This window comes from Diceros bicornis, chromosome 10, assembly GCF_020826845.1.
Source record: "Diceros bicornis minor isolate mBicDic1 chromosome 10, mDicBic1.mat.cur, whole genome shotgun sequence".
NCBI lineage: Eukaryota > Metazoa > Chordata > Mammalia > Perissodactyla > Rhinocerotidae > Diceros > Diceros bicornis.
Window position 1 is genome coordinate 37065184 of NC_080749.1, and position 1153433 is coordinate 38218616.

Here is a 1153433-nt window from a genome sequence, read left to right on the forward strand (position 1 = left end):
ACATTGAGTTTCTTTATGACTTTTTAAAAATATTAGGACCAGAACCACTCTAAGATTGGAATAATCAAGAAACAGAAAAGAGCTGGACTCTTACCTCCCTTTTACAAGATTCTTTGCTTCCATCAGTGCAGACTAAGTTCACACTATTTTTTTTGGCAATCTCAATATTCCATTGACTTGTCTGGAGCCTATTCTTGAACAAAAGCTGTACATCTTTGATATTTAGGGTCTGTTGATACACCACATTGTCCCCATTCTGTATTTGCACAGCTGTCAGACCCAAGTACAGGAGTCTGTATTTTTCCAAGTTAAATTTTATCTTGTTAAAATCAGACCATTACTCAAGTCTCTCAGAATCTTTTGGTATTTAGATTTAGTCAATCAATATATTCTCCCTCTGCTCCTCAGGTTCCTCATAAATGAGAATAAAAACTACCTCATAAGATGGTTGTGAAGACTGTGTGATCCAGCACAGGGAAAGTGCTTAGAACGAAAACAAATACATAAGTGCTCAATAAAGTAAATTATTACCATTTCGTAAGAAAGTCCAGTCTACAGAAATGTCTTTTAACTTCAAAGTACATTTGTTGACATCATGCAAATAAGCCCCAACATTTTAGAGTAAAATGTTTTAGTCAAAATTATATGGTTGGTAGAGTTTGAACAAAAAATTTTTAAGTAAATGATATTATAAATGAACATTAGAGGCATTTATAATTATAGAGTTCAAAGAGAAAATATTATTTTCTAAAATCTTTATACATTTCCAAGTGAGAAGACTATCTAATTGGACAAGTTGAGGCACATCTCGAAAATCCACTTTCCCACCTCCTAGAGCCATCTGCCACTAGCGAATTCTAAATCTACCAAAATGATAAATTGCTTTGCATCTCCTCTATGCGAAATCATTACTCAAAGCTGTAGGGATGGATCCAAGTTGTTAATGACAAAGCACCATGTGTGTGAGAAAGTTAAAACTTTCCTTACTGTCAATCCATCACCAGAGAATTAGCAGAATGACGCAGTGGAAACACTCTTCGTTTGTGATGCTCTCAGATCCGTCTTCACATCCCAGCACAAGAACATTTTAACTACGTGACCTTGGAAAAGTTACCAACCCCTCAGTCCCTCTATTTTCTCAATTATGGGGTAAGAGAATGGTAACTTCTAGAGTTATAGGGAATTTGAAGTAGCATGTAAAGTACCAACTATGATTAATATTAGCAGTTATTATCAATCACACATATGAATGGATGATGATGACATTAATCATCAAGAATTTATTTGATGCCCACCAAGCTTCCAAGAACAGAATTTGAAAATCAGCCATATCAATAATACAATCCAATAAAAAAAAATAGTAAAGGAGAATATAGAAAATAGAACTATATTATATTGTGATTAAGTGCTTTGGTATCAGTGTGGAAGTAAAATTCTCTTAAAATAATAACTTTTCATTTCTTCATTGAAAACATAGGATAAAAGAAAGTCAGATGAGTTTATAGAATGGCCTAATATTTTGGCATATAATTTCATTGAAACATGGGAATATTAAAAATTTGTAACTTCACTCACCCTTTCTTAAGTGACTGCCACATCCCAGGTAACTCACAGTCTTAGAAGACAGTGCCCTTGGTAGTCATAAAACCTTTCTCACAGCACTCTTCCAGTGTCTAAGCACTCTTTCTGAATCCATAGAATCATAAATTGAAAATATTTTTATCTCAAAAATCATTGAATCATGGAACACTGTTAACATTTTCTTTCTTTCTCTATATAGCACATTAAGCATGAAATGAAACTCAACATCAAATAGTGAAGGTTCATCCTTTGAATAGCTTTGTTTCATCTCAGTAGTCAGTGAAATCTTTGTTTGCTTTGTAAAATGGAAGTATGATGTTGAGGAATTAAAATACATTTAGAAAATGCAAAGAATTCAGTAAAATTGAATATCTGTATTATAATATTTGAGATATGCAATCTCATACAAAATGCAGGTAGGGATTTACTTTAATCTTGAGGTAGATGTTTACCCAAAAGTTAATGGAAATGTTCAGTAAATTCTCCTTTAAAATGAAGAATAGTCTTCAATGGTAAATTTTCAAATTTTCAATATTATTATTTGGCTCTTTATATATTGTTATTTTAAAGTGATATTCCTATATTTACCAGAATTAATTCCTTTGGCATCCCTAAAAGTTTCTACTTATAAATCTTCTAAATATTAGAGAATTTTAACAAAAAAATATTTTTTTAAAAACCTTTTATTATTCATGGAGAAAATATAAAAAATTTGACATATTTAACTTTTAAAAAGAAAATCCAAGTAGGCCTGGATACAAATCTCTCTTCAAATAAACCAGAGTAGTACATGATTTATACTATGTTACAGTAAGAGAGAGATTTTATAAATCACTGTGTAATGAATTTTGCCACAATGGTCAAATGTTAAGGTGCAAAAAGACTAGACACCAAACACCAACTCAGGAAATTAGAAATCAACAAAAAGTGGTTTAAAAAAACTATCACTGAGCAAACACTGGGTAATCAAGCTGTTGGGTACAAAGCAATCAATCAAGGATTAACCACAAAGTAAATCATACATCTAGAGCACAGTGGCTTATGTTATTAACTATTGAAAGTTGTTTTTTAATTTTAAAGTTACCATTTCCTGAAAAAGAAATATTCAAAATATAGGAAGGCCATCGTGTCAAGAAAAAGAGGATACATTGCCCAAAAAAGGGAGTGCTCTTATATTTGTACAAATGTGCCTTAAGGGCTATTATGTATGTTGCAAATGCAGAGACCTGCTACTGAGAACATTGTGCTTCCAATCCTCAGATTCAGGCTTTCACAGTTGGAAGCCAGAAAATGAGATGAGCTTACCTGTTGTGATGAGCTGTATGAGAAACAAGCTCCTAAACACCCATCTTTATGGTTGGCAGAGTTCCTCTCTCAACCACACCATCAGCTCCCCTCCCTACTTGTCTATAAGAATGAAGAGGCCCACTAGTACAAGTCTCTTGGGGGGAGAAGATACTTGCAAAGCAGCTAGTCAGTTAGCAAGATAATTTCCCTAAGTCAGAAGTGTGTAGCAGGCAAAGCAGCTGGAAACCCAAAGAAATGAACAATGATGGTTCAGTCTCTATGTGGATAAGAAAGCTAAGCCAACTCTCTGGGTTAGGATGAGTTTAGATGAGGGACAAATTAGAAACAGAATAAGGAGGGATTCAAAGAAAGGTAATAAAAATATCACATGTACTTACAGGGCAGCAGAATTTCCAAGAAAGATGAGTCATGAGAGAGGCTCCATCAAAGTGAGGTTTTTATATTTTTTTGTGAGGAAGATCAGCCCTCAGCTAACATCCATGCCAATCCTCCTCTTTTTGCTGAGGAAGACTGGCCCTGGGCTAATATCCGTGCCCATCTTCCTCCACTGTATACGGGACACCGCCACAGCATGGCTTGCCAAGCGGTGCGTCTGTGTGTGCCCGGGATCCGAACCGGTGAATCCCGGGCCCCCCAGCGGAGCACGCACACCCAACCGCTTGTGCCACTGGGCTAGCCCCCATCAAAGTGAGTTTGTCAGATCAACGTGAGAAATGCTAAATATTTTATCCATCTGATGGAGAGTCACAAAACTTAGAAGAGAAGTCCTGCAGCAAATAAATCTGCTTAATTTTGTCTAATAATTTATCATATTAAAGACTTTTTAACATAAAATTTACCATTTCGTCTTAAAGACATTTTTATGCCTAGCCAGGTCTAGGGAAGGCAGATGATTTTATTCTCATAAACAAACAGAGATGTCAAATGACTGGTCGAAATTCATATCAGGTACAAGGTGGTGGCAATGCCTGCACCAGAAATCCTTGCATTTTCCAGGGTGCTTGGAGCTATATCAGCACAGACACAGGGAATCTTAAAAGAAATTACAAAAGCCTTCAGAGCCTTGCTGAATGATAGTTGATAGAATAAATAGTTTTTAAAAGAATACTAAATTGAGAGTCAGGGATGTAGGTGTCCCACTACTGGCTCCACCACTGGCTAGCTGTGTGGGACCTTGGGGAAATGACATAACTGCTCTAGGCTTTGGTTCCTTTGAACTAGGTGACAATACTTTTAGGCCACCTAGAAGCCTTATTGCTTCTTCTGATAATAGAATCTTTTTCTCATGTGAGGACTCAGGGCCTGGTGGTTTGACTAGAACCAACTCTCCTCTCCCTGCTTCTCTCCCCCTCACCACAAGGATGGCATTGACCCAGTATATCCTTCTTCCTGTACCCACCCATCACAGAGATTTGTCCAGGGATGGACACATGACCCAAACTGGGCCAGAGTTCGTCCAGGAAAAGACAATTTCTTTTTGCTACAGTTGTTAAGCTGGTAATATGTGAGCGTTGGCCTAAGGGAATCCATTTATTTTTTCTTTTTCTCACCACGTGGAAAGAGCTTTACTGAAAGATAGATAAAATGGAAGAATCTGGATGACATCATACATCAGCTTTTCATACAACTGAAGCACCTGTATCTTTGGTTTTACAAGTCACACAAGTCAGTAAACTCAGTTCTCTTTTTTAAATTCGCTTGAATTGGGTTTATGTTGATTGCAACTCAAAGAATTTTAGTTAATACAGCCCATTCTAGCTTGAACATTTCATGAATTTAGAAGATATATATGTTTCTCAAAACAAGGATATACCATGTTCTTAGAAAGCTCATCTGTGGAATGTAGGGGAGAGAATTTTACTCTTGATCCTTTTGGTTAATTATTCATTCATTGAAAATTCACTGGGTGGGGATGAATAAAACATGTATTCCCCAGCTGAATTTGTAGAAAAATATAGGTAGCCTCAAGAAATTCACTTGGAACACTTTCTTCAGGCTTTCCATATTCATGTTTATCTTGAGCTCGAATATATAATGTACAGTGAGCCTTGTGTATGCTACCCAAAGACATAAGAAAAAGTCAAATTAAGTTGTTTGAGTATTTCAGGCCTCCACATTAATTATAAAGACGAATAGAGAGTACTTCATCTGTAAGGGGAAAAGTCACAAGTGTGTGTAGCTCATACAGCTAGATCTCCAAGGACTCATGGACACAAATCCAGCAGAAGAGAGAATGGAATTATAGAAGGTCCCTTTAAATTCCATGATCCTTTGCACTCAACTTTCAAGGTCTAAGTTAGTACCTAGTGCAGAGTCATGCCTATAATGGATACTAAATAATAAATATTTATTGATGATAAAGACAAGAAGATCTGGCAAGGCCTCTTTGACCTTTGGATATAAGAAAATTGAGCTAGCTAACAGGATGCTTGCAATTAGTCCAAGGCTCCACAAAGAAGAAGAGAGAAATGGACAAGGAATTAACAATCTTCTAAATTTTTCTCACATTGCTTAGCTCTTCCTCTCAGTAGTCTTCCATCCTTTTACTAAGTCCTCTAAATGTAAAATTTCCTAGTCACCATTTTGAGAATTCAGAATCTGCCTGTAAATTTCTAGAGACTTTAACTTGATAGGTTCTTTCTGTTTTCATTGATCTTCTTCAAATTTAGGGTCACCTCTCATTTCTCTTAACTTAGCGGTGAATGATTTTCAAGCTTGTACAATATATAATATTCGACTTTTCTGTCCCTTGGGGTTTTAGCTTCTTTTTCTTTCCAATTCTTAGATGAAGATTGAAACATATATCTCAAGATGTAGATGTGTTGTAAGACTCCAGGCACTTCATATAAATCTTATTTACTCAACATTTTGGAACTATTTACTTGCAACTTTTTCTATACATTGTTTCATTATAAATAAATAAATAGTATAAAACAAAGAATTGGGGAATATGTGATGCTTACCTTTAGTCTGCAGTAGAATGGATAGGTTTCATCGATAGGCAATATGGGACACACAGAGCATGTGAGTGTGTGCGTGTACACCTGCCTTAATCAATACTATTTAGAATGTGAACTACATGATCCTGCTCAATTTATAGGAAAATAAATAAAGCAAAAGAGACACTTTGGATCCCAGGGGAGTTCTTTTCCCAATGCAATCAGACATCTGGAGTCTTGGTCTGATAAAACTCAATGACTCTTTCAGGGCAGTATATCTTTAGATGTGGATGAGGCAAGAAGTACACAATGAGAGAGAAATTGGTGAGGGTAGAAGGCAAATAGGAAAAAAAAACATTGATGAGAAAAACTGTAACATTTTCTCCCCATAATAAACCGTAAACTGTGCCAGCATGTAGGCTATAGGATAATTATGTATGTATACTTATACCACTGTGAATTCCAGAAATAGTAAATAGAAACAATTTCTTTATTATTTGACTCTTGTGGGTAGATCATGTGCCTTCTCTTATGTGTGTTTTTCTGTGCCTGTGTTTTATGGCTCAAGTGTAAGGCATCATCTCATATTTTCAGTAATAAGTTGTAATGTACCATGTACACGTAAGTGCTTAACAAACATTATCTGTTTGAATTACGAGTTCAGAGAATTTTACTATCTAATGGAAACCAGTTTTAAAAAGGCGGGCAGGGCAGAGTCTTATTCCAGCAGAGGGCTTGACCTTTTATTTATTGATCACTCTGTGCCTGCATTTACCTGCTCAAAAATATTTCAGCAAACAAGCTCTTACATATATTTAGGAAAGGAAACTATTTACCCATCATCCCTTCCAAATATATATAACTAGTAAAACAAATGAAAATATTGTTTATTCTCATTGAGTATATATTGTTATTTAGGTTAGATGCAAGCCACTGTTGGCAAGCTTACTGAGGAGTATTTGAAAATGCATCTAGTCATCCTTACAACAGTCCTTGTAGAAGTTCCCTCTGAAATATTTTGAATTTCTCAAATATAAGTAACAAATTCAGACTATTCTATTATGATGACCATAAATGCATATGACTTGCTGATAATATTATATACTTTATGCTTTCCAAGAATTTTAAAATCTAAGCCGATGCTATGAAATTAATCCTGGACTTTCAAACATTTTAAGCATTTAAAACAATACAGAAATATCTGGAAAGGAGGATAGAGTGAGATTGGCCACGGAAGTAATTAACCATTGGGCATTTAAATTCAGATATTATGAAACAATTACTACTGCCGGAGCTGAATTTAAAACATTTCGCATTTGAGCTATTGTGCACATGTCTAAATGGGATTTGGTAGGTGGATAAAAGATTTATTGATTCCTGTTTGCGGGTTTGCTGTAGACTTGCTGCTTCAACAGGGTTTCAAACTAGGTTTGAGTCTTACAGAATAAACTGAACCCTGGAATCCTTTCCTGGCATTTCAACCCCGAAAGTGACAAGCATAATAAGCCAGGGCTAAGGAAGGCTCTAAACTACATGCAGAACAGCTGCTGTGTGCTGTTGCAGAAGCTCAAAGGGAAAAACGCTTTGAGGGAGAAAAATTGGCTGTTGATTAGTCTTCAAACACCCAAGGAGTTTCTATAAACAACAGCACATACTAGGCTGAATGTGTATGTACCTAGACGAATCATTTGCCAATTACTTGCTCCCCAGTTTACTGAGCTTTGCTTTCGTTGCTTCATCCAGTGAGAACATAGCGATCTGGGATATTTAAGGCACTGGTTACATGATGTGTGACCCAGGCTTGGCTAGGTGTCTGAAATTTTGCTTTGATTATTGTAAATAACATATCCCGAGTTAAGGAGCACTTGACTTTTGGGGGTAAACATTTCCACCCAAAGGACCAAGATTGGAATGATAAAACATATTTCTAAGATACCTAATGAAGAGATCTATGAACCATCTTAAAAGACCGGGAAATGTTAAAGAAATTAATTCAATCGAATCACAGAATTGGAATGTCCTTTTAGAATCCATCTTCCTTATTTTAGGGATGAGGCCACTCAGCTACTCAAAGAAGAGAACCAAAGTTTTCTACATCATAGTCCAGTGTTCTTTCCCTTCCTCATTCAGAATTAGTGTAGGAAGACACAGTAACAGGACCAACTCACCATCCAGTGAGAGGTCAAGTGGTTTGGAAATCAGAAATCAGGCCCAGGGACCATCTACCAAGAGCAAGTCTGATCTTAGACCTCACACACTAGTGTGACTTTTGTGCTTTGACTGCCTCAAGCAGCCCTCGAGGTGTCCAGCAGTCAAGTTCTTAACACATTTTCAGAGGGAGTGGGAAGATTCATACCAAAACTCTTAAGAAAAATAACATTTATTGGCTAAGTTACTTATGTGGAGGCCACCCACTTAGGCTCAGAGGCATCAGTGGCTGTCTGCACAGCCTGAGAGGGGTTACAACCCCGCTAATCCACTTGCTGTGTCTCATGAAATCCTCTCCCTGCTTTTGCTGTATTTCCAGAAAGGTATCAGGAAGTATCAGATACCTCCCCATGGACCATGTTAGATCCAGCAAGCTTTTACAGGAAGCCGTCTCTCTCTCTCAGGGCTTCCCACTAATTACTGACCAAATGGTGGACTAAGGGTGGATGATAAAATCTGCCTATTTGCCTCTCTCCCTCTCAATTCCCAGTCCCTTCAGGCTGACATCGTTTTCTTACGTGAAACACAGAGAGTGACTTTTAAATCTCACTTTCCTTATAGCACATCTGTGGGAAAGGATCGATGCTCCATAAACTCTGGGCAGGATAAAAAGTTTACTTCAATGCATTTGTTAGAATCAGGGAAAAAGAGAGTTAAAGGCAGAGTGAGACAGGGAGTGATGTGGGGCCCAAGAAAGTGGTTGCTGCGTGGCCATCAGGGAACAGGGAGTGTAAAAAGCTTCTTGCACACATCACCTCATTTATAAAAACCAGAATCACTTGGCATCTCTCTAAGTAACAAATGGATCTAAGGGCTGTAGAGAAGAGTTGTTGGCAGGAAATGGTCCCCAGGGCTATGATATTTTCAGACCGTGTGCATTTCCCTATAATGCATAGATCATGGATTACAGAGCTCTGTTCACAAATCTTTTCTACCAAAGGACTAAATTTTGCAGGTTCTGGTTTGTCTGATAATCACAATTTCTGGGGGTAAGAGAATAAATCTGGATAGTTGAGATAAGGAGAAACTGTAAATTTTGCTTTTGAGGTGCAGGGAAGAGGACAGAGGTGTGAAGAAATATTCAGAGGAATAAGGATGGAGGAGACCACAGTGACGGAGGAGATAGGTAATAGCAGGAGAGGAGAGAGCAGCAGGGAGCTTGGGCAGGCCCCTCCCTCAACTTTCAGGACGTTGGCTTTAAATAGAAACCTCTGTTGTGCACAAACAAGTAAAAACAGACCTGTAGGTTTGAAACCTTCTGTGTCTGAAACTTGCTATAAGCACGCACCTTGCACACAGCAGTGCGCAAAGCAAGATTCCCACAAACTCTAGCTGATTGGTTTTTGATCCCAAGTAAGTTTCCATCAGATCACTGAATTCACTAGTGGGCTAATAAATCTGTGGGAAAAGGGGACCCTCAGCAGATGCTGCAGCCACAAAACACTGAGTTTAAATGTCTGATTTGTTCCAGAGTGGACTGGTTGTTCTGCTTTGTTTCTTCCTTTGAAACATAGAGGCAGCAGATTATGTTGGTGCCACAGAAACTGGCTGTGAAATAAGAAGTCGCCATTTCCTGTGCTACCATTAGCAAATGTAAACTGCCTTCCATGACTCACCCTTGACTACAGGTTGACCCGGTTCCCCTTCTCAGATTAAAAAAAACAAGTAAACTCTACCTGCTGAAAAGACAGGAACAACAGGCAAAACTTCAAAATTCTTTTTTAAGCCTGATACTTATTAGCACTCAAAAAAACATTCTAGGTCATAATTCCTGGCAAGATTTACTTTGGGAGTGAAATAGACACTTAGTGAACAGGATGTTAAAGGACACTCAAACCTTTTGATCCCAACCCTTGAGTCACTGACATTGCTTATACCATTTGTGCTTCTTCCTAAGTAAATGGGACACTTTATGGTTGTTTAATTTCAGTCAGTCTTGTATCTGCTATGGCCAAGTCTTTGCAATTTTAATTGCTGTAGGATAGTAGTGGATCCTTTATGTTCTTGAAAATGTTTGAGATCCTACCTCAGACATAAAAATAAACTGCTCAAAACCTCTCGTCAAGTTTAAGCTTGAGGCTATTGCATCCTTTGGGTTATTTTCACATTCACGGTTTTCTAGGCTCTTCTTTCCAACACTATTCCATTTCTGAGCCCTAAATGTGCCGACGACCGTCGGTAGCTCCACTCCGGCCCAGCCTTCCAGTTGGGGCTGTAACTCTCCTCTCAGACGTTCAGGACCTCGGCTAACTCCTTTGAACCTTTTTGCCCGGCCTATGGTTAATTACTCTAAATTAAAGAGCAGGCCAGGTCTCTCTTAATCTCGCTCTTTCGCTAGAAAACGTAATATGGCAAAGACAATGCATCTCATGTTCTAGTAACAGTGGTTTACCCCAGGGAGAATTAGCGGCACTATGGACTTCGGCAGCTACTTTTCCTGCATTTAATTTTTTTTTTTTTTGAGCAGCATTCCGACGCCGTCTTGCTGACGTTGGTCCGGGGACAGACGCCCTCCCTGAAGGCTGACCAAGCTCATCTCTTCCTTTCATTGGCGGTAACCCTGTGTTCCCGCCGCAGCCCTGCACGGAAGTGTAATCCTCCCGCGGGGGCCTCCTGTCGTCTCGCTTGGCTCAGAGAGCTGAGTCTAAATGAAATATAAAACATTAACTATAAGAGAAAACAAAGGATGCTCCCTCCGGGACGGCTCCTGTGCCTGAGGCTTGGCCATGTCTCACGCGTCCCTAGGCCTCTCGGTCTCGCCCCCACCCTCGTCCTTCCAGGGGATCCACGAGTTGAATCGCAGCGCTCCCAAGCGAATTCCCCTGGCCGGTAACCTGACTCCTCACCGCGCGCCGGTTCCCTTCTGCCGGGAGCGCAGAATGACCACCAAGAGGCCACGAACAAACCACTTAAATGTTGCATTTATTAAGGAAATGTTAAATAAGAAAAAAAAAAAAAGTCAAAACGGTGTCAAGAATGGCAAGAGCACTTTTGTGGCGAAAACCGTGCAGTCACGAACTACGAGTTCTATTCCGGGTCTTCGCCCCGGGGCCAGCTGGGGCGCCAGCTCCCCCAAAAGACCCAGTTGGGAATGCAATGAAAGAAACAACTCACCCCGTTCACATTCGCAGGCTCCCCCTCCCCCCACCCCTTCTCCCACGATGACAAAACTGTAGCCCCCAGGCAGGCAAACAGGCCACTAGGGCAGAAAAGGACTTATCAAATATTTGTATTCAAGCAAACAAACACAAAATCCCTTAAAACGGCACGTTACAATCAAAGGTATTTATCGCCTCTCGCGCCAGGGCTGGGAGGAGCGGGAGGGAACGGGCGCGAATTCGGACTCGGATTTGTGTGTCTCCATTAGGTCTGTTGCGTGGCGTATACGCAGGTCACTTTTCCGGCCACCAGGCACTCGGTGCCGCTGAGTCTCTCCCCTGCCCGCCCTCTCCATCTGCCCCCAGACTTGGCCCACCTGCGGGTGGAGAAGGGCCTTAGCCCCGTCGGTCTCTCCACATCCCACGCTATCGGCAGCTTCCAAAGTTCTGCGCTGTATTCGCCCTCTTTTTTGCCACTTGCTGCTGAGTTCAGAGTCGGGGCGCTCTCCTCCTACAGCTAGGCATGGGGACTTGCAGAGGGCGAGCCAAAAACAGGTCGCTTCATCCCGAAAGGCAGAAGTCGAGAGAAATAATTCGACTCCAACAGGTTTGCTTCGCCTGTCTCGGATGGTGAGGGGGCGCGGCCGGGCTGGCGAAGTGGGCAGGCGTAGGGCGGCTGCCGCGGGGGCCGGAGGGCCGGTCAGTAGGGCCCCACGACCACCGCCTCCACCTCTTTAGACGGTCTCCGGTCCTTCACCAGGAAGTTGATCATGCCCTCGGACTTGATGAGGAGGTTGCAGCCGAGGAAGAAGATGCCGAAGACCACAGTGAGCGAGAGCACGCACATGACGGCGATCTGCACCACGCGCATGATGTACAGGCTGCGCTCGTCCGGGCCGCCCTCGGCGAAGCCGTCGTCGGTCACCACGGACGCCTGGGTGCAGCAGCGCACGGCGCGCTCCAGCGCCTCGCTGCTGTTGGCCAGGAAGAGGCCCGCCACATCGGTCTGGTTGCCCAGCGCCGGATTCATCGCGGGAGCGGGCGGGCGCCCCGGGAGGCGCGGGTCGGAGGGATGGGAAGGCGGTGGCGCGAGAGGAACAGGTGCCGAGCTCAGCGCTCGCTTGCAGACTTGCGCGCGCTGGGGCTGCTCGCTCTCTCCTTTCCAAAGTGCCCGGGCCGTGGGAGTTTCCCAAGAGCCTTTCCGACGCGCGCCGCAGCCCGGCTGGTCTGCGCCGTCTGCTTCTGCCCGGGCGGCGCTCGTTCCCGGCGCTCGCTCGACTGGGGGCTGTTGGAACTTGGCGGGGCTGGGCCGGCGGGGCCGTGGGAGGTGCGGCGGCGGCGGCCGGGAGGCTGCTCCGAGCGCACAGCGGCCCCTTCCGGCCGAGCGCCGCTCTGCGCCCGCTGCCGTTGGGCGGTGGGGAGGCAAAGGGGCGAGCTTCTTGGTCTCGCCTTTCTTGCTTCGCCTCCTTTCCAACTCCCAACGCTAGGCAGAAGTCACTGTCCTTTTCTGGCTTGACGGATGATTAAAGAGTTTTGGGTGGGGGAAGGGCTGCGATCAGCTGAAAGTTTCCGAAGAACTGGGTCACACCAGCTCTGCCTGCCCTTCGCCTCCCGCCCCTCTCACCTCCAGGCGGATGGCAAGTGGCGATGAAGCGCAGGTGCCAGATGGTGCTTACGAATGCACGGGCCCGCCGCCTGTGCCTGACTCCGTCTCTCCTGCGACGGATTTCTAGTGGGGTAGGGGTGATCTGGGAGTATTTTTAAAAAAGCAATGATTTTAGGAAGAAAGAGCAGGGAGGAAGGGAAGGAGGAAGTGAAGGAGGGAAAGAAGAAAGAGAGGGAGGAAGGAAGCGATTGGAAGACCGTGTAAGGCAGGTTTTATAGTGATTTTTGAGGCAAAGGACAGGGGGTTAGGGGAACGAGGTGTTCTTCTGTGGCCTTTGTGTGGAGGTGGTTGCCAGGAGCGGGGTCACCTCTCTGGTAAGGGAGGGGAAAGTGGACAGAGTGGCCACTCTTGTCATCTTAGTTGCAGATGAGTTTTTGGATGTGCTTCCAGTGTTTTTCTCTGTTGGCAGTAAATCAGTTGTTTAAGGGAATTGCACGTCAACATCCATCACCTAGAGCACTGGCCAACTGCTGGATGCCCCCCCCATTTCCCATAAGCTGATGTATTTCGCCTTAGTCATTTTAAACAAAACTACAGATATTTTAGGGGACTGATAGAGGCGTCAGCCCATTATGATTTTGCCGTTGGTTTCAGTGAAGTGTTATAAACCTGTTAGATAGTTTCTTAAGCTCTAGAAGAATACTTTAATTTTCTTTTCTATTTTCTACTTTCTTTCTTTCCTTCCCTTTCTTTTTCCTATCAACTGTAACAGCTGGAAACCGGTAACTTGACGCCTAGTCCAGACTTTTGATAGAATATATTTACTACATTTCTATTAAAACCTAGTAGCTGTCTTGCCATTTTCAACTCTATTCTCAATTCCATTCTATTTACTTGTTAAAGCCTCTTATTTTTGTCTCCCCAAATATCATTTATTACATGTCCAGAGGTTTCCTTAAATGTTTTTGTAGTACTTCATGACCACCATAAAATACAATAAAGTATCCTTTAGTTAAGAGTTTTCAACTTTGGGATGTTGATTGCATATCAGCTTCAATAAGTTTAGATCCTTCTAAAAAGCTATTTTTGTTTTAGGGGGATGTTTAATAGCTGAAGACCCAGGTTTCTGGGCCTCATCCACAACTCACCTGGTTTATTGCTCTAGTTTCCCACGATTATATTAGCCTTGAAGAATGCTCCAATCCCAACAATTTCTTCTTTGGACATATTATTATTAACTGATTGGAAAAAATATTTTAATCTTACTATACAGTCTATCTGAAATTAATGTGGGTGATAGTTAACAATAAAACACAATGTATATGTGAAAACATTACAGAGGAATTGAAGACAATATAAAGCAATACTAGAATGAATGGTAGAGGCAAGTAGTAGGAATTTGGAAAAGCAGAAAGTGGAGAACAGAGGTCGGCTTCCAGGGATATTAACTTGCAGAGGATTGTGTGTTTAGTAGAAGATGAGTGTGGATGAATAGAGAGAGAATAGTCCCTTCTTGATGTGACAAAAACGTAAACATTATATATATATATATATATATATGTAAACATTTATATAAACTATAAACATTATAGTACATTTGTAAGGTCCAGCAGGGTAGGACTTGAGTTATAAAAATTTCATAAAAATGTTAATTGAATCATTGTCAGAATTTGAGCATATTTATTGATATTGACAATATTATTGTTTTAGTCAGAAGTCAGTGTTAAAATGATCAAAACTTGGAATCCAGTGGAGGTTTTATATCATGAACCCTTTAGGTTTGGGAAGCACATGCTTAAAAGAAATAAGGTAACGCTCTGACTTATTCATCTTCTTTCAGCTTTAACTACTAACCAGCCACAAAACTGTGAATAAGAAAATAATGGCTGTTCCCATCAGCTAGTTCTGATCTCTGGGAGTGTGGTTGTGTTTCCTTTATCTCCCACCCCCCTCCCCACTCTGATTTTGTTGAATAAAATTACTCAGAGTATTTGGATGGAAATTAACTATAAACCTAGCAGTTCAAAAATTACATTTATCACTCACTCATTACTAGATTTAAGGGGATCTGGGCTGCTAGAGCTTTTCTACAGAAACCTTTTATTTATCTTTCCATTTTGTGTTTTGAGTAAACATTTTTCTCTCAGCTTTACTCCACTTATTCACCTGTTTCTTAGGAAAATCCTACATATTTTCTGTAAGATTCTGTGGAAAAGAATCCTTTAAGAAATGTTCATATAGAAAAACTTAATTTCTAGGTCCGGCCCCATGGCTTAGCGGTTGGGGGCGCACGCTCCGCTACTGGCGGCCCAGGTTCGGATCCCGGGTGCGCACAGACGCACCGCTTCTCTGGCCATGCTGAGGCCGCGTCCCACATACAGCAACTAGAAGGATGTGCAACTATGACATACAACTATCTACTGGGGCTTTGGGGAAAAAAAAAAAAAGGAGGAAGATTGGCAATAGATGTTGGCTTGGAGCCGGTTTTCCTCAGCAAAAAGAGGAGGATTAGCATGGATGTTAGCTCAGGGCTGATCTTCCTCACAAAAAAAAAAAAAGAAAAACTTAATTTCTAGAAAAATACGTGGTGATTTGGAATGGGGTAACATACTGATAATTCACTTTTAATATAAGGTTTTTAATACATAGAAAGACTCACTGTTATATGTATTTAACTAGTAACCTCTACTACTTCATTGGAAAGAAAGTTTGATTTTCATAAAGTTAAATGCTCAGCATTTCACATTATACATATTACACAGGGAAAGAAACACTTGTCTATTCTTTCCAGAAAATATATCTATGGAATAATAATAAATTGTAGGAGGATATTGATGGGTATCTATAATCAGCAGTCATTGGATCTATAGTTTGAATAGTGATGATACAGGACCAGACACTTTCAATATCAAAAGACTTTCCCTTGGTTCTCTCTTTGTGTGTATTATGAAAATATTAAGTAGACGTTTTAAAAAAGAGAATGTCAGACATAGAAAGGATATTTATTACTTTGGGGCAAGGTTTTTTTTTTAATAAATTACATTATATTACACAATGTAAGTAGGAGTAAGAGTTAGCACTCACATTCATTCATAAAAGCAGACTCAGCATCTGGAACACAAGAAGATAACGAGAAATAAGCAAAATGTCATTGAACCACCAAAATAGATATCATGAAAGCCAAATACCTAAATTCATATATTTTTACCCTTAGATTGGCCCCTTGGAATTCTCTCTCAAACCTATGCACTTTTACTTTTCATATAGTTTTAACTCTCTTTATCTGTTTTACTTGATGACAGGATATCGATATCAACATGTCGATTGGAGAGGAGAAAATGGCTAGAGGTAGGTTCTTTTACAACCACGAGGAGTAACACCAGAAGGAAAAATAAAATAAAACGTTAAACAACATACATGAATTTTCTAAGAATGTACAGTATTAGTTTGGAGACATTTAATATCAAGACAAACATTCTCAAATGGTTAGGAGTCTAACAAAATGTATAAAGGAATGGACTTTGAATCCCGCGCTCTTCACTTACTAGCTGTGTGATCTTAGAAAAGTTCCTTTACCTCTGTATACCTCATTTACTTATCTGTGAAATGGTTGTGATATTTCACAGGATTTTGAAAGGATTGGTCTAATCTATGGAAATAACTGAGAATAGTATCTAGCACATAGCAACATCTCAAATAAAAATTTATTGCAATAGCTCCTGAGGAGGCATCAATATGTATGTAATTAAAAGAAAAAAAGGTTAAATTTGTTCAACGTTTTCCTTTTAAGAAGGCTGGAAACTCAGTGATACATTTTAGAAAGATTTCCATGTGAAGTAATTGACCTCGTTATGTAAAATACGGTAAGGATGTGGAGAAATTAGAACCCTTGTGAATTGCTGGTGGGAATGTAGAGTGGTTCAGCCTCCGTGGAACAGTATGGCAGTTCCTCAAAAAATTAAACAGAATTGCCATATGATCCAGCAATTCCATTTCTAGGTATATACGCCCCAAAATTGAAGGCAGGCACGTGAACAAGTATTTGAACCCCAATGTTTACAGCAGCATTATTCACAATAGCCGAAAGGTGGAAGCAACCCAAATGTCCATCAATGGATGAAGGGGTAAACAAAATGTGGTATATACATACAATGGACTATTATGCAGCCTTAAAAATCAATGAAATTCTGATACATGCTACAACATGGATGAACCTTGGAGGTGTTATGCTAAGTGAAATGTCAGAAACAAAAGGACAAATATTGCATGATTTCATTTACAATAGATACCTAGAACAATCAAATTCATAAAGACAGAAAATAGAATAGTGGTTACCAGAGGCTGACGGGAGAAGATAATGGGGAGTTATTGTTTAAGGGGTACAAAGTTTCAGTTGGGGAAGATGTAAAAGTTCTGGAGATGGATGGTGGTGATGGTTGCACAACAATGTGAATGTACTTGATGCCACTGAATTGTACACTTGAAAATTGTTAAAATGGTAAATTTTATGCTCTATGCAATGAAAATTCTATATATTTTTAATTAGACCTAACATAAATGTTATATAAATTTCTGAAACTCAGAAAAGAACCCCAGAAAGTCATTCATCTCCCCATAGCTCAAAAATACCCACCCTTAGTAATTTAGAATATTTTCTTCCTGTCTTTTTGATATGTTTATTTTAACTTAGTCTTTACCATGCAGTAAATGCAATTTATACCTTACTTTTTCCCCTTAACCCTATATTTTCCTATTACATTAAAAAAAACCTATTATATGCACATTTTCAATGAGTATATAGCACTTCACTATGTGAACATACCATTGATTATTAAACAGTTGCCCTATAGCTGAGCAATTATGTTGCTCTCAAATGTTGTTATTAAATCAGTTACACACAAAGAACAGTTTTTCTCATAAATGTTTTCAATATTTATATTATCCTGATAGGATAAATTTACAAAATTACAATTTTTAGTGAAAACAATACTTCTTTTTTAAAAAAGCAACACATAGCCAAATTGTTTGTAAAAAGAGTTATACCAATCTTCACTTGTATTTGAAAAGCATACAAATACCTATTTTTATTTCTTTTTTTTTTTCTGAAGAAGATTTGCCCTGAGCTAATATCTGTTGCCAATCTTCCTCTTTTTTTTGCTGAAGCAGATTTTCCCTGAGCTAACATGTGTGCCAATCTTCCTCTATTTTGTATGTGGGTCACTGCTACAGCATGGCCGCTGATGAGTGGTATAGGTCCACGCCTGGGAACTGGACCTGGGCCACCGAAGCAGAGTGTGTCAAACTTAACCACTAGGCCACGAGGCTGGCCCCACAAATACCTATTTTATCATGCCCTCTTGAGTAGGTGTTCTCAACCTTGGCTACATTTTAGAATCACCTAAAAAGCTTTTAAAATTTTTTTTATCTGAATTGAACCCACAGGGATTAAATGAGAATTTCTGAGGGTAGGACCCAAGTGTCTGTATTTCTTAAATTTTCCAGGTGATCCAAAGACCAGCCATGGTTGAATACCATGCTTAGAGTAATGTTTTCAAGCTTGCCTTATGTTAAGATCACCTAGGTTGGGGATGGGAAGTGAATGACTCCCAGGTCCTACTTCAAGCCAATTGAATCAGAATTTCCCTAACTTGCTTCCTGGGTCCATTCGCTGGGATTCTGCTTTGGTGGATCTGGCATAGGTCTGATAAATTTAAATTTTTAGCAAGTACCCCAGGAAATGCTATTCTGGAGCACCAAGTATTATGATTTAAAAAATTATCATTGTAAGTTTGATAAGGAAAAGATGGTACCTTGTTGAAAGTTGCATATTACCATTGTGATGGACAATGTTTCCACATATATGTCATAGTATAGAACTGTGTATCCTACTTTGTAATCTTAGTGTTTAAAGGTTCAGGTTCTTTGCCTATGTCTCATCTAACATGTCATCATTAATATTGATTTGTTGATTTAGAATAAGTCTTCTTTATCAAATATATTAATCCGATGTATGACATATTTGTAAATATTTTTCCAGTTCATTTGCCTTTTAAATTGGGCTATATTCTTTTCGGGTATATGGAATTTTCTTACATATGTAAATGCATCAATATTTTCATCTGTGATTTCTTTCATTGCTTTTATTTTTTATGATTTCAAGGAAAAAGCACACATTTATTACATCGGAGAAAGTTCTTTCACATAAGACCCATCTTGGGGACACAGGTTCAGACAAGTCTCTAACACAGCTGCTTTTGGCAGGTGGCTCACTGGAGACACACGCTCTGACCTGGCTCTGCTTTAATGATCTTGCAGAATGCTCCCATAACATCTGCCAAGGCATCAAACTGGGGTGTGAAATTGTTGCAAATGTGTATATGAGTTTTCCATCTTATAAACAGTCTAGAGTTGCTATCATAAAATTAACAGTTTCCCTAATAAAATATATCTACATTTTATATCCAACATCAGCCCCGGTAGTACAGGCATTTTGAGTTTGCCTTCTCCTCCTCACTAGGGGCCAGGTACAGGAAAGCTATTCTGAGTCTCAGATTATACAGATTATACAGCCATCCACCAGAAGACATTTAGAAATAACCCAGCCTGGGAGACCTTCCACATCCATATTGTAAATTTGCCTGGCTGATCTTGGAAAAGGATGGTGAGCAGAGGATGGTGGAGGCTGATGGTCCATTCACTCTGGCAAACACATCTATGCTCTCATTCTCCTGATCAGCCATAAAACCTTAGCAAACAGAAGGAAATAAAATAAAATAAAATGAATTCCTATGAAATAAAAAGTTATGGGGCCGGCCCCACTGCGTAGCCGTTAAGTGCGTGCGCTCCGCTGCTGGCGGCCCCGGTTCGGATCCCAGGCTCGCACTGATGCACGGCTTGTCAGGCCATGCTGTGGCAGCATCCCACATAAAGTGGAAGAAGATGGGCACGAATGTTAGCTCAGGGCCAGTCTTTCTCAGCAAAAAGAGGAGGATTGGCATGGATGTTAGCTCAGGGCTGATCTTCCTCACACACACACACACAAAAAGTTAAACCAACCCTATTGATACATAAAACCTACCTCGACTAAGTGAAATAAGCCAGTCACAGAAGGACAAATACTGTATGATTCCATTGATGGGAGGTATCTAAAATAGTCAACCTCATAGAAGCGGTAAATGCAACAGTGGTTTCCAGAGGCTGGGGGATGGGGAAAATGGGGAGTTGTTCAATGGGTATAAAGTTTCAGTGATGCTAGATGAATAAATTCTAGATATTTGCTTTACAACATAGTGCCTATAGTTAGCAATATACTAACACGTACTTCAAAATTTGTTAAGGGTAGATCTCATGTTGTGTGTTTTTGCCACAAAACAAAATACAAAAACAAAGGGACATAAGGAAACTGTGGGAGGTGTTGGATCTGTCTCTTACCTTGATTGTGGTGATGGGATCATGGGCGTTTGCATATGTCAAACTCGTCAAATTGCAAATAAATATGTATATCAATTATATCTCAATAAAGCTGTTTTTTTTTTTTTAAAAAAAGAATGAATTAGTTTTCTAAGAGATGGAAAGAAGAGTGTCTCCCAGAATTCACTGCAGGATGAAAAGTAGGCTGAAGTGCTTTGCAGCTACTGGCCCCTGACCCTATGCCAAAAAATTATTACCTGGGGTATTGCTACCATCAGCAAAGCCAATGCGTGCTATGTATTTGGGAAGCTCTGGACTGAGAAGGGATTTTTTTCATTGTTCCTCAATTTAGAAAGTTTACCCTCACCTAGAATTTATTATTTATATATTTTTATTTTTAAAACATCTTTTATATTTGCATTGCTTTACATTTAACACAATGGTCTATCTGGAAGGCATTTTGGCATAACTTTGCCCGCACCCTAATTAGTCCCTTAATAGGTAAATAATAATACGGACAAAATTTTAAAGTTTAGAACTTAAATAAGGGATTTCAGGCCTTGAGTTCTTTACAATAGAAAATAAGTAAACTTTCATTTCTAATGAAATTTTTAAACTTTAAGCTTCTAAAGTTTAGAGTTTAGTGTAGAGACTGCATCTATCTAATTTATCTTTTGATTTTTGCTTCTATTTTGTTAAAGGTAGTTCAGAGGAAAAACAGTCAGCAAGTGGGGGAAACAATAAAATTTAAACCAAGCGCCTGCGTCTTCCTCTTTTATTTGAATACATTCCCTGGATCTCTGACCTGATGCCATCTGGTGACGGTCGGCTTCTTTCTGTGGGAGGAGAGTGAAGACTGTCCTGGTGTGACACGGGTGACCTTTCTGAGTCAGAGCTTTCTTCCAATGCACAGGCACATGGAATCATCCAGAGAGTAGCAGCTACAATGTTCTCATCCGTTAATACCTTTTTACTGTTGTCGAAATAAAGGGCCAGAAAAGCATGTAATAACTCACCCTCGAGTTTGATTAAAAAACTCTGACCACTGAACATGCCGAGAAGTTTTCAGAATGATACATCATGAGCCTATGGCATCCTATTTTTAGATGTGCAGCATAGGCAATTTTTGCCTCTGCGGAATTTTTGTCATTATTTCATTCTGCTTTTCTGCCTACTCTTTAAAGTCTGCATGATTTAGACTTTAAAGTGAAAAAGTCATCGAGCTGCTTAAAGCCTTTAGTGCCACTGATGGGTCCCTTCCCACATTAAAGAAATGGGACTTGCATGAAGCCTCAAAATGGGGAGAAGCAGGTGGATGCAAGAAGACATGAAAGATGCCATTTCTCCAATGTCTCAGCTTCAGCTCAATCAATCTGAGGCAGGATTACATCTGTTTCCATAGGACAAGTGTGTGCTGTTTTCCTCCAATATTTATAGAAAAATATGAAGTAGAAAACATCCTGGAAGCAAAGGAGGAAAACAAAATCTTTCCCATAGCATGTTGAATTGAGACTTGTATATTTGAACTCATAAAGATTTATGTCTTCTGCAATTTTGTAGGCACAGTGAAGGGAAACAATGAAGGTCACCTATTTTCAGATAACAAGCAGGAGTGGCAGCATTTCTGTATTTATACACTGCTAATTGTGGCAGCAATGGTCCAACATTTACTGTATGCACACCTGTGATGCTGCAGTTGAAAATCTGTCTTGAAAGATGTTTTAAAAGTCAATGTGATCGATGTTGTTGGACAAGTTGCCTACAAGCATCACTGCTCAATTTCCTTATCTGTTAACAATTTCTACTTTCCCTTCGAGATTTTAATGACAATTAATTGCTGTATTTATTCTGGAAACATTTATGGATCATTTTATGTATATAACACTTTTTAGGGGCATAGAGCTGTTATAGACTGAATGTTTGTGTCCCCTGAAAATTCATATGTTGAAATCCTAACTTCCAATGTGATGTATTAGGAGGTGGTGTCTTTGGGAGGTGATTTGTTATGAGGGGTCCACCCACATGGATGGGATTAGTGCCCTTATAAAAGAGGCCCAGAGAACTCCCTTGCCCCTCCCACCATATAAGGTTATATTGAGAACACGGCTATCTGTGAACCAGGAAGAGAGCCCTCACCAGACACGGAACCTATCGGCAACTTGATCTTGGACTTCCAGCCTCCAGAACTGTGATAAATAAATGTTTAGTGTTTAAGCCACCTAGTCTATGGTATTTTGTTATAGCAGCCTGAAAAGACGAGGACAAGAGCTAAAAGATGCAGTCTCTGCCTTCTAGTAGCTGGGAAGTCAGACCGTCAAAGAGGCAAATATTCTAGACTAAGTTCTATGGGAGATAATGAAGAGCATCTAATCCAGACTGGGGCATTGGGAAGGTGGTGATTAGGACCTGACAGTGAGCTGAGTACGAAGGATGAATAGAAGAGGAGCTAGTCAGGTGAAGCATGCTGAATGCACCAAGATGTGAGAAAAGATGTATTTTACTTTTTATATCTGCAAGTAGTTCTGCAGTTTTGGAGTACTGACTCCTACAAGATGGGGAATGATTAAAGAGTTTGAAGAGGCCATACCATCAAGAGATTTTTGTGTTATTTTATGGAATTTGGATTTCCACTCGAAAGCAAAGGGGAGACATTAAGGTTTTAAACAGCAAACATTAGCATTTTAGAAAAAATCTCTGCAGGCAGTGCTAAGAATTATTAAGGAAGGTGCCAGCCTGGTGGTATACTAGTTAAGTTCATGTGTTCCTCTTCAGCGGCCTGGGGTTCACCGGTTCAGATCCTGGGCACAGACCTACTCACTGCTCATCAAGCCATGCTGAGGCGGTGTGCCACATAGAAGAACTAGAAGGACCTACAGCTAGCATATACAACTGTGTACTGGAACTTTGGGGAGAAAAAAAGAAAAAAAGAGGAAGATTGGCAACAGATGTTAGCTCAGGGCCAAACTTCCTCAAATACATAAAGAAAAACACAGAAGTTAAAAAAAAAGAATTATTAAGGTAAATGAAAACTCCACGAAGTCCTTAGTACCTTAGGTGGTAAATAAATCACACTAGAGATTCCTGGTAGCCCAAGGATGGAGGTGGCTCCTCATTTCTAGAACTTTGTTTTGTAATTCACTGAAGACAGTGTCCAGAACATAAACATTCACTATTTGGTTTCAGTTTCTTCAGTTGTACTGGACAATTTTGTGAAAGAGGACATTTTCCCCACAGTAAACGTGACTGAAATGACCAGAGAAGGCATTTCTACCCAGTGAACGTCAGATTTTTTCCTGTGGTGACTGCTCCTCTTCTGCAGTATGTCTCTGCATTCAGCATGTCACATTCACTCATACTGAGCAGTGGCTCCGAGCCTTTCTTGCTAGGGTGTTCTTTTGGACGCTTCTTGTTTCTCAGCAACCAAGAGCTATAATACTCTGCTTCAAGTGGAGCTTTTGTGATGCTTTGCAAATAATTTTTTTTCAGGTTGCTGGGTGACCCACTTTCACTTTGATAGTCACCACCAGCTCCAGGTCTACTCAGCTAATGATGACTTTAGTGGTTCATGAATCCATCTAGTGGTCTGATTGCAATCTGCAAAACCATCACTGGAGAGCCTGCCTTGTATTTAATCTCTATGGAGCTCATGCAGTGACATTGTTGAAATGCATCCAAATTCTGGTTGATGAATCTCTGATATATCCAGAGCCACCTTCAATATTAGAAGACCTAGACAATTGAGAACCCCAAGAGAAAAACAATTTTTTAAATTATTAATTCCTAAATGTTAAACATCTCTTCACGTCCCCTCTTGTTCAAAAATTGTTTGGATAGCACTTAGACTTTTAGAGAAAGGTTGGTGGGGCATGTTTCTTTTCTTTTTTTTTTTTTTTCTGTGAGGAGATCAGCCCTGTGCTAACATCTGCCAATCCTCCTCTTTTTTTGCTGAGGAAGACTGGCCCTGGGCTAACATTGGTGCCCATCTTCCTCCACTTTATATGGGACGCCGCCACAGCATGGCCTGACAAGCGGGGCATCGGTGCGCGCCCTGGATCCAAACCTGCGATCCCCGGGCGGCAGCAGCGGAGCACGCACACTTAACCGCTTCTGCCACCGGGCCAGCCCTGGCATGTTTATTTTTTATCAGTCCAAGTATATATTTTTTTGTTGCAGAATAGACTGTCATTAGTAATTACCACATACAACTGGAATTACTAATCTCCAAACTTATTTTTTTCCAGCTTTATTGAGATATGATTGACAAATAATATATATTTAAGGTGTACAACATGACGTTTGGATATATGTATACATTGCGTAATGATTACCACAATCAAGATAATTAACATATCCATCACCTCACATAATTACCACTTTTGCGGGATAGTGAGAACACTTGAGATCTACTCTCTTAGCAACTTTCAAGTATTCAATACATTATCATTAACTGTAATCACCATGCTGCACATTAGGTCTCTAGAACTTATTAATCTTATATCTAAAAATTTGTACCTTTGGACCAAGATTTCCCCATTTTCTCCACTCCCCAGCCCCTGGTAACCACCATTCTACTCTCTGCTACTGTTTGACTTTTTAAGATTTCACATGTAAGTGAGAACATACGGTATTTATGTTTCTTTGTCTGGCTTATTTCACTTAGCATAAGGTACTCTAGGTTCATCCATTTTGTTGCAAATGGCAAGGTTTATTTCTTTTTTAGGCTGAATAGTATTCCAACATGTATATATATTTTTTCTTTATCCATTCATCCATCAATGGACACTTAGGTTGTTCCATATCTAGCCTACTGTGAATAATGATGCAATGAACATGGGGTGCAGATATCTCTTCAAGATAGTAGTTTTATTTCCTTTGGGTATATACCCAGAAGTGAGATTGCTGGATCATATGATAGTTCTATTTTAAATTTTTTAAGGAACCTCCATACTGTTTTCCATAACGGCTGTACCAACTTACATTCCCACTAACAGCACGCAAGCATACCCTTTTCTCTACAGCCTCGCCAACACTTGTTATCTTTTGACTTTTTGATAATAGCCATCCTAACTGGTGTGAAGCGATATCTCACGGTGGTTTTGATTTGCATTTCCCTGGTGATTAGTGACGTTGAGCACATTTTCACATACTTGTCAGCCATTGGTATGTCTTCTTGGAAAAATGTCTATTCAGGTCTTTTGCCCATTTTTTAAAGGTTTATTTATTTATTTATTTGCTATTGAATTGTATGAGTTCCTTGTATATTTTGGATATTAATCCCTAATTGGATATGTGGTTTGCAAATATTTTCTCCCATTCCATAAGTTGCCTTTTCATTTTGTTGATTATTTCGTCTGTTGTGCTGAAGCTTTTTAGTTTGATGTAGTTCCACTGGTTTTTGCATTATTTGCTTTTGGTTTTGTTGTCAAATGCAAAAAATTTCCCAGACCAATGTCAAGGAGCTTACCACCTATGTTTTCTTTTAGGAGTTTAACAGTTTCAGGCCACATTTGTCTTTAATCTATTTTGAGTTGATTTTTGTGTATACTGTAAGATATGGGCCCACTTTCGTTTGGAATAGAACACATGACCTAGAAAATACTTGGGTGTGCTTAAGAATTTAAGTGAGAAAATAGAAGAACTATTACAAATCAATAGAAGAAAGGATGAGTTATAGAATAAAGGGTGCTGGGAAAATTGTTTGGATCAAATTCAATTCAATTAGATTCCTATTTCATGTCATATATCAAAATAAAATTCATTCCATAAATAAGTCATAATATCTAGACTAAAATATGAATAAAGGGATTTGTCACAGTAAAAGTCACAGAAACTGAATAAATGGCTTTTGACTACATTAAAATTAGAAGGAAAAAAAAAACCTCAGCAATTTTTTTACCACAATACCATGCAATTACTATAAAAGTTAATTTAAAAGAATGATTTTATAATCACAGTAGGTAAAGCAGAATAATACCCCTCAAAATATGTCTATATCCTGATCCCCAGACCCTGTGAATATGTTACCTTCCATAACAAAGGGAAAGGTTGCAGATGGAACTAAGGTTGCTAACCAGTTGACCTTAAAATAGAGAGATTGTCCTGGATTATCTGGGTAGGCTAATGTAATCACAAGGGACCTTAAATGGGGAAGAGGGAGGCAGAAGAGGGCAGAGTGATATCATATGAGAAGAATTCTAATCACTGTTGCTGGCTTTGAAGATGGAGGAAGTGGGTCATGAGCCAAGGAATGTGGGCAAGCTCTAGAAGCTGAAAAAGGCAGGGAAACGGATTCTCCCCTAGAGCTTCTAGAAAGGAAAACAACTCTGCCAACACCTTGATTTTAGCCCAGTGAGGCCCATTTTGGACTTCAAAACCAGAAGATAATAAATTTGGGTTGTGTTAAGCCACTAAGTTTGTTGTAATTTATTACAGCAGCCATAGAAAACTATGATCTAGAGGTAGTTTTCAAAACTGTAAGAGAATATTGTATAAAATTCTATGCAAATACATTTTAAAGGGTTGTTGATTTGTTAGACAAATGTAAATTACCAAAATTGACCCAAGAATAAGAAAATCTAGCAGGTCAAAACTCAGGTACTATATTGTAAAAGTAATTAAAAATTTGCATTCAAGAAAGATATTGGTCTCAAATCATCTTACTCTTAAGTCAGACTTTTAAGATACAAATGATCTCATGATTTATAAACTGTGCTAGATCATAGATAAAGGTGAAGAGCCTCTTTATGCATTTTGCAAATGGGGCTCCACTCTGAGACCCCAACCTTAGAAGGATAATACCAAAAATAAACCACAGACTAACCTTACTTATGAATAAATTCAAAATTATAAAGAAAATACCTATTAATTCAATCTAATAGCATCTTAATTCTATACTACAATCAATTATGGTTTATTCTACGAATAAGTAGATGACTTAATACTATAAAATATATTAATATACCACATATTAATTTGTTATATATGAATACAATTTATCCAATTAGGAGGTTAAATGAAAAAAGCCAAATGGTCAACATGTGATAATAATTTTCCTTTAACCTAGCAATAACAGGTTATGATATGTTAGAAAGCAGCCACTTCATGATAGCAATGAAACATATAACATGCATAAAATAAACATAAGGAATGTGAAACTTTACAGAGGAAAACTTTAAAACTTAACTAAGAAACATAAAAGAAGATTTGAATAAACAAATAATATACCACATTCCTAGATGAGGTTGTTAACATAGTAAAGATCTTAATTCTATCTAAATTCATTTATAAAATACAGTGTTATTTTAGTCAAAATCCCAAAGAGATTTACTTTAATACTTATGAAAATATCTGATGTCATTTTGAAAGGGATATTAATGAGCATAGACTTTCCCTGCAAGAACTAAAACAATACAGTGCTAATGAAAGATACGTCAGGCCAGAAGAGCACGTTAGAAAACTCAGAAACAGATCCAAACCATATTATGTTTATTTCTGTATAAATTAAGAATTTCAAATCAAAAAATGAATTTTATAATATATGGAGCCAGGGAAACTGGTTGTTTGGGGAAAAATAAAATTGCAATTCCAACTTAAAAATTAATTATAAAAAGTGATTAAAATGGTAAACTACATATAAAGAAGTAAACATAAGTAAAATATTGAAAGAGTTCAGAGGATTCTGGGAGGACGATGCTGGTGGTGGAGTAACTTCTCAAATCCCCCCATTAAAACACACAGAACAATTAAGATATGAAAATCAAACCCAAGGGCAGCATCTACAACAAAACGAGGTGATAAAGTATTCCCATTAACCCTCAAGTATAGGACAAAACACCAACAGCTGTAAGATCAGTATAGTATTAGCATTTGTGCAGGAAGAAGCAGAGGAAAGCAACAGAGTATCTGAAGAACATGAGAACGCCAAATCAACTCACAGGTACTCATCCAAAAGCTCATTGAAGCAATTGGAAAACATCAGCTAAAACTTTATGGGTTGGTCTGCACAATCCACTATGGGGTGAGTACAAGTGGTCCACAGAAAAGACTAAAGGAGCTGGCAGGAAAGCCTGAGACCGTGAACTCTCAGAGTGAATCAGCCAAATCTCTCTCCCAGGTCAAAGCCCCACCCTGCTTGGGATAGGAAACAAATTGAGCAGAACAGGAACAACAAAGAAAAAGAAAATAATTTTCATGTAAAAGTGGAAATAGTAGCAGAGCTAGGGGAAATAAAAAAATGAGCTGCAACCCTCTTGACCCAATTGATATTTATAGAAACTACTCTTAATAACTATAGAATTACTTTTTTAGTGCGTGTGATACATTCATCAAGATAGATCATTTGTTGGGTCCTAAAACTAGTCTGACTAAATTTAAAAGTATTGAAATGTTATAGAGCATATTTTCTGAGGGTAAGATAATTAAATTAGTATACAGTTTTAATGAAACATCTAGGAAAACCCCAAATATTTGGAAATTTAACAACCTACTTTTAAATAATCCATGAGTAAAAGGAAAACACACAAAAAATAAAATTTTCAAAGTGAATGATAATGAGAAAAGAGTATACCAAAATATGTAGAATGTAGCAAAAGCAGTGTTTAGGGGACACTTACAGCTTTAAATACTGTTAGGTAAGAAGGGCCCAAAATGAATGACCTAAAGTTCTATGGAAGAAGCTAGAAAAATAAAAGGAAAACAAGCCCCAAATAAGTAGAAGGCAGGAAATAATCAAGCTAAGAACAGAAATCAATGAAATAGAAAGCAGATGAACAATAGGAAAAATTAGTAGAAAAACCTAGTTCTTTGAAGATATCAACAAAACTGATAAACTCCAAGCAAAAATGATCACTGTTTTAGTGAGAGAGAAAGAAAAATCACCAATATTAGAAATGACAGATCCTACAAATATTAAAAGGAAAATAATAGAATATTGTCAAAAACTTTTATTCCAAAAATTCTACAACTTAAGTGAAATGGACAAATTCCTTGACAAATATAACTCGTCAAACATTGACACAATGTAAAACAGAAAATCTTCCTAGGCCTATATCTATTAAAAATTAATTTTTTAAATCAAAAAACCTTCTCACCCAGAAAATTTCAGATGATTTCACTGGTAAATTCTATCACAGTTTAAAGAAGAAATAAAACCAATCCTACACAAAATCTTGCAGAAAATAGAATAGTAAAGAGGAAACATGTCCCAACTCATTTTATAAGGCCAGCATAATCCTAATACTAAAACCTGACACGACATTACAAAAATAAAAACATTAAAGACTAATATTCCTTATGAACATAGGTGCAAAAATCCTTAATAAAAATTAGCAAATCAAAGTCAACAATATATGAAAAGAAAAATATATTGAACCAAGTAGAGTTTATCTCAGGAATGCAAACTTGGTTTAACATTAAAAAATGTCAATCAATGGGGGCCGGCCCGGTGGCGCAAGCGGTTAAGTGCGCGCGCTCTGCTGCGGCGGCCCAGGGATCGCTGGTTCGGATCCCGGGCGCGCACCGACGCACTGCTTGGTAAGCCATGCTGTGGCGGCGTCCCATATAAAGTGGAGGAAGATAGGCACGGATGTTAGCCCAGGGCTGTCTTCCTCAGCAAAAAAGGAGGAGGATTGGCGGATGTTAGCTCAGGGCTGATCTCCTCACAAAAAAAAAAAAAAAGTCAATCAATGTATTAGTCACCATGGTAATAGAATAAGAGAGAACATATTGTTTTGAGAGACATATAAAAAGCATTTGATATGTGTTGAATGACCAATTTCCAACAAAAGCTCTCAGAAGCTAGGAATAAAAAGGTACTTTCTCCATCTGATATAAGGCATCTACAAAAAACTTTCAGTCAACGTTTTTTTGAACATTTTCCCATGTGATTGGGAACAATACAAGAATGTGCTCTCATGACCTCTATCCAATATGGTACTGGCAATTTTAGCTATTGCAATAAACCAAGAAAAATACTAAAACTTATAAAGTTCAGAAAGAAAGAATAAAATGTTCTATTTGTAGATGAATTGCTTAGTTATATAGAACTAGAGAATTTAAAAAAGAACCTCTAGAACAAATGAGTAAATTTTATAAGGTCAGAGAATAGAAGGCTAATATGCAAAAAAAAAATTGAATTTTTGTGTACTAGCAACAAACAATACTTAGGGATAATTTTAACGAAAGATGAACAAGATCTCTTCACTTAAAGTGACTGGACATCACTGAGAGAAATTAAAAAGGCCTAGGTAAATGAACAGATATACCATGTTCATGCATTTAAATTCTCAGTATTGTTAAAATGGTAATTTCCCCAAGTTTATATATATATATATTTTTTTTTCAGCACAATTCCAATCAAAATTTCCCACAGACATTTTTAAAATATAAATTGATCAAATGATTCTAAAAAGTTATATAAAAATTAAAACAACCTGTAATACTCAAAGCAATTTAAGAAGAACAAATTTAGTGGACATACACTACCTTATTTGTGGTATTGACAAAAGGATAGACATAAAGATCAACAGAACAGAATAGTGAGTCAAGAAATAGATCCATACATATATGGCCAATCGATGTCCAACAAATGCTCGAGAGCATTTGGGGAGAGAAAAGTTTTCAAGAAATTGTTGCTGGGCAACTGGATAAATGTGCGAGTAAAAATGAGTACTGAATCTTGCTTTATACTGTACCAGAAAAACTAACAAGAAATGGATTATTGATCTAAATGTAAAAAAAAGATAATATTTCAAGAAGGAAACATAGGAGAAAAATCTTTGTGACCTTGATATAGGCAAACAATTCTTTGATAAGACACAAAAAACATAAGCCACAAAAGAAAAGAAAGGTTAAATTGGATTTTATCCAAACTTAAAACTTTTGCTCTCTGAAAGACACCTTTAGCAAAACAAAGAGTTAAGCCACAAAGCGGGAGAAAACACGCATATCCAAAATATATATAATGCTCTTACAAGTCAATAACAAGGAGACCAGAAATCAATAAAAATGGACAGAAGATTTGAATAGACACTTCTCAAGAAAAATTTACCAATGACCAGTAAGTACAACGGAAGAAGACAATAAGGCCTATGACAATAAGTATAACGGAAGAAGGTTTTCAACATCTCAGTCAGGAAAATGCAAATGAAAACCACAATGAGATGTCACTATCCAGCCTAATCAATCATGTCAGAAACTGGATACAATTTTACTTGTTTTTCTTGATTATTTGAATTTCATTTTTTATCTCTTCCTTTATTATAATGGCTAAAATTTGAAAGATGGAAGATACTGAGTGTTGGTGAATATTTGGAACAACTGGAACTCTCATATACCACTGGTAGGATTGTACATGGTGCAACCACTTTAGAAATGTTTGGCATTTTCTTAAAATGTTGGACATTTACCTACTGGAGGACTAATCCATTCTGCTCCTTGGCATTTACCTGAGAGAATGAAAATTTGTCCAGAAAAAGACTTATCCAAGAATATTAATAGTAGCTTAATTCATAGTAGCCCAAACCTGGAAACAACCCTAATTTCCATCAAGATATGAATGGACAAACAAATTTTTTCTCTGCATACAACAGAACACTTTTCAGAAAAACAAAACAAACAGAAAACACAAAGAAACCTGCTGATGCAAACAATAAATTGGATGAATCTGAAAATGCTAAGTGAAAAAATCCATTCACAAAAGAGTACCTAATATTTGGTTTTATTTACATAAAATTCTAGAGAATGCAAACTAATCCATAGAACCAAGAAATATAACAATGATTTCCTGAGGCCAGGAGGGAGTGACGGAATGCAAAGGGGGCATCAGGAATTTTTTGTTTTTATCTTGTTTGTAATGGTGGTTTTCCATGTATATACATTTGTCAAACTCACCGAAGGCTGACTTGAAAGGAGCGATGACCTTCCATTGAGGGAAAAGTTAGCCTGAAGTAAGCTTGCATAGAAGGAGTCAGGAAAATAAATATCCTGACCTCACTCTTCCTCCCTTGGGCTTTTGCCAGGCAGAGCTCCCATTGACTAAACTGACAGGAAACCAGAGGTTATAGCAGCCCTGTTGATGTCGTCCATACAGATCAGTCTGCGTTAGCAGAAAGCAGGGTGGTGTGGGGCATGGAGTAGAAATGAATGGGGCAAATGGAAGAAACCCAGCGCTGATCGTTTGCCAATGTTCAGACAAGATTTTAGGGTTTGACTCTTCCCAAGCCCCATTAACAGACTCTATTGCAATATGTTCTTCATAGCTCTGTCCTGTTTTCTTTAGCTCAACAAGTTCACATAATCCATGGTTTCTCCTAAGACAATGCTTTTTGAACCTTTTCTTTTCAAGGACCTTCTAATGGCAGAGGCATTCATTTGTTCTTATATCAAAATTACTTACAAAAAGGAAAAATCAAAACTAAAAAATATCCTAGCTTTGTAATATAGTTTTTTCAGATCTATTAATTTCCAATAATTAAGTAAAAATAAGATCACGGATTTTTTCTTAAATTTATAAAATACTAAAAGCCAAAAATATTGAATCTTCACATTCCAAGCATCCACTGCCATTTTTTCTACTGCTCTTGAGTAGAACTCTGTTCAGTGAGAGACCAGTATTCCTTAAGATGGTATCACTTGTTAAATAAGACATGATAGGTACTGTATTACCCTTTTAGAGATTTATAATCCACATTCAAATATTAGAAACTCTGAGAAATTCTGCAATTTAAAATGTGCCTATTGGTTTTTCTAATAGCCAAATGTATCCCAAACTTCTTTGACTGTGGAACTCACTTTTGCCGAACATCTATTTACATCTCACTGAGCACTAAATATAGTTGATAAATGATGCTCTAAGCTAAGGAAGGACAAGTAACAAACCATCTCAAATATATGAGTTTTTCAATTGAAGATGAGCTGTATTTCTTTTGGGGCTGATGTCTGTTGCCTAAATCCTTTATGGCATTAGATCCTATAGGCCGCCTATAAGAGCCTCTTCCTCTATGTTTCCACAGTTTTTGTTTATATCCCCTTCATGTTTAGATCTTCTGGTGCCCACTGATGTTTGATACATAGAACTGTATGTTGAATTGGAAACACATTAAGCCCATTAGCTAATTTTTATTTTTTTCTTGAAGTCTCTCTCAGCATCTTTTAGAATAGGGATCATTATTTACTCATTAAATGCAGACATTTCCATTTGATATTAGAATTTGGGAAGAGGAGAAGAAAAGGAAAACTATAATATTGTTTTGTAGTTTAATGTATAAAATTGCTGGGGGAAGTAAAAAAGAGTTTATTTTTATGGATACAATTAGCCAAATACAAGCAATGGTGCCTGTTGTTTGGGAAATATACCTTGAGATTATTTTGTAGCTTGTACTAATTTTGCTTGTAAGAACAATAAAGAAATAGATCAAATTACAGGCAATATTTCAGGTCATGCAGTGACATCTAGTGTGTGGAGGAGACAGTATGCTGGATTCACATAGCCACCTAACTCTCAAAAGATAGAACTTTTTATCTTTTAATGATTTTGTCCTAAAGTTGTAAAATAAAGGTAGTGATGACCTTTGCTTATATTGAAGAGCTTGAAACTTTGTCATAAATAATTAGACTACGTTAATGCATAATGACAGTCAAGAAAAAGCCTGGATAAAATATTTAAAGAAATTTTACAAATAAACTGACTTTGAGTAGATGAAACTGGTTAATAGTACTGTTGTGGTCATTTAATTGCTTCCATGTAAATAGGGGGTATCAAATTTCAGCATTCAACATTTAATTCTGTATGTGTGTGTGATTTTAGTTTAGCTAAGGGAGTGGCTTAATCTAACAGTCACTAATTACAACTAGTTCATCCCCTTTCAGGGTTATAACATGCAAAGCTTTGGTCCCTAAGAGACTCGCAGAACTGGCGCTGGCAAAAGAACTTTCTCTTTTGGTTCAGCGAATTATGAAGTTTTTCAGGAAGAAGCCCAGCTTCATTTCATTAATCATGGGGAGTGCTGGGGGGTGGAGTTCTGCTTGTAATTTAAAATTTTTAGTTTAGATACAGGACCAAATTTGGGTTTTAGTGACTTATTTTTACTATCAAATATATTTTGATCTCATTTTTACCCTGCACTATGTTGTTTGATTTTACTTACTGAATGAATGTTTTGGTACCAATACCAGGACTTATCTCTCAGGAGATGTGGCCCTTTAGGGTCTCAGAAAATTTAGAAAAGAGACAGAGAGTATTTAAATGCAAGCAGAAAATGTTCCAGTCTAAGCATGACTCAGAGAATGCAAATCTCACAAAGATTTATTTTAAGCCACAGTATTGCAATCTTTTTTTAGTTTTGTCCCAATTTCATTTCCCCACCCAAATCAAAGGGATAATTCTAATGAAAGGGGCAGGGGAAAGTGTTCTGGGGTATATATTGTTTCCAAAGCCTTGTTTGGTCCTTTGATGTCCCATTACTTCCAATAGCACCGCATACGCTATGGCCAGAATCCTTAGCTTCCCAAGGGGACTCGTTTATTTAGTAAGTGACTACTGAGTATCTAAGACATCCCAAGAACCATTCCAGGCTTAAATAAAGATCCTGCCCTTAAGGAGTTTGTATTTAATTGGGGGAGACTGGAAACCAACACACATAGAAAGCAAAGATGGGTAATAGGGAGTACAGGTTGAGGAGGCACAATTTTATATAGGGTGTCTGGGGAAGACCTTGGTGATGAGATGGTATTTGAGTGAATTGGGGAGATATTTGAGAGAATAATGTTCCAGGCAGATGGAACGCCAAGTACAAAAGCAAGAGTGTACTGGCATGCTTCAGGAAGAGTACAATACCTGATGTGCTCAGAATGGAAAGAGTAAAAGAGAGAGAGTGAAAGCAGGTGAGTTCAGAATGGTAGCAGGGACTCATCTCGTAAAGGGAGTTTAGGTGATTGATGCCCCTGGACGGTTCTAGGCAGTGGTGTGGCATGATCTAAGTAATATTGTAGAAGGATCACTCTGACAGCTGTCTTTGGTGCAAGGGTAGTAGCAAGAATACTAGTAATGAACTATAGTAATAAAGAAGAGAAAGAAGATAAGAGCTCAAATCAGGGTTTAACATTGAAAGTGTGAGAGAAGTAATCAGATTCTGGAATTATATTGAAACAATTGGCTGACAGTTTGGAGATGAGATATAAGAGTAAGAGAGGCATAAATGATGACTCCAAGATAACATTTACTTCTGTGTGGGTCCATGTACCTGGAAAGATGGAATTGCTAGTTACTGAGACAGGAATAAATGCAGAAGGACGTGTTAACTTTGGGAACTATAGTATACATTCAATATAGATGGCAACAGAGAGTTACAATAGAATTCCAGAGTTCAGAAGAAATGTTTGGGCTGCAGATATAAATTTAGAAGACACCGGGTGGTACTGATGGTATTTGAAGCCAAGAGATTGGATGAGATCACCTTGGGAAGTGTAGATGGAAAAGATTCAAGGTCTGAGATGGAGCCCTGGGGCACTTCACTGTTTACAGTGGTAGTTCTCAGCCCGGCTGCACATTAGAATCACCTGGGGGATCTTTAGCAAAATTGCATAAGCCTGTCACCTTCCCCCCCCCCCCCCCCCCCCCCGAGAGATTCTGATTTAATTAGTCTGGGTTAGGCCTGGGCATTAATGTATTTTAAAAACTTACCAGCTGATTCTTCTGAGCAGCCAGAATTGAGAAGCACCGGTTTAGAAGCAGAGGGGAGTAGAGTGCATCAGCAAGGGAAATGACAGTATGGTCAGTGAGGTAAGAAGCAAACAAGAGAGCTGTATTACAGACTTCAACTGAGGAGAATGTTTCAAGAAGGAGAGGGTGAACCACCAAATACTGCCTACACTTGATCTTAGCCAAAACGCCGAGAAGCGATATCATCAAATACTGCCTAGAGGAGAGAATTGACCACGGTGTGGTATTTAGCAGTGTGGGGGACACTTTTGGATAACAGCAGACTCATTGGAGAGGTAAGGATGAGAGCTCTCTTTTGATAGGAGCTATTAAAGTATGCTTGTATGCTTGGGCGAAGGATTCAGTAGGAGTCAGGACAAAGGAGAGATTTCTAAAGGAACGTCCTTGCATGTGGAGGAGAGGCTGGGATCCTGTGCAAAAATAAAGGGAGTGGCTGTAGATTGGAGCCTGTAGGGGAGCAGAATTTGCCACCCCAAAATGTGTCTCTTTGGCTTGATTATTTTTAAGAACAACAGACTCAGGAAGAAACTTTGACCTTCCCCCTAACTGCCTAAAAGAATTTAAGATAGAAGGCCTGTTCCAGGAAGAAGATATTATCATACATAATTACAGTATAAGATGAACTAGGTGTGGTAGACAGGGAGTAACCTAGTGAGGCCCATTTGATCAAAATCCTCTTCACGTCCCATTGTCTCTGCAAGGCGTGGCAAATATTTGTTTACCAAACATTTGCTTTTCCATCTCCATATGAATTGCCTTCCTCCCCTCTGAAGTCCCAAACCACTACCCCCGACATCCTCTTCTGTCTTTAGCTGAAGATGGTATTTTAAGGTGGTGGCTTCAGCCATTTTGACAAGTTACTCAGTTTTCCTGGGTTCCTCCCATGAATACATGTTATCAAACTTTGTTTGATTTTCTTCTGTTATTCTATCTTATGTTAATTTAATTCTTAGAAGAGCCAGAAGAACCTAGAAGGGTAGAGGAAAATTTCTTCCTCCCCTACAAGCCCAAACAGGTCATCCATAGGTAATAGGAGAGAAGGCAGAGTGTACGGGTACAGATTCAGAGGGTTGCAAGAGACAGTGGAACTTCTTTTCAGATTGTTTCTTTTGTCTTAATGAAATAGAAAGCCAGGGAGGGAAATGTGTTAGATGTCTAAGGCAACAGAATAACATAATTCTATGAAAGAGGCAAAGCGAATGGATCAGGACCACATGAGACTAGTGGTCATGAAATTAAATTTATGCCAGTTAGCACTGTTGTATATGTTTCACTAGCTACTGTCAGCTGTGTGAGTACAGGTTCAGAGTAAACGAAGTAAGTGAACAAGTAAGAGAGGTGATTTTTACCAGAGTTGGGGTCTTGCCAAATGCATACAACAAAACAAGGTAGAAGCATGAATTTTCTGGGTGAATACAAGAAAGTGTTTATAATTATGAACCATGTAATCTCACATTGTTAAGAGAAAAGCTAAAACAGGAAGGAGATGGGGGCAGGAATATGTGGTCAGGTAAAATAAGTCAGGTCCCAATGAGGCTGAAGAGTCACTGGAGTCTGGGTACTAAAATTAGTGTGCTGGAAAAGTAAGAGGTTGTGGTCAGAGAGGAGACTGCTTGAATATGAGATTATGGAGAAGGTGTAGTTATTGGTAATCTATGTATGACCTACTGCAAGACCTTGGGTGAGAAGGACTGAGATATGGTGGGAACACAGTCTTTGGAGGAGTTGGGGGTAACTGAACTGAGAGGCAGGGGCATTGAAAGGATTATTTATGAGGAAACCCATGGCAGGGGGAGTATTGAAGAGAATGCCAGTGATCCAGGTGCTCTTCAAGGTAGAGGAGGACCTAGAGTTTGTAGTTGACTGTCACCGGGCCAAGTAGCTTGTGGAGGAAGCTGGTGTTTTGAGCTTCAAAACTGGGTTTTCAGGGGGGGCCGGCCTGGTGGCGCAAGCGGTTAAGTGCGCGCGCTCCGCTGCGGCGGCCCGGGGTTCGTTGGTTCGGATCCCGGGCGCGCACCGACGCACTGCTTGGTAAGCCATGCTGTGGCGGCGTCCCATATAAAGTGGAGGAAGATGGGCACAGATGTTAGCCCAGGGCCGTCTTCCTCAGCAAAAAAAGAGGAGGATTGGCGGATGTTAGCTCAGGGCTGATCTCCTCACAAAAAAAAAAAAAAAAAACTGGGTTTTCAGGGAAGAAGGAGGGTCAAATCGTTTGGAAGCAACAATGAGGGGTGTAAAGAACACCTACACCACTTTTAGGCAGAATAACGAAGTCTGTGGAAGAAAAAACAGCCACCACTTGAAAGGACTACAGACTTTTTTCACCAGATGAGAATAAAAGCAACATTTGTAAATTCATTAACAGCAGTGATGTGTAATGATGGTTAAGAGCATGAGCTCTGGAGCCTAATTGTTTATATTCCAGTCACAGCTCCTTTACTTATTAGCTTTGTGATATTAATGCCTTAGTGCCTTGACTTCTTCATCTATAAAATTAGGAGAATCACAGTATCTGTCTCAGAGGGTTACTGTGTGGAGTAAATGAGTTAATACATATTAAAAGACTTAGGATAACACCTGGTACATATTAAGAGTATGCAGTCAATAAATGTTAGCCATGAAGATGATGATGATTACTCATTTTTAATTTGCCTTTGAGGAGCAAAAAAGATTATTATTGTTATTATTACTCATTTTTAATTTGCTTTTGGGGAGAGAAAAGCAGATGCCTGACAAAGGACGAGTAAAACTGTTTTCTGCCCAGCTGAATTTACTCCAGTGTTGCTTGAACATTTGGTCTCCGAATGATATATATTAGGCTTCTGTAGCATCAGGTCTCTGCAATATTAATTAATAATTCTGAACATATGTTATTTGTTAATTTTTTTAAAAATTTTCCAAAATCTTCTGAGGAAAAAAAATCCAAAATAAGGGGACCATCTGTTGGATGTGAGTCCCAGACATAGACCTAGACATTGAATTTTATTTTATTTTATTATTATTTTTTTTATAATTTTATTTATTTTTATTTTTCCCCCAAAACCCCAGTAGATAGCTGTATGTCATAGCTGCACATCCTTCTAGTTGCTGTATGTGGGACGCGGCCTCAGCATGGCCGGAGAAGCAGTGCATCGGTGCGCGCCCGGGATCCGAACCCGGGCCGCCAGCAGCGGAGCGCACACTCTTAACCGCTAAGCCACGGGCCCGGCCCTAGACATTGAATTTTAACCCTTAAGGTAAAATAAATATCCACTGAGTACATAATGATAGAGATAAATAATTGAAAAAATACATTTCCCTTTTTCTTTTGTTTTCAGTCTTTTGGGTAGAAGATATTTCTCACAGACAACGTATTCTTAGTCCTTTTCTCCTTCTAATTTGAGAGGTTCTGAATCTTATTTACTTTTATAGATGTACATTTATTGAAATTGCTGCTCTCCTAGAACTTATTTTGCCATCCTATTCAGCGAATTTTATTTTCCGTAATATCTTTTTCTTGCCTTCCTCATTCTCTTTAACAAATTAAACTCCTCTTCTTCTTTGGAAGTTATACTTTCAAATTTTGTTCTTCTAGTGGTTACCCCTAAATTGCTCAGACCAGAACTTTTGCTTGTTTTTCCTTACTAATCTCTAAAGCTTATCAATATCTATGTCTAGTGAATAAGAAAAGAATCTGAGCAAACTTTCACTTCTCTCAGGTCACTTCTTCCTTCCCTCTTGTTTTTTTTTTAAAAACCACCTTATCGAGGTATGACTGACGTGTAAAAAGCTGTGCATATTTCATGTATACACCCATGAAGCCATCACCACCATCAAGGCTGTAAACATGTCTGTCACCTCCCCATGTTTCCTCTCATCCCCTTTATTTTTCCTTTTGTCAGTTTGGTGCCTGAGTTTCAGATGTTTGTTTATTTTTCCATTGGTCATCATTCATCTAGACAGCAAAACGCTTTATTATTTCAACTACGCCTTTACTTTTCCTATCTGTTTCTTCCTCCTGGACAATCTTTCCTTCTGGCTGGAGAGCAACATCTACATGCTGCCCCTCCCCCAGAGGATTTTACTTTGTAAATTACCCAAGGCCTTTTTTGCCAGAGAATATCTTTATTTCACTTTTAAGTGAAATTTTAACTCTACAAATCAAAGTCTAAGTTCAAAGTTTTTTTCCTTCAAAGCTATGAAGAGAGTAGGCCATTAGCCTCTTGTACCCAGTGTTGTTATTGATAAATTTGGTGTTACTTTCCTTTATAAGTGATCTTCTTTATCTCTGGAAGCTTTAGATTTTTTCTTTGTTTTGGGGGACTGTGTGTGCGTGTGTTTTAATAAACTTGAGAGCAATTTTAGGTTCACAGCAAAATTTAGTGGAAGGCACAGAAAGTTCCCATACACTCTGGCCCCCCACATGCATAGCCTCCTCCACCATCACCATCTTCCACCAGTGATACATTTGTTACAGCTGATGAACCTACGTTGTCTCATCACAATATCATGATCACCCAAAGTCCATAGTCTACATTAGGGTTCACTCTTGGTGTTGTATGTTCCATGGGTTTGGACAAATGTATAATGACATGTACCCATTATTATAGTACCACACTAAGTAGTTTCACTGCCTTAAAAATCCTTTATGCTCCACCTGTTCATCCCTCCTTCTCCCCCAGCCCCTGGCAACCACTGATCTTTTTACTATCTCCATAGTTCTGCCTTTTCCAGAATGTCATATAGTTGGAATTATACAGTATGTAGCCTTTTTGCTGTTGTTGCTGTTGAAGTATATTTGCCCTGAGATAACATCTGTGCCAATCTTCCTCTGTTCTGTATGTGGGTCACCAGCACAGCATGGCCACCAATGGGTGGTGTAGGTCCGCACCTGGGAGCCAAATCCAGGCTGCCAAAGCAGAGTGTGCTGCCGAACTTAACCACTAGGCCACAGGGCCAGCCTTCCAGTAGGTAGCCTTTTTAGATTGGCTTCTTTCACTTAGTAAGATGCATTTACTGTTTCTCCATGTCTTTTCATGGCTTGCTGGCTCATTTCTTTTTAGCACCGAATAATATTCCATTGTCTGGATGTACCATAGTTTATTTCTCCATTCACATATTAAGAACATCTTGGTTGCTCCCAAGTTTTGGTAATCATTATGAATAAAACTTCTATATATATCCGTGTGCAGGTTTTTGTGTCGACATAAGTTTTCAATTCCTTTGGTTAAATACCAAGGAGCACATGTTTAGTGGTTTTAAAAATGACTATAATATTTTATTTGGTGGTGATGGGTTGGTGGAGATGATGTCTTCTATCCGGTTTGGCATTTGCACTAGATACAATTTTTGGACCTCTCCAGATTTGCTTGGCCTTACCTGCCCCTAGTCTCTGGCTACTTGCTTAATGGAAATCCTGGACTCCATTAAGGCTGATGGATGTCTCAATTTCCCCGGATTAAGGCAGGACTTCAGCACAGCTTTGATCATGCCAACCCCTGTGGCTTCATTGATCAAGGTTGACCAGACCAAACTCAGGGAGCCTCTGAGTTTCAAGCTCAGGGGAAGCCCAGAAGTGTGGAGAGTGGTGTGTAGCCGTCCTAGAGGCAGCTTGGCTGGAGGGTTGGAGAGTGGGAGGGGCACATAACACAAACCAGAAGTTCAGGGAAGTTAACATCCTGTGAGGCTAACTTGGACCAATAAGGGACAGAAAATGGAAGAGTTGGCAGATAAATTCTATTCCCTGAGACACTTATCTGGAATACAATAAATATAACTGAACGCCCAGCTGTGATTTATTTTTGTGAAGCTATGGTGAACTTGGAAAACACTCCACCTTGTGTTTGCTTTCCCTCTTTCCTTGCTTCACTTCCCTTTCTTGCTCATTCTTCCCACCCTTGAATTGCAGTTTCCAAAAAATCTTTAGCCTGCAAGCTTTACTTCAAGCTCTCTTTTCTAGGGGATATTTATAACGTTGCATTACTTCCAACCTGACATCTTTTACTTTTCTCTAATTCTGGGTGATTCTTTTTCTCTATTTCTTCAACTAATCCTGTTTATTCTTTCTTCTCACTCTAGAATTCTTAGGCTGATATTTTTATTTAATCCTCATATGTCTTATCTCCATCATTTCTTCCCTTTATCTTTTGCTCATTTCTTTTTGAAGAGTTTCTTGCCCTAATTTTCCAGCTTATGAAATCATTTTTTAGGTCTATTAAGATTTTTTTTTAACACATCCATTGAGTTCCTTGTTTCAATGACTATATTTTTCAAACCCACTATCACTGATTGCTTGTTTTCATACTTCGTGTTCCTTCTTTATCTTGCCCATATCTTCCCCACCTCTCTGAAAACAAATGGTTATTTTATATTCTAACTTTTCTCTGTTGCATAGTTCTGCTACCTCTGTTCCACTTGTTAAAGTTCTGACTTTTGTAGTGGCTGACCAACCTATCAGCCACTTCTTGCTGATAATGGTAGCTTTGAGGGAGGGGTAAAAGCCAGGGCTCTGGCTTCTGCTCCTCCAGGAGAGTTGGGGGGTGGGAGTTGGGGATGAGGGACTTTTAATGGATGAGCATTTCTAGAGTTAGAATCTAGGTTTAAACCATCCCTTCTCTTCTCCTCCCCATCCTTCACCACTCCTCACTCCCAGGGAACTTACCAGGATTTCTGCTCCAGTCCTTGCTATTATCCAGGGACCACCACTCATGTTGCAATTGTCCATGGATTTGTAAAGAAGTCGGGATAGGGAACACACAGATGCTTGTTTTTTATGCTATTGGCTCCTTCCTCCATGCTATTGGATGCTTACTATGATCCTGTTGCCTCTAGCAGGTGCTGTGCTCGGAATACTGCTTTCCTGCCCAATAATCCTGATCAATAATCAGTCCAGGGCAATGTGAGAAAAGAAACGTACACAGACTAATGCTTTTCCCGTGCCTATTCACCCCCCACCTTCCTAGTCTGTGGCTTCTTCTCCAAGAAGTCCAGATCTTTTATCACCCTTACCCCAAGACCTAGGGTTTCTAAGTGTTATGGTTAGATGTTAGGTAACATGCTAAGATCCATCATCCTTCCCATCTTTCTGGTCCATTTCCAGGTTGAAATTTGGGGAAGGGATATTGTAGCCCAAGCTGGTTCACTCTCTTATCTCCATTAGCAAAATCAAAAGGGTTTAAACCCTTCATGACTTCCTATAAGATACACTCTAAAGTGTAAATTGCTTAGTAGATCATAAAGACCATCCTTATTCTGGTCCATCTTCTTCCCAGCCAGACGCCCCCACTCCTCTGCCCTCGCCTCCTCTGCTCCAGCAGCAGGGAGTCCTTTGCAGTTCCCTGAATGTGTGCTGCAATTTCAGCCTTCTGTGCTTTGCACTTGCCAGCTCCTTTGCTAAGAAAGTCTTCCTCCTTGACCTATAAAATTCTTGGAATATGTTTACCCATCCTTTCACCATCAGCAAGCAATGAACAATCCTGGTCATTCATTTAGTCAACAAATATTTGCTAAGCAACAACCATGTACCGAACACTGAGATATGCACCAGGACAACAATGGTGAGCAAGCTAGTCTGTGACTTCTTAGAACTTCATTTGATGAGAAAGTCAGCTCTGTAATTAATACGAAGTTGTAATAAAACGTGATAGGTCTACAATAAGATAGAGGCTTGTCAAAACAACACAGGGGACAAAACTAAAGGAACTAATGGCCAAAGCTGGAACAATTGAGCAACAAAATAACGAATGACAGTATTGAATTTTAACCCATAAAAAAAAAATAAATTTCCAAGAATCCTTACTAAAATAAATAAATAAATAAGAAAATGGAAAATAAAAGATTGCTCTTCCTCATAGTAGAATTTCAATTAATAATGTAGAAGGAAAAGAAAAATAGAAAATAACCATTAGACAAATACTATAGAAATAAATACTGCAGACAAGATCTACCAATGGATGCTAAAATTAGTGGGCAAAGGTTGAAGAGAAACGGGATTTGTATAATCTCCAAGTATCTCCCCGAAGACACTTATCAACTACTGTGGGACAATAGTAAATTTACACTGGAGTAACCTAGCACAGCAACTTAATGACATGATCAAGGTAAAAATCATCAGTAATAAGACACATTGACATCATGAAACTCTTGATATGATACACTGAGAAGGACACAACATCATTTAAAAAATTATTCTTGCCAGAAGTGAATACCGTCACTATAGCCATGAGAAAACATGATGGTGCCTCAGGGCAGTCACATGTGTTTTCTCTTTCCGGAATGCACTGCCCCCGTTTCCAGATCCCTGACCAACACACACACCAGGTACTCTTGCTGTGATTGGTTCTTTCTCATTTTTCAGTTCTCTTCCATGATTCAGGCATGTTCTCTGACTAACCAAACTAAACATTCCCTCCTTTTATTTTTTTTTATCATAGTTCTTTCCTGTAGTCCTTACCATAAAGAGAATCATACTGTCTGTCTACTTATTAGGTGTCTGCTTGATGGAAAGGACCATATTTATTTTGTTCATCAAGGTAGACTAGATGCCTGGCATGGTTCCTGAAATGTATATGAAAGACATAATTTGATGAAATGAGAGTGAATGAATGAATGAATAAACAGAAAGGGTCCTGTTTCTGAAATAGAAATCGAAAATATATTGAGAACTTTGAGTGTCACAAGACTTGAGTTTGAATCACGTCTGGAACTGTGGTACTATGTTGATTAGGAATGGGGGGAGTGAGCATCCTTGCCTTCTTCCTTAACCTGGAGGAAAAGCTTTCAACCTCTCACTGTTGAGTATGATGTTAGCTATAGGTTTGTCATACATGTCCTTTATTATGTTGGGGTACATTACTTCTGTACCCAATTTGTTGAGAATTTTATCACAAAAGGATGTTATATTCTTTTCAAATGCTTCTTCTGTATCTATTGAGATGATTGCAATTTTTATCTTACATTCTATTAATGTGGCATATCACATTTATTGATTTATGTATGTTGAACTATCCTTGCATCACAGGGATAAATCCCACTTGATCCTGGTGTATTATCCTTTTAATGTGCTGTTTAATTCAGTTATAATATTTTATTTAGAATTTTGCATCAGTATTCATCAATGATATTGATCTGTAGTTGTCTTTTATTGTGGTGTTCTTATCTGGCTTTGCTATCAGGGTAATGTAAGCCTTGGTGTGTTCTGTTCTCTTCAATTTTTTGGGAAGAGTTTGAGAAGGATTGACATTAAATCGTCTTAAATGTTGTTAGGATTCACCAGTGAAATCATTTGATCCTGGGCTTTTGTTTGTTGGGAGGTTTTTGATTACTGATTCAATCTCCTTATTAATTATTGATCTGTTCAGATTTTCTATTTCTTCATGATTCAGTATTGGTAGGTTGTGTCTTTTTAGGAATTTACCTATTGCTTCTAGTTTATCCAATTTGTTGGCATATAATTGTTCATGATAGTCTCTTATGATCCTTCGTATTTCTCTAGTATCAGTTGTAATGTCTCCCCTTAGTCTAGCTAAAGTTTTGTCCATTTTGTTTGTCTTTTCAAAGAATCACTCTTAGTTTTGTTAATTTTTTTTATTTCATTTATTTCTGCTCTAATATTTATTTCCTTCTTTCTGCTAACTTTGGGCTTATTTTGTTCTTCTTTACTAGTTCCTTGAGGTTTCTTTGAGCTTATTCTTTTTTCTTAATATAGGCATGTATCACTAATATCTTCCTTCTTAGAACTGCTTTTGCAGCATCCTATAGGTTTTTGTATGTTGTGTTTCCATTTGCATTTGCCTCAAGATGTTTTTTGATTTCCCTTTTGATTTCTTCTTTGATTCATTGGTTGTTCAAGAGTGTGTGGTTTAATTTCCACATATTTGTGAATTTTCCAACTTTCTTCCTCTTATTGATTTCTAGTTTCATACCATTTGGTTAGAAAAAGTACTTGGTATGATTTCAATTTTCCTAAATTTGCTAAGACTTACTTGGTGACCTATCATATGATCTATCCTTGAGAATGTTCCATGTGTGCTTGAGAAGAAAATATGTTATGCTGCTGTTGGATGGAATGTTCTGTATATGTCTGTGAGGTCCATGTGGTCTAAAGTAGGCTCAAGTCCAATGTTTCCTCGTTGATTTTCTGCCTGGATGATCTAATCATTGTTGAAAGTGGGTTATTGAAGTCCCCTACTATTATTGTATTGTTGTGTATTCTCCCTTCAGATCTGTTAGTATTTGCTTGATATGTTTAGGTGCTCCAATTTGGATGCATATATATTTTCGATTGTTATATCTTCTTGATGGGTTGACACCTTTATCATTATATAATGACCTTTCTTTGTCTCTTTGCAAAATTTTTGGCTTAAAGTCTATTTTGTTTGATATAAGTATAGCTACTCCCTGCCCTCTCATTTTCCACTTGGATGAATTTTTTTCATCCCTTCACTTTGAGCCTATATGTGTCCTTAAAACTGAGGTGATCTCTTTGTAGGCAGTATACAGTTGGAGCCTGTTGTTTCAATCCATCCATCCACCAAATGTCCTTGGATTGGAGAATTCAATGCATTTATATTTAGAGTAGTTATTAATAGGTGAGGACTTACTAATGCCAATCTTATTGTTTCTGGCTGTTTTGTAGTTCTCTTGTTCCTTTCGTCCTGTCTGGTGACTTCTTTTGTGAGTTGATGATTTTCCATAATGGTATGCTTTGACTCTCTTCTCTTTATCTCATGAAAATACTGTAAAGTTTTTGCTTTGTGGTTGTAATAAGGCTTACATAAAACATTTTATAGATATAATAGTGTATTTTACGCTAATAACAACTTAACTTTTATCACATACAAAATATCTACTCTTTTACTCCTCTCCTTTTGTGGTTTTATTTTTTGCTGAGGAATATTCACCCTGAGCTAACATCTGTGCCAGTCTTCCTCTATTTTGTATGTGGGTCACTGCAACAGCATGGCTGCTGATGAATGGTGTATGTCCACGCCCAGGAACGGAACACAGGCTGCCGAAGCAGAGCGCACCGAGCTTAACTAGGCCACAGGGACATCCCCACATTTTGTGTTTTTGATATCACGATTTACACCTTTTGTTATGTATCCATTAACAAATTGTTGTAGCTATTGCTATTTTTAAAACTTTTGTCCTTTAACATTTAGAGTAGATTTAAGTGGTTAACTAACACACCACCATATTACAGTATTAAAGTATTTTGAATTTGACTCTATGCTTACCTTTACCAGTGTGTTATACATTTTGGTATTACTAATTAGTGTCCTTTCATTTCAGCTTGAAGAACTCCTTTCAGCATTTCTTGTAAGGCAGGTTTAGTGGTGATGGGCTCCCTCACCTTTTGTTTGTCGGGAAAAGTCTTTATCTTGCTTTCATTTCTAAAGGACAACTTTGCTGGGTGAAGTATTCTTGGTTCTCTATTTCAGCACTTTGAATATATTATCCTACTCTCTCCTGGCTTGAAAAGTTTCTGCTGAGAAATTCACTGATAGCTTATAAGGCTTCCCTTGTATGGGAGAATTTTTTTTTGCTTGCTGCTTTTAAAATTTGTTTTCTTTGATTTTAGACAGTTTTATTATAATGTGTCTTAGAGAAGATAGTTTTGGGTTGAAATTTTGGAGTGACCTATTATCTTCACATACTTGGATGTCCAAATCTCTCCCCAGGTTTGGGAAGTTTGCAGTCATTATTTCTTCAAATAAGCTTTCTACCCCTTTCTCCCTCCCTTCTTCTTCTGAGGCTCTGATGACGTGCACATTGTTTTTCTTAATGGTGTCCTGTAAGTCCTATAGCCTTTCTTCATTTCTTTTCATTCTTTTTTCTTCTTGCTCCTCTGATTGGATAATTTCAATTGATCAGTCTTCTAGCTCACTAATTCTTTCTTTTCCTTGGTCAAGTCTGCTATTGCAGCTCTCCGTTGTACTCTTCAATTCAGTCATCTTATTCTTCGGCTCCAAAGTTTCTGTTTGGTTTTTTGTTTTCTATCTCTTTGTTAAACTCATTTTGTTCTTGTACTCTTTTCCTGATATTGCTAAATTGTTTGTCTGTGTTCTCTTGTAGCTCTCTGAGCATCTTGAGAACAATTTTTTTTCAATAATTTTATTTATTTATTTTATTATTTCCCCCAAAGCCCCAGTAGACAGTTGTATGTCATAGTTGCACATCCTTCTAGTTGCTGTATGTGGGATGCAGCCTCGGCATGGCTGGAGAAGTGGTGCATCAGTGCGCGCCTGGGATCTGAACCCAGGTCGCCAGCAGCAGAGTGCGCACACTCAACCACTAAGCCACAGGGCTGGCCCGAGAACAATTATTTTTAATTCTTTGCTGTGCAGTTCCTGGATCTCTATTTCTTTGGGGATGGTTACTGGAGGTTGACTGTACATCTTTGCTGGAATCATGTTTCCCTGATTCTTTGCAATTCCCGTAGTCTTGTGTAGATGCCTATGGATTTAAAGAAGCAGTTACCTCTTCTAGACCTTACGACTGACTTTGGTAAAGGAAGACTTTCACCTGTGGGTAGGGGCATGCTGGAGTGTACTGTGACCCTGGGTCTTGTGGTGCAGGGCACCAAGTGTGTAGATATGTGATGGTACCACGTTGGGGGTGGCGTGTGATGTCTCTTTGGTTCAGCCCCCTGAGGTCCACAGCATCAACAACTTTGTGGTTCTTGGTGAGTACTGTGGGAGATCTGCAGTGGCTTCAAGGGCTGTTGGGTTCCTTAGTGGCATCTGTGGCTGGGGGCCAGGGCAGGCAGGTCCTGCGGCTGGGGACCAGGGCAGGCAGAGGTGGTGGCCAGTGCTTGTGGTGTGCACCCACTTGGCTGCAGGGCCAGCTGAAGATGCCTGTGTGTGGCAGGAGCCAGTTGCAGACACACACATAGTGGTGGGGGCCAGGCAGACAGCAAGGAATGGGGCCAACTAAGGTCTCACTGGCAGCTGTGGAATCTGTGGTTATCAGCATGCACTACCTGGGTTCTGGGTCTCATGCTGCTGGGTCTCACCATGGAAGCATGGCAGTAGAGGCTGATGATGTGGTTCAGGCTACAGGTATGCAGGTACACAGCTGGAGGGGCTAACTTTGGGTGAGCTCGGTGGTGTAGACCAGTGACAGAAGACTGGGACTGTCCTGAAACCACAAGCAGCTGCATTGGCCCTGGCTGTCATTGTGATCTCCCATGGCTGCACAGTCTCTCCCCAGGCACGCACACTGCAGTGGATGCCAGTGATGGGTCTTGGGCCAGTGGTGTGCAAGTGTGCAGCTAGAGGGATTAGCCCCAAGAAGATGCACTGTGGTGGGGGTCAGCTGTGGAAGTATAGGCTGGTATCTTGTACTCATGCAGCTGCAGAGGCCTGGGCTGGCTGCCAGTTCCGGGGCTCCTGTGGCAGGGAGGGACTCAGGTGGCTGACATCAGCAAATGCGAATACCTGCGAGGCAAAAACTAGTGAAATCTGTAAGAGGTCCATGGAGGCTACTGGCCATTGGTTTCTTCAGTTATGGAAGTTGCTGAGTTAATCTATAGAGCAGGTCACTGTGAACCATGATCATTCCCGCTGTGTGGCTGCAACCGGTAGCCCCCGCTTTTCTTCCTTGTTCCTAATCATCTCTATATGTCTTGGATTTGCCAGTCTGGGGGGGTGAAACTGAAGCAGGCCCTTGGTGTTCTGCCCTGAAAGGCTAGGAAGCTGGTATTCACCTTGCTCTTCCTTTTTTGGCAAGAGGAACTCTTACTAGTTGAGAAGTTCTCTGTTGGTGCTGAGCAATGCCGGCTTGGGGGATTGGATGAAGCGGGCAAAATAAAGCCTGCCCTTCTTGTATGGTTATTCTCAGGTTTGTGTTCCGCTGTGTTGCTGAAGTTTCTTAAGTGGACTCCAGAGCTGTTTTTGTTCTTGGATAGCTTGGATAATTGTTGATCTTTGTGGGAGAATGGAGGCTAGGGTCTCCTATGTCACCATTTTGATAACATCAACCTGGGCCTCGTTTTTCTTATCATTCCTAGAGATTGCAGATTGGTTTCATCTAAAGCAAGAGCTGTATTGAAAAAAGAGGTTTGTATTGGCTCAGTTCAATACAGTACTGCAATTGGTTAGTGATTTTTGCCTTGGACACATAGGGTGCGTAAGATTCATACGTTAGCCAGATCAATGGAATAAATGACTTATGTTCCTTAAATTTTTGTTAATTATGTCATTCTATGCATGTTAAATTGCTTATTTCCATAAGCGTTCCTAAGACATATACTGAGGAGTTAATGGGTGAGCCTATTTTGTCCAAGTTTCGTTTGACTGTTAGAGACCCATTTAGCCGAACTTTACACCCAAGTGCTGCTATTTCATACGTTTTCACATCCAAACAGAATTCTTTTTATGAACTGTAAAATCGATATTTTCCAAAGTTTAAATGGCTTTGTTTAATAACCCAGATGGTTAATAACATGTTTATTATAAAATATTGACTGTTGATGTTAGCAGAGTTAATCGATCAGTTTTGTAGGTTTGACAATTTTCTTTGAGTTCTTTGCTGATTGAAAATAACTGGACACAGCATGACATAATGCACCAAGTTAAAAAGATAGGAAAAATTCAAATAGGAAATTAGAGGTAAGTAGGACAGCGCAAGTAGTTCTTAAATCTCCAATTGGCTAACAATGATGGATTGCAGCGCCACCTGCTGGCAAGAAGTATTGTTCTACTACTGTTTCATGAGTTTGTTGCCCTCTCCCAGGCTTTTTGCGGGTACCTTATCTATGTGTGCAGGGTTTACTCACATAAAATGCTTATTCAGTCGATTGAGAAATCAAGCCATTCTATCGCTCTATATAAAATATACAGCAATAGGCTTAAATAGGAAACTTTCATGTGGCAAAAATTCTAAAACCTATTTTTTCTCCTGTCTTTTATTACTAATAGAATGCCACTGTCAGAAGTTAAAGTTACGGGAGTTAGAAAATGGAATGACAAGACGCTGTCAGAATCTACTAATTTCATTGCTCTGGGTTTGTTTTAGCACTTTCATGGTTAATATTATTTCTTAGATGCACCTAGAATATCTAGAGAGTTCTGGATCCATCACAAATGATGGCTAGCATCCCAGCATCACATAATGTGGCCTGAAGATCTTTGCTTTTTAGAGCATGACTGCTTTTATTGACTATTTCTAACTGCAAATGTGGCCCATCTTTAGTCTCCCTCCCTGTTGGGCCAGCTGCAAAAGCAGCTGATGCTAACTTAAATGATTAAACATGTGAGGATGTGAATATGAGCTGGACACCCACCTGTATTACTAGAAAAAAAAATTCACTCATTTGAAAAATGATATATAACAACATATTCAAGCTATTATTATTATTATTATTTTGTGTGTGTGAGGAAGATCAGCCCTGAGCTAACATCCATGCTAATCCTCCTCTTTTTGCTGAGGAAGACCGGCTCTGAGCTAACATCCATTGCCAATCCTCCTCCTTTTGTTTGTCTCCCCAAAGCCCCAGTAGATAGTTGTATGTCATAGTTGCACATCCTTCTAGTGGCTGTATGTGGGACGAGGCCTCAGCATGGCTGGAGAAGCGGTGCGTAGGTGCGTGCCCTGGATCCGAACCCGGGCCGCCAGTAGCGGAGCGCGCGCACTTAACCGCTAAGCCATGGGGCCGGCCCTCAAGCTATTATTTATTTTAATTATCTTGATAAGAATAACGACTTTTATTTCAGGCAGTAAGTCACCTAAGGAATGGATAATTGTTGCATCTTTTTCTCCAGAGATCATAAAAATAAGACGGGCACTAAGCAGTTCGGGCGGGTTGAGATACTGATTTGTTGGGAAGATGAACAGCTAAATTTAGACCTCAGGAGAGTCGTTTGAAGTTTATAATTCTCTGAAATTTTTTGGTGACTAAAGAACAGAGATTTCTTTTCAAGCTTCGTTTGGACTCTCAAAACTTTATGGATTGTTAGCTTCGTTGAGAATCTAAGGATTTGTCTAAAAATGCAATCTGAAGGAATCTGAACTCAGTCTGTCCTCAGGAATGCTTCATTTCTTTTTTCTTTTTTGTGTTTTTTTTTTTTTTCTGGTGAGAGAAGCAAAACTCATTAGTGGTTCCAGGGATGGGCTGCGTCTCGATGCTGAGAAATACAGGTCAATGCTGATAGTCGGCACCGTGGAGCCTCCTATTTTCCTGCTCCTGCTGCCCTCCTGCTTTTCATTTCTCTTATTAAAGATTCATTTTAAAGACACTTTCTCTTCTATTTTGATAATTTCCAAAATAACTTAAGAACCTTTTTAGTGACACATTGTCTTGATGAGAATTATTAGAATATAATAATCAAATCTGAATAATTCCCTGGCCATACACAAATATATATGGAAAGAAGAGACCATGAGATATTATATAAATCACAAATAGGTTATTTTGTGGATAAATATGAGCTCCTTGAGATAATTGAATAGCAATTGCTTTTAAACTGCACATTTTATTAGTGGATTTTTATGACATCCGTTATAGCTTCAAAAATTTCCTTTTGGTGCACAATAGGTTTAATTATAATCCTGTTTTATACTGTTAAATGTGCTTATTTTCTTCTAAAGGAGGACAGGTGAAATTTAGGAAATATACCTAAAACCACCATATAAAGGGTACTTACAAGCAATATTTGGTATAAATATGTATCTAAGTGCATTAATGCTTCTTATGAAGGAGTTCCAAGCATTTTTTAAAGCAGTCTAATTAATTTACACAGGAACACTATGCAAAGTGGATATTAAATACTATTCAATTATTTTCCTAGTGGAAAAGTTATAGCACAAAAATTTAAGTTCCTTGCCTAAGTTTATATGTCCAAGGGCATAAATTATATCAATTTTTAAACTGAACACAACAGATATTTGCTTATTTTTGTTTTTGACTACGATATTCTGTCCACTTTAGTTTGCCATTCATTCATTCACTAACTCAATTAATATACACTGAGCATCTAATAGTTCAGAACTTTATCAAATAAGTGATGATTTCTACTCTCAGGGTACTTAACACTTTAGGAAGAAGACACACAGACATATACGTCAGAAATTTTTAAATAATTATAAAATTGTGAAAATAAGACACAATTATAAGAGCATGTAAAATAAAATTAAATTATAGAAGACATATATGATAACATGAATAAATACATACTTATGAAACCATATGATCAAGGCTTTGACAGTATTTTGCATTTAGTGTTATGTGCATTTGGTTGAAAGCTAACTACATCTGACTGGGAAATCACTACACACAATTTTTCTCCCCAGCTTTATTGATACATAATTGACATATAACATCGGAGGCGAATATTGAGCTGTTTTTCAAAGGATGGGTAGGATTTCGTAGGCAAAGTAGGGAAAGAACAATCCAATAAGAGAAACCAGCGAGTGTGAATGCCCAGAGGTGTGTGCTGTCTGCTGTATTTAAGGAACCACACGTAGTTCTCCCTGGGTGTGTGACAGTGAAGTATGAGACTACAGGGGCGGACAGGACATGAAGATGAACGCTGAACTTGGCTTTGGAAATTTGGGGGAATCATTAAAGGATTTTTAAACAGTTTGAAGTTGATTTTCCAAAGAACAGTCTGGCAGAGGTGAACCCTGTTTAATGTTGTCCCAAGTACCAGGCAGAAGCCTGAACTAAGGCTGTAGCTGTCAGAATAGGCAGGAGGGATCTGTTTATAGGACTAAAGTGTTGGCATCTGTTTGTAGGATAGATTCTTTGATAGGTGGGTGATTGTGGGGGAGGAGCACATCCTCCCTCTTGGGTGGCTGGTGAATAGTGGTGCCATTTCTAAGTTGAAGAATACATTGGGAGGAACAGATTTGGTGAGAAAGATTATGACTTTTACCCCGCTGCTTGGGAAGGCAGCAGATATATATATATTTTATGTGCATATTTTACACCTCATCAATAAAAATACATATCCAATAAAATTTTGAGCTTGCAGCCAACTCTGTATGTGTTTATAATGACTTACATACTTATATGATTTCGTGTGAAATGTACACTACAAACAGAAATTTTAAAAGGCCGAGATAGAAAAATGTCCATAGATAGAAGTTCTAATATTTTCTTTCCATGCTCCATTGATTGCCTTGCAAACTTCAATTTGGAAGCCACTGCTTTAAAACAAGACTGGAGATGAGATCACTCAGGAATAATTGTTGAGGGAAAAGAATAGAGGGGTGAAGGTTGATGCTTGGCAGTATCCACACTTAAGAATACAGTTAACAATGGAGCAGAGGAAAAGGAGACTGAGATGATGTGGCCAGAGAGGTTAAGAACAATCTCACAGAAGCTGAAGGAAGACAGTGAACCTTGTGTTTATTGTACCAACCCACACTTTATCACTGAGTGCATGTGCTGTGGCAGGCACATTCAGGGGCCTGGAGACTCGGAGTAAAATGAAACATTGACCTTGCCTGAGAGAGGCAAAAAGAAAATCAGTGATAATACGTAGGGCAATAAGCACTTTAATAAAAAATACACACATTCTGCTTTTTTTTTTTTTTGCTGAGGAAGATTCTCGCTGAGCTAACATTTGTGCCAATCTTCCTCTATTTTGTATGTGGGTTGCTGCCACAGCATAGCCACCAACAAGTGGTATAGGTCCTCACCTGGGAACCGAACCCTGGCTGCTGAAGCGGAGCACACCTAATTTAACCACTAGACCATGGGGCTGGTCCCACATTCTACACTCTTAATGGAGTATATGTTTACCTGTGTTAGGGAGGTAGGATGCTTAAGAAAGCATCGGCTGAGCCGAGTTTTTTCAGCTTAAAACACCTGTGACTCTGATCTTATAGGACAACAAAATATTCAATATGGTACAAGGAACCATCTTCCCACTGTCTGTCATCATCACGAGTACATGCAAGTACTGGCTCATTTATATTCCTGAAGGGTATTACATTCTTGCAAATTGTTGCAGATAACAGTACTCAAACAAGAACTTTTAAATACCTTTCTCTATTTATAGCAGGAAAGGAAAGAAGTTCCCCAGTTCTGCTCCCTGGAGGCGTTCATTAGGAGAAGTTTAATGAAGCAGGCAAACAGGTGCTTTTTATGTGCCTTTTATAAAGGGTTGCAACAGTGCTCTTCCCATCTCTTCAGCTTCCAACTGGGAGCACACGTCATCCGCTGAGCTAATAGCTCACAGCAGGGTCCTTTCGTGTGCTCCACATAAATATTCAGTTTTATCTTCCTCTGCTTGGTGATCGATCATAAGCATAATAGACAAGAAAGGTGGAAAAAATAAATACAGAAATGTATGATTTCTGGATCATAAATCTAAAGAAGTTAGTTTTGGCATGGTAAGATTTGAGAAATATACAGTGAATATAGAATTGGTGCATGAGTTAATAAAAACTCTGCTGATTATTATTAAAGATTTCTCTAAACCCCCAATATCCAAGGAAAAATAATTCTAGCTAGTGGCCGTCTCTCTCTTCCCCTTGCTAACAGCACCTATGTCTGTGGGCACTTATAATATTTACAACTATTCTTAACAGGTTGATCATAATATAAACATTGCATGAAATCTTTGTTGGTTTTACTTAAGTCAGGAGTTAACATTTTAATCACTTAGATACTTGAATACATGTCAGTTTGGTAGTACTGTTTCCTTCTAATATCCACAGAGTAGAGAATCACTTTATTTCACTTTAGAAATAACCTGAATGAGGGAAAATAGCAAAAATTACTGTCCAACTTAGACAACACTCCATGACTCAAGTGAAGTTTGTCATTATTTGTTTACAATTGACTTGGAAAACTTTCCTGAACAATTTCTACTAGGATACAAGAATGAGGTGTTCTGTAGCTGAGAATTCAATTTCCATATAATGGTCGAGATTGGCCCAGAGTGAAGTATGTACTTACTCTTAAATGGTCAGCAATTGCTACTTCTTTTAAGGAAAGGAATAGAATCTTAAATTAATAAGATCAATTAAATCATTCTGAGTTAAGGTAAAATAAAGCTATGGCAAAATGCAAACAGTGAGGAATATCCTTCTCAAATAGCTTAAGGGCAAACATTGGTAGGGCAGGGGCAGAAAAGGAAAGAGGTCTTGGGGTTGGATAAGTCATCCTCCCAACAAGGTTCAGTGGTGATATCAGTAGCATAAAAATCAGATCATCCTTTTTATGCTATTTTAGGATAATAGTTTGGCTGTGAGAAAGAAACTCAGAAAAGAACGGCTTCAAAGCGTTAGACGTGTCTCTTTCCCTTAAGGCTGGTGGTAGCAGTCCACAGCTGGTGAGGTGGCTCTGTGCCAGGAAATCCTGAAGAACTCAATTCCTTTGAGCTCCCTGCTCAGTCATCCCTGTAGTATGGCCTTTTTTCTTGAGGTTCAAGATGACATCTGGAGCTGCAGAGATCAGATCCATGTTCTACACAGAAGAAAAAAAGACAAAGAGGCCAAGGATGGGCACAGATGTTGATTCCATTTACACATCATTAGCCATGACTTAGTTACACTGTTTACTTAGCTGCAAGGCTGACTGGAAAATGCCTGCTTTATCCCAGGTGTCCTTGTGCCCTTCTAGAAGTTGAGGGTTCCATTACGATAGAAGAGAATGAATATCAGAGGGCAAACAGCAGGCTGCCCAGGCTGTTTCAATGGAAAGGATGTGTTAGTAAGCAGAGCCATTTCATTGGCATGGGAACAGTGCAGTGCATAATGCCCCAGGAGTGGGTTCTAGGTTGCCCACTTACCACCTCTTGGAACTCTGGGCCCCAGCTGGCCTCCCCTTCTTCACATCCACCCAGCCACTGCTGCCACTCTGCACTCCAGAGAGGGTCTGTGTGTGGGTGTTGCAAGGGTTGCGGTCATGCCCCTGCATCTGGGAAGGGAGCACGTGATGGCATCCATTCTTACCCTGGCCTTGCAGCCCCACAGCAGCCTCTCACCTACCCTTGATCTGGGACTCAGGAACTCAGCACCAAGGTTGTGATGCCTTGGCTGTGGTGGATTGGAACAGCAGCCTTTGGGGAGAGGATATGCCTGGCTCAACTTCCCCACCCTGGCCAAGGCAAGGCTCATCAGTCTCATGGCTGGCAGGAAGCAGAACCCAGCTGTTGTCAGGTCCCAGCACATGTTAGCCCTGGCGTGTGAGCTGAGCCCCTGGCAGATGTGAAGGCTCTTGCTCGCCCCATGAGTGTACAAGTCGACTTTGGGGGACACTTTCTTCTTGAATCTGGCCTGAGTTTGTCTCTTCTGGTCAGCTCCAGGCACTCTCAAGGGATAAGCCACAAAATTAGTCTTAATTTTGGTGATTCCTAATATCAGTTAAATGCCCTGCTAACTGCATTTAAAACTGGCACTTCATCATATAAAGATGAATGGTAAAATTCATGCTAATTATTTAAAATCTTTTTTTCCCCTCAAAGCCCAGTGCATAGTTATGTATCTGAGTTGCAGGTCTCTCTAGCTCTTTTATGTGGGACACTGCTTCAGCATGGCTCAATGAGCAGTACATAGGTCCGTGCCCGGGATCCAAACCTGTGAACCCCAGGCCGCCAAAGTGAAGCACGCGAACTTAACCGCTATGCCACCAGGCTGGCCCCCTAATTTAAAATCTTAATATTCTTTACTTAGAATGTAACTAAGTAGCAAATAATAACAACATCATGGCAAATTGGAAGAGACACTGCAGAGGAAAGGAAAAAGCTTTATATTTTAATGCTTTAATGGTATTTTTCTCCCCTACCCCTGCCACTGCTTTTTTGAACAGGACGCCCCACGTTTTCATTTTGCACTGGGGCCCACAAATTATGTAGCTGATCCTGTAGGTGAGTTTCCCTACTGAAATATAAGAACATCTTGCTTTTGAGGTGTTGGAGGCAAGTTTGTAAAATTTCACAAAAGAGTTAATTGGGACAGCTACCCTTTGGCTGTGCAGGTGTGCCCTTCTTGTCAGATGTCAAACAAGATTATAAGCTCACTTTCATCTCATTACTCACTTAGCCATTCACCATCCATGGCCAAATAAGATATTCTCATTAATGTCAACGCAACTTGTGTGCAGACCAAGTTTGGTATTAGCATTAGATGCAGAATAGCCTTGTCGATAAATCAGTGTGTATACTGCCTCAATAACCGCAATGTAATTTTCAGCATGTCTAATATAGATTTATATCCTTTTATTATATTAAAGAAATACTGAAGGTCTTCTGTATTTTCCTAAGTATTTTTGAAAAATTGTGCCCTTTCCTACATCTCTCTAATTCTGACAGTTCCTGTACATATAAATGGAAAAGACAATTTCTCCTCTAAAAGATGAGATTATATAAATGAATTTATTCTCTTGTTTTCCCTTGGCTATGGCCCACCTACTCGGGGTTCTATTTATAAAGCTAGCTTGGCATGTAATTTGGTTGCCTAATGGAATGGAGGTGAATAACAAGTGGTCCCACTGTAAAATAATCATGTGCAAGATGGATGAAGTAGAATGTTTGGTTTCAAGAATTTCCTGCACTATTAGTCCCTTGGGTAATATATCTTAGCTTCTCCCAGTGCATACTGTGCCACCATTTTGCTGCCCATTTTCAGTTCTTGCAAAATGCACCCATGTGCCAGGCCCAGACTGACATTTCCACATTGATATTTCCTAATAAAACAACAACTGACAAGATACGTTTTTAGCCACAAATACAGCTCCTTCAATGTTGTACTGTGTCAAAATGCTGTGCAGTAAGATGGCATTGTGAGGAGTTACTGCTAATGTATAACACCATGTTACTTCCGTTTTCATTGAAGATAAATGCAACAGTGCCACACAAACCAGCCATTAGCATTCACATTACAGGTAAAGTCTAAGGCTAAGAAATCAGTAAAGATGAAATTTCACTCATTTTAATAAGCCACATGTAGGGTTTTGATGCATAAATTAGTTTGCTCATTCAGCAAATTTAGCGAGGGCTTATTACATGCTAGGTACTAGTTTAGATACTGGAGAAATGGCATTGACAAAAATTCCTGCCCTCATGAGCTTTCGTTCTTATGAATAGGAATGAACACATGTAACTAGTTAAGGTAGTTTATAAATTATACAGAGTAGATCTTGTTTCCTCTTCTTCCTTTTTTTTACGAATTAGATTGTGGGAATACTATTTGCAGAAATTACTGGACAAGATGGAGAAGTGGTGAGGAGCTTGAGATCTAGAATCAGATAAATTGGAGTTTGACTCCTGGCTCTTTCTCTTGAAAGCTCTGACTTTTGGCAAGTAGCTTGAGTTCTCTGAGCCCTGATCTTGATATATGTAAAATAGGGCAAAAGTAGTTGATTGCCGTAAGAATGGAATGAGAAAACGCTTGGAAATTACTTGGCATAGTGCCTGAAGCATAGTTGACATCCAGTAATTGTTCTCTTTATTATTGGTAATAATATTAATTAATGTCTATATTCTCACAGGAAGGCTTGGAGACTGAGCTTCCAGCTTTAAATTCTATAGGAGCTTGATTAACTAAGACTGCTATATGGCATTGCCTCTCAAACTTTAATGTGCATGCAAATCCATGGGGATCTTGTTCAAATGCAGGTTTTTATTAAGTAGATCTGGAGTGGAGCCTGATATTCTGCGTTTCTAAACTCACGGGTGATGCCTGTGCTGTGGCTACTGCTCTGTGGATTATACTCATGTAGCGATGTTATAAAGCACTTTGATTTGACAGTGATGAGAAATAATAAGACCTGGCACTATAGGTCAATGTTAGGATGCAAAGGGTGTGCCTCCAAACAATAGGGGATTTTAATGACCTCAATTGTTGGGGTATATTAATAACACCAAAGAATAGTAAAGGAAACACGCTTATAATGTTTATTATAAAATAAATGTATGTGAGCGGTGGCGTATGCAGAGGGTTGAGAGCCATGGGGAACAGGGATCACTGTCCTCTGGCTGCTGCCTCTGGAGAATTGTCCTAACTACCTTGGATCATAGTAACGAATTTGAACTTGCTGAGATAAGGGCCCCCGAGCCTTTCAATATGGCCTGCCCTACCAGAAACATGTAGCAAAATTGACTTTTATTACCACCTCTATATCTATAACAGTGTATAAAACACATTGGTATGCCTCAATTTTTCATATAATGAAAAATACTGGGTATAACAGTACGTCAAGACCCAACAATCCCACTTCTGATGTATACCCAAGAGAATTGAAAACATGTATGTTCACACAAAAACTTGTACAAAAATGTCAATAACAGCATGTTCATAATAGCCCCAAAGTTGAAATACCCCAAACGTCCATTGATTGATGAATGGATAAACAAAATGTGGTATGTACACACAATAGAAAAGTCATGGAAAAGAATAGAATACAGATACATCCTATAATATGGATTAACTTTGAAAACATTGTGGTAAGCCAGACACAAAAGGCCACATATTATGTGATTTAATTTATATAAACTATCCAGAAAAGGCAAATCCATAAAGACAAAATAGATTAGTGGTTGCCAGGGGCTGTGGGAAGGGGAGAATATGGAGTGACTGCTGATGGGTAGGGGATTTCTTTTTGGGGTGATAAAAATCTCCTGGAATCAGATAGTGGTGATGATTGTGAAGCTCTGTGAATATACTAATAGTCATTGGATTTAACTCCTACAATTGGTGAATTTTGTGGTATATGAATTATATATCAATAAAAATGCAAAAAAAAATTATATCAAATCCCAGATGCCACGGCAGCTGGACACCTACCAAAAAAATACTTGAAGACTTCACCCTTATTCTTTAATTGTGATTTAAAGAGCCCAGGTTCACCATATAGGTCAGTGGTAAATTGAAACTAGAAATAAATTCTTCAACTCAAGACGTGGAGTCTATTTCCCCAGTCGCTGAAACTGGGATGGCCTTGTGGCTTGCTTTGTCTAGTAGAATGTGGCAGAAATGATGTGTGAGAGCTCTAAGCCTGGACCTGAAGAGCAATTGTCGCTTCCACCCTTGCTTTCTTGGAAAACTACAGGCATATGACCGAACATGAGAAAGAAAAAACGTGGGGAGAACAGTTTCAGCTTTCCTAGCTGTCGCAGCTGGAGGCTCAAATACAAGAATGGGCTCAGCAGAGACAAACTTTCCATGCAGACCCCAGTCCAAATTGCCTACCCATGGAATCTTGAGCAAATAAATGATTATTGTTTTAAGTCAAGAAATTATGGGGTTGTTAGTTCCACAGCAAGGTGTTATTTGCTGGGTTAACTACCATTTCTTAACAGGACTTCATTGATGACTACACTAAAAACAAGAAAGACTAAAATATCCGGCAGCGTCTGACCAGAGTTTTTTTTTTATATCCTCTTTACATCCTCCTTTCCCTCTCTAACCTTGTTTTTTCAAGACCTTTCTATCTCAGTCGTCTTCTGAATTAATAAAGGCCTGACCTCTAAGAGACCACAGCAATCTTTAAAAGACTTCATGGGATAGGTCCAAATGGGCACCTGGTCTTGTGCCAGAGAGAAGGATCTTGACTGAAAGACCTGGAGGTCATTCCTTTTCTGCTCCCCGTTTCCTAGAATACCATTTAAGAGCCTAGCTCTACAAGATGCCAGCTAGCTAGTGGCAAAGTGATTTCTCAGTTTATTTTCTGAGTTATCTTTGTATATATTTGCATGTTGACAATGTATAAAAGCAGTCTTGGTAACTGATTGATCTCTTAACTTTTGATTTAGCCCTTAAGGTCTGCAGAGCAGTGTTCACTGGTTGTTGGGGCATTCAGTAGGTATCACTATTAATGCCCACTACTATTGCCATCTCTAACAACAGGCACTTCTTGAGTGCTCAGCATGTGTAATGAACGTTATCTACATCCAAGCTATTCTCCAAAGACTTTTATCATTGGTGATGCTCAACTTTATACAACTTATATAATTCCTTATCTTCAATGACAATTCCTTGAATATATCAAACAACAATTGATATATAAGTGAGTAAACTATCTAGTTATTCAATCCATTTAACAAATATTTATGGAGTGACTATCAGGTCTTGGCAATTTTCTAGACACTGGGGATGCAGCAATGGGCAAGAAGTTCCTGTTTGCATGGAGAATATACTCTAATGGGGAGGGAGCAATAAAAATTAAATCTATAGATTATAAGATATGCCAGATAGTGATAAATACTATGGATAAAAATAAAGCTGAGAGGTTCTAGAGAGGCCTGTTGGGTGGTATGTTGCAATTTTAATTAGAGAAGTCAAAATGCAATGCAGGCCCAACAAAACCTTGACCAACCCAAAGGGGTCTGTGGAGCAAATATAGCCCATCAGAGTTGCTTCACATCAGGCCAAAATGACTACTCCTTTCTATACCTGCTTTGCTTAGTCATCAGGTGCAGGTGAGGTGACTTTTGCACCTGAGGCAGATCGTGGAGGAGTGACAACAGGAGGCTGCCTGCTAACCACACTCTCTACATTTGGGTAGCAATTTCCTCATTGAAAGAGGATCCAGGTGGTGCATCATGTTTACCCCAAAAGGCAATAGAACATTTGGGCAGAGGAGTGATGAGATATGGCTGACATCACAAAACAATCACACTGGCTTCAGTGTTGTGAATAGACTATAAGGAGACAAAGGAACCATTAAGGAAGACAGAGGCTGAGTGAAAGAGACAGGGTAGAAGATTATTGCAATACAGCTGAGATGTGATCATGGCTTAGACCAAGGTGTCAGCAATGAAGGTGGTAAGGAGCAAAATTCTGAATGGATTTTGAAGCTCGTGCTGACAATGCTCACTGATGACTATCAGATATGAGAAAAAGAGAGCAATCAAAGATAACTTTAAATTTTGGGGGGCTGAGAAACTGGAAAAACACAGTTTCCATTGCTGAGATAAGGAAGTTTGTGAGAGGGTTATCAGGAATTTGGTTTGGGACACCAGTTTGTGATGTCCCTTATATGTCAGAGTATAGATCTTGGCTGGTAGTTGGACATACAATTCTGTAGGTCAGGGCATAAATGTAGGCTGCAGATATAAGTTTTGGAGTCACTAGCATAGAGATTACATTTAAAGGCATGAACTGACTGAATCATCAAGATAGTGAGGGCCGGCCCCGTGGCTTAGCGGTTAAGTGCGTGCGCTCCGCTACTGGCGGCCCGGGTTCAGATTCCGGGCATGCACCGACGCACTGCTTCTCCAGCCATGCTGAGGCCGCGTCCCACATACAGCAACTAGAAGCATGCGCAGCTATGACATACAACTATCTACTGGGGCTTTGGGGGAAAAAAACAAAAAGGAGGAGGATTGGCAATAGATGTTAGCTCAGAGCCGGTCTTCCTCAGCAAAAAGAGGAGGATTAGCATGGATGTTAGCTGTGTTTGTTCCTCCCCCCCAAAAAAAAAAGATAGTGAGTGTAGACAGAAGAGAGAAGTGTAAGGATTGAGCCCTGGGGTGCTGCACTATGTATTGTTTGTTGGAGTTGAGGAAGAATCAGCAATGGAACCTCAAAAGGAGAGGCTACTGTAGTAGAAAAATATCTAGGAGAGTGGGAGATCCTGAGGGCCAAATGAACTAGTCTTTCAAGGAGCAATGGTCAACTATGTCCAATAGGTCAAATGTTTCCAATAGGTCAAATTCCAATGGAATTTTTTATGGAAACAGACAAAAGAGTCCTAAAATTCTTATGGAATCACAAAAGACCTTGAAGAGCCAAAGCAATCTTGAGCAAGAAGAACAAAGCTAGAGGCATCACATTTCCTGATTTCAAACGATATTACAAAGCTATAGTGATCAAAACAGTATGGTACTGGCATAAAAACAGACACATAGACCAGTGGAACATAGTCGAGAGCCCAGAAATAAACCCATGCATATATGGTCAACTAACATTTGACAAGGGAGCCAAGAATACTCAATGGGGAAAGAACAGTCTCTTCAATAAATGGTATTGGGAAAACTGGATATTCATGTGCAAAAGAATGAAACTGGACCCCTATCTTACAACACTCACAAAAATTAACCTGAAATGAATTAAAGACTTAAAAGTGAGCCCTGAAATATAAGACCAATAGAAAAACACATTGGAAAAAGGCTCCCTGACATTGGTCTTAGCAATGATTTTTTGGATATGGCATCAAAAGCACAATCCACAAAAACAAAAATAAACACATGGGACTACATCAAACTAAATGCTTCTGCATAGCAAAAGAAATGGTGAACAAAGTAAAAAGGCAACCTACAGAGTGGGAGAAAATATTTGAAGACCGTATAACTAATAAGGGGTTAATATTCCAAAATATGTAAAGAACTCATACAAGTCAAGAGCAACAAAGCAAATAACCCAATTAAAAATGAGCTAAGGACCTGAACAGACATTTTTCCAAAGAAGACATATAAATGCTAACAGGTACATGAAGGGGACTCAACATCACTGATTATCAGGGAAATGCAAATCAAAACCACAATGAGATATCACCTCACAGCTATTAGGATGTCTGTTATAAAAAAAAAAAAAGAGATACCAAGAGCTGGTGAGGATGTGGAGAAATGGAAACTTTTGTACACCGTTGGTGGGAGTGTAAATTGGTATAGCCAGTGTGGAAAACAGTATGGAGGTTCTTCAAAAAATTAAAAATAGAACTACCATATGGTCCTGCAATCCCACTTCTGGGTATATATCCAAAGGAAATTAAATCACTATCCTGATGACATATCTTCACCCCCGTGTTCATCACAGCATTATTTGCAATAGCCAAGACATGGAAACAGCACAAGTGTCCATGGACAGATGAAAGGATAAAGAAAATGTGGCATATGTTTACAATTAAATATTATTCAACCATAAAAAGGCAGGAAATCCTGGGGCCGGCCCGGTGGCGCAGGTGGTTAGGTGCGCGCGCTCCGCTGCGGCGGCCCGGGGTTCGCTGGTTCGGATCCCGGGCGCGCACCGACGCACTGCTTGGTAAGCCATGCTGTGGCGGCGTCCCATATAAAGTGGAGGAAGATGGGCACCGATGTTAGCCCAGGGCCGTCTTCCTCAGCAAAAAAGGAGGAGGATTGGCGGATGTTAGCTCAGGGCTGATCTCCTCACAAAAAAAAAAAAAAAAAAAAAAAAAAAAAAAAAGGCAGGAAATCCTGCCATTTGTGACAACATGGATAAAACTTGAGAGCACTCTGCTAAGTGAGATAAGTCAGAGAAAGACGAATACTATATGATTTCACTTATATGTGGAATCTAAAAAAACTTAAACTCAGAACAGAGACTAGATTGGAGGTGCCAGGGGTACAGGTGGTGGTGGTAAGGAAAATGGGTGAAGGTTGTCAAAAGGTACAAACTTCTAGTTATCAAATGAATAAGTTCTGGGGCTGTAATGTACAACATGGTGATTATAGTTAACAATACTGTATTGTAAACTTGAAAGTTACTAAGAAAGTAGATTTTCAAACACACACACGAAGGGGTAACTATGTGAGGTGATTGATGTGTTAATTAACCTTATTGTAATCATTTTGCAACTTATACATATATCAGATAATCACATTGTACACCTTAAACTTACACAATGTGATATGTCAATTATCTCAATAAAACTGGAAAAAATATTTCTGATAGGTCAAATGAAATGGTGATTAAAATTTACCACTTATTTTAAAAACATGGATGTTATTTATAGACATTTAAAAGTTTCAGTGGAGCGATGTGGCTAATACCTACTTAAATGGATTCAAAAAAGAATGAGAGTTGACTTGAAGGTAGGAAAGAAGACAACTCTTCTGGGAAGATTTGCTATCAAAGATAGAAGAAAAACAAGGCAATAGATAAGGAAAATGTCGGCCAAAAACTTTTTTAAAATGAGAGAAATTTCAACACATTTATTTGTTGATAAGAATGACCCAGTAGAGAGGAACAAATTGAAGATGCAGAAGAAGGAAAAGACAATTGCAAGAGTGATGTTCTTGAGCAGAGGAGAAGAGAGGATCAAATGCACAGGAGTAACAATGCTGATGTAAAAATAGCAAAGAGGGACAGTTCCTTCATGTCAGGAGTGTAGTCAGGGTTTACAGACCCAGATGCAGATAGGTGAGCAGTCATGGTGGCGGGAGCTGGTGCAGGTCATCTAACTGCTTCCGTTTATTTTTTCCTCAGTGAAATTGGAATCAAGGTCATCAGTGAGAACAAGGAGGTAGAAGGAGGTGTTGGAGGTTGAGGACAGAAGCAATGGTATAAAATTATTTTCTAGGAAGTGGAGAAACCATGGTTGAATAATTGTTGGATTGAGAGTATTAAAAGGAGTAAGCTAGAAAAACAATGAAACAGAGGCCAGTGAGTAGGATGCTGGAAACTAAGACATAGAGGTTATGTTTATTGGTAATAAACAAGTCTAGATTGTGATCATGTGTGTGAAATTGAGTGTAAAGTTCTTTGGAAGAGAATAGGTCAATGAATGCCTGGACCATTTGCAGGATGTTAAAATTATCAAGAAATATGATAAGAATATTCCTGGGAGGTATGAAAGTGATTGTGGAGCTTGTCAAGGAATGAGGACAGGCCACCCTAATGGTCTAGTTTGAATGTATAAGATTAAAAACTGGGTTTTAGGGAGGAGAAAGTGTAACGGTCTGGAAATGGCAAGTACCAGGATGATAACCACCCGCTTCCAGGGTTAAGGGGATGAAGGGCTGCAGGATGAAAGAGGCTGTACTTGAGAAGGTTCAGGTGAAGCAGTGCCCGCAGGCGAGAGGCAGGCTCCAGACAGAGCAGACAGGTGAAGCAGGCTTCCAAAGATTCAGAGGATACAGGAGGCTTTGCTGAGGATTGACTGCAAGTTCCCCAGGCCACTCCACGTCTCCCCAGGTTACCCAAGTTGGGGAATGGGCTAGCTGCTGTGTCTTCTAAGAACAAGCTTTGAAAAATCCGAGTTCTGGGATACCCTCAGTTTAAAAGAAAACAAAACGTGGTCAGTTGCCTCAAATATGGTATTTGGTGCTACCCAAGTGAGAAACCCAATGGTGACAGCAGCTATTTATGTATGCTTCAGTCATGCAGTTTCTTCTCTCCTTCACTCTGCGTTTTTGTGATGCATTTTTCTGAAGCATATTTGAAGGAAATGCATCTGAAGTTTAAACGAGTTCCTTACAATATAGACCAGGCACTGTGTTGAACCACATATCATTAATGTTTAAGAAAAGGGCTTTTACCAAAACTGGAAGCCTGGGCTGCTGTGTGCACGTCCATACACACACACATCACATAAACCGTGTATACGAACTGTCTTTTTGTGTGCCTTATTGGAGAATCTAAGTGACATTTTTACCCTATGTTAATTCCTAACTTTAATCAAGTCAGCCTAGTATTTTTACGTGGTGTCCTATGCTTTCCTTTTATAATCCTTTTACAAAATGTGAAATTATTGCTTGTGTGTGAGTATGAGAGAAATAGACTGTGTGTGTGTGTGAGAGAGAGACTGAGAGAGAGCGTTTATTTAACATTTGTTTCCTCATTGGAGTATAAACTCTTAGAACAAGTAGAGATTGATCTGTAACCCCAGGTATAACATATCACCTAGCCCATAGTAGATACTCAATAATATTTGGCTGAATAATGAAAAAAATGATTAAACTCTGTGGTGCCTTTCAAAAAGCAATTCATTTTATGGGTTCTATAGCTTGTATGGGTACAGCAGAGAGAAGCCTATATCGTTCTCCTGTCTGGGTCTGTTTGGGCTGCTATAACAAAATACCACAGACCAGGTAGCAAATAACAAAAATTTATTTCTCACAGTTCTGGAGCCTGGAAGTTCAGGATCAAGGTGCCAGCAGATTTGGTATCTGGTGAGGGCCTGCTTTCTGGTTCATTTTTGCTGTGTCCTCACTTGGGGGAGGGGGAAACGGCATTCTCTGCAGCCTCTTTTATGAAGGCACTAATCTTATTTCTGAGGGGTCCATCCTCATGACCTCATCACCCCCGAAAGGCCCCACCTCAAAGTACCATCACACTGGGGACTAGGTTTTCAACACATGAATTTGTGGAGGACATAGACATTCAATCTATAGCATCTCCTAAATATATTTTGCGTCATCTTGGTTATAATTTTATTAATGTGAAACAGAAACTTCAATTTTAGATAATAAAAATAATAATAACAGACACTGATTAAGTATTTATTATATACCAGGCATTATTCTAAGCACTTTACTTGTAGTCATTAATTTGATTCTCATGACACCTGCATGAGGTAGTTACCATATTATTCCATTTGCACATGGGGAAACTGAGACATAAAATATTAAGAACCTAAGTGCCCATCAAGGGACGAATGGATAAAGAAGCTGTGGTATATATACACAATGGAATACTACTCAGCCATAAGAAACGATGAAATCCAGCCATTTGTGACAACACGGATGGACATTGAGGGTATAATGCAAAGTGAAATAAGTCAGAGGGAGAAGGTCAAATACCGTATGATTTCCTTCATTAATTAGTAGATAATAACAACAATAAACAAACACATAGGGACAGAGATTGGATTGGTGGTTACCAGAGGGGAACGGGGGAGGGAGGAGGGTGAAAGGGATAATTCAGTACATGTGTGTGGTGATGAGTTGTAATTAGTATTTTGGTGGTGAACATGATGTAATCTATGCAGAAATAGAAGTACAATGATGTACACCTGAAATTTTTACAATGTCATAAACCAATGTTACTGCAATAAACAGAAAATTAAAAAAAAAAAAAAGATTCGAACCTTTGGAAAGGGGCAGTGTTGAACAGCTAGACCTTAACTGCCTATGCTCTTAGCTGCCTTGTTATAGCTCTTCTAAATGATTGTTCTTAAGGACAGATTTAATTTTCTTTAATTTATAATTCAACCAATTACAGTATTAAAATAAAGGAGAGAGATGACTATTGCATAAGATTATAAGATTATTATTGGCATATAACTTATTTGAATATTCATGAATTCAATGCATTAAACACAGCATAATGTCTTTGCCTAAAGCTGGGGAAAATAAATTTATTGTGAAAGGACAAATACCACTATAAATTTTTATTATAAAAGTTGCAAATGCATTATGATTCTTTGTCATCCTAATATCTCTTTCTGCAATTATAGTGAAATAACTTTTTCTCAGTCAAGTGCTTCCACATATTTTCAATATTTTTCATTCCTTATTCTCTTTTCATAGATGGTGATGCTTGAAATTATATAATGACTTTCTAGGTTTTCAAAATTAGGCCACGTAAGGATGAAGAATTATATATGATAGCCTAGTGAAACAATTTCTATTATATTTAAAGGTTAGACTGTTCTAATTAGAAAAAAATGACAGTAAGATGCAGTTTAAATTAAAAGAAATTTTTACATCATTTAAATGTCTGCTTCCCCATTAGACTATAAACTTTATATCCTTTACACATCAGAAAAAATCTTATGAAATTTAAAATGAATATTCTATAGTGCATATATGATCATGGTTCAGATACTGTAAAATATATCTTTAAGCAAATAATATCATTTTCATAATATAATTTTATAAATTTTTCCCTGAAGATGTAATACTTTTGAAAAGGATTTGTGTGCTAACCTTTATTTTATTTTTTTTAATTTATTTATTTTTTATTTTTTGTGTGTGAGGAAGATCAGCCCTGAACTAACGTCTGTCGCCAATCCTCCTCTTTTTGCTGAGGAAGACTGGCCCTGGGTTAACATCTGTGCCCATCTTCCTCCACTTTATATGGGACACCACCACAGCATGGCCAGACACGTGGTACATCAGTGCGTGCCCAGGATCTGAACCCTGGGCCGCCGCAGCGGAATGCACACAGTTAACTGCTATGCCACTGGGCTGGCCCCTGTGCTAACCTTTATTAATTCCGCCATTTTCTCAATCTCCTTTGCAGGCTTCATTTGTCTTTACCCAAGTACACAGTATGTAATGAAATTGCTCATGACTGTCCTACATCCTCTTCTTTCTCAAGCTATACTGTGAGAACTCAAATGTTTTCAAAGCCAGCAGGTACTGCAAACGTGTTGAGGCCTGGTAGAAGAGAGGGAAAACTGTTGAACAGGAAATTGCATACAATATCTAAATATTCCTAAATTCAGAAAACTTTGAAACATTTGGCTGGTAAAAATCAGTCAACCTTCCCTGTTGGCTTGATTCAGCTCATTGAGTGTCCTGCTCTCTACTATCTCCTTTTAGGAAATCTCATTTATGCCTCTGACCTCATTTACCAGCTGGATAATGACTCTCAGATTTCCAGACCTTTCTTGGAGCTACATTTTTTTGTGCGTGGTGAGGAAGATTGGCCCTGAGCTAACACCTATTGCCAATCTTCCTCTTTTTCCTTGAGGAAGAGTGGCCCTGAGCTAACACCTGTGCCCATCTTCCTCCGTTTTACACGTGGGTTGCCGCCACAGCATGGCTTGATGAGTGGTGTAGGTCTGCGCCCAGGATCTGAACCTGTGAACCCAGGCCACTGAAGTGGAATGTGCTGAACTTGACCATTACACCACTGGGCCTGCCCCTGAGCTACATATTTTTATATCCATTTCCCCATTTGACATTTCCAATAAAATATCCTGTATTCAACAGATCTTAGACCAAACATCTCCAAACCTAGTTTTGTTCACATGTTCCCCATTTCCACAAATTGGCCCCCACCCACTCAACTGCAAACAAGACATCTAGAGGTTCCTTGACAACTCCCACTGCCTAACCTCGCTTCATCCCTTCCACCTTCTCTCTATCTAATCCTTTACCAAGGCTGTTGATTACACCTTCTTAACATGTCTCTTGGGCCTTCTCTTCACCTTCACTGCTGCCAACTTTGTTTCATTTTCTATTATTTCATTCTGGGACACCCATTTACAATCTTTCCATCTATTCAGCTTTCTCTGCAATTCATTCTCCATACTAAAACTAGAGTCATCTTCTTAAAAAATAAATCTGATTTAATTACTCCTCTGCTTAATATCCTTCAATGGCTTCCAATTGCTCTTAAAATCCAAACTTCTTAATGTGGCTACAGAGTTCTTTCCAGTTAGGCTTCCTTCATTCTCACATTTTGTCTAGCCTCATTCTCCCCTTAGTTCTTGCACTATACCCCAGCTGGCCTCCTGTAGCAGCAACTTTACTCCTTCAGTCCCCTCTGCCGGGAAAGTTTCTGCTGTACCAACTTTGCCCAGAGCACACTTTTCTTCCTTCAAGCCTCAGGTAAGTGTCATTCCCTAGAAAAGCCTTTCCTGAACCCCCCAGCCTGGAAAAGGATTCCCTTGATATATACTCACGCAGAAACTTACGTCTTTCCTTACCACAGCTTGTGATTCTGTGTTCATCACGTTCATCAGTACGATTATCTGGTAAAAGCCTCTCTCTCTTATTTGACTATAAGCTACAGCAGAGCAGAGTTTTTCTGCCTTTGCTCAGAGATTACATGCACCATAAATATTTTTGAGTGAACAGATGTTTAAATACATAAAAGTATAACCTAATACTCAGTGCAACTAGTCCTTAGAAAGATTTTCAACGTAGAAAGACTGTAGGAACACCTAATGAGCGTCTGAGCTCCTCAGGTGTTTACTGTTTGGGGATGCTGTTATTTCCACTGCTCTGCTTGAGCCTGAGGCAACTCCATATTTCCTCAGTGGGCAGAGTTTGCAGATAGACCTAACTGGGGATTGCTGAGAACAGAGCTCGCAGCAGCTTGTGAGGAGTTGTTCTGTCATTTGTAATAGCTCCTCCAGCTGCAGCCCACATACCTTAGAGATGGCATCATAAACATCCACTGTTGACCTCCTTACTGTGGTTTCTAACACTGGTTTGTACTTTAAGTAGCAAATTGACTTCTGGTGTCTTCCCCTTCCCAAGGTCCTCTGTAGGTTGACATAATGTTGTCCTATTGTTTTCAACAATAATCCTGAGACAGGTGCAGGAGCAATCAACTATCTTCAGGTAATAACCCTCCCCAAATGGGAGAATAATTCTATAGTATTCCTGTATGTGGATACCTTCTGTTAAAATATATTGGTTGTATATTTCTCAAATCATGTGTTACAGCTACAATGACAAATAATAAACTCTTTCAGGTCAGGTGATCATCCATTTCCCAACAGACCAATGCAGTGTTTTGAACACAGTGGAAATTTCATAAATATAGGCGTCTGAAAAGTTAGGAACAATGGCCAATTACACCAATAAGATATGATAGTCTGTCTGGGAAGACTGATATCTTGGCATATAGAAATTTCATTATATTTTTCAGTGACAAAAATGAATATTAGCAACTTTGAAAACCTTACATATATTCCTTTGTTTTCAGGAATATATTAAGGCAAATCCCAAGCATTATGTTATTTCACTCATAAATACATGAGTATGCATCTCTAGTGAATAAAGACATTTATTTTTGTAATATAACTACCATTATTACAGATAACAAAATTAACAATAATTCCCTACTTCTATTTAATACCCAATTTACATTGAAATTTTCCTAATTGCCTGAAAGATATCTTTTTACAGTTGGTTTGAATACGGATCCAAGCAAGATACCACATTTCTTTTGATTTTTCTGTCTCTTAAGTGTCTTTATGCTCTAACAATCTCCCCTCCTTTTTTTCTTCATGCCACAGGTTTTTTTGTGTGTGTGTGTGAGGAGATCATCCCTGTGCTAGCATTTGCCAATCCCCTTCTTTTTTTGCTGAGGAAGACTGGCCCTGGGCTAACATCCGTGCCCATATTCCTCCACTTTATATGGGACACTGCCACAGCATGTCTTGCCAAGCAGTGCGTGCGCGCCGGGATCTGAACCGGCGAACCCCGGGCCACTGCAGGGGAGCGCGCGCACTTAACCGCTTGCGCCACCGAGCCAGCCCCTCTTCATGCCACAGTTTTGCTGAAGAAATCGAGACATTTATCCTGCAGAATGTCTAATACCCTGGCTTTGGTTGCTTGTTTCCTTGTACCATTTACCATGTCTCACTATCTTCTATATTTCTTATAAAATCATAGTAATATATATAGAGAGAATTAGATTCAGATTCAATTATTTGACAAGACATCCTCAGGCTGTGCTCTGTACTTCCTAGTGCAGCACATTAGGAGGCACAAAATGCCTGCTTGCTTCACTTTTTTGAAGGCTTATGTTTAAGTAGTAACAGCCTGATTTCTTCATTAAAAGATTCCCATCAACTTTTTACCTAGTAATTTAAAAATCCATTGATTATTACCCCTAACCTTTATTTAATTAGAGTTTGAAAAATGGTGGTTTTCTAATTTTATCATTTTATCTGCATTTATTAGCTGTAACTCTTCTCTAAAGAATTTACTTTATTTGGCTAACTCTTTCAACAAGATGAATAGAATGTTTTGATTTTTCTTTTTTCTTAAAAAGATCAATTTTTAAGCTAAGTTGTATTCTTGGAAATTTTGTTTTATCTAATCAGTTTTTAAAATATCATTTCTTACAGGTTTTACTATATCAGGTGTTTCAATCCATTGCAATCTTTATCCTCTTTCCTGCTCAATTTCATGTAACTTAGGCCAGTGGGATCCCATCAAGTAGACTCCTATAACCTTTAGACATGATGCCTTAGGACTTCCTTGTACATTTTCTACCCCAGACCTTGTATTAGCCGTTTCTCCAAAGAGCACTAGTTCCTCTTAGTGGGAAATAATGTTTGGAGACCACAATCTGGGCCCTAAAGGTATTCTTTGCTGGTGAGTTGACATTGTTTTTAGGCCTTTCCAATGGACCAAGCTAGAAGATATACATGTTTTAAGGGAAAAATTTCAAGTGTGTGTAGAGGTTTTATATTCAAATGCATAACTACAAGGTTCATGCTTCTATTGATTCACAAACTTGTAGACCACTCCAGGTTCGTAGGTGGTTAAAAAAAAATTCACCCATGTTTTCTAGTACTTTTATAATTAATTATTTTTATTTTGAGATCTCTGATTCACTTGGAATTTATGCTAGTACACAACATAAGGAATGGATAAAATTTTATAAATTTTCCTATGCTTATCCAGTTGTCCTGAAACCATTTATTAAAAATCTGTCTCCCATTGAGTTGACACTTTTATCATTACTAAATTCTACCTATGTATGATCCTATTTTGGATACTCTATTTACGTTCGTTGATCTTTCAGTTTATTAGTGAAATAATAAGATGCTGTTTAAATTAGGGAGGATTTAAAGTGTTTTAATTTTAGATATGATAATTTCCTACACTGCATACTTTTTCAGGCTTTCCTTGCTGACTTTGTTTGTTTATTCTTTTTTATGAACTTTTTAATCAACTTGTCTTGCTCCAAGGAAGAACATCATGATATTTTTATTGGGATTGACTACATTTACAAAATTAACTTGGAATTGACACCTTTATGAAGTTGAATTTTCATACTCAAGAATAAGGTATGCATTTCCATTTGATCGTATATCTTTTGGGTCTTTCATGAGTATCTATATTTTCCCTCATATCTTTTATTGTACTTTTAAACATTTATGCCTAAATACATTATTACCATTATTATTATTATTATTTTATTGTAGAGTCCTCATTTCCATTATATCTTTTAAGTGGTTATTGCTCCTTCTTATAAATGCTAAGACTATTGATGTGAGGATGTTATATCCTGTCACTTGACTAAACTCTTACTGTTTGTAGCAGGTTCTCGTTGATTCTTTGGGTTTTCTAATTCTAATATTATAGTTTCTGCATATGAGGATAATCTTTCTTCCAAATTTTTATGCCGTATGTGTGTGTGTATATATATACACACACACTCACATACACACACACACACATATATACACACACATATATATATATATATGTGTGTGTATATATATCTCCATCCACCCAATTGGGCTAGATAATACCTCCAATTTAATGGGAAATGCACCTGAAGATGCTAGGTACACTTGTCTTCTTCCAGACTGTCTTTGTAATGCTGCTAGAATATCTCCATTAATTAAGTGTTGACTTTTGAATTGGAGAAATACGAATTTTATTATATTAAGGCAATTTCTGTTAATTATTAATTTAATGAATTATGTATTTTCTTCTTAGATCTACTAATGTGTATTATATTAAAAGTTTTCAAAATTTTGAATCAAACGTACAGAATAACAATATTTTCAACAATTGTATGAAAAACTCCTGTTTTCCCATTACCAGTATTCATCAATTTTTTATAGTTTTCCCCCTTTGTTTATCATTCTCCTTTTCTCTCTCCCTGTCTCCCTCTCTGTATACATATATGTGTGTGTGCATGTGTGCAGGGCATATGTATATATATATTTTTCTGAATCAGTTTTGATTAAGTTGGAAATATGCCCATTTACTTAGTGTGTACTGAAGGTTTGTATTTTTTCCCTAATATATATATATTTTTTCCTTAATATATACACTTAGTCTATTCTTTTATTGATACTGTCTACCACTTTCATAATGTAACAATAATGAAATTAGCTAGTAACTTCTTCATTCTTCCCTCCCTTTGCCCCAGAATTCAGTTAGAAATGATAGTCTCTTATATCAATTCACATCCTATGAGGTAGTGAATTTGTGTATTCCATGCACTCTGCCTATCTTACTATTTATTAGCTGTAATATATTTCTTTTGTCAGAAAACATATTTACACTGTATTTGGTCATGTTATCTCCATTGATTGGTGTTAGCTTTACAGTTACATATATTCAATTTATTTTAGTCATAATTTTAAAGTTAAAATGCTGAAACTTCTCCTGAATTCACTCCTTAGATGGTGGGCTCCTTCTCTAATAAATTCTCAGCGATGGATCTTGGGATCAATATTCCCTGTGCTCTTGCAAATTTATAACAGTGTGATTGAAAATCAGTTTGGCTTGGTTTAAAGTCCTGAGCTCACACTTTTCCTTGAGTATTTATATCTCCATTGTTATGTATTATGAAGTATTGCTGTTGATGTTTGTTGCCAATCTGATCATTTTTCCCTTATACCTGATTTTGTCTTTTTGCCCAGATGCTCAAGAATTCTTTCTTTAACTTTAAGCCCAATGGTTTTACTAGAAGTTGTCTCACTGTTGATCATTCTCCAATAATTTTTCCAACTACACAATGTACCCTTGCAAATATGCAGGTTCAAGCCTTTTATTTTTTAGGATTATATGAGTTATAATACTATTATTTGTGATGATAATATTTTTTCCTTCTTAGGATCACCTCTTATATCTGTTATAACTTCTTTTTTTATCTATCTACTTACTTACCCACCCATGCATCCATCCATATGTATAATTTCTGTTTGTTATTTTTCCTCCTTTTTATTCTTTGTTTTCATTATTTTGTCTTCCATGGTATCTCTTCATTCAAATTTATTCTAGCTGAGCTTTCCTTATTGGAAAAAAAGCTTTTTCTTTTTTTTTTCTAATTCTGCACTTATTTCTGAAAACTCTATTTTCAAGTCCTCCTCTTGTTTTATAATCTCATTTTTGACATGTTCACTTTCTGATTTATACTTTTCATAGAGCACTTTAGAAATTTCTTAATTTACATTTGCTCTTTTCCTCTGTTTACATGCTGTGGTACTGTTGACTTTGTAGTCAGTGGCTTCACTTTTTGATAGCTCTCTTCTGCTGTAACTGCAAAGGATTAAAAATATAACTTCTTTGTGTAGCCATGTTCACAGTTCTAGGAACTGCCTTTTTGAGACTTCTTCCCATCTACTACCCAGAATATGAAACTTCTTTCTTCTTTATTCCTAGGGTTTTTGCCTCTCATTTTGCCATCTTTTCATAGAAGCTTTTTATTCCCTTGGGTCTCTGTCTTTCCATAAGAGAATTTTTGTTCAATAATTCCAAAATCCTTCATGGGTGGACTTAACTATTGCCCTCTGATATTTTCCTTATTTTGGAACTCACCCTCAAATTGGAGCCAGTGTATCCTTATTCAACTTTCATGGATTATTCTTAGATCTGCATGGCTGAGGATTCCAAAGAGAGAGTACTCTCCTTTTGCATGTGAACTTTTTGGGTTACTTATTATTTCTGAGCTCTCAGTACCACTGGAGCTTCCCTTTCTCTACCCTACGTGATCTTTGTCTTGCATAGGTCATGCTACAGGTGGTGGTTTGACACCACCAACTTGTATTCTCAGAAGCTGATAGGGATATTTTGTCACTAGATTTTTTCTAGACATCAATGGATTTTCTTTTCTTTTCACTGTCCTAGTTATTTATTTGTTTTTATGAAAAGATTGGGGAGATTTGATGAGTGCATTAATAAATCTCTTTACTACATGCTGCGGTCACTCTCAATTCTCTATCTTCTCCATTTTCACAATTCACTGTGAATAATAATACTATGTTAAAATAATATTCATTTTGTTTTTTAAAAGAAGTGGAGAAGTAGAAGTGTATTTTCATTGTCGTTAGAAAGAACAAAATTTTCAGTATAAATTTTAAACAAAACAGTGGTATTCTCATGAGACTCACACTGTTTTTTGAAAACATCAATATTTTATAAAGTGCTTGCCAATCAAATATGTGCAAATAGTAGATGTTCATATTTAACTGACCCTGTGGAGATAAAGTTCAAGTGGGGTCAATATATTAGCATTAGTTGTTTTTTGGGAGTTAAAAACATTGTTTCTGATTGAAAAAGAAAATCTCAATGGAGTCTGTACTAAGGCTGAAGGTCAGCAGTGTGGGTAAATTTGACTGGTGATCTTTGGAAAACAGTTACAAAATTGCTATCCTATGGTGTGGCAGACTAAGTTGACTTGCAATGAGTCATATCCTTGTGCCAAAGGTCCCTCTGTTGATTAGGTTACATTATATTGAACAAGTGATGGAATTTTGCTCCTATGATTATGTTAACATTGTATAAGATTCTGTGTTAGTAGAACAGAGTCAGAGACCCTTCTGCTGGCCTTGAAGAAGCAGCCAGCCAGGCTGCGATCTGCCTATGGAGAGGGCTGCAATGCAGGGAGCTGTGGGCAGCCTTGGCCGTGAGGGTGTCTTCCAACAGCCGTGAGGAAATGCATTCTCCTAATAAGCTGATGCTTGGATGCAGATTCTTACCTAGGTGAGCCCTCAGATGAGAACCCTCAAAAGCCTGAGCCTAAGCTGTTGTGCTTTGAGTCCTGACCCACGAAAGCTGTGAAATAATAGATGTGTGCTGTATTAGGGTGCTAAATTTTTGGTAATTGGTTGTGCATCAATAGAAAACACATACAGCATTACTAAGAGAAAAATTGAAGGGAAGGGAGAAGGGAAAGGAGAGAGCAGGAAGGGAAAACACATCAAGGGATGTGCTTTGGCTATGTGATGTCAGTAAGAGCTGGAACCTCTCAAATCCAGTGGCTTTTCTCCAAATAAATTAGAAAATGATAGTGAACTTCCAGAATTAACATTAATTACTAGGTGGATGTTATTTCTTAGTGGTTGGCAGATCTTGTATGTAATGTCTGTTTGCTTCCAGATTACTTTTTAGCAAAGCTTAGGACCTTAAATTGTGTGTGTGTGAAGTCAAAGAGATATAATATAATATATATTATTATGTACAATATTATGTACAATAATATATACTATTATAATTTATACATAATATATAATAATATATTTATATAATATTATACAGTATATATTTTATATATAATAAAATGTAATACTATATTATAGAAATATAAAATATCTTGTGCATACTGAAACGTGCACACACACATACACACACACACTTCTGTCCATATGCCCACAGATAATTTAATCTGAAGTTATTTGACATTCGATTCCCCTATGGCTTATAATGAAAATTTCCTTCTCTGTACGGTTTATTATTTTAGGCAAAAATAAATGAAAAGAAAATACAAAAATTCACAGCAAAGACTGGTAGCTAAAAAATGTATAGTGAAATACTTGCAACTTCATGTACTGTACTGATGGGGTTTGTTTTGTTTTGTTTTGTTTTGCTGATGAAGATTCGCCCTGAGCTAATACCTGTTGCCAAACTTCCTCTTTTTGCTTGAGGAAGATTCACCCTGAGCTAACATCTGTGCCAATCATCCTATTTTGTATGTGGGTTTGCCGCCACAGCGTGGCTGCCAACAAGTGATGTAGGTCTGTGCCTGGGAACTGAACCCAGGCTGCTGAAGCAGAGCATGCCGAATTTAAACACTAGACCACAGGGCCGGCCCCCTGATGTTTTTAATACAATTGTATTTCTGCCTTTTTTATGCCCCTTAATTATATGATATCAAAGGTAATACAATACATCTTTAATAATAAAATACCTCTTTTGCTATTTTAAACAAAATTATTGGGTCAACCTGGCCGAAAGAAAAGCATGATAAATATAAACTTCAAAATATGATAGTAAATAATATTTTAAAACAGAATCCTTTATTTGGAAAATATATTTCATTATAACATTGAATCCTGGAGTTATGATAAGTCTTGGTGCTGAACTACAGTTTGGTAAGATTCAGCCACTATTGAGCCCCACAAGTATTAAAAGACTTTTAAAATAAAAGGTAGGATAATTGTAACATCTTAGAATTGGAAGACACTTTAAAAGTTTTCTATTCTAATCACATTTTATAGATGAGGAAGTGTCAGGTTAAGTCACTCATCCAAGGAACCACAGTGGCCAAGTGACCAAAGCAGGATTTGAAACTGTGTCCTGATTTATTTGTACTTCACTGTTCTTTCCATTATTCTGTTGTGCTTGGACATTGACCAGTAGACCGCAAGATAAATATTTACAGTGATAAATATTTATTGAGTGATGTCTATGTTCTATTTATTGAGTCACAACATCCCAATGGAGTCAACCCTGTTATTATCCACAATTTATAGGTGAGGAAACTGAGGCTTCTTGAATCTATGTAATTGCCCAATGTCATGTCATGAATAAATGGGGAAGTTAGGATTCAAACTCTAGTTGTCTGGCTCTGGAGCCGGGAGTATTCACCATAGTTCTAGCAGTCAGTCTTCTGTCCTTCACTTCATTCCAACTAAGTCAGGGACACACTCGCATTCTCATGAACCTTATGACTTGAGCACATAAAAGGAATTTTACTCCCCGAAATATAGAGAATTCCTGATTAATCCAAACAAACCATTTTAAATGAGGAAACCAACTAGATTTAGTGATGTTTCCAATGTCATGTGGTTAGGGGTGAGGACAGGTCTAGAACAACCAGAGCTTGCTCTTCGTAGTTTAAAAAAAAAAAAAATCAAAGATAAATGGACACACACTGACTGATTAAATTGGGCAAGGCCAGAATAAGCAAATAGTGGAGAAAGGGGCTATGGCGGTAGTGTGTGTTCTACAAAGAAGACTTAATAGTAACAGATGAATGAGAAACAGTAGTGCTAAAACTGCTCTGACATTCTTCCTTTTATCTCACACTCTTCTTTTTTGTTTCTTGCTTCTTCTTTTGCTTTTCTCACCTTTTTCTATCTGTTAGTTCCACCTCAATGCCCTAATGCATGCCCAAGTGGGGCAGGATGTGGTAAACATTGTCAAGGATGGGGAATTCCAGGCTGTTTCTTGTCTTTTTGAATCATGAGCCTGACTGAATCAAAAAGAAATGAATTCTGGGGCCTGCCCCATGGCATAGTGGTCAAGTTCCGCGTGCTTGGCTTTGGAGGCCTTGGTTGGCGGATTCCCATCCCAGTCGCAGACCTACACCACTCATCAGCTGTGCTGTGGCGGTGACCCATATACAAAATAGAGGAAGATTGGCACAGATGTTAGCTCAGGGCGAATCTTCCTCAAAAAATAAACAAATAAACTTATTCTGTTCTTCATTTCTGCTGCCTTCTCACTGGAGTTGGCAGAAGAGCCTGGTTGAGACGGTTGGGAGTCAGAGATGAGAAAAATCCACTGAGCTTGGAATGCACCTCAGAAATCAGCTGAGTGTGGGATTCTAGAGAAGCAGATGCATAATGCATATCAGACTGTGGCTACCTTAGGATATTTTCCATGATGAGGTGACATGGTTGAGAAAAAAGTCTGGAAACTAGCATTGGTGAAAATCTATGCAGGGACTTGGAGTTCTGGTGAGGAGTGAGTGACAGGTGAATGTCCTGGCTTGCAGGCAGAGCATGGTTTCAGAAAAGCTTGGGAACAGACAATAGGTCATTGTCCAGAGACACTCAGCCTATCAGCACCAAGAAAATCCAGTGAGAATCACAGAGACTGCAGGCCATGGTAAAAATAGGAAGCAGAACAGTGAGACTTCTGTCCAGAAAGGACTGAGATGTGAGGCAGGACATTCCTGGACAGATCCTTGAAAACAGAAACCAAGTAACAGGAACTGGGTTACTAGAGAAGAATTGCTTAACAAGCAAAAGGCAAGAGCTGGTTATAGAAACAGGCTGTATATATAAAAGAGCTGGTTATAAAAAAAAAAAAATGCTAGTCTAGAGAAATATCAAGAACTACAGCATTGATATTACCAAACTACTGAATTCCTGGATAGGATTTTTAAGACATCGCCCTGTATATTTGATTCCAGAATCTGTGGCAGGGCTTAGCATGTAGGTCACAGAGCTTAACTAGCATTTGGTTTGGGCATCTGTGGAATGCAGGCCAGAGAAATGCTTTGGCTTCCTTAATGCTTCCATCGAATTGTTTCCTCTTGTTCTGGCCAGGTGATTTCTGCTATCTCCATTTCCCACTCTGCAGACAGAAATGCTCAAATGATAGATTGGGCCTGAAACTCTAGTTTTGGATTTACTTTCATAAAGGGAATGTTTGTTTAACTTTAAATTTCAAATGTTAAGCATAGATTAATTTATGTCATGAGGCCAAAGTATCATTATTTGTTTCTTTGAATCTGCTATTTTGTATATTAAAATTTAAATATTTTATCAAGGGTTTTAATAACATTAGAAAGTCTAAAACTCTTACTTAAATACATGGCCATCAAGTGGTACTGGGTTCTTAGACTGTAAAAGAAAGTATGTTTTTTAAAAATTCATATATCTCCTCCACAACAGTGAATTTTTTATGTTTTGTTGAATAAAAGTACAATTTCTTAATAATATTTCAGAGATGATATTTTTCTACTAATTGATATACATGCCTGAAAGTGCACATATCATAAACGTACAGTTCAATAAATTTCTAAAAGCTGAACATACCCATGTAACCAGGGCTCAAATACAGAAAGAAAAAAATAAATAAATAATACCAGCCCCTAGTCAGTACACAGTTCGCAAAAATTACTGCTATCCTAACTTGTAGCATCATGGATTAATTAGATTATGGGTTAGTTTCTTTTTTTTTTTTTTTTGCTTGTGATATAGATATTTTTTTATTCATTCTTTTTTATATATTATATATTAATAAAATTAATAATATTTATTAATAAATGTATTCTTTTGAGTCTAAATCTTTTCTCTCAACATTGTTTTGGAATTTACCTATAATATTAAAACAAGTTTATAGTTCATTTATTCTCATTGTTGTGTAGTATTTCATTTGGTGAATGTGTCACAATTCATTTATCCTGATGAACATTTGGGTAGTTTCTGACTTAGGGCTATTATGAATAGTGCTACTATGAACATCTTAGTGCATGTCTGTTGGAAAATATATGTATGTATTTCTGTTGAGTGTGGTGGAATTCTGGGCCATGGGTTATGCTTATGTTCAGTTTTAGTGGAAGCTGCCAAATAAGCAGTGCATGAGAATTTGAGTCTTTCTATATACTTTTCAATACATTTTCTGTTTTTATCATTTCAGCCATTCTAGAGCCCGTGTACTGATATGTTTGCGGTTTTAACTTTCATTTCTCTGATGACTGATAAGCTGAGCAAATTTTGATTACGTTTATTGAATAGTTGGATATACTCTTTTTTTAATTGTCTGCTCAAGTCTTTTGTATATTTTTCCATTTGTTTCCTTTTTTTTAATTGATTTTGAGTTCTTTACGTAATTTGATGTGAATGCTTTGTTGAATATATGTGGCATAAATGTCTTCTCCCTCTTTCTGGGATTGCCTTTTTATTCTTAATGTTCTCTTTTGATAAGCACAAGTAATTAATTTTAACATAGTTAAATTTATCAATTTTTCTGTCATTGTGTAGACAAAGACAAAATCTTTGCCTACTGCAAGGCTACAAAGATGTTCCATTTTTCTCTAAATATTTTATTGCTTTATTTTCTACATTTACATCTGAAAATCATTTAGAGTTGACTCTTTGTGTATGGTGTGAGGTAGAGGGTCAAGATACTTCTGCACCCCTCATATAGATATTAATTGCCCCAGAATTATTTATTAATGACACCATCTTTGCCCCACTATATTGCAGTGATATATTTTGACATGACATTTCTAGAGGAATTTTCGAGCGAAAGAAATCTTCAAGGCACATGCTATCACCTTTCTTACTGATACTTTCTTAAACTCTTCTTTGATTTGTCCTAAATTTTAGATCTCAATGAAAAACAATCTTGGCTAGCAATGTGTCTTAAAATTTCAAGGCTTCAGTGTCAAAGCGTTGCCCAATTGCTTACCTTTTATAAGCCAAACATCATTTCTTTGTCAGACACAGGTAGTTGATTTCCTTATCACTGTTCTTCCAGTCAATTAAAAGAATACCCTTAGTTTGCCTTTCTAACTCATAGAATAGCTGCTTCCTTTCTATGAAGCAGAAAATTTAATAAATATATAAATATCCATATTAGGCCTTGAAAACACATGAAAACATTGTGTCTATTTTTCTTAACAAAAAGAGAAAAGCTTGCTTTTTCTAGTGCCCTCTCTCTCAATTTTCTTTATGGGGTACTATAGTCTAGCTATATATATATTTGCAAAAGATATTTTTAGTTTCTTAACAGTCTTGGACAAGTTTGGACTGGTGGCTTTAGGCCACTAACTATTTCAGACGCAACATCTCTTTCATAAAAGAGTGCATCCTTGTAATGGACAAAATATTTTGAAAAAAAGTCAAAATGTTTTAAAGATAAACATAAAATATTTTGTTCCTATGTATGACTGAAAATTTTTACCTAATTATATTCAACAAAGGTATATTGACGGAAATTTACTCTATACTCTAAACATAGTGACAATTCATCTCTGTATATACATATATATTTATAATCATACACATATATATTCACACATAAGAACATATAAAAGACCCTTTTATTCAAGGAGCTTGTAATCAAAATGTATGTCTGTGCATACATATATATATATAATTTTATACACATGCATATTATTTTCTAAGTATCGATGTGCACTTAGAATCTTTTTTAATGTTGTAAACTCTAAATTCCTAAAGAAACTTGGCTTTAAAATAGTTCTCTTTGCACATTTACCACCACACCAATATATGTGATAAGTGATTTTTGACGTCAATTCTTGAGGTTAAGCCTCAAAGTTAGGTCTATAACTGAGTCAATAAAACATTTTTTCTTTCCTGCTGGGTTGTTATAGTTTAATTTTATCTCAAGGAAAATAACATATACAAAACTAATTTTAATCTTAAGTCTTATTCCAGTAGATGACCTAAGATTTAAATTCATAAGCTGTAATATCAACTCTAAGACAACACATTTGGCCCAGAGCCATTATAATAGCAGCGTAGGACAGTTGATGTCATTAGATCATGGAGAAGTCAGATTACGCAGAGTAAAAGACAATGCATCACTTGTTAAGTGAAACCTCTTCTCCGTGCTGAAAATTCACAAAGGGAAAATGAAGTGTACGAAGAAGACTGATTGGCAGCAACCTCGGCTGTAGACCTGTCAAAGAGTGGAAACAAAGATTTGAAGATTCTGAAGGCACAAAGCCAATAGCTTTGGTTGTTTAAGCCTAGAAAAAAGACACAAAATGAGAACAAAAGTTGACTGTGATTTTGTCTCAGAGAGTGAGAACCGTTTCACCTGCGAGATAGTGGATGTCCAGGAACTGCAAGTCAACAGAGCAGGATCAATGTTGTGTGGTCTACAGCAGTGGTCAGTAAGCAGTAAGCAGTATTTTATGGAGTTAATCTCTCAAATGCTAAGATTGATCAGGTGTGTGAAACACATTGGCATCACTCCTGGGGTTGTTAGCAGTCACCTGCAATTTTAAAGTGGATTACACAGGGGACCATTAAAAAGATATAAACGCTATGAGCGCTTACATAATACAGTTTTCACGGCTAACATGACAATTACATCAGATAATGAGCAAAAGTCTTCTTGGCTGGGCTAGTTATCTGGCCAATAAATTCTAGTCAATCACAAGAAACAACCTTAACCTTACAAAGTTTCTAATGTCTTCTGGGGTCTCCTAGGCATAGGGGTTTTTACTGAGTGGGGAGCAGGGAAACTGCAGCAAAATGCAGCTTTCACAGAGGTTTTAGCTCATAGCATGGGAAATTCTAAAATCATGCCTTTAGGTGATGGATTTTTGTGCCACTCTCTCCAATCTAGGCATTAAGATCTATCCTGGATGTTGTCAACTCTAGATTTCTTGGAAGATCCAACCAGGACATCAAAATGGCTTTGCCCAGGAATCTTCTGGTTTAAAAAAAAAAAAAAAGACATGGAAAGTTTTTTTCTAGTGTAGTATCCCAAGTTTTTACTTGCTAATGTAGGCTTCTAAGTCATATGGCTTTCTATCTACAATTAAGATGATTATGAAACATATTGTTAAGCCATCAAAAGAAGTGAGGTCAGTCAGGTAGAGAAAGTCACATGTTTTCCAGAGGAACATTTTGAGGAAGGAATATGTTACTTTTCTTGTAACAGCTAGATCTTAAATTAGCATGAGGGAAGCCATCTTAGGGAAAGGAAGCAATATTGTAACTATGACCCTGACTCACTAGTCTCTGAGAATGCACTCTAGCCTGCATATAGCCTAGATGATTAAGCACCTCTCCCTTTTGCAAAATATGTTATCTGCTAGTTCTATGATTCTTGCTTACATATATCTCCCAGCCATGATAAGACAATAACTTTGTTCTCTGAGTTCCAGAGGAACATGATGACCTCCAGAAAGAAAAACTCTGCGTTGGTATCCAACACAAATGACAGAAGAAAGAGATGATCTGGCACCTTGAAGTTCGTCACACTGGATGCCAGCTGTCCCTAAATCCCCTCCTTCCCTGCCCATTTACCCTATATAACTGCCTCAAGATTCTGTCTGATTTTAAGATGGTTCTTTAGGACACTAGTCCACCATCTTCTGATTACGCTAGCTAATCGTATAAACTTTCCTTTCTCAACCACTAAGTCATTTGCAAATTGATTGGCACCAGATTGTGGCAAGCAGAACGAGCCTCTTTTTGCTCGGTTACATTCTGATTGTAATGTTATTTTGAAACATTTTTTATTTTTAATTTATAAAATAACCACATGTTAAAAATGATCTGTAAGACACAATACAAAGATGATTGAGTATAATTTGAGACAAGGTGTAGAATGGCACAAATGTTTCCCTGTTTATTCCTTATAGAATTTTACATAATTCATTGGCTTGAATATGGTGAACTGTAGCCTACTTCCTTCTTTGTGATTTCATGAGATGGAGAAAGCATTCCATCTCAAGCACTCACAAAAAGCTCCCATGAGTTTTAGTTTAGCTCAGACACTCAAATTTGATTTTTGATATTTTCTCATCTCTTCAGGGAAACAAAGTGTCGTACTTACATGAAACACAGAATGGAAGGTAAAATGAAAGGTTTATGTGGATCCTAATGGTTTTCTGTAAAGTAAGGCATCTTTCATACACTTGAGTCCTCTGTAAGTTACTTTATTCTGTAGAAAATTTCATGGTTATAGAGAAATTTGTAGAATAGCCAACTTGAACAAATGCTTTCCAACAGCACAAAATTCCATTTTACCAAAAAAGTGCTGCTAGAGATAAGCCACACCATCTTGTTTCCTGCTCTCTTTGGAGAACTGAGTGAATAATCAATAGGCCCACCTGGAAACTCAATTTTAGCTGAGGGACTCCAGAATATCCACGTATATACCTGGTGACAAAACCAAGACAGTGCAGTATGAGTAAGATTTTGCAAGAAAAATCCACACTTAAGTGGACAATTGATGCAAGAGGACCGAGAGGGGACAGAAGAGACCTTGATTTTAAAAAAACAATATAGCAAAGACGGAAAAGAAAATTTATTTCTTTCCAGTTCCATTGAAATATAATTGACATATAACATTTATTAGTTTAAATTATACAACATAGTGATTTGATACATGTATATATTGCTAAATGATTACCACATAAGTTTAGTTAACATCCATCACCACGTAGTTACAAATTTTTTTCTTGTAATGAGAACTTTTAAGATCTAATCTTAGAAACTTTCAAATACACAGTACAGTATTGTTAACTATAGTCACCATGCTATACATTACATTCCCAGAACTTATTTATCTTATAACTGGATTTTGTACCTTTTGACAACCTTCACTCGTTTCCCCTACCCTTACCCCCTGCCTCTGGCAACCACCAATCTGTTCTGTTTATATGAGTTTAGTTTTTTAGATTCCACATCTAAGTGAGATTATATAGTGTTTGTTTTTCTCTGTCTGACTTATTTCACTTAGCATGATGCCCATGTTGTCGCAAATGGCAGGATTATTTTTTTTAATGGCTGAAAAATATTCTATTGTATTTATATCCCACATTTTTTTTTATCCATTCATCCATCCATGGCCACTTGGGTTGTTTCCACATCTTGGCTATTGTAAACAATGCTGCAATGAATATAGGGGAGCAGAAATCTCTTTGAGATAGTGATTTCATTTCCTTTGGATATATAGCCAGAAGTGGGATTGCTGGATCATATGGTAGCTCTATTTTTAACTTTATGAGAAACCTCCATACTGTTTTTCATACTGGCTGCATCAATTTACATTCCCACCAAGAGTGCACAAGGGCTTCCATTTCTCCACATCCTCACTAATGCTTATCTCTTGTCTTTTTGATGACAGCTATTCTTACAGGTGTGAGATAATATCCCATTTTGGTTTTGATTTCGTTTCCCTGATGATTAGTGATGTTGAACACCTTTTCATGTATCTGTTGGCCATTTGTATGTCTTCTTTGGAAAAGTGTCTATTCATTTACTCTGCTGATTTTTTAAATTGGATTTTTTTTTTTGCTATTGAGTTGTATGAGTTCCTTGTATATTTTGAATATTAACCCCTTATCAGATATAGGATTTGCAAATATTTCTCCCATTTCTTTAGATTGCCTTTTCATTTTGTTAATGTTTTCCTTTGCTGTGCAGAAGCTTTTTAGTTTGATGTCATCCCACATGTTTATTTTTGCTTTTATTATTTTTGCTTTTGGTGTCAAATCCAAAAAATCATTGCCAAGACCAATATCAAGGAGCTTACTCTCTGTTTTCTTCTATGATTTTTATGGCTTCAGCTCTCATGTTCAAGTTTTTAATCCATTTTAAGTTGATTTTTGTGTATGGTGTAAGACAGGGGTCCAGTATCATTCTTTTGCATGTGGCTGTCTAGCATTCCCAATACCATTTATTGAAGAGACTGTCTTTTCTCTATTGTATATTCTTGGCTCCTTTGTTGAAAATTAATTGACAATATATACATGAGTTTATTTCTGGGCTCTCTATTCCTTTGATCTATGTGTCTGTTTCTATGTCAACATCATACAGTTTTTACTACTATAGCTTTGTGATATAGTTTGAAATCAGGAAGTGTGATGCCTCCAGCTTTGTTCTTCTTTCTCAAGATTGCTTTGGCTATTTGGGGGTGATTTGTGGTTCCATAAAAGTTCTAAGATTGTTTTTTCTATTTCTGTGAAAAATGCCCTTGGAATTTTGATAGGGGTTACATTGAATATGTAGATTGCTTCGGGTAGTATTGACATTTTGACAACTCTTTATCTCTGTTTCAATTCTGAAGGACAGTTTTGCTGTGTAGACTCTTCTTGGTTGGCAGTTTTTCCTTCCAGCACTTTAAATATATCATGCCACTCCCTTCTAGCTTGCAAAGTTTCTGCTGAAAAATCTGCTGCTAGTCTTTTAGGGGTTCCTTTGTATATCACAAGCTGCTTTTCTCTTACTGATATTTTTATTTTTAAATATTTTTCATTGAGGTAACATTGGTTTATAACATTATATAGATTTCAGGTGTACATCATTACATGTTGACTTCTGTATAGACTACATTGTGTTCACCACCAAAAGTCTAATTGTCATCCGTCACTGTACACATGTGTCCCTTTATCCTTTTCACCTTCTCCCCACCCCCTTCCCCTCTGATAAACACCAATCTGTTCTCTGTATTTATGTGTTTGTTTGCTTGTTATCTTCCACATATGAGTAAAATCATATGATATGTTTCTTTTTTCATCTGACTTATTTTGGTTAGCATAATACCTTCAAAGTCCATCCATGTTGTTGCAAATGGCAAGATTTCGTCTTTTCTTTGTGGCTGGGTGGTATTCCATTGTATATATATACCACATCTTCTTTATCCATTCATCTGTTGATGGACACTTAGGTTGTTTCCAAGTTTTGGTTACTGCGAATAAGGCTGCAATGAACACATGGGTGCATACAGTACAGAGATTCCTCAAAAAACTAAAAATGGAACTACCATATGATCCAGTTATTTCACTTCTGGGTATTTATCCAAAGAACATGAAAACACTAATTTGAAATGATATATGCATGTCTTGCTGCTTTTAAGATTGTCTCCTTGTCTTTAACTTTTGATAGTTTAATTATAATATGCCTTGATGTGGTTCTTTTTGGATTCTTCTTCTTTAGCACTCTCTGAGTTTCCCCGATCTGGATGTCTGTTTCTTTCCCAGGTTAGAGAAGTTTCCAGCCATTATTTCTTTGATTAAGCTTTCTTCCCCTTTCTCTCTTCTCCTTCTGAGTCCTATAATGTGAATATTGGTCCACTTGATATTGTCCCATATATTCCTTAAGCTATCTTCACTTTTTTTTCATTTTTTTTTTTCCTTTTTGCTCCTCTGGATGAATTCCATTGCCTGATCTTTGCATTCACTAATCCTTTCTTTGATTTGATTTAGTCCGCTGTTGAACCCCACTATTGAATTTTCAGTTCAGTTATTGTATTCTTCAGCTCTGTTGTTTCTGTTTGGTACGTTCTTATCTTTTCTATCTCTGTGAAATTCTCACTTTGTTCATGCAATGTTTTCCTGCCTTAGTGAGCATCTTTATGATCAATTATTTTGAACTCTTTATCAGGTAGATCACTTACCTCCTTTTCATTAAAGTTTGTTTCTCGAGTTTTGTTTTTTCATTTTCCTTGACTCTCTGTGTTGATTTGCGCACATTAGATGAAACAGTCACTTCTCCCAGCCTTGACAGAGTGGTCTTGTGTAGGAGATGAACCTTATCATTCAGCCCAGTCCATGCTCTTGGTTATCTCTCAAACGTTTGTGATTGTCTAAGCTGGCTTCTTTGTTCCTAGTGGTTCCCAGTAGTAGAGGGTATGCCAAGACCTGTCAGTATCCCACTGGGGAGGATCTCAGTCTACACCTGAATGCAGGCTGATTGGACATGAGGCCCTCAGGCAGCAGCTGTTAAAGTAGGCAAATAGGCTTGTTTCAGGGAAAGACTGGGAGATGGTCTTTCTGTCTGCTCCCTCTGTGCTGAGCCCGGGGGGATAGCTTCAGTGAGTCCTTAGACAGTCCAAGAATTGTTTCTTTGTTTGCTGTGGTCTTGTGAGTCTCATGGACACAAGCCCCGTTGGCTTTCAGAGCTAGGTGTTCTGGGGGCCTGTCCTTCAGGTTGAAGTTTCAAAAGTTGGGGTACTAGATGTTGGGTTCAAACCCTTCACTTCTCAGGGAGAAGCTGAGATTTGGGAGTTCCCTCTTGATTGCATGTTGCTGTGCCAGGGGTGGGGTTTATGGCAAGAGTGTGTCTCAGCCTCTTCTACCCATTTTAGTGTGGGTATTTTCTTGTTCCCCTGATGTATATGAGTCCTCTCAGCCAGTTTCTGGATTTCTTTGAGGGAATTGCTCCATGTCTGGCTGTAGATTTGGTATGTCCGTGGGAGGAGGTAAGTTCAGAAGCCTCATATGTGGCCATCTTGGACTAGAACTCTGAAAATTTATGAAAATCAAAGACAGGGGTTTTGTTGGATCTTCTAAGGGAAATAAAAAATGTAAATATAATTCTTTCCGTAAAAATACTTTTAAAATTAAATCCATTATATAGACTTCTTGTAACAAGTGCTTAAAAAGAAAGAATTATTGGCACAGAATTACTGTTAACAGAAGGACTAACAGCAAAACATAACATTGTAGTATTAATAGCAGTTACAGCAGCAAGATATACTCCAATTATCATTGCTTAGGTCCATAGTTAGTTGTGTATAAAGGAATTATTTTGGTTATCTTTTTCTCTGAACTATTAGATATTGGTGTTCATATGTAAAATTCCTGTTCATCCTTCAAGGCCTAATTCCAAATGATGCCTCCTCTCTTGCCTTCATTAATCTAATACAGATCCTTCCCACTTAGAGATCCTTATGCATCTTCTACTACAGTGCTAAACTTTTTGTGTTGTAAGTAATTGTTTACGTCTTTGTCTTCTTCATATCTTATGTCATGTTTATAACATATTATGACATGTCTTCATGTCTTGTTTGTATCTTTAGTATTTGGACAGTGTGCGGGATATTGAGTTGCCCAAAAAATCTTCATTGGATTACAAAATATATTGAAAAAGGGCTCTTCTCTAGACTGGCACTTAATTTTTAAAGTAATTCTCTTTTTGACTCAGAGTCATTTGATCAGTGAATGAATATTGATTAAGTACCTAGAATTTTCAGGCACTCTGCTACTCTGGTGTGTTCACCATTAGTATCTTTGACTTTTTTCTCATCAATTCCATTTGTTTATTTCTTCCATGGTTATTTTATTGGAAAATACAGAGCTGTTCATTTGTACTTTGTAATTTTTCATATCCTCTTTACAAGTTTGCATAAAATAAGTATCTCCAAAAGGAAAATAAAAGCTAATACTTTTTTTCAAGAATAAGTATTGGTACCTAAAATATCCTTACTGTTATCTTCTATGTGTGTGAGTGTGTGTGTGTGAGTGTGTGTGTGTGTGTGTTTGACTATTTTATCTTGTAATATCCATAAGAACTGAATCTGCTATAATTAGAAGTAAGATTCTGGATCTTTAGATAAGAGTGAAGCTTGATGTGTAAAGAAAAAAAGTTGCATAGCCATTAATTCTTTAATTCATTCATTTAACAAAGAAGTATTGATACTTTACTATTTGTAGAGACTGTACACATGCAAAAGATCTGGTTTTTGCCCACAGATCACTTTGCTTCCCTGCGTCTCCCTCTTTTTGCAATAACGGAATATACAATAATTTTGGTTATATTTATTTCTTTTCTCTTTCCTTGGGCTTTCATACATCTCTTCATAAATGGAAAATATTTAGAATTTTGTTTCCAAAACCGAGTCCTGGAAGGAACTTTGAGTCTCCTTTTTAGCAGTCACTTATAACACAAAGCAGAGCCTCCAGTTCCTGTAAGGAGAGGAGTTTATTCTTTGTACATTTTAGTATCTACATGTTTACTTGGTGGGAACCCCTAGAATATTTGGGAAAGTGCTCAAAGTTTCCTGAATGTTTGCCAACATATTTCTGACTTCCTTTCATGTTTACCATGCAATGCAGAATCAGCCATTTTTCAATCTAGTTAAGAGAATATTTGTAGTTCTTAAACCATTAATTGCATTCAATTTTCACTTGGCTTGATTAATGTTCTACATTGATGTCCATCTCAGGAATAAATACTGACTTGCCTAGTCTGGCATACAGTGATTTCTAAGGGATTTTATTTATCCCTATAAATAATTATTCTGTTATATATGTTATTGAATTTTGAACCGTTCAAATACCTGAGCAGAGTGTTTTTAAATTAGTCCATTAGAATTGATTCTAACTTAGTATTGAGTAAAACTCTGGTTACACACAATTCAACAACGTCAGGTGCCAAAAACCATTTAAAGTTTTTGGCCAAAAGAAATATATTTATCCTATTTAAAATAAGTCAAAAACTTATGTGAAGAAATAGAATTCTATTAAAATATTCCTAGCAGTTACTTTCTACCATTTTAATTATCTTAAAAATATTTATAAGAATATGGTTGTGTTGTTAAAAATTACTTATGTCTGTAGAATTGTTATCTTTGATAATAAGATCTAGAATTTTCTCATTGTCCTTTAAGTGAGTCAGATTAGCTCTACATCTCCTTGGAATAAAAAATAACAGGCTGGAAAAATAAATATCCATTTTTCTAAGTACTAAGAGACACGAATGTATAAGGTGTTTTTAGCTTTTTAGATGCTGTATTGTAACTTTACTGGGTATAAATTTGTAAGTACAGAGTGCCTTTATTGAATATAAAAAATTTTTACTTTTAAGATCATTCATTTCACCCACCCCACAATTATTTGGCCCATGAGATATGCCAGGTATAGCGTTAGGTAATAGAGAAAAAATGATAAACAAAAATAGACATGATTTCTTCTTTCATGTTGCTTGAAGTCTGATGGGCAAGCCAGGCATTAATCAAATAATCACAAACATAATTGTAAAATTACAGCTGTGAAACGTGCTGTAAAGGAGGTGTGCATGAGAGTCCGCGGTAGGGAGATGTAACTTAGCATGGACGTTGCTATAATCTGAATGTGCTCCCCCAAATTCACATATTGAAACTTAATCCCCAACGTGATGATATTTTGAGGTGGGGCTTTTGGGAGGTGATTAGGTTATGAAGTTGGAGCCCTCATGAATAGCATTAGTGCCTGTCTAAAAGAGGCCCCAGGGACATCCCCTGTCCTTCCCTTATGTGAGGACACAGCAAGAAGAAGGACATTAATGAGGATGCAAGCTCTCAAACACCGAATCTGCCAGTGCCATGAATTTAGACTTCCCAGGTTCCAGAACTGTGAGAAATAAATGTTTTTTATTTGTAAGCCACCCAGTTTACGGTATTTTTGTTATAGCAGCCCAAATAGACTAAGACAGAGGTCAAGGAAGACTTCTAGGAGGAAGCATCGCTTATACTGAAATCCCAAGAATTAATAGGCTTTAATCCATGAAGAAAGAAGAAAGAGCTGCAGGCTGAGGGATGGACGCTGCAAAATGGGTCCTGAGAGATCATGGCAATTAAATTACAATTGGTTATTAATGAAGCACATGAAATTGCTGATATTTGACCATTTTGACACATAAAATGGCAATTTCATGTGCTTCAACCTTATTAATGTGACAAGTATGGAAGAATTAACATACAAAAGATCACAGTTAGGAAAGCTCCGTTGTTGTTATTAGGCCTCTCTATTACTTTCTACAAGATAGAAAAAAAATCAAGGTGATAAAGTAATCATGTATAACTCCACAAATGTAGTTGTAACAAGAGGAAATTTGGTCAGTTTTTCTCTTTTCTTTTGTAGTTAATGACAGAATCAACCAACCTACCTTTAAACCACTCAAGGTGGGCATCGTTTAGATATAAGCAGAAGTGCCTTCAAGGACCTCACAAAGTTGTAACTACGAAATTCACAGAAGTTTTGAACCGAAAGTGGAAAGATAAATGTCTCAATTAGATTAAATGAAGTCACTCAGGAGGCTGGGGGATGGATTGTATAATTAGATAATCCTTTCTGCCAATTGTCTCATTTCCTTTCTTAAAAACTTTAATGATCTTGTTGCTTTTTATAATTATTCTTTGCCAAGTGCTTCCTGTCTCAACAAAACGTTGTTTATTTGCCATCTTTGTAACAATGTCTACCTGGTGAAGTGAAGTGGGGGGTGGTGTGGGGGTAGACGAGATGGTGACAGGGTGGTGGTGAAGAGACTAGAGAGTTTATATCCTTTTTTCCTCACACCACAGATTCCTAGAAAAATTATGTTCCCGTGACTTAATATGCAAGGCTCCACACCAAATGTTTACACCAGAATGTGACATAAAATACAGTCACTGAACTTGATAAACCACTGACCCATTCTCCTGTGCAATAAGACGTCTCCTCGGAGCTGGTAGCCTTTTTATTTCTTGAAAATCTTGTACCAGGTAATGTTCCACAAGTTCCTGTTTCATGAAGACTGAGGCTTCATGAAAAGGGTTTAGTTTTAACTAAATAACTTTCCAAAAAAATAATCTGACCCATTTTGACAATATGTGACATAGATATTCTAGACTTGGTAATTATCCATTAATGATAGATAATTTATGCTAATGACGGTAACTAATGTGAATTCTATACAGCCAAACCAAGTGTTTAGTTTACCTTTGGTAATTCTCTGGAATCTAAAAGTGAAATGAATGTGGAAAAAATGTTCCTTGAGGTTTACATATTTCAATTCTCTTGTACTCTTGCTTGCTCTCTCACACAGTTTACTAGATATTCATTCCTATCGCAATTCCCATTACAATCTGCTTTTGCCCATAGCACTCTACTAAACTGTTTTAATGAAGGTTAACATTGATGAAAGGCAACACAATGAAGGTTTAACTTACTAAAAATTCTAGAACTTACTATTAGCCTTCCTTATCCTATATGTATAGTGTTTGCCCTGGGTCACCAGACCTTGCTTTTGGAAACATTTTCCTCTACTTGACTTCCACAACAGTGATCTCACCTGAATTTCTTCCTACCTCTGACTGTTTTCTAATCTTTCTTGCTTAAATACTCTCTTTTCCACTTCCCTGTCAAATGATCATGTTACACAGACATCTATCAATTATCTCTATGTTCTTTTTTCGTGGTCTTTGCTAATAAATTCAATTACTCTCTATATGCTAACAAATCTAATACCTTTACCTTCCAAGTCTGATCTTTCTACTGAACTACAGATCTATATTTCCTATTGAAAATATCAACTACGTGCTGTAGGTGAAAATATTTGTTCTAAGCTTATCTTCTTCCTTAAACCTGTCTCCTGACTGTTTTTCTAAGTACAAATTGTAAACCCAAAAGTTTTATAAGTTAGAAGCAATAGAGAATCCTTGATTACCCCTTTTGCTAACTGTTCTTGCCCTCATCCAGCTAAGAACAAATATATGCTCAAGCATGCAAAAACTCAGGTTTCTGGCACCCATGAGTCCTGGAAAAATAAAACTATTTGACTACAAACTCAACCAGCCAAGAGGCAAATAAAAATCAGTTTCTCAGGAATAATGAAGCTATGTGAAAGAATACTAAAATTCTATCTAAAACTGAATAATAATGAAAATAAATTTTGGATCCATAAGAAATATAAATAACATAAATCTAGACAAAGTATCAAATGCTAATATAATATATTGGAGGATGGAAAGAGGATGAGAAAGTGGGACAAAATATAAAAGTATGTTTTCCTATCTTTATAGTTTTATGTTTAAAGAATTATTTTAGAGTTGATAAAGAAATAAAGGTTTACTTATATGATTTGAAGTGTTAATAGTATCCATTAGAAAATTAAGAGCAGCCTGTAAGTCTTCTATGTAATTTGATGGGGGAAAAAAAATCATATTCAAAAGAGACAATATAGACCATGTACCAAATATTAGAAAAAAAGATTAAAAATTTAAAACACAAAATGATCAAATTCAACCAAACATTTGTTTATGACAATAATTGTAAATAAGAGAAATCATCTATTAAAGAAAAAGGCTCTCAGATTTAATAATAAAACAAATCCAATTATATGTTATATAAAAAGGTTCATCAGAAATATTACTTCAGAATGACTGAGCAAGATGCTTTAAAATTTGATAAATCTTAATATCTATACCTGAAATTTTAAAAAGCCATTTAAAAACTCTAAGGAAAATAAGAATAGAGGGAAATTTTCCTACATTGATTTTCTTTAAATCCAGATAAGACACCTAGAAGCATTTTCATTAAAGTTGGCAATAAAACGTGAGCCCAGTATTGCCACCATATTTAACCTTGTTCTAGATGTACCGACAATACAATTAGACATGCAAATAAAATAAGTAACATAAATATTTTTAAAAGAATTAAAATATCTATTTTACAGATGATAACGATTTTATATATGAAAGAGCTAAAAATTAACTTTAAGTCAATTTAAAATAATATGAGAATTTAACACAGTGGTTGCTTAAAATTTTAATGTATAAAGTAAATATTAATATATAAATAAATAATATACAAAAATAACCATCTTATATACAAACAATAAATTGGAAAGAGGGAAAAAAAGAAAATATTCTATTTACACTAGCAATAAAAAGACAAATACTTACTGTTCCAGCTAGCCATTGCTGTATAATAAAACACTTCAGAACTTTGTGGCCTAAAACAACATATTTCTTACTATTTTTGTGGTTTTATGTTTGACTGGGCTGTACTGGGTAGTTCTCTTTCCGTTCTAAATAATGGCTTCTTAAGTAGCACTTTCGGTAGCCCTTAGGAAGCTCAGTCTTCTATGGTCTTAGTGCTTAACAAACACATTGAGACATGAGTCATTACAACTGTAATAGTAATTTTAACAAATAGTGATTGACAGTGTATAATGTGCCAGGCATAGTGTTAAGCTTTTAAGGCTTAAAATCTTATTGAGTCGCTTTGACTGTATAAGGAAAGTGCTACCGTCTCCATTGTACTAATTGACCCACCAGCGCACAGTTAATGGTGGAGCTGGGATTTGAACCAAAGCCAGACCTCTTAACTACTGCTCTCTGAGGCTTCATGACTGTTTCACCGTATTCATTACCACATTTTGAGAAGAGGAAGTCAAGATCAAGATATGCAACCCCCCAGGAGATGCCCAGTTATAATTAGGGGGGGCTTTGAGGGTGGCTGGATACCTTACAATAAAGGATTGGTTCTACATTATTGTGACTCTATTCTTTTCAGTTCCTAGATTGATATGACCAAGAAAGCATAATTTATACGTGTCTCCTGATTTTACTCTCATTCCACAAATCACCTGTAAACAGGTTCTTAAATGGGACATTGTGCCCTCTTCTTGGAGCTGTAGCTGAAGCACCAAAGCTGTGTCAAGGACTTCCACGTTATACAGATGGCTCCTGGGCACATCACAAGTCTTAATGAAGTGGCAGAACTGGCCTTATGTAAAAGTTCACCCGCCCCCATCCTCATCCCAATCCCTTTAGGCAGATAGGACTAGAGAAATTCTGCCCCAGTTATTTAAAAAATACATTTGCCCTTCAGCTAACACAAGAGAATCCAGAATCAAAGGCGTAAGGGGGTAGAGTAGAGGTGTTTGATGCTTTTGCTTAGTTTATGCCTTAAACATGCAGCCTCTATGATCTCTTTCCCAATTTCTCCTTGTCTATTTCTGATAAACAGTTGAGTAGAACATTTTTTTATTTCACACTATCTGGTAATAACATTTTATAATTGAAATATAAAATGAAATTTCATTTTCTTCCAAAGTCCGAACATATAAATATATCCATTAGGACCTCTGCTGCAAGTATCAGAAAATCTTACTCAGGTGGACATAAGCTAAAAGGAAATGTTTGTTTTGAATAACTGAGTATTAAAGGTGTCTGGAGCCATATTCAGATCTGACATGATCTATATGTTCATGCGACTGTTCTTTTTCCAACTCCTGGCTCTGACCTATTGCGTGGGTGCTTCCTCCTTAAGCTCCACAGAATCCTAGTAGCTCTAGCTTTACCTTCTTCCAATCTCACACTCCCCAGTAAGGGAGACTGTCTCAACTGGAATTTAAATATGAGAGATTTCAATCCTGATGCCTTAAGACATTCATTGTCTCAAGACAATGGAAGTATTGCATATGAACAATTAACATTCTTCCACGGCATCTTGGATAGTAATAACGGGGTACTATCTTTGGAGAATTGAGAAAGTAGTCATTGAAATCATTTCTGTGCTGTGATTCAGATGAGGGACACCAGCTGAGAAAGGCTGAGGGAGTTCTAAAAATATCTGGATCTAACTCTTAATGGTTTGAGTTATACCAAATAATCTTACATGATTCAGTCATTATGGCCAGAAGAATGAAATATACCAATTGACCAGGCCTAACTCATAAATGCAAATGAAAGTCATACACTGGATGGCTTAAACTACAAAAATTTATTTCCTCACAGTCCTGGAGGCATAACGTCCAAGATCTGAATGCCAGCGTGGTGGGATTCTGGTGACAGCTCTCTACCTGACTTGTAGATGGTGACCTTCTCTCTGTGTCTTCACATGGAAGAAAAAGAGATCTCTCTCTCCCTTCCTCTTGTTATAAGGACACTAATCCCATGTGGAGGACCCCACCCTCAGGACCTCATCTAAACCTAATTACCTCCCAAAGGCACTACTTCCAAATACCATCACATTGGGGGTTAGGGCTTCAACATATGAATTTTGGGGGCACACAAGCATTCAGTCCATAACAGTCAAGAAAGGAGTCAAATCTAGCCATCACATACAGACTGTGAATGAAGAAATAATGGTCCTAGGAAAGAAATACAAGGCATTATTAATCAGAGAAGGGAAAAAGATGCTGGAGGCTAAATAAAACAATAAATCTTTACCACAACATGTTTAGACACACTCATTGTCTTTAAATTTACTTCTTTTGTAAGCTTTTCATTCTGCCAATTTATCATGCAGTGTTGGTTAGAAATTTACTTCTAAATCAAGAGCTATTTTAAGTGCCTTGCCCACTCATGAGTTTTCCTGACATGATTTTAATATTACATATTCCTGAAAGAGTTTATATTAGTAATGATGGCAAAATATTGTCTTTAGTTATTCGAGACTATACAACATAATAAACGTAAACTATACTAAGTAAACTGTAATAAGAAATAACTTGCAAACAATGCTGACACTTTTAATTGGTAAAAGACATGGTATATACGCTTTCCTTGAAGTGAAGGGAAAATAATAACAATTTTTTCTGTTGACAGAGTTTAGTGTTTTTTTCTTTTTCTTTTTTCCTTTTTTTTTTCTTTTCAACACTCCCACACGTTTCCTTTCACTTCATGTCAGATGCAATTTCTCAAGCTCAACAGGAGTAAACTCTATTCATTTCCACATTGTCACTCCTGTTCAGTTTGGTTATAAATGAAATGAAAATGTATTGTACAATAGACCCCCACATGTACTATAATGCCATAAAATGATTTCGATACACAGAAACAAATGCTACATATATTTAGGCCTTATATGACTTTTTAGTCTCACCTGGGCACACATAAGATGTTCCTTACTCTAGAGAAAAATGTGAAAGAGGACTCTACCAAAAAGTAGAAGACAGAATGTAAATTGAAAAAGAATATACACCAAATAATCTTAAAAATCTAGGCAAGGAGGAATGCTAGAATGCTGCATTCTTCCTATGTAATCAGAAGAGACTTAACCATGATGAATCACTTGATTCATTCAGCCATGTGTAATAGGTCAATTAAAATGCATACATTGGCAAATTCTCAAAAGAGCAAATATTTAGTCTGATGTGGATCCTTATCTAACTGATCTGTTACTACTGCATAAATAAAACAAAAATAGGGAAAGGGGAAGAGCAAACCACGAGGATTTATAGATCAGCAAGTCTCCATTAATTATGGATCTAGCTTAACAAACAGAGCAGTATTATGAAGAGTTCACATAGGTCATGTTTTATGCTTTTTAAGCTAAGATATAACATGTTATTAATTTCTTTGACAAATACTTATTATGCATCTTCTGTATTCCAAGTACTATTCTAGGCACTAAGGATGTAGTGAGCAAAAGCCTCCCAAACCCCCGCTTTCATGGTGCTTAATTCTAGTTTGGGAAAACAGAAAATAAGCCAAATACTTCACATCAATAGAAGTTAGTTGGTGAAAGGGACTTAGGAGAAAAATAAAGCAAGAAAATGGAGATTTAGATTGTTGGGTGGATGAGGGGGTTAATTTTAAATAAGGGGTTAGATAATACCCTACTGAAAGGTGATATTGAAGGAAAACATGCAAGCGATGAGGCAGTTGGTCATATGGACTTATGGGGCAAGAAGATTTGAGGAAGAGAGAATAGCAAGTACAAAATCCTTGAAGTAAGAACATTCTTGATGTGAACAAGGAATAGAAGTAAACAATTGTGACTGGCATGGAATGAACATGGGGAGAATATTAGGAGTTGGAGGAAGTGATAATGGGCAACCAGATTATATAAGGCTTTAGAGATCATAGTATAGACTAGTTCTCTGAGTAAAAGAAGGAGGCGTTGGAAAGTTTCCACCATAGGATTGACATGATCTGATTATGTTTCAATAAGATTGCTCTGGCTGCCATGCAGAGAAAAGACTGTAGGGACAATGACAGAGAAATAGGGAAAGGCAAAGAACAAGCCATGGTACTTAAAGATTAGCAAGTCTCCCTTAACTTTGCAATAAACCAGGCTAGAGATGATAGTGACTTGGAAGAGGGTGGTAGCAGGAGAGCCAGGGAGAAGCGGTCAGTCTCTGGATGTTTTGGGTGTAGAACCCAAATAATTTGCTGTTGGATTGGATGTGGGAGTGAAAAAAAGGAGGAGTCAAGGATGACTCCAAGTTTTCTCCTCCTGAGACACAGAAAGATGGAGCTGCCATTTATATAAACTGAAAAGACTATAGAGAAGTGGTTTAGGATGAGGAGAACTGGAAATCTTCACTTGGACACGATAAGTTTGAGCTGCCCATCTGACATCTAACAGAGATACGGAGAAGGCAGTTGGATATACAAGTCTGGAATTTAGGGGGAGATATCAGTTGCAGATATAAATTTTAGAGTCACTAGCAGATTGTTTTTAAGGTCATGAAACTGGATGATATCACCCAGGGAATGAGGACATAGAATGATAAGCAAAGATCCCTGTGGTCAGGCAGATGAGGTATAATCAGCAAAGGAAAGGAAGAATCAGAGACCAATGAGCAAAAAAGAATGACCAGGAGAGTATGGAGTCATGGAAAACAAGTGAAGAATGTTTCTAGAGGGAAAGAATAATCAACTGTATTAAATACTGCTTATATACCATGTTATGATAGAATTTGACACATATTACACTTTTGAATATAACGGACTTACTGATTCTCTGTTAGAATAACACTGATTTTGAAATGGTTGGTTTCATGATTGTGCTGAATTTGAAATTCTCACCTCGTTTCCTTTATGATTAATGGAATGCATTTATGAGATGGATTTGGGGGAATGTTTGCTTTTGTAAATAGAACCAAAGAAACTGACCCTTAAAGAGACATAATGTCTGGGCACTAGTGTTATTAGTACTCCTCTCTAATTAAGGAACTTAAGAATGTTTTCAAGTATTGATGATTAAAAAACAAGTCTGTATACAACACAACTTGATTGCAATAGCTATGAGATTATTATTTCTCTGACAGCTTTAATAACAGGATATATTCATCATTTATCTAAAGAATAAAAGTGTTTTGTTATAGTCTTCTAGTTTTCCTCCTTATTCCACATATTTACAAGGACATACAGCTGCTTACAATAAAGATCGCATTTTCCAGCTCTGCTTGCTGTTAGGTGTAATCTTATAATTAAGTTCCGGCCGATGGAACGTCAGAAGTACTGTACGCATCTTCTGGGAAGTATCTTCTAAGGAGGGGGCATATCCTTCTCTTTCTCTTCCATACAGACATAATGACTGGAACAAAAGAAGCCATTTTGGAACATCAGATAACCTTAAGAATGGAAGCTACTCGAGACACAGAAACAAGAGGAAAAAAGCTAGAATCCTGAGGAATTTATGAATCAGAGCTGCCATATGTAGACAGTCTACATCAGGACTAATTCTAATTGAATTAGATCCATTCCGGAATGGATACTCAGATGTTACCATATGTTTGTGTATATAATATGTTTAGAAAATAAACAGTGATTTGACTCAAGGTGATAATAACCCTATTCTTTTCATGTTAGTGTAAATGGGGCCACAGTATTATCTACAGACTAAAATTTTTTGAGATTTCATTCATTTTCAGCCTTTTCTGGTAAAAGCTACCATAGGCTTTATTATAAAAATAATTACTCCTCAACTTTTCCTATTAGCAAAGAGAGAAGTATGTCCTCTGTTGCATTTTATTGAATCTTCACAACCCAAATTCTCCTTTAGGCTATTTTAATATTTTAAAAACAAAAAGCTTGAAGTGAGATTATACTTGATGTAGAAACAGTAAAATTCCATATAAGAGAGCCTCAGGCTTAGGTCTCAAGAAAGTCATCATGTGATTTACAGTCTTGCTTCAACTTCTAGACCCATATCTAAAACTCTGGATATAGGAAAATTCAAAGGAAGTCCTTAAGTCTTCTGTGTATGTGTCATTATCTGTTGTATCTTTATTAGAAGAGCTTCCTCTTCCACACAAATAATTTTGTTTGTTTTTAATATTCTCTTTCATTGGTAAAGTGGTTGTACCGCCATCACCATCAAATGAGTTATTGACAATGTAAGGATGGCCAGAAGTCAGGATATTATTAACCAGAGAAAGCACTTGGAGAAGCTGTAGCATTTCCAAAGCTTTCCCTGTCTTTTGTCATTGTCTCCTCCTGTTGTGTCCTGCCTGCCTCTGGGGCCACCATCCTATGTCCATAATCCTTTGGTTGTATCGAGTGTCATAAATGACTTAGCACTATACTCCATCTCTTTGAAAGGTGCATCAATGTAACCTGAAAATTCGTGGAAAATAAATGGCATTGTTATTACAGGCACAAGGAAATGTTATGCAAGTGTGGCTGTTACCAATCCCTCTCTCTCTCTCTTTTTCTCTCTCTCTCTCATGTCCAGATGGGACCTTCAGGAAAAAAAAGGCGATTAAACTTCACTGCAACCAGTGATTTGGTCTCGTCTTTCAGTTGTTTGGCTTTTGACCATTTTTATCATTAAAGTCTCTGCTAAAAACAATCTCACCTCCAGAACAAGATGCCTATTTAAATGAATATCCTGACAAATCTGTTGGAAAATATTGGTCAAACTTATTAGTTGGATTCTATGTCAAAGTGCCATCTCAAGCTTAATATTTCAAATTATTTGTAGCTCCTTCAGTTATGTAACTTGATAGTCTAATCATTCAATGTATATTATCAGTATCTTTTATGAATTATTTTAATCTCTAAGCATATACATGAAAAAGTATGATTTTTTTCTAAGAGAAATATAACAAATAGTCTTTCTATTCACACAGGCATTTATTGGATGCCTACTGTGTGCCAGGACCTTCACTAGTTACTGAGGCTAAGAAGAAACACCTAGTTCTTGTTTTCCTGAAGCTCGTACACTAGAGCTCAGAGACTATCTAGTTCAATTATCACTTTTATGGAGTATAAGGTGAGGAATATAAGGCCCAGCTAAGTTAAATGGCTTTCTTAGGATCATGCAATTAGAATCCAAGGCAGGACCAAAAGTCAAGTGTCCTGACAACTCCGTCTGCCCCTTGCAATTTCTACTTCTACAACATTCTGACTTCGACTGTCCAACCTGGGTGCTTTAAAGCACAGAAAAAGAAAAACTATGTGCTCAGTCTATTTTCCTTCATTCTGGAAATTCCAAATAGCTTTTCGGCAGCCTTCTATTCTGCTCAGTCTAAATCCCGTTTTTTCCACTCTCGGGTAGCAAGTAATACATAGGCTTTTTACACAGCTGGTAATCACTTCTTGATTGACTCCAAACCAAAATTAAACTCTCTCTTGCTAAGCAAGCTCATCTGGCTTCATAGACAGAGGCTTTTCGATTATCCAAGACCATCATACCTGCTCCTGAAATTGTCTGATTTTCTCTATTATTACGAACTGCTTCAGCATACGGCAGTGAGCTATTAGCACTCAGAAAAAAATCTATTTTTTTAACTTCTTAAATATAAAGATGTTCTTTGAGAGACCATGGCATATTTGATGAAACTTTTTTAGTACAATTTTTTCCCTTGACTGGTCCAGATTTAAACAGTCTAAAATCAATTCCTCTGGAGCCATTAGTCATTTCTTGTCTTCATTTTAGCAATGTGGGTGAACGCGTGTCAGACTTTACTTTTACCCAGAGTAAAAAAATTCAGTTGTTAGTTCTTGGCCTTACTTCTACTGCTGTATAAAAATAAACTGGCTTCTTTCTAAACATTTAAGCAAAACTGCCCAAGAAAGATTGGTCAAGAGTTTTGAGGGTAAAGTAAGATATGTTTGAAGAATTTAGGAAATTTAAGCTGTTCTGAGTTAAAGTACTTTGAAAGAAGAAGCTCAGAGAATAAGGAGCCAAATTTGCACTCGTGTTGAGATTTCATGCAGTGCCCTTATACGTCATGGACTTGGTGAATTCTGGCAGTAGAGAGTCTGTGAGATGCTGGGAGGATCCTCATGATTAGAATAATAGTGAGGAGGAGAAGGAGGCCAGAGACCAGGTTCTAAACCAGGCAATATTCAGTTCCTCATATTTACACTCTTACATCCATCTGTAGAGAGAATAATAATGAATAAGTTTCATGCAAGAGCAGTGAACACCTATTAGATCCAAAGCAGGACAGGTTCTTTGTAAAGTGTGGAAGGCACCAATAAATATTACTCAGTGATCAAGGGATGAAGGAATGGAGCCACCCTTAAATTTATTCTAAGGAGCTTGCCTAACCTCTGGTGTCACTCAAGTTATATGGTATATATCATCAAATATATATATACTGTGTGCCATTGAAGCTTTGGGAGTCTGTTGAAGATATTGTTTCCATTGGCTCTTTCTGGCTACTAGAAACACAGACTTTAAGAGCCAGCCCTGGTGGTCTAGTGGTTAAGATTTGGTGCTCTCACTGCCGTGGCCCAGGTTCATTTCCCAGTTATGGAACCATACCACCCATCTGTCAGTTGTTATACTATGGGGGTGGCTCACCTAGAGAACTAAACTATACACAACCATGCACTGAAGCTTTAAAAAAACAAAAACAAAAAACAAAACCACAGACTTGAAGAGAACTCTGCTGCATCAGCCAATAAACCCTACGCTAAGGTGGTATTTTGGAGACCAAGAAGACATAACTTTGAACTCTCAGACCAAACCAAATGCCCATACTGGGTTTCCCATTGTGAAACTGGACTAGTGACCTTCAAAGTGGTGTGAATAGTCACATGACCCAGACCCAAGTCTTCTATCTTTTCCTAAAGTTGGAGATTTGGCTCCTGTTACCTCCACAGTCTCCCCTCTCACTTCTTTACTCCTCATACTTTGTTCTCCAGACTTATTGAGCTACTTACAATTCCCTAAAAATTCTGTATAATATCTTTCTCCAGATACTTTTCATACGCTGCTTCCTGTGCCGGATGCATTCTATCTCCATATTCCCCATCAACTTCTTCTATTCTCCATCTCCCTTTGCCTGAATAATACCTACTTATCCTTCAAACTTCAGTATATATATCCATCTTCTCTGGCCCAGCCTGTGTGAGGTGCCCCTCAGCATGCTCCCATAGCACTCAGTGCTATCTCTGTATACGCAATTATTCAAGTTGCTTGTCAAATTTTTGTCCACTAGGACCCTATGTTCCATGAAGGCACCACGACTTCTTAGCCGTTAAAGTCTCAGAATTAACACATTGTAGGTGTTCAGCACTTCCTTGATGAGTGAGACTAGAGGTTAGGCAAGCTCCTTGGAATAAATTTAAGGGTGGCTCCATTCCTTCATCACTTCATCACTGAGTAATATTTATTGGTGCCTTCCACACACAAAGAACCATTCTAGGCACCGGTAAACAGTGATAAATAGAAGACCAAGTCATACAGACAGTAAAGCAGACTGCCATTGTGGGATGTATAGTCTTGTTTTCTAAATAAGTTATCGGAGAAAAATCATATTGAATGAATTATTCTGTGGTTTAAGACAATATTAGGAAAAAATTTACAGCAAGGGTTCAAGTATACCAAAGAGAAAGTATCTAATTAAGTATCTTTTGTAGTCATAGCTCTCAGCACGACCAAAGGAAGACTACAAAATTATCTTTCATTTCAATTGAAATAATGTATGATAAATGTTATCTAAATTTTTAAAAGAACATATTTTCCTAGAAAGTACAAAATTGGTCACAGAGCCTAAGTTGAATGTAAGTATATATTTGCTTTGAAATAGACAATGCTCTGTTTTTCTGTTTGTTTCTTTTAACAAACTCAGCTATAAGGTATAGGAAAAGGTTTGGTGCTTGCAATTAACAAAACTATCAAGCAGTTATTGGTAAATTTTGTAGCTATGGTCTCTGTAGCTCTTGGACATAGCCAAGCATTTTCTTGGAAATCTTTATAGAAATTTTCATAATAATTTAGAAAATTATGTTGTAGAGTGAGGAAACACGCATATGAACAAATGCCCCGAGGAGGGTCCTCCAGAAAAAAGACCGTCATGAACACTTACAGAAAGAGGGACAAGTAGAATTTAGTGTCATTATCTAATTTTTATCAGGCTAAAACAGAATTTTTTCAACTCACACATATATGTGTTTAAATTTAAGATGCTGAGTTCTTCACTAGAGCAAATAGCTAGAAGTACTTTAAAGTATAGCTGTTATGTAAAGGAATAGTCACACATATTTAGCTAGATTCCCTAAAGCTTTCTTTTGTTTGTATCCAATATATATTTTATTCTCCTTTAAAAATGTTTTCCTTCAGTAGCCCACCATCAACTTTCTTTCTGTTCTTGAAGTGGAGAAGCGGCCACTGGGAGGATCAAGGACTTTTCTGAACAAGCGCCAGGGACTTTAATCTGAAATGTTTACAGCAGAGGTGCCAGATTCTGAAAGCCTTCTAGATTGTTCCCTGTTCAGTGACAACATGCTCCAGAGGAGGTTAAGAGATTAATAGCAGATGAATCACATTTTAAATATCTTTTAACAAACTGTATTTAAGCTTGTATCCAGTTCTATAACATATTTAAAGGTGTTTCATTTCTCTTAGAGCTTAATAAAAGTCACAAGGACAAGTGTTATTTTTTTGTCTCACAGTTTTTCTCGCCTCTATCCCACCCACAGTGGCAGAATGTGCTGAACACAGATTGAGAAAGAAATAAGATTATGTGGCAATTTCAAAACAGGTAGAAGATTAAAAGAAATATTTTGTTGATTTTCCTTTTAAAAATACATTCACACACATTTGGTTTTGTTGCTTCTGAAATTCTAAAATAGTCCCTGAGTACCTATCACAATGATAGTGTTCTATGCTTTAACAGCAGCTTTTGTTTGATAAGATTGAAAGGATTTGAAGATGATTATTTTAGTACCTTCTTATTCATATATATATATACATGTTTGTATATGTATACACATATATGTATATATACATCTGAGAATATATAGTCATATTTATATAGTATGTGTATATAGATATATGTATCTGAGAATCCTGGAGGTGATTGCAGTTGCAATAAAATTTTCATTAAGCCACACTAATTTCTGGGTCTTGGTTCACTCTCCCTCACTAAGGAAAAAGTGTTAGGGTGAAGGGGGTGATGATTTTACTCATAACCAAAACTGCTCTGTGCTACAGTTAGGAGTGTGGCAAGTTCTGCTCTGCTGTCTATTATTGTCTTCTGGGAGTGGGCTGAAAGTCCCAGAGAATGTGCTCATGTCTCATCACTCATAGTGATTTGTTAATAAATATTACCAAAGTTGGTTAATAAATAAATAAGATTTTAAGCATATTATGTAAAGTTAGCGATATAGCCAGTAGGACTGAAGTCAGAGGGGAAACTATCCAAAGTGTCATACTAAACATACGGAAACAAACACAGAGAAAAGTAAACAAAAACTTCATTTATTAAAGGAAAGAAAAATAAAAGATTAGAAACAGAAAACATGACATAAAAGAAAAGAAAACATTTTAATATTTGCAAATAAACAGATTAGGTCAAAAACTAAAACCCAGCTGTAGGCTGTAAATAAAAAGCGTAACTAAATAAAATGTTTCAAACATGTGGAAAGTGAAAAACTAGAGTGAGAACAAAGACATCCTAGGAAAATATCAACAATAAGAAAATATGAATTGTACTGTTAATATTAGAAAATGACAAGACAAACCTTTTCCATGAGAGAAAGAAGAAAAGAGATTATAGTCCACACTGAGGCTCAATAATTTTTTTTGGACCAAGAAGTATAGTATTAAAATAAAGTAAAAACTATACGAAATACAAGAAAAGGTGACAAAATAGCCCAGAAATGCATAAATCAGATAAGAAATGTAGTTATGATAAAGGTGGTATTTCAAATCAGAAAAAGAATTACTATTTGACTTAAATGGCTTATTTTCAACTGGCTAACCATTTGAAAATATAACGTTAACTCCCTCCCACAGTTGTACTGTGTACCAAATTAAATCCAAATGGTTTGAAACTTCATCTGTAAAATATATAATAAAAGTACTAGAAGAACAGCCAAGCATTGTGGATTCTAAGTGACTTGTACGTATTAAGTCAAAAAGAATTTAATTGCCTAAATAACACACCTAATACGTGGGTGACTGGGATTTGAACCTAGGCAAACTGGCTCCATGGTCAATGCTGTTCAAGTATATTATGGTTAAAAAAACATAGACAAAGAAACCATATGTAATCCTAGGACAGGGCATTCATTTTAAGAGTAACATGCAAGATTAGCTCTATAAAGGAAACTTGATGGATTTGACTACACGATAATTGAATCCTTTATATGTGAAAAAATACAAACGTCACAAAATTGAAAGTCAACTGAGAAAACAGTTACAATATATATGATAAAAAAATTGTTAATCTCGTCAGTACATTAGAGGTCTTACATAAATGAAACAAACTTGAAGAAAAATAGGCAAAGATCACACAAGAAAATATACTAACAGTAATTTTAGTAGTCACAAAATTAATTGCCAATCAATCAGTAAAAATGGTCTTGTGGGAGTCTATTCATTTTCATGGAAAGATGAGCAATCTACTGTAAAAGAAAAATGGCAGGCTATAACAATATAATATTTATCCGTTGACATTTTCCATGCCATATATACATATATGGCATAGAAAAATTAATGTATAATTATTTGTAATTTTATCTCTCCTTGTCTTTGTATAGAAGATTTTGTTTGCTTGTAGGGTCTTTTGTAGGGCTGAATGGGAATAATGAGCAGTGGGATATTGCAAGAATGAGAGAAATAGAAAGGGCAGGTAATAGCTACTACTGGTTTCTTATTCAAAAATGTCTCTTCTTTTTTTTAAACAAATAGACATTTTGTCAGGTACTCCATGGGCTCCTTTCCAACCTCAGGACATGAGTCTTGATTAGACCAGCTAATAATAGTTATTCCATTGCTCTTGCCTGTGATGGATTTATGCATGGGCATAGGACAAAATCCCAACCAGTGAGACAATAGAATATCAGTAGGTGTTTCTGAGAAAATGTTCTTCATTCTTAAAAAGGGACCCAAGTCAGGGTCTTTTTCTTCCTGCCCTTGGATGTTTTTGGGGTAAGAATGTGATATTTGTAGTTGTTGCAACAATCTTATTACCATGAAAGGAAGACAAAAAAAATTGCAGAACAACCAAACTGAAGGCCTCACATTGTTGAGCTGCTACATGACTATCCTGAACTCACCTTGCCTCTACCATTCTTACGTAGGAAAATAAATTCCCTATTACCTATGACTTTTGTTTGAATATGTATTTATTTACTTGCTGCTGAAAGTATCCTAACTGATACAGGCAGGAAGATACTTGAGGGAAAAGTTAATTTGGAAGTTGATAGAAAGGAGAAACAGAAGAAGGAAATAGAATCAGTGCAGATTGAGATTTTTCTAGAGCATTTTGAAGGCAAGAAAACAAACAGATTTTTTAGTACCTAGCAGGAGCATTTGGCAGAGTAAACCAACAGGGTATGGAGGTTTCATAGAAGCTTTGCTGTTTGTAAATTACTCCTCCACTGTCTATTTTAGAGAGCTTCATAAAGATGTGCATTACTTTCTGAATATTAAGTTTGGATTTGTCTTTCTGTTGGATGTAACTCCATGTAAAGAGTGGCACTCAGATAACTCAGCTTTATTAGGGTTTTACATGCGATAAAATGAAAAAGTGTTTTCCTTTGAATAATAAGCCTAAAATATTTCTAGGGGGACAGATTCTGTAATCAAATTAGTTCAGGAAAATATATATACTATTCTTAAAACTTTAAAATGCCCATATTTTAGGGGAAAAAAAGTCCTGATATAAGAAAAGTGTTTAACCAAGCATTTCCCAAGCCAAAAAATAGTTATCACTGAAGGAATTCCAGAAACTATAATCTGAGTGCCTTCTAGGGGGAGGTGAGGGGGTGAGGTATGAAGGGATGACTCTTCCTTGACAGTGAGCTGTAAATACTCATTGTCTTGGACCCCTCTAAGATGACCAATGCCAAATCAATAATAACGTTAGGGTGAAGTCCCATCTCATCTTTAAAGACATTTTACGTAAAATGGAATTCATACAATACTTACTTTATAGGATTGTTGTGAGAATTAAATTGGATTTTGTAAAGATTAAAGAAAATGTTCCATTTAGAAAGTACTTGGCCCATTATAAATATGCATTGTAATTATTATTAATATGGTTACTACTTTATAATAATAAATCAACATTTCATGAAGAGAATAGTAAAAGAATGTAAGTTTCTCCAGAGTACTGCAGAAAGTGGTTTAGCATCCTCTAGCAGAGTGGAGTTGATGCCGTAAGTCAGAGGAAGTTGGTCAGCTTCCCACCTTGAGCTGAATCATAGGCATACGGACTTGAATGGTGACTAGGGTACCAAGGGCTATTTGGAACTTTTTTTCTACTTCACTGTACTTTTATACTAATTATATTGCTATTTTCTCAAAATATTTTTTGAATTTCTTTTTCGTAATTGCTATCAATCCTTGAGGCACATTGATTTTGGATAGTAATACAAAGTGAAACTTGTAGGGTGATCTTAATTTTTGGAAGAAGCTTAACATCAATTAGAAGTTAGTCTGGTAAAAAGGTGGGTGATAGTTTGGATCATACTATTTTTTATTAAAAGTAAGGTATGACCATAAAGGAAGCCCAACACTGGTAAGTATCTACACTGATATTGTGGTGTTTTGAAAAAGGTGACATCATTGGAATTCACTTAAAGTGTTCAGGTGACAACTTTGAAAAACAACATTTCATGAATACATAAATTCTAGTGTGTTAATTATAAATAAATATTACTACTTCATAGTTCTCTTCACTATACACACAAACACATTGTGGATTTTATACTGATACTAGATACAAAATATATGATTTAAATTTCGTAGAGATCAAAAGGTCTTATTTACAAAGATTTTAAGTGATTTTGACAGGGAAGTGAGTCATATTAATTTATAACTAAGAGGCAAGAATAGGGTCATATTTTAAGATATTCCTGAGATCTGCTAACGTAGTTGCTCATATCATGAAGCATTAAAAGAGCCACGAAAGCACATTTTATGGCATTTCTTTAGAAATTAAATGAGCATGCCCTCTCAAGGTTGAGGTGAGGCAAAGATGATTTGTGTGTTTAATTTATGGTCTAGCCAGAGGGCCAAGGCACCATGATTACTGGTGTCACAAACACACTTAATAGATACGGAAATGGACATTCCATAAATTTTCCTGGAAAAGGAATCCAAATGTCTCAGTAAAATCCAAACACAATGTGCTTTATCACCCAGCTGGTGATCATAGTCACTATTTATTACGTGTGCCCAGAACCGTACACAAGATAAAAAAGTTCTTTCTAATAAAAGTTACATCTTTAATAGATAGTGCCCAGTGATCTCATCCTTCACAAGCTTCCACAATGAGCTCATCGGTAAACTCTATTCTGCTTTTATCTTTATCTCCAATATTAAAGTTACATTAAATGGCAGATAGATAAAAATACGAATCGTTAACCTTACATATCAAAGTAACACATATGTACTCTGGACTCAGAATGACTTCTTGGTGAATAAATGAAGGGGCCACCCCTGTTGAAAACAGAAGAGCTTAGGGAAGTCCTGTGGGTTTTGTGATAATATAAATGTTCTAGTTTTTATGTTTAATATGTGCGTTGAAATGATGTGGGTATAGTGATTGTTCTTTATTAATTCTGATGCTTGGCTACTTAAATTTGTGTTCCCCTGTTGAAATAGGCTCCCATGACAGAGGCTATCTATTCTTGCAGTAGAAACGCTGGAACATGAGTGAGTGGTTTGTAATTTCTATAGTTCTCTTTTGCACTGTAACCTATTAGGGCCGTATTCCAAGATCTACTTCTTACTCCTTTGACATTGGGCAAATTACTTTCTACTCTTCCTCAACCTTGCTTTTCCTCATTTGTAGAATGAGAATACTTAGCTCTACTTATCTCAACAGGAATATGTTTTATTAAAGGCCTACTAGCTTCTTGAGGTACAAAATTGCAGTTTTGGTTGAGTTTGCTTTACTATGGCACTTGGCATCGAATCTTCTTTTAAAATCTTTATAAATTCATCTCTGTATACATGTGCTTTCCAAGGACAAATGAAAAGTAGTTCATTCTCCTACAAAGAAGAAACTGCCTTTGTTCTAACAATAGCTGCACCTAAGCAGGGTCCTTCCAAATGACGGCAAATATTTTTTAGGCCTTTAAAATGAAATAAAAATGGCACAATTATACATAGAAAATAAGACTAAATATAATGTAATTATTATGGAAATATATAACCTACGTGATAAAGAATAATATGCTTCAGTTTATTTAAAATGTTGTTTAACTGGGAGAATTCACGTAAATGAGAGACATCTGAATTTCTAGGGTGACATAGATATAAAGGGATGATTTAAAGATCAGAGATAAAATTTTACATATTAAAAATGAATTTCCTATTTTTTTTATATCTTTACCAATATAATTCTTATTTAGGATCCAATAAGCCAGATATTTGTTTTACAAGTGAGAAATTATAGAAAGTTTTTTAGGGATGGTACACTCCATGGAACCAACAAACAAACTGGCTTAAATATAACGCCTTCTGCTAATCTTAGGTGAAAGTCATTTAGAAAAGCTCTTTCCCATCACAGGTTCCAAATCTTCTGTTTTAATGATGAAAATGCTTTTGCCTTCTCTAAGAAAGATGGCATAGAGAGGTTGGGTGAGAGAGTTGGTTAGGAGAGTGGAAGAAGAAAATAAGATTTCTAACTTATTTCAGACTCTACATTGATTATTTGAACACATTATCCCTAAGGATTCCAAAGTTAAATGAAAAATGGAAAGGCTTATTGTGATTTCTTCTACCCTATTTAAGGGCTTTTATTACAGTCCAGGGAGTAATTCATTCATGAAATGGAATGTCAGAAGGAGCCTCCTGCTGCACAGCATTTGTCTTAAACTGCATTACTGGTACAATCACTCCCTCCCTTTTCCTCTGCACCCATAGCCCTGTGACCTGGTGCCTCCCTCTCGTGGAAGATTCTTCTCTGTCCTCTTACTTTGGCCAATGGATATGAGTAAAGGTGATATATGCTTTGAAAGAGGTTTCATGATTCATCTCAGCCTCTTGCTTTTGCCCTCTCCCATAAAAACAGCAAGCCCCACACAGGACTGCACCTCCACGCTAAGTCCAGGAACGAAAAGACTCATAACAGAGCCAAGCAGAGTTGAACACTGTCACAGCAGCCATAGCCAAACCATAGTTTGCATGTAACGTGAAAGAAACAAAATGCGTTCTGAGGTAATCCACTGAGAGATGGGAGTTATTTGTTATAGCAGCGAAAATGTCCAATTGAGAAAATAACTGCTAAATTTTGTGAACTGCTGTAACAAAAATGCCTAATATAGGTGACAAAGATTTTGCTGGACGCCAGGAGAAAGAGAAACTGTTATTGGAAACTGGAAAAGTGTTATGCAGTGACAAAATATTTTGTAACGTTCTTGTTTGAGATAGTTTGGAAGGCAGTTGATGTGCAATAAAGGGCTGTGGCTTTGGGCAAAAAGGTTTTGAAATAGTATATCACTAGCATGAGTTGGGTGTTATCAGGTGTATTTGAGGAGGCACCTTTAAAAAAGCTGAGGTCAGAAAAGAATCAGTGTGTTTGAAAGCAGGAATGAAAGATAGAGGTCCCTGCAATTCTGGAACTGGCAAAATTGGAAGATGAAGTGGGTTCTCAATTCCAATCAGTAAAACATAAAATTAGGAAATCTTTTGAACTGCAGTCCTAGGGTAAATACCAAACGTGGCCATGTCATGCTCCATGTTAAGATTTCTGAATGGATAAAGATGTTTTTTTTTTTTGACAAAATGACTGTGGTAAATGGAAGGGCATAATTCCACCAAAATCTGATAGACTTAAAGTACCTGAAATTAAATCAGAATACAGAGCTAAGTTCAAAAGGATTTGTGGGGGTATCATTGCTTATGGAGCTGACTGTAATAAAACAGAATTTTTAAAAATACTCTGTTTTTGCGAAACGTGTATTGGCAAAAATAACAAAGGCCTGGAACAAAGATGGTGTGACTGTTCAAGGTATCAGTAAAGCTTTGATCCTGTGATGTTTATCTCCAACTCAGGAAGCAGGCTGAGAAAGCTTCTGCATCCCGGGAGAATTTGAAGCCCAGAGAAGTCACATAGCCACAGCAGTTCTGAAATCTGGGAAAACACTGTGAAAACCCCTTACCCTGGGGGAGGGCAATGATCTTTTATTGGGCTCCTATTTTGCTCCCCTGTTCCCTGTTCTCCATGGATTTTGGCTCCATGGTCTGGGAAGTTCTTTCTTTTCTATTATACTCCTTGGCTACATCTGAAGAAAGCAACAGAGACTCTTTTAAATACAATTGTTTGATTCATCTTGGTCTCTTACTATACCTCTGCCATAAGAACAAAATGTCCCAGGTAGGGGTTTATTCTTCAGTCTCGGTTCCAGAATGAGATGGTGTTGGAGAGCTGATCAGTTCCAATGCAGCCATAGCCTACCCGCAGCCTGCGTGTCACATGAGTGGAAATAAATGATGGTTGCTGTAAGCCACACTGAAGTTTTGGAATTGTTTGTTGTCCAAAACTGATTAAGGCATCATTTTTCTTTCTGTTTTATTCACCAACTTGTTAGTAGTTTCTATGTACTCCTTCCATTTTGCAAATTGGAAAAGTGTTCTAAAGGGAAAAAAATCTTTCAAGGCTATTAGGCATATAGCCTCATAAGAGATATATACCATAGAGATACCACCCCAACTGCCACAGTATAATTACCAGCTTCCTAATTCCCACATAAGGAATTGGTTCCCAGCTGGGGATATAGAAGTTTTTCCAACTCTCTCAAAGAAATATAAACTTACTTATGGGGCACATAGGTGAAAAGAGGAAGAACCCAACATAAAGATAAATGTTATTGTAATAGAAGAACATAATTCTTCACACAGTCTTGTACATGAAGATAATCAAGAAACACATAGTGGGTCGCCCCGTGGCTTAGCGGTTAAGTGCGCGCGCTTCACTGCTGGCGGCCCAGGTTCGGATCCTGGGCGCGCACCGATGCACCGCTTCTCCGGCCATGCTGAGGCCGCGTCCCACATACAGCAACTAGAAGGATGTGCAGCTATGATGTACAACTATCTACTGGGGCTTTGGGGGGGAAAATAAATAAATAAAAATTATAAAAAAAAAAAAGAAACAGTAATTGAAAAGGAGAGAGAAATAAAAAACATTCTTCTGAGTCTTGGCTTTAAAAAAGCAATTTCTAGATGCTATGTTCTTTTCATAAGGGAGCCTCTGGAATCTAAGGATTCCCCATATTCAATGATTTCTTCTGATTGTATAATTTTTTTCTCAGTTCAGTACTTATTGTCCAAACAGGAACCTGCCTCACGCATGGTTGCAGCCTCCATGCCTGGCACATAGGAAGTGCTCAATAAATATTTGTTGAATCAAACTGTATTCACGATAAAAATGTGAAACATTGTGTAGTTTACCATGGTTGTTAAAAGCCAGGTTTTGCACAGCCCTCAAGGTAAGAATGGTTTTCACATTTGTAAAGATTTTTAAATAAAAACAGAAACACGAGAATATGTAATAGAGACCCAATGTGGGCAGCAAAACCTAAAATATTTACTATCTGACTCTCTACAGAAAATGTTTGCCAACTCCTGGTCTAAATTCAAAGAATATTTCCTAGACTTAGGCCCAAGACGTAGGGAACTTATGCAGTGACACATGTAATGATATTTCAGATTAAGGAACATTACAAATTGAGGAAGACGCATATAGTAAGAAGTTGCTGGAAAGTTATTATCACTCTAAAGGGACAAGGAAGAAGTGCAGTCTTTTTCTCCTTTACAGTCTTTGAGCATTGTTGTGTGGGGATATAATGCTTGAAGCTGCTTGCTGCCATTTTATGACCGTGAGGGGATGAGCCTAATGATAAAAGAGCACACATTGAGGATTGTGAGTGAAAAGATGGGGGAAACCTGAGTCCTTAATGCTGTCATTAAGCCTCAGGATTTACCAAACTTAGAAGTATCATAATTATGTATCTTTCTACGAGTGATAATATTAATAATTTCTTCTTATTGTTTGTTGGTTGATTCAAATTTTATATTTCTTGCATCTGAAAGCGTTCTGAATGATACTATAATAGGACTCAGGTTGTAAAGTAGAATAAACAGTAGATATTCTTTGAAATATCTGCCTGGAGTTTAGGAACTGCTTAGCTAAGAAGACAGCTAACCAAGTGAGCATCTCAGGTGTTTTAGATTTACAACAAGACAGATTTAGCATGATTTGTTTAATTGTTCTCATATTATTATAGTGAGCAAGTAAAAAACAGTCCTAGTAATATCAAGGCAATGATAGTCCCAACTAACATAAATGATCATAAAATATAAACAATACTCAGACAAGTCTACTCTATAACCACGTTTGGGAAGACAGCCACAAAGCCTTTCCACAACCTTAAAAATAACTTAAACAGGGGCCGGCCCCATGGCTTAGCAGTTAAGTGCGCGCGCTCCGCTACTGGCAGCCTGGGTTTGGATCCCTGGCGCGCACCGATGCACAGCTTGTCCGGCCATGCTGAGGCGGCGTCCCACATACAGCAACTAGAAGGATGTGCAACTATGACATACAACTATGTACTTGGGCTTTGGGGAGAAAAAGGGAAAAAAAGGAGGAGGATTGGCAATAGATAGTTCAGGGCCGGTCTTCCTCAGCAAAAAGAGGAGGATTGGCATGGATGTTAGCTCAGGGCTGATCTTCCTCACCAAAAAAAAAAAAAAAATGACTTAAACAAACTCCTCTTCTGATTAACATAAGTGACTACTGCTTCTTCATCAATGATATGTGTACACTAGCTTTAATCCCATACTTCTTGGAATAAAAATTAAGATATCTACTGTTTCCACCTCTGGTAGCATTCAAGCCAGAACTGGACCAAGTTTCCCTCCAGAACTGGCCCAAGTTTCCCTAATCCCTCTTTAAAATTATCAAGCTCAAATCCTATAAGAAGCCCCTTCAAAGTTCCTGTAACTGATAATCTCTGTTTATGTTTTTCTTGCTGTAAAAAGCAGAGTAATTCTAACATTTTTTACTACAGGTATTTTCCTGGTGGTCTTCACATTTTTTTTTTAATTAATAGACTTTATTTTTTTAGAGCAATTTTAGGTTTACAGAAAAATTGAGCAGAAAGTACAGAGAGTTCCCATATACTCTCTCCCTTCCTCAGTTTTCCCATTACTGGCATCTTGCGTTAATGTGGTGTATTTGTTGCAATTGATGAAACAAATACGGTTATTAACTAAAGTCCAGAGTTACACTAGAGTTCACTCTTTTTGTTGCACAATTCTATGGATTTTGCCAAATGCATAATGTCATGTAGCCACCATTACAGTATCACACACAAGAATTTCACTGCCCTAAAACTCCCCTATGCTCCACCTATTCATCCCCTCCACCCTATGCCCAGGAAACCACTGATCTTTTTACTGTCTCTATAGTTTTGCATTTTCCAAAAGGTCATGCAGTTGGAATCACATAGCATGTAGCCTTTTCAGACTGGCTTCTTTCATTTAGTAATATGCATTTAGGGATCATCATGTATTTTCACAACTTGATAACTCATTCCTTTTTATCACTGAATAATAGTCCATTGTCTGGACGTATCATGGTTTATTTATCCATTCCCCTACTGAAGGACATCTTGGTTGCTTCAAGTTATGGCAATTATAAATAAAGCGGATGTAAATATTCTTGTGCAGGTTTTTGTGTGAACATAAGTTTTCAACCTATTTGGGTAAACACCAAGGAGTGTGATAGCTGAATAATATGGTTAGACTATGTTTAGCTTTGTAAAAAACTTTCAAACTGTCTTCCAAGGTGGATGGACCATTTTGCGTTCCATTTTGCGATCCCACTAGCAACGAATGAGAGTTCCTCTTGCTCCACATCCTGGCATTTGGTGTTGTTACTGTTCTGGAATTTAGCCATGATAGTAGATGTGGTGGTATATCATTGTTTTAATTCACAGTTCCCTAGTGGCGTATGATATTGAGTACCTTTCATATGCTTATTTACCATCTGTACATCATTTTGGTGAAGTGTCTGTTCAGATCTTTTGCCCACTTTTTAATTGGGTTGTTTGTTTTCTTATTGTTGCGTTTTAAGATTTCTTTGCATATTTTGGATGCAAGTCCTTTATCAGATACGTGCTTTGCAGCTGGTGGTCTTCTGTTGGGCTCTAACAACAGAGAGGAGACTTATTTTCTGAACAAAGCAGATGTCTCAGATGCAACCAAAACTGAGAAATTGTGAAAGAGGATTAGAACTGGCAGTGAAGGAGGAAAGATGTTTTCCAATGTTAAATCATCACTGTAACAAATCTAAAAATATCTCATTTCATTATTTCCATATTTCTAATGGGAGTCTGCTAAAGTTCTTCCCAGGTGTTCGTTTCGTGCTTAATGAAACCTTCCCTAGGCTTTTGATTCTATCATTAATAGCATTCTTCACATCTATCTTTTACAGAATTGCGAGAACATCAGCAGGGTATAGAACAGCTATGTAGATTTGAGAGTGGTCATGCTTTTTGCTTCTCATCAAGCCATCCAACTGAATTTCAAGGAAATTGCTAAATACACTTTTAATTTCCAACATAAATGAAATAGAAAATACAATCTACGTCTTCCCCCACGAGGTTGAAATTGTGCGCAGTTCAATTCATATTTGTAAATTGCACAGCTGAGAATATAAAATATTCTTCTTAGGAGAAATAAATGTGCTTAAGTTAGAGGAAAAGGCGATATTGTCTCACGAGGTGGCCCTTTTTTTTCATTCAATTTACTTCCTTTCATCATTGTAGATGATAATAAACTCGAATAAATATTAGGTCTTTTTCCCTTCAACGTTTTAAGAATGTTCCAATTATAGGCAGATTAGAAATATATTTGGAGATTTTCTGTTATTTTTAGACTCTCTAAAACCACAGCCTCTTCCAAGAAATGTCTTTTTTTGTTTGCCTCCTACAATATTTCCCCCACTAGGAGACATTCATCATCTGGTGGTGAATTACCTGCTACAGTTTCTTAAGAAGTTGATTCTCTGCCATGTTTTCAAGGAGTGGCTAAGTAATGGGTCCAGTGGGTAATCTATTTGTAACTATGGTGTTCACAACTTACTTTCGGAATACTTTCGTCTTTGGAATTCTGATGCTGGAGATCTATGAAAGCCTGTAATATTTCCTTGGCATCTTATGTAAAACCCCCTGAATTTTCCATAGTAAAATATTTATAGTACTTTCTCTAGTGTTGTGGTTTTACAAATATCATACTGTAATCAATAAAGTCTGTGGACAGAACTGTCAATTTCTTTTCTTTTAATAATTCCCAATGTCAGACTTTTAAATCCTACAAACCCTAAAGATTTAAAAATCTAATTAGCTACCTTTTGAGTGCTGTTGACTTAAAGATCATGATTTTCCATCATCTCATTGAAAGATGTCAGATGCAATGTAGAAGAATTTCCATAACTTTGTGTGGCATATTGACAAATTGTCAGGAAAATAAACAGAAGTTATGGGGAGACTCAGTAGCCCAGAACCACTGGGAAAATTCTTCAATACGAGTCATACATAATTTTGAGGTTTATGATTTTACCCAGAAGAAACATGTGTTGAGAATAAATAAGTAAATAAGCATAAATAATCAAACTAGAATTGTTACCTTGTATGTTACCTACAATTGTATATCCAGAAGAGCATTTATGTTGAAAGTAGTATGGATGTTGAAACTGATAGAATGTAGTAACTGTGCATTCAACTTATATTATTCTCTGATAATATGACACATTGTTATAATTGTTCTTTATGATATCCACTCCAAGAGGTGAATGCATGAAACCGCTACCCCTAGTGATGCTCCTCTTCATCCTTATGTCCTTGGGAGAAGTGACACATTATGTTACTGACTTATGAGTATGATTTAATGATTGGAAAATAAAAACAAAGATCTTTATTGGGCATAAATTATACACTAAGCACTATCATAGATTTTTCACATGTATTATCTCATCTTGGTTTTCTATCTTACCTCTGGGAGGCAGGCATCTTTAGCTCCAATTTGGAACTGTGAAAATTGAAGTTGAGAGATATTAGGTGCTAAAGCAGAGTGATTTTGAAAAGCAGATTTTCTAGGAAGTACGACACTGACAATTGCTTTGGAGGAAAGTGGATGTTGAAAGACAGGAAAAAGAATTTTCCAAGAAATGAAATGAAGGTGAGACTCTTGAAACAAAACACGTGCTTTATTATTTTCCTCTGTCTAGTCCTTTTAGTAGACCTAGTTCTGGTGTCTGCCCAGTCAAAACATTTTTTTCTGAGAACTTTTACCACTACTCAAGTGGTAGTTGTAAAAAATAGCACAATATCCTTCTACAGTACACCTCTTTTGCTTCAGATAGTTTGAAGTGAGTTCTTGGTATTTGTAATCAAAGAACCTTATACAGAGGAATTTTTTCTGTAGCTTTCTACCCACAGCATAAAGAGAAAAATTTTTTTTTGTTTTCAATTTGCCTTTTCAGTCTTCAAGATTAAAGGAAATTATATTTGCATGACTGTAAGAAATTCTATGACACTAAAAGTAAGCTAGGGCAAGAAGCTGGAAATGCAGATATATAAAAATTTATACCAAGTTATTTAGCCTAATGATGAATTTTGTAGAGTTGAAGGGGTACTTCTCATTCCCTTAGGAGTCATATCTTCCATGGAAAGATCTGGTGGTTCTGTGTCCAGGCCTGTTCTGTCCAAGACTCTGCTAATTGTATGCTTCTGACTAGAGATCTGGGAATGCTGTGCTTTTATAGTTTCCATAGAGTGTAAGTCAATAAACTTCAAAGGCTTCACAGATTATTTTGGGGCTTTATTTCTAGTATCATATTTTTGTACATGTTTTAGAAAATGAGATTTTAAAATTCAGATGCCTTGAGACAGGGAGAAAAAGGAAACAAGAGAAAATGCTTCATTTGAATAACAGACAGACACTAAATGTGTAAATTTAAGAGGGGTGTGTGTGTGTGTGTGTGTGTGTGTGTGTTGATGTGCGATGGGGAGGAGTGTGAAGAGGAAATTTCAGACTCCATGCATTTCTATATTACATTTGGTGATTACATTTTTAGCATGCTGGGAAGGAAATCAGGCACAAAACACCCATAACGTAAAAGATTTTTTTCTGTCTAATTCCCCCTGCACCCTGCCGAATACGTACCCATTTATATTTAATTTCGCACAATCAAAATGTAGTCACATTTTGAATGGGAAAAGACAAGCAGTTACCTAGTTATTTTTTATATCCCCCTCTGCTCCCTATTACTGTCTATAATGAAGACATGAACAGCACAACACACATTTAAAAAAATTAAATATGTCTCAGTAAATAGGTTCAAAGAGTCATATTTTATTTACTAGTTTTCAACTCTCTTAAAAAGAGAAATTTGGTATTCTCAGATGATATTAGTGTGTAAAAAAATCTATAGCTTTTCTTTAGTGGGCAAAATTTCCTTTTAGACTATGATTAGCAGGAAATATAACAATATATAGTTATGAAATGTTTTATAGTTCATGAAGCATTCTCATATACCAATCAAAGACCTCATTAGATAAAATGAGATATTTCTCTGGTTTTTAAAATTTGGAGAAATTAAGGCTCGGGGTGGTAAGTGCTTTGCCCAAGGCAACACTGATGAATAATTGAAATAGCCCTAGAATCCAGGCCTTTCATCCCTTAGGTCAAGGCTCTTACCGCTTCTCATTCTGCACTATTTAAACCTTCTGAAATAATGTGTCCAGTTACTTGTTCCCAAATTTCTAGGAATTTAAGAAAGAAAAATCAGCAGAGAGGATATAAGGAAATTATTATAGTAAGAAAGCAGAATCTGTGAGGGAAATATAGAGTAGTCGAGATAGTTTAGCCGGGAGCAGAAAAGACTGAAAGGTGACTTGATATGTGTCTTTAACTAAAATGTTCTTGTGAAGTGGTGTTCTATATCTCTGTCAACAAGATGGTATAAATTACAATGACGAACTACTGGGTCAGATATGAGGTAACATTTATGGCCAAGTGCATTAAATTCAAGAATAGGAACCAACAGGGGTGAAATTTCCTTTTACATTGAAAAAAAGAAAATAAACTCTTAGGATCCTTTCTATCTGCTTATATTATAACATTGTTTGTGGTTATTCAAGCTTGTAATATTATTTCTCTGTTCATATATCAAATTTCTGAATTTCTGAAATGCTCAACTCTTATGTATAAAGACATCTATACGATGTGTTAATTCCCTTTGAAGTCCACATTGCCTCATCCCCATTGAACTGAATATTCTAACGGGAAGGAAGTTCAAGATATTGCAATCTACCGCGGGATGTTTAATTAACCTACACACCTCAGGGAAAATCCCACAGCTCTGCTCATGTGGTAGGAATTCCAATTCTGGCTTCCCTTCTTCTGCCTTTTTTCTCTTTTTGCTTCAGTTACTTTTCTTCCACATTTTATCACAGATAAACTCCTCTTTGGACAGTAGGATTAGAGCACAGTAGAACTGAGAACCAAGATTTCCTAATGTGATTACTTTTTTGCTGACTTTGTTTAAAAAATAGCAGAGGGAGGAGAGGGAAATAAATATCATGGCAAATTTGTTGCATTTTCTTGGAGATTTTAGATCCATGTTATCAATGAATATTTTAATCTATACACAAGACTTTATGAGCATCTGCCAGTAATTGAGCAGTAATTACAGTACTGTGAAGAATGTAAGAGAAATCTAAAATATGGTTTCTACACATGAAGAGTTGATAGTAGTAACTATTGATAAAAATAACTTTATAATCAGATACTAACTGACGTGATATAGACTTTAAGTGTTATAGGAGCTTACAAGAGAACAGGATTGGTTGCATCATTCAATAATAATTAAGCACATACTATGTTTATTCATTTATTCATGGATTCAATAAACTTTTATAGGGTGAATAGTGAGTGTCATGCACAAAGGACAGAGCCATGAATTCCTGCCATCATGGATCTACAGTTTTAATGAGGGTTGGAATGAGAAGACATGTAATAAAAAAACATGTAAATAAATAATCAGATATTTGGTGAGAGTTATGAAGGAAACAAAAGCAAATTATGGGAGCTAGAGAGTGTTGTGAAAGACGGGGGAAGGATTCTATTACATGTAAGTAGCCAGGAAGGCCTCACTGAGTCCTTGAAGAAACTAGGGGAATAAACTTTTTAGATACCTTGGCCGGGTCATTCCAGGAAGAAGGAGGGCAAAGGCAAAGACTCAGAGATGTTTGGGGTGACTGCAATGGAGTGAATTGGGGTCAAGGTAGTAGGAGAAGACATCAAAGAAATAGCAGTGGGCAGGTCACCCAGAGCCTTGTTGATCACTGTGAAGACATTGGCTTGATCTCTGAGATGGGAAATCATTGGAGGGATTTGATCAGAGGAGTGACATGATGTGATTTGTTTGTAAAACACGTCATTCTGGGTGCTCTATGGAGAATGGGCAATAGGAGGGTGAGACGGGAAGTGAAGCAGAGTGACATGTAGGGAGTTACTGCAATAACCAGGCTGGATAAAATGGTTGCCTGGGCATCAAGTTAGCAGTAGCAATGGTGAAAGTGATTAGATTATGGAGATGTTTTAAAGTCAGAGCATGCAACAATGCTGATAGATTGGCTGTGAAGTGGGTGAGAAAGAAATAAAGAATAAACTTCAAAATTTTTCACATGATGAAATAGAAAGATGAAGTTTCTTTTGTTGTGATCGGGATAATAGTACAAGGATCAGATTTATGCTGGGTGGAAAGATCAGAAATTTGATTTTTAGACATATTTAGTTTAAGATGCCTACTAGCCATCCAAGGAGGAATGTTGAATAAGCATTTGTACATGCAAGTCTTGAGCGCAGAGTGAGATCCAGGCTGGAAACATAACTTTGAAAGCCATCAGCTTAAAAACAGCTTATTAGACATAAGACTATATGACATTATCAACGGCCAGAGTGTCAAAAGAGAAGAAAAGAGGTCCATAGACTGATTTCTGGGGGAATCTACGAGCAATGGAGACTGAGAAAGAGAACCCAATTAGGTAGGATAAAAACCAAGAGAGTGTGGCATCCAAGTAGAGAAAGTATTTTGGGGAAGGTAGAGTAATTGATTATGTTAAATATTGCTAATAGTAAATAAGATGAAAACAGACCATTGGATTTAGCACTATTAAGTTCATTGGTGACCTTAAAAATAGGTATTTCAGTGAATTGGTAGAAGCACAAATTTTCTTGTGGTGAGTTTGAGAGAGAATAAGGAGAGAGAATTTTGAGACATTAAATACAAATAATGTTTGAGGAACTTTGATGAAAAGAGAAATAGAAATGAGATGGTAGCTGGAGGAGGGTTGAGATTATGACATTTTTTGTTTGTTGAAAGGAATAATCACATAGAGAATAAACAACTGATGAAGTAGGGAAAAGAAAGAAGAATTGCTGGAATAATCTTTGCATGGTGAGAGAGGATGAAATCTAGTACCCAAGTGGAGGGTTGGTTGTGGGTAGGGAAATGAGCAGCTCTTTTATAGTAAAAGCAAAGGCAGAGTACATGATGTAACCCTAGTCCTAACCTTAAACCTAATTTACAGGGCTACAATGACAGGTAGTTGGATAAGTTGGCAACTCGTGGAGGTTCTCTTCTGATGCCTCTGTTTTCTCAATAGGGTAGGAATAAATGTCATTGGCTAAGAGTAAAGATGGGCAAGAGATCTTGGTAATTTGAAGAAAATTTAAAAGGTGTGAATTTTTTGTTAAAGAGAGTGGGAGAGTAAATGGACTGGTACAATGAGGTGAGATTGCCAAGCAACATGAAGGTCCACTTGAGGTTATTGGTCATGAAATTAACGTAAACTAGAGAAACATTTGTGGGTATTTCTCCAGTCATGTTTAATTGCACAGGTCTAGATAAAGAGTATTTGGAGAATTAGATTTAATCAGAATTGTGTTTTGTCAGGCACGATTATGAGGAGAGGATTGGTGAAGACAGCAATAAATACAAGAGGGTGATTGTAATGATGGTACATGGTTTTTAATGAGTGAAAAAGAAGGACATGAGGGGTGTTGGGACCAATGAAAAGAAGTTAGGATCAATAGGTCTATATCTTGGTCTAATTAAGCACTTATTGGAGTTGAACAACGAAATTAAATGAGCTAGAAGGCTCAATACGAGTTGGTAGGTGGAAGAATTAAGATGCAAGAAATTACAATTTTGGAGGGAATATAGTAGTTGATAATGCCAAGGTTTCTGAGAATATGATTGTGTACGTCTGATGCAGGGTGAACAACTTGATTTTTGGAAGAGAAGAATTCAAGGAACTGGATGGCTAAGAATTTGAGTGACCACGTACATGAACATTGGAATAGCCAAGAATAAAAGGAGGTGGGGGGCAAGAGTCACAGCAGTGTACAGTGAACTAAAATCATCAAAGAGTAAGGAGAAGTGACCATGACAGCTCTAGCTGGAGATTCAAAACTAGGACAGTGTATGACAGAGGAAGAATGCTTTGAAAGCAGCAATGAGGAACAATCCATTCCATCTCAAGGACTCATGATAGGAGAGGTGTGTGAGGATAAACTTTCCTCACTTGTGAGAATTATAGGCTTAAACTGATTTTGGTTAAACCAAGAAATAGAAAGGAAAGTTCAGAGAGGAGTTTGAGGATGTGGGAGATTCTGCTGATGACTGACCACCAGTTCAGAGGGTACAGTTGTGAAAGTGTATCCGGAGCTGGACAGGTTTAGAAGATGAAGTCAGAAGAGTTGATGTTTGAGGCAATCTGAGGATTAGAGTCTTGAGGATACGGGAAGACCTGGGAATTCTCAGCTTCTTGTAGTGAAGATATGTTCAGGGATAAAGGGCACAATGGGATTTTTCCTGGTGGTCTCAAGGCAGGCATTGATAGAGAGACTTGAGAGCTGACAGGAGGGTAAGCTGAGGCAGTTGCCAAATTACACTGAGTTCTGGAGGCGTGACTTCACCTAGTAATGATGACGTGGAGGTTGGGAGAAGTAAATTGGTCTTAAATGAAACATGAAGATCTCTGTGGCTTCCTCTTGTCTCTAGCTCTTGAGGATGATGAAGCTAGGAAAGGCAGTCCTTACTAAAGCTCAAAGAGCACCAGTATTCCCTCTTGGCTCCTTCCAATGGAAACATGGTGGCCAGAGTAGGATTACCCCATCCTTAGTTAATGGACCACTCCAAAGTTCAGGGATAAGAGGGAGTATGAGAAACATCCAATAAAAAGTGGTGTTCTACCCTGTTTTTGAGAAAGAGTTCATTGTGGAATTACATACAACTGAGCTTAAATGTTGACTATATTTGGATATAAAAAGTCAGTATAACTTTGGTGATGGATGGTAACTAGATTTGTGGTGGTGATCGCTTTGTAATGTATACAGATGTTGAATTATAAATCTGTACACCTGAAACTTACATAACATATATAAAAAAAGTCAGTATTACTCAATGAGGATACCAGAATCAAAGCCATTGTGGGGGGCATGAGAAATTTGTCAGATGCAAGGTGGTCTTTGCTGCAATGGAGGATACATGTTGGGAAGTAGTGAAGAATAATGTTAGCTTAAAAAGTGGCAGCTTTCATATTAATTTTGGAAGGTTATAGTACATAGAGAGAAGAAAATAGCATTATTTCTTTCTAGCTCTTCATCTTCTTGGCAGGAGACCAAAGACTGTAGGAAATCTCTTTGGTGGAATCTGAATGGTATCCCTTTATGCATTCCTAGTATAGGAAGAAAAGTGAAATGTGTGAGATGGCAATGCTTCATGCATTTTTTCCTCGAATAATCTTTTCTTGTATCTAACCTTGTATTCAAGTAACCATTCCTTACAAACTTAATAATAATAAGCACTTCAAATATTATCTACTTTAAATCTTACCTTAATATTATGAGTTATTATACAGGTTGAGAAAGTAAGGATCCACTCGAATGTAAGCATCATAAAAGCCGGAACTCTCTTGTTTATTACTATATTTTGTGTCTAATAGTGTCTCACAATTGGTAGGTTCTTTATAAACATTTGTTAAATGAATAAATAAAGTAAGTAACTTATCCAAACTGACACACAGAAAATAAAAGAGCATGCAATTTTCCCTGGATAAAATTGATATTTTCATTGACTTATGAAAAAATTTTACTGTCATGTTAACATCGATAATATCATCTGTATGAGTGTTGCTTCCTAATTCTCACTCATTATCTCCACCCCATTTGGAATTGCCCAAACCAGGAAGAGTCACAATTTCTATTGGTTAAATTCAATGTTAATGCTTGTTCTGTATTTACTTATGATTGGGGCCACTGTATATTAAAAGCTTATACTTAAGATATGGCTCTCAGAGCAGCCCTGATAATTTACATGGCTTTCCTTTCTGATTGTCTGCTTCTGTTGTCATGCTTAGAAAATGCTCACATTTTCTTCTAGTTGTATTATTTTCTTAATGATTATTTTTGAGACTCTAACAAATCAAAAATCTATTTGGGAATATAGCATGAGGAAAAGTACAAATCAAATTGTGTATTTCTTTTCCAATTCCTTCACTAGTTATTCCTGTAGTATATTCCAACTATCATTCATAATATTCTAGTTACAAAACTTATATCATAAAATTATTCTATTTAATAACATTTTTGAAGGACTTAACATTTCACTTTAGTTATATATCAAATTCTTATTTAGATTTTTTTTTAGGTAAATTTGGGTAGATTTTCTGTTTTCTTCAATTGATTAAGTTGTTTATTCTGGTAGGAATACTAAGCTATTTAAATTATTTTATCTTCACATTGTGCTTTAAACAAGAGGATTTTCAAATCTTCACTCTTTGTTATTATTTTCCAGTATTTTCTTGACTATTCTAGCTGATTTATTCCTGAGCTTATTGCTTTTTAATAATTTTAAATAAATCTTTAATGTTTTTCAAGTTTCTCATTAAATTTAGGTGGTCTTATTTTGTGTTCGTATATGTTAACTGTAATAAAACATATTTTATTGTAATTTTATATGTTGTTTACAAAAGACATTTAATATACAAGAACATGGATATATTTAAAGAAAAAAATGAAAATGTATATAGCAGGCAAATGCTATCCAAATAACATGAAGTTACTATTTTAATCAGACAAAATAAATGCCAACAACAAAACTCATTTCTAAAAAAACAAAAGTAATTCCACTACAAAATGATGAAAGGTTTAATTCTCCAGAAAGACAAAGCAATTCTAAAATTGTGTGTACCTAATAACATATCCTCAAAAACATATACAGCAGAGTTTTACAAGACTACAGGGAAGAAAAGACAAATTTACCATATTGGAAGAGATTTTCACAGCATTTTGTCAATTATTGATGCAACAAACACTTAACAATTATTGAGCAACACAATAACAAGTTTGCCTTAATTGAACCCACCGTTAAAACACATATTATTTTACTGTATAACTGAAACCTTTACAAAAATTGCCCATAAACTAGGTAATAAAGTGATTTTCAACAAAATTTAAATGTAAATGTGTTCACATCAGTTCTCCAATCAAATGCATTTATATTAGAACTTGATTAAAATATATATAATCCATGTATTTGTTAAGGAACACACATCTAAATTATTGATAGGCCGACAAATTTAATAATAGAAATTAAAAATTATTAGAAAATTACTAGTAATTTATATACTACCTATTGTAACTTGTGGGGTGAAGCTGTCCTAAATTCCGAAATGTTAAATTTTATGTTAAAAAAAGTTTGAATAAAGAAGTTAGAAAAATGTGAGGAAATAAACACAAAGAAATTAGAAGTAAACATGTGCAAAATTTGACAGCAGCAGTTAATGAAAATAAAGATATGATAAAGAAAAATTATTTCTCTGTTAAGACTAGTAAAATAGACAAATCTCTAGTAAGACTGACCTGGAAAGAGATGGAGAAGGCAAAAATAAGCAATATGTTAGTGTTTTTAAAGGGGCCATAACTACAGATATAGCAGCAATCAGTCAATAAAAGAACATTATAAATAGCTATATAGTAATAAATATTAAAACTTAGAATAACTGGAAAAATTCTGAAAAAGTATAATTTAACAAAACTGACTCTAGGTGAAAAAGAATGTCTAAATAGTTCCACAAAAATTAAATGAATTGACTTTACATTCAAAACCTTAGCCCAAAGAGACCACTAGATCCATATTCTATTAAATTTTCAAAGAACAAGTAATTCCAATCTTATACAAATTTCCACATTATATAAGAAGAGTAAAATTCTAAAAATTACCCTAAGATACTAACATCACCTAACAATGATTAGAGAAAAATAAAAGAGGGTGGAAATTTTAGTCTAATTTCACTCAGAAATGTAGAGGAAAATATTTAATAATATTAGCAAAATGTGTCCAGAGTATATCAAAGGGTAAATATATCACAATGAATTTTGGTTTATCCTAACAGTGGAATGGTAGTTCGATATTACAAAATCATTTAATGTAATTTATTGTATTAGCATATCATCTCAGTAGATGTAAAAAATTTGTTTGATAAAATTTAACAGTCACTCACTGTGAAAGATTTTGGCAAACTGGCAATAGTAGGAAATTTTTTAACTTCATAAAGAATATCTAACAAAAACCTAGAACAATTATTCTTAACTGTTTTCTTTAACATTTTCTTTAATATTAGGAAGAAGGCAAGAACGTCTATTGTCAACGTTTCTTTTCAACATTTTTCACGAGATATTAGCCAGTATCGTAAGACAAGAAAAGAAGTTAAAACTATGCGGATTTAAAATGAAGGAAAGACACTGTCATTATTTGTAGACGATATGACTGTTTAAATAGAAAACCAAAGTATCTAAAAATAAATTATTAAAATCAATGGGAAATTTTAGTAAGCTGCTGGATATAAGGACAATATATAAAATAAATCTCATTTTTATACATAAGTAATACAAATATTTTGGTAATGTTGAAAGCATCCTGCCTAATATATGCAAAATATAGGAAATAAATGTATTCTGAATGAGAATTCCTTAACATTTTTTCCTCCTGAACAATGAGACTGCTTCCTTCTTTGGCCCTTTCACTGTTCAATTTGATTTTATTAAAATTCTCTCCTCATCTCTGAGACTTATGGCTGGATAATGATAAGACCAGTTCACATCCCTCACGCTGAGGTAGGTGGGAAGGAAACCGGAGCTGTGAGCAGTACTAGTAGGAGCATCTCCAGATTTTTGGTTTTTTCCTGTGGTTGTTGATACCCAGGCTCCAGGGACATTATATGTAATGTACCATTTGTCTGGCCTCCACTCCAACTATAAGGTGTAAAACCATCTGACACCCCCTCCTCCCACCTCTACCATCATCACGAAACCTGGCCCTACTTCTTGACTAACTGGCTATACCCTCAGTCTTATTGGTCCTGTAGATTTCTCCTACATTAGAATCCAACATGGTATCTAAGTGCATTTTCAGGATCAGGCCAAGTGTATAAAAATTCTACATTCAAATTGGGACCAAGCCAATGATAGTTACAATTTGTCACTATTAAGATTCACTTAGGATTTTTATATTGTTCTTTCTGTCCACTTTGCTTCATAAGCAAATGTGTCCATGGGGCAAAATCTGTCATCATAACATCCTACATAGCCCTTTGCTGTGCTTAGATTCCCTTTTTTACTATTTCAAAACTACTATGAAACATTTGTCAATGTGCTGTTTCTTTTTAAATTCATATAAGAGAAAACTCTATCTGCATATGGCAGGTTCCCAGAGCCTCACTACTGTGAAACATTTTCCCTAATTAAAAACATTCATAAAAATTGACTGTAAAGAGTTAGAGGCAAGGTTACTTCAGACCACATCCTATAAGAATATGAAGAAAAATGTGGGCTTCATGGTATAGTGCTCTCTGCTCAGCAAGAGGCTAGATGTGGTTTTGCTCAAAGCTTGAGTTATATACTTAATTTTACACAATAAAATTTAATGACCTTTTAAGTGTAATCTGCCTTTACCAAACATAATTTTTTTTTCTTTTCCAATAGCATAATTTCATAGTATTATAGGAGTAATAGTTTGGACCATAGTTGATAGGGTTTTTTTTTTTCCAGTATACATTTAACTATTTTTCATTGATTTTTAAAAGCTTTTTCTTCAATAGCACTGCAATTTCTTTCCAGTTCTGACAAAATTCTGAGAAAAAATGGTTTGAAACAGATTATTATGCTTCTTTTGACTTAGAGAAAAATTAAAATTATTCAAGTACAATACTTTTCATTGTCTTGTTAAATCTATCATGTGACATACAGAGCTGTTTTTCATTCATTAAGATTTATGGGTTTTGTAAATTAAGATAATCTTGGATTGGAGAAAGCATATTTTGAAAAAATGTCTTCAGAGGTTTTCAGAGACAATTAGATTAGGGAAAGCATTTGTATAGGCGGGAGAAATGCTTATTTCACAACATGCTTATTTCCAAATATTCCTGGCAAGATTTTCACAGGATCTTAATTTTACATTCCTTTCTCCTGTGCACTTTTTTATTTCCCACCCAACAAATGAGGTAGTGAAAAGAGGTTATAGAGCAGTAGGGAGACCCGTTGTTACACTAGGTATCTAGGCAACTAGCGCCCATTCCGGCGTTTTGCATAAAATTTAAAATCTTAAATTTGTGGAGAGTGTTTTACACTTTACAAAATGGGTTCACATTCACATGATCTCACTTGACACCTGCTGGATGAGATATGCAGGAAATATATTATCATTATTTATGAAAAATATTATCATTATTTATATTTTGTGGGTAATAATGCCAAATATGGAGTAGATTGAGGCTATTTTGAATATCACAATAAACAGTGAAGATAAAATTTGACTCAGGAATTCTGATTCTGTGTCTCTTCTTCCTCTATGTCACTGTACTCAGTGAACTTTCAAATAGTTGTTGACTGACTGACAAATAAAAATAATATTTTCTCACAGCTTAAAAGCATATGTAAGTAATTTTAAGAAAATTTCAATGGCCTCTGAAAAATATTATTCACTAGAAGATTATAATTTTAAGATTTTGGAGGCATCTGCATTTCCAATGAAATTATTATTTTAAAATGGTCAGCAGCTTAGAGAAAAAAATCTATAAAATAAAATTTAGAACTCTGGGCAAGTATTAAGGTTGCAAAGTTTCTTAACTGAGTAGCCATGTTTAAACAGTTTTAAACAAAGTGCATATTCCACCCAGGTTTAAGAATTATAAGATTAAAACTTGGGTGTGGTGCACATTCGTATCTCCTATAATCAAACCTGTACTGTTGAGATTGGCCTGACCAACGTCCAGAGTGAGAGTATTTATCTGACTGATATGAGATAACAAAGTGTTCAACTGAAGCCAGAAAAGAGAGCAGAAGTGCCGAGGTATAGGAAGATAAAAGAGGAGTCTGGAGAACTGATAGGGACCAGAGGTGAGAATCAAATTTATAGGATGACATCTCTTTCTAGGATAAGAAAAAAGATTTAATGAATATGAGTAAGGACAAATTGGGTGACGAAAGCCAGGGATCATACCTGATTACATGGAACAACTATTGGCACTTGTAGCAGGGCCATGGAGAGTGAATGAAAAGATCCTTTAATAGCTCAGAGCAGAATCAAAAATAACTTGTCTGGCATTTCCCCAATATCCCAGCTGGCATTCTCTATCCTTGGTGGAGAATATTCTGAGTCCACTTGCACACAGCCCTTAAATAATTTTTTTCCTTCTTAAATTGACAATACTCTTCAAAATGGAAAGCACTCTATACGTGAGAAGGACAATCTTGACCATAGTAGTAAGTATTGGAGCTGACCATGGTGCTGGTGAAATGTACTGTTTCTAATAATGTATTCTTTTTCCATATAGTAACAGATTTGGGCAAGGGTTGAGAAATGGGGAGTGTGAGGAAGGTAGGATCCTGATAAGATGAGAAGAATGGATAAATGCCATTGGGTTGATAGCATCCATTGCCTAAAATGCATTAGGTGGTGATCTTACAGTTTTTATCAAGAGAGAGGATGTGGTATCTGTATATCTGTTATTTGTATATTTGTTTCCGGTTACCAACATCAACATAACTTTTGCATAACTTTTTCAGCACTAGTGTGTGTCTTCCTGAGTGAATGACATGTAAGCTACCCGGGTATTATCTAGCTGATGGGGTTCCAAATGGTGAAAAAAAAAATGACTGTCAGAACCAAAGACCAAACCAGCAAGAGTCATCCTTTCAAAATTCTTTTCTATCTCTTTTTAGTCTAGTCTAGTCTGGTCTACATATAAATAAAATTTTTTGTTGTATGTGTCACATAGGTCATGTATAAAGTTTGACTACCTAAATTTTTCATTTTGGTGTTATCTCTGAGGGTTTAAACAAATATGTTTTGTAATAAATTGATATATTGAAATATCTGAACCCATTGTCTAAGATTGTAAAAGTATTTTACAATTAACTTGAATTTGATAATAATTTTATGGAACAGACTCATAAATTTAGGCAGAAAGACCAATAACTATGATTGATATGTGTTCCTCTGCACTTTTGCCATCGGTTGGAAAATAAAATGCAAAAAAGTCACCAGTTCTTCCAAATGTAGTTAGTCCCATATGCATTTAGAAACCCCTTCTAGTTTCTTTACCATTTAAAGCAAAAATTCTGATGTCATTCTAAAATTGGAAACAGCTATATTCATATATTAATACTATGTTATCAAAGAATACATAATAAGGCAATTGAAAATTCACAAAAAGGACAAAAATGTTCATTTCTTTTTTTCCTTTTTAAAAAATCAGGTATTTTTTTTTTAAAAACTTGATAATAAAAATAAAGTAGTCTAAATTTTACATATATGTGAATTTATACTTGCAACTGGGACAGGTACTCAAGTACTTTGAGGTCCAAATTCATAGAATATTTGTGGTATAGGCTGGCTTCCCTGGAAGCACATGCTGAAATAACAATTGGGGTGAAATATGTTTATTAGGGATCAACACTTCTGAAGGGCAGGAGGGAAGAATGGACTGGGTAGAGGAAAAAATTAACTGATTCAGGTTCAATAAATTCTCCGTTAATCCACTGGGGAGATTTGAAGACAGAATTGCTGGTTAGAGAGTCCCACACTGTGACAAAATGCCTGGACCTTTATACACTTTTCTCATTTAGTCACCAGACGTGGGCTTCCGTGGGAAAAGCATGACTTTGGGTGAGAAATTATTGTGAAATTATTTGGTTGTTCTAAATATTGTGGTTATGTTTGGAAAGAGTCCTTATTTTTTAGAAATACTGAAATATTTATGAATATAATTATATGTTGCGTGAGATTAAGATAAAGTAGAAAAAACAAGAGAAGAGCCAACTTCAAGTGGTTTCCAATCAACAAATATGGGAAAATTTAGCATGCATCCCCCCAAAAAAACCACAAAGTATCAAAACACCTAAAACATACACACATGAGTTCATAACAGCATTTTTAAATAGCAACATATTAGAAGGTTGCTTGGGCACCTGCACGTTATTTTGAAAATAAAGGTATAAGGGAAACAACCTAGCACTTTTTTCTGCCTTTCTTGTACACATGTATTTCAGAGTAACCAAATATTTGAGGAAAAGTTTTTTTATAAGAGAATTTCAGATAATAAATTCAGAAGGACTGATAGAATATAAAAAATATCATTTAGTAACACTTAATAGAACCATGAATTTAGGCAATGATCATCAAGGAATGCTCAAATATTAGGCAAAGGATTGCTGGAGAAGCTAATTCATGAATCGAGTCGAAACAACTGAACCAATTGTTCAATCTCGCCCGGTTGGACAATTATATACCTCCTGAGAAGATGCACTGATGTGTATACGGCACCCTCTATAGAGTATCCCCATCAATAATTAAACCTATGTTAGATTAAGTTTCTAGCTCTGAGTTTACAGAAAATATGGAAGGCAGAGAAACAGTATTAATCACAGCTAAATCCAAATCCTAAAGCAAGAAAGTGGAAAATATTACAAGACAGTTTTTTCAACAAAAAATTGACGTAAAAAAGAAAGGGAAGAAGAACTATTAAAAATATAAAAAGATGTATCTTAACTAGATGCAATTGTGTGCGTCTTGTTTGGATCCTGATTTGAATAAATCAACTATATATAGAAATTTTACCATGGAATTAGTATTAGATGATATCAACAAAATATTGTTAACTTCATAGGTATAATAATTTCATTGTGGTTATGTTAAAAAAAAGTCTTGCTTGTTAGAAATGTAAGAGTTTTTCTTTCCCAGCTTTATTGAGATATTATACACTGAGTTATTTATGGGTGAAATGGCATATAGTGGTAATGAGTAGGGAAATAAATGAAATGAAATTGCCAAAAGTCGAAAATTGTTGAAACTGAGTTATAGGTGATAAGTACATGAGAATTTATTATACTATTCTCTTTTATATATGGTTGAGAATTTCTGTAACTGTTAAAATATTAAACTATTTGCATTAACACATAGAAAACATTTTTATCAAACTAGCATACCAAAAAAAATGTCATAAATGACAGAAAATACGTTGAATGGCAAATCTGGATTCAAAAGAATCTTGGCAATCATCATTATAGGCTAAATCCCACAAGATAAAATTTAACACAAGTATATGTCATTGCAAATTGTCAGAATGAAGATAAGCTTACTTAACTGCAATTTGTGAGAAAGAGCCCACATTGTTTATTTAAAATGGATTACGCTGTGTCTATGATTGAAGGTTTTTTTAAACAGTGGATGCAAAGAAATGATTTTGGTTTTGTTCTCATTTCATAATAATAGGCCGTGAGGTTGTTTAGTTCTGCAATTTTAGTTATATAAATAACGAAATTGATTTTTGCTTTCCTATCATCTTAGAGTATATTGGGCAGAATTTGTGCTTTGTCTTGATGTCTTATATCACTATTGCTCATCAAACATACTTGTAGTTTACTTGACAATCTTTATGGATACTGAGTTGGATAGAAGAGTTTGCTTTACAGTGGCTAGTTCTGCTATTCTTACTCCCTTTTTAACTCATTGCTAAGTTCTTACTTCTCAGTATTTCAGCTCTTCAGAGCCTGCTCCCTCCCCAAATGCTCAAAGGATGGTGCTATCCTGATCTACTTTTCCAAGCCACAGCACAGTTTGAGGATAGATCCGTTCCTTGAGGGTAATTAGACTGGGCATTCTTTGGGAGGTCTCTATTTTTTCAGAATCCCCATCACCGCCTAAAATTTTGTTCAGCCAGCTGAGATTGAGAAAAATGAACACCTCATTTGAGCCAAATAACAAAAGACTATTACTGAATATTACATTTGCATTGTAATACGTTTTTTTCCTGTTAGTTTTAAGTCTCTTAAAGTTCAATCCTTCGCTTACAAAATCTGAGGGTTTCTAAAATTTGAGACATTAGTGTAAAATCTTTCACAATTTTTCTATATAAATGTAATTATTTATATAATATATTTCATTAAATTGAATCAGTTGTTTGTTTTAAATAAATTTGTTTAAGTATAAAAATTTATATTAGCATCATGATTGTGCCTTTTTTTTTTTGCCCCATTTACAAAGTGGCTTTGAAACATTTACAATGAGCTAAGTACCAAATTTTCAACTGCATGCTACATAAAATTATCTTGCTTACTAATATGGGGAAAACTTTAGTATAGTATATCCATGCAGTATCTGAATTTTTGCCACCTCCACACTACATGTAAATTCCCAATGTCAGAGATATTTTATTATTCTGGTTCCTTATCACCTAGCATGTTGCCTAGCTCACATTAAGCACTCAATAAATGCTTATTAAACCTGCTTATTGAATGAATAAACCTATCTAACTAGAGACACCATAACTTGAAAGTCCATATTATTATCAACTTTGATAAACTTTCAATTTAAGGAGTGACGTTGAAATAACTGCCTTCCACACCAAATCCTCTGAATGCTATATTGGCCAGCACTGCTTTGATTTCTCTTGAGGATTACCACAGATTTAGATTGTAGAGTTGACTTATTCATCACATGTAATTCATCCATCCCCAAATACTTGAGATATTGAACATTTTTGTGTTTGTTAGTTTATAGAATGTAACAGTGGCAGAAGGCAGATAATTTCCTCGTTATCGAAAGTATTGACTTTTGTCTGAAATATGATTCCACAGGTGCATTTTCCCTATATAAATTATATTTTTAAATTTTAGTATTCCCTAACAGTCACTTTGATCCTTTGATTTAAGAAATTTTTAGGTTTCTTTGCTGCCAAAATGATGGTGAGAGGTTCTAAAAAAACAGAGAGAGTTTTATGACAACCAGTAAATAGATCCAAATCGTGAACATAGAATAGCTATGGATTTGAAAATTGCTACCCGAAATATCAGGAAAAATGGCCCCAGTGAAGGAAGAGTAGGGCATGCAGAGCCATTTAGAATTATTGGTGCTTTGAAGATCTGGGAATAGAGTATTTGTGTATTAATGTCCAGGAGAAAAGTGAAATCTGACGTTTTATAGAAGCTGGGACATGTAGAAGCTGACAGCTCCTACACCTTAGTTATTTCCTCTAAGAAAAATCTTGCTATCATCAATAGGATCTTTGATGCATGCTCACTTACTTGTAGTATTATATCTGTGATTGAGTGGGTGGGGAAGCGTGACTGAAAACCAAGAGGTGAGACTAAGGTAGTTCCACAAAGTGAGCAAATTTACAGCCGAGGAGTACATAATTTGAGAGATATCTAAAAGTAAGTCCTTTAATAGGTATAGTATTTTCACATATAAAAATTTTCTATTAGTATTTCATTTAATATTTATCATTAGGAAGCTTTGCCTACAATGTTGAACAAAATGTAAATAGTTAAGGCTCAGCAATTAAACATTTTAATTGGCTTAAGAATTAAATGTAAATAGTCTTAGTAATAAAGAGCTAATTTTAAAATCCTGCCAACAGGTTTATTAATTTTGCATGTATTTATTTAGCACATACTCTGTAAAAGATGCTCTGCCAGATCCTAAAGAATAAGATGAATAAGATAACTAGACATTGTGCACACATTTCAATTACAGCAATTATCACAGTGCATTGTGATTGCTTTTCTGCATGTTTGACCACCTTTGCTTTCAATATATATGGATGCATGTGTGTGTACATGTGTGTGTGAGCACAATGGGTCACAATGTGAAAAAGTATTCTAACTGGGAAATAAGCATAGTGTTTACTGTGAGTTGCCTGAGAACAGAGAACTGTGGGCTGCATGAGAACAAAGACAATTTCATCTGCTTCTCTTGCAACCCACACTATAGCTAGAATGTTGTAAGCACTCAATGTTTGTTGAATCTTAGGCAAGAGAAAAAAGGAAACGTTGTTAGAATAGTGATAAAGTTCCTCCAGCCATTAAACCTCAAGACAAACTACCATAAGCAATAAGGTTGGATTTTTTTTGTTGTAAATGACATCTAGGTAATTTTAAGGCTACTCTTTAGGGAAAAGAAATGTCAACAAAATATTCCATCATGATGGAGAATGTTTTTTGAATGTGTTATTGTAACTTGCTAGGTGAAATGGCAGTTAGAGCCGAGCTGAGGAACAGGTGTGTCAAATCTCGCGTTGACATATCTTGAAGCAGTGGGCAACAGTCAGACTTTGGGATGAAGTTTAAGAAGTGAGGTTAAAGCCCTAGGGTGTTGATGGAATAGGAAAAGCAGCCCCAGCTTTAAGACGGTGGGGACTTGGTAGCTGTAGCAATGGGAAAGAAAAATTAAGCAAGCAATGGCAGGAGCCCAGATCCTCAGCTGGCTAAGTGACCAATGATGATGAAGAAAATGGAGGGTAAATGGAAAAGGGATGAATGAATCTTGCAGTGGGGTTGCAGGTGGTAGTGAATCTTCAGACGGATCTCCATAAAGTTATTGGCTCTGCCATAGGAAACATATGAGCATACTGAGAAAACGTAAAATATGTTCAATTTGGTTCAAGCAGTGACGATGTTCTAGAAAAATATACAGCAAAGACAGGTTTCAGATAGAAAGTCTACAGTAAAAATGGACGATGTTATTTTTAGGCAATGGGGGGGTGACTAAATTTTGTGACTGGGATAGTTAGAAGATCAGAAGTACGTATTATGGCAGTGTCAAGAATAAGCAGAAGAGGGAAGAAAGTTATGATAGGAGCAGGAGGGAACTAGTGCAGTAGATATAGAAATGACCTTTGCTATGTGACAGGCATGGTACTAAGCATTTTATATGCATTACGCCCATTTAATCTCACGATAATCTTATGAAATAGATAATGATTTTATCTTCCATTTTGCAGTTGAAGAATTTGAAGCACGGAGAGACTACATGTCTCGCTTAGGTCAAAGTGCTTGAAGATGGGAAGATACAGTCAGGAGGCAAAGTCTGTTTGAATATAAAGACTGAGATCTCAATTACCAAGCCACATTACTTCCACAGATAGCATTCTACATCCAGAATCATATTTATTACACATTTTAGAACAAAATAGCTCTGTGAACCAAGTTTTTCAAGTTTAAGTTAACTTTTTTAATCTCTAATTAGTCTCTTATAGCATAAACCAATTAGGCATATGTTTGAGACCAACTTGGCAGATTTCACTGCAGTATAACAAGCATGGGCTCTTATTATCCCTTCCATATGTGTCCTTTAGAGCCTTAGATAGAGCCTCTGGCTGACTTTGGGTATTGATTCCATTTTGCTGCCAACATCCTTCAATTGATGTAGAAAATCCAGGCTGATCTATTAATATACCCAAGTCTACCTTCTGCAGCATATGCTTGAAGTGAATTTTTAAAGAACATACTTGCAGGCAGCTGTCTTTCTAGACCTTTCACATAGGATCATCAACAATAAGATCCAAAAAAATAGACACCAATCTCATTCAAGACTCCTCCAGAATTTGGTCTTATAAAACTGCTCTAGCTGCATCTTTCCTATTATTTTACATAAACTTTTCATTCTACCATCTGGCCTAACTAATCTCTATTCTTTAAAATGCTTGAACTCTGTGCTTCTCATTTAATGTATTCATTGCTTATCTGAATCCCACCCATTCTTCAAAAGCAGATCACACCCCACCTCTGCTGGTAGCCAACTACCTAGGCCTTGCAGTTACCTCCATGAACTCCTATAGCACTGATTAGAAGTAGCACTTGTTATTAATGTCATCTTTAACTCCCTTATGTGGTTAATTATATTTTTATGTGATCATATCAGTCTTAGTTCAGTAGATTATAGACACTCCCTCCCCCCAAATAGAGCAGGATCTTAGCCTTAACATTTATTTATATTTTCAAGTAACATACACCAGAGTATTTTTCCCATAAACCTCCAATAAGTATTTTTACTTGATTGGCATCTTTAAAAGTTATCAAATAGTTCTTGTATTATTATTATTAAGTATAATAGTGCATATTGTGTATGTATTTCTGGATGCCCAAACTGAGACACAAGATCAATGAGAGTTTAGCAGCCTTCTCTAAAATAGAAAACACTACTTTCTAGTGGCAAATTATTGCAATGTAGGGATGCATGTTCAGTGTTACCAGACCTAGTTTATTTTTCAAGACAATCCAGAAATCCACACTTTCTTGTGAAATTTCTTCAATATTGAATATTTGCTGAAATAAGTTTTAAACACCATGCAAGGCAAAATAGACAAATCTGTTGGTCCATGTATCAGCCCACAGTTTTGTGCCTTGTTATGTATGTTATCTGTCATTTCAATATAATATTTAGAACACTATACTCACAAGCATAATCCTCATAATCTAATGTATTTATATACACTGTTTCTACAGACCAGAATGTAACATAAAATAAAAAAGGACCTAACACTATTACAAAATTCCATTTCATACACATATTTCAACGAAATTTGATGAACAATTTCCTATTGCACAGAAATGCAGTAGTGATGGGAAATGCAGCCATCAATTCTAGCATGAATTATTATATCATTTATAGAAGTATTAATGTAGACATTTTTCAGGTCCTAATAGCAATTGCCAGATTCTATATCTGCAAAAATAAAACGTTTCTGTGAAAACCCAAGGAAGTGTAATCATTGCTCTCTGGTTTTTTTCTGGGTTTAGCTTTCAGTTCAATTCAACCAACATATATTGAATGTCTGCTTTGCGTGAGACCTCATGGTAGATGCTGTAGAGAACACAAAAATGATTAAAATACTTTACCTCTCTGCATCTCTGTTCACATCTTTGCCTCTCTAAATTCTACCTATTCCCTCAAAGCCCAAGTCTTATCCAACCTCTCTTGAGTCTAGTTGAGGGGCAAGACAAATACTCAGATAAGTACACTATAGTACAAGAGACACTATGGTAAGTTCTTTAAAGAATATAACAAAAATTTATCTGGGTGCATAAACATTTTAATATATGAAAATAAAACAGCATAATGTAATAGACAATGACTAGTAAGAACTGAAACATTATTTAGGTTGGTCATACAAACTCTCTTTGAGATGATATTTGAGCAGATATCTAGTAATAAGGGACTACCCAGAGATGTGACTATCAGGAAGCCAGGCAGAGGGCACAAACTGGGCATATTTTATGAATAGAAAGAAGGTAGGACAAGGACCAGAGTGACCAAGGAGAAGAGTAGTAGGAAATGAAGGCCAATCACACGGAGTGGATCTTGTTGACCAGCATAAGGACTCTGGAAGTCATTTGAAGTATAGTGGGCAGCAATTGAAGGATTTGAAGCAAGGAACTAACACTATATAATTTACATATTTAAAAGATACTTTGACTTAAGTGGACTGAGTAGATTGCATTCATTTATTGAGATAGAAAATGTTGGGGGCAGCAATAGGTGTGGGGTGTATTAGCTGTTCTGTGGTAACAAACTCCAAAATGTCTATGGTTTACAAAACCATTTCTCACTCATGTTATCTATCAGTTGCTGACGTTTGACTGTTGTGGATCTGCTCTTGTGCCTTTTTAACACATGGCCAGATCAAAGGAGCAGACCCTATTTGGGATATATTATTCTCAAAGCAGAGAGAAAAGAGCATGAGGTAGAGCCTAATTTTCAAATGGTTCTTAACGTTTCTGCCCAGACGTGGCATAGTCACATTCATTCCCGTTGGCCAAAGCAAGTCAACATGGCCAAGTGTGACAATGGGATGGGGCAGCATTCTTCTTCCATAGGGAGTCACTGCACGTCAAAGAGCAACACGTGAACATATGCAGTGCTGTTACAGAGGAGGGAGTAAATAGCTAGAAGCAGTGATACAATCCACCACAAGAGGTAAAAGGGATAGGTTTAAATAGGAAAATAAAAAATATGTTCATGGAAATATCTTCAGTACAGTACAAATCTTCAGCACTGGATTCATGTGGCAGGAGGAAGAGTTACCTGGGATCTAACCTTGCTTTGCCACTGACAAACTTGTGACTCTGAGCAATTCTCTTAACCTACCTGGGCTTTATTTTCTTCATCTGTAAAATAACAGTTGTACTAGGATCAGTGAAGATTAACTTGGCTTTTGAGAGGTTCATGTTCTCTAATGTTGTAATTATATGGATATTCATATGATATCTATGTACATTTTTTGGAGTAAGATGCTCAGCTTTTCAAAACCGCTGGGACCTGAAGAAGGTTACACATAACTAGGAAAAAAATTGAATTCTAAGATTCACAGTCAGCTTTAAAATGATACATACATACCTGCTGAGGCACACAGAATCCTCAAGTTTAATGAATCTCTTCTTTCCATTTTCATCTTTTTTCAATTAAAACATACTAATTGTAACAAGAAAAACAATACAAAGGAATAATTAGTGGTCTCCAAACAACCGTGTAAATAATGGGTATTAACTCCCCGATACAAATCCTTCCATGCTATTTTCCATGAACATGCAATCAGATATGACCACTTCTATAATGTGTGATTTAGATCTTTCTTTTTACAAAAAGGATAATGCAAATAAGTTTGGACCAAATATTTTTTCTGAAACATTTTCTCCTACATAATATATTGTCAAAATGCTTTCAGAGTAGTATATATAGATCTAATTTATCTTCAATAGCTTTATAATTGTTCACAATGTGGATACACTGTAATGTATTGACCATTCACCTATTTAAGCACATTAAGATTTTCTTCATAAAATTTCCATTATAAAAATGTTGATATAAATATCTTTGCCCATAATTCTTTACATATTACTGCCTTTATTTTTTTATGATAGATTCCCCCAAGTGGGATTGCTGTGCTAAGAATATGTGTACTCTTAGTTTTGTTGGAGTATTGAATGTCATGATTCACTCCACAGATCTCTGCTCTAAGACTGTGGCACTCATTTCCCAACTTCTGGGAATACTGATGGCCAACTTCCCTCAACTGAGTTCCTCACTGGATGAAGAGAGCTGAATAACCCAAAAGTGATTAGATTATTACCCAAAGGTTATTGGGTTATGAAGGGTCAGGCCCCCCATGTCTAATGATTGGTTGACACAGGGGTATAAATGTCTAGACTCCTTGCTCCAAACTGGGACAAGTCCATAGGGCCATCCCAGCTCCAGATCTCCCAATATGGTTAGCTGGGTCTTTGTCACAACTACAGCAAAGTTCAACTACTTCTTCTGCCCAATTTGGCTGCCTTCTTCCCAGTCAAGAGCTTATACTGAAGGTATTCTCCCATAGACTGCTGCACCTTAATCCCACTAATCTCCATCTCTGCTCCCCAGGGAACCCAGCCTGTGACAGTGACAGACTGATTTCTGTAATGACTATTTAAATCTTTCTGACAATCAGGAAGTCAAGCCTAACAACATTGCTCTGTAGACTTCTTAACTAAGTATTGTTTCCATAGGATGGATCATCCTATTACTCAGATATCCTCAGTGGCAGTTTATCTGATCATAATGAGCCTTCTCTAATGAAAATCCACTGCACTGAATGATTTTTTCACATTGTCCAAATAATAATCATCTTCTATAATCAAAGTTCCTTGCTATAGAATATTTATATATATCGTTTATTTGACATGAGTTTTCTTCAGAGAGCTAAGTGTTCACTAATTAAAATAAATGAAGCCAATGTTTACAAAGTATTTACAAAGCCAGAATTTATGTTTATTAGGTCTACAAAACCAAAGGACAAAGTTTTTATGATTACCCTCATTTTCTGTGCACAGCTGGATTTTTATCATTTTGTCTGAACCTCAATACTATTTCCCAGAGTCAGACTAGTAAATTGGAACTTTCAAGCTACCCATTCCAGTAGCAACCCTTTCCAGGAGCTCCCCAGATCTCCTGTCAATGAAGCATACACACAGAGAGACTTGTGAAAGGAAGAGGGAAGAAAAGGCGCAAAGGTGGGAAGAAGGAACTCTTTTAAAAGTAACAATAAAAATAAACTCCAGGATTGCTTTTTCTGTGAGAAATTGAATATCTAGAGATAATTTTGTCAAAATACTTGATCTTTCAATAGACACACCTGATTTGAGAAGTTTCTATAACCACTAAATTTTACCTTTAAAAATGTAGGGATAACACGAAATAAGTGTATCCAGAAGCATATAAAATGTGCTCAGTAAAATCGGCAGAGGAGTATGGTATAATAACTACAATGTTGTGAAACCAGACTTTTCAAGATTTCCTTTGAGTAAGAGGAGGCCAATATGGAAAGAATATACTTTAAGTTGATAAGCTTCCTTGTAATGTGCTGACCACAAATCACTATTTAATTTTGGCCATGTCAGAAAAAAAGTGAAAAGAAAATGTTTTCTGAGCTTTAAGCTATTCCGTGCGCTGTACAGAAATACAATGGATCGATTTCATTACCTGAAAGTAACTGATTGACATTTTGAGTGTCAGTTTGAAATATGGCTGCAACAAATCTCACCCAATTAAAGAATTCCCCCTAAAGAACAATTTTCTACAGCTCTATACTGAGGGACAGCATTGCGCTTATGATGCTACAGTAAATGGCAGCAGCTGACAGTAGTGTGCTCCTCGATTGTCAACATCCTGCCCTGCTAATGAGCTCAACTTCACCTTGGAGAGAGCTGTCTATTTGGGGTAGAGGAAGTTATTCTTTCTCATTGCCAGCTTGCTTCTAATTCCTTCCTGAAAACAAAGTGTCAGTCATGCTTAATTACATTAAATTAGGTGTGATAGTTTAAAACAGCACACAGTCCTCTTCAAGCTCAACTAAATCACTCAAATTCTCACTTCTTTCTTGAGCCCCAGGTTGAGGTTTTAAGTCATGTCTAAGAAGTGTCACTGTAGGCAATTAAATGGCATGTGTGTCCAAGGTCACCTAACTTCATTTTCTGACCTCATGTCATAATCATTGTCAAAAGGAATTAAATACTACCATGTGTATGGAGCTCTCCTAGGAACAAGTCAGAACAACCAAGGCCTGGCATGGCTCTTTAGTAGAATTCTGAGTCAGACAATACGGTTGATCACACACAGAAGTGTAGCAATGAATAAAAATTCTTTATTAATTTGAATTTGACTCATTTGGAATCACTGATCATGCATGCCACAGACTTTGTCTCATCTTTGAAGAAAGAATTGCTAAGGAAAGTAACACAAAGAAGATTTCACAGAGCAAACTTGCCTACATAAAGAAATATGCTTTCCAAACATGTATGCGTTTATTTCTGCGTTAATTTATGCATGAATTCATTCATTCAACCTTAGTTCTAAGTGTTCATTCAATGCCTTCCACGATCATATAGGGATGTTCTAGGGTCTGAAATGACATACACTAAAGTAAGGTGACACAATTACAGTCCTCAAAACGCTGGTCATTTAGTTAGAACTTATAGATATTTGCTGTTAGTAAAATTGGCTTGAACTAATAGGACATATGCTTTAAAAGTTTTTTGTTTTTTTGGCCTGTTTACCTTTGGGTTTCAAATTAAGTTTTGGGGAATAAAGTTTTGTTTTTCATTTTAACCTGAGCTGATTCATTCTAGCTGATATTCAAAATTAATTCCAAGAGATTTATTATTTATTATTCTGTTATCTGAATTTTACAGATGTCGTTAACGGACTCTGAGATAAACAACAATCACAAAAAAATACATATATATTCCTGTCCAGATATAGGTATGCATTAACTCTGAGAACACTTATCATAGCACCAAGCACAAAATATGCATTTGATTAGATTGGGTTGATTTAGCCAATAAGAAAATTTGAAAGAAAAAATATCTAAATATTGCAGTCAACTAGCTCAGCTTACCTATAGAATTTTTCTCAATTTATTTTCCATAGTAGACTTTCAAATTTCTCAGAATTCTCACTTCATCTTGTAGCCTAGACTCTCTGTTCCATCTGGGTATACACCTGAAAGAGATGCAAGTGTCAGACGGGGTCATTGCAGTGTGTTACCTTTATATTGTTAGTAAAGATATTCTATCTAAGTGTGGCGTTATACTACAACAGCAAAAGTGAAGCCATTTTTAAACTTTATCTCTTTCTGCACAATTAAAACGTTAAAGGAAGATCTTAATTTCTGCTAACACAATTGAAAATGAAGTCATTTATAATCCTGTGTTAGTTCATACACCTGTCAGTCTGCCCATCTATGTGTCCATCTGTCCAGTCAGCCAGCCATTCAACCATTCAGCCAACAATTTCATCCAACATCTGTTCAATAAAGTACCATAAATTTAGGGATAGAAATACAAGATTGTTCACTGTATTAAAAGCAATTATACAATTGGAGTAGAAGGAAAATAACATAAATCTGAACTATTATAATTGAGGACAGTAGATAAAGAGGGTGATTTGAGGTTAATAAATACCTTGATGGTTCAAGAAAGGGAAAAATTCACCTCTAGGAAAAAGTATTTGGATATGCTTTTTGGAATCTAAACCACCTTAATAAAGATTTGTATGAATAAATGAACGTAGAGAATGCAAAGGAAATCAAAGACCATTATCACAGTTCTTAAAAATATGATACCAGGTTCTTCAGCCTTCTTTCATCAAAAGTTAGAGTTGATATACTGTTTCCTTGAAACAGGGCAGCCTTGTGACTGCTTTGACCGATAGAGTACCTGGAATTAATGCTATGCAACTTCCAAATCCAGGTCATAAAAGACCACGTAGCTTCTTCCTGGTTCTATTAGGATGCTCACTCTGGTGGATGCCAGCCACCATGTAAAAAATATGATGCCCCTGAGACTGCAGTGCTGGGAAGGCCATGGATAAGCACTGGAACTCCAGCTGAACTCCAGCGTCAACTGCCAGCCCTGTCTGTATGCCATTTTTTACAACCAGCCCAAGCAGCTCACTGCCAAACTTGCCAACATCTGACTGCAACCAAATGAGAATTTTCCAGGTGGGTCCTTCCCAACTTCCTGACCCACATACCCTGAGCAAAATAAAATAGTTGTTATTTTACACCACTAAGTGGTGGTGCAATTTTATGGGCAGCAATAGTAACAACAGAAATTTGGTACCAAAAATGGGATTCAAAACTCACAAAAATATTAAATACCTGGCCAGTTTGGGTGTCTCATGCCAGTCAATCAACAGGCAAGGAAGAAGTTTACTCTACTGTCTATGTTGATTGATCCTGACTTTCAAGGGAAAACTGGGATGCTTTACACAATAGAAGTGAGGAGGAGAATGTCTGGAATGGAGAAGATTCCCTAACGTGTCTCCCCTTATGCCCTGTTGTAAAAGTCAACAAAAAAACTATAGCGACTCAATATGGCAGCACTACTGATGTCCCAGACCTTGAAGAAATGAAGATTTGGGTCACCTTGCCTGTCAATGAACCGTGATCAGCTAAAGTGCTTACTGAAGGCAAAGAGAATGTAGAATGGGTAACAGAAGAAGAGAATTATAAATATCAGCTCAACCAAATGATCAGCTGCCAACACCAGGATCTGCAAAAGTTATGAGTATTCCTGTCTTATTTTATATGAGTATATATGTGTAGCATTTATCAATTCTCTTTCTATACCGCATCCCCCTACCTAACATAGAATGTATTAATAGTAACTAACATTATATCTCATTATTTAAATTACAAGATATCAAAATGGAGAGTGCCTCAGCTAGAAGAATAAGAATTATTCAAAGATGGATAAAGGGACTTTATATCCTTTTCTGGGGAGACGGTCAGCATGTTTTTGGCTTTATGTGGCATAGTTGCATCATATTAAGTGGAAGCATAGTTTTGCTATTGTATTTATTTGGAAGTTTTAGGTATGATTAAAAGAATATAGTTTAAACATGGTGCTAAGTTGTCAAGGGATAGACTTTGTGACGTTGTATTGTGTCAACTTAGCTAAGTTGAAACTACATTTCCCAGAATTCCCTTCCTATGTGCTTCCCAGTAGGCCAATCCTATTGCTACCATCCATTTCACCATGATTGGAGGTTGTGAAAGACAGGCATGGGTACCAGTTTGTCTTTGAGGGTTCCTGTCTGTCCTTGTGGATTCCAACTTTTCTTTGCTTCCCTCTACATACATTTACATTTGCTTCTCAACTTCCAGCCCTCCTGACTTCAGGAAAACACCAGATGCAGAGACAACAGCATTACACTAGATTGCCTAAGCAGCTCCCACTGCATAAAGTCTAATTCCTATCATAAATGTCTTATTCCATAATACTCATACTGGGTCTTCTTCTCTGATCAAACCCTGACTGTTACAACTTCAGAAACTTAACTTACATTAGTAGTTTGATAAAGAGAGTTCTGGACTTGTGTTTTTCTCCTGTCTGTATCATTGGCCCACTAAATATATCATGGCAAATCTCTTTGCCTCAGATTCTTCATTTGGAAAATGAGAAGATAAACTCATTCCATGTCAGAAATATGCATGTGTTATGCATAGTACATGTCATTCATTTTTGTATCTTCTGTTTTGACAAATCTGTCCAATTCTAGTCCTTTTCTGAGATTGTCTTCACCTGGTTATCCTTCCCAAAACTTAAACACAGCATGTCCAAAAACAAATTCAAGATCTTTCTTCCCATAAATCTTCTCTTCTGCCTTTTCTTAAACTGCTAATAGTATCACTTTTTTACCAGTAATCCAGACCTCAACAGATCAGTTTAATTCTGCAAATTACTATGTGCATTATATTACATTATATTATCCTTTGAATTTGGGATATGATATGGCAAAGTCCCTCATGTGCATTCTTTCCCCCTTATCCCCCATCCCCATACTACATCCTTCAGTCTCAGTCCAAATTCAGTTTCTTTTGTGAATCTTGCTTAAACTTTCCTCAATACACTCCCAGACCTGCAAAACAATTCCACTCCAGTACAATCCTTCACTGTTCTAAACGCCATAACATAGTTTTTCTCTTATGTAGAATTTATCATCTACCCTAGATTTTATTGTTTTCTATATTTATCAGCTGTCCTTCTTCCTCCATCCCACAAGACTACGGATAGAGACGGTGTTTCATCTTCCATTAAGAAGGCACTAAATAAATATTTGTTGAATGAACAGATGAATGAATAAACGAATAAATATAGGAAAAGATGTGGGGAAAGGAGTTTAAAAATAGAATAAGTAGAGCACATTGTGAAGCAGGTAAATGTTATGTCATTCCATGTGATAAATGAGAAGTGGAGTTATGGAAAGATAGCAGCTGTTTTATCTCTAGTCCTATAGAGACAGAAAATAAATGTTTTTTTCTCTACTACTCCAAAGGAAATTTAAAAAAAGTTTTCACCTCTACTTGGAAAAAAATGATTAGAATTTTTAAAAATAGAAGACAATAAACAGCAGGTATCAAAGTTCTCTCTCTATATATAAATATATATATGAGAGCTAGGATCAAGTTAGAGTTTGTATAAAAGACAGTGAAAATATGCTCAATGTGTAATTGATAAGAATACAGAAATTATGGATTCTCCTCCCCACATAAACTTTGCACAAACACATATCCACCTTCAAAGAATTACAGAATGCCCATTGGCTATCTTAAATTTGATCACCTCTGATTTAAACACAAATTAACGCATTTCTGGACTTCTGCTTACAGAGTCAATAAGAGCGACACAAAAATTCTAATTGTCTGTATGAGATATTTTTTTCCCACCTCTCTGCCCACGTGACCCACATTCAGTATATTCCTAAGCCAGCCACTTTCTCTCACTCAACACTCCAATACTTGCCCATCTTATGAGAGGGTGACTGTGTATGAATAATTTACCATTTTGCTATTTTCACCATGAGTCCACATTGTTAAAACAATGATAAGAGGTACGCTGTACATAAAAGCCAGATACGATTAGTATTAATTTGCCAGGAATAGCCTTTAGTGAAACTAGGTAATTTCTTCTTTTCTACCTTCAAGGCCTCTGGCTAAGACCCTGCCTCTGATCTTGAAAAGACAAGGTTATAAAGACAAGTCCTCCAACAAAATGGTGCATGTCCACCAAATTCCCTAAGGATATACACACTGCAGGAAATTTTGACTAATCTAGAAGACGTATTCCAACCTGTGTGACATGGATAGGGAAACTTTGTGAAGGAGGAAATAAGGATAAAGCCTCAGTCTTGCAGGGATTACACTTGGCATGAATTGGTAAAATTTCCTGGATAAATAATACCATTGAGGGGTTTGAACGAACCAAGTAGATATCGGATTCTATGCTGAAAAGACCTGATTCTGACCTTGGATTATGTCATGGTAATATTAGTCTTGGAGATATCTGGAGGACTAAACTACTTCTCCTACTACTTCTCTGTAGTTTTCTTATTATCTTCTCTAGTATTCGCTGGAATATTATTCCACCTATTATTTCCTCTCTTTAATATTCTCCTCTTTAGTATGACTGCATCCCTTGAACCTACAAATATGCTCATTTCCTCACTCCTTATCATTAAAAAAGACAAAAACAAAATAAAAAAGAAAGACAAGCAAACTTTCCCACTTCTGCTGTCACACCATTCTCCATCTCCCTTCAGTGTCCCTCCCACAGTACTCTTCACTCACCATCCGTTTCCCCGTTCTGTTCCTCCATCACCCACTCTTCGACACTTTGCAATCTGTTTTCTGTTCTCAACATCTTACTAGAAATGCTCTTTTTATCAGTCAGCATAATCTTCCCCACTGTGAAATTTAGTAGCTATGTGCTGGGATCTGAACCTCATTCTAAAAGTTCTCATTCAGAAGATACACACCAAAGGTATGGCATCTGATTTTTCTTCACAAGAAAAATGGTCTGGGCTTAAAATGCCACAGAGCATAGAGTTCTTGCACACGCGTGCACAAGTAAGTTACTATCACCCAATCCTCAGTTTCGGGAGACAAGCTTTGACACAATCTTCAAGTTGTTTCTCCTATGCACCCGGCTTGGATGGTGTGAACCATTTTCTATTGAGAAAGGTTATTATGCCTTCTTGCCCTAGCAACTAAGCATCATCCTGAATGTTCAATGTCAGGACACATACACTAGTATGCGCTATATGCTATTTCTCTTTGGAGGATTATGTCAAGACCATCAGAATGTATGTTTGGTGGCTTGCCTATAGATGCCCATAAACTCTTCTTTCTCTTTATCTATTTTGCTTTTCTGCCATATTTGTGGCATTTGTCTAACAGTGGAAAGCATTAATATCCCCTTCTTTGAGTCTCCAATTTCTTTTCTTTAAACTTCTCTTGTTACTTCTGATTACCTAGACTTCTATAATATCCTAGTACCATTTACCTCTTATTTTATACTCACTCCTTTGACTATTTTATAACTCAGCCATCACTTTTATCCATATTTCTAAATCAATATCTTACAAAGATCTTCCCTCTTGAACTCCAGCGCCGATTTCCAACCGTCTACTTGACTTATCCACATGCATATACTACCACCAGTGCAAAACTATGCACACTTTACTATCCTCAAAAAGCAATCAGGGTCCGGCCCAGTGATGCAAGTGGTTAAGTGCGTGCACTCTGCTGTGGCAGCCCGGGGTTCGCCGGTTCGGATCCCAGGTGCGCACCGACGCACTGCTTGTCAAGCCATGCTGTGGCGGCATCCCATATAAAGTAGAGGAAGATGGCACGGATGCTAGCTCAGGGCCAGTCTTCCTCAGAACAAAAAAGAGGAGGATTGGCATCAGATGTTAGCTCAGGGCTGATCTTCCTCACACACACACACAAAAAAAAACAGTCAAAACACCTGCTCTCGCATAAGTAAGTATAAAACAAATTGATAATATAGTTCTTTAGAAATTCATATTCAACATTTTCATCAATGATTGGGTGAGACCTCAAGTGACTTTCTCATGAAATTTGCAGATGATTAGATAGTGTAACATATGTTACATATGGCCAGGTTGTCTTCTTGAAGTATTTAGTAGGTTGGAATTATTTGATGCATGTAATGATATGAAATGTTCCTGGGAAAAAAGTTAAGTCCTACTCTTTGTTCTTAAACACATACACATACTCAACTACAGAAAATGTTTTCATGGCTGCACAGCGTGGCTTCAATCTTCTAAAATAATGAGACTCCTGTCTAATTTAATTAAAAATGAAGGGACCGGAAAGAAGGGCATGACTTTCTCTGTGCCGAATTGCTCAGAACACATCTGGATTATTATATTCAGTTATGGTTTCTATACTTAGAGATCGTCCATCAATGGAAAGAAGGATGTTCTAAAAGCCAGGTAAAAGATTAGGAAAAAAGGAAAAACAAAACTGAGAATACTTAGCTTGAGGAAGAATCACAAAATCTCCATTAATTGCTTTCAGATAATTAAAAGGTTTTTATGTAGATCATGGGAGATATGTAGCTTACTAAGTAATGCTTAAGCTCTGTTATCAAGCACACCGGGGTTCAATCTTGGTCATGGCATTCCACAGCTGTGTGAAACTTGAGCAAGCCGTTTAGCTCTCCAAACTTCAGTTTCCACAACTTCATTAAGTGACTGGAAGAATTAAAATGAAAAATACAGGTGAAGTGCTAGGCATAGTGCCTGACACATAGTAAGTGGTCAATAAATGTAAGTTATAATTATCAGTGAGTGGAAATAAGAAAAGCAATTTTAGCTTAAAAAATTTTTATTAAAAAGTACAGTTTGCATCTACATAACTGAAAAGTTTAACTTCAAGAACTTTCTCTTGATAAAGTTCAAGACTATATTTATCTCTACAACTTTTCAGTGTTTTTAATGGGATTAATGAATTGTACTATACAATATCTAATGTCTTTTATAATTCTAATCTATTATGATTCTCCAATGTTAGGTATTAAGTAACATTTTATTGGAAGGAATGAGTAGATAAGCATAACAGAATGGCCAGTGGGAAACGTGACCCTGGCCTTTTGACATCTCTCAAATTGTATCACTGCTCCAAGGAGGCCCTCTCTGCCTCCGGGTACAATCTGCTTATGTAGGCTTTGAACTAAATGGTAAAAATATCTTTTGCTAGTTTCCATCATTTCTAATCTTTTGAGAGTAACTACTTTTTCTAGAATCTCTATATCCTCAATGGTAAATGCTTTGACATCTCCTGGGAGCTTCTTTGTTTTCATTTCAAACCAGTGACAGTAGAAAGAAGGAAAGAAATGGACAAAAGTGCTTAACAAGAAACGATTATCCTTCATATCCAACTACCATTGCCCTTCAGAAACTGAAAGCATTAAAAAATCCACTGATGGGAGTTTTGGGGGAAATCAGCAGCTCTTGCTAAAGTCCTATATCAATATTTCCTCTTCATGATAAGAAGACACATATATCTCAGGCAGTAAAATAGTCAAACCATTTATTTAAAAAGTTTTATATCGTTTTACAGATAGTCAAGCAGAAATTAAAATTTCGCATGGATAATACGTAAGAACAAGCGACATTAGTGGAAGCAACTGAATGAAATTTGTTACAATAATTATTAGTGTGAATTTATATGTTTTCTTCATGCTGTTTTCACATTGTTCATTGTTCCTAGCCTATTTCCATAACAGTTGTCCGAGTTATTATGTCTGTATTATGCCTCTTCTGACTATCATTATGCATGAACTTTTCATTGCTTCATAGGGGAAAGTGAAGTATTTTATTCCAACTAAATGCTACAAAAGGAGTGATTAAGCTAATTTTTTTTTCTGCTTGAGAATCACATAGCATTACATATTAAAATATTTAACTTGGATGTCTGAGAGCTCCATTAAGCATTCAACCATGCAGAATGGTGACAAGTGGTGTGAAACATCATTAGAACAGCCATTTATGCTGCGCCTCAATGATTCTCTCAAATTATTTGTTTATTCTTGATTGATTTCATTGTCGATGGTGTTAGAAGAAGAAATATTCACCTCTTCTTCAGAATTCATTTCATTTCTTTTCCACCTTAAAATGTTTTTCTTTTTATGTAGCCTGGCACTCACCCATATCAGTGCACTGTTTTCATCAGTACACTGAAATTTCATACACTGCTGGTGATAGTGAAAATTAGCACAGCCACTTTGGGAAAAAATGTTTGGCAATATCTAGTAAATCTGAACCTATACATGCTCTATGAGCCAGAAATTCCATTCCTAGGTATATGCTTAACAGAAATGTATACTGATATTCTCCAAAAGACATGTTTTAGAATGTTCATAGCAACTCTCTTTGAATGAGCCAAAAATTGGACACAGCCCAAATACCTATTAATAGTAGATTAAGTAACATGTAATATATTTACATAATGGAACACTATAAAACAATGGAAATTAAAGATCTACAACTCCACACAACACTGTGGATAAATCTCACAAATGCTATATTGAGAAAAAGAAGCAAGATACAAAAGAATACATAGTATATTATGCATTTTACATAAATTATATAAACGGGGAAAACTAATCCATTTTGTTAGAGGTTAGGATAGTGGTTACCTTTGGGGTTGGTAGTGACTGGAAGGGAGAACAAAGGGGGTTTCTGAGGTACTAATACTGTTCTGCTTATCTGACAGCTAGTTAAATGGTGTGTTCATTCTTAAAAATTTATCAAGATGTATACTCATGATATGAGCATTGTAGTTATATATATTACAATTTTTTAAAATGAAAAAAAAACAATGCATCCCTGGAAATATCATAGATTTATGCCATCTTCAAAGACTTGAAAGCTATCTATGATGATTCTTTTTGGCCAGTTCAGAAGAAAAATGGGTTCTTGGAGAATGACAATGTATTATTATAAACTTAATCGGGTCTTCATTTAAGTTGTTGCTACTATTTCAGATTTTGTTTCTTTAGTTGGACTAAATCAACGCAGGCTCTGGTTCCTGGTATGCAGGTATTGATCTGGCAAAAGCCATTTTCTCTGTATTGATTAGCAAAGACCACAAGAAGCAATTTGCTTTCATCCGGTGGGACAGCAGCACACCTTCATTGTCTTACCTCTGGCTGTTTGTCTTAATCTAGTACGCAGCAACCTTGACCAACTTGCCGTTCCACATGTATTGGGGACATATGTGTGGTCTACTATATTATTACTATTTTACTATTTGAAAATGATAAACATGTTTCCTGAGTGCTTTTGTAAGACATCTGTGCCAGAGGGTGGAGAAGATTAAGCCTCATGAAAACTCTTGGGCTGCTACCTTGAAAAGTTTCTAGAGATCCAACAGCAAGATTCATGTTGTGATATTACCTCCAAGTCAAAGACAGTGTTGCACACAGTACTCCCAACACTAAAATCTTAGTGGCCCTTTTTATATTAGAGGCAATATATAGCACATTTGAGTGTGCTCTACAATCTGTTTAATATTTAATCTAGCTTTGAGAGGATTCCAGAGCAAGAAAAGACTCTGAAGCTGGTCCTAGATACAGTGTAAGCTGCTCTGCGCTGGAATTTTCTGACACAGCACATCCAATGGTATTTGAAATTTTTATGATAGTTGGAAATGCTATCTATAATCTCTTGCAAGCCCCAGTAGTAGAATCACAACACAGACCCTTTGGATTTGGATAAAAATCATGCCTTCTTCTTCAAATAACTATTCTATTTTTGTGAAACAGATTCAGGTTTACTCCTGGGCCCTGGGAGGCCCAAGAAGGCCATCATCAGTGGGTATTATCCTTCTCATCATGCCATAAAATTGGGTATATATAACAGCTCCTGATATATAGAAGATCAAATGCTTCTTAAATTGGGCCAAGCAGCTCCTAAAGGAACAAAGAGGTTGCCTGTGTAGGTGACTCTAGGATCCCATGCACCTATGTCTGTTGCTTTGCCTGTTATCAAACTACATATATTACCTCAGAAGAATTTCCTAAGATCAGTTGGGAGAAATTTAAAAACTAGTGTCACATACAATAATATCAATGATTTTCACAGATATAATGAATGAAAGAAGCCAGACACAAAAAGGTACACACTATATGATTCCATTTACATGACTTTTAAGAACAGACACAACTAATCTGTGGTGTTATAAGTCAGAATAATGTTTACCTTTGGGAGAGTGTTGATAGGATGGCACATAAGAGAACCCTCTGGGGTATTAGAAATATTTATTATCTTGATATGGGTTAGTTACACATATATTGTAAATGTCTTTGTGTTAAACATTTAAAATTTGATTTGCTCAAATGAAAAAATTTAAACATAATAATGAGAGATGAGAGAATTTTCACAAATCTGCTCTTCATTTCTATGTAAGAGGACTATCTAAGATGCTATGATTGGACAATAAACTTTAAAGTATGTTTTTTAAAAATAATGAAAGATTATAGCAATGGTGTAGGGGGACCCAAGACAACCCCCAGGTGTAATGATTCACTGGGAGGACACATGACACATAGTTATACTTACAGACAGGATTTATTACAGCAAAAGCATACAAAGAAAACTCAACGAAGAGAAAAGGCACATGGAACGAAGTCCAGAGGAAACCAGGCACAAGCTTCCGAGAGTCTTGTTCCAGTTGAGTCACACAGGATATACTTAAGTTCTCCAGCAATGAGTTGTAACAACCCATGTGATATATTTTCTACCAGAGATGCTCAACAGAGACTCAATGCCCAGAGTTTTTATTGGGGGTTTGTCACTTATGCATCTTCTAGACGTGTAGCAAAATTCCAGATTCCCAGAAGGAAAGCAGGTGTTCAGCATAAACCACATTGTTTTTACAAATAGGTTAGGTACAATGAGCCATTCTTATCAGGGACTGATGGGAACACTCCCCAAAATCCAAATTTCCAGACACTAGCCAACCAACCTTGCAAGCAAGCCTTTCTAAGGATAACAGTCTAAGGCCTGAAGAGTTAACTATTTTCTGCACAGCAACCAAATATGGGCAGGTCCACTGCAGTCTCCAATACTTCAGGAATAAAGATTTGATTTAGTCTACTGAGTAAGAGTCATGACCAGCTGAGTTGATGGATGAAGAGTAAGGACACTCAAAACACGTGGTAGAAGACAGAAGATAAAATATCAATTATGACCTCCTGACCAGTTTCAAATTCAGAAAGGAGGAAAATAGTAGTTGTGGATGTTCTCGTCCTGCCATTATAATAAGGGTATTGTTGATTTAGTCTATAGATTAACTTTAAATTGTATTTTTATAAATGTGGGTTGTAACTTACTTGGAAGAAATAATCACACAGAGGATGGGACTTGGGGTCTCCTTTTTGAAAGGAAGTAAGCATATTTTTATTTTACATGAGTTAATTGTGTGATGGTAGGCAGAGGAAAGTTCTAGATATTTTTTGTTTGCAAGGATAATATGGTTAGAATATGGATGCTGAGTAGCCAAGTAGGGATCTGTGCTACTTACCCTATTCCTTTATAGATCTTCCCCTCTTTCAATGGGCTGAAAATGTGGGACCTGCATTTCTCAGAATCTCTTGTCTCTAAGGATCTGAATTCTGCCACACTTTGTCAAGGAGATGCATTCTCATAAGACCTGACAGGGAGACAGGAGTCAGAAGTCATTTTCTAAAAGCAATAACATAGATGGATGGGCTCCTCTAACCGTGAGGATTGCAGAAGACTTTGTGTGTTTCCCTGAAGATAATCTGCGTCACTGCTGCAGGGCATCTGTGATTTCAGAGGTAATTCCCCACAATTCTAACTAGCATAGTAACAGCAATTTCTTTCTTCACAGCATCACAGTGGTGGTGGTGAACCTCAAAGCTGGCAGAGGTCTCATCTGTCTCTTGCTCCTCGAGCACTTACACTGGTTTGGTAAGCACCTAATCCCCTACATTAAATTCTTTCTGCTTATAAAGCGCAGTGTGGTTGCTGCTTTACTTGACTTTCTGCCTATGTTTTCTTTGGTTATAAACTCTGCATCTTGTAGCATCAGCAAATCAGCACAACAGTTCCATATCTGCCACAGCAAGAGAAAAGAAAGACTAGAACATCCTGCAGGGCCTAGCCCAGAAATGACATCACTTCCACTCACATTTCATTGCCTATAACTAGTCACATGGCCCCAAGAAACTGCAAGCGCCCTGGGAGCACCTTCCATGTGCTCAGGAAGGAATGGAGAACTAGATGTTTGTGAGTATGACATATGAATATGTGGGGGTAAAATATACCAGACACAGACAAAATAAATTACTAGGGCCTTGAGGCAGGAAAATATCTGAAATATTCAAGAACCAGTGAGGATGCCAGTGTGGCTGGCACTGAGTGACCGAGAGGGAGAGCAGCAAGAGATAAAGTCGGGAAATGGTGGGTCAGATCACAAAGTGATTCAAAGGTCCTAATAAGGATTTAGGCTTTTAATCAGAATAACACGCAAAAGTACTGGAGAGTTTTAAACCTAGGAGTGATGTGATCTGACTTGTATTTTAAAATTGACTTGCAATTGTCACTCTGGCAAGGGGACAAGCAGTTTGGAGTTTATTACCACAATTCAGATGAAAGATAATAATGACTTAGACCAGGCTGGTAGCAGTGGGAGTAGTGAGAAGTGGTGAGCTTCTGGATACATTTTGGGTATGTAACAAACAGGACTAATTAATGGACTGGATATGATGGATGAGAGAAAGGAATGAACCAAGAATGGCTTCAAGTTTTTGGCTTGAACAACAGCAGGAATAGTATTGCTATTAATTTGGATGGCATAGTCTTCAGATGAAGAAATTTGGGAGGATTTTTGGAGGTTGGTTTTAGACATATGAATTTTGAGATGGAAATTCCAAGTATGAATATTAATATATGAGTATGATGTGCAGAACTAAGATCTATTTTAAAGAAGTACATTTTGATAGCATCAAAAATTAGATAGTAATTAAAGGCATGAGAGCAGGTGAGATCACCTGGAGAATGAGCATAAATAGGGAAAAGTAAAAGAGCAGCGACTAAGTCCTAAGGTACCTCAACGTTAAGAAGTTGGGAAGATGAGGAGGAACAAGCAAAAAGATGAGAAGGAGAGGCCAGTGAAATAAGAGAACAGTAAGGTAAGTACAGTGTGCCGGAAGCCTAGTGAGGGAGATGTTTCAATGATGGGAGTGAATAGATGAGTCAAGCAATGCTGATGATTAACAAGAGGCTTGGGAATTGACTTTTAGCTTCAACAATGAGAAGCATCTTGATACTAGCAGTCTCTATGAAATGGGAGTTAATATATGATATCTGTTTTCCATACACATTTCATGCTTTCCAAATGCTTTACCTTCTTTATCTTTTTCCTCTTCATTAAAAAAAATCATTTTAATTCTTTCTTCCAGATTACTGACTCTAGTCCTTACCGTATCTTAATTATTTATTATTTCTTAATGGTGTCAGTTTTATTTTTAATTTGCTTTATTCTTTTATTCTTGTTTTGTATTCTTTAGATTCTTTTCCTTTCCTAGAGGATATAAACTTAATTTGCATACATTTTTCTTCTATGTCTTGAGGGTATATGTTTTTTCTAGAATAGATTTTTCATCTTTCCTTTCTTTCTTCCTTTCCTTCCTTGCCATCATTCTGCCTGCCCTCCTTTCTTGGTACTCTTGAGGAGTTGCTTTTCATTTTGCTTAGCTTGTTCATGAACATCTATAGTTAGAATTTCAATTTGTCTAAGTATAGGGTGATTAGATGTTGCTTGAAACCTGTTTCCTTTCTCTCCATCTTGTCTGGTCCTTATTTATGTCTACCCTTATCAATCCAGGCTGAAGGTGGAATCAAATTAATTGTGTCCTGCACTTCCTTCAGTACCAACTTTCAGAAAAATAGCTCATAGACACCAATCTACATTTTGCTTAGTTAGAGACAGTGTCAAATAATGGAGAGGGGCCAGCCCCGTGGCTTAGCGGTTGGGTGCGCGCGCTCCGATGCTGGCCGCCCAGGTTTGGATCCCAGGCGCGCAGTGACACACTGCTTCTCCGGCCATGCTGAGGCCGCGTCCCACATACAGCAACTAGAAGGATGTGCAGCTATGACACACAACTATCTACTGGGGCTTGGGGGAAAAAAAATAAATAAATAAAATTAAAAAAAAATAATGGAGAGAACATGGATTATACTACTACAGAGTAGCAGTCAAGTCACTTGAATCACTTTGGCACAGTATCTTCAGAGCAAAATAAGGTATTAGATTTGGTTATTTCCAAAGACCATTCTAGATGGAAATTTCTATGTTTCTACTTACTTGAACATATTCCTTGGAATATTAATATAGAATGGGGTATTCCATTTTTCAAATTCCATAAATGTTTTATTACATTTTTCAATATATTAGATCTTAAAAACATCAGTGCATTTTGTTCTGGTTAAAAACTTACTTACAGAGATGTTAACATAATAAGAATCAGAGAAAATGACTGACTTCTACATATAAGACATTATATTATCCAAAACTTTCTTTTTTTCTCATCACCAAAACATTAAAACACAAATAATATCACTCAACAGTTTGACTCATGGAGAACATTTTTTAGTCCAATTATAAAAATTTATGATTAAATGCTAAACTATTTGTAGACATATTGAGATTTTTTTACTTTTTAAAAATTATAGTTAAGGAAAATAAGCCATTCACTTGACAGACACCAAGCACAAGTATATTATTTGAGCGTTATATTAACTTTTCCTTAAATACCTTCAAAAACTACCTCTAATTGTATTTGAATTTTCAGTGCACAGTGAGTGGCCTGAGTGTAATTTTCTTATTGAAAACACAATGCACTTCTGTCTCAATGTACAAATGCACCTCAGTTTTCAATGCAGGAGCAAAAAATCTCTCTTTTTAAAGCTTTGGAGCTTATTGCAATTATAATGAAACAGGCAAAGTGGCTTTTGTTTGAGTGCGCATGTGACTTTGGAGAGCTGTTTTGGAACGAATAATATTTTCATTTTTCTGCTTCTTAACAGCAGCTACCTCCTTTTTAGGATATAAATGCTATCTGAACCAATGACTTATTTCCAATCAGATAGCAAATGTAGGCTGAAGTCTTGCAGTTAGGTTAGTAGAAACCCAAATATTTCCACACAGATTAACCGCACAAGGGATTTATTGTAGCATGAGAACAGAGCATTATCTTTCCAATATATATTTTTAAATGTAATAAACAGATCCCAGAGGACTGCCACCAAATAAGTTCTTGGATGCACTCACAAGTCCTATGATAAACACTAACAGTAAAACTAGAAATGCAGGGAAAATTCAATAATCTCATTTATACCGATCGAGTTAATTTTGGAACGGTCGTGTCATCCACTGAACATTGCATACCTCAGCATTCTTTAAAGCAGCCAAGTATATTAGATGATACTAAATATTTTGCTGTATGTGTAGATTTAGCAGCAGATGTTGATTTGGTGCAGAAATTTGTTCTTGCACTGTATATCTAACACAAATACTGACAAATAGTAGGATTCGGAAGAGAGCACTGAATTGGGAGCCAAAAGTCTATTTTGAGTTACAACTCTTCCACTAACTAGTCTTGGGAGAGTCATTTGACTTTCCTCAGTCTCTGTTTTTCTCTCTGCAAAATAAAGATTGTAATACTATCTGCTCTAACTAGATCACTAGGTTTGTTGATACGAGCCGTGGCAGCATGTCCAGGAGATTTTATGAAGAAATTTCTGTTCTTTGATGGAGGTACCACTATTAAACAAGGTGATGAAGCTATTGCCACTGATAACAAACACCACCACAAAACTCAGTGCCATGCAAAAATACCCATTGATGTCTCACTCATGCCTCTACAGGTGGTTGGAGTTCAGCTGATCTAGGCTGGGTTTATCGGGCTTGGCTCCAAACTACAGGTTAGATCCAGGTCTGTTCCACACGTCTCTAATTCACCTTGGACCAGCATCTATCTGAAACCTATTCTTGTCAAGGGGAAGGGCAGATGTACAAAAAGGCAAGCCCGATTGCCCAAACACATTTGCCTGATCCTAGCATAACTGCTAACATTGCATCATCAAGACAAGTCACATGGCCCAGTCCAGCATCAACAGGGCCAGGGAAATATCATCTACTTCTTAGAGGAGGAACTGCAGAATAACACAGTAAAGGGTATGGATACAGAGGGGAGGAAAGAATTGAAAACAATGCATAGATTACAACAGGAGTAAGATTTTTCTTAGCACTATTTCTCATCAACTTTTTATCTTAAAAATATTTAAAATAGTTATCTGTCATAGTATTTTTCTCTTTAACTTTTGCAAAATACATGTGCTTCTGATAGATGACTGTCTTTTACTACAATCAATTATTTAAATGTATTTCAAAAGGCTACTGTCCCAACTCTAGAACCACTATAAAGAAGAGTCTCTAAAAATAAAAACCCACTACAAAATTGTCTTGAAATTAAAACTGTGGGAATAGTAATTCAACCAGAGATAAATTCATTAGATGATTTAAATGTTATCAAGTGGCTTCATTTTAACATTTAATGACCCAATGAGATGGACAGAGCAGGGTCCCACTCCTCAGTCATTTCCATTAAATCATATGTTTGTGTACATAAATACACATGTGTGGGAACAGATTCAGTTGATTGCATCATGAAATTGACCTTCACATTCCTGAACATATATTTCATATCTCTCTAGCTGGACCCCTTTCTTTGCTCCTGTTCCCATTATTTTTACTCTCCTTAATTTTTATTTCCCTTTCAGAATATAATTTCTGCTTCAATTTTTGTTCCTTCCTAATACAGCATAGAGGAAAAAAGGATGGATTGTAGAGTCTGGCATTTGCTATTTACTTGACACTGAATAAACTACCTAGACTTTCTGTGTGAACACAACTATTTTATTTTTTATTGAGATGCAGTTGGCATATAACATTGTGTAACTTTCAAATATACAACTTGTTGATTTGATACTTTTATGTGTTGTGATATGATTCCACTCTAGCATTAGCTAACACCTCTTTCATATACATAATCGTCATTTCTTTTTTGTGGTGAGAATATTTAAGATCTAGTCTCTTAGTGACTTTCAAGTATATAATACCGTATTGTTGACTATAATCACTATGCTGTATCTTAGACATCAGGAACTTACTCATTGTCTAACTGCACGTTTGTACCCTTTGACCCACATCTCCCCAATTTCCCCACTGCCCAGCCCCTGGTAACCACTATTCTAGTCCCTGTGGCTTTTCTAGATTCCACATATAGGTGATATCATACTGTATTTGTCTTTCTCTGACTTATCTCACTTAGCATAATGCCCTTGGGGTCCACTCATGTTGTGGCAAATGGCAGGATTTTACTTCTTCATCCATTCATCCATTGACAGGCACTTAAGTTGTTTCTATATCTTGGCTATTGTGAATAATGTTGCAATAAACATTGGAACGTGTATATCTCTTTGATATCCTGTTTTCATTTCCTTTGTGTAAATACCCAGAAGTAGAATAGCTGGATTATATGGTAGCTTTATTTTTAATTTTTTGAGGAAGCTTCATATTGTTTTCCATAGTGGCTGAATCAATTTACATTCCCACCAATGGTGCACAAGTGTTTTCTTTTCTCTACATCCTTGCCAACATTTGCTGTCTCGTGTCTTCTTGATGATAGCCATTCTAACAGTTATAAGGTTATATCTCATTGTGGTTTTAATTTACATTTCCCTGATGATTAGTGATGTTTAACATCTTTTTGTTTACCTACGGGCCTTTTGTATGTCTTTTTTGGAAAAATGTATATTCAGGTCCTCTACCCGTTTTTAAACTGGATTGTCTGGGTTTATTTATTTTTTTATTGAGTTACATGAATTCCTTATGTATTTTGGATATTAACCCCTTATCCAACATATGGTTTGCAAATATTTTCTCCCATTCAGTAGGTTGCCTTTTCATTTTGTTGATTGTTTCTTTTACTGTGCAGAAGCTTTTTAGTTTGATGTAGTCCCACTTATTGACTTTTGCTTTTGTTGTTTGTGTTTTTTGTGTCATATCCAAAAAATCATTGTCTAGACCTTCTGAATCTTAGTTTCCTTATCCTTAAAGTAACATGGGGAAAATAAGATCTACACTGTAGAGTTTAAGAACAAAGGTCTTGGGGCCGGCCCTGTGGCTTAGCAGTTAAGTGCGCGCTCTCTGCTACTGGCGGCCGGGGTTCAGATCCCTGGCGCACACTGATGCACCGCTTGTCCGGCCATGCTGAGGCAGCGTCCCACATACAGCAACTAGAAGGATGTGCAACTATGACATACAACTAGCTATGGGGGCTTACGGGAGAAAAAAGGAGGAGGATTGGCAATAGATGTTAGTTCAGGGCCGATCTTCCTCAGCAAAAAGAGGAGGATTGGTATGGATGTTAGCTCAGGGCTGATCTTCCTCCCAAAAAACAAAAAGAAAAAACAACAAAGGTCTTGACTATAACATTCCCATAAATCAAAGGCAGAAAGCCATATGCTTTATCTTTATCATCATATACATCATTCCTCACAATACTGAAAAAATCAAACCAATCTGTAAGAATCTTCATCATATTTGTTATTGTCACCCAACATCCGTATTTGGACAAATACTCACATTTTTAATTCACGCCTCCTCAAATAGAAACCAGAATTCCATTTCCCAGCTTCCTTTGAACATGGATGCAGGCATGTAACCTAAGTGCTACCTACCTGATGAAACAGCACAGGACCACAAAATATGTGCTAGTGCATCTGAGTCTCCCTTGCCTCTCTGCTGCTGTGCTGTCTTGCTTGAGGACAAGTTCACTTGACAGAGTTACTTTCAGAGGGAAGCCAATTCTCTTCATGCTCTTCCTCTACCACCTCTCATTATTACCAAGCCTATTACTAGAGTCATAGCCCATCACGTTCTGGGTGACTAATTACAAATTTAAACTTGAAAGGAGAAGGTATACATGAGAAAAACTTGGATTATATGTGTGAGCATGGATTCTGTGGGTGCTAGAAGAGGAGGAACTTAAGTTTAGATCAGGCCAAGGTTATTGATTTGAAAGTAGCACCAGAGGAGTTCTGGACTGAATGTTTGAATTGCTTCTTGGCCTTTTGCCTAAGATCAAGTGCGGATTGAATGTGTGAGCTCAAACAAGTTGGGGTTGTTATAACTCCTTTTTGGTTGAGTAGACTGAAAACTGAATTACCATAGCCTACTTTAATGATATGAAGATGCCAAAATTTCTTTGGTATAATGAGGAGAAAGGAATCCACAGATATAGGGAGAAAGATAGCAGTATTGGAGTGGATTCAGCATGTTGAAACAGGTCCTCCATCCCCCATGTGCTTCCTCACAGAGGGAGGTCTGGTTCACTATTTCCACATTTCCGATTTCTATATTCTGTATAAGGACCTCTTCGGGCAATCTTTATTTTGAAATGAAAAAAGAGGTAATTTCCATTAGAAGAGAGGTGTAGACTAGAGGACAGAGGGCCTCCTGACACACGGTGTATGTTCCTGTAGAATGAAGAAAAAGCCTGTACTATCAAGATATTAATTCCATAGTCTTCACAGGGAACTCAAAGCAGCTTTCTTCTCCCAGACAATCCTACACTTGTGGTATGTGTGTGTTTGTGTGTGTGTGTGACTGAGTGTGAAATAAAACTACCATCTATTCTTGACTACTATATGACACAATAACAATCATGCATTTGATTAGATACGTATCAGATCAGCTTTATTTTATGTACAAGCAACTCAAAACTTATCATGTCCTTCAGTCTTTAAATTTCATCAGATGAAATAGTAATCTGCTAATAATTGTAAAAAGCGAAAAAAAAAGATTTTATATAGATTTTATGTAATCTAAATATTTACATAATAGATTTTATGTAAATCAATGGTTCTCAGGGTCCCTTTACACTCCTAAAATTTTTTTGAGGACCCAAAGAGCTTTTGTTTTTATAGGTTTATCTATTCATATTTACCAATTAGAAATTAAAACTGAGAACTTTTTAGAGCACGAAAATACAAAAGTACACATTTCATTAGCTGTCATGAAATGGTATCATCACACCTCATGTAGCCTCTGGAAATTACACATACACTCAAGTGAAAAAGGAAAATAACATCTTGATATTATTATAAAAATATTTTTGACCTTGTGGATCCTTTGAAAGGTCTGAGGGACCCCTACGTGTTCCTGAACCACACTTTGAGAACAACTGATCTAAACCATTTTATCTCTTCTGAATCCTAGTACAATTATCATCTGAACTACACACATTAACCTTTAAAGGCAAAGAAATGTATACTTTGATTTCTCAATTAGATTATAGCTCTTAGACAGCCTATCTTTGTTTTACGCTTTTTCTCTATTGGACTGTAGTAGGCTTCCAACCATCCAACAATCTTGGTTCATTTACTCCATGTGTAGTTCTTTAATACTATTATCAATAAAATGATTAGCATAGACACTGGGAACTATTTAAGTGACTTTGTTACGGTAAATGAATATCAGTCACATTAACCAGTTCATACATTTCATTTCTTTTTGTGTGTGTTTGTGTGTGAGGAAGACTGGCCCTGAGCTAACATCTTCCTCTATTTTTTATATGTGGGATGCCGCCACAGCATGGCTTGATGAGCAGTGTGTAGGTCCATACCCAGGATCTGAAACCTGTGAACCCCAGGATGCTGAAGCAGAGTGTGCTAACTTAACGACTACGCCACCAGGCCGGCCTCTACGTTTCATTTCTTATTGCCATTGTGAACTTGATTATTTTTAAGAATCAAGTAGCCTTCCAGAGTACAAATTTCCAAAAGCAGTGCCATAGTATGCCAAAAACGATCTCTATTCTCCAGTCTTTTAAAATTCTTAATGTTTCCTTTAAGAATAAAAATCTTGGAAATTGGATTTGACATTACTGAAAAAATAAACAAAAAACACTTATACTGTGAGTGAAAAGACCTGCCTTTAACACAATATTTTAAGGCCATTTATTTCTGAGCTTTGTCATTGGAACTTTGTTGTACAATTACTCAGCTCTAAACATGGCTCTCTAAACCATTTTCAGTCATTACTAAAGCCAAGTTTTTGAAAGAGTCATTTATCAAAATTACTAAGCTCAGGATGCTGAAACAGATTCATAAAAATGCTATTATAATTTGGCCTAAATCTGGAGCTTTATAACATTCATAGTGTGCATGAGGTTACATTAGTGGATGCATTAACTAAAAATCTGGCCTCAAGTTTGAACTTGATGTCATCATAAGTAACCTGAAATAGCTTAAGCTATAGTCTTCTTTAGGAGGTAGTTATAATAAAAGCTACCATATATTGTGTAGCTCAATACAATATGCTAGGAACTATGTCCAATCCTTTATATCTCTCCATCATAATTCATTTAGCCACCTTGTCTAGTAGCTATCTTAATACCCATTTCATAGATGAGTAAATAGAAGTTCAGAGAAGTTGAGAATCTTAGCAATGTCACCTAGCAAAAAAGTGGCAGAAACAGTATTTGAACCCTGATTTGTTTGACATTAAAACTGTGTTCCCTAATAAATGCCCTAGTACAAAGAAGTTAAGTAATTATACCAATCAGGAGAAGTTCAGTTAGTAGTAGCAGATAAACCCAAATTCACAAAGGTGTAATGCAACCAACGTTTGTCACTCACTCATGCTAGATGCCCATCATGGTTCAGCTGTGGGCTCTGCTCCATGTTTTCCTTACTCAGAATGCAAGTGAACAGGGGTCCATCCTTTGGATTATCACTAGTTCCTGTGAAAGGGAAAGGGAATATGGAGAATTGTGCACAGTCTGTGAAAGGCTTCAATTTTATTCTTCTTTTATTTGCTGAGTCAAATGTCCATGCCTAGCTTCAAGGGGATGGGAATGTGCAATCCTCCTGCATTCCAGGGAAAAAGATAATCAAGTGGTCTTTTTGAAATTTTGAGTAAAAATTTCCTCTCCAAACATCAGCTCTTTTGATACCACTAGAAATAAAGAATAAAATTGATGGTTTGTGATTATTTTTGAAGTGATAGACAATTATACCTGAAATTGTAATTTTTTCCTTCTTTAGAAAGTTAAGGGGTAAAATAAAATATCTAGAAAATATAATAAAATATCCAGAAAAATAAGTGGCAATTCTTATACCTCTAATTCTTATTAACGAGTTTAAAAATGTGCTTCAATTAGAAGTACAATATTTATGTTATTTCAGTATGACGGTTATACTATTGCATATGACATTCTTACAAATTATGACTTGCCTTTTTAAAGAAGCTATCAATTTATTAGTCCTTCAAAGAGGAATAAGCTCACTGAGATTTAATAAATTCATCTTTTTTCATGTCTCCTTCCTCAAGTCTTAGCCAACATCACTCCAGTCTGTCTCCAATCTACCCCTTGGTTCTTATCAAAGCTCGAGAGTCACTATAACAGGATAAGCTTTTCATCTACCAAAAAAAAAGGAATCTCATTTTATCTTTGGAGTTGTAGCTATGTTCACTTACTTATTGTAATTAGAGAATAAGTTAAAGGGTTGAAGAGAATAGATAGGACATTGTGCCAGCATAGAAAAGTCTTGGGCTTTTTGCCTGGTGATTTGTGTTAAAACCCGCTCTTCTTACACCCATAGAGGTGAGGAGGGACACAATAATCACATGATTATTTCTGAATGCATCCACATGCAACTGGGAGGTGCACTCTGTGGAAATGGTCTTTTATAAGTGGCACGAAGACTGCTTTCATGCATGGCTATCTCTTATACCAGCAGTTATGAAAGCCATCACAAGTGACAGGTAGTCAGTACCTAATCGCTGGAGCTGACACTTGAGAGTCAGCCCAGGCAGAGCCCCCTGGCCCCCAGAGGTCAAAACATATGTTACTCCACCATTTTGAAAAAGCTTTCATATCCTGCCCCACAGGGGAATGCTAAAGAAATAGATCCACTTCAGCCTTCTTGTAAAATGAGTGGAGGCCAACAAAATAAGCAGTCTGTGCTGTGGGAACTTGTTTTCCAACTATATAGAAGCTACTACTAAGGCCAGCATACAGATGACTCACTCCAGGCACTCTGTTAATGGCCTGAACCAAAATTTATGGTGGAAATGGAATTTAAATTGTAGAGATATATGGGTTAAAGATTAGTTGGTAAAATAATATCATTCCTGAAACCGGAACAAGTACCACTATCAAATACTTTTATCTTTTAGATAAAAGATAAAATACGTTTTAACATTTCACTTCATATGAAATAGATGCTACCCTTATTTATTTCCCCTGGTCAAATTGGCTTGAGAGCCAATAAAGGTTGAGCAGCCCTCGCTGTGCTGTTGATTCTCTACCATCCACTCAGAAACATCTTTGGAGCTACAAGCATCCTGATTCCTGGATTCCCTCCCTCCTTGTTGATATCTCACTGTCTCTCACTGCCATTTGGCTGAGATCAGTTCTTTTCTACTAGTCACTCTCTGTCTCTTATGGCTCTCTGCTCTTGCATAGAGAAGCTATGTCCTTCAATGACCGTGGCCAAAGGAGAAAAATAAAATATTAAACAAACAAAAACCGTAGCACCCTGACAACTTTCCTGCCACCACTTAGATCTCTGATTTCCCCTCTTTCAAAAATTACATTATTTGCCGCCACTTCCATTCTCTGGTTACCAACATCTCTGAAGTTCTTAAAGAGTGCCTCCTCTTCTCTAGCAACGAATACTGTTCTAAATAACTTGTTCTCTCTCCTCCAAGAGACCCCTCCCAGTTTTTAGGGCCCCATCCTTAAGTCCTGGGGAAAGTTCCTAGGGACTAGGCAAAAGGCATTGAATGACACCAGTATTGTACTGGAACATCACTTCTCCATGCAGTTTCTACATCCTAGAACAAATTCCTTAAATCTGTCCTACGTCATGGTGAGTTCTTGCTAAACTGGGGCACTCCTGCAGGGATTTAGAGACATTTGTTGTCTTTTTCATTTAGAATTGATATATCTACTGAAGTAGAACATACTTATCATTACCAAAATGTCCATTATTTTTTCACCTAGGAGGGCCTTCACATGCAAATGAAAAATCTGGAGGCCTGTTCTGTATCACAGAGTTCTCAAGGTAGGTTTTCAAATATGTAATTAAATGAAATACTTTATAGGCATATATAAGAATATCATGTTTTTAAAGAATTAATGAAGTCCTGCCCTCACTTACCCAACAATTTTACCATATGCTTTCCCAAATTTTCCCATTATTTTGCCATATTCAAGAAGACCACATTCTAATGAACACCTCTAGGCTCTGAAAGCCATGTCTCTCGCTATTCTAAAGGTAATGAATATATCATGGCCATCAATCTATTTTTTTTTTTTTGAATGGTGAAACACTGGAACTGTTAAGCTTAAACAATTTGCAAAGTTGTAATTTAGGAAGGGGAAAATAGGCAATATTTAAGTGCTAAATAAAAAGTACTTAATGTATCTATTCAATCTTCCCAAGAGCCCCCACCAGTCTAAACTAAGCGAGGCCCAGTGAAAAGGGGCAAAAGCTAAAAGGATGGGTCTCCACACTTAGAGTTCTAAAGCTTGTCTATTTCATCCTGCTATTCAGTCTGAATACATTGTCCGGAAACAAACAAACAGGGTAACACTGCTTTATACTTAGCCCTTACCTCCTTCTTTTCATTCACTTCAAGTCTCCCTCATTACCTTTTCTCAAAAGTCAGTGGTAGGGAATATTGCCATAAGCTGTTAATTGAAAGCTAATTAAAATTACAAATGCCTATTGGACATTTCACATTCCTTATTCCGTTAGTATATCCATGAATACGAAATATATGTCTGAAGTAGTTCATTTTCTTTGCCATTGTCTAACTTTTGTCATTCCATTCCACCATGACTCTGGGGGCATACTCTCAGTGAACTATCAGCTTGCAAAGAACAGGAGGGCTCGGGATTTCACAGTTGTTTCCCCTCAAAATCCAATTGCCAGTCTCATGAAAAATTGTCATTAACTTCACTCGGATGTGTGCAATTTACTATTTTAACTGATCTGTAAAGGCTAATTGTAAGCAGGGGTATTTTTGTGTGCCTACTAAGTGTTAATTGCTACCAGTGGCTTTGGCAGTAATAGGATCTGGGAATGAAGTCTAGAACAAACTGTCTTTGGAAACACACAGAGCCTCAGAGGCGGTGGCTGATTGCTCTGTAGCCCTCCAATCTCCTTAGTTCCCGGGGGGTTTTGGCTGGCTTTGGCCCTTCTACGGTGTATCGGCAGCTCTCTCAACTGTGACTGGTGCACTGCCTTTAAACAGCTTTAAATGGTAGATGCTAATGGTTTTGCAGCCTTGCAGTTCTCCCAGCAGGTTTCCGTGCCTTGTACTACTTTATACACAATGTACTTTGAAAACATACATAAATTAAGGCTATAATTCCATCTCCAGTCTTTGGCATGTGTTACTTGTCAACTTTTCAAAAAGCAAATAGCTGATGTAAGGCATTCTAGCAGGCTGGGTCAGAGTATTTCCTCCCTCTTCTCCCCAACTATGTCCTAGACCTTCTGTCTATAATCCATCCATTGCTCTTTTCTTGCCCTACATTAACACCATCAATCCTAAATTCACAATCTTTTTTGGTTTACCTTTTAGCTCCCTCTTTTATCTCTGTTTTGCCCGATTCATGGCTTGGTTCTCAGAGCTGAAAGCGGCAACAGGTTCAAGCTGTTTTTTCTTTTTTGGTTTTTTTTTGTCATTTTACACATGTCTAGGGAAAAGGGCCAGGGCATGGTTTTCTGGGTAAAGCACTTTGGGATACTGAGTATTCTTTTTGTTCTCATTTTATCGAAAGGGAAATGATAAATGTTTCATTGGTAAGAAAGTTTTGAGAATTAAGAAGAGAAGGGGGAGATAGAAAGAAAACTCTTGCTCTGTTGAGTATCAGTTGTGCTGGTTACTTCCTCACCTGAGGCAGGACCTACCACCATTATGTAAAGTAGTGAGTGGGAGCCAGAGAGGAAGTGAGATGGAACTTAATTGCAGGGAGGGCTTTGGTCTCACTGGATATCTCAGATCCTCTAAAGCTCGCTGAGTGGGGAATGATAGTTCCGAGGCAGACAAGACAGCCAATCATGACATTGAATTCTGAAATTCAGAAATAATGCCTTTTGTTAAACCTCTACGAGGAGGAACTATTCTGTATTGCACACAGCTCAGATTAAAATGTTTGAGGTGTTGCATTATTGGACATTGCTCTCCACCGAATGCCTAGGCTACATACTGACTGCATTTGGGGGTCATGACAATGAGCCCCAGAGACTTTTTAATGGCTCACTAATGATTTACTGAGTTTTGACTACCATACCAACACCGCAAAAGAACTGCTAGGTCTAATATACAGGACTGTGACACCTAACTCCATAGAAAGGGAGCTAAAAAGTAAACAGCTTCAAGCTTCTCTGTTCCTAAACCAACCTCACAGGAAAGCCTCCTACTCAAAACATGTAATATTGTCGTGTTCCTCATAAAGAGACTGTTCTTTTCCAGATGAATCCTGAATCCTAATAAAACCACTGACTCCAAATGACATTGATTTGCCTACATCTCACCTGGCATGCTCTGAACCACACCCTTGTCACTTCATCTGTAGCAGTGAAGATAAAGGGATAAGAATTATTTTAATAACTTTGTTCAATAACGCTGGGGCACTTGGGAAGCAATGAAGCGTCCCTGCCTGGGTGGCAGTGTTTATTCCCCTGACATAAAAGGATTCCTTGATGAACCACTCAAAATAATAAACATTCTGCTGTGCCTTTGTTTTCTTCTGTTGGCTGTTTATTTTTCCTAATTGCTAGCAATGCTGCCACTTATGGGAAATAAAAGTGCATATTAGCGAGTTCCACTTCCCTCTGCAGGGCCTCCACTGCGCTTTAATATTCTTCCAGACAGTAAGTGAAGCAGATTTTCTGCTACTACTGTGGCATTTTTAGTAGAAATTTAAGCATCTAAGAAATAACTTCTCAACTATTCCAGGATACCAATTTATTCATTTTTAGGTAGGATATTTTTTCAGGTATTGTTCTTAAATTATTTAGATTTGTTTATCTGGGAAAAAAAATTGAACATGCTGCTATGCAGAGAAACAACACAACTCAAAGAATTATTTCAATATTATCACTTACAAAACACAAACTGAGTGCCTGTATTTAATATTTACAGCTAATTTTAAAATTTCTACATCCTTATTTTAAAACTTTCTGCTCTGATGGAACATTTCATAGCAAAAAAAAAAAAAGGAAGAATCAGCACAAATGTTTAATATTTCAATAACATGTTGAATTTTTAAAGACTGAGCCTTTTGTGATGACTGTTAAGCTAATCTAATGGCAGTCTGGTAACGGGCTTACATTGAGTAAGAACTGAACAGATTGTATAGCAACCAGCCAGAAGTCTTATTGAAGCATCATCAAAACTTTGCAACAGTCAGCACTTGGTCATCAATTATTTACAGCTGGATTTACTTACAAAGTTCCCAAACCTAGTAGAGACAAGAAATAAAAATACCTAAAAATTAGCAAATTTTTTACTCAAAGCCATAGGATGTCTATAAACTCTATTCTTTGGCCTTGCTCTGGAATCATTTGAAATTCTGAGAATACCGCTCACTTCTCCTTTTCTCTTAGCCATGTCAATAAGATTCATTGATATTTGCTTATTGAAGAAGTTCATGATTTTTGGAAAATGATTTTGAAAATAGATTGAAAATAAATGCAGTTTCATTATTATTGTTAGCACAATGCAAACCTAAAATAGATGCTTAAAAAATAAGCTAGGAGATCATGAGAGGTGAAGAGATGAAACTGGTCGTTAACAGTCAAGTGCAAAACAGAATAAAAACAAACGAAAAACAGAACTAAGCCTGATCACAAGCTAGTACCATGACACAAAGTAAGATGGTGAAATTTGTCTTTCATGTCCTTCAATGTCTCCTATTAACAATTCTCCTGCTGAAAGATATTCTGGTGTAAGATTAAAGGTTTTGTGTGTGTGTGTGTTTTTAATTTTACAAGTTATCCTTAAAAAGGTAGAAAGCTTTTAAACCCCATAAGAATAAATCCCTATTCTGGAGCTTGAAGCTCACAAAGGTACCGGAGGTGATATTTGCAGCAATGGGCCTTCTGGGTGTCCTTGAAAGCAAGTTCCGTAGCCATCTGCACATCTGCTACCTCCATGACATGAAGAGGCAGCAAAGTGTGGTCTGGATTGAGCATGAGAAGAAATCCTGGGTGGAGGATTTGTTTCCATTCCTCACCAGCTGTGAGGACTTGTAGTTCCTTTACCTCTATGAACCCTAGCTTTCTTGTCTATATATTATTAATAACAGTAACTCCTATTCTGCTGACCTCACTGTCTTGTGAGGGTCAGGATTAGAATGCACTTTGAACACCAAAGGCACTATACAAATGTAATGTGTTGTTATTGAACAGCACATTTAAAGTCTGTATCTAAGCCATATGTTTTTACACTAGGTGTCTCATTAAACTCTGGGATTCCATGTTTACGTAGGAAGGAATGCCATGGAGATTACCCTCAAGTTCCAGGGGAGGATTGTCTGTTGGATGTAACTAACTAGATCAGTTAATTACACTGGGACACCATCTCTGTTTTTATTCCACTGAATCTCTGATGTTGATGGCAGGGAGCCTAAAGCTTTAGTTTTCTGTCTTTACATTTGGTGCTGGTACTATCAGGATGATTGCAACAACCATCTGATCAGTAGTGGCTTAAAGAAGCTGAGAATGTGTAGCTTGGAAAAGGGAAGACCAAGACGATAAATTGAAATAGAAATTAGGGCTTGGGTATTGTATTATTCAGGGTTCTCCAGAGAAACAGAACCAATAGGATGTATATAGATATATATAAGAGGAGATTTATTCTAGGAATTGGCTCACAAGGTTATGGAGGCTGAGAAGTTCCACAATCTGCTGTCTGCAAACTGGAGAACCAGGAAAGTCAGTGGTATAATCCAGTTGAGTAAGGCCTGAGAACTAGGGGGCAGGGGTGGGAGTAGGGATGGGGGCATGAGCTGAGGTGCTGGTGTAAGTCCCAAAGTACAAAGGCCCAAGAACCTGGAGCTCTGCTATACAAGAGCAGGAGAAGATGAATGTCCCAACTAAAGAGAGAAAGAGCAAGAATTAGCCCGCCCTCTGCCTTTTTGTTCCATTAGGGGCTTCAATAGATGGAATGATGCCTGCCCACACTGGTGAAGAGGGAACTTCTTTATTCAGTCTACTGATTCAAATGCTAATCTCTAATCTTTTCCGGGAACATCCTAACAAGCACACCAGAAATAATGTTTTACCAGGTAACTGGACATCCCTTAGTCCAGTCAAGTTGACACATAAAATTAATCATCACAGATGTTATCAAATGTTTGAATTCCTGTCACATGAAAAGAGACTGGATTTATCTCTGGTCTCCTCCAAGTCACTAGATTCTATGTTCAAGTGGATAGCTTGCATATAGTTTTTTCTGGGGGTTTAATTGACATTGACTGAAAAGTACCTCTTTAATATGTAATCGATGAGGAGGAGGTATCTGCTTTCGTATTTGCCCAAAGTACCTCTGAAAAAACAAATATAACTAAGATGCAGTTGCTCTGCCTTTAAATTCCAAGATAATATGAAACCACGGGAAGTTTTCAAAAATTAGATGAATAAGGGTAGGTTGAAAAAAGTTCAAGAAGGCTTTTCAAGGGGGCAAAAAACATAAAGCTTATGATGGTCTACCCCATAGTGTCCAAAAATTTGGTCCCATGTTGCCAACTTCACAGATGTTACTTTTGAGGAAGATGGATGCCACTGGCCGTTGGTTCCAAAAGTGTAATTTGAAACTTTAATGGGCTTTCCTAATGTGCCACACAGTTTAATCATATGAAAAAAGGGGTGTTTCTTGAATTTCTACTCTACAGATTTTTCACATTCTGCTGAATGTTTAAAAGGTCTTTTTTTTCCCCTTTGTATGGAGTAAATTATAAAACATTCTTCGTACTATCTTTTGTGTATGTATGTGGTAATCTTAATTAGTAATAATTTTTTAGTGCAAAGTGTTACTAGGAAATGCATAGAGCCTATAATTTTTCTTCAACAATGACTTTTTACATTGAAAAGAAGTTATTATTCTGTTGAGGAGGATTTTAATTCCAACACAGTAAATCTTAAAATGAAGATTTCTGAGGAAAATTTTAACGTATTTCTTGTATATTTGGAATGGTTTTTGCAGTCCTTTACTGGACACACGCACACAAACACGCATACTCACATATATACATGGAAAAATTACCCAAATATGGTACTGATCTCCATGTACATGGACTCCATGTATAAGTTACTCGAAATTATAACTTGAGCCATTTGGGAAGGTTCAATTAAAGTGATTGATTGGAATGGCAAGTCAATGCTGTGTCTAGTAACTCTCATAGACATAACTTGTGTGATTTTTAAAAATTGCAAATTTATTTTTTTTATGAGGAATCAATATGTTGGGTTAATTTTTTTTTCGCCATTCCCTGATGCAGCCATAATTTGAGTGTGATGAAATGTGGCTCAGCTAGGCACACTTTAATGAAATTTCTGCAAAGTAAATTTGATAGAGGATACACCAACCTAGGCGTTGATAGGCCAAATAAAACTTATTCAGACAATGGAGGCCTAAACTTCTATCTATTCAGTTTTCCACATTAGAAATTTCTTATTTTAAAAACATATGCAAATAAAACACAGCATTTAGCTCACATACTTTTTTCCCCTATTGAAGAAACACATATTAAATAGCTTGTCTCCTGTTCAAAATGAATATTAGCAACTCATGGAGTCCCAGCTGCTGACCTGAAATCACACAATTAGAGCTTATAAATAGTAATATTGAGACCTATGTGACATTAGCTAATTATCATATGGATTGCAGTTATCTGATGTAGATTCTAAAGCTTTCTTTTCTCAAAAAGCTGTAGTTGAGAAGATCACAGTTAGGTTTATTCTGAACGCATTTGTTTTCCTTGAACTTTCTTAAATCTTGCACTTTTGCCATTATTAACCTGATATGAGTAAACATTACTCTGATTTCTAACAGAATAGACTGATTTTGTCTGTTTAGAAGCTTTGCATAAACAGAATTGTAAGGTATTGTTTCTGGCTTCTTTTGCTCAATAACATATTTGTGATATTTATCCATAGTTTTATGCATAGCTATATATCATTCATTCTCATTATCATATATTATTCCATTGTGTGAATTTTTATTCACTCTACTGTTAATGGGCATTTTTCTTTTTTCTTTTTTGGTTATTACAGATAGTGCTACTATGAACATTCAAGTGTAACATTTCTGTTAGGATTAGAGTGGAATGGAGTTGCTGGATAATAGTATACGCACACATTCAGCTTTAAATAGATACTGTCAAAGAGTCTTATAAAGTGGCTTTACCAATTTCCACTTACACCAGCAGTCTTAGAGGGTCTAGTATCTCCACAGCCTAACACTGGGTATTTTCTGTATTTTTCCTAGCCAATCTGGTTGGTATGTAATAGCACCACATTGTGTTTTTACCTTATATTTCCTAATGACTAACGAAGTTGAACACTTCGTGTGTGCAGTAAAGCATACGATAAGGTCATTTGGATATTTTCTTATGTGGAATGTCTGTAAAAACCTTTCCTTATATTTTATGCTAGTTTTTCTGACCTTTTCTTATTGATTTGTAAGGGTTATTTAGAAATTTTGAATATGAATATTTTGTCAGATATATGTATTACGAATATCTTTTTCTTTTTGTGGATTGACTTTTCACTCTCTCAATGCTATTAATAAATATATGTTAATTTTAATATAGTTTAATTTATCATTTTTAATTTTATAGCTGCTGTTCATTGTATCTTGTTTACAAAATACCTGCCTACTCCAGTACAAAATAATTCTGCTGGGTTTTTGTGTTTTTCACTAAAAGCTTTATAATGTTACAGTTCATATTCAGTTCTGTATCCCTCTGGAGTTAATTTTCATGTAAGATGAGGAGTCAAGATTTACTTTTTTCCAATGGATTACAGTTGACTAGTACCATTTATTGAGAAGACTATCCTTTCTCCAGTGCACTGTGGTGCCTTGTCATAAATCAGATGAACACATTAATACCAGGTATTATACATATATATACATACACATATGTATACATATATACGCATATGTATACATATATATACATACTATATTTATATATTTAAATTATAGACTCTATTCTCTTCTATTGGTCAGTTGTCTATGCCAATAACACGCTGTCTTAACTACTATATTTTATAAAAGCTTTGGTTCTTCAGTAGATAAATTGTCCAGTTTTATCCTTTCTCAAATTTGCCTTCACTGTTCTTAACCTCTGCTTTTCCATACACATTTTAGAATCAGACTTTTAATTTCTACAAAAAAATTCTTGATAGGATATTGATTAGTATGCATTGATTCCAAAGATCAATTAATTAATTTAATATCGGGACTTCAAATCCAGATCATGTCACACTTCTATTATTTGTTTTCTTTATCACATGTTTAGTAATTTTCAGTATAAAGATTTGGTTAACTTTTAAGTATGTTTCCAATGCACATATGATCTGATTAACCCTTTATGAATCGAACTTTGTATTGTTGTAAAAACAAACAAGCAAGCTATAATCTAGATATAAGAATTGGATCTTAGTGTCAGTTTTTCTCCCAAATTGTCAGCAAGTCATAAACAGTTGTCCTCACTGTCTTCAGTGAAAGTGTCATAAAACTAGATCAAATCTGAAATCTTGTCTAGCTCTGTGTAGGGTTTTAAATCTATAAATTTGGAAAGTTGATATGAAGCTGGGAATGTCCATAGATCTTGCTTTATGAAGTATGGAAATACTGGAAATATCTTTTTATTAAATAAAGGAGGAATACATCTGATGCACATCATTCTAGGTCATCAGGATTGCTTTATTCATGTCTAAACATGGCAGAAGCAGATTGGGGCTGAGTTTAATATTAAAATAACATGTAGTTTCAATGGTCCAATTAACTTATTCATTTACCAGGTCCACACCTGACGGACGGTGGAGCATTGACATTACTGAAGTGTATTATACGGCAGAGTGATATAACTATAGAACTCAAAATTTACCACAGAGGAGGCATTTGTTGGTTAAATCTATTTTTTAGATTTATTAATTGTTACTGTGAACATAAGGTTTCAGGCTAGAGATTGAGGTTAGGACATATTTTATATTTGTCAGTTTCATATTTTGACATCATTTTGTCTGCAACGTGGAGTTACTCTAAACTACAGTGAGAAAGATATACTGTCTAAATAAAACTGGAAAAGAGATTCCTTGGCCAGTGATGAGACTAACGTACATAACTGTTTTGTGTTGTTTTGTTTTGTTTTAAGTAATGTGCTTTACTGTGGTATATATCAGCAGCCATTGACACTCCCAGTGCTAATAAATGGTGATGTAGTAATGTGCTGTTTTTTGAAATAAATAGAATACTCTTTTTTCTCATTTTAGAAAAAAAATAGTTTTTTGAGTCCTTGAATTATCTGATACTCTACAGAGGCAACACAATGAGTAGTAGATCTCAGGACACTTTATCATTCTGAAAGTTTTTCTGGACTGAAAGATCACTGAACTGTATGTGAATTTAAATAAATTCATATATGCTACATCCATAGTAGATCATTATGTGGGGTTCAAGGATATATCTCTAAGTTTGTGAGACAGACATTATAGAGAGGGCCAATAACACCTTCTTCTTCCAACATCTTTGATTTCACATTTAGGAATTTTGAATCATTTACCTAATTTATGTGAGCATGTGAATGTGTACATTAATTATATTGAAAGAAAATGAATAGAACGTTATACATTACAATCTTGCTTAGGAGCAGTTACCACAGTCGGTTATTATAAAGGGTTAATGAGGCAGAAGGCATAGGTTTAATTTTTGGTAGACCAATTTTATACTGTAATATAACCAGGAACTCTACCCTGGCATGTTCCAGACCTAAAATGAGTGCAATGGCTGAATCAAGGCCCATGTAGTAGGGTACAAATCTACCTTCTATACTGAGAAAATCATTCAAAGTGCATATTTTCCCATTAGTAAATGAATAGAAACATATTCATGTGAGAAAAACCCATACCGTTGAAGAGTCTGCAAATAGGTACTAAAACATGAGCAAAAACTGTGGTTGCTTATCCAAGTATTTCCTCCTTCTTTGCCAAATAAACTCAGATTACTTTTTAGGTAACAAGGTGGAGGACTCTGAATTTCAAGAAAGGCGGATTTGGCATCCATGCTGGGGATGGGCACGTGATCCAATACTAGCCAATGAGATAAAAGGGAGTATTTGTCAGTCGGAACTTCTGGAATGTTTTGCTTCCTAATAAAAGCATGGAGACAGAGGAACGTTCTTTCTCAGCTGTGGCCAAACTCCTTTTAAGGTGTTGTGTTGCTTGGAGTTGTAATAGCCATATTGCAGCCCTGAAGCGAAGAGCCTGAGGGTGAAAATTCAACAGGTAGAAATGGCAAAGTGGAAGAGTGGAAAGATGTTAAGATCTTGAATCAATGAGATGAACCAATGTTAACTACTATTTACCTCCATATTTCTTGTAATGCAAGGAAAAATAAACCCTTGTTTGATTAAGCCATGTGTTATTATGGTGAAAGCATTCCTACCAAACAAAACATAAACACAATTAGGTTGTAGATAATCCATCCTCTTCATCCATCATCTGTTCATTGACGTAGATTAGACTCTGCAAGAAGTGGAGCTAGTGAAGTTAGCCTGCCCTTTAAGTCATTCTATAAACTTCAAGAGGGCAGGGTCGTGTTTGTTTATTCACATACAGCTCCTAACACTGTTCCTTAAAGGTAAAAACATTTAAATAAATGTTTGTAGAATGATTTTCTTTAGGCCACAGTGATAAAATCAGCTGGGTGCAGCTCCTCTTTGTCCTAACTATCTCTTTTCACATCCGATACCTACATGCATGCATATTTGCATGTTCATGCTTCCATGTTTCACAATGGGCTTACCATCATGTTAAGGAAACTGTTTTCTGTTCTCTTATAAAAGGATTAATTCCAGCAACCTTGTAATTCAGCCCTTTTCAGTGAAGACTTCTAGAATGAGTGTTATGAAGCCTCAAAAGTCGCTTCCTCTCTGTGTAAGGCGTTTACAGCTGCTATTGAGCAAATGGTTATTGGCAATAACGTGGTGGTCTAAAGTGGAAACCACTGCAGGCAGGCAGCGGCAAAGTGTTCATTTCACAGCAGGTGAACTTATAGAGTAAAACTTAATGTGAGTTAAATCATTTTGAGTAACACAGAGTATGAACTTGGAGCCTTGAGTGGATTTTCCTGCAGACTGTCCATTTAAAACACCTAAATCTCCTTTCCTATTCAACAGCGTTCTCTTTCAGATTACTGAATTCATCTTACAGCCATCCCTTTCCATTTCTTCAATGTCTACGCTTTCTTCCTTCTCAGGAAAACAGTCAGGTTGCTTGATTATCTTAGACACTCTTGTACAGCTGAGGACCATGTCTGGTGTCTATTCCATTGCTTAGGTAGATGTTTAAGTCACTAAGTCTTGTGAGTGCCTTAAGCTATGTATGTCAGAAACCATGTTCCAGGTAGCTCAGTTAAGTTTGCTGGCCTCTGGTGGCCCCCATGTGCACCCCAAAAATGTGCTTGTTTTTCGTTTTGTAGCTAGAGGTTTCTCTTCTACCCTGTAAAACATTTACCAGGAAGAGGTTTTGCTTCTCAGTTTCATAATGTATTATAATTAACATGCTTTCACTCAAACAATTGTTTTCACTTTTCTTTCATGTGTGAACCCCTTGTGACAGTATCCATTGGAAAAATCATAGCTGCTAGTGGGAAAACAAAAAGAGGATTGTCTTTGTCACCTGAATTGTAACTGTTTTGACTTAGTGACTTATCAGAACACAAGTCTGCTAAGTCTGGTCTCCCAAGTCTACAGCAGGCAAACAAAACTGGAATGGAATCTAAAGGGACGTAAGCAAGGGCTCAGGGAGAGATTTGCACATGCAAGCAGCCTGCTTAAACTGCAGGGCCTACAGATAGTCTGTGTCATGCAAATGTACCAATATCCTAAAGACTGGTGAGTTTTGATTGGCTGCAAAAAGGATGGATCCTGCCCAGTAACTTGGTTTGCTTTTCTTTTTAGGAACAACAGTGGGGCTTACATCTGCATAGCATTCATTCCTCTCTAGGCTGTGACTCTAGATACAATTGTATTCTGTGCTACTTTTGAGGTATTATACTTTGGAGAAATGATACTCCGATCAAGCTAATATTTTTTGGCCTAAGTCACAATTAAACGTTTTGGGGCATTAGTTGTTTTTTGTTTTTCCATACATATTAGCATTCTATTTTTAATTGAAAATACCAGCTTTTGAACTTTGGATGGTAAATTACCAGAGGGTCACAATCAAGACCTAGATCTGTCTTTTCATTTGCACCTCCCAGAGTAACTGGCGACATGACTTTGAACCATGACTCTCCATCAGTACCTGTACCTCCCTGGCTGCTTGGCAGAGCGCAGAACCTCTGCTTGATATTACCCAAAGGACGAAACGCGCGTCACAGCTGCAGGGATTCTTTACGCTGTGTTCTGTGTCATGTTTGGAACCACATTTCTGAATTTTTATTTTCAGAGAATTTAATTAATATCTATAGGCATGCCCTACCTGCTTCTATTTCTGACAGCAATTCTTGCTTAATGGAGTTTTTAAAATAAAAGGACTTTGAGTTTGGGCTCTAGAGCTTCCTGTTTTTTCTTTTTTTAATGGTTTTAGGTTGTTGTAAAAGGGAATAGACTTCTTTCCCCCAAGCTCTCATACATCGAAAACATGAAGCTTTCACATACATAGAATTTTCTGAGTGACACACAAAAAAAGCTGTCTTTTTAAGAAGTTGCAATTTAAGAATAGGTAAAATTGATGTTAGTGGAAAAAAATTCTAAATATAATTTTTTTTCATATTATGATAATGCCAGTAGGCCATCTTGATGAGGACAGGCATTGAATTTGCTTTTGCAATAAGAGATAGATATTACTACCATGCATGCCATAGACCGCACTCTAAAAGCTTTACGGTTTTAGATTTTACATTTAAGACAATGATTCAAGTGGCATATACTTCTGTATATGGCGTGAGGCAGAAGTCACAATTCACTTTTTTCCCATATGGATATTGAGTTATTTCAGCACCATTTGTTGGAAAAAACCTTCTTTCATTGGATTGCCTTGGCACCTTTGTGAAAACTCAAATGACCGTAAAGAGGTGGATCTATTTCTAAATCTTTATTCTGTTCTACTTACGTATTTGTCAGTCTTTTTTACCGTATCTTATTGTCCTGATTACTGGAGTTTTGTCTGTGGAAAGGTTTTTGATAACAAATTCAAAATTCAATTTCTTCAATACATATAGGAGTATTCAAACTTTCTGTTTCGTCCTGTGTCGGTTCTGGTAAGTTGTATTTTACAAAGAATTGTCTATTTTATCTAAGTTTAAAATTTTTTTAGCTTGGTATTCTGTAAGCTTCTTGAATCTTTAAATTTGCCTTTTCACTACACTTATAAAACTATTTTCAAATATATTTTCTGTCTGATTATTTTTCTTCTCTCCCCTTGGGTCTCCAAATTCATCTATGCTATGTATTTTAATAGTTTCCTTACAGGTTCCCAAGGGATTGTTCTTTTTTTTTTTAATTTTTGTTTTTTTTTAATTCATATTGGATCACTTCTATTAATCCATCTTCAAATTCACTGATTCTTTTCTCTTCTAGCTCCATTCTTGCAAATTTTTAATTTTAGATGCCATATTTTTATCTCTAGAATTTTTATTATATATATTTCTATTTCTATCTGAAAATTATTACCTTTGTATTCATTGTGAGCATATTATCCTTTACTTAATGGCTTCTTTTAAGTCCCTGTCTGTTAATTCCAACATCTGAATCATTTTGGCATTAGTCTTTTCTTTCTAGACTTATTAAAATTTTCCTGATCATTATGTGTTGAGTAATTTTGGATTATATCCTGGACATCGTGAATGTTTTGCTGTGGAGACTTTGGGTTTGGTAATATCCCTTCAGAGAGAGTTTTTGGGTTCAAATTATGAGAGAGATTTTGTTATTATTGTTTCAGAAGGCTATTAACTTCATTCAATTCGGAATTGCATCCACCATCTCTTGGGTGGCAGCTCAAACCTCAGCTGGGCTGCTTTGTGAATGTCCTACACATGCATGGTTCATGTTCAGCCAGAGATTTGAGCAGAGTTTATGCACAGAATTTGAGACAGCCCCTTTCTACCTCTCTCTTTTCTAAGATTCCTCTTTCACTTTCCAGTGGCTCTCCTCTTATACTTAAGACTAGAAAGACTGGATTTTCTACCAGAGTTTTAGCCTTCCTGTGCAGTGCCTGCACTTACGCTAAAAGTTTTAAAACTGGGAACCTTAGTTGCACTAGAAGCAAAAGCCAAACTCCATTGTATTTTGTTATCTAATGTTGATTAACAGAAGTCTGAAAATATCTTATTTTTTTTTCTATGCATCTAGCTTCTTCCATTTAGTTTTCTTAAGTTCTTTCTTTGGATTTGAAATTTGTTAAATTCATCAGTTTTAGTATCATATCTTATTATTATTCCGGATTATGATGAGCCATTTCAATCTTTATTCATTTAGGAAAGTTATCCTGTATTATATGTCTATATATGTTTTGCTGTTTCACCATTTCGGTTTTCTTCTCTAGTCATATCAATTATCCATATATTTGCCTTTCCATTATATCTATCAGCTTCTATCTAATATTTTCCATATCTTTTCTTTTGCTCTGCTCTTTGGGGGGCTTTTATCAACAGCTGCTATATACAATTTTACTCTGATTCCTAGATTTTTTTAAATTCATGTTTTGCACAACAGTTTGCATAAGATCTATGTTTATTTCCTTCATTCCTTAGTCTTTCTCATGGTAGGTGCTTAATACATCTTTTTCGTTAAGTAAAGAATCCAAGCTGTAATATAGCTACCTAATATTTCTTATATTTTATAGTATGAAGCTAGAATCATTGCCTGGTTTCGGGGTTGCTGCTGTGTTTTCTTTTTCTTTTTTTTTTCTTTCTCTTCATTTCAAGTAGTTTTGTAAAGGGAAATTATGAATCTGCACGTATATCATAATTTTCCCCAGAAATGGAGCTTGTCAATTTTCCCTAGAGCATCTTAATCTGGATGATTAACAATTTATGTTTGATGAATATTCAAACTCTATTTTATTTCATTATTTAACTAGACTATATTTATTGTGTTTAGTTATTTTTAAAATATCTCCTGGCAGGGTATTTATTAGTATTCTCCAAAATATAATTACAATAAGTGCCCAAATCCTAATGTCCCACTTACCCTCTTCATCAGAGCATAAAGTTACAGACACTTCCTGTAGGCTTAAGTGATTATTCCTAATTAATATTTATACCATATTGATTTTGCAAGAAGTTACTTCCTGTCGTTCAAGAATATGTCATACCATATTTGCAACAGAGAATGCCCTTTAAGCAGGTTGTTGGAGAAGTATGTTCCTACAAAAACCTTCAATCTAAGAAGTAAAAAAATAATTTATAATATTATATAGTAAAATAGGAGGAGTCTGGTAAGTATACATTTTATCTTTTGTAAGTTCTTAGAGAACTTAAGTTCTCTAAAGAAATAAATAGTACTTAAGCCTGAAGTGCAAAACATTGTCTTCAGAAGGTAATCATATAAATAAGGTCACATGCGTGACTAATTTACCAGGATCAATTTCATGTCTTTTGTGGAAAAGCTGATTATCAAAATAAATATTTTGCCTTATTTAGACCAAAAAAGGAAAAATGCTTTGGTAACAAAAAAACGTATTTATAAGCCGTGTAAATAAAGATGTTAATTTATGTGCTTATATGCTGTGCTTTGATTTGGTAAATGAATCTTTAAAGGTGACACATTTGGTGGCAATAATTGTTTTATAAAATTAAACAGATTTTAGTTTACTTTTGTCTCCTTACAGTAGAACTTAATAAGACCAATAACGCACATTTTATTGCTCAATTTATTTAAATTTGATTTCTCTTTTAAATCACACATTAAGATTTCCCTTAAAAGAAAACTACTATACAAATAAACAAAACTTGCTACAAATGCCTTCTTTTATTTCTATTCATGTTGGGGACCTGAGCCTTTATTTCCTAACTATGAAGAATATTGTCTTTGTGTTTCAACATCCTCTCCTGCTTTTCAGTTACCATTTTAGACCTCGCCAGTGACCAGGCCTTCCATTCTAGATCAGTGTTTTCAAAATTCTTGGTGAAATTTACCAGTTCTATGTCTCATCTTTTCAGGGCCCACAGCTGGGCTTCCTCAGCAAAACTGTAAAACACCTGCTCCAATGTCCTGAACTTTATTTCTATTGTCCTTTTATTTTATTCAGGTACTTTTTCTTTCTCACCCAACCCTTGTACCTTTCACCTATTAAACACTCGTGTCACAATCAAACCTGTTCTTATTACATCATTGGCTGTCAAATCAGTCATTTGCCACTTAATTTGAATAATATAGCTCAATGAGTTTTGTTTTTTTTTTTTTATATTAGGGTATTTGCTGTTAAGCTTTATGTAGTATAGAATGTGAGTTCCCCTTATTGAAATAATTTTTGGTGTCAGGGAGAAAAGATTTCTCTTCTCTTTCATATTTTTTCTTACTCTTTCCTTTCCTTTGCTTTTCAAGAGAGGAGTGGCACTCACAGTATCCCTAAGGGCATGCCCAGCAGGTGGCCACCTCTATATTTAAAATTTTCAGATAATTCAAAAACCAAAATAGGTGAATGTAATACAAGAGCTTATTTTAATTTAATCTCTCTGGAGAAGGTATAGTTAATTTCCAACTTTAGTGAGAGTATCTAATCAAGTTTGTAGAAAGAATGGCACCATCATCAGCTGCTGAAGAAAAAGTAGAATGGATGGGGAAGACCTCAAAGAACCTTACTCATTTTAACAACAATTTGTTTATAGTCTATCTCTTCCTGCTAATGTTAACCTTATCATATCCTAAAACTTAGGGTGAACTCACATTCATACACTTGTTAGAAACCATACTGGGCCATAAAACCTAAATCTAATAATAATCTAAAAGCAATTTCTAAGACCAAAGCATATATAACCCTAATTATAAACTTGACCCTAATCTTAACTCTCTCATAAACCCAACTCTAACTCTGACCGCGAATACTAATATTAACGCATACCTAAATCTAGAAGTAATTTAGGACACCCGGGGCCAGGAACACCAAATATGCATTTACTTATTTATTTATAATTTATATAATTAATTGATGATTGATTAATTTACAATTAATTATATACTGCTGGTGGGGTAGAATTTAATTTTTAACACATCTTTTTGGAAAGGTAGTTGAAATACATACTGATGACTATTATGTTATATAGACTAATGTATATTTACAGTTTTTATACATATAAAGAATTTTTAATGATGGGGAAAGTAATCATAATAAACCTAACAAATCATAAATATGTATAAATAAATCATAAAAAATGTTATCTTAAGAAAAATCAAGAAAAAATTCTGAAATATAATATGACAAAACTTGTTTAGTGAACTATCACTGGATGGTTGGTTTATAGGTAATGTGTTTTTTTTCCCCTCTTTCTCTTTTTTCCAATTTTCTCTGATATGTATAAATTAATTTCATAATCAGAAAAAATATTATTTAATAGAAAAATAGAAGATAAGATATCAATTTGATTAGGTCTTAAATAAAAGGAGCTTTAAGTGTTTTTCTGGTGAATGTAGTGTTTACTTGATTCAGCAAACCATTTATAAAGGTATAATATCCATACTTACACTCTTCTGTTATCCCTATGACAGGAAATTTCCCTTTCTTTTTTTTTTATAAACTTATCCATGTTAAAATTCACCAAAGAACAAAAATAATTTCTGGTACTGTACTTCTGATCAAATTCTTCAAAGTGTTCAAGCATATTTTCTGAAAGTAGAAAACATCTGCATCATGTGCCATTGTAACAGAAGTATAATTAATTAATCCAAAGCATTTTTACAAAGAGGAATAATGGCTTAATGGGTCAGATAAGAAGTATCGCAAATTTTTTTTAATAAGTTAATAGAGGAGGATGGGGAGAGGTAGAGGCAGCAGAGGAAGAAGTTTCTGTGATCTTTAGAACACCTAATGTAATGTTAAGATATTGTCATGCAGAGTAATAAAAACAGATCACACTGCCACTTTTTATAACTTATTTAGGAAAATAATTTGGACACAATACATTGATGGAAACAAAATCAAGTCAAATATAGACACAGAACATAATATTATTAAATAAGTATTGGCTTATTTACTATGGCAATTTTGAAATTTAGTTTTTCAATATACTGTCAGAATTGATAAGGAGGTTGGATAGTAACCCCACTCTGCCTCATTCATATGTTGATATATTCTACTCCCTTTTCAGATTTCTATTAAGGGCAAAATTCCAAGTTATTAAATGGAAAGCACTCATACTATCACACAAACTATTCACTTACTAGCAATGACTTACCTTTTTCCTGTAAACTTTCTTCATTCTTTTCCCAAACATGAACCTACCCTGAGCCAAAATATATAATTTCCAAGTAAGACTAAGGACACTAAGTCTAACATCTTTTTTCTTTGTCATGTACTCAGCTTATGTCATACTACTTATATTTAATTTTATGCTGCCTTAAAAATATTTAAAGCTGTACACTTATCTTTCAAGGACCAAGAATTATATCATCTTTCTATAGCCTTCCTAAAACACAACACAATGCACTGAATAATATTGAATGACTAAATCCATACAATTACCAGAAATTGTCCATACTAAATACACTCCTCTAAGATTTGTTTGAGCTTTTCTTTTTCCTTTTTTAATCCACTGTCTGATTGTACCTTTAGTAAAACCCTAAGATTATTCATTAGAAAATTTTTTCATAATAAATTATGAAATCACTCTTCAAATGAGGTGGTGACCTCCTAATTGAAAATATAAGGAAATGAAGAGGAAACAAGAGAAGAAAAATTTTAGTACAAATGCTATTACTAAAATAAGGAAAATCTATTCCCCCTGTTCAAGCACTCCTTTATTTAACACAGAGTTTTGACATAGGCATGAATATTTGTGTGGAAATCAAGCAAAGAACAAATAATGAAATCTACTATTTCCTTTAAAGTGCATTTTAATCTGGGAAAGTGGTTGAGAATAAAATACTTTGGAAGGTTGTATCTAGAAATTTTCAATAATCAACGTGCAAAAAGGGGGAGAGTTGTTTGTGTTTTGCTTGTATACATTTTCTGGAAACATGGTACAAGACTGGTATTCCTCCTCTAACTCAGTTTTGAGAGGCTCTAAAAATTTCCCTTGAAACGTGTTCAATAAATCAGGTCGAAGAGCACCAACGCCTTAGGTCTCCCCCTTTCATCCTCCCCATGGCACCCTGTTAACTTTCTCCAAGGACAAAACATCTTTCGGTGCTGCACTGCAGCCATTAAATGACTTTTGTAGCTCCAAAATGTCAGTTCCAGCAAAGCATTAACATCCAAAAGAAGCTTCTTTCAATTTCCCAATTGCTCATGTCTTTCATTCCTGATGCTATCTATCCCAAAGATTTCTGAACTAACTACCTCTAAAACACACATTTACTGAAAACATTTGTAAAGTGAATGTTAAAAAAAAAAAAAAAGCCTGTCACCCTGCAAAGAATCTCTGTAGCTTCTCTTCACTATGCAGCCCTGACATTTCGGTAATTGCTTCAACCTTAGTGCAGCCAGGCTTTGTGCCTTCCCTAGATGAAACATTTCTTAGACTCTTTATTTCAGAAGTTCTCCACTTTGATTACTAAGGCACTAAGTTTCTCCTCTGCCCTGGCCAAGGCTGCTTTTAGCCTGTCAACATGTCTGAATCAAGTTTGTCCTCAGTGAAAATGGAATACCCACGGTGAAAAGTGGTTTCATCATTTCTTGTCTTCTTTTAAGGCCCATTCTGGGTGAACTAAATTTACTTGTGGAAGTTTTTCTTCTTTTCTTTTCCTTTTTCTTTTCTTCCTTTTTTTTTTTTATGTGGCTGATTGCATTTTGTAATAACTGCAATGCTATTGAAAAGAGATGTTTGTAATAAGTAAATCTGAATGTTAGTGGCTTGCTTATAAGGTTTGTTGACAATCAAGATCATTTCAAATGGAAATAAAACCCTGCAAGGAATTATAGATGCTGGGGAAGGAAATACCCTCAAATGAAAGGAAAGAATAAGAGATCACCCATATTATGTTTGTTCAGTGCACAGACACTTTCCAGTGTTTCTGTGTTACTTGTTTGTATGAGAAGTGGTGGCAGGAGCAAGGGAGTGGAGAGGACTTAAATGTTGTCCGTTTCAAAGAAGTCATTGCTGGAATCATAAACTGGTACATTTTCTAGAGGGATCTAATGTAATCCTCTAATAAGTTTGAGGATAATAAAAGATGAGATCAAGATACATAATTAAGCAACTATGAAGGGTGTGGCTGAAAAACTTCTAATGGCAATAGCAATTGGTTTAGAAATTTTACAACTTGGAAAATCACTTGAGCATTTTTTTCCTACTACTACTTGGTTAGGAAATACCCCCAGAATGTTGACAGTGGTGTTGGACAGGACAATATTGTGACTAATGCTCCCTGAGTTTTCTCTCATACTTTCTTTTTACTCATGACCATTTTCACATGCAATCAGCTAAGCATTCTGTACCATGCTTCAGGGAAGGGATAGCACCATAGAAAAAAGAGGAAACAAGAGAGGAAGTCCATTCTTGGGTGTTGAGTTTCACAACCTTGGCTATAGACCAATAAAAGGCATTCAAGCTATGAGCAATAGATTTGAGATATCATGATGAATCTTGGCAAAGTTTCCCTGCCCCAAACTCTACATCTATTCCTACGCTATACCAGGTAGTTTTCTTGACTGTAAGGGGAAGTGGAATGAGGGGTAGTGAGGGTGGAGAACAGAGCTTAAATGCTAAACTTAGTGGCTCAATTTATTTACCAAGTTTATATGCTAAGGCATGAGCCCAGAAATTATTGTATGATACTTCTAGGCCAAAGGGGTTTGAAACAGCCTTTCAGAATTCTTCCATACCCTGGCAATGCTCAGGATCAGTAGATCTATTCTTGTATACTTCAGGGTAGCACCAAACTAGTACATGGCCTTAGGCAGTCCTGCCCTATTTCCCTATACTTGAGAAGGATGGAAGCATAGGACAGAAAAGGAATAGAGCCCACAATGGCTTAAGATCCAAACTAGGGACCATTCAGCATGTCCTTTGTGGACTGAGTTTCACTGGATACCAATGAGAACCGATACTGAGATAGACCAGTTATGCCCACCCAAGTTTTGTACTACCTAGCCCATTTCTAGATCTGAACTCCCAGAAATTTAGATATGCCTTGAGTAGATGGTCAAAGGTACTGATTATAAAATGGCTCGATTAATAGTCCTCAATCCAGCTCATACTAAAAATTAGGTAATATTACCGAAGAATAAAGTTACATTTTCTTCTCTGAATTAATGAACTAAGACCACAATACCTTATATCACTTGTTTATACAGTGACAAGCTAAGGTCCTTGGTGTATGTCTAACATGGAACCATTATTTTGAGTTACATCTAAAACCAGGACAAAGAAACTGCCCTAAGAACAATCTTAATATCAGAAGGATAAAACAAAAACCTTTACAGTAATTTTCAGAAGCTTCGAGGCAATATGTTAGATTCACTGTTAGTCCTAGTCTAAGCAAAGAGAAGACAATAGACATTTTTAAAATTTGGCAAACATTTTGAATTCACAATAAAGAAGTCAGAAATGTTCTCCTTTGTACTAAATCTCCTAATTTTGTTTCCAACTCTATAAGGCTGTGTGAAAATGCAGCAATACAGTATTGTTGTCATGGTTTTCTATCTCCTCCTTTATCACTACTTTCTTTTCTTCTTTAGTTGTTTTTATTTCTCTTGCATTCTTATGTATCATCTTTACCTTATCTCCTGCACATTCAATTTCTCCATTTCCCTCTTCTCCCTCCTGTGTTCTCATAAATCAACAGGATATACATAAAAATATAGTACAGCACAAAACTGATTTAGATACAAATTCACTTATGTTTTTGATAAGTTAAATAAACATTGCCACTCTCATTAATTACTTTAAATAAATTATTAAAGAATTCTGAACAAATTGTTTATAAAAAAATTGAAATGTGGGGCCAGTATAGTGGTTAAGTTCATGTGCTCCACTTTGGTGGCCCGGGGTTCGCAAATCCGGATCCCAGGCATGGACCCACACATCGCTCATCAAGCCATGCTGTGGTAGCATCCCATGCATAAAGTAGAGGAAGATAAGCATAGATGTTAGATCAGGGACAATCTTCCTCAGCAAAAAGAGGAGGGTTGGCACAGATGTTAGCTCAGGGCCAATCTTCTTCACAAGAAAAAAAAAATTTTTAATTAAAAACATATGAAAAAATACGTGATCTAATTCATAATTTAAGAAAAGCAATCCAATGAAAGATGTTAATTATGTATCAGATTTGCAAAATTTTAAAGTTGGTGAAGTTGTATACTTAAAATAACTTACGATTTTTTTTTTTGTCCGTTATACCTCAATAAAGCTGAAAAAAAAAAGTTAATGAGACCCAGTTCAGGTTTAGTAAGGGATGGGGAAACAGAAATACACATATACTGTTGATGGAAGTATAAATTAATGCAACATTTTTGGTAACATATATCCAAATTATTAAAAATGCACAAATTCCTAGATTCAGCAACTCCATGTCTAGGAATTTACCTCAAACGTGCATTTGCAAATTAATGACAAAGAATGTGAGGAAGAATATCTATTATAATATTGTTTATACAGCAAAACTGGAAACAATTTCAGTGTCCTCCAGTAGGGGACTGGTTGAATAAAATATTTTGTGACTAGTAGAGAGATGAGATATATGTTGATATGAAAAGCTTTCCATAGTTATTATCAAGAGAAAAATAATCAAGATATGATATTTGTGTGATATGATACCTTTTGGATAATACTACAAAGAATATATCTGTATGTATATCTAGGACTGAAGAAATAGAAATCTAAATGAAGTTAGAGATGGAGAAGGAAATGCTGATGAAGTTGGATGCTGTTATATGACAAGTTTTTGGAAAGATATATAAAAATTAGTAACAGCAGTTAATTTTGGTGAAAAAAAGAGGGCTGGCATGAAGGGGGTCAAGCTTTAATGTTGTGTTTTTTAAACTATTTAAACACTATTAACATATATACATATTTCTTTTTCCTATCCAAAGGAGCTGTCTGGGCTGGGGGATTAATGGACATTCATTTTCATTTTATACTTTTCTGTATTAAACAAAACCACATGAGATGTTATTTCCAAAATGAAAAATAACCAATGTCTACCTCATTTTTCTCATGCACTTTAAATTATAAGTTTTTAAACAGGAGAATCTTTAGTATAATCTCATTTGTGGGCCTGCCTTCACTTAGGATGGCACTGAAACTAACTTTTTATGGTTTTCAACCCTCTCCTTTTCAACATTCTTCTAGATTATTTTAATATAAGCCATTTGATAGATTCCCCGTGTCTTCATTCTTACCTGGAGTTGCCCAGGCACTTATACCAAATGCATGCCTAACATTTACATGAAATTACTGTTACCTGGAACTATCTGATGTACACTAAAAAGTTGGTAATTGATAAATTTTTATATATCATCCTTCCAAAAGAGTTTGCATTTTAAAAACAAAAATTCATTAACTCACTTTCATCTGTTATGGTAGAATTGCAGATGTGATTTATATGTTGAAAATATATGTGTGTATTAGAGGGAATTCCTATTTTCTTTGAAATGGGGTCATATAAGAATATCTAGTTCATTTAGGGGTAACAGGGTCTGTATCTGTCAGGATAAGGTAGGCTTTGCTATGGTAACAAAATGCAAAAATGTCAGTGGCTTAATGCAACAAAGCATATCAAATGAGCTCCCTTGATAGTTATGGCAGGGAAGAGTGGGCTGGAGAATTCAACAAGGACAATTCCTTGTGCACATACACAGAACTGACACATTTCTCTCCCATTCACTTTTCATTGGCCAATGCAGTCACGTGGCAGGCCTAACTTTAAGAGGCATAAGAAGGCAATTCTCCAACTATAAGAAGAAGAGAACAGGATACCGGAAATAGTAGAAATGTTTACTATAATGGTCTCTTATCTAAGCTACTGAACTCTGCTTCCGAGTATTTGAAAACTAATAATAGAAAAAACTTGATACAAAAATAATCCTATTAAAAGACTTTTTAGTCCTATTCTCTTTGCTGAATAATTCCAACTCTTCTCAATCTCTATTATGAACTCTATTTCTAAACTTTTAATTAATTTTTATTCATTTTTTCTGAACTCTGAAAGCCAGATGTTAATTCATATAGCAAAGTGAGAACATAGAAAAGAACAGTATCGGTCCAGCCCGGCGGCGCAAGCAGTTAAGTGTGCGCGCTCTGCTGTGGCAGCCTGGGGTTCACCAGTTCGGATCCCGGGTGCACCCTGACACACTGCTTGGCAAGCCATGCTGTGGCAGCATCCCATATAAAGTGAAGGAAGATGGGCACGGATGTTAGCCCAGGGCCAGTCTTCCTCGGCAAAAAAAGAGGAGGATTGGCAGATGTTAGCACAGGGCTGATCTCCTCACAAAAAAAAAAAAAAAGAACAGTATTACAAAAGCAAGTATTTGAGGCAGCTCTAGATTCAAATCTCAGCTCTAAAACTGACTAACTGTGTGGTCTTGGATCCACTACTTAATTTCTCTGAACTCAGCTTCCTCAGCTGAAATTTGGGATGACTTATTATGGTTTTACAAAGGCCAAATAATGTTTGTGAGTTCTTAACCCAGTGCCTAGTGCACAGTAAATACTCAATAAATGAATTGACTTCAGAGATAGGCACATAGATAGGATAATGAAATTTTTCCCCCTGTTTTCTCTGTAAAGAATTCTATGCATAGAGCTGAAGAATGCAAGTTCATCTATGTTGTTCATTGAAATCTTGATTTCTGTTCTGAGCCCATGAAGAGAGCAAATTAGTAGTTAAAGTGTTAGAAGTGTGTTGCCTGTCTATTGAAAACGGAGCTAATGGCACTAACACAATTTTTAAGTTATGGATTTGACACTGTTACTACAAAGACACCAATTCCAATTCTCAGGTGTCTCTTTTTTAAAAGGCACTGTTGTGGATTAATTCTTGAAGGGCACATACCATATTTTTAATACCTGGATTTTAAAACTTCAGTAAAATGGAATGTACAACGCAATTCAAGTAAGCTATCTTTTAACTACATTTATTATTTCAGTATATTATTACGAGCATGGATTTCAATGTTAGTCCCAAAGGCATTGCTATCTTCTGTTTTTATGTAATAAAAATAATCAGGAAGGCAAGGCTGATCCATATATTTCCAGACTCACAACAGAAAGAAAAGGTATAATTTCTCATGAGTGATAGTTTTACTAGGGACTGCAGTTTTCATAAAACATCTGGATTATGATAGCTAAACTGATTCTGATTTTTCTCCGATGTAAATGTAATATCTATACATAGCAAAACAAGAAGATTTTCAGCTTTTCTTGCCTTTTGTCAGCCCTGTAGTCTCTGAATAAATCAAGAACTGTTTACTGTTTGTTCACTGTTCAGCTTCGTTTACATCTAGTTTAACACGTGTGGTGAAAGGAATGTATTCATTTTTCAAGAAAATTCCCTATTCTTCTGACACCATGCATGATTCAGCAAGACACCGTCAGAGTCTATGATAGCTCTGGTGAACTGCCCTCCTATCGCAGTCTGACATATAGTTTTACAAAGTATCTGGCATTTTTTCTCTTCCATCCCAATGATCCGTTACATAATCGTTCCACACAGCTTATATCTCATATCACGCCATCCTTACCAACATAATCTTCTTTTGGACAGACTTTTACGCTTTATACGTCTGAAGCTATCTTTCTACACATTTGACCTTAATCTAATTCTTCTTAAACCTCACTTTCACCTGCTTCCCAAACCACCAAAGTCATTTAAACTATCGATGTGGGCTTCTGATCCCTCAATGCTGTCCACTATAATCACACTGGGCAGTCCTTGCTTATGCTTAACCTCTTATTGCTACGAATCTTACCCAACTTCAAACTTTTGGTTCTGTGTTCCCAATTTTAATCATATTTCTGGTCCTTAGGATTTAGTACAAATCTTTGCTTTTGCTAACAGACTCTCATATAAAAGAAGCTCTTGCTCACTCTATGTACAATATCTTCTTGATGCTTTCAGAGTCAAGCCCTAACACTAACGACTAGATAATACCCTATAGGTATTGACAAGAGAAATACTTTAGTGTGGGACTGAAGGACTATGGGACACACAATTAAAGTTCCTTTTGGAGACTTTTTCTTTTTTAATGATATGCCCAAAATGATAGCCTACTTTCCATTTAAACTCGAGAGCAGCGAAAATGTTGCCTACATCTTTGTGGCAGTAGTTTGAGGCTCTGTCATGTGCAAAGCACTGAACTAGGTGCCACGGATACAGGGATGGCTGAGAGATACATGATTTCTGCCTCCCCAGAGCTCACAGTTCAATGGGGAAGATGGATAACCATGAGATTATAATACAGTATGATAAAACCTATGATAATTTGTTGGTGAACATATGAAACAGCCAGATGAATGTTTCTAAAGGACAATCATATAAACTGGGACCTGAGAGACAATTAGGTGTTAGCTCAGTGAAGTGGCAGGGATTTGAGCATTCCTGTCAGAGCAAACATCATGTGCAAAGGGACTGAGGAGTTTTGTTTATTTGCTTCAAGCAAATTGCTGTCTTGTTGCATAAGATATTAGAATCATCCAATAGCCATTATATTACATTCTGCCATGATAGAGTGCAGCATATTGGATTGAAAACAATCGTAATGTCAGAAACTATCAAGTTGTCACATTAGCTTTGTCACTGAGCAGGTTCAGGAGTGTGGCATGACTTTCTATGGCCTCATTTTCCTCATCCTCACCCTGCCATCTAGTATTGTTACAAGAAAATGCACTTACAGACTTCTTGATGTCACAGAATTAGAATGAACACATCTGTAGAGAATCGATTAGTTTTCTTTCTGGTTGAAATGTACAACACACACTGGTGATGAAGCTCTGGCGTGCATGCCAGGCAGATTAGGTAGGCGGTTACTCCCCAGAGCGTGGATTCCCTCTCTGTGACTGGGAAAACTGTCTGCCATTTGAAAAGGAGGCTTCAGTTTAGCTAACATATGAAGCCAAATATTCCTCATTTTCACAAACCTCAGAAAGAATACTAAAGATGGGGCACTTTTTTCCTGGAAAAAACTGTCTTCAAATTTAAAAAAAAACTAATATCTAAGTGTAACAGGATTTCATATGCGACATTCTCTGTTGTCCCAGAAGTAGTCAATAGAAATCAAACTTAAGACAAAGACATGACAATTACTCCAAATTCTACATAGAATACAAACAGTAGCGGTTAAACACCGCTTCTTATGAACAGAATACTGCAAAAGTGATAGGTGTCACTTTGAAAATTAGGTTACAAAAAGACTCTGGCTTCTATTTTGCTTATTCTGTCTCAACTTTTATCTCGCTCTGAGGAAAGCCAGCTTCCAAGTTGTGAGCCACCCTATGGACAGGCCCGCACGACAGGAACTGATGTCTGCGGTCAACAGCCAGTGAGAACCGGAGGCCTGCTGTTATGGGCTGAATTATGTCCCCCCTCAAATTCAGATATTGAAGTCCTAACCCCCAGTACCTCAGAATGTGACCATATTTGGAGACAAGGTCTTTTCAGAGGTAATTAAATTTAAATGAGTCATCAGCATGACTCTAATCCAATATGAACCGAGTCCTTATAAGAAGAGGAAATTTGGACACAGATGGGCACAGAAGAAAGGTGATATGTAGGCTCAGGGAGAAGACAGCCATCTATAAGCCAAGGAGAGTGGCCTGGAACAGAACCTTCTTTGACAGCCCTCAGAAGGAAAGAACCCTGCCAACACCTCGATCTCCAACTTTTAGCCTCCAGATTTGTGAGAAAATAAAATCTTTTGTTTAAGCTACCCAGTCTGTGGTACCTCGTTACGGCAGCCCTAGCAAACTAATACAGCTGCCAACAACCATGTGCGTGAGCTTGTCAGTGGATCTTTTGAGGCCTGTCAACAGCCAGGTGAGAGAGTTTAGAAGAAGATCCTCCCCCAAACTGAGCCTTGAGAAATGAGTACAAAGCCCTAGAAATAGGTGTCAGGAAAGGGAATCTAGTGTGTGGTGAAAATGATGGATGTTTTGGGTTTAGCGTAAAGGTGGAAGTGATTTCATCCAAAGAGGTCATAGATATTTGAGTTTGGGGTTGAAGAGTGAGGCCACTTCACATTGATATGAAAATTGATATGATGAGAATACCTTTCTGAGGCAGAAAATATATGGCAAGAAAATCAACCTGGCAAGAATAAAACTGTGGAAAATAGGATTAGAGTGGAAGAGAGGATCCGGCAGGAAAGCCAAGGAAGGAAAATTCCTAGAAGTGCGATAGCTTCAAATGTATCTTAAAACCAAGAGGAGATGACCTAATCTTGAAGTTAACAAAATGTAAAAAGAAAATATATCATGAGACTAGATTTCTGTTTCTTTTCCTAGATGAGGATATATACCAGAAAAATCTTTCACAGTCCTTGTTTTCCTCACTTCCCTTCTTTCATCAGTCACCTTCAATGGCTCCTTATTGCTTTGAGGGTCCATTTTAACTTCAACCTGGATTCCCACCCCTCCTATCAGTTGGCCAAGGCCAAGCCTTATACCTACCAAATGTGTATCATCTTCTCAGGGTAACACTTCTGCTCTGGCTCGTCATATGTACTTATTACCTCCTCATATATACAGCTTACCATTTCTAACTCCATAACTCAGAAACTTAATATAGGTTAAATTTGAGTGGTTTGCCATTTGTATTGTTTTCTGTACATTTCTGTGTTCAAAATATTTCATAATTTATAAACTAAACCATTGAAAGAATATTTGGAAGCTGTGGGAAATTTTTTATAAAATAGAAATTGTTCCTAATTCTGCTATCTGATGGTAACCACCGTAAAGTTTTGATCCATGTCTTTTCAGTCTTTTTCTATGTATATGTCTATATGTAATTATTTTATTGAGTATTTTAATTATTTATATTGGGATTATACTTTATAATGTATATAACCTACTTTTATCACTTAAAATTCATGCTGAAAAGTTTTACAACAGCTTTAAATATTTTTCTGGGCATGATTTTTGAAGGCTACATATTAAAGTTTTGTAGACCCTTGTTTATATAATCAGTTAGCTACTATTGGTCATGAAAGTGATTTTCCTGTATCATAGAAATGCTTATTTGTATCACACTCTGTCTTTAAGAGAAATTTCTAGAAGAAAATAAACATGTTCTTAATGCATTTGATTTATATTGTCAAATAGTTCTCCAGAAAAGTTGTATAATCTTTGGGAACAATTGGCATCGTTACAATATACATGCTTCCTAGCAGAAACACAGCAGGTCTCTCCACCTATTTAATTCAACTTTGGTGTTCTGAGATAATATTTAATAGATTTTTTTAATACAGGTTCTATACATTTTTAAATTTATGCATTTTAATATTGTTCTTTGAGATAAAATCATTCTTGCACTTTCTCTCTGCAGCCCACATTCAGGACATCTTTCAGAAACTGAGCACAGTACTCCACAATCTAAACCTTAGCTTCTTAACCCTTTAATTGTATAGTAGAGTGTTTCTCAACTGATAGTCTCCCAATAACATGGCCAAATTATACTACTCTCTATTGCTCTTTCTCTCTCTGTTTTCTCACTTCTGGAATCAAAATTATAAAACTAAAACCTATTCTGGTTTAGAAAATACTCTTCCAAAGTTGGACAATGTTATTGTTACTTTTCTTTGTTCTTTTTCACACAAGAAAACAGCCTTCCCATCTTACATGTTATGTATCAAAGGAATATTCAACTCTTTGGATTTAAGGACTAATAAACTAACCTGGCAGATGAAATGAAAGACAGAGAGCATTTCCTTATATTTTATCCCAACAATATTTCATGCATCTTCATAATCCCTAAAATGCAAGCAAAATAGAAATGGATGAGAGAATACTCTAGAAATTTGGCAGTCACAGGGATATAATATCCCACAGTGTATATAGATTTTCTCTTACAAGGAAGTGGATCCTATTAATGCTGTATATATTGTGATATTTCTTAGCACATTACTTTGAATTTTCAGAAGGTGGAAGAATTGTCCTTTTTACTGTGAGGTGTCAGTTTTAGCAGTCAATATCAAAGAATTGAGTTCCATTTCAGTCTGGAAGCCAAGAAGCAAAGATGGACAGCTCCAAGCTTGAAATTAAAAATTATCCATCAGAAAGGACTTTTATTTCTCTTTCTTAAGATCTAGGTTAATAAACTTTTAAATTAAATCTCACCTAAAATTCAAAAAAATACCAAAATTTTTATTTAAAAAAATCTTAACATTAAAACATTAGGTAATAATTTAGTGTTTCTACCTTTTTTTTAAGATTAGGGAATTTTGCTAGCAGTTTCCTTAAAATGTCTCCCCCTTCTAAAGCTTTCCTCTTTTAGAATTAGTTTATCATCAGTTATTCAGAAAGATCTCTAGCACCATTAAAAGTAATTTAATATAGCAACCTGCAGCTAAACACAACTGTACTTAAAATTCTTAAAACCAATGAGGATTAGCTTAGTTTCTGAGAATATACTCTGTTAAGTACATTAGGATAATTTTATATTCAAGTGGTATTTCAGAAATTTTTTGAAGCAGAAATAAGACAGATTTCAGCAATGATAAACACGGTAAAACAATTTGTCATTCCTATTTCTGGTAAAGAAATCCTTCACTTATAGATAAAATACTGCTCCAGTACAGTTAGTTTCATTTTGTTCTTTGCCACAGTTTCAAAACAAAGGTGACACACATTAAAAAGAAAGAAAGAAAAGGCTAAAGAGGCCTAGCAAGTTCAGCTTTTACCTGATGGTGGTGGTGAGTGGCCTCAATTTGTTGGTTTGAAACTTTCCTCACCGTGTTAGTTTACATTCATTTCTCTTTGAGTTGCACTAGTAATATCTTGCTATTGATTGACAATCTGTTTATAGTATTATAATTTATAGACAAAATAATGCTGCAGCATTATTTAAACTATTTAGTTTGGTTGGAAAATTGGCTGAAAATTGAGTCAGTTTGGGGGAGATTATAGCACATTAGCTAATTTTGTGATACATTCCTTGAATAAGGTAGGAGAAAATGTGCTCTTTGTTTACTGACATCGCAGCTGAAGGGCTTATTCTCAGTGAAGGAAACAGCTGAATTACCTGATCTTGGACCTGATACACACCTGCCAGTGATCACGGGACCTAGCAGATGACCTCCTGGACCCAAAACAAGACATATATTCAGAAAAACAAATCCAGCTAGACATCATTTTGTCCCATTTCCTCTAGCTTTGGGTGGGCAAAAAAGCATCCTGTAAAAACCAACCTTTGAAAGTTTGCTTTATGACTTCTACATAAAATATGCATAATTTACTGTTGGATTTTACCCAGTTTAAGGTTACAATTGATTGCTCAAAAGGAGCCAGTCGTGGATTGGAAAAGATTATTTCACATTTTTACCACCAGGTCTGTTTGTTTTTTCCAGTTGGTAAAAGGTTACTCTCAAGTTCATAAGCTTCTTAAATTCACCTGCTATATCAAGGCTGAGAGAACTATGCCCACAGGCAATCAATTCACAATTATTTACTTAAAACAAATCACCTGTGGCACATTTATACTCATAATAAGGTATGTAGGTTGGAGTACTTTCTTACAGGCACGTGCTCTCTCCGCCACCCTTGACTGGCATGCCCTGGCGTATGAAATTGTACCAGAGTGCAAGGGAGAACAGAGCCCTTGCTTGCACCCTGCAGTGTTCTTATTCCAGCAAACATTCACTTCAACTCCTTTCCTGTGCACTTACAAGCAGTGAGAGCATTTCTGTGCAGATGGGGAGTTTGTATGGATGAAACATTTAAAGCAGGAAGGGACCTACTATAGTGCTCAGCGTTGATATTGTCCACTTAGCTCATTGCCCATGGTCAGGCTTCTGAGATGCCACAGACTGGGACAAAGTGGGGCCAATTATTGTGAAACAGAGGAGAGGAGAGAGGATAGAGTGAAGAACATTTTCTTCCTAATACAATGTGTATCTCACACACACACACACACACACACAAAGCAAAATGTTACTTGTGCTGTGATCCTGCAATATGCATTATTTAATAAAACATATTACATCTGTCCTGACTCAACAAACTCCAATGTTTATATTCCATAAGCAGTCTGGTGACACCGAATCTGCTCATATTGAAGTAACTAATTTGAAGCTCTGGCTTATCAATTGCCATGACAAATGATCTTTTACAAAAATAAAGAGTATCAGTTAAGTATCACAAAAGTTATGTCATGAATTTAGTACATTGAAATTTAGAGAAATCCTTGGCAGTGTAAAATGTCTGAAATTCAATGCATGTTTCCCAACAAGCATAGAGATATTGCTATAAGATACATTTTTTGGTCAAAATATTCTGTTTCTAATGTCATGAGATAGGTAGTCATAGAATTTTGTGTAGTATCCCTTGAAGGTGAAAGTGGCCTTGTTGTTTCTCAATATTTTTTTTGGTGCCATAAATTTAAAAAATAATAATGGTAGACCTTCCTCTCCTGCCTGTTTAGTTACTCGGCCCTTCCATTATGAGCAAAAACTACACTTTATAATTTCAGCAAATAAATGTAAATCATTAAAGAGAGAACACTTATCTTCTCCTACACGTTTGATGCAATGCATTGAAAGGTTTATTTCTACCACCAATTTCATTTTAGTCACATTTTTTTGACAAATGGAAAGAAATGTTTTAAGCTTTAATTTTGTATGATCCGTATTATCAAAGGAAGAGTTAATAATGCATTTGATGAGCATTAACATGAAAGCTAGCACGTGGGCCATAAGTAGCAGACATGGAAGAGAGGTGAATAACAGAGAGCCTAATGGCAGGTCTGTTAGATGTGCCATGGACACAAGCCTTTTTCTTTTTTCAAACAGTAAAAGCTTCTACTACGCAGCTTCAGTCTGAGAGAGAAAAATGTCCAGAAATTGCCATTAGACTATAAATCACTACTGGAAAGAGGTAAGCTATTTTTCCATAAGTGATTAGAAAAAATGACTTCGTGATGCTCTTGGTCTTTTGGAAAGAGTTAGGTTGTCATCGGACAAAAGACCCTTTTTGAACCACTCTCTAGACTGATAAAATAGCATTTGCTTTATACAGGTTACAGAGGATCAACCATCCTAAGAATTAATCGCACCAGCTCGACATGTTTAATCTCACAGGATCCCTCTGGGACGTTTTCTATGACTCTGCTTCCAATTTCACCTCCAGTCAGCATGGGGAGAGATCACAGGCTTAACGTGTTTCCCTGAAGAGCCCATCAGCTACGTTCTTTTTGGTGACTGGAAGTGCATTATAAAAGAATTAAAAACCTCCCCTTGCGATCAGAGGGTAGAACTCTTGTGGGATTCAGTTACACCTTCAGACAAGAATCCTTGAAATGAAGTAAAGATGAAATTACAATAAAGACAAGCAGTGCAGAGGCCTGCTGTGTGACCTTACTGAGACCCTTTCCCACGGTATCTTTGGCCTACGTCCATTGAAGTATTCCCATACGCAGGTTATAAATGCAATGATATTTGGCCTAAAGCTGGTTAAAGAGGGTGATATAGAGTGCCTTCCATATTCTACTGTGTCTTTCTGGAGTAATTCTGACATAGGTTCTACCATCATCTAGTACCTGGCTATTTGGGAGCCACAGCCTTAGAATTACAGGGAAGCTTTTTAGAAATGAAGAATCTCAAGCCCTTCCCAGACCTACTGAATCAATATCTGTATTTTACAAAGATCCCCAGGGTATTTGTGTGCATACTGAAATTTTAGAAGCCGTGCTCTGTGCTGTCCTTACTTGATTGAAGTCAACGCATAACTTGCTCTGTGCTAGCCAATAGCTTCTCTTGACCTAACAAGTCAAGATTTCCTGTGCTTTTTCTCCTATTGCATTTTTACATTGTGCTGGGTGAATAGAAAATACTTGATGAGGGAGCAGTTTAACAGTCACTTAAACAAATTTTTCAGTTTCCAATTAAATGTTTGAACAAATTTTACTGTCTCATGATAATATGTATCATATACTTGGAGTAGAACAATTAGAGGTAAACAGAACATATAGGTGAATTGTATATTTCCTGATTGTATATATGTCACTGTTCAATCTTGTATGTGTCATGTGAATTCATCTCCAAAGATGGATGCAGTGTTTACCGATGACGATGCAATAGTAATAAATTGGATTACAAAATCTTCAAAAATGAACTGGGACTTTAACTGATAGAACAAAAAAATGTCCTGTTAGATTTCAGAAAGATATATTTACAATCAATTAGCTCCTGTTTCCTAAGGAATAGAGAATAATTAAATGAAGGTTCCTCAGCAGAACCAGTTTTAAGGAAAAAAGTCCATCAGTGTTGTATGTGGAGGGTTCTTTTACCTAAGTTGTTGTAACAGATGTAATAATTTTCAAATTGGACTCTTAAAAAAGTTATCATACCATATTTGGGGTCCTTCCATGGCAGAGTTAATCAATAGTTATTTAGATTTTACTTCCTTTTACTTAAAAACAGTTAAACTGATTTTTCCACATTGTTATCTGCATAACATAGAGCGTATTATTGCTGCTGTTTTAAAGGGGACATTATGAAGGTTTGTGAATAAGCACGTGTGTGCATCTGAGAATACTGGTAGATTTACTTTCACATCACATAGATACCAACTCTATATTTGTTAACCAGTTATAACAGGTTTTAAAGAGCCTAGTTTTCCAGGATGCAAATGCTAGCTCACAAGTCCACCCCATTTATTGGGTGACTTAATAGTGGTGATAAGAAGTAAAAATAGGAGTTGTGAACCCCATAAGAAAAGCTAAACACAGATATAAATAAAGCCAAATGCTTTGTGGATATTTTCTGTTAAAATTCAATATTTATTTTAAGTTGAATGTGTTCTTGTTAAATTTAAAACATCAGTTTTGCTTCATTTATGTGGAAAGGCCAGAGTTTCTTAGGGCTTCTTAACCCTTCTTTAGGTGCCTCCAGACTCTGCTTACCTCCCCGGCTTCCCCAACCAGAAAGGCTTCTGGAATTGCTGGAAATTCTGTTCATTTCTCCACACCCATACCTTGAAAGTATGTTTATGCTAATAAAGCTGAGAGTGATGCAGAGGAATTGGACAGATACCCAGGAGTTTCAACAATCACCAAATCAAGCCTCAGAGATTGGAAAATCCTTCGGAACACAAGAATTGTCTAGCAGATATCCGTTGCTCCCTGTTTTAATGCACTGCCATTATGGTAACTGTGCTCCATAGCATTATTGTTCCAAATTTTTTGTTGTCTATCCCTGTGAAAGAATTACAGTTACCTGTCCCATATCCCTATATCAGACTTGATTGTATGATTTAGTCTGGCCAATGAAATGTGAGAAGTGATGAATGTTATTTTCAAACAGAAGCTCTCTCTCTTTAGAGAAAGATAAATGCTATCTCTCTTTTTTCTTGGCCATAGAAGCGGCATGCACCATATGGAGGCTGTCCCTTCAGCCTGAATCCTGGAATGTAGGAATGGAACAAAGCTACAGCTGACCTATGACCTATGTTGTACGTAATACCTTGTTAGGTATTAAAAATTTTGGTTTTTGTTTACTGTAGCATAATTTTAGATATAATCATATATGTCATAATATTATGTATATAGCATATTTTATCATGTATAATATCATAAGTATATATACAATCTTATATATATGTTTTTTTCTTATTCATTGTTTCTGCTTATGTATAGTATCAGTTGCTTCATGTCTTCTTCTATTGTGACTTCAGTTATTTTTTTGTCTCAGTTCTCTTTCTGCTTCTAACACCTACTACCAACCCTCTACGATTCTCATTAAAATTCTCAAGAGCATAAGTCATTTTGTCATTCCTCTTGAGTGTAATGCTCATGCCTGGCCAGTTGATTGGCCACTGGTTAGCCTTTATCTTGGTGTGTATGAGGACCCTACTGTGACATGTAATTTGCTATGTGGATAATATTTTTGATATCAATTTCCGTGACTGGAAAAATGTCACATGCTCTTAAGTTTTCTTAGAAATAATGGATAGTTATTAGAGTCTTTGTCTTCCAGGCCTTCTCAAAACATTAGCTTCTATTAATGGAGTAATTGTACTATTACCATGGAGGATATTCAGGAAATCCAGATGTAATCAGAAGCTATAATAAAATTGAAAACTGTTTCTACTGTGCTTTCTCTCTATTAACCAGAATACATATTTTAATGAAAATCACATTGACCTCTTATTTTAGGATACTTTATTTGGTTTGTTTTACTATTAGTCACCCTAGTATTAGTCACAGAAGATGAATGATGTCATTCTACTTAATCGCTTTGTTACAAACTTTATAATAGAGAAAAAGAGTTGTACATAATCTTCAGGCGCTGCTTGCTCTGCTATATTTATGAGGCCACCTAATCCTTACAACCACTTTTCAGGTTGACAATTCTTAAAACATCGGTGGATGTGGATGTCAATTTCATGAAATATCCCTGAGAATAATGTATCCTGAGTTATTTTTATAACTTAGAGTATTCATCCTGCAGAGGAGAAATAGCTTCAATGTTCTTTCATTTCTGTTCAATCCATTTTCACAAATTTGTATTCCTATGCAGGCCTATTTCATTTAGTCACAGCATTACAGAAACCAAAAGCTCAAAATACCTCTAAAACTACTGAATGGAATCCAGTCGAAACAGAAGCTCAAGCTCATGGCTTAGCATCCATACTCAGAAGAATTGTGAAGTTTGTAAAGGCAACAGAGAGGGAGAGAATGCATTAGTAATAGTACTCGTCTTGGCCTAACATATTTCGGGAGGAAGTCCTAATTCTGCTACTCTCTGGGTGTGTGATCTTCACTTCTCTGAATTTCAGTGCTCTCAACCATAACACAAATTAGATTCAGTATTCATTACAACCCCAATTGAAGATTCTCATTTTGATGACATCCTGTATTCCCCTAATTCACTGTCTGTAGTTTCAGGCTGCCTCTGTAAGCTTAGAGTCTTCCTCAGGACCAGTGTTAGCCTATTAGGCTAAGTAATGTCTCATACTTTTCATCTTTCCCCATGTTCCAAGTCCAGATGGATATTTCATTGTCTTATTTCAGATAATCAATTTATTTCATTATATTAATACTATAGACTGAATTGTGTCCCTGTAAAATTCATATGTTGAAGCCCTAACTTCCAATGTGACAGTATTTGCAGATAGGGCTTTTAAGAGGCAATCACAGTTAAATAGGTCATAAAGCTGGCGTCATAATCTGATAGAATTGGTGGCCTTATAAGAAGAGGAAGAGAAAGATCGACCTCTCCCTGTGCACACAAAGAAGAGGTCATGTGAGCACACAGCAATATGGTAGCCACCCACAAGCCAAGAAAAGAGGTCTCAGAATGAAACCTACTTTACTGACACATTGATCTTTGGACTTCCCAGCCTCCAGAACTGTGAGAAATCAGTTTCTGCTATTTAAGCCACTCAGTGTATGGCAATTTGTCATGGCAGCCTGAGCTGACTAATATAATTAATCACTACCCTCTCTTCCATCCTCTTAACACACAACCTGCTGGAGTGAATACATCTGCGTTTGTCAAAAGCTTCTTTAGATATCCTTAAACCAACGGAATGGCGTAAATAGCAGGAATGGAATGTCTGGCTTGGGACATGGCAACAGAATAGAAATTAGAGTTAATATGAAGATAATCAAGGAGCAGATATAAGTAAGCGTCTGCCAACAAAGGGGAATGTGTGGGAGGTGACAAAAGTTATAAGGAAAACCCTCTATCTGATGATCCTCCTGTTCTCCTTCCTTGGTTTTCAAAAAAAACCTAGTGAATAGTTAAAAGGGGAAAAGAAGAGTGCATTTATTTTTTACTTAATTGCTTAAAGAAAATGCTTTAAATTTTTCCCTTTGCTCTGAAGAAGCTCTGAGTAAATGATGAGGAAATAACTAGAAGAAAAAAATGTAATTGATTTCATGTAAAAATGAGTAACAGAAAAGTATAATGTCAAATCCCATTCATTCTGTTATAATAAAAAAGAACAAAGCAGAGTGACATCTATAGAGAATGAAAGCACACCAGAAAGACATATAAAATATAAAAAATTTTACATTTTGTTTCTAAATGAGCTGGCAGACATGAAAAATATTACAAAATAAAAAGAATAACTTTAATAAGAATTAGAAAAGCTTAGAACATAAGTGATAGAACTAAGGAAAAATTAGATATAAAAGAAAATATTATTTAGAAACTAAAACTAGACTAAATTAAATGCAAGGGCAAATGAACATAAAATATGAAATATAAATATAATATGTATGTAATTATGCAACATATGTATAAACATAGAGTATTAAATATAATATATATGAACACATAAATTATTAAATAGAAGATTAAAAGGAGAAAAATTAAAAATGAAAAAGAAATGGAAAAAGATAAAAAGAATCAAATTAGGAAATGAGAACTTTTAATAGACAAAGAAAAGCCAACATATGGATAATAGGAATCTCTGAAAAAAAAAATTAAAGCAAGTGTATAGAATAAATATTGAAATACAGCAAGTAACTTATACTGAAAAGGAAAAATTACATTGTCATCAAACGTTTCAACATCAATGATTTATATCAAAAGAAAATACAGTAATGTATTAAGATAGTCAAGAAATGAAAATGTGAGCTACAAATTTTACATCTAGCGAAACAGCTTTCTCACACAAAGGTCACAGACTAACTGTTGTTGACATGTATAAACTCGGGGAATAGTGTTCCCTTTTCTAAGAAATTTAGTAGAGGACAACCATTCAGAAAACCAAAATGGCTAGGGAAACATTGACATAACAACTAGTGATGGACTTTAAACGTAGTTATATGTGAATTAATTCTAAATGTGCCTTAAAAGGGAGAGAACATAGTATGCTCAGACCATGTAGATGCAGTACAACTATGCCAAAAATGGGGCGGGGGGAGTACGGGAATAATATATGCAAATAATTATAATATATGCAAGTATTTTATAACGTATGCAATTATTTTGCATATATGCAAAACCTCATTTTTATGAGACTTTTCAAGGGAAGTGGTTATATTATGTACTATTTTTATTCTAAAACTTTAGTATATGTAATGTGTGAAAAAGATGAATAATTATGGAATTTTCTAAAACTATAGTCCCGTGTCCTTTAAAATCAGTTCTGATTCATTGTGAGGAAGAAAGCAGATTCAGATGTAATACAAGTGGTTAATTTTTAAATTCTGTACTACTAAATTTGAAGTGGAAGTATAACTATGAAATCAAGAGTTTTTATCCTGATATATATATATATATATATATAATATGTATATATTGTGTGTATATACATATGTGTATATATGTATGTATATTGTATATATTGTGTATTGTATATGCATACATACATATATATATATATATATATATATATATATATATATATGTGTGTATGTGTATTCCTAGCTTTACCACCAAAGAGTCCAGAAACAACCACCAACTCAGGAACGATTAGATCTCTAGCCCCTAGCATTTGGGTTGTAGTCTTGAAGTACCTTTACCATCAAAATACTAGGGCTGCTCGGAAAAGTATCTGCTGGCAGGTCCAGGCAGTAAATGTCCAAGCTCAGCCTAGAACACTTCATTATACCACTTGGTGATGAAGCTATCAAAGATTATTAGGGTAATCTTAAAACTTACTAAGGTTGTGTCAAAAGGAGCCAATTTGAAGAATCTCCCACTGGATAAAGATGAGATAACTTGTCCTTCAGTAAGGATAATAATTGAAATTGATTTAAATTCATCAATGTACTATCTTGAAAACAGATAAATAAGGGAAAATAGACAATCACTTATTTTGTACCACTGAGTAACTAAATAATAGATGTGAAGAGTATCTCTTTTAGTAATAAAAAACCAAAAAAATAAGCAATAAATGATAGAATTGGAATATCACTAATTTGCAATCACTAATGAATTAATGGATCTAGGCATCGAGCATCAACAGCTGACAACATCACAAAAAAAGAGGTAACCATACGTCATGTTCCTAAGAAAGAAATCATTATAGTCTTGTCAAAGGGATTGAACATGAGTCTGGTTAAACCTCTGGATTTACCTGTCTGTTTGTGGAAAATAGGCAGAAGAACATATAGACCTTTCGAATGACTATGAAATCAGCAAAGTCCAGACTATGTGAAACGCTATAGGTCAAGTGGTTCAGATTCTTCAACTGATAAATTGTAAGGGCAAAGGAATGGAGGGGAAATCTGCAAATTAAGGAGACTGAAAATCATACCAGATTTTAAGAACAGTTGGGCAAAACTACAATGTCTAGGGATGTACACTTGAGCGATATACCTACAAAGAAACACATAGAAGTGATTACCATAAAAGTTAAGAGAGTAGTTACCTTGAGGGGAGGGAGGGGATAGTGATTGGGACAGGGAATGTATAGGGGCTTCCTAAGTGGCTGGCAAAGTTCTTGACCTGGGTGGTGGTTATAGGAGTATTCATTATCATTATGAAACATGCTCAACTCATGTAGTAATGTCATAAAGTAAAAAGTGAATTTCCTCTTTTAGCAACCCTCTTCCTCTTCTCGCACAGTGAGTTATCACTAACACACTAATGTACATCCTCTCAGATATTTTTCTAACCTTTCACAAATATACTAGATAGAGAGATGATAGATAGAAAGATAGATAGATACAAAGATAGACGATAGGTAGATAGATATTGTTATACATATATATATACAGTAATAACTATGAATGTAAACTTATTGAAGTTTTTATGTATTTGCTTTATAGAAATGCAATCGGCCTATACATATTACCCCTTGACTTCTTTTTCTCGTTGAAAAATGTCTAAGATATATTTTCTATTAGACAGCTTCCTTTCCCTCATCCTTGTAAATGGCTATACAATATTTCTTACAATGGCCTTAAAATGATTTATTTTAATTGTTTTATTAAATATTGTGTATTTACAAAACATTTATAAAAATATGAAAGATATAAAGAATACTGATACAATGAAGACTTGTGTTACCATCACCTTGCTTCAAAATTAGGTCAATAACTTTGAGGATCTCTATTTGTCAGAAATTATCCTGTTCCCTGTCATGGGTTATTTTACTGATCATCTTGGTTACTCTCCAAGTTTCTTGTTCTGTGCTCATATCTTCAAGATCTTATTACATTTTTAAAAATACATTATGAATAGTTATTTTAAAGTCTGATAATTATCTGATAATTCTAATATCCAATCTTGAGATTATAGTGTTGAGTGTTTCCATTTGTCTATGGCGTCTTATCTTACTACACATTTTGCGATTTTTTTTCACCATGAGTTCATAATGTTTGGACCTTCATTTATGGAAATTCAGTTTGAAGCTTGGATTAAAGGTGAGCCTTTTTTCCTAGTGAAAATTTGCATGTGCTTTTGACAAATGGCTGGGTAAACTACTAACCATTTTCGAATGAATTCTCAACTTGAGGTTTCTAAGGCTACCCCCATAAAGGCAAATTTTCTCGTCACTGGCTCTTCAATATCTACTTAAGAGTGCATGGAACAAAGTAAATAGTCAATACAAACAGCCAAAAGAGTTGTATTTAATACTGTGGTAGGTACATTAAAATGTGAGTTATGGGGATGTGACTGTGTTTTTTGGTCTATGATACTGACAGCTTTCTTGTGTTTTGTGTTATCTCATTTTATCCTCAAACTGCTCTAGAAAGTCAATACTAGCAACATTCTATAGTTGAGGAAAGTTCATAAAATTCAGCTAACTTTTTCCTGCAGCATTCTCAGTTTGCACCTGTTTTTTCCTGCCACATTCCACTACCGTAGGGCCTGGAGCTGCTCTAATTGTCCTCCTAGTTTCTCACTACCCCAGTTGCAGCCCATTTCTCTTTTCTGCTCCCTTTTTGTGCTCGCTTGTTTGTTTTTATTATGGGTATTTGAATGGCAAAATTTATTGGACTCGTGCTGACAATTCAAACAATATAAAGCGTCTAAATAAAAGAATATTCTTCCCTCTCCCTCCTTGCATACCGTTTCCGTTGCTTATACAAACATATACACATAGGAGTCTTATAAAAAAAAAAAGAGCATATTTTTTATTAAGCAATTTGCTTTTTTTACTTACCAATACAACGTGGATATTTTTCAATTAAATGAATGTGTTTGTATATGCATTATAAAATTCTTCCGTGAAAAGTCACGGTGGTCACCATTGGGGAGAGAGGCTTTTACTTTTATTGTGTACTTTTCTGTACTGTTGGAATTTTTTGGATATAGTAAGTGATGCTTTCTTTTTAATGTCCTGAGGGATAGTCTTGGTGGTGCAATTATAGACCTTTCTTTTTTTTTTGAGGTCACATTGGTTTGTAACATTATATAACTTTCAGGTGAGCATCATTATATTTCGATTTCTGTATAGGCTGCACCATCAAAAGTCTAGTTGCCATCCGTCACCATACACATGTGCCCCCTTACCCCCTTCATCCTCCCCCTGCCCGGTTCCCCTCTGGTAACCGCTAATCTGGTCTTTGTATCTATGTGTCATTTTTTGTTTTGTTTTGCTTTTAATTATTTTATTGAGATCATATTGGCTTATAACATTGTGTAAATTTCAGGTATACATTATTATATTTCAGTTTCTGTATGGACTGCATATGTGTTTGTTTTTTATCTTGCAGATATGAATGAAGTCGTGGTAACTATCTTTCTCAACTTATTTTGCTTAGCATAATACCCTCAAGGTCCACCTACGTTGTCGCAAATGGCAAGATTTCATCTTTTTTATGGCTGAGTAGTATTCTGTTGCATACGTGTACCATATCATCTTTATCCATTCATTTGTTGATGGGCACTTAGGTTGCTTCCTAGTCTTAGCTATTGTGGATAATTCTGCAATGAAGATAGGGGTGCTTATATCTTTTCAAATTAGTGTTTTTGTGTTCTTTGGATAAATACTCAGAAGTGGAATAGCTGGATCATGTGGTATTTCTATTTTTAATTTTTGAGGAATCTCCATACTGTTTCCATAGTGCCTGCACCGGTTTACACTCCCACTGACAGTGTATGAGGGTTCCCTTTTTTCCACATCCTCTTCAACACATTTCTTGTCTTTTTAATAATAACAATTCTGATGGGTGTGAGGTAATACCTCATTGTAGTTTTGATTTGCATTTCCCTAATAATTAGTGATGTTGAGCATCTTTTCATGTGCCTGTTGGCCATCTGTATATCTTCTTTGGAAAAATGTCTGTTCATATCCTCTGCCCATTTTTTGATGGAGTTGTTTGTTTTTTTGTTGTCAAGTTGTATGAGTTCTTTATATATTTTGGATGTTAACCCCTTATCAGATATATGATTTGCAAATATCTTCTCCCAATCAGTAGGTTGTCTTTTCATTTTGTTGGTGGTCTCCTTTGCTGCACAGAAGCTTTTTAGTTTGATGTAGTCCCATTTGTTCGTTTTTTCTTTTGTTTCCCTTGCCTGAGGAGACATGATATTCAAAAAGATACTGCCAAGATCGATGTCAAAGAGCATACTGCCTATGTTTTCCTCTAGGAGTTCTATGGTTTCAGATCTAATATTCAAATCTTTAATCCATTTTGAGTTAATTTTTGTGTATTGGTGTAAGATAATGGTCTATTTTCATTCTTTTGCATGTGACTGTCCAATTTTCCCAACACCATTTATTAAGAGACTTTCCTTTCTCCATTGTATGTTCTTGGTTCCTTTGTCAAAAATTAGCTGTCTATACCCATGTGGGTTTATTTCTGGGCTCTCAATTCTGTTGCATTGATCTGTGTGTCTGTTTTTCCGCCAGTACCATGCTGATTTGAACATGATAGCTTTGTGGCATATTTTGAAATCAGGGAACATGATACTTCCAACTTTGTTCATTTTGTGTGTGTGAGGAAGATTCGCCCTGAGCTAACATCTGTGCTAATCTTCTTCTATTTTGTATGTGGTCACCGCCTCAGCATGGCTGATGAGTGGTGTATGTCCGCACCTGGGATCCAAACCCATGAATCTGGGCCACTGAAGCCAGCATTCTGAACTTAACCGCCATGTGACGGGGCTGGCCCCAGCTTTGTTCTTTTATCTCAGGATTGCTTTAGCTATTCAGGTTCTTTTGTTGTTCCATATGAATTTTGAGATTCTTTATTCTATTTCTGTGAAAAATGTCATTGGGATTCAGACCGGTATTGCATTGAATCTGCAGATTGCTATAGCTAATATGTTAATTCTTCCAATCCATGAGCACAGAATATCTTTCCATCTCTTTATGTCTTCCTCAATTTCTTTCAACAATGTCTTATAGTTTTCAGTGTACAGGTCTTTCACTTCCTTGTGTAAATTTATTCCTAGATATTTTATTCTGTTTGTTGTGATTGTAAATGGGATTGTATTCTTGATTTCTCTTTCTGATAGTTTGTTGTTAGTGTATAGAAATGCAACTGATTTTTGTATGTTGATTTTGTACCATGCAACTATACTGTATTTGCTTATTATTTCTAATAGTTTTTTTGCAGATTATTTAGGATTTTCTATATATATAATCATGTCATCCACAAATAGTGACAGTTTTACTTCTTCCTTTCCAATGTGGATACCTTTTATTTCTTTTTCTTGCCTAATTGCTCTAGCTAAGACTTCCAATACTCTGTTGAATAAGAGTGGCAAGAGTGGGCATTCTTGTCTTGTTCTTGTTCTTAGAGGAATAACTTTCAGTTTTTCACTGTTGAATATGATGTTGGCTGTGGGTTTTCCTATATGGCTTTTATTATGTTGAGGTCATTTCCTTCTATAGCCATTTTATTGAGAGTTTTTATCATAAATGGATGCTATATCTTGTCAAATGCTTTCTCTGCATCTATTGAGATGATCAGTGTGATTTTTATTCTTCATTTTGTTAATGCGGTTTATCGCATTGACTGATTTGCGGACGTTGAACCATCCCTGCATCTCTAGAATAAATCCCTCTTAATTGTGATGTATGATCATTTTACCGTATTGTTGTATTTGATTTACTATTATTTTGTTGAGGATTTTTGCATCTGTGTTCACCAGCAATATTAGCCTGTAATTTTTCTTTTTGTGTTCCTCGTCTGGTTTTGGTATCAGGGTAACGTTGGCCTTGTAAAATGAGTTAGGAAGTGCCCCATCCTCTTCAATTTTTTGGAAGAGTTTGAGAAGGATAAGTATTAAATCTTCTTTGAATGTTTGGTAGAATTCACTAGAGAAGCCATCTGGTCCTGGAGTTTTGTTTTTTGGGAGGTTTTTGGTCACTGTTTCAATCTCTTTGCTTGTGATGGGTCTATTCAGATTTTCTATTTCTTCTTGATTCAGTTTTGGGAGGTTGTATGAGTCTAAGAATTTATCTACTTCTTCTAGATTATCCAATTTGTTGGTATACAGCTTTTCATAGTATTCTCTTATAATCCTTTGTATTTCTGTGATATCCTTTGCAATTTCTCCTCTTTCATTTCTGATTTTACTTATTTGAGGCTTCTCTCTTTTTTTCGTATTGAGTCTGGTTAAGGACTTGTCAATTTTGTTTATCTTCTCAAAGAACCAGCTCTTAGTTTCATTGATCCTTTCTATTGTTTTTTTAGTCTCTATTTTATTTACTTCTGCTTTGATTTTTATTATTTCCTTCCCTCTACTGACTTTGGGCTTTGTTTGTTCTTCTTTTTCTAGTCCTTTTAGGTATAGTGTTAGATTGTTTATTTGAGATTTTTCTTGTTTTTTGAGGTAGGCCTGCATTACTATATACTTCCCTCTAAGTACTGCTTTTGTGCATCCCGTAAGTTCTGGTATGTTGTGTTTTCATTTGTCTCTAGGTATTTTTTTATTTATCCTTTGATTTCTTCATTGATCCAATAGTTGTTCAGTAGGATGTTGTTTAGTCTCTACATATTTGTGACTTTTCCACTTTCTTCTTGTAGTTGATTTCTAGTTTCATACCATTGTGTTCAGAAAAGATGCTTGATATGATTTCAATCTTCTTAAATTTATTGAGATTTGCTTTGTTCCCAACATATGGTCTATCTTTGAGAATGTTCCATGTGCACTTGAAAAGAATGTGTATTCTGCTGTTTTTGGATGGAATGTCTATATAGATCTATTAAGTCCATCTGGTCTAGTATTTCATTTAATACCACTGTTTCCTTATTGATTTTCTGTCTGGATGATCTATCCATTGATGTAAGTGGGTGTTAAATTCCCCTACTATTATTGTGTTGTTGTCAATTTATCCCTTTAAGTCTGTTAATAGTTGTTTTATGTACTTTGGTGCCCCTATGTTAGGTGCTTATATATTAATAAATGTTATGTCTGCTTGGTGGAATGTCTCCCTTCATCATTATATTATGTCCATCTTTGTGTCTTATCTTTTTTGGCTTGAAGTCTATTTTATCTGATATAAGTGTAGCTACACCTGCTTTCTTTTGGTTGCCATTTTCTTGGAGTATCATCTTCCATCCCCTCACTTTGAGCCTATGTTTGTCTTTAGAGCTGAGGTGGGTCTCCTGGTGGCAGCATATAGTTGGGTCTTAATTGTTTTTTAATCCATCCAGCCACTCTGTGTCTTTTGACTGGTGAATTCAATTCATTTACATTTAGGGTGATTATTGATATATTAGGGCTTAATACTGCCATTTTGTCTTTTGTTTTCTGGTTGTCCTATATTTCTATTGTTTCCTTTTTGTGTGTTTGTATCTACCATTTCAGTTGGGTGGTTTTCTGTGATGTGTTTCTTTTTTTTTTTTTTTTTTGTGAGGAGGATCAGCCCTGAGCTAACATCCATGCTAATCCTCCTCTTTTTGCTGAGGAAGACTGGCTCTGAGCTAACATCTATTGCCAATCCTCCTCCATTTTTTTCCCCAAAGCCCCAGTAGATAGTTGTATGTCATAGTTGCACATCCTTCTAGTTGCTGTATGTGGGACACGGCCTCAGCATGGCTGGAGAAGTGGCGTGTCGGTGCGCGCCCGGGATCCGAACACGGGCCGCCAGTAGCGGAGAGTGTGCACTTAACCGCTAAGCTACTGCGCCGGCCCCTGTGATGTGTTTCTTAGTTTCCTCTTTTTTTATGTTTTGTGACTATGCTATGAGGTTTTTTTTTTTTTTCCTGGTTACTGTAAGATTTATATAAAAGATTTCATAGAGGAGATATTCCTTTTTCTGCTGGTAGCATCTTATCTCAATTAGCCTTTACAGATTCCATTCTTTTCCTCTTCCCCATCTACGCCTTTGTTGTCACAAATTATCCCTTTTTGTATTGTGAGTTTGTTACCAAATTGAAGTGGTTATAGTCATTTTTGATGCCTTCTTTCTATTTAGGCTTTATGTTATAATTAATTGTTTACTAACCTATTCTGATATAGAGTTGCAATTTTCTGCTTCTGTCTGTCTATCACCTTGCTCAAAGCTTTGTATACTTTTGCCTTTTTGTTTAATGTAGGAGGGCTCCTTTCAACATTTCTTGTCAGGCAGGTCTAGTGGCATTGAACTCCCTCAGCTTTTATTTGTCTGAGAAAGCCTTTATTTCTTTTTCATACCTGAAGGATAACTTTGCTGGATAGAGTATTCTTGGCTGACAATTTTTATCTTGCAATATTTTGAATATATCATTCCACTCTCTTCTAGCCTGTAGAGTTTCTGCTCAGAAATCTGCTGATAGTGTAATGTGGGTTCTTTTGTAAGTCACTTTCTTCTCTCTAGCTGCCTTTAATACTCTTTCTTTGTCATTGGTTTTTGACAGTTTTAATATAATGTGCCTTGGAAAAGGTCTTTTTGTGTTGAGATAATTAGGTGTTCAATAGCTTCATGTACTTGTATATCCAGTTCATTCTCCAGGTTTGGGAAGTTCTCAGCTGTTATTTCTTTATATAAGCTCTCTTGCTCCTTTCTCCCTCTCTTCTCCTTCTGGGATATCCATTATCCTTATATTGCTTTTCCTATTTGAATGGGATATTTCTCATAGAATTTCCTCATTTTTAAAAAATCTTAATTCTCTCTCCCCTTCCACTTGAATCATTTCTGGATTTCTGTCTTTGAGTTCACTAATTCTCTCTCCCATATGGTGTGCCCCATTTCCAATGCTTTCTACTTTATTCTTCATCTCATTTATTGTGTTCTTCAGCTCCAGAATTTCTGTTTGGTTTGGTTTTGTTGTTTTTTTTTAGAGTTTCAATCTCTTTGATAAAGTACTCCTTCTGTTCATTAATTTTATTCCTGTGCTCTTGAACTGTCTTTCTGAGTTTTTTTGGGTTTTTTTTGTTTTTTTTGGTAACTCATTGAGTTTCTTTGTGATAGCTATTTTGAATTATTTGTCAGTTAGATCACAGTATTCCATGACTTCATGTTTAGTTTCTGGAGAGTTGTCATTTTCTTTTTGTGCTACCATGCTACTGTAGTTCTTCATGGTTCTTGATGAGTTGTTCCTCTGCCAATGCATTTGTGGTAGCAAACACCTTTCTTATTTGGGTAAAGCTTTGTTTACTTTGATTCTGAGCTGCTTCTGATTGTATTTGAGAGCCTGGGCTTTCCACCCTCCACTGCCTCTGCCAGAGGCCTTTCTTGTGCTGCTTCTGCCTCCAAGGTGCTGGTGACTTTCTGCTTAGGATGTCATTGCAGTTGCAGGTATCACCACTGGGGTCACTGGGCTGTGAGCACCTCTGTTGCTTTCAGGGTCACCTGGGTCACATGTTCCCATACTGGTTCTCTGCAGGCTTTCCATGGGCTTGGGTACTGCTGCTGCATGCACTAGCTATGCTGCTGCTCCCAGATTATCTGGGAGTGCTGGCAACACTGCTGCCGGGGGTACTGGGCTCATGGGTTTTGCTGCCACTGCCAGGGTCCCAGGGTCTTGTATGCAGCCCCCACTGCTGGAAGGGCCTGTGTTGGAGGTGCCACCACTAGGAGAGGGAAAGGGGGCTGGGTTGTGGACACCACTGTATTTCCTGAAACCTCAGGTCACGGGAACCACCCTCCACTGCTGGAGGAGGGGTAGGGGCTGATCTGTGAGTGCCTCGACAACAACACACCAGCACTGCCACTGCTGCCAGGGGTATCTGCACCTCGGATGTAGTCCCCTCTGCCAGTGTTGGAGGTGCCGCCACCACAGGAAGGGGAGGGGGTTGGGTCATGAGCACTGCTACATTTCCTGAAGTCTCAGGTTGTGGGCGCCACCTGCCGCTGCTGGGGGAGAGGTAGGGACTGAGCTGTGAGTGCCGATGCTACTCCTGCAGCCTCTGGTCTCCAGCACCGATGCACATTTTGGAACCTCAGGTCACAGGCACCACCTCAGCTGCCAGGAGTATCTGCATTTTGAATGCATCCCTCACTGCTGGAAGGGCCACTGCCAGGGCAGGACAATAGGGCTGGGTCATAGCTATCATCGTGGCTCCCAGAGTCTCTGGTCACAGGCCCACAGTGATTCCTGATGCCTCCAGGAGTGTGGGCTGCCTGGATTCCTGGGGATGTTTGTGGATATTACCTCAGATCCTGGGGCCTCTGGTTGCAGGCACAGCTGCAGATCCTGGAACCTCCAGTCTCGGGAGATACTACTGCTGCTCCCCTGGTTCCACTGCCTCCAGGAGGTCCTGCCCAGCCACACTCAGATGTATAGATGTACACATTTCTCAGGGATTCTGGTGTGCTGTGCAGAAAGTCCTTTGTTGGTCAGTGGATGTCCTACTGGGTATAACTTAGAGAGGAGAGACAAAGGGAACAATTTACTCTGCCATGATGCTGACGTCACTCTTGGTCTCTTTTTTCAAAGCAGTCCTTTGGAGTCCCTGATTTCAGACTAGATGTCCTATTAGTTCTTCTTTTGCTTTCATCTAAAGATTCCAAGGTTCTACTCTTGATTGTTAAATATCTTAGTAACTAGTTTATTTGCTTTCTAACCATATGCCTATCATTATTTCATGTGACTTCACCCTTCATTTTATTGATGTGTCTAGTGCTTAGCCTCTCAAAAATCTCATATATAAGTACCCTACTCTGACCCCTTACATGCTCTCTTTTGAATTCACTTTAGCTTCTTCTCTCCAACAATTCTTTTGCCTCCGTTGAAACATCCAATCCTTTGACCCGACCTATTCTTCACTGTCATCTACCTTATCTTATTCTCAATTTTCTCTTTACTCATGCTTGCCTCCATGATTAATCACTTTAATCACTCCCTTGCAGAGGCCCTCAACTCCTTTGCCTTTCTCTAGTGCTTTCAAAACTTGCCTGGCAAAATGCCAACCCTAATTTAGCTCATCATTCTGCTTACTCCGTGTATGCACCTGAATATCTGAACATGCCTGGAGAAAAAATAGAACCATGCTGACTGTTTTACTCTTTAAATTTATAGTCACTAATCTTCAGCGGGCACTCGGGTGTGCTAAGCAGTCCTACTATATTTTCCCTGATAAACTTACTTGCCTGCTTATCAAGACAACTCTTTCATATTTCCCCTTTCTTGAACATCTTAACCCTTTCACTTTCTTCACTGACAGTTAGTAAGATCTATTCTTGCTTCATTGATAACATAGAAGCCACCAAGAGACAATATTCTTGTCTTTTTTCCATCAAATCTTTCAACCTCCATTTACATGCTCCCATTGCTCATTGAACCAGTTAGGATGCTTTTGCTAGCAATCAGCAAAAAACACTAATAAAATTGGTTTTAAAATAGAGTTTTTAATGTCACATTAAGGAAAAACAGAGATATGTGGTTTCAAGAACAGTCAATTTCATGGCTCAAAAATGTTAGAGCTCTGGGTGGCTTTTCTATGATCCTCTTGATTATAAGATACCTGCCACAACTGTGACGTCGTGTCCTAACACATCTAAACATAGATAGCAAATAGGAGTTTATCCTGAATGTCTCTCCTTTTTAATCAAGAAGGAAAAAACTTTCTCAAAGTTTTCAATAAACTTTTTCTGGTATATCTTTGAGTATATTTGGAAAATATATCCACCCTTAAACCAATTGTTATCAAAAAGGAAATTTCATGATTGGTTAGGCCCAGTCCATTGAAGTGGGCCCATCCATCCTAAGCATACCTTAACATAATTTGGACTATGTGAGAAAGGACTAAGGAGAAAAGAGAAGATTTGATGACAACCAACATCATGTATTGCTCTTTTATATTTTGCTTTCTCCACTGTTACAATGGATGGCCTATCTCTATAATATTAAAGATCAACCCCTCCATTCATGTACTGGATTCCCATCTCCTCTTGCTTGCTCAAGGATTTTGTCTCTCAAATAACCCTTATTTTCCTTTGCATCAACATTTTCTCCCTTCCTAATCAATTATTCCATTAACACACAAATATGCTAAAATATTTCTTAGCTGAAAAATTCTTCCTTTTGACCTGAAGATCCCTTCCAATTACATTAGAGAAACAAATTTTTTTGAAGGTGTTGTGTATAATTACTGTCTTCACTTTCTCTTTATTCCCTCCTGTCAGATTAAATTATTAGTAATCCACATTACATTTTAAAAACTTTTATCTAATTAAAGTTACTATTATTATTGTGGTTTACTTTCACCACAGTGCTGTGAATCTGTTCCCCAAGTTCCACTGACTTTCTTTTCTTGCTTATGTCTGTTATTTTACAACTGCCTCCATTATTTCAACTAATACCAAATAGAAAAAAAGAGGTCTGTAGAGACAGAATTGAAGAATAAGGAGAGGATGATGAGGATGTGGAAAAGATCAGCAAAACACTTGGAAAAGTGTAGGAAAGAATGGGCTGAAGGGAAGAAATCCTTATATGAGGGCCTGTCATGGCCATTGGCTTTAGAGAGTGGTGACTTTTTATTAAATCAAGACAGAATACCATTATATCTTTGTGGACTTCAATTTGTCTAGTAAAATGCGTTGCTTATAAATAGGGTACGAAATAGTTATTTGTCAATTTTTATTTTCAAATTGTAGAGTATTTTCAGAAAGACTACCCAAACATCACATGTGATTTGCACAACCACTTGGTGAGGCAGGCCAAAAAAGAGTGATTATCTTTGTTTTACTACATGGATGATGTAGTAAAGTTAAATGACAAGTTTATCGCAAGTTAAATGACTGAAGCTGGTCATTTAACGTCTCTGAGCCCTAATTTCATCATCAGTAAAATGGGTCTAAAGGCCCTTATTAATACGGCTTTAGTGAGGATTGAATTAATTCAGCACCCAGCACATAGAAAGCATATTTGTGTTATCTGTTAATATTAGTATCATCAGTATTTTAAAGATAAGAAAGCTGAGGTTCATAAAGATTAGAATTACCCAACTGGAGAGGGATGAGTTTTTGATCAAAATCCAGGTATTTTCACTTCAATTCAATAATCTTTCTACTTTACCATATTGTTGGATTCAGTGAGTATCGCTTAGCATGGATTTAAACATAAATTCGGTTCCAGACAAACTTTTATTTCCTTTGGGAGGCTATTTGTCTTCTTTCCTGACAATGAAAATTTAAAAACTGATTCGTTTTACCTCTGTTCACTGGCTGCTGAGAAGCAGAATCAAATTTAAAGCGTAATCATAGCAATTATCTGTGTTGATTATCTTTATCTTCATTGCCTTTATGTGTGTCTTATTTGTATTCCGCTTTTCCCTGGTAATTACTTTTTACATATATTTTATTATTCGTTGTCCTTTTGAATTTCTTAGAAGAATTACTCACCATTGTTGAACAAATAAATCTCTGCTACTACCATTGTTGGAAGTTGCAACATAGAGTCGTCCATGTGAGAAGTAGATAAATTGCAAGCCAAAGCCTACAATTTGGAGCTTCCACTCTTGTGGCTCTTTATTGAGGGCTCATAATTGAAACCACTATTTGTTTTCTCTGTCTCTGATGTCTTAATATATGCAGAATGGTTCTTCCAATTGTCAGTTACACAAGGCTCTTTTTGTTTCTCTGGCTCAGCTGCTCTGGGGGACAACAGTCTTTCTTTTGAAGTGCTCACACTGGGGTTCTTCAAAATTAACACATTTGCCGCAAAGCCTTTACATTTTTTCAATCTCTATCTCTCTTTAAATTTAGATATAATATACATATAGTAAAGTATATAAAGTACATTACTCTTAATTCTGCAGTTTAAGAATTATTTGCATATGTTCACATCCTTTTAACCACCACCAAGATCAAGATATAGAACATTTCCAGCACTCCATAAGATTCCTTGGTGCCCATCTTGTCTATACGACCTCCCCCAAGAGATAACCACTATTCTGACTTCTATCATCATCGATTGGTTTTGCCTGTTCTTGAACTTTCTATAAATGAAACCACATATACAGTATGAACTTTTTTGTGTGTCTGGCTTTTGTGTGTGTGTGTGTGTGTGTGTGTGTGTGTGTGTGTGTGTGTGAGGAAGATCAGCCCTGAGCTAACATCTGCCAGTCCTTCTCTTTTTTTGCTGAGGAAGACTGGCCCTGGGCTAACAACCATGCCCATCTTCCTCCACTTTATATGGGACACCGCCACAGCATGGCTTGCCAAGTCGTGCGTTGGTGCGCGCCCGGAATCCAAACTGGCGAACCCCAGTCCCCGCAGCGGAATGCCCGCATGTAATTGCTTGCACCACGGGGCTGGCCCCTGGCTTTTGTTTTTTACTCAACGTATCTAGGAGATTCACTCGTGTTTTTTCTTGTGCCTGTATTTGGCTGGTGTTGCTTGTTTGTTTGCTGTACCTGCAAATGACTATATTTTCCTAATACAATAGAGTATTGCTTTTTTATTGTCATGTCATATTCCATCATATGAATATAGCTCAATGTATATATCCATTCTCCTTTTGATGGACATTTGGGTTGTATTCAGTTTGAGACTGTTATGAATAAAGCCACTTTGAACACTCTTTATTGGGTGTATATCCATGTAGGTATTTGTGTGCTATAGAAGAGGCAAAATTATAGAAACATACATTATTTTACTTTCCTTCACTCCTGGATTTTTATTGTGACTCTCCTCAATTCTTTGTAAAAATATGACAAATCAGGAGTTTTGCAAAGGAAGGAGACAGGAAAATAAAAGACCTAAAATACCAGTTAGAAGGATAGAATAGGAGAATTTCACTTACTGTTAAAAATATTTCTCTATACTATTTCTTCAGAATCGCAAAACTAACAGACATTTTAGTTTTCTTTATTTCCTATTCTTACCTTATTTGCTTTGTACTCACAACATAACAGAGAGAAGAAAAGGTTTATTTAGCTGTGGCCATCATCCCCTACAGATTATTTTCTTCCTCACTCCTACTTTATATTCCTTTCTCTTTAATATTGTCCCCTTCCTTCTTTGCTCATCTTAAGTAGAGGTAAAGGATAACCAGTGGTTTTCTTAATCTGATATTTTCTGGAGCACGCTGGCCGTTTTTCTCTACATGTATATACTGCTTTCTCTATGCACACAAAGTGTTCCCTTTTTTATCTTATGTAAATGGTGATATCTTATAGGAATGTTGACTATAAAAGATCCTCCAGGTTTTCTTCATCCTTACAAAATTATCTGAACCATCTTACGTACAGATATACAATTTTTGTGTTATCTGATTCACAGATATTGCTGATAGATTAAAATATGTAACAAATTTTTGAGTGGTTTCCCCCTTCATCTCGTTTTTTCTCTTCTTATCTATAAGCTTCATTTCTTATCAACTTTTTACAGAGATCTGATGTCTTGTTGAGTTCATCATCATATTGCTATTCCTTATTAGATTAGAATTTGTATATGGGTTTTGAATTCTTATCTATTTTCTTTTTCAAGGATTCAGAATCTAAGAATACAACTCTCTATTACAAATGAGTGGAACACTATTACTGAAGTGGAGGTAGGGAGCAATTGTAACACAATGTTTTTCAGGATTCCTTGGGATTAAAGTGTTTACGTATTGATAAAACAAACTTATTATGATGTAATATATTTGCATTGTTATTTAAAATATATCTTAACTATTTAAACACTATCAAGAAAACTGGATATGTATCCTTAATTTTCCTAAATCTTGTACCGAAGCAACTTTAAGTAAATTCTGGAATCAGAAAGTAGCAGATCACCCAGAACAATTTCCCTGTCTTTGTCAGCTCAGGCTGTCATAATGAAATACCACAGGCTGGATGGCTTAAACAGCAGAAATTTATTTCTCACAGTTCTAGAGGTTGGGAAGCCCAAGATCAAGGAGCCAGTCAGTCAATTCAGTTCCTGGTGAGAGTTCTCTTCCTGGCTTGTAGACAGCTGGCTTCTTGCTATGTTCTCACATGGCCTTTCCTTGGTGCATGCACATAGAGAGACAGACAGACAGAAAGAGATATCTCTTCCTCTTATAAGGCCACTAATTCGATCACAAATGCCCTCCCCTCATGACCTAATCTAAGCTTAATTACCTCCCAAAGGCCATATCTCCAAATACCCTTTTTTCCCCTCCCCAATGCCCCAGTACATAGTTGTATATTCTAGTTGTATGTCCTTCTACTTCTTCGATGTGAGCCGCCGCCACAGCTTGGCTACTGACAGATGAGTGGTGTGGTCCCACACCCAGGTACCGGGCCCGGGGCTGCTGAAGTGGAGTGCGCCAAACTTTAACCACTAGACCATCAGGGCTGGCTCTCCAAATACCATCACGTTAGGGGTTAGGGCCTTAACATATGAATTGGGGGTAGGGGGTGGGGACAAATATTCAGTCCGTAATGGCCCCATTATGGATTATGGGGGAAAACACACACTTCATCTCATTTTTTTCTAAAAGCAGAGGACCTGAAAGGAAGTTCCTATAGTGTTCAGGTATTAGAAAGAAATTCAGAGGCCATCCGGTCCAACCTTACCTATCCTGTGCATAGGATGTCTTGAATATCACCAGTGGTTGGAAGTCTCAATCTGTCTAATGCATGTGCTGATCATAAGCACCTGGTGTTTCAAGTATCCATTGATGTAGAACAAATAATCCCACAACTTAAAGGTTTTTAACAACAATACTATGTTATTTCTCATAATTCTGTAGGTTGAGAACTTGAGCAAGAAGTAGCAGGGCTGTTCCTCTAATCTGCATGTTGTCAATGGGGTCACTGACTCAGCTGCATTATTTTGGCAGCTGGGCTGGGACTGAAGATTCACAAAGGCTTGCTACCCAGCACTTTGGTGTTTCCGCACATCATCTCTCTCTTTTCTTGTGGTGTCTCATCCATCAGGTTCTACGTGGCTCTCTCTCCAGCAGGCTAATCTGTAACTCCTTGTAGCATGACAGCTGCCTTCTAAGACAGAAGGCGGAAGCTGCCAGGCATCTTAAAGTCTAGGCCCAGAACAGGCCTGTCATCACTTCGTCCACATTCTATTTATTTAAACAAGTCATAAGCAGTCTAGATTAAGGGGTGGAGCGGGAGAAGTAGAACTAGACTCCACTTCTTGATTAGAGGAGTCACAAAGTCTCATTGCCAAAGGTTGTAGGATAGAAGATATCATTGCAGCCACCTTTTGCAATACTCTACCACATCCAGAATGTAGTAAAACTGAGGACTACCTCTTCTCCCTTACCCTCTGCCAATCAGTGTTCCCAATTGTTCTCATTCCAATATTCTCTCCACCCAGTTTCAAAGACCTCTGACTCAAGCCTTGTGAATTCTAATCTTGAACTCCAATTTTGGCCCAAATGAATTATTTGTAATGCCCTAATAGATTTTATTTTTTAGAGCAGTTTTAGGTTCATCACAAAATTGAGTGAAAGTGATAGCCCGTATATTCCCTGCCCCCACTCCTGCATAGTCTCCCCCATTATCAACATCTCCCAACAGAATGGTACATTTGTTACAGCTGACACATCATTATGTTTGGACAGAAAGTCCATAGTTTACATTAGAGTTCAATCTTGGTGCTGTACATTCATTGAGTTTGGACAAATTTATAACAATGTGTATCCACCATTATAGCATCAAATGGCCCAACTGAATTTGATACACATCTGTATTCTTCTGGAATACAATTTTGCTCATTCTTTTAACTCCCTAAGGTAGAAAATACCACATCATAGAAGGAGGTATGGAGGAGTTGAACAGTTCTCTTCATATCATGTTGAGACGCCTCTACTTGTCAGAAAGATTCTCCATAGAGTGAGTTACAATCCAACTCCCTGTAAATATTGTTAATAGTTCTTAGTTCTCTATGTAAGCTCTATTTCAGTAGTAAAAACAGCTGCTATGCTCCCACCCAAGCTTTTGCCTGCTCTTTGCTAAACATGCCTCTCTTCTGTCATTGTTTCCATACCCTTCACTAGCCTGACCATTATCTCACATAGGGGCTCTATTTGGCTTATATATATCTCTTAAGTGGAACACAGTTCATTTGGAGAGTCTGAACAGTACAAAATGGATAGTGACATCTATGCCCTAGTTCTGAACACTATAAATCTATTGATAATGTTGTCTTATATTGAGCTTGTGAACAAACAAAATTCTTAAATTTTGTTCACACTTTACGTCAGTAATCGCTCCTTCATCCTAGAGTTAATACACCCAACTTGTTGTGCATAAACTTAGGTGAAGTGTCTGGGGACATTTGGGGAAACCATTGAGAAGGTACATTCACCTCGCTCCATTCAGATGGAGCCCAAAAAACAAATTAAGGGACATATACATCTTCAAATAAAATTTCTAAATGAGAAAGTCATAATTTTTAATACCTCTAAGATTTACTCCTTCAGACTCATTGTTCTCCAAATATACAAATCTTGAGTACTTTTACGTAATAGCTGCAAGCTAGTTCATAATGGACGCGGTACAGATCTGGCTGTTAAGTAAGGTCATTAACTCTGCATGTCTTAAAATAAGAATGTTTCCACTCCTAATAATTTTTTGCTAAACATAATGGAGCATTTAGAAAAATGTCCTCAAATAGTTACTTGTCGTAAAATCCTGAGGCAAGATTTTGTTATAGGTCTCAACTCCTGTTATTGTGTTCCATTAAAATGTGCTGAAGGTTATTCTTTTATATGAAGAGAGGTCTTCACACCTGAGATCTTTTATTCTAAGACTCATCAAAGTTTTTAATTCTACACCCTTGGATACATCTATTTATTCAGTTAAAATGTCGGTTTCTTCTTTCTATAAAATGACTATCCATGATAACCCTCTATTTTCTTCATTCACTCGTTCAGCAAGTATGCTAGATGGAAGGCATATACCAATGATCCAGGCAGACAAGTTCCATGCTTTTAGTTTTAAATACAATGGAAACTATAGAAGACATTGCTGGTGCCGCACTTAGAAATATTCCTCTGATCCATTTATCAAGCTACTTAGAAGGCTGCCAGTTTTATGTGAGATCTACAGCGAAAGACAATTTTGTGGCAAGTCAAATTGTGGTGCAAGAAGTCTTGCTGCGTGGTTTATGTGATCTGGCAAATTCCAAAGTTCTACAAGTATCTATGGTAATGGCAACATACTGAGTCTCAGGCAAGCCCCAATAGGAGATCTGCAAGGCGAATTCTTTGAGTTTTGGAGAAAGGTCATACATTATGCAGAAGAGAAAGCTTCACTGTTCAAAAAGCATCTCCTGCTGTGGTATTGGGCTCTGGCAGAGAGAGTGCCTGACCATAGAACATCAAATGTCTATGTAATCGGAGTTTCCATCATAACCTGTTTATTTTCACCCGCCAAGTTTTAAGGTCTGGCAGGAATAGCAACAATCCACCATACAAGAGAAGTGTTATTTTCAGGATCAGCCCTAAGCAGATGGCTTAGAGCTCCATGACATCTGTTGCACCAATGACACTCCCTCAGTGTAATTACATATAAGGTTTTATGGGATATTTATTAGGACCATCCGATGGAGGAAGAAAAACCTCGCCATGTTCAAAGGTGGATTGACCCACACAAAAATTTTTATTTGAGTGTTTGTAGCAGCATTATTCATAGTAACCAAAAAGTAAAAACAGCCCAAATATCATCAACTGATGAATAGAGGAAAAAATGTGGTATATCCATATAGTTATTATTCAACATAGAAAGAAATTAAGTACTGATACCGGTGACATGCAACATGGATAAACCTTGAAAACATTATGCTAAGTGAAAGAAGCCATTTACAAAGGACCACATACTATACGATTCCATTTATATAAACTGTCCCGAGTAGGCAAATCTAGTGAGACAAAGCAGATTAGTGATTACCTCTGCCTGGGAAAGATGGAAGGTTTGGGGGACGATGGATAACAGCTTTCTTTTTGGGATAATGAAAATATTCTAAAATGGATTGTGATGATGAATGTGCAATTTTGTGAATATACTAAAAGCCATTGCATGTACACTTTAAATGAGTGAATTTTATGATATGTGCTTTATATCTCAGTAAAGCTGTTTTTTAAAAAGATGGATTGGCTTGTTATGATGCTGAAAGCTTAAGTGAATTACTGATACACTGCAATTCTAGGTAGTGGTGGTTATGAAAGGCAGTGGTGAGGGGGAAATTATCCCAATTGGCAGAACTTTGAACAGAATACCTAGTCATTAATTTAGAAGGCAGGGAGAAGTGGTTGAAATTAAGAATGTATACAGATTCCTAATAAGTGGCAAATAGTTTGGTTGATTGGTCAGAGACCTGGAAAGAGCAAGCCTTCAAGATCCAAGGAAATGAGGTCTGGGAAAGAAGCATGTGGACAGATCCATTGGAATGAGCACAAAATGTGTAGATCTTTTTGTTTTACATTAGTGAATACCAGGAACATCCAATATACTGCATAATGAGTGGATATGGTGATCATCCCATGGAGGTCAGCCAGCTTCTGCACTCAGCCACTATATTACTTGCACAATGGGCCCAAAATGGAGAGGTCATGGGAGCAAGGATGGAGAACATGCATGGTCCAAGGCTGATCTAGATACTGTTGCCGCTGAACCAGCCTCAGAAGGAAACTCTCAGACCCCATTTTTCAGGATACTAACAAGCAACATGGAACAAGTTGATTATATCAGACCTCCAGCCGTGGAGGGGCATCAATTCATCATTATTTAGATAGATACATATTATTGGTATGGGTTTACCTTTCATGCCAACAGTGCCTCAGCTAGCACCACTATTCAAGGGTTCAGAGTGTTTGATTTTTCAAGATGGAGTCCAGCACAATACAGCCCTGGACCAAAGAATCCACTTTTTTTGAAGGAGGTGTGACAATGGGCAAATGACCATGGAGCCCACTGCTCCTGCCTTATACCATATCATAGAGTAGCTGCTAGATTGCTAGAACATTGGTATGTTGTGTTAGGCAGAATTCTAAGACAAGTTCCCAAGATTCCTAACCCCTGGTGTATACATACCTTCTCCCAGTTGTTCAATCAAACACTAATCTAGGTTTTGCTGTAAAGAGATTTTGCATTTATAACTGCTATCCTAAATCAGTTGATTTTAAGATAGGGTTACTATCTGGATGATCTAATCACATGAGCCCTTAAAAACAGGCAATTTTCTCTGGCTGGTGACAGAAAGGGAAGTCAAAGATTCAAAGCACCAGAATGATTTGATGTACTGTTCCTGGCTTGAATATGGAACGGACCACTTGGCAAGGAATGCAAGCACCCTTGATGAGCTAAATGTGGCACCTAGATGACATCCAGCAAGCAAACAGGGACTTTAGTCCTAAAACCACAAGGAACTGAATTCTTCCAATAACTTGAATGAGCTTGGAAGTGGATTTTTTTTTCCCCTGAGCCTCCAGATGGGAACTCAGCTCAGCCAACACTTTGATTTCAACCCTGTGATACCCTGAACCCAGCCAAGTTGGGCTGAACTTCTAACCTACAGAACTATGAGCTAATAAATGGGAGTTTTTTTCAGCCACTAAGTTTGTGGTAATATGTTACACAGTTATAGAAAACCAATACAGAGGGCCTCTGAAAAGTATATCTAGAATACCAATCTTATGGAGTTGGGGCATTCTCTTTCAAATTACAGTATATAGTTTGAATCAGTGGCTAGTATATGGTGTTGTGTCCCAACAGGTAAAATAATTGGGTCTGGGAACAGCGAGGTGGAAGTAGGAATGGACTATCTCACTGTCACTTTGTACTTTTCATCTCTACAACTTTAGGCTCTTTTGGAATAGAGTACCTGATTCAAGCACGGCATGGTGGGGCCTTCCACTGGAAGACGTAGGTCTGATTCCACTAAACCTAAAGCTATGGTGGCCATCTGGTCATTTACAGATGCCTCATACCAATAGAACTGCAGATAAATAATGGAATTACTTTACTGGCAAGAAGAATTGACCCTGATTTTCATGAAGAGATAGGGCTGCTCCTACATAATGGAGGTAGACATGATTTTGGCTGGAACTCAGGGGATTCACTGAGGCTTGTTTTGTTTCTTTTATGCCCAGTAAGAGCCATGATTGGGAAATTCAACATCTACAGCCTGAGAAGTGCATAGTAAACAGAGGTTCAGACCCCTAAGAGTAGAAGATAATGATGACCCAATAGGCTATTCACCCAATGGTTTTCAACAGGGAGGAGGGGTGTTTCCTCCTCCCCACCCCAGGGGATATTTGGCAATATCTGGAGGCATTTTTGTGATCACAACTTGGGGGAAGGTGTGCTACTGGCATCTCTGGGTTAACGTCAGGGATGCTGCTTAACATTCCACAATGCACAGGACATTCCTCCATAACAAAAAATTATTTGTCCCCAAATGTTAGTGGTGCTGAGGTGGAAGAACTCTGACTTAGATCAACAGAAATGCTGACCAAGGTTAAAGGGAATGTAGAAGCAGTGATAGAGAAAAGAGATGATAAATATCAACTTCAGCCTTGGGATCAATTGCAGGAACGGACTCTTCCTGTTGTATGTATATAAAGACTATAACAAGCCATTTTCCTGAGATTAAATAAGATATGAATGGATCAGAGTGGTACAAAATGTGCACTGTAATTTAGTTCTCAATGTTGCATCCTTGATCTCTTGGCACTTAACATTTCTAGGCACTCAGTCCTGACTTCCAATTGCCAGTGTCTATGGCTCTTTGCCTGAGTTCTGGCTTACTCTCTCTATCCACTGGAGCCTGCTCCACCTGAATTAGCTGCAGGCCAGAAATTCTGGGGAATTAATGTCTATGATCCCCATCTACCACCCTTTGCAGGAACAGCCTCAACAGATGACTAACAAGAGCTGGCTTCTTTGCCCATCCAGTGGGATAACATCAGGCACATGTTCTACACTGGCTTCCAGAATTCCCTATGGGATTCATCCCCACTTGCTCATAGTGGCAGCTTGCTTGGTAATGCACCATTTATGACTTCCTCTCTTTTTCTGTTTTACCTCTCCAGTTTCCTACTGGTATTCCTTGGGATCACTTGTCAAATAAATTCTTTGTTTTCAATCCTTACCCAGATCTGCTTCTGGAGAAACCCAAATTAAGACAGAAACTTTTGGAGATTTTTTAAGCCGGAGAATGACATCATCTAATTGATATATTTAAATAGCACTGTAGCTATTTTGTAACAACTGAGCAATTGGGAGGGTGAGCAATAGGGTAAGGAGGGAAACCAGATAGAAGGCTATTTCAGTCCAAGAGAGATAACTGGGAGCTTGGACTGATGTAGTAGCCTTGGATTGGATTAGAACTGGATAGATTAAGGACAGAGCTGGAGAGAGAGAGAAGTGTCAAATTGTGGCAGAAATAATCAGATGTGTTCTAGAGAAAATAAGAAAGAGGAAGCTAGTGATGCAGGGGTGCTGCGGAAATAGGACAGGGGAGAGGGAATAAAAATGTGGGGTTTTTGTTACCCATGTTCGCTTGGTGAACTCTATTAGACTTCTAAGGTTAGATGCTGAACACACAGTTAAACGTAAGAATCTAAAGCCCAGCAAAAAAGTCAGAAAATTAAGTTTGGAATAACAAACATTTGAAAAGCATTTACCCTATTACTTAATCTAGAGAAATAGAATTTCATGGTTACTTGCCAAATGCTAGTTGCTAGAAAAAATGCTTGTATTCTATTGAAATTTAAAGAACTAGCAGTTGCTATTCAGAGAATACTCAATTCCTTTATTTGGTTATTGCAGAAGAAGTCTCAAGTCTCTCTAAATTTTGTTTTTGGGGAGTAAGGAGGAGATATGTTGGCTGTGAGAATGATTTTCAAATTCTGAGTATATATTTCCCTTAAACAGTCTTATATGAAAAATAAGACTATGTTTTAGTAGTTTGATTTTATGAATGGCAAGTTTTTAAAAATATTTTAAGAAGTTAAATAATCACCTATAATTTCACCATTCTGAGATAATTACTGTTAATTTTTTGTATATTACCTAAAATCATACCAAAATCATTATTTAGTATTTTTCTTTTCTTTTTTTTTTTTTTTTACTTTGCATGCCTTGAAAGGTTTCCAAGTTTATCTAATGTGTGTTTTTAGAACATGCTTTTCAATCACTATATATTTATCCCATGAGTCTATTATAATTTCCTTATTGTTAGTTAGTTTTTTCGTTTTATTTACAATTTTCAGTTGTTATAGATGATGTTGCATTTCATATACCCTTACCAAGCCTTTAACTATACCTCTGTTCATTTCCTTAGGTTACATTCCTAGAAATAGGAAAGTTATTTAAGTCTGTATGGCACATATTGCTATCTTGTCTTCGAAACAGGCTGCACCAATTTACTAATACAAGCTGAGTGTGAGAACGTCCTTATTATTGCCAATATTAACTAGAATCATCTTTGCCAATTTCATACAAAAGAGTGTAAATTTTTATTTACATTTACATTTCATTTTATCTGCATTTCTCTAATTAGTAAAGAGGTTTAATTTTTTCATATGTGTTTTGCCATTTTTATTTATTCTGTCTCATTACTTGTTCAGATACTTTGCTCATTTTTCTAAGGAGAAATGTTTGTATTTAACATTTATTTGTAAAATTTTTTGAATGACAAGGGCTATATCTCTTTTTCTGTAGAAATTGAAAAATCAGCTCTAGGTATCATTACCCCTTTATTTTTGCATGTAATGACTTTGTTTACAGAAGTTATACATTCTATGTTGTTAGTGTAACTGTTCCTTTGATGTTTTCCTGTCTTTTATGCTTATACGTCTTTCCATACCCTGAAATCAAGTAAATAGTAAGCATTATTTTCTTTTATTTTATTAGTGTCTTCATTTTATATATTACTTGAAATTTTAATTCAACTGAAAATAAATTGGTTTTCCAGTGTGATATATAGGATAAAGATATCTCAAATTTCTTCCCAGCCCCATGTATTGATTAATCATTACAAATTTCAAGGTATAAAAGTCCATTTCTCAACAATTTGTTTTGTTTAATTAAATTACACTACATCCCCGTTATGGTTTGGAGTATTGTTGTTTGTCATGAATTTCATGTTTATAATGTAAAACCACTTTTATTATATTTGTTGATTATCTTTGCCTGTTGTTTTTAAATTACAGTTGAATTTTAAAATATTTTGTTACCATCATTCTGCCACCCCAATCCATTTATAGCTATAAATGTAGGGATATTTGTTGTATCATTTACTATGCTATTATCTCTCAGACCCAACTCCACTCTTCAACACTCTGCTTTGTGATACTGGAGCTAGGGCTCTGCAAGCCCTGTTTCCTCTCTGCTAGCTGCTTTGTGTCGGGCTCTGCCAATAGGGGGTGCTAGAGGGAGGCTGCAAGAGGGTTAAGGGACTTGCTCCTTCTTATCTGCTTCCTGTGGTCTCCAGGTAGGTTCTGTTCCTGTGAGCATCTAGCAGCGCTTCTCCCCTTTGGCGGCAGCAATTCTTTCCTGTAGCAGCAACTGTATCCATTTTGCGGATTTTCCAGCCCTCACAGAATCAGCCTCACCACGCCCCCTCGGAGACCTCAGCAACAACTGCCAGGCCCCCTCCTCAGAGGACTGAGTTTCAGCTCTGTGAGACCTTCTGCTCAAACTTTAAAGTATTATTCAATCCAGTTTCTTCCCTTTGTTTCCTCAGCCCCAGGGGTGGTAACTGCTTCTGAAGTTGCTTTCTTTGTGATTCTACAGAGTTCTCTTTTTACCTTGTCAGTCATGTGGTTAAGAGCTTTATACCTCTCTGTTTTAACTGGGTTGGTTTCTTTTTTCCTGACTGGATTCTAATAACTGGGACATAGTATTTCTCACCTGTACTAGTCAGGGTTCTCCAGAGAAACAGAACCAATAGGATGTGTACTTATATATCGTTATACAGTGATGAGGGGAGCAAGTCCCAACATCTACAGGGTGATTTAGCAACCTGAGGACCCAGGAGAGCCAATGGTTTAGTTCCAGTCAAAGTCCAAAGGCCTGTCTGAAGGCTGACAGGCTCAAGACCAGGAAGAGCCAATGTTTCAGTTCAAGTCAGTCAGTCAGGAAGAATTCTCTCTTACTCAAGGGAGTATCTGCCTTTTTGTTCTATTCATCCTTTCAACTGACTGAATGAGGCCTACCCACATTAGGAAGGGCAATCTGCTTTACTCAGTCTATTTAAATGTTAATCTCATACAAAAACACCCAGAATAATGTGTGACCAGCTATCTGGGCAACCCAATGCCCAGTCAAGCTGACACATAAAATTAACCCTCACATCCACGTTTATTGACTTCTTTTAGGTCTTTTAACAGGTTTTTATACATATATTTCTATATTCATATTATATATTTCTGGTTAATTATGAAGTATTTTATACTTTGTTGTTTGTATGCAGGGGGTAGCTTTCCAACATACTTTCTGGCTGGTTATTGATGGAATAAAGGAAAACTTTTTATTTTTGTTTTTATTTTTTTTGAAGTTGATGAAAGACGAGAACTATATTTTTGGGAGGATAATTATTAGAGATGTTCCTAACAGAGTATATATGAAAGCCTATGCTAACGTAAACTGAACCTACCTGTTCCATCAATGCTTGAACAACCTGGCTATCTAGGTGAAGGTCTATGTCATAACACACATTCACTGGGAAAAAAAGGGAAGGCGTAGTGGAGATCAGTAAAGACAGGAAGTATCACAGGAGGCATTACTAAAAATGGCAATTATTTCTAAAAGAAATACTATTTATAATGAATTACAGATGTTATCGGTGATGTGATCTGTGAAGGCACAAAATAAAATTTCATTATTTCAGTATGAGAGTCTTGATAGGTCAATTTTGCATGATGAAAATAAGTTTAAAAATAAATGGAGTTATTATGGGATTTAAGTTGTTCAGAGAATTAGGTATGTAGCTGTGAAAGATCTTTATTTTGACTCAAATGCTTATCCAGAGAGTATGATTAGCATAAAATAAAAACTGGAGGTTTTAGTTACAGAATGGCAGAGTTGATTGTTTGCTAACAGATTTCAATGTGAATAAATGTTATCAATGATATTGTGTTATAGTTCTTCATTTCAATGAAGGTCAAAATTAGGGAATTAAAGCAAACTAAAGCAGAATTTAGATTAGGTAGAAGGAGAACTTGCATTAGAAGGGCCACTTTGTAATATATTTGTATATAATATGTTTGTAGTATATTTATTTAGCTATGTCTTTCTTCAGAACAGGGATAGGCAAGCTTTCTGTGAAGTGTCAGATGGTAAATATTTTAGGTTCTGTGGGACACACAGTGTCACAGTTACTCAACCCTGACTATATAGTGTGAAAGCAGCCACAGACAATAGTAAACAAATGGACAAAGCTGTGTTCCAACAACACTTTGTTTACAAAATCAGGCGGCAGGCCAGATTTGGGCCATGGGTTGTGGTTTGCCAACCACTGGTTTAGAGGATTAGAAGCAGAGACTGTAAAATCAACTTTCCAGGGAGAAACATTTTTGGGGAGTTATGTTTTGGCTGCTCTCAAAATATGGTGAGAGCTCAGGGTTCCTTACCACCCAGCTTTGCATTCCGTGTGGTCCCCTTCTGAGGGGACTATTGGATAGCTGCACCCTTCAGGCTTCTGAGTTATCACCCTGAAAAGGGTTGTGTGATTTCTAAGCCATGTTACTGACAAATGTTGTTGAATCTTCTGATGGAATTTTTTCTTTTGTTATTTAAACATATTCAAGTTTGTTTTCATTACAATAAATTAAATAGGTTAATATACCAGCCTGTCTGTCCTCACCCTCTTGCAAGGGAAATTGGATTACCTGTAGCTTCTGTTAATTAGGTAGCAATATTTTCTGTTCTAAAGTCACCCTTACTTTTAGGATGGAGGGGGTGTGCTTTACTCAAGGGAAGCCAATCACAGGTCGGTCACTGTGCTATGAGGTACTTTAGTGTGCTAAGATGACATAGACCAGAGATGCAAACTGGAAAGCTCCCAGAGGCCAGGCAGATGATATAAGACTGGAGGAGGCCAGAGTAACATAGTTCACTTTCTGCTACTTAGAAGCTCTCCTCTAAAATAAGCCAGTGCATAAATACAAAGATAAAAGGCAAGAGAATCTCAGCTTATTGTAGAACACAACTGGGAGTGGTGGCAACCTGGACAGCACAAGCTCTGTCCAGGGGGCTATAGTTATTCAGCCCCAAGTAGTTGTTACCAAGAAAAAAATGCCTAGTGTTCCCGGAACCCCTGTTTTTTCCAAGGGATGGCAGAAATTGGGATTTTTTTTTTTTTTTTTTTTTTTGGTAATAGTTTCTCAATTTTTAAATGTTAGGAGTTACTTCAGTTTCTTAAAACCCTGTGACAGGGCCAACAGTGTATGTGCTTAAAATGATACAGACCTGAAAGCTTAAAATGACCCTTGAGCCACAATGTACAACTTCCGTTGGAGAGAGTGATTTTCTTTTTGGAGAACTTACATTTGGAAACCTAGAGAGACATATCACAGGCTTGTATAAGGGGCATTAACAGGAGGAAAGAAACAGACAGAAAATGAGACAGAATTGGAGCCATGGCAAAGATGAAGTCATCTGTACCTAGAACAAAGTCCGTGCATAGTAAATATTTGCTTTTCAAATTAAATAAACAAATCTTCAAGTTAAATATTTGAGCTACAACAAAGTATGAGTAAGCAGAGTAAGTCGATTGGCAGTAAGTCAACTGAGAGAAGAGCAGAAAGACACACAAAGAAAAATAGAAGCTCACAAGGAGATCATTTAGTCTATGAGAGAGAAGGGAAGAGAATCTGGTCTCTGGAGTTGCCTCTTTTCACGATGATTTTTCATTCTATTTCTAGACCTTTTGCACATGTAAACTTACAATAAAGTCTTCTTACCCTGAGCTAACTTGAGTGGATTTCTTTCCTTTGTAGTTAAAGGAATCTGAACCAAGCACGTAACGTTATTGAGTATATCTCGTTGTTATAAAAATCAGTGAATACAAGGCCTTGTGGTTAATCTTAATGGTAGAGTTCCAAAAAACTTCATATGCAAAATATATGTAATTCCAAAACATAAGAATTGTTCATCCTCTGATGATGTACGTTGTCAGTTAATCTAAGATTACAAAAGTTAACTGTCATTCAAGAGCTCTGACGCAATCTTGGATGCAAGTGATACTTTGAGTAATTAGAAAATAATTTAAAGAAAGAATGTAGTTCTGAAAAAATTACAGTTTAGTGAAGGGGGTTTTGGTTGCATGCTAAACAAATATTTTAAATATCATACTTTCTGGTAAACTGGAATCTTGAGGTTTTTTCCATTTAAAAAGATGTTATAATTCCTTCACATTGAAATTCATGTTTGAACCTTGCTCTCAAAATTCGTAAATGCTTTGTTAAAATCCAATGTCTATGCTTTATAATATCAAAGAGAAAGTGAAGTTTATCCACCTATCATGTATGTTTCCATGGTTATTTTAGTGCTATCATTTCATGTCATATCAAAATATTTTAAATATACATTTCAAGAACAAATTTTAGATTTGTGGAAGCAAACAGATTAACTCTTAGATTTTGATGGGGAATGAGGCCACTTGTTCCACATGGCTTAAGGCAGGTTAGCCCCTCTAAGGTTGAATATCAGATGAATTTATGTTAAGGAACACACGTCCACTTTAGGCACGGCACTTTTTGGAATGGAGAACTTAGCAAGAGCATTGAGTTTGCCTTAATGTGCTGAATAAAATAAAGCCGTACGGATTGATCTTTTCCACTGATCCTGAGTTAAAGTAAAATAATTTTAAAGACTTTAATCCAAGACTTTCATTTCCAGTTGGCAAATTATCAAAAGATATCTAGAGAAGACATGCAACTTTGGCTATGGCTTCAACATCTGAATGCAATAAAGGTGAAATAACACATAGAGAATTTATTGATGTGATAAGACAAGGAAAAAGTATTAATTATAAATTTTTATTTTAATTTTGAAACCATTTAACAATATTTCTGAACTTGAAATCTATGTATCTAACAGATTACTCATAATTTGCAACTTCATTGGATGCTGAACTTTTCTTGAACTGTTTTGAAATATACATGTTTATTATTTTTTTAATCATTGATAAAATTAGAAACTGGAAAATCTGGGCCCATGTTAGATGAACTTTCTCTGCTGAACCACTAAGGAGTCATTGTGTATTCATGAACTAAAAGACTCAAACTTCAAAACAGGGAGTAAATAAAACACCGTTTTTAAGCTAGTAAATGTACTGACACAATCATGAAAATCTGACTCTATCAACAGCTGAATTTGCCACTGGAGGAGGACTTAGTAATGGGCAGAACCTGACTTAAAACATTTCTTTCAGAAAGTAGTGGAATAGGAGATGAGGAGAAGGTACTCCTGGAAGATGATTATACTTATTTTCTCTACTATCAATTAATGTGGTTAGCACATGGTAGCTATTACTTGTTCACTAACTTGCATTATTCTATGTAAATTTGCCCAATGCATTGAAGAACTTTGGTCACAAATAGAAAAATAAATATAAAAATGAACTAACAAATAATTTAATATAAATCCGTTGGCAATAGAATTTCATTGAACTCTTTGGGATACATTGTTTTTCTCAGAGTTTTGAAAATGTTTGGTACTATGTAGTTGTTATCCTAAAATATTCATTTACATACATTTATTTTTACAATTAAAACTACCTCTTAAGAAAGAAAAATAGGGATATATGACATTATGCAAGAAAATTGGCCGTGTGAACATACTTGGGAATCTGGCCATTCTATGTAAACTGTATAGTAAATCAATAACTTTCCAGGAAGCAACAACCTGACCACCATATTGAGAAGCAGAAAATGTCGACTAATGAGCCACAAAATTCTGAGCTCCTAGTTAAAGACATGGTTTCTGTGTGTATCGGTGTCCAAGCAGAAAACAAGATGAAGCATGCAATTGGGTAATTTGAGGAAAGCTTAATAAAGGGCAGAGCACAGGTAAACCACAGGAATAGTGCAATACCCTGAGGCTTGTAACAGTAGCTTTTAACAGCTATGTCTTGAGGACTGCTTGGCGGAAAACATAACGTTAAGCAAGAAATAGAATCAGCCCAGAGGGAGGCAGTAGAGAGATTGTATACCCTGACCTCAGTCTTTTGTTTCCCTATAATCTCCTGATAGTGCTGCCCATTGGGCAAAGACAACTTGAAGCCTTTCAGACCACAGTGCAGGATGCAGAAGGGTGGAAAGTGCAACTGAAGAGGTAAATCAAATGTATTCAGCGCAGATTCTAATTTGGTATTTCTCAGCCCTTTTTGTGTGTGTGTAACCTTGGAAAATTGCTTAACCTTTCTGGATCTGATAATTCTTATCTTTTAAATAAGATCTCTTATAATTCTAAACTGTCATGATTCTCTGAAAACAACTTCAGAATCAGTAGTGCCTCAATTTGCAAGGTTTTACGCTACTTAATGGAGTATACTTTAAAGTCTCATAACAATTTAACAGGTTACTTTCAATTGCTCCTGATTTTTATATGGCTTTGTGACCCTATTACTTACTCTTGGCAATTAACCTAACCTTTAAGTACAAAGGCTCTGCGGTAAGAACTTTAGCTATTTCATATTTTCCTTTCTATAAAGGAATTCTTTCAAACTTCAAATCATTTTTCCACTATAATTCATTATTTTATATACAAAGATTTTCACCACCTTTAAATATATATATAGGTATTCAACTTAAATTAATCTATTCTTTTATAATTTTAAAAACTAAAATTCCAGCATAATTCTAAGTTATTTCTAGATACTTTTACTTAGCTTGGGAAATTGTTTTCAAAGAAGATGAATAAGTGACTAATATTGATGGAGTACTTGGAGTCAAGCTGATTTTGAGTTAGACATTTTATACATATTATTTCATTTAACCTTACACAATCCTAATATTACATAAATACTAGAGACTGATTTAACAGAAAAGGAAACTGAGGAGTAATGATATTAAATCCTAGGTCATATAGGTAATAAGTGGTCAAGCCAGGATTTGAGCACATATCTATCTCATCGCAAAGCTGAGACACTGCCTGAAATACACAACATAGTGTTTATACTTTCCCCCCACTTTCTCTAATAATTTTTACTGTACAACAAGGTGTCTATGTTTTGAGAAAATCACATGAGCATCTGTGTTATGGTTAGATTTCAAGTTTAAAGCAGAACATCTGTAAGTACGAAATTATAATGAGGTCGTTTTTTAAGTTGTCTGTGTCTATAACAATGTATTTTTGAGATCTAGAAAGTTCAAGTCAACACTCAAAAAAGTACACAAAAGATGGTGTTTACATTTCTGATTTTCATTGTTGACATATTTCAGGTTTATCATTTAAGCTTGTTGATATAAGGGAAGATAATGGGGTAAGCACTGAAATCTTAGAGGATGTGCTTTCCTATACGAAAGAAAGTCCAGCGGGTGTGGAGGAAGAGAGTAGAGATTTAGAGAGATTCTATTTCCAATAATGGTAAAATAGCTTGTTGTGGAACAACTTTGCCACTGAGAACAACTGGAAAAGATGAAAACAAAACAAAATAAAAACAATACCTGACCCACATCAGAGTACTAGCAGGGTAGACAGGGTGTGAAGGAAGGGAAATAAATTGAAATAAGCTTGACATTCTTTATCCCTTCTCCTTTTAAAAATTATTTGACAATTCATGTCATGCAGAGCTGAGAGGCCAAGAAGTTGAACAAGAAGAGGCACTTAATGGATAAAAAACTGAGCAAATTTTTGATAGTCTCACAGGCTGATGAGACAAATATTGGAGATCAGGGAGTATCAAAGAGCAGAGATCTTGGATAATACTCAAGATGAACATTTAGGAAACTGAAATTGTCACAACCTAAGAGAAAGGGTCAACTGGAAATACACCAGTTCTCACAAAGGGCTGACAAATAACTTCAAACCGGCTCAATCCCAAACTGGATGAAGGTCATTTTTTCCTACTCAAACTGCCTGCCATAAAGCAAAAATGTGTACTTTTTTTTCTGGAGAGCCATTGCCTCAGTCAGAATCTCAGTTAATCTTTCATTTTTTTATACACAGTGACTGGCTTTCAGTTTTTCCCCATTGAGTATGATATTGGCTGTGGGGTTTGTCATATATGGCCTTTATCATGGTGAGGTACTTTCCTTCTATACCCATTTTGTTGAGAGTTTTTATCATAAATCGATGCTGGATCTTGTCAAATGCTTTCTCTGTATCTATTGAGATGATCATGTGGTTTTAATTCCTCATTTTGTTAATATGGTGTATCAGACTGATTGATTTGTAGATGTTGAACCATCCCTGTGTCCCTGGTATAAATCCCACTTGATCGTGGTGTATGATCTTTTTAATGTATTGCTGTATTAGGTTTGCCCAATATTTTGTTGAGGATTTTTGCATCTATGTTCATCAGTGATATTGGCCTATAATTTTCCTTCTTTGTATAGTTCTTGTCTGGCTTTGGTATCAGGGTGATGTTGGCCTCATAGAATGTGTTGGGATGTGTTCCATCTTCCTCTGTTTTTTGGAATAGTTTGAGAAGGATAGATATTAAATCTTCTTTGAATGTTTGGTAAAATTCTCCAGAGAAGCAATTTGGTCCTGGACTTTTACTTTTTGGGGAGGTTTTTATTACTGTTTCGATCTCTTTACTTGTGATTGGTCTATTCAGATTCTCTACTTCTTCTTGATTCAGTTTTGGGAGGTCGTATGTGTCTAAGAATTTATCCATTTCTTCTAGATTGTCCAATTTATTGGCATATAGTTTTTCATAGTATTCTCTTATAATACTTTGTATTTCTGTGGTATCTATTGTAATTTCTCCTCTTTCATTTCTAATTTTATTTACTTGAGACTTCTCTCTTTTTTCTTAGTGAGTCTGGATAAGGGTTTGTCAATTTTGTTTAACTTCTCAAAGAACCAGCTCTTTGTTTCATTGATCCTTTCTACTGTTTTGTGGTTTCAATTTCATTTGTTTCTGCTCTGATTTTTATTATTTCCCTCCTTCTGCTGACTTTGGGCTTTGTTTGTTCTTTTTCTAATTCTGTTAGGTGTAGTTTAAGATTGCTTATTTGGGATTTTTCTCGTTTGTTGAGGTGGGCCCGTATTGCTATGAATTTCCCTCTCAGGACTGCTTTTCCTGCATCCCATATGAGTTGGTATGGTGTGTTCTCATTTTCATTTGTCTCCAGATATTTTTTTATTACTTCTTTAATTTCTTCAATGATCCATTGGTTGTTAAATAGCATGTTGTTTAGTCTCCACATCTTTTTCATTTTCCCAGTTTTTTTCTTGTAGTTGATTTCTAGTTTCATAGCATTGTGGTAAGAAAAGATGCTTGTTATGATTTCAGTCTTCTTAAATTGCCTTGTTTCCCAACATATGGTGTATCCTTAAGAATGTTCCATGTGTGCTTGAGAAGAATGTATAATCTGCTCTGTTTGGATGGAGTGCTCTATATATATCTATTATGTCCATCTCATCCACTTTTTTGTTTAAGTCCACTATTTCCTTATTGACACTCTGTCTGGATGCTATATTCATTGATGTAATTGGGGTGTTAAGATCCCCTACTATTATTGTGTTATTGCTAATATCTCCTTTTAGAGTTTGTTAATAGTTACTTTACGTAATTTGGTGCTCCTGTCTTGGGCATATATATTTATAAGTGATATGTCTTCTTGGTGGAGTGTCCCTTTTATCATTATATATTGCACCTCTTTGTCTCTGATTACCTGTTTTATCTTGAAGTCGACTTTGTCTCATATAAGTATGGCAACACCTGTTTTCTTTTGTTTGCCATTAGCTTGGAGTATTGTCTTCCATCCTTTCACTCTGAGCATGTGTTTGTCTTTAGAGCTGAGATGTGTTTCCTGGAGGCAGCATATTGTTGGATCTAGTTTTTTAATCCATCCCACCACTCTGTGTCTTTTAATTGGAGAATTCAATCCATTTACATTTTAGAGTGATTATTGATATATGAGGGCTTAATGTTGCTATTTTATTGCTCATTTTCTGGTTCTTCTGCTTTTCCTTTGTTTCTTGTCCCATGTATTTCAGACTACCAATTCAGTTTGGTAGTTCTGTGTAATGGTTTTCTTAGTTTTCTCTTTATTTATCATTTGTGTCTCTGTTTTGATGATTTGTTTAGTGGTTACCATGAGGTTTATATGAAAAATGTCATAGATGAGATAGTCCATTTTCTGATGGCCTCTTATTTCCTTAGACTGAGTCGATTCCAACCCCTTCCTCTTCCCCTTCTAGGTTACTATTGTCACAACTTATTTCATCTTGTGTTGTGAGTTTGTGGTTAAAGTGATGAGGTTATATTTATTTTTGGTGTTTTCCTTCCCTCAATCTTTGATGTTATAATTGTTTGCTAACTTGTTCTGATAGAGAGCTGCAATTTTTCTGATTTTGTCTACCTATTTTTCTCCTTGCTCAAAGCTTTGGATCCCTTTCTCTCTCTCTTTTTTTTTTTTTTTTTCCCAAGCATGAGGGCCTTCTTGAGTATTTCTTGTAGTGGGGAGTCTTGTGGCAATGAACTCCCTTAACTTTTGTTTATCTGGGATAGTTATTATTTCTCCATCATATCTGAAGGATATTTTTGCTGGATAGAGTATTCTTGGCTCAAAGATTTTGTCTTTCAGAATTTTGAATATATCATTCCAATCTCTCCTAGCCTATAAAATTTCTGCCAAGAAATCTGCTGAAACCCTGATAGGACTTCCTTTGTACATTTTTTTTTTTTTTTTTTTTGTCTTACTGCCCTTAATATTTTTTCTTTGCCATTGACTTTTGCCAGCTTTACTACTATATGCCTGGGAGAGGGCCTTTTTATGTTGATATATTTAGGAGATCTATTGACTTCATTCACTTGTATTTCCCGTTCCTGCCCCAGATTTTGGAAGTTCTCAGCTCTTATTTCTTTGAACAAGCTCTCTGCTCCTTTCCCCCTCTCTTCTCCCTCTGAAATAACTATAATCCTTATGTTGCATTTCCTAATTGAGTTGGATATTTCTTGGTGAATTTCTTCATTTCTTTCTAGTCTTAGTTCTCTCTCCTCCTCCATCTGGAGCATTTCTGCATTTCTATCATCTATATTGCTAATTATTTCCTCCATATTGTCAGCTCTGTTCTTTAAAGATTCTAGATTTTTCTTTATCTCCTCCATGTGTTTTTAATTTCCAACATTTACAATTGGTTTTTCTTTATAGTTTCAATCTCTTTCGTGAAGAACTTCCTGATTTCATTGAATTGTCTATCTGTATTTTCTTGTAATTCATTGACCTTTTTTATGATAGCTATTTTGAATTCTCTGTTGTTTAGGTTATAAATTTCTGTGCCTTCAGGATTGATTTCTGGGTGCTTGTCATTTTCCTTCTGGTCTGGAGATTTAATATATTTTTGCATACTACTTGAGGGCATGGGTTTGGTATTCCTCATGCTGAAAATATATGGACACAACTTCCTCCTGCTGCCACTGGTGGAGTCAAGAGCTGTGTATTCTGAGCCTGCTGCAATCCACAGGTGCTTTGGCCAACCAGCTGTGCTGGAGCACCAGGTGGAGGGAGGAGCTCTTTCTCTCACCTGACTGATCCCAGGGGCTTCTTGCTCTTCACTTGCTATCTGCTCTTCTGGGGGGCTAGCTTGATGAAGACACTCCCACAATAGTTCAGTCCCCTCTGTATGGGAGTTTCCCATGGACTGTGAGAGAACTTGGAGAGTGACAGTTTACCTGCAGAGGGCTGCCCCTCCCCTCACTCTCTCTGAGAGAGGCATGGACCTGGAGTTGCTGTGGTTGGGAATGGAGAGGAGTTCTCCTTATCTCCTTCTACTTCCTCTAGGTGGTTCCACCACCTTCAGATGTAGGGCTGCATGGGTCTCTCTGAAGTCTTTTGTGTTGTGTGAATGTCCTCTGTGGTATATGAATGTCCTTTTTGTCATATCTTAGGGCAGGAGAGCCTAAGGGGAAAACTCACTCACCATGATGCTGACGTCACTCTCAAATAATTTTTATAACTATATTTTGTAGATTTAAGATGGTAGAGGAAAGATTAAGTATGATTAGTAGACAAACAGAATATCTAAAAAATATGCAAATTAAACTTCTAGAGATGGAAACTAAAATTTTTGAGATGAGATATACACAGGATGAGGTTAACTGCAGATAAGACATTGTAGGAGAAAAGATTAGTAACCTTGAAGAATAGTAACAGAAAATAAAAATAATGATACAAGAGGCAGAAGTCAAAAAAAACAATGGAAGAGCATCAGGATCTGTGAGATATCTTCAAGTAGCCTTGCTGTAACTGGAGACCCCAAATAAGGGTGAAGGGAGGTGATAGGGAAAATGTTGAAGAAATAATGACAGACTCACCAAATTTGATGGAAACTACAAACTCGTAGTTCTAAGAATCTTAACAACCCCAAGCACAAGAAAGAAGAAGAAAACTGTACAAGGACTTATCATGATTAAATTGCTTAAAATAAGTAATAAATAACATCTCGAAATTAGTCCCAGAGAAAAGGGACACATTACATATAGAGGGACAGTGATAAAAATGATGATATAATTCTTGTTGAAAACAATTCAAGCCATAAGAGAGGGAAGCAATGAGTTTAGAATACTGAAAGAAAAACACAATCAGTCTTGAATTCTATATCCTTATGATATATAAGGGAAGAGATCTTTCAAAAAAGTAAAATTGAAAAAATTGGTTGCCAGGAGACCTCTTTTACAGCAAATGGTAATGAAAGTCCTTTAGACAGAAAGAAAATGATACCAGATAAAAATATGCATCTACACAAGCAAATGGAGAGATCCAAATTTATAAATACATAGATAAATACAAAAGACTATTTTTTTTTACTTTAAAAATCTTTTTTAAGAGAATGAAGTGTTTAAAGCAAAAGTAACATATGAAGAAATAAAATGTATGCAAGAATAGCACAAAGGCTGCAAAGGCAGAAATGAAATATACTGTTGTAAGGGCTATAGTATATATGAAGTGGTAGAATATTACTTGAAGGTGGACTGTAATAAGTTAAAATACTGTTAACTTTAAATCAATTGCCAAAATAACAAAACAGAGTTATAGCTAACAATCCAAAAAAGGAGATACAATGGAGTCATAAAATTACTCAATCTAAAAAGAGACAGAAATAGAAGAAAAAGAAAACTAACAATAGATGGAATAAATAGAAAACACAGAGCAAGATGGTATATTTAAACTCAATCATATCAACAATCCCATAAATGTAAATAACCTAAACGTAACAATTCAAAGGCAGAGATTGCCAGGTTGGGTTAAAAAAACAAGACCCAGCCATATACTGCCTACAAGAAAGACACTTGTATGCTAACACTAACCAAAAGAAGGTTGCAATGCCTATGTTAATATTAGATAAAGTAGATTACCCAGTCAACAAGATTTTCAGAGGTTCAAAATATATATAACAAAAATGCATAGAACTGAAAGGAGAAATAGACACATTTACAAATTGTTGGAGATTTCGACAATGTTCTCTCAATAACTGATAGAATAAGGTCATGGAAAATCAGTAAATATATATCAACTGACTTGATTTAATTAAAATTTATCAAACACTCCATACAACAATAGCAGAATACACAAAGTAAACTGGTATAACTATTGAGGAAAATAGTGTGACAGTTTCTTAAAACTTTAAACATATAACAATCATATAACCTAGGCATTTAACACTTAGTTATTTAGTCAAAAGAAATAAAAGCATATATTCACATCAAGACTTGTACACACATGTTCATAGCACCTTTATTTGTAAGAGCCAAAACCTAAAAACAACCCAAGTATCCATCAACAGACAAATGGATAAACAAATTGTGAGATATGTATATATGGAATACTCCTCAGCAATGAAAGGGAATGAATTATTGATACATGTGACATTAGTGAATCTCAAAATAATTATGCTGAGTGAAATAAGTCAGACAAAATATAATATATACTGTGTGATTCATTTACGTAAAATTCTAGAAAACACAAACTAATCTGTAGTGACATAAAGCAGAATAATGGTTGCCTAGGAATGGGAAGGGGGTTGGTGTGAGGCTCATGAGAGATTGATTACTAAATCACATGAAGAAATTTTGTTGGCTGACAGAAATGTTCGTTATTTGTTGTAGTGATAGTTTTAAGAGTATATACATATGTCAAAGTTTATCAAATTGTACACTTTGAAGATGTAAAGTTCATTATGTATTAATCATACCTCAATAAATTCATAAATGTATAATTATTAGGAAAAAAGAAATAACAATTGTCATGATCACAAATAGCATAATTAAGAATCTAGAAAATCCAAAAGTAACCACAGATAAACTGTTAGAAATAATATGTTGCTAGATACAATGTTGCTGCATATGAAATCAATAAATAAAAGGCAATTGTGTTTCTATGTATCAGAAATAATTTAAACAATAAATATAAAAAGAAGTTTATATTATCAAATTCCTCAGAAAGCAATGAAAATGTACACAATATTTACAAAGACAACTTCAAATATAATTGAAAGAAAGTAAAGGCAACATAATAAATGGGAAGAGTAATATTTTAAAGATTCAATTATCCAAAAATTAATATATGGTTTCAATATAACTCAAAAAAAACCAAGCATATTTTTTTGGAAATTTACACAGTGATTCTAAAATGTATACAGCAATGCAAAGGGCCAAGAATAATCATGTCAATTTTGAAGAAGAGGAGAAAAAAATGGACGATTTCCATTACAGAAATCAAAACATTATTATACTACATTAATTTTGACAATGTGATATTGGTGTGAAATTAGACCTTGCAATGGTAGAGACTCCAGAAATAGTCCCAGATGTATATAAACACTAGATTTGTGACAAAGTTGAAACCTAAGAACAGTGGGAAATAGATGGTTTTTCCAGTAAATGATGTTTAATTGATTAAATATCCATGTGGAAAGAGTTAATCTTGACCCACCCCATGCATAAAAATTTATTCCAATATATTTTAGATTCAACTGTCAAACGTAAATCAATAATGCTTCTAAAAATTAACAAGGGAAAATATCTTCATGACCTAGGAGTGGGGAAAGGATTCTTAAACAGAGCATCTAATGCACTAAACATAAAAAATGGATTGAGAACTCTTAGAATTCTCAATTATAAAAAGAAAATATCCACAATAGCCAAGACTTGGACGCAACCTAAGTGCCCATCAAGGGATGAATGGATAAAGAAGATGTGGTATATGTACATGATGGAGTACTACTAGCCATAAGAAACCATGATATCCAGCCATTTGTGACAACATGGATGGACATTGAGGTCCATCCAAGCTAAGCGAAATAAGTCATAAGCAGAAGGTCAAATAACATATGATCTCACTCATAAGTAAAAGATATAAACAACAAACAAACACATGGAGACAGAGGTTGGATTGGTGGTTACCAGAGGGGAAGGGAGGAGGAAGGAGGGCAAAAGGGATGATTAGGCACATGTGTGTGGTGATGGGTTGTAATTAGTATTTGGGTGGTGAACATGATGTAATCTATGCAGAAATAGAAGTATAATGATACACACCTGAAATTTATACAATGTTATAAACAAATGTTGATGCAATAAAATAAAAATTATATATATATAAATTTACAAAAAAAAAGAAACAGCATCTCGATCCAGGGAACCTGAATAAATTTTATCTTAATTCATGAATCAATAAGCATGTATTTATTATGTGACTAATATTGCTCCATACCATGCTAGGCACTCTCAGAGATGCAAATAACAGACAATTTATAAATGTTTGTGGAATGTTATAGAATAAATGAAGAATAAAGCTCATAATTTAGCTGAGGAGGCAGGCACAAAAAAACAACACATTTTAAATAATTTAAATAATAAATTCGATACTACTAATTTGACAGATTAATTCCCTTTAATGAATTGGCTCTTATTTGGACAAAGACAGAGAGCTGGAAAAAATAAATTCTATTCTACTCCATTGTTTTTTAGCTAACTTGCATTTATGATAAAAGACTATATCCAGTTTTGCATTCAATATAAATTAATTAAATTTGGTCTTTGAGCTATCTAAAACATTCAATAAAAGAGACTGAAGCTTTAAGTATAAAAAAATAACAAAATAAATAATAAAAAATGGTCAAAGGAAAAACAAACAAACAAATAATGGGCAAAAGACCTGAATAGACATTTCTCCAAATAAGATTATAAAAGCCAATAAACAAATGAAAAAATGTTCAAACGTCATTAGCCGTCAGTGAAATGCAAATCAAAGCCACATTAAGATACCACTTCACACCCACTGGGATAACTATAATCAAAAGGACACAATAACTAGTGTTGTTAAGGATGTGGAAAAATTGTAACCTTCATACACTGCTGGTAGGACCGTAAAATGATTCAGCTCCTTTGGAAAACTGTCTGATATTTCCTCAAAATGTTAAACATGGAGTTACCACATGACCCAGCATTTCCACTTCTAGGTATATACACAAGCAATAGGAAAACATATGTCCACATAAAAACTTGTGTATGAATGTTCATAGCAGCATTATTCATAATAGCCAAAAAAGTGGAAACAAACTCAAATGTTTAATGAATGAATACATAAAATGTAATGTATCTACACAATTGAATATTATTCAGCTTTGAAAAAGAATAAAGTGCTGATTCAAGATACCACATGGATGAACCTTGAAAACATTATGCTAAATGAAAGAAACCTGTTACAAAAGACCACTTATTGTATGATTCCATTTATATGAAAAGTGCAGAATAGGCAAATATATAGAGATAGAAAGAAGATTTGTGGTTGTCTAAGGTTGGTGAGGGCAGGCAGGAAATGGGGAGTCACCGCAAATAAACATCGGGTTTATTTTGAGGATGATGAAAATGTTGTAGAATTTGTCATGGTGACAATTACACAACTCAGTGAATATACCAAAAACTATTGAGTTATACACTTTGAATGTGTGAATTTTAAGGCATGTGAATTATATCTCAAAGCCGTGATTAGGTAGGTAGGTGGAAAGATGGATAGATGACAGATAGGTAAGGCAAAAATATAGATATATTAGATTATTTTAAAATAAAAGACTTCTGTTCATTTAAGAATTCCATTAAGAGCATTACAATACAAGTCTCAGAATAGGAAAAGATTTTTTTTTTTTAAAGTAAGGGCCTAACTTTTTTTGTGAAGAAGAAGAAGTTTGGTCCTGAGCTAACATCTGTTGCCAATCTTCCTCCTTTTTTCCTTTTTTGTCCCCAAAGCCCCAGCAGATAGTTGTATGTCAGAGTTGTACATCCTTCTATTTGCTCTATGAGGGGCGCCACCTCAGCATGGCTTGATGAGCGGTGCGTAAGTCCGCACCCAGGATTCGAACTGGTGAACGCTGAGCTGCTGAAGCAGACCATGGGAACTTAACTGCTATGCCACCAGGCTGACCCCAGAAAAGATATTTTTAACACCTGTAATCAACAAAGCTCTGGTATTCAGAATATAAAACGAACTACAAATCAACCATACAACCTAAAGAAAAATGGACCTAAGACTTAAAAATTGACCACATCACAGAGGAGAATATCCAAATGGTTCACTAAACATACGAAAATGTGCTCAATGTCACCTCTGATCCAGTAATTCTTCTCCTAGGAAGAAGACGTGGTGAGCACTATACCACAGAAATGAGTACGTGTGTTCACCAAAGGACATGCGTAAGAATTTTCATAGCAATATTATTTGTAATAACCATTGACTAGAAACACACCAAATGTTTCCAACTCTAAAGAAGATATATAAATTATAGCATCATATAGAATACTATAGTGAACTGAAAATTAATGATCTACTGCTTCTTGCAACACACAGATGTATTTCATAAACCCATAATTGAGAGAAAGAAATGATATGCAAAAGAGTGTGTGATTCCTTTATATTATGTTCAAAAATAGGTGTTAGAAGTCAAGATACTGGTTACCTTTGATAAAGAGGGAAGTAGCACTGAGGAGGAACACGATAGGGTTTCTTGGGTTTTAGTGATATGTTGCAATCAATTCAAGTTGCAAGAATTGATTGGTAAATTTTTGAATTTTGCAAGCTGGTTGACATCAAATTGGTAGCTTGAAATTAGTCATGCCAAGAGTGTTCACACCACAGAAATTGTGGTTTTTCAAGGTGATTTTGTTTTGTTTTGTTTTGAGGTGGGGCAGCTGATTGTTATATATTTACCAGCATAATACTGGTATGGGATGTGTGCATTCTGTTAAATTCGCAGAGCTGTGCACATGTGATTTGTGAACTTTTCTCTATTTTTGTTATTCTTCCAAAGATAATTCATATTCAAAGGAGAAAAAATGGAAGTGACTGTAATTTCAAAGCAATATCCCTACAGTATTGATTAACCCAAATCCAGGGAAAGTGGAGCAGGAGAGCTAAGTCAGCAGCTGTGAGAGAAGCAGTAGGGCAAAAGCACTGATAAAAATATTGATTTCTTCTCCACTTTCACCACTTAGATCAAGGGTCATGATCTTTTGTTTTTACTGAAGTCAGACAGGTGACATAAAAGAGTGGAGATGGAGTTTGCATATTTATTCACGTAGGAATATTCTGCACCTCCATATAGAAATGCCCTTTCTATTTTCCTTGAAAATTACATACCTTTCCTTGATATATGTGTAACCTGATGATTAGGATATTGAGCCCTGATATCAGACTGCCAAGTTTTGAATATAGCCTTTTTTATTTTTTAGCTATGTGATCTTGGACAAATTATATAATTCTAACTTCTAGTTTCCTCATTAGCAAAGTGGGGGAAATAATTGTACCCAGTCACTTAGTCTTTCAAAGCAATTTATGTAGTAAGGGCTATGTGCCAGGTATGATTCTTAGAACAGGGAATATAGCAAAAAGTGTAAAATACAAAGATCTATGAATTAAAGTTGCTTCTATTATAAGAAGGACACCGAATAAATAAAATATATAAGTAAAATCTATGTGTGCTGATAACCATGGAGGAAAGTAAACTAGGGAAAGGAGATAGGGGTGTCAGTGGTGTAGTATTAATTTAGGTGGTTAGTTTTCACTGATAACTGACATTTAAGTCAACATTTGAATGAAGTGAGGTAGCAAGATGCAACTGTCTGAGGGAAAGGCATTATAGGCAGCAGGAACAGGAATGCAAAGGCCCTGAGGCACGATCGTGCTTGAATTATTTGAGCATTAGCAAGGAGGCCAGTATGACTGGAGCAGGGTGAGGAAGGGTCAGAGAGACAGGCCACCATAAGGACTCCAATGTTTACTCTGAGATGTGGAGGTGTGCAGAGTTTTGAGCAGAATAGTGATGTGATCTAACTCGGGTTTAGTGGGATCAGTTCAGCTGCTTCGTTGAAAATAGATGCAGCGAAGGCGAGGATAGAAAAAGAAGGCGATTGTAGTAATCCATGTGAGAAATGACAGCTGCTTGGTCTAGTGAAGTAGCTCCATTTTGCATTTAGCAAAGTAGGTTTAATTTTTCTAGATCTTCTAATTTTTAAGACAAGCCAGACATCAATATTTTTTAATAAGTATCCTGATTTTCTAACATTGGATCAAATATTTTGTTTTCTAACATGCAAAGGCATACATATACAAAATCCAAATCTACAGATTTTTTTTACTAGAAGCATTGTGTCACTGAAATGCTGCTCCTAAGCCTTGCGACTGCTCTTTGTAACTAGGTCTATTCTTCATAAACAGATGAGTCTCCAACCAGGTTCTGGCTTGATGTCTCTCTTTACTTAGTCCACACCTTTTGGTATTGGTTTTCATTTTCCTGTACTGAATCTTGAAATATGACAAACTATTTGAGAAATATATTCCTTAATGGAAGAAACAGAGGAAACTGACTAGATTTCTTTTAGCCCCAGTGAGCTATTTTTGGCAATATTTTTCTTTGATGTTAATCTCAAAATATGAGAGGTTAATAATTGACAAAAGAAATAGGTGAATAAAACACTATTCAACTATTACTTAACATTAGGAGCAAAAGAAAGCAACAACATAGATTGGCTCCGAACCACAGACAGTTACTGTAAAATGCAAATTGGGGAACACTTTCTAAATGTTATTAAAATACCCACCTAAATTTCTATTTAAAAAGTGCATATTTATTTTAAAAACTAAAAACATCACTTCTATACTTTCTAACGGAAGATTTTGCAAAGCCTTGTAGTAAATACTGCAATACTATTCAGCATTAATAGAATAATTGGCTTAGAATTGAATTCAAATAGTTCGGTAGGATGGTTTATTATTGTGAGGTTCATAATCTGTATGTATAAAACTGGCACCTCTTTCCATTGGCACCGATAAAAAAATCCTCAATAGTTAAAAGGTAGATAAAAAAGTGGGGAAAAGAAGTCCTAGATAATCCACTTAATAATAGGTAAGTCAATTGCATGCGAACACATGAATTTTTTCAGGGATTTAATACTTTCTTCTGAAACTCTGGAAATTGGACTGACAAAAGGCAAAATGTTGCTAAAATGGAATTTATCTTCCATAATGCTTTTTAAAGAAAAGTTCTGAATTTGCAAAACATTGGAGTTATCAAAGTGCTTTGAGTCCTGATGAACAGATCATGCTCCTGTTCCTGTTCCTTCTTAAGAGCTTTCTCCGTTTTTCACATCTTAGGCAGTTTAGGACATCTCTGTACTTGCTAGAGTTAGCTAAGCAAACTTCAGACCAAACTAGGAATGTAGGATAGACTTACTTGTCTCTTTATTTGGTAGTAAATTGGTTGAATTGTCTCCTCTTCTTCTCTATGCAAAGCTTATGGAGGGTTCAGCAGGTGGTTGTTGGCAAGATGATCTCCACAGAGCAGAGCTTTCATTGCCTAATTAGGAGGCCACTAAAAAGGCTGATCATGAAGAGAATGATAAAAAGCCAGTTTTCTGGGCCGGCCCCATGGCTTAGCAGTTAAGTGCGTGTGCTCTGCTACTGGCAGCCCAGGTTCGGATCCTGGGCACGCACCGACGCACTGCTTGTTGGGCCATGCTGAGGCCACATCCCACATACAGCAACTAGAAGGATGTGCAACTATGACATACAACTATCTACTGGGGCTTTGGGGAGAAAAAGGGGGGAAAAAAAAGGTGGAGGATTGGCAATAGATGTTAGCTCAGGGCCAGTCTTCCTCAGCAAAAAGAGGAGGATTAGGCATGGATACTAGCTCAGGGCTGATCTTCCTCACACACACACAAAAAAGGCCAGTTTTCTTCTGGTATATAGTGGTTATTGAGGGGGGAACATAGGACTACGTAGTGATACATGCCATTTATGGGGCCTTTATTAAGTCACAGGTACTCAGTTCTATCTACTGGGATATTTCCATGACCAATGCAGACAAAGTCCATGGAGCTTACATTTTAAAGTGGGGATTGTATATATATGTGTGCTCATGTACGACTGTGTGTATGATGTGCAATGATCTAATTACTACCCCTATCATTTGCATATGAAAAACAAACCACACACAATTTTGTATAGGCTGACATGTGAATATGAGTGTGATTTTTTTCATTTGCTAATTTCTATGGTTTGTTTTTGATGAAAACAGAAGCAGAAGCACGATTTTTGAATAGCTTATTCTAATATAGTTAATTTTTGCTGTGCTTTCCTTTCTTTAATGGGTGCCTGGAGGCCATGACACTAGGTTTTATATCAATTTTTAAAACTTAGCTACTGGCAGCTCACATAGTTTTCAGATTTGTGAGCAGGGAAGTATTATTTTCAGTTTTTAATTTTTAACCACTCTGAAAATTTTCATCACTGGGCATTGAAGAATCCTCAAAGATAAACATAACACCTATATGTCACATGGCATACTTAGTCCCATTGCATGTTTAATAAGAAGTAGCTATAAACGCTCATTTTTCACATTCGAGAATTTTATAGCGATTACACACTTATAAAGATAACTCTGGGCATTCACTTCATAAAAATGGATTGTACTATAATTAATAGATTCACACACACATAGACACACATACATACATACATATATAATGACGTCTTGTTCAGAGCAGCAGCAAAAAGACATCAGTCAAATTGATATAACTTAAAGTCTGGAAAGAATTTTGAGAATGCTTTTGTGTGTTCCTTAGGCAAGGATCCACCTAAACACTTTAAATTCTGTTTTCTTTGCAAATTTGAGTATAAATATAAGAATATAATTTGTAAAAGGTCAATTCCCACGTTTATGGAATTCTTCTTGGAGATCCTACCGTTATGCGGTTTATGGTTAAACTTTTTATTTTTTATTTTTTTAATTGATGTTTCAATAGTTTATAACATTGTGAAATTTTGGGTTGTACATTTTTGTTTGTCCATCACCATATATATGTCTCCCTTCACCCCTTGTGCTCACCCCCTACCTCCATTACCCCTGGTAACCGCAATACAGTTTTCTCTGTCCATGTGTTGGTTTATATTCCACATATGAGTGAGATCATACAGTGTTTGTCTTTCTCTTTCTGGCTTATTTTGCTTGACATAATACCCTCCAGGCCCATCCATGTTGTTGCAAGTGGGACAATTTTGTCTTTTTTGTGACTGAGTAGTATTCCATTGTATATATATACCACGTCTTCTTGATCCGGTCATCAGTAGAGGGACATTTAGGTTGCTTCCACTTCTTTGCTATAGTGAATAATGCTGCAATGAACATAGGGGTGCATAAGCCTCTTTGGATTGTTGATTTCAGGTTCGTTGGATAGATTCCCAGTAGTGGGATAGCTGGATCATAGGGCATCTCTATTTTTAATTCTTTGAGGAATCTCCATACCGTTTTGCATAGAGGCTGCACCAGTTTGCATTCCCACCAGCTGTGTATGAGGGTTTCTGTTTCTCCACATCCTCTCCAACATTTGTTGTTTTTTGTCTTGATGATTATAGCCATTCTAACGGGCAGGAGGTGATATATTCGTGTTGTTTTGATTTGCATTTTCCTGATGATTAATGATGTTGAACATCTTTTCATGTGCCTATTGGCCATCTGTGTATCTTCTTTGGAGAAGTGTCTGTTCATTTCCTTTGCCCATTTTTTTCATCGGCTTGTTTGTTTTTTGTTGTTCAGTTGTGTGAGTTCTTTATATATCATGGAGATTAACCCCTTGTCAGATATATGTTTTGCAAATATTTTCTCCCAGCTGGTGGGTTGTCTGTTCATCTTGATTCTGGTTTTGTTTGTCTTGTAGAAGCTCTTTAATCTGATAAAGTCCCACTTGCTTATTTTTTCTTTAGTTTTCCTAGTCTGAGTAGGCATGTCATCTGAAAAGATTCCTTTATGACCAATGTCAAATAGTGTGTTGGCTGTATTTTCTTCTATGAGTTTTATAATTTTAGGTCTCACCTTCAGGTCTTTGATCCATTTTGAGTTAATTTTTGTGAATGGCGATAGCAGATGGTCCACTTTCATTCTTTTGCGTGTAGCTGTCCAGTTTTCCCAACACCATTTATTGAAGAGACTTTCCTTTCTCCATTGTATGTTCTTAGCTCCTTGTCGAAAATTAGCTGTCCGTATATGTGTGGTTTTATGTCTGGGCTTTCAATTCTGTTCCATTGATCTGTGTGTCTGTTTTTGTACCAGTACCATGCTGTTTTGATTACTATTGCTTTGTAGTATGTTTTGAAGTCAGGGATTGTGATGCCTCCAGCTTTGTTCTTTTTTCTTAGGATTGCTTTAGCTATTCTGGGTCTTTTGTTGCCCCATATGAATTTTAGTATTCTTTCTTCTATTTCCGTAAAGAATGTCATTGGGATTCTGATTGGGATTGCATTGAATCTGTAGATTGCTTTAGGTAGTATAGACATTTTTACTATGTTTATTCTTTCAATCCATGTGCATGGGATATCTTTCCATTTCTTTATGTCATCATCGAATTCTTTCAATAATGTCTTGTAGTTTTCATTGTATAGGTCTTTCACCTCCTTGGTAAGATTTATTCCTAGGTATTTTATTCTTTTTGATGCAATTGTAAATGGTATTATCTTTTTGAGATCTCTTTCTGTTAGTTCATTATTAGCATACAGAAATGCAACTGATTTTTGTAGATCTTGTACCCTGAGACTTTGCTGTAGTTGTTGATTATTTCTAATAGTTTTCCAATGGATTCTTTAGGGTTTTCTATATATAAAATCATGTCATCTGCAAATAGTGAGAGTTTCACTTCTTTGTTGCCTATTTGGATTCCTTTTATTCCTTTTTCTTGCCTAATTGCTCTGGCCAAAACCTCCAGTACTCTGTTGAATGGGAGTGGTGAGAGTGGGCAGCCCTGCCTCATTCCTGTTCTCAGAGGAATGGCTTTCAGTCTTTCCTCGTTGTGTATGATGTTGGCTGTGGGTTTGTCATAAACAGCCTTTATTATATTGAGGTATTTTCCTTCTATACCCATTTTGTTGAGAGTTTTTATCATAAATGGATGTTTTATCTTGTCAAATGCCTTCTCTGTGTCTATTGAGATGACCATGAGGTGTTTATTCTTTGTTTTGTTGATGTGGTGTATCACGTTGATTGATTTGCAGATGTTGAACCATCCCTGGATCCCTGGTATAAATCCCACTTGATCATGGTGTATGATCTTTTTAATGTATTGCTGTATTCAATTTGCCAATATTTTGTTGTGGATTTTTGCATCTATGTTCATCAGCGATATTGGCCTGTAATTTTCCTTCTTTGTATTGTCTTTCTCTGGCTTTGGTATGAGGGTGATGTTGGCCTCATAGAATGAGTTAGGAAGTATTCCATCTCCCTCTATTTTTTGGAATAGTTTGAGAAGGATGGGTATTAAATCTTCTTTGAATGTTTGATAAAATTCACCAGAGAAGCCATCCAGTCCTGGACTTTTATTTTTTGGGAGGTTTTTGATTACTGTTTCAATCTCTTTACTTGTGATCGTTCTATTCAGATTCTCCATTTCTTCTTGGTTCAGTTTTGGGAGGTTGTATGAGTCTAAGAATTTATCCATTTCTTCTAGATTGTCCAATTTGTTGGCATATAATTTCTCATAGTATTCTCTTATAATCCTTTTTATTTCCATGCTATCTGTTGTAATTTCTCCTCTTTCATTTCTAATTTTATTTATTTGAGCCTTTTCTCTTTTTTTCTTAGTAAATCTGGCTAAGAGTTTGTCAATTTTGTTTATCTTCTCGAAGAACCATGTCTTTGTTTCATTAATCCTTTCTACTGTTTTTTTAATCTCAATTTCATTTATTTCTGCTCTGATTTTTATTATTTTTCTCCTTCTGCTGACTTCGGGCTTTGTTTGTTCTTCTTTTTCTAGTCCTGTTAGGTGTAATTTAAGGTTGCTTATTTGGGCTTTTTCTTGTTAAGGTGGGCTTGTATCGCTATGAGTTTCCCTCTCAGGATCACTTTTGCTGCATCCCATATGATTTGGTATGGCATATTTTCATTTTCATTTGTTTCCAGATAGTTTTTGATTTCTCCTTTAATTTCATCAATGATCCATTGGTTGTTCAGTAGCATGTTGTTTAATCTCCACATTTTTGTCACTTTCCCAGTTTTTTTGTGTGTGTGGTTGATTTCCAGTGTCATAGCATTATGGTATGAAAAGATGTTTGTTATGATTTCAGTCTTCTTAAATTTATTGAGGCTTGCTTTTTTGCCCAACTTATGGCTTGTCCGTGAGAATGTTCCATGCATGCTTGAAAAGAATGTGTAGTCAGATGTTATTGGATGGAGTGCTCTGTATATGTCTACTAGGTCCATCTTGTCCAGTTTTTTATTTAAGTCCACTATTTCTTTATTGACTTTTTGTCTGGATGATCTATCCATTGATGTAAGTGGGGTATTAAGATCGCCTACTATTGTTGTGTTGTTGTTAATGTCTCCTTTTAGGTTTGTTAATAGTTGCTTGAGGTACTTTGGTGCTCCTATGTTGGCTGCATATATATTTATAAGTGATATGTCTTCTTGGTGGAGTGTCCCTTTTATCATTATATATTTCCCTTCTTTGTCTCTCTTAACCTGTTTTATCTTGAAGTCTACTTTGTCTGATATGAGTATGGCAACACCTGCTTTCTTTTGTTTGCCATTAGCTTGGAGTATTGTCTTCCATCCTTTCACTCTGAGCCTGTGCTTGTCTTTAGAGCTGAGATGTGTTTCCCGCAGGCAGCATATTGTTGGGTCTTGCTTTTTAATCCATCTTGCCACTCTGTATCTTTTGATTGGAGAGTTCAATCCATTTATATTTAGGGTAATTATTGATATATGAGGGCTTGATGTTGCTGTTTTGTCACTTATTTTCCGGTTGTTTTGCAATTCCTTTGTTTCTTGTCCCATTTGTTTCAGACTGTGAATTCAGTTTGGTTGTTCTGTCTTATGACTCTTCTAGTATTCTCTTTGTTTATCTTATGTGATTTTGTTTTGATTATTTGTTTAGTGGTTACTTTGAGGTTTGTATAAAAAATCTTGTGTATGAGATAGTCCATTATCTGATGGCTTCTTATTTCTTTATTCTAAGTCAATTCAATCACTTTCCTCTTCCCCTTCTAAGTCATTCTTGTTTTACCTTATTCTATCTTGTGTTGTGGGTGTGTGTTTACAGTGATGAGGTTATACTTATTTTTGGTGAGTTCCTTCCTTTGATCTTTGATTTTGGTATTTAAGTGGTTGCTAACCTGTTCCGGTAATGATCTACTATTTTTCTAATTTTGTCTACCTTTTTTTCTCCTTGCTCCAAGTTTTGTATTCTCTTTCTTTTCTTTTTTTCAGGCCTGAGGGCCTTCTTGAGTATTTCTTGTAGTGGGGGTCTCGTGGCCATGAACTCCCTTAGCTTTTGTTTATCTGGGAAAGTTACTATTTCTCCATCATATTTGAGGAAATTTTTGCTGGATAGAGTATTCTTGGATGAATGTTTTTGTCTTTCAGTATTTTGAATATATCATTCTAGTCTCTCCTAGCCTGTAAAGTTTCTATTGAGAAATCTGTTGAGAGCCTGATGGCAGTTCCTTTGTACATTATTTTTTGTTTTTGTCTAGATGCCCTTAATATTGTTTCTTTGTCATTGACTTTGGCCAGCCTTACCACTACATGTCGTGGAGTGGGCCTTTGCCTGTTGACGTATTTAGGTGACCTATTGGCTTCACTTACTGTTATTTCCTGCTCTTTCCCCAGATTTGGGAAGTTCTCGGCCCTTATTTCCTTGAATAGCCTCTCTGTTCCTCTTTCTCTCTCTTCTCCCTCAGGAATACCTATAATTCTTATGTTATATTTCCTAATAGAATCAAATATTGCTCGGAGACTTTCTTCATTTCTTTTTAGTCTTAGTTCTCTCTCCTCTTCTATCTGGAGCTTATCTGTATTCCTATCCTCTATAATGCTAATTCTTTCCTCCATATTGTCAGCTCTGTTCTTTAAAGATTCCAGATTCTCCTTTATCTCCTCCATTGTGTTCTTCATCTCCATTAGTACTGATTGGTTTTTCTTTATGATTTCAATCTCTTTTGTGAAGAAACTCCTAATCTCATTGAATAGTTTGTGTTATCTTGTATTTCATTGAGGTTTTTATGATAGCTGTTTTGAAACCTCTGTCATTTAGGTTATGGATTCCTATGTCTTCAGGGTTGGTTTCTGGGTGCTTGTCATTTTCCTTCTGGTCTGGTGATTTCATGTACCTTTGCATTGTGGTTCCTGTATTGGCTTTAATGTTCTTCATCCTGGAAATATTTGGTTTGACTTTCCACCCACCGCCACCATGTGGGGGTTAAGGGCTGTGTAATCTGAGCCCCCTGTGCCCTGCTCCAGCTGTTTGCTGCGATCCACCGGCTGCTTGGTCTGGTCTGGTCGGCTGAGCTGCAGTGTCCGGCATGCAGGGGGGCGGGTTGTCTCTTTTGCCCGCTGGGTCCCTGGTTTGGGGTGCTTCTCGCTTGCCCCTCATTATCCGTTCTGGGGTGCTCAGATGTTGATGGTAGCCCTGTAGCTGTTCTGAGTCCTCTGTGTGGGAGTTTCCCACTGGCTCAGAGATCCTGAAGAGCCATGGTTTCCCCGCAGAGGGCTACGCCTCCCCCCTCTTTGGGAGCCACATGGACTGGCATCGCTGATCGGATGGGGTGGGAAAGGAGTTCTCCTTACCTCTCCCCATTTCCTCCAGGGGCCTAGGACATTCCTCTCTCAGATGTGTGACAGTGTGGATCTTTCCGATCTTGCTTTTCGCTGTCTAGGAGTCCATTGTTGGTCTGTGACTGTTCCTTTTGTTGTATCTTATCAGGGGAAGAGTTTATGGGAAAGCTCACTCTGCCATGATGCTGACATCACTCTCCCTAATAAACGTTTTTTATTTGATAAATTTGACATGTCAAAATTTGTAAATTTAATGTGTACGGTGTTTACTTTGATGCTTTATGTATCATATTATGATTGCTATTGAAGCAATATTTATCACTTTACATCATTATAGTACAGTATTATTGACTATATTCATTATACCGTGCATTAGATTTCTATGGGTTATTTACTACTCATTATAAGTTCAGACCCTTAAACACCATCAGTCTTATCCTCCCATCCCTCATCCCATGGTAACCACCATTTGACTCTGCTTTTTCACAGGTTTGACTTTTTTAGATTCCATCTGTAAGTGATACCATACAGTACTTGTCTTTCTCTGTCTAACTCATCTCACTTAGTATAACATGTTCAAGGTCCATGCATGTTGTCACTAATTGCAGGATATCTTCTTTTCTCATGGCTGAATAATATTCCATTGTGTATATATACCATATCATTTTTATCCATTCATCTGTTGATGGACACTTAGGTTGTTTCCATATCTTGGCTATTGTGAATAATGCTGTGATAAACAGAGTGTGTATATATCTCGTTGTAATCCTGTTTTCATTTCCTTTGGGTATATACCCAGAAGTGCAATTGTTGGATCATATTGTAGATCTATTTTGAATTTTTTGGGAAACATCCATATTGTTTTTCACAGTAGTTGGACTAATTTACACTCCCAACAACAGTGTATGAAGGTTCCCTTTTTACCACATCCTCGACAGCACCTGTTGTCTCTTGTCTCCTTGATAGTTATGGCTAATAAACTTGATTGCTTTTATATGATACTAATGACTTTTCCAAGGCAATAGTACTTCAAAACATCACTACATACTCTACCCTAATATGTTTTCCTTAATACTGTCTATTTAGTTTAGAATCATGGGGCCTATTGTTTAAATGTTCCATCATTTTTCTTGTTCTTAACAAGCTGCTAAGTTTTACTTCTACACTTGTCATTACTATACCTTACATTTGTAAAATGCTTTACACTTTTCAAAGGAACTATATATATATAAAATATGTATATATATATATATATATATATATATATATATATATATATATATATATTTGTGTGAGTGTGTGTGTGTGTGTGTGAGGAAGATCAGCCCTGAGCTAACATCTGCCAATCCTCCTCTTTCTTGCTGAGGAAGACTGGCCCTGGGCTAACATCCATGCCCATCTTCCTCCACTTTATATGGATGCTGCCACAACATGGCTTGACAAGTGGTGCATTGGTGTGTGCCCAGGATCTGAACCGGCGAACCCTGGGCTGCTGCAGCAGAGCATGCACACTTAACTGCTTGCGCCACTGGGCAGGCCCCTCAAATATGTATATATGATATAGTATATATATTTCATTTATATATCATAATATAATTATATTTCTGACAATGGATTATTATCCTTTCCAGACTAATGAAAGAAAAATCCTAATTACATGTTCTCTTTTTATATTTAATCTGTAGTATAATATGAACTTCTAATCTTTCAAAAAAAGTAAAATATATCTCTTTGTTTACTTAAGTTTCCTATTACAGTTAATTGTAGTCATCTTTTCCTACTAAACGATAGTCATTCTTCTGTCATTTAATGTTGAGACAATTGCCTCTTCACATACCTTTGGCAGCATAGGTGGATTTAAAGTGAAACAGATTCTCTCCTTTTTATCCAGACTCTAACTAGATATTTAAATAGAGTTCAGGACCAAAATTTGGGACACTCCACTTAATACTTTCCACTTCTCATTCCCTGTTAAACATTGAATAATTTCTGGGTTTGCCTGTTTAAAATTTTCTTGACCAGTACACATCATTTTTGTTTTGTCCACTGTGTAGCAGCATAAATAATTTACTTTAGTGAGATGGCTGAAGAGGAAAATGTAATATGATTCTGGGAATATTTTTAAATACTTAAAAATAGTGGCTTTGATACTCTTCATCCCTTATATCTGACTTACTCTAACTCTATAAGACAATAACTTTTACATTTGTGTGTTAATGGAGTAGAGAGCTACAGTAGCTATTTGTTGGCTAAAGGATTTTGTGGTTGTTACATTAATATGCTCGAGTTGTGAGCAAAGCTTCAAACAACTAATTAGAACATTCTGGAAAATATTTCATTACAAGAGGGTGATATTTTAAATGTAGCTTTAAAATATGAAAACAAAGTTTACCTGCTATGTAGTTATTTTTAATAAGCATTAATATTCAAATTTTAAATATAAATTATTAGATTCTTAGATGTGAAAATAGTTTTTACAACATAATGGATTATTCATGAGCTTTAATAAGCAAGTCAAATATTATTGACAGGATGATGCACTTTAGTATATATATTTAATAAATAAATGACTACTCATTTTGTGCTAGAAATTGTACTCGGTCCTGGGAAGCAGTGATACAATCCCTGCTTTCCAGTGATTTACCTTCTAAGAAGGGATATGTCCATACAGTATACATAAGTGGAAAACTCTTGAGATTGTCGATATTTAATTGCTTAATTCTTTGAATTCTGAGAGCACTTAACATTTTACTTCATATTTGTTTTTAGATTTAATGGAGATACAGAGTGGTTAAGTGACAGCAAAACCACATTCCCTTAAGTGAATGCCAATGTTTTCCACATTGTCCTACTTTCTGCCCATTTACTTATCCCTGTCAATGTATGCTAAATCACAGCATAGTCAGGCTGGCTTGACCACAAAGTCGGTTGGGAAACACTCATGTGTCACTCTCCGTGGTGCTGAAAGATCACCGTGGGCTGAAAATTAGTTGTTTCCCCTAATTCTTTGACACTAATTATTACTTCCCTACCAAGAATTCAAAACAAGGAGAGGAAAAGCCTAGTGGGGAAAGGAAAGATAAAAGAAGAAAGTTTTACAGGAGAGGCTTAGTTATTGATTAACAGATGGTTGGATTAGTTTATTCATTTAACAAAAGTTTACTGTACAACAGGCACTGTGCTTGGAGTGAAGCTACAACTCCATCCGCCCCCACTGCCACCATATAAACCTGTACTTTACCCCAACATATCTTACTGTACATTGTAGAAAACAAATATCAATCACACAAATATGGAAAAATGTAAATTTGCAACTGTGTTAGGTGCTAAGAAGGATACAGGGCTTTATGGATCGTGAGATAAACTAGAGCAAATATGAGCATATCAATGTGGAGCTTGGTTAAAGATTTATTACATTTCTTCACATTATTAATTTATTATTAGAAAATAATATATTGAAGATCTACTGAATTGTATGACTTCTAAATAAAAATCTTTAAAAATATTTTAATGAGATCTTGCCTCTATGAACTCAACTTTTTGATAACAGATTTTATACTTGAAATAGCTATAATATTTCTTGATCATGACATTTTAAATGATGATATAATAGTTGATCATCATCAAGGGTGAAAAAACTTGTTTGCACAAGTAGGTGAAAAATATTTTAAATATTTACCTTTTTTTTTTTTTCTTGCTGAGGAAGATTCACCCTGAGCTAACATCTGTGCCAATCTTCCTCTATTTTCTATGTGGGTCACCACCACACAGCATAGCTGCCGATGAGTGGTGTAGGTCTGAGACCAGAAACCAAATCTGGGCTACTAAACTTAACCACTAGGCTACAGGGCTGGACCCAAACATTTACTTTTTTTTTTTTTTTTTTTTTTTTTTTTCCCCAAACATTTACTTTTTTGACCAAACATTTATATCAGTTAAAATGGTATTTAAAGTATATCAGCTCTACATTAATAGTTGTGATTTTGAATTTTTGTGGCTATAAAAGGATTTCAAATCTGTTCAAAATTTTTATCAGAAAATTCAAAATCACTATAAAACTTGAATTTGAAGAATTCCCAAGCATTATTAGAATAGCCAATCTGAGGCTGGCATGACTACCACAAAAATAGCAAATCAGCAACATATAGAACAGAATTATCTGATATTTACGTTGCTAAAGCTTTAGATCATTAACTGGAGCTATGCTCATTAAAAGTTTCTGCCCAACCTCCTTGCTCCCCCACCTGCAATGGGCTATGCTTTGAACCACATGCAATGTTCCTTAGCCTCTGGAAAAAAAATCCTCAAAGCATTTCCCAAGCCCTTGTCAATGCTCTGCAGCTGAATGCTGAGTAGATGTCCAGAAATAGACACCTCTTTATCTCTGCACTTTCAGGAAGAATGGGACACACACACAGACTCCACTTGCTCAGACCATCCTCCAAAGAGCCCTGAATAAGTTTCTCATGACCAGAGGCTACCTGTCTGTGGACTCTGGCAACTTGAGGCCACCTTACTTGGCCACTCCTGATGGGTAAGGTAATCAATTTATCATGGGATATATATATCTGTAAATCATTTGTGGCAAACTAGTTGGAAAGCTCAGCTCTTAGCCTGTTTCAATTTTCTTCTGAGAACTTATTACCACTGACATAAGTACATACTTGTTTATTTGTTTAGGATGTACCACAATAAAGTGTAGCATTCATGAAAAAACAGTCTTTGTCTTTTTGCTCACTGTTGTATTCCCAGTGCATGGTATAAGTATTCAATACATATGCATTGGATGGAGGATGAGACTCTAAGTTCCATGAGGGCTGTCTTTATTTTCTTCTTTATCTTCAGTACCTACCCTAGCGCTTAGCTCATTGTAGGTACTAAGGAGGTAAGCAGGGTCCAGGTTATAAAGGTCTTGTAGGACATGTTACGGATTTTAGACTAGCTCCTAAAAGCAATAAGAAACTACTGAAGTATTATAATTAGAAAGAAATATTATTAGATTTTCATTTTAGAATAAAATTTTTGCTTTCTGTTTCTCTTAACAGAGAAATTATTAGGCATCTCCATTTTCCTGCTCATCCAGTCTTAAACTCTCAAAATTATAAACACTTTTTCCCTTCTCATTCACCACTAATAATTTTCCCAAACCTGACAATTTAATTTCATCAAGATATATATATATATCTTGATAATATATGTGTATATATGTATTTTTAAATTTGAGGCCTTGATTGCCCACGGGATGGGCAATTGATTGTACCCACTAAACTCATATCTCTGTCTTTAGTATATTCTCCATCTAAGTCACTCTATGCTTTATAGCCAATTAATTGTACAATGTTGGTCATCCCATTTATTTAAAAAAATACTTGCAATAACTCCTCACTGATTAAAGATAAATTCCTACTTTTTATTTCTATAAAAAAGTACGATATAAATTTTTATTACTTTTAAAACTCATTCACATAAATTATTGCATTTAATCTTCTTGTGAGAGAAGCAAAGATTGTTTCTCCTCTCATTTTTTCTTTTGTGAGGAAGATCAGCCCTGAGCTAACATCCGATGCCAATCCTCCTCTTTTTTGCTGAGGAAGATTGGCCCTGGGCTAACATCCATGTCCATCTTCCTCTACTTTATATGGGACACCCCCACAGCATGGCTTGATAAGCGGTGCATCAGTGCGCGCCAGGGATCTGAACCTGCGAACTCTGGGCCACTGAAGCTGAGTGCGTGCACTTAACCTCCCCATCATCGAGCAGGTCCCTCTCTTCTCCTTTTTTAAAAAATAAATTCAAACTTAAAAAATGTTGCAAAATTGCTACAAATAATTACCATATACTCATCACCCAAACTTATCAACTATTAAAAGTTTGTCACATTTCCTTCATCATTCTCTCTCTAGGTATTTCTGAGCCATTGTAAATAAATTGCAGCCACTATGCCCTTTTTACTCCCAAATATTTTATTACAGTAATCACAGTAAATAATCAAAACTAGGACATTTAACATTGATGCAAAACTAATTGTAATTTAACATAAATAAAAGGGCTGTAGATCAGATATTATAGACTTTATTCATATTTTGCCAATTGTCCCAATGTCCTTTATAGACAATTTTTTTTCCAGTCCAGTATCCAATTCGCATTGCATTACACACCGCATTTAGTAGTCACGTCTCTTTAATCTCCTCCAGTCTGAAACAGTTCTTCAGCCTTTCTTTGATTTTCATCACAGTGATATTTTTGAAAAGTACAGACAAGATATTTTGTGGAGTTTCCCTCAATTTGGATTTGTTTTTTGCTCCCTCATGATTGCAGTCAATTATATATTTCTTGGAGCCTGGAATACTAAATGAATTATATTGTGTCCTTCTTAGCGCATCAAATCATGAGGCTCATGATGTCACCTTGTCCCATTATTGATGATTTTAACCTTGATCACTTAAGATGATGTCTACAAGATTTATTCACTATAAGGAATTGTTTATTCCCTTGTAATTAAGAAGAATCTATGGTAGACTACAAAAATGGCTTCAAGTGCTTCCAATTTGCATATGCATTCCTCTTTGCAATATGATTTTGCAGTTTCTCCCATCAAGATACGGAGTATATTCTTCACCCTTCGACTCTGGGCTTGGCCATGTAACTTCCTTGGGCTAACGGGACATTGGCAAATGTGTGTCTGCAGAAACTTGAAAGGTGCTCTACATTGGAGCTTGCACTCCATTGTTGCTTTCTGGAATCCTGCAACTACCACTACTCAAGAAGAAAGATCTAGCCTACTGAAGGATGATAGACAGAACAAAGATAAGCCATCCCAGCTGAGCCTCTTTACCAATAAGCTTGCCAACCAGTAGACATGTGAGTGAGGCCATCCTAGACCATCCAGTCCAGACTGAGCCAGCCAGAGCAGAAAACCACCCAGGTGACCCACAGAACCTTGAGAAATTATAGGTGTTTCTTCTTTTAAGCCACTAAGTTTTGGGATGGTGTGTTACACGTTATACAGCAAAAGCTAATAATTCCCAGGGAGATTCTTTGGGACTACAGGAATACCTTGCTACACATATAACTTTTACTGACTAGTTTTATGATTCTTGCTTTAGTTAAATATTACTAGAAAGTTTGCAAAAAGTGGTATTTCTACCTTTTTTAGAGATGAAGAATGTAAGTATGGGGGCTTATATATCTTTCAAGGATGTATGACTAGTAAGTGGCTCTGCCAGCATTAGAACTCCAATCTTTTACCTGCTGGTCCATAGCTTTTCTCAGTATGCGATGCAGAGGTGAGTGATCTGATGACAGAACTGAAACTCACAAGAGCAAGCAACAGAAATTCTAGAGTGTCCTTGGTGTTATGAGTGGCACCTTGTGTCCTCAGAAGCACCTCTGGTAGATGCTCCATAATTGACAGTGGGGTGAGGGGGGCAAGAGGGCCAGAGTAGGAGGAAACATTAAATATAATTATTATCATATCAATTTAGATGATAATTGATTCACGAAAAGATAACCACTAGAAATTGCCTTCCATGAACATAATCAGGGATGTCACTGACATACTAGATTATAACTAGTCATACACGTTTGTAAAACATGGCTCAATATTTTTGAAGTAGCTATCATATCCTCTCCCAGTTTTGCCACATAAACTAAGAAGACAGAGCTAAGAACGTGAAGTGACACTGGGAGACAAGGAAAGGATCCCTATTTCCCCCCCTCTTACAAATAAGAAAACTGAGACTGAAGAAAGCCAAGGACCAAAACTAACCAAGGTCCAACACTGAATAAATGGCGAAGAAGGGCCTTGAACTCAGCAATCCCAATTTCCTAGAAGAGTCCCTCCCAACGGCAGCGGGGGACAGGTTTCAAGTCTTCAGATGCTAATAATATCTGAGTCTTAAGTCTGTGCCTTGTGCCAGGCACTGTTCTAAAATCCTTACATATATTTTAACTCATTTAGTACCATCGACTTTCTGCTACTCTACACTAACTTAGAAATGACTGCGCATTAACTTTACTTTTAAATGCAAGCATTCAGGTACTTCAATGTGTCTGTGTGTGTTGAAGACCTGTCTTCCTGACTGAAAAAGGAATTCAAAGCCCCACTTTTTTCTTTACCCCTCTCTAAAAATTTTAAGAGCACAAGGAAGCGCTTTGAGTTCCCAGTTTTCTTACAGTGCTTTTGGTGGCAGCAGCTGTCGCTAACCAGAACACTAGGATACTGCAGGGTGTATGAATTGTAATGCACAAGAGGCCAAACTCTTGTCTGTCCTTTTGCTTCAGGGCGCAAAACCTCAAGTTCCCCGCAGCATCTCTCCATTGCAGAGCAGACGGCGGGGTGGGGTTCCAGAGCTTTCCCCGAAGGCAGTCCCCGACCCCCCGGCACCTCTCTAAGGGTCTCGCTGGTGCATTGGGCGAACATGGTCTATGCAAGCCCGCTTTCGCACCACGGGGCCCCTGGGAAGCCAGGGGTCGCGAGGCGCTCTCGGGGTAGAGGAGCCGACCCCACGGTTCCTCTTGGGGGCCGTGCCTGCCAAGTATCGCGGGACTTGTGCACATCGCTGGAGCGGCAGCTCCAGGAGCAGCTGGAGAGCGCTCGGTGCGCACCGCCCCAGCCCGGGGAGGAGCGGGAGCGGGAGGGAGGAGGGCTGGGGGTGCTGGTTACGTAAATGATACCAGCCCAGTGAGAGGCCTCCAGGCTGGGGCTACGGGAGGGGGAGGGACCGCGCGAGGAGGAGGGGCTGGAAGGGAGCGGGCTGGGGTGGGAGGGGGGAGGGGGCGAAGTGACCAGGCGGCGGCGGTGGCGGCTCTGCTGAGGTGACAATGTGTTAGGAGCCCTCGCTTGGTCTCCCGCGCCTCCTCGGCCTCGGCGCCCGCTCTCGCGGAGCCCACGAGCCCGCCGCTGCGCTATGAGGGCGCCTCTCTGGGGCTGGCCGAGGCCGGAGCCGGCTCGCTCTGCTCGCGGGCAAGTGTGAGCAGAGAGGCGCGGGCGGGAGCCGGGGCTGCGCGCGGCGCTCGCGGGCCGGCGCGGGTTCCAGGTGAGCGCGGGCTCGGCGTGCCCGGCACTCGGCGCGGCCGGCCGGCGCCTGCCGGGCTGGGTCGGAGGCTGAATTCCGCGCGCGGACCGCCGTTCCCTCTTCGCGGGATCCTTGGCCACGATAGCAGGTCTCCGTCTCTCTCTTGCTCTCCCTCTCTTACTCGTAATTGTCTGGGCGAGTCCACTCTGGGCGGCCAGTGTGCCCGGGTGGGCGCTGCAAAGTCCTGCAGCGAGTGGCAGGGCGCGGAGCCGAGCGCCCCGGGCCGGTCCCAGGGCAGGCGGCCTCCCGGGCGCTCGGAGCGCGCTCGCCTGCTGCTGCAGGTGCGCAGGGAGGACCGCGAGGCGCGGAACTTTCTGCCGCCTCCCGCCCTCTACCCCGCTTTCTCCGCTACCCGGCGGAGCTGGGGGGCGCTGGCCACCCTCTGCGCCCCGGTGGCTCTCGGCGGCGGGGGCGGCTCGGCCTGCCCGCCCCGGCAACTTTTTCCCACCGGCTGCGGGCGGTGGGGGGCTGCAGTGCGCGGGCGCTTTACAGGGCTGAAACCCGGGACGCTCTGGGTGTTGGTGTCTTCCTCGACGGTTACCTTCCTCTCTGCCTTCCTTTGCCTCTCTCTTTGAGTGTCCCTCTGCCTCTCATTCTCTCAGTGAAGTCTCTGACTCACTTTCTGTCTCTGACTCTCTCTCTGGCTCCCCCCACCCCCTCCGGGTCTCCCTGTTTCTCTTTCATCCTCTTTATCCCTGTCTTTCTTGGGATGTCTCTGTGTCCCTGTTGTGCTATATCTTCCGTTTGCCTCTCCGTCTTGCCGTATTTTCTCTGTTTCTGCCTCTCGCCTATCTCTGTCTCCCTCTCTCATCTTTCCAGCCTCGTCCTTCAGACCACCAGCTCCCAGATCCCGAGGCGCCTTGGCTAGGGGAGCACACCGCGGCCCACCGTCTGGGCACCTCCAGGTACAGAGATCTCCCTGCTAGGGCCAGAGGGGACGCGGGGATGGAGGCAGCCTGCCCTTGTCTGAATGAGGCGCTCAAGGACCAGCCTCCCCTTCCTGGGTACGAGGGCGCTGCGCTGCCGGGAACCCGAGCGCACGGAGGCGGCTGGTCTGGACAGCTAAAACTGCGGGCGCTCCTCCCCTTACCCGGTTCTTAGACTACCGATCAGTTGAATTTCCAGAGTCTACATCTCCAGCCTTTACAGGCAGCCACAGGAGAAGAAACAGTGGGCAGACAAACACAGAAGCTTCGGGATCCAGGAAAAACTAACCTCAAAAGGGTGGGAGGTTTCGTGAGGCAAAGGTGTTGCTAGCGGAAGAGAGGAGCGCTGGGGACTGTCTGCTTTCAACTGCCGTAACGCTCAATCCTTGAGCGGTTTCCTTGGGAGAGAGATCGCGGTCACTCTTCCCAAAAACACAGCGTAGAGACTTTATTTGCAGGGCTAAAGACAATTGGCCCCCCAAGCCCCCTGAAATTTCAGGTTTCCTTGGGGCCCCTCGATCTTTAGCTTTATATGAAGGCAGCCTTTGCTCAGTGTTGCTTGCTCCCCCCGCCCCTCATCGTGCGTGTGTGTGTGTGTGTGTGTGTGTGTGTTTGCGTTCATGTCCTCTAGTGTTAAAGAGACCTGCTGGTTTGAGAATATTGAAAAGTAAGGTCAACCTACTGGTGACTTTCTTTGGACCTCTCACCTTCCCGGATCATTCTCCTTGCCTTTGCCCATCTGCTTTTCCTCATCTTGCCTTTTCCCTGATCTCTACAAACTCCTCCTCTCCTGCAGAATTAGAACCTTAATACTGAAACCCTGTTCGAGTGACTTTACAGATGGATAGATTTGAGGAATTTTCATAGCCTAAGGCACGATTTGAACATGAGAAACCTGCATTTCTCTGCAGTTTGCCACAAACCAGGATTTCACATCTCTTGCTTATGCCCCTGCCCACCTTCAACTTCATTGAGAATTTTCCCTGCTGCTCCTGCTTGTTTAAATAAATGCTTTTAATTTACCGTTTCTGTGATGCTCATCCCATTCCAGGGCTTAAGCTGCTTGCTTAAGTGGAGACACTGTGTCTCAGATCAGGTTTGGGGAGGAAGAAAAGAAAGCTTTTCCAAAGGAAGTAACAGCGCTGCTGGTGTAGATTAATTCTGGATCCGAGTCCAGAGAGGGACCAGATGCTGTCCCAGATATGCAGACCCTAGTGCAGTGTGTGAAAACTAGTAAATGCTTAAAAAAAGCTTGTTGGTTGATTGATTAGCATGCAGCTAGTTAGAGGCTTTGAAGTCACCAGCTATGCTAATAAGCCTACATATAAGAAGTTGACTTCTGCCTCCTTTTTTTCTGTTTCATTTAGTCTTTTATGAATGGAAATTGAGGAGTAGTAGAAGGGATGTTGAAACATGAGTCCTCTGTGTCTTTTTAGCTCCTTCACTGCTTGGATTTGCCCCTCTCTGCAAGTCTTTAACTTGGCTGATGTTCTTTAACAGTCACTGCAGAATTGGAGAAATGAGTTTAGAGGCTCTGATGGGTGGCATCTCTCAACCTTCCCACCTGAAAGTAAACAGACATGATGTCATTTGTGGGGGAATACTTTCGTGTGGTTTTTAACAAGTGAAAAATTCTCTCTTTTAATATAAAGAACAGATGTATCAGCTTAAAATATTTGGAGGCTATAAATTGATCTGCAAATTGAATCACTTACCTTAAATAATTTATAGGTTTCCTTACTGCTTCAAGTATATATGAGAGGTGTGATACTACATGTGTATGAGGATTTGCCAAAGTACCTGGAAATGTAATGCCTCCTGATACAAGTATTAGGAATCCCTGGGCTGCAGTATTGCTTTTTTGATGATATGGTAGTCACCTCTTAAAACAGTTGGGGATTTACTATGAGTATTGTTCAGGACCAGGTTCAAGGCAATGTTGCTTTAAAAATATGACTTATAAATCATCTGATACTCGACCCAATTTTTGTATTTAAAAACAGCAAGACATAGTGAAGGTGGAAATACTGATATTGGTTAAGTTTTGATTTCTCACTGATAAGAATATTGAGACTCATTTAACTTGTTAACTTAATGTGCATTGATTTCAGGTTAAACAGTTATGTCAGAGTGAAATACATTTCCATTTTGCCAACTCGATTTTTGGAAGTGGTAGTTGTCACAGGAACATTTCCACGTAATAGATTGTGCAGCTTTTTAAAACCTTGGCATCTTAGGAAGAGGGTGAGAGAACAAGCAATAAATGAGTATTTTTATTCTTTCTGGTTGGGCAAGTGAAGAGAATATTGGTATTTCTGAATAACAAGAAAAGTAAAGAAAATGATTGAGAGTAAAGTATGAATGAAGTCCCACCATATGAAATAAATAACAACACTTCTCTAAGTGTTCATTGCGTTTATGAAAACAAACAGTTCCTATAGTTTTGTCTTTTAACTAATTTGCCTTATTAGACATCATATTCTCAAGAGGTACTTTTTGCAATAAACAATACATTCTTGACTGTGACTTTTAATGCATCACCTTCTTGGGTTTTTATTGCAATCAGTAGTAGGAACATGTAGACATCTTAAATCTAATGAGATTTAACAGGATCACTGCTTTGAAGTCTGAGTGACCATATGCCTAATTATCAAGGAATTTTAATTAGGCTGTGGTTCTAACTCCTTCCTTCTATCCTTGTCATCAGAATAAACACATTATTCTGAAATATCAGATCAAGACTTAAGTATATATACTTATATTGACTTTGACCATCTATTTGATGACATTTCTTAATATCACTCCCCCGGCCCCTCATCACACACACACACACACACAAAGCATATATTTGAACACATAAATCACATTTAAAGATCTGGAACTATCTGCTTTGATAAACCATTTATTATTCTAACAGATTAAACTTTTATTTAAAATTTCTTTCTTAAAGCACATTGTTTAATTAAGGACTTCTGCCATTCAATTACAGGCATACATGTTTTTGAAGAGTCAAGCTTTCAACTTTGAAATTTAATACTTAGAGAATTCCAAGAAATTTGTGAAAATGAATACACACATGAATTCAGTAGTAGTTGGACATCCACTTGGGGCATTAGAAGCAATTATCTTTGGGAGCAAAGTATAAATCAGACTTTATTCACTTGATACTTATTTCTCCTTGATTCAGATTTAGACCTATGTATATGTTTTTGGTGTAGTATATTTATAATAACATATTTAATTGATCTTAGCTTGATTACCAAGAAATAATTTCAGGTGACTAAAGACATCTGTGTGATTAATGTATGTTCTGATGTCCCTTATAAATGCATTAACTAAAATTCATTTTTAGCTATGAGTTTTCCAATTTTGTTTTCTTAGCATATCTCAGGATCTATTTATGTAAGCTGAAATTCTTAACTTTTAAAAGTTATCACAAGAGATTGTTAAGTGATTTCTGGGGCTTAATATTTTAAATGTAAGTTACAGTAGGGAGACATGCGTTTCCTCTAAGCACCCAACTTCACTCAAATGTCCACGTAATTATTGTCCTAAGGAACTATCAGGTTCTGTCTTAATGTTTACTCTGCTATAATTGTCCACTCTTCACAATAGACCTAAAGCAAGATGCAAAATATCAGTTGTTAATAGTTGTTTCATATTAATGATTAATCCTCCCAACTATAACTTGAGAGGGATGTGGGGAAAGTAGTGACTGTTACCATCACAGAAAAGAACATATTTGTGATCATATTTTCTGCTTTGTGAGAAAATTAAACACACTGTCCATATGAAGTATTCAGACTTCTTTTGTATTTTTTTTTAGAAGTACTAACTGTTAATATGGATGAGAACTGTCCAAGATATATCATATCAGGGTTTTAACACTATGTGGAATTAATTAAGACTCTGTTTGATGCATTAAACTACATTGAATTGTCACTTAAATCTTATTTAAGCTCTTGTAGAACATTATAGGAGGAGTATGATTAAACTGTTGGTTGGCAGGTGAACATAATGCATGTGCTGAGTAGCCACTGTAAACAGAAGGAAGAATTTAAAGCATAGCCTGCACATTCAAAATCATCCAAATTACACCTCAGAGATAGTAGTAAATGTCAACTTAGTCTCTTACCTCATATTAATTGCCTTGATATTATAAGCACAGCATCTCTTTTTTTGTTAAAGAGTGGATTTTGACATATGGGGAGAATTATCTTCCTGTAGATCAGAAGCATAATAACTGACTTAATTTACTCTTGATATTTTTATTATATAATTAGTTTCAGATGGAGGGGATGAGATTTATATGACTATCAAGACCCCCATGCAATACTACCGTTAGTCTAATGGAAAAAAGTGGGAAAAAATATTTGGAAACAAACATACATGAAGGTGTAGCCATTTCAGTTTATTTATGAGGTAGTTAAAAATGGTGAATTGCGTTATAAATTGATAAAATAACTAAAATTTATTGGCTACTTACTTTGTACTTGTACTGTGGGTAAGTAAAAGTCTGACAGGTCTTACCACATTTTATCCTCATAACTATATGAGTTATAAGTAGTATTCCTATCCCCATTGTATAAATGAGGACTCACTCGCTCCAAATCACACAGCTAATATGTATTAGGACCAGGGATCACATCAGTTTTTTCTGTCTCTGAAGCCAATGCTGTAATACTTCTCAGTCTGACATTTTCACTGACTAATAAAATTAAAAAAAAAAATGAATGCCAGCCTCCATGTGAATGTTTTCTTTTGTACAGTAAGAATTATTTAAAAAGTCTACTTATATCACCATCATTTTATAAAAGAGTTGACTCTTTTTTATTGTATTTTTTGAGGAAGATTAGCCCTAAGCTAACATCCATTGCCAGTCCTCCTCTTTTTGCTGAGAAAGATTGGTCCTGGGCTAACGTCCGTGCCTATCTTTCTCTACTTTCTATGGGACGCCGCCACAGTATGGCTTGACAAGCAGTGAGTTGTTCTGTGCTTGGGATCCGAACCTGTGAACCCTGGGCCATAGGAGCGGAGCGTGCAAACTTAACTGCTACGCTACCAGACCGGCCCCAAGAGTGGGCATTTTAACACCAACTAAGATGGCAGAGCTGAATCTCAAAATACAGTTCTTAACATAAATTTAGATTCCTGTGCATTTTTCTACATTGCACTTATTTTTCTAATTTAGCAAAGACTGATGAAAATTTCACCACAGTCTGGTAATTTATTTCACTACATTCTGTGGACTGTGCTCGGGAACCCTTCTTAGTCTGAACCACTATAATGTACTGCCTACCCCACAGACCCTGTGCACCCACGCAGCACAGGCCAGCATGGTCATCATATCCATGACTTAATGAGACATAACACTTACAGCTATTCCATTCTCTTTCTAGTTGCAAGTCTGGGCAATAAAATTTTGACCTAGGAAAGATGCTAGCAATTGCTCTAGCCTCAGTTCACTGAGTCAGTGTTTGCTGAAAGGATTAGAGGATTGGAGATGACTTGTTCCTTTGTGGTAGTTAACCACAAATCACTGTCACTAAGATGGTGCCAATCTGTGTCCTTGGACAAGGAAATAGTGCTGAGCATGTCCTTCGTAAGAACTTATTCCTCTGTCTTTCCCCCTAACCAGCAGTCTCAACCTTTAGGGATCAGTTTGCTCCTTTTTTTACTTCTTTGTTTGCCTGGATGGGGACAAAGCAGTGTTGCTTTAGGTAAGAAAGAAAATATCACAGCTAAACTTCTAACTGCTTTTGTAAAACTGACTGATGCTATTAAATCCCGAGTTGCTTTGGATAGTGACTATTGTGGTCATCGAGGAGGAAAAGAATGCTGATGGGGTATGTGAAATGTAGCAAAATTGACCTAAGGCATTGTTTAGTGTCATTGCTAACAAACCAGTTTGTAAATCGGAATTACCTAAAGAGGTTTTTAGTTTTATTCGTTTGTGTGTTTGTTTTAATATAGGTTGTCAGGCCCCACTGATACAAATTCTCATTTGCCTGGGAGGGTCCACAGAATCTATCTTTATAAACATTTTTCTCGATGATTCTGATGTCCAGTGAGGTTTCAAGCAATTGATCTACTTCTGGTACATCATTTTTCAAATTTATTAATTTTTATTTATTTAACAAAGTATAGAGGTTACTATGTTCTGGACACTGTTCTAAGTGCTTTACAGATATTAATTCATTTAATCATAACAACTTCCAAAAGTAGGTTTTATTAGTACCTTTATTTTACAGACAAAGAAATTGAGACACAAAAGGTTAAGTAATTTGTCCAGAGTAAGTTGATAAGTGGCAGGGCAAGGACTATGCTATTTTGATGAAATGATTAAAATGACCTGCTTTAAGTCACAAATCTTGAAGTAGCAGAATTGAAAATGGAACCTGGATTTCTATGTCTTGTTTTCTATTTAAGTTTTACCTTTAAAAGTGAAGATAGAAAATCTGACCAGCAAACTCAGGTTTCTCGAGTAGGAAAGAAAATGTTTGCTTTTTAGAAGTCATAGCACCAGATTCAGAAAGAAAGTTACTGTGAAGGGGACAGTAAATGTGGAAAAATCAGAGTGGTTTTCTTGAAGCAGATTCATTGTTGTCTCTACTTACATGAAGACCCCCGAACCCCCCAAAAAGAAAATAAAAGACGTAAGAAATTAACACATAATGATGCAGCCAGGAAGAAAACAATTTTAAAATCCATAACTAAATAAGATTTCTATAGATAGACTTCCATCCCTAACTAAGATCTACATCTCTAACTAATCTAATAAGAAATAGCTTATTTTCCTGCAATACTGTTGATAATTATTTAAATTACATTAGGAAGTATTCATATTTATGAAAGGATTGGGGAAATCCTACTGAAATTTCTGGATTTTTTTTCTCTCAAGTATTTTTTTTGTTAGCTTTTTATATCATGGAATATTTATACTAATTTGTAATCACTGGTAATCTGTAAGAACTGATGTATTAATTTTTGGTGAGGTACATTTTCTCCTTACTTCTGGTCTTACTTCTTGGTTGATTTTCAGCAACTTTCTGTTACTTAATGCGCTAATACAGTGTTTTAATATGACTTTTCTTTAGTCTTCTTAAAAAAATAAATATTATTTTAGACTGACTGATACTTGATTAGATTATATTAATTATTTGAATTAGATATACCCAATAATGAGTCGCTCCACCTGTCTGGCTTGTTAAAGAAATAAAAATCTGCACTTAAAAACAGTGATGTTTTCAGATTCTGTAAATGAAGTCAGGGTGTATGGGATTACTGACTAGCCTAGTTTCAAAACTCAGTACAGTCTTTTCTCTTTTCCTCATAACAAATTCCACCTCTTTTTCTGAATCCTCAAGGTTCATATTTCTTTGATTCTCTTGATAGTTCAATCTCAAATGGGACTATACATCACTTGTCCTGAAAAATATTAGAAACCAGCCTGTCCCTGATAATGGTTCAGATTTTAGCCATATCCTATAGATTTTCAGTGTACCTGTGTATTTTCTTTTTAAGTAAATGCTGTGTTTATCATTTCTAAATAGTCTTTTTCTTCTGTGTATTTTCCTTGCCTCTTCCTTCCTTTCTTCCTTCATGGTGCTCTCTACTTTAAATTGTCACTCTTCTATGGCTTAATCAATCCTCATGTAGCAGGACTGGACTATCTATTAGTGCTTTTGATTCTGTAAAAAAAAAAAAGTAAATAATCAAGAGCTTCTGTTCATTTCATCATTTAGTCTGTGAGTAGGTAAGAGACAGATGCACTAGCTCTTGCATCTGGGTCATTTAGCGGGAGGCTAGGGATGCTAAATTCGCATCTCATTACCTTTGTCTACTTTTAGAATTGTGTGCTTGGGCCCTGTGGTCAATTGGCAGTTGGCAGGCCCATGGCTCCAAGGGATTGCTGTGTTATTTGAGGGGATGCCAATTTCAGTTGCCACATAGTTCTCACATTCCTTGGTCAGATTTTCGTTACAAAAAATCCAATATATGTTTCATTATTAGCTCTGAGTTATTGATTTCATGTCAAAAATTCATTGTGATATTAATTGATAGATTGTGATGAACAATTGTAAAATTTTATATTCTGTGGCTCCAACTCCCTGACTTGGGGATAAGATTTCTTCTATTTGGTAAACCTAGAGCAGACATCTTGTCAGAGACTTTTTAAAAGAGTTTTATTGTTGTGCACTAAGTTGAGATGAATTGTAGGTAATTGGATGGTGCAGCTGAATTAACACATTGAATTGCTAGTTATAAGACACTTCATTTGCTGTTGCAGACAACAATAGGCCCATTTTGCTTCTACAATGCACAAATTCTTATTATCTATATAGAATTCTAATTCAAGTGGGATAACATGTATGCATCATTTCCATTTCTTTTGTAAGGAAAAATAACCTCCACTAATGTAAGATATTTGCAACTATCTCATTAAATAATTTTGAACTTCAATAAATCCTTTTTTTTTGAGAATGTTAATCAGTTATCTCATTCCCTACAAAAATGACAGATTATAAGGCAATTCAGAAACATGAAATTAGTAGTATTACTTTTATCCTGTGTACCTTAAAATCTTCATGGATGTGCAATTTGTATTTATTTCAACAGGGAGCCTTGTTTGAATCATTCTGAACAGCATTGTGCCCTCGTGACTATGGCAATATGCAACAGTGTAATAATTTTGTTTGTTCTTGATTCATTCATTCTCATTCCTTCCTTCTCAGTTCATTTTAGGAATTGCTTTTAAACAGGCGAGTAGCCACTTTAAGGGGAAGGATTGGGACATACCTTTATCTAAACCTCCTCCTGAAACCTCATTATTTTAAGCATTAAATTAAGGGGTTAAAAAGATATCAAACTGTTAAAAATTGGATGGCATGAAGCAAGGCAGAGGAAACTGACTAAGTATAGGGGAGTAGCCTGAAGTTGAGGAAGGAGCCACTCTGTCCTGAACAAGCCTCCAAGGACTTGAGGCTCCATAATGCCGAGAAACATAGAGGGCAGAAGAGAGACACTGGGCTGGAACAAAATAATCAACACATACAGATGGAATAGCCAGCCTTCCATTCACCAGTTCTACTTCCTATGAAAACATTCTTACAGCAAGTTTTTCTCACTACCCCTCTCACCATCCCCTGTTAATACAAACTAATGGAATTACATGCACTGTTGAGGGACAATAAGGCCAACTCGAGATACATCTTAGAACCGTAGAAAAAAGTCCCTTTTATTTTGGCACTTAGGGCCTTTAGGCCTAATGATCAGCAACTTGCTGACCCTAAAGCAAAGTCTTCTAATCAACAAGACCCACTGAAATACAAAGGGCTCAGCATTTCTGTTCCTTCGTTCTTAAATATAAAACAGCAACTAAGGATCACCAGACATTTAAGAAATAATGTAAGAAAAAATATTAAGAAAAGTCTGCAACATGCAAAAGAGAGACCAAGATAATTGAAAACCAATAACAATAAAATCGTCTTTCAGGGAACAGATAATTAAAAGATCATAAAAGGGACAAAAACATTAGAATCCTTGAAGAGATTGAAGAAAATATTGCATTCATAAAACAAGGGGATGATATGGAAAAGATAATAAATGAACAGGAAAAACTGTTGGAAATTAAAGATTTTCAAATCAATAGTTTAAGGGAAGATTTGTAATTTCAGATAGAGAAAATATCTCCACGATGCAAAAAAAAAAAGCAGAAAATGTACGAGTCACAGTGAATCTCCTTGAAGTGTGACTTCCTACTAACTAGAGTGATGTAAGAAAACAAAAAAATATAGTTAGAACAAATATTAAAGAATTAATCGGATAATTCTCGAATTTCTGAAGGAAGGTGATTTGCAACTCAAAATTCCTTATCCACTCAAAATATCATCAAGTGCGAGGGTAGGATAAAGATATTTTCCTCAGATAGGTTACCTTTCTTACAAAATTACTTGAGGTCGAACCCCAGCAAAGTGTAATTTAAAGAAAAAGACATGGCATGATACCTTTGAGGTAGTCCTACAAGGCAAACAGTTCTTATTGCTTCAGTCTGATGTATGGTTAGTGTTAAAAAAATGGAGGGCTTAGGCTGGTGGGAGGCTCTGGGACAAAAAGGGGACATTGTACAGCATTTACTGTTCAAGAAATATTTGAAAACATAAAGAAAAATAGTGCAAGGTAAAAAGGTAGAAATTTCAGGAAAAACAAAAGAATATGCAAGAAAGGAAAGTAATTGTAGAACTTTAGTTGGCCCTGAAATGAACAATGTTTTATATTAATGAAATATAAATGGTATTTACTGATTTTCAACTTTTAGTATCAATCTTTAGATAAAATGTGGAAGATAACCATGACTGTAGAACAGAATGCAAATATTATTAACAATGCCAATGTCGCAGTAAATATGCAGGTGGTAGAGGGTGGGAGTTAGGTATGGGGGTTGGAGAAAGCAGAAGGAAAGGGTAGGAACTGGAAGATTAGCATATTACAAAATGGGGTCAAGAGATAGTGTCTATAGTTGATACAAGAAATAGCGGTGATGATATATTCCTTAAAGTTACAAAGATAACCAAGAAGAGGAATGATGACTATATTAAGAGGAAAAATGTGGAGTGGGATGTGTGGCAAGTAAGATAATTTAGATAATGTCTGAAATACTCTGGGTCCATTTGTTTGGTCTAAGTATGCTTTAATTTGATTTTTTAAAAATGTGGTTGCTTTTAGGTGGGTATGTACTCTCCAGATTTCCTCAGATTCCACTCACTCTCTGTTGAATCACTCTGGTCCATAAAGACATTTGAATTTAAGGCTTCTATTGTTGAGCTAATAAACAAAGTGATTTCCCCTGGGGAGAGGAACTGGTTGGGGCTGGAGGAGGGAGTTACACTATGTAAAGAAATAGAAATACTTGGGACATTTGTCGGTAAACACAGCAGCGGTGATCACCTACAGTATTGTAAAGATCATGGGGCTAAGAGGAGAGAATTGGATTGTAGACCCGATAAAGCCATTTATAAACTCTGTAGCATGTCCTTTAAGTTCTCTGGATCTCAGTTTCCTCATCTTTAAAGTGAGGCAACAGGTATAAGAAGTATCTAGTGTCACTCCATATTCTAGAGTTTCTTTTATGAAGAAGATAGGCCTATTATTTTCTTTGAGGGTGAAATGAACTATAATTTGGCTAGGTATGATAGGTCTCAAGACTGACTCAGGTTTCTGACTTGCTCTAGCTCTTTATTGAATAAAGGTGTTAATTGCCTTTTTAACAAAGGTCCTCATTCTCCTTTAAGTTTATTTCTTTACCTTGTGTCTAACTGAATTGACCACTCAAATCAGAATCATGCATCTTTAGTTTTATTAATCTGTAATAGTCACTTCCCAAATAGGGTTGTTTTGATAGAATTTTTTCATTATTCAAGAGCCTATTTTCTTATAATTTAAAAATATATAACATTTTTTTGCTGATGTAAAAATGCAAAGCATTACCAAATAATTCTTTAAAAGATCCTATCTCCATTCTTCCTCTGTTGTCCTGAACATTTTAATACACTAAACAATAATTTTAAACAACATTTTGTAGTGGTTTCCAGACAGAGGTGGTAAATTTTATAGTCCTTTGTGTTATTAAATTGTACCAGTTACTGTGATTACCTGATGTGTCTGCAGATTCACAGAAGAACTGATAGATGAAAGATGGCCATTTCAACATTACACAGATGTGAAGATATTGCCATCTTAGATCGGCAGCTGCTCTTGAAGTTCTCACTGCTTCTTATTGTTTGGGCTAACACTTTAATTTTGTAGCTAATCACAAATAGTTGCTTTAAAGGTGCTAGCTATTGCTAATGAATGTGAGAACACAGATGGGTCTCACAAGAAATTTCTAACCTACTGGTTGTTGGAAGAATTTGTGTGTGTGTGTGTGTGTGTGCTTTAGCATCTTTTAATTGTGAACATCAATTCAGCAAACCAAAAGAAAATTGTAGTAGCCTTTTATAGATAGATAGAAATAAAGAGACTGAGAAAGAGAGAGAGAAAGAAGAATGAGGAAGTTTCCTAGTTTTCCCCCATAGCTTGGGACGTGTATAACACAAAAAGGTATTGTGGAAAATTGAGAACAAAAATTACTTTTAGTTGATATGTTACAATCTAGTATTTTTATGATATGGAAGGATAGGGGATTCTGAAATGAGAAAAAACAAATTAACAATGAGGCATTCTTTCAAGTTGTGAATATCTGGTTTCTGTTGACAGATTACAGTCTCTCTTGGGTCACCTTCTTTTACCACTTTCTGAGTGATCTGGGTTTTAGACAGTGACGTGGGGACAATGAAAGCTGCTTTGTCTGTTATCTCACCTGGTTTGATGAATCAAGGGTCCATTACATTTCCTGTTAAAGGTGAAGTTCTTGGGAATTAATTAGAACCTTTAGCATATAAATTACCCCCTGATTCTAAGATAAGAAAATGCAGACACTCAGGTTTGGAGGAGGCAATGGAACATGGTTGTGTTAAAGACACAAGTTTAAGACTGAGCTACCTGCATAAATGCAGTTCAGAAATTCTGACTCATCCCATTACTAGCAGAATGACAAAGCGCAGTTACGTAGCCTCTATGGAATTTAGTTACCTCATCTTTAAAATGGGGGTAATAGTAATAATAGCTAACACTATTTAACCCAGGACTCTAATTGGGCGTGAGAGTCTCTAAAGTACTTTACATAATACTAGCTCATTTAATTCTCACAATACTAAGAGCTAGATATTTATTTTCATGCACTTAATAATTGTAACTCCTTTAAAGGGTTGTCATGAGAGTTGAGGTGACATTGCATGTAATATAATGATTATTGTGCTTGGCATTTAGCAAGGGCTTAACAAATGCTAGCTATTATTAGTGTATCTCCTCTTTCAGGGTCCTCTACTGGCATCTAGTGTGACAAGTGCCTAGTAAATCTGGCCTGCTTAACCGATTTCCGAAATAAAATTCTGAGACCTGGAAGAGTTATTGTAAAGAGTAACTGCAAAATTGGATCCCAGGAGACAATAAATAAATAGGAGTCAAAGATAGGACTGCAGCCAAGCAAAATAGAAACACAGTAAAACTGTATTAGTGAAATATTTAGAAATCTTATTTAAGAGAGAAGAGAAGGTAAATGTGTGAAGGCAAAGATATATCTTATCATGATAAATATGACATCATAACACTGTACAAATTGTAAACAATTCTTAACACTGAAAAGCCACTTTGCAGAAAGTGCATCTAGCTTAGAAAAAGGGTGGTAAGCTTCTTCTATTCTCTTTTACTTTATTTGGAAAATTCCAGCGTCACTGCTGATTTTTGTTAGGTGTTCTTGGTTAAGTTGAGCAGTCATCCTCCGTTTTCCCCATAGTTCTTTCGATCAGCTTTGACTGTGTTATTTTTTCTTGTGGATAATCCTTAGGGAAATTGAAAGATGAGTGCCTTTTTGGTGTGTAAATACGAAAAATGGTAAAAATTTGAAAACGTATTGCCATCCCAGCTTTAGTCTCTGAATGAAAAAGATGAAACATGGTTATTTTTTGTCCTTTAGAGACATAGACTTCATTTTTAGTGTGTGATATCTAGTTGTTTTCAATGATTTTTATAAATGCTTAATTGGAGATTTTCTATTTTTTTATTTAGAAGAACACAATTTGAAATAACAAATTGTAATTGATTTCTCATTTAGAAATATTTGATTTCCAATTCTCTTTTCTTATCATATGAGGAAAATATGTTGTTTTGAACACTGATAGTTTGTCAGTTCCTTCACAATAATTTGTACAAATGATAATTATACATAAATAAATAAACTGCTGGTGGGAATCTAATGATGCATCATGCTGTTTTTGATTTATTTCTGAATCATTTGCAGACTGTTGAACTGTACCAGGACTAATTGTTTAATGTAGCCTACAACTTTCTCAACTCCAAAAACATGTTCAGTAAAATAGAATATTTAAAAAAAAATGATAAAGGACTAATTTATGTTATGTTTTGTGAGATTTTATTATGTAAGAAGTGGTTTTATAGGTTATTAAATACTGTATGGGTTTTATCAGTTTAAAAATCCTTTTCATATTACAAATAATGAAATTATTTAAATAACCTTTTACTACTTTTCCTAGTGTGATTCAGTTTTCTAGTGCTGCCTAAAAATAATGTTGGGTCCTCAGCATGCATTTGCTTAGTACTCCTGTTGCCTCCCATCCTGAAATTTTGTGTGCCACTTGAATATGTTTTAGAAGTGATTAAAAAGAATACTTTAGTATAAGCTTCAATAACCTTGTAAAGAATTTCTACATGAGAAATATTTAAAAATCAAGCAATAACTTCTGTCATGTCTGGGAACCATGCATGAGGTTAACCATTTTCAACTGAGGTTACGTTAAGTCACAAACAGACAGCTGGTTGATTTTCTTGTATTATTGCATCTATCTGCCAATATATTACACTACCGGTAATTATTATTATTCTTTTTATATATATATATTTTTTATTGATGTCATAATAATTTATGACATTGTGAAATTTTAGTTGTATATTATTATCTGTCAGTCACCACATAAATGTGTCTCTTCACCCCTTGTGCCCACTCCCCACAACCACCTTCCCCCTGGTAACCACCAAACTGTTCTCTCTGTCCGTGTGTTAGTTTATCTTCCACATATGAGTGAAATCATGGGGTGTTTGTCTTTCTCTATCTGGCTTATTTCACTTAACATAATACCCTCCAGGTCCATCCATGTTGTTGCAAATGGGACAATTTTGTCTTTTTTTGAAGCTGAGTAGTATTCCATTGTATATATATATACACCAGATCTTCTTTATCCAATCATCAGTCGAGGGACACTTGGGTTGCTTCCATGTCTTGGCTATAGTGAATAATGCTGCAATGAACATAGGGGTGCATAAGCCTCTTGCAATTGTTGATTTGGATAATCAACAGGTTCTTTGGATAAATACCCAGTAGTGGGATAGCTGGATCATAAGGTATTTCTATTTTTAAGAAATTAGAAATTTTAAGAAATAGAGATTTCTATTTTGAGAAATCTCCATACTGTTTTCTGTAGAGGCTGCACCAGTTTGCATTCCCACCAGCAATGAATGAGGGTTCCCGTTTCTCCACATCCTCTCCAACATTTGTTATTTTTTCTCTTGGTGATTATAGCCATTCTAATGGGTTTAAGGTGATATCTTAGTGTAGTTTTGATTTGCATTTCCCTGATGATTACTGATGTTGAACATCTTTTCATGTGCCTACTGGCCATCTGTATATCTTCCTTGGAAAAATGTCTGTTCATAGCCTCTGCCCATTTTTGATTGGGTTGTTTGTTTTTTTTGTTGTTCAATTGTGTGAGTTCTTTATGTATTATAGAGATTAACCCCTTGTCAGATATATGATTTGAAAATCTTTTCTCCCAGCTGTACACCACTTGTGATTATTTTATAGTATAAAATAGTTCACTGATAATTAACTTTGTAAGTTTACTTTGTGAACAGTTTTCATTTTATTTAGCAAGTGCTTTGAAAGTCTATAACTCACAAAAATATTTTCTTTCATTATAAATATAAAGCCAAGATGTAGAAAGTTTAGCAGTATGATTGATTTTGCAATGTAACACTAAATCAAAAATGCGTACTGTTTCCTGTCATAGGGCAGGGCCAATGCCCACTACTTGTGTGTGTGTGTGTGTGTGTGTGTGTGTGTGTGTGTCCCAAAGGGCTTCTACTGAAAGTTCAGTTTTCGTTTTTATGGGTTCCCTCTGTATTTTCAAGTGTGAACCTCCACAGTGTTGTGCTTGGGCACCACTCAAGCTAAATATAAGTTACTGATTTTATTTTACGGTAATTAAGATTTATACTTTACTTTTAGTTGCTTTATTCACTATAGAGTTTGTTTTGACCTTTTGTTTGACCAAATTAAGTTTTGGTCCAGCTTTTTAAAATTTCTCTATCTAAAACCTCATTTGCAGTATAACTTTCTTGTCAGATTTAACTCAGTAGTTTTGAGTTTTTAGTCAACCTTAAAACCTTTCATACACCCTTTCACCCTGTCACTCCTCCCCACATTAACACACCCTAAAACTCCCACATTTAGTCATTTTTAACTGTTATTTTCTATCTATTTTTAAATCATATATGTATTTAGTACTTGCCATGGAAAAATTTTATGTGATTTTAATCAAGTTGTGTTATCTACATCTGTATTTTATTATAATTCTCTAAATACCCATGCACTTTTAATTAGCCAAAGGGCTATATCTCACAATAGCATGATATATAAAATTGTGAGCCAATAAAGTATTGCTACATTTTAATACAGAAGTGCACTTCATTGGTGCATTAAATGATTCCTGCTTGAAGTCAGTATACATAATCAATTAATAAATCTGGCCAGTGGTTTTGGGATCTACTTAGTTTAAGGCACTATGTAAATGCAAGATCGGGTGCTTCCAAAATTTCATTAAGAGGCTCATACTTACAGATGGGTTTTCATCAATGGGTTCATGTTCACTGCATGCAATTACTGGGTGCTTTTGCAATTCTAAAACCCTGGGGGTCCACTAGGCAAACCCCTTTTTTCTGTGTGTCTGCACTTCTGCTTGCTTTCTGTCAAGTCTCTGCCTCACTGAAGTCTCATAGTATTAAAAAGATGATTTTCTCATTCCTGTTTCTGAGGATTATTTCCTCATTCAGAGATGAACAACATCTGCAAAATAGAGCTACATATTTTCATAAGGCCAAGCCATTCTATCAAGAAAGGCCTCTTATACCATAAACAAGTATAAACATCATCTTTCTATATGAACATTACAAATTTATGAATCATAAGCACATTACTACATATTGTTATCTTGTAGAATTTTTACTTTTTCTTCTCTGTGTTTTTCAGTGAACATGTTCATATTTGTTATTCAAGGCTGTATTTTATAGGAAAATATGTGCCTCATTTGTTCATTTACCACTGTGTGGGGGCTTCAAGGACAGTCAGATTCTCTAGAATTCTGTCTGATGATATGCTTGGCTGATTGCCTTCAAGCAAGTCATTCAGAGGACTTAAGAATTCTGATATCACACATCATGTATTATTCTCCGGGGTGAAATTCACACTGCTCCCCAATTTCAAACTTTTTCACATGTTACTTTCTCAATCCAGATTCACACCTTCTACTTATTAGAAATTTCATGAACTCCTGCCTTTTTGCTGACACCTCTATATAGATCTCCATCTGCAAGGCCACTTGTGCTTATTGGAATGACCAATGCCAACACCGATGACAACAAAAAGGAAGGAAGGAAAGAAAAGGAGTGTGTACCCCCAGACTGATGCTGTGTCGTGGTTGGCCTGTTTCTCCTCCCTTCAAGCATCTGTAATCCTGTGGCATCTTGTGCCTTGGACTGCTTCACTGACCTTGGCTTTTAGTGCTGTGAAAGCGGAATAGGGCAGAGCTTTCCTTTTCTCTTCTAGTAAGTCTCAGGAGTAAGATCTGGTCATTGGCGTTTATTCTTTGACCTGTAGCTGTGTTACCCCTTGAAATGGAACTAATCAATGAGTTGTCCTGCTTATTAATGCTTATGGAGTATTCAATGTAAATATGTATATTTTTGCATGTTCCTATAGTTTGATGAGTCCTTGCTTCTGTCCTCCTAAATTGTAGATGTATATCTACATCTGTCTGTCTCGCGTAGATGATGAAATCCAAGAAGGCAGTCCAACAAGGTTCTTTTTGTGCTGTACTTAGCAAAATGCCTTACACAATTAAGTCCTTACTACATGCATTTAATTAGATTGCACATGTACAGATAGGTCCCCTGGGTCTTCCAAAGCAGTAGACGCTACTTTGGAAAGTGACGCAGGCCAAAAAGGATTTAGGTCAGTCAAATTTTTATCTGGCTTTCTCAATAGGATGGTTGAAAACGTCTTTCCACTGTGCTGTATTAATGCCTTCCTTGTGATTTTTTTCTTCTCACATTCCATCATCAGCTAGTCAAAGACTGTGCACTTTATATACTTCTTGTCAAACTCATTGGATATTTGAAATAGCAATGTCTTTATGATTTTCGCTAGAGGGGCCCGAGAGTTCTGCCACTTCTGTCATGTATAAGAATTTGGAACTCCTTTCCTTTGCAAGGGATATAAGTCACAGAGTTTGAGATTGAAAGGGATCTTGAGGGGTGATCCTGTCACCCCACCTGCCCTCAGTCAAGGTTGTACCTAGTCCAAACCCAAGACTGACATGTTTCTCTAAATTAAAGCTATCCCACAACGTGTAATCCATTATGTACTCCACTCCACATTGCCAATAGAGGGGTCTCTCTAAGTATAATTCTAAGCATATAACTCTTGGGTGTCAAAACTTTTGAAAGCTCCACAGGTTAAATTTCAAATTCTTTAGCATATCATTCAAGACCCTTCATAGAAATTTATCCCAAATGACCTTTGCAGCCAGAATTTTCCCAAATTTCCAAGGCAGAATTATTCTGTTCCTTTTTTCTGTCCCCACAGCACTTTGTTCCTATTGCTGTTGCTAACTTACACCATGTTATCATAGTTAGTTGTGTCCTCGTCTGTCTCCTATTTTAAATTATAAGCTTTTTCATAATGGAGGCATCACATTCTTCATTGTTCCCCTGAGGCCTACCAAAGTCCACGATATAGTTAGTCATTCAATAAATGTCTTGCAAAATTGTTAAATATTGATTCAGTAGGATAAAGGGCTATGAATGTAATGATGCTCTTTTGAGTGAATCTTTGTGACACTCCTGGTGTCTTTTTCTGGGATATGATAGGGATATAAAAATATTAACATAATCTATCCCAGAGATAATCGTTACAAATTTATCAAAATAGTGGGTTCAAGAGAGTGCTTAAAAACCATTTAATTCCAACAGCTAGCCAGTACTTGAGGTCCCTTTCAACATTTCTGGAGAATGGACATTCAATTTCTTCTTGAAATTGGCTCTTTGGCTCCTTTGGCTCTTTCTTGGACAGCCCATTCTGTTTTGGACTCACAGTAAGAGAGCTTTTCCTTGTGCTGAGCTTAAATTTGATTCCTTGTAACTTCTCTTATTGGTCTCAGTTCTGCTTTTAGGGAGCACACAAAACAATGTTAAACTGCTTTCCACACTGTCAGTTCTTCACATAGGAACAGCATTCAGGTTTCTGCTATATAATCTAATTTAAAGACTGAATGGCCCCAAAACACACTCGGGGTGTGTGTATGTATATATACACAGACATATTATATATATACACACACACACACATATATATGACATCTGTGTTAGTACACATATCAGCAACTAGCCAGAAAACAATTGGAAATAGTTTTAATTGGAAATAAGATAACTTGCATGATAGGAGTAGACACAGAGACAGAAAAATAGAGAGATTGCCATATAACCAATTCACATTCTGGGCAGTATATGTTCATATATATAATTTCAGATATATAAATAAATAAAGGATGTCAGATTATTGAATTATAGTTCCAGATTTTAGACTCCAGGATGATCACATTTTTCTGGTTATCTTATTGCTATGCAAGAAATTATCCTGAAATTTAGGGGCTTGAAACAGCAATTTATTATAATCTCTTATAGTTCTGGTGTTGACTGGGCTCCGCTGGGAGATCCATCCTCATTTGGGGTCTCTCATGTAGTTGCCATCAGGTGGTGGCTGGGGCTAGAGTCATTTAAAGGCTGGAAGAACTGGATGTCCAATATGGTTTCTTTACTCACATGTCTGATGCCTAAGTGCTCCTCAACATGGCCTCTCTCTCCAGCAGAGTAGCCTGAATTTTTTACATTGCAGCTGAGGGCTCCAAGAGGCAGAAAACAGAAGATGCTAGGCCAGTTAAAGGCTACTTCTAGAACTGGTACAGTATTGCTTCTACCATATCCTCTTGATCGTAGGAGTCCTAGGATCTGCTCAGATTCCAGGACGTAAAGAAATAGCTTCATTTCGTGATGGGTGAATGTCAAGGTCACATTGCAGAAGAGCATGCTGGATGGGAGATGTTGTGGCCATCTTTGGAAAATACAACCTGCCACACTATATATTTGGATGGGATAGTGGAGTAAAGGATAAACTTTCAATTTTAACTTATGCTCAGAAGTAGTAAATAAATATATGATACATTTAAACAATGGCATAAAACATGGAGAAAGCACAAATATTGACCATAAAACAATATAAAACTAACTCATATCCCCTATCTAAAGTTCATCACATATTCACACTACTTTTCTAATTGGATCTCATGATTTGAAAGGCTCCATTTCTAAATTTAGGTTTAAAGATGTTCAAAGGAATCTTCATTCTTTTTTTTAATAACTAGTATCTAAACAATCTTTAGTTTCTGGAAATTCATTTTTAATGCATAATATAATCTCTCCTGCTCCTGTTAAAGCTATTTCTTTTCTTTCTTCTTTTTTTTTTTTTTTTTGTGAGGAAGATCAGCCCTGAGCTAACATCCATGCTAATCCTCCTCTTTTTGCTTAGGAAGACTGGCTCTGAGCTAACATCTATTGCCAATCCTCCTCCTTTTCTTTTTTCCCCCCAAAGCCCCAGTAGATAGTTGTATGTCATAGTTGCACGTTTTGCCCTCTAGTTGCTGTATGTGGGACGCAGCCTCAGCATGGCCGGAGAAGTGGTGCGTCCGTGTGCGCCTGGGATCTGAACCCGGGCCGCCAGTAGCGGAGCGTGCGCACTTAACCGCTAAGCCACGGGGCCAGCCCTGTTAAAGCTATTTCATTACTTGGATCTAATTTCAAAAATAACCCTTCATACAATTAAATATAATTAAACTACTAAATATTTCCTTTTATGAAATATAAATTTCTCTGAGTCATTTTTAATGTATCCTAATTTCCTAGATGTTAATTCTTTCCATTTCTCTCCTCTGAACTGCTTCAGAATTTTTCTTCATTTTAAGTGTGATTTGACTGATTTTAAGTATCATTTAAGTGTGATATGAATCCTAATATTTGGTAATATATATATGCTGGTCAAATAATCATTAAACCCATGACAGAGAAATGTTTTTTTATTCTTACCTGCAAATTCTTAGATAATATATATCACTGAGAAATTGTGTTCATTGTATATCCAGAGTGGCCTAAAGAAATTAGTGCTTTATTTTTCTCTCACAAAATATGAAGTCTTGATGTTGGTTGTCCAAGTCTGATGAGATGGCTCTGTAATGTCACCAGGGATCTTGGATCCTTGTAGCTATTCTAAGATTCATGCACTCAAAATAGCTGCCAGAGTCTCAGTCGTTCTGTCTACATTTCAGGCAGGCAAAGGCCCAAGAGCCTAAAAGTGCACATAGCAACCAAAGGAGGAGTGACTAGATACTGGGGAGGCAACTAGCAGGTCCAGCCACATCACATCAAAAAAGTCACGTTTTATCAACTTTTTGACGATTTCAACTTATTGCTTAATTATGCTTCAATTTTGTCTATACTATGCTCCAGCTCTTTTCATGCTGAAATTCTGCCTGATGTATAGCTGTGTGTTTGCTTCTTACGGATGCACTTTGTTGCTTTTGTCCCCTCTGAGTTTTTATACTAGTATTCTTTCTTTCTTTTTGGATTATAACATGATATATATGTTTTACGGAAGATTTGCAAAATTAAGAAAAGTATAAAAAAATTAATATTATATTTTCATCATTCAAAAATAACTATGAACACTTTGCTGTATAGTCCTCTAATCTTCCTGAATTTTATACATATATGTATAGTGTAAATATATGTGCATGTATTTATAATTATTTACACAATTGCTGCCTTATTCATCACATTATTTTAGAAAGTATTTATTTTGTTTTAAAAATATAAATTGAAGATTTCTATGTATAAATAAATACTATTTGAGACATGAGTTTTGTGACTGCGTGCTATTCTATCATCTGCACAAACCAGTTTGTTTAGTTGATCTTTTAATTGTTAGACACTCTAGTTGCTTTTAAGGATTTACAATTATAAATATTATAAATGACACTGATGAAGTTCTCTGAACGGGAATCTTTGCCTGTATCTCTAATTAGTTCTTAGAATAACTTCATGGAAGTGGAATGGGTCAAAAGATAGGGGTATGGAAAGGAAAAAGTAAAATTTCTACCTCTATTTTCTAGAGACTAGAAAATAATGAAGTGAAAGATATAAAATATGCCATGATTTATAGTGTGTGTTTGCTGAGAGTGGGGTGGAGTGAGTTAGGCAAAACTGTTTCAGTTTTTATCTCAGAGGATGGAGGAACCAATATTTTCTCTATCTCTTCAGGTAAATAGGAGCAAGTGATGAAGGAGAAGGAATTCAATTCTCTTTACATAGAGAGGTTGGTGAATGTTTGGAAAGGTCACTTTGCCAGTTCCTTCAACATCCAATGAGAAAAAGATGAAATAAAATAAAGGGAACAAAGAATAGACTGAGAACCCACTTGCGTTAGGAAACAGATCTTGACTTTTCCCCAACTGGATGAATAGAGAAGAGAGATGGATGAAACAGTCTTCAGTTAGAGAATGCCACAATGTAGACACTGTCTACAATGTGGACACACTGTCAAAAATCAAGGGGCAAGGGTGTCCAGGAACTTGGTCAAGGCATTACCTAGGTATTTAACCATGGAGTCTAGATTAGATGTGGAATTATGCAATGATGTAAGTTGCCTAATAAACTTCAGGAGAATTACTTTTAAATAATGTACAATATTCAGGACATCCCGATTTTTCATGCTTTTCATGATTGAAATTATCCTAGGATTATTATTATCCAGTCATATTTACAATAGGAAGTGTGCAAGGGAGTTAGCTTAGAGTTCTTGAAGGCCAAAGGAAAATGGGGGAGGGAGGAGAGAGAGAGAGAAAACATATTAGCGATGACTTTAGAAGTTATAGATTAATCAACTTGCTTTGATGTCTAGGAAAATAGAAGAATAAATCAAAAAGACAATTGATTTTCATACACCTCAAAGAGCAGAACAAATAGGGGTAAAAACCAACGTGACTTTGAGAGAAGTAAATCACTCTGAGTTAATCTAATTTTATTCTTCTGACACAATGACAGGACTTAAATATGAGGGGAAGCAAAAGACTTCATATATCTTCACTTCAGTAAGGTTTAGTTGTCTCACACTATGTTCTTATCAACCACTAAAGAAAACGTAGTCTTGTGTAAAGGGAGGCATAGCTTGTTATTTGTCATTGAATCAGTGACCTGCCAGGGCAGATCAACTAAAATAAGACTCCAGAAGTGTTGATTGGGTGCTTATACTAAAATTTGTATTAGTCTTCAGAATTTAAGAATACAAAATATGAATCTACAGACTAGGGAAGTTACTAAAACTGTGGGAATTTGCAAGAATCCAAAGTGAATATAGAAAGAAAGGTGGCTGAAGTAGGTTGAAGATCAATGAAAACCATTAATTAAAATGGCATTTAAAAAGTGATAATATCTAATGTAAGAAAATATAAATGGTAATACCTAGTGTAAAAAAATGGTACTGTCTAGGCATTCTGACACATTGTTATAAATTAGAAATGAGATCTGGTATTGCTGCTTGGATGATTCAGGGGGATATATAGTGTTTCCTGCCTTCACTTGCATCACTTGTCATGTGATAGTCCTCTTGTATGTTGTCAGTTACGAGACTGTAACACCTTCACATCTATTTGTAGGTTTTTTCTTTCCTTAGGTCCTGTAAAATACTTGACTGTTGCTTTGTAAAGAGATAAGGAATTGTGTTAATTCCTCCAAAAAGAAATAATTATTTTATTAAGCTGCTCTGTTTCCATGCTTTTCCATATAAACAATTTTTTATTTCAATGTCACATTTTTCAGTAACCTCTTTGAAGACATTTTAAAAGGTAATTAAACTCAACATGTATAATACCAAGAATGCATAGAATTCAATTCAAGATATGACAGTATGAAGAGGCAACAAATACTATGTTACAACTGCCACTGGCTATAGTGATTGTGAAATATAGCCTGATTGTGGGGTTGTTCACATATGAAAACTGTGTGCATCTTTATTAATAAAATATAGTTTAACAAGTCTTAATAGCCTCATGCTGTTTGATCCAGCAATTCCCCTTCTTAGGTATTCTATCCTAAGGAAACAATCATGCTATGGCAGAAGATATATACCAAAGGACCTTTGCAGTGTTTTTTATTTTTTTGGTAACAGATATTGATAACAACTTACATATGCAAAAAATACAAAATAAATGATGGCATGTATGAGATATCAATCAGTGAAATTATTTTGCATTGTAAATGATAAAAAAACATATTGCCACAGAAAGAAATTCACAAAAAGAGAATCTAATTATAAAATAGTTTATATGGCATAATTCTTTAAATAATAGTCTAGAAATAAACACAGAATAGTTATTCATATTGTTTTAGGAATTGAGTGATTTTATTTTTTTATGTTTCTTTTTTTCTGAATTTTTAACAAAAGAGCTTGGTAATTTTGATTTAGAAAAGCAGTTATATAAAGAAAAACCACTTCCACTGATAACTTTTTCTTTTTTTCCTTTAATTACTGATGACTTATTACTTTTGTGAATATCATTTCATTATTTAACTTTACATTGCTAAATTTGCTGAATATAATATTGTCTGTATTATTTATTTAAAAATCTAGAGCTAGATTCCACATTTATTTTCATTCTTCTGTATTTTATATATTTGATATGCGTATATAAATTTTAAATATATACCTATTTAATATATAAAGTATATATAAATATATAAAATACAGGAGAACTTATATATATATGTATATGTATATCTGGCTTTGTTATTTTAGTTGTCCAAAACATTGGGCAATGATCCTGATTTATTTTCTCACTTCTTAATTTTTTTCTTGATTTAAAAATACTTCATTGACTTATCTGTTTGACTATTTTTCTGTGATCCTAAAATATTTCAATGAAAGTAAAACATTTATTTATTTCTACCTTTTTTCTCTAGTTATTTTTGGTATAGTTTCAAACATACAGAAAATTTCCAGTTATTGTACTTAAGAACCCTGAATACTCTCTCTCCAGATTCATTAGTTGTTTACATTTTGCCTCTTTTGCTTTATTATTTCTGCTTACTGTCTCTCTTTTTCCACGTATATATGTGTGTGTGTGTGTGTATATATCTATACAAGCACATATTGTATAATTACAATATGTATATTGTATATATACTGTATATACATGTATATATGTGCATATACATATAATTTTTTTTCCTTGAATCATTTAAGAATAAGTTGCAGATATCATGCTTCTTTATTTGAAGTACTTTAGTATGTATGTCCTAAGAATAAGGACATTGTCCTATATTACCACAGTGCAATTATGAAAATTAAGAAATTCATTATTAACAAAATACTATTATGTAACTCAGTGCATCTAGGATCACATGTGCATTTGGTTCTCATGTCTTTTAAATTTCCTTTAATCTGGAACATTTCCTCAGTCTTGAATGACTTTAAATTTGACATGTTCAGGCCAGATATTTTCAGACTTTCCTCAATTTGGGCTCAGGCCAGATAATATTCAGACTTTCTTCAATTTGAGTTTGCCTGATATTTCCTAATTATTGATTCCGGTTATGCATTTTTGGCAGATATACCACAGAAGTGATGTTGTGTCCTTCTCAAGTGCATCATACTTGGCAGCACGTCATGTGTATTTGTCCCATTATTGATGATGATGTCTTTGATCATTTAGTTAAAGTGGTCTCTGCCAAGTTTCTCCATTGAAAGTTACTATTTCCCCATTGTAATTAATAAGTGATGTGTGAGAAGATACTTTAAGACTGTGGAAATACCTCATTCATCACCACACTTTCACCTAAAAGTGCTGATCCACGGGTGTTTTCTTGACTGAATCAGTTAACTATGATGTTTGCTTAATGGTGATTTTCTAACTCAACAGTCCATATGTATTTGTCAGGTGGCATTCTATGCAAAGGAACAGTTTTCCTTTCTTCCTTATATACTTTATGCATATTTTATTTTCTGTAATGAATTTTAATTCTTTATGATAATTATTATTTTGATTTTCCCATTGTCCCAGATTTGACTGATGAGAGCTTCTTGAAGCTGGGGCCTATGTCCTTTTGACATATCCCCATCATTTTTATTCTTTTTATTTTATGTTTTTTTTGCTGAAGAAGATTTGCCCTGAGCTATCATCTGTTGCTAGTCTTCTTTTTTTTTTGTGAGGAAGATCAGCCCTGAGCTAACATCCACGCCAGTCCCCCCCCCCCTTTATTTTTGCTGAGGAAGACTGGCCCTGGGCTAACATCTGTGCCCATCTTCCTCCACTTTATATGGGATGCCGCCACAGCATGGCTTGACAAGCGGTGCATTGGTGCGCGCCCAGGATCCGAACCCGGGCCGCCAGCAGCGAAGCGTGCGCACTTAACTGCTATGCCACAGGGCCAGCCCCCCCGTCTTTTTTTTTAATGTGAGCCACCACCACAGCATAGCCACTAACAGACAAATGGTGTGGTTCTGTGCCTGGGAACTGAACCAGGCTGCTGAAGCAGAGCGTGGCAAATTTTAACCACTAGGCCATTAGGGCTGGCCCTCCACATCATTTTTAAATGCCTTACTCCCCCCTAGAAAAAATGTTGCCACCTTGAATTCCATGTACTTTTAAGTCTCCTCCCTGTGTCCATGTTCTCATATGCCGAGATAGTTTTTCAATATTTTCACAGTTTCGGTGGACTTTCTGAGAGTGAGTTTTGTGGCACTCTTAGGACCTTTGTTTTCCTCTTTTCCTCACAGTTTTTCTGGACCCCTTAGATCTCTGTAATATATATAATGGGAGCTTGAAAGATAGCTCTGTTAGAAATTGGTGTTTAATTTTCTGTTTACGGGTAATTTGACATTTTTATTATTCTCCAACTTCCAGTTATGCTGAAGGTCTCGGATTTGTGTGTTTTTATTTGTTTTTGTTGGCTGTATATTTTTTGCAGGATGTGTGAGGAGTTTCAGAGTTAGGTGGCTGCTATTACTACAACTACCTAGAATTCCAAGTCCATATTTTTTAAGCATTCTACAAAAAATATTGATATTTCAAGTTATTTGCAATATGCTATGACGTAACCCGAATTTGTGGATTGCATAGCTTTCCCTTTAGTGGTCAGTGTTCTCTTCATCCAGTTCATTTAATTAAATTGAAGAGTTTTTGCTCTTCATTACAATTATTTTATCAAATGGTACACCTATCAATCCAGGAAGTATCTCTCTGAAAGATGTGTCCATGGTAAATGTAAAATCATTATTTGAGATCATGAATTCCCTTGATTTGTACCAATCAATTGTGTTTGTAAATTTCTGCCTTAGCTTTAAAAATTATCAAATATATATTTAAACAAATGGAAACATAAGCCCTTGAAATTTAAAAACATGTATGTAGATTAAAACAAGGTACCTAATCGGTAACACCTGATTGTAAGAAGCCAGTGAAATGCGTTTATAAGCAGTTGCTTCAGCTAATGAAATAAGCCTTTTGAGCTTAATTAAGGAAGTCCTTCCTCCAGTTTCACAGCAAAGAGGTCTGATTGTAGTTGGTAGGTAAGGATCAGGAGCAAAACACTCCAGTGCTTGAAAACGGCAGAGGAGAAGACAGCTTGCAAAAGTGGGGAATAGGTGAGTGCAGAAAGTATGTCCCATCCAAAAGGGGCACCCATTTCTCTGTTCTCTGGAGGTTGTGAGCCCAGCCTTACAAAATCTTCACTCTTTCAAAAGAGTTAGAAATGAGGATTCTTATGAGAAATCTGCTTTTGAATTTTTAAAATATTTTTAAATCATGGGTTGGATAAACAAAACATGTCAGTAAGCCAGATTTGGTTATTACACCCTGGTTTGCAACCTGTACTCTGGGTGCGAGGTAGGGACTAGCGAGTGTTGTAGTGAGAAAAAATTGGGGTCAGAAAAGCTGATTCTGAGCCCAGGATCACCTCTTATTAGCCATGTCAAATTGGGCAAGTCATGTGATTAGTGTCAACTTTAGTTCTGGTTGCCTATGAGGATGAATATGCTGGAGCATGAAGAAATATACAGGTCTGCTGCTTGTTATAACTTTATAATTCTATTGAAAGTATATGTAAACATAAATTTGTTATCTTCTATGAAGTTCTAAGTTTTAACCTTAGAAAAATGAAATTTATTAAAGTACATAGTTTCTTAAGAATGTCTTGATTTACTTTTGACATTTAACTATAAATCTGTAATTATATCTAGTTCTCTCTTGTTTGAGAGGCTTTGTGTTGAGCGTTAGGAAAATCATTCATTCCTGTTCTGGGTAGAGGCCAGGGCCATCCTGTTGTCTCCCACACACTAGAGGAGGATAAATTAGACTCGCAACTCAGAATGCCTGTTCTGCTTGTTGAACTGTTGATTTGGTTGCAGTTGGTTTCAGTGAACACGAAAGCACACCTCCTGTGTTAGTAAGCTGGTGCTTCTGCTTAGTACTGTAAAGAACCAAATCTCTCTGGGCAGAAATTCTGTTGGTCACTGAGAACTAGTGTTCCTCTAAAGATGCTTGCCACTTAGGGGAATTTTTATTTGTATTGTCCAAAGTGTGTTTGATCTGTCTGAAACAACACATTGTACTTTAAATGGTTACTTTAATTATCATTAGGTTGTGTTTTGTTTTGTTTCTTTTGAGCAGTTCTTTTATAAAACAATATACCCAGTCGCATAAAATCCATTTAAGTTGAAATATTTTGAGTTTTGAAATTAATGTGTTTTTCCCAATACCTCTCCTATAAAACAAATTAATATAATCTGATTAAATGACTTTCTCCTTGTAATTGACTTTCTGAAAGGGAAATGGATGTTTGTGTATTTTTGTGAGGTGTGCAAGTGGCGTGCCTGCCTTTTTCTCAGTGCGTGGATTTCAATTAGAATGAAATGCAATTACAAAGTGAATTGGTGCAATTCTCTGGATAAATCAAGTAAAATTCTCTTCTAACTCAGTGATCTTCATATATCAGACAAAAGTACATTTTAAAAACTTGAAATATTTTCATAACCATTTCAAATCTCCAACTAACTTTATTTACAAATAGCTCATATTTTTAAATTGCTTTTATGTTGTTTTGCCATATTCTGGGAGTACTGTGTTTCTTGCATATACTTCTGAAGCCAATGCGCAGACTCTTCTTACCTCTTACTTAAGAGTGTCCTCCTTGACTGATGTGTAGAATATCTGCATATAGTTGGGAATATTTCTGTTCATCAGCCCATTATACTTTGCTAGATGTACAATCTGTAATTTGCAAAGCCTTATTTCAGTATGTTAAAGTGTGTAGTGTCTAAGTTGTGTTGGTCTGGGCTAGTTTTTCTGTGACCTTGGCAAATTGTTTACTCTTTTGGATTTTTTTCTTTTCACAGATGCATTTTGTGGGAGTATTTTGAGGATGAATGTTTGCAAATCATTTTGAAATTGCCAAGCGCCACATACAGTAAGTAATGTGTATTTTTATTTTTCCACTCAATTGCAGTCATGCTGAATGAACTTGGCAGACAGTCATAAAAGAACACATTTCTATTTACAGTTCTTGATATTTGTGAATATTGAGGCAACATGTATATAAAAAATAAAAATTCGATGAGCTATTTGCTAGTCTGAATTAAGTTGTATAATTTCAAGATTTCTAGTGACAGATTTTACTATTGTTCTTTGTACATAACTTAACATAATATCTCACTCATATTTAAGTGAGATTTTGTTTCCTCTTAATCACAAGTTGAGAAGAATGAAGAAAACATTAGTGTTATTAGCCAGTGTTGGTATGGAAATTTTAAAAAGGAGTATTAAATTAAGTATTAAGTTTGGCTGAGTATTAAAGTTTGCTGTGTATGAGGAAATTTATATGAGTTGCCCTTAATTCTCCCCAAAATGTTTTAAGATCATTATTTATATTCCCATTTTATAAATAAGAAAACTGAGACCCAAGAAGTTTTAATACTTTGCTTAATATCTATTCAAAGTGATGAATCTGGGCTTTGAACACAAGACTTTTCAGAAAATTTTGCCTCCACCAATAACTTAGAAAAGTTAAATAACTTTTATTTAAGAGCCTGAATACTTAAGAGTTCAAACATATTTTGATTATTTCTTTGGATTATTGTTTTGTTTAAACATTATCCAGAAAATGTTGCATGTATTTTTTTTCTGTGTTGTCTATCATGTCATTGCTTTCATTTTGAATGATGCTTTCCAATTCCTTACTTGGACTGTTTTGAACTAGTAGGAAATAAGTGAAAATGTAGATTCTGAAAGTTTATAAATCACCTAAGTTATTCTTTGATAAAAAGTGTTTAGAATTAGAGTTCCTAAGTTCTCTAACAGTCTTCTTTAATTCATTAAAAAAAAACACACACACACAATTAAATGCTATCATATTATTATTTTAGAGTTGGAAGTGACCATAGAATCATAGAGTCCTAGCCTCCACATGCTCACATTCCTTGTTTGATGAAGTGGGATGATCAGGAGGACAATTTTAAAATAGAATTTTCAAAAAATGTGGAAGAAATGATGGTAGCATTGATATTCGTACATTGTCTCCCAATGTAACTACTTCAAAAAAAGGTGGCATAGTGCAGTGGTTTAAGAATTCAGACTCTGGATTCAGACCGCCTCACTTTAAATTCTAGATTTGTCATTTATTAGCTGTGTGACTGAAAAAATTACTTAATGTCTCTTTGAAATGGATGTAAAATGAGGAACTACCTCATTTGTGGTGTGTTAGCACATGTAAAGTATAGCACAGTTCCAGGTACACAGTAAATTGATATTGATATTTGAATTCAAGTGTGTTTGTTAATAAGCATCATAATTTCATAATCATGTCATATAAAGTACACAGCAGAGGTACTCGGTGAATACAATTGGTTGATATATTCAAAAAGAAACTAAACTTAAGCATTCTTTATAAACAGAACAAGATGCTTTTAGTTGATGCCTTTACTTCTTTGAGCTTTTATTGAAGTAAACTATTTGGGTAATCAGCCTGTATACATATGGTATGTAAAATGGGCATACATATATATCCTATTGTGTGTTGACTGCATACCTAGGCTGAAAGGGTCCTTGTGTGCTTTTTGGAGAAAAGAGGGGGCAGTTGTCAAGTGCTTGTGGGGTCTGAAATGCTTATTTTGAAGGAGACAGTGCAAACTTATGGATACAACAAAGAAAATAGTTGAAATGATGGTGAAATAATTTGAGGAAACAATCTCATCTAATGTTTTATTAAACAATTCATGGAAATTAAGTGATGTGGACAAGAAAACAATATTTATTATTTACTCTATCCCACACATTTTCATTCAACATCTCAGTTAATCTAGGCGATAATATCATGAGGTAGATATGTTATTATCCCCATTTTTCATATGAGGAAAGTGCACCATGGAAAGCTTACGTCTGTCATTCTTGGGAATGAAGCTTGAGGCTGATCTAATTCTAAAGCTTTTCTTTATTCTCTTAACTTGGGTGTTAAGCACTGAAATTCTGTGGCTGATCTAACTTTCTTTTATTTGCGTAAAAACACTCCTCCCAAACCTTAGATCATATGTATAAATTCTTTAGTAAATAAGTAGTTGATGACTGAATTTCAACTAAAACAAATGACAATTGCCTTATATTAAGTGTTGATAGGACCCCTCAGCAATCCAAAACTAATTGTGTTGAAAAAATGCTGTTTGAGTAAAGAAAACTTAAAAAATAAAAAAGCTTCTTCCCTAAGGTCAGAGACCGTATCTGATGTTTTTATGTCTTACTTCTCAGAATTTGAAGTGACTGACCACACCTTTTTCTTGCAGTCCTTCAGCCACTTCATACAATGCAGAGAAGTTTGGAATGAAGAGTTCAGCTTGACTTAATCATTCTCCTCCCTATTTATCATCCTCAGGTGTGTCAGCATTCAGGGACATCCTTTACAACACATTGGCCACACTGATATTTTCCCTTTTCAACTCTATTGTGACCTTCATCTTCTTCCGTTTCAGTCATCCACTGATCCCAATTCCTTTACGGATCATTTCTTGAAACACACCATCAGCAACATTTTACCTGAGGGATATTTTCAGTCTTACTAGTATTTAAAATATTATTGCTCTAAAAGTGAATGGGTCAAATCTTTTGTGTTCTCACATTGCTCTTGGTTTAGAGAGTGAAGGACTTATAGGATACTTCTACTTTCAATTTCCAGATTTGGTCTCTGAAAGACAAAGCTAGTGATTACATTTAATTCAATAAATATTTATTGCTTGCTCCTATAATATGAGAGCCAGTGTGCTAGTCAAGTAGTAGAGAAAGTGGGAAGGAAAGACAAAAATGACTCTCAAGAAAATTCTGTCTTCAATCTGAGGAAATAAATTAGACATAAATAAGGCAGAGGATATGATATTAGGATATGGCATCATGAGGATAGTCTAAAGCAATGAAATTAATAAAACCATTTCAAATAATTTGAGAAATAATAAAAAGGCTATATACATGTGAAAAAAATAAAGCATTAGAGGAGATTTAAGAAAGGAGATTTAATTTTGAGCTACATTGGCTCCAGATTTCATCATGGTGATTACATTTGCGCTAGACCTTGATTCAGCTGGAAAATGTTAACAGAGAAGTCAAGGAAATGGTATACCCAAGTTTAGAGGTGAAGAGGCAACCTCACATTCAGTGAATGTAAACTGATTAGTTTGACAACAGAATAAGTTTCTTGTGTTGGTTTAAAAACAGATAACACTGGGAAATAAGGCTGGAGCTAGGTTGTAGGAAATACTAATAATCAGAGTAATAAATTTGAATTTAATTGGTAGGCAATTAAAAAAACAAAGAGAATGTTTTGTGAGGGCCAATCCCGTGAACAAAAAATTTATTTGAATATTAGTCTGGTGTTGTCTTTACAATAGATTCCAGTTGGAAGACTTGTAGACAAGGAGAACAATTTGTAGGAAAATGTAGCAGTGTAAGACTGAAGGGATGAGGGCAAGGCCTGAGTTTGTAGCAGTGGTAATAGAGAGGAAAGAATAGATGCAGGTGAGATGTTGAAGGAAATAGCGTCGGGGAGTAATAATAATCCTTAACACTTATGTGGCATTTACTATGTATTAGGCTCTGTTTTAAATTTATTATTTAATTTAACCTTCAAACAACCCTGAGAGGTAGACGCTAATGTCATCCTCATTTTGCACGAGAGAAAACTGAGGCAGAATTTAGCTAAGTAAGTTGTTCCAGGTCAAATAACTAGAAAATAACAGGGCTGATACTTGAGCCCATTTGGTCAAGTTCCAGAGTCTCTGGAGTTAACTACTGTACATCAGTCCTCTAAAAAATAACTGAGATTTCCAGGTTGACTGAACTGGAAAATGATGCTACCAATAGTCAGAGAAACAGATTTTTTTTTTCCAGAGATTATCCCTCCTTTAGTTTAAAGTCTTTGGGTAGGGAGAAAAATCTTCTGACCTTTAGGGAGAAATATCCCTTATGGTTAATGATGAATCGCTTGTATACATTCACTTCTGTGCTGAGCAACAGGAACAGTGTAATTTATGATATTGCTCAATTATAAATTAGAATAGTAAATATGTCATCTTAGTGTGATTTGTCTTCCTTCCTTCGCAGAGCTTAAAATGAAACAAGGATAGAGTGCTAAATTAAAGATTAATATCTTGGGTCCATGAAAGACCAATATTTTAGACTTAGTTTACCTATCATACTAAACAATAATTATGACAAGGGAAAAAACTAACACCCAGCGTAGAGAGCATCTTTCTTTTTCTATATTGGAGAAGTAGCATAATGTACTGCTTAAGAGCATGGGCTCCTGAACCGTACTGATGTATGAGTTCAGATCCCAAAATGAGGCGTCTTTAGCTATGTGACTGTGTCAATTGTGTAAGTGCTCTGTGCCTCAGTCTCTTTACCTTTGAAATGTGGTAGTAATAGTACCATGTCTTCTGAATATTATAAAGGTTACGTGAGATAAAGCACTTACAGTGGTTCCAAACACGTGGTAAATTCTTAATAGATGTTATATTCATTGAACTTTATCTCATACATCGTAATTTTTAATTTATAAAATTGAATTACATAATTATTGCCATTTTAAGCTTTTTTATTGTGAATTTTTATGCATTAAGGGCACAAAACAATGATTTTTAGAAGCAAAGACCCATGTAACCATCATACGGATCAAGAAATAGAACATTTTCTGCATCCCAGAAGCCCCACTTTATCTGCCTCCCAAATATTACCCCCTTCCATCAATTCCCTGACAGATAACTGTTTTATGACTTTTGTAGTAATCACTTCCTAGCTTTTCATTATTGTTTTAACATTTTATCATGCATCCCTAACTACAAAATTTTAGTTTAGCTTGATTTTTTAATTTTGAATTTATATGTGTAATAATCATACAACACACATTCTTTTGTATCTGGTTTTCTTTCCTGAACATATATTTCTAAATTTCTTTAATGTTCTTATGTGGTTCATTAATTTTCATTGCTATGTAGTATTCCATTGTATAAAAATACTATAAAGTATTTGTCCGTTATATTGTTGATAGACATTTGGGCTGTTTCTGGGTTTGGGCAGTTATGAATAATGCTGCTATGAACGTTCCTTTAAATGTTTCTTGCTGCACATGTACATACATTTCTGTTGGATATATACTTAGCAATGAAATTGCTCTGTTATATTGTATGGAAACTTTCAATTTTAATAGATACTGCCAAACAGTTTTCCAAAGTAGTTATACTAATTACACTCCAGTCAGTGGTGTATGAGAGTTTCCATTGTTTCATCCTTACCAATACTTGGTATAATCAGTCCTTTTAATTTTAGCCATTCTGATGAAGGTATAGTTTACATTTCTCTGTTGAATAATGTGGTTATGTTATATAGTTTAATTGCCCTATGGATATTATTGTCTGCAAATTGCCTCTTCAAGTGCCTATTTTTCTATTGTGTTGATTTTTTTAATTGTTAATATGCAGAAGTTAGTTATATTTGGATTAAGAGCCCCCTTTCAATTAAATGTTGCAAATACCTTTTCCCTCTCTGTGACTTGCTTTTTCAATTTCTTAATGGAGTTTTTGATGAGGAAAGTTTCCAATTTTAATTTTAATCATATTTTTGCCTGTTTACGTTTAGATCATTCCACTTAAAATTGATTTTTGTGAATAGTTTCAAGTAGAAGTCCTGTTTTCCTTCCAAATGGGTATCCAATTGTTACAGAATTATACTGAAAATTCTCCCCTTTTCCCACTGCTCTTGAATGCTATCTTTATCGTAAATCAAATGTCCATATATGTCTGTGTATTTGGGGCCAACTATTCTTTTTAATTGGTTTGTTAGTCTCTTCCTACTACTTACAACACTATATTCACTATGGTCACTTTTTAATTACTCTTGATATCTATTAAAACAAGTTCTCCCACCATGTTTTTATTTAAGGTATCTTGACTTTGCCTTATTTCAGATGAATTTTAGAATTACTTTGTCAAGTTTGATAAAAAGATTGTTGGGATTTTAGCTGGGATTGCATTCAATCTATCATTAAGTATATTTTTAAAGAATTGGCATAATTACAATATTGACTCTTTTAATCTGTGAACATAGTATATACTTTATATATTTAGGTCTTTTTAATTTCTCTCAATTAGATTTTATGATTTTCTATATAGAAGTCTTGTACGTTGTGGTTAATTTGTTCCTAGATGTTTCATGCAGGTTAATATTTTTATATGTTATGTATTTTTAAAAATTTTATTTTCTTTTTGTTTCTTGAATAAAGAAATGTAATTTTTCTCATATTGACCTTGCATACAGCAGATTGTAAACTCACTTATTTATTCTAATATTTTTCAATAGATTCCTTAGGATTTTCTACATAAAGAACTATATTGTCTGTGATGAAGGATAATATTATTTAATACTTTTCAAGATTTATACTTTTATTTCTTTTTCATATCTTATTGAATTGGCTAGAATGTCCATAGCAATGCTGAATGAAAGTGGGAAGAGTAGAAATTCTGCTCTTATTCCCAAATCAAAAGGAACACTTTTACCATTTTACTATTAAGAATGATGTTTACTGTAATGTTTTTTGTAAATAGCGTACACTGTTTTAGATTGAGAAAATTTTTTTTTTCTGATTTTGCTGGGATATTTAATAATAACTGGGATTTCAATTTTATCAAATGCTTTCTACGTATCTGTTGAGATTATCAAATGATTTTTCTTTATTTTGTTAGTCTGATGATTTATATGGATTGATTTTTTTCACAGACTTTAAGATCCAGCAGCAGAACTGCTGCTTCCTTGTGCTTAGTCTGGGACCTTGAGTGCCAGGATTTTCTGTGTTTGTTCTCTACCCTCCCCTTTCAGCATGTCCCACATGCTTGCCTAACAGAGGAAGCACCTTGTTGCACTCTTGTACCTCCCCCAATAGCAGAGTGCTGTCGCTTGTTACTTGGTGCAGTGCCTGGTGGGGTCAAGAGGGTTCTGGATTCCTTTGCTCTGGTCTTAATCTTAGACATGCCCTGTGTACCTGGGCCTTTCAGCATTCCTGCCCATTCCTCCCATGGTGCCCAGTCTCCTCTTTGACTCTGTGGGGTTCTTTGGTGAGAGAGTATCCTGCTCTTCCCCCCACTGGTGGCAGATCTCTGTTTTGTGTCAGTGTAAGAGTCTGGGCCCAAGAGGGTTACCTGCCCCTATAGGAGGGTCAGATGATTTTTGCTTCTATCTCTTTCCAGTAACTCTGGATCTTTTCCAGGGTCCTGGGGGTATGAGGGTTTTCAGTCCTAAAAGGCTAAATTTTGCTTTGTATTAGAGAAGGATCTGGGGAATCAGAAAGAATTTTGTGCCTTTGTGACACCAAAGTGCTCTTTCAGGTCTCCTGCCCTGACCTCAGTCTTTCTGCCGAGCAGCCGGTGGATGCCTGAAAAAGAAGAGCTTGTGAATGAGTGTATATACCTTTGTGTCTGGGGGATCCCAGGATGTCTGTACTGTTCTGTCGACCCATTCTGGCCTTCACGTATTTGGTACAATTTTAGCTGTTTTCTTCTTACCCCCTTTCAAAATGAGCACCTATTCCTCTCATGTTCTGTCAAAGGTGAAATGGCTCATATGTCCTGTCTCTCCTCAGAGGGGCTGTTACCCTTTGAAATTTAATTAATCTATTTCCCTTGCAACCCCAGCTTTCTGATGGGCTCAAGAAAAGTTATTATTTTGTAGATTATCGGGCCCTTTCTCATTGTTAGGATAAGAGCAATATTCTATTGTGGCTTTTGATCTTCTACGTGGAAGCAAAATTGCAGATTTTTTTCATATATATATTTTAACCTAGCTTTGCAAGTTTTCCAAAGCAAGATGAGTTTTTTCCTTCAAATTACCTAGTCTGCATTTACCAGAGCCATAATTCCTGAATTAATGATATTTTTAGTAGTCTTTCCACACAAAAATGAGTTCTTGCTATCACAATTTTGTGAGTGATTGAGGCTTAATGGATTATGTGTAACAAATTTTTTTTGGTTTAAACAAGGTAGAGTTCAAGTTTTCTCCTGCATAAAGGAAGTCTGGTCATTGGCATTGTGGGGCTGGAATTACGGTGCCTTGGTCATTAGGGAATCTAGTCTCGTTATGTAGTTCTGTCCCACCATCTTGGCCATATGACTTCATCCTTAAGGATTTTCCAGTGGTTTAAGATGACTACTGGAGCCCAGCCACCATATTTGTGTTCTATGCAGCAAGAATGACAAAAAGCATGCAAGGCGAAGGGGCGTGCTACCAACTGATTTAGCCCCCCCTCGAAGAGAGTCACTGGAAACCCTACCCAGTATTTTCCACCTAACCATCATTACTCTTTGTTGTAAAAGAGGCTGTTACCTATAGTGTTTTAGCTGTGTACACACTGCTCTGAATGTGTCCCTACTAGGGTAGGGGAAGATAGGTATTGGGTAGGCTCTTAGCAGTCTCAGTCCCAATTGGAAGATGGGGACTAGATTTAGGTAATCTGACTTCTGGGGCAGGATGGTGTGGGTTAAAACACACAGATTCTATCATCAAATAGAGCTGGGTTCTGGTCTCGGCTCTGCAAATTACTAGTTATGTGGCCTTGAGCAAGGTTCTTATCCTAACTTGTTCTACTTTCTCAGCTGTAAAAAGGTGTGATAATAACTATCTTGAACATTTTGGTGAGGATTGAATATGATAATATGGGTAAAGGGTCTATCACATAGGAAGGGATCAATAAATGGTAGGTTTTATTTCACCTACCTTATATTAACATAAATTCAGTTATTTAAGGGAGGACAGAGTTTATTTATGCCTAATGATGATTGATAGGGTAGAGAGGCAATTTACCTTGTTTCTCTTGGGTAGAGCTTTATCTTTTAGATGGGATTGAGAGTCTCAATTTCTATCCTTTAACTATATCATTTTTATCCTTTGAACTATACTGAAATATTGCTCAAAATTCAGGCTTATGATAATAACACTCTATGTAATGTCAAACCAAGAAACAGATGAGTTCCAATTTGAATTCTACCATTAGAAGTTATGAAACTTGTGAAAGTCCTTATAACCCTCTGGACTTCAGTTTCATCAGCTGACAAATCAGTTAGGTGAATGAGCTGACCTCCACCACCTATGTGACAGCTTTAAGCACCACAATTGTATGCATTTTTATTTGCCTTAGACAGATTCTCTTGTCAAAAGAAATAGCCTCAAGACCAGCAAATAAAATGACGAAGACTTATTTAATCAAACAAAAGTTGAATTTTTACAGAAACTGGCTTTGTTGAGAGGTTTTCCCAGTGCTGAAATGAAACAATAGATATTAATTGAACAACATGGTGTCGTAACACCGTGTTAGAAAACTGGCTTCAAATTCTGGTTGTGAAGATTGCTGGCTTAGACCCAGTATATCACTTTGAGCAAGTCACTTAAATTCTCTGTGCCTTGGGTTACTCATTTATAAAATGGGCAATATGTATTAAGGCCACGATGAAGATCAAATGAAATAAGAACAGTGTAAAAGTACTTTTGAAAACCATACAAGTTCAATGCTAAGCTCTTTAGAGGGTACAATGGGTAAAGCACCGAAAATGCCATTACTCTCCGGTATGGAGACTGTACGATAAAGCTTTATAAATAAAATAAAACTACGTAATGGAGACAGAAAAAAACTTTAAAGTTTGTGTTAGATTTGCCAGTCTATTTTTCTGTCCACATTATGTTGTAGCAAGTTGTGGGTCTAGTGCACCCTGCAGAGGCTAGACCTGCAAGGCATGTCTATGATTTTGTGTGTGAAGTGTCTCCTTGACGCAAATTTCCAGATGTGATCTTTCTCTGCATCTGAGGCATTCTGCCTGTGATCCAGTGAGGCTGAAACAAATAGCAAATCATTTGCAGTGTGTGGCTGTTAGTGGTGTCTGCTCTCCTCAATTTGCCCATTTGAACTGACAGTTAAAGCTCCTTCTCTATAAATAGCAAGTTATTAGTAAAAGCCTGGTTGCCATATGGAAAAATAGTTTCTAATGTTAAACGGATTAAATGCAATAGCAATGTCCAGTCTTTAAGAAGATATTGTGTACTATGATAAAAACCTAGAGATTATTTTTGATCTCAAACTAACATATATCGAGCTTATATAGTCTGTTTCTATATGTGTATGTATATTTATTCATCTCGTCACTACCTTTTAAAACTCTTAAAGTATGCCATGTGTATATTAAAGTGTGTAAAGTGCACTAATATTACGTATACAGATTGATGGATTTTTACGTAGTTACATACTTGTATTACTACTGCACAGATCAAGATATAGAACGTATCCAATCCTCAAGAAGTTCTCCTTATATCTCTTCCCCATCAATAACCTTTTGGTTTTTAATATTCTTTTTATTTGGGCTTTATGATAGTGAGCTTCTAAAAAGGTATGGACGTATTTTTTTTTTTTTTTTTTTGTGAGGAGATCAGCCCTGAGCTAACATCCGCCAATCCTCCTCTTTTTTTTTGCTGGGGAAGACGGCCCTGGGCTAACATCTGTGCCCATCTTCCTCCACTTTACATGGGATGCCGCCACAGCATGGCTTACCAAGCAGTGCGTCGGTGCGCGCCCGGGATCCGAACCAGCGAACCCCGGGCCGCCGCAGCGGAGCGCGCGCACTTAACCGCCTGCGCCACCGGGCCGGCCCCTGTATGGACGTATTTTGAAGGGCAATTCCAATCTTTTAAAATATTCTGGAAATATTAATAATTATGACAGAAAATAAAAACCTCTAAACAATGCTGAACAATGCGATGAGCTATAATAATAATGTTGCAAGTAATAAACTTCATTACACACTCACTGAAATGAAACAGAATTGCAGTGTGGAAACCTCCTGAAATATTATCCAAATCTCCCACCCGCAAACCAAAAAATAGAGCTGCCACACAGGCTGGTGAGTGTTCTATCGGTCATGTTGCCAGGCAACCTCAGTCAGTATCAGAGACACCCAATTGAGCAGCAGAGAGTCAAACTAGAAGGTATCTTGGAAACAGAAGGGTCCAATTGAAAGAGAGGGAGAGAGGAGAGAGAGACAGAGAAAAAAAAAAGAGTATCTCTTGAGCATTTATCCATGTTAGTCATGAACACAAACAATGTTTTTTTCTAGTAACATACAGCTAGCTTAGAGCAAAATTCTTTGGGTTTCTACTTCCTTCACTGTGTTTTCCTCCTTTGCTGTGTCTACAGGTCTGAGTGCAAAGGTTTAGCAAGATGCATCATCATTGATTTTTAGGAGAGGAGGTTGTTACAAGTCATTTTGAGCACATTCAAACCATGTTAACTAAGAGTTCATTGAGATTTTAATCATACAGTATTAGTCTGATTCAGTCATGCTTAAGATAATTAGTCTTATTTTGAAATTGATCTACTTTGTTAAAAGAAATGGAAAGTACAAAATAAAATACCTACCACCTGGAGTTAACCCTTTTCTTAGAAGTTAAAAGGAATAGAGAGGGAGGCATGCCTAAGCCCCTCTGGGCGGGCATCAGAGGAGATGATATACACCAAGTAAACAGGGTGGCATCTGGGATGACAACCTCAACTGAGCCCTCTACTCTGAGATGAATTTTTCTAGAGAGGTATCTTCCATTCTCCATAGTTTTGTATAAAACCTTTTCTACTGTCCTTGTCTAACTCCACACTACTCTTCTTTCTTCCTTCTTAACAGATGATGCACAGAGAAAATAGCATCTGTGAGATGGGAACCAAAGAGGTTCCTGCTAATTTACCACTATCCATAAATCCTTTCATTCTTTCCTTCCCATGCTTCTTCCTCTATAAGCCAATGCTTCATGCACGCTCTGGATCTTATACCTGTACATGTTCTACGAGCCCTAATTCAAATGAATATTTTCTTTCTCTTCTGTGTCTTCAACCTTCTCCCTGTGCCCTGATTCCTTCCCATTAGCATTAAACATATAAGAGTATCTTTCCCCTTAAAAACAAAAATGCATCTGCACACAAATCCTCCTTTTATTCCAAGTCCATTTTCAGCTACACAGTAACTCTTCTCTCTATTCACAGCTAAACGTTTCCGAGACCTGTCTATATTTTCTGTCTCAAATCTACATCCTCCATTCACACCTCAGCACGCCGAGGCTTGCTTTTTCTGCTTATCTGAAACTGCTCTTTCTAAGATCACTAAAGTTAGTCCTGGGACTATATATGGAATATACTTCTTTGATATCTTAGCATGATTTTGTACCACTGATCACGCCCTCTATTTTTAAATATTCTTTCTGTTGGAATCTATAACACTGTACTCTCTGGTTTTTCTCTTTCTGTCATAGTCCTTGCCCAGTCTCATTTGTGGGCTTATCTTTCTTTCTAGTTGGTACTCTATAAGAGTCTTTGTGGTGTTCTCTTTTTTTTTCTCACACTCACACTCTCACTGAACAAATTTTACCAATTTTCATGGCTTTAATTAACATTGGTTTACTGACTCCCTCATCTTTACCTCTCCTGAAATTCAATTCCTGTATTCACCTGCCTTCTGGAACTACTTATATTATAAGCTCTGTGAAGTGAGGTGTCCCAAGCATCTAGCATAGGGCTAGGAGCATTTAGGTACTTTAATTTGCCAATAAGTGAAATAAATAGCTTATATTTGTATGAATCTTAAATGCTTTTCTCTTTCTGAGTTGTATTAACAAATGGTTTTCTCACCATCATATTGATCGCAATAACAGCAGTGGCTAACGTGTACTGATTTAGTTACTATGTGCCAGGTCCTCTGATTTTCATCTTATGTACATGATCTTTACCATGACCCTGTAAGAGGGTATAGCTCTTATTGCCATTTTATAAACATGGGAACAACTGGAGTTAGCTGGACAAATTAACCTCCCCAGTATCTCCAAATCAAAAGGTGGCAGAGGTGGCACTTGAATCCAAGTCTGTCTGTCACCCCAACAGTGTACATATTGCTGACTTTTTAGGGAAAAAAGAAACACTTTCTATATTTTTGGCTCTTTGATACAAACATTCATTGTTCTGATATTTTTGCTGTTATTTAATGTCTTCAGTGTCTTAATACTGGCACAGGACTACAAGCACAATCTTTCTTAGGTGTCATCAACTATCATTTTGGTTTGGGTTGGAATGAAGAAAGAACTTAGAATATGCATCCAGGCTTTAGGTAAGAGAAAAGGAGCTTCTGTAAAATGGCAGGTGGAGATTATGGAGAAATATTGGGATGGCCAAGAGATATGGTGTTTCCCCTGTAGAAGAGGAAGAAAATATAGGAAAGTTGGGGAAAGAATGGGAAAAACAATTGACATGTGAAAAAAGAACTGACAAGTATATCCTGCAGAGCCAATTGCAAATTGAAATGAACAATCCAGGTTAGGTGATTTTTATAATTGAAAAAAGAGAAGAATATGGAGAGGAAATGAGGTGAATAAAAAAGGAATATAGGAAATATGATGAAGAGAAACATAATTTAAATATGATCAAAGAGAAATATAACTTAATAAAATGAGAGGAGTGGGAATAACTAGGAATTAAAAATGGCATAAAGAAAAAAATCCTATGCATCAGTTAATAGGTTTCATTGATTCAGACTGCTGTCTTTGTACATATCTGCCAGAAATTTGAAGCACAAAGAAAAATAAAACCTTGATTGCTGTTCTGTTGGGGTGGAGCCGAATGGATGTGGGAAATCTGAGAATTTTTATACTGATTATGTTTTTTTGCAGAAGAGGAATCATACCAGCATTTTCTTTCTCAGTTTGAACACTGTTTCATTCCACAGAAATAAATAGATAAGAGATTTTGCAATGGAGCACACCTACTGATTTGTTCAGATGTCAATCAGTGGTTAGAATGTATTTACTATGCTTATCAAAATCAAAAGAAAATATTATAACCATTCAGCCGCATATATAGTGGAGCTTTTCTTTGGACTAAACAGATGTTATTGATCTTGAAGCTTTATACTTTTGCTGTTTGAACTATAAAGCCGTAAAACCTTTGCACAAAATTTATGAGCTGTTTGCTTTTAGAATTTGAACCTTGACTCAAAAATAAACTGTAATAAGAAAAACCATCTATTAATAGCTCATTGTTTCTCACTGCTATAATATAAACTATAAAAATCTCATTTCTAGAAAGGAAATCTAACAGTTGAGGTAAAGTTGAGTAGGATGATAATCGCTTCTCTCCCACCTGCTACAGCTCCCCAGCTCCCCAGCCCCCCACCACATTCCCCATAGCTAATTTCTGGTGAACAATACTGAAAGAAAATTTGTTTCCAGAAGTTGATTTCATTGGCATAGACTGGCACAACAAAGTGATAAATAGACATATTTTTTGGTGACCCAGAGACATAATATTATTTAATTATTTCTTTAAAATGATAATTAAGGTCATTTACAATAGTAATTTTAGATTGGATATTTAAAAACAGAGTATAGGATAGATTATATTAGTTGTATACTACATCTGTTTTTTTTTTTTTTGTCTCTGAATAGAGACAAATACTAGGGTGCTTGCTTTTAACAGTAGGATTTTTTTGCTCAAGGTAATTTGATTTTTGAATCTAATCATTTTTGTCATTAACGCAATAATGATTTTTTCAAATTACAGTACACCATTGATAGGAGAACATGTTTTTCTATAGCAACAATCGCTGTAGTTCTCAGGTACTTCAAGTAGCATGCCCTTGTAATCTAAATCATAGAGAAGGGAAGAATGTTTTGGGGTCTGAGTAGGTATGTCTTCAATACATTAAAATTTCCTTACGAAACTGGAATATAAAACTCATTTGTGTTGTTTCTGTTTAAGAGTGATAAGAAGTTTTAGATTAGTCATTAGTGATTAGAAGTGAGTAGTCTTCCCCAATTTCAATGATTGTTTTTAAATACTGGTCGTGCTGGTTTTAAGAGGGTATTTCTTTGGAAGAAAGGCCACAAATGCAACCAGAAAAAGATAGCTCCTGAGTGTTGGGTGAGACTCCAGGCTTGGAAAGTTAGCCACTTTCTCGAAAAGAATGTGGAGTTTTAATAGAATTTGACATGTGGAGCAAACTTTTATCTTTCCCAAGTCAGGTAGATTTGGTAATACTGGAGAGTAGTAAAAGAGAGAAATTTGGAAATAGAATACTTAAATCAGGCTTTATTTTAATGGGAGGTGCTGCCCTCCTTTTCTTTCTCTATTACTCTGTTTTGTACAACTTTTGAATAACTTTTGACAGTCTTTTGGGTCTGTTACTCTCTGTTATATTTCATCATAACTGTGTGTGTCCCTGTACCCACATGCATAAATATCACTCAGAATTTTATTCTTTATCACCATCATTGGTGGTTTTATTTACTTGAAAGTAAAACATACATTTCCTCATAATTCAGATAATATATACTTTTTCTGGATAATTTGGAAATTAACAAAAATAGTAAGAGGAATGAAAAAAAATCAACATATGCCCACCTATTCTTTCCTGTACTTTAATATGAATAAGGTAAAAAATCATTGTGAGCATAGTGCATGAATGAGTATCTTGATTTGTTTAATTTTATTTTATCATATAAGCTATTCTCATGTTATTACAAAATTTCATAAGTATTTTTTTTTTTTTTTTTTTTGGTGAGGAAGATTAGCGCTGAGCTAACATCTGTTGCCAATCCTCCTCTTTTTGCTGAGGAAGACTGGCCCTGGGCTAACATCCGTGCCCGTCTTCCTCTACTTTATGTGTGGAATGCCTGCCACAGCATGGCTTGATAAGCTGTGTGTAGGTCCGTGCCCGGAATCCAAACCTGGAACCCTGGGCTGCTGAAACAGAGCATGCGAACTTAACCACTATGCCACCAGGCTGGCCCCTAAAATTTCGTGTTTTTAATAACTGCATAATGTACTGGCAATTAGCTATATATCTATTTTGAACTCTTTTTAGTAAATAATTCTGTCATAACATCTCGGTGCATAAAGCCTTTTCTTTAATATAGGGTTTTTAAAAGAGAGTTTTCTAGTAGATAAATTATTAGTTCAAAATATATGATTATTTTTAAGTAGGTAAAAACCACATTTATTTTTAATAAACCACATTTCTCTCCAAAAAATTTTTTACCAGTTTATATTTCCACCCACAAAATTAAAAAGAACCCATTTCATCCCACCTTTGCTAAAATATGATTTTGTCAAAAACGGTATTTAATTTTAATTTTTAGTTCTTTAATTAACATAATCCCTAATTAAACTAAGTAGCAGTTTTTTCAGATGATAGGAAAAACGTTGCCTTGTTTTGGGGTTGCCTGTTCATGTGCTTATACATATAGTGGTAATCTCTGCTCAACTTCTAAATCTTGTAAGGAGGCATTATATCTTTTCCTTTCTCATGCATTTTTGGCCAATTTCCTCACTTTATAATATTTCTGTGTTTTCTATGATTGGATTATATACTCCATTATATTAGATTGCTTTGTATTGATTAATAAATTATAGTCTTTAACAATTTCATATGACAAGTTTGCTTTATGAATTTTAATTCTTTGGGGATATAATAATTTTACTTTACTGTTAATTAATTGGGGACTAATTATTCAATATTCTGTTTTTTAATTCTTTATTTACTTCTTTCTTCTAATTGCCTGTCTTTTAAGGCACTTAATTTATGATTAATATCTTCACCAGGAAGGTTGCAGGAAAAAAATAACTTGAAGCTGTAAATCAAACTAAGAAGAAGGTATATAGTAGCTCTAATCAGGTGGGGTTTTTTTTGGAGTGGAGGAAGTTGAATATTTCACCTAATTCTTTTTTTTTTTTTGGTGAGGAAGATGGGCCCTGAGCTAACGTCCATTACCAATCCTCCTCTTTTTGCTTGAGGAAGGTTGTCCCTGAGCTAACATCTGTGCCTATCCTCCTCTGTTTTGAATGTGGGACACTGCCACAGCGTGGCTTGATGAGTGGTGTGTACATCCGCACCTGGGATCCCAACCCACGAACCCTGGGCCGCTGAAGCAGTGTGCGAACTTAACCACTGTGCCACCAGGCTGGCCCTTGTTAATACTTTTTTAAGCTATTTTTAAGAAAGGCATGCATTTCTCTCCTATATAAATTATGGTAAAAAAAATTCACTAACTTAAAATATTCAAGCAGGCAAATAAAATTTTATTTACATTCGTGCAATTTTAAGATAGCATTTCAGAGACGAACTGTAATCCATTTTTCTTGTAGAGTTTTCCGTGGCCAAGTCCCTTCAGTATCCTCTCCTTTGTGTTGCTGGGGTCCTTTTGTGCCGTAGGGTTCTGGGCTTTTCTTTGACTCTGCTTCGCCTTCTTTTTCTCTCCCACTAATTGCCAGCTGGAGCAGAGTGACTCTGATATAATTTTACAAAATAAGTTAATATTATTCTGCATTATCTTCTACAAATAAATGCTTCTGTTTTGGAAAGAAAGCCTAGACAAGAAATAGCCACAATACCTTACACGTTTCAAAGAAGGAACACTTGTAATTCATTCCTTACATCTTTTGTCATGAAGAATTCAGAAGCCTTAAGGCCAGCTAGGAAGCTGAGGTTAAGATTTTCTAATGGTTGGATGTCTCACTGGAAACATTTATTTTCTTTTTAATCATATGATTTATGGCAGAAGATGGCCAGTTCACTGGTAGATGTCACTGGGAACTGTTTAAATGCTCTACTGTTGTGTTAAATCTCTAGGTTTTATATCCAATTGAACACTTTGGGTTTCTGTTTCCCCTCTTGGTAACTATTAATGAACAAGCTTAAACCACTGGCATGTCATATTATAAGATGAATACTGTGTGGTCATTAAATACCTAAAACAAATAAACTATGAGCAATTTTTAGGTTGATAAATACAGTTTTGTTTTTTTTTTATGCTGAGGAAGATCATGCTGAGCTAATATCTGTTGCCAATCTTCCTCTTTTTGCTTGAGGAAGATTTGCCCTGAGCTAACATCTGTGCCAGTCTTCCTTTATTTTGTATGTGGGTCGCTGCCACAGTGTGGCCTCCAACGAGTGGTGTAGGTCTGCACCCTGGAACCGAACCCAGGCTACTGGAGAGGAGTGTGCTAAACTTAACCACTAGGCCACGGGACCAGCCCCTAAATACAGTTTTTAAAACAACTTAATTTCATTATCTTTTTGAGGGTCGTATGTTGCTTTTTATAAGCTTTCTTTATGAAGACTTAATTTCATTATGTTTTAATGATTATCTATTGCTTATAAAGTCTCAACATATATTTTAGGCTTTGACATTCAGAGCATCTTCGTAGAATGAATATCTCAATATCCAAGCGTGACTAAAAAGACTAGTGTGTAACAAACTGCCTTGGCATCAGCCTTATAAACATCCTCTATGAAGCTTCTTTCAATCTCTCTATGCCTGATAATTGTTCGTTGCTGCCTCGTCTCAGCATTAATAGTTACATGTAATAACTATCTGTTAATAGGAGTTCACATCTTAGAATCACTCTAAACGTTTCCCTTACCTACTTTCTTATCCCTACTCCAATGATCTTGTCCATCTTCCCTACTGGATCCTAAGTAAAAAGACAAGGATTGTCTGTTTCTATCTGTTTTATCTTTAGTGCCTAGCACAGTGTTGGCATCTGTATAGATAACTCAATTGTATCTGTAGGATAAATGAAAGAAATACTTTACTTTTATAATTAAGGTAATAGTTTTATTCTGAAAGGAATACAAGCTTATATTAAAATTCAAACCTACTGAAGATTGTAAATCAATTCTACTCCTCAGAGACTATCAAGTTTAGGTGGCAAATGAAACAACAGTCAAATTGCCAGCCACAGAAGCCGCTTCACTCAGGCAGGCCATGTGATTATTTTGCCAGGCTCTGATGCTGGATCTAGGTGACAAAGAGAACATGAATTGACCTGCCGCTTCCCTCCACCTCTTGGGATACAATCTGTTTCTTCCCCAAGTGTCAGGATTGTTGCTCTCCCTCCATAGCCGTGAAATTTGGTGTGTCCCAGCTCAATAAATATAACTTCACTTCTTTTTTTCAATAATCTGTTACTCTGACCCAGACCTTTCATATGGAAGAGTTAAACATGAATGGGACAAAGACATTTTTACAAAAATTACAGATACCTCCTATGTTGGCCCACATGGGCCATTTTAGGGGTATTCAGTTACCAGTGTACACAACCAAGAGCTTATTATCCTCATGGTCTAGGACCATGTCAATCCAACAAGAGAATCCAGGAGGCTGAGTCAGAATAAAGTTCGAATACTCTAGACACCCTTTCAGCTGTGCTGTCACCTGGAGGTACCATTCTGGCTGGCTAGGAGTTGTTGTTAGGAGAAATAAAAATGCACCATGGACAGGGTAGAATCCCATATTTTCAAAATTGTTTTATGTAATTCCCCACCTGTTTCATCCTGATCATTACTCAGTAGGTGGTCAAGAGAAGATTAACTTTTTTGGCAGAAGGCCAAATTTAGTGAGACAGCTGCCTTGCTCAGGTGGGTGGAATAGGAGGTGATTAGAAGGTTGATCAGATATCTTTTTCAGTCAGTTTTTAAGGAAGTCGTTTCAATATTCAGCAAAAAACTTTGAATGGCAGGGAGTATGGAAAATCCATCTAATACTTTCATTCCATTGTTGAATGGCCTTTGAGACAAAAGTCACACCGTTGTCAGACTAGACGGCCTGGAAATCAAATACATGACCCAATTTAGTTTCATGGGCCACAGTGGTGTGGCCAGAGGTGGCTGATTGGACTGGAACATCAACACTGTAACCTGAGACTGAATAGGATGGTGACTTCGTACCTGTACCAAATAGAGCCGTACTCAAACAGCTATATGTGGGAGCCCAATCCCACTATTTCCTCTTAACTTCTGAACCATACCTATACAGGTACATATGGCCTTCTGTGCACTCTGGTGACAAGACACCTCAACCTTACCCTTAATCATCTTTTTTTTCTTAAAGCAGCCAAGGTTGGGATAGAGGGGACTGGAGGTATCAGAGGGCATGGAGGGAGCGAACACCTTTATGCCAGTGAACAAGTTTGCCTTTATTTTCAGTTTAGTGTGGCTATTCACGCATGGCTCAACCAAACGAATGTTTAATGTTTTCAGTTTTCATTAGGGGGAAGTTTTCATTTCATAAGGGAAGTAGATAATAAATAAATTAACATGTACTAGTGTTGTGTACCCTGAATAAACTATGTAAGTATATGGCATAGATAGTGGAAGGGCAGTATTTTAGATAAGTTGGTCCAGAAAACAACTCTCTGGGAATATATGAGCAGCGACCCGTATAAAGGGTGAAGGGGTATGCCACTGGGTTATTTAGGGCAATAGTATTACAGAGGGAACTTTAAGCATGATGATTCTGGAATGCGTTGAGTAAAGGAGAGAGAGATAGAAGATGAGGTCTGAAAGGTAGTCAAGGTCCAGATTTGGTTGAGTGTTATAGGTCAAAATAAGGATTTGTAATTTATTTTAAATGTGATAGAAAGCCATTGGTCAATAATGAGCAGAATAGAGAAGAGATCTGATTAAATTAAAAATGTTAACAGGATCAATCTGCCTTCTGTGTGGAGAATAGATTATTATGGTAGTGCATTTAAGAAGATAAGGAATAGCATGATAGAGTGATCCCAGTCCTAGGTATGTACTCAGGAGACATGAATACATATGTCCATACAAAAACTTGTACATGAATGTTCATAGCTGCATTATTCATAATAACCAGAAAGTGGAAACAACCCAAATGTGGACCAACTGATAAATGGATAAATAAAATTTGGTATGTCCATACAGTGGAATATTATTTGGCAAGAAAAAGAAATGAAGTACTGGTATATGCTATGACATGGGTAAGTCTTGAAAACATTAGGCTAAGTGAAGGAGACAGTTACAAAGAACCCAATATTGTATGATTCCATTTATATGAAATGTGCAGAATGGACAAATCTATAGAGACAGAAATTAGATTAGTAATTACCTAGGGCTAGGGGCAATGGGAAGATGAAGGGGTTAAAGCAAAGGGGAGCTGTTTTCTTTTGAGGTTATAAAAGTGTTCTAAAATTGATTGTGGTGATGGATGCACAATTCTGTGAGTATGCTACAAGTCATTGTGTTGTACACTTTAAATGGATGAATTGAATAGTCTGTGAATTATATCTCAGTAAAGCTGTTTTTTAAAGAAAAAAGTTAAGGCAATATGTCAGAGTGGTGATAGTGGCTTAGTCTAGAGTGGTAGCAGTGGAACTGATGGAAAGTGGGTCAAAGCTGAAGGTAGAGCCAACAGAATTTGCTGCAAGATCAAATAAGGGATGTGAAAGAAAAGAGTTGCTAGAAAAGAGTACAAGGTTTTTGGCCAAGCTATGTCAAACGCTGCTTAGGAGTTATAGAAGATAATGCTTTGAACTGACCATTGGATTTGGCCATGATTGTATCAAATAAGATTTCCCTATAGTGGCAGGGGCTAAAGCTTATTGGGTTTAAGAGAGAATGGGAGGATAGGGATATGGGATGTGTCAACAGTCGTTATATATAGTTCTTTCTAGAAGTTTTGCGATAACAAAGTATCGCAGGCTGGATGGCTTAAATTTCAGAAATTTATTTTCTTACAGATTTTAGAAGTCCAAAATCAATGTCAGCAGAGTTGGTTATATTCTGAGGCCTCTCTCTCTGGCGTATAGATGGCCACCTTCTCTGTCTTCTCATAGTCTTTGCTCTGTGTGTGTCTGTGTCCTAATTACCTCGTCTTATAAGGACACCAGTCATACTGGATTAGGGCCCACTCCTATGACCTATTTTAACTTAATTACCTCTTTAAAGGCCCTCTCTCCAAATATAGTCGCATTCTAAAATACTAGGGGTTAGGACTTCACATATGAATTTTTTGGGGGAGGGGTACAATTCAATTCAGCCCATAGCAATCAGTACTGGAGTTTTAAAACTTAAATATAGTGGATGAGAGAGGGCATATGTAAAAGATGTGAAATCCTATTCTCATATGAGTTACTATTTAAGAAAAAGGGACAAATAATAAACAAATAAAAAAACCAATAAATTTTTTAGTGTGTTGGGGGGGTAATAGGTACAAAGAAGAAAAAGATAGCGAGGTAAGGAAATAAAGAGTGACTAAGTTGTGTGCATTGTTTTATATAGGTTGATGGGAAAGCTCTCTATGATTTGACACTTGAGCAGAAAGAAAGTAAGATCTGAAGGAAATAAGAGCAGGAAGCCATAACCATATCAGTGGGCAGAAAAAACAGCATATATACGTGCCTTGAGGCAAGGTAATGATTGGTGTATGTAGGAACAGCCAGGAGACCCCAGTGACTGGCATGGAGAACAATGGCAAGTAATGAGATCAGACAGTTATTAACTAGAAGCCCTCTTATCTGATGCAATTGTGACTATAATTCTTTAGTTAATCAAAACTGATTAAATCAGGGACTCATATGATAGGTACATAAACATTTGGTTTTTGCCTTAAAAAATAAGGTATAATTTATATAGAATGAAATGCATAGATCTTAAGTGTACAGTTCAATGAATTTTGACAACTGTAAAATCCTGTGTAACTCATACCCCATCAGAAACTGCATCTATAACATATATTTGAGATTATTAAATATAAAATATATTTGTAATGCTCACAAATATTAAATATATTTAATATTAAATATATTTGTGATTTAAAATTAAATATATTTACAAATATTAGATATATTTGTGATGCTCATCTTGCCTCTCAACCCCTTGAATACATACATACTGAACATATACTACTTCCAGAAGGGTGGTGAAGAGAATCCTCATTCTTTTTTCTTGTTCTTTCGAAGCTGTTCATGATGATACCAATATTACTATTACTACTAATAATAACTAATGTATAATGAGATCTTCCTATGTGTCAGGCACTGTTACAAGAGCTTTACATGTATTAATTCATTCTGTACTCAGCATAGCCTTATGAGGTAGCTACTAGTGTTCATATTTTGTGACTAGGAAAACAGGCATAGAACATTTAAGGAGCTTGAGTTAAGCCATACAATTAGTGAGTGTTGTAACCCAGTTTCAAGTCACGGTATTGTAACTCTGCAATATATATTTTTAGATCTTATGCCTCCTAATAGTCAAATTTTATGTTATGAATATTTGAACTTTCCTTAGTTTACATGCAAGTGAGAGCGTATTTTTTTGCTTCTTTTTTACCATCTTTCCACATAAGGCATTCATTTAACATTATCTTTGTCTGCTTATTTGTCTCTTAGAGTATCTTTTCATGTAGCATGATTTTTACAGTGGACTCTTTGGTTTAGGCTGTGGGTAGTTTGCTCTAGTCCACCTTACTTTTGGATCTTTATTGGTACAAAGGTCAGTCTTCTTGTCAATAGGACCTGTAGCTAATTCAGGATATTTTTTCAATGCTTACTCACTAGATTTATCAGTCCTTAAATCAAACTCTGTAAAATTGTCAGTCATTATTTCACAGAAGCTCCTGCATAGCTATTTAAAACATTTAAAGTTATGTTGAGTGCTTGAAAGTTCTGGGAGTACAACCAGCGTCTTCCACTAATTCCCAGGGTCCTTTGGCAGCCTCAAGTATCTGTTGTTGTTAGTGTTGGGCGGAACCCTGCCCAGTCTTTTTGCGCTGTCCTCTCACCTTATGGTGCTCTATCAGACAATGTTCTGCTGCTATTCATAGGGTTTTCATGGACAATTTTCTCGAAAGTGAGCCTTGAGTATAGCCTCATACAGTAGATTGAATAAATTTGCACCTATTATGCAGTTTTCCACAAAAGTAAAGATATGACTACAGATAAAAATACGTCATAGCAACCAAACTACTCCCCGAGTAAGAGATAACTTTCTAATTAAAAACAAAAACAAAAGCAAAAACATCTTTCTTCTTGTTTTAAAAACATAGTTACCAAACTCCTAAGCTTTATCCAGATTTTATTTTTTATATTTGAAATCCATTTTTGATAAAGATGGTAAAAATGGTGCATATTTTCACAAAAATCCTGTAATATCTCATAGCATATATGGCTGATCCCATTACTTAGTGGGCAAGAAGAAAAGGAGAAGCATTCCAACTAGCAAGAGGGTATTTGATAGTTTTCTAACTCTTGAAGTTTTCCTGTTTAGAGAAGTATTTTTAAAGAGGGAAATAACTATGCTCAAAAGTTTTTGAAACAGTTAGAAAAGGGGTCGTATTTTCGGATAGAAGAGCCTGTAGTTTATGCATAGTTGGTCATGCTCCATATTGGCTGGCTTGGCAAGCCAGGGATATTGTCGAACTTGGATTTGGCTTGAGAAACAGAGCAGTGTTTGCAAATAAATAGAGGCTTACTGGAATAAAAACATAATACAGATGCTGATTCTCTTAAATAAACCTGGGCCACCAACTGTGCTTATGTTGGTTAGTGTTACTGTGTATATTGTACCGGCCTTCTTCTCAATCAGTTTTGTTCTCATGAAAAGAAGAATATTGGAACACAGTATATGAAATTTACTATTTTACAAGAGCCACCAGATAAGACTCTTATGAATGATAAAATTTAGTATGTTTCCAAGGTAGATGTGTTTTCAAGGTAGAGAGAAAATTAAGAACTTGAAATATGTAAGGAAATTCTGTTTCATAAATAAACAAAAATTTAAACAGTAACTTAGTTCTATTACATAAAATACTGTAGTAAAGTTAGACTTCTCTCAGTGTTAATGTCTTGATGTATAGATCTAGCAGGCTATGAAATTAGAATAATTTGAATAATGCTTGAAGTGGCAATAAGATGTGATTTTGACTTTCTATTATAGCTAAAGTTTAAATTAAATTCTCAATAACCTCAACTGTTAGGCTCTTATTAGGAAATGACTTATCTTAGACATTTTAATATTTAATATTAAGCAATTTCAGATTTTCCATTATAATAATATTCTTCATATTTTCTTTTAAAAGTGTTCTCATTCTTTATCCTGCTTAAGCTTCACAATATTTTGTGAGCTGGATAGGACAGGAAATATGTCAAGAAAATGAAGCACAGAGAGGCAAAATGCCTACCTAAAGTCATCTTTTCTTTTTGTGACAGAGCCAGGGTTGGTGCTGTTTATGTCTTTTGTTATAGGTCTTTATAATAAAAGATCTTATATGATATATAGATCTGATGTAATATATAGATTTTTTTTATTACAGGATCTTTTATTTTATAGTATTCCTTCTAAATCTGGGGATGGCCATTTGGTAACCATCAGTGTTATATATGCGTTTTCCATGGGATTTTTTCCTACAGTAAACTGAAGGGACCTACTGTATCTTAGGACCAAAGAAAGACAAAAAACTTGATAGCTTGAATTGTTTCATATCCCGAATTCAGTAAAGCATATGCAAAGTAACAGGAAATATATGGAGGAATCTTTCCCTTGTTATCAGGTTTGGAGGCTGAGTTCCAATGTTTAATTATAATTTTTGCGGAAAAGTGTGTTTGCAATGGAGGAAACTAGATAATTAGCATGCCATTTTATTTCAAAAAAAAAAATAATGGCAAACAAACTCCAAATATCATGTATTCCTGAGATCTGCACATTTTGCATCTTTCTTTTCTTTTTTTTAAAATATGCTGAATAAATGTAAATTTTATGTAGCTATTGAACATAGGTCCTTTGTTATAATAATTATATTTTTAACTGTCACTCTATGCAAATTTTGAATTTGTTACTGGTTTGGGTAGGTTGCAACAGGCAACAGCATTTGTGTTCTTTGTGATGCAAAGTCAGCTGCTGTTAATTTAAAGAGCTTCTGCCTCAGCAAATTGTACTTGGATGTTTTTATTTTGAGATAAATGTTTATGAAATTTCAAAGCGTTTTTGTATTTAATAGCTGTTCTCCTCAAATATCTGTCAAAACTATGTTACTTATTCACATCAATTAATTTATACTTGAGTTGGTATTACTTTAAATGCAGCAAATGATATGAGAATATTTTTGGTTTGATATATTGACTGTGTAGATAGAAAGGAATTAACGAGATAGTTATTGCTGTATATAGTATAAATAAAACAAATATGTATATGGTGTTAATTCTACACTTACTTTGAATATCTCTCAATAATTGTGCAAGTCTTTGTTACGCCTTTTAGACTTCTTGCTCTGGTTATTTTAAGTCACTATACACTAATATGTTGTTTCTCCTGTGATAAATTGTTTGAATATATGCTATTCATTCTAAAATACACATCTGTTGTGAATACTTTCTGTGCAGACCAGATGGGGTTTTTAAAGCTGAATAACTGTTGATTTATTTCATGTAATTGCCTTATTTGAGAATCTTGAGAATTTTTTTTTCTGTTTTATATCTTAATATTAATGACTATCTGTTCTGCAAGATGCTTTACAAGCATTATCATACTTAATCCTTACAGCAAATCTTTAGATTTGGCATTGTTATTCTCATTTTATAGATGAAAAAATTGAAACTTAGAAAGGCTCCCGCAGTTAGGAAGTGAAGAGACCCAGGCGTGTCTGTGGGTAAAGGCCAGCTCTTAGCCGCTACAATATGATTTTTATTTTAGCAGTATTGGCCCCTTGGAAGTGCTGAATCAGGATAAATTCAGAACTGCACTATTTGACAGCCTGATGCTTTATAACATCATGATAGGCCTTTGAGGAAAAGACAACACAATTTGAAGAAATCAGATAGTCGTCAAGCGCCTAGCAGAGTAGTGGCAAATCTAGGATTAGCTTTAGAATTTTAGCCACCTGGCTTGCTTGCAGCTTTCTTTTATTGGGCTTTTAATTCTGAATTTGAAGGCTGAGTGCTGATGTATACAGGAACATTAAATAAGTCACATATTTCATGTTATATCTCCTTTATGTAAAACAAACTGTCAATAATTAATTTTTTTTCTTTTTCTTTTTCTTTTTTTTTAAATACAGTGGGATGCATCTTGCTTTTATCCTGGAGTTTACCTCTGTGGCGTGGATTTGTCACAGTGGCGTCTGTCTTCGATCTATGTGTTAACTAGAAATCAAGGAAAGACATGAGGAGGTTTGTTTACTGCAAGGTGGTTCTAGCCACTTCACTGATGTGGGTTCTCGTTGATGTCTTCTTGCTCCTCTACTTCAGTGAATGTAACAGATGTGATGACAAGAAGGAGAGATCCCTGCTACCTGCTCTCAGGGGTAAGTGCTTATGAAGCAGATATTATTTTTAGAGAGATGAGAAGGATGGTGATTCATGGCAAAACATGAAACTTTAAAATGAGAGTTGTTTGAGCTTATTGAGTTAGAAGACCATTTTGGCCGAACTATTAATGTACATTTAACCACGGGAAAGCTACTTTACTTTTCTTGGCCTCAGGTGTCTTGTTGGAAGAAATGAGGAGAGTTAGCTAACCTCTTAACTTCCAATTCTAATGATTCCAACATCCTGTGACTGTAGGGGAGGAACATTTTAGTGAACATTCAAATTGGACAGAATTTTAAATTTAGGCTTCCAGAAGCAAAAGGCTTAGAGACGAAGCACATAACATAAAAAGCAAAAACTACTAAAGTGAGATGGTGGGGATTGTAGCAAAATGGGACTACACATGACATTCCTAAAGACTTCCAAAAGCAATAAACAAACAAATAGCCAATTCTTCAAACAAAACACATATTGGTGGCCAGATTCAACCAGATCATTGCCCTGTGTTAAGTGCAAAATATAATTTCAAGTTATTATAAAGTGACTTTAACTCAATATTTTCTTCTTTAGGGATCAGTTTCAATGACTAGATGAGTGAATTCTAAAGAAATATAATGATTTGTATAAATGGTGACTTATTAAGTAAAGCCATAGAGATTCGTTTCCTGCAGAGTGATTCTAAATAATTTTCTCTATGCGTTTTCTTGACTTCTAGATCTATAAATATATTTCTGAAATATTCCTAATAAATGAGTACTTCTAAAATATTTATGGGTGCTTGAAATTAGTTTTATTCTCATTAAATTTAACACTTTCTTTCTTGAAATCTAGTTTACATTAATGCTCTGCTTAGCAAAATTTTCTTCATAAATATGACAAAAGGTAAACTTTGAGTCCCAGTTGAAATGTTTGTACTTTTGGAAAAGTGAATCTAAATTTCTGAGTTGAGATTTGCATTTATTTAGTGAATAATGTTCACTACTTTTAATGTTACTTTAAAACACTACTTTTAATGTTACAGATATTTTTGAGATTATTTATTAATCAAAATATGCTAATAAACAGAATCTCATTGATACTATCTGGTTGTATGAGGTTTAAGGAAACACTGAAGAGCATTTCTAAAAATTAATTTTTGTTGAAAGACTACTTTGGACATCCTGAGTTTGCTTTAGATTGCGATAATGTTCTTGCTCAATTGGAAAAATGCTGATTATCTTCTTCTTGTCAAAATGAGTCTCTCTCTCACTGTAGTTTTTGACTAGTGCAAAGAATTGAGAGAAAGTGCTTTAGAAGTGACTTAGCCTAGACTCATTTAGGTAGTTTATATGCATTTTTTATGCGTTTCTACTCGAATTATTCAAAGAGGAGAACTTTATGAGACAATCAGTTTTTGATAAATGAACATGGGGATTGATTTGCTGATCTTTGGTTAAAATCCCGGAATAAATGAGCTTTCTCTGCTTCTTTGTTAGAATCAATTGAGCTGCTGCTTGGCTGAACGTAAAAATGTGTTTTGATGGATCACATCGGTTTGGAATGATCACTTTGTCATTTGTTGGACAGAGACAACTAGATGGGTCACAAAAAATGTTATAATCTGATTCAGCAAAATTATGACAGACTTTTCTGCTGTCATAGTACCAAAAAAGTATAATTTTGCTGATTTAAGTCCTTAATGATAAGTCTTAAATCTCAAAATGTGAAATTTAATGATGCAAGGCAAAAATAGTAATTTTTCCTTATACTTAAATGGTAAAATTAAACTATGTTGTTTTCATTTTTAAGACTTATTTAATGTTGTACATTATTTTTGTCTTGAAAAAATGGAAATATACTTTAGGGTTTTAATTTCATTTTCTATTGTTACTTATTATTTCAGAATATTATTTTGTTTGGGAATTTGTGGCATGTATTTAAAATAATATTTATTTACAGGCAGATGATGCTGTGCAAAGTGCACTTGACTGAAATTTTCATGTTCTAAATATGCTAAAAACAGGCTTTTTGAAAAAGCAAAAAAATTGTTCTTTCTGGACCTATGTGTCTCCATTATTAAAATAAAGAGTTTGGAATAGGTAGTTTCTAAGATCCCTTCTAGTTCTAAATATTAAGCAATTTTTAAGTACCCAATATTAGCATACACTCTGAATTAATTTTTGAGAGACATTCATTCATTTATTCATCACATTATCAATAATTGAAATGCCTATCAATCAACATGTTGTATACCTTAAGCTTACACAATGTTATGTGTCAATTATATGTTAATTAAGAAAAAAAAAGCACATAGCCTCCTGATGGGCAAAGAGAAAAGAAATCCCAAGCATCAGGACCTCTGAGTTCACAGGTGGTATAACCACATAGTTAAAAGCCCAGGCTTTGTTGACCAACCTGGTTCTTACCTCCTCCGCATTGAACTAGTTGTGTGACTTTTGACAGATTCCTTGACAAAATCTTAATGCTATTATTTAAAATGACAACCTTAGAGGCAATAAATTCTGCTTCACAGGGTTGCCTTGAGAATTAAATGAGATGATGTGCATGAACCCCTCGGTGGAGTATTGGTTCCTGGTAACCCTTTATCAATATCTGCTAAATGGTGTGAAACTGCTTGAAAGATCTGAATGAGGCTCCATCAGGCCTGCTGTCCAGAGTGAGTCAGGTCCACAGCAGGGAGCCAGGAGGAGAAGTTATTCTGGGTGCAGCCCCAAAGAAGGAAGCGACTCTTTAAAAAAATTTATTTGTTAAGTGCCTACTATGTGCTAAGACCTGGAGATACAAGGGAACTGAGGTCCCCACTGTCATGGAGCTTATAGTTAATAATAAAGTAAACATTTCTCTCTCTATCTCTCTGTAAAAACGTAATTTACAAATGATTACAAAGCATAATGGGTATAATGGGTATTAGGATGAGGAAGAAAGATGCTCTGAGTAGAGGAAAATGGATCTAGGGTATTAGATAAAACTTCACAGGTACTGTAGCATTTAAGCTGAAGTCTAAAACATAAAAGTAGGAAATAACTAGTTAAAGAAGGAAATACTAAAATTATAATGGAATTCTAAAGATTACACGAAACTTCTGAAAGAGAAAAATGCAGAGGTCTTATAAAATTAGAGTACTTAAGACTTGTAGTATTGGTACAAAGAGACACAAAGGGTAGACACATTGCCCAATGGAACAGAATAGAGACCCTAGAAGTTGACTCACACATGTCTGGAACATTCCGTATATGACAGAGGAAGCACTGCAGATCAATGGGAGAAAGAAGGGCTCTTCAATAAATGGAGCTAAAAATAAAATGGTAATCCATGTAGAAAATAGATGAAATTGGATGCCTAATCCATGTCATAAACCAAGATAAACTTTGGATGTATTAAGTCAACATCAAAACTCAAACTTTTAGAAGGAAAATGTTTAGGCTTCTATAAGGAAAAATTCTAAAACGCTACAGATAAAACATTGACCATAAAAGAAAATATTGATAAATTTGGCTATGTTAAGATTGAGAAAGTTGGTTCTTTCGAGTATACCTTAAAGAAAGTAAAAAGAGAAGTTACAAACTGTAGAAGATGTTCAAAGAATATGCAACTGAGAGATTATTATCTAGTATATACTATAAATAACTCTTATTATTAAGAAAATCCCAAGTAATAGTAAAAAATGGGCAACAGACAAGAATAGACACTTCTTAGAAAAGAAAACACACATAACAAAATAACTTATGAAGAAATTTAACATTAATTGTGATCAGGGGAATGCAGACCAAGGCTACAATCACATATTTTTATCCATTCAATTGGCAAAATTAAAAAGGCTGGTAATACCGGTTGTTAGAGATGATGCATTGCCACATTTTTATGGTAACTTCAGATAACAGTTTGGCATTATCTCTGAAATCTGAACATTCATATATGACCCAGCACTCATAGTCATATACTCAAGAGAATTTCTTCCACATATACAAATATTTCATAACACTACTGTTCATGAAAATAAAAGCTGAAAATAACTCGTAGGCCTATCAGTCGAAAAGCTGATGAATGAATAGTGGCATATCAAGAGAATAATATATAGTAGTCAAAATGAATGAATTACAGCAACTACGACCACTATAAATGAAGCTTGATGATACAATAGTAAGGTAAGTATAAAAGTTACATCCTTCAAAGGTGATATACAGCATGATACAGTTTGAAAAGCTAAAACCAACTAAAATTTAAAAATATTCATTTTAGGAATATATAGAGATGCAACAAGACTTTATATAAAGCAAGTGAGGCTAATTATGAACATGGGATTTAGGATGTTGACTGTCGTGTGTGGGGGGAGATAGAAGCATGAGATGGGGGTGAATCTTGTGACTCGATGTAGGGCATCACTAGAGTCCTAGACTTGTTTTGGATGTGAGTTTGGTGTGTCTATTACATTATATGGATAAGTAAGTGAATGAGTAAGAGCCACTGAATGGATTTGAAAACTGGGAAGCCCTTGAATGGGTTAAAAGATAGAGCAGACATGATCACCTTTGTGTTATGGAAAGATCACTATGGATTCTTTGTAAAGAATGGTTTGGAGAAGAGCCAGTCTCTTCAGGGAGGCTGGGTAGCAAACTTGGCAACATTCCATCAGTTCTGTGTGGGAAGTGATATCGGCTTAGAGCAGAGTAGTAGCAGTGAGACGTGAGAGAAGTGGGTAAAATGAAGAGGTATTTGAGATACGAGAGTGAGAGAGCCGGATACTTGATTGGCTTTGGAGGATGTGGGAGCTGGAAGTGTCAAGGACAAGTCTCCGGTTTCTTGCATAGCATTATTTGATCTAGTTTCCTGAGAGGGGAGAATGTAGGAGGAGATGATATGAGGGTGGACACTGAGTTTATTTTAGACATGTTGAGTTTGAGACGTGTTAGACAACTGAATGGAATTGTTCGGTAGGAAGTTGGCTACATTATCAAACTCTAAATATCAAGCTTAAACCACCACTTTTATGGACATTTTTTCCCTAACATGAATTACATTCTTCTTTATTAAATGGAGTATATGGAATATAATTGAATCTTTCTTACTGAGTCAGCATTATCATTTTACACATCAATTATTGAAGATGCTGTAAAAAAAGAGATTATTTCAAGGAGTTTTTGGGAGCATATAGACTTGTTCCAATGTAAGATACAGACGGATGAATACTTTTTCTTTTCCTATTTTCTAAAGAATTGCTTTTTGGTAACGTAAGTAATTGTTAGGGGAGCATGTTAACTCTTTTATGCCACTCTGGGGCCATGTAGAACTAAAATGCACTAAAGGATATTTCTAACTCCTAGCTGGTATGGAATGTTAAGTGGTGCTACTCCCAAATTGAAAGAGTTAGAATAGATATTTGAGAGAACAGGTATTTAAAAAGACCAGTGCCGCTGCAGTGCACATACACACACTTTGGGGAAATTTGAGGTTGTGTGGCCGGTTTGCATGAGCACTGTGCAACAGTGTATCCTACTCCTGGCTCCCCCAGTAACAGCCTATGTCCTCATGCAAGTTAATTAATCTCTCTGGGCCTCAGTTGCCATCTGTAAAGTGAAATGAATATGAGTCATGGTTTTAAAAATTATGCTAGTCTCCAAATGAATGATTACATGTTTCTAGCTATTTTTTTCAATAAAACTGTAGAAGTGAACTATTTTAGATCTACCTGTTGGTCAGTCTGTAGATAATGTGAAGTCTGATATGGGACGTGGTGATATGGAATTGACATGATGGGAAAGGATCTGCTTAGAAACCCCAGAAGGACCTTATCATCACAGAGGACAGAAGGGATATAAAGTTATACTGTTCAAGAAGGGAAGGAACCTACCTTTCTTTCTTTGATCCTGAATCTTGACCACATTACACATATTTAGGAAATGAAATGAAATTTACTTTCAAAAAAAGAGAAAATATGTAAGGAACAATTGCTGCTTATGTAAACAAGATAAGTACATTAGCCAATAATGATAACAATGATAATAATTATGAGCTATTAACTATTCTAAATTATTTACAAATGTTAACTCCATTAATTTTTACAAAAAACCTGTAAATTCTTCATCTTCTTTTACAGGTGAGGAAACTGAGGCAGAGTAAATGTATGGGAAAAACACTTTAGTGATTCTCTTTTACTCACACATACAATACTTCTAATACCAGATATGTGGGTTTTTTCCCCACACCAAGCAATTCTCTGCGACATCAGCTGGGTATCCTACAATTCTGAAATTCTCTACCTGGAGTTAGCATTAGCATATATATGGAGTTAGGATATATATATATATATATATATATCTTCTATTATTTCACAGCAAGGTTAATGGAATGTTCCAGAATTTTACAGCCAATAGAACAGAATTTGATTATTATACTGAAAGTTCAATAAAGGACTCGGTCATCAACAAATGACAGTTTGCATTGGAATTCAGTACCATGCTTTCATTTAGACACCAATATGGGAGTACGTATTCTGAAAACTTGAACTGAGTGTTTTGTCTTCACTCTCAGAGACGCCCTAGACCCTGCCAGATCTCCCTGGCTAGTAGGATATATAAACCCCAGCCAGGAAAATATTTCCTGGGGACCCTTCAGGTTTCAGATCATTTATAAAACAGTATCACCCTTTGGCATTTTAAGGTTTTGCAAAGTTACTCTTACCCACTTGTGTCCCTCAAGACCTCCTCACTGCTCCTCTGAATTGGGGGAAATAAATTCAAGGAATGGAATTGCTGGCTGGTAATCTCAATTCCATACCTCCATGTTTCTCTTGGTCCTGCCTGGGAGACTAACTGGTTCCTTATAAATCTGGGCACACAGGTAGCCTTGCTCTCTTGGGTTCTTGACAATGGGCTATTATGTCAGCCCTTCTTTTATTTATTTCTAAATGATCTTTTCATAACGTTAACACCTAGCTGTGTACCCATTTATTAAACAGTGAATATTTGTTGATTTTGTTTGATTAATTTTTGGTGCTTCAGAGGAGAATTCCTATGTGCAGGTGTGAGGGGAAAGTGAAAACTGGTAAATTAAAGTGTTATAACTAACACCAAATTTTCCTTGTTTTTTAAAAATATGACAACCTTTTGCAGGGAGGTAGAAGAGTGTGATTGATTAGAATGCATTGTCAGTATTGGAATTGCCCTGAATAAATTATGATGACCACTGGAATTTTAAGATGATAATGTTTAGAGTCATATAAAAAGTAGGGCATATGATTGATGCATGATTGATATATCTATATCCATCTATCTATCTATCTATCTATCTATCTATCTATCTATCTATCTATCTATCGACACAGACAACTTGGATTTAGGGCATATATTTCCCAAATAATTTTCAATCAAATTTATAAATAGTGTTCAAAAATTAATAGGCCTTATAAAATTTTGACATTTGATATTTGCTTTGGCCTTTCTTACTTTTATTCACAATTCACTCTGATCACTCTGCCAGTCTACACAGACATTTCAATGTCAGAAATAAAAATATATAGTAATAATGAACAATTATTAGGTTCACTGTGCCAGGTGCTTTATATACATTATTTAGATTAATCCCCAAAGTAGCATTGAGGGTAGGTACTATTATTATCCTCATTTAAATATAAGAAACTGAGATCTAAAAAGGTTAATTAATTTCCCCAAGGTTACAAAACTGGTAAGAGGGAAGAAAGGACTCACAGCCTGGTTTGTCCGACTTTTGAGCCCAGACTTTGAAACACAATGTTGTGCTGTGTGTCCCTGACTCAGGTGTGCCTAGACTCCTTTTAGGCAAAATAATCGTAACATGTATATACTATTTATAAAGTATTTACACATATAGGAATGTTTCTGGAGGACAAAGAAGGAGGTGGCCGCTGACCTTGGGTAAAAAATGTCTTATTTAATATAACAAAGGAGAAAAGTACTCTGGCAGGCTCATCATCCCTAATTTCAGACTTTAGCAATTTTGCATTTATTGAGTCTCTATGGTATAGTAATAATTTAGCTTGCAATTTTCCTCACCAGTTTCCTTTGGGGCTAATCCTCTGAAGTCTTAGAAAGAATAGCTAAAAGTTGTGAATAGTAGTGAAGCACTTTTTTTTTCAAAGCTTAATAAGAACAACTGATGCAATTTTTTCATCCATTTATTTGATAAAAACACTGGACTAGGTACTATGAAATATACAGAGTTTAATTGAACAGAACATCTGTCTTCAGGAATCACACAGTCTAGTGGAGACGTGTACATACACAACATATAGGTACATAACTACCTTACAAAATAGGAAGTAGTGGCTGCTATAAGAGAGATACCAAATAAACTACTGCGAGAGGCCTTGAAGAGTATAAATTATGTGTACATGTAAACATTGAGAAGGAGTGGATACCAGGAGGAAATAAAGTGGCAGGAGAAAGCTATTGCTTTTCTCAAAATAAGGATATATGAAATCAGTGAATTGGTTTATTGGAGCAGAATCAGACATAAAGGGGATTTCTAGATTTTGGGTCGAAAGTTAGGATAAAGACATTTAAAAAAACTGAGTATTGTGGAAATGAATTTTTAACTTTGTTCTCTAGGAAATGGGGAACCATTGAAGGTTTCTGGAAAAGGAAAGGTGTGTTGATCATCAGATGAAGCTTAGAAGGAGAATACAATGCTTTTTCTTACATATGCAAGACAATGTCACTAAAACATTTTTATCTTTAAAGTTTTATTGATTAATTACAACCACTTGAATTATATCGTGACGAAATGGAATATTAAGTCATTTAAATTCTTCACTCTGCAAATTAATTGGTAGGAACAAGAAAGTTTTCCATTTGTAAAATCGAGGTTAGATATTGTCTAAAAAAGTACTCAAAATCTTTACTTATTTTCTATTAAATAAGCTGAGACAAATCATTCAACAAACATTTGAGTGCTTGATTTTTATCAGAGCTGGCGACAAAAGATTGTTCTCATGTTTAGAAGGGGAGAAAGAATTCAGAATTATATGAGTGAGGTGTCAGCACGTCAAATGCTGTACTATCAGGAGGAGAGAGACTATATGAAATAAAGGGAAAAAAATTCAGTAAGGCAATATCTGTCTTTTGAGGGCAAGATCTAACTTTCAATTCCATAATGACTGGAGTTGATTGAGTATAGAGAGTGGAGAACAAAACTATTTGCCAAATAGTTCACCAATAAAATGGGAATGGACAAATTTTATCTTTACCCACTGGAAATCATTGTCACTAAAGGGCTATGTTGCAGCAGAGACAACTGGCTATGTCAATTTTTATCAGTTTTGTCCCCTTCTATCATCAGCACCTAAAACAGTGCCTGGCTCATAGTGGGTGCTCAATTGATAATTGTTGAATGTATGATGAAGATGAATGCATGATCAGCTTGACACTTTTTGAGTGTTCTCATGATTATAGAGTATCTAGTATAGGTTGATGATTAAGAAACTTAACGTAACTCAATTATCATGGCAAATGTTTTTGTGTTGTAATTGTTTACACACATAGTCCAAACTTTGTCTTTCATCTTTTATTGGTCCATATAATTTTATTTACAGCCCAAATTGGCAAATTTATAGCCAAGGGACTACCTTTTTTACTTCAGCATCTGTCTTGTGTTATATATACTTTGTATATACTGTATATACTGTCTCTGTGATGCAGAGGCATGTAAGATCACTACATATTCACATGTGGTAGTGCTAACATTGAAGAAAGCTCTAGGTGGAGCAGGCATGTCGTGTGGGGTATGTGGAATGAATCAATACATAGAGGACACAGAGGAACATTTATGAAAGTTAGATTGAGAAATTTGGAAAAGTTGTAGGTATGTGGTATATTTAATTCGTGTGTAAAAAGAAGATAGGGAGAATGAAGGTGATGGAAAATGAATATAAGAATGTAATATTGTAAAGTTTTAAAAGTGAAAAATCCAATCAAAAAGTTAAATTAGCAAGAATAAAGTGGTGCAATTGTAGAACAAGACCCATAGTTAGTCAATAAATAAGGCTCTTTGTAAATACAGCTTTGGGAACAATTGAGGATAGTAGCTGGGTAAGGAATATTATTTTTAAATAAATTTTATTGAAGTATAATATAATGCTCCATTTTAAGTGTACAGTTTGATGAGTTTTGACAAATGAATCCCAGGGTTCAACATCACAATGATGCTCCTCCCTGAAATGTCCTCTCACCCCCTATGCAGTCAATTCCTCCACTCTAGCCCCACACAACCACTGATCTGAATTTTGTGACAATTGTTTAATTTCGCCTTTTCTTGAAAATTGGATGAGTGAAAATATACACTGTGAACTCTTGTGTGTCTGGCCACCTTTGTGCAGCATAAAGGTTTGAGATTTATCCATGGTGTTGAGTGTGTCGTTGGTTCTATTGCTGAGAAGTATTCTATCGTGTGTATATATTACAGTTTGTTTATCCTTTCACCTGTTGATGGGCATTTGGGTTTTTTCCATGGCTGTCGTGAATAAAGCTGCTACATTTGTACAGAAGTCTTTGTGTGGACATATGTTTTCACAATTCTTGGGTAAATATAAAGGAGTGGTAGTACTGAATCATATGCTAAGTGTATTTTAATTTTGTAAGATACTGCCAGTCTGTTTTCCCAAGTTGTTATTCCCATCAGCAACGTAGGAGAGATCTAGTTACTCCACATCCTGGCCAACACTTCATAAATGGTTTTAATTTTAGTCATTTTAGTGAGTTTGTAATGATATCTCATTGTTACTTTGCATGTCTTAATAACTAGTGATACTGAGCATCTTTTCATGTTTTTGTGGTCAATCTTCTTTTATAAAGTGTTGGTCAAATTCTTTTGTCTATTTTGTAACTGAGTTGTTTAGACTTTTTAAAAAATATCTTTCAAGGAGCAAGATTTTTAATTTTGATGAAATCCAGTGTATCATTTTTTTCTTTTATTGTTCTTTTGGTGTCCTATCTAAGAAATCTTTGCCTATGCCAAGGCGAGGAAGAGTTTTTTCTCTGTATTATTTCTAGAAGGTTTTTAGTTTTAGCTTTTAAGATTTGAGTTAATTTTTGTGTACAGTGTGAGAAGAGTCAAGGTTACCTTTTTTCCAAAATAAAAACCAAGCTGTTCCAGAAACACTTGTTCCTTGAAGATAAGAAAGGAATGGATTTTAGAAATAAGAATGACATTTTCATGTAATATATCTCCTTATGCGTCTGCAAATTTTTCTATTGCTTATGTGAATGATTTGGTTATAAATATTTGAGTTTATTTTCTAGAATTCATTACATATTATATGTAATTGATTTAAAATTTGATATATAACTTGAACAGTATCCAAAAGTTACTAACCAAATCTTCTTTAGACATTTTGACTTGAGGCAAATGAAAAAGCTAATATAATTTATGTTTTTAAAAAAATAATACTATTTATTTTTTATGATAATAAAGTTAATAAATATTAATGTAGAAAAATTTTAAATACAAATAAAAATAAAGAAGAAAAATAACCTAGAGTTCCACCCAGGAATCAGCATCATACTAAAATAAAATTTAATATTTTAATTTTTTCAATCAATATAGCTTGAGCATTTTGTCCTGCTTGAGATATTCTTTCAAAACATAACTTTAATGGCTGCCTAGTATTATTTGTATATACCATAATTTCCATTATTAACTATTTTTCATTAATTTTCATGTGGATTTCTTCTATTTATACTAAATTGTGTTATAAATATTTTTGGGAAGTTATCGTTGAAAAATATTGCTGATTATATTATTAGACAAGATTCTTGGTTATGAGATTTATTTTTTAAAGGCATACATATTTTTAGAAGGCTCTTGGTACATATTTCTAATGACTTCAGATCTCATCGTCAATATATGAAAATACTTATCTCACCACAATATTTATAATTTAATTTAAAACACGTTTGCTGGGCCGGCCCCGTGGCTTAGCGGTTGGGTGCGTGCGCTCCGCTGCTGGCGGCTCGGGTTCGGATCCCAGGCGCGCACTGACGCACCGCTTCTCCGGCCATGCTGAGGCTGCGTCCCACATACAGCAACTAGAAGGCTGTGCAACTATGACATACAACTGTCTACTGGGGCTTTGGGGGAAAAAAAAATAAATAAAAAATATTAAAACACATTTGCTAACTAGAGTACTTTCTAATCAGAAATTCTTTTTTTTTTTGCAGTACTGATATTTTATTTTACTTACATTTAAATTTTACCCTTAAATACTGAGCATAAGTGTATGCTGGCCTTATGTCCAGATTTTTTAAATGTAAAGATAAATGGATGCTTGGCTTGAAGGAGATGATATATTAGACATTGTAGAATATATTCAGCTATTATAGAATCCAGGTGGTGGTAAAATTCTGTTTCTGTTCTATGACACATTTAGTGGTACAAGTAAACTCCAGAGGGACAGGAAGATAAATGTAAAACTTTGGGCTGCAGTTGGAGGAAAAACCTGTTCAGGACTGAGAGGTCCTTGTAATCACATTTAAATTTGTAATCACATGTAAATTTTTTTCACATTTAATGATTTGATCCATATGTATTTTATTTTAGCGTAATAATGAGGATGAATTTTTTTCTATAATTACTCTCTTGTGACATATATCTCTTTCCTCTCATTACTGATTTGTAATGTTAATTTTAACATATAGAAAATCTTTATATCTACCAAGGTCTTTATATCAGCTATTTATTTGATTCCATTGATTTGTCTTTTAAATCGTATCCCAGAGCTGAACTATTTTGATTATTTATATTATCTGATGAAACACTTGATGAGCTGCAGACTGCTCTGGTCTGGAAAATGAGTTCATTATGGTTCTAATCTTGGTTTTGCTACTTTCAGCGTGTCCCCCATATACTTTGTCTTGATCTATAAAATGAGAGGCTTGGTGCAGACCTGCTTTCTTCTATATCTAAACATGATGATTTTTTTTTTCATGATAAATGAATGGAAAGTATTGTGTTATCACCATATTGTAACTCTCACCATATTTCTTAATAGAATCAGGCTGTGAAATCGTGCCAGAATATTCATTTAAAAATTGTATTTGGCGTTACTATAACCACTATCCTTTTTTTTTGTGTGTGTGAGGAAGATCAGCCCTGAGCTAACATCCATGCCAATCCTCCTCTTTTTTTTTTCCCTTTTTCTCCCCAAAGCCCCAGTAGATGCTTGTATGTCATAGTTGCACATCCTTCTAGTTGCTGTATGTGGGACGCCTCCCCAGCGTGGCCGGACAAGTGGTGTGTTGCTGCACACCCGGGATCCGAGCCTGGTCTGCCAGTAGCAGAGCGTGTGCACTTAACCGCCAAGCCACAGGGCTGTCCCACCAGTATCCTTTATCTTTTTTGTTTCATACTTTTTGGAAGTACATTCACATGAGTTTTCTTTTCTTTTTTTTTTTTGATGAGGAAGATTGTCCCTAAAACCTGTGCCAATCTTCCTTTATTTTATACGTGGGATGCTGCCACAGCATGGGTTGATGAGTGGTGTGTAGGTCCGCGCCTGGGATCTGAACCCACGAATCCCGGGCCACCAAAGTGGAGTGTGCAAACCCAACCACTATGCCACTGGGCCAGCCCCACACATAAGTTTTCTTACAGGTCTGTCCTACTGATTCTGTTAGGTTGGTACAATGAGTGGGGATATGGCAGATAAAATAATATAGTGGCAAGAATACCGGTGCTGTGGTTGGAAGGTCTGGATTTTATCATAGCTTTGGCCTTAACTAGAAGTCTGATCCAAACAAGAACCTCACTTCCTCTATCCTCTGAGGATTAAATAGATATATTAAAAAATGCTTTAGGAATCATAAACAACTCGACAAAAAGACGTTAATGTACTAAACCCGTAATTTACATAAAGTTAGTTTTAAAACCAAAACCTTATTCTTTTAAGTAAAAAAACTTTTAAAATATTGTTATTATTAAAAATCACTTAAATATAATACATGATTCCCTCTTTGGAAGATTAATTCTTCTTTCAGGTTACAATAACACAAAATCTTTGTTTTAAAAAATGTTTTGTCAATGTGGAAAAATGTAAGAGAGGATATAAAAAACACCCATTAGCCAACTACATATAGATTATTGTAATTAAACTTTTGGTTATTTTTTTTTTTGTATTTCTAATAGGGATCCTACTTTATTTTATTTTTATATCCTATTTTAGTCCTCTGAATTTATATTTTGGACATTTTCCTGCATCATCAAATATTCCTTAAAACAATTTTACTGGCTGTACATTATTCTATCTAATATATCATCATTTGTTTGAACATTTTTCTCTAGCTTTTAAAGGGAGGATAAAAAAATTAAAACTCTTTTTTTATTAGTTCCTCACTTATGACTCTCCTCATTATTTTCTCCCATGTAGTATGGTTCTATTGTAGTTTTCTTCCTTCGTTAGATTAGTCTATGTGTTGTAATTTATTTCCTTATTAATGTACCTATTTTGGGCATGCCTAATTCTACTTATTTTTCTGTGAGATATGTACTGGATCTCAAAAAATACATTCCTGGAGGTGAGAAATTGTTCTTGAGGAAATTGGCACTCTTGTAGAATTAGAAGGTTTGTGTGCATTATTATCCACATCTTCACCATCTTTAGAGCTACTGCTTATTGTCTACTATATGCCAAGCCCTACACTCAAAGCACCATGTGTTATATATTTTTGTCTTCAGACATCTCTATGGAGAAGTTAAGAATTATCTTGACAGAATTTTCTGTAGTCACTGTTTTGAATGATCTTTCTGAAATACAAACTTCTTCAATCACTTTCTTTCCACTATGACTTCACCAAAAAAAGCTTTTATGAAGACCCCTTATAGCCTCCATCTTGCTAATCCAATAGTCAACTCTCTACCTTTATCTTACTTGACTATGGGTAACATCTGAAACAATTAATCATTCCTTGTAACACTTTTGTTACTTGTCTTAGAGACTATCACACACTTCTGATGTTCTGCCTCATTGACTGCTCCTTCTCAATCTCCTCTGCAGGTTCCCTCTCTTCACCTCACCTCTTAATGTTGAGGTAGCCCAGGAAATGGGATTGGATTTATCTGTTCTTTATCTATACTCACTGCATAGTGATCTCATCCAGTCTGAGCTCATTGCTTTATATGCCATCTTATAATTTTACAACTTCTAAATTTATATATCCACCTCACACCTTTCTCCTAGTTTTTAGACATTTATGGCCTAGGCTTACTTGATATATTCTTTTGGATTCTAAGAGACGTCTCAAACTTACTGTGTTCAAAACTGAACTCCTAATCTTCCACCAGAACTTTCCCTATGTGCAGTCTTTTCTATCTCAGTTTTTAGCAGCTCCAGCACTCCAGTTGCTTAAGCCAAAAATCTTAGTCATTCTTCACTTTTCTGTTTCTCTCACATTCCATATTAGTAGATATTGTTTATTCTTCCTTCAAATATATTCAGAATTCAAACATTTATTACCAAATCATTGGTATCCTTGTTTCTTCCCTTGCTCATCTATAATCTATTCTCAACAGATCAGCCAGAGTGACTCTTTTAAAACTTAAATCAGATCATGCCATTCCTTTGGTCAATAGTGTTCGTTGGCTCTTCATCTCTCAGACTAAAAGCTCAGGTCCTTACATGGCCTAACCAAGTGCTATACCACATGTGCTGAAATCACTGCCAACCTCAAATCCTTTTAATCTTCACTTGTTCATTCTACTCCATTCACACTGGCTTTTTTGCTACTCTTGGAATATGCCATGTGTCCTTCCACCTCAGGGCCTTTGTACTTACTGACTCTTCTGTCTATAATGTTTCTTTCCCAGCTTTCTTTATGTCTTATTTTTTTTCTCTCTCCCCTCTTTCAGGCATTTCCTCAAATGTAACTGACAGAGTGTGGTCTCCATGACCATACTATTTGAAAATATAAATTGCTCCTTATCCCTGCACTCCTTATCTTTCTTCTCTGCTTAGTTTTTTCCCACTGCACTTTTCACCACCTGACTTATATATTTTACCCATTTACGTTATTTCTCCCTTTTTTCCTGACAATAATAATGTCTATTTAGTTTACTACTATATCTCCTGTGCTTAGAAGCACATCCTGGCATATCAGATATGTGAATGAGGGAAGGAATACTGAGTGATTACCTGCTTAATTCTTTCATGATGGAAGGATCTGTAGAGCAAGAATTCAACTTCTGTTCCAAAAATAATTTACCACTGGAGAGAATCATTTCAAGACTAGCTAGAAATCTATACAGAACATAAACAGTGTATAAACGTGATCAATACATAAAGAAAGCATGAAGTTTTCAAATATAGGTTTTCTAACAGCTGAGAGCATCAAAGATTTTTTTCCTTTTTCACTTAGCTTTATAATATTAATAATAATGTGTACATTATATATGCTAATTTTTTCATATTCCACACAAATTGGTAGAATATTTCATAACCACTGTAATGGCTTGAATAGTGTCTGAAAAAAATTCGTGTCCATCTGGAACCTTGGAATGTGACCTTATTTGGATATAGGATCTTTGCAGATGTAATTAGTTAAGATGAGATGGTACTGGATTAGGGTGGGCACTAAATGCAGTGACTGCTGTTTTTGTAAGAGAAGGAGTAGACAAAGAGAGACACACAAGAAGAAGACCTTGTGAAAATAGTGGCAGAGATTGGAGTTAATGCTCCTACAAGCCAAGGAATACCTTCTAGAAGTTGGAAGAGGGAAGGAAGGATTCTTCCCTAGAATCTTTGAAGGGAGCATGGCCCTGCTGACAACCTGATTTTGGACTTCTGTCTTCTAGAACTACGAGAGAATAAATTTCTTTTGTTTTAAACAGATATTAGTTGTTTTTTACCACACATGCAGTGTGTGGTAATTTGTTATGGTAGCCCTAGGAAACGAATACATCCACTGATAGCCATTTTTAAAATGTTCCATAGTCATAAAAGTATAGGAAGAGTGAAAACATGGCTTGCCCTAAATCACAAAGTAATTCAGTCAGGATACTGAAGGTAGTATTAAGAAATCTTCATCCCTGGTTCAAGATACTATCGTAAATACACTTCTCCATCTTTCTAACTTAAATATCAGGATAAAAAATAAAATATTTTAGAGTTCTATGAAGATATCAATACATATTTCAGAAAGCCATCTATACTAGAAAAAAAATTAAGAAAGATTGAGAATATATAAACTTTTACTAGCTTATATAAGCAGGTTGCTGGAATGCTTGTTATATTTCATAATTTGAAATTCTGCTTCTCATGACAAAAGGAGCTACATATGAATTGGAAGCTATGTCATAATGTGTGCATGTAACTCTTTATAGTAGATATGCAGAGTAAAACTTACTAGTATGGATCACTCAGGGTAATCTGTGAAGTGGCCTCATTGATAGAATTCATATTATATAATATTTTAGAATTGGTACCCATATGACAAAGAGCAAATGAAAAGAACTATGTAAAGATAGTCATTGAGTTTTAGAGCTAGTAACAATCTTAGAAATCACCTAGCCTAACTATATTTTCAGATTTTCTCAATGACATAGAATACATTTTTCAAATAAAATCTTATGTTAATACAATTTATCAATCAACCAAATATAGACCTTTTATGTATAAAGGAGGGGTTAGTGGTCCACAGCCTTTTTTTTTTTTTCCTAACAGAGAAATAGAGAGCCAAGGAGAGTGCATCAGTTATCAAAGTTAGACAAGTACTAGAGGCCAAGCTAAACCCACGGAGAGTCTTGAGGATTCCAACCTAATGCCCTGTTTAGAAATTACAGTGACCGTGAAAGGGCCTCTACAATTTGCATCCTTGCTTTTGGCCTCATGAGTTTTATGATGTCTCTTCCTGAAATGTATCATTATTGTTATATCTGCTGTACTCAATATCATTAAAAGTTACTGATGTTTACCAATAATTACCCCAAATCCATTAATATACTATTTTTAATGTACTTTGGTAGAATATATTTTATAGCTCAATTATTAGCAATTCAGTGACGATTTCTGCAATCCCAAGCTTGAGGTAACCCATTTCTCCTCTCAGTTCACATAGTACCTTATCTAAACTTCTTCCCTTATAATTTCTTTAGTTTTAGGCTATTTGTGTGCATTTTTTTTTTTCGTTCTTGCTAAGGGAAATTTGTATTCAGGGCTTAAGATCCCTCTGTGACTCAGGAAATCATCTACCAGAGTGTCTTTCATAGAGCAGGTGTAGGACCAACATTTGGTGAATGAATAAACTTTGATCTAGTTTGGATATTCTTTCCTACTTTTACTTTATAGTGGTTCTTTGAAGATGTTTAAACTGTCTATGCTATTCACATACCCACCAAGTGGAATGAAATGAGCATGACCGTATACAGATGATTTTGTCTTATCACTTGATTTAAAATGTCTGGTAGAGTCTGTTGATGATTCTTATGAACATTGTGTGCCCTCAATAAATATTTGTTGAATGAAAACTTGTAATAGGTCCACATTTCAAAGCTGAAGAATAATTTGATGTTACCAATGGTTTATAGACTTGACTTTGACTAGTTCTTGAAATTATCTTGACATTGTGCTTTTTTCTTTGAGCTATCTTGCTGCCTTGATGTTCTTCTCCTTCCAATCTGTTCTCTACACCGATGGGAGATAAATCTTCCTGAAACACTACTTTGTTGCTGTTACTTGCCTGCTCAGTGTCCTTCAATAATTTCCAACTAATGGCAGCTCAAAGTCATAACTCCTTACTGTGGCACGAGAGGCTGCCTACAGTCTGACCACAGCACAAAATTCCAGTCTTAGCTTTAAATGCTTTACTGAATATTTAGTGTATAGTGGTTAACACATGGATTTTAGGGTGAGAAAAAAGATCTGCATTTTAATCTTAAGTTTGTCATTTCCGAAAGATGTGACCCTGTACAATTCATTTGCCATCGTGTGCCTCAATTTCTTCATCTCGAAAATAGAAATAATGACCATGTCTACTTTCATTCTTTCCTTCAGTAAATATCTATTGAGTGCCTGCAATGTGCTAGGCACTTCTCTATGTACTGGGGTAAACTGATACAGAAAATAGACAAAATTTTTTTGGAGCTTGCATGCTAGTGGGGAGGATAGACAACTAGGATAAATGAATAAATAACCTATAGAGTATGTTAGAAGGTACAAGTGCTATGAAAAATAATGTGAGTAAGGAGTATTAAGTATTGGGAAGAGGTGATGGTGAAGAGGAAAGATGGAAATCGGTCTTGGACTAACTGGGGTGTTCTTCCTGCCTTGCTTTCCAGAAATCATGGAAATCTTGTATGATTCAGATTTTAGAGATAAAACTGATTCAAGCTTCCTATTACTTGTTTTATTAGAAGGTCCTAGGGAATTGGAGTTATGTGTAGGAAAAGAAGTTGGTTTTGACAGTTTAATCTTCCTAGTTCTTTATAATGTAAAATAGTCTAGATGAAGGAAAAGTGAATATTTTTTTTTCTTATGTGATGAATGAGAAACTTTCAGGATTTTTGATTAGGGTATTATATGGGTAGTATCATTAGAAAGAATAGAAAATATTTTATACCATTCTCTGCTTTGTATATCACTGTCTTTTGGTTTTCTTTATGTTTGTGTATATATATACGCAAATTAAGTAGAAAAAATATGAAGAATTTGAGCAAAGTATTTATTCTAAATCTTAATTCAAGGCAATATATACATCTTCATGACATTATTAGTTTTCCTCTGATTGTAATCCTGTCATGACATTCCTTGGCAATAGACTAAAACCCCAGTTCTTACTAGGCCTTCAAGTCTGTGGATCACTGGTTCTTAATACTGGATGCACATCAGTTTCACCTGGAGGCCTTGGAAACAAAGGCTTCTTTTAAATACCACTTCCCCCTCCCTCTGCTGGTATAATTGGTGTCTGGTGGGGCCTAGGCATTGGTGCTTTGTGAAATTCCTCGCATGATTTAGTGTGCAACCTGGCTGAAGAACCATTGATTTAAGTGATTTAGTCCCGACTTCTGTCTCCAACCTCATCTCCTACCATTTTCTCCATAACTTACCTTTCTCTGCACACGAGCCTTCTTTCCATTCCCCTGAATTCCAAGTTATGCTCATCTCAGGGCCTTTGCATTTTCTACTTTACTCAAAATGTTTTCCCCTAGATGCATTCATTTAACATTTCAACATATATTTATTGATCAGCTCCTCTCTCTACTGTGGATAAAACTGAAAGAAATATTAATACATCTCTCTTAGCTTGGCTGCCTCTTTCTCATCATTAAAGGATTCAATTTAAGGATCAGATCCTACGTACCTTCCCTGACCCTTTCAGCTGAAACCATTCTCTATCTCCTTACTCTGTTTTAATTTCATAGCCTTTACCTTATTATATATTCTGAATTTGCCTTATCTATTTATGTGTTACTGTCTCCCACCTTTAGAACAATATGTTCTATAAAGATGAAAATTTTGTGTATTTCATTCAACATTTCGCTCTCAGTGCCTAGAATATTATTGGCTATTCTGTAGTATTGGAACATAGTATTGGAACACAGTTGGTACTCAATAATTAATCACTTAATCAATCAATTATATAATGTAACTAAATGTGGGCTCTATAGTTCCTAAACTGAATTTTATTTACCATGAAACTATTGAAGCATAAGCTTAAGGTCCCATGTGATCAGAAACTATGTTCAATTTTGTATTCTTTGTAAAGAGAGCCTCCAAAATTAATAAGTTTCGGGCCTTATAAAACCTGGATGTCTCCTATACCTAAACTAAATTTTCTTCCAAGCTAATCAGGTGTTAATTTATCAGAATAATATTTGTATTACTTTAAAGTAATACAAAATAATTCAAGTAAAATAATTCTACTCTAAAGAATAGGCTGTATTGTAATCATGTGAGTTGAGTGAATAAAACATTTGGAACCAATAATAAATGTTTGAGGTAATAACTCATTTCAGAAAATAAGAGGAGTTCATTTTAGCTTTTATTGCAGAAACAGGTTTTTCTGTCAATCTTCCGAGTTGGGGCTATTTACAATAAGTTAACTAGTAAATATATTTAATTCCATACTATTAAGTAATTAATTGCCACATAACATTTGATGTTTGAATATTTTTTGGAACATTTTTGGTAAAAAATGAATAACATGGACATATATGAATTGGCATTCTTCAATGATTGAAAGTGGTGTGAAATTAGACTTAAAAAAATTTATTGCTGTGAGTGTATATTCAAAATAAATTAGAGCTTTAGTTAGAATAAAGTACTGAAATAATTCCATCTAAAGAATTTTTTTTAAGGGCATGCACCCTGCCTCCTCTAAGAATAGAGGGCGTGGTAGCCTTAACTGAATTGATAAATCATTTATCTTTAGTTCTTTTAAACATTGCTCTTCTCAGTTTGAGGGAATATTTTTCTTTGAGAAAACCTTGAAAACAAGTATTGTACTTGAAATAAAATCTCAGAGTAGTAAGCTGTTATTCAAGGCCCTCCATAATTTGACTTAACTATTCTTTTCCATCTATTGCTTCTTCAAGCAAAGAGTGCTACTGACTATTCTTCAAAACATGCATGATTCTTTCCTGCCTTGTAGATTGCTGATACTGTTTTGTATGTCTAGACTCACCTTGCAACTCAAAGTGTGGCCCTTAAACCAGTAGCATTGGCATCACCTGGGAGCATTTTAGAAAAATGCAGAATCTTAGGTCCCACCCAAACCAACTGAATTAAAATCTGTATTAACAAAATTCTCAGAATATTCTTATGTACATTAAAATTGTAGAAGTAAGGTCCAAGTTTTGAAATTCTAACTTTTCTTCAAGATCACACTTATACCCCTACCTGTTGAAGTCTTCCTTGAATCTTCTAGAGAAATACGATGTCTCAAACTTGGGAATTATTGTATTTTTTGAAATATTGCCTTTAACTAACTGTTGTTTATGTATAAGCTTCTTTCTTGAGGGTACTATTTATGCCTAAATCATCCCCTAGCAAAATGGATTTCATAGATTTTTCCAAAAATGTTTGTCAGTAATTATATCCATGCTTCCCAGAACATGACAAATGGAGTTGGTAATGGATTTAATCCAAACTAAATTTCTCTGAGGTAAGAAGACAGATTATTGTCTATCAACTTCCTAAGCTATTGCTTAATCGTTAGCATTGCTGGTTCTCAGAGTCAGAAACTTTCCATCTTCTCCCTCTGTGAGTAAGATAGTAAAGGAGGAAAGGAACGCTGAAGAGGCTCCCTCTGTTTTCATTATGGCTGAGATCCTATAGAGTTATGCTTAGATCATTGTCTCTGCTTGCAATGAGGCAGCCTGGGTGTGAATTCTTGCTTTGCCACCTTGCTTTGGGTGGCAAGTGTCTTGGCTTTCCAAGTCTTAATTTCCTCATCTATTAAATAGGAATAACAACAATACAGTAACATACTACCTACTTGATAGAGTTATTACTAGGATCAAATTTTGTTATATCCACAGAAAATCTTGCCTAGTCCTTAAAATATAATGAATATTCTGAAATGACTATTATTATTGATATTATTTTGTTATTTTAAATCTAGATTACTTTAGCTATCCAAGGAAAACTCATACAAAATTTCTTAAAATTAAATAATTTAATTTCTATTTACCTTTAATGAATTACCCCAAGTCAATGGTTTTGAACTTTAGATATAGATATTTTCATGAATCTTGTCAGTAATTCAGCTAGCTACACTTATTTAAATAATTTGCCAGGTTGCTAAGGGGCAGAGGATCAAAAATTAATGTAGCAATAAAGGCTTCCTTGCTTTTGCACAGATCAATATCTGTAAGTGAACCAGAGGCACTTACAACTAAATATCCAGGAATGAATTAAAAATAGATTCACCGTTGTTGGATGGAGTTAGGGATCTAAGATTATGGTCTCTGCCAAAACTTAGTGACCTGAGTACATATTCCTCTTCCACCATCCTCCCTTTCTGTAATGCTTGTCAACTTCAATGGGTATTGATTTGCCTGGATGCTTAAAAAGATATTGAAGAATCGAGATCTTCATCAGTAATAGCTTTGAAAATACACATGCAAATCATAATCATTTTCTGGTAGAGTCTTTATACATAACATCGTACGTACAAATAAAACATTTGTATGTATGATTCTAGACATTCCTCAGCCTTGTTAAAGATATACTGAAGCTGAAACAAAACAGAGAGGAGCAATTTCAGAATCTAAAAGGAGGCTGATCTGCTTCTTGAAAAGAGACTACAAGAATTCAGAGTTTTAAATCTGTTCAAAAGTCTATGAAAATCAAATGAAAGGTAGGTCATATTCTTCCCCAGATCCCAGATTATTGCTTACTAATTCAACTGATAGAGACTCATGGAGCTGTATTCTGTGCAAGACATTATGCTATGTGTGGTGATATGAGGGTGAGCCAGAGAGGCCAGCCAATATGGAACATAAACTTTGAAAACGGAATTGCATGTTGATTTACAATTGTGATAAATATTCTAATCCAATATGATATGACAGCATGTAAATGGATGACTTGTTCTTATCCGTGTCAAGGTCATGGGGCAAGGAGGAACTGACAGATTTGAGAGACTGAGAGAATGCTAATATTGTTGGAGGTCAGAGACCAAGGAAGCTAGTGGTGTGGTCAAATAATTCTAGGCTATATTAAGAATTTTGCTTTTAATTCTAAAAGCAGTGAGACATCGCCGGAGGTTGTTAAACAGGGAAGCCCTAAGGTCATAACTAACTGCTGTGTAAAAAATGGATTAGAAAACTTGAAAAATGAATGGGAGAGAAGACCTATTGGAAAGTTATTGCAGTAGCTTAGAAGAAGACATAAGGGTAGTTTGACCCAGATTTGTGTCAGTAGAGATGGAGGATAGGAAGAGTAGATGGATTTGAGAAAGAAAGCTTTTAGAAGAGTAATGGGTATAAATTAGAGATGATTGGAAATTTTGTGGGAATGAGTGAGAGGAACATGATCAAGATGATTCCAGGTTTTCTACTTGAGCTATTGCATGAGTGATAGTGATCTTTGCTAAGAAAATGAGTTTAGTCTTGGATATGTTGCACTTGAGGTACCCTTGAGCAATTCAGGTAAGAGTGTTGAGTAGGCAGTTGGATACATATTTCTGAAGCTTAGAGAACTGAGGCAACTTTAATATTTGAAAACTATCATTTTAAGGCAAATGAAAGGAAATACTTCTGTACTCATCACATAAACCTAGGAAACTTGTCATCTTACCTCTCTTGAAATGTGAGTAGGAAATAAAAGTAGGCTTCCAAAGGATTTAGATGCATGCAGTGGTTTGCAAGATTTGTTTCTCAGAACCCTAAGGTATCATGAAGGAGCCTCAAAGCATCTTGTGTACTGAGGAGGTGTCTGGGCACAGGAGGCCAAGCCCTTAACCTCCTTTTCAAAGAAAGGAGGTCTGATTTTATTTACTGTATAAGTTGCAATTTCAAATGATATTTTACTTTTGAAAGGATTCATTTTTTAAATTAAAAAAATATCTACATCCATGGATGGAAATTCTCTGATTCATGTTAAAGAATAGTGAGGGATCTCAGTTCACATCCATAACATATAAGTACGAAATCATGAAGGGCAACTACTCATGCTTATCTCCCAAATGATCCTTTAGAGACTAGATATTCGTTTGGAAGGACTGTTCGTTTGGTCTCATGCAAGATTGTTTTCATCATTGTGAGAGTTTTGAAAGATAACTTTCAAAAACAAGAAGGCAAAAGTTGCTTCAATTCACAGTTTCATGTTGTGACTTTTGCCTTGTCACCTGAGATCAGCAATTCACTGAACCAGATTATCTCTTTTCAGCTGCAGATTTTTTCCCGTTGTGTGGAATACAGACTAGTGGTCCATATCCAATGTTCCTCTCCTTCAGATGGAATAGCCTGAGATATATTTTGTCTTACTAGTTACTTTTTGTATAGTCTTATTATTAATTTACTGTATATTTTATCATGCAGTATTATTACTATAATGTCATTTGCAGGATTAGTGAGTAGTCGCCCTTTTTCTTGCTATGAAGGACAAATAATTACTACACACAGAGTGCCCCTCTAATACAGGAACTGAAAAGGTATAATTTCAGCTTTCTGATGCTCTTTCAAACTGACACTCAACTCTAAAAAATATGTGCTGGGAGAAATTAAAAGTTTTTCTTTCATATTTGACTGCAATCCACAAGAAAAACACAGTTTCAACATTGATCACTTTAGGCCAGTGAAACGTTAGGAATCAAAGTGACAGGCTCAGAGAGAAGTTATACTGCGGAATTAAACTTTATGATCCATTTGCAAGGATGAAAATGTACTTGGGTCATCTGAGTAAGTAAATACTGCTAAATTTATTTAAATATTGATCTGTTTTCAGTGGAAGGATTAAATGAATTTCAAAATGTGGAGGTTATAAATGTATGGCAAAACATTTTCTACTGTGATATAAATCCTGTGCAGTTTCACTTTATAAGTCTGTAAATAGGTTGCTGATAACTGCAAATTCTGTCGTAAGTTGTAACCATCATGTCACCAAGTTTGTATGTTGAAGTCAGTGTTCCTAAGGAAAAATAGCGACAGGGACAAATTAGTTTCTGCATAGCATCTGTCAGTGTAGATAGCCTCCTCATATTATAGGTGGGAAGCTTAACTATCTTTAGCATGTAATATAGGGCCTATTCTGAAAGCCACTCTCTATTTTCTTTGACAAGTGGTATGATGAAGCTGTAACTTCTAATTTGACTTTCAGAAATATGTTGAATGATCTTAACCAAGCATCATGTTTCATTTCATTTTTCAAAATGATTTGTAGATGATCACATAAATGTAACTTTATACAAAAAAAAAAGACCCCAGATGACAGTTTTTAATCTACCTGGAGGAAAAAAAAAAGGTATGTGTTCAATAAAAAGCTTTGGTATTTTCTGTACCAGGGTGGTACTGGGTATATTTAAGATGTTGAGAATTTTTGTTATCATTTGAAGAGAAAAAACAAGAAGAGTAAGTTTACTTAATTTATTGAAAGAACTATTTCTATCTTGAAATAATTTAGGTGAAAATAAGATATATTTTATAAAGTTAATTTGTCAGAAACATGCAAAGGAATCTTGATGTAAGTCTATTGTATTTATAAACTAATTTTCTCTCTTAGGTAGAAAGTGAAAGTAGGTATCAACAGAGTATAGTGAAATTTGCTATACTTTCTTCAATTTTTACTAATATGTTTTTTGGAAATACAAATGTTACTTTAATCTTTACCAATTCTGTGCTGAGATAGAACTTCCAAAGAAATCTGATGCAGATTATTATAATAGCTTAGAAAAATATAATTATTTATGGCATTGAAATGTTATCTCCAAATTACATAATTTTAAATAAGAAAATGGCTTTCTGTTTTTCCCTTTTAAAAAAGTATCTCAGTAATTGCTATCTAAAAGTTAAGATAAGTGTCAATCAGGCTAATACTGATATTTATTTATAAACTCTGTAAGTATTGTAAACTACAGCTTAGATTATGTGATTAAAATAATGTAACTTAATTCCCTTCCCCCTCTTTCCTCCATTTAATTTTTGGATTGATTGAGGTTATCTGATAAAGTTGGTCTGTGACCATGCACTGAAGTGTTCAATGGATGGTTTATGTTCACAATAATGAAAGACTTAGGCTTTAAACATTCTCTCAAACCGATTTCCAAATATGACAAACGAAAATGAGGGTTCATTTGCATAATAAAATAATAAGAAAGAATTTGAGTGTAATTTATTTCATTACAACCCTTTATATCCTTGGCATTCTGTTTTAATCTTTAACACCCGTTTTACATGTGGCAGTGTGTATGGTCTAAATGAAATGAACATATTTCATTCTGTGCCCTTTGTAATATGACATACTGGCAGTTTCAAGAAAGGTGATGTCACTTACCTTGTTCCTTTTAGAGAAAATATTGTGCTTCTTCCTAAAGGAAAGGAAAGATAATGTGAGAATAAAACAAGTAAATGTTTAATGGTATCACAGATCTGCAATAAATTTTACTGGTTAGCTTAAGGAAAGATCTATCATATTTGATTATACTTGTCATCTTTAATTTTAAAGTTTTATTTTTTACAATAAAATGCTGCTTAAAGGAAATCCATTGAATGCTAATTTTTTATTTATAGGAGCTACTGCTTTAAAAGTTTAATGAAATACCTAATTCTTAAACTGTATTGTGGTCAGGGATGATTTCCAATAATATAACTTTCTTTGAGTTCTTGTGTCTTAGGATTTATGTGGAAGTTGAAATAAAAAAAAATAGAGGCCAGGCTTATGGAAACCTGAAATTATTTTTGTAGTTGACTGCTTAGATTATCGGCAATAGTTAACACGTGGAACACAATCACTATGGGTGCAGTCTTGTCCTAGATACTTGCAAGTGACTTGGAGGCTGGGGTAATAAAGGGTACCATACTAGTTCCAGAAGACTTAGGCACCCAGAGAAGTTAACATTCCCAAATATCGGAAAAGGGAAATTTAGAGAAACAAGATTTCTATTACCTTTTATATTACTTAAATCTTATTATTTGAATTACATAAATGTCAACATTTTCATTTCCATGAGATGTATCACAATCTTTTTTAAGCCAAATGGTGAGCTACCCACCACTCAGTTTTTTTTTTCTTTTAATCAGCTTTATTGAAGTGTATTGTAAACAATAATATTCATCAATTTTAAGTGTGCATTATGATGAGTTTTGACAAATGTATACAGTTGTATAATCACCAACATGATCCTCTCCCTTCACCCCCCAGCCCCTGGAAATCACAAGTCTGGTTTTGGAACTATAGTTTATTGTCCAACACATCACTGATGCTCCTGTCTACTTTATTGGGTTTTTTTCTCTCTTTGTTTCATTTTGGATGGTTTTCATCACTATCAAGTTCACTGATCTTATCTTCTGCAGTATTAAATCTGCTGTTAATTCTATCTAATTCATTGTTCATTTCTATTGTATTTTCCAGCTCTATAAGGACTTCTGACTATTCAAGATTAAATCCTATCTCTGATATTTGAACTTGGAGTCTTTCATCTGTAAAAAGGAAAAGTAGTTATATATACCTTATAGGATTAAATGCAATTATCTATGTATAGCCCTTAACAGTAAATAGTAAACTCTCGATGAGTACTAGCTGTTATTTTTATTATTATTTAGTATTCATGGCTTATTAAATGCCAATTCTTAGATAACTAAATATGGTCATTATTTCTAGTTCTTGATTAAGAACAGCACTTTCCTAAGAAAAGGCCCTTGCTTCCTATTAACTCTTCTTCACTCCAAAGTAAGTTCAAATGTCAATTCCTCTTGAAGTCCTTTTGACAGCGTCTCCCCCAGACTCCCCTCCTCACCTGCATATATACCACATACCTTCTCTACTGCTAGTTGAGTTGTGTGAAGAATTCTTTTCCTATTCACTTGGTATTCCTTTCCTTTGGACTGGGAGTTCCTGGAAGTGAGTTTTCGTCTTTGTTGTATTTTTAGCACCAAACACAGTATCTGGCATAATAGTTACTTAATATTGAAGGGCAATATACAAAAAAAAATTCTAGAAAAAACAATTAACTTTCGCATGTGTCATTTTTATTTTAGCAGTTTGAGTGGACTACATCAGCTTCACATATTAATGGCCTTCCTTCTTACATATCTTGGCAAACTATAGAATATGATGTTTACTCCAACAACTGCTTGACATCACATGAAAACAGATCCTGACCTAATGTCTCCAGAAGACTTCCAGGCCTGTTTGCCTGATGCATTTCCCTGTTTCATTATTTATGAAAATGCTATTCAGGAAGCTGGCTTTGGTGATGGTTTGCAGTGCTGTATCTTTATTGGAAATCATTGGCTGTATTTAGTTTCCTTGGTATAAATTGTTATGTGATCTTAGCACAGTTGTCCAGGTCAGACCACTTTTGTACTTTTGTGGTACTTCTAAAATTGACCCTCAACCGGATAATCAAGCATTGTCTCCAAGTAATATGAAGTAGCTAGATAGTATTTCCAATGGAGAAGAGGTACTGAAACATGGAGCAGGAGCCCCTGGGAGCTAGCTTTCTCCTACTGTTTGATTCTGGCATAAAAAGACAGCTAGCTATGTCTCTGTGACTTTGCTTCTTTTTCAAATCATTACCTTATATTTGCTTTTTATAGTAAATAGTTGGCTTCCAAATATCAAATGCTACATGCATTAATATGGAGGTTGGTTTATTCTGGAACAATGTGACTTAGAGATTACAATATTTTCTTTTTGACTTTGGGCTTCCAAATCAGAGGAAAACATGCCATATTCAAAAATATATATTGCTTATTAAAACAAAAGGGAAAGATTATTATTGTTCCAAATGAGATGTTCCAGTTTTAATTAGTTATAATATATAGTAATCAACAAGTACTAGGATTACAACAATATATTTGATCATATAACAAACATTAATCATATAAACACCAGGATTTGGTAATCACACATTTGAAAATTACTAACATGGAGACATACTCTTGGCATCTCAATTTGAATTTATGGGCATTCACAATTGCAAAGTTGTTTTGGCATTTGTTTTTAACTCCTCCACCCCTAAAACCGTTTATCCCAATCACTTGTGACTAGATTTTCATGTCTGAGTGGGAGACTTAGTGTTCTTTTCTATAGTTTTAAAAAGTAAAACACCCTCTAAATGTGGAAGCCTCTAAAAAGAGCTCAGCATGCCCAAGGAATTAAGGCTATATTGAGTTTAACCAGGTGGATGAGGGGACAATTATAAGAGATAACTATGGGAAGTAAGGCAAGAGGGAGCTAATGCAGGGTCTTCTAGGCCCTGGTAAAATTTTGGATTTTATCTGAAGTACAGTGAAAGTCATTGAATAATATTAACAGTAGAGGAGGGGCATGAGAGGGAAATGACTTAATTAGCTTTACATTGAAAAAAATCTCATTGTGGATATTGTTTGGCAATTAGTGTGGAGGGAAATAAGATAAGTGTCAGGACCAATAACTAGTCTTTTGCAGTAGTCCAGGGAGAAAGAGGAAGGTGGTTTAAACTTAGGAGGAGGAAATGGAGATGGAGAGAAATGCATGGAGTTGAGATACATTTATACATGGAATGAACATGTCTCGATAATAGATTGAATCTAAAAGATTAGGGAGTGAGAAAAATCAAGATGAGATCCAGATCTCTGGTCTAAGCAATGTATAGATGCTGAGGTCATTAAATAAAATTGGAAGGCCTGTAGAGAGAGGAATTGTTTGGGAGTAAATGGAAAGAGGGTTCTTGTGAAACCAAAGTTTAGTGTTGGCTGTTAGATTTGAGAGGCTCATAATCCACTTGAGCAGAGTTGTTAGGTAGGTGATTGAAAAATTAGTCTGGGCTTAGGGAAGAGGACCTTTGCTGCTTCTACATTGGAAACAAAACAAAAGTACCTATCTAGGCACTAAAGGGGATAAATATTATTAGACACAACCTTTGTATTGAAAGATCTCACACTTTGGAAAGATTAAATGTATATACACGTGTTTAAATGGTCCCAGGATACAGCCTGTTCTTGTGCTTATTGTAAGGAATTTGGGCACGTTAGCTTATGCCAAAGCAAGACATAGGGATTATATTAGTATAAAGTAGCTTTGGAGGAATTATACTACAAAAGTAGGTGCTGACAGATGACCTCAGAGGCTTGGTCTCGTAATCATAGGAATAGGATTTGTCCCTTAATTTCCTGGGCATGATACTAGATGGAATTAAACTCATCCTGAGTTTGGGGATAATTGACTTCAAGCCAATGGAAATATATTCTTTGCAGAGAAAGATGTTATGGAATCATTCATTTGTTTTTATGACCAACTTTATTGCATCTTTTGTAACAGAATTAAATGGAAAAGATTGGTCAAATAAAGAGTTGTAATGTTAAGGGCTCTGCGGCAATTCATGAAGTCAGCATTAAGCTACTTAAAAACATGCTGGGGAGGAGCACCATGAACCAGGCATTTAAAAATATGGGCAACACTGGAATAAGGCACTGGCAGTTATGTCTAAATCTGCTGACATCATGTGATTGAGAGAAACAAGGACGTTAATGGTCCTCCTGAGTAATATGTAGCCAGCCCTCGTAGTCTAGTGGTTAAGATTCTGCTCTCTCACTACGGTGGCCGGGTTATTTCCTGGTCAGGGAACCACACCACCTGTCTATGGTAGTCACACTGTGATGGCTGCATATTGCTGTGATGCTGAAAGCTATGCCACTGGTATTTCAAATACCAGCAGTGTCTCCCATGGTGGACAGGCTTCAGTGGAGCTTCCAGACTAAGAGAGATTAGGAAGAAGGACCTGGCCACCTACTTATGAAAAAATTGGCCATGAAAACCCTATGAATAGCAGTGGAGCATTGTCTGATATAGCGCTGGAAGGTGAAGAGATGATGCAAAAACACCAGACGGGGTTCTGTTCTGCTGTATACAGGGGTGCTAGGAGTCAGAATTGACTCGACAGCACTAACAACAATATTAGTATTATGTCCACCTCCACCCTTGAAGAAAACTTAAAAATTTCTAGGATGGTGAAGGCCTAAAGTACTAATATGTAGTGAAGTTTACCTATTTTAAAAAAATCTTTGAATTATTTATTAACTTTTTTTTTTTACTGAACTCAGGTGACTAGTTGAAATAAGTATGATTTATGCATATATCAGGAAATATATTGAGTCAAAAAAAGAGTAAATGCCAGAGATGGTAGTAAAAAGGGATTATCCCCTCTCCCTGTGAGAGTCATCATGTTGGATTTAAATTGAACCTTAAAAGATGGGTAATTTATATCAAATTTGGTTAATCTTGGCCATGCCATATCTTTGCAATAATAGATAGAAGTGCAATTATGGAATAATAGATATTATTGTTAAAATATTTTGACCAGTGCATCCAGAATACCTGAATCCTCTCCTAATCAAATTTTATGAGGAATTTTCTAAGGAATTGATGCATAATGATTCAAAACAAGTCAAAGTAATACTTTACAAAGCTAGATTTAGTCCTGTTGAAAACTCCATTATCTGACTTTTTTGGCCTTAATATTCTAGAGTCAAAGTACAGAGATAGGTCTGCATCATATATTTCAAGCTCTAAGTATAAACCTAAGTCTCAAATCATACCCCTCTATTGCTTGAAAAGGCCACATCTTTTAGAGCCAGAAGGAAAGAAGTAGGGAGTGGAGAGTGCTTAGTCTTTGCCTGATTATTTATATGTCTTCCTCTGAGGCATGGATTATTAAATATCTGCGGCCCCCTTATGATAATAAAAACCAATCCATTTAGTTTTCTCCTTTGAAGTAGTGTGCAAGCAAGCATGGAAAAGAAGAGAAGAGGACTCCCTTCTCTTCGAGGCTATTTGATGGGTAGAACTTGGATATCTATAAAGATGTGGAAGGGTATTCTTGGCAAGGTGGATTGTGTGAGGAAAGGTATATGAGTGTGGCTAAGCCCAGGGTTATTTCAGAGAGAGAGTGAATATCCCTGTTTGTTGAGCATTTCCCATATCTATTCACACTACAAAATACTGCAGCAGTAAAAAGATGCACATCCCTTTTCCTGCCCTCATATGTCTTAGGAATTTAGTTAGAAGTGTTAGATAGTGAGAGATATTGATTGAAGTGATGTTTTAAGGCATATGATCTCTGAATGCATGAAGTTTTGGGCAAAGAAAAGATGAAAGGGAAATAAACTTGTCAAAGACAATGGTATTAGTTCCAGTATGAGAAGGATGATATTTACTTGCAGAGATAAAACAAAGCGAAAAAGGATGAACAAAGTATGAAAATATGCTGAAACGGGGCAACACATCAGAGTGTAATCTCTCTTGATCTAGAGGAGACATACTATTGATAGCATAATAACCAGCATTTACTGAAGGCTTCCAGTGAACAGCTCTGTAAGTCACAAGTGTTATTTTATTTAACCTATCTGTAGGTTGGTGCTTTTTTCTCCTTGTTTTTCAGATATGAAAAAAATTAAGGCACATAGAGATTAAATAACTTCCTCAAGATCACACAAGTAGTACTGGTGGAGCTGGCATTCTAAGTGAGGCAGCTATCATTTAAGAAAAGATGCAGAAGAGAAAAAGATGTAAGATAGGTGGCGGGTTGTCACAGAAGAGCAAAAGAGAAGATATATGTACCAACAGTGTGTTCTTTGTATTATAATTCGTATTTAGAAGACTTTTCCCACTTAATTATATGGATTGCCAATGTTAGAATCCTGTGTCTCTGTAGTATAAGGCATACTTGTAGTAAATAAATGAGTAACTAATATGCACTTTCAGTTTCTTAGAATAAAGTCTTTCCACATTTAATGTAGACATGGAAATTAGTCATTGGAGGATGATAAATTTTAGAGATCCTTGTTTCAAGGGAATTAGGCTAACTTAATCGTATTTAAAAAATATATTTCAGAGTCTGGTATGACATTCATTACATATAGTAGTGTTACTTTGGAAACAAAAGAGTAGGTTTGAGAATATGGAATGATAAATATCCCAAAGCAGTGCTAGAAACAAGTCTAAATGAATAATCTAATGTGTACTTTTCTAGCCATACAGCTTACAAAGCAGAACTAAAAACTTTCTTCTGCAACTTTGAGCTAGTTCAGACTAATATTTTAGAAAATTGGTGTACAAATGGTGATAGCTATTGTCTCAACATTTGATGAGCAGACTGAAACACAAACTTGGCTCTTAGCCTAACGTTTAAGTACTTTGTGGGAAAGGAAAACAACTGAAGCCAGCAAATCGACTTCCATTTGGGATGGGTGCCCAAGGTTCTGACTAAACTCGCTTGTGGTAACTTTCAAATCTCTGGGGACATTTGTTCAACTGACCTTTGGGAAACAGAGCAACGTGAAGGAGGGCAGCTTTCTACAAAACCATCCTCCGAGTTTCACTCAGCAAAACCTTCTCCAAGATACTCAACCAGAACAAATCATCACATAAATTTCATAGAAATTGAAGCCTAACTGGGAGAAGGACAGAATAATTCCTTCATAATGTTGGGAATAGTGTACAACTCATTCCAGTAAACCATTGGCTGGGGCTAGATTGTGGTGGGGACAAAGAATGTGAGAAGGAGCTAACCCTGGCTGAGTGGAAAGGCTGGTGGTGGAGAGACCTGAGGATAAACCTGAATAGGAAGGTAGGGTGAGACCAAGAGTCCAGAGGGTCAATACAAGTCAGATAGATTATGAGATGTGAAGCTGGACTAAAAGATGTGGGCAAGATTCAGAAGAGAAAGGGTGAACTTTCTCCTGAGGTCTAAGTCAGAGAGGAGACTGGGGTAGGGGAGTGTATGGAGCATTTCTCCCTCAGAGACTGGGCATTCACTCTTCAAAGAATGAACTATCATTAAAGCACTGTTGGACTACATTAGAAGGAAAGAATGAATTTGGTGTAGTTCATGCTATTGAGGGGCTTATAAACTAGTGGTAGGTATGGGCCTATAAGCAAATAATTATCATATAATGTGTTAAACAGAGACAGTACTGTGCAGTGGTTAAGGGGATGGACTTGACCTACATTTGATTCTTATTTCTGCCATTCCTGGCCATGTTAATCTTGAGAAATTGTTTATTTTCAAATTTCCACTTTCACTTCCCTAAAAGGGGGTAATAATATTACCGATATTATTGGGCTGTTGTTTTGGATCAGTGTGCTGAAGATCATCAAGCATTTCTACTTTACTAGGGACAGGATTGGACTTAATGCCAAAGATAAAAATAAACAATGTGGAAAGCTGATGGCTTCAATAATGTTTTTGAAATAATGGGAGAGTGCAATCACATAAATGAAATGTTAATTTGATAATTGTTACCCTATTTGGGGGAACTAAACCTTATAGAGAAATAATATTATCTGATTATTTTGTCCTGGAATTCGGTAAATTGGTGAATTATCATTGCTATATTCTTATGCTATACTTTCAATCTATAAGTTCTTCGAAATAACTAAAGAAATATCAACCACTGTTGATTTAAATATTTGAATATTACAGAGTAAAAGAACTTGAAAAAGTGGTAATTATTAGTTAAGTGTATTTTAATATCTCATATGCATGTTTATGGTTATCATGCTAAGATAATATACACTTGTTCATTTGACTAATTTCTAAGCAAAAAATTCAGGCGCAAACTGTGCTTTGATGAAAATAAAATAATGGTGAATATCAGGAATGTTTAATGCTATTTAGAATGCATGTTGGATCCTACGTTAATCTGTGGAAACATATCTGGGACTAAATGGAATAGGACCAGATAATTTAATACTAAATTATTCATTTTATATATAATTCATTGAAAAATGCATGTATGGACAAAGTTGGATTCACTCTGAACACTGAATGGTCTGATTGTACAACTTGAGCTTCTAAGGTCACGGAACCGTTTGCTTGGTATTAGCGGTAGATGGTTCTGGAATAAAAGTATCCCTTCCTAGTAACTCTTCTGAAAACAAAGTGTGTTTGTAACATATTGTCCTGGGTTGTCATCTTAGCTTGGGAAAACATGACGGTACTCATTGCAGCACTGAGTGAAAAAGTCAGTGTGTTCTAAGTGCTACCTCATCAGCCAGCTAATAGCCAGGCCTATTAGCAAATTAATTATTTTCCTCGAGGCCCATAGAAGTAAGCTAATTTTCCTGATTGTTTTTCTTGCACATCTTGTATCTTTTCCTGATACTCAATTTTCTTCATTCATTATAACTTTAAAACCTTACACATGTCCACTTTATAAGAAAATATACTGTGAAATCAAACATGATGTAGTCTGGGGAAGCATTTACTTGATTAGGAAATGTTAGTCCAAGCTTTTCTTTACAAAGTAATTTTGAGAAATTCAGAAGGTGCTATACGTATGACCAATATATTTTGTATTCTTACCAAGTATGAAAAAGTCAATTTATAAATACTCACAAAAAATTTAGAGACTCCAACACCAAAGTGTTATAACTATTAGATATTTTATTTTGCTATATTTAGCAACTATAGATGTTTGCTATAAATTAAATATCCAGTTCATGCTGAATAGATGTATAATAATTTTAAAACGGCTATCAATTCTCTAAATAAAACATATTAAAATATTAGTATTACTTTATATACTGAATTGATCGTAACAGCTAATTAATAAAATTAACAAATGATTTCTTCCAACATTCACTGTAGAAGCCAATATTATGATCAAATTCTACTAACATATTAGGAGATATGCTACAAAAATGCAAACATTTTGTGGTAATGATTTTTATTCTTACTTTTCAAAAAATGTGTGTAAATCCATTGTGCATACATGATTATACTTTACTTAGAATAAAGGAAAAATTTTATTATTTAACTTATGTATTTTCTATGAAACATTTGTTTATTTTTTAGTAGTAGTATAAAATATCAAATCATCTAAGAAAGTTGAAATCTCTAGTGGGTTGAACCCATATATTTCTAAGTAAGAAAAGGCAGTTGTCATGGATACCCCTTAGGTTAGTATAGACATTTTTGAATTATTTCCATGTACAGAAATTGTTTATCAACTTTTAAATAGATTAGTTATAAACATCTGCATATCTGTATTGAATTTTTTCTGTTCTTTTAAGTTCACTTATATATTTAATAATTTTAAAACTCAGATATTGATAACTTGGTTAAAATTGTAAATCAACTCTTTTGATTTGTTTATGTGGTAAAAAAATTTTAAACAACTAATTTTAAACATCCTATTTTATGTTTACTTTTCTAAGTTCAGTGCTGTGTCAGATATACAAATAAACACCAACTGCAGCTTCATTTTGAAACCAATGAGTATTATGTATAAATTAATAAAAATAAGACATTGCTGTTGCTCTCAAGGAGCTTAGAGGTAACTTAGAAATATTTTCAGTTATTTCATAACTGACATTTTAATTTTATTTTAATTGTTATGAATACAAGGTCTTGTTATCTACCTTTGATTTTTTTTTCCATAGGATTATTCCTAATCATTACTAGTTTACTACAGAGTATCCAAATAAAGTAGAATTCCTCTGAAATACTACACTATTCATTATGGACCTGACTTCATAAGGTGGAGTTAAATATGATACACTGAAAAATTGGTTTATGACGGAATGTGGAACTTAACATAAATATGGGTCAGACTTTCTTACTATAAATTGTAGATTGATCTCTTAGTGTTTTTATTTGCATTTGCTATCTCAGTGGGTCCATAGATCAATATTTACCTCTGATGGTACCAGTGCCAGAAAAATTGATCTGCTATCTCTCAGCTAGCTCTGATCATTGATGGGATGGGAGAGCAGGTTTTGAAACCTTTCCACTGGTTAGGGAAATACTTTTAGTATAGTTATCTTTCAAATATGTATCCTTCATTGCAAAGAGAATAGATCTCTACACAATGCTGATAAGCAAACAAACATACCAGGTGGATAGCGGCTTAGTAATATCAACATTAATGTATTATTTTATTGCTTATAGTCTCAGAAAAATATTTAATCACTAAAGAGTGTATTTAAAGTTAGAATGGAATGACAAATTTAGTAATTTTTAATACGGGATTTACATAATATGTGGCTTTAGAATTGCACCACTGAGAGAAAAGCTGATCATATTCTGTGCCTGTTTCATTTTTGATCTTATGTTTTTCTGCTGTTAACTTCTGTGAATAATACATATTTTTGAATTTTGTCTTTTTTGTCACATTAAATAATTACACTTGAAATTTATATCATGGTTTTATTGAAAATGATTTAAAATTGTTGGTTGGTGAAATGGCTAAGTCATATTGATATTTATATACAAACAGTAATTATCTTACCTTTTAGAGGAATTACAAGCAAGATACTCCTATATTATAGTTTTAAAACTTTGATTACTTATATCATGTTTTTTATTGGTTGTGAATTTTATTTTCGGGGTTATGCTTTTATTCTGTATGATTCTTGGTATGTTGGAAACTTGTGCCCACTATTGTATTTTTAAAAATTCCTTTTTAAATTCCTCACTACATAATCTGCAAGACTGAAGTGGCATAGTGGCTTAGTGGTTAAGTTCGTGCACTTTGCTTTGGTGGCCCAGGATTTGCAGGTTCGGATCCCGGGCGTGGACCTACACACAACACTTGTTAAGCCATACTGTGGAGGCATCCCACATGTAAAAAGTAGAGGAAGATTGGCACAAATGTTAGCTCAGGAACAATGTTCCTCAAGCAAAAAGAGGAAGATTGACAACAGATGTTAGCTGTTGTCAGGGCCAATCCTCCTTACCAAAAAAAAAAGAAGAAGAAAAAGTCTGATGCATGCTCTAAAATTTTGCTTAATGTTGCTGGTGTGGAGTATTATCAATAAAATTTACATTTAAGTAGAGCGATTAACATTAAAAGCTGATTTTTAAAATCTTTTTTATAATTAATTCATCACAGATTTTACTGATAATAAAGAAAAGAAATTAACTTTCTTTCAAACTGTACCAGTTGCTAGGTTATTATTGGCATGCTACATCATGTAAATTCACCGTTTGTGAATAAAATCTCATGAAATACCAGAAAATTGATTTCGGGTTCCAATAATGGTGGACCATCTTTTTGCAGATTAGCATCCCTAATAAGAACAACCAGAAAACCCGGATGTTATTTTTAAAAATAAAATAAAAATAAATGTAGAAATACACCACAATCAACATGTGTGTGAAAGCCAAATAGTTGCCAAGGTGGAGAACGCATGAAGGGCCAAGGATCCTGGAGAAAAGGGAAGCAGAGATGGGAGCTCAACATTCAGCACAGATTTATTTTTCTGGTAATTGCCAATTTGCAAGTGATAGTTTCTAGGCTAAGAAGCCAAGCAGAGCTTTTGGTAGTCTTTCAGAGCTAGGGAGCATACCAAGGAGCATACCGAGGAGGAGTTGTGGTAAATACCCAAGCTCTCAGTTTATAGCACTGAAGGGCTACATTTTGGATATAGGGGTTGTGATAGTCAGAATTCTAAGATGATGACTCAGTACTGGGGTCAACAGAATTCTGAGATGACCCTCAATGACTCACACCCTTGACTCACACCCTCAATGACTCCTTTTGAGTGTTAGGGGGCCTCTGAGTATGATGGGATATCATACTGTGATTAGATTCAACTATATGACAAAAGTGAAGGGCTTTTGCAAATGATTTTGAGTTAATCACAAAAGAGGTTATCCTGGGTTAATCTAATTACCTCATCAGGTAATTTCTTAAAAGAGTGACTGGACCCTTTCTAGTGAGAGAGATTCTCCTACTGGCCTTGAAGTACTAAGCAGCCATGTTGTGAGAGGGCCCTGTGGCCTCTAGAAGCTGAGAGCAGCCCCTGGCTGACAGCCAGCAAGAAAATAAGGATCTCATTCCTATAACTGCAAGGGACTGAATTTTGTCAACAATTATGTGAGCATAGGAGAGAATCCTAAAATGCAGAAAGGAACATGGCCTGGGAAACACCTTGATTTCAGCCTTGTGAGAGACCCTGAACAGATGGCATAGCTAAGCTGTGCCTGGACTCCTGACCCACAGAAACCGTGAGACTCAGTGATAAGATTAAAGGTTTTGATTAGGTAATTCGTATAGTTCCTTTCATTTCTAAATGCTATATTCCCAAATTGTGTTAGTATTATATTCTGAATTGAGTTTCTTAGAATTGACTCTGTATGAAGAGATGTGTTATTTGCTGCTTTGAAAAGGATTATGTATACCCAGGAAAAGCCCTGTAAGTATATTCACCAAACTCTAACGTTTGATGTTATAGTGGCTACATCAGGTATTGGATTAGGAGGTGTTGGATGGGGGAAAGAGAGGGGAACTCTAAAATTTTCTTTATGGACTTCTATACTTTGATTTTTATGTACAAGGAGTGTTTAATCTTCACTTTCTTGCACCCTGATATCAACTTTGATCCAGCAATACAACTCACTAGTGTCAAAAATTATTTCCACATGTAGTGTTAAGCAAGTCCATTACCAACTGTGGCCTCATCTAGACTTAATGCCAGTGGGGAATCCATTCTATATTCAATGCAAAGATAGAGCCCTCATGTTTCCACTCCTTCCCCATATCTACTCCTTCCTTGGTGCTTTCCGACTATACCCATATTCATCAAATTTTGGTCTCTGGATGTCCAATCTCAGTTTATAATTTCTTCATTATGCCTCATTAGAATCTCATTATAATTGGTAGGGTCATCCAAAGTCTTTCTCTCTCAAGAGACAACGGATCAAGTCTGCTCACTCAGTTCTCCTTTAGGGACGTTTGAGTTATCCATTATCTTGAAACATAATGCCATATTCTTTTCCTATCAGATCTTAGTATACTACTACTAAGTGGTAGTGGTAATGATTTCGCCCTGTTTGGGGAATATTTTATAATTGTTTTTTCTGCAAGTTTTTATCTTTCTGACATTTCACTGTATCTACCTGACTCTAAATATACCAATAGAAAAACTATATAATTTCCCTTTATTGTCGTATGTACAAAATAGAAAAACAAAACAAAAAACAAAACATGCACATGCTATCTACAGAAAAATATGTCTCCAATCTTCATAGATAAATATATATTTAGTAGAGGAAGTAAGGCCTCGTATATGTTGGCACAAGAAATTAAAAAAGGAAACTAATAGGTACTGCTTTTCCAAAATCGGAATTTGAAGTGCTTCAATTCTTATGCTACTTTAAGATTTGCCATCGTTACTTAAAATATAAATTACTGCTGTCAGAAGAAATCTAATTTAGCAGATTTACGCAGTTTTACTTTTAAGATGTGTGAAGAGTATGAGAAAAAAGTTAACAAAATGAGTTACTTCCTGATACTAGATATGACCCAAGGCATGGAATCATTGAGGAATTTTCAAGAAAATCCCTTTGCCAAAGTAGGGGTTTCCAATCAATAGGTGGAATTCTGCCATTTATATCAATAAGAGCTATCTGGTACACTGGCTGGTGACATCACCACGTCCTCTTCTCTGTAGCAATCTCTCTGTGGTTTCCCAGCATTCCTCTAGGAGAAAACACAGCTCTCAGTGAACAACTTTTTAAATTTTGTTCCAGATTTAAAAACTATTTTTCCTTATGTACACTTGGAAATGTATGTTACTCATCACCTGGTCTTCTCCTACATTAGTAACCCTAGGGCTTGGAGGAAATGAACAAAATCTTAAATTTAAAAAGGATAATGTCTACCGGGAGGATTTTACTTTCAGATATTTTGAATATTCCTAATTGCAGTCAAATTTTCCCCCCCAATATTTAGCTTGTTAGTGCCATGGTTTTGTACTTTCCTATCTGAAAAAGAAATCCTATGTTCTTTCTTTAAAATTTTAAATCTTTGTACTTTCTCTAACATTTTACATAACAAAGAACAAGTACCTGTAACCATTTGAATTCTGATGTGAAAATGTGAAGGTTTTAGGTATAGCCTCACAGGTGCCAGCCAAAATGAAACTGATCAGTGTCTACTTGTTCTAGGAAGTTACCAGCACAGATCGTAGCAAACTAGGTTATTCTTTGGGTTTATATATATATTTATGATGCAAAATTATATGTGTCCCACTCTGGGCAAATACCTGACAGAATGACATGGATCATTTTAGAAACAGGTGCCGTTGATTGATAATGGAGTGGAAATATTTAATGATATAGCTATAAATTAGTTTCATACATTCTAAATAATTTTAGATGGCTCCCTCTCTATTTTCCATGAACAGTCAATCTCAGTTTTCAAAATTGGAAGCTGGGATAAAGTGAACAAAATGAAAGTGCAGTGTGTTTGTTGAGTATAGGATTAGAATTTTGGGTTGTTCATTCGTAAGCATGGAGGCCACTTTAACAGATTCAATTTTTGAAACTTAAGTTTTGATGGTTAGCCACCTCAGAAGAGATTGGGCAGATTTTCGCTGTGCCAGACCCTTAAATAAACAAATCAAGCCAACCAGATCATTTGAATGACTTATATGAAACAACCAGAAAATTGAATAACAGTAATAATTTTTACTTTTAAATAAGATAAGAAATCAATATTTGAATGCTAAAAGATGTGATGTAGATGCTCATTATTGAAAGGAAAGAGTGATGTTCAAGGGGAAGTTTTTCTTTTTTAAGGTTCTGGAGTTTAAGAATGAAGAATATGGAATTAATAAGAATTTTCTGAGAATATGGGTAGGAAAGTACAAGCAGAGACATGGAGAAGGAGTATAATATGGGCAGAAAGGAGTCTGTTCTGTCTGTCAGGGTTATCACATAAATAAAAGAAGATCGATGGGGGACCTGTGATCTTGGGAAGAACAAAGAACAGGTGTATCCATAGGTAGCATGGTTCCCAGAAAGAGGACTGGACTAGGAATCCAGAGACTTCCTTTTTCCGTCTACAAAATTGGAATTGTTGATTCTGATTATTGTGACTGATATGAATTTTGTGAGTGTATTTTAAAATTTAAGTTATTAAATGCTATAATTGTTATCATTAAATGTGTATTAACTATAAAGTGAAATTATATCCACATATACTCTCAATTGACCTATATGAATAGGAATGGGAAGTGTGGACATGTTAGCTTTGGAGTTTTAATATACTCATTGTTTTAAAAAACTATCAAAAGCCATTCTCTTAAATAAATAATTAGTTGCTATGACATTACAATGTAAACTGAAGGGCACTATCTTTGGAAATTACTCAACAAGCACACTACTTTAGTCTTTATTTAAAGTTTTGTTATTTATAAATTACTAAGGTGTTTTTTATAATAGTAACATTTCAGAAATATACATAGTTTCCAAATAATTTGAGAAGAATATAATGACTAGTTTTTTTGTTGCCTAAACACACAAAAATTGATTTGCTATAGTTGATGGGCAAAAGTATTCCGATTTCTCTGCCAAATATGAGCAAAACTAACCCTTCTTTGAAATACAGTGTTAACTTTTCTTCTCTAAATAGATAATCATTTTTATTATTTTCGAAACATATTCTATATATATCTCGCCGCTGCAACTTGACATGCACATTGTGGGCTTTATCTTGGTTCTTCATGTGGAGGACATTTGGCATTACATTATAACTGCCTTCTGAAGTGCTGAAATGGTCTTTAGTTATGACATATATTGTCTTCAAACTCCTACTTACGTTTTTAGTACAGGTGGAAATAAAGTTATTTGTTGACACTTGTCCCAGTAAATTGCTTACTTTTATGCCCCTCAGAGTTTGTTTTCATCAGTGTACCTTTAATCCACTTTAATCTTTATAGCAGTGCAAAGAAGTAGCATATCGGATTCCATTCTCTCCATTTTGCAACTGAGGAAACTTGATGATCAGAGAAATTAAGTAATTTTAAGATTGTCACATACATACTAAGTGGGAAAACTAGAATGAGACTCATGCCTTTGGATGTCATGTCTGGTGGTCTGTACTATATATCTCTCTAATTTTTTTTAATGACATTTGAATGATTTTTAGAGAATCAGATACCTGTGTAGTCAATCAGAAGAGCAAACAATGTAGATGTATAATTATTTTTGTTAGCAATTTTTGTTCTAGTGTTCCTATCTATTTTTATATTTAGATATTGAAGGGTAATAACAACCTGAGAACTGTCCTTTTGGAAATATCAGATGGTATATTCTCAACTATAAATTCATAAACCTAGTAAATATATGAGTGAAAAAAATTTACATTTTCATTTATTTTGCTATTAATATATTGTTATTTATTGTTTGGGATTTATTCTCTTCTATAATCTGCCACTCACAATCATAGGAGAAGGAAGCATGTTTGTAAAATGTATATCTGTTAGCTCCTTCCCAGCAACCTGGACACAGCCGATTGGCCACACCTTATCCCAGCTGGACCAATCAGATTCTCTCAGAAGTTTGGAATTGGGATTCATAGATGTTAGTCTCTGTGGTCACTCAAACTAAGGTAATATAAACTCATGATGGAAGGATTCAGCCGTGCTTGACCTATGTCTATAGAAAAGCAGAGAAAGCCAAAACAGAGGGCTAGAGGAGGAGGGGGGAAATTGTAGGAGACAGATGTTTGGAGAAGAGCAGGATCAAGAGATTAGATATCCTCAGAGAAACAGAGATCCGGGTCACAAGCATCTTTTTATTTCCTGATTGTAGTTTCCAGAATCTTGACTGCGCTCCTTGGTCTTGGCTTCCTTGAGTTCCACCTGTATTGTTTGTTCATTTATTTTGCTTCATTCTTAAAACCCTAAGAACCTTGACTAAGACATAAATTAAATCAAAGCTTCACTGATCTCATATTTTAAAAATCAAATGGACTGTTTAGATTTTTAAACATTTCTTCCATTTCATACTTCGTTTTGCTATAGGAATGCTAATTTTATTGTCTTATTTGAAAAATGCACACGTTTAACAAAAAATAAAATAAAATTTACCCCTAATCCCACCATCTGGAAGTAGCTTCTGTTAGTGTTTTGATATATTTTCTTATAATCTTCTGTGTATGCCAGCATGCACACACACACACACACACTCTCATTCTTACTGAATCATGACCAACAATATATATAGTTTTCTGTTGTACTATTTTTATTTAACAAAATGATTTTTGCAGATAGTTTTTATTTACTGTAACACCATTTAATTAGCCATTTTCCTATTTATGATCATTCTGTTTTTTAACTTAAAGAATATTAATTGTAGCCTCATCAGAGCTTTGATTTTTTTTATTCTTTCTTTTATTCAACAAATCTTTATTAAGTGTCTACTATGTACCAAATACTTTGATACAACTAACCAGGAACATAGGATATGTTCACTTATCTTGAGGGGATTACAGCCTTAATGTGGAAGAGACTAGTAAAGCAATATGTTCATCAAATTCAGGTCAGTCAATTCTTTAAGCGAAAGTGGAAGAAGAAGTGCTTCTTAGAGGAAGAATGGGTCTTGAACTGAGTCTTGCCATATGAAAAAATGACTGGAGAAGAGGGTACCTGTGAGGCCACAAGAGATAAATTAGAAGGGTAAGCAGGGCCCAGATCATAGTGGAGGGAGGCCGTGGATAAAACTGAAAGTTTCAAGGTGGAGGGGGGGCCTTGGTAGATTTGCATTTTCAATTGATTATGTGACAGCAGAAGATGGATTGCTCAGATATAAAATTTGAAGTGAGGAAGCTACTTGAAGTGAGAAATCTACTGAAATATTTCATGGAGGAAATGAGATTCAATATTACCACACTACTAGTGGAGAGAGATTAAGTTATGTCTATATTGAAAAGATAATTTATGGTTTGATGACTGGTTGGCTGTCAGAAGGTAAAGAGTAAGGAGAATCTCAGATTGTTCTCAATCTTTTGGCATGCTACATTACATGAGATATAGAATACCAGAGGAGGGGCAGGTTTAGTGGAAAGATAATGAGTATTATTAGGTGTGTTTGGCTTTGAGTTACCTGTTGGGCATCCAGGTAGAGATGACCAATAGTCAGCTGGTATATTAGTCAGCTTAGATTGCCATAAAAAACACCATAGACTGGGTGGCTTAAACAGCAGATATTTCTTTTCTCATGGTTCTGGGGGCTGGAAGTTTGAGATCAGGGTGTCAACGTGGCCAGGTTCTGGTGAGAGCTCTCCTCCTGGCTTGCAGACAGCCATTCTCTCTCTGTGTCCTCACATGGTGGAGAGAGAGAGTGAATGAGTGATCTTTCTCTCTTTCTCTTCTTATAAGGCCACAGTCCTATCAGATTAGGGCCCAACCCTTATGACCTCACTTATCCTTAATTACCTCCTAAAGACCCTATCTCCAGGTACAGTCACCTTAGGGGTTAGGACATCTGCATATGAATTTTGGGGGGACGCAATTTAGTCCATAGAAGCTAGATATAAACCTGGAACTTAAGTGACATCTCAGAGCTGGAGATGTAGTTAGGTATGCCTCATCATGAGAATAGATGAGTATGCCCAGGTTGGACATCCAGAGTAAGAAAGCAAAAGGGTCAAGAACTCAAATATTTGTGTTGCTCTCAGAAAAAGTGGAGATAGCAAAAGAGACTGAAAAGGCAGGTTCAGCTGGAGGACAAGCAGAAGGCAAAACATCTCTGAATGTAAGGAGGTAGAAAGTTTTATATAGAGTGGAAGATTCAGCAGTATCAAATGATATGATACTGCTGTCAAAGAGAAAGAGCCAGAAACCATTTACCTGTGCAAACAACTCTTAAGCTCTTGGCAGTATATGGTATTGGTGGCATTCACCCACTCCTCACTTCCTCCTTCTTCCTAGTTTCTCTTCAGCTATTTCATTTGTCCTATTTTATCACTGTGCTATGTTACGTTGCTTGTAATGAACAACGTTAATGACACAGCATTAGACTTGCGGACAATATAGAAATCCTGCTTGATGTCTATTTTTCCATAGTCACCAGATTACAATTTTTAATATATGATCTTAAAAGAAAATGATCCTTGACTAAAGATTGCATGGGATTAACAGGGACAGATTGTTGAATAGACCAACTATCTAACTGAAGAAAATCTGTCACAGATGGGTCCTCCTTCAGATGTCAAACCGTGATGGTTCTCTATTTGGAGTCATTTGAATGATACCTGAGATTTATAACAGAAGACATGAGCTTAGAGCAGTTGAAGGATGACCTTTCCTGGGAGAAATTAAAAATTTTTTAAAGGAGTTTTATTTTTGGAAAGAAAGGTATTGAGACCTAATCTTAAGAAAACTTAACGTTCCTAGTGTTAAGAAAAGGATGTTAGGAAAAGATGTACAAAATAAACTCTATATAATATCTGGAAATATCATGGGGGAATAGATAAATAGGAACTGGGAATATATCTCCAGATATTTCCGCAGAACTGTTTAATGACAAAGACATTTGCATAAGCTTAAATTCAACATTATGTTGAATTAAAAAAAGAAAAAAAATTAAACAGAATATTTGTTGTAAAAATGTATCTCATATATTATATGTCAAAAATATGTGTGAATGAGATCAATATTACATATTGGTAATTCTTATTTGGTAAACTTTGCCTGAGAAAAACATAAAGTTTTGTTTTTTTCCATCAACAACAAACCTTGGACTTCACATGGTAATAGCTGTACATCTAAAGCATTGAGGCTAAAGAAGGATAGTAAGCTTTGAGGTAATGCCAAACCTCCTAGCATGTGAGGGCATTTGGGAGACTTACTGACGGTAATATGAATTGAAGGAAATGTTGACAGTGTCCTAAACAGTTTTTCTGGATTTTTAAAATTATTTCATTGAGGGCAAAATCAGAAGCTACATACAGTCATAGAATATTATGGCTTATTATTTTGCCTTTGCAGTTTTGCTAGGCAAATAAATTTGATTAGTCTGATAAATTTATTCTCCACAAGGGCATGATGTTTTTTTTTAAGTCAATAGCCTGTAATTTTATTATAGCTTGCAAATTGATTTTTTGTTTTATGATTTGCACCAGTATATTCCCAAGCATGAAATTTTAGATAGGTATTGCTATCATTTGGGGGATTATTCCTTCATTTACTTCTTTCTACGTAAATATATGCTTTTAGAAAAGGCAACATAATTGCCTATTTCCAATCTTCTAACATCTTAAAAATATCCCATGAGTTCTAATAAATAATAGATTACTTTCCTGTGGTTATTTTAGATAATTCCTTAGGGTAATTGAGGCCTTGCCAGAGTACATAAAATTTGTTTATTATTTAACCTGACATGTCTTTATTAGAATTTGCTTATACTTTAGTCATAGCTTTTAATTCTGCTGCATTTTAAGGGACCTAATCATACTGTCATAAAGAAATATGATACAACATATGGATTAATAACTGAACAAGAGAATTATACTTTCTGTTTGGGATATAGAAATCTGGAAGGAGCATCATTCTCACCTTTAAAACAACAACAACAAAAAGCTGGGCAATCTGTGAATTCACAATTTTTCTTGAACACATCAGAGAGCTGAGGTCATAGGGCAACCGACTAACCTGAAACTTAAGACAGGACATGAGCACTTGTTTGCCTGGGGTAGATGCCACCAATCAGCAGTAATATATGATATCACATATGTGGAATATAAAAAAGCCAAACTTGTAAAAACAGAGAGTAGAATGATAGTTATCAGGGGCTGGGGGGTAGGGGAGTTGGAGAGATGTTATTTAAGTGTACAGACTTGCAATGAGTCGTAAATAAGTCCTAGAGATCTAATGCACAGTATAGTGAATATAGACGACAATATTGTATTACAATCATCAAACCTGCTAAGATACTAGATTTTAATTATTCCAACCACTAAAAAGAAGTGATAATTATGTGACATGATAGAGGTGCTAATTATCGCTACAAAGGCAATCATATTGCAATATATAAATGTATCAAATCAGTAAGTTGTACACCTTAAATTTATACAATGTTATATGTCAAATATATTTCTATAAAAGGTAAATTTAAAAAAGAGTTTAACTAAGCTCTTTATTTAATTAATAAAGGCAATGTGGCCTAGAAGAGGAATATAGTATCCCCAGAGGCCACAGATATAAGGGGAATTTGCACTCACTTGCAGGCTTTTCTCCATGGACCTCAATGAATGCTCATTTAAAAAAAAAAAAAGATTGGCTAGAGTCTTCAGAAAGCATCTCTTCTAGTACAGGCTTAATCAGAACAGAGTTAATCAGAAACACAGAGAACACCCAGCAGACCCCTCCCCCAACAACCAGGCTAATTTATTTCAAATAACAAGTAACAGTAGGATACTGCTAGGTGAGTAACAAAGCATGCAGAGAGACTTTGTCTGAGCTACAGAGCAAAGGGAAGACCTAAAGTTGAGGGTGGATCATCTATTGAGAACAATCCTCTATCCAACTAGTCCCTACCCTAAACACAAGATAATACTAGAAGACTTTGAAGCCTGTGGTTCAGAGAGTAACCTTGGTAATAACAAATCCCAACCTAGCTCAACTCCTGAGTGGATTAATTCAAACTTCAGCAGTAGTAGAAGGACAGTCACTCTCACTTAAAGACATGAAAACTATTTACTTGGTTTTTAATGTCCTACACAAGATGTTCAGCTTTCAACAGAATTTATGAGGCACATAAAATGGCACAATAAAGTAGACACACTGCCAAGATAAAAAGAATTTAGCAGGATCAGACAAAGATGTGACTCAGATAATAGAACTACCAGACAGAAAATTTAAAATATCTGCTATTAATATTTTAAAGACTTGAATGCAAAAGGTGGATAATATGCACATCACATAGGTAATTTTAGCAGAGCTGGAAATCATAAGAAAGAATCAAACAAATGTTAGTAATGAAAAACACAGTAATGGAAAAGAAGAATGCCTTTGACGGGCTCATCAGTATGCTTGGTACAGCAGAGGAAAGAATTATTGTATTTGAATGTAGGTCCACAGAGATTACTCTGACTGAAAAACAAAGAAGGGAAAAAAGTCTAAAAACATAGAAAAATAAGAACAAATCAAGAGTTATGGTACAATATCAAGTAGTGTAATTGTAATCTTAGAAGAAGTAGTTTTATGTATGTGTAATTATAATCCCAGATGGAGAAGAAAGAGAAAACAAGACCAAAAGATGTTTTAAGAAATAATGGCAAAGAATTTTCAAAAATTAATAAGAAAAACATTGAGAATTTAATGAGAAAAAAATCAATGTGAGACACCAAAGCACAGATTGAAGAAGCTCAAAGAACAAAGTAATATACACACAAACACACATACAAGACAAATCATATTCAAACTGATAAAAACCAAAGACAAAAAGAAAATCTTGAAAGCATCCAGAGCCAGAGGAAAAGACATATTACATACAGCAGACTTCTCATCAGAAACTAAGCAAGCCAGAAGACAACTGAGTGACATCTTTAAAAATGCCAAAAGAAAACAGCTGTCAACTGAGAATTCGATACCTATTGAAATTTACCACAGTAAAGGAGAAATAAAGGTGTTCTCTGACAAATAAAATTGGAGAGAAATCATTGTCAGCAGAACTGTTCTATAAAAAATGTTTAAGGAGTTCTTTAGGGATATGGAATATGATAGCAGATAAAACTTGGATATACAAGAAGAAATGAAGGGCACTGAAAATGAAATAAATGAAGGTGAAAGTAAAATTCACTTTTCTCATACTTTTTATTGCTTTAAAAGATAACTGATTGTCTAAAGCAAAAATAGTAGGAATGAAATGTATATTTCACATGTAAAAATACAATGTAAGACAAAAATAGCACAATTGATGGAAGAGGGAAGAATTGCAAATGTAGTGTCAGAACATTCTTACGTTACATGTGAAGCAATATAATATTTGAGGGCTGACTGATTAAGTAAAGATGTATAATTTAAACCTGAGGGTAGGCATTAGATATTTTTTTGAAAGGAGTTATGAATTATAAGTCAATAGTAGAGCTAAAATGAAATCATAGAAAATAATAAAAAAGACAGCAGAAAAAGGGAGAAAAACAGAAGAGAAGAAACAAATAGAAAACAGACAGCAAGTTTGTAGTTCTTTAAATCTAGTAACGTTAATAATCGTATTAAATGAAAATAGTCTAAATACACTAATTTAAAGACAATGACAGATTGGGTAACAAAAGCAAAATCTAAGTATATAAGAAATCCACTTTAAATATAAGGATATAGATAGATTTAAAATAAAGGAATGGAGAAAGATAGATCATGGACCTACTAACCAAAAGGAAACTGAAGTACCTATATTAATATCAGTAGACTTCAAATAAGGTGCATTAACAGAGTTACAGAGGGACATTAAATAATGATAAAGAGGTCAGCTTTCCCAGAAGATATATGATCCTAAATATGCATGTACTTAACAACATTGATTCAAAATGTATGAGGCAAAAATTGATAGAATTGAAAGGTTAAATACACTAACCCACGATTATAATTGAAGACTGCAACACTCCTCGCTCAATAATTAATAAAACAAATAGAAAGAAAATAAATAAGGATAAAGAAGACTCAAACAACACAATCAGTTCATTTGACCAAATTGCCATTTATATAACAGTCCAAACAACAATAGCAGAATACACATTCTTTTCAGGGGCACATGGTACATTCGCCATGATAGACCATATTGCAGGACATAAAATAAACCTTAGTGGTTTCAAAAGAATAGAAAGCATGTTCTCTGAACATAAACAATTAAACTAAAGAGAAAACACAGAAATACATCTGGAAAATCCTCAAATATTTGGAAATTAAACACACTTATAATAACCCATAGAGGAAGTCTTAAGAGGAATTGAAAAATAATTTTAATATTGAAAATATCAAAGGATAACATTTATAAAATACAGCTAAAGTAGTTCTTGGGGGAAATTCAAAGTGTTACATGCTTATGTTGGAAACGAAGAAAGGACACAAATCAGTAATCTAATCTTTCACCTTAAGACACTGTTAAAATAAGAGCAAATGAAACCTAGGACAAGGAGAAGAAAGAAAATAATAAAGATAGGAGCAGCAATCAGTGAAATTTAAAACAAAACAACAATAGAGAAATTAATGAATCTAAAAGCTGATGTTTGAAAAAAAGCATTGAAATTGAGAAACCCCTAGCCAGACTGATCAAGGAAGAAAAAGAGAGATGGCAGAAATTGTCGAAATTGGAAATGAAAGAGAGCATTTCATACAGACCCCACAGATGTTAAAAAGATGTTAAGTGATTATTATACACTATTCTATACCCTACATTCAAAAATTTACATAAACCAATTCCTTGAAAGACATAAAATACCAAATTTCATTCATGTAAAAATAGATTACGTATGTTGCCCCCTATTTGTAGTTAAAAACCATTTAGCAAGGAAAAGTCTAGTCTCAGATGGATTACCTGGTGAATTATACTAAACTTTTAAGGAAGAAATAATTAAATTCTTCCCAGTCTTCCAGAAAATAGAAGGAGCACTTTCAACTCATTTTATGAGGCCTGGCTTCATCTAATACTAAAACCAGAAATAAAAATCACCAAGAAAAAAAAACAAAAAACTACCAACTGACAGACCAATATCTCTGATGAACATAGATGTAAAAATCTTCAACAAAATTTTAGGAAAACAAATCTAGCAATATATTAAAGAGATATTATATCATGAGCAAATGAATTTATTCAGAGAATCCCAAACTTGTTTAACATTTGAAAATCAAACAATGTAATTCACCATATCAATTGAATAAAGAAGAAAATCTATATGATCATCTCAATACATGCAGAAAGAGCCTTTGACAAAATTTATTATCCATTCATGATCAGCCTCTCAAAATATTAGAAATAGAAGGATAATTCTTTAACCTGAAAATGATACCTATTAAGAAAATAACTGGCATCATATTTATTGGTGAAAGATTAAATGCTTTCCCCTAAGAATAGGAACAAGATATGTGAAAATACAATTGATTTTTTTCCATTGACCTTATAGCCTGCAACATTAGTAAATTCACTTATTTGTTCTAGGAGTTGTTTTATAGATTTTTTGGAGTTTTCTACGTAGAAACCAATGTTGTCTGTGAATAGATCTTAGGGGGAAAGATAGGGAGACTCCAGAACTACACCTACACTTATATTGTCAATTTTCTAAACAGTGTGAAGGAAATTCAGTAGAGAAAGGTAGTCTTTTCAATAAATGAAACAATTGGACAACTATATGTAAAAAAATGAACATTGACCCGTATCTGACACCTTGTACCAAAATTTACTCAAAGTGATCATAGACCTAAATGTAAAACATAAAATTATACATCTTCTAGATGTTGGAAAAAAAAAGAGAAAAATCTTTGTGACTTGGATAAGACAAAGAATTCTTAGATATGATACCAAAGCCATGATTCGTAAAAGAAAACATTAATATATTTAACGTGATGAAAATAAATGTTTGCTCTGTGGAAGACACTGTTAAGACAATGAAACAAAAGGCAAAGTCTGAGAGAACATGTTTCCAAATTACCAAGTTGACAAAGGATTTGGTTCCAGAATATATAAAGAATTCCTACAACTCATTAATAAGAAAAACTATCCAGTTAAAACAAATGGATAAAAATGAATACGTACTGCACCAAAGAAGATATATGGCTGGCAAATAAGCACATGAAAAGATACTCAGCCTCATTAGTCATAAGGGAAAGGCAAATTAAAAGCACCATGAGATACCACTACACACCTATTATTATAGATTAAAAAAAAAAAAAGAAAAACTGATGATAATGAATGCTGAGGAGGATGTGGAACAGCTGGAGTTCCCGTACATTGCTGGTGAGAATGGAAGTTGGTCCAGTTACTTTGGAAAACAGTTTGGCAGTTTCTTATACAGTTTAACATACACTTACTGTATAACTTAGCAATTCTACTACTAGGCATATACCCGAGAGAAATGAAAGTTGATGTTCACACACATCTTTTACATAATCATCAAAAATTGGAAACATTCAAAATGTCCTTCAACCAGTGAATGGATAAACAAACTATGGTACAACCATAGAGTGGACACGCAGCCCTAAAACAAAATGAACTACTGATGTACACAATAACATGGGTGAATCGCAAATGGATTTTGCTAAGTGAAAGAAGGCAAACATAAAAGATTACATACATTATGATTCCATTTATATGATATTTTGGAAGAGGACAAACAAGTTTTGAGAATAAAACTAGAGTCAATAAGTGAAGTTTTTGTTTCTCTTGGTTTACTCATTGCTCATCATGTCTCTGTTTCCATTATTCAATGGTGTGTGTGTGTGATATTTTTTAGTAGAAAGTATTTTACATTAAAATATTATTTGCCATATGAAGGAGTGCAAATAACCTGTAGCTTAATTATTTTCATGTGATATAATGATCTGTTGAAATTCAAATAAGAACTGGAATTTAGTATTACCTAGAACTTTAAATTGGCCCCAGAACTAGGTTGGCAACACTGATTAACCTCATTTTTTGGGGGGGTGGGGGTGACGAAACTTGGCCCTGAGCTAACACCTATTGCCAATCTTCCTCTTTTTGCTTGAGGAAGATTGTCTCTGAGCTAACATCTGTGCCAGTCTTCCTCTATTTTTTGTATGTGGGTCACCGCCACAGCATGGCTTGATGAGTATAGGTATAGGTCTGCTCCTGGGATCCAAACCCTCGAACCCCGGGCTGCCGAAGCACAGCACGTGAACCCGACCACTACGCCACCAGGCCAGCCCCTAACCTCATTTTTTGTCAAGTCGGAAACTATTTCAAAGTGGAGTGGTTTAAACTATGATTTGATTTTTAAGATTAAACAATAGATTAGATCCATGAAAGCAGAGATGTTTTGATCACTGTTATTTATTAATGCCTAGACCAATGATTGGAACGTAGTAGATATCTGATATATATTTGTTGAATAATTTGTTGAAGAAATGAATTTGTAATGAGAAAACATCATAACTAAGTATAACAAAACCATTTTTCTAAGGTGTGCTTTAGCAAAATCTATAATACATATACCTTTAACATGTTTCAGGATTTTTGCGTTATTATATTGCAAATATGGATTGAACCCTTAGTCACAGTTGAGGGAAGGAGGAATGAAGAATAAATAATCCTCTCTGAAATGAAGATCTCCTTCCATGCCTAATATTGTAGATACACAATAAGTCTTTGCTGTTGATAGACTTATAAACCTTGCTTTCTACTCTGTACTGATTTTCAGATGATTTCTTTGTTCTAGTATTTTTAATTTGTCCCTAATAAGGGCTGATTGGTCATTTCTCCTCAAAGTATATATAAATGTGTCAATTCTCAAAAATTATTTATTAAGACGAATTGAATTTTTGTCTTATTTTTTGATGCAGTTTGTCAGCTGTTAGGGTCCAACTTAAGAAATACTGCTATAGCAACAGTAACTTGCCTGGAGGCCTTCTTTAATCATAAAATGAGAATATTTCATATTATAGCTCCTTTTTTAAAGTTTATCTATACTGAAAATAGCAAAATTGATCCCTTGATATACCTGATATATTCTAATTGCCTAGAATGTGAACCACAAATTCTGCATTGCAGATACCATCATAGTAAATGCTGTTTAGCTTATGCAAAATTTATAGAAGGATGACAAAACAAAAGCTTCTGAGAAAATAATTTTTTCACCGCAAGGCAGTTTATACATCTGAGACTCCATTCCTAAAGTATAAATCGGCCTTGACTTATTATTGATTCATTTGATTCATTTGCACACAAGTAATGGCAAGAAAATATACAATTTTAAGATATGTTCTTAGTTGCCCGTGTGTCTATGAGTGTGAGTATATGTGTGTGCATGTCTACATACACACACATATTTTTTTCACACACTTTCCTCTTTTAACTAAAATATATTTTTTTATTTTTCTTTATACCATCATGTGTTACTTTGACCTCTGAATCCTAACAAAAGTCTGCCCTCTAATCCAATAAGGGGATAAACAAAACACTGTAAGAGTCTAGGAAAACTCAGAAGGATGGTCCACAAACTTGGCTGCATATTGGAAACACCTGTGGAGTTTTAAAGACCGACTGATGCCTTGGATCCAGCCCCAGGGATTCTGATTTAAAATTTATTGTGTGGATACTGAGTATCAGGATTTTTTTTTAACTCTCTAAATGATCTTAATGTGCAGTAAAATTTGAGAACCACTGCTCTAGAAGTCATGGTTTATATAAATGCCTAATAAACAAAGCTTCTTGTGTATTTTGAAATAAGAAGCAACCATTTTATTAACCTTTTATGATTTAAAAAATGTACAAAAGTTATTATTATGAGGAATTTAAGGTGATTTGATATACTGTATCAGTCTTCAAGAAGGGGTATGAAGTAAGATGTAACTTGTTCTTTTTGTGGAGTGTATACAATGGAAAATGACCCACCTTGAGAGTCAGAAGACATGGGTTTGGGTGGTAATTCTGCCACTTCCTAACTATATTGTCTTGACAGAGTTTCTTATGAAGCTTACTTCCTTATATATGAAGTGCAGATAGTAATGTAATCCTTATGGTATTTTGAAAATTAAATGGTGTGTATGAAGGAAATGCTTAAACTTTTAAGTACTGACAGATGTCAAGTGTAATTCCTCACTGTTATCCATAGACTGCTTCTGGTCTTTCGTGTGTATAAAGTATGTTTCTTGAGATCATTTTACTGAATAACATATTTACAGTGCACTCATTCATGTATTTTTTCCTTAAATAATCATTCGTTAAAATGCCTGCTACGTGTTTTTCAAACACTCCTGGGTATTGTAGATAGAGCCACAGCTGGTTCCTGTCTCAGTCAGATCACTTTCTAACGTAGAAGAAAGATACACACACACGAGTGTGCGCGATTTGTATTTTGGATGGTGGGGGAAGCTAAAAGTCCAGGACGTGCGTAACTAAAATATGAAAATACCAAATCAAGAAAGTCATTTTGGAGTCCTTTAAAGCCTAAATCAAATATACTCAAATTTAAGGCATCTTTCTGATGCCTCTTGGGCATTGACATTTGGTAGGTTGAGTGGTATATAGTGTGATTATGAAGTTTTTATGAAGAGGCAATATAAACTAATGGATAAAAGTGTAGACTCTAAAATCATATTGTCTTCATATTGAACCTTCATATTGGTTCAAATCTTTGCTCTACCACAAGTCAGCTGCATGATCTCAGGCACGTTTTTAACCTCTGTGTTTTACTGTCCTCATCTGTAAAGTACGATAATAATATAATACCTACCTCTTGGAGTTGTGAGAATTAGTGAGGTAATACCTTTAAAGTTCTTTGAATGATGCCTGACACATAGGGAATGGTCATTACTCACAATTTATTGTAAAATTACTTTGATGCTATTGCTTATTTAGGGAGAGTATCCTTTCTGCTTTTGTATGCATCAAAACAGTGAATTGGAAATGTTTTACTCTTAAGGTAAGTACTAGTAGTTGTACAACTGCAGAGAAAAATTATTTCATCACCAAGATATAGGAAAAAGTTGACAAGGGTAAAATACTTTTATTTTAAATGAGCATGTCAATATTTTCTTTTTCTGCATTCTGGCTCTAACCTCTTCATTATTATCCGTAAGACACTTACATTCTCTATATAATACCATGTGGTAAATTTAAAGAGAACATCTGTTTTTGTAGAAAGTGCTGCTATGGAACTTCATCGGTAGAAAAAATAGCAAACTCATATAAAAAGTTTAGGACTACAGCTAAGGCATGGGATTATATAGGTTTGGTTTGACTGCTCATTATGAGCAGGACACAATTTATAAGCTAAACCACACATTTCAGATGGATTAGTATTGTAAATTCAGCGGTTGTCTTGTTCTTTAATAAAAATCTTTATTTTATAGATTTCACAGCCTGTGAAGGGTCTTATGAAATGTGGCTTCTTCCATGGCTGAATGTGTTTGTTGTAGAAATTACTCAAGCTAGCTTAAATGGGGAACTCTCTGGACAATTTTTAGATTATGTTATTTTTGCTTGTTTTTCACAGCAAGTACATTATTACTTTTAGGCATTCAAGCCTTGCTTCTGAGAAATATGTTTTGTTTCTTCTTTTTAAAGAGGGAGTTTTTCGATAGATTTAGAAAATGCGAATGTTTCATTGCCTTTTAATTGTACTTTTTATCTTAGATAATGTGCTGGGTTTTCTTTCTGAGAAAATGTTATGACAGAATTGATCAAAACCAGTGTAAACACTGTATTAAATTTACACACAAGAAAAGAGGTGTGCCTTTAATTAGTTTATATAAATCATCAAGATGACCATAAAACCTATTGACAAATGAGAAGTTCAGAATTCCTTCAGCCTTACTTATCCTATTGAGGGTATATTAAACAGACATAAGAATTTATACAGATACTATAGAAACTTTCTCTTATGGTACAAAACATAATTTCTGTATAGTTACTGCTGATATAGGAAACTTCTAATGTCTTCCAAAATCATTATGATGAGGTTTATAATGCATATCTAATTTAAATATAGATTTTATTGCTTTTTCTTCTTTGTTTCTGTACAATCTGTTACACTAACCAAAAATAAAATTGAAGTAAGGTATGATTTTTTTCCTCATTGCAAGGTTATATCTAAGACTTTATGTTAAATCACCATAATTTGTGTCCAGCCACAAACCAATTGCTGCTTTATTTTTTTCCTGATTTCTAGGAAAGTAAAGATAGAGAAAAAGAGAAAAACTCAGAGTAGGTGATACAGCTTTGTCATTTTAACAAGAAACACCTAATTTATTCAGTTAAACAGCATATTGATGCATTTTTCCCTTGGATTGTAAGCTTCTATAAGACTCTGGGGAAAAGGCCTGTGTATTTTCTTTTGTTCTCTGCCTTGAACAGTCCTTTAAAGATTTGAATGCTGCCTCCTCTGTGTTTCCATCAAATTTCATGCCTAATAGTGTGGTTTACAGTTATTTTTTTTCATGTTTGTCTTTCTGACTAGTTTGTAAACCTTGTGGCAATAAACACTATAATTTAATAATATTTGTTTCTTTCCATGGCATTACATAACCTAGGAGTTTTGTAAATTTATTGAATGGAATAAAACCTAATATTTAAAACTGGAATGGTTTATAATTGATTTATAAGAATCACATACAAGTGACATTCTTTCTATACAATAATTGTGTCTTTACTCAGAATGTGACTTGATACAGCAGACTTATTGGAAATGATGACATTTGCCCCATTAATCACACAATTTTTTTTTTCAGTCACCTTAGAAATATGTACTGTGTATCTATTATGTGCTGCTCTTTATTCCAAGTACTGAGGATTTAATCGTACTTTCAAAGAAAGAACTTACAGTCAATGGGGTAGACAAACTAGCAGACTCTTTTACTACAGGGTAATATGTGATGACATTATCATTTGAGTCTTATTTCTTGGTCACAGCTTAAATGTCACTTCCTCAGAGAGAAGTTCCCTGACTACTCAGTCTAAAGCAGTCTCCCAGGCAATATCAGAATCATTTTTAGAGTGCACAGCACTCTCTAAATCTCCTTCCTTTCTATCATCTATGTAGCTATTTCCTTATTTATTTGTGTATTTTCTGTTTCCCCCAAATGTAATGTCAGTCCTATGACAGCAGATACCATTTCATTCACTTCTTTACTATAGCTCTTAGAATTATGCCTGATATATATAAGGCTTTCATTTAGTATTTGCTGAATCAATGAATGAAAAGATATTTAAAAATACTTGTGCTATGGCAGCACAGATAAGGAGACTTCATTCATTTAATAGATATTTATTATGTGTCTGTAGTGTTCCTGAGGCATAGTACTTGCTCCTGGGAATACTGTGTTAATCTTACTTTGGTGGGGAAACAGATATCGACCAACTACAAAATTACAAACAATTGTAATGCTATGAAGAAATAGTCCAGGGTGGCATATGACCATATAACAAAATACCTAATCTGAGAGATCATAAGCCTTTTGAAGGAGTTCCATTTGAGCTAAAATCTGAATGATTTGAGTTAGCCATGCAAAGGCAGTGAGACTAATATGTGCAAAGGCACTGTGGTGGTGGCAGCCAGGGTCTTTTAAGAAAGTGAAAGAAGGTCAGTATGGATGAACTCTAGGGAGCACTTGGTAGAGTGGGAAAGATGTGACTGAGATGCTGAACCCAGAACTTGTAAAATTCTGCTCCGTATTAATAGTCGATATCAAAAAGCAAGATATATATAGAGGAAATAGTATAACCAAAGGAAAAGAGAAAAAAGAATCAGTGATACATAGAGTTCTTGTCCTGAGATATAACTGGATTACCTTGAAAGATCAACAATTCCAAAATATCTTCTCCTACTTTTAATTTAAGGATGTTAAATGTTATACACACACACACACATACAACCATTACATATAAATACAAGATACCTATGAAATAGTTACGTCAACTATTATTTGCTAGTCACTTGTTTTGAGACATATAGGCCTTTAAGAAAGTAAAAAGCTTTCTGTCCAACTGCAGCAAAATGAATTGAAAACCATGTCTATAGTATAAACAATAGAGAATAGAGAATTATAAATATATTTATAGTAAAGTGAAAATATTTATTCAGTATTTACTTTGCATACAGGGAGATAAAAACTTTAATTTTATTTTCAAAAAATCAGCTGAGAATTAAAGCATATATTTGAAAAGTATCGTAGCAAACACATCGCTGATACATAATTTAAAAGGGAAGAGATGAGTAAGATATGGGCTTGGTTGAATATATAAGGCTCTTTAGGGGGATCAGATTTGAATTAGATTGTTAAAAAAGAAGAACATGTATATTAATTAATAAGTGGAGAGAATGGGAAAGATATCAATAACAAAGGCTCCAGGTCCAAGTCATAGAAGTGAGAATTAGCAAGATGTGTGAAGTTAACATATAGATTGATTTTATGATGAGACTAAGTTCAAGAATATACAAACTAAGACCTTAATTGAAAGCTATCCTGAAAAAATACTTTAATGAAGTAGATCTGGGACTATAAATTATAAAAGGGAAAATAATTTAACATCTAGTTAATATTCTAGAGAAACTGGCTAAAAAACTTTCCAAAGTATAATATTATCATTTATGTACATGTTGAAACGAGTGATCTTCGAGTGTAATATAAATTGATATCTCTTAAAAATATCTCCTTAAAAATTTTTCCTATTTTCAAAGTAAACATTTTTCTTGTTTTATTAAATTGCTTCTTAACGTCCCAAAATTTCATTTTCCAATAATATCGAGCATAAGTAATAATTTTTGATAAAACATATACAAAGACTTCACCACAAGGCCCTTGAAAATAGTAAAATATTGCTTTCCTTTTAGTTGAATTTGTTATAAACTATTATTCACTGATGTAATGGATATTATTTTGCTGGGTATCAATTTTCCATCTCATGTAATGGTAGTATATTTTCTTATGTTCTAGGATGTGTGTGGGATATTTCATAAGATATCATGCCACAGGTAGTGTTTTTATTTAAAATATTAATGTTATAGTAATATTAATATACCACTACTCATTTTTAATATAAATCATAAGATTCCAAGGCTTGCCATCTTATTAAGACTCAGAAGTTAAGTAATGCTTTAGATTTTTAAGTAAAACATCAGAGTTAGTCTTATATCTATAAAAAAAGTTTGTGGTTTCTCTAGTTTTTTAATGATTCCAACTAATATGGTACTATATGTGTATTAGACAATTAATCCTTGCTTGTTGAATCAGTTATCATGCATGTATTTAGAATACCTTCTGTGGAATAATTACCCTGATATTTTCTGGGACTATATAAATGAAAAAAATGCATGACTCAGACCTTCAAATTGCTCACAAGTTATCGCAGGAATAATGTGCAAGGTCTATATTATAACATTATCAGTGTCAAAACAGAATTTGTAGAAAAGACTCTAGAATTGTGGAGAAGACGTGACCAAGTCAGGGAAGACTTCATCAAATAGGTGCATTTGAACTGCTTTAAAGCATGTATAGGAATTTATCTGAAGGATAAGGGAAGAAAGGGAATTTCAGATAGAGGCCCTTACTGTGCAAAAGCTTGGAGACATTCACTGTCAGTCATGTGACAGGATGATATTGCTGGCTTGAGGACGTGACAGTGGTAGAGGCTGGCCACTACTCCAGGTGCTAGATTAACGTGGGCATTGGTTGCCCTGCTAAAGAGGTATAGTTTGCTGCATTAAAAAAGGATGGAGTAACAGGGGAAAGAGGACACTAATGCAGTGGGCTAGGTGGGAGGTGATGAATAACAAGGTAAAAGCAAGAGAGAAGCGGGACTAGATGTTAGAGGCTTTTAAGAAGTCAGTTCAGTAGGGTTTAGTGAATGATTGGATGTGGGGAAAGGTGAAGAGGAAGGAGAGTGAAGGATGATTCTCAGGTCTGTTTTGGCTAACTGAGTATATAAAGGGGACTCTGGGGCAGGAGCATCTTTTTTGGAGGAGATAATGAATTCAATGTTAGTTATGTTTAATCTGAGGTAGCTGTGGGAAATGCAGGATAAGGTATCCAGAGGGTAGATGGATAGTCAGGTCCAACTCTGGTATTATCCATTTGGAAGCCATCACTTGAGAATGGATTGGATATTAGTTGGGCTTCAGAAGATGAAGTGTCTGTGGTCAGTACAGGGAAAAGGAGAGGACATTCTGGGTTGACTGGTGACATGCTCTTAGAATAATGGGAAGACAGGTATTACTAAACTCAATGTGTGATGGAGTAGTGTGTAATAAGGATGGATCATGGACCTATAGGGTGAGGCCAAATTATGGAAGGAAGTAATAGAATAATTAAGAGCTGATGTGAATTTTTAATTCAAGAGGCTTTTAGAAAAGGAACGTGAGATTATGTGAAAGAGCTGTTTAAGGACAACTAATCGGATAGAGGTTGAAGGGGAAGACTTTATTACAGTCAAACTCATGTGCGTTTTGGTTGCTGTGGTTAGAAGAAATAGGAGAGGAACATAACAGCCATGATATAGGAGACCAAGAAAAAGAATGAAATGGAAATTTATGTTCAAATGATACATGATTGATAATTGTATTAGTGATTTGTCTACACTTAAGAAATGTTCTTGGGCCAGCCTCGTGGCTTAGCGGTTAGGTGCGTGGGCTCCCCTGCTGGCGGACCAGGTTCAGATCCTGGGCGCGCACTGACGCACTGCTTCTCCGGCCATGCTGAGGCCGCGTCTCACATACAGCAACTAGAGGGATGTGCAGCTATGACATGCAACTATCTACTGGGGTTTTGCGGGAAAAATAAATAAATAAAAATTAAAAAAAGAAAGAAATGTTCTTTATTGTTACCATGCTGCTTCTTATCTCGCTTCCAATTAGCAGTGTTTTCTAAGAAGATACTCCTCTGTGACCCTTGCTTGAGTCATCCTTCCACTTGGTCTTTTCTTTCTGTTCTGCCTGACTCGCATCTTTTTCTCTTTGTTTTTGCTGACCTGCTGAGTAGGCAGACAGCTCCGGAGGCAAGTCGCGTAGCTTCAAGAATAGAGGGGAGAAAAACACATCCTGCAGTTATGATCTTGCCTTCTTGGCAGGCACAGAGAAGCAGCCTTTAAATTCTAGTGAAAACAACTGCCTTAGATTCAAGGCAGCAGTTCTGATGTTCCTGTGAGTTTAGACAAAAAAAAAAAAAAAAAAAAAGCAACAGCAAAAAAGCAAAACAGAAACCTAACTGAAAGCAGAGGAACTCCAGATTGCACTTATTTCTTCCTCTTACTGATAAAGACAAAGATCTAATACACTTTGACTGTCACTGCATTTTTGTCATTGACGTCATTTTTTTTCTGGCTGGTAAATGTGGGGAAAACATTGCAGGGCTATTGATGAGACCCTGATTGCCATTTGCAGACACAAGCATATTTTGATTTGGGTCTGGCAGGCCATGTCCCTTTAGGTTTAGCACCTGTGCTGCCAGCTTGGAATGATGCAGTATTATTTATTCTCATAACTATTTTATAGATTTTGATCTAATATCTGACAAATTGGTCTTTTAGTCTGCCATAAAAAAGTTCTGGGCAACTTAAGCCCTGTGTCTTCTTAGGAATTATCCTTGCTGTGTGTTTGGCAGAATGTGTACACCCATATTCTAATGTTCAAGTCCCAACCCCCGTACTTCAGAATGTACCATATTTGGAAATAAGGTCTTTTAAGAGGTGATTAAGTTAAAATGAGGCTGTTAGGGTGGGGCCCTAATCCAGTAAAGCTGGTGTCCTTATAAAAATGAGAGAGACCCCAGGAATGCACACACAGAGGAAAGGCCATGTGAGGACATGGCGAGGGTCTGCCATCTGGAAGCCAAGGAGACAGGCCTGTAGGCCTTAGGAGAAACCAAATCTCCCACCACCTTCATCTTGGACTTCTAGCCTGTAGAACTGTGAGAAGTACATTTCTGTTATTTAAGCCACCCACTCTATGGTGTTTCTTTATGGCAGTTCTAGCAAACTACTTTCCAGTTAGTAAGTCTGTATTTTCCACGAGTGAATTTTTGATAGCATATAACTTCTCTCTGCTGTACTGAAAATATGAGACCTCCTGATGATTTGATGAGCCTTTCTCTTACTCTAACTTGCTTTACACTTGTAATATTATACTAAAGCTAAGTGCATTCTATTCTCATTTTCTTGTTAGTGTGATGTCTTTCACTTAGTTGCATTTTTCATTTTTTCTAGACATTTTTAGTATGTTTGCTAAAGCTGAAATGAAAATCTCAATAAATGAATTTATTTCATTTCATTTATTTCATCATCATCAAATAATGATTTGGTGACATCTGCTGTGTGCTTGAACTTTTATTTATCTTCAAGAATGAAATTTTCCAATTGAGAATAGTAAGTCAGGGGTTTCTACAGATATTTTTAAATATGATGGCTTTTTTTTTTAACCTATATCGGAAAGCAGGTTCTCTGATAAACATGAAGACAATGTAGTGATGTAGTCAAGAGTATATGATCTGGAGTTAGCAGACTGTGTTTGAAATCCTGGCTCAGCCCCTTGGAAGCTGGGTAATGCTGAGCAAGATAATTAATTAAATTAAACTAGGGATATATTAAACTATACTTTAGGGTAAATTAAAGTAATAGGGATAATAATAGTGGTGCCCAAATCATAGTACTGTGATTAAAACTGAGTAAGCTAATTAATAAAACAAGACGTGGTTCATGGTAAATACTTCCTACATCTGAGCTATTGTTATTTTCCTGAATCCTATTGCTTACTGGTCTGAAAAATCATTTTGGATTAATATTGTTCCTATTGAACCTTATTGGGATACTAATTTAAGGCAACGTTTCTACTCTTGGCCCTATTGACATTTTGGGCTAGATATGAGGGCTATCCTGTGCATTCAGGATGTTTAGCAGCATCCATGGGCTCTATGTACTAAATGCCATTAGTTAATGTCATACCCCCTTAGGTTTGACAACTAAAAATGTCCCCAGGCATTGCCAAATGTCCTGTGAGGGACAGAATTGTCTCCAGCTGAGAATCACTGGAAAATATTTGATTGACAAATAAAAATTGTTCAGGAAAATATTATACCTATCACTTGCTTCTTAAGTGAGCTGACCTGATGCTTGATTTATTTTGAGTGTTAGTGTTGAGATTTTGTGAGAGAGTTTCCTTTCAAAATATAATTAAAATAGGTCAGCTGAAATGTAACACATAATTTCTTTTATTGAGGCATACGGCTAAAATATCTTGGTATGTATTTTTTTCTTAAATAATAATGTATAAAATGGAAAATATAATTGACTTAAAAAAATTGATTACATACATTTTCATGAAAACCTCAATTTGGATGAAACAAGTTATATCTACATCTTATCAGAGCTAACTCAAATGCTATCAGCAGTGGAAGTAATTACTGTCTGGTATTTCCTATGTACTGTAGACTACTTTGGCTAAAGTAGCAGTGGGCTTAGGAGAGAGAAATTTAAATATTCATTGAAGTGTGCTGCCATATTTCATGGTTAAAGGTGTAGAAAAATGAAGTATGTGGGGAATTTTAAAAACTACCATAGATATGCTGTTTTGCTAGAGAAATAAAATATGTGGCAGTCAAAAGCATATGGAGGTATAGCATCCTTCTAAATTAGAGTATTTAGTGAAGATTATTGTGGTTCAAGAACCCAATAGAAAGTTTAAAAAAAGTTCAGTGTATTTGTGCAAATCCCAAAGTATAATGATATATCAAATCTTGTCTCTGACATCTCTTCGGGATCAATCAAAATGATTAGCACCTATCAGTTACCATCCATTACTCCTTTGCCACTTGGAAGTTGGGGTGCATCATTATGCAATACTGTCTGTGGAATAGGCTAAAAAATATACATTTAAAGCTTTTATATATATATTTTTCATACTACAATGTAAAAGTCAAGAGACATAGGAAAAAATAGATCCAGCAATCAGGGTTTACTAGATATAATGGGAGATAATTATCTTTATTCATAGTAACTTTAAGAGCCTAATGGAGTTTTTCACATTTTTTTTTTTTTTTTTTTTTTTTTTTTGTGAGGAGATCAGCCCTGAGCTAACATCCGCCAATCCTCCTCCTTTTTTTGCTGAGGAAGACGGCCCTGGGCTAACATCCGTGCCCATCCTCCTCCACTTTATATGGGACGCCGCCACAGCATGGCCTACCAAGCAGTGCGTCGGTGCGCGCCCGGGATCCGAACCAGCGAACCCCGGGCCGCCGCAGCGGAGCGCGCGCACTTAACCGCTTGCGCCACCGGGCCGGCCCCAGTTTTTCACATTTTTAATAGTTACTATAACAAGTATTTATGCTAAGAGTGGATTTTATATAACCCTTTACTGGCAAGGTGACAAGCTGGTAAAGAATGGGTTGCCTTTTTATTGCTTATTCAATCTAAGAAAAAGATTTTTTTGTTGCCACTTCAAAGATGGTATCCTACAGTTTTTGTCATTTTGAGAATTTTTAAAATTATTTCTTTTGTTTTCATTTTGTTGGATACCTTTTCTCTTTGACCAATACCAGCAAATCTTTCCAAAATGTGAATATAGCTCTATCTAAACATATCTTCCTTCCTCAGTTATATTAAATGTTTGTTATTGGTTTGGGTAATTTTTTGTCGATATGTTATTTTAAATATACTGTCTAAAAATTAGATGCAAAATTTTTGTCAATCCCACTTCCTCTCTCCTTCATTCTTTTTGTCTTAGAGAGTCATTGTTGAAATCAAGAAGAGAGGGAAAGAGAAACAGCGATTTTAAATGTAATGGTAATTGACATTTGTATAATTTTCCCATACATGACTTTTAAAAAAATTCATAATAGTAGGGTGATGCAGGTGTGATTACTACTGGTGGGAAGTGAGCCTGCGAGTGGAAAAGTGATAGAAGCGTGGTAGGTGGAGCAGTAGGTGGCAGGAGCGGTACTTGGTCCTAGTTCCTCTGGCTCCAGAGCCAGTACTCTTGTGCTCCATCACCGTGTCTGCTGGATAAACTTTTCTCACATTTGCTGCTGAGAAAATGAACTTGGATTCCTTATTGTGATGTGTAGTTCCTCTTGGTGGAGTCTTCAAAAGTCTGATAAAGACAGCCAAAAGTTTTTGGAGAATAATAAAGTGCCACTCCCCACCTGTTTGGTTTTTTATTTTACAGTCTTGAGGATCTCACCTTCTGATGCTGAGAGACACAGCAGCCAATTTAGGAGGGAAATAATACTGAAATATAAATCCACATTTTTTTTTTTTTTTGGTGAGGAAGATTAGCCCTGAGCTAACATCTGTTGCCAATCCTCCTCTTCTTTTTGCTGAGGAAGATTAGCCCCGGGCTAACATCCGTGCTCATCTTCCTCTATTTTATATGTGGGACACTTGCCACAGCATGGCTTGATAAGCGGTGTGTATGTCCGCGCCCGGGATCCAAACCTTCGAACCCTGGGCCACCGAAGCATAGCTCGAGAACTTAACCACTACGCCACCGGGCCAGCCCCTAAATCCGCATTTTAACAGTTAACTATCAGGTATGGTGGAGTGCTCAAAGAGAGAATATGTGAAAAGATTGCTGCTTTCTTTTTGAGGCTTAATAATATTAGGGGATATATATAAACATATAAATATATGTACTGTCTGTACTATATATGACATATATCATATATGTGATGTGTATTATATCTGATATATAGAGAGATAGTTTATATACTATAGATATTATAAAGAGAAAAGCAAGTTGTTTTTCGTCATAAGAGCAAGCATAGTGAAATATTTTAATACTTAATATTTTTGTTGTTGCCTTTTCCTACACGCTTATCATCCTCAAAATCATTTAATCTTCACGTCAGAAATACTGTATCCTTATATTGCTCTATACTAGAAAGTACCTGAATGCATTATTGAAAAATTTAAAAGAAATCACATGTTGTTTATTGCAGTTACCAAAGCTGAGTATTTTATGTCTGCTTTATAGCACAGACACAATATTTGACTACGTCTCCAAGGACATAAGACATTATAAACCCCAGAATAGAATGTCTTCTCGGAAACTCTGGGAGCATTGTGTCAGACTGAGGGGTGGCGCTCAGACAAGAGCCAGCCAGTCGTTCTAACTCTCAGTAACAATATCTGTCCTATCATCTCGTGAATCAGACATTGTCTGAGTGGAAATCAGAAGATAATGCCAAGGAGACATCAAATGTGCAGAATGTTCTGTTCTGTAGATCTGTTGAAATTGTCAAATTTCACTCCTGTTTAAATCTCAATTACTAGAAGAAGCAGGTGGTGAAAAATTATCTCATTCCTTCTTGAAGTTGAAGCCTTTATCAATTAATTATTAATTGGAATTCGAATCAAGTTAAAGAATCTATTTCATTTAGCTTTTTCCTTCTAAAGAGAGTGTACGTACTCATTGGTCCAAGTATTATTAGATGGGTGGATGTCATTAAGGTGTATGGATACAAGATACTTTCCTTTCTAGGTAAACATATTATAAATTCCACTCCAGTATGTGAACTTTATGCTGTTTATATGTAAACCATGTGATTCTTCTATTTAGTAAAACCTTTTATTCAGTGTGCTGTCCTATCCTAATTCTAAACTTTCAAAAGTCTATTTAGACATAATTTTCATTTGTAAAACACTATCAGTGTTCACACTTTTTAGCAAAATCATAGTTAGGATGCAAGAGAAAATAGTTTGAATATTTATTTTTTTGACTTGTTCTCATGGTTATACTAGTACTTCTCTACCATTTCACCTCCCCAGACTCAGCCTGACTGCTTGAAAATCTTCATTAATAGTCATTGCCTCTCGAATAAAGTCCAAATTCCTGACCCTCTGGAATTGAACCTCCAGGAGTGCAGACTCCTTGTGTGTCTTGTTTGTGGCTAATATTGTCAGTGCTTGCTGTTGTGCCTGTCTTATAGTAGGACTCAGGAGATATTTGTGAAAGAATAACTGTCATAGCAGGGCACTGCCTTATCTGACCTCAGTCTACTTTTCCGAGGTCATCTCCCATAACTTATCTCCACATATTCTATGTTTTAACCCGGTGAGCTTATTTTTCCTAGTTCCTGTACATACCCCTACTGTCTGCATGCATTTTACGTGCTGCTTCTCCTCCTTAAAATGGCTTGCCCTCATATCTGCATGCTGCATTTTGCCTGTCTTGTAAGAACCACCAGTTCAAATGTGCTGTGTTCCTGTGGTTTCTCTAATCTTCTCATTTAGATTTTTTGTCTTCTGAAAATTCCCTCAGCATTTTATTTGCATTTCTTTTACTAAACTTCTTTCTTTTTTCTTTTGAATCACAGTTACTGAATATATCTTTTCTCACCTCCTTGAAGTGAGTGAGTGGAAGAGGTAGGAGAGTGTCTTAACTCCTTTCTTCTGCAGTACCTGGCATAAGACCATCAATGTGCTGGTGCTCTATAAATGGTTGTTGAGTGAATGGGCACATGGTTTCTTTGTTCACACTTAACTACAGAATTGATTATTTTTTAATTGTCACTTTTCCCCCCCAGATATCTTAAAAACTTCCCACAACTGATGTGATTCATTAGGAATTCAACAGAATTTGGCTTTTAAAGATCTCTGAAGAATAACTTTTGATTTCAGATACATAACAAGATTGAACATTGAATTAGGAGGAAGCGTCCTGACTTCTATGACTGGCTTCTCTACAAACTGGTTGAATAAATTGGCATCAGAATCATTGATTCAAAATAACTAGCATCATATGCCAAAACACCTAATATGGTGCATGGCAACAATAAGTGCTTAATCAATGCTCCTTTTTTCCCATTTCCTATTATTCTTTCCCTTCACTTTCCTCTTTTCCTTTCCTTTCCCTACCTGTTCTCTCCTTTAAAATTAGTAATTTTCTTAAATAAATTTTAAGTCCTTTGAAACTTTTAAGTCCTTTTAAAACTTTTATGACCTGGATTTTATATTATATCAATTCAGCCTTTTTCTTCTAGTGCCTTTGATTTCCCATATGCAAAAACTGGAAAAAGTTCTATTTGCCTTATATTGAAAAGCAGACTGATGAAACAACAGTGCCTTAAGCTCCTAGGGTGAAGTATATAAAAAGAAACTATTTTAGGGGCTGGCCCGGTGGTGCAAGTGGTTAAGTGCGCACACTCCGCTGCGGTGGCCCGGGGTTCGCCGGTTCGGATCCCGGGCGTGCACCGACGCATTGCTTGGCAAGCCATGCTGTGGCGGCGTCCCATATAAAGTGGAGGAAGATCGGCACAGATGTTAGCCCAGGGCCAGTCTTCCTCAGAAAAAAGAGGAGGCTTGGTAGATGTTAGCACAGGGCTGATCTCCTAACAAAAAAAAAAAAAAAAAAACTATTTTAAAAACCATTATTGGTTAGTAATATCTACATATACTACTAGCATCTACCTCCTACATTTCCTTTAGAATGAATGCTTAAATAGAGAGGTGAGATATAGACTCACATATATATGGTCAGTTAAGTTTCAAAAAAGATACAAAGGCAATTCCACGGAGAAAGGATAGCCTTCTCAAAAAATGATGTTAAAACAATTGGACATGCATATGTAGAATAAATGTTGATGCATATTTTGCACTACATACAAAAATTAACTCAAAAATGGGTCACAGACTATATGTAAAACCTAAAACTATAAACCTTCTAAAAGAAAACATAGTAGAAAATTTTTGTGACCTTGCCTTAGGCAGAGATTTCTTAAATACAAGTCCAAAGCACAGCCTATAAGATAAAAATACTGATAAATTGACTTTCATCGGAGTAAAAACATCTGTTCTTCAAAAAACCCTGTTAAGAGAATGAAAATACAATGAACCTACTTGTAGAGAGAAATCAGGAGAAAATAATTCCAAATAATATACCTGATAAGGTTCTTGTATCCAGAGTATATATAGAATTCTCAAAATAGATATTCAGCAAAGAAGGTATATAACAAGTGATCACATGAAAATTTGCGCAACATCTTTAGTCACTAGGGGAATGCAAATTAAAACTACACTGTGATACCATCATATACCTATTAAAATGGTTAAGAAGAACAAAATCTATAATATCCTCAGCTGGCGATGATGTAGAGCAACTTGGACTCTCTTGCATCTGTACATTATTAGTGGGAATGCAAAATGGTATAGTCACTTAGGGAAACTCTTTGGCTGTTTCTTATAAGGTAAACTTACAATTCATTTGTACACCATCCAGCAATTCCATTGCTAGGTATTTACCCAAGGGAAGTGAAAACTCACGTTTACCCAAACACCTGTATGCAAATGCTTATAGCATCTCTGTTCATAATCACTGCAAACAACCCAAGTGTCCTTCAACTGGTGACTGGATGAACAAACAGTGGTACATCCATACAATGCAATACTTCTCAGCAATTGAAATGAACTAACTATTGGTAAATGCAACAACATGGATAAATCTCAAATCCGTTATGCTAAGTGAGAAAAACTAGACTCAAAGGGCTATAAGCTGTATGATTCTTTTTATATGGCATTCTGGAAAAAGCATAATTATAGAGACAGAAAACAGATCAATGGCTACTAAGGGAAGGGGATAAAGGATGAAATATTTCTACAAAAGGGCACAAGCGAATTTTGTGGGGTGAAGGAATTCTTGGCCTTGGCTGATCAAAATGACAATTTCTCGTAGACCTTGTGGCTTCCTCAGTGAAGAAACAGAGTGAAGTCTTGCATGAATTCTTTTTTTAAACTCATAGATTCAGGGAGAGAAATATCATTCTTTCATATTCTCACAGACAAGTGCATGTGAAGAAACATGAAGAAGAAAGGAAGAGAAAGTTTATTTCTGAAGAGAAAAGATCTCTTATATCATCATATTGCCTCATTGGCTGAATCATTCAGTGATAGTACTTAGTTAAAATTGTTTCTATTTGAAACCTAGAGAGTTTGGCTACTGTGACAAACATTTGCCGCAAGTTTTACAATTAAAGGAAATTGAGGCATGTCCAGAAAGATTAAACAATGTGCTGGTAGTTGCACAGCTAGTTAGTTGCCAGGTCAGCCTTTTAACTCAGGCAGCTTAATGATTAAGAGCTGAGACTTATAAGTTTGCCCATGTCAAGTTCACATTCTTCTCACCTTCCCAACCTATAGGACTGACTTACCTTCTTTGTGCAAATTACTTACCTTCTTTGTACCACAGTTTCTCAAAATAGTTGTAATGATCGTTCTTATCCCATAGAATCATTAGGAAATAAAGCATGTAAATTACAGTGTTTGGCACACAATAAGTACTCAATAATTTTAGGTTGTTTTGGTTTAAAACAAATTCTCTTTCTGTACGACTATCTGCCTCCCTGGCTGAGACAGGTACCGTTTCTAATATTGGGTTCTTTTTTACATTAGGGCATTTGGATTCTGTGTCAAATAGTGGAGTGGATATTTGTAGATATTAGAACATTTCTAAAGGAATTTAGATAATTTGTGGCTTTGTGGCTTAGGTTTTAAGGAAATAGGATTTAAAGAAACCTATAGTTAGAATCTAGGTTGATAATGGATGAAAGGCCAGTGTTGAAAGTCATTTTTGAGGTAAATGCTCTTTTTTTGTTTCTTTTGATGACTTTCCTTTTCTTATAAAAACTGAGAGTACATCTGTCCTACTATGTTTTGGGTGATGATAAAAACATTTAACAGAACAGATAGATTTTCTTATTATTGTACCTACATATAAACACCAGGTTCTTGACACTTCTCTTTCTCCTTTTATCACTTTCTACCTGAGGGAGTCTGATTTATTTATTTTCCCTTTATTTTATACTCACAATATTTTTCTCCTTTCCTTTTATTCTTTGTATACGAATACAATGCATTGTTTTTGCAGGACCTTTTTTTTTTTTATAAATACATTCACTTTTAATATTTTATCTTTTGAATCTATATTATACTGGTGGCTAGTTTTCCATGTATGAATCTTTACTTTGTGGTACAGATTCAGTTCTTTTCCTTGGTTTTCTTTTTTGTGTTCTTTTTACCCTGGAATGTTTTCTATGCTACTTTTTCCTTAATTTTTTCCAGACAGTTTTCTGAACAAGTGTGTTGTGAATTTCAAATAATCCATTTTTATTTTCACGCTCTGAAGTGACATTCTCTGCCTCTGCTGCTATCCATATGAGGAACGATGATGGAAGAGTGGTAAAAGGAACACAGACTCCACCATCAATGTTACTGCCACTTGATTACTTATTCTAGTATTTAAGAGGTTTATTCATGAAATAGTTTACATTTCATTTAAGAAGTCTATGTTAAATAGAAAAACATGCTAATTTTCATTTTTTAAAATTAAGTTATAAATCATGTCTACAAGCATATGCATAATCCCTCGGAAATTATCTTTTTGTGTACAAATATTCACAAAAGTGATTTCCCCCTTTCTTTACTGACTCCATTCTTGGCAGACAGGAGCATGGGTGCCTCATTCTTTCCTTTATAACATCCCTTGAGGAATGCATGCTAGTAGCCAACAGAGCAACTTTTGTGTAGGAGAGGAAAAAAAAAACAATCAAGTTGACAACAAAATTATTGGAAGAAGTTTCTTCACAGAAAGCTTTATGAAGTGAAAATTATATCCATAATAAAATATCTTAGAAATTAGAAATTATGAGCACATCTTAAAATGGTCTTTAAATGTTCTGTATGATTTCAGTGGGCTGCAGGACGTGCTCAGGGTCTAATTATATTGGTAAAATATGTGTGGAACATAATTTGTTAAAGTAGAAGAATTCCTATTGTCACCCTTTGCATATGTATAACAAATGAAGTTAAGTGGAGGTTATTCATTGATCAAGGATCTAGGCTCTCTGGTTCGCTAAATCCTGCATAATTATTTCTCTACTCATATGATTTCCCTCACAAGTAGTAATATTTCATAAGTAAATGAAAATAATGTTTTATTTTGCTACTTTGCTTATGTAAATGCAGCTATCACTTTGAAGCAGCAATTCTCCCTATGAGAAGGCAGGATAATACCTTTGACAGGTTTATCCACAGCAAAGTCTTTCCTCTTAAGCAATGTTTTTAAACATGTAGCTCATTTTGTCCCTTTTTGATTGAACCAGCACTATTCATGAAATTACAGTTGTATATGGATTCAAGTAAATACAATGCCTTTTTTATGGGAGTATGATCAGTGCATTAGTTATCTAGTATTTATTATCTGACCACAGTGTTCACAGCAATTTAAATCTATCCCTTCCTCTGTAACATGTATATATTTTCAGAGACAAAACAAATATGTAATTGTTAAAACAGAGATAAGCACATAATTACAAGATTGCATTGAGTTTAGCTATAAGAATGGAAGTGACTAATTGGAGGAAGTATCCTAAAGGTGCAATTTTAGGGAAGAAAGCTCAATGGCTAGGAGGAAGAATGTTGTTTCATGCAGTTAGAGTAGTTTGAGTAGAATAGAGGAGATTCACTTTTAAAAATAAGGAGCTAACTACAGAGACAGCATAAAGGCAAGCAAGTGTCCGTATTCACAAACATACTCTTGTTAAATTTCCACAGTTTCAGATTCATTCTCATTAGGAATATTGCATTTTCAAGTAAAGTTTTTAGAGGCTTGTGACCTAAACAGAACAAAGGCAGTGGGGTATGATCTAATGGTCATTCTCCAACTTTAATGCATAATATAGCTGTCTACTGGGTCAAGAATTGGCTATTCCCTCAGGCAAAGCAGATTAACTGAAATCTACAATTTATCGTTAAATAAACCAATAAGAAGTTTTATGTTTGTAGTTATAATTTTGTGATAGGCTTTTCTTCATGTCAGAGTTACCAATCTCCCATAAAGATAAAAGCTTAGGCAAGGAAAATGTGTTAAACTGATTTTGTCTTATTTCTTAGAGCTATGCATCTTTTTATTTTGCCAAGTTGAAAAGAAAAAAACAGTGAGTTCTTTCTCTGGATAAAAGATAATTGGAAAACATGTTGGCCAAAAGTCGATACAACTCTGTTGAGTTTGACATTCTCCGAATATGCCCTGCAGTTTGTAAATAAAAAATTCTCAAGCTGACAATACATTTTATTTGCTGCAATAATTTAAGTATTACTGGACAGCTAGGTTTATCTTATTCATCACAGAAATATCTTAGTAGCATCCTTACATTTTTAATCTAAGGCAAAATATTGATCAGCCTATCCTAGGATATAGTTAATACATTGGTTGATCAATTTAACTGTCTTAATAGCTTCAGATTCATAGATCAAGTGCTTTTTTATAGTACTTAACAAACCCTTGAGTTTTTGTTTTTTGTACTTGAATTACTTTTCAGTCTTTCTTCTTATTGTACTTAAAGTTATTGATTGTAGAACCATGATTAAATAAATGGGAATTTGAAACAAACTTGTAGCTAATATTGATAATAGGAACTGCTCAAATTTTAGTTAAGCTCTTAAATGTCTTTGCTTAAAGCACTGTGACCTAGGTTCCCTGAATTTGTTACAAACTCTAATAAATTTTCCCTGATGCTCTAAAGGTGATAAAGAGTGTTAAAACAATAAAAGTGTTAGCGTATTTATATGACATTTTGAAAATAGTTAATTACCTACATTTAATAAAACTTTTATATTAGAAAAATTGAAGAACAATATGAATTAATTCATTTTAGTTTTAGGTTGCATTTTCATGACTCAGGAATTTCAACTACTGGCCTTTTTTATCTGACTACCTACAACTGAAGAAAACATTAAGAAAAAGACAGGAAGGAAACTTAATTCTTTTTTTAAAATTTGCAAACAATTATACGTTGACAGATTGCAAAAAAATGTGTAGGGAGGTTCCGTGCACTTTCTTATTCCCTTTTTTCTCCTTTATATTCATTAAATATTTATGCAGTACTGACTTTTAAGTGCTGAGGAGGGGCTGGCCTGGTGGCGCAAGCAGTTAAGTGTGCGCACTCCCCCGTGGTGGCCCAGGGTTCGCCGGTTCGGATCCCGGGCGCTCCCTGACGCACCGCTTGTTAAGCCATGCTGTGATGGCGTCCCATGTAAAAAAGTAGAGCAAGATGGGCACGGATGTTAGCCCAGGGCCAGTCTTCCTCTGCTAAAAAGAGGAGGATTGGCATCGCATGTTAGCTCAGGGCTGATCTTCCTCACACACACACAAAAAAAAAGTGCTGAGGTAACTAAAGTGAATACAATAGACATTGCCCTGGAAAATTTCATAATGAATTGTGGAATAGAGACATATTAACAGATAACCCCAATTGACTATATTAAGCGCTATGATGGAGCAAAGAGAAATAGGACCAGCTGAAATAATCCAGCTTCGGAACTGAGATGGAAGTAGAGAGCAGAGACAAGAGGAAGCAATGACAAGGTAAATCTTTACATTGGTGTGTGTTTGAAATATGTGAACAGAAATATTTGCACAGGATTTACTCAGCAATTAGAAATTCTTTTCTTTGTGATAAAATTGCATCATATTATGATTTCAGTATCATTTAGACTGTGTGGTTAATCTACAGAATAAATGTTTATTAGGGAAAAACGTACTTGTAGAGTATCCAAAAATTCTGGAGGCACTCAATACATATTTATTTAATGTTTTAATTCATTAATTCATTCAACAAATATTTATTGAACACTTGCTTAATGCCAATCATTTTGCTTGAGGCATTGGAGCCATAAATAATAAATGTAACACATAAATGATATAGAAAGTTATAAGGCAATGACTTATGGAACAAAGAAAAATTAGTAAAGAGAAGGGGCTAGGAAGTGGTGGGATGAGGGATATCTTACAAATATTAAGTAGAAGGTCTGAGTAGGCCTCATGGAAAAGGTGACATTTGAGTAAATACATAAAGTTTGTCTTGTGGATATTTGGGAGTTGAGTATTCTAGGCAGTGAGAACAGCCAATGTAAAGGCTCAAAGGTGCCATCATGCCCTCTGCATTTGGCTGAAGAAGAGGGAAAGTACTGGCAATTAGTAGGCAGTGAGTTTAGGGAGGTGATGGGAGCAAGGTCACATAGGGGCTTTTAAGCAATTGTGGACTTTGGGTTTTACTTTGAGTGACAAGAAGAACCGTTATAGAGTTTTGAGAAGTGTGACATAGTCCGTCTTACTTTTAAAGGGATTATTCCAGTCACTTTGTTAAGAAGAGACTTTAGTAGAGGCCAGATAGAAGCAATAATACCATTTGGAAGGCTATTATAGTAAAATACGTCGGTGGAGAAGTGGTTCAGACTAGGATGGAGCAGTGGAGGAGGTGATAAGTGGTCAGATGTTACATGTTGAAGTCAGAACCACTAGTTTTGGTTGATGGATAAGATTTGAGGTGTTAGACAAAGATAGGAATCAAGGATGACTACAAGGTTTTTTGAGAGTGAGCAACTGGAGAGATGGAGTTACCATAAACTGAATGAAAGAAAATGCTTGTCCCTTTTTACCTAACCTGTTGATATTGATATTCAGCGGTAGAATTCAGCTGGATTTGGTTATAGAATCTGAACAGAATATTTTGAGAAAAGTGGAGGGAAGATAAAGAAAAATTAGAGAAATCAGCCATCTTTTTGTATTTAAGCTGCTTTTATCTACTTTGAACCTTTCTTTCCCTTGAATGGTCTTTGGGGTCTTGATTATGGCTGCAAGGAGAGTGATAAAAATTAAGTGATAATAATTTACAATGTAAAGACTTGAGCAGAAACAACATGTACTTCATTTTGTTTTTAAGGCATTGCTCCTGGTCTCCATATATAAATATTTAATTCCTGCTAAATTGTATATGCAACATTATGTTGAGCTACTCCATTGCAATCTTTTGAGAAAACATGTGATGCTTTCTTATCACAATTAAATTAGTTTCATCCATTTTCCATCTGTGAAACAGTCCATGTAGATATTTCAAAATGATTAATTTTTCGTACTATTTCACTGCTTCTACTAATATTTGCATTTTTGTAATATACAGTTTTCAAAATATTTTCAGTATTTAAATACATTACACTTTTCATATTTTTTTTTTCCATTAGCATTATGCACCGGACAAGGTCCCTGCAAGAAAGAGAGAACACACTCAAAAAGAGTTACTGAGGAAGACTTAATAAAGGGAATATTTACAAAGGTGGGGGCAGGAATAAAGGAAACAACAAGGGATAGTGAAGCTTGGGGAGTGGGCTCACAAGACCCAGGTTGCTGTTACACCCCCTAAGCAAGGGGAAGGAGCAGTTTTGCAGGTACTCGGAGATAGTAGCTTTAAGTAGTTGTATCTGTATAAGAAGGCCACTCAAAAGACACAGTAAACTTTGGTAGAGGAACAAAGCCTAGAACAAAACCAACTTGCCCTGACTTGTTCCACACATGCTGATCTTGCTTGCGTTTCTCTATGGCTAAACATATGTGAGTACCTTAGGAAAAGAGACTCAATTAATACAGTCCATAAAGGTCAGCCTCCAGGGGGACACAGAAAACTGTAGAGAGCCAGGGCACAGATTTGGAGGAAGAAGTAGAGAAATCCAGCCAAAATGAAATTATATTTTGTAAGGGAAGAATTGATTTATATTGAGATCCACAAAGATATTAAATGTTATGAGCCAATATCCCTCATTATGCTCCCAAGTCCATAAATTTTGCAAAAAATGCCTTCTTCTTAGTTTATATATGTATTTTTGAATCTTTATAGAATATATTTTCAAACTTACAGAAAAGTTGCAAAAATAAGAATATTACGAGGAACAGCCATATATCCTTTTACCAGATTTACCTATTGTTAACGTTTTACTGCATTTGCTTTACCGTATGCTCCGTATCTCTTTAATATATTCTATATTGTTCTGTTCTAAGAGCATGGCTGGCCAGTAGGGCCTGGGCCCTTGACTACAGCTCTCTTCAGAGACTGCAATGCTCTGGCTGCACCGAGGCTGGTGTGGGGAGGGCGGATTTCCCCATGAGGCTTCCTATGTAAAGCCTTTGTCATTGCCTAACTTCGGGCCTGAAAGATCACACACAGGATTTTGGCATGGAGCCAGACTCTTTCAATACTTTGTCACAAATTATGATTCCCTGCATATTATTTTTCTACCTGTGATTCCAACTTTGTTTTAGTCTTAATTCTAAAAGTAAACATGTGGAATGCTCACCATCAGTCCTTTTGCAAAGTTTTTCCAGTTCTCTCTTGGTTGGATAAAGCTCATTTTCTGGTGGATTCCTCAGGAAGAGTACCTGTGTACAATATTCCCTGAATCCTTGCACATTTAATCTGTTTTTCTATAGGCTTGATATTTGAAAAAAGGTTTGACTGAATATACTGTCTTTGGCTCAGATTTTTATTCCTTAGCTTTCTTGAAAATGCCACTCTACTTGTGTCTTACTTTACATTTGTTTTTTGAGAAGTTTGATGATATTCTAATTCTCTTGCATTTGCATTTCTTTGCCTGAAGGTCCTGAGGACTTTATCTTTAAACTTTAATAGCTTGCTAGATATGTGCCAGAGTTTATTGTTCTGGAGCAATTGAAATGCTGTGCCATGTCATTATGTGGAATCAGGTCTTCTTGTATTTTTGGAATATTTTCCTTTTTATAGTTGTACATATTGAAGTATTAATTTTCATTCATTCTTTTGATTTTCTTTTTTATGGACTACAATTATACATGTCTTAGACTTTCTTTGCTTGTCTCCCAATTCAAACACTTTCTCTCTGGCCCTTTTAATTTTTTTTTTTTTTTTAATATAATTTTCATTATCCTGGTGATTTTACTTCTTTTATACAATGATTTTCATTAAATTTTTATTTGACTCTATTTTCTCTTGGTAATTTTTCCCTTTAGTCTTCATTTCTGATATGTTATTTTTTTTCCTCTAGTTCTTTCCTGAGTCCATTCCATTCTTCTGTCTTTTCTTTCTATTTGTTCATTTGTAGAGTTAGTTGTTGTATTTATAATTCAAGGTATTTTTTCATGACCCTAAATTCATGTTTTAGGATTTTTAATTCAACTTAGATTATTGCATTATTTCTTTCAGCTTCATATTTGGTTTTTAGGAGACTGTTTACATCAGTAGAATTGCTTTAGTCACTATTTAAAATTTTTTTTAACAGTCATTTCACATTGATATGATCTGACTTTTTCTAATGTTATTCATTTGATAAACAGAATTCCTAGTTCAAGAGTACCTTTTTCTGTCATTTTTGCTCTTTTCTGTTCAGTTTTTTAAAGAATGCTGTGGTTGATGGTAATGTGGAGAGGGAAGAGTTGGTGTGATTTGTTATCCCTTTTTCTTCAGGAAACATAATTTTGCCTTCTTATTTACTTGTTTTTCTTCACTACCTCATTTCAACCCCTTATCTATATATCCCATTCTCTCCAGGAAGCAATGCTTCTTCAAAGCTGCTTCTGATCCTGCACCCTTCTCTATAGCCAATGTTGTGACCAACAAAATTTTGACTTATATTTATTATTTTGGATTTAATGTTGCAGTTTGTCTTTTTGAGAGTTTTTTTAAGAGTGTTTCATCCTCTGCTTCCCTCACTTTTTTTTGACGAAGTCTCGTATGCTTTTTCTCTCTCACTTTCCATACCCATAGGCTTGCAATATCAGGTGACTGGTAGAAACTCTGCTGGAATTTTCTTTTTCTCTTGTTTAAAGGTCGTAGTGTTCTCTATCTCCTAGTGATGTTGAAGTCATGGGTTATTTTGGGATTTATTTGCCATTATTGTTGATTTTATGATTTATTGGGAAGAGTGTGGGGGAGATTGAGAGTCAGCTGGCCACCATTATTCTCTAAACCCAGTGATCTTCATTTATTTAAACAAGACTAACAACAGCAGCAAACTTCAAAACATTTAGTTTAAAGTTAGTTTGTTTAAGTAATCACATAAAGTTTTATTCTTATAAATACTGATTATGAAATGAGAGATCTGGTTTACAAAAGCAAGAGTTTTTTTTTGCAGTATTATATATTCTATTAAAAAACAATCTATAAAGTTTCTCATTAGCATAAGACAATTAAGTGACGACAGGCATCCCTTTTAGAATTTCAATATTCTGACGTCATTAAGATACATGTGATATAAAGCTAATCTGCTGCTTAGTAGTGATATGGTTAACCATAAATAACACTAAGAAAAATGCTTAGTAACCAGCATGTATTTGCAAATTTCTGAGAAAATGGTAAATATTCTAATTCATCTCTGATTTTTTCTAAAAGAGTTGACATATTTACCATTTTGACTAAATTGCCCCATCAATTTAGTCATTCTAACAGTTTGATAGACATTTTAGTATAATTAACCACTTTTTTGAATAACATCATTATACTTTATTTAGACGTTAGTAAGGTCTAACATTAATGGCTGTCAAAAACAACACAAGTTTAGGCAGGATGTTCCCACCTTGAAAAAAATGAGAGAAACTTGCAGATAATTTCCACTATTGGGTAGAATGAAGTTGATGGCAGCATGCCGTTGCTCCCACTGAAAGAAGTTGGGAAAGAAAAATAACAGATAAATTGTAAAATTTCCATTTTAAAAAGACAGTAGAGAGCTATGAAGGCAAACAGAAGTAGTTGAATTTAAGTTTCAAATAGTACACCATTCCTAGGTGTACTGATACCATTGACTTTGGCTTTTCTCTCTCTCCCTCCCTGCACTTCCCCTACGGGGGAATTTGTCAAGTCTGGACACAAGGTGGGTTTGGGTTACACAGAAGGAATCTAGTGGAGGAATGACATATCAGAGGAGCTTTTGATACTTTTGTGGTGTGACAGATTGGAAATTAGAGGAACACCAAATAGACATCTGTTCTTGTCCCCTCCCCCATGGGGCATGTGCTGAGTTCTGGGATCCTAAAGGAGATTAAGTTATTAGTAGCAAAGTCAGAATGGAATGGAACTTTCTTTTTTCCAATCTCTACGATTTAAATTATTTATTATTTAAATCCCAGAGTCTGAGAACCATTATCCAGAGTGATGTTTGAACCTAACAATTTCTTTTTTGAAAGAGAAGGTAGGAAGACTGAGCTCACTTTTGAATAACAAATAACTAACAGTGTAATGTGGTGGTAAAGATCTTACCAGGATTCAGGAATGATCTAGGCTGATCTCCAAGCACAGCTCCACCCTTGTCAGTGAGTGAAGTGGCCCAGGACAAGTTCCACAGCTTATCCAGGTCTCAGCTTCCTCATCCAGGAGTGAGGATGAAAACTACCATATAGGCTGTTGTTAAATTAAGGAGATAGTTGTAAAGGAGATGTTAAAGGAGATAACGCATGGTAATGATAATGCTGTGTGGCTCAATTCCTGGTACATAATAACAGTAAAAGCAGCAGTGTATGTGTGTATGTGTATATGTATGCATGCATATACGATTACAAAGACATCTACTCCTGCAAGATATCTCTAGTACAGAATCAACCTACAAGAAGTTTAATCTGAAGCTCCAGGCATCCTTTGAGTGGAGTGTTCTGTGTCTGAGGTCAAGTGCTTAATTGGCTAGTTACTTCTTCATTATATGGGCCAAGGTAGCCACCAACTGCACCCATTTCAGTTCACCTTCATGATTTTTGCCATTTCTAAATAGTTTATGAAACTTATTTTCTTTATATCAATGTTTTCTTCAAATCAACTCACTTTTTTCCTTGAATATATTGATTTTTAAAGTGTTCCTATGGAGAGGCAGCATAGCACCAAGGTTAAGAACACAAAGTCTAGAGCCAAGCTACCAGGGTTTCAGCACTGCTTCTGCCACTTCCTAACCTGATTTAACCCCCTCTTGCCTCATTTCCCCTATCTATAAAAGGAGGATGATTATAGTTCTTTTTTTAAATTAAATTTTTTTAAACTAATAAAAAGAAAAAACAAAAACAGTTGGCCCATTTCTTCCCACCTCCCATCCCGTGCTTCTGGCAACCACCAATTTGTAATTTGTTCTCTGTATCTATGAGCTTTTATTTTTTTTTAGATTCCACATATAAGAGAAGTCATATGTATTTGTCTTTCTCTGACTTATTTCACTTAGCATAACGCCCTCGACATTCCAGCTGTGTTGTCACAAGTGGCAAGATTTCATTCTTTTTTATGGCTGATTAATATTCCATTGTACTTATACACCACAATTTCTTTATCCACTCATCCATCGATGGACACTTATGTTGTTACCATATCTTGACTATTGTAAATAATGCTGTAGTGAATGTGGGGGTGCATATATCTGTTCAAGTTAGTGTTTTTGTTTTCTTTGGGTAAATATTTAGAAGTAGAATTGCTGGATCCTGTGGTAGTTCTATTTTTAATGTTTTGAGGAACCTCCATATGGTTTCCCATTGTGGCTGCACCAATTTACATTCCTACCAGCAGTACACAAGGGTTCCCTTTTCTCCACATCCTCACCGAAACTCGTTATTTATAGTCTTTTTGATAAAAGGCGATCTGACAGATGTTAAGTGATATATCATTGTGGTTTTGATTTGCATTTCCCTGATGATTAATGATGTATAGCATCTTTTCATACACTTGTTGGCCATCAGTATGTCTTCTTTGGAAAAGTGTCTAGTCAGATCTTCTGCCCATTTTTTAATTGGATGTTTTAGGTTTTTTTGCTGTTGAGTTGTATGAGCTCTTTATATCTTTAGTATATTAGCCCCATATCAGTTACATGATTTGCAAATATTTTCTCCCATTTAGTAGGTAGGCTTTTCATTTTGTTGATGATTTCCTTCATTGTGGAGAAGCTTTTAAGTTTGATGAAGTCCCACTTGTTTATTTTTGCTTTTGCTTCTGGTGTCAGATTCAAAAAATCATTGCTAAGACCTATGTCAAGGAGCTTACCACCTATGTTTTCTTCTGGGAGTTTTATGGTTTCACGTCTTATGTTCAAGTCTTTAATCCATTTTGAGTTAATTGAGTGTGTGGTGTAAGATAGTCATCCAGTATCATTAATTTGCGTGTGGCTGTCCAGATTTCCCAGCATCATTTATTGAAGAAACCATTTTTTCCCCATTTTATATTCTTGGCTCATTTGTCAAAAATTAATTGACCATATATGCATGGGTTTTTTTCTGGGCTCTGTATTTTGTTCTGTTGATCTATGTTTCTGTTTTTATGCCAGTACCATACTGTCTTAATTACTATAGCTTTATAATATAGGTTGAAATCAGGGAGCATGATGCCTCGAGCTTTGTTCTTTTTTCTCAAGATTGCTCTGGCTGTTTAGGGTCGTTTATGGTTCCATACAAATTTTAAGATTGTTTGTTTGATTTGAAAAATGTCATTGGAATTTTGATAGGAATCTGTATATTGCTTTGGGTAGTATGGACATTTTAAGAACATTTATTCTTCCACTCCATATGCATGGGATATCTTTCCATTTATTTGTATTGTCTTCAATTTTCTTTCATTAATGTCTAGTAGTTTTCAATATATGGATCTTTTACCTCCTTGGTTAAATTTATTCCTAGGTATTTTATTCTTTTTGATGCAATTCTAAATAAGATTGTTTTCTTAATTTCTCTTTATGATAGTGCATTATTAGTGTATAGAAATGCAAGTGATTTTCGTGTGTTAATTTTGTATCCCATAACATGACTGAATTTGTTTATTAGTTCTAACAGTGTTTTGATGGAGTCTTTAGGATTTTCTGTATAATTTCATGTCATATGTAAATAGTGACAGTTTTACTTCTTACTTTCCAATCTGGATGCCTTTTATTTCTTTTGCTTGCCTAATTGCTCTGACTAGGACTTCCAATACTATGTTGAATAAAAGTGGTGAGTGTGGGCAGCCATGTCTTGTTCCTGATCTTAGAGGAAAAGCTTTCAGCTTTTTGTCATTGGGTATGATGTTAGCCGTGGGCTAGTTGTATATGTATGGCCTTTATTATTTTAAGGTATGTTCCCTCTATACCCGCTTTCTTGAGAGTTTTTGTCATAAATGGATGTCATATTTTGTCCTGTGCTTTTTCTGCATCTATTGAGATGATCGTATGACTTTTATCCTTCATTTTGTTAATGTAGTGTATCACATTGACTGATTTGCAGATGTTGAACTATCCCCGAATCCCTGGAATAAATCCCACTTGATCCTGGTGTATCATTCTTTTAATGTATTGTGGAATTTGATTTGCTAGTATTTTGTTGAGGATTTTTGCATCTGTGTTCATCAGGGATACCGATCCTTTTCTTTTCTTGTGGCAGCCTTGTCTGGTTTTGATATCAGGGCCTCGTAAAATGAGTTTGGAAGAATTCCCTCCTCTTCTGTTTTTTTGAAAGAGTTTGAGAAGGATTGGTATTAATTCTTCTTTGAATGTTTGGTAGAATTTGCCAGGGAAGCCATCTGGTCCTGAACTTTTGTTTGTTGGGGGGTTTTTGATTATTGATTCAATCTTCTTACTAGAAATTAGTCTGTTCAGATTTTCTATTTCATCATGATTCAGTCTTGGTAGATTGTATGTTTCTAGGAATTTATATTTTTCTTCTAGTTTTTCCTATTTGTTGACATAGAATTGTTCATAGTAGTCTCTTATGATCCTTTGTATATTGTGGTATCATTTGTAAAATCTCTTTCATTTTTTATTTTATTTATGTGAGCACTCTCTCTTTTTTTCTTGGTGAGTCAAGCTAAAGGTTTGTCAATGTTGTTTATCTTTTCAAAGAACCAGTTCTTAGTTTCATTAATCTTTTCTCTTGTCTTTTTGGTCTCTATTTCATTTATTTCTGCTTTAATGTTTATTTCCTTCCTTCCACTAACTTTGGGCTTCATTTATTCTTTTTCTAGTTTCCTGAGGTATAAAGGTATGTTTTTTATTTGAGACTTTTCTTGTTTCTTGAGGTAGGCATTAACTGCTCTGAACTTTCCTCTTAGAATTGCTTTTGCTGCATCCCATAAATTTTGCGTGTTACATTTCCGTTTTCATTGTCTCAAAGTATTTTTTGATTTCTCTTTTAATTTTTTGTTTGACCAATTGGTTGTTCAATAATATGCCATTTAATTGCCATATACTTGTGAATTTTCCAGTTTTCTTCATGTAATTAATTTCTAGTTTTATAACATTGTCAGAAAAGATGCTAGATATGATTTCAGTCCTCTTAATTTTATTGAGACTTGTTTTCTCGCCTAATATATGATCTATCTTGGAAAATGTTTCATATGCATTTGATAAGAATGTGTATTCTGTTGCTTTTGGATAGAATGCTCTGTAAATTTCTGTTAAGTCCATGTGGTCTAATGTGTCATTTAAGGCTGATATTTCCTTACTGATTTTCTGTCTGGATGATCTATCTATTGATGTAAGTGGAGTATTATAGTCCCTTGCTATTATTTTATCAGTGTCTGTTTCTCCCTTTAGGTTTGTTAATATTTGCTTTATATATTTAGGTGCTCCTATGTTGGGTGCATAAATATTTACAAATGTTATATCTTGATGAGAATTCTGGTTCAAGATTACAATGTAGAAAGATCCTGAACTCACCTCCCCCCATGGAAACACTGAGTCTACAGCTACATATGGAACAATTTCCACTTAAAAAAAGACCTAAAGCTGGCTTAGTAATGACTACACATTGGACAAGTGAGAAGAAAAACACATTGAAGCAGGTAGGAGAGACTGGGACACAGTCTTGCTATAAACCTTACTCCTGGTGTGGCAACCCACAACCATAAGGGAACTCAAAACCTTGAGCTTCTCCCTGAGGAATGAAGGGTTTGAACCCCAAATTGAGCATCCCAACTTTTAAGACATAAACTTGAGCCATAAGCCCCCCAAACATAAGTTTGAAAACCAACAGGCCTTGTGTCTTGAGACCCACAAGACTGTAGCGATCTGAGTAACTGTGCCTTAAAAGGCTCGCCTGCCTGGAATGACCTGCCCCAGTGCCTAGCTCAGAGGGAACCTATTGCACCCAAACTTAAAGTTAAAGAGGCTCACCTGCTTATATTAAAGCGTCAGCCTGAGGGTCAGGCATCTAACTTAACATACATCTACGAGCCTGCTGGAACACGCTCTGGGGACAGAGACTGGCAGGCGCCATCCTTGTGCTTTCCCTTTGCCAGAGCACCAATGTCTCCTAGAATGGAGCTTTTACATATGTTTGCAGCCACTTTTGTGGCTGCCACCCAGAGAACACTTCTTGATTGCTTGGTTCTGGAGGCTAGGGAAGCTTGTATCCTGGTCCCATGGGACTGCAACAATTGGTGTCACCCAGAAAGGAGCTCATGCCCCTGCCTGGCACCCAATTTTTGCAACTGCCGCCAGAGGGACACCTCTACGTTGCCCGGCTCTGATGGCCAGTGGGGCTTATGCTGGTGGGTCCCATAGAACGCTAACCAATGGAAAAAGAGTTCTTAACCACCTATCATCCTTAGGGCACGGCAAGAAGCAATAGACCCAGGAGCTTGGTCTTTTTGTGGAGGAGGCCTATTAGCTAATCATCATGATTGTGGCCTGAGGGGCAGGCTTCTAATTAAACACTCATCTAGGGGCTGACTGTAATCTTTTACAGAGACCTTGGAGGGCGGGTGCTATATTTGCACAGCGCTCTGCCATGCTCCAGACTCCTAGTATCTGTTGGAGGGATGTATTACATGTGTTTGGTGCCCTAGTTTTTGTGGCTGCCACCCAGGGGACACCCCTTGATTCCCTGGCTCTGGTTGGTGGGGAGGTGTGTATTCCTGGGTCCCATGGAACTGTGACAATTGGAGAGACTGTTCTTGCAGGGCATCCCCAGGGCACTGCACAGATAGTGGACTTAGGCACACTCTCCAGTCTTTCTGTGAAGAAGCCCTCTTTGTGTGTCCCAGAGCTTTGGCCTGAGGGGCAGGCTGCAGACTGGCACACATTTAGTGGCCTGTGGAGCTGTTCTCAAGGAATGTAGGCTGTGCATGCCATCTTGGCACTGTCCCTCTGTCTTGCTCTAGCTCACTGGTATCTCCCATAAAAGAGCTTATACACTCATCTGGAGCTCCAGCTTTTGCAACTGCCACCCAGGGGACACCTCCAGATCACCTGGCTCTGGTGGCCAGTGGGGCTTATGCTTGTGGTCCCACAGGTCTGTATATATTTGCATACTTTTAAAAGCTGATGCCTGTGGGTATGGCTCCAGCCAGCCTGAATCTAGGTACTAAAATCTTTCCCTTTGGGGCACTGAAAGGCCTTGATACATCCTCAACTACTAGGAGCTATTAAAAATATAATAGGCTGCTTGGACAAGCACAAAAGTTTGCGAGACAACCAAGAGTTGAGGCGGGGTTGAATGACAAAGTTTATCTCCTACACAAGGCCACTCCTTCAAGGCTAGGAGAGGTAGTTTTTTCATCTACTGTATAGAAACCAACACAGAGAATCAAGCAAAATGAAGAAACAGAGGGATATATTCCAAGTTTAAAGAACAAGATAAAACCTCAGAAATGAACCTTAATGAAGTGGAAATAAGTAGTTTACCTGATAAAGAGTTCAAAGTAATGGTTGTAAAGATGCTCACCAAACTGGGGAGATGAATGGATGAACACACTGAGAACTTCAACAAAGAGATGGAAAATATAAGAAAGCACCAAATACAAGTGACCGAGATGAAGAGTACAATAACTAAACTGACAAATACACTAGAGGGGTTCAACAGTAGACTAGGTGAAGCAAAACAAAGGATCCATGAACTTGAAGATGAGGCAATGGAACTCACCCAATCAGAATGGCAAAAAGAAAAAAGAGTGAAAAAAGGTGAAGATAGCTTAAGGGACTTATGGGACAACATCAAACAGACTAACATTTGCACCATAGGGCTCCCAGAAAGAGGAAGAGAGAGAGAAAGGGGCAGAAATATTATTGCAGAAATAATGGCTGAAAACTTCCCTAACCTGGGGAAGGAAACAGACATCCAGATCCAGGAAGCCCAGAGAGTTGCAAATAAGAGGAACCCAAAGAGACCCACACCAAGACATATAATTAAAATGTCAAAAGTTAAAGATGAGGAGAGAATATTAAAAGCAGCAAGAGAAAAAGTTTGTTATGTACAAGGTAACCACTTTAAGACTAATGGCAGAATTTTCAGCAGAAACTTTGCAAGCCAGAAGAGAATGGCATGATATATTCAAAGTTCTGAAAGACAAATCTTCCAACCAAGCATACTCTACCTGGCAAAGTTATCATACAGAAGGAGAGAGAAAGAGTTCTTCAGACATGCAAAAGCTCAAGGAGTTCATCACCACTAAAGTGATCTTATAAGAAATGTTAAAGGGATTTTTTTAAGGTGAAAAGAAAGCGGTAATTAGTAGCAAAAACACAAATGAAAGAATAAATCTCACTCTGAAGGCAAATATATAGTAAAGGTAGTAGTAGATTAATCACTTATAAAGCTAGTATGAAGGTTAAAAGGCAAAAATAGTAAAAATAACTATGATTACAACAATTAAGGGATACACAAGATTAAAAAATATAAAATGTGACATCAAAAACATAAAACTTGGTGGAGGGAGTAATAATGTTGAGCTTTACAATGGAATCAAACTCAAGTTGTTATCAACTTACAATAGACTGTTATAGATATGTTATTATGTGTAAGCTTCATGGTAACCACAAAGCAAAAACCTATAATCAATGCACAAAAGATAGAGAAAGGTATAAACATACCACCAGAGAAAGTCAAGAAAAGAGCAAGAGAAGAAGAAAGGAACAGAGAATAACTACAAAAACAGCCAGAAAAAAGTTAACAAAATGGCAATAAGCGCATACCTATCAATAATTACTTTAAATATAAATGTACTAAATTCTTCAATCAAAAGACATAGAGTATCTGACTGGGTGAAAAAAAAAAAGACCTATCTATATGCTGCCTACAAGAAACTCACTTTATGTGTAAGGACACACACGGACTGAAAGTGAAGGGATGGAAAAAGATATTCCATGCAACTGGAAACCAAAAGAAAGCTGGAGTAGCTATCCTCATATGAGACAGAATAGACTGTAAAACAAAGAAATAAGAGACAAAGAAGGGCATTACATAATGATAAAGGGGTTAATCCAAGATGGAACTTCTCTTCTTATTATGGTGCTTTGGAGACAAAGTCTCACTAGAGGGAAGAGCTTGAAATAACCACAAAATGGATCTAATCCTTTAGATAATTGAAAATAGAGAATGGGCTAAGTGTAAGTAAAGTCCCAACCCAGCTCTGACTCAGCTCCTCAGCCTACCTGCCTAACAGAGGAAATGCAACCCACTTGGTGAATTATTATAAGGACTTTATCTCTAAAGTTATTTGTAGTATTGATAGAAACTACTAGCAAAAGAAAAATACTGGACATGCTATGAAACAGGAAAATATGACCAATGAGAGAAAAGGCAGACAATAGAAGCAGAACTACAGGTGATCCAAGTCAGAGAACTCAGAAATGACTGTTATATATGTTAAAAGAAAGAGAAGGAAGAATTGAAAGAATTAATTAAAAGCTGGATAATTTTAACACAAAACTTAAATACATATAAAAATTAAAGTGGACATTTTAGGACTGAAAAATACAGTATGTGAAATTAAAAATTCATTGAATGAGGATTACCTGAAATTTAGACATAACTGAAATTTAGACACAGCAGAAGACAGAATTAGTGAACTCAATGGAAAAAATAGAAACTGAAGCATAAGATATAAAAAATGAAGAAAAGAGGTGCCGGGCCAGTGGCATAGTGGTTAAGTTTGTGCACTCCGCTTTGGCAGCCTGGGGTTCGCAGGTTCGGATCCCAGGTGTGGACCTATGCACCACTTATCAAGCCATGCTGTGGCAGGTGTCCCACATATAAAGTAGAGGAAGATGGGCACAGATGTTAGCACAGGGCCAGTCTTCCTCAGGAAAAAGAGGAGGATTGGCAATAGTGGTTAGCTCAGGGCTAATCTTCCTCACCCCCCAAAAAAATGGAGAAAAGAAAGCATATTGTAGGAGACATGTATTATGCAGTCAAGAGAGAAGAAAAAATGCAAATGATTGAAATCTCAGAAAGAGCAGAGAGACAGAATGAAACAGAAGTAATATTAGAAAAATAATGCCTGAAACATTTCCAAATCTTCTGAAATAAGTTGATCTACAGATTTAAGAAATTTATCAATCTCTAAGCAGTGTAAATATAAAGAAAATATCACCCAGGCACAGCAGAGCCAAATATTTGAAACCAGAGATAAAAAGAAAAACTTGAAAAGAGCCAGACCAAAAAATACGCATTATCTTTACAAGAGCAACAATAAGACTGACAACTGACTTTTTCCTACTGAAGCAAGAAAATATGAAATGATATCTTAAAGGAATAAAAGAAAAAAAGTCAACATAGAATTATATACTCAACAAAAAAATCCTTCAAAAATTTGTGCTAAATACATTACTTTTTAAACAAAACTGAATATGTCTATAGCAACTTTTACTATAAGAGATACTAAAGAAAGCTGTTCAGTTTGAGGGAAAATAATTCCAAATGGAAGCACATAACTGCAGAAAGAATAAACAGTTCCAGATGGTCGACTATAGATACAGGTCAATATACAAAACAAACAGTTGCAAAATGAAATTTTAAAAATCCCATCTATGATAGCATAAAAACACAAAATACCTAGGAGTGAATTTAATAGATGTGTGAGACATCTATGCTGAAAGCCTTAAAACACGGCTTAGAGAATTTAATGAAGAGCTAAATAAATGGAGACTGTAATTGATTTATAGATTTGTCACTATTCTAATCTATATCCAAGCGTAGTTTTTTATTTTGGTGAACATTAATCACATAACTCTAATATTTATATGCAGATTCAAAGGACATAGCATAGCTAAAATAATCTTTAAGAAGAACACATGCAGGGGCTGACCCCGTGGCCAAGTGGTTAAAGTTCTGCTCGCTCCACTTCAGTGGCCCAGGTTTGCAGGTTCAGATCCTGGGCACGGACCTACCTCACTCACCAGCCCTGCTGTGGCGGCATCCCACATACAAAGTAGAGGAAGGTTGGCACAGAGTTAGCTCAGGGCTAATCTTCCTCAAGTGAAAAAAGAAGGAGACTGGCAATGGATGTTAGTGCAGAGTGAATCTTCCTCAGCAAAAAAAAAGAAAAAGAACACATGCTACCGAAACTTAGGACTCATTTTTATTTCTTCTTTTTTTGGTGAGGAAGATTGGCCCTGAGCTAACATCAATTGCCAATCCTCCTCTTTTTGCTTGAGGACGATTGTCACTGAGCCAACATCCATGCCAATCTTCCTCTATTTTATATGTGGGACGCTTCCACAGCATGGCTTGATGAGTGGTGCATAAGTCCATGCCTGGGATCTGAACTGGTGAACCCCAGGCCACTGAAGTGGAATGTGTGAACTTAACCACTACATCACTGGGCCAGCCCCAGGACTCATTTTAAAGTTAGAGAATTTAAGAGTATGGGATTAATACAAGGATCAACAAGTCAACCAGTAAGATAGATTATAGAGTATAGAAGTAGAACAACGCATACATATGGGGGAAAGGATGACCTTTTTTTTTTTTTTTTTGGTGAGGAAGATTTTCCCTGAGCTAACATCTGTTGCCAATTTTCCTGGTTTTATTTTTTGCTTGAGGAAGATTAGCCCTGAGCTAACATCTGTGCCAATCTTCCTCTATTTTTGTATGTGGGTTGCTGCCTCAGCATGGCTGATGAGTGGTGTAAGTCTGTGCCCAGGATCTGAACCTGTAAACCTGGGCCACCAAAGCAGAGCACGCTGAACTTAACTACTATCCATGGGGCAGCCCCAAAGATGATCTTTTAATGAAAATGGTGATTCCTTCTGTCCATACATAAATATTAAAAATGAGAATTGACAGAAATATATAGTATCATTCATTTTTTATTCCTGATGATTTGCACAGTTCAAGGCACAGTGTGGATATTGAATAAATAGTTGATGAATCAGTGACACTTAACATAAACCTCATAACTGAGAAAATTTTATTAGAACGCATAATTCGGACCAGCAACATGACTGACCCAGAGTTTAGGATCCTGGAACTTTCCCTATTGAGGGTTGGAGGAATATAACTAAGGGCTGTTCCTACAGGTGTTTGGTATGTCACCCTAGATTTAAACTTAAGGGGATTCACAACTGAACTGCCATTTGTAGATTTAAAGTTCTGCATTTATTGAGCCTATCACAAAGCAGAGCTATTTACTTGGTGTTGAAGTAGACAGAGGAAAGAAGAAATGGAAGCATGGTCTTTCCTGTTGCTTCTGTGTCACTAAATAAGAGAAATCTCATTATATAAGATGATTTCTAAAATTTCTGAGACTTAACATGATACTGTCATATGGTTCCACATACTGATAACCCCATAAATAGTTGACTCAAGAAGGCTTAATCTAAATTAGCATCAAAACCAGACATAGGAAAGAGTAATATGGATGAAGTAATGTAGGGCTTGTGCCCTTTATTGAAGAATATGAGGGTACTTGAAAAAAGAAAAACTGTTAAAAGTCCCTAAAAAAAAGAAAAAAAATAATCTACTACCTTTTCCTCTTTCTTGTGATAAAGAAAGATTCAAGTTTAAGATAAAAGTTGTAGCATTTAGCTATTAATAAGGAGATCTTAAAATACTTATGGATGATTTAAAATGGATAATAATGGGGTTTTTCTGTAAATTGTGTTTCTATATTTGGTTGCCTTTTCTAAAACTTCTGGAATCAATCATAGTCAAGGAAATGCTAATTTTCCAAAAATGAATTTTCAAAATAAAATTGAATGCTTCAGAAATGTTTTCTGATGTATGACTTTTTGTTGCAAGCTGGCACTTTTTCTTTATTAATTCAAGCATTATGGCTATTCTACAAATATTTAATTCAATACTAAACACTGAAATAATAACTGAAATTTATTTTCTTTCATTGGACCTATATTGGGAGTTGTTGCCATTTGGATGAAGAGCTCATAATTAAAACTGTCCCGAATTTCTGGATTTTTAATGTTATACCATGTGTAACAAACTACTTTAATATGCTTAATGCTAATACAGTGTCATATGTCCCAAGATTAGAAATTTATAGAACACTTTCATTACTGACAGAAAATAAATGCATTTGCCGTTTTGTCTTTTCTGTTCTTGATTGTATCTTTTTATAATTCTAAATACCTTTGAATTTTAAATTCTGTATAAGTACAGTCAATCCTCATTATTCATGGTTTCTTATTTGTGAATTCACCTACTCACTAAAATATATTTGTTACCCCCAAATCAATACTTGCTGTGCTTTTAGTCGTTCTTACACATCTGCAGAGCAGCAAAAACTTTGAGTTGCTCAACGCACACATTCCCAGCTGAGACAGAACAGGATAATGTTCTGTTTTCTTGTGTTGGTTCTTGTGCTGTAAATAAGTGTCCTTTCAGGAGTCTGTTTAGTGCTGTGTTTTTTGCATTTTTGTGTTTTTTGTTGATGCTTTCACTGTTGAAAATGGCTCCCAAGCATACTGCTGAAGTGTTGACTAGTGTTCTAAGTGCAAGAAGGCTGTGATGTGCTTTATGGAGAAAATATATGTGTTTGATAAGCTTTGTTCCAGCATGAGTTATAATGCTTTTGGCCCTGAGTTCAATGTTAATGAGTCAACAATATGGAACATCCAGAAAAAGGAAGAGGAAATTTGTTGATTTGTACATTAGGCTGCTCTGCAAAGTGCTAAACTAATATCTATAGTGCATGATGAAGCTATGGAAAAGAGGAGAAAGAGGCTAAACTTGTGGATTTGTGAGATGATGACCAATAAAAAGTATAGTGGACAGCATTATTGTGAGGCTGATAGCCAAAGAAATTCATGGTCACATTACCCAGGGTCAGGAAAGTGCCAAACCCTTCTCTCCTAGTGCTGGCTGGCTCGCACATTTCAAAGGGTGATACAACAAGAAACTGCTAAACTTGCAGGTGAGGCAGCTTCTGCAGATGGGAGGCTGTGGGAGAACTTAAAAAATACCTGCTGAATGTTGTACAGGAAAAGGGTTATGTGAAAGAGCAGATTTTCAAGGCTAGTGTGATTGGCTTATATTATAAGGCCTTTGGCAAACCCACCTATATAATGCAAATAGCATTTTAGAAATGTTGTGACCAGAGGCTTGCAGGAACCTAATCCTGTATTTCCTCTAAGAACAATAGTTCAGTGTTCATTAATTCAGTGTTCACAGCAACTTTGTGGAACATAACTACTGCAAATAACAAGAATCAACTGTACTTCATCTCGATATGTGTGTAGTCATTGTGTTTGAACATAAGACTCATGAGGCTGCTGTTCATGCATGTGATGGGAAACATTGACATATAGCTTAGAGTCTATTGTTAACTATCAAAGAGACTGGAGCTAATTGTAACTTTTCTGTTTTCATTGCCATGTATTCAAGACTGGACTCAAAAATCACAAGCTAGCCCTACAGCTCACAACTGTTAGAAGTTTTCCAGAGCCCACGCCTATGCTTTCTTGTTTAATGCTCCCTTGTTTACAATGTTTGGATTTCGAGTCTAGGAAATGCTTTGCAGACCTAATAGGACATTGTTGCCTGGTCGTAAGTAATAGAAGACTGAAGCTATAGCCATCTGTCTACCCCTGGGAACCCTTACAGCTGGTGGAGGTGGGGCTGCAACTTCAGCATTTAGCTAAAGCTGAATGGTGAGACTGCAATCTGCTGCCAGATTTTTTATTGGAAAATTGTTCACTGATTAGCAGGAAAACAAAGAATTAAATGAAGACGGGAGAAATTTCTTCTAAAAGAAAAAAACAAAGTGTAACAACTTTCTGCCTACCTCATAGAAGGAAGGATATGCAAACGTTTGCATGACTCGAGGAGGTGAATATGCTCAATTTCAGTGAGTCTCGAATTATGGCCTGTGGATCTCTCCCTGAGACCCCTTCACAGGGTCCATGAGGTCAAAATTCTTTTTCATAAGACTTCTAAGGTACTTTTTGCCCTTTCATTTTATTGACATTTGGATTGATGGCGACAACAAATAGTGAGTACAACTGCTGATGCCTGCTTGAGAATGAAAGCAGTGAGTACATATCATTTATGATGAAATTGAAAGTAGCATAAAACACTTCTGCTTCATACTGTCTGTGCGATGGCTGTCTAGAGTAAGAGCTCTTGTGCAGTTGTTTGAGGTAAGCTGAACTAACAATGTTTTCCATAGAATATCATTTTGAACTGAAAGCGTGGCTGACAGAGAAACTATGAGTAGTCAAAGTTGGGTATTTGGCAGACATTTTCCTTGAAATATGAAGTGAATCATTCATCTCAAGGAAAACAACAGTATTTATTGCCAATGATAAAACTTGAGCTTTCAAGTGAAAATTAGAATTTTGGAAAACTTGTATTCTTCATTGTGAACATGATAGTTTCCTAATACTTAAACACTTTCTGAGGAGATCAGTGATGATATAGGCAAATGTGATTTTCTTAGATTACATATGAAATGTGTCAACAACTGGAAAATCTGCATAACTCAATGAACCAATATTTTCCATGCAGGATGTTATAATGCATAATGTTACAAAATTATGCATAGATTAAATAAAAACCCATCGAAGTGTAATGTAGACCAATAGATTTAACCTAGTCTAGTAGGAAATATTGTTGCAAGTTCCACATTGCAAGTAACTTTTAAGAAACTATTATTTGTAGAATTTTGATGTAGTATCAAAGCAGAGTACCCACAATTGTTGGAAAAATGCTATAAAAATACTATTCAATTCTCCAACTGAATATATGTGTGAAGAAAACAATGTAACCAAAACAACATATTGCAACAAATTGAATTCAAAGGCAGATATGAGGATACAGCTGGCTTTGTTTAAGACATATATTACAGAGATTATTTTTTATGTACAAAAATGTCACTCTTCTCACTAGTCTTTGGAAAATATAATTATTTTGTGTTAAAATATTTTATACATTAATATGTATTGTTTATTATTAGTTTCACATTCAAAAATAAATAATTTTTAAAAATTGTAGTATTAATTTATAATACGGTAATTATTGATAGATATGGCCCAAACAAACAAGTGGTTTTTGGCTTCTTAATCATTTTTAGGAGAGTAAAAGAGTTCTAAGACCAAAAAGTTTGAGCTGCTATACTACATATTGCAGATATCTTAACAGTATAAAGTTTCATTGTTATCTTAAATAAGTTATTCTTAAAAGTGAACGTGACAGTTATACAAGGTAATCAAAAGCAAGGTCTCAAGACTTAGTTATTTTTCACCAATTGAGGTAGTGCTGTTTGACACAGTCCCTGGAGTAAGTACATGGGAAAAGAATGACAGTGCAATTCCCACTCAGTTGCTATATGGTGAAAGGATGTAAAGAAACCACAAGAACAGAAGAAATATTTTGCTCGCTTGAGGTCTGGATAATCAGTCAACTGGTATAGCATAATACCTCTTCTTATTCATGAGTGGGCATTAAGATGCCAACGTTATTGAGAACAATCAGGTTTTTATATACATGATTTTGTTTCTTTTCCATACAACTCATTGAGGTGGGTACTGCTATCATCATTTTGTGATGTGGAAAACATGGCTCGTTCACTAAGCTGAAATCACGCAGAAAAGGAGAGAGTTAGGACTCAGCCTAGATATTCTCACCACCACAGTCTTTGCTATTTCTGTTGCACCACGTTGCTATAAGATGGATTTCTTTTCTTTTTCTTCCTTAGGTTTTGAGCCATATCCATACAATAGATAAAACCTAGTGTGTTTGAATTTTAAATTATTTTTATTATAAAATTAATGCGTGTAAAAATTGAAAATAAATATAAAAGGCAAGACAATTACTCATGTGTATTTATTTTTACTAATAAAATAAAATTACTGTATACTCCATTTAATATAACTATGTCTAGAGTACCTTCCTATATATATATATATGTATATATTTAACATTTTTACATATCATTAATATTCTTCTATAACATTTTAGTTTCCAAGTAGAATTTAACTGTATGGCTATTCCATAATTTATTTAATAAATTCCTATTATTAGGGATCAGATATATTTCCACATTTTGCTGCATTTATGAATAACGTAGCAATAAATACTCTTCAAATATAATTTAGAATATATCCATAATTCCCTCCCCAGAAAGATATTAAAACTAGAATTATTGATATACACCTCTGAATTGTACTGCAGAGATGTTGTAATTGTTAATATAAATCTATTTTAATATTTATTGTCAGTTTACTACTGAAATATTTTTGTTTTAATGTTAATTTTTATTTGTTTTTATCACTAATGGGCTTTACATTGTTTCATATGATCATAGGCCATTTGCAGTTTTAAAGCAATCTTCATTAACTGTTGAAATATTACTAGATGTAATCATCATCATCACTTATATATTAATTACTGTGTACCAGGCACTGTTCTAAAAGTTATGTATATATTTAGTCCTGAAAGCAACCCTTTGAGATAATGTACCAGTTAGGTTAGGCCAAGATATGCTGGTGTAACTAACAAGCCTCAAATCTCAGAGGTATATAACAATAATACTTTATTTCTTGCTCACATTGCATATCTATTGTTGACCAACAGCAGCTCTGCTCTGCCTCTTCTTTATTATATGACCCAGGCTGAAGGATTAATCCCTACTGGGACTTTGTCAATCTGTGACAAAGGGAAAGAGAGAGGGCTTAACCACACAATGATTCTTGAAACTTCTGGGCATAAGTGGTACCCATCACTTTTGTTCACATTGCTTTGACTAAAAGAATTCAAATAGCTAAACCTGTCTTATGGGATGAGGATATATAATCCTTCCATACGGGGCACCACAAATCACAAGATCAGTCATTCTTTCAATGGGAAAGGGAAAGTATTACCTTCTCACAAGGAAGGGTGGCAAATATTTAGGGACAAAAATGTAATCTCTCACATTAGATAATATCATTTTCCACATGTTATAGATGAGAAAACTGAGATACAGAGAGTTTAAGTAACTTACCCACGCTCAGAGATTTAATAAATGGTGGAGTGGGGATACAAGCTCAAGCACTCTGGTTTTAGACTATGCTCTTCTCTAATAATAGGAAATAAATTACATCCAGTAAAAATCACCTAACGCCTCATGGTGTTTTATAAATACGACAAATCTATAATGTATTGTCCAAACCTGGACCCTTTTTCTTTGATAAATGCTAAACTGAATGGAATACATGGACTAGTTTTAACCTAGATCCATCTGGTCTGACCACAATGAGTGGTTAACCTAGAGGCAAATTTTATAAAACACTGTACTGTTGGGCAGTAATTAAGGGCTTTGGCAAGTCTGGATAAGGAATACTAATCATGTAAACATTTAAAGAGGCTTCACTGCAAAATGCATGAAGTAATACCCCCTAAGGCATAGTAAATTTCTAAGTTGGTTTTGCTTCTTTGCTGTACACTATAAGTGAAACTTATTAATGTTTGTAGTGTTTCCCAAGATGGTCTCTAAAATCTGTTTTATTTTACTTCATTTTAACTACCATTTGAAGTAATAAATATTCCTAAAGGATGCCAAATAACAGTTCTAAAGTTTTAATAGCTAGAGTGGAATGAATGGTAAAACTTAAAATAAGAATTGATTAGTGTAACAATGAAAAGGACCAAGATTTTCTGACTTGAGATTCTATGCCTATTGTTTTGTGTGCTTAGTGAAGGAATTTATTAATGCAGCTGAATATACAAACTACAAAACCTCATTATTTTTAACATTGCTTATTTAGGTACTAGAAACCTTTAGGAGAGTTTTGGTTTACAAGCTTTTATAAGTTTACCAGACTCATTAATTTTCCTGATATGTTTATTTACAAGATTCCCATTGGTTTGTATCCAATATTTGAAATTAGAAAATATAAAAACAAAACTTAAATTCCACATAGAGATCTTTTCGCAGGATCTGAAATAAGCAGGCAACTCTCCAAAGAAATACAAAATAATAGTAAACAAACAAAAATATACTCCACATTTTTTGTGACATTATTTGTAAATGAAACTCCTTAAAATTAAAATTAAAATAAGGCACCATTTTCATCTATCAAATGGGCAAATATTAAAAAATATGGCATTCAATGTTGGGGAGGGTGTGGTCAAAGAGCATTCACATATACTGCTAGTGAGAGTTTAAATTGACACAACTTTCGTGGAAAGTAATCTGAAATAATAGAGCAAGATTTTATATATATTCCTAGATATTGACATCAAGAAATTTATCCTTTGGAAATACTCAGAAATCTTAATGAAAGTTTATCTACCACCATTATTTCTAATATTGAAAAACTGGAGATAATAATGAAAAGTTAAGCAATTTATGATCTGTCTGTCTGGAGGAATATTACATAGTAGTTTAAAAAACATGCTTTCAAATAATGCACCATAGGAAATATTAATTGTTCAGTGTTGAGTGAAAACAGCTGTCTATAAAGTTGTTAAATGGAGGATGACAATTTTAAAAAGTAGATGGAAATATGAATATGTACTAAATCGTTAACAGCAGTTGTAAACTGTGTCATGGGAGAATGGGTGGCTTTTGTTTCCTTCTCAAAACCATGAGTATTTTCCAAATATTCTGCAAAAATATTTTAGTATAATCAATGTTATAATCAGAAAATAGTTGTTAAATGAAATTAAGCAATTAAAAGTTTAAATTTACCAGAAGAATGTTGCTTCTTGGAGGAGTGTATTTTAACTTGACTACGATCTGATTTGCTAAATAACTTTAAATCCATAACATATTATTTGTTTGCATAGTTCGTTTACTCCAGGTACCATCTTGTCCTTTGTATTTACAGTAGGTTATGTTTAATGAGTTGAATTTCTGCTGTAGGTAGAGAAAGAAAAAATAATTTTCTGATTTCAGATTCACACGTTTTCTTATTGAGATGAAAGTGTGTCTTAGACTGTAATTATGAATAGATAGAGAGATACATAGATAGATAAACAAATTAAGTAAATAAGCTACGAGATGTCTAAGTAGAGTGAAGGTAGCTTGGAAGAATGTTCTTCTTTCAACCTTCTTTATCCCTGAATAAAGTAAAAATTGATGGAGGCATCTCTGATCACTACTGCAGACCTCTTCATTCAGAAAACAATAATTTTGCCTCTCAGTCGTTTAAATGTACTTATATTTTTCCTGTTGTTTTACATATTATATATGATGAACTTTTTGAGGGTAGAGGTCCTACTTTCCTGCTCTTTTCTATCTTTCCAAACTACCAAATGCATTGCATATGTGAGATAAATGATAGAGAATAAATTACTAAACACATGTTTGCATTCACACAGAAAGACAGTAAATACGGTGGTTGAGAGAGCAGACTTTAGAGCCAGATTGCTTGTGTTTGAATCCCAGTATTGCTATGTGACCTAAGGAAAGTTACTTAATTTTTCTGTGCCTCAGTTATCTCAAGTATAATAAGATGGTAAAAACAATGCTACTCATCTTCAGAGTTGTAAAGATTACATGAGTTAATGGTTGCAAAACACTTACAGTAGTGCCTGGCACATGGCATGTTTAGTTACTATTATTTCAAGATAATTTCCTTACTAAGTGACTATAATGATTAGAATGCATACCTAGAGCTTTGAGGAAACATAAACATTTTCAAACCTGGGAATAATTTGTTGGGAGCTCTACTGTCATATGGAGGGATGTCAAAGATAATCAACACATGTGGAGCTAATGCATCAAGAGATTTCTGGATATAGAGAAATGCATGATAACCAGAATGTATATTGATGAATTTATAATTAGAGAGATAAAAGTTATGAATGTTATGGGATATCATTAAAGAGCTTTTAGAAGAGGAACTTGTTATGAGGTTCCCAAAAAGGTATGGTGATAAATATTTGTGAATCAGAATAAAACCAAGTCTTTCAATGTTGACAGAAGACATTATGCAAGTAGTTTTCCTTGATTGACATTTCCTTTTTTTAAATTTAGATAATTGATAAAAAGACTACTTTTGAAATACATAAAATAACCTTTAACTAACTTACAAATGTAAGGTGTTATGATTACCACTACTTTTCTTCTTAATACTCATCATCAAACATAAAAAATTAAAACAAAATAAAATTAAGTTACTTTGAGCCCTCTTTAACCACATTGAAAATATTGAGAAAGAATATTGAGCAAAATGAACATTATATTTTACTGTTCTGTTTACTTTTATATAGGTTTTTTTAGGTAATCAGTATTTTGGACTTGAGAATATTTGGATATATTATATCCAAATATTTTGGACTCGTCTCATCTCTTTGTTTTCTTAATGGCCTTTACTTAATAGAATTGATGAACTGTGCAAGTATCATTTCAATAAAGGTTGCTGGGAAGGAGATGTACCGTGCAAACCCTTATCTAGGCAACTTGGCTGCTTTACTTGGCATCGTTTATTCATTCTGCAAAAATTCACTGGTCATGAACTAGAATACGGCTACTTTCGTCCTATCCTTCCCACTGATAATTGAATGAAACTATGGGTATAAAAATGGAGAAGAAGGATTAAGTATTACCTTTATGGACAAGGTATTGAAGTGGTTGCTTTAACCTTTAATGAAGAATATAAAGGGAACAGAGAGTTAAGTAGCCATAAGGAAAAGTTAAAATGCACTTGGGCTAGGACGTCAACCTATAAATATGATTAAATGCTAGATCCAGCAATCAATGGAAGGAAGTTTTAGAATTTTTTCCCTTAGGAATCTTTAAAAACATGATTCCCTCTAAGGAGGTGGCAAGGAGTGGAGCATTTACTTGATTTCTAATTTGGCACCCTCTTTAGATTCTCCTGACACATTCAAATTGGCCAAATTCCAGAATATACAGAGCCCATAGCACCCTTCTGTGCTCTGTAGGCACCTGTATTTCTCCCTAATGCTTTGGCTATTCAAATCATGTTATCAAAGCACAATGATTTCAGCTATTTTTGTCCACAAGTTGGAACCCTATGTTAGCTAAAGTATACCACTCATCATATCAGTGTTTAGAAACTTTGCAGTTCCTTGGGTAACATCAGAGATCAGAATCACTAAGCAGGGTATCACATAGTTTCTGGGAGAGAGGACAGGAAATGTTGGATTTTAAAGAAAGTTTAGTGTTTTTATGTTTTCCATGGCCTCTAGTATAAGTCACCATGCTATGTGATTACAGTGAAACTTTTGGTATTATATTTTATGTTGCTGTGCATCTGAGATTCCCCTGTACTTCTCATATATTGGCAGAGTTTTATGTCCTTGCTGTCTGGATGTACCTGCGAGGACCCCTGTAATCCAGCTTATTTCGGTAAAATTCCATAGAGGAGTTATAGCCTAAAGACTCATCTTGTATCTAAATCTCTCCTTCATTTCCACCCTAGCACCCTTCCCTTGACTTTTTCACTCTTATTTTCCTTCTACATCCTTTCCATATTTGAAACCACCACAATATTAGCATACAAGCCTGTCTCCTTGAGACAGAAGTAGGCATTCTTTTAGCCTTCTACCTTCTGCTCTCTGTTCCATGGCTGTCTCTGTTCAGGACTCACCTTCTTATAATGACTTGCATCACTTTTAATTAAGCAGTGCCCTTGTGTCCTCTTACCAGAAAATCCGCATCACTGCCCATCATTTCCCTTCATGTGGCAGTACCAGCAGTTCTATTTTAGTCCTTGCTACGAGTGAGTGATAGTGGAAAAATGGACTATGATGGATCAAGCATTATCATTCCAAAAATACTCCTACCTCAAACTCAGGTCATAGACTCAGAGCACACCCCGGTTCAGGGGTCTTTCTACTGGCACTCCACACCCAAGTTACACCCCTTTACTCCATATTGCAATGGTTTTCCCCCTACTACTGAGTAACTTCCCACAGATATGAATGCTATCAGAGATCATCCAAATGTAGTTTGCTTTGAAGGCAGACCATTGTCAAATGACCATTGATTTATCTTATTCATGTTTTGATAATATGTCTGGTGTTTAACAGTATAAAGTAGCCTCAACCTTTAATGGACACTGTGGTTGAACCACAATAAAGCTGTGTACTTGGGCCTTGGGTTTTCTTAGTCTCTAGGCTCTAATTCAAGCAATTTCCTGTCCACACAACCAAAAGATTTTTTAAACATTTTGTGAATATGACAGATTTCTTCTAAAATAACATAGGTTATTAGTACCCAGCATCTGGTTAAAATCTAGAAACCAGTTTACTATTCCCTATCCAAACAGATGCCACTGGGTACAGGCTTGTTTTTAATTCTAGAAGTTCCTTATATATCCACAGGCCAGAGAGCAAAAAAAACAAGAGAACTTGATCATGGTTTTATGATGTATGTTTATTTAATGACTTATCTCCTTTGTTTCTTAAAACAATATAACATACATGAGTTTTGTTTTCATCATGTACAAAATGAAGCTGAAGTAAAATAACTTACCTAAGGTCATAAAACAAAGACAACTGAGCTGACATTTGGCGTGATGCTTCAAAGCAAGAACTTTCTTCTACCTTATGTACCAGAGCAGTTGAGATTTCTATATGATATTAATAATCTCTTCATTTTCATTTTATAAACCTTGAAAATTAATTTGATTATTGATTCTGTCTAATTTTCTTGTACTTCTGTTTCCTCACTTCTCAAGTAAGGTTGTTGAGCATAATGGTGTCTAAAATTTTTTAATACTCTCACCTTCTGAATTAGCAGGGATGCTTGTGTTTCGAGCATACCTTATATGTAGCACTATTATGATGAATATTATGAAATGTAACAAACAGTTCCTTCCCTCAAAGGAACAAATGATAACTATCAAGTGTTTGCTTCAAGAAATAAGTGCTATTGTTATTCAGCTCTCCGAGTTGGAGAAAGAACAGGCTTCCTTGAGGAAGTGGTTTTGAAGGAGAACTTGAAAGATGAGCAAGACGTCTTTCCATCCTCTGCTCTCTCACCCATGGATACCTCTGTTGAGGACTCAGTTTTTGTAATGACTTGCACGACTGATAATTGAGTAGAGCCTTTGCGTCCTCTAGTAGCCACACACCTGCCTGCCATTTCCCTGGATGTGGAAGTAGCAGCAGTTCTAGTTTAGTCCTTGCTAGAGTGAAGAAGGCAACAGAAGTAGTGGTCTGGGGGAAGAAGTGACAATGACAGGCTTTAGTATCAAGGGGAGTTTGCCAGTGCTGGGTAGTCCTGGAAAATGAGTGTTAAATATCATAAAGAATAACTCAACCTTGATGTTCCATGGATAGCAGGAAGGGAGAAAGGTCGTATTCTGAACCCAAAGACTGAAGTGGCAGGTGTTTTGAGACTGTCCATCTGGTGGGAATGGAGGGCAGATTGAAAGAGTTTGAGAGAGTTACGCTGTATGCAAATAGGCTGCCTCTGGAATACTAAAAATAGTACACTTTTCAATTTTTCCTGTAGGAGAGATTTAGCTTAAACACTATCTGTTGGTTGCTGTTTTTAGAGTCCCAAATAGTAATTGTCCAAAAGTAATATTTTAACTGTAAATGGCATTTTTATTGTAATAGGTTAAAGAATGTTAGAAAATTATTTTTATTAAGTTTCTTACATGTGCTTTTCTGGACTCTTTCTCTATAATAAGCTAATTATGAATTTTTCTCGAGATATTTGTTGCTGAACTAGTTAACAAGATTCTTGGTTTGTATAGTTTCTACTATACAAATCCTACCTGAGTCTTATAAAAATTAGGTTGATATATCTTAAGTATGAAAAGGAATGTTTGAAACTAAATTGTGATCCATGAAACAATATTACAACTCTAAGGTAAGCCCACTAAATTTTAAGAAATTAATTTTAAGTATAATATAATCTGTAAGTTATTTAAATATACTTAAAGAGGTTGTATTTCATACTAAAACTGCTTACTATAATACTAATGCTTTCAACTTGCCTCTGTCATGAATGGTGAAAAACCCATGTATTAAAACAGATCCATCTTTCATGCCAACTATAACACAAGTCTTCGTTTTGCCTAAAAGAATAGGGAAGCTCATTGTTAATGTCCAGATAAGATTTCATGCACTCAGTGCTGCCTAAGAGAACTTTATGTGTTAATAAAGATTTGCTTCTTCATTCTGAATGTTATTTTTTTATTCCTCAACATAGACCAATTATTGGTAACATTGTATTTGAAATTGTTTAGAAATCTTTTATATTTTAAATTATTTACCACAAGCATCAATTTTGAACATTTACATCAAATTTCTTGCTTAAGAATGAAATTCCTATATTCTCTGTCACTCTTTGCTTTTTTCTTGCTCACTAAGGCAATTTAATTGCTTTCAAGTAATTTCAAGGTCATACTTAGTTATTGGTCCTGTGCCTGTTCCTACAGAAGATTTTCTATAATGAAAATGCCAGAGAACCCAATTCCACACAATTGATCTATATTTATATTTCTGCTGAGCTGTGTTAATCCCTCTTCACCCCCATCCCCTGCTCAGGAAATAGAAATATTTGGCAGGACTAATTCTCAAAAGATAAAAACACTCTAAAAGGAAGAAAAGTACCAATTTAGAGCATTTCTTTGAAGAAGAAAATGTTCTTTCTTTTCTTGCTTAGGTTTGCAATAGTGGCAACTGAAACTGTGGATTGATACTAATTGCTGGTTAAAACAAAGTGCAATTATGATTTTGACATAAACTGTTAAGAGTAGCATGTGAATGACTTTTCTTTGTTCATGTAAACCTTTGTTGTTTTCAGGCGCAGCTTAGCTTGACAAAAGCTAGTTGTAGAAATAGTGACATCCAAATGCGCAAGTTGGGGAAAACAGATGGAGGCTTCATTCAAAATTCACTGACTTGATGAGAGACAAGAAGGTGTGCAAGAGGCTGTGTGCTCTGACTGATGAGGTGCCTTGTAAAGGGGGGTCTAAAGGCTTGAGAGTCTTGGAGTCTAGGGTCTAATTTCTACTTCCATCATTTAATTGAAGTGGACGTCAGGCAAGTTCCCTAAACACTCAGCCTCCGCTTCCTCACTGCTCACATGACAGAGCTTCTGTGAGGATTACACGTGATCATGTATTCTAAGCTTGAGGCATAAATGAGGTTCATCTCCCACCTTCTAAATTTCTTTTAATGAATAATTAATTTTTTTTTTTTTTGTGAGGAAGATCAGCCCTGAGCTAACATCCGTGCCAATCCTCCTCCTTTTGCTGAGGAAGACCAGCTCTGAGCTAACATCCACTGCCAATCCTCCTCCTTTTTTTCCCCAAAGCCCCAGTAGATAGTTGTATGTCATAGTTGCACATCCTTCTAGTTGCTGTATGTGGGACGCGGCCTCAGTATGGCCGGAGAAGCGGTGCGTCGGTGCGCGCCCGGGATCCGAACCCGCGCTGCCAGTAGCGGAGTGCGCACACTTAACCGCTAAGCCACAGGGCCGGCCCCAATAATTCATTTTTGAAAATTATATTTTCTTAAGTACTTTGAAATTTGGCTTGTTTAATTTTATAACGCCACTGGTAGTATATGTTGGAAAGTTATTATACTACTGTGGTTTTGTCCATTGTCAGCAGACAACATTTCAGCAAGCTGTAATATGAAACTGACTGTACTCTTTTTCCCTTTTTCTTTAGTGAAATATATACATATTTTTCTTTGCATAGAGAAATCTCTTTATATATACTATTATGGGTTTGTCAGCTATAGATAATGAGTACTTAGGAATTTATAAATGTAATCAGTGTTGTACATATTCATCTGCACAAACTTTTGATTGTATGCATCTTTATTCAGAACACTGATTTTTTTTTTCATCCGATAAATATAATTTTCTGTCCACAGAAGATTTACCTTTAAGTTTGTTTTGGTGATACTTTAAAGCATAGGTTAACTTTTAGAAAACCAATAATTAAATTACAACTTGGGAACTAAATAGTTAGTAAAGCAAGATATACCTATTTATATTTTTAAATTTTGTAAACATAACATAGAGGGACCCTACAGATTGATGCCCTCAAGAGGGTAACTTGTATTAGTTAAAGACGATTGAATGAATTTATAGATATACCATTCTACAAAACTGAAACATCTTTCTGGATGAAAAAAACAAATCTAGCTTGTGATGAAATAGATTGAATTAGTTCACCACATGCACTCTGTCATCACCATTTGTTTCTCATGTGAGGATTTAGTTATATATATCAAACATTTGCAGGTGTGAATTCAGATCCCTGATAGGGAAAAGAAAAAGATAAATTATCATCTTCTGAAAGGAGGTAGGGATTGTTGACATTGTGCAGATTATACACTTCTGAAAAGCCTTGACTTTCAAAAAAACAAATGCTTTTCTAACAATGTTACATACACCGTTGGCCCATAGGCTAATTTTTCGGCCTGTTATACAGATTAGTAGAGCCTTGGATAAACACTGTGGTACCTGATTTTTTTTAAAAGTCTCTGAATTATGGAGTCTCACAATATATTGCACATTAACTGAAGGCACCTGTGTGTAGAATTCATAGCACTTATTGTATTCTGATTATACAGAGACCTGCTTTTCTTTTTACAGGGATCTTTTTAACTTTAACATTCACAAGTCTGTCTTGGAGTTTCTTCATTTTCATTTTATTTTAGTGAGCCTATGATTTGATATCATAATCCATTATAAGTTTACTTGTCTTAGGTCTAGCTATCAATTTGTCTACCACCACCGCTTCCTGATTCTAATTAGTTGAAAGACTTTATTCCTCTAAAGTGTGGTTATGTTAGCTCGACCAGTAGCTTCCAATATATTTATTCATTTACTCCCTAAAATAATAGAAAAAACATGGTGTAAATGCATTAATTTTCAAATTTGATAAATTTGATCTAGGATGCCACTATACATGTGGTCCATTTTCCTGTCATTACTCAGTATTCCCAGAATGAGGACATGTAGGAGACATTTCTGTCAGACCTCAGCTGACAGAATAGGCTGACCTTCAAAGCAGCAGTATAATATTCTTGGAATAAAAATGTGAAACTATAACTATTCATATATTTCTCTTTTCTTTGTCAAAAAAAAAAAGGAATCAGAACTACATCTGTATGATAATTTCATAATTGTGTTGAATCTGACAGAATTATTCATGGCTTTATGCTACTCATTGTGTTTCACTTGACGTTAATGCTTTTGTATCAGAGAATTTTAAATGTGTTTCTGTAAATTGCCTTATATCCTTTTTGAATGAAGTAGATTATAAATAAGTAAGTGTAAACAGATAATACTATAATACAGTATGAAAAGTTTTACCATCTAGGGAAAATGTATTAAATAGAAATGGCCACAGGCTGTGTTCCATACACTGTAATTCAATAGCCTTGAATCTCTATTTGATTTTGCAAAAGTAACCATGGCGTTAATCTCTTCTGTTATATTCTAATATTCTTTTCTCTTGTTTTATCTTTAGTAGATATGAAGAAGAAACTATTCTGTACTTTAATTTTAGCTATATTCAGACACTATTTCCTTTTGCTCATGAATCCTACTTTAACCCTCTATATTCTATATATTTTAAAAATATTTGTACATGTTTTCTAGAAAAGTGCTCTATGCACAGTTAGTCATTTCTATCTACCGTTAACAAGTAGAAGTAGGGGCTGGCCCGGTGGCGTAGCAGTTAAGTGCACCGGCACTGCTTCGGCGGGCCAGGGTTCGCAGGTTCGGATCCCGGGCACAGAGTGAAGCACTGCTTGTCAAGCCATGCTGTGGCGGAGTCCCATATAAATAGAGCAAGATGGGTAGGGATGTTAGCCCGGGGCCAATCTTCCTCAGCAAAAAGAGGAGGATTGGCAATGGATGTTAGCTCAGGGCTAGTCTCCCTCACACACACACACACACACACACACACACACACACACACACACAAAGTAGAAGTAACAGTTCTTGTTTTAAAATAAAATACCAGAATGTCAACAATACTTCAATAAAAATAAAAAAATAAAGAAAATATCAGAACAATTTTGCAAAGCGTTTTTGCATGAAAGTATCAGAGCTGTTTTTGTTCTTCAACATGAATTGCCAACTGATTGCTCTATTGTTTTTAAAAATGCCCAGGGACATCAATTGCTGGAGTCTGATCTGATTAAATTCAGATTCCTTTGCAGGGCAGTGTTAGAGACTAGTCGTTGATACTTGTTCTGAACCCAGGAGGACTATTCTTGGCTATCTTTTTACCTGGTTCTCTATGGTGAACTGTAGAGGGTCTACAGTGTAGCTTGTTACTCTCATGGAGCTACCGGCCTCCTCTTAATGCTCACTTCCCAAATCCCCATTGTTATGGAGAATGCCTTAAGGCTTGATCTTCCCTACACTTTGTTCCACACAAAGTCGGTTCCTCTGGGGAGAACTTTGGAGCTTTCTGTTCTGTGGCCTGGGCACAATCTCTGTGCCTCACTGCTCTGTAGCTGAGGGCAGGAAGGGCTCTCCTTTTCTCAAGAGTGACAACACTCTTGCTTGACAAGCACGACATTGGGCACAGGTGGTAGCTTCTGGCCGTCTTGGTTTGCCTCTCCTAGCATAGACCTTTTGCCCTATGAGAGTGAGTTGGGGCCTGTGTGATCCGGGCCCCACTATTCTTGGCCTGCCAGGTGCTTTTTCAGCCTGCCATACCTGGGGTGTACCTGTGAGTGGAGGCTAGACAAAAGAGTCAAGCCCAGGCCCCTCAGCAATTGTTGTCTGGAACAGGGCTTCTGCAACACAGTCCTGGCAGTGGGGGACGAGAAATGCTGGCTGTCTGCAATTTAAAATTTATTTTATTAATGAAAGTCCAATATATAAGCCCATAAAGAATACCAAACTTGATTTACTCATTCTATCCTTTTGAAAAACCTAGATTTCCTATCCTACAAAATGTACCTTCAGCCCTTTTCCCAGTCTATTTTAAAATAACCTCTGTGATTGAGCTTCTTCCACAGTCTCAGGAAGCTGTTCCATAATTCATTTATTGTTCATAGTCAGGAAATCACTCCGGATATTCAACTCAAATTTCCTTTTATAAAAATAACTTCTCTCAGTTAGGATATTTTATATTTATCCTCCTCCAGTTATATACCCCTAATTTTTTCCCATTTTGTACAAACATGTAGGTCACAATTATCCAAGAGAAATATCTATACATCAGCATCATTTTAAATTTTAAAAATCTAAAATGCAACATTAAAAAATGTAATCCACCATATTGGGTAAGAATTCTGTGATATAGGAAGAAAACAACAAGTCTCCTCATTAGACTCTTTTGCCTAATGGTTTAGGGTTCTTAATTTGATGAGCCAGACTATTAAATATGAAATTATCATTATTAGCAGGATTCAATAGGAATAATTTAGTAAGAGCCAACTGTTTGTTGTAGCCATAAAAATTGCTTAAAATGTCTTAGACTGCATAAATAGAGTATAATATTATAATGGTATGCAACAACTAACCCTTTTCCTGTTTTACTGATAAGGCTATATTTGAAGTCTAGTGTTCCAGATATTTGAGGAAGCCTTTCATAATATTTTTGTTGAGAAGTTCAGCACTTTGAGATGGAGACAATTAATAATGTTATGTGAATAATATTATATTTATACAGGTTTAGTTTTAATATTTATATAATTTTATATACTTTTATAAATGTATAGATAAAATTGATTTATATTCAATTTTTAATCTTCTATTATCACCGATTAGAATGAAGACAAAAGGTTTCCTTCTTACATGTGTGAAAAATGATCAACTTGGAGAGGATTTTGATTATAATAGCTCAAAAACTCAAGACTCTCAAAATAATCTTCATAAGCTGAAGAAAATGATCATATCAATAGATATGATCTATATTAAGCATTAGAAAATATGCTAAATAAAAGAGATGAGTTATTACCTTTTATCATTTTTATAGCATGCATCATACTTTCTGATTATATTTTATCATTAAACTTATGCTTTCAACAGTTTTAAATAGAAGAATTGAAGAACATTAATCAAAAGTTTATATCATTTTCAGTTTCTTTTGTAATGGGGATTATTGTATTAAATCATTTATAATGATCTAATTCATCTATAAAAAATGTTAATAAACCCTTTCCTCAGAATTACATGTCATTTCTGTCAGAAAAGGACATGTAATGGTTAAACTGGAAGTTTTTATTTTTTCACTCTATTGAGGTAATTTTAAATATCTTTTGAGATATTAATTAATGACTTGATGAGACTTACCAAGTGACCACTGTAGGGCTCTATAATCAATAACTAAATGGATCGTTTAGATTACAGAATTGCTTTGAACTAATCAGATATTTAATGGTACCCTGAGAGTTTATTATCAAAATTTAGATAGGCAGAAGCCCTGTCTGGCAACCCTGTTATCACAGGCTAAGTATAGAGAGTATTGCTGCCAGTGGAGGCATTTCATGCTTCATGTCTGCAAAAAATGCTGTAATTTAGTTGTGTACGGTTGTTCAGATGGTTTCAAGTCGATGCTTTAACAGTCTAAGTTCCAGCTGCTCAGGCCTGTGAATCCTTCTGTGAAAAATTGTAAACTCCCAGCCAAGTTAACTGCAGTCATTTTTGATAGATCTCATCTATATTGGTAGGAATTACTCTACACTGCTCTCTTTAAAACTAATTTGGTTCTAAAATAAGAACTAATTAAAATTATTAAGAAGCAAATCTGAGGCAATGTTTGACATTTTGTATGCATTAGAACGCCCTGTCGTTTTTGTGAAGGTGTTTTGCTAGACTAAATGAGATATGCAAAATGTTGTAATAGGGATCTTTTGGAGTTGAAAAACAGCTACCCAATTTGAAATGCATGCTCCATGTAGGCTATATCTCCTGGAATGCTGAAAATATCTTCTCCAATTAACTTAATTAACTGAAAACTGTCACTGTTGGAATTGCACTGGCACAGCCAAATACTTAAAATGTACAATTATTCTTGCTAGAATCAGAAGTTGCTTTAAGAGTACCTAAGAATGTACTTTAGGAGCTAGTTAACAGTATCAAGACTAAGAGAAATTTATGGTTGCACAGAGACATAATTTACTCCATAATCAACACGAACAATGGTAACCTGATGTGAAGTCAGATGAACAAGCATCTAATTTGCAATGAGAAAAATATATTGTGTGTGCTTGGTAGGTAAGAGGCATGAAATATGAGTACAGGGAACATTGTGGGGTGTAGGTAGCTGAAGGTACTTCTTTGCTTTAAAGGACTCCATGTAGAGAAAAATGACTCTAGTTTCTGTGCTGTGCCCAAGCAAATATCTGGATTGTGTCCCAGTGCTTGTTCAAAAAATAAATATAGAATGCTCAACACATCCACTTTTAAAGAACTAAGGAGAGAAATTTAAAATATAAATTCAAGTACTTAAGCTTAAAGGCTCAAAAGATTTCATGTCCCATTAAATGAAAATAATATAGTCCTACTTACGTTTCAATAGAATCTCAATTGTCGAAGAAATAAAATAATATGAGTAAAGAAAATGAGATGTGAAATAGGTAGTAAATGGTGAATATTTTTTTAAACTGTATTTTTTATAAACTATTTGAGGGTAGAGGATTCTCTTTTATTTTTTTCTTTTGTCCTTTTTTTAGTGATATTTGTAAGTAGACATTAGTGATTGCTGAGATTGAGAAAACCAAAAATATGATTAATGCTGTAGTATAGACTAACACCCTTAAGAATTTTTTTAATTTTTAATTTTAGCTTAGTACAGTTCAATGATATTTGTTTAGGGTCTCTAATATACAATACTCTACCCTCACAAAAATGAATAGTACATAGTTGCTGTGTGTGTTTGGTGAGGAAGATGAATTACCTACCTAAGTATTCTAGTAAACATTTGCACGGAGTACTACTCTGTAACTACAAAGAAAGAAATAGTCCAAACTGGGAGTTTAGGGGAGACTTCTTGGAAGAGTTGCTGCATTAAAGATAAAACAATTAAATAAAAATAAATATGTAAAACCATTTATGAAATATCCTGTAATGTTTAAAGCGTTTTGCCAGACAGTCTTTCATTTGAATCTATTGGGGATTTCACAGCATGGTTATTTTCCTCATTTTGCAAATGAGAAAATTTATCGTAATATGGTGAATATCCTTGCCCAATATACATATACTTCAGTATACAATTAGTACATCACAGAGCATAACTCAAACCCAGGTAATCTTGTACGAACTACCATCCCCCCCAACTGCATCAGGCTGCATGTTAAATTGAATAAAAGTAGTATGTAAATATAACTGCATAATGCAATAAATGGAAGTGCCTGTTGACTTGTTATAAAAGTAGGATCTTTTGATGTTGTGATTTTGTGGCTCTTTCCCATGTGTAGAGCCTGTCACTGTTTAGAGTTTTGCATTTAATTTTCACAAGATGTTGCATAAAGGGTTATCTCAGAGTTCATAAATGTGAAGTACCTTTAAAACTGGGCGCATGTTCTGTGTAGATAAGTTATTAGTATTGTTTTTCGCAAGCTTGTTTCTTCTATGTAAAACTCAATGCTGTTGAGCAGCCCGTTCAAGCCAGCTGGACAAGTTCCAATAAAACTAGGCCACCAGGCAGTTTCCAGGGTAGCAAAGTGTAGTGTCTTCCCAATGAGAAGAGCGAAAAGTGCAGGCATGAAAGGAAGTATTTGGGCAGTGTCCTCTGAGGTTGTTTGCTGTGCTCAAAGCCTTAGTGCAATGCTGCATAGCTTCAACATATATTTTTTCATCCTTTCTTACCCTAGACTTTTACGATTAATAAGGCATTCGTTTTAAGACACAATAGGATAGCAAATATGTCAAAATTATTTGCCAACAGTAATCCTTGCCTTAAAATTCCCACTTCAGATAAATTTTAAAGACACATTTGGTTGAGGAAAAAACTATCTTTTCCAATAAAAATTAAGATTTTTCATTTTAATTGATGTATATTATAATCTTGTAAACAATTTTTCTCTTTTTCTCTCTCTCGGCATCTCTCTCTTTCTCCCTCCTTCCCTCTCTTCCTCTCTCTCTTTCTCTCCCTTTCTCTCTTGTCTCTCTCCAAATAATTTTCAATATTTAACTTGGCACTGTGTAGTTATATACAATGTTTGGCAGACTGACTTCACTTTTGAAAGCAAGTATTATTCACTTAACACGTTTTCTTGGTTTAAATGTTAACTGTTCCTCTCCCTGTTAGTTATCTTGCTTGCCCTTATTTTCAATATTTCCATTTTCAGAGCTCTCAGTCTTACATAACCTATATCCATAAAGCACTATTTATTTGTTGGATTAAGGAGAAAAGATGAATAAAGTAATGTAATGTATATTACTATTTTTGTCACTATACAATGCTTCCTATCAGTTAATTTCCCAATACCTATGTCTATTTCATTGAATCCAGATCCAATTTAAAAAGCTGAACTTCTTTTTACTTCAATAGAAAAAAATACTTATATGTGGAGGATGAATGTCTTTATCAGCTCTACCTGATGCACAGTTAACTGGCATGAGAAATGTTTTCAAAGTGAGAATTCCTATTGCAAATGTCCAGGACTTAATAAATCTGACCTGTGTTGTTCATATATAGCCAATTTAATGTTGCACTGACGCTTTTGGTGGCTATGTCTTTTTTGTGATTCCTTCAGCTGTTAGCTTATTATCCAGATGTTCTAATATCTATAAGTATCATTTAATCTCGTCACTACTTCAAAATTATTGGAGTTACTCGATTTGCTGCTAGATCATGTTATATGATGTGTTAGCATAAAAGAATTTATATTACTGTATCACAAATTTATTTTTTAAAAATATTTTGATAACTGTATTTTAATATAATTGGTTTCTATTGTAACCCTATACATTTTATTTTACATATTTAAAACATTAATTTGGAAAGAGCTACAAGAGCCTCACTAGAATGCCAAAGGGATCCATGGAGCAAAGAGGGGCCAAGAACCTCTATTTTTAAAGGTTTAATCTAATATTTACTTTCAAATCATTGCCAAAAACAAGCTAATTTTTGCACCACCCCCAATTCATTCTTGTCTTCAAATCTCTTTCATTATGCATAGTGCATATAGTCTCAGGAAGAAGAGACAAGGAAACGAATAGCTTTTTCTTAACATCTGAATAGAATGCAGTTCTATTTATTCACTTCTATTTATTCATGAGCTGGACCCAAAAATGTTCTATTTATTAAACTTAAAAAAGAAATGAATACCATGGATTACTTATGGGATAATTTAGAATTTGCATAATTTCATCTGAATAAATTTTAGCAAATTAAATAATTCACGTATTTTAAAATACACTGGCTTTAATATTTATAATATTGAATATAATGGTTTTGATTTTGTACCTTATGAAAGATTTTAGGATTAAGCATGAATTTCTGTAAGTTGAATACTGTCATTTTCAATGTGTGCTTATCAGCTCCTACAAACCACAAGCTATGTAGACTAAAATAATTGCTTTTATTCTCTCCAGATACCATATCTATAAAATATGGTTGATAATGTCTTATCTTCTTATTAGCAAGGTGCTAGACAAGATAATAATTTGAGGTTTCTTTCAGCTCTGAGAACAGGTATTCTATCCTATATATTAGAGTATGTATATAGTAAGGAAGAATTATATTTATTCTTAAGATATCACCTTTATTAAAATACATATTTTCTTCAGATAAGCATATTGAAATAGAATTTTAAGTCTTACAGTGATATTTATATAGCATATTCAAAGAAAATAAAATCACAAGTTCTGGATAGTGTTTTTCATCCTCACCCTTGACCCCATTCCTGGTATTAGATACATACTCACTCCCCCTCTGGCTTCTGGGTCTCGAGTGGAGAAAAAAGGGAAATACTCTTGTTATGAACCAGAAGAGGTTCATAAGAGGCATGCCATCTTCCCAACTGGCTGTGGGCAATGACATTGAAGTGGCTTATAGTAATCTCGAACTCAGTTAAAAATAACAAAAATATGTCTCGACACTGAAATGGTTTTCAAAGCCTTCTCATCTCTTGTATATACAGAGACTCAGAGACTTGTATACACAGTGATGTTTATCATCTCTTGCAATATTTTCTCAACAGATATTCTTGTTTCTCATTTTTATCATAAACAACCATTTCCTTTGCTGCCACTGAGTAGTTATAAAATACTTATACCATGTAGTTTGAGTACTATTAAAAGCTTCTTATTGCCTCCAGCATAAATCCAAAATTAGTAGCATAGTTATCAGGTCCTTGGTGGCAATGACTGTGAGGAATACCGATAAATAGCAACTCTCTTCCCTGCATGGGTTCTAGAAAATTGAAAAATATAAAAAGGTGTTAGCAGTTGCAGGCTAAAATAGCACTTTTATTAATGATAAAGATTAAATTACAAGACATAGCTTAGTATGAGAACCAAATGGCCCTGTTAACCAAATCTGAGAATCAGGCAGACCTACCCAATGTGACACAGGGTACTTTGGGAGGGCATACCCCATATCATCAAAATAATCAAGTCAGTAAATAAGAAAATAGGTAAGTAAATTAATAAATAATTCTTTTTAAAGCCTTAGAACACACAGCAGATCCCACCCCGAGTCTCTTGCAATTGTCAGAAGTCTTTATTTTCACAGGGGACTTGCCATACATTTATACAATTTGTTCCTTCAAATTAATGCGAGATTATTGCTTCAATGAATTTTTATTGAGTGTTTACTCTGTTCAAAGCATTCTGCTAGGTTTTATGGGGAAACAGATTAGAAAAGTCTCTGTTCTCCCATAGTTCATAAACTAATGGGTAAGATAGACACATAAATAAAAACAATAACACAAAACTTCTGGGACAACACTAAATATGAGAAATGCTGTTATAGGTGAATGATGTGCTATGACAATAGGAGGGAAGAAAAGTGAATTTTCTGTTCAGCAACAGATATTACTTAAAATAAAAATGTTGTAATAAATCAGAATTAAGGAAGAGCCTGTTTCTGTATTTATCTTGATAAACCTAACATGGATGATAATATACACTATTCATTAAAATAATCAAATTATTGAAACACCTCTCCAGAAATATTCTGAAATTTGAAACTTCAGTAATCATTCCATTATGACCCTTCATCAAATAATGTAGTACTCATAATCTTCGTTAAGTATTCCTAATACAATAACTATTAGGCTGTGAAAATATTTTCAGAATTAGACCTTTGCTTAGAAAAAAAGTATAAGAAGATTAGCAAAATCTTATTTATTTAATATTTATCAGGAACTTTGACACGATAAGAAACGTTTGGACCATTTTAGAGAATCTAGACAGTGCTAACCCGTAGAACTGTTTGCAATGATGGAAATGTTTTAAAATTCTCACTGTCCAATACAGTAGCACTAGCCCCATGTGAATCTTGAGTACTTGACATGTGACTACTGCAACTGAGGGACTGAATTTTTATTTTATTTCAATTAATTTAAATTAAAATAGCCGCATGTGGCTAGTGGCTACCGTAGTGTACAACACAGCTCTCGAGGGTATTTATGAAAATTATGGGGTGTTCTTGGTTAATTGATGAGGCAAGGAAGCCAAAAGTGACGAACAAAGGCAAAAACTGCTGGAGCTTCTATTAGTCCCTGAAGCTCATTCGGCCCTCACTCTCCCACTTCAGTACCCAACTAATATGGTAGGCCTGCCCCTTGATATTAAAGAAACAAGTAAAGGAACAAATGATCCAAACACTTGGAAGCATGAAAAATGATGCATCTAGGAGGTGGCAGGGTGAAGCCACCTCCATCAGGAGAGTTACATCTAATGAATTTCATAGTTTCCTTATCTAATATATGCATGTCCAATAGGAAACACACAATAATTTCTTGCTGAGTAGATCATCAAACAAAGTGAATTAGCTATACAATTGGAAAGGAGTAGATAAATGGGAAAGACTGAAAATGTAGAATGCATAGTATTTGGCAATTAATTGAACGAGAGGGCTTCTGCAGAGATTGGTTCAAAACTGACCACAAAGAAAAATTGGGGACCTTTAACAGATATATACACGGGAAGAGGTTGAAGTACAAGATGGAACTTTGTGGTATTGTATTCCTGGAATTTACTTAAGGCCTTAGTTATGTTTGCCTGTTTTGGTAACGTTTTCTATCTACATCATTAAAAAAAGAAAAAAACCCACAACAACCCTTTATCCTGGTTAAGTTGAATACTAAGTAGATTGGGTATTTTTTATTTTAAGACTACTATCACTTTTTATTTCACAACTGTGAGGTACAGAATATAAAATAAAAACACTAATTTTCATAAACAAAAGCATACATTAAACATTGAAATGAGTACTTTGATTCATTGTTATCAAAGGATCAGCAAAAAACTGCGGTATTGGGGCCAGCCCTGTCGCATAGTGGTTAAGTTCCCGTGCTCTGCATTGGCAGCCAGGGGTTCTCAGGTTGGGATCCCAGGTGTGGACCTACGCACAGCTTATCAAGACATGCTGTGGCAGCGTCCCACATAAAGTAGAGGAAGATGGGCACGGATGTTAGCCTAGGGCCAGTCTTCCTCAGCAAAAAGAAGACGGTTGGCAACAGATGTTAGCTCAGGGCTGATCTTCCTTACACACACACAAAAAATCAGTATCAATTACATACATTAGTAGGGGATATATCCTTAGTTTAGTGATGATATTTGAAAATTTGAGAGCTCTTCCTAGTAAAATTGCCTTCAGAGAAGGTTTAATAGCAACACACGCTATCTGTCCCATTATTTTACATTATAATATTACCTAATTAAATATTAAATATAAAAATTTATATATAACACCTATATTTAATTATAGTATATATATATAAATTATATTATGAACGTATATATAGAAATGTCTCAACACCTTTCTTTTTTTCCACATCTGACACCAAATCATTTCATATATTTATAAAAAATGCAGAGGTGGGAAACTTTTTCCTTCTTCCTTTTTAAGTTCTTTGGCTGGTCTAATAATTAAGTTGACATAAGACAGATTAACAGGACAATAACAAATTTAATTTTGTATGTATGGGAGACCCATTAAAAATATGAAACTCAATGAGGTGACCAAGGTAGGCAGCTTTTATAGCTTTTAGGCAAAGAAACAATAAATTTGTGAAGAATTGACAAAATGAAGAAGTTTGGGCTTGAGGTAGTAAATTAGTGAGGAAGTAACAAGGTTTGATTATATAGCCTTCTTGGCCCTAAATTTCCTATCTGTGGTGATAAGGATGTCTCTCTTCCTCCTGGTACAGGAAGGGTACCTTTTACATGGGAGATTTATTTCCTGATTTCACTGGGACAAAGGAGGGTCAGAGTATCCTTGCACCAGCTGTTTCTCAAGTAACTTTAATTCAAAATAATCAATGTGCCAAAGTGGCATATTTGGAGGTGGCGTATTTTGCTCCCCTTCAGCAAAAAGGATGACAACTTGCTGTTGACATAATATTCAGAAAAATGTATGTCAAACTATCTTTAATAATGTATCTTAAGCTTTTAAAAATGTTTTTGTTTTGTTAGCAATGATTTCATTTGGCTCAGTGGAATTAATGGATATATTGAGCTAGACATGGAAAAGGATGTTTGAGAATATGTTATATACATATTTTTATTATTTCAGTTAGGTTCTATGAAATATTTATTGAATCAAATTGAATTGAAGCTTGTTAGTTTTTTCATCATGTGGCTTGGTCAGAGGTTAAATTTATTTATTGGAATTTCACTGTTAACAAGGCATAAACTCTGGGATAAGGCAGTGTTCAGACTCAAGTTATTTTAGCACTTTTACTTCAGATAATAATTTGAAGCTGTTTATGTCACAATACAGGAAGCACCATGAGAAATGAAAAACATGAGTAGAAACAAATACTGAAAAGTATGTGGAAACTAAAAATCTGTTTTCTGTAGCTAAATTTGTCTGGCAAAATACTTGGAATCAGTAAAATGATGAAATAATATGAATTATTACTATAAAATAAATATAACATCATGGAATTGTAAAAAATATTGCTTATAGTTTTTGGTGATTATGAATAAGTCTGCTATAAACAATCACATACGGGTTTTTATATGGACAAAGTTCTCAAATCAGTGGATAAATACCCACAAGTGTGATTGCTGGTCTTAAACATGGTAAGACTGTGTTTAGTTTTGTAAGACCTTGCCAAACTGTCTTCCAAATTCACTGTACCGTTTTGCTTTCCCACTAGCAATGGATGAGAGTTCCTGTTGCTCTGCATCCTCACCAGCAATTGATATTGTCAGTTTTTTGGATTTTAGCCATTTTAATGGGTGTGTAAGGGTGATTCATTGTTGTTATTTTCATTTTCATTTTCCTAATGACGAAGTTAGTCATCTTTTGTTATGCTTATTTGGTCATCTTTATACCTTCAATGGCGAGGTATCTGTCCAGATATTTTGCACATTTTTTAACTGGGTTGTTTGTTTTCTTATTGTTGAGTTTTGATAATTCTTTGTGTATTATAGATAGATGTTCTGTATCAGATGTATATTTTGCAGATACGTTTTTTCCTGCCAGTGACTTTTCATTCTCTTAACATGTTTTTGTAGAGCAGAAGTTTTAAATTTTAGTAAAGTACAACTTATCATTTTTTCTTTCATGGATCATGCTTTTGGTGGTATATCTACAAACTCATCATCAAACTAAAGATCATGCTGATTTTCTCCTATTTTTTTTCTAGAAGTTTTATAGTTTTGCATTTTTCATTTAAGTCTATGATCTATTTTGAGTTAATTTTTGGGAATTGTATTAGGTGTGTCTAGGTTTATTTACTTATTTTTTGCATATGAATGTCCAGTTTCTCTAGGATAATTTGTTGAAATGACCATTCTTTCCCGATTGAATTGCTTTTGATCCTTTTTCAAAGATCTGTTGACTGTGTTTGTATAGGTCTATTCCTAGTTCTTATTCTTTCCATTGACTTATGTGTCTGTTCTTTTGCCCAATGCCACAGTGTCGTGATTGCTATAATTTTATAGTAACTCTTGAAGTCAGGTAGTATCAGTCTTCCAATTTTGTTCTTCAGTATTTTATTATTTATCATAGACTTTTCCAACTAATTTTTGAAACAGCTTGTCAATGTATACATAATAACTTGTTGAGATTTTGATTGAGGTTGTTTTGAATTTACAGATCAAGTTGGGAATAACTGACGTCTTACCAATATTGAATCCTTCAATCCATGAAAATGGAGTATCTCTCATTCATTTATATGTTTGATTTGTTTCATCAGAGTTTTATAGTTTTCCACATATAGGTTCTGTACATCTTGTTTTCTAGTTTAATTCCATTGTCGTCGGAAAACATACTTTGTATGATTTTTAGTCTTTTAAAATTTTTATGGTGTATTTTCTGTCTCAGAACGTGGTCTATCTTGGTGAATCTGCTATGTGAGTTAAGAAGAATGTTTATTCTGCTGTTGTTAGATAGAATATTCTATAAATATCAATTAAATCAAATTGATTCATAAGGATGTTCAGGTCATCTATATCCTGCTAGATCTATCAATTATTGAAAGAGGGGTGTTGAAATCTCTGATCATGTAGTGGATTTGTCTATTTCTCCATGCCATTCTATCAGATTGTGACTCATTTATTTTTGTTAGGTGCATACACGTTGAAGATTGTTGTTTCTTTTTGGAGATTTTTGACCACTCTATCATTATGTAACACACCTCTTTATCTCTGATGATTTTCCTTGTTCTGAACTCTACTTGGTCTGGAATTAATATACCTGATCCATCTTTCTCTTGAGTTGTGTTAGCATGGGCTGTCTTTCTCCATCCCTTTACTTTTAACCTATCTGAGTCTTTATATTTAAAGTTGGTCTCTTATCGATGACATAGATTTGGGTCTTTTTTTTTTAACCACTCTGACAATCTGCCTTTAGTTGGCATATTTAGACCATTCACATTTAAAATGGTTGTTGGTATAGTTGGATTAATATCTACCATGTTTGTAACTGTTTTCTATTCATTGCAATTGTTCTTTGCATCTTTTTTCTCTACGTTTCCTGCCTTCTCTTAATATAATTGAGATTTTATATGATTCTGCTTTATGTTCTCTTAATATATAAATTATACCTCTTTTTAATAATTTTAGTGGTTGCCCTAGAATTTACAATATACATTTTAAACTAATGTAAGTATTATACCTTCAAATGGTGCTATAACACTTCACATATAGTTCAGGTAATTTCTAACAGAATATTGCCAATTCCTCCATCCTATGCCTCATGACATTTCTTTCATTTATTTCACTTATCTGTACGCTATAATCACCTCGTACCTTATTACTATTATTACTTTAGACAAACAGTTATTGATCAATTGATTTTAAACAACCTTGGGAAGGTAATTCAGTGGAGATAGGGCAGTCTTTCCAACAAGTGGTGCTAAATCTATTGGCTATCCATATGCAGATATAAAAAAAAGCTTAGCCTTAATCTAAACATTTATTCAAAGTTAACTTGAAATGGATTATAAAGCTATATGTAATAGGTATAATTATAAAAATTTTAGGAGAAAATTTAGAAGAAAATCCAGTGACTTAAGGTAGGTAAAGATTTCTCAAGTAGGGCACAAATGAGCAAGTCATGAAAGAAAACGATATTGATAAAATGGACTTCATAAAAATTTAAAATTATGCTTTTCAAAAGATACTGTTAAGGAAAAAAATTCCACAAAGGAAACATTGCAAAACACACATTTTTTATCCCGGATATATAGAGAACTCTCAAAACTCCATAATGTGATGACAAACTACCCAGATAAAACAAATGGGCAAAAAATTTGACCAGACAGTTCACCAGCGAAGATAATATGGTGGCAAATATGCACATAAACAGATGCTCAAGATCATAGCATTAGGGAAATGCAAATTAAATCCAAAATAAGAACACGCATCTACTAGAATGGCTGAAGCCAAAAGACTAAAAATACCAAGTTCTGGCTAGAATGCAGAGCAACTGGAAATCTTATTAATTGCCGGCAGAGATAGAATAAGATACAGACATTTTGGAATACAGTTAGGTAGTTTCTTATAAATTTAACCATACATTTACCATATGTTCCATCAATCCAATTCCTTAATATTTAACCAAGAGAATATGCCCACACAAATACCCATGTGCAAATGTTCACAGCCACTTTATTTATAACATCCAACAGTTGGAAACAATCAAATGTCCACTCACTGGTGAATGGATTAAACAAATTTTGTTATGTATTTACTTAGGAATACTACTTACTAATAAAAAAAAAAGGAACAAATTGATGCACAGAGGAATGTGACTGAATCTCAAACATCATGCTAAGTGAAAGAAGCCAGATGCACAAAAAACACAGAAAACTGAATAGCGTGAACAAATTTTGTTATGTATTTACTGAGAAATACTGCTTACTAAAAAAAAGAAAAGTAATAAATTGATGCACAGAGGAACATGACTGAATCTCAAACATCATGCTAAGTGAAAGAAGCCAGATGCACAAAAAACACAGAAAACTGAATAGCGTGTGATTCTATTGATATGAAATTCTAGAAAGGTAAAAATTATGGGAACACAAAACAGTTGCAATGGTTATCAGGGGCTGGATGTGTGAGGAGCAGATTATCTGCAAATGAGCATAATGAAACTTATTACAGTCTGGAAGTAGTCTATATTTTCATTTTGTTGGTCATTATATACTGTGTACATTTGTCAAAACTAATCTTAATAAGGATGAGTTTTATTATATGTAAATTATATTAATATATCTGACTTTAAAAACTTTATGAGATAGATAAAATAAACATCAAACAACCCAAATCTTGGCCAAATTGTCCTAAATTCTCACAGTAAAGGCCTATTTACTTCAGTATCTATTGCCCTATACAAATTTCCCTTTCAACAAAAAAATTACAAGGCATGCCAAAGACAAGATAAAACACAATTTGAAGCAATGAAATCATTATCAGAACCAGACTCAAAAGCGGTTCAGATTTTGGAAGTATCAGATATGGAATTTAAAATAGTTATGATAATACCTTACAGACTCTAGTCAAAAAGGTAGACAACATGCAACACCAGATGGATAATGTCAGCAGACACATGGAAACCGTAAGAACAAATTAAAAGGAAATATTAGAAATTAAAAACATAGTCACAGAAATGAAGAATGTGTTCTCTCTACTCACAGCAGACTTGACACAACCAAGGAAAGAAACAACAAACTTGAAGATAAGGCAGTAGAAATTACCCAAACTGGAATGCAAAGAGAAAAAAGATTGTAAAAGAAAAAAACCAAAACATCCAAGAATATGGGACAAAGTAAAAAGTATAGCATTTGTGTAGTTGGAAAAACAGAAGGAGAAGAAAGGGAAAATGAGCAGACGATATATTTGAAGAAATAACGATTTCCTCAAACCACAGGTCCCAGAAGCTCAGAGAACATACTAGGATAAATAACAAAAGCACACACCTGGATATTTCATATTAAAATTGCAGAAAACTGAAGACATATAGAAAACCATGAAGGCAGTCCAGAGGTGTGGGGAAACCTTATAGAGGAATAAGAATAAGAATTACAGCTGACTGCTCATCAGAAACCATGCGAACAGGAAGACAGTGGAGTGAAATCATTAGAGTATTGGAAAAAAAACACCAATGTCGACTTCTATATCTAATGAAATTGTTCTTCAGTAATGAAAGAGAAATACAATTTTCTCAAACAGAAACTGAGGATATTTATTGCTTGCAGACCTGTACCATAAGAAATTTTGAAAGAAGTTCCTTTAAAGAAGCAAAACAACATGTCAGAAACTTAGATCTACATAAAGAAGAGGAATGTGTCTGAAAAGAAATAAATGAATAACAGTATATTGATACTGTTCTACAAGCAACAGATCTGTTTTTACAAATAAGGACCGTGAGAGATAGAGGGGGCGTCTATAGAAACTTCTGAGATCAAAAAAATTGAAAATGGGGCCATGATTAACTGATGCATAGATGCATAGGTCAGCTTCTATGATGTCAGCCTAGAGAAAGCAATTTTTGTCATGTGGACATAAAGTGTATTTCTGTGAAGTCCTCTCTAGAGCTGTGTAGGGGACAGAAGGTACTTGTTTCCCTGTTGATGCCCCTACAATGTCTCAGTCTAGGCTCACCACCAAACATGTGCCAGATGGAAATCAAGATGACAAATGTAGGAAAAAAAAGCTACAATGAGCTCTCACTACATACACATTTTTAGACCCAAATCAGAATGGATAACAATATCTAGTAGTGGCAAGGATGTGGAGCAACTGAAACCCTCACACATTGCTGGTGGGAATGTGATTTGGAGAAACGTTTGCAGTTTTTTATAAAGTTAAAAATATACTTACCGGGCTGGCCCCATGGCTTAGCGGTTAAGTGCACGCGCTCCGCTACTGGCAGCCCGGGTTCGGATCCCGGACGCGCACCAATGCACTGCTTGTCCGGTCATGCTAAGGCGGTGTCCCACATACAGCAACTAGAAGGATGTGCAGCTATGACATACAACTATCTACTGGGGCTTTGGGGAGAAAAAGGGGGGAAAAAAAAAAGGAGGAGGATTGGCAATAGATGTTAGCTCAGGGCTGGTCTTCCTCAGCAAAAAGAGAAAGATTGGCATGGATGTTAGCTCAGGGCTGATCTTCCTCACACACACACACACAAAATACCATACAATCCACCAGTTTTATTCCTAGGTATTCACTCAAGAGAAATAACTATTGATACACTTAACAATACAGATGAATCCTAACAATATGCTGAGGGAAAGAAATCAGACAAACTGTATCATTCTATTTATACAAATGCTTTGAAAACAAATCTAAACCATAGTGACAGAAGACATATGAGCAAGTCTGAGCATTTTTGTGGGTTGACTAGAAGGAGCACATGGGGACTTGGTGACTAATGGATATTCTCTGTGTTTTGATTGGAGTAGTGGTTAAATAGGTGTATACATTTGTCAAAATTCACTGCACACATAAAATGAGTATATTTTATTATATTTAAATAGTACCTCAATAAAGTTAGTTTTGAAAAATAGATCTTAACTATGAAGGCGAGGAATTAACTTTAAAATTAGTAACATATCTGGGTTTTCTTGTTTTTTCTCTCTCTTTTACCTGAAGATGGGCATAACTAGCATCTACTTCATTGTCTTAAGAGATATTTAATCATCCAGAGGAGAGCAATCTCATTTATATGGAAGATAGGGAAGCTGTATATCTAATAATTATATGGATGTGATAAAAAATAAAAAAATAAATGTCCACCATTTGCACATTTCTAGCCAGAAGGAATATGCTCACAGGCTTGGAACAGTGGATTCAGAATAAGAACCAGGTACATTTGTCATTATGTTTTAAATTATTTACTTACTCTGATGTAGTCAATTTTGCTCTTTTATATTTTGTTATAGGTCTGTGTCCAACTAACAATACACAAATAAAGCCACTATCTAAAAGGATTCTATGTTTCCTACAGAAATAATCATACAATTATTATAATTATTTTTTTAAGGATGAAATATTTGAATATGTAGACTGCCTATGCTTTGTCACAACTCAGAGAAGTCATGGAATTAGGGAGTACGTTACTCTCTTATTACAATATGTCTCTCACTTGTAGGGAAAATTTAATTATATTTAAGAGATGTGAATTCTCCGAATTAACGTGAAGAATGATCAGTTCAGTATTAAAGAGGGACATTTTAAATCAGTGACCATGAGATTAAGTTAAATTGATTAAGAAAGGGAGAGATACTGTTCTGAGAATTATTCAGTGGAATCTGATGCATTTAAATTGATGTTAAATGTACAGCACAGTTTCAGCTAGATCAGGGATTCTGAATTGAGTTTTGGATAGCTATTAAACAGATAATTAAAATAGCCACATTAAAAGGAATGCTGCATAAACCTTTCTGGAGAGATTTTGGACAGATACAGTATATATATAGGTAAATAGCACAAACTCTGAGATTAAGCTGCCTGGGTTTGATCAGGGCTTCACTTGTTAACTGGGCAAGCTGGAAAGTCATTTAAGCTTTCCATATGTCTGTGTTTACTTTTCCATAAAATTGGGAAGTTGGTAATAGTGCCCATCCCATAGACTTTTTATGCAGATTAAATGATTTAATGTATGTAACATGCTTAGACAGTGCCTAGTACATGAGCACAGCTTAAGTATTACCTGTTTTGTTATTGTTTTTATTGGACAGTAACACAATTTTTCATTGAAAAATTATAGTGGTACTAGTAAGAAAGGGTATCATAGAAGAAAACGAAAACTGGTGGTAGGTGAATCAGAACTATGGAGTGTATATTCTAAGATGTGAGAAACACTAGGGTAGGAATTTTTTCTGTCCTATTCATTGACATATGCCAAGTATCCCAAATAGAGCCTGGCATATAGAAGTCAATAAATGTTTGTTGAGTTGAATTGAATTGAATGTGAAGAGATGGTTCCCAATACATCCACACTTATAAGAGTTAAATGTTCAGTTGTATCTGAACAATTATAATTAAACATGCAATATACACAAAAATAGAACTTGTAACTGTTTCGTGAAATGCTACCTCAAAGTTGAAAAAGGAAATCTGCATGAATTAGATAATTTGCCGGTAGGAAAAAAGGCTACAAAATGTCTTCACAAAACATTGGATATAACAAGACAAGAGAAAGTGGCAATAATTCATATTAGATGAGGAAAAAATGGGAAGAAATGGAAAAACTCTAAGAAAAAATTTTTATTAATCCATGAATTCCTGAGTTGTACTTTATAGGGAAATATATCACACTGAACCTTGCACAGTTAAACTTGAGAAAGTTTGGTGCCATCTTCCCTGCTTCCTTTTTTTCCAGTCTGTGTAGTTAACAGATGACCAATAAGGATGGAGTTTACCTAAATAATTACAGTGAAAACTAAACTTTATAACCCTGCCTTGGACCTCTACTTATAGCTTGCTTTAAAGTCATAGGAACATCTTTTCATAAGAGCAGAAAGCCTTCACATAATGATCCCAGACTCTTTCTCACAAGAGAGATAATGTACCTTCTTCAACATCTCAAGCTGGTGGTCCCTGACTATTTTTCGATGAGTGAACACATTACATCAGTTAATAGACAAGGCAGAATAGCAAGTTGCTAGTATTGTCTGTTCCCATTTAGTTGGGGGTGATACTCAATATGTAAAGGAACTCGACTGCATTACTCTACCTTTTCTATGCTCCCATCAATCTATTTTTCCTGAGACACATACTTTTTACTTTTTAAATTATCATAAATTATTGTTAAGATCATGGAGATAAATTTGCAAGACTGATTTGCAAGCTAAACTCAACTTTATTTTGTAACTTAGTTAAGGTAAAGAGAGATACTCTGGCTCTAAAAATTCTCTATTTAAAACACTTCTGTGCATTCAGACAAAACCTAAATTTCTAATCTTGAGATGTTGTGAGTCTATAATTTTATAAGACATGCATGTATCTGGGTTTCGATGAATGCAGGTCAATATGGCCTAAACATACAGTGCACATACCTATCCAGATTGTCTTTTCATCCAATTGGTCTCCCATTTGAGAGTGCATGAAAAATCAAAGTATATAGGAAAAAAGATCCCAGAGTGAAGACATAGATCTGGAAGGAAACCATATCTAAGGGATAGTGTATGTTTTTGCTGTGCTGCAATGGAAGATGAACTAAAATTTGATCAATAAGCAGTCTTAAAGACCACTTCTAAAAGAACACACATCTTATAGGTGCATTTTAAGAAGCCTCATTTTGAAATCACTGGAGTATTTTTACCTCTGTGTACTATAAACTAAGAAAGAAAATAATTCAATTTAGTTCAGTGATGCAGAGGAGTAAATATAAAATAACAGTGAAACTATAACAATATAACGATACATGTTAAATTAGTTGCCCCTCCCTAGTAATATGAATAAAAGAGCTACAAACCATAAATTGCAATGGAATTACCTATTAGATGGCATTAACCCTTAATATAAAGAGATTTTAAAGCTGTTTCCTAAAGTGAGTGCTACTACTTATTCCGATAGAGAACTGGATTTATTACTAAACAATTATCCCAGAATAAACTACTGTTTTCTTCAGATTAATATAAATTCTTGGGAAAAATTTCTCAAAAGTTCGTAGTTACCTTAAAAATCAAGTCTGAGTGCAGAATCTCCAGAAATAAATTTTAACCACAATAGGGTATTTTTTGTGTGTGTGAGGAAGATTGGCCCTGAGCTGACGTCTGGGCCACTCTTCCTTAGCTGCCAATTGTGTGCCACTATCCTACCAGGCCGGCCCCAAGTTTTGTTTTAAGTAGTACAGGATTTAAATTAGCAATGCATATGTAATGAAAATTAAATACTTTTGTATGTGGCTATGAAAAGGTGAAGATCAAATCATCAAATATTATAAAGGAAAAAAGTAGTATCAATAAAGATATTTTAAATATTACCACCAAAAAAAAAAATCTATGTGTGCATGTGTATATATATGTGTGTGTATATGTACATATAATTTTTGCACAAATATAAACATATACTTATTATATATAGTCAGGTAGAATGTTAAGGATTTTAAGAGAAAACTGTCAGGAAAGAAGAAGGAAGAGGTTATTCCTTATCCTCAGGCTTAGAGCACTGTTATTTTATACTGATTCACTAACTTAATCTGTATCTTGTCTAGGTGAGTAAGCACCCACAATATGGCCTTGACCTTATGATGTAACCAAAATTCCCTTTAAAAAAAAAACAAGGTTTAGATAATGAAAGCCAGGGTACATTTCACAATATTTCATATAGATCTGAAGAGTTTTAAGAAAGAGTGTGTTCATTTAAACTTGTACCTTACTGGTGGTTGAGCATTGTGTTGATTTTTATGACAGCATTTAAATTTTAGAATTACCGTATTTCTTTGGCACAGGCAGTGAATGCTTATTAAATGAGTATTGACTTAGGCCTTGTGTGTTTTGAATGGTTGAGTTCCTGGGATACTTTAAAAAGGGCAAAGATAGTATACGATAGATTTCTGAAAGTTTAATGATATATTTGCATTATTCAGCCAGCACATTCAATTTAATTCTTTTAACTGTTAAATAGTCATCTTTTATTATAACATATTATTAGTATCCTTGTTGTTTTTATTATTATTAATTAACAGAAAATGCCCGGTGGCAGTAGAAAACTCAAAACTCAGTTTAAATTAATGCTAAGCAATAAGATTTATAATAACTGTGAGTAAATGCAAAGATCAAGCAGCTGGTTTATACAGATGGCCAATAAAATGTTGGAATGCCCAAAACAGAAACATAAGGAGTGGCAGTAGGAGGCAGGTAGTGATTAGGTATGTGATCGCTGAGGTTAGCTTTTAGTTTGGGTAGAACATTGGACTTCTTTTTTCCCACCAGAAATTTTCTAGATGAAAAAATAATTATCAAAATGTTACATTTCACATAATGGTGCCTCTTGCAGCCAATTTACATCGGTTTATTTTGATGGCCTGAAATTATTGCTGGAGCTTCTGTAAAAGATCTGATTTAAAAATCAAGTAACCATTTAGGTAATAGGAAATCTGAGTCCATTACTTGACAGCTAAATTGAAGAATTGATATAATTTCATTCTTCTGAATTTACTGATGAAATATGTGAGCTTCCCCTCAGAGTTACATCTGATTATTCTGAAATGTAAACCTTACAAACCTTCATTAGCCTCATCATGTTTTTAGCATCATAGAGACTGGCAATATTTTAACCCTACTTCAAGAAATACTTTCTGATTAATATTTAAAATAAAACAAGCCAATTGTACGTTTATGATTCCACTCTATATGCCCCACTGTTCTAAACTTCTTTTTCCAGTTTTTGTATACCCGGCAACCCCACTCACTACCCCACAATCAGAATGCACACATATATACAATACCTTAGCATACCTTATTCCATGAAATGTGACAATGAGATTATCAAGAAAGGCAGCAAAACTTGCCTACTATTTGAATCTAATGCGTATTTTTGCCCTAAGAAATCCTATATAGTAATTTTCTCTTTTTCTTGATGTTGTGCCATTAAGAATAATCAGTAAGGTCAACCCCATGTCCAGCATCAAGAGGTGAGTACCAAAACGAAATAGTACTTGTATAACGACCAACCAATAACAACAAACAACCCTTTTTGACAGCAAAATGTCCTGAGACAAGAGGAAATGCATGTTATCATCGCTTTAGCTACAGTGATTTCCAAAATGTGCTGTATGCACTCCAGGGATGCATAAGATACTTTTTTGGGGTGGAAAAAGAAAATATTAGAATTTTTCTTTATTTTTTACCTTATTTTAAATTTTCTATTTTTGGTTTGCTGTAATACCTATATTAATCATTAACAAATAAACGTAAGTACAGATACATGCTTAATCATTTTTTTATTTTTTTGTGAGGACGATCAGCCCTGAGCTAACAACCATGTCAATCCCCCTCCTTTTGCTGAGGAAGACTGGCCCTGACCTAACATCTATTGCCAATCCTCCTCCTTTTTTTTTTCTTTTTCCCCTTTTTCTCCTCAAAGCCCCAGTAGATAGTTGTATGTCATAGTTGCACATCCTTCTAGTTGCTGTATGTGGGATGCCGCCTCAGCATGGCCAGACAAGCGGTGCGTCGGTGCACGCCCGGGATCCAAACGCGGGCTGCCAGTAGCGGAGTGCGAGCACTTAACCGCTAAGCCACAGGGCCGGCCCCCATTTTTTAATTGTATTAATTTACTTCAGATTTAATTTAATTTAATTGTATTAGAATTTAATTCAGAGAAAATGATGAGTTAAGAGCTAGTTGGAGTGATTTAGCTGTAGTCTTTGTCATATAAGTGGGGAATCCACTACAGTTCCCACATACCTTTCTAAACGCTTTTGTCAGCAGGAAACAGATGGCATGTTTCAAGCAAGTAGCCAAGCAGAATATAATACAAGGGCTATTTACAAAGGAGCCAACAGAGTTTAGAGAAAACAACAAGAGATGGTTGTATATGGGGGCTAGTAATCAGGGGTGAAGTCATTAATACTCCCAGACCTTAAGTGGAAAAGGAGGAAGCAATTATATGAACTCATTAAAAATACCTCTATGGAGTGGGGCCACCTGACAGAGACAGAGCCTTTGGTTTGGGGACAGAACCAATTTATGACTACTACTCATGGAAAAACCGAGGGAGTAAATGTCTTGACTTTATTTTTATCCTGCCTGTGAAGCCAATGGTTTCTCCCATTGGCCAAATCCAATCTGAAACCAGAGAAGAAAGTGCACAGATATAATCCATATAGCTCAGCCTCCTGCGGCATAGCTTGAGAAAGAGAAGAGTGGAGTGTGGGTCTAGAAGAACGAAGAGAAAGTTTCCTGCATCCCACTTCTCTTGCTTCTCAGCATCTGCTCTTTTCCAGGTGAAAAATATGTGTCCCTAAGGATACACAAATCCCATCAACCACCATATCCTCTTGAATTGGTGCAAGTTAGTCATATTCCCAAGCAAAATCTAAAATGTTAGCAAACCTCAATGCTCTTCATACAATGTAATCTAGGAAAAAGTAAGGTAAGGAATTCTTAATTAACATAAAATATAGCTGCTATGGTTTCATGATTTACAAGGCTACTCCTGAGGTCTTAGATGCTAATTATATATTCTTTTAGCTATACCCATTCAGTGTGTATCCTAAGCTCTGTCAATAACTAGTGTGCACAGTATTCTTTACTTCGTGGTATGATCCCGTGTATAAGCTTTTGATTGGTTTTGCCTTTACTGAGTTGCCTCATTATTCTATTACCCAGCCTATTGCAGCAGTGAGGCACTCCAGAGAAACCTCTAGGTTCCAGAAATAGTTCTCCTTGCCCCCATTGTGTGGCAGCAATCTAATTTCCTATTGGTAAATAACATCAATCACTTCAACCATTATTGTAGTCCTTTTCTCTGCCAGTAAGTTCAACAGCTTGAGGAGCTCATTATGGCCAGAGGGCAGATTCAATTTCCAATTTAACAGAGCCATGATTGTGTTCTCTAGTGGAAGCATTTTTTCCATGGATACTAGTACCCTTCTACCTATTAAGCCTGGGGTTATAAAGATAGAAAGCAAATATTCCTTCAATGAGTTATTTGTTGAAAGAGGCCATTCTTACTTCCTTCCTTGGCTCCTGGATCTATGCATTCTGTCTATAGGAGAGATGACACCACACATTGGATATTAGTTTAAGATTTATAACATCCTGTGGGACGGCATCCCAAATCCACAAGATTTTGTCTCCCAAATGATACTATAGCAGTCTTTAGCAGATTATTCCATTCTATCAAGTCGGCTGCTTCTAGATATTGAGACCAGTGGATTTTTTGAGTGAGCCCATGGTCACATTTCTTTTGCCATAAATTATTTCCCCTGGTCTGAGGTGAGATTATGTCAAAATCCAAGGAAAATTAGGATTTTATAAGTCTACAAATGGTGGTGCTGACAGAATTGTGGCCAGAGAAGACAGATATCTGTCTCTCGGTAAGAAGACATTCCTCCCCACAATGATGAAAGGGGTCCATTAGAATCGACCTCACACTAGTTGGTCAAGAATGGTGCCATATGAATGGCTTTGTGTTGTTTTCTGCTATTAGGTGGCCATAACCATATCAACTGTGGTGAGAAGTTCATGTTGTCAAATCTATGCATAGTCTTCATCTGAGCTATTCTGGCCTTTTAGTACCTCTCTCATTGAGCAAGCACTGGATTAACTGAACAAAGAGGCTGACAGCTCTAAGAAGGATAATTTTGTCCATCTAATTATAGAGAGGCTCCTCTGCAGTGGAAGCCGTCACTTGAAGATTACATGGGACATGAATATCCATCTTTTGTTCCCATGTCAAGAATACCACTCATATACTCCTCCATCAGAACTCCTTGTCATCAATTTCCCAATCTTGTTCTTTTCAAGTCTCTTACCAGCTGCCCAGCCTGTTAGCTACTGCTCATGGATTAGTGTAGATCCCTACCTCAAGCCATCACTCCCTTCATACAGTACTCAGTCAAATTTCCTCTCTGATTTTCTGCCTGATGGGAGGATTTCCTTTCACCCACTGACTTTCAGGACAACCCCTGAGTAGGGTTGTAAAGAAGCAGCTTCTAGCAGGTGCTAGCATAAATCTAGCTGTTATTGAATCTAGGCTTGCACCTTTCCTTCCTTCATTAATGGGTCGTAGGGTACTCCCCGTGAAATTATAGTTGTGAGTGAGAGAGCCAACCCTCAACAACCCCACACAGAGGGAACCAGGGAAATAAATACTTCAACCTCATTCATTTCTTGTCCCCTAATATCTGTCAGTATTTTCCCAGCCAGAAGTCAAAGGGCGAGGGAGCCTGGTTGATGTGGACATAGAGGTCAGCAACCTAGGACACAGAGTAGACTAGAGATGGTGCAGAGTGAAACTTGGAGGGTCGAACAGAAGACATTCAGCACAACTGCCATCAACGAAGCCCCCGAGTCCAGCAGTGGATTTGATTTTATGACTTAAAATACCGTAGGGTATTTGAGATGATCCATTTTTCGGCTCATACTTAATCCAGTATTCTTTTATAATTTTTAATTGCAGGCTTTTGTGAAGGATATTTTTTACTTCCAAAAGGACTCATAACCACCTGCTGAGTAATATTTCCTTCACATTTTCTGTGACTAATATTAGTTAATAAATTTTGAGCACTATTAGATGTTTTATACAGCTTCATAATAAATAAAATGTTACATTCAGAAGTTATTTTTAAAATATGTATGTACTTCCTCAATTAGATGTACAGCCAGTGAATGCAGTGCTCCTTTTATTGGCCAAAGTGAGTATATTTTTGCAAACTTGATAGATCATGTGTGATGATATATCAAATGCTGAAAGTTTATTATTGTATTTCTTAGGAACCATTTATAATGAATGTTGGGTTATGTAAGGGGCTCCTTTAAAATGACTATTATTCTGCTTGAGATGTCCCCTAACAAAGAGCTTCCTAAAGCATCTGGCAGCCAAAATTGGTGCTTTTGTTTCCAAAGATTTTTTTTTTTTTTTTTTTGGCAGTATAGGCAGAGGTCGGGGTTGGGGAGATTTCCTATTTAAAGCTGGAACTAAGACGATTACTACAGCTATTGCAAGATGGGGCTCTTTTAAATACTTTTAATGAGGAAGCTCATTCTTAATGCAGAAGGAAATAATTTCATATTTCAGCTTTATTTTATTACTTTAGTGAACACTTTTAAAGTTGGGCCAATTGTTTCCAGGAAACATTTATGACTGTAACATGTGCCAAACAACCTCTTACTGTATATAAGAATAGCACTGGCTTAATAGATGTGGAGAATGTTTTATAAGGATTATTGTGAAAGGAAGGTGAAAAATTTTTATATTAATATAGGAATTTGCTTTTTCCTAAAAAGGAACCAAGAAGTTTGCTACTGTCCTTGCTCAGCTACGAAATGTTTTCCTATCTGTAAATTGTAGTGAAGTTCCCGTGAGGAACTTTCCTGCCAGAACAAACCGTAATTCATTATGAGTATTATTGTACCTGCTTGTCGTCTTATTTACATCAAGAAGCTTTCCTTACTTCAGGAACTCCACCTACCACTGATCCCTACTTTTTCATGCCCCCAATATCTACTGACTTCACTTTGTACCTGCCACTGCAAAAGCAAGGCTATCTCTCTCTTCACTGAACCAGATTTTTGGTTAATATGTAGCTGAAATCACCTTATTAGGTAAAATTGAACTCATTTAGAAAACACAGAAAGTGCTAAAGAAAGAATGTAAAAGCTCCTCTAATCTAAGGAACCACTGCTAATCTTCTGTGGTGACATATGCATATATATCATATAGCTTAATTTTTTTATCGAAATGGGCTTATTTTTTAACATTGTTTCATCACCCTTTTTTCACTTAAGTATAATATGAACACCTTCCATATCATTAAATATTTTTCTATAGCATAATTTTAATTATTGAATAGTTTTCTTTGTATGGATATAACTCAGTTCATATACTATTTAGCGTATATATACGTATAGAGAGAGAGAGATGGGGGAGAAAAAGAGAAAGAGAGAGAAAATACATTAATCACTTACCTGTTTTATTTAAATGGTGGTTTCTTTAACTACCTGCTTAGGATCTGACTTGTGATCTAATTAAAACCCCTTAAGGCCATAGTCTCCACATATTTTAATTGTGTGCCTCTATCAGTAGAAATTTTTGAGCTTGTGCTAATATATATAAATTTATTTATAATGCATGCATATATTATTCTCAACCCACATATTAAATACTAGTGAGGACTAATTTTTTAATATAAAAAATAAATATGGAATAGAGGTTTGACATTTTTTAAAATACCACAGTGGGTAATTTTATGCATCTCTGAGATGGGGAAACCTCTATTTTAGTTACTCTGTTCGTCTGTTTTTCAATAGAAGAACTAGATTGTCTCAAAATTTCCTCTACTTTTTCAGTTTATTCACAATTGAATGAACAGTGCCAGGCATTGGGCTGAGTCAAAGTTGAGGCCGAATGCATTGGTGAGTCTTCATAGACTAAAGGAGAAAGAACAGAGTGCATTAATAACACTGTCAGGTGTAACAAATAGGTCTGAAATCCCAATGGTTTAGCAAAGTAGAGTTGTTTTTCTCTCATGTAAACTATGCAGTGAGTATACCTGATCTGCCAGTGGCTCTCCTTCAAGTGGTGATTCAGACAACCCATGTTACTACTTTCTTGTGACAGCTCTTCAACATATGGCTTCCAAAGTTGCTATAGCAAGGGAAAGAACATGGAGAATCATACATGGGAAGTTTTTATGGGCCAGGACTGGACTTGGCACGTGTCATTTCTATCCTTATTTATCAGATCATTGGTTACTGCAGGGAAGGCTGGGTAGTATTGTAGAGCTGTCTGTCCAGGAGGAAGAGAAAATGGGATAGTTCAATGGTTAGTCTCTTTGCCATAGCATGTAAACAGGTAGTGTTAATGGAGTGTTATAAAAAGGATAATGGAATAAAGTAAAAGAGCTGTAAAATCATAGAGGAGAGAACAATCACCTTATCTGAAAGTTAAAATTGGTGAACAGGGATTATTTCAGTCATCAGAGATGGAAAGAACTTCCTGTCTGAAGGAATGTGATATGGAAAGTCAAAGTGTTGAGAAAAAGAGTAGCTCCAATATAGCACGGTTAATCTACAGTTTCCACATTAAATGTCCACCACCTTTTCAACCAAAGTTTCAGACAAATTTGCAAAGATATATGCATAAGGAAGAATATTAATTGAATCATGGTTTATAATAGAGATTATTGAAAACAACATAAATGTTCAATGAAAAAGGATTGGTTAAATAAGTCAAGGTATAACCAAGCTATGGCATATGTTGGAGCCATTAGAAAGTAGGTATGGACTCATATATTTATTTGGAAAGATTTCCACAATTGCTTTTTAAATGAAAAAAACAAGCATGTATGATAATGATAAATGAAATAATAGGATTCAGTGTGTACGAATGATTTTATTTTAACAGCTTGAGCATGTTTCTGCATAGATTAAAGTTGACCATTCAAGCAGTAGTTTCTTTGTTCACTTTTTTTCATAGTGGCTACCTACCTACCTACTTCACTCCCTCTCTCTCTCTCTGTCATCCTCCTTTCTTTCTTTTAAATGAGCATGTATTTTTATTTAACATAAAAACAATATATTTTTGATTTAAAAAATAAGTGAAAGACAGTTTTCAAAATCAGTATTCCCTTGGTTCTGCGAATGATGTCTCCTCTAGCTAGCTGGTGAAAAATGCTACTTGATTGATTATCTAACAGAAGGCACCCTCCTGGGAAAGAGTAGCTAATGTTTGCTGGACTTGATCCCATCAGGGCTTGCTATTTGCAACTTTCTCGCTGCATAAAAATCTAGTTACTGAAATGTAATGGACAACAATCAGAACACCACATGTGACTATGATAAAAAATAAAAAGTTATTATCAGATGTGTCAGATATATAAAAACTGTATATAGTTCTTTTTCAGAAGGATAGTAAATAAATTGCCATTTTTCACACCCTAAATACAATGAATTTGGTTGTTTAATATGTAATATATTAAAGTATATTATTATAATATTGATACTATAATATTGATATTTGAAGGCTAGTATTGTTTCTAACAGAAATGGGCCAAAGCAAGTGTATACTGAGTTCCTTAATGAGAATTACCCTTTATTCAGTGAGAATAAACTCAGGGTCTGTAAATTGGCAAAGGAGCATGGCCCAGGGAACGCTGAGCGGAGGGCAAAGTGGTTTGTTTGGATGGTAGAAGTTGGTCCTTGTGTTGGTGTGATTTTCTCATCTTCTGACTCTACTACAAACACATTTATGATTGACAAGACAAAAAGCATTGTCTTAGGGACATTATTAGCAGCAGAGTATGAATATTCAAAGATGAGAGAGAGACTAAAATTCAAGATTTTTAATTTATTACAGTTGACAAATCGGAAGTGATAAAAGTGAGAGAAAGCTGTGATGTCAATGAAGAGAAAGATTTTAAAGGCAAATATACAGAAATTAACAAATAAGTAGATCTGAGGATGGAAATACAATCTGAAGTAGTTTTTGGAAAGTGCGGCACATGGGATAACATTTGTGTTTTGGTTCACTGCTATGCTTTTACCAGTATGCATCGTATATTACTGTGTCCTTTAACAGAATAAAATCATTACTTTAAAATCAACTTAAAAAAATTTTTTTACTCAGAGTTTTTTTCTAGAAATAGGTTGTCTCATCTCTCTTTTTTCAAAAAGACAGTGCTCATTAATAATGGGGCATTTCTGCTATTGAAAAAATGTTCATGATGCAGTGTACATAAGCAAATAATGCAATTAATATGTAGTGTTCCTTTCGGTAGACTGATCAGTTGATTTATTTATATTTTGATGGTCATCCATCCTCTTTATCAATTGAAATTCTAAGATTTAAATAAATCTGTAAATCTTTACAGTACATACTATGTTAAAGAAAAAGAAAGAAGCATATAAAATTATTCTGCTTTTATATTTTTTATAGGCATTATAATGTAATTTTAAGTCAAATTAGTTACTTATTTTTTAATGATGTTACCATATAATTAGGAAGAAAATAACTTACTGTATGGTATATAAAAATATTTTTGCGGTCCAAGCCAGCTTTATAATTGGGACATTTCCATCCAAATTCAAAACAATAATCAAGAAATCATAATGTCAAATTACTTGCCTTATTATTACATTTACCTATTAGAAAAGTAGCACAAATATTTCAATAAGAATTTTTTTTGTTTTTTTAGCTCAGTTGTGAGGGAACATGTTCTTTTGTGTATGTGAATGGTCTTTGTTATTTTTAAGTTAAGTAGTGGAGAGAAATCAATAGGTGAGAAAAAAAGTAGGAGTTGCTATTTAAAGGTACTGCGGATTGGAGACAAGCCACAAAGCCCAATTACTTAATGTTTTCCATTTCCTATTTATATTATTTTGAAAAAAAAAAAATCACGTTTTCTTCCAGCAAGATGCGTTGTTCCAGGTATGAGCCACAAAAAGAAAAAGACTGGTTCTATGTTATAATTACTTAGCATTCCTTTTGCTCAAGCAAGGTGAAAAACACCAATAGGTCTCCTCATGCACAAGAAAATACATTTTATAAAATGTCAAATATGCATTCATTAGAGGCTATTATAGAAAAACATATTAACTTTGGGGAGGAGACACTTAACCTGATACACATTGTTATCTATTCTCCACTAAGAAACTGAGAATAATTAAGAAGAATGATTATATGCGCTTGCAAACTAGTTCTGGGTATAAGGATACCGTTTATGACAATTTTATTTTTATTGATAACACTATAACATGATACACTTACTCCAAAATCTATAATCTCCATAATGCTAAGCCAAGGAAATGGTCACACCTTTGAATGTGTTGCATAAACCAAATGTACCTTACCTGATCTTCATGCCTTAAGAGGTAGTTGAGCCCCGTGTCTTTTCAGCGTAGAGTAAGAATTAATCTTATCTGCTTCCTAGCCTTTGTAGCATTTTGTTGAGCCTGGTGCATTTCTCTGTAATGTAATGTATTTTTATCAGAATTTATAGAGAATATTTTAAAGAACTGTGAATGGTGAATTGCTTTTTTAATTTCGAAAAATTCTAAAAAATTTTTTAACCTCAAAGCCTTTAATTATTCTTTAATGTATCAAAATATCAAAAATTCTTTACTAGAAAAAAATTAATCGTTTTTTTTCTGGCATTAAGGTTATACACTAGGATATGTATACACTAGTGTAAGGTTATACACTAGGATACACTAGGATATTACATGTGTATATGTATAATATATAATACATAAAATGTGTTGGTTAAATGGTTAATAGGTATCATGTAGCCTGATTATGTTCTTTACTTCGGAATTAGAAGGACTCTGAGGGAACTATTTAACACTTTTTTCTGTGAGGAAGATCAGCCCTGAGCTAACATCGATGCCAATCCTCCTCTTTTTGCTGAGGAAGACTGGCCCTGAGCTAACATCTATTGCCAATCCTCCTCCTTTTTTTCCCTTTTGCTCCCCAAAGCCCCAGTAGATAGTTGTATGTCATAGTTGCACATCCTTCTAGTTGCTGTATGTGGGACACTGCCTCAGCATGGCCGGACAAGCGGTGCGTTGGTGAGCGACCAGGATCCGAACCCGGGCCACCAGTAGTGGGGGTGCGTGCACTTAACCACTAAGCTATGGGGCCGGCCCCTTAATGCTTTTTTGTAGAATCAAAACTTTAAAAAAAATCCTAGAAATGGAAGGTACTTTAATGCCTATCTAAGTCCGGTGTCTCACCAAGAGCACAAATTCAGCCGAAGCCAACTCCAAAAACCGCATCTGATGTTAAGAACAATAAACTTACAAACTCCTAAAGTAAAATATTGCTCTTAGAATTTTATTTCTTAAATTGAGCAAAATATGCTTTCTCATAAAATTCCAGACATCATTTCTATTTTTGCTTCTTAAAGTGAATGAGATTCTTCATAAACTTTCTTTAGATGATAATTTTTTTAATAATTTTAATTTGGATACATATATCTTTTTGATTTTAAATTTTCCTAGTTCTTATCATTTTTCTATGTATGAGAGGATTTCCAGGCTAATCACCTTCCTGATACCCATATCTGAAGGTCCTTAGAAATGCCTATTCTCTTTTATAGTTTCACTCATGCCATTCCAAAATCAGGAAAACGTTTCCAAGAGGATAATCAACTGGACGAGCAATTGTATATTAGACTAGTAATACCGGGCTTGATGTTTTATAACTATGAAGGTCAAGTCAGAGGAAAATTTCCTTATTGTCTTCTAGTATTGAGCATATTCTTATTATTTTAGAATTTGTATTTTTATGAAATGTTATAATTTACAAATTATTTTCACATGTGTTATATCCTTTAAATTTTTTTACAATAGTTTAATGTAATTTGGTTCCAAATATTTTCCCTTTAAAGTGTGTGGGAACTAAATTCAGTAAGGTTAATGTGTTAGTAACTATAATATAGCAAAACATTGGGAGAGTCAAGACCGGAACCACATTTCTTTCAGTTTAACCTAATTTAATGTCATTAGGAAGAGTAACTTGTGGGTACATTAGGATTGACTGGAACCTTTTATTATTATATGTTAATATACAGACAGACAGACAGACATATGAGTGCACACACCGCACACACACACATTGAGATATGTATTTTAGAGCTAGAAGGGACATGAGTGTAGTGATATCTTGGAGGAAATGGCAAGAACATTAGCCTGTATATCGAATCCTGAGTTCTCTTAATCAATAGTCAAGCCAAGAATATTGCTGTGAAGTTCCCATTATGGAGCACATAGCATCCAAATCCAAATTGAAGTTTGAAGTTATGTGTCACTACTATGAAAGTTCTCTTTACTTATTTGAAAATACTTTGACAAAGGAATCAAATTCCCATAAAGGATTATCAACTTCATTTTCTTTAAATAAATGTAATGGCGGTAGATATGTGAAATATCAAAACATTTAATTGGATGTAAAAATAAATTAATCTTGGTATATTTTCAAAAGGTCTTTTATTTTGCACAACTTGATCTGCCCAGTGCTCAACTTCATTCCTTTCTAATAAGTATATGATAAAATATGACAGAGAAGTTTAAAGTTTTGGTGTATTGTATTGCTTAATTATTAAGTCTTAATGATCAGTCAGATAGTATAATATGCCTAGACTTGAAAAACAACATGCAGCATTGAGTTAATTGATTAAAATAGATCGTTTTTTTAGTGTATGGTATGGTGTGTAAGTAATCAATAGAGAACTGATGATTATATTATTAAGCCAATATATAAATAAACTTCAGAATCTAATCCAACACGTAAGTTTATTTATTCAGTTCATTATCTGTGTGTTTGTATGTATGTGTGTACCTGTGTGTGTCTTACAGCTGTTATTTCAAGAAACCAAGAAGGGCCAGGAGAAATGGGAAAGGCTGTGCTGATTCCTAAGGATGACCAGGAGAAAATGAAAGAACTGTTTAAAATCAATCAGTTTAACCTTATGGCCAGTGATTTGATTGCCCTTAACAGAAGTCTGCCGGATGTAAGATTAGAAGGGTGAGTTTACATGTGTTATATAACCCTATATATTAGTAACTTCCATATTTCAGAGTATCTCAGAATGTCAGTTAACTCAGATTATTTCAATTCTAGAACTGTATGCCTCTGAATACCTATGCCACAGCAGGAATTTACTGTGCATACATATGATAAGACGTGAACGATTTTCTTCTCTGGTAGAGCAAAATGTGTTACTTGAGAAGACGTTACAGAATACACAAGCCTAACAGGTTTTTCTTCATTAGATGTATTTTGTTTTGCTTTGCTTTATCTTGCCAAATACAGAGCAAACATGCTCTTTGACAGATTATTTCCTTGCCTACATAGAAAGCTCTTACACTTTACTTTGAAAAACTATACACATGGCTGTTCCAGAGTAAAAATAGCCACTTGCCTATGAGATTTTTTTGACCCTTTAAAAATTATTTACTGTGGGTTCCAGCAATTTATGCTGCTATTTACAATTAGAATGCTCAATTTTCAGCCATGGAGGAAATATTCACTTGGAAATAATAATACAGCATGAAAAATGATGTTGAAAAATTCAACTTGTATGTGATTAATTGTAAGCTATGCTGTAGATTGTTGAACATATTTTAAATGGATGTAATAAAAATCAGAATATTTAGTGGCAGTATTGTTATTCTAGTGTACAGTCCTTATAAAGCAAACTCTTGACACTCGGAAAAGATAAGTCTTGAGATTTTAGAAAATCTCCAAGTTTACCAGTATGCTCCAGAACACACTTCTATGTAAATAGAAGTTGTTCTTTTAGATATGTAGTGACTTTCCCTATATAAAATAAAATCATAGTTAATGCAAATAAAATTTTCCGCCTATTATGGGTTATATTACAGTAGTATCATAGTGATATTAACATCATATTTACTAAATCTGATTTTTCTTTCTTTCTGAATTATTTCAGATAAGACCAAAATAGAGTAACCAAAACTTTGTTGAGATGCTGGGGCTGTGCAGTCAAAAGGTTCATTTGGTAGCTAAGTAACTGGTTTTGTATACCCTTGTATGCTTTTAAAATGTCTATCTCAACAAGACCACAAGTAACTACATATTATAGATATTTTTGGCCCCCAGCAAATGGCTAAAACATTGAATATTACGTTTGTACATTCCAAAGGCCTAAATAATTTTACAGGTAGTTCTGTCCATATTTGTGTATGTTTGTTTATATGTAGTAGACACATTTGCACTTTTAAAGATATATGGTAAGCATATTCTTCTAAATAATTTTGAGCATTTTAGATGCTAAGTTTATAATATTATAATGTTGCATTTATTACTTTATTTTATACACTATGTTGTGATAAAATGGGTAAATGTGATACTTATGTATTCAGGAAAACCACATAAACACTCTTTCAAATTTTTGAAAGATCTGTATTTTCAACTATCAGAACATAAATAAATTAAATTTTATATCAAATCTGGGATGATTAAGGTAAGAACTGCTTTAGTAAGAGCCATCACTTAAAAAAAAAAAGAGATGGGGCCAGCCCAGTTGCTCAGCGGTTGAGTGTGCATGCTCCACTGCGGCGGCCCAGGGTTCGCAGGTTGGGATCCCAGGCGTGCACCAATGCACCGCTTGTTAAGCCATCCACACTGTGGCGGCGTCCCATATAAAAAGTAGAGGATGATGGGCACGGATGTTGGCCCAGGGCCAATCTTCCTCAAGAAAAAAGGGGAGGATTGGCAACAGATGTTAGCTCAAGGCTAGTCCTCCTCAGGAAAAAAAAAAAAAAGCAAAATCTTCATTGAGCGGCCATTTAGAATATTTGTGGCTGATTTCTTCTTTTAAGAATCACTTAACATATTAAGTACTTGAGTAATTAAGCCTTAAGCTGTGGAAAAATTCGGGGCCGGCCCTATGGCTTAGTGGTTAAGTGCTCGCTCTCTGCTACTGGCGGCCCAGGTTCGGATTCCGGGTGCGCACCGATGCACTGCTTGTCAGGCCATGCTGAGGCCGCGTCCCACATACAGCAACTAGAAGGATGTGCAACTGTCACATACAACTATCTACTGGGGGCTTGGGGAACAAAAAAGGAGGAGGATTGGCAATAGATGTTAGCTCAGGGCCGGTATTCCTCAGCAAAAAGAGGAGGCTTGGCATGGATGTGAGCTCAGGGCTGATCTTCCTCACAAAAAAAAAAAAAAAAAAAAAACTGTGGAAAAATTCAACATTTTAAAAATGGAGAATTCAAATTGCTTAGTATAAAAAGTACACAAAATGCTATAATTACTGTGGATATCATTGCTTGAATTTTGAGATTTTACAAATAGTCTATGAAATAATATTAGTGAAATAAATAATTTTCTAGTTTATTTTTTATGTGACACCATAGTATACACTATCAGAAAACACAAATACCATCCAAATTCCTAGACAAATCATAAAGTGTGTGTGATGTTCACTGAGGACATTTGCAAGTCATCTTCAATGACTCAGTTCTGTGACTGCCTGGGAACAACCAATGTTGAAAAACATACCATGAGTCAGCCACCCAAACTGTTATTTAAAAGATGTAGAAATCTGTTAATACTCATTTGATGTAGAAAACACTTTTTTTCAATTTTGGTATTAGTCAGTTCCAGTTTAATTTTTAGATAGTTATGTCTTAAAGAGATATGGACACATTAAGCTAGCCTCAGTGGTGACTGATATAAATTACAAAAAGACATAAAAAATGGGATCTGCAAATAGTTAAAAAAGAACTTGATTTATTTTAGTGGAAAACTTAAGTTAATATTTATTTAGAAAGTGTCTAAACCGCCCAAAAAGTGCATTCATTCAAATATCTCAGCATATTTTACCAGAATATGCCCTTAAACTAACTCAACTGAATTCAGAAAATTGTCCAAATAGTTTAGTGTTGTGCTTAGCCTTAGTATCAATCTACAAATATTTGAAGATATGTTCAGAGAAATAAATCTAAGTAAATATCCCCTGTTTTCACAGAGAAGAGACTAGATAAAAACAGTTTTTCTTGGAGGCAATTGTAATGAAACATTAGGACAAATTGTAGTTAAGTTCTGGAATGTCCATCCCTACGAATGTCTAAATATTTATATTAATTTACTTACTATATTTAATTTATTAATAGGTATAATACATTTTTATATAATCTTTAATTATTTGAGGGATGTAGAATCATAATATCACAAATAACAGGGTACTGGGATAGTTTAAGTGCAATCAAGTTGAAGGCCTTACTAAGTTTCTTACTTTCTTCAGGGCCCCCAATTTCTGAGATTCTTATTGTAGTCTATATATATGTATAAATAAAATTCCAGACAGCTGTAACCAACCTGCTCTCTCCTTTGCCCATCCTCCATAAATTAAAAAAAAAAATGAAAAGTGAAATGTAAAATTCTGATTCAGAACTTGAGAAAAATGATTGTTAATTGGATGTGTTGATAGATCAGCATTAAGGATTTGTTAGCATATTTCTCATCAGTTGTGGGTATAAAATTTTATCAATTTATATAGTTTGGATTTAAGAAAAGAACAGGGTTTAAATATTTCTGTTTTCAGAAAGCAAGTACATAGATGTCATTTTGTTTCGTTTTAAACGTAAGATTTTTTTTGGTGAGGAAGATTGGCCCTGAGCTAATATCTGTTGCCAATCCTCCTCTTTTTGCTTGAGGAAGATTGTTCCTGAACTAACACGTGTGCCAGTCTTCCTCTACTTGTTCCTGAACTAACACGTGTGCCAGTCTTCCTCTACTTTGTATGTGGGACGCCGCCAAAGCATGGCTTGATGAGCAGTGCATAGTCCACACCTGGGATCCGAACCCACGAACCCCAGGCTGCTGAAGCAGAACGTGTGAACTTAACCACTACGGCACCGGGCCGGCCTCATAACATTTTTCTAATAGTATTTGGAGAGAGAGAAATACCAAATTAAAGAAACTCATTAAGAGATATTAAACACATTATTTTTGAGCACCTAATATGCTAATATGTGCCAAATACTGTTCTATGTGCTGGGGATATAGCACTGAACAAAACTAAGTCCCTGCTTCAGGGAACTTAGATCAAAAAAAAAGAACAAACTCTGTCCCTATGTGTTTGTTTATTGTTGTTATTATCTATTACTTAATGAAGGAAATCATACGGTATTTGACCTTCTCCCTCTGACTTATTTCACTTTGCATTGAACACATAGGGACAGAGATTGGATTGGTGGTTACCAGAGGGGAAGGGGGGAGGGAGGAGGGTGAAAGGGATAATTCGGTACATGTGTATGGTGATGGGTTGTAATTAGTATTTTGGTGGTGAACATGATGTAATCTATGCAGAAATAGAAGTATAATGATGCACACCTGAAATTTTTACAATGTTATAAACCAATGTTACTGCAATAAACAAAAAATTAAAAAAAAAAAAAAAAGAACAAAGATGGTAAGGGATAGAGAGCAGAGTCCTGAGGGAAAGCGTCTTTGAGAAACTCACATTTAAGTAAGTCGAGTGGACCTTAAGCACCTAGATACTATGATTTCTTTTTAGTAATAAACAGAGCTGTTAAATATCTGCTGGGTTCTTGGAATAGACAGTGCTAGAAATATGACAGTCTTATGGATTTATAAAACTCCATAAAAATACAAAAGCAACGACACAAACATTAAGCAAATTCGTAGATGCATTTATATGTGTGTGTGTATTTGTAAACAGTATTTGAATTGTATTTCCGTGAAAGCCAGACAAAAATCCCATTTTGGTTTGCTAAGACATCTGTGGGCTATCCCATGCTTCTATGCTTTCCTGGAAGTAAAGAAAACAATATGACTATGATCATAATCAATGAGATGAGTACTGACTCTATTCCATCATATGCAAAACAAATAGGGGGAACAAAAAGCCAACTGTGGAGAGAGACTTTTCAAGTAATTAAGCAGAAAATCTCTAGTTATGGAGCCAAAACACACAGGTTTGAGATTTAGCTCTCTGGCTTACTCTTGGATCTTGGGTAAGTCATTAATTTTCTAAGCCCCAGTTTCCTTTTACTGATTAAACCAACTAATCAGCCAACCAACCAACCAATCCCTGTCATTTACATAATACAGGCTTAGCCTTGAGAACAAAAAAATGGATATAACAGACCTGGATTGGAGGAGTAAAAGGAATATATTTACATAAACAGCTAATTATAATATTGTATGGACACACCTGTAATTGCAAAATGACAAAGAAAGAATAGGATTGCTCCGAGTTCTTGGTGAAATTTTTATATTGATTATTATTATTTTTCTGTGGAATTCTCTTATGCCCTCTAGCTCTTTTGTTTTGGACGAAGCAAGGAAACTTTTTAATCGGCTTCTCCCTTTACTCTGCAATTCTTGTTAAATAAGAAATTGACTGTAATTATTGGGTGAATATTTATAAAAAAGCTATGAGCAATTAAAACAAAATGCTAAGGTTCTTTAGCCTTTACTTGTATTCATTCATTTAATAGCACTTCAAGTTCTGGTATTGAGTTATTTGAAGGTTATAATGCAGCTGGCATTTAAATATATTTCATCAGAGAAAAAATGAGGAAACAGGAAATTTATTTCAGCTATTTATATCCTAGACCAAATAACTGCTCCTTACATATGCACACTTGCAAGCTGATAAAGAGAAAAAGACTCTAGCAGTCTTACATTATTAGTGGAAGAAGAGCTGTAGCATACAAATTCTGAGTAAGTTGCTCTCGAAGGACAAAGAGTTGATTTACTACATAAAACAGAAATAAACCGTAGTATGTATTTTTCTGTGCTCAGTCTCATAAGTGTACCTATCCATTTATATGGATTGCCTTTCCCATGAATTAAAATATGATAAATGTAGCATTGATTGCACAAAGGGGAAACAGAAAATGAGAATATTAATTGGATTTCTGATCTCTGTTTCACATCTTTTCTTTTTAATTTGAGAATTACTACAACTTTCATATGCCGACAAAATTTTTGCCTGTGATGAAAATTATAATTTCTGCAATACTTTGATTTATGTAATGTGCTCATGTGTGGAATTAATTTTACTACCCAAATTAAACGTGGTGTGTTAAGAATGTCTATGTGTGTTTATGTATGCATATAAATGTATATATATATTTGAAGAAGATGGAGATGATAGGTATTATTTTCTTTGGGATAATAATACTGTTATACTATAACTTTCCTTTCAAATAAGAAAGTTGAGTAAAACATTTCCAGGCATGTTCACAGGGACACATTTGTGTACTTCTGTAGGCAGAAAGCATGTTGTATAACTCCCTTTACATGTCAAATACCCCTCAACGGTCTCCTTATTTAAGTTAATTTTCTGACACTATTACTTTGAAATTTTTAAAAATTGTGGTAAATATACATAACATAAAATTTACCATCTTAACTATTTTTAAGTGTACAGTTCAGTAGTGTTAAGTATGAAGGGAATCAGAATATGTCACCGCCAAGTATACTACTTTGGCATAAAGAGTGTCTTGAGCAGAAGGCAACAGAGAAAACGCAGACACAGGAAGGCATACATTTCACTTGTGAAGATGTCTCCCTCTCTTGAACCAGGAAGAGAACAACAACCTTTATCACTGGAGATGGTGATGGTGCTGAGATGAATCTGCATAAACTAACCCTTGCTAAATAACGCTTATTGTTCACTAGTTTCCCCATATATTTGCCTTCCCACAATTTCCCACCCCTAGAAACCCAAACCCCATTTCCTTTCTCTTGTTACTTCTCCACAATTTATCACCCTTTGTTAAAATAACATATAAGCCCTGGAGTTTAACCACTTTTCTGAGTCTTCCCTTGTTTTCTATGAAGGCCTCCATACATGTAAAACCAAAATATTAACATCAAATAAAAGTTATATAACTTTTCTGCTGTTAACTTTTAATGTCAGTTTAATTTGCAGGCTCCAGGTACTAAACCCAAGAGGGTAGAGAAGTCTTTTCCCTCCTCTACAAATATATTCACATTATTGTGCAACCAATCTCCAGAACTCTTTTTATCTTGCGGAAGTGAAACTCTATACCCATTAAACAACTTCACTTTCTCCCCCTCTCCCCAGCCCCTGGCAACCGCCGTTCTAATTTCTGTCTCCATGAATTTGACTACTCTTGGTACTTCATGTAAATGGAATCCCATATAGTGTTTGTCTTTTTGTGACTGGTTTATTTCACGTAACATAATGTCCTCAAGGTTCATCCATGTAGCATGTGTCAGAACTTCTTAACTTTTTAAGGCTGAGTAATATTCCGTTATATGTGTATATCACTTTTTTTATCCATTCATTTGTTGATGGGCACTGGGGTTGCTTCCACCATTTGGCTACTGTGAATAATCCTACTAGGAACATGGGTGTACAAATATCTCTTTGAGACCCTGTTTTCAATTCTTTTGAGTATATACACAGAAGTGGAATTGCTGGATCATATGCTAATTCAATTTTTAATTTGTTGAGGAAACACCTTACTGTTTTCAATAGCAGCTATACCATTTTACACTCCAGTGCACAAGGGTTTCAGTTTCTTCATATCCTTGCCAATATTTTATTTTTCAGTTTTTTTTTTTTTTGATAATAGCCATCCTAATGGGTGTGAGGTGGTATCTTGTTGTGCTTTTGATTTGCATTTCCCTAATGATTAGTGATGTTGAGCATCTTTTCATGTGCTTTTTGGCCATTTGTTTTTCTTCTTTGGAGAAATGTCTATTCAAGTCCTTTGCCCATGTTTTAATTCAGTCATTTATTTTTTGTTGTTGTTGAGTTGCAGGAGTTCTTTATATAGTCATACACCATATAACGACATTTTGGTCAACAATGGGCCACATATGCAATGGTGGTCCCATAAGATTAGTACCATATAGCCTAGGTGTGTAGTAGGCAGTACCATCTAGGCTTCTGTAAGTACACTCTATGAGGTTTGCACAACAAAAAATTCACCTGATGACACATTTCTCAGAAGCGATCCCCATCATTAAGGAAAGCATGACTGTATATTCTGGATATTAACTTCTTATCAGATTTGTGATTTGCAAATATTTTCTTCCATTCTGTAGGTTGCCTTTACACTCTGTTGATTTTGTCCTTTTTATTAAAAATAGAAGTTTTAAATTTTGATATAATCCAGTTTATCTATTTATATCTTTTTTGCCTGTGCTTTTGGTGTCATATCCAAGAAATTATTGCCAAATCTAATGTCATGAAGCTTTTCCCGTACATTTTCTTCTAAGGGTTTTATAGTTTTAGCTCCTACATTTAGGTCTTTGATCTATTTTGAGTTAATTTTTGTATGTGATGTAAGGTAAGGGTCCAACTTCATTTTTTGTGCATGACTACGTAGTTTTACCAACAACGTTTCTTAAAAAGACTGTCCCATCTCCATTGTGTAGTCTTGGCACCCTTGTTGAAAATAATTTGACTGTATACATAAAGAATTATTTCTGGGACATTTGTTCTATTCTATTGGTCTATGTGTCTGTTTTTATGCCAGTGCCAGACTGTTTTGATTACTGTAGCTTTGTAATAAGTTTTGAAATCAGGAAGTATGATTCTTCTAACTTTGTTCTTTGAACACTTTTTTAATGATAGATGCTTTCTTCCCGGAATTGCAAATATACTTTTCAGCTTTCTATTCACAGGCTCATCTTCTTAGAAAATAAAAATCTTTTATTATTTTATATATATGCACTTATCAAGATCTAATTGAGAACCCATGAAAACCCAGAAATACAGTTCTCCATTGCAGAACATTGTGCATGCAAGACAGAAAATATCTAAAAAATTATAGCACATGGAAATGTGAATTTAGTAGCACTATTATGTGGAGGTGAGGTAAAGGAAAGCTTTTTAAGAGGGTATACATAGAGCCAGGCTTTATAGGGTAGATGTGTATGGAACCAGGCTTAGTCAGAAAGGAGATAACTTTCTGAGTAAGAAGAAAAGCATGTTGAGGAGCAAGCCAGTTCTGGTTAGAGCAGAGCCAGTGAAACTACCTGTTAAGAACAAGTTTATAGGTAAACTTAGGTATGTACCCTGGCTATTATTTAATTTATACCCTTCAGAATTCATATATTTAAGTTGACCAAATATCTTTTTTCTTTTGTTTTGCAAATTCTAGTTGAGAAAGCAGATAATTTAATTTTAATTTTCTAAATCTACCATATAATCATATTTTTATTTAGATATTTCCCACTTGAGTTATTGAGGACAAAAAGGATTTTATATTTACCCACTATCATGGCTATTCATGTTTCCTTATATTTCTTATTTTATTTTGTTCCCTATATTTTCATTCTATGTTATTTGGGACAGAAATATTTGTTTTTTTAATCTTCATTAAAAATCAGAGCTCATATCAATAAAGTGTGATAGCTTTTATTCTAAAACATACAGAAAAATTTTAAGAAGAAAAGGGAAAAACAGTTTTTAAAATGCAGAAATTTTGTATAATTGAGGAATGGAACAAGGTGATACAGTTTAGACAGAAAGTATATGAGGACTTATGAGGAGACAACACAACTAGAATGGAAAGTTGTAACTAGCCATTCTGGATCATAGGCCTAGAAAGGATGATGAAGAGTCTTAAAAACAATGCCTCTGCCTTGGTTTAGACATGTCATAGTAGGAACTACAAGGTGTTAGAGCAGAAATATGGCATGAAGGACATGATATTTAGGAATATATATTCCTGCAGTTTTATACAGCAGATATTATAGAAGGCTGAATCCTTGCAGGACATTTGGTCCTATCCAAAATGTCCATAAGACATTTGGTCCACACTAAGAGGTTCTTGACATTTGATCTTGTCCAAAATGTCCATAAGACATTTGAGCAGTCCAAAACATCCATGAGCATATTTGGCTCATGCCAAATGGTTTTGGACATGACCAAATATCAAGGGCCTTTTGGCCTGGACCCAATGTCTTCAGCAAAATTTTGGACAGGACCAAATATGACCAAATATCAAGGACCTTTTGGTGTGGACCAAATGTCTGATGGATGTTTTGGCTAGACCAAATGGTCCTGCAAATATCAAGGACCTTTTAGCCTGGACACAATGTCTTTATGGGTGTTTTGGATGGGATCAAATATGACCAGATATCAAGGACCTTTTAACGTGGACCCAACATTTCCATGGACCAAATGTCAAGGACCTTTTGGTGTGGACCAAATGTCTTGTGGACCAAATGTCTTATGGGCATTTTAGACAGGACCACATATCAAGGACCTTTTGGCATAGACCAAATGTCTTGTGGATGTTCTGGGCAGGGCCAAATGTCTGCTAATTGCCTGAATTTAATAGGATTACCTATTGCCTATTGTATTCACATAGATATGATTAGATAAGGAACCTCACTAAGATAGTTGCCTTAGACACATAAAGCAATGTGTAGTAATAAATTAAGATGAAGGGAAAAGGTAAACACCACATTTAGGATAGTTTCGGGGGGGAAGGGAATGTGATTGAATTTTTGATTGTATCTGTGTGTGTGTGTGTGGGGTGCGCACATGCACGTATATGCATGTGTTTATGTTTTAAACCTAAAGCAAAGAAGGAGGGGGGAAACAAACTGTAAGTAGAGATGATCCCAAGTGTATTTTGAAATGGTATTTTATAGTTGGTGACTGACTGGATACAAGGGAAGAGAATAAAGAGGAGTCAAAAGATGATTAATGTTTCAAATTTGGGTGATTAGGAGATTGGTGGTATTGCTGATTATACACACACACACACACACACGCACACACACACACAGAGGCGTACTTAAATACCACTTTTAATTTGGGTAGTGAAATTAATTCCACACACGAGCACATTAGATAAATCAAACTATTGTAGAAACTATGGTTATCTTTACAGGCAAAGTTTTTATAAGTATATGAAATTTGTAGTAATTCTCAAATTAAAAAGGAAAGCTGCGTAACAGAGATCAGAAATCCAATTAATATTTTCATTTTCTATTTCTTTGTGAAATTGAAGCTACATTTATCTGTAAAGTGTTGGCATAATTGAGTAAAATATAATTTTTAAAAATTTTGAGATTCTGATATTTCTAAAATTGGCCCCTGAAAAGTAGACATTGTGGTTAAAATGTGTAGTTTTTTACTTACCACATAAAAAACTTAATTTAAAAAGTAAAGATGGTTTCTTAACAAACATTTGCAGATTGATTCAATGTAAGAAAGCATATAGTTCTGATATTGCTAGAAAAATCCTATGTGGAAGAAATATTTGACTTTTGTATAAAATTCCTCCTCACTATTTTTTCCCACAGATAGATGTTTTCTGCACACATATCAGTGCCTTAAGGGAAGGCTAAATTGTTCTAATGCCAATATACAATGTTATTTTGCTGAGGAAGAATTTGATTTCATAGTTAATATACTTTAACCCATGACAGTAAGACAGTGTTTTATTGACATGGGAGATGTTGGCATATGTCTAAAAATTCTCATTGTATATCGCAATTAATATTTTCATGATCTTGCAAAGTCTCCTTGTAGAAACCAAAACACTTTCTGAATGATAATTGCTGTATAAATGAGAAAGTTTGTGTTTGGTCTTTGAGTTTTAATATTTAATATCTTAATATTGCCATGTAATTTTGCTGCATTAAAAATACTAAAAATAATGTCAAAAAGTAAATGATTTTATTGTGTACACTCCAATTCTAACTTGAAATATATGGAACATATGTAGTGGTTATAATTTTAGGGTAAAAAATATGTGTACTAATATGTTTTTCACTATAAATTTATTTATTGCATTTATTGTGTCTTGCTTTATTTTTTCCCCTGAGAAAAGGCATTCTTTCTCTCAGTTTTATGGCCCTTTAACATTTTTTGTAAGGTCAGTTTAGTGGTGATGAACTCTTTTAGCTTTGCTGGTCTGGTAAACTCTTTATCTCTCCTTCACTTCTGAATGATAACTTTGCCAGGTAGAGCATTTTTTGTTGGCAGTTTTTTTCTTTCAGTACCTTGAATACAGTCATCACTTGCTATCTGTCGTGGATTGGTTCCAGGACCCCTTGAAGATCCAAAAATTCTCAGATGCTTAAGTCCCTTGTATAAAATGGTGTAGTATTTGCATATAACCTATGTACGTCTTCCTGTATACTTTAAATCATCTCTAGATTACTTATACTACCTACCATGTAAATGCTATGTAAATAATTGGTATACTATATTCTTTAGGGAATAATGACAAGAAAAAAAAAAGGTCTGTACCTGTTCAGTACAGATGCAACCGTTGTAGGCCTTTTGATCTGTGGTTGGTTGAATATGTGGATGTGGAACTCAGATACAGAGGGTCAGCTGTATATGGTGCCACTCCCCTCTGGCCTGCAAAGTTTCTGCTGAAAAATCTGCTGTTAGTCTCATGGGGGTTCCCTTGTACATGACAAGTTGTTTTTCTCTTGCTACTTTTAATATTCTCTCCTTTTCTTTAACTTTTGACATTTTATTTATAATGTGTCTTAGTGTGGGTTTCTCTGGGTTCCTCTTATTTGGAACTCTTTGGGCTTCCTAGATCTGGGTGTCTGTTTCCTTCCCCAGGTTAGGGAAGCTTTTAGCTGTTATTTCTTCAAATAAGATTTCTGCCCCTTACTCTCTCTCCTACTTCTAGGAGCCCTATGATGTGCATGTCAGTCCGTTTGATGTTGTCCCGTAAGTCTCTTAAGCTATCTTCACTTTTTAAATTCTTGTTCTTTTTGTTGCTCTGATTGGGTGAGTTCCACTGCCTTGTCTTCAAGTTGACAATCTTTTCTTCTGCTTCATCTAGTCTTCTGTTGAACCCCTCTAGTGTATTTTTCAGTTCAGTTATTGTATTCTTCAGCTCTGTGACTTCTATGTGGGACTTTCTTATATTTTCTGATTGGTATTTTGTGAGAAATTAAGAAAAATATATATAGCACACAGTTTTTATCTTTAGTGAGCTCACAGTGATTAGTGTTTAGGGAAAGATTTTTTCCCCCTATGAATTAATTAATATACATGACTTAATAAATTCTGTAATAATAGTAAATGTAGCTACTAGTCAATATTTGTTGAACTTTCACTACGTAGCAGGCATTGCATTAAGTAGCTTACCTGCATTATCTCATGGGATTCGCAATAAAAGCCCACAAAGTATATCCTATATTTTGTTGTATTTGTTTTGTGGATTTGGAAACATACTCAGAGAGGTTAAGTAACTTCTCCAAGGTCACACCGCTGACATTTGAGTCCCGGAAGTATAACTCCAAGTATGTTCTGTCAACCACTAGAGAAAGCCAATGAAAATTATAGAGGGAAAGATAAGATAGAGAGTTATGTTACTAAGGGCTTCATAGAAAAATGAGCCACGAGTTAGCCAATGAATAATGAGTGGAACATATAGATATAAGGGAGAACACAGAGATTCAAAGTGGGAGGAAGAGATGAGGAGGTGAACAAAACAGGATGACTATATGACATGTTGAAGAGACTGATCTAGTATAATAATGAGCTTATTGTGAAGACTACTCTTACAGTCATATGGACAGTCACACTGACTCATACGGTCATGATCAGATCCTCAAGCAGAACTCTAATGCTCTCCATCAATCACGTGACATTTCCCTTGTCTGTTGGCTCTTCCACTTTGTAAATTATTATTTCATAATTTCAGCACTCCCGTCACACCCCCTGATACATCCACTCCAATCCTCTCTGTCAGCTTATGATCTTACTTTCTATTTTATTGGTAAAAATAGAAGAAAATTCCCACAAGTCCCACCATCAGATCTACCCCTTTACTTGCAGTTGTAGCCCTATACTCTACCTCCTCTCCTATTACTATGAATGCTTTGTTCCTGCTTCAAATGACAACCAGCACATCTATTGCACACTAGATGCCATCCCCGCTTAATTAGTCAAGAGCACCTTTCTGATAATTCTTCCCACCTCTTCAGTCATCAATTCCTTCTCTCTTTTCGGTTATTCCAAACTGCATGCAAACATGCTGTTTATTCTCCCTTAAAAACAACCATCTAAGCAACACTTCTCACAGATATGTCCATTTCTCTTTTCTTCTTTTTCAACATCTCCTTGAAAGAATTGGCTTAACTCACTGTCTTGAACCACTCCCCACCTCCATTTTGTCCTAAACGCACTTCAGTCAACTTTAACGCCCACAATACCAGCAAAACTGCTCTTGTCAAGGTCACTGATGATCCATATGTTGTTCCATTTAATTGTAAGTTCTCAGTCCTCATATTTCTTAAGCTATCAGCATAATTTGGCACAGTTGATGTCTATTTCCTTCTTGAAACAAATTTTTCACTTGGCTTTCAAGTCACTGTGCTGTCGTAATTTTTTCGTACTTCTCTGGCCATTCCTTCTCTTTATGGTTTGCTGGTGCCTTTTCTTCTCTCTAACCTCTAAATGTAGGTATGTCCCTAGGATAAATCCTTGGAGCTTGCCTATTTTCTGTTAGCACTCACTCCCTTGGTAATTCCATGTAGTCTCTTCATTTTATATATCATCTCAATCTCCAGCCTAGAACTCTCCCCTGACATCCAGAATTAAACATCTAACGGAAGGCTATAATTAACAAGACAGGAAACACTATGTGTTGGAGAGGATGTGGAGAAAAGGGAACTCTCATACACTGCTGGTGGGAGTGCAAACTGGTGCAGCCACTATGGAAAACAGTATGGAGATTCCTCAAAAAATCAAGGATAGAACTACCATATGATCCAGCTATTCCACTGCTGGGTATTTATCCAAAGAACTTGAAAACACCAATTTGCAAGGGTACATGCACCCCTGTGTTCATTGCAGCATTATTCACAATAGCCAAGACTTGGAAGCAACCTAAGTGCCCATCAAGGGACGAATGGATAAAGAAGATGTGGTATATATACACAATGGAATACTACTCAGCCATAAGAAACGATGAAATCCAGCCATTTGTGACAACATGGATGGACATTGAGGGTATAATGCAAAGTGAAATAAGTCAGAGGGAGAAGGTCAAATACCGTATGATTTCCTTCATTAAGTAGTAGATAATAACAACAATAAACAAACACATAGAGACAGAGATTGGATTGGTGGTTACCAGAGGGGAAGGGGGGAGGGAGGAGGGTGGAGGGGATAATTTGGTACATGTGTGTGGTGATGGGTTGTAATTAGTATTTTGGTGGTGAGCATGATGTAGTCCATGCAGAAATAGAAGTACAATGATGTACACCTGAAATTTTTACAATGTTATAAACCAATAAAAAAAAAAAATTCCTCCCACTGCCCCAAAAAAAAAAAAAAAAAAAAAATCTAACGGTGTTCTTGATATCTTCACTTGAATGTCTAACACTAATCTGAAACTTGATGTGTCCCAAACTCAGCACCAGATAGTCCCCGTAAACCTCCTCTTTTCATAGAGTTCATCATCTTAGGAAATGGAAACCCCGTTTTTCCAGTTGCTCATGACAAACTTGGAGTCTCATTTGAGCACTCTTTTTCTTGGAGCCCACATCTGATGCACCAGCACGTCAAAATATTAGCCCTTCTTATCATCTCCACTGCTACCATCTTAGTCCAAGCTACCAATATTTTTCAACTGATTTATTGTCGTAGCCTACTAAGTGTCTTTTGTTTTGTTTTGTTTTCTTGTTTGTTTTTCCTTTGGTACTCTACAGTGTCTGATCAACATAACTATCAGAGTAATCCTGTTAATATATGTCAGTTTGTGCTATTACTTTGCTTAAATTTCTCTAGTGCTTTGCATCTCCCTCAGTGTAAAAGCCAAAGTCCTTTCACTGTCCTACAAAAGTCTACGTGATCTGACTTCCCACTACTTCTCCCACATTCTGTGTTGGTACTCATCCACTTTCTCCTGCAGTCCCAGGTACAGTGAATATTGGAACACACCAAGAACACTTCCACTCAGGGCTTCTGCACTTTCTATTCCCTCTGCTTGGGATGTTTGTTCCCTGAATATCCACATAGTTTATTCCCTTCTCTTCAAGGTCCTCACTCAAATGCCACCTCCTCTCTGAAGTTTTCTCTTACCACATGATATAAAATTACATCCACCCATGACATTTTGGTATCTCCTTTCTCTGCTTTATTTTTCTCCTTTATACTACTGGCTACCTAAGATAGAGCATGTTTTACTTATTTATCTCCTCTATTATCTGCTTCTCCCACTAGAACATAAGTTCATTGAATGTAGAGGTCTTTCTATGTTTTATTCATTCTGTATCCTCAGCTCTTAGAAGAGTTTCTGCTGTATGGTGGGTACTTAATAAATATTTGTTGAGTGAATTTATAAATTAATGAATGATGATATCTATTCTGGTAGTATATAGAGGATGTGACAGGCAGAAAAGCTTGACTTTGATTTTGTAATCAAAAGAGAGCTGTTGTAGGTTTTCAGAGGGATCCTGACGTGACGAAAGAGGTATAGATCTGTATTGGGCTAAGTTAGCATTTTTGTCATCGTTTTTTCCAGCAGGACAGTTTAGCCTGGAGAAGAATAAGGAAAAAACAAAAAGGAAATTGGAAGTAATCCAATATTGGAGATCACTACAATGTACTCTGTAAAAGATCAGAGCAAAATTGAAGTAGTTGGAATTTAATGATAGCTAAGAGAGGACTAACAAATTGTTAAATTTTAAGTTGGAGGTCCTTTTTATTTAGCTTCCATTTGTTCAGCAACGACTGGGTGCAAATCACTATGCTAGGTGCATATAAATTCTCAACCTTGGTCTTCCTCTGCAATACTCCAATTAGGCTTAAAAAGTAAATGGCATTATTCTCATTTTCCAATTAAGGAAACTGAGGGTAGAAGAGATATTGTTTGGGCTGAACTACTGGAAAGGTCTTTCTCCCATAATTTCTTCTAAACTTGTTGCCAGATCTCCCTTCTCAGGCTTTGGATGATTTATCTGCAGTTTTCTGGCCATTTTCAGCTACTATAAAAGTCTAATTTTAAATAGTAATGGTGTAGCCTAGTTTTGGGCTAATACTGGATGGCCATAATACTCTCCAATGAAGCAGGCATTTATGTTTTCATTTTTAATGAGGGACCTTTTAGAGACTTCTTCACTGTATAATTGCCAACGTGGACCAAAGACTCCCAGCTGACTTCTCTCAGTGTTCCTCCCTCAGTTCCTGCTTCAAGCAATGCATCACTCAAAGACTTGCTTCTGGGGCTCCCTTGCCTCAGCAGACAGCCCTATAGAGCAGAGTTCCATTGAGAGACCTTGAGTCCAGCTACGTCCTACCATGTCCACTTGCCCTTAGAAACTCATGGCTCCTTGCCCCACAAAGCTTGGAAATGCACTTTTCCAACTACTGACTTCTTTTCCTCACTCAGACTCTTCTCTGATGCTTCCTGCCTTGATGTCTCCAACACCAAGGATATCAAGTCATGGTTCCCCAAGTATTTTCTCATTGCATTCTGTTATGGCCCCAAAGCATCATTTCAGGTTTCAATTTCACTGATAGTAAACATCTATGCAAGAGTGAGATACAGATCTCTTAAAAACTGTCACAACCTCCAAGAATGAAGTCCTTGTCATTTGGTTTGATAAGTGAGAAGTACTTTTCTCCCCTGCCCCAGAAGTAGACAATAGCACTACATACCCAATGCCTTTGAATTCCCTTACTTCTCTGAACTCTTCTTCAAATTCCTGATCTTCTCTCATAGAGGCTGGAGGTGAGGATAGAGATTTATAGCCACAATATCATTTCTGCTATCTTTCCAGCAATTTCTTTTAGAACTTGGGTTACCTATCACTAACTGACCTCAGTTTTGAGACTTGCTGAAATTCCAAGAAAAAAGTATTTTTCTTATCCTGTTATACCTCCACATTTATCTGTTATGAGACAGCATGCAAACTTCAAAGCCAGAATTTGTACAAGGCTTTCTGCCTCCAAAGTTGTACTCTTATTGATGTTCCTTACTTGAGTTCTTTCAGAGGGCAGAGGACATTGAAATATGCATACAGCAATGAGGGGTCAATGGTAAGAAGACTGAGATCATAAGAAGTAAGCATAAATATCTATGTAATACTATTAACGAGTACTTAAAGACAATGAATATGTCTGCATTTAAGGCATCTAGAAGTTCATACCAAATGCATTTCAAGGCCAGATGATTGAAGTAAACTTTGAAGTAGAAATAAAAATAAATGTGAGTGATACCATTTTAGGGAGTCCAGAATTGATATGCATTGTGGTGGGAGTAGGGACAAGAGGGAACGAGAGGAATGATTAAGTGGGTGGCTGAGACAGATGGTGTGGACTTCAAATAAAGAAACCCAGAGGGTGGTAGATAAATAATGATGAGAGCAGCACTGGAGAGTAAGGAAAAATTAGATAATCCCATCCCAAGAATTCAGGAAATATAGGAAGAGATAAGGCCTTTAAACGGTTTACTACCTTTGACAATGAAAATTATGCAACAGCAAATAACACTTGGGAGAACTTTGTTTCAATGCTTTTGTTATAACCTCTTGTTACAGCCAAGAGGATCAGGTTGTAATAAAAGATGAGGCTGAGCAACATAACAGAATCAAGTGTATTTTTTCTTTTGAAAAATTTTGTTGTGGTTTTTCATCCTAACATAAATACTCTATATCAGAAACAAACAAACAAAAAAGCAAACAAACAAAAAACTGGAATTGAATGAGAAAAATTGTCATATGCCTGGAATTTAAGTAATAAAAAAGTTTTTATTAGTAGAAGAACCGCCAATGTATATATGTGGGGAAATGTCAATTTAACTGTTAAATTTTTGTGTCATGTACAATTCCAAAATAATATAATAACTTTTAAAAAGACATTTAGTGCCCTTCAAACAGTTTTGGTCATCTGAGAGTCAATTCAGCTGTGAGTGATTTTAACAGAAGTAAATTGCTTCAACTGTGTGCTTGATAGACTGTGTCACAAAACTGCAGTCCAGAAAACAGGAGGCTGGAAGATGAGAGGTATACATGAGATGCACGTGTTTTAATCATAGCCTGGCTATGACAGATGCTTTCTGGGGGATCTTGGCTGGGGCTACACAACTACCATATTTTCATATTTAGTTTTTATGATATGGGGGTAGACGGAGATAGAGTCTTCCTCATCAAGATTATTCATTTATTTTTTATGTATGTTGAATATTGGTGTCTTACAAAAAACATTGTTAGATAAAGTAACACAGGTTCTCATCCTCACTATGCTTATGGCAACCAAAAAAATATTTATTGGCAGATTATTAGTTTTGCCTTCATGAAATTATAATGATGAAAGTGTTAGTTTGGTGGCACCTTTAAATACGTGAATGGATTTCACACTGTCCTTATTGTGTTTATAGTGACCCTTATATACAATTATTATGACCATTATTATGACTTTTATTTCCCACTCAGATATTTTTGTTACATTCAGTACACAAAATATCAGATGAGTTATTGTCATTGTTATCACTTGTAGTCGTTAGCTGAGTTTTCTAAAACCACTTATGAAAAAGGACAAAACCATGTCTCAACTCACATTCTTTGAATACTTGAGTGTTCCACTATTCATCTCACTGCTGTTGTACATTGGACACGAGGCTGTGGTGGCTGTGTGATCTTTGGGGCAGTTTTCCATTTGACACCCAATATCTAGGGTGACTATGTGTTCTTTGGTGCAGTTGTCTATAGTTAATACCTAGGGTGATTGTATATTCCTTCAAATTCTTTTTTTCTTCTTGCGGCAACTTTCTTTTTTAAAAAAGTTTTTATTTTTTTAGAGCAGTAGTAGGTTTACAGCAAAATTAAGAGTAAGGTACAGAGATTTTCCCATATACTCCCTACCCCCAAACATGCATAATCTCCCCCATTGTCAATATCCCCATCAACATTTGTTACAAGTAATGAACCTACATTGATGCATCATATTCCCCCAAAGTCCCTAGGTTAAATTAGGGTTCACTCTTGGTGTTGTCTACTCTATGGTTTGGAAAAGGGTATATTGACGTGTATCCATCATTAATAATATACAGTATAGTTTCACTGTCCTAAAATCCTCTGTGTTCTGCCTGTTTGACCAGCCCTCTCCAACCCCAACCCCTGGCAACCCCTGATGTTTTTACTGTCTCCATAGTTTTGCATCCTCCAGAAAGTCATACGGTTGGAATCATATGGTATGTAGCCTTTTCAGATTGGCTTCTTTTGCTTAGTAATATGCATTTAAATTTCCTTCATGTCTTTTCATAGCTCATTTCTTTTGAGCACTGAATAATATTTCATTTTCTAGATGTACTACAGTTTATCTATTCACCTGCAGAAGGACATCTTGGTAGCCTCCAAGTTTTGGCAATTATGAATAAAGCTGCTATAAACATCCATGTGCAGGTGTTTGTTTGGACATATTCTTTAGCTTAGAATTGTGTTCACACAGTAACAACACTGAAGGTATCATAGGAACAGGAGTAGTAAATACAAATGAATATGTATTTTGAGGAGCGAGATCATAACAATGAGAAGTTAGTAAAAATGGTAGAGGCTAAGTAGGGATATATAGAAATACCTATTTTAAACTAGGGTTTAAAAAGATTGCATTGTACAAAAATTCAGAAAACATTAAAAAAAATTTCTCCTCTGTCATAAGCTAACTAGTTCCCTTATGTCGTATCATTTACATTCCATAGGTCTGGTTTCTCATTTATAAAATGAAAGCATTTACCTTGATGTTATACAAGATTTCTTTCAGCTCTAAGATTCCTTCTTAAAATGAAGATTTTATTAAGATATGACCTCTGCCTAATGAAGATCGCTAGACCACTTGGCATGCCAGATAGTGCAAGGCCTTTATATCATGCTGAATTACAGATGCTGGAGTGTGTATAAAACCTTCTAGTAGGCAGCAATACAGATATAGTACAGGCATCATATAGAATTATTCTAATTTCCCAAAACATAAGGCCAAAAAAAAAAAAGTTTAAAATTGATAGTGGAAAAGAAGCTATGAATCCAGAAATTCACAGTATTTTTAATGCAAATCAGTTAATAGTGGTAAATTACCATAAAAATAGTCCAAAAGGTGATCTTGGATGATAAATGACTTAAATATAACTGAAATATATAGAGAGCTTGTATAACATTCCATTTTTAGGTTGTAACGATAGCATTTGAGATTCGGAGTTATGGTTTAAATTCTTAAATACTTATGAGATTTCAACAACTAAAAATATTTTTTAACAAAAGGTAATAGAGGCATGAGGTACCAGCCATTCAAAGGAAGGATATGTTAAGTTCATTAAAACATACAAAAAAAACTAAACTTGGCATTCTGGAAAACAAAATATAGGGTTCAGTGTTCAGGATTAGGAACTTTATTGACCAAATAAAGAACTGTTATATTTAGTTAAAATATTCAATTTGTCTACTCGAAAGAGTTACATAATTTTCATAGTGAAAAGCTATTCATAAGGAACATAAGTAAGCACACAATGTGTCTGCCTCAAATACTAGTAATTTAAATTTAGAATTTGAATATAGAATAGGTATTTGAATTTGAATACACACACACACAGAGAATAAATCCAAATTTAGAACTGAGAAAATCAAAAGGTTTGGGAAAAAATCAACCATGTTATTTATTAAAACTAAAAAATTTCATTTCTTCATAATAAATTTTAAGCTTAAAATGGACAAAGGTTGAGGTTGATTTTTTTCATTTTTATAATTCTAATGTCTAGCTAAGTATTTGACACAAAGTCTATAATCAATAATTATATGTAGAATAAATTGATAAATACATTGTTTGAAAAACTAAAATACAAGTGAAAATCCCACACCAAGTGAAAATTTGTGCCTACTGTCTCAAGAGCTCCAAAAGAGAACTCAAGGAAGGAAAACAAACAGAAAAAGCAGAAGGCTACTTATTTTCTCTCTTAAATCAATGTTAATGTGAAAGGAAGATCAATACAAATCTTATTCTTTAAGGAGCATAAGAAAATAATCTAACAGACATCAATAAAATGTTTGATATTTTTGTTCGGAAATCTTTGCCTCTTCTCTGTCTACCAAAACAAAAAGCATCAATAAATTTGGAAGCAGTCCTCTTATTTGTCTGTTTTACTTTGAGAAAAGATCCTTTCAGTTAGAGGGTTCTTTTCCTTCTTTTTCTTTTTTCTGTTTTTTTCACACATTAGGTAATTATCACAATTTTCAGAGATTGGTAATTAACTGTGACATATGTAGATACAGTTAGCTTCATTATATCAGCAAAAATACAAATGAAATTAACTTTAGAAAGGATGAAGCATTGATTTGGGTATTTAATCATTTTAAGATACGATTGAGAATGCTGTGAATGAATACTTATTTATATGTTATTATTTGAGGTTTTCTTAATTCTTCAGTTTTCATGAGTATTTAGAATTGTTTGAATGTAACTTTGTTGGATAAGATGCAAGATAGGGTTCTAATTCCTTATAGTGAGAGAACTTAAGGGTTATTCTGGATCTTTCTGTTAGACGAAGAAGGAGTTGGAAAGAATCATTACCAAGGGGCACTGATTGTAGTTTTTGTCTGGAGAAAGTGAAATTAAACCAGGATCTGGGCTCCAAGCTGAGAAGAAAATTACGCAAAGAGAAAGGCTAATGGAAGAATTCACTAGAAAGAATACCATTGGGTCAAACTCTACAGGTGGTAGAAGATTTTCCATTGATTATGAGCTCAACCAAGTGTTGGGCAGAGGCACTTTTTGCTTGAATCTTTGAGCACAGGGTTATTATTTCAGGCTCTGTGAGAAATTTGGATGTCATGACCTAGGTCTGGTATGCCAGTCAGTTTCTCCTGAAGTTTCACAAGCCTGAACAAAATAGCTTTCTATTTGTTCTGAAAGACTGGTCTAAAGGAACTCAACTAACTTGTTCGCTAAATAAATATTGTTAGGGCCTACAGGTGCCAGGAAGTGTGCCAGATCCTGTGGTTGCAAATATGAGTTAGACATGCTCTCTGCCATCGTGGGATTTACATTCTAGTTGAGAAAAAGTGAAAAAAAGTACACAAGAAACACCTTGTATATTAGAAAACAGCATGATCAATTGATCTGTTTCTCCAATACACACATGTAGCACTTTAAAAGTTGTATTCTTCTAGGGCTGATAGAGGAATTTGAGTACTAATTAAGCTTTCAATGATTAAGCAACTTTCAGGAATTAGTTTAAATATCTGGAAGGTTAAAACAGAAAAGGCAGCCCCTTCTTTGAATGAGCTTTTGTGAGTGATCACAACAACAGCAAACTTGTTCGCATTCAAAGTAGGCTTTCCTCTTTCCCCTTTCCTTCCCATTCTCCTTCTCTTTCTAAACATTTCAGTCCAAAAGCTATCAGGTGGGGCTGATCATGGGGGAAGGACCGTAGTCAGCTAATCAGAGAGTCAGAGCCCATGCAGGGTGAGGAAGGCATCCACTGTGGTGCAAGGTGTCAGAGCCTGTAGGGTTTAAGGAGGGCAACCACATGAGCATCAGAGCCCAAGCAGGGTGAGGAGAGGGTCCTCATAAAAAGACGGATTTGCATGGAGTATCTGAACCCGTGCAAGTCTAGGCTGGCAATCCCATGGGAGGTGGTCTGGCATGGCATGTCAGGACCTGGACAGCATGAGAAAGGCATCCTTAGAGGAGGGCTTCCCGGAACAGGATCTTAGAGCCTGAGTGAGATGAAGAGTGCTTCCACTTGGGGGCCAGCCAGTTTGTGGATTCAAAGCCAAGTCAGGTGTGCAGTACATCAACGCATGGGGAGAGGCATTTGTCATGAGGAGCTGCATTCCAAGTGGGGTGAGTAGGTTGCCCTTGTAGAAGCTGGCTCAGGTAAGGATGTTGGAGTCCGGGTAGGATGAGGAGGACTGCTGGGTGGCAGACTAGTCCAGAGCTGCACAAATAAATGTTATTTATTTATTTTTAATAATTTTATTTATTTATTTATTTTCCCCCCAAAGCCCCAGTAGATAGTTGTATGTCATAGCTGCACATCCTTCTAGTTGCTGTATGTGGGACGCAGCCTCAGCATGGCTGGAGATGCGGTACGTCGGTGCGTGCCCAGGATCCGAACCTGGGCCGCCAGCAGCGGAGCGTGCGCACTTAACCGCTAAGCCACGGGGCCGGCCCCAGAGCTGCATGTTAGAGCATGAGTAGCATAGGGAAGCTGACCAAATAGGGCTGAGGTGGCGCCCTGTGCTGAGTTTCAGAGCTCATCTGTGTGGGGAAAAAGATGACCGAGGTGATGGGAGATTGGTTGCATACAATGGGATTGACTGAATAAATCAGGCTTCCTGTTGCCAGAAAAGAGAGATAAAAACATGGAAAGGGAAAAACTAGAATGAACCCTGTGGTATTGGAATAGAATTGGGAATATCAGTGTTAACTTCTGGATTTCACTATATATAGAGAGAGAAATAGAAATAAATTTTAAAAAGTACATATGCATGTGCTTGTGTGTGTGCACACACACACTTCCTATTGCTGTCCACTGAGAGGGCTTGGGAACAATGACATCCTGATAACAGTGAGCATACCTAGCACCATTATCTTGGATTTCTTTTTTTTTTTCTTTTCTTTTTTTTTTTTTTGTGAGGAAGATCAGCCCTGAGCTAACATCCATGCTAATCCTCCTCTTTTTGCTGAGGAAGACCGGCTCTGAGCTAACATCTATTGCCAATCATCCTCCTTTTTTTTTCCCCAAAGCCCCAGTGGATAGTTGTATGTCATAGTTGCACATCCTCCTAGTTGCTGTATGTGGGACGTGGCCTCAGCATGGCTGGAGAAGTGGTGCATCGGTGCGCGCCTGGGATCCCAACCCTGGCCGCCAGTAGCGGAGTGTGCGCTCTTAAGCGCTAAGCCATGGGACCGGCCCTATTTTGGATTTCTTAATACCACTCTCCACTAAAAGAAACCAGAACTCCTTGGAGAAATGGCTGACTGCTGGCCTGGGGCAGGGAAACTGTAAGATAAACTTGGAACATCTTGTATCAGAGAGCAGAAGAGTGCATAAAGAATGATGGAGGACACAGAAGCCAGGGTGAAAGGGCTCTAAGTACCCAAACTTGGGACAAATTTAGCATCAAAATAAATAACGATATTAATGGATTGTAACCTATTAAATAAAGTAAGATTCCATGAGTCTATACTGTTATGAATAAATGAATACTTAAATAGACATTTTGATGAGCAATGGGATGTTTAAACAGTTTCAAAGATCCTCCGTACAAAAATACTTATTAATTACAAAGGGAAAATGGAGGACAGTGCCTTAATGAAATGATGAAAGTGAACACAGTCAGCAATTGGATGAATCAAAATCTTGCCCCACCTGATAGTGTGCAGCCACTCTTCTGTGACATTCCTGCCAGAGATGCATAGTTTGAATCTAATCATGAGGAACATGAAACAAATCCAAACCGAAGGACATTCAACAACAACAAAAAACTGGCCTGTAAACTTCAAAATGTCAAGGTCATAGAAATCAAGGATAACCTGAGTTTGAAGGAGACTAATGAGATATAACAATCATGCAACTCACGATGATGCACTGGAGCCTTTTGCTATAAAGACATTATTAGAGCAGTTGGTGAAATTTGAATAGTGTCTGAGTATTAGATGGTAGTAATGGATCAATTTTAATTTCTTTATTTTAATTGTTATGTCATAGTTATGTAAAAGAATATCCTTATTTGTGGAAAGTTCTAAAGTATTGGGGTTGATGGCTCATCATGTTAGCAATTTAGTCTCACAATGTTCAAAAAACGTTCTTTGTACTATTGTGGGGTGCTGAAAATAAAATGTTTTTGATGTCTTGACTTAATTGGAGATGTGCCACTCATTCAAAATTATTTCAGAAGCTGATTAAATATGTAGCATCTTAAGTATTACTGATTAGTTTCCTTGGGACGCAGGCTCTGAGATGAAAATTATCTTGCAGTAAGTTTATTAGAGAGTGCTCTTGGGAAGGAAGAGAAGGAAGCAGGATTGGGCAGAAGGAGAATTCCAGTGGTTTGCTGATAAATGTTTAATATCTGGTTCTCTGGAATAATAGTGACTTTGTGTTCAAGCCTCCATTTATAGTCTTTGTCCTTTTCCATGGTGTAAGTACTCTCACTATGGCTGATTTTAAGTTACCCACTTGATATCACTGGATGTGAAGTAGAGAAGAGTTAGATGCACAGATCGACTCCTGTGAGCTGATACTAGCCAGTTTCAGCTCACCACTGAGTTGAGCAGTGATGAAACCTGAGTGGAAGCTTCAGCCAACCCTATGGAGAGTTTTGAGGATGGGAGGCACCTTGAGAATTGTCTCAGATTGGCACAAGTGGGCCGGATCACTACACCCCTGGACTGATCAATCATTGGATACAGGCGCCTTAGGAAGGGGCTGTGGCTTTGAGAAAGGCAGCCTTCTTCGGTTCAGGCGTCTTCCAAGTCTGGCTGACACCGGGGCTCTTTGCCTGCAGCACTCCAGCAGCTTGGATATGTTCTTTTTTCCCAGATGAGGATCTGGGCAGCGCATCATAGCACCCATGATGTTCAGTGATGACTCTCAATATTAAGTCTCACCAAATTCGTACAAAGAAATTGGGGACGATATATACATGGAGAGACTCTAACGTTGAGAAATTCTTCTCACCCGCAACTCTGTATCTGTTCACACCGTCAGGAGTTCCAATCAATCTTGTTTAAAAGTTTTAATTTTGGTGCATTAAATGACATTTAACACAAAAAAGTTATGAAAATGATGCATATTATTAAATTCTGAAGAATCTGTATAAATAAAATGATAATTTAGGATATAAAGAAAAGCAATTGTTTTCCCTCTTTGGATGTGGCTTTTTCTTGTGATAGTCCATCTTTATTCCCATAGCGTTTCATTAAGTTGACAGCTTTGGTTAGCTGAATGATGCCATTCCCTCTTCCTCCCATATGTCTACATCCTAATCCCCAGAATTTGTGAATATTATCTTATATTTCAATAAAGACTTTGTAGATGTGGTTTAGTATATTGAGATAGGGAGATTGTCCTGGGTTATTTGGGTGGGCCAGTATAATCACAGGGGTCCTTTAAGAGTGTGCAGGAGGATTCCGAGTCAGGGAGAAGGCTGTCTGACAATGGAAGCCGAAATCTGAGTCATGCACTTTGAAGACGGTGGCAGGGGCCACGAGTCAAGGACTGCAGTAGTCTCTTCAAGCTAGAAAAGGCAAGGAAATGGGTTCTCCTCTTTAGAGCCTGCAGAAGGAACCAACCTTGTTGACACCTTGCCTTTAGCCTGGTGAAACTGATTTCAGACTTCTGGCCTCCAGAACTATAAAATAATAAATTTGTGCTGTTTTAGGCTACCACATTAGTGGTAATTTGTTACAACAACCATGAGAAACCAATACACCAACCCCAAGGAGAACCCCAGAGTTCAAGGTGTTCTTCCAGGTCTGGCATACAAAATCTATTTCTGACTTACGAGGACTTTGAGATGTTAATTTTAGGTGATAAGTAGCTTTTAAGCTATGTAAGCAGTCCTCTAGGTTGGTGTTTGTAGCATACATGTTACTTTGGTTTCAAGGAAGAGAAGCCGTCTCTACCTAACTTAACCAAAAAGTAAATATATTTGTAGTATATGAGATAAAACACGAAGTGCAAGGGAAGAGGAAGATGTGAATGTCTGAACGCACAAGAACCAGAACCCGATGTCATTTGATGCACAAGAACCAAAGCATGTCCAGAAATCTAGGGAGTAGGAGTATAGCTTCTGGAATGAAAGAAGTTCATCTGACTTTTAGGCAGGCCAAGATTCAAATTCCAAAAACAGCCTTTTTATTGGCTTACTTGGGTCATGGAACTAGTCCTTAACCACAGAAGAAGAGTACTTTTAACTGATAGGCCCACCAAGACTATAGCTAATGGAGGAGAGGTAGGAGATATGATCCTGGACTGCTATCCACTTTGTTTATGGGGACCATCTGATTTACTTAGGTCTACACCTGTTGCCTGGAAAAATTATTAATTATTAAGAGCCCAGTATGGACAATAAATCACAGTTATCTTAACTATGGCATCTGCCAGGGAGGCAGCATAGCACAGTGGCTAATGTCACAGACTTCCTCTCTCATCTGTAGCCTGGAAATCGTAATAATAATGCCTACCATTTAAGATTGTGGAGAGAATTAAGTGATCTAAAATATACATGCTAAATTATTGGACCAGCACCTGAGTATTATTACATTTTCCTTGTGATGTCATTTTATATTTCCCCCAAATGAATAAATAATGAAATGACCCTACAATAAAATTCCAACATGAAAATATCCAGCACTAATGATAAAAGGAAAGAAAGATTTGATTTAACAAATGAATCCCCTGGAGCAACTTGTGTAGTTTGCTGGAAAAGCTTTGGATTCAGAAGGCTTGAGTCAACTCCAAAATCTAACAGGCAGTAGTTAGTAGTTGGGCTTTGGGTAATTTACTTATACTTCTTCAGCCTTGCTTTTCTCAATTATTGGCTTGTTAATGATCAAAAAGAATGTGTTCAAAGCACATAGGCGTGGACTGGCCTTATTAGATGCTCATCAATGTCTATTTCCTTTTCCTGGCAGAAAAAAGTGAGTGAGATTAGAAATATTTCTGAGACTGAGCAGCTATATAGAAGGCTTGGAAGGAGTCTTCTGAACAAACTTCCCCAAGCAGAGTCTTCCATCCCCAACCACTCCTTATCAAGTTATAAATTCTCATTCGCGGGGTGGGTGGGCAGGTGTTAGTACCTTCTACTCTAGGAACTTGTCCTCAGTTCCACTTGCCTCCCACCTACTCCCATTTCCCTATAACTTGAAACAATATGTAAAATAACTATATTGCAAATGTGTATGTTTTCAATCTATGAAATGGTTTCATACACTACATCTCAAATGAACTTCAAAACAGCACATGAGCCTGGAAAGTCAGGTAATAATCCCGTTTCATGGATGGGAAACATGAAATTCTGAGAGGTTAATTGATTTGTCCTAGACAATATAGTTAATAATTGGAAGAGACAGGCAGGGTACAAACCTAGCTTTCTTGACTTCAAAGTGTCTGTCTACTTTGGACACTCTGAGGTCCTTGACTTTGAAATAGAAGCTCGTGGATGTCTTATTAAGGCAAGCACCGGTGGAGTATGAACACATAAGTGCTAAACTCTTTTGCAGCTTCACAGCTTGTTTTGTCAGCTATTTCAAGATGATTCCACTTGAGAGTTTTGTCCTTCTGGCCTGCTGTGAGTCACTAATGATATAATCCATTTGTGGAAGTGGTGGTAAATTGTGGTTCAAGATAACTCTGTTATGAGTTTCTTATTAATTATTTGCCTTCACTTTCCATCCGATCCTTTGTTGTTTAGTAGACATGACATTTGTGCTCAGTACAAGAATGAAATACACAGACACACACATGGTATTAAGCTAAGCAAGTGAGTTTTTATTTTACCTAACTTTGAGTTTGAACATCAAATATGTATCTGGATTCCTGAAAAAGTGAGTTTTTAACTAACTTTACCAAATAAAGAGAATTTTTGAGGATCAATTTCAGATGACCATTTCCAATAAAAATGTTCTTTGAATTTGTTAGATAGGCATAATTTAATTATAATAGGCTTACAATGTCTGATTTTCCTAGCTTGTTATCTTTGGAAAGAGAATTTAAGATGCATTGAAATTGTGTAATCTCAGTCTCTTCACTGATAGGTTGCAGGTTCTAAGAGTGGCTTCAGCTAGACAGTGCCTCAGAGTGTTTGCAAATCTTTCATCAAATCCTAGTGTTCATGTTTAAGGGGATGTGGAATGGTGCAATTGCTGCCAAAGTCTGAACTAGGATAAGCAGTCCTAACCTAGGGCACAAAATCTTTGGGGCCAAAAAGAAAGCAGACACCAATCCATAGAGTCAAAAAAGGCTGAGAAACAAGGCAAAGATGGGTTATAGGGGATATTAATAAATAAGAAATTCAGGGAGAAGAATCTGAGTATTTTCTAAGCTTGCGTACAGTTCCATGAGCCTGTTGGAAAGCATTTAATGGAGTAGACCCACGTAAAGTTTGAAAAACTAACATGTCTGAAATAATCCTTTCTGTAAAAGGAAGTTTTTAAGCAAGACTAGGAGTGTCTGTCTTTTATTAGATTTTCTTGAAGGTATAACCTATATATCTTTTCCTCTCTGTAAGGATATATAGGAAACTTGACTTTTGGTTTACTAACTTTTCAGATTTCGCCTTGAGAAATAAAGCTGAAGCCTTTTGAAAATCCTAAGCAATTGTGAAAGTAGTATTTTGTTTTTGGTATATCTCATTTTTTAGTGTTGACTGCAATAGATCATCACCACATTTTTCTGGCTGCATATCTATTATCATAGGAAATGTTTTCAGTCTTGGGGAAGTAAGGAAATTCTTCATGTCAACATAACTATATTGCTTCCCATGTGCTTGATTAGAAAGTCTCTGCATATTAAAAAGAGATTTATCATCAGTTCTTATGAAAACTTGAGCTGATATTATTTTATTTCAATGTAGTCATAATAACCATTATCTTTTTCCTGAACAAATCATGTGTAATATTCTTTATCATTTTGTTAGGTTGATCAGAGAAGTTGTAAATTCAGGTCTTCCAGTCTTTGAAAAGAACCAGTGAGCCAAATATCTGCATATTCTTAGCAAATAAATACTATTCGGAACTTAATAATCTGAAGAATTTTACTTTTAGCTTTCTCTTCTCCCTCTCTGGAGCAGCTTAGTTTATGCAGCAAATACATCAGTGTGTGGCGTAGCTAATCTGTTCATTACAGCTATTCTCCTGATTAATACGATGGTTAACTCAATTTATGGAGACCCACATTGATCACATACATGACACTTTCAACATACTGAGGTTCATTCAGGAAGACCTGGGTCTTTCTATTGTCTGAATAGCCACATTCCGATGTAGACACTGAATATGAGAGGCACTAATCAAGTGGCAGAATTGAGAACTGTTCTGTATGGAATAATTCAAGTCAATGAAGTCCTTAGGGCTAATTTGAAACACGAAGGATGTTTTTGCCATATTGGGCAGGGATTCTTAAGCTTTAAGAATGAACTCCTTTTGGAAATCTGGTTAAAGCTGTGAACTCTTTCTCAGCATGTACAAAATATGAAGAAAATAAAAAAGAAGCAAATTATATTGAAATATATTCACCAAAATATTTTAAAATAAATTTGTAAAAGAATATGTCCTGCAATATTACCTCTATCTTGAGGTACTTCTAATAGCTACCACAATTTCAAAATAGTAATAAACGTAGATAATCCCAGATACCTGCAACTGTGATGTGCTTACGAAAATATCTATGATTGCTGCTATAGTTTCTAAGTAACAGGTACTGCAATATATCCATGGTTTGCTGCCTACGTTTATAATTAAAGGGAATACTGTCTCTCATTTAGAAATATATATTTTTCGCATCCAAGCTCATAATCTCCCGATTTCTCTCCATGGATCCCCTCTGGGATAGTACCAGGATAAGAAACCATGTGTCAATGATTCCTCTGAGAGGTAGAGAAAATAATAACAACCTTGCACTATGCTACTTAGATTATATACACATACACACACACACACATGCACACCCAGGAAAAAAAGGAACTTTTCTCATTTTGTGCTAGAAGTTCCATCCATTTATTATGGGACTATGTGCCTCTTGGAAGTCAGCATGTTCCAAAATATTGTTGTTCCTAAGTTCTAGTAGAGGAGCATATAATTTAATTAATAAATGCTCTTTTTAAGAAATCCTGGTATGAAAAGAATGAAAAGCAGTTACTCTGCTTTAAGATACAAGTCTATTATGAATAATGGTATGAATGTTGTTACATAAAACAGAAAAAGGGAAACAATTATGGTGGAGATGTTTCTTCATTCTGTGGTGTTTCTGTTATGGTTATTGTTCTAGTCATATTCCCCTAAAAATGCAGACATTGAAAAATAGTGTCCATTATGTCTCATTTAACGTATCAAGTAAAGCAAAGCAAAAATTCTTCATAAGAATACTGTCAGTGACTTAATTTTATCCAAAAACTCTTCTTAGGCCATATTTATAGTTTGGATGATCTAGACCAGTGTTACTCAAATGGTGGGCCAGGGACCAGCAGTATCTATGCTGCCCAGGAATCTGTTAGATATGCAAATTCATGAGCCTCCTTCTAATCTATTGAGTCATTGTTTGGGGGGAGTATGATGAAGGAATCAGTCTTTTAACAGACACAGACAATTGTAAACAACAATAACAACAACCTGAATCAACCGCCAGTATTTAAACGTTGAAAGACTTTACATTAAAAGAATCTAGAATTCTACTCTCATGACAAAAGAAAAAGGAAAAAGGCAGTCATCTGTGATACATCCAGACAATAGAGTATTATTCAGCAATAAAAAGAATGAGCTCTCAAGCCACAAAAAGACATGGAGGAACATTAAATGCGTATTGTTAAGTGAAAGAAGGCAGTCCAAAAAGGCTACATACTGTATTATTTCCAACTACATAACGTTCCAGAAAAGACAAAACTATGGAAACAGTGAAAACTCAGTAGGTGCCAGCGGTTAGGGGCTAGGGAAGGAAGGTTTGAATAGGTTGGAGCAAAGGGGAATTTTTGGGCAATGAAACTATTCTGCATGATACTGTAATGATAGATACATGTCATTATACATTTGTTAAAACCCATAGAATGTACAACACAAAGAGTGAACCCTAATGTAGACTATGGACTCTAGTTAATCATTATGTATCTATATTGGCTCAGCAATTGTTAACAAATGTACCACCCTAATGCAAGGTGTTAATAATAGGGGAGACTGTGTGGTGAGAAGGAGGGGTGTAGAGGGAAAGGGAGTATAAGGAAACTCTATGTTTTCTGCTCATTTTTTCTGTAAACGTAAAACTACTCTAAAAATAAAGTTTATTAAATATATAGGTAAACACGAGGCCAAAAACGGATCTGGCAACACTGGGCTAGATTTTTAGTGTAATAATGCTCTGCAGCTGAGTAGTAGCCACTCTCTTTTAAAGGGCCGGGACACATCAGTTTGCCTCAATGCTCAACTTGCCATTTTAGGAATTTGATTTATATACTCCAAGCCCCCACACCTTAATCACTCAAATAATCCAAAAGTAAGTTTTAAGGGCAGAATTGTCATTAAATTCATTCAATAACTGAAATCCTTTGCTCTTGAGAACTCTCAATGAAGAGGCCACTGCTCCCATGTCTTTTGCTACTCCGCTTAGCTGTGGTCATTCCTTGGATAGGCCAAGTACAGTGCCAAGTGCCTTACATATTCTAGCTTGTCTATGCCTTGGTTCACTTCTATGAGATAGGTGCTAAGAGATGGAAGCAACTTACTTCAGGTCACACGCGCACTAAAGGGAAGAGGTGGCACTTGTCTACTGGCCTACCAACCTGCAAAGCCGGTACTTAGAATCGCCAGCCTATACCAAAATGTCTCTGGCTGCTTTTGCATTTGACCGCTTTGACAGGGATTTTCAAATGGGATATAGAATATAGAACGAAGAAACAATGTCTAAAACATAGGGCCTGCTAAGTGAGAAAATAACTCAGAAGTTTGTATGTCTTCGCTCTCACTCACCCTGCCAGATAGTCATGACGTCCTTAATTCTATCAATTACATATTCCTCAAGTCTCTCTATGCTCTTCCAATTGCACTTTCCTCATCGTTTGCTGCCTGAGGGTTTGCAATAGCTTCTTAATTTATCTCCCTGTCACCAGCTTTGCGGTCAACTTCCTTCCCCATTCAGCCAGCTCCAATTTCTTTCACAAGTCGGCTAGAATTATCTTCTAAATGCAAATATGATCATATGGCTCCCTTCCTAACATCTTTCACTGCCATCCGACTCTAAATGCCTTGACATCATTTAGAACTCCTTCATACAGCCTGTCTAAGTTCATCTGCAGCCATTGCCCCAAAAGTGCCTTATGATCCAGACAGACAGAACCAACTTGGAGTTTTTAGAGCCCTCAGTTCGCTCTTACTGACATAACCATTTTTCCATGCTGTTCCCTTGGCTAGAATTCCCTTCCTCACCAAGTCCACCTGATAACTCCCACTCATCCTTTATGACCCAATAAAATCATCTCCTTCTTCTGAAACTTTTTCTGACTCTTTCCACTCCCTAATTCTCTCCCAGGTATGGTAAGAAGTACCCCTCACCAGAGCACTCTGTTGACACCTTTTTGATAGCACTTATTACACGGTTTTATTATGATTATTTTTCTACACGTCTGTTTCCCTCCTCTAGGGTGCAAATCAGAGACTGTATGTTCTTCATCTCTCATTTCCTAGCATATAGTAAATATTCAATAAATGTTCAAGAAACAAATGGATATGTGAATAAATGGGTGAGCGAATCTGCATGTGAAATGTATATGTTTCAGTCTGATTTCATCACAGATTATGAAAAGGGAAATTTGGTGGTAAATTGCACATATGGTTTAACTTCTTGTAGATTTTCTCATCGTCGTTTTAAAATTATGAGTGTGCATAAAGTTTTCCAAAGTGAAAGAGGGTGGGGAGAAATTATGTAAAATGTACAAGATAATCCCTTAAAACAGAGTGATTTTTCCAGGGTTGTAGGATTGAGTGTCAAGGACTTTACTAGTATTCATTGTGAAATAAAATGTCTTGGACTTGTTTTTTTTTTTTGTTCGAAATAGGCCATGAAGACATACTAAATGATAATTTTTAAAGGCCGTTCCTTTCATCTGACATTTATAACTTAAAGAGGCTTCAGCTACAATTTCATATCCAGGCAAAGCAGCTTTTCAAGAAAGGACATTTGAATGTCAATGTTTTTGGTTTGGGGACCCTCTTTCATGATGAACATCTTGAAGAGTGTTTTCAGCTAACTCTGACATAATTCTATTTATTACTTGACTGCATATCCAATTAGATACTTTGAGAGGCAGATGTTTTTGGACAACATTTCTCTATAGCTGACTTAGAGTGTGTTTTGTTCTGTGCTTGACTTGAAAACAAATTTCACAGCAAAATTTACAGAAATATGCTGCTTAGTTTGTAGCGCAATTCACATACTCAGCATGAATACCAATTTATGAAGGTGTCATCAAGTTGTTTAAACCAACCCAAACACACATAATACAGATGGCATTGAAGGCATCAGTGCCTGAAAAATAATTTGTGACATCTGTAGCCTTCTCGTAATCATTTCAGGTTTTTCTGCTTTCTGTTCAGTGACTGTTTTAAGCTATTTCAAAATACATGCAGACTCATAGCAACATGGAAATTGTTTCCCTGAGCATTAAAAATAAAAGCTGATTGTATGTAATTATTGTTCTTTAATCTTTTTATTACTTTAACATAACTAGTATGATAAATATGTTTTTGGTAGTTCATTTTCTTTCCTTTTTGTTTTTTTTGTGGTTCTTTTTCTCATTTCAACAAACCACTTATTTAAAATCAGTGTAAATATTGCTTTTGAATACCTACATTTACAATTTCTTAATGAACAGTGCACATTTGTAATGTTATATGTATTTGTTGAAGCAAATAAATTTATTTTATTTCTGACTATAAATGTAATGAATGCATTTGGAAAAATTAACAAAATATTCAAAAACATGTAATAAAGAATCTAAAAGTCACCACACAAAAAAATCATAGTTAAAATTTGCTATTCAAAATTCCAAACTTCTTTTTCTAACCTAATGTCCTTATATAGATATTTCTGTCTGTATAAATAACTAGAGAATACATCTATGTGTTACTTAGGCAGATTTTATGGATACTTGTTTTTTTAATCTGCTCTATGTATTTAATTTCATGGCTATCTTTCCATACAGTCAATAACTGTAGATCTTCATAAGCATGTTAATGATAAAACAAGTGTTCAGTAGATATACTCTTATGTATTTCAGGAATCTTTTATTGTTGTATATTGAGTCATTTTTATGTTTTTGTAGACCATATTGACAATAAAGCATTTAATAGGAGAATAGGTTTTAGAACTAAGATCAGAATCCAGATGCAAATTAACAAAATAAAAATGTATTCCTTAAAAGAAAAACATTTTATCCTTGAAAAGAAAACATTCTTGGGCTTTACTACCAATAAGGCATTATTTAATATTCACATTTATAGCATTTCGCCCATTTACATTAACATTTTCCTCTCTGGTAAGTACTTTAGTGAAATAACAATTTTAGGTTTTATTACTTGATTTAAAATGAATATGTGCTTTTCTTAAAGGGATAGTTAAAACTTGAAGATGAAGCAATGCCATTTTGCTCTTTTAAAGCCAGTGAGTTTGATAAACTTTCACAACATGAGATATTGCCTTTTAAATTTTAACTATAAACACACTTTCTTCAGTTCACTGTAAATAGTTACTGGATTTCCTAAATAAAAATGGACATAATTAATTTTCTTATTTGATCGAGAATAATTGGAAGTTACATTTACATGTCTCTTGGAGATGGTCAACAATGATTTTTCTTACTTTAAAAAATGAATTACAACAGATATTTAATATTAACCGTATTTCACCATTTTAGTCATTTTCTTAATATCTAAGCTAACATTATGAATGACAAATGAAGCCCACTAATTAGTGTATTCTTTAAGAACATTTTCAGACTTTTTCTTTTTTCTTACATATATTATTGGTAATTATTTATCTCTTCTCTCTCAGAAAATCTTTTAATCTGGGAACCTAATAAAAATAGTAGTAATAGTGATAACATAATTGAAATACTGACTGATATTTAGAGGATTCTTACTGAATGTCAGATACTATGCTAAATATTTTGGCAAAATCTACTACTGTCAATGGTCTTCCTTGAGAGGGCAGAATTACTTTTGTTAATTTTCAAGAAAATGTCAGGCAAATTCTCATTTGTTAAATGTTAGTTTTTCTGTCAGTTGTTCCTTCAGGCAACAATGGCATTCCATGAAAGAAGCAGCGAGTTTAGCTTGCAACTCAGACAAACTCACTAGCTCTTTTCTTTAGACAACCATCATATTTAGGTATGTAGAAGTTCTTTAGGCATTGTATTAGTCATTGTTCTCCAGAGAAACAGAACTGATAGGTTTTATATATATATGAAAGAGAAGATTTATTATAGGAATTGGCCACTCAGTTATGGAGGTTGAGAAGTCCTACAGTCTGCTGTGTGCAAGCTGGAGAACCGGAAATGCTGGTGGTGTAATTCAGAACAAGTCTAAAGTCCTGAGAACCGGGGTGGGAGGAAAGGATGGAGGCTGATGGTGTAAGTCTCTGTCTGAGTCCAAAAGCCCAAGAACCAGGAATGCTGATGTCCAAGGGCAGGAGAAGAAGAATGTCTCAGCTCAAGAAGAGAGAGTGAATTCTTTCTTCCTCTGCCTTTTTGTTCTATTCAAGTCCTCAACAGATTCAAAGATGCTGATGCTTGCTCACATTGGGGAGGGCCATCTGCTTTACTCAGTTCACCAATTCAAATGCTAATCACTCCTGGAATCATCCTCCTAGACACACCCAGAAATAATGTTTCACCAGCTATCTGGGCATCCATTAGCCTGATTGAATTAACACATAAAATTAACCATCATGGGCATACTTTCCCTTTCATCACACAGAATATTTGAAAGGTATTTGTTATTGCTTGTGTTGCTTTTTTGCTGGGAGATGTGTTTCCGTTGCTTTTTGCTGGGAGGTGTATTGGTGAAGAATGTAATGTTCTCTAGTACAATTTGTTGCTGAAGGAGCCAGCAGTTTACCCATCATTGATTTCACACCATCAGTGCAAACGTCAACTCTGAAATAAAGGCAAATAACATCTTAGTTTTGTTTTGAAACTGTTTGAGAAACACTGCAACAACCCATCCACATTTCTTTACTTGATTCTTCTTGAAATTATCTTCCTATATTGGTGAGCTAAAGTTGTAAAATTTTTTCTCACAGTTTAAGGAGATTTACAGATTATACCCATGACTTTGACCCTGAGTGCACAAAAGGACTCATTTAGAATAATGAGTGACGCCACCTGTGGTAACTCTCTTTGTCTTCAAACTTAAACTAAACCATATAGGATGCCAGATGTCAAGGAAGTGTTCCAACATCTTGTCAACGTTTGTATGTGATAACAAACTGTCTACTGGCAAAGCTCCTTTCTCACTCGCCACTGCCACTGTTATTAGCCTGAGTAGATATAAGAAGCATGATAAAAGAACAGGACCAAAAGAGACTTAGTCTATTATGAAAATCAAATTGCACCTAAGTAGTCTTACAATATTTCTAGTTTTATACAGTTTACAATAACAGTCTGAATTGGTAAATTTATTGCGCTATGGAAAACTGTTGTGGTTGTATGAGGAATAGCAAATTCTGGATTACCAGTCCATGTTGCTTGGTCAAGGTATAATAAAAACCTTGAAGCTGATGCTTCATGTCAAATATATATGATTTCAAATTATTTTAAGCTGTCCACATAAATATGCTTTTGATTATTTTTAAAATATAATTACAGTAACTTTTTTTTAAATTATTTTCAGAAACTTCTTAGAATAGGTGACTGAATAAGTAAGGGCGAGATAGAAGAAATTTTTTTGAAACATGTTTGGAAATCGCTAAGAAGAGATTCAACTCTCTAAGTAGAATCAACTGTACGGGCCTGAGCCAGAGCAAGCATGCTGATATATCAGTGTTCACCTCGTGTTGATTTTGGACATCTCCCTCTTTTGAATATGCAGGTTTGGGCTAGTAATTCCAATAGTACGTTTATAAATGTGTAAGTTTAGGTAATTTATCCTTAATAATTACTAAGGCATATGACTCATTAATCATACTAAAGGTTCTAGACACTCTAGTAGGACAAAGAGACAAGTGAGTTCAAAACTGGGTGGAGACCTAACAAATGCCTGAGATAACACTTAGAAATTAAAAACTGAGGATGGGGGAAAGAAGTGTCGCTAATTTGCACTATATATTGACGATATTAAAGATGGCATTTCATTTATAGTGCAATTAAAAATAAATAAAAATCTTTGCTGTTCCTATGACATTTTTACTAGGGTTCTTTTGACTATAAGTAATAGAAACATACTAATTCATAGAAACATACTAACTCATACTAATTCACCAAGAAGAGGTAAGTAAGGTACATTATTCTTTCCTATTAGTGTTGATGAGAATAATTTCCTTGGTTATTTTACAGAATAATTAAGCCAAGGAAAGAGTAGTGATGCAGCTAGGAATCAGGCATCTTTCTCTGTGTCTCTCATTTCTGCTTTTCTTTCTGAAAAATTAGTTTCATTTTCTCACAACTTTCTCCAAATAGTGGAAAACATGGCTTCCCAAGTTTTCATCTTATAGTGACTTGACTCCCCTAGACAGATGTCCAAAAATCACAGGGAAGGGACTCATTGGCCTACCGTTGGTCAGATGAACACTCTGGACCACACAGAATAGTTACCAAGAGTGAAAAATCGTGGCAGTCTGCACTTGGACTATATGGATGATGACATTCCCCAAATAAAGAGTGTTACTGTCTCTGAAGAAGGGAGTGGCTAGCAGGCAGACAAAATAAAGTGTGCACTGCAGAGATTCATTGTTAGAAGATTTTTAAAATTAGGCCTATTAAAAGTTATTATAAATTATAGTTATAAAATGTATCCATGTTGAATAAAAATAAAATCCATTACTAGGCTGACTGCCAGCTGGGGAAAATAAAACACAGAAAGACGCTATGATTATGAGCCCAGCTGAAGCTTTTTATGTACGTTAATTATATTTATTAATGTTAAAGCAGAAAAAGATAAGCATATTAATCTCCTACTAGCAAAGAACATTTGATAAACAGCAGACTATTCCTAAATTAGATTGGTGAATATTAATTTGTACTTGTGTATAACAAATGAGTGAGATGTGACTTTTCTTATTTTTGTTTAGTTTAACATGGTGATGGAAACAAAAATCATCAGAGGGAAACCAAGTATATTTTATTTCATTCTTAAAATACAAAGCATTATCACATACTCAAAATATGGCTTTTCATTTTTCTGCACCTTGCCCAAGATTGAAAATATTTTTTAAGTCTCTGGTTTCTCGACATAGTCTTGAATCAATTATTTAAACTTGCTGTGCCTTGGTTTCCTAATCTGAAAAAAACAGATTTGATAATCCTATCTCACAGGATTAAAAGTTTTGAATGAGATCATATAAGGGAAACATTTTGAGCTGAGATAATTAAAATGTTTCTCTTATTTATATAAATGTATTTTCTGACAATAGTATATATAGAGAGAATGGAGACATTCTCAATCACAAAGAGAACATATAACACTAAAAAGGGAGATAAAAATTAGAAGTTAATTTAGAAAAAATAGATTGAATTGAAATGCTAAAGATAAGAGTAATGTCACCTTTGATCTCAATAAATATTATATTGCGAACCACATTATCCTCTGCCACTTGCTCCTGCTAAATGGGGTACAGGAAGAATGCTTTAGTGATAAGTAGAGCTCTTCTACCAACATCAGTAAAAATCGCCTCACCTCATAGGAAAAAATAAATAGGGAAAGATTCACATTTTTATACCTGTAATAGTGCTGCTTGAATTTTTCTATCATTAGTTTTAATAGGTAAAATGCAAGTGGTTATCAAAACCATAAAAAGGCATGAAAATGGAAGATTTTTAAGTGAAAGTGTCCATTCATAAAAGGCACCCTATTTGGTTTCCTTCTTGTGTGTGTTTCCTTTCAGTGTCTTGTTCGCAATGAAATTCCCTCAAACATTCTTTAGAGCAGGCTTGCTTGCAGCAGGTTCCATGATGTGAGAGGACTGTAACTCAATTTTCTGATTTAATAGTGCAGGGTTATTCAAGCATGAAATTACCTCCTTCATGTAAAGCAATCCCCTTTGCCTGGCAAGTCAAGGCTCAAAAACTTGATGTCTACTGTGATTACAGCTGTTGACCCAACCAATTGTTGCTGGAATCAGAGTTAAGCTTTTCTGTATACCCTACTGTAGAAAATAGGTCTCTTCAGACAGTTATGAGGTGAAAATCGGTATGTGGCTCTTTGTAGAATCTCAGCGCTATATGATTAACATGCTGGGTTAAAAAGAACGAGATATGATTATAGCACAGATGGAAAATGTTATACTTTTTAAATTGACTAGAAAATGCTTTCATTAGTTATAAACAAGTTACTTTTAATAAAAATTCTACCAGGTTTAAAAATTACAGAAGAGGCCGAGTCCAGCTCAGCTTTGTCTCTGACCATCTGCTATGCAGGAAACAATCAATTTGTTTTTCCTCATTAACTTAATCAAAAGCCCCAAGTGCTGTTGTTTTGCACTGCAGCCTCTGAGTCTGAAAATGCTGATAGTCTACAGAGCTATCCAGCAGTAATCTAATTTGAACCACAAATGCGAGCCACATGTGTAATTTTATTTTTTCTAGGAGTCACTTTTAAAAAATAAAAAGAAACAGGTGAAACTAATTTTAATAGTATATGTTTTAATTTACTCAGCAAATCAAATATGTGATCATTGCAACACTTAATAAAAAATATGTTTGATGAGATATTTTATATTATTTTTTATACCAAGTCTTTGAAATCTGCGATATTTCACAGTGTACTATTTTACACTTACAGCACGTCTTAATTTGGAGTAGCCATATTTCAGATTCTCAGTAGCCACATGCTCCTATCATTGGGCAGTGCGGGTCTACCATCCTTAACATCCTAAAACAATCTGGACTCAGACTTGTGGCAAACACTGGAGGTGTGAAATGGTTGAGAGGAATGAACAAGGATACTTGCTTTAGTGAGGGTTTTCGATATGATAAAGCTATAAAGGATAATTTTCTTTGCATGTTCAATGGAAACAATAGCAAATATTGACACACGACACACACACACACACACAGCACTTATTTTCCTGGCTCACTGACTTTTCTTCTCTTAAGCAAAGTTGGATTAAGAGGTTTAGATTTATGTAGATTTTAAAGGCTGGAAAACTGCTGTTTCAGAAGAAAAGAGAGATCTGGGAAGGCTGCAGTCAGAAGCAAGAAAAATGTCATTGTTGGGTTATATTTAGAGGACGGTGATGGGAGAGATATGTGACGTGATACCTAGATGGGCCATGAAGCTGGCTAGGTTTATTTGGGTTACATTTATATTTACAAGGGTTAAATGACCAATGATATAGATTTATATTTTTAAATGTTTAATCTGCCTGTCACCAGTTTTATAGTGTACACAATTGTTTATACTTGACAGCAATATGAAATAACATCGCTTGTTTTGCCTTTTTGTGTGTGTGAGTGAACATGGAGTAACACTTTACATTTATCTTTCTAAAATTTGCCTTTTCATTATCCTTCTTAGTCAGAAATTAGGTCCATTTTCATAGAGATTTCTAATAAATAATTTCCATTTGTTTATGCCAAATACATAACATTTTTAGAAATACTTTTTAAAGTTTTTTAAAGGTAGAACTTGGAAGATTGGAAATTTTCTAAGCAAATGCTAAAAGTTTTAAGGTTGTTATTTTGTGATTTGCTTAAGACTTAGGTATAGCTTGAATAAAAGGTTCAAATATCTTTGTTGCTAAGCTGGTTTCAGCATTTTAGAAACACATAACTTAGAACATTTGCATTAATGACTCACATTTGCAACAATGAAGGTTGAAATTTGTCTAGTTCTTTAAATTGGCTATAAGTTTCATTTCTTGAGTAAAAGAGCTACTGGCAACATTAATTAAAATAGTTAAAAAATAAATATCACACATGCATTAAAACATTTTGATAAAATTTGATATTATTATGTGTATATATGCGTGTATTTCTGAACAAAAAATATAAGCATGCATGTGTTTTGCTTCGGATCAGGATAAGAATACAAATATCTGTCTATTTCTGAACAATGATAGCAAATAATTTTATTTGAAAATACCTGTAAAAAATTTACAATTGTTGTGCACAGAACCAGATGAGCATAAATATTACATGTGTATATCCATATGATACATCTCATCTTCTCTCCTGCAAACTTAGATGGTACTGATATCTCTTGCTGTTTTATTTTTTATTACTATTAAATAGAACCCATGGACTCAGGCTGGGAGGCATCCAAGTTTGTGTCCCTCAGTTGCATCTCCAGAATTAGGGCAGCTATCTTTGGGGGATGGTAGGTGATCTTCTCAGAGCTGACCAGTCTACTATAGGCAATTAGTTCCTGAAGAACCATGACCATGACTAAAGATCACTCAAATGTTAGAAGTTTTCCTCCTTCTACAACTTTCCTCTGGGATCCTGATTTCCTCCAGAGGGCTGGCCTGTGGTCAGTCACAGTCCTGATCTTGACAGGGCCTGACGGAACCGCGCTGCCCTGTCCCAAGAAGCTCCTTCTGTGGCGCTGCACAGAAGTCCCCTTTACCGTAGAGGTAATAAGCAACGATAATTTTCCTCATCTAATTTACCTCCACTTATTCCTTGAGAGTGAATGTCAGACGTTTGCTTTGCTTTCTAATACATACAAGCAATAAATGATCTCTGGAGCCAGAGGCTTCCTGGGTTTCAATCCCAGCTCCACCTCTTACGAGCTATGCTGCTTTGGGCAAGTTACTTCAATTTCCTGTTCTTCGATTTCCCCATCTGTGAGATGGGAATAATAATAGCAGCCTACCTTGTAGGTTAACTGTGAGGATTAGATGAGATGAGGGTCAGAAATGTTAATTCATGTAAACCGTATTGGATCATGCCTGGCATTTGGTAAGCAACCAATAGGTATCAGTTATTATTATCATTGTAGGATAGTATCTTCCTACAGCAGTGGTTTTAGATTGCACATCAGAATTACCCAATGAAATTTTTAAACATTGAGATACCTGAGCTCCAATTTAGACTTACTGAATTAGAATCTTGAGAGATTCTGTCCATCCATATTATAAAAAAGTCCCACAGATGTTTCTAATATGTAGCCGAGTTTGAGACTGACTGCTGTAAGAAGACATTATCAATCTAATTGGTGTCCAGTTTTGATTAGTTACAAACTAAACTAATCGTTTACTAACAGTGGCTATGCTGTGTTTTGTTGATTCTAGACCTCTATTCAATGTCAATATTTACCAATGTCCATGCCATTCACATGCAGTGAAAAAAGCAGAGTTGGAAAGAGGAGCACAAGGGGTCAAAGTTTAGCTTTGCAAATAAAATGTAGACAAAGAGAGAAATCAAGATTTCTGCAAGCCCCTTAGAGTGAACAGTCATTTCCTGGGGGATTGGTGGTGAACTGGTTGGGTCTGTTTGAACCAATGATGCATTTGAATGTCTTTGTATCTTAGTTTTCCCCAAGATTTCCATTGCTCTTTCCAGAGCACAACTGCATTCTACTCAGGATAAACTTTTCAGGTTATTCCCAGTATTGTTAGCTAAGATTTATCAAAGCCCCTTTGGGAGTCTAACACTGTTCTATGGGCTTTGCATGATTTTATCGCAACAATACAAGGAACTAAGAACTATTAATATCACCATTTTACCTATAAGGGACCTGTGGTCATAGAGATTAAGCAACTTGCCCAAAAACCACATAATTTATAAGTAATACAGCCAGGATTTTAAGCATTTTAACCTTGAAGAGTCAACTCCAAAGCCACATTCTTAACCACTGCTCTGGTCTGCTGACTCCCTCAACTGCAGTTCTTCAGCCAGATCCTTTTGAGAATAAATACATCTCTTTTAATACACTATTCTTTTCAGGAAACAGAAATATTCTTACCTGGGAATTTCTGTCTCTCTCCTGACTTTTGTCTTCAGTCACCAGATTTGGCCACTACCGTACCTTCTTAGTTGAAATTGCTGTTCTTAGCATTTCAAGTTTGAATGCTGTTGAGAACTATTTTTCATTTTCTTCTAAAAACTTACTATGGGAGAAATGCAACCATTTCTCCTTCAAGGTTCTTTCCTTTAGACATGATTAAATAATCCATATCAATAAATGTACTCAACCAGGTGAAACAGAGAATTCCTAAGAAACCATAATTCTCATAAGTTTTAAAGGCTGCTGCTCACTTTTCAGATAAAGTAATTCACCTTAAATTCAGCTTTTATCATATCATCCTGATCTTCTCTGCCCCTAGCACTTCTCAGATTTTCAACACTTGAGTCTGACAAAGATTTATCTATCCTTTCTTTGTTAGTGTTCAAGCCTTCCACGCATATGGGAGATATAGCTCATAGCTGCTTCTTACTGGTAATTAAACATGAAACTCTTCAAATTTTGAAAAAATCGCAGCTGTGGGGATTAAATGAATTATTCTGTCTCAACTTTTAAACCAGTGGATAGTTATACGTGCAAACTAACTCTGCACAACTAAGCTCTTACAATGAAATGATTTTGCCACTGGGCACTATCCTTCCCGCTGCCGCATGCCCCCTTCTTGGTAACAGAACCCCAGCTTCACTCTGAAGAACTGTACCTCTTTGAATCATAGATGTACAGCTTGGGTAATATTGACACAACCAGGCTAGCAGCTAAATCTGTGAAGTCCATTCTTCTGTCCATATTAATTTTATCAGGCCTGAGCAGTGAGTCAGTTTGAACCAATGGGACATTGCAAATATTTGCTGGGGGCTTTTGAGTAAGACGCTTCCTTTTACCTGATAGCTGTGGGGAAACGATAGTCTTTTTTCTTTTGAACGTTGGGATATAAGATTGTAAAGCTTGAGACTATTGTAGCTATTTCTGACAGAAAGAGAAAAGCAAGACTTAGAAAGGATATGATACTCAGAAGAAAAAAATCTCTAAGGACATTGTGAGAATTCAGATCAAATCATATGTGAAGTCAGAGAACTCTGAACTTTTCAAATTCTTTTCATGCTTAAAGCTGTGTTTTCTGGGATTTTGATTACATACAACATAAAAAGTCCCAATGATACTTCAAGAAAGAAAAAGGAGAGTTCATTCTTGAATTATAAACCTTTACAGTAGTTCTTTAATTTGTTTTTTATTTATTTTTAATCCACTGGTATTAGTCATACCAAAGACACAGGGAAGTGAATTCCTTAGCGAATCACGGCGTCAGAGGTGACATAAAGACAGAAATAAAAAAGCAAGCTAGAATAAAACTCAATTCCTGTTTAATTTCAGGCTTTGAATCAATCAGTGTGATGATTAATGTGTATTTGAAAACAATAGTGATACTAGTATGAAGGTACAGTCATTATTGGTGAGTTTATTTTTAATTATATAAACTTCCTGATAATTACAAATAAAACCATGTTTAAATAGTCACATTGTAATTATAGATGTGATTTTATTTTAGAATAAAAGTTATTGTTCTTTTTATACTCTCTGCATTGTGATTTCAAAGAATTAGGTTTTTAAAATCATTATTTCATGAATTTTCTGTTGAATGCCTTTTGGCAATGTGTTTACTAAGTGGTCATTCAGCCTATGTTTAAGTCCTGTGAGTTCTGTTATTTCCTGCTTACTACATCAAAACATGAACCATTCCAGTGCTATCCCATTCCCTTGGTGCCTTATAGAAATTCTATTTACACGTGAAAGCCTTTTACAAATTTAAAGACATCCTTTATTATCTTTTTTTCCAATCTTCAACATCGTTTTCAGGATAAATCTTCTCAACATCCTCAACTTATTTGATTATTTTTTCAATGTGCTATAAATATAACAAGATATTTTCCCCTTAGGGATGTGAGTACCATCTTGGAACGGAAAATTGGGAAGGAAAAGGTACTGAAAGAGCTCATAACTTCCTTCACTCTTATGGAGTGAGACTTGGAATTCTAAGGGATGCTTCTGAGCATATAGCCTTTTCAGCTGAGATTACAGAACAGAATATAAATGCTATTAACCTTGATAAAAAAAATAAATTGACATAGCAACAGATTAGAAGATGGAAAGGGGAAGAGTTGAAGGGTTGAAGAGTTAATATGTGCATCTTAAAAACTGGAAAATCAAGACATACTACCCTCTGTGGTTGATGTAACAAGAATAGAGATTTAGATGTGGTATTTACAAATATACAGATACAAGTAATAGAGTAATTGACAATAGTATTATAGCTATATTGGGAAGAAGAGCATGATATAAATGAACTAAATATTAATCTAGTATAATCTAGTGTAGCAAAATTCAATGGTTAATGTTAAACAACCCAATAAAAATAAGCATATATGTTCAAATATAAAAAGTAATAGTTTATTATTTGCAGCTAAGAGAAGTAACAACAGGAATGGTTCTAAGTGCATGTATCTGAGGAGCTGGACTCAAATGGGGAGGTTAACCAGGAAATTGTGGCTTGCAATTATAAGTTCCTCTGTATTTTTTAGCCATTTGCATGTATTGCTTTTATTAAAAATAATCATCCTGTTAGGTTCATAAAACTGATTCTGTTCTGCTGTTAGTGTTTCTCTTAAATTTGTGTTATAGCTAAATTTAATTTTTTACTGTTAATGGAATAGTATACCTATTATAGGATTACTGTAAAGAAAGGAATGTAAGAAGAAAGGGGAAATGTTTTTACTCTAAGAAGTAAAATAAAATACATTGCAAGTAATTGTTTTAGGTTTAGTATTAGTTGAAATAGAGTTCAAGCTTGATTTTAGAGAAGATGTTAAACTGCACTTTGCTTTCTTTATAAACAAACACAAGCACAGGGTGGGTACCTTAAGCTTCAGGAAGCTTGAGACTTAGTCACTTTTCCAGTCTCCTTAACACTTTATCCTATATCACAGTGGTTTCATGAATTCAATTTTTTATTTTTATACAATTTACTTCTAAGACAAGGTAGTTAGTGAGAGGGTTTTGCAGTTGTTTAATAGTGGAAGCTAAACAAGATATGTCTGAGTGGAGCAATTTTTGCTTATATATATGTTAGAATTTTTTATTACTGCAAAAATAATCAGTCATATAATTTTGCATTAAAATTTGATTAGAGACATAAAACTGGAGATTGTAATACTATTAGAGAGCAGAGACTGCAAATTTTTTTTAATCTAATTTGGAATATGTCTCTTTTGGATTCTAAAATCAGGATTTTTTGACCTTAGGAAAGGAGTCTTTTATCTGAACTCCGTCTTGGATATTCTAAGACTTGTAATAATGAAGGCTTGGATTGAAAGCATAACACGTTATTTAGATATGCATTATGTCCTTGATCTTACAATTGCACAGCAAGAATCCCAGAGATATGCGCAATTGCCCTATTCCACGTAGACTCTTCAGAAATAATATCTTCAGCATACATAAAATTATTTCCATTAGCAAGACTTATTTTTGGTGGAGGGGATTAACTCAAAGTAACATATATTAAGGCATTAAAGTTTCTATAAATTGTGATCCTTGTAAGCTTTTATTTTAGGAATCGTAATGGTATGTTGGACAGTGAACATAGAATTAGATGTTGTCCTTGCATACTGAAGTCAATTCTTTAGGTATTATTATTAAACTTATGCATGAAGCATACTTTTTCTTATCTCCTTTGCTTCCGATTAAAAGCTCTTGCTGCTTTAACCATGGGAGTGGGGGGTGGTGAATAGGAGAGGATCTCATCAAAGATATGAATGTGTGGTCTGGTGGGGGTATGGCAGGAGAGATGGAGGGAATGCCACTATACTACTTTTAAATGCATTTTTCCCATGGAGGCTATGCTATAAAATTTGGCTAATGTTTATGATAATGATATTCATCTTTTTAGCTATATTGTGAGTTAAAGAGGCTTTAGGGGCTAGACTAGAAAATTTAACATCCTACATAATTATATTTTTCTAAGGAAATGCAATCCAATTTTACCACAACTAAATGAACTTTAAAAAAGATATTTTGGAATGTTATCGGTTCTTGTATTTGAGGTCACTTTATATATTTGTGTGTATATGTGTGTGTGTAGTTATATTGAGTGGTATATGTGTAAATAATATGCTTTGTATTTGTTCATGAGATCTATAATCAAATTCAGCTGGCTAACTGAAGGAATCATGGTCAGCCTACAAAGAGTTGTCATGGGTAATAATAATGTAATCTGAATGTGCAGTGATGAAATTATAATGTCAGTAGTTAATAAAGACAATAGAAAGTCTTGCATGAATGTATATTAATGACAGTGTGGGAGAATAATTCTTTCTAGGTGCACTTTGAAATCCTGGCATGTCATAGAAGCTTTGTCTGATTTGTTACTGTTGCTTTCTTGACAGAAATTCAATTTAGGAAGGAAGCCCTGAGACCAGCGCATCTGTTACCTGCTATGTGAAGCATGGCATTGAAAACTGTCTCACACCTATTAGCAATCATGACGAGAAAACGTTAGTGATGATGGCACTCGTGTGTATCATCACCTTCTAACTTTATTTAGAGTGACTTGGGATTGGGCCGTTCAAATAACTATTCCAAATAGGCTTAGATAATTTTGCCACTTATAAGTACAGAGAGAATCAAAATCATAGACCATAAAATGTTGTTTTTTAGACTTTTTTTTTAAGCTTCCTCAGTTATCTGCTCTTTTCACAGGCTTCCTTTATCTTCATTTGTGTTCTGATAATGGTCAGAGGAAATTCTAAATGTATTTTTGCCATAAGCATGTGTATTTGAGAATTCTTTGCTTTTTACTTACAAAATTGGCATCTAGTTGAGCAGATATGTCCAAAAAGATTGATTTGTCTGGCAATGCTTTCTATTCACCTAAGTTCTTGTTCCGTTGGAGTGACTCATATTGATGGATACTGGTGCCATCTGTGTTTCGTCCTTGACATCTCAAAGACTAGGAGAGATTCACCTAACTTTATTACTGCTGCTTACAATTTGTCTCTTGACTGTCACATTTTCACAACTAAGATGCATGGATGAAAGTAACATTTTAGAATTTATACTGCTTGTACTGCTTACTCTAAGATTAATTCAATCCAAAATACTTCTATGAAACACCTACTGTATGTCTGGCTGCAGGAGAAGTTGCTCTACGTCAAGCAGGGAAGACGGATAGGTTACTATCTGACAGAGGAATAATGCAGACATGTATAAAGCGTTAATGAAGCCTCTGTAGTGGAGAAAATGAAAACCTTGCCTTTCATGGGAAGGGGCTGGATCAGGGTAGTCAGAGAAATCCCAGTAAGATAACATTTGAGCTAGACTTTGAACGATGTATGTATTTTAATGCATAGTAAGTACTGTATGTTCCCTGATTAAAGATCTCTTTCTCAGGGAACACTACTTCTCTGAATGTCCTTGAGAGCACAATTCTGCTTTTGGATCAGTATAAACATGAATGGAGGTAGCATTTTTTTTTTAATACAGATCTTTGACTCTTCAGATTGGGATTATGATTAACAGTATCTTCTTTCTTCAGCCGTGTCCATGGAACCCAGAGTAACTTAAAACCATATAGTAAAGTAATAGATTATTAGCCCGAGAAAATTTAGGAGATTTTTGGTTACCTGATGGCCAATACCAAGGTCCAAGCTTCCATCACTATAAAGATTTTATAAACTGAAATATTTACTAATCTCCTCATAATTCTACCCATAATTCATCACAATGACATTCTATTAAAAAATATATTTAGAAGCTGTGTTTCTGTTTAGATCCTAGTCTCTTTTGATATTTCAAATAGGCTAAGACCATATTCCTTAACATTTCAAGACATATATTGATAATCCCCATTGACCACCATCAGTGGATTCAACCTAACTTGGCATCAGGTTCAGCCAGGGAAATGAATAAAAATGCAGACTCCTGAGCCTACAATTGGATGTTTTGCTGTAGTAGATCTGGGGATGAAAAATAAAATAAGGACTTTTAATATATAATTTAGGTGATTCTGATTCAGTCAGTCTATGAATGGGGCCTGGAAACCCTTGATCTAGATTTTATATACCAGCTAGTGAAATATACATTTCTTACATTTTCCAGTCTTTTTGTTCTCAGGGCTGTCATTGGCCCCCAAGCAAAAGTATCCCAGAACTTAAAACTTATTGCAACCCAGTTAGGGGTACGGGGATATGTCATAATGAAATTCATCGTGAGTACTCATAACGAGTCAGCCATTTTTGCCTTGAGCAGTCTGGCAGAAGATGATGGGAATAAATGTGAGTATTTTATATTACTCCTTGTTCACTTTCAATTCTGTTTTCATGTTAAACATCTGGATTATTAATAACATTAATATTCTGCAATAGGAAGCTCTCAATTTATCAAGGTTGAAAGCCTTACTGTCAAGTTATCAGGATTGGCATTGCCAGTTGTAGCTGAATTGTCTTGTCTATGATATGTCTCATGTCACATTTTCTATATATATATATTTTTTTAATGGCAATTTTCCTTTCTCTATAAAACCTCCCCATGATTTTGTAATTCCTTTCAAAGTCATTCACACTAGAAGCCTGGAGGCTAGCCCTAACTGCTGATTCCCAGAAGACCCCCTTCATCTGTTCCTCCAGTCTTCCCTGCATGAGTGAGTGGCAATACTTTCCATCCAGTGCTTTGAAGAAAACTCCAGTATTCTTTCTGGATACTTCTCTTTCATTTATACCCCACCCTCAATTTCAACAATCTGAAACACTTATTCATCCAACTCCATAAAGTATCCTCCAGTAATTCACTTCTCTCTAACTCCTAGGCTACCACCCTATGTCACTGCCATTGCCTGTGTTTTCATTGTTGCCTCCAATCCATTATCACGGAGTAGTAAGAGGGGACTTCATAAAAACTAAGTATGATACCGTCGCTGCCTCAGGAGCGACTTCCCAAGAGAATCTGATTGTATTAAATAAAATGCAAAATCCTTACCTTACCTACTAGGCCATGGATAATATCACTTCTGCCTACTTCTTTGACCACGCTGATAATATCCCGTTTCCACAATCCCGTTTTGATCCAGACACACAGGCCATCATTCTGTTCTTTGGACATTCAAGCTCATACCCTCTGGACCACTGCCCTTTTCTCTCCTCTGAGGCACTTTACTCTTGAATGACTCTTCGTTAATCAAGTCGAAGTTTAAACATCAGCCACCTCAGATAGCCTTCCCTTATCAGCCTAACTATAGTGCCCCCATTCTATTCTGTCTCTCAATAATTTACCCCATTTAATTGTTTCATGGAACTTAATATTTTTCATTGTATATTGATTTAATCAAAATTCACTCCCTGTAAAATATAAGATTTTGTCTGTCTTATTATTACTATATTCATTACCCTGGAAAAATGCTTTATACATTGTAGGTACAAAATAAATATTCATTGAATAAAAAAATTACTACATTTCAATGCATGATAACCTGAATTATTGACTTGATTTTCTTTTTTCCATTCTAAAAGCTCCTGAATTGTGAGGGGACTTCAGTATGTTTTCTTTTTTAAACTCCCAATTATAATATTCTAACAATTTTCCTTTCCCTAGTTTTGATCTCACTGCAGTCCATCTTCGACAGAGTTGTCAAAGTTAAATTTCCAAACCAGTAAAATGATGGACTTTTGCAGTTCCCCAGATCCATAAGATAAAGTCAAAAGTTCTGAGCAAGGCCTAAAGGTATTTTATAGTTTAGTATCCATCTTTATTTCTACCTTCATTTTCTGGTACTTCCCCTCTTGGGAACCCTATTATTCAATCACATAAAAACTATGAATAGTCTCAGACATAACCGTATTATTTTGTGATCCATGTCTTTGCCCATGCTAGTACATTACTCCTGTGGAGGTTCACCCCATGTCAGTTCTCCCCTCTTCATGGGCAGTTAGTGGCTTGTACAAGTCTCTATCTTAGCATTTATTACACCATATGGTAATTATTTCTTCATATGCTATTCTAGCCCTGGAGACTAACATGGTAATCAGCGTATGTTCCATATATGCAAATAGAATGAGTGATGGAATGATGGATGGGTGGATGGATATAGATGGATGGATGGAAGGTATCTTCCTACTAATCCGTAATCATCATGTGGCAGGATCTTTCTAAGTCATCTGAGTGTTCCCTTGGCACAAGGCTTTAAACATGTTAAGGGCTTAACACTATTCATTAAGTGAATGGGTAAAATAACTAAGTACTTATTAAATGAGTGGCTAAACTAATAGTATTCTCATACCTTTGTCTAAGGAAGAATTATCTTCCGCTTCAAAAAGTATAGTTTTCCTATGTTTTACCGCTGTGTTCTCTAATATAATAGCCGCTAGTCACTTGATTTTACTGAACAATTGGTATGTAGCTAGTCCAAACTGAGATGTGCTGTAAGTGTAAAATACCTACACAGACTTAGTAGAAATAAAGATTCTAAATTATCTAGATAATAATTTTAAATGGATTGCATATTGAAATGTTAATTTGGATATATTGAGTTACATAAGCTGCATAATTAAAATTAACTCATCTGTTTCTTTTTACTTCTTTGATGTGGCAATTAGAAAATTTAGAATTACATATATGACTTGTATTTTATTTTCATTTTATTACAATTGTAGTTGTATTTTTTCCAATACATCTATCATTTGTTAACTGCAGTCATTTCTAACTCATAGAGCGTTTATGTCGATGAAACTACTCTGTTCCTAGGAGCTCCTCTTTTCAACACATTTTTTTTTTTTTTGCAGGATGAAATAGTTAAGTCAGATGGGTGTCATGTAGCTTTTTATTTGTGTCTCTAATTTGTTGGTAACTCCCTCAAGTCATAATAATCAAGTGAATCATTTTTCTTTTTACCTCCACCCCCCAAAAAATCTAGAGATTATTTCCAAAATTTTGAAATACGTCCAACTTTAGTATCAGAAAAAATCGTTACTTTAGTTTTCTTTATTTCAATTTCATTCAGCTTTATCTTTAAATGTCTTATTTTGCATTGTATTTTATTTATAAACTCTGCTTTACGTGCTTTGAGACGTGATTTTTTATGGTTACTGTTTATTTACACTAAGGCAAATTCAGTTTTTGAAAACTTTATATATATTTTTCCTTGATTAAGTGAAAGTTGTAGTTCTAAATAAGTCTGCTTATTCAGGCACAGATATTTACCTACTAAACATCCTTGGTTTAGTATCGTATTTGTCTAGGGGTGTGAGAGGAAGGGAATTTTGGAGTTAAGGAATAAGTCTAAGGTCAAGAATAAAGAGGCTGCTTCACCATGCAGAATCAGCCATCAGGATTTAGTTATCAAATTTGTTCATCCTCCTCACCTCTGATTCCATGTGCTATTCTAGGACTTTATTATCTCCTACCTGGATAATTTCAATCATCTCCAAACTGCTGTTCTTCCCTCCAGTATTGTCTCTGTCAAATCCATTATTCACACAGCTACCAGAGAGATGATTAAATATTTATAATCTAAAAATACCACTTTCTTAAGTAAGAGCCTCTGTTAATCCTTAACTATGAGCTCATTAAGTACTGAGATGAAGGCTAAACCCCTTGGTAGGGCATACATGGCCCCTGTGTAGTTGAACTTTTAGCTGTTTCTCCAACATTGTGTCTTGCTTGCTACTCTCTACGTCCTGCCATATTTTCTAGCAACACCAATCATGCCTTCCTCTTTCTCATCTCCGTACTCTCCTTCTCTGTTTGCCTTTACTGAATCTTTTCGTCACTCTTCCCTTAATAACCTGTTGATTTATCTATAATTTCCATACCCAATTTTATTGTCAATCTGTTCATTATAAATCTCCCCACTAGACTGTTGGTTCTATAAGGCCGAGAGCCTGCCTTATTTTCTGTGGCTTATTTTCCTCATCAGAAAAATGAGAATGACACATTACTCACTTTGTAGGAGGATTGAGTGAGTTAATACATGCACCTGGCAAATAGTCAGTGCTCATTAAGTGTTAGTTATATTGTGATTATTGTTGTTATAATTATCAATAGTAATAGTGGTTTGTTATTATCACATTGTTGACACCTATTAATCTCTCAGTAAATGTATATAGACTGAATAAAGACTGGATGGTCAACTACATTGAGGAACCTGGGAATAAGGGATGTGGGGAAAGCTGAATTGAATTAAGAAGGACAAAACTGAAAAAGAAAGCTTGAGGCCAGAAATCTCCAACTGAAACTAGCAATGCCTCCACCCTGGCCTGATCCTTGATCACTCAGTTTGTCCTCTGAGGAGTCGCTTTTCATATAGTCGTTGTAAATTACTCAGAGACCATAGTAAGTAGTAGGTGATGTTGGATAGGACTAAGGGAGATTATGCTGACATGAGACTTTTCTATGTACCCTCTACAGCAATATCCTAATTTACTTCCTATAGTTCTGTACTACTAATTTGGTTCTTTTCTACCGAAACAATAAATAGGGGTTTTTTTAGCAAGCAATAAAGATGATAGCAATTTTTACTAAGTTTCCAGTTAGATGAAAGAGGAGGTACATCATGTAGTTTCTAAAAACAGAATTAATAACCAAAAGATCATTCCAGAAAAAACTGTAAAAAGAGTGGGAATAATTTCATATTAATTAGTAGTTGGTTCTTTCTTTGTGTCTGGCACTAATGATATCATTCAGTAAACATAATATGTTGACTTATAGGATGGACCTAGTTCCTGGGCTTTTGAGTATTTATTATGAGAAAAATAGTGGATTTAGAGTGAGAAAATTAATCTGTATATTACATTTATATAAAAGTAAATATAAAATTATTTAATATATATGGTTATAAATGTAATGTATAACATAATGTGTGAAATCTAATAATATTAGGTAATATTTATTGAGTATTTATTATGTTTTCCTATTTAATCCTCACAATAATATGGGGCTAAGGTTAAGTATATTTTCTGGAGTCATGAAGTCATAGAACCATAAGGTTCAACCCAGATCTGTTTGACCCTGGAGTCTGATATCTGAAGCACTGCACTATCCTGTGTTAGTCACTTATGTGTGTAGGAGTCTGTGTAGCTTATTGAATATTCATGCCTAGAACAGTGCTAGTCAGACTTTAGATGAGCATCAGATATTTTTATTACCTCAAATGCCCTCTAGTGTCATAATTTTTCATAATCACTTATCCTAGTTCAGCTTCCTAATCTCTTTGAATTTATATTTATTTTAATCCTATATGAATACTTTTTATAATGAGATCCATGAATGTGTTACCCACATTGAAGTAAAAGAAGTAGAAACTCTTTTTATTTCAACTAACTTTGTCTCTGTTGTGCTGCAAGGGGTACCTATAATAATAGTACTTAAGAATTTGATGAGTGGGTCCATATATCTTATATTTTTGGTATGACTTTATAAACACTGATCAAGTCCCTTCCAACCTGTCCTAATTCCAAATTAAAGAGTCAGTATCTTTAGTCTGTTTGGGTATAACAACAAAAGCAGGAAGAATTTTGGTTTTCTAAAAGAAAAAAAAGGATTTCTGAAAGTTCAAAAAAAAGAAAGAATATCAATAAATAGGAGTAAATGGTGTTTCCGACTGGATAAAATGACAATACTCAATTTAATTAAATCTCAGGATACATGGGGTTTTGTTGTTGACCTGTTTTTAGGTCACAAGCCTCAGTGGAAAATTTAATGAAAGCTAAGATTCTTTTCTCTCAAGCAAAATGCATGTATGCAAATAAATACAAACTTTTTCATATAATTTCAGGAACTAGGACTCGAAGAATGAGACTTCGGCTAGTAACTTCTGACAGAATCTATAAATTAGGACTCACTTTACTGAGTTGCACTCAGTTTCCACTATCTCCTGATAAAGATTTTTTTCTTCTTAGCCATACCATTGTTTTACTGCTTTAGCACTTGATATCTCCTTCCATCATTAACATAATGCTGATGCTAATCTCTCCAACTCTGCTAGAAAGTTTGTTTCCAGTAAAAAGTTGTAGAAAAAAATCCAACCTTTCAAAAATTGTCCTACATGCCCAGTACCTTATTTGGGTATTGTCTTAGGGTCATCATTGCATGTTTCTTCAATTCCAGTTGTGCATCTATATATCTCTGGTGACAAAATCAGTAAATTTAAACTTCTTGAAGGATGATATTGTATCAACCTTCTATTCTAGTTTTTACTCTAGAAGGATATACAACCTTTCTGTATTTTAACTTTCTGAGAAATTCATGTAAAAAATTTAGATCATTGAAATTTCTTGAATATTTAGATCCTATATCTTAACAATAATATTCATAGTTGTTTTCCTGTTTTTTGTATTTTCCTGATATTTTATGGATTTTTAGTTACCGGAATGCCACCAACCTTTGGTAAGGTATAAAGTGCATTTTAAACTATAACATTTCATTCATTTATCATTTAGTGAACCTATATGCCCAGGAATTTGCTAGATGCTTGGGATACAGTGTGATTGATCCAAAAGGGCCTCTGCCTCAGTGAAGCCTACAGTTTAGAAGAAGATAGCTGGGAAACCGTTAAGCCACAAAATGGACCTGTAGTTATCATTTATGATAAGTGGAAAGGAGGAAAGGCAAAATACTGTGAGACAGAATAATTTGTGAAGGAGTCCGCTTCTTTGAGAAATATATATTTGGGATACTATATATTTATGACATTTGGGGGAATATATTATATGTGTAAGCTGAGGACAGTAGAATGACTAGCATCTGGCAAGATGAAAATGGAGAATAAAATTCCCGTCGAAGAGAAAAACCTGACTTGAAGCTGGAAAGATCTTGGCACATTTAAGGAACTGAATGAAGGCCAATGTGCCTACGCATATAAGTTATTGGGAGAATGTCAGGCAGTGTGGTTTAAGAGATAGGCGTGGTCCATATTTTGCAGGGTCTTGAGGGCCATGTTAAGGAGTTTGTATTTCATTTAAACGTAATGAGGACAATTTAATGGTTTCACACTGGGGAATGATATGATCATAGTTACATTTTTAAAATATTGTTTGAATGGTTTATGAAAACTAGATTGGAATTGGGCAAATGTGGTAGCAGGAGACCATTTAGGAAGCTCTTTTTCTAATACTGGTAAAAGAATTATGGTGATTTGAACTAAGATGATATAGTGATGATAGGAGAAGAAGGATTCAAGAAATATTTAGGGAATATAGTTGACAGACTGAAGGTGGGAGCAGTGTTAGAAATGACTCCTAGGTTTCTAGTTTAAATAACTTAATGGAGGGTGAGTATCCCAAAGATGTTGAAAACTAGAAGAGCAGTAGGTTTGATAGTTCAGTTTTGGATATGTTAATTTTGAGGTGTCTGTAAGACATTCAAGTGGCTATATCAGAGTTGATAGCCCAGAGGAGAGATTAGGGCTTGATATAGAAATGTATGTGTCTTCACTATATACATGGTGTTTAAAGCCATGGTCCTAGATGAGATTTCCTAAGGTGAAAGTATGAAAGGAGAAGAGAAATGAATTCAGAGGTAGCCTTGGGGACATTTAGAGCATAGATCAAGGAAGACAATCCAGAAAAGTAAACTGAGGAGAAATGATTAGAAAGATAACAAGATAACCCAAAGAGAGGATAGGTCACGAAAGCCAGGGGACAGGAGTAGTAATCTGTGAGACGAACTACCAAGGTGAGGACTGCAAAATGTCCACTGAGTTCAGAAAAATGCATTTCATTGGTGATACTCTCCAAAGCAATTTTGCTAAAATGTTAGGTTCAAAAGCCAGACTGAATTGGGTTTAAAAGAGAAAGAGAAGTGGAGTGGAGACAGCGAGTGCAGGCAACTTGTCAAGAGCCTTTGCCTCTGAAAGGGTACAAAGTGTTTGGGAGGGGATAGCATTCTGGAGATAGGCAGTAAAGCAAACATTTTAAACGTATGTTCCTTCCCTGCACTGCCCCCCTTCTTCTTTTGTTAAGTCAATAGATACTACTAGAGCAAGTTTAAATGCCCAGAGAAATAATACAGTAGAGTAGACAGAAGGAGGTTGCAGATGAAAGCAATATAATCCTTTCAATATAATACAATGATTACTGAGAATTGTGCATATTCCTTTCCAGATTTTTTCCACTTAGATACATACTTTTTATTAATCACAATAGTAGAAATAGAATAGGATAAATCTCAAAATATTCAAAATATACAGAAAGTGTAATATTCATTTTGGATTCAAAATCAAAGGGCTGAGCCAGTAATTGAAGATTGCTTTTAGGATTTGGTTTAAAGAGGAAGAATAGTCATATTTGCTATAAAGGTGAAGAAGTATGGATTTAGGTGCAGAGACAGTCGGTTTTCTTTGTATGGAGGTTGAGGTAGTCACATGGCTTTGAGTTTGAAAGTAAATGCTGCAGACAGACTAGCAGAAAGCAGATTGTAAATATAAATTTACAGACTCATTCATGAAGTCAGATTGAAATTAATCAGAACAGGTACCTGGCAAGTATCAGACTAGAAAATAGAAAAGAATACTTAGGTGAGTATGGGGAATGAGGAGGAGAGGAAAAGGAGAATTTTGCTTAGTAAGGGGGAAAAAAGAGTAGACACAAGGCAAACAGTAAGAATTTGGATGTTGATATACCAAGAGCAGATGGTGGCTGAAACTAAACCTGAGAAGCCCTTTTTCTGAAAGAAGGAAGTAGAAAATCATGTTCTTATAACAAGATAGATCATCTTTAAATAACAAGATAGGTCAGACCAAAAAGTATTCATTAATGTTTATTTTGTATTTACCTAAAATTATTCACATGTTCCAATTTTTTCATAATTATTTGAGAAGAATTAAAGTGATAGTCATTCTCATATACCTCTCTCCTTCCTATGTTTTCTGTTCCTCAATCTTTTTCCTCTTTTCACTACACAAATTTTTCTTTACTTTCTCTCTCAGTTAAACAAGTTTTAACTCCCACTTGTGCAGATCTCTCTCTTGAGGTCCACCTGCTTACTAGAATATTCCACTGACATCATGGCATAATTTATCAATTCCATTTATGAATCCACAATAGGATTCTTTCTCCATGACTGGCTCTACCATTCAGGTTATTCATTAAGACCAGGCACTAGGAAATCTTCCTTCTCTTCCCTCTCTCCTGTAACCAATAGCCGATCCTTCATCAAATGCTGTCAAGTGTTGGCCCTTGTCTAAGCTTGTCTTGAATCCAGCCCTAATTTTCCATTTTCTTAGCTTAAACCCTCATCATTTATTACATAGTTTACTAAAACCTTCTACCTAGTGATCCAACATGTGGACCCTGCTTTTTTTGTTTTGCTATTATTTGTTTTTCTATTGTTGTTTTTCCTCTCATCCTCACTCTCATGCTATTTAAGAAACATTATTCCAGTTCATAATTAGGGGAACTATCATTTCCCTACTGTCAGTCTGTGTGATTGGAGTGAAATTGCTGCCAACTTCCTACTTTGAGGAGTGGGCTTGTGCTGAGTGTGCTGTTAAGAGCAGCCTTTTACCTAGCCACAGTGTTGGATTCAGGAATGGCACGTAACTAAGGATGATCTATGAGAGCGCTCACTCAACTTTAATTTGGGCTGTTTGGAGAAATGCCATATTTTTCAGAAATATTACTGAGCTGGGTAGTATATATAAGTCAAATGTTTCTGCTGGCTAATTCTGTAACCATGTGTGGAAAGAGAAGTCAACATAGAGGAAAATCAAACCTAGATAGAGAAGGTTGCAACTTTCAGCCTTATCCCTTGACTTCCATGAAGGGAGAGGGGGAGATTGAGTTCAACCACCAATGGCCAATGATTTAGTCAGTCATGCCTACGTAGGTAATGAAGACTTGATGAAAACCCAAAAAGATGGGGTTCAGAGAGCTTCCGTGTTGGTAACATGTGGAGGTGCAGAAAGGGTGACACACCTGGAGAGAGCGTGGAAGCTCCATGCCCCTTTCCGCATACCTTGCCCTGTGCATTTCTTCTATCTGGCTGTTCCTAAGTTATATTCTTTTGTAATAAATTGGTAATCCAATGAGTAAATTGTTTTCCTGAGTTCTGTGAACTGCTCTAGCAAATTAATCAAACCTGAGGAGGGGGTTGTGGGAACCTCTGATTTATAGCAAATCAGTCAGAAACACAAGTAACAACCTGGGCTTGGCATCTGATGTGGGGGTAGGCAGTTTTGTGGAACTGAGCCCTTAACCTGTAGAATCTGACCTCCACTCCAGGTAGATAGTGTCAGAATTGAATTAAATTGTAGGACACCCAGACGTGTCCAAGAATTGCATGATATGTGAAAAACTATCCCACATTTGGTGACGAGAAGTGACAAAAGTGAAGTAGAGTATTGAGAGTAGAGAAGACACGCTGAGGGAGTGTTTCCTTTACAATTTGATATTCAAGACTAGGTTCAGAGTATGCCGTCATTATGAACTGTGGCAGCTGAAGGGTTGACTGAAGGGTCTTTGTTCTTTCAGACTGAAAACCTGTTTATATTGCGTAATGGAACATTAGAGAGCCATTTTCCTTACATATTTCCATATCCATCACTTTCTAGGTATAAAAATTGATTGGCTTTTGAATATTTTCATTCAATAAAATTCAAGAAGTTAGTGAAATAGAGTATCTGCTGTCCACATGAGTTTATTAAGCACTTGAAATCTGGCTAGTCCTAATTGTGATGTACTATAAGTGTAAAATAAACACTGATTTTGAACAGTACAAAAAAGGAATGTAAAATACTTCAATAATTTTTATATTGCTTATGTGTTGAAATGATATTTTAGATATGCTAGGTTAAATAAAATATATTAAAACTAAAAAAATAAGAAGCTAGTGAAGATGTAATTGTTTTATGGATCCCATTTCCTCCATATGAAGCAAATTTTTTGTTAATTCTTTCTCTGATTACTGATTATGATAACAAATTATGAATTTGAAATGTAAATGGCTTCCATTTAAAAAATTGCTCCAAATATTACCCTTCGATTTATTAAAATGAAATTAAACTAAGGTGGTCCAAAATATTACAATACGATTTCACTTTTCTTTGTTTTTAATTCATTGCAATTTGGTATAGGTAGAACTTTCAGGATAACCACTTTCCATAGATTTTTATCCATGTTTTTGCATAAACTTAAGAAAATACAAAAATAAGTTGTTTCCCCTTTCAATTTTTTTTACAAATGGCAGATATACTAAACACCTTCCATTTACTTTTATTTCTTTTTTAAAAATTAGTTATTCAAGTTGCTTCTGTCTTCCTAGAAGACTTTTGTATTTTATATTATTGGGAGTAAAAAAAAAAAAAGGTCCTTGTCACTTGCCTTACCCCTTGTGAACACCATCCCTGAAGAGCATGACAAATAGCAAATAAAATTTAAATTTCAGATTCTAGCAATTCTCACTATTTAGTACATAACTCACGTTTAACTTCTTATTTTAAAACATAACATTGAGCAAAGTACTCTTTCTGGAGGGGATTACATCTGGCCATACATTTGGAAACCAGTCTAGTGTGTTTGAAAGGAAAATATAATTGTGTAAATTAGTGAGAAGAAAAGTTATTGACATTTTTGTTTAGATTTTAATTTTATGTATCATATTTTATATTCTAATTTGTATACCTCTTGATTTCAATGACATTAAATGATATTATACACATGTTCTGGCAGTTGTTAGCCTCATGAATTTTATAGACCATGCTGACTCTGATGATTACCTCATGTATACAAAGCTTTAGAAATATCAAAACAGAATCCCTTGCTGAGGAATTAACATTTCAGTAATATGAGAACTGTGCAGTGTTAGGATTAAAATAGTTTTATTTTTCATGATTATAAGAGAAAAAAAAAAAGAAAAAACCCAAAACAATAAGTTAAAACTGCATAGAGTATTTACAGTAGAAAGTGAAAAAAAAAATGCCCTCAGAAAAACATTTTAAGACTTATTTTCGAAACTGTCTGTGTAAACAGAATTAGTGTGTATTAATTACCTCTGGACTTAGTTGATAATATACAAAATCATCCAGAACAAGATCCTAGCTAAGCAGTAGGAGTCTAAGAGATATATATTGCAAGGAAAGACCAGGAATGTCTACTAAAACAGGGAGCATTCAACAAGGACATAGTGTGGGGCCATGAGGACATTTCAGTTCCCAGGATACCGGGATATAACATCAGATATTAGATTCCAGGACATAAAAACAGTAGAAATTTGGCAAATGAGCTGGTCAATAAAAGGTGAAATAGATAGATCAGTGAACCCAAACAGAGAATGCTCTGACTTCCAATAGTGGGGTCTCAGTAGTCAGCCTGGGACATTGGCATTCAACCAGGATGATATTTACTCAATTTATTAAAATGCTGTGAACAGGTGATTCTCTGTATATTCTAGTGTCAACCATAGACAGAGATGTCTCAGTAACTACATTTATTTCCTCAGTCTTTGAATCCTCCTCTACTGACTCTTTCCTCAGCCTATAAACACTCTCACATCACTTCTATCGTATAAACAACCAGGTAAACAAACAAGAAATATGCCCTCCTTTAAGCCCAAATCTTCCAGATGTTGCACTGTTTCTTACTTTTTCTTAACAGCCAAAATTCTCGAGAAAATAGTCTTCGCTGACCATCTCTACTTACTTGCCTCCAATTTATCATTCCACCCAGTGTAATCTGTCTGTCCCCCAAGACTGTCTATTGAATTCCTCTCACTACGGTTACAGAGGACCTCCACCTTGGGAAATCCAGCAGAGACTTTTCAGTCTTTCTCTTACTTTGTGCTACTGTCTATGCCCTTCCTGAAATCACTTTATCTTGAATCTTATCCAAATTCTCTCAGAGTGCTTTCCAAGCCTCCTCCATGAGTTCTTCTTTTGCCTGTCACATCTTGAACATTAGTATCCATTCTTGACACATATTTTTTCATCCGTTATTACTAATTTTGTGAACAGTTGTCTGTTGATTTCTCATTATCTGTCTCAACGTTTGACTAACCCCAGAGCTTCAAAGTCAAGCATTTTATCCTTTGCTTTCCATTTCTTCTTGCACCTATCAAAGCCAAGATATAACCTAAAATGATGCATAGTCTTTCTCTTTGCCTCTCTCATACCAGTTGCTCTTAAGGTATTGCTTTTTTCTATTAGTGATACTTGAAAATCTGGAGTCATCTCAAACTCCTCTATATCTTTCCCTACACATCAAAATCAATCACCAGGACTCAAATATCTCTTAAATGTCTCTTTAATTTTTATCTTTTTTCTAGCCTATTTTAGTAATGATAAGTAATAATGATGGTGATAATAATAGCTAACATTTACTGAGTGCTTACTATGATGTAGGCATCGTGCCAAGTGCTTTACATGTATCAATTCATTTGATCCAACATCCTTTTGAGATAAGTGTTGTAACTAATTCCATTTTAAAGATGGGAAAATTGAGGTGAAAGGTGATTAAATCACTTTGCTAAGTTCCCATCCCAAGTAAATGATGGAGTCAAGGTTTGAGTCTAGGTATTCTGGTGCCAAAGCCTGCCTCCTGATCTTCTTATCTGTGTCTATCTTTTCAGTCTTACCACTTCCAAACCTAAATCTAAATCTAAATCTTTCTATCCGTATTTTCTTAGGCAATACCAGTTGGGGATCCACATTAATAGTATGTTGTACGCACTAGCATGCCTCAAGTTCAGTTTCATCGTTTCACAAGTCTCTCACAAGTAAGCCACTTCAGCTCCCACTTAGGATGAAGCCACACCTCACCAGTCCAACCCTGCTCCCAGTTGAGCTGTTTTCAGATGGCCTTGGCCTTGGGTGCTCTTTGGAAACCGGAGCTATCACAGTGACAGCACAGCTTTGTGGTCTCTGGCCATGAACGTGGCATGGTTAGGCCCTGTTCCCTGCTGAGGAAGAAGAATGCCACTCTCTGCCTGGGAAGTGAGGGTTCTTAATAGAGCTTGTGGTTTGCTGAAAACTTCGGTCTGTGGGCACATATGACCTCCAGATGCCTGATGCTCTGAGAGAAGATGATCCTCAGCAAGCAGCAAGCTAATTTCTGATAAGTGAGGAATCAGGAAACATGTCATATACGTTATACTCAACTTCCAGGGCAGATCTATCTTTGTGGGTCTTGAAAGTTAAACTAATTTGGTTTATCTATAAAATTATAAAATTTTATCTATAAAATTAGATAAGAGTATGCTGAATGGGCTGTGCAGTGGGCTCTGATGCTTGATCTCTGGCTTTATAGCATGTCTGCCTCTATCTGCATCATTAACTACTAGAATCACATTGACACAACAGTTCCCCCCATTAGTGAATGTTTCCATAACATTCACTGGATAAAAGAATATAGATAAAAGCATAAATTTTATCCATGAGCCATAAATGAAAAGTTTGAATGTATAGTAAAAAGGAAAACTTGAAGTGATTGTAGAGATTACAAAGTAGAATAAGAAACGGAAAATAAATATTAGGATTAATAAAAATCTTGAAGCAAAAAACTGAAGAGAAACTCAATGACATACCGAAGAAAGGAATCATTCACTTTCCAGTACTTACATTCTCTCAGCCATTCTAAAATCATTTTCTTCTAGATCAAAAGCTCTTAAATTATTTTTCTTTTTGTTCCTCACTTCAAATCTTAAAAATACATGTGCATGTATGCATACATATATATTTCTGAAGAATCAAATGTTATTTTAACTTGAATATTTACACTATGACTGTGGTGGAAATTCTTAAAATGTTGATCACATCATCTGTGATTCTATGGATGCTGTTATAAATATAATATAAAATGGAATAGGAAGTATACACTTACATATAACTTTGCTAATGGCAGCAAGGAGCACGGTTTCTTAAGGGTCTTGGTTCTTTAGTATGTCCCAGACCAGATATCTGTCATTTCCTCCCCCTTTTTTGCCAGCTTCCATCTCTCCTCCCTACGTCATGGTGCTGGATGTCTCTGGATGTAATTCTTTAGAAAGGAAATTGGGTTAACTGTCCCAAGGAGTAAATGCCAATGCTGGTACCAGGAGTCTAAGCCATCTGGAAACTAATGAAATAGGGGTTGCAATGAGGAAATAGAAGCTAAATTTACCCAACATGGTTATCTCTCAGGAAGAGAAATTAGGAAAAAGAGTTGATGCACGTATGTTGCCTCTTAAAGCAGGGACTGATTCAGCAATGTGAGTGCATAAGGTAGGCTGGATTGAGGTGGTCGCGGCTATGGGCATGAACAGAAGAGAGAGGCAAACAGTTTTTTTTTTTTTTTGAATTCTATTTTATTCCAAAAAGATTTAAAGATAAAGTAAAGGAAAAGAGCATGTTAATTCGATAAATCATAAATAAGATCAAATTAAGAGATTTTTCCAGGTCTAGTCTAGAGCTAACCTGGAGCAGAGCAGAAATACTTGATTTACGTATGTGATTTCTATTTATTTTTTTTCTTTTGTGAGGAATATTAGCCCTGAGCTAACATCAGTTGCCAATTCTCCTCTTTTTGCTGAGAAAGATTGGCCCTGCGCTAACATCCCTGACCATCTTCCTCTACTTTATATGGGACGCTGCCACAGCACGGCTTGACAAGCAGTGCATCAGTCCACACCCGGCATCCGAACCGGCAAACCCTGGGCCACCAAAGCCAAGTGTGAACTTAACCACTATGCCACAGGGCTGGCCCCTGTGATTTCTATTTTTTAAATCAAAGATTATAACTCTTGGCTAATTTATTTGAAGATAATATTTAGAATTTCTTTAACATATAAAACTATAAAAGTATCCACCTTTAGGTATTTAATCAGGTGGTCTTAAATCTTAAATATGATTTAAAAGAGAAACCCATTATACTGATATTCAGTTTATTTTTAAGTCCTTTTTTTATAGAATACAGATCTTAATTTTTTAATAATGAAATTAAGTCAACACATACCATGTTTCAGACAGCTCAGTACAATAGATATCAGCAAAATGCAAAGGCTGTTGGACAGATACCAAATCTATTTGGCAGTCATTATATTCCCTATTTCTCTTCACTGCCTAATTGTAGATGAATAGCTGATCTACTTTGCTAGAATTCATTACTTCATTTTTAATAAATCATTTGGAAATTATCTTATTACTTAAAAGTATTTATCACTCAGGATTCTCATTCTTCAATAGTAATGGCTGCTCTTAACTAAGATTATATTGAAATTAAGAATAGATATATTTGACATTTTGATGTTGGTTGCAGTCACTGAAGCATGATATTTTATGTTACATTTAGCAATAACAATTGAGGCTCAGGGCATTTATGAGGTGTTAATGATGGGAAGGGAGGAGTTGATATATGGAGATTGCTTTGACTTTAGTTATTCATTACAATTCAGAAAATGCTCTGTAATGAGATTGTTCTTCAGATATTTTTAGAGAAAGAGTTTACATTGCTTTTTGATTGCGTGTGTGTTTATGTGTGTGTAAAGAGAGAGATAGAGAGAATGAAATATCTTATACAAAAGAGCACATACTATATGATATCACAGCAAAAAAAAATAATATGGTAAAAAAAGCAAATGGTTAATTTGGGGGCAAAAATTGCTTACAAAGAAATTTTCTGCAGTTATGATATTTTTTGTATCTTGATAGTTTAGGTTATATAGGTAGATGCATTTATCAAAGCTTCAGAAATGTACACTTAAGATTTGTGCATTTCCTTGTACTTAAATTTTACATTAAAAGAAAAAAATTGATCTTGAGGGCATTATGCTAAGCAAAATAAGTCAGATGGAGAAAGCCAAATACCATATGATTTCACTCACGTCTAAAAGATAAAAAACAGCAACAACAACAAACAAACACATAGATAAACAGAATAGATTGGTGGTTACCAGAGGGGAAGGGGGAGGAGGGAGGGTGAGAGGGGTAAAAGGGCACATGTGTATGGTGATGGATGGTAATTAGACTTTGAGTGGTGAACATGATATAGTCCACACAGAAATCGACATATAATGATGTACACCCGAAATTCATATAATGTTATAAAGCAGTGTTACCTCAATAAAAAAAAAGAAAAGAAAAGGAAAAAACGGATTAAAAATCAAACTCTAGTTAATAAGCATGCTGCAAAATTCAGGGGTAATGTACTGATACTTTGAAATGCATTAAAATAAGATGGATAGAGGGTCTTACACAGTTATTTCCAGAATGACTAGGAAAGCAAGGAAAAAAAGCTACAAGAGAGAACTAGTCTCACCAGACATTAAAACATAGTATCAAGTTTTGTAATTAAAACACTGTGATAGTGGAGCGTGGATAAACAGACAAGTGGAATGAAATAGAAAGTACAGAGATAAACACCGGAATAGTTGGAAGTTTAATATATGATAAAAGTGACATCTCAAATCACTCTTCTGGTGCTAATAAGTGAGACTGAGACAACTGGTTAGTCATTTGGAAAAAGATATAATTGGATCCATACCTTACACCATGCAAAAGAATAAGCCCTGCATCAATCAGCAATCTAAATTAAAAAAATAAATGCTGAATTCCTCTATAACCTGGAGGAAGGGAAATGCTCTCTATCTGTAACTGTAATGCACATGTAATAAAAGAAAATATTGATACATTTGAATACATGTGATAAAAAAACCTTTTACATGGCAAAATGTAAGTAAAATGAAAAGACAAATATCAAATGAAGAGAAAATATTGACAGATATATCACAGATAAAGGGCTAATATCACTATAATATAAAGATCTCTGAAAAATCAAGGGGCACAAAGCAAAACAAACAAGCAAAGAAACAAAAAACCTTCAATGCAAAAATGGACAAAAAACTAGAACAGGCATTCACACAGACACACACACACACACACACACACACACATACAGATGTAAAGTTGAATTTTAAACATATTAAACATATTAGAAGATGTTAGATTTCATTCCTAATTAGAAAAATGCGAGTTAAAACTACTTTGCAATATCCTAATTCACCTATCATCCTGGTGAAAACTTAAAAGTTTGATAACACATTCTGTTTGCAAGTCACTGGGAAAACAAAAACTGTCAAACACTGATGATGGGAAAGCAAATTGGTGCAACCTTTATAGTGAGAGATTCACCAGTATCTAATAAAATTATATATGCATTTACTTTTGAATCAGCAATTCTACTTACAGAAATTTACCCTGAGAACACACCTTCAAATAAATGAAAAAATACATGCACAAGATATATATTAAAGGCAATAATCATCAATGGATGTATAACTAGTAGGTTGAAATTTTGATAAAAATGGGAAAAATTACAAAATCTTGTCTCCTCACAAGGTGCTCTTTTCTTTCTCTGACTTTTCAGGGACTGTGGTGTTATATTTCAGAATTCATCTCCTGGATTTGGTCCCTGTTTCCTGATACTAGGTCCCACAAATATCACCAATTTCTCTGTTAGTATATCTTCATTTTGCTTGTTGCTAGGCACCCCATGGCAATGCTTTCACCTCTTGCTGACACCAGTCTATTCTTGACACAGACTTTTGCTCTGAAGCATCATCTCTCATAAGTCACTCTGGATACAGAGCTTCACTGGACCAGTTGAACTTTCTTTCATTATCTATAATGCTATCTTCCCTCAAGAATGTATGATTCATAACCAACATATTTTTTAGTGTATATATATAAATTCTCAAGTATTTGATGAGCAAATAAATATTTTATATTCAAAGAATTCTATAGCTAGAATGTCTCATTAGAAGAATACTAAGAAGAAAGGGATACTTTCAGGGAACTTTCCAGATCTTTTCTTGAAAACAGTAACTACAATATGACAGGGAATTTTCCACACACTTCAGAACGGCTCTATTCTCTCAGTGTGTTGAATTACCTAACAACCTATTTATATGAGAAGGAAGGGGGAATAAATATATAAAATATACTGGGAGTTTAGGAGAGTGAACAGTTGAATATCCCTGGGGGAAAGATGGTTCTGTAGAGAAAGTGTGGCTTGAGCCCTACCTTGAACAATATGTGTGAGTTCTTCAGAGAAGAAAGCATTCCAAATACTAGGAATTCTAGAGACAGAGAGAGATAAAGGCATGAGAGAGCTTTGTTTCCTGAACAAACTTTGAGATTTTAAAGATTGCTGAAGAGTTAAATGCCGTAGTGAGAGGAGAAGGTAACATGAGTGGGGCTGAGCCAGATCGGGAGCAGCCTTTAGATTTTAACATTAAGCCATGAAAAGCCATCGAAAACATTTGAATAAAGGAATGGCCGTTTGGATCTGTATTTTAGTCTGCAACAAGGAGGGTATACTTTGGAGATTAAGAATATTCCACAAATGCACCATATTGACCCCATGCAGTAACTTAAAGGAGAGGTTGTGATCTGTGGACAGGACACAGGAACAGAGGATTAGAAAGATACTGAGGGAGGAATCATCACGATTTGGTGACTTGTGATGTCAACGTCTTCATCGTAATATCAACATCAAGGTTTCTAGCTTTGAATCTGAGTAGATGGTGGTTTCATTATCTCAGATAGATGAAAAACGTGAGGCTCAGGGTGGTCAGTTGACTTGGATAAGGCCATAACCAAGTGCAGAAGCAAAGCCTGGTCTAGATTGCAGGCCTATTCATATAAAAATCAGTGTTAGATTCACTAACAAATGTAAGAATTTAAACTTACTGATGGCAATAGTGAGTAATTTTGTTGCAGTCACTTTAATTATAGTTGTCACATTCAATAAACACATTTATTTTAGACAATTCATTGTTAAGTACTTTCAGTAGCATGAAAGACTAACATACAGAGGTCACAGAAAGAGAACAACCTCATAAATTCATGTTCCAAAACAACAAAGGCCACCGCACTTACTTGAATGGTATTCTTTATTTTTAGCTGCAAAGTTGCATTATAGTTCATTTCCAAAATTCAGGAGAGTTCTTCACAATAGAAAGACTATGAAACTTGCTTGTACATTATGCATTTTTATGTCTCAAAACAACAGACTGTTTATTAACTATTGACTTCATGGAAGTAACTCCAATGCAAGTATATGACTACCATTTATTTGGTAGAAATTAGATCTAGGATAAATTTTATTTTTTAATATAAACCAGATGTCAACTGAGTGTACCCAGTCTGTTCAAGTCAAGATGAGGTCAGATTAAACCCCAAAAGAATAATCTGTGGAAGTCCAGAGCCCTTCTCAAGATTTATTCAGTTCCCTGGGGCACTTACTATCTAGTGATTGCTTTTGTGACTGCTGTCTCTGTTCCTCATTGTGCAGTCCAGAAACTAACCTGGCTTCTTTCTCAAATTAGAGACATACTCATGCAACCACTAATGCAGTGCATTTATGAGTAGGGTAAATTTAATGGACAGTGTAGGGGAGGATTGCATTACACTTCTGTATTCAAATAAGAACTTGAGGTACAGCTCTTTAAAATATCCTCCAGCTGTCACATCGCTGAGGAAAGTCTCCTGGCTACTTTAGCCTCTCGTCATTTTACTTGCTCGTCTTCTCTCCCTAGTCCCTTTTTATTCATATTTTTAGTCTTTCCCACCTCAAGCCCCCACCCTCCTGGAGCAAAGCAATGGTTCCCCTCATCTCATTCAAAGCAGTTATGATTTCCTTTGTTTCCTGGAAATGCATACCTTCAGACTCATACCTGCTTCCCTAAGTGCCTCATCTAGGAATTCTCGCTAACAAAGGCAGTTTCTTCCCTAAGTGAGAAAGGATCTTATCCCATCAGGAAAGAGGTAGAATAGCAGCTTTTGAAGTCAGATTTTCAGGGTTTGAAACCCAGCTCCATCACTTAGAAGCAAGTTACTTAACTGATCTGAACATCAGGTTCTTTATTAATCACTATCAGATGAGAGTAAAAATATAGTTCATAAGGAATATTATAAGGATTATCAACTGCTGACTCCACAAAAGACCATCAGAATAACCACCCCCTTGACAGACCATCCTAATAGTCTTGGGAAGAGGAGGCCGTGGTGGATATTTATAGAGATTGGGGGTCTGGGCTTAAGTGGTTTAAGACTGGTCTTTCAATACAGGAATCTTATTGAAATTGGTCAAGTATGTGATGTAATAGTTTAGGATTGGTGGACATAATGAGGAATCTTGCGTCTTGAGGTCAATTGATAAGCAAGCAGTTTGTCCAGTTAAGAGATATATTGTCCCGAGAAGACAGCTGAGCAACCTGTTATCCTTAAAAGGGGATTGTTTGAGCCATTTATTGTTTGAATAAATTTATTTTCTGGAAGCTCTTGAAGCATGCAATGAAGCTATTTATGAGTTTATAGCCTTGTCATAGTTCTGATAGTTAACCTATGTGGTTGCAGGAGGTTTCAGTTCTCAGGGTCAAATGGGATGATCTGTATAAAACATATAGTACAATGTCTGCTACATAATTAAGAGTTGAATAAATGTTCACCACTTAGTACTGGCTTTCTTATTATGATGTTTATTATATCAGGGCTTGACTGCTGGAGGAGATGGCCTAACCCTGGCTGAGGAATGCAAGATCTGATAATCAGACCGACACACAGGGTGAAGCAAGTAGTGGGGGGGCAGTTTGAGCTTGGTTAATAGGGGTGAGCACATGTTGGTAGATAGTTAGCTCATGGATATTCAAGAGCAGGCAAGAGGCAGAGATCTCGGCAGGCAGGCAAAACACGATTCTCTGAGTTCTTCCAGCAGCAAATAATAAGCAGAGCTTAAGGTAAGTAAGCAGGAAGATTTAATAGCAGGCAGCCACAGCCAGCCAGAGAAATTTCAGATTAGGGCAATAAATGATTTAGAAGGACTAAAAGGGAAAGATGTAGGACCTTTATTCCACACTACTACACAGAACAAACAAGTACAGCAGTTCTCAAGGCAGGATGGTCTGGACACCAGATCTCTTATTGAAACTGCCTTGGAAGTAAGGAATAAAATGAACATTAGAACATGGCAATGATCAGAATCCTTTCGGCAGCCAGGCTGACCCAAATAATTATAGAGGCCTTATATATAGTATTCAATGCAGTGCTTCATAATATAAGAATAGTATAATAATAAATTACATTCATATAATTCCTTTATAACATAATTTGTTTTCCTTGAAAGTCCTGCAGTATAGATATCGCAACAGTTTTACTCAATTTAGGTGATGATAAAACTGAAATTTAAAGAGTTTGCTCACAGTTCTTAAATGGCAGAATCGGGAGATAAACATAGGTTTTCTGGACACAGAGCTTGCTCCTATGTGTCCAAACAGGAATGATGTTACTTATGTTGGAGGGGAATGCATTGTAATAGAATGACTTGCAGACCAATTTGCTTATACTCTTTCCCTGTCCTATCCCTAGCTTATTTATTTGCCCTGGCTCTAGGAAGCTTGAAAAACAAAACAACTTAAGATATGAAAAAAATGTAGAAAAACTAGTATTTCTCCACCTATAGTTCAAATTATAACAATGCAGAGCTATGACTAGGAAGTTGATCTGATAACTCATACAATAGCCTGCCTCACTGTGAAGTTTTCATGCATCAAACCCCTATTAAATGTATTTTGTGACATGCAGAATACTACATTCTGGAGAGGCAGAGATAAATAAGATTATCCTTCCTTCTTCTTTTTTTTTTTTTAAGGTGAGGAAGATTTGTTCTGAGCTAACATCTGTTGCCAGTCTTCCTCTATTTGTATGTAGGTCGCCGCCTCAGCATGGCTGACGAGTAGTGTATGTCCACGCCCAGGATCTGAACCCGCAAACCCTGGCCGGTGAAGCAGAGTGCACTGAACTTAACCACTACACTTTGGGGCCAGCCCCCTTCCTTCCTCTTTTTAAGAATCCAATGTAAATGTAGATCAATGTATAGAAAACCATGCAAAATTAAGTGCTTCATTTTACTTGAGGCCCCAAGCTGTTCAATTATTACAAAAGAATCACTTTCCTTTGCCCAAGTTTTCTTTGCATGGATGGATTGGAAAGTGATGAAATTTCTCTCTGTGAATTTGAATGTTAATGATTGGGAAATGTAGAAACCACACATAATTCTGCAAGGTTCAATGCAATTCCCATAGCTCTTAAAAATAAGAAGTATATAGAGGACTTGTAAATCTTTGTTTTAATTACTGTTATTAATCTTCTTTGATTGAGGTGGTAAAAGGTAACACTGAGGCACTGAGTGGGGATCCAAGAACAAGAAGTCATGCAAACTACAGCATTGACAGCCTTTGTTTGGAGACCTAAACGGATTGTGTCTGACTAAACCACTGTGTAATTATGCATCCTTTGTGATTTCACATTCTCATCTTATAGTCAATTTTTCTTTCTTTGATGTGGCATGTTGTGTTCAGTAGCTTTTCCAAAAACATCAATATGGTTTTGAAAAGAATAAAATCAAATTGTTACAGTCTATGTTCCCATAATGTGTGCATAGCCAAAGGGATAGATGGTAAACAGGTATACTATCTCACTGCATTTCCATGTTCCAGACGTTGGAATCGTGATTCTACCCCCATATTCTCTCCAAAGAAGAGCAGCTGGATTTATTTCTCATATATTTATAAATCAACAGCTGATACAGAGAAGACTGGACCAACGTTAGTGTACATCCAGATGGCAGAAGAGATTACAAATGAAATGAAGAAGACTTTCTGACTCCAGTGCTTAAAATTACACTAAATAGTGCCTTGTTAATCTCATCCAATATAAACACAAAAAGGGATAGTCACCTTATGCATCTTATTTTAAAATGTTGATGTGAGCAAAAAGAGGGTTTTACATATATAAATATTTTTTAAAAATCAGTATTTCTGTTAATAACTTTAAGTAACAGCTCTCAACTTTGGCTACACATTCAAATCCCCAAGGGAGATTTTTTTTTTAAATCTCATTACTCATGGCCATACCCCAGACACCTAAATCAGAATCTCTGTGGCTGAAACCCACACATCAGTATTTTTTTCAAGCTCATGGGATGATTCCAATGTGCAGCCAAGATTAATAGCCACAGATATATTATTACAGAATTAAGAGGAAATAAACTTTCACTTTCCTTTCAAGTATTATAGATGTAGCATGTCATAATATAGTGTAAATATGAAATGCTGCTATGAGAAGGCCTATGATTTTACTGGAATACCAGATTTCAGGAACTTAATTTGAGTAGTGGGCATCAAATATTCCTTTGAAATTGATGAAAATTGCTATTGCAATCTGCCCCTTTTACTCTCAAAGTTAATTACATATACATTGTGCTCCCATAGTAATGTCAACTTTTGCCAATCCCATTTAGATGTTTACATAAAAGAAAAATAATATCTTCATAAGACAGATTGCCAAAAGATATTTGGTCCATATGTACATAATTTCAATGAAAGCTGAATTTCTATGCTTAGTTTTAATGAAATGATCCTAGAGGAATGGCTGTTTTTCTGTTTGATTTAAATATATATATTTGAGTGTAAGATTAAGGCATATTTTTAAATAATATAATTTTTTTTTCTAATTTTTCAGACACCAGTAATATCATTTAAAATGTTTGAGATAGCATATCATATGGGGCAGACATCATTACTGTTACTAATATTATTAAATAGTAAATTATTATTATTATTTATTACTTTGTTATGCAGAGTATTGAACTAGCTTTGTGACTTGAGACTTGTGTTTGTGAAATGAAGATTTAAATTAGTCAACTTTGAAAGTCCTTTCCATTTCTACCATTTGGAGATTCTGGGCTTTACTCTGCAGTGTAGACCAAGCAATGTCTACCACACATTTCAGGTTACCTACGTTAATCTCATTATGTAAAAGATATAAAAGCTGAGGTGGACAGTGGTGAAATTACTCTGGTAATATCACAAAGAAGAACTTGTTTACCACGTGTCAGGGAGAAGAGATCATTAGAAAAGTCCAATCTACTTACTTTAGGTACTTACCCCCACCCGTCATATAGGTTTCTTGTTTTGTCTCGTTTTTAATTATTTCTTAAGCTTGTGTGAACATGGTCATGGCTGTTCATATAGTCATGCTTCAACTAAGTTATGTGCACTGTTTGTACCACACGTGTAGAGTTTAGTTGTCATTCAACATTTCTTCAGAAAGATTATAGTGTGATTCAGTATTGGATCAAAAAGTTATTGTCTGAGAAGAAACAGCAGCAAGAAGTATAGTTCATATGATAAAGCAAATATTTATTGTTGGAGCGATAACTACAATTCTGTTTTTTCTTGTTAATCAACAGCTGACTGATTTATATAGCCTTGCTTCTTATCATGTCAACCAGGGACCAGCAGTGTTGACATCACTAGGGGTCTTATTAGAAATGCAGAAGCTTGGGCCCATCCCAGATCTACTGAATCAGAATCTGCATTTTATCAAGATCCCCACATAATTCCTGTGCACCTTAAAAGTTTGAAACTCACACTTTTCTAGTACCAAGGAAGATACCCACAAGAAGATGGAGCTGTTTAATATTGTTACTGAGATATGTGCTAAATGTATGCCTCTCATATGCTAAGCAATACAACCTAATGAAAAAAGCTCCTTAGAATAGATGAAAGAAACTTCAAAGCAACAACAAACTGGTGTGACTGATTCCTAAGCAAGCATGGCAATATTGATAGAAATCTATGTCCAAATAGGTTTAAAAGCTTTTCAATAAGCTCTCTTCAGATATTAAATGGATTCCAGTGATAAGAAAGCATTATGCTATAGTTTATTTGACAACATAGTTTTCTTTCCTAGTAGTACATAAAATCACAGTGTATCTTACTAGAGGTGAAACAATAGCTTTGATAAAATACAGACAATAATACCAGTTCAGTGTATCGCAAACCCATTAGAAACCATGAAAATAATAGCTCTTATTCATACATATTTATGCACTTGAGATAACTGGATAAAATGACGTAGAAAATGATTAATGTGTAAAGCTTAAGAATTACCCTATAAATTATAATATTATTATACAAAGTTTTCTTTGCTAAATAACTGTTTACATAGGAAGAAGAGGAAGTTTTAGTAAAAATACCACATTTTGTCTTTACGCTACATTAAATATTGACAGAGTGGAAATTTTCTCTAAAGAAACATAATAGCTGCATTAATACTAAATTAGTTCATTATAACTTTGTCACATATAATGAATATAAAATTAACACATGTGAATTTTTTTAACCACAAAAATAAAGCATGATAGAAATAGTTTAAGAAACTGGGTCTAAATATCTGCTTTTAGTTTGATATTTAAGTGATTTATCTAAATTAATATCTCAAACATTTTTTCTTTGTTGACATTTAGTGTAACATACAAAAAAATATAATTTAAAGGTAATCCCTTTTTTCCAAATGATACTGAATAGCACTTCTAGACTTTATCCGTGGGTTAAACCAGTGGTTGTTGACTGTTGGACTGCTTTCAGACTGTTTTTCCAGCTTTGCTTCTTTACTGATGATGATAATTATCTTTACTATACTTTTTGCTTAGCATGCAGAGGTGATGTGATGTTTTTATGAGGCAGAAGAATGGAATTTTGAGGAAAATTGTGGCAAGCACCTGCCGTATCAAGATGGCTTTCTAAGTTCGTTTAGTGATGAGCTGCCTGGAGAGACAAGTCAAATGGTGATGAGGCATATGGAAATCATTTGAATGTTGCCACCAGAATGGGAAGAAATGACTATGAATCAAAATACTTTTTCGTCCAACATGTTGATTTTCTTATATACACAATATCTTAATAGTGTGGATGCTTAATGAATGTTTTTAAAATAAATATATTCTGAAAAAAATGCCATAGTTCAGGTATATGTACATTCTTATCAGGCTATGTTGCAGAAGACTTCTCTGAGTAGATGGTATGTTAGACTTTTTTAAAAGATGATTAAAATCTCAACAGGCACACCACCAGTATTTGTTTTATTATATGCCTTCATCTCCCACATTTTATTGGATTTTTTTCACTTACCTGTGAAGGAAACTAATTTTAACAATGCTAATTTTGTGTCATGTGTCAGGTTGCTCATGAGTGGCAAGAAGTATCTGGTTCATTTTATTTTGTGGAATGATTTTAATTCTCTAGCTCTTCAGAATATTTTACATGAAAAAATAACCTAAGATAGATAAACTTCTTTTCCTGTTCTGGATACTCTCAGTGACATTTTTGTAATATTCTATAATCGTGCTGATTTAAAATTACGTGATAGAAATGTCTGAATGTTGACAAGTTGACAGGGGTAAGGACAATTTGCATGTTAAACTTGAGATGACCACCTAGAGCACTATGCATATTATTTATCCAAATGTACCTTTTTAGATGGATTGCTTGAAAAGTAAAATCTGGGCTTCTTTGGATTTTTAAGCGAAATTAAAAGTTTTTCTCACGACATCAAGTTCTAAAAGTAATGACGACTACAGTGCAGGCCGTTACTAGTCAGTGTGCTCCGGAGACCAGCAGCACCTGAATCACCTGGAACTTTTATAGACATGCAGAGCCTCAGGCTGCACCCAGACCTACTGAATCAGAATCCGTGTTTTAACAAATCCCTAGGTGATGCCTATGCACATTAAAGTTTGAGAAGTACTGGTAGTCTACTCCCTTTCTGAGCTCCGATTTTGATTATGTGGTACTAATTAAGAATCTACAAAATGCATCCTCGCCCCTAAACCTTCTCTTCAAAGTTGACGTGGTTTATAGCCTTCTCAAACAGGATGGAAAGCACACACGACTAGATTTTAGAATAGAAAAATAAGCTCAGTGTTACATGCTTCAAAACCCTGTGGACATACGCCTTTTTATGTTCTTATGACTTTTTGAGCTATATAATTCTTTTTTTCTAAACAAAGAGTAAAATTATATCCACTAAATGAATTCATCTGTCCCTGTTGCACTTGGTCTTCTATCTACCTCTGATAGTCTCAGAATGTTATTTTAGCTTTCTTAGACTTGTGGAAATCATGCTGCTTTGTTCCCTGCAGGAGTTAAAATAAAATATTAGTAATTACACGTATTTAATTTTCAAGATGCCAAGTGATTACTCACAGCATTTAGAAAAAGGAAAATGATTTTAGATAATCATAAATTTTTTTTTTTTTTTAGGAAGGGGCTTTCAAGTCTAAAGTTGTGTTATTATGGATATTTTTTATTACAATGATCAGAATGAAAAATGAATTTATGAACATGTCCCTCTTCTTTCCTCTTTTCCAGATGCAAGACAAAGGTCTACCCTGATGAACTTCCAAACACAAGTGTAGTCATCGTGTTTCATAACGAAGCATGGAGCACTCTCCTTAGAACTGTGTACAGTGTTATAAATCGGTCCCCACACTACCTACTCTCTGAGGTCATCTTGGTAGATGATGCCAGTGAAAGAGGTATAAATATTTCTCCTGTATATATTTTTTAAATCAGAAAACTTTATTATAGTCAAAAAGATAGCTGGGCAACGGTCTATATTTTCCTTATAATTATACTAATCCTGAAATCACCTATCAAATTTTCATCAATATACCTAGTCAAGGCCAACTCTAGTGACAATTAACTAGTTCTTTCAGTTTCTCTCAGGATTCCATTTGGCTCTTACTAACCTAAGAAATCAGCCAAAATGATTCTCAAAAGTGTTTCTTTTCTTTCCAACTCAACTGATCATATGATTGAGCATATATGTGACTCTGTGGATGCTTGTCATTTTATTCTTTCAGTTCAGACAAATGCAAAATAACTTGTAGCTGAGGAGCCAGCATTTTCCAATGTGACCCAGGTTCTAAATTAAAGTCTGGTATATTAACTTGCTATTTTATCCTTATCCTTGCCAGCCAAGTGACAGGGTCACAATGAACTGTACGTTAATTTACTGATGAAATCTCTATATCTTTATTTCACCTAATGCAAAAAATGTTGACAGGAGTTGGCCACCATTCCTGTGTGTTGAATTTCCATCTGGGCAGGATATCTCTGCTATGTCTTAAAACAGTTTCAAAACTTTCTGATAAATTCTTATTACATGTTACAGATTTTCTCAAGTTGACATTAGAGAATTATGTGAAAAATTTAGAAGTGCCAGTAAAAATTATTAGAATGGAAGAACGCTCTGGGTTAATACGTGCCCGCCTTCGAGGAGCAGCTGCTTCAAAAGGGCAGGTCATAACTTTTCTCGATGCACACTGTGAATGCACGTTAGGATGGCTGGAGCCCTTGCTGGCAAGAATAAAGGAAGACAGGTAAGAACTCATGTGTTATGTCTGCCTGGATTGTGACTGAACCTGTTAGGACAGTTCCAGCTCTTCATCAAAACTTCTCTTCCAAGTTGCTATTTTCAGAAGGTTATTTCCTAGGTTTTAAAAAGGTGGTACCCTCCCTTATTTAATAAAGACGTTGGCTTATTTATGCTGAACATGAATATTTGAACAAGAAATAGTCAAACAATTCAAACAGTAAAAATGTGTTGAATATTCATTTTTTAGGTGAAGGAAATCAGTCCAATGTGAAATAGTACAGGATTTTATAAAATACAGTTTTAAAACACCTTACTGTATCCTCACTACCACCCTGTGAGGTAGGTAATGTAGATGTTCTTAACTGTACCTAATAATAGGGAGGAATGAAGAAGTTAAGTAGTTTGCCTCAGTTATTAGAAGTGATGGGAACAATTCAGTTCTTCCCATTCCTAGACCAGTCTTCACTCTGCTAGGTCACTGCCTTTATGCAAAGTGTAGTTAAACCACCTTGAGGATCTTAAAAATAAACACACACACACACCCCCTATTGAAGTGAAATCATGATTAAAGAAAGACATAGAGAGCACAGCTATAAGAATAAGTTTAATAATTTAAACAATAGTACCACTTTGTACATACAAATTGTGAAATCCGAAAAATTGAGTAATACTTTATAGAAATTAAAAATCCTCATAGATACCTGCAATTCTTTCTGATGATGATGCTATGAAGTACAAGCTCTTTTGCAAATGAGTATAATTCCTAAGCACTGCATGAGGACAACTGACATTGAATGCTGTCTGATATAACAACAAAGCATTGCATAACACCTTACTTGCATAGTCATTTCACCTACAGTAGAAAGGTCTTTCTAGAATTGAAGTTTTTAATTAAGCATCCAAGATAGAGGCTGCTTAGTATGAGCTAGCCCAGGTACATCACATAAACGGCAGGATTTGGTACTTGCCGGGAAGATGGATGGAGGCTGTCAGTAAAATGAACCATAGCAGTTGAAGAAAGCAGTAGGAACCTTTTAGTCAACTGAGTGTAGTACATGGCTAATGACATTTTCCCACTCTGTGTGTTGTACAGTACCCACAGGAGGGTAAGACCAGCAAAGTAAAATGAGCTTGGAACATCTTAAATGCATTTCCCGGCAAATTTCCAACATTATGCTGCTTTTTTATACATGTGTTTCATATTCAACTTAGTGAGTTTTTAATATAATGTTGTTTCAGTGTGGTTATGCATAGGTCATTTATTTTTTAATCTAACAACATATATGGATTGTACTTGCATATAATGAACTCTAATGTCTTGTCTTGCATGTAAGTTCTAAAGTTGCCATAACTGGATAATAAAGTTCTGTTCAAGGTTATTAGACCTAATTTCATCTTCCTACAAATTAAATCTTTAAATTTAATGAAGAAAGAGAGAAAGATATTGATTTTGTAGGGACCAGAGTCACCAAGAAGCTTTTCCAAGGATAGGTGAATCATATTGATTTTAGAGAACTCTAAGCTTTGGCCAATTGTGTGGAATATAGGACCCAATTGAAAATGGGTGTTGGTGATACTGGTGCTACAAAACTAGAATGAAAAATGTACAACGTTTCTTTGCTTTTCACATCGATGAGGGATTCAAAAGCATATTTCCCTTCTACCAAATATGAAAAAACAAGCTCTACTCTGGAATTAGCTACAAGCAATGCAGTCTTGGGTAGACCTGAACATTGACTGTGGGGATGACAGAAGGTTGATACCATAATAAAACACATGAGCCAGGAGTAGGGGTAGACTGGAGAAGGCACAGCATGGGTTAAAAGAGTACCTAAGGATTTCCCATATTGAAAATTTTCTTACCCTGAAAAGCTACCTTCCAGAACACCAGATTTCCTGGTTCTTCCTCTTACTTGAAGAAAAATGGGTCATGGGATAAAACACCAGAAACTGAAGTTGCTTGTCTTTCCCTATCTTAAAATATGCGGATTGTTACTGTAAATTCTGAGGTCTAGGGTAGTTCACTCAGAAATTGTCATGACCCTGATATCTTTAATAGGAAACATTTACTTATACTGATAGATCATGATTTTTATTATTGCTGCTGTTGATGGATTTTTGTTTGTTTGTTTTTCCTAGTAGGTATTTTCTCCATGAAGATTTTCTTAGAACTATCTCTTTAAACTAACCTTTCCCCTTTGAGACAAACTACCAGATCTAATTTGCCATCATCCATTCTGCACTCCCTGCGTGCTAGTGCTTTGCAGTGGGCTACAGATAAAATAATGTGTAATCTCAAAGCCACTCACTAATCATGCTGTGGGTGGAGGTTTTATGAAAAATAGACCATGTTCATCCTGCTGAGTTAGTACTTAGAATGCATTTGGAAATCAGCTTGAAGATCAATTAGTATATTTGATTAGATTATACATGATACTATAAAGTAGACTGTAACAAAGATGTATTAAAATGAAATAATTCCATAGAGAAAAAGGATAAAATGGAAATAAAGGCATGTTAAAGTTACAAAATAATTAAATTTCAACATATTCACAATATTGAGTTTGAAGAAGCTAATGTAACATTTAAATTATTATTTATACATAAACTGGTTTTAATTTTTCTGCAGGAAAACAGTTGTATGCCCCATCATTGATGTGATTAGTGATGATACCTTTGAATATATGGCTGGGTCAGACATGACTTATGGGGGTTTTAACTGGAAACTGAATTTCCGTTGGTATCCTGTTCCCCAAAGAGAAATGGATAGGAGGAAAGGAGACAGAACACTACCTGTCAGGTATGTAGATCATATCTTCCAAAGGATAACATGTGTGTTCCTATAAATACTTAAGGAATATTATAAATTTATATTCTTATTTTTAAGCCTTTTAAAGTGATATGCTTTTTATTCATATATGCATATGTATTATCACCTTTTACATGGTCATCTAAAAATCAATGTTAATATTAAATCTAGTTTAAATTAGCACAGATAAATTTAAGTATTGGCAGAAGTGTCCAATTTCTTTTGAAACTTTGTGTATTCTTAGATTCAAAATATATTTATTGTGAATTTTCTATGTGACAGATATGTACTAAGTCTTGACATCTCAGGTGGATGTACATCTTACCTAAATCTATATGCTTTATAATAGAGGTCTTCTCACAATTGAAGTAACCAAAAATGTTTTGGTAAATATTTTCAATTTACCAGCCTTAAAGAACTATCTTCGTTATAGATACAAAAGAAGGATTCATTTGGAAAATTTTAATATATAATATGAAAGATTTATTATTTGTTCTAAATTGTTTAAAATAGCTACTTAATCTGAAATATTTATTCATGAAATATGTATACGCCCTTAATACAAAATAAGAAATATTTTTATTTAAAGAAATTTATTTTATTTAAAGAATATTTAAAGAAATACATCTTTAGTTGTCTGGATAAGCATTACCCACTTTATTAACATAAAATTATCACCTTCTTACTTTAACATATTATTGTGTACCTCTTACCTGCAACCAAAAATTGATTTCCTGAACAATACTTTGGGGAGGGAGTTCACTAATTTAGCTCTTTAAAGATGAATATGGCAAATCATCATTTATTTGGAATAACAGAGAAATACCCTAACATTGTAAAACACCTAACCCATTATCTAAACAAGAATGTCTCCTAACCTACTGAGGGAACAACTTATCCATTGTCAAGACTAATTATATAATGAATTAATTAAAACTAAAAACTCTCTAGTGGAAGAAGACAGCTCTACTTGTTTGTTATTGAACAATTAAATATTGAAGCTGCTAACCCTCTTAGGGAGATAATACTACATCAAAGAGAAAAATAAAATGTGGCTGCGAACAATTGCATAAAGAAGTGAAATCATAATGTCAGTATTTAAAGTGTAATTTAGTAGTCCTTAAATCTTGCTGTAATCTTCACATTTACCAAGTCTTATTGATCCTTGCCTTTAAAAACTTGACGAAATACAGTGGCTCATGTTACCATTGTTTATGAGAAATCCTATTTTCCCAGATCATGGTTTCATTTAGTGTTAGCTAACTTTTAAACTTCAGATCCCAAGTGAAAACTATCAAAATACTTGACCAATACACTCAAATACAGATAACGTGTTCATTCATTTGAAAATGAATTTTTAAAGAATGTGTGTTTGTACTCATTTTTTTTTAAAACATTGGCGAAAGATATGCTTTATTTAACTTTATTTTCTCACAGAGTCACAAGGTAGACAATTGAGAGATAGCCAACATTCATAGTAAGAAATTACTGATCCTATTCCTAAAAGTAAAGATCCTCACAGAAAATTGGCCATTATTTCTCATCTTTCATTAACTAAAACAAAAGATGAAATATCCAACTTGCTATATTTTAACCACAATTATGTGGTTTTATTGTAGTAACATGCAGAGCTGATAAAATCTATGTATATTTTATTTGTTTGCCTCAGTAACTGCACAGTATTTCACGTTCTAAAATGCTGAGGGAGCTGGAACAAGAGAAACAGAGAAACCTTAGTCTTTGCTGAAGTTTCTCGATTTTTATGGCAAAAGGTTAATTAATTCGCTAGCTGTTGTAACAGCCTGAAGGTAATTTTCATTAGCATAGCTGTAATGTGAACTTTCTTTGTGCTTGTAATCTATTAGTTGAAGATGTGATCATTTTTCTCACATTCATGCAAACAGATAAATCATTCTAGGTGTAAAAGATAATTTTTTCCCTACTTGATTAACAGAATTCTGAATAGCTAAAGTGATTAAAATGAGGTTGAAATTTTAGTTTTCTTTACAAAATGCTTCATTTAAAATGTCAGTTATGACAGAACTTTCTAGTGACTATAATTGGCTAGTTAGTCACCATTTAGAACTATAATCATGCATCTGCATATATAGAGAACCAACTTGAACTTGTGACCTAACCTTAGTTATACCACATTTAAAGTACAGTTTATAATGATTATATTCATTATTCTATTATCGACCTCTGGGCTTTGATATTTTCATTTTGATAATAAACGGAGCTTGTGAAATACTTGATATTTGTAAAGTTATGAATATGGACTAATAGCATACAAAATCTTGAACGTTTAGTTTTTCTTAATCAGTAAGCTGATCCTTGACATTCTAGTAGTCAAATTATATGACTTTTCAGGAATATCTCAATTATATGTCCAAAAAGAGTAGTGAAATTGTTAAACCAGAGGTCATAAACCAGGAGCTTGTCTGTTAATTATGCTCTGAGATGTGTATTATTCAGCCTACATAATGTTTTGCATTTTAAAAAATTACCGACATTTTAAAAATGAGATGTTTTAAATAAAAACCTGGATTTCCAGCTATTCTTGAGAAGTCAGATCTTGCTACAATGGTCCGGTATTCCTACTGGCACCATCGGATGGAGTTAAGCAGAAGCTGCCCACATAGAAATGGCGTGAGAGTTGAGCCCAACCCCCCAACTCCTTTTTTGTGTGTCCCTGACCCTGAGGCTGAGAATCAGTTGCCCTTTGTTATTATTTTTGCAGTTGGAGCAATATTTTTCTATATCTCTGTCCCAATGAAATGTGAGAGAAATATGCTTATTGCAACTAATCAACTTCACATATTATCTTTATTTTCCTGGCTGTAATCTTTTAAATTTGTGACCCTTGACTTGGAAGCTACTGCCTGGGAAATGGCTGAGGTTGAAACTCATCAAACACATTTGCCCTGTATAAATATGCATCTGTGTTACCTAATGGAATAGGCAACTAGTAGCATAAGCTATCTGATAGTGCAAATAATCTCCCAGAGCATTTAATTAGTTTGTGGGTATATTATACATTTCTTCTAATACATATAACTTTTGAGTTCATTTAGTTCAGGCTAAATGAGTTTGATTCCATATGCAAATACACACTGTTGAGCACTGTGCTAGGTTCTGCACATAGAAAGATGAATAAGTCAATCTCTGCTCTAAAGTTGCTGACTGGCACTAGCCATAGGTGTGCTGGACTACAGAAAGAGGTCAGCATTAAGTGGCTAGAGTGTGGATACACAGGAGTTAAATTACGTCCACTGCTAAAGTGTTATGTGCTTCTGGAAAAGAATGAGGCTTTAATCTCATTGATTGCTTTCGTCTCTTAATTATGGCCTGTAAGTAACCCTCAATAAATAGTTATAAAGAAATTACCCTCTACTTTAATTTCTCCCTGATTAAAATAGATTTGCTTATTAAAACCCTACAGGTTATTTATCAAGTCTCTTTAACTTTCTTTACCCTTTATGTCTTACCTTACAGACTCTTTTACATTTAGTCATTATTAATATTATTAATATGACTTCCTTTATTCTTACTTGGAGTACCATGTTCAGCATCTTCCTAAAGTAAAACAGGAGAGTTTTAGATTTTCTTCAATCCTTGCCATCATAATAAATCAAACATAGATGTAATTATGAGGTTTTATTCCTGACATATTTTACTAACTTTGATATCCGCTTTTATTAACGCTTGATCCCATACATTTATTTTTTTCTCAGTTGGAGTTAGGAATGTATAAAGAAGACCAATTAAATTACATAACATTATTAATAACATCTCAGATTATAATTATTGTGGCTTTATTGTGAAAAGCTCATAGAATGTTCATATATATTATTTCCTGCATCCTTCTAATATGATATCATAGAAGAAGTATTGAAGCTGGCTTTGGAGGGTCTGGGTGTTGTGTTAAGCTCCTTCAATTGGGAGATTATCCAGTCTTCTCAACTATAAAATGAAAAATTATTCTCCCTGCCTTGTTTAACTTGTGAAGTGCTATAAAATATTAAACGAGACCTGTATTTGAAAGGAGTTTTTTAAAATTTATTTCTGATAACATAAAAGAAATATGTTAATATATTTGCGTTGCAAAGTTGATGTGACAAGTACCTAAAAGTATAAAGAAGCAGAACATGAATGAGCCACCTCTTAGTATTTTGTTATATTTCCTTTCAGAGCATTTCTTTCCAGATGCATTTCTCCACAATTTAAAAGTTGATGTATCATGAGTATTTTGCTATGCTATTATTTTTTTTTCACAAATTAAAATGTTCATGGCTGCTAATATCTCAATTATTTACTTAGCTCTTGCTCTGCTTTTTATAATCTAAAGTCAATTAAGTTTGTGTACACTTTATTTTTTGCCAGTTATGTCTTTTGATCTACAGTTTTTGCATATAATGTGGTCTTTTTAGAATTATGCAAACAATATGAAATTTGTTATAATATTCTTGATTCCTTCTGCCAATTTGATTTTCCCTTGAAAAAATCATCACTGACTCCAATTTATAATTCCCCTAGTAAGTATAATAAATTAAAAACACTTATTTTATTCTATAAAATGTTATACAAATATAAAACAACATTTCTTATTATTTAATAGCAACTGATAATATATTTCTTAATTTTCATCTGTCAGATTTTCTCAGTCCAGTAAAAATATACTTCTAAATTGGAGGAAAGAAGCAGAGAGAGATGATCTCAAAGGCTTTGAGACACTTCTTTGCAATAGGAGATACTAAAGCAACAGCACAGGGAAAGGTCAAGGTTGTGAACAGAACAAAGACTTTGAAAGAAAGCATTGAACTTTGGAATGTTCAACTATTCAACATTCTTGCCTACTCATGTGAAAATCTAATATATGCTCATTTTGAGAGAAAAAAAATCCCACCTCAGATGGAGTCTGTGAATCTACATTCTTTGGAGAATATAGCATGGTTATATTATATTACTTCCTAATGGTTTGGGGAATAATTTACAAGACTTCCCTAGCAGTCTGTTGAGATGAGAAGAAAACAGAGGTAGTACAAAAAGTTTTTAGAGTGATGAATTAAATATCACATTTATATGCTGAATAATTTTATCACATTGACCCAAACACTTTAAAACATCTGATTCCAGCTGGTCCCATTGTTTATTTTGACCTCTCTTAAGCATGAAATGGAAGTAGAAGGAAAGATTAAAATTTGCATCAGCTACTACACATCCTCTTGGAAGCTTAGGGTTTTATCAGGTTGTGAGGATTATGAAAAAGGATTAAAGAAAAAGGAAACAATAAGTATTCCTTTTTTAGGAATATAGGTCTTTAAGCACTGTTTAAGATATTTGATTCCGATATTTGTTGGTAAATTGGTTCTATGGCAGAAAAACAAGCCATTTGCCCATACTAAGCAGAACTTTGATTTTTTTCTTACCCTGTAAAAATAGCTTTGAACCTGTTTGTGTTCCACAGACTCTACAGGATTTGAGTAAGCTTCCTTGCTCAGACCCTAAGCCAGCATAAACTCTTAAAGTAATAGTTTCTTCTCTACCAAAAGCTGAATCTTCTCACCCAAACATATGTTCAAATGAGTGCCATAGTGTGCAATAGTCCACTAATCTTCCTATTTTTTCTCTGTAAAAACCTTTAATTACATTCAATGTTTGATTATTCATCATTCTAATAAAAGGATAGTTATGCCTTTGCTTCCTTTCCTTCTCTTCTCTTTCTACATTGAGTACAGTGGACAGAATAAGGAAGGAAGGAGAGAAACTCTCAGCATCTAATTTTCCTTTGGTTTCTAAAACTGTAAAATGGTTAACCAAATGAAGCCATTTTATTTTATGGTCTTAAAAAAATCAAAATTATGTGACTATTTCAGCTATTCATGCCTCACATTTGTGTAAATAATGAAATATTTATGTTTATCATTTTTCTTTATTATGGTCTATAATATATGAAAAATTTTATTAATACAGAGCTAAACACTAACAGACTAGACATTGTGTTATTTGACCATTGCATAGAACAGCCTAAAGCTGAGCTATAGTCTCTCAAATCTTTAGATTTTTTCCCCCCAGAGACCTTGGTTATTTGCCAAGTAAGATTACATAGAATCCTGATATATCAAAGGAAAAAATTAGTAAGAAATGTTGTTTCACTAACTTTGAAAGAAATTCCTTTGAGGAGCAATAGTAAAATTCACAGAAAAACGTGGTCCATAGATTTGGAGCTTGAAATCAGGAAAAGTGTATTTCTAATTAGCTACCTCAAATATTTTGCTATATAAGTTATATGGATAAATTGAGAGATGACTGACTGGTAGATGATTAGATAGATAAATAGATGGATAGATAAAAAGAAAATTTTCTTAACTAGGTCATTAACTCCTTGAGGGGTCCTTGAACAAATCATTTAAACACATTAAACCAACTAAATTTGACCAAATCTGTAGGGATTTTAAAACTTAAAATATTACAATTCTATTAAAAATTAATTGGAATCTGAAAACAATAGAAATAAAGCTGATTATAATCTTAGCAAACAGATGTTTTCCTCTTCCTTATTAAAATCAGTATTTAAAATGTATAGTAATTGCTTTATGCTGGTACTCTTCTAAGTGTTACATACATTAACATATATATCCCCATTTTATAGATAATTAAATTAAGGCACACAGTTTAAGTGGCTTACTGAAGATCACACTGTGGAGTTGAGTTTTGAAGCCAGACAATCTAGATACAAAGTCTATATTCCTAAAAACTAAACTTGGCTACGTCTTAGAGTTTCCTTATTGTCTACCTAGCTTTTCATACACAGTGTGAAATACAGGACATATTGTCTTATTGGTGAAAATGCAGGCATTGCATTTTAGCATTACTGAATAATCAAATGTATTCCATCACAATTTCTTTTGATTTACCAACTTCTGGTGAGAATTTTCAGTATTTTTCCATGTCAAATGCTTACTTTTTTGAAGTCCTTTACTATTTGACATTGCTACAAATCTTTATATATTTAATTCTAAAATATCATCAAACTAAGTCCCCAAAACCCCTACTAGATGATAAGGTCTTTTAAAAACCTGGAATCAGTGAAGGCATCTTTGTTACTCATCAGTTTAGCAGATGTGAGCAAGGAATTTCTTTTTGTAATTTCAGAAATAGAATTGCAGGTAATTTTAACTTTCAGAAAGATTGTTTTGTGGCCGTGGGGTTACTACTACTCATTTGTTTATTTCGTTTATTCAATAAATATCTATTAACAGTCTAATAGTATTAAATCAATATACTGGCTATACTTATAGAGGTGGTAAAATGTATATAGAAATAAATAAAATACTCAGTGAGAAGTGATAAGTGCCTTGAGAGAGGCAGCGAGAGAGTGCTATAGAAGGAAGTAGAAAAGGAAGATTACATCCAGATTGGAGGGAGGGGGGTTGTACTGAGGGCAGGCTGCATGGAATATATACCTTTTGTGTTGGCCTAAGAATAGATCAGGTTTGAACACAGAGGAGTTTGCAAAGGGAAATCCAAGTGACAAATGGGTGTCACTTGGAACAAATGTACCAAGGTGGGAAAGTGTGAAACATCTGCTGGTAACAGCTAAATGCTTAGAACACAGGGACATAGTTAAAAGGAGTGGAGGAGCTCATTGGATGGTGCCAGATCACTGATGCCAGGATAAGAAGCTGGAATTTATTCCTTAAAATAGTTTTTAAACATCCAGTTAACATTTTTGCAGGAGTTTTGATTTAGAGAAATTAATCTGACTGTGGTTTGTGGAATAAATTTTGGAAGCAGCAGAATCTAGAAGCAAGAGGATTCCATTAGCAATGGTTAGAAACAAGAGGACTAAAACTGCATAGCGACCATGATAGAGAACAGAGATAAGAGCCAAAAATACTTCAGAAAAGAATAGGAAGTATTTGGGAAATGATTGGATGAGGCACAGAAAAGAAAGATGCTGAAAGGTGGTTTCATCATCTTATATCATGACTCTGGAAGGAAACAGAGGACATTGAAAGAGAAGCAGATGTGGAAGGGGAGGCAAATTCTCAGTTCTGTTTTACAGACACTGAGCAAAGTCAGAACGATTTTTTTTTTAAGAAAACATCTGGTGAGTAATTGGAGAAGTACAACCAGTGCAGAGAGAAGTGAGAAAAGAAAACACAGATTAGGAGTCAGCCTCACAGAGGCAACAGTTTAAGGCATATGATGAATGAGCTCGTACAGGTAAAGAGTAGAGAAAGAGAAAAGTGCCACTCAGAGACCCTTGGGAGGACTACATTTTGGGATAAGAGAAGATAATTATTAAGTGCAAATGTCTACAAAACAATATTATGATGGTATATTTTACTCATGCCACAGATGTGAAGCAAAGAACTTGACTAAGATCTGACAGCCAGCAAGAGAAAGGAAGAAGAAGGGGCATCAATAAGAATCATAAAATGAACAGTCAAATTGGTAGAAGGAAAAACCTTTCTAGAACAATGCAGTGGCAGTCAGAGGTGAAAAGAATTTCAAGCAGGGAGGCTGAGGAATTGTGTTAAGTGCTTTCAAAGGAAGAAGTTAAGGAAAGGCTATTGAAGTTCAGAATCAATGGGGCCCTTTCAGAAAGAAGTTATTGTAGAGGTGGGAGCAGGACCCCAATTCTATTTAGAAGGTCAAGAGGAGTTGAGGGAGTAGTAGAAAGTATCATTTCAATCAAGTTTCCAGCGAAGCGAATAGAAAATATATATCCCTAGTTTGAATGAGTAGTAGGATGGAGTGAAGATGTATTTTGGTTTAGGATAGAACTTAATTGAGCAGTTTTGTAAGCTCAAGGGGACAATCTAGAAATCAAAGGCATAAAACATAAATGTGATAGTCAATGAGCAAGTGGCTGAAAAAGTAGTCAGTAAAAAGGCGGCTGAGGGCAAAAGAGTGAATACTAGCCCACAATGAGAGGAAAGGAAATATTCTTTCCTCTGAGACAAGAGGAAGAGGCAACAAGAAAATACATATTGAGATAGAGATTGAGGGAATTTAGATTTCATAATTGAGTGAGTTTGGATTTTATGCATTGCCTTAATCTTGAGAATAGTCCAGAACTTTTAGAAAAGATTCAGTTAAAAATGAGATAGGTGAACAAATAAATATAGATAACAGGGTTGTTGGCTGTTTGTGGACAAAGCAGCAAGTTAATAACATGGACTTGCAGTATGACCAGTTGACCTCATCTTATTACTTTTGCAATGATTCTCTGGGTCTTAAGAGCAGAAGTGGATGAGATGAAGGTTAAGTTTACCCAGGCACAGATATTTACAAAAAGAGAATTGGATCAGATAAGGCAAAGACAGAGAATCTAGGGTACTAAGTTAGTTTTTCACTGACATGCCAGAATCTCAGAAAGGAGAGTGGGAGGATGGAAGCAAACAATTCCTGAAAAGAGTTATTATATGAGAATATGGAGTAGCTAAGGAACCAGTATCACCAATGAAGGATAAAAAGTAACTTCCACAGGATTGAAATGGGAGGGGCTCGAAAATAGAAAGTTGTATTCAGAGAGGCAGATTTCAGTGGTCAACATCTTGGAGATGAAGTAGTTCCAAATGATTTTGAAATCCAAAATGTGAGTGTGTGTAGGGGGAGCTTAAATTAAGTGAAGGGCACTTAAAACTTTTATTTGAATGATGAACGTCAACAGCAACAACAAAAATGTGTCACTTAACTGTATTAACTGTTTATTATGTGCCCGGCACTGTGCTACGTGCTTTACTTTTATTAACTCCGTTCATCTTCACCTACTTACTGTGTGGCAGGTAATGTTCACAGCCATTGGGCTGATTATTTTTTCCCCAACAAAACTGAATTGGTTGGTTGGTTTGACATTGTATGGACACAACCTTAAAAAGCAAATAAGCTCAGCTAATTCAACTATCATCAAGGTTTTTAATTTTCTTGGAAGCCTAAACGCTTCAAGTTCACACAGGCATATATAAATAGTTCATTAGGGACATTACAAAGCAGTTAGCTTAGAACACAACATGTTGCATAGACTGGCTATGGCGGTAGATATTATTTAAGGCACAGTCTCTAGATGGTTTGAGAGAGCTAACTTGTCATTGCAAATACAAAAAAATCTCTCTAGGAGCATCTGTCTTCAGACAATACACCAATTTTTTGAGGAATTGTAATTTTTAAAATTTTTTTCTCACTTTTCAAGTGAAACTTTTTTGAGTCATTTTATGTTAAATATATAATTTATTTTAGCCAATTATTATACATATCTCACATATTAATAAGAATTATGATCAACTGTGAGATGAAATTCAATATGTGTATTTAAGTGCATTAGAACTTTTATTGGTAAATAGATAAGTGGATAGGCACTCTGAACTGATCGTTAAAAATGTATCACTTAACATTCTTAAGCACTTGGTTGCATTATGATAGGATAATTGTAGCAATTTTTGTTCCTCATTTCATTAAATTGACTGTCTGGCACTGTAATACCTTCTATATAGTTAGTATTGCCATTAGAGTTCCAAAACCCCAATCAGGTAAGGGTCGTGGCTACTCCATAATTACCGTCTGTTTAGCTTTGTTAGTATTTCTCATTATAACTCAGAAGGTCAATGATACTGTTCATGATAGGTACCCAGCAAGATTGGAACTAATAAAACAGCTCTGAGACTAAAAGCGAGGCCCTGCTACTCCAACTGATGGACAGTTAATTACCTGAGTATAAAACAATGAGAGCACTGGGAGAAATAGGGAACTTTGCAATATGGTAAATATCCAAGTACAATATGACTTGGGGGTTTTTCAGTGAAGTACACTGTTCAATTAGAAGACATGAACATATCTGTGGCATGAAGAGAATGTAATTTCGAGAAAAGCAAAACATTTGGTTTTTTAACAGTTCAGACTACGTGGATGAGAATTCCAAATGTAATTACTAGACCTGTGTTTCTCATCTTTAGCAGCACATTAGAATCACCTGGGAACTTTACACAATACCAAAGGTCTGGCTCCACCCCAGACAATTAAATCTGTCTCTGTGGAGAGTGGTACCCAAGCATGGAAATTATTTTTTAAAGGTGCCTCAGGTGCTGCTAATGTGCTAAGAAGGTTGAAAACCACTATACTACAACTAACATTCAAAAATAATCATTGCCAGTATAGATGGATCCATTTGTGAACAGCTAGAATTTTCTTTTTTTAGTTTTAATTCTTACTGCTTATATAGAAAGAATTGTAGAGTTCACACATTAACCATCGACATTAATCATTTTAAATTAATTAATAATTAATTGATCCTGTTAAAACAACTGACCTCTTTGTTCCTATAGAGAAATTTCTAATGTGAGAGCCAAAAGACATTTATTCCTAGGAAAAAGTTTTAGAATCTGTGCCAAATGTCCTTCTAAACCTCTGAATAGCATTTGGAATTTATGTTTATCCATAGGGTTCTATGGTTAATTCTATCATTTTAAGTAAAGAGAAGAATAAACAATTAGATGTAAAGCTCTTATGTTAAAAAATACTTAGGTAGCTATTCTTAGATACTTACTGCCTATAAACATTTTATAACATTTAATATTTTTCATATTTAAATAGGCTGTAGATCTTTTCATAGGGAAGCCATTTCCACAGGATTTTCTAGAGTTCACATTAAAATGATTTATAATTAGGTGACAAAAGATCACAACTGGGAGTTTCATGACGAGTTAATCTCTTCAAGAATAATGCTAAGAGCACTAAATTCTGTTCACTATGCCTTTCAGAAAGATTGTAGACGCCCCAGTCCTAAGTGGCCAGTGTTCCTTCCATGTATCTATTTGGTCACCTATAAGAAAAACACATACTAACCTAAATTGAGTTTTACAGAAAATGTGAAATAAAATGCTATTTATTAATTTTAAAACCTCTTACATCTTGGCTTTATGTTTCCAGTTTGAGATTTTTTAAGTACCTTTTTTTTCAATTTAAAGTGTCTCAGATATATTTGCTATAGTATCGTTAAACGCCACACATTGTTTTCAAAAGATATTCTTTTCTTTTTGTTTTTTCAACTAGGACCCCTACTATGGCTGGTGGCCTATTTTCTATTGACAGAAACTACTTTGAAGAGATAGGAACTTACGATGCAGGAATGGATATCTGGGGTGGAGAGAATCTTGAAATGTCTTTTAGGGTAATTTCATTTTACTTTATTTTTTGATGCTGAACATACTATGCTGTAGCATGCACATATCAGACCCAGTGATTTACTGTCAAATCTTTTTTTGTGAAGCGATGCAAATTATTTCAATACTTATTTAAAGCTTTGCTAGAGTCCTTTTGCATGCAATATTTACTGTTAAATGGGAAATTATAGGTATTTTTAAAGTTTTCAAAAATAATTCTTTTGTTCATAGTACAAAGATATTATTAGGGCTTTCAATTTTTGAAATGAAGGGTTTTATTTTTTATAAAGCATTACCGTGTAAAATCACTTTGTGTTTTTGAACTGAAATTTGGAAGTGTTTATGTTATCTGAATTTGCAAGTGCTGCCTGAAGTTGTTATAAAATAACTTTGAGAATGACCTGTGGTCATAGGAATTCTGGATAATTCTGCAAGAAACATGACTATTTTTCACAGTCACAGACATTATTGTTTGATGAATTAGTTTGAAAACTGCAAATTCACTTCTTAAATGGCTTTCTAAGTAAATGAAAATTAAGGATTAATCCTGCATATATATGACATTAGGAAGCATAAGAATAATTTTAAGATTTTATTATATTCAGAAACTTAAAATATGGACACATAAATGTGTCCTTCATGCTAAGAAATGATAAGTGCTATCATACTGTTTTTTTCTTCAAACTACACATATTATCATTTTTTTAAATGAATTAATACTACTGTTGTTTTTTCCTTCCTAGAATTTAACACTTTATTGTTTTAATGAAATTATTAGATTTTAGATATATTTATCTATGAAGTTCAAGAGTTATACCTTTTAATTTCTCATTTAGAAAGTAAAGTGGTTTTTCACTAACATAGTAAAATAGTTTTTATTTTGTGTAATAAAATGTCAAAATTGGAGAAAAATAATTATTTTTGTTTTATATAGTATGGAATTTAGAAGACCAATTTGAAAATAAGAATTACTTTGAATTTATGTGATGTGGATTTAGTGGATCTTGGATACTCTGAATTTTGTACTCTGAAGCAATAGAAAGGCTTGTCATAGAATTTTTTTTTTTTTTGCCTATAAACCTTCTTTATAGCCAGATGTCTAAGAATATCATTAGTTAATGGGATTTTGTTATTCTTGTATTTGCTTATACACTTATAGTCTGATGGAACTTGTCCCACAAGACTCAGTCCCATACTCAGGAATGTCTTCTTGCTGTCAGGCCCATGAATACCTCTTTGCACAACCTTTGGGGACATTTGGGGACCCAAACTTGTTACTCAGTATAGTTCTCAAGATGAAGAAAATAAGGCATGCCAGTTAACAAAAAGAAGAAGAAAAAAGATAAAGAAAGAAAGAAGGAAAAGAAAAGAGGAAGGAAAGAAAATATATTCAAAAGCTTAAAAACAATTTGCTGTTACCGTTAGATGCGATGATGAGAGTATTTATGCATTTATTAACCAATATTCCTTGGCTGCTGCACTGGGATTACGTAAGAAAAAATAATCAACATAGCAATCCTGCTATTATTTGTAAACCTACTACATATCTTTTTTTCTTCTTTCCTAAGATTCTTATTCACCTCTTTTTCCTCCACCTGTTCAACTTAATTCTCTGCCAATGGATCCCCCTTATTTTCATTACATCGCTCCCAGGTTGAATGGATGCTCTTTATCCATCCATTTAGTCGAATAATGTAATAAACCAGGGGACCGTGATCAGGAAATGCAACAGAAGTATAAATATATCAAAAAGACAGATTTGAGAATATGGTAGGTGATGCAGATACCAGGGGTATGGAGTGAATGCAACTAGTGGCCATAAAAATGATCAGATCCCTAGAAAATGACACAGGAGTTTTTCTGTGATTGGTTGTTTGAGATTATTAAGAAATAAAGTACTCATAAGTGACTGTTTTTCAAATGTTTTAAAACATATCATTGTCTTTAGTTTCCATATACTTTCAATAGAAACAAAATATATATTGTGCTCTTTATTTGACTCTTTATTCATGTTTTACTTTCCTTTCCATGATACAAATATGAGTGTTTGCTTAATAGTCAGTACCCTAGCTGAGGAAGATATTGAGTAAGAGAAAATGCTGTAACAGTACTTTAGCAACAGAATGAGACCCCCCTCCCCAGAGTAATTTTATGAAAAGATGTGTGACTTAATGAAACGGGAATATGTTGAGGATTTATAATCAGAAGACTTGAGTCTAATACCCAACTCAATCATTATACAACAAATATATGGAGCATATAGTATGTACTTTACACTTTCCAGATGCTGAGGTTACAAAAATGAATAAGGCGTGATGCTTTTACTCTCAAAGAACCACATTCCTATGGGAGAGATACATAGGTATTATTGAAAATAAAATGTGATCATTTCTTTTATAAATTCATGTATGAGGTTTTCTTGTCTCTGTCATGTTAGTATAGGCAGATCAGTTAACCTCAACTGTGAAAAGGTGATTATAATGATAGTGAAGTTATTATTGTTTTGTAGCTCTGGTCTATGTAGGTTTGAGGGTAAGTAAAACACAGAAATCTTAAGGACCTGCAAAATATTAGGATTCTGGCTGGCCCTAGTAAGCCAATTGAAAGCAATGCAGTTTTGCAGATTTGTTCATAACAGTATCACTTGATCTTTGAAGACCAGAGTATTGTAAGTACTGACAGACATTTGAAAATTTGATGAAAACTATAGACCTCCCGAGAAAGATGCATCCAGTCCCTTACACACAATAGGTTTGAACACAGTTTCAAAAGGTTGAAGAATCTCTTGAAGTCTCAGGATAAAAATCCTTGGCATATAATAATAGTGAATTCTAATATTTATAGAGCCAGTAAGCAGAATAGTTAAGAATTGAATCCCAGCATTCTGAGACCAGTGGCTTTGCTGCTAACTACTACACCACTACCTCCCCATTAAGATTTATCCCTCCATTACATGACAGTCCTAACAGCTGATTGTGTTATCAGGAGGGAGGGGAGAAACTAACATGCAATTGTGATCTTCCTCCACAATTCTGAGAAGGTTGTCTCATCTAGTGATCTTATCTTCCTCCTATAGGCTTTAGCCTCTTTTGGCAAATAATATATGTCCACTAGCAGTGAGAATATGTACAGGCAGATCCTAATGCTCCTGAAAACTTAGTGTCAGATATTGCTCTCCATTCCACTACACAACAATCATCAAAATAACATAAATCCTAAGAACACTGCCTAAACACAAATGTTAATATATTTAACTGGTATTTATTGAGTTCTTACTTAGTAGATGTGGGGGGATACAGTAGTGAACAAAACAGAAAAAACAGTGTGTCCTTATGGAACTTATATTTTAGTGAAGGAAATAGACAATAAACAAAGAGAAGTAAAATATATTAATATATTAGTGATAAGTGTGAACGAGAAAAAATAAGGAAGGAAGAGGAATGTGAAAGGGTAGATGTTGGAGTTTGGTAAGGGTTGAAATTTTAGATAGGAAGAACTCAGAAATGAATATCCATATAAAATAATTGATGACAAAATGAACCCAGTATAGTATGAATTTCCCATCAAAAGTATCTTCTATCTTGAAATAATACCCTGATGTCAGCATAAGTGCCACCCAACCAGCTTCACCTAGAAAGTCCTTGCCTTTCATGAGCAATAGCACAGGAGCAATATTCCCAAGAGTGCACAATATTTTATCCATTTTAAAATGAGTTAATCTGCCATCTTTGAATCAATTGAGATCATGGGAAAAAAGAGTCAGAAGGCAGCAAGAAGTTCAGAAGCCTTTCCCACTGCCATGAAGGGTGGACTAATGGTTACAAACATGGTCTGGGAGGCAGGCGGCCTGGGTTCAATACTCAGCTCTGGCCATTATTAGCTGTGTGAGTTTCGGTAAGATAGCGTGTCTCCTAAGCTCTAGTTTGTTAGAATCTAGAATAGGAAAGATTGTAGCATTTTCCTGATGTGTTTTGGGGAAAGATTAAATAAGATTGTGTGTATGGTGCTGAGCACCCCACTTACCACACATGAAGTGTGTCATAAATGGCAGCTGTTATTGTTGTAGTGGTTATAAGCTGTGCAAATTTGAGCAATCATGATAGTCCTGAGCATCACTTAATAACAATCTTGCCCTTAATAATATGGCCTTGGCCATAGATAATCAAATGAGAGAATGTACATGAAAAGCCCTTTAAAATCAGAATATGCAATATTTGTGTAAAGCACTACTGCTCTAAGTATTAGTCAAGCCGTGGTTCTCAAACTCCCCTGCCCAGCAAAAAGATTAAATTTTAGAAAAGAATAAAACACTTTCTTTTTAGACAGCTGCAACATCCTTTGAGATAAGTACTGACATCCTAAGAACCTAGAGTGTAAAATGTTTACCTACACTCATAAAAGCCAGGCCTGGTGGTCTAATATTCAGCACTCTTACTACCACAGCCCAGGGTCATTTCCAGGTCAGGGAACCACACAACCCATCTGTCGGTTGTCATACTGTGGCAGCTGCATGTTGCTGTCATACTGAAAGCTGTGCTACTAGTTTTTCAAATACCAGCAGGGTCACCCATGGTGGACAGGTTTCAGCAGAGCTTTCAGACAAGGAAGAAGGCCCTGGCTACCCACTTCTGAGAAAAATGGCAATGAAAATCATTGGAGCTTTGTCTGATATAGTGCTGGAAGATGAAAGGATGGTGCAAAAAAAAAACAAAAAAAAAGACCAGTAAGAGTTCCACTCTGCCCTACACAGAGTCATTGTGTACAGGATCTCTAGCAGTCAGAATCAATTCGACAGCACTAACAACACACCCATAACGAAGTTAAAATAAAACAATTGAGTTTTAAAAAAAAAGAATATAGCATCTAGATTTGTTGTAACAGGTTTCGATTTACACACACAAACACAAACATAAACAAATAAAGAAATGAACAAAACACATAAAATAAAAGTTTCAAGACTTGGAGAGCAGGTCATGATGGATAGTGGTCTCTGAGAGAGAGAAAACAAACAAGGAGAGCCCTACAATTGCCTCAGCTTACTCCCTTGAGAAAGTGTCTAGGCTTCAGCAACAGAAGGGGGGACCTAGGCAATCCTAGTGGACTCCATGAGTTTAGGAGATGGAGCTGAGTGTCTGGGAAGACCAAGGCAGCTAGAGTTTGATGTATAGAGTACTGGAGAGGAGAGAGCTGCACAGACAGAGAACTTGGGAAATATTGAGTGCTGATCAGCGCATTTGTGTGAGAAAATGAGTCAAGTTCCAGGAAAAAAACTCAGAAAGATTAGAGGTCTCATTGCCCAGTGCTCACTAAGGACAAACAAGTGGGTGTACTCTCCAGCCAGCTGATTATGGGGTGTGGGGTAGAATAAATATTGGGAAACTACATAATACCCTTCTAAATAGCCCATTAGTCAAAGAAGAAGTCAAAAGTGAAATTAATAATATTTTTAACTGAATGAAAATGAAAACACATCATATCAAAGTTGGTGGTGCCACTAAAGCAATACTTAGGGGGAATTTATAGCACTAAACATCTATCTAAGAAAAAAGAAAATAAGAAAGACCTAAAATCAATGACTTCAGCTTCCACCTTCAGAAACTAGAAAAAAGGAGGAGAGTAAACCCACAGTATGTAAGAGAAAGGAAATAATAAAGATCAAAGCAGAAACTATGAAATATAAAAGAGGAAAATTTTAGATAAAAGCAATGAAACCAAAAGCTGTTTTCTTGAGAAGATCAATAAAATTGATAAATTTCTAGCCACATTTAACGAGAAAAAGAGAGAGAAGACACAAATTACCAATACTGGGAATAAGAAATGTGACATCATTATGGATTCTATAGATATTTAAAGGATTATAAAGTAGTATTATTAACAGCATTATGCCAATAAACTTGACAACTTTGATAAAACCTCCTTAAATACACAAATTAGCAAAGCTCACAAGAAAAAATAGATCAACCAAATAGCCCTATATCTACTAAAGAAATTAAATTTGTAGTTTGAAAAATTCATTTCACAAAGGAAACTCCATTGGCAAATGACTTCACTGGTGGATTCTACCAAATATTTTGGATGGAAATAAGAACAGTTCTATACAAACTTCCAGAAAATTGAAGAGGAAATTCCTCTCAACTGACTCTATGAGGGTAACGTTACTCAAATAGCAACACTTGACAGAGATGTTATAAGAATGGAAAGCTGAAAACCAATATTCCTCATAATTATCCTATGTAGATGTAAAAATTCTCAATAAAACTTGAGCTAATCAGTCTCCTCAACGTGTGAAATGAATATACATCACGACTAAGTGAGGTTCATCCCAGGAATGCAAGGCTGGTTTAACATTCAGAAATCAATCAATGTAATTCACCACGTTAACAAACTAAAAAGGAAGAATCAAATGATCCTCCGAATAGATGCAAGAAAACTATTTGACAAACCCAAATTCTACCCCTGACTAAAAAATACAAATAAAGAAAAAGCCCTGAGCATACATTAAAGCAGGGAACTTCACTTTTATGAAAAAGCCTGTATCATATTTAATGTTAAAAGACTGAATGCTTTCCCCCTAATATCTGGAAAAGATAAAGATGTTGGCTTTTAACACTTCTACTTAACATTATGGTGGAAGGTTTTAGGCAGTGCAGTAAGGTAAAAGCAATGAACAAAATCTATGTTGGAAAATAGAAAAACTCATTCGAGACAACGTGATTATCTAGAAAATTCAACAGAATCTATTAAAAACACTGCTAAAAAAAACAAGTGATCTTATCAAGTTTGCAGGATACAAGAATACTACACAAAAATGAGTTGTATTTTTATTTACTAGCAGCAAACAATCAAAAATTGAAATAAAAAGGCATTTAAAATAGAATCAAAAATAGTGATACATCTGACAAAAGATATAGAAGGACCTCTTCTCTGAAAACTGCAACATATTGCTGAAGAAAAGTAAAAAAGACCTAAATAAATGGAGAGATATACATGTTTATGATTTGGAAGACTCAATATTATATTTTTAAGATGTCAATTCTCCCCATATAAATATAGATTCAATACAATACAAATCAAAACCCTAGTGGGTCTTTTTCTTGTAGAAACTGGCAAGCTGCTTCTAAAATCCATCTGGAAATGCAAAAGACATAGAATAAACAAAAGTCTTTGATAAAAAAGTTAGAGAACTAACAGTATATGATTTCAAAATATAAAGATATAATAATCAAGACTGGGCGGTATTGGCATAAAGACAGACAATGGAACAAAGTTGGAAATACACCCACTCATATATCGACAACTGATTTTAAGGAAATATGCAAATGCTATTCAGTGGAGAAAGGACAATATTTTCAGTAAATAGTGCTGGAACAACTGGATATCCATGTGGACAGAAATATCTTAAATCCATACCTCTCACTATATAAAAAGTTAATTCAAAATATAAAACCTAAAGTTATAAAATTCTAAACAAAAACATAGGAGAAAAATTTTTGTGGTCTTTCATTAGGCAACCTATGAAAGTACAAATCGATAAATTGGACTTCATCAAGATGAGAAACTTTTGCTCTTCAAATCCATTGTTGAGAGATTGGAAAGACAAGTCACTGATAGGAAGAAACTGTTAGCAAATAATATATCTATAATGGACTTGTATCTAGCAAAAAAAACAAAAACAAAAGACAAAACTTGATAATAAGAAAACAATCAACTCAAAAAATAGCTCAAAGATTTGAACAGTTAGTTCACTAAGGAAGGCATGCAGATGGCAAATAAGCACATGAGAAAATCCTTAACTTTATTAGTTATTAAAGAAATGAAATTAAAACCCTGATGAGATAACACTACACATCTATTAGAATGACTAAAATTAAAAAGGCCCCCATTGGTGAGGATGTAGAAAAACTGCACATAAAATGGAAGTGGGAATGTAAAATTGTACAATAACTCTGGAAAACAACTCACAGGTATTTGCCCAAGGGAAAAGAAAGCATATGTTCATACAAAGAGATGTACACTCATGTTCATAGCAGCTTTATTTGCAGTAGCCAAAAGCCAGAAACAATGCAAATGACCATCAAAAGGTGAATAAACTACGGTTTGTCCATACATGGAATACTACTCAGAAAAATTAACGAACTATTGACACACCCTACGACATTGTGAATCCTGAAATAATTACACGGAATGAAACAAGCCGGACAAAAAGATCACATACAGTATGAGTCCATTTATCAAATTTTAGTAAATGCAAACTAATTTATAGGTGATAGAAAGCAAATAAGTTGTCTAGGGACAGAGGATTGGAATGGGAGAGGAGAGTTGGAGGAGGAGATTACAAAAGCTCATATAAAAACTTTTGGAGATAATGGATATATTCATTATCTTGATTATGGTGATGGCCTCACAGGTTTCACATATGCCAAAACTTATCAAATGGTATAATATAAATATATGCAGTTCAATATATGTTAATTACACTTCAATAAAGCTGTTAAAACTCATATACACACCTGCAGGCAGCTTGCAAAGAGAGACAAACAAAGGAAAAATGTAATTGATGGTATGTAGTCAACTGTTGACCTCTATACTTGAGGCCATATTCTCAATATATGTTAACCCAGTTACTTTAAATACCCCTGTTAATCTGGTTCCAACAATCTACCTGTCAAGACAGCTGTGTGGATTAAAAGAGATAATACTTATTGAAGTTTTTTATAAACTGTACCATACTATGGAAATATTAATTTTTTTATCATTACTCTTAAAAAATAAGCTGTTTTGTCAGTAACTAATGTTTTAATTAAAAGGATGGAATTTATGTTAAATGCCCCAATTTTCTTTTCTTTCCAAATGACAATGAAAACAGCAGTAAATTTATCTGAAGAACATAACCAAGTGAAATGTCTTATGATGTGAAAGCTATTTATTTCCAAATTGGGCAAGCAATGAAGTGGAAAAGAAATGAGAGCTGACGTAATAAATAATGGAAAGATGAAAGGCAGAGGTTTTCATTGGACAGAATAGTATGGTAAATGAGGTGAAGAAGTTTGTAGACTTTTGGAGAATTGTAATATCCAGGTTTTTGAAAGTATTAAAAGGAAGTAAAGAATTTTCTAGAAATGTTCACACACAAATTCGGACAAGTGAAAATGTCAGTCATAATAATGTTTTTGGACAGAAATCAATTTAGATAAAAATCTAGTTATTTCTGTTAGAGCTCTTTTCCTTTTTTTAAACTTAAGTCGTGCAAATCAGAGCATAGTGGATTGTCTGTCAGTGTATAAAACTTGACTGTTCTTGTTTTATTTGTCTGGTCTTGGAAACCAGACTATAGTAGAAGTATTCCAAATAAGTGAACCTAATCTAACTGAGTTCATGTGTTATCCACAATTTTGGTGGAGATGGTTTCACGGAACACTTTTCTTTAAATATGATAAAACACTCTCTTAATGTAAATATAGAGATTTCGTAGACTTATTTTCCTAGCTTTATTGAGGTATAATTGACAAATAAAAATTGTGTATATTGGAGATTTACAAGATGATTTGATATAAATATACATTGTGAAATGATTACCACTATCAAGCTAATTAACACATTCATCACCTCACATAGTCACCCTTTGTGTGTGTGTGTGTGTGTGTGTGTGTATGGTGAGAACACTTAACATCTACTCTCAGCAAGTTTCAAGTATATAATACTTATTAACTATAATCATATACTGTACAGATCTCAGAATTTATTCATCTTATAACTGAAATTTTGTACACTTATTAACCTCTTTTTTAAAAAAAGCTAAGAGGTCAGAAACTGAGATCATGTTCATGTATAGCCTCCATCAGAGAATATAAGCCAGTATTAATAATTCGGACCAGGAGACTTCTCTCTGGTTACTTATTTGGTGTAGGGTGAGCCTTAAACACATTGCGAATAGCTTGAATTTTTAGCTTCTGTGCTTACAATTAGATTTTCTGGCAGCTGGGACGCTACTCTGCCTTAAACTGTTGTTTAAACATGCCTCTTTATTCAGAGAAGGGCTTGTTTAATTGAAATCACAGAATGAAATATCTCCAGGTAAGAGGTAACTGAGACATTGCTTCTAAAGACTGTGTCATATTTATTATAAATATTTTTAAAGCATTAGGTGAGTAGGAACCATATAGTGATATTTAACTAAGGTGTCTGTAGAGCACTCTATTTTTCCAAAATAAATGCGTTAAAATTTTATTTTGAATGTTAACCACAATAATTACCTGATTTCATATGTTCCCTTAGAAAAAACAAACGAACAATAAGTAAATTAGACATTAATCAAACTTTAGGAGAATGTTAGCAAATGTTAGCAGAACTTGTTTTGCTTTTAAAATTATTACCAAGGCTTAGGCCTTGGTAATTTTGATAACTATCCCTCTTCATTAAAACTTTCTGGTTCACAAAACCAGACTATGAGAATAGACATGTGTTGGATAGTCATTGATGTGATGCTTCACCTTGGAAACATACTACATGGAGCCATACTTATGTTTTTAGAAATATGAGGCATGCTAGGAGACTTAGGTACACTAGAACTTGGATTAATCTCTGATTCTTTATTACGTTCACTTACTCCTATGTTAAAATGATTTTTTTTGAAAAATAATTTTTTGGGTTGTCAGTACCACTCATAATTTAGTGCCTTCTTGAACCAATAACATTCACTGCTTCTTTTTCATGACTTCACAAAATCTTATCATGTGAGTGCTTCTCAGGAGAATGTAGACATACACTGTATTTATCAATCTGCAAATATACTTATCTAATATCTAACCTATTCTGTCTCCTCTCTGCTTATTTTATCCGTTTATCTATCCATCTAAATTTATGTGTATGTGAGTCTGTGAATGTGAATAATCAAATATTTATGAAGACCCAGAATGTCTCTAGTAGCAGTTATTGTAAAGGAAATAATGTGACAATAAATATATAGATTTAAAAAAGTGTACAGCATAAATGGTCTCTATTGCAAACGAGTGCTGAGAGGTACTCACCAGATAGTCTGAAGGAGTTGGGACTCAGATAATTAAGAGAATTAGGAAATTATGGAACCCTGAAAGATGGATAGGAATTAAATGCATAAAAAAGATGAAGAAATGGAATGAAAGTGATATTAAAATAGTAATATGTAAAATATACATTTTCATTTCCATTAATATATAAAGCATAGGTGAATGATATTTTTACAGGATTTATTCAGAAATTCACATTAGAAATAAATTTTACTCGGTGATCACTGCGACTTTTCATTCTGTCTTCTTGAATTAAACTATTGAACGGAAATAAAGGTACATGAAAGAGAAACTATTGATTTCTGAACTATGATAAAAACATTTTGACGATGCTCTTTTTTTAAACAAATACAGGCATATATCAAGCATACTAAGCGGGATTTCCCTGTATATGGCAATAAGCCAAGTACACCTGCCTTTTAGTGAGTTTCAGTACATTAAGAAACCAATGATCTTTATTAGAGAAAAATATCTGAAATATCACCTTTGGGAAACACACTCCAATTCTGTCACTCTTTTCTGATCCTTCTCTGCTAATGCACAGATACCTCATATGTATCCACATTATGAAAATATTTATGATCCTTGTGATCCTACATATGAAGGACCTCAATTTAACTCTTTGAATTTTTGGCGATAAAGAGAGCTCTGTGAAGAATGTTAATGTGTTCGGAATTATTGCACAGAAAAGTTTGACACCTTCTGTCATGGCCAGATTTTACTAAAGCCTCCCATTAAGTGTACTTAATCATACAAAATGGCGCTGAGAATTAGGGCAATTATCCTGCTGATTTACATTTGAAGTGCGCCTAAAATATTCTGATAATGAAATGTTTAACTTTCTTTTTATATCTAAATATGTGCTGCTATGACTTGACTTGGACTATTTATTTTATGAATTAAGATTCCAGTTTTTCTTTATGGAAAAAGAAAGTTGAAGTAAATAACTTCCAAAAATATTTCTAATTTTGAAATTTTAAGCATCATTTATATATATTTGATTTGAGATAAACCTGCCATTAAATTCAAATAAAGTTTGCAAATAAATTTAGTTCAGAGAATTTACAAATTAATTTAAGAATATTTGCTAGTAGTTGGGCATCAGAGGTATAGAAGATGGAGACACTCCCCAGTCTCATGGAGCTTATGCTAGAGGGAGATGATAGACAATAAATGAGTGAACGAGAAAAATAGTCTATTAATTTCAGATAAAGACAAGTGCTTTGAAGAAAATAAAATGAGAGGTGGAGCACTGCATTACCTTAGAGTGGTCAGGGAAGACCTCGAAGAAAGCATTTTAGCTGAGACCTGACTGACAGGAAGAAGCCAGCTGTGCAAGGATTTGCAGGGGGGAACATTCAAGATAGAGCATAATGCAAAATAGAGTAAATGCAAAAGGCCTTAGGCAACTATGAAACGATGAGGTGAATTCTCTCATTCCAAGTTTATAGGATCCTAAATATCCTAAAGTTTTTGGAGAGGGAAAGCTTTCTTATTCAAGGGTTAAGAAATAATTTATTCTCACAGGACAATATTTTGTTGATTGATTTATTTGGCAAATAGTTAATATGTGCCTACTATGTACCAAGCACTGTACTAGGTACTAGAGATGTAGAAATGAACAAAATAGGCCTGGCTATGCTCTCTAAGAGTTTACTTTTTGATGAGGCTTTACATTTGAATAGCACTTCATAGAATTCTTTTACATATATTATCATAATGGAGGAGCTTTTTTTCCACATAAATTTTGTTTTTCTCTTTAATGCATTTTGTAATGTTTGCATTATACTTCAGATTACCTCTGTGTGTCAGCCGGGTATCAATCTACCCTCATTTTACCCATCAATCAATATAAATGTTTATGTAGCTAGACCTGCACGAGACACTATGGATGGTGTATATACAAGATGTGGCTCTTGATCTCAGTCAGTTTGGAGAGTACAATATGATTTAGGTATCATTTGAAGGTGCAGATATAAAGTGCGTTAAGTTCAAAGGAGGAAAAGATTTCTATGGTCTGGGATAGTCAGGGAAGAATTTATAAATTAAAAATCAAGAGTCTTGCAGACAGCAGCAGAGGAACAGGGGCTAGATACTGGCAAGCTCTAACTTTAAATCTATACCCTCGTGGTCCTCCTTTGTGTTTGGAGCCGTACCAGAGTTTAAGCTGGAATATCTAATCCCCCCACCTTTTATTTTCCTCCTTGAAAATTACATGAATGACATCTCCCTAAACCATTAAATGTGTATTTTGCAGAAGTGGGATTCAAGTGACAGAGTTAATGGAGTATCCATTAAACACTCACGAAATTTAATCTATTATTTTTTGTACACCTATATTTGATCCCTTAAAGATTTCTGGGACAGGGGCCGGCCTGGTGGTGCAAACGGTTAAGTGCGCGCGCTCCGCTGCGGCGGCCCAGGTTTCGCCGGTTCGGATCCCGGGCGAGAACAGACGCACCGCTTGTCAAGCCATGCTGTGGCGGCGTCCCGTATAAAGTGGAGGAAGATGGACATGGATCTTAGCCCAGGGCCAGTCTTCCTCAGCAAAAAGAGGAGGATTGGCAGATGTTAGCACAGGGCTGATCTTTCTCACAAAAAAAAAAAAAAAAAGATTTCTGGGACAAAATTCCAAAACTGTTGTTTCTATATATGTGCCTTCAGTTAGGAAAGCCAGTGCACCTTGCTAGTCAAAATTAATGCATTCAAAATCAAATTCATGTACTTTTTATTAAAGAGCCAAATTTAAATCTCTATGGTAACTACTGCAATAAATGTGCAACAACTTAAGCTATGATTATACTGTCACAGTTAGTGATGTCTATCTTAAGTACATGACTACCAATCGTTTCACTGTTGTTCTAGTCAACCAGAAATGTGGTTAAAAAAGGAAACCAATTATGAGATTTGTTTAAATAAGGCTGAACGATTTCAGCACTATCGGATTCTGGATACTAGGAATGATTCTTTTGAGGATGTGAAATAATGTTGAGGGAAGACTTTGATCCAACTGATCAGAATTTGAGTATTAAGTACCAATAAAACTGAGTTTTAAGTACCATTGAAAAGGTAGTTGTAGATTTTTAAGATTACCCTTAGAAAATAAATCAAACTTAACAGTTTTCACTACATCTGCAAAAATTCAAACTTAAGGAACTAAAAATTCTTAAAATATTTTATTCAAACTAGCCACTGGTTTACCCTGCAAATATGCTAAAATTTAAATCAAAATGTTGGTGCAGAATGATTAGCACTTCTTTATTGCCACCATGATGTGCCTGAATACTAAGATATATTTCTGCATGCACTACTGCATTGTCAAAGATTTAACTACGTTTTTCTCTTCATTTCATTACTTCATAGTCCAGCAACATGCAATCCCAATCTTGTATTTTTTTCTCTATTTTAATTGGTCAACCAAATTCTTTATTTATATTTTTAAATTCTGTATTTTAATTGGTCAAGCAATTTTATAGTCCATGTTTTTAACTGGTTAGACAAAGCTATTTGGGTTTGAGTAACCATAATTGCTGGAATTCCTAAATTAAGATAGGAATTTGTACATAAACTGTTTAAGGTCAAAGTGTCCCACACTAATCCTGTAATGAGGTATTTGAATAGTAATTAGACCTGATGAAACACTTGTGTTTCTTGATCAGTTTTCTGGCCCTGCAAGAGAAGACCCCAGGAACTATAAGCTTTCTTTTCTTATTTGAGGAACAGAATGGAAACTTGACTCGGTAATCTTTAAGGTCATAGAAAGTTGAAGATGTGCCTAAGGAAGCTGGAAATGTGTTGCAAAGTCAAGGCAAAGTATAAAGAAGTTGACAGATTTGAGAGTTAGCTTTACAGAATTTATAATTAAATGAGCATGTGAGAATGGATGAGTTTGCCAAGAAAGAAAATAGGGAGAGCAGAATAGCAAGGCATGTCCTTAGGTAGCGCCTACATTTAGGGGTGGGAGCAAAAAGAGAAAGTGAATGCTAAGTCAAAGCTGTCAGCGAAGAACAAATATATATCACAAAACCTCAGAAAGTTATGGTGATTGTCAACAGTGTCAAACGCCGCAGAGAAGTAAGGAAGTAAGAATAATGAAAGCTCATAAAAAGCTTCATGAGCAGTTTCAGATGATAGAATCAAGATACTAGAATATAAGATGTTAAGAAAATTGGACTGTGGAGATATGTAGAGAAAAGAAAAATTTTTTAAGTTTCCCAGCAAATAGGAAAAAAAATGCATAGTAACTTAAAGGGTAAATATAACCAAAGTAATTATTTTATATTTGCTATTTTTTAATTTTATCATAGGGGATAAAATAAAATGTAAGTTGATAGAAAGGATTAAAAAACCTAGGTGATATTGGAAAAGACAGAGGAAGGGACAACTGATGAGATAAACACTTGCAGATGCTAGAAGAATATTATAGAGATAATAAAGTACATTTGTGTAACACTTTTTAGTTTACAACACAGTTTTACACTTATTTAACTATGTCCTTACCAGAACATTGTAGATGACTTGTTATTTTTCTTATTCTATAACTAAAGGTTTGAGCCTTGAAAAACCTAAGTCATGTGTCTAGAAATTGGCGTGGCTGAACATCAAACCCACATCCTCTGCTCCCAGTCTAGTACTGCTGTATGCTGAGTTCAAGATCCCAAAGGCAGGGTTTAACTCTGGAGGAGCGAGTTGACTCTCTTTCTCAAAATGGAAAGAAGAAACCAAGGCTATACGAGATGTTTCAAGATGGAAATGAATAGAAAGTCAGGTCAGCTGTTCCTGAGCTCAAGAAAAGTGGAAAGCAAAGGATTATCTACAGAGAAGATGAGGTTGATATTGAGGCTTGATAAGAGGAGAAAGTTTTGGATTACACACAGCTTCTTCAGGAAGCATTTGAAGGAGCATTGATGTTCTCTATGAAACAACCTTTAAATGTCACAAGAATGACATCTTGCAATTCTAATGCAACAGAGATGAGGAAATTATCTTCACTGTGCTTTAAGCATCATATTTGGAGAAATAAATTTTGCGCTGCATTCTCCTTGTTTGTGACTGATAGGTGAGGAAAGGAACATGCTAAATGTTGCTATTTCGTGGTTATTTCTTTACTCTTCTAAGGTGTAACATAACCTACATTGACTACTACCAATTTTTTTTTTATATTTTTAAAATATCAAAAACTGTCAAAGTAGAATATTACTTTCCTTCACGGTGGGTTTTGTGGGTATTTGTAATGAACGCATGAGGTGATATCAATATGGATATTTTTATATGTTTCACATCTATCTCACTAAACATTTTACAGCAAAAAAAGATGCCTATGAGATGATTTTGGGAAGGGAATCATAGTTTTCCATTGATGGCATTAGAGTTTTATGTGTGCTTCCTAGGGAAAGTATTTATCTGAAGCAAAACTTATAGCTTCCTATAAAAATGTCTCAGGTCTTTGACAAGAAACAAAATTTCTTTAGCTGATTAAAAACCAGGAAAAGAAAAATCTGTCTATGAAGGGATTACATTTGGGGTGAGTACCTCTTAAAACAGTCCTTTCCTTGTTGGCATCAGAGACTACACTTCAACTGTCAAATGCAAACTGACGACTGGACTTTAATATGCCCAGTTCTAACAGTCACAGCTAGACTGGCCTGTGAGCTACTTAAAGACAGAGAGTCATGTTTTATTATTCTTTATGCTCCAGAGCCCAGCGTGGTGCTTGACACAAAGTCAATGGCTTGTATATTTGTTGAATAGATGCCAGCCAAGTCCTGAAGGAAAATTCTTGAGAGGAGAGAGGTCATTCCCTCTCCTCAAATTTATTACGGGGCCTTACATTTGAAAAACACTTGACCACCTTACAAGTTATATAGGAAATTTCATTTAAACTAAAGTGCTGTAGCCACAATCAGGTGAGGTGGACAGTTTACAGATGGAGAAATTGAGTAACAGAAAGAACTCTTTCTGAGGTAGCAGGTTTTCATCCCTTACCCCTTCCAAGTTCTTTTTAAGTATCTCTGGCAGCTGTAAAAGAGCAGGAGATGTTGTCACACACTGCAGCTGGGTACCCAGGTGGTCTGCTACTATTCAAAAGGGACTGTTCTGGCATGAATTCTAGGGCAGCATCACGCAGCTGTCATGAGCTGCTCTGTGGCTAGAAGCAGCAGATGTTACTGATATCTGACAGGCGGTCAGATCATCAGACATGGGAGGACATCAATGTAAAGTGCAAAATATTTGACCCAAATATCATTTAATAAATCACAGACCCTTTCCATCCAGTTTTCAAAAATCTCATTGATGTACAATTTTTTCACAGTTGAGATTTATTCATAGGATTAATTGTACAACGATGAAAGCACAAATTCCAATAATTCTACTTTTGTCTTAGTTAATATTCCTCTTAAATGCACTGAAAATACTTTCAAAACCTCCAGCATTTATCACACTTTAAGATTATTGATTATTGAAAGATGAAAAGGTGTGATTGTATCACTTATTATTTCTTGTGTTCTTTTTTTCATGAGTTATCTGCTTATGACAATCTACGCTAATAAAAAAACTAATACTTTTTTTTGTAAATATGAGAAGCTAGACACTAATTTTCTTAAGCAGAATTACCTCATATTACGTAGGATTTTCAATATCTGGTTGGCTGCTTCGTGTTCTTCATTTCTTGCCTGCTGCATCATTCATACATGTCATTTAAGCAGAAGATGGACGATTTCCCATAACACAATCAGGACTCTGTGTTGCTCTGTTGATCTAAAGGAGAACTGGGAATTTCCACAATATCAGCAGTCCTAATAAGATGTGGAATAATGACAGGTAACAATTCTCCTGATGCCGGGAAATACAGTGGCCGTAATGTGTGGTAATTCTGAAGATCAGAAAGCTCCCAGGTGAAGAAAGTTGTTGAAAGGCAAAAAGTGATAGTAGATTTTGAATTTCTAGTGTACATTTTAAAATGTTGGCATGTGTGTATTCGAGGTATCTCCACTGTTCATTTTAACTGCTGGGAATGGGTGTTCGTGTTTGAGAGAAGTGGGAGACGAGTTAAAAAGAATCTATCTGTGACCACAACCAGCTCACCATACCTCTGAATACAATGGTTCATGCACATACTGTCACAGTTCCCTTTCAAAACTGTTCCTCCACTTCAAATCACACCCAGTGTAAGCAAACCTTTCTGTGTTTCTGCTCTATTTTCTTCCTTTCTCCCTTCATAGTACTGCTCTCACCCCTCAATAATCCCCAGGAGTCACTTGCTAAATTTTTGGCAAAGGAGAAAGATAAACTGGGCTGGGAGACTTCCCTTAAAGAAACTTGTTTCAGGATCAATATGGTAAGTCCTTTAGAAAATGATTAGGTATAAAAGGATCCATTTTGAATTTTGGGCTTTCAGGAGGTTCAGTTCTGAGTTAAGAAGGAAAATACTTTGTAAGGGAAAGTACTTGATAAGGAATATTTTAGAAGCAAATTGATGGCATATATGAAATGGTATAGATTCAACTCAGAATCGTGTACATTTAATGCCAATGTGAAAATAAAATCTTCAAATTACTGTAATATATGACTATAGCTTGAAAAATTCTTTTGGAAGACAAAAGTGCTTTTGTGGTTTCCCTTATTTTTATACCATTTGCATTTCTAAAATAGGGGAACTCCCAAATGTGAGAGAAAAAAACACATTGATTGCCTCATAAAAGTTTTGCAGTGTCATCTGTTACACTTTCTCCTGTTCAGAGAATGGTATTTGTACCATGTACTTCTAACACAGCTAAAGTAAATTAAGCTTGCGTAAGGAGGAAGATATTGATTAAAATTTTGGAGAGTTTTATCATTCCTATCTAAAAATCTGATCTCTAAAAGTAATCATTTACTCTATATAAAGAAAGTAATCTGAATCCTAGAAATCTGGACGAAGAAAATTTAGCCATTCTCAACCTCACTTTCTCTTCTTTTACATATGTATTTTCTGAGGACACTCAAGATTAAGCGACTTGTTTCAAATTCTACAGTTTGTGTTTACGTCAGGAATTCAGCTTTCCTATTTCAAATCTGATGCTTTCTTCTCTTTTCATACAAAGTAATAATTCTGTTTAAACAAAACATTAACTTATCAAGTACGGGAAAGACTCCTCAGGTATGTTGAATCTGTAATCTCTGGCAACTCAGACGAACACTTAGAGGCCTCAGCTGCTTGATGTACAGGAGTCTTCATCTTGAGATGTTATGATGTATCAGGATATGACTCTAGCTCTAGAGACTTCTTCCAGATCACATAAATCTCCCCAATTACACTGTGAAGTAAAAACTAGGCCAAGAATCAAACCAATCATTAAAGAAGACATTCCTCCAGTCAAAATAACTATGAGGAATAACTGGCAAGTTTCATGTCAAGAATGAATAGAAAATGCCTACTGAGCCCCATGTACTTCCCCTTTTGAATACTGACTTCCATGCCTCTTGTGTTTATGACAACTTATCGAGGATCATAGTGCCTCCAGGATCTCAATGAAGGCTCTGTAGACTTTATTTCAATTGTAAGAATTAAAAGGTTCGTCATCAGTCTACTTGAGTATGTATAAACAAAGTGGAGAGTTGAAGTGCTGACAGGGATTATTTGAAACAAACGGTGAATATAGAATGAAATATTTTGAAAATTGAGTCATCAGTATCTTGTTTCAGTTTTCCCTTTGCCAGAACCAAGAAAATAATAGCATTTTTTCCTAATTCCATTTTATGATAGATACATTTTGTGTACACTGTAATTTTCCAGATTTCTGTATATGAATATTAATAGATCAATCAATCAGTCAATCAATATGTGTTGAGCACCAATATGAGCTAAACATTTTTTTAAACTTTGCAAACACTGATTTAATGACATATTTAAATTCTGATTTTTTTTCACTATATGTGAATTATTACCAATTTCAAAAAGTGAAACGTGATGCTTCTTCTCAAAGAAATAATAATGTGGTTGGAGAGATAAGATTAATGTATATATGAATAATATATATATATGTGTACACATAAATATACATATACACAAATGGCATTTAACAAGATGACAAACTATATAGAATTGAGAGCTAAATGGGGTGGGGTGGTATAGAGGTAAGTAGTAAAGGCTATGAGTCAGTGAAAACTGAGATCAATGAAATCTAGTAGTTAAGAACTGTTTACCGGAAAAAAAAGTAAGTTGAGTCTAATAGGGAGGACATTATGATAAGAGAAAACACATACAGTAATCCTTAATTTTAATTAAGGATTAAAATTATGTCAATTTATTACATTCCTCTCTATTTCCATTGCCATCACTCTGGTCCAAGTCATTATCATATCTTTCCTAGATTAATGCAATAACCCCTTAATAAACTTCTCCTATTTGCTCCATTCCAATACATTTTTCACATAAAGGCTAAGTGTCTTTATGTGTACTGGTTTGCCTTAATCCTCACAACAAGCGTCTGAGGTAGATTCTTCTAGTCTCTTATTATTACCTGAAACCTGAAGCAGAGAAAGATGAAGTAGCTGAGTTCACCCTGCTAGTATGAGGCAGAGGTGATGAGGATGTGATCTCTGCAACCAGAGCCTACACACTCACGACCATTGTGCTCAGCGCTATACTGAGCTATTTGGTCTCTGCTGTACTGTTGTTGTTGTTAAGGCCATATTAAACAATGACTTTGTGCCAGAGACAGTATGTGTGTGGGTTGGGGGAGGGGGTAAGTATCAGTATAAAAACAAGCAGCTGCATGAATTTGGCACAACAGCTGTAAAATTAGAAACCATAGTAGCACCGGAACTGAGATTGCAAAGTTGGAGCTTATGAAGTTGATGAACCCTAATTAAAATGTCACTGATGTAGGTGCCAAAAAACATGAAAAGAATAATATATGTTAGTTAATTGTCTTCTAGCTAGGGGAAAAAAATCAAGTAGATAATCAAATGAGCAATGGGCATTTTACATTTTGATTAATAGCCTTCTCCATCATCAAAAGACTCACAAAAATATCTGGGAAGAAGACAAGTAACTAGCTAGCTTCACTCTTCTGTGGATAAAAGGACAGGTTGTATCTTATACATGGCCAAATTTACTTGAAAGAAACATAATATGCAAATATTAATCTGTTAGAAGTCTAGAAAATAACAATCAGATGTGCTCTATGATACAAAGTACTTCGGATATCAGGTGTTTGTGTGGATGAGACATCATGTTTTCTTCAGTTTATACTGTTTGTTCAGACACTGTAAAATAATTTTAGAGAACAAAATGTAATATTCTAATTGGAAACTAATTGGGTGTTCTTTTAAACTCCTCACTGTACCTAAACCCCCAGACTTTTGGAAATTCCAATATTTTGGAATATTGCAATTCCAAAAAAAGGCAAAACTCGCTAAGATTTAAATAAAATATTTTAAGAAGCAAGAATAAGCTGATAATGTGCAGATGTTGATTTCCCTGAATAAGAACAACAATGAAAGTAATATACAGATAACATTTCACTTCTTCCCATATGAAGTGTCAGGCATGGTGCTTGATACAATCTCATTAGTGTCTTAGGAAGTAGTTATTATTATCCCTAGTTTCCAATGGGGAAATTAAGGCCTTGAAAACTTAAATAGTTTTCACAAGTATACATAGATAATAAGTGACAGAGCCACTAGAAAAATTCTGTTTGCTTATTTCCAAGCCCAAGTTCTTACTGACTGTATCATACTTGTCCTTCTTTATTTTCTGCTTTCCTTTCTTTCTTCAGTCCTTCTAAAGTATTTATTGAAGTACACTAAGAAAATTATCATGGTAGTCACTGGGGACTCCACTCAATCTGAGATCTTTTCACTTTAATATTTAACCATATAGTTTTCTGGGAACTGTTTATTTTTTAATTCTTTCACAGTACCCAAGTGTCTACTAAGGACACGGTAACTATTTGCTCAATATTTGATCCATTAAATGTTTTATTTTTATATTAACTAACTGGGTATTATCATGACCAGATATCAGCCTAATTAATGCATGATGTTATACATTCCTACCTTGATCTTTTCATTTTCATGCAAAATTTGGGGAGAGGCTTTACCTACGAAATGCAATATGAGTGTTTAGCCGCACAATCTATGATCACCGATGGCAATGGGAAAAGTAGTCACTTTATTCCAGGAGTCAGTAGACTATGGCTCACAAGCAAAAACCAGGGCACTATTCACTGAATTATGGAACAGCTGCCTTTACCTCTATTACCTCTCCTAAACGTATTTAAGAACTGCCTCCATCTCTGAGAGTCAAAGTCAGGGACAGGTTTTCCTTCTGCCTTGTAAATCAACAATCATTATTGCTTATGCCTGTGCATATACACACAAAATCTCATTGCAAGTTAGGAGGATAACCAAAAATCAGCACTTTCGTATATCCTCACCTTTGCCTATTAGGAGGGAAAGGGGTGAGAGACCATTGGAACCCTAGGTTTAAAAGATTTCAAACTAGGGGCCAGCCCGGTGGCGCAAGCGGTTAAGTGCGCACGTTCCGCTGCGGCGGCCCGAGGTTCGCCGGTTCGGATCCCGGGTGCGCACCGACGCACCGCTTGTTAGGCCATGCTGTGGCGGCGTCCCATATAAAGTGGGGGAAGATGGGCATGGATGTTAGCCCAGGGCCAGTCTTCCTCAGCAAAAAAGAGGAGGATTGGCATTGGATGTTAGCTCAGGGCTGGTCCTCCTCACAAAAAAAAAAAAAAAAAAAAAAAAGATTTCAAACTAGATATCATTCTCTTTTCTTTGTGCATGTTCAGGGCATAGAACTCATAAGCCTACAAACCAGGGTATGGCCAAGAAGTGACAGAGTAGAAGTAAAGTGCCCTCACTTACGCAACCACAGTAATAATAGTAATAATAATAATCCATATTTCCAAAAAGGCAAATTGGGAACCCTGAGGACGGTTGTCAATCACTGGTTTATAAGCAATGGGGCTTATTATATAGTCTGAATTTAGTGGAGTACAAACTTAAATGGTTTGATTTTTTTCTTCAATCATTGCTTCGTGCTCTGAAGAGTATTCCTTTCCAATTCTGATGTGATTTAGGACAATACTTTCAGTTATTAAAAATACTAGAAATTTTCAGTTTAAAGCTTTGATTTCATAAGCAATACATAGCTTACATTCCTTTCTCTTCCAAGGCCCATGCTGATAGAAGAGCTTGAAATGGGGAAGGGCAGAGTTTTCTGGGTTGCTACTCCCCCAGTGTATAGGGTCAACTTGGAGGGCTAGAGAAAGGGCAAGTCTTATCTGATATCATGTTTTATGATGACTGCCTATTGTTGGCTTAGTATGGTTCCGCTTGCCACGAATGGCCTCCATCCATATGACAGTCTTCTATACACGGTTTCATTGTTTTCTTAAAAGTGTTCTCAGCTTTATTTCCTATCCCCTCTGTCATCCAAGGGCCTTTTGGAGAGGGAAATCTTTGTTTCTCTCCCGCCCTGTAAGGTCTCCAACTGTTTTTCTTAATGGTACATCTCCTTGCTGATCTGCCATATTGCTAGTCCAATAGCTCATTTTTTTCTCTTCTGTATTCCATGCTCTATAGAGTTGGGGAACCACTGAAGTCTTGTCCAGTTGTCCTCAAAGACCACTCCCTCCCAGGGTCACTGCATCACTAGACCTGTGAATTCTGCTGGAACAAGCTGTTCAATAAACCCCAACTCACTTTCAGGATTCTCTAGACCAGAAATGGTCACCATTTTACTAGGGTCATGTTTTCCCCATAAATGAGCCTTTCCCACAAACTCATTCACCATGTCCTGCTATGTTCTGATGGCAGCACCAGGGTAGTCTGCTGATTTATTGCTCAGCAAGTATTTAGCAGGGAATGAAATGCCAATCTCTCCTTCATTTATTAATTCCTCTATATGACTTGGATGAAGGAAGAAAGAAGCTCTTCATTCATGCCTAATCCATAGAAGAGGAGGTAAAGCTCTACTGCTAACACTGCATTCTATACACTAAAGAGATCTTAAATTTCCTCTCAAGTATAACATGTCATAGGATATTTCTTCTGAATTTGGGGCACCTTGCTGAATGGCCTGGGCACAGTACAAATACCTGAGTACTTTACTAAATCATGTTTGTGAGAGAGAGAGTGTGAGTTTGGCTAAATGGTTACTTTGATAACACATTAAACATTAAGATTGTATCATTTAGCAACCTTGTTTGTCATAAACCATCAGCCATTTCTAATGTTTATTTGTGTGTTGTGTGTTGTGACCTCCAAAGAACTTCCTCAAGTCCCAAGTCGTGTGGAACAGCAGATGCGTATCGTTTCACTAGACTACTCTACCTAGGTTGATACTAAAAATATTTCCTTAAAAAATGCAGTTTAAAATCCCCCCAAAATATATCTGTTTAAATCTCATCATTCTGCCAGGGATGCCTTTTTTTAATGATAATCTTAGTAGTTAATTTTGAGTTGTCCATTTTTCCATTCAACCAATATACAGTGACACCTACCATGTCACAAGCACTGGGCTTGTCTCTGGGGGTACCGCAATGGCTAGACACTTCCAGTACCCTTTTAGAATCTACATTCTAGTTGGGGAAAAAAGTGCATAGCTAAACAAATAAATAAGTAAATTGCAAAATGTGGTAAGAAATGAAGGAAATAAACAGGGTGCTATTAAAGAAAATAACTGGGCTGGGGCACTTTAAATATGGTGACTGGGAAGATCTCTCTGATGAGGTGATGTTTCAGTGGAGATGAGAAGTATGTGAAAGAGGCAGTCAGGTGAAAGGCTCACATAATTGTAGCCCAGGTATAGGGAAAGCATGTGTTGAGGGTTTGTATATGAAAGAGAGTATGTGATTTGTTATTCTAGGAAATGACAGAGCACCAACATCACCAGTGTTTATTGACAGAGAGAGAGAATCTGTAGGGTCTTAGAGACCCTGCTAAAGGATTTAGTTTATATTCATAGTGCAACTCCGTGCACTATTTAAGCAGGGAAGTAAAATGAAATGATTAAATTTTTAAAAGGCCAGTCTGATTTCTCAGTACAAAACAAATTATAGGAGAGCAACAGTGAAAGCAGCAAGACAATTGAGAATCTATGGCACTTGACAGACAAGAGACGTTGGTGACTAGGACAAGGATAGTAGCAGTGGAGACAGAGACAGATGGATATACTGAGAATTGTTTTATAGGTAGCACCACCAGGATTTGTTAATGGAGTGAATATAAGTGATGAAACAAAAGCAGAAATCAATGATGACTTCTAGGGTTTTTGTTTTGTTTTTTGGATTGACCACTTGGATGAATGGTGGCACTGTTTATTGTTAATTTAAAAAAAAAGACTGAAAGAAAAGAAAAAAAGACCTGACTGATAAGGTGGGGATGAATCAACAATTCCACTTCGGACACATTTATTTGGATGTCTCTGAGACATGGAAGAGGTGATATCAAGTAGATGTTTGGATACACAAGTCTGGATCCCAGAGGAGAGATCTGAGCTCAGATGTCACTGTTGAGGCTGTGAGATTCAGATCGTATGTAAAGTAATAAGAATCAATAAGACCACCTAGAGAATGAAGCAAGAAAGATGAAGGCCAACATTTATATAGAAATTTAGAGTGAAAATGCTTAAACAGTGAGGTAGTAGGAGGGAAAGCAAGAGAATCCAAGAAAGGAGTCTACTAGACCTTCATCGAGGGAAAAATTTGTGATTTTCACCATAGCAATTTTGGGGGAGTTGCAGAAATAAACAGCTTTTCACAATGAGTAGAAAAATGGATAAAAATAGAGGAAGGGAAACAACATATATCAATAAAAATGTTATGTTAATTTACAGTAAAGGGAAACAGAAAAATGAGATATGTTGGATGGGAATATTGACCAAGGGATGGTCCAAAGGGACCAACTTTTTGTTGCATTTTGTAATTTTTTATTTGTTTATCTATTTTTTAATCAATTTGAAAGATAGGAGATTTTAGGAGATATTATGTGAAGATAGATATAATCTAGTAATGAGACAAATGATTGATGTTTCAGGAGAAAGTCAAGGGGAGGACCAAACCAGTGAAGTCCTTAAGACAGACTTAAGGGATATGATCTAGACTGACATACAAATATTGATTTGTCTTTGATAGGGGAAGGATCAAGTTCCTCCATTTTAATAGGAAGGCAGAAGGTAAAGATGTGTGTATTTACAAGAAGGTTTCTAGATTTTGTGCTAGAAAGATGAGAAAGTTACCAATCAATTAAATACTTTGATTATTAAAAAATGAGCTATCCTGTCTTTTGAGGAGAATGGTAAATTCCATTCTTTTTTATTGCCCCATCATTTCAGTGTTGGGTTGGACCCTCTTTTCTGTTAGCGTTACACTGTTTAAACAGTTAGAAAATGAGAAAGAATAGATTGCACATATAATGCATAAACCATTGTTGATGAATATAACTTGCTATTTAGCATCTTTTGTCTTCTGGTGACAACGAATGTCTCTTACTGCTACCGAAGCCCAATAGCAGCCCTCTTCGAAAATGGATATTACTTGAGGGATCAGTTGGAGAAAACTTTATCTTGCAAAAGAAGCAACTCTCATTAAAATAAGAAATGTTAGTTACAATATAAAATGAAGTCCTTCCAACTACATGTAGCGATAACTATGACTTTTATTTATTGGGATAGAAAGCCTGTAGCACATATATAAGATATTGCATGTATGTAATAAATATATATGTGTGTACAACATATGTATATATAGTATCTATATATAACATATATAGCATGTTATATATATGTAACATATATATAACACACATACATATGTATAACATACACATACATGCTATTAGTATAACCTATGGCTATACAATATAATTTTATAGAAATAAATGTTTTATGAATACTTAATACCTAGCCTCAACTGCACAGTAAATCTAGGACATCAAGAAACATATGGTGTATGTTTTCCAAGAGTTCATAGTTTTAAAGGAGAGATAGTGAAGTAAACAATTGCTTATAATATAGTGTAATTAGTTCTTCATGAAAGCATGTTTAAAGTACAAAAGTCACATAATACTAAACCTCCCCACAGAGCTTCCTAGAAGAAATGATCTTGGAGATGGACTTTGAAGGATGTGTAGATGTTGAGCAGATGTAAAGGAGCTCCAGCACATTTTAATAACAATAATAACATATCCAAAGGCGTAAGATACAGGGGATATTGGACAGCTGAGAATTTATATTCATTTAAAATTCCAGATGGATGGAGTATAATAGGTTGATTTTTCTGCAAATCAAATTTAGTTATTGACCATTGCATCTAATATGTATAAATTCATTCATTCATAGCAGATTTTGGTACCAAATATCTATTAAATAGCAATTAGGTTAACTACTAGAAACTGCAAGTTAGGTAGTCTAATAAAAGCACACGAAAGTAATTACTTCATCTAACTTCCATGATTCCAGTGGTACAATAATTAAATATATCAAGCTGTTCCAAATTAGAATCTTTTGCCAAACTTAAGTATACTAGTTCTAAATTTTGTATCCATTTGATGTTTGCTTGAACCATATACGATCTGAAGATTTGGCCTTAGTTAGCCTCAGTTGCTTCTCAGATACTTTTACTGCATTATCTACAATGAGTGCTTTACAATAATTGCTCTTTTCCCAGATTTGGCAATGTGGAGGCTCATTGGAGATTGTGACTTGCTCCCATGTTGGTCACGTTTTTCGGAAGGCAACTCCATACACTTTCCCTGGTGGCACTGGTCATGTCATCAACAAGAACAACAGGAGACTGGCAGAAGTTTGGATGGATGAATTTAAAGATTTCTTCTATATCATATCCCCAGGTAAACAATTCTGACATTTTTCTTCCTCTGCAGGGGGAAATAAAATTTTAAACACGCTGAATATGTGTTTTGTTATTGCTGCTATTCTACTAGTTTAAATAAAATGTTATCACCATAATATTGCAGAAAATTCTGTTTGAGAAAGTTGTACTAAGAAGTCAATTTTCACCTAAAATGAGAAAGACTACTCTTATCTCGAATCCCTAAATATTCTTTTTTATTTGCTTCTTTTTTGGCAGAAGTATTATGCTAGAAAAACAGAACAAACAATACACAGAGAGATCCAAACATGTATCGGCTCAATTTAAGAAAAAAATTTTTATTAAGAGAAATAGGCCTTTATTTCCTTGTTTCGCAAATAAAGCTGGCTGAGTTGGTTAGAAATTTTGTTAATACTTAAACAGAGATGTTTTCTACTGCCTTATTTTCTTAAATATCTGAGTAGGGAAAGATTAAATGATTTCCTGCATAAACAAGATGGAAAGTTATGCAGATATTAAAATTTATATTTTTAAAGAATATTTAATGACATAACAAATTAGTCATCAATAGATACATGAAAAAGAATAATAAGGTATAATAAAATGTTATCCTACTTTAGTCACAGAGAAGGATAGTTATGGAAATAGAAGCAAATGTAGGCCATCACTGGGTGATGGGATTATGAGTAATTTCATTCTTTTCCTTACACTTTTCTATGTAAATTTAAAAAAATTTTTTTAAGTATTTACAGAAGTCATTAAAAAAGAAAAAATAAAGCATCATGAGAAAATCTCATTACTGGGTTGTATGATTATGAATGATTCCACTCTTTATAATTTTCTAGAATTTCTCCAACAGCCGTATTACTTATTTAAAAAAAAAAAAAAAAACCTCTGAGACATAACATTGTTTTTTAAGGGGGAAAAAAAGACATTATTAGAAGATATAAATAAGAGGAAGACACAGGGTTACCTTCAAGATCTTGCCTTCAAGATAAATAACATATATAGTGTAATATATCTTTATTGATAAAATAATTTTTAACGTTCTACTTTTGATAGTTTATGTTTAGGCCTTATGGTCATCAATGTTATTATTATGTAACACATAAGAACAACAACAGAAATCCATGCCCACATCTTCTTTCCTACATTATAATCCATTACATGGATTAAAAAAGCCAGCATGGGTTCTAATTGACATGCTCTGGTTTCTGAAAGTATATATAAGGCAATGAAAGCTCTTCTTTTATAGATGAAGAAGGGAATGAGCAGTATGAACTTTCTTATTAAGATCCAGCTTTACTCTATAGAAAAGAAAAATGACAGCAACGTATGTGTAAATGTGTGATTAGGAGGAGTTTTCCACATGTTTTCAAGACTCTTCTATGTCAAGAAGCTTTTGCCAGGAACACTATTTCACGCATAGATGTATTTCTCTTTACAGTAGAAACCCAGTCCAGATGTTCACCGAGTTCAGTTCAGCAAGAGCATATAAAATTCACAGTGAGGCCATGACATTTATATAACCTTTTCGTTTTCTTTTGATGATACTTTTTGAATTCAAATCATTACTTGTAAAATATATAACCTCAAATATGAAGAGAGGAGTGATGGAAGAAAGAAATGTGTTATGTGTGATTGTATGCAATGTACATTCAGGAATATAAGTAATTGAGAATAACTGTAACTATATTTATTATATTCACTCATGGTGAATATTATTTGTAAAAAGTGATGTGTTAGTCTTGTATGTAATTTCCCATTGAGTGAAAAAGGCAGATAAATGGTAGAACCATTTCTCAAACTGTAATGAAATGACAAGCTTTAGAGTTTAAAGGGTGAAAAAGTATGCCTACTATCTGGAACTAATGACTCTATGTTGCTCAACAGGGACTGTTTATATATTCTGGAAAGTGTAGTTTTTACATTACAGTAGATATCATTTGGAAGGTTATTGTTCTTATAAAATGGACTCATTTAAATCTAGAAAGATACTTTGTAAGGCAGAAAAAAGAACATTTGGGGAATATGCTGAAAATATCTAGCAACTTCCTAAGGGAAATTTTTGCTTCTATATGTCTCAGAGACAGTCAGCTTTGCTGAGCATGGAACCTGCCTGCTGTAGTGTGGGCAAAGAGAGAACAACAACAACACAAAACAATAAATTGCTTCTCAGTGGAAAACAAAGGAGGAAGTCAGTGGAAGCTAGAGTTGGATGCCTAAAAACAATTCTAGCACTGGGCAGATTTCAGATCATCCAAAAACAGATAAAGTCACTTGTATCGGGGAAGTCAAGAATCTGTTTATATGGTGTCAAGCCTTTTTTGAGTGAGTAACTATCTTAGTCATTACTGATAATTTCTGATACTCTTAAAATCAAAATAATGGATTTCTTTGCTATCATCTAGAATTGTTGGGTTTCTATTTTTCATCTCCTTGGGTAAAGAGTAAGTTTATAAAGAAAGAAGTTGGTGTGGGGGGAGAATGGAGGGATACATGCATGCACATTTACACTTAGAATTATATCCTTTACTACAATATACATACACAAATACACACACAAACATATTTATGAAAAATTCTAAAAAGTTTGTACTGAGTTCTGTTTAATTCTCTAGAACCTCCTTAATAATCTGGCTAAGGAAGTTGTTATGGTTCTTTCTAGAAGCACCTCTGTGTATCCATTAATTTGTCCAAGACGTTTTGTGAGGAGACTCTCATTTTTTACACCAGGGCTTCTATAACTGAATCTTATTTTCCACTTATGCAGTTGTTCAAAATGCAATCTTTAAATACTGAGCCTTTATGAGTTGAATTCTGATAACTTTGCTTCCTTTCAATATGCTCTATAAAATATTGCCTATTTACTTTGTTGTTTGGTTTCAGGGATGCTTCAGCTCTGTCTTGAACTAACTGGGCATTCTTTCTCTCTCGAAAGTTGTATTCCCTGTAGTTTTGATACCATGGCCAATCTATTATTACTATGTATCACATTGTTTTATTTTTATTACTTGTCTCTATATGCAAAGTAGTTCAGAGACTTGTGATTACAGTGCTGAGCAACTTTCCTGTCACTTTGCAATCCTTGAAAAGAATGTGTTGAATAATTAGAAGAATCAATAAATAACTAAATGAATCAACGAATTTTAAAAGGGAGCCACTTTTGTTTCTTTTTTACTACTGAATTCTCCATGGATGTCTGGTCTACACCAGGGAGTCTCTTCACAAGAATTGCAGCAAATCAGAAGCCTTTGTCGCACTTCTCTGATCCAACTCCTGATTGAGGACCCACTGATAGAAGAGAGGTGAAGGGTGCTCTTCATGTATCTGCAATATCATTCCTCTGAGTTTGCCGTCAAGAAGGTTCCATTGGCTTACTTGCATGCTTAGGGTTTTATGATCCCACCATAATCAGAGGCACACACAGTAATATAATCTTACCTTCCAGGACTAATATAAAAGTCTAACACACAATTTAAGCAGACAATAACATTCTCTAATAGAGCAGCATAATACAAGAGCCCATAAACTTAAAATAAGATTACTTTTACACATGTTGATTTTTATTTTTCTCATGACCCCCATTAATTTCAAGTTAAAATGAGACGTATAATAACTGCACGTGTGAATTACTTTTATCTGATTTTTTTCAAAATATTTCCTAATTGTCTTGGCCTATGCGCATTAGCCATTGGCAATATTGATAGACTTGGGAGTGTCTAATTATGTTTCCTAAGTGGGTATATGAATGGGGAGCAGAAATACTTTGAAATAGTGTTGAAGAATACATTTTCAACATTTGTTTAGTTTGCTTTTTGGCTGTCTTTTTAAGGATGCAAATACTATAGCATCACTGATTTTTAAAGCCCTGCAGGCCTTTAAAGGCTGATGCAGTTTTTACTAGCAATTGGGCTGTTTCAGCTTGAGCCGATCTGATTATCCTACCAAATCCTTTGAAATGAAGTGATGTAAGCAGGACCACTCTTCACAGAACACCCCATTGCAAATGGCAACATTTTTTTTCCCTATTGATCACAGGTATAAAGCTTAAGAACTTTAAAGTAGAGTGTAGTCATAACACTAACCATATATTTGAAGTGCTGGCTGTTCTATAAATATTGATTTTCTTTCTTTGGGGAGGTCGATTTCTAACTGTGTATCAATTGTCATGGTGATTAGGAGCAGGTGTCCTTATATACCCTCCAATTGCGCTTCTTCCTTTTCTTAATGGATAGCTTGTGTCCTTGTTTTGAGCAGAAACAAATTGAAAATAAAATTTAAGGACTCCCAAAACATACCTTTAAAGGTATTTATATGTAACTGGGAAAACAGCTTATTTTCGTTTGGCAATATTGTAGTATCCTGATCTGTATTCCAGGTAAACAGAAACCAAACATTTAGAGAAGGATCCTTGAACTTATTTTGAAGGTTAACTCTCTATTTGTTAACCTTTTAAAAATGCTTTAGAAAAATCAGCTGATCAAAAGTAGCCTTTGTTAGCAGCATCTTTGAATTATTATTAAAGTTTAAAGCCCATATTCATTTCTAGCTCTTGAAATTTGTATCTATAAAATACAAATGTTTTGCAGCATGCTGTTTTTTTTTAAAGATACAATATTTAATAACTAGCCCTTTGAGTGAAAGTACTAATTTCTTTTATAAGTCATAAAAATATGGTTCCAGGATGGTTTCATAAGCACAGGTTTTAATGTTTCCAGCAAAATGTGCAGCATGCGTATATTTTTTTTTAATAATCCAGGAAAATTAGTTTTTGGTTGGGTTCACATGAATTCATCTGAAAAGAATATGGCACCTCTGAAAGTAAGGTACATTTGTACCCATGAATTTTGAAGTTTTATTATTAAATAAACGCTTTGCAGCAGCATCAACCATGGTATCACTGAGTGAATATGATATTATGAGGATGAAATTCTAAATCAATTTAATATGCTGTATTGTATTAACATATAATTCATTTATCTGTGTGATACCTTGAAATGCTAAATGATACAGTAAGGGATGACAGCTATATTCAATGTTGTTGGTATAGTGGACAGACAACTGCTTTTCCTTGCTACAATCAAACACTTTCGAAATCTTTAATTCTCTAAGGCATTGGGTCAATTTTTATTGTTGGTATTTTTATTGGTATTTTATGGATATTTATTTGAATTTTTATAATAATGAGACTACCTTGCTTCTGTCTTCATTGGTAAGTATTTATTAAATTCTTGATCTGCACTATGCCAGGTAGGGCATAAAAACACAGAAAAGATGTTGCCTTTGCCTTTAAAGAGTGAACTGTCCACATCATCACATTTCATTGGTTTAAAGGAAAAATAAAATTACGTGCTTAGTACACGGGGAACACACTATCAAGAGTTAAAAGGGATACTAGTGTGAATTGCCTTTATTTTCCTTGATTCCTACTTCTCACTCACAAACTTCAAAATCAAATGATTCTCCAAGTCTTTTTTGTTGTACCTGCTAACTTGTCTCAAATCCATTCAGTTGTCCTCATTCTCACGCTCATCCTGCATCCAGATAACCTCCTGATTGCCCTGATGGGTCTTCCCTGCCTCGGAGCTTGTCCACTTTTCACCCATCTTTGTAGGGTTGCTGGAGGACCTTCCTGAAACTGAATCTCGTTTCATCTCTCACTTACCTAACGACCTTTTAATAACTTAACACAAAGTCAAAAATCCGGAATGCGGCCAGCGAGGCCCTGTGTGATCTGGTCCTTGCCCAGCTCTCCAGTTTTTCGCCTGTGCTTTCAACCCTAGCCTTCCACATGCCAGCCATGTGGGACGATACTCAGCTCCACAGCTCAACGTGCTCACTCCTGCTTTTAGGTTTTTGCATATGTATACAACAGTATTTGATGAGTTAATGAATGCTGCCACCTCTGCATAAAATAACATCAGCATCCACCTGCGTTCATCATTCATATATCAGGTTTGATAGAATTTCCCCCAGAAACTCCAAAAGCTCCCTGTACTTCCCCCATTGTAGCATTTCTGCGTTTTAAAGTATTTCTTCCCTCCACTACGCTTTGTGAAGAAAGGGACTATAACTGTGTTTTAAATTTGTTTGTTTGGTTTTATTTTTAGAGTTCATGAGCTCAAATTTGTTTTTTTTTCCTTATTTTATTACATTTGTCAGAGGCAAATAAAATATATATTTCAGTCACTACCACTATGTCCTCCTTCCCCAAAATAACCCTCTGTTAAGCATTTGATATGTATCCTTCAAATCCTTTTCCGATGCATTTGTGTACATATACAGATATATACACATATATAAGTAAATGAGATCATGTAATTGGTACTGTTTTGATTTCCTTTCTTTTCACTTAATAATATGTCCTACAGTGCTTTACATATAATTCAAATAGGATTATATCATTCCAATTTGCAGCTAAATAGTATTATATTGCATAGGTATATCAAAACTTATTTAATCATACCAATATTGCCAAGCATTATTCAGATCTGCTATTATAAAAAAAATTACAGAAACATTCTTGAAACAACATCTTTGTGAACATGAGAGGGTATTTCTGAAGAATGTAGTAGCATTAAGAAAGAGAGCTCTGGTGGCAAACCTCCTAGATTAGTTCAAATCTTGGCTCTATGTAACTCCTCTGTATTTACTTAACCTCTCTGTACTTAGTTTCCTTACTGTAAAATGGGAATTATAATAACAGGGCCTTCCACATAGAGTTTTTTGAGACTTAAATGAAAAAAGATATATAAAGTACTTAGAACAATGCCTGGCAAACACTAAACACTCAGTTAGCATTAGGTATTTCTATTATTATTAGCCAGATATATTCATAGAAGTAGATTTATTAGACCAATGGATACATACATTTATATTTTGGTAGATATTTTCAAAACTTCCATCCAAAAAGACTGTAACCATTAACACTCCCACCAACAGTGCTTGAGCATTTACAGTATAGTATCAACACTCTAGATTTTCAATCCTTTTTATTTTTTCGTGTTTGTATATATGCATATATTTACTTATATTTGCATATATATTTACATATATATCCAATTTCTTTTCTCACATCACTACTAGGAATGAACATCTTTTGCTGTTTTTTGTTATTTGAATTTCTTTTTTTCATTCATATCCTTTGTTCATTTTACTGTTGCATATCTTTTGCCCTTTTATATATTTGTAGATCTTTATGTATTCTGGTAATTAAACTTTTGTCTGTTATATACATTGCAAGCATTTTCTCCCAGACTATTACACATGTCGTAACTCAATTGATGTACAAAAAGGTATTTAAAAACAGAATTTAATTGTTGAAGTAAAATCTGTCTATCTTAGCCTTTATGACTTTTAGGATTATTTTTGGTTAAAACAGTCTCCCCTAAGCCTAACACATTCTAGGTGCCCCCGAAATATTCATTAAATGATTTAGATTTGGGCTGAGCAAAATGAATGTGATTTTATTTTAAGTAGTCTGTGATCTCTCTGGGCAATAATCATGAGCAGAATGCCAGAATCAGATGACTCTCCGTATGAAATGTATTATTATCTTTATCCATGGAACATAAATAAACGTATCAGCTATAACATTTATAATTTTAAATAAATATATTAATATGGTTATATCAGTTCCCATTACAGTATTCTTTCCAAGTATCTTGGATTGTATTCATGGTCCATAAAGTTAGTAAGCAGATGTAAAAATAATATTTATTGAATATTACAAAAATATTGAATTTGAACAGTAAGGGTGGATCATTTTATATCCTTAGAGTCTTTGATTAGTAATTCACAACTATTTCAGATAATTAACTTCTCAAATAATTTTATCATTATCAAAGCTGGGTAGTTTCAAAGTATTTCTAGAGTGAATAAATATAACTTAAATTCTAGTATAGATTTATTCACAGAATAATCACTACCTTCTGGAGTTTAAATACCCAAATTATTCATACGTTTAGTTTTTGCTTCTCCTTCAAAGAAAACATGTATAGCTCTGGTCTAATCATTGTGTGTATGTGTGTCTGTGCAACGAATGCAATATTCTGAAGTTTCCAATTAGTAAATTCTGCCCTAATTTGATCAGACAGGTCATGATTACTTTTCATTTCCTTAAGGCTTGTTCGACTAGTCAAAATAGGAAATTTCAACATTTTTCAAATTGGTGCAAAGGATCAAGAACGTGTAAGATGCATGAATATTTACTATCAGGAGTTGGCTGAGAGTTTTTGTTTTACGTAAGAGCATTAAATATGAATGCAACGTGACTCAGGTGCACACAGAGGCTTTCTCATAGCTGCTTTCATCTTGTCATCTTCAGAGTGCCTTAATTTCATTATTTAATTTTAGCATAACTAAAATTGAACAGTTTAAAAATTATGTAATCGATTACATTACATTTTATTTCTAATTCTTAACTGAATTGAGTGGATCACTCTGACACTCAGCAGCAGTCATTTACATCAAGTTATTGGTGGTCAAGTAGTTACACATTGCAGATTTCTTATTTCTAATACTCAGGCTAAGTCCCCAGCATTAGATGTTCCTGGTGGCTTATCTTCTCCTGGATTCCTAGGTTATCGTCATCTTTTAGCTATTTTAAATAAAATATGAGTTCAATTCTGGAATTACTTAGTTACATATATTCTCAGGAAAGTGAGTGGAGTCAAGGATAACTTTTAGAGAATTAGGAAACCCAGTGTTTTCTAGATCCAATAATGATAGAAGGTGGATTAATTCCCAGATGTGCTAAGTTGAGGCTCTTTAAAATAGTCCCTTGCAAAAACAAAACAATCATGCACTTGCCTACCAGACATTAAACTCTAGTGACAGATTACCTCAGCATCCTAATAATTTATAGTCCCTTGGAAATAGCTTTCCTTAACATATTAACACAAATTACATAGAAAATAAAAATTCTATTTGTAGTAGTTATCTTTATCCATTGGGGTTATGAGTTGAAGAGAGCTTTGCAGCAAGTCCTTGGTAGGTAGGAATGCTGGACAATGGATATAGACCAGGATGAAAAGGTACTTTAGGGAGACAGGCTGAGGGTTTTGCAAAGGGGAGGAGAAATAATTTCTGAAAAGATAGGATGCCTGTTTAACAAATAGGCTTTGTTATAAATAATTTTATGAGAAGCAGCATTAATATGGAGTAGTTACTGTTAATGTGGAATTAATTATCAACGCCTAAGAGCAGGTGGCCTCCATATTGATAACTGTCTGGCTATGAACCACCTGATGTGAAAGCTCCACTTTAGACCATGGGAATGCATACGCATGGATTGATTAACACATGGTCAGTGAGCTACTAGTTCTATATTAATTGTCTAGAAATATTCATGTTTTAATTGCAGGAGACATGAGCTAAAATTAACAGATTGTTATATTTTACAAATAGATTAAAAGTGACAAAATCATGAAGGACTCAGATTAGCCTTTATCTTTGGTTAGTTTGGTTCAGCAAGTAAATTTTAGATTATATATAATATTATAAATTTGAATTAAGGTGTATTCTAAACATACTGAAAAACTGATAAAATGTATCAAAGTTAAATCTTTCCAAATAATATGGTTGAAAATAAGATAAATGAAGTTATAGTGATGGTACTGAAAGTTATTCTGTCAGAATTGTCATTACTAAATGAGCTCCAATATGAAATCATTTTAATTTTTTAAACTGTTTTATATTATAAACTTTGTACATTCTTGGCGCAACATCTCCGTTGTTAAAATTTGAAAACTGATCAATTAGGGATTTTGCACAACTTAATTGAGGAAATACTATTAGTTCAGCATAATTTAATTAAGTATGTTTTCCAGAAAAATTCTTATTGGAATTAAAGAATGTAGATCCCAAGTGTCTGAAAAGTTATTTAATTGATCAAAATGAACACCAGATTAAATATATCTACATATAACTAGCCTTTGATCTATGTTATATAATCAACAGTGGAAGGAAGGGGGACTATGGGAAATTAGGTATGAGAGCATGCAGCTTTTTACTAAAAGAGGCTATTATGCGGAGGAGCTTAGACGTTTGCACAGATTCAGAAGATAAGAAATTACAAAGAGACAATTTTAAGTTCTAGATCAAGAAGCTTTCCAGAAATATAATGAATTGATTTGCAATGCAATGAGCTACTTCTCTCTCGAAATATTCAAACAGAGGCTAGATGTCTGTCTTTTAAGGATGTTCTTATGAGAATTAAATGAGGTTGGATTTTATTTCTTATCAGATCTTTCTAACTCTAAAATTCTACCATCAGAGAAACTTATGTACCCATCAATAAAAACACATTATATTTATTAGCCCCTGGATTAATATTGAAAGGAAACAGATTTCAACTCAACATAGAAAACTTCTAATGAAGAAACTCCCCAACCAGGAGACAGGAAACCTTGAAGAAGTGTGACGGTATATCCTTATTTGCTTGGGATAGTCATGGTGCATGCCTGTTATCTGTGGATAATTATTAATAGCATCCCCCTTCACTCACAACAGTGTCCTGATTTGAACAATAAAATACTTGGTCATTCTACTTATAAGGCATCGAGTATACTGTATGTGGAAGTGACTGACTGTGTTTGGAAGGGGCTAAGTGGACTGACAGAGATAGCAATCATCATGGCATTGAGTGGGAGGGAGACTTCTATTCAGGCCCTTGTCTTACCAAAATCTAGAGAAAATCCATTAAGTCTAGGTTTTTGGACCACCAGTTTTCAAGTAAATTCTCTAGTTCAGTGACCTCTGACACCCAAAATAAATGCCCTTCCTTAATTTAAAGACATAATTAATTTAAAATAAGCTATCTCTTTGGAGATAAGATTATATCACTAGTTCTGATTCCTCTTGATAATTTATTTGCCATCATCGTCTTATTAATTTGTGTGATTGTAATAGGGTTACTTTTTCGTTATTTTTATATATACTAAGTTTAAACTTTCATTTACAAAATAGAGTATAAACTTATTCAATTTCTTGGTTATACCTAACATAAAAGAAAAACTCTAGAAAGATTAAATAAAGTACTGATTTACGTATATTAGATATAGATATATAATATATGTAATAATATAAGAATATGTATATTTTTCCACATAAAATGTATTTATATATACACATACATGTATTTATATACATATATTTATATACACACATGTATTTTTATGTGAATATTTTTATATTTATATATATAGAAAAAATATATTTTCTAATGTGAAAATGTATATATACATATTTTTTTTTCCCAGATTCAGAATTGTGTGAGAATTATAGACTTATTTCAGTCTGATTTTTGGGTTGTTTACTATGCTGTACCTTCTCTAGCAATAACAAAAGTGCCTTACCTTTAATATAGTGGAAGGAAAAGCCATATAAAATTCTCATTTTGATTGAAATATCATTATAGATTAAAATATAATGATAGTAGATTTCCCTACAAATTTGGAGAACTAAGTAGACATGCCATAATAATAATATTTTCCAGTATCCTTCTTTCCAAAAGTCAAAAGTACTTGTATAAAATTATTTTGTAATTTCAGGCATATCAAATACTTTATCTTCCACTGTGAAATACTGCTTCTAGAGATAATATGTATAGCAGACATCCATGTACTTCCTCACTCCAGCCATTAAATTCCTATGGCATCTATTGTAGTTTATATTGAGTCAACCCCCAAATTTTAAAATCACATATTCTTCTTATCTGTGTTTATGTCTGCCAAATAGTTGCACATCTAGTGGACATCTTGATGCTCATGTGTTCAACAATAAGACACATAAATCAGATGAAATCTTATCAAATAAAAATATTTCCTTAGTCATGTGTCCTATTTTTGAGAAATTCTATGTAAAATCAGACTAAACTATTATTTCTGTGAATACTGTGGATCAGTTTTTGAAAAATGGATATGTTCAGGAGGAGTTATTTACCAAGGTTAGGTTTTTCCCTGCCAAATAGTGAAAACACAATTAGAACATATTTATCATCTCTAATTAATGGTTTACCAGTCGAGAGTCTCCACCTTTGACAAAGAAAATATAATTTCTTCATTGTCAAATAAAATAAGGAAACTTGGAAGCGAGTGCTGATGGGCTGAAGATCAACCTAGGGAGACCTTGCCTCCACTGTGCTCCATTTTCTTCCATTGGACTTTCCCATGTTTAGAGTCACTGTGTTTTATTAACAAAGAAGTAAACGGGAAAAAGGAAAGCAATGAGGTATGAGCTTCTTGGCAGGCTTCTGAGTGTAGGTTCCGTAGGGGTATTGCTCAGAAATGTTCATTTGTGTCAGATGCCCCAGTGTGCACACGGAAGTCTTTTTCCCCATGGCTGTCAGTAGAGAGTGATGGCTATGTGGGAAAAATTACAAAGGCATAGTCTAACAGGAACAATAGCATAAAAGCTGTGTTTTATTTGTAAAAATGCTAGCATCCCCCATGACCAGGATTCTCCATTCTCACTCTGCACAGCATTCTTTTTTTTATTTTATTTTATTGCAGTGACATTGTATAAATTTGAGGTGTACATCATTATACTTCTATTTCTGCATAGATCACATCATGTTCACCACCCAAATACTAATTACAATCCATCACCACACACCTGTGCCTAATCATCCCTCTCACTCTCCTCTTTCAAGGGCCAGTCTATCCTGCCCTAGGTATGGATCAGAGAAGCTGAACCAGGCTCTTTTCTTCTTCTATTTTCAGGTGCCATCCCATTCTGGTACTGAAAGCGAGATCTTTCTCTGCACAAACCAATGTCATCTAAGATTCTAAATTTGACTGTGAACTTCATCCCAAATCAGATTCCTGGGGACAGTAACATTGAAAGGAATTTTTCTTTTTTTTTTTTTTTTTGCCTGTAGAACCTTTTCCAATAAAAGTTACTTGGTGTTCTGATTTACCATTTTCTTCTGGTCTTTATTGGCCTCACAGAGGAAAAGCCTCAAATATAGATGGGAAAGACAGTAAGTAGAAAACCACCTCAGGGAAAATGTATGAGCAACTAACATCATAAATGTGCTTTGCTTAAGAGTTGTCCAGGTAAATGGAAGATGCAAGGGGATGCTAGGATCTGGAGTAGGCAATTATGGGAAAAGAGGACAGGGATGAGTGGAGGTGAAAGAGGAAAAGGAGACCCTGGGGTTGTAACCCAGGAGTCAGCCTGGTTACGTCATGATGAAGGGCACTAACTCGGGATGAAGAAAGACTTGGAACAATAGTAGCTGCCTCTCACAGATGGAGCTTTGGTCAAGTCATCCATTGTCAGCCTTTCTTCCTTGCGCCTATCCCAGGATCCTTACCAAGTGACCCCTATTTCCCCGCACCTTCTTCCAACTTCTTTTATTCTACCATCTTTTTAAAATCCTGGATTAGTTGACTATAACCAATAACTGCTATTCCTTCTCATCCTTTTGTCTTCTCTGTAAATTAAAGAGTTAACAGGGAAAATATTTAACTTTTTTGATCAAACATATACTCATGTATTAATATAGAGGTAAAGTCATAATCCAGTACTAGCTATGTAACCTAGGACAAGATATGTAATCTCTTTATGTCTTAGTTTCTGCCTCTATAAAGTAGGAATTTTAATAATATTTACTTCACAGATCCCAGTTTTGTGAGCATGAATGAGATAAAGTATATAAAGATATTGGAACTGTGTCTAAGACATACTAAGGACTTAACTGTAAATAATAATAACTATCTGGAGAAAATAATATAAGGAAACACTGGCCAAGGGCCAAATATTTTATACATAATATGTATATATTCTATTATTTTTTAAAAAGTCTCTATTTAAAATGTTATTGATAAATAACAGATATGTGACAAAAATTATTTGCATAATAAAATGACACTTTTTCTTTTATATAAGAATATACTCCTGGCTTTCTTTAAGGCAATTTTTTTTGTGTGTGTGAGGAAGATCAGCCCTGAGCTAACATACATGCTAATCCTCCTCTTTTTGCTGAGGAAGACCGGCTCTGAGCTAACATCTATTGCCAATCCTCCTCCTTTTTTTTTTGTCCCCCCAAAGCTCCAATAGATAGTTGTATGTCATAGCTGCACATCCTTCTAGTTGCTGTATGTGGGACACCGCCTCAGCATGGCCGGATGAGCAGTGCCTCGGTGCGCGCCCAGGATCCGAACCCCGGGCCGCCAGTAGCGGAGCTCGTGCACTTAACTGCTAAGCCACGGGGCTGGCCCAAGGCAATGTTTCTTAATGTAGGGCAGAGATCACAAACCACTTTGAAAATCTGATAAAGTCTATGAAACTATTCCCAGTTAGATGCATGTATACACAACTTTATTCACACAAATTTGGAATTCAAGGAAGCTTTTGTTCCCATTCATGGAATTCACAGGAGCCCAGGACCCCAGGTTTAGGACTCTAGGTTTAAAGGCAATAAAGTAAATTAGAAATCTTGGGTTTGAGTTAAGGATCTAAACACGTCGATTTTTTATTCTGGGAGAGTGACTTAAACTCCCAGGTATTAAGTATTTTCATCTAAATTGGCATTTGAAAATACTGGTCTCTAATTTCAACTTTAACATTCTATATTCTTATGAAGTAACTAGCTTTTCCAGTTCTTTTGAAATATGAGACCATTTTCCACCACCTACTTCTGTAGATATGAATGGGATCATTCAGTAGCACTCACTAGGGAGGTATATCTTCCTCTGACTCATGCTTTTAAAGTGGGGCAAGACACTGGGGGTAAGAGCCAGAAACAGAGAGGACAAGAATCTTGCTCTCTGAGACCAGGAGAACAATTAAGTGCGAATAGCCCTGGATATTAGCGGCAGCCTTAGTTTGAAGGACTCTGACTCAGGGTTGGAAGCAGTTTCAGAATGTATAATGCCATTTTGTTTATCTTTGTTTTTTAGCCCTTCATAATTTTATCCTCGGTCTCTGGTCTTTAAGCTGGTGGTAGTCAGGTTTTGTTAGGTTGTCTTGGTTCTCGTTTTCTATTACTGCATAACAAATTATCCCCATATTCAGTAGCTTAAAGCAGAACATTTTATAATATCTCATGAGTCTTTGTGTCAGGACTTCAGGCAGGGCTCAGCTGAGTAATTCCTCTGCTCCATATGGCATTGACTGAAGTCCCTCAGTGGTATTCAGCTGGCACACAGGCTGGTCTGCAGAGTCCAAGATGGCTTCTCTTGCATGTGTGGCACCTTGCAGTGATGGCTGAAAGGCTGGGCTGAGCTGGGACAGCCAACTGAAGTGCTTAGCTTTGGCCTCTCCAAAGTGGTGGTCTCAGGGTACTCAGATAACTTTCAAAGAAACTGGCTTCCCCTAGAGCAAATATTTCAAGGGGCCTGAGCAGAAGCTACAAGGATTCTTATGAGCTAGCCTTGGGAAGTCCAGAATGTCCCTTTTCAGCCACATTCTGCTAGATAAGCAAGTCATTAAGTCCAACTCAAAATCAAGGAGAGAGGTTTCATACCCTATCTTTCAAAGGAAGGAGTAGCAAAGTATTTGTGACCATCTTTAATCTATCACAATCTTCCCCCCCACCAAACTTTGGGTGAAGTGGGTTTAGTTAATCATACTCTTTGGTTCCTGGCTATGGCCTATTTATTTATTCATTTATTCCCTTAATCCCTCGTCATAGGCAACCATTCTAATTTGTTTAATATGTATATTTTATTTGAATGTTTTATTGAAAAATGTGCATTGTTTGGGGTTAATTTATTTTTAATTAGCATAAATGGTGTTGAGTTATATATTCATTATTTTTCTTCTCTTTATAACACAAACATTATGGTTTTAGCACCCATTCCTGATTTCTAAGTGCACATCTATGTGCTGCAAAGCACTCAATGGTGGGAACCCACTGCATTTTAACTATTCACCCTCTCTGACATGGTTACCCAAAATAGCTCCCACTCTCTGCTGCCATTAACTTACTAGTTTCTTCAACAAATAACATCAAACATTTACTGGGTGGCAATCACTGTTCTAGGTACTGGCAACATACATGTTCTTATGGATTTATGTAAGAATGAGGAGGAGGATTTATGCTCAGGAACAAAGTTTCAGGGTCATAGAATTTTGTCAGATGGTTTTGCAGAATCCTAGCAAATATCTCCTCCCAGGTGCCTATTAACTTTGTCCATGGTTTTTTCATTAGGCAGGATTCTTTTTTTTATTTTAAATGTTTATTTTTTCTATTTTGAATATGTAATACATTCACATGGGTCGAAAATAAAAATAATATAATAATGTCAATATGGAGAAATCTCAATCCAATCTTATTTCCACCTATCCCACTCCTCTCTCATACTTTGTGTTAATTTCTCCTATATCCTTCCAGTGAAAAATCCTTGATTTTGATGTAATAAAATTCATTGATCTTTCTGCTTTTTAGTGTATGTTCTTAAAGACTTTTTAGAAAACAGTTTTAGTTATTCTTTCTTTAATATTTTAATCTTTTCATTATTGTTATTAGATATTTTGTTGTCTTAGTCTCAACTATGTCTTGTTCTTACTAACTTTAAAATCATATTCAAAGTGTACAATTTTGCTTTACTATTTTTTAATAGAATCTAATCTTTTCCTCTAGAGGTTATTGAGCAGTGCAATGCATGAAGATTTATGCTTTTATATTGTGCTATATTTATATGACACATTTTGAGAAGCTTTTGCAAATGACTTGGCAAATGTTACGTCAGCATCTTTCATGCAGCTCTGGTCTGTGGAGATAAAGTAGATTGATTTGCATGAGGAGCCCATGGTCTTTCTGAGGAGAAGGAACAAATCCTCTTACAAGTTCCATATTTAAGAGGTTAAATTAGGGTGGCCACAAGAAAAAAAGTAGGTTGCAGAGAAGGTAAGGAGGACCAGCGGGCCAATCCTGACACTGAATCACAAAAGATGGGATTGGACGCAGTGGTTCTGGCGCACAGAGCAAAGAAGAGGCCACCAACTGTAGCTGAGAACTCCTGGGGCTGGCTGCTCCCCGGAAGTAGTGTGGTCACTTGGGACCAGCAGGTGGGATTAGTGGGTGGGAATACTTTAGCCCTGCCACCAGTGCTTTGGACATGGCCTCCAGAAGTAGCAGGTGATTTCAAATGAAGAGACTCAACCTTATTTGTGAGATGCTTTACCCCGTTAAAAGTGTTTGCCTCATTTTCATTACTGTCTCTTTATGGAAGACCCAGCCACTATTCCTCCCTGAGTCCTAAACCTGGTGGCACTGTTCCACTGTAGGAGGAATCTCCAGCACCTCATCTCTGTGAGGCCAAACCCTGGGGCATCCTCGCTCCCTGTAGAAATGGCAGAGTCAGGAAATCAAAAATGCTTCCTGTTAGAGAGCCTGGGCCAATTGAACAGGAACATCCTCATCCCAGAGCCTAAGCCTGAGAAATGAGCGAGGCCAGTCTCACAGGAGAGCACGGTACCACCTCAGGGCTCATGGCCATCCCAGAACAGAAAGCTTTGCTCCTGCCCTCAATGTGAGACACAAGTATTCAAGGCCAGCTTAAAGTACTCGTCTATGGTACTTTATTATAACAGCCCGAAGAACTAAGATACCACTGTATCAGAATATGCGTTTTAACAAGATCTCTGGTGATTCTTGTTGATGTTAGAGTTTCAGAGAACCGTTCGGTCTCATATTTATCTCCTGATTGGCCTTCTTGGTTTCCTCTGGCCCCTGTAATAGGTGCACGGGTTTTTCCAACATTGAACCCCTTAATTCTAAAATCACTAAGTTTTACAACATGATTGCTCCAGATAGAAAGGAATTCCAGCCAAAAAATAAATAAATAAAAATGATAATAACAATGATAATACAAGACTCCCTGTTAAAGTTGAATGTCAGATCAGCAACCAGAATTTTCCACTGTCTCCACAATAAAGGAAATAGATTGGGCTCCTCCAGATTGAGGCACTCAGAAATTCATTTGAATATATAAAGGTAAGCGAGGCAAAGCCTGGAAGGCAATATATCTTGCTACCCCTGTCACTGAGGTTTAAACTTTATAGTCTAGGAACTAAAATTGTCCTTTAACCTTCTTTTTGTAACTTATTTATTTATTTATTTTGTGAGGAAGATCAGCCCTGAGCTAACATCCATGCCAATCTTCCTCTTTTTTTTTGAGGAAGACTGGCCCTGAGGTAACATCCGTGCCCATCTTCCTCCACCCTACGTGGGATGCTGCCACAGCATGGCCTAACAAGCAGTGAGTCGGTGCACGCCCTGGATCCGAACCCAGGCCGCCAGCAGCGGAGCGCATGCACTTAGCTGCTACGCCATGGAGCCGGCCCCCTGTAACTTATTTTTAAAACTAGGTATTTCCTTTAATTATATATAATTATGTGTATATTGCCCTTTTTAGTTTTACTTTTTTGATATGGTATTTAAATAGCTTAGACATATAGAGATCAGCTGTGAGGGTAACTCATTCCCTAATCCTGGGGTTCTGGCAGTGTGGGCCCAATAAGCCAAATGTATATCACCTGGAGCTCAGAAACACACTGTGAGGGCAGTGCCCAGGAATCTGTGTTTACTAAGCCTCCAAGTGATTCTAATGGGCACTAAAGCTGAGAAGCACTGTTTTAGCCCCTTTGTATTCAGTGTGTTCCAAGTACCAACAGCACTGTCATCACCTATGCTTCTTAGTTATGCACAGTCTCAGGCCCCATGCCAGACACACTGTTATGGAACTGACCGTTTTTGTCCCTCCCCCCATTCATATGTTGAAATCCTAACCCCCAATGTTATAGTATTAGGAGATGGAGCCTTTGGGAGATAATTAGGTCACAAGAATGGAGCCCTCATAAAAGGAACCCAGAGAGCTTTCTCAGTTTCCACCACGTGAAGATAAAACAACCAGTCAGCAGCCTGAGACCTGGACGAGGGTTCTCACCATAACCCAGATGCTGACACCCTGATCCTGGCCTTCCAGCCTCCACAACTGTGAGAAATAAATTTTTCTTGATTATAAGCCACCCCCTCACCCCCAGTCTATGGTACTTTGTTATAGCAGCTCAAATAAAGACACCACTGTAACCGAATCTACATTTTAACAAGATTTCTGGTGATTCTTGTTCATGTTCAAGTTCGAGAAACACTGAAGTCTAGTAAAAATTATTCAGTCTCATTTTTGTCTCCTCTGGTTTGCTTTCTTATTGCTCTCTGGCCCCTGTAATAGGTGCACAGGTTTTTCCAACATTGAGCCCCTTAATTCTAAAATCAAATCCCTAAGCTTTATAATATGGTTCTTCCATATAGAAAAGGATTTCAGCCCCGCAGCCCCCAAAAATTCAAGACTCCCTGTTAAATTTGAATGTCAGTTAAACAACAAATAATATTTTAATATAAATATGTTCTGTGTGATATTTGATACTTGGGACACATTTATACTAAGAAATTACTAATTGTTGATCATCTGAAATTCAAATTAAACTGGACAGCCTGTATTTTTATTTGCTACATCTGGCAACACTACATATAGATCAAAATCCTCCTATTGTAGAACTAGTAATTTCTGCCAGCATCAATATGAATATTTTCTAAAACAGCCGTACATTTTTACATAATTTTTCAATTCTTTTTGGAAGAGACAGAAGCTGAAATGCTGGTCTCCACCCTGTACTAAGCTGGCATCTATGTGCCTTTGCATACCTACAAAATATGTCGTTGAGCACAGCGTTGTTATCTTAACTAGGAACTGGCCTTGAAATACAAAATACCTTGCTGTCTAACACTTGTCAGAAAAAAGGACTTAAAATTAACTATGAAAAGACAAAAACAAATCATCTTTTTTGGAAAATGTTCTCTAACATGCAAAAATCAGTATCAACTAATTCTCTGCAATAGGTTAAATCTTTCAGGTGCCGAGGGCACATTTTGTGGCGAAGTCCTGGCTTGTCCATCGGGATCCCTTTTGCTTTAAATTTGATACTCTCTCTGCTAGATCACTGCTACAGGTTCTTCTTGGAGGATAACTGGTAACACCTGCTTCAAGTGGTTCTTTTTTTTTAGGTTAAAATTGTCTCAGCTATAGTCTGTGTTGGGAGTTTGCAGTGGAATACAGGTTCAGTGCTGGGCTAAGACACTTTCCTGAGGAAATCTCTTATTGGTTGTCCTTGGGCCCAACTCCGTGTAGAGATGAAGTGCACTTTTATTTGGATGAGAGTACTGGATGAGAGCACTCTTTAATTTCAATAATATAAAGTCTGCCCCTGCTCGCCAGGTTTCCAGAACTTACATAAATGACCTTAATAAGCAATATCATTACTGCAATTTAAACTCTTACTACAGAAGTACTATTGATGTATAATTTGTAGTTTCTACCAAAAGTCTCATAGAAAATAATTTAAGGGATATGCTGCTAACAATGCACTCCTCTGTATATTTAAAGTCTATTTTTGGATCAAATTAGAACACCCAGAAAGCTGTAAATTTGATCACATCACTTTGGCAGAATTGCCTTTTCTGAATTCTCTTTTTAGGTTGTCTCTTTTGTCAGTTGTCATAGTCCCATGCATTTTGGTTCTCACTTTTTTATTTTGTTAACCTCATGTTCCTCTTTTATATTAAATTTACATATTTATATTAATTTGTATTTATATTAGGGACATTGTATAGATTTTTTTGTTTTTATTATGAAAATCAACATTTGTGTGATAAAGTGCAGTTTAAAGAATAATATCAAAATAAACATCCTTGTACCCAACATACTGTTTAAAAACTAGATACTGATTGTACCTTAAAAGCATCCATGTGCCTCTTCTTAACTGCATTATCTTGACCATCCTGCTCCTATGGCTGAGTGCTATCCTAAATTTTGTGATAAATATTCTTTTGCTTCCTTCTCTTACTGGTTTTTACCACAAATACGTTTATTTGCTTGCTTTTGATCTTTTACATAACTGGAATTATTTTGTATGTATTCCTCTGGAACTTATTTTTTTTGCTCAATATGACGTTTTTAATATTCATCTATACTGACTTATTTTCACTGCTGCGTAGTGTTCTATGGCATGACTATATCATAATATGTTTATTCTTGCTACAAAATATAGCTATTTGGGTTGTCTCCAACTATCCCTATTGCAAATGGTGCTGCTCTGAACATTCGTGTACAAGGACCTTGGTGCACAAGTCCAGGACATTCTCTAGGGCTTGACACTGAAAATGTGGTCCACAAACTGGCAGCAGCAGCATCACCTGGAACTTATTATAAATGCACCTCCCCCATCTACCAAATTGAAATCTGCATCTTACTGTATCCTTCTATAGCTATTAAAATTTGAAAAGCACTAGTCTATGGTATATACCTAGGGGTGAAATTGCTGAACAAGTTCAATTTTTTGACAAGATAAAGTCCAGTGTTTTTCCAAAGTTGTCGTGCGAGTTTTTATTACTACCCACAAAGTTCCTCGCGCTCCAACACTTTCACCAACAATGGCATTTTCAGGCTTTAAAATTGTGTAACATGGTAAATGTGAAAATGGTGTTATTTTTATATTTTCCTGATTACAAGTATATAAATGCAGTTGATGTTTACATATCAATCAATACTGTATATAAATGCAATTGATGTTTACATATTAATCTTCTATGTAGTCATCTTGTTAGTGAGGTTGAACATCAATTGTTGGTTGGCCGTCAATATTTCTTCCTCTTTTAAAAGCTTGTTCATAATTTTGTTCATTTTTTCGTTGCTTTTTTATCATTTGCTTATTGATTTTAAGGTATTCTTTACATATTCTATATACTACTCCTTTGTTGGTTATAGGTATTGAAAGTCTTTTCACCCAGATTATGGCTTTTAATTTTAATCTCTGAGGTTGTTGATTAATTGAGGCTCTTATTTTCAATATAGTCAAATTTATCAACTTTTTCTTTAATGCTCATCAGATGTTTTGTGTGTGTGTGTGCTTTGCCAGTTTGGTTTCTTTGGCCATCTATCCTCCACAATTTTGGAAACAGAAGTCATAGTGAAGTTCTCATACCTAGACCTACCACCCCCTTTATATCCTAGCCAATAAGTTTCCAGCAGAAGGAGTATACAGACAAGAAAAAAATAGCCAAATGAGAAACAAAGATCACTTATTAGAGCCAGGCAAATGATATGTACTATCCTCAAAGCAGGATTCCAGAGCAGACAAATCTTATCTAGGAACCCAGTCAGAGGAAATTAAAATAAATACACACACTTTAAATGCACAGAGAATGACCAGCACATGTTCACTAACCACAAGGACACAGGAAGTTTCCTGGAGAAGACAAGCCTGGAGATGACTAGAGCCTCTGTCTCTGCTGGTGGGGCCCAGGAAACCCATCCATTAGTATAACATGCTCAGTGAATGTTTGGGGCTGAGCCCAATCCAATTTGCAATGCCTGCCTCCACAGGTGGGGGAGGAAAGAGCCACAAAGGCAATGGAATGAATATAAAATCATCGTGTTCCCTCACCTGTTGGTCAAAGCTAAATATAGTAAAATGAAATAGACATTCATTACCTTCCAGTGGTTTGGGCATTCAGCTCTTGCTTCCAGAAATCTCTGAATTGGATCTCAAAAGGATATTAACTTTTTACTCAGACCACACCATACCATGGATCAAAAATTCACACCTTACTCTAACCCCCATTTTACAACAAGTTCAGCTGTGCTATCCACTGTAGCTCACTTGAAATTATACAGGTTCAAATAACAAAGTGAATTATGACCTAAATTTAAACAATATAACCTTATCCCTCCCATTACTAAGTTCCTAAGTGTTTTTAAATCCTTCTCCCTTTGTAATAATGTAAATTCAAAGGAATTACAGTACAAATATTTTTCTCCCACAATTTATTATTTCCCTTGTCTCAGCTGGAAAGGTGATGAGGACAAAAGATAATATGAAGAGTAGGGTTGGGGTAATATGCCTGAACACTTTGTTTCTCATCATAATAAGCATTACTAAGACTTAAAAACTTACAGCTCATCATAAATATTCCCTTTATAACACTATGTCTTTTCCTTATTAAAATGCAATACTGAGTAAAACTTTAATCAGGGCATTGGCTATACATGAAACAAAAATAATGCAAGTTCTTGAAAATCAGGAGAAAAGTATGTGGCAAGAATTTGATAAGATCATCTCTTGAAATTATGGTAGAAAAAAAAATCTATTAAGTGACCACAATTTTTTTACTTAGAAATTTCCCTGTATTTCTATTCAAAAGTATTCATTACAAATAACTCCTCTAGAATTTTAATGAAAATAAATTTCTAGAAAATTTAGAGAAAAGGGAAGATAGATCTAACTTCGATAATGTTTATGCACTAATTCTGTGTACTCTGAATGATGCCTGTCTTTATCAACAGCCAGAGGATCTTACTATGGAGGAATCTGTCCCAGAGTGGTGAAAATTAATTTGAAATACTTTTAATTTTTTGTCCAAAACCACGAACATCTCGCTCTTGGAATAACTTCATAGCTGCTTCTTGCTACAGAAACAGAAAGGGTAAATGTGTTATTTGTGAAAGAAACAGAGCTCTGGAGGCAAATGCCCAAGGCAGTCTTCATTAAGGAGGAAATTCATTTGACTGGTTTGAACAATTTAAACAGCAGCTATGCCCGTTGTCTCTGTGGAATCTATTTTGGGTTTGAATGCAGTTGTAGTGGGTTGCATAATTTATTTTATCCTATGGAAAATATTTGAAGTTATTACCTCCTGGATTCAGCATTCAAAATACCACGCTTCTCACACTCGGCCAGCAGTCCAGACACATTTAGCCTCTGTATCATTATACACACTCTTATTTCAGCCCAGAATGCCCTTATCCTTTATTCATCTGAAAAATGCCTTAGCGGTCCTGTTCAACTATTGTATTTTTGTAAATCTTCTCCCATGGCACTTTATCTGGATTCCTAAAATTGCATTTATAACTATGTGTGTTTATTTACATCCTTAACTCAATTGGGAGCTCCTCAAGGGCAAGGACTTTAATTTATTCATTTATCTTTGCCCAGTGCCTGGTGCAAATGCTCTCCTATACTTGCATAGGAGAATGGGCAAGTGATAAATGAATGAATGAACAAACAGATAAAAGTAGTGTTTATTTATTCAAGCATATTTGAACACTATGAATTTATAATTTATGTCTAATTGCCCGATACTGTCCGGCATGTAAATTGCTGCAGACAGTCTGACCTAGGAGAAAAGCTAAAGGGTTTGGCGATATTAAAGAGAAAAGAGTTGAGGTTGTCCCTAAGTGTATGTGAATATGAATGTGTGTAAGAGATAAAAAGATGCTGTTTCCTGCCTCTGCCGAGTCTAGAAATAAGGAACATAAACCCTGACTTTGTAGCCAGGTGGTTCAAGGCCTGTCACAAGAATTCTCTAGTTTGATAAATCCTTGAATCTTAATGAGTCTCAGCAACTTATCTGTAAAAGGCGAATAACTTCTGCCCTAGCTACCCCACAGAAAATCTCTGAGTATCTAACCAAGTGAAGTATTAAAATAACATGTGCTCTATAAAGCCCTGTTTCATGGTTTGCAAATGTTCTCTTTTTTTTAAGTAATAGTCTTTCCTGGACCCAATTTTCTAGATGCTGAGAGTTCGAACAAACAAGTTGAGGGGGCTCTTCACAATAATACACCTGCCTCTTCTAGTGGCTCACCCAGCAACAGAGAACTCACCAGAACATGAATGGGTCTTCCTGCGACAGTAAGGCCTGGTTTCTCTGTGCTCGGTCTTCTCAATAGCAGCGTGCTACGCTTCCCCTCTCCCAGAGCCAGATTGTGGTAAGGTATCTGTTGAAATCAGGCAAATCTGTGAAAGTATATTCAAGCCTAAAGGCAAATGCTGAAAATTCATTAGTTTACTTATCTGGCAACAAAAGAAAATGAATGAAAAATAAAAAATTTATTTATTCATATATGTGTTTTCTCTTACTCAAATGTTTTGTTGTAGGAAAATAAAAAGGACATAGGTACATGCTGCCTCCTTTTAAGGCTTTCCTACATCTCACATCTCCCTGTCTTAATTCCTTCTGAGCAGAATCATTTACTCCATTCTCAGTGCTTCTGTAGAATTGCTCAAACCTTGGATTTGAAATGTCACCTTACTTTGGAATGATGTGTGTATGAGTCTGCCTTCCCCTCCAACAAGGAAATCTTTCAGGAAGCCTGGCTTTTCCTTTTTGCATTGCCAGGACCTGCGTAGCTCCGCACCTGGGCCTCAGTAGGACCTCAGAAAACATTGACTCTTGAAAAATGATGGAGTTTTAAACTTTTCCTTCAGACCATTTAATATTAAGTACCCGCTGAAAGAGGCAAGGAAAGAAGAGGACTTGAATATGTGGCAAAGAATAGAGAGGTTTGGAAAAAGAAAAATCACGTAACTATTTTTTGGAAACCTTGTGATAATGGAAGCTGTTTAGCTGCTTCAGCTTAGGACTGAGCAAATGAGGGTTTTTCACTTGCTGAAGAGGTGCCCTCTATGCACTTGGATACGTTTATGTAAGGCGGATAGGAGAGAGCGAGCTACCTCAACAAAGGCCATTATGGAGAAGGGTCCTAGGAGTCTGTTATTAAGCTTATTATCTTTGATATTTTGGCGCTGTAAGGACTTGGCTATAAAACACATAGGAAACTCACTTGTTAAGAGAAAAATGGCTCTTATTTGTACAGAAAGCAGAAAAATCCCTAGCCTACGAAAGGAGAGAAAAAATATTTGGAACAACATAAAAGAAGCCTGATGCCTTTGGAATGATGACATTATTTTAGATACTCAGGATAGGACTAAGGAGTTTAAAGCCTTGAGCTGGGGGAAAATTAGGTAGTTCTATTCATTTAGCAATAAATTCAAGTTGTAATGAAATGTATGTGAATAATATTTTTTACTGTTAAATCTTGAATCCATTTATTTTTTTCTTCAAGTGTTGAACTAAAAATCATCTTCACCATCCTCATTAATGTTACCACATAGAGATGAATAAAGGCAAGTAAACAAGCAGCTGGAATGCAGTTGAAAAGTGGGATGAAGATAGAAAAATGTACAATAAGACATACAGGAAGGCTTCTGAAAAAGTATTAGGAGGCCAGAGCAGTCTTTCTGAACGAAGTGATTTCTAAGCTGAGATATAAATGATGAGCAGAAGTTAGTCAGGGAAAGTGGAGTTTTCCTGACAAAAGGATCAAAGTTTGTCCCTGCAGAGAATTAAGAGAGGGCATGATGCTTTCCAGGAACCGAAAGTGAGAAATTTAATATGGTTGGAAGAGTTATGTAGCAGCACGGAATTTATCTCAAAGGGCAACTAGGTGCCAGTGAAGGACGAAAGTGGAAAGTGAATTGAATTTATTTATTTTGAGAGATTACTCTGGTTATTATATGGTAGAAGAATTGGAGTGGAGACAAGATTGTAGGTTGCATGATGTGGTTCTCTAAACCAAGTGTAAAATGTTGATGGCCTAAACTTATATGTAGTAGTGAGAATGGAGAGATGTACACCAAGTCCAGGAATGTTTTGGAGATAGAAATAACAAAATGTGGTGATTGCTTGAAAGTTTTCAATTAAGAGAGGGAAGAAGTCAAAGATGATAGCAAGTTGTCTGATGCAAGCAACTGGGTGGATGGATGGTTAGTGCCTTTGTCTGACGTGAGGACCCCACGAAAATGTTCTGGTGCAGTGGCCATAGGGATTAGATGAGAAGGACTGAAAACCCACATCAATTACTAGACGTTGTTTGCTGTGTCATATTTACTGCTCAGATTTCTCCAGTGCTGAGAATACTTCTAGTTCCAATTTGGTTTAAAGGTTTTTTATTGATTTCTTGGACATAATGAGTTATATTGGTGGATGTTATGTGAATCTATAATGAACTTATGGTGTGTAGAATGCTATGGTATCCTATGGTTTTTCATAAGTATAAGCAAAAAAAATTCTCGAGATAATAGTGAAAATGATTTTAAAAAGTTTGAGATGCGCTTGAAGAATCATATCTGGAACATTACTGGAATGAAAAAACATCTTATATCTCTGCTATTGCAAAGAAAAATCTTATGGGGATCTTCTAGAATGTCATTTGTAAGGAGACAGAATGGAATGTTTAAACATTTTATGAAAGAGAAGAGAAAAGAAATGTCCATGAGGAAACATAACAATGCGAGTTCAAAAGCAATACAAATGACTGGCAATGTGATTGGCAGCTCCAGCATAATGAACTCAGCTGTCTGTGAGGCTTTGCAAGTTACTACAATTGTAGATAAAGTCCTCTCTGATATTATCTTCCATGATTAGTGTCCAAGTAAAGACACTAGATTAGTTTCATTTGTTAAAACAAAGACTGGTTTCAAACGAAGCATCAGCTGCTTCGTTTGCAGTTGCAGGTTTGGTAGGAGACAACTCACTTTTTCCTTTAACGGGGAGAAATAGTCATCATTTCATTTGTCTAGGAAAAGAGATCAGCAGCTAATTGTCTTTACAATAGCAGGAGCTCTCCATTAATAACTATTATTAGTCATTGCTCAACACTGATATTTTGGAACTTTTTTTGGTATTTCTTTTACAGGTAGACAGAGATATAAAGAATTCATTGCTATTTCAAATGAATTCAAAATTAATATTAAAATATAAAGTAACAGTGGAAAGTAGGACAATATTATAGAATATATGTCTGCACAATTGAAGATTTGCAAATTTCTTTGCTTCCTTCAATGACTTTGTTCAACAAATTGCAAATGCTAAACTTCATTATTTTGAACCTAACAATATAATTGTATTTCTTACTTTCAAAGAATAAAGCTTTCTAGGTAAAGCATTTATGTATTTTCTTTAATGTAGCACTAGAGCAATTGGCTAAAGAATCACTTTAATCATTAAACCACCTTATTCAATCATTTTTAATCATGTTTCCTTTATCAGAAAATGAATATGTGTCTATGCAGAAAAAATATAAATAAAAATATTTCTAATGGCAATGAGAGACAACTATAACTCTAATACCAGTGATAATCACCGAACATTTTTGTATATATTGTTCTAATCTCTAGATAAGAGAAAGAAAAGAGAGAAAAACAATTTATATACCTTGAACATTTTCCCATTCAGAAATTATATTTGTACTTCATTAGTTATGACTGTTTTATGTTATGTTATATGGATTAATCAAAATTATTTATCAAAACCCTAATTACTGGGATTCTAGGTCATTCAAAATATGTTATAAATAACATAACCATAAATGTTTTTGGAATTAAATCTTTTCCCATCCTTAATATAAATCATTAGAAGTTAAAATGCTGGAATAAATGGTAAAATAAAAGAAGCAAGTTTTCTCATGATCTGACAACTTCCTTTATTCTTGTATTTCCTTTAAATCTACATTTATGCCTTTTTAGTCTCTATTCATTATCTATCTAATTGGTACTTTAATTTGTTCGAAAGCCTTAGGGATTCTAAGATGAATAATGTATAGATAATGGCTATAAAAGGGCATGTATCCATCAGGATGAATGACAAACACATAATAATACCAAAGGGCTGAATAGCATGAATAGTGGGTCAGAGAAGGAATTGAGTGCCACCTGCACATAGAACTACCAAGCACACCTAGAAGTCTAATTGATTAAATTAGTCATAGCTCATGCTACGTTTGGGATTGAAAGAACAGACTGTGAGGGGCAACTGGAAGGGTTGTGGTAAAAATATTTTAAGAAAGAGGTTGTTGGGGAGGAAAAATTTTCCTTCTACCCTTTTAGGTTTTTTGGCTGGCCTAAGAATCAAATTAACATAAGACAGATTAACAGGAGAAATACAAATTTAATTACAGACATAAGAGGACCCCATAAGAATATGAGACCCAAAGAAGTACAAAGCAGGCAGCTTTTATACCTTTTAGACAAACAATAAATTTGTAGAGAATTGACAAGACAAAGAAGTTTGGGTTTGGGATAGTAAATTAATAAAGAAGTAGTAACAAGTTTTGTTCATATAACCTTCTCGGCCCTGAATTGCCTATTTCTGGTAATAAGGATGTCTCGCTATCTCCTGGTACAGGGAGGGTACTTTCCATATGGGAGATTTATTTCCTGCTTTCAGGGAAACAAAAGGAGGGTCAGAGTGTCCTTCTCCCACAGGCTGTTTCTTAAGTAACTTTAATTCAAAGTAATCAATATGCCGAAGTGGCGTATTTTGGGGCAGCCTGCCCTGAACGCCATCAAGGTGGTTTATGAAGTCAAGAGCCGTAAACTCTTTGGTCTTCTTTTAAATGTGACCCTCACCAGGCCAATCCAAGGACCATTAGGAAAACCAGAAAGCTGTGCCAACCCAGGCAATTAGAGACCATGTACATGGGTAATAACTGCTGCATTCTAATCAAGGATGTTCTTGGCTCCTAGCTCATTTGTGAGACCACAGGGGTTAATTTAAATTTAAGATCATCAATTGAGTTTATTTCACTTGTAGAACCTTTCCTATCAAGCACTAAAGGAATACAAAATTACTCTATATGTGGAACATTTTGTTTTAAGTGTGGTTATATTAAAGGGTGCTTTTAGAATTCAATTTAGAATTCTGAGATCATGGACAATTTCCTTTGTCTAAGCAAACTTAATAAAATCACAAGTCTTTTCAATATAATTATAACATTAGTTTGGGAATGATAAAATTTATTTTCTGATTAAAAGCCCTTGATAGTAATTATAACTTGGCCTTCAGTTGTTTAAAATTTCAATGTCCCGATATTCATTAGTAGGGGAAGATACAATGAACTTACTTCCAGTTAACTGAGCACTCTTCTGTTGTAGGACTTCTTGCTACAAGAATGTTTTGATATACCTAACTAGGTAAATCCCTGGGACAAGACTCCTAATCGTTTCAGAATATTAAAGTTCTTCTCTGGTTCGATGTTCTAAATGACATCTAAGCAAAAAACCCCATAAGAATCAGAGTAATGTTGCAAATATACCATCTCTAGTTATTAGTAAATTAATATAAATTTTAAATGGTTAAAATATTTCTCTATAAAGAAATGTATGTAACCACATGAGAGGATCCGTGATATGCCTGGCAGCTCTGGTGGAGGGCCAGGGCCCATACAACAGCATTTCAAGCTAAGGCCAAGGTTTAAGAGGAAATGCTACCATTTTAAAATATAAATAGTCATGCGGATTATCATTAGTTCAGTATGAAGAGGCATTACAATATCACACCAGATAAATTTAGTATGGTTTTCCTAATTACAAGATAATATATATTCACTGTAGAAACTTTAAAAAAAGTATATATGGAAGATAATTGCTTTATAGGTAAATTATGGGGAGGAAAGAAAGGAAGACGGATAAGTGAGGCTTTTAGCTATGTTTATAAAGTTTTGTTTTTTAAAAAGAAAGAGATCAGGAAAAAAGTTCAGGCTGAAGATATAAATTTGGGAGCCATCAACTTGTAGATGATTTTCAGGTCAGAGCACTGGATGAGCTCACCAAGAGAGTCGATGTAGAGAAAATGAGATCTAATAAGGGTTGAGTACTAAAGCAATTCAAAGACACTACTAATAATTAAGAGTTAATTCACCTCTGAAAAGGTGGTTGAGTTATTAAGTCAGCAAACAAGGAAGAAAAACTGTGTGGTAAACATTAATCTTGAAAATTTCCTAAATCACCCATAAATTCCAGTATACATGGCTTGGTTTATACCAGAGGTTGGCAAACTGCAGCCATGGGACAAATCCAGGCTGCTGTCTGTTTTTCTTTGTGGCCTGTGAGCTAAGAATGTTTTTTACATTTCTAAAGGACTGGGAAAAAAATCAAAAGAATAATACTTTATGACATGTGAAAATTCTGTGGAATCTATATTTCAATGTCCATAAATAAAATTTTATTACAACATAGCCATGCTCATTTGTTTATGCATTATTTAGGGCTGCTTTGAGGCTACAATAGCAGAGCTGAGTGACTGCAACAGAGACCGTATGTCCCGCAAAACCTACAATATTTACTCGCTGGCCCTTTATAGAAAAATTTGCCACCTCCTGGTTTATACAATTCTATACAGTAGTATGTATGTACAGTAAAGTACATTATATAATTAAGAGTATATATGTATATATATGCAAGTTATATATATATGCAAGTTATAATTCTTCAGGGTTTTTAATTTTAAAGATATTTAAAACTTTTTTTCTTTTTATGGAGCACACTTTTAATTTGCCTGAGTTAGGCTGACTGCACTTATTACCATGTCTTGAACGTCTGCTACGTGCCAAGTGTTTTGCAAGTTATCACATTTAGTATGAATTCACTATCCCCATTTTACAGACGAGGAAGGTGAGGATCAGAGAGATCAAATAAGTTATCAGAATACAAACTCAGGCTGATCCGGGTTTTAAGTCTTGGATCATTTTACTCTACCACAACCCTGCCGTGTGGAGCTAAATATACGCAGCATCAGCACCTGACATACTGTATGCAGCTCCAGCCAGTCCTCTCAAAAGATACCAGAGATCTGGAGAATATGCAGAGATTTAGAGAAAGGCAAATGAAATGATCTGTAAGAAGTACAATATTAAAGAGCCGTTGCCTACCTCAGATGATTAGAACTATTTGTTTGGGGGAGGAATTGAGTGATATCAGGAAATACATACATTTACTCGTTCATGAATTCATTCATCTTAAGAAAGTGGTTTTATTGTATTAGGCAGTTTCCTGGGACCTGGAAATAAAATGGTAAATGACACATTCCTTGACTCTGAGAAATGCCAAACTGGTGGGCAGATAAAGAGGCAACTTTATTATGGAAGGGGTACAAATAGGATGTGATCTGGTAGGTCTGATACATTAGAATAGGAGAGGTTTCATTTTTTAAAAATTAAAGTCTTTTAGGTATTCATTCCTAACCTTTGTAATTTACCTGTCAATCAACAAACTACAACCATGCCCTTCCCCAGCATGCTTTTTGTTGCATCTGTCAAAGAGCATTCTGACTTGAATGAACCTTACATATGACGAGGTCCTGGAAGTCCTAGGTAGTCTTGAATATGCTATCCCAAATCATGGCTGCAACGTTGTGTACAGTGAAACAAGTTCACTCATAATTACGGGTATAATTAAAAAGGGACAAGAGTCCTCCTAGGGGTTTTGGTTGCTTGAAATGAGATAATAGATTATGAAAATACTTTGAAAAAAAATTTTATGAGTTACTCAAGCTTGGGAAGGTCGTTGCTCTGACTCTTGTTCCTCTGCTTAATTGAACCCCTGAGAAGAACATTTTGCATTTTGAGAAGATACGTGATTCTGTCACTTGTCTATTTATAGACAGAATATTTCAGTGTTTTGAGTGGCACCTTAGTGGCATGGAAATATGAATACAGCTCCAAATAGACACGATTTTGTCTCTCCTTTGAGAGACTTATGACCCATTATTTGATAGAATATGTTTCTAAAGAAAGATTTTATGCAGCCTGTCTCTATGATCTTTACAAATTCTTTATCAGGCAGTGACATTAACCTCAGATCTAAAATTTTCTGCTTTTAGAATACAAAAGACTGTTTGCAAACTGCATAACCGCGTGGTGTAAATTTACACAATTTAAAGCAAATTAACTCATACTCCACAGCTCAGAAATAGGAGTTCTTGCTTGTTGACTGGCCTGACAATGACTTTAACAGGCCATTGTGTTGCTGTTATTGTCATCCTTATATCTTCGAGCTAACAAATAACATTCTGACAGTGTTAAAGGACATCTGAATTTTTCTGCAGAAAACAGCCCTGAACTGACATCAGTGCTTTCACAGAGGAATAAAATAAAACTGGCAAAGATATTGGCTTGGCATCATGGTGAAAAATTGTTAGAATGGATTTATAGCCAAATCCATTATCCCATTTAATCTTCACAAAAACCATGTGTTGTAGATATTATTGTCTCTATTTTTTATATGAAGAATCCAACTCAAGATAGTTGAATACTATGCCTTTAGCTACATAATTAAGAAATGGTGGAGGCAGAACCAAACCCAGGTCTTCTTATTCCACTTTTTGTTCTTTCAGTGATGCAGTCTTGCAATACTGCCACCCGCACTAGAAAATCCAAGTACTCTTATTTCAAGGGCATTCTCACCATGCCATCACCGTTAATCATTAACTACACAGACAAGAATTAGTTAATGCAATTAGCTGGAGAGAACAGAATTCTAGAAAGGTATATTTTGTTGGCAGATGGAGGGATAAAGGAGGCAGGATAAATTCTGAGCTTGAGAGGAGTTATCTAGGATCCAGTGAAGTGCTCCAGGACCTGGGAAGGATATTTTAAGGGCTCCAACCAAGCACATCGTGGTTAAAAATATCAGAAAATAGAAAGAGAGACTCAGAACAATATGGGATTGTTGCTAAAAACAAGCTCCATGTACTGTACAACTTTGCTCCAAGTTAGAAATTCATTAGGATCCACTATTTGGGGAATTAAGTCAACAAGAGTAGGATTTCCCATGAGCAGCCTTTGCATATCTCCTGAAATAAGCCTCTTTAAAGAGACCTTAGATGAGTATGCACTTCACTGCTAACAGTACCGTTGATTTATGAGTGATTCCTTCTAGCCTTTGCTATTCTTTCCTGACACCTTAGTAGGTGGAAAGTGCATAAATAATTCCAAAACATCTTGAGCATGAGACAGAGGGTGCCCTGAGATCAAGAACAACCCCGCAGAAAGAATCCAAGCTCACCAAATGATTCAGTAACTTCCCATGTTCCCTGAGTTGAGGGTTTTCCCCCTACAAAGAAGTAGCCAGGCTGTAGGAAACTTGTTGCTTAACAGAATATTTTGCAATGATGGAAATGTTCCATATTCTACATTAAAATATGGTAGCTACTAACTATATGTACCTGTTGAGCACTGAGCATGTACCTAGAATGATTAAGGGACTGCTTTTCTAATTTCATTTAAGTTAAATTTAACTATTTGGACAGCAAGTTCTAGAATAAAGAGAGGGTAATGCTTGACCCAAAGCATAGCCCTAAAATCAAGTCACTTTTGAGACCTACTGAGAAATGCTAAAGTGACACAAACTCCCAGTAATTACAGAAGTTCGGTCTCCTCTGGGATCTCCGGTAAGTCTGGAATGGAGATCCTCAGAGATAACTCATTAACTATTAAGATAGTCTCAGGTGTAAATGCCCTTCTCCACTGTAAAGACTTTCAAGTCAGCATTTCCTGACAATGCTTCTCACCTTCACTGCAGTCGGTAGGACCCTTTACCCCAATGTTCTCAAAACAGCAAAAGCTTAAGAAAACTTCATTTGTGTATGTTCACTCTCTCTCTATCTACCCCATCCTCTGTCCAAAACCTCTATTATAGTCTACAATAACACTTTACACTGTGTCACTGAGGCTCATCTATTAATACTTTTTACAGCCAGGCCAGCATAGTGGAAAGCAGAGAATCTTTAGTTAGGAGACTCAGGTTCAAGGCTAGCTGAAGCCTTCACTGGCCTTCTGAACTTGGGGAAGGTAGACATTTAACCTCTTTCAGTCTCAATATCGTCATCTGTAAAAATGAAATATATTGTGCAGAATCATTGAAGGGATTAGATGAGAGAAATATATATGACAGTGCTTTCCAAAAAATAAATAGAGTGCTAGGAAAATATCAAATTATAATTACTTTGTCAATCATCTATCCTTTCTCACAGACTTGCCCCTTCTTCCCGTTTCTAAAGTTGCATCCCTAATCTTATATTCATAGCAGACGTTATCTCTTCAACCTACTTTTAAGTATAACACGGCATGCATTTACTGACTAATACGTGGATTCTCGCTTAGACTCTGATCAAATATCCATGCAACTTTCAGTTTCCAGAAGTATTCTCAAAAAAAGATTTAATACATAATTGTTGTATGCAGCAGTCATGAGTTCCATTTGTCTCGTTCTGGTATGAAAAATTTTGTCAACTATTCCAAACGTGTTAATCTAATATCCAATTATTTTATGTAAAAATTACAGTTAAGAATGATATAACCTCATTCAGAAAATTTGAAAGGGGAAGTTCAATGTTAGAAAGTTAGAATTTTATGAGGCATCATCACCAGCAGTAATCATTATTAAATTTTAAAGTAATTAATAGTTGATTAAGCCTATCTCAGTATTTTAGTTTGTGTGCTTGAATTAATAAAAGTTCTGGGTATTTTGCTTTATGTTTATTTAGTAGTTGTATTTCTTCTTTTGTAAAGTCTATCCTTGCTTCTTCCCATTTATTTATCAGGGCCTTAATATATTAATTATCAATTTATGTGAGCACATACTATATAAAGATAATAACCCTTCGTCTCTCATGTTTGTTATAAGTATGACATTTTATTCCAAATGCCTTTTTTTTCTTATTTTAGTAACAGATTTTTTTTTTTTTGTGAGGAAGATCAGCCCTGAGCTAACATCCATGCCAATCCTCCTCTTTTTGCTGAGGAAGACTGGCCCTGGGCTAACATCCATGCCCATCTTCCACCGCTTTATATGGGACACCACCACAACATGGCCTGACAAGCGGTGCCTCAGTGCACACCCGGGATCCAAACCCGGGCCGCCAGCAGTGGAGCGCGTGCACTTAACCGCTACGCCACGGGGCTGGCCCCGGTAACAGATATTTTGAGGATCTCATTTTTTAAATTTTATGTATTGAAACCTGCAATTATTTTTCTTTGTAATTTTTTCCTATCTCTTCTCAACTTTGTAAGTCATGCATTCTCCAGTGGTTTGACCAGCTATTGTCACATTTGGTGTCTCCATACCATTCAGTCACCTATATATTTTGTGTGTTCTTAACTGTCTTTGCTCATAATATTTAAGCTAATAAAATTAAGAGGTCATATTGTCAGACAATAGTCATGGAAGAGAAATGTCTGATCTTTTCCATTCTGCCTAACTGAAATGATGGACAAAGATTATAGCTATAGATTTCCAGTGAAGGCAAAAGGGACTAGCCGAGTACTATGGTAGAGACTTGGCATGTGTGACCTTATTTCGTGTTCACCACAACTCTCAGAAGTAGGTATTATTCATATTTACAGAGGAAGCAACTCAGTCTATGAGAGACTAAGTACAGTGCTAAGATCGCACAGCTAGAAATTAGTGGAGCTGACTCCCTGATCCAGATCCATTTGGCTCAAAGTCAGTACTCTCTTCACCAGACTGGTATTTCTAAGGCCACTTACCTTACCAGGACTTTTCTGTTTATCAGACACACTCATGTTGATAACAGTGATTCAGAAACAGCTAATAATTATTGACCCTTCCTAGGAAGCAGGCACCCTGCTCAAGATTTGTCATACTTTATCTGATTTGATATTGGCTACAATATCATTGAATGGTATTATATCCCTGTTTTAAAGATAAGGAAATGGAGGCTCAAGGACACGGTTATCAAGCATTAGAGAGAGGCTTATAACCTTGGTCTTGTTTCTAACACTTGGCCCTTAACCCCTCTATAATCCTGCTTCAAACTACTCTGTACTGTCTCATACTTTAAATGACTTTCCAGTCATTTGAGAGTGGTAAGAATCTACTCTTATGAATCGCTGCCCAAATAGTATTTTTTTAGCGCATTTGTTTGATTAGACACTCAATATATTCACTGCCAATGTAATAGTGTTAGTAGTGCTTAATAGTTTCACAGTGTGAAAATGTGCTTTCTTTGTTTGTTTTTAAGTGTATTTTCTATTAGGCAGAATTTAGAGTTAAGAGGGAAGAAACACCCACCCAAGTGTTAGGTTTCCTAGCATGTCCTAGAGCTCCTTTGAAAAACAGTGTACATTCCCTCCTGACAGGAGCATTGACCCTGAAAGTCTGTCATATTCATCAGAAAACCACGACGTCCATTTCATGTTTGGGCCTGGCCTGTCTCTGATGTGCTATGAGTTGCTTCCCAACTGTGTGTCCCAGTAGGGGAATCTATTTGAGGAAGTCCGAATACCGTTTTATGCTAGACAGTAGGAAAGCCTTCATAGAGCAGTCCCTGACACTTTTATCCTGCAAAGTCCTGGAAATGCACTTGAATATCTGGGTCTCTGGAGTCTGCACGTTATTCAGAGGTGAGCATTAAGGATGAAAGAGCATAGTCGGAATCAAACAGAGCCTTTCTAGAACTTCTTAAAGGGTCACGGAAATGAAAAGACTAGTGAATTCCTTCTAATAATTCTGGCTTTCTCCATTTTTCACTAGGTTTTTAGAAATGAATACTGTGATTTCAAGATCACCTCTGTTGCTGATTCATTAAAATACTTTAAATACCGCATTATTTGAAACTCCATAATATTTGAAAATACCATAACAACTTATACTTGTTCTATTAATCAAATGCAATTCTAGAGAATGCCAAGAGTATCCCAAAGAGTGTTCACATGGGCAATCATCAGTAAACAGGTTTGTATAATCCAAGGAGAGAGCCATAAAGTGAGAATCAAAGGATTTCCATTTAATTGTTATTATCAATAATCAGACACGTAAATGAGAGAATGTATCAGTGGATTTACCCTGTTACAATTTCTCATCCATGAAATGTGGATAAAATACAACTATCTTATCTTGCTTTCAGAAACATTGCAAGGATCATCTAAATACCAGGTAAAATAGTTTAAAGCACTTTTAACAAAAGAGACTGACATCAAATTTTTCTCCTTCTTGGCCAAAATATATATGAACATGATATAAGTTTTTAATTATAAATGTTTCCCTTAGGAGGTGGAAGAAATCAAAATGTTCTTTGCGTAAGATCAAATTATTCACAAACAACACTGCTTTTAGATCCAATATTAAAGCTATCATAAGTCACTTCTTAGGACATGGCTTAATTTACCATGAAATCGTTCAGATTGGGAAAGACCTGGGAACTGATGGAAATCCACACCCTAGGGTGACACAGGTACAGAGAAAGAAGCCAGGAGGGAAGGAGATGGGCATATCCAAAAGCTGATGCAAGGAAGATGTCCAATCTAGCAAAGAGACTTAATATCCTAAATCTATGGACACTGATGGTAGGTGGTCATCCAGGCCCACAGGCAACGTAAAATAGATCCAGTGTTAAGTAACTTGGAGTCTTTAACATGGTTGCAGAGCATGGCAATGCTGGATGAAGCAGCATTGGAAAGCAGAAGGAGGACCATGCCAGTTGAGTCTGCTGTAAGTATAAGACTCATTAGACTGTATGTAGATCAGAACTAGATGTCAGTTCTCTTGGGTGTTGCTAAGAGCAAGAGAGACACTCAGTAACCTAGAGCCTATGGGATTCAAGGGACAAAAGAATAAAGCAGAAGCAACTGTATTAAAAATAGAGCTTTAATTCAGAGTCAGAATAGCAATATGGGTAATTTTTATTTATTCACTTGTTCATTCAAAAATATTTGTGGATTCCCTACTATGTGTAAATGAACATACTGTTTTCAGGAATGTAGGAATAAGACACAACAGCCCTCATATGCTCATATTCAAGTTAGGAGACGTGGACAAACATATGGGAAGTAGCATTGTGTGGCAGGGGGCAGAAGGCACTGTATATATGTGTGTGTGTGTGTGTGTGTGTGTGTATGCGTATATATAAATATATACATATATGCATATATATATATATATGTAAACTCTGGTTTATTGCAGAAGAGTAAACAGTTTGATATTGCTGAAGATAAGATGTGTGTATGGGAAATGGGGTTGGAGCTGTAGGTGAGTAAGGTGGGGATGCAGAGTCTGAGGCTGAAGAGAAAGGAAGTTTACAGTTCCCTGAAGGTTCATGTAAGGAGCTCTAGTCTTTATCATGAAGAACATAGGGAGCACTGAAGGACTTTAAGCCACAGGAATGACATAGTGCAGTTTAGTTCTGATTCAGTCTAAGAATTAATGGCGAGGCCATGGAATATCTTTTAGAAATGGTGTCATAAACATGATTTTATTATTATTATTATTATTATTTTGTGTGTGTGTGTGTGTGTGTGAGGAGATCAGCCCTGTGCTAACATCTGCCAATCCTCCTTTTTTTTTTGCTGAGGAAGACTGGCCCTGGGCTAACATCCATGCCCATATTCCTCCACTTTATATGGGATGCCGCCACAGCATGGCTTGCCAAGCAGTGCGTTGGTGCACGCCCGGGATCCGAACCGGCGAACCCTGGGCCACCGCAGCAGAGCGCGCGCACTTAACCGCTTGCACCACCGGGCTGGCCCCTGATTTTATTATTTTGAAAGATCTCAGATTCAATAAAGCTGAAAAAATTTTGTTTGGAAACATGAGTTAGCATTATAACATTCTTCGTGCATCTCGTAGAAGTTTGCAGTTGTGAGCTTCTAGAGCTGAATGGAAAAAAAAATTCAATAAAAACCAGAGCTCTATTTTATGAGATCACTCGGTCACTAGTAAACAAATAAATCTCTTCTAAGATCATATTGATCTATGCATCTCTATCACAAGAAACGATATAGCTTCTAAGCACTTTGATCAATAAAGTAAGTAGTTACATATAAGCATATAAAAAGGAAAAAAATAAAATTCACATGTTAATCAACCATAGATTATAAAACTTTCACCATAGGATTCATTTTTCTTTGAAACAGACTATTTACTAAATGCACCATCTCTCAGGAAGTCTAATTATTTCATGTGAAGTTTTTCTACATTTAACTTCCAAGAGAAAAATTTTTCTTTCATACTTTTTCAGTGCTGTTTGATAATAATACAAAGCTAGTTTGCATATTGTTTCAATTTAGAGAGTGTACTTAATTTTGTTTGGTTCCAATCCTTGTAACATGCTATGAAATAAATATCATTACCCCTTTTAATTAATGAATAAATTGAAGCCCAAGGAGGAACAGAAACTTACCCAGTATCACTGTATCTGCCTGGCACCCATTTCTTTAAGACAGCCTGCCTCACCTAGACTCTAATAACCAGTAAAGTGAATCATGGACATATTGCAATTGCCCTCCCACAGCTCTGTGCAGCCTGCTCCTGTTCTATCTAACTTTGAGAGTCTAACTTTCAGCCAGTTTCTCTCTAACTTTGTGCCAAATTTGGTTTCCCTAAAATTTGTCTTTGATTCTCAGGTAGATGAAACAGGTGTTTACTTTTACACATCTTCTGAAAAGTAAAATGTGTAGCCTTCTAATCAACAAATGCTACCATTTATTGAGTGCTTGCTAATATTGTTAGACACAGTTCTAAGTACTGTCCATGCATTCTCTCTTAAGCCTCATAACCCATGAGGTAGGTACTTTTATTTTTCACAGTTTGCAAATGAGAAATTTGAGACTCAGATTGGTGCAAGAACCTCCTAAAGTCTGCCGCATAGGAAGTGGTGGTGCATAGCTTAAATTGAATCCAAGTCAGTCAGACTCCATGGTTTATATCTTTGCCAACACTGCCTTCACTCCTCTCTTCCATGGCCACCGTTATAAGAAATGATTCTCACTACTATCTACTTAAGTTCCTACAGTGTACCTACTAGTGTAGGAACCGTTATGTACCCCCTACTCAGTGTCTCCACTTGCTCTCCTCCAGCTCTGCCTACTGAAGCTTATCTGTCGTCCCCCAGCACTCTGAGAACTTGGCAAGCGCAGTGCAGAGTCTAACTGGGAGCATCCCCTCTGGGCAGCATCAAGTTAGTTTCACTGGTCGTATCTTACTTGTCTTGTTCCTCTGCCTCCCTGGCAGCTGGAGTCTAACTTTGAATGACGGTTACTCAGGAATGGAGCACTGGCCCTTTTCTCTGTGACTGGGTAATTTTCTTGTAGCAAGTCATAGAAAGATCATGAGTTTTGTACTACAATGATCCATTTTCAAACATCAACTCAGCCATTTACTAGTTGTGCCACTTTTGTCAAATGAATTAAACCCTATGAGCTTCATTTTATCATCTGTATAATGGATATTATAATACGTATCTCGTTAGGCTTGTTGTCAATTCCAGTTAAACAATGGATATAGTAGACATTAGCATAGTGCCCCCTATATAGCTGGCATTCAATAAACCCGTCTTGTTATTATAATTCTTAACCCCAGCTCTCCACACCAATTCTCTCTTCTATGCTCAAGCTCCTTCATGTCTGGGTTCCTCTACTTGAATGCTAGTGTTTCTATGCCTGAGACTTCCCATTTGTTTCTGTGATACTAATTTTTTACCTGTCTAGATCTATGCCATAATCCTTCCCAGACAGAAATTAGACTCAGTGGGAATTTAATAATAGTCATGTAATTCGTATCTTCTGTGGACTGATTTTTGAATTTACAAACAATTTTTAAGCTTTAGTCCCCACTCACCTGCCAGTAAAATAATGCACCCTAGGCTTGCACCCTTACTGGGCCTCATGTCTTGCCTCTCCCCAAGCTCAGGTTGTATTGTCTCAGCTTGTATTTATAGTGTATTAAGTACTTTCAGATTTGCCATTTCATTCAATTTTTGCGATAAGTCAGTTGAGGAATTGTAACAGGTCAGATGAAGAAATGGAGACTTTTAAAATAATATTTAGCGGAACCATATGAAATTGCTGATATTTGAACATTCTTGACCTATGCAAACAACATTTTATGATTCAATCTAATACTTCCTTAAATATGCAGGATATGAGTTCTTTTTCTTGGGTTAAATAGTCTTGAATCTTGAAGTGCATCAGCTCAGGTCTGTGTAAATGTTACACTTCATTCTGACATGATGGCATTTGTCACACTGAAATGAGAGACGCCATCTTCAAGCTTTCTCCTTTGGCACAAAGCATGGGATTCCAAGGGACAGGTGCTGTCTTGACTTAATCAACTGGCACAACATGAAACTCTCCTCAGCTTGTTGCTTCTCTTCTAGAACTCAGAAAGCTAAATTCCTGGTCATGCTTGGAAGGTTGCCTAGATGTTCTTACCTAGTCCTATATCCATTAATGCTTCTTTAATTATGTGTTCAAATGAGAAGAGCTGGTAATCTTTTGTGCCAACCTACAAAACATAATATTAACCAATATATCCTTCTTAGCACAATGACTGACACATTGTAGCTGCTTAATAAATCTTAATTAACTGAATTGATTAACTAAAATAACATTAATCAAGCACTACTTAATGGGTAGTGTATGTGTATTACACTTTTATTATGTAAAATAGTTCCATATCTATTCTATTGTTAAAAATAGGAACCTGAAAGTAAATGATTTCTAAACTCTATTTGTTCTGAGATATCCTCTTGTATCAAATTAGCTAAATCACGTTACCTAGAACATTAATTTTCTTAAAATGGATAAAATAGCATACATTAACAAGACATTGTGCCTTGGGCACTTACTTAAAAGTGTTTGTTTTTACTGATTTATTTTATAAGCACTTCTTAGCACTACTCAAAAATATTAAGAGTCTCAAAAGATTTTTTCTCTAAATGCGAAGAATAATTATGATTATATTTCAGTTAAGTTCAAAGTTTACTTTTACCATGAAAGAGGTAGTTTTTGTATGAACATCCTTTCACTAAAGTTGTGATCAAAGATGCTTGGAAAAATATGACAGAATTACTGTTCATGCTTTAGTTTACAGGAACCACTGGGTGCCTCTAAACTTCATTTAAGGATGTCATTACAGAATTCAAATGATTTCTAAAATCTTGTTGGTAAGTGTGGTGTTTGATGTGGAAAATAGAAGTTTTCATCTGTGTTGTTATCAAATCAACTTTAATGAATAATAAATAGCACTGTCTGTATGTTCTCCATATTGAGGTAAAACACCCTAAATAATTTTCTTTTGTGGGGATATAATGTCATATCTATTTTTTTAATGTCCTAGCAGTGATATGACCTTTTTACCATTTTATCTGTAGATAAAATAGTATATTTTTTCCTCAAAATTTTATGAAAATTTTCAAACATACAGCAAAGTTGACAGAACTCTAGAGAGAACAACTGTATACCCAACCACCTGTATTCTGCTATTAACATTCTACTGTATACTTCCTGTATCACATACCTATCTATCTACCTAGGCTATTATCTATTGATCCATCTTATTTTTAATGCATTTCAAAGCAAATTGCAGACATCCATACACTTCCCATAAATACTTCAACTTAATACTTTAAGTATGTAAATACTAAATATTTAATACTTAATAATTAATATTAAGTTTTTAATACTTAAATAGCTCTAAATACTTAAATAGCACCAACTAAAGTCAATAATTGTTTAGAGGTTTTTTTTCAGGTGAAATATTCACGCAATGAAATATTTATAAATGTCTTAAGCACATATTTCTGAGTTTTGACAAACGTATGCAACTGTGTAAACCAAGACTCTATTTAAAATATAGTACATTACCATCACTCCAGAAAATTCCCCTATTCCCCTCACCTGTCACTCCCATCCTCCCAAAGGCAGCCACAACTCTGATGCTTTTGCACCGTAGATTAGTTTTGCGCGGTCTAGAACTTCATATAAATGGAATCATATAGTATGGTCTCTGTTGTGCAAGGCCTCTTTTATTCTGCAATTTTCTTTAGATCTGTCTGTAATATTGCATGTATCAGTGGTCTCTTTCTATTGCTAAGTAGAATATCATTGTACGAATATACTACGCTTTGTTTATCCATTATCCTATTAATGAATGTCTGGGTAGTTTCCAGTTCTGTTTGGTTTGGTTTTGCTATTATGAATTAAAATGCTATGAACATTCATGAACTGGTATTTTTGTGAACATCTGCTTTTATATAATTTGCATAAATATTTAGAAGTAGAATTTCTGAGTCATAGGATAGGTGCACATTTAGTTTTATGAGAAATAATCAGACTATTTTACAATCCCACCAACGATGCATGAAAGTTATGGTTGCCCACATCTTCACAGAGATTAGATGTTGTCAGTCTTTTTTTTTTCCCCCCAAAGCCCCAGTAGATAGTTGTATGTCATAGTTGCACATCCTTCTAGTTGCTGTATGTTGCACGCGGCCTCAGCATGGCCAGAGAAGCGGTGCGTTGGTGTGCGCCTGGATCCGAACCCCGGGCCACCAGTAGTGGAGCACGCACACTTGACTGCTAAGCCACGGAGCCAGCCCTAGATGTTGTCAGTCTTAATTTTACCATTCTGGGGTATGTATGGTGGTATCTCATTAGAGTTTTAATTTTTACTTCCATGGTAACAAATGACTTGGAGTACTTTTTTGTGTGCTTATTGGCCATTTAAATAACTTCATGTGCAATATTTCTGTTCAGATCTTTTCCAGTTTTTGATAATTGAGTTGTCTTTTTAAATTATTGATTTGTAGAAAGACTTTATGTATCTTGTATATCAGTCCTTTGTCGGATATATTTTGCAAGTATTTTCTCTCTGTCTGTAATTTGCCTCTTATTCATCTTTAATAGTGTCTTTTGATGAGCAGAATTTTAAAAATTTTGATGAAGCCTAGTTTATTAATGGTTATTTTATGATGTTATAAGACTTCTTTTCCTACCCCCGTATCGCAAAGTTATTTTCCTATGTTTACTTCTAAAAGATTCGTGGACTTTATTTTTATATTTAAGTCCGTGATCAATCTTAAATTGTTTTTTTATGTGCTGTGTGAGGTAGGCGTTGAGTGTTTTGTTTTGTTTTACCTGAACAGTTACTCAGTTATTTTAGCACCATTTTTGAAAACACTTATATTTCCCCATTGTGTTGCTTTGGCACCTTTGTTGAAAGTCAAATATCTATTTAAATGTATGTCTATTTCTGGACTCCTCATTTTGTTCCACTGATCTATGTGTCTGTTCTTTTGCCTATACTGCACTGCCTTGATGACTGTAGCTTTATAAGTCTTGAAGTCAGATAGTATAAGTCTTCTAAATTGGTTCTTTATCAAGATTGCGTTGGGTAATGTAGGTCCTATCATTTTAATGGACCATTTAAAAATTATAATCGGCTATTTTACACTACTGGGAAGTGCAGCAGGAGCTGACAAAGATATTCACTCTATATGAATACTTTTCTAAAATAACTCAGTTTTTGTTTCCCTTAAGTATATGTATATCTAAAAATCTAGAGTTTTGCCATTAATGGATTGGTCATCTTAGGAAAATGTAATGTTTCAAATATTTCCCTAGAAGGTAGAGATTCTTTCAAAATTCCTGATAAGATATGTTTCGATTATTTAAACATAATTCAAAGTTAAAATATATTTCAATTATTTAAACATAGTTAAAGTAATGAAATATGTAAAACTTCTCAAAGGTTGAGAGTAACATGATTTCTGTATAGGAATGGATACAAGAGACTTCTGGTTACATAAATGTAATGCCAATTCTTGAAATGTTCATGTGTGTCTGGGCTATTTCTTATTCATCCCTGTACTCTGGTAACCCCTAATATACCTAGTAGTTGTCCATGAACTTAATTTATTGGCTAGTTGGTTATTTTCACTATTGAACCTCAAAGATGCCATGTAGTCTTAATGAAACTGATGGGAGAACCCAAGGTTTGGAATAAGATATGTTTAATTCTAGGCACCTAATATGTATCTGAGATATGTTCATAAGTACTGTTGATGAGGGCCCCAAATCTCTAGAACCTTCATCACTGCTATAGATATTGACAGGTTGAACCTCCACTATTATGTTAGATAATGAGATTATTGTCTCTCTTCAGGCAAATGTAGTTTATCTTAAGCCGTGTGAGAATTGCAACTCTGGTTGGCATTGTTTAAAATTTGTCTTTAGGAAATCGATTTCAGATTTTGGTGGATGATACCTCAATGTGTATTAAATATTACAGTGTAATCTGCCTTTTAAAGTCATATATATGTGAAATCATATGTATGAAACATAAAATATGTATATATATGATATAATGAAAGTTAATAATAGAACTATGAAAAGTAAGTTGTTCATTTTCATTGTTGCTGATATGCTTAGCTGATAATCCTAGAGTTTATTTATAAATATAATAAAATCTCACAGCATTCACAGGGCAGCTTTTTGTTTGAGAGACTGCGTAAAATGAGTACTTTCCTCAAGCAAAATTATCTACTTAATAATGTTCTAGAACTTTAGACACTATGATCTGAGGTCAGATTGTTTTTGATAATGGACCATGAGGTACATTTTCCTCTTGCTACCAGTGTACAAAAGAGAGAATTTAAAATTTTCCTAATTAGTGGTAACAGTCTCAATCTCAGCATTCTGCTTTTCTTCCTGCCAATATCTTTAATTGGCATTTGTGCTTATTGAGAACAGAATTTCTTGTTTGTCATCAAGTTCCGCTTGAAATTAAAATGGTTTCAAACATCTCAATTTGACTTCCTGTGTTCACTGAGTCTCTGCTAAACACAATTTCTTTTTTTTTCCCCCTTTTTCTCCCCAAAGCCCCAGTAGGTAGTTGTATGTCATAGTTATGCATCCTGCTAGTTGCTGTATGTGGGACGCCACCTCATCATGGCATGACAAGTGGTGAGTCGGTGCATGCCCGGGATCCGAACCCGGGCCACCAGTAGCGGAGCGCACACACTTAACCGCTAAGCCACGGGGCCAGCCCCTAAACACAATTTCTAATGATTAGTCTTTGATCACTGTTCTATTACTATTTTGTGAGCAAAGCCTCTCAGAATTGGTTTAAAACCCGTTTGCTGGGGCTGGCCCCATGGCATAGTGGTTAAGCGTGCGCGCTCCGCTGCTGGCGGCGTGGGGTTCAGATGCCGGCGCGCACTAACGCACTGCTTGTCAGGCCATGCTGTGGCGGCATCCCATATAAAGTGGAGGAAGATGGGCACAGATGTTAGCCCAGGGTCAGTCTTCCTCAGCAAAAAGAGGAGGATTGGCCTGGATGTTAGCTCAGGGCTGATCTTCCTCACACACACAAAAAAAGAAAACCCGTTTGCTTTATTTTCGACAAAGTTATCTACAGATTATCCCATTAGCTTTCTGCTATTAATCAAGTAAATTTAAATCTAACTGCTATTAAATAGATTTTTCTTAGCACTCTTTGGAAAAGAACTTGAAGAAATGTGTCCGTGGTGTATTAGTCTGATTTTCTAAACTCAGACTCTAAAATCCTATGTTTTCACTTAAGAGCCTGAGAATTGCCAGTTTTCAATTTGCTCAGATTGGATTTTAGTTAAGGAAAGTCTAGGTCCATGCAAAAAGTGCTTTTTAATCAGTCCTGGAAATCAATATAGCGATAAAGCAATGCATAAGAAATAAATTATTTTGAAGAAAACTTTATAGGGAGGATATCATGGAGTATTCTAGCTCGTTTCATATTTAAGTGAGATATTTCATTACTTACACTAAATTCTTCTATTTAGGAAACCCCATCGCTGGTGCAACTTTTAGGAAATAACCACTCTTCTCAATTTTATGTGTCCAATATATTCTACTTCAGATTAGTATTTCCCAAACCTCTGTCATTAACTTATTTACCTCTTGCATTACTTTTGCCATATCCTAGTCTGTATTTGCTTTTTTCTTTAAATTGATTTTAAATCTCCTTACAATTTAACTGAGACTTAAACTATGAAATTATAGGTTGATACATATTAAATAAATACTTAGCTATTAAGATGCAAACTGATATCCATATACTACCTATAAATCATCATGTTTTCCACTAGTGGTACAGATTTCCAGAAAAGGTTTTGGTTGTCTTCTATGATCTATATAAATATGGATATTTGACAATACCTGTTTTTATTAAATTGGAGGTTGATTGCAAAGAAATAGAAGCGTGGAGACTTAGGCAGAACATTCAAAGAACATTGAATTGGGTATTAGATTAAGTTAATCTATATTATGATTGCCTGTTAACACTCTTGGATGAAGCTTTACTTTTGGCAATGCATCTTCTAAATTGTATTCTTATTTTTTGTTTTTCTTGTATTACTCATAAGAGTGCTATCCTTTGTTTTAATACTCCATGTGAGTTCTCCTAACCTTGTTAGAATTCACTGTCTGGCTTGAGATCCCAGTTCTATTCCTGGTTTCTCATTTGACTACATGTTCAATGTAGGAAGTAGGGTGCTTTTGATATTTAAGGAATGCGCATTCTCTAGTTGGCTGAGTTTAGTCCCTAGCAGGAGGTAATCATGAGGCATTGTGCTTGGTGGAGAACATTTGGGGAAAGAAAGACTTGGCTCTCATATTTTCTGTAGCATTGGGCAAGCTACCTAAACACTCTGGCCTTCTATGTTCTCACCTGTAACAAAGCTACATTTATTAGAGCTGCCGTGAGAGTATTGGTCAAGGGATAGCTGATTATTCAGTGCGATGATCAGGACACTCTCTAGCACCCAATATTAGTTATGTTTGCCATTCAGCTGGAGCGACAGCAGGAGTAGATAGATATCATTGGTCTTTCAGTGTGTGCCTTGTAGAGGATAAAGAATGACAGTATGCAGCTCTGTTATGTTCAAATGGGCCTTAGAAAATACACTACTAAAAAATAACTAAATAAAATAAAACCACAAATATTTTAACGTTTCTCCTTCATTTAAATTTACTAATTGTTCTTTGACCCTCTATACTGAGGTTCTAACTTACTCATCTCAGCAAATTTTGAGTATATCCAAGCTTTAAGTGGACTGTGCCCTTACAAACTTCAAATATTTCTGTAGAATGTGAATATTTTTGCATATTGCTTATGGAATACTTGATTTCTTGAAATCATCTTCTGATTTGCTTTGTCCTGACACAGATTACATAGTGCTCTAAATATATACATTAATAGCAAGAAAACTGCTGTTCCAAACAGCAAGTTGTGTTACCATGGAAGACCGATCCAGTTATCTTTGATCTTTCTCTTCCTTCTTATTTCTTTTAGTGAATCACTCATCCTGGAAAAAATCTGTCATTTTTTTCATAAGGTGATTTATGTTAGATGAATTTTGGTATTTCCAAAATTTGTTTTCTACTCTTCATTATGTGAACTCAGAGTTGGTTACGTTTTACTGGATGCTTTGGTTAAAGATCAGCAATCCAAGAGATCACTTATCATTCTAAGCAAGTTCTTTATGCATCCACAGAACTATGCTCACGTTTCTGTAAAATTTTACAGTGCCTTATATTTTAAAATAATATCTAGATTCAAAATCACTTAGTTTGACATGCCCATGCAATATAATAACTTACTCCAAACAATGGGAAATGTTACACAATATTTCAAGAATCGTAATTGGTACTGTTTTGGTTATATTTACTTGTTTGCTTTTTTTTAATTTTCTTTTCAGGATTAAAAAATAAATCTTACCATTTTTCAAAATATATCTTCATTTGCTGATTTGATTCACAGATTTGCATGAGCTTTTGAACAGGGTGCTTGCCCGTTTTCTTTGCATCATTCCAATTTTTATACATCTAACTTTACTACTTAGATACTTGCCAAGTGGAATCTCCAACTCTTTTAGTCTACAAGAAGCTACAATGAAAGAAATGTGTGGCCTGCATTCATGGTACTAAGAATTTTTTTTAACTCACTAAAATCAGAACCTGTGTTCAGCCATTTCTTATTTCAATCTGCATTCCTTGCCTGAATAACTGTAATAACAGGACAAAACAAATTTTGATGGGCAATTTCATCACAGCCCATCTGTTCGGTTATGCTGTGCAGCAGAAACCTAGGCTTATCGGTCCTGCTGCTTGCAGGGCTGCCTTACTATAAAGGGGAGAATCAGAACAAGAAGGTATTTCATTTACTTCTATTTCTATTGCTGTTGTTTGATTCCTCTTCCCCACCCTTCACAGTGGATCTAAAGGAAAATCAGGTAACTAGTGATATCAGAGATGAGAGTTCAAATGGAGTTGGAACCAGACCAGGTATCCTATTCAAGGTGGTTCTGATGACAGCATTAGTGAGACAAGTTGAAGCTATAATTCACTAGGGAAAATTGAGATTCAAACACTAGAGGGACCAACCTTAGACTCCAGTTCAACAACAAGAGGGGTAATTAAAGTGAGGGTTCAGAGCCAAGAGTGAGCAGGTGGGCAGAGACCAGATCAGCACCAGGGCTGATCGTAATCCAGCGAAGAGGACTGCTGCCTGGAGCCATGGTGCTCAGATCTACTGTTTACCAATGGGAGGGTTCCTAGGATTAAAAGATCATGAAAATGTTGACAACTACTTTGGCACTTGAGGACTAAAACTAGGTAAAGGTGAGACATATGATCTTCTACTTTCCTGGTAAAATTCCTCAGATCTTCTACTTCATTGGGAAGACAGACTGCTTGTGATTCATCGGTCACTTGTTCTTCCTCCAGAATGGACTTGCACATTTTATTATATTTTATTTGATTGTAAACACAATTACTGAGCAGTAAATAATGATTTTCCGTACCCATTGATTACTTACTGCATGTTGATGTTAGAGATGCATTGATTTGTACAAGTCCAGCTTAACATGGAGCAGATGGCTATGTAAAGGTTTACTCAAAATCAATGTGAATTAGATTGCCGCTCCCCAGTAAAATGGATTATAAGTTAGAATAGCTATTTTCTTAAAACTAATGTGACAGAATGCTGTCCAAGGCAATCTGTTAAGGTGGACCGTCTGAAAATGTAGCCCTTGATCTCAAAAATAAGCATTGCAAAAAAAGTTTATGATTTAATGAGCACAGATAATAAATATCATATGAAGGCACCATATTGTGTCTCTGAAAATGCAGTTAATGAATTTTAGCAAATCTCCGGAAAAAAAATGGTTGGCAATAAATCTTGTAAAGAAGAAAGATGATCATGTTCTTTTGAGTTATACAGTATTACATCAACTGTTTTTCTTCCTAGATTGGGTGTTTGCAAATATTCACATATACAAATGTTACAGTAGTTTAATCATTGCACTGCTCTGAATGCAGGAGTGCTGACTGGATGGCTTCAGTTAAAGGAAAATCATTAACATTTATGTCCTTGTTTACTGCTGTTGCTTACAATGTAAAGAAAATGATAATTCATATACAGTTTATTGGCTCTCCATTCAAGCTTATTCTATCCTTTCACACAAAAATGGTCTAACCTTTCATGTTCCTGAATATTAAGGGAATAAGCAATTCTTTGTCCAACTCATTTCCTAGCTAGATCTTGGAGGCTTGGAAAGGCCAGGCAGGAGAGGAAGGTGCCAGAGAAGGTACAGCAGAGTGGGTTTTATCCCAGTACGGGTTGCTGCTTTGGCAGAAAAGTGAAACACGTTCTAAAATGATCGTGGACTTTTGGTTTTCTACTAGAAATGCTCGTCAGGGTTGGGCTTACAATCCCATGTCCATTTTTAGAGTGACAGATTTGCAACAGTATACCTATGTGTGGGTAGATGTCCCCCCAGAAATATAGTCTCATAAATGAGACTACTCAATAGATTTTATTGAGTATATATTTTGTCCCAAGTAGTATTCTGTGCACTAGAGATGTAAAGAAACATAAAACAGAGCTCCTGCTTTCAAGGAACTCACAGTTTGGTGTGGGACCATGATAACTATCAGACGATGTAAATCCTATGCAAGTTGTGTGAATACAATGCTCCAAGAACTCAGAGGAGAGAGGGTGAGATTAATCGGGCCAAGGAGGGTTGTGGCCTTGGAGTTGGGTAAAGATGAATCGTACTTTGAAGGATTGGGATAGCAAGGTGAAGATGGAATTGGTGAAAAACCTAGGGAATTCACAAAGTAAGAGAAAGAAAAATACAGTGCATAATTTGAAAGGGTGGGTTATGTAAAGTAATTGGAGCATGGAGTGATTGGTGGGGAAAGAAGAGAGTAGGATCTTGAACAGATTGCTTATTCTCTCTGTATATTTTTCAGACTAAAACACCTAAAGTAACATCTTATTTATTTTTTCTGATTATTTAAAGTAGATTTTATTGAGCAGAATGTGATAACACTGCCCAGTGTAACAAAAAAACGGGCATATTTGTAGATCAATAGATGTAACAATGTATCTATATACAGTTTATATATATGTATAGTATAAACATTCCTTTCAGGGTTAGTGTTTGTGTAACCTAAATTTTATTATAGTTCTAATTCTGACAGTGGCCAAATATGTGACATTGGCTTAAGTTAAGAACCCTTTTGAAATATAACTAGATGGTCTCTAATATTTCTTTCAGCCGTAACCTTCTTTGGAGTGACCATATAATTTTGCGGTTCCAAGCAGAATATTTGGAGTCAGACTGTCTTGGGTTCAAATCTTAGCTCTAATGCTTACCAGCTGTGTAAGCTTTTTTGTTTTGCTGTAATAGAGTACTCTCTAATCCTCAAATTCCTCTTATATAAGATAGGATTAAAAATCGTGCCTACCTACAGAATTGCCTTTAGATTAAATGTAAAGTGCTTAGTCCACTTTCTGTCACATAGTGAATGCGTAACAAATGCTACCGATCATTATTATGTTACTATATTGACTAGTAAAATAAAAATGTCCACTCAATTTCTTAGCCTTTGAATATAGAAAACTGGCCTTTTTATCAATATTATTCACCTTAGCCTTGGGGAATGACTCCTCATGCTTGAATTTTAGTGCTGGCTTTCCTAGGACTTCATAGTTTAGCTTCTGGTACTCCCCTAAGTACTCATTTATTTTTGGAAAACTAATTAGACCCATTTCTTAAGGTAACACTCCCTTGACTGCCAAACTTGATTTAGTTTGTTCACTGTTCTGGGTAAGAGTAGCCACCATTATTAAGCTCAGTGACAAGAAATTGACACTGTCTAGGCTATCACTTCAGAAATAGGAAACAAAGAGTAAAGTAGACAGTGAGGATATGCCAAGAATGGAGTGACCGTAGAGAAAGGTGACACCCTATTATTCTCACAGAAAAGTAGGCAATAAGAATTGGAATGGTCCTTAGACATTTCTGCTCTAACACACATTGCAGGAGAGTGTAAAAAATGACCACAAATTCTTTCCCTTTCCTCAAGAAGGAAGCCTAGTTTTCCACCCCTTGAATCTGGACTGGTCTTACAACTTGCTTTTGTGGCATAAATGACACAGAGTAATTTCTGAGCATAGGACTGAAGAGGCCTGTATACTTCATCTCTCCGTCTTGAAAGAGAGAAAGCTGGCCATGGGAGCAAGCCAATTCTAGCCTATTGAAGGATGAGAGACCGTGTGGAGAGAGGTTTCACTTCATCACAGCCTTCCCCGCCCAAGTCATCCTAAACTAGCCAGCCCCCACCCACACAGCAGCTCTTCGCAAATGTGAGAGGGAACTTGAACCAGAAAAGAAAAAGCCCAGCTAAATCCAGCCAAATTGCTGACCTGCAGAATTGTGAGCTACGTAACTGGTTGTTGTTTTAGACACAAAGTTTGGGGTGGTTTATTCTGTAGCAGAAGCTAACTGCTACACTTACCAGTGAATGAATCACCTCTAAAATATCCTCCACAAGTGGCCAACTAGCTTTTGCATTAAAGAAGAGATTCCATCCTTCTTTCTCTCCATATTCATTTTCATGACTGAGAAGACTATATGGGCTCAATAATTAGTTTAAGTCAACCTTTAAAGTCCTTTAAAATATTAAGTACATTAATTGAATTTTCACTATAACATTTAAATCACACATAAAATTTGTGGTCTGTTTTTGAGATACCAAATTCCATTACGCACCTTTTAAAGCGTCATTGTCCAGTATTTATTTTGATTTCTGATTTACTTTAATCCAGTCATATTTTCTATGCTTCAATGCATTCAATGCTTCTTTGTTGCTGTTTTTTTTCTCACCCAGTATTCCTGATCTCTGGGATATGCTAAAGTTTTCTGGATCCAGTTTTTATTTTTCTAACTCTCTTTAGCACTATAATACCTTAGTTGTGTCAAAAACCCAATAGGCTGGGTAAGCCAGATGTGTGCCTGTCCAACCAGCTCACCCCAGTTTGAATCACTGCTCTTTCATTATCCGTGTCTTCCCGTTATGGCTTAGATGTTCTCAAACTTTGGCTTGCCTCCAGCCTTTTCGGAACGGCACTCTGAATTATGTCTATGGCATTTGTTTTATCTTTTTGGGGGTAAATGTCCTGATCATTTATTCTATGGATTTCTGTGATGGACCTAGTGAGGCTTCTGCCAGCCGTAGTTATCTCTATCAATCCATCAGCTAATTGCATGACCTTTTCTTAAAAATGCAATTTTGCTGCAATCACTGTTCTGCACACTCTACCCATCATAGTAATGAAAGAAAATTAAACCACACTCCAAAATATAAAAAAAAGCAAAGAGCAGCGTGATGAAATGAAATAGTTACATCTATAGCCTGAAATTTAAATGTGGGCAAATTCTTTATCCATAGGGAGTTTTTATGTGAAGCTCCTTTAGAATAAATATAAAAGATAAAGACTGGAGTTAAATAGAAGTGTTGAATTGACTCCCCAGACTTGTGCCTTCCACATCATGTTTATGCAATTGTGTTTTTAAGTCAATGTCTTTATTCATCTGAAAATATCACCCAAGTGTTTTATCTCATCTACAAAGGAATCTCATTCGAGCACTGCTCAGTAGGTTGGCATAAAAGTTTTAATCCCTTTATAGCTATCATATGAAACTAACTGGGGGTGTCTAAAAAGTGAAACGGTCTCAATCATTTACCTTTCAATAATTATTTTTTGATGTCAAGAGCATTTAAAATCCACCATCCTTGAGCTGCAAATTGCATAAGGTTAAACTCACACAAGTTATGTGTCAAATGGAATACAATGAAAAGTATCTTATATTGAGCAAACAGAGATGAGATACTGTTGTCTATCCTTATAGAATTGAAATTATCTCAGAATACCTATTTGTAGGCAAGCAATATTGCATTGAGAGACAAAAAAATAATTTAAACTCTTATAATTATGGAGAGATAATTTCTAATTTTATCTCAAAGAGTTAAAACAGAAATTTAATTTTCAATTAATCTCAGTTCTGGGAGCATAATAATGCAAGCTCTTTGTTGGCAAGAAGATATTTAACCTCACTTTATAAAGCATTAACTTATTGTTCAATATCACTTCTCCTGTGGGAAATCAGCAAAATTTGTTGATTATGGAGGAGTGGCCTTGGAGATTCCAGGGAGATCATATTGTTTCCAGGGAATTCCATCAAGACTCAGAGAATAGTGTGAAAGCAATTAGAAAGTACAGCAAATTAATATCCTTAGACTACTTTCGACCCAGTGAGATCAGATCATACCTAAAATGCTATGTTTTCCAATGATGTGTTTTAGAAATGAACTCTTAATCCATTTTCTTTTATGACTAAGTATTCTTCTACCCTTTTTATATGCATTTGCATTCTAATATTTTCTGCAAAAATATAATTGCCAATTTAGTACCTCCTAGATAATCTAGTTCAGCGCCCCTCACTTTACGTGTAAGAAATAGAATCCCATTTAGTTGGGGTGATTTTCACATTCTGTTCTACTGCTTTCTTCTTTTGGAATGGATAAAATCATTAACTTCATCGAGGCTCTGTTTATCCATTTATTTCAGTTATTAAACACCTTTACCAAGTCTGTTACTACATTAGGCTCTGGGGATACAAGAATATACATGTTTTCCCCCTGATTCCATCAATTGTTGGATATAAATAAGTAGTTTTTATACAAGTCATTCCCAACTGTAACCTTAAATTTAAACAAACCAGAAAAACACAACTATATCGCTAACAAAGAATAGAAAGAAAAATGTAGTTTTTTGTTCATAAACTCCCAATATTAAAAAAATGAGAGAAAAAATTTTAAACTTCTTTTAGAATGTGCCATTAATATCACACAAAGTTCCTTCAGTCTCATTTATGCACTACTGTAAAGATTCGTACCAAAATTGCTTGAAAGGGTAAGTTTCCCCTATAAAGTTAAGATTCAGTTTACAAAAAGCATATCTATTTCGTAAAGTGGGCTGCTGTGACAAGATCATCTTATAAATGGACTGAGACCTGCCATTTTGACTAAAGCAAGGAAATACTTTTCCACTAGTTTTATTCAGAGCAAGTAGAAACAGCCATAGGCTTAAGATTCCATTGCCTACATTCTTTCCTGTTAGATGTTCAATAAATGTAATTAGATTGACTGACTAAACAGTCTTATTTACTGCATAAAAGGAACTATCTCTATAAAAGGAACTCCCCGTTTGTAGCCAAATCTTCTGAAGGATGTCTTCAATCCAAAGAGTAATGAGTATTTCCCCCCAGAGAAAACTGACCTGATATCAGCTTGGTGAAGAGACCTAAACCTATGTCCATTAGTGTAAAGTCAATGTTATTGACAATCATCAAGTGCTTTTACCCTTTCCACTAGAGTACTTAAGAAGTAAATATCATTGATGAGAACTAAAGCCTGTTGATGTGTTTCTGTAATTAATCTTAATTAATAATGCATTAACTATTTTCCTGATTGTGTGCACATACATCATTTAACATTGATTTATGCCAAAACCATTAAGAAGGATTTAGTGGCATGTCATAGCCAAGGTTATTCTTTTCTTTATTTTTCTTCTTCCTTACGCCTCAAAAAATGTCCCAGTTACCAAGAAGGAACTAATCTGGTATTGTTATCTGAAACAAAAGTAAGGTTCCTACCTCCTTAAAAAAAATTTTTTTTCAAAATTTTGTCTTTATCTAAAATATATAGTCTAGAAAGTATCATATGTATATATGTACATACACACACAGTAATGCATATATATGAGTGTGTGCATGTCTCTCTATATAAGGATATATCAATTTATTTATGTATGTATAAAAAATATATGAGAGAATTTAATCATGAGCACCATGCCTGTCATATATGCATAGCTTCAGACATTAGTCATGCTAGGTTTACCTACTAAAAAGAGGAATGTGATGGTGAGAACCAGAACCTGGTAGGAAGACTGGGTAAACCAATTGACATCTCTTTTTCGGATTAATGAGATAGCAAGTGCATTAAGTTAAATTGGTAATGCAATTCAAATCTGCTCCAAACCAGCATTAATTTCCAAAATGTGTTATATGATGTCAAGACTCTTGAGCAGTGTTAATCAGGTGAAAATTAACAGCTGAAAATCAAGCTGACCTGTCAAGGGACTGGGCAGGAATTGGCACACAATAGGAAAAACCCTCTCGGTGAGATAGGTAAAGACCAGGGTGGAGGTGAACAATGACTAATGTGTGAAAAGAGGTCAGCAGGGAGGAGAGAAGAAGGAGAGACTAGTTACACAGAAGAAGCAAGTTCAAGTTTGAGGTCAGATGGTCATAAAGGAGTCAAGTCCAAGATGTCACTAAAGGTGTAGGAACCCCAACAAACTGGGTCAAACATGGAAGGTAAGCATATGGGGGCTGATTAGACTGGATTATGAGTGATGTAAATCAAATACCATGGAGTACCCTTTCCCTTGTGCCTGGTTGGACACTGTGAGAAGAAGGAATTTCGTTGCTACTACCTTTTATCTTCATTTATTTAGATATCATAGGCACTGTGATATCTTTCTTAAATTTAGGCTACCCATAACCAAATCATGTATTATAATAGAGCCCAAAGTTGATTTGGTCTAGGACAAAATAGAATTTATTGACTCTATCCTTGGAGGAATCGGAATAGAGTGTTTAAGGGCACAGGTCAGAAACACTTGCCTTTAGATCCAGACTCCATCAATTATTAGTTATGTGACCCTGAGAAAGGCGTATTGCCTCCTTCATCTTCAGTTTCTATATGTATATATATATATAGAATATATAGAAATATATATATATGTAATGGAGAAAATAGTTTTTATCTCCAAGATTTTAAAGAAGAGTAAATGAATTAGTATACATAAGGAGATTTTACTACAGAGCTTGGAACATAGTGAAATCTCAATAAATGGTTGTGGTTGTTGTTTATTATTGGTGGAACCCTCTGAGTTATGCCTAAGTTTTAGAGATTACCAGTAAAAATACAAGTTAAGAAGATTAAAGAAAGGAAGATTGAATCCTAAAAGAAGAGGAGAAAATATCTGTTACAAATCAAAGAGAAACATATGCATATAAAGGTGGAATTTGAAGGCGATAAAATGAAGAAATAAACTTTTTTAAAATTGAAATTTCTGTAATCACGTGGAAATAGAATTTGCTTCATACAGTGTGAAAGTCCCTGGTTATAAGACAGCTGAGATGTAAACCATGAATGAAGAGATAAAAGACAAGTGATGGAAACCTAAGCAAGATCATTCTAACTTGGCAGGGAACAAAGGCATTCAAGATGTTAAGAACCTTCATATATGCCGGGAAAGGGAAGATAACCATATCAATCCCCCCTCTGGATTTAGTCCATGGAAATAGAAAAATAATCCCAAGAGACGAAAGAAACATTAAGAGAAGGAAAGGATAATGTAGACAAATTGTCCAGAAATGGGTCAGACAATAGAAAGCATAATTTTGTTAGCTACTTGTTACAAAGAGCTGGGTACTTATGTCCCCAACTGAGCCATCAGAAAGCATTTCTGATCACCCTAGCTGGCATTACCAGCAAATTGTGAAAGAAGACAGTTTACTTTCCAAAGCCCAAGGTCAGCAATGTTTTTTTAACCTGATATAACATTTCGTTGTTTACAATTTCAAGAGTACAAAATAACAATGGAATCGGCTGTTTTCTCAATCTGATATTTTGGAAAATCACACATTTTCCTGGTTCCTATCACAAATTTGAATAGACACTTTGGGCAGGTCCTGACTATAAAACAGTCTGGAAGCTATAAGTTCTATCTTAATGAAAAAATAAGGCTGAATTTTCATGACTTTGTCAATTTCTCTATCAATAAAGCAAGAGTATGAAGGATAGAGATGATCAAGAAACATTTTTAAATGAAGACCGTGGATAAAAAATTGTTCAAAGTAGAATAATTATGGAACAAAAGCAGCTAAGGATGAAAACATTTGTCATGGGAAGTGGGAATACTGAAAATGGGAAAAACAGGAAGTTCAAGAGTAAGGTATGACGATTTACAAAGAGATTCTCACAATGTTTTCTGAAATGTCTTTGAATAAAAAAGAGTAATGGTAAATTGTAAAGAGTCAATAGGCCAGTAATACAGATAAGAAAGATTGGGTTTTGGCAAAGAATAAATTTTGAAACGTGGTGTTTTTTTTTCCTTAGAATAAACTATTTGTATATGTCTCCAATGAATTCACTTTGATTAAAAGAAAATCCAATGGATAATAAATTGGATAAAAATATGTGAAAAAATATCTCTGGCTATGGTGAAAAAAGGCAGTCTCACAGATCTGATACCACAATTTATTACTTCTTCATAATGAGAAGCCTGCATGAATTTTCTTTTGTTTTTTTTCCTGATATTCTTACTATGAGCTTGTTCCCATAGGAGACTAAACAATGCAAAGGCCAGTATTGCTCAGACAAAGCTGGCCACAGCATAGAAATCCCCGCCAACATTGAGATAATAGCAAAGCCCTCTCTGGGAGAGTGGCTGACCAGATGCCGACCAATCTTTCTCTTAAAGAACTATGAGTGCTACTTATGTGGGGTGAAGGCAATTCTTCTATGGAGGATATTTAGTCAGATGTCTCCCTAATATTACTGTGTTTATGTTTTATTAGTAGAGTAAAAATTTACTGGGTTTTAACTTTGGAAGAATTGGCTAATTGGAGGCAGGGAGTTGGTTGAGCTGGCCTAGTGTGGAGCTAAAGAGCCAGAGGTCTGCAGTCAGACTTGTCATTTTTGAATTCTGTTTCTGCCATTTCTTTGTTGGATGGCTAACAGTTAGTTGATTTCTCTGAGCCTTAATTTTCTCATTACTGAAATGGGGATAACAGTTACATCATACAGTTATGGGAACAGGGCCTGGGACAGAAGAAATGCTCAATCAATGTTGACTGTTGTAATTATTACCTCACTATAACATCCCAGAGAACACTCCACAACTTTCTGGTGGCTAGTAAGAGATGTTGGCAACAAGATGCTACTGAGGTACTGTTCTCTTTAACTTCCTTCAAAGGTCAGATCTTGCTGGTTTTATTCCACGATTCATCAAGTGAAAGTTCCATTGTGTTCTAGAATCATGGAATATCTGGTGGAGATTTTAAGGGGCCACCCAGTTTATTTTCTTGAGGATTGTACTTAATTTATCGAAGACAAAGGTTTCCTTGGACAGCCTTAAAAGCCTGAGACAAAATTTCTTTCATATAACATTGTGTCTAGTTGTATCTAGAAGAGACTTTGAGAGGGGCAGCCTGGCACTGTTGAGAGAGCACAGACTTTAAACAGACTGGACTAAATCCTGCTCACTTACATGTAACTTTGGTTAAGTTTCACTTATATGAGCTTCAGTTTTCTTAAATGAAATCAGAATCCATATGTGCCTCAGTTTTCTAAAAATTATTTAAGAAACACGTGTACAATACCTAAGCAAAATTTCTGTCTAGTCAGTGCCAGCTCCCAGGAAAGTAAGAGAATCAAAGACCTCTCTTTAATCATTGCATGTTTGCCAATACTGTATCAATACCTCACGTAACTCTTTCAAACCACTTGAGTATTTCTCAGATCATGAAATTTGTCTCCTTTTGCAGAAGTCCTTTTGGCTTTATTCAATTTTGTTATGAGTTCCAGATATTTATTCATTCAACAAGGATTACTGTTCATGCTAGGCACTGTTCTAAATACTAGAGATCCCACAGTGAACAGGACAGATGCAGTTCCAGCTCTCATAGAGTTTAAATTTAGTGGAGTAGATGAATAATTTACAAGTAAGAAAATAAATAGGACAAAGACAAAGAAAATAAAACAGGTAAGAGCAACTGGAGGAGACGGCTGCTTTATATTGAATGGTTTGAAAAGATCTCTCTGTGAAAGTGGCATTTGAACCAATGAAGAGGTACAACCATGTAGCAATCTAGGAGAGTGTTTAAGGCAGAAGACACAGTTAGTGCAAAACCATGGGATAAGGATGAGCTTGATATTTCTGAGGAAAAGAAAGAAAATCTGAATTAGTCTTCTCACTCTGCCATAACAGAAAACTGTATACCGGGTGAATTAAACACCAGAAATTTATTTTCTCACAGTTCTGGAGGCTGAGTAGTCCAAGATAAGTGTGTCATGAAGATAAGTTTCATTCTGAGGACTGTTCTCTTGGCTTATAGACAGCCACCATCTTGCTGTGTGCTCACATGACCTCTTTGTGGATGTGCAGAGCTCTCTCTCTCTTTTTCGCTCTCTGTCTCTCTCTCTCTTCCTCTTCTTGTAAATCTACCAATCCTATTGATTAGAGCCCCACCTTTATGACCTCGTTTACCCTTAAGTATATTCTAAAGGCCCTATCATCATGAGTATACAATCATACTAGGGGTTAGAGTTTCAACATACGAATGGGGGGAGCACATCAGTCCATAGAAGCTAGTAAGGCATAATTAGCGAGGGAGGGATTAAAACAAAACATAGGTGGAACGGTAGAGAAGGACAAGATAATGCAGAGTCTTCTAGACTATTCTAAGTAGTTTGATTTTATCCTAAGTGGTGGGAACTCATTGGAGAGTTTGTAAAGCATATTAAAATCTGACTTACATTTTCAAAAAATGACTGGTGGCTCTGTGGAATACTGAATGTAAAGAGGAAAGAATATAAGCAAGAAAACCAGTTTGAAGACTACTTTCATAATCAAAAGGAGAACCAATGGGAGCTTTGACTGGGACAGTAATAAGAGGGATGGCATAAGTGATCTGAATTAGTATATGTCACAGAAGTAGGGTCAACAGTGTTTGCTAATAGATTGGATGAGGGGGAATGGTGGGAGAAATAGAAGTGAAAATCTTTGGATTTTAGTTATGAGCTGCTGAGTGGTTGAAGATGCCATTTGCTAAGATGGAGAAGATTGGAGGAAGAGCAGTTTCGGATTGGGTAGGGCTGAATCCAGAGTTTTGTTTTGGACTTGTTGATGTGTCCTCCTAGATATTGAAGTGTAGGTGTCAAATAGTTGGATTTATAAATCTTGAGTTGTCAGGATTAGTGTTAACAGTTTGAGAGTCACCTGCTTATAGATCGTATTTAAACCCATTGGACTAAATGAGATTACCAAGGGAGAAGTTTAGAATAAAACAGTCTCAGAATCAGGACATAACAACATTTTGAAGTCCAGCATAAGAGGAGACACCAAAGACAATCTAGAGTGGCTACTGAGAGAAAGAAAAACAGAAGAGTGTGGTATTGTGGAAGCTAAGAAAAGATAAGCTGTCAAGAAGGGAATAGTCACCTGTGTGCAGTGCTGCTGAGAAGGTAAGATGGGGACACAAAGTGACTAATGTATCTGATAACATGGAAGTGATTGGTGACCTTGTTTAGCTGAGTTTCAGTGGAGTGGTGTTGATGGAAGCCATCTTAGAGCAGACTGAAGATGGAATGGGAAGTGTGGAATTGGAAAGAGAGAATATCAACCAGTGTTATTCAACCCTGGATTCATCTTAGAATCACCTGTGGATCTTTGGAAATTACCACTGCCCAAGCCCAGACCAGTCTAATCTCAAATCAATTAAATCAGAGCCTCTGGAAGGGAGAGAGTAGGGGGAAGAGCTTGAAAGTATTTTTGGAGCTTGGAGTATTTTTAAAGAATTCTCCAGGTAATTCTAATATGCTGCCAGCATTGAGAATCACTTTTATCAATAAATGTTTCCAGAAGTTGTTTTATGTGTTTGAGAGAGAGCCAAGAGGTGACCACATGGCAAGAAAAGTCTGTTGTTATTATTATAGTTTTGACTGTGTTTTTTTTAATTAGAAATACTAGAGGATATTTACGTACTCCTGGGGATCTAGTAGAGAGGGAGAAATTGATGATTCAGGATAAAGATAAACAATAGCAAGAGGAAAGTCCTTGAGGAGCCAGAAGGGACAGAAACTGTATAATTTCAGGTATCTTATCTTCTGTTAGCAGGAGTAGACATTTTTATTTTCTACTGTTGGAAGAATTCATTTTGCTCGATTTGCAGCTGTAGTCTGATCCTGAGTGGGGAAAAGGGATAAAACAAGTCCTTATGATTAAAAAAATGCATTTTCAAAATCAATTTTAAAAACTGTCCCTAATTTTGTATATCTTTTATGTTTGTTTGTTTGTTTGTTTTGTGAGGAAGATCTAAGCTAACATCCATGCTAATCCTCCTCTTTTTGCTGAGGAAGACCAGCTCTGAGCTAACATCTATTGCCAATCCTTCTCCTTTTTTTTCCCCCAAAGCCCCGATAGATAGTTGTATGTCATAGTTGCACATCCTTCTAGTTGCTGTATATGGGATGCGGCCTCAGCATGGCCAGAGAAGCGGTATGTTGGTGCATGCCCGGGATCCGAACCCGGGCCGCCAGTAGCGGAGTGCACACACTCAACCGCTAAACCACAGGGCCGGCCCCTCTTTTATGTTTTTTAGTAATTAAAAAAGACAGTCCTTGGCGGCATTGTAGAATGAGTTAGGGAGCTTCCCTCCCTCCTCAATTTTTTGGAAGAGTTTGAGAAGGATAGGTATTAAGTCTTCTTTGAATGTTTGGTAGAATTCACCAGGGAAGCCATCTGGTCCTGGACTTTTATTTTTGGGGAGGTTTTTGATTACTGTTTCGATCTCCTTACTGGTGATTGGTCTATTCAAATTCTCTACGTCTTCCTGATCCAATGAACAAACACATAGAGACAGAGATTGGATTGGTGGTTACCAGAGGGGAATTGGGGAGGGAGGAGGGCAAAAGGGATAATTCGGTACACGTGTGTGGTGATGGGTTGTAATTAGTATTTGGGTGGTGCACATGATGTAATCTATGCAGAAATAGAAGTATAATGATGTACACCTGAAATTATATATAATGTTATAAACCATTGTTACTGCAATAAACAAAAAATTTAAAAAAAAAAAGACAGTCCTGGGGCTGGCCATTGGCGTAGCAGTTAAGTTCAGGTTAAGTTCGCGAGTTCCACTTTGGCAGCCTGGGGTTCACTGGCTCGGATCCTGGGCGTGGACCTAGTCACCCTTCATCAAGCCATGCTGAGGCAGCGTCCCACACGAAAGAGCTAGAAGGACCTGCAGTTAGGATATACAACTATATACTGGGGCTTTGGGGAGAAAAAAGAAAAAAAGAGGAAGATTGGGAACAGATGTTAGCTCAGGGCCAATCTTCCTCAAAAAAAAAAAAAAGACAGCCCTCATACATGTTAGTGCTTTAGTTAAATCTTAATTTCCTGTAGAAACAGTAGTCTTTGGGGGTCATTATGATCAAGAGCCTGGGCAAGACATGTATAGAAAAACTTACCTGTCTCATAATTAGTTAAATAGGAATAAACAATTTATTCAATACAGAGCTTGCCAGAGTTTAAGAGAGCAAGCTTAGGTGCTTATACCTGACATAGACAAATAATTAAATGAAATGCAAATCTATTGCCTAAAATCATGTTCAGTAAGTTATATAATGTATTAGAAAGGAAGAAATGCTTTCATCAAAATTGAAAAATATTGAAGGCTACTTTTTGGTGAATAGTTCAGACATCTTTGTGAAGAGTCTAAAACCTAATGGCTTTATAAAAAACAAATAAGCCTTTTTTTAGATTATAAGAAAGTTACTTGGATTTACACAAAATGGATAGTTTAATTCAAAACTTCCAAGAGTCATCAAATTGAGTGAGATTTTATGGTCATACTAACTTGAAGTTTGTCTAGTTAGAGACGAGACTAGAACTTGCTCAGACTAATAATCCTGAAAGTCTCAAGATCTTAGAGTATGGAAGAATTCACTATTTCCTCTGCTTTGCTGATTTATTTGTGTGGTTGTAAATTTTCCCTAGCAACTAGAGGCAATAGAAAGCAGATTTTTGGTCCCTGGAGCCCTATTAAGAAAGAGATTTACAGGTTATTAAAAAATTCATGCAAATAATTATGCATAAATGCATTTATCACAATGTCATTTGTAATTTTGTACAGGGATAAGATCTGACAATCAACAATAGGGGACTGAGTAATTAAATAATGGCACATCTAATAGATTATCATGCAGCCCTAAAATATTTACAAAGTATTTTTCACTAGGAAATTGCTTAGGAAATAAGGTAAAATATAGAAAACAAAAATGCAAAATACAGTATATTTTCAGCTAGATGAAAAATAATAGAAAATAAATATTGAAGAGAAATGTGATAACATGTTACTTTTGCTTATTTCTGGGTAGTGGGATTGTATGTGATTATTAATTTATTCTTCCTTTTCTGTGTATTTGAAACTTTCCGCAGAGAGTATACATGTCTCTATGTTTAAAAAAAAAAAAAAAGCCAGGCTAGCCTGATGGCATAGTGGTTAAGTTTGCGCACTCCACTTCAGTGGCCTGGGGTTCGCAAGTTTGGATCCCAAGCGCAGACCTACACACTGCTCATCAAGCCATGCTGTGGCAGCATTCCACATACAAAAAAAAAAAATACTGGAGAAGGATTGGCATGGATGTTAGCTCAGGAACAATCTTCCTCAAGCAAAAAAGAGAAAGATTGGCAACAGATGTTAGCTCAGGGTCAATCTTCCTCACCAAAAAAAAAAAAAAAAAAAGCCATGAGTTTTATAGGTAAACTCAAGTCATGAAAATGTTATAAACTCCATTTACTTTTTTTCCTTTTCAATATGATATGTTAAAATAAGTTAAAATATGGACTCAATCTTTCATTTAATCATTAATATATCTAAAAATAGTTTTTTTAGAACATTTTTTTAAAAGGACACTATTTCTAGGAACTAAGATAAGCTAAAATTAAATTTTGATTTTAGAAAGTCAAAACATTTTGCTAAGTATTTTAATACCAAATCAATTAAAGTCGTGAAAACATTATGAAAAATGAATAATGTGCAGAAAGAATTCCTCAGTTTATAACTAAAGCTTCAGCACTTGTAATATATTACCAGATGCTGATGCTGAGACTAAGACATCTGGCATAATGTATGAGGAAACACACTAATTAAAAAGTAAAAAAAAAGCATTGAACTTAGCTGTTTTAGTAATCAAACTAAATACAAGAATGACATGACAAAATTGAAGTTGTATTATATGTATGTCCTCACAATTTAAATTGAGACTTGACTCTGAATGACACTGGGATTTTTCTGTCCCTTTCTTCTTTGATTGTCTGTGCATGACTATGATTCAAAACCTTGAAGATAATTTAAAGATCATCTAGTCTAGCCTCCCAATTTACTAAGAAGAAAAGCGGTGTCCAAAAAGGTACATTAATTGTTGAAGATCACAAAGACAATAAGGGATAGAAGAGAGAACACCATCACTGGAGTTTTTTTCCTCCAAGATCTTGTATAAAAACTTGTTCATTTATTTTAAAATAAATGAACGCCCCACATTTAAATTTTAAAAATTTAATTTTTTAAAAACTGCTTTGTCTTACAAAATAACTAAGTCAAAGACTCAAAATCAGTTTTGATCACAGAATGGTAACAACAAATGCTTTTCCATTTTAGGTACAAATCTGACCTTGGCCTTGTAATAGTAGTTTACAAATGCGGCAGGAGTATGGCTTTAAGGACTTCTAAAGATTTTTAAATGGAGTGTAGTAACAAAGATACTCAGAGCTCTGTGGGTTTTATGTGTATTTTGCTTTGTTTTGTTTGTTTAAGGCATATTTCATACATCTGAGTGCCAATTTTGGTCTCTTCAGTTGTGAGGCTAAAGTTGTGTTCCCAAAGCCTTTTGTGAGTTTCTCCTTCAGGCTTGTCAACTGAGACAGTTCACCAGTTACAACAGAGTATCATCTTTACTTCCAGCCTCCTCCCTTTTCCTGCTTCCTTCTTTCTTCATTCTTGTGCAGCATAGAAAGTGGGGCTGTGATTGCCAGATGAAACCCCCTCGTTTTGCAAATTGGAGTATTATTTAATTATATTGCTGTAAGCCATTAGATACATGGTGAATTTCTAGTATTCAGTAAACATCATCCAGATTTTTTATCCAGATCTCTGCCTGTTGAAGAAAGAGTACTTACGTACTATTAACCTAGAGAAGTGGTTGTAGCTGTTGTTTTTCAAATCTTAATTACGGATATTGCCTTTTTGTCCTTAAAAGCATATGGGAGATGGTTAAATGAGTTTTCAATGAAACATGAGCTGATGACTTTGCTCAGTACAAGGAAAACTGATGAGCGATTAGGAGCCATTACCAGAGATAAGGCTCTAAATTAAAGCTTAACTATAAACTTCAGAACTAAGTAACAAGAAGGGGGCGGGAGAACCATCACCTAATTGTGATGCAATCTAGTATAAAGTAGGTAGTGTTGATTTCAAGTACCCTGGCTACATAGAGGAGGTTGCCATTGTACATATAATTGTTTCATTAGTTCGACTTGTAAACACTTGGAAAAACACCATTCAACTGCCCCTTTTAGAATTAAAGAATAGTGTAGTTTTCCTGCCAAAATGTTAATTCCCCATTGAGATTTGAACTGATGAAAATACTTGACTTACACTGTACAGTGAAATGCTCCAAACCTACACTTTTTTTAACAACCCTAATTTTGAATATCTTTCAAAGAGACAGAGAGCTAAATAACCAATCTAATCGACTAAAGTGATTTAATTCATCTTAATGACTAAATCTGATCAATTATTTAGAATGTAATCATTCCTTCCCTGGACAGTCAAGTGTAAGGACAATCTACGGATGTTCTCAGAGATAATACTCAGAAGTATTAGAAGGCAGAGGTGACCAGCCCAAGAGAGGGAGATAGAGGCCATATACAGGGACAAAGAGAAACACAGCCAGACGGTACGCTTGAGCCTCACCTCTAAGGAGAAACCCTGGACCACTTTTCTTTGCTCATCCCAGGAGAGTCTAATGCAGAATGTCCTTCTCTGCTCATCCAAAAGAACTGTGGTGTAAGAAAACAGATGTAACCACTAGCCAAAGGAATTTATCGCTAAGAAAAGGTGACAAGAATCTGGACACTAATGAAGGAATACAAACAAAGCTGCAGCCACCAAGATCCTGGCTTCAGGAATCAATCGATTTATTTATTCTTCCCTTTCTCATTCACCTCATCGGGGTCAAAACAACTTGACTTCGATAATGCAATTTTCAAACCACTTACAAAGCAGGTAAATTGTGGTCTTTCTGATATGCTCTTAGGGGAGCAAGTGTTTTTGTCCAGCTACTCTTTCATCAGGAATAAGCAAATCCAACCATATGCTTTTGAAGCAGTTTGAGTTTTAAAAGAGAAAGGCTTCCATCTACTGGATTCTTTGAGTAATAAAGAATATGAGAGTCCACGTTAGCCTTTTTTTTTGGCAATGCATAACCTGGCACATCTACTTAGAGGTTTCATAATTCTTTTAAGTTGCATTTTATTTCAAGAATCTAGTCATTAATGAACACATTCAGATTTTACAAAATATAAACCCCACTTTATGTCACACAAGGGAGACAAAAGAAATATATAATTTACCTTTTTTTCACTTAAAACAAGTGACATGGGGCAGTAATATACCCAACAAAAAAATTCTGTTTATTAAGATAATCCGTAATAAAAATGACTTTACCTGGAATAACAAGATGATTGAAAGAAATGGGTGCTTTGTTTTATTTATACAGATAGTCATCTCACTTCTTTTCTAAAAATTGTCTTTTCATGAGCAAATTCCACCTTCATAAGAGTGCCTCTATTTTGAGTTCAGTTCATGCTACTTAATGACACATCTTCTTGCTTATATGTTGCATTGCACAGTTAGATAATAGCAGGGATATTTTGAGGGGCATGCTTTGAACTACACTAGAAGGTATATATACAGTTTGAGATAAATCATGTAATATTTCTTTTCAATAATCTTTCACTGAGTTAATACAAAGAGGTAAAGATCTATTTATTTCCCCAGCAGAACTGGATTTTTAAAAAGACCATAAGAATTTAAGGCTTTTATTTAAAACAAATTCAGTTAATAGTAATAATAAATACTAATAAATAATGCAGATATACATGTAGCATAAATTTTAGATTCTGTGTCTTACTGGACTCTCTTGAATTTGTAATCCCAATTTATGTCAAAATCATACTGAAAGTCTTTTACACCAAATGAAAATGAACAAGAAATGGCAGGTTACTTTGTCCATTTATAACTATGGACATTATCTGGCAAATAAGACAAAATTTTAAAATCATGACAAAAACATTTTTTTACTTCAAACTCATAGATATCTAGGACAGTATTATCTGTGAGTTTTCCATGGTCCCATAAGGCTTGGTTGAAGAAATAAAGCAGAAAAACATAAGATTTGTCTCCCAAGATACAACAAATGTCTAAAGATTCCCAGATAAGTTCTCTATGGCTTGAACTAATTCCTTCCTTTATAGATTAGTGAATATATAATTCTACAGCTAGAAAAGGATGTCTTACTAAAGCAGAATCTGTTAGGGTTGCAATAGACCACATTTTGAATACTCTTAGCACCAGGACCTGGAATATACTAGAATGTTAGGATCTGCCCAGTTGACATATAACCTTATAATTCTACCTGAAGGATTTCCTAAAATAGGACTTTTGAAGACAGTAAAATGATTAAGAATAATAGTAATAGTTTATATTTAAATGTATATTAGCTTGGTGAGTATATGCAACAAATATTAAATTATAAACAATGATGTGATAGTAATCCTTCTAGTAAGGACCTATTTTAGTCCTATGGTTTCCTCTTTTTGGGTTGTCTGGGTTCTGTTCGTTGTCTTTTTTGTGACCAGCCTTTTTCACATATCTATGACCCAGGCTAATTGACACTGGGAATTTTTTGTTTTATTTTTGTATCAGAAAATTTCTTGGCATTTGAGAGAGAGAGAAATTAGCTTTTCCTTTGCACTTGCTCCGCTAACAAAATCAAGCCCTGACCTTCTAAATTTAGCAACAAAGGAAGAATCACTCTGTGGTTTTAGTTGATGCATTAACTTTAAATTATTTAAAGGAGATTTTACAAAGGAAATAAAAATTAAAAGTTATAAAGAAGTAGTTAATCTGACTGAAAAGGACTAGTTCATTTGCTCACTTAACAAACATTTATTGACTATTTAATATGGGCCAGGCATTCTTCTAGGTCCTGGGGTCCTGGGGATCTAGAAGTACATGAAACAGAGAAAAATCCTTATCTTCATGAATCTTACCTTGTAGTTGGAAGACAGACAATAAATAAGATAATTAAATAGTATGTTTGGTTATGACAGTAGCTAAGGAAATTAGTAAGTAATGAAAGGGGACTTGGCAGAATAGCGGTGCCATTTTAGATAGGGTAGTCAGGAAAGGCTTCCCAGAGAAATGTTAGTGATTTGACCATATGTGGCACTGTGGCCTACTGGTGGAACAAAGCTCAGGAGGATCTCTGAGGGCAATCACCTTTTTAGCTGGGTTATCTTGACTTACCTCCTTGCGACTATGTCCATGTGACCCCCATCATCTTAAACCCAACTAGACAACTCAAATTTCAGACCCACTGACCATTTCACCTCCAGTTTCCTGTCTAGGGAACTGACACAGGGAATATCAATTCTCTGTAAGAGAATCCCATCCCTATACCCCACACTTAAAGTAAACCCCCATTCAAGAAGTTCACAGGGATGGTAGCAGGAGGTTGCTCTGCTACACTTATTCAATGTTCAGGTTAAGAACTGATGCAATTTTCACCAATGTTACTAAAACTCCCTGGTTGACTATCTTATGAATGATCTGAGATGTGTAGCTTTGTGCCTCTTGTCTTGAGACAATGAGGAAGTGCATAGCTAATATTTTAAGTTAGGGAGGATGACTTCTTTCTGAACTTCCTTCTAATAGGAAAAGCCTGAACTTTGGAAAACTTACATCAAAACCATTATTCAATCTCTTTGTTGTAAGTGCCTTGTCTAATATGGTTTACACATGCATAAAAATTGCATTTTGTCTAAGTTAAACAATGCAGAGGGCAGGGTGGTTGCAACAATTTCCTGTATTACAAAAGTATGTATTAAAAGCTGTGTATTACAAATTCAAAGATGGTTTTCCTTGGATTAACCGTTGATCTGAGCCATTTTATCATGATGCCTCTACATTGGCTTGCATAATCAAGAATCTTCTCTCTGCACTTAAAATTGGATAAACTAAGACTTAACAAAATGTTTAAAGCCCAGTGGCAGGAAAATTTCTTGCTACACTATGTAAAATGAAACCATAATGATAGCAGTAATTTCAGACAACATATGATAGTGGCTGGAAATACATAGTGTATGGTTAATAAATGATACCTAGCTCTTTTAAAGCAGAAAACAAAACTACATCAGCAACAATTAAAACAAACCACCTAAATTTTATGTCATTAGCCCCTCTTGGTAGGACAGTTGAAAATTTTATATTTGTGTATGATAAAACAGGTGTCATATTGGCTAAGAAATAATTATATGTTCTACTGAAATAAATCCACCATGCAAAATGCCATGTAGCTTTCTCTCCTTTTTAGAGAAAGCCTTAAATTAGATTTTTATTAACAAGATTTGATCAAATGTTCTTAACTTTTGTTAATGTTACTATTTACTATCTTTAAGAATAGAGACCTTGGTTATGAAGCTGTGAGTGGAAATTAAAATCTTGTTTTAGTGTAAATAATTTTAAAGTAATTTATCTTTGGTCTATTAACATTGTCTAATATTCTCCAACATATTCAGTTCCTTAGTAGGCTATTTGACTCTCATGTTGTGTGTCTAGAATAAAGAAACTTTTAAAAGTTAATTATCTAGAAACTACTTAAAATGTGAAAGCATACTGATGTATTAATAATCACTGAATATGAATTAGGCCCCTAGTGTCTGTGTTCTGTAAATATTGAAACAGCAATGGTTTATTATCAAGCAGAAATCTGTAATTATACTATATGGTAACCATACAATTTTAATGTTTTTAAAAATTTGTGATGAATTCTGTAACACTGCCTTTTAGAGTACCTCTTAACTCAGTAAACACTGAACATTGGGCAAGAAGAAGAAGAATGCAAGATTAAAGACTACGTGAAAAAGATTAAAGAGATTAAGATTGTTGAGCCGCATGAAAATATTAATAATACACTGTCTTAATGACTACTATCTGAAGTAGCAAATATCTTAACCTATGACTAAATCACTGAAAATTGCTGTAAAATTTTCCAGTCTAGCAGAAGGAATATAATTAAACTTAAAAATTTTCCCATTTGTATCTAAAAATTCAAAAAGTAGAATAATAAGACTGTAATCTGTTATTAGATTATGAAATACTTTTCTGCAAAGTTTATACAACTGAACAAAAGACATTTATAATTTTTTGACATAACAATAGTTAAAATTTTTGAGCTCTCACTCTGTGCCAAGGTACTTTGTATGCATTATCTCATTTATTTCCTCATAACAATTCTATGAAGTAGTTACAATTATTCTTTCTATTGTACCTTCCATGTGTAAAGTAGTTTATCCAAGGTCACATGGCTGGTATATGGTGGATCTGGAATTCATACTCAGGGGGATCATTCACACATGAAATACTTAATCTTCACGCAGGTCCAATCAACTTTGTGAGCGTTAGGTTTTTCATCTGTGAAAGGTCACTTCTAACTCAAACTGTTACAATTTTGATGCAATTCTGTGATTTTATACAGTTCTTAATCAGTAAATTTTTACTGCATTGCAATTTTTTTCCCCCAGTTTTCAGTAATTACCTCTTTCATCTTTTGACCGGTGATTTTGAGGTTTTAACTTATTTGCAACAGGCAGTCAGAAGACAGAAGAAATAATGTGAGAAGCTTAAATTTATATTTGCAAGATTATTTATATTTTAGAAAACACTCGCGATATCCTTTAGAGTTTGTATATTTGAATACCGTAGCTATGGTATGATTCAAAATGCTTTCCTTTTCCCTAAACAAATCAAATCCTCAGTAGAAAACAAAAAAACTACATTACACACATGCTATTCTTTTCAAGATGTTGGCATTCTGCCTTCCCCTTCAGCTGCCCAGTCCCCTCTATGGACCCGAAGGTTTGTTGAATTAAATGGTAGCATAGTCTTAGACCAGTGACATCCTGAGAAAAATACAAAGCTCTAAAAAAGAAGAGGCATGTTAGAATTCTCTGTATAATAGAGTACTAAACTATTATGTAGAAGAATATTTTAGCATCACAATAGTACAAGTGACACACATTGGCCTATTTCATGAATGTTGCTGTCATTTAGTAACTGCTGAGAAGTTCTCATACCAAGCAGTGTTAAGTCTGGTTTGTGAACTGTATCTCATGTATACAATAAATAAACTTTACTTTGTTTTCAGTATCAAGTCTTTGACACGACTAGTACTAGAAGAAGACAAATACTGCATGGGAAACCCAGGAGCAATATGTTACTCTACCATTCCCCAAAATCATAAGTCAAACTCATGCTTATTGAAATTTTTGTCGTCGGTTGTTCCATAGTAACAGTGCACAGCGTCCCGGGGGTGACTAATGGCTCTCCTCTAGCCTTTCCAGCTCCCTCGTTTATCATAGTTCAGGACAGAAGGGGAAAATTGGTTGACAGTAGAGGTTGGGAATATCTTTGCAATTTTTCTGGCTAACCAGAAATCATCATGTTATCTTAGAACAGTTTTTTTTTCTTTTTTAATCTGAATTCCTCCTGTTCTTAGTAGTGTATCTTCTTAACTGGCAGACCATGATTATGGAAATTGCATTTTTCTTGTAAGGTAGATGTGTCAAAATCACTGCAGTGCACAGATTGGGAAAGGGGAAATGTTACATGCAGAAATGTGTGGAGTTTCAGCTTCATTTTATTAGTACTTTGGGTTTAGAAAAATACTTGGCTTGAGACCTTAAAGGATACCTGTAGGAGTGTAACTCTGAGAAGTCTTGGAAGTGATGTATGGTAGGCTTCTCACTGAAAGGGCATCTGGGCCAAAGTTAAGTTGTTGATTTCCCATTGCATTCATCTGATCTACAACAGAAGCGCACAGGCTCAGAAAATAACTAGCCTGCTCTTCTATTAGGGTACGGTGTGCCCTTTGAAGTCTATTTCCATATTAAAACAACAGCAAACATAATAGGTAACATTTAGTTCGCACTTAGTATGTATCATGTACTGTTTAAGTGTTTTACGTATTAACTCATTTAATAATCACGATAACACTCTGAGGAGGTGTTATCATTATGCCCACTTAATAGAGGAAAGAACTGAGGCCTTATGAGGTTACATAAGTTGCCCAATATCACACATCCAGTACATGGAGGAACAGGATTCAAACCCAGGCAGTGTGAACTAGTCTCTAAGTGAACTGGTGTGTTCTTAATCTCGTTTAATCATATCTACATATATTCAGAATTCTTTCCCTTTGCTGCATAAATAGAAATCTTTAAATGATATAAAAGTCATTCCTATTGGAAAAAATTATGTACCATAGGTTTACCTTCTGTTAGCCTAGATAATCAAGAATTGACTATGTGTACTTAATAATTATTCTATTTGAGTTAACATCTTCCATAATATAATCTCAGATATTACTTGAGTTAGTAAGATACGACAACTAATTCACACTAGTCTTTCTGGGTCATATTAGTTTTTTCTTTCCCTAATAGCCCATAATTTAAAAACATAATTAGATTTTTTATTGGCTTCTCAGAAAAGAATGCTGACTAAATACAGACTAGGAAAATTTACTTTAATAAATATTAAAAGTTATTGTTAATGATGTTGTTTGTTAATGAGACCCTAACACTTTGGAGCCAAATTTTGCATAAACTTTCTCTCTCTCCTTTAAAAGATATATATATATATATATGTAAGATATATATAAAAGAGAGAGAGAAGGGAGGTAAGATATATATGAGAGAGAGAGGTAAGATATATATAAAAGAGAGGTAAGTTTATAAGTCTATATAAAAGAGTAATATAAAATATACATCTAAATAAATCTAAAACACTTTTAGTTTAGTAAGTGTAAAGTAGTAATTCTAAGTCATGAAAGCAAATATATAGAGACATATTTCTTACGCATACATATATGTGAGAAAATGCAAGAAAGAATGAGAAGGAAAGTATAAGAGGGAAGGGAGAGCACATGCCAGAGAGCAGTACAAGTAACATTTAAAGAATGTCTATTGGCACAAGATACTGTTCTAGGAACTGAACATAAATATACACATCAACAAATATATGTGTTTGTATTTACTACCACTGTCTTGGCTTAATTAAAATCTTGTGATGGAAACTTGCTAATAAGAAAATGTGAAAAGCATACAGAATTTTTTTCCTCCACAAAGATTTTTCTCTAATGGGATCAATTTATGTCTTGTGAATGACTAATGTTTTTGCTTAGACATAGAAAATACAATAAAGCTGAGTTTCTCATTGTTTTCAGTGGAGCATTGTTGTCCCAAAATTTTGAAAAAGGACAAATAAACTTGGGAAATCCTACCTACTTTGGATAGTCAAAATACTCTTGGGCATAGCTAAAGTTCTGAAAAGTCTTGTAGTAAAGACACCTATTTGACTTTGTTTAACTTATTGTTTGTATTAAACTATAACCAGATAATAAGTGTTTAAGTACTATATTTCATCTAACTTAAGCTGCCATCAGTTTAAAGATCACCATTTTATTATATACCACTAAGAAAAAGTTTCCAATTAAACTATAATGTAAGATTTCCTTTTCACTTAGAATTATCTTGTCCCTATTAAAGGGACTCTTTTTAGATATAAACCAATTCAGGCACAGCTTTTTGATCATATCTCATTCTTTTACATACATAGAATTTTTTAAATAAGCAAAATAAATTGGTCAAGCAACTTCTTCACGTTCAGAGGCTGACTCTTGAATCAGTTTTCAGTGCAGATTGACTGCTGTGCATGTGTTTCCCTCCACTGTCCTCAATGCCGTCAAGGTGATTGATGATGTAGGCTTTCTGAAAACATTCTTATGTCTGGGATTGTCTTCCAAGTCCCTGAAACCATTCAGCAAATTTTCATCTTGGTACTTTCTTGATTTTGCCAGAAGTATCAAATGAAAGTTTTTCAGACAATAATCAGGATGTATTTAAATGCCCATTGATTTTAAATGTCCATTAATTAATTACTGAAACTGCAACTGGCTAGTTATTTCACAAAGAGAAAATTACGTTTGCACATACTCAAGCAGTGACAACTACAATACAATTGTCTTCTCCCCAGGAGCAACTGTAAGATGCCATTGATTATAGAATATATATCACTATTTCAGAGATGGTATAATAATATAATATGTGTCATAAACTGAAGAAACAGTTATATCTAGCATCCTGCAGAACTAGCGATGGCTAGGACACAATTTGTGAAGCACTTTATGGAAATATTTTGGTTAGTCAGTCAATTGCACTCTAAAATCTCTGGCTTGTATTTAATTGTCAAATCAGTAGAATAACTCCCGATTATGTCATTACTGATCATTTATTTCTAAGAATTCAAGTTTGTCCAGGATCTTGGATCACATTGACCTGTCACCTATCCTTCAAGGAAAGATAATTATCATGTTCTGTGCCCCCACCCAGGGAAAGATATGTCTGTATAGGTTTTTCAAAGTTTCTCCAGTTTTTTGATCCCATTCTAGTAGAATAGGCAAGAGCCTGGACTTGGATATTAGATGGATGTGAGTGACTTCTAATCCTCCTCTTCCTATTTTGTAAATAAGCTTGAGCAAGTTATTTAACCATTCAAAGTCTCAATTCTTTCTTCTTTGAAACAAACAGAAAACAACAATACTAGATAGGGTTGTTATAGAGATTTAATGAGAAAGTGTACACAAAATTGTTTATTGAGTTTAGACCATGAAATCCCTTAAATAATGCTCTATTGTTCCAGTACTTCTGAGACCTAACCATACCGTACCATGCCATGGAGTGATGGAAGAGTGCTTGTCCTATTCCAAAAATGGTTTGAAATGGCTTTCTAAATTATAAATTCATATGATACATGGGATAGAGTATATAGCTATAAGTTTGTAGTGTTGTAAGATAAAAGTAAATCACTTGTTAGGGAAAAACACAGCTTTTCCTGTTTCTAAGTCCACAAAAGAAATTGCTCCTGAGATTTCTTATTAAAAACAAAACAAAACGAAATTATGTGATAAGATACTTAAAGACCTCAGCATATTCATAATGCTGGTACAATAACAAGTTTTGAGTAACTATTTTTTAAAAATTTACCTTCAGTGAAAACCAATATCATAATGCAAATCCTCATTTAGATTTCACAGGGGTCAAAATATCATCTGAATATACAGCGATAGATTATACTAAGTTGATCCTAGATAAAACTTAGATTATAAAAGTGATTGGCCTATAAGCAATAAGATATATTAGAGAGCTGACCAGTGTCCTTAATTAAAGCAAACTGAAACAAAAACAAGTGAATCATTTAAAAAACATATATATTATATGTACAAAGGAACAAAAGCCAAAAAGAAACATGGTTGGAGACAAACTAAAATAAATTTCAGATGATTAACGACTTAAATGAAAAAAATATGAAGTGAAAAAATTGAAGAATTAAAGATATATAGCTGAACATTTTTTTATATCTTAAGATAGTGAAGGCCTTTCTAAGCATAATATGAAGAGCAGAAAACAAAGGAAAAGATTTTTAGCATTTTTTGCATTGTAAAAATAAGCAACTAAAAATTTAAATATCTGCAATATGTATCCCCAATATACTTGTATCAAGAATGCTTGTAAATCAAAAAGCGAACACTTCAATGGAAAACTGGGAAAAGGGAAAGAATAGGCAATTTATAAAAGAAGAAATAGCAAGGCCAGTAGGAGAATAATTATCATCACTAGTAATCAATTTTAAATAACAATGAGATACCATTTTTCTCCATATAACAAAAAGTGGTAAATTAAAGAATAAATTAAAATAGTCAATGTTCTGGAAGAGAAATTGGCTTCTTATACCAATTGGAGGGCATGTAAATTTGAGCAACCTTTCTGAACAGCAGGGTAGTAATAGATATATATTTTTAAAATTCTTGAAATCAGCATATAATTTATCAAAATACATTGCTTCTAGAAAGTACCTGATTAAAATAATCAAGGGCATACATAATAAAAAGTACAAAGATATTCCTTGATTTTAAAGTCCAAAGTTAGAAACAACTTGAATGTCCAACTATAGGGAAATGACTAAGTAAGTTATTACCAACTGGTAAAATAGAATGCCACAGAGGCAGTAAAAACAAAGTTATAAAAGAGTTTAATTGACCTGAAAAGTGTTCATGACCTACTGTTTTAGGAAAAAAGCAAGTTGCAGGTGTATATTACAGTATGAATCAATTTTTGCAAGAAAAGTTGTATCTGTGTAGTTATATATAAATAGAAGTCTAGAAAAGTCATTACTATAATGTAAATATAGTTATATTGCAGGTGATTTTTATTTTACTGTTCATACTTACCTATGTTTTAGAATTATCTGCAATGAATACATACTTCTCAAGTAACTGTAAGAAGTTCTAAAAAGATCAATATAAAAACTGTATGCAAATCCTTCTTTACTGGGGAATAAAAGCAAAAAACAAAACATAAAATGTGTACAGGTAGATCAGTAGTATTTTCATTGGTTCGATATCGCCTTTGCTTTTTCCATAAGATATGTGAGTTAGGGAGCAGATGACTACATACTCCGGCTGCTCTAGCTTCTGAAGGGTGGTAAACACTGCCTTGAAGGTCCTTACCTGAAAATTTTTCCTAGAGATTGTAGATGTTATAGTCCATTTGCCTCAACTGATGTTAAATTGACCTTTATTTTAAAAGGCTGTTGCCAAGATTCACTTTTCTTATTACTCAAATTCTCACTGATCTGGAACCAAGCAGTTGAATATGAGATTTTTATTGTCAAAATGAACTGAAGTTTGAGGCAATTACCTAGAAGATTTTACCTCAAGACCTGTCCAAACTTTTGACTGTGGAGATCAATCAGACTCAAATAAATCGAGAAGTTGTCTAATATTTGCTTCTATGTCACATAGTACTCAGCTGAGCATGTGATCTTTGTACAGTTCATTATTTCATTTTTATTCCATCAAAATAAAATTGCAGTAATAATAGTAAATGATAAATTCAACAGATAATCATGATGCCTTATTAGCTGGTATGGGCCATCAACCTGTTAATGCAGTTTTATCTGGTGACTTCCTAATGACCGGTGATGAACCTGGGTAATTTGTGTGGATATCAAGAATGGATGAAATGAAAATGGTGGATTAAAAGAGTAATTTTAAATTTAAAAAAATCATTCCAAGTAATCTGCTAAAGCTCTGACACAATATAGTATTTATATAATCAGAATACAATAATCTCTAGTTGGTTTAAAAATGATTTATCTTTTTACTATTATTACTTTTGTGTGTGTGTGTGTGTGTGTGTGTGTGTGTGTGTGTGTGTGAGGAAAATCAGCCCTGTGCTAACATCTGCCAATCCTCCTCTTTTTTTGCTGAGGAAGACTGGCCCTGGGCTAACATCTGTGCCCATCTTCCTCTACTTTACATGGGATGCCGCCACAGCATGGCTTGACAAGTGGTGCGTTGGTGCACGCCCAGGATCCGAACCAAGGCTGCCGCAGCGGAGAGCGTGCACTTAACTGCTACGCCACCAGCCGGTCCCCAAGTTCTCTCTATTTTTTTTAGTAGCAAAGGGAATGTGCTGTTTTTATTTTTCTCAGTTTTATTGGTTATTCCATATATTTTCATTCTGCTTACTTATAATGATAATATAATAAAAATTATTTATATTTTTATTTATTTATAAACATTTTTCCATATTCTTATAGACATAATTTTTTCAATACATGAATTATATTTTGTCAATTAGATATACCATTGATTTACTTAAGCATTCCCTTATTGAAGGAAAATCATTTCCCCTTTTCACCACTTCAAGCTATGCTGCAATATATATTCTTACACATGGAACTCGCAGCTTGAGCTCTTCTGTCATCAGGTGCCTTGATTATAGGGAACCATAACTATTAGGCTTGTTAGGCATATACTAAAGGAAGAACTTGACTGAGATTATTATGATCTTCAATCTATTATCTATTTAGGAATTTAAAACATGATTGCTCTACATATCTCAATTGAATACTACCATGAAATAGATTTTAAAATGATGAATAAAGGGCAGGTTATTAAAGTATAACAACCCATAAGTGTTATCATTTACCTATTAATCAAACCTGCAAACCTGGAGTTAATTAAAATACTCCTTGTTTCTAACTCTTTATGAATCTTTATCTCCGTCAAAGCTTTTCCGGGGTTTGTGCAAGTCCCACGGAAAGACTCACCTTAAAACTTGCAACTCTTATAAGTTGGCTTTGAAAAAATAATAATCCATTAAGATTCCTTCTATTGCAACCTTGCTCCTTCACCCTAGTCTGTTTTTGTCATAGCATGTATCACCTTCTAATGTATTACAGTCTATTTATGTCTCCCTCCACTAGACTGTCAACTCCATAGAGGAAAAGACTTTTGTTTTGTTCACTGATGTATCCCAAGTGCCTAGAAAACATGCTTTGTGTATAGCTGGAACACAATAAAAATCTGCTGACTTAATCTTGGCTTGGCCTCTACTCTCTTTGTCTTTTTCTCTTTCTCTTTTTCTTTCCATCTGTTTATTTACCTTACTGCTGTATTGACATCATTGACTTAGGCATTCTCTGTATGGTAACCCCAGAAGTTCCAGGCTTAAATTATCTTATAGCTAGCAATTCCAGAAGAAGTAGAGCTTCAATTTCTTAATAGTCCCAGCAAATTCTCAGTATACTTTTATTACGCTGGCTGGTTCACATACCCATTCCTGAACCAATCATTATGATGGGTCGGGTGTAAGGTTGAGAAATGGAGTGCTCTGATTGTCTTGGGTTTACTCAGAATTTGGCCTGAGCAACAGCAGCATCCCCTGGGAGCTTGTTAGATACGCAGACTCTCAGGCCTCACTCCAGACCAACTGAATCAGAATCTGCATTTTAACAAGATTCCCAGGTAATATGCCTTTAGTCTGTGCCCCAGTTGGAGCTGGAAAGGTGGGTAGAGGAATGGGGTCCCCAAACCATGCAAACTAAAAGTGGGGGAGAGATGGTTGCCCGAAGAAAACTTGAAATCTCTTACCAGAAGGCAGAATGGATGTCAGGCATGCAAAAACAACAGATAGCCATTACAATATTCAATATGCATTCAACAATTATTATATACCAGGGACTTTACTAGGCCTTTTCAGACATTATTTAGTATTCACAACATCTTATAAGATATTGTTAGATAGGATACCTTAGCCTTCAAGAGATTAAGTAATTTGGTCAAAGTTTTTGTTGGGACTGCAATGAGCAAATTAATCTATAATATCATATCGTGTAGTAATAAGTGCCCTGGAGAACAATTAAGCAGGATAGAGGGGTAGAGCATGACCCAGGATGATGAGAGGGAGGGATCACTTTCAATGGAAAGACAAGGTGAACCTGGGGAAGTGAAGTTTGAGCAAAGACTTGGATGAAGTGACCCTATAAGTTCCAGGGTCATACCAATCCAGACAGGAGCAGGAACTAGTACAAAGCCATGAATTGGGAATGACCTTAGCATGTTTGAAGAATCCACCTCAAAAATGAAACCAGAACAGTCAAACTGACTGTTGAACTAAGTCCTCTGAAACTACAGTGCCTTTTTTCCTTAGGCCCAATGGCACCTTTTTATATGATTTTGAAGACTATCAATTAGATCATTTCAATTGCCATAGCACTTAACACGAAGAGAAATTTTTTTAGTGATCTATTTTGTAAATGTTTTCAAGCCTCTTCTGTTGAAGGTTGCACTCCAGATTGGAAGTTCTGGATAGAATTATTTTCAAAGCAAATATTTCTCTCTTCAAAAAGCCCAAAGACCTTGTTCTTTTCTGTCCAAACACCAGCTAGAAAAATCAATATTTTCTTTTAGAAGGAAATTGTTTGTCTGCTCAAATATCATCAGAATGCTTTCTAACAACACTAAGGCGTTTAATTTTGTAAAAACAAAAATTCTGAAGAGACAGTGGGGGGTAGGGGGGAACTAGCAGGTGATGACCTTCAAGAGTGTTGCCACTTTTGAATATAGTGACCCAAATAATGGCATTAGTTACAGACATTTAGGGTGTCTAAACAATTGTTCCTCATTTACAGAATGATTGATTGGCTTTGCTGCTTTGTTGGGATAGAATATACTAAATACTGGGTCATTTTTTTTTCTGTGCCAAAGTCTGGTTGCTTACTAGTCTTAAAGAAACACATTAAATAGAAACCTTTTCAAAATAATCTAAGAAATAATTGCAATCTTATCACAGTCATTTAGTGATTTCCATCAAATGTCATTTGTAATATTGATAATAATGAGCAAATCATGTCACCATGATATCTTTTTATATAAAAACTAGTGGCATTATTCTTTTTGCTTCCCAACTAGCAAGCATTCTTTTATAATCTTCAATGGAAATATTCATTTTAATTTCATATGTTCTACTATTATATGAAATAAAATTAAGCAATTTTAATATACTCATGTGAGTATATTCCATTTGTTTATGTCAGTTTCTTTGTGCTTATTTATTTACCAACTTACTTATCTAAGGATGTGAGGTGGCTTATGGTAACTCACAAAATAAAACAGGAAAAAAAATCAATAAAAAAAAATCTGGGGCTGGCCCAGTGGCGTAGCGGTTAAGTTCATGCCCTCTGCTTCGGCAGCCTGGGGTTTGCAGGTTCGGATCCTGGGTGCAGACCTATGCACCGCTTATCAAGCCATGCTGAGGTGGTGTCCCACTCAGAGCAACTAGAAGGATGTACAACTATGACATACAACTATCTACTGGGGCTTTGGGGAGAAAAAGAGGTAAAGAGGAGGAAGATTGGCAAGAGATCTTAGCTCAAGGCCAATCTTCCTCAAAAAAAAAAAATAAGGTCTATGGTAAACCTAGATAGAGTAAAAGTTCAACAAGAAAAAGGAAAAGTTAGAACACATATGTGCCGTCCATTGTGAGGATCATGTTTATATAAATTTCTCATGAAATCTACAGGTGGTGAATAAATGACACTCTAAGGAAAATATGAGCATTAAAATATTGAAATTTTTATTAAAGAGAAACAACCACGTTATCACACAGCTCAGTTAAGCTTTGATTATGAGATGCTAAAATAATGCCAATTTACACTTAGTTGATTAATTATTCAATTCAAGAAGTACAAGTACTTGGTGATAAATATTTGCATTTGAAAAGTCATAAGCAATGGAAAAACTGTTTTTTATAACTATTTAATGTACTAATTGGATGGTAGTACGAAAATCAGTGTAGTAGCAGCTGCACATGCAATTGAATTTGATGGAATTTTAATTACAGAGAAAAAAACTGATGTCAAAGTAAACAGAGTGAAACAGTGCTAAAACAAAAATAGCACGAACTGATTTGTATATTTCTCTGAAAAATTCCAGGTGTTGTCAAAGTGGATTATGGAGATGTGTCAGTCAGAAAAACACTAAGAGAAAATCTGAAGTGTAAGCCCTTTTCTTGGTACCTTGAAAACATCTATCCGGACTCCCAGATCCCAAGACGTTATTACTCACTTGGTGAGGTATGAATTATTTATTTTGGTTAAGTTATAAATATATTTTGCAAATGGAGCAATTTCTAAGGAGCTCAATATTTTTTATGTTATGAATAAAATGCTTTAAGCGTTTTTAAATAGATCTATTTTAAATGGCTTCTCATATATTACAGGGACTATAATGGTCTTTATCATTGGGATTTGTAAAAGTAAGGGGATAGTTTAGGACTGAATAAATAGTTTCTTTTTTTTCTTTACCAACAGTTCTAAAACTTTTTAGTTATATGGACTTTTAGTTGTTGTTGGTGCCATTGAGTTGATTCCAACTCCTAGTGCCCCTGTGTACAGCAGAGCAGAACCCTGCCCGGTCTTTTTTGCCCCATCCTCTCACCTTCTGGCATTCTGTCAGACAATGCTCCACTGCTATTCGTAGGGTTTTCAAGGCCAGTTTTTTCAGGGGTGGGTGGCTATCTCCTTCTTCCTAGTCTGTCTTAGTCTGGAAGCTCTGCTGAAACCTGTCCACCATGGGTGACCTTGCTGATATTTGAAATACCAGTGGCATAGCTTTCAGCATCACAGCATCACACAGCTGCCACAGTATAACAACTGACAGTTGGTGGTGTGGTTCCTTGACCAGGAAATCAACCTGGGCCTCAGCAATGAGAGCACCGAATCTTAACCACTAGACCACCAGGGCTGGCTATATGGACCCTTATACTCGTAAAATTTATTGTGAACCCCAAAGAGCTTTTCAACAAAAGCTGAAACCCAAAAACATGGGTTATAGCTGTTAATATTTACTCTATTGAAACTAAAACTGAGAACTTAAAAATAATGTAATAATCCATTAGACATTAATATAAGTAACATTTTTTAAAAATATATTTTCCAAAGCAAAATCAAATAGTAAGAAGATTAGCATCTTTTTATATTTTTGTAAATTGCATTAATGTCTGGCCTTATAGAAGACAGCTGGATTCTTACGTCTGCATCAGTATTTAGTCTACTATAATACCACAGAACGTGTAGCCTCTGGAAGACTCCTTGTACATTCATGGGATGTGAGAGTGAAAACTGCAAATAATATCTTAGTATTGTTGTTAATATCGTACCGACTCTATGGACCTACAGAGGACCATTGATCTGTACCGTTCTTTTCCAAAATATCTATCATCTTTGGAAATACACAGTTGGCCTCATTATAACTATAGAAACATATATTCATAATGTATATTCAATTGCTCAAAATAAGAATTATTCCTTTATGAATTGTATGCTCCATATTGGTAATTTCCCATTTAATAGAGATTAAGTTTGGGAATCAAAACTAATTTAATATTGGTTGTAATTAAAGCATTTCAACAGCAATAATATAATGCATTTGGAAAATAATAAGTTTATTCTTAGATTGAAACTGCCATCTTTGTAGGTCACAATAGAATATCTGAGAATTTATACAGTTCAGTCTAATACTTTTTTGGTTCATTTGCCAAGAAAAGCTGTAACTTTATCAGCTCTCTAACTTTAGTCCGTAAACATAAGTTATAATGAACTAGAAAGTAATTAAAGAAAAAAGTACTCAAACTGAATGGAGCCCTAGCTGAATTGTTTTTAAAGGCTGTTTTTCTGTGTCATATCCATGCACTATTTGCTAAATGTCCACTTCCTCATTAGCCATGTAAATATCTCTCTATAGAATCTTTCAGTTTACCTATATTTAACCTTAATTTGAATAATTTAGTGAAAAGGTTCATGTGTAATAACACTGAATGTACCACTTTCTGGGTATGTGACTTTAGTCACTTAATAGTCCTGTGCCTTAGGGTTTTATTTCTTTAAATTTTTGTTTGCTTTTCTTGGTGGGGGGTGTTGTTGTTGTAGTTTTCAAATACATAATATTCCCATGTTAGCACTGATGTCACAGGGATTTATATTCAATACAGGAAATATGTGAGAGTGCTTTTTAAACTAGAACACTGTTTGCATGCTAGTTATTATAATCTAGTTCTACTGGAGATCCCCAATAAAATGTCTAATACTCTCATTTCTTTCCTGAGAAGTTTGTTTGAACAACCGTGAACCTGACTGTACCCTTTGAAGAAGGGAGTTTTTCTAGTTTGTGGTAGAGTATTTCTCCCACTGTTGTCAGTGAACCCAGCTGATGAGTAAACATTGATTACTTTTTCTCAAAGGAGATATGACCAGGGCCTGTAACAAGACAGATATGAGTAAAGAGGACTTCTAGGAAATTCTGTGGGGCCACCAGGGTGACTCCTCGGAACAACTCAAAGCTCTGAAATGGAACCTAGATGCTTACTTCTACGTTAAAAATACAATTCTATGATTTCCTGCACTACATCAAGGAAACCTAATTAACTGACTTCCTGAAAAAGTAAAAACAAAGTACAGTATGGGCAATTTCCTTTGTACAACCTACTGATTTTGAATTAGCTATCTTCTGTAATGGATCAGATGGCCATATTTTAATTTATAGAAATATTTTGAAAAGCTTTTAAAGAGAGGGATTGTACCTTTCAGGATTTTTGAAACATATTCAGAAGAGGCAGCATGTTGTATTGGAAAAATCCCAGGTTTTGGAGTCAAGCAAAGGAAGGTTTAAATCCTGACCTCACAGCTTACAACTTGAGTGGCACTCGTTATCCTCTCTGGTACTTGTCAGCAGAATGAAAACGGTAATACAGGGTTATAGTGATGATTGAAAATAAAGAGCATCTAGCACAATGCCTGGAAAGAAGTAGTAGCAGCACCAGTAATTATTTTAATTATTCCAGCTACCATTAATTCATTTCCTACTACGTCAAACATTAGGCTAGATGCTTAATAACAATTATATTACTTAAACATCACAACAACTCCATGACTTGGATTTTGTTATTATCTCCAATTTAATATGGAAACTGACATGTAGAAAGTTTATGTGATTGACCTATGGGTCATATAGCTAGCTATTGAAGTCAGGATTCAAATACATGTTAGTCTGACACTAAAGCTCACTTTTTCTTATAACTAGAAGGAGAAAATAGCTTATATTACTATATTTTATTCATAAAATGCTTTTATTAAATAAAAGCTTGAGCTGGAACCTATATTATATGCTAAGGATGCAAAGTCAAGTAAGGAAAGACATTGACTCTTGAGCCGTTCTACTGAAATGGAGGATGGAGGGATGGCAAGAGAGAATCAGACAGGTAATAAATTTAGTAGAAATAGAAGGTGCCCTATATGCAGTATATAGGCACGCATTGAACTGCTATTTCAAAAATCCAATAAATTCAAAAGTCTATGAGATATATTAAGTTTTAAACTTTCTGCGATATTAATGTACTGTAGGTTTCCACTTTAAAACCAGCCTTAAAGAGATGCAATCCAGCATCTGTTTCCATGGAAACAGAAGGACAAGTTCACCAAGCACTACTTCCCAATTCAATTTTGCATAGTTACGTATACATAATTTAAGGCAGACATTTTGATTAGGAGTTTGGGATGAACTGTTAATGGACAATAGTCATTTACTTGAGGCTTTGTCTTTCTTACTGCTTGTCATTAACCATTATTTGAGAATGTAAAAAGCTGTCTTTCCTTGTATATGAAGGTACTTTCTCTCAAATAGTTGGAGCATCAAAGTGGTATCAGGTGTCCCAGCAATTTATCAATACAACAAAATTATTTCTTTGTGTTATATTTATTTGTACTCCTCACTTAATTTTAAGTGAAATTGTTAGGATTTAACAACCTACAATTTCCTTAAGTTTCAATATTTTCCAAAGCCTATATGTTTAATGTTGCAGTATATGGGTGAATATAAACATTTCCCTGTCAATTTCTCTTTATAACTTTCAAAGCTGTATTGGGAAGATAGAGCCAAATGTGATAATCAGTTTCTCATTATCATATATTGTCACCAAAATAATCATTAGTAGAATTATTAATATCAGATAGTTGTATCTTAATTTTTTATGTTTTCATTTTACTCAGGTAATTGAAATATTACTTTACCCCGTCCATGAATTATATGCAATTTCCAATAGGAAGTTAAAAGCTGTGCAATTGCTTTGAACTAAAACCTTTAAGTAGCTTAATGAAGCATGTGCCTTTTAGACTCAGTAAGCAGATCATAACGGAATAAGGGAGTTGAGCTCTTTGCAGCATTAAATTCTCTCTTAACTAGCCCTTTAGCTTATGTAGATTTAGCATGCAAGGCTCTGATCTTGTAAATATAAAGGCTAATTCAAGTATAAGATTGAAAAATGGCATTCTAAAGTAGTAATGCCTGACTCCAAATTTTTGGCACATGAGAGGCCAGCATTTTGGGGAAAAAAATGTGAGCTATATAAAACACGGGAATATCAGAGGGCAAGAGGAAGGAGACGAGGATTTCTGGAGTCAAATGACTTAACTTTTGGGGCTTAAAATTTGCATTTGCATGTTGCTTTGAAGATGTTTAGACATTAGACTATGCATTTTGTATGCTTACTTGACCTCAGCACTTCTCTTTCCTCTTGTATCCTTTAACCTGAGCAACTAGTTAAGGTCCTTACACATACTGGTATTGTATTCATTAAATATTGTTAAACAGCAAATTTAAGTAACTAAAAATAGACATCTGTGAAGCTGCTAGGCTACAGGGATTAAGGGTAAAATCAGTTACTGCCAAATGCAGATGCTAAAACGCTTAGAGATTTACCCTCTCAGTTGGTAATCAGGAGATCTATTTATAGATTCACAGTCTTCTTGACCCTTTAACAGGATAATGGGTAAGAAAGCCTCATTTTAGATGACTTATACAAATGGGGGCATTCTCTCTGCCTATGATTATATTTCCAAAACTCTTTGGGACTCGGTAGCTAATTTTCATCTCAGAGTAACTGAACATGCACATGTACAGGTGGAATATGTTATTCTTCATCAGAGGTTAACCTGAAAGAATATTGGTCTGGGTAATCCACTCGTGAATAAAATGAGTGAGTTTATTACCTGAAAAAATATTTTGACTTCACATTGCTGATAATTAGGCTAGAACCGATTCTAATTTTATTACTCAAATACGTATTGGCACAAAGACCTGCCAAAAACTATACGCCAGTTAGTCATTTACTGAATTCTCCCAGGATTCTTGTTGTTTGTTTTTGTTATCCACCAAGATTAATGGAATTGTTCAATTTTCTATGTTCTTTACTTTTTTTGTGGGAGCTGGTTAGGATATCACATACTCAGAATTTCTAAATCTCATAGTCATTAATCAAGGCATTCTAAACCCAGCTCTACATAAGTAGACTCAGCTTGGATTTGTTAAATAGATTTTGCACTCATCCTTCTGATTTGTTCACAATTTGCAAAGAGGAAATATTCTTAAATGCATATTTACTAGAGCAATTATAATATAGAAACATTAACATTCAACTCTGGAATTCACTGCAATTGTGTCTATTTCCTTCTTTACAAAGTAAAGAGAAACCAAATGAGGTTTATATATGTAAAATAATGATAACAAGTAATGATGTGCAATTGCAGGATAAACGTTTTGGAGTAATTAAAGCAAAAAAGATATGCTAGTTTAAGTTTAGACTCTTATCTTTAGAATGGATTTTACATATTAGTTTTGAAATGCAAAGATTTGGGGATGGGGGAGAGTATATGGCTCTTTTTTAGAATTGGAGTTCCCATTGTTGCTTGTCGTTACAATCCAGCAGAGGGAGCAAAAGGTAATAAACACCGTATAAGTGGTAAGAACATTACCAGTGATGCTGCTGGTGATTAGAAACATTAGAAGAGCCTTGCTGATTCTCAAAACACAAGTGAGAAAAATACCCTCAAGTTTATATCATTAAAAATTGTTTTCAAGCTATAAAAGATTATATGTGAAAAAAGAAATCTCAAAGCAGACAACAATTAAAGTTAAAACTATGTTGGCCCTATGCCATATATTCAAAGCTATACCGTAACGTAAAGAATGAGTCGCACAAGCCGTTAAGTGCATGTGCTCCGCTGTGGTGGCCCGGGGTTTGCTGGTTCGGATCCCGGGCATGCACCGACGCACCGCTTGTTAAGCCATGCTGTGGCGGTGTCCCATATAAAGTAGAGGAGGACAGGTGTGGATGTTAGCCCAGGGCCAGTCTTCCTCAGCAAAAAAGAGGAGGATTGGCATTGGATGTTTGCTCAGGGCTGGTCCTCCTCACAAAAAAAAAAAAAAAGGAAAAGAATGAGTCAAAAGAACTTTCCAGATCTCAGAACTGCCACTGTGCTCTACTTATGTTGATACAAGTCATAGAATAGACTCTGTAAGGAATTTCTAATGAATGAAATTCTTCAGTGGTTGGTTGCCTAGATTTTTCTTAATAGCGTGACCAAGCAATTGATGTTGTCTGGTAATATGGTACTAGTGGCAAGATTGGAGTCTTTCCTGAAATTTCACTTTGCTTAAACAACATTCTTTGGGAGTATATATTTGACTGAGTTACCAGGGTGTTCTTAGAAGGGTTCAGATTTAAAAATCACACAAGATCATTCTAAATCTGATCATTCTTTGAATCTCAAAAGATAAGATGCATAGTTTGAACTTTCCTGTATGCCAATATCTGGTAATGTGCATTAAGATCTGCTTGTTGAGAATTGTCAGTACACTCTAGGAACCATTTTTATATTTTGAAGAAAATGTAGCAGATTCCCACAGTGTTAGGCTCACTGACTTGAGAACAACCTGATGTACACTAAGCTGCCTTCTAAGTGTGCATGGATGTTTTTTTTTAATCTGGATATCATAGACGTCATGACATAAACCTTTCAGGTATTGTCTCTATCCAGATGATGTGTCCCTCTTATCTTTTTTAAGATGGTTGTCGATACCCCTGTTCCCTGACACTCTGTGCCCCATCCTATTTGTATTGAATGCCATCCTGGCCATAGCCAGAAATCATTTACATGACCCCAGCCCAACAGTCTGGCACTCAGCATCAAGAACACTCAGCTTCTAGGCTTCTTGACCTGGTCCCCGGGTCTGATCCTAGGCTGCTTTCATGTGTCTTGTTCCATGTGTCTTCACCATTGTCTGGATGACCTGCCATTACCTTTACCTCTGTTCAACCAGAACTCCATCCTCCCTTGCTCCTTCCAGGCCTCCTTTCTGACGCATACTGCATGCCTGTCTGGATGTCAGGATTGGGCCATTCCCAAACTCATTATAATAACTTTTAATTCTTTAGTTGGGCAAATTACTTAACTTCTCTGTATCTTAATGTTTTCATTTATAAAATGGGCGTAATAAGTTGGTTAGAAATATTAAATTAGCTATTACACATAAGTGCTTGGAATAGCACATGGCACATACAATTACAATAATTGCTAATTATTAGTATTGCAGTGGTGGTGGTGTGGTTGTCTCCTCTATCTCATTCTGACAGCTTTCTTAAGCCACTGACTCCTGTCTATTTCTAGTCTCCCAGATCTCATGTCCAACCTGCCTCACCAGATTTGACTTGAGTTCCTATATTGTATCCTCTTAACAACTGCTACATTCTAAGGAACAAGTAATATTACATGTCCAGACCACTTTGTGGGAAGTTATAACAAGTCAAAAATAGGACAGGCTTCTTTTCATGCAGTCTCGAAAATGAGTCTATTCTGGAATTCTGAAAAAATACTGGCAGCAGTGACATAGTATTTGAATCTTTTTGAATTCGTCCCTTAAAACAGAAAAAGCAATAGTATAGCAGAACCGAAAATCGATGGACAACACTGAGAACAAAATTAGTTGGCAAGTTATTCTCACAAATCCCAAAATATGAGATGTCAATTCATGACCATATGATACTACAGCGTTTGCAGGAGGAAAGAAAGGTAAGCAATGAGATGTCTGATGAAAATGAGACCAGGATAAGACCCCAATTGCCAATAGATACTCAGGAGAAATTGTTTCAGGCCAATTTGATAATAGCTGAAATTGGAAGAGGGGTTTTCATACAATCCAATCTGCAAGTCAGTGAAAAATCTCCTTTCTAATATCTGAAGGGTCTGAACACTCTGCAACCTGTGACTCTTGAAACTCACTAGCTGAACCTGCTTCTCAGGAGAAACTGCAAGAAATAAATCCCAAATTGAGGAGGTGAGGACAACATTGGCAAAGGAAATGGAAGGTCCAGATAAAAAAGGGAGAGATGAATAGAGCCAGGAGATCTCAAAAAACAGAAGCCAATTTTTTTCAACTGTTCAAAAAAGTACTGGAATAGGAGGTCTAGACTTGTGAGGTTAGAAATGGACTCCTGTGTAAATGTTTCCTGTCAGGAACAGCTGGAAACACTTACCCTAAACATTCCCACTGCAGAGTGGAGGAATCAGCTTTGCTATGAAAGCCTCCTTTCCTTTCCACCAGCATCCAGAGTTTTCAAAATAATTCACAAAATAGATAGGCTTCCAGCTAGCAAGTGCTCCATTATATTCTCCTGATACAATGGATTTCAACTCTGATTATATATTCAAATCATCTGGGGAGCTTTAAACTATATCCTGGTCCAACTCCAGACCATTTGGATCAGAATCTCTGAGGATGAGGCCAAGCAGAAGTATATTCTAAAAGCTTTCCAAGTAAGTCTATTATGTAGCCCAGGTGGGAACCACTGAAAAAGCAGTTACTTCAAAAAGGAAAAGTAATTATAATATCACCATTTAACATCAAGACACTGTATATACCTTCCTCCAGAATGGTGGTTGCCAAACTTTGCTGCACATTAGAATCACCTGGAGAGATTTTACAACTCCTGATGGCCAGGTTACACTCTATACCAATTAAACAGGAATATGCAGGCATGGGAACCAAGTGGCAGAATAATTTAAAGGGGCCAGGTGATTCCAAAAAAAAGGAAAATAAGAGAAAAAGATGACTACTATAAGAATAAAGATAATAAGTAGTAGAATGATGTCTCTACAAACAGTGCAAGCACACCAAATCTTTATATTCATAAAACAGAGGAAAAGTGTAACCCAATATGTCAAAACACCCTAAGAGAAATTTTATAGTGATAAAATATAGAAAAGAACAACATAAATAAAATTTAGAAAAACTTTGGAAATGAGGGCCTGAAATGCAGGAAAGAATTAGAAATTAATAAATCATTTTAGAAATGAAGGCTAAACTTGACACGTAAGTCAATAATCTCAGGAGAAAAAGCCATAAGAGTTTTAGAGGGGAAAAAAGAGGAAATTTTTAAAAATAAAGAGAAAGTTAAAGACAGAACTATTCAATAGAAAATGACGTATATAGAAGATAAGCAACAAGATCCAAAGTAATAGGATTTCCTAATGAGGAAAATCAAAGCAGTGAGATAAAATGAACATTAATAGCTAGAATTCAAGGAAAGTTTCCTGAAAATAAAATTGAAACTACATGTTCAAAAGGAACACCACATACCTGGAAGAGTGATCCAGAATGAACAATATTAAGAAAGATTGTGGTAAATCTATTGGACTTTAAAGAAAACGAATCAGTTTGGCATTCAGGCAAATAGACATTTGTAAGGCTAAGGGAAAGAAAACCAGATTATCATCAGACTTTTCAAAAGCAGCTATTTATGTTGGAAGTAAATAGAGCCACATTTTAAAGTAACTCAAGGAAATATATTGTGAGCCAAGGAATCCAGATCTACTAAATTGATTTACAAGTATAAAGGCCACAGATATAATTATCAACATACAAGAACTCAGAATGTTGTTCCCAGTAGATGGAACCATCATTTACCCATTTGCTCAGGCCGAAACCTTTGAATGCTTCTTGATGCCTTTTGCTCTCATAGCTCATATCCAATTCAACTGCAAGTCCTACTGGTTCTACCTTACAATCATTCCATATTTGACCTCTCCACCTCCATGGTTACCCTACTCTTCCCAGTAACTGTCATCTCTTGCTGGCATGACTGCAGTAGTCCCTTTATTCGTGTCTCTACTTCCACTTTTGCCTCCCTCTAATTTGTCCGTCACACAGCAGCCAGAATAAGCTATTAATATGTGACTCTCATGCTCAAAAACTTAGGATTCCTTACATTATTTAGTCTTGGATATCTCTCTAATCTGTTCCTCACTCCCTGCACCCTGGCCACATTGCTAGCCCGTTGTTTCACTCTGTTTTCTCAGCTGCAGGGAGCCCCCATTTGCTGTTCCCCTTGTCTGGAAGGCTCTTCCATAGATGAAAATGTGGCTGTTCTCTCACTTCAATAAGGTGTTTTTTCAAGTATTATTTCCTCAGAGTGGCCTTTCCTGGCGCCCTATCTAAAATAGTACCCCCTCCATTGCTTTCTGTACCCTTACTATGCTTTATATTTCTTCCTAGGGTTTCTTGATCTTCTGACATATTACAAATGTGTTTGTGTATTGCATTCTTCCCTTCTAACATGTGAGCTCCGTGATGGAAGATACTGTGTTTACTTTGTTCAGTTCAGTATCCTCAGCACCTCGAATAGTGCTTAGCATGAAGTATACATACTCTCAATATTTATTGAATAAATGAATGAATGAATGAATGAATTCATGCGAGAGATTACAGACCAAAAAACAAAGTGTATCTATTATAAAAAATCAATAATAGGTTGTAACTGGGGGCAAAATATTTTGGAAGCATTCTTAAATTCTGTGCTTACTTTATCAAAGAGGAGGATGACATGCATCTATCATATGTCCCTATAAAGTGCTGTCAGAGTATGTACTGGGCTGAATATGGCGTTGAATCTTCTGTTGTCCAGCAGAGACAAAACCTTACAAGTGACTCGGCCTGCAGCCACTGTAATTATTAACTAGTATCTATTCCAATACCATGCAGCTAACAGAGGTCCTTTAGATCAGATTGCATATCTTGCACCTAAAGGTGAATTGATAAGTTTGTGAGATATTTATTCCTGTAGGTATTACACTATTTGATACTTTTTTAGGATGATACATAATAATAACAAATAATTTTATTGTTTCTCGAGAAGTCTACCTTTTATGAAAAGTTAATAAGAAAAGTCTGATGTAAAGGATTTAAACATAATTCAACCTATATGTTATATATTGATCAGACTATGTGAAACATAGGCAGACCAATTTACTACATCGTCTGTCAATCGTTACCTTCTTCAATCCTGTCCAGCCACAGGTCCGGAAAAATTTTTAGCCATAGCCTATATGCTCAGTTTGTTCCAGTGCCTGAACCAACCTAAATCAGATTAAGAGTACATTTCAGCCCTAAACCCACTAGTATGGGACTGGGACATGATTTTGCTTCTTGAAGCTTGTATCCTTTGCCTCTAATTCATGATGTGTTCTGTCCGTTCGACCTGGTTGCTGCGCAGATTTCTTGATGAAAGCATCTATAATTCTGCTCTAAATCTCAACCCATTGGAACAGGGCTTGACCACTCTACTCAGGTCTGTCCAACCCTTACCAAGTGTGAATTCCAATCCCTACCACTATTCCCAATTGCTGACTGGGGCCTTAATGCACATCACACCACTTTTCCCAACTCCGGGAACTGTTACTTGACCATGGGTTCTGCACTATACAAAAAAGTAAATCGTATAAACCTAATTCATCCTCTATAGAAGTTATTATTATTATTATTATTATTTTTGGTGAGGACTGTTAGCCCTGAGCTAACATCTGTTGCCAATCCTCCTCTTTTTTGCTGAGGAAGATTGGCCCTGGGCTAACATCTGTGCCCATCTTCCTCTACTTTGTATGTGAGACGCCTGCCACAGCATGGCTTGAGGAGCCGTGCATAGGTCTGTGCCCAGGATCTGAACCTGCGAACCACGGGCCGCGGAAGCGGAGCACGTGAACTTAACCACTACGCCGCTGGGGTGGCCCCCTATAGAAATTTTTAATCTTATCCATTTGCCAATATGAAGAAACACGTGCCTAGAGAATAGATAACTAAATAGTTATATGTGAGTAACATATGAGTGAACAGTAAAATATGCATGTCCTAATAATAGAGATAAGAACTTTTTGCAAGCAGAGTGGACAAGTATAAATACATACTTGGGGTTGAGACTAAGGAAAAAATCTAAAACATTCCATCTATTGGAAAGATTTTTCTTTTTTTTTTTTTTTTTTTTGTTTTTTGGGAGGGTCTTTTGCATTTATTTGTGCTTGATTTAGCAATTTTAGCATCTTTAAACTCAATGAATGGCTTTGTGTAATTACCTTTGGCTCAAATATGTATTAACTTTATGTTAATTATGGGACTAATGCAGTGTTTGACTGTAAACCAAGAATCTTATGTTTGCAGTTAACAATTTAATCTTGCTTTTGAGGAATTTAATGTGAAATCACCATTTAGCCTTGTAATAGCTTTTCTTAGGGTCAACTGCTTTTCATTAAGTTTGGCATTGGGAATGAAAAAAGATGCGTGAGTATGTTTTAGTTACAGAAATAAGCGATGTAATTAATCTTTATTAATATACAGAATGGATCATCTAGTAATGAAGCAATCTAAAGAAACTTAAATTTGAATGTTTAAACAATTTGTTTCTATTCCTTTGCATGTGGTATTATAGGATTTTAAGAATAGAACATGGTTATTTGAGTGGAATTTGGAGACTGTCCCAATTTTAAAAGGATTTTGGGAAGAATTCCTAATTTGTAATATGTAGATACTTCTCTGATACTATGCTATAAACAAGGAGTGCCTCTTGATTAGATGCAAATGACAATGCTGTTCACTTACTTACATCAGTAGGAGTTAAAAACTTACACAGATCTAAGAATGGACATAGAAAAAGAAAAAGAAATATTTAAAGCAATGTGTTCTTCTTGGAGAAATGTCTTTACAAACGTGTATCATTTTGTTATTGATATACAATTTGATAATATTGGAAAGATTTTTTCTGACTTAAATCACTATCTGACTTATGTGTTTTGTATGTTTGCTTTAGATAAGAAATGTTGAAACCAATCAATGTTTAGACAACATGGGCCGCAAGGAAAATGAAAAAGTGGGTATATTCAACTGTCATGGTATGGGAGGAAATCAGGTAAACTCTCCTTTTTTTATCAGCTTCATATTTGGGGGGAAAATATTGTTGTGAAAATTATCAAGATAAACCATGACTGACATGTCAATAACAATAAAGTCTTAGTTTAGCAAATTAATGGGCATTCAAATCAAGAACTAATTTGGCTATTTTATTATCCCAAGTATCTTAAGAAAGCACTACAGGATTTATTAAAAAGGGCATCACTTTCAATAAGCCTACAATTAATGAGGATAGCCAAATAGTTTAGACCCATCTCATTTTACCATATATGAGCAAATGAGGACTACATTTTATTCTGTTATTAACTGAATAATACAAAATAATCCCTCAACATGTATGATGTTTTCCCAGTGGTGATTATTCTGAATTTCTTTTGCAAATGTTTATGTATACCATGTTTTCTATGAGTTTTTAAGGTTCAATAAAATTTTCAAGTGCATAGATAAGCACATCTGTTACATTTTTGCTTTGCCTATCTGAAGATGCCCTTTGGACCAGGTAAAAATGTAGTATTTAAATAGACTGATGGCTGACTACAAGTCTAGGACAGCCTTTTGTGCGCATGACAATCCAATTAATTATCAGAGACTTATCAAACTATAAAAGGATTCTTGTTTTTTCTTTAAGAATTGGAAATGGCTCTACAAGGTGGGCCATGTGGAGGATGCTTAGCTGTGAATCTTCGAGAACAGCCTTTCTGCCACGGCCACTTTGAGATGTAGAATTTGGAATTCATGGGAATTTAATACAAAGCAGAGTTCAAGATAGCTAATCCTCTGTAGACATGTAGTCTACAAAAGTCTAGGAGAAACACACCAGTGAGTTCTTTATCTGGTGCATTAGAGTGAACTGAGGAAGCAAGAATTATTCTATCCAGCACAACATTATGGTTATATTTGTGGTGTAGCTGAGTGTGTCAAGAATCCACAGAGAAAAAGCAATAGCCCTGTTGAGTATTGGCACCATACTTCAAATAGGACCTGTGTAATTCAGTGGAGAACATTAAAAGGAAGTTTCTCCTCTAAAAAAAAAAAAAAAATCCACTTAATTATTAAAATCCTAATTAGTGTTCCAAAGTTTCAATTTAAGCAAGAAAATATTTAAATCAAACTTTCTAAGTTATAGCAGGGAAAAATGACCTTATGCAAGAAGAGGATAGAAACAACAACATAGGAAGAAAAATGACAAAGCATTCAAAAATGGTCCATGATATTATTGATTCACAATGAATGTGACAAGGCTCTACAACCAAAAACAAATCGAGTCCCTATGAATTCAGCTGGAAATGGCAAAAAGCTTAACTGTCAGAGGACTAAATGTATAGGGTTTAATTTTTTCACATAGTAAGAGATCTGAAGGTAGTCAACCATTGACATTTGTTCAGGTCCCCAATGATTCCATCAAGAAACCAGAAAGTTTCTATCTTCCATTCTTCAGTCCTGAAAGGTAACTTTTATCATCAGCTGGTCACAAGAGGGCTGCTGAATCCCCAGACATCATGTCTACATTCAAGGCAGGAAGAAGTGAGTAGAGAGGAGCTGCAATAGCCACATCTGTCCTTTTATTAGGAAAAAGAAAAGACTTCCTAGAGGCTCAACATACCTCCTTGTATGTCTCTTTGGCCAGAAATGTGTTACTTGAATACTCTTAACACAAAAACACAAAATATTTCACCTCACATATGACTTTTCCTCACAATTTATTTACCATGGATATTGGCTGGACTTTTAGAAGTATCTCCCATAATATGTTTCAACAGCTTATGAAAAAAGTCAACTGCACCATGATGACCAACAGAATTCAAAAAGAGAACCATCATTTATGAAATCACTCTGATTCTAATGCAGATGAAAATGAGGGAGGAAGATACCCCAGATGAATTATCCTCATAGATTCATTAAGGTACTATGGTTAGTGTTAAAAAGAATAACCAATCATATACCTGTATTTGTCTAAATCACATGAAACACCTGGATCATAAATGTTAAAAAATATATAATTCATTTACAAGTTTTCAAATGCCCAGAAAGGAGCTATCCCACTCTACTGTAAAATTCTTGCTGGCAGAGGTTCTATCTTACTCCTCTCTTCATCCACAGCACTTGACAGAGAGCTCGGGATATGGTAGGGACCTGATAGGTAATAGTCAAGTAAACAGATGAAAGCCATGGTTAGAACAATAGATTTATACCTTAGTACTGTGTAGACATTGTCAAAGAGTGTTGTTATTGACATAGTAACCAAATATATATAAAAGCACCAATGTCAGGAATTCATAAATAAAGTGAACAAATAAACAATAAGTAGAAAACCCATACCTACATATATTCTAATGTCTCTATGTTATCGACTTAATGACAAGATAGAAATTAAAACCAATATTTTTCCATCTACATGAATAGTTATTCATGTGTACAAATATATATACAAGAATGTTTACTGGAGCCCTTTTTGTTATAATACAAACAATAGAAACAACTAAATATTTACCAAGAGGGGAATGTTTAAATAAACCATGGTGTAGTCATAGTGTAGAATACTACATGGCCACCAAAATGACTGAGAGAGGTCTACATGTATTGTCATCGAAAATTGAAAAAGAGAAAAAAATCCAGATTACAACTTACTTTGAATGATCTCATTTATGAAAAATATATGTGAACATTTTTCTTTATATAGTATCTACAATACCTATAGTTATATAGATGCATTGTAATCTATTAGAAATATATAGAAATCTATCTGGAATATAAATTACTTCCGGTGAAAAGATTGAGTTGGAATAAGAAAAATCTTACTTTTTAACCCACAGTTTTCTGTTTATATGTATTGCTTTCACAATTAAACAGATAAAACTGGAAAAAATTGAATTATTGAGAATAAAAGAACATCATTTTATAACATTGGTCTGACCTGATTAATTGGGTAACTTATGGTAAGTTACTTAATATTTTGAGCTTTAATATTTTATCTATAAGATAAAAGATTTTCTCGCAATTTTTTTCTCTAAAGATTAGTGAAATTTGTAAAACAACTAACACTAGCCTGGCATATACTATACCCTCGGTACATATCGGTCTATTACCATTAATTATTCTCTTTACTTATTTTCATTTATGTCTCAGTTATTTCTCTTTTTACTTCTATAAGAAAAAATAAAACATTCATTCAGTGGCTAATGCCAGAGGCACGATAAATGCACAACCCTTCCTATGTATTGTTAAGTTTAATGAAATGAACTGCCTCTCCCATTGTTCTAACAAACATATATTATGTAAAAATTAAACCATCACATAAAACCCTATTATGATTTACGCTTTGATGGAACTCAGTATTTTTATTTTATGGACGTGTTTAACTCTTTGACTTACTTTAAAAGAACAGATCTTAGGATTTTATTCTCTGAGCCACCTTTCCTGTTTTTTATTGCTATTCTTTTATGTTACCATGGAAGCAGCATCTATTTTTATACTTATTTAGTTTTGAACCTTTAAAGTAGCCCCAACCCATAAAAATATTCAAATTGCTCTCTCCTGCTTTTACACAAAAGTCATAATAAATGTGAACGTTGTTTTTTAGCTTTTCCACGTAGTTACATTTCTAAAAGTAGGTCCTTGATGTTTGTTGACAATTACACCTTAACCATTTCTTCTTGCACAAGAGTTTTGGTAGTTTTTTTTTTTTTTTTTTTTTTTTAAGTTCTTGGAGATATCAGGAAGGAACTTACTTTTTGGTAGTTATTGGAAATATTATTCTTAAACACTTAAACATTCAAATATCCAGCATATTCTCCTCTTTTCATCCCCAGCCCCCAGCATAGGGCTTGAGACATGGTAGACACCTAATAAAAACTGGTGACGTAAATAGACGGAAGAATGCATGGCAGTTTTTGTAGCAGGAATACTGTAAAAACAACATAGCAAGTGGAGAATTATTATTAAATTCAACACTATCATCTTGAGGTGCTCTTTTCAAAAGCTTAGTTATAAAAGTCTTCAACCTCAAAGAATAATGGCAAAATTAGTCCATTCCTATCTGTTCTTGAAATGCTTCTTTTTCATTAGCAAGTAATATCGTGATGATCATTAAACACTTTCAAAAGAATGAAAATAAGGAGAAATTTGATTAAAACTTGAATATAAATTTTTTCAAGTGAAAGAAAGAGCGTACAATTTACTGGTAGAAAATGTGTTACTAGAAGTTATGAGAATGTCTTCTCTATACTTCTGAAAAGATGACAGATTCCTGGAAGTAGTTCCATGTCCCCTGCAGTGCTAATGACTCAGATTTATATCTTCATCCTCAACCTCTCTCCTGAGCTCTGGAACCGATTGCCAATTAATTATTGGGAATCTCTACCGGCATCTCAAATTCAACTGTTTCCAAAATGCACTCATTTTCTTCCCTTTCACACAATCATCCAAAATTGAAACCCAATATAGACACTTCATTCTGAACTTTGATTGGTCACCAAATCCTGGTATTTCTATGAAAATAATGTCCTTTATCTCCTACTTCTCAGTCCACTTACAACCAGGACCTCTATCTTTGTCCTAGCCTCTATTTTCATTCACTTCTATGGTCAAAAATATCTCATTATTTCCATACATCACATGGGATTCCATAAATACATTCCATACACAGTACATTAGAATTAAAATCTCCAGCAATTCTCCACTGCCCAAAGAATAAAGTACAAAATCCTTTGTTATGATATACAAAGCCTCTCATAATTTCATCCTCATCTAGCTTTCCAGCCTAGTCTCCCTTGATGTTCTAATAGTTCTTTGTGCTCTTGACACACGTCTGATAATTCTCCATTACCCTGCATTCTCTGTGCATTTTCACATCTCTACAGTTCACTGATACTGGTCTCTCTAATTGCACTGTAGGCCACATACTGCTCCACTCGCAAACTTAAGCCACTCACTGTTTAAAACCCAAGTAATATAGAATCTTTTCTGCTGCCTATTGGCTAATAAATAAAATTTATTTGGAACAACAAAAGACCCCGAATAGCTAAAGGAATCCTGAGAAAAAAGAACAAAGCTGGAGGTATCACACTCCCTGATTTCAAAATATACTACAAAGCTATAGTAAGCAAAACAGCATGGTACTGGCACCAAAACAGACACACAGATCAATGGAATAGAATTGAAAGCCCAGAAATAAACCCACACATCTATGGACAGCTAATCTTTGACAAAGGAGCCAAGCACATACAATGGGGAAAAGAAAGTCTCTTCAACAAATGGTGTTGGGAAAACTGGATAGCCACATGCAAAAAAATGATAGTAGACCCTTACCTTACACCATACACAAAAATTAACTCCAAATGGATTAAAGACTTGAATGTAAGACCTGAAACTGTGAAACTTCTAGAAGAAAACATAGGCAGTACGCTCTTCAACATCAGTCTTAGCAACATCTTTTCAAACACCATGTCTGACCGGGCAAGAGAAACAATAGAAAAAATAAACAAATGGGACTACATCAAACTAAAAAGCTTCTGCACAGCAAAGGAAACCATCAACAAAAAGAAAAGACAACCTAACAATTGGGAGAAGATATTTGCAAACCATACATCTGATAAGGAGTTAATCTCCAAAATATATAAAGAACTCATGCATCTCAACAACAAAAAAACTACCAACCCAATTAAAAAATGGGCGAGAGACCTGAGCAGACATTTCTCCAAAGAAGATATACCGATGGCCAACAGACACATGAAAAGATGTTCAAAATCACTAACTATCAGGGAAACGCAAATCAAAACTGCAATGAGATATCACCTCACGCCCATCAGAATGGCTATAATTAACAAGACAGGAAACAACATGTGTTGGAGAGGATGTGAAGAGAAGGGAACTCTCATACACTGCTGGTGGGAGTGCAAACTGGTGCAGCCACTATGGAAAACAGTATGGAGATTCCTCAAAAAATCAAGGATAGAACTACCATATGATCCAGCTATTCCACTGCTGGGTATTTATCCAAAGAACTTGAAAACACCAATTTGTAAAGGTACATGCACCTCTGTGTTCATTGCAGCGTTATTCACAATAGCCAAGACTTGGAAGCAACCTAAGTGCCCATCAAGGGACGAATGGATAAAGAAGATGTGGTATATATACACAATGGAATACTACTCAGCCATAAGAAACAATGAAATCCAGCCATTTGTGACAACATGGATGGACATGGCGGGTATAATGCAAAGTGAAATAAGTCAGAGGGAGAAGGTCAAATACCGTATGATTTCCTTCGTTAAGTAGTAGATAATAACAACAATAAGCAAACACATAGGGACAGAGATTGGATTGGTGGTTACCAGAGGGGAAGGTGGGAGGGAGGAGGGTGAAAGGGATAATTCGGTACATGTGTGTGGTGATGGGTTGTAATTAGTATTTGGGTGGTGAACATGAAGTAATCTATGCAGAAACAGAAGTATAGTGATGTACACCTGAAATTTTTACAATGTTATAAAAAAAAAAATTCTCAAGGTCACTCTCTTCTTGCCTTACAATCACTTGCAAGTGCCCTCTATTGGCCAAACTCAAGTAGGAGCCAAGCTGTTGATGTTGTCCAAATGGGACAGTCTCCCAGGGACGGAGCAGGGTGAAGGGTGGAGGTGGATCTTGAAGAGCAAGCAAGAAGATACCCAACACAGGGACCAAGTCATTTTGATGCTGCTAATACATAGACCTATTTTGGCTTGCATGTAAAAATAGCCATTCATTCAACTGACAAACGTTTGCCGAGCACCTACTATGGACAAGGCTCTGTGCTAGGCACTAAAGACACAATAGTGAACAAAACACACAGTATTCTACATTGATAGGGCTTGCATTCTGTATATAAACAGGTAAAGAGAGAAATGAAAAATTTCAGGTGCTATAAGTTTTGTGAAGAAAATAATGCAAGATGAAGGGTAGAGAGTGACTGGAGCATGGGTTTCAGTGGTGTTGTTTTAGTTAAGAGTTCAAGGAAGGCCTCTGTGAGATAGACAAGAACTGAAACGAGCCAGATTTAGGATAATCTAAAGAAAAGCATCCCAGGAAGAAGAAATAGCAAGTGCAAAGTTCCTGAGACTGGAACAGGCTTGGTGTGTTCAAGAAGAAAACAAAGGGAAAAGAAGGAGCCAGCAAGATGGGGAGTCTGATGGGATTCGAGGTTGGAGTGGCAAGGTGTGGCCTGCTCGCATAGGGAATTATGGTTTATTATGAAGAGTGTTTCTTTCATTATATAAGTGGAGACGTCTTTGGAGAGTTTTAAGTAGGAGAGTTGTGATTTAATTCGAATTTTTTGAAAGATGGCTCTGTCTACTCTTTCTTCAAGAGTAGAAGCAGAAAGCAGGTTACAAAGCTGTTGCAATAGTTCAAGCTAAAGATTATGGTGGTGTGGACTAGTGGTAGGTAGAGATACAGTCATGCGTTGCTTAATGAGAGGGATACATTCTGAGAAATGCGTAGTTAGGCAATTTTGTCATTGTGTGAACATCACAGAGTGTACTTTCCACAACTAGATGGTATAGCCTACTACACACCTAAAGCTCTGTGGTACTAATCTCATGGGACCACTATCTTATATGTGGTGCCTTGTTGACTGAAATGTCAGTATCGGTGCGTGACTGTAGTGAGGAGAAACAGATTCCGCGTATGCGTTGACGGTCATTCCTCTATGTGTATTTTAATTCTATTGACGTCAAACCACTAACATAAATTTTTAAGGGTCAAACTCTCCCACCTGCCGTTTCTGAAATCAATTAAACAACATAGGATCAAACCTAGAAACCAATCCTTTGAGTAAGCTTTCTGATTATGCATACATAAACAGTTTATGACAATTAAATTAATAGAATTATAAATTTATACCAATTAAATTTAAAAGCTGAATATATCTGTCAACCAAGATCTAACTTGGTTATAACGTGATTTTTTTTATTAGTAATTGTTTGGTAAAGATGTATAATTTTAGAATAAATCTTTTCATAAATAAAAAGAATCTTTTCTGCTACCTATTGGCTAATAACTTCTTAATCTAAATTGGGCATATTTTTAATTGATAAACTATAATTTATTTAATCAATCTTTAGGTTTAACACACAATGTTATTTATGAATTTTCATTGTTATAGACCAGGTTCATCAATACCCCTCTAGGTAAAATCTGATGAGCATCCATATTTACTTTTTTAGAAATAATGTCTAGAAGTAAATTTGCTAGATCCAGGGTTATGCAACATTATAAGATGTTTAATATATAATGACAAACTATCCTCTTTAAGGTTTCACCTGTTAATAGGACTAATAGCTAAAATAGGAAGAGGCACTATGATGAACATTTAACATGTTTGAGTCTCACAGCAATCTGTGAAGTACATGGTGTTGGTGTCCTGATTTTACTCATGGGTTTAATGGAAACCCTGAGAGATTAGTAATGTGATGGAGGTGGTAAAGCCAGTTTGAACCTAAATCTGACTGATTCCACACCAAGTTTATATTCACTGCCTTTGTATTGATTCCCACCCACACTCCCCAGGATTGTGATCACAGTGGTCAACCCTAACTGGGTATTGTATCTTTTTTTTGTCTTTCATCTTTGCCAATTTAGTGTGGGAGAAACATTTTATCTTAAATCATATTTCTAACACTGTCAATGCATTTAAGCATTTTTAAAATTGGCATCAATACTTGATGAATTTCCTAGTGATGTTTTTGCTTGTGTTTCCATTGAGAGTTGAGGGGGTTCTTTTTTTTTCTTGTCCACTTATAAAAACACTTCATTAAGTAAGATTATTACCTTCTGTCATACACGTTGCAGATATTTTTCTGATCTGACATTTTGTTCACAGTGTGTTTTCATATACAGATTTTAAACAGTTTATGTATTCCAATCAATGTTTGTCTTTATGCTTTCTCTTTTTGATGTAGAAATACCATTCTTTTTTTAATGAGATACTTTTAAATGACATTTACACTATCTCAAAGGAGCCAATATCAAAATTGGTAAACAGGTCTTAGCCTTAATCGGCATATACTATATCTCTTCAAATATTGGCAATAATTTTTATTTAAAATTTATGTAAAATATAATTGGATACAAATTAGATTAATATAATGTTTATAAAATAACCATTTTGATATCAAGTATTGGTACAAAATTTTTAAAAATCCAATGGTGTTTTCCTTTGAATTGTAATACACATTTAATCAAAAATGGGAGGAAAAGTAGCTCCCATATGTATTGTACTCATTCCTTCTAAAGACAAAAAATATAAAGTGATGGAAAAATATTCACATTTTAGCAAATGCATTTATAATGTTTCTCTTTCTCCCTGGAGCCACTCATTTGGAGAGAGCTAGAAAGCTCGTGGAAACATTCCATGTGATTTATTGCAGTAAAGGATTTAGAGCGATTTTTCAAGGCAGCAAGCCTTTAGGGAAGCTTATGCTGGCCATTTATTAAAACTCTGTTTTCTGCCAAGATAAAGAAGATCATTAGGTCTTATCTATCCTTTCATACAAATGTCTCCTCCTCTAAAATGTGATTATTTATACTTAAGAAGGATCTAACCTTATGATAATTACCTTACAAATTTTGAGAGTAAACAAATATTTTCTCTCCTCATTACAGACCCTCTCCTAGAGAAAGCTTAATTATTTTGGTAATGCATTTTAATTTACTCACAGATTGTAATGAATAGATTCATTCAATAGATATGTATTCGTTTTAAAGTTTGCATTTTTAAAAGTATTATAATTACTTAGAAGCCATTTCTACACTAATTTGGTCCCCTTTCAGTAGCTTGCACAATGGAATTAAAACTCACCAAGGATTTCACAAAGTAAATTTGCAAGTGAAATGAAATGGCCTGAGAGGAAATAAGGAACATGTACCATTCATTAAATGTTTAAATGAATTGGATACATGCTAGCTGGAAGAGAGCAGAGTTATTATAACTTCTATAGAAATAGGAATCACTCCAAGAGCCTTTCAATCTTATTAATGCTTGGCTGGGAGAGTTTCTCTGGTCTTTGATTGGCTTATGCTCCTACCAGGAGACTGAAAATGGAATGATAACTTGGCTGAGTAATTCATCCAACAAAACCTGATTATCCTAGCCTACAACAGACACTCTAGCTGATGTTAGCACATGATGTTAGTAGGAGAAAATATCCAAAGAAGACAAACATTTCACATTGGCCCAGTTTTTCAGTGGGCCATGAGGTGTCTGTTTATCCTCAATTCCATCAATCCAAGAGTTATGGCCCAGTTTTTCAGTGGGCCATGAGGTGTCTGTTTATCCTCAATTCCATCAATCCAAGAGTTAGTTTCCTTCCAAGTAAGTCTCAGCAGGGCTGGCTAGCATGGGATCAATCTGGTGGCAACAAAGCCTTTGGGATGCATGTACAGGTCAGTGAGAGTGCTATTTCCATTGTACTCTGTATATTCTTGATTCTTCACATTTTATTTTCCTAGGAAATTAATCCCCTCAAATTTATCCAAAAGGAAGCTCCAACGTCATACCATATCCTGGGATTCCATCCATTGTTTCAAACAGACTAATGCACATTTCTATTTGAATGACCAAGTGTAGCCTCAAACTCTGTGTGTCTATAATTAACTCATCTTTCATCCAAAGCCTTTTTCCTTCAATCTCTCTATTCATCTATCTTTTATATTTTCTTCTCTTATCTTTCATCACCCCCGCCCTCCCCAAACTAGACACTAAGCTGTATGGGTTCTTTCTAATTGTCCTTTTTATCTATTTCTTCTTTTCTTTCATTCATAATTCTACTTTCCAAATCTGGACCTTGATTGCCTCATATTTGAATTACTACAGTAGTTTTCAATATAGCTTCCCCATAGCTCCAGCGTGATCCCAGCTTCACTCCGACCTCATTCAATAGTGAGGTGAGGACTCCTTTCAAACTGTCATTCCCAACTGGAAAAACAAACAAAAAACTTTAAAGAGTGCCCAGTTATTACAAGCTAAAATTAACATTCTTTACTAGTGAAAGCTCTACACAATCTGACCTCTTCCTATATTTATAATTTTATCTCCTGTTGCTCACCTATACAAACTCTCAACTCTATCAACTCTATTGAACATAATCTGACCAGACATTTTAAAATTGTCACTGTAATCCTTTTTTTAAAAAATTATATCCCTGACTTTTCTTATAGCCACCTGCCATGACATTTCCCCACTTTTCTAACTATGTAAATTCCAGTTTACATAGTTCCATACTTTACAAAGATCATCTAGTTCCAATTCAAAACTCACCCTCTTCCATCTAGTATTGTATTTTTTCTACTTTTCAATATACATTGATATTTCCTTCTGAACTCACAGTACTTAAAATTTTTCTCATTTAACTGTATGAGAGAGACTCATATAGTGTCTCTCACTATTTCTCTTACTCTTTAACCCTTATGTTGTCATTCAGTTATGTATGTTTGTTCATCTTATCTCCAAAAATAAGTTGTAAACTCTTCTTGAGAGTGAGAATTAGTTTTTTTTCCTTTTTTTATTCCCCTACAGTAATAAGTGCTTATTGAAAGAATGAATGAGTAAACAAATTCATGCCAAAATTTCAAAGTTACTCAAGCACTTGCTGTTATCACACAAATAACTTCAGAATTTTGAGGAAAACACATAAAGGCAAATCTTCCTGGAGGATGAAATTGTTCCTATGGAAATGCCTAGATTTGGGGATGTAGTAGACTGAAAAAATGATCCCCAAAGACATCCATATCCTAATCCCTGGTACCTGTGAATGTTGCCTTATATGTCAAAAATCAGTTTGCAGATGTGATTAAGTTAAAAATTGTGAGATAGGGAGATTATCCTGGATTATCTGTTTGGCCTTAAACGTAACCACATGTATCCTTATAAGAAGGAAGCAGAGGGAAATTTGACACACACAGAAGAAGAGAAGGCAATGCAACCACAGACGCAGAGGTAAGAGTGATGTGGCCACAAGCGAAGGAATGCTAGCGGTCGCCAAAAGCTAGAAGAGGCAAGGTACAGATTCTCCCCCACAGCCTCCAGAGGAAACACTGCCCTGCTGGTATCTTGATTTTGACCCAGTGAAACTGATTTTGGACTTCTAGCCTCCAAGACTATGAAAGAATAAATGTCCATTGGTTTGGTGTTTTTGTTTTTTTGTGTGTGTGAGGAAGATTAATCCTGAGCTAACATCCATTGCCAATTCTCCTCTTTTTCCTGAGGAAGATTGGCCCTGGGCTAACGTCCGTGTCCATCTTCCTCTACTTTATATGGGATGCTGCCACAGCACGGCTTGACAAGCGGTGTGTCAGTCCACACCCCCTGGGTCTGAAGCTGTGAACCCTGGGCCGCAGGACTGGAGCACGCGTACTTAACCACTATGCCACCGGGTCAGACCCTAATGTCCATTGTTTTATGCCATCAAATTTGTAGTAATTTATTTTAGCAGCCACAGGCAACTATAACAGGACCTCACAAGAAAACTCCAGAAAGAGTCTAGCTCAGTGTTCATAAGCAATCAGCCCCTTTGGAAAAGAGATTTACAGTACTAAACCTTCCTCAAGGTTCATTTTGCTACTTCAAGAAGTGAGATGGTAGCTCTAAGGAATGGCTCTAAATTATACTGGTTCTACAGATCAGTTAAATATAGGAAATTTGTTTTTGGAGATTCCATTTTAACTTGAGTTTCTGTATTCTCTTTGCAATTTTAGGTAACTGTTGTAGTAAATAAAGTCATTGAATAGCTCTAAATCCTATATTAATAAAAATTTAAAGAGATGAAATAACTAAAAGTGAATCCATAAATATTAAATGGTAATGACCTCTTCAGTCAACAGTTAATAAATTCTGCATGGGAGTTTTAAAAATTGTTTTAAATTGCTTTTTAAAATCTTAATTCAAGAACTGAGCAAACAACAAATAACATTTTCTTAATTCAAATAAATTATTATTTATATTAAATAAACATCTATTAAACTTGGAGTTGGTTAAAACTTGTGGGAACTTAAACTTATGAGCTGATTCTGCCTAGTTTTGCCTGGCAGAGTGTTTCCTGGCATAGAAACAAATGACAAATCTGTCATTTGTCATTTGTGTTCAACCCTTTTCTTTCCCTAATAGGAATTACTCAGAGATTGTAAGATTTTTTTCTTAAGGTTTCCTAAAAAATAGGCACTAATACTGACAGTTTCTTAGATTTATCTTTTCTTCTAAGTGTTGTGCAGTCTAATTTTATATATTTCTGCATAATGGTAGTTAACATCTATTACAAGGACTTTTTTCTCAAAAGCTATGGAAAAATTGGCAATGTAAGTCAACCTGGAAAGCACTTTTACTATTTTACTGCAAAGTGTGTAAAAATTAATTCCCTGAAATCCTACATTCATTTAAATAAGCCACAACTTTGACTCTGAGCTTTTTAGTTATAAGTACAAAATTGGTTATATGATTCATTATATAAATAATATAAAAACAAATCAGCTTCAAAAAGGTTCAATTATTCCTGGTGTTGAGGTGATAAAAGTCACACTGTTATTCCTGATAAAGGAAGCAGTGTATGAAGAAGGGGCTAGGGGGCAACAAGGAGGGACACTAGCCTGCACTTGGAGGAGAAGACAGTCCCTAAGAAGGCACTTAGGAAATGATGATGTTAAAGTATGTCTGTGCACATAGGAGGACAAAAGAAATATTTGTTCTATTGATTAACCAATTAATTAAAGTGTATCATCACATCAGCCCATGCTCTTAAGAGCTTAAAGTTAAATTTCTATACTGCTTAAATGTTAAAGAGCTTTAGGCTTTTTGGAAAAGTTCACATAAATTTATGTTCAGTTTATTAATGGGATTCCCAGAATATTTTGAAAAACTTGCCTTAAAAAATGAAATATTGGGGCCGGCCCAATGGTGTAGTGGTTAAGTCCGTCCGCTCCACTTGGGCGGCCCGAGATTTTCGGGTTCAGATCCCGGGCGCGCACCCATGCACCACTTGTCAAGCCGTACTGTGGCAGGCGTCCCACATATAAAGTAGAGGAAGATGGGCGTGGATGTCAGCCCAGGGCCAGTCTTCCTTGGCAAAAAGAGGAGGATTGGCAACAGATGTTAGCTCAGGGCTAATCTTCCTCACAAAAAAGAAAGAAAGAAAGATTATACATTCTCACAAAGCAGAAAGTTTAATACTACCCTAGTTTAGTAAAACTTCAACACACACACACACACACACACACACACATACCCCTCTTATCTCACACCTCCAATAGAACTTTTCTTACTGAGAAGGATAGGCTGTTAACTGAAAAATCTACTAACAGAAAGGTGTTTGGCTACTAGCAGCATCAGTCTGCTCCCTCAGCCCACCAGTTTATCTCCTCTGAAGCTCCTGTTACTTAGAGATGGACTCCAAGCTTTCTTTACCAAGATAGGCCTGTCTCCATTAAACTACTTGGTCCCAGCAGAACTCCTCTCCTCTGTACTTTTTCAATCATCTGATTCTCATTCCTTTCTCTACTTTATCTTCAAGTGCTTTTCTCCTGTCTTATGCATAATTCTTCTTGACACAACACCCTAGTCTTAACCATTACCCTGAGCTGCTTCCTAGTTTAAGCAATCTTCCTGCCAACACGTTAGTATATTTAATATTAAAAAAATAATGGTTTGAATGCGTGAATTTACTATGTATGAAGAGTAGTGAGGTCCTTTGAAATGATCTATTTTTCCCCCTTAGACCATGTGTGTGCCTAAATTTCACCGAGGACGTAAGTAATTATTTAAAATTACCATTTGAAGCTCTTTGTAATGGATAAAATAATTTTATCTTGACTCCATCTATTAGTAAAAGCCACTTTACTAGTTTCCAAGTAAGATAAATAATGTGCATGATTTGTACATTAAGTGTCGGGTGGCCCACTGTTATATTCACCAGAAGCCAAGCAGAATCCGTACTTCTGATTATTTGCTTTGCTGTACCTAAGATAGTCTTCTTCCTATCGTGTTCCCAGTTCCATTCAAGTTAATAATTCTTACAGTATTGGTTGAAAGTAACAAGTGAGGGTATTCCTAGGGTTTTTTTCTTTCAAATATGAAAACTTGATTTTTCAAGAAAGGAAAAATAATACAATGAAGCCTGGATAACAAAACTAGACAAGAAATTCATGTTCAAATATTTGACTAACAAATGCCAAGAAGAGGAACATAAAGTTTGAAAAAAGCAAAAAACCTAAGAAACAGCAAGCCAAATAAAATGTCTGGTATAACATTTTTATAGTACCAAGATTTTTAAGGCATTTTTTGCTTTAAACTCACCAATTTTTAAAAGGAGTCATCATATATAAGATACTATTGAAGATAACCCAGAGTGAAGAGACTAATCAAATGCAAGCTTACACACTTATAGGGCTGAAAACAAAATGTTTTATGTATTTAATTTGTTCACAATTAACTATATATCTTGTATATATTTTGTCTTCTTGTTAGAAATGTAGATATACAATAGTGACAAGATATCAACAAAATATCTTACATGTTAATTGGTCCTAATTAGATATTCCTTGTGTCAAATAAAAAGGAATTATATCTGAGATATAGGATTGTCATCATTTTTCTGTATAAACTATGAAGAACAAATCTTTCTAATTTTTATTAGGTGATTCTTCTAGTGAATGATCTATTCTCATCATTTAAAAATATCATTTTTATTTATATAGTAGTATGCCAATATTTCTCCTTTGCATGCAACAGTTTTTTTATATATATTTTTCTAGAATTAATTGCCTCTTACACTAAATTGAAGCACAGATCAGAAGTATGAGTATGTTTAGTTATTAATATTTTTTGAGCTCTTTAAGAATAGGTTATGAATGCTTGGTTCCAACAGCCTATGGCAGTGATGAGAGTGGAAACTAATATGTATTGAACACTACTCCTATAGTAGATGTTTACCAGGTGCTTTAAATATATATAATATTTATAATATGATTCTCACAATAACCCTAATAAGAGTATCATAATTGGGTTGTATACCTCATATACCCTAGTACACTACACTATACTTGATCTGAGTCAGCTCTGGCAAAAAGTCAAGATGACACCAGAAGACTTGAGTGTTAAAATTGCTCTGTGGCTGTCTTAGTCTGCTCAGACTGCTATACCACCATATCACAGACTGGGTGGCTTAAAAAACAAACATTTATTTCCTCACAGTTCTGGAGGAGATCAGGGTGCCAGCATGGTCAGGTTCTGGTGAGACCTGTCTACCTGGCTTGCATGCAGCCACCTTCTTTCTATGTCCTCACATGGCAGAGAGATAGCATAAGCTCTGATCTCTTGCTCTTCTTATAAGGGCACTAATCCTATCATGGGAGCCCCACTCTCATGACATCATCTAAACCTAAGTACTTCCCAAAGACCTCACCTCCAAATACCATCACATTGGCAATTAGGGTTCAACATATGAATTGGGCGAGGGGGGACACAAACATTCAGTCCATAGCAATGACTTTATGGAAGTCCTTTGTCCTTTCTGGCCCTCTGATTCTGATACTGTAAATTGATATGGTTGTACTGGATATCCATCAGTTCTAATATTTTTTATTTCTATTGTTAGATAAGCAAGAGCAGCAAGTTCAGAAAATTTGTGAAATCTTTGGTCCAGTGACAAGAGACATGAATTTAGAAGGCTTGAATTTGGAAAAACGCATTTAGAAAACAAATGTTTTTAGAAAATATCTCAGAATAATGTTAAATTTTGAGCAACCTGCCAGTCACCAAAAACTGGTGATTTAAAGAAAAAACCCTCTATTAATCAAGAATTTGTTGAACATGATATATATACCCAGAAATATATGGGCACCCAGAGGAATGCAAAAATATACTTAAAACTCAAACTCTTTTTTGTGTATAAGGAAGTTGGTGAAGATGCTGTTCATTACATGGCACAGAGTCCTTGCCATGAGTACCCCTAAGAGAATTTCATACTGCACTAAGTATTGGGAAGAGTTGTTTTTCTCCCGAGATACAAGTTTTTCTTTTCTTTTTTACTACCAAATACATAGTCCATCCAGAGAAAATTAATAATATTCCATGACAAATATTTATAGTGGCCACATTTGTGTTCTTTTTATTACATTATGATTGTTTACGCAGATGGGTTTTTCTCTTTTCTTTCTTACCTACTATATATATATGTATATATATTATATATATAATTCTGTTTAAATCCACTTCTGCTTTTTAATAAGAGGAAATATAAATAAGTAAATAGATAGCCAATCCCCATACTCAATCTCAATGGGAATACAAAACAATCATTCTTGAAACAAAAAATACTGGAGACCGGCCCGGTGGCATAGTGGTTAAGTTCACGTGCTCCACTTCCGCAGCCCAGGGTTCCCAGGTTCGGATCCCGGGCACAGACCTACATACTGCTAATCAAGCCATGCTGTGGCAGCATCCCACATATAAAGTAGAGGAAGGTGGGCACTGATGTTAGCCCAGGGCCAATCTTTCTCAACAAAAAGAGGAGGATTGGCAACAGATGTTAGCTCAGGGCTAATCTTCCTCACCAAAAAAAAAAAAAAAATTTGTACTTCTATAGAGGAGGCATTTAGAAAAAGGTATGGTAAGGAGAGGAGTGTGTCTGAAAGGCTTCACAAAGCTGTCAGTGAGCCCAGAGAATAGAATGTGCACGGACAGCAGGGATACTGGCCCAAATGCAGTGGAAGCCCTGGACTAGGGAAAGTGGAAAATTAAGTTTTGTAAGTAGAGGAGCTAAGATTATAATAGAATGTAAATGTCAAGCAAGGGCATTTTGATTTGAGTGGACAGAACGAGCAAAGAGCTTTCAGACGGCAAAGGTTGTCAAAGGATAGGTTGTAACCCATTTCTAATACTACCCATGAAAATACTTGCACATGCAATTTTGTTATTGAAAATGGCGTGGTGAATACAGCCAAAATGAAAAGGGTTTTTTATTCTTATTATTTAAGACTATAATTTCACCACAAGCAGGGACAGACTATAGAACTTTTTTCAGTTCATTTCTTTTATTCTGTTATCAAAGAACTTGATCCAATACAGAGCAAGAAGCTACATGTGGTATATACAGAAATGATACCTTTCCATTAAAGGAAAAAAAGCTTCAGTAGGTTACCATGGAAACATCTAGGGTCCATTCCAATTTCTAATAAAGAATCTGTGTCTTTTAATGGAAACCTACCAGATAGACATATTTCTACTCCAACTCTCTAGTTACTAACTTTCTAAATAGATTTTGGGATGTTCTTATTTAAAAGAAGTAAAATGTGTGTCTGGCTGAGATACGCAGACTACCTTTTTTAAAGAGGCACTTTTGTTTTTTCCAAAAAACAATACTTAACAAATTTAAAAATGCATTTCATGGTCATTGTAACACCAAGGAATGATCAAAGTGGTCTTTATAGGTCACGATGGCCAGTGTTGACTCCACAGCCTACACACTGCTGAGAGCAAGTGCCACTTGCAGGTGGCAGAAATGGTCACGCCACAATCTGCCTACTAAAGAGACCTGAGTTTATGCTTCTTTCAGTGAGTGAAACAAGTGGCTCATGAGCTAGACTTATCTTTTATGATGGGAATCTTAATGTGTTACATATAAATTTAACATAAAGACATAGCCCCCAATTTTAGACTGAAGTTTTTAGAGATAAGTTGATCTCTGAGATCTCCTGTATAGAAGAGTTCCAAATAATTTATGTACATGATCCCTCTTCCAGAAGGTGGGATTTAACTCTTCTCCCCTCTTGCATGTAGGCTGTGCTTATTGACTTGCTTCCAGAGAGTAGAACATGCAAGGAATGGTGGTAACTTTACAGTGGAGAGACAGATGCTACTTTGGGCAAGTGATCAAGGTTCTACATTGTGAGTCATGTTGCTGCCATGCACCCTTGATATAATGTGATGAGAATGGCACTTAGCCTTGTGGTCTTCCTCCCCAAAACCTATAACCCCAATCTCAACATGAGATAAGCATTAGATGAACCCAAACTGAGGGGCATCCTATAAAATACCTAACCACTACTTCTCAAAACTGTCAAAGTCATCAGAAAGAGGAACGTCTGAGCATCTGTCAGGGTAGCCTAAGGAGATATGATGACTCTATGTAATATGGTATCCTGGAAAAAATGAACAGGGACTCATATGGGAACTTTAGGGAAAAATTAGTGAAATATTAATAAAGTCTGGAGTTTAATTTTCTTCTTTTTAAATTATCACTGAGAAGCAAAAGGCTAAATGTGTGAAAAGAGCATGGAATTTAGCGCCCTATAGACCATAGTTCAAAAATGGGTTTTCCCACTTGGGGAACTTATACTTTTAAGCTACACGTTCCTCATTTGTAAAAGAACAATAATAGTGCTTATCTTGAAAGGTAATTGAAGAAATGTATAACATATGATATTTGCTATATAATATTTAACATACAATATATTTTAAGTGACTGCTATTTTGCCAGACACACAGCAGGCGCTCCCAAAATGTTGTTTACTTTCTCCTCTTCCATTTGCTTCCAGCCCAACATTCAAAGGCCAGAACCTCTGTGCCTTTGCCTGAGGGTTTTCACTACCAGAGGCTGCTTTACCCACCTAGTCACACCTGGGGAATTAATCAGTTCTGCTCCCGGAAGCACACCTCAAGCAAAAGCTGAAGGCAGGTGGTGTATAGTTATCCCAGCTCCTTCACCGTTGGAGGGGACTGATTCTGAGGTGCTTGTTCCAAACCAGTTGTCAGAGACCCCCAGTAGGATTAAGCTCCAGTTACCCATGGTAACTAATATGTAACGTACCCTTTATTGGCAACTTTCCCGCCCTACTGTCCTACTGGTCTTTCCTGGGATCATCTATTTAATGAACTACGTGCACTTGAATCCTTATCTCCGAGTCAGCTTTTCGGGGAAGCCAAGGTAAATAGAGTCTGATCTTAGTTTGCAGCAATGATGAATGCCATAAGTAAATAGGATTCTTTAAGCTTGAAACCACCTAGAAAAATTTCGTTTTATTTCCATCTAGTGGTAATAATCTGGAGGTGAATTATTTTAATTATGTCTAATTTAAACTAAAGAGTAGTTTATCTTTACAGATAAGAGGCAATATCTTATTGTATATTGTAACTGATATACAATAAGAGTATCTTTGTGCCATCTAGGACATTAAAACTTGACTTTTGAGACTTTTTATATATTTAATCTTTTTTATCTAATTATATGACATATACCAGACTTATAGGAAGTGCCTAATGATGTAAGCGAAAACCTGTTAAGATATGAAATATTACCAAAATACCAGTAAAAATATATTCAGAAAGGATGGTACAAACTCATTTCCATGAATTTGTGGCTAATAAACACTAAAACAAATATAATAGTTGGTACAGACGTCATATGGATGATACATATTATTGCTATGTCTATTTTACATTCACAGGCATAAATCAGTGAGAATCTCAAAGACCAAATATCTTGCTGCTCTATGGTACCAACCAATGAGATAGTAATAAAGGCAAAGTGTGTATTAAATTTTCCATGGCTGAAGGAGAATATCCCATCCAAGAATTCACTTTGCTTCTCTTGCAATTTATATGTGTGAGGGCCAGTTCTTCAGAGAATAAATATTTAAGAGAGGATACAGTCAGGGGAAAACAAAGCAGAGAATAATATCAAGAGAAAGACAATTTGTTACAGAAAATCATTACAATGAGCACATCAAGAACAGAGTTCAAGGCAGGTTGGAATAGTGGAAGAAACTCTTACAGAAATGTTGGTGCTCAGTTAGATGTTTGTGTATCAAATTCAAAGTTTCATGAAGGGCCTTTGTGATTTGGATAAAGGCTGAAACATTCAACATGCTCAGAAGTATCAGTTGAATAAAGAGATGAATGAATGATCTAATGAATAAGTACATGGTAGAGACATAGCATGGGAGAAGGTATTCCACATGGTGAGAATAATTCTAGTTTTTGCATGTATCTCCTTTTCTCTTATAGTACTGTATTGGTTTTCTATTGTTAGGTAATGAATTACTGAAAGTTTAGTGGCTTAAAACAACACAGAATTATTATCTCACAGTTTCGTAGGTCAGAAATTCAGGCACAACATGGCTGAGTTCTCTGCTCAGGGTCTCACGTGACTGAAATGAAGGTGTGCTGGAGCTGTGATCTCACTGAAGGCTCAGGGTTGTCTTCCAAGATTCCTGGTTATTGTCAGATTTCAGTTCCTTGCACATAAGGACTGAGGTCATATCTTTTTTTTTTTTGATGTTTTTACTGGCTCTCTGCCAGGGGTGGTTGCTCTCCGCAGCTAGGGGCTGCCCTCAGTTCCCTGCTACATGGCCATCTCCAAAACATGTCAGTTTTCCTCTTCAAGGCCAACAGGAAAATTTCTTTCTTTGGTCAGCTAATATGAGTCTTATATAACATAATGTAATTATGGAGTGTCTGTCCTGTCATAATCACAGTCCCACCCATACTCAAAGGAAGGGTGTTTAAACAGGGCATGTACACAGGGGAATAGGAATGTTGGGACCATCCGAGAATCCTGCCACAGTCACATAAAAAGCAACATCTGCACATTCAAGCTTGTCTAGTGGGGTATCTTGCAACAGATTCCACTTGGGCTTAAATTTGTAATTTATATTCTTCAATACTACAATAGTAAAATATGAATATATGGAGCATAAGGTTTATATATGTATTAGATTTCTCGAACTGTAGACTTCCTTTAAAACCCTTCAAGGCAGAGTAAAGTATTAAACATGCATAAATTTTAATATCGGTGCGTTTAAAATGGGAAGATTTAACAATGAAGTAGAAAGAAAATAGAAACATCAGTCACTTTCTTTTATTGTGTTAGTGCATCCCTCTTATTATATTACCTTACTCTCTTGCTCTGTTTTCCACCAAGCAGACTAGAGAATTCCAAAAACAAATTGTTTTCATTTCAATTCAATAAGTAATTATTGGACACACTCTTTTCCTAGAATTGTTTCCATAGATGTTCAAAATATATCCTTAGCATTGTTACTAGAGCAACAAGTTTTAAAAAAATAAAATAAAACACAAAGATGAGACAGAATGTAATCAAATGTAGATTATATGCCTGGATTTTGCACAGATAATAACTAACACTGAGATGTTACTTGGAGCAAGTTGTGTGTTTAGAGTTTACAGGAATTACCTCATTCAACCTTTTGAGTAGCCCAGGAAACAGGGGGCATCTCTGTCCTTTTTCCCAGATGAGGAGGCCAAGATTTTGACAGAGCCTCACCATAACTCTGGTTCTGATGAGGAGTGGAGAAAGTTCTCAAACACAGGTCTGTGTCATTTTCCAAAGCCCGTTGTTTTAGTGTTGTCCTGCTCCAAAGATATACATAGATGATGCTATACCTGCATTATAATGTGGATAAGTGATCCGGGTAAGAGTAGTTACAAAATGCTACATGAAGAAAGTGAAGAATGTACTAAGACTTTAAGGAGGGTAGTCTTTCCTGGGCAAAGTGGAATGGATAGTCCTAGGGCTATGATCAGCTCATGCCAGGTCAGGGATGGAAGAATGAGGTGATTTGCTGGGTACAAATTAAGAAATATCAAATTACGTTACATAGACCCAGTTATATTGAAGTGAAAGGGGAAAGAGTTAATGCTTCATAGATGATGTTGAGGACTGGATGGGGATATTGAACATGGGCTACACGCCCACATCCTGTTTTTAATAATAAAGTTTTAGAGCACTTAGATTGTAACAGCCCAGAGATATAATCTAGGCATGTAAGATAAGTTACGAGTACACAGCTAGAAGCTACCTACTTCCTACCTACTTCTACACAAACCACTGAGCTAACAGGCTATAGATGAAGCCTGAAATCAGTTAAGACAGGAAAAGGTCCTGTCTGGGAGCAAAAGTGTCTTTGCTTGGCAGCTCTATTGATGAATTCAATTTCATCTATGCATTCTCCATCCTTATTTCAGGATGGTGTGACACACGGTAAGAGAAAATTTTGAAAAATAAATCAGATTACTAAAGGTCTAATTTTTGTTACTAACAATTTTCCTTGTTATTTCAATACACATTTTCCTGGGCTATTTTTATAGAATGAGGGAGAAAACTTATCATTTGTTTTCTTATAATTTACCTTCTGGTGGTGGTTAACAGGTTTCTCAGATTGAATGCACTTCAAATACCTAAAGAGATCCCCCAGAGGGTCCAAAGCTCCAAAATGACCAAGTAATGGGTGTATAAGGGGCAGTATAGTCAAGTGAAAGAATAGTGGCAATGAGCTTGGGGTCCAGAGAAACTTCTGTCACTAAGCATCTCTGGCAAACTGAGTGCATCTCATAACTTTATTGACCTCACTTTCTTAATCTGGAAAGCGAAGCAGTTGGCACAGAGTGACATATGGAGTCCCTTCAAACTGTGAACTTTTATAGTAAATATTGTCCTGAGGAGCTCAACAGGCAAAGTATTTTATAAATTCAAAACTACATATAGGGAAATCACGACCTATATAATGAAGCTGAATCAAATACACTTGTGAATATTTTAAATACACACAGAATATATATAAATATAATATAAATATATAGACATATGTATATATTTTGCCATCTATTTCTTCATCTAAGGATAAAAGAATGAAAGAAACCCTGTTCCAAGATAGAGCCAGCAGAGGGCGTTTAGTTCCTGATCCTCATGCTGAAGGAGATGTGGTCCAGGTCCCAGTACACAGAACAGTGTCCTGGCTTTGCAACTTGCACTGCTGCAGCAAGGTTTCAGAGTAGCTGCTTATGCTACAAATCCCAACAAAAGTTGGTTTGTAGTTTCTCAAAGGGGTAAAGATAAAAGAGTAGTATTTTTAAAGAAGTAACTGTGTCACATTAGGATTTTAAGCATGATGCAACTTTTAAAAGAATGTATAGACACACTCTTTCATTGTGTGAAATAAAGTATTAATTTAAGGCAGATCATTTTAAAAGATCGTTTTCACAACAGTCCTTGAACATTGTTTAAATGCTGTTTTAATTGTAGATGTTTGAAGAATCATAAAATGCCTTTGGACGTACTTCGCAAAATGAAAAATCCAGAACAAACCATATGTATATGTGAAGTAATGAAAATCCTTGCCTTCTCTGAAAAAAAATATTAACAGAGAAAGGACTCAAGACTGGAATTGGCTGTCATCCTTTACGTGTTGGGAATTATACCTAAACTCATCTGAGTACATGAATTCAGAGACAGAAATCACTCTGACCTCAATAAAGTATATATAGAAGCAGGCAAATCACCTAGTGACAGTAATGGGCCACTTGATGAGCACGTGTTGAAATAGAAAATGGTTATAAAAATGATGGCTCTGATGCTTTTGAAAAGTATAACTGGATGTTACACTTTTCAGCCCAAACATTGAGATACAATAGATGTGAAATCTACAATCAGACCGCCCCGTGCAAAATTTGCAATGATAATTTAGAAAACTGATTCATGACTTTTTATTTATTTATTTATTTACTTATTTACTTATTTTTTGTGTGTGAGGAAGCTCAGCCCTGAGCTAACATCCATGCCAATCCTCCTCTTTTTGCTGAGGAAGACTGGCCCTGGGCTAACATCCGTGCCCATCTTCCTCTACTTTATGTGGGACGCCGCCACAGCATGGCCTGACAAGCAGTGCATCAGTGCGCGCCCGGGAACCAAACCTGGGCCGCCAGCAGCGGAGCGCACGCACTTAACTGCTACGCCATGGGGCCGGCCCCTGATTCATGACTTTTAGACCCTTCAACAAACATAAGGAATAAAAGGAGGTGTAATTAGTTTCCTAGGGCTATTATAACAAACTACCAAAAACTAGGTGGATTAAAACAACAGAAACTTATTGGCTCACAGTTCTTGAGTCTACAAGTCTGAAATCAAGGTGTCAGAGGGACATATTCCTTCTGAAACCTGGAACAGAGAGTCATTCCTTGTTTCTTCTAGCTTCTAGTGTTTGCCAGCAATCCCCATGGCTTGTAGATGCATCCTTCCAGTTTCTGCCTCCGTCACCACAGGGCTGTTTTCTCTCCCTATGACCCCGTCTTCTTATAAGGACATCAGTCATTCTGGATTAAGGACCTGCCCTACTCCACTATGACCTCATGGTAACTTAACTAACTACGTCTGCAATGACCCTATTTCCAAAAACATTCACATTCTGAGTTACTAGGGATTAGGACTTCAACATCTGTTTTGAGGGAACACAATTCAACCCATAACAGGAGGTATCAGGAGGTGGAGAAGATGATAAGAAAGTAGTTGCCTTCACTTTAGAGGGATGGGGCTGGAATTCTACCTTCCACTGACAAACCTTCTGAGAGGACTCAAGACAGGGGCAGCTTCATGGGTGTGCAACCCAGGCAGCCCAACAGGGCCCTACAATCTTGAAAGTCTTAATAATTTTTGAACAATAGGTACTGCATTTTCGTTTTGCAATGGGCCCTACAAATTATGTAGGACACCACTTTTGAGAGCTTGCTACATGACGTGCTTCTTGCGCTTGGGGAATATGGCAGGCTGTGACCCGACTCACACATGTAAAGCTGGCCCATGACACCTGAATTGAAGTGACTGCACTGCCTGAGTCAGCTTGCCTCCCAGAGGTGGTCAAGTCATAAAGAATGGCCCACTTCTAAGATATGCATCACCCTCTGAGTTAGCACTGCAGTGAGAGGTGCTTAACCACAGGAAGCTCTAAAGAGCCACAAATAATCCCAAGAGAGGGAGCTTTAAATCTCTGCCAGGCCAGAGAACAGGAAGGAGTCGTAGAGAATTCAAGTAAGACCCCTCCTACACCTTTACCACCCTGGAAGAATCAAAAACTGATTAGCAGCTGGGAGAATTTGGGAGTAGGCAAGGGAGGGGAGGAGAAAAGAAACTTGAGACAGTGACATAGAGAAGTCAGCGATGCCCTAGCCCGCTGCAGGCTTTCCAATCTAAAGCAGGACCAATTTAGAGAAGGGGAGAAGATTTAGTATTACATTTCATTTGGAGTTTCAATTAATAATATTAAACACACCATTCTAATTTCTGAATTGAATCCCCAGGGGATCTAGGCCAGTAAACAGAAAAATCACACACCTATAGTTTTCATCTAGGAGTGGGAAAAGATGCATTGTCTCTTTCAATACGTTTTAAAGAGTTAACAGTTTTTATGAGCTGAATTGTGTCCCTCCAAAATTCATATGCTGAAGTCCTAATCCCAGTGCCTCAGAATGTGACTATATTTGCAGATAGTGTCTTAAAAGATGTAATTAAGGGAAAACGAGATCATTAGGGTGGGCCCTGATCTAATCTATTGTCCTTATAAGAATGATTAGGACTCAGATGGGCACAGAGGGAAGATATGTGAAGATACAGGGAGAAGATGGCCATCTACAAGCCAAGGAGAGAGGTCCACAGAAGAAACCAGTCTTGCTGATACTTTGATCTTGGACTTCTAGCCTCCAGTACTCTGAGGAAACAAATGTTTATTGTTTAGGCCACCTAGTCTATGGTAATTTGTTATGGTAGCCCCAGCTACGATAGGAGACAATAAAAACTGAGTCGTTACAGTGATCAGAGTAGTTTTGGAAGGCATATTAATTAACAGGGTCCACAAAATGAAACAAAAGATCCATCACTTCTTTTAAGATAGGTGAACTTAAAATAATTGAGTAAATATGGCCTTATTAGTGGTTGTTTGTAGAGCTAACTTGACCAACAGACTACAAAGGAAGATATGTAATGCTAGATAGCTCATAATTTTACATGTTTAAACAAATATGAAGATGAGGGGTAAAATACAGAATTTTCAAAGCACCATAACTTATTACATCCATACAGGTCACACAAAAAGCTCTACTTGTTATGCTTTGCAATACTATAAGTTGGTATACATTCATAGGAATATAAATGTAATTGCACAATGTAACAAAAGTACAAATTTATTTAGTGTAATATGTGTGAATCATATCCACATGGTTTCTAACGGAGATAGTTGCTAATGTTAATGTTAACATGAATTAATGTTAACTTCCTCCCTATTTCCTCTTTTATAACGGACGGAAGGACAGCAAGATTGATTATTTTACTCTGCTTCTGGTCACCTTAGCTTAAAGTGATTAGACTTTGATTCAGTCAGTTGTCATTAGAGTCAAGCTGGCATTGCAGCAAATGAAAATATATGCTAAATCTATGGTTTGTGTAACTCAATTCTTGTTTTAGTAAGAATAAGTATTGGTAGCCAATGATAAAGCAATTTGGGTGGTAACTAGAAAGGGAGGAATAATTTCAAATTTTTGTAAGAGAATATATAATCAGACTTCACTGATGAAGGAATCGATCTCATAAAGTCATCAACGTGTGTTATAGTTTAAGTGCTTCATGTGTGTTCATATTTTAACTATTTTATCTTACCTAATGATCAGGCATAAAGGTTTTAACTACAGCAGGAGAACAGACTGGGAAGGTGCTTTACTAGGAACTACAAGTACCAACTGAAAAAGTCTACGTGGGGTATTGACACAGGGAACAGGCAATAAACATAGGGAGTAGCTGCTTCCTAGGAAATCTAAAAAGGGATGTGAGTCATAAGGAACTCAGAAGTGGTGAATCCAGAGGGTGACGATATATGGAGATGGTACTATGCTAAACGTGTCAGGAAAGTCTGTCATCAGATATTGGAGCCCCACCTCAGGATTGAGTGTGTGCATGGCCAAGGGGTAGGCACAGACAGACAAGAGCAAAGCCTGCTGGGATCCTGTTCTAAAATTCTTTAGGTACTGGGCATATTATCAAGGCAGGAATCCATATACAAGGCCACAACCTGGGATTAGCCCCAAGACTGGGATAATAACACTAAATATCAGTTACTGAATGCTGTCTATGTACTTGGATCTCTACAAAGTATTTTGCATATAATATTTTAGTTTACGCCAAAGTGAATTCCTTGGACCTTCTACAGTTGGAGATACGAAAAAGCACAAAGATAACAATTATGGGTAAAAAGATGATAGATATAAAGGATAAATAATTGAGATGAAACAATAATTTCCTGATAAAATCAAGAAAGACATGTATATACTGACATATTATTATTATATAGAATAGAAAACATCCTAGAAACACTCATAAAAATGAGAATCTCAGTATAAAAAAACAGATTAATCCTGATTTTACATTAATGCCAGAAAATAAAGGATTATCTACAAATTTTTTCAAGAGAAAGTAAATGGGGGCCAAGCCTTTTAACATCAGTTAATTTTTTTTTTCAAGTGCAAAGGCCAAAGGAAGATAATTTCAGATATGCAAATATAGGCTCAGAAAGTATTCTACAAATATATCTTTTTTGAATCTAAGTTGCTTAAGATATTTACTAATTGACCAAAAAGGAATCAAAATTAGAAACTGAGAAACAGAGAGTGTGATAGACTGCTCTCTAGTAACTTTCAACAGGTAAAATTTCCAAACTATCGTAAGACACCTGAGGAGAATCATTTCTTAGGCCATGATTATACTCATTATATAAAATTAATGATGAATGTGGGTGCTTTGGTGTCTCTGTTTACACTGGCATCTGAATACAACTAAAAAGAAAGCAATTTTACTGTGGAAAATTATCCTTTACTTTGAAATAACCCTATAATGGGCAAAAGAAATTTCTCTAGAAACTTCCTTCCCTCACATTAAGGTTTACTACAAGATTCAGTTATTTAATTAAATAGGTTTGCAATTATATTAAAAAAATACTAACCATGTTTGAGAAGGATGCAAATGCTTATCTTTGGGTGTTTCTTTTATTATTCTTTTGGTTACTCATATTTCCCTTAAAAGTATGAACATTAAAAAGTATTAACAGATAGGAAAAATTTTTTCTGAATTCCATACATGAAATGTATATTTTGTAGAGTTCAATTAAATGAACTCCATATACTTCTCAAGTTTTTATCTTGTTGAGTAGAACGTATAAACTTTGTGAAGAATTTCCTTTGAAGATGTTGGCTTGAAGAGGCTTAAAGTCGTCATTGACTTTGCAGCTTCCTCTTACCACTTCTTGTGATATTCTTAGATGCCCCGAGTAGCAGTGCTGTAGAGGAACCCTTTCAAGACTAACTTGTTCAGCTCACAGACTAGGACACCAGAGTTTATGAGTGATTTGTAGAGCTGACTTCCTCAGATTTCATCAGACTGCTTTAGGAAACAAAAAGATCCTGAGATGACCTTCCTCCTTATACTGCCTTTTGACATTATAAGGAAAAAATAAATACCCACAAAATCCCGCACCACGCTTATATGGCTAACTAAAAAAAATGAATTTTATAATTATGTACTTAAAAAGCCTCATGAAACTTTAATAATCAATGTTATAAATAAATTATTCACACTGGGAACAAAATAATAGAGATTATTATAACATCAATTTGAGTTCGCTAATGTGTCTACAATCTACCTTGATATTTCTTGGATATTTTGAGAATAATTGATGTAGTCAAACTCAGCCAAAACCATATGAGAAAGACAAGTATAGAGCCCACCCTTAATAAGATATCTAGAGAAGATAATTCTGCGACCTGCAGAAACCCACCAATAATATTTAATAAAATGTATGTGATGTACTTATGTTATTGAAAGGAAGATTTAAACTTCTTTATGAGAAACATCATTGTCTCTAAAGCCGGGGATCGTAAGGTGGGAGGAAGAAGGATGGCCCTTTGTTAAGCTCCGTGCAGTTTACAAACTTTATTTTACTGAACCTGTTGTGAGCATTGTAAGGCAAGTATTGTGCCGAAATACAGTGCCAGCAAATAATAAGCATTTAATAATTTAGTTTGTTGAATTGAGTCTTCACCAAAATCTTATAAAACAGGTGACAGTGTCCCCATTTTGCAGTGGAAGAAAGGGACTCAGAGAGGCGTACTAGCTTTCTCAAGATCACACAGCAGAGATCATTTGAGAACACAAGTTTATCTGACATGAAAGCTTCCACAGATAAAATCTGCTATGCTGTGACTTTTTCGTTTTTAGGTAAATAATATTTTATTGGCTGAATTTTATATTTCCAGGTATTTTCTTATACTGCCGACAAAGAAATTCGAACAGATGACTTGTGCTTGGATGTTTCTAGACTCAATGGACCGGTAATCATGTTAAAATGCCATCATATGAGAGGAAATCAGTTATGGGAATATGATGCTGAGGTATAGTATTTTTTTAATTTACTTATTTCATGCTTAAACTCCGTTATATATTTTAATACATTTAAATTCTAAGCTTTTTTTTTTTTCTGCATTGGAAGAACTGTATTTTCAAGCATGCAAGCTCATATCTGATAACATTAGGATGGTATATCATACAAATAGGTTTTTGGCAAACTAGTCCATTAGTATAAAAGATGAGTGAGGAAAATAAAGTCACTTTTATGGGCTTAAAATTTATCACCGTGTACATACTCAACATAAATTAGGCAAGGGCTAGGCTTTGCTTATCTGAGAGGTATATATGAAGTTGTGCATATGGGGCAATATCAACAGTATTTTCATATTTTAAATTTTACACTGTTGTAATCTGTAATATATATGCTTTCAACTTAAAGGAAAAAAAAATTTGACAAGATTAGTATGAATGCTCTTTGTAATAGTAAATACTTCGCAAAATAAACTATTTAGGTATATAATCAGCTAAGCGGCATCTTCTCAATGTAGCACATCTTTCTGATAGAACAGAGGAGGAGAAAACAATAAAATTACTGTCGGGAATTTATAGCCAGGCAGTGTGTAAAAACCAGATCAACCATCAGATGGAGCTAATAAAAAAGAAATATTTTCCTCTGCATAAGGAAGCTGCTTTGAAACAGCTTCATTTCATTCAGTTCTCTTAGCTTAGCAAAATGAATTGGTTGTCTGTGTTATATTTTCCACGTTTTTAAATGGTTGGTGACTTATTTAAGATAAGAAATAAACTTTATTCTTACAAGACAAATAATACAATAGAGGTAAATGAGTTTCACAAATGCAGTGTTCTATGGGAGCCTAAAATACTCTGCAGGAGTAACATTTTAAAAAGCAGTCTACAGTTGTTGGTATTATTGATATCTTAACAAGGTCTTCTTTATAAAAACTTTCTGAGTGGCGTTTTAATTTGCATGATGTTGTAGTTTCGGAAGTGGAATATCGACAAATCTTACTGAATTCTTAGATGATTTGAAACTGGTTCCATAGGGTTAAAATTTGGCCCTAAAATTTATACAACATTACCGAGCTCTTTGGACACGAAATAGTCTTCTTCTGAGACGTAACAAAGGACGAACACCCTGAATCCTCCCTATGTTCTGATCAGACTCTGTTGCCTTCTCAATACCCTTTGTCTGACCTCCATTTTTTTCTCTTCAACTATTATCATCACTACCCTTTACATTAAGCCCGCAGAAGTCGTTTCTTCTAATAATACATGTGGGTAAATGTGGACCCTTAGTCAGCTCCCTACCTCTTCTATGAGGAAGAGTACAGATAAAAATGTACAGGTAAAGGAGAAATCCTGCAAGTACTATTTTTTTAATAAAACATTTTGTTTTTGTTGTTGCTCTTTAGTTTTCACCAGGAACCCATGACTTTATTGGGCTTGTGGTAAAAATAAAGAAATCTCGCATATTTATAAAGAAAGGAGAATGTGTACATATTTTTTATAAGATGAATCAGTATCGCATTTCAGAATTCTTCTTTTAATCTTCAAACTTGTCTATAATTTTGGAGTGGACAATAGCTTTTATAGTCATAACTCAAACTCCTTCATTTCTGAAATAACTGTTGTTGGTAATTAGGCTTATATTTTTGTTTATATTTTTATCAGCCAGTAGCAAGATTATTGAATACTAAACGATTTTGAAAGAAAAGTGGAAAAAAAAATAGCTTCACCTAAGATACAGAAATGGTTTTTGTAAATTTGCTGTTTTGGATGACTAGTAGTTGTCTATTACAGTATTTTTTAGAGCACTGTAGTATTTTGTATCACGTAAACTTTGTTTCTAGAACACACCCAAAAAAGCTTATAATATGGCATAAATATTGAGAAATATTTATTTTTAAATAAACAATTCAATCATCTTAATAATTGTATAATATAGTTTAATTTACTCTCCTATATGTTGATGTTTTCAAAATTAAATTGTGATGTTAAACTTCTCTAAATTTAAAATTTTAAATCACAATGTGGATATTTTTGCCAAATTAAAAATGTATGAATCAAAATGTAGAGAAGTCACATGAAAATATAATAATTGTAAGATTAATACATTGCCTTTCTGAAAATTTCAGCTTTGAAATAAGACTGATTTTATTTATGAAGAAGTCAGAAAAAAGGAGATAATTTTTTTGATGAAATTCAAATATAATATTTATTTTTTGTGGTTACCTTTTCTTCAAGTTTTAGGTTTATGGTCACTTTATTCTACAGAATAGTGCTAACCATTGCTACCCAAAGTGTGATTCTAGGACCAGTAACATCACGTGGGAACTTGTTCGGAATTAGGAATCTGAGACACCACCCTAGACACACTGAGTCAGAGTCTGTATTTTAACAAAATCCCCAGGTCATTTACCTACACATTGAAGTTTGAGAAGGGCAGATCTAGACAGTGGTCATACATCTACTTATCTTCCTTAGTCTTTGTATACACCGTTAAAAAATATTGCAAAGTTGGGGAAAGGCATAAATACACTCTGGAAAATGGTAACGCCCCCAAGAGGGATCGGGGGGGAAAGGAGCAGAAGAGTGAGAGATGCTGAGATGGGAAAGAGGAATAATTGACAGGTAGCTCTAGTCTGCTCATATTCCAACTAGTGGAAAATAGACAAGTGCGGCTTGCTACTTCTTTAATTCAATTCTTTATCTATTGCTATCAAGGGCAAATTTATTCTTCTTTGAGAAACCTCTGAGGTGGTGTGCTTTCAAAGCAGAATGAAACTTGGTGGAGTTCATAGAGGTACAGAGCTGAAATTTACCGTAAAGTTCTCTCCCTTCAGCCTGTATCAGGAGGAAACTAAAGTACAAAGATCACACTGCCACAGGGAGAGGCAGGATTTGGGTCCTAATGCAGCAATGAAAGAAAGCTAGTTATTAGTACAGTTGTGAATCTCGCAGTGTGAACAGCTGAAATATTCCCATGGTCCTTTCAATCTTAGAAAAGCAAGTCACAAATAGGAGCAGAATTGTTAGAATATCCAGAGAAAAACTGAAACAGTATCATAAAGTATCAAAACATGGACTCTATCCTGCTGCTTTGGTTTGTTTACTTCTTAGGTGAGTGGGGAAAAAGAGAAGGGAATAAAGTTTATTGTGTGTCTATAATTTTGTTCGTTTTCTCATGCAATTCTTATAATAGTCCTATAAGATGATATTATTATTATTTGTATTCTTCACATTAGTGAACAGAAGCTTCAAGTATTTCAGTGCCTTGTCTGGGTTTGCACACCCCAGGTTTCTGACAATAAATCCAGCAATCTTTCCACTATACTACATTGCCACTTTGAAGTCATTGAAAAGCTAGAAACAATTAGATGCTTTCAATGATGATGATCTAATAAGCTAAATGTACAGTATTACAAATGAAAGAAATTATTAAATATTATTGATTATTTGCAGTAACAAATTTTATTCTTAGAGAATTTCTCCTTTCCTTAATAATTGGAAACATGTTCTGCAATAAATATTATCTATTTAGACCAACAGGCAGTCATAAAACTACTTTGTCAGTATGGTCTAATTGCTTATAAACTTTAGCTATATATATTCATAATATAATTAATTAATATCTAATTGCTTCTCCTTTTATTTGAATGAAATTAAGCACATGTTGATAATAGATACATATCTTTGGCCAACTTTGATTTGAAATATAGTTTCCTCTTTTCTTGTAAATATTTCTTAAATAACAGCCATGAATTTAATTCACTATCACTTTATACCTGGCCAAATGTGTTCAATTTGGGGGGCAACTGAGCATCGTTAGCAAAACTGCAAGATCCCCACCTGGTCTAGAATCTCTCAAATGAATTACCTGAACGCTTTGGTGCTGGAAAAGCCCATTGCCACAGTGTTAAAACAAAAGGGAAAAAAGCCACAAAATTTCATCTCACTGAAACATTTTAAAAATTATTTTTATAAAGATCTCTCATCCATTCATTCTGTTTTATTCAGGTTTTCTTATATTCTGTTTGAACATTGCAATTGTGTTCCAGTCCATTTGAAATTTACATTTTCCTGCAATAAGTGCACATAATCACGTTTCTTCTTGAACATCTAGGCAACTACATACAGTGTGAGAATCTAATTTTAGAACAGAACACTTATGCTCAACAAACACTATGCAACAAAGAAAAAAAAGGGAGCAAAAGATGATGCTAAAAATAAGTCTTGTTTTTCATGTGACTGAGCAAGTTGACTAAGAAAATACTTGTTATGAATTTGATATCCATCTGCATCAAATGTTTCCCAGACCCACAATATGAGGAATTTTTTTCAGTAGGCAAAATATGTTGGATTGATATTTACTGAAATCACAGAAGCTTATATTTAAACTTTGCTTAATACCTCCTCTTTTATTTACCTTTATCAGAAAGCAGGTAAATGGGAATATAATTTCAAGGTAAGTGATCTATAACTGGCAACCCAGCCGTTTCCCTGTGTAGCATTCCTAAGAAAAGCAGTGGCTCCGTTTACCTTTCGAAGGCTGTGTTTATAAGACTAGTAACACCTTTCCATATTCCCATCGACCTATAGCTGTGTTTCTTACGTAGAATCAATTAGTGACTAGGAATTTCAATAGTTTGGTACTGCATTTTTAGTTCTTGTTTGTTAAATATTTACACTTTTTTTAGAAGATCATATTCTATTCTAATGAATGCAGAGATCACTTTGTCAGGAGATCATACTTAATATTTTGAATAACAACTTAATTATATTAATTTTTAAATAATTATTTATTATTCTGTACTTTATCAATAGGGGAAATCCTATTGCCTTTGTTATTAAATTAAATATCTATAACAGTCTAAATTTATTCTTACTTTATTTAACATTATGTATAATAACAATCAATCGGGTTTCTTTTTAAACTTTTAGTATGGCATTTGTTAAACTGAGACCTGTATGATTGGTTCTTCAATCAATCATGTAGTCACTTTGATTTGTTCATTAAAATATCAAATTTTTTACTTAGTGCTTTTTAATACAAAGGTACAAAAGTATGATCTAATTTTATAGTTTTATAATTCTTATTTTGTCACCAAAATTGTTTCCCTAGCCTGATTCCAGTTGGCTTTCAGTAGTAACTGTATCTTTAAAAGGATAGATTAGGGACACTCCATGACACATCTCAACTTAGATAGCAAAACATACAAATATGTTTAAAGGCAAGAATTACTAATTTTTTTCTTATGCATCTTAAAATAGTGTGATTAAAATTTTATAAATCCAAGGAAATACTAATGTTTAAACTTCAGAGGAGAACAATTAAGTAATGCTATATTATAAACAAAAATTAATACTACCTTAGGGTTCACATTACCCTGTTTTCTAGTCAATATTTTAAATAAAGCTGTGGGAAAAGATATTTGACAGTATGCTGCATGTCAGCCTATAGGTCACGTTGTCTTCAAAATTGAGTTGAAATGACAGTCTCCTAAAGTTGTGAGAGGCATTTGCAACAAATGTGACAAAGGGCCCATATGCTTAATCAAGAGCATTTAAAAGAAAAAAATGTACACCCAATATAAAAATATGCAAGGTCTTGAATAAATGGCATGGGAGAAATAAAAATAGCCAATGACAATGAAGTTAAAAAGTTAATTTAAATAACTATCAAAAATACATGCATAAAAAATCATTGGGCCATTGGGACCAGCCTGGTGGTGTCGCAGTTAAGTTCACTCCACTTTGGTGGACCAGGGTTCGTGGGTTCAGATCCCGGGCACGGACCTATGCACTGCTCATCAAGCACATGCTGTGGCGGCATCCCATATGCAAAGTAGAGAAAGATGGGCACAGATGTTAGCTCAGTGCCAATCTTCCTCAAGCAAAGAGGATTGGCAACAGATGTTAGCTCAGAGCCAATCTTCCTCACCAAAAAAAATTTTTAAAAAATCATTTTGTATGTGTTCTTTTATCCATTTCTTCATCCTGTCAGTATGTGAATAAATGTTTTTAATGGCAACACACAATACTGGTGTAGATGCAGTAAAACTGACATCCAGACAGTATCCTGGCATATAATAAGCACAAGAAATGTTAGCTGAGGCAGCTATTATTACAAAATAATTATTATAGATTTTTTTTAAACTTTGCTAATATGTATTAAAATGTTCGTACATTTTGACCTTGTGATTTCACTTCTCAGAATTATTTCTAAAGGAACTCTGTAGATGTGGAGAGAGGTGTTCAGAGTTGTTTATCATAGCATCGTTTACAATAGCTCCAAACTGGAAAGATATTCCCCCCAAAGAGAGAAGTTAAATGACTTTTGTCAAATCTACTTTGTAGAAATTGTTTATTTCTTACATTTTTATATTATTTTGATGATAATAAAGATGCCTACAATATAAATTGAAGGATATTTAGTTAGATGACCTCAATTACAGAAATTTGCATAAGTGATAAAAATTACTAGAAAACACATAGTATTAATAGTTGGTATCTCTTCTAGACAGAATACCAGAAAAAAATTAACTATACTTTTTTTCAAACAAATGAAAATAAATATTTTCGTGGGTTTTTTAAAATGAAAAATAATTTTTATCTCAATGAGGTTATTTGAGATTTCTAATTTTTCTTCTGATTTATGACTCTTTAGAAATACCTGGAGTGAAAGTTCTTTGAATTTTTTTTATGGTCATTCATGTGATAAACATTTTTGTGGAAAATGTTACAAATTTTTTTTTTTTTTTTGTGAGGAAGATTAGCCCTGAGCTAATATCTGTTGCCAATCCTCCTCTTTTTGCTCAGGAAGATTGGCCCTGGGCTAACATCTGTGCCCATCTTCCTCTACTTTATCTGTGGGATGCCTGCCACGGCATGGTTTGATAAGCAGTGCATAGGTCCACGCCCGGGATCCAAACCTGCGAACCCCGGCCCACTAAAGCGGAGTACGTGAACTTAACCACTATGCCCTTGGGCTGGCCCCACAAATGTATTTTTCATGGAAATTTTTATACTGTATTCATGTTCTGGAGTTATATTTCCTGAGCATAAGTAAAATCAAATTTTGTTTTTGTTTTAAACCAAGGAAAACTTTATAATTCATTTTTCTTTATAATGACACATGAAATTCATAATCACTAACACTGGGATCTTTGATGTTAACATGACATTTACTAAGAAAATTTCATTGCAAAAAGAAAAATCACTGAGGGCAGAGGATTATCAAGCCCAGAAATTGTAAACAGTCTAGATAAGAAATTCAAGTTTGGTTTTAAAAAAACTCCAAAAACTAGTCCTCTTAACAAATCAAACTATATAGTGAACAGCATCATTTTACAAATAAAATGTGTTATATATGATAATGTTACCTTTCCTATCTTTATAAATCATTTATCTACCATTTTACTGTAGAAAGTAAGTCATTGAAATGGAAAATCCAATGATTTGTGTCCATTAAGCTGCCCAAGAGATATAGTTTAATTTTGTCAGAATTTATTTTCTGCATTGGCCTTATACTAAGTGTTTCAATCAACAAACTTATAGAGTGCCTTCTGTGGGCAGGCACTGGGCTTGATGACGTAGGTAGTCATGGTCCTTGGCCTTCCTGGAACTTATGTTCCTGCAGAGGAAATAGATGGAAAACAAGAAACAGGCAAACAAATTAATTACAAATTGTGTTTGGAGAATTAGCTCAAATGAAGAGCCCAAATGGAGTTGATCTTTTTCTTTCTTCTCTCTTCATTAACTTTCTAATTGACATTTACATGACTGTGGCAATACATAAGTGAAACACTTGTAACACCATTAGGTGAGCCCTGAGGAAACAATTGGACTACCAGACTGTATAAAGTAAAGGAAAGGCTTCAAGCTAAATTATTCCCCAGATTCTTCCCTGGCATCCACTCAAGTTTAGGGCAAAGGCATGAGGAGGCCAAAGACCATAATTGAAAACTATCTGAACTAATTATGGTTTTGAATATCTGCTCACAAAATAATTCATTCAGCGCTAAAAGCATTTTATTATTAGGATGAACACTGAGAGTATAACCTCTTCTATTCAAAATAACCTTTTGCCCAAAATGTTTTATTATTTGATCTCGGGCTTTTCTCTTTATTCTCACTCTTATCTTCATTTACTCCTACTGAATACAGTTGATATTAAAGCCATCTAAAAGGGATGCGGCTCACAGCTCCATGGATACAATTTTTGTGACGTGTGCCTTCTATCCTTATCCAGTAGAAATTGTATGTTGCCGAGAATGATTGATTGATTACTGCCTTTGTATTTGATTTTGTCGTTATTCATTATTTTCTTTGTCAAACAGACCCACACTCTTCTTCACATAATCACCCAGTCCTGTCTCTCAGTAAGCAAAGTAGCTGATGGCTCCCAACAGCCCACTGTGGAAATATGTAATGATAGCCCTTTGCAAAAATGGCTACTAAGAAACTATACAAGAATGGAAGTTTTTAGGAATATTTTTGAGAATCCTACTGATTACATTCTCAAATAATTTTTGGAGGTTTGTGTTACAGACTTTATTAAATTTATTTTAGTATTTTTGTTATATTCTGTTATTGAAATCTAGAAACTTTCTTCTTTAAAATGTGGTTAAGGAAAATCTTTATGTGGTATTTCTCCATGGAGTTATTTTTCTGTCTTTTACTTCTTAGGTGCTCATTAATTTGGAGACTGCATATATTAAGTAGTGTTTAGTCTATTACTAATTAATAGGTATTTTCCAGTTTTTTCATTATTTCAAATATATATATGCATAAATATAATTGATGGAATACATTATGATATATTAGCTCTTTTTTAGGCTAACTATAGTCATGTCTATATGTCAATAGATTTTACATTAGAGCTGAAAAAATCAATAAAAAAAACTAACATAGCCAAAAAAATGGATTGTTTTTGGAACGTTTAAATTATTTAATTTTGTTAATTTTTATTCAAATACTTCGGTTGTGTGCAGATATGGCATATCCTTTCTGGAATTTATTATTTTAACCTGAAACTTTAAGCAAATGCATTATTGAAGACTAAGATGTAATTTTCAATAACTTTACAAAATAAATTATTTTTAAGCATTTCTTTCTGGTTGGTTAAGTGATATAATTATAATAACAGCTTTTTAAAAATTGTACCATTTTTCTCTCACTTGTATGATTTGTGAATATCTTCTCAGTAAGTAATAAAATGAATAATTATTCATTTCAAGTAAAAAAACTGGTATGGAATTCTTGTAGAGTGCAAATAAGAACATGTCCTAGTTCTTGATCTTAAGGGGTTCGTTGTCCTCTAAATGATATTACATTGCCCAATACCTTGCTATGAGAACACATGGGAAGTTAGAGACTTATTCTGGTTCAGATGAACCAGTTAAAGGTTGTTAGTAGAGGATGCAACTGAGCTTGGAATGCTTGTGACAGGCCTAGGAAGGGAGGTATGGAGAGGAAAGGAGAGAAAGAGTGTTGTTTAGATTAGAAGCACATTGGAGAGAAGGGCAGGCCAAACATGCCTTGGAACGCTGAAGAAGTCTGGACCTTTTGCACAAAGAGAACTTGTGTACAAAGCAAGGTACATATATTATCTTAGTTTATTTTCAAAGCAACCACACCTGGTAGGTGTAGTGCCCAACAAGGGATCTTCTCAGACTTAACATTTCGTCTTACAAGTCTGCTTACAGAATTCTAGGGCAGAAACTACAACTTGCTTCTGTCAGCAGAATTTACAGCAGTTCCTACAGCCTGTGGGAGCTGGCTTCTCCACAGGTGACAGCCCTGTGCAAGGGGATGAGAGCCATATCATCTGGAAACCATTCTGGCTTAATAGTCTTTTGCCTCACAGGAAACAGTATCTCTGTAACAACTCCACAGGCATAGCTCTGAGTAACACATCAGAAGGTGCAAAATTACAAGTCTTTGCACTTAGAGAAACCCATGATTTGGCTTCCTATCAGGTATTAATACTGCAGTTTATCAGATGGAGATGCAGTTTATCAATCAGAGGTCATTTTTACCATAAGCAGTGTTGCCTAGAAACATAGTTAACATTTTTACCCTTATCAGGTTGCCATGGGATCACAGTTAGATGGTTGACTGCCAGTCAAATTTTTTAAGCAGAAGGGGAGAGGGCATTTTAATTTTTCATAAGTATAGCTAAGCATTTTCTGATAAAGAGTCTGATTCCTCAGAGTGATTTGGTAGCTTGCCAAAGTTTTCACAGCTAGTAAGTGGGGAAGCAAGAATTCACATTTAGGGCTCTCTGACCCCAAAATATCTGTGCTTCTACTGCAGTACATAAAAAGGAGAGTTTTTTGGTTGGTTGGTTGGTTGGTTGGTTGGTTGGTTATCTTTACAGCAGTGGCTTTTGACTATTAATTCCTTCAAAGAAAATATTTAAGCATTTTTTTAGAAAGAACAATATTTACTAATATTTTTTAAATTATCATTATTTGTGTAGTTTAAAGCACATATTCAATCTTATCCTTAAAGTCATATACATTTTTTAAAAAGGATCTAATAGCAGAAAGCAAGGGTAAGTGGCTTTTTTGAAAAAGGACATATACACGCAAAGGACTTCAGGTACGTAACAAAAATGAAGAATATTTTGTTGATTTTAACTAGAACTTTCTAGAAAATAATGTTTTTGTTTTTGTTTTTTATCTTTTTTTCAAGTTGGCTGTTGGTTCATAAACCAACAACATAATTGCTGGCATCATAAGCATAAATCAACTATCTTCTTGCCTTTCGTTGGCCATTTCTTCTTTTCTCTATTTTTTAGTGTAAATAGCTTGATGCCATGTATTGAAAGAGCAATAACAAAAGCCTCAATCTTGAAATCTCCTTCACATCTAATAGCCTTGCTCTTTTGGTTCCTGCTTGTTGTCTATTAAGCATCCTCCACCATTTTCTATTCCATCTTTTCTCAGGACAGTGCAGTCCAGGGTGTTTGCAGTCCTAATCCAAACAAATTACAATTGTCTAGGCAGTGTTTCTCCACCATTTTTACTGCATGCCCCCTGTATTTTTTATCATCCAACTTCCAATGTAATATCAAGAGCCAAGAAAACAAAACAAAAAAAGATTTGTCTACCTTTAATTTTGGTAATTTGCAACAAAAGTATATGGCGTGCTTTTTTAAGATATATCTGCAAGTCACCTTCCATACGTTCTAACACTTCTCTTCTGGTTGAGGAGTTTTTCATACAGTATGGTTCTAGGCATTACCCATGAAACTGAGCAGAAATGTATATAATTAGTGTGCATCAATTAGTATGTATAAAGCATGTGGACTTAAAATGTATATCTGAAAAGTCCAAAAACTATGACCTCAAAATGTAAATGTGAACTCAGAAGACATGTAATGACTGGTTAACATGATGCGTTTATGGGAATTACATTTCAGCATTTGGGTACTGAGAGGATGCTTATTAATGAATATTGTTATTATGAAGAAAATAAAATGTGGATATTTAAAAAATATGAGCATCACATCCCTGTTTTTATTTGATGTTGATATTTTTTAAGATCCTTAAAAATGCAAACCAAAATATGATGAGCATACTGTCAAGTAAGACAGATCTTTGTTGCTACGATAATCACTCTTCTACAATGAGTGTCTCAGAGTCACAGATACTATGGATTGTTTACTATTTTGAAATAGGAATATCTCTAGCAGTTTTGTTCATTTAGGTCACAGCTGTGACATCTCTTTGCATGTTTACCAAATGGTTACTGAATAACACATGCCTAAGGAAACTAAGCTTTTGTGAAAGCTTGTTAATATTTGCAGCCCTCAACTGAACTCAGAGCTCACAAATGGGCCTTTTGCAAAGGAGCCTGAATTCTTGGCAATGCATGATAAACGACAGCCAATTTCTTCAACCATCTGCAAATAAAGGTGTGTTCCCCAATGACGAAACCATAACAGTGAAAGTTGTATAATAATTCATTCAGAGCCACCTGTGCACATTTCCTTTCACAAACATATCACAGTGTTTACAGTAAAAAAAAATCATAAAGAATTTTTTAAGAGGAGATTTAATCTGATGTGCTAATGAAGTTAAAGATAAAATATGTTGCACTGATTATTCGTTATCTTTTACAGAGACTCACCTTGAGGCATGTTAACAGTAACCAATGTCTTGATGAACCTTCTGAAGAAGACAAAATGGTGCCTACCATGCAGGACTGCAGTGGAAGCAGATCCCAACAATGGCTGCTAAGGAACATGACTTTGGGGGCATGAAGACCATTTTCCCCAAGCCATGAAAGTGTCTACACTTTTGTTTTTCCATTATTTCAGTTAGGGAAAAATATTAACTTTGCTGAATTGAAAGTTTTAAAATCCTTTTAGTATTCTAAAATACAGTTGTTTATAATTCATTTTTAGGAATGTTTGCTTATTTCCCTACTAAAATTTGTATCTGATCAAAAAGCACATAAAAAATACAAATAACAGCAAACTGTTATTAAACATCGGAACAACTTCAAAAACAAATTGTGTTTGCTTTTAAAAAAAATCTTTATTGCCCTCATATCACAGGATTAGTTGGGGGATTATTTTTATTTTTTCTTGTCATAGTGATTGAAAGAGACAATGTAAATGCCTTATAAAATATCTTCATTATGAAATATCAGTTGTTTTATAAACTCACTCTGTTTCCACTGGACCTTCATGGAAGCATGTTCGATTTCTATGTCAACAGCAAGGCCACACACTGAATTATTTCTGAGCAATGAATTCATCGTACTAAATAAGTTCCAAGTTTTGTACCAGGAAGAAAATTAAATTGGATATTGATTTCTCATGGAGTTCTTATAAAACATCACATTTAAACAAAAAAGAAGAGGAGAATTTGAAAATTCAGAATTTGAAAAAAGTACATGAAATCAAGAAACTAGCTGGGCATTGAGAGGAACAAGAAGAATCATTTTACAAGATATTTACAACTGGAATTACATTAACATTTACAACTGAATCATTTTAAAAGATATTCCATTTGGGTTGCAATCACTCCTAACAGGCTGAGTGTAACAATCGTCTTGGTCCCAGAGTTGGTGTCAGAAACTCAATCCTTAACCACTGTCTTTGTCTCACATACACTATACAGTCTTCACCCTAGAGACTGTGATGTGTAACTTATGCTGTACAGAATCATAGATGAAGGGTAAAGTTTTAGCCCTAATTTTTAATTCTTTTGCATTTAAAGATTTTAGTTAGGTCACTATTACCATTTTAATTTTATAGTTTAAAAAAATAATGCATTACTATCAGAATTTCATTGCTATGCTAGACTGTCTAAAGAAGTTTTCATCACCAAGGGAATGAAGTCAATACACATCCATTAAACTTTTATTTTAATTTAACTGCTAGATAGCATTCACCATAAATTATGGCTCACAGAACACAATCACAATTAGGCTAGCTTCACATGTTCTTCTTCAGTCTTAAAACACTATGCGTTCAGAATAGATGAGCAAAAAACATGAAAAGGAAGAAAAATCTGTTAGTGAGATTTGTGCTAGTAAGTTTTAGTATTTGACACCATTTAAAATGCCCATAAAGTTGCTCTACATATGCATTTTATTCATTATAAATGCACTCAGCAGCTAAGAGAAATTTAGGGGAAAAAATGGAAGAAGCATCCTCTAGAGTAGAAGATGCCACATCTTCCCTCTTGTCTTTTCTTAAAAAACTCAGATAGAAAATATTAGTTCGGCTACAGGCAAACTCCCTCTCCCTCTATCTCTGTGTCTCTCTGTCTCTCTGTCTCTGTCTCTGTCTCTCTCTCTCTCTCACACACACACAGAAACACTGCTTTATAATGAAAAGGAGGACACTTTCTGAATAATGTCTTGTATGATTTTCCCAGCTAGCAGTCCTTTCTTTTGGTTTTATACTGGTACAACTCTAAGGAAGAATTCCACAACCTGGAGCATTTTGGTTTACTTCTTAACATGTAGACATCCCTCACGTCGAGGTCTCTGGGAATCTTTGAATATCTTAAAATTATAAGCAAAAGTTTGAATGTCGGGGCATTTTTTCTGAGGCGAGACTCCATTATTTACAGCAAACTTCTAAGGAAGCTATGGCTCCCAAGAGCTGGCAAACCACTGCCTTAAATCGATAGTAGCCTCACAAGTCAACTGAGGCCTGACTTAACAATCACAGTTTCCATTTTCACTCTCTTTTTCTCCCCTATTCCTGTTGTCCTGACTAAAATACAGTAAAAGGTCTCTGCACAGCATTCTTCCTTAAACTTAAAAAGCTTAAAGACTCAAGGACTCTCTTATGCAATCTGTTCCTCTTATTATGAATTTCTTAATCAAAATGCACGTTATCTAGAAAATAGTCAATGACAAGTTTTTTAAAATACGTCTACTCCATCAAAACCGAATTTGACACATTCCAGCAGCATTTTTAATATTTGAAAGTTCATTACGGTCATAGCAAAAATACAGGAAAAATGAAAACTGCATGAATTTCATGCCAGAGAAGAATTTTCAAAGAATCCTCAGATGGTTTGAGCACATGCTATTACAGTGTCTAACAAATGAAAAAAAGACATAAAATATTATAAAACATCAAAAAACCAGAAAGCAATGACTAATTGAATTTTTTCAAAAATATTTATTGTATTTTGTACAGAAAATTAAAATTATGATTGAATTCACAATGCGCTCATCTTATACAAGGAATGTATAAGATGTATAAGATGGAGCTAGACTAATAGATATTTCAAATGACTTCAAACGTCCTCTTCTGAGGTCTTGCCCATTGCAGTTAATGCCAACTCCAACCTTCCAGATGCTCAGATCAAAAACCTAAAGTCACTTTTAACTCCTCTTTCTCTCTCAACTTTCATCTAATCCATCAACAAATTCCCTTGATGCTAGATTGAAATATAACCAGAAACCAACAACTTACCACCACATCCACTATAACCTTTTTCATTGCAATATGCTTATAATTTGGTTCCCTAGTTTTCCAACCCTTGCCCGTAATAGTCTTTTCTCAATACAAGAGCCATAGTGATTCTGTTAACCATGAACTTCATTGTGTCACTTCTCTGCTCACAACCCTCCAATGACTTCTCATGTCTCTCCAACCAGACTTCTCACAGTGGTCTTCAAGGTCCTTCATGAATGATACCCCTCTACTCGTGTTCATACACACACATGCACACATGTTTCTGACTACACATCTTACCATTCTGCCCGTTACTTACTTTGCTCTGGCTGCCACACAAGTTTCTGTCTTGGTGTTTTGTTCCCTCTGCCCCACAGAGCTCTCTCACTCACTTTATTTAGGTCTCTGTTCAAATATTTTCTAATCGGTAAGGCAAACCATTCTCTCCCTTGCCCTCCATATCCTCTGTGCATTCTCTGACAAACTATAAATTTGCTTCTTTATTTTTTGTCTACCCTTCCACCCCCCAACATCCCCATCACACACCTTAGAATGTAAGCCCCATAACGGCTGGGACTTTGCCAGTTTTGTTCACTGTGGTATCCTCAGTATCTGTTAGAGTTCTTGGCACATAGTAAGTATTCTTTAAATATTTCTTAAATTAATGAACTGAAAAATGTGTGTTATTGTTGCTAAGTTCTATGTATCATATCTTTTTTTGCATATTATTTTAAATTTTAAAATAAAGTCTAGTCATATATTTAGACAGGATTTGCATAACTTTGTGTCCAAATGATAATTTTCTTCCTAATTTCTTCACAAAGTATGGACTATATTTTTTTCTCTATGATAAAATATCCTGTCTTATGGAAATGAAATATGACATAAACTTGCTACTATATTATATAAGTTACTTATTAAGATAAAAATAATTTTTATTTTTATTTTTTGGTTATGTTCAATGGCTACCTGAAGGCATAAGATTTTTACTTTTAAAGGGAGACATGTGTCATTCTCTTAAAAATCATAATGTATTTTCATGGTTTCATGGAAGCTATTACTAAATTTGTTTTCTAAGAGCAAGTCTATGAACAAAATATAGTTGTAGAAACTTTGACAGGACTTTACGGATGATCTATTCTTAGTTTCTCCGTTTACAGATAATAAAAATGAGACCCAGATATGTAATGTGGTTTGCCCAAGGATCATATGGCTATTATTAGTGTTGCCAGGACTCATCATTGTTAATATAACCTAGTACTGTCTTCAATTAAAAAACACTCAAAAATAAAATAGGAAGGGCACAGTAATGAGAAAAATGTCTTCATTAAACATTCTGTGATAAGTACATTGATTCTTTAGAGATCTATGACTTCTCACTACTACTCAAATAAGATTAGTTCTATAAAATACTCCCACAGGCAATAAATAAAGACTTGCAGCAGAAATAAAGAAATTAACAGGAAACAGCATAATTACAGAACATCCTGGCACTGGGCAAACCAGGGTTCAGGGAAGTAAAGCCTCTTCAGCCGTAACTAATGGAACATACTCTCCCCTCACTTCCATTTTCCTTATAATTATGTTCAAGTTAAAAGTAAGATTGGCCTACAGCTTGCCAGAGAGTTAGACCAGCTATTACTGTGAACATTGGGCAGGTTCTAGGTTTGCAGCTTCAAAGACCGCAGGGTAATCAGTAGAGACTTCTCAGCTTCCCAGTGGAGCTCTGTAGACTCTAGGAAAAACAACCCTTAAATTTGATTTTGCTGTGGTGTTTAGAAACAACCTCAAAAAAAAAAAAGTACAGGGAGAGAGAGAAAAAATAACTACAACAAAAAAACAGAAACAATTTTACATTTTTTTTCTTTTTTTTTGGTGAGAGGTTAAGAGCATAATACAAATTGGTTCAGTAAACCTCAAAATATTGGTTCTCCTGTGTTGTTTTCACCACTTGAGAAATGAGGATCATGTCTAATCACAATCATTTTACTTGCATCTCATTTATAGATGCTCGATCTAATCTTAGAGGAGGCAACACAGGTATGCATTCTTAAATTATAGAGTATGCTAAGTTGACAAATATGAAGAATTTAAGAAATTCAAGGTCTTAATGGATGTGTCATCATCCACAAGCTGTCTTTCTGCATAGCTGATAACTGCAAATCTTGAATAAATTTCCATCAGTTGGGCAGCAGAAATTCAATTAAGTCTTAAGGCAGCTTGTGTTTCAGGATTTGGCCGCTACTCACCATTTTTTCCCATTTTTCTCCAATATGTCAAATATGGAATAGAAAATACAGCCACTCTTCCATACAGCACATGAACACATCTGGTGTGACTACACCATGTTCACACTGCTATGAAGTATAAGCTATTGTATGACTTTAAGGTGTTGAATGAACACCAGCAATGTGTTTTAAATAGTTTGTGTAAATTTGTGTCCAACTTTTGTTTTATATTGTTCAATAAATTCTAAAGGCAATTTCATTGTATTTGTTTAAAAAAATCCCTTTGAAATACTAGTGATGCAGGGCACCTCTTTTGTTAACTATCTTTTGAGATCAAGACCACCTCTATGATACTATGTCATCATTATATAAAGTTATTGTTTTGTTTTTGTTTTTGGCTAGGGAGAAAAAAATCACTTAATATTCTGTTTTTAATGAGTTAGAATGAGGATGGGAAATTAGATGATTAAGGCTATATCTATAGTGGTTAAAAAATGAGATTTTCATCATGCATTTAATTTGGTGTAACAATGAACGTAAGCTGCTGCTTGGTTTCAGTTGTATTTTCAGCTAAAAATAGCACAAGCGAGAAAAAAAAGGACTTGATGATTATATGAATTTTTTTTGTGGGAGCTTTTTTTGTTTGGTCAGCGTAGCCACAGCTAATGAGAAATAACTCAAAAATGTTTTAGTTATATGCTTGGCACACAGTTCTTTAACATTTATAAAGGTAGATTGTGCATAAAGAACTACACATTTTAAATATTGTAAGCATTACTAAATGGTATACTTGTTCTTTTGCTATAAATTTAAGTATTTATACATTTTTGTAGAATTAAAATATACTAATTTAGTTTTCCTTTGTTATATGTTGTCTTTTTAAAAAATTTTGTTAGCATTTCAAATAGATGAACAATTTCAGTATTTTATGTTTATGTTTCATTTTGTAGATTATTTAAATAAATGATTAAGTGCCTATGGATATCTCTTAGCAGTAAGAAAATATTGTGATCTGAGTGCAATTTTGATACCAAAAATATATAAAATAGAAACATTAAAATGTGCATGATTTTAAAGAATTTATCATTTTATTTATTTTTTATTCTAAAATGATTTGATTGATTTTTTTCTCTATTTTATAAAAATGACTTGAAATAGAAAAGTTAAAATGTTTCATATTATATAATGAAAATTACTTTTCATAATAATGTGAATCATACCCAATTCCTTGATTCTGGTGCTGGAATCCTGGAGGTCCGTCTGTCAGGGTTAGGAGGGAAGGATGGAGGAGGCTGCCCACACCCCAGTTCAGTGATCCCCCGGGATCAACCCTGCAGGCCTAGCCACACACAGAATCAAGGGAGAAAATAATAAAAGACTGCTTCATTTGCTAAGTTAAAAGAAAGAAGGAAGAAAAGAAAGGAAGAGGAATGAAGGAGGGAAGGAGGATTCCAATATTATCTATTTTCATAATTTAAAACATTCTGTTATGTTTGCATGATTCGGAAGCTCACGCTTTTGCAAATATCACGAATACCTCATTGGTTTCCCAAAACTTTTTCTGCAAGTGTCAGTGAGAGTAAAGAATATCATTTAGATTTTGTGAATTACGCGCAAAAAGTCCCTTCTTGGCTTCTGTAACCAGGTGGGACTCAACGTTACACCTACTTTCTTTTGGCTACATTCTTTTCTGTTACCCTTGTCCAGGAGCACAGCCTTGCATTTCAAGTGCTAACCAGTCAACCTAACAAAGCAGCTCCAACCCTCTGAGGTTTTGGTAGACCCGTAACTTACCCTGTTCTGCTTTCCTTCAGCACCTTGTAGAAATAAAATATGAACTCTCCTCTTCAACAACCACGCTCTCCTGCCTCCTCCTCAGCCGCCGAGCTATTGGCCTCTCTGCTAACTCACTCTTTTCTGACATAGTGACTATTTTTTCCACATGACTGAGGATATTAATTACCAATCTCAGCTTCTACTGTCAGAAAGAGTTGGCAGATAGAGAGTTGACTGAATTTCTGCTGACAAGTCTCTTCACCAATTTTGTGTAGGGAAAACCTGGGTAAACATGCAAACATCTGTTTCACAGTTTTCTCTATTAATGAGACACTGAACTTAGAGCAGCAAGCACCCTTCATCTACCATGTGATAACTTACATAAGGAAGAGACCAGGAAATCAACACTATCTAAACAATTGGGGTCAGAATTGAAAATAGCCTTGGCAAAGATTAATGGTACCTGTGCTTTCAGGTCCTGAGCTCACAAGTGGATTTCCCTGTGTCCACTTGCAACTGTTTGGCCTTTAAAAAATGACGTGGAATTAAATTGCATATATAAAAACATTTCAAAGTTCTTCCTCTAATTACATGGAACAAAGTGAGTGGTGAATCCCATTTTTCTCATATAATTTGCTTTCGAAAACTGATTTCCATTAGCAGAATCAGACACATTTGATTCAGCAGATGATCACCTCCTCCTTTGGATATACTTTTTCTCATTTCTTGGTTTTCCTCCCACCTCACTGGTCAATTGTTTTCAGTTTCCTTTCTAGACTTTCCTCCTTTCTTCCATCTCTTAATATTGTAGTGCACCAGAGTGCGATCCTTGGTCATCTCCTCTCTTTACACTCATTCCCTCGGTGGTCTCATCCAGAACCACGGATTTCAATTCCTCCTACGTGCTGCTCACTACCAAATGTCTCTCCCCAGGTCAGAACTCTTGAAAGTGCACCTGCCTCCTCTACGTCTCCACTTGGATGACCAACAGACACATAGACATCTCAACTTAATATGTCCAAGACTGAACTCCTTATCCTGCTGGACAAATATGTTCAATCCAAAGGGATTTTCCATCTCACCTGATGGAAACTCCAGTCTGCCAGTTGCTCAGTCCGAAAATCTTGGTGTCCTTGACACCTCTTTCTCCATTAGAAAATCATATTGATTCCACCTTCACAATATTTTCTGGATCCAACCACTTCTGTATACATCCACTGCTACCCCCGGTCTGAGTAACCATCTGAATTACCGCAGTAGTCTTCTAATTGGTTGCACCCTTGCCTCCTCCACAGTCTATTCTCAACGGAGAACCAGAATGATGCTATAAAATGTAACCCAGCTATGTCTCTCCACTGCTCAAAACCCTCCAACGGCTTCCTGTTTTGAATAAAGTAAAGGGCTATGTCCTTACTAGAGCCTAAAAGGCCCTGCGTGATCTGATCCCCAATAACTCTCTGACCTTTTTCCCTACAATGTTTCATCCTTGTTCACATCATACCAGTCACTCTCCTTGCCATTTCTTTGAACAAGCTAGGCATGGTCTTGGTTTAGGGCCTTTGCCTGGAATACTTGTTCTTAGATACCCACATGCTAGCTCCCTCACCTTGATCACAACTTACACTCTCAATGGGATCCCCTATCCACCCTTTTTAAAACTGTAGCCTACCTTCCATGTCTCTGAGCAATATACCAATCCACAACCCTGCTCCACTTTTTTTCCATAGCACTTATCACCTGCTAACATATTATCAAGTTTACTTATCGTTTTTAATGCTTACGTACTTATTGCCTCTTCCTCTCCACCCTCCACCCCTACCAAGCACCCACCACTTGAATATAAAATACCAAAGAGCAGGGATCCCAAACTCATTGTGATAATGCATGTATCTACAACAATGCCTGGTGTGTAGTAGGCACCCAATAAATAGTTTTTGAGTGTCAAGTGAATTTCCATCTTTTCTCCCCTCTCCTGGTGTACTATATTCCATGCCTGGGGTAAGGGAGAGGCAGAGAGAGAAGGGCTTTAAGATATTTCTTGTTTTTTTGTGTTGATACATTAACTTCCTCTACTTTTTAAATGTCCTCCTAAACTAAAGGGATTGCACTGTCTTTCTTCATTGCACAACTATTAATTTTTAAGAGAATGGATGTATTTGGAACTTGAGACAACTCCGTAATTATATGAGTATTAGAGTAGTTAAATTGGATATGACCCAGATGGGCATTTTTCCTCTAATAGACGGATGGTATTTTGTGATAGGATAATAGAATGTTAGGACAAGGCAGCTGGAGATGTGATCAACCTCTGAATCATAAAATAACATTTGCTATCACAGACTAACTTTATTTGTACAAATTTATTATAATTTCTCTCTAAGGTTTATTTCTGAAAACTATATACATACTATTTATACATTCCTAAGGATATATACATTTAAAGGGAATACATAGTATAAATTTATAAATTCCAAATTTAAAAGATACTGAAAATTAAATTCTCCCTGCTGAGCCTTTTATTAGGGTCACCACTTATGTGCACAGGTCTCTGGAGCTGGGTAAGGAGATGGGCTTCTCCCTCTCACGCTTCTCAAATCTGAAATGGTGCCAGCTCTACACTTTGCCATTCCCTTCTCTTCCATCTGCCCTGGACAGAGCCAGGAGGCTCTAACTGCTATATCACTTTTGGCAAGAAGTGGAAGTGAGGGTTCTGGTTAGCTGCACTGCAGAGGGCAGACTCTGAAGACCTAATGACAGTAGCTTGCACCTGACAGAATCTCTTTCAATACCAGTCAAGCAGCAGAAGAGCTATTCTTGCTTAGACAATCACTCAGGGCAGTTTTATTTACCTTGAAATAGATCGTGATTTTTAATCCTATAATTAGAGTGTAGTGGAAAAGAGTATGGATTTTGAAGCCAGGTTGCTTATGTTGCCATCTCCTGTTGGCCACGTACCCGCTGAGCTGACAAGCCTTCTGGTCCTTATGAGCCAATGTGCCCACGTAGGGCTTACCTTGAAGGGCACTTGGGAGGGTTAGCAATGGTTCAGGTAAAGTGCCTCTGGAACAAAATATAAGCCGCCTATGGGCAGGTTTATACTGTGTCTGGCATGTTCATTATTGATTCCTTCATCTAGAGACTAGCTGACACAGAGGATGCTTTTGATGGATAAGAAATGCCCAGGCATTTTATGTTTATCTTGTCCCTCATTTTTCCACCATGTATGGAAATTGGCTTCTGTTTTGTACCATAAGCAGACAAAAAGTCCTGTGTTTACCCCTGTAGGTCCACCGTCAGTGGAATAGGATTTAAACTAGAGCACCCTGGGGCCGGCCTGGTGGCGCAAGCGGTTAAGTGCGCATGCTCCGCTGCAGGGGCCGAGGTTCGCGGTTAGGATCCTGGGCGCGCACCGTCGGACCACTCGGCAAGCCATGCTGTGGTGGCGTCCCATATAAAGGGGAGGAAGATAGGCACGGATGTTAGCCCAGGGCCAGTCTTCCTCAGCCAAAAATGAGGAGGATTGGCAGATGTTAGCACAGGGCTGATCTTCCTCACAAAAAAAACCCCCAAAAAACTAGAGCACCCTGAGGAAGATACATTCTGAAACTTAGGAACTTTATGTAAGAAGCTCTTCAGATCAGCTTCTCTGAAAAGTACCACCTTAAGTTTGCAGAAGTAAACCCAGAATGCGATCATTTTGGGCCATCCCTCAGTAGCTACCACGCTGAAATACAAACTTTTGTTTATGATAATCTCTACTGGTCTTAAATTCTGGGTTTTACAGATAAATATTTTAAAAGAATTTCCAATACTATAGAGTTATTGTTGCTTTGTTTTTTAAAAGATGCAATCAGCATCAAAGTTCAAATTAGAGAACATGTACCCATACCTGAGTCATGATATAAGTTACTTCTGACTTTAAGAGCTGAAGTTACCTATGGCCTTGAAGTTAAAAATATCGTTAATTATTATCAAGAATTGAAAATAAGACCATTTATTTCCACACAATGACTTATTAGCATATTTTCTCATATTTCTTTTAATTTTAACCTATTTACAGAAAAAAATCACTGAATCAGAAAATTTTCCAACAGAATAATATATCTTAGGTAGTTTCTGTGCTTCTGAAACGCCTATTGGGTTTTAGTCAAATGCTGAATTCTCTTACAAGGATAAAAATTACTGATTTGTAATACTCTCAATTTTGCTGAGAGGCTCAGTACAAAAACACTTTCTGAGCAAATAAGTGATGGGAATGCAGTATGTGAGAATTTGCTGTATTGTGCGTTATGATTAAACAAACATCAAACATCAGTTATTACATCATTAGATATCTAACTAATGTCATTATCTAAAAATTAAAGAAAGGTGGACACAACCATTTCTTTGCATTTTTCACAGTTAAATTTAACTAATCAAGTTGTAAGCTTCAAAGAGGACCCAGTCGAGCAGAAGTGCTATCCTCATTCTTTATTCTCCACCCAGGCAGAATGTTTCGGTCCCATTTTCCCTCCTCTGTCCTAACCTGCACCCTCCACTTACATGCCAACCAAATACACAATTAGAAAGATGTTGTCCTTTTGGCACTTTCTGGAAACTTGTCAAGATCTGAAGCGATGGAAAGTAGGGTTAAGGGAAAAGAAATAGAGAAAAATGAGAGATTTTTTAAAAATTAAAATTCCTATAAACTTCTGTGAAAAAATATTGTTCTGATTAAAAAAACATGCACAGCTTACCAAAGATTGTCGTCAGCTAACCTGAGTGCTTTGAAAGCAGGCAGGACATATTAACACAAATCCTTGTGCTTATAGGCTAATATTTCATGGTTAGGAAATATGGTTAAAAAGTAGTCTTCAAATTAAAGCTCTTCAGCTAAATGCAATTAGATAAATCTAGTTTCATGCTAATACTCTGTGACTCTTGAATATCAAGGTAGAGATAAGATGGGTAGACAGAAAGTCTCACACATTTACTATGATATTAACTTATTTTATGACTTCTTGCCTATTATAACTACATTTTTTTTATTGCCCCAAAATACAAAGTTTTTCTTCTAGGTGAAAGCTGCATAGTCAAAAGTGAATGTTTGTGATGATCCTTCAAAGTATAGTTTGATTTGATTTAACCTAAAACCTCCATAGAAAATGTGTTTTACAACAACACGGTGTATTAGAAAGGACAGCATTAAAGTTGATAGATCATGAGCCAACTGACAATTCTAGCATTGGGAAAATACCTTAAAGCTGTTGGGCCAGCTGCAACCACCTATCTCCTTCTGATAAGAGGTCACACGCTCAGACCACATGATCCAGAATGAGCCAATCCTGGGACCCTTTGCCTCTGGCCATAGGGATTGTTCCAGAGATCGACCTGTGATAGGAGGTAGGCCAATTAGATTTCTTTTCTTTATAAGTGTTCTATTCAGAATTGGTGGGAAATATTCTCGTTTTTTCTCAGGATCAGTTAAAGAGCCTATGTTCCAGCTTCACGCAGAAATGATTTGAAAGAAGCCACAAAGAGAGAGTAAGAAATAATGAGAAAGAAATAGTTGAAGAAGTTTAGGTTCCTAGACCCAAGTATCACCAAGTGTAGTCCCATCCTCATCCTTTCTTTTGTTTGGTTCAGGTTGGGCTTTAGGCATATGCAAATAAGATTGTACTGGCTAATCCGTTACATAACCTAGCTGAGTCTGTTTCATTGTTTGTAGAATGTAAATAATAAAATGCACCTCATATATTTCTTGTAAAATTGTAATCTATACAAAGCGTCTAATTGTATATGGGTTAAGAAGACGCACAAGAGGAACTAGTTTCTTCTCACCACTCTTATTTCCAACACATCAAAGAAAAGGAGCCTGTACAACAGACTTTATTACATACAAGTGAAATGCTTACACACGACTAATGTACTTAGAGTTTAAGCTAAGTGACTGTGGCTTTTTTTCTTTAATATTCTGTGTTTTATGTTAGTGAAAAACAAATGGGCCTTAATAAGATAACTTCTCTCAATTGAGGTTATTTTTTAAGTTTTTATAAAGAAAGCCAAAATGTCTTATGGACTATATTAGCTACTTTTCAAGTGTAGTTGCTTGAAGTATAAAAATGTGCTTATCAAATAACATCTGAGATGCAGTGATTATACACTATAATTCCATCTGTTTATAACCAAAATCTTACACTCCTGTTAAAGGGTGACCTTGGCTAAGGAAGCCTTTATAGTTATGCCTCCTATAAAATAAGTTTTACAAATGTACAGCATGTGAAAAAAAAAGACCTTTAAAGTCAGGACACAGCTAGAAATAAGTTTTAGCAATGACTGACAAGGGATATGACTAGATCGGAGCAATGATGATACATTTGAAAAGAAAAAGTTAATTACATGGTATTTGATTACAATTGAGTGAATATTTTCATCACTTAAATGATTAACTAACAATATTAATAATTATATTGATTAAAATGAGCAATAATATGAATATTAAGTAATATTCATCACTCATTTTAATTATGAGTAATAATATGAGTAACATAGAGCAATAATATAAATATTAAGTAATATTCATCACTTAAATTTTTTTTAAGCACCTACCTTCTGTGGATTAAAGCTAAATATTTTGTGAAAGATTTTAATAGACCCAATCTCCACTTTCTAGGAGCTTATGAGTTAAGATAATTAAATAATGATATTATGAAAAGACATAAACATTATTGGCACCTCTGCCTATCTTCATGTGTCATCTGAAAATATATTAACTTTGTAATTTTATTTAGTATAATGGACTATATGCAATGTTATAGTAATGTAATATAATTTAGCATAATGTCTTTAGGAAAGACGTGGTACTGAGTTGGTGGTTAAATGATGAAACAAAGACAATTTTGTGGTAGCAAGAATAAAATCTCAAAGGTAATCCTTCAAAGGTGATAGCAAGTGTTTTCACGACTAATTTTCCTAGTAAAGATTTAAAATCAAGATTCCTAATAGTTATAAAATGTAGGCCTAAGTCAATTTACAAAATCATAAACTATAAAAATATTCTTAAATTCTGTTGAAGAAAAACATTTCAAAATCACTCATCAGTTAGTGTGTGTGTGTGTGATGTGTGTAGAAAATCCCTATTTTAAAAAAATGACCAACAGGCAGCTTGAAACCAGGCTAAATATGTCTTGCTATGCTCCCCTCAGTTTCATGGAAAAGGCTTGGAACTTAAAGTTGGGTAAACTGAATTCGGTCTTCAGCTAAACTCCAGACTTCTGAAAATAAAGCTTCAAGGAGATTTTGCCATTTTCTATGAGCAGAGCAGGAGTGGGAAGAACAGGGGTGCTTGCTATGAAGATGTCCTTTTGGAGTTGATCTAGCCCTGGGGTTTTCCAAGGCTGCGATTCTCTTTCAAGCTGCTTTCATGATGCTTTCTGTAGAGCTTTCTAGATGCTTTTCTAGAGCTGTTGTAATAAAATACCAAAAACTGGATGGCTTAAACAACAGAAATTTATTTTTTCACAGTTCTGGAGGTTAGAAATCTGATCAAGGTGTCTGCAGGGCCATGCTCCCTCTGAAGGCCCTGCAGGGGGAATCCTTTCACGCCTCTTCCAGCTTCTGGTGTTTTGCTGGCAATTCTTCACGTTCTTTAACTTGTATAAATGCACCACTCTAGTCACATGACCATCTTCTCTCTGTGTCGTTTCACATCGTCTTCCCTCTGTGCTTGTCTGTCTTTGCATTCAAATTTCCCCTTTTTATAAAGACCGGTCATATTGGATTAGGGCCTACAGTAATGATCTCATTTAATTTGTTATTCCAAATAAGGCCACACTCTAGCTACTGCAGGTTAGAATTCCAACATGTCTTTTTGGGGAGACACAATTTAACCCATAACACTTGGGGCTTGCCTCCTCCTTTAAAGATGACTCACAAAAACGTGAGTGTAAAGGAAGTCATGGAGACACTCTAGTCACCTTCACTTTCTGCAGTTCTTGTCCATGCTCTATACCTTACGCATTCCTTGCCCCTCTTACTCCACACTCCCTTTTCTTCTAAAAACATAAATATTGCTTAATATTAACACTTTTTCTCCATAATTACTTTTTCCTATTCCCCACCTCCTTCATACAAATACTGATGATCAGCAATCAGAACTTCCCATAAGAAACCTTAAGGGGTAGGTGGTATTATTTTCACGTGTCTTTCTTTCTACTTCACCTGACTCTCATCTTAGGTGGTTCCGACTTCCACAGAGACAGGACTCCACTAATAGGTCAGTTGGGCCGAAATAAGAAACATTACAATATTACTGCAGTGGAGAAATCTCTCTGAGAATGTGCTATGAAGAGAGTTGTGCCCTTCACTCCTCATTTTGTTTGTGAATCAAAGAAATATATTAATAAAGAGGTAACGGATTAGTAAATGAACAGGATGAAACTCTGCCCTTAAAGGTCAAACATTTGATAACAATGAGTAATATCTGTTTTTCAAAAGAAAGGGGGTTCTGATTAAGTCTTTGATTTGCTTGGTGGGAGTCTATATACTGGGTTGTGGCCAAAAGTAATCTTTTTCCACCTTGCCGTCATGTACCCTAAATCTCCTACTAGAACTCTTCAAACTAGATGTTGGGTTAAGGATATGCTCAGATGTTGATCTCCCTCAATATTTAAAAGACAGGTGATGCCTTTTGCTGCCAAAGTGTCCAAGCAGTCTCCCACTTGGCCCAGCATGCCTTGAAAACAGTATTCTAATTTTCTATGTATCTGTGGCATGAAACATTGCTCTACATGGGTAAAGCACAGTGCCCAATGTCTACCAGAAACCCACCCATTGCCAAAATTAGATTTATCAATGTGTCGCAGCAAGACAGAACATGGTGAACCGTGGGGTGTCTCAGTGACGGAAAGTTAATAAGTAAAGAGAGAGAAATTTCTGACCAGAGAAAGAAAGATATGCAATGCATAAAGATGTGAATCATGATGGTGCAAATAAGAATCTGTATGCGATTTGTTATTACAGGAACATAGGGCTCCTGTGGGGTAAACAGGAATAAGAAACAAGTAAGGGCCAGGTCATGGAGAGCTTTGCATGCCTGATGAGGATTTGGAGCTTTTTTTTTTTTCTATAGGCAATGGAGAATCATTGAAGGATTATAAGCATGCTAGTGATATGGTTACATATGCATTTTGGAAATAGCTCTTTAAAAGTAGAAGGAAGTCTAGATTTGCGAGCTTGAGACTTTTGCAATAGTTTAGGCTTGAAATGATTAGAGCTTGAAATAGAGCTATGACTTTTGGAATGATTTGTGAGATGTGAGATGAAATTATATGACTTAATAGGTGATGGTGATGAAGTAGAAGGAAGAGTCCAGGGCAGGAATAGCAAATAGATTTCAACACAGGGTGAGAACTCTGATGAATCTGAAGTGCTGGCCAGGAGTGCTCAGTTCAGAGTGACTGGAGGGCTTAATGAGCATGTATTAGGAAAGTGATAGACTAACCCAGCTGCCATGGCATGAGAGGAAAGATGGGACACATTTGGCATGTGAAAAGGGCATTATTGGTTACCAAACTAGAAAGTACATGCGTTCCTCTTCGCCGGCCTAGGGTTCAACCGTTTGGGTCCTTGGCGCGGACCTACTCGCTGCTCATCAAGCCATGCTACAACTCCCATAGAAGAGCTACAACTCTACAACTATGATACACAACTATGTACTGGGGCTTTGGGGAGAAAAAAGGAAAAAAAAAAAGAGGCAGATTGACAACAGATGTTAGCGCAGGGCCAATCTCCCACTCGAAAAAAAACAGTAAGCCATGATTAAGTCAATCTTAATGAACCAATGAATATCCTTATTGTTTAAATCAGTTTGAACTATGATTGCTGTTACTTGCAATCAAAAAACATTAATTAATGATGTCTTCACTTTCCTCCATCTAGCACAACTCCCAAGTTTCTACTTTCAATAACCAGTTGGATGTTGGTTCTATTCACGAAACTGAACAATAGAGAAGGGAAAGATTTTAATCTTAGGTAGTTAAATTTGTGAGAAATATAAGACATCTAGAGAAAGATATCTAATAGGTACATGTATATTACATGTCTTGGCTTCAAGAATGAAATCAAGGTTGAGTTTTAGATTTGGAAATTATTAGCATACCGTAGGGGCTTTAAGCCATTGTGCAATATAAAAGATATACTATCAGATATACTACTATCAGATATACTATACTATTAGATATTCCATCCACTAGTGGGTGGAAACTAGCATTCTTTTTTCCAGTCACATAGAATAGTTAGGGTTAGAAAGAATACAAAGTATCAACATATATTGAATCTAATGGGAGAGAGTATTATTTCTAAAAGTTTTTATTTTTTCAGTTATACAGAGGTATAGTCTGGATCATAATGTAAAATACATATCTTACTATAAGCAGCAATCAGAAGAGTTTCCAAAACCATGATGTAGAGAGAGAAATTGGAAAACTGGCAACAAAACCCAGGGGCCATGTAAGGAGAGGACATGAGGAAAGAAATCTGAACAGGAGGTGCCCAAGAAGATAAAATGTGATCAGGGAGGTAGGAAGATGCAAAATCTACACAGAATATTCTTACCCTTTTTCAAATTCATCTATAATTCTCTTTTAGTGAAAATTTCTGATAACCACAGCCTGAGGGAGTGTCAAATTTGGGCCGGCTGACATTTGGCTTAGTGACTATTGTATTTCTTCTCCATCCTGCTTCTAGAAACATATGTCCTTACTTCGTGCACACTGAGCCCTTATGACCTGGACTCATCCATTCTCCTATCTCCTGAACCCCCATCTTTTCTCAATACCCCATTTCTTTTTCCATAGTAATTTTTGAATTTTCATCAGCTTTGAAAATTGCTATTCAGCTTCCTTTTATATCAACTTACCCTCTACTTCAAGTATTATAAACTTCTTAGATTACTTCACACCTTAGAGTAACTAAGAGTGTCAAAAAAAAAAGCAAGGGAAATCATCAGTTTTAGTTTTTATAGCTGAATTATCTTATATAAATATGATATTTTTCAGTAAAAATGTTCAGTGAAATTGGCACATGTGGACTTAGATTTGACAGGCTAAATCAGTTTTTAGCTTGAATCAGAGGAAAATCTCATTTTCACAGAGAAAGATGTGGTGTGGTGTTATAGGAGATCCCCAGAGACTTAGTTGACTCAAAATTCAATTCTGCTTTTAAATAGATGTGAAAAAGCATGGATCACTGTTTTCTGCAGCATCCTGTGTAGTCATAAAAATTTCATGCTGGCACCTAACAAATCAGTCATATTTTTTAAATAATATCTCTTTTTGTGGATTTGTTTAAACAGCCAGAAGAATTAATTTGCTTTCTCATCAAGGTACAAACCACACAATACTGCAGAGCGAATATTCTAATATAGTTTACTCAATGATTGCTTCTTTGTTATGTAATGTGTACTAAAATATGTTTGAAACATTATTTGATTTTCATTGCATAATATTAATTTGTAGTCTACAACTGCATTCCTCTAAGAATCTGTGACTAACAGGAGCTCATCTCAAGGAAATAGAATCTTTTGTTCCTAAAACTGTATCTGAATCAAAATAGCAAAAATAGAAAATTTACAGATGCATACTTTTTACCCTGAAGATATACAAAAAATAAAAATAAAAAAGGAGTAACTTATAAACAAGGCTATTCATCACAGCATTATTTGTTTAACAAGTATTTCTGTATAGCAAAACTACTTTCTATACCAAATTAAAATATCAATTGGTAGGGAGCAGAGCTATGATATAATCTATGTCATGAGCTTTTATATGATAAAATCCATATAATCCATATGACATAAACCATATAATGAGCTATGACATAATCACAACATGGAATATTATGCAGCTGTAAAAAAATAAGGAAGATCTGTATATATGACTCTGTAGTCATATATAGATCTCAAAGACCTATTGCTAGAGAAAAACATCAGGTTGCAGAATAGCAGATTATATTTTCCAGGAATTGTGCAACCTATGTTTCATCCAACATCAAACATGTTCATCAGAACCCTGCTACTCCTCCTTCGAGAGGTGGAGTTTATATATAGCCCTCCCTTTGAAAGTTGGGGGATTTTTTGACTGCCTCAATTAATAGAGTATGGTAGAAGTTGACATTATGCTACTTCCAAGGCTAGGTTATAAATGGCAATTAACTTCTTCCAGTCATCAGTTGATTACTTTTGACTATATTCATCATGGATGAGGGGCACTCTATTTTCACTGGAATAGACACTAATTCTGGATGTGGATTTGCCTTCCTTCCCACAATACTTCTTCCAAAATTACCATCCTTGGATTTACAACATGCCTATTTGCTTTCATGATATTCCACCACTGCATTGCTTTTGACCAAGAAACTCATTTTGCAGCAAGTGCTGCAATGGCTTCTTGCTTATGAGTGGATTGGCTTTTTGAAGATTCAGTTATGGAGCCAGCTGGTTCACAACACCTTGTGGAGTGAGTCTGTTTACTCTCCAGGATGCAGTTTATATTCTAAATTAGTCACTAATATATGACATAGTTTCTCCCATAGTCATGATTTATGGGCCTGGGAATCAAGGGGTGGGAATAGGAGTGGCTAGTCTCTCTATAATCCAGAGATCTCTTAGTTGATTCCTATACCTGTAACATTGGGATGTACTGGTATGGAGGTCTTAAATTACAAGAGAGAAATGTTTCCACCAGGGGATATATCAATGAATCATTGAATTGGAATAAAACAGACAAAAAAGAGATTTATTGTACTTGCTGGATAGATTGATCCTGAATATCAAGGGAAAATTGGATTGCTACTGTACAGGCAGGCAGTTGCTCTACATCCTCCTGGATCTCCTCCTTCAGCTTCTCTGTATACAATGCTATACAATTTACCCCTTTCCCTGGGGTAAGGAAGAGTATGGCTGAATTCAGAAGTACCCTAGGGCATTAAATTCAGGGTAACTAGAATGACTCGATAGAGGCAATTCTAACCGCCCAGACCTTCAGGAATGAAGATTTAGGTCACCCTGCTAGACAAAGAACCCTCATCCATCAAGGTGCTTGCTAACATCAAGGAAGATACGGTAGGTGTAGTGGAAGATGGTAGTTATAAATATCAGTTATGGCCATTTGTCAAGTTGAAGAATGAAGTGATTGTCATGAATATTTCTTCCTTATTTTGATATAAATATATGTGTGTGTGTGTGTGTGTGCGCGCGTGTGTATACATACACATTAGTAAGTCATCTTTCTCTTCCTCTCTACTATTCTCTACCATCTAATGTGTTAATTGTAGCAAGTATCATATCTCAGTATTTAAGTGATAGAATACTAAAGGAGAAGCATGCTTCAGCAAGAAAAGGAATAAACATCACCCGAAGATGGATAAAAGGACTTGGTATCCTCTTTCGGGGAGAGAGTAGTTTGTTTTTGGTTATATGAGGTATAGTTGCATTATGTTAGATGGAATCTTAATTTTGCTGTTACATTTTGTGGGAGTTAAATATGATTAAAAGAGGGATCTATATTGGATGACAAGTTGACAAAAGATGTACTGTGGTGGTTTTGTATTTTTTCAACTTAGCTTAGTTGGAGCTAAGTTTCCCAGTATTTTCTTCCATGCATGGCTCCAGGTTAGGGTTGGCCACAAGCAAAAGTTGCATGAGATTTGAAAACTGGAATCAGCTGCTAGATTTACACTCAGATCAGTGTGAAGTGAGGCACCATTGTAGCTCTTACAGCTTATGACGCTGTGGTGGATCTGTGTAGGACAGCAACTCGACAGGCAGCTCCTCTGAATCCTCCTGGGTCTCCTCCTTCAGCTTCTCTGAATACTGGTCATGTTGGGGGCTAACACTGTGGCAAAGTATTCCAGCTCTTCTGCAGGTCACCCACATCATCAATATCAGAGAGGCTCGGAAGTGCTGAGACACCATTGCCAGTTCAGATGAGAGACAGATGTGGGTTTCAGTGCATCTTCACAGGTTCTGCTTTGCCCCTGTTCTCTCACTTTATGTGCATCATTCCTTCTCGACTGCTGGTCCCGCTGACTTCAAGCTCAGCACCAGATCCAGGAGTACTAGGCGTACATAGACGGCTTAGCCAGCTCTCCGGATTGCACAATGTTTAATCTCTACAATAAATCCTTCATATGACTCATAGAGGTTCTGCTTCACTGATCAAATTCTAATAGATTCAAGAAGCGTTTGTACAGTATGCTGACATTTTTTAAGAAAAAGTGGAAGGATAATCTGGAAAGTAATAAAAATGATTATGGGAAGGAAAGAATAAAGAGGGGAGACGACGAAGCTGGAAGCTGAAAATATTTTGGTTTATAGTTTTGACTTTGGAATCATGTCAATATTTTTCATGAATTGAAAACCAAAATTAAATGAAAACAAAAAAACACAGCAATCCCTTAAAAGGGAAACAAACCAAAAATGAACCTAGCTATATATAAAGTTGGTGGAATAACCAGATATTTCAAATGACTTAAAAAATACAGTACTTTGACTCAAAAATATGGAAGTACATTTTCTAAGATCTGAAAAGAACCACACAGATTTTAAACTGCTTTTAGTGAGCAGGCTTATTTTTAATGACAATATGGATAATTGTATTTTGAAACTATAGTATATACATAAACAAATTATTTTACACACGTGTTATATTATTATAAGATAAAACAAATATAATTATGCTAACATCATTTAGAATCCAAAATTTTTAGAAAGAAAAAGGTATACGTATTTTAAAAATCAAGTGAAGTTTTACACATTAAGTAATACTCTAATGCCAATTCCAAATATCAGTATTAATTCATGATTTATTGGTTTTCTAAAATTTGTATATTTTCTATCTTTGTGCCCTGAAAAGTCCTAGAAGCATGGATTAATGCCCACACTGTCATCTCTAAATGCAACTTTCCAGTGAAAAGAACCAGGACTCCTTTGACAAATGGCTGATTCAGAGTCTAGGGCAGGAAATGTACAAGATGAACCTGAAATATCCTGTTGTACCTAAAAGCAAGAAATCCGTCAAAGAAAGAGGAGACAGGAGCCACTGACATTGACAGGATAGGTTGAACATCAAAAAGAATAATGGCTGCAATGGACTGAAACCATAAAGCATGTTAAAATCCATGGGTTCCTGAAACAAAACAAAAATAAAACAAACGACAAAACAAAGCACAAATTATCGGTATCCTTAAGAGTTTACAAGGGCACCAACTCATTATTTTGAGAACTGACAATGAGAAAGAATCAAGCATTTATCCTACTCATCTTCAATAGTCTTTCATTCTTTCAGTCATCAAATTCTTGGTAAAGATCTTCTTTGTGTAAGAATCAAGGCTAATAAATGTGGGAGGAACGATAAAACTACAAAGTCACTATTTTGCAATATCTAATGAAATAATATATCTAGGCAATTATGTTGATAGATGCTAAAATCCTTAGGTGAAAATTTGATAGGGATGTAAGAGATGGATGACATTGTAAGAAACTATTGATGAACCTTCACAATACTAAATTCAGACAACCAGATACAATGTGTCTCTTGATGGAATGCAGTGGGATGCTCAACAGATAGATCTAGCTACCTATTTACAGAAAATAAAGAAAATTATTGGTGAAATAACAAGAGAAGTAATAAATATAATAATAAAAAGAATGTTGATCATTGTTGAAGCTTGGTTATAGGAACATGGAAATTTATTTTATAATTCTCTCTATTTCTATGGCAAATTTCCATAATAAAAGAGTTATACATTTTTAAAAATTTTACAGTTTGGTTTCTGAAAAATTTGAAAGCTGAATTATTAGTGAAGAAACAATCTTTTTAGGAGCAATCTAATTTAAGGCTGTTTGAAAACCTGCAAATATGCGATTCCATGTTTTTCTTCCTTCTCTATTATATCATAAAGAACGGCGAATATATACACTACTCTATAGTGAAAACAAAGTGTTATAATAAGTAGGATGCTGCACCTGAGGTGAGAATCAAACTTGACAATAATACTTCCAATATTTGTCCAATGTGTGACCTACTAAACGAGGGTAAAACACTCTTCTGGTTTTAAAATATTGTTTTTAAATTTACATTTTGTAACAAAGCTACAAAATTGAAAGACTTTTGCTTTTTTAAATCTTAAAACAATCTTATTGGTAAAAACTATTTAATTTTTCAGATGTCTCACGATTATTAATTTTGTTCGGGCCCAAAATTCAGATTTTATTTCCTCCTTTCGATACTTTCCTCTAGCATTTGTGAATGTGTATATCGTTTTAAATCAATGAGTGAGTTTTATCTCATGAGCTCAGAATCGCAGGGATATACTATCACACTGGCACCATTTCAAGATTAAATATGTTTGGGAAACTCTTCCCTAGAATTTTAAGCTCCCAGTTTCCTTGTAGTACGTAGTGGGTGGCCAGGGTCAAGCTTTCTAACATAGCAGAGGTCAGCACAGGTCATTTGCAAACCCATTTTTCTCAAAAGAAACTATATTCTGATGATTTTCTTTTAAGGACAGTATTTGTACCTTTGTGGCTTGCCCTCTGTTTCCCAGCCCATCTGAAAACATTATGCTTAATGGGTAGGCAATGAATGAATGAATGAAGTAGTCTGGGAGATATTAAAGATCACAACATCTAGCCCAGCTCTAAGAGGTTAAGCAACTAACTGTTAAAACAAAGAGCTGCTGAAAAGTGAAGAGCTGCTCACTAGAGCCCCATCAGGGGACGTTTTCCACGGCAGCTGCACAAATATCTCCACTGGACTAGGACAGCTTTCACCCTGCAAATGTTTCAAAAATACATCCTCTAGGCTTCTGTCTCCTGCTGTAGATCCTTAGGGTATATTAATGGCTGGCAAACAGTAGCATGCCGTGTCTGATTGCTCAGGGCATTATTATTTTTCTCTAAAGTTTGCATCAGGGAATATTTTTCAAAATGTTTCTAAAGGTCATTTGGAATCTTCTTGAAACTAAGAAAATAATGAGATGCCTGGAAACGCTGAGACACTTCCTTCCAATTTGATAGTTGAAAACATGATAAGCCTGTGTGTATATGTCATTATCAAGACAGCCTTCATTTTCTGCAGACAGTCTCACCTAAAGGAAGCAACGTACCTGAAATTGACAAAGTTCTGTATAATGAGTGCTGAATTCTTAGGATACATGTTGCTAAACTCTATTCTAAAGCATTATGCATATTTCCACGATTATAACTTCATTCCTGCCACAGATAATTTCCAGTAACTAGAAGAGTTACTAAAATGCAGAGGAGCAAAATTCTCACAAAAGTTCACCTGCTGATTCACCCAATGTTCAGACTCTTAGAAACAAGTCTCACTTTTTTCCTAATAAACAGCAATACCATTTAATATAAAATGCTCTGCAAGCAGTGCTTTCCAACTCTAATGAAATCAATGATGATGACGTTAATGATTAAAATAATCATAACCGTCAGAATTAGTATGCTTCCATTTGGGAAGTATAGTTATTTACTCATGAACAAGTAAGTTGGTGGGATTTACTGCTTATAAATTAAAACAAAATAGTTACTGTATAAAGTTGCAATTATTAGCAAAAATAAAAATTTTACTTAATAATTTTGACACTAATAAAAATCATGTCAAAGTACTCCATTCTGAGGAGAGAATCAGAGGGAAGACAAAAATCATACAACTTTAGAGCTGAAATGACCGACAGAGATCATTTCGTTTAACTTCTTTTTCACAGTAGGAAATGAGGTCCAGAGAGCTGAAGATTTTTGCTCAAAGCAATTAGTGCCAGTTTTGGGACTAGAACTTAAATTACACTTATCTCCAAATTGAGGAGGCAGAAAAACAGTAAGGTGGGTAGGCATTGTCACCTTCTTTTGGTGCACGTAAAGTCTGGCCCTTCAAGTTGGGTAGAGCAGTGTCCATTCTTCTCCTCTCTGATTTGCATTCTTCCTTCTCTCTGTATTTATTCCTTATGCCATTTCCAAGTATATGGAAAATGCAAGAGGTGAAAAAAAGTTGGGGCAGGAGCATTTAGGCCCTGGGAGACCAATGAATTTAGGGTGGACCTGCTCTCTCAGTGCTTACAATAAACTCTGATTCGCCAGTATGGAATTGGAAGGTTCCTGGGAACCGGAGGTAGCTCCATATCAGGATAGGATGGAACAGATGTAATATAGATAACAGCTTACTATGGACCTGACAGAGTTCCAAAGCCTTTTATATGGATAATCTTACTTAAGCTGCCTACACTCTATGTGGTAGTTATCAGAGATGATGAAAGCAAAGCACATAAGGAAAGCGATTTTCACAAATCTCATCGGTAAGGAATAAGTATTGAAGCCAGAAGTTCAGTCCAAACCTTATGACTCTAGAGACATTGCTGTTGACAACTATTCTATGCTGGATAGGAAAATTATGCCAATTCTATAATTAAAGATTTTATTCACAGTTAATTCTTTAAAGTTTCATTTTGGTTAATAATTTCAACCTTATGCAGTATGTATTTTACCACAACTCATAAGAAGTAAATATCAGTGATAGGATTTTTAGTTCCTTTGTCTTGGGGATGGGAAGTGATTCTTACAGAAATAGAATTTATCAGTCTGTTCAACAAATAGTACCTATTTTGCATATCAGGCATCAGGCATGGAGATACAATGGGAGGCAAGAGAGATGTACAGAAGACAAGTAATATAATAAAGAAACAATGAAAACTAAAAATCCAAGATTATATCACCTATCTATGTTAGATTTAGAAAATTGTCATGAATTTTCTTAGACAAGTAGAAGAGATGGTAACGTGATGATTAGAAAAAAGAAAACAAGATAGTTTCTAGAAGTGCATGTATGAAGAATGATTTCTAAGAAATATTGAGTGCTGGGGGCCAGCCCGGTGGTGCAAGCTGTTAAGTGCACACGCTCCGCTGCAGCTGCCGGGGGTTGGCCGGTTCGGATCCCAGGCGCGCTCCGACACACTGCTTGTCAAGCCATGCTGTGGCAGCATCCCATATAAAGTAGAGGAAGATGGGCACAGATGTTAGCCCAGGGCCAGTCTTCCTCAGCAAAAAAAAAAAAAAAAAAGAGGAGGCTTGGCAGATGTTAGCACAGGGCTGATCTCCTCACTAAATAAATAAATAAATAAATAAATAAATAAATAAATAAATAAAAGAAATATTGAGTGCTGAAAACAGTGAAGTTTTGCAACTTCCAAAGTCAAAGACCTCCATTCTCTAGTATTGATTAGAGGAGAGAGAAGACTGAACTCTCTTTTGAAGGTGTGAACTTTCTTGAGAGAGATTTCACTGGGCAGTAAGTGAGGAAAGAAAGAACATCTCTCTTTCTTTAGCTCTCAAAAGAACATCTAACCCATTTTTATTTCTTATTCTTCCCTGAACTAACAATGAAAAGGTCAAGAGATTTTTTTAAACCTCTGCTAAACCCACTAAAAGAAGTTTCTATCGTATTTGTTAAGGAATGGCAACAAGATTAATAGAGAGTAAGACTTTCCAGAACATACAACATGGGATGTGATTTAAGGTCTTTTTTCTCCTAAGACAAATCAGAATATTAGAGAAGAGAAAAATGAAACCTCTTATTAACCCTAAAATGAGAAACAGCAGTGAATTGGCACTGACTTTTATTTATTCCATTCCCCTAAACCCGTGTACTTCCCCTTGATTAAAATTGGAAGCAAACATTTTTATATCCAAGTAATTTCCATATAAATTTGATTGAGGACTTCTGGGCTATTTTCTGACAAAATGTGTGTGCATGTCCATATTAGCACATTAGTCTTAGATGGAAAAATCTGCTGGGTTAATTCTCTTTGTTATATTCTAGGACAACACATGTAATTAGCCCTTTAACTAAAGCTTACTGAGAAGAGTGACTAATATTCAAACATGTCTTGCTCCAGTGTGCATCAGTAAGAAAAGTAGTTATCACCTCCAGTCTCGGCCTACTGCTTTAAATCTCAGCCCCTAAGTAACAGAGGAACTTAAAGTTCTCTCTTTCATACAGTCCTTTGGGATTGACCCATTGTTAATTTATTCTTTATAAAATAAGCCACTCTTGAGGTTATCAAAGTGGATTTACTTGCTATAATTTGATTGGTACTGGGTAGGGCCTTAATCCAAAAAAAAAAAAAAATTAGCATAGCCTGTGTCATGCATAATGTTTTCACATTTAGCTACAATTCCTGTGCGTGGCAGGCACCACAAATATTTGTTAAATGAATGGATGAATCCCTTTCAGTCCGACAATTCGGAAGTATTCTCTCAAAATGAGGTTAGAGCTAGTTGGAATTGAGGCCCTTAGTGAGTGGAGCAGGTTAGGACTTTGGAGTAGCAGAGACAGGAGAGTGTAGCATCTGGAGGTGATTGATTCACAGGCCAATAAATCCAGAGGAGCAAGTCTCAAAGACAAACTCTTCAATTAAATGCTTTGCACAGCACCTTGGATAGCAGGCCATAAAATCGTAAAATTATGTGTACGGACCTTATTAATAGAAACTATTGTGTGAGGATGCTGGTATTGTCATTATGCAAATGGAACTGTGCCAATTATGAATTATTGCTCTGGGGACAACACTAACGATGAATTATCAGAAATGATATCTGATAATCTTCAGAAAAAATGGTTACTAAACCTCTGATATTAGGCATTGCAGAGGCTATGAAGAGAACTCCCACTCTGTATGATTCACGTTACTTTATTTACTGCTTACACCCAGAAGTAGGTATTATTAGCCCTTCTGTTACAGATGGGCAAGTGAAGCTCAGACAGGTTAACTACTTTGTTTAATGTCACATAAATAGCCAGAAACTAAACTGGAAATTAAGCCAGAACCCATCTCCTTTTTATTATTCTACCCTGAAAACCCGTAGAAGACAGTGTATAGTAAGCACCAATGCGTTTATAGAAATCAGAGTACAGAGAAATTACATTAGCAGCATGACTGGCTCATAATAGGGTCACCTAAGATTTTCTCAGTGAACGAGTAACACATTTAACACGTTGCTCTTTAAAATATTTTTATTGGTTTGTATTACTGAGCTAGTACCATCAGAACATCTTCCCCCCACACTGCCCCCGTTTGCCTAAATTAGCTGAATGGTTGCTCCTGTTCTCTAGTTTCATATCAACTGAAGAGATTTGGCATACAGGGTCTTATTTTGTCATTATAGAATCTGCAAACTCTAGTCACTGAGGAGTGAATTGTTTAAGGTCAAATTAGAAAAGTGTTTTCTCATGCTCTGTCCTTCAAACAATTTTGGGTTTGAATCTTCAGACTCAGAAACCAAGTTTTGCAATTTCCAAAGTTACACAAGAGCGTGGGATGCAGTCTTTAAAAGACAAAAATGAGAAGAGAATGCATCCTCATCTTCAGAACATTCTCAGGGTTGTATTAATGTTTCCCCTAGCAAGCTGAAACTATGGTCAAATGCCCTTGAGGAAATTTGTTAAAAAGGCAGGGAGGTGGGTGTGGATTTTGGTCTATTTTTATTTCTCCCTGGAAATTCTCTATAGTTTTCACACAAAGAAGTGTAGGAAAGGATGGCGCTACTAATTAATTCCTTCCTGATTTATTTACTTTTTCATACCCAGACGCCACTGGATTGAATTTCTTGGGAGAAAGTGAAACATGTCAGGGTCTCAGAGTGGTGTGAATACCCACCTGGAGAGTCTCTTCAAGCTGGTGGGCCTCCGGGAAAAGCCTATTGAGCAGGCATATTGACTTGTTATTTGAATTACTTCATGATACCTGGAAAGGTGAGGGCAGTGAACGATGCTACCTGGGGAGTTTCCTAATGTAAACATTTGAGTTTATAAATAGAAAAAAGAGGGGGCTGGCCTGTGGTGCTGCAGTTAAGTGCGTGTGCTCCGCTTTGGCAGCCCGGGGTTTGCAGGTTCAGATCCCAGGCGCGCACCAAGGCACTGCTTGTCAAGCCATGCTGTGGCGGCGTCCCACATAAAGTAGAGGAAGATGGGCACAGATGTTAGCTCAGGGCCAATCTTCCTCAGCAAAAAGACGAGGATTGGCGTCAGATGTTAGCTCAGGGCTAGTCTTCCTCACACGCGCACACACACACAAAATAGAAAAAAGAGTACACTAAGAACTTACCTTCCAATTTAGCATACTAAATCTTTCTTTTTAATGCAGCTATTGATAAAGAGTCACATAATTTGTGCTAGGTAGGGAGACAATTCAGAACACAGACTCAAGATAACATCTCAGTTCTAACACTTACTAAATGTAGCACCTTGAGAGATTAGTCGCTTCAGTCCTTAGTTTTTTCATCTGCATAATGGGGATAGTAATGATACCTACTTCAAATGGTTGCCTAGAAAGTTAAAAGAGATAATCCATGTTTAATACTCAATAATAGAAGGTCTGGCACACAATGAGTGCTCAAAAATTATGATGATGATTATATTCTTAGAGAGCTCAAGTTGTTCTCACACCTATGATTTTTTCTTCCAATTGTTACAAAATAAGTAGTAGCCTCATTTTCTGATAGACTTGGAGAGTAAGATTTCATGAAACCAAAAAAGGAAACACTTCATTAATTTAAAAAAAAAACTGTAAAAATTAGGAAGAATAGAGTAGAGAAAGGAAGGTTTTCTTGCCTTGGTGCATTCAAGGTTGAGTTATCCTGCCTTTAAAAGCTAGAGAAAGAGCAAAATAAACCTCTCCTATAATATCGGTGGGGATATTTAGTCGACTGAGAATAAGCGACCCTCTCAGGATCACAGGGTGATTTAGTCGCAGATGGGAAACAAAAGCCACATGAGTGTCAAATTCCTAAGTTCAAGTCTGCATAATTTCCATTTTTCCACTGCTTTTCCACTACTTGACTATGGCACATTAAAAACACTAATGAAATTTTAAGGCTAAGAATATTTCAAATTTTACTACATACTTATGAGGTAATATCTGTCATCATATGGTAACGACAACATATGTGATAGATAATGGTAGTTACTGCTCTTTCGGGAACCATCGAGAACGTGAGCCTAGTTCTCTATGTGTGGAGTGCCAAGTTCAGACTAGTACTCTATGTGTGGAGTGCCAAGTTCAGCACGTAAACCCAATAGACCTAATCAGAGAGAAACAAGTATATTTAATATAAAAATTTTGACTGTAAGTGACATTTCTAGGATTGTGTCTGCCACTTTAACAACATTTTACTTCTCCCTATCCTTGTAACTATAATCTTTCATACTGCATGTGACAATAAAGATCAGACTGTGGCTGAAGGTCAAACAGCCTCTCTTGCCAGGGATTTTTGTTTTCAAACTGCAGAGGTTCTGATGTATTTAGTCACTTTGGTTTGGATTAAAGTTGAGTCAGTCTTACCTGGTTAACTTCTTTAACCTTTTGCTCTCTCTTCTCCTGTCACCTCCTCAGGGAGTTCTCGCCTGCTCCTCAGTCTGGTTGTAAGTGCAAACCAGGCTCTTTTTTCCTTCAGGACACTTTTCTATGTCAGGAATTCATGTTTGCTACTGGGCTTATTTCATTAATGCTCAACTACCCCCACTAAACTGTAGTTTCCGTCAGAGCAGAGACTGTGTATCCTTTGCTCACCAGTAATTCCCCAGTTCACTATAGGGCTGGGCACCAGTGACATCCAACAAATATTTGGTGAATGAACACTTTTTCTGAATTAGATGGAAAAATGGTTCCTGGGCTCATCATAAGAATTTACCCACATTCCTTTTTTGGAGAAAAGGTTTATCTGGAAACAGTATTAATAGTTCTCTATTTTAGTCTTCGTGAAACTTTTGGTCAATGAAAATTGTCAAGCTTTTCCCAAAAAATAGATCTTTTATTTTAGGTGGAAGGAGTCACTGGGTTTGTGTTTATAGTGGTACTCAGCAAACGGATAAACCAGTAAGTTCAAGTGTCAGGCTGGTGATTGGCTCTTAACTTTTAGAGAAGATTGGAAATGTATGTGATACCTGACGTTGCCTCCTGAGTTTCGTGTGTAAGGCCAGCCCTAGATAGCCTGGTCCTTCCTGAGATATTCTGCTCACAGGTCCATGGCAAACAGCTCAATAACTAGTCCAGGCATGGAAATCTGGGAGAGTGGTGCTAGCACAGGATCAAATGGTCTATGCCCTTTCTAAGAAAAATGAGCTCTTAAATGTTTTTATTTTTGCTAGTTTATTTTGGTAATTTAATTACAGTTTTAACCCAGAAATATGCTGCCTTGATAACCCCTCACTCAGAACTTGGGGGCACAGCTATGAACTCCCCAGTTGTTTCTAGGCATTAGCAAAAGTGTGCCTCACCTGTGCCTTCAAATCATTCTGTCAGCTTCAGTACCAATATGGCTTCTTCCCATCCTGCTTCAACTCTCTCTTGAGTCTTGTCTGCTCCTGTTGGAGAAATTTTGTCATTGCCATGACCTACATGGGAATGCCAATACCCATGCCAAGGGATGCTGTCTCTCTCTTTCTGTGTACTAGTAGTTAAACTGCTCGAACAGAGCTGATTTCCATGCAGGAAGAGGAGGAAGTTTATTCTCCTCTCCAACTTCTTGACATACCTTCTTATCTGAGACCCAAACTTTTATAATGTCTCCGGGGAACTGTTCCTGCAGATCTAGCCCAAACTCTTCACTGGTAGCCAACCAATTCTATGGAAAATATATGTCAGATACACTGCCCTACAGTGACACTGAAGAAGAGAGGGTGACGCATGTTCCTATCTCATCAGTCGTTATCCTTTTCCCCATCCCTTCCTCCTACAAAGAGGGTAGGATTTAAATGTAGAAAATTGGCTTAGGGTGACTTAGGCAATTGATTTCCTTTAAACTGGTCTTAAAATGTCTTCTTACCTTAACCAACAGTGATTAAAGCAAGAATTTTCAGGGTCACCCTGAAAATAGACTAATTTTAACTTTGTCACCCTCTTTTCTCCATCTCTTATCTTTGCTTCCTCCCTGTGGAAATTAGGACCTTCTTAGTGTTCAGTGCCTAAACATTGTCCCCCTGCGTCTTTCTGGCTGTCCAAATAGCTTCATATCATTGCCAACCCAAATGAATTTTGGATGGAAGAATATGTGGAAAAAGTCACCCTGCCCATTTTTTCCAGAGAGTAACATATATGGAATCAAAACTTTAGCCACACAATTCTCTTTCAAGCTGGGTTCCTGTCATTTCATCTGATTGTGTGACACTCAGGTCATAGTAAAGGGAAGAAGACAGGTATTATTTATTAGATGTAAGAATCAATAAAACGATAGATTTTGAAACCTAGAAAAATAATTTTTTAAAAATGTAATAACCTTGTAGTACAAACAAAGGTACAATTTTAAGAAAAATTTAAAGAAACAAACACCTAGTTACCTTTTTCAATTCTTAATTATTATTAGTAACTTTAAAATTTACGCCTAATTTTTTAGGGGTTTAAATTTTTCTCATATATGCCAATAGAAAAAAATGTTTATTGTTAAGTATTAAAATTTCTTTATAATAAAGTGGTGGAATAAATCATTTGTGTTCTTAATTCCCAAAGATCTACAGTTGAGACCTAGATTTCTATCAGAAGGCAAACTTTCTCTCTCTTTATTGGGCTTGGCCATGAAAGAGATAGTTTAGATAGGACCTTGGTGAGTCCGTCACTACATTCATCTCCTTGAAGAATTTTATGGTCAGGGAAGCATTTATCTGACAACTGAATTTATCCAACTCTGATACATATCTATCACAGTTCACAACACATCCAGGCTTGGAGTCAAGAACCATAATGCAAAGAGATAGGCAGAGAGGAAGAAGCCCTCAGGACTAGTTGTTATGTGGGAGACATGCAGACACAGTGCCAGGCATTGGAGACCTTTCAGCCAGGCAGGTGGAACAGAATGAGCCAGAATTCAGCCATAGCCCTTCATGTAATTCAGCAGTTCTCTTCAAGTATATCCCTAAAGAGTGAATATGCTATTCAGTAGACAGGCAACAACCAGTACTAGGAATACTCAGAAATTTGGTTAGGCAGTTGGCTTAAGGAAGAGGAGTGAATAAACCACAGGGGCCCAGATTTGATATTTTACCTGATATTTTAATGAAAAGTGGAAATATAAAAGTATGGTCGTTATATATTTTAAAATAAGTTAACATAGCAACATAGAAAATATACTGAACTTAAGAGTCAGATGATGGGAATTTTGTCCAGTTTCCTCCAATTGTTATCTACTTGGATTTTGAAATCTACTTCTCCTTCTTTTAGTTTATTCATTTATAAAGGGGTTTACATGGCCTACCTTCCTCACAGGGAAGGTGTGAGGCTCAAATGAGGGGATGTAAACAAAAACACATTTAAAGTTAAATGCTAAGAAGAAAGATGAAGGAGAAAACAAAAGAAAGAGAGTCCAGCGTTAGTAATCTGATGAGAAGGAAGCAAAGTGAGGTAGAGGGAGATGTCCACAGAAAGAATCTAATTCCACATTCAAACACAGAGAGAGGCAGATTAGCGTAGAGAGACTCAATGAAAAAGATGACCAGTATACATGAACATTCTTTTGTGGGCTTGAGAGATACATCCCAGATTATAATCACTTCTCATTGCCCTTAAAATGTGAATTAAATAACTCTTGATCTCAAATCTTTAGCTACTCTGTATTCTTAAAATTGTATTAATGATTAAATTGGTTATTTGTAGCAGTTCATATTAAGTGAAATTAATTTCTGGATGGTTATATTGACAAGTAGAGCAACGCAACACTGTAGACCTATAACAAATAAACTAAAGCCTGTGGAAGTCGCCTTCTCCAACTCTTATCCATGCAAATATTGTCTCTGAGGGGAAGAAAGAAACCACCAACTTCTGAGAGCCCGCCTCAGATCAGGGAGTGTGTCTATCTCAATGAATCCCTACAGCCATCTTTTGAGGAAGGTGCTATTTACACATGGGGAAATGAAGGTCTGTTGAGGTTCAGTAAACTGATTGACAGTAGGTCTTCTAAAGCCACTTAGAAATTCTTAACTCTGCTTATGTTAAAGAAAAAAATCACCCTGGTCAAGATGAGCAGACAGAAGTTGATTTTATAGGAATAAAATTGCATTTTATTCCTATACTATTGCCAGCAACAGGGGAGAGAGCACAGATTAAGTCTGGATACCCAGTTCTGCTGAGACAAAGGGCAGGAGGGTTTTTATGTGCTGGGATGAGCTAGTGGAAAAATACTGGAAGATGTTAGGAGGGATGTCGATCAATGCGATGTAACAAACAAATTGAGTTATTCCTGAGTTTACAAACATTTGTCTCTGTGCTTAGACCATCTGTGTTTGCTGATCAGGGCCCATCCATCCAAGTTAGGCTCCTACCCTCCCACAGAGACTGGGAATATGGGTGCTAGCTCCTTGAATATTTAAATTTCAGAGAGGTGACAAGCAGGTCCTTTAGAAAGACATTTCTTGGGTTGTAAAACTAGCAAGAGGCTGGGAAAAGATTCACATACATTTCAAAGGAACAGAGAGAAAAATTATAATTACAAATTTTCTAAAATAAATCCTCTAAGAAAAGAGAGGACAGGGGCCTATAGTCAGGAAGAAATCTGTTTAAAGTTTACTTAAGCTGAGGGGAACATTAAGACTATCTTGGTCAGTTACAATTTAGAATTGCCATGGGAAATGTAAAACAAATAAGCAAACCAAAACCCCAAATTGGTCTGGCCCTAGCCCAGACCAATTAAATCTGAAAATTAGAATCTCTAGTGACTTGGGCATAAATATATAATTTCTTTTATTGTGGTAAAGAACATAGAAAATGTACCTTTTTAACAAAATTTTCAGTTTACAATACAGTATTTTTATCTATACACACATTGTTGTACAATAAATCTCTAGAACTTTTTTATCTTGCATGACTGAAACTCTAACCCGTTAGAAAATGTGGTATATACATAAAATGGAATATTTTTCAGCCCTAAAAGAAAAGGAAATCCTGTCATATGCTACAACATGGATGAACCTTGAGAACATTAGGTTAAGTGAAGTAAGCCAGTCACAGAAGGACAAATACTGATTAATTCCTAAATTAGGTATCTAAAGTGGGCATCAATATTTTTGAAAGATGCTCAGGCAATTGGAAAGTGGCTTGAGAATCACATGTGTAGGTGCTTGTCCCATAATGTCACACTCCAAACCCCCTGACTGAGCTATGAGGATATTCCTCGTCCTTCACTACTATTTCACCTTCCTTGCCCCCGTGATTGATTTATTGGCAAGAATTATTTTAGATTTGGGGATAGTGTACTCCTTTATTTTTAGTTATGGTGTAATCTCTGACTACATAGTTATATGAAAATGTTCTGGCAGACAGCGTTGGTTGCAAATTCTCCTCTCCTGCCCCTTTTGGTTATACATTCTCAGTTTTGTTCAGGCAGTGACTCGCTCAGGGAAAGCAGGCTTCTCCACAGATTCAGGAAATGAATTATGATTGATGAAAGACAAGAAAGGTGTAACTCCTTTGCGAAGTTATTCCTTTAGGAGTAAATACGACCTACTACTGGCAAATAAGGTGTGAGAGAAGTGTCCTAAGACGGTACTGGGCAGGATTTTTCTTCTTGATATAAAGAAATAGTGAGAAATCTTGCTCCTTTCTTCTTACTTTGGATGAATTGTATAGCAAGTGATGGTTAGAGCTGAGGAAGCCCTCTTGTAATCAGGAAATAACAAGCTAAATGATGAAAAATCACTACTGAAGATGGCAGAGTAGAGAGTTAATAAAAGCCTAGGTCCTTAATGATATCATTATGTTAGTGTACCACACATAGGATCATCTACTTCCAGATTACTTTTTGTGTGTGTGAGATTTCTTTTTCTCACTAAGCCAATGCTAGTTAATTATTATTGTATTTGCAACTGTAAGCATTCTACTTGATAATCTGTCATAACATGGTGAGCAAAAAACTGAGACTTATAAAGAGGTTGCAGAAGTCATCATAAGAGAAAAGACAGAGCTCTTTCTATGTCCTTGCACATAGCCAGAATTCACCTCTCTTTCCACAACATAAGAGTAGAAACACTTATCAGAGATTCCCTTATTTTAAAATTATTGATGTGTGTTTCTCTTCCCTATTGGACTGTGATCCCCTGGAGGGTGAATGCTGTGTTCTATTTATCTTGGAATACCCTCCAGCCCTAATTTAATGCTTTTCACGTGCTAGTTGCTCAGCGAGTGTTGAATTGAGTGAATTGAAGTTTGAAGTCAGTAGCTGAGTGATTTATGAAGAGTGGAATAATGTGTGAGTTGAATGAAGTTCTCCATGGAGATAAAAATGTTGCTAGGATTAAACATGCCCTTAAAAAGCACTCTATGAAATGAATGTCAAGAGATCTCCTTAAATTGATCTTTGCACCATCACCGTTATCCCATCAACATTTGAATTATCAGGTTTAGGTAGGATAAACAATTTAGAAAGTGCCTGTAAGTTTTCATTTGCTTTGGTAGTAAACATCTAGTATTCCTGAATAGTTCACTAATATGGCTGTTTTATTTTATTTTGATTGCCATTCTTTTTTCAGTTCTGTCCGCTACCTTAAAGGATCATGTGAAACTACTGGCTGCGCTTCTAACTCTTTCACCTCAGCAATAGAAACATCACATCAGTTTGGCTCACTTGCCCTGAGAGAACAATCACGTGCACTGATATCGGAGTTAAAAATAGCTCTCTCTGTTTGGAATTCAGGATGAGTAGGAGACTCATCAGCCTCCAAGGCCACAGCCTTTCAGAACTGTCAGCTGCCACTCAAGGGACTTATCATAGCTGCAAGGCATTTCAATACCAAATATTTCCCCACAGCCTAAAATGATTCAAGAGTGTGCAAGAGGGAGGGAAGTCTGCTAAGGGTATAAACTCAAATGGTCTTCTTTGTTAGTCATGTGAATTCTCATTTAACGTTATTATTTAATTGCTCATAGAGCTCTAAGGTGTCATACAAGGCTCTACAGTCATGCAGCCTTTGACTCTAGGAAGGTCAGTGCCTGCACCATTCATCACAGATTATTAGCTATTAAGTTTTTAAAGGTTGCCTGACATGGGGATTTCACTAACATCGAACAGAAGCTGACTTGGTGTTAATTAGCCTTAGAGTAAAGCAGTTATTTCGTCTGATCAATGAAACTCTGTGATACTGCAATAAATGATGTATCTGTTTGACCTCGTCAAAGGGACATAAGTAGCCATTTTAGACCAGCCTAAAAATAAAACTTTAAATTTCACCAGTAAGAAAATTGACAGTTATGTGCACAATAGATTCCTAGACTTTATTATCTCTTTGACCATCAGTCTCATCCTGAGTCCTTCTCAGGAAGGCTCATTCCAACCATAAGCCTGCCACCACCCATCATTCCAACCGTTAGCAATGCTATCAACATGAATCACAGTCACTTTTTCAGGGGAACCTATTGTCTTATTTTATATACAACTGTTTGTGTGAGGGCTTAAGTGTGGCTTCTTGCTTTTTCTATAAAGTGAAGCCTATAGTTCTCATGTCTCAGAAAATTCATTTTCACCTTTGTGTCGTCTCTTAGCCAGGTAAGGATAAATCTGACAAAATATACAAGGACTGTATGTACACTGAAATCTATAAAACATTGCTGGGGGAAATTTTAAAAGATCTAAGTAAGTGGCCTTTTTTCATTAGTTGAAAGCCTCAATATTGTTAAGATGTCAATTCACCCAGAATGGATCTACAGATTCGATACAATCTCAATCAAAATCCAAGCAGAATTGTTTCGTAAAAATTGACACATGGATTCTAATATTCATATGGAAATTCAAAGGACCTAGAATAGCCAAAACATCTTTGAAAAAGAACCACAAAGCTAGAGGACTGACACTATCTGATTTCAAGACTTACTTAAAATGACAGTGTGGTATTGGTGTCAAGACTGACAAATACATCAATGAAACAGAGGAGGGGATCCAGAAATAAACTCGTGCATATTTGGATGACACATATCTGACAAGGGTGCAAAGGTAATTCAGTGGAGAGAGGATAGTTTTTTTAAAAAAGTGGTGAGGCAACAATTATAGCTCTATATGCAAAATAGAAAGAAAGAAGAAGCAAAAGGAGCTTCAATCCATAGCTCATGCTTTGTGCAAAAATTTCATCAAAAATTTAAGGTGTGAAATCTATAACTATGAAAGTTCTGGAAGAAAACAAAGGAGAAAAATCAATGTGATTTGCGTTGGGCAAATATCTCTTAGATGACACTAAGATGATACTTAGATGACACTGAAAGTCTAATCCATATAAGAAAAAAATGATGAATTGTACTTTGCCCAAATTAAAATCTTCTGCTCTTTGAAAAACATTATTAAGAAAATCAAGAGACAGGCAAAAAATTGGAAGAAAATATTTGCAAATCATAAACCTGATAAACAAACCATATCCAGAATATAAAGAGAACTTTCAAACTCACTAATAAGAAAGCAAAAAACCCAACAAAATGGGCAAAAAATTTGAACAGATACTTCATCAAAGAAGATATGGATAGCAAAGTTCAATATCATTAATTAGAGAAATTCCTATTAAAACTACTCTGTAATACCCCCAAAACATATTAAAATGATTGAAATATAAAAAATTGGCCACATCAAGTGTTGGCAAGGATACGGAGGAACTGAAACTCTCATATACTGCTATCGGCAAGGTAAGGTGGTACAACTACTTTGTAAAACAATTTGGCAGTTTCTTTAAAAAAAATTCACCTACTATGTTATCTAGCCATTCCACTCCTAGGTAATTATCAAAGAGAAATTTAAGTATATATTGATACAAAGACTTGTACAAAAATGTTCATAGAAGTATTGTTTGTAATAACCCTAAACTAGAAATAACCCAAATGGTCATCAGCCGATGAATAAGCAATTTGTGGTATATCCCTACAAGGAAATATTACTCAGCAATGCAAAGGAACACACTATTGATACATACAAAATTGGGAATGAATCTCCCCCAAATTATGCCAAGTATAAGGAATCAGACAAAAAAGAGTAAATATATATGATTATATTTTTATAAAATGCAAATTAATTTATATTAACTGAAAGTAAATTAGTAGGTTGCCTGGGGAGAAGGTCGAGAGGGATAAGAGAGAAGCATGGATCATGAGGAAACTTTTGGGATTGATTGATATGTTAATTATCTACATTGTGGTGATGATTCCTTGGATGTATACATATGTCAAAACATAACAAATTGCATACATAAATACAGTTTAATTACTGTACATTAATAAAACTGCTTAAAAAAAGAATTGCTAAGAGCTTGTCACCAGTTGTGTGTGAACAGTAAGTCTACTCTCCTAAGTTTCTACTCAAAAGCAGTCATGCATTTAACTTAAAAAGAAAAAAGAAAACAGGAGGAAGAATAGGGTAATTGGCAGTCATGATGAATGAATCCCAAATCTACTCATCCCTGGCAGAGTCTATTTGAAAGCAAAGTGCAAATGTGGAGTCTTACCTTTGCTGGTACTAGTTACCCAGTTTTAGGCAAGACAATTCACATTTTTTAAAATCTAGTTTCTTCATCTAAAAAAGGAAAGCAATGATATCTACTCTGGCATATGCAGGTTTTTGGTGATGATCAAATTTGATAATTCCGTAAAATCATTCTATAAACTGTGAAATACCACATGAATGTGAACAGTTAAAAATGCATAACAAACTTACCAATGAATCACTGAGAAGAATGCAATGTGGTCCTCATTAGAAAGTGGATTTATTATTTTTCCCATCACTCTTCAAAAAATTCCCGTCAAATACTTTTTCTCTTTTCTGCTTGTCATCTCTTAGATGCCTTAGATTTTCTAGAAATTCTCAGGAATTAATTAATAATCTCATTTTTATAGATATAAAAATATTAGTGCAATATAAATAAAATACTCACTCATTTAATTGAAAGCTTGCTCCTCTCTCATACCTCAGGCCTGATGGGCTTAGAAGCCTGCACAGGAAGGGCCCTGAAGGGTTGCCTCACTATTGATGTGCATCACTTCTTCTACTAGCTAGTTCCCTGTCTTGTATCTCCACAGTTGCAAGCAGGGAGTTGGCCAATTTCAACTTGAATGATGCTCTGTAAATTTGTCTTTGGAGTTCTCTATCTGTGCGATGACCAAATGCTATCTTCTCACAGGGTAATTTTGTGACTTCTTAGAAGATCTATCCACCTGTGATCTCCTATAGCTGTCTTTCTCATCATAAGTGACATCTTCCTTCAGCTAGTTGGCTGCTTATGACTTCTCAGCTCCTGGCTTCCATTGCAAGAAGACTCTCTGTTGAGTTGACTTTGGACATTCAGTTAGGCTTGCATGTGGGGCTCCTTTCAAGATAATTCAATTCTAGCTCAGTTCTGCACATGCCACAGCTGGCTCTTGAAAAACAAGCACCTCCGCCCCACCATTGGTAGAAAAGTGGTTTGTTCCTATTGCAGACTTCTTGTTTCTCTTTTTACAAGGGCAGCTTCAGCCTGGCTTTGGCCTTTAGAAATTGTTTACAGATCAGGCAGATACTAGTTGTTGTGGCCACCTGACTTCAAGGGACACGTGTCAAATTCTCCAAAGAGTTCTCCTGAGCGCTACTCAACTTGACTGAAGGAGACAGAAACCTCTCCCTTCTCTGAACAGAAGGGCAGGGAGAAGAAGTCAACCCTTTGACAATCTTCCCAAAGAATTTTCCCAGGCATTCTTCCTCCTGGTGTTTCTCAGCTTTCCTTTCTGTAGCCTGAAGGTGGAGAGAAGGCTGGTCTTTCACATTGTTTTAGAAAGTGAGAGTTCTTTGGCACATCTTGTTCTTAGTTTGCCTTAGCCAGAAATCCCAAACAAGAAATCTTATTTTTACCACCTATTAAAAAGGCTAAAGTTTGATCAAAGAATGAAGCAGAAAAAATGCAAGGAATGATCTGTTGAAAATATGTATTGATGTAGTTTTTAGATCCTGATAATGAAGCATTGAAACTATATCTCTTTATATTAGCTGAGTTTTTGAAAAAATAAAAGAAATAAATCATCTCTTTGCGTACTCTAATCATTTGTAAGCCAGAATATTATGTAAAGACTACTGAGGATGTAATTGTTCTCTAGTCAAGAATATAAAATCGAAGGAGAGTAATGATTATAGGAAGAGATGTACTCCAATAATTGCTAATATAACTGGCATGTTCCTCTTTAATAAAAAAGAGAATGAATCTATTGCTTTAATTTTCAGGATAATCCTGGGCAGTGGAACCCTTATTTTGAAAGTTAAAATTATAATGATAATTTTGCTTACTCTAGTCATAGCTTTTTATTTTTTTTTTAATTTTTTGTTTATTGCAGTAACATTGGTTTATAACATTGTAAAAATTTCAGGTGTACATCATTGTACTTCTATTTCTGCATAGATTACATCATGTTCACCACCAAAATACTAATTACAACCCATCACCACACACATGTACCGAATTATCCCTTTCACCCTCCTCCCTCCCCCCTTCCCCTCTGCTAACCACCAATCCAATCTCTGTCCCTATGTGTTTGTTTATTGTTGTTATTATCTACTACTTAATGAAGGAAATCATATGGTATTTGACCTTCTCCCTCTGACTTATTTCACTTTGCATTATACCCTCAATGTCCATCCATGTTGTCACAAATGGCTGGAGAGGATGTGGAGAGAAGGGAACCCTCATACACTGCTGGTGGGAGTGCAAACTGGTCCAGCCACTATGGAAAACAGTATGGAAATTCCTCAAAAAATCTAGGATAGAACTGCCATATGATCCAGCTATTCCACTGTTGGGTATTTATCCAAAGAACTTGAAAACACCAATTTGCAAAGGTACATGCACCCCTGTGTTCATTGCAGCATTATTCACAATAGCCAAGACTTGGAAGCAACCTAAGTGCCCATCAAGGGACGAATGGATAAAGAAGCTGTGGTATATATACGCAATGGAATACTACTCAGCCATAGTCATAGCTTTTTAAAAAGTATGAAGTAATGGGGGTTGATAGCATCAATGATCAGTATTGTAAGTAAGAATATTAATCTTTTCTATCCTTTTCATGTGCTATGACCAGAAAGTTTCCATATTAATTTAATACATCAGGGGGTATACCTATGATTGGACGACATGATTTATATCAAAATATCTCAAAATCATTAGCCTATATACACAACATTTAATAAATTCAATTAACAAAACAGAGAATGATCCTGTTTAAATATTGTAAATACTTCAAAACATGAGTTCTCCCTGCCTTAATTATGCACAATAAAAAATAATACTTAAGGTATTTTAAATATAATACATAAATTTTGGCAGCCATTCTTCAAATCCGCTAATGTGGAAACTGTGGCTTATTTACTTTCATTGCTAGTTCAGGAAGAAATGTTTACAGTTCAGTTACTGAGAAACTGTCATTCTGTATTATTAGGAAGCCACCTGTTGTCAGACAAGTAATGCTAGGAAGATTAAAACATATGCCAAAAACAAATGATACTCAAACAGCATATTTGTTTTATACTTTTCACAAATTGTTACGTGGTATTAGTATCTAATAGCTCTGACGCCATACAGGGAGTGTTTTAATGTTTTTTCATATATAAACAAAGTCAAGCAGGAAATTACAAAACATATTACGTATGATGGTAAATATTTTATATGTGGATCCAGAATTGGATCAAATACTGGGCCCACTTAGTCTCCATGCCCTAAAAATGTGTCATTAGGTTGTGTAGTATTTTGATTGACTTGGTCAATGAATGGTTAGGTAAAACTGACCCAATCTTTTAAAATGCTTTCTAAAAAAATGAAAAATGACAATCTGGAGGGTTTATTTTATTTTTTGGAAGGTTGTTAACAATGGTTAAAACTACATTTAAAAATAATTAGATTATTCACGTACCAATTTAATTCTCCACATTGCCCATGAAGCAGAATTGGGATTGCCTGCAATAGCTAAACCAAAATACTTAACTGCATAAGTTTCATTTCTTCTAGCTCCATCTTTTGCTTTTACTTTGAATGTCCATCTCCTCATTCCCTCCACATTTATAGTGCTTCTGCTCTCTTCGCATCTCTTCATCCTTTCAGAACTGAGGAGGCATTTATTTCACCCTTTCAAACTTGCTGATTGATGGCTCATCACATGTTCGTTTCAATGAGTTTCAGCCATTGCCTTAACTCAACCAATTGTTATGTCTTTTAAGCCTTTCTAATGAGATATGTGGACATCTTCAAGCATAATGTGAGGTATTTTGAGGGGTTGGCAGGTCCCTGAAATTATGCTATAGCAATTAACAAGAATCTTGTTGAAGATTAGGATGGCTATGCTGTGAGAATTGGAAAGGAGATAGAAGGCAAAAAGGACTTGTTTCCCAGATATTCTCTTTAGAAGTCTTCAAATGGAGACCAATTGCATCTAGAGTTTATCAGGATCTGGAAATGAAATCTCCTGTGTCAACTTGACTTAAGCATGTTTTCCAGGAAGTTCTTTTCCAGGAAAATAATTCTATAAGTTAATAAATAACTTCAGGAATAACTTTCAGGAAATTCCTGAAAACCAATTTGTCCAGGCAAATAATTTACTCACCTGAGCAAACAGCTAACTTATCAAACAAAAGTTTAATTAAACTTGAATTAAACCACTAAGGTGAAACTCAAAACCCTATAAATATATTTATCTGATCTCCCTCTTCTAAGATACTATTAAGACTGACAAGATGTTATTCACCCTTCCTGAAATAACTTGAATAAACTTTGCTTTGCTTAATCAACAGGTTATTCTGATAGTCTTTTCATGGGAGGAGGCAGTTGACAAGTCTTAAGTCCTATTTCTGGTGGGATTATTCCTGTTGTTATGTTTTTCTGAAGCTGACCTGTCCTAGCACAGATGGCCCCATGGAGTAGCCACTCTCCACTCTACTCTGCCATCCTTCCTATCTTCAGAAATACATGGTGGGTCTCTTCTATGCTCCAGCACCACTGGGGAAATATTCTGTTTCTAAAACTAAGTACAGTTAGTTTTTATTAATATACCCTCACCATAAATTGCAATCTCTCCTGTCTTGGGACACTTTCTTATCTTTCCTGTCTTCTGATAGAGCCATCTAAATTTAGGTAATTTCGATAATTATTTCTAGCAAAGTCTCACGGTAGCCAATGTGAAGGCTCATACAGTGCTGGGGGAGTGTGAACCGATGCCACTTTTTAATATAAGCACAATTTTACAAAATATATCGTCTAATGATTTCATTTATAAAATTTATCCTTAAAGATATTCACATTAGAACATAAGTATGCAATGATATAGATTCAGGATACTTTTTGCAGCACAGTAATGGCAAAATAAAATGACACAAAATAAATATTTATCCACAGTAAATTGTTTTTTTAAAACAAGCTCATTAAATAAGGGCATAGATCTACACATCCTGACACTAAGATATATTTACAATTTGTTATTAGCAGAAGAATGCATGCTACAAAACAAAATGCTTAATGTAATCTCAATTTGTGAAAATTAAAATTATACATAGATAAGTGGGTAGGGAGATAGATATGGAGATAAGGTAGCTCTCTGAAAACTGATCACTTAGCTTTAACAATGGTTACTTCTGGAAAACGAGATTGTAAGAACAGGGTTAGGAGTGGTTTTGATTACTGTTTTAAACACTTCTGTATTACTTACCTGAGCTCACATTAGTTTTATATCAAAAGAGGAATTTTCATATTAAAAGTAAATTAATTTGAAATCCCTCTCTAGCCATTCTCCATTTCATACTGTCGCTTCTATAAATTCCCTCAGTTATTCTTTGAATACCTGCAATTCCTACCTACCCCAGTCATTCAAATATTTTCCTGGTCCTGCTTCTTTGAAAAGGGAAAAGGCATTACTTACCATTGTACTTGAAAATGGCTATTATCTGAATCTTCAATCTTGAATCCCCATGGTAATACAGGAAGTGGAAACAGGGAAAGACTGACTCTCCAGAAATCTATTTTGCACAGTTAACAATGGTGCTGAATTGAGTCTGGAGAAACAGGCAATAGTATATCAGAGAAGGTCATGGGTGCTTATCATTCCTTCTTACATTTATGAGACTTTGAGCCTTTTCATCTAATTTAGGTGGATAAAATGCTGTTCCTGGTAATTTCCACTTGAGGATGCAACCACCACTAGTACTCGATATAATGACCGCCCCCAGGGTAATATCCTTACAGCTTCCGAGTTTTACCATGCAAGCCAAATGGCATAAATGCTTCTGCACAGATAGAAGATGGTTGAGTTCTCATGGTCACGTATCCAACAGGGCTGAGTTTAATTCCTCACTCTTCCACATAATAGCTCTGTGAATTGAGACAAGCTATGGAACCTCTCAGGCTCTGCACCTAATCTGTAAAATTGGAATAACACTAGTACTTACCTCATAGAATTATTGTGAGGATTAAATAAAATAACACATGGAAGGTACATACCACAGTGCTTGCACATAGAAACACTCAAAATATTGGGTCTTATTATTATTTATATATAATACTAATATGTAAATATTAGTATGATGGGGTTTAAAGTATGCTTATCAAATTTTAGTGTTCACATAAATCCCTAGAAATCTTGTTAAAATTCAGATTATTATTCTTTAGGCCTAGGGAGGGACCTGAGAGTCTATATTTTAACAAGCTTCCAGATGATGCTGATACTGCTGGTCTGAGGTCCACACACTCAGTAGCAAAGCGTTAAGGGATGCTAACAACCACCTAACTAAAGATAAATATTCCTTCCTTAAATCTGAAAATAGTGTCTAAAATCCCAAACATAATGGGCATTTCTTAAGGTTAATTCATTGCCCCTGGGATGCCTAGATTAGGTTTTACCACAGAGAGATGACATTTTGCAGTGGAGTCTCATGAACTAAGCAGCATTTGAGTTAATCAGATTAGCTAGTTTTCACCGAAAGATGGAATTAAGAGAATGAGACACAGAAAAGTTATGTTTATATTGGAGTTTGAAAAAAGAAGCAAAGGTCTAGAACATGGAGAGACGTCTGGGTGGAGGGGCCAGCCAGGGCCTGTGTGCCAAACGACATCAGTATCCTCAGGGTCCCTACGTGGGATGTCTTAAAGAGACGAGGAGCACTATTAGAAAATGGAAGACTGTTAGAGATCAATTTTCATCCTTGACAATTCAGCACAGAGAGAGCCCTGAAAAATGTAAGTACAATATAAATAATGAGAATTAAAAAGATAAAAACATTCTGGTGGAATTTGGTCTTAAAAACAGTGACAATACTGTATGATTTTTGGTTTAAAAAAAGAGTTTAGAATATGAAAGCATTCTTTGGTTCAAAAATGTAATGTAATAGAATTGTTGATTGATTTATTTTCATGCTGGAAAAACCTAATTGCCTGCACTAATGAAAGCTAAGAAATACAACTAATTAAAAGCACTATTCAACTTGATTAATACTATTTTATTTCTCAAAAGCTTTGTGTCTACAGGCAGCCTCAATTCAGTTTCTCAAAACCAAGTTTAGATGCACCGTATATTGGTACCCTCAACAAACCCAGTTTAGCAGATGCTGTGATTCTCTGGAATGTTCAGTATCAGCATCCCTCAGGGGCAGTTCTACTCAAGGGCTGGTGTGGCATTCCAAGGCAAGTCAGAGGAGTAGAACAGTGTCCATTCCCGGGTTTTGTCCATATTACACTGCTCAGAACAACCTTGGAATTGTCTGACTTATCTGTCAGGAGAGAACTGTAGTCGTAATAAGGGTCTGGTGGCTGGGCATAAGACCTGTATTGAAAACAAGACACAAAAAATTCAATATGTCTGTGGTATTAGTGTCATTTACACAATGCATTTTTAAGAGGGTATTGCACAGTGAATGCAAGGATGTTAAACAGTCTCATTATCACTCAGAGAAGGCCTGTCAATATTCCTTTGAAACAGAGCTATGGATTAAAAGCTAGCTGAGGTATAAAAAAAATGTTAGAGCATAATGATCATTCTTTTTTTTTTTTTAAAAAGATTTTATTTATTTATTTTTTCCCCCAAAGCCCCAGCAGATAGTTGTATGTCATAGCTGCACTTCCTTCTAGTTGCTGCACGTGGGACGCAGCCTCAGCATGGCCGGAGAAGCGGTGCGTCGGTGCACGCCCGGGATCTGAACCCGGGCCGCCAGCAGCGGAGCGCGTGCACTTAACCGCTAAGCCACCGGGCCGGCCCGATAATGATCATTCTTAATGAATAAAGAGAAACTATCCAGCGGAATGCTAAAGAGATCAGTGTGAGAGCTCACATTTACATCTCTCTACATTAATCACCCAAAAAAGAAGGTAAACATACATTAATTAAGTCTGCAGATGGAACTAAATAAAGCTCACTGTTGACTCTGATGGAGGGTAGTGTTTTCATAAAAGAGACTCTTTGAGTTGGGAAATAAGGTCACAAAATGCCTAAGTGAGATATGATTCCAAAACAATCCATATTTATCAGGATATTAGCATCTTGAAATAGAAAAAACAATTACATTTTCCTTTCTTTCTTCTTCTGCATCTCTTTTTTCTTCTTTCAATTGTTTATTATACAATGCTCATTATGGACAAAATTGAAAATATACATAATTTAAAAGAACAAAATTTCATAGCTACTATTAACATTTGGTTTTATATTTCCAGATAATTTTCTCTTGTATGTAACCCATTCACTAGCATGTTTTCAGGTGGATTGGTTTCTCTGATTTTAATTTTTTAATAGCAATCTATTTCTCCATTTTTAGGAATCTGGGGCTGCCTGTTACTTTAGCTGATCAGGCATAGGCTCTTAATGGCAGCTGCTCAGCATGGAAGCAGGATTTCTTATTTTGGTTATGTCCATACAGTTTCCGTAGCTAGCTAAACTGGGGGAAAAGGCAGGCAAGTAGAACAGAGAAAGTGCAAGGGAGTTATAAAACCTGTGGAAGCAAGGTGACCACATTTTCAATTATGTTATTTTAGTTGTAAATGCAAAATAATATAGCCAGAAAATTCAACAATCATATTTGGGTCATACAAGTACTTGATAAGAAAGAACAAATGTTTTAAATCCTATTTTATGTACATTTTTAAAACTATTTTTTTATTTTTTAAAATTGTAAAGTATACATAACATTAAATTTACCATTTTAACTATTTTTAAGTTTACAATTCAGGGGTAGTAAGTACATTCACACTGTTGCACCACTCTCACCATCATCCACCCCCAGAACTCTTTTCATCTTGCAAATCTGAAACTATACCCGTTAAACGGCAACTCCTCATCCCCACTCCTTCCAGTCCCTGGCCACCACCATTCTCTTTTCTGTCTCTATGAATTTGACTACTTTAGGTACCTCACATAAATGGAATCATATATTATTTGTCCTTTTGTGATTGGTTTATTTCACTTAGCATAATGTCTTTAAGGTTCATCCATAGCATTTATCAGAATTTCCTTCCTTTTTAAGGCTGAATAATACTCTGTTTTATGTATGTGCTACATTTTGTTGTCCATTCATTTGTTGATGGACACTTGGATTGCTTCCTGCCATGGCTATTGTGAATAACGCTGCTATGAATGTAGATTTAGTCCCTGCTTTCAGTTCTTTTGAATACATGCCTAGAAGTGGAATTGCTGGATCATACGGTAATTCTATTTTTAATTTTTTGAAGAACTGCCATACTGTTTTCCACAGCGGATGCATCATCTTACATTCACACTATCAGTGCACGAGGGTTCCAGTTTCTCTACATCCTTGCCAACACTTATTTTCTATGTTTTTATAACAGCCATCCTAATGAGTGTAAAGTGTATTTCCCCTATATTTGAGAATATTTTTAATGTAAGCTTGGAAAAGCATGGTTATTAGAAAAGATGTTAGATTTTGCTTCCATTTCATAGAAAGACAATTATTAATAAAATAATAATTTGGTGGATTATTTTTGTAAAATAAAGTTCCTAACTATTTTTCTTTGAAAGATAGAAGTAGATTTCCATTTTCCTACAAATACATTATGGAAAGTTTTCTTTCTAGTTCTTTAAACTGCCTGCTAAAATACCATATTTGATCTAGAAGAACACTCTACCTTTCTGCACAGACAAAAGGGAATTCGTTAAGTGATAAAGAAGTGCAAATGTGACATGTGTCAACTCGTTATTGCTTCCGTACTGACCTGGTGTTCAGAAATATTCCAGGTATTTCTATTAGCAATTAGGAGCATGAAAATTCATGATTAAATATTTTAAGTCTTTCAATAAAAAGAATTCCTAGGAAATTTTAGGTATAGGAAATAACCTTTGTTTGTCATATGTCTTTTACATTTACTTACTGCCAAAGAGAAGGAAAGAGAATGTGAGCCAAAGAAGTAAACAATACACCAGAAAGTAAAATAACAATAGCTTGGTGAAATCTACTATTTTGATTCTCTCTATTATTGCATCACAATACATAAGCACAGCCGTCTTCCAATTGCTTAAACATCCCTTTCTTTTCAGGGCTCTTTATAATGATCGTATATGCTAGTACAGGTATGGATTGCATGCTATTGAACAAAGGAATAAAGAGAACACTGATCTGATATTTTTACCTAGTATACATATCATTTAAAATTTTCTCAATTCTTAGGGAGAGTTAGTAGGGTGTGACATTATTAGATTGTCAAACACATAAAATGTCTCACTCATTTCAGTGGTTGAGAACCACTTCAGCAGACATCTTTAATTGCTGACAGCAGAGTGCAAAGGAAAAGAATAAGAATCAAATGGGAAGCTTTACACAGAACTGCGGTCAATGAACACATCAGTAAAGTGAAAGGAGCTAATTCTCCAGTTGCTGCCCCAATTAAGAAGACTTCGAAAGGTCTTGACTTTGGCTTCTTACCTAAAATTGATATTTAGCTTGATTTACCTGATTTACTAGTCTTTAATTCTAAGCTCTCAAACCAGGGTAAAACTATAGACTTTTAGTTTTATCTGCAGTGGGACCAACATATGTGGAACATGTGGGATTTGTGAGTAACGTGCTTTGCTGGGCCAACAGCCTCAGAGCCAGCCTAATTGTTCCAAGTAGTAGTTTGTTCCTTAATGAAGATTCCATAATGCAATTGTTGTAGAAAAATAATGATTACTTTAGGACAGATGGTAAAGTGGCAAGATGGGGAAATCGTCCATAGAATTCCGACTCTCAACCTTGAGTTTGATGAAGGATGAGAGTTTGCCTGAATATTCCATGAGGGGTGTTTATACAGCTCTGAATCACCCACTTATTGCTCAGCTCTTCATTCTCTTTTCCTTAAATAGTGTAATCTTTGCCTATGGGGCTGAAAACGTGAATGACAATGTTTATTCTTTAACTAATGAAATACTGCGGAATGCCAAATCATTGTTATATTTTTGCCTTGTGTGTGTGTTCTAAATTCTGAAACTCGAAGGGAAAAATAAAACTGAAAGTCCAGATAAATATATTTTAAAAGCATGAAAGATGTAACCATTTGGATTTTTTTAGATTAAATGTGAATAGCTCTGTTTTTTGACTTTCACATTTGTTTCTGTAGCTATAGAGCTACGTTCAAATATCGCGTCTGCATCTACTTCAACAACGTGCCTCTCTGGGACTAAGAGCATATGGACACATATGTTATTTAACTTAACAAAAATCTGTGGTATCTTGCATGAGCAAAACTAATTTTAAATTGACCTATTATTTTTAAACCAATCATTTGCTTTTTGATTCTATCCTCTATTCTAATAGAATATATAATACTATTGAAATTTTTCTTGATGTAACTTTTAAACTTCACCTAATTAAGCATTGGGAAAACTAAAGGTTAATTATAGCAAGAATATTTAAGCCAAGCTCAGCAAAGTCACTGAAATTTTATGTAAAAATTTGTGAATGCAAGTTCTTATACACTTTTCATCTAAAAGTGCCTTTAACATTCATTCAATTGCCATAAACGAGGTCAAAACAGGTAAGGACTACTAAAATAGGAGTTGTGTTGTAGAATACATCATTCTCAATGCCCATTGTTCCTAGGAATATTTTTTTGCGTGTAGTCCTGGAGTAGACAGATGTAAATATGGGGACATGTCAGTTGTCTCACTAGCGCAGCACGTGTGTCCAGATTGCTGTATCAGCTGTTTGATTAGCCACCACGATGCTTAGCTGTTGACAGCTTGGTATTTTACTTCACAGTCTCCCTTTGTTGCCTATAGATCTCTTCGTCCAGCCGTACATGACAATCTGTTACAATATTTCTAGCATTCATTCATTCATTTTTGAATATTTTTTGAGCCCTACTAAATACCATACAAAGTGCTCCGTGAATCATTTCGATAAGGTAAGATCTAGTCCTAGACAAGTAATCAGGGGCTACATCTTCAAAAATTTGTGTGTCAGCCTAAGGATTTTGACATTTATTTGTAGAAAATAAGAAAGCATTGTAGGATTATTAGCTGGGAAATGACACATTGAATTTGAATTTTCAGTAGATCGCTCTGGCAGTAGAGCGGAAGATGAATTTGAGGGAGATAAGGTCAGAGGCAAAAGTATTAGTAAGAAATAAAGAAAGCCTGCTTTTGCCAAGTGGAGGCTGGAATCTAAAACAGTGTACTGACTTTAGAAATATTTAGGTTATAAAATTCACAAGACTTCAATCCATTTAGCCATAAACTGAGATAGAGAAGTTGGAGGAAGAAACAGCTTAAGGAAAACAACTAAGATTTCAGTGTAGAGTTTTCATTTTGGTTTGCTTTAGATTTCACACCCAGTTTTGAAATTGTGAGGCAGACATCTGAAGATGCAGATTTTAATCTTGGGGAATAAGTTTGGGGTTAAAAAAGAGATTTGATAAACCATCATTTATGTAGTGGCTAAATCATAAAAAATGGGTGAAATTATGAGAATAATCCGAGTGAAAAGAGTAATAAGACAAGATCTGAGATTTGATTTGTATGACTTCTTAAACTTTCAAGGGTGGGCATATGAAGGAGAGTCTTTAAAGGAGACAGAAAAGGAATGGTTAGAAAAGTTTGAGAAGAAACCAGATACCATGAAGGTAAGGGAACGGTGTTTAAAGAAGAAGGGAAAGTTCAACATGTCAAATGATGCAAAGATGTAGAATAGATAAGAATAGAAAAACATCTCCTTTTTAATTTGGCATTTTATGAATTGTTTACTGATCAATAACCTAATCTCCACGAATCTGCTTGCTTCTTTCAACAGACCTGACCAACCACTTTAAAAGCCAACCTAATTATTTTATTATGCACTATTTTTTATTTTATTGTATACTATATTTATACTATTTTCACTTTATATGAGGAGTCAAAGCAGTATACATGTTGATGTTACATATTCTGTATTTATCAGATTATATTTACTCTGATAGTTCAATAGCAAAAATGAGTGTTATGAAATCATTCAGTGAGAGATTTTATATAACAATGCATCATTATTTTCCATAAATATGTTTTAACTTCAAGATAGTGGAGGGGAGGAGGCCTTTGTACACCAACATCAACCAGTCATTGGATGAGGGTTGCCCCAGGGAATGGGTATAATCTTAGAGCAGGCAACTGTTTTGGTCAAGAGAAATTCAGGGGGAGAGACTGGGCTGTGTTTCAGCAGCAACACTCCCAGCAGCTGGGGGACTGAGTGTCTCAGACCTGAAGCGGGGTGATGTTGCAGCATATCCTACAGCCATTCATGTAAAATAAACTCATAGAACCTAGCATATGGTGTATAGTTAATACGTGTTAACTGATCTTATTAAGTTCTTGAATAAAAGACCTAAATACTTGACATGGCTACAAGACTTTACATCGCCTAGTCCCTCCATAACTCTTCATTCTCAACTTGTACAAGCCCTCCTCCATCAAAATTTATTGTTCCCTAAACTTGTCATCCTGCTGACCTGCAAACACAAAGTGCCCTTTACCTAGAACCCACTCCTATGCTCCAAATTCATAATTATTTCCCCTTAGTTCACAACTCAAATTTAAGTGTCACTCTCTAGGGAATTTTTCCCTAACCCTAAAAACGCTAAAATTTTTCCCTAACCCTGTTTCTGCCATTTGATGCTCCCATGGCATTATGTGACTTCCTCTCAAAGCATTTATTATTCTTGAAACTAAACTCCAATTTGGTTGATCATTTGATTGAGAACTATCCCATCCCCTGGACCCAGAGTTCCATGAAGGCAAGAAACCTGTTTATTTCTTGCCTACCTTACTGTCTCCAATACCTAGCAATGTGATAATATTCTTTGAATAAATGAGTGAGTGATGAACCAGTGTTGATAAATGTTATGAAGCGAATTATTATCTTCTATAATATAAAAAATAAAAAAATTACAACAATAATAATTTTATATAGTGGTCAAATCCCAACTCTCAGGATTTTCTTATCTCTATCCAAAGTCTCAGGTCATATTTTACAAACATGCATTAAAAAAAAAAAAGGGGGGGGGCCGGCCCAGTGGCGCAAGCAGTTAAGTGCACGTGCTCCGCTGCAGCGAACCAGGTTCGCCAGTTTGAATCCCAGGTGCGCACCAACGCACCACTTGTGAAGCCATGCTGTGGCGGTATCCCATATAAAGTGGAGGAAGATGGGCATGGATGTTAGCCCAGGGCCAGTCTTCCTCAGCAAAAAGAGGAGGATTGGCAGATGTTAGCTCAGGGCCGATCTTCCTCACACACACACAAAAAAGACCGATTGGAGAGAATACCATATCTACATGTAAATAGGGAACTAATCGAATTAGTTGTGGGCTTCTTAACTACTAGGAAATGTTCATTTAATGAGCTAGGGGCTTCCGTGAAATAGCAGTTGCTTTTTTCTTTGTTTTGTATAATAAACTAGGAAAAGTTGCAGCTGAAAGTAGGCAACTCTTGCAAACCTTGCTGTAATCTGGACCATTGTGAAGAAAATGAGTTATTCTCTCTCTAAAGCTTTTTATCTCCACAGCTGAAAACATGATTCCAAATAGGATGAAATATCTCCTTTTGCTCCAATTCACTGAAAAATGCTCAAATTAAACTGAGTATATTTTTCCAATTACAATTAAATTCCAGTGTTATAATTTGCCCACTACATTAAAAGTTCTTAGCTAAAATTAATTTAACTGAAATTGATGAGCTGGAAATGCTACCGTAGCTTGTCCCGTGAAGGAGATTCTGGGAGGCTATGGATGCAGGTACGGATACTGAGCACAGCCTGGCCCACTTCTAGAGTGGGAAATATTTGTGAACAATGTGAGTTAAATGATCAGTGTGAAAATTTCCTGAAGAGTCTGATCCTCATGCTATAATAGTTTCCTAGTGTGGGATCCCAACTTTTAATCACCTAGAAACCTTGTTAAAAATGAAGATCCTCAGCCCATATCCAGATATTCTGATTTGCTTGCCTTAAAAAGCATTTGAGATAATTCTGATACAGATGTTCTGTGAACTACAGTTTCCAGAATGCTGGTCTGGGGATTATGTTCCACCTTTTCAGCATGTACGAAAGGGATCTGTGATTGACTCCTGTCAAACCCTCTAGTCTGTCACTCACTCTGCTCCCCTTCCAATTCACTTTGTAGTTACAGGGAGTGCTGAACTTAACACTGAGCCTCGTTTCATAACTTTTGCTTTTCTTCATACTTTTCCTTCTGCTTTGACTGCCCTTCACCATCTCCTCCATATTTAGGTCTAATTTTCAAGGCTTTTCACAGATGTCAGCTCTTCTCTAAAACCTCAGATCATCACCGCCATCTGTGTTCACCTATTCTACACCACACAGCAGAGCCAGCAGATAGACAACACGCAGACTGATCTCTCTCCATCCCATATCTATGGCAGCCATCACCAACTGATCACGTCTCTGACTCATTTTCAACTCTTCTAAATCATGCTCCAGAAGCTACGACCAACCTGTGAGGTTTGGCAGATGAAGTGAAACCTGTTGGCCATTCCAGCTGTTAGTTTTAAAATTTATTATTATTATTATAGCTATGCTATTCTGTGACATTTGTTTATATATGTGTCTCCTACTAGACAGAAACAGGCATCACACTTTATTCACCAGCAGCTCCTATCCTACCACCTGGCACAAAGTAGGCCCACAATAAATATTTGATTAATGAATTCGTAACAGAATGATTCTGCTTTCTTGAGGAAGGTGTTATATATTTTTTGTGTTCACCTGTACTTCATTAATAGCTTCTGCTCTTTTTTCCCTTAGACTATGGTTCACTCAATACATGTTTTCATAATCATTTAACTGAGGACAAAAGCTAGACATAAATTAGTCTGTCTCAGAAATATTTTCATTATATCATTTGTATGTCATGAAGAACTCTAAACCAAGATATGTAACAATGAACCTTTTTTTTTTACTGATGCTGCGAGTAAAAAATTGTAGACTGCTCAACCTGTGATCAGCAAGAGTTAACAGAAGATGAGAAATCCAAGGCTAAAGTCTCCTCTGTCTTAATTCCTACTTATCTTGGGCAAATTCATTTTATCATCATCACAGCAATAGCATTTATTGAGTATCCTCTAAGCCTCTAACTTTAATATATAAGGGTTTCACTCTACTGACCTGCCTTTAAAGAGCTCTAATAAAGCTTGTTCTTCTTAATGGAGTGAGATAAGATTGCCTTGGAACGGAACTGGCATAATCAGAAAGAAGGAACCAGGACTAACAAATGTTCAGAATAGAGCAGATATGGTTAATAAATATCTTTGAAATAGAAGCAGTAAATTTTCCAAGATCCTTGTTATTAACAAGAGTAGTACCATTCATAACATTACTGGGGGTTTATTTAACAAGCATCCTCCAAAAAGCTCAAAATAAAATAGATTTGCTGAAGATACTTGTGCAGTTTTATGAGTTGAATCTTCAAATAGGTAATTAACAAGAGAGAGAAAAAAATAACCTGTAGGCCTAATTATTCTAGCTTCCAGAGCTCTTTAAAGGACGTCTAGGCATCAAGCAAATGTTTGGTGAGAGAATTAGCTGGCAATACACATGCAATATATCAGCTGATGTTGTGAGATGTTAGTTTCTAGAGAACAAAGCTACAGTTTTTCCTAAAACATCAGTACATTTATTATTTAAAAAAGACCTCTTGATGCCTGTTCTTGATTGTCACTCCTAATTGTCCTCAAACTTTGTTCACCATTTTTCCTAACATCATCCCCTACTCATTCTATTGGTTTAACAAATGCTCTGAGCTGAACATTCATGTTTAGACCTCCTTGCCTAATGGAAAATACTACAGTGAGAAATCGGCATGTCTCAAAATGTTCTTACTTTTTTAATTTACAAAAAAATTATCTCAGAGTTGTAATTGCCAAGAATGATAACTTGGGTCCCTCAGAGAGGCAGCATGGTGTGGGAATAATACTGAGGGGTTTGGAAGAAATGTAAGATTAGGTAAGTACAAGGTTATTCATTGTAGCATTGGTTGTGAAAGCAAATGATAGGGAATAATTTAAATGTCCATCAATAGTGGACTGGTTAACAAATTATGTCATACCCGTATAAAAGACTAGGCAGTCATAAAAAGAGAACAAGGAGTTTTTTCTAAGCTGATATTGAAAATTATTAAGTTTTTTATAAAAGCGAGTTGTACTTTTTATATGTTTTCCAATAACTTATTGGGATCTAAATGGTTTATAACATTGTGTAATTTCGGGTGTACATTATTATTTATCAAATTCTGAATAGACTTCATCACCCCCAGTAGTCTAATTATTGTCCGTCACAGTACATATATGTCCCTTTACCCCTTTCATCCTCCCGCCAACCCTCTTCCCCTCTGGTAACCACTAATCTGTTCTCTTTATTCATCTAGTTGTTACTTTCAACATATGAGTGAAATCATGCAGTATTTTTCTTTCTCTGTCTGGTTTATTTTGCTTAGCATCAAAGGTTCATCCATGTTGTTGCAAATGGGACAGGTTTGTCTTTTTTATGGCTAAGTAGCATTCCATTGTATATATACCACATCTTCTTTATCCATTCATAAAGGGCATTTTATGAATGGATAAAGAAGATGGGCACTTGCGTTGCTTTCATGTTTTGGCTTTTGTGCATAATGCTGCAATGAACATAGGGGTGCATAAATCTCTTTGAATTATTGATTTCAAGTTCTTGGGATAAATACCCAGTAGTGGGGTAGCTGGATTGTATGGTATATCTATTTTTAATTTTTTGAGAAATCTCCATACTGTTTTCCATAGTGGCTGCACCAGTTTGCATTCCCACCAACCGTGGAGGAGGGTTCCCTTTTCTCCACATCCTCTCCAACATTTTTTGTTTTTTGGTAATTATAGCCATTCTGAAAAGCAAGTTGTAGAGGAGCGTATATTGTGTGATAGTTTGTGTTTGAAAAGGAGGGATTATATGTGCACATATATATGTAAATTTTTTGCTTATTTATGCATGTATATTTTTTAGGACACATCAGAATCTGCTAACATTGATTGCTATCATTTGCAATTTGAACTATGTGATTATAAAATTTTTTCAAAAAATAAGGAAATACAGTTTTAAAACATTAGTTAAATTATAAATAAAAGGATATGGACACCAGACTTTTGCCTAGGTTTGAAGCTTGGCTTCACTACTTGCAGGCTGTGTGAATTTGAGTAATTACACCTAACATTTGTGGATCAGAGTCCTCATCTACCAAATGGGTTTAAAACAGTGCCTACTGTGCATCTTTTGGGAAAGATTAAACAAGATAGTACATGGAAAACATTTTCTGACACATTACACTATTCAGTAAACAATGACATTGTTATTTTTAAATTAAAACATCTCATGGGATTCATTTGCCTGGTTAAATAATCCTTTCTCTTTCAAAAGTGGCCCAAGGTTCTGCTTGGAGAATTTAAAGACTTTACCACTTTCCACCAGCCAGGAATTAGAAGGAAAATGGAAAATTAAGAAAAACTACTTATGTTGAAATCTAAAATCTAGTTTTTTTGAAGAGTTTTATTGTGGTTGCTAGGTTACATACTCCTTGAAATGGGATTTCCCACTCTATGAATTTGCAATCTTGAAGTTTCCAAACGAACTCCTACTTGCTAAGTGTAATTGCTTTCTCTGTTTTCTTTCTTTCCTAGCCTCTATAGCTTCAAATTTTCTTTCTCATCCTCTGAATTTCAGCAAGTTACCGAGTCTAAACAAATTAGACAGAAGTGGTATTGAATCCTTGCTCTGCCATGTGAAGGCACTTGACGCCCCAGATTCTCAAGCTCTCTAAGCATCAAGTTCCCTATGTGAGGATACAGTTCTCTACTTTGCTGATTTTTTTTTTTTTTTTTTTTTAGGATCAAATTAGACTGCTAGTGTGAAAAAACCTAGCTCACATTTAGTGTCTCACTTCTTTTCCATGAACCATTCTATTTCTCACTGAGTCTGGAATTAGTTCTTTTGTGTTTTTATTTTTGTCTTCTTTGCTGGTTCTTTACCTTCCTTTACACACCACTCTTTCTATAAACACTAGCCAAATGTGGACATTCCTGGGGTTAATGACTGGCTGGTCTATTCTGGTAACGAATGGATGAGGAGACTAAACCAACCAGGAGTTAACCTTATGATACTGTTGATTATATTTGTATATTCCTTTTCTCCATAGTACAGTAAATGCTCCTTGAAGATACGCTCATTAACTTATCGGTTTGTTTTCTTCTGTGCTATTTTACCTCTCAGATAGCAGGCACTTAGAAAGGATTTGTTGATTGCTCATTGTAAGCAGGTAAATCTGAAGACTTTACATTTTTATGAGAATGTGGTATTTCTTTTCAAAATATACATCATACTATCAAAAAAAGAATGTTCGAGACAAAGGGTATTTTTTCCTAATTTGTGATTTATATTAAAAGGATATAAAGGAATACCATTAATAATGGAATGTTTGTAAAAATGTCTTTATTGAATAGAATCTAATTACATGACGTGAGGTCTGTCTTAGACAAATGTGGAAGAATGGTCAACTGTGTTTCAGTGATTTGTTGCTGCAAAACGAATTGCTTATGTTAATTCAGGTCTTCCAAGAATCTGATACCAAGATGGGATTAGATGCACAAGATATTTCTTGGGAGAAATGTCTATGAAGGGTAAATGGAAAGGAAGCCATGAAAGGTCTGCCACTTGTGAAGGAGAGGAAGAAGTAGGGTTGGGTAAAAGGAATTCCAAATTGTAGCACAGTTCTGAGAATGTTTCTGCCAGGCCGATAAGGAATCCTCAAGCCAAAATTGCAAGTTAAAGCATTCCCATATCTCACAGTGATGACTCTGCATTAGCACCCTGCCAAACTCAATCTCAGCTAGGAGCAGCTGGAAGAAAGTGTGGCCTTGGCGCTGACCCAGGGGTGGATCCAGGAGGACAGCAGCTGAGGCTCCACTCAATTATACTCCCTACAAGGTCTCTCTAGGGCTAGGCCAGGAGCAGGCATAGCTTCACATCTGCTACAAACCGGAAGTGCCTCCAAACCCAACTTCAATTCAAGGGGAGGTGAGAGAGCCTCTACCCGTTGATGGAGAAGCAATACAGAATTTGTGGCCATCTCTAATCCACTACTCTTTGCCCTTAGGCTGACTGCTTTCACTTAAACGTATCTTGATTTGAAGGCCCAGCCTCCTTTGTTCCTCAAATCTCCTTCTTTGTATGGTTCTGGATTACTTTGGATGAAAAGGAAATTTGCATGAGATTTGGAAAGTGGGAGTGAAATAGCAAACCTTACTGTTTGAAGGTGTCTATTATTAGGTACGGTGAAAAGACAGAGACACAGGTGGCAAGAGATTCAGCTTCTCCTCCCTCTCCATGTCCAGCTTCCACATAGCTGCTCATCTGTTGACTAACCGTTGTCCCAAGCCCATTACCAGACCGCTGGCTGAAGACCCATACAGGCAGTAGTTTCCTATAGACTTCTCCACGAGCTTGCCCATTGCAGCTCTACTTCAGAGGCTGCACTTATTGGCTTCTCCAACTGACTAGTCGGTGTCTCCTCTGATTCTCCTGCTCCCCCTTTCAGATCTTCCCTTCCTCAGTACCCCCTGCAACTGTGTGAGATTTGATTTCTGTAACAAATCCCTTTTCATATAACTCATAGGAGTTCTGCTTGCCTGATGAATCCCCAGCAAATACACCCAGACAACTCTCTTCCTTACAAAACTCTAAAATTGATTTTTCAAATCTCTGAAATGCAACATTTAGAACGGTATGAGCTAGATCGTTATCACTGATTTCATTTCTATTGCATTACAACTTCTGGGACCAGTTATGTTTAGGAAAAAGTAAATACAAAACAATAAAACGCATATAATCAAAAGTATTTATTGACTATAACATTTGTGTGGAAATCTATACAGTATTCTGTGGAGGGAACCATAAAATCAGTTGAAGAAATAATCCTTTACCAAAATTCATTTGACTAACTTTGAAGACCGTGTTATTTAAATACAAAAGATAGAATCTCAGTGGCTTAACACACAAAGGTTTGTATTTGCTCTCACTGTATGTCCAGTTTAGGCCACTTAGGAGGTTTGCCCTGTAGCATCAGTTAGGAACCCAGGTCAACGGAGACTCCACTATCTTGTAGCTGTGCTATGTGGCACATGCAGCCTTCTAGTGGAGGAGACAGCGGGAAGGTTGAGCTCCAACTCTTCAAAACTTTTGCTCAGAAGTGACACATAATATTTATTCCCCAGCCCATTAGCCAGAACTAGTCACGTGGGCCTACCTAACTGCAAAGGGGCTGGGAAATGGGAGGGAAAAGGTGGAATGTTTGATGAAGGTCACTTACTCTGCCAAAGAGAAGGAACAAACATTAAACCCTGCAAGACACTTGAACAAAACCTATTAAAGCAAGTGCAAATAAATAAAGAATAAAGTAAATTCTCGGTGGAGTCAGATGAAACGAGTGATTTGAATTTGTTGTTGCATTATTATGGCTAGTAGTCTTCTTGAAAAATGAGGAGCATGGAGAGAAGTTGCAAAAGATGTATTGAGCATGGATGAGTGGTCACAGATAGGTCAGACTCCCCAGTAAAAGAAAAAATTACAGATTGATGATTAAGTGCCAACAATTAAGTGCTGCAAATTAAGTGCCCACAGCGAAAGACTCTTATACAGGTAAGAAAACACTGAGTAAAGGGGCCTAAAATTAATCACCCAACACAGAGCTAAAATAGGATGGTTGATGAGAAGGGCTTCAAAAGTTTATATTAGGAAGTTGGTTCTGCAGGTTTAAATGTTCCCTGTGGATTTTAGAGTGTGTGTACATTCCAAAAACATTTTTAAAAAAGAGTTTGGTCTAGCAACCATGTGAAGAGTAAATTAGAAGAAAGTAAATTAGAAGGCGTAGGTGTTGGTATGTCCTTACTGGACATTAAAATTTCATGTCTGGTCTATTAGGTTATAGTCTTATGTTCCTGGGCAAATATTTCCTTGAACAAATAGCCAAGTCATGTTGACACGGGTAGTCTCAGTTTTCAGTCCCAAGAGTTGAGTTATGTTGATGCACGTGGTTTCAAATCTTCCAAAGAAAGCTTGTAGAGAGAATAATGAGATTTAGCTGTGAATTAACTACAGAGGTGTTGAAGGAGTCTACATTGACTCCAAGATTGACAAGTTCTTGAACTTGAGAGATAAGAAAATGCCTTACTGTAAGGATCTACGATCTCTGTTGCTGACATAAATGACCTGGAAAAATGATGCGGCATAATGGTTATAGAATAGGAAATTGAAAATTTAGTATTCTGTGTCAAATAATTGTCAGTTGAAATCCCACAAATGAGTGAATGTACAAGGAAAATGAATAGGAGTGAAAATAGTGAAAGAATAGAGAATGTTGAAAATCAGCTTAGGGGATAATGGTAGCTAAAAACCAATAAAGAAACATAAGTTGATGCCAGAAAGAGAAAGAAGATAAGGAGAAGATTACTGTTATGAAAGCTATGCGTAATAGGTAGATTTACCAGCATAAAATTAAAGAGTTTAATGCTTGGCTGTAATCTAGAACAAGAATTTTATTTCATAAATGAGAAAACTGAGATCAAGAATAGTTGTGGGCCGCCCCGTGGCTTGGCGGTTAAGTGCGTGCACTTCGCTACTGGCTGCCTGGGTTCGGACCCCGGGCGCACACCGACGCACCGCTTCTCTGGCCACACTGAGGCAGCGTCTCACATACAGCAACTATGAAGGATGTGCAACTATGACATACAGCTATCTACTGGGGCTTTGGGGAAAAAAAAGCAGGAGGATTGGCAATAGATGTTAGCTCAGAGCCGGTCTTCCTCAGCAAAAAGAGGAGGATTAGCACGGATGTTAGCTCAGGGCTGATCTTCCTCACACACACAAAAAAAAGAATAGTTGTGACTTATGCAAGATCTTGTAACTAATTTCCTGCAGAGCTATAGGATTTAAAACAAGTCTTCCTAATTCTTGATTGGCCTCTATGGTCATTGACCTTTAATGCAAATGAGACATCAACATATATAAGCACTTAGAAGAGTGTTGGCTTTACCCTGGAGGAAAGCAACAAATGACTAGCAACCTGACACTTGCAGTGAAGTTATGACAAAATAGATCCATAGGAGCAGAATTGGTGAGGAGAGGGAGAGGCAGTAGATAAAGGCCATCTATTTGCATAGCTTAGAGAGTATTGGGGTGGTAATTAAGAGGTATTTGTTCTTAGGACATTTGGGCTGAATTGAGGCTTAAGCTCTTTAAAAATTACAATTTGTGGGCCGGCCTGGTGGCGCAAGCGGTTAAGTGCGCGCGCTCCGCTGCGGCGGCCCGGGGTTCGCTGGTTGGGATCCTGGGCGCGCACCGACGCACTGCTTGGTAAGCCATGCTGTGGCGGCGTCCCATATAAAGTGGAGGAAGATAGGCACCGATGTTAGCCCAGGGCCGTCTTCCTCAGCAAAAAAAAGAGGAGGATTGGCGGATGTTAGCTCAGGGCTGATCTCCTCATAAAAAAAAAAAAAAAAAAAAAATTGCAATTTGTATTTCTTATTTTTAGAACTTTTTGCAGTTTTATTTCTCCCAGGTTTTCTTGGGGCATAGCCTGTCACAAAATTCAACCCTAAAAAGGTCAAACCTATTAAAAAGCAAAAGTGCTTGAGCTATTTCCTTGTTCTTCCTTTATATATTCTGCCTTAATTTTGAATGATTAATTGGAAACTAGCTTCAACTTCAAATACCCACTCGTATTTGAAAACATATACCCTTGTAATTGTGGCTGGCTGACTGTTAGACCTCCTCTATTAGACCATGACCTTACTTGTTTGGGGGAAACTTGAGAGTTGATTTAACCGATAGCACCCAGTCTACCAGTGACAGGAAGAACAGCAGGGCTTTTAGCTTTGCTGTCAGTAGAGCAAATAGGAAGTAGTTCTTTACCAGTTCCTTCTGTTAGTATTAGAAATTCCTTTGAGCTCCCGTGCCTGGTTCTTATTGTAATTAGGGAGGTTCACATCCTCCTGTCAGCCCCCAAATAATGCTGAAATCCATTTTGCCTGCAGATAAAATGGTAGGAATACACCCAACAGGTTGTCTTTCTGTGTAAGTTTACATCTCTCTCTGGGTAAGACCAGAGCTCTGGCTCTCAATCAGGGAAATCTGGCGCCTCTATTTACTAGCTTCTGTTCTTAAGCAAGCTTTTCAGGCTTCACTTTCTTCAATCTTAAAATTGAGCTAATAATAGAAGTGGTCATGCAAGGTTATATTGAATATTGAATAAGACAACAGTTGTGAAGTCCTTGATATGCTGTTTTAGAAATGTTAACTCGATCACAGCTTCAAAGCTAATAAATGGTGAAGTTTGGGTTTAAACTTGATTCTATATCTTTCCCCCATAGTAAATATAATGACAGGTCCACAAATGTATCTGGTTATCATTGCTGTTATTACTGAGTTCAAGACAATCTACTAGTTCCCGTGGAATTGATACCAGCTCAAGACAAGGTTGACATACGGGAAGCCTTATTGTAGAAAAGAAAAACTCTATTGTAACTTTGAATGACCTCTGACAAACTAACCCAGCTGGATCTGCACCCTCCAGGAGATATAACTACTCTGTAGATTTTACAACCCCTGCTTGTGCATGTACCTCCCAGCTGCGATAAGATGATAACTTTGCTTTTTTGAGCTCCTGAGGAACGTGATGACCCACGAACAGAGAATCTATGCTGATAGCCATCATCAGTGAATACTGAAAGATCTGGTGTGGCACTCCCTGTCTGTAACACCAGAAGGTCAACATTCCTAGCCCCCTCCCCAATAACCCAATGGCCTATATAACTGCTGTAAGATTTTGTGTCCCCTTAAGATGGTTCTTTTGGACATGAGTCGACCATCTTCCCTCTTGCTAGCAAGCTGTAATAAAAAAGTCCTTTTTCTCCTACCACCTTGCCTCTTGACTGTTGGCATGTCTTGCCGGGAGCAGAAGCCCCCATGTTGGGCGGTAACAGAATTACAAAAGTTATGTGACTCTTTTGTTCTATTCTCTGTGGCCTTAGTGCAATATGGTTAAAAAGAAAGGACATTCATAGGTGACAAATACTATTCAGTAGCCCATAATATGTGCCAAAAGAGCAGTAAACATTAGGTATATTAAGATTTGGATTGAGGGACAGATTATTTAAGGCTGATGTGAACAAGCAAACTTCATGAAGAAGAGTCTTGAGCTAGCCTTTGAGGGATTAGTCAAGTATGGGTAAGAAGAATGAAGAAGGTGTATGGTGATGGATGACAGCTAGACTTTAGATGGTGAACAGGATGCAGTCTATACAGAAGTTGAAATATAATGATGTACCCTTGAAATTTATATAATGTCATAAACCAATGTGACCTCAATAAAAAAGAAAAAAGAAGAATGAAGAAGGAAGAGTACTCCAAGCAGGAATTAAATGAACAAAGACATAGAAACTGGTACAGATGAGTAATATTTAGTAGATTTGGCTGCTAGAGTGATTTTTGTAGAGAAATAATGGAAATACATTAAAAGGGAGAAGCAGCGATGAATAGTAGAGCATTTTGAATGCCAAGCTGGAGTTTAGACTTTTCCACAGATACTGGTAAATTGATAAAGAGGTTAGGACCTTTGCATAAATATTTTATCTTCTGATCAAATTTGCTTAAATATGCCATCAGAAATTGGGCCATGTTTTCAGCTAACATTGACCCAAATCTCATTAACTCAATAAGAATCTCAATTTTTCTCAGTTTAGTAGAATCTATCTATCCATCTTTTTTTACAGTGAAAGCAGGGATCAAAATGCAGATTTGAATCTCTCTCAGAAAATATTAAAACAAATGGTAACAGGGGCCGGCCTGGTGGCATAGTGTTTAAGTTGGCACGCTCCACTTCAGTGGCCCGGGGTTCGCAGGTTCGGATCCTGGGTGCAGACCTATGCACTGCTTATCAAGCCGTGCTGTGGCGGGGTCCCATATAAAGTAGACGAAGATGGGCACGGATGTTAGATCAGGGCCAGTCTTCCTCAGCAAAAAGAAGAGGATTGACAACAGATGTTAGCTCAGGGCTAATCATCCTCACAAAACAAAACAAAACAAAAACAAATAGTAACAACAACAACAAAACTTATGAACAAAAGAATTCCTAACAGAAAAATTATCAGTAGAAGAAAACTAAACAAATTTTATTTATAGAATAATTAGAAAATTATTTATATCTAATATTATCTTTAATATTATTATGAAGATAAGACTATATCAAATCTACTAAGTCTATAAATATGATATTGTTTTCATAGCCACAGAGGACAGTATCTTATTGGAGAAACTGACATTCTGTAGGCTGTGGGATGTAGTTGTGGGCTGTGTATCTTTCTTCTCCTAGTTTTTTATAGACTCTGCCCTTGTTAACACAGTAGGTGATTCATAAAACTCATCATAGATATTACTTGACCAAAAACAAAACCAAATACTTCTTCTAAACCTACAATTCGCACCTTCTCTACCATGTTCTATCATTATTTTCTAGTGTTCTGTATTTTAACAAATAGAACAATCATTTAGGATTTTTAAAAAGTCTGATAAGTGTTTATAGGAACATAATCCAGTTCAGTAGTTAAAGCTTACCAACATTTCTCTTTATAAATCTCTATTTTTAGAAGTTTATCAGTTAGCTATAAAAATAGTTATGGTTTAGAACTTGGTGTACATGAACTCAGTTGAGACAAGGGGGTCACACCTCTTTTTGTTTTTCCTTAAAAGAAGCTATTTTGACTACTTAGTTTCAGAAAATCTGGGCTAAAATGAGAGATTGTCATTTTTATACTTACTCTCACAGCTATAAAAATGGCTCCATTTAAATGAGTAAAACTGTTTTAGGTCATTACACTTTTATGTGGAGGGAAATATATTTAGCAGCATAAGAGGAGTTTAACATTTTAAATGTAGTTAAATTCTGAAAAGTAATAAGTTGCTGATTGACTGCCAAATATAAATATAATTGGGAGAGTTTAAACAAAGATTATTTCTTTTGATATTTAGAGAATATTTTTTTGAAAATCTCAGACTCAGACTCTTTCAAAATTCACTATAGCCACCCATGCTTGGATACATCTTTTAATTCATTTTTATTTTTTTACCCTCAGTCTTAAATTTATTGAAAAGTATCAGAAGAATATTGTTTAAATCTCAGATATAGAGTAAACTTTTTTGTTGTTAAAGGAGAAATGACAGTATTAAAATCATTATGATAAAAAGTAGCTTTTTAATAAATTCCAGATATTGGTCATTTTAATTTTATTAATAAGAAATATTACTTACATTTTATAAATCTTAATAGCTTTTAAATCACTTTCTAAGAAGATTATATAACTTTATGCTCACAGTGATAAGGAAAGGAGGAGAAATGTTATGCCTATTTTACAGCAAGTAAAAAAAAGGCTTCAAAATTTGTATTTCCTTTGATTCAATCATTTTCTCACCTCTCCCGGTAGTCTTTATTTTGAAATCAGGGTGCATTTCTGGAAATATCTGTTCGTTGCTTTGTCTCGCATCAATAGTTAGCTCTCATTTCACCCACAGCCAAAAAATTAGCTGGAGAGTGAGTTTGAGATCTTGCTTCTCTGGATAACTGTAGCACTACCATCTTTTGACCACCAGCCAAGAGAACAGGATGGCCTGAAGCCCGAGGTGAGAGCTACCCTCGCTGTTTAGTCAGTTTCTATCCTCTGTTTTAAGCTTCCTTTCTGGATTAATATCTAATTTCAAATCCCTTTCATTTTCTCTCTTTCTTACCACATTTCTGTCCATTTCTAAATTACCTGATAAGACTGTGAACACAGAAACATTAGTCAGATGAGGCTGTGGCTTTTGTTTTTTGTATGTGGTGAGTAACACTGCTACAGAGGGTGTTACAGTCTGCTACAGAGGGTGTTACAGTAACCATTCTCTTCAGCAGAGGAAGGAGTATGGGCATTTGACAATTCTTAAGATTTAATAGAAGGAGATGAAGTTCTTCCATTTCTTATTTCATTAGCAGGTGATTCCAGGGCAACGGCTATCTTTTAAAGTCTCTATTTTTAAGTAAAGGATAAAGTAGATGCAGGTGCTATCTACCCGTTTCCGTGAATTAACCTGGATAAATTGTCTCCATTGGGCGCCGTAATTTGTTTATGTAGTTATTCACCCAATGCACGTCCAGAGATGTCAGGCAAAAGTGCCCAAGTTATCCCTAAAAATGAACAAATGACATAAAGCTACAGTCAGATTTGTATGGCATGATCAATCACAGCAGGCAATTTGCAAAGAATAACTAGATTCTCAGTGAGCATTTCCCTCTTTTGCTTCTTTGTTTTATTTATTCTTTATTTCAAAAGTATCACCTGTTGGTTTGAAACAGATTTTTCTTTACTCTTTCCATTCTCAATTGTTTCCCAGAAGTAGTGCCATTAACAGATCTATTTTCATGCAATTACAAGAGTGTCAATTTACATATTCACACCCTGCTTAAATCAATGTCCATACACACATATGGATTTAAAAATACTTACATTTGATCACAAGGTGTTGGAATTACTTTTATTCACTTAATACTCTATGGAATACCTTCCAAGTTAATATATGAAGATATACTTTATTAAAATAAAAGAGTGCATAGTCTGTTTTACCATAATTTATGTGAACAGTGCCTACCAGTAAACAGGTAGGTGCCTCCCAACTCGTCTTGATTAACCAGTGTTGCAATGAGTGCTCTCATCCACAGAGTAAGTATTGAAAGAAATAGCTGCATCACAGGATAGGAGCATCTCATGTTTCATAAATTTTGCTCAACTGCCATCCAAAAGGATGTCACAATTTACAGTTCTGTTAATGAAATATAAATGTACCAATTTCTTTACATCCTCTTCAATGACAGATATATATATGTCTCTTTCAAAAATATGTTGCCAATCTGATAGGCAAAAAATGGTGTCTTTATTTTTGGGGGAATAGGGAAGTCAAGACTTCTTTATAAGTATGGATGCTAACTCTTGAACAGGTTTATCACATGTATATGGAATTATATTTATATAAAATTTATATATATAATTATATATAAATATTATATTTGTATATATTTTATATATAATTTAATTATACATATAAATGTTAATTATCAATATTATTTATTTATTGTTTATTTATATATAAATATTCATAAATATATAATTTTATATACATATGGAATCAGTAATTTTTTTCCAGTGTCACTTTTCTTGTATTTTTATACATTATCCTTCATTACACAAAAGTTTTGCATTTTTGTGCAGTCAAATCTATCTGTTCTTTACTTGAGAGCTTCTCTGTTTTCATATGTTTTATTCCCAGTGTTTTATTGTATCATTTTAAGCTTGACATCTTTAACAGAACTTGAGTAAATTTTCGTATGTAGTATGACATATGCATTTAAGTTTTTCTTCCCAAGTAGAAAGCTAAATTTCCCAATAACACTCATCGAATAATTTATGCTTTTCAAGTGGCTAGAAAAACACTTTATCATTTACTAATTTCCACATATATAGAGATATATTTTTTAGACTTTATTCTTTTTCATTGGTTGATTTAATTCCTGTAACAGTACCATTACACAGACACAGACACAGACACACACACACACACACACACACACAGAATTTATTGAGCAGTTTGGCATATCTTTACAATATTGTGGCTTCTCATGCAGAAATATATTATTTTTCTCTAGTTTTTCAGAAAGTCTTTCATGTCCTCAAATAAAATATTATACATTCTCTTAGGTAAGTCTAGCACATTTTGGGTTACATTAACTTTTCAGTATGTTGTAGATTTTGTTGATACTATGATAGAGGTAACCTTAAAAATGATATGTCTTAAGTTATTATGTCTATTTGTAGAAAATTTTAGATTTTCGTTGGTTGATCCTCTATCCAAATAACAAACCAAATGACCACGTTAGCTGTACTTGTACTTTACAAGGTATTCTTTAATGGGAATGTTTCTAATATTTTACCATTAAACAGATGTTACTGTAAGTTTTTAGATGATACATTTTTTGAAGTTAAGCGAGTTGTTTTTCTTTTGTTAAGATACTTAGAAACGCTTGTTTGGTGTTAAGGTGTTGAATTATATGAACTTCTTTTCAAGAGAAGGCTGATTACGTTTTGAAAAATGTTATTTATAAAATTTCTGTCCTAATAATGAAGAGAAGCTTGTATTCGACTAATCCTCCCTCATGTAAAAAGTATAAACTCTGGATGAGTATTAAAAATAGGTCTCTGAAGACAATGAAGAACAACAAAAAGCAGGTAGAAACTGTAAGGTTTTAATCCTTGAAAAGTGGGTAAAGCAATTAGTGAGATCTCTATATTTATATGGCTTTTCCCTATGGCACTCTCCAGTCTGCAAGAATGGAGATTCAGAAGTAGGAATCAAAAAAATCAGTCTTTACCTGACCCCTAAATATACACATGTAGGTAAGACTCCAAGGAGCTCGGCAGAAAACAGTAGCTTGAAGATGAAAGAGCTGAACATATATCTCATTTTCTGCATAATGAAAGGGATATAGAGTTTGGAATAGGACTTCAACCAAGTTAGAGGTTGTATGTAAACACCTTAAGTTTTCAATGGAAACTTCAGAAATGTCACAACTTAATAGTAAACATTACATCACAGAACTAATGGATTTTTCTTGAATTAAGGGCAAAAGTGAAACAGCCAAGCACTAATGAAACGTAAAATCAAGTTGCCACAATTTCAAGGTGATCTGACCATAATTTAACTAACTAATAAGAAAATAATCAATACTCTTCAGAGGAAGATATAATACATAGGCTATACAATGTATAATACAACATATTTATTATACAGGAGAAAATTACTAAATATACCATGACCAAAAATGTCACAAATAGTCAGGGGGGAAAAAATAGTAGATAGAAAAACACCAAAGATAGCTTAGAATTGTAATTAGCAAATAAAGATTTAAAGGAAAAGATTGTCTTAATAAGTGAACAGAGAGGATTGGGAAATGTTAGGAGAGAAATGGAAAATATAAACAAATCAAATGAAATTTTGTAATTGAAAAGTACATTAACTGAAACAAAAATTCATTGGATTCGAGATTGGAAACAGCAGAAAAATGGTTAGCAAACCTGAAAACAGATTATTAGAATTTATTGAATCTGAAGAATGAAGAGAAAAAAGGAAAAAAAATCTTAAACGACATGAGGAACAATGCAAAACAATTTGACATAAATGTGATTGAAATCTCAAAAGTAAAAGGGAGAGATAATAGGACAGAAAAATATTTGAAGAAACAATGGCCTAAAATTTCCCAAATTTGATGAAAAACATCAAGAAGCCCAAAAAACTTAATGAATCCCAATTATGATAAATAGTAGAAAAATAAACTTAAGTCCTTCAGTAACAGTTGAAAACCAATGACAAGAGAAAATCTTCAAAACAGGAACATTAGATAGAGAGGAACAACTTTATAAATGATGCTGACTTCCCATAAGACACAATAGAGACCAGAATAGAATGGGGCATTTTAAAAATGCTGGAAAAAAAAAACCCACCCTGTTAAACCAAAATTCTATGTTCAAAGTATTGTTCAAAGATGAATAATATATAAAACCTTTTCAGATAAATAGATAAGAAAATTTATCGAAAGCAGAGTTTTCCCATAAGAAATACTTAGAAAATTTTTCAGAATAAAAGGAAATGATATCAGGTAGAAAACAAGTTCTACAGAAAGAAATTAAAGACACTAGAAAGAGCAAATATATTAATAATAAAGGAACTATTTTATTATTCTATTTTTATACACATATATTAACTATTCTCATAAAAATATTAGTTCTTTAAAGTAATAATAATAAAGAATATGCATCTGATAGTATAAAATACTGAAACAAACACAAAGGGGAGAAAATAGTAATTGGACATACATCACCATTTCTAAATTGTTCCTAAATTGTCAAGTAATAGAATAGTTTTTGAATGCAGACATGGATAAGTTACAGATGCACATTACAATCTCTAAATAAGAATTAAAAAATACAAAAAAGGCAAGGATAAAAGTTATTAGAGGAAATAAAATGGAATACTAAAACTATTTCCATACAAAGGAAGGGGGAACTAAGAACGAAAAGTAGTTGGGATAAACAGAAATAAAATGCCTAGATGCTGGAATTACATCCAAACTTATCAATACTTAACATGGAATATAAATAAACTAAACACTTCAACTCAAGGAATAGCTTTTCAAACTGGATTAAAAAAAGCAAGACCCAAACTCCACCCAAACACATTTTAAACATAAAGACAAAAATGGGTAGAAAGTAAAAGGCTGAAGAATTAAGAAAAATGGTGTGGCTATATTAATATCAGACAAAGAGGACCTCAAGAACAATGCCAGGAAAAGAGTTCTTTCAATTAATCAAGAAAATATAAATATTAAATGTGTATGAAAACAATAACAAAGCATCCAAATTTATGAAACAAATATTGTCAGAACAAAAACGAAGTATCTACAAATCCACATTAATATCAGAGACTTAACATCCCATTTTCAGGTAGACAAGAAAATAAAGAGATATATATATATGATTGGAACGATATTTGCACCTAACTTGCTATCAACCAACTTGACTTAATTGACATCTGCAGAGCACTACACCCAATACATACCTAGTACATGTGGATCATTCACCAAGATCAACCAAACCCTGGGCCAGAGTAGATATAAATTAGAAATCAACAACAAGAAGATACTTAGAACATTCCATAACATATGGGAATTTTAAAATGCACTACTACATAATCGATGGGCCATAGAAAAATCATAAGGTAAATGAGAAAAAATATTTTGCAATGAATGAAATAAGAACATAACATATAAAACTGTTTAAGCTTTGAATGCTTAAAAGAAAAAAGGTTTAAAATTAATATCCTGTGCTGCCACTTTACGCATATGAAAAAAGAAGTATAAATTAAACCAAAATTAATAAAGAAAAGAAATGTTACAAACAAAAGTATAAATCAATGAAATAGCAAACAGACAATAGACTAAGTAAACAAAGAAATAATTCAATTCTATGAAAAGATTACTGAAACTGATAAATATTTAACTAGATTTATCAAGAAAAAAGGAGAAAAAACACAAGTTAGTAATACAAGTAATGGATGAGGGGACATTATGAACAACTTTAGGTAAATCCATTTGACAACTTAAATGAATTTCCTTAAATGACAGAAATTATAAGAAGTGACTAAATAAAAAATTAAAAAACTAAATAGTTCTATATATATTTAAGTTAAATTCATAATTAAATTACTCCCTACAAAGAAAATTCCAGACACATATGGCATCACTGGTGAATTTTTTTAAATATTTAAGAAGGAAATAATACCATTTCTATACAAACACAGAAAGTAGAGGACAAAGGAATACTTCCCAATTCATTTTAGGAGGCCACTATAAACCTGATGCCAAAACCAATCAAGGACATTAAAGAAGGAAAAATTAAAGGAAATTTAGCAATGTCTCAAGATTCAGAGCTGATATGCAAAAATCAATTATATTTTTATTTATAAGCAATAAACAACAATTACAAAATTAAATAAAAATTACCACTTAAAATAGCAGCAACAGCTTCTGGATAAATGTAATACAAAATATACAAAATCTACAAGCTGGAAACTATAAAATATTTAAATACATCTACCTTATGACCTAGTAATTCCACTCCTAGGTATTTATCATAGAGTTATGTATCTATAAAAAGCTTTGTACTAAAATATTCATAGTAGTGTTATTATCATAGCAATATAACATAAAAATACCAGGCAAAAAAGATTTCTATCAATGGGTAAATGAAAGAGTATATCATATAGTGGAATGGTATGTAGCAATATGGCGAATGACTGATACATGCAATAAAAAGGAATGAAATACTGATTATTCAAGAACATAGATGAATTTTAGAAGTATTATGTTAGCTGCAAGAAAAGGTATGGTTCCATTCATATGAAATTCTTGACTATGCAAAAGTAACTTATGATGTTAGAAATCAGATCAGAGGTTGCTTCTATTGTGAAAGATGTGAGGTTGACTGGGAAACGGACATCAGGGCTCGAGGAAACTTTCTGGGGATATGGAGATATTTTATATTTTGATCTGAGAATTTCATTGTATGTAAATATCTCAATTAAAAACACATACATCTCATCAAAAGGCACTGTTAAGAAAGTAAATGGACATGTCACATCAGGGGAGAAATTATTCTCATTACCATATATCTGACAAGTAACTTTTATTTAGAATATATAATGAACTCATTCAAATCAATTTTTAAAATAAAGACAAGTGAATTAAAAAATGAGCAAAGACAAATGGATACTTCACAAAAGAAGATATATGAATGGCCAATTATCACAAGAAAAATTTCTTGTTATCATTAGTGATCAGGAAACACAAATTAACTCACAATGGGATACCACTATATACTAATTGGAACAACTAAATCTAAAAATACTGAAAACATCAAAAGTTGTGAACATGTGGGTACGATTGACTGCTTACATTGTGGATGGGATTAAAAAATGGTGCAACCACTTTGGAAAACTTTTGGCACTTCCTGATAAAGTTAAATGTTCATTCACCTTACTATCCAGCAATTCTACTCCTGGATATTTACCTAAAAGAGATGAAAATCTATGCCCACAAAAAGGCTGCATAAGAATATTTATAGTAGCTTTATTCATAATGATCCAAAACTCAAAGCAGACCATCTGTCCATCAACAGGGAAATGTAAAAACAAAATATACTACAATTATATAATAGGATGCTAATCAACAGTAAAAAAGAATGTACTGCTGATTCAGAAAAATAACATGTATAAACCTCAAAAGCACAATGAGGAGTTGAGTAAAATGCCAAAAGAGACTCTATTCTATGATTCTGTTTATACAAAGATAAAGAACAAGCAAATAGAAGTCAGAACAGTGGTTGTCATGAGTGGTAGTGTTTGAAAGGGGCATGAAGTAACTTGGCGGGGTAAAGGAAATGTTCTATATTTTGAGGAGTTGATAGTTACATGGGTGGTTACATCAATCAAAAGTCATCAGAGTAAGATCTGTGCTCTTCACTATATGTAAATTTTACCTCAATTAAAAAATATATTAAATATTTATTGCTATGTTACTTGGCATGTTACTTAATGTTATGTTATTGCTATGTTACTTAATACTCCAGACAAAATTTATTGCTAAAAAACTAAGTGATTTACCAAGCTTATAAAATATTATCCTAACCAATTTTTTTTGCAGCATGCCAAGAGAAAGACGAGTGATGATTCTTTTGTGATTATTAAAAGTATTGAAGTGAGAAATCTGTGGCTTGAAAGAGAAAACAAACAAGTGTAATCAGTGTTCTCATGGCAACAAATGCTGGAGCCATGGTGTTCTCCCGTAAACCGTCACGGGTGGGATTGGGGATCTGGGGGAACATCAGTGGTGGTAAGTGGTACTACCCTTGTTTAGTTAGAAATACTCCCCGTAGTTATTCTTTCTCTCCCTCTTTTATCCTTATCTGAATACAATGTATCCTCTTCATGCCAGTGTTTTCCGAGTTTTGAGACCCATTTCTTAACACTGATAATTATGTCCAATACCATTTGATCTCATTTGCTTTGGAATTTGGATTTTGTTGGGGATTATAAGGAGTGAGGATTGGGAATCAATAAACATGGGTTTCAGTCTTGACTAAACCAGCTGTTAATTCTGGGGTCTTAGGTAAATGAATGAGTGCCCTGAAGCTATAAGGCTGAGTTGTTTTAATACACGATTACATAATATATATGTAAAGTGCCTTGGTTTTGGTAGAGGTACAATAAATGTTGGCTACCTTTTATTCTGTTTATATGTATATATATGAGGTATCAAATCATTCTGCATTTTTATTTTGCATATTTATTTATTCATTTATAAATAATTCACTGAAATACAAATTATCACACCTGTTCAGAACTGCAGGAAAAAATTAGTAGTAGTATCATAGAGGAATGTAGACAAATGAGGGAAAATGGGAAGAAATAACGATCAAGATCTAAAAGCAAAAACTAAAAAAGCTAACATACTAACATATTCACAATTGCTTATGAACTTTGTAAAATATTTTTTAAAATGCATAAAAGGATACTTTTGAAATAAATTCCATGACTCCAATATAAATAAAGCTGGCTGATCCTGTGTACTTACTTCCAGTCATTTCCAAAATCCCACTGAAATGACAGAAAAACAAATGATTGTGAGAATAAACTCACAATAGTACCAGCAAGCGGGAAAGGTGCCACCAACAAGCCCGAATAGATAGAATTCAGAAAGTTATAAAGCAAATGCTATCAATTTGAGAAAGAAACCCGAGATAACTGAGGATTCTGCAACTTCAGAGTGGAATTCTCCCAAAAAGCTGAATTTCCCTGGTAGAAACAACAATTCCATCATCAGAGATGGTGCAGGCTAACCAAAAGAAAAGGTCGTCTGGAAGAACTTCTCTGTTCCTTACATCATTCTCAGATTAAATCTGTGCATATAATTCTCCAAATAAGGAGGATGTTATTACCAAAGAGACTTGTAGAGTTGCCACTGGGGACAGAGAGGCAGAAAAGTGCTGCAGTACTTAGGCCACCAGGAGGTAAGTCATCCTACCTAGAGTAAGAGGCAAGTGACCCACAACACGAGAGGAAAGGCTGCCTGGTGGTAGCCTTGCTCTTCGCTCTGCAGCGTCTGGCTTTCACTTCCTATGAGGCTCCATCTTCCCCCACATACAACCAACTCTTCTCGTGGTTAGTTCTTCTTCAATTTGATGTCTTAGATAGCATCACCTTTTCAGGGAAGACTTCCACAAACATCCCACCGAGAGTAGACCCCTCCTTTGTTATTCTTTATCTCAGCCCTCATTTTTTTTTTTTTATCAGAGCACTTATTACAACTTGAAATTATTTTTTTTGACTGCTTATTTCTACTTGTGTGTCTCCCTCAACTCAAATGTAAACTCCATCCCTGTGACTTTGCTTCTTGCTCATAGTGCTATTCTCTGGCTTTCCCAGAGCCTGGCACACAAACGAAAGTTGTTCAACAAGTTTGTTGAATGAGTGAATGAATAAGTAAAGCATGATGAAACATTTAAAAATAAGTCATGTTTTTAACTACAAGGAAAATATTATTTTCTTAGAAATAATATAGGATATGTTCTTTGAAAGCAATGCAGTACTCTAGAAATTAGTCACAAAAAGATAGCAAGAAATGAAACAAACAAAATCCATGTCTATCTAACTAAACTTCATATAAGTAAATTTCAGGGTTAAAAAAGAATTACCACTAAAATTACAGATTTTAGAAATGGATGGAAAGCAATGACTAAATAGATCCACAAATGGAGTGAGCCTTTAGTATATATTTTTAAAAATATGAAAGTCTGGAAAGAATATAAAGAAGCTGAAATGAGTTACATTTTAAAATATAGGAAACAATAAAAACAAAAACAGAAATAACAGAGATAAATGACAAAGCATGATTTCATCAATAAAACTAAAATTGATTCTGGGGAAAGGAACAGTAAAATAACAAAACTTTGTTAAGTCTGATCAATGCAAGAAGTATTAGTTTGCTCAGGTTGCCATAATAGAATACCACAGACTGGGAGTATTAAACAACAGAAATTTATTTTCTCACAGTTCTGGAGGCTAGAGGTCCAAGATCAAGGTGTTGCCAGGTTTGGTTTCTCCTGAGGCCTCTCTTCTTGGCTTGAAGGCAGCTGCCTCCTCACCATGTCCTCACATGACCTTTCCCCTCTGTGCCAGTATTGCTGGGGTCTCTCCCTGCGTGTCCTAATCGTCTCTTCTTATAAGGACACAGTCCAACTGGATTTGGGCCCAACCTAATGACCTCATTTTAACTTAATTACCTCTTTAAAGGCTCTATCTCCAGATATAGTCACATCCTAAGGTACTGGGAGTTCGGGCTTCAATATGTGAATTTTGAGGGGGAGTACAATTTGGTCCCTAACACTAGGCAACAAATATTAGGAAGCTATATTATGCATGTGAAAAGAGTTAGAACCACATATGTGGAAAATAGTAAACATTTTCATAAAAATTACATTAAAATTTTTAACAATAGACTTGAAATTTTATGAATGGTTTCAATAAATCTCAGAAAATTAAAACATCCAAAATTGATTCAGGAAACAGTATAAAACTTGAGTCTTCTACAAGTCAAGTGTAGTCAAACCTAACCCTCCATCCCAGTTTCTACCTTTAAAGTCACCAGACCCAGGCAAGTTCAAGTAACATAGTTTTTATGTATATAAATTTTTTCCAGAACATAGAAAATTATAGATTGTTTCCCAACACACTCTGTCAGAGTAATATCCTTTATTCTACAGCAGAGCAAGAATATTAGAAATACAAAACAAAATAACCATATTTAAACAACTCAAAATAATTGCCAATATCCCAAATACATGTTTGTTTATGCAATCCAGCAGAGTGTAAGCACACTAATGCAAACATGCCCATGTTATCTAGGATAACATGTAGTGATCCTAGAAATGCAAGGATGATTTAGCATTAGGCAATATATGAGCTTAACTATTTTAATAAATTAAAATACAAAAAAAATTTATCAAGAAGAGATAAAAATGCATTTATATGGTTTTTTTTATATTTCACGCTTAAAAGCATTCAGCAAACCAGAAAAAGAATGTGTCCAAACTTGACAGCCTGGAAGTATATGAGAAACATTACATTTGGAGTTGTAACATTAGAAGCATTTCCTCTAAGGTCAATCAACAATTTTGAAAAAGGTCTGAATGTCCTTGCTGTTTCAGTATAGTAAGGAAAAATACATATAGAAGGGATTTCTCTTTGGGCAGCATTCTCTTAAAGGTATTATTGTTTTCACATTGTAGCCTTGACATTAATATCTGTAAGTATTCAGATATATGTGTGACGTTCTCCTAACATCTCTCTCTCTCTTTCTAGACACAGACACAGACACACAGATAAATAAATTGTTTATCCAATTTAAATATTACTTAAAGTAATTTATCTGGAAATTCATGAATCTGGAGTATAGTGCACCATAAAACAAGTATTTATGTGCTTTAAAAATGATCTATTGCTGAATAAAGTGTGGGCTGGGATCAAAAAGGCTATTTCCAACTAAGACTGTGCTCTAATGGAAGACCTTAATGGAATTGGCCATTGGTAGTTTGTATTACAGGTTCTATTTGTGCCTGTAGCAGCTTAAGGCCTAATAGTGGTGAGATGTTTAAAGATTGGTTGAATGCTTACTATTGGACACACATTTACTCATGGTATCATTTGCTGTTCTTAATAAGGAAAATTATTCTAGTGCAAAACACAAGCTGCTGAAAGGGACAAAGCGTCCATCAATAGCAATCCAACCCTACAAATACTGTTATCAGAATACTGCTTCTGATGATCACACCAACTTTATTAAATTATATAATATGCTTATGATTATAGTCCCTCTAAAATAAACCCTAAAATATAATTGTTTAACATCTCTCCAGGAATATTGCATAAATAAATGTGCCAAATATTTATCTAAGCTCAATCCCACATTCATTCTGTGTTGTGTATGGGCTGGAAACCTAAAATTATATTTCTTAGACTCCCTTGCCAGCTGTTTTCTGGTTAGTTCCTGCCAAAGTGAGGCACTTGTGATAGACTGGAATTTAAAGAAAGAGGAAGTCATATTATTTCTGCACTGTCTTCCGCATAGCAGGCTACTGGAGCTGACTGCTGGCTTGAGCCATACTGGGGGCAGGTCAGCACTTCAAGTGGAGAGTGGACTTCAAGCTCCTGAAGTATCTGAATGTGGCCTCCTAGCTGCCTGCTTGTCTAATTTGGTGGCATTTCCACAGCACTCTCTGCTGGCACAGCATCAGCCTCAGAGATGGGCTCTGGGTAACGCTACTTTTTCTTTCACTCCTTGACTCTTCTAACATGATTATAACCAATTCCTCTGTTAACTACTCTTTGTTTGAAATACCTAGAGTGGTTTCCGTTTCTCAGCCTGGATGAATACAATATGAGATACAAAGAAATTTGAAGACTGAGAGAGTTATAGAAGACAAACATGGAATCTGAACAAACTAAGAAGTATAGTGTTGTAGTTAAGAGCTTGGGCACGTAAGTGCCAAAGACATACTAGAAATATTGTTTGTTCTCATTATTTGCTGGACAATAGTACCATTTTAGAAGTACTCTCAGCTAGTATTAATTATAGGGATTTGTTAGTTTTAGGAGGAATAATAATTAGAATGTCTAACTCCCTATATATGGGCTCTTCTGTTTCTTCCATTATCTAACTAACAGGCTTAGGACAGCTCTGGTAATCTACCATATTCTTCTTGTCTATAGCCCTTATGGTTCTATTAGGAAACTAGGTTTCCCTTTGGCATATAAAATTTTTACAAATTAGGATTTTAAAAACATCATCCTAAAATTAGCTTTTGAAAGGAAAATGGTCTTGGAAACCTGTTTACCAAGGATACATAACTCAAGATAAATATTCATCTCAGTGATGATATTTTTGTAATCAATGTCAACTTGTGTCAAAACATACTTCTTGGAGAGCTTCAGACATCACCTCATTCACTCCCAGGGAGTCTATTAATTCTGAGAAGTTCTAACTTTTCCCAGCTTTGTCTTTACCACTTGTGGATTATACCAAAAGCCCAAAGATGCCATAATTACTGTGAAAGGAGGATGGGAGTGAGTGTGGAGGGAGGTGGGGAAGATTTTTATAAAAGAGGTTAAATAAAGGAATTACTACATGAAGTTTTATGTGAAGTGGATGCCATAACAGCGATGAAATTCATAGCTTTTTGCAAGTGGGAAGCTTACTTCTGTGAAATTGTGTATCCTTTTTCTAAAATATGTTAAAAATGTATATACAGATCTGTTTCAGATCCATAGTGTTTGTAAGATAAGTACAGAAATGTAATACCATACACATTACCCAAAGAACCATACACTTCAACCTAAGTGTTAGAATTGTCCTACAGAGAAAATGATTCCTGGCAGAGAAAACGTTATATGGGCTATTTTTAATATGGTAGGATGCATCACAAAGCTCTTCAAGAAACATGTACTTTAAAACCTAATGCTATATAAAAAAATAGTGTGTGCTTATCCTCTAAATAGAAGGTCTAATACAGAAAATAGAAACAAGTTAATTTCAGTTCTTAAAATTTCATATAAGTCTGCTGTTACAGAGTTTGGTGATGAGAGCTGGGCACGGGGATTGGGAATTTATATTTTAAAGATGTGTTGCATTGCTTCGTACGGACCAAACCAATTGTGGTGGCTCCCTGTGCTTATTCAGGCAATGAGAAAAAAAAAAAATCAGCTTTTCATTTTCTAGATGCAAACATGAAAAATAAAACAAACTCTTTTAGTAATGTTTTATGTCTCAACTTTTAAACTGATAAAAATTCATGCAGGTAACTCTGTAAAATAAAATGCTTAAGACTGAAATGTGAGAAATCTAACTGTAGTGTCCCCAAACAGCTCATAATTGGGGGTGCTATATTAATCCATTCAGAGTCATTATTCTGGATTATATGAGGCACAGGCAGAAAGAAGCATCTGTTTTTTTTGTTCTTTTTTTTGTGTGTTTGTGAGGAAGATCAGCCCTGAGCTAACATCCGTGCAGATCTTTCTCCACTTTATGTGGGAGGCCACCACAGCATGGCCTGACAAGCGGTGCGTCCGTGCGTGCCCAGGATCCGAACCCCGGGCCACCAGGAGCAAAGCGCACACACTTAACCAGTACGCCAGGGGGCCGGCCCCAAGAAGCATCTGTTAATAGGGTATCTCTACCCTAGTCATGAGCAAGTAAAATCTGCAGAACTTTCCTTCTGGCTTGAAATGTCTCTGGCCTTGTTCAACAGCAGAAATGGCCCCTGGAAAATGGTCTCCTTCTTACCGGGAGAATGACTTCTCCCTTGGCTTTCCAACCACTCGTGAAACCTAAACAATATGCAGAACTCTAGCTATAACAGATTCCAGCAAAATGATGTTTAGCTTTCCTGCCTCTGAAGTATGAAAATATAAAAGGAGTGAGAATGAAGATACCGAAAGATCATATATAGCACATGTGTGGAGCAAGAACAATGCAAAAATGATTTTTGATCATGAAAATTTGAAATAGACACTCTAAATTCTCTTCCATTTTCCATAGTTGATTTTTGTTTGCTTCTTTGCTTTTTAGCCAGTAGATTTATTATAAAGTGCTCTTGGGGGATACACCTCTGGAAGGTAAGGAAAGGGAGCAAGATCTTAGAAAGTCTTAAGAAAAGTATCAACTGACTCCACTGGGAGTCTCAAGATGGGATAAACCTTCAAAGCTGTCCCAAGTAGGGCTGGGAGGGCCAGGCATTTACCCCATGACAGTTAGGCACTGCTGTGGTCTGCCTTGAGAAGGAAGAATTGCCTTGGGTGAGGCAGGGCTCATCAGCTAAGGCAATCCCCAAAGGGGACTGATAGGTTAGGGATGTCTGCTGGCAACATTCCCAGCAGCTGAGTTAATAAGGCTTTTAATCCTGAAGGAGATCTAGACGACACAGCCAGCAGCCTTTACAAACTACACTTTGTGTGTCTCAGATCCATTTCTTCATATATAAGTCCAAGAACAGCTCTTATTGGATTCTAATGGACCTGTCTTCCTGGTGTCTTGACCCTCATTGCTGAGGGTTCTTGCCCTCTGGTTACTACGGCTTTCTCAGTCCATTTACTGTCAAAATTTACCAAGTGAGTAAAGAGTGGCACCCAAGTGGATCACTTAGGTGCCCACTATACTCTTCCATGCTCCCATTGTGTAATAGTAGGCCAACTGTCTCCTAGTGATCAAGGTCAATAACTCATTTCAAAATGGTGACTCCTCTTCTTGCCTGCTAGTCCCTTGACACAAGGAGCCTAAATGCTCAGGTGGCATTACAGTTTATAGTTCAAAGGGATTCTTGCCAAATCCCTGACAGAAGCATTCCTTAGCAGAAGCATTCATTATTTGTTAGAAATGAAAAACATTTTTTTGAAAGAATTTTCCAACCCAGAATATTTTAAGAGTGAAAGGGAATAATAGTAATAGGCAAAGTGTGCTATATAGTTACTGTAATCATGTATGACTCAATGAAAATAATTATGCCCTTGTTGCTGGAGCAGAAAATATGATTTAATATAATAATACATAGAGTTCGTATTATGGAGTTTGATTTTTCTGTACTACTTTATTAATTATGGATGATTATTTATGAATGGCACATTAGCATAAGGTAAAGATATCCTTTTTTTGTGTGTGTATGTGCGTATATATGTTAGAGCATCTATGCAAAACAAACCTTTTGGTAGGTAGGTGAGCATTCAGGACTTCTAAATTTTTAACACAATTTAAAAATTCATTTTAGAGAAAGACAAAATAAAAGGAAATAAAAGAAATAATGAATCCATTATAAATAAAGTGAGGAATTCCAGCTTTGAGGATGTGCTCTGAATGACTGCTAAAAACAAAACCTTTTCCACTAAGTAGAAGATTTTTTATATTTCTTATCCCAATATCAAGAGCGCTAATGCTTTGGAATATCCCAGAATGCTGAATGAGTCAAAATTCCTCTTTTGGGCAATGAGCGGAAATAGAGAGAAAACTAAAAGACTACAATATTAAAAATAATGTATGATTTGTTGACATTTATGTGTTTATGAAAGCTACAGAGTTATGCGTGTATATATGTAATAAGAAATTGCCTTTTTCTAAGTCTGGATGTACCTAAAGTTATACTCACTGTAGACTGGGCATCTAGGAGAAACCAGTGAGTGATTAACATTGTCTGTGTATAATCAAGGTTTAATTGGACTGAAATAAAATCCTTTGCATTTTTAAGACTAAAGGTCTAGAATTTTTGATTCCTAAGTTATCTTTATAATCCCATTTTTTTTCATATACTCGCTATATTTTTCCAGTGGACTTATTTTTATTCTTCGATTTCTATTCAACTATAACATCAAGTTAACTATTTCCAGTTCTTCCAATTTCTTGCACAAATAAGAAAGCTTCCCCACAAAGTCAGTTTATTTGGAGTTATGATTGCAGAATATTGGTAAGTTGTCAACAGCCAGGGGGTAACTGTGAATGTTGCACTCTCTGGAAAATTCTTACAAATGCTTTGCCTGTAACTATAGAAACTGAAGTATTTGTGTAGTTGGATAGTCTATATTTTGCATTCTTTTGGGAATGAACATTCCTATTAAACCAGAATAGTACAACTTGGAATTTTCTCAGCATGTGGAACTTTAAATGCCTTGTGTTATTGCCCTTATTGATGGATAAACGAAGTGATTGTAAAGAGAAAGAAGTAACCCAACAGTAATTACCACTTGTTTTAGATTCCAAATTTTGTTGTGGAAAAGTGACATTATCTCTATTGTTCTCTAGGGGTCAAATCATCATTATTTCTTGTTTTTTCTCATCCTTACTTTGATACAATTTTCTAAAACCTTTTTCAAATAGATTGGATCTCTAACTCTGGTATATTTACAGTAGAATTTTCATTGATGCATCTTACTAGAAAATAAGAAACATTAAAACATTTTTTTTCTATTTAGTGTTCAATCATTGAATCTTAATAACAAAGTTCTTATTTGGCACTAAGGGTATATAAAAGGCATTATCAAAAAAACTTCCATCATTCCTGTTAGGTGAAAATGTAGAAGACACATTTCACATGAAAAACATTACATTTTTCACATGAAAAAGCCAAGGGAGAGTGAGAGGTAGCTAGCGTTTTGTTTTTTGTTTTTTGTTTTGTGATGAAGATTGGCCCTGCGCTGACATCTGCCAATCCTCCTCTTTTTGCCAAGGAAGACTGCCCCTGGGCTAACATCCATGCCCATCTTCCTCCACTTTATATGGGACGCCGCCACAGCATGACTTGACAAGCAGTGTGTCGGTGGGTGCCCGAGATCCCAACCAGCAGACCCCGGGCCGCTGCAGCGGAGCGCAGACGCTTAACTGCTTACACCACCGGGCCGGCCCCAGCTAGCGTTTTTTTAAAAGCATAGGTCACAATATTTATAGATGGAAAGACACATCTATTGGATCAGTAGACCTGGGATTCTCTGGAAAATTGTGATTCATTTCTGTTGTATAATAATTTGTGATCAAAAGAGAATCTATCCTGGGATGTTTGGTTTCTGCTAGCATCATTACATCAAAATTAGCAGTGTTTCTCCCTCGCTGGTGATCTAATCACAGGAAATAACATCAATCAAATATTTAATATTGGATAATTCTTCCATGGTTTGCATGGTAAGTTTTCTTTTTCACAGTAGCATCTTAAAACTTAGTTGGTTTAAAACAATGAGCATTTATTTAGCTCATTTTTTTGTGGGTAGGCAGTTTGAGCTGGGCTCACCTAAAAGGTTCTTCTGGATTTGGCTGGACACAACTCTGTATCTACTGGCAGCTGATGGTACATGGCCTCCTTCACAAGCTGGAGGTTGGCTGGCTATTGGCTGGGATGAGGGACAACTTAGCCTGCCTCCAAGAACAGCAAATAGTTGAGGTTCAATGTGGACGCACTTTTTAAGCTTCTGTTTATGTCCCATTTACAAATATTCTATTGGCCAAAGCAAATCAAATAGCTAATCTAGACTCAAGTTGTGAATAAATATACTGCATCTTTGAATGGGAGAAGTTGCAAAGTATTGTAACCATTTTTTCAATCTACCCTTGGGAGAAGTATTTTCAAATACAAAGTTTTAGAAAAGTAATTTACTACATGTCTTGAACATTCACTAATACTCCAAGCAGGATATGGAACATCTCTCTATAATCAAGCCTGTTAATATTTTTACAGCAAAATATATAGCCACTAATAAAGATGATAAATTACATGCATATAAATTCTAGAGTTTCGTAAAAAAAAAAAAAAAAGTTTTGGTACCAGATTTATAAACAAACAATCAAATAAAACTTTTGGGATTTAGAGGTTTTGGGGTCTGGGGATTGTGAATAAGTGATGGTGGAGTTTCTAAACAGGGGTTAAAAATAAATGAAGTTGATGATATATACCAACTTTGATAGATCCTAAAACCATAATTTAAATGAAAGAAAAAAAGTTACATAGAGATATCTACCACAATGTAACATTTGCATAAAATTTGAAAAGCAGACAAAAATCGTTTATAGACACATAAATATAAAAATATGGATTGAAATAATATACATAAATTTCAAGAGAATAGTTGGTTTTCAAGAGGAGGAGAATAAGAGAAATCAGACTGGGAGGAAATGGAAAGGGGGAAATTCAATCTAAATATATATTATTTTTATTTTAAAACAATCTGAAGCAATATAAACAAAGATAGAAATTTGTTATATGATATATCATGTATGATATGATGTGAATCTCAAATCACTAGGGAAAATTCATATATTTAAATAAATGGGGCTGGGAACCTGATGGCCATTGAAACAAAAAAATTTTGGATTTTTACCTCATACAATACAACAAAATAAAACCCAAATAATTCAGAAATCCAGTTGTTAAAAATCAAGCAAAACAGGTACTTTAATAAATGGATGAAGTTTTTAATAGTGAGAATGGAGAAAACCATGCAGCCATAAAAATAACGAGAAAGATCCTGGCTATTGAAAAGGTGAAATCTTCAACACATCTTGCTGGGTGAGAAAAGCAAAGTGCAGAATAATGTATGTACTATACTTCCTTTTGAGTAACAGAAAAGAAATAATAAATAATGAAATCTATAGACTCACACAATTTACTTATTTTTTGAAAAGGACCACTTGCCCATGGAGTGGGAGGCAGGATGAATGGAATACCAATGGACACAATACTTCTCTTAATATACCATTATACATAGCTTTGACTTTTCAACTGTGTAAATGTTTTACTCTTTCAAATAATAAAATTAATAAGAAAACAAAAACAAAATATTGAATACAAGCTAAAGCATAGAAATCTAACGATTTACCATATTTGTAACATAACTTCACAGAGAAATTTTCAAGTGACTGCACTCTATTGCACATCTTTAGAGGAATATATCCTAAAGATATAAACAACATAGAATCTTAAACTTCACTCAGTATCTTGTTTTTAATATTATGATTATATTACAATTTTAAAATGTTTAATGCATATTGTAGATAAATTGCATGAATAATTACATCGATATTTTGGAAATAATCTTTTCAGGAAAAGAAGAAATATATACAAATACAGAATCAACAAAATACAGCAAAACATTTTGATGTTTGAATTTGAATTGGAAATACTAATGTGAACTCTTTATTATTATTCTTTTAAACAGATATCCTAGCTCTATATACTGAAAGGGCCTAGAAACAGTGTCAAAGCATCCACAGGGCCCCCATTTTGTTTTCTGAATATAATCCCCCATTGAAAGTAAGTGTGGGGGCCGGCCCCCTGGTGTAGTGGTCACGCACTCTGCTCTGGTGGCCAGGGGTTTGCAGGTTCGGATCCCGGGTGCGGACATGCGCACCACTCATCAAGCTACACTGTGGCAGGCGTCCCACATAAAGTAGAGGAAGATGGGCATGGATGTTAGCTCAGCGCCAGTCTTCCTCAGCAAAAAGAGGAGGATTGATAACAGGTGTTAGCTCAGGGCCAATCTTCCTCACACACACAAAAAAGAAGTGTGTATTAGCCAGTGTTCTCCAGAGAAATAGAACCAATAGGATATATACAAATATATAGAAAGAGATTTATTATGAGGGATTGGCTCATGGGATTATGGAAGCTGAGAAGTTCCATGATCTACTGTCTACAAGCTGGAGGCCCAGGGCAGCTGGTGGTGTAGTTCCAGTCTAAACTTGAAGGTCTGAGAACCCGGAGCACCAATGTCTTGGGGCAGAAGATGGATGTCCCAGCTCAAAAGAGCTAATTGGCCCTTCCTCTGCCTTTTTGTACTATGCAGACCTGCAACAGATTGGATGATGCCCATCATCATTGGTAGGGTGATCTTCTTTACTCAGTCTATGGATTCAAATGCTCATCTCTTTAGGAAACACACTCAGAGACAACTCCAGAAATAATGTTTTGTCACCTATCTGGACATCCCTTAGCCTAGTCAAATTGACACATTAAATTACTCGTCAAAAACTAGAAATTCTTTGAGAAAATGGTTGAACCCAGGTCTAGGGCAGGAAATGTATAAGATATACCTAGGACACCTTGTGCCAAAAAGCAAGGAAATACTCAAGAATCAGGGGGTATATCAAAAGGACATAGAAGTAAATTTAATTACACATTAATTGCCTTAAGTGTTGGATTCTGAAAATATTCACGGGACTATAATGATTTGTGTTCGTGGATTAGCTTTATTACAGGCAAAGGAGACAGTACAGCAACTGCAGGAGAAGGATACGCATTGAAAGGGGTCTGGAGATCTCAGGGTTAGGCTTCTTTGTCTTCCCACTGCTAGGTCGCAGAGGATGCTCTGACAAATTGAGAAAAATCCACAATCTTGAATGACCCTGGTGTGCATGTGAAACATCTTGGTATCAGGAAGCCCAATTCTGCTTGTGGTAGGAGTAACTTATATTAAAGGAGTCTCATAGGCACCTTCCAATTCCATGAGGACCCTTAACCATCAATCCCCCCACCCCCAGGCTCTACCAAAACCAAGTGCAAAATATAAATCCAATTATTATTACTAAACAATGCTGACAGCCTGGTGTTTCCTGCTCCCCAAACAACTCACAGATCTATGGGTTACAGAACATCATTTATCTTTCATTAATATATTTCATAGATTGGCTAAGGCATCATCATGCTCCAGGCAGCTCTGGAGATGTGGATATGGGCAATCCGAATCAACTGAGGTTAACTCATGCTGTACAAAGGGATTCCCACTGGCTGGAATAAGGACGTTTCACCTCATGATATTAGCATCCATTAATGATACTTGTATGAATCAATTATTTCATTGGGAGTTGCAAAATTGTGATTTTCTAATTCTGTTCCTCTTTCTTCATTTATTAGCTAGCATTATTTCCCAGTGATGAGAGTTTGATCATCCACTGGGGTGAACTCCAGTGCCTTAAAAAAGGCAGAGTAAATGGTTAAATGTTTTTTTTGTGTGTGTGTGTGAGGAAGATCAGCCGTGAGCTAATATCTGCCAATCTTCCTCTTTTTGCTGAGGAAGACTGGCCCTGGGCTAACATCTGTTCCCATTTTCCTTTACTTTATATGAGACTCTCCCACAGCATGGCTTGACAAGTGGTGTGTCTGTGCACGCCTGGGATCCGAACCTGCGAATCTGGGTGCCGGGCTCCCAAGCGGAGTGCTTGCACCTAACCACTGCGCCATGGGGCAGGCCCTTAAATGGTTAATTTTTGATTTTTGAATTTCCATTTTGTATAATAGTCAACTTCATTAGTGGCATATGAGTTTTTTCCTTTTTGATTTTCATTATGGGTTTTTATGTATTCAGTATAATCATCAATTGCAGATATTGTTTATTTTGATGTTTACCTTGTACCTAATTTGGTTGGTGATAACTCCTTCAAACCGACTCTTGAGTCCATTTGATACAGCATCAGCAGTCTTTGAACTCTTTCTTGCTTCCTGACATAAAAAGATGTCCTACCATTAACCTATATTTCCCTTCCTCCCTCTTGGAATAGCGATTTCTCCTTGAAGCCCTGATATCTTTTAGTTGGGAATGGTACTGGAAATCAGGGTATAGGCACTAAAGGTGCTATTGAGCTAATTGCTGTGGAGGTGACATTGCTTCTAATTACTTTCAGCGAACAGAGCTAGGAAGTATATATTCTTAAATAGACATCATGTGTTCATACTGATATTTTTTACTTTGTTTGCTTGATTTAATATTGTATCCTTTTTGTCTTGCATTAAAAACTTCCTAGTAACATTAGTGCATTAACAAAATTACTTATTTGCTTTATCCTAGGATCTTTATCTGAACATCCTATAGTATGTTTAGACAGTTTCAGTCACAATGGTAACAGTGCTACTAACATTATATCTATTGAGTTAGATTTAAGATTTCTTTGCTGCTTTTTCTTTATTTTTTTGTCCTTAAAGTATATACCACCAAGAATATACAGAATACAGTGTTTAAAAATATTTTGAAATAGTATTCCCCCTTTTGTGGTTAATGTTACCAAATTGATAAATAGCTAGAATCATTTGTATCTTTTCACTTTAAGTTTTAGTGTTTGCTTTTTATATAATTTTGTATATTTAAATAGATAAAATGTATATACAGCTCAGAGTAAAAATTATGTAAAATCTTTTATTCAGACAAGTCTCTTTTCCATTCTTATCTTTACCACATTTCTCCTGCTGCCTCCTATAGTTGTCTATTTTAGCTTCTGGTTTACATTTTCAGTGTTTCTTTAAGTAAAAATAGGCCAATATGCATGTGTTTTGCGTCCTCAATTTATAAATATTTTCTTTCTTATAGAAAATGTAACTGCTATATGAACTGTGTAGTTTCTTGCCTTTTTTAATTTAAAAATATACTTTAGAGATTACCCCCATCAGTGTATAAATCTTCTGTCATCTTTTTTAGTTGCACACAATTCCATTGTGTAGGTAGTAAATAATTGTTTTTGATTAGTACCCTAATGATAGACTTCTAATTCAATCATTTTTTTTGCTATTACAAATAATGCTACAGTGAATGATCGTATGCATCCAGTTTTATGCTTGTTCAGAAGTCAAAGGGCAAATTAATCTATAATTTTGTTAGACTCAGAGCATGTCAATTTTTTAAATATTAATTTTTAAATAACCTATACATTTATATAATATAAAATAATGTAATTTGTAAATAAACTGAATAAATGGAAACATGGTGGGCAGACTACTCTTGAGAAGATTCATGGGTTTTAGAAAAGTAAAGTAAGAGAAGGATATAATTACTTTTTAAAATATAAATACAGCTTTTAAAAGAGTATCTTCATATTCTGTGAATATGCACTAAATGTCTCAAGTGTTTAACTTACATAGTGAAAACCTTATGTCTTATATACCAAATGTGTTTTGCTAATCAATTAGCTATGTTAGATTGTAATGCACTAAAATCACGACTCCAGTAATAAACTTCATAGAAGTTTTCCCATTTATGTTGGTCAGATAGAGTAGGATATAGACCAGAATTCAATGATAGTGTCCACCAAAACCTCTTTAGGCGTATTGCTTATTTTAGGAGCTACTTTTAATAAGCAATTCCAGGATCAAGGTTAGATTCTGTAAGTTCTCCCCTAATTTCCTTTTTCAAGCAACATTATAGTTTGAGTTTATTATTACTATTTTTTTTGTGTGTGAGGAAGATCAGCCCTGAGTTAACATCCATGCCAATCCTCCTCTTTTTGTGCTGAGGAATACTGGCCCTGAGCTAACATACGTACCAATCTTCCTCCACTTTATGTGGAATGCCGCCACAGCGTGGTCTGAGAAGTGATGTGTCGGTGTGCGCCCGGGTTCCGAACCTCGCCTGCCAGCAGAGGAGCGTTCACACTTAACCGCTACGCCATGGGGCCAGCCCCAAGTTAATTATTTTTGAAATCTGAATTTTCTAGAAGTTGTTCTACAGAAAGTAAACAAAAATAAATGAACTCATTTATTATTGCTCTTACTTTTATTGCATTTATACAGAATAGGTAAATTTACAATATCTATGATTCTGACTTTTTGTCTTAGTCACTCCTTTCAAAGTGATTTTCACAATTTAACCTGTCTTCCCATCCCAAAATCAAAAGGTGGTTTTCCATTATTTAATGCATGTGTATGAGAGGTGGTCTGTTTTAAATAATTAGTCATTCTATTTACCTTTCTTTCAACAACTGATGTCTTATTACTTTTCTGGGGACTGACTGGCTTCATTAAAATTTAATCAAGAGTCTATAAAAGATTCTATAAAGGTAGCATTGATTAGTCAAAACAAGAAAAGAAATTAGCCTTACTCTGTTAAACATTAGCATGTGAGAAAATTGCTTAATAACTCTACATCAAAATTTTAATTTACATAATCAAAATATGGCAGCATTCCATGTGCTATTCATTTACATCTCTCTCTCTCAACACACTATGGGAATTAAATAAAATTGATATGATTAAACTCTATTTGCAGTCAAATTTCATAAATGAAAGAACACATTTTTTTCAATTTTTTGAAATTAAGTCTCTAGTTTCTTTTCCCAGCTGAGGAAGCACAAAGACTCAGATATGATGGTATATTTTTGAACACTTTCTGTGTTTTTCTATTTCATAAAATTTAGTATGCAGGTTATTCCTTGAGTGAATTTAATTTATCTAATCCACATTTTCTTTGTATTTGAAAATTTATTGATATTCAGAAATAGTTACAATTTTGCTGTACAGGAAATAAGAGAAAATCATAAATGTAATATTAGTGGTTAAATTTTATAGAAATGATATCAACCTCTCAAAAATTGGTCCAAATAATATTTGCATTTATGAGTCTCTGATTAATTTGCTATCAATTTCAATTTTGTTTCAAATATTCACCTTTCAGTTCATATAATATAATGATCCATATGATGTCTGAAAACATAAACCAAATTGAGAGTCACTGAACTTTTTACCACTTACCACAGTGTGAGAGTAGTCTGAATTTTTCTCACAAAGAAAGAAATGTGAATGAGAGATAAATTACCACTTAATTTCAAGTTCAAAACCTTGGACTTTAAGGAAGACATAGCAAAGTTAATATTTTAGGATAAAGAGAAGATGGAAAGGATAGAATATAAATTACGTATGTATTATGTAATACTTATGGCATATAACATGTATAATATGTTAATATCATATATCAATAATTTGTTATACCACGGTTTCATAATATAGTGGAAAGAGCTCAGATATGGAAGCCAGAAAAGCCCTGGTTCAAATCCTGCCACATTCCTCATCTGGTCACATTTCTTAACACTTCTCAGTTTCTGTTTTGTTTTCTATAAAATGGAGGAGAAAGATACCTAATTGACAGAGCCCTTTTGAGGATGGTCTGAGATAATATACGCAAATAAAAAACAGCTGACGTCTCCGAGCCAGGACAGCAATAAGTGCTTTACATGTACCAAGTCTCTAAAATCCTTTAAGGCAGATTGTAGTATCCCCAATTTACAAATGATGGGAAAAAAAGACTGAGGTACTGTGAGAGTAAACTCATGGCCTGAAGTCATACAGCCTGTGTACCCAAGAATCCAAATCCAAGTAACCTTGACTTGCCATCTACTTCCTTCTAACAGCCTCCAGCTGGGTATACAGTAGGTACTCAAGAAATGCTGGGTCCCTTCCTCACTCTTTCCTAACATTAAACATCCTGGGAAAGTGAATTCATTTGGGCTTTGGCAAGACATTTTTTGTTTGCTCTGGAACTGAGATACAAACAAACAGTGAGTAATATAAAACTTCACCACTCTCAATGTTAAAAAATAGGAATACAACTGGGGAAAATAGACAATTTAGGGGGATTTTTTGCCCTCACCTCTATGCTTTATGATACACCTGGGACAAATGTTTATCGAGCAATAAAGTTCTCTGCCCAGTGTTATTACCCAAGGCACAGTATATGATCATTTTCTGTCTGTAGTTTGTCATTTGGGTTGAATTTATTGCTAAAGAAAAAGACATATTGTCAAGCCAGGAACATAAGTCCTCTATTGGTCTTGCCAACAGACATAGTAATTATGTGCTAGGATCCCCCCTTGACTTCATCAGCCACAAACAAGAATGTATTCTGTCACAGAGGCAATTTAAACCACTATTTAACTTTTCTGAGAAACCATGCACTTGGTTGTTTATTTTGATGAGTCTCATTTGTTATCCTTCATTTGCTTATGCTTCACTTATTCTTCTCATCTCAGAGTCTTTTAGGCTCTGTTCCTGAGCTGAGGGTAAGGGGTTCAAGAATACAGACCCTATATTCTCACTCTTAACATGTGTGTGGTCTGAGGCTGTGGTTTCTTTCAATCAGAATTAGAAGCTTTCTGCTCCTTTTAATTCCTACACTTGGGAGGATGTTCATGGGAGTTATTAATAAGGATATTACTTTCCTACATTACTGTAGTGCTTTGAAATATAAGTTTAAATCTTTTACATGCCCTTTCATACTCCTAACTACACTGTGAGTTAGAAAGGCAAATAATATTATCCAAATTCACACACCAAGAAATTTGGGAGATATTTGTAAAGTTATCCAGCTGGTAATTAATAATCAATACTCAACTTGGGTCTCCGAATTTCTAGTCCAGTGCTTTTGTCAGCATGTGACAACAGAAATTACTTTAGTTTTGTGTCCTCTACTTTTTAGCTCTTTTAAATACTGTTTGAATAATTAACTTGGTAAAGAAAATAATTTCCTGACAGTTTCCTAAAGAAAGATTATCATGAGGCAATATTTTTTATCTTTTCATTTTATATTTTAAAGCAAAATAAAAACACATGGAATTGTATGAATGAACTGCCTGCCACCTCACTCCCAGGATTAGCAAAAATTTCCATAAAAAGAAACTTCTCAGGGTAATTTCATTGAAACTGCAAACTACTGTAAATATTTTAAGCTTGGCATAAAACTGAAGTAAGCAGAACAATTAACATGGATTGAAGACTTCTGGTTTGGGTTGTGACATGTAATAAACCTAGAAGTTATTACTTCCTTCCTTACAAAAAGAAAAAGCTGAACAAATTGAAAATTGATAACTCTTCTTGGACTTATCAGAGAACTGTGGGTGCAGGGAAAACTGCCACCCTGAAATCTTGAGAGAGAGGCAAATCCACAAAGTTACAGCTGAGAGTTGCTTACCTGGAGAAAAGTCTCTGGTGCCATGTATTAACCATGTCTTTTACTTTCTGTATTTTGATGCTTTGACATCTGGGGCCCTGCTGGCCCTGGAAGGACTGCCCCTCCCAGGGTTAGCCAATTCCTAGAGATAGTAAGCAACTTGCCCCAGAGCTGGCTAAACTACTATGTCACACTAACTGCCTACTGTCTCCATATCTTGAGTCCAAGTGAGCCAGCCAAATGGACCGCAATTCCAGCTTTGGTAGCAATGGTTGCTCTAAAGAAAGTGAACCTAAATCACAACTTTGCCTATATATCGTGCACAGTAAGCCTGCCTAAGGACCAGGTATCCCTACTTTTGTAAGATGACTGTGGGGAAGGATAATCACAAGGATTTTTGAGGAGTAGTCTAAAAACTCTAACCACTAGAATATGGAGCACATGAAGGGTGATGATAGTAACAATGGTAAATAATGGCTAAAATTCAATAACACCCGTAAGAGTTGAGATGTAGTGCTCCTTAGAGTTTCCCTGATTCAATCCCTTGATTTCTCGAAGAGTAAGTTGAGACCTAACTAAGTTGGTTTTGTGACTTACCCAAGGCTTCATAGATTGTTAGATCTAAAAGTCAGGTAAAATGATGGAAAATCTTGAATAATAGCAGCCAAATATATGCTCCATGTTCTGGTAAAACCAAATGGCTTCTACTTCCTGCTCACGTCTCCACATTGCTGCACATCTCTATTAAGTGATGTGTTAGAGTCTGCTCTTTCCTGCTGGCAAGAGCCAATTATGACCATTTCTTCCACAGAGCCCATTGTTAAACAGTTAGCAGCCCACCATCTCCTTCTTGCCTTTGTTCTGCTGACCACTTTTCTTCCATGACCTTCCCTGTCATTTTCACCTGGCTTTATTTTCAAAGCTACCTATCCATCCCTTAAAACTGAGCTGTTGTGTGACCTATATAAGGAATTCTTCATAAACCCCATCTTGCCGCTTTTATACCATCTCATGCATATATCTATACCATTGCCCTTTTTTATTGTTTTAAAATTGTCTAGTTATGTTTGAGCTTTTCAAAGATAGATCCTGTGTTTTTTCATCTTTGTATTCCCGGGATATAACAGAGCCCCATCATATAGTTGATGCCCAGTAAATGAATCTTAGGCAGGGGATCTACTGAAAGTTTTTCAGCACATGGAAAATGTGATTATAACTCTGTAAAAGATGACTTTGGCAGTGGTAACACATGTGATTTGGAGTGAGGAAGACTGAAATGAGAAGTATGTTTGGAAGGTTAAGTGCCTAAACCAGGAAGACTACAGAAGAAATGAGTCCAAGAGTCCATAAAGAAGAAATCAACAGGGTTTGCTAACAATCAGATGTGATAGAAATCCCTGCTACATAAAGTGCGGAGGCTGGGCCAGCAGTATTGGCATCTCTTGGAAGCTTGTTAGAAATATAGAATCTCAGGCCCCACTCAAGACCCAGTGAATCAAAATCTGCATTTGAACAAGATCCCCAGGTGATTTGTATGCACATTCAAGTTTGAGAAGCACTGGTCAAAGAGGAGGAAAGAGTAAAGGAGGATAGCCTTCATTCTCTTGTTTCCTAGTCAGAGGCTGTCTCAATATTTTCTTCTTTTACAGATTCCTTTACAGACTCCTACGAAGCGACAGTAGGCCAGGCAGTGAAATATATCAATTCTCTCAAAGCACCATGGAAACAATTGAGAATTTTGTGTGCAAAATAAGGCCTTCTTATCCATAGAAAGCATGCCTATCTTTAGAAAGCTCATGATGAAATATGAAGCAATGAAGTTTGTTTTCTGTTGTCTTTTTATGGCTAATGCCTCTTAACTATATGCAGAGACCCCTAAGTTCATAAACAGCCATAATTCTCAGTACTTCAGTGAGGCCCTCAACTCAGACTTATCTTCCCCATAGAAGCTTTTAAAAATCTTCTTTTTATCCGTTATTTCTAACAGTGTTGTTCTTTGAGGCCATTCTTGAAGCTAAATTTCAATCAGTAAATCCAATAGATTAGTTGTAGTGTGATAAATATATTAATAGTAACAGTACATAATGTACATAATTCTTATAATATCCAGGCACTGTTCTAAGCACTCTACATATATCAATTCATTAACTCTTCATAATAATGCTATGAAATATGTAGCATTAATGCAGCCCTCTTCATTTTACAGAGGAGGAATCTGAAGAACAGAGCTATTAAATGACTTGCCTAAGGTGACACACCTAAGTGTCAGGCTGGGATTCAAACCCAGTGACTGACTTCAGGGACAGTTTTCTTAACAACTCTGCCATCGGTTCTTAAACTTTAGAGTGCATCAAAATCACCTGGAGTGCTTACTAACACACAGATTGTTGCCTTCCCACGAGTTCCTGATTCAGTAGGTCTGGTGTGTGGCCTGAGAATTTGCATTTCTAACGATTTGCCAGGTAACTCTGATGCCGCTTGTCCAGGCATCGCACATTGAGAATCACTTCATTATGTGACATATTACGTCTCTGTGTTTGCTAATTTTTAGCTTACATAATTGTATTTTAAAGTTGTCTTTTTGTAGGAAAAAAAAGCTAGACCAGAATAGATGATCTGTGAAAACAGCATTTTTGAATTAAAAAATCTTTTGGAATGCCTTGTCCCAGACACACACTTATTGCCTTTACATTATAACTAACCTTTTTCCAGTAATTCAGTTTAGGCAGTTCTGTTCATAAATTCTTCTATTATCCCAGAAAGCATAATTTTATAAATATTTGACTTATGCAAAATGTTAACTCCTGGTTCTGAAATACTAGGGGGTATAATAATTTCAGTATGATGGGTTAGAAGTAGCAGGAGACCTAGATACTCGACTTGTTTCTACTTTGTCATTAATTGCCTGCCTGCCCTCTGACTAGTCATGTGACGCCTATTTCTTTATCTGTAAAATGAGAGTTTTGGTCTAAGTCTAATTGTTTCCTTTGTTCTAATCCTATAGATGGACAATTCGAGATCGAAGACCAACAATCTCCCATCAGAGACCAGATTAGAAGCCCTGCTGCAGAGCTGTGTTATGATGTTGCAATGATGCCCATGGCTTTCTTGTTACTAAAAAGGAGGAAATAAAATAAAAGAGAACTCTGCCAACAGTCTACTAATCATGTATCTATGCAACAGTGACAGTTGATCTTCTCTTCCTATTAATAGATGCAGATGCCTAGGGGCTTAACATTTTCCTACTAGCTTAATAAGGAGAAAAAGATTGAAAGGGAGGCAGACAGAGATGCCTAATTGCATAGCTAGCAGCTATTGCAGTGTTGCTGAAAGGGACAAACTCGAAGAGAGAGAGGCGCAAGATGGCAATTCAGCATCGCCCATGCCAGCAAGTTGTCCCCAAAAGAAATTAAAAGCAGTCATTTTGACCTGTTTTGGTGCATCTCTAGGAGCACATTCAGTTAAAAATCCAGATGAACCTTCAGTCATGTGCCTGCCTAGATATATAAAACAAAGCTGAAGTTATATTGGTTTCTCTGAATATGCCATGGAATACTTATTACAAGAATACAAAAAATAAAATAAAATAAGTCAAGTCTCCCTGGCTTTGCAAAATCATTGTGATTTCCAATTTAGGAAGTTATCAGACATTTGAACACAAGAAGCTTATGGGAGGAAAAGAGTGGTATATGTTTGTAAAACGGAAAAGCATTTCACACATATGTGACTTTTTGCATTTTTTTCTAGTTCCATTTTTAAAGTAAGTGAATTTCTATCATATTTGAAGTACAACACCCTAACAGTTACTTCAGGTTCTTCAAATAATTTGTTCCCAGGCGAGAAAAATAGTGCTTTGAAAATAACGTACACAATAAGAAGAAATAGAAAGTTATATAAAATAGGCCAAATCTTGCACATTGAACGAATATATCTTTGAGCAACTTCCTTACTAAAGAATACGCACCATATAGACTATTAGAATGATGTTTTTTAAGCTTCTATTTTGATATTACAAATAATGTTTAACAAACCACATTGAATAAAATCTAACTTGTACTCAGGAACTATTCAATAATTTTAAATTAAAGAGTCATATTTGAGTGCTTGCTAGAAGCCAAGTCTTCTGCTAGATGTGGAACACACAAGTTTGAAAAGATAATTGCCTTAGCCTCAAGAAACTTAGTGAGAAAGCAAAGCTGTTGTTTTCAAATAACGAAAACTTCTTGAGTTACTTTCATTTCCCCAAAGAGGGAAAGTGTGTTTGGATTCTGGGAAGTTCTGGGAAGCCTAAGGTAACTAATGCCTGCTATAACTCTGATGAAAGTTTATGTAATTTAGCATAGATATAAGAGATTTGCCTCAGACTCTTTGGAGAGTCAGGGAAGGGCTTATAGAGGTCATAGCATTTGAGTGTAATTTGAAGTTATGAGCACTTTCAACTTTACAAATATTTCTAGATTGCTCCCGAATGTGATTTTCTCAACCCACACCCACCAGCCACATATGAGTTCCAGTTGCTCCCCTTTCTGGCCAACAGTTAACACTGCCAGACATTTAAGATTTTACGAATATGATAGGTATGAAATTATAAACCATTATGGTTTCATTTTGCATTTTTCCATTTAATAGTGAGGTTGAGGATCTTTTATGTTTATTTCATGTTTAGATTTTTCGATTTCACCTTCTGTGATGGCTGTTCATGTCTCTTGCCTATTTTTTCTATTGAGTAGCGAACAGTTTTCCTATTGAGTTGTAAAGCAGTTCATTATGAATTCAGGTTATGAGTCCTTTATCTATATTACTGATGATGGAGTAGACTATCATGCGCTAACAAATCACTCCAAAATCTCAGTGTATTAACACATCAACAGTTTGTTTCCAGCTTGACACAAATTCTGTTTCAGGTCCAGGCAACTATTTAGGGATTTAAGTTGCTTTGAACTTGTGGCACATTTATGACTAAGTCAGGGAAAGAAAAATGGAAAATTGTCCACAGGCCACTCACAATTCATTGGGTATAAGTGGTCATATGGCCCTGAAACAATTATTAAAATATTTTGAGACTTGCTTTATGTCTTAAAATATGACATTTTGTTTAGTTATTAATGAAAGCTTGAGAAGTGTGTATTCGCTAACTTTGGAGGTAGAGAAATCAAGCTAATAAATTGTATTCTTAAAATAGTTTCTGTAAATTTGTGTCAGCTTGATCTATCTATTAGTCAGAAAGTTAAAATCTTCATTTAATGGAGAATATTTGCTTTATTAGGCCATGTTAATATGTACTTTCAAGTTAAGAATGGAACATTACTTCTGATAAAATAAAACTTTTATCCTCAAGTAGTGACCCTTTTGGTCTCTGACAATACTTGGTATCTTACTATTTTAGCCTCATGTTAATACAGCAACAGGAGCATTCTTTTGGTTGTATTTGCTAGATCTTTTTTTCATTTTTTTAACTTTCAAACTGTGTATTCTTTTTTTCAAAGTAAATCTTATAAAACAATATACAACTGAATTTTCTTTTGTATCCAATCTTTGATCTACAAACTTTCTTACCCAATTCACATTTATTGTGATTACCGATATATTTGGATTTATTTTTCTCTATTGTGTCTTGTATAAGACCTGCTCTTTTCATTTTTTTTTTACCTCCTTTCTTGTCTTCTTTTGTATTACTTAAATTTTGTATAACTGTTTGGGTGTTAAGTACTGTGTACGTATTCTTCTTACATTTACTTTAAAAATTTTCCATGTTTACAAAGTCTAAAATAAATCAATCTCTACCTTTTTTCTGAATAATACAAAACTTCTAAAATGCCTTATATCTATCTTGTCATTCCTGTCTTACACATTATTGTTGTCCAGTGTTATAGTTCTTTCTCACTTTTATTACCCAAACAGACATTGTTATTACTATTATTGTTGTTTTATTTAATTACTCTTTGATTACATTTTATTGCATATTTTCCCATTTCTTTATTCATACTGTGTTGAATATTAGACATTTATGCAGGATCATTTTCACATTTTCCTCATTCCTGAAGCACATTCTTTAGAAATTCCCTTAGTGAGAGTCTATTGGTGGTATAATCAGTTTTATTTGTCTGAAAATGTCTTTATTTTATCCTTGCATCTCAATGACTGTCTTTATTCACTCATGTTTCTCAATAATAGTTTAACTAAGTATATTTTAAGTTTAACTCTGACTTTTCACAGCATCTTAGAAATATTTTTTCCCTATCTTTTGTCCTCTGTTGTTAAAGAGTCTGCATCAATATGCACCCTGAATCAGACTATTGGAACTAAATTAGACCTCTATCTGGCCTTTCCACTCTATCACATTGTATAAGCTCTTTTTATCTTCTATCTCTTATTTTTTGGGTTGTGCCTGCAGATACACATTTCCATGTCATCAATTCCATCTTCAGTAGTGTCAAGTGTGCTGTTTAATCTGTCCTTGGAGTTATATTTTATTTTAATGATTGCATTCATTTCCTGAAGTACTATTTAATTTTCTTTCAAATCTGCCTAGATTTTAAAATTGTATCATGTTCCTTGGTCATATTCTTCTTTCTTTTATTAATAATTTATGCATTTATTTCATCATTTTAATTAATTTACTTTAAAAAAATCTCGTCTTTCTTTCTCTTTAATATATTGTTTTGTATTCCACATCTTATAATTTAAATGTACAAAATTCTTGCTAGATAGTGTATGTTGTTTTTGCCAACTCTCATTAGAAATGTTCATTCCACATTATTTTTTAAATGTGAATCATGAGCTTACATTCAACTGATTTTAATCCATGGAAATATTATGAGGCCTGTGTTGAGGGTAAATTCCTTAAGAAATTGATGATTTGTGTTACCTAAACCCCTTGCCATGCTGAAATCTGGACTGCTTGAACCATTCCTTTGTTTAGGGTTTCCTGGACCAGAGTAAGAATTTGCATAACAAACCGCTGAATGTCAATCCAGTGATTATGAATTCTCAGAGACTTTTTTTCCCACTCAGGGCCTGGCCAGGAGAGATGTATTCCTAGTCCATGCCCTTTGTAGGCCAGGAAGTGATTCTGTAGCCCATATTTTAAAGATCCAATTTGTTGTGGGGTATGCCATCTTCCCACCTTGCTTGGGTCCAAAGCGTTGTCTCCTGGTTACTGTGTGCCTCTTAAGTCACAAGTCTCTCAGCCACAGAGACTGGCATACTGCCAACAACTGATTAAAGCTCTTGTTTCTACTCCCTTGTCATTGTGGGCCCCTGGACATATTGCTTAATTTGGGAGAATGTTTGTTGTATTTGTTCTAGTATTTCTAGATATTTGGTAGCAGGAAGTATTTCTAGGCAATCCTGACTCCTAGGTTACCAGGATAGATACCAGTTTTATATGTTTCTTTTAAAAAAGTAATCACATTAAGAACTGCTTCGTTCCGCATCAAAACGTGGAAATGCTCAGAGGCAGCAGAATGTATAGTGTCTGATACCAAACCGTTCACATTCTCATTCTGATCCCATCACTTAGTCTTATGATCTTAGATAAGTTGCCTAACCTTTCTCTGCCTTGGTTTCCTCATCTGTAAAATGAAGATTATGCCATATGGATTGCTTTGAGACATAAATGTGTCAGTAAACACAGCAATGTCTGTATGTGTGCATTAAGCTTTTGAAGAATATTGTTATTAATCAGCATATCATATATAAGTAGATGCAGAAAAGTATTTGCACAGGACTTGAAAATGGAACTAGCATCTACTCTACTGCTGGTGTGCATCAGACTTCTGTGTTATATTGTGTAGCTTCTGCATTATATTGACAAATATAATCCTCACAGCAAGTCTGTTATGTGTGCATGTAGTTTTTATTCTCATTCAATCTAGGAAAAACATTGCTCACTCAAAATTCACGTTGCTTTTGCATGGTGGTAAGAACTGGAATCCAGATTTGTCATTCTCCAAAGTCTAAACTTGGCACCAGAAGACTTAAGTTAAGTCAAGACTCCATCAGTTACTAGTTTTATAATAATAATATCCAACACTTATGTTATACATTCTATGTCCCAAGAACTGTTCTAGGAGCATTTAAACGCATTTATTTATCATAATAAACATTTGAGAAAAGTACTATCATTTTCATCATCCCATTTTATAGATTAGGAAACTTAGACATGGAGAGTTTGGGTAATTTGCATAAAGTCACCCAATAAATAAGAAGTAGAGAAGGATTTGAACCCAGGCTGTCTAGTTTCCAAGTCCATACTTTATTAATCTGTGCTACAGAATTTATGTAAGCTCCCTCATCTCTAATAGGAAGATTATGTAATGTATTTTAAGGGATTTTTATGAGGATTAAATAACATCACACAGATGAAAGGTTTTTTTTTTAAAAAAAAAAAAACCATAAAGCACCTTAAAATGAAAGTTTTTAATGGAAACATTTTTGTAATGGGCAACAATTTAAGCTCATAAGATGAATAAATTGCAATCTTGATAGCTTAATATTTACTTTTAATTGTGTTATATCCAAAAGAGATTGTCAACATTGAGATGATTACTTCATCACTTTTTGTGGAAAATGAGTTTCATCAGAGTGATCACATCTTGACTATCATTTATAAATATTTACTTACATCTTCCCCTTTCATTATAACAATGACTAATCATGCATCATCTAATCTTGATTATATGAGGGATTTAAGGAACGTTGAATTATTTCACATGATTGAAGACTTGGATATTCAAGAGATTTGAAAGTTGTCAAAAGAGGCACCTGTGAATAGGCGAGATTAGAAATTGTATTGTTCATGTTTGAAATTTTGGCACCTCAGATATACACATATGTATATAAAATATATATTTCTGCCTAAACTTCTTATTCCAGTCCCTTTGACTTTCCATTAAATGATGATATCTGTACAGATATTTCTTTGTAAAAGAGAAACTTGGGGAGGTACACTTTTTCAAGCGTCACAACCAGCTAATGGGGAGAAATGACTTTGGACATTTGAACAGAAATGTCTCTAAGGCCATAAATGGGAATGACTTTCAAATTGAGATTAATATAAATCTTTTACTTAGATGCTTTAGGTTGAGCATATGATCTATACTATTTGCTATATTTTTTCATTGTTTTGTTAAACTCACTTGCATAATGTAGATTTCATCTCAATTCCTCAGTTTGTATTAACAGGTCAATTATAGTAGAGTTTAGTTGCAGGGGACACGTCAGGAGGTTGATGACTATGGTGAGAGCAACCATGATGAGAGCAACTATGATGAGAGCAATTGTGAATGCAAGTGGTAGCAGTTCGTAGAAGACCATGAGGTTAATCTGCAACATACTTTATAGGTAATGGTGAATCAGGCAGTTCACCAGGTCACAGTAATTTTCCTAAATGACTCATTAGAGAGAAAATAGTTAAAAGTAAGAGATGTTTTGTTAGATCCAATTTCAAGGGTAGAGACAACTTTAAAACTGAAAACTTGTGGGCCGGCCCCGTGGCATAGTGGTTAAAGTGTGCGTGCTCCGCTACTGGCGGCCCGGGTTCGGATCCCGGGAGCGCACAGATGCACCACTTCTGCGGCCATCCTGAGGCCGTGTCCCACATGCAGCAACTAGAAGGATGTGCAACTATGACATACAACTATCTACCGGGGTTTTGAGGAAAAAAAAAAGAGAGCAGGATTGGCAATGGATGTTAGCTCAGAGCTGGTCTTCCTCAGCAAAAAGAGGAGGATTAGCATGGATGTTAGCTCAGGGCTGATCTTCTTCTTCTTCAAAAAAAAAAACTGAAAACTTGTTACCCATCTCTGCTCTTTCATTTGCATTTTCTTCTTATAATTTTGTATTCTCTTTATGTTTCCAATGTGTGAATAATCTATTTCCCTAATATGTATGATTATAAATTGTAAAGAGGGTTTTTAAGCATAACAATATACGTAAGCTATATTTTCATTCCTGTACAAAGATATTTACCTTTATTTAATTGAATGGCCATATAATACTTTCCAGTAACATGATCTAATGCCATTGTCCTATTAATAAACTTTTAAGTCATCTGTATAATTTTGCTACTAGTAGCAATGTTACAATGAACACTCTTGTATTATTGTGTACATGTGACTATTTGTACAGATTCCTAAATAATGAAATTTCTGGGACAAAGATAATGCTCATACTAAAATTCACAGATATTGCTAACTTTCCCTTCAAAAGGATTGTGCCAATTTATACAAACATAAGCAGGTCAATGAGGAGGGATTTTCCCTCACATGCTGCCAACATTCTCAATCACTCTTAAGAAATTTTTTAAAAATGTGGTTGTATTTCTTTTTAAATTGTGTAGTCCCTTCTTTCACTTGACTTTGTATGATTCTATATTAAGGAGTTGGAGTTTCTTTCTAGGCAGGCAGTTTCTGAAGGGAGATAAGAACAACATTGGAATGCTTCAAAACACTAAGTTTGTGGTTTTCAGAAAAAAATTCAATTATAATAAACAAACAGTGTAATAAATGAAAGATGTTTTAGTTATGTTGTGTACTTATTGTTGATGGCAGTGTTTTGATATGAAGATTGTGTAAGATTATATTTGAAGCATTATATTGTAATGCAATTTAACTTGTCCCTCAAGAAACAGAGATAGAAATCAATTTATATTGAACAAACCATACATAGTGCTCACATTTACTATTCAGATAGAGGAAAATAAAGTTATGGTTATTCATTAAAAGGGCAATTTTAAAATTGACCTGAGAGAGAAGTCAAGATGGCGGCATAGGCAGACTCTGAACTCACCTCCTCCCGCGGACACAGCCAATTTACAGCTACTCGTGGAAAAATTACCCCTGAGACAGAACTGAAAACTGGATAAGAGGAACTTCTGTAACAAAGGACAATCCTAACTGAGGTAGAAGAGGCAGAAACTCCCTTCTGGAGAGGAAAAACGCTGCCTTTGCAAGCTACAGCGCCTCATGGCCACCCAGGAGCAGCCCAGAGGTCTGCAGCCCTCCCTGGAGGAGAGGGACCCTGAGCTGGGGAGCGCCCCCACTGTGGGCATTTGTGGACCCAGCAAAATCGAGATGAGTGGCATAATATCTGACTTTGCCTGCTACTAAAACATTGGGGAGTACCCCTAGAAAAGCTGGTTCACAAAGAAATTAAAACCGGCTCTTAAAGGGCCCACATGCAAACTCACCTGTTTCAGAAAACAACCTAAAATCACCAGAAAGAAAGATGCATGCTGCTTTGGTGAAAAGAGACACACCTGATAGGCCCTGAGTGCATCTCGGTGAGAGGTGAGACCTCTTCAGGGACTGGGACATTGGCGGCGGCCATTGTTGTGGCCTGGTGTGGGCATGCTGACACAGGCGCCATTGGGGCCTGCTAGCCCAGGTCTGCCCCACCCACTAGAGCACGGATTTAATCCAGCTCAGCCAGGGCAGGCAGCCCACCATAGAGACTGGCCCCACCCAACAACAAGCCCTCAGGCAACTTGTGGGCCTGCATAGATTGGTGACTGGATTCTCTGCAGCCTGGCAACTGAGCCGACTTGAGCGGGGCAGGGTGTGCACAAGGAGCGGGTGAGAGTGTGGGGCAGTGGTGGAGTGTGTGGGGCTCCCGCCGTGGAGAGACTGAGTCCACTTCAGGAGGTAGGGGTGCGCACACGGGGCAGGACTGTGTTGACTGTGTGTGTGGGCCTATGGGTGGCAGGGCTTGTCAGCTGCAGAAGACCCACATAGTGGGTTTGCCCCACCTTCCAAAGCCTGAAACAATTGGGTGCTCCCGTGCCTGAGGCCAGCTCCACCCAGCTGCAATCCTCAGAGAGCTGACAAGAGACCTAAAGCCTGGAGGCTTATAGCAATTGTAAGACCCTGAGCCTAACAACCTGCCACACTGGGGGCCTACTCACTTACAAGAAATACTGCAACACAAATGTGGTATTAGAACTTGCAGTCAACTGTGCTGGGGCTCTGCACATCTGAAAAAGACACTGAGGGGACCATAACAACTACACGCAGCTGAGCATTACAACAGCTGGCCAGGAGCATAACTCAGCCTCCCTGGGCGCCTACAGGGAGAGCAAACAGGCCACAACAGAAGGACACACATAGCCCACATAGGGGTCACCCCTGGAACATTGAGAACTGAGGGAAGCACACTGCAGGCCTCCTAAGGCATCACTTATATAAGGTCACCTATCCAAGAGCAAGAGACGTAGCTGACCTACCTAACACGTAGACACAAGCACAGGGAAAGAGGCAAAATGAGGAGGCAAAGGAATACATTCCAAGTAAGGGAACAGGACAAAACTCCAGAAAAGGAACTAAGAGAAACAGAAATGAGCAACCTACCCAACAGAGAGTTCAAACAAGGAGTGTTAAGGATGCTCACTGATCTGGGGAGAAGAATAGATGAACTCAGTGAGAATGTCAACAAAGAAATGGAAGATATAAAAAAGAACCAATCAGAAATGAAGAATACAATACTGGAAATGAAAAATTCACTAGAGGGACTCAAAAGCAGAGTAGAGGATACAGAAGAACAGATCCGTGAGCTGGACGAAAGACTAGAAGAAATTACCCAAGCTGAACAGGTAAAAGAGAAAAGAATTAAAAAGAGTGAGGGCAGTCTAAGGGACCTCTGGGACAACATCAAGCGCACTAATGTCCGTGTTATAGGTGTCCCAGAAGGAGAAGAGCAAGACAAAGGGTCAGAGAATCTATTTCAAGAAATAATAGATGAAAACTTCCCTAACCTAAGGAAGGAAACAGACATCCAGGTACAGGAAGCACAGAGAGCCCCAAACAAGATAAACCCAAAGAGGCCCACACCAAGACACATCATAATCAAAATGTCCAGAATTAAAGATAAAGAGAGAATCTTAAAAGTTGCAAGAGAAAGTCAAGTTACATACAAAGGAAACCCCATAAGGCTATCATCTGTCTTCTCAGAAGAAACCTTATAGTCTAGAAGAGAACGGCATGATATATTTAAAGTGCTAAAAGGAAAAAACTTACAGCCAAGAATACTCTACCCAGCAAGGTTATCATTCAAAATGGAAGGAGAGATCAAAAATTTCCCAGACAAGCAAAAATTAAAGGAGTTTGTCACCAAGAAACCAGTGCTCCAAGAAATGTTCAAGGGACTGATTTAAGGGGAAAAGAGAAGACCACAAATAGGAAAAATTACCTATTTCCATGATAAGAGGGTAATGGATACAAATGCACAAAAAAGAGGTTAGATATGATATCAAAACATAAAAGGAGGGAGGAGGGGAGTTAAAGAGTAGAGCTTTCAGACAAGGGTCAAACTAAAGAGACCATCAATCCTGTATAGAAGAAGGAAAGAACAGAGAAGGACGACTAAAACACTGAGAAAAAAAAGTTAAAAAATGGCAGTAGGTACATACTTATCAATAGCTACTTTAAATGTCAATGGACTAAATGCTCCAATTAAAAGGCATAGGTGGCTCATTAGATAAAACAACTAGATTCCTATATATGCTGCATACAAGAGACACACTTCAGACCTAAAGACACTCACAAACTGAAAGTGAAGGGATGGAAAAAGATATTCCATGCAAATGGCAAAGAAAAGAAAGCTGGGGTAGCAGTACTCATATCAGACAAAATAGACTTTAAAACAAAAACTGTAAAAAGAGACAAAGAAGGACATTACATAATGATCAAGGGAACAATCCAACAAGAGGATATAACACTTGTAAATATCTAGGGACTCAATGTAGGTGCACCTAAATATATAAAGCAATTATTAACAGACATAAAAACAGAAATAGACATTAACACAATAATATTAGGGGACTTTAACACTCCACTTACACCAACAGATAGATCGTCCAAACAGAAGATCAATAAGGAAACATTGGCCTTAAATGACACACTAGAACAAATGGACCTAGTAGATATATACAGAGCATTCCATCCAAAAACCGAAGAATACATGTTCTTTTCAAATGCACATGAAACATTCTCCAGGATTGATCACATATTAGGCCACAAAACAAGTCTCCATAAATTTAAGAAGATTGAAATAATACCAAGCATCTTTTCTGACCACAATGGTATGAAACTAGAAATCAACTATAGGAAGAAAATCAGAAAAGCCACAAATACGTGGAGATTAAACAAAATGCTACTGAACAACGAGTGGGTTAACGAAGAAATAAAAGAAGACATCAAAAAATACCTGGAGACAAATGAAAATGAAAATACGACATGCCAGAATTTATGGGATACAGCAAAAGCGGTTCTAAGAAGGAAATTTATAGCGATACAGGCCTATCTCAACAAACAAGAAAAATCTCAAATAAACAATCTAACAATGCACCTAAAGGAACTGGAAAAAGAAGACCAAACAAAGCCCAAAATCAGTAGAAGAAGGGAAATAATAAAAATCAGAGCAGAAATAAATGAAATAGAGACTAAAAAAACAATAGAAAAAATTAATAAAACCAAGAGCTGGTTCTTTGAAAAGATCAACAAAATTGACAAACTTTTAGCTAGACTCACCAAGAAAAAACGAGAGAAGGCACAAATAAGTAAAATCAGAAATGAAAGAGGAGAAATTACAATAGACACCCCAGAAATAGGAAAGATTATAAGAGAATACTATGAAAAGATATATGTCAACCAATTTGACAATCTGGAAGAAATGGATAAATTCTTAGAATCATACAACCTTCCAAACCTGGATCAGGAAGAAGTAGAGAATTTGAATAGACCAATCACCAGTAAGGAGATCGAAACAGTAATCAAAAACCTCCCCAAAAATAAAAGTCCAGGACCAGACGGCTTCCCTGGTGAATTCTACCAAACGTTCAATGAAGAATTAATACGTATCTTTCTCAAACTCTTCCAAAAAATTGAGGAGGGGGGGAAACTCCCTAACTCATTCTATGAAGCCGACATCACCCTGATACCAAAACCAGACAAGGACAACACAAAAAAAAGAAAATTACAGGCCAATATCACTGATGAACATCGATGCAAAAATCCTCAATTAAATACTAGCAAATCGCATACAACAATGCCTTAAAAAGATTATACACCATGATCAAGTGGGATTTATTCCAGTCATGCAGGGTTGGTTCAACATTCGCAAATCAATCAACGTAATATACCACATTAATAAAATGAAGAATAAAAATCACACCATCATCTCAATAGATGCAGAGAAAGCATTTGACAAGATACAGCATCCATTTATGATAAAAACTCTGAATAAAATGGGTATAGAAGGAAAGTACCTCAACATAATAAAGGCCATATATGAGAAAATCACAGCTAATATCATCCTCAATGGTGCAAAACTGATACCAATCCCTCTAAGAACAGGAACCAGACAAGGATGCCCACTGTCACCACTCCTATTTAACATAGTACTGGAAGTCCTAGCCAGAGCAATCAGACAAGAAAAAGAAATAAAAGGGATTCAAATTGGAAAGGAAGAAGTGAAACTGTCACTATTTACAGATGACATGATTTTATATATAGAAAACCCTAAAGAATCCACCAGAAAACTTTTAGAAGTAATAAACGAATACGGTAAAATTGCAGGATACAAAATCAATAAACAAAAATCAGTTGCATTTCTATACACTAACAATGAAGTTGCAGAAAGACAAATTAAGAATACAATCCCATTTACAATTGCAACAAAAAGAATAAAATACCTAGGAATAAACTTAACCAAAGAGGTGAAAGATCTGTACACCAAAATGGAAAGATATTCTGTGCTCTTGGATTGGAAGACTTACATAGTTGAGATGTCCATACTTCCTAAAGCAATCTATAGATTCAATGCAATCCCTGTCAAAGTTCCAACAACATTTTTCACAGAAATAGAACAAAGAATCCTAAAATTTATATGGAACAACAAAAGACCCCGAATAGCTAAAGGAATCCTGAGAAAAAAGAACAAAGCTGGAGGTATCATACTCCCTGATTTCAAAATATACTACAAAGCTATAGTAACCAAAACAGCATGGTACTGGCACCAAAACAGACACACAGATCAATGGAACAGAATCGAAAGCCCAGAAATAAACCCACACATCTATGGACAGCTAATCTTTGACAAAGGAGCAAGAACATACAATGGAGAAAGGAAAGTCTCTTCAACAAATGGTGTTGGGAAAACTGGATAGCCACATGCAAAAAAATGATAGTAGACCCTTACCTTACACCATACACAAAAATTAACTCCAAATGGATTAAAGACTTGAAGGTAAGACCTGAAACTATGAAACTTCTAGAAGAAAACATAGGCAGTACGCTCTTCAACATCGGTCTTAGCAACATATTTTCAAGCACCGTGTCTGACCGGGCAAGAGAAACAATAGAAACAATCAACAAATGGGACTACATCAAACTAAAAAGTTTCTGCACAGCAAAGGAAACCATCAACAAAACAAAAAGACAACCTAACAACTGGGAGAAGATATTTGCAAACCATACATCTGATAAGGGGTTAATCTCCAAAATATATAAAGAACTCATGCATCTCAACAACAAAACAACTACCAACCCAATTAAAAAATGGGCAAAAGACCTGAATAGACATTTCTCCAAAGAAGATATACCGATGGCCAACAGATACATGAAAAGATGTTCAAAATCATTAACTATTAGGGAAATGCAAATCAAAACTACAATGTGATATCACCTCACGCCCGTCAGAATGGCTATTATTAACAAGACAGGAAACAACATGTGTTGGAGAGGATGTGGAGAGAAGGGAACTCTCATACACTGCTGGTGGGAGTGCAAACTGGTGCAGCCACTATGGAAAACAGTATGGAGATTCCTCAAAAAATCAAGGATAGAACTACCATATGATCCAGCTATTCCACTGTTGGGTATATATCCAAAGAACTTGAAAACACCAATGTGTAAAGATACACTCACGCCTGTGTCATTGCAGCGTTATTCACAATAGCCAAGACTTGGAAGGAACCTAAGCGCCCATCAAGGGACGAATGGATAAAGAAGATGTGGTATATATACACAATGGAATACTACTCAGTCGTAAGAAACGATGAAATCCAGCCGTTTGGGACAACATGGATGGACATTGAGGGTATTATGCAAAGTGAAATAAGTCAGAGGGAGAAGGTCAAATACCATATGATTTCCTTCATTAAGTAGTAGATAATAACAACAATAAACAAACACATAGAGACAGAGATTGGATTGATGGTTACCAGAGGGGAAGTGGGGAGGGAGGAGGACCAAAGGGATAATTCGGCACATGTCTGTGGTGATGGGTTGTAATTAGTATTTGGGTGGTGAACATGATGTAATCTATGCAGAAATAGAAGTATAATGATGTACACCTGAAATTTATACAGTGTTATACACCAATGTTACTGCAATAAACAAAAAATTAAAAAAAAATAAAATAAAAAATAAAATTGACCTAATTTTTATACTTATATGTTTATATGTATATTACTTCATAAAGAAAGCCATAAAAAAATTAGAAATTTTTCTAATTTCTTTCATGTAGACTATGAAAAACATTTAAATAAGCAGGAGAAGAATCAATTTTTTTAGAATACTAAAATGACTTTTTAAGCCCAGAGTAGCCTTAGAAAACTAAGACATTTGTACAAGAGATGATTCTCTAGTTGTGGTACATAACTAATATAACACTGAAGACCAGTTGACACTGCATAGTGAATATATATGGTAATGGCTTTCTAAATATGTCTCTAATTTCCCTTAAAAACCACTTTACATCAGAAGCGTCAGCTATGAATAAATGTTTCTATAATATACTCTTACTTTCAGGTTTTTGGAATTATGCATAACAACTTGTTGCAGAAAGTTGTCACAATTGCAAGTTGCTAAACATTACGTAAGTTGCTAAATAATTTTATGCAGTATTGGTTCTGTTAAATAAGTTTCAAATAAAATATGTTTGAACTAAAAATAGAGTATGTAAAATATGTTACATTTCATAAAACATTATTTTTAAATTTTATTTTATAAATTAAAACACTAAAGAAAAGCCCCCAAACATATAAAAAATATAACACCCCCTCAAAAAAAGCTATTGTTAATATTTGGTGAAATTTAAATCTGGGATTTTATTTTAGCAGAAAGAAAACTATGTTTATGTAAAGGACTGAATTGTCAAAGCAGACTCATATGAATCATATTTAAATCTTTAACTGCTACTGCATAGCCTAAATGTGTTGAAAGACGAAATCGTGACTAGTCATGGTTCTGAAAATTCTGGATGCTGTCGAGGTTTCTATTTCTTCTTGAGTCAGTTTTTGTAAGTTCGATTTTTCTGAGAATTTGTCCATTTAATTGTACACATTTTCAAATTTCTTGGTATAATGTAGTTCACGATAGTATTTTGATATATTTGTAATGTTGAAGAATCTATAGTAATGCACCCTTTTTCATTCCTGAAATTGTTTTATGGGATCTTTTCTTTTTAAATCAGTTTCACCATAGGTATGTAAATTTTATTTGTATTGTCAAAGAATCAACTTTTAGCTTTGTGGATTCTTCATTATTTGTTTGTTTCCATTTCATTATTTTCTACTTTAATTTTTATTATTTCCTTCCTTCTCCATTTTTGGGCTTTATTTGTTGGTTTTATTTTTCTTTCCTAGCTCTTAGAATGAATGCTTCATTAATTTAAAAGTCTTTATTTTTTTAGTACGTATATTTAGCTTGATAAATTTCCTTCAAAGTAATCATTTAGCTGTATCTTTTGCATTTTTTGTGTGATTCAGTATAAAATATTTTTAAATTCTCATTATGATTCATTTGCAGATTTATTTGTTATTTATATTTGTATTTTAGACTTATAATCATGGGATTTTCTGGTCATATTTTCTCATTGTTCTCCAGCTTAATTTCACTGAGTTCAAAGAATCTTTAATGAATAATATTTCAGCTTGTAAATACACAAATCCGTTGACTCTTTCTATGCTTGGCATTTGGGTACTAACAAATTCGTGTGTGTGCACACATGTATCTGTTTATTCTCCAGAAGATTTGTGAATTTTTTAGCCTTGTATATCTGTTGCCTTATAAAACATGTATAAATTATACAACTTTGTATATAACACATATAACTTTATATGTAACATGTAATTTTTATTTAGCCTTATATTACAAACGTTCGTTTCATTTATTTTGAAGCTGTTTTATTAGGTACCTATAAATTTAATTTTGTTATATCTTTCTGGTTGACTGAAACTAGGGATCTGGTCTATTGCTTAGAATATTTATGAAGATTGCTTTTGTCTTTTGCTAATTTAAAATGGAAATATTTTAAATTTCTAAATGGTACATTTTCTTATATACCCATTCTTGCTTCTCTTGATTCTTAAACTCTCTACTCTTATCGTAAGGAAACTTTCCATTATTTGTCTCTTTGATGGCTTGTGCCTTAATCAAAGAGTCCCTTTTGTCATTTAAAGTAACATTCACAGGGATTAGAATGTGGAAATTTTGGGGACAGGAGGCATTATTCAGTGTATGAATTCCATTTTGTCTCATTCATCTATTTCTCTATCATACTATCTTATTTATTATGGCTCTGTAATAGATCTTGATATCCAGTAGAGTAAGAGTAAGAATTGTTCTTCTCTAATATTGTCTGTTATACTTTGCCTTTTGCATTTACACACAATGATGATTATCAACTTGTCAGTTTCCACATATACACACACCTACTGAGAATTTTCTCTTGATTGCAAAACATCTATATATTAATTTGGCAAAATGTGATGCCTTTATAGTTTTGTATTCAATAATTGCTAGAAAGATTTAGAAGGTGCTTTTAAATTTTCTAAATACTTGCATCTAATTTGTAAAAACTTCTGTTAGGGGCCGGCCCGGTGGCGCAAGCGGTTGGGTGCGCGCGCTCCGCTGCGGCGGCCCGGGGTTCGCTGGTTCGGATCCCGGGCACGCACCGAAGTACTGCTTGGTAAGCCATGCTGTGGCGGCGTCCCATATAAAGTGGAGGAAGATAGGCACCGATGTTAGCCCAGGGCCGTCTTCCTCAGCAAAAAAAAGAGGAGGATTGGCGGATGTTAGCTCAGGGCTGATCTCCTCACAAAAAAAAAAAAACAAAAAAAAAAAAACAAAAAAAAAAACTTCTGTTAACGTGGGCTAGCTTTGAGTAGGTCAGAATCATTTTGGGTATGCCCAATTTTGGGTATGCCCAATTGTGTTAGAACATTAAATATACCTGACTGCAGTTACCCATGCAGTTACTGATTCAACGTTAACTTGAAATAGTCCCTGCTGGTAATCAATTTATTTGCATTGTCAACTTTTTTGTTCACTAACTTGCTGAGGTCAACTTTCTTCCTTGGATCTTGGTTCTCTAACTTTGTTCTTTTCATTTATATTTATTCCTTGTTTTTTTCATGTCTGCTCCTGATGAGTATAAAAGAAACCAAGGGCTCTAAGTATAGTTGCAAAATGAGAAAAGCCTGATTTGTGAAGAGATGATGCAGATACATTTTCCAGAATGTAAATGCAGAGTCTTTGCAGTCACTACCCGCACTAAATATGTCTGGAGATGCCAGGGACTTAAAAACATATTTTAAATGACTTATCTTTTGTATTGAGTTGGGTTCTCTACAAACAGATTGAAATGAGAATTTGTGTGCATGAAAAAGATTTGCTAAGGGAGTGAGATTAGGCGAACCCATAAGGGAGTGAGGGGAGCTAGATAAGATAAGAGAAGCAGCAATATAAGTCCCTGGTGTCAAGTGAAGTCCAGCCTCCACCTGTTCCTCTAGGAACTCTGGAGATTACTCTGCAATGCAGATTCTGTCCCAATTTTAGGCAAGGAAGCTAAACTTTTGTAACCCCCACCAGTCTTTCATTGAATATATACCCAGCTGTGTAATCACAAGGCAACTCCCAGAGAAGTGGTTCCAATTTCCCAAGGGCAAGACTCTGGAGAAATTGCTGGAGAAGTTATCGATGTGAGCCTTGAGCAACACTTGTGGCTGCTGGGGGATGGGCAGACTGAACAAATACAGAGGATTCCAGTGGATGTGGTTAGGTGCCATCATCATATGTTACATCTTTGTTCCCTTGAGAGCGCTCTTTTATATGAACCAATGCTTTTAACAAATACTTATCTCATTATTAATCGTGATTTCTTACAATATGTAATATTCTTTTATTGTATTAGAATGATTTATAAGAAATTCACTAATCTACAGGTATACGTAAATTTAGAAGGATGTTCTTTGGCTTCTTATATGGGCTTAAAAAATTATGTCTGGGGATAAAACATTTTTAAAGGAACACATATTGAAATTATAACATGAATTAAGAGGATATTAATGGAATTAAGGGACTACAAAGACATTGGCCAGCTTTTTACCACAACTATTTTCCTGCTTTCTCTTTTCTTCTTAGACTATTTCCCATCCTATCTCTTTTGGGGGGTTATGTGACTGAGTTATAGCCAACAGAATGTGAATGGAAGTGATGTATGTGACTACCAAGACTGGCCCATAAAAATCTCCCAATCGATCCTTCAGGCTCTTTCTTTGTGTGCTGGTTGGATGTCAATGCCCAAGGTGACCTTGGGAGACATGTTTTCAAGATCGCAGAGCCTACATCAATCTGAGTTCCTGAATCACTAAATAGACTATAACCCTTCCTTGCCTCTAACTAGACTTTAAATAAGCAAAAAAAAATACTTTAATAATATCGAGCTGTAGAGATTTCAGGGTTTATTTAATACAACAGCCATCATTACCTTATTTAACCTACATACCAAAATACATACACACTTTCAGTAAACATGGGTTATAAAATTGTGAAACATATTTAAGTGTATGATAATAAACTAAGATTACAATCTTTTCCCCTTCTGTCCTTACTAGAAATGTACTTATATATTTTCCAGTAGCAAATAGTATTGCTTAATATCTTGAAGCCAAAAGTTCCCTTAGCCTTATATATTCTTCCTAGTCCTTTATATAATAATTGAAGATGAAGAAAATAGGAATAATTTTAGAGGATGTAATATGCAAAAATTTTAAAGGTACTGAGGGCAGCTGTAAAATTTCCTAGGAAGTTTTTTGTTTTTTAATTTCCTTTAATTTGACTTTCCTTTTCTGGTAAGCATGGTTATAGTAGCAAATGACCCTGAGTCACAGTTGGCATTAGATCATTTACTTTTCTACTCTGAGCTTATATAGCCAAGCTGCAAACCAGGTCCTCAGGGAAAATCAGAAAAATATCCATCCTCCAGCTACAAATTTGATTATAGTGAACTCACTAGGTACTGAGGTGACCTTTTACCTGGATTGAATAAGGAAAGCATGTCTGCTCAGACACAATATTTTATATTCCTGATATTTTCCTAATCCAAATAATTTTCAAGAAGGTAGTCTCCAGACATATCATATCAAAATAGGAAGGTTAATTAGTAACTCAGTAACATACGTTGTCAAATTAGCTTGGTTTACCAGGTAGATTATCATCAAAGAAGAGGACATGAGATATAATTCAGAGAGGTTTTGAGAAAGAGAAGATAAAAGTAAAGGTCTATGTTGGGTTTCTTATTACTGGTATCATAGGAATTCAAATGTTGTTTGTGAATAAACATGCTGCTTGTGTCCTAATGGTGGAAAAGGATGAGTTCAGCAACTGTGGAGGACAGGATGACACCAAAACTTCCTGCTATGGATTGCAACCAGAAGAAAGATCTGCAACTACATTATCTCTACGACATTTTCTTCCTCATAGCCATGGTTGCAAATCTGACTTTCTTTTAGGAAAAATGTACTTAACAGGAGAATAAGTGTTGTGCTAATACTTGAGTCATGGTGCCTTCAAAAAGAATGTTATATATCGAGAAATTTATCACAGTCTTTTCTTCCTTTCTAGGCTACTGTCCCCAGAAACATAATTGTATTTGTAATTGTGCTTAAGCATTATGTATGAAGCTCAGAAAATTAAACATGTGATCTATTTTCAACTGTCAAAGCATGTGTATCTAGCGATAAATATTAAGCACCTATTTAGTTCAAGATATGTTAGAAGAACATTCTAGAATTCTAAATGTGTTTAATTTAATTTCATTTCATTTAAATATGAATGTGGTTATTTGAACTATTTCTTCAAAGGCCATTATAATCATTCTTTCTTCAATGGAAGATTTCTAAAGATCTAAAAGTTATGGAGATTTTGGAAAGTAGTAATTGGCTTTATTGCTCATGCCAGTTAACTACGTATGAGTAATCTGTACATGTTTTCCAGAGACCTAGAAAAACAATCAGATAACAGTTTGTGTGTCCTTTTTTAGCATCATTATTTGAGATTGTATAAAATAAAACAAAAGCCTACCTAATAATTATTTTTTATTCCATTAGTGATAGGATCACAAAGTATACTTTTGTTAATTTGAGTTCATTAAAATCTTCAAGATCATCAAAATTCCTTAGCAAATTGCTAAACTGAGAATGAAAAACTTGAGATTGTCATTCCAGTTCAAATTGCATCCATTCTCTTAAGTAAAATAACACCTTTTCCAATCATGTACAGAGATATTGCTCAAGTATCTATTGGATATTAAATCTAAGGCTATCTTTCAAAGGTGGCTATGAGGTGGATGGGCCTCAACAAGATATGCCAGTTTGGCATGTGGTATATTTTGAGCTAAAATCAATCAAGACTCTGTGGTCTCAAGAGAAACTTTTACTTCTCTTTTAAAGAATTTAAACCGGGATACTTGCCCATAATAAGAGTTATTACTAGAAATAAATTTCTATGACCTATCTTCACTGGCAGGGCAACCCTCTAATTAATAAACATCTGCTCTTCTTATTCTGTGAATTACTCTCCTCCTCTCTGAAGTCCCAGGCCCTTATCCCATTGCTTAGCTCAAGATGGTATATATACCTCATTTTACCTTTTTGTCTCTGAACCTTTCATTTATGTAGAGTGTCTGACTTTCTCATGTATGTGGGGTTCCATGCATACAAAATTAAATTTGATTTTCTCCTGTTAATCTATCTTATGTCAATTTCATTCTTAAATCAGCCAAAAGAACCTAGAAGCGTAGAGGAAAACTTTTTCCTCCCCTACAGAGACACGTGTGGTTTATATACTAACTTGAAGATTTGATTGTGACTAAGTGGATAATTTCGAAGGAGGGCCATGGAGATTCATTTGCTTTCCTAAATCCATAGATTTATTTAGATAAAATATGAATTTTGGGAGATAAATCATGATGTGGAGGGAGCTTTGGACATTTAGAGGTGAAGGGAAAACTTGCATATGTTTAGTCCATAGTACTTGCCAAGCTTTGGACTAGGTACTTCATGTACAGTATTTTGCTGAATATTCATAACAGCCCTGTGAATTAGATGTTATTTTCCCTATTGTACTACAGGTGGTCATCTAGAGTTATGTAGGGGAGCAGAATTTTCCACCCCAAAGTGTGTCTCTTTGGCTTGAGGATTAATCTCAGCTGACTATTTTCAAGAAAAAAAGACCCAGGAAGAAACTTTGACCTTCTCCCTAACTGCCTAAAAGAATTTAGGATAGAAGGCCTATTCTAGGAAGGATCTATCCCCAGAGATAACTATAGCATAATATGAACTAGGTGTGGTAGAAAGGAAGGAACCTGGCAAGGCCCATTTTATCAAAATCCTCTCTGTGTCCCATTGTCTCTAGATGATTCAGCAAACATTTGTTTACCAAACATTAACTCTTTTCATCTTCCTGTAAGTTATCTCCTTTCCTTTTGAAGACCCAGACCCCAGCCCCCTTCTCCTTAGTTCAGAATGACATATATACCTCATTTCGCCTGACTGTCTTGGAAATTTTCATGCCTATGTGAATTCCCTGTGTGCACATATTAAAGTTTGTTTAATTTTCTCTTGTTAACTTGCTTTATGTCATTTTAATTATTCAACTAGTTATAAGAACCAAGAGGGGAAGGGGGGAATTTTCCACTCCTCCACAGTTACCAGTGAGAAAAATATAAAGATAAGAATTCCAATGGGCTATTTTACTTGAGATCATGCCTACCTCCTTAGTTAATACCTTGTAAGAACCTCACTCTGTGCCTTCTCCTGGAGACAAAGAACATCTCTCTTTGAGCACCCCTGGGTCCTTCATCTCTGAACTATTCTTGCCTTGTGTAAGACACTAGAATGAGAGGAGAAAATCATTTGGAGTAAATAGCTATGGGAACACTGACAAGGACTAAGCCCTGCTTGTTTTTCTGTGGAGTTGTCAACCACCTGAGGAAACCTCATAATCTTATAACCACAGAGAAATAAACCTATTTGTGAGCTGAATGTCTAGGGCAGTTCCCTCTTAGGTGCCAAGCCACGTCAGCAAGAAAGGCAATGCTTCTGATGTGCAAATTCCCCAGGAATTTTGCAAGACCTCTAATATGCAAATTCCCCAAACTTGTCCCAGAATAGCAAGTTTCTCACACTAACAAGGCCAAAACCTTGATTGCAAAGCTCTACTTGTCTTTTGACATGGTTGATTCTCCCCAGCCCCACCCAACTCCTTGAAAACATAAAAGACAGCAGGGTATGAGATTACCCACAGTAAGTCCAGCCTGTGCTTGCCAATGTTTCTCTCTCCATGTCATCCTGTGCTTGAGAATGTCTATTTTGAGACTATACTGTATATTATTTGTGCTGTTTAATTTTCCTCTTAATTCAAAAATAGCTTGATGGTAATCGATGGGGTTTAGAACGATCTACCCCAAAATATGGCACCTTGGCATATTGTAAATTTCAAGCTGAAGGAATGTGAGACATGGTATGCGCAGGAAGGACTTCCCCCTAGTGGGTCATAAAACGCTGATGTGAGAGGTGCCCTCTGTCGGAGATCAAGATTTGGCCACTCTGAAATATATCTCTTTACCTTGATTGTTTTCTCTGAAGGACATTTGACCTCCCCCACTAACTGCCTAAAGAATTTGACATGGTGGCTCCTTCCTGGAACAGATCTTCTATCATGATGGCTATAAAGATAATGTAAAATAGATGTTACAATGGGAGGGGCACCAAGCCTCTTTTATCAAAAAAACTCTGTCTCTCCCTGACCACATTATCTATAGATGACCCCGAAAAGAATTGTCCTCCTGCCCTCTGAAGTCCCAGGCCACTACCCACCCCCAACACGCTCCTCGCCTTTAGCTGCAATACTTAAGCAAGCAGCTTAGACAGAGGGACGAGTTGCTCATTTCTGAGCTTCTCCCATGTATACATGTTATTAAACTTGGTATTATTTTCTCCTGCTAACCTGTCTTGTTGATTATTTGGCCAGCCAGAAGAACCTTAAGGGAAAGGGCAGAGGGAGATTCTCCCTCTTCCCCCGACAGTTTTGGCGTAGTCGCCAGGAGCCACACTGGCTGGCAAGTTGCCTTCTCTGGCTGGAAGACTTGCCTTCTCCCTGGACTACTGCAGATGATGAGATACGGGAACGCCTGACGAAAGCCGGCAAAAGGTAAGACTTCTTACCACGTCAGCCTCCTGGAATCTCTATCTGCGGAGTCTGGCGGAAGGAAGTGGTGAGAATTTTTTCTCTTTCTAAATTTAGATTGGCAGGAGAAAATATTTGGGAAACTAGTTTCTTGGGCTTTTAGTGACTCTTGGTTTAAATTTGGTAGAGTACTCTTGGTTTTGATCTTGATCCCTTTTCCTCCCAGAGTAGTCTCTGTCTTGTTCTGTGTCCTGAGAACTTGGCTTTGTGACCAGTGAGAATATTCTCCTTGGTCTCCACCATACGGAAGGAGCATTTACCAGAGTGCACCTTGGTGGCCAGTCGAGTAGACTGGGGTTCCGAACTGTCTCTTTATCCGGCTGTGCCAAGCTCTCAGGGGAGTTTGTCATAAAAGGCCCAGTCCATAAGGGCTTTTGTCGTCTTTACCTTCGTTGCTTGTTAGTGCTGGAAAAATCCCATTCCAGTATCGCCTGCCCGGTGTCACAGATTAGCGGGTCTGTGACTGGAGGCGTCCCACACTGTTGTGGGAGACCGGAGACACCGTTTTCACTACACCATCCTTACCGCCTGTGCAACGAAGGTCTTTACTTTCTCTGAATATCTTTGGGAGTGAATTCTCTGGATCCAGGGGGCTACATCATCTGCGCCCTCACCAGGGATGCCTCTTGCATCCATGGTAGATTTATTCTAAGCGTGGAAAGTTACCTCCGGGTCTTTCCTTAAAAAGGCTTATTGGTTCGAGTCACTATTGGAATAAATATACAAGTGAAGATCCTACTGTCAATGGCCAGACGACGGATCCTTTGAATTGGAAAAACTTCTAAATTGGGGGAAAAAAAATGTTTTGAGAGCTCTCACGTAATTGCTTAATTGGTACCTAAAAATTAAGGCCAAAAAAAAAGAAGGAAAAAATTTGACTAGTCTTAAGATCTTGACTCAGGTTACAATTGAATTGAGAACATGTAAAAGTGTAAGTGTTGATAAGATTATAAAGGTTGGAATGTTTGAGCTAATTTTATATAAAGCGGTTACATCAACTTTGCCTGAGTATGTTTTAAAATGTCTGACTGGGAATGCTTCCCTTGTCCAAAATTAGAAGACCAAGACCTATTGATAAAAATCTTAATGATAACCATGTTTAAAGGTATAAGAAGTGATAAAAATTGCATGAAATTTTGTAGAAAAAAACTGATGTTATTTCTATTACAGAACTGGTTAACAAAAATAGTAGTTTAAATGATGGCTAATTTTATCTAATGTCTTATGAAGTCTTGTAGGCAATCTAAATAATTATTGGGAATAAGTAACTAAATAGTTGTGAAAAAGATGAATGTTGGATGAACTTTAAACAATAATTATGTGTTACGGTGGTTACAGCTTCCAAACTCTTTTTGGTGACTTAAAACTTGAGAGTTTTGCTAAGTTTTATGATAAAAATTCTCTGAGTATCATCATTTCCAAATAACATAAGATATTAGACATAAATTGCTAAATGTACATTTGTCTACTTTTGGCTTTTCATTACAGGAAAACTAAAAGGTGTTTTGGGTCTATTGGTAAACATGTGTTTTATTAAAAAATTGTACTATAAATTAACATATTTCTAGAAATTATGAAGTGTTTATAAATTTTCCAAGCCACAAGATACTAATGTAAAAAAAAGTTTATAATTGTTTAGTTTTTACTTACAAATTAAGGTTTCTAAGGGTTAAAATTTCTAATTAATATATGTGATTGAGGCTACTAAAAATTAAGAAAAATATGTCTGTGTACAAGGAAAGTAAGATGTATAAAGAAGGAAAAAAAATGGAAATATTTTGTTTGATTGATTAAGAAAGATAAATTTGTCCTCAAGTACTAGGAGGGAAAAGAAAGACATGGGACAAATTCTGAATGTAAAAAGAAAGTTATAGAAGGTTTGTGGAAGAGGAATTCTGGAAAAGGAGTTTTTGAATGGTCAAGTTGGTTAAGATTGAAATGAATTTAATTAAGTAAATGAGTTTTAATAGCAGAAGTAAGCTGGTGCAAAATTGAAATTTCTCGTAAAAGGATAATTTGCTTAAACTTGATAAAGAGGTTATAAAAGATTTTTCTTTACCTTTGAGTAAGTCTACCTAAAAAAAAAACCTGTTAAAATAATTTCCTACGTTAAAAAGACTGAGGTCTCGCTATTAAGGCTTTTTGGACTGTTAATGCTCTGTTTGCTTTGATTGTTTATATTTTTGACAAGCTCCACCAAAATTCATATCTTAAATAAAGTCTTTTTTTTACTTTTTTTTCTTTGAGAATTTTCAAAGGGCCCTGGAACTTCTCAAAGAAATTTGCTCTCTTAAGGAGAAAGATACTAAACTTATTAGGCTGATTCAGTATGTTAAATTACATGGAAAGCATTGTCAGACAAGTGATGATAAGTCTGCTTAGGTGCTATTATGTGGGTAAATGTTATTGATATAGGTGTTTTAAAATTGTGTAACATTACTGAAATGCTGATCTGTCCTGATTATCAGTCATAATTCTGGTTATTATTATTTTAAAGTGTTGTATGTCACAAAATTAACCAAATTTCTCTGTCAATTGCCATTTTGAGGTCTTGTTCTTTACAGACTTATTTCTTTGCTCTAATGCTTTTGCAAAATATGTTTCAACTTCAGAAAAATTCATGGAAAGGACTCTGATATTTACACTGGAATCCAGGTTTCTGACAAACTTTCTGATCATAAAACTGAACTTGGTAAGAAATTACAGAAATCTGATGGAGAAACTGACTTCATGAAGCTGCTCACAAAAAGACTGGGATCGAGAATGGATTACACGGGACTAAATGAACTGATAAGGATGATTATAATTTTTTTGATTTTTCATTTGAAGTACTGCTGAATTTTTAATGTTTTGTTTTTTCAGATTTAAGGAAAACTTTTTCTCTTTTCTCCCGAGATAGCTATGACTTACAGCAATTTAGTAAATGATATTTTTGTAAGCAAAATTGAAATATTTATCTTTTTCTCTCTACCTGATCCCTCGAATTTAGAAACTCTTAGTAAATGAGTATTGTTGTTTTCATGGCAATATAGTTATTTGCATAAGTTCAATAAGAATCTGTTCTCCTTATAACAGGACACAATTGGAAACACTGGTTATGTTACCAAGGTTGTAACTGGAACATCATATTTGCGATATAACCCTACAGCTTTTGAGGAATGAAGATTTGACTTTATGGAATAAAGCCACGTGGAAATATTGGCCTGGTACCTTATGTTCCAAGCAGCACTTACCAGGATAAGTAAAGAATGTCACTTATCTGGCAGGTACAAGGAACCGCGAAATATTTTGGGGGAACCTCAGAAGAGAGGAATTCACCCAAATCTGTAGGTATTGCAGGCAAAGTCTGATGACAAAATCCTTGGCTTGGCTTTCCTGGCCTCAAGAGGCCTTTGAAGTTCAATCTGAGATTCCTTATAAAAAGTTTCAGCAAAGCAGATTTAAAAGAGCTTATATGATTAATTGCTATTCTTGCTGTACTTATGTAAGTAATTGTGCCAACTCTACTGGAACTAGACTTATTTTGCAAACTAGTTAGTTTTAATTTGGCTATCTTAATAAAAATGAGGGTGATTTTAGAGAGAAAAATTATATTTCAGTAAAAACCATAGTATACATTTGCGGATATTAGATCCTAGTTTTGTTAATTGTCTTTTGAGGTTTTTCTTTTGTATCTATTTACTGGACTGGATCCTGATTTCTTCTAGTCTCCTGAAATATCTGGCTACAGACGTCCAAACTAACGTTTTTGATTTTTCCATCATTTTCATTTAGAATCACTAAAAACTGAACCTGCCCTTTTTCCTGAAGCCTTACAAACTAAAGCTGATGGACTTGATACAAACTTAAGAGATTACTTGATGACATCATCAGAGACATTTTAAACTGCAAAAGATGCTTTGACGCTGACATCTAAAATTCTTCTTCACTGGCTGTCCTCTGAACTCAAAAACTGCTTTACAACTTGCTCCAACCATTAACCTTGTTTTTCTTTTGTTTACATAGAAATGCTTCTATTAAATACTTGATTGCTTGCTTCCGTAATACAGGCGTAACCTTGAGAGCCCACCTGCATCACCACCTTCCAAAAGGAACTTAATTGAACTGATCTATTATCAGGACTAAGAAATGTGTTCAGTGAGATGAAACAATCTACCAACTCAGCATCTGGACTATGAAACTTCTTTAAGTTTCAAAAGGACTGTGAAACTTTTAGTTTCAAAGGCGGGACTGTGGGAGATCAAGATTTGGCCACTCTGAAATATATCTCTTTACCTTGATTGTTTTCTCTGAAGGACATTTGACCTCCCCCACTAACTGCCTAAAGAATTTGACATGGTGGCTCCTTCCTGGAACAGATCTTCTATCATGATGGCTATAAAGATAATGTAAAATAGATGTTACAATGGGAGGGGCACCAAGCCTCTTTTATCAAAAAAACTCTGTCTCTCCCTGACCACATTATCTATAGATGACCCCGAAAAGAATTGTCCTCCTGCCCTCTGAAGTCCCAGGCCACTACCCACCCCCAACACGCTCCTCGCCTTTAGCTGCAATACTTAAGCAAGCAGCTTAGACAGAGGGACGAGTTGCTCATTTCTGAGCTTCTCCCATGTATACATGTTATTAAACTTGGTATTATTTTCTCCTGCTAACCTGTCTTGTTGATTATTTGGCCAGCCAGAAGAACCTTAAGGGAAAGGGCAGAGGGAGATTCTCCCTCTTCCCCCTACACCTCCCTAAGCCCGAGAAAAAGAGCATCCTTATCTCTGAAAACAAAGGGACACAGAGAGGAATCTGAACAAACAGGCCTTGCTAAGTTCCCTCCACTGTGCTACACTTGCCTTACCTTTTTCCTATCACATCTTTCTACGGCTTTCCACTCTTCATCAAACCTAGAATACAAACACTCAGGTTTAACTGTTTCCTTGGGTCTTCATTGCCTTATGAAGGGTTCCATGTCACTTATATTTATATTAAATAAATTTGTATATTTTTCTCTTGTTAATCTGTCTTTTTTTTTACAGGGGTCCCAGTTGAGAATTTAGAAAAGTAAAGGAAAAAGATATATTTCCTCCTCTACAAAATTATTCTCTCCACCCTGCTTGTAGAACCATAGGCATGGCTTGGGGCAGCAATGGTATTTGCAGAGTTCGAGAGGCAGAGCTCAGTATTGATTGCCATGTGTGTTAGATAGAGTGAAAACTTTCTCTTATACTATTTGTTTTTACCATTTCTTGACTTAGTACTTCACACTTTAAATAGAAAAATTTCAAAGCAAATAAAATACCTAAAATGTAGTCACTGCATTCTATGTAGAAGGAACCCTATCGGCAGAAAGGTGGGGTTTATATTTCTGCAGAGTCTACCTTCTGAGTGATATCTGCATACAAGAGATGGTAGAAGAAAAAGAGACACTTTGATTATACAGGGGTAAAGTTCACAGTGTTTTTAATTATGAGAAAAAATTGAGTAAAGAGAGAAGGGAAAACTTCTGTTCCAGTAGTATCAAAATTATTGATGAGAACAGAAAATAGTCTGTGTATGCCCTATTAAATTATGCTTTCTGCAGTCTATATCTATTTATGCTACAGCTGTCAGAGTAGGTACAGGGTTTCAAACAAATAAACCCAGGCAATGTGTTCACTCATGCTCTGTCTCACTATTTATTTCTCTCTCAAGTGCAGGGTTATAACTTGCCCTCAGACTTACATCCTGCCTTTTCATAACTAACCATGGGATTTCCAGCAAAACTGGTGTCAGTCTGCTTGAAAGCACATTGCCATTTCTTCAGCAGACTAATTGTCTCCTTCAATCCCATATCTGCTCGCAGAGATTGTAAATTAAGCCCCAGAAGAGTAAACAAGTTACACAGTTATTAACGAAAAGACATGGTGCCAGAATATATCAAGATTTCAGCAAAGTGGAAATGTTCTACAGGATATAGTATATGTAATCAAGTAATTCTTGCAAAAAGCAAAAAAGTCTAATAGAAATCTACATATTTATTTAATTATGTAGATGTTAATATGACACTTATGTATGAAATGGTGATTTGGGATCTTTCTTAAAGCAGCAAATTATTATTATCCACAGATATCTCCACTATTTCTCTATTGATTGACAATCTGATATTTAACTAAGCTAGCTTAAACTGAAATGGATATCAATTGCACAATTTTCTTTGTGAGCTTAAGTAGATTGCAATTTTAAAATTCAGTAGGCTATGGTACATCAGATATTACCATGCCAAGGGAGGAGACTGATTTCTTAACCAATTGTCACTCGAGAGAGAGAGAGAGAGAGAGAGAGAGAGAGTAAAGAAAAAACCATGCACTTGTAAACTGCAGACATGGCATATTTGTTCCAAAAATAACAACAACAACAACAATTGCAACTAGAAAACTGAACCCTGATTTATGGAAATGTATTGAGATCTAGCTAAACAAATTATTAGGCTTTGTTAGACAATTCCTAGATAATACTTGAAACTAAGATAATATTGTTTCTATGGTAAAAAGATGAAGGATTTGGTATTTACTGTTATTCACTTACACACTCATTCATTTTTCCTCTATTTATTCATTAATAAACATGTATTAAGCATTAGTCCGTGGGACTAGATATTAAAGGTAAAAGCAGATTACTGGCAGTAAATTGTAGAATGTGCAGGTTGCTAGTACCTCAATCAGTGGGAATCACACGATAATCACATAATAGAGGATAACTTTTGTAAATTTGCAAAACAGTGTCTACCAATTGCTTTTCATGAAATAGTAATAATCAAAACCTGATTAGTATTGTCAAGTTTTAAAATTTTATATTTCATTTAGAAAGAGATAGCTTCTAATATATGCTCAGAACGCTTCAAGAACCAAATGGCATCACCCATGTCCATGCTCCCAGAAATGCAGATTGCAACACTATAAGTAGTAAAATAAGTTGGGTTTTTCTTTCTCCTTCCCTGACGTCATGAGTACCCTAAGACTCTTTGAAATTGAATGGTTCTATTTTCAGAAGACCATATATGTGTGCCTCTTCAAAAATCTCTTCATTTTTCATTTCAACTTTACCATAATAATATTTCTAGAGCATTTTGGTATTTTTCAAGTCAATGTGTTTCTTCTGTTCTATTTCACAGGCTTCCTGAAGTCTTGCCAGATTTCCTCCATATGATCAACTCAGTCCACATTCAGATGAGTAAGTAGAGATCCCTGCTGCCCAAATTCTCCTACGTGTCTAGCATACATGAATAGCAGCTCTCATTAAGGATTTCACTGCTACCTCACTTGCTAATATGAATCATTAAGAAAGGGAGCAGCGCTGTTCCCAAAAATGGTTCCACTGACTGGCTCTAGGGAAATGAGAAAGTATTAGCCAACATAAATTTAGGAAAGGGAGAGATTTTATAATATATATGCATTTCCTTCATTTCCTAAGCCATAAATCTATGTCAAGTGTATACTTGATATTTGATTTTTACTGCATTGAAAAACCTCAATAGTTATTTTCATCAACTTTTTTTAATTCTTTCCAATATATTCTGGTTGTAATGAAATAAATGTAATCAAATTCTATCTTCATATTGTTTTTCAGACTTAATGAAACAGAAGTTTGGCAACTCCGTCTTTCTTTTAATTCCATTTTTCCCTTCTTTGTCCACTTCAGGAGCTTTAGAATCCTCTATGGTTTGTTTGTCTTTTTAAATTTATAAGTAATTCATTTCCCTATCTTTCCATGTGAATTATACCTTACGTATCTCATTGAGTTTCAATAGTCAAGTATCGTTGATGGGGTGGCTAATTCCTTCTCTATGTGGCCATTTTAACAGCTCTACCCTTCAGCCAGAAATGCTTATGTGACCACAGACATTCATTCTTTGTCTTTAAACAACATGATGTCAAAATAAGCACTTGGTAGATCCAAATGATTCTTGAAAAATAAATCAACAAGTTACTTGGCTTCAGTGACCAGGCAACCAAATATTTAATTCTTTAGCATCTCACTTTTGTCTCCTTGAGTTTTTATTTTTGCCCAGGTCTTGGCAATGTGACTTCAAGCAGTCTCTTGACTGCGGCCACCAGATACAGCTCTACATTGTGTTGTTATTTGAAGTACCTAAAATAATGGCTATCCTCTTCTTTCTAAGAAAAAAATATCAGCTTTTAAATAGTTAGATACATCTGGCTTTAAACAAAACGTAGCAATGATAGCTTTAACTATTAAGTAATTCAGCAACCCAATTATGTTCTATGTCATGTAAGTCAACATGTTTCAAGAGGGAAAGGATAGTAGTTTTGAATCTATCTGTATGGAAACTATGTTCTTATGTTATTTTTTTAACCTTTTAGCTTCGATGTGAGCCTATTATGTTTTTTCAGTAAATTCTAGGATCTGCTTTACCTGTTACAATTCAGCATGTCTTAATGAGCCATTTGTAAAGATTGTAAGAATTGAAAGGCTTGGAGATCCCTATCTTTGACTTTTCATTTGCATAACTTCCTGCCAGAAATTCTTCCTTCCAGTAGAAACATAATTTGAAAAGCTGGTCACTGTCCAAATCAGGTTTGTCTGAGAACTCATTAGATGAAGGAAATTTGTGACAACAGCTGAAAGAATAAAAAATATGAAAAAAACCCCAATATGGTAGCTTAGAAAATAAATAAAACTAATGATTACAAAATATCAGCTTTAAGAATAAAGGACTATTATTCCGTGTTAAATGTGGTTTCTATTCTCTGTGAAAGCATTGAAAAGTTTAAAATTTTTGTTTCTTAAGTTTTTCTGTTCTACTTGACATTATTTCCAAGTTAAAAGCCTAAAGAATGTCTTTTAAGAGAAAACATGCATATAATTTACCTTACAGGTAATTATTGCAGCTAAGAAATTGTTTTTGCTTTTTCTTTTTTGGAGAATTTTAAAGGTCTTTCCCTCAGATGTCTTGTAATAAGCTGCCGGAATTAAATGAATAATATTTTTAAAGAGCCTAAGAGTGCACTTGCTTCTATCAAAAACTATCAAACTTAGGAAGAATTTATTCAACATATTTACCCTTCATATCTAAGCTGCCCTCAATCAGTATTTTCCTAATTCAGGAGTTTGTTTGGAAAGGGCAGTGCATCACAATGTCCACGTACATACTCTGCCCTCACTTGCACTAGGATGCTGAGGTCCATTTCTCCTAACCATTCTCCAAAAATCTTTTTGAGAATATCATTCATTCATTCATTTAACAAATATATATTGACTTCGAACTGTGTTCTACGTTCTGTGTTGGGGATATAGCAGTAAACAAGAAAGACAAAGTCTGTCTTGCCTTCAAGCAGTTTACATTCTAATCAGGAAAACGCACAGCAAGCTTAAAAACAAATAATTAAAATAATTTTAGACAGAAAAAAAAAATCCTAGGTGCTATAATTAGTCATAGTGATTTGGCAAGGGCATGTCAAGGACACATTTGAATTGACGTGTGAGTGAGGAAATGAGCCAGCTGGGCAAATGTCTGGAGTAAGAAGACTCCAGGCAGAGGAGACTATAAGAACTAAACTTCTGAGGCTGGTAAGAGCGTGAAAAGGGGCTGAAAAAAGGCTGAATTTTGAAGCCCGATGAATGAAGTGTGAGGTAAGAGACAGAGGTAGGCAGCAGTGCCAGATTGAAAAGGATCTTACAGACCATGGAAGGAAGGAGTTTGTTTTCTTTTTTTTCTAATAATATTATAGTAAGGATTTTTATTATGGGAAAGATAGGATATGATTTATACTTTTCAAAATCATGAATGGAGAATGGGTTCCAATTAAACTATGTAGAGAGTGACAGGCTCACACACCAGTGAATCTATCCTAGTTTGCTTTATTCTTTATAGATTCTTTATGGACTCTTTCATATCAGAAGTAAAGAAAATGTTTCAGTCAGAAGCCTGGAAGTTTTTTCCTTATACCTATACTGTAGTAAGGTATTCTTTCATTGTTCTCTGATCTTTCTGGCCTAAAAAGGGAGGAGCTTCCACTCAATGACACAGAGACCAGTTGATTCACATCTCTAGTAAACTTTTCTCTTTCTCCAGACCCATCCCATACAATAAGGTGGGAATCTAATGGCGTATGGTTCATGACCTCAAAGAGCTCACCGTCACATTTATGACCAAAAATATTGCAGGAGATACTCTGAAAAAAGCTATACCATAGTGTAAACACCTTATACCCAGGACAGAAAGAAGGGAGAGAATATTTCTGATTTGGGGAAGTTAGGGGAGATTTCGTAGAGGATGTGCTATTTAAACAAGGTCTAAAGATGACTCAAAGAGTCTCTTGGCAGAAAAAATTTGAATATGAAATTATCTCTAAATTACAAGAAGAAGCAGCAGAATGAAGTAAAGCATATAAGTTTGAACAGATCTGATTTTAAAAATAAAACAAAAAGCATATGACTTTATCAGAAAAAGTGAACATTTTGATGACACTGGCAATGGTAGGAAAAAAAATTGAAAAGCTTGATATTTGAAATTATGGTAAGGTGTCTAAGCATTAATTTTTAGGTCATTAATGGAGAGTCAGTGAATAATTTTTGAGTATGAGGTTGACTTTACCACATTTGTGTTTTAGAAAGATAATGTTAAGAAAGAATATAGAGATTAGAAATAAGAAGATCCGTTAAACGTCTTTAAAATAATCTAGGTCAGATATGTTAAGGGCCTGGGCTATGGGAGTGGGAACAGACTTAGAAAATAGGGATGTATTCAAGAGCCATGTTGGTGTAGAAATGCAGGGTTAATGACTGACTATGAAGAGAAGGGAGGCTAAGGAGGTTAATAAGGCTTCAGGCTTAGACTGCTTGCTGGATGGGGATGCTGGTAAGCAAGTAATGTACTACTGACCCACCCATGAGAGGTCATCCAAGGATTACAGTCACTTAGTAGACTAGAATTTCCTCCAAATATGCATAATCATTCTGGCTTTGTCTCTTTTTTCTCCCATAGTGTTTTCCATTTGCATCATGACTGTCAACTTTCTCCAAGCAAGATGCGATGTGCTTTGCGTTTTTAGTTGGAGACATGTCTCCCATCTATTAGTTCTGTCAGTGTATTTAATGTTTGTTGTCTCCTTCATAAATGAATTAATTTTGATTGAACCATTGCTCGAAACAGGCAATAGATTCACATACTGTTTTAGGTCCCGCTTCATTAATGAGTTATATTTTTCACTTACTGCTGATTCATATCATCTACACGTGAATTTAGTTATCTTCCATCTACCTCAATTACTCCAATCCAAAGAAGATATGGAGTTGCAATTTTACATCCGTGATATAAATTGGCTAGTATATAAAGTTAAGATGTACTCAGCTACAAATAACAAAGGCTATTTTTAAAAATGAGATACATTTTATATGCATTTAAAAATACACACCTATTTTTAAAAATGGGACACCTTTATTTCATAAATCCATAAAATAGGGCAACTACTAGCTTGATTAATTGACAGGCCAAATATCCAGGATAGTTTCTTTCTATCTTTTCACACTACCAATCTCATCATACTGAGTCATCTTTTTAGACTGGCTACCCTCATAGCTCAAGATGATTCTCAGTTCCAGACACCACAGAAAAACTGATGGTTCTTGTGTTGTGTCCCTTGGGAAGAGTTAGGAAACTCTACTAGGTGGTGTCAATTAGACTTCCCTTCACATCTCATTGCCAGAATTAAAACACTTGCTCTGTCTAAGCGAATCAAGTATAATGGCAAGAGTGATGAGACCACCATGACTGGCTTAGACTCATCTTCTTCTGAAACACATGACCATCTAAGACCTGAACAATATCAGGGTTCTGTCTGCAAGGATGGAGGAGCATGGAGGATGATCTTACAGGTAGTCAATCAACAGTATTCACCCCTGCAGTATTCCTGAAGGATGTTTCTTCTGGAATATTTTGACATTTGTTAATTATATCACGATCTCCAGGTCAGTAACCCTCCCACAATACCTGCCTGAACCTTGGAGCTTCCAGTATATACTGGTCACTCATTTGGAGAAGGTAGAGAGGACCAGTTATCAAGGGTGCTACCTATTAGGACATAGCCTCGGAAATTTGAACTGGGCATTCATAAATTTCAATATTGGTCCTTGCTCAACACCTCTTTCAGTGCCAATCGTTTTGCTATTAGAATCTAGTGCATTCATGCTGTTTTGTGCTGCTCAGAGATTCTCCAACAGTATTTCACCTAAGTATTTTCTCCAATTAGTAGCTTTAGTTTTCAAGCTTCTCTCTTTCATCAAAGTGTACTCGTCTTCTATCTTCTGAATCATTTCTGATGAATGTAAGAAACTAAACTGTGTCTTTGTATTCACTGGAACTGGAGGATTTAAAAAAAAGCATCTGTCAAGCAACAGAGGTGTATTTTGACAAAAGTATGAAGGTTCTAAAGATTACCCCTAAGAGGATACTCATTAGAGCAAAATTTCTAGTCTGCTGCCTGCTTGGCATTTGACATTTGACCATGCACTGGTTACATCACATCTCAAAATTAAATGCTGCCTACCTCCTTCTCTGTAAGGACCAGGTGAAATAATGTTTGGGAGGGCACTGGGGTTGTGAGGTGCTACCAGGTCTGCCACTAATAAATTCTTCCCGGAACCTGGGGCAGAAGGTGCAGTTTAGGAGCTCATGACATGATGAATGGTACTTTAGGTAGTAGCTAGCTTCAGTTTTTTCAACAGAATTAAAGTGTAGAAACTAGTAGGTCATGGTGTCAAAAATCTCTGAATTATGGAATGATCCTCCTCCTCTTGTCTCTGGGAAGCTATGGAGTAACTATTTTGCAAACTATTAATATTTGATGTCCAGCTACCTAAGAATGATCTAATGAATTTCTATAATTGATGAGCAGCTGTGGTATGGTGACACCAGTCAGAAAATGAACATTATATTGATTATGCCAAATGCCATCTCTTTATACAGAAATTTCATAGTAAACAATTAGAGATCACCAGCTCTGTACATACGTAGAGGCAGAAGGAAATTCTGATGAAATCTCACACTGGTATAATAAATGTATGACTTTGCAATCTATATGTTTTCTGAAATTCAACAGAAAGTGGTCTTCGATGTCCTGAGTATTTAAAATAACAAAAAACTTTATTTGAAAGGTTTTGATGGTAAAAGAGGAGAGTTAAAGAGTTCCCATTTCTTTAATTTTTTTTTCTCCTTCAGTTTTTCCAGATTTCACATCTGACTATCTTCCTTCTATGAACGTCAAAAATAATTTATGTTAACCTGATAGGGTGTTGAAAAATGATTTAAATTATTAAAATGTAGCTCCTGCAGATATAAAGAGTTCATCCATGCCGTTTTATTCTTCACTATTTCAGAATGACTTGCCGCCCTCCTCCCCACTGTGTGGCCTTCTCCACTCGTCTGAACACAGTGATATCTTTTATGTGTAAAGACTAAAGTGAAGTGCCATGAATCATTTCCTTTTTAATGTTTCCTATCAAGCATTTCCTCTCCTTGTCAAATAGAAACCCACATTATTCTCTTTTAGACTTAAGCTTGATGTATTTTCCTTTTGCTTGGAGTATTTTTCTATTTTATTTGCTTCTACACTGCTTCTTACATCAGGATTCTTTGCTCCATAACTCTGTATGCCCACATATTTCTTTATAACCCGACCTCGGTGTTTAGTGGAATAGGACCTGCCAGAGCCCCAAATGTCTGAAAACACGATGATTTGCAATACACGGTATAGAGAGCCTAATAAAATGTGATTGTGAATTTTAAATTTTTATAAAATTGAACAAATGTAGTTTGAGAAATAAACATCATAATGATCAAGAACAAAATAAAAGTTTCATTTCTTTGTCAACCATACGTGTAGTGTGATGGGACAAACACTAGCCCTGGAGTCAGAAAAGGCCACTAACAAACTTGATGACTTTTTACAAGCCACTTTATCAGCCTGGTCCTCTGTTTCCACATTTATAAATATATAAATTTTGAGCCAGATGGTCACTACGAGCCCTTCCACATCAAACAATCTCTGATTGTTAATATAATAGATGTCTCCTTTAGGTTATTTTATTTTACCTTAATCTGTAGGAAATTAAATTTTTAATGTTCTTCTTACATGAAAACAACTTCTAAAGCACCAATTTGTAATTATGGTTCAGGAGAGTCTTATCATAGGATGCAGATTTTTAGGCAGTTTTCTGTAATGTGTGAGAAATCTTCCCAGGAGAGCTTAGGATGGGAGCGGTTACATATAATGTTTATTAGAGAATATCATATACAACTTAAAGAAATGAAAGCTATTTGAAAGAATTATGCCCTACCCTCCCATCTATTTTTCAGAAGTCTTTAATTCTATAATTGCAGTGTGAGTCTTAATATAAAATTTTGCCCCTCATGCAGAAAATTTATTTAGTAACTGTCCATTTGCTACCCAATCTGGGTAATGTTATAGAACATTCTCCATAATATATCCCTTTTTATCCATATTGATTTGTTTCTTTATTTTGAATAACAATCATTATGATAAACAATTTGGATAGAAAGGGATATCTCTAAATCTATTCAGTTCTGGAATTTTGGATATCAAAATTCCGATAGTAAGAGTTTGGATAAAGGAGGGGGAGGGTACTACGTATACTTGGGGAAGCAGAATTCCTTAGTGAAAAGGTATGAGAATTCATGTAAGGAGAATTGGGTTCCTTCAAGACCCTTGTCTGCCATTTACTATCTGGGTGACCTGGAACAAAGAAATTAACAAGATATATACATCAGGATTCACTGTTGTAAGTAACAGAAATCAACTCTAGCTAATTAAGTGAAACTGTATTTATTGGAAAGATTTATGTAAGGCTAGGAGACTGAAGAGAAGAATAGACTGAAATCAATGACTGTTTTGAAGGGCTAGAAAGAAAGAACAAACCAAAATGGCTTCAAAGCTGGTCCAGCTGCAGGTATAAGACACAAGACATCATCCGCTACTGCTGCCATGTGCCTCTGGGATAAATCACCTCTAAATCTTCTCCCACCCTTGCCTCCGATACTCAAGATTCAATGCCCTTGAAGAGAGAATTGAGCAGGATTATGACATACATGGGGCCCAGGTGTAGTTGGGCAAGAAGAGGGAAGATGTGGGCCCTTTGACATCCACAAGGTCGGCTGTTCACTTCCTCCACGATGACCTAAATGCGGGAGAAGTCATTCCTCAATAGGAAATTGAGATGCTATGAGGGAGGAGGCAAGGATCCTCGGCAGACAGAAATTGACTAATGTCCATTGCACAGCAAACGAACAAACACTAATTATTTAATTTCTCTGAACTTTACTCTCTTTATCTTCAAAACTAGTTATTCAGAATAATCATCACAGTGTCCTTTTTAGCTCTAGAGTTCTGTAGGTTCTACTGTGATTTCTATAAATTATAATAGTTATTACTATCTATACTCACCAATGAGGATATTTTATAGAAAAAAGATAGAATATAAATTATTGAATAAAAAATTATAGTTTATTTTATGGGAACTCTAAAAGAGTAGAGAGCTTTTTAGTGGTTTATGCAAGTGTCATAAGGTCACTGCAGTAGGTAAGAAGATTTCCCAAAAGGTGTGTAATTTTTCTGGATTAAAAAATAGATATAGACTAAAAAGCATAACAAGAAAACAATTTAGCTATATGATTGTATTCTTAACAGTGGTCCCGTGTTGGAGGCAACATAGCATAGCCTTACGCACATGGACTTCAGACTGGGTTTGAATCATCCTACGTCATGGCTTGCTCTCTGTGACCATGGGCAAGCTCCTTAACTTTTCTGTGCAATAATTTTGCTTATATGAAAAATGGAGATGTCAATAGTTATGTGCACCTCATAGGGCTGTCATAAGGATTACATGAATTAGTATTTGTAAGCACTAGGCAAATGTGAAATTAAAATAGATTTAAATATCATTCTTCCAAATGTAGACTCCAATGAATTCTTATAAATAACGTATATCAAGTAATTTTTCTTTATTCAATTCACTGAGCATCTATATAAAATGCCACATTTATTAGACAATTAATATAGATGAAAAGTCAAGGAGTATGTATACATGCAAAAAAAATAGATTTCTGGGGCCGGCCCTGTGGCATAGCGGTTAAGTGCGCGGGCTCTGCTGCTGGCGGCCTGGGTTCGGATCCCAGGCGCGCACAGATGAACTGCTTGTCAAGCCATGCTGTGGCGGTGTCCTATATAAAGTAGAGGAAGATGGGCATGGATGTTAGCCCAGGGCCAGTCTTCCTCAGCAAAAACAGGAGTATTTGCATGGATGTTAGCTCAGGGCTGATTTTCCTCACATACACACAAAAATATAGATTTCTAAATTTGATTTAATGTAAATTTGATTTACAATAATAAATTTGACTTATTTGATTTACATTTATTTATTTGATTTAATTAGATCATTTGATTTACATTGTAATTGCTCGAGATAGAAGTAATAATATGTTGTAAGTATCATATAATCTCTGAAGCCAATGTTGTTATACTAATGCTTTCTGACATCTAGTATTAACACTTTGTTAAATGGCTATTTGATGAGAAAATGAAACACTTAATTTGGTCATTAACTAGTGAAAGACTAGAAATCCTACCAGGATCTACTCGTTTAATTTTGACTTTTCTTTCAAAAAGTGAATGTATAATTTATAGCTCTCAGGTGAGAAAATGATATTGAAATCTTTGTGTAGCACTGATTTCAAATCAATTCCCATTCAAGGGATATAAACGTTAAAACAATTTCATAATACAATGATCTCACCCTTAAGATGTTTGCAAGAAACTAACACTTTGCCAACTGTTTGTTTATTCATTTCTTCGTTTTACTTTTCACCTTAGTTATTTACCAATCTCTAATTAGCATCTTTTCCACTTATAGGAATCTTAGTCAGTTTTGGCCATGCACATTGACTCAGAATCTCATAAGAAAAAGAGATTGTAATATACATGGTTGTTTTCCTTTTAAGTGAGTTTTACAAATAGCGAGAGACAGGATTAGCCATCCAGGAACCCACAATTAAAGAATACGGTTTATTCATAACCATGTTAATCAGACTGGCAGAATTTTCTGGCTAGTCCTCTGGTAAACCAGTCACGAGGATAATTTGTTAAAATGAAAGCTCTAGCTTGAAAGATGTAAAGGCTTAGTCATTATGGTCTCTAAAATGTTTGTAATAATTTTTAAAAATTTTTCAACAACTAATTACCACACTGATGTAAACTATTTGAATTCTCGTATTTTATACATGAGAATAAAAGACAATTAGCTTGTGGTCTAAGATATGGGCTTCAGAATTTTTCAAATTTTTGACTGCTTACAATGAAAAAGAAGCATTTATTATGCACAATCCTTATTATTGTAACAATTTTACTTGACGACAAAGAGGAAGAGAAAAGTCATATTTTTCCCCATTAAGCTGGCATTATATTGATGACATGATTAGAGTGAATAGTAGTTAACTTCAATATTAATATGCTTGATCTACTTGCTAAAAATGCAGATTTCTAATTGCCACTTCCAGAGATTCTGATTTGGTAAATTTTAAAAGCCACCCTTGGATTCTGGTGCAGAAGCTCAAGGACCACGTTGGATAACAGTGCCATAGTGTAAAGGGTGCCCGTATCAAACATTTTTCTTGACTTTTTCAGTCCCATTGGTAATTATAATTGGGTGAGCGACCTGTTACCTGAGATGTAGCTTTCACTTCACCCTCACTCTCGGCGAAAATCCATCTCGTTAAGAGGGTTTTGACAGTAATAATGGTTAGCAGTCTCCTTGGGCATCCTTGCCCAATGACAGCAAGTACTTTCAGTGATGCTTCTTTACACTACTGTGACCTGTGAAACTGCTATTACTGTCAGTGGAAGGAGGGAGGAAGTAAACTGAACCTGGGAAGAAGAAATCCCTTACCTTTAGCCACCAGCCCTTTTTTATGATGAGATAATCTGTCATGGCTGAACTTGTCATCTCAGCGTAAATGATGCTGTACTGATTCACTCACACCAGATGTGAAAATTAGAGAAGACCAATAGCAAGCATCCTTTTCCATCCAAGCTACAGAGGAGAGATGCATTGACTCTATTTCTTATATGGCTACTTTGCTGAGACCATTTAACACTAATGTTGTATGTTTTCTTACCGTCATTCATCTTTCTGCTTATAGTTCTGCCAGCAGAGTCAGTTCAGTTACCCTTCTCCTCAGGTGCCTCAGCCTTGCTATTGGAGCCATCCACCTAGCTGACTTAATCTCTACTTCCATAGAAAATAGACGTGCACAAGTTTAATGGTTCCCTATGAGATAGCTTTAAAAAAAGCCTGTAGAGACTTAGAAACTATTCTTTAAAAATACATAAGAATGAAATGTTACATTACACGACAAAAAACAATTAACGTGACACAATTAATGGTCTGTTCCAGAACTGCCATAGTGAGGATTTTCATACTTTTACGTCACCAGGCATTGAACGTATATTAATACACCACATGTTTTCCTTCTTTTCATGCTATTATCTGAACAGTTGGAAGGCAAAAGTCATAATAAGGTGTTTTGGTAGAAAGAACATTCTAAATTTAGACAGATCTGTTTGAATCTTGACTCCCTCTGTTACTAGCAAGTTTACATAGCCTGTATGAAACACGGTTCTACCTCACGGAATTATTCTGAGGATGTGACACATTGATAAGCTTAAAGTGATAAATTTAGTCTCACTGAGTCTGGGTCCCTTTCATAGGGGTGTAGAGGTGGAAAGTGAGCTGCTTCCCGATGCTCTAACGCAGATATATTTGTGTTGTGAACTCCCTGTAGACTCTAAATCACGTTGGCATAAAAAGACATGTGGTAGCAGAGACAGAGCAGTGATTCTGATGCCCTGGGGTTAGCATTAATAGGATAAGTGGCTTCATTCTATAAATAGCCATATGCCCTTTGTATATTCATATTTGGTGTTCCTTTAAAAAATTGCATTGCTCCAAAAGTTATTTTCACTTTAGAATTTATTTATACTTATTTCTCTATAATGAGACTTTCAGCCACACACAACAAAATTCACAGTGATAATGATAGTAAAAATAGAGTTAGAAAATCATAATGAATAATACAGCAAATGGCCAATATGGTAAATGCAAAAAAAAAAAAAAAAAAAAAAATCAAGCCTCATGTTTCTTTCCAAGCTCCTTGGTAATACTGGCAAAACAAGTTACAGCATTTTATTAGAGGGAAGGATACATTTAAATTCTGCAGTTGAAAGAAGAAAAGTTTTCATATGGGCCCTTAAAACAGACATTGGATGACATAATGGACAATATCATTGATAAATTCATAACAAATACAGAAGCAAATTTAATATGACTATTCCAGATCTTTAATAATATCTGAAGATACAATAAGTATTCATAATTCAGGGAAAGTTTTCCTAAGAGGTACTAAAAAAATGTGATCCAGCCATGCGTCTTTCTGGTGGTCCAAATAAGAATTGGATCCAAATAAGAAAATACTTACAGAAGTGGATGAAGGATGGAAAGCATTTTGCTTAAACAACTTTCCATGAACATTACTTCCGTAAGCTGAGATTTTAAGAGTGGGTGATTTGATGTGGGTTAGTAACGTCAGTGTTCTCTGCGCTGACTGACACTAAAATCAGATTCTTTAGAGATCAGCTGAACATATGACAAGACTGATATGATATTAGGAAAGTCGAAAAGTAGACCCATTGTTTACTCTTCATTAAATATCGCCCTACTTCCACATGTATGGTTCAAGAGACCCCCAAAATTACTTTTGGTAATTAAAATTTTTATAAATTGCTTTTCTGTACTCTTCTATCTTTCGATATTATGTGTGATTTAAATAAAATGTCCTTGATTGTCTCCCTTTCCAATTTCCTGAACATCTGTCACTGAACTCTCTCTCCTCTGACTCTCAGGGATTATCAAAGTCCCACTTCATCAGAAGATGAGGCCTGTATTCTTTAATTCATCAACTGCTGACACTTCTAATGAAAAACTTATCAGTTTATCAACTATCTCTATCTCCTTGCCTCTAATCACAAATGATGCAGGGTATTTCTCTTTTCTCAGGTCAATCCAGGTCAACCTAGATCAACCCCATGGGTCCGTGACTTCCACCTCTCACTAGACTGTGAGCTCTTCTAGGCCAGCGATTGTGTCCTAACCACCTAGATGTTCTCTAGCAGATGTGTAGGTGGCCTGCCTATATCCCCTAGGCCTTACCATTTTAGTGCACTAACTCTTACATCTCTTTGCTTGCACTTTCTCTGATGGCAGAGCTGCTCTGGTCACATGGACTTCATGTAGAGGTCCTGGAGAACTAATCACCTTGTTCCCTTGACCTGGGTTCGGCCCTAACTCGTGACTTAAAAAGGCTGGTATGTAAATAGTCCAGCACTCTTGCCCCTCAGGTGCAATAACCATGAGGCACATGCTCTATACTACTTTCTAGAGTTCACCAGCACGATTAAATTCTAGTGACCCACAGTAGTATCTGGCTTAATAATGCACCCTTCATTGACTGCCATCCCTCCTCTGACTCACTTCCCCTCTCCCCTCCCCAGGTGCTTCTGAGATCACCTCTCAGAGAAACAACTTACCACTAAATCTTTGTCTCAGAGTTTGCTTTTGGGGGAACATATAAAAAATTTCCCTGCACCTGACTCTGAGTCTACCACATAGTCAGAAGTTTATAAGTGTCTGCTGAATGAATGGGTGAATAAATGAGTAAGATTAACAAACCATGAATCTTGCCGTGGTACTTAAATTTATACAAGCTTAGCTTGTCTTTTAAGGTTTGAAATGACTCAACCACTACTCTTGCCATGTTTTTGCACTACACATAATTCAGAACCATGTCTACATTGTAGTAAACTTAGATTATCTTTACTATAAATTGCTTCACCTTGTAAGTGCATATTTCTTCACATTGGTATTTTTCTAGATTGTAAAACATTCCCAGAGGAAAAAAGCACGTGCAGTCTACACTTCAGGAATGGTTCATAATTAGCAGAAATTTAAGGTAATGATGCCAGCTCTATCTTGAAAACAGATCACAATGACAACTGTAAGATTCTCCTGTTGGTGTGAAAAACATATCTTTGCTGTACCTCCTAAATAAAAAATAATACCTATTCACAGAAGGCACATCTGTGCTACAGACAGGACTCATTGGCATCCGTTATTATTTCTCAGCTATGTTGGACCCTCATGACCTTGAATTCTTTGTAATCAATATTTATCTCTCCTAATTTCTTAATAGTTGTAAAGAAAGTTAGGTACCATGTCCAACTTTGGAATTTGAAGATTCTTTTCCTTCTGTCCTCCACAGTCCAGCAGAGGGAGCAGTGCATCACCCAGAAAAGCCTCAGCCACCCACATACCTGAATACCGGACTCTGAGGTAGACAGATGCTCAAATTTCAACGTGAGGTTATCCCTGACGGAAACAGAGCAGAGACTCCAACAAAATGCAAGTGAAAATAGAAAGAACAGTCGCTTATGCAGTAGAATTTGAGAGATTGGGTTAAATATATCTCATTCTGAAATCTCTTTCATAATCAGTTCTTTCTACTGACGCAGTAAAAATTCCTCTGAGAAAAGGAGATATTTTTTCAGAAGAGAAAGGCTCTAGGGCATTATAGCTCATAAACGTCTTCACGAGGGGTGGTTAGCAGGAGCAGTCATGTGCTGGCTGTGAGCGTGAACCTTGAGATCACGCTCCAATTGAGCCAGGCTCAATCTCTGGCTCTTTTCACATGTTAGTTGTGTGATTTTGTTCAAGCGATGTAACACCTTTAACGCTTGGATTCCTCAACCTTAAAAACAAGAATAATAACATCTACTTAGTGTGGTTATATTAAATGAGATAATACCTATAAAGGACTGAGCATAAACAGTCCAATAGTATCTCAATAAAAGTTAGCCCTTCTTATTAGACTGATTGAAATTATTTACCATGGCCCTGAGGAAAACGGACAGCTTATTGTGAATTTCAGTGTAAATAAAGAAAAAGGGAAAATTACACAGGAAGGAAATTCTAGGGAGGACATGAAATGATGTCTATTGAATTTTGGAGGCCGCCCGGCACGTCCACTGGTATTAGGCACCTGAGAACCGAGGTATGAAAGTAGAAGAAGTCACCCAAAGGAGCAGGGAAGTGATATTTAAGTCAAACGCTGCCTCTTTTGTGCCTTTAACTGGCTTGATTCTGCCAGGAAGTTCTTTTTTCACTAGGACCAAAGTGTTCAAGAAGAGGGTGAAATAGCTAAACTCCATGCTGAACTTTGCTCAAGTCAATTTTTCTTTAGGGTGTGCAAAGCATAAAAATATTGGCAAAGACATATCAACACTTGGCATCAAAGGCAGCTAGGAGTCAAGGCAGGCTGAGCTTCCTTAGTTGTGTGACAATCTCACTTTAGCTCTGTTTGGCTACGGGCCAGCCTTGGGACATAATTTGTCCCCCTGCACCTACCTTAAGAATCATCTCTGCGTCCATTCTCCTTGCTTCTCTTTCAGAAGTAACATCCCTCTGTTTTAGGTTTTCTGGAGGTATAGTCAGAGTCATATGAGACCAGAGATGACCAATGCTAAAATAATCTGCACATTCTGCAGTCTGATCCTTCCCTTTTCTCTGTTCCTCTTGTATTTCTTATTCCTCCCTTGAAAATCAACCATATTACGTTCCATAATCCACTGTATTTCCCCCTCCCCCTCATCACCCCCCCAATTCCATGCATGTATATTGAAGGGATGTTGCTGTGGCAACCCTCTGTAAGGAAGCTTTCGAGCTGTTCTATTACTATATATTAAAGAAGATTATAGCAGAGGGAATCATTTTTAAAATAGAAGAAATTTAACCAAATTTATATCTAAAAATTAAAAAGCATCAGGACTCAGAGTGTAAAAATATTCTGCAATTGAGTTGCTCATTTACAAATATTATTAGTGTTATTACTCTTTGTGTTCATTTTTACCTGGGGTTTGGAAAACCATTTCCATTTTTCCCCCTTTTTCCCTAGAGCACACTGCAAATTGGCATCTGGTACAGTTGTTCTCAAGTGTATTTCTCAATATGTGCTCTAATAAGTGTCTCTCTCTCTACTGTTTTTGGTTTTCAATAAATATTAGCTCAAAAATTTCCTTTTCCTCCTCTGAATTACTCTTTGTGAAACAAAACTTCCATCTATAGAAGATGAATTGGCTCCTCTGTTAGATGAATCTGTCGTGTCCCCCAGTGTATTATGGAAAAGCTATGACTTCTCAATGTGACTCAAGAAATAAGGAATATTGGAGGTAAAGCCTAGCTTCTGTTGTGTCTTCCTTTCCTTTGCTTCTATAGTTTCTACTCATAAACAGGTATTTCCTTGTTCCACCAGCTGTGCCTCTGAGTATACACACACACACACACACACACACACACACACACACACACACTCCTCATCCAGAGTTGGCAGGGCACACTAAGGAATTTACATATTGCTCTCAGAGGGAAAGGTTTAAAGAACCTTTTCCTCATGGTTTCTTTTCCATGATTCTCTTTCTCCCCTCACAGTCCACATTTTTTGAGTCTGTGTCTTTTGATCCTCATTATTTTTAGGCTCACTAAACTGAGAATTCCTAGGAGGAGGAGCTCTAGCTTGCTCATTTTTCTATTCCCAGCACAGAGTCTGGCAGATGAAAGGCACTTGATAAGTGATTTGTTGTGTGGGACATTATAAATGTCCCACAATACATATATACACCCTTCTTAAGAATCATAACCGTTGCATTATACCCATAGGAACTAACAACGTACAATGCAGCGTGTGCCCTACATATGAGTGGCATCAAATGCGTGGAAATTAATTCAATTCATCTTAATATTTGTTCCACATTTTGGGGCTTATTAATTGGATATCTTAAATCATTTGTTTTTGTATCCATTTGTTATTCACTAGCATTTGTATATAGATGCCTGTCACTACCTACATGTGGTAAAGCAGTCCGAATCTTCAAGGAATATTTCACAAACTCGAAGGAGTAAGGCTATTACCCTATCTGACATATTTGGTATAAAAGAATTTTTAGTCTTCAAAGAGTTAAGCTTATTGTTAAAGTTTTTACCTTAGTATATAGTTAGTATGTAGTCACTAACTAACATGAAACAACTATCCTGCATACAACCAAAAACATACTGCTTCCCCAGAAGAGGAGGTAAAGTTCTTGAGTGATATTTACTCTTCTCCTTGATATTCTGTAACTTAAATACAATGATGTAAAATTAACAATACTTAAATTCTAGCTTATAGTTAATACATTTAATGTTACATGACAAGAGAATAAGAGAGGAAAGAAAACAGAGATAGACACATGCACGTACACAAATGCATTCAAAACAAAATAAAGAGGAAATACTTAGGTCAATTACAGTCTTCAGTTCTGTAACTGGTCATGTGATTACAGCTGGTATTTATAACTTCCTTCTACTGTCCACTCTCGATTCCCTTTGACTTTAGCAAACACCTCAGTTGATTGTTCTTTATGGGGTGGAGAGACTCAAAAATTTTATTCCTGAAGGATCTGGCCATTAGTAGTCCTGCCTGTATTGGGTTGTTGTAGTTTTCCATTGACATTAATCACAGGGCGTGGTAATATTAAGAGATGCTTTAACGGGTCTCCTGTATTTCAGACATCCTCTTCCTTATCTCCACTGTGGAGAAGTATTCCAATTTCCCCTTGGTAGTCAGGATCAGTCACCCCAACCAGCACCACAGTTCCCTTCTCTGCCTGTTAATCGAGAGGCATGAGGAGCCCAAAGTGGCTAGGTGGCAGTCTTAACTTCCAGTTCAATAGAATCATTGTTGTGTCTCCTGATGAAAACATTTTTCCCTCTGGACTGTCTTTTTATGATTCAGGTTAGACTTTTGTTCACTTGACCTAAAATTTTTCTGTTTATATAGATCAAGTAAGAATTGAGTAGGCTTTCTATCTATTTCATTTCTAGGATCACCATGATCAACCAGCTGACGCCACAGGTGGGTGTGAGTCAGATTATTCTGATTTCTGCTTTGACTCTGCTGCCCCTTACAGTAACCATGCCCACCCTGCCTTTGGCATTTGAGTGCCACCACTCAGCCTCTAGGACCCCAGGATCCAATCACTCCCATTGCATTTAGGGTTTCCATTTGAGTGGCTGCAGTTCCCACTGTAAGTTCTGGCTTACAGAGAAGAGTGATCACAGAGCTCTTCAAGGATGCCAGGGCTCCGTCACAAATTTATTTCTCACAGTATTGGTGAAAGATATGTCTTCTTGACCCTCCCAGTGTGGGTGAGTAAGCCATAAATAACAAATTCACTCTAACATTCCAGTCTCTCTAAGCCTTTAAATCCCTTCCTCTACATTAAACCAAGGCAATTCGAGCAATTCCAAATCACTCACTTCATAGTGAGCCACGTTTTGGTTCATGTTTCTGCCAACCAACCAAACTGTTAGAGCTCTTTCTAACTCCCTGAGCTGCAACACTAAATGCAGAATCTCTGCTTAGGGAGCCCATACCAATAAATTCAGCTTGGTCTAATTTTATGTTCCTTTCACCATTATCCCACATCGTCAGTATCCATTCCCACATATGTTCCTCAGATTCTGTCTGTATAAATTAGAAAACTCAAGTAGTTCTTTTGGAGTCTAGTGCATCTCCTCATGGGTCACACTTTATACCTCACTTTTAGGATCCCACTGGGACTTGAGTCTAGTTATAGGTCTAGAAGCAAAAAGGGGTTGTGAGAGTGGGTCCTGAAGAGAATCAGCACTGTCTTGAAAGGCAGTTGCCTCAGGGGATGCCATTACATTTTCCTCAGGCAATGCGGGGTTAATTCCCTCACACGGGGAGTGGACAGGCCAGTACCACTGGGGAGGTGGAGGCTGCTACTACTTGGGGTGGGGATGCAGCTACCACTAGGGGTAAGGGAGGAGGCTGCTTCTGCTGAGGGTGGGGAAGCCACTTCCACTGGGAATGGGGAGACCTCTTCCACTGACAAAGACTCATCAAAATTTAAGAGCCCAATGTCCCCAGCTTCATCAGGGTCTTCCCACACATCCCTATTTCAATTTATAGGATTCCTTTCTGTCCTAGTCAGTGCCCTCTCTTTAACAGTAGACACCATGAAAGACTGGGAGTTTAACTTGCATTGTAATTCAACCAGTCTTTGGATAAGATTCTACATTTGATTTCTAGTAGTCTCAGCTCTGAAGCTTCAGGGGATAAGGATCTCCTTCAGGGTACACATAGAAGCATTCAGATCATTTATATGGTGTGTGAGCTAGGAATTTGAATCCCTGAGCTCATTCTTTTCCTTCATCAATTTGTCCAAGGACATTAGTAGCAATTAGCCAGCCTTATTGTAGTTGTTAATTTTCCAAAAATATTTGAAAATATTATATGTACAGTCACCCAGCTCCTTGCTTGTTCTAAGTAGTTGTTTAGGAGTACCCAATGCAGATATTTTGCATATCTCTATAAAGAATTCACACCATGGTGCTCTCTTTACTACTGGAACTAGAGTCATTAGCATATTTAAGTCTAATCAGATTAGAGAGCCAATTCCAGAAACTCAAACACCGATTCAGAAGATTCATCCTTAAAATGCTGTTTCTCTAGAACCACTCCCAGTATCAAAATCTGTATTAGGGTTCTCTAGAGTTACAAAACCAATAGGATACACACACACACACACACACACACACGCACACAAAGATTTATTTTAAGGTATTGGCTCATGTGATTATGGAGGCTGAGAAGTCCTACAACCTGCTCTCTGCAAGCTGAAGAGCCAAGAAAGCTGGCAAAGGCTTGAGAGGTGAAGAGTAGATGGTGTAGATTCCAATCCTGTCTGAAGGCTTGAGAATGAGGAGTGCCGAGGGAGGAGATGATTGATGTCTCAGTTTACCAGTCTGACAGAATGAATTTAACCTTTCTCTGCCCTTTTGTTCTATTCAGGCCCTCCCTGAATTGGATGATGTCCACCCACATTGTAGAGGGCCATCTGCTTTTTTCAGTCCAATAATTCTAATGCTAATCTCTTCTGGAAACACAGACACACCCAGAGATAATGTTTAACCAGCTAACTGGGCATCCCATGGCCCAGTCAAGTTGACATATGAAAGTAACCATCACATACGAATTTACTGCATGTTGTTCAAAATATCTTTCACTGTAATATTTTTGGTGTGCTGGACATCTTATTGGCAGTGTTGCCATATGTGCTGGCAATATGCAACTGTATCAAAATGAGTTCTACAATGCAAATTATTTATTTCTCCTCTATCCATTTTTCAATAACTAGTTGTCCAATTTTGGGTTGTAATGATTGTTTGCTTCTCATTTATACTTTTTTCCTGGGAAGTTATACAAAATCACATGTTGCTTCTTTGACCATACATTTTCAGATGTTTCAGAATGACAGATTACATGTACATATTCATTGCAGAGTAGACAATTTGGCAACACAGTGCAAGATTTTTGCAAATATATGTACATATGTATGTATATTTTATATAACACCTAAAAATTCTTATGCTCTTAACTTCTCTGGCCCTCACTTTCCTCATCTGCAAAAATGAGGAAGTCAACTGAATGATTTCTCACATCTATTTTCATGTTTTAGTTTTCTGATTCTAAGTATATATTCATCTGAAACTCATGACCATCTCCCAATTAGATTTTTGATCCTCTTCCATTGTTCCCTATTCCTCTGACTGTTCCCACCATTCATGCTGCTTTGCAAGTCTGGCACAGAGCGTTCCTTGAAACTTCCCTCTCTTTCTGCTTCTCTAACACGTCATCAACAACTGCTTGAATTTTTTACAAATGGTCCATATCCATTTCTTTATAATAATTCAATTTATGATCATATTTTGCTTGAACAATTGCTATAGGGGTCTCCCTAAATCTTCCCTTGCCCTGTTCCAACCTCTTCTTACATGGCACTCAGAGAGCCCCTTTAAAATTTCAAATATGCTCATATCATTTCCTGCTTAAAACACGCCACTGGGAATAAAAACCCATCTTCCCTAACTGGTCATTCAAGGCCGTGAGTAATCTAATTAACTCTCATCTTTCTTCACTTCCATCTTGTTATATTTACCACTCCCCTCCCCCTTTTCTCTTCAATATTGTCATATCGGATGTCTTTTTGTTCCTCAAGCATACAATGTTTCCTTATGTCTTAAGGCTTTTAATATTCTCCTCCTTCTGTCTAGACCACATTATTCCATGTCATTTCACTTCCACTACTCAACTTCTACTCATTTTTCTGATGTCAACTCCAGGAATGCTTAATTGGGTGAGATTGCTTTGAGGTTCTGTACTAACCAAGACAGTATTATAGAGTCTTTATTTTAAATAATATTTTAATCTGCTAGCATGCATAAAATCTCTAAATATTATATTAGTCATAAATATCTCTCTCTTCCATTAGACTGTAAGCTCTGTGAAGGAGGAACTGTGTCCACTTCATTCACCATCATGTCACTGACTATTGAGTGTATTTAGAAGCAGCAGAGAACCACCTGTTACTATATACTGGTAATATCCGCTGCAACATTGATAACAAATCTCAACATAGTAGTGCAGATTGTTCATTCCTGTGAAACACAATCTTATAAAAATGGGATAATGCAGTATATACTATTTATAACCTGCTAGAGTCATTTAAAAATTCAACAAATTGTCGATAGTTCCATGTCATTACAAAAATCTACTGCAACAATATTTTAATTGAAATATATTTGAGATATAACTGTGTAAATTTACACATGTGTAACAACATGTTAATTTGATACATTTATATATTGCAATATGGTTGCCATTATAGTAATAATTAGCGCCATTATCATGTTACATAATTATCCTTTATTTTTAGTGGTTGGATCATTAAGTTCTAGTCTCTTAGCAAATTTGATGATTATAATACAATATTAACGTCTATATTCACTACACTGTGCTATATTCTGTACTACAGTGTACTGTTATATATATTGTAGTAGTTTCACTATACTGTGATCTCTAGGGCTTATTTACTACTACTTGCAAGTTAGTACCCTTAAACAACATCTGTCCTATCACCCTACCTTGCAACAATTTTTATAAACTGCAAAGAAGTATGCTGTAAAACTCTCCTGGTATTGTTTTTACCTTTTGTTTTCTTTGCTTTTTTTTTTGTTCTTCCTAAAACAGTAACTCCATAATCATTCAGAAAACTATATCTCTATGCACTATCAAGATCATTTCCAAGGACAGTGTTCTTCAAGTTGTTTATTTAGAGTGGCCTTAAGGCAGAGGAAAATAGAAGAACCAAGCCTGGAGTGGCTCTTACAATAATGGGATATTTTATATATATCCAGCTAATTTTTTGTCTCCTTCTTGGTATCACGATATTTCAAAAAACTAAATTCACATATATACATGGGTGCAAATGACAATAATATTTCATCATTTCTTTTATGACAGTTCATGAAGAGAAATGATAGGTTGCTGCCCAAGAAGGTGAACATGCAGTCTTTTCAGTCCACTCTGTGGAAATGGTGATTCATCTTGGTGAGATGTGAAGTCACTTGAGTCTTGTGGTGGATTGAAAGAGTTTCTGATATATTCATCAGTCTCAACATATTTCACTGTCTCAAAGCGCGCCCCCCGTCCCCTTCATTTTTTTTCCTGGGCAGAAAAATGAGTGATAATATTAGGCTCTATTTTGTCACAGTCACTGTAATTTTCATCATGTACAAATGAACCGAGTCACTAATTAATTCATGAGACTGATCAGCAACACATTTCACCTGATACTCAAACTTGCTTTCACGTGTTTTGTCACGTGTAGTAAAAACAACCACCCATTTCTCACTTTTAACATTGAGAATCTTAACAAAATATTTTCAAATAAATCTGTAAAATAAGTCTACTTAATAGTTATAATTTATTACTAATGTTAATGAAAGCTTATAGACTCTAACTATTTTCTCTTTGTTTTTATGCTCTTTACTTTCCTCCATAACAAAAAATATTGATACAACAGAGAGTTTAAAAAACTCTATCAGAACATTCTTTCTCATTAAGTCAGCATATATTACCCTAGGAAAACTAGTTCTTAAAAGTTTTCTCCATTTTATTAAATACTTTTTAAAAATAATTATTTAAGCCATTAATTTTTTTCCAAATTTAATTCTATTGAGAACAATAAAAAAAAATCAAGAAAAACAAAACCTTTGATGCAACACGTATTTGATGAATAATGATGAAGTGGATGCTAGTGCATAAAGATTTTGATGAGAACTATCACTTTCATGGTTCTTTTTTTTTATTGATGATATTTTATTTATTTATTTATGTTTATTGAGGCAACATTCATTTATAAAATTATGTAAATTTCAGGTGTACATCATTATATTTCAACTTCTGTATAGACTACATTATGTTCACCATCAAAAGTCTAGTTACCCTCTGCCACCATACACACCTGCCACTTGACGCCTTTCACCCTCCTCCCACACACTCCCCCTCTGGTAACCACCAATCTGTTCTCTGTATCTATGCATCTGTTTGTTTATCTTCCACATATGAGTGAAGTTATATGGTAATTGTCTTTCTCTGTCTGACTTATTTCGCTTAGCATAATACCCAAAAGGTCCATTCACGTTGTCACAAATGGCATGATTTCATCTTTTTTATGGCTGAGTAGTGTATGTATACCACCTCTTCTTTATCCATTCAATGAACATAGGGCTGCAAATAATCTTTTCAAATTAGGGTTTTCATGTTCTTTGGCTAAATACCCAGAAGTGGAATAGCTGGATCACATGGTAGTTCTACTTTTAATTTTTTGAGGAATCTCCGTATTGTTTTCCACAGTGGCTGAACCATTTTGCATTTCTACCAGCAGTGTATGAGGGTTCTCTTTTCTCCCCTCTCCAACACTTGTTATTTCTTGTCTTTTTAATAATAGCCATTCTGACGGATGTGAGGTCATACCTCATTGTGGTTTTAATTTGCATTTCCCTAATATTTAGTGATGTTGAGCATCTTTTCATGTGCCTGTCAGCCATCTGTATATCTTCTTTGGAGAAATGTCTGTTCATATCCTCTGCACATTTTTTTGATCAGGTTGTTTGGTTTTTTGTTGTTGAGTTGTATGAGCTCTTTATATATTTTGGATATTAACCTCTTATCGGATATGTGATTTGCAAATATCTTCTCCCAGTTGGTAGGTTGCTTTTTTGTTTTGTTGATGATTTTCTTTGCCATGCAGAAGCTTTTTAGTTTGATGTAGTCCCATTTGTTTATTTTTTCTTTTGTTTCCCTTGCCTGAGGGGACGTGATATTCAAAAAGATACTGCTAAGACTGATGTCAAAGAGCATACTGCCTATGTTTTCTTCTAGGAGTTTTATGATTTCAAATCTTACATTCAAGTCTTTGTTGTATTTTGAGTTAATTTTCGTGTCTGATGTAAGATAATGGTCTACTTTCATTCTTTTGCATGTGGCTGCTCTGGCAACACCACACTGAACATGCCCAATCTCCTTTCACAGTTCTCTGATGTCATGTTTATTATCACAAGGTCCATATAATGACAATCAAATACTTAAGACTTATGATTTTATGTACTGCATTTTTCTACCTGTGTTTTCTATCAGAGTTTTAAGTTATGCATCAAATTTCTGGTTTTATCCACAACTATACATTCTAAATTAGAATTATACTTTTTTGTGTGTGTGTGTGAGGAGGACTAGCCCTGAGCTAACATCTGATGCCAATCTTCTCCTTTTTTCTTGAGGAAGATTGGCCCTGAGCTAAGATCCATGGCCATCTTCCTCTACTTTATATGGGACGCCGCCATAGCACGGCTTAACAAGCGGTGCATCGGTGCTCACCCGGGATCCGACCTGTGAACCTTGGGCCGCCGCAGCGGAGCACACGCACTTAATGGTTGCACCACCGGGCCGGCCCCTAAAATTATACTTTTAAAAAGGACATAAAAATTGATATTAAAATTACTAGCTTCCCATTTTTTAATCTTTGTAGTTAATAAATAACTCAAAGAGAAATGTTACTAATGGTAATTAATTGCAACATTCACACAGAGTTTAACTGATTTATTAGAATTATGATTCTTTCGGGGGGGTGAATCGAAACGTAGAGGAAAAATAATAAATGATAAGGACATTTAAAAATATGAATCTTAGTGAACTCTTAGGATTCACTAAGAAACCACACAATGTAGCCTCATTACTCAAAGGAGCCAAGAGTAGCCATTAGCCCAACTCACACTGGCTGCATTTTACACAGTTCATTAATCTGAAAGTTTCACATTCATCAATCTATGCTCATAGAAATGCTACTTTTTTGATGTCAGAAAAAAAAAAAATGCTCCCACATCAAACCAGGATACTGATATGTAAGAAAATTCTTTAAGAAAAAGATCAAAACTTCCTTTTATTCCCTCCTCAAAACATGAACCAGGAAAATGGACCATGTTTATATCACAGCTTCCAGTAACTCTTGAGACATCATATTGGTACCCTTCATGTTCACAGAAAAATAAAAGTGAGAAGAAAATCTAAGGTTAAATTTTTAGAGGTGGCTGTCATCACTGGGCTAAAGGATACTCCCAATTCAATATTTGATTTATTTTATCAAATTGCCTGCTGGAAACGTAGTACAATTTTACACTTCCATGAGTAATGAATATGAGTGTCTGTTTTTCTTCCTGTACTAGTACTAGCATCAGTGGGTTCTCCTACTTTTAAAAATCTTTTCCTGGGCCGGCCTGGTAGCGTAGCAGTTAAGTGCGTGCGCTTCGCTTCAGTGGCCTGGGGGTTTGCAGGTTAGGATCCTTGGCGCGAGGCACCGCTTATCCAGCCATGCTGTGGCGGCGTCCCATGTAAAGTAGAGGAAGATGGGCACGGATGTTAGCCCAGGGCCAATCTCCCTCAGCAAAAAGAGGAGGATTGGCATTGGATGTTAGCTCAGGGCTGGTTTTCCTCACTCACACACACACACACACACACACGCACAAAACCTTTTCCTTTTGTGGGGGAGGGGATTTTTATGTGAAAAACAATCTCTTATTATGAAGGGCAGGCTTATGGATAAAATAAGAAAAGATATTGCGATCAGGCAACATGCAACTTTATGTGAGAACCATGGAAAGATGAAGGACCTGTGTCTTGGATGTGATGACGAGGTGGACAAGACATACATGTGTAAGCCCCTAGGCCCTTCAACAGCTGCTGCCTTGATCAAACCGTCAAAAACTGTCAAAGTCAGTAGCAAAGTCTTGTTGTCATTACACTTAAGTATTCTGGAAAAAGTTATTTCTTCTTCACAAAGACAGTAAGCTCCACACATTGACATGCCCCGTGACCTCCACAAGGGTGGAAATCATACTGCGTCTCATTTCTGTCCCATTTTACACCCAGAACCTGCCATAATATGTAGCATAAAGCACGCATTTAATACTGGGATAGACGGATGGATAAATGAAAGGATTAGTCTATGAATTGAATGATAGATGGACTGAAGGATGTAATACCGAGTTAAAAACTCTAGTACCTTGGCCATATAATGAAGGAAAGGGTAAATTTTGAAAAGATACACATATATTTTGCCTGATTCTTTTATTTGCTAATGATTTCTCAAAATTTGGAGTACACAAACAATACATTTTAATAGATTTGTTTTCTAAAAAGAATTAGCAATATAGTCCGGAAAATAATAAAGGTAATTTACAAGGTCTCACTTTAGTCAAAATGAAACAAAAAATACTTTTTCGTCTTCAAGCCAAGGAACTATATTTTGAGGGAAAATGCCCAAAAACATATTTTAAAATTCACAGTAACAAAATCAGAAAAGCAAAAACATATTTTCAAATACTCAGAATTTTTTAAACTTTTAATGTCAGATATTTTACCTAAGAAAAATGTAACAAGATCTTAAATATCTTGAAAATTAGGTCTACAGCTTTTCTTAATTTGGACAGATCTAGTGTCATTTATTTTCACCTTGTGAAGATTCCTAATGTTATATTTATATTTTAAGATGTCTTTACTCATTTAAATCTCATTTCTCTTTATTTCAGGTTATAATTAGTCTTAAACTACACCTTCATCCCCTAATAAGAAGTTGGACAGATGACAATTTCTGAAGGGAATTCATAATGTCAAACTGCATAAAAGAAAACGACATTTCAGAGGGGAAATTTCTGGCAGGTGGAAGCCTAGGTAGGGAGAAAAATATTTGTCATTGCTTTTCCTGGAGCAAGGATGGTTTAAAATTGTTTCTGGGATATTCAATCCTTAAATATTGTTCATTTCTACCTCCTCTCATCAACATTTAAGTTTATCTGGGTTCAATTTAATTCTATCTAGAGCTGACTCGCTCATGCAAAATTAATAATAATAAAAGAGTCAAATGTGAATATGGCATCAAATAGAAAGGACAAGTTAAGCATTAAGAAATATTCATCTTACCGGCCCGCCGGTGGCTTAGCGGTTAAGTGCACGCGCTCCGCTGCTGGCGGCCCGGGTTCGGATCCCGGGCGTGCACCGACGCACCGCTTTTCCGGCCATGCTGAGGCCGCGTCCCACATACAGCAACTAGAAGGATGTGCAGCTATGACATACAACTATCTGCTGGGGCTTTGGGGGAAAAAATAAATTAAAAAAAAAAAAAAAGAAATATTCATCTTAAAAAAATCAAATTCACTAGCTGTTTTGATGTTGTGAGAGAATAGTGATTGAGAATATTAATCATATTCATTTTGAAAGCAGTTTCCAAAATTTATTTCTAAAAGCTGGGATGTCTGTCTTTGAATTGGAAAAACATTCAGATTAAAATTAAACATTTTATTCCTCTCAATTCTAAATAACATAATTCTAAAACTTCGACAGAACACATGATCATTTTTTTCCCATTCCCATGCTAATTTTTCTCTATACATGATGGTATCTCTCTATACATTTCAAAAAACTACCGTTGGAACTTTTTCTATTTTAAAACCAATTTTATTAAATAAAATGTGAAACTTTGAAAAATCATACAACAAAGCAGTCCTTTGTGTGTATATTTCTCTTGCTTGTCCTCTCCCTCTATCTCCAGTGCACACTGCACTGTATGTATAATTTCACATCCTACTTACTTTCATCTAACAGTGTAACACTAATTCCTCGAGGCCTTTAAAATTGTTCAAAACAATAATTAGTGGCAGCATGATAGTCCATCCTCAGAAATTCATAGTTAGCATGCATCTTATGTGAAACTTAAAGTAAAAAAAAAATTAAATGACAAACTGAAAAGATATGCAAAAATAAAAACAAAAATCTTTATTTTCATATTTGCACATTTTAATATTACATTTTATATTATAATTTACATAAATGTTTAGTTTTCATGCAGTAAATATATTCCTCTTTTCCCTGGAGGTATTGGTGGTGTCCTCTACTGCTTTTAAGTTCAGAAAATCTTCCTTTATCTAAATGTCTGTTAAATATTCTCCTAAATTTTTCTACATCTTATTGGCATACATTTTTTAAACTATTAAAAAAGTGGGTCTGTTAAATATTTGAAATACTGCAAATATCTTTTAATGCGTTTAATCTATACAAGTCTAATAAATACAAAATTGGTTTTGACTAAATGGATTTTTATTGCCTATAAGCTGTTACACTTAGAAGTAGGAGAATTTAACTATTTAATTCAGCTTGTATGAATGGTAAGACTATATATGACAATAGAGCTCTGACCTACAACCTCTGCAGCAACAGGCTTGGGAAGCCAAAACCCAACTTCTGTAGACCTCAGTGTAGAATGGGCAGGACATGGTCAATGACTTCCAGCTTCCCTAATTGTTTCTTCTACTTCCAGCTCAGGACCAACCAGAGGAAGCCAAAAATGTTTCCCTAGTCAAGCATATAAGACACCCTGCTTCTAGTTAGCCCACCTCCTCATGCCAACAACTTCTAATCAGAGCACACGTGAAGCATTCTTTTTTTTTTTTTCTTTTCACTGTAAGGCATTCCCCCTTCCTTGCCTTCCTTTAGGTCTCTGGCAAATGTAAGTGATGGTGGCTGACTCCCTTGCTATAGCAAGCTCTGCATAAATAGCCTCTGTTAGTTCTCAATTTTGGTCTTCATTTATTTCCAAAGTGATATGTATTTTGAGCCTAGATAACCTTGTGGATTTTCATTTTCTACCTTTGAAGTTAGAATAATATAAAATTATCATGATATGTCCAGTTGTAGATTCATCTTTCATCATTAGTTTTGTGTGGAATTCTGTGATTACTACCAAAATGTATAGTTAGTCCTTTTTTCATGGCCAGATATTTTTCCCATATCATATCATATATTGTTGTTTCTTTTCCTGTTTTTGTATTTTTCACTTGGAAGCAAATATTCTTGGCTGGATTTCAGTTCTCCGAATTTCACATCTTTTATCTTCTCTGTCGTGGTTTCAACAATATGTCTTTTACTTTCATCTTCTGTTTTCTCCCCAGTTCGTTTGCTTCTGTTCTACTCTTAGTAATGTAAATTTGAATATGCCAATGTCTTTTGGGATTTCTCAAACCCTTTTATTTCTAGCCCTCCTTGTCTCTCTACTCCCATTTAACTTTGTTTACATCTTGCAGATATCTGGACCGTGTCCTTTACAATGTTTTTGCAAACATCAAGCAGAAATCTTCCAAATTTTTTTCTGTTTACTTACAGAAGTAGTTTTCAATCTACTAGTTTCACCACCAGAGAAATAGCGTATATCAATAGTTAAGAAAGCGATGGTCTTCGAGATCAAATAATTAGCACATTACCTTTGATTCCTCCTGATTGCGCTGGGTTGGTCAAATCTCAATTCCTGTTTCTTAATTTTCTCACTTGAAAGTGGGAATAATAATACTTGCCTGTTTTGGGCCATTGTAAATTCTTCTTTTGGAGTTAGTTCATAGGATGAGCATGAATCAAAATATTTTCCCCCATCTTTTTTGTGTTCGTGACAGTGGTTCTCAAACTTCAGTAGGTATGGAAATCACCTGGAGACCTTGGCAGATCACTGATTGCTGGACTCCACCCACAGAGTTTCCAATTCAGTAAGTTTGAGGTCGGGGAGTGTGAATTTGCCGTATTTGCATTTCTAACAAATTCCCAGGTGATGCTGATGTTGCTGGTCCCATGGTTCCAGCATCACACTATCAGAATCTCTGGAGTATGCTTTTTGTCTGTTTTAGTTTTTCTGTTTCCCCAAGAAAAACACATTGTGCATAATTCAATCCTCTGCTACCCAATAAATTATCACTGATAATAAAGTTCATGAACTTCCCTCTGCCTGTTGATATATTATTTTACTTTTATCTTTGGTTCCAGTGCTAATATTTGTTTCAGCTTTTTGGATATACTCATAGACATTTTAACAATAAGTGTAGAGGACAAGTATTAAAGCTGGAAAATCTTGTTACCATATCAACTAGGGAGTCCTATATTTCTATACAAAATTTCACCATATGTAGAAAGTTAATTTGTCTCTTCTGATTATAAGTTCATTGCTACAAAATCCATGCCTTAGATCCAGGTAATGATGTATTATACCTTAATGCAACAAATGATAACCAAAAGTAGTTTTAATATGATTATTTGCCTAGAATTTTATAGTTTACGGTACAGTGATGAGTATGGTTACAAGTTGGTCTCACACATGCAATCTCACTTAACCTTTATCGCAAATATGTTAGTTTGGTTTTACTTTCCCTGTATTAGAAGTGAAATTAGGGGCTGGCCCGGTGATGCAAGCGGTTAAGTGCATGTGGTCCACTTTGGCGGCCCGTGGTTTCGCTGGTTCGGATCCCGGGTGCGCACCTATGCACCTCTTGTCAGGCCATGCTGTAGCGGTGTCCCATACAAAGTGGAGGAAGATGGGCACAGATGTTAGCCCAGGGCCAGTCTTCCTCAGCAAAAAGAGGAGGATTGGCACGGATATTAGCTCAGGGCTGATCTTCCTCACACACAAAAAAAAAAAGTGAAATTACTGTTGCCAAATGATAGCACATGACAAGACCAAGTTTACACTCATGTTTTCTGATTTTAATTCCAGCACTCTCTCAATCACAGAACAGGTGGTGTGTTAGAAAGACAGTGGGTCAACACCACCACTGAAAAATTAATTAACAAAATATGCCAACTTGTAAAATATTGGGGTGCAGAACTTTATTCACCACAGCATGCTTGACTCCTGTCCCCTATAAGCTTTCACAGCAGAGAACCTCCTCCTATCTTCTCTTATTGTATAAACCAATTTGACCTTAATTTTGCATTTTTGGTAGTGGACATTATGAAATTTGAAAACCGTTGCTGAAGAACTTGGCATTCTTTATATGACCTCCAAAATGTCAGTTAAGACTCTGTATGTGTGTATGTATTTTATATATAGTATTTATATGTGTATATATAGTATGTGTGTGTGTGTATATACATATGTATACATATATATTTTTTTCTTTCCCTTTTCTCTCCTTTTGAAAAAGCCCAAATTGCCTGTTTTGGTGGTTTAGCCAAATCAAAGAGGAAGGATTACAATACATTAAACAGGTCTGAAATTTTGTCTCTAGTCCCTTTAATCTTCTTTGGAACTGGTTCAGTTTCTGTGGCAGAATGCCCTCTTCCCTTCCTTGCAGTGTTGATGTGGAAATTCCCATTTCTAGCCTCTTCTTTTTTGCATTGAGCTTTCTACTGTATAAACATTTCATTCTCTTCCTCAGCGTGACTCATGTAAAGAGCTTTTCCCTACCCAAAATATATTAACTGAAGGTGCAAGTTGGACTTGCTAAATTTTGAAAGGATAGCATTAAAGGTTGGATTTCTGAACTTGTTTTCACTGATAAATGTGATTTTCAAGCTTTAATGGTATGTTTCCTATCTTAAGCTCCTGGGATTTTTACTATTTGGCTTTTGAGATTGGATGAGGATATGTGATTTTTATTTGCTAACGAAAGATTAATTTGGTTGCTATGAGATCGATTTCATTCTGCTTTCTGAACATATTTTACTTCTCAGCTCCTGTAGGAAGTTGAAAACAGGATGGCATTCCCTCTTCTAGTGAGTTGGCAGGGGTCTCTTAACTTGATATGGAGATGTTCTAGTAGTGTTTTAATTCATATCTCCTAAACTGAAACTTTCTATTTTTCAGAGTTTCTTTTTTAATTGCTCATAATAATAGAGGCAAACTGGTCATTGAAATTCATTAATTATAATTTTAATTGGATGATTTAATTGCATATAAGTGATTACAGACTCCCTTTAAGAGCAACTGTAGAACCCAGTCCTCTCTACTCTGGAAACTGCTCCTTGCAATCTTTTTTTTTTAAATTATTTATTTATTTATTTATTTATTTTTTCCCCCAAAGCCCCAGTAGATAGCTGTATGTCATAGTTGCACATCCTTCTAGTTGCTGTATGTGGGACGCGGCCTCAGCATGGTCGGAGAAGCGGTGTGTCGGTGCGCGCCCAGGATCCGAACCCGGGCCGCCAGCAGCGGAGCGCGCACACTTAACCTCTGAGCCACAGGGCCGACCCACTCCTTGCAATCTTATTTGTACCATGCAATATTGTCCAGCTGACCATGACTTACTGATTAAATTGGATTTCCATTGGACTTCAAAATAACGTTGAATAACTTGCTTATTATTTTTTTGGAAGTATTCAAATTAGTTGTTTGAAACATCCAGGCCTTGTTTGCTCTTGTGCATTTTCTGGGTTATTTCAAATATACAATTCAGACCAAATTGTGTTAAATTAACAGAAGTTAGGTAAAGATAATTTACATGTAAATGATTCCTGAATATTCAAGACTTGGTTATATACAAGTGTAAATAGCATGATTAAAGTCTAAAATAAAGTACATTTTATATTTGGCACTATATCTGGACCAGCAATATGCAATAAACTTTGTTACCTTTTTCGGAAAGTCAATAGTTTTCCTTGGACAATACTGAAATAGAGAGGCAATTTGCATAGTGATAAAATATGTAGACTGTGAAGCCAGACTAGATGCTATTACTAGTTCTGCCACTTCCTAGCTGTGTATCCTTGGACAAGTTACTTTAGCACCCATAACTCAATTTCTCTAAAATGGGTATAATAGCAATATCTTACTTCATAAGATTCTTGTGACATTTAAATGCATTAATACATTTAAAGTGCTTAAAATAGTATAAGACTTGACACATAGGAAACACTCAAGAAGTTATTATTATAGTTATAATAACAATTATTATTATGAACCTGGAACTATTTATTCTAGATTTTCCCAATTGTTTTTCTTACTAGACAAGTTTAGAATGTGGCTACAATATATAAATATGCCACACATAAACTATGGAGTTTCACAGCTTTATTCCAGCATAGATTCATCTGGGAACATGTCTTTTATTCAGGACGACAATTTGGGTTCCATTTCAATCTAGTTAATTTCATCATATTCATGAATGTGCCAGGCCTACATGAAACTCAAATTGTATTCTCATAAACCGCACAAAGCTTCCTAATCCATGTGCCAAGACCTTCACGCAAGAAAGGGCAAAGCAACACTTTAAAAGAATTTAGCACCATTGCAAAGCTACTTAGAAATATAGCACATAATATTTGGCTGCCGACCATCATCTCTGTTAGGAAGCTTGGAAACAGAGTATCGCTGTGTCCCACAAAGTGTTATTAGCACATATGGTGAACCGCTCTTTAGGAAGGCTCCTGAGAGGTGATCTGTGTTTGGGTCAAGATAAGTTTGGCTCTGCATTCTCTGCCCTGCTCTGGCAAAAATCCCCCTTTACTGTAAAAGGATTTTACTCTGGGCAAAAAAATCCCAATACAGCTGTAATAGAGGGACATAAAAAGCATTATATCAATTTACATCTCTCTATTGATTTTATTCAAATCTAATTACATTTTGTAGATGTGCATATCATGAATTTTTTACCTCTAACAGCCTTAGGATGTGATGGGTTGTTTATTAGAAATGAATTCATGGCTATCTTTATTCTTCCATTTAGATCTAGGACAAAGCTATGTACTTTTTCAGCTTTTGGCTGGGAGAGGAGTTTCCAAGTTATTTGTCCTTGAAGATAACCTGAAAGGTGAAGTGGAATTGCCAGGCGGTAGAGAGACGACAGAGTATGAGTGTAGTTAGCACAAAGTACAATCGACAGAAAATCTCAACCTTTCCTGAGAGAAGATATGCATTTTCTATTGCATGGAGCCCTGCGAGATCCTGCAGCTTTTTCCTCCCGTAGATTTTTATTGAAATTTTTATTATATGACAGACACTGTGTTAACTCTTCTGAGAGATTCCCAGGTGAGTCATGCATTCTCTCTCTTTCTCTCTTTTTTTTGTGAGGAAGATCAGCCCTGAGCTAACATCCATGCTAGCCCTCCTCTTTTTGCTAAGGATGACTGGCTCTGAGCTAGCGTCTATTGCCAATCCTCCTCCTTTTTCTTCCCTTTTTTTCCCCAAAGCCCCAGTAGATAGTTGTACGTCATAGTTGCACATCCTTCTAGTTGCTGTATGTGGGACGCGGCCTCAGCATGGCCGGAGAAGCGGTGTGTCGGTGCGCGCCCGGGATCCAAACCCGGGCCGCCAGTAGTGGATTGCGCGTAGTTAACCGCCAAGCCACGGGGCCGGCCCACAACATATACTTATAGTGACCAACTCTAAATGTCAGAATAGTCTTTAAAAGCCAAATGAGTGAATTTAGCTTTTCATCATGTTCCATGAAAGATGCACATTTCTGAAAGTTCTTTTCTAGGATATGAAATTCTGTGTGGCTATTAGAGAACAGAAAGGAAGGGGCACCTTAATATTTAGAAATGGATTTTAAACACACGAGGTAATTATTATGAACCAAAGCTACCAACTATGGAAAAGTTGGAAAATCTAAAATGTTCTCTCTAACAGCAAAATAAATGGATGGTTATTGAAGTGTAATGGTAGAAAATGAAAACATAATTTTAGTATGGTAAAAAGATAGGATGAGAAAAATTAGAGTTATTGGAATGAAAATCAGTACTACATGCTTGCAGAATGTACCTTTTCTGCCATTTCTTCTCTCCTAGGGATAGATTCCAAGTATATGTCGTAAAATTATCAGGCAAACTAGGACACATTTGAGTATGAATGGGAGCACTAGTAACAATTACTACAAGGCAAACTGGGGCATATGTTCACCCTAGGTGGCAAAGGTATTTTCAAAGAATGCCTAGGCTAAAATCGTTCCAACTCTTAGCAGTGCTATATCCTCTCTGAACATATTGGTTATTCCCCATATGCTTCTTCCCTCCCCAGTGTAAGAGGAATAATAACATTTAGGGTTGTTGTGTAGAAGTCTTCCAAAATTACTGTATAGTTTCCTGATACTCCTTTCTTTTGTTGTTGCACAGTATTCTATAGCATTCCATTAATAATTGCACATAACTTATTTAACCAATTTAGATTGTTTCCAAAATTTTACTGTTATAAACAGCACATCAATATCATTGCACATATGTCATTTCACATATATGAGAATATATATATTTCCGTAACTTCCTTGATATGGTATTGCTGGGTGAAAGGGCGTATGCATTCAATGGGTTTCTGAACTCTAAAAAGTTTGATTTGGGACACTTAAGATATACATTTAATAATATCAGAGGTAATTCATATGAAGAATCACGTCTTCATGTAATTTCTGAAATTTCCCTCTTATAATGATTATTGAATCACTTACATGGAGAGAATTTCTCCATGGCTTTAATATTTCATTGCTAAATGATGATGTCTCAGCACATTTTTGCCCTGAATTTTTGTCTCTTCTTAAACTTTCATTGTAAGCATTTATTTTAAGGAAGTATCTGGTAGAATTTTGTGTCTGCAATGGGGGACAAGGAATGGAAAAGAAAGGTAAAGAACATGGCAAATTGGCTGTAGTAGAGAGAAGATGATTTGATGGTAACGTTAACTGCCTTTTTAATTCAGTTGGAGCACAGAAACAATTCATTTTCCTCCTGCTCGGCAGAATCATTTACATTTATTAAGTGATTTCTTGAACCTTGCTCAGATCACTCCTAAAATGGCACTCTCATCCCAACGGTGTGTTCTTCAAACTAAGTACCAATTTCCAGCAGATTGCAGTAATTAATGCTAGTTAATTATTTAAAATGAAGCAAACATTGAGAGAAAAATCAATATATCATTATTATTACCCAAGTAAACTTTAAAATGCTGGGGCAACCAGAGGCTCTGGAATGGCCTGAGTCCAGTCATGTACATGGCCTTTCTGACTGGATTCCTTGTTATGCTTTCAAGCCTTGTTTTGAGCTTTTTAAGAGGGATCTGGAGTAGCCCTTACTCTAAGGTTGGTTCCAATCCCCTATCAAGGTGTGACCCTAGTTGGATCTCTGCTGAATGTCCCATGTGTTCAACAAGGTCTCTCTGCTCTGGCTTGTGGGAACTCCAATGATTCCTGACTCTGGATGATCTCTTGAAATTATTTGACTTACAATGGCCTGGTAATTTTTCTTTATCTTACGTTTTTTTTTCTACTCTATACATGCGCAGATTAACATTTATCTGTACACTTTAGAACACCCTGTGGCCCCCATGATCTCTACCACTTGGTGGTATGCCATATATAATACTCTCTCCTTGAATGTGGGCAGGACATGTGACTTGCTTATAGCCAATAGAATATGGCAGAGGTGCTGGAATTTTATCTCCATAAATTTTACATTATAAAAGATACCTTCTTAGCAGGCTAGAGGAGAGACTCTTATACTTATAAAGAAGGAAAAAGCCATGCTGTGAACTGCCTATAGAGAAGGACATGTGGCTGGAAATTGTGGGTGGCTTCTAGGACCTGAAGGCAACCTCCAGCCAACATCCATTAAGAAGCCAGGGCCCTCAGTTCTATAGCCATAGGGAGATAAATTCTGCCACCAAGCTGAGAAAGATTTGAAGCAGATCTTTCCCCAGTTGAGACTCTGATGAGACTTCAGTCCCAGTAGACACCTGGATGGCAGCTTGGTGACACCATGAAGCAGGGAACCAGGCTAAGCTGTGCCTGGGCTTCTTACCTGCAGGAGCTGTGAGAGAAAAATTGTGTGTAGTTTTAGGTCACTAGGTTTGTGGTAATTGATTATGTAGCATAGAAAACAAATACAGACCCTAATGGCGGATTCCTGGAGCTCTTTGCATATATCTCCTTTCTAGAGTTCTGCCCTGCAAATTCCAGCTACCTCAGATACTCCAACCTCAATCTCTGTCTCTGCAAGGCATCAAGCTTGCCTCACTCTGTTTTGGCTCCCCTTACCTATTCTGCATTCTAAAAATTGCCTCCAGATAGAAAGTTGAAGCAAATATAGGACTCACTCTATTTGTTTCCCTTCCCGCAGGTATCACAGTTCTGTGCTGCTTGTTGCCCAATGTTTGAACATAGTTATTTATGTATTTTGCCCAGTTTTTTGTTTAGAGCAGGGTTGTAAGTTCTGGCTCTGTTATTTCCTCATGGCAAGCGGCAGAACTTATCTTCATTTTTGAAAGATACATTCTCTCAATATAGAATTTTAGGTTGGGTGTTCTTTCTTTTCAGTGCTTTGAAGAAAATCCATATATTCTAGCCTCCATTTTATCTGCTGTCAATTCAGCTGTCACTTTTTGGTTGTTCTTCTGAAAACAGTGTCACTTTTTTATCCAATTGTTTTTAAGATTCTCCCTTAGGCATTTGTTTTCAGTAATTTTACAATGATGTTATTAATTTTATTTTCTTTGTATTTATTGTACTTATGGTTGGCATTGCTTCTTAAGTCTGTTAGCTTCATTTTTCATCAGTTTGTGGAAATGATAAGCCATTATCATTCTTTATATTTATCCTACTTTGTGCTGTGTCTCCTCTCTTTCTGGGACTGTAGTTATACTTATATCAGACATTCTCACTGAATCTCATAGCTTATCTTTTTTTCTGTATTCTCCATCCTTTTGTCACACTAGGTATCAATATGGATATTTTCTTCTGACCTATACTCTAGTTCACTAAATCTGTTTTCAGCTGTATCTAATTCTCTATTAAACCAATACTTTGAGATGTTAATTTCAGTTATTGTGATTTTTAGTTATGGAGTTTACATTTGGTTATATTTTATGGTCCAGTTTCTGCCAGACCTTTAAATCTTGTCTTTTAGTTCCTTAATCATATTAAGTACAGTTACATTTAAATCTGTCTGTTAATTCCACTATGTGTGCTCCCTGGGTAACAAATGCTGTTAGTGCTCTGCCCATATCTCCTAGACATGTGTCTCTACAGGCCCAAGCACTCTTCTGCCGGCATCTCTTTCTCCCTGACTTTTGTTTCACCTGTAGGAACATGGTTGGCCTATGCACAGTGCAAGTTGGAAGTCTTGAAGAGATAATGCATAAAGAAGTAGCATTCATCCAATGATTGTTTGGAGGTTGATGGATAAATTCCCCAGCTTTCTCACCCCTTAGTTGAGATAACTCTGAGACATGTTTTATAATATTTCCTTAAGTTCCCCAGGGAGAGTGAACTTCAGTTGTCCTCAGAGGTAAATGGCTCAATAATGCATCTTTTATTAGTTTTCTTCTTTTTCTCTTTCTTACCTCTCCACTCCTCTAAAAGAATTTTCTGGGATCATACCCCCTCACAAATATTTGTACTTGACTCCCTTTCTCAGGGTCTACTTCTAGGAAGAACTCAATTCACGTTGCTTTCTTTCTCCCTTTGTGCTTTGTTCATTTTGATTCAGAGTTAGAAGTTGTATGTAAGACCTTACAGGAAAAAAATTTAAGGTGTGAATGATGTTATCTTCCTCTAAAGACGATTTAGGATATTTCTTGGCCAGAAACTCCTATCTAGAGCAGTGGTTGGCAAACTTTTTCTGAACAGGTCCAGAGAGTAAATATTTTAGGCTTTGAGGGCAATGTGGCCTCTGTCACAACTACTTAACTCTACCACTGTAGCAAAAAAGCAGCCATAGTCAGTATACAAACAAATGAATGTGGCTGTTTTCCAATGAAAGTTAATTTATAAAAATAGGTAGCAGGCCAGATTTGACTCATAGGCTGTAGTTTCCTGACCCCTGGTCTACAGGAACTTGCAATCCCAGCTCATCTTCATCAAATCAGAGAATGAGATAAAGCTGAGCTTCTGTCTCTGTGGGGGCCAGTATGTTTCTGATTGATCTTTACTCCTGGTGGAATTTGGGGGGATCCCATCCAAAGCCTGTGGGTTTTTTAACACCTCGTCCATCCCATCCTTGGCTAATACAAAATTTCAAATTTGCATCTTTAACCTCATGAGTATCATAAAATCTTCACTCATCCTTTTCAACTACCTTTTCAAATATTGGCAGGCATATCTCTGGGAAAAGCAATCCCATATTGTGGGGTCATCTCTTTGGTTTCCCTGCCTATCTCTGGTCATGGCTCATAAATCTTCACTGCCTTGGTAACTCTCTAATGCTTCCAAATAAGTTTTGCTTTTAATATCCTGAACAGCTCTTCTAGCTCCTCTCAGTGGGAGAGTGTGTCCACATTACCTAGTCTTCCATTACTGGAATTGGAACTCGTATACCCTCCTTATAGTCATCTTTGGTCAGTTCCTCTCATTCTTTGAAGATTTCCTAGCTTACTGTGGTTAATTCTTGCTTCAAAATTCACAGTGATTCTACCTATACACTGGCCTCTCAGACACTTGATCTTGTTTCTGCCAGTGATCATGTCCTCCCCTGTGAATCTACTGCTCACTCTCACGGTCATATCTTATCTAGATCTTGTCATTATTAGTAACTGTTTCAATCTTAAACCAAAATCTCCTCTTTTTCTAGTTTATTGCCTCTAGAACCCCTTCTTGACCTTTAATAGTCTGTTTTGCTGGTTCTTCCTCATCTCCCAGACCAAAGATTTTATTGTCTCAGAGTTCAGCACCCTCTTTCTATCTATACTCACTCCCTTTGTGACTTATTCCAGGCTCATGGTTTCCCCTCAAGGCAAGGCAGGAATCCACAGGAGGGTGAGTCAGAGCATGTCAAGGGAACTGTCCACAGACCAGAAACTGGGAATTCATTTTGTATGGAATTGAGGATTTAATTCCAGGCCAGTTGTGAGGCTTAAAAATGCTTAGAGCAAATATTAACAAACCTAAAAGGAGACATTAACAACAACACAATAATAGTAGGGGAACTTAATACCCTACTTACATCAATGGATAGATCATCCAGACAAAAAGTCAATAAAGAAATAGTAGACTTAAATAAAAAACTGGACGAGATGGACCTAGTAGACATATACAGAGCACTCCATCCAAAAACAGCTGACTACACATTCTTCTCAAGTGTGCACGGAACATTCTCAAGGATAGACCATATGTTGGGAAACAAAGCAAGGATCAATAAATTTAAGAATATTGAAATCATAACAAGCATCTTTTCAGACCATAATGCTATGAAACTAGAAATGAACCATGAAAAAAAACTGGTAAAGTGACAAAAATGTGGAGATTAAACAACATGCTACTGAACAACCAATGGATCATTGATGAAATTAAAGAAGTCAAAAAATATCTGGAAAGAAACGAAAATGAAATTATGCCATACCAAACCATATGGGATGCAGCAAAAGTGGTCCTGAGAGGGAAACTCATAGCGATACAAGCCGACCTTAACAAACAAGAAAAGGTCCAAATAAGCAAGCTTAAATTACACCTCACAGAACTAGAAAAAGAAGAACAAACAAAGCCCAAAGTCAGCAGAAGGAGAGAAATAATAAAAATCAGAGCAGAAATAAATGAAATTGAGACCAAAAAAACAGTAGAAAGGATTAATGAAACAAAGACTTGGTTCTTTGAGAAGATAAACAAAATCGACAAACCCTTAGCCAGGATTACTGAGAAAAAAAGAGAAAAGGCTCAAGTGAATAAAATTAGAAAGGAAAGAGGAGAAATTACAATGGATACCACAGAAATACAGAGGATTATAAGAGAATACTATGAGAAATTATATGCCAACAAATTGGACAATCTAGAAGAAATGGACAAATGCTTAGACTCATACAACCTCCCAAAACTGAACCAAGAAGAAATGGAGAATCTGAATAGACCAATCACAAGTAAAGAGATTGAAATAGTAATCAAAAACCTCCCCAAAAATAAAAGTCTGGGACCAGATGGCTTCTCCGGTGAATTTACCAAACATTCAAAGAGGATTTAATACCCATCCTTCTCAAAGTATTCCAAAAAATAGAGGAAGATGGAACACTTTTCCTAAATCATTCTACAAGGCCAACATCACCCTGATACCAAAGCCAAACAAAGACAATACAAAGAAAGAAAATTACAGGCCAATATTGCTGATGAACATAGATGCAAAAATCCACAACAAAATATTGGCAAACCGAATATAGCAATACATTAAAAAGATCATACACCATGATCAAGTGGGATTGCAGGGATGGTTCAACATCCACAAATCAATCAACGTGATACATCACATCAACAAAACAAAGAATAAAAACCATACAGTCATCTCAATAGATGCAGAGAAGGCATTTGACAAGATACAACATCCATTTATGATAAAAACTCTCAACAAAATGGGAATAGAAGGAAAGTACCTCAACATAATAAAGGCTATTTATGACAAACCCACAGCCAACATCATACTCAATGGGGAAGGACTGAAAGCAATTCCTCTGAGAACAGGAATGAGGCAGGGCTGCCCACTCTCACCACTCCCATTCAACAGAGTACTGGAGGTTTTGGCCAGAGCAATTAGGCAAGAAAAAGGAATAAAAGGAATCCAAATAGGCAACAAAGAAGTGAAACTCTCACTATTTACAGATGACATGATTTTATATATAGAAAACCCTAAAGAATCCATTGGAAAACTATTAGAAATAATCAACAACTACAAAGAGAGCTCAAAAGATAATACCATTTACAATTGCATCAAAAAGAATAAAATACCTAGGAATAAATCTTACCAAAGAGGTGAATGACCTATACAATGAGAAATACAAGACATTATTAAAAGAAATCGATGATGACATAAAGAAATGGAAAGATATCCCATGCATGTGGATTGGAAGAATAAACATAGTTAAAATGTCTATATTACCTAAAGCAATCTACAGATTCAATGCAATCCCAATCAGAATCCCAATGACATTCTTCACGGAAATAGAAAAAAGAATACTAAAATTTATATGGGGAAACAAAAGACACCGAATAGCTAAAGAGATCCTAAGAAAAAAGAACAAAGCAGGAGGCATCACAATCCCTGACTTGAAAACATACTACAAAGCAATAGTAATCAAAACAGCATGGTACTGGTACAAAAACAGACACACAGACCAATGGAACAGAATTGAAAGCCCAGAAATAAAACCACACATATACGGACAGCTAATTTTCGACAAAGGTGCTAAGAACATGCAATGGAGAAAGGAAAGTCTCTTCAATAAATGGTGTTGGGAAAACTGGACAGCCACATGCAAAAGAATAAAAGTGGACCATGTGCTATCGCCATTCACAAAAATTAACTCAAAATGGATCAAAGACCTGAAGGTGAGACCTGAAACTATAAAACTCATAGAAGAAAATATAGGCAACACACTATTTGACATTTGTCATAAACGAATCTTTTCGGATGACATGCCTACCCAGACTAGAGAAACTAAAGAAAAAATAAACAAGTGGGACTTTATTAGATTAAAGAGCTTCTACAAGAAAAACGAAACCAGAATCAAGATGAACAGACAACCAACCAGCTGGGAGAGAATATTTGCAAAACATACATCTGACAAGGGGTTGATCTCCATAATATACAAAGAACTCACACAACTGAACAACAAAATTAACAAACAACCCGATCAAAAAATGGGCAGAGGAAATGAACGACACTTCTCCAAAGAAGATATACAGATGGCCAATAGGCACATGAAAAGATGTTCAACATCATTAATAATCAGGGAAATGCAAATCTAAAACAACACTAAGATACCACCTCACGCCCGTTAGAATGGCTATAACCACCAAGACAAAAAACAACAAATGTTGGAGAGGATGTAGAGAAACAGGAACCCTCATACACAGCTGGTGGGAATGCAAACTGGTGCAGCCTCTATGCAAAACGGTATGGAGATTCCTCAAAGAATTAAAAATAGAGATGCCCTATGATCCAGCCATCCCACTTCTGGGAATCTATCCAACGAACCTGAAATCAACAATCCAAAGAGGCTTATGCACCCCTATGTTCATTGCAGCATTAGTCACCACAGCCAAGATGTGGAAGCAACCTAAGTGTCCCTCGATTGACGATTCGATTAAGAAAATGTGGTATATATATACAATGGACTACTACTCAGCCATAAAAAAAGACAAAATTGTCACATTTGCAACAACATGGATGGGCCTGGAGGGTATTATGTTAAATGAAGTAAGCCAGAAGGAGAAAGACAAACACTGTATGATCTCACTCATATGTGGAATATAAACCAACACATGGACAGAGAAAACTGGACTGTGGTTACCAGGGGCAGTGGGGGTGGGGGGTGGGCACAAGGGGTGAAGGGAGTCATATATATGGTGATGGACAAACAAAAATGTACAACCCAAAATTTCACAATGTTAAAAACTATTAAAACATCAATAAAAAAATATTGTGTAAAAAAATAAAAATGCTTAGAGAGGAGATGGCAAAAAAAAGAAACCTTGAAACTGGAGGAATTCCTGCCTTAGAAAGGAAGCTTCCTAGACACTTTCTGTTTCAATGGAAGCAAAGTACTGAAATCTTAGGGCATTATTCCAGGATATGAATAGTTTAAATGCATTAGGAAGATAATGAACAGACTTAAGTAAAATGAAAGTGGTTATAATTGTTTGAAAACAAATTTCCTTTCTCTTTCTTACTCTTTTAACAAACCAATTAATTAGGAAGAATCCTCGTCTATAGTTTTGGTCCTTGGAATTTTCAGTATATTCTATTGAAGATAAAGAAAAATATTGCAAGGGGCAGAGTCAAGATGGCGGCGTAGGCAGACTCGGAACTCACCTCCTCCCGTGGACACAGCCAATTTACAACTACTCGTGGAAAAATTACCCCTGAGACAGAACTGAAAACTAGATGAGAGGAACTCCTGCAACAAAGGACAATCCTAACTGAGGTGGAAGAGGCAGAGGCTCCCTTCCGGAGAGGAAAAACACCACCTTCACAAGGCGCCAGCTTCAGGGCCGCCGGGAGCAGCTCACAGGTACACGCCCTCCCTGGAAGCGCGGGGCCCTGAGCCGGGAGCGCCCCCGCTGTGGGCATATTGTGGACCCAGCACAATCGAGACCAGTGGCATAATATCTGACTTTGCGTGCTACTAAAACACTGGGGAGCACCCCCAGAAAACCCGGTCACAAAGAAACTAAAACTGGCTCTTAAAGGGCCCGTGTGCAAACTCACCCGTTTCAGAAAGCATCCTAAAATCACCAGAAAGAAAGGTGCACAGTGCTGTGGTGAAAAGAGACTCACCTAATAGGCCCTGAGTGCATCTCGGTGAGGGGTGAGACCTCTCCAGGGACTGGGACATTGGCGGTGGCCATTGTTGTGGCCTGGTGTGGGCGTGCTGACACAGACACCGTTGGAGTTCTCCCGGAGGCCTGCTAGCCCAGGGTCTGCCCCACCCACTAGAGCACCGATTTAATCCAGTTCAGCCAGGGCAGGCAGCCCACCCTAGAGACGGGCCCCACCCAACAACAAGCCCTCAGGCAACTTGTGGGCCTGCATAGATTGGTGACTGGATTCTCTGCAGCCTGGCAACTGAGCCGACTTGAGCAGGCAGGGTGTGCACAAGGAGCGGGTGGAGAGTGTGGGGTGGTGGCGGAGTGTGTGGGGCTCCCGTCGTGGAGAGACTGGGTCTGCTTGGGGAGGTCGGGGCACTCACATGGGGCAGGACTGTGTTGACTGTGTGTGTGGACCTGTGGGCAACAGGGCTTGTCAGCTGCAGAAGACTTGTGCTTCCCAAAGACCCACAGAGGAGGTTTGCCCCACCTTCCAAAGCCTGAAACAATTGGGTGCTCCTGTGCCTGAGGCCAGCCCCACCCAGCTGCAATCCTCAGAGAGCTGACAAGAGACCTAATAGGCTGGAGGCTTACAGCAATTGTAAGGCCCTGAGCCTAACAATCGGCCATGCTGGGGGCCTACTCGCTTAAAAGAAATACTGCAACACAAATGTGGTATTAGAACTTCAGCCAACTGTGCTGGGGCTCCCCAAACCTGATAAAGAGACTGAAGGGCCCACAACAACTCCAAGCAGCTGAGCATTACAACAGCTGGCCAGGAGCATAACTCAGCCTCCCTGGGCACCTACAGGGAGAGCAAACAGGCCACAACAGAAGGACACACGTAGCCCACATAGGGGTCACCACTGGAATATTAAGAACTGAGGGAAGCACACTGGGAGCCTCCTAAGGCATCACTTACATAAGGTCACCTATCCAAGAGCAGGAGATGTAGCTGACCTACCTAATATGTAGTCACAAGCAGGGGAAAGAGGCAAAATGAGGAGGCAAAAGAATACATTCCAAGTAAGGGAACAGGACAAAACCCCAGAAAAGGAACTAAGTGAAACAGAAATGAGCAACCTACCTGACAGAGAGTTCAAACTAAGAGTGTTAAGGATGCTCACTGATCTGGAGAGAAGAATAGATGAACTCAGTGAGTATGTCAACAAAGAAATGGAAGATATAAAAAAGAACCAATCAGAAAGGAAGAATACCATACTAGAAATGAAAAATTCATTAGAGGGACTCAAAAGCAGAGTAGAGGATGCAGAAGAACGGATCTGTGACCTGGACGAAAGACTAGAAGAAATTACCCAAGGGGAACAGGTAAAAGAGAAAGGAATTAAAAAGAGTGAGGACAGTCTAAGGGACATCTGGGACAACATCAAGCGCACTAACATCCATGTTATAGGTGTCCCGGAAGGAGAAGAGCGAGACAAGGGGGCAGAGAATCTATTTCAAGAAATAATAGATGGAAACTTCCCAAACCTAAGGAAGGAAACAGACATCCAGGTACAGGAAGCACAGAGAGCCCCAAACAAGATAAACCCAAAGAGGCCCACACCAAGACACATCATAATCAAAATGTCCAGAATTAAAGATAAAGAGAGAATCCTAAAAGCCGCAAGAGAATGTCAAGTTACATACAAAGGAAACCCCATAAGGCTATCAGCTGTCTTCTCAGAAGAAACCTTATAGGCTAGAAGAGAATGGCATGATATATTTAAAGTGCTAAAAGGAAAAAACTTACAGCCAAGAATACTCTACCCAGCAAGGTTATCATTCAAAATGGAAGGAGAGATCAAAAATTTCCCAGATAAGCAAAAATTAAAGGAGTTTGTCACCAAGAAACCAGTGCTACAAGAAATGTTAAAGGGACTGATTTAAGGGGAAAAGAGAAGACCACAAATAGGAAAAATTATCTATTTCCATGATTAGAATGTAATGGATACAAACACACAAAAAAGAGGTGAGATATGATATCAAAAACATAAAAGGAGGGAGGAGGGGGGTTAAGAGTACAGCTTTCAGACAGAGGTCAAACTAAAGTGACCATCAATTCTGTATAGAAGAAGAAAGGAACAGAGAAGGACTACTAAAACACTGAGAAAAAAAAAGTTAAAAAATGGCAGTAAGTACATACTTATCAATAGCTACTTTAAACATCAATGGACTAAATGCTCCAATTAAAAGGCATAGGGTGGCTGACTGGATAAAAATCAAGACCCATATATATGCTGCATACAAGAGACACACTTCAGACCTAAAGACACTCACAAACTGAAAGTGAAGGGATGGAAAAAGATACTCCACGCAAATGGCAATGAAAAGAAAGCTGGGGTAGCAGTACTCATATCAGACAAAATAGACTTTAAAACAAAAACTGTAAAAAGAGACAAAGAAGGGCATTACATAATGATCAAGGGAACAATCCAACAAGAGGATATAACACTTGTAAATATCTACGCACCCAATGTAGGTGCACCTAAATATATAAAGCAATTATTAACAGACATAAAAACAGAAATAGACAGTAACACAATAATAGTAGGAGACTTGAACACTCCACTTACACCAACGGATAGATCATCCAAACAGAATATCAATAAGGAAACATTGGCCTTAAATGACACACTAGAACAGATAGACCTAGTAGATATATACAGAGCATTCCACCCAAAAACCGAAGAATACACGTCCTTTTCAAATGCACATGGAACATTCTCCAGGATTGATCACATATTAGGCCACAAAACAAGTCTCCATAAATTTAAGAAGATGGAAATAATACCAAGCATCTTTTCTGACAACAACGGTATGAAACTAGAAATCAACTATAGGAAGAAAATCAGAAAAGCCACAAATACATGGAGATTAAACAAAATACTACTGAACAACGACTGGGTTAATGAAGAAATCAAAGAAGAAATCAAAAAATACCTGGAGACAAATGAAAATGAATATACGACATGCCAGAATTTATGGGATACAGCAAAAGCGGTTCTAAGAGGGAAGTTTATAGGGATACAGGCCTATCTCAACAAACAAGAAAAATCTCAAATAAACAATCTAATAATGCACCTAAAGGAACTGGAAAAAGAAGAACAAAAAAAGCCCAAAATCAGTAGAAGAAGGGAAATAATAAAAATCAGAGCAGAAATAAATGAAATAGAGACCAAAAAAACAATAGAAAAAATTAATAAAACCAAGAGCTGGTTCTTTGAAAAGGTCAACAAAATTGACAAACCTTTAGCTAGACTCACCAACAAAAAAAGAGAGAAGGCACAAATAAGTAAAATCAGAAATGAAAGAGGAGAGGTTACAACAGACACCTCAGAAATACAAAAGATTATAAGAGAATACTATGAAAAGCTATATGCCAACCAATTCGACAATCTGGAAGAAATGGATAAATTCTTAGAATCATACAACCTTCCAAAACTGGATCAAGAAGAAGTAGAGAATTTGAATAGACTAATCACCAGTAAGGAGATCGAAACAGTAATCACAAACCTCCCCAAAAATAAAATTCCAGGACCAGACTGCTTCCCTGGTGAATTCTACCAAACTTTCAACGAAGACTTAATACCTATCCTTCTCAAACTCTTCCAAAAAATTGAGGAGGGGGGGAAGCTCCCTAACTCATTCTATGAAGCCGACATTACCCTGATACCAAAACCAGACAAGGACAACACAAAAAAAAGAAAATTACAGGCCAATATCACTGATGAACATCGATGCAAAAATCCTCAACAAAACAGTAGCAATCGCATACAACAATATGTTAAAAAGATTATACACCATGATCAAGTAGGATTTATTCCAGGGATGCAGGGATGGTTTAACATTTGCAAATCAATCAACGTAATACACCACATTAATAAAATGAAGAATAAAAATCACATGATCATCTCAATAGATGCAGAGAAAGCATTTGACAAGATACAGCATCCATTTATGATAAAAACTCTGAATAAAATGGGTGAAGGAAAGTATCTCAACATAATAAAGACCATATATGAGAAACCCACAGCTAATATCATCCTCAATGGTGAAAAACTGAAAGCCATCCCTCTAAGAACAGGAACCAGACAAGGATGCCCACTGTCACCACTCCTATTTAACATAGTACTGGAAGTCCTAGCCAGAGCAATCAGGCAAGAGAAAGAAATAAAAGGGATCCAAATTGGAAAAGAAGAAGTGAAACTCTCACTACTTGCAGATGACATGATTTTATATATAGAAAACCCTAAAGAATCCACCAGAAAACTTTTAGAAGTAATAAACGAATATGGTAAAGTTGCAGGATACAAAATCCACATGGAAAAATCAGTTGCATTTCTGTACACTAACAACGAAGTAGCAGAAAGAGAAATTAAGAATACCATCCCATTTACAATTGCAACAAAAAGAATAAAATACCTAGGAATAAACTTAACCAAAGAGGTGAAAGATCTGTACACCGAAAACTATAAAACATTTCTGAAAGAAATTGAAGAAGACACAAAGAAATGGAAAGATATTCCGTGCTCTTGGACTGGAAGAATTAACACAGTTAAGATGTCCATACTTCCTAAAGCCATCTATAGATTCAATGCAATCCCTATCAAAGTTCCAACAACATTTTTCACAGAAATAGAACAAAGAATCCTAAAATTTATATGGAACAACAAAAGACCCTGAATAGCTAAAGGAATCCTGAGAAAAAAGAACAAAGCTGGAGGTATCACACTCCCTGATTTCAAAATATACTATAAAGCTATAGTAACCAAAACAGCATGGTACTGGCACAAAAACAGACACACAGATCAATGGAATAGAATCGAAAGCCCAGAAATAAACCCACACATCTATAGACAGCTAATCTTTGACAAAGGAGCCAAGAACATACAATGGGGAAAAGAAAGTCTCTTCAACAAATGGTGTTGGGAAAACTGGATAGCCATATGCAAAAAAATGAAAGTAGACCCTTACCTTACACCATACACAAAAATTAACTCCAAATGGATTAAAGACTTGAATGTAAGACCTGAAACTGTGAAACTTCTAGAAGAAAACATAGGCAGCACGCTCTTCGACATTGGTCTTAGCAACATCTTTTCAAACACCACATCTGACGGGGCAAGAGAAACAATAGAAAAAATAAACAAATGGGACTACATCAAACTAAAAAGCTTCTGCACAGCAAAGGAAACCATCAACAAAACGAAAAGACAACCTAACAATTGGGAGAAGATATTTGCAAACCATACTTCTGATAAGGGCTTAATCTCCAAAATATATAAAGAACTCATGCATCTCAACAACAAAAAAACTACCAATCCAATTAAAAAATGGGCAAAAGACCTGAACAGACATTTCTCCAAAGAAGATATACAGATGGCCAATAGACACATGAAAAGATGTTCAAAATCACTATCAGGGAAATGCAAATCAAAACTACAATGAGATATCACCTCACGCCCGTCAGAATGGCTATAGTTAACAAGACAGGAAACAACATGTGTTGGAGAGGATGTGGAGAGAAGGGAACTCTCATACACTGCTGGTGGGAGTGCAAACTGGTGCAGCCACTATGGAAAACAGTATGGAGATTCCTCAAAAAATCAAGGATAGAACTACCATATGATCCAGCTATTCCACTGTTGGGCATTTATCCAAAGAACTTGAAAACACCAATTTGTAAAGGTACATGCACCCTTGTGTTCATTGCAGCGTTATTCGCAATAGCCAAGACTTGGAAGCAACCTAAGTGCCCACCAAGGGACGAATGGATAAAGAAGCTGTGGTATATATACACAATGGAATACTACTCAGCCATAAGAAACGATGAAATCCAGCCATTTGTGACAACATGGATAGACATTGAGGGTATAATGCAAAGTGAAATAAGTCAGAGGGAGAAGGTCAAATACCATATGATTTCCTTCATTAAGTAGTAGATAATAACAACAATAAACAAACACATAAGGACAAAGATTGGATTGGTGGTTACCAGAGGGGAAGGTGGGAGGGAGGAGGGTGAAAGGGATAATTCGGTATATGTGTGTGGTGATGGGTTGTAATTAGTATTTTGGTAGTGAACATGATGTAATCTATGCAGAAATAGAAGTACAATGATGTACACCTGAAATTTATACAATGTTATAAACCAATGTTACTGCAATAAACAGAAAATTAAAAAAAAAAAAAAAGAAAAATATTGTAGATAATACCTCCATGAAGTCTGGTAGCTACATTGGAGCAAGTGCTGAATCTTCTATAAGTTCTAAAAAACTATCCCACTGCAACATCTGGAAACTTTTGTTGTAATTTAGTCCCTTTCCGCTACCATAATGATAAAACAAAACTAACCTGTAACTAATGGGTACCATCTGGAGACAAATAAAAACTAAGCCCTTCATTACACTTGACTTTGCCTCTTAGCGGTGTTTATCCTTGTAGTTTTACATGAAGAATCTTGCCTTATTCTTGTGAAATTTTGAAATTTTATGACACATAGTACCACTCCTTCTACCCTGGAAAAGTTCTAGGTCTATCTAGTCACTCTGATAACTTGGCTCTAGAGTTTTTCCTAGGAATATGGAGGTACTAATTTCTACATGTCAAGTTGAAGATCCAAAAAGGACTGCAGATGATTATCTTTTCATTCCATTTAACAGACTGCAGGATTATACAGAAATGTATACATTCTTATTTCTAAGAAGATATGAAAAAATACTAATTAAATCACATTTGACGTCAGAAATTCTCTTCCCCTCAGATTCCAATGAATAATTGCCTCTATCATGTCTCTATACTAAGTTTTCATTATTTAGAAAATTATGATATAACATCCTGGAGAATTTATCTGATATGAAGACCTAGTTATATCACGTAATAGCTCTATGCTTGAGCAAATATTTCAACTCTCCTTGCCTAAATAACCCCATCTGTAAATGGATTGTGGGGATTAAATAAGACAGTTACTCCCAATTGCTTCCAATAGTGCCTGGCATATGAGAAACACTTAACTGATGTAATCAATCATCATCCCCATCTCCACGATCATAATTTTTTATTATCATTGCACTATCATCAACATTTATAAAGAGTAGATAAAATCTTACAAAAATGTTCATAATACATTAACTGGGAAAAATCAAAATATAATATACTTAATGTAGCTGTATAAAATGTGTTAGCAAGTAGGAAAGGATTACATAGCTATCTGCAATAGTGAAAATATTTGTTACCAGGAAATTTTTTCTAATGATAATATTATTATTTTTTTATCACAACTTTATTTTGAATTTTGTCGTGCAGTGAAATTCTTCTTAGAGGACCTCTAGATCACTGTTACTGCACTGGTCCTCTATTTATCACCCTTGATCTCCTGGTGAATGCTTCCAAGTCACTATGTTCTAGGGCAGAGAGTTCTAATTGTTACAAAACTGTCTCCTTGTCCTGAACTTGGATCTGTATTCCAGTTATGGACATTGATTGATTCCATTTCTGCCTTCTAACGCTGTACCAGTAATTCCAATGTGTTTTCAGGGAAACATCCCTTCACACTTGTAATAGGGGATTTAAAATAAGCCTAATCAAACAACACGTCTGTGGGTGTATATGTCTCTTTTATTCTGAGCTTCAATCTTGAGTAAATAATAGACCATTTATGTAAAATGTTACAGTTACTTTTTATTCATTTTAGGATTCTAATTTACAGTGGTATATAATATTAATTATGTAAGTGTTATTTCAGTAAATGCTGTTGGTAAAATACATTGCTCTGTTTTAAAATTGAATTTAAATTCAAAACTGAACTTAGATACGCAGTTGAAATATTTTAAAAGCATTTCCTATTATTAATTATGTATTCATTTAAAGATATGTTACAAGCTTCTAAATTATAAAAAATTAGGTTTTTTATTATCTTCATTTTGGGGTCTGTAAAAAATATATTTAAATTTTTTTTTGGAGCTTTTGAAAGGAGAAATGTTTTTTGGTACAGTAACCTTGCAAATGTCATCCCAGCAGGAGAATTTTTGGAGAGCTCTGAGTAATAGAAAACACAGCTTACTAATCATAGTTATCTTGCTGGTAGGGTTTTCTTTTGCAAACACTGTTATACACAGTTCCAAAGATGACTAAATTGCAAAAAGCAGTCATAAATGTGGCTCTGAAGTATTTCTCATCAATTTTTGGTAGTTTATCTTCAACTTGATTTTTATTTTGGAATATCTTAGAAGTATAACACTATTTGAACTTAAAATATTTATTCTATAAATACAGTGTTTAGCAGGAGTTTAGTGTATTTATCATTTTAAAAAGAGGGCATTTTATTTAGTTTTATAGTTTTTAGCATTTTTTATAGCATATAGTATTTAGTATTTTTATAGTTTTCAAAATTTAAAGTTAATTAACTAGAGCATATGTAAAATGATTTTCCAGCATGGCGATGTTACTTCTTGCCAGGATTCTATGATCCTTAAGTCCTGTTTAGAGATTTAGGATTATTTTTCCTTCCCCAAACATATAAAGGTGAAACAGAGTGAAGAGAAGATAGAGTTCTAAAACTATATTCTCTAATAGTTAGCATTTTAAGATAAAGGACTTCATTTTACAGTTGAGGTGAGAAAATTAAAGGCCATTATTGTCAGCCTCATTCTAGAATTATCAGGTTTGAAGTGTTTATTTTCTATAAGCTTTTTTTCTAATTTGCTCCCCTATTTAGAAGTTGGAAGAAGAGTGATCAAATTATCCAAGAAAGAGACTATTATGTGTTTTCACGAAGCAACTAATGCTTTCTAATAGACCATTGGATACAAATGATATTTGTTAAGCATCTGCTTTGTGGTAAACTAGGCATTTCCATAAGTATATTTAATCCTATGGATGAATGTTATGGTATCCATTATTCAGATGAAGAAACTAAGGCTAAGGAATTATACAATTTGCCTGAAGTCATATAATGCATTGGAGCTGCAATTTGAACATAAATAAGTCTTAACTCTTCTATAGTTACGGCAATTCCCACTTTACCATGCTGCTGCTACAGTAACAAGATACCAAATATTCGAATTAGTTACGTACAAAACCAGAGTTCATATGAGACATTCCTGATGTAAAACCTTTGGAAATTGTACATACTGAACGTGTTTGACACTCCTCTAAATAATTATAACATGACAAAATATTTAATGTGTTATACTGACACAAAATATGTTTTGCAGATAGGATTAAATTTGATTACTACAATAATTCTGTGAATTCGGTGGCATGATTATACATTGAACACATAGTTAATAGATGATGAAATGGATACAAAGAAGTCTTAGGGTTATGAGTACAGAAAGAAAAGTATAAGAGTTTTAAGAAACTCTCAGAGTTTCCCTTTCCCTGTATAAAGATTCTAGACCATTCTGCATAACCACCATTCACCCTCACAAATACAGACTGTAACTTTCGTCTCACTCTTCTCTCTCTCACAACCACACACACACACACACACACAGTTTTTTTGACTTCATAACTTGAATTCAGACATGGTACCAGGCTCTGTAAGTTTTGTGGTAAGGATCTGCAGAATTTCTTCCTCAGAAGTTATTATTTAAAGGAATGATTATAAGCAAATTTAATGTCCTTTTAGGTTGATATTTCAACCTTCAATTTGTGTGACTATACACACTTTGAAAAATTCATCATGATTTTTCTAAAGCAATAAACTTGAAGAAGTAATTCAGCATTGATTAATTTTTATAGAAAAATACAAAAAAAAAAAAAAGTGCCCAGAGATTGTGGCTTGAGTAGTTATAACATTGTTCAATTGTTCTCTTTTTCAATATAGTTCTGAATTTGACCACCTCTGCACAATATGATGCTGACATAATGTTTGACAGTGAAGGGCGTATTAAGCCAACAGATCCAAGAGCCCTGAAGCGAAACTGGCTAACACTTAAAAAGGTTTCCTTCTTTCACCTTCACAAGAAAACTGTGGAATGCAAAATGACAACTGTGCCTTAGGCATAATTTTTGAAATTTATCTTTCTTCTTCTAAGAACAATGTTTTTGAATATGCATTCTCAGCAAATATTCTGCCCTTGTAGACATGTCTGAGCAATCCAACTTTTTACTTGGGTCAATAATTCCCTAAATTGCCTCTGTATTTCAAAGGTAAGCTTTAGTGTGGCTTATCTCCGGGCTAGTGAACCTCAAGTTCTCGTCCAGGAATGTATGGAACTTAGTATATTCTGATACATTGAGCCCACGATGTAATTATAACAGACATGAAACAATTCAGATTGCTTTATTGACTTTTAAAATTACACCCAAGCAAGCACTTGAAGCTTATCATGGTTCCCTCACCCATTCTTAATATTATGGGAGCAGAATATTCTTTTAAGGTTGAAAAGGGAGGCAAGAGCTATTTTTTGCAGTGTCAAGAAATGCAGGTAAAAAGACTAGCCAATGACAATGTTCTAACCGCAGTGATGCACGTAAATCTTTCTTGGTACTTGGTACTTTTTGTCCATTGGAGAAAAATAAAAGAATGACATTTACATGTGGATTTTATTTTATTTTTTATTTTTTTTAATTTTTTGTTTATTGCATTAACATTGGTTTATAATGTATAAATTTCAGGTGTACATCATTATACTTCTATTTCTGCATAGATTACATCATGTTCACCACCCAAATACTAATTACAGCCCATCACCACACACATGTGCCGAATTATCCCTTTTGCCCTAAATCACATTTTAAATATGGATTTTCTAGTAGAGAAATCCTATCTATTTACCTACGTATCTATCCAGGGAATAGAGCAGGCATAGGTACAGTGAGACATTTTTCTATTTTACAGATAGGTGAAATAAAACCATTAACTACAGCTGAAGTTAACACTAAAAAGATACTAGCTGAGAAGTGGTCTCACATAAGAAGAAAGGCAATCTGGTAAATGATTAACAAATAATAATTTTAATAGCTGACATATAGATTTTGCCAAAATATACGGAGATGATACATGCTTTATACGTATTATCATATTTAATATAAAAATAATATGATAGATACTACTATTGTCTTGATTTTTAGAAAAGACACTAAAACGTAAAAAGATTAACTAAATTGTTCAAATTGTGTTATAATTGACTGTTTGTGTCTGCTCAAAATTTATATGTTAAAGCTCTAATCCCTGATGTGATGGTATTTGGAGATGGGGCCTTTGAGAGGTAATTAGGTTAGATGAGCTCATGAGGGTGGGGTGTTCATGATGAGATTAGTGCCCTTACAAGAAGAGGAAGAGACACAAGAGCTCTCTCTCTCTCCAGGAGCACACACAGAGGAAAAGCCATGTGAGGACACAGCAACAAGGCAGCCATCTGCAATCCAGGTAAAGTGCCCTCACCTGACGCCAAATCTGCTGGCACCTTGATCTTGGACAGAGTCTTGAACAGAGAGAGTCTCATAACTCTGTTCTTCGAGCCTCCCAGTCTGTGGTGTTTGGTTATAGCAGTCTGAGCTAAGACAAGTTTACATGTTAGTAAGTAGCAGATCTAGGACTCCAGATTCCTGTCTGCCACATTTCAGAGCCTATGCACTTAACCATTAAAATATAAACTTGGATAGTGTTTTATCTTCCCACCATTATGGCTAACATGGTTTTGTTCCAGTTCCCAGGATAAAGAAAACAGTGGAAGGGATAAATGAAAGCATCTGTTCAGTAGTTTCCTTTATTTCTGGGTCATTCCTAGAAGACCTCTAGGTATTTGGTACTTTTGTATTTAATTCAGAGATTTTGAGGGCCCTAAGGCTTTGCCTCCTGGCTGCCACAGAATTAAGGTTTTACCATACAACTAGTTTTCCAGATACAAACTCTTCATTTCTACGACTGTGTAGTCCTCCCCATTATAAATGCTACATATCAAATTTCAAATGGACACAAGGTGGTTGCTATAGATTGAAGGTTTATGTCCCCATTCCCCCCACCATTCATATGTTGAAATCTTAACCCTCAAGGTGATGGTATTAGGAGGTGGAGTCTTTGGGAGGTGATTAGGTCATGAGGACAGAGTCTTCATGATTAGGATTAGTGCCTTTATAAGAGGTCCGAGAGAGCTTCTTCACCCCTTCCACAATGTGAGGACACATTGAGAAGACCTCTAGGAAGCAGGCTCTCACCAGGCATTGAATCAGCAGCTGCCTTGATAGTGGACTTCCCAGACGCCAGAACTGTAATAAACAAATTTCTGTTGTTTATAACCTACCCAGTTTATGGTATTTTGTTATAGCAGCCTAAATGGACTAAGACAGTGGTATTGGATAAAAATGTAGGTATGAAATTTGTCAGAGAGGATAAAACACAGATATTAAATTAGATGCAATTATTTTCATTGCAGTTAGAGTCATCCTAAGTGAATTAACCAGTTAATATTTTAGAATGTCGGTAGATTTATATTCTTGTTTTGGGCAGATTCAATTTGAATACGTATTCATTTGTCATTCATTAGATTAACAAATATTTAATGGGCTCCTACTATATTCAATGCATCACAATATGAGAATCACAATGAGAATGAAAATATGAAGACTAATGAGTTTAAGAGAAAAACTTAGCAAATATTAACGTCATGAGTTTTGCAAATAAGTACTCTTTTGAATATCTTTGGCAAAATAGGGCAAAAATTATAGTAAATAAGAAAATAAATTCTGGGAAACACAAGGTCTTTATTTAGTCACATAAAAACCTCTTTCCCATAAACTTTTACTAGCTCTGCTATAATGCTGCACATATATTTGATCTGAATTTCAAATTTCATGAACTTTCTCATGAATATTAATGTGAATATTGCTAAAAAATTGCCATGATAGGCAACAGTAGGAAAAAAGATAAGAAGTTACTGGCTTGAATAAATCTTAGATTTACTAAGAGAGTGAATCAAATCAAGGAGCAGAAGTCAGACTCTTTGATTTGTGGTCCAAGATTTCAAAGTTTCCAGCTCACCAACCAATGGAAGAAGAGACAAAGGAGATGGTCTAAAAATTTTTTTACAGTGCAATGATACATCAGAAGTTTTATCGGAACCTTTAGTCTCATAGGTCTAATAGGGTAACTGGGAGAAAAAGAATGGTAAATGTGTTTTAAGCAGACAATAGGGAAATGAATCATGGGAGTGGGTGGGAATTTTGGACTTGTGAACAAGATACCCCTCTACATTTGGTCCCATCGTCTCTAAAGATTTCTATAAGGAGGAAGAACTAGTGGAGGGCAAATCCAAGGTCAAGGTACTGGCAATCCACTCTAATACTGTAAATGGAAAACACAATTACACAACATGGTACTTCTCTCGCTGAAAACAAGCTCTGGAGATTGTAGATCTGTTTATTGCTGTAGTCTCTTTGCTTTACTTCTGCTTCTGATCATCCTTTGCTCTATTGCCATGTATAACTCAATGCTGAACCTAAGACTTTGCCTCCTATTCCTTATTCTTGGCTCATGTTCACTCTAACAACACTTTTCTGCATTTGATCTATTAGACACTGTACCTAAAATAGTGCTTCTGGACCCCTTGCATTTGCTCCTGGCAACTCCAGGAAACCATAATTGGGGGATGAAAACTCATTATTTTGTGTCAAGTCCAACTTGTTTGGCATTCTCAGCAACCTTTGCACTGCCCTTCCAATCTTAGCAACCCAACACCTCCCTCTTCCACTTTCATGCACTCCACCTTAACATGATCATATACAAAACTCAGCAATATCTCTGAATTCCAGCGTTCCCAAAAGAAGATGAAATGGAATGTGGTGAGAGATCAACACTTTTGGGAAGTTAACTGAAAAATGATGGGTCTTGAAGGCAGCAGGTAGGATTTGATTTGATTTGAAAGGTGATTGGGAAAGTTCTGCAGAGTGGAGTAGAGATTTCCAGGTATATATGTGTGCATAGATTTCAGGGACAGTTAGCAGGGACTACATTCACACAAGAGGCCAGGCCATTACATTAGATGATGTTTGAAGTGATTAGGAATTAGACTAATTATGTGACTGAAGAATTCAAGAGGGCTGGCCCCGTGGCATAGCGGTTAAGTGTGTACGCTCAGCCGCTGGTGGCCCAGGTTTGGATCCCAGGCGTGCACCAATGCACCACATGTCAAGCCATGCTGTGGCGGCGTCCCATATAAAGTGGAGCAAGATGGGCACAGATGTCAGCCCAGGGCCAGTCTTTCTCAGCAAAAAGAGGAGGATTGGCATGGATGTTAGCTCAGGGCTGATCTTCCTCACCAAAAAAAAAAAAGAATTCAAGAGACTAATCTAGATAACTTGAACTCTGAAAGAGTTTTCATGTTTTGTTCTAGCTACCTTTCTCCTTTTCTCCTTTTCTGGCATAAACGAGTGATTTACATCTAATCCCAAACTGCTTTTGCAAAGTACATACTAGGCAGACTTTGATACTCAACCTAATTCCACATTTGACATGTAGGGATTTTATTTTCATTGCAATTATAGTTTATTTTTTAATTTAATTTTTACAAGATTACATGCCTTTATTTCTATGAATCAGATTTATTCTACTCCCTAGTGAGGTGGCAATTCAACCTCAGTCACCTCTTATGTCTGCTTCCATCCTTCTAGGATCATTCAAGACCCCTGGGCCTCTGTGGGTCAGAAGCCAGAGATGTTGGCTGGAACCTTGCTCCACTTGCTCCCTACGTGTAAGGTCACTTCTCTGCTATTTCCTGCCGGGGTTCAGCCCTGGAGCCTATCCTTGTTTCTTGGGCACTCTGCTCTGAGAGGGTTCAAAATCCCCGTGACAGCACCCCTTTTTGCTGAGGAGAACCATGGGCCTCCAGGGTACTTGTTCCTACCACCCCATCCCATTTCTGCTTAGTCTCAGGGAAGCACTCATTCTCTCCATGATCTGCCTCATCCACCTCCCCTACTCAAAGCATTTCCCTCCTTCCCCACCTCTTGCAGGACGTTTGCACAAAATCCCACACTGGGGGGCTTTTAGAATCTCAATGCCGGCCTCTTCTAGAGTGGGGTAGCAAAACACATCATATGTTATCTCACTAATTCTTCTATTACTCCTGTATTAAAACAAAGAAACAAATATCTGAGCCTGTGACCTGACCCAAAGATCAGTTTGAGTCAGTCATGAGCTCTGACTTCCGTGCAGGTTAATGTGATCTGTGGTAGAATTAACAGGAGATTAATGTCCAGGACAAGGAAGGCATAGGTCCTGCCCATCCCTGTGTTGTCAGACCACACATGGCAGCTGGGTCCATTTCTGGGCACCTCTCTTAATATCTTAGTTTCTTTTTACTTGATTGAAAGAATATGGTGATAGATCAAAACCATGCCATAGATATAATACACTTGGATCAGCAAGGCATTAGACAATATGATATGAAATATGGAATGGATGAAAATACAGTTAGAGGAGCTTTATTTCTGCATGCACATGTGTGTGCACATATATGCATACACATGTGTGTTTTCACGTTGGTAACAGCTGCAGCAGAGATTTTATGACTATCAATATGGGAACCACATTTTGAAGATGTTAGTAACAAACGTCTGTTGTTCAGAAAGTAGGCAGACTGGCGAGGTCGTCTAAACTATGCCAGTATAGAAAGGAGTTGCATGAGAGGGCTGTCTTGGGGAAAAGGGATTGGGCTTTCTTTTTTCTTGCATGTGACTTCAAAGGGCAAAACTTGGAAGTTGTATGGCTCCAAATTTAAGCTCTAGTTCAAGAAGAACTTTCTAACCATTAGAGGAGTAGGCAAGCGAGATGTTCAAAATGTCTCAGTGGACGGTGAATTTCCTGTGACTAGAGGCATTCAAGCAAAAGGATGATTCCTTGTCAGGAATATTGAAGTGAAGATTTGGACATCAGAGAGGAAGTGGGTGAGAAGACCTTAAGGGTCATCCAATCCTGTGATATGATTGTTCTTTTTTTTTAGGTTTTTTTTTAGAAGATTTGAATACTTTCTTTACTAAATTTAAAATACATGACCCATTACCGCCACATCCACACCTGTGCTCCCACCAGTCTGGTAATTCAGTCACCCACTTAAGCTCATATGATCTCATTTTGGGGTGGATTGCAGCTACATTCTAAGAAGCAAGGAATTCAGTTGGGCATATAGGTTAAAGTTTTTAATTTTCTCTCTTTTCATTCCCCATTCAAAACTATCTTCATTTAATTGTTTTCACTATTGACTTTCTGCTGGACTGATGTTCATTTCCAAACCTGCAAACATGCCATTCCTACCTCCTGTTCTAACGTGAACAGGGCTGAGAGCTTCAGGCTTACATGATGTTTTTTCATGGCCCACTGGACTTTCTAGGATATAGAACACAACCTTTAGAGTTTTAATCCTAGCTCCACTTCTTATTAGCTATGTGATAATAATGACATAATAGGAGTAGTTTGCATTTATGGGGTGTTTATGTCAAGCACATATGTCTCATGTCATAACTTGTGTGATTTGAGAGGCCCAGCTCTTAACATATGAAATGTGCCTTCAAACACATCATCTCATTTTGTTATCACAGTTCCTATGATAAAGGCAAGGCTGATATTTCCCCATTTTGCAGAAACACGAAGTCTTGTCCAAAACCCCATAGCTACTTATGGGACCTGGGATGAAAACCCAGATTCCTTGGCTTTTCTCATCCTGTTTCCCTTAGCTTAATCATATCAGCCTCTGGGTGCTTATTAGCTGACAGGACAATCACATTATAGGGTGTCCAAATTAATGCCACACCTGAATTTGCTTTGTTGACTAGCTTGAAATGACAGGACCACCACCTGACGCCTACCAATCTTTCTATTATGCATGTCTCATTAACCCTTACCTTTTCTCCACGTTTCCCAAGAAGTGATATTTTTCCTTTGGTACTTGAAGTATTACTGGTCAGAGCATTGGATCTTAACTTTGTTCCTTTTTCAGGAAGTGTGTTCTCTCACCTGTAAGCTCAATAAAGAGAATTAGCCAGTGAGTTAGCTTTGGAAAGGAATAGAACACCCTGAAAGAAGCATAATGCCCTTTGAGAAAGAAACCAGATATTGGCAAATCTGCCTTGCAGGTTACTAGAGCAACCTTCCTGAAGCCTAATGGAGTAATTCAGTCAAAATAGCTCTGGAATCATCATTTAGCCCCTGTTTCTATATTGTTTATCTGAGACTGGACAATAAGACAGGGCATAGATTGTAAATTTGCACCCAATGCCAGCTAGCAAATATTCTTACATTACTGGTTTGAATTTTCTTTGTTTTTTTGCTTTAATTTATTTAAACTAAAAAAACAATTCACCCATTTCTCCCACTCCCTACCTCCCACCTCTAGCAAGCACCAATCTGTTCTCTGTATCTATGAGCTTGTTTTTTAGATTCCATGTATGAGAGATCATCACATGATATTTATCTTTCTCTGTCTGGCTTATTTCACTTAGCATAATGCCCTCAAGGTCCATCAATGTTGTTGAAAATGGCAAGATTTCATTCTTGTTTATGGCTGAATAATAATCCATCATATATATATATATCAATCACAATTTCTTTATCCATTTATCTATCGGTGGATACTTAAGTTGTTTCCATGTCTTGGCTATTGTCAATAATGCTGCAATGAACATGAGAGTGAGTATACATTTTGAGTTAGTCTTTTAAATTTCTTTGGATAAATACCCAGAAGTGGAATTGCTGGATCTTATAGTAGTTCTATTTTCAATTTTTTGAGGATCCTCTATACTGTTTTCCATAGTAGCTGCACCAAATTACATTGCCACCAACAGTGCACAAGGGTTCCCTTTATTCCACATACTCATCAACACTTGTTATTTCTTGTCTTTTTGATAATAGCCATTCTAACAGGTATGAAGTGATAGCTCATTGTGGTTTTGACTTGCATGTAAATGACTTTTGTGTTTACTGTGGAGGTTAATTTTGATTTTACCAAAATTGACTTAGAAAGGATTTTGCCTAGAGAAATATATACTTATGAATCACCAATTATTTTATTTTTACTCATCACATTTTATTCTTTTTGAGTTTTTTCCCCCCTAGATTATCCTTGTAGCTGTGAACAGGTGTTTTTACTTTTATAAATGATTGACCAGGAAATATGCCAAGTTGTCAGGATCTCATATCCAATAAACCTTGCTAATATAGAAAAAGTAGTATTCACTGTTATTTTTCGGTAAGATTCAAGATATTGTAGGTAAAAGAGTTGAATTATATGTTGGCTGGGTAACTTCGTCAGGGCATTTGTGGGAAAACTCTCCTTTGTAACAGATATGATTCACAGCTCTCTCAGATAATCTTCCAACAAGGAATAGTCACCAGTAATATTCTAAGTAAAACTTAAACAAAAATGTGAAGATAAAGATGGGTACATACACTGATTGACATATAAGATGATAATATGTTTTAGAATTCAGTGTAAAGAATAGAAGGAAAATGTCCATTTCAAGGTAATCATCTATTTCAGAAGTATAATTTCTCTGTATAAATGAATCCTATTGATTTAAAATTGTTATATGAGTCCTGATGTTGCCACAATATATACTACCCATTTGAAGAAAGATAGCTTTTAAAAAAATGGATCTCATGCTACCTAAAAAACCAGGTTCTTAAGCAGAAATCAATGTATTTCTGAGTACTTTCTTGATTTTCAAAGTATTCGTCAATACGTTAGCAAGCATTGTGGCTTTAAAGAATTATGTAGGTGAATTAAAACATCTTCTTTAAAATTAACCTAATTTGCAGTGAATATGCTCCTAAATTATCCCTTATTGCATCATGAGCTTTCATGCTTCTGTGACTTAGCTTCCAATGACCCTTCAACTCTTTTCCGGCTTTGTAAAACCTACATGTATTTCAAAGAGTAGCCCAGATGACAGTTCTTCCTGGTTACTCTTTGTGATTCATCTTAAGACAGAATATTTGTATTTATTTTTAATTTCAAGAAAATCATGAATATAATATCCTTCATAAAGTTAAAACATCACCATGGAACTTCTGTTTCCGAGTAGGATGTAGTGGGTTGCAGGAAACTAATTCTCATTCTACATCAACTAAAAAAAGCCAGATACATTACAAATTATATTTATTTTTAAAAGTGTCAGAGAGCTATGAAAGCAATGGGGAATATATGAACAATAATTCTAGATACAGAACTTTTCTGAGGTCAGTTAATGATAGCCAGTCAGTTTCGCCTTTGAGAATATTGGAGATTACAAAGGCTACAAACCTCTGCTGAGGAAAAGAGAAAGCACGAAAGTGTGTAGTGGTGGAAATGACAAATTTGATATAGGAGGGGTTATAAATGCCAGGAATGTATGGCTGGTTTTCACTATTGAACACCTGCTTTTTCACAAGGCTACACGAGAAGTTGGGAAGTTAGGCTGAATGCCTCCAAAAGACAGAGGAAATATCTTTTTTTCTTTTTTTTTTGTGAGGAAGATCAGCCCTGACCTAACGTCCATGCCAATCCTCCTCTTTTTGCTAAGGAAGACTGGCCCTCAGCTAACATCTATTGCCAATCCTCCTCCTTTTTTTTCCCAAAGCCCCAGTAGATAGTTGTATGTCATAGTTGCACATCCTTCTAGTTGCTGTATGTGGGACGCGGCCTCAGCATGGCCAGAGAAGCGGTGCGTTGGTGCGCGCCCAGGATCTGAACCTGGGCTGCCAGTAGCGGAGTGTGCGCAGTTAACCGCTAAGCCACAGGGCCCACCCCAGAGGAAATATCTTATAGTTCCATGATGTTTAGGCAAAAAGTCTTCTGAGGAAGAAAGATTGGTTCAAATACATGATGAAGCTCTCACTCAAAATGTTTGCCAGATTATGAAGTTGCATGAGGCTGGAGGCAGGAGAGCCAGACTGGGAAAACCTGAAGTGCATAGCTTGAATTCCCATAGTCATTAAGCACTGGAGAAAGCTCAGAACTACTCTCAGGAATTGAAGAAAATCGGAGGTAGATTAAACTTTGCTAAAATGTAGCAGAGCCCCTTCTCAGCTTAACCACTGATATGGTTGAGCTGACTAATCTTATCTGCTTAACAGAGCAAAGGAATATCCTCTCTTGTGAAGACAATGTCACAAGATGCCTCTTTGATTTTATTATTCATAATATATGATACAAAAACTTTATTAGATGTGAGAAAATATGAACAATATATGTTATAAAAAATAGACAATTGAAATAAGCTCACAGATGATCCCAACATTGGATTAAATGGAAATGGATGTTAAAATAATTGTGTTTACTCTATTAAAGTAAAGGAGGAAAAGTTGCACAAAATAAATAAAAGGGTGGATGATTTCAAGAGATAAATTAAATTTATAAAAGTGAACCAAGAGAGTAGATCCTAAGAGTTACCATTACAAGGAAAAGAACATTTCTTTTCTTTTTTTTTCCTGTATCTATATGAGATGATGGGTGTTAATTAAACTTATTGTAGTAATCATTTCACAATAATTCCTGTACAACTTAAATTTATATAGTGCTGTATGTCAATTATATCTCAATAAAATTGGGGTGGGGGAAGAGACATGGAGTCTAATTTTTACCTAACTGGATCATGTGCCTTACTTTAGCCAATAGGACTTTGGCAAATACAATCCAGGCAAAGATTTGAGAAGTAGTTCCGCATCAAGGTTTTCTCTGCACCCTATGTTAATTGCATTATTTATAATACCCCAGACATGGAAACAACCTAAATTTTCATCAACAAGTGAATGGGTAAAGAAAATGTGATATATATGACAATATATCATATATATATATAATGGAATATTATTCAGCCATAATAAAGCAGGAAATCTTGCCATTTGTAACAACGTGGATAAACCTGAGGGCATTATGCTAAGTGAAATAAATTAAATGAAGAAAGACAAATACAGTTTGACCTTGCTTATATGTGGAATCTGAAAAAAATAACTCACAGAAACAGTGAATAGATTAGTGGTTGCCACGGGTGGGAGGTAGGAGAAAGGAGAAAAATGTGTGAAGATGGTCAAAAGGTACAAACTTCCAGGTGTAAGATGAATAAGTTGTAGGGATGTGATGTAGAGCATGGTAACTATAGTTAACAATATTGTATTGTATAGTTGCTAAGTGAGTAGATTTTAAAAGTTTTCACCACATTCACAACAAAATTGTAACTATGTGAGGTGACAGATGTGTTAATTAACTTTATTGTGGTAATCATTTAGCAATATATACATATATAAAATCACTACTTTGTACCCCTAAAACTTATGTAATATTATATATCAATTACATCTCAATAAAGCTGGAAAAATTAATTAAAAAAGGAAGAAAAAAAGGTTTTCTCTTTTGCTATGCTTGGAATAGGAGACCATGATGAGACCACTGGGTTGCCTACTACAGAATGAGAGACCATGAAGGTCTTGAGATGTCCCATACCACAGCCAGCCAGTCCCCAAATAACTGAATGAGACCATTTGGGACCAGCCAGCTTCAAGCCAAACCACCAGAACCACTAGCTGACCACAGAGAAATGAGTGAGCCGAGTACGGACCAGCAGAAGGACCACACACTGAACCCAGCCCGAAATAATGACTCATAGAATTGTGACAAGTAAATAATGCTGGTTAAGGGACTAAAAAAATCAATCAATAAATCAATAAAACAAATGAACACAATGTACATTCTGGAAGAAAAAAATATAATGTTGGAAATTAGTAACTCAATATATGTGTTGAATTGCAGTTTGAACTCAGCAACAGATAGGATTAATAAACTGGAAGACAAAGCAATAGATATCACCTAACTGAAGCAGAGAGAGAGAAAGAGTGAAAAAAAAAATCACAGTGTAAGAGATGTATGGGATCTGTCTAACAATTATTTTATAAACAAATACAAGGTTATATATATATTATATAAATATACTAGATTATATTGTATATATAACATATATAATAATTATATAAATTATATGATATGTTATAATATTATATTATGTAATATTTATACTTCATTATGGTATATATATTATATAGTATATATTATATAATATATGATAATATCAGTATAGTATATTATACTATAATACAATATTATACTCTAATATTATATATATTATATATATATATCAGAAAGAGAGAAGAGAGAAAATGAGGAGGAAGCACCATTGGAAATGTAAATGAAAAAAAGAATTTTTCCAAAATGTTAAATCACATCTGCCCACAGATTAAATAATGTTCATAAACCAAGAATAAACATAAAGTAAACCACACCTAGTTACAACTTAGTAAAATTGCTGAAAACCAAAGACAAAAAGAAAATCTCAGCACCATCCAGAAAAGACACATGATCTTAAAGAACAGTAAGAAAGCAGACAGCTGGCTTCTCAAGAGGAACACTGGAAGTCAGAAGAAAATAGAATGGTATCTTTAAGAGTCTGAAAGGAAATAATCATCAATCAAGAATTCAATACCCAATAAAAATATCCTTGAACATAAAGGTAAAATAAAGCTTTTTTAAAAGGACAAAAACTGAGAAAACTGTCAGTTTTCTGAAGTAAAATGAATACTAAGAGAAATTCTTCACAGAAAAGGAAAATAATCCCATTCATAAATTGCAAATGAAATGAAGAACAAAAGAATGATTAAATGTGTGGGCAAATATAAATAAATTTGACAGTATAAAACAATTATTGTAATATTTAATAAAATTCAAAATATATCCAGAAATAAAATGTATGGCAACAATAATGCAAATGGCAGAAATTATATAAATAAAGTTAATAGTTGAAGTTTCTAGAAATAACAAGGAAGTGTTAAATTAATATTTTGTATGAGGCATTGATATAATAAGGTTGCATTCTGTAAATTCTAGGGTAGTGGTGCTCATAGTCCCCAGGCCAGCAGCATTAGCATTACCTGGGAATTTGATAGAATTGCATCTTCTTGGCCCCACCCAAGACCTACTGAATGTGAAACTCTGGGAATAAGGCTTAGCAATTTCTGTTTTAAGAAGCTCTTCAGGTGATTTTGATTCATATGGACATTTGAGACTATATATATACATATATTGCTTGAAGTCAAATAAAATATGTATTCAAATCAAAACATATATGTTATCCAAAAATAAAAATGTATAATCTAGTATATAATAATGTATAACTAAAAGTTAATAGAAATAAAAAATAGATAATAAAAAAAGATTCATCCAAATAAAACAATAAAAGAAGGGAAAGGACACAACCCAGGAAGACTGAATTAAAATCAGATCCTAAGATGGTAGCTAAAATCCAAATATATTAGTAATGATATTAAATGTAATTAAGATTGTCAGACTGAATAAGAAAAATAAAACTCAACTATATGCTGCACAAAGCCACACATGCTTACAAAAGCCACACTTCAAACAAGGGACACAAAAAATTTTGAAAGTGAATGTATTGAAATAGATGTATTATAGGAACATTAACCTAAAGAAAATGGGCATTTCTAGTCTAACATCAGACAAAGTGGCATTTAAGTCAAGAAGCATTACTCGGTACACAGAGAGACATTTCATAATGATAAAGAACCCAATCCAAAATAAATATATCACAATCCTAAATCTGTATTCACCATATAACAGATCAAATCAAATAACAAACAAAATCAAAAAGTAATTGGAACTACCGTATGATCCAGCTATTCCACTGTTGGGTATTTATCCAAAGAACTTGAAAACACCAATTTGTAAAGGTACATGCACCCCTGTGTTCATTGCAGCGTTATTCACAATAGCCAAGACTTGGAAGCAACCTAAGTGCCCATCAAGGGACGAATGGATAAAGAAGCTGTGGTATATATACACAATGGAATACTACTCAGGCATAAGAAACGATGAAATCCAGCCATTTGTGACAACGTGGATGGACATTGAGGGTATAATGCAAAGTGAAATAAGTCAGAAGGAGAAGGTCAAATACTGTATGATTTCCTTCATTAAGTAGTAGATAATAACAACAATAAACAAACACATAGAGACAGAGAATGGATTGGTGGTTACCAGAGGGGAAGGGGGGAGGGGGGTGGGTGAAAGGGATAATTCGGTACATGTGTGTGGTGATGGGTTGTAATTAGTATTTTGGTGGTGAACATGATGTAATCTATGCAGAAATAGAAGTATAATGATGCACACCCGAAATTTTTACAATGTTATAAATCAATGTTACCGCAATAAACAAAAAATTAAAAAAAAAAAGTAATTGGAAAATATTTTGAACTGAAAGTTAATGAAGGCAAAAATTATCAAAATGAGTGAGGTACAAGTAAATCAAATGTTAAAGAGAAATTTATAGCCTTGAATTATTTGAAAGGAAAGGCTGGCATTCCTCTTATGAAGGTTGAAAAAGAATAGGACATCCAATTAAGGCAGAAGAAAAGAAAAGAAATAATACAAATAAGTGCAGAAATCAATGAAATAGAATATACATACATATTATAGAGAAAATTAACCAAGACATAAGTTTATTATTTGGGAAAAAAATGACTAAATAGATCAACCCCAGTAAGTTTGAACTCAAAAAAAAAGGGATAAAAATACTCAAAGCATCAACATCAAAGATGAGAAAAGTTATATTACTACAAATTTTAGAGACTTCAAAAAGAGAATAAGAAAATGTTAACAACAGCTTCGTGTTAATGAATTTGATAGTATGTATGAAAAGGACGTGTTTCTCAAAAAATACAAATTTCTGAAGCAGATAAACAATAATGTCTGAATAGTTTGTTTTTTATTAAGAAAATTAAATACATTACTTAAAAACTCCTAACAAAGGAAACCCAAAGCCTGGCTACACCAATGATGGACTCCAAAATTTTAAGGAATACATAGCAAAAATTTTGCCCACAACCTTCTAGAAAAAAGGGAAATTTGGAACATTGCCTATCTCTTTTGGTGAAACCAATATAACTTTTATTTAAAACCTAGCAAGGATGTTAAAAGAAATGAAAATTATGGATGAACCTTTCAACTGAATGTAAATTAAAACATCTTATCAAATCAAACCTAGGAATACTTAAAAAAGGAAGGTACATCATGACCAGGTAGCTTATATTCTGGAAATTCAAGATTGGTTTAACATTAAAAAATCAATTAATTTCATTTTATTAAGAGAAGAATCAGAAAAACGATATGACCATCTTGATAGATGCAGAACAGTTTTTGATAGAATTCAATATGATATGTTATGATAATAAACATAGTAGAAGAACCATTTTTGGCAAACAGATACATAATGTCTACCAAATAAACCTACAATATGAGATGCAATAATTCGGTATGAAATTCTTTCTTCTCAGTGACCTGGAACAAGATAATTAAGCTTTCTATCATCTTTATAGTTAATATTGTACTGGAGATCCTAGCTAGTGCAGAAAGTCAGGTAAAAGATATGAATAACATATGAATTAGAAAGTAAGAAATAAAACTGTCATTATTTTCAAGTGGCATGCTTGTATATCTAGTTGTTTACAAACTATGAGAATTATTAAGTGAAGTTAGCAAGGTTGCCAGATACAAGGTCAATGTACAAAAATCAATTATGTTTATATATGCCAACCTCAAACAAGTAGATAATAGTACAATTGCAATAACAACCAAAAGCGTAAATACCTAGGAATAAATGTAACAAAAGATGTGGGATCTTTATGCTAAAATCTATCAAACACATTGAGAGAAATTATAGAAGATTTAGGTAGGGGAAGGATATACTTTATCCATGGATTAGAAGACTCTATTTTGAAGAAGTCAAATCTCCCCAAATTATCAATATATTCAACGCTATCTCAATAGAAATTGCACCATGCATTTTTTGGAAATTCTAAAATTCATATGGAAACGCAAAGCTCGAGAATAGCCAAGGCAATTCTGCAGAAGAGCAACAAACCTGGAAGACTTATACAACCAGGATCTGAGAGATATGGTAAAGCTAGAGTAATTAAGCAAATGTGATTTTGGTGCAAGTGGGGAAGAGGAGGGCAAATGGCCAATAGAGCAAAATAGAATCTAGAAAGACACCCTCATACGCAATTACCTGATTTACCACAATGCATTGTTCTCGATGCGCTAAATCATTGGATATTCACACTAAAAAATGAATCTTGACTCCATCCTCACACCATATACAAAATTTAATTCCAGATGGATTAGAGATCTAAATATGAAAGATAAAGCAATAAAAGTGATATAAAGGAAAATAAAGGGAGTCATCTTTGTGACCTTAGGTTAGGCAAAGATTTATTAAATATAGCCCCCTGAACCACCAATTATTAAAGAAAAAATATTGATAAATTGGACTACATCAAAATTAAGAATTTCTGTCATCAAAAGACACAACTAAGAGTGAACTTATAACCCACGGAGTACCAGATATCCATTATTTCCAATAAAGGGTTGAAATACACAGAATACATAGAGAACCATTAAAAACGAATAACAAAAAGAAAAGGCACCCAAGAGAAAATGAACAAAAGACCCAAACAGACACTTCACAAAAGAGTATTTTCAAATATCCAATAAACCTGTTAACAAATGACGATCTTCATTACTTATCAGGGAAATGCAAATAGAAACTATGATAAGATATAAGTACACGCCCACCAGAATGAATAAAATTAAGTCTGAAAATGCCAAAAGTTGGTGAGGATGTAGAGCAATTAGAACTCGCACACGTTGTTGGTTGGAGCATCAATTTGTTGGAAAAACATTTGACAGTATCTACTAAGTCTGAGTACATACATATGCTGTGACCCAGCCATTCTGCTACTTAGTTTTAAGTCCCCCTCCCCAAACGGATGTATTATGTTAACCGAAACACATGTGCTAGAATGTTCATGGAAGCACTATTTGCAATAATCCCAAACTGGAACCTACCTAAATGTTCATCAATATTACAATGAATAAATAAATTGTGGCAGAGTCATACCTGAAATCACTGTCTATCCAGCAAAGAGAATGAAAAATATGCAACTACATGGACCCTTGTGGATAAATCTTATGAACATAATGTTAAAGCAAAGATGTCTGACGCAGAAAAGAATGTATTGTATGATTCCATTTAATTGAAATAAAAATCAGGCAAATTTATCTGTGTTTTTTAGAAGACCATGGAACAGTTATTGTTGAGGGACATTTTGTGACTGGAACGGGACATGAGATGGACTTCTGAGGTGTTAAGTACATAGGTGTATTCAGCTTATGAAAATCCACCAAGCTGTACACTTATGGCATGTCCTTTTATCTATGTGTCTTGTACGTCAGTAATATATTAGACGTCAGGGATAAAGCTAGAATCTCATTTTACTACTACCTCTAATAATGGTGTCTCTCTCCCTTTCTCTGGGTAAACTATTTCAGCAGAACAATTTCTTTGCTGTTACATACACATATATGTACTCCTAGAAAATATACGTTATTTCTAAATGTGTATTTAATTTGCATAAATGATATCAAATTTTGTCATTTTTATATCTTAGAAATCTGTTTTAATATACAGAGATCTATTTCATTCTTGGATAATTTAGTCATTCACACCCTGATGGATATTTGGTGAGTAAATTTGGTTCTAATATTCACTCTTTCAAAAAGGCTGTACTGAACACCCCAAACATTCTTCTTTGTGGTCATGTGTGACTGTTTTTGTAAGGTAAATATAGAAGCTGAATTGCTATATGATTATTTTTAATTATGGTAGATATTGCCAAATTGGCCACCCCCAATTTACACTCACACCAGCAGTGTTTGAGAGTATCAGTTTCTCCATATCTTCACCAAAACTTATCAACCTTTTTCTTTTGTTTTGTTGTATTATTTTTGCTTTAATTTGCATTTCCATGGGCATGCTGAGCTGCTTGTCATTTATTTGTTGGCCTTCTGATTTCAAGACTGAATCTAAACTGGGTCTTTATGCCTAATCCATAAATATGAAAGGAAAGAATATAAATACCTACAGAGTTGAGCTAGAAAACAAGAAAGGGAATGCTTGGCAGACAAAAGGCTGAGAATCCCAATCAGAATTAATCCTTTCTATTCAGCTTCCTTCTTCCAAGACATTGCTTGAATCTATATTCCGGCACCATCTTAATTATTTTTAGTGTAGTTGAACAAGTTTATGTCTATCTGCTCCTGTTAGTAAGCAGGACATCAAAAACCATGTTGATATTATTTTTTTTCTGGATCCACCAAACATGCAATAGAGCTCTGCCCATTTTAGACATACAAAAAATGTGTGTTGAATAATGTAACATTGAGATTGGGAGGAAATCTTTCAAACTGGATACACTAGTTTTGTAGGTCACTGAATTCACTTCCCAAAGCCTACTATTTTGTTATAATTCAAAAACAATGCTAGTGTTCTCCAAGTGACCATACAAAGTCATACTCTTTTGCTCCATAATATTGAAATATATATTTCTGAGTGTGTAATCCACAAGACAAAGGAAAACACAATTAAAAAAAATCCCTATTAATTTCTGTGAATTCATTTTTCATGAGCAAAATTTGCTGATAGAATTTGAATGTTCCATTTATGATATTAGTCTATGGCAGGAATACCTGGAGAACTTCCAGAGGACCTCTTTACTGTAGACATTTCCAATAAATATTTTCTCAAAATACCCATAAAACACACAACTGAGATAGGATGAGTCTTTGCACTAAAAAGGGAGATGTGTTGAAGTGACTAATTGGATGAAGATATAACTTTAGTAAGAATTATCATCAAATATTTAAGTTCCTATTTTTGGTCCCCAGATTGTCACCTAAAAATAAATTGCTCATTTATCAATAATAATCCATTTAAAACATAACTAATAATGTAGACCTAAAGGGCTTATTAACATATCACACAAGATGTTATTTTAGAAGTTATTTTAAAAGCATGAAGAGACAGAAAAAGAAGTTTCTAGTTCAAAGAAACATTATATTTTCAGCACCATAATTATTGTCATTTACAGTGCTGTAATGCTTTAATCCAGGGGAAACTCATCAGTGGAATATGATTCAGTTTAAGCTGAAAGTCCTTGAGAGGAGGAGAAATATCTGCAGATGGTTGCTCATCTGCATCTCATAATTACAGTATATGTTCACACTCTAATAAACCTAAAAATACATAAAGACCAATATAGCCAGTCTTCTGAATAAGCGATAACTAATGAACATCTGGAAATGGCTACATGACTTATAATTGAGTAGATAATTTCCAAATCAGTCAATAAAGTGGTGGCTGTTAATTTCTTAATGTAAGTACTCCAGTACCACCTAGGCATTTAAAAATCACTAGGCCCATTTAAAACATTTATTTGGGCAAATTATAATATTATACAATTTTAAATTAGACTGTGTATGAAAAGGTACTTGTGGGAGATAGACAACCACATGGTTTGGTGAGCAATTGGGAACATTTGTAAAATCATTCTAGGAAAAGCAGACTAGTGGAAAAATAAGTTCTGTTCGTATACATTCTGTAGCTATAGTTGAGCCATAGGAAAAAAGCATCCCCAGAAAAAAGATTTAGAAAGGATCAGTTAGTACTGGCCTCAATTCCAAAGACACTTCAGTTTCTGTCCCCTTTCCAATTCAGTTACAGTAAGCATTTTTGTGGCCCTTGCGGAAAACGAATTGCTCAAACTATTCACTGGGAAACATGACATTCTATAAGATAATGGTATTCCAAATTTGCTATTTTAGCTTAGTGTTCTGTGCTCCTGGCTTCCTGAGTCTGCTTCAACCAGAGTAGCTCTGTTTTTACTTGTTTTGTATTTTCAAATGCCATCAGGGCTTGTTTTAATAAGGTGTTGTGCTACCAAAAAGGAAGGTTTAAAACCTGCTCTTGTAAGGATGTTTCTATTGTAAAGAAGACAGATCAATGCTTGGCATCAACAGATGAATCACTCAATGTGAAACTTCAGGAAAATAACACGACAGGCATGAAAAGTAGATATTTTTTGAAAGAGGAATTTCCTGGTACTTGTCTACGAGTGTTGCATTGGAGACCAACTTTTTAACCTATAGGAAATATTGGGGCTGCTCTTACATAAAGAAAAGTCACACAAACCAAAATAATAATGAGAATAATAATTATTTTGGATTTGGATATGACTTCCATGTTTCTGGTTTCCCAAACTCCAATACTACCCCTCCCCGAGTCTTTGGAAAGAAAAAGAGAATATGAAGGAATAGAAGGAGTCAAAGCTCTTCCTTTTATTCAGTTGTAGACATTGAGTTAAGCAGGTAATAGGCATTATCTTATTTAATCCTTACAACAACTTGTTTAAGTTGTTAAAAAGAGTAGGTACAATTTTTATTCCAATTTAATAGAGAAACTTGGTCTGGCCAACTACTTTCTTCAAAACCTGTGAGGAACACCATTCTTGGTTCCAAAGTCATTTCTTTTATTTTCTTTATCTCCAGGAGAAAATAATACTTGAAGAGAACTAGGAGTGTGGCATTATGCGAGTAAACTAGCCCTACTCTCTCTTCTGTTCGTTTTTTTCTTGGGAATGTAAACATCAGCAAAAATAATGCTGTATATTTCAGTAAACTCAAAACTGAAGTACCTGTTACTTTAGATATACAAATATGATTAAGAAAATTTTTTTCAACTAACTTGGTAGTCAATGCTTATGCTTTTTCCCAAGTAGACAATGCTCACTGCATCATTTATTTTGGTGTAATAGATGGTGCTAAAGGTCTTTTCCTTCAAAAATGGTAAAAGTTCCCCAATTCCATATTTTAAGTTTTCCTGAATTTGAATTTGTGCATTACTATTAACCTATTTTCTAATCTTCCAATTAGTTGCTAAGAAATAAAAATGTCTGGCTCTATTTCTTTAGAAATAGATTTTTTTCCCCTCACAACATGTTGTTATCATTTTATAGTTTACAACAGACTTTTCTCTAGTCCTAAATCTGATAAATTTATTTTAGATGTTATTTTAAAGTAATTTTTCTACCTGACAAAAACCCATTTAAAAGTCTTAATCTGGGGGCCGGCCCAGTGGGGCAAGCGGTTAAGTGAGCGTGCTCTGCTGTGGCGGCGCGGAATTCCCGGTTCGGACCCTGGGCGCGCACTGATGCACTGCTTGTCGAGCCATGCTGTGGCAGCATCCCATATAAAGTGGAGGAAGGTGGGCACGGATGTTAGCTCAGGGCCAATCTTCCTCAGACAAAAGAGGCGGATTGGCATCAGATGTTAGCTAAGGGCTGATCTTCCTCACACACACACAAAAAAGTCTTAATTTGACATTTTGTACTTGATATTCAAAATATCATGAGTTGCTAAGACAGTAATTCTTAAATGTTCTCACTACATAAAAAAAAATGATAATTACATGAGGCAATGGATGTTTTAACTAACCTTAGTGTGTAATCAGTTTGCAGTATATAAGTGTATTAAACGATCATGTTGTACACCTTAAATGTACATAATGTTATATTCTAGTTATATCTCAATATATAGCTCAGAAAAAAAAAATAAAAATATTATGCTTGGTTCCTGTAATTATATATATTCTCCTGGCCAAGCAGCATTGCCTTGTAAGTTATTTGCCTTGATTTCAGGAAATTGAAGTAAATAACATCTCTTATAACTTATAATTCATACAGTATATTAAAACAGCTATTGTTATAGACTGAATTCTATCTCCCCAAAATTCGTATGTTGAAGCCTTAACCATTCGTATCATAGAATGTAACTATATTTGGAGATAGGACCTTTAAACAGGTAATTAAGGTTAAACGGGGCCTTAATCCAATATCTCTGTATAAGAAAAAGATTCCAGGGATGTGTGCTCGCACAGAGAAAAGTCAATATGAGGGCACAGCAAGAAGGCAGCCACCTGTAAGCAAAGGAAAGAGGCCTCAAAAGAAACCAACCTACTGACACCTTGATCTTGGACTTTCAGCCTCCAAAACTGTGAAAATTTCTGTTGTTTAAGCCACTCAGTCTGCGGTAATTTGTTATGGCAGCCCTAGCAAATTAATACACAGTTTATTTAGATTCTTATTTGTATAAATAAGTCTGGATATATGAGAAAAGCAGACTGTATTTGGACAGAACAAGTTGACAGCTTACCTCTCCGCTCTTCCTCACTCAGTGACTTACTAGACAAATGTTTAAGCACTATGGAAAAAATAGCCAATTAAAAGAGTGCCCTGAATCTATAACAGAAATATTCTATTATTATTTTCCTGTCCAGTTCTAGAGGTGGTCATCATAATAATCATTATACGCAATTACTGATTGTCTAAAGTATGTGACATTATACTAAACTCCAAATTCTAATCGTGTAAAATCATCAAACATTAGAAAAGAATTACCCGGGGCCAGCCCGTGGCTTAGCGGTTGGGTGCGCGTGCTCCACTGCTGGCGGCCTGGGTTTGGAATCCCGGGCGTGCACCCATGCACTGCTTCTCCGGCCATGCTGAGGCTGTGTCCCACATACAGCAACTAGAAGGATGTGCAGCTATGACATACAACTATCTACTGGGGCTTTGGGGGAAAAACAAATAAATAAAAATTAAAAAAAAAAAAAAGAAAAGAATTACCCAATAATGAGTCAATCCAACTAATTTGGATCATAAAATCTTCTTCCATCTCACTCCCTTTCTGCTTCTACATTTCCTCAAATCCATTTTCCTCACTCAAAGGGTGATCTTCCCGAAATGCATTTGATCATGTTAATTTTGGAAAACACTTTCAATTTTTCCCCCATCAATTCTAGATAAATTTTAGTCTCTTGATGCGCCATGATTTCAATCTCATGGCACAAAGGGTCTATGGTAACTTGATGCCTGCCACCTTTCCAACCTCCATCTCAGCATCCCGCAACAAATGCTCTGTAGTCCAGCTCCCCAACCTCCTATGTTCTTGGGTTTTCTCAGCTGTTGACCATTTCACGTGTTTGTCTCTTTGTTTAGAGTTCCTCTTTCCCAATCACACCAAGCTTGACAATTGAGTGTAGTGGTTATGAGTAGGGACTCTGGAGTTTAAATCCCAGTTCTGTCGCTTATTACCTGTATGACCTCTCCCTGCTTCAATTTTCTCATCTGTATGTATCCGTATGATAAAATTCTATCAAAATTAACATCCTGGGATTGTCATACTTCATAAATAAGTTAATATATATAAAGAGAACACCATTTGACCCATTATAAGCACTCACTAAGTGTAATCAAGATTCAGCAGAGGGGTCTCCTCCTCTAGGAAATTCCCCCTGACTCCCTCCTCCAGCCTGGGTTAGCTGCCCTCCAGGTGTTTCATGTTACTACCTACATATCCCACTCTATTTTAATTGCATACTACAAAAGTATCTATGATACAAACTAGAAACATCTTGGGAAGAATAAGATCTTAGTTTTCATTGTATTCCCAGAGCACATCATTGCACCAGACGTTCAGTAAGTGCTCTGTAAATATTTGTTGGATAAATGAATAAATCAACGGAAGAGTAGTGTAAGATTCATATGTTGAAAACACTTAAAGGAAATACCTGAGACAGATGTTATGCTTATATACAAATCCATTTATCTAGAGTGACAATTTCCATTTCTGCTACCAACCAGTGTATTTAAATATTAAATCAACAGGAAGTAATTTTCCATTTTGAAACCAATGCAAGTTTATTAATAAAATTTTGAAAATATAAAAAAAGGAAAATAAATGGTAATCATATCCTCCAAAGATAATTATAAAAATATTTTAGTATTGTTATTTTATTTTTCTTAAATGAATTTATGTGATGTATATCACTCAAATTGTACCAATAAATTTTTTGTCCTTTTACTTGTTGAAAAAAAAAACTGATGTAAGTAATTTCTATGTTATTCCAATATCTTAGTAAACAGTGCTTTTGTAGTCCAGCCGATAGACGTATCATTAAATATTTTTTATTGTAGGTCATTGAGTTTGACCAATTTTGTTAGGTTGTAAGCAATGTCTCAAGGAACATATTTGTGTATGAACCTTGTTTCTGCATATAGAATTATTCCTTAGAACGCTATGTCAGTAACTTAATTTCCAGTGCAAAATCTGTGGACATTTTTAAGATACTTGAAATCTACACATAAATTGCTTTCCAAAAGATTTATACTAACATAAGCTCCCATTAGAAATATATATTCACTTTCCTTTAGAACTGGACATATTTATTTAAATCTATAAATTTGACAAATGTGAGAAAAATCAATCATTGATTCAATTTTTTTTCATATTTTAGATGATTTCTCATTGTTTTGTGAATTTTTCTAGTATTTCAAATAATTATTATGATTACAGAAATTTTTACTCTTCAGATATATACTTTCCTTTGAATTAGTATCTGCACTTTCCTTTCCTAGTCTCCTTTGCTGTTTAGTCACATCTCGCTAGTAAAGAAATGATAATTTGATTATATACTAAGTCTTTTTAGGATAGTTATTGTGAATTAGCAAAAATGACAATTAGAACCCTTATTAATACTAATCACTTTTCCTTTGGTAAATGGGAGGGAAGAGTAAAGAAAGTCAGAAGACCAAAGGCTCAGAGGAAGAGACTGGGAGGCAAACTGGGAAGAATGTCTTGCTGCATAGATGATTCTCCTTGTTTCAAGGTCTGTCCCTCTTTTTCTCAGGATTAGAAATTAAATTAAATTTGGAGATGATAGGATTGAGGGAGACTGTCTCCTGTTAAATACTCTAATGAGGAGTTGATGCATAAAAATTTGAATGTCAAATGACTAATAATCAGTGAGAATAATAATTATATTCACCACTACAAGAAACTTTACACGAGAAGCAAAATTATTATAGAAAATTGCTGGGTGACCATGAAGTTAGAAAATGGAGAGTTATTGTAATATCTCTATGGCCAGGGCTATTGAGCCATGAATAAAATGCAGCCTTCCCTACACTTGAATATATCTATTACATAAAATCTGTGATCTTGTTTATAGAGTGCTGTTGGCACTTCAACGATTGTCCATTTCGGTTGATTTTTCCTCTGTGTTCACAGCACAGAAATCCACCTTTTGATAACACAGTTTCACGTTAGGTATGTCAATATTTACAAGCTGTAGAATACAGTTCAGCTGTCTATGATAAAGATGATGATCAACATAATAACGATGATGATGTTGAGGCTAATAACAACGATGATGTTGAGGCTAAAGTGATGATGATGTAAAACTCTTTCGTGTTTTTCTGCTTTAATCCTCTATAAATTGTATTTATAGTTTAACTCAATAATCACAATCCTGGTGTTTTTTTTTTTAATGAAAATCTGTATGGCAATTTTATTTATTTATTTATTTATTTATTTATTTATTTATTTATTTATTTATTTATTTTTTGAGGAAGATTGGCCTTGAGCTGACATCTGCCAATCCTCCTCTTTTTGTTGAGGAAGACTGGCCCTGGGCTAACATCCATGCCCATCTTCCTCCACTTTATATGGGACGCCGCCACAGCGTGGCTTTACAAGCGATGCATCAGCGCGTGCCCAGGATCCCAACTGGCGAACCCCAGGCCACCGCAGCAGAGCAGGCGCACTTAACCGCTTGCACCACCCAGCCGGTCCTACCTGGGTTTTTTTTTAAATTTACAATTTCGTGGCTAGGATGAAGAGGGAGACACCTCACCTTGTTCCCATGTGCTTAAAAAGAAAAAGTCCGTGAATATTATACAGTTTCTTGATTATTAACATTCAATTGACATATGATATAACATGGTATAATAAATTGCTCTTTTTTTGAATTACAAGAAATCAGGACTCTACAGGTAGGCCTAGTTATTCCTTTGCCTAGTTATAAAGTAAGTACAGTTTCTCTCTTTAGAACTCCTTCATACCAAATGCCAATTATTGATTTGCTGGTGAGTTTTCCTGAAAACTCTCAGATTCTGCAACATTTTGGAAGTCAGTTGCTAACTCAATCTTACATGTCTGCCACTGAAGCCACTCAAACCGCCTCTTCTGTCACCGAACTTTCTCTTTCTGCCTTTCTCTCTGGCTGCTGTGGCAGAAATGGATTTATCTTTCTCTTATGTCATGATTCCCATTTCCCAATTGTGATGATGAGCCTGTCAATCCGTCCCACACATCTCTGCAGAAGAAAGCCAAAGCCGAGTGACGACGCAAGCCATTACCCTGGCAGCATGTGGCAGTGAGCGCTTTTAGGAACAGCCTCCCTGCAGTTGTTCTGACTACAGGGCAAGGCTAATGAAGCATCTCCAAGAATTTTTCTTAGAGAAAGCAATTACCTAGTTACGGGGCTTGAACAACAGCAACACCATCTCGGATCACAACACTGTCTTTATTAATTTTTTAATTACCTCTTTGCAGATACTCAGGAATATTGACCAAGTTTTATCCGGTGAATGTGTTTTTGTGCAACCCCTGGATCACAGGTCACAGAAACTATTGTAGCAAAATGTGGGAGCAAAGACTCATTATATATTTATACTTACCATCATAATCCAAAAACCGACAGATTATTTTCACTTCATTAACTTTGCTGACTATTGACTTCTCTTATTTTTGCCTTTGGTTCTAACATACATAGGAAAATTGTTATTACTTGAAAATATAACAAAAGAAATACTTAAAAAGGTCTTAAGACTTTCTTTTGACTATTTCAAAATTTGACAATGATGGCACGCCAATATGAGGATTACGATTGCATAAAGGTAAGTCTAATTCATAGCATTTGATTTATTATTTTTATTCATTGCTAATGCCATTTCTGGTTATCTTTATTATAATCAAAATGTGTATACATCTTTGTACAAAAGATTCAATTTATTTCTGATTAAAGCACAGAAGGTTAATCTACTAGAACTTTTGAGGCTGATCTTCCTAATACTTGGTATACTTTGGTATTCTTGCAGGCTGCTTTCCTGGGATCAAGTGAACTTTGCCTAATAACATAGATATTACTTTTGTATTTCCTTATTATGTATTCTTTGAAAATATACAGCTAAACTGAATTAAAATACAGCAGGCGACATAGATGAGTGGGGTGTGTGTGCATGTGTGAAGAGAAAAGTGAGTGTGTCTATCAACTTGTGATTATCTGTGATGAAATTCTCTTTTATATTAATTGGCAGCGTTTATATTTTAGCATAATTGATAGTTCCTAATCTGCTTAATTACCTGTTTGTTGACTTACTGTTTTAATTAGAAGGCCTTAAACTGCAAATAACAGAAATCCCCACTTTAATTGGCTTAAGAAAAAGGAAATTTTTAGTTGAGTGTATGTATTGGTGGAAGGGGAAGGGCAGGGCTCAGGCACGGCTTCATGCAGAGGTTTATAATAAATATATCATGAAGGATCCAGCCCTATGTCTCTCAGCTCTGTGCATCTTCATATATTAATTTTTCCTCATAATGACTTTATTAAAATGATTGCAGCAGATTTAGGCTTCACATCTGTATACGAAATCATCTAAGGGAAGGGAGCTCAGTCGCAACACTTCAATAATCCTGAGGTTTACTGTTATTGGGCCAGCTTAGAATGAATACTATGGTCTGAACCCCACGACTGTGGTGAAGGAAATGGGATGTACTGAGTCAAGGTCACATTCACACACCTGAAACTTGGAGGATGTCCAGGTCACATCACACATACCAGGAGCTGGGAGGGGAGCCAATTTTCCTGGAAGAATTGGGATCTCTAAATGAAAATCAGGGACTGTTAGAAAAGGAAAGGATGAAAAGAAAATGCATACTGAAGATGTAATCAACAAATATACTTATTTTTTAAAAATCTGCATTGCCTGCTGTAAGAAAAGTCTGTGGTGCTCAAACTCTCATCTCTCATTCTATAAGGACTGATATTATTCTGAAAGACATTTAACTATTCCTTGTGTGTCAGAGAGTGGGTGTCAAAGAGGAGTTAAGCAGGGAAGCAGAATGAAGAGAAAGCTGGACAATTTCCCAACTCTCCTGACTCAGGTCTTCACAGCATGGCTTCATGAATCTCTTTGAAATAATTTCTCAGAACATCAAACACACATTGAAATGTTAGTACAAAAATACATTTCAAAGCCAAATATGAATGCTTTTCATGCCATGTATCATTTTGGATTAACCATATCTCTTTGATAAGGTGTAACTGTTCCTCCAGGTTTTAGCCAATAATGGCTTTAGGTAGGCCCAGAAGACATATTCAAAATATTTAACAACTGCTATGTCATGGGCTTCTGCCAATCATAGTGCCTCCAGCCAAAGAGATGTGTTGCCAGCTAATGTCCCTAATCTATGAGTCCTGGCTAATCACAGCCTAATTAGGTACTTCCACAGGGAACCCTTGAATAGTTATAGTGAACTCTTAAGATCTAAAAAAGATTTATTTTTTAAAAAATGCAACTCTAGTGGTAAAAACGGATGTCACTTACTATTTGTGAGTATGAGGTTTCTTCAGTCTCTTTCACTTTTGGTCTTTCAGTCTTCACTGTCAGTCTGAACTTTTCCATTATGATGAGTAAGTATAAGCCGCTGTTTTTTTAAATAGACAGTTATCAAACATACTTAAGCTTTTTGACCTAGAAGAACAGATAAATAAACCTCCTAATTATAAATTATTTCTCCTACAGTCCTAACCAACTTTTTGTTTTGTTTTTCATCTGTGGCTCCTATGTCAATAATCTGTCAATATCTGTTATTTTATTTTTTGGGAGAATGCATTTGCTGAAAGAAAGCCATGTCTTTTACTGCCATCCACCAATTGTTTATATGCATTCACAGCTCTGCTAACTCTATAGATGAGTGACTACAGGACCCACACCTGAGATCTACCAAGTCATAAGAGAATGGTCATTTTGTTGGGAAACTCAGTTTTTCTCAGAGAAGCGCTGCTGGTAACTTCTGGAAAACTTTTGGTGACTACTGTTCTCTAGTCACTCATAGTTTCCTAATGTCATAGTCACTGTTTTAAGATTCTCCATGGAAGTAAAACCTGGAGTCAGGAAAACCAGTCTCCTTCATAGGTGAGACAACATTTAGACACATTTTTCTAACATCAAGAATAAATTATATTGGTATATGTAGATCTATTAATATCTTAAATAAAAATCAAAAAGACTTTTCTTGAAATGATTAGAGCTGGATTATTGTTGACTTTAACTGCTACTAGGAACTTCTTATTAACTGTAACCTCCCTTCAGTTCTGAGAAAAATAGAAAAGAAAAAAAAAACTGCTTTGAATGATCATTTAGAAACTTCATTGATCTCTTTTGTTCTCCTTCTCAGACCTGGCAATGCATTAGCTTAAGCATAGTTAAAAGAAGCACATCTTGACCATACTTTAAATAAGAAAAAAAAAAAAAGAAACCTCTTCTTACTGCAATGTTTCATACTTTCTAATTCAGCCCCTTTCTCATTTCTGTAATAATTCATAGTCCCTGGAACCAGTTTGTTACTAGAGAAGAGAGAGTATCGAATTTGTCAGTGTGATGCTGACTCCCAAATTTTTATCTGTATTCTATACATACATACTCAGCTTCTTGCGTTTCAGACTCAAATGCCCAAGATAGAATTCAAAACTTGATCCTCTTGCATTGTTTCCTATTTGGTAAATGCTAGCATCTATTGCTTGTAGAAACCTAGGAGTCAACTCTGACCCCCTCACTCTTTCCAGTGTCCACACCTAGACAATCAATTGATAATTTCCTGTCAGTTTCACCTCTTAATGTACCTTGAGTCCATCAACTTTTCTTTCTTCACTGCTAGTTCCCTCACACAAGTCACTTAATCTTCTAAATCTGCACTTGTGCCTCCTCATCCAGTTCATTCTCTCTCTGCTGCCAGAATGAGCATATAAAGAAACAAACTTGATAAGGATACTCTCTTATTTAAGAGATTTAGCAGCTTCCTATGGCTCCTAGAAGTAAAAACAAAACAAAACAAACAAACAGACCACTGGTCTTGATATGGCACATAAGATCTTGCGTCAGTGGTTTTGAACCCTGGCTTCAAATTATAAATACCTGAGATTCTTTTATTCAGGTACCTCAAGGGAAATTGACTTTACTTTCTCAGCTTTATTTCTGGTATTCCAGGGACAGAGTCTGGTTGGTTTAACCAGACATACAGGGTGGAGTGGAGAGGCAGAGGAGTAAATGGAATGGGAATTCCCAGAAGATTACAGAGTGCTGGCAAACCAATCAGTAGGAATTCTGTAACCCAGCTTGAGACATGTTGGGACTATTTCTGTCACGGTTTCCCCTGTATATTAGTCAGGGTTCTCTTGTGAAATAGAACCAGTAGGATATTCATTCATTCACTTATTTTAAGGAATTGGTTCTCATGATTGTGGAGGCTTGGCAAGTCTAAACTCTGATGGAGGATGCTGGCACATTATAGACTCAGGAGAGTTGTAGTTCCAGTCCAAAAGCAGTCTTCTAGCAAGCCTGGATGAACCATGTTGCAGATGAAATCTGAAGATAGTCTGCTGGAAAATTTCCTCTGGCTCGAGTAGGAGGGGGGAGTTCAGGCTTTTGTTGTATTCAACCCCTCAACTGACTGGATAAGGCCCATCCAGAGTAGTAGGCAACCTGCTCTACAGAAAGTGCACTGATTAAATGTACCTCTCATCCAAAAACACCCTCAGAAAAACATCCAGAATAATATTGGACCAAATATCTGGGCACCATGGCCCAGCCAAGTTGACACATAAAATTAGCCATCACACCCTGTTTGTTTACTTTCCTTTGGGTAGCCTTTTCACAGACTATTATAATTGAAGTCAGGGTATGTAAAGTGTTATCTGTTAATTTCTGGACCATTTGCATAAGAATTATAAGGAAAATTTCTTAAAGGACAGATTCCTGGGTCCCAATACAGATTGATTAAATTAGAACTTACCCCTTAATAAACACAGCAAATCATTTTCTACCTAGTAAAACTTGAGGATGATTTAATAGTTTCTTCTGAAATAATCTAATCATATGGTAGTTATTATTATTTCCTTGGATTGTTCGTTTTACTACATATACAGTAATGATCAATGTGCCTACTTTGCATTATTAGCATTGCTTTGAATTTTCAAGGGCTTGAGCCAACAGTTTCACGAAGGGTAGGAATACAATCCAGAAAAAATTACATGATCTTTTATTTATTATTATTATTGTTGTATGGAATATGACATAATCCATGATATTTGCTTGGAATGGCATTGGAAAAGTAACCTTGCTCTAAGTTGCTTTCACCTGCCTTGTAGAATAGTCTAAATTTAATTATAAGAAAACTGTACCTTTGGGTCATATTATATATTCTCCTGAAGAGTAAAGATATACATGAAAGGCAACTGTCTTTATTATCTTCTTACAGTGAATTAGTAAATTTGCATATAAAAGCATTTCCAAAATCATTTCCTTAGGTTACTACTCACTTCAAAAATTGGTTCAGCAATCAAAAAGTTCAGTGAATGTTTTATACTACATTGCTTTTTTTAAGAGTCATGATATGCATTAAAGTATATTAACGATTCTGAGAAGTACTCCAGTTAACAAAATTGTTTTGTTTTCCTAAAATATCCCAAACTGGTTTATCCACAAAACCATGCTTTTATATAACATTATTTAAAATACTTCTGGAGCATATTTTGGAAGATGCTAATTTAGCAGTTCCTGTCTTTAATTATTCATTCAATAACAACCATTTTTGACATCCTTCTCTGTTCTAGGCAATGTATTATGCTCTGGGACATACAAATATGAATAATATAGAGTTTCTATTCTGAGAGAAGGCACAGTTTGGAATTTCCAGACACATAAATGGATAAATTGCAAAACTATGATCTAGATGTTTAATAGAGGCTTGAACAATGTGCAACAGAAGGTTAAGGGTTATATATTTGTCTTCTAGGTAAATTTGAGATTAAAAAAATATACTGTTTTGAAAAAACATAATCCTGCTGTGAGAAGTAGGAACAAGAAGAAGTTGTAAGGCAGGATAGGGATATGATCAATTAAAAATGCCTTCAGGAAGATCACTTGGCAAGAATACGTAGAGGGACTACAGTGAGGAGAGCCTGGTGAGAGAAAGAACAGATGGGAAGCTATTACAATATTTCAAATGAGTGATCCTGAGTTTCTGAACTAAGGCAGTTGCAGTGGAATTGGAGAAGACAGGCCAGATTTGAGAGACATTCTGAAAAAGTACCGACAAGAGAAGCTGATGTGTAGAATATGGGGAAGGACGGAAGAAGAGGTAATGAAAGACTACTCTAAGATTTCTACCTTAGGACATGGCACGGTGGCAATACCAATAACATCTCAGGACAGAGAGGAAGGAGCACTGATGTGTCCTGGGAAAGGGGATATTGATTTCAGATCTGAACTCACAAAGTTTGCTGTGCCTGTAAGGCAACAACATGACATATCCAATTGGAGGCAGAAATATTGATATGGAACTCAAAAGAGATCAGGCTGACAAATTTACTTGGAAGTCATCAACCTGTAGATAATTAAATTTGGGGCTGTGGAGAAGAACATTCAGAGAGCACAAAGAGTAAGGAGGAAACAGAAACAAGCCAGGAATCTGGCTAAGATTGTGTGTGTAATACAAATAAATGAGGGAGAGCCCTTGGAGAAGACCAGGGGAACGTAATTCAAAAACAGTCAAGGAGAACAAGGAGAAGGTAGTGTTCTAGATGATAGGGAAAGAAGGAGATTCAAGAAATGCATCAGTGTATCTTTTAGTGCTGCACAGAGATTTGACTTCCCTTATCATTTTATTTTCCTTTGCAATCTCCTTCATTGCTGGTGTGCTTAGAAGCTCTCCTTCAGAGGTATTAAATATGCACCATCATCATCTTCTATTCGATGGCATTATTTTCTATATTTAATTCTTTAATCTAATGGCATTTATTTTGGGGTAAAATGTGGCATATAGGCTTAAGTTGATGCCACTCTTCCACCCCAAAGTTAATTTATCTGTCTCAGATATACACCACTTCAAAATGGTTCTGCCTCAACTCTTCTATCTCACCTGTTTCACTTGCTCCAGCCAGTGACTATTCCCAGGACCAACTGGTGGTAGACTGTTACCAACTTCACCACACAGGCCTCATGCCTCCTGCCCTAAGGCTTGCCTATTGATGCCGAGGAGTGAGAGGCCACAGCTCCTGCCAAAATATGCATAAGGGGTATGTGTGTGCGTTTGTGTGCGTGTGTGGGTGTGTCGGGGGAACTGGAGTAATTAACCTCCTTGGGGCACATTCTTGACCACCCAATGACAGAGGTGAGGAGGAACAGCTAAAGATCAATTTTTCTGCCGTCTGAACCCAGATGATATGTCATGAGAACCAATTCTCTACACTGCCTCTTAGAAAATGGTTTTCTGAGCTGGAGCAGTCAGTCAACTCAATTCTCGTGCCTTCCATTGGATTTCCCCCTTCCTTACTTCGTTCGCCTTTCCTTCACTCACTCCTGCTGTCTGAGATTAGATCCCTAATTAAGGGGTATCCCATAAGCCTTAGCCTCAAGATCTGCTTTCCATGGATCCAAAGCTCAGACACTACTCAATAATAACAACAACAACATTTATTAAGACCCTATTCTTGCCCCACTGGTTTGGAATTCTTGTATGATATAAAGATTATTAGGTGGGTTTCTAGGTGTAGAATCCATGCAGTTGATATCTCTTTAGCTTCCTTATTATAGTTATTAACACAATTTAATATGAGATTTACTAATTCTCCCAACATTATCTTTTATTTTCAAAATGTTTTTACTTCTTTCTGTTAATGCTTGATGTTACCAATGTAAAATATGATCAAGATGTGATGTGATCCATGTGTAATATCAAAGCTATAGCTGTGTTTCATTCATCATGGGCCTCAAAAGTCATGAGCAAGGCAACAGTTACCAAGTCCCTACACTTCTAATATCAAGTACCAGACCTCTTTGAGACATGCTCAGAGGTTATGAAATTGGCTCGGCCAACATTATTCCATCAGCCATTTCCAGCTGGATATTAGAAAATTAGGACTTATTTGAGGTTTAAAAGGCTGTAGTGAGAATTGCTTTGTAAATACTTGACAGATTACTGTGTGTCATCCTTACAACTGCCCATGCGGGAGAGAGGAAGATAAAGCCAAATAGAAGGAATTTCAAGAGAATATTTTGGAAAGCTTAACATGGATTCCCTGGAGCGTTATGGACCCTGGAACAAAATCCTGAATCACACCTGGAAAGTGTAAAGAAGAGCTCTGCCTGGATAGAACAGCCAGCAGCTGGGTAAGAGGACTTTCCCTGGGAGCAGGCTGCACTTGGGAGGCAGAGTATCTGTGGAGAGTGGAGCTGGCTGTGAGCCATTTTGGAAAGGACTCCAGGGTGCTCCTGCTAGGAAGGCAAAGGGGGCAGGAAACATATACCCAAGGCATAAAGCCCAGGAAGGAGTTATAGGCAGCCAGCAAGGTCCAAGTCCATCTGCAATTGGAGGACAGAAGCAGAGGAACACTGAGAGTTCGCAAAAAGAACACTCAAAATATCTTTAAAAGGGAAAATCTTCAGTCAAACCTTAATGAGGTTCAAGTCCTTTTAATTCTTTGTCACTTCATGAACATGAGACAAGGAAGCTCAGACAGTGGTGGATGCCAGAGCAGGGCACACTGGAGATGCTGAGGGGGAACGAGGTGGCTCAAAGAGAGGCACTGCATGAACCAGCACCTAATGGTTGTGTCGGGAGCACACCTGGGAGACTGTTCTCTCTACTCAAATTTCCAGTCTAGTAACTCAGATTTTCTTATCGTATATGTGTCTACCTCCTCAAGAAGACAAATTTAGTCCCATGAGCACTGAATCGAGGCAGAAGTCAGCTCCCTGCCACCTCATGAACATAGAACACGTGGCTTCCATTGCCTTATCTCTCTTCCAGTGACTCCAAATGGATTGTCCTTTGAAGCAATGCTATTCTCAGTGATTCCATAATAACTTCTCATGTTTATTTGTCTTATAATGTAGCACCAGCTTTTCACACAAAAGAAGAAAATGGGGAAACCCACACATCCAGTCTCTTGTTAGGCAACCAGGCCGGAAGGATACCTACTATTATGTGAGCTGCAAAGGGCCATGGTTCTATACTTAGCACAATGAGGAATGACTGGAATATTCCAGGAGGGGGCAAGGACAGAGTGTGTGTAAATGAGTAGAGATTGTATTTGACCAAGTATTTTCTTAACACTTGAAAGAGTAAAGATTATATAATCCTGTTCTATTTGGTTAACCTCTTTTCCATTGCCACTTGATCCCAGCATTTTCTCTTTCAACTAATGCAACTTCCACCATCCATCACATTTTTAGGGGAAACTTCTGGTGGTTAATCATTATTGTTGATGTGTAAGTCTAGGGCTGGTCAAGTAACATAGGCTTGTTTTTTCTTTTTCCTCTTCTGACTTGTCTCAGAGAATGGAAGGTACCACACAGAGAGGAAACCTCTGTATGCTGCCAACTCTGTCACTTTTCTTGGGTCCTGCGTTTGGAGTTCTTGGGAACTGTGTATGGAGATGCCTCTACGGGCATTTCACTCTTCAGCTGTGACATCCCTCACCCCTGTTCTGAAACTGGGATCAAGTCCACTTCATCCCACAGCAGCTAGGCTAGGCCTTCTTTGGATACCCCAGTGCTCAGAAACCAATCTTTTTCAAAGCAACTCTCTCCTGCTGTGTTAACACTTTTCCACAAGGGTACCAAAGCATGATGTTTATAATCAACATTTTTTTTTTCCCCACAGAATTCTCAAAGAAACAATCTATTCTTTTTTTATTTAGAACCTCATCAACCCTTTCCCACACCAGCACATTTGTAAGATTTATATATTATGTTAGACCATTAGTGCCTGGATGAGAGATATTTTGTGTGACAGGTAACCTATGGCAGAATTGCTCATCCCTCTATGACTAAGGCTTTGTTACTAGCTTCTCAGCCTCATTCCTTCTTCCCTTGAAGGAATGAGTTGTTTTTCATGAGGCTTTCAAGTCCCTCAAGGAATTCATTTTTATTAGGTTGGCCTCATCATTCATCCAAATGTGAGAGAATTCCAGAAGTGAATACAATTTAGGATGAAGTTGGCATCTCTCCATCACCCCACCTCCCTTCCAATTCATTGATTAATTCCAGAAAGTCATGGATGATGGACTATGCCCCTCAGAGCCCTATAGTTTCCTCAGCTTTCCTGGGGACCACCATGAGACAGGAGGAAAGGTCTAAGTTGGTGGGGTTCTGTGCCCCAATCCAACTTCAACAGGGTTAGCTCTGTTTTTATCTGTCTTACTTTTCCTCTTTCACAAGCTTTCTTTTTAAGAATAAGTTTCAAGAATTTTATTCTCCTCTACCTCCAATCACAGTTCTAGAAGGTGCTTAGGGTCATGAGTAATTTAGCATTGGTAACTATTAACAGTAACCCTAGTATTAGTGCAGTCAATCCTAACTTCTTGCAAATAGATGGTGAATAATATGCAATTTTGGAAAAAATAGTTTCAATGCTAAATTTTTGTCTTCCCCACACTCTCATCATAACAGTTGCATAAAATTAATTTATTACTTCTAAGTGTCCTTGCTGTTGAAAATGAAATTCTCTTGCTCTAGAATATGTGCGTAATGATGTTTCTCGGGAGACTGTATATATATTTTGTATCACTGCTGCAGATCTTTGCTTTTATTTGAGGCATACCCTGAAGTTACAGCTTTTCACATCATTTGAAAGGCAAGTACAATTGAAGTTTCAGTAACACTTTTTATAGTACAGCTATTTTGCCTTTGAATAGCCCCAATTTAAATGTGCATTATTATGTTAGGTGGGTTTTGTTTCTAAAGTCATTATTTGCAATACTCCGCTAGTGTCTCTAGATTGCTATTTGCACAGTTATTTTAATAGCCTCGCCCACTCCTATCTCTGAATTTCAAAATACTCTTTTTTCAGGTGTGTCACCTTGTAACACACAGACACAATAAAAGGTTAATAGTGAAAAAGCTGATTTGGTGCAGTCCCTGGTCTCTTTGAATTAGTGAGGAAAATGTTTTTAAATGAATCCAAAATACAAAATCAGGATTACAAAGCAAGGGTCATCCTGGAAACTCATTGCCCCTCAAAGAACTATTTCAACTGGATTTGAACCTTATGGCCTTATCCAATCCAAAGCCCTCCAACAGATTTCTCTGTTTTTAGGGGTTATTTCTTCCTGCATCTCTTCATCTTTCAACTTTTGCACCCGCAAGTACCGTCTTGACTGTATCAGGGTGAGTGTGAATTCCAGGCACTTCATTGGATTCAAAAACAATCATCAGATTGAGGAACTTTGGGAATTTTCAAGACTCTCACTGGGAGGAGTCACCTGCCAGAGTCACAGGTGTCCCCATCCAGTGCTGATGCACTCTCACTGTTTTTTCTCTTCCTCTTGTCCTTCTTCCTCCCTCGCAGGAGTAATGAGCAATTTTTGAGGTCTTACCTTGCAATAGTTCCATTTACTTCCAGAAGTCCCAGAGTCTGCCCAAACATTTGCACTTTATTAGAAGTGTTTTGGTGAATAAATCTTTCACCGCTTCATTATAGAAAAAATTTAAGGAAGGTTTTGTTCTGCTTTGCTTCTAGTGGTAGTTTTGTTGTTGTTGAGAGTGGGTGGGAACTATCTTTTGGTTGGACTGCTAAGAAGCCAATTCTTTTCTTATATACAGGCAAGCTCTTCCAGGTTGTTTGTGTGGGGGAGTCAAAGGTGGAATGTGATGGTAAGTGGATTTCTCCTCCCATCCCTGGGCAAAGGTGTCATGAATAAGAGTGAATGAAAGTGTCTATTAGACCACAAATAGCAGAGCCAGTGTAGGATAACGGGATACAGCCAACATTAAGAGAGTAAGAGGAAAATGGAAGATACACATGCAGGGAGTAAAAGCATGCACAGTCTTATTTCTGTTGAGAAAACAGAGTTTATAACTTGAGAACGTATGATGTCAAAAAAGAGGGTGGAAACATTAGAAATATTTTGAATTTAGTTATTGCTTTAATTTTGGTAAATTTCTGTGGCTATAAAATCATCTCTAGGCTAACAGCCTAGAAGCATATTAGAAGTTCTCCATGTGGATTTTATCTTCATTTAAAGATAATTTTTGAATGTGTTTTTCACTGACCTTGAAAATATTTTGTGCCAGATATTAGGCTCTATGCTTCATGTAGATTTTCTCATTTAGTTCTCACATCAAGCTACCTCAAAGCGTTGGATGTTATTTCTATTTCACTTAATAATGAGAACAGCCAAGCACAGAGAGTTTAGTAATTTGCCTAAGATCACACAGCCAGAAAATTCAAAGCAAGGATTCACACTTCAACAATCCCAGGGCAGCATCAGAGCTCTTAGTCAAGATCCTAAAAGTCATAGTGATTTAGATAGCTTTTAAATCGTGTTTTGAGCATTTAATGTGTCAGTATGTGTCCACATGATTGACAGAGTGGAATGTTAATAGAATGTTATCCTAATAAAACATTGTCTTTTAGTTATTCTTTAATATTTAACATGTATGATAGATTTATAATTTTCTTACATATTTTACTGATTGATTTTACAAGATATTTTCACAATACATGTTTTTGCCCCATTGACCAATGCTATGCCTCTTATTCCTTACCGAGTAGAGCTGGAACAGGAGACAGTATGGAATTTAGGAACAAATAAGGGGCTGAGCATCTTCGTCGCTTTGTGTACATATTACAAAGACTTTATCATTGTGTCATTTGAGTTTGTTCTGTGTTATCCAAACTTCATTAGTAATTGCAATCTCCTCTGAAACTCTGGACCCCAAATTCAATTCCAGAAGAAGGAATATTGTGAAGCAATGAATAAATGAAGAAGAAACATAAATGACATCTCTCTTTTAGTGTGACTATCTACTTGATAGCAGAGATTCAGAAATGCTTGTTAATTATAAAATGCTTTGCATTAAATTGTTTAATAATATTTTTCTTTCTAGAGAATCACAGTAGTATTTACTCTGTTGGCCACTGATAACATATCTAATTTAGCGGCACAATTTAAATGAATTCTGATGACTACATTGTCCTTCATCCATGTTACCTCTAACAATTGGTATGCAACCTTTCACAGACATAGAGGCAGGCTTGTCATTCACTGGTGTTGTAGAGAAGCATAAATAATCACTATGCGACATTTTGACATAAGGGTTTATTTAGTGATGTTTGCATTCTGACATTGACAGAATATGGGAGAACATTTCATCAGCAGCCACTCCGGCCTCACAGAATGCAAAAAAGAATATGTACTCTACTGCTAGCTAGAACTGGGCTCTGACCTCTCTCTTCCATCTTACTTCCTTTTTCCCCCTTTCTCTAATTGTTACATCTCTATTCTTTGATTTTATTAGAAAGACCTCACTGGAAGAAGTTTCTCTCTACATATGCAGGAAGTTAATTCATTATTTGGTCATTTCACAGCATGTTTTTATTTCTTTATTTGATCTTTCAGCTTGATGCAAAACAAAAACAATAGTGAATTACATTCAGTAAAGGTAATTACATTACATTTTCTGAATGTAAATGTTGAACAGCAGGCATCTTCCTTATGTTATATGCTTAATAGAGTGATAATATCCATCCACGCTCTCTAATAGAGAAATTCACTCATTTCTTAAAAATCTGTCAATCCTGTAAGCTCTGTTTGTAGAACAGACTTTCCAACTAGTAGATAGGGAGGAGAGGAGGAAAAAGAGTAGCTTTAGAGAACCATTACATTTAATTATTACTTCAATAACAAGATGTTTCTAGAGCTACAATATTATCTATGGGGTCATAATAAATAGTAGAAGCTCCCCAAGAATGAATTGGGTACAATTTTTACTTTCAGATCAGTTTTGAACAATAATTGCTACTTATTCAACTGGAAATTTGAATTGCTTAAGCACCTACTTTGTAGGTCAGAGGAGGGACCACATAACATGGAAGTGGAGAGTTTTAATGCATTCCCACTCCAGCGTTAAACTAATCCTCAGGGCCTCTTCCATTACCTCATGGGGAATATGAAGATGAGCTGTGGATTACTGGGTAATCACTAAAGTGGGTGAGTTTACACTGTCATTTTACTGGGTGAACTCAAAGCAGTTATCTTTCCGGGAATGAAAAGCTAAACCAAAATTATTGAGAGGTTTCCCGGTGTAAAGACTGGGAGGAATTCTAGAAATGAATGTGTAAAAATGACATCCTAGTTCCTAGTGGTTATTGTCTTTATTTCTGTAATTCTTCTCCACCCCTCTCTCTCCAAATAGTCACATGGTATAAAGCAAACGGCCAGCTTTGCTGATCCCAGCTTTGCTCACTGACAACGTGGCCAAACACTTTTATCAGCGATGTGCTCTTCCGTGAGTTTATTGGTTCTTCGTGAGAATTTTAATTTTTGTCCTTTTTCTTCTCTTTCTTCCTCCTTCCCTTCCTTTTTTCCTTTTTTAATTTGGGAAAGTATGATAAATAGTGGCAAAGAGATTATAAAGGCAGAATTTTTATATTCACATCCACATCTACAGAAAGTAGCAGAAACATTATTAATGAAAAAAAACTGAAAACATTTAGGGGCTTTACAATTCAGTTGTTCCCAATTCCTCCATTCCTGTCATTATTTACGACTGTGGGTGGTAGGACTGGATTAACCCGCAATCAACCCAATGTGTCCTGCTTTGCTCAGGAGCTTTTCCAATGAGGGAAGATGCTCCTGTCACCTTAAGGTTGGATCCACACATGTCGGACTCGTCGATTTGTGAGAGTGGAGAGGACCAGGGTTTACCAATCCCAACTATCTCTCTCTGGTGCCAAAGGATGAGGGCTCGCAGCAGTGGGGAAGGAAGACTGATAGTACTTCCATGTGTGTCATTTCCCAGGGAAGCTTCTCTGCTGACAGGCATGCAGTTCCCACAGATCAGTGTGTCTCAATCTGAGCTGTGCTGTCAGAATCACCAAGGGAGCTTTTGAAAAATACTGATGCCTGGACTCTATATCCGGAGAATCTGATATAATTATCTGGGGCGGAATCCCAAGGTGATTCTAATACATAGCTGGGAACTATAAACAGGGCAATTGGATTTCAGAAAATTCTATTCATTGTTCTCCCTTCCTTTCTCACCAGGGTTACAGTATCTGCCTCAGATACATTGAGTTCTGTTCTCCATCCCTTTGTCCTTCAAGGTCTTTCGTGCTTTACTGGCTTCTCCTTTATTCCCCTCACCAGTCCTATGGCCCAACTGCTCCATTACTCTCATCTCTCCCTCTCCTTCATGCAGTCTTAATGCAGCCTCAGTATTGCAAGATGCTAAAAGAAATTAAATATATATGTATATTCCTACCCTGTAGCAGACTATAACAAAAGACAAGACAAAGATAAGATCAACGTGCCATGGGCTATCACCAACCCCCCTAACCCCCCAAAAAAGAGATTCATGTGATTATACTAGGACAAAACTGAAGATTTATGCATATATTCATAGTCAGTTGGTTAGACTATACTAGTATTTCTGTATATTTGTAACAAAACTTCTGGAGACACACACTTTCCACTTCCACTCAGAATTCTACTCCATCTGGCAGCCATGAAGATGCGCCACTTGATCTCCCTTCAAGAAGAACTTGCCCTTCGACTGGAAGGAGTGCATTTAGCTGATGGCCTCCAGCAACAGCACCTTTCCCAATCTGATGCAGCATTCACCTGAAGTCATGTTCTTCCGAGGGCGGCCCCCAGCCAATGACAGCTCAGCAGGCACGTTAGGATAGGGCCATCTCTGCCCAACATGGTACTATTATATTGGGCAAGTTTTGCTCTAGAGCTCCCCATTAAGTTGGCCAAGACTTTATCGAATTTGCATCATAGTCTGAGTGTCTCTCTACTTAATTCTGCCTCCTCCCACCTTTCCTTTCATTGGTGTCAGATCAGCATGACAGTCCAAAGGCTCTCTCTGCTTCATCCTGTTCCTTACCCTTTTATCTTTCATTGGCATTACTCTCTAAGAAATCTTTTGCCCTTCTAGCTTTGTCTCATTATCTGCTTCCCAGATAAACTGTGCTGACACAATCTGTCAATCATTTTTAACATTTTTTAAAAAAATTACAAAAGTTGTATTATTATTTTCCAATAGGGTAAAATAATTCCAATCTTTTCTATGTACACTAACACAGAAAATTAGCATGAAAAATTTACTCTACTACTTCCAAAATGCTAGTTTTTATTTTTTCTTCCAGTATTTTAATACATGTTTGTAAGGCTCTATAAGATGAGTACAAATTATTTCTTATCTTATTCCAATTATGTAGAAACCTTATCTCTTAGAAATCTAGTCATTAAAAATCTACCTTCAGATTTCTAAAATAGAGTCATTTGGACGGACATAATTTTTTTTATTGAGGTCATATTGGTTTATAACAATGTATAAATTTCAGGTGTCAATCATTATATTTTGACTTCTATATAGACTGCATCATGTTCACCACCAAAAGTCTAATTGCCCTCCTTCACCGTACACATGTGCCCCTTTACTCCTTTCAGCTGTCCCCACCTCTTCCCCTCTGGTAACCACCAATCTGTTCTCCATATCTATGTGTTTATTTATCTTCCACATATGAGTGAAGTCATAAGGTCTTTCTCCGTCTGACTTATTTCACTTAGCATAATACCCTCAAGGTCTATCCATGTTGTCACAAACAGCACAGTTTCATCTTTTTTATGGCTGAGTAATATTTCATTGTCTATCTATGTATCTATCTATCTATCTACCTACCTACCTACCTATCTATCTATATATCATCTTCTTTATCCATTCATTTGTTGATGGGTACTTAGGTTTCTTCCAAGTCTTGGCTATTGTAAATAATGCTGCAATGAACATAGGGGTGTGGACAGAGATAATTTGATGCTTAACAAAATGTAAGTGACTCCAGTTTGATAGGTTTGGAAAACTCACACTAGCTGGAGCAGTAGTTCCTAAAGAGACTTATTCCTCTGAATGTTAATAAAGCAATGCTCTTCCTTTAAGTGCCTACCACATTGTATTTATTATTGTTGTTGTTAATATATTTTGTTGGCATGATGTTGTCATCATTTCTGACCTGCACAACCTTTGGCATACTGTTAGGCACACGGTTTGTGCACATTGAGTGTCTGTTATTTTAAACTAAGCAACATTCTTGTATATATTTTGACATCTTGGACTTTATTGCTGTTCTCAGGGGAGAAATCCTCAGAAGTATAACTTCGATTGACATGGATGAGGAAAGGAAATTGTTATTTTTCCTTGATGCCCTGCCAATGAACCCTTGTGTCTAATAAAATAATTTTTTTTAACTGATGTTGAGTTCTGGAAGACTTTTTTAAAGCCTTTATTCTTTCATAAACCAGAGTACTCCCATGTACAGCGTTGGAGTAAAGAAAGGGTTTAAGTCAGGAAAACCTTGCTAAATAAATGGCCTCTGAGTGACAATGGCATTTTGCCTTTCTCTGAATCCTCAGGCAGAGGCCAGAGTTTGGAGCCAAGATGAAGGGCCGGATGAGTCATCCACTGTGGTATGGCGATGCCTCTATTTTCAAGTCTGCGCAATCAAATCTCAAACTGATTTCTCCTTTTCATTTTTTCTTCTTTTTTTGGCAAGAGAGAAAATAACTTCAGTATTCTTTTTTTAGGAGGGTTAAAAAAAAAAAAGGAACACCATCCTATTGCTCAAAATTGCATACAGAATTTCAAAGAGTGACCTCTTCCCAGATATAGCAGAACTTATGGTGGCAATGGGAATGTGTCACTTTTTGAAGCATAAGAGCTTCAGATCCCCAGGCCTGCCCATCAATTCACTGTACTTTGGAGAATGGTAGGATTAGGAGTAAAGAAGTATTAAATATAATGCCATTTTCACCTGAGAGTAATTAATATTTCTGCCCATGCAGACTATCACATGGTGGGAGTCACAGTGGCAATAACTGAATGACGAGAAGACAGACTCCAGGTACAGAGATGTTCAAAGGCATGCTTTTTTCACAGTTGGCCGATTAAGTCATTTTTAGAATTTAGACTTCTCAGGGGCAAAGGTTTTATTCTTTTACATTAAATGTACTCTTTTCCACACACTGTTCAGTTACATAATACAGTGAATGCATGTGCAAAGTCATGCCTTTTTAGTATAAAACACAGAATCATATCCTTCACTTCTGAAGTTATAGTTATTCATGATATTACTAATTTTGGACACAGCAAATAAGACATTGCCAGAAGTACTTTCTGAGCAGAATAAATATGTAGCTTGCTTTTAACTGAGTTTGCTGTTAAATATAACTTTGATTGCCATCCCCCTATCTCCAAGCACTGTATGGTCGTTTGTTTATAATCTGCCACCCTATCTTTAAATGGTAGACTCCAGATGATTGCGTATCTTGTAGTTATATTTTCCAGGTTTTTCTGGGTTTGTGGCCTTGGATGAAATTGTGTGCTCTCCTTCCTTTGACCCATTCTGTTTACAGTGTTTCACTTCAGTTCATCAGACAGCACCTGATTAAGTGGCCTTCTGTCATCCATTCCCCACACATCCTGCCTGGCCTCGGCACCATGCGGCTGGCTGCCCTCCAGAAACTCATCATGGAGGCAGTTGTCCTGAAAGGGGAAGATGAGCTTCGTTCATCTTTAAACATTTTCAAGGAGTTGGACTCAATGTCACAAATAGGTCAAAGGTTCAGTCACATTTAAAGTGTGACATGATGGCATCCTGAAAAATATTTAACTTATCAGGCAGTACTGTTTCTCTAAAAAAATAGAGATCTTGAAAACGGGCAGACATGTTTTGGCATCCCTGCTCTACCTTCTTTCTAGCTATATAATGGGAATACTAACTAGAATGTTCCAGGCATGTTGCCTGACACATTAAGGCTCAGTAAATCTTAGCCGTCTGTAAAAATTTATTAAATATTTACCACGTGCAAGGCAAGGTTGGACAGCTGGAGGACTGGATGGTATCAAAATATTAAGAGGTGGATACTCAGGGTGCTTGCCCTTTTATAGAGGAAATGTTGATGAATTCTGAGCTCAGATACACTCTAGAAAGTAAAAAATGCCACACTGCAAATCTAGGGAAATGAGAATTCAGAGAAGGGATAGATTACTGTTAGTGGGAGGATAAGGTAAAGCTCCATGGAGGAGGTGGCACTTGAAATAAAAGCTGAAGAAATTCTTCCCTTCCCTGACATACTAGTGATGATGATTTGGACTCTGCAGGGATAGAAAAAGGATATTTAAGTAACAGGAAAGAAGTTGAGCAAGTGAAGTTAATATGAGGCATGTTTGGAGACTCACTAACAGTCAAGAGCCCACTTTAAAGAGAAGGTAGGGGATAATTTAGGAAAGAGAGGTTAGGCCATATTTTGGAAGACCTTAGATCTCAACCTATATGAGAAGAATGGCATAGTGGAAGGAGACCCTGGCTTTGGATTAGGAATCTTAGACTCCTTTCCAGGCACCCGGTAAGGGATGGCAGAGCACCCAGGTTCCAGAGATATATTGTTCTGGGTTCAAATCTCAAAGTTTCCACTTACCAAGTCTATGACATTGAGCAAGTTATTTTCTCTTTCTAGCCTGAATTTGCTTATTTGTAAAATGAGAAGTTTAGACTAAACCATGTCTCCTGAAGTATAAAATTATTTGCTTATAATTTTGTTGTTGGAAAATGGAAAAGGTGCTTCATAGAAAAGTGTGTTTTAAAAAGTGGGAATATTTAAAAGCTTGGAGATGAAAAGACCCAATGAAATAATCAGAGAACTTTCTGGTTACTGCTAAACTTATATGATTCTAAGGAGACAGATCTAGTAACACTATCCAGCACAATTTGAAAGAGTGCAAGACTAAAGGCAAGAAAATAATTTGATTTTGGACCTAAAATGAAATGGGGATTTAAAGAAGGTTTGTGGCATATTTTAAAGAGAGAAAGTAAATCATAGGAGTGATATTGTAGCTGTACAATCAAAAGGATTTGGCAGCAGATTGAATAGCAATGCTAAAGCTAACAAGCACAGGAAGTATTCCTTTTTAGTTTACATGTTCTTTTATATTATCATATAGGTGACCTGATTTAGTGACAACTTTTAATTCTGTATCACTGAGAGAGAGTTTCAATGTAGGTGGAGTTCCTCGTGACATAGATCGGTACATGTTATTGATCTAACAAATATTTATTGTGGATCTAGCATGTGACAGGCAGTGTTCCAGGTGTTGGGGACATGGGAGTGAACAAGACAGACAAGGTCCTTATTCTCCTAGAGCTTACATTCTGCGACTGTGATGAAGAGGGGAGAGAGATAACAAACAAACGAAGAAAATGGCGGCTAGAAAAAAAGTCTTATGAAGAAGACAAACCAAGCTGATTGACAGGAAGTGCCTGGGAGGCTAGCGAAGGCCTCCCTGAGGAGGACGCATTTAGGGGGAGAGCTGAAGACTGAAGGAGCCAGTAACATGAAGCCACAGGGCAAGAACATTCCAGGTAGAGGGAACAGACAGGTGCAAAGATGAGGATTATGACTTGGTAGGTTTTAGGAATTGCAAGAAGCCAGCCTGGCAAGGGCATAGCGAGTTAGGGGAGAGCAGTCAGAGATGAGAGGAGAATATATGTGTTAGTTCACAGCCTGGGGCCAACCCCAAAAACTCATTCCTAACCTCTTGGCCTTGTCGCAACTTCACAGCCCAGTATACAACATTCTTTGCAGCAAAAGTAGTTAATGAAACCACACCATTCTCTTTTTTTCATACCCACTTTGGGAAATGTTAAAACTCCCAGTCTTTCAGAGGAGAAAATTGGGGCTCCAAGATGTTTAGCTACGTGCGCAAGGTCACAGAGTTTGTAACTGGCAGGGCCAGGACGCGAATCAGGTCTTGTGATTCTAGGCCCAGAGCAGTTTCCACTTCCCACAGTGTCGCTGTCCCTTCTTATGTAACCCTAAAGAATAACAGAGTTACTGACCTCTTATTGGAGAGCCTGCAGGAGAAGAGTGTATAACTCAGGATAGATGTTTTAACCAAATGACAGTGAGAGAGTCCTCTGCTGACAGCTGACAAGGTGCAAGGCTTACCTGCAGCAGGCTCAGGGGTACAGAGGTAGAAGGGAGTAGCTATTGGCCGAGGACTGGTAGAGTGATTATGTGCTGACATTCCTTTGCATGGGAGTCTCACAGCAGCCCTTTGCTTTTATGACCTCATGATTTGATGATATTTTAATAAAATCAGTTTTATGTATCTGGACTGAATGGGATATGCCATAAGATACCATGGCATTTTAAAACAAACATGAAGTGGTAAATAAGATGGTATTTACCCATGAGCACTATATTAGCTATTTCTGCACTTTGCCCCTCCATTAAGTTAACTGCCAGGTCTGGGCCATTAAAACCCAGCCTTCTTCCCTCAGTTACAGCCACACATTAACTCTGGACATTCTGAGTCTGTCTAATAGAGCCATTTTCAGGGAGGATTGGGAGCCTTCCCCTTAGTGTCTCCCCTCCTTTCTGTTCCCATCCTGAGGACCCCTTTGCTACTTGCAACTTTGAGTCTGGACATGCTTATCTCAGAGCCAGTTGGGATCTTGGTTTATGATGCATCCCTAAACCCAGGCATCCGTTTAACTGAGAGCCCTAGTTATAGAGACATATTGTACTTCTCTCCTTTCAGAGAGCAGCATTTGCTGTTTGCTGGGGGCTTTCTGACTGATGCAGGGGAGCGGAGAAGGAGAGTTGGCTGGCGTTTGGGAGCAGATTTAGAGTCCCTTCTCATTGGAGGGGCTCGCTTTTTCCTGAGCTGCCAGACACTGCAGGCTCAACTGAGGCGCGGAGGTGCAATATAGGCTGGCGGAGCAGCGGGGGAAGGCAGGGACAGGCGGGGCTAGCGCGGCTCTGCAGCTGATCACACGCACCAGCATATACACCGCGCTCCCGCCGCCCCTGTTCGCGCCTCGTATCTTCCACCGGGGGCCACCGAGCCGCGGACGGCGAGTCGGGGGCAGAGGAACTGGCAAAGGCGGGGACCGTGAAGCAGAGGAAAAGCTGGAGCGGCGCTAGTATTTAACCTGAAAGTCTGACCGGCAGCCCGAGGCTCGAACCCCGTACAGCAGCACCGCGGTCGCCTGCTAGGAAAGCACAGCCCCCGGGAACTCCCAAGTCCCGCGCCCAAGTCAGCCAGTACTCGGTGCGCCAGGATCCTTCTGGTGGGGGCAGCGTGGTGCTTCCTGGAAGGTGCGGAGCTTGCGGGACCTGCATTGGCGCCCACCAGAAAAAGTGGGGGCGAGGAAAACAGCCCCGAGCGCAGTGCGAGGCCAGGCTGCCGCCGCCTCCCGCCGCGCCGCCTCCTGCCCTCTCCCGCCGGGTGAGTGCTCGGGTTTCGCTCACCGCCGCGTCTCCGCTGCGCGCGGGGGCGGCTTGGGGGCGCTTGAGGGTCAGCCCGAGAGCCCGGGCGGCGCCCGCGGAAACTCGGCGGCCAGCGGACGCCAGGCGGACAGGTCTGTGGAGTCCATAGCGGGGGACTCTGAGCCCGGAGAGCGTGGGTAGCGGGGTGTTACACTGGTGCCCGGCAGACATGCTTTTGGGCGGGATTTTGGCCAAAAGATAGGAGGCGGGAGCGCCGGGGGGAGCGGGGAGCCGTCCCGGGGGGCGGGCGATAGGGGAGCGGCGGGGAGGGGGGAGGGTCTGGTACAAGCAGGTAGCGCAGCTTCGGCAGCCTGGCGAGTTGGCAGGTAGGGTGGGACTCTCTTGTCAACTCATTGCTTTTAAAACAGACAGTTTGGGAGTGCTGCAGGATAGTCAGGAGCGCTGTGGGAAGGCAAGAGGTGGCCCGGGATGCCGGTGATGGGGGAAGAAAAGAGAAGCCTCGAAAAGCTTGGAGGCAAAATCGCGCTTGGGTTCCTGGTCCTTGCATCTCTCCTGCCTTGAGTGCAAGAGAACACTTTTCTGTTTTAAGACTCGGCTTGGAAGAAAGCCTCCGTCCCAGGGGAGGAGAGGCGTCTGCAGGGGGCCGAGACCGCCGCTACCTGCCCGGTGCGCCCCCCACCCCAGGCGCTCTCGGTTTTGTCCCCCCTTTCTCCCCCGCCCCCACCTCCTTATTGGTGCTGGTTTGCAGCGCTCGGCTCCTGCGCCTTCGCTTCGTGTTTGAATCTGGCTCGCCCCTCCGTATTATGTCTGCACTCCGAAGGAAATTTGGGGACGATTACCAGGTAGTGACCACCTCGTCCAGCGGCTCGGGCTTGCAGCCCCAGGGGCCGGGCCAGGGCCCGCAGCAGCAGCTTGTGCCCAAGAAGAAGCGGCAGCGCTTCGTGGACAAGAACGGCCGGTGCAATGTGCAGCACGGCAACCTGGGCAGCGAGACGAGCCGCTACCTCTCGGACCTCTTCACCACCCTGGTGGACCTCAAGTGGCGCTGGAACCTCTTTATCTTCATCCTCACCTACACCGTGGCCTGGCTCTTCATGGCGTCCATGTGGTGGGTGATCGCCTACACCCGGGGCGACCTGAACAAAGCCCACGTCGGCAACTACACGCCCTGCGTGGCTAATGTCTATAACTTCCCCTCCGCCTTCCTTTTCTTCATCGAGACGGAGGCCACCATAGGCTATGGCTACCGCTACATCACCGACAAGTGCCCCGAGGGCATCATCCTCTTCCTCTTCCAGTCCATCCTGGGCTCCATCGTGGACGCCTTCCTCATCGGCTGCATGTTCATCAAGATGTCCCAGCCCAAGAAGCGCGCGGAGACCCTGATGTTTAGTGAGCACGCGGTGATCTCCATGAGGGACGGAAAACTCACGCTCATGTTCCGGGTGGGCAACCTGCGCAACAGCCACATGGTCTCCGCGCAGATCCGCTGCAAGCTGCTCAAAGTAAGTGTTACCCGCCCCTTCCCCGCCTGGCCACCGCCAACCTTTAAACACGGGAATTAACTCACCTGAGAACCACCCCCCAGCCCCCTAGTCTTACCTATCACAGCAGGTAAAGTTCCTTTTTTGGGTGGGTGGGTGGGGGGTGCTGGAGGATTGGGCAAAGAGAGCGCAGTTGACAGTTCTGTCCTTTTGCCACTCACTCTCATGCTCTTATTTATATTCATCATTCGGATGTGCTTGTATCACTTTCTAGACTAGTAACACTTACGGAGTGGTGTTGGCTCTTGGAGCCCTGAGGTAAATGAGATTTCCGTTCTGCTCCCTACCCTTAGCAGCTCTGCTCTTTAGAGCACTTTTGATTTGTTGTCAATATATTACTCCATTAAACTTGGGGTACTAAAACTGAACAGCTTTTATTTTGAAGATATAGGTGCTGAACTTGCCTCAACTTGCACTTAGGGCTTTTTTTCTTTCTTTCTTTTCCCCCTAATAATACCAGTAGGTGAATTATTCCTCTAGACCCTATAACATTAACTCCATCTGTGGTCATTTTTTAAGAAGCACACAGCCCCGAGAAGCAGTTAATAAAGTGAAAAGAAACAACATCTGGTTCTTTAAAATTTTTATTTTTACTAAATATTTTCCTAGAGAAGTATTCTGTGAAAGCTTGAGTGCTTTTCCTGTAGAGCCTCTTGTTAATTTTATTCTTAATTGCCTGCTTCTATGAAGGCTTTGTCAATTACAGATTTCACTTGAAGCTTTTCAGCATCCATTAAAGAAGATTGCTTCCTACCATCAGCAGTGTAAATGCTAAAACAAATTGCTCATGGAGTGGTTATTAAAGTCAGGTCCATCTAGTCGTTAGAGGGCACCACTACAGACAAGAAGAGAAGCCCAATGCAATCACTCACCCAATTAGAGTCTGGGAATGAGAGATAAAAGCCCAGTTCTCTCTGTGTCATCTTTGTGAGAAATTTGCCTTAGGTAGTTTCCCAATGTTCATAAGTTGAAAAAGATGACCTCAAATAAAACCTTAAAAACTTATCTGAGGTTGCATAGAGAACCATGGCCAGATTCAGAACTTAGCCTTAATAAAAGGAAAATCTGATAAATATTTAAGTTGAGATTTTGCCTTTGAAATTTCAATTTCCACTCTACAAGTATATATCATTTCACACAGCCTCAACTTATGTTGTAGTTAAAAGTGATACAATGTGCTTTAAAAAAGTTTGGCTCTTGTGTCATTTACATTATTCATCTATAAGATGTTCCCCTAATTACTCTTGACCATGTCACTCAGTAAAGTGTTGGAATGAAAGCAGTTCCGTTGTCCTGTCACTCCACATCATATGCATATTTACCATGCTACAGACAGTGAATAAACTAAATTCTGTATAGCATAGTGGAAAAATTTCAACCTGGTTCTGATGTACATGTTCATTAAGATAACCATGAATAAATAATTTGTGTAGATCATATTCTTTATAATTAAACTTCTGTGAACTGCATATAGTTTTTTATTTAACTTAGCATAATGTCTTATTGACCATTGTTTGAACTAAGCGAGCTGTTGGAGCAGGCTAAGGAGTTGGGTTGTAGTCATGTTTATTGCAGTTGTATTTGTTATATGTGCTGTTTTTACAAATAGACCAAAGCATATAATCTCTCTCTTTAGGTTAGGCCTACAGGGAATAGAGGGACACTTTGTTAATATAGTGCAAAGTCTCTGTCAAGGAATCCATGTTTAAGGGTCCCATTGAGATTCTTATTGAAGAGTAGTTTCCCATATTGATTGGTCTATTGGAAATTTAAAATTAGACTTTAAAGGTCATTTATTGCTGTTTTCTAGTTTTTCAAACATATAAAGTCATTTATTAAAACAAATATCTTTTCATGACAACATATTTTAGATATTTTTGGACTTTATTAAATTTTATTTTAACAAGGCCAGAAATAATTAAAATTAATCTACATATCAGTTTTGTTTTGTTTTTGTTTTTGTTTTTGTTTTACAAGGTACAATGAATCGGAAGTACCCAGTTTCTGCAATGGTTCGGGACACTGATAATGACTTGTGTGCCTAAGGCCATGTACCACATATACTCTAAGGAGTGTCCTGATTTAACAAATAAAAGACTTATAGTACTGACAAATTTGGAGCAAGGTGCTATATTAACACAAGGTGACAAAAAACGACATCTAATTAAAATAATAAGTAAATACTCTTATAAAATTCTTTACTTTTGATTTGTTGGGAAGATGTAAGTGCCGGAAGTAAAAGTGATTGACATGTGGTGTCAATTTATATTTAAACAAAATTGTAGTGAAATTCTCGCCTGCTTTTGGCGAAGCAAGAAAGTTAATCAGTGGCAGCTCATTATCCAGCCAGTTAGTGTAGTTTGCTTGAAGTTGATTTTTCCTGTAGCCATGGTACAGCGAATTCTCATAGTTCTTGTTGTTTCCTTAGACTTCTTAAAAAGGAGTTATGTTTTATTAGGGAACTAAAAACATTCAGCAAAATTACAGAGGAGATTTGCCTTTAATAAATTAATCCCATTTTCTCTTAGGGACTGAGATGAAGTGACCTAAAACAGTCAACTATATTTTTAAAAGAGAAGCTATACCAAAATCTTAAAGTAATAATATTTTGATATTTGTCTTATACATTCTTCTTATTAAATATATTACATATATTCAGTTTGCTCTTTTAACCCATTTGACATTTTAAATGTGAGATTTATGTATCTTTAATACAGAGAAATATATAGAAAATATAGAAATATATAGAAATCTAGAAATATATAGAAAAAACATATTTAATGATAGTAATCACGGTCTATATTTCTTCCTGTTACCTAATTTAATTTTATTTATATTTTTCTATTGCTGTTTTCTTATTTGCTGAATAAAAGCTCATTTATCAGTATTAATATGAGTTCTATATAATGATTATAAAGCACTTTCTACTCTTGGAAAGACAGTAAGAACATGGATATGGCTTTCTAATCCTTTCTACTATGAAATTTTCCATGCATATTTCTTTTGAATTCTCTAAGTTTTGTTGGAAGTTTTTTTGGTAACTTTTCTGCCTAGTTTTTAATTATATTATTCACTTATATAAAAGCAAATTTTATTTCAACTCAATTCTTGTCTCAAGAATTGTCTTGCAGATATTGGAATTTACTTCGATATTCAAATATAGATCTTCCAACTTTATGCCTGGAGTGGTCAGTCATTTTTCTACTAAAAAGGCAAGCAGATTAAACAAAAATTAAAGGCTAGAATTTGAAGTTATTCTTTAAATTTATAATTTTATTATAAATATAGCTGTAGAAAGCTCTTTTAAGATGAATAGTCTTTCTCTTTTCGTCCTCTCATCCTCATGTTGATATTTTATTTGAATTTTCAATTTATTTTAGTTGTCTTCTTTTTTTTTTTTAACCTAGAATATAGGGACTAATGAATAACATAGTCATGTTAAGTTACTATCTCATCCAGTTGAAAGTTTCAATAAAAATGCCGGGATTAGGGAGTTGAGACTAATGACAGAGACGTTGGATGACAGAGACGTTGGACTCTGTAATTTAGTATCGAGTTTAAAAGATTTGGAGATCTCACTCTTTTGTACAAATCTAATATTAATGGTTGACTGCCCTAGACTTACATCTTGTTAAGGGAAGATTTACATAATCTGCTTTGATACATTGTTCAAGAATTTACAATCTTATTATCCAGAAGCCATTATATAAATATATATAGATAAATTTTTCTTATGGAAGTATAATTTTATTGCTTTATATTTTTATTCATTGTGAATAGTCATCCTCTTTCTTTCCTAGGAGGTCAGCTATGCAACCCTTAGCTTTTATGTATTGAAAGGTAGTGGTTTATAGTCATCTTCTAATGTATCACATACATTATTTTTGTGCTCCTCTTTATTATTCTCCATTTTGGATACTCAAAATTGGATGTTATCTGGTTTCCTCATAGGAAGGTGATCAAGTACAGATGCAATAAAAAACAAAATTGCTGTCTGCAAATACAATAAGCTCTTCATCCTCTTCGTATGTCCTAACATTTTGTTAATACTTTAACCTTAATCCTTTAATGATTCCTGGACCACATGATTTCTGAATTTTTTTCATATATTTATTAGTTTGTCTTCATTCCATAGCTTGCACTTAAATGCAATTATGTTTTTGACTCTCTATGACCTTATTTTGTATGACTGACTCTTTTCATCAGTTGATCTTGGCCAATTTGCACTTTACTTTTACTCTTGAGATAATTAGTTACCTCCTTTAAAAAAAAAGTAAACTCACAAGTGAATATCTATTAAAAAACTGTTCTTCTGAACATCATACAAGCTGTAGTAAACAAGGATTCTAAGACCAAGTACCCCAGAACTCTTGGGGCTAGATCCCATAATGGCTGGTGAGTTTCTTAAGTGGATTCATTATATCTTTTAAAAAAAACACAGTTCCTATTTAGGCTAGCTTTCTTTTCTCTGACACAAGTACAGTAATTATCCAGTAGGTATAAAACTTGGGTTCTTTTAAAAATCTATAATGAGTATTCTTTTTTAAATAGTAGTAATAGGTTGTTTTGTTTTTTATTTTTACTATTGTACCTGAAAAGTACAGGGTGGCTTGTGCTCAGGGGAGTACAGTGTGAACAGAAATAAGGGGCATAAAGACCCACAGATAAACAGCAGTAGGTAAGAACAAGTGATAAGAAGAAGCAGGGAAAAGCATTTGATGGATTTGAGAGAGTTTGATGAGTAGGAGGGGAATGTGCAAGAAGGGGTACAAATCCTGTCCACAGTTATTATAAATTCCATAAAAGGCCCGCAAGGAATTATAAAGCTGTTCTTTCGTGTGAATGGTATAAAAGCCTCACATAATTTATTACAAGATAAATTACATTCCATTCTATAAGGTATTTTCTTTTCATAAAAATGAACATATTTTTATGGGATAATTAGCTTGGCAGTAAAAATCTTTGTTTTAGATTTGATGTTGGTCGTATTTTTTCACCTGAATATTCATGGATTTCACACTTAAGGGGTCAAAAGAAATGTGCAATTTAATTGTAGCAGTCCCGATAAAATTTAGGTCTAAACTCTTCCCTACCTGACTGTAATTTTGGTCTGAGTGCCAAAGCTGTTTCCATAACTGTTTTGAGTCGCAGGGCATTTTTGTTCCTTATCCTGATAACTGCTTTTGGCTTATTTCTTAATTTTAGCTTCTAGATAGTACTCTGACATCATTCCATGTGATTGTCTTTCTGACTTCAGTATATATTCAGCATAGACATATTGGACATTAAAAGAGGAGAAGTGAAATTACAGATAAAATGGTGGAGCGGTGGCAGGCAAGAATGGCTAGCCCTCTCCGTCTTAGCCTCCTTTTCTTTCTTTTTCTTTCCTGACCACTGGCCCTCAGCGACCCTTTCCAGTGGACGCTTGTAGTAGGTGGTGGGGAGTGGATCAAGCCTTAGAATATGATAAAGGGACATCTCATGAGTCAGATGTTACTGGTTACATGTTTTATTCAAAATTCCCCAAGCCTCCCTCTGAGCTAGGAAAGAGCACAATGGTTATAATTAGAACACAGTGAGGGTTAGAGAGATGAGAGAAAGGTAGCAAAGAGATTGATTGTATTGGTGAAGTGTGTCCCAGCTGAATACATGTGGACAACTGGTCACAAATCTCCCAGAAGGAGGATAGCCAAATGTGGATGTACTTATGCCAGGACGGTGCTAAATGTGTATCCCAGAGTTGTGTGTGTCTTTGGATGTGTACCCAACAATCTTTCATCTGTAATATGAACACTGTTTGTCTGTAAAGTACATGACCATGATAGTCCTTTCCAGGCAGCTGGGACTTTTGATTGTTTTTCCACCTATAGTCAGAATGGTAATTGATTATCTTGTAGACCTTTTTGGACTCTAAGGGAGTTCAGAGTCATTTGGCGTTAGCTGCTTCTTTGAAATTAGCACATACGACTATAAAATGAGGCACAAGCCTTAAGTTCCACACATACCCATTTGCATATAATTAAAATGTGAATAATAGAAATACTACTTTTAAATAGCAATATTTTCATTATGAAGAATAACTTAGAAATTATTGCCACAACCTAAATTGTACAAAATCATTTCAAAAATCCATGATGTTCTAATTATGATTAAATTTTTGAACAGTAAATTTAAATTAAATAAACTTTAAGCCTTAGATATCCTTGGTTTTTCTCTTAACTCTCAGAATTTGCTATAATGCAATCAACCACAAAGGCTTTAAAATGGCGGAAAAATCTTTATTTCCTTCCCTAAATTCCATTGCAATTGAAAATAAAAGTTGTATGGAAGTCATTTTCAGGTCATAGTTTTTTCAAATTATTTTCTAAATTTTTAAGAATTACCAATTTTCCGTGAACTGTTTTTCCTTCCACTTCTTTTCCACTTTCTTATTCATTCAGTAGTTTTATGGTTCTAAACAATTGTTTAATTAAACAGAAGTTAACCTTAGTTATCAGCTTTTTAGAAATTTAAATAATTTACTGCATCAATCTTAACCTTTAGCAATTGTTTTGAATTATTGTTGATCTAGACCATATCTATTTACACATTTTTATCTAGGAAATGATCATGGTTCTGTGTTCACTTTGGAATTAGGAGGTTCATAGAGCTAAAGGAGATAATGTGCACCATCAACAAACTGCTCTATTAATGAAAAATTTCTTATTATATTGTAATTCTTAAGATGACATAATAAAGAAAGATTAGATGGGTTTTTATCTAAAAATTTTCTGCCTATTATCAAAATTTCTGGGTGAAATATGGTGGTTGGTAGCAAAATAAGAGAATTAGAAACTGATGGAATATCATTGCTACTGATTTATTATCTACTCAAGGTACCGATCACAGTTTAATTTTATAAAGGCACATACATATCTCCTCTTTTTCCTTTCTGTCTTTCCTTTTACTGTACATGTGTATATCACGGTTCCTTGAACAAAAGTTCTCTCATCGTACTTATACAAGTCAAGAGACTTAAAACTATGGTAGACTTGTTTTCCCTTTTGCTCCAGAAAATCTCTGGAATTGCACCAGAATTAGAAAAGCCTAGATTAGAATTCCTTGTAAGCCTAGAGTAGAATGTGTATGCTTCTGAAAATGTGTTTGGTAGGCATATGTAGGTTTCTGGAACATCGTTATGTATTTGGCTGAGGACTGATAGATAACCTTACTGTAGCCAGGAGCAAAGACTTCAAACAATTCCAGTGCTCCAGGCACCTGCCACACTAAAACTATGCCCTTCATTTCTCTAAATAGAAAGAGCTTTCTGTTTAGTTCACAGCGATTAATAGGCTTCCCAGCCTATTACAGAGTCAGAGAAGCAAGCAAAAATCAGGGAGGCAAGCATATTGATAGTTGAAATATTTGATGGCTTAACACAAAGAAAGAAGACCTGAAAGATAAAATTGTGGGTCTATGTAGTGTCTCGGAGTCGTTTAAAGAAAGGTTCCATTAGATAGTACCCATAGGAAAATAATTTTCAATGAATATGTAGGGAATTTCACTTATCTGAAAAATATGTAAGCTTGGAAAACATCTTTCCAAAAAATGAAGTATTATTACTTTCCCTATAGTGTCACATAATAGGTATAGTTGTCAACTTTATTTCTGCCAAGACTTGGATAGGATGTAAAGCATTTTGGAGAGGAACACAGATACAATTTTGAGTATATAGAACAAATTTTAAGAAGGTATACAGAGTTTGAATGGAGCATATCCATGCATGTTTAAGTCTAAATTACCTATACATGAATTAACTGCTTTGCTAAAAATAAAATATTTCTTTTTCTGGCTTGGCATTCTCCTGATAGGCTGCCTGTTTCTAGGCCACTTCTTCTTTTCATGGGTTGTTGAATGATCAGGGAATATAAAAGTTAATAGCTTACTCTAAAGCTTGTTAGAACGAGGCACAGGTATAAATAACAAATTTGGTTTTGGGGTACATATATAATCATTAGAAAAAAATATCTTCTTTGGGGAAAATGACTTCTAAATAAAGGAGAAATTGAGTTTTTAAAGAATTATCTTTTTGAACACTTTCATTTAGTGCAGAAAGCGAACTTAGAGTAGTTGAACAACCTAAATTCTATTCATTAATTATAAACATTAGAATACCACCTTGTGTTTATATAGCACCTGTTTCTCAGTAGATGAGAGAACAATGACACAGGTCTTTTGTTTTTATTTATTTTTGTTTTGTTTCTGGCTTTTATTTTGTTATATTAATCAATACTTGTACAACTGTGTAGTTGGATGCTGGTCACATCCATATTTTGCTAATTTGAGAAAAGGTTTAGAAACCTAGGTGACTTCTACTGGCTCACAAATGCCTAGTTTTCTCCAGCATTGATTGTTAGAGCTGCTCTTTTCATTTTTCACCATCAGGTTTTCCGTGGATTTTTCTTTCTTGTCGGTAATCATTTTCTTCTTCTTTTTTTTTTAAATCACCTACTCATAAGCCAGAGAAGAAAAATAGTCTAAATATTTTCATGGGATTTTTTCCTACACAAATGAAATTCCTGAGTATCACTAGTTACAAAGTAGCCTCTCTAATTGACTAATTCTGCTGTTGATGCTCATTGTAGCAATTGCTGCTGTAGCAATCCACCACCAACGTGAAACTCTTGGTTCTGTTGAGCCATTGAGGACATCTTACTAAACCACGTTTCTCAGTGTTTTCAGACTCATTTATTCCACAAAAAAGCCAAGTATTTCTTGGAACCCCAAGAGTAAGGATTTTGTCTTCAAACTGCTGCTTCATTGGATAGACTAGTCTTACAGATTCTGTTTATTAAATTAGCTTTGCAAAGAGTCTGTTAAAATATGCTGGATTCTTCCAAGCCCCATTTGACCAACAGCAAGGGCCTCCCCCCCATACATTTTTCGGTATGCAACTCCTTAACACAGCCCTTATTTAACCAGCTTCATCAAATAAATTAAACTTAAATATTTGTTTGTACATGATCCTTATAGGTAACAGATATGGAAAATAAAATACAAATGCATAGAAACAAAAGATAAGTTTACTTCAATGGTTTGCTAATGGGTAATAGTCATATTTAATTTTCTTTCAGATTTTAGCCTGCAAGCAGTTTATTGAGTAAAGTTTTACAGTGATTTATACTGCTACTGAATGCTGCTACCTTAGGAAAGTTTTAGTAAACCATAAGGTTATTCAATATAGATATTTTAACTTGCATTTTGATTTAAAAAGTTCAGTTTAGTACAGTTTTTCACTAAGTTTTAAAATTCATAAAATAAATAGAGAAGTAAACAACTTTAATGCAGTTTATTATTGGGAGTTTGAAAGCCATTAGCTAACAGCATCTGTCTTTTATTTTTATTCTGTGAGCTGTTATGTACATAACCATAATTTAATATAACATCTTCACTCTTCTATTCCAGCTTATATCTATTTATTACTTATTAAAAGTCCTGAGAAAATAAATGTTTGTGCTTTGCTTGGTAATAATGCAGCAAATCTCTTCTTAAATCATGATCAACCTTTTTTAGCTTTAACAAACTCCGTGAGAATTGACTACTTATTTGCTTTATGAGGAAAAAAATCTGGCATGCAGTGAGTTATCATGCAGTGATTTATGTCAAGCAGTGGCCCATGTACACTTAGTTCCACAGTTTGTGCTAACAGCCATTGTTGGACCAGGCATTTCTCCAAAGTTCACCAGTTAGGGAAAGATAATTATAGTAAGTCGCATATTATAAATAATGCATGTATGTTCCGCATGAGCTACGTGGGATTTCGGCCCATTTGCTAGAACATAGCTGCATAATGATTTGTTTGGATTTTGTTGCAGATGATTGATAGTGCAGAACGTTGGCAATGATGTAAATTACTGTTGGGCTGCCTTGAAAATTTCAGTATAAGTGGTGATTTCTTCTCTTTTTCTGTGTGCTTGTCTAGTCTCGGCAGACACCTGAGGGTGAGTTCCTCCCCCTTGATCAACTTGAACTGGATGTAGGTTTTAGTACAGGGGCAGATCAACTTTTTCTTGTTTCCCCCCTCACGATTTGCCACGTGATCGATGCCAAAAGCCCCTTTTATGACCTATCCCAGCGAAGCATGCAAACTGAACAGTTCGAGATTGTCGTCATCCTAGAAGGCATTGTGGAAACAACTGGTAAGTAAAAACATAGATATGCCATCAAGTTTCTTTATTCCGTAATGACATTATATTGTATACACAGTACCTGTCATGAATTGGGATAAATGTCTCAGTCCACAATAATGAAAGTAATGACTTGCCTCTTATTTCTTTATAACATTACATTGATACTACTTTGAAAATGAAGATTAACTGTTGTGATGATTGCATATGTAACGTTAATTCAGGAACAATCACTGCAAGAGAAAAAAAAGGAAACTGAGATGACTCCTTAGAAATTATTATGATGTTCTATTTTAATTACAAACTTGGATTTCCTATAATCATATTTTTTCTTTAAAGGTTAAAATACATCCAGTGTAATTAGTGAGCAGCCTAAGCTCAGTGTGCATATTCTTGCCTTGGGGCTAGTGATTCGGAATGTCATTGACAAATCTTTGATATGCTGCTATGTGCAACCTCAGTGGAAAATTCCCTGTGTGTGTGCGCGCGTGTGTGCTAAAGCAGCGTTTTAATTTCAAAGTGGGTCAAAGTAGATTTCCCCAGCTGAAGTTTGACCAAAAATATTTTTTAAAAGAGATTTTTCTTCCCTTTTTGCTTTGGTGTAGCTACATACTGTGTGTTATTCCTTAAGTTGCAGTATAACATTGGCATGCCCCAAATACACAGAATTTGCTACTCTCTGAGGAGAATAAGGTTGTCAAAGGAAAAAAACAATAAATCAGAGTATATTATTTGGGGCCTGAGCATTGCTTAGTTGGTTTGGAACCTGCTAGGTGCCTGAGACTAATAATATAGTATCGACATAATGATATACGTATATGTATGTGTATGTGTGTGTCTTGGATTTTACTCTTTCTGCAAGTAATGAGAAAGCAAGAAATATTTTAACTCTCAAACTTTTTTCTACCAATATCACTTCAACAATCTTAAAATAGTAGCTATTATGTATAAACTATAGCACTATTGAAAGTAACATTGACAGTAATTAGGTTAGTATTTGTAATAGATTAGAGTATTCGAGTATTAGTAATAGATATATTCAAGCTTTATACCAGGTGGGGGATGTTACATAATCAGTGATCTCTCACCCTGATATAAAGCTTTCTCCAAGGAGCAGGGGGAGGCAGGCCACTGTAATTTTTCTACACCTGTCACATAGTACCTATTTGAAATTTAGGCAAGATACTTATTAAGCTTTTTTTCTTTCTCTTTAAAGTGAGAATGATGTAATAACCATCTCAAAGCTGCTTGTCATATTACTATTATTTTATTATTATTAGTGCTTCAGTTTAAAAATTAATATTTTTAAGGCTAGTGAGTAAAGATTTAACTCATCAGTCTATATCTGAAATTTGATTTCTGTGGATTATTTTATGGTTTAAATCCTCCATTCAGTTTTTTAACTTTAAATTTAAATGATGCCATAGTGTGTTTCTAAAATATCATATCTTGATAAAGAATGAAACCAGTTTACATAGCCTTTTAGGTCAAGAAATCTTTACATTAAATTTCAATTTTATTCATCTCATTTACTGAAGTAATAATATATTGTTAGAACTTAAAGAGCAGATGTTGCAAATTTTTATTGATTTGTTTCTTATAGCATATGGTTTTATCTTTGACGTACCTACTTATAATTTACCAATTGCTTATTATTATTCTAAACATTGACATGAGTGAAGTTTCTGTTTCACTTGACAGCCCTCGAAATCTTTCATTAATTTGTTCTATCTGTCCATATTTCCTGTTTTTCCCTGGTTTGTATTTCTTAAGAATGAAAACATTCTCCTACAAAATCACTGTGCAATTAAGAAAAGAATCAGGAAATTTAACAATGATACAATGTTACCATTTAGCTCATATTCTATGTTCAAATTTCATCAGTTATCCTAGTAATTTCCACCATAGCTATTTTTTTCCCCATGGTTCAACATCCACTTAAGGATTATGCCCTTCATTTGTTTACTTGTCTTTTCAGTCTCAAGATGGAATAGTTCTTCAACCTTACTTTGTGTTTTTGCTTGAGATACTTGAAAAGTACAGGCCAGGTATTTTGTAGAATGTCTCTCAATTTGGATTTGTCTGAGGTTTCCTTTTTCATTAATTCTTTTGATTTTTCACTTCTACATGGGCATCTTAAGGGAATATTGAAGCAGCTTATTTTTAAATTTACCGACGTGTTCTTGACGTTGACTGATATGACTTCATATTTCAGAGGATCATGGTTAGTAAATAATGTCCTACATAAGGTCATTAGGAGTTTTGTGACATTAAATTATTCATTAGGAGTGTAGATTTTATTTTAACATTTCCTCCTCCCTCCTTTTTTTTTTTTTTTAAACAATGAACTGGCAGAGTATACTTTCCATGGAAAATGTGAAAACTTGCCTAGAGACTGAATTTCTTATTTAGAGATTGCCTTTTATGGAGAAGAGATTAAAGTCCGCTTCCTCTTAACCTCTTAATTAACCCTGTTTTCTAGATCTAATATAGCAAGACAAACAGCAAAAACATTACTCATAATTTATAGAATTTATTTTGTGGAAAATTTATCTGACATTTTGTTTGTGTATATGTCCTAACTAATTAAATCCCACACTGTTCAAACTCTGTAAAATCTGTCTATATTTCCAGAGCTCCCTGAGCCTGGTAAAAATTTTTTATGTCCGTGTAATCATTTAAAATTTTACTGAGATTTATTTAGATTCTCCTTTAAAGATTTTTCCTCCTTTATCCTTCCATTCACAATAAATTTTACTTTCTTATAATATTTATTGCTTAGAATAAGACAGATGTGATCTTTTGGATTGTATTGAGACAGCAATAGTACCATTTTTCCTGTCAAGTTTTTTGGTACGCAGAAATAAACATTTACTTGATGTAACTTTCCATCATATTTAGCATTAAAATACTAAGTTTTTATTATTCATTCATTCGTTAGGCAAGTCATTGAATGAATGCTGTCTGCTGGGAAGTATTTGAACAAGATAGGCAGAATCCCTCTCCCCATGGGGGTTGTATTCTAACTGGAGGAGGCAGACTGCAAAAAAAAAAAAAAATATATATATATATATATATATATATATATATATATGCAAGATATTATCAGATAATAATGTGTCAGGAATAAAAACCAAAACAAAACAAGGTGATGGGATAAAGAGTGTATCCCAGGCTACTTTAGGTTGATGGTTAGTGAAGGTCTCTTTGAGGAGGTGACACCTAAGCAGAGACCTGACTGTCAAGAAGCAACTCCTGGAGCCATCTGTGGGGAGAACAAGGCAGGCAGGGTGAAAGCTGGTTCAAGGGCTCAGAGTTGGGGAGCAGCTTGACTTATTCCACTGAAAGAAGGCAGACGTGGTCGGAGCAGAGTGAACAATGTGGAGAGTCGGGCGAGGAGAAGTCAGAAAAGTGGAGGGACCATCTCTGTACTACCGATGATTTTATGGCACCAAGAGGAAGTGTTGAGATTTGATAAAAAAGCAAAACCTGTATTTATATGAAAGTAATAATTTAGTAATCTCAAACTGTATATCACAAAAAAAGCCACACTTGTTTTTGTAGTGGGTGGCATGTAGTTTATTTAAAAATGAGTGACCCTAATGTCTTGAAAATATGTGAAACTTTAGACAGTTACCACTTTTGTATTAATGGTAATACTCACCCTATCCCCACCCCTGCAAAACACACACACACACACACACACACACACACACACACACACACACACACAAACACAATTGCTGGTTCCACCACAGTCCTCTAATAAGAATCTTCTGATCTCATTTAGTTTTTGCTTCTTCTCATTTCTGTAGCCTCAGCAGGAGTGGTGGTGGTGGGAGTGTGTGAGAAATTGGAAGCTTTCTAATTTCCTTGAAAGTTTCAGCTTTCAGCTCAGGACTCACAATAATTACTTTCCCCCCTTCCTTGGAAATACTCCTCAGTGATCAGACTCAGGGACTGTTGCCCTCCTTGCTTCAAATGAGTTGGATTTTCACTCCCAACAAGGAACACAAGATTTCCCTCTTCATTACTAACCTTTGCTTCTTTGCTCATCCAGCAAATTCCTAAACATAGGTTACCTCTAATTCTTGCTCTCTTTGCTTCTTCCCCCAGGAGAGAGAGCACTGCTAGAGGCAAACAGCATTGCAGACTTGGCTCATTAGGACTCGATGCTTTCAAGCTTCAATCTGCTCTCTGCTGCTATTTGGTAGTCTTTTTAATTGTCTTTTCTCTACTCCCCAGCTCTCTCCCCTTGGGACCTTCTCTCTCTTTCCATGCCCCCAGTCCCAGCTGTCCTGTCCCTTCCTTGGCATATCATCTCTCTACCTATTCTATCGAAAAGAAGTAACACTTCAATATTTATACATTTTTTAACTCTTTTTCTTCTTTTCTCATAGTTATCTTCTCTTTCTCTTTCCTGGTGTCTGTGGGGAAAGTGTCCTTATTTTCCAAAACCATCCCCTTTATAGCTATTATGTTTTCCACACCACCTGTGACGCAAGCGCCAGTACTTACCATACACAACACCTAAAGTCCCATTGGCTCTAGTTGCTCTCAAACATTTCCAAGTCTTTCCTCATGAAAAAATACAAAACCCTTATATTTATCCCTTTATATTCAAGGTTCTTCCTGGGATTCAGAGACATCACATTCTCCCTCTCTTTTTCTGTTTCTTCCAATTTATGTTTTCCAATTGTTCCTTATATCCTGCATCGCTACCCCTTCTTACTCCTCCTCTCTCCTGTAAATGTTTCCTGGATCTCTGCCCTTGCCTTCTTTCCTTTAGAATCTAGATATTCACCTTTTATTATTACTATTGTTAATGAATTCACAGAGTACTCACAAGTCCACCATTCTGTTTATCTCCAGCTGTGAAACCTCTCACCAGCTATGGTCTTGTATTGCTATTAATGTCTAGGGCATTTTTCCACTTGAATGTCACTATTTTAATTCAGAGTCAACTTGTCCAAATACCAAGTCATCATCTTACCTTCAAATTACATCCTTCTTTGGAAAGTTTGTCTCTATTAATGACTGCAATTTTATCCCAGACTTCTCCTTCCCCATCCCCTTTTATATCCAATGAATTCGTTCATTCCATAAATACCTGTTGAGCACCTATTACAGGCTAAACACTATTGTAGACTCAAGGGGGAAACATTAGTTAATAAAACAAAATTCCTGCCCTTGTGGGTACATATATTCTTATGCAGGAAACAGACAATAAAGTGAAGAAGTGCTTCATCTAGAATGTTAGAAAGTGGTGAGTGCTATGGTGCTATGGAAAAAAATAAAGCAAGACAAGAGAGATTGGGACTGTAGGGAGGTCAAGGTAGGCTGCAACGAGAAGGTGACATTTGAACCCAAACTCAGTATCTTGAGCAGAGCAAACACCTAGGAGAAGAGCATTCCAGGTAGAGGTATCAGTAAATGCTCCAAGGAACAGGGTACCTGACTGCTCCTCTCTTAGTAATGTCTCTCAATTCAACTCTTCGTCTTAAAGCCCACATAATAGTACTTCTAAATCACAGTACCTGTCTTAGGAATGGATTTAGTATCTCTAGGATCGTGGCTTGCATGCAGATTTTGTACTACTGGCCAGTAAATTTGCTTACAACACTACTTTCATGATATACTTGTGCTCAAAAATCCCTAATGACTGACATGTCAAAATGTCCGTATTTCTTCCTGAGAAAATTAGACTGTTCTTCTCACTGTAATGTCCATACACTGATGCTCTCTCTTGACTCCCGTGTCTGTGATAATGCCATTTTCAGTACTTAAGATAACATTTCTGTCTGCATTTCTTTCTTCTCCCACACAGCATAAGAGCTGCCGTATTTATTCAGTCTTCCCTAGGCACTTTAGTCCATGTGTTTTTCTTTAATAACTCATTTTAAAAAACTGTTTTTACTGTGAAAGGGCTATTAAATACATGCTCATTATAGAAAAAATAAAAAATACGAATATGCAAAATAAAAACTTTACTCTTAATGTCAACTACCATATTGTTAACGTATTCGTCATTAACCTTCAGGTGTCTGCGTTCAGATATATTGTTATACATGTATAACAATATATATATATTTGTGCTGTTTTATAACTTGCTTTATTGTATAATATATTGTTAATGCCTTTCATGTCAAGTAATAATTTGCACCATTAGTCTTAATGGCTTTATTATATGCCAATCTATGTGTCTATCTTAATTTCTTTTACCTATCTCCTAGTCTGGGATTTTTAGTCATTTCCTTGTAATAAGGTAGATATTCTTATAGTCCATGATTTTAACTTATTTACCACCAACTTTTCTATTTTATATAAATTCCCAGAGATGGAATTCTTGGGTAAAGGGGCATATAGATCTGTTGGTTTTTAATGTGCATTTCAGGGTTCCTGTCTAGAAAGCTGGTACCAATTTACGACTGTATGTAAAGCTGCCCTTTTCCTCATATGCTTGCCAACAATGGGTATTATAATTGGTTTTCTTTTTGACAATTTGACATTATTTTGTTCTTCTGGATTACTAGTGAGGTTGAAATTATTGTATCTATTGGTTATGTATCTATTGGCTAATTTTATTTCATGAATCCTCCATTAATATTGCTCATTTTTCTTGCAGTTCTTTTCATGCAAAAATTGGTTGGATAATTAGCACATTATTATGATAAACCATGTCCCTAGTAGTATGTATATTATTATCAAAATATTTTCTTTATGGATATATACATGTATAATTGTATCACATTCCTCTCATATGTGCTTTATTACATCTCCAGAGGAGCTGTAAACTTCCAAGCTTGATTGAGGGCTTTGTTTATTTTGTATGTTATAGATCCGAGAAAGTGGTAGATCCCAGTTAACACTTCTGATCTGTTTCTTGTTATTTTTTACTGATTTTAATAGAGTTGCTCTCTTTTTATAAGCTTGCTTTCTGAGTCAGATTGTTTCTTACAGGAAATCAATCTCTAAATGCTTGTTGATTATCCATGTTATATTAGGTATAAGATAGTACAAAGATGATTAAGGGGGAAGCCCACAGTCCAGAGGGCAAAAGAAGTTGAGCTGAGTTGAATGTTAGCAATATGTGCTCAAATAGACGTATTCCAGCCTACAGTAGGGGCCTAGAAGAGTGGTCACTGATGGATTTGTTCTTAGGAAAGTCTGAGAAGACCCCCCTAGAGGACACAGCGTGAGCTGAGACAGGAAACTGAAGCAGAGCTCCTCAGGACGGTGAGCGGAGCTGGGTGTTCTGGGGAGAGGGACAGCAAGTGAGACTTCATTTTGTTAGAGGAATCAAATAATATGATGTGGTCAGAGTATAGAACAGGTGGAGGGGAACTGGCTGGAGACGAGTCTATCCCTGAGGCACAGTTTGGATTTAATTCTGCAAGCAGTAAAGCCCTTGAAGGATTTTAAGCAGGAGAATGCTATGATCAGATTTGCATGATTGAAAGATCTCTCTGCAAGTGGAGGATGGATTGAGGGGGCTGAGACCGGAGACAGACCAGTTATTAGGCTGTTACAATAGGCCAGACCAGAGGTAATTGGGTCCTGCATGAAATTATCTGGCTCAGGCAACTATGTGACTGTCGAAAATAATGAAAAAGGCCTCTGGTTTCAAAGCTGTTACTTGTGATTAAAAAGGAATGGGAAAAAAGGCCCTAAGATCCTTCCTATTGAAGTTCCACAGGCTACGTAGAAGAGGCCAGGACACCCAAAGAAACAAAAAGATAAATTGAGAAAAATAAAAAAAACAGCACAACCAAGCAATTGACTCTTATTCTTACTAGTGAAAAACAGTTTGAAATTTTCTAATGAATAAATCGCAGAGCAGAAGCTCAATTTGTGAATAATTGCAATGTGCCTATAATTTTTCTTTACGAATGAGTCTACAATATTTGGCTTTATTAATTGTAATTAATCATTACTCTTTAGTGATCTGTTGGAAGATAGTGATCAGCAGCCCCCCTAGTGTTATCGTAAATGAGGTAACACTCTCCTGACCATTGGAAATTTTAACCATCTTTCCTCATTGCGGGTTCTGAATTATTAGTCTGTGATCTCCTTGTATCTGTTATAGCCAGGACCTAAATCAGGGGCATCTGGTTTACCTCTGTGGTTCCCCTGCTCCTAACCAGATTGCTGTTAGCTTTTAAAGTAATTGCTGGTATTTCAGAAGACTTTCTACCTTATCAGGTAAAAGCCCATGACACATAGATCTGTGTATATTGGAAATTTCAAAGTACCCTCCTCCCAGTAAGGTCTGTGATTATATATTTGTTAAACATTTATTGCTTCTTAATTGTGATTATTTTTTCTTTTTTAGAGACGTTTTCCAATAATTTGTTGAATCAAAATAAAGCTAAAACTTTTGGGGGCCGTGGATCCTTTTTTAATCTAAGGCAGCTTTTTATGAGCAATTCCCAAAAAAATCCTACTTGATTATTATTATTTTTTTTAATAGACCATGTAGAAATTTTCCATGGACTTCAAAAAATTAATGCCTAAATATTGAAGCATGGAGTAGGGCGAACAGCTGTTTTGGTTGGCCTGCACTTGAAAGGTTTGCTGGGGCATGGGGCTTTCAGTGCTGAAACCAGGAAACTGAGATGTTTGGTCACTCTACTTAGCAGTCCGAGAATGTTAGTTAAGCCTTCTTAAATGCCTGCTTCAATTTAATTGAGAAGTTTGCTTTATCAGTAGTGGACTAGGTCTTTTCAGGCTCATGATTGAATTTCCTCCACCATTTTCCTTACTCAGCCTTGGCCAACATTGAAGTCTCAAAAATACGTAAAAAAAAATATTTTCATGTGTTATTTTCTCTATTATATTCATTGCTATCTTTTATAGAATATTTAATTAATACAATCCCTAGCATCTTAGGTGGAAGTTTCTCATTTGTTGTGCAGGAGGTTGGTATGGGTAAATTGGGGGTGAGGAGGGTTGAGGAGGGTTGACACTATATTTGTCATAATCTTGCCTATGGCTAATATCAATAAAGAAGTCAGCAAACCCAATGGATAATTTAGCTGATTGTTAAATGTAGCCATAGGGGAGTTGTGATTGGGGAAAGCAGTTTTGGCTAATATGTGGCATAGTCCAGTGACAAGGAACTTCACAATTTAGACATTAATAATAACTCATTTTCAGAGCTTTTCAAGGTGAGATCCTAGGATGACCTGCATTGGAATCCCATGCGATGCTTATTAAAATGCTGACTTCTGTGCCCTGATGTAGACTTACACTGTTCAAATGTCTGGGGTTTGTGGCCCAGGAAATTTGCTTTTTTAATAAGCACCCAGGTAATTCTTATGAAGTCTAAAGTTTGAGAACTCCTCAATCCAGCAACTAGGAAAGTCACTAATATTTATTGAATTACTTACTCAACCACAATATCTTCAGCTAATCTACCACGTTGGCATGTGGTAAACATGAGAGAGAATATAGTTCTTTAAATGTCTGAAGTCTTCAGAGATGAAGCTTTCTGTTGATTCAGACTGTTCTGATCAATGTAGCCAAATGCAAATTAATGTGGGTAGAAAACAGTGAAAATCAGGAGTATGAATTAAAATGCATTACTATTCATCATCATAACCAAGAACAAGATGTAATAGCTATTGCGGAACACTGTGTGAAGATGTAATATAAATGCCAAACAAGAATGTGCGTGCCACTCACTGATGAAGAGAATTCTGATCATTGAAATTTCTACACATTAGACCAGAACACTGTGTGCAGTTATTTACTGTTTCATAGAGGAATATCATTATGCTTACTGCAAAGTTCAAAAGGACAATTTTCATAATTTTACATTAAGGCTAACACTGGCTATTAGTCATTAAAGCTAAACTATTTCAGGATTTCCTTTTCTGGGGTAAATTTTGTGGCGATTATAGAGATTAAATAGAAATATACTTTTTAAAAAAATTTTTTTGTTTATTGCAGTAACATTGGTTTATAACATTGTATAAATTTCAGATGTACATCATTATACTTCTATTTCTGCATAGATTGGTGGTGAACATGATGTAATCTATGCAGAAATAGAAATATACTTTTAATAGGCAAAGATAATGAGTAAGATTTGAGATCCAGAGAGAGCGAGTTTTCTTGACAAAAAATAAGGATTCTAGGTCCAATTTGACATTGCTTCACTTTGATTAATCATTACTTTTTTATTTCTATGCACTAGATGCTGGTCTGAAAAAGAGCTAAGACCACTGACTTAGAGGAGATTTTAGAACTGAAACTAAAGTGGGAAATTAGTGCTGCTGTTATTGTTGCTGTTAAAAATAAAGGTTGAATGAGATGAAATAATATGAAGTTATTTTATAAACTGTGGCATTTTAATATTTATTAATGATGGTGGCAGAGTGCCATCACAACACTGAGAAGGTCTTGTCATGGGGCAGGGGAGGAAGGAGGACAATCAATTCTTTGTCTCCAAGGGTGACTTATCCTTGAAGCACATCCTTAATTGCATTGATTATATATGGGGTATATTTGCTGAATCTTTTGTGCTAAAAATATACTCATAAGCCTGAGAGTAGCTCTAGTTGTGATCCATTCCCTCTGCCTGCTTCAGAGAAGTGATGTCTAGACCATTTCAGAGAGATTATTAGATCTTACAGGCTTTGGGAGAAATAGCATCTTAGTCTCCCTTAAATTATTGTCAAGAAATTATTCCGTATGTCTCTAAATCAATTTTTAATATAATTTAAGCCCTTTATTTTGTTTAATTTTATTTTTATTTTATATTTCTTGTCATTTGAAGTGGAAAATATCCTGGCATTAGTTTTCAGAGCCATCTTTAGTTGCATACAGTACCAACTCTGTGCTATATATACCTCAACATTTAGATACAGGTACAATCTGGTTCCTTGGAAGGAAAACTTTCTTCCAGATACAGATAACAGGAGGGGATAAATTTGGGAAGGGAAGAGCACACAGTGTCTTGATGACCAGAGAAGGTTTGGACCTTATGAACTGAATGTATGTCTGTGTGTGTATGAGCTCTCAGCAATTTTTTTTTAGTACTTTTTCTGCACTGAGGGTTTACTTTCTGACTCATGCTCCTGATTCAGCAGTTCCCCAGAAATGGCTCTAATCCTTCCACATTTGGCAGCGCTACTTAGAGAATGTAGAGAGAAAATGATGTAGCCTCTTTGTATGTGTGTATTTATTCAGATTAGCATTATCGGTTCCAAAAATGTTTTAACATGTGTTATCTGCTTCTTTCTGGTTTTGCTTTGCTCTACATTTCTCTCAGTGGCCTTTTTTCAAATATGCTTCATTATCTTTCATTTAAATTTTTATACATTAAATGCAAAGCTTTGTTAAACTTATATTGCTTATTCTCTTCATTTAGTTAAGATCTTAATATTTTATAGACTGTAAAGTATAGAATGGTAGTGCCTATTAATAATCCTTTATGAAAAAGTTCAGGTGTCATAAATTTTTAAGTCCAATTTGCTAAAATTGAGGACAGACTTTAGTCTTGAGCTTTTTATGTCTATCCTATGCAGTACAGTGATGATCTATTGTTTTTAATTCAGTAATTGAATATTTTTAAAATTCAGTCTAACAAGCTAAAGTAAGCTTATCTTTAAAATGTGTCTAAAATGTTACTCAAGGAAGAGACTAACCCTTACAGAGTGCCTTCCTGTGTTCCAGGTTCTACTAGACCAGTGGTACAGATACCAGTTAAAATATGGTATCTTATTTGAACTGATCATTTAATTATATATGACCGATATGATGTCTTCCCTGGCTTAGATATGCTTGGTAAAACCTAATATGCTACTTTCACCTTGGAAGAAGCATATTTCTTCCTTTTCTTTACAGTGGAAGCCATAATATTATCAGAAGCGGAAGAAGTTGAGAGTAAGAAAAAAAAGCACATTTATGATTTTTGAATCTTAGCTGTCATCTAATTGAATAATAGAATTGGGATGATAGAATCATGAAGATAAAATGCACCTTAGTAAGAATCTAGTTAAAACTCTCCATTTTACAGAAATTGAAACTATGATTCATTAAGGTAAAACAACTTGCCCATCTTTTTAGAACCATTATTAGAATAATTTGGAATATGTTTTTGTGCTTTGAGTCTTATTCTGACATTCTTCTCATTATCAACAATATTTCACTAATATTTCACGCATTTCTTGTTTACCTACTTCAAAATAATTTATAATGATGGAGACCATATTTTGTTAAGATATGTCAATGATCTTTTCTCTCTATTACTAGGGTCTAACTTTTAGATCAGATCAGCTAGTTGCCTAGCTGAGGAGAAGGTAAGGGCAGTCAGAGATTTGTGCCTTATGAATAGACCTGGTCTTAAACAACATTGCAAAGTCCTTTTAAGGGCAAATACGATAAGAGTGGTAGTTATTGAGATATCCATATTTTCAATAGCTATGTATTAAGCAACCTCTATATATTGAGCACTGTGTTGGGCACTGGTTACACAATGGTAAATATGAAATGTGAGAGTCCCAGCCAGCAAAACTCATAATCCAGTGAGAGATAAAGACACCTCCACAGTGATAAGTAATGTAAGTCAGGAAATATACCCTACTACTGGGGACATATGAAGGCTACCACCTAGGCTTAGGAAGGATAAACGAGAGTTAGCCAGGCCAAGAGAGGTGAAAAGAGTGTTATGGAGAGAGTGTTATGGAAAGAGTGAACAAAGGTAGAAGACCTGAAGCGTAAGAGAGAGAGAAAACCTGCGATATTTAAGGTGCTGAATGACATTCGTATGGTGGAGGTAGAGCAGGTGTGAGGTAATGGGGACAAGAAGGGAATTCAGGAGATGGTAGTCAAAGCGTAAAGGCTAGAAAATGTAGTACTTTCAAGTCATTTATGTGTTTGCACTTAATTGTTATGAGTAATGGGGAGCTACAGATGGCTTTTAAGCAGGAGAATAATATCATGATTGCATTTTTAGGAAAAACATTACTCTAGCTGACCTTGGAGAAAGTATTAAATGGTGTAAAGCTGGAGGTGGGTAGATCAATTAGGTTTCTATAGCAGTAAGTCAGATGAGAGGTGATAATCTGTTGTTAGTGGAAGTTGGAAGATGAAGTATCCACTTTGGGCTGGGATATTGGGGAAGACTTGTTGAAAACTAGGAGTATGTAAAATTTCATGTTACCCTTGATGAAGTTTGATGCCTGAAGAGGAAGGAGAAGACACTTAAGATGGTGAAACACCGCAAGCTTGGGGGTGTGAAAATGCAGGGATTATGTAGCAGAAGCGTTTCTAAATTCAGATTTGGACTGAAGAGTGAGATGTATGATGTGAGGAGTAAGACTAGCAGGTAAGACTAGAAAGGTATTGGGAGAAGATTGTGGGCAGCCCGGAGTGCTAGAACTTCAATTTATTAGGTAAAAAAGAAGCTATCACAGGTTTTTGAGCAGGAGGGTGCCATGATGTAGTTTGTGCTTAAGGTCTCTGGACAATAATGTGTACAATAAATAATAATAGTGTATATAACATTGTCTTTCTCATTTCATCGTATTCTGTGTTCATTTTTTCCCTTCTGGGAGAGGAAAGATAAGTTAAATGGATATAACTTGAATTCATTTAGCTTTTGAAAAATGCTTTACATCAATGTGATAGGTACATATTATAAGTCAAATGAAATATGCCCGGTGCTTCAGTAAAAATAAATGGTCCTAAATTATTATTTTTTAACCAAAATTTGTTGCAAAAATTTGTTCTTTTAAAAGATTGTTTAGATACTTAGAATGTTTGTCTTCAAAACATGGTCTTTTAAAGATCCACTCCACGGTGATATGTACAATAAAGTTATAAATTAGAAATGGAATTTAAAAACCTTTTTTAAAAGTAATCTGTGAAGGTATTTGAATTAATTCAATCATACATTTGTACTCTATAATTTAAAATTAAGTTCTATCGAACACTTTTGTATCATGACCCACTTGTCTTTCAGAATTCTTCAAGAAATAAAATTATGACTGTGAATAAAAAAGAAAATCTCAAAAATTTTATATATGTTAAAATTAGATGAATACTTTGTGTGAAGATAAAATGGCATATTTTATAGTTAAGGAAATTAGTCTGTTAGTGACAATATCCAATTAGTAAGATACTAGGAATATCTGAAGTTACGAAATATTGGTGTGTGTGTGTGTATGTGTGTGTCTTTTGATGAGCATACTTAAGTTAACCAAGAACTTTATTATTATTATTTTGATCTGTGCTGCTATAAGAATAACTTAGTCCAGTAAATGCTGACTATAGATAAATTCTGCCCTATTTTGGAATAAAATACATTTCAAACTTATTTAGGGAAAAAAAGGTATAGATAAATCAGTTTTTCCTATTGCTCAAGGATTTCTTTTGACATGTCGTCAAGGTCAGTCTAAGTTGTTATACATTTCCCAATCATGAAGTGGTTTTTACTCGGCAAGCAAAAACAAGAATAAAGCTGAATAATCTGTTGAAAAATGCCTTCCCTGACACATTCCATTTCCTGGGATTGTGCCAACAATTATGTGCCATACGAATGGTTTCTTGCCTTCTGTGTTAACTTTGCCATGCCCCAATATAACATGGTTTCAGATTGGAAAATGAGGATCTTAACTGGCTGGGAGAATAAAATCTGATGTAATGGATGAAGGGAAAGTCTGTATTACTGTTACATTATATGTTTTACTTTACATTATTTATAAGTATAAGTAAAATGTTACATTTTATTTTAACCTACATATATACCTTTAATGCAGAGCTGAGACGTGAAGAAGTATTACTTGACTCTGAAGAATTTTTAATAGCTCATCTGGGCTTTTAATGTTTGCCTTGGGAGATTCTTCTGCTGCTTTTAATGGTCCATGTTTCAAAAATAATTTTCTTAGACATTCAAAAATCTCCTTCAAGAAATATAAGTTTGTTGGTAATAATATCAACTATAGTCTTTTGTTTTTTTGAAAATCAAATCCTTCAAATTGTTATTGGTTTTGATCACATTCCCACCCTGTCATTCAGTAGTCAGACAATAAATGTTATTTTCTGTTTTTTTCCCCCTCCAAAATTCTCTTCTGGAGACTTGTCTTCTATTACTTTCTACTTTTTATATCTTGCAGCCTCCACCAACTACCTGGGTGTTTGGGAATCTTTTCTTTGAAAGTTTCCTTTTTTGGAAAATGGTGCTAATACCTTCTCCACTTACCTCTCAAAGTCATCCTGAGAATTCAAAGAGATGATGCATAGACCTTGCATTATAAAATTGAAGTCCTGTATAGGAAAAGGTCTTCAAACTCATTGTGTCTTCCATTTTTCACTCTCACCACCCTATGCCACCTATTTAAAATCATGAACTTTCACAGTTCTACATGCAGTATTTTTCTTTAAAAATATTTGGTTAATTCTCCTGTGTCAAATTTTATTTCACTAGCTCTTGACAATACTCTTAACTTTCCATTTTTATTAACTATTTGGTGTAATCTACACAGATCTGTCAATAAGCTGAAAATTATTTTAATTTATGGAAAGAGTATAAACTAATTTTCTTCAAAAGCTGCACATTTAAGTGTTTACAGAATTTTGTAGGTTCTTTTACATGGTTTCTCACATTAAAAGTTTGATTATATTGAAAACTTCTAGAGTGCAGAGGTTATACATGGTATTAATTTTTAAAAATGGCATTTAGAATAGTCCTATACCTACATGGCCAGCTACTGTGGTACAAAGAATGCTGAGTGAGAATCCAGTGCTGCCCCTAACTGGCCATGTTATCTGTGCCAAGTCAAATAATATTTTAGAGTAAAATTTTCTTTATTTACAATATGTGAATAATATTTCTTGTCCTGGTTTTTACTAAGGCAAAAGGAAATTAATATTTTATGAAATTATTAAGTGCCATAATATGTAAAATATAATGATTTTGATGAAGGAAAATAATTTAAATATCATTTTTTCATGTCATTTTCATCTTACTGGTATTTAACTTATATCATTATTTCTCAGTTATGTTTCTTTAATTCTTCTTCTGGTTGTATCAAAATTCCAATAGCATTTTGTGTCATTTTGCATATATGTGTAGTAAAGATATATCCTTGGTTATTCGTTGTGACCTCTTTTTTTTATGATAGTGTAGTTATAGGCGGTAAAGACACTTGGTATTGCTTATTCTTTTAGAAATAGCCTTGTGACTTACTTTTATCTACTGTGTTATGTGCTTATCTTTATGTATTTTAAAATACTCTGCTCTGATACTGGGGTAGCCATATAAATGTCTGGACTAGTTTTATTGATGTCACTGTGGAAGAGAACTATCTGAAAGATCATACATTTTCAAAACTTTTGTGATGTTACAATAAACCTCTTCCCTATTAATTTACTACAGGTTTGACTTCACTTAATGGGAATTTATGTGGTTGGTTCCTGGAACCACAACCACCCTTAGTAAAAAGACTCAGTATTTGCAGAGTTGACTTTCTTGAAGAAGAATGTGTTGCATAATATTTCAACCTGCTGATTTTAAAATATGTCAGGTGTTAGAAGAATTTGGGCTGTTGAATTTGAGAGAATTAGCACATGCAATGATCAGAGGTGTAGACTTCAGAGTCAGATTGATTGGTTTTAGAGTCTATATGCCATGTATTATTTGCATGATTCTGGGCAAGTTGGTAAACTTCCCTTTCCTTGGTATCTTCATATGTAAAATATAGGCAGAAATTATTCTTTTATATATTTTTTTTGGTGGGAGGAAGGATTAAATTAACAATATTAAAATAAGATATTATAGTGAGTGTGTTTATTTTAGCACATGATCTAGTAATTAAAGGCCGGCCATCCAGTAAGAATTACTAATTGTTATTATCATCAAAATCATTAATATTGCAGAATTCTTAGTTTAATTCATTTTTGAAGACTAATAATGTCATAAGAATGTCTTAAAAATATATGTAATATATTACATAGGTATTATATACCAATTTCCTTAGACTAATTCTCTAAAACTATTGACCAAGGATGGACCCTTATGTGAAATTACAATGAAATTTTATTAATAAGTACCAGAAATTAAACCTTCCTCCAGTTTCAGCAGGTTTTTAATTGACAAGTGCAGGTTTAGCATTAACTAGAATGAATTGAAAATTGAATTTATTTATGCCAGTTTGGGAAGATTACATCCAATATTTATAGTTTTCACATATAGCTTTGCCAGCCAGATATAGAGGAATGCTATAAAATGGCATAAAGTGCTAACAAGAGTAAGGGGCTTTCCTTTAACTGAGTAAGCCATGATTATTTAATTAAGTGTCTTTTGAATGGGTCCAAGAACCTGAATATAGCATTCAATGTTCAGAACATCCCTCTTAGGTCTTATTTTATCAACAGCCGTATGTTTAACTCCTATTTGACTTAGGCTTTTTCTTTTTCATTCTATTAGACTGTATTTTTGAAAATGTTTTTCAATAGCATAATTATTTTATAAACCATGAGTGGTAAAGTGTTATATTGACCTATGATGACTGACAAAAAAAATTAATTACTGGGGCTGGCCCTGTGGTGTAGTCATTAAGTCCAGTGCACTCCGCTTCGGCAGCCCAGGTTCTTGGTTTCCAATCTCGGATGCAGACCTACACCACTCGTCAAGCCATGCTGTGGCGGCGACCCACATACAAAATAGAGGAAGACTGGCACAGATGTTAGCTCAGGGCTAATCTTCCTAAAGCAAAAAGTTAATTATTGTGACTTGTCATCATCAACGAGAAGCAAGAACTGAGGACTAACACGCTACATATGTAGAGCAATACAGACTATATAAATCAGTTTTCAAAAACAAGACAAATAAAAATAATTAGTGTTTTATTATAAAGCAAACTGTTATGAGATCATTTTAAATTGACATAACTTTAAATCAGAAAGCTTGATTGATATTTGCAGTGTGATTTCTCCTAAATAATATTGTATGAGTTAGGCACACATTTGGTTGCAAATAGTAGAAAATCCAATCAAGAGTGGCTTCAACAGCTAGAACTTTATTTTTCATCTGTAACAAGATGTTCAGAATCAGGCAGCCAGGCTGGTCCAGCTGCTAAGGACGTCACCAAAGACCCAGACTCCTCCTGCCTTCCTGCTGTGCCATCTTTAACAGTTGTCTTTCCTCCTAGTGGTCGTGATGGCTGCTGCACCTTAGGCATCATTTCAGAGTCACAGACAGAAAGAAGGGGAAAGAGGAAATGCCAAAGGAGCTTTCTCCTAGAGAGACTTTGACATTGTATTCAGGAAAAGATATTTCCTAGGAAATTCTCTTTCCATTGCATTGGTCAGAACCTCCTGTGACTCCCTTGCCTCAACTGGACGAGTTTTAGAAATTGAGTACTTTTAATTGTGTATAATTTCTTGAATTAAATAAAGGTATTTTTTTTTAATTTGGTAAGAATAATGGGATGGGGGAAGGGATAATCTCAGAAAAAAGGAAATTCTTGCTTAGCCAGGTTTTAAAAGTTATATTAATAAAGCAATACAATGAAAAGTATTGTTTTTAAATGAACTTTCTCCTACTTAATAATTTTAAAATGCAAATAATCAAATGCAAGAGTTTTATATTTTTCCCGTAAAAGCTGATATAAAGTGGGAAAAATTAGTGCTAGAAGAGTATTAAAATTATTCAGTCTAGTGGCTTGGTGTTAACCTATATTTCTTTTTAATATGTAATAAGGCTAAGGTATAAGGAAAGAAAAGCAGCATCAACTTTTTTCACTGTCTCATTAATTTACAACTGTAAATGTTAAAGTCCATATAAAATATTATAGAAATATACAATTTTATTTTATCCTTAATTGTGAATTCATACAAGGAGCTTTTTTCCCTAAACGTATTCTAGTTTGAATCTCATCACAGATTAAATATGTGCTTCCAGTAGATGATTCTTTATCTGCAATATATTGTTAAATCACACCCTCCAATAAGCTACCATTATTCTCCACTTGAGGTGTGGTGCAGCGAGCTTACCAAAACTGGAAATCACATTTAAAAAGCAATTTAGCATATTTTGTTTCTAAAAAGAGAAAAGCGTGTAAGTCATTTCAACTGTGGTGTGATTCATATGACAGAAGGATGTGGGATAAAGAAGTAGAGGCAGGCATGGGCCAATGCCCGAGTTTGAGGTCAAGGCAGCCCATTCATATGACGAGTCCCTTCACTAGGATTTTTAAAGATGAATAGAATTTTACCCAGCACCAAGAGCAAAGGCTTGAAGTAGCGATACGATGTGGTGTGATCCAGATAAAGTTATGTGCTCTTCTACAGGGGACACACAATAAGAGAGGTTGCCAGATCAAGAAGATATTCAGGTAGCTCCTTTGGGATTAGCAGAATTCTAAACAGTTTTGAAAATTCATATTTATATGGTAAGATTTATATATTAAAATTACTAGCTTGCCTATATTTGTACTTTCTGCCAAAGTACCTATGCTGTTGACCTGTTATGTGAATAAGAGAATTTACCTGTTTAATTCAAGAGAATTCTTTTTTCTAAAATACATGTGTTATATACATATTTCAACTGTTCTAAATACGCCAGGTCACTTCTCTGGGTATCTTTTTAATATATGTAACTAGCACTTTTTGTTTATAAAATTAATGATTGTCTTTATATATTACTGTCTTACATAGTTGTTGTCATATGAAATTACCTTTTTAAACAGGGGAATAGGTGAACAAATCTTGCTCTGGAAAAAAAAAAGGAAAGGTTTTGTCTGTTAGTACTTTTTCATATGAAACAATTCGATTCACTTGTATTTTTTCTTGGTGGAGGGGATTCCTGGGTCAGCCCATGCATTCTCAGGTAAACATTTTTTTCTGCTAAGTGAGTTTGTCAAGATGAAAATGCTAATTCATTTTAGTGGGTCTTTGGGTAGCAAAAAGTCATCATAATGCTCTACTCGTAAATGCATCTACGTTTGGAGGATGGATAAACAGAATGTAATGCTAGTACAGTTATGATGTATTGATTATAATGTGCTAGGAAAGAGGCCGAAATATGCTTTTGGTTTACTCAGACCCTCCCCGTGAGTTAGGTGTTATTTTCCCATATTTGTAGATTAGGAAACAATCTGAGAGTAACTTGCCCTTTATATGTCAAAGTCTCAAATTAAACCTGTGAAATAAGCCAAGATACCTACTTAACAGGTTAAAAAGTGCTGCTAGTACGATTTATTCATTTTTTTTCTCCCATTATGAAACTGTTTGTAGAGGTACACCTTGATAAGAAGTGAGTTTTATGCCTCGTCGAATTCTGCATATCCTTGTCTTTTAAATTTCTAAATGTCCTAGATATCCCAGGACAATTTTGTTGCTATGGAATTTGCCATTGTTTTCTAATTAGCATAGCATTTATGGATTTTTCTCTTTCTCAACCCTCACTTCCTTTTCTTCATGGCAATACATACTTTTCTTTCCCACTGGTTAGGTAAATGAAAGACAGTTGCAGACTTCAGTAGACTCTTTAGAAACAGAAAAACATCTTACAGGGTCATATTTTGGAACAGGATTCAAAAGATCTGTGGCTTTAATCATTTTTTTCCTTTGTATCACCACTTGTTTTGAAGTTTTTCCTGGATAAAGTGCCCAGCTAGCATCCCAAGTAGGTCGTTAGCTGTTCATTTCTGCCTTCTTTGCATTGTTCTACTAACTGCCCATCAAAATTCAATGCATAGCTCTGGGCCAGCTAAAAACAATCTAGCAAGATATCATTCGAAAGCAAGTATTATTTACAGATCACTTGAAAGTACTAGGAATTAATCAAGGATGGACAGTATAAAAACACATTTAGCCTTTATCAGTGATTTATTTTAAAAGTGGAAAATAAATCAGATGTTTAGCACATTTCTGGGAAACAGAGGCTGAGTCTGCCCGGCACAACACTGGAAAAAGCAAACAAATAAAAACTTTATTATTGATTTTTAGTTTAACTTATTGGTATGTATACATTTTGTTTTTCAAAATCTGCTTTCCTTTATACAGACTTAGAGATTAAACCAGCCAGTTTTCCTATGCTAAGACTTCATTTTAAGCATCAAAACAGATTCTCTCTATAGCAGATTCCATTTTACCTTTTTGTAAATTATAAAATTAAATTGTTATTTATTTATTTATTTTTAGTTACTGAATTGTAGTCAGTTCAGTTCAATATAACAGTATTGTAACTGTTACTGAATTGGCTATCTACCCTTAAACCTAATTCTCAAGTGATTTTTTTCTTATTCTATATTAATTATAAATTTAAATTTACAAAGCCTAGATTCTTACCTTCTGCAAAATTAATCTCCAGTATTTTGCTTTCATTGAGATATAATAAACATTTCAGTGAATGGCCAGCTTTGTTTCCATTTTTCCCTGAAAGAGAAAAAATGATTTTTCTCAGGGAAATAGTTATCCTCCTGATTATTTTCATCATTTTTATTTTAAGTTGAGGCTTTCTTTTGGATGGCAGAAGAAACCTGGGTCAGTGCTATCTACCTGCATTGTCTCAGGTGAATGCTTATATAGTAGGGAATTACTTGAGCATTTCCTTGTTGCTTTACATTTTCAGGCTGAAGCTCCAAAGCTGAAATTACTAAGTGATAAATGCCTCACATCATAAGGAGATACTGGATACATTCATGTAGGACTTTCAGAAACATAGCAAAACTGGTTCAGTGACTATTAACCTCCATCACCAACTTCCATTTGGAAGGGAATTGTTGAGATTTGTTAATGTAGAGTGTGTTGGCCTACTGGGGAGTTTGTTGTCCTGGGGCATTTCTTCGTCTTTGTCTCATAGAAGATTGAAGAGGAGAAATCCTAGTGAGAGTTCCTAGGAGAAGCTGACATGTGTTTGTCCCTCTTGAAGTTTAGTGAGCATAAGTGAATATAGAGAATGCCAGGGCAAGATCCGAGTTTTGTGGGGCCTGACACTTATACAATATGAGGTTTAATAATATTACTCTTTATGTTACTTTTGCAAATTTTACAAACTATTTGACTGTATGAATGCATTGCTAAGGCCCTTTTCAGAGATTTGGAAGGAGCCCATGCAAGGGGCCCTGAGGTTAAACTTCCTTATCTTTATGATAAATCCACTTCTAATATAAACTAATATTTGCTTCCCACTTGCTGAATTCATGGAAATTCATGGAAATTTACTGGAGATGCTTGAGATGACAGAATTCTGCTGGACTGGAAGCAGCTAGTGTCTCCAGCATTTTGCATGGCAAGGATGCCTTAGTTTGCCATAGGCTAACTGCATGCCAGAGGAAGTGACTGGGCTTCATCTGTCTTGAGGGGAATCCTCCCTAAGAGGGCTACCTGCTACAGAGGAGGACATTCTAACATTAAGAAAGTCTGGGATGATTCCCCATGGTCTGGATCTGAGAAAGAAGTCATTACAGCACCCACCCCAAAGAAAGTGAATCAGTGAAATATCAATCATAAGAAATTGCGAGGTGCCTCAGAATACACACACACACATGTGTCCTCTGTAAGAACCAGCAACTAATGATTATTAGAATGGAGAGCAAGAAAACCAGCTTGTGTTAAACAGGATAGGACTAGAGAGGTGCCAGTGTCTCATTCCTCTACCTCTAATCCCTACTCCCACTGCCCTTTCCAATTTTGCAGAACGAGCAGATGGAGAGAGGGTGAGGGAGGAGATGGAGAGAGTGAAGGATCAGACCACACGCCCCTACTGATGTGGAGTAAAAAAAATTAAATTTGAGATTGAAGTTTGCTTTTAGGCAAGACTGAACCATTTAGTAATAAAAGTGAATTGTAATGCTCGGTAAAGGGACTGTTCTATAACGAAAAGCTACCTGCAAGTTCAGATGGCGTCATTCGTTTAAGAATCAAGACCCAACAGAGTGAACTGAAAGGCAGAAAATAGAGAAAAAGGAAGCTGTTTTTTTCTGTTCACATCGAGTTCAGGCTGCTCAATAAACCAGTTTCATTTATGTTCAGTCAAGTAATAGTGACCGCCTTAGCTCGCTGGACTTTGCACTCACGTGTGGGCCTATCTCCAGGTCCCCGGGATGAATATCTTACTCTGTGTTCCTGTTGGCACAAACCATGCGAGATTGCAAAAAGATCAGCCTTACAGGGGAAGAAGGGTAAGAATAGGTTTATGTGGCAGCTTTTCTCCAGACATGAAGGGACACACTGGAAATACACTTAGTAAAATCCTACATTATTTTATTTTCATCTGGGATATAGTTAATTAAATTTGCTTGAATTATTGATGTTAGCACAAAATGTGTTTGAATATTAAGAAGTCCAATTTAAAAGTGGAACTAGGCATATAGAGAAGCATTGCTGTTTGTTCTGAACATTTAGTTTTTCCTTTATACGTTATCATAGATGGCTTCATTTAATTACCATTTTAATACTTATTTCCTTCAGAATAGTCAAACTTTCTGAAGAAAGTCATTGTTTATATATCTTTCACTTTTGTCCCCCGTGATATCTTTTAGAAGAAGCAAAAGAGAAGTGCGAAATTTTGATTTTGAGGGACAGGCATGGACTGTTCAGTAGAAAAATATTATGGCTTGGCTTAAGCAATTTTAGCCCTATCCTTCTAATTTGATACAATAAAATATGTAATAAGTTCAATTTTTTAATTTTAAGTTATAATTTATGACTGTGAGAAAAAGGCTACTGTGTTTCTATTAATGTCTTAGAGCTATTAATGTACAGTGTGTTATGGTATTGGTTTTTGGAAACTTGCAGTGTCTTCTGAATCATTCTTGGAATTTCTGTTTCCTGTGCACCTTCCTCTTTCTTGTTGCTGTAAACTATATACAGTTTTCCTGAACTTATACATTATTTAGTATGCAGATCATAAACTTAATTACTGAAGCTCTTGATGCAGGTCATTTTAATGTCTAGAACCTGAGCCTATTTCAAAACTCAGAGACGCTCAAAGCCATAAGAAGTATCGTACCTTCTTGCCATCGTCTCTTGCCTTTTTAGAGTGGGAGAAAGTGACAGGGAATCACTAGTCCTAAGTAAAAAGCAACAAAACAAAACAGAAAAACCTAACATTGGATTCTGCTTGTGGCCATGCTGGTTTAACGTATTCTGTTACCATTTACCAACCCTGAGGGTTTACAATGTGTATATTTAATAAAACAATAGAAATTGTAAAGAGTAATGAACGCGGGGAGAAAAGAACAGACTATTACTCTTAAAATGGTATATATGAAAAAAACCAAAACAAAACTTTCATGTGAGCAGCAATGGAGTAACAGGGACAGGGTATACTCTCCCACCTAAAACATCTAAACATCTAAAACAAGAATTTTCAGGACGTAGGATATCAGACAAGGAAGGGCAGTGATCCCTGAGAGACTAGAAACAAATGAGATGAGCTCTACGACTGCCCCAGCTGACCACCTGCACAGTGTCCAGAGTTGAGTTGAGGGAAAGAGCTGGGAGCCCAGAGAGGTCAGAGTGCCTACTGTTCATGGGGCAGAACACCCGAGAGGAGAGAGCTGCACTGAGAAAGAACTTTGGAGATCTGCAGAGGTCTACAGTCTTCAGCTCATGTGCATGAGGATACTACCCAAGGCTAGGGAGTGAACCAGTCAAATGGATAGGAGGGAACAGTAGCTGGAAATCACACAGAGCCAGAGAGAGTTCTTGTTCACACCAGCCAGAGTGGAAAAACCTCGTAATTCATGGGGCATTGCATAGAATATTCAGTATTGAGAAGAATGTACAAAAAAATATACAGGAGAGTACTCAGGCTAATACTTCAATATCTTATCTGCCATTTATGCTTTGACAAATATGTTCTTTCTGCCTTTCTTTTGATATTTGGGAAATAATTCAGAATTTTCAATTGTGTTTAGCAACTGACTAATATGGCATTGTGTTATATAGGTGTATATATGAGCTTTCTTCTCTGTAACTAGAAATGAGAAGGAGTGAGGTGTAGAAATGGAAAAGACTGGCTGATGAGAAGAAAATCTCTTTGTCAATTTGCCTTAGAATGAAATGAAATAAAAGTGGATAATGAGGGTTTCCTGTCGTGAAGTAGAAGTTGAAGTTGATAAAGTATTCACCCATGGTACTCTTTTATTAATTTTTCTCTTTGGAGTGTTTTTATTGGTGGTGTTTGTTTTTATTCATATATTAAAAAGGAGAGAGGAAGATATATTTATTTGAGTCTCTTTCATTAGAGTTATTGCCTTTAGTGGCTCATATCTCATTAAAACACAGTCCTTATTAATGATTTTATTTTCTGCCGAAACACTGAGTAAGCTAATAGCCAGACTGGGTTACATTAGTGCTTCCTCTCACCTAAAACACAAATAGAAATTTATATTGTTTTCTTACCTTTTAGAAATAAAGTAAATAACTGCTAGATTTCTCTCATTTTTCTTTTCATTCCTTGAGAAATCTAATATTACTTCTGATATTGGGGTCCTGAATAAAGCTTTATAATCCAGTTTTTCTTAGCCAGTTTAGAGGTCTTGTATACAAAAACTGAACAGAATTTGCAAATAATGGGCTTTATCTTCCTATAAAAAGTTGTATGACTTTTTTGGCATATATGGTTAAATCATCATACTTCCCAAACAAAGCAAAACAAACAAAACAGCCATCTTTACCCTTATGAGGTTTAGTTACAATGGAGACCCTTTTGAGATTACATCTGGTAACCTGTGTATTGGATTTTAGTTTATTGTTGTATATGGCACCCATAATTTTTAAATAATGCTTGATATTTCTTTTTTTATACCAACACTTACATAACTCGGCGATTCAAATAGAAGTATGGATTTTTAAAATTTCTCTTGAAAAATGAGATTAGACAATACCAGGCTTGCTTTCTAGCATGAAGCTGAATGGCTTCCATCCCATGTACCTGGGGCATTCTCTCTGCAGGTTCCCACAGCCCTCACGCAGTTGGTTTCACTCATTCATGTTATCTGCTTGGCGCACTCTGTGAGTTTGCAACCTCTGCTTTAGAAACCAAAGCCGCAGTCAGCAAGTGCACTTTCAGATTCAGCCTGGTTGTAAATAGCTGAAGACTCTGAAATCTTAAAAGCCAAATTTGTTCTCTGATAGAAGTGAAAATCCAATGGGAGTAAAAATCCAAATTCAACGATTCTTGAATGAGCATGAAATATGTTTTATTGAAGGATATCTGTGTTTCTGGACCATAAATTCCCCCATGTAATGGTATTAATTATATATTGTTTTCCATTTTTAACACTGAGTACTATCTTTGAGTTATCAATTTTCATTATCAGGTCTTTGTCAGTGTATTATTAAAACAGCAGGAGAGATTTCCTCATTGTTTTTCTTCAACTCCACACTGTCATTGGAAACTATTTTTGGTAATGGCTTCTGTTATTATTTTCCTAATTGATCATATGTTCCCTGTTGTTGCCAGTGCTTAAAAAAATGCCTCCTGGTCTCTTGGAAACTAGCTCGATACAGATTTTACCTCCCATCCCACAAACCAGTATGTTCATTTTTGTTAATAGAATTTTAGTAGTGTAACTATTTAATGGAAACCATTCTTCATTAAGGATGGTGCTTTTGTTTTCTCCTTAATACTTTGTTGCTGTTGTGGTGACTGATGCTTTTTTAGAGAGAAATTATAGAACTCTGATGTCACGCCCTAGATGAGACTTTCCAATTTTAGCATCTGTCCCCTTGGCACGTTTCCTGGTGTTGACAGTTGGGTAAGAAGACACCCCTGGGTTTTATGAAGTCCTCCTGCTACAGATGGTGGGTTTTTGCTTTTAAAGAGTCTGCTTTAGCACTGACTCTTTTTAATCTCCTTCTTATATTTTTTTGGTGCAAGTTTTATATAATCAAAAAATGACAAGTTTCTCATGTAAAATCTGTATAAAATCATTTTACTGTGGCACCTGATATGAAATCAAAACCACAAATTTCATATTGGCAGAATCTATCAGTTCTGGCTCTGCGTTCTGCCAGACAGAAAATAATACAAATTGCAAATACGACAGAGACACAGCACTTCGGTCATTTTTCTTGAGGTTTTGTACTGGGTACCAAATAGCTGAATAGTTTGCTTGCTACAACATAGCTTTCCAGAGACTCTTGTAACTGGAATTAATGTTGAGAGGATATTTAGTCTGTGTTTCTGGGCAGCACTACATCCAAACTATCTGAGAAACACAGCTTTTAATAATCTTAGGAAATATTTACTGAGCAATTATTATGTGCTAGTCCTTATTTTTAAGTGTTTTTCTATATTATTTAAACCTCTCATTATCTTATGAAGTAAACACTTTTATCACATTTTACAGATGATGAACCTGATTGTCAGAGAGGTTAAGTAACTTCCCCAAAGCCACACAGCTAGTTAGTGGTACATCTGAGATATGAACACTTGTAGTCTGACTCCAGGCCACATGCTGGTAACCAGTATGCTGTACTGCTTGATTATCTCCAGGATACACAACGAACCCCTTTTGTGCCGTGTTTGCCTGATAAGTTTAATTCAAACTATCTTATAGAGAAATAAAAATATATTTTGTTTAGCTTTGCTATATGATTTTCCAGTGTTGTATTTTAATGAAAGTTTTGTTCCTTTTTAGTCCCCTTAGGCCTTTTTTGTTGTTGTAGTCTTCCTTAAATGGGTGATAAGGAATCAATTGTGTTAAAAATTGTCAGGATTAAATTGTTTTATGATATTGGGACGCGGTCATTTCTTCATTTACATCTTCTGCTTATGGAAGTAGGCAGAATTGAATGAAAACTTGGGGAAACAAAATTTCCAGTATCTCTGTGGAAAATCATAGCTGAAAACAGAACTTAGAGTACAGACTTGAGGTTTAAGATGGCAAGTTAAACATGTGAGCTTAGCTCCCCTCCTGAAAATGTATGTGCAAAGAAATGAGTCCATAAGAATCCTGGAAAGCAGGTAAGTGTCCAGTCACTAAAGGATACATTTTGATGAATTTCTAAAATGTGTTAAACAAATGAAATATGGAGTGAGGGAGAAATCAGAGCAGAGAAATTTGAAACACAAAAATTGAAATTAAAATTTGCTTCAGAGCAAGGAGATGTTGCTCATTATGGAACTCATGAAAAAAATTCCTTCCCTTAGAGAAGGCGATATACAGGAATACTTGAAGTCTGCTGAAGCGTTGGTCCACTTGGATCCCTCTGGCCCTCTGCTGGCTTCAGTGTTTGTAACCCTGATCAACCTGGGAGAACAGCTGTTTAGGATAAGTGAGGATTTGCTTGTGTGGGGTTGGGGGAAAGATGATGTTAGTATGGACTGTGAGAGGAGCAAAATAAAACCCACTGAAACTTCAGAACTTCACACTGATTAATCTGAGGCGCATTTCATGTTTGAAAGGGGCTCTAAGATTAGTTTATAAAACCTAGCTCTATGATGCTTAAAATGACAGAGAAGTTCAGTTAGGGGGGTAAAGATATTCTAGCAAATGGATAGGCAAAGATATGCCATGCAAAAGGAACTCAATGATTTTTAAAAAATCAGGTAATATATAATTTAGAGACTAATGCATTAAATCTAGAAACAATTTTTTTGTGTGTGTGTGTGAGGAAGATCAGCCCTGAGCTAACATCCCTGCTAATCCTCCTCTTTTTGCTGAGGAAGACCGGCTCTGAGCTAATGTCTATTGCCAATCCTCCTCCTTTTTTTTTTTTCCCCCAAAGCCCCAGTAGGTAGTTGTATGCCATGGTTGCACATCCTTCTAGTTGCTGTATGTGGGACGCGGCCTCAGCATGGCCAGAGAAGCGGTGCATCGCTGTGCGCCCCGGACGCGAACCCGGGCCACCAGTGGTGGAGCGTGCGCACTTAACCGCTAAGTCACGGGGCCGGCCCTAGAAACAATTTTTAAAAGGTACAGTCTACCAGAAGAAAGTGCTGAAAGCTTTTAGCTGATAAACAGAAGATACTCAAAAAAATATATAGAATAATAAAAATTATGTAAATACAAACGCAATCTGACAAATCTACAATGATACCATATTTCTGTCAAAAGTAATACATCAAACAACCACAACAAAATATAAGTGTGGTATAGAGGATATTATTCACAAAGATTAAAAAATTCAGTTTATTAGATATATTGTAAAGTGACTGCTGTATCCTCTGGGAAAAACCTTTTACAGACTTTACGATATTTGCAAACATTAAACATACATTAGGCCATGGAGAAAATACCAAAACATTTCCAAAATTGATGCTCATATTGGCTACATTTCTTGCCACCATGAGATAAAAATAGAAATTCACAGCAAAAGGATGTATTCTTTATCTGCCTACCCCTAATCTAAATCTCAGAAATTTTAAAAATTTAGGAAATCCGAAAACCAAACAAGCAAAAATTCATTTCAAGAAATTTTGAGTTAAAAAATAATTCAAACTGAATTTACAGACTGTTTGATTTAAAACGACAAAGAATTCCAGAAATTAAATCCTATGTGGTGTAGAAAGGAATAGCCTTAATGATATCTATTAGCAAGTAAAAAAGACAAAATGATCTGAAGGTGAAATAGAAAAGAACAATGAAATAAAGCTACAGAAGTAAATGAAACTGTTACAGTAAAACAGAAAGTTATTAATTAAACCTCTCCACCCCTGAAGTAGAAGAGAACACTAAACCCCAAACCTGAGTTGTTTAAATGGACAGTAAAGTTTGCAAATTATTGGCAAGTCTAATTAGACAGAGAGAGAGAGAGATGGATGAGAGGGAAAGAACACGCTGTGCAAACAGCTCTTTGAGAATAAAAGTGAACAGCCATCTTGCTATCAATAATAAATAAAATAAAGATGAAGGATGCATAATACAATTGTGAAACTGTAGTTTGCTACTTATAAGATATGATGCATATATGTCACCTGTTGGCTCTTATTTAACTTATTTTAAAATTTTTCAAAATTAAAATCACAGGGGGCTGACTTTGAGTTACTGATTTCAGATATATAGGTTCCTAAGGAAAAATAAAGACATTTATGTATTGCAAGACAGTATCTTTAGATGACCAATGTTTCCTAAAATAATCTTGATTTGATGAAAAGTATTTGAGTACATTCATGTTACAGATTGAAATCTTTTATTTGTATTGTTTTTGTCATAAAAGAAAGTTTCTGTGTGCATTAAATTATGTATCACTAAATTTTATAGTTATTTATAACCATATATTTCTAGAATATTTTCACTTTTGCTAAAGTGATCTATAAAAAGTGTATGTCTACAAATATAAGCTAATATATGACATAAAAGTGTCTTGATTTTTATAACAGTGAACTTAAATACCGTAAATACCATAAATAGATATGTAATAATAGTGTGAGTATGCCAATAAAAGGGCTTGGAGATTAACACAAATACCTCTTCAGTTCTTGATAGTATTGAGCTTACAGTTAGGAAAATCAAGGACTCAGTCAACTGCCTTGCAATTATGATGATGCCCCAGGACAGTTTTCTCTCTAAATCTCTTATTCAAATTTGTAGTGGCACTACATTTGCTATTTCCATTAGGAAGTCCAATATATATTTCAGGTTCAATTAGGCTGAGTCTACAAGATCTGGATCTGGGCAAACTCATAATTTCATAGGCATTAATTAGAAAACTGAAAAAGAAAACACATTTACTGTTTTCAAAAAGCACGAAATTATATTTTATCATGGAAATGTGATGAATGTAGTTTATTTTTTAAGATTGTAAGACAATTTAAATTGTAGAATGCAAAAGATAAGCTTTAGTCAAATATCTTATAACCTGATCATCTTTTCCCTCTATAATATAGACTTGAGACACAAGACTTAAATTTAGACTTGATTTTTATGCGATTTTTTTATAGGTAATCTAGTCAGCGTGCTATACTGCCAACCTGTTTACTCTTGAACTTATTGTTCATAATGGTATTGTTTATGATCAGTTTTCTTTTGTAACTGTATTCATATTACATTTTTAAATCCTTGGGGACAGATTTTATGCAATGTCTTTCCCAAGTACTAAATATTTCTGGTGGGCCCTTCATAAATGTTCATTAGTTGATTTCCAACCCAGACTGGTTCCTGAAGGGAGAGAGAGAGCTTTGTTATATAGAAGTCACCCTTTGAACCAGTGAAAAGTGGAGAAGTACCGTCAGGTGTAAGGACAGCCAAGTATTTGAAACTCTCAGGCAATTTTCTCATCCCAGTCCTGCTTTCTATCTTTCCCATAGTCCAGGCAGAAAATTAAAAATTTGGTTTGACCTTTTGACTAAGATATCCTATTCTTGACCTTGCTTTCCGACTTAGCTTTTTCTCCTGATTGATCTGCCTGATATAGTACCCGTCAGTCCTTGCTTTCTGATGGCTTCTTTCATTTCAAGCTTTTGTTTTGACCCTGTACTATATTCTAACTCTCATTAACTCAGGCAAAATGACTCTAAGAAAGGGCTTGGGCATATTTCTTGTGAATTTCAGAGCCAGTTAATGATTTTGAGCCTTAATTTTTTAAAATTAATCCTTTTATTTTGAGATAATTACTGATTCACGTGCACTTGTGAAGAAGTAATAGAGATCCCATGTACCCCCTACTCCATTTCCCCTAGCCGTAACCTCTTGCAAAACTACAGTACAATATCACACCCAGGGTACTGACATTGGAGCAGTCAGGATACAGAATATTTCCATCCTGACATGGATTGCTCATGTTCCTCTTTTACAGCCACACCTACTTCCCTCCCTGGCTCACTCTTTCCTTAACACCTGGCAACCACTAATCTGTCCTCTAGTTCTCTAATTCTGTCATTTCAAGAATGTCATGTAAATAAAAGCATACATTATGTAACATTTTTGGATTTTTATTTTTCTACTCTATAATTCCCTGGAGATTCATCTAGATTGTTGCTTGTGTCAATATTGTGTTCCTTTGTATTGTGAGTATAATTCTATGGTATCAATTGAGCACACTTTGGTTAACCATTCACCCTTTAGATGATATCAGAGTTGTTTCTACTTTTTGGCTATTACAAATAAAGCTGCTATAAATATTCATGTACAAGTTTATGTGTAAATGTATGTTTTCATTTCTCTACATGACTCAGAGTGCAATTGCTAAGATATATGGTAGTTGGGGGCTGGCCCGGTGGCATAGTGGTTAAGTGTGTGCGCTCTGCTACTGGCGGCCCGGGTTCGGATCTGGGCGCGCACTGACCCACCGCTTGTCTGGCCATGCTGAGGCGGCGTCCCACATACAGCAACTAGAAGGATGTGCAACCATGACATACAGCTATCTACTGGGGCCTTGGGGAGAAAACGGGAAAAAAAAAAAGGAGGAGGATTGGCAATGGATGTTAGCTCAGGGCCGGTCTTCCTCGGCAAAAAGAGGAGGACTGGCATGGATGTCAGCTCAGGGCTGATCTTCCTCACCAAAAAAAAAAAAAAATGATACATGGTAGTTGTATGTTTAGTTTTTTAAGAAACTGTCAACCTGTTTTCCAGAATGTACCATTTACATTTCCACTGGCAATGTGTAAGTGATCCAGTCTGCATTCTTGCTAGTCTTGGTGTTGGTGCAATTTTTTATCTTAGCCATTCATATAGGTGTCTCATTGTGGTTTTAATTTGCATTTACCTAATGGCTAGTGATGTTGAACTTATTTTCTTGGGCTTATTTGCCATCGGTATGTCTGTGTATCCTTTTCAGTGAAATGTCTATTAATTTCCTTTGCCCATGTTCTAGTTGCATTTTTTTAATTGTTGAATATTGAAAGTTCTTTATATATTCTAGACACTAATCTTTTGTTGGCTATGTGGTTTGCAAATATTCTCACCCAGTCTGTAGCTTGTCTTTTTATCCTCTTCATAGGCTCTTTCATAGAGCAATGGAAGTTTTTAATTTTGATGAGGTACAGTTTATCAACTTTTCCCTTTATGAATTGTGCCTTGGGTATTAAGTGTAAGAATTCTTTCCCTAGCCCTAAAGAATGTTTCCGAGATCCTAAAGAATGTCTCCTATTTTTTTCTAACAGCTGTTTAGTTTTACATTTTACATTTAAGTCTGTGATCAATTTTGAGTTAATTTTTGTGTAAGATGTGAGATTTAGGTCAAAGTTCATTTTTTTTGTGATTGCCAATGGATATCGATTGCCCTAGAACCAGTTGTTTAAAGGGCCATTTTTCCTCCACTGAATTGCTTTTGCACATTTGTCAAAAATCAGTTAGATATATTTGTGTGGGTCTATTTCTGGGTTCTCCGTGTGTTCCCTTGATCTATGTGTCTATCTCTTTGACAATACCAAATAGCCTCAATTTCTATAGGTATATAATGTCTCAAAATCAGGTAGACAGATTCTTCCTACCCTATTCTTCTTTTTCAAAGTTTTTTTAGCTATTCTAGTTCCTTTGCCTTTTCATATAAATTTTAGAGTAATCTTATGTCTATAAAACATCTTGCTGGGATTTTGTTTCAAATTTCTTTAAATCTGTGGATCATTTTGGGGGAGAATTGACATCTTTCATGTTTTGAGTCTTCCAATCCAGGAACAATGTATGTCTCTCCATTTATGTAGATCTTCTTCCATTTATTCCATCAATATTCTGTAGTTTTTCAGCATAAAATTCTGTATGTGTTTTGTTAGATTTACTCGGTAATATTTATTGATTGTAAATGGTGTTCTATTTTTTTACTCGAACGTCTGTCTAGACATTCAAATAAAAATATATAAAGAAATAAAATTGATTTTTTAAATAATTATATTCTACCTTGATATAGATTGAATGTTTGTACGCTGCCCCCCCTACCCCAATTCATATGCTAAAATCTAATCCCCAATGTGATGGTATTTGGAGTGGGGGCCTTTGGAAGGTGATTAGGTCATGAAAATGGAGCCTTCATGAACAGGAGTAGTGTCCTTATAAAAGAGACTCCAGAGCGCTCCCTTGACCCTTCTGCCACATGAGGACACAGCAAAAAGATAGCCATCTATGGATCAGGAAGCAGGTCCTCACCAGACAACAGTGAATTTGCTGGTGCCTTAGTCTTGGTCTTCTTAGTTTCTAGAAATACGAGAACTACATTTGTTTGTTTATAAGTTATAAATGTAGTTTATAACTACATTTGTTTGTTTATGATAATTCTGTTATAGCAGCCTGAATGGACTAACACATACCTGTAACCTTGCTTAAGTCACTTATTAGTTCTAGGCAGTTTTTAATTTTTTTTGTAGATTTGTTGAAAATTTCTACATAGAAAATCATGTCATCTATAAAAAAGCACAGTTTTATTTATAAATTTATTTCTGATGTGAATGCATTTTATTTTATTTTCTTGCATAATCGTACAGGCTTGAACTTCCAGCAAAATGTTGAGTATGAATTATTGGTGTGAACATTCTTGATTTATTCTCCATTTTAAAGAGGAGCATCCAGTGGTTTAACATTAAATATAGTGTTACCTGTAATTTTTTGTAGATATTATTTATAAAGTTGGGGACGTTCCCCCTCTATTCCTGTTTTTCTGAGTGTATTTATTTTGAATGGGTATTGAATTGTGTCAAATACTTTTTCTGCATCAATTGATATGATGCAGTGCTTTTTCACTTTTAGTAGGTTAATGTGGTAGATTGTATTGATTGATCTTTAAATATTGAACCAGCCTTGACCCCTGGAATAAACTTCACTTGGTCATGGTTTAGAATTCTTTTTATATATTACTGAATTCTATTTGCTTATATCTGTTAGAGATTTTGGCATCTGTATTCATGAGGGATATTGATCTGTAGTTTTATTTACTGTTTTGTTTTGGTATCAGGGTAATACTAGCTTCATAAAATGAATTGGTGAGTCGTCTTCTATTTTTTTGGAAGAGATTAAGTAGAATTGGTGTTAATTAAATTCTTCTTTAAATGCTTGGTAGCATTCTCCCAGCCTGAAGGTTTCTATTTGGGGAATTTTTAATTAGAGATTCAATTTCTTTGTAGCTGTAAGACTATTCAAATTTTCTATTTTCTATTTTATTTTGTTTGTGTTTTTTTATGGAATTAGTCCATTTTATCAAAGTTGTTAAACTTTTGTGTGTAGAGTTGTTCTTAGTATTTGCTTATTAAACTTCTAATGTCTACAGGATCTGTAGTGATATCCCTGGTTTTGTTACTGATGTTGGTCATTGTATCTTCTTTCTTCTTTTTTTTTTTTTTTTTTTTAATTGATGTTTTAATGGTTTCCAACATTGTGAAATTTTGGGTTGTACATTTTTGTTTGTCCATCACCACATATATGACTCCCTTCACCTCTTGTGCCCACCCCCCACCCCCACTGCCCTGGTAACCACAGTCCAGTTTTCTCTGTCCATGTGTTGGTTTATATTCCACATATGAGTGAGATCATACAGTGTTTGTCTTTCTCTTTCTGGCTTATTTCACTTAACATAATACGCTCCAGGCCCATCCATGTTGTTGCAAATGGGACGATTTTGTCTTTTTTTATGGCTGAGTAGTATTCCATTGTATATATATACCACATTTTCTTAATCCAATCGTCAGTCGAGGGACACTTAGGTTGCTTCCACTTCTTGGCTATGGTGAATAATGCTGCAATGAACATAGGGGTGCATAAGCCTCTTTGGATTGTTGATTTCAGGTGCGTTGGATAGATTCCCAGTAGTGGGATGGCTGGATCATAGGGCATCTCTATTTTTAATTCTTTGAGGAATCTCCATACCGTTTTCCATAGAGGCTGCACCAATTTGCATTCCCACCAGCTGTGTATGAGAGTTCCTGTTTCTCCACATCCTCTCCAACATTTGTTGTTTTTTGTCTTGGTGATTATAGCCATTCTAACGGGCGTGAGGTGGTATCTTAGTGTTGTTTTGATTTGCATTTCCCTGATGATTAGTGATGTTGAGCATCTTTTCATGTGCCTATTGGCCATCTGTATATCTTCCTTGGAGAAGTGTCTGTTCATTTCCTCTGCCCATTTTTTGATCGGGTTGTTTGTTTTTTTGTTGTTCAATTGTGTGAGTTCTTTATATATTATGGAGATCAACCCCTTGTCAGATGTATGTTTTGCAAATATTCTCTCCCAGCTGGTTGGTTGTCTGTTCATCTTGATTCTGGTTTCATTTGTCTTATAAAAGCTCTTTAATCTGATAAAGTCCCACTTGTTTATTTTTTCTTTAGTTTCTCTAGTCTGGGTAGGCATGTCATCCAAAAAGATTCCTTTAAAACCAATGTCAAATAGTGTGTTGCCTATATTTTCTTCTATGAGTTTTATAGTTTCAGGTCTCACCTTCAGGTCTTTGATCCATTTTGAGTTAATTTTTGTGAATGGCGATAGCACATGGTCCACTTTCATTCTTTTGCATGTGGCTGTCCAGTTTTCCCAACACCATTTATTGAAGAGACTTTCCTTTCTCCATTGCATGTTCTTAGCACCTTTGTCGAAAATTAGCTGTCCGTATATGTGTGGTTTTATTTCTGGGCTTTCAATTCTGTTCCATTGATCTGTGTGTCTGTTTTTGTACCAGTACCATGCTGTTTTGATTACTATTGCTTTGTAGTATGTTTTGAAGTCAGGAATTGTGATGCCTCCTGCTTTGTTCTTTTTCTTTAGGATTTCTTTAGCTATTCGGGGTCTTTTGTTGCCCCATATAAATTTTAGTATTCTTTTTTCTATTTCTGTGAAGAATGTCATTGGGATTCTGATTGGGATTGCATTGAATCTGTAGATTGCTTTAGGTAATATAGACATTTTAACTATGTTTATTCTTCCAATCCACGTGCATGGGATATCTTTCCATTTCTTTATGTCATCGTGGATTTCCCTCAATAATGTCTTGTAGTTCTCATTGTATAGGTCCTTCACCTCCTTGGTAAGATTTATTCCTAGGTATTTTATTCTTTTTGATGCTATTGTAAATGGTATTATCTTTTGAGCTCTCTTTCTGTTAGTTCATTATTAGCATATAGAAATGCAACTGATTTTTGTAGATTGATTTTGTACCCTGCAACTTTGCTGTAGTTGTTGAGTGTTTCTAACAGTTTTCCAACAGATTCTTTAGGGTTTTCTATATATACAATCATGTCATCTGCAAATAGTGAGAGTTTCACTTCTTCGTTACCTATTTGGATTCCTTTTATTCCTTTTTCTTGCCTAATTGCTCTGGCCAAAACCTCCAGTACTATGTTGAACAGGAGTGGTGAGAGTGGGCAGCCCTGCCTCGTTCCTGTTTTCAGAGGAATGGCTTTCAGTCTTTCCCCGTTGAGTATGATGTTAGCTGTGGGTTTGTCATATATGGCCTTTATTATGTTGAGACACTTTCCTTCTATTCCCATTTTATTGAGAGTTTTTATCATAAATGGATGTTGTATCTTGTCAAATGCCTTCTCTGCGTCTATTGAGACGATCATGTGGTTTTTATTCTTTGTTTTGTTGATGTGATGTATCACGTTGATTGATTTGCGGATGTTGAACCATCCCTGCGTCTCTGGTATAAATCCCACTTGATCATGGTGTATGATCTTTTTAATATATTGTTGTATTCGGTTTGCCAATATTTTGTTGAGGATTTTTGCATCAATGTTCATCAGCGATATTGGCCTGTAATTTTCTTTCTTTGTATTGTCTTTGTCTGGTTTTGGTATCAGGGTGATGTTGGCCTCATAGAATGATTCAGGAAGTGTTCCATCTTCCTCTATTTTTTGGAATAGTTTGAGGAGGATGGGTATTAAATCTTCTTTGAATGTTTGGTAAAATTCACTGGAGAAGCCGTCTGGTCCTGGACTTTTATTTTTTGGGAGGTTTTTCATTACTATTTCAATCTCTTTACTTGTTATTGGTCTATTCAGATTCTCCATTTCTTCTTGGTTCAATTTTGGGAGGTTGTATAAGTCTAAGAATTTATCCATTTCTTCTAGATTGTCCAATTTGTTGGCATATAATTTCTCATAGTATTCTCTTATAATCCTCTGTATTTCCATGGTATCTGTTGTAATTTCTCCTCTTTCATTTCTAATTTTATTTACTTGAGCCTTTGTAATTTCTCCTCTTTCATTTCTAATTTTATTTACTTGAGCCTTTTCTCTTTTTTTCTTAGTAAGCCTGGCTAAGGGTTTGTCGATTTTGTTTATCTTCTCAAAGAACCAACTCTTTGTTTCATTAATCCTTTCTACTGTTTTTTTGGTCTCAATATCATTTATTTCTGCTCTGATTTTTATTATTTCTCTCCTTCTGCTGGCTTTGGGCTTTGTTTGTTCTTCTTTTTCTAGTTCTGTTAGGTGTAATTTAAGGTTGCCTGTTAGGGCTTTTTCTTGTTTGTTAAGGTGGGCTTGTATCGCTATGAGTTTCCCTCTCAGGACCGCTTTTGCTGCATCCCATATGGTTTGATATGGCATGTTATCATTTTCATTTGTTTCCAGATAGTTTTTGATTTCTCCTTTAATTTCATCAATGATCCATTGGTTGTTCAGTAGCATGTTGTTTAATCTCCACATTTTTGTCACTTTCCCAGTTTTTTTTTCCTGGTTCATTTCCAGTTTCATAGCCTTATGGTCTGAAAAGATGCTTGTTATGATTTCAATCTTCTTAAATTTATTGAGGCTTGCTTTGTTTCCCAACATGTGGTCTATCCTAGAGAACGTTCCATGCGCGCTTGAGAAGAATGTGTAGTCAGCTGTTTTTGGGTGGAGTGCTCTGTATATGTCTACTAGGTCCATCTCGTCCAGTTTTTCATTTAAGTCTAATATTTCTTTATTAACTTTTTGTCTGGATGATCTATCCATTGCTGTAAGTGGGGTGTTAAGATCCCCTACTATTATTGTGTTGTTGTTGATTTCTCCTTTTAGGTTTGTTAATAGTTGTTTTATGTACATTGGTGCTCCTATGTTGGGTGCATATATATTTATAAGTGATATGTCTTCTTGATGGAGTGTCCCTTTTATCATTATATATTTCTCTTCTTTGTCTTTCTTAACCTGTTTTATCTTGAAGTCTACTTTGTCTGATATGAGTATGGCAACACCTGCTTTCTTTTGTTTGCCATTAGCTTGGAGTATTGTCTTCCATCCTTTCACTCTGAGCCTGTGCTTGTCTTTAGTGCTAAGATGTGTTTCCTGAAGGCAGCATATTGTTGGGTCTTGCTTTTTAATCCATCTTGCCACTCTGTGTCTTTTGATTGGAGAGTTCAATCCATTTACATTTAGGGTAATTATTGAAATATGAGGGCTGAATGTTGCTGTTTTGTCACTTATTTTCTGGTTCTTTTGCATTTCCTTTGTTTCTTGTCCCATTTGTTTTGGACTGCCAATTCAGTTTGGTTGTTCTGTCTTATGATTCTTCTAGTTTTCTCTTTGTTTATCATATGTGGTTTTGCTTTGATTATTTGTTTAGTGGTTACCTTGAGGTTTGGGCAAAAAATCTTGTGTATGAGATAGTCCATTATCTGATAGCCTCCTATTTCCTTATACTAAGTCAATTCAGTCACTTTCCTCTTCCCCTTCTAAGTTGCTCTTGTTATACCTTATTCTATCTTGTGTTGTGGCTGTGTGTTTACAGTGATGAGGTTAAATTTATTTTTGGTGAATTTCTTCCTTTGATCTTTGAGTTTAGTATTTAAGTGGTTGCTAACCTATTCCGGTAAAGATCTACTATTTCTCTGATTTTGTCTACCTACTTTTCTCCTTACTCCAAGCTTTGTGTTCCCTTTCTCTTCTTTTTTTCAGGCCTGAGGGCCTTCTTGAGTATTTCTTGTAATGGGGGTCTCGTGGCCATGAACTCCCTTAGCTTTTGTTTATCTGGGAGAGTTACTATTTCTCCATCATATTTGAAGGATATTTTTGCTGGATAGAGTATTCTTGGCTGAAAGTTTTTGTCTTTTAGTATTTTGAATATATCATTCCAGTCTCTTCTAGCCTGAAAAGTTTCTGTTGAGAAATCCGCTGAGAGCCTGATGGGAGTTCCTTTGCACGTTATTTTTTGTTTTTGTCTAGCTGCCCTTAATATTGTTTCTTTGTCGTTGACCCTGGCTAGCCTTATCACTAGGTGTCGTGGTGAAGGCCTTTGTCTGTTAATATATATAGGCGTCCTGTTGGCTTCCCTTACTGGTATTTCCTGCTCCTTCCCCAGATTTGGGAAATTTTCAGCTATTATTTCCTTGAATAGGCTCTCTGTTCCTCTTTCCCTCTCCTCTCCCTCAGGAATACCTATAATTCTTATGTTACATTTTCTAATAGAGTCAGATATTTCTCGGAGTCTTTCTTCATTTCTTTTTAGTCTTAGTTCTCTCTCTTCTTCCATCTGGTGTATATCTGTATTCCTATCCTCTAAAGTACTAATTCTTTCCTCCATATTGTCAGCTCTGTTCTTTAAAGATTCCAGATTCTCCTTTATCTCCTCCATCGTGTTCTTCATCTCCATCAGCACTGATTGGTTTTTCTTTATGATTTCAATCTCTTTTGTGAAGAAACTCCTAATCTCATTGAATTGTTTGTCTGTGTTGTCTCATATTTCGTTGAGTGTTTTTATGATAGCTATTTTGAAATCTCTGTCATGTAGTTTATGGATTTCTGTGTCTTCGGGGTTGATTTCTGGGTGCTTGTCATTTTGTTTCTGGTCTGGTGATTTCATATATTTTTGCATTGTGGTTCCTGTATTGGTTTTGATTTTCCTCATCCTGGAAGTCTCTGGTTGCAATTTCCACCTGCCGCCACTGTCTGGTGGTAAAGGGCTGTGTAGTCTAAGCCCCCTGCGTGCTGCCCCAGTTTTTCTGCTGTGATCTGCAGTTTTTTTTTTTTTTTTTTTTTCCCCTGCTGTGATCCACGGGTCCAGTCCAGTTTGTTCAGGCCTGCCTTGGATCACTAGGTCTGGTCCAGCTGCAGACTCCGGGTTGTGGGGAGGGGGGAGCTCTCTCTTTTGCCCTCTGGGTCCCTGACGTGGGAGGCTTCTCGTTTGCCCCTCTTTATCCGCTCTCTGGGGTACTCAGATGTTGATGGTAGCCCTGTGGCTCCTCTGAGTCCTCTGTGCTGGAGTTTCCCACTGGCTGAGAGAGCCCGCAGAGCTACAGTTTCCCTGCCGAGGGCCGCCCCTCCCCCCTCTCTGGGAGCAGCGTGGTCGGGGATCGCTGATCTGATGGGGAGGGAGCGGAATTCTCCTTACCTCTCCCCACTTCCTCCGGGGGCGCAGCACGTTCCGCTCTCAGATGTGCGGCAGTGTGGATCCCTCCGCTCTAAGTTTTCACTGTCTGGGATTCCGTTGTTGATCTGTGGCTGTTGCTTTTGTTGTATCTTGTGGGGGAAGAATTCACGGGAAAGCTCACTCCGCCATGATGCTGACGTCACTCTCCTTCTTTCTTTTTTTGTTAGACCTTTGAAAATGGTTTGTCGATTTTATTGATAGTTTCAAACACCAGCTATTTGTAACATTGATTTTTTTAGCATTGTTTTTCTGTTTTCAATTTCATTGATTTATGCTTTTATCTTTATTTCCTTCCTTCTGGTTTCTGTGGGCCTATTTTGCTTTTGTTTTTCTAGGTTTTTGAGCTAGAGTATTAGATTATTCATTTGAGACCTTTCCTCTTTTCTAATGTATGCATTTAGTGCTATAAATTTCCCTCTGGCCTTGCTTTAGCTGTGTTGCACTAATTTAGATATATTGTATTTTCATTTCCATGTAGTTCAGTGTACCTTTTTGATTTCCCTTGAGACTTCCTCTTGACCCATGAATTATTTAAAAGTATGTTGTTTGGTTTCTGAGTGTTTGGAGATTTTTCTGTTATCTTTTTGTCACCGATTTCTGGTTTCATTCCACTGTGGTCAGTGAACATGCTGCATGATTTCAAATTTCTTAAATTTGATGAGGTTTGTTTTATGGCCCAGTATGTGGTGTATCTTCATATAGGTTCTGTGGGTACTAGAAAGGAATGTATATTCTGATGTTGATGAGTGGAATATTTTATAAATGTTGGTTAGATCCTGTTGGTTGATGGTGTTTTAAGTTATTCTATATCTTTCCTAGTGTTCTAGGTAATTGTTCTATCAATTGTGGAAAGAGAAGTTTTGGAGTCTCCAACTATGGTTAATTGTGTATTTCTCCTTCCATTTTTGTCAGATTTTGTTTCACATATTTTTCATCTATGCTATTTTGTGCATACACATTTAGGATTGTTATGTCTTCTTGGTGGATCGGCTCTTTTATCATTATTTAATGTCCTTCTCTGTCCCTGATAATTTTTATTTCAATTATTGTGTTTTTCACTTCTAAAATTTCCATTTTGTTCATTTTTATATCTTCTATTTGTTTGCTAAGACTACTTTTCTCATTTGTTTCATGTGTGTTTACAATTGCTCATTAAAGCATTTTTAGAATGTTTGCTTTAAACTTTTTCTCAGATAATTCTAATGTCTTTGTCACGTTGGTTTTGACATCTCTTGGTTGTCTTTTATCATTCAGTTTGAGACCTTCTTGGTTCTTGGAATACTACTAGACATTTTATGAGACTCTGGACCTTACTTAACCCTTCTGGTTTAGCTGGCTTCCTCTGACACTGCTTAGACAGGGGAACGTGAAGTGGGAGTAGAAATCCAGGTTCTCACTCAGCCTCCATTGACATCAGAATCTTCTCCCTACTGCTAGGCAGGGGTGGGAATTCTGGCCCCCAACTAGGCCTCCACTGATACCTCTCTGTCTCGGAGGTGTAGGAATGCCATCTTACTACTCCCTGGTGACCTCCCCTGACTCTATGGGCAGAGGAGGGTGGCATGGTTACTGGTGAAAGTCATGTGTCTCTAGTAGGCCTTCTCTGACACTGTCACAACAGTGGCTTCAGGGAAGGGCACACTGTTGCTTTGAGTTGGGTGTAGAACTTGTAGTTCTTATGTTCGGGCTTCTTATGTGGTCTCCACTGACACAGCAGGGGAAAGGGTAGGAGGCCCGTACCCAGTCATCTCTGAGACCTCTCCAGTGGAAGAGTTGGCATACCTTATTATAACCAGGTAAGAGTAGAAATCTAGGTTTCCCACTTGACGTTTACTGGTGTGTGTGGGGTAGGGCCAAAGTTTTTTCTGTGGTGTTGGACTGGAGTAGAGCAATTATTGCCAAAAATGCTTTCTGTCTTGCTGGGCTGCCCTTTTCCTTGTCCTTTGGCTACAGAGAGCAGGCTTTTGTTGGGGCTCTTCATGCCTGTGCCCACTGGTGTTTGTCAGTGCCAATTCTTTGGCTCCAAGTCAGGTATATATGAAGCAAAAAGAAAACCTAGTGAATTCATTACCATGTCTGTCTTTGGGCCCTGAGATCCACTGCCATTTTGCCCTTTTCTCTCCAATTTTCAGTCTTCTTATATTTGCTTTATATATAATGCCCAGGGTTTTTAGTTGCACTTAACCAGAGGAACAGGGATAAGTATATCTAATCTGTCTTTCCAGAAGTTGAAGTCCCTCTGAACTTCAATCATTTTATTTATAAAATGTATACAATATAATCTATTAGCTGGTAGCCTCCCAAAGAAATTTATGAAATTTTTTTTTTTTTGGTGAGGAAGGTTGGCCCTGAACTAACATCTGTTGCCAAACTTCTTTTTTTTGCTTAAGGAAGATTGTCCCTGAGCTAACAGTTGTGCCAGTCTTCCTCTATTTTGTATGTAGGACAACACCAGAGCATGGCTTGATGGGCAGTGTGCAGGTCCGTGCCTGGGATCTGAACCCACAAACCCTGGGCCGGCAAAGCGGATCATGCTAACTTAACCACTACGCCACTGGGCTGGCCCCTGGAATTTTTGATTCTTAGACAAACATGTACTAAAATGATAAAGACATGTAGTAAGGTTATTCTCGTTATCATTACTGGTGGTAAGGATATATATACATACATATAAATATATATAATATAGATGTATTTGAAATTTATTTATTTTGAAAAAGAATCACAGGTGAGCACAAGAAAGCTCATACAAGCTTTTAAAGCTCCATTCGAAATTAACAGGTGCCAAACTCTTCCCTTGGATGTTTTCTTGCTATAACTTCCTGGAAAATCATTTTCCAAATGTGTTTCCTAGGTTATTACACCATAATTGTATGGACAGTGTTTTTATCTATATAAGCAATAACAGCACGTTGCTCGGATCATAGCAATAAAAATCTAGTCTGCCACTGTAAAATGATAGTAAGAGTGTCACAGACAGACTACTTCCCGCTGTTGCTATTGAAAGAACAGGGAAGCCCCAGAACATGACTTTTGTACAATAAGTGGAGCATACCTAACTTGCCGTGCTTTTTCATTGTATGAACCACTTTAGAGTTGTACTTTATAGTCTATTAAGGAAGAAGTGAATTAAAGGTAATGTCTCTCTTGAGAAGTCAGTATTAGACTTGTCATAAAACGTATACCTCTTAAGCTGTTAACAATTATTCCTTTTACTCATTTATCAGTGTGATTAGGGCTATATTCTCTAGTTCTTGTAGAATTATTTGCAAAATAAAAGAGCTGTAAGAGATAAGACTAAAGAATTCTTGAGGGGGAAATTGAGGAAATTTAATTAGCATTCTACTTCACTTTTTATCTTTTTGCTTATTTTTTTTTAATAAAACTTGTGTAGCAAGGTATATTTTTAAGAAGAAAGCTAATGTCCAGGATTTTTTGTTGCTGTGGACCCATTAGGGAAGAATGAATCTAATATGTTTTCTACCCTATTCTTGGAAAGTGGGGATGGAGTGGAGTGGTGGGGCACAACATTAATGTTTCTAGAACTCTGAGCTCTCCTCACACTACTCCTCATCTGCCCTCACTACAAGTAAATAGTTTTACATTTTCATGCCAATTCCAGACAGGAGAAGGGAAAGATTACTGTTTTAATTTGAAAAGGACAGGTAGCCCAACATGGAGGTAACTTCTCAAGAGAAATGGCTTAGAACTGTAGGTCTTAGAAATGGCAAAACCTCGAGCCCAGAACCCTGCAGAGCCTCAGAGGAACGCCAGATGTTTGATGGAGCGATATATGGCTACTGGGAGCTGAATATCAAGGACTGTGGCTTTGGGAAATTAGTTGAAAGATTTCAGTGCCCAAGACAGGAAAGCAGTTCATCTTTAAATTAACTACATGGGCTTGGTCAGGGAGCATCCCCATAGTCACTAATTCTCGCTAAACCCAAAGTTCTTCCTCAAGTTTTATGGACAAAATATGCCTCCCTGAGACTTTAGTAAAACCCTAGAGATGGTTGAGGGTGGCTTCCCCTACCACCTCCCACACCAAAATACAATACATGGCTAAGTTAGAATTCTCCGTCATCCCTATTGACAGGAAGAAATAAACCATATTAGATGATTTTGATTTTTCAAAAAGTTATGAAATATGACTTTTCTTCCACTTGAATGCCATTCACGAACCAATTTAATACCTGTTGCACACGTTCTTATTAATATTCTTTAAAAATAATGTGACTCCTATTTTTAAATCAATTTAAAATAGTTTGATTGATTGCCTGTTTTCTTCCTCTTTCTCTTTTGTGTGCTAGCAATATAGTGGCCTTTCGAATAAAACTTCTGTAAAAAATATAAATATGTTGACATCTTATTGGTACAATAGCTCACCTTGATTGTCCCCTTTAAGAACTGAAAAGTAGAAAGTTACATGTTGGTTCTCTGTTAGAGGCTGGTTTTTCCTTTCAAATTGTTATGGAATATGATATTATCAAGTGAAGAAACAATTCTACATGACATTTCTGGGATGCCTGATGCCTTTTGTCCTATGCCTTGGAACCAAACTCATCCAATTTTAAGATCTAGTTTAGAGTAAATACGAGTGAATTGCAAACTATCAATCATACATTGATTGACAAATTGCTTAAAAACCTATACTTTTCTTCATTCAGCTGCATTAGGAAAACAGAATAAGTAATAACTTACATGCTGAAGAAGCAGTGATAAAATCCGAGTTTTTCTGTTGTTTTAACTAAAACTGTCAGGGAGAAGACAGACATACTAGGAAACACAAATTGTTTCATATGCTCTTAGGACATCAGACATTTAGTAAATGTACTACAGATGTAGGCATATTAACAATTATCAGTCAGCTACTTGACTTTTCCCTGGTTTGATGGTGAAAAGTGAAGTAGCTTGCAAAGCACTCTACAAGTTTCAGCTGACCAGACTCATTGTAGTAAACTATTAATATTTTCATTATGCAACATTAGCAGAAATCATTCCCCTTTCATTTTTAAAAGTTACTAGATGCACTGCATAATGAGAATCACTGTTTTTATTTTTGGTTGGAATGGGCAATGGTGGGGTGAATTGTGTCAACATAGAAGTCAAGCTGTTCTTCTAGAAGCTATTAATTTTGTATAAATCATCATTTAGGAATTTCCCGACTGAACACTAAATAATAGATTCACTGACAAGTAAGAGACCTTTCAAATGCGTTTAGTTGATACCGGGTGACCCTAAAAAATTAATTAAAGTTTTCTCACATATCTAAGTTTGTAACAGGCTCATCTACATGTCCATGGAAAAGTTGTATTTGCTCAAAAGTTTCAGGAGGTATGCTTCAGATGGTTCATGAATGTAGTTAGCTTGCCAGCCTCTAGGATGGTAACCCAGTTCTCTGTCAATCTCAGCATTCTACAGGTATGCTATGGACAAATAAGCAAAACAATTTTTAGTTGCATCTGATTGTCATAATGTTGCATAAATATAACTTGAAGTTGTTGAATTCTGAGAATGTAACTCATCTCAGAGAGTTGCAACCCAAGATATTTTGTCTTTTGCTTTTCTGTATTTTGTACTGTGCTTGAATACTGATTTTATCACTTAATTTTAATGACCTTGGCAAAGTAACATAACTTCTCTGATACTCATTTCTTTCATCTGTAAAATGGGAACAGGTTATTTTTGAGAGGGTGGTAATAATTATATACAAACCACTAAATAAATATTTACTCACCTACCTTTTTATGGACTCAAAACTATGCAAGTTGTGAGTACACTGTAAATGTCTTATGGAAGAAAGTCTAGGAAATAGGAATAAAGCAATTGTGTCCTCCAATTTAGCTGCTGCATTTCCAGAAGTTATCTTTTTCTCATGTTTCAGCTCTTGAATAATATTAAACAGTAGATCTATGTAAATATTATATGCAACATATAAATGAAACAGATTCATGTAAAGAGCTTCTTTATATTTTATTTGAACACAATTATATTATGGTTCTATTATTAATCAGGTGATTAACAAAACCTTCATTTTAGCTTCAATATCTATAGAGTTTGATCATAAGATTTGCTAACGCATAGTAGAATTGTACTACTAATTATTGCAAATATAATTAAAATATCTGTGCTGAACAAACTTTTAGATAAGAGAAAATCTATGGAACTTTAAAAAAGTTAATGTTTTGTCATTACTTAATACAATGGTGACTTATTCTAAAACCAATTAGAATTCTTTATCTATGACTTTCTATGAATTCTTACCTTGAAATTATATCATTTATTGGAATAGGTTCTGAACTGTGGCATAATTCCGTTGTTTTATGTCAGCCTGGCATAAAAAAATAGACAAAATAAACAACCACAAAAAACTACGTTATTAATTTATCCTCAATCTCATACCTGCCTGTGCCTCTTCTACAACTGCATCACAAGATGGAACTCATTAAAGACATGGCTTTGATGTCCCCTTGTGTCTTTGTTATAAACCAGAGGCTTTTGTGAGTTTCCCCTTCATTACAGTTCTTTCTTCCATAGATCATGAATAGAATGACAAAAGATATAAGTTGTCTAGCTAGAGTGGCAATAAAAATCTTAATAATTGCCTATATTTTCTAGTCAGAAATGAATATTTTTCACTTTTGCCTTCAGTGATAGGGAATAATTTTCCTTCAAATGAACTTTGAAAATTTATATGTAGGACTTGGCAAATTGAGCTTTGTATGTGGTCATTATAATGGCAAAAAAACCTTTAGTATCCATATTTCTTTAAAATTATGTCACTTGGAGGAATTTTAATTTTCCTCATTTTTTGAGATAGAAGCTTAGCCTGTTGACTTTCAGCCATTTTTCTTTTCAGATATATGCTATAAATTTCTCTCTAAGATACGAATTTCCCTCTAAGGAAAGCTTTAGCTCTATCTCACAGATAATATAGTTTTTCATTAAATATAAAAATATTTTCTAACTACCATTTGTAAGCTGGGGTATTTAGAACTTTATTTCATAATTTTCCAAAATATGTGATATTTCAATTTAAACTTTACTGTTAATATTTACCTTAATTGTTTTACAGACAAAGAGCATACCCTGTAAGATTTGCATTGCTTGAGCTATAATACACATCTTTATTATGTGCTCCTCTCTGTGTACTTACTACATTTCACTGTGAAAGGTTGAAAGACTTAAATGATCTCTCATAATATGTAATAAAATCATAGAATTATCTCTTTCGGAAAAAAATAAAAGACTTCGTTGTTTGCTTCTATTATATTAGTTTGCTAGAGTTGCCTTAACAAAGTACCACAGACTGGGTGGCTGAAACAACAGAAATTTATTTCCTTACAGTATTGGAGGCTAGAAGACCAAGATCAAAGTGTCAGCCAGGTTGGTTTCTTCTGAGTTCTCTCTCCTTGTCTTGTAGATGGGCATCTTCTTCTGTGTCTTCACACAGTCTTCGTTCTCTGGGTGCCTGACCTAATCTCCTCTTTTTATGACATCAGTCATTGGACCAAGGCCCACCTGATGATCTCATTTTAACTTAATTTACCTGATAAAGACCCTATCTCCAAATACAGTCACATTCTAAGGTGTTGGGAGTTAATTAGGATGTCGACATATGAATTTTGGGGAGACACAATTCAGCCCATAACATCTATTAAAATTAATTTTTATTCATTTAAAGAAGTGTAACTTCTTTTATTTTCATTTTAATTAATTTTTTCCTAGATAACTATCCATGCAAATGAAATGGCTTGATGGTTATCTTGAGTGCAGAACAAAAATATTCTTAAATACAGAAACAACATTTTGGTGTCCTCAAATTGAGACTGTTCTTCTTTTAAACTGTACTATTGTCATTATAAAAATAATATAACAAAAATCAGCAGTTTTATTTTGCAACAGCGGTAACCACTTAAGAAATGTGGTGGGAAAAATCAAATCCATTTATAATAACACCGCAAACTACCACACAGACTATAAAATACATATGAATAAATCTAAGAAGGAATGTGGAAGATACACAACACATAGGAAGCTTTATAGAAGGATATAAGAAACTTGAATAAATGGAGAGAGACATGTTTCTAGTTAAAACAAACTCTATGATGTAAGATATTAGTTTACTAAAAATAATCTATTTGGTGTATCCTTAACTATAGGAATAGGAAATATTATGAAACTTTATTTGATCACAATAATTGCCAGCCACTAGCCTTTCCTGAAGACTTACTATTTGTTAAGTTCCTCGAGTTTCTCAAATACATATTATTTGTTAGATCCAAACATTTCTCAAATATTTACTCTTTGTAAAATCCTACGTAAACCTTTGTACCTCCTTATACTGTGGTCTCCTCAACTGTAAAACTGGGATAATAATTGTTCCATGAAGTGAAGACATGAAGTGTTAGGAAGTTTGGGATTCTATTAAACTATTGGACATAAAGATATAAAACTCTAATTAAGTAAAGGAAGCTGTTGCTAATATGACTAGATGCAGATTAAAACTTTTCTAACATAAAAATGTCATGAATAGGGTTAAAAGATGAATGGCAGCCAGAAAGAAAGCATACAGGAAATGTAACAAACTATGATGTCTAAAACATTTACTAGATATAACCAATCAGTATATGAGACAGTTTAATAGAAGTAATAGTAAGAAGTTTTTATGTACCAGTTATTGTCCTAAGACAACAATCCTATTTGTTTGGTATTATTATTGACCTCAGATGAGGACCTTAATCTTCTCTTATTGTATATAAATTTTGTCTAGTGAATTATAATGTAATGACCATTGTTTATGTAGCAAGCGTTTTTGAGCTATTGAAATATTTTTTTTATAATGGATTGCTAAAACTATAATCATGATGTCAAAGGCCAATAATATGACAGCTCCCCATTTCTTTCAATATAGGTTATACCAATTATACTCCTCTCTAAACGGATTGTAGTGATATTTATTAATAGCAACATTTCTGATTGACTTGAAGCCATTTAGAAACAGCACAGCCTGTTGGCTCATTAAAATTGTGTTGACACTAACGTTAGGAAAAATATCTCCTTTTATTGTTTCTTTATTTATTGTTGCCTTTACCCAAATTTAAGATGGTAAGAAATCATCTTAATTATAAAAATTGTTCCAGATCTTAGCACTGAAGCATAAATGCCTTATCTTTCACCCAACTTTTAATTTCCAGTGGAAATTTTTTTTTCTCATACTTATTCTCTTTTAGCAAGCTACATTCCAGAGTGTAAATATATATATTTAGTTTGGTTTAACCATGCAAATGGCTTTTACTTGCAGTTTTAAAATTGCATTTTGAAAATATAGTGTATCAGATACACTATATATATACGCTTATATATATATATACACATTATATATATACCCCCAGAAACAATGGGGCTAGAAAAGGCTTTCAGAGGCTACTGCTGGGGTGAAAGAAAGGAAGGACTTTAAGGCATTAATATATGACATCATTCAGTTGAAATTTTCAAAAAAAGTTTTTATACATTTACTTCAATTATATAATACATGGATGCTCATTGATCCATGAAATTTGCCTTATTTTTTCTTTTAAAAAACTTATTTTGAAATAATTTTTTATTTACAGAAAAGTTACATAAATACTACAGAGAATTCCAAGTTATACTTCACCTAGCTTCTCTTGATGTTTGTATCTTTCATAACTATAGTATAATTGTCAGAACCAGGAAATTAACATTAAATCAATAATTCTGTACTACATATCTTATTTGAATTTTGCCAGTTATCTCCCGCTAACATCTTTTTTAAAAATAAACTTTTTATTGTAGAATAATGTTGGAGTTATAGAAAAATTGCAAAGATTAGCAAAGTTCCTTTCTATTTCTAGTTTGTATCATGAGTAAGTGTTGAGATCTATCAAATAGAATAGATATTTCTGTATCTATTAAATAGTAATTTTTTTCTTTATTCCATTGATGTACTAAGTTACATTGATTTTAGGGTATTTAATCAATCTAGCATTCCTTCAATAAACCTTGAATAAACTTTCCTTTGATAAATACTTCAATACGTGGTATATTATCTATACAGTGGTGAATTTGATTTGGAATTCACTTAGGAATTTTCCTCTGTTTTTATAAGATGTATTAGCATCCTATTTTTTAATGTAAATATAACAAATATATATTATATATTTTATATTTATATATTACATATTATATATTTTACATACATACATATTGCCCTTGTCAAGTTTAAGGTCTTTTCTCTATTTGAAAGGATTTAAGATTGATATTACTTCTGTCTTAAATGTTTGATAAAATTCACTAGTGAAGTTATCTGAGTCAGGAGTTTTTATTGTAGCAGGTTTTTTTTTTTTAATTTTTTGAGGAATAATTGACACACATAATTGTATATATTAAAGTGTACAACATGATGATTTTATATAAATATACACACACAAACATGTTGTAGAATGATTACCAAGATCAAGATAATTAACAATTCCATCACCCCACACAGTTAACATAGTTAACTTTTTGTTTTCATGGTGAGAATGCTTAAGATCTACTTTCAACAACTTTCACTCTGAGCCTGTGTTTGTATTTAGAGCTGATATGTGTTTCCTGGAGGCAGCATATTGTTGGGTCTTGTTTTTTTTTTTTTTTTTTTTTTTGTGAGGAAGATCATCCCTGAGCTAACATCCATGCTAATCCTCCTCTTTTTGCTGAGGAAGACCGGCTCTGAGCTAACAACTATTGCCAATCCTCCTCGTTTTTTTTTTCCCCCCAAAGCCCCAGGAGATAGTTGTATGTTGTAGTTGCACATCCTTCTAGTTGTTGTCTGTGGGACGCGGCCTCAGCATGGCTGGAGAAGCGGTGCGTCAGTGCGCGCCCTGGATCTGAACCCGGGCCACCAGTAGCAGAGCGTGCGCACTTAACCACTAAGCCATGGGGCCGGCCCCTGTTGGGTCTTGTTTTTTGATCTATCCTGCCACTCTGTGTCTTTTGCTTGGAGAATTCAATCCATTTACATTTAGAGTGATTATTGATATATGAAGGCTTAATACTGTCATTTTATCGCTCGTCTTCCAATTCTTCTGCATTTCCTTTGTTTCTCGTCTTGTGTGTTTCAGACTACCAGTTCAGTTTGGTAGTTCTTTATGATGGTCTTCTTAGTTTTCTCTTTATTTATCATTTGTGTCTCTGTTCTGATTGTTTGTTTGGTGGTTACCATAAGGTTTGTATACAAAATCTCGTAGATGAGGTAGGCTGTTTTCTGATAGCCTCTTCTTTCCTTAGACTAAGTTGATTCCATCCCATTCCTCTTCCGCTTCTAAGTTATTATTGTCACAACTTATTCCATCTTGTGTTGTGAGTTTGTGGTTAAAATGATGAGATTATATTTATTTTTGGTGTCTTCTTTCCCTTTATCTTTGATGTTATAGTTAAGTGTTTGCTAATCTGTTCTGATAGAGAGCTGCAATTTTTCTGATTTTGGCTACCTATTTTTCTCCTTGCTCAAGGCTTTTTATCTGTCTTTTTTTTAATTCAGGTATGAGGGCCTTCTTGAGCATTTCTTGTAGTGGTGGTCTTGTGGCGATGAATTCTCTTAGCTTTTGTTTATCTGGGGAAGTTTTTATTTGTCCATCATATCTGAAGGATATTTTCACTAGATAGGGTATTCTTGGCTGAAAGTTTTTGTGTTTCAGAATTTTGAATATATCATTCCACTCTCTCTTAGCCTGTAAGATTTCTGCTGAGAAATCTGCTGAAAGCCTGATAGGGGTTCCTTTGTAAGTTATTTTCTTCTGCCTTGCTGCCCTTAATATTTTTTCTTTGTCATTGACTTTTGGCAGCTTTACTACTATATGCCTTGGAGAGAGGTTTTTTACGTTGGTATAGTTAGGAGATCTATTGGCTTCATTCACGTATTCTCAGCTCCTTCCCAGGCTTGGGAAGTTCTCAGCTATTATTTCTTTGAACAAGCTCTCTGCTCCTTTTTCCTTCTCTTCTTCCTCTGGAATGCTTATAATCCTTATGTTGCGTTGCCTAATTGAGTGAGATATTTCTTGGAGAATTTCTTCATTTCTTTTTAGTCTTAGTTCTCTCTCCTCCTCCATATGAAGCATTTCTGTATTCCTATCCTCTAGATTGCTAATTCTATCCTCCATATTGTCAGCTCTGTTCTTTAAAGATTCCAGATTTTTCTTTATCTCCTCCATTGTTGTTTTCCATCTCCAACATTTCTGATTAGTTTTTCTTTATAGTTTCAATCTCTTTTGTGAAGAACTTCCTGATTTCATTGAATTGTCTATCTGTATTTTCTAGTAATTTGTTGAGCTTTTTTATGATAGCTATTTTGAATTCTGTCATTTATGTTATAAATTTCTGTGCCTTCAGGATTGATTTCTAGGTGCTTGTTATTTTTCTTCTGGTCTGGAGATTTAATGTATTTTTTCATACTATTTGATGGTGTGGATTTGTGCCTCCACATAGTGATGGTATCTGGTCACAGCTTCCATCTGCCACTACTGGGTGGGGGTCAAGAGCTCTGTATTCTGAGCCTGCCACAATTCCTGGCCTCTAGCTACTGCTTTTCTAAGGAATGCACAGGTACTCTGGCTGACCAGCTGAGCTAGAGCACCGGGTGGGAGGAAGGGCACTTTCTTTCACCTGCGTGATCCCAGAGGCATCTTGTTCTTCCCTCACTATCTGCTCTCCTGGGGTTCTAGCTTGGTGAAGACAACCCTGCAACAGTTCAGTCACCTCCATGTGGGGCTTTCCCACGGGCTGTGAGGAAACTTGGAGAGTGAAGGTATTCCTGCAGAGGGCCACCCCTCCCCACTCTCCTCTCTGAGCCACATGCGGCAGAGCTCAGGGTTACTCTCCTTACCTCCTTCCCCTTCCTCTGGGGGGTCCAGCACCTCCACCTTTGGACATATGGCTGTGCCGGTCATTCAGACATCTGTTTTGTTGTGTGAACGTCCTCTGCTGGGATATGAATGTCCTTTTTGTTGTATCTTAAGGGGAAGAGTCTAAGGGGAGAGCTCACTCTGCCGTGATGCTGATGTCACCACCTACTTTCAGCAACTTTCAAGCATACAGTATCATATTATTAACTATACTCACCATGCTGTACATTACTGTTGCTATGAACTTGGCTTATTTCACTTAGCATAATGCACTCCAGGGTTCATCCACATTGTTGCAATGGCAGAATTTCCTTCTTTTTGATGACGGAATAAAATTCCATTGTATATATATACCACTTTTCTTTATCTATTCATCCAATTCAGGACATTTAGGTTGTAGTGGGTTTTAATTGCAAGTCTAATTTCTTTATCAGGTATAGCTCTGTTCAGGTTTTCTGTTTTTTCTTGTATTCAGTTGTATTTCCAAGGAATTTGTCTATTTATCCTAAGTTGTTAAATTTATCGATGCAGTTATTTATGATATTTTTGTATTATCTTTTTAATATCTATAAGCTTTAAATTATGCCTCTCTTTTCCTTCCTATAGTTAGTGATGTGTATTTTCTCCCTTTTTTGTTCATTAGTCTTGCTTGAGATTTTTCAACATTTTTAAAGCTTTTCAAAGAACAAATTTTTGACTTTATTGAGGTTCTCTATTGTATTTCTGCCATCTTTGACATTGCTTTCTTCTATTAGCATTCTTTTCATCCTTTCTTCTACTTCTCTTGAGATTGATATATCATATTTTCCTAGCTTCTTGAGATGGAAGCTTGGATTATTGATTCTTGATTTTTCATTAAATTCAAAATATTACCTAGTTTTCATTTTGACAAGTTTTGTCACATAAGGTTTTTTTTAAGTTTTGTTGCTAAATCTTCAGTTGTTTGAATATTTTATTTAATCTGATATTTGATGCGTTTACAAGCATCGTTCTGCTTAAGGAATTCACACCAAAAAATATTAAGAATACCTGTGAACATATGTGGCCACAGAAGTTAATCAAATTCAAATAATTTTGCTTTTTATTACAGTATCTAGATTATTTCACATCATGGTGAGCATTTTCAGTTTATAAAACGTGAGGGCAAAGATAGACATTTTATCCTAAGTTTCTCATTTTTCTTACAAACCTGTTTTCCTTGTTATTTGATATTGAATCTAGACTAACATGTTCTTTATTGCTTGTTAAGTTTACATAGAAATAAAGATACAAAAGGAATGTAAAAAATGTAACAAATAATTCCATCTAAATGCTAATATGATGGATTGGACAGTTTGGATTTGGAGTTGGGCTCTGACTTTTATTAGCTTTCTGATATTAGGTAAATTAATTAAACTTTCCTGAAGTTTTTTCATCTGTCAATTGGGGATAATTAATATAGATATAGAGATACGGAAAATTCTATCACAAATTCTGCTGTGTTTTAAGTATGCTATTGTTCTTCCACACCATTTGCCCCTACAGATGTCACTTTGAGGATGTTCTCTTTTTACTTTCATTCTGATGGTCTTCAGTATTTTTACATTATGGTTCCTGGGTTTCCAGGTAGCTTTGTATCTTTATGTAAACAACATACTTGGCTCATACTTTCTTGTTAGTGGTATTTGATCAATCCTAGAATCTAATCTCTGTCTTCTTCATGTCAGGTCAATAGGAATTTCATGTATAGGTATAGATGCTGCCTCTAATCTACAAGTTTCTTACATTTTTTGTTTTGTATATGTACAATGGTACTTGATACCAGTACCAAAGGGAGTTAGCTATTACCTATGAATATAAATAATAATGTTGGTGACTGTAGCAATTGCCATATACATAGACATACTTTGGAGATATTGCAGGTTTGGTTCCAGACCACCATAGTAAAGTGAATATTGCAATAAAGTGAGTCATATGAATTTTGGGGTTTCCTAGTGCATATAAAAGTTATGTTTACACTATACTGTAGTCTATTAAGTATTCAACAGCACTATGTCTAAAAAGACAATGTACATATCTTAATTAAAAAATATTTTATCACTAAAAAATGCTAGCCATTATCTGAGTCTTCAATGAGTTGTAATCTTTTTGCTGGCGGAGGGTCTTTCCTCAATGTTGATGGTTGCTGACTGATCAGGGTGGTGGTTGCTGAAGGTTGGGGTGGCTGTGGCAATTTCTTAAAATAAGACAACAATAGAGTTTGCTGCATCAGTTGACTTTTCCTTTCATGAATGATTTCTCTGTAGCATGTGATGCTGTTTGATAGCATTTTACCCACAGTCAAACTTCTTTCAAAATTGGAGTCAGTCCTCTCAAACACTCCCATTGCTTTATCAACTAAGTTTATGCAGTATTCTAATCCTTTGTTGTAATTTCAACAGTCTTCACCAAGAGTAGATTCTGTCTCAAAAAACCACTTTCTTTGCTCATCCATAAGAAGCAACTTCTCATCCGTTAAAGTTTTATCGTGAGATTGCAGCAATTCAGTCACTTCTTCAGGCTCCACTTCGAATTCTAGTTCTCTTGCTATTTCTACTACATCTGCAGTTACTTGCTTCACTGAAGTCTTGAGATCCTCAAAGTCATCCATGAGAGTTGGAATCAGCTTCTTCCAAACTCCTGTTAATATTGATATTTTAACCTCTTCCCATGAATCACGAGTATTCTTGATAGAATATAGCATGGTGAATCCTATTCCTTCCCAGAAGGTTTTAAATTTACTTTGCCCAGATCCACTGGAGGAAGCACTATGTATGGCAGCTATAGCCTTACGAAATGTATTTCTTAAATACTAAGACTTGAAAGTCAAAATTACTCCTTGATCCACAGGCTGCAGAACAGATGTTGTGTTAGCAGGCATGAAAACAACAGTAATCTCATTGTACATCTTCATCAGAGTTCGTGGGTAACCAGGTGCATTGTCAATGAACAGTAATAATTTGAAAGGAATCTTTTTTTCTGAGCATTAGGTCTTAACAATGGGTTTAAAATATTCCATAAACCCTGTTCTAAAAAGATGTGTTGTCATCCCGGTTTTGTTGTTCCGTTTATACAGGCTGAGTAGATTTAGCATAATTCTTAAAGGCCCTTGGATTTTCTGAATGATAAATGAGCATTGACTTCAACTAAGTCACCAGCTGCATTAGCCCCTAACAAGAGCGTTAGCCTGTCCTTTGAAGCCAGGTGTTTACTTCTCCTCTCTAGCTATGCAAGTCCTAGATGGCATCTTCTTCCAATAGAAGGCTGTTTTCGTCTTCATTGAAAATCTGTTTAGCCTAGCCAGCTTCATGAATTATCTTAGCTAGATCTTCTGGATAACTTGCTGCAGCTTCTACATCAGCTTTTATGTTATGGAGATGGCTTCTTTCCTTAAACCTCATGAACCAACCTCTGCTAGCTTCAGACTTTTTTTCTGCAGCTTCTTCACCTCTCTCAGTCTTCATAGAATTGAATAGAGTTAGGCCTTGGGCTGGATTAGGTTTCAGCTTAAGAGAATGTTGTGGCTGGTTTGATCTTCTATCCAGACCATTAAAACTCTCCATATCAGCAATAAGGCTGTTTCACTTCATCATTCGTGTGTTCACTGGGGTAGCACCTTTTATTTTCTTCAAGAGCTTTTCCTTTGCATTCACAACTTGGCTACTGTTTGGCACAAGAGGCCTTCCTTTTAGTGTATCTTGGCTTTCGACATGCCTTCCTCACTAATTTTAATCATTTCTAGCTTTTGATTTAAAATGAGAGACATGTGACTCTTCCTTTCACTTGAACACTTAGACGCCACTGTAGGGTTACGAATTGGCCTGATTTCAATATTGTTGCATCTCAGGGAATAGAGAGGCATGAGGAAAGGGAGAGAGATGGGGGAATGGTTGGCTGGTGGATCAGTCAGAACGCACAAAACATTTATCGATTAAGTTTGCCATTTTATATGGGCATGGTTTGTGGCACCCCAAATCATTTACCATAGTAACATCCAAGATGACTGATCACAGATCACCATAAAAATATAGTAATAAAGAAAAAGTTTTAAATATTGTGAGAACTACCAAAATGTGATACAGAGACATGAAGTGACCAAATGCTATTGGAAAAATGGCACCAATAGACTTGCTTGACAAGGGTTGCCACAAACCTTCAATTTGTAAAAAACATAATATCTGAGAAGCACAATAAAATGAAGCACAATAAACAAGGTATACTTGTGTATCAGTTACCTCCTGCATGCAAAGTTCTATCTTAAGTACTTCACACATTATTTTATTTCCAGAACAACACTGTATTATGTACTCAAATGCTGATATCCTCTAGCCTAACTGTAACTCATGTTTGATGATTCAGTGAATATAAAAAATTCATATTTTTATATGTTGGAAATCTGTATATTAGATTTCTATAAAATTGGTGCTGTAAGTAGTTGTATTTTCATAGTTCCATTTTCATGAAATGTGCTATGTGGTATAAGAGAACAAAGCCCTGTCTTTTCAGTCTAATTTAACATTTAAGACAAAAGTAAAGTTTTGAAATTTAACACTCAAGAAATTTGTAGAAGAAAGAGCATGCGATTTGTGTGAGAGGATTTTGACTCAGATCTACTCTGGGGAACTACATGATCATGGAAAAATGGTAGAACTTAACATCTCTAGGCTTCTGTATTGTGCCAAGTTAAATAGGTAAAAAGAAAAATGATGATGCTAAATTCATAGGCCATTAGAAATACATTAATAATGAATTTGAAAGGTACTTTTAAATGTCAAAGCATTATATAAACATTTTCACAGCAAGTATGAGTTTTTCAGAGTGAAATATGACATATTAATAGATAAAATATAAATTAAGAGTATAAGTCATGCATTGCATTTATTTGAATGCAGCAGAATGTTCTTTTTATTTCTCTTTTTTTTGGCTCTTTCTAGAGGAGCTACTAAGGAAAGCTGCTGATTTTGTATTTGTGAACAGTAGAGCAGTATAATAAGTGAAGTGAAGGTTTTTGGGAGGAAGGTTTAGTATTGCGACAGCTGGTTCAAGCTGTTCCCTTATCAGAAGCAGTGCTTCTAGACTATCTAAAGTAGCGATAGGAGCTTAAAATACAATTTTCACTCAACCAAGCAAACTCTGCCCTTTTTCCCTACTTATATTCTTCTCTATATCTCCCAACTTTACAAATGTGCACATTTTGGCTTTTTTCCCCTTCCACACGAGATCTTATTATGTGGTATGAAATAGAAAAAAGATGCAGATACTTCACTCCATTTTGTAGGCTTAGTTATAATCTCTGATTTTTATGACGTCTTTAAAAATTCTGTGCTTCAAGTTGCAGAAATGCTCAGCATTACAAGCTTATTGAACATAATCTCCCCTAAGTAAGGTTTCTTAATTTCAGGCATTTTGTAAATCTCTTGACAATAGAGAATCTCTTGACAATTGTTTCCTACGTTTAAACCGAATGCATTTGCAGGGCTTTTGGTGGAAAATCCCTCAGAATTCCAAAACAAGAATTGTTTCTAGGGTGGTGAGGATGGCACTTGGTCAACAACATTGTTCAGAATTTGTACCAAGTGTTAACTTCCAGAGAATTGGTAGATTAAATGCAATAGAATACAAATTAAAAACCTAAAGCATGCCATGCAGTGATGTAAGAGCTGTGCCTAAGAAAGTGTATTTGCATACTGATGTTGGATGTCCCTGGAGGAATTGCAATCTTGGGCAACAGGTAAGATGTGTTAAGGGAGAAAGCTTTTTTTTTTGCTGTGAACAAATGCTGATCCCTTTATTGGATTAAATAGTAAACTGAATATACAGGAGGCCAGTTTAACTTCTTTACTCCGGAGCCCAGTTTAAAGGAAAAGGGTGCCTCTAAAGTATTTGTTTTGGCAGCTCTTTTTTTTTTTAGTTTTTTCTTCAGGGCATTATGCTTAGTGATTTGAAGTTGGTGGCTTACACTGTTGATTGAACTCTTGGGTTTGCCCTCGAGGCCTCTGACAATAGTAAAACTAGTTTCATAAGCAAAGAATTAAAATGGGTGATGGAAATTCTCTGGTTTTGCTGACTCAGGAACAGATGGTGCCCTAATCCTTCCATTAAATGCCCTTTTATAACGTTCCTGTTGGTAGCCAACCCAGAGTGAGTCTCATGGCTGTAAAGTACAGGTTTATGTGGAATTGGAGTGAACCTTGGAACAAACTCACAGTGCTGGAACACTAATGTCAATTTTTGGTCCTTCGTAAAGTTGAACTGACACCTCAGTCTGAAGTTTGGACTGAAGATGACTTTCAGATGCACCAGAAGGTTGTTGTACTTTTGATATCCATGTGGTTCTTGAAGTCTGCTTATTTGCCATTCGAGTTGGTTCTTTTTGCAATATACCCAAAGGGCCTTCTTCATATTGGTTTTAATTCAATTTAATTTTATTTGTAAAATACCTCAGACATATGGATAAGAAGAAACATTTGTGTATCCACTATCCAAATTGAACAGTTGTTTGCATTTTGAAATATTTATTTCAGATTCTGTGTTTTAAAAATACAAACGGCTAAGACTTAACTACACTTTTCTTTCCAGTCCTTTCTTACTCCAAGGAAATTACTATTCTGAAGTGACCTGTATTAATTCCATGCACAGTTTTTTGTTTTCATCCTATTTGTATGCATCCATAAAAATAACTATTGATCATTCTATTTTTAAAATGTAAGTAAACTATATCATTTGCAACTTGCTTTTTTTTTTTAATCTCACTGTGTGTTTTGGAAACTTAGATTTTGTTCATACATATAACAGCTCTGTAGTCTTGCATGTTATGAATCAAGTGTTTCATTCATCGGTACTTTATTGATGGATTGTTTACTTCCAATTTTATGTACCACAAGCCTTGCTGAACTGAATGTCATTTTAGAAGTTTCTTTAGATCAGACAGAGTTTTGCAAGGCTACAGAACTGTTAAAAGAAATACTGAGGGGTAGGAAATGTACATCAACAGATTTTCTAAGTGCTATAACATGTTGCCAAATTGCTCTCCAAAGAATGGCTTCAATTTACACTCTTACTAGCTATTCATGAACTACATAAAAAACACATCCTAAATGACACTTGGTGTTATTAGACTTTTAAAATTTTTGGCCAGTCTAGTGATTTAGAAATGATATCTTCTCATTGTTTTAATTTATATTTCTCTGATTCTAGAGAAATTTAACCTTTTCTCATAAGATTATTAGTCATTGGATTTTCTATTAATTATCTATTATTTATTAATTTGTAGACATTCTTTGATTATTTTGGCTGTAACCTTTTATGAGATATGTGTTGTATAAGAATTTTCTTCCAGTTTTTGGCTTTAAACATTTATGGAGGTGTTTTTGTTATATAGTAGATTTCAGTTTATTATTAAATTTATTGGTCTTTTCTTTAAAATTAGTTTTTTTTTTATTTTAGGAATTTGTTGTTAATCTAATACTCTAAGAGCATTCTTTTCTATTTTTCTAAATGTCATAAGTTTTTATTTTTCCTTTTTCGGTCTGTAATCCCTTTTGAATTCATTTATCTGTATTATGTGAAGTAATGATTTAACTTCATCCTTTTCCAATGGATAGCTGACTTTAATAGAAGAAATAGCACATATTTTCTTCACCAAATTGAAATGCCACTTTCGCCATCACAAGTTTCTGTTTATGCCTCATCTGTTTTTAGGCTTTTACTTTATCTCAGATATCTGTTTGTCTATCCCTGCACTGATACTCCACTATTTTAATTATAAGAGTTTTAAAATAAGTCATGATATCTTGTAGGGCATATGCTCCCGTCATTATTTTTGGTTGATCTTTCATATAATTTTAGGATCAGCTTGTCAAGTTCCAGAAAAAGACTTACTGGAATGCTGTTTGGAATTTCATTGAACTTTTAGATTTATTTGGAGACACTTGCAATCTTCATAATATTGCAGTCTTCACACTATTTATTTGGAGGAGACTTGCAATCTTCATAATCTTCCCATTCTTATATGATTTTTAATTTTTTTCTTGTTTTATTATATTATACTTTCTAGGACACCCATGCATGATTGAATAAAATAGATGATATTCATTGACTTTATTCCTATTCTGTACTTTAAAGGGAATACTTTTAGTTTTTACCATTAAATATGAATCAGATTAGTTTTTTTAAACTTCTTGAAATGACTATATATCAGACCCTGTGAGAATTAGGTAAAATGTGATTATTTATACTTGCTTTTTTAAATTTACCTTTTGTAGTAGGCAGAAAAATGGCCCCTCAAAGACGTCCATACCATAATCCTCAGAACCTGTGACTTTATTACCTTTCATGGCAAAAGGAACTTTGCAGGTGTATAAGTTAAGGATCTTGAGATGGGGAGATTATTGTTGGTTCTCCAGGTGGACACAGTGTCATCACAAGATTTCTTATAAGTTAAAGAGGGAGGTAGGGGGCAGGTAAAGACCTGTAATTGATAGACATAGAAGCTACATTGATGTGGCCACAAGCCAAGGAATGTGGGTAGCCTCCAGAGGCTGGAGAAGTCAAGGAATGGATTCTCCTCTAGAGCCTCCATTAGGAACTCAGTCCTATCAGTACCTTAGTTTTATACTTCTGACCTCCAGACGTGGTAATAAATTTGTGTTGATTTAAGCCACTGAGTTTGTGGTAATTTGTTACAGCAGCAATAGGAAACAACCTTCTGATGAAACTGCTTTGCAAGGCTGTGATCTGATTCAGAGTGAGAAGGAAAATGCCTTTAATATTATATATCAAATAACAAATGTTATATCTATAAACAAGTTTGTTATTTTAGTGAGGTCCATCTAGAAGTAGAGGCATTTAGAGGAGGTTCAGTCTCACCAATTGTGCCTACATGATGAATCCATGGGTCTCCCAGAGAGTGGGCCAGGACTTAAGCCGGGGTGAAGATAAGGGAGGTGGTCATTTGAAATAAGGGAGTTCTGGACTAGACGTTTGAAGACCTGCGAGTCACTTATTTCCAAAAGTGCTCCCAGCAAAGCCAGTTTACCTCTTGGGAACTTGGTTACCTTTTTTTGTGCAACAGAATTTATAATATCTCTTGTCTCCAGGGGTTGTTGGGAGAAACAAATAAGATCCTATATATAAGCTGCCAAGTGATATACAGAGGGATATGGTAAGAGGGACTCCGCTCCCTGAGGCCTACGCAAACGGAGATAGTATTGGAAAGAGGAAACAAATTGGTAATCAGAATGGATGAGATCCTTTCTAACTGTGGCCATTACGTTACATTGGATACTGACTTGAAAATATTGTAAGTAATCGCTGCTGGTTATGGAGAGGGCTGGGAAGCTTTAGGTTATTTGGCCTAGAGAAAGAAAAGAGAGGTGGGGGTGGGAAACAGTTCCCTGCAGATGGTCTGCTAGAAAGTGCAAAAAATTCTCCATTTTACCTTAAATTGTCTGATAGAGCAGTTATTTACTTTCTCCAAGTCTCAGTTTCTTCATTAGTAACATGAGGACAATTCCAAGGCTTTGCAGAACTGTTGTGATGATAAAATACAATAATACAATGAAAATATCCAGTCTACTATCTTTATATTTATAACTTTGAGATTCACATTTCTGAAAATTTTGTGAGAATTTTGCCTAGTTATTAAAAACTTAAATATGTTAAGAGTATACCTTTTTAATTTGTTTTATATGCTGCTAAAAGAATGAATCTAGTTTCTTGTCTGTGGCTTCTAATAAAGCGTAGAAGCTAATGCGGTGTCCAGAAGAAATAAATGGAATCTTTGACTCCCCCATTGGATTTATCCTATGTGGCTCTCTGTGTTTGTCCTTTTTTAGGTGGTTCTGCACAGGTCTAGCTGCTAGGAGTACCAAGAGTTCTTACTAACATGATCATGCATTCATTTCAGTCGTTTCTTCTGCTCTTGGTAGGCTGGAGGATCTGAGTTAGTGATGATCATCTATGTAGCCATTGATCATCTCTTTGGGGACAGAATGGGATAGACTTTCCTTATGAGAGGAAGAGCTGAAGATTTGGAAGTAGGTGCTCACTTCAGGGTCTGCCCAGGAGCTATGGAGAGCACCAAGGAGCTGGACCCAGAAGAAGGATTGGTTACAGAGAAGAGGAAAGCTAGGTCTTGTCTTCCTTTCTGCTGCAAGGAAGTGTGGTATGGTAGGGGCTTGCATATTGGGAGACACAGAATCAAACCCTGACTCTGGCTTTTAGTATTTTTAGCTGCTGGATTTGGATAAGTGACTTCTCCTTGTATGGTCTCAATTTTCCCTATCTTAAGGTGAGGATGTTTGAAAGGCTGAATAGAAACAAGTGAGATTTACCTCTAAACCTGGTGTATACAAACTAGATGTTTAACAAAATCACATCCCTTCTCTTTTTCTCCTCTGTTGTGCAGCTGCTAATTTGAGGAGGAATTTTTTTTGAGTATGCTGCTTATTATAGCCTCTGTCTAATGGTTCATAGATTAGGATTTAGCTGGTGTATAGGTATTTCACCTGAATTATCCAAAGTTATCGTTCAAACAATGAGCTGTTCTCTCTGTCCTCGGTTGTGGCCTCAATGTTTCTTGTCAGCTGGCTACATCATTGACTTGCTTAAGTATGAAACATGCTGTAACTATCTCAATTATAGTTCAATTTATAGTTGCAAATGCTGTAACTATCTCAAGTATAGTTCTGGGCTACAAGAAATATCAATATATATTGTACATAATATCAATATAAATATCAAGAGTAATGAAAGTAATCATTTATAATGGAGGCTAAGGGGTGAAAGCATTTCTGATTATAAAATGCCTTCCTCTCTTTTCCCCTTTAGGTTTTTTAGTTTGATCAAGTTGTACTTGATCAACCTGCAGAATCTCACAGCTGCTCAGTGGCCAGCGCAAGTCATGATGTAGCCATTTCATGACCGTGTAGGCCTTTGTGTAGATCACTTCCTTTCCCTGCTGTGTCACATTTCACTGCGGAAGGGAAAGTTGAAATACTATATATGGCCTGGCACCTGCTTGAATAACTAAAATAACAACCACTACTCTTATTCTTTTTACTCTAAGGATTATTTAGGCAGAATTTCCTCTTCGATTACATTTTCTTCTAACTTCTTTGAGAGGTTTGAGAATTATTGCGATTGTCTACACTAGCCTCCGTCTACACTGACCCTCTCTTGGTTCATTGGATACACTATGTTCTTAGCATTTAAGAGTCTTTGCACATGCTGTTCCCTTTTCCTGGAATGCTCACTGATGCCCCCCACACCCAAACACACACCTTTGCTTGTTTAAACCTTCTCAGCATTATTAACATTTTGGGTTCTTTGTTGGGGAGGTGGGATGCAAGCAGGCAGTCCTATGCACTGTGGGATGTTTGCAGCATCCCTGGCCTCTACGTGCTAGAGTACCTGTAGGAGCCCTCCCAGTCATGACAACCAAAATGTCTCCAAACTCTGCCAAATGTCCCATGAGGGGGCAAACTCACTCTCGGTTGAGACTCACTACTTCAGAACTATTACAAATGTTATTTCTTTATTAAAGAAGACTTCTCCTATCCCCTAAAATAACAGTTCCTACACCCTTTATTTATTCTCAAATCAGCCTATCTTATTTGTCTGTTAGTTTCCTTTATAGCACTTATCACAAAAAAAATTGCAAAAATGAATGCTTATTTAGATATTTTGCATTAATTGTTTTTGGGGGAATGTAAATTCTGGGAAGGAAGTGACTGTCGCTGCCTGGTTCTGCAGTCTATTCCTAGTGCCTAGCACACTACCGTGCATATAGTTGGCACTCAATATGCATTTGTAAACTTAAAATGACCTTTGATTTTGGTTCTGTTTATTTCCTACTATTTAAAATGAATATTTTTGCAATTAGTGATTCTTGCTATCATTAGAGTCCCAACATTGAGTTTTGTTATTGTCATTGTAATAATCTTTAGTCCTGTGGTTCCCAAACCATGTGCCAAGGTGCCCCAGTGAACTCATGGGGGCTGTGGAATGTTTTAAATTTTCAAGGTAAATACAGTAACACTTGCCATACACTCTGCAATCTCCTAGCTCGAGTTAGTTCAATTTCAATGTTAGATTGCATTACATTATTTTTGATGAAGTCACATCTTTGTGACGCTGGGTTTTGACAGTTGCTGTGTTATAAAAAAAGAAAAAAAATAAGGAAAAACAATGTGGAAAAGAAAATGGGGGTTCAAACTGATTCCAGGACTTGAGAAATGGTATGGTGCCAAACAGGTGCTCACATGCCATTAGTAAGTAATTGTGTTTGTTTAAGAATGGAGTAAAATATTGTTTTTCTCTTTATTTATATTACTAGGTTTTAAAATGACTACTAAGTTGTTGAGGACATAAATAATTAGCAAGTTTTTTCAATCCAACTCTTTAATGAAAAGAACAAGTAGATATTCCTTTTGGCCAAGGGACTAATGAAAAAAATTACTAAGTCAGTAAAGGCTCCATGAAGAGAGAAAGTTTGGAAATCTCTGCATTAGCCAATTTAACTGTTTCTATTCTAAACACTTTCTTTTTATAAACACTAGTTTCTAGTTCCTTATGTAAGTGGTAACATATTTCAAGAGGTCTGAGTGTAATATATTTATGACGATACATCATTATGATTTATGAAAGAATATATGATAGAAAACTTAAGATGGATATTGGTTGCAGGTTTGCTTCTGCCATTATGCGGAAGCTCAATCCTCAAAGAAAATAGGATGGATTTTAGAGGATTTTCTAGGTTACTCAAAATAGGAAAAAGAGGTTTTAGTAAAAATGATCCATTATTATTTATAGTTTTCATTTTCATAGGAACTATTTGTCTGTTAATGCTGAAACTAAGCTATTATCTTAAGTATATGGTAGACCTTATCATTATATCTACTAGAGGGTTATTAAGCTACACATAGGCTATTAATATCTTGGCTGTATTAGATATGGCTCTTATAAGAATTTATTTGGAATGGGCCTTGACTATCACTTTTCATTAAACTCCAATTCTCCTTGCTCTAATGAGCACTAAATTGTGCTCATAGATGGCATAAATGCCATTATAATTCAATCAAGTTTATTTTAGCTGAAAATCCAAATCCTATTTAATTGCTGGGACATTCTTTACATTTGTAATGAACTCTATATACCAATCCTCACATTCTTTGGTTATATGAATTACTGCAGAGATGGGTGGAAGGAAAGCTTTATGAATCCTAAAACTATTAATAAACTTCGCTTATTGGTATCATTTCTCCATTGATAGTTTTAATGCAGAAGTGTTCAGTGATAAATTCAAGCCTTTTAAGTCTTTTTCAATAAGGTGATTGTATCTTCAGACTTGTCTTATCACTAGTTCTGGAAAAGTACTACAATATGGGTTAACTTTCAAAATGAGTTTCATACCTTAACTGAGGAGATAAGTATGTCATTTAGGGGAAAGTCAACGATCTGCAATTCTCAATATTAAACCTATTTACAAAAAAATGTATAATAAGCTTTCTTTTGCTTTCTCATGCCCTCTTCTTTGTTTATATTTTGGATTTCACTGTTCTCTCTATAATTCTCTTTGAAATTCCAGATATTTTACACCAAACTAATTTGTTAAGAATTTGTATCACTGAGACTTCTTGGAAAGATGAGTAGTAGTCATGTTGGTGGACATCTTCCTAGTCCTAAATGCTGTTCCAGCACAGCTCTTAGAAACTGGAAGCAGCATATTTGACAGATTGAAGGAACTGAGAAACAGGATTTTTTGCCTCTATTTTTTTTTTTTCTCTTTCTATCTTGCCTGTAGTGTTTTATAGATATATTATTGGATAGTATCTTGATCATTTTGTGCCATTGCTAATTAGATGATTTCTGATTTAAGGATGTTATCTTCTGTTTATTTTATTTGTTCCACTGTTGATTATTTTTAAAATATTGTTTTTGTTATTGTTGTTTTGGAGTATTGGGGAGGTAACGAATTGGAGGTAGGTTAAGAATCATAAGGATCCATGAAGATCCTCTAACTTTCATTAGCTAGTTCATCAGAAGCAGTTTTGTTATTCCCTACTCTAGTCTCTGGATGACAGCTTTTTTACAGCAAAATACTGAAACCATCATTTTGAAGATGCCAACAGAATTTGATTTATGTGATAATTTTGTAATAGTTAAAATATTAGATTTTCTTTCATAAACAGTAAGTCTCAAGAAGATAATGTTTAAAGACTATTTATTAAAAGTAATTTGTTCAGAAGATGAAAAAATATATGCTAGTGATACTATCCCCGACAAAAAAACAGGCTTTTTAATAAATGATGTTGGGACAAGTAAACAGTAATCTGGAAAGAAAATAAATTTGGATCCATACTTCACACACATGAAATAAACTGCAAGCATATCAAATATTCAAATATAAAAAATAAAAGTACTAGATAAAAATATTGGGGAATTGCTTTACACACATAGAATGGTAGTATGAAAAAATAACTTGATGGCTGTGAGAAGGAATCTAAAGGAAAGTTTGGAGCTACTGGGGTAGGATAGCAGAAAAGATAAAGGTAAGAGAGCAGAATAGGACAGACCCAACCACGGGAGTTGAGAGGTAGTATATTCCAAAAGGTAGAACCCGTTATACTTGGGCCAGTTATCAAGCAGTTGTTCTCCATTAGAGTTGCTATCAGCTACGTCCAACATGGTTACAATGTTCTGAGAGTCCCATGGAAAAGGAACGAACACTGTTGAAGAGGCAAGCAGACTCTAGGTACTAGACAGTGTTGTTGATAGACGGCAAGAGCATAACCTTACATTGAGGTCAGGGGTCAGACTCCTCTAATTCTTAGAGGAGGAATTAATACTAACAAGGTGGACTCCGCAAGTTACTAGATAGGAAACTTGGAGCACAACATTAGTGGTGGCTTCATACAAAGAGTGACTTGTCACTAAGTATCAGAGTAATATACTAGTTTGAATTCCTCTTGCTGATGTTTGGGATTAATTAAAGAAACCACATGGGTTGTGGACATTTAGCCCCATGTGTGCTGGAAACAGATGCAGAGATGGAAATGAAATGAGATCTGGTGTCGAGATGCTGAAAATATAAATTGAAACTGAGAAAGATGACTGGTTTTGAGTGAAGCCGTAGCCAACATTGACATTAACCAATCATCTATAGTGAAAATTTGAATTCAGGGAGAAATCTAAACAGAGATAAATGTTTTTCTAATTGTTTGCAAAGATACAGGATGTTTTTGTATTTTATATACTGAATAATATACTCAGTGGGTCATTCTCATTCCCCTATTCCCATCTCCTCACATTTATTTTCTCCCTGGGGATAGTACTTTGAAAAAAAGAGAGAGAGCAAGAGACAAAAGCTGAGAATGACTATGGCTAACAGTTTCTTATCTCAGTTCATTTTTTTTAATTTGTTGCATACTGCTGAAATAAAATTCTAATGTGCAATTTGTGGATATTAAAAAAAATGCATCATGGAATTTGGAATGGTTGAAACACAAGTAATATAAAATCTACCTTAACAGGTTTTGTCCTTGAAATATGATTTTTGACAGGACAGTGCTGCATGGTCATCTTAACCTTTACTTTCCTTGTTACTTTCCCTTCTTTGGTGGGAAAGAAAATGTACCTTAGCAATTACAAACATGTCTAAAATATTTGATCGATTTTAAACATTAACTAAGAAAATAAGAGCAATCTGAAAGCTGAGAATCGTTCTGAATTATTATCTTTAAATTTCTGCTTTCAGAAGCCATTTCTTGTAAGCTCTGATCAGAAATGGCAGTGGCAATCTTTTTAATTCTTCTTGCCTTTACCAATCTCAGTGTCTAAAAACCTCAGAAAGTTTTAATTATTCAAATTGTGCAGTTAAACAAACATGATGAATTTTTTTCCTCAAAAATACTTTTACTAACTCAATATTGTATTAAAATAATATTTCCAAGTTTAAATTTGCCTTGTTATCATCCTGTGAAAATCATCGGAATATTTAGTATTGTATTATTTATACAGCACTGTAATGTATAATCCATCAGCCTTTAGGAAGTCGGGTGGCAAATTCCAGTGAATAGGTTGGGACAAAGCAGTTAAGTGAATTAAGCACCTAAGAAGAGAGTCTCGATGAACAGTTATCACATTTAATATGGGGGAAATGGCATTTTAACTATTGAAATTAACTTCTAATTTATATTAATTGCTTTAATTATTTTAATGTATTTAGCCTTTGCTTTTAATATATAAACATCTCGTTGAATGCTTTATTGTATTTCGCCTAAGCATGACACCATGGGATTGCTTTCTTTTTGATAACTGCTGAGATGAGCACCAAAATATGACTTTTAAGTGTGTGTGTGTGTGTGTGTGTGTGTGTGTGTGAGGAGTTGTTAAATCTAGCATATCTTTGGACCATGGGCTGTTTTGCTAGGTAGTTGGCTTAAGTGTGATTCTGAAAATAGGAATTTGGGGGTAGTTTAAAGGCAGCATTAGGATATTGGGTACCTAGAGTTTGGGGGGAGAGTTTATGATCCAGAGATGAACTTCACCTTTGGATTACTTTTCAGTTTTGAGCAGATTCATGGTGCTGTCAATGTGGGAGACTTTCTCTCCCACATATCAAGAACTGTTGAGCTAGAGTCCTATGAAGTCGTGTTTCAATTAATGCCTTTTATTTCTGACTTTGATATCACTAGTATTCTGTATTTTAATGTTATTTTAATATTTCAGACCTATCCCTCTTTGGGTTGCAAATTTTTCCTTTGGAAGGGTTATTAAAGTGATTGAATGTCTAATATTCATACTTGAGAGCATGTTTTAATATGTAAATTATACATGCTTAAAACATTTGTATAGTCATTATGAGATATTACATTATTTCTTTAATACTTTGTCAGAATGAGTTTTTAGATACAAATTCATTAGTCTTCAGCTATTTTTATACTTACTATACAACTATTAATACCCCCAATGCATAATTGCTAGAGTGTTTTTCTTTAATTCTGTCCTTCCCTAAGGGTTCCCATTTCCATTTATGGCATCCCAGAGAGCTGCAAAAAAGTTCATCAAAAGTAGTTTTGACATGTTAAGTTGACCAAAGATGGATATTCATCTCCTATTCTATTAAATTTGAAAAATTTAATCAGTAGTATTCTAATATTTTAATCACTTCCAAGTAGACCGACTATCATTTGCCAATCATAATTTGCTTCTAGCGCATAATTTTTGAAATGACATATATCCTCAAAGTGAAAAAACTCACTGGTCCAGGACAAATACTTTAAAGAAAATGTTATAGAGTAGAACTAGTTCCCTCAAATAGAAGCAAATTTCCCTGCCTGCCAACTCAGCTTCATTTCCTCTCCAAGACTGGTTTAACAGCACTTAGATAAAAGAAGGTTGCACTTATTTACTACTTCTTGATCATTGCGTTGTTTCGGTGTTTTAATGTAGTAATTTATGGCCACATGGGTAAATTTAACATTTTACAGCAAATATTTATGTACATGACAATATTTATTAGACCCCAATAATACAAATATCCAAGGTAAGATCATTAATTGGCTTAGTATTTTATATTCAGAGCTGACTGATGTTATAATTTCCTGTGACATCTTTAACTTATCTTAGGATTTAATTATTTAAATTAATCATTATGGGAAAAATATTTATTTTTTAGAGCAGTTCATTGGTTCAAAGACCAATTGTAGTAAGAAAGGGGCAAATATTGTTTTCTTTTTTTAACATTTTTTTAAACTTTTTTTTTTTTGTGTGCTGGGAAAGATTCACTGTGAAATAACATCTGTTGCCAATCTTCCTCTCTTTTTTTTTTTCTACCCAAAGCCCCAGTACCTGGTTGTATATTTTAGTTGTAGGTCCTTCTAATTCTTCTATATGAGCCATTGCCACAGCATGGCCACTGACAGATGAGTGGTGTGGTTCTGCACCTAGGAACCGAACCCAGGTCACCGAAGTGGTGAGAGCACCACATTTTAACCACTAGGCCATCAGGGCTGGGTCAAGGGGAAAGTATTTTGATGAAATGGTTCAATCAGGTGGGAACACTATAATTAACAGTTGATGGAAAATAAGCACTCCACTTAAAATTACCAGTTTTATAAGTAATGTGTGGAAGCAATTCCATAATGCATGGAAAAAGCTCAGATTTCTGAATACGATAGAAAAGGAGAAAAGGCAAATGCAAAGATACTTTTTTTAAACCATGATTAGTCTTTTAGGATGTCACTTATTTTTAGCTTTTGTAATAATTGGGCACTTCTTTATTTAATAATTGGGCACTTTTTTATTTATTAAATTCAGATAAACAACCCCATGCAGTTATTCCTCTTTTTTTTTTTTTTATAATTTTATTTATTTATTCATTTTTCCCCCAAAGCCCCAGTAGATAGTTGTATGTCATAGTTGCACATCCTTCTAGTTGCTGTATGTGGGACACAGCCTCAGCATGGCCGGAGAAGCGGTGCGTCGGTGCGCGCCCGGGATCCGAACCCGGGCCGCCTGCATCGGAGCGCACGCACTTAACCGCTAAGCCACGGGGCCAGCACTATTCCTCTATCTTTTTAAACCTCTCTTAAAAGTAAAATTAATTTTATTTTTGCTGTTATTTCTTTCAAGATAAAAGAATTGCCTTTTCATAATATTCATTCAATATCACAGGAAATTGTATACCTTTCCAGGTGGGTAAAATTTTTAAAAATCATTTCAAAGAAGCTTGGCCAATTTCTTTTGCTCTTTAGCAACTAGTATTTTGCAGAAGCATTTTTGCTAAACAGCTCATCTATGTTATTTGTAACATATTCATATATTACAGTGCCATTTACTTCACAGGATTGGGTATCTATCATTTCCTATGTTGAATGTTTCCTGAATATATAAATTTCTTAATTTTTTCCTTCCTTTCCTAATTGTCACAAACTGCTAAAATGTAAAAGATCAAGTTTGCAACACATTTTATGAGATAAAACATCAAAAACAAGTAACACTATTTCATTAAATATACTAATTGAATTAGAACATATTTTTATAAATGTTATTATGTAACACAGCATTCATTTTAGAATCAAGGGAATTCAGTGTATATCCCTTTGGAATTTCACAGAACTTCTCTACTAAACATTTGGGCATGAGTAATTGCATAGAATATTAAATGGACAGGACCTTAGACCAGGGCAACCTTGGGAGATGCGAAAAGTACCAGGAGAGTGGGAGATAACAGAGTTTGAGTAAATTCCACGTGTCTATGAGGCAGGCAAAAATTCCTTCCAAAATATTGAGCTTGCTTTTTTCTTATTTTATTTTGCTGTTCATGGTAGCATCTTTATTTTTCAGATTGTGAGGATTTTTAAAAGGGCTTCAAGAGAAGAGATTCTCAGTGCTTATGTTCTTCTGCTCTCAGAGTTCCCTTTCTCACTCTCCCTATCTGCCTGGAAGTTTGGAGAATGTTGGGGAAGGAGCTTGAACAAAAGTAGTTGTTCACTGTTGTTCATGATAAAGACCAATAGGTACACATAATGTATTGATATACATATTAATGAATTAATTTATAAACCATTTAATTAAATTTAGTGCATTTGAAGCTGATGATTTCAGCCATTTCATGGTACTTTTCAAACCACCATGTTGAGTAAAACAGATCCTTTCCCTTCTTGAAATTGCCGCGTACCTAATATAGAAAATATTCATTCAATTACATGATCATATCTCTACAATATGATTCAGTAAGGACAGATAAATACTTAAAAAACTTATTCTTGATTATATTGAATTAATATCTTAGTTCCACTGAAGGAAAGCTATATATCAACAATGTCAATAAAAAAAATTACTGTAATTAAGTGAGGATAATCCCAGGAAAAGATGATAGTACTAAGCATTTAGCAATGTTCCACAAGATTAATGAAATTTTATTATATTTTGTCTTGTATTTTCATGTTTCTTAGTAAACTATTGGCAATAAAAATAGAAAAAAAGCCCTCCACATTAAAAAAAAATAACTTCAAAACAGTGGAATTATGTTCCAGTGTTCTATTTTAAAATGGCATCATGCATACCAATCACTCAGTTGCTAAATGTTCCTAAGAATTTCTTCCAGTCTCTGCAACCTGTTTTCACATACACACACACACAAAAGTCATCAAATTGGAAAGATGTTGTTGGGGCATGAGTTAAATTTGTCTGATGGATCAAAATAATAAATCCAGCCTGAAAACACCTCTTCGTACATAATGCACATAAATAAAAAGGTTTGTGTAAGTAGGGTCTTTTCAAACAATTTTCGTTGAGAATGTGTGGACTGAATTGCAATAGGCCTTGTTATTTTCCTGTGACTATATCATGGTTCTGGACTTTGTGAATGTGTGTATTTGTGTGTGTGTGTGTGTGTGTGTGTGTGTGTGTGTATGTGTCAAATTTAAGCAAATATTCTTTAAAATGTTTCTTTTTAATGAACATCACAAGTGTTTCTTGGTTTAGCCAGGTTGACTTTGTCTGCTGTCAAAAATTACTGACCCAGTGCAAGCCATACAACCATCAACAGTCCTTTGAAATTCATAACTTATTGTCCTTCTTTCCTGTCGCTTTGACAAATTCCATTTATCTTTTGTTTCTATTTCACTTTTTTCCCTCTCCCATTCCTGCCAATGACCTGATACTTTTTCATAGCTCTGTGTGGTGTAGGATATTAGAAAGTGGTAATATTATTAGTTGAATCAATAACCACCCTTCCCCTCACTCCCACTGTTTTGTATATTCTGTTTAAATATAGAGAAGTGTTTGGTATATTCTGTTTAAATGTATGGGCCTTGGCGAGTGTTTCAACTTTTTAAATATTTTTTCTTTTGAAATGCATTCTTCAGTGATGCTTTTTCAAAGGATTAAAAGATGTTTTATAATAAACTTGCTGATTTTTTCAACTCTAGCTACTCTGAGACAATTGTCCCAATTTCATTTACAGACTAAGTTGACAAAAGAAAACTGAAGGGAGAAAGGGAATTGGCTTTATGATAACCTTTAGGAAATGAAACATCAACATATATATGGAGCTTTAATGTTGGAGCTTTAATAGCAAAAGAACCAAAATCTAACTCAAATGGGCCACTCGTTCATAAACTCGATGCCCTGCATGCCAGTTACTAGATATTCCCTAGTTTGTTCATTGATTTATTCTCTCTTAATTATTCTTTACAAAGAAGAGGAATAGCCAGAAATCATAAAGGAAAGATTCTAGGCATGATACCAATAAAATTGTGTTGTCTTCTAAATCTTTATTAAAGAACTTTATGTCTGCCTATACAATTTGATTATTTAAACACTAAAGATTTCTTCAAAATTTTCACAACCAAAGGCTTATTTTGTAATTTTCACTGATGGAACTTATATTTTGAAAAAAATTAATTTCAAAAAAAAAATTTAGTAGTAATTCATTTTTTTTTCATTAAAATAGAGTTAATGATCATTCACAACTTCTGATTAGTATACTGTTACCAAGATTACCACATGGAACTGAGATACTTAAAGGCCAAAGCAAAACAAGAAATCAAGTCGTCCTTTGGGACTCTTTCAAGAATAAATGACAGATTTCTATTTGGTAATTTTTCTCTAATAGACTGAAATCTCTAGAATAGGAAGCATTTTCTGTGGCATGACTCAGAAAGTGTTGTTTTTGACGATTTAAAACTTTAAGCTTCTTTCAGACTTTTAGTCTATTACATTATAGTGGGATTTATCATAGAGTGAGATATGGATAGTTTTCCCTTAAGACAGTTAAGTGCTATGTAGACATGTAAACAATATCATACCTTTAGGAACTGAGATAACTTGATTTAATTATTATAATTGATTTATTTAATCATTATTATTGATTTATTTAATCATCATAATATGTATGCATAGGACTCTTTTGGAGAGCAATAATCTTCCTTTGTGTTTGTGTTTGGGGATATTCTCCCTTCTCTTCCTTTCTTGTGGTCAGAGAGAGGTTTATCACTAAAATCTTTTTTTTCTTAGGTTCATGGGGAAGTAGAAAAGCCTACAGTTGAAGGGCTTAGGCTGAGTCATTGGAGAGGGCTAAAGCTTTGGGACCTTAGCAACAAGGGGCCAGTGTAACACACTAAACTTTAGTTTCTTCCTATGTGAAATAGAGATAACATGCCTCTCAGTGAGGTGTCATAAGGATTAAATATTCGTAAATCCCATAGCAGCATGTTTGGCAAATATTAGATACCTAATAAAATACAGCATTACTTCTTCTTCTGAAATGAAAGCAAAATTATTACTAATTCATTAATGGTTTATTCTGTTCTTATATGGTATGGGGAAAAACCCAATTTGTTGACCATTCACGTTGTATAGTTTAGGGATTGATTGAATGCAGAATGATTTGAGAAGTTTAACTATGTTGGTTTGGAGTTACTTACCTCAGACCTGGAAGTAGTTTCTGCAGACCTTGTGGAACGGAAGTATTGATAAGAATAGAACACACTGGATGATGCTTAGGAACCTGAAGGTGCTCAAGATACTTGCTTCTCTAACACGGGAGCTCTTGCCAGCAACCCAACGGACTTAAGTACTTGGTGACTTTTCAGGCCAGTTATTAGAGTTAAAATCATGAGTGTGACATTTGAATAACACACTACTTAGGATATCTCCCTATCTCAAAATTTGCTCTCAAAAGTGAAACTTCCAAAGAGTTTAACTCTTCTTTGTGACCTTCTAGCTTAGGATTATGATGAGGTGTTGGAATTTTATTTTCTATGTTTTCAAAAATATGCCTCAGTTCTATTGTCTTGTGAGGAAAAGTCTTGTGATAGGGCAACTAAATACTAATAATAAATTAGTATAATAAAATTAAAAATTATATATAACACAATATACTATATGTGATATCATATAATAATATATGATATATAATAATAAAAGAATAACTTTTACTTCTTAAATATTCATTAAGTGCCAGTGAGTTCCAGGAACATGCTGAATAGATTCAAAAATGATGATTGTATAGTTCTTGCTCTTGAAATGATCAAATCCCAGTCAAAGAGGAAGAGAAAGGAGAGAGGAGAGACAGGAAGAGAGAAGAAAGGAAAAGAGAGGGTGTGTGTGTGTGTGTGTGTGTGTGTATGTGTGAGAGAGAGAGAGAGAGAGAGAGGGATGTGAGAACACATATTCAAGAGTAATGTGATAAACTCACTAATAGAGTAGTATGTCATATTCTATGAGGGAATACAGAGATGAAAATGTCCTACCTTAGAAAGGTCAGGAAAAAACTTACTTATGAGGAAATATTTGAACTAGATTAAGAAAAGGAGTTTTTGAGGCACACAAAGGAGGGATTTCATTAAAGGATTAAAAAAAGGCACAAAGGTAGGATATGGCCTGGCACATTCTGGGTACAATAAGTATTTCAGTATGGAGAGGAGGATGTGCATGTGTGTGTGTGTGTGTGTGTGTGTGTGTACTGCACATGCACATGTGTGTGTACATGTTGTGAGAGAGAAGATTGTATGTTTCGGGTGATATGACTGCTGGATACTGAGACAGATGCTTTTCTCAAATGACTTAATTCTATCCTGTAGGTGATGGAGAACCATGTAACAATTTTAATCAAAGGGGACATAAAAGGATCAACATCATAGAAATTGACTGTCATCAGTATGAGGGATGTTAGAAGAGAGAATGATTGGTAATAGTGATTAGGAATAGCAAAAAATAAAAATGCATGGGGTTCAGATTAAGGCAATAGCAGTGGGGACAGAGTGGAAGAACCTGATTATTGGTGAAGTAGGTTAGCCGGAGTGAGAGGGTTTGGGCCCAGTGAAGGGCACCTGAGTTCTAGCTTGTACGGTCTCTCAGGTATGGTGTACAGGAAGTTTGTGTTTGCAATGTTCTTGTGTTATACGTATGTATTGTACATATATGTTATATATGTGTATTATACACATGTATTTAGAAACTATCCCTGAGGCTTTCCCTTTTTTTTTTTGAACAGTAGGATTGATATGAGTAGTTTCTCAATAGCAATAACCCTTGTGGTAGGCAGAATAATGACTTCCCAAAAGATGTTCATGTACTATCCTCAGATATCTAATTATGTTATGCTGTATGGCAGAGGGGAAATAAAGTAGTAGATAGAATTAAGATTGCTAATGAGCTGACCTTAAATTAAGGAGAGTATCCTGAATAATCTGGGTTGGCTCAGTGTAATCACAGAGGTCCTTAAATGTAGAGGAGAAAAGCAGAAGAGTCAGTATCAGAGTGATGAGGTGTGAGGAAGACTCAACCGGCCATTGCTGGCCTTGAAGACAGAAGTGGGCCATGAGCCAAGGAACTAAGGCGGTCGTTAGCAGGTGGAGAAGTAGAGGAAATGGATTTTCCCCTAGAGCCTCCAGAAAGGAATGCAGCCCAACCAACACCTTGATTTAAGCCGAGCGAGACTCATTTTGGGTTTCTGATTTCCAGAACTTTAAGATAATAAATTTGTCTTAAACTGCTAAATTTGTTACAACGGCACTAAGAAGTTAATTCACCCCAGGAACATGAGGGAGCCTTATGACTATAATTTTTTTCTACCATCTCGTGATCAATTATTTGCATGAAGATTACAAGTGATACATTAGTATCAAAACATCATCCACAACCTTGCCAAAGAAGCATTAGCTTTGAATTTTAGTCATTTGTTGATAGAAAAAACAGTCTCAGAATGAAAAAAAGAAGTGGCACACAATAAAACAAAAGTACAAATGCACAAATTAGCCACAAGAAGTCTGTTTAGAAATTTGTACTTTAATAATGTGCATTTTAATTACTGAAATGATAGTAGAAATCAATAACATGTAAGATCTTAGCTTCTGATTGTCTTATTTCTTGGCTACTAATGATATAGTAAGATAAAAATAGGTCTTACAGGGAAAAATCTATATCTGGATAATTACTACTTGCCTGAACTGTTTAATAATGTATTTACTATAGCTATATCTAATGCATATAGAAATTAATGATGTAAATGTAGAGTATACTTCTAACTTTATTTCTCCCACCATGCCTACCTTATACTTAGTAGGAGCTCAGTAGAGACTTAATGAAATCAATTGCTTTTGTTCAGTGTTTTCATTAGGTCAGGCTAACAAATGGTGACCTAGTCTATATTGCTGGACAGAATATTCAGTGGCTTTGAGTGATGAGAAATGTTCTGAAGTGGGTACATAATTATTTGTGCCTTTTAAGCTGTTCTTGTGATTATTTGGCCTGCCCATGATATTGAAGTAAGTAAAATTGTTATTTTATTCACGGTATTTTAGGTGTTTCATCTTGGTCATTCGCCTAGTAATTACTGGGCGGTGTTATCAGATGAGGTCATTTAAAGAAGCACTGTAGTGCTTGAGAAAAACTATGGAGCCAGAATACCTGGTTAAATGTGATTCTGCTAACTGCTCACCATGTAATTCTGGGCAAGTTTCTTATATTTTCTATGCCTCAGTTTCCTTATGTGTAAAATAAGGATAATAATAATGCCTATCTTATAAAGATATTGAAAGGATTAAATGAGTTAGTATATTTAAGGTACTGAGAAGAGTCATTGGCTTATAATAGGTGCTAAATAAATGTTAGCTATAGTTATTTACCTTGCATGTGATTAAAAAAAGGTGAAACATGCATTTTAAACTGTTATGAACCATAGCATACATATCCATATTCCTAAAAATTGCACACACACACACACACTTTCACCTCCAGCATGCATTTTAAGGATCATAAAATGGAGACAAAATGACATGATAAAGTCATGTCACTAATAAAACTTTGTCCTCAGCTGCCTGTCTAGTACTATGCATGAGAACTAATAAAGTGTTCCCTTGCAATCTGCCTCAGTGGAAAGATTTAGAAGAGAGATAGGGTTTCTTCACAGTGTTATACTCAGATCAAAGCACAGAGAATCTCATCTCTGTTTTGTTTACTTTCTCAGTTGACCAGAGTGTGTAAAGGTACAAAAGGAGAATAAGAGCTAAAATTACATTACTTAAGACAAAATTTCATATTTCCTTTGAATGAAGAGCTCTGCATTTAAATTATGAAAAGGTAGTATGTTTTTGTGAAGAAACACCCAGAGGCAACATTGGAGCAACAAAAAGTGGTGTAGATTTTAATCGTGTTGGAATAGTCAAGGATGTTAAAAGATTTTTACCTGCATCCTCCGGTGCATTTTGCATGATTCAGAGTTTTCTTCAATGAGTTTTAGTTATGTTCGCAGATATATTCCTTATTTGTTGGATTCTTTGTTTCACTTGAAATGAGAAAGAGACAAGGAAACATGGGGATGTGGTTTCACATGACACAGTAAGAGAAGGCTCCTGAGTACATGAGTTTCTACCACCACTAACATCCTGGATCAACCACAAAACTCTAATATTTCCATGTCTTTAAAAGAAACATATATGAAAGATATTATGACCAAATTACAGTTTTAAGTGACTTATAAATATTAACTTGTTAAATCCTCATAAAAACTCTGTGAAGTAAGCATTGTAATTATCCCCATAGAGAAGAGAAGACTGAGGCAGAAAGAGGTTAAATCACTTGCCCACGATCTCACAGCTACAAAGTGGTAGAGTCCGGTTAGAGCTGAGGTAACCTTATATCTACCTTTCTGAACTACAAGAGAGAGTGTTTCTTCCCTATACAAGAAAGTCCTTGGGAACTATTTCCATTATTCTATTTTTGTAAAAAATGACCAATTTAAATTCTATGTATGCGGCAACCTTAAAATATATTTAGATTACTGCTATCTGATTGGATTAGATGCAGAAAACAATTTCTCAAACACAGAGCATAATGAAATTCAACATTGATTCATGAGAGAATGATGGAAGAGTATGGTATTCTTTTCATTTTACAAACTTTAAGTAAAAATCTAATTAAAAAATTTTTCTTGCTGGGAGATAAAATTTGAGGTTTATAATATACCTCATTTAGGTTTGAAGGTATTACTTTAATGATATATCAATAACTGTGGAAAGGGTAAATTTGGTTTTCCAATTGGTAATGTTACTAAGGTTTTCAATGTTTAATATTTAAAAGTTCTCCTTTATCACAGAAATATTATTTATGGCCATTTCAAAACCAGACAAAATTTAGATTCAGCTTGTCTACCTGAGCCAAAAACCTAATATAAAAAGGAGAAAAACCCTTGAGTGGAAAGCCGACATGACTTTTGTAATAAAGATTCAGGTTAACAAAGGAGAGTAACTGAGCCAAAATGGAAGACAGTTTCACTTTCTAAAAGGCAGAGTGGTGTTTAAGACTCTATAACCTAAATGGTTAAAGAATGCTCCCCAGTTGGGCTGTCTGGGTTTGTATCCTAGCTCTGTGTCTCTGGCCAAGTTACTTTCCTCTCTGTGTCTGTTTCCCAGTTGATAAAATGAGCACAGTAACAGTACTACCTTGTAGAATCATGAGAATTAAAGCATTTAGAATAGTGCCTACAACATACTATGTATTCATTAAGAGTTAGATTTTGTTGTTGTTGGGATAATGGTGGAGGTGGGGAGGAGGAGGAAGAGGAGGAAGAGGGGGAGAGGAGAGCTTTACTGGATTGTGATCTAAATGTGCCAAACAGCAGATAAGACAGGGCAACAATATATAAGTGAAATATTACTCCAAATTTGCTATCATCTGTTTTCCCATAGATGATAGATGATGACTAAATAGAATATATAATTTCATGTAAGTGGTAAATATGTGTGATAAAATCCTGTATCAGTTTGCTAGGGCTGCCATAACAAAATGCCACAGACTGGGTAGCTTAAACAGCAGGAATTTATTTTTTAATAGTTCCAGAAATGAGAAGTCCAAGATCAAGATGTTGGTGGGTATTAGTTTCTTCTGAGGTCTTTCTCCTTGGCTTGCAGGTGGCCACTTTCTCACTGTGTCCTCACATAGTGTTTCTCTGTCTGTGTCATCCCTGGTGTCTCTCTTTGTGTCCAAATTTTCTCTTCATATAAGGACATCAGTCAGATTGGGTTAGAGACCACCCTAACAGCCTCCTTTTAACTTAATTACTTATTTAAAGTCCTTATCCCCCCTATATAGTCACATTCTGAGGTACTGGGGGTTAGGACTTCAACATATGAATTATGGGAGAACACAGTTCAGCCCATAACTGTCATATTTGGGGCAAATGAATTTAAGACCAGTGACTAAATGTCTGGACCAGCTGTAGAATGTCATCATCTCTTGATCTAACATCTGTTGCCAATCTTCCTCTTTTTGTATGTGAGCCACCGCCACAGCATGGCTACTGACAAATGAGTGGTGTAGGTCCACACCCAGGAACTGAACCAGGCCCGCCGAAGCAGAATGTGTCAAACTTAACCACTAGGCCACCAAGGCTGGCCCTCATCATCTCTTTTTAATGTCTCAATCTTGAAATTGATGGGTATCTGTCTTTTAGAATTACCCGTTGTGATATGAATGTCATCTCCTAAGGAAATGGATTGATTATAATATAATCACTGTGCTCACTCAGACTGAAGCTATTTTAAAGGGTTCCACACCTGATGGAAACTTTTGAAATACAGTTTTGACTCCATATATTTAGAACTGGCACGAGCATCAGAAAATTCAGTGTTCTGTCTAATTTTACCTCAATTAATTTTTGATCAAGTTTTTATCCCCTCACTTTGAGAACTGAAGGGAGAAAGTTATAATAGTTTCCCTCCATAGATCCCTGGGGAATTAGGGGACATTGAATTCAAGCCAGGCATTTCTTGAAAAATATATAAATATTTCACTCATTTCTGAGGCATAAGACAATGAGTATAAGAAATGTTTTTTTAGGATCAATGGTGTTATCCAGCAAAGCTATATAATTAACAATTGGTAATTGGACATCATTTATTTGAGGAATGGAATGTCATTTCCCGTGTTACTTTCAGTCAGTCCAACTGTTTCTTAGTACTTGATGCTATTGTATTTTGTACCTTTGAGATGCAGTTATATATATATGAGAGAGAGAGAGAGAGATGAGAGAGGGAGAGAGAGAGAGAGAGAGAGAGAGATGCACGTATAGATGTATTCAAGACTCCTCTATTATTTATTACCCTTCATCAATACAAAACAAATGAAAACATTTTCTGATGACATCAGGATTGCTGTGCATCACTGATAAAAGTATTATCATAAAAAGAATTTAATTCTAGTCAACTGAAAAAAACAAGAAAGCACATATATATGTGCTTTGTTTAGTACAGTATTTGCCAAAAGCTGAATTATGACATTTATTGTTTTTAGTTGAAGAGCAAACCAAGAATGAATTAGCCATGGTATATCAGAGAATAACATTCATGTTACAGAGGAAGCAAACGATTTAACAGTTATGTTTGCAAATACAACCAGAGAATATAAATTTGTTATTTTCAAACTTAGTTTACTATACAACTTACAGGAATCTTGAGATGTCAAGTGGGAACATGCTGGTAATGGATGATACTGGTTGATTTTTTTGTTGGAATCTTTCAAAAAGTGTTTTTTCTGCCACTAGAAAGAATGTGTGTCAATTTAAAAACAGTTAAAAGGTATAATGAGATGAAAAAGATTTATTTTTATGATTATAAAATGAAGGAAAACAATATTTTTGTGTTCTGGTTTGGAAATGTTTCCATGTCATTCTCCCTGCATTTTCTATAACCTTAAGTATTATTAACATTACATTATCTTCCTCTCATTGCTCTTCAATTCCACCATTCACGAATGCCTCTTTCTCCCAGCTGCTTTCTAAAAAGTTGATTTTTAGTATTTTTTTTTTCTGTTTTGCCTTTTTCACCCTCTTTTTGAACAAAGACTTTGGTGGAATTTCAACATATCTTTAAGGAGCTGCTCTGTACCAAAGATTGGCTCCACCCTGTGTGCTCTTCCCTCCTTCTTCCTCCTCCCTCCCCACCATGGCCACCATTGAGTGCTTCTTTGAAACTCTGGAGCGCTAGGAGCAAAGTATAAATGTGACTGCTCCAAGCATGTCAAAGGGGTTTATTTACCCCTTCTTATTCTTTCAGTTTTCTCAAACTTCCCTAAGTCCAATTCTCATAACAAGTAGCAGTTAAGAGATGGAAAAGCCACATCTAAGTGGATTTTGATGTCGATAAGTGTGGCCTACCTTACCCACTATTCAACCTGCACTGCTCAGGTTCCTTGAACCTACCCTGTGTCCTTCTGCATTTATGTATTTTTGTCATGATTTTCTCTCTAAATGGAACACATGTGCTTCCATTTCTGACTTTTGAAAAGCTATACAGTCTTTGGTAGTCATCTCAAGTATTCCAACTGTCATTCTCTGTTGCTTTTCAACTAAATGAAATTCAGTACTTTTTTATGAGAATAATCTTACTCTTCCTTGTAATATAATCCAATATACACTTGTGCTAATTGGCCAAACACTTCTCGAGTAGAGGGAAGAGTGTTCAGGAAGAGACCTAGGCATTCATCCACACCCTTTTCTTCAGTTTGGAAATTTAAGAAATGGAGGGCATGATACTGCCATAAAAGTGAGTGAAGAGTGAGATGAGAAGAGGTGCTTAGGCAGATCCTTGAAGATAACTAATATTTAAGGTACAGAAAAGGAGGCCAATCAGAGAGAGTAAGAAGCAGCACACACATATCACATATCTATATTCTTTACCGGTATATAAAGGAAACATAATCTACATGAATATAGTTCACCCAGAATGTGCACCTGGCAAAATGGAAACATTGAGAAGATATAATAAAGAAACTAGCAAAAATTATTGCAAATTATTGTATCCAGGTGCTTTTTGGTAGATAGAGCTTGCTTAAATATAAACTTCTGAGCTGAGCAAGTGGTCCTGGTGTATACCACAGACCGCTAGTGTTCCAGAATTTGAATTGAGGTGCCGTACTGCTACAATTGAGAAAAATGGCAGAAGCAATTTACTGGATAGAGTTTTCTTGTGTGTAAATGGATATTTTGTCATTTTGTCTTATTCCTTTGATAGTTACTACTGCTCGTCTCCTAGCAAAGGTACTCTTTTAAATAAATACTGATGGAAAAATTTGAGATGGCTAGTAATTATTATAGAATGTGTTTTGTATGGTCACACATTCTTCTTATCTTTTAGATCTTGATTTCAAATATGTTTATGTTTTCTGCTATTAATATTGCTATAGTTTTTAAGATGGATGGAAAAATGTCAGTACGTGAGTTCAAGGTGTTTTTTCAACTCAACTGTGAGAACTACTAACTAGTCAAACGTATTTGAAAGGAAAATTTTCAAGAAGTGAGGTATCATGCTGCATGAAAAATGAGGATATGGTTGAGAAAAAAATGGTACCCAAAATTTGCCTTGGTGTGAATATGAGAGTTCTAACAAAACTATGTTATCTGCTCTTGATTTGGAGTTATTTGTGATTCTCACTCTGAAGTTCAGTTTTAGGGTTTGAGATTCCTTTAGCAGGTGGTCAAGTATTTGTTAATATGAATGTTAACTTTGCTGTTATTGGTTGTTTTGTTATATTGATTTCATAACCCTTAATTTGCTGAAGGCAGAGAGATTTGGTCCTGATATTTTTCTTAGCTGTATAATATTGCAATAAGAAAAAGCACAAGGATCTTTGAGTATTAGATTTCTTTCTAACCAACAAGCCCAGAAGTTACCATGTACCTAGGGCCTAATAGTAATCAGGCTAAGCTTAAAGTGAAGAAGATAGTGGCCACGAGGGAAATTAAACCCACTATCTCTTTGAATTTACTTTGTTTGTTGGAATATCACAGGGCCTTTATATGAGGAAAACACTAAGGATATTTACTTTATCTAGGAATCTGAATTGTGTAAGTTTGCTTTATAGGAGGTTTTATTAGGAACTAGAGGAGCAAAGAGAGCTCAGAAACTAGAGTTATTTTCTTTGGAAAATACTAACTCTACATGTTATGCTCTTAATAAACTTGACAGAACAGCTGTTGTAGAAGTCCACTCTGATTACCGAGATAATGCATTCAAAAGTGCCGAAATATGCAAAGCACCATTCAAACATTAGATATTGTTAGATTTTTAAAATATAAACTCTTGCTGGCAAGATAAAGAGGTAGCCACAGAAGATACAGCAATAAATTAAAGTAATTTCCTCTTTATTATGTCTTCAACATTATAGAAATATATTTTCACCAAGGTATTCCAAATTGTCATCTAGAATCTAAAATCTTTGTTGACATTCTGTGTAGAAATGTACAATTTTGATACTAAAGTGACGAAATAGGAAAGGCTTTGCATATTCAAATATAAATAGGTAGATAGAAAAGGAAAGTTTAAAGAAGGTATGATGGAGAGAATAACGATTTGCAGCAGAGAACATTTGGAACAAAATAAAGGAGTACAAAATGAACACTAATGTGAGCAGGGTTCTTTAATAAAAATATTATTACTAATACAGTCACGCACCACATAAGGACATTTCAGTCAATGACCAACGACGGTCTGCATATATGACGGTGGTCCCATAAGATTAGTACCATATAGCCTAGGTGTGTAGTAGGCTATACTATCTAGGTTTGCATAAATACACTCTATGATGTTTGCACAATGATGAAACCGCCTAACAATGCATTTCTCAGAACGTATCCCTGTCGTTAAGTGATGCATGACTGTACTTTATAATGTTTGAGAAATTCACAGCGATCAAGTTCTGTCAAGTCTGACCGATAACAAGCAGCTGTTTTATTACATGTAGGAAAAGGAGAAGGCTACAACTCTCACTGGGGACCATGATCTTTCATGACAGATAGACAGATATCAGATACTGTTTTAGCAGAAGTCCAAAAATAGCACAACTTTCAAGACAAGTTGACCAAATTTTTCAAACTAATACAGAGAGCTAAAAAGATATCCTAGAATATCTATTTGCCATCACAGGTAATACAGTCAAATGTAGAACAAACTTTAACTTTAGTAAATCTTACTCTGACAACTAAATTACTAGGGAAATAGAGCAGCTGATACCAAACATAACTTGTACCCTCTTCTGACACTTGTGATGATTTCCTAATTATATTGTTGCATGAACTTCAATTATCTCCTCCACTTGCTTTCATTACTCCTCTTACATACTCATCCTGAATCTGACATTCTCAAATTACTCTGAGGCTTCCCAAATGAATGATTAATAAGGCACAATGATAGGTATACTAATATTTAACTACATTGCTTGTCTTTCATTATTCACTGTAGTTTTGTTGTGAGATTAATGCTTTGAAGAAAGTTGCTCCTCCCTTCGAAAAGATGAAACAGGTTTATAAAGGTTATCATAAAATGTAAGAGTTTCCTTTTTTTGATGACTAAGATTTTGGGAGTTTTTTGGATGAGTTTCCAATTAGAAGGCATATGTTTTCAAATCCACGTGCCTCCAATGGGTGTGATGATCCTAGCAGGAAGAGGCTATATGGAATGTACAGTGGGAGTTGAGTGGGTATCCTGAGGGGTCTGCCAGAGAGCTTTTATCCTTTCTGTCAAGGAATAGGGTAGTGGAATTACCCCAGCAATGGGAGAGGGTGATCTTACTCAGAAAAGAGGTTACTAGTATTTCGATTTCAACAGCTTTAGTTAAATAAGACTTTGATATTATCCTCACATTCCTCCTCCTCTCCTCCAATCTAGGGATCCAGAAGATGTTTAGTGATAGAGGCTAGGAAGAGGAGGTGGGCTTAGATGAAGAGGTGGGGCTTAGAGAAGGGGTGTGGCTTAGGGAGGAGGTGGGGCTTAGAGGAGGGGTGGGGCTTAGAGGAGACGGTGAGGCTTAGAGGAGCAGGGGAAGAACACAGGGAAGAATACCAGAGAAAAAGGTAAGTCCTACCCTCACTATTGGCCTTTGGAATTTGTTGGTCGTGCCTGAGCTCGGGAAGTGTTGAAATTTATTTTAATTGGTTAAGATTAATGTTTTAGTAGCTTAAAATACATAATATAAGAACTGCTTGTTAATTTCTGAAAGTGGTTAAAATCTAAAGAATGGCCAAAAGTTGTCCAGAGAAGAGGAGAAAGGTGCTCTAAAATTAATTTTGGAAGCCTGTGGTGTTAAAAAAATAAAGTTTTTTGTTCCTTCTTGAACCCTTCAGAGTCCAGCCTGTTCTGCACACTGGTTAAACATGCTTTACCTCATTTAATTCTCATAAGATGGAGTCTATTATTATTACCATTTTAAGGACTGTGAGTCCAAGAGAAATTACAAAACCTTTCTGAGCTCACACAGCTGGTGGATGGCTAAGGCAGATTTTGAAACTAGACTCTGACCAAGAAATCTGCCCTTTTAACCAATAGGGACAAGTGTCAGAACTGGTAAAATAGGAGGTAAGGAGGCTCGACTGTGGAGAGCAGAAGTAAGCTGGTGGTACAGAAGCTCTGAGGTAGATACAGGGCAGGAGAGTTAAAGCAAGGGGCTGAGAGTGAGAGCCTCAAAGCAGAGAGTAGAAAGCCTTTCCTATTAGTCCACAGGAACAAGCCCCCTTTTCTTATAGGCAAACATGGCCATTCAAGTAGAAAATACACCAGATCCCAGTGGTTAATCAGCAATATGCCTAATAGAATGGGACAAGTGCAGTGGCAAACAGAATTCATTTACTCATGCAAGAAAAAGATATGAAATCCAGATTATGGGCCAGGTTCTATGTTACATCCTGAGATTGCATTAGTCCAAAAAGCGAATGAAGGCCCTGGTCCTCAGGTAGCTTTTTCAGAAGGCAAAGTAGACATAGAAGTGGGTGGTTTGTTCTTCAACTGCTTTTATATTTCTAGTTTTGAGCACAGGACTTCCCAACCTTGGGTACGCACAAAACAATTTTCAGGGGCCGGCCCGGTGGTGCAAGCGGTTAAGTGCACACACTCCGCTGCGGCGGCCCGGGGTTCGCCGGTTCGGATCCTGGGCGCACACCGACGCACTGCTTGTCAAGCCATGCTGTGGCGGCGTCCCATATAAAGTGGAGGAAGATGGGCACGGATGTTAGCCCAGGGCCAGTCTTCCTCAGCAAAAAGAGGAGGATTGGCAGATGTTAGCTCAAGGCCGATCTTCCTCACAAAAAAACCAAAAAAAAACCCAAAAAAACAATTTTCAGATCTGTTGCCAGGTAGTCCACCACAGTCCACTTGTGCTTTCTACATTTCTTGCAGAGTGTGCCCAAACTGCAAGGCCCTGGCCATTCCTTTACCTGTGCCCCTTCTCAGGAGTTTTTATGCAGCAGGGGATTCTGAAAAGTGAGGCAATGCATCCCAGGAATGTATCATTTAGTCCTAAAGTATACTTGGTTTCCCGCTGGGCAGAACAGAGGCTTGTTTACAGCTTGCTATAAAAGTAGCGAATTCCCTAAGCTCAGGACTCCTCTCTGGTGGCACACCCCACTGCACTTGCAAACTCCACATAGACCTTAGGTTGCCCTGTGGGATTTGGGGCTCAGGGAACCAGCATAGCTATGCTGATACTTCTGCCTCTGATTTTGCTGGGAGTAATAAAGTTCATTGTCCCTAATCCAGGTGTCCTGTGTCTTCTGTGACAGTCCATGGAGCTGTAGCAGGCTAACTTATTAGCCCATATAGTTATTTTAATGTGAATTCTCCTGCTTCTGGCTCTCCTCCCCATAATGGCACTTATTTAAGTAGAGTAAAATCCCAAAAAGTCCTATTAGGAACAATGCAGATTTTGTCTAAATCAGTTGTTCACTAATAAGTGATTGTATTGGCCTGGAGAATCATTCTGTATTTTGATCATAGCCAGGGGTAAAGACAGAGCCCTTGTGGCCTCACAGAATGGTTGTCCTTATTTGTTTATTTCTCTTTTAGTTATTTTGGTGTTTTTAGAGACATGACTATTCTACCTAAAAATATTAACTTAGTTTATCATGCTGTCAACCAACCTCAACCCACTTGAGTGGAAAAATGTCTCCTGAGCAAAGTTGTCTTTCATGATTATAAGTAAAGATCACTGAGGTGGCAAAAAGATAAAGGAAATCTTTACCACAAACTCCTAGCATAAATCTTCAGAAGGGAATTAAAAATAAAACCGTTTTATTTAAAATGAAAACTTAGAGTTGTACAAAATAGAGCCTTGGAAACTGCGTCTTAAAATGGTCAGTTTTCTTGGAACAGAATAAATTTAGACACTGGGCTGATTCAAGATTTTTCCCCTCAGAACATAGTATAATTTCTAAGGATTCATATCATGGCGCTTGAAAGTGAAAGACTTCAAGTTCTTGGGGGAGATAAGTGAATTAATGAATATGCAAGTCTGCGTCATAAGAACTGTCTTATATTGGTGAGCTTACACTGCATTTTCGCCTCTCTTTGAGGCAGTCCAATACCTGCAATCTACTCTCCACCATCTCTCTTCGCTTACTGGAAAATATCCACTGATGACATTGAATCATTTTGAATTGTCAAAGGCAACTGCATAAACTCGATCAGGATTGTGCCTTCTAGGCACATGCTTATCAATTTATGATGAAAGCTAGAAACTGCAGGCATATATCTGAACAGATGAAAATGAGGGACACTGCAGTGTTTGAGTACTCTGTCTTTTCACATCATTTTAAAAATATGATTTCCAGGACTATACTATACCACCAAAATTCAGAAAAATATGATTGTTTGACTTTACCATCACTGTGTGGTCCTCAATCCTTTTTTATATTCCTTACACACATAAAATTTTCTGAAGTGATTTCAATAAACAATCTGTAGTTTAAAACCTGTAAACAGATATCTTCTGAATGAGAGCATTACATCCTATAATATTTATCATCTTAATCCTCTAAAATTTTAGGTTTGCCCAGTGTTGGCTTCTAGAGGGTTCTTTTAAATACACACACACGCACACACACAGACGCACACACACAGAAAGAAGCTGGATTGGGACTTAAGTTTCCAGAGATTGGGGACCAACGTTTAATACTTATATCTGTAAACTCAGCAAGTAGTACATGGGGTCTGGCACTTAATAAATATTTGTTGGTTGAATGAGTAAACGAGTGAATAGTACCACAACAAATGGCTATAGATTGAATATAGGTAATTGGATTTAATGCCTCTAGGCACTCATATTGCAGATTCTGAGCCCAAACATTATGGTAATTCTTTTTTTTTTTTCTTAAGCAAATGCCGAGCTATTTTCGGGGACTGTTATGTGCTCACTTGCAGCAGTGTAAAGTGGAGGTTTCTGGAAACTCCTCAAAGACAATCTATGAGGAAAATTTGGTTTTGCTGAATTGGGAGCTGACATTTCAAATCTGACTGAAAGAATCAGATTAATATATTCTATAATTTTATATCTTAGGCTATTAAGAATTTCTACTGCTTTATTGTTAGGAAGCTGTTATCCAGATAGAGTCATTTTTGTCAGACGGAAATAATATATATTTTGTTGTCATTTCTCTCTGATGTTTTTATTTCCTTTAAGAGAACCGATTTTATTTTAGAAACTTTTGATCTTATTCAGTATTTCATTTCAATGTTCTTTAAAACATATCTGCCAAGAAAAAATAATTCACCTTCTTACAAAATGTTAACATTTTCAATTTTAAGTAAAAGCCACCTTGCCAACAGTGTTATTTCAAAATGTTTGATTTGTCATGATATGTTCAGTCTATTTTTAAGGTTCTCCAAATTGAATTTTGAAGTTGGTGCTTGTTCCAAGTTAAAGCAGTGTGCAATATGTTGCAGTATGACTGAGTGGAGGAGAGAAAGAGATCCAGGAATAAATACATCTAGAAGAGCCCTCACAGCTAAATTCTCTCTTTTCGTTTCTCCAGCAAAGGAGATGAACCTGCCAAATGGCATCTTGCCCTCGAAGTCATAATGAATCTCATTTATGAACAAGTGTGATCATTACTTTTGATGAATATTTCCATTTACATGAAGCACTAAATAGTTTTGAATAATAAGTGAATCATGTGACTTCACATTCTTTTCAATCAAAGGTACTTTGGTGCCTAGTTATTTGATACAACATATGCACAGTGCTCCGCGTGTAGTAGGTATTCAATAAATATAAGTGGACAATGAAGTATTGAACATTCATAAAAAGTTGTCCAGTACTTTCTCTATCAAAGAACAATTACAGTTTATTGTCTTCTTTCCTAATACCCAAATTATATGCCAGCCATTGAGTAATGGGATATAAAAATGAGTATAAAACAATGTTGCAGCTATCAGGAAACTCATAGTGAGTGAGAGACAGATTTGTAGTACTAAGAGAGAGATGTTACACACTAAGGAGGCTTCATCAAGGAAGGCTATCCTCTTAGTAACATTTGCAAGTATCTTGGAATAATCTGATTGAAACTGCCATTTTGAAAAATCTACTTTTTGAACAATCATAATTTCCTTTTATCTTCTATTTTAAGTTTAACAGACGAGTATGCATTGTTGAACAGCAACATGCCTATCTCTTGTCACAAATCAATGTTCTTCAATAAATAGCTTTGATTGACATCATGAATCTTTCCTAGATCATATTCAGACATAATATTAAAAATATATATTGGTTTCATCTATGCAGAACCTGTTTCAATTTTTCTTAATTTTTTTCTTTTTATATTATATGCCTAAGGAAACATATTCTGTTGACTTTCTCGTTCCTCCTTTAAATGGGCTTGTATACAATTATGATATAATTTCCACAGTTTTAAAGGAAAATGAGTGTTTTATAAAATTGGAGATTATAAATCTATAATCTCTCACTTAGAAAAACCAAAAGCAAATCAATTTATCTCTTTGAAGGCTGAAATTATATTTTATTGCCAGTTATATGTAAATGTATTACATGTGTTCATATAGATACATTTATATGTATGTGTTCATATATATATGTTCATTATATATATATAATGCTTCTCAATTAGTGGGCAATCAATAATTAATATTAACTCCCTTTGGCTATTTCACTATTCTAATGTAACAATGTTCTTTATGATACTTTATATAAATGTTTAAGAGCTTTAAATGCTAAACCACATTTGCTTGTTTTTTTACTATCTTCATGCATAACTTTTTTTCTATTTAAAATTTTTCAATTCTCTTAGCTTACTAAGGACTTTTTTAGTTAGTATTCCAGAGCCAATGTAACAAGCTAAGAGCCTTTCTTTTTTTCTTCAGATTGATTTTGTACCTAACTGTCTAGATGAAATAAATTATGAGTGGTATTTTTGTCTTATATACACTTGAAAAGCAGGCCTTTCTGGAGTCATAAAAGATACCTGGTGCTTTATTTTTGCCTTTTTCGTGAGATGTTTTCTTTCTATCCTCCCTGTTACATCAGTGTGGAGGCCAAAGCATCATTACAGGGTAAGCAAAGACTTAGAGAATTGGATTTCTACTTGGGAAATTGGGTTTTGAGGAATTGGATTTCCCACTGGAGTGTGAATGACAGAAACTCAAACTCTAAGAGAAGGGCATCCTTTGGAATATCCTTGCAGACTAATTCACCAAACCCCGGACCATTGTTATTTTTCACTAAATTGCAGATTTTTTCATTGGCCTTTCCTCTACTGTCAGTTGCATAACATGAATGATGGATTAAACAGCAAACTATGTTGAGTGTCTTAACAAAGGTTGTGAGGCAGGGCTACATTGCATAATCATGTGAGGTTGTCTGAGGGCATCAAAGGAATTGAAGTCTATCTTTAAGGTACAAGATCTATTTGTACAATAGAGGGACTCATTCTAGGAATGGCACTCAAGATACACTCAGAAAAGAAGAGATGCTAAGCCAGGTAGACACTGAATAGGACTTCTGTGGATTTTTGAGGATATAAAAAATCCCACAGAGTATCTTCGTACAAAAGTGAAAAATGCAATTTTTCCCATTATGTTGTCTAGACAACATTTAAGTATTCCAGTTACCTGTCTTTATTATTTTCTCTCTGTGATTTCACTGATGTATTGAGATAATTATTTGTTTTGTGTCTTTTAAACACTAACCACCTTACTCAATGAAGTGACACCTTTTCATCATTTCTCAGTTGAGGCTCTTGGGTCATGTTTTTTCATTAAATGCAGGCAATACATTCAACATTTGAAAAGCTAACACAACTCCGTGTTGTTCATTAATTTTTGAATCACTGAATTCAAATTATGTTTTAAAGTTTTCTTTGTGATAATAATTATGAAAACAGATACTATATAATAAAGTTGAATGGCTTGATGCAGACACCATTTAAAGTAGGTTACCAACTGATTACCTTGTTAGTTTGCTTGCTGTTTATTACTTTAAATTTGGATGGATACTTAAAGAATTACAGAATATATTTATTAAGAGGAGCTATAAATTCACTTGTGTAAGCTATTCTTTTCAAGGCAGAAAGTCTTTTTCAAAATACTTGCTTCAGAATCTGTGACTATAGCTGGCATAGTTCATTCTATTCTAGACCCATTCTCAAGCCCATTCTTTTGCAGCATTGCTGACCAAAAGGCTGTGGCACACGGCTGTTGAGTAGTGTCTAGCAAAGGGTTCACCTGTACAGGGTGTGGGAGGAGGAAGAGCCTCCAACCAGATGTTCAGATTCCTGGCCTCTAGAAATAATCTGTCTCTTATTCACATCATTGAGCATTTACTGAGACATACGAGGCATTACCTAATGTTCTAGTTGCTTAGCATATAAAGGCAGCTGTCACTTTTCTGGTGCCTAAGCATTCCAATTACATTCTATGTGGCATCTTTTGACTTCTTTTCTCATTTGTAAAATTGAATATTAATGTGTGGTTGTGTTTTGCAAAGTCGATGTGAGACTTCAATTAGATAATGGACATTTTTTAAAAAGGCTTAAATTTGATACCATGATACATGCACAAATATACATTTAATTACAAAAGTAAAACATGAAATATGTTCCTTGTTTAAAATTTCCAATAGCACAGAACTCTATAAAATAAAAAGTGAAATCCCTCCTTCCCAAACCTCACTGTTCACAGTTTAGTGTGCTCTCTGATGTTTTTAGCCTGTCCATGCATACATGCAAACACATTTAGTTTTGTTATTGTTGCTGTTTTTAGTGTTATTATTTTATAAAATGGGAGCATATTATATAAACATGTATGTGTGTATGTACATACATACTAAATATACATGCTTACATATGTACATATACACATATACCATACTACAACTTGCTTTTTTTCTTGAAAGTTATATTGTGGACATTCTTCCCTGTATACCATATTTTGTGGAGTATTTCATGATTTATTTAACCATTCTCCTTAAGTTGTCTCTACTTTTTAAAAAAAACACTGAATGAAGTGGCAGTAAATGCCATGGTTCACTTCTCCTAATGCTCAGGTTCCAATATTCACAGACTTTATTCTTTTTCGTTTATATATTCCTGCATTGAAATTACACTATATTAATCACTGCAACCTTTTGTTTGTTTTGATATCAAGAAAGGCTAGTCCTCCCTTATTATCCTACCTTTTTTCAGAAATATCGTGGCTGTTCTTGCATAATTTTTCTTCCAGATAGACTTTAGAATCAACTCGACAAGTTCTAAAAAAACAACAACAACAAAAACTTGTTGAGATTTTGATTGCTATTGCACTGCATTTTAGATGTATTTGGGAACAGTTGACATGTTTAAAGTATTGAACCTTTTGTCTAGGAACCTTTGAGGTTCAACCATGTATCTTACATTTGGCGCAGTGGTGAGCAGGATCACTGTGGCTTAAGACGAGACTATGCACGGTGTGTGTGTGCATGTGCATGAGTGTGTGTGTGCTTCATATGTGTGTAGGAGAGAAACAAGGCTGAATATGTAAGATGGTGTGTCTGAGGATTTTATATATGATTCTACGAATTTGTGCCAGGGTGGTGGGAAAGTGGGCAGGGAAGGAGAAGCCAATGGTATAATCAAGTCCCAGATGTTTCCAAGGCTCTGCCTGTTGGATTCAAATTCCTTCTCTTTTACCTTGGACAGCTCAAAATCTAAATCCTATTGTCTCTAGAACTGTCTCCTAAAAGCTCCTTCTTCATTATTTGACCCCAGTCTACCCTTTCAACCACATTTTTGGTTCTTCTCCAAGTGTAGATTCTTGAGACCTGATATTTCTTACTGTGTATGTAACCTGCCCTCTGTCACCTTCCTGGATACTCCACTCCTTAGTAAAACTAACATTAATTGATACCTACTATATGTCAGGCACTGTTCTCTGTTCTTGGGATTTACCATTGAATAGCATAAAAAGTCTCATCTCTTTTGGAGCTTACATTCTAGTCATAATATATAAGAAATTATATAGTACATGAGTAGGTGCTCAGTGCTGAAGATGCATAAAATAGAGCAGAGTGGGATCAAGTTGGAGGTGGGTTGTAATTTTAAATGGGATGGTCAAGACAGAGTCAATGAGAAGGTGACATTTGTGCCAAATCTTGAAAGAGGTGGGGGGATTAGCAGAACATGTATCTGGACTCTACGGTAAAAAGTTTGTTTGCATTACCCTTGAAACTCAAAAAAAAGTCAAGAGAATATAGACATATTTGTACATTTGTGTATACCTGTGTGGTCTTCAGTGACTTATTTTGAACTAGAGGTTTTGGTCCTCTCTTCCTCCAGGTCTGGAAAGTTTCTTGTTAATATCTTTGAATATAACTTAGTTTGTTTTAGTTTCTTCTACAAGAATACTTGGAATTTAATTCTGCTAAAATTCAAACAAAATGAGAGCAAGAGGTCAGCTTCTTTCAATTTATGAATTCTATAAAAATACAGACATGATTTTAGAGGCAAAAGGTTTTAGATTTTAAGCAGTCCTAGGAAAAAAATAAATATTTGTGACAAGAAGGCATGGGAATGGATGTATAGGTTTGCCTTCCATTCTCTTTCCCCCACAGCTACTGTATATTTTGTAGCTTTTCTTTCAGTGACTTCCTTATCTATTTTCAGAGGACTTCTTATGTTTTTCCTCTACATCACTAATTTTCAGTTGTTAATTCTGCTTTTTACTGCCTTCAACATGGATTTTAATTGAGCTTCAGTATTTAGAATTTATCGCATTTTTTCCTTATTTCTGCCAACTTCTTTATAATGCTGTGTCTTGTTCATCCTGGCTTGTCTTCTCCTTTTGGCCTATTTTCTTGTTTTGTAGAGCTTGACACTCTTTGATGACACCAAATAATTATTTTCAAATTGTATTTTGAATCCTATTTTTAAAATGTTTTATTTACTGTTGTGCTTTTCCATAGTGCCTTTAGAGGAGACTTCGCCTTGTTATGTAGATTATGTTTTAAGTGAAAAGTATAAAATCCTAATTGGAAGATGATTGTGCAAAGCAAGACACTTGATGGTATCTTTCCCATCAGAGGAGCAAGCTCCCATGGCCTTCCTGTCCCCGAAAGCCTCCTGCCTATCTGGCTCCCACCTGGAGGAAGAGGAGGTGCCTAGTAGGTATTTTAGAATCTGTCTTAGACATTCTCACTTTTTGTTTAAGTCTCAGATGTAGAAGATAACATGTAGTGTTATGCCTGTGTATGGAACCCCATGCCTGAGTTTAAATCCTGTTTTTACCCAGTCATGTCAGCTGCATGCCCCAGGGCAAGTCATTTACCTTAGCCGAGTAAGTTACTTGGGCTTCATTTTCCTGATATATAAAATGGAAATAAAAATGCCACTAACTAGAGAGAGTTATTGTTAGGATTAAACGAGTGGATATATGTTAAATATTTAAAAGAATGATTGGCAAATGTAAGAACTACGTTAGTATTATCAAATTTATTCAAAATTTTATTTACAATTATTTATAGATTCCATAGTTTTTATTTATTTATTTCTGTTTACTAAACTTTAAAAGAGAACACATATATCAGTTATAGGCTTTTGGTACTGGGAAGGAATTGTGTTTACCTACCTCAATTTTCCCAGGCTGCTGGAATATTCCCCCTTTCACATTACATCTGGAATTAAAACAAAACAGAACCCCCCCCCCAAAGTTAGCCTTAACTCCATTTTCCTAGTCTGTATTAATGTAGTTTGGATTTGTAGAGCTGCTGCTTTGGGGTTTTCTCCTGCTCTGGCTATTCGATTCTCACTGTAGTTCAGAGTCAGGAGTAATGTATAGCTGTTTATATGTGTCTGTGATGAAAGAACCTGCTGCTCATTATGTGATGTTTCCAGGGTTTTAGAGGTTTTTGTGACAGCTACTCTCCTGTTGTACTGTGTCTTTAGCCTTCTTATCTCAAAGTTGTCTATAGTGATGTAGAAAGTGCTTATGGGGACAGAAGAGGGATGTTGATGTGGGGAGGCATGATTCAGTGTGGCTGGGGTCAGGGATCCTGAGCAGGGTTGTGGCCGCCTGGTGTTCTGGTCCCTGCCATGATTAGGTTCTGTTATCTCATATTTGGTTTCAATTAATATTGCTGGGTTTTGCAGTTGTGTTATCTCCATACTGTTTGTGAGCAGATGGAGAGCTTCAGAGAAGGACCAAGAAAATCTGGATTACGTGCTCTTAATCATGATTCTATCCTTCATTCTTGAACTAAATTATTGTATCCCTTTAATCCTAACTTCAAAAATGTAGGATTTAAATTCTGGCTATTAAAATACATACTTTTTACATGGGGGAATGATAACTTATTTTTCTCTGTCATAGATTTGAAATCAGAATGAAAACAGTTAATTAGAACATCTCGTTGACAAGATGCGTATAGAAATAAAGCTATATTGTGGCTTGGAACTTAAATGTAGTCAAGATTAAAACTAAATTTGAGCTGAAGTGTGATACAAAATGAGTAAGTAATGCTAATTAGGTTGTAGGTGAATAATAATGCTGTTTTTTGCTGTAGAAAATTATTCTAAGTATTATTTTTGAACTGAAGAAAAAAATTAAAATGAGCATAAGAAAGATTACAAAATCTAAAAGCTGTGATGGTATCTTATTAGTATTTCAATGTATTCTAATTTAAGATATTCAAACATATTTTTTAAAAGCTTCTATATTTCTGAGAAAGATTTTAGGGTTCTGAGGGCTATTTCAAAATTTGGAGGCCTGGAATTTTATTAGCTATGATTTTTCTCAAGAAAGTTTATTGTTTGAGCATTGGTTTTATTTATAAAATAGTACAAATAATACCTACTTCAAAGGGTAGTTTTTCAGACACAGTGAAAGATGATACATGAAAAGTAGCAGAGCATAGTGTGTGACACAAAAGAAGGTTAGTAAACATTTAATCCAGGGGTACAAGCTTGTGGGATATCTCTATGGAAACAGTTATAAGAGTTTCAAGTTAACTGCAAAGTGCTAGTGTTAGCTAAAAATCTAATCAGGTAAATTTATTATAGAGCTATTTCTGATACTATGTCACTTACTTGACTTGTCAGTCACAAAGACTTTTCTTTACTTTCTTTCATTGTCCATATTTGCAAAAACGCGGTATTTCCAGATTGTCCAGCAGATATTTCACATTGTTGAATGTGGAGAAGTGGTCAAGTGAGTATGAATGAAAGGGAAACGATATTCCACCACATTCTCATGATAAATTTTCTGCTGAATTTTTCGTCAGATAATAGCTCAAATATACTCCGCCATGACAAGTAAGTGCCAGGTACCATGCAAGGTGCCATTTATGTAGCATCCAACCATGCAAAGTAGGTGTGATCCACATTTTACTGATGAGTAACTCAAGACGGAAGGAGCTAAAGAGATTATCCATGTTCACACACTAAATAATAATCGTGTTGAGGTTGAAATCTGGGTCAGTTTGACTCAAAGCCATATGTCCAACTGGAGGAATGCTACCAATGTTTAACATGCTCCTTTTTAAACATTAAACATAAATAGTCTATAATATGAAATATTTAACATTATTAATTTTCCATTATTACATTATTTGAGTTTTTCTACATTTTAATATAAAATTCTAGGGAGTCCTCAAGGTACAAACGGATTATGTTCATATCTAAAGTCAAGTTTCAGAGCATGAGGATAGGAAATACAATTTAAAATTGTCTTTAAAATTGACAAAAAAGCAAGTATAATCAGAAGGGAATAAAGAGGTAGATCAAGATGTATAAAACTGCAAAGGGGGACCTTCTGCGTACTTTGAAGGACTAACAAATGGAATCCTGAGAAGAATGAACAATTTTCCTAAGTCCATTCAGCGACTGAAATACACCTGAGAGTGAAAAGTCACAATCTATAGGTGTGTGTACAAAAAGGTTGATTTACTAACTGGTGAAAGATGTAAAAATCGGGGTGAATGTGTAGTATTTTGTACAAGCCCTGACCCAGCAGACTAAAAAGGGGGCTAAAAGGAAATAATGGGAATTTGGGGCAGAATAATTTCCTCCTGTGTTCATGAGGTGCCACCATCAGTTCTTGGCTTAGCTCTATTGTTGACATGTGCAAGTGGCTGGATAAGAGAAAAACTTGAAAAGGAGTAGGACCACCTTGAGCTAAGATGAAGCAGAAGTCTTGTGAAGTTGACTTATTTTGTACTCATAAATAGGGTATTTATAAGTCATTTTTTTCTTTTTCTGTTTCAGAAAACATTTCAATTACACTTTGAAATGATTTTAAATTTGTCTTTTTCTCTTCCTGGTTAATTAGTCAATGGTAGTACAGGGATAATTTCAAAGTGGGCACATCCTATGAATTACAAATTGAAACAAAGTAACTAGAAGATTGTATTTTTAGTTTGTATACTCTTGGCATCTAGATTTCTGGAACTTTTCAATTAAAAGTCTCTGATATAACTGGATTTAAATTATTTTTAATATTGAATCAACCTCCTTTTAACAGTTTGTTATATTCAAATGATAGATTATGATGTGAAATATAGGCATGTTACAATTGAATGAATAGTTTATTTTAAAAACATTTATATATTATACACAAATTAAAGAGAATGATGATCAGATTTATCAAATTTAGATAAAGTGATTACCAATTTAGAAAATAAGACTTTGGAAAATTTGATGTTTAATGAGTTACAAACAGAATTCCATAAAATAGAAAAAGGAAATTTACTAAATAAGATGCAAAATGTTCTGATGCTTTTAAACAACATCAACATATAGAGAAGTATCGCGGAGTAGTTAAAAACATGCTCTGCATCCATGTTGTGTGGTTCAAATCCTAGTCTAGCTACTTTCTACCTGGTGTGCCTTTTATGAATTATAAGGATATATTCAAGTTTTTTTTTTTTGGAAGATGATTAAGAGATATTTAAATAGAATACAGTTATATCCCATTCAAAATGCATGTTGTTTCTCTCAAGAACTGGGAAGGTTCTGAGTTTTGATTTTACCCTACTTGCAAGCCAACAAGGCAACTGGCCGCCATTACATGCATACTGGCAGAAAAGACGAGAGTCTTGGGTCAGAGACAGGACTTTATTACTCATGACACAGCAAGCAGCATGAGCATCAGCATATTTGTCTATTCCCTTGCCTCCCAAGTCCCACTGGGGCCATGCAATGGGCCCAGATAGATGCTGCACATGCAGTGGGTTTGTTTCACAGCTGAGAAACCCAGGGCCAAGTACTTTTTGAGCAAGCAGCAAATATTATAGCAAATTGCAAGAAAGCAGATCCCCCTCCCACTGGAGAGCAAGCAGTTACGTGGTTATCACGCTCTGGTGGACTTGGCCTACTTAGTTGTTTATGTGACTAGCTAGAAAAACTGCTCAGTATCAGGAGACGGATAAGCTTTGCAGTCTGGCATACTCAGCAAGAACATACAGGGATGCTCAGAGCCATGGCAGAATGCCTCTCCCAAAAAACCACTCCTTAGCCCTACACATTCTTAGCTGTACTCAAATTTTTACATGAGTATGCCACTCTGTGAGCCACTCTGATTAATCTTATCACTAGAGACTAGATCTATATCAGTTCAATTTGTCTCATACCACATTTAATTAAAACTACTATCAACAGGACTCCAAGCAGCAAGATGAAGCCAACCTGCGATACTGACCTCAAAAAACCATAACCCCCAGGGTCCTAGACTCAGCCAACTGAACAAATCCCATAAACATCAGAATATATACTTTAGAAAGACACATGACTTTCTCTTTAAGTCTCTACATTGACCTTTCCTATTTTTCAGAGTAATTTATCCAGGTACAGCAATGCATTAGTGATTGGATGGGTTCCACTTTGGTCTGAAAGAGGGATGTGTAAGACAGTACTATCTTCCATAACAGTCCTGGCCATTGAGTTGCAATTGACCTAAATACTGTGTATGTCCAAAGTGGTATATGACTGATAATTTCAGCTAAAGCCAGACACACATTTCTTACCACCTTTCTAATTGGATGGCTCCCGTTGAAGGAATAACTACCCAACAAGTGCATTTGCAGTGAGTCATTTATCCCTCCTAGGAACTCCCCAAGTGACTAAGGGTGCCCCATTCCCGAGAGATCTTCACAGTCGTATGAGAGCTACATGATCTACTAATGGTGTTTCCTTAAACACTTGAAGGGCTTTTATGACTGCTTCTTAGGTACAAATCAAAGCAAGTTACAGATAAGCTAATGTCTGGCTTCCACAGAAGTAATACAGTCCCAGAGGCACACATGGTGCCTCTGGTAGGAAAGTGTTAATTGCAATTGTTGTTTACTCCAAGTGTGACTGACCTACATCAGCCAGGGGACACAGGTTAACAGTACCTCTAATATGGCCTCCTGGCCAGCTGGTAAATAGTAGGTTCCCCAATTCCAATTCAGCCCGAGTCTCTAGAGGGATCACCTGAGGGCAGTCTGTCTGACCTATAGTATTTGTTTACACCACCTGCCAGGTGGCACTCATCCATCCCATGGAATGACCCAGTGATACAGATAGAAATGAAGGTGGTTGAACAATTAGAGGCACTGATAGGCGTTTTGCACGGGAGTTGCAGGAGATGGGGCTGCTTAATGATTCTGGTTGACTTCTTAATAAAGTTATAGAGACTGACAATTAAGGCGTGATCACGCCATTGGGTGGGGAATGGCAGATCTAGGAGTCATTTAAATTTAAGCAGCTTGCTACCCTGTGGGAGGGTGTACCAGGATGTTTTTCTTTGTGAAGAAAGCTCTAGTGCGGCTCTGAAAGATGAAAGATCATTAATGTCCCTCCCAGCTCTGTACCTCCTGAACTCTAAGGTGTTCCCTCCCCAGATGCTGGAGTTGTTACTCTCCTTATTCTCCCACAAAATCGGTACAACCCGTTCCAGTAGCTATAAATTCACCTTTTCTGCAATCATCATCTCCATGCATTCCAACCTTTCCTCTAGAGTGTCAGATGCAAGAGAGATAAGGGCATTTTAATAAAATTTATTGAGATGCATTATATCCCTCATACATACCTTGCCTCATGTAGGTCTCTGTCATGGCCTCAGGGATCAGTGTACTCAACATAGTGATCATTATCTTTATGACCTGAGGACCATATCAACCCAACACTAGAATTCAGGTGACTGAACCAGAATTAAGTTTGAGTTCCACAGGCTACCTTTTGGCCAGGCTGAGAAAGAGTACCTGCCAGGCTGGCCTGAGACTGTTGTTACGGGAAAAAAAGAAGCTTCGTGGCCAGGAATGATAGTATGGAATCCTGAAGTTTCAAAATAGGTCTATATAACTCCTCAACCCTGTGATCCTGATCATTACCCAGGAGATGACCAAGAAAAGATGAACTATTTTGGGGAACTTCCATATTTAGTGACCAAACTGCCTGTACTAAGATGTGTGGATTAGAGGGAAGTGGAGTCAGAAATTTTTTTCAGTGTATTTTTTAAAGACCATGCCACTTCTTAATGACATGAGCATTTAAGGATGAAAAGAGGCATGAAACGTCCATCGAATACCTTGACTGGTGGCCCGGTGCTGGGTGGCCTATTGTGACAAAAGGTGCACCACTGTTGGAGGGAAAATGGGTAAATGGTCTGGAAAGCTGAAACCATGACACAGTTTAGTTTCACAGGTCGCAGTGATATGGCTGGGGTTGTCTGATCAAAATGGAATAGCAATGGCTTCATGCTCACCCGCCAGCTTATTTCCCCAGATATAAGCAGCACTAAACACTATAGGTAGCCTCATCCGGGGGTGGGCACCTTACCACATAGCAGAGGAGAAGCAACAGGAAGAAAACCTGCAACTCCTAATAAATCACCCAGTTCTTTCTTCTGATCTCACCAGTCAGCTAAGTAAGACCAGATGAGAGGGATTTCCCAGTACCTCTGAGAGATGAGAACTTCATTTCAACGGGCAGGAAACTGGGAAGAGGAGGGAATGATCTCATCTACAACAGTGCTGTGAAAATGACTAGGCTAAAGAGTTAGCTAATTATATAAGATAATCAGGTTAATTACCAAATCGAGAAGCAAAGTGAATTGTGTACAAAAGCAATTATCAGAAACACTCATACAAGGCTGAGAATAAGTAAAGTTGGATCGACAGAGAGTAGTCAGGTTTTTGGTTTCAACAACTTCCACCACAGAAAGCCTTGGCTTGAGATTTTTCCTTTATTCACCGGTTTTCCATTGGAAGCAGAGGGGTCAATTGTGTTTGTTTATGAACCTCAAACTGAAACCCAAAGCCATATTGACTCATACAGAGCAATAACAGTCTTCATAGCGTAGTGTCTTATCTATAACGACAGTTTAATTTTGCCTAATACTAAAGAGCTAACGTTGCATACCTAATTTATGCAATTTTTTATACTTTTGTATGAATCTTTATAAAGAAATAACATTACCTGTTTCACATAGTGCATATGAAATTCCACATCATTGAAAATTTTATATACGTATGTATATATACACAAGCACATATATGGATATACACACATATATGCATACACGTATTTATTTTGCTTACATTTTTCCAAAATTTAGTCCAGTACAACATATGAGCATTTATATGTGCAAGGTATTAAATATGGGTTTAAAGATGATTAAGACTTGTTGTCTACATTAAGGTCAGGTAGTAAGAAAAACAGTCAAGACAAGGGCACACTACAAACATATCCTACTAGATAGGATATCATAAGGGCCAATTTTAAAAGCCATTTACGAAATTAAGAGATCATGTACTTAAAACAATACTATCATAGGAATGGACAGAATACTTAATCAAAGCAGAAGACCCAGAAATAGATTCAGCATATCTTAAATCTGGCTTTTCAAATCAATTTTTGTTTTTTAAAAAATAATTAATATGATACTATAACAATTGGTTTTCTATTTGAAAAATATTCAAAAGTATACTAAATTAAAGTCAAGGTGAATTAAAAAATCAAAATTAACTAGATGGAAATATAAGTATTTATTTGAGCTCAGTGTGGCTAAGCTATTTGTTAGATCAGTGAAAAGGAACTATAACAGATAAAGACTGAACTCTCAATACATAAAACTTTCTTTACTGGCGAGTGCTTTGGTCTCAAAATCTTATAAAATTTTGTCAGAATAAAGACATTTTATTTGCCATTGCTCATGGGTGGTCCTTCCACTATTTCAAGTTAAAGATTATTTTAGAGCGTGTTGTTGTGATGTCTCTTGCATTGTCTTGTCCAGAATGGAAATAGGATGACTAAGTTTGTTCCTGTGTAGAATAAAGCCTGCATAACTTTCTCCACCTTTATATACTTGTTATATTTATTGTATACTTGCTGTGTACCTAGCAGCAATCTAAGCACACTATAAATAATAACTCATTTAAACCATAGTCTGATTGACACCTGGTTTCAGGTGAGGGACTTGAGTGGAGAAAGAGTGTAGTGCACTCATTCAGAGTGAAGAAGTGTGGTTTGGGGATATCTAAATCTTCTGGAATGCATGGTCAAAAGAGAGATAGGACACATGCTAGGTGTTAAGTGACAGGTTATGTTAAATGTGATAGAGATGAGAGGGTGGTGGCTCTAAACTGGTTCCATATGTTTTTGGAGCCCTACTAATGAAGCAGCTTCCTCAGGAAAGATAAGAGTGTTTGGGGGACAGTTTTCAACTTTATTTCAAGCTCCTCCAACACATCCTTGGAGAACAGCAGCTTTGTCTCCCTTTGGCCACTGTCAGCTAATCATGAGCCCTCACACCATTGTCCCTTCTTGTCCTACTGCCATGAGTTACTGCAGCAAGCCTTCAGTCTTCAGCAATGTCCAGGCAAGAAGCGATTTTCAGTGGGCTTTTCAGCCGTCTTGGTGAAACAGGATAGAAGAAGGAGAGTTGCAGGTGTGCAGCAGAGACTAATGGTATTTTATCCAATTTTGCCACACTTAATAAGCCTGGAGGAAGGGTCTGGCCACTGCTGCTTGAAGTTCTCTTTAAAATAAAAAGTACTTAAAGCCTCTTGAGGTTTTCAGGTTGTTCCCCAGGTGTCAATTGTTGAGCAAAGGAAAACGTCCCACTCAGCACCCTTTCCTATTAAACAGTGACAATTAAATAGAAAGTTCTATAAGGGGAAAAGGTCTAATTTGCCAAAAATGCAAAATAACTTGGAATAAACTTGAAAAGAAATGTTTAGGACCTATTTTAAGAGCATTACAAAAAATAATTGGGTGGCATTTATCTATTCCTTTGATAAATGCTTATTGACTGATTATTGTACAAAAGAAAATTTGAATGCCATTGACCTGGAGGAGAAGAATCAATATTAAAAAGGAAAAACTTTGCTCAAATTGGCCTTTAAAATTAATGGAATTCTAATCAAAAGCTCAGTAGAACTGAACAGGCACTTATATAATCAAGGAAATTTTGACAAACCATGCATGGGACACAGAGTGTATCTTATTTGTTAGTTGAAAAAGAAGAGCAAGGAGAAAAATTACAACAAATATATATATATTTATATGTATATTATATATATATGTATACTTTTAATTTTAAAGTAATCCTTAGAAAACCTCTACCCAAGCTTTCCTAGTGTATGGTGACTGTTCTATTATGAAAGCTGCAGAATCTTTTGAACTCTGTTGAGAGGACAAATTAGAAACTTTCTAAAGTTGTTTCATATTCCTTGTAGGGTTTTGATTTCATGGTAAGACAGTGGTTCCGAGTCTTTAAGCTAACCTGCTTTTTCATACTAAAGACTCTTTTTTTAAAAACATCTAGAGATCTTTCTGTTTTCTCATTCTTTTTTTTTATTGGCCATGAGCTAACATCCGTTACCAGTCTTCTTCTTTCTGCTGAGGAAGATTGGCCCTGAGCTAACATCTGTGCCCACTTCCTCTATTTTGTATATGGGATTCCACCACAGCATGGCTTGATGAGTGGCACGTAAGTCTGTGCCCTGGATCCGAACCTGCAAACCCTGGGCCACCAAAGCAGAGTGCACGAACTTAACCACTACACAGCTGGGCTGGCCTCCGTTTTCTCATTCCTGTAACCACGGTACAATATTGGGAGTTGATGTGGGCTCTACAGAAGTTTGTTTAGATTTATTATGGTTCTCCCATCACTAGGTGAAGAGACGTTAAAATAGACTGACATGTGACACAGTTAGTGAGTGAAGCTGGAAAAAGGGTAATAAAAGCTTCATTACAGATATGATGGATTACTATAATAATAATAGTAATAATAACCTTAACTAACATTTATTGAGCACTTCCTGTGTGTCTCGTGTATGTTAGTGCCTTACATTCAGTGTCTTCACTAATCCAGGCAATATCCACAAAGTAAGTATTATTATTATCATTCCTGTTTTTTCAGATGCAGGAATTGATGTTAGTAAGGAATTGATGTTAACTTATTAACCCGGGTTACACGTCTAGTAAGTAGCTGGAATTCATACTCTTAAGCACTGTGTTGGATGGCTAAAGGGTTTCTTTCATATATTTAGTAGTCAGCAGGGGCAGTTGTGTCTTTTTTTTTTCCTAGTCTATTTGCCCTCCTTAGTAACCAGCTTGCAGCCTGGCACAGCGGTCTTTTCCAAGCACAAACCACAGGAAGCCCTCTGCAGCCTCTACTTGAAGAGTAGCTGACAGGAACCCTCCACACCTGACCTCTCCAAAATGGTGCATTGTACTCATGGTCCTCTGAGATCTGCTGCACTTGTTTCCCACTAGTTTCTGCAATCATGGATCAGAGTCACCTTTCCATTGTCTGATTCTTTCCACATTCCATTCAGCAGAATTTACTTCTATTAGGATCCAAGGTTTAATTCCTTTATTTCCCCTGTTCTTACATGTTTTTGCCTACTTCAGTGAATTCTGAGAAAGCATAGGTGTAGATAGATATGCTAATGTGCCAGTGTTCAAGACAAATTTGTTATTATTTGGGATCAGTTTTATAATTTTCTCAGCAAAATATGAAATAACATGTATTTGATGTTGATATCATCCAGTAAGCTGTATCAAATTTTACATTAGAGATTGAGATATATAACTCTTGTTACTGATCTTGGGAATTCCACCTTTTTGCCCTAAGGACAAAATGTTAAGAGTTGGGGAGGGCTTGACTTACAAACACTGATGGTGTCAACTGTCATCTTCCTCATATATAAAGAAAAATACATTACACACCTACTGAGTCAGATTTAAATGCATTGTTCCTATAATACTATGTTCCCAAATTGGGTTTAGATGCCCCAGAGAGTCACAACTTGTAGCTTTTAAAATATGTATATTAATCAACTGATTGTGCTGTCTTCATATTTGCCACTTGCAGGGCAATTACTACATTTCTCTTTAACTAAACAGTGTCACCAATTCTAGTCTCATCACATTCTCTCCTATCCTGTCATTATTTCCTCAAAACTTCTGTCAAGATTATTACCTAGTACACACTTTCTAAAAGTGTTTAAAAAGCTTTCCTTTTTAAACTAAATTTAGTGACTTCTCTTGTTTTTTACTTAATTGTGTGACTTGGACATAAGATGGCATGCCTCCATTCCCAGAGGACAAATGTAATTCTATGAATTACTAGCAAAGCTTTCAAATGTATGGGCCTAATATAAGGTATAGGTATAATAACAGTATAAGTCACAGTGAATTTGTAGAGTATAAAAATAAAGTATGTTAAGAGAGGAGATCCCTCAATACATTAAGTTGACAAAAATTATTTTTGCTCACTTTACAATCTTTTTCTTCTACAATTATCTCAGTAGAAATACCTTCAAAGCCTCAGGTGAAAATATATAATCTGTGATGTTAACATGTATTATTGTGAAAGGTGGCCACCCAGGAACATTTTAAGATCTTTGTTAAATCCTAAGAATAAAGTGGTAGCAAAAGGATTTATTGTAAGATGTGCAATTTAGCAAAATACTTATAGAGCCAGAAAGCAATTCTGGAAAAGATCACAGCTGTAAATAGACAGTTAAAGCAGACACCGTGACTTACACAGAAGCAAGGCTTACACATGTATTTATGGCATGTTGAATGTGCAGAAATAGCTGCTGCCCCCAAGAGTTAGGCAGATATGAAAGCAGAGTTGCCTAATTTGTTTGACTTCTATTCAATATAAACATTTCCTGTAAAGCCATATTTCTATATAAATTATTTTTCTGAATCTTTTTTTCCCCTTAAGGAAGAGGTTCATTTTAGCTTCTTCAATATATGTTTCGAATTTAACTGAGTCCTAGAAAGGTGAACAAACATCATTATTAATTCTGTTATAGAGAATACTCAGGAATTTAAAAAATCTTGACAACCAATTCTGTTTCAAAGTTGCTGTATTTTATTCAGTTCTTTATTTTACCTCTTCTTTTTTTTCTAAAACTTCTTTTTTTCTAAAACTCTAATGTCTAAAGCATTAGACATTAATATTGATTGTACAGTCAGCTTTCAACAGTGTCCTTCTTTGTAATTTATTTATAGGTTTATTACACAAGCCCGTGTTCACAGAAAGAATCAATGCTGGATAGATGGAAAATGTATGCGTCAACTCAGTATTGACCTTATGTGTACTTATGCATACGCTTATGCGTGAAGCATTCATGCATTTTGACTAGGGAGAGATCTTGCTAGATCTGTCTTCCTTATACCCTGTATCTCCTTCCTTTAGTCTACAAGGCCCACATGAGCAGACTCCCTGACTCAATTCTTAACATTCATTGCCTCACTCCCTGCCCTTAAGTCACACCAGACTCCCTGCTGTTGCTCATACTTGCCAAATTTGCACCCACCTCAGGGCCTTTGCATTTACTGTCCTTTTGCTGAAACCCTATTCTGCCAGATGTTTTTACAGCTTCCTTTCCTCACTTTATTTACACATCTTCCCATCAGGGAAGTGTTTCTTGATATCCAATATATGAATGCATGCCCCATCACACTGCTTTATTATTCTTCAGAGAGCTTACCACTGCCTAACATGATATTATTCAATTATTTGTTTGTTTTTTGACTCTCTTTCCCATTAGAAAGTAAATTTCATGAGGGTGTTCCTTTGCCTGGCGTATAGTAGATTCTCAAAATTATTTATAATTGAAATAATGAAGGAATCCTTTATGAGAAATTCAGAATATTTTTAAATGTAAAGGTGTGAGTTAACATAAGCAAATTTCCTTATAAAAGTAACTGAAGTAAGGGAGTGAAAATTGCTATATACATAATATTATTTATATATCACACCATGTGGCGTTTGGATGAATGAGACCCCTAAGCTGAAGAAGGTCATTTTCTAGTTGGAAATAAAAGCACATCCACAAGTATTGTTAAAGATGAACTGTTGAAAACATAAAAGCACTAACAATTGACTCTAGCAAGTTATACACATGGTATTTAATAAATATAAATAATTATGCATCAGTAGACTGTAGCAGCAGTATTCTTTAGAACTTTGGGTTATCAAGTAATAGAAAATTCTGAATACATCAGCAAATGTCATAGTAAATAACTTTTACCATTAAATTTTCAGTTTATGTAAGTCTTGGGAAAAAGAAATTTCCCTGGCATGACGTTTTCTTACGTGTGAATAATTATTCTGTAGAAAAGTTCTGAAATATGGATTTAAAGTGGAGTTTAGAGTTAGCCCTTCTATCCTTTTTGCAATTGCTCATTGACCTTACATTAGTCACTAATAATAGTTTCACATCTAAAAGATAAAGCCTTATGAGAGATTTTAAACAGCTCAAGACTTTGTTTTTGTTTTGCTCGCAAGTCATTTGGCCCTGGGGCATTATGTCATATCCATGCCAGTCCTCAGTGATACAAGTGATTAATTTGAGGAAACAAAAGAATACCACAACCATTTTAGTCCATTAATTGCATTCAGGATACAATCTTTTTCTTCCCCCTGATAATAAGAACCTGTTTGGTTTTCTTCCCATTAATTTCATATTTCTTTTTCATTCCAATAATAACCTGCAATCTGCAGCCTTAATCATGATAAGCAGTCTCAAATCACTTTATATCATCACAGTGTTGGATAAACACTCCTGATTTAAATTTCAATAATTCTACATTAACAGTGCTGATGTGAGCTTTAGATGTCTGATGGAAATTCTGCAGAGGGATTACTTAGTAATTATTGGTTTCATTGAGGTTTATGTGAGAGCTGTAGTTAGGGCTATGCCAGAAACCCAACCCTGGAGAGGAAGCCAGGCCAAGCTTGCATGATCACTGCTGTTCACCTATTAGATATGTCATAAAAAATGAAATTAAATTCTCTCTACTGGGTGATCAAACTGTCTAAAAATCTCATAGAATTTTAGAATCATGGACATTTAAAGATGAGACAGCTGTGTTAGATTATTTAATCAACCTCCTACCCCTATCTTTCTCTTGAGGGACTGTTCTCTTAATGCCATTTTTGATTATTTTGTCTAGTCTATTTGAAATGACTTGGTCCATAAGACTTCTATACTTCCCCCAGGAGAACTTTCCCTGCTCTAATAGATTTCATTGTTGGGAAGTGCTTCCTCATTGCTAAATCTTTTCCCCTTCAATTTCATGCTATTCTCTTATTTTAACCTTTGTTTTACTGTCCATTAGTTTCTATAATTTATATACAGCCCACATCTCAAATAAGTTTTACATTTATCCAATGGAGATTCAAAACATGGGCAAGAAGAAAACTTATGAAAGGTAAAAACTTGGTCAACCAATGTCATGTTTATTCGTCAACTAAGAAATTCGCTTATTTCATATGCCTGTTGTAAACTGAGATAATCATTTTTATATAGTTGTCTTTTCCTCATGTTCTTATATTAAAATACTGAGCCACACTTGATCATTCAGAGATGTTTGCACCCCATTTTTGGTGGAGGGGGAGTTAGAACAAATATTCCATTGATGTGTGCTATGGACTGAATTGTTTCCCTCCCTCTAAATTGATATGTTGAAGCCCTAACCCCAATGTGACTATAGTTGGAGATAGAGCTTTTAGGAGGTAATTAAGGTTAATTGAGGTTATAAGGGTGGGACACTACTCCAATAGGATTGGTGGCTTCATAAGAAGAGGAGAACAGATATCTTTTCTCTCTGCCCGTGTGTACTGAGAGGAAAGGCCATGTGAGGCCTCAGTGAGAAGGTGGCTACCTGTAAGCCAGAAAGAGAGCTCTCTCCAGGAACTGAATTGGCTGGTACCTTGATCTAGGATTTCCAGCCTCCAGAACTGTAAGAAAATAAATTTCTCTTGTTTAAACCACCCAGTCTGTGGTATTTCGTAGTGGCAGACCGAGCAGACTAAGACAACAGATATCAAGAAATAGAGTATGCTTTTGTCACACCATATATGACTTTGGGTTCTTCTAGGTTGTGGGGGAACAACACATCCTTCCTCAATCTCAGAAATCCCTCTGAATCATGGGTCTTGGATTACAGTTCACTTTGAAAATATTTTTCCAGAGGTGGCTATTGAAGGAAATTAGATAAATTAAAAAAACAAAAAAAAGGACATAAATTAACTGTCCATATCCTATCTATGACCAGCATTGTTTCAATGGGAATGTCTGCTTCTCCATCTGGAGAGCAGAATTGACACAGCATTATTATTACTCAATTTTATTTAGTAGTCATTTTGCGTCAAACATTTTGCTAAGTCTTGTACATGTACTATCTCAGTTATTTCCCACAATTTTAAGTGCTGTTTTTATCCTCATTTATCAGATGCAGAAACCGAGGCTTAGAGAGAGGCTGAGGAAAGTCATGCTCCTAGGAAATGTCTGACTCTAAATGCTGCTTTTAACCCCACTGCTACGCTGCCATCTTGCACATAGTTTTTAAGCTTTTTTCTTTTTAGATAATAATGACTAAGTGTGTAGACATTTAAGAAGCTATAATTCTTTCTCTAATTACTCTGTGATCACGTGCACAGAATTTTCAGAACTTCTGAAAATCATAATTGTGGACAAAACACGACGGAGGCATTTGACATTTTGTTTGTTTTGTTAGAATTCAGTACATGCTAAATGTAATAGAAATCCCATGGCACTCGAGCTTTGGTTGCAAAAGCCTTTCTTTATCATCTTGTGAGATTCTCCTACAGGCCTCAGAATAGACACGGAGATGGCCAGGCAGCCCTTGCAACAGCAAGGTCATGAAGCCTTTGTTGCGCTCAATGGCATATAGTGAGCGAACGATGTGGGCAGATGCTGAGAATGGACCTGGAGAGAACTCTGTTCTAGTTGCATAGCCAAGCAAAGATTATGAAATGTAAACTTTTTAGTAGCTTTTTGTTGTTAAAGCTTGCAAACACACACAAATGTAGAAAGGATGTTGTAATGAACTCCCATATACGCATCCCCAGATTCAACCAGTATTAGTGAAAAATAATCAATGCTTATTTCCTGTTTTTTCTTCATGTAGAATTTTAAAGTCAAATCCTTGGCATCATGACATTTATCATTAACAAATACTTCTGTATTTGTTTTTTCAAATAAAGAGTTGGTCTATAACCTTAATACCATTATCATACCTAAAAAATTAAGTATATCTAATACTGAATTCAATTTTGAATTTCCCAGATTGTTTTTAAAAATTCCCATTATAGTTGGCATGTTCAAATCAGGAACCAAATATGCTGTGTATTTTGCATTTGTTGTGTCCCTCCTTTTCTAACTTTTAAATTTGAAATAACTTCAGTTATTGAAACATTGCAAAAATAATAATACAGAGAGTTGCAAAACAGCCATCACTCACCTTCACCTAATGTTACCATCTTACATAATCATAGTACAATAAGCAAAACAAAGAAATTCGTATTGGTAGAACATTATTAACTAAACTATATACTTGATTTGAATTTTACCGTTTTTTTTCACTGATGTCCTTTTTTTCTTCTAGGATCCGAAGGACCCCTTGTTGTATATGCAACCCACTCCCCCCACCCCCTACCCACGCCAGTCATCAACTTATTAAAGAAATCAAAATAATTGATGGGTAGAATGTCCTACATTCTGAACTTGTCTGACTGCTTTCTCCTGGTGTTATTCAATGTGTACTGGGATCCAGTGTATTTCCTGACAACTGGAAGTTAGAGCAAAAGATTTAATTTGATTTAGGTTTATCTTTTTGACAAAAATATTTCAAAGCTGCTGCTCTGTACTTAATGTTGTATCACATCAGGACACACATACTGTCCGCTTGTTCCGTTTTAGCAGTGGGTCAGGGGATGCAGGTGGTCACAGCCAGGATATTATATCGTAAATTTCCCCATCAACTTTTCTCATCATGATTTTAGTATCCATTCATAATCATTGCCTGAATCATTTATTTCATTTGGGATTGCAAAATGGTGGTAATTTCATTATTTCATTTACAATTTATCATCTGGAATCACACTGTAAGGGAAAATTTGCCCTTAACAACTAGAGTTATTTAGTTATCGTGTGTATTAGTTGGCTAGGGCTGCCATAACAAATTACCATTAACTGGGTGGCTTAATAACAGAAATTTATTTGTCACAGTTCTGGAGGCTGGAAGTCCAAAATCAAGATGTCACCAGTTTTGGTTTCTCCTAAGATCTCTTTCCTTGGTTGCCGATGGCAGTCTTCTCACTGTGTCCTATCATGGCCTTTTCTCTGTGCCCATGAATCCCTGGTTTCTCTTTCTCTTCTTATAAGAACACCAGTCATATTGACTTTGAGCCCCATACTTATGACCTCATTTAACCTTAATTACCTCTTTAAATGCTCTATCTCCAAATACAGTCACATTCTAAGGTACTGAGGGTTAAGAGCTCAGTGTATGAATTTTGAGGGGACACAATTCAGTTCATAATACCTTCAAATTTAACTTTCTTCCTTTAATGATCCATTTTTATAGTAAAGGATTGGTGTTCCAACTCCCTCCAATGAAAACTAGAGATTTTATTTTTCTCTTTTATTTTGTTTGCTTGAACACTTTGTCTCTTTATGTCTACATCTATATCCAATATAGATATGTTTTTAAGTATCTTTATGGGCTAATGGATTTTTATACATTCAGTGTTTCTATTAATTGTACCCATTATTCTTTTTCATGCTAAAATTCTCCATCTCTTATCAGTGTCCTTTTTACACAACCCCATTAGACTTTGACAGTTTTCTTGTTTTTCAGCACAACATGTTAGAAACTCATCTTGTGCATTTCTTATTCAAGAGCTGGAACGAGCCAATTCTTCAAAAAGCGCAAGATCCCTTTTTTGTGTGTGTGAAAATGGTATTGAGAGATCATATGCTGGAAATAAGCGTCAAAAACATGGACACTATTTTCTTGAAGTGCATTATTTTCATGAGCGGATGGCTAGGCAATCGACTAGTAGAAAATAATCTACTGCAAAAGTTTAGAAGTTGGAAATTTTGCTTAAAAAATATTTCCCCTGTATCCTTTCAAAATCAAGTTATCTACAAATCATTTTCTACACAGCAATTTAACAAGATTCCATGGGTTATATCTTGCACCTTCCTTGGGATGGCTTTCTAATTTCAGGAAAGCAAAACCTACCTCAGAAGCTTACAGTGACTGAATGGAAATGCTAGCACCAAAATCTTTCCAAAAAAGAAAAAGAAAATATGCTAATTTTTTCAAACAAACGTGCACCTCTCTGTCAGAAGAACCACACTGGAGACTGTAGTCATGCTGCTTTCTTATTTTTGGACTTAGAATACCTCAGCATGCCACTGTTACTGTTCACTACCTACAGTACACTTGTCAAACTTAATAATGTTGTACTTCCCCAAAACATTAAAAGCAAGGCAGCGGTGTAATATTTTTCTGACTCCAGTATTTAGGTTTGGGGTATGACATCTGCAGATGTTTGCAAATGAAACTGAGCAGGTTTTCAAATATGTGAGGTGAAATAAGTCATATATGAATGATCACTTATGTTTTTTAATATATGAAATTAAAACTACAGTACTAAAGGAGGTATTCATAATATTTTCATCTCCAGTCTGTATGCCTCATAATTTTCTTGAACTGCTGGGGCATTGCAGTGGCTCTAACTGACCTAGGGTAACATTTTAATATGTTTTATTCAGTTTCTCTTGTTGATAAAAGGAAATAGTGAATGTAGCACATGCTAGAAGAATTGGATCCCTGATAATCTGCCCATTCACTATTATCCAGAAAATAGTTCTCTTTCCATTTGCCTTTGCTTCATTGACAAGATGAACTGTAACCAGTTTAGCCCGTGTAGCTGATACTTTATGTCGCACAGTTTCTGAACATTTTGCTGTAGTAATGGACACTATGTTTGAATGGGAGCAGTACATACCTATTAGATTACAAGAGTCAAGTTCTAATTTTTCCAAGTAAATGAATCATTATTTTAATTAGTATGCTAATAAGATATTTTTTTAATATATATTTTTTAAATTGCTAAATTATTAAAATAAAATATGTTTTCTAAAAGTATCAGCAGTTGAGTATACAGCATATCAAAAAAGAGGTGGATAAAATAATCTGGTGTAGTAGATAGAAAAACAATTTGTAGCACTGTAATTATAAGCACTTCTAGCTTGGCTAAGCAGTAGTTGAGTCTTTAAGTTAAATTTAGCATTAGATATTTTATGAAAACATTAAAGTTTGTAATTTTTTTCTAACGTGAAGGGTATTATTTTTATGAAATACGTGATACCATTATATCCATTTTTTGACTGCCTGGAACTTTAACAGATATTTCTAATAATTTATATTACAAAAAAAATATTAATACAGCACTACAAAAAGTATAGTGTATAAATCATGCATACGCAACATTGAGTTGTCCTTTAACCATTTCCTACTGTACATTAATGTAATTACATGAGTAATAATCGAAAGATAAAAAGACAGTGATACAACAAGCAATAGTTAACATTGATACAGAATTAGAGCATAGAAGGAAAAAAAAAAAGGCCAGGGTGATGTAAAGAGGACTGAGATACCATGGAAACTTCCCACATCCTCTCTTTCCACATCTAGTCAATGACCAATGTCTAGGGATAACTCTTGATTTTATTTATTCAGTCTTTTATTCCCTCAATCAACAAATATTTTTCACGCATCTAAAGTGTGGTAATCTTATAGATCCTAATGCCTAAATCTCTCTCACATGTAATCTCCTGTCTCTAATCTCAATGCCGTCATTAGCCCTTACATATATCCATTCCTCGTCTTATATTCCCCTTCTCAATCATATAAGTTATATGTGTATTTCAAGCTCCATTCATAATTCCTTCTTCTTGAATGGTGTCCCTGCTGTCACTCGCAATGCCCAATATTAATTAGTTCCTTTTCTGTTATCTCAATATTTATACATGCATTTCTTGTTTTATTTATATTGCTTTTTTGTGAAGTATTTGTTTATCATTTTGTCCTCTGTGATCTCCATGAAGTCAGGGGTTTTGTGTCACTTATTCATCTCTAGTCTCATGACCTTTTAGTGTTTGGCGTAAAGGAAATACTCATCATATAACTGCTGGATAAATGAGTGGATTTTTGAAGAGCTGCTATCTCCTTGAGGTAAAATCTATTGGTGTGCAGTGTTTGGCTTCTTTGCTTTGGTTTTAAAGGGATGTGAATTTGGGAAAAGTCTATTTGACCTAAAATTATCCTACACTTGAGACTATATCACTGTAAAATTATTTTTATTAATATTTATTTCTCAATATACTCAAGCTAATCTACTTAATATTAAATATCAGCTCTTCATTTCAACAAAGATTTGAGTGCCTTAAATGTATTAAACATAAAAGTCACATTGCACCAAATATTCATCCTTTCAAGGTGATTTAAGTCAAGCTTTCATTGAGGGTCCGCCACTGAAATAAAACCAGTGAGCAATCTATAAGAAACTTAAGATATACCACTTGCTTGCAATGGTATTCTTTCCATTGATAAAAACATAAATTCATTTAGAAAATAGGAAAACAATGTGTATTTTTGAATTATATGACTTAGACCATAAATACGCGTTTTCATGTATGGAAACCAGGAAGCAGAATGCAGCCACAAGAAAAGTAAGTTTCAGGATCCAGATGAGGGATGGTGTAAGTAAAAGATGGTTTGTATCAAAAACACATTTATAGCTAACCTTCCAGGGGATGCAGACCAAAACAGCTAGTTTAAACTAACGATTGCACGAGTCTTCTCGAAAGGGCTGTCGTAAAACACATGTGAAGTTCCTTTATGGGAAAATAGTCATGTGAATTATATGGTAGTAGCAGTTCTATGCTGTCTGTGAAAGAGACACCTTTGAAAAGGAAATAAATCTGAAAGGGAAGTGATCACTTGCTAGGTAGGTGACGCATTTAAAATCCTTCGATGCTCACATATTTCTCTTAAAGTTTAAACTGCTTAGTATGGCTTCATGGTTCTCTATGACCTGATCAGTGCCTACTTATTTGGCGTGTCGTCATCCCTTCCTTCTTTTTAGTAGTCTGTGCTTTTGTGGTCCATAACTGGTTTTCTTCAATACATTCGAGCTGCTTTCTGGCTTCCTCTCTGGGCATTCTGGTATCTGGTATCTGAGCACTCTGACATGTAGATCTCGGCCTGGAACAGTCTTCCTCCCAACTTACCCTTTTTTTTTATCATCCTTCTTCTATTATCTACCTTATGAGGCTTCCTCACTTTCCCTGAACTGCAGTGACCAGGGTGAATGTATCAGCTTTGTGTTCCCAAAGTGCGTGGGATGGAATTTATCGCATTTCACTGAAACGTTGTGTTCAAAAATCTACTTTTTGCTAGACTCTTAAGTCCACTAGAGTGAGGATCAAACCTTTTTGCGCACCAATTTGTATTCAATTCCTAGTACTCAATACCTAAATGCTTGAATGAATGTATTAATGACATAACTAAAATATCTAGAGAAATGTTAAGTAGCAAGTAGCAATTTCGAGGAGTTAGTCACAAGAATGAAGGCTCAGGGCCCCAAGGACCCAAGCAAGATGTTTTGTTGGTGATTACCTATTACAAATAAGCTTACTTGTACGTTCACACTCCACCAAGAATACAGGGATGGGATAGAAATTTTAATATTCAAAGATCGGTGCTAAAATTACCTAACATGAACTCACCATTTGTTTTGTTGAAAAAAATCTTCAGTAATACTTCTATTTATTGGTCTTGTAGGGTGGGCATGGTGCATATTTATTTAACTTAGAGGGGGGAGTGAGAGAGAGAGACTGATTGAGGCTCTGACTGACTTGCCCACGTCATCCTTGATCACTTGGCCAAATGTGCCTTAGACTCAACGTATCTTTAGAAAGGGCACAGATGAATAAGAAATAGTCTTTGCCCAATGAGATATGTGAAAATGTCCATAAAGAACAGTTCAGAGGACATAGCATTTTGACCAACAACAGATTATTTTCTGAAATGTTCACTTTGGCATTTGAAAACTTTTAGATACTTATAAAGTATTTAAACAGGTTTTAATCATTATGTTGTTTTCTTTTTATTTATATGAAAAGGAATTGATGAAGATATAGTCATTTATAGTTTCAGTTCATTGAATTTTGCTCATCTAATTTAATTTTGCTAATTTATTTAATAAAAACACTATTTCCACATAGATAATTTAAGAATTGTCACTAAAATTTGCTTTTCAGGCATAATATTAAGACTAATTTTATATTGAACTAGAAATAAATATAGTTGGATATTTTTGAATAGTTCTTTCTCTTTGATAAGAGCACTCCAAAAATCAGAATGTTTAGATTGGATATTATGAGTTTGGGCAACACAACTTGCTCAAAAAGCCCACAAAATGCTTCACAATGAATCCAGAGAGCACCAATTCTGTTATGTGTATTTTGACCAAACATTTTATTTTTTGGATAAAGCTACCTGTATATTTATGTATGTCTAAGTGTGTGTTTGTGTAGGGGAATATTTTCTGCAATTTCATTTTGATTTAAAGCAGGTACACTGCATTTGACAGAATTTGTAACTTAATAAATTGGCACATATTTGTAGTTACTGTTCAAAAACAGCATGTGTGTTTTGGGGGCCTCCAGGCACCTCGTACAGTTTCATTTTCAAAGGCAGGTTCGAGTATGTTTATCTCTATTTCTTTTATGTGTCTGTTTAGTTGAGCCTCTAAGATCCCCATTTCCCTTTCTTATTGGTACAGTCTATTCTCTAAGATGACAAACCTTTGCAAATCAAATCTTTTCCTCCTTCCAGCTGAATAAATCTTCCTTCATTTTCCCATTCTGATAGGATAACATAAGCATATCTTGTAATGAATTTATATCCTCTTTGATTTGCTGAGAAAAGCTAACTCCTGGAGGCAAACTGTTCTAGAGAGAGGCTTTTATTTGGCTTCTTCGTTTTTTGGCTAGCAATCACTTCTTTATATATATATATACTTCAATCAAAGGAATTCTCAAAAGGGCCCCTCATTTCTTTTGACTTTTGTGTTGATAAAATCCATCACCGTTCTGTGGCTTAGTGCTCTAACCCAGAAATTTCTCCCAAGATTTCTGAAAGGCGATATTTTCCTAAATCAGCTTAGCTGATGTTCTACTCAATAGGCTACGTTAATGAGACTGTCTCTGCTTGGCAAGTATGAAGAGATGGTTGCCCCTTTCCAGTGGTGACCGCTGCTTGAAATACAGTTTATAGCAGGCTGTAAGCTCTAGGAGACTCACAAGCTAGTGATATTTGGAGAATACAGGATGGAGGGGGAGGAGTAAACAAATTGAAAACAGATTTCTATAGGTGCTTTCTATACATCTTCAGAAAATTATCAATTTTATTTAAACATGTGCGTTTCAAAGATTTCATGCATAACTAGACTTTTACTGTATTTGCTATATCCAGTTTAATATATTCTAATCTAGTATATCTTAATAGACATTTATAAATATAAACACATTTTAGAGCCATACGTTTCATTGTAAACATGATAAGAAATTTTCTTCTCCAGTGTAACTCTTAATGATTCTGATGATCAGATTCTGGAGAGAGCAATATATTTTTTAATTCAGATTTTTAATTTTCTCATTTTTCAAAATTCTAATATCTAATTCAGTAACTAATTCATATTTCAGAAAATATTAGCAAATTCTGTCAGAAATCTAATAGTACATTAGTATGTTATATGTTATATATAATATGTTAGTGTGTGTATATATATAGTATATAATAGTATGTTAGATTCAAGAACATGATTTTTTAAATGCATTTCTATACTCTATTACCTACATATTAAAAAGGTGACAGGAGTTTGACATTTGCATTATAGTTATGCTAAAATTAAGCCTAGAATATTAAATAAACAGCCAGACTACAATGACTCAATTCTTAAAAATCACTACTAACTACTTATCTGTTATCAACTACATTTAAAAATTATACAGCCTGGTTTTCACAAGACCACTGGATGTGTAGGTTTCGCTGACAAGAGCCTCACATGAAAACCTCATGCACCAGAACCTTGGAAAACCTACCCAAATGTTTTGAATAGGTATTAAAAGCTTTAGATAGCCTACTGGGACCCCCAGTGATCTCAGCCTTGCCCACCTCCCACGTGCAAGGACAGCCAAGGCAGGGAAGGGTGGATTCCCTGGTGCTGATGAAGTGCATAAGTGCTGAAATGTGATTAAGAAGTTTCCAATATGTTTTAAGATCCTTGATTTGCTGAGCGGGAGAGGAGTGTTGGCATTTCTGGGTGGGATTTGTCATGACTGGTCAGGGGATTTGAAGTATTCGGTGATTTAGTTTTACTAAACCATCAGGGTTTAGTAATGTCAACATGGGATGGCAATGAGAACAGCAGTTAGCACAGAGCCTTAGCTCAGGTAAAATAGGGCTGTTCTGTTCTAATGAGAAGCACAAGGTTAGGGCATAGGCTTCACATCCAAGCTGCTCCCTTGAATGGTGCTCCCTCTGGCAGAGGTAGGAAATCTCTAGTTACTCTCTCTCCTTGTCCATGCCTTTGGATATGTAAAATTTTATGTCTTTTCAAAACCAAGAACTTGCTCTATATTGCTAGATAGATAGATTTAGGGCAAAATATTTAGTTTAAGTTTTTTTGTTTTTTGTTTTTTGTTTGCGAGGAAGATTAGCCCTGAGCTAACATCTGTTGCTAATACTCCTCTTTTTTCTGAGGAAGATCGGCCCTGGGCCAACATCCACTCCCATCTTCCTCTACTTTATATGTGGGATGCCTGCCATATCATGGCTTGATAAGTGGTGCATAGGTCTGTGCCTGGGATCTGAACCTTTGAAGCCCAGGCTGCCGAAGCAGAGTGCGCAAACTTAATCATTATGTCACTGGGCCAGCCCCTAGTTTAAGTTTTTGAAACAAGATACAATAGAAAAATAGAATTTACTTAAACATTCACTATACTGAAAAATGTATTATGCCAGGTATGTTCTCATATATAATAGATTTTACATAATATTTATGTCTAGATTAATAAACTTAACACAAAAACTCCATTTAATAGTATCTTTTCATCCACCATATAATCTTGGTTCTGTTACTTGCCTCCTTACCCTGGTTAGTAAAGTAAGTAGCTGACAGGACCTCAGAATAGGTATACCAAGGACTGAAACACAAGTATTATTTTAAAATGACACTAGAGAAAGAGACAGATGGCTGTTCCCTTCACATATTCTAATAACAACCAAAACTGTTAATTAAAATAAGGAGCAGCTCAGAATGTAACTAAACCTGTCCTGAGAATTAAATTAATCTGGATAATTTAGACAAGATCATAACTCGCTTCATTTTAAAGCAAGGATTTAGATTGTGTTCAAATTATCTGGTCATTGAGCCCATGCTCCCATTTCACTTTTCTAGTGTTGGCATCATAGCTAAACTAAATTGTGTTATAAGTGAAAATAGGTAAGGCTGGCACATGGCCAGGAGTTACTCCCTGTACCTCAGTTTCCTTCTTTGATACAAATTAGTGTTTTAGATTATGTTTCCTGAAGCCAAATTATTCTGAGTTTCTTTAATTGTGCTATTCAGGCATTAAGGTTATTCAGTTTACAATAGATGTAATTCTTTGCTTCATCAAAGCTCTTAATAAAGTACGTTTTCTTTGTCTATTTTGCTCTCATATTCCTGGAAAAGAAGCAGTGAGTTATGGCGGTATTCCAACGGATTCCTATTGATTATAGGAAAGTTAATGACTTCCATTAAAACTATGTTTTAACATCACCAAATCACTGTAAGATTATTGATACCTGTTTGTTCAGAAAGGAGCCTTGGAAAAACAATTGCATTCAGATGCACATCATGTATTTCAAACTCAATGTATTTAATCTGATTAGTTGGCTGAGACCCAGCCAGTGCTCTGTCAGCAGATCAGGAGTAAAACAAAGAAGCTATAATTAATGAAATTAATGCCGGATATAGAAACTTGAGATTGGAGGTGACATTTCGGTCATAACATTTCCTTTGAGCTTAACAGAATAGAGAGACAGTTTAGTTGGAAGTAATTGTTCTTAGTTTAATGGCACATGATTAGATGAGGATGGTTATTTTTCTCATGCTACTGGCTGCTAGGACTATAAGTTGGCAGGCATGATGGTACAAAACCATCAGACAAATTTAATCAGAAAGTTCAGAAAATAAAAGGATATGATTTAATTTACTATTTTTATCTTCCCTTTCTTACGAGAAGTACAAGTAAAATTTCAGGGCACATTCGTCTTCATCATTCTAATAATACAAAATTGATGGTTGCCAGTCTTTTTCACCTTCTGAATCCAATCAGTTGTCAAGTCCTGTTAAATCTACCTCCCAAATATGTTTTTGAGTTATCCCCAAAGCTATTTGTTTGGCCATTGTCTCTTACCACAGCTTTCCAAGCAGTCTACTTGCTTCAGTCTTGCCCTGATCAGGTATTTTCTCCACAGAGCAGTCAATGTGATTTCTGCAAAACACTATCAGACTGTGCCACAGCCTTTGATAAAACACATCAATTGCCCCCCACTGAGTGGAGTAACACATTTTTTCAGGTGATAAGTACAATTTCCCTTCAATATACACCACCAAATACTCCTTATCTGATACAGGTTCTTCAGCATTCCAAGGAAATGGGAAAGGTTAGTCTTTCACTATAGGTATAGTTTTGTATAATAAGATCTTAGTCCGTGAAAGCAAATGTTGATAATAATAGTAGTAGTAATAAGAGCCAACATTTATTGAGTCCTCCATTGAAGAGAAGAGTGGAAATTGAAAGGAAGAGTTCCTAGGATAATTTCCTTCCAGCTGTGGAAGGCTGCTTTCTGGACTAGCTTTAGGGGGAGAGAGCACGATCTCAGGTTAGAACAGTGTTCAATGGGCAATTTGTATGGATAAGATGTATATTTGAGGTGAAATTAAGGCATGCCCATAAAAGGTATCCAAAATATGTGATCTCCTTCCATAGTTAATAAATATGAAAAACAGATGAATTATAAAACATCACCAAGGTAGTGGCAAATCTTTTTATTTGTGCATGCAGTCGAAGTCAGTGAGCCTTGCTTTGATTACGTGTTCTAGCACTTTGCAGGTGCAAATCTAGGTATGGATGGATGCCTACATAATTTTGAGGGTTCTCTTTAAGGAAAAAAGAATACAAAATTATGAAATCAAAGTTTGAAAATGGAAAGGACCTGTGCTAGTGAGAATCACTTAAACTTCATAATTATCATGGTAAATCCACCTCTGGCAGACTGAGGTTGTGAATGTTTACTTTCTGTTTCTCTCCAAAAATAATCTATTTTTCTCTTTCTCTTTTGGTGATATGAACATTTTTCCATTAATATTCTAGCATATTCTCATAACAATCCTAGACTTAGATCTTATAGGATAGTACTTTGTAGTAAACTCTACTTCTTCCATAATTTATTAAATATTATATGCACTAAAATAAAGATTAAGAAAATAGTATATATTACTTAAGGGAAGAAACAGATTAAAAAGAGCACGATAGCTTATAAATAACTAGGAGATGTCAGTGTTAGAGGGAATGGGGCTCTTGTAGATGGTATAAACAATAAGGTGGTTTCAAAATACAAATTTATTTATATTTTTAAAGAATGATTACATAATTTTATCTTTGTGGGAACTTTGACATTAGACTTAGGTTTTGGAAATTGGCTTAGACTACGTAGAAAATATACCTTTTTCTTGCCTCCATTCATTTTGTGGTGATAAAATATAGGCACAGCAAAACAGAGGTGCCGATTACGCTTATGTGAATAGGCTTAGATATTACCTAATGTGGTGAGCAGGGTGTTTAGAATATACAGATTTAAGAATGACAAAATAGTATGTTTGATTATGTGACTTCTCATTCCACCCTTAAAAGTAATTTTTTTTGAAAAAATAATGTTTAAAAGGTTTTAAAGTCCCTTTATTTATGACTTCATGAATTATAATAAAATTTAAAAATTGTTAGAGAAGAAAAAAGATTTGGTGGTAAATCTATATATATCAATAGGCTTTTTTCACCGTATGCATCATGGTACATAGGTCCACCTGTGTGGCATATTGAAATGGTTGAAATGTAGCGTATGAGCATGGGTGAGGGCTCTTGAGATGCAGAATAGTTAACTCCAAGAACAGAAGTAACCCGGCTCCATCCCTTAAAGCTGTGAGGCCCTGAGCATGTTACTGACCCTCTGTTACATACTGTTTTTTTTTTGTTTTTGTTTATTTTTTTCCTAAGTTTTTAATTTACTTTTTATCAATAAATTTTATTGTTTAGAGCAGTTTTAGGCTCACAGTAAAATTAAGTAGGAAGTACAGAGTTCCCGTACATTCTCTCCCCCTACACATAGCTTCTTCTGACCCTCCCCCCGCCCACAAACATACAGCCTTTCTCACCATGGGTATCAAGCCCCAGTGGGGTACATTTGTTACAATCAATGAACCAACATTGACACATCATTATCAACCTGAGTCCGTAGTTTACATTAGAGTTCACTTTTTGTGTCTAAGTTTTGACAAATGTATCTTGACATGTATCCACAATTGTAGTATCATACAGAATAGTTTTACTGCCCTAAAAATCCCCAGTGTGCCACCTATTCATCCCAAAACCTTGGTAATCACTAATCTTTTTACTGTCTCCATAATTGCCTTTTCTAGAATGTCAAAAAGCTGTACTCATACAGTATGTAGCCTTTTCAAATTTGCTTCTTTCACTTAGTAATGTTATTTAAGTTTACTTCCATGTCTTTTGGTGACTTGATAGCTCATTTCTTTTTATCACTGAATAATATTCCATTGTATAGATATACACCAGTTTGTTTATCCATTTACCTATTGAAAGACATTTTGGTTGCTTCCAAGTTTGGACAATTATGAATAAAGTTGCTATAAACATTTGTATGGAGATTTTTTGTGTGGAGATAAATTTTCAACTCATTTGGGTAGATACCAAAGAGCTCAATTGCTGGATCATATGGTAAGAATATGTTTGGTTTTATAAGAAACTGCCAAACTGCCTTCCAAAGTGACTGTATCGTTTTGCATTCCCACCAACCATGAATGAAAGTTCCCATTGTTCCACATCCTCACCAGCAATTGCTGTTGTCAGCATTCCAGATTTTGGCCGTTCTAATTGGCGTGTAGCGGTATTTCATTGTTGTTTTAATTTTCAGTTCCATGATGGCATGTGATTTGGAGCATCTTTTCATATGATTAATTGCCATCTGTATATCTTCTTTGATGAAGTGTCTGTTTAGATCTTTTGCCCTTTTTTTTAGGCACAGGTTTATCATTTGAAAAAGAAGATAGTAACTATTCCACAGGGATTTTGAAAATAAAATAACTCATTTAAATATCTTAGCATAGACTCTAGAATATAATGTGTCCAGTAAATATTAAATGATATTGTTACATACTATCTACATTACTTCATGATAACATCTCTGAAACAAAACTACTCCCCTCACCCCACCCTGCCAACCAGCTTCCTTTCCCATTTTTTAAAATCATTACCTCCAATATTCTTCCTTTTGATTTGGCTTAAAATATGTCTGTTATTCTTGACTCACCCCTAAATGCAGACAAATTTCTGTCATTTTGTTCTATGAAATTTTTGTTAAAAGACGTGAATTAGTGAATGAGACAATCTCAGAATAATTTTGGATACCTTTATGTCAGTACATATGAGAGGATTTAATCATACACAGTTCCTGTACTTTTCAGGTCAATCAAATGAAATGTTACTTTGTTAACTTCTGGAATGTTTATTAGGCAGCATAAAATATCAATTGAAATAGAATAACTGCATGACATTAAGCTATTTTCTAATCCTTTTTTGGTTTGTTTTTCAACAAGTGATATATCTAAGGATAAACATCACTAGCTCAAAGTCTGTTAAAATTGGTAGAATGTGTAACAATGTAGTTTCTGATTAGAATGACACACAAATTGTTACCTGTGGATATATATGGCTACAAAATTAATCTCTTCTTTACCAGTTATTAATTCTATCTTATGATTCCTTAGTGGACATCTGACCAAAGAGCTTGATTTCCAATATTCTAAGTGGATTAACTCACCTGCCTTTCCTCCTTTCTCTCTCCCTTCCTTGTTTAGACCTTGGCTATATTGTTTTGTCATATTAACAAACCTTTGAATATTAGATAGTTTTATATATTGTATATCTTAGCATCATTTGTATGATAAAAATAATTCTGTTCATAAATGTGAAAACATTCTGCAAAGATGTATATGTAAAATTTCCCCAAAAGGTCAACAGGATAGTTCAGAATTTTGCCTCTAGATCCTGACTCTCCACATTAAGAGGATGCTTGTAGAGAGATCACTTTTCACTTTAAAACCTGAGAGAAAATCTAAGTCGCCTTAGGAGTTGAGCTATATTTTAGCATAAACTTACAGAATTATTATCATTTCATTTCTGAAAATGTCAATTTTAAGGGAGTCACTGTTAGCATCTCATATGCTATTTGCCTCAGAATTTTTATATATTTGACATTTTTTCTTTCAGTGATTTTGTTTTAATTGAAGTAAATTAAGATACTATTTAAGGAGATGAGAAACCATGTAGTTTAAGGAAACTTTTTATAGTTTGACTTTTAAATACTTTTTTTTTGTCATGGCAGAAAATTAAATTCTTTTATAAGACTTGTATATACATGTTCAAACCAATCCTTCATTTTTCTTTATGTGCTAAAATATCATATGTTTGTGATTATTACTGTGATGTGGCTTTTTCACCCTAAAATAAAAAACACTCAGTAATCATTCCCATAAAATTATAGGGACTTTATTTTTAATTTAGTATCTATAAATAACCTAACAGCAAAATTAGAAGCAAAATTCTCTGACCTTTTACAGCAAAGCATAGAACTAGAACAACTGCTGAATTGCAAATATTTATTCGGGCTCTGTTCTAAGCCTGCAAGCAAACAGAATGTATTTGAATTTATGCCAAAGGAGATGTTAAAAAATAGTTATAGTTTTTGATTGAAAAAGATGTAACAGTCTATATAAAAAGTAAGCCTCATGAATTAGGGGGAAAGTAAATTTTAAATTGTCAGGTAAAAATGGATATATCGCATTTTATAAGGTGATCAGTTAGAATTGCATGAGGGATAGAAATTTCACCAAAATTTAAAATTTAACTAGAGGTCAATTATTCAAGTGTATCAAAATATCGATTAATTTAATTATCATATGGTTTAATGGCTAAGTGCAGATAAATCTAACCTCTCTAGTAAATGTATCTAGACATACATCTATCTGTGTATAATTTCACAGAAGTGTAAGGAAAAAACTGATTATCATTGAAAGTGATTCATCAGCAAGTGTGTCTAGCTTCTTTGTACAAGAGTTATTCATATTTTATACAGTGGTTATATATAATTTATTTTGATATCCTTTTCCCCCTTACTTAGCTAATCAAAATAAGATGCTCTTAGCATAGATGTTTCAAAGTCAATTTTTGAGTTCATGGCATGAACTGAATAATAGATCGTCACCTTAAAAGCATAGAAAATAATCAAGATTGATACATTGCAGATCTGTATTTCATTAATAGTTATATCCCTCGCATTTTTGTTAGTGACAGTCTCTAGTGATGGTGAATAGAGTGCTGACCAGTATGGAAGCTCTCACTCATTCAAAAAGTTCACTTCTCCTGCCCTGACATTTTTAACCTCTCCATTCTTCCTCTTCTTCTATCCTGCTACTGTCTCTCCCCAAGAATGCATTGAGCATCTAATACCCGGCACAATGTTGGATACTAGAGATGCTAGGGTAGATAAGAGCTCCCTTAAGAAGCTTATTCTAATGTGATATGTATCCGTAACTGTAATGAATGAACAAACAGGAACTGCATCTTAAATTCAGGTACAACTGGTTGTGCCTTTGCACAACAGAATGTGTGCAAATGTCTTTCCTCACCCCAGAATGTGTTTTTCTCACGTGGTGGATATGGACTGTGTGGCAAACTACTATTCATTTTTCAAGACTAATTTTAATCATGGAAGTTGAGAGGGTTGATCCTTCACTCCATTGCCATAGCACTTTGTGATTCAGCACTTAGAAGAATGCCTAGCAGAAAGGAGATGTTTAATAAGTTAATAAGTGTTAAGTATTATTACTTATTGAAGTTAATTGTGTATGTCATTGAGATATTTACAGTACCTAGTGAGCAAGGAATGTGGATGTGTGTGCCTGTGCACGTGTGTGTGTGTACACGACAAGATGACATATTTAAAAGACAATAAATTAAAATAGAAAAATCAGGAAAGACTTCATAGAATTAATGGCATTTGATCTGTGCTTTGAATATGAGGAGTTATATCAACAGATGGAGAGATGGAAGAGGATATTTCAAGCAGCTGAAACAGCATGGATCAAGTAACATGCATGGAAAACACTAGTTACTAATGGGAAAGTCATCCATTCAAGAAAATTTGAGCAGAATAGCATAGAGTTTAAAAAAGGCTGGCTCTGGAATTGGAGGGCTTGAGTTTATATCTTGTCTACTACCATCTCTTGTCACATGATGTTGGTTGGACAAGCTACTTCTCCTCCCAATTCCTGAGTATCATTTTCTGTCATATGAGCGAAAGAATAGTACATACTTCATAGAGTGGTGTACAATAATATACATAGAAAACACTTAGGATCTGGCATATATTTTTTACTATTTGTTGTGTTATTGTTAAGATTTTTTAAAGAGATAAAACTGTAATGAAAACTTAGAACTAGATTTTTAAAGGAACTGAAAAGACATGCTAGTGAATTTGGGGTTTATTTTTTATTTCTTATTTAAATTTTATGTATTTTTTTTGTTGTTTAAATATCACGTAGTTCAGAAGTTACTAAGCCCCACCTCCTAATACTATCACATTAAGGGTTAAGATTTCAACCTATGAATTTTAAGGGGACACAAAACATTCAGTCTACAACACCACACAAAGTGGTTATGAATGACATTTTAATGCAAAGTTTTAGGAATATCTTTATAAACAGAGGTTAATCTAAGCATTTAATTGTGGTAATCTGTATGTAATCTTTTTAAAAAGTTGACATGTATGTTATTGCTTCAGACAATGTTTCAAAAGTTCTTCTTCCCTATGACTAGGGATAATGCTCTCCAAAATAAAGAAATTCCAGCATTATCTAAAAGATGTTCTGTTTTTTTTTAAGCTAAAATCTTATTACATTTTCCCTTTGAAAAATATCTTTTCTGATGTCAGTCTTTTAATATGGGGTATTTCCCAACAGTAATTGGACTGCATTATACTTTGGAACTAAAAATCATGTTTTAACAGGAGAAAACAATAGCATGAATGGATTTAGGTAGCTATTGTTTTGATTATATAATTGACAATGCAAGGAAACATTTTAATAGGTACTATGAAGGAAAAGAGAAAAAGATGTGCTAAGAATGGAACATTTACATTGTTGGGTTAAGGAAATGATAATCAGTTGAAAGTGGATTGGGAAAATTCTGTAATGCTTCTGTATGAAGTGAGACTAGAGAGCTGAAGGTAGTGCCTTGTCAACACAGCAGAGAAGTTAACTGGAGGGAAATAGTTGCTACTGTAAAGTTAGTCACATTTGTGCAGGGCAGGCCAGGTTGGCATTGCTGGACCTGACTCAGTTTATAATGTGTGTAATAGTAGGCCTTTTCTCATATTCCAGATTAAGTATAGACAACGTGGTCCATATCAAATTAATAGAAACTAACAAGGTGAAAATTATTTCATTTGCTCTGACTTGATTCTGAGAAATAAGGTGATCACTAAAGAAATGAAATATATCTAAAATGGAACCCTAGTAATAATAATGATTGATAATAGCTACCAATTATTGAACCTTTATTATTTACTAGGTAATATGGTAGAACCATTAAATAGATTATATCATTTATAATTGTAATTACCGTATAAATTATATATTATCCTTTATTACTACCACGTATTATAGCATCAAGGTTTAGATAATTTAAATACTATACCTAAGGTCTTACTAATAGTGTATGATTGAAACAATAATAATCTCAAGTTTATATTCAAAGCCCATGTTCTTTTGCTTAATATTATCCTTAATCTCTTAAATATATTTTCAGCAGTATGATCATGAATTCCCTGTCATATTTTCTACCTGCTATTGACTCTTAACACCTGTGCTTATATTCCTTTTGGGGAGTCTCACATTTTGTTCTATTGGTCGTGATTAAAAATCTATTTTCCTCTCTTTTTTCTTTGGGGAACTTAGAAACCTAAAGTATTACATTTGAAATCTTTGTCGCTAAATTTCGTATTGACTTTATTTTTTAACAAACATAATTGGATTTTTCTTCTTGTTTTTATTTACCTATTTTTTTTAGAATTCTGTGACCTAGCTTGAGCAATAATGGCAAACTGATATCTGAGAACACATTGTAAGACCAAGTGCTTGTAAATAATAGAGGATAATATTGGGTTGAATGCATGCCAGAAACTTCTGCTTCTCTCTAAAAGTCTGTCTGAGCAGAATATACTGAGCTTTAAAGGGATTCCATCTCTTTGAAAACTGCAGTTTCTGGAAGCATTTTATGTATACTTAATAGCTTTGCAACCTATATCCCAGAAGAGCCTGATGCCATAACCTTAGTATTATTGAACAGTGGTATACACAGTGTTTTCTTGTTTTATAAACAAGATAAAAATAACAAACATCATAGGCTTCCTCAGAAAGTTTATATAGTTTAAATTTGGGTTCAGCTCAGTGCGTCACAATAGAGAGCATGCAGAGAATACCAAGTACGCTTTGCGTTTATTATATCTTGGGAGTAGGGCGAAATTTTGGAAGTACTTTAGGGAAGAAACAGCTACAGACTTTATTCAGTAATCCACAGGGTAATATGTAGGGCAGTCTAGGAAATCTTTGTGATATAGCACATGCTATGCATGCTAAGCTATTAGTCAATTCAGTTCTAAAAAGCACTGCCAGTTTGAAGAAAAATCAGACAAAGAGCATATATTTAAGGAAGAAAAACAATATACTACTTGGCTAAATTTTTCAGTTGTGTGTGTATAAATGAAATTTGTAGAGTAGTCATATAGCCTGTATTTAGGGACTCTTCTGGAAAAAAATGACCAATATTTATTGTGTGTGCAATATACATATACATATATTACTCAGTTTCAAATCCTTGCAATATCCATGTGAAATCAGTAGAGTGGACCTTAATTTATAGATGATGAAACTGAAGATTCAAGAGATTTAGTAGTCTCTTTCAAGATCACACATTAATTAGTGGTGGAGCTGGGGTTCAAGCACCTTCCTCAAAGAGTTGTTGTGAGGATTCAAGATAACATGTAAAAGGGGCTTATAAAGATACTTGGCACATAGTAAGATCTACAGCAATATTGCCTATTATTATTATTACATGGCTTATTTGAAGGAGATTTACTTTTTTTCCCTTTTGTTTGGTGCACACATAATAAAACACAGCCACTGTTATAAGAGAATTCTCTCTCCCCTCCTCCCGCCCAGCAACTTCTATATTAAGGTTTAGATAAAGCCTCTGCAGTGCAGAAGTTATTGATTGTTTGATATTTTCTGTGTCACAGCATCCAGACATTCCCCTTGGCCTGTGGTTATATTCTGTTTAACCATCTCGTACCCACCTCATGTAGGCAACCTAGGCACCATCTCTGACAGGGAGAAGCAATAGAGAATAACTGAGTTAGGGGTATTCTGAAAGTTAAATTAAGGACTTGTCAAAAAACGGCTTGCTTTGCCATTTTCACTTAAAAAGCTTTCCGACTTCTTATTTGAATGAACGTTCAATTCAGTTAAAGAGATGAACTTAACAGCCTGCTGTAAACGCAGAATCAGGAGAAGGAAAAGTAAAAAATAAAGAGGTTAGGCTACTTTGCCTCTATCATTTTAGATTGACAGACTGAAGCTGGAATAAATTAGATTAAGCAATAATATATAGCCTTTTTATTCATGAATCAATGCACAGAATAAATCTTTTTTTCGCAAAATGTTTTTCATCTAAGGATTGAGAAGTCCCAGCTATTTCCAGTGGCAGCATCTGTAGCTTTGCCAGTTTCCACAAAGATGAGCTCGTGTTGATTTTCATCACATTTGTTCAAGTCTGGAATCTGGGTAAAGCATGCAAACAGTTGCATTGCCAGTTAAGAGGTGCAGTCATCTAGTGCCCTTTGAATAATGCTCTTCACCTGCATTTATTGGGATTTAAATGACATTTGCAATTATGAACCTAAGCATGGATTATTTTAAATAATTTGGATTAGAGTAAGAAATAGCATAAGATAAAGCATTCTAAAAGGAATAATGCCATGATACATACTTGTTCTTAGGAAACGTAGTTATATTTACTTTAAATTCTTCTCAATTGACATCTGTATTGTATTTTTTCCAACACCATTTTGGGATAGCTTTTGTAAAAAGAAGTAGTCTCTCCATTACATCTTATCCAAGCACGTTGTCTAAACTGCAGATTGACCATCATAGACGTTTTCCTGTTATCCAGCTAATAATGTTTCTGTATCATTATCCCTGTGTTGATTGCACATTAATATTCTGTGGTGAAACTAGATTTAAAACTATGATGCTGTTGAATTGGAATATCTGATATTTGTTTACCTACATCTAATGAATGTGTAAAAGGAACAGCAGAAGAACAAAGACAGGTTAAAGAGCTTGCAAAAGTTCTTGGTATAATTAGGAAAGTATTAAAGTGGATTCTAGTCACTCCTTTGCTGCAGGCCTTTTTTTTTTTTTTTTAAAGATTTTATTTATTTTATTTTTTCCCCCCAAAGCCCCAGTAGATAGCTGCACGTCACAGCTGCACATCCTTCTAGCTGCTGCATGTGGGACTCGGCCCCAGGATGGACGGAGAAGTGGTGCCTCGATGCTCACCCGGGATCCGAACCCGGGCCGCCAGCATTGCAGCGCGCGCACTTAACCACCAAGCCACAGGGCCGGCCCGCTGCAGGCCTTTTTAATACACCCAAGTTTCCACGCTTAATTTCTCCCGCTGTTACAGATCTATAGATGGAAAATGTTGAGAAACTCTAAAAGTTGGGAACATGAGTAATGTATCTTTTTCTATATTTTTAAATATTTTGAATGTTTGACCATTTCGAAAAGACAAGTGCTATCTGATATCTAGTGATTTTTAAATTTAATTTTCTATATTATTAATATGGGACAAATAACTAATATGTCAAAATTCCCCACTTATGTTAATGCATTATCACTAATTTCCAGGAAAGAACAGGAAATGCAAGTGATCACTACAGAATGATAGAAACAGCTGTCATTACTGAGCATTGCCTGAGTACCAAGCACTGTTCTGTGCACTTGACTTACCTCAAACTCTCAACTGCTTTATAGGAGAGGGTATTGCTATCTCTACTTGGTAGAAGAGAAAACTGAGGCTCAGAGAGCTTTAGGTAATTTTCACAAGCTATTTGGTAGTGGGATTGGAAGCCGAATTCATATGTTTTTCCATTATATAAAGGTGTTGCCTCACTAGTTTGCTAGGGAATTAAGTAAACTTAATTTCATACAGTAGAATAAAATCCCCACCTTACTTTTCAGTCAAAAATCATCCACTAGTAACAGTGCTTACAGGTATTTTTATGTGAACAAACATCTGAAATACCTGTTTCCATTGTAGATGCCATTGCACCTTAAGCACCTTAATAATCAATGGCCTGTTTCCCCAAAGTGAAAACTTTATACGATTTTATGTCCCCCATTTTTTCCCTCCATTTAAGTTTCTCTAGTTCTTTCCATGGCTTCTGGTAACTACATTGGAAACAACTCAGGGTAAGCTCTGGGACCAGAAATGTGGTATATTATAATGGTAACTAATAGGGACAGAATTTTGATTTTTAATTTTATATTCCTTTCCTAATGAAAAGAAAAAAGTCACTAAAATAAAATGGGCTAAGATGGCGATAGTAATCGAATTTTGTTTCAATATTTACTCTATTGTTGTTAGAAATAATTGAAAAAAGTTCATGATGTCAACTTACTTCAACTCTCAATGTATACATGCATTTATAGTGATCAAAGGACAAACCTACAAACCTATGTTACAGTGGTAAACACTGAGTTATATTGACTGTATGCGCTCACTTCGGATAATTCTACCCACCATCAATTTTCAACGGAGGGAGGTTTTTAGATTAAAATGGGCTTGTAAGGGAAGTACTATCACTTAACAGTAAATACATATTTATGATCTTTTTTTCTTAAATTTAAATTAATACCCTAAACTGGAAAGATACATAAAGAATTCATGACAGTAATTGCTTTTGGAGAGAAATTGAAGGGTACTTCTTTAATTAAACTAGTAAAAGGTAGTTGTTTGTTTTATTATTTCATATCTTAATGGATAGGAAGAGCAAATGTTTGTTCTTTATTCTAGGTACTTTGCTGGATCTTTAAACTTCTTGAAATAAAACCATGTAAATACATTAGGAAATACATTTTTTATCTTTTCTGAATAAGTGATGATCTGTAATTTTTTCTCATGAAATATTTAGTCAGAGGCTGGAAAATTATTTGAAAATACACAATTCTACGTGTATATGCCCATAAAACTTACAAATTACTTTTTAAACTAGTTTTGTTATCTTCATATATAAATATTTCTGGGGGCTACTCCTGGTATAATATTGAGTATGAAGACTGATACTCGGTCACCAACAGATTTCCACCATGACAGTGAAATTGATAAATTGTTGAGAGTCAGAGTTCCTAACTAAAATCATAGAGACATCATGGCAAAGTAAAAATAACAACAAAACCTCCAGGAATTAGAATATTACTGCATCTTTTCTCTATAGCTTCCTAGATCTGTGCCCAGGAAGGTCAAGTGATTTAATTTCTCTGAGCACTATGTTCCTTATCTTTAAAATGGACATAAGAATATTTTCTTATCAGGATGATATGGAAGATTAGAAATAATATAGAGAAAGTACCTAACACAATACCTGGGATGTGATAGGCATTTATTTTCTATATAAGTTTCTTTAAAAACTGTCTGGAAAAGGTGGTATATAAGTGATAACATCTGATTCCCTGGTGATGTATAACTGATAATAGTTACAAGGCCCCTGGTGATGTATAACTGATAATAGTTACAAGGCAAGATTTTGGAAGGATTCAATGAAAGATCTAGTTTATCTTCAATATTGCTTTTTAATTATGCATTTTATCCTAGTTTTAAGTATTGTATGTGTGATTACTAGTCAGGGGGAAAAAAGATAGAATATCACTTTATCCAAACTATTCCAGGCTTAAACACAACAGAAATTACTTATAAAGTGACAGAGGGAGAATAGAATGAAATAAGAAAGACTGTCATTACTTGTTTAAATTATACTTAATTATTGAAGAGATGCCTTTTTAAAATTTGTCTATCCTTCTACATTTTAATAGCCTTTAATAAAATCTGATAGCAAAGGTAGAGGGAAGTACTGAATTTTGCAACTTACAGAAAATTGTGTCTTTTGACTAATAAAAGACTGAAATTTGATATATGGTTTTAATTTATTCATGTCCTTCCAGTCTTCACGCAATGAATATTCAGAGGTTGACTGATTTAATAGTAACTCAGTCTAAATATATGATTTATGAAGAGAACGCAATTGAGTAAATCAACATAGCATTAGGTAAATGATAGCCAAGCAACATAATATATAAATAGCAAAATTTTACATCTGATATCCAGCATCCAGTTTCAGAGATTCCTACAGCAGAAATAGAACTGGGCTATTCCTATAGCCCTGATTGCTGATTTTAGCATATGGATTTCTAAAACTTGAGCAAAAAGTTCATTCTGGCCTTAAAGGTCCAGAAGAATGGAGCCACCACGATGACTTTCCATTATCCAACATAGAAATATTTTCTACTTTTATTCATTTAGCAAACACTTGAGATAGTTATCTCTGCTCTCATTTATAAGAGCCAACTATTTTTAGGCATCATATGACACATTGTACATTTCTGTACACATTATTTCATGCACACAGGGGTCCTGTGAGACAGGTGTGGTTTTCCATGCTTTACTCTACAGAAGAGGAAAGTGATGCTCAGTTAAGGATCTTTCTTAAGACAGATACTTAACTGAGATACTTACTTTACATGGTAGTAAAGTTTGGATTCAAAGTCAGCCTTGTTTCATAGGTCACGTTGCTTCTTGAATGATAGAAAATGATTATGTGATGTCTCTACTTATCTCCTTGTAGAGACACGTACGTTCTGAAATAGTTCTATGCCATTTTTACTTTTGGTTTATGAATAATAAACAATTAATTATGCTGTGATATATTAGCCTCCAAACATGAACAGAAGTGCTCTGAGTTTTTCATTGGAATAAAGTATATATATCAAAGCTATTAACATATTAAAACTGTTAACATATTCTATTATTCAGTCTACTCAGATAAACAGTCAAAGATTAAATAAGAAAGCAAAATGAATTCCTTAGGTCAAACTGGCTTTACATGTGCTTCTGCTCTGCATAATTTATCAAGGATTTTCTTTTTGCTTATAGGGATGACTTGTCAAGCTCGAACATCATACACTGAAGATGAAGTTCTATGGGGTCATCGTTTTTTCCCTGTAATTTCATTAGAAGAAGGATTCTTTAAAGTCGATTACTCCCAGTTCCATGCAACGTTTGAAGTCCCCACCCCACCTTACAGTGTGAAGGAACAGGAGGAAATGCTTCTTATGTCATCCCCTTTAATAGCACCAGCCATAACTAACAGCAAAGAAAGACATAATTCTGTGGATTGCTTAGATGGACTAGATGACATTAGTACAAAACTTCCAACTAAGCTGCAGAAAATTACTGGAAGAGAAGACTTTCCCAAAAAACTCTTGAGGATGAGTTCTACAACTTCAGAAAAAGCCTACAGCTTGGGAGATTTGCCCATGAAACTTCAACGAATAAGTTCAGTTCCTGGCAACTCAGAAGAAAAACTGGTATCTAAAACTACCAAGATGTTGTCTGATCCCATGAGCCAGTCTGTGGCTGATTTGCCACCAAAGCTTCAAAAGATGGCTGGAGGAGCAGCCAGGATGGAAGGGAATCTTCCAGCCAAATTAAGAAAAATGAACTCTGATCGATTCACATAACAAAACACCTCCTTAGACTTTATTTACTGTTTGGTTTAGTAATAGTCCAATATTTGGCAAATGAGGTAATCCTCTCTAAGGAATCTGAAAATACCTTTCCCCCCAAGTCATATATACACATTTGAGAACCTTTCCTTCCCAAGTATTGCTACTGTGCAGAAAGCAAAAGTCGTGAAGGGAGGACATCATAAGGAAGTTCTTATTAATGGGCATGTATTATCACATCAAGCATGCAATAATGTGCAAATTTTGCATTTAGTTTTATGGCATGATTTATATATGGTATATTTATATTGTATATTCTGGAAAAAAAAATATATATATATATATATTTAAAGGGGTGGTACTCTCCACAACATTTCTAACATATGTATTAAGCCAAACATGAGTGGATAGCTTTCAGGGTGATAAAACCATATATATATACATATATACATATATATATATATGTATATGTATATATATACACACAGAGACACATACATACATATATATCTGATAAAATTGTGATGTTTTGTTCAAAGTTGTAGTTCTTGTGCATGTTTACTTTATTAGGCTAGGAAGACTTCTGGCATTAATTATTAATACCAAATATTTTAGCCTTAAATTATTTGTCATTTTAAAAATCTGATTTAATGTTTTTTGCTGTTTAAGGTCCTGGGAGGTTTTCAATTGTACTTTATATGAAGGAGTCACACAAGTCTGTGCTATTTACGGCCCTGCAAAAATATAACCATTATATATTTAACTTGTAAATTTTAGAGCATACCAATATGCTGAAATTTTCCTATGATTTTTTTAAAGTTGCTAGTACTGGGGGAGAATAAACATTGATTAATTTGAGAATTGGTCCTTTCCTGGACTAATGTCTGGAAATCTGTTTTGTATGTGATCTAATCCAAATATGAGCTCTGAACAAATGCTGAATCATTGTAATAGTCAGTAGCCAAGTTATATTGAATATATCAGAATCTGTGTGAAATTACATAATTAATTGTCCTTGTTTCAAACTGAGTCAATTGGGAACATTTTCACTCTTTTTCTGGAACTTCTGTCATTTTAAAAACCAATAATTTATCCTCGAGGAGACACAAAAATACAAGGAAACAGACGATAAATACTTATGCTTAAAACATGTATGTCTAAATGAGTCTCTTTTTTAATGCTGTTCTCTTGTTTGTGGCATTTGTTGTAACAGGAATGACTTTTTTCCTCACCTGGGGAACCTATCTCATCCCATGCCTGTCACTCAGTTCAGGAAGAATGTTTTGTATATACCTGAGAGAATTTAAAATTAGATGAATTGAAGATATTTTACCCATGTGGTGTTTTTTTTTAGTAAACATTGGTTTTATTGGTGTTTTGGATCCTTGGCCTACCAAAATAATTTTAGCAGTACTATTTTTCTAACCCCAAAGTCTGATATTTATTACTCTTTAGTAGGAGTCAAAACTATTGCTCAATAGAACACCTGCAAAATAAAGATTTGAAATACAGAGATTTTTATGAAAATTTACAAGTGCTTCTTATCAAAATATCATGGATTTTCCTGTAAAACTTCTTTGGGCATTGCAGTCTAAGTCTGTCCAGAATTAATCTATTTCTCCTCATTAATATGTAAATCCTTAATGGCTGATTTGGGGTCTCATCATTTCCCATTTTTTAGCAATCCTGTGATGATTTTCTTAATGGAAAATTATTACAGCAACAATTCTATCATAAACTACAATAATACCTCTGGCTACCTCTGTATCAACCAAATTCTGTAGGTGCAAACATATACCAGGGAATTGTTACCGGCAAAATGATCAACCTTGAGCATCCATCCACTGTGAATAGAGCTGGTTGTCCTACCCCTGATCTCCAAACTTTCTTATTTGCTGGATGTAGGAAATGAAATAGTACCAGAGAGAGAAGGAGGCCCAGGGGGCAAGGTATATTTATTATCAGTGGAAGAAACTGCATAGATCATTTAGTCCAACCACTTAAAACTATTTAGTTTTTAGACTGTTTAGTCTATTTAGAGCCATAATTTAATTTGGAGAGTCATTTAAATTTGTCTTTGGTACCAAGGAGAAGATAGGACCAAAAACAAACTCTCCAAATGTATTCATTCATTCATTCAACAAAATTTTTGCATGTCTTTTATGTCCTAGGCATTTTTAGCTCCTGGGGATTTGGACGTGACTAAGTCAGAGGTCACTGCCCATTTGAATACTGTATTATCGGTAGGAGAGTGGGGAGGGGACACTGTGGAGACAGATATGAAACAAATGAGATGATTTCAGATAGTCAAAATGTCAGTTAAGGTAAGGAAAATGGATAACAAGATGAAAAATGACCAGATGGAATAAGAATTGATTATTTTGGAAGAGATGATTCGCTTAGGGAGGGGGTGATCTTTGAACAGAGACCTGAATGATGAGAAAGAACCACTGTTAGCAAAATTAATTTTTCTTAGTGAATGCTATTGCTTTATCTTTTCCACAAATGTATGGGAAAGGTATGATTTCTGCATGTAATTGCAGTTTAACACATATTACTATGTTGATCATAGGTCCCAGGTAATCCGGGAGAGTTCCAGTTTATACCTGTTGTACCTGTGTAATTACTAATAGCACTCCTTTTCACTCTTAGAATGTCCTGGTTTGGATGATTCATTATATGGTGACTCTACGTTTTTGTTGAAACTAACTAAATTATGAAGTCTGATATATTTGGATAAAAATAAAGAATTGCTTTTTCTTCTCCTTTTGCTGATTTTTTTGACACTGATCATTCCAAGCAAAATCATCTCTGTTTCACATATTTCAGCTTGGAGGACTTCTTATCAAAGTGATTTCATGTAACATTTGTTCAATCTGTACATGAGGTGTTTTCTCAGCGGTGGAAGGTTATGCGTTTTATTGACTGAATAAAGAATAAACCTCTGGTATTTCCATTTCAGGAAGTTGTAAGAGCTCAAATCGAAAAAAGTAAAAGTCAACTTAAGCCAAGATAATTTTCAGCTCACCAGTGTGGTGACTATTGGAAAACAAAATGTAATGTGTTCATTGAACTGAATGACTCTACTTAACTGGAAACTAGTCCCTTTTTATGGGATTTTCATAGTATGGCTCCTGTCATGGTAAAATATTTCATTCTATTTATCAAAATGATGTAAATAAAAGAGATACAATTATTTTGATAATGCTTATATTCAATTTAAATATTCATTCTTCTTAGCAATATGTGAATACACTTCTGTAAATACATACAAATTAAAAATAAGGTTATTTTATCATTAATTATTTCTGAAAAAAATTCTTCTATAGTTTCAAATTCATCCATATATGGCTTTAAATACTATGAAAAGTACTTAATTGTCTCAGTAGTCAAGAGCCACTTTGTCTAGACAGGATGGAGCCATAAGGGATTATTTCTATTGGAGGAAGAGTGAGACTATGGAGAAGGTGGCTTACATTCTATTTGCATTATGAAGAATTTCTACCATTCCATACTCTGAATAGAGTTCAGCTTGACTGCACAGCATGTCTGTGAGCCCTACTTCAGAATTTGTGCTTGATTTACGTTGTACATATTCAAATTACCATCAAACTAATTGCATTGTCTGGCATGCAATTTATAGTTATTTAAATGTACAAAGTCATTTAGGTTACAAAAGTATAAACTCATGTATTCAATACTGCAAGTTCAATTTTATAAAAACTGTATTAAACTTTCAAAACATGATTGGGTTTAATTTTTACAGTGTGCTCATCATTTTTCCATTTTCCAACAGTTAATTACATTCCTTGATTCAATTTGTTTATCATAAGACTCTTAACTCCCGAAAGACAATGATTCAATCCATGACAAGTCATTCCTTGAGGGTTACTTTTATTTTAGCACCTTATTGGTGAGATGCTTCAGCAATGTGGAACCTGAATTTAATAGTGCAGATTACTTGAGACCCGCATTTCTTCAAGGAAGCCTCATGACATCTTAGCCTTTTCTGAATCTATGTTTCAAAAGCCACAGTAAGTATAGCAGACAAATACATAGTTTTCCTAATTTGGTTTAAATATCAAATCACCTTTCAGTTACTTGTCCTTACAGTGCGTCAAAGAAAAGAACGTGTTTGGATCAAACCAGTTCTGTGATATGTTATGTGCCCAACTCCCTGGCAACTCACAGAATTAATTTAAAAAAGCCAAGTTCCTGCAGCTTCTGGCCTAGTGGAATTCAAAGAAGATGGTCCTCATCAGTCAACAGAATTTTTTTAAAAAATTCTGATTCTTTTACCTGAAAAGTTGTCTTGAAATCACGGCTCTTTCAGAATGTTTGGGCTGTGTATGATCAATGGATGCTATAGACAACAAACATGGTAGGACGCATTATCTACTCATTGCTCACTAAGAATAGCGCCCATAACCCCTGCTTATCCTTCCCCAGCACCACGTGTTAATCACTTGCATGGTGACTTTCACATGGTATTTGAATCTTCGAAACATCTCTATGTGGTAGGTGGAAAATAGATTATCCCCATTTTACATTTGAAGATAATGGTTCTCAGAGAGGCTGTTTAGTGGGGTTTTTAATTAAGTCCACGAACATGAGTAGTCCTTGTCCTCTGTCTGGGTGTTTCTGTTGTTATTTACATGCAAATCCCTAACCATTCTTAAAGTGACTGCTGCTTCTTGATTTTCCATTTGGGGGCATTATCTATTTGTTTTTCAACTGTGGTGAACAAAGATCTAGTTCTACTTCAATTCTTGCTGCCCCCTACATCTCCACCACATTCACTCTACCCTAAATTTCCAAAACTGTTATATCATATTAATTAGATTAATTATCATTGTTTTCATTAAGTGCTATCACAATTGAGCCCATGTTTTTTTGGTTATTTTCTCATCCTTCACAGCTTTTCCAGCTAGAGTTGATAATTGTCTTGTTTTTTCTTTGCTTAGTTATTTTTATAAGGCCCTGATTCTAAATAATGTCTTACCCTCATCCAAAAATACACCTACAGTTTTCTGCCAGGTGTGAAAGAAGTAATCAACAAATTGAGTTCATTAGAACACAGGAAAATGTGCTTTTTCTCTACCTCTTTGCCCTGCTATGCCTTTAAAATCCCTCTACTATTTTTCAGTGTTTCTTCACTTTGAGAAGAAAAGCTAGCTTAATTGTATCAGTTTTCTATCACTATTATAACAAATTACCACAAGTTTAGCAGCATAAATAACACAAATTTATTATCTTACAATCTGTAGATCGAAGTCTAACATGGGTCTCACTGGGCTGAAGTCAATGTCACCAGGGCTGCATTTCTTTCTAAAGGCTCTAGGAGAGAATTTGTTTCTTTGATCTTTCCAGTTTCCAGAGGCCACCTACTTTCTTTGGCTTGTTGCCCCCACCGTCCATCATTAAAGCCAGCAAAGTTGATTTCTCTGCATCTTTCTTCCAGAGGAACATCTTGTTCTGACTCTTCTACCTTCCTCTTCCACTTTTAAGGATCATTGTGATGACATTCAGCCGACCTAGGTAATCCAAAGTAATCTTCTCATCTCAACGTTCTTCATTTAATCACATATGCCAGTCACTTTTGCCAAGTAAGATGCAAGAGATTAGGATGTGGAATTGGGGGCCATTATTCTGACTGCCTCACTAATCTTTCTTACTTCCCTGTTTTATATAAAAAGAATACAATTTGAACAAAACATTTTCCTCCCCACATCTAATTTTATATAGATTATTATATAGTATAATTTTATGTAGATTTAAAAATAAGGGCAGGTATTTATTTTCAGTAATGACATCCTTCTTTGTGAAGAAACATATTTAACAAGATATTATTTAATTATTCTCTTGGGAATCTATTTTTGTCATAGTCTGTGAGCAAATGTCTGACCAGGTTTTATTTTACAGTTCTTCATAGAGAAGGAAAAAACAAACAAAACAAAACAGTGTTTCATGAAATAGATTGAAAATAACATCCCTAACTTCAGTGTTCTGAATCTAATGTTGTACATCAAGTCCACTTTTTCTTGGTTAGCCATCCCACTCTTTAGTCTTAAAACAATATCAAGGGTGGATTTAAGTTTCAGTAGAACAACCTAAAAGCTGGTGTCAGTATTTGTAGGCAGAAAAATATTACTGTGCCACATAAACACTTAAAATGTATGAAAGCTTGTGACCTAGAACTGATTTTAGAAATAAATTCCGTTGTACTTTAACCAAATGATCAGTGAGCAGTATGCAGAGATTTTGGACGGGCCCATGGGAGTTGGCACTTTGATCAAGGTTTAAGATTCAGTGGCTGACTGAATGAGAAGAGTAAATCAGAAAATATCACTTAAATGCAATTTATTTTTGTAAATGAACCTCTACCGAGTATCCCATCGTTATAAAGAGGACTTGTAAAGTCTATGAGATTTATGGCTTCCTTTCTCATTAAAGGTTCCTAAATAAATGATTATTCTTTTATTATCAACTTTGATCTCCTCCTCCTTTTCATTGCTGAAGTGACATCTTGGTTTCATAATGCAATTTGTATTAAAGGAAAAATTGGGTACAGAATGAGACAATTAATTATATTATGGACATATTTTTGTAACCCTGTATAGGTTTGAATTCACTAGCAGTCACTTTCCTTATATATAAAATTTATAGTATAAAATTACATTACTTTACATTTTGAGATTCATATTTCACATTATCCACAACTTTACTTAAAATATCTAGATTTGGAAATGTGAACGAACTCTCTCATCCATTTCTTCTCTATGAAGACATGTAAAATAAAACCTGGTCAGACATTTGCTCATAGTTTTTTGACTAATATGGGACTCATGTTTAATGCCAGCCATTTTCCATTTTGGCTGACTTGCAGAGTTGGTATTCAACTATAAAGAAGATATTTGGAAGATATTTGGTAAATTGATATCAATATCATGATAGAAAGGTACAGTTTCATAAAGAAAGTAAGAATTAATCATAAACCTTAAGCTCGTTAATGGATAAAGTAATTATTGATGACCAATTTCTTTTGGAGGAAAAAAATTGCTTTGGGAAGCATGCATTAAATTTTGTCTTGAAGACGGTAGTTTCTCCCTAGATGAGAATCAAAATTTTGGTTACAGTTAGAATAGAGCACAAACTGTGAATGACCATTATTCATACCAATAATCTATTCTGAACCAGTAAGTTATTTTTTAGTCACTGGTTATATATTTTATTTGGTTTCTTTCCGCTACTAATACTTTCCAAATTGTCAAACATGCCTTTTATATAGGGGAGCTCTTACCTCAGAATGATGGAATCAATTTGTACCATACTAGAATCTGTACCACTTGTTGTCCATTACATGAACTTTCGGGGTGTTCATTTCAGTTTGAAATTAACTACAGGGTTGAAATGTCCACTTTAAGTTGAGATCCGTCAACTTAAAAGCTTCAAATCAATAATCACCTGTTTGGTTACTTTTGTGTGCCTACTATGTTGTACATGTTATGATGCACACTAGAGTCATAGAAGATAATAAAGGGAAAGGAGATCCAAACTTATTAGAGATAATAGCTAATTAAAATACAGTGTTTTAAATGTTTTGAAACATAACTGCACAGAATCCTATGGGCGCGCCAGGAAGAAGGTGATCCAACTCATATCTGATGTGGGATTGAGGTGGGGTTAAAGAAAGTGGAAAGATCTTGAAAACTATTTTGCAGTAAAGGATACTGGGATTGTGTTTTCAGAGATTTCAAGAAATTACATAGATAATGAAAAGGCAGAGAAGTAAAGGAAGCAGAGTGTAAGATTCATGAAGTTTGGAATGCATATTATGTTTTGCAAATATAAGTAGTTCAGAAAGACCAGAACATGGGGTGTGAAAAATGGATGAATATGGGAGAAAATTAGAAATCACTTACATATGTGAGTGAAAGCATCTAAAATGATAATTGTCGCCTCTTCCTTCCCTCTCAAAACAAGAGCATAATTTTCACGTTTCAAACTTTCTGGAAACATGTATAAATGTATGTACACCAAAACATATTAGGTCATTTATTATTTTGAAACAGTGATCTAATTATTTTTTATGCATTGAATAGGCATGAATTCTAACACTAATTAAGGCAAATACTGGGCTTTAATTTTTTTAAAAAAGTAGAGGCCCGTTCATAAAGGATATTATAACCCACAGAAAATAGTCGGGTTTTTATGTTGCAGTCAACTTTTAAAGATTTTAAAGGGATGATGGGATCAGATATGAATTTTAGAAAGTTCACTCTTCCAACACACACTATGGATAAATTAACTCCACAATTTTCATTTCATTGGAAACAATATATCTTTCATTGAGCTTTATTTATAGCTCACATCCCTCAGAAAAAGAATTTATGAGGCTTAAAAAATGTTATAGGAGAATATGAATAAAATTGAATACACAAGAGATGAGAAATAAGGCAAAAAATATATTCTAACTGCAAAGGTTAATATAGATGCTATAACTGAATGTAATATTTCACTCTAGGCAGGTCAGAAAAAAAAAGAAATCATTGTATCTGCTTTCCCTTATCTGAAAAGGAGAAAGCTGACAATTCCCCAAATAACAACCAATAATTTCAGATCTTTTTAGATTTCATTAGACTTTCATAACAATATCTCTTTCCTCTACCATTGCAATCAAGCACTCCAAATTTCCAGAACCATTCCCCAAAGGAAAGTGTTATTTGAAAGTTTATTTCCTCTCCTTTCTTCTCTTGTTACATTCAAGAGCATTAAGTTGATTTAAAGAAAGATGGTAAAATGCAAACTGTGAAGAAGCAAAGATTAAAAAAATAAAACAATTTTAATATTGGGTCACTTGCTAATTAAGAGGGGATTTTGTATCAGGTACATGCTTCGGTGGAATAACCCCTATTCATCTCTAATTCAAGATGGAATTAAAAAAAGAAATACCCAGTGTTGGCACATAAGTTAGAGTCATCTGAACTAATATTATAGATTTACCATCATTTGAAGTATAATAATTAAAGATTCACTGGTTAAATTGCTGGAATTTAAAATGTATGCAACAAAATGTCTTTTGTCAATAATTACTTGCATAGAAATAAAAACTTGATTGTTATCAGACATCATTCTAAGAAATAACTGTTCAAACGTTGACATTTGCCTTCAACATAGGGGATCAGCATTGCAACCCATCAACGTAGACCACATGTGGACTGATATTCATATGTTAAGCAACATACTCTTACATCTCTGGAACTGTGACAGCTTTGATGAGCTACAAATCAGAGTTGCTCTTTCACAATTTTAATTTATAGCGAATTTCCCGCATCTATGGAAAGAGAAATGAAATCATAGCCAATCAGGGGTATATATCTTGGTGTCCTCAAAATCATGGAGATCATTTGGACTGTCAATAGAAATTGAATTGAATTGACAACTCTAATCAATATCTGGAATGATGGGCACAGATAGAATGTATTTTCTGAGTAGGTTGGTTAGGTTAGACATATGTCAACCTCCGTGTAGCTCTAGTTTTATTTATATCTAGTGAAAAATTAAATAAACATGGTAGACATTTTGGGCATTATTAGCAGGTTTATTTTCAATTTTCTCTCAGAAAAATTTCACAATTTAGAGGTTCTCTTGGAAGAAATTTATTCCTGGACTTACCTGAGTACTCAGTATGTTTACTGGCAGCTGACTTGGCAAAAATCAAAAGGGAAACAACTGAGAAGTCTGACAATAAGAAGAACCCAGTCAGCCAAGTGCCTTCTTAAGCAGTTTTTTAAAAACTCTAAACTGCCGGATCACTAAGCCCAGTATTTGCTTTAATTAGTGCTAGAATTCATGCCTATTCAATGCATACCACATAATTAGATCACTGTTTCAAAATAATAAATGACCTAATACATTTTGGTGTGCATATATTTATACATATTCCCAGAAAGTTTGAAATGTGAAAATTATGCACTTGTTTTGAGAGGGAAGAAAGAAGCTACAATTATTATTTTAGATGCTTTCACTCATATATATAAGTGATTTCAAAATAAATATGCAAGTGATAAGAGGGTATGAAAAATAGATAAAATACTTGGATGATTTTTTAACTCACTAGGAGGACTGCTTTTGTATTTATCTATAAATGAGCCATTCAGGTCATAGAATAATTTCAGTTGAGTCAAGAGGAAGAAACTGATTATAATGGAGAAAATTCAGTGTCTCTAGTCTGCACCAGGCCTCTGTGTAAACAATCTGAATGGTTCCAACAGCTCGCTTCAAGCTGTGGCTTGACTGTTTGTCAATAATTCTTTTCAGCAAACAGATGGCATCCTATTTGCCAAACTGTAGCACCATTTTCTTTTCCATAGTCATCTTCCAAACAGAAGTTAGTCCCATGCCTGTGAGGATATATTTGGTATTGAATTACATCAGATTCACTTCCAGAACTGTGAAACAAAGAAACACATTCCCCAGGTAATAATGGGTGTACAATTACCATCCCAACCACCCTGCAGAAGGTTTTAGATACAAGCCCATTGAATTCTTCCTTAATCTCCATTCTTTTCATATCCAACACAATGGTAGCTTCTAACATAAAATATTCAATACAGTTGCTGAGTTCTATTTTCTGATAAAGTCTAATTAAACTGACTCTTTTGATCTCCCGCCCTTGGGTGAGAAATATATAGGCCCGCTTATCTCTGAATAATAATTAAGTTATGCAGTATAATAACCTACTATAACTATAATAGTAACTGTAATACTACTCAGAAGTAATATGATCAAGATAAGGAAGAAATATTCTTTTCTTTGTAGCTGTGGAATTCATGGCAGCTTGTATCTTCAAAGCCAGCAATGGAGAGAGAGACAGGTGCTACATTTTTTATGTCTCACATATATGTAACTATCTAAATCCTATCACTTTTGCCACACTCATTCCATTTAAGCAAGCCACAGGTCCTGCCTACACTCAAGGGTGGAGATAACATGAAGTCTTTAATACCAGGAGATAAGGATCATAGGAGGGATTTTTTTCTGTCTTCCCTAGAGACAATAACAATTCTGAATAGAATTTAGCAATCTGAACAGATCAATCAATTCCCCCAATTCTAGATCAACAGAAAATTGCTGGAATATGTCCTCTGCTGCTCTCCTTCTTTAAAACATATCGAATGTGTAGGACTCCACACAAACTTCCAGGTAGCTCACCAGTTACATTTTTATTTAGTCCTAACAACGTTTCAAGATTTCTAAAATAACTTGAGGAAAAGATGTATAGCTCTGAGTCAGATCTTACCCACAACATTAAGTAAGACGTTTATGGGGGAAAAAAAAATCTGTGTAGCAGTAACTAGGAGAGGTAATTTCCTATTTATCCTTTAATTAATATTTTTCCTTCCTAATATCAATTATAAATGTGTACCTCTTCTGTTTACTTGTGTATTTATTCATTTTTTGTTTTAATCTTTTTTTCTGCTTTTTAGATCCTCATCCACAAAGAATCTGAGGTAGCTTTTTAAATACAATAAAATTGCAGATTTAAAATTATTTAAAAATATCAAACGTAAGAGCATGGCCAACCTAAAAAGACAGAAAAATTAAACAGAAATATGTGACTTAGAAGGTCTTGCAATGTATTTTAATTGGGCTGAGAATTTGGACTGACTTTGCAGGCAAAATGATATGAGGAACAATTATTTCTCTTATTTTTATATGGAAAAATTCATAGGAAAATATGGCCTTATGTATTAAATTTAAAAATATCTAGCTCTAGAGTCATCATTTCCACTCCTCTGTATATACACTAGAGAAACTCAGGCACATTTACACCATGGTATGTGTAAAAGAATATTCACAATAGCATTAAAAAAAGGCCCAAATGTCCTTCAACCTTAGAAAGGAAAAATAAATTGTGGTAAGTATATACAATTGAATCCTATAAAGCAATGAAAATAATGGAACTAGAATACAGATAACAATGTGGATTAATCTTGCAAGCATAACTTTGTCTAAAACAGGAAAATTTTTGAGTTAACTTCTCACATGAATTTTCACAAAGTACCACTTGACTGATACCATAGATAATGTCATGAATCGAATTCTATCTGCAACCGGTTACTGGAATAACCCGGCTATTGGAATAACCCGGCTTGTGTGGCTTTATCCGGTAGACTCCGTCTGTAGGTAATAAAACATGACAACCACCACCACAACAGAACCTCACAGCTGAAATTTGAAAATTTCAACACGCTCATTTGGATAACAACTTATAAAAGCCCAGCAAGAAATGTAATACTGCATTTCCCATGAAAACGGCCAATGAGAAGATGGCAATTTTTGCAAACATTCACAGACTGAATACTATCCTATTTCCAAAAAGCAAAAAGTCATTTATCTCCTATGTTTTTAATTTTTTTGGTATTTCCATGTAAGTATTTAGGTTATACTAATGCCTTTATTAAAAGGGAATAATTTATCAAAGAATTATTTCTTTGATAATTTAAGCTTTTCATTTCCCCCTAAAGTCTTTTCCTACAGAAGTAACTCCAATATGAAAATAAGCCTATGCATACAAGTCCACTCAATCATTGAATTCCATGGTTATTTTCAACAAGCAAGTACTTTTAAAATTGACTTATCTACAAATGTATTTCCTTGTGGTAAGGTTAAAGTACAATTAAGTTTTAAAAGTACAAATAAGAGCAATATTTATTCCACTAGAGTTTTTTTTTTTAAAAAAGCAAAACAATCTTTGACTGTGGCCTTAAAAATATTCATTTTTCTGGGTGAAAGCAAGGTAACTTTCTTTTGGTGTGTATATTCCAGCCGTGTTGAGTAAAATTGTTGGAAAAAAGGCCGGGTACATATTTTAGCTTCTGAGATCAGTTTTTAGATCTGATATTGAAAATCTAATTTGCAAAATTTGCTACAAAAATTCTTTTGGAATATATTTAAGACAGTGTCTTCTATTATGTACTTCAAAATCAGTAGGATTTTTAGATAAGCTGATTGCAGAAGAGTAATAATATTTAATAATTTTGACATTTGCATTCTTAAGCCTTTTTGATGAAGTAAACAGTATCACTAAATTGCTGGCACAATTGCATCCAGTTCTTAGAGGGAATGATGTTTTAGGCAGTGCAGCAAAAAAAGTAAAAGAATACAATTGAAGATGACAAGAATGAGTGGGTATACATAAGTAACATTCCAATAACGTGGAAAGGAAAGTGGTTTGTTATTCCGCTGAAATGGAAAACATGTAAATAGAAGTTATTTTAAGAAGTGAAATGATTTTGTAACAGGAGCCAGAGGCTGCAATTGCCTCTGAGAATTAAAGCCTTGGGAAGATCAAAAATATTTGCCTGTATGTTTTGGATTGCACAGCTTGACTAATGAAACAGGTGAAAGGAGAATCCTTTGTTTCAAAAGATGATTTTTTGATTTGATAGTATATATAGGGAGGAGAATTATAATGAAGTGAATCATTAAGATAGAAAAGGAGATGAAATTATAGATTTGAAATATATTGCCCTGGTGAACCTAGGATGGCAGGCAAATACTAATAAACTTCTGAGAATATAAGTCTTCTCTGGCTAATTAGTTTTTAGTTGTCCAAGCTCTTCGAGAAATAGGCAGCAAGCTTTTTTTTTTGATTTTTGTGTTTTAAGTAACCAAATCCAACAAAGTATTCCCCGAATCATGCGGCAAATCATCATTATTCATCATCATCATCATCGTAGTTATTATTTATGAAGCCCTCACTATGGGCCTGGAATACTGACAACTCTTTTATGTGGATTTTCTTCTTTTTAACTTTCACAAGCATTCAATGGGATAAATGTAATTATTACCCTCCTATTAAAAATGGAGATATTGACACACAGAGCTTGGCTCACGCTCTTCTAAGGCAGAGAAGTGCATGCTCAGTGAATGGAGTGAATGTATTTCCTAAACAAACACATATTACAGAAGACAAAACACCCAAAACAAACAAAAAATATTTTTTCATGGAGTCTATATTGTAGTGTTGTAAATATAAGCAATAAATAAAACAAATAGGTAAAATATATGATACGCAACTAGTAGTAAATGCTATACAGAAAAACGTAGGCAGGATAATAAGCAGTGCTGGAGTGGGGGCACAGGAAGGCCTTACTAAGGTAGCAACCTTTGAATAGAGACCTGAAGGAGGTCCCAGAAGCTCTCAGTGAGGAGAATGTTCCAGAAAGTGGGTATGTTTTCAAGGCATGAACATGTTTAGTGATTTGATTTCAAGAAACATCAAGGACAATTTAGCCAGAGATGATTAAGATGGGTGAGATAAAGTCAGTGAGGTAACAGGAGGCGGTGGTGTGTGGAAGACATGTGGAATATTTTAATAATTTTGGATTTTACTGACATGAAGTGACAAGTTATTGAGAGGATTTTGAGCAAAGGAGTGACGTTGATCTCATTTACTTTTTAATATGATCACATAGGCTGCTGTGTTGAAAAGAGATTGATAAGGGGCATGAACAACTCAGGGAGATCATTTAGGAGGCATTTGCAACAGTCCAGACAAGAGATGCTAACAAAAGAACTAGGAAGGGGGTCAGCCCGGTGGCATAGCAGTTAGTTTGCACACTCAGCTTTGGTGGCCTGGGGTTCACCGGGTTGGATCCTGGGTGCAGACCTACACATGGCTCATCAAGCCATGCTGAGGCAGTGTCCCACATAGAGAAACTAGAAAGATGTACAACTATGACACACAACTATCTACTGGGACTTTGGGGAGAAAAAAGAAGGAAATTGGCAACAGATGTAAGCTCAGGGCCAATCTTCCTTCAAAAAAAAAAATTACTGTCTATGTGAAACAAAAACAAAAAGGAACCAGGGAGACAGCTGTGGATTTAGTGAGAAGTGTTGTATTCGAATATTTTTGAAGATAGCTGACGGGATTTGCTGGGATAGTAGAATGCAATTGCCCTTATAATTTTAATGCAACATATAACAAATCAAACTGTCCATACATATTTTGTAACACTAGCTTGCCTATCAAAGCATCGTTTAAATGATAATCGTCAAATAAGACTCAGATATAAAAGAAAAAAGAAAAGGAAAAAAAAGTTATTTGTAAAGAAGGCTGCAAGAAAGGTACTGGCTCCCCAAATAAAAATATCTCAGGTATTTAAAGGAAAAAAAAGTCCACAAGAACAGCAAGGTTATTGACGGAAAGCAGTTGTTGATGGAAAGCTGCAATTTCGCCATATGATTAAATTTGCAAGGCTTGTCATAGATTTTCAGAGATTAGCCCTCCAAAATTGGGAAAAATTGTTTTTCCTTGGAGGAATATTCAGGAGAAGCTCAAGTGTCATTTATTTAGGGGACTAGAACTAAGTGGAGATGGGGTGAATCTTTGGGAGAGAAGGTTATTTATTTATTTATTTTATTTATATTGATTTATCAAGGGACCAAAGTTCTTTTTCTATTTTCTTTTTCTCTGACATGGGTTCTGATGCACTGCCCACTCCAAGTGGAGGCAGGACAAGGTGTTGGTTTTATTCGACATAACTTAACGTTAGCTGTTATTAAGTAGACCAATAGTTCTGAATTGTACTTGGCATTTGTCTCCATCCTTGGGCTGGCCGAGGCAGCCCTGCCACATGGTGTGGAGTGATATGTGCTTTTGCCGATGGGCTGAAATCTAGCCTCTGTGCACTCACCAAACTGTATACTGTGCTCCTTACCAGACGGGTATCCTTTTCGTCTAATTGCTCAGTCCAGAGAGGGAATTTTTCTCTAATGTGTCTTTACAGACATAGCTCCTTTTTCTAATTTTCACAAAAGTGCTGTATTGCTGAACTTTTGAAAGTAGTATCACATACTCCAGCATGGCTGATCCTAGAAAATAAAACAGTATTCTTGTCTTCAAATTCACGTTCACATTTGGTGAAAGACAAAAAAAGTGCTATGCATGTGACATTCTAAAAAATAATTAAGAGAAGCAGAAATTAGCTTTCCTAATACACAGCTCATATTAACAGTTATATACAGCTAATGAATTTAACCAAAAAGAGATGAGTAAGTAGTAGATAATCAGAGGACTCCCAATGGCAGACTCAGATACTAACATAAATTAACATCTCATTTACCTCCTAATCATGGGTAGATGGAAACCTGTGGCCGAAGAATTTTAATAAATGAAGGATAAAGTTTTCCTCTAAATCGCAGAAAAATGTGATTTCTCAATCAAATAAATGCCCATTTTTATTACGGAGCTGCTGTTCAAAAAAGAGAGAACGTGATGGACAGGATAAAGAAAATGAAAATGGATGTCTTAGCTGTTAGCAGAGACCATTGTTATTAGCATAATTATTGCCAGGATACCTAAAATTGTTCAAAGAGATATTGGAAAATCTGAGCACTCAAAAATTTCATATTGGATTTAAAAGGAAATCAATTGTCCATATCAGCTGATGACTTAAAGGTAATTATTATGACATACTGGTTATAACTTTGAGCCTTAATATTTTTGGTTCTTAGTGTTATATTTCAAATAGTTAATACAGTTTCATAGTATAAAATTCCGAATTTCCAATAGGTTTATAGTGAAAAGTGTATCTCTTATACTTTTCTCACTGAACTGCTTTGTTCCCATCCCCAGAGGCAAAGACTATTGCCAGTTCATTTTTTTTTTTTTTTTTTTTTTTTTTTGTGAGGAGATCAGCCCTGAGCTAACATCCGCCAATCCTCCTCCTTTTTTTGCTGAGGAAGACGGCCCTGGGCTAACATCGGTGCCTATCTTCCTCCACTTTATATGGGACGCCGCCACAGCATGGCTTACCAAGCAGTGCGTCGGTGCGCGCCCGGGATCCGAACCAGCGAACCCCGGGCCGCCGCAGTGGAGCGCGCGCACTTAACCGCTTGCGCCACCCGGCCGGCCCCGCCAGTTCATTTTTTATGTATCCAGAAATATTCTATATGTGTATACATATTAATCACAGAATATTCCAGAGAACTTTTATGCAGTTCAAAACATAGAATTTCATAGAAAATTATATGTGCACACACGCTCACACATATTTGTGTTTATATAATTGTTTATAACTATGTATATGTATATAGTTATATTTTTTAAATTTGTTTCTTCTCACACATGCTAGCATACTACAAATATAGATTCAGTCATCCAAACCTTTCTTTTTTTGACTTAATGTGTCTTGGAATATACCTGTAAGATAACAGCCTGGCACTGGATTTGCTGGGTCAGGAAGAGTATATGAATGTTATATTTTGATAGATATTGTCCCGGTGAGCTGCATTAAGCCAGCACTCATTTACACTCTCACCTTCAGTGTTATCAATGGGCCTATTGGCCACCCACCCTCAACTATACAATTCATTATCAATTTTATTTTACATTGTTCCATTTGGCAGATGAAATATAAGTGCAGTGCAGTTTTAGGTTGCATTTCTTTCATTATGAGAGTGGTTAGGCATCTTTCCACTCTTTAAGGTTCGTTTACTTTTTTCTGTGAATGTCCAGTTTGTAACCATTGCCCATTTTTCTGTTGAGTTGTCTCTGTCTTAGCTCTTAGTCTTTACATCTTCCTGTGGAAACAGATCTGATGGTGTAGATGGTAAATTCTCCTACTTTTCTTGGAGTTCTTCCGTGGAACTTTAATTTGAACTTATCCTATTTTGCACCAACACGCTTACATTTTTGCCTGGTGTCACAGATTAGATTCTTTGGGAAGCATTTAGCGTGAGATGTTTATTAAGGAGTGCCTTGGGCATCAAAATCTGTGGAAGAGGCAGAAGGAAAAGTCAAGCTGTGATGCAGGTCTGGTGACAGTTCTGCTGGCTTCACAGGGAGCTCTGGGACTTAAATGCCCCAGAGATCCCAGGCCTGTATGTATCTTCATTGGTCAAACACTGGATGTAGTCACTTACAAAAGGACGTGACATTGGTACTTTGGAGCTGAGGTGACTCTTGTTTAGGCTGACAATTGAAGGCGTCTGCCCACAGCATCCGCATAGAGAGGGTAACAAGTCCTTCACTGAAGGGGGATTGGATGGATGCATATCACAGCGTCCACGACTGATGGGAACAGAGCGCTGATGAAAACCTGAAAATGGGATTATCCCTGTCACTAATTCTCTTTTAAAGTGCGTATATTTGGTACTCGGCATTAAATAACATTTGAGGGCCGCCCCGTGGCTTAGCGGTTGAGTGCGCGTGCTCGGCTACTGGCAGCCCGGGTTCGGATCCTGGCATGCACCAACGCACCGCTTCTCCGGCCATGCTGAGGTCACGTCCCACATACAGCAACTAGAAGGATGTGCAGCTATGACATACAACTATCTACTGGGGCTTTGGGGGAAAAAAAGGAGGAGGATTGGCAAAACATGTTAGCGCAGAGCCGGTCTTCCTCAGCAAAAAGAGGAGGATTAGCATGGATGCTAGCTCAGGGCTGATCTTCCTCACAAAAAAAATAAATAAATAACATTTGCATCATATATACACATTGTTTTTAGGCATTTCATGGGGTTTAACTTGGGTCTTGGAGTTCTTACCCTTTTTTTTTTTTAATGTATTAGCAATATTGTTAAGAAGCTGGAAGTCTTCATAGTTATCACAAGATTAAGAAGTTGCTCTGTGTAGTTTAGACATAATGCAGATACAAATTACATTGAGGATAGGCTTTTTTTAGCAGATTTTGATCAGCATTTACCAGTTATCTCAGACCTGTGGAGAGGGTTTTTTTCTTTTCACTTAAAAATATTTGAATGTGTCAAATTATTAAAGTTATTTCACAACTTTAAATAAGAAGCCATAAAATTTAAAACAAAAATAATAAGGCCATATTAAAAACACTTGAAACGAACATCAATGACATGGTACTAGAGACAGATATTCCTAAGAAACTGATTAAAATATGTGATTATATACCAAGAATAATTATTCTGTTTACACCATTTTAAAATTATAGACTAATCAAAATGAAGACATCTTTATTTTACTGTAATGAATATGGGAATATGTAATTTTCATTTTAAAGTATTTCAGTTTTAAATAGTTCACCACTTTTAAAGTTTACCAAAATAGTATATCGTATTTATTGTATAATAGATGGATGTTTAAAAAAACAGAATTTTAATTGTTTAAATGGCAACTTTCACTAGCAAAATGTTGCAGACTGGCTAATGATGTTAGAGGCTATAAGGATCTGAATTCAGAAGCTACTTGTACCTGTATTATATTCAGGCTAAGCATGACAACTTCCTGAGCTCATGAAGGTTATGCAGGCTTCCAATTTCTTAACAATATTACTAATAGATTTAGAAAAGAATGTATAATCCACTTTTGAACAGAATTATTAGATATCTGACTATATTTTAGAAACATTTATTTGTATATATATTGCAAAAAAATATACCGGGATGGGTTTAGCAAAAATTGGCTGTAAATTGGATGGGAGTATAAACCAAGTAAATGAGACGAAAGACCTAGCAACCTCTAGAATTAGCACAGCAAGTAGTCAGTGAAAGGGATAAGTGGTTAGGAGACAGAACTAGAACAAGAATAATGAAAAAGACATATGATTGGTTAGAAAGTGAAATAAATGAAACTTGGTTTCAAAAATATTTCTACACACATCAGTTTTGGACTGTCATTTTTTTTTTCCTTGGGTTAATTAAATAAAATATCTATTATTCTTGTCCTTCAATATTTCATACAGTACAAATAAAAATGCAATAAAATGTCACAGCTAAGAGGGAATAAGATTGTAAACTGATGAATTAAATTCTGAAAATAAGCCTTAAAAATAACTTTGGCGAACAATGTATTACATTTTGTTACAAAGGGCAATTTTAACACATTTTGGCATAATTAATGCTTCCATAGCTCGGGAATTGCTTGGCAGGTCTCCTATTTCCGTTGTGGTTAAAACTGCAAGCTCTAAAAGTAATGAAATTTGCCAACCAATTTTATTGTATGATTGGTTAGCAAACAAAATTTAACTTTACGCTTTTTTCTAAGAGACAGGAGTCAAAGATGCAAATAGATGTATAATAAAAATGCTGCTGCCCCAAATAAACCTGGAGTACGTATATTAATAACAGGCAAAACAGACTTTAAGGTAAAACACTTCACCAAAGATGACAAAGAGCAAAAATCTTGAGAAGATACAACACTTTTCACTCACAATGACCTAAAAACATAAACATAAGATATATAAAGAAAAATTAATAAACTAAAAGAAGATATGAATAAATTTGTAATTATAATGGAATATTTTAGTGCATCTCTTTCAGTAATTGATTGAAAAATCAGACAAAATTATAAGAATATTGGAAAAATAAGATTCATAACAAATTTAATGGCTTTATATAGAATATTGTACTGCAGAAACAAAGCACAATATTCATGTTAAGTACACCTGGACCATTCACAAAAACTGATCATATACTGAGTCATGAAACAGGTGTCAACAAATTTCTCATTACTAAAATCAAAGAATCTGCTCTTTGATCATAGGACAATTTAGCCGTTAATCAGTAAGACAAAAATACCTTAAAAAATCCATATATTTAGAAATTAAGAAAGCACTTTGTCTACGATTCAAAGAAGAAATATAATGAGGATTAGATAATATTTGAATAAAATTGTAGCAGAAATACTGCTTATTAAAATTTGTAGAATGCAATTAAAGCCAGGAGAATTATGTACCTTAAATGCATGCAAATATTAGAAAAGAAAAACAATTAAAATTAATGAGCTGAGAATATCTCTCAAGAAGTTAAAGAGCAAAATCAACCTAGAGAAAATAAGATGAGTAAAATAATAGACATAATTGTAAGAATTAATGAATCATAAAGCAAATAAAAAATAGTGATGATTAACAGATTTAAAAGTTTTTTTTTTTTTTTTTTTTGTGAGGAAGATCAGCCCTGAGCTAACATCCATGCTAATCCTCCTCTTTTTGCTGAGGAACACCGGCTCTGAGCTAACATCTACTGCCAATCCTCCTCCTTTCTTTTTCTTTTCCCTCAAAGCCCCAGTAGATAGTTGTACGTCATAGTTGCACATCCTTCTAGTTGCTGTATGTGGGATGCGGCCTCAGCATGGCCGGAGAAGCGGTGCGTCAGTGCACACCCGGGATCTGAACCCGGGCCACCAGTAGCAGAGCGCGTGCACTTAACCGCTAAGCCACGGGGCTGGCCCACAGAAGTTTGAGAAATCTCTGGACAAATTTATCCAGAAGGTAAAAAAGACACCAAAACAACATCAGGAATAAAAAAATGAGTATCATTACAGGTGTCATAGTCACTAAAATAATGAGAAAATGATATTATGAACCATTTTATGTTGATGACTTTGAAAATTTAGATGAATAGGAAATTTTTCCTATTGAATAGGAAATATTTCAATTACTGGAAGAGAAATGTATAGAAATTGCAAATAGTTCTACAATCATTCTAGAAAATGATTCAGTAAACAAAAATCTTATGACAAGGAAAACTCCATGGACAGATGGTTTCTCTAGTAAATTCTTTCAAACAGTCATGAAATAAATTTTGTAAATGTTAATTTCAGAGACTAGAGAATGAGGCACACTCTCCAAATTATTTTTAGCATAATCTTAATACCATATCTAAAATAACATTTTCAACTTTGTCACAAAGTTTTAGTGAAAGAAATTTTATTGAAAAGAAATTTTCCCTGTCTTTCCTCAAAAGTAATGTCTCTATGATTAGGAGGGCAGGCAAAAATCTCGTGTTTGGTTTTTTAATTGTCCCTCCCATTGACTCAACTTTTACAATCTTCGTTGCAACTTAGAAACAGATCATGTTCATAAGTGTATTTCAATTCTGGACACCACAAAGGAAGTTGGAAACTGTCCAATTGTGGCCATTTTGAGCTGATACTGGCCTTTAAATTTAGTGTTTCTGTATCCTTAAGTATGATCCCTGATAAATGTACTACCTAGTGGTAAAGAATGATTAGTTGCCAAAGACCAAATGCTTTACTTAACACATTTCATCCCTAGCAGAATATTTTTGTCAACATTGAGATCGTAACCCAAAGCAATGACAATAGTCAAGAAAACACAAGTATACGTGGGTAGACATTTGGGAGTTTCTAAAAACACGGTATATATACGTGGCAAACTTACAAGAATTCCTTTTAAACTCTGAGAAAATGTACAAATATCTGTGCATAAGAGTACCACATATAAGAGATTCATTCTTTTTCAATCTCTTAAACGAAGAGTAGACTTTTCTAGTGGCCAAATGAGCTAAAGAGTGTATTTATACCAGTACCAGAGAATGCACTGGTACCTAAAACCTCCCATCTCACAAACAACTCCACCAGGGCTCAAACATTTTAGAGCTTTGGTCATTCAAAAATGAATAAAAAATGTAAAATATAATTCCTTTCTCCAAGGAGTTTATAGATAACTACCATGTATACATAATATACTAAATTGGAAAGATGATACCTGGAAAATACGACATCTGAGACCCTTCCCTCCCAAAAAAAACCCCACAGAAAAAAAAAGAAACAGGGTTATAAATAATACTACCCATAATGGACAATTCTCTATATTGTGATAACTCAATTTAGGACACATCTATTTTTTTCCAGTGTATTTTGTTAGATTTTTATCTAATTTTTCTAGGTCAAAGTCTAAATCTCCAAATATATAATAATAACTCTATCAAAAAGATGCATTACTCTAAATGTACTGAGGGTTATTATAAGAAATTAATTCTATCAAAAGTCTTAAGGAAATACCAACCTATTTTTTGTGGCATTTCCCAGATATGTAAGCAGATCTTTCTTGGTAACTTCCAGGAATTATAATTTCCTTTTCTATGTTCTTTTAAATTATTACTTTAGTGATATATTATAGGAAAAAGCATGCATAAAACCAGTGTGCAATGAAAGAGTAGTTCTGACAATTAAAATTCTTTATAGACAAATTAATATATTCATTTAAATTCCTTTCTGTGGTAACACAGTCCTCAGTGAATTGACTCTGACCTATCTCACAATTTTCAACTTCTCCTCCCACCTCCGCATCCAACTTAGCAAGCAATCAAAATATATTTCTTGAAAGGAAATAAGTCTCAGAACAGTAACAGTAAACATACATAGAAAACAGAGGTTTAATAAATGTGGGTTTTTTGGAAAGCGGAGTTGTATTCGGGAATAAACCTCTAAAAAGTACAGAGAAATCATGCATAATTCGTTTAAATCATACACAGTCTGGTTCTGCAACAATCACAAGCTCATGACATCACACAAAAACTTTGTGTTCCTGTGCTGAATTCAATGATAATACTTTGGGCTACACATGGAATTTGGTTTTTAACCCTTTGTTGAGGTACACTTTAAGCACATGAAATTCACTCATTTTAAACATTCAATTCAGTGACTTTTAGTAAATACACAAAGTTGTGCAACAGTCACCTAAATCAATTTTAGAACATTTCTATTACGCCTAAGTGATCCCCCCTTTGCAGTCACCGATTTTTCCCACCCCCAGCTGCCAGCAATCACTGATCTACCCTTTGTAGCTTTGCCTTTGGACATCTCATATATGTAGAGTTGCAAAATACGCGACCTTTTGTGTCTGAATTCATTCACTTAGCATACTATTTATGAGGGTCATCCATGTTGTAGCATGATACATCAATAGTTCCTTCCTTTCTACTGGTGATTAGGATTTCATTGTGTGGATATATTACATTGTGTGTATCTGTTAATCTGTTGATGAGCATTTGTGTTGTTTCCAGTTTTGGGCAGAGTAATGCTGCTATAAACATTCTCATACAAGTCTTTCTGTGGTCTTGTGTTTTTATTTCTTTTGGGCAGAATCCCACAAGTAAATTTGCTGGTTTGTATGTAGATTTATGTTTAACATTTTGAGAATTACCAGTTTTTCAAACTGGTTGCACCCTTTGACAGTCCCCCCAGCAATGTATGTGGTGTCCCATTTCTTCTTCTCCTTACCACACTTTCTATTGTCTGTTTGATAATTCTCACACTAGGGGATGTGCAGTGATATCTTATTGTGGTTTAATTTACATTTCCCTAATAACTAATGACATTTAGCATCTTTTTCATGTGCTTAGTGGCCAAGCATACATATTCTTTGATGAAATATCAATTCCAAAATTTTTCTCATTTTTATTGGGTTAAGATTGTTTTTGTATATTTAAGATACAAATATTTTTATCATATTTGAATTGTAAATGTTTTCCCTCAGTATATGACTTGCTTTTCACTTTCTTAACAGTGTCCTTAGAAACAAAAGTTTTTAATTTTTATGAAGTCCAATTTATCATTTGTTTCTTTAATGGATCATGCTTTTAATGTCACATCTTAGAAATTTTTTACTAATTCAAAGTCATAAAAATTTTCTCTTTTGTTATCTTATAAAAATGTTATAGTTTTAGCTCTTGCATTTAAGTCTGTCACCCTTTTTAAGCTAATTTTTGTGTCTGGTGTGAGATGAGGATGAAAATCTGCATGTGTATATCTTACTGTCCCAGGACATTTCCTTGAAAAGTTCATCTTTTCCCTGTCAAATCGTCTTATCGTCTTTGTGAAAAATCAATGTATCACAAATATAAGGGTGTATTTTTGGATTATCAAATTTGTTCTATCAGTCTACTTGTCCGTCCTTATGAATGACCAGACTGTCTATATTATTGTAGCTTTAAAGTTAGCAGGATCTCAAAGTGGATGAATAATTTAACACAAAGCATAGAGATAGTAAATCATCACGTGAACATAATCTTTCTACCATTGGAAGAAATGTAAATTAAAATAATGTTAAGATTCAACTAAATTCTTGTTAAACTAGAACAGTGAATTAATGTTGTAAAATCAAGTATAAACTTAGACTTTGTAATTTCATGTTTGAATCTACACCCTGGAAATATATTTGAAAATTCTTATTTTTTTTTAGCAAATGTATTGTACAGAAGTGAAAAAAGAAGGACTCTCTCAAACAACTAACAAAATGAGGATAAACTGTATGGAACACCACAATGTCAATAAAATGAGAAGAATGTGTACTCTGTCAGAAAGGGAAATACTGTATAAGAAATATATTAAGTTGCATAAAAAGGAAAATAAAACAGTGATTAGAGAATTTTACTATATTTCTTTGAATAAATGACAAAGATCAGATGTAAATTTGGTGTGATTAAATAGTTTTGCTAGCCTCGTGTCTGTTTATCTTTGTAAATTTGTCTAACTTTCCCTGGATGTATTTTTTTCTGCAAAATTGTCTAAGGTCATAATTATCACATGCAGATGTATATTTTAAAATGGTAACATAACTTTTTGTAAAATTCTCTTTTTCTCTGTGTATGTGTGTGTGTGTGGCAACCAATAGTAATGTGTGAGCGAAGGAAACAACAAAGAGAATATTTTCTAATCTTCTTGAGTAACAGACTTACAGACCTCAGTGCTTGTGAAACAAGAGTTTTGGGACAGGACTACAGATTTCAGCGGAGAGCTCAGATTGATTGAGTTGGGAAGACAAATCAACAGCCACCAGGTCATGCAGAAGCTTTTCTTACCAGTAGCCCTTACATTTTTAATGGTTTCCTTATTTATTTATTTTTTTTGTGAGGAAGATCAGCTCTGAGCTAACATCTGTGCTAATCCTCCTCTTTTTTGCTGAGGAAGACAGGCTCTGAGCTAACATCTATTGCCAATCCTCCTCCCTTTTTTTCCTCCCCAAAGCCCCAGTAGATAGTTGTCTGTCATAGTTGCACATCGTTCTAGTTGCTGTATGTGGTACGCGGCCTCAGCATGGCCGGAGATGCGGTGCATCGGTGCGCGCCCGGGATCCAAACCCAGGCCGCCAGTAGCAGAGTGCACGCACTTAACCGCTAAGCCACGGGGCCGGCCCCTGGTTTCCTTATTTTTTAACTTTCCATTTCTTGCACTTTGTGTCACTCCATTTCTTACCTTTCAATTTACTCTCACTTTTATCTCACTTCCACCACAGCTATTCGCCTATATTTCTCCTTCCCTCATCTCGCTTGTTGTCTCCAGACTACTATCCCTGGAGTCTGGTTGTTTTTGAAGTGAAAGATGTTACCATAGATTAGGGGCTCAGCCCATAGAGCAGCTGTTGGCAAGAAACCCAAAGAATAAGTAACAAATAAATGGTGTGTCCTTTCTGTCCTCAGAGGCAAAGATAGAACTGTTAGCTTTTTTTCCTACTGTGAAAAGAAAGACCAAAAGACAAGCTGGGACCTGGCACAAGAGATTCCAGATAAAGACCTCTGTAGCATTGCAGTTTACTCTCCAGCATCCCAACACACAGAACATTCTGACATGCTCTTGGCAAAATCCAACAGTCTGATATTAGGAGTTTTCAGAAATAGCCATTAAGATACAAAATCAGATAATCTTTTACGGATCAAGGTGAATATCTGTATTGCTCTCCTAACAATGAGTTACTGCTAGGAAAGAGGGAGCAGAAACATTTATTTACTGCTCATGAGATGGCCATTATTTAAACAGTCTTGTACAAACACATGTTGTGTTAATTGTGATTTGACTGGCAATTATGATGTTTTGTTTTTTTTTTTAGTATCGTCTTTTTTCCCTCCCATAATCATCCTATGGCCCGACATTTTAGCATAGTCTTTTGCATTGTTCTAGCAATTGAATGTAACCTGAGCTCCTTTTCCGTTTAAGTCATGGAGGTTAATTGGCATTGTGCCTACCGAGCTATTAATAATAGCTAGCATGCAGAAGGTTTTTTGTATTAAACCATACTGCATTCAGTTCATAATGCCTGTGGCTCATTATGACTTTGTAATAAAGTTGTAAGTGTAGGAAGAATATTTATGGTCTTTGTTTAGCAAAAGAAAAAAATTATTGCATCACCTCATTATGTCGAATAAAAGAAGAAAAAAGCAAAATGATTCTTCCAAACGTAGGCTTCACAATGTAGTTGGAAATAGTTTGATCTCTAAATCAATGCTTGTGTCCAAGAGAAACCATGTTTGCCTTTTACTAGTAAATTTTACAATAACCAACAACTTTAATTTTGCGTTGTTACACCACAAAGTATGGTGAGGTCTCTTAAGACACAATTCTGTCGTTATCTTAGTGATTTGGATGTTTGCTTTTGTGAAATAATGTCAAGTTTATAAAAGGTGTAGTTTTATTGATTTCTCTTGCTGATTACTTGCGGATGAATTTGCTGCTTTACGAAAAGGATCATTTGATAGACTTTTATTTTTCCACTCATTTATAAATTTTAATAAGTCAAACATAGTAGTCATTGAAAAAGATTTAACTAGGGCTGGCCCAGTGGCACAGCAGTTAAGTGTGCACACTCGTGGGTTCAGATCCCGGGTGAGTACTGATGCGCCGCTTGCCAAGCCGTGCTGTGGTGGTGTACCACATGAAGTAGAGGAAGATGGGGGCTGGCCAGGTGGTGCAAGCGTTAAGTGCGTGCACTCTGCTGCGGCGGCCTGGGGTTCACCGGTGCAGATCCCGGGTGCGCACCAACGCACCTCTTGTTAAGCCATGCTGTGGCGGCATCCCATATAAAGTAGAGGAATATGGGCACGGGTGTTAGCCCAGGGCCAGTCTTCCTCAGCAAAAAAGAGGAGGATTGGCATCGGATGTTAGCTCAGGGCTGGCCTTCCTCACTAAATAAATAAATAAATAAATAAACAAACAAAGTAGAGGAAGATGGGCACAGGTGTTAGCCCAGGACCAATCTTCCTCAGCAAAAAGAGGATTGGCATTGGATGTTAGCTCAGGGCTGATCTTCCTCAAAAAAAAAAAACAAAAAGATTTAACTATAGCTATATGAGATTATATAGAGGCATTCTCTGGATGTATTTTTGAGTTAGAAAATGACTGGTCTCCATTATTCTTTATATGTATATGTGCATGTGTGTGTGTGTGTGTGTGTGTGTGATAGACACATGGCTCTATTTATGTTTGCATTAGTACAATGACTAATACGGAAAGACATTTACTTGTTTTTCAACAAATAGGGTGGGCATAAGGGGTAAAATATAGAGTGAAGAAGAAGAGAAATGAGGAACCAAGCAAAAAAGAAAAGAAAGAAAAATACTCTCCTAAATTAAAAACAATTTGGTATGTGGTTACAATTATTCATTCACGTAAGTTTAAATATATATTAGCATATATGTAAAAATGAAATAATTTTATTTTTCATTTAAAATGCTGGCTAAGATCAATCAATTAAAAAATACAAATTAATCAAACTAATTTTAAAGACTCAGTGAGAGACAATTTCTATGTAAATAGTTAGTGAAAGCCAGTGGAAGTCTCTGTTGCAAACCTTAATGACACACATGGAGTTGTACTGTGTATACATCTGACAATCAATAAAGAATGTATAGTGATGGATGGTTGGTGAAAAGTTATTTTAACTACTGGAGGGACTCCACAAAGAGGGGAATTTTTTTTTTTTTGTGAGGAAAATTGGCCCTGAGCTAACACTTGTTGCCAATCTTCCTCTTTTTGCTGAAGAAGAGTGACCCTAAGCTAACATTTGTGCCCATCTTCCTCTCTTTTTTATGTGGGACGCCACCACAGCATGGCTTGATAAGTAGTGTAGGTCCGAGCCTGGGATCTGAACCTGCAAACCACAGGCTGCCAAAGTGGGGTGCATGAACTTAACCACTGCGCCACCAGGCCTGCCCCAAGAAGGGATTTTTTTTTAAAAATTTGCTTATTATTTTTAATTTGGGGAGGGTGCTTTGACAGGCTGCCCTGGGCAGGGAAGTCTGGGCCTTTGATGCCTTGGTCTGTACAAAACAAAGTATAGTCAGGTGTCATTTAATGACTGGGACATGTTCTGAGAAATGTGTCTTTAGGTGATTTCGTTGTTGTGCAAACATCATAGAGTGTACCGAAGAGGAACAAAATTTGCCACTCCAAAATGTATCTCTTTAATGAGGATTATTTTAGGCTCATTATTTTTAAGAAACAGAACACTTGGAAAGTTTTTCTTGTTACCTTCCCTTTAACTGGAAAAAATTTCAGGTAAAAAAACCTGTCTCAGGAAGCAAGGTCTCACTTTAGCATAACACAAACTAGGTAGCAGACAGGGAAGAACCTAGAAAAGCCTGTCTGCTGAGCTCCACTCCGTGTTCTTCTGTCTCTGTGTGGCCAAACACTTGTTTTCCAAACATTTGCTCCCTTTCACCTTTCTTCCCTTTGAAGTCCCTGACTCTCTCCACCCCCAACATTTTCTGCTGTCTTTAGTTGAGGATGGTATTTAAGATGAGGGCTCCAGCCATTTTAGCAACTTACTTAATCTTCCTGGGTTTCTCCCAGAAAGATTAAGTAGACATGTTATTAAACTTTTGTTTGTTTTTCTCTTGTTAATCTATCTCATGCCAATTTAATTCTTAGACCAAACAGAAGAACCTAGAAGGGTAGAGGAAAATTTCTTCCTCCCCTACAGTACTTACACAAACCTAGATGGTATAGCCTACTACACACGTAGGCCATATGATACTAATCTCATAGGAACACTGTCGTATACGTGGTCTGTCATTGCTGATCAAAACGTCGTTATGCAGAGCACGACTGTAATAGCCATACTACTGTTCTTCATAAAACACTAATAAGGAATTTGGGATTTGCTGCAAGCAGGGAGAGATGGAATATGAGAAGGGAAGCAGTCTGCAATGGGACACACGAGGCTGAGTTCTGTGGGGAAAGGTGGCCAGAGAAAAGTGCCCAGCAGAGAGGAGGCCAAACAACTTTTAAGAATAATGGTAGATGCAAGCTTTTCGGATATATAAAAATCCTTCACCACTCAAAAGCTTCGCTAAAATTTGCTAGGCGTTAAAAACTTTGGATGCAATGATTTCGGGAAAAAAAGAGGAAAAGGGGTTCAGTTGCCTTTCTGGGTCAGAGTTGTAAAGCAGAAAGCAAGTGCCTGTGGAAAGAGGGGTTCTGGTCAGAATTAGCGCAGCAGAGGCTGGAATTGGTACTTCAAAACTGCCATGAAAATATAAACCATCAGAATTTTGATTATGTTTTAAGGAAAACTTCCCACTGCTTCTGAATAACACAAGAAATCTAAATCACCTCAAAGCCTGAACCAGATAATTTTGGGTTTGCATGTTGCCTGGCATGTTCTTTTGCAGATAACTTTCTCGTGTTTTCTTATTGCTGTTAATGTTGTTCTAGTTCCCTTGTGGGTGGCCACAGCCCACAAAACTACCAAAGGGAACTTCACCACCGCTGTAGCTTTGAGGTCCATATGTCAGTGCCATTGTCCAAGGTTCTCAAAGTTCAAACCTTAAAAGCAAAGTCACTCACTTTTCCCTGGGGCCTTTCTACTCTCAAAGTACAATCTATTGTCCAGCTGCATTAACATCGCCTGGGAGCTTTTAAGAAATACAGAATCTCAGGCCCATCCCAGACCTACTGATTCACAAGCTGTGCGTTAATAATGCTACAGGTGTATCCTATGCACATTAAAGTTTTAGAAGCACAGCCCTACAGTAATGATAGGCCAAATCCATGCTGTGCTCTATGCAGAAGTGGGATTAAATGCTAATCTCCCCACGATTTGTCAGCTGGAGTTCTGAGAGCTGTTTATGCCTTGTGCCTCTAGTAAAAACAGCTTTTTATTTTCAGCCTAGAGTTCCTCTCTCCATAAGCCTCAGGCCAAGTTCATTGCCCCTGCTGGGGAATTATTACCCAAATCAGGCACCATGCTACCTTCAGCAGTCCTTTCTAATTCTCCCAGGCACCTGCACAGAAATCCTTTCCCTAATTTTTTTTCAGGTTAAAAAAAATTCTTCTTGCAAATAACTCCTGGTGGACTCACCAACTGTTTATCAGGCAAGCCCATAAACAACCTGAGTCAAAATCTTGTGACACTGCAGTCAATTATAAAGCGATATAACACAGTGGTTGGGAACATAGACCTCTAAAACTACGCTGCCTGGGTTTGAATCCCTGGTCCTTCACTTACTTTCTGTAAGATCTTGGGCAAACTGTGAAACATCTCTCTCTCAATTCCCTCGTCTATAAAATAATTATAGCACCTACAGATTAATTGAGTTAACCCATGTAGAGTTTTTAGAAAATTTCCAAGGATACAGAGCATTAGATAATATTAAGTATTAGATAATGTTAAATGATAAATATTAGATAATATTAATGTTTTTCCAGCACAGTAGTAATATGATTTAGTCACTAACAGTGACCATGTTTCCCTTTTTCAATTCAACACTCTGTGGGTACTTGATACTAATGGAGAAGGAGCTGGTGGCATCTGTTTATAAGAAAACTATGTAATATGTATTGAACTTGTAAGGAAGGAAGAAATTTTCCTCTACCTTTGTAGGTTCTTCTGGCAGGTCGAAGAATTAAATTGACATGAGACAGAATAACAAGAGGAAATCAAACAAGCTTAATAACATGTACACATGGGAGAAACTCAGGAAAACTGAGTAACTCACCAAAACGGCTAAAGCCATTACCTTAAATGCCTTCTTCCACTAAACACAAAAGAAGATGTTGGGGGTAGCAGTCTGGGACTTCAAAGGGGAGGAAGGCAATTCACATAGAAATGGAAAAGCAAGTGTTTGGTGAACAAATACTCACCATGCCTTGCAAAAACAAGGGGACACGGAGAGGACTTGGATCAAATAGGCCTTGCTAGGTTCCTTCTTGTCTACCACACCTGATTCATATTATGCTATAGTTATCTATGTTCCTGGAACAGGCCTTGTATCTTAAATCCTTTTAGGCACTTGGGGAGAAGATAAAAGTTTCTTCCTGAGTCTTTTGTTCTTAAAATTAGTTAAGCCAAAGAGATACATTTTGGGATTGCAAATTCTGCTCCCCTGCAAACTTTTTTCCCCAGATTAGTGGACATTGAAATTATCACATGGGTTAATTAAGCAATGAGCTATCCATTAGTATATCCAATTAGGATGTGAGTGGTAGCCCAGGGCCTTCGTGAACTCATAGACTCAACAAATATTTATTGAGCTCCTAATAAGTGCTATGAAGATGCTAGTGCCCAAGAATGCAGTGATGAAAATAATTAATCCCCATCCTCAAAAGGAATGTAGTTTAGCAGGAAGATAGGCATGCAAATTAAAAATTGTAAAGACACTAATAATAATGAGTATAATGTGCAAGATGAGGTGGGAAAATGGTTAAAGAAGATATTAGATTGATTTGCATGAGTGACATAGAATGTCACAGAACAAGCAACATTAATCTAAGACTTGAAAGAAGAGTAAGATTTTTCTAGTAAATAAGTCAGGTTGAGTATTTCAGAGAAAAGAACAACAAATGCAAAGATGGTGCTGCACATGTGAATTGTACTTTGGAGACTGCAAGTAATTATAAATTCCTGTAGCATAAAGTTTGGGAATGACAGTGGTGGGAAAGGAGGCTAAGTGACAAAGACTGTGCGTGTCATGTAGCAAACATGAAAATTTATCTTTCAGGTGATGAGAACCATTGAAGAATTTTGAACAAAGACATGGCATAATGTAATTTTCATGATGAGTCTCCCTGGCAGAAGTGATGACTAGAAGGACTCAGGTATCAGGAACTGGTGAGGCAGGTATTGGGTATTCAGGCAAAGGATGGTCAGTACCTTGGTAAGGGAAGCTAATGGGATAGACGGGAAGGATTTAAGAAATGTGTAAATGGAGAATTGTCCCAACCTCCTGATTGCCTGGGTGCTGTGAATGTGGACACATAGGGAAAAAACCACTTGTGTTTTTAGCCAGCTGATGTTGAATAGATGGTGGAACTCACCTATAGTACTGACTTCACTTCTCTTCTAGCCTGAAACATTCAGCACTGTGAGTGACCTTTACTCTAAAAGATCACTTAAAAAATGCAAAGGAGGGGCTGGCCTGGTGGCGTAGTGGTTCACGCACTCTGCTTTGGTGGACCGGGATTCGCAGGTTCGAATGCTGGGTGCGGACCTATGCACCAATCATCAAGCCATGCTGTGGCGGCATCCCACATACAAAATACAGGAAGATGGGCAGAGATGTTAGCTCAGGTCCCATCTTCCTCACACACACAAAAATAATGCACAGGAATGACCTAAGCAAGGAAGATTGTTACCTGCCATTTCTATGTCAGAACACACTGCTACAGATTATCACATTAATCATCACATTGAAATATATCTTGATAGCATGGCCTTGGAAGTATAAACCATATGGGCACACTTAGGTCTGGAAGAAAAAAGTGTGAGGACCCTCCTTCTTGAAAAGCAGCAGATTCTACTGGAGGGTTGAGAGGGGGATCAGATAGGCAAGAGACAAAACAAGTAGACACACACCCTGTGAAAAGTTAGGAATGAAATGATAGCAGAAGTGATGAGTAAATTAAAACTCACAAGAAAGCAAATGAAAGTCAAAAAGATCTCAACATTTTCATACTTTGATTGTGGGTCTGTGCTAATTATTCAGGCAAGTGAATAGTAGGAAATGCGTAATAGTAGTAAATAGTATATACTTACGAACATTATATAAAATAGTTTAACGTTATATGATATTAGTACAATAAAAATATAGGGTATTATGTTATAATATATATCATATATAATGTAATAAATATATGATAAATAATAGTAAGCAAAAAGACTTATAGAACGTAGACGTTTATCAGAACTAGCTACAAGAGGCATCAGTTTGTGAACCAACAGTGCTGCTTCTGCACTAGGTCATCACCAAAGAGAAACGCAAGGAGGTCAAGGCTGATTTCTCTCCTGTGAGTCTCAATACTCAATCATTTTTCTCCATTGTCTTGTAATATAGAGAGTTTTAAATATTTTCCTATGATTTTTAATAGGCAATTGAGCTTCTTGATATATGAAAAGTATTTCAGGAAATTATTGAATAAATTTGGCTACACATGTACAATTAAATTCAGAAACATTTATTAAACCCTGACTTGTAAGGCCCCAGGATATTAATAATTACATAATAAGAATGGGTGATAAATAGAGAACTGAGGTTTTCTGGGTACATTGGAGCGCTTTATAAAAAAATGTTATGCTCAGTAATGAGTCAAATTACATAAAATCAATGTGGGCTACTTTAATTACTCGGTGAGCATTTTATTCATCTCCTTAAAACTGATTATGGTAATCCCTGCACCTGGCATAGTTGGTTTCAGGAACTTGAGGCATTATTCAATTGATCCCAGCAAACATTTATGGCATAACAACCGTGCGTTAGATAGTAGGGCACAGAGATAAGACATGGGCTCTGTGCTCAGGGAACTCACAGTGTAGATGGCAGATAGAGATAATGCAGTACATAATTATAATTCAGTGTGTTAGGTGAAGTCATCTATAAGGACCAACTATATGATCGTTATCATAAATAATACAGTTATCGATTAGCTCTTTTGTGTCAGGCGCTATATATGACGTTATCTCTAATATCACAAAAACCCTCTAAGGCAGGTTTCCTTTTGCCTTTTGTAGATGAGGAAAAGGAAGATTAAAGAGGTAATAACTTATTAATGTCATATGCTGCAAAAGGATGGGTAGAGTCAGCATTACAGTCCAGGGCTAGCTGACTGTGCTTGCAACTTCCTGAGCGATGTGTCACTTTATTCCATGAATCTGGTTTTCAAAGCATAGTGATATAAAGGCAACTTACAATTTATAATAATTTATTATAACTTTAAAATTATTTTCTAGGATTATATAAATAATTTCTATGTAAATGAGTCACTACAACAGCTATATCAAATAACATAAACTCTAGATTGTTTATCAATACGTTATCTACTGCAATTATCTACTGTCTACTACAGGAATCAAAGGCTTTGTCTTGATGACATTTTTTGAAGCTAAGGGAGCTTCCTTTGTTGTTTTTCTGTCTTCACTGGGATTTGATAAGCTACAGTAAGTCTGTCCCTTTCAAAATCTCTTGGCATTCAGAAAATGCCTCCAGTGTAATGTGGAGCAAAGTAGGACATAAGCCCTACAGCTACGTGTAGACAGCTCTAGGAGGAATGAAGAGGGACATGGCCAATGCAAACTGGCAGCGAAATAATTTGGCACTATAATTAAATTCATCAGAGTTGTGTTCCTAAAACTATGGGCTGAAAATGTATAATACATTGCTAATTTGAGACAATAACATGAAGACGATTTTTTAGTTACA

General features: G+C 35.7%; 3 protein-coding genes across 8 annotated transcripts; 2 read left to right on the plus strand and 1 right to left on the minus strand.

The window, feature by feature from the left end:
• Positions 1-11208: 11208 nt before the first annotated feature.
• Positions 11209-12361, minus strand: RPRM (reprimo, TP53 dependent G2 arrest mediator homolog). Its single transcript, XM_058548998.1, has one exon. It carries the CDS (start codon positions 12162-12164, stop codon positions 11835-11837), a length of 330 nt encoding a protein of 109 aa, XP_058404981.1. The 5' UTR covers positions 12165-12361; the 3' UTR covers positions 11209-11834.
• A 61789-nt stretch (positions 12362-74150) lies between these two features.
• Positions 74151-740345, plus strand: GALNT13 (polypeptide N-acetylgalactosaminyltransferase 13). Of its 6 annotated transcripts, none has more exons than XM_058548993.1 (16): positions 74151-74245; positions 171679-171739; positions 207586-207677; positions 304105-304175; positions 331166-331411; positions 474921-475089; positions 554081-554247; positions 554886-555093; positions 557719-557889; positions 569956-570073; positions 597784-597964; positions 681297-681436; positions 694327-694425; positions 724531-724665; positions 732982-733179; positions 736773-736832. In XM_058548993.1, the coding sequence occupies exons 5-15, from the start codon at positions 331270-331272 to the stop codon at positions 733168-733170; spliced, it is 1719 nt and encodes a 572-aa protein (XP_058404976.1). In that variant the 5' UTR covers positions 74151-74245; positions 171679-171739; positions 207586-207677; positions 304105-304175; positions 331166-331269; the 3' UTR covers positions 733171-733179; positions 736773-736832. The 6 variants fall into 6 exon arrangements, with proteins under 6 accessions (XP_058404976.1, XP_058404975.1, XP_058404977.1 ...); XM_058548992.1 differs by lacking the exon at positions 171679-171739 and adding an exon at positions 269055-269192; XM_058548994.1 differs by lacking the exons at positions 74151-74245; positions 171679-171739; positions 207586-207677 and adding an exon at positions 273469-273696.
• A 227592-nt stretch (positions 740346-967937) lies between these two features.
• Positions 967938-1118651, plus strand: KCNJ3 (potassium inwardly rectifying channel subfamily J member 3). Its single transcript, XM_058548999.1, has 3 exons — positions 967938-969051; positions 979052-979268; positions 1117666-1118651. The coding sequence occupies exons 1-3, from the start codon at positions 968350-968352 to the stop codon at positions 1118250-1118252; spliced, it is 1506 nt and encodes a 501-aa protein (XP_058404982.1). The 5' UTR covers positions 967938-968349; the 3' UTR covers positions 1118253-1118651.
• The last annotated feature ends 34782 nt before the right edge of the window (positions 1118652-1153433 follow it).

What these genes read in the sequence shown, in the direction of transcription:
- RPRM (XM_058548998.1), bottom strand. Translation starts at nt 12,164, where the DNA reads ATGAATCCGGCGCTGGGCAACCAGACCGATGTGGCGGGCCTCTTCCTG.
- KCNJ3 (XM_058548999.1), top strand. Translation starts at nt 968,350, where the DNA reads ATGTCTGCACTCCGAAGGAAATTTGGGGACGATTACCAGGTAGTGACC. An exon ending in TCCGCTGCAAGCTGCTCAAA is followed by an intron (nt 969,052 to 979,051) that starts GTAAGTGTTACC and finishes GTGCTTGTCTAG; the next exon opens with TCTCGGCAGACACCTGAGGG. An exon ending in AGGCATTGTGGAAACAACTG is followed by an intron (nt 979,269 to 1,117,665) that starts GTAAGTAAAAAC and finishes TTTTGCTTATAG; the next exon opens with GGATGACTTGTCAAGCTCGA.
- GALNT13 (XM_058548993.1), top strand. Translation starts at nt 331,270, where the DNA reads ATGAGGAGGTTTGTTTACTGCAAGGTGGTTCTAGCCACTTCACTGATG. An exon ending in GACAGAACACTACCTGTCAG is followed by an intron (nt 557,890 to 569,955) that starts GTATGTAGATCA and finishes TTTTTCAACTAG; the next exon opens with GACCCCTACTATGGCTGGTG. An exon ending in ATCTTGAAATGTCTTTTAGG is followed by an intron (nt 570,074 to 597,783) that starts GTAATTTCATTT and finishes CTCTTTTCCCAG; the next exon opens with ATTTGGCAATGTGGAGGCTC.